The following is an 817,782-nucleotide window of genomic DNA, read 5'->3' on the forward strand; positions in this document are numbered from 1 at the left end:
AATGGTCATTTCCTGCTTTAGGTGCTGAAGTATGGATCCTCACACATAAATGCAGTTATGAAAACAACTTTGAAGTATGTTTTTATGCTGTTTAAGTGGCTTTTGTCCCTAATGTTGCATCTACCTGCTATAAATATGTGGCTAAAATTCCATGAGCACTATGGCCACATTTTACCAGTGGCATTGTCTTTGGAGATGCAAGGTGAACCGTATCAAGGAGATCCTTTGAGTCAGAATTACCCTGACCAGTTTCACTGCATGATCCTGTAAACTCTTGTACCAGCTCAAATGGGAGAGTGACATTGAGAGGAGCAGGAAAATGTGAAACTGCCACAGAGAAAGACCTCCATATGACTTACATTCAAGAGACTAACAATTGATTTGTGCTGCTTGACAAACCTGGGGAGACTTGGTAGTGGCACCTAAATTAGGCATGCACAGCAGGTGATCTTAGCAAGCCCTGTGCACTGTGAGGGGTGAGATGCATCGACCGAGCCCTCCCAGCAACACAATCTCAGCATGAGCCACCTCCTCAATGTGAACTGGAAAAGAGCCTCGTGGGGTACCAGGTATACTGTCTGCAGCATTTCATATTAGAAGTACTAAAGTAAATAGGAAGACAAAGTTTCTCCCTGCCTGAAACGCAAATATTTCCCCCCAAAATTTGTTCATGTATCACCATGAAGAGAAAATGAAAACTTAATCAATATTTTGATGAGATTTTCAAGAACAAAGTCTGGATTTTTATAGAGTCACTAGCTTTTTAGTATAATATGGTTAGAAAAAAAATATTTTAATTCCTATTATAATTAGTTATGACTCAGAGCACATAGAAAAGCACATAATTTTCTAAAAAAATGAATGCTTACACAATTATTTCAGAGAAGAACTGAACATAAAGGAAAATAAATACAGATAACTTTAACTACATATTTTAATTCATTATCCTGAGAAGATGATCTGGAAATAATAAAGTTAATCTGAAATCTTCAATAGGTTAATCTAAACCCTGTTATAATCTGAATATTATTATATATATTATTATAAAGAATATTATTTTAGAATATAAATATACAGGTACAGAGGAGTAAGGAAGCTATAAGCATATCTATCTATAGAAGAGAGAAATAAAAAGATAACCTTTTACATAGCTGTAATTATGCATCATATTTTATTAGTCATGAAAGGAACAATGATATTTGCTTCCCAAGGAAACAGGTGCTTCTTTTTCACCAGGCACACACAGGAAAAGTTGTCACCTTGAAATGTTTATTTAAAGTGCTAGGACATTAGTTATGAGAATAAGTGATCCAGTCAGTACCTTTACCCCAGAAAATACAAGAACATTTAACAACACAAGTACATCTACAGAAAATGGAAATGGAAAGCCAAGAATTATATAATAATTTAGTTTGGAAAAGAACCTTAAGATCCTCAAGTCCAGCCCAGCACTGCCAAGTCTGCCGCTAAACCATGTCACTAAGTGTCACATCTCCATGTCTTTTAAATGTCTCTAGGGATAGTGATTCTGCCACCTCACTGGGCAGTCCATTCCAATGTGTAACAACTCTTTCTATGCAGAAATTAGTCTTGATATACAATCTAAATCTTTATTGGCACAGCTTGAGGCTCTGTCCTCTCATTCTGTCACTGGTTGCCTGGGAGAAGAGACCAATCCCCACCATTGTACAACCTCTTCTCAGGTATTTGTGTTGTGTTTGTGTCTCCTCTGAGCCTCCTGTCCTCTAGGTCAAACAATCCCAGCTCCCTCAGACACTCCAGACTTATCACCAGTTGCTTGCACTTCTCTGGACACACTTTGCCACCTCAATCTTTCTAGATTGACCTCGGGCTTCCTGAAAAAACCAGTAACAGAAAATGATTGAGCACAGTACCCAAGAGGGCAGCAGGCTTCCCTAACAAATGGGTGTGTGCCTCCTATAGGGCCACCCTTGATTTCAGGGTAGAACAGGAATATCCTTATTTTGCCAAATTAAAAATATTATGGATTTTTGAAATATTGTGGTTTTTTGAATTATTCCTTTCTTGGAATTCCATTGTGAGTAACCAGACTATCCTCTAAGAAATTATTCCTTACAAAGCTCTCTTATTTTATGGTCTCTATTAAAAAAAAAAAAAAAAAAAAAAAAAGTACCAAGGCCGGGTACTTTCAGCAAAATAAAGCCGAAATCTTATTTACCAAATGTTCTAGGAAATATGAAGAAGATTTAGACTGTTAAAAATACCTCAATATAAACAAATGAAAGGAAACAGAGGAAAGAAGACCTACATGTCATTTTTGAGGTAATCTAAAGAGCTCAGAGGCAGCCTGTGCAGCCTGTGCAACCTCATGTTGGAAAACCTTCTGCATTCCCAGGCAATTGACCCAGACTGACTCACATACATACTGTGTGCAGTCCATCATTTTATGTGGATACAGGTGGTATTATAGTCCATTATCACAATCTCCACTTTAACCTTTTTTTTTTTCGTGTTCTTCATCTTGGCTTTTCTAAAACATTCTTCATGTTTCTATTTAGTGCTTTTCCTCTGTCCATTGCTTTAGCATAGCACAGCAACACTGGGGATTTTTTTCTACCCCTGACTTCCAAATGTGGAGCTATACAACATTCTGTAGGTTTCCACAGTTTCATGCAATGGTACCTCCCTTGCAAGGTGACCTTGGGACAGATTGTCAAAGAGCCTTGCTTCTCTTCTCCTTGCTCTGACCAGTTTTAATAATTATATAATAGTTCTTTAAGAAAGTAGAATATTTCTTCATAGCATGGTAGATTTAATGAAAAAATCCTGATGTAACCTGGCAGACATGAGTCTGAGCAATGATGTGGAGTGTGTAGTGATGCCTGGAGATAGATGGAACAGGAGGGTGAATGAGGTCTCATGGCAGAGTAGTGAAAGAGAAATTTCCAGACCTGCTACTATTATTCATATCGCTACTAGGTTGTGCATATGTGTCTGGAAAAGAGAAACCAAATTTTCCACTCCAAAAGGAATGTTAGAAATTATTCTGCATGGGTACAGTGTTGAAGATAATAAGAATAGGCCAAGAAAACCAAAGGAAAGGAGTATTACAGACTAGCAATTCACATAGACCCGAGGAGGTCTTAGGACCAATTACTATCAGCATTTGAAAATGAAGGATGTGTTTCCTAGATTCTATAGAACAAACTACTATTCCTGGACTATCTGTCTTTGTAAGATCTTGAACAACACACAGAAGTTAGGAATGGAAACAAATTCAGTATATAAATAAAATTCTGGGTAATGGATGATTGTGGATTTTTTCCTGCATTTCTGTGTCACCTTTTCAAAGTTTTATTCTATTTTCATTAAAGTGACTGATACTGGCCATTGTTCAAAAAAAGTTGCCAAACTGAATTGATTACTAGTGTGAGGTGACATTACAAAGAAAAGAATTAATTCACATTTTCTTTCCCTGATTTACCAATGTCATAATTTCAAGTAAAGAAGACAAGTGAATTTGAAAGATTGATTTACAAAATCTGCAATGGAAAACTGAGGTCAAGCAAAATGTACACACTGGCACACATGTCTAATAATGATGTTTATCTGGGCATGGAATTGTTAGAGGAATGTTCACTTGCTTTTCTGACTTTAAGATCTGTTTACGTATTTGTTATACTGTATGTTATACTGTGTGTGTTAATGACTAGCATATACATTTGGGAATAAAATAACTTATGTATATTTTTTTAATATGAGTCTCATATAAGAGTAACATATTTTGTCTAGAAATAATTCTAGTTACTGCCTGAATACCTACAATACTCTACAGGTTTGTTTTTTTGGGTTATTTTCCTCTTATAAAATACGCTACAGGAGAAATAACTATAAAATATTCTTAAATTCTTCCTGGTTGAAAGAAACAGGAATTAAACATGGCAGAACAATCAAATTTTATAACAGTAAATATAAAACATAATGTATCATTAGTGCTGTGGGACAATTTTGCTTGTCTTATTTTCTGAAACACAAGAACTTGGGGTGGAATTGTTGTGATTCTTGTTTGCATTCATGTGTCATGACTCCAACCAGGTTTCTGAACTACCAACAATATTGATGAAGGTTTGGTGTATGATTCGTGGGCCCACTTGTGAATGTCTAGATCTGTCTGAGTCGAGGATGTCCCACTTAGCTGCCAGCTGCCACTTCCCATGGCTTCCATTTAAAGAAGACTCTGGAACATCCCACGAGTTCTGCATCATGTATGTCAGTCCCCTGAGGAAGTCTTAGCCACTCCAAAAAATCCTAGATGGCACCAACCTTTTTTTTTTTTTTTTTTTTTTTTTTCAGGCAACTTGAGTTACTTTTTTGGGTGTCTGTCTTTATATAAGCTGAAAAAGGAGTTGGGCATCACTGACTGTGTTGAGAAAGAGCTGTGGCCACTTGCCCAGAGAAAGACCTGAGGCCATTCAGAACAGCAGTGGGCACCAGGTGGGGTTTTTCTGAGCACCACAACTGGCACATGTTGTTATTTTAGTAATAGAATCCAATGACTACAGTTACTGTCTAAAGAGAACACATGTAAATATCTATATATTGACATACATGTTAAGATACCTTAATCCAACACTGAATCTTATAAACTTGCTGGATAAAATGCAGCTATCATATAGGCATTTATTATCTTACATATAGGCTTTTCTGAACTACAAAATTAATTTTGAATTCAGAGGCACCCTGACAGATTGAAGAATTGGCTTGATAGGAATCTCAGAAAGTTTAAGGGAAATGCCAAATCTTCCTTCTGGGGAGGAATAATCCCATACACCTGTAGAGGTTGGTGCCTGCTGGGTGAAAAGTATCTTTACAGAGAATGAGCTTGTGGTCCTAATGGACACCAAGGTGAAGAAGAGCCCATACTGTGCCCTCACAGCAAAGATAACCAACTACTGGGCTGAATCTGGAAAAATATCAGCAGGCCAAGGAAGGTGATCCTTCCCCTCTGTTCTCCACTAGTGAGATACATCCAAGTGTTATATTGAGGTCTGGGCTCTCAAAGACAGTGCCAAGAGAGACATGGACATGGTGAATGGATTCCTGCAAAGAGCCATGAAGATTTTTAAGGTATGGGAACAAATCTTATGCAAGGAGTGGCTGAGACAGCTGGGTCTGTTTGGCCTGGAGAAGATGCAGAGCAGGATCTTTTGAAACTGTATAAATACCTGATGAAGGGAGCAAAGAAGGTGGAGCCAAACTCTTGCCCATGGTGCCATGACAGGACTCAGTGGGCACAATGGGCAAGAGGCACAAACCAAAATGCAATAGCTAAAACACAGCTGCTAGGAGTGTTGAAGCAGTAGAACATTTCACCCAGGGAGTCAGTAAAGTCTCCCTCCTTGGAGACATTCCAATGTCAACTGAACTTGGTCTTAGGAAGCTTGCAGTGAGTCTGCTATGAGAACAGGATTGCCCCAGATGGTCTCCAGAGACCATTTCAAACTTGGCGATACTTTCTTTTTTACAAATTGCTTTTAAGAGAAAGATTATCATAGACAACTTATTTTCAACATATAATATTAAATAAAGAAAACAGGACTTTTTATGACTATACATGTGTTAAAAAACCACAACCCCAAAACACAGGTAAAATATTACACAAAACTCTTTGTTAATATTCAGGGCTAAGACCACTGGCTGATCTTATACAGGTTACCATAAATATTGCTATATTCACCAGATCCCTTATTCCATACTTGTAAGTGGGGGATGAATAGATGACAATGAGATACATATATCAAGCCAGAAATAAGCAGTTACCAAAGACTGAGAAACAGCATTACCAAACTAATCAGCATAAATGTCATATAATCAGGCATTGCTGTACATCCTGCTCCAGTTGTGTCTAAAGTGCTGCCATCGTTGGTTTGATGGATTTGCTTTACGTCACTGAGGTTCGTCTTGTCTGGCATCCCTGCTGAGACAAATAAGAAAATACAGTATGATGCATGCCTTGTCACTACTGGCAACATATTAAAGCTAGAAAAAATTTAAATATCCTCAGCACACAGACTGTCACAGTTTGGTTTCTAATTCTCATGTTACTGCCAAATTCAAATGCTTTATAATTGCATCTAGAAATATGCACTCTACTATATGGCTTTTCATCGTTGAAAGCACTTCTGAGGTCTGCCAGCTCTGAACAAAGTTGTTCTTTTAGAAATATATCTCAACAAACACTTGCAGGCTGAACTGAACAGTTTTGCAAGTCCCAGTAGGACCTAAAAATCCACTGCTCACATCTTTCTTGGATTTGAAGAAGTAAGGAAATAATTTAATGGGAAAGTTCTTGTGTCTGAGTCCCACTATTATACAAAATAATGTATAACTCATGGAAGGTATGCAGAAAAATATAGTTATTGCTATATAGAACCTCAATTTTGGCACAATTTAAACAGATTTTACAACATTGTAAGGAAAAATTCTAAAGCTAATTTTAAACAGGAACCCTTTTATTGAGTTCCCAGCTGAATATTTGTGCTTTATTTATTTATTTATTTTTACTAGGGCAGATATTTCTCCACCTCACAAGCGTACTCATATGGAGCAAGGATGTAATCACCCATTGTATTTCCTCTGCCTGGTTAAACATCGGAAACAGAAGGTCTTGAAGACACACTGAAATTTGGTAGGATTGTCAGCTGCTGGGATCTCCTATGCATGTTTGTAGACTGTCTTATCCCATATAATAACTTGTGGCATGCCACTATCAATCAAAATTAACAAGTCTAAATTCAGTGTTATTACACACAACAAATATTGACATTGTAATTACAACGAGACTGAAAAAAGCTTCATATAAAGCAAAGTCAATATTTATGTAATTAGGTCAATACATATATAATTCAGAAGGTAAACTACTGCTGGAACAGCAGCTTTAGAAAGAAGCTCAGATCTACTGAGCTGGTATATTGATTTTACAGTCTGAGTTTCTGCAACAGTATTCATTGTTTAGGTGCTTCTTTCTGTATCATAAGAAAGATGACTAAACTAGTGAATCTTTTTTTTTTTATTATTCAAAGTGACTATAACAAAGTATAAATATTTTAGTCATGGTGTTATCTTCTTTGTTAAGCTGGTTTAACAGAAGCTGCAGAGGACAGTCATTCTTAAAAGAGCAATTTTTTTGGTGCTTGCATTAAAAGTACTCTTTTCTCTAAAAGCAGCTTGAAAGCTGCTTTTTGTGGACTTCTTCTCATGTACTCAAATATCCTTCCTGCACCCTTGAAAAAAAGCCAGCTGAAGTCAAACATGCTGTCTGAAAAAACCTGTTGGATGCTTTATGAGTAAAACCTGCTAGAATAAATTAATCTTCTTTGCTGCCGTACAATGTACCCTGGTATTTTAAAAGGATTTATCAATCCCATTCTCTTGCCTGGAATTTGTGAAAATTAGCTGTATGAGTATAATTCCAATGGACATACAAGAAGGAAGAGTGACACAACAGATGTTTAGAATGAGGGAATAAAAGTTTTCTTCATCATGTACTTTCAGTAATCTGTGTAGAAAAATGCCAGTCAACCAATGCTTCAATGAAAATATTTTGAATGGATCATCAAGGTATATCAAGTATTTGTAGTCTTGAGGGGGTTTTTTAAGGAAGATTTTTAAATAGAGCAAAAGCAAAATAAAATTGGTTTTGTAATTTCTCCAAAGTTTTAGTAAGGTCTTCTCACATTTAAAAAGACTAATTTCAGTAAACTGTGAAAAATTCAACTCTCACCTACAAAACAATGCAGTTCATCAAGTGCTATAGGTATAAAAATGTAGATTTTTCCAGTGTATTTACAGATATATTAAGATTTGGCCTTATGCAGAACATAAAAGCTAATTAATATAAAAATGAAAAATATTCTTAGATCTTGAGGGTGAAGAAATAACCAGCTTCCACTGGATATGTTTTGATTTTGAAGACAATGTGACTAGATAGTAATCAATGACTGGACGGTCAGGTGCAATTTCTAGTGAAAATTTAATTCACAGTATTATCGAAGATAGAGATTTCCTTTGATGAGATTTTTTTCTTTTCAGCCTCAAATGAAAACTGCAGACTTTGGAAGTTCCCATGAAAGCAGTGGTATAAAAAAAAAGAATGTTCAAACCTACTTATATATTTTCCTTTGATCAATCAAAATGCTATAAATCATTATGTATAATCTTTGATCTTAAATGAATACACTGTTGGAATTATAGTGTAATCATACAGCAAAACTCTCACCTATTCAGTCCCATAAATTGATGCCACACTTTGACTTTATTGAAATAAAAAGTCCAAAAATATATGTAGATATCATCTGGTGAAAAAAAAATCTGTAAAAATAAAAACACTCTTTACAAATAGCCTATTTGCACATAACTATGCTATGTTGCTGGGGTTTTTAAGGTAGCCTTAATAAGTATAACTATAGATTTAATTTCTGCACCTAGGCTGTCCTTTTTATTTAAAATAGTAGGTTGTATTGTCCATTATGAATCAGGATTTAAACATAGATACCACCTTTCATATATCATAATCCATAAGAGAAGTGATCCTTTCCTGTAAATGAATTTAACTTTCATAGTTCACAGCATACTTGCAATGAGACATACCCAATCATTTTTAGCAGAACAGACCAGAAATAAAGCAACCTTGTTTGGTTTTAGTCTCCTCACATGTCTGAAGCTGGAATTATGTCACAGAATAGTTATTCAAGTTTTCCATGTATTTCAAATTATCTCTGATAAATGTCTAGTTTAGTAGCAAAATCATACTAGAACTAATATTTTGGCTGGGAAAATGGTAAAATTCAAAAGTCTCATCTGAGATTCGGATGGATTTTTTCTTATGAAATTTGTATTTTCAGCAGAGCAGAAGATAAATAGCTTGGGAATTAAAATCCAAATACCGTGTTTGCATAAATCTACATAAAGCAAAGCTGACAAGTATCACAGACGTGTCTCCAGCATCAGCTCTGAAACTGTGTAAATAGCTGCAATTTAAAGCATTGTCCTGCTCTGGTTTAGCAAAAAGTAATCAGCAAAAGAATTCCTGCAAACATTATGATTAATATTACAGCATCTCATTATAGTCTAACAGCTGTAGAGTATATCTAAATCTTTTTAACATGTTCTAACTATATTTAAACATGTGAGAGGTAATGGTACTGGCAGCTTTGGGAGCTGACCTGTTATGCTCTCCAGAGTACCTACAGCAACATTCACTTTCCTACCAATATTCAGCCAGAACCTTTAGCCTTGATTTGAAAAGTCAGTTCTATAATCATGGGAGGTTTTCATCTGACACAGAATTTTTCTACTGAGGTCGTCAAAATACTGCAAAAATGGGCTATGACATTAGAGCAGTAGATGCTTGCCTAACACAGCCCATGCTGGGGCTTTAGGAATTTTAAAGGTTTTTTTATAGAACATCCTCTGACAATGTTCTACTTTGAAACCAAACCAGAAAATGTTCATGTGAGAGCAACCTAACCTCAACTGCATTATCTTCTGTCTGCTGAGCAACATAGAACTAACACAGGTTTTCAAGGAAAACTGAAGGTGCCAAATGAGCTTCTGTCAACATCACCTTGGACACAAACCCAGGCAAGATTTAGACAAGAGGGAGAACTGGATTTCTCTTTCTCCAACATGTTATGATGTTCTGGAAGATTCAAAATACAGCCTTTATGGAATAAGATTTTCCTATGAGCCTCAAATATGAAGAAATTTTTTTTTTCAAAGGATAGGATAGTGTTTTAGATGGGGAAAAAATTTTGAGTATTTCTTCTAAAAGACTGCACTATGAAGTTATAGGCAAAATTCTTCTTAGAAGAAAAATAACTATTTAAATAGTATCAATAGAATTTTCAGGATTTTTTAAAGCGCAAACTGTGGAGTAAAACTGATAAGTAGATGAAGTTTTGTTAGTAAATTTATGAGAAGGATCACAAAGTATTAATTTATTGTTATTTAAAAGAAGAAGAAAGAAAAAGAATGTGAAAAAACAGTATTTGCTTTGCATTACCTTGTATTTTTATTCCATAAATTAAAATGCCATGTTAGTTTCCAAAATGTTTTATTTGATTGGCCAATATTTTGCCATCTGGAATTTTTAAAGCTTCTAATGGGTGTCTCCTCCTTTTATCGCATTGGAGTTTTTTCACCAGGTTTTTATTTCTAGCTACCCAATGTCATGAACATGTTTCATAACATAGCCATGCTTTGCTGGCTATTTATTTAGAAGATCATAGAGCTGTGCTTAAATACCTCAGAAATACTTCAGTTTACAGATAGTGGTTCCTATGAAAACTTCCATATGCTACTTTAAAAAATATTTATATATATTCTTCTACAGAAAAGTAGCTATATGAAAGAAAAAAAACTGAGTGTTAGTCAGGTCATTCTCCAGCTAGTGAATTTAAGCCATTACTTTTAAATATGGCACAAAACAGTTATGAGTGTTCAGTGCTTAGAAAAAGAAGTAGTAACAATGGACTCCTCTATTATTATTCAAAGACTCTTCCATGTGAAGTTCATGTGTTGGTGGCCTCAAAGTCTTAATGAGGGGAGGAAAAGATGTGTGAAAACTCTCTCATAAACAGTACCTGGAAAAGGACTAATTTCTGGAGACTGCTTTCATGTTTTTATGACTGATTCCATACTTGGAAACCCTAGGGGATGTCCCTAAAAGGAAAACATATGCTATATGCCCATTTTATAATATACATAGAGTAGTGTGAGTATTCACCCTCTTCAGGAAATACTTTTTTATGATTTAATGCAAATTCCTCCCTTTCAGTTACACGGTTTAGGCGAAATGGAAATGAGCAGTACCACTGGAATTGATGACAGCAGAGATTCCTCCAACCTGAACAATTCTGTGATTCTATAAGTGTTAAATATTTCACAATTCGGCACTAGTTACGAACAAACAATCAAAAAACCCACTGGATTTCACTGACACGTAGTACAGACGGAACAAACCTACATTGTTTTGCCATTATTTGACTACACAGTGAGAAATATGTGAGATATTTCTGCTGAGAACAGTCAGGAATATACCTAGTGAGAAATGTATCTTTCCTTTATTTTGTATAGTTTTAATTTAATGAAGAAGAAATCAGCAGCTGACCCACAAAGGCTAAAGAAATGTCACAATTTCCATGCATTTTTCCAATGATATTTTGGGGATTTCTAGATTTTAAAATTAAATAAAAATAAATTACGTAGCATTACACATGTGTTTGCAACATATGAGTTATAAATCAGGTTATTCAGGTGAATTTCTTAATACTTCAAGCTTGTCTTTCAGTGAAGTTCCATTTCCTACCAGACTCGTGACAAAAAAATGAGGATTCAACTTTATTAATTTAGAACAAATGAGCCTTTTTCATTATGCAACCTACAGTTACATGAACATACACATAAGTGTAGCCCTATCAATGCCCCATCAATGATAACAATGAATTACACAGAAAACAGCCTTCGCTGATAATGAAATTGCATGATGCAAGAGGGTGTTTATTCCTATCAAGTTGTGTCTTTCTGTTAGGTCTAAAGTCTTAATTTGGGTGCTGTCTCACTGTGTCAAAGGTTGAAACCAAAATTAATAGATTTTAACAAAACAGGAATGGTGAAATTGATTATCTCCATAAAGTAGAGTGAATGTTTCTCATAAAGTCTTCTACAGCCCCTTTACCTTATGCAAAAAGGAACCAAACAAAAAAAAAAATGCAACAAAAAAATTAATTGAAAGACAACCCAACAAGCCAAAAATGTTTTATCAGTTGTATGAGATCACTTTTAAATGCGAAGGCTAGAGTCCTTAAAATACATCCATTAAAAACAATTCAGTACACTTTTTTAGAATCACACATAAGTTCATACTTTGGCAGAGGAAAAGTTCATCTGTTTGCTGTATTGTTTACACAATTCAGTTTGTATCAGAAATGTTAAGCAAGTGTGAGCACCACCCCGAATGCAGCATTAAATGGCATTATGTTGGTGCTGAAGTGAAGAGCTTAAGAAGATAATATGAGATGGTACCTAAGGGGCAAATAATTCCACTTAGTTTTTGGTATCTGTAGAGCCTGCATTTACACCTTGGGTTCATTTGGTTAAACATAGCAGCCTACAGGCATCCTAGGTGTAGGGAAGAGAAGTATCACATTTGGCATGCAGCTGCTTGTCCAAAAGCAGCCTGACTCTTACAAAAACCATTTAAGGATGTCTTGGACACCTTAGAGCATCTCCAGTGACTTTTGAGCCTTCTGTTTAGACAACTGAATCAAAGTTAGTTACAGCAGTTTGCATTACAATGAATGCAGAGAAATAAGAAAATGTTAAAGAAGGAGATGTAATACTCAGATGTAGATATTTGGTCTGAATTTGAACAGACAAACTCTACACTTAGTTACATAACAGGTTCAACACTGAATGACCTGTGTTTGCCAATATATCCCTTACCATCATTCTTTATATCCTTGATGGAAAACTAAATCTAAATGTTGAATCATGTAGCTGTGGCAAATGGATTACATTTTAGAAATTCTAGGTAGGAAAATAAGTATTAAATAATAATAAAAAAGTGAAATATTAATCAATTGTTTTTTCATCTGTAGTAGTATATTTTCACTTTTATACCTGAACCCTTGCCTTTAATAAATTCTGATTTCGGTATTTGGTGTTGAAGGGCAGGATTGAGGGCTGCATACTGCCATGAAAATAGTCAATATCTGATGTGTGTAAACATTTATGAGAAGCCAGTACTTCATGAAAGTGTTTCCTGCTAAAGTACAGAGCAAGTCATTGCAGCTACATTTACATAGTTAAATATGTGTCTCAGAAGGAGATCCTTCAGGCAAAGGGCTTATGCCTGCTGTGCTCAGGGACAGCAATCCCTAGAAGAAACTGCTAAACAAACCTCCTCTGCATGGTATAATGCCTTGCATGTCTTTTAAGCCACACACAGTGTTCTCCCAGGCTCAGAGATCCAGTTATCATTTTGTCTCTCTTGTTTTTAGTTCAAAGTGTCCCAAATAAATATGAGGGCTGTGCTGCAACCCACCAGGTGGTGTTTCCATAACATAAAACTGAAGGAACACATTGCAAGCTCTGGGATATGATACCCAGGCAAGGGAAAGGGTTTGAAAATAAAAAGCCTGCTGTTGAGGGACTCTGCAGGGCAGAGAAACCCAGGCATTCAGCCGTCTGGTTTGTGTTGCCTTTTGGAAGCAGTCCTTGGAATGAATTATCCACAGAACTTTGAGTTTATTTTGGAGTGACCGAGATCCTGTTCCTTAATGCTCAGCCATGGAGTGAGCAAACATCCATAAGATATGGGTAAGAAGAGCTGAAACCAGGAGACAACTCACAAGCTAAGTTACATGACAACATACACATAGCCAGTGAAATCGCTTAAATTTGGAGTGTTGCTTACTATCATAGGAAGGCTCTATAATGTGATATAAAACCTAGCAGCAAATTCTCAATGTCTTCATAAGTCTCATCTTTGCAATTGGCCAGTCGTCTCTTTCAGTGAAATGCAGTCATTGAGTTTTCATTCCTGCTCCTAAGTAGCCCATGCAACCTGTTTCAGATCCCAAGGAGAACTCTGAGTACCAAAAAGCTGAACCTGAGCTGTATGCCACAAGGTGATGTGGAACAGAGATCATGCTCACTTAGAAGCCAAGCCAACTGCATAAATACAGGAGAAATTTTCTGTAATATGTAATAGGCACTTATTTGGAGGAAACAATTTGATCTAATTTGATATTCTTTTTTTTTTTTTTTTTAATTTTGTATATCCTAATAACTATTGTAATAACACACAAACCAACACAAATAGCAATTTTAACTGTACAGGGAATACCAAGATGCAAGTGATCTCACATGCAAACAAAGGTATAGTATTACTGTTATTGTTAGAAACCAATTAAGAAACCTGTCTAATGGTATTAGCTAAGAAAATTCTGCATGGTTATATATATTAGGAAATGAATACAACATATCATGTTTAACTGTGCATATTTTATGAAATCTGTATGCACAAGAAACAGAGTGTAACCAATGATCTTACCATAAGTCTGGCAAGTCATTTTAAGTAAAAGAGTAAAAGAGCAGCAGACATTAAGTCTCTAGTCCAGTATTTGAAAGTTTTCTTTCAAAGTTGACAGTGGCATTTGTTTCACATTATACATTAATGAACTCAGTATTTCCATTGAGAAAACAAAGCTTTTATGAGTTAATGTAACACAAACAAATGGTGTCACAAACCAAAACTTTTCAATTTGCTTCACATTCTTAAGAATCAGAAAGTGATAACATCATATGTTGAAACAGCTAATAAGTATTTTTTAAGTTGTAGGTCAATTTTAGCATAAATAACATATTTGCTAAAACTATTTTGCTAAAATAGCAAGTCTTAGGTGTCCAAAACCTTGGGTTTATCTTCCATGCAAAGACCAAAAATAACAATGTCTGAAGTAGAGAGAACCACAGCAACCTTCATTAGATCTATTCCTATTGTCTTCTTGGGCCATAGTTTCTAAATCCATGTTCATTATAAGACATATTCATTATAACTTCAAGGCTCTGGGGTGCTGGAATCAGCACTGTCAGTAATGCCTGTTTTAAATGAAGAAATCCATCTTTTCAATCCTTTTCACTATTGAAGGAGTTTTCACCTTTATCATTAACCTATGCAAAGGCTTTGTAATCAATACAAAATTAAAATAAGCTTAAAGTCCTATAAATCAGTCTGTGTAAAAGTAAGCAAATTCTTCATTCTCTGAATTTTCATCTGATGAGTACTAGTTTCCTTCCTATGAGTCAGATGTCCAAATGTCCTATATAAATTATTATCTTTTGAAACAGTTTACCCATTACTCTTTTATATTATTTTTTTTTTATTTTGCTGTAGGAGATTTATAATCAACAATTCTGGTGTATATGACACTGCTATATGGAAGAATAGAAGAAAGAAATTAATTTGAATTGAAACTCCTGAAATTAATGTGTGAACTTGGCTTGAGAAAGAATGTTACCAGCTAGGGTCATTAAAAACTGCAATGTTTTTCTATTTTTTTTATTCATTCAGATTCCCCTGATTTATAGCCCAATTCCACTGTAGCAGTTCATTATTCTACTGTTTGTCTTGTTGCTGTTTCTAAAATGAAAGTAGAAAAAAATAATTATTTTCTGGAAAATAAAACTGAACTATAACGATTTCCATTGTCAAGATGTTCAAGTAACTTGGTAGTTTCTTTTGGGTCAGTCTACCTAGAATTCTAGTCATTCCAGTCATTCCACTCTCTGTTAAAAGAAACATAGTCTGTAGATCAACTTAATCCCCAAAATACTGATACATTAAGTAGTTCTTAAGTTTTCCTGAAAAGCAACTTTAATGACATATTTCTACAATTAGAATTATTTAAGGGAAAACTTTTTAGAGTAATTTCCTTATCAGTGCTACAGATGGGAGATATTAAATTCAGCAGTTGCCATGCAGGGGTACATTTAAAACCCCCCTTGTGAACTGTTCCCAAAGGTGGGTGATCTGATCTGTGATTTTTCGTGATGAGTTGGCTTTACTGCATCTTGAGCTCACTTTTAGAACCACCCCACGGTGGGATCTAGCATGTGTTGGGAAGGAGAAAAAGAATGTGCTGTTACAATGTGGAAAAGAACTTAAGCTGTCAGCTAATCATAACATTGTAATGCACCCAGAAACAGACTAAGAAAATGTAAAATCTGCTGTTGATATCTGACTCAATCCCACATCAAAGACTGCATTACTGACTAAAAAAGGAGGTGTGGAACAGTAAAGAGAGTAGATGTCCTTGTCTCCTCTCCTTCACTGTAAACAAAAGCACAGCTTGTCTCCTTATAAATAAAAATGCAAGACAGAGATTCTCTTCAGTTGCTGCTTTCTCTTCCTCTCTAGGTTTGCTTTTGGTTCCACAAGTTTTAACTCAGCTACTATGTTGAAAATATATCAAAAGCATAGAATTGAAATTTTCCAACATCTTAGAAATGCATTTTCTAATCAGTTTATGAAGTTTAAAAAACCACAGTTTTTCACAGAAATTTTTCTTCTCTGATTTTCATTTCTGAGACAGTTCTTTCTGTCAGAGCATTTCAAATTCTTTCAGGCAAGATGAGTATCTGTGATAAATTCTGTGGTGCTTACTGATGAATATTGAGCTGCATCCCTCAGTGTGTTTAGTGTTATGAAATGCCATAGGAAGTTTTGTCTCTCAGTGCATTCCACAAGTACAAGACATTTGATCTGAAGTCACTACATATAAATAGTTAAGTATCAAAATATGTCTTCTTTCAGTTCAGAGATAACCACTGAGGGATTCAAAGAACCAACCTGATATCTGCAGCAGTTTAACCTCTCCCTAGGAAAGCCAGCCTTGCAGAATTCATATAAATATGTATGTTTCACACAAATATACAGCTCCAATTCAGCAACACATGAATAGTTCTGTTTCTGTTTTGCTCCCAAGCATCCATCCCTGAACAGAAAATAACTGCTGATCACCCTGTGCTCCCACAGCCTGGCAAGTCTGACCCTTGAATGACTTGATTGACTGTGGTTGACTGACTGGACAAAAGTAGTTACCAAGAAAAGCAAGATATCAGTCTCTGGGCTAACAGCAATGCAAGTAATGTAATAACATGTCTAAACATAACATGTCAGAAACAGGAAAAGAAATATTGAGGGAAAAAAATATTTATTTGTTTCCCATATTGATAGTATGTACATTTGAGGAGCCAAAATAAAAAGAAAATCTATATGACTTCAAGATTTTCTTCTTAAAAGTAAGTTGTGCCTGATCCTTTCTTCTAACTGAATGCTTATCTAGGTTGCCTCACCTAATTAACCTAAATATAAACAAAGAAACAGAACTGCCATATCTGGTTAATTTGATAATATTTTGTAATATTATAATATTATAAATAATAGCAAATATTATAATATTTAAATATATATTATATAAATATTTAAAATATTTATAATATTTGATATATTTTCAAAACAGGATTTCAGTCACAACACAGCTCTTCAAAGAGAACAGGAACACGAATGAGAAACAGCTGAACTTTCACAGTTTAAGTTTTTAGCCTGAAGATATTGATCCAAGAGAGAAAGAATTGAGTAAATAATGGATGAGGGCTGAAAAGAGAAGAGAAGAGAGAAAGGTGACCTCTCTTTAAAGGAATTCTGTGCGGACTGTAAGTTAAAAACGCTATAAGTTTGCACTTAAGTTGAGCTGTGCCATTGTCAGGAAAAAGATATGTCAAAGTGCAAAAATGCTTTTTCCATGCATGGGCAAGTCATGGGAACTGAGGGGATACATCAACACACCAAGACTACTCCTCCAACACTCTCTTGTTTCCTGTGAAGCAGCAGCATGCAGCAAAAGATGGGGAGATGATAACAGTGACATTGGCAGACAACATATTCACCATTTTCTTATTTTAGATGAAGAAAAGGAAGATTGGATTCAGATCCCACAGACAGTGCAGCAGAGATTTGCCAGAAGCCTCCACCCAAATGTATGCCAGATTACCTGAGAACAATAATTGACATCCCAGAGTTTGTAACACAGAGGGTTTTTTAACTTGATGTGCCTACCTTAGCAGAAGTGTCATTTCTTTGGAATTAGTAGGGAGGGGAATCATTCCAATGGAGTAAAGCCTGGATATGAGGCAGTTTAAAGCACAATAGCTCTTTGTGCCCTGAAACTGCTTTTGTTTTTAAATAGTCTTCTTCCAGAAAAATGGCAACTGAATAATGAGATGATTGCTTTACAGATCACTACAGGTTTGCTTCTTAGTCTGATACCAAGGACTTGTGATTTCAAGGAGAGGTTAAAGGCTATGGCATACGTTTGGATGATCATTCAAAAAGGAGAAAGCAAAACCTGGTTCAAATTATACCTATTTCTAGCAGTACAGGCAGTTCTGAAATAAGGTATCATCTCGGACTAATTGAATCTTTCTCTGTTAAGGGCCTCCAAATGGCAGCTCTGAAGAAAATTAGCATATTTGTAAGGTGAAGAATTGGAGTGCCTGGCTCCTAAAGCAAAAAAATATAAGCTCAGTCTACAGTGGAAAAAGCCTGCATCTTCAAAAAGTGAATTAATTACCTAAAGCTTCTCTTACACACTCAAGTGTTAAAATAATTCCTTGCTTCTCTAAAGCACTCAATTTTGGGAAATAAGGTTTAGCCAAGTTTGGTGGTTTTTGGTTTTGTTTGGTTTGTTTTTTTTTTTACCAATTATATATTTATATTTAAAAAACTTTTGGCAAATTTGGCCTCAACTTAAGTTACAATGACGATGGAAACATTAAGGAAAGCAGGCTACTGAGCTACTATCATCAACATCTACAATCAGTGCAAGAAGACCGAGACTTACACAAACTAGATATTTGGCATAAAAAGATAGAAATAATTACATGACTAAAGTGGCAGAATTGGAACAGAATGGATTAATTCATTCAAAAGCTAATGTAAGTTAAATAACAAAGGAAATTCTCCAGAAACAGTTCTGCAGAATAAGCTGATGAGTTAAACTGCTGAAAATGCCGAGTGTTGGTTTTTAATAAGTCAATAAAACTGGAAGTCTGGGAATATCATGTAAGCTTAAGTGGTAATCACGACATCTCTTCCCTTGTGGTGTGCCCTCTTCCTAAGTGCCCCCTCCTTTTCCTTCAGTCTGATGGATGAGTTATATCATGTCATGCTTCTCCTCCCCACAGGAGGAGTTCCAGGACATGTTCAGCACACTCCAGTCATGCTCCAGCCGTTTCCACAGTCAGCAGGGAATTAAGGAGCAGCAGAGACTCTCAATGTTTGTAGCAGGGAGAAAAGTATCAAATTGCAACACCTTTCCAGACATCAGATCTAGATGGTGTCTCCTCACTTTGCCAAGAAAGATATTAATAAAAAGCTCTGATTTTGGGAGCAGAGCTACAGAAAGGTAGAAGTTGGGTTTAAATCTTCCAGGGTTTACTGCTCTGTTTACTTGGGCATCGAGGGTGACACATGATGATGCCTGTGGGGCTTTGGCACCTGAGAAAGTCCTGGGTTAGTGACTGATCCAGTTTCGGAGCACTGCTCAATTATAGCAAGGCAAATTGAGGTATTGAATCAGGCTGAGGTCCATCCAGGAATACCAACAGGAGCAAGAGCAGGAAATTGAGCCAGAAACAGGACCAGAGTAGAAGTTTTCTTCCACATTGGTCTGGGCCATTCAGGGGACAGGACTAGAAATGACTGTGTCTGCAGGATAGCTCAGGGAAGGTAGAGGTGCACAAAACAGAGCTGCCATGGGGCTCTCAGGCCCCATGAAGAACGTGTGGGTGGGGACCACAGGTGAGGCCAGTCAGGACCACCAAGGCTTGGAATAGGGAACATGGTTAAATCTAAGTAGCAGCTGTCTGAAATTAGTTCTTAATTTGTGTGATTTCCTCAGCACCCTCATCTTCCAAGGCCTACCCTGAAATCTCATCCACTTTCCAGAGGATTGCCTGATGCTGCAAAAGGTTCTTGTTGCACTTGATCCAATCATCCCTTGCTGTAGTCTTTACATTCCTCAAGCTTCCCTTTAAACTACTCCGTCTAGATCTGACTTGTAGTATGACATATCTTTAATTGGGATTAAAGACAGATTAATGTGTTGTAATCTTGCTTGATTATGCCCAGTCTTTTCCATGGGAACCTGTTCCTTAGTTTGAACCTTAAATTTCAAATTTAAAAAATAGAGGATTGAGATAAGACTATGCAGGCCTCTACAGGTAATGTTTTACCACGCTAGTCTCAAACATAAAGTTGTTGCAAACAAAATAAAACAAAAAATCCCAAATTTAAAAAAAAACATAGTCACAAATTACATCCCTGTTACAACTTTTGGTTGGCGGAAAAAAATCTTAGCAATATTATTATATTTTAAAAAATCAGGTACTAAATAACTTTTAAAAGAGTTTTCCTGGGAAAAAAACCTGTCTGAAACATTAACTATTTTAAACAAATTGTGTAAGTTTTGCACATTCTCAGGAATGTTTTGTGCTTTTCATGACACATTAAGTTTTATAAATTTCATAATAATGTAGTCAGTTTTCCAGAGCAAAAAAAGAGGGGAGGCATTCATAATGAGTGAAAATATCAAATGGTGTACATAGTGTGAGAAAAATTGCTAGATGCTACTGAAAACAGAGAGACATCTTGCTGTTTAAACCCTTTATTGTCACAGTGATCAACTTGCCAGATGCAAACTATTTTTAGTGGCTTTCTGTGCATATGGAATGTGGAAGCACAAATAAAGGAGATTTTTTCTGCACAGGTGGTCTGATTTATAAATAGACATGTGAATAACTAATATATTTGATACCATGTATCAGTAAAAATACAAAGGAAGTATGATTAGGCATTATTAGAAACTTGTAATTTTAAGGACTGATTTAATTCTAAATGTATAAATGCCCATTATTTTACTTCTATATTTAGTGATTGTAACCTTGGTATTCCTTTAAAATCCATCAGTAAAAGAGATTTTTTTAATTTAATCGGGCACATAGAAACTCCAAGTATAAAGTATTATAGATGCATTCCATTTTGACAGTTATTTAAAACTGCATTTTGTTTTGCAGTTATACTGCACCACCCAAAATAGCATGTTAGAGACAATGAGTCAGTCTAACTCAAATTATTGTCTGACATGAAAAGGAGTTGTAAATCAGAAAATGGAGGCACACAAACATAAATAATTATACATTCCCCAGAATATTTTCAGATGACACATTAGGGCTGTGCACGGATATCTTGATATACTAAAATTCAATGGCCTGCCCAATGCACAAAATCAGACTAAATTATCAAAATGGAATCCTTTTAGCTGTAGACTTAATAAGCTACGTGCAGATTGAAATCCTCTTGAACTGGAATTAATACTTATTAGCCAGACTTCCACATTATCTCTTCAACTGAAAACTCCCTAATTGCAGGGAATCACATATAAATGCTCACAAACAGGATAGCCTGAACTGGTGAACTTTACTTGACCAGACTCATAAAGGTAATTTTTAATTCTTGGATTATTTTGAAATATTTTTATTTTTTAAAACTGAAAGTAATGCCAACATTTTCATTATGTATTTTTACCATACATTTATTACATTTATACATTTTGCCTTATTTTGCTGAGCTTTTATAATTTGCAAGTGACAATCATCTTTCAAAGATATCACAAGAGACTCATCAAAAGAGACTGTTTTGTGTCAAAAGGAGCATTTTTACATCAAAATGAGTTCATAACTTCTAGAGAGATAAATTCCTGAAAATAGCTGAATGCTGACAGGCGTTTACCTGAAGTACTACACTCAGCACTGTCCAAGTGCCCAAGTACCACCTAGGCACTAGAAATTCTGTACTTTGTCTCTTCCCCATGCTTTGTATTCAGATTACATTTTTCAAAGTGTTCCTCTGTGCAAATACTTTCCCTGGAAAAATATGGTACATCTGGGAGTGCAGGTAATTTTTGCAGCTCTTTATTGATGATAAGAACCAGAGAAACAGATGATTAAATATGAGAAACCTTCCTTCATTACTATTGTGTCACTATTCTACACCTTTCTGTCTATTATTAAAGGAGTATCTTGAAATAGTTCATGGTTGAAATGTTCAATAACAGTATTAAAATTACAGCTAGACTGCACTCAGCAGTTTTGTCCTCTGGAGTGATTATAAAGGAAGAAAACACAGCTACCCAAGTATGCATCTCCTAAACCACATTTTCAGCTTGTATAACAGAAGGTATGTAATTCATTATTACTTTTTAAGTATCTTTTCCAGTATAGTGTGGTCCCAGTGTAACCATGATTTATAACCTGTCCCAGGTTTTCTGAAAAATTTGGCTTCAATCAAAATACAACTAGAGGTGATCATTTGGCTTAAGAAGACTCTTTATGCTAATATGTAATTAGTTATTTTAGAATTCCCAGACACATTTCAAAGCAGAAAGAAACAACCACCTTCTTTATCAAAAAAAAAAAAAAAGGCTATAAAATCAAGGTTAATATTAATATTAAAGATGTTATATGTTGAGAAGGTACAGGGTTAGCATGATAACCATTTGCTCATGTTCACATTAATTGGTTTAATTATAGCTACCCCCTACAACACTCTCCCCACAGATAAGCAGTACAGCTATTTAGGAGCATACTGCCCAAACATGTTTGCATGAGAATCAGGAGACTGAAAACCCCAAAATCCTAGCCCAGTGTCTCCTCTGCATCCACAGAAAGACAAGGAAAGCAAAGCATGTGTCCCTAAGTCTGCTGTGAGATGGATTATATCCAGTTTTGAGTCTACCTGTGAAGGCAAGACTGGATTTACAAGATCAATGATATACTGGCTATGTCCAAACATTAAAAACAAAAATACTGACATTTTAGCAAAGCTTGCTAAGTGAAACAGAAAACTTGTTTTTTCAAGAAAAAAAAAAATCTCTATTGAATTTATTTTGCAGTTCCTTGCCAAATTTATTCCTTTTTTGCACAACAATGACTAGCTGATGTACAAGAATTATTAACAGGTGGCATTTGTTTATTTACTTATTTAGAGACTGAGTGTTTGCATTTAGTTTCATATTGAAATCTAAACAAGAGAATTTCTGGATTATATTATTTCAGTTAAATGTAAAGAAAAGCAGAAAAGTTACTTTAAGAAAGCTTTTGTTTATATGCATCATTTATGTAATTATTTATGAATGGACAATATTGAAAAAAACAAAAAGTGTATTTAAAAGAACCATTTCCCTGAATATCTTCTGCTCTTGAATTATTTCCAGTGTCAGTAGAAAGCTGGTTTCTTTCCAAGACCAGAATTCTTTCGTGAACTTTTAACAACTGAAAAGTGTAGTAAAAATTTTATGTTTGTAATGTTCAGAATCCACTTAATTATTCAGAGAACAATTGTTTCAAAAATGTTTAGATTTTATCAAGCCTGCACTAATAATATCTAGCTCGAGACAGTACTTTGTCTATCTCGTACTAATGCTATCCAAACCACTAAAGCATCCCAAAGGGAGAAGAACTGGAAGAATTCAAAACTGTCATGAAGCAATTATTGCTGGGCAGACTGCTTCATATCCATGTGTTCAGCACATCTATTTCAATTTGTTTCTGGCAAGAAGGAATTTAAAATTAAGGATTCACACAGAGGAAGAAACAGAAAAAATATTCAATGATTTTAAAGTAGGTAATAAACCAATTTATCCAAAGTACAACTACAGATGCTTTCAACTGAATGTAATTATGTTAGAGCATCTGGAAGAAAATTCTCAGGGCAAGAGGGATTTCTAATATTTAATACAGGTAATTGTGCAAATTTATGTATAACTTGCCTTCTGGGAGTACACATGTACATTAGACAAATTATATACCTGTCTGAAAAATTAATATATTTAGGTAAAGCTTTTTTCCATTTGTTTCAATTCTGAATGAAAGTGGATAGAAACACCACTTTAACTAGAATACAAATGTCATAGTTTTTCATCTTAAAAAGTGCTACATTTTTGTTTGGTTTAAGGTTGGGATTTTGGCTGGTTGGTTGGTTGGTTGCTTTGTTTGTGGGGGTTTTCTTATTAATTTGTTTATTTTTGAGGAAGACAGCCTTTCAAACACTTGCAGATGAGAACTGATAAGGTGCCTGTGAGCTTGCTGTCCAGCTGTTCTGTACAGATGCAGCCAGAGGAGGCTGCTGGGGGCTGGCTACCCAGTCAGAGCACAAATAGCCCCAGCAGAGCCTCCTGAGTGGGACAGGCTTATAATGGGGACAGGAGTCCATCCACACTGCAAAATAAGGGGAGACAGATGAACAATCAAAAGGTTCAGAGCTTCAGATCTTCAAAATGATCCCAAACAATGGGTTAAATTTTGCCTGAGCATTGAAAGCACCTTTGCAGTCAGTAATGAAGGTAGTCTGAGTTGCCTTGTAACCTTGACTACAGGCACTATTTTCTAAGCAATTGCTGAATAAAATCCAGGCATTGCAAACTGAGGTGGACAAATTTCCAAAAGAAGTATCTGTAAAAGAGCAAAAATAATAAATTGAAGCTTTTTAGCTGGAAGATATGTTCATCTACAAAAAAGCACAGCATTATGTGCATAATTTATATCCTCCAAGGTCCAAAGATCTCTCACATGACACATGTAATTCCTGCATTTCCAGCACACCCAACCCAGTATTCTTGAATATATCAGAAGAGTTTGGTACAGGCTAACTATATTTTAAGTACTGTTCAAACAATTTATCAATACTTATCTCCAAATTCCACTGCCCAGTAATATTTCTGATTACTGATGGTTTGGCTGGTTGTTCCAAAATCCAGAAGAGAAAACAACTTCTTGAAGCACTTATTCTCAGTGCATGAGGTTTTTTATTGTCTCTCAGACTTATTGAGACACTAGTGAAAGATTATGATGGCCAGACAATGTAATAGGAAGAAATGAAGTGTCAGCATATGCAGAAGTAAAGCAAAGTACCTTTGAAGGTAAGGAAATCCTCATTGAGTAAACACATCCTTGTGAGCATATCTAGGGCTAAATAAAGTGAAATAATAGCTCAGAAAAAGGGAAATGATTGATAAGTGGAGCAGGTTTGAGTCAAAAATAGTTTAGATTAATAGAATCTTCAGAAATTATTTTAAGCTTTTGCAATGAGGGTGGCTGTTCTCACAGCTGAAGAGGCTAAAGGAAAGACTATACTGTTCTGTCAGACCTCTCCAGAAACAGGAGCTTTCAGCTCTCAAAATTCCTGAACAAAGATAGTAGACTTAGTACTTGTAAGCAATCCTCTTGGTGATTCATCTATTTGAACCTTTTCATGTTCACATTGAACATGCTTTACATTTATACATCCACTCCAGCTCTACTGTCTTCCTGCAGTTAATTGCTAGGTTTTTTTCTAGATTTTTTGCTAGGATTTTTTTTCTTTTTTTTTTTTTTTTTTTTTTTCCTGGTACTTGTGCTTGTTCACTCACTCTCTGCCATATCATGAGTGAGTATTGATATTTCATAAGCTGTACCTTAATTTTTCCAGGCAGCCTGTTGCAGTTAGAAAGATGGTGATGGAGTTGATGGGACATGGATTCTGAATGGAGCTCAGATGGAATCAAACAGATTATGGAGTTCCATATAACTTGTGCTTTTGCTATAGAGGCATTGATGCATAGACCAGCAAGCTACAGTGAGAGGCCTTTCTCGTAGTACTGTAGAAAAGTCTTGGCATGTAGAATGACACTTAGTGGGAGAAACTAGGGTAAAGGATGAATTCTCTTAGGGAATAAACAGGTTTCCAAGGCCTTTCTGATATTCTCAAGTACATCTCAAGTGTGGAACCACTTGTCTGGCAGAATATCAAAAGCATTCATCTCCTGAATGTAGACACAAATGTGATTCAGTTGCCTACATACATTTAGTAAGGACTGTTCCAGGCACTGCCAGGATCCTGCTTAGCTACTTACTGTGAGTTGAGAAGAACAGTGACTTTATGAGATCTGTGTTGCACCTATCAGCCTCCTTGTACCTATCTTGGATACTCTTTTATACCTTGGAAGATGTTATGTACCTACCAGTACAAATGTAGAAGAATCCCACTGTGGCTGTCTTCCACTCTGGTGTCAATCAAAATTGGTTTGGGTTGTCATCTTGACACTGCATAGTCCATCTCTGCTCACCAATATTTAGAGGTGCCATAGATATTCCTGTCCTTCGGCATGATCCGTTTATAACTAGGCTCACTCTTTGTCTGTGGACAAATCCATTTCTTTGAATGACAACTTGAAATTGAAACAAAGCAGTGTCTCATCCAGATGAATATCCAGATAAACATTTATCAGAAGCAAAATGTTTCTAAATTTCTTCCAAGTCTATCAGATCCAGTATCTGTCAGGGAGAATGTGCAGTTCTGGTGATTGTCTGACGGCTGCTGTACTTGGCTTTCATAAATGGGATTATAATTGATGTTGATGATGCATTTGAAAAGTCATGGAAGAAAATAATATGCTGCTTGTCTGAAAGTGCCAAAGTGGGTTCCTATTTTTCTTCATTTTTTGGATTGTTTCATAATTTGAAGATATTCACTTGCATTCATATGGAAGTGTGTACAAGAAGACTGAGTATCTAATGTTTCATACATAACAAACCCATTCTCTTTCATATCTTTTTAGCTCATATTTTTCTCATTCTGGGATTGCAATGTATGCATATAATTTTTCATGTCTATAGTATATGATCGGTTCTATAAATCACACATTACACAGTTACAGTTATTCACTGATACTGCTTAGAAACTCGTGTTTTGTTGCCACTTCCTAAGTGGAGTGTGATTACAATAGAATGAAAAATGAGATTATGATGTACATATGTTACTGACATCTGGATTTTATCCCAATATAATTACCTGTTAAGTAATTTTTTTCTAGAAAGCTATATTGTGTCCAGTTAGCACAGAAGTACATGAAGACATGATTTTAGGCACAATAATCAGGGACTGGTCATTCCATCTGTAACTGAAATTAATCCTTTCCAAACAGTCTGGAAAAGAAAGAGATATTTGAAAGAGGTCCTCCCATTTTTAGTGTTAATAAAAATAAACTGATACTTAACAAAATTGGCACTGACTATTTCTACCAGAAAAAATTCCAAGAACTGTTAAGACATGCATCTTGGTCATAATGACCTTCAATCAAAGTGACTTTCAGTTGTAGAGAACTGGATAGTGGATGCTAGTGCATGCTCTACAATTCCTACTGCACATTAATGCTACATTCATCTCCTTCTGCAGGTTGTACCTTTCAGAACATAAAAAGAACATTTCTTTTGCAGGGCTTTTCAATCTCCTTGTTTCATGAGAACGTGTCTAGTTTTAAACCATCCTATTTCATGAAAGTTCAGAACATATGTTGTAATGACAAGACTTTGCTCTTTAATCTACACTTCATTACACATTCTTTGATAGTTTTATTATTCTTTTGAATTTTATACCTGCACAAGAAACATCTGTTTCTTCTTTTGGTTGTTTTTTTTTTTTTAGGTACATTGTGATACATCTATTACAGTAACTGATTTACTTCCTGCTTTCTTGCTCTATACTGCATGTAAAAATATTGTGTGCATCGAGAACAGTGGCTAGTAGGACTATTAGGAGCAAAGTGAGCATCTTGTTTAATTTCTGCTCCAATTGCTTTTGTGTACAGGTCAAACCTGTGTTTATTGTATTTTCCTCAATATTTCCTGTAAATTTAATCTCTGCAGGGGGTGAAATTTATTTCATTTTCCACTTCCTTGCACACTATTTTACTAGAGTCATGCTGATTTTAAGTGTATGTGACATTTCAAGTTCAGCGGAATGCCTTTACTGAGATACCAAAATTCACATATTTATTAAAACTGAGTAAAAATTTCTTTGTTGAATAGTTATCAAATAAGACTGTGTATCCTGAATAATTCCAGAATGGAAATGCATATCTTGAAAGGAGCTTAATATTTTCTTCCATCAGATATTCACTGGTCTTGGTAATGTCTTCTGTAATTAAGGCTTTCTGGAGTCATCCTTAATGGTGACAAGATTCATTCTTGACAGAATTGGGTTATTTGTACTCAAAAATCCCTGAGTATTTACTGTAGAATGAAGTCAAATTAAACTATTTGTTTGTAAATATTCAGACAAATTTATTCAAATATGTGTGAAAGAGACACCAATAAAGATATACATTGGTTCTCAAATATTTGCACCTTTTTCATTTATGTCTCCTCTTGTGGGATCATTAGTCAAGTTTGGTTATGAAAGATTTCACTAGCTAAAGAAATGGACATTTAGTGACTTGCAATGATGCTTTTTTCATTTTTCCACTGCAAATCTGTAACTGTGTTCAGTCACATAGTTTTGAGTACATTTATGTAGTAGAAAAGTAATTTTCTTCATTAATATTTCTGAAGAAAGCACTTCTTCACTTCTTCTTGTTATGACTAAAATCCTCCTGCATCATTACAGTCAGGTAACTCACCTTGCTTCCTATTTAACATCGACACAAGTTCAAAACTTTCCTCTCTACTTTTTCTCAAAACTGCTATTCTTAGAGCACTATCAAAGAAAATAAGGCTTGCCCTTCCTGTGTGACAGTGTGGCATCAGATAGACTAAATTTGTGACAGTAACAAAATCTGGTTCAAATGCAGTGGAAACTAATATCTTGTTGAGAAGGGAATTCACTGGCTGAAATTGCTTATACCAAGACTATGAGACTAGGGAAGGGGAAGGAGGAGCTTAAAGCACAAAGAAAATACATGGAGGACTGGAAATTTTGTCTAGAAAAGGGCATTCAGTTCAAAAGAAGGAAGTGAGAAGGGGATGGTGGGACTGGCAGGAAAATCAGATTTGTGAATGAAGAAAGTAGCTGAATAAACAATGATAGAGTGGAATCTGATTAAAAAGAGTAGATCAGCTGGTGGGGCAAACTGGCATTGACATGAAGCCACAAAGGAAGAGGTGAAAGAATGGGAGCAAGATGGAAACTGTAAGAGCAGTACTTTAAAAAAGAGTTAATTTTTGAAACTCAGAAAACAATTGCAAAGAGAGATCAAGCAAAATCAGTTACCATTTAAAGAAATAAGTACAAAAACCAACAATAGGAAGGAGACTCATATTTTGGAACTGGACACACGGTGGAATTGTATAACAGCTGCTTTAGAGAGTTTGTTTACTTAATTCTCATTTTAGCTGTTGAAACAGCAGAGTTTTTACAGACCCACTTCTAGACCCACTTCAAGATTCATTGATAGTCCCTGTATGAAAAATGAGGGGAAATGAAAAATGAGGAGAAAAAGCAACAGGATTCCTTTTTGTCCTGGAGTGCTTTCTTCAACTTATTTCTAAGACAAAAACAAACCAAACAAACCCAAACAAAACAACAAAAAACAAAAGAGTGAGTGAGTGAGAGAGTGTTTGAGGCTACTGAAAGGAAAAGATTTTAAATTCTGAATTGTCAGAATGGTATTTGACCAATGGTCTCTCCAAACCCATTTCCAGTCACAAACTATAAGGTACTATGAAGCAAAGACATGTAAGCAAATAGTCCTTTGGGGTCTGGACACCCTGTCTTAGAGGGAAAGAAGGATTAAATTTTCCTGTCCAGTTGGCTTTAGTACTATTTAAGAGTCCTGCACATTTAGTTTATGGATACAGACAAATCCTTATTATATAACCTAAGAGATTTATAAAGTTCAAATTTACATGCTGCTCTTTTTCTCTCTGCACAAATTCAGTTAAAGTTGTTCATTGCAAGGATAATCAATATTACCAATCCGAAATAAGTAATCACCTGTAGATACAACTTGCCACAAAGGTGCTTCTAGAGTTTTCACTGCAAATAAATACTTCAAGTTTATTTTTAATAATGAAACATGCTCAAAAATTAAGGAAAACTGTATTTACATTAGTACTGATCTGACTAGTTTGTCAGATATGCATGCCAAGTTTGAAGAATTTGCAATTTGGAAGTCCCTTTATAGCACTAAGAATAAATCTCCTCCTCTGTTTTGTGCCTTTTGTAACAGTTCCTTATGCACCATTGCAAGGTGACAATTAATGACACCGATCTGCCTGAAAAAAATGCACCCAGTTTGAGTGCTTGTAGTAGTGACAGAAAGCATGGATAGGACACTGTCTGCCAACAGCAGAAATTGGACAAGAGCCTTTTTCTAAACTCAGTGAGGTGGAATAATTGCTCATTGCTATCCAACTGAGTCTGTTACTTTAGGAGAAAAGAAATCTAAGAATAGGTTTATAAAATAGGCAGTAACTCTCCCCTACAGACACAACAGATTTAAGGGAACTAAATGTATTTAAAAATCTGGCTAAACACTCAAGATGGACAAAAAGGTAAGTAGGGCAGTCTCTACAACCAGAATATTCTTCTATTAAAAAAAAAAAAATCCATCCCAGATTTATATACATTTTTTCTTTACTGTTTTATGAAAAAAATATAAAGGTTTTGGAGCCAAGGCCAATTGTATGAGCCAAGGGCTGAACCCTGCCCCTGAGTCACAACAACCCAATGCAATGCTACAGGTTTGGGCAGAGTGGCTGGGAAGCAGCACAGCAGAAAATGACCAGGGGGTGTTTGTTGATAACCACTGAACACGGCCAGTGTGTGCCCAGGTGGCCAAAAAGGACAGTGGCATCCTGGCCTGTATGAGAAATAGAGTGGCCAGCAGGAGCAGGGCAGTGATTCTTCCTCTGTACTCAGCCTTGCTGAGACCACACCTCAAGTCCTGTGTCCAGTTATGGATCCCTCACTTCAAGAAGGACATTGAGGTGCCGGAGTGTGTCCAGAGAAGAGCAACAGAACTGGTGAAAGGTCTGGAGGGTAAGGCCTATAACAAGCACCTAAGTGAGTTGGGGTTGCATGATGTGAAGAAAAGAAGTCTTAGAGGAGATTGTATCACTCTCTACAACTTCCAGAAAAGAGGTGGTAGCCAGGCAGGGGTCGTCCACTTCTCCCAACTCATGACAGAACAAGGAGACGTGAATCTTAAACTGGGTCAGGGGAGGTTCACTTGAGCATCAGAAAGGAATTTCTTCAGAAAAAGGGATGTTAAGCATTGGAACCAACTGCCCAGAGTGGGGTGGATTCACCATCTCTGGAGCTGTCCAGGAAACAATTAGCCATGGCATTTAGTGCTGTGGTGTCATCGACAAGATGATGATAAGGCAAAGGTTGGATTTGATAATCTCAGAGGTCTTTTCCGAGCTAAATAATTCTGTGATTACCTAAAAGGAAACTGTAGTGTGGTGGAGGTCAGTCTCCCCTTCTAGGTTATAAGTACTATGACAAGAGAAAATAGCTTCCAGTTGCACCAGGTGGTTGAGATTGGATACTAGAAAAAATTTCTTCACATAAAGGATTGCCAAGCATTGGAGCAGGTTGCCCAGGGAAGTGGTTGAATCACCATCACTGGGGATATTTAATGGACATGAAGATGTGTTGCCATGAGACATGGTTTAGTGATGGACTTGGCAGTGCTGGGTTAACTTAATAGTCTTTTCCAACTTAAATAATTCTATGATTCTTTGTTCTTTGATTCTATGCTTTTTGTTGTTGTTTTTCCACAAAAATAAAGCAATGCCATAAATTCCTTAACAAATATAAATAGGTAGATTATTTGAAAAGAGGTAAAGCCAAGTTCAATTATCTGCCCTAAATACAACAGAGATTTGATTATCATCCATCAGCCTCTATACATCCCTAATCTGCTCCAGTTTTGTTCCAATTTCTGTTTTTCTTCTAAACCATTATGAAAAATCCAGTAATACAATTTCTATTATATCTTCACAATAGCATTTACCATGGAAAATATCTTTATTACAACCAAGACAACGTGGCAAATCTTAAACCATTCTTTTCAGAAAGTAATAGGGATGATAAACTTGGATTTCCCAAAAAAAAGATCAGAGGTATCACACTTCCATAAATAAATCACCCAGTTTGTGGTATTGACTACAGCTTGAGGAATGCTTAATTTATTAAGTAAAATTAAAAAAGAAAAAATTTATTATATATTTCAGAAAATTAAATAACACTATTCATGCCCATTTTAATTGGTTTATGGGTTTTACATTGCTCTTCAAAAGTAGTGGTATGAAACCTGCCTTAACATAGGAAGAAGTAAGTTCTCAAAAGTGGCCCATCATTTCCCCTGTCTCACTGAGTGATACTTTTCCAGAAAGAGAGGTAATAATTTTTAATCCTCCTAACTGGTCACGTGTTGACCACTGTCCTCTAAATAAGTCATAGGATGAAATATCAGCACATTTAAAAGGAACTAGATTATGCTTTAATTTCCTTAGGAACACAGTGGTTAAACAGTCAACATGAACTATTCTACTGCATCTAAACCTCACAGAGCAACAGATTCCTAAGGCCACAACATCCTAAAATTCATAAAGAAATTACAGGGACTAGTTCTCATAGTCTTGCTATTTCTAAACAGACTCAAAATCTTAAAAAAAACCCCAGTAAAAATGGTTAAAATTTTAAACAAAGCAAATATTAAATCTAAGTAATGGAATAAAAAACATTTTAACACAGAGATTTAAAACAAAAAAAACAACAAAATAAAACTACAAGCTACAGAGCAGCAGTAGATAGATGCGATGATATTCCCAAAACTAGACCCTCAACACAAAATTGAGAAAGAGGAAAACATCTTTCATTATCAGCCACCAAGATGAGTTACTCAATACAGTATTCTTTTCCATGGCTTTAGAAAGTTGGAATCATACTTTGTCACATCTCAAATGCTACAAGAAACAAAAAAAGACAAAGATTATCCTAGATCAAAAATTGGAAAGAAATAATGGTGCACAAATTTTCTTTTTCCATACTACAGTCCAACTTCATGGACAGTAATAATAAGTATTCAAAAATTTACTGTGATTTGATGTATTACTCTCAATAATATAACTTCATCTCCTGTGAGAATTAAAAGTACACAGAACTTTCATGAAAGGAAACATGCCCTAATAATGAAGGTTTCCCCAGGTTTGTGAGTTTTCTACTAGTTATTGTCTTAACATTCAGAAGATGAAATAAAAGGCTATAGGAGAAATAGGAGACTGGAAGAATTCCTAGTTTAATCTTTTTACATATATTGTGGTTAAATACTTACTTGATGTACTGGAAAAGTACATTATTTTTTAAATCAAGCTTTTATATTCTGAAAGTCTAAAATACTTCTCAATCTGCCAGAGTCATATCCTTGAATGGAGGAACCTCTATTACTTATCAAATATTTCAAGCTGTTGCTGCCAACTTTCCCTGCTCATTTACTGAGGGCACTCTTCAAAAGCAGGTCTAACCACAATTCTGTGTCATTGAGGAGAAAAACATTCAAAATGAAACTGAAAAGGGGTTTTATGTTTTTTTATATTTTGCAGCTGCACATAGTTTCTACGATTTATTGGGTTTTTTAATCTTGTCTTAGACATAATAAAATTACATTTATTCACAATTTTACTAATCCAGAAGATTCAGATTTGCATGTGGAAATTTAAAACAAAATATTTCCAATTAATCCCATAATTCCAATCCAAATTAATCAAAATAATTCAAATGTAGTTAAACTGAACTACATTTTTTCAGATGAATTTATGTGAAAGAAAAGTGTTTATATTGATTTCAATGTACAACAAGCAGAATATTATTAGAATATCAGCACTGGTCAAGAGAATATCTCATTTTCTGAAATGTTTCAGTTCAAAAGGCCAAGCAAGATCCATCTCTAAGGCTGTCTGCCTCTTCATAGGAAAGAGTACTTCTTGTGAAGAGCCCTTTGCATTCTCCAGGGTTTTATGCAGCAGAGGAAGGTAAATGGAAAAAATAGACAGATTCAATAAAAATAATCCTCTTTGTCTCTCTTGCCAATGAGATTTTTTTGTACCTACCCAGCTACTTACCTGTTGGAACCCTAGAACTTTCTATGCTGTCAGAAAGAAGCTCCCAGAAGAACACTGGTTTTGACCTGAGACTTTGGAGAAGGCTTCCAAAACTGAATGATAGAACTAGAATCACTGGTGTGCAGTTTGAATAGGAGTGTGTAATGTCACATGGTGAAGGATTTGGAATTTGGGGTTTTAGAATATAGTAATAGGTATGGGACAAGACAGAGGTTTTAGGGCAGAGGTTTTCTTTCTTCTTCACCTTCTTCTTCCTGGATCTAGGTGGTACTTTTTAATTGGATAGAAAATGCCACACTGTGGGTCATGGGTGTTTGGTCATTGGGACAAAAGTAAAAATAATGTAGGTGTTAGTTTTTAATTGGACAATTAAGCCTTAAAAGACCTTGTAATGAGTGAGATACATTGCCATTTCACCATTTTTAGCTTGTTAGCTAGAAGTGCTGTAGCACTCACTGTAACAGAGATAAGAACTAATAAATATCTGAGTCCGAACACAAAATTCCGTCTCTCATGCATTCAATCCTGACTCTGGCAGAAGAGAAAAAGAAGATAAAAAGTAATACTTATCTATAAGTACATAAATATGTATGTATATATGTACAGGTCTGCATGTATATAGAGCTATGTACAAGTATCTATCTATAATGTACATTAATACATATTTATATACATAAATATTTACTCTTCATATTTCATTAATTCTTTTCTTTCTTTAGGTAACCCAAAGTTATGCAATTTCATAAGGTGTTTTTAATTTGAAAAATATTTTATTATTTTAACGCTTTTTTGTTTGTTTGTTTGTTTGTTTGTTTTGCTTTTAATCTATGTACAAGAACATGAATGAAATGTTTCTGTGCTTATTGCACCTTTTCAAATATTTAGAAAATATTTCCTCTGACAGCCAAGATGGAAAACCACATCCTGGGTTGCATGAAACACAGAATGACAAGATGGTCAAAAAAAGTGACCATCTCTCTGTATTCAGTATTCATGTGGCCTTACCTGCACGGCCCCACCATTAAAAAGAATATGAAGATCCTTGAAAGTGGCCAGAGGAACTAAAAAAAACTGGTGAAAGATCTGGAAAGAATGTCCTGTGAAGAGTAGCTGAGAAGTTTGGGCTTGTCCAGTTTGGACAGAAGAAGGTTGATTGACTTCATTGCTCCCTACAGGTTCCTGAGGAGTGGAAGTGGAGAGAGAAGTGCTGATGATCCATGTAGGTCCCTTCCAACTCAAATGGTCCATTCTAAAAATATGTTTTTGAGTTTGAGGTATAGGCATCCAAATGACATCATGAACTCTTACTAAATATGTACAAAACTTGGCAGGAGTGATTTTCTGAATTTTAAGCTCTCTTTCTCCTCTTCATACCAGGTTTCATGGCTTTAAAGTTCAAATTTTGCTTTGAGTTTTCTTACTACCTGAAAACAAATCTTCATAGCATGATAAAGGCTTTGTTTGTATTTATTTCACTAAGTTTTGCTCTCTAGATTTTTTTCCTAGTAAAATAAATCTCTTGTTTTCAAGATATATGCTTCTTTATGAGTCAGAGTAAAATGTTTTGCTTAGTCTGATTTTCCACAAAAGATGCAAGGTTTCCAAAATTTTTGTTTAACCTATGCCCATTTTTTTAGTCAAAACTCAATTTTAATTGATTTTCAGTCTAATTTAAAATGTGTTTCTATCTTGAACACTTGTGAATGTAATGAAGTTTTTATTGAGAAAAAATACAAAACCAGAACAGAATAGGACAAAGAAAACATGTTGGTGGAGAAGACTAGCAATTTGGGCATCATTTCAGAAAAGCACTTAAATGTGTGTTTAAAAGGAAAGTAGCTTCATTTGAGACAGACAGTAGACAGCGCATGAGACAATGCAGAAGACTGTCTCAAAAAGTAAAAGATCCCAAGACAGTTGGAATTTGGCAAGACAAGAAAGCCTCAAAAATCAAACAGTGGGAAATAACCAAGACTAAGTAAGCAGAGTGTTTGGACAACTAACTTACATGGGAAGTTGTAACTGAACTTGCAAGAAGTGCTTCAAAGTTTATTTTAAAAATTGTGTCTGGGATGTGCTTGGGTACTGGGTTATCCTTGTGTAGCCCTAATAGCTAGAGAGATCACTAGACAAAAAAGCAATCTACAAAATTATTATCTATTGAATAGAAAGCAAAAGTTCAAACTTCCTGCTGAAAAAAGAGGTTTTAGGTGCAAAACGTAGTAAGAAGAAACAGAAACGAAAGCAAAACCTAGCAAAAAAAACAAAACAGCAATAAAAATGAAATATATCATCTCACACAAAACACACATGCCATGGGATGCTGTGGACTTGATGAATTACTTAAATTCAAAAAGCAGCCGAGTAAAACTACTGTGGGAAAGTCCAGCTGGAACAATTTTTAAAAAGCCTCAACTTAGTTGCTTTAACTTTGAAATTTAGTGTTGTTTCAGACACCCTAGAAATTTTCAGGTGGATGTGAAACCTGAAAGACATCTTTCCTTTTTTTTTTGGCTGGAACTGGTGAGATAAACTTGAGTACTTCAAGTGACACCAGACACTCATGCTTATGCATTGGATGTTTACTTCAACATGAACTGAATCTCTCTTGAGGTTCTATTGACTGTCTGGACTAGACAGTTCATTAACTATATTTCAGTGCATTACCTACAATTAAAGCTTAGACATGTAGCTCACAGCTAGGCAGTTGCATGAAGACATCCAAATGAAAGTGTATTAATGTTTTGATAACTACCAAAAGCAATTACTTCTGAATCAAGAAAGCACTGAGTTGCAGACTGACAAGAACAGGGAAAATATTCCAGGAAATGATCAATGATTATTTTAGTCTTGTTGTTTTTGTAAATCCTTTTCTTTAAGCAGCTGCTATTAGTCAGTGGAGACAGATGATAAGTAAAGTAGATGAGGGACCCCAAACTGTCTCTGTATAGCAATGCAGACATCCTTGTGTTGTTCTCTGGGAAAGCAGTGTGTTTTGTACTGTTAGGAGTTAAGGCCAAGTCAGCATAGCCAGAAGAAAAACAACAAAAAAAACCAAAAAAGGATTCTCAAGAAAACCAGTGAAATCCAGGTGTGATCAGGAGAGAAAAATGGTTTTTAATGTCTGATGTATGAAACAAACTTTTCCTTCTGAAAGGACAGGAAGTTTGTTAAAATAAAGATCTTGCTTCAGGTAGTGCATTGAATTGTGTGATCTACTTTCTATGAAGGCACTAACATATGCCAAATATCAAGATACTGCTTAGTCTAAATATCTGAAACAGATTATTTTCCCCATTCTGCATCATCAGTTACCTCTATACTGAAAACTTTTGTGTCTTTATCTCACCTCCCTTTCCTGATCTAGTAATCTTCCTTGCTCTCCCACACTCTTTACATGATCTCCTCCCCTGTTTGTAGCAACAATTCACACCGACCAAAAACACAGGTCTGATCACTGGCATACAGCTGTCTGTCCCCAGTAATGGTCAGCACACTCCACAGTATGATTTCAATCCACATTTCCAGACAGAAGCTAGGAATATGACAATTTGTTTTATTTGAATAAGGCAATACAATACAGGCTGTTCACAACACGAAGGATTATTAACACCTTTTCATTCTCGGAGTGAAAAGGAGGAGGAGTTTGCTCATTTGACTTTACAATTCATTGATATTTACCTTCTAATCAGACCTGTCGAGTTTAATTTACTAATACGGATGTAACTGAGCAGGGTTTTTGTTGTTTTGTTTTTGTTTATTTTTCCCCAGAAATTGTTTAAACCACTCCTCAAACAAAGCTCCAAGCCACCTGGATACTGGAACATTATCAATTTTTACATTTTTCTCTCTTAACTTTGTGCTTTCCTTGTGTTTATTTTCACAATTATATCTTAACTACCATCTGTGTCTGACCCTACCATGAGCTTCACATGGTTAGTGCTCATATAAAACCTCACCATGGTTCCTGTGAAGCAGGTAGTTAGGCATTGATCCTAAAGATTCTGTTACTGTAATCCTCTCCCTGTACAAATGTAACCAGATTTTAGGAACAGCTGCATCACAGTGGAGTACAAAGACGAAATATTTCCTGTAAATAACATATGGATTCTCAGAAAAGTATGCACCAAGAAAAATTATAGCTTAATCTGCAGAAGTATAAAAACACCAAAACCTTTAGGGAAGCAACATATTTTTATTCTTCTCTTATAAATTTTCTAATTCACTGATGTCCACTGGAATGGAGATGAAATAAATTAATGCAGTTATGTATTACAATGCCAAAATTTACACTGAGTTCTATGCAGCAATATTTATGTTACAGCTATAAATCTGATAATTAATCTGTTAAATATATTGCCATTGCCTGTGAATGCTTACATTTTTGAAATCACCATTGGCATATTTGATAGTAGCAAGGAAACCTTTATATCTCCAATAAGATTTAAAATGCACATAATGAGTTAAAGTCTTAAAAATCTGACGTAAGGGAAATATTTTCTGAACTTGCTACTAATGACACTCATTTAAGTCACAAGTTCTTCTCTCAAGAAACATTAATTTGTGACTGTGAGTTATAAGACAACTGTATTTAAATCCACACTAAGGAACCTATTGTGTGTTCAATTTATTTGTTAACTAATTTTCTTTCAAAAGTTCTCAACAACATGCAATGGTTTCTATGGCTTTCTGTACCCTAAAGCAGAAACATTAATAGAATCAATCCTTATTTTCTCTGCTTTTGCCAATAGTTGTTTAAACTGCACTCAGTTTTTAGTTCAGCAAGGTCTACAAGTCCATGTAAAGTAAAAATTGAAATCAGACAAAACTGAAATTCTGAGAAAGTTTCAGTGAATTGCAAGTTGAATTTCATTTACAGTACTGGAACAATTATTTTCCATGAGAAATTACATGGTTGGATTCATGAAGCACACTTTTAGATCCACAGGGAACATGTGTCACTTTAACAGAATAAAAAATTTTCAGTATTTCTTTGTGAAAGTCATATTATGGAAAAGTAGATTTTGAAAAAAGTGTAGAAAAATAACTAAATGGTATTTCCTCTAGACAACATCAAGTCCCAAATAAAATAACAGGAATTTTTAATTTAAAGAACATCGATCTGAATATTTGCTTATATAATTGGCATAGGCAGTACACAATCTTTTTCTACTTGCAAAGTCAACAGATGAACCAGACCTAAAGTGAGCTGGAGATTAATTTCAAAGAAAATACAAAGCTGTAATTTATGACAAGGAATTAGCAGAGTATATGATGTTCGTTTTTTTAACTGCAAAATATAAATAGGCAAAATATAGAAAGTTACAGATGAAATTATATTAATTAATCTGCCATATATTTGTTTACGTAGAGATCTGTGAATCTGTGAATGGAGATCATAGAATCTAAGACCAAAGGCTTTGGAAATTAAAGTAATCAGTGAAAACTGCTGGTATGTATGCATATGCCAAATTTACAGAGTGTGATAAACCTATTGTTCTTTGTTGTGTCACAGAAATATTTAAATATTATAAATATCCTCAATTTTAAAATTGATTTTTTTAAAGGAGGATAGACCTTGTTTTGAATATACTGCAAATGATTTTTCTATATTCTGTACCGTTGTCCTATTCAGTACGTGAAATTAGGACATTTTAGAAACAATATCAGTCGGAACCTTCAAACAGAAGTGTCTAGAAATATATGGACACAACAGATAAAATATTTAGAACACATTAAAATTTAATTCCCCTCTGAAAGTTGCAGGAAATTACTACACCTAAAAAAAATTACCCATAAAAAACATTGTGTAATTATCATCTCAGATGCATAGAGGGGACTTCTCTAATATTTCCATATACATATCAATACTACCTGCAGAATGCACAGAGATACGGACATGGCAGTAGAAGGAATTATGGGCTGTACTGTTTGCTTCTGAGCAAACTGGTTTTGAGAGGACATTTATAATTACTTAAACTTTGTCTCCCATATGAGTAAAAAGAAAGACCTGGCTGCCAAAGGGTTTTTGCCTCCTTTTCCTTTTTTGTTAATGATCAATTGTTTCCGGAACACAGTTTTATTCCACGTCACTGTTGGACAATTTACCATGGTGTTAAGCTAAAGACCTTCCTTCTGGCCAAAGAGTAACTATTCAACACACCTATTTTTTGTCAAAAGAGGTAAAAATACACAAATATTTACTTCAGTGCATTATATTTATATTTATAGTAAAGCAGCTTGGTAGATGTGAGATATGAAGATGTGAAGATATGTCCATAAAATTAAGTAAAAGGACTAGTCCCTGAATATTCATGCTATTTAATTTCTAACATGGTTTCTATGAATGGTTTTGGTCTTTGCCATCTGTTACTGTTCTACATGATGCCTGGACATACCTCCAGTGATAACTTATTGCAGGAATATCTCCCATAAATTTGGGCACAGTCACCAACTCTTTTGGGTGTAAGAGGATTTAACTGTGTGGATGTGAGACAAGCTGTACTGGTGATTTTGTGTTGATCTTAGTTTGTTCCAATCTTTGCACCACAAAAAAAAGAACAGCTAAATCTAAAATATCTCTTGAATATATTTACATGATCTACTAGGTCTGGCTGAGATAAAGGTGACTTGGATTCATGACCAAAACAGTGTTGATCACACCCAGTGTTTTAGATATTGGTGATCAGTGACTAGATGGGTTGATGTTTCTCTATTTCTCACTCTGTCCCCAACAGTGGGCTGGCAGTGGGCAAGAGGTTGTTAAGGGACACAGCTGCTCAGCTGCCCCCAACTGACCAAAGGGATATCCCACACAATGGGGTTCTGTGTTCACCAGTAAAACTCAATGGGTGTTGGGCAGGGAATGTTTCTGAAGTAGCTGTTGCTCATGAGACAAAATAGATACTGGTCTGCTGGTGGGAGGTGGTGACTGATTGCCCTTGCATAACTTGCTGTTTTTTGAGGTCCCCCCAACTCCCCCATTCATCCCTTATTAAAATCACAAGTCATTCTCAGTTTTACCCTACTGACTCTTTATCCCACTGCAAGGTGAATGAGTGAGCAATTGGGTGAGGGTTTCAGCTTACAGCCAAGGTCAACTCATAAAAACTGGTTTTCAAACCCTGCAGTGATAGAGTTGTACAACCTCACTAGAAATCTAGACTAGGGCTGTCTTTATAGAGTTTTAGGTTTTTCCTGATGTTTAATTTAATTCTTCCTTCTGCACCTTAAAGCCCATCAATTCTTGCCCTCATCCACAGTGAGTATAAATTATTATTACCTGTTGTAAAGATTTCTTGAAGAAAAATCTGGAGGTTGTTATGACTGGAAATATGTGCTTGACAAAGAACAAAAAAGCACATCACAGAGTTGTAAGAGTGGCCTGTATTGATAACAGATGTCTCATCAGTGAAGAGCCTACATACAAGCTCCAGGAGGATGCCAACAAGGTTACAGCATATCATATGTATCAGTCCTTTGCTTTTTACCCCGTCAGAAAAACTTGGTGTACCAATAAAGAGAAAATACACAATGGCCAGCAAAGTGGCCTAAGAATTAGAGAAACTGAGTTAAGCAAGTTTCTGGCAAAAATGACCATCCACCTGTTTACTCCTACAGTGCATGAAAGATCTGTCAAAAAATTGGTTTGCTGACACCAAACAGAGAAAAACAAAGACAGAACAAGGACTTGTTCCCTGTTGTCTTCTGCACAAAAGTGCAAAAGTGGTCCTGAACAGACCACTTAGAGAATGACAGCATGTTGAATGACTGAAATTTATGAAAGTAAAAGTGTGAAATTGGGGGGGGGGGGGGGGGGAGGTCAGGTGCGGTGGAGGTAGTTAGGGCAATGAGAGTCACCCTAATCTTCTAGAAGGCTTTTGAATTTGATTGCACTAATTTTATTACAATTAGTCTGTGAGCTACCATAACCCATTGGGAAGTCTGTTATTACAGCAATTTCCAGGCTTTCCTTCTCTGACCCTGGAACCTAAACATTTAAATTTTTGCCTCAGTTCCAGTTTTCTAGAGCTTGTTGGTTCCCAGTATTCCCAAGCCCATCTGGCTCATGTCCATTCCTAAAATTGCACCTCCTTGGGTTTCGAATAGTGAAAATCCAGGTCAATAAAAAATACCTGAATGACTGGGCTAATAGGTCATACCTTACCTGGAGGCTGGTAAGGCAGAGACTCTGAGCAGAAGATTCAACTACAGCTTCCTTCCAATTGGAATTATTCTCTTTCTTTGGATCACTGCTCAAAGTAAATAATTGGAAGCGAAATAAAGAAAGTGAAAGCTATTTTTTAAAAAATTGTGAATCTTTGTAGATTGTATGTCCCAACAGGGAAGCTATTTCTTCATGATACTGCAATAAATATTAACAAATGCTCATTTTGTAGTCTATAATAACCTTTAGGTAATTTTCTGCAACACAAGTTATTTCCTGGTTTGCATTTGTATCTCAGGATTTCCCTTCCACTATACAATCCTTTCCTTCTACTGACTTATATTTTACTTAAGCACATTGGTAAAAGAGATAAATTGGGATTTTTTTTTTTTTTAATTATCTTCCAAAGTAGTTACACACCTAGAGCTTCATATCACCTGATAATTTAATAAATATGTTTTCTTTCCCACTCATGGGTGAAAAATATTGCAGAGCCTTGGACAGACTTTTGTGATACTACAACATTTTCTCACTCTGACAAGGAGTTACAGTTAGTTCTTTCCTAAAATAATTTTCCACTAATTTATTGTCTATATTGCAGTTGTTTAATCTGGACAGTATTTCCATTCTTTGTCTATAAGACTATTATGTGCTAACTTCCAAAATCCTTCTAAACCAATGAGTACAATACCACCACTCTCCCTCTATCCAAAAGATGCATTAAAATGTAGTAGATGTTTAACTGGAGAGCTCCATTTTCTGTCATATCTATACTGTTACCAGTTACAGAGTGGTAGAATTCAGTATTTCTGAAAATTCATGCTTTCTTGAGGTATTTAATTGAATCCTAAATTTCACTATTATTAGCTATGACAGAGATTATTAGAAATTACTGCCTCTTTGAATAAAAACAATTTAGCAATACAGACTGCTGACACCACTTTAATTCACTTTAACTGTCTGAAATTCTACAAAGGCAAATGCAGGGTCATACAACTGATGAGCTGTGCTTTACTTAGAAGTGAAAAATTTTTGGTGTGCAGGGTGCTGAGACTAAAAATGACCAATAATTTCTACTGACACTATGTTGATATCAGCACACAGGTATAAACTCCACTTATAATAGGGACATACTAAGAAAAGTAAAAATGAAGAAGACAGACTTCCCATAAAATCATTTAACTGTAGAATCTTTGAATAAAGTCTGAAACAACTTCCTTCTATTACAGTAAATTCTGAATTATTTTCTTATAGAGGGCAATGTCATGTTTTGTCAGTGGTGAGGCCCAGGTGTCATTGTCCCCAGATACATTAATGTTTCTGAAGATTCAAAGATTTCATATGTCATAGCACTCAATATCCATTAGCTGCAATGGACAGCTTGTTAGTACTCAGAAGCAGCTGGAAGGAGGAGGACAGTGCTTCAGGCTTTTGCTTAACTATTTTTCCAGCACTGGGAGTAGTGACAGAGGAATAGGAGCTGCTTTGGATTAATTTTCCTTAAAAAAAAGCCAAAAAAGTATAATCTTTAAGGAGCACACAAAAGATGCTGTAAAGTTAGGTGGTGACTCTGAGCAGGGCCACAGGTAGTGAGTAAAACCATATCATTACTATTGCAGCTATGCTTCAGAGAGACTGCTGGGGCTTTTTTTCCCCTGCTCAAATTTTGGCAGAGGAAAGGAACAAGAGAGCTATTTGCTGTTGGATTAAAAAAAAGGCACAGAAGAACAGAGCCTGATTAGTGCCTAGTGATTGATTCCCTTCATTCCCTGGCCTTTTCCATATCTCTTTGATAGAGATGGAAGGACATCTGAATGTAGCCTGGCACTACACTCCCAGCTGCAGATGCTACAATGAGCTGACCTTCAGCAGCATCACTTTCCCATACCTCCAACTCTGCTCAAGTCACCTGCATCTTACCAGAGCTGTCCTACCCTATTCTGACAGAGATTTAAATACTGCACAGACAGGGAAAGGATATTGGCAGGTGAGGTTAAACTCCTTACTTACCTGACTAAGTATATCCAAATGAGAATTTCATGCTTTCAAAAAGCATTTTCTGAGGAAAAGTGCCACCACAAAACAGGATGAAAATGTTACTGTTTGCAACTGATGATAACCTATCTTATCTGGTAACACAGGATTTCCCACACTTTTAATGGAGGCTGGGCTTGCCTCTGCAGTAATGAAAAATGTGGCAAGCTGCACACTAAATATAAGCAACATGTTAGAAAAATATTGAGAGCTATGGTGGTAAAAATACCAAAATGGATGGCTTATTTTATGACACTGCTAAAAAAAAAAACATGTGAGGAGACCAGTTTAATTTTCATTCTTGTTTTCAATCTGTTTCTATTTAAGAGTTGGCAAGCACAGAAATACAGTTGTTTTTTTGGTTAAAAAACTGAAACCCTTCTCTGTTTGTTTCCTCATAAGTAAAACTGATCCCACAAGAAAGGAAAAAATGCTCCATTTGCTTAATTTTAAATGAATGCTTCCTGATGCTTTGCAAGGATTAGGTCAATACCTGCCCCAGGAAGCCCAGTCTCACAGTGCAAGAAACATGAATCTGAACAAGGTAAGTAACAGGGGCAAAGGTACCTGATAGACCGTATTTTTCTGCTGCTCATGGGATGCATTCTGCAGCTCAGCATTCACATATCATAGGGTGCTGACTCCTGTAGGAATTCAGTTAATGATGTGAGGGGTTTTTTTTATCTTCTCACTGGTAGAGACAGATACATACTCAATTAAAACATGAAGAATTGCTATAAAAAACTGTTCTTAATTCAAAATTTTAAAAAATGAAGAAAATAAAAATGACCCATAGATCTGCTTTGTACTGTTCAGTTTCCCTGTTAACAAGAAAATGGAGAATGCTCTCATTTCATCCTTGTTAGGACTTCACTGATCAGCTGCAACAGCTGTAAGCATTTGATAGTGTAACTTGGAAATAATCATTCAGAACCACTTACATTTTTCCTGAAAACCTTTTTGAGAAGGTAAGGAGTTTTCCCTCGTGGTTTCTTCTCCCATCGCAGTCCTTGCTCTATTTCTGACACTTAAGAAACTGGAAAATCTCTGAAATTTGTGTAAAGATCTGAAACCAGATCCATCCACTCAGTGGTCAGGTACTCCTGGCATTCCTTACACAGAAGCCTTATTCACCTCTACAGATCATAGGCAAGATGCAGTTCTGTGAGCTGCCTATTGTCTTCCTGCTCTATTGTTCAGGGAAAACAAGTTCCAGAGAAGCAAAAAAAAAAATGAACCTGTGGCACTATATAGCACCACACAGTGGTTTTGGCAGCAGTTTTTAAAAGTAGACTTGAATTTTCAAAGTCAGGTGGTGCAGTACAGTTGAGTCTGGATCATATTTCAAGACAGAGCATTAAACAGTCCACCTCATATACCATATTAGCTCTACCAAAATAGCTAATTGAGTCACATAAGACAAAGGCAGTGAAACTGAACCAAAAGTAATGTGTTTTGTTTTGGTTTGGTTTTTTTACTTAAATAAATACTTCATCTAATCATGGGTTCCTCAGTAGAAGAAAGCCATGAAGCCATTTGAATTATTTCAGGGAAGGGCCCCATGAAGGAATCAGAGAACTGAAATACATCTTCTGTGCAGACTGGCTGAGAAAGTTGGGATTGTTCAGCCTCAGGGAGAGAAACCTCCACAAAGACCTTCGAGCAGCTTTCCAATAGCTAAAAGGGCTTACAAGAAAGATGGAAAGGGAGTTTTTGTAAGGGTGTGTAGGGGTAGAACAAGAAGATATGGTTTTATGCTGAAAGAAGGTGTATTTAAATTGTGCATAAGGATATTTTAGGATGAAGATAGTAAAAAGCTGCAATAGGTTGCCCAGAGAAGTTGTGAGTGCTCCATCACTGGAAGCAACGAAGGATGAGTGTTTGAGCAGCTTTATCTACTGAAAGATGCCCCTCTCTCTGTCAAGGAAGGATTGGATTAGGTGACCTTTAAACATTTCTTTCAATTTGAACTACTTGATTCTATGATTCTGTAAATGTGATGCTGTAGACATGCTCCAAGAATGCAGTATATGCAATCCAGAACCTCCCAGTCTTTGAAGCTGTACTATTTTCACTCACATAATTTTAAGCTTGCAGGAAATAAACTGTTTTGAAACAACATCTGATAAGGAAGAAGAATGAAGTGGAGAGTTTGCAGATGATAGCCAATGGGGAAAGACTGAAAAAGTCTTATCGATGTTATAATTGAACTTGTTTGCTTTCTCTGTATACCTCAACAATAAAGAATGCTACTTAGCCAAGTAAACTTAAATTGCAGGGACACCAATTTATTGGCAATGAAATGTCTTGATATCCAGATAGCTTAATGCCATGGTAAAGCTTCCTCACTGAAGAAAAGGTGGAAATAAATGAACAATGGATATGGTGTTCCATTTAAAAAGCAGATTCATCTCCTTGTAGGCAGATGGGGCAGAAAGATGCCAGAGGATTGTTTCAAGTGTTGCCAGAAGTGTGGATGCTGCACAATTGAGGTCTGACTCCTGCTCCAAATTACACAGAAAAATTTCTCCAGAACTGTTCACAGCTGCTGTTAGCTGAATTTAGCTGAATCAGGCTTAATTTTTTGCAACTTGATCTATCATTATTGTATTGCAAGTTCTCCTACTCTAGTAGAATTTTGAGCTTTTTTTTTTTACATGTCTCAAAATCACAAAACAATTTTGAGATAACAGAGAACTCTGCAGGTTAGCACTGTCTAAGGAATTATTACTTCCTCCCATAAAATAAGGAATAAAACCTTAAAAAAGATAGATTTTAGACTGACTTCTAAGAGAAAGTGTCTGCTCTTTTGAAATTATTTATAATTTATCTATTGATTAATTAATTGGATTTATGTCCCAGGATATCCCTTCCTCACCAGGAGAACCTTTCAAAGAACTATTTTGTCAGATTGTATAAAATTATTGATTTGATCTAGGCTCATTAATGTAGATATTATAAAAGTGAGACCACAGATATATTTAGGAAGCTGTGACTTTCCTTCAGAGATGTAGTATTTTTGCACCAGAAAATTGTTCACAGTGTGATGAGCTTTTCCTGAAGCTTCCAGGGAAGACTTCTTACATACCTTAAAATAACAAATGAACTTCTGGAAAACTTGTTACTTTGTATTTATAATTTAACAGTCAAATGGCATCTGAAACACCTGAGAAAGGGCTTTAACCTGTCTAGCCAATAAATTATAGATGTTTTGTTCAATCAAGATGAACTATCTTTCATCCTTTACTCTTGTGTCTAGTCTGATGAAAAACTGTTTGTTTAACTAAACCTTGAAGTGACTCAACATTCAGACCAATTTCAATTTTAAAGTCAGTAAAAAGCTTTTTTCAGCACCACAAGAAAAAAACCTGAGTTTTGCTTTCCTCAACATAAAGGCCAAATAAGCTTTTTTTAGCTCTTCTTGGCAACAGAGTACAGCTCTGTGGCAGCAGACCAGGTGTGGAGTTTAAGGGAGTGGCCAGTGGCGAAGGGTGGCTGAGAGGAATCACACAAATTTTGAGAAGTGTTTGGCCAGGCTGGGAAGCTGCTGTGAAGAGTAAGGATGTTCATGGCAGGGAAAGTAAGCACTGAGTCTCTGAGGACACCAAGCCTCCCCTGGGACCTCTGTCCCTAGCCCAGGGGCTACCAGGGGCTCAGTCTTGATCTTATTCTTGAGGGTCCAAGACACCCATGAAGAGCCTTGTGTACTGCCCTTGGAAGCAGCAGCAGCACAAGTAAAGATCCATGCCAGTGGGACACACAGAACAGTACTAAAACATCTGATTTCTGAAGCTTCCAGCAAAAGTGAAAAAAGAATCTCACTTGGGTGCAAGATTCCTGCTACTGGCAGTGCATATATCAGTACATATATCTTGGATTCAGCTAAACAAATATAACCAGCAGAAAAACAACACTTCCAAAAGATTATTGTTTCTTATGTTCATATTTGAAATAGAGGTTGGCAAAGAGTGGACTCAGAACTTAAAAAGGAAAAAATTAACAGGTTAATGGTAATTCGTGTATTTGATGGTAGAGCACTTTTATGTATTCTACTTATTTTCCTGAGGATAATTCTCTAAAGGCAGAAGATTTAGACCAATGTTCCATATAAAGACTGTTTTCTTCATCAGTCTTCTGCTGGGAGTAAAGGTGTGAGAGTGTAGGCAATGAAGGGAGGGGGAAAATATTGCCTGCTTTAATGCAAACAGCCAAATTTCTGAAAGCACAAAAAACAAATAGCAATCCAATCAATACTAGGAAAATGAACCACGAAATCATGCCCAAAGTCAACAGAGGGATTTAACTCTTCACAATCTCAAGGTGAATTGACTCAGAGTATCCTTAATTACATATTGTACCCTGGAGCTGTTAATTCAAAACAAACATATAATATTGAAGTAGGTATGTTATATTGCAAGTAATGCTTTTTGACTAATTGATTTACACAATGTAGTATTCAAATTGTTTTGATAAAAGCAAGATTTCTATAAATATATCACTCATGTAGGAATATGAATCCTACATGAAAGATTCATTAATTTTCCTACATAAGGAAGATAATTTCTTTGGTGTGGGACCTGAAGAGTTGTCCTTGCTATTATCTTTCCTGACCACTGAGGACAGGGCTGAAAGGCTAGAGCAGGCAATCCCTTGCCAGTCACTGCTGGCACCTCCTCTGAAGGTTCCCTACACTTTCTTCCTGACTGAAGTCATGAAGGAGATCTTTGTGTTTCTGTATTGCTTCTGGTCTTCTCTCAATGTGGACTGTGTGTCCTCTCCAAATTTGTAGCTTCTGCTCACTTTGTAATTAAGTGAAATAAACATGCTAAAGATTTCCTTGGATGCTCAGCTACATTCTGGAGCATTATGATCTTCACTTTTCTTTCTCATTTTTTAACATCAATTCCACAATTTGAATACTTGCTCTGGCACTGCAGTTCTCACTGGATAAAATCACTCTTGTGATGCTTTCATCTTACTCCCCTGGCCTCTGCCTTACTCTCAAGCATTGCCAAAACCTTGTATGACTGCATGGACTGAACTGCTTCCCCATCTGCTTTTGAGATTCCCCAAAGTGATGTGCAAGTGTTCTATACATGTCATGCTCTCAGTTATCTCAAAACACACTACCAGTTCCATGTACTTGACTGCTTTGATCTGATTCATTTCACCTATTTGTGGCACATAAATAAATCCCTAAGACAGCAATGTAGTCACCCATGGCTACATTTATAGTTAATGGGAAGTAGCAAAGACCTCAACAGTGCAAATTAGGATGTCATAAGAGAGGCTTTTAGGCAACAGTGCCTTTTCTTTCTTCAGTCTCTATCTAAGAACCTAATTTGACTACAATTCTAAGTGAAATCCCTGTAGTGCAGTGGTGTGAATGGACTAGTTGCTGCTTGATTTGGATTTTCTTCTGATTTGTCTTGAGGACAGACCTTTATGTCCCCAGACCAAAAGTATATATTCATGAGAGATGACCATGTCTATTTGGTTGTTAGGAGTGCACTTTCCACATGTCATCATATTACTTATTCCTACTTGTATTACTATTAGAGCTTTGTCTTTGTCTTATGATTAAAAATTAAAAAAAAAAAACAAACGTATAAAATAATGGGATTTTTATATTGCTATGAAATGAGTAAAAACACAAAAGCATATAGCATGGATTTATGTTTTATTTTTGTACCACAAATGTCTTTTAACAGAAGCTGATTCAACCTAAACTATAACACTTTCAGGTACATTAATGTCAGACATTAAACTCACCATAGTTTATACACTATTATCTGGGAGAATTTACCTGAACATATATTTCCTGAAGCAATCTCACCACATTGCAATATTCTGACCATTCATTCAGATGTATCGGAAATATACTTAATAATGCACAATGCCATTGTTTTTCAAAATTACAAGGCTGGACAAATGGAAAAGGAAAATGAGCTTCCTGGTTCATATGCACAGGAAGATTTATTCTATATAATCTACAGAAACCAAGGAATAAATGCATCTGTGTGCACACAGGGATATTGTTTGGTTAATTTCCTTTTTTTCAATTCCATTTATGAATTTATATTTTATTTCACTGAAAGCAGGATAACTACCCCAAAATGCCAGGCTAAATGCAGAGTGCTGTCTGACATCTGCTTTGTTTCATTGTCTGACTGACAGTGAATGCTGGAGCCCATCTTCTCCTATCCAAAGCATTGGCTTGTATTCAGGAAGCATTTGAGTCATCTTAGGCCACTAGACTTGGGAAAGTACCTCTTCTTTTCTAAATAGATAGGTTTGGCATTTTACAAGCAGCCTAGAAATATCTTCTTAGTCAAGAATATTTGTCAATGGTAAGTTCAAATCTCAAGCCAGAATGTCATTAATGCTGTTCAGTGAGAGTGGCAGAGGCTCACAAAGAAATGAGCAGTTCAGCAAAATAAGCAGATCACTAGAAATATTCAACACATAACAGATGAAGCCCAAATGAAAGCATTTTCAATGGTCTGGTAACTCATTTTACTTCCACTGAAATTGTTTGTTTCTTGGTACCCCGCAAATGAGATTCCAAAAAAGCAGAGAACACTCCCAGGATAATTAGTAATCAACATCACAAAGCTTTTTAGAGAATGTATTAAATAAGTACTTGTGATCTTTTTGCCAATCTATTAATTCTCCAATTAAAAAAATAAAAAAGGAAAAAGATAAAAAAGAAAGGGTGATGCCTCATTAGAGTTTAAAAGAAGCAGAGAAAAAAAGATTTGCAAAACAAACAAATAAACAAAAAGCACCTTGCCTTGAAAATCAAAGACAAAACATTAAAGTACTTTTGTAAAATAACATTAATGTTCATGAAATATGTTTAAAATGGAAATTGCTTTGGGAAGTTCGGAAATTTCAAGTAGTGCTGAATGCCATACAGAAGACACAAAGCATAACATGGTTAAAAAAGACTAAATTAGTTAAATGCAGAATTAAAGTGAGCACAGTAGAAAAAGAGTGTGGGGAAAAAAAATAACTAAAAAATGTCCAGAAAAAAATATATACTTGATAATTACAAATCTTCTTCTAATTTCAACATTTAGTTGCCAGACCCTTTGACCTTTCCCAAAAAAAACCCCAAAAAACCACACCACACCAAAAGAAGCATTTAAATCTCATATTACTCATATTTAACTTGCGTAATAGAGAGATCATCTTTGCATGTCCAGGTTCACTAGGATTCAGTGGCATGACTAAACCCCACTGACTGAGGGTAGCTTCTATCTCAGATACTTTTCCTCAAGGAAAAGCATAATAACAGATATTCCCCCTACAGCCTTTCTTGCATTTATGTTTATATCATGACATTTTAAACACTACTATGGGGAAATATCATTCTTCCAAGGAAGCTATTAAGATCCTCCATGCTATATGCTATTTAGCCAGCAGGAAGGAACAACACAGGCATAATTTCTCCAACTGAACATTGTTTTTAGCACTTGAGGCCAAAGGGTGTCTTAGGCTCCCCCAGGAATACCTGCCCTACCAGTCTCCAGCTGGCTGGGTCAGCTCTATGGTGGAATTTTGGCCCATGAGACTGGATATCCCTCAGGAATGACTTAAAGGAGGGCAAGCTCAAGCTTCCTGCTCCTGACAGCAGCTTGGGTGCAGCTGCCTGATAAAAGCTTTATGGGGTGTGATGCACCCCTGCACTAAGATATGATCTAGGTGTCATCCAGACGAGGACAAAGCAAGGATGAGTCTAGCCAGCACCATGGCTGGATGAGGAGCCTCCAAGTTTCCATCACAATAAGAATCACTGTGCTTCTCACCAGGAAATTCACGCTGAATTGGCACATGCTGTTTTTGGAATAACAATCTCTCTCATGCGTACAGTGCACAGTGCACTGTGAGGCAAATTTCTGAATGCATTTGTAGATGAATACACTGTGCCACCTGGAGTTTTAATAAACCAAATTATTTTCTCTCCATCTCATATAACTTTATTTATGAATAAAATATTCAGAATGTGAGCAAGAGTGTACTTCCATGAATCAGGAATTAATGAATAGATTTGTAACCGCTCTGAGAAAGGCTCATTGGCTCATGGCAAATAGCTACCAACTGTAATTTATCAGAATATTCTGGATTCTGGAAAAAGGAGGGAAAAAAAGAGATAGAGATAGGGACAAGTGCACTATACAAGTGTGTCTTTCAGAATATTTTTGAATGCAAATACTGTGGATAAGACTCACGAGAACTACCACTGCAGAGAAATCCATAACAATTGTCATTTGAGGATTTTTCACTCCTTCTCCTCCCTCTCACTTGTGCCTGCCTTAATGGCTATTCTGGCTGTTGCACAGCTTTATTGCATCTTCAGAATTCCATCTGGCTCAAGTATATTTAAATAGTTATGTCCAAGACTGAGGTATTTCTCTGTTGCTCCTGATGCAATTGCAATTTGCAATTGCAAAAATTTAGAGAATACTTACTCCTCTTTCTCTGACTTTTTATCTGGAGAAACCACTAACACCAGAAGAATTCTGGAAAGTGTGTCTGTAGTTTTTTATTTTATATAGAAAGAGCAAAAGTCTACAGTTACAGTTAAAGTACTTGTACTTTAACAGCAGAGAATGTAGCAAGTACAAAAAGGTGAGAACATAAATCACATTCCTTTCCTTATAACAAACAGGATATGTCTGTTTTTGTCACCTGGAGAAAGATTCCTGCTTTAGCAATATGAACAGCTCTTGAAAGAGATAAAGGCTTTTCAAGATAAGAGATTTTCCACCTGAAACTGGGAGAAATTCCTCTATTCAGAAAACAATACAGCTTTCAGCTTTGCCTATCTAGTAAACAAAGAAAAAAAAAAGAAAGAAAAAAGGCACTACACAACTTCTGAGGATCTACAAGCATGAGGCAATATATTCTTGCCAATATTATGAGAACAAAAAGAAAAAACTCAGTTGGACTGTCAGTCTACATATTCTAATTTTTTTTTCTCCTTGTGAAAGCCAAATTACTACTAGTCTCAGTCGATTCAGAAGAAAATTTAAAAACTTCCACTAGATTAATTTTAATTTTTTCCTACTAGAATAGTAGGTTAATTTGCTTGAAATTTTACTTACACACACAAGTACCTTGAAGAAGGAAAAAATACCCACTGAATTGCTGTGCATGTAAAAGAGTTTTCAACACAATCCCCTGCTTCCAATATGACCCAGTACTAAAAGAGATCTGTTAGCCAGATATGTAGGTTGCCAGACAGTGTTTACTGACATGAATATACTGTACCCACTATCCAAAGTCTGCTTTTGGTTTTTATTTCTATTCAATGCTGTGTTAGTCCTTGGCCATAGGTCTGACTTATTTTTTTGATCTGTGGTTCTGAAATAATTGGTGGAGCAAGGCAAAACTACTGCATGGGGTAAGTGTTTATGTCCTGTGCCAAGTACAGAAGCCTGGAATTTGGGATCTGAGCACGATTTTCTCCTTTCAAGGCAACCACAGTCTGCTTTCCTAACAGAATTCCTTGCAAGAATGTCTAAATAGATATCTGAGTAAAGTTTTCAAAAGAAGTAATTTTCAGTAAATGTGAATTTTTATGGATTTTTTAAAAAAATTTTCTTTCATTTGAATTGCAGCTTAAATGATGATCATTAAAAGAAGAGTAGGCTGCAAGCAAGAAGAGTTAGACATAGGCCAAGAGAAATAACCCATGGCTCCTACTGCTGCCTTGGTAGATGATAATCTGAGAAATGCAAAAAGAACAATTACTTCCGGTGTTAAAAATTACCAAAGTGTACCTGGAAGCTTTGAAAGGATGTGAAACATCACAGGTCAGCAAAAGATGTTTATGGATTCAAGATCACTCCATTGAAAAATGAAGGAGAGGTGCTGCTTTATTACCAGCTATATGGAAGACTTGGTCTCTGATCATATTTTGGACAAATGCTCAATAGTGTTACATTGCAGAGAAACTCAGGCTTACACAAATCTCAAAGAAAAAGTAACATCTATAGGATATTAAAAGAATCCAGTAAGTAGCAAGGATGCCAAGCTGTCCTTCACAGGACACACACATCTGAAGCAAATCCTGAGGCAGCTAGCACATATTGCTGCAGTCCAAAAAAGGATGAACAAAAAGCTAAGGAAATCTGAAAAAAAGTACCAGTCCTGAAATTTTCATCCCTCCAATAGGGTGCCTGGCAGCTTGAAGTGGCTTAGAAATGAGTGTACAAGTAGTCCTGAATCAAAAAGCCTGTAGTCTTAGCAATTATTTCAGCAATCTCCTGCACATGCAGGGGACATTTTCATCAACTGTGGTGTTCATGCTCTGGGCTCATCCCTTGTAGGCACTGCATCATAAGGCAGACTGAGCAAAAGTCCTTGGAAAACACCAAGATGAAGCCACTGCTGAGGTCCTGTGAGTTGATCCAGTTCTGGGACTGAAGAGCTGCAGCCTGAGGGACAGAGGCCAAGGAAGTCAGCAGTGGTGGCAAACACACTGTGTGTGCTGTTTTGCTTTCACAGCCTTAAACTGCTAACTCTGCAGAACAAGCAGAACTCTGACAACAAATTACAATGATTTTCCACCTTTGATATGTGGCAGGAAATCCAGCAAAGCACCTACAAAGCAAGAGTTCAGGGCTGTTCAAATGATTGGGACCAAATGCCACAAGAGATGAGGGATGATGGATGTGTATAGGATTGGGCTTCCCTAAAAACTTGCTGAGGATGAATCTCGTTGGATTTAAGAGAAGACAGCTGCATTCCAGGTGGAAGACAGGCTGTTGCTGATAGGTAGCTGTGAGTGAAGTGTTTGGGCATCTGCAAAGATGACATGCACATGTGTTTGTTTCATTTGTCTTAGAATTTGAGGAATAAGGGAGACCACATTGTGCCTACTTCGAGTATCTTCCAGTGGTCCAGAGCACACTGCATTTTGGAACCCCACAGTCTGGGCTCCATCCTCTTTTGGGTTCTTTACATTTCATTCTTTACACCCTTTACTCCACTTACTCAGCAGGTGGATCCTGCTGAGCCACCCAGAGCCAGTGAGAAGTGAGGGCTCTCAGTTGTGCTCGCCTGGGACCACACCTGCCGCTCAATGCTGCTGTCTCTGCTGAGATATGGCCCCTCAGTTAGGCTTGGTGAATTTCTGCTGATATTTTCTAACACTACTCTGCAAAATAGTTTCTGTTTTTTCAAGAAAATGTGTGCAATTTTTAAATCTCCACTTGCAGACAAAAATAGGTGGAGCAATCAATTTAATGGTTAGACATCATGGGTGGAAAACCACTTTTCATCGCTGTTGTGCAAACTTCTATTTCCTCCTGCTGCAAAGCAGCAATAATAATTTTTTCATGCAAAGGGCTTAAATTAAATTAACTTTTTCAACTGAAAAGAAAGTATTGTTTTTATCAAGTACATTTAGCAGAAAATAATGGTTTTAACAAGAAAGACCATGGGTTTTTTTATATTTTAAATGCCATTTATTACCTATAGACTTTAGTGGTTTAAAAAAAATCAGAAATGCTATTTAAGTTTTCCTCACCTCCTGCTATTCACTTCATGTTTTTTTCTCTGGTGTAAGACTGACAAACCATTAAGCAATCAGTAAAAGGGCTTGTTTTCAATTTAGAGCTAACAACAAGTTCATGGATGTGAAAATATGGGAAATCTCGCCCATATTTTATTAAATAACATGTTAATATGTCTTCCTCAGGGATTCTCACAGTGTGAAAATACACAAATTCCATTACTTATTAAAGCACAAAGGGAATTTGATGTACACTGATAAAAAAATAAAGCCTTTCAGAAAATAACAGGCAACTCACTGGGGCATCACTGACCTATTCCTTTCTCACTTATTAAATGAATCTGAGCACCGTTTCGGGGTTGCATTGATCGCGTTTCCAGAGTGACAGGTGACCTCCAAATCAGTTCACAGACCAGTGTCTCCTAGTGAATCACAGAACTGCTTGTCAGTGGTGCCCTCAGAATTGAAAGAGACCTTGATGGACAAGACCTTCAACTGGCAGTGTAGAGCATGCAGATTTCCCCGATTAGACTGGTCTTTTTTTGTTGGCTTTTTGTTGTTGCTGCTGCTTGGGTGTATTTAATGAGCTTTTATTGATTGCGTGTTTAGCACTACCGTGTCAAAGAATGTGTGCAAGACCAGAGTTAAGAAGTTGTATTCACCAGCTTTGTAATGCAAAGGTTTTACTGCAACTTTATAAAAATAATGATGTTTTTAGTTATAAATCTATGCCCTAGTAAAAACACTAAATGTACAAGCGTGACTCTTATTTTTGGTTTGATAAACATTACGTGAAATTTCTGTAAGCTAAGCAGGCTGTTCTACTAAAATATAATGAGTATTTGCTACTTATGACACAACTCAGTGGGAGTAGTTTTACAGGCATCAGTATATTTGTAGTACCTCAAAATTTGCTGCAGTTTTTTAGTGTTAGAAAGGTGAAAACAAATGATGATCTATAATTTATTTAATATCTACATTGTTGTTACATATGCATGTATGTCTTATATTAAATGAAGCAACTGTGTAAAAGATGTGCTGTCTTTAGAAAAGGTGGGTGTAATATGTATTTTCTCAGAGCCTGATTTTGCTCTTGCAGTGTCCATTGTCTACATAATACTTCATTATAATGTGTTATTCAGAAAAATGATACCCGGATCACAATTGTAACAAGTGTTTATTAAATATGAGTGAAGAAAGAATAAAAAATCAAATTATGTATAATCATTCCTTCCTTCCTGACTTCCTCTGCAAAGAAGTTTTGATTTTCCTTTTAGGGAAGAGGGAATGTTATAAATTTGTAATTGAATCTAGGGTCTACCACATTAGCAATTCCTCCAGCTCACCAAGATGATAATTTCCTAAAGTTCTTTCATTAAAAGCATTTACCTCAAAAGTATTTTCAATTTCCTCTCCAATTTTTTCCTCTTTGAATTAGATTACCTTCCTCTATGTTTCACCCTAAAAAATGCTAATTAAAATGGTCTTGGACCAAAAGCAGTCTACTCTGTGAGGTCATAGCATATCACTTTCTGTCTTGACAATTTTAATGTAGTAATAATTCTCCATCTGATTTTGCCTAATGTTACTTGCGCATACCTGTTTTTTCACATTGTAGATAAATTTGAACCCTTTCAATACCTTTTCCCCCCATTTTAAAGTTCAGCTCTCATGATTTCTGAGTGAAATGATTCACACTATTTGACATGAATCCCATTTATCCTTTCCCAAATCTCATATTTTTAAAAGTTTAAGTGAAGCCATAGATGTCATATATTAACTCCCACAAGCGAAGGATTCAATCCCAAATCTCTAAAGGTGACATTAAGGGTATCATATTCTGCCCAAGCATAGTGCAGGCTGATTTCAGACACTTCTGTCTCAGTTGGGATGGACACAAGCCTCTCTCTCTGCAATTTGAGCTGAAGAATCACGGCCCAGCTCAGAAGTCATAGTTGTATTTATTCTGCCCCTGAGACAATGCTTCTTGCCTCTCAGTAAAGAATATACACTCTGTTACTGTCAGTATGTGTGGAGCATGAGCCATACCCAGCTGAAGTTCAACCAACTTGGAAAAATTTACTTTGCTCCCCAAATAAATTCAGAGGTGCAGGATGCAATTCAGACTACTTATTTTTTTAAACATCATCATTAAAAATCAGTTGTTAGAAGTATCCCTAAGCCAACTGGCTCAGCTGAGTGCTCTAGTCACGGAAAATTGTGTTTTGCTCCACATTCTGCCAGCTCAGGAGAATTTGTATTCGTGGTCACTGAGAATGCATTAGACTGCTTGTGCAGAGCCCAAAGGCTTGCCTTTTCTTATTCCACACAGGCATCATTTCAGTATGGGAGGGGTGGGCAGCCATAAGTAAGGAACCTGATTCTGTCATCTGATGATTTAGACATGTTATTTACAGGAGGACAGTACCAGGTCCTGGCCTTTGTGCCAGGGACTTTTGTGCATTTTCCTTCACCATTAGCACGTAAAAGATATTTTGAACAAGAATGGGAAACATGGCATTCCTTTTTCATATTCTGCTAGTAAATGCAATCATTTCTGGGTGATCTGAATAAATTATTTTTTTTAAGTGAGAGAAAATCACGAGAGTGTCAGAAAACATATGTTACTGTAAAGCCAATGTTTCAATACTGCAGTATTATTCACAATACATTGTTGTATCATTAGCAATCTGTAAAAGTCTTGCTAATCTCATAATGAATGCCTAAAAACAGATTTTGGAAATTAGAGTGGCTCTGAAATCCAAATTGCTCACAAACTCAGCAATATTAAAACAGAAAGTACAATAAATAAGGCATCTCAAAATCCTTCAAGCAGTACTCACAGTGTTGGAAAATAATTCTGTGTCATCAGAGTGCCAAAATGCTGGCCCAGCAAAAGTCATCTGACAAAGATTTTAATAGCCTGTGTTTTTTCCAAATCTTTCTAGTAATGAGAAATTGATGCTTCAGAATTCTAAGGAAAGAGAATCCATTAATTTTCTGGTTTCTTTCTATTATTTTCAGGGCATTGAATAGTTGGAAAATTAACTGAGAAATTAACTGGGAAATTAACTGGGAAAATAGGTTTCAATTAAAAGAAAAAAGAGAAAAACAACCAGCTTTCCATTGACTGTGTTTATTTTCACAATCTTTCCATACACAGTTGTTGAATTTGTTTTTACATTCTTTTCTTGAGCAAAAAGCTTAATGCAAGTTCTTGGCAGTGGTTGAGAAATTTATGCTATGTTCTTTTCCATTCTAAGGTAATGACCAAAGAGTAAAGGTACTTAATTTTTACATAAAAAAGGAAAATCACAATGGAATTTTGTAAGAAAATTAATTTTAATGGCTACTTTATCTCTTATTACAAGTTATTCCCACACCATTTTGACACCTCTGTATGATATTATGCACCTTGGAGTTTCGACTGTTTGGGGGGAGGGGTTGTGGTTTAAATTAAATCCATGCAGCTATTCTCATGAGTGCAAAGTGTTAATCAAAGCTGCTGTTTCTAGTGACATAATGACTTCATTCTAACTAATATTTGCAAGTGAAGGGATGCTTGCCATTGAAATGGTAAAATGCTCAGTAAAAGTACATACTCAGGAAAGTTTCTATCAAAGTACAGATGCTATACAAACATATCTTAGATATATTTAGGGGATCACAATGAAACTAGAAGAGTCAAAGAGATTTCTTAGTTGCTTTTGTTGTGTGCCCGTGAAGAAAATTTTAAAGGGCTTACTGGCCAGGAGTGTTATAAATAAAGCAGGGCTTGGGGCAAAAGGCAATCCACAGCAAGGATGGGTTTTCTGGTAGCCTACTGTGGCTTCACAAGCTGACAGGACAAAAAGAGTGAATAATCTAAGGTGAAGATAATAACTACTCACCTTTTAATTTTAGAAGGCAACCTATTTAAATATCCCTTCCCTCAGGCTACAGGACAGTATCTATGGAAAAACAATGCAAAACTAAGGAGGCTGATTCAAAATTTGTAGCTTCTGAGGTAGCATGCATCTACTCTTCATATTATAAATTACAGCATTGTTGTACATGGTAGGGTTTTCCCTCTGATTATAGTCCTCATATTTACTAATCTGAAGCACACTTGTAATTAAAATGTATTTCATAAATAAATCAGGCAATTTCCCACAACAAAACCTTTGGGATGAAATCCTATCCCTATATATCTAACAGTAAAATCTCCATTAATCATAAAACACGTAGTATTTTACCCTTTACCATTCAAAACACTCATGTTATGAAAGCATAATGAGAAGCAGGTTTACTAGTGCTATTAGCAATAGAAGACTCTAACAGAGTTTTATGCTAATACCAAGCTTTGTGCTGGCTTCACTCCTGAGGTTCCCTCCCATTTCAGTTAACTAAATTAGTCTAACTGTAATAATATAACATATTCTAATTGGGATGGTGGAAAATGAAGCATGCTTCTGTTATTTCAGGGATCCAAGTGCCTTTGAATTATTCTATAAATACAGTGGGTGCATTATTTAAATGGAATCTGATTGGATGGAATGATGCACTAAGCCTTAGCCACTTTCTGTCTTCAAAGTTTTGAGCTGACACTAAGTGAGTACAATAGGCATGCTCATAAATTTGTATTAAGTTGAGGAACAGCTTTTCTGCCAAGGACCAGGAAGGAAAATTGTCATGGTAGTGTGAGCTTAAGGGTCAAAAATGGAGGGTCTGAAAAAGAATATGAAGTTGACTGTAGAAGAGGAAAGAAAAAAATCCAGACAAGACAGATTTCTAAATAGAAATCTAGATAGACTAAAAAAATGAGTGAAAAAAATAAGTGTGAGAGTACTTTCAGCAGACAGGAGAAAAAAAATACTGTTAAGGTTTTCAATATTCTTGTTCATAACACATCTGAGCATTCCCTGCTAACATATCTGAGTGCTTTAACTTCAATTCCCTCATTTTTTTTACACTTCCAGCTAATAATGTGTGTTTGTTTACTTTGCTTATTTTCATTTGGCACACCAAATATTATGAGTTTCATCAGGAAAATCTTCCATCACAGTTTTATTGCAACTTCATATTGACAACCTCAAACATTCAAAAATAGAGAATGTGGCACAAAAATTATAACATTTTCTTTAAATAGTCAAGAATTGACATAAATAGATGTGAGGTCTCTGTATAGGCTGCCATCTCATTTCTGAGTTGTTAAATTACACTTTATCATCAAGCAGTGTATTTGAAAAAAAAAAAAAAGATTCTTAGACTACTATGTCAGCAACTGTGGTTTGATCAAATTATTAAATTTTATTCACACATTAAAATTGTGAGTGTCAATAATATAGATTACTGAAGGAATTATCTTTGCTCCTAGGTACTTCTTTAAGATATTGAAGATTTTTAAAGATCAAGAAAATATAAAGACTTCAGCTAACAGTAGGACAATAATATTTGAAAGAATGAAATTCAACATGTACTGCTAAAAGCATCTTGAAGTTACTGTGCACTTATAAATAATTACATTCAGGTTATTACTGAATATTATATACTGAGATTAATTATTCTAGAATGAAATGCTACAATAATATCTATTATATTGCACTTTCAAACTACATCTTTTAGAACACAAAAGAATTGGAACAAGCTGTGCTAAGTGATTGAATGATTTCCCCAATGTCCCAGTGTGTTTTCTTTACAGCTGGGCATTGCAATGATCAAAGGTTTTATTTTACATTTTTTTTCCCTCTTGTAAGAAAGCACTACAAATATTCAACATTAAAAGAAGATCAGAAGGCATCCTGCAGTCCAGGTTATAAAATTTCTTCACCCATTTACATTTTATAGAGTTCAATAAAACTGGTTACCAGTTGTAAAATGTAAGTCCTGAATCCTCTTGTGATAGAAACTGCAGTTATGCAATGCATAACATTGATCCATATTAAGCATCTGTCTATCTATTCACTTATTTGCTTGTTTAAATAGCCATACACATGGATTCAGGCAACTAGTTATGTAGCCCATGCTAGTTAAAAAGTACTTAATGGAAATCTATCTGGAATCTGAGAGTGGTGCATGATGCAGCAACCTGGCAGAATTCTGAAGCCCATGAAAAACATTCACCAGACACTGGTTTCCTGAGTGCAGCTGAAATTTTTGAGTGTGTTCTGTAAATCCGTAAGGGGCTGGCATTTGCCATTTCACAGCTTTCTCCCTTCTGCTGGTGAAAGTGCCACAGACAGATTAAACAATGACAGGCAAGCTTGTTTATACTTGCTAGAAAAGCATGTTCTGTAAAAAGGACTGGTTCATTTGGCATGTTTCTTAGCACATTTTTTTTCCAATCAAAACCAAAAATATATAAATTTCAGTGACTGTGCAAGCAACTGAATTTGGAGATTTCTGCTTATGAATGAAACACAAATACCAATTATAAACAATGCTCAAATTATTGGAAGAAAGACCAACAAAGGAAGGATTCTCACTTCTCTTTTGACCCATTCTTCTCTTTTATGATTTCCTCCTTTGGTTGAATGTACCAAATGTTTCTGGTAGTACTGTAGCAGCACAGCTTGAACTTTATAAGAGTCCTTAAAGTCTTTTGAATTTAAATATTTAGTTTTATAATTTTTACATAACTTCTTATATGTTTTACTTTATATTTAATATGGGATGATAAGCATATCTCTAATTCTGAAAAATATCACATTTATTCACCCACAGTAAAGCTTTCATTTTGATAATAAATGCACTGTAACATTCCTCTATAATATACTTCTATTTTTAGCCATTCTTTGAAGTACTATATGGTTATTCAATTTAGCAACACAGAAGGCAAGTACTGTAAACACCATTTATGAAAAATAAAAATAATTCATGGAGTTTCTAATCCAAGAAAGCAAGCTATGAGTGACCAAATGGAACTGCAGACTAAGACTTATCTACCATAGGTCAAGTTGTGTTAAAGATTTATTGTAAAAAAAAAAAAAAAAATTAAAAAAAAAAAAAAAGAAATATTAGTTACTGGTCTCCTCAAACAATCTTCCTGCCAGGAAATTTGTCTGGGGAAGCTGAACACTTTCCCAGTTAAGCTATATGGGCACAATTCCTATCTTTTGAAATAAATCATCTATAGTAGTGTCTTTGCAGAAAAAAATCTTTACCATGATTAAAATGTAATTACTCACTGGGAACTTGTTGCATAATTCAGTATCTGTCTCTATAATGGGAACAAACTGTATGGCTTGAGCATGCTTTTAGATGCAGATTGAGCTCTTTTCTATCTCCAAGATGAAAAGAAGCCTTGGACTTCTCCGATAGCTGCATTTGATTTTAGAATGAAAGAAGACAGACAAATTGGGAAAGTAAAATTTCAAGATCAAAGCTCCATCACAGACTCTTTTACAAGACTGAGAAACAGAATACAATGGTTAGGGTGCTTTTATTCAAAGGTGTATCAAAAGTGGATGCTTGATTTTAGAAACAGTTTTTCTTTATTCTTGGACTAGCACAGAGTGGATGCAACCTAGAAGTCAGAAAAACTAGATTAGAGGAGAAAAATGGCTGTGTTCAGGAAAACCTTTAGCTTGCCCATTCCTGAGGTCACTGAAGTAAACTTCAAAGGAATGTATTCATATCCCTTATACATTAATATATTACTCTTGCCTTTGTAATTTGTCTGCCAAGGATTATAAAAGAAGCAAACCCAAGCAGAGCTCAAAGTAATTCCGTTAAAAAATAAAAATAAAAAAATCCAAAACCTTAACATTTTATTAGGCTTAGTCTCAGTCTAACATTTTTATTTTCTATTCCAAGGCTTTAGAAAAGTAATAAAAAAGTAAAGGGGAAAGGTAAGGGATTTCCAATAACCGTTTTTCATTTAGTTATTCCATGCCATGATTAAATCAGTGTTTAGATCACCTTAACCACTCACTTTTCCTGCTACTATTTCCTTGTTAGGTAGTTCCAGTGAACTTTTGTTCATATAAAAATTAAATTGAGAAATAAAATTTCAGATAAAGAAATAATCAAGATCCTCAGCATATACACACTGTATAAGTATGAAGATCACAGTCTCCTGGACAGAGTACCCTTGTAAAATTCCCAGCTTCTCAGAAATAGTCTTAGACCACTAACCTATAGTCTAAACCCCATAACTTTGTGTCTACAAAGAAGTTGTTGTCACTTTGGCTTCATGCACTATCAGTCAGAATGGGCTCTCACAAAGTAACTCACCAGGTGCAGTGTCTCTCCCAGAGCTCTGGGAGTTCCTGACTACACAACTCACCTCCATCATATTTCAGCATTCTGAGAAAGCAAAGATACCTGAGAGAATTGGGAGTGTTTACTGTTGCTGATTCATTTGGTGACAGGACATGCCATAAATCGTGAAGCAGGTGGTGTTTCCTACAGGCTGATGATTTGATGCCCAGGTATGTTGTATTGTCTTAGTCCAGATGGCAGAACACATATATCTGAGAGCAGGACATAGCCTGCTAGGCTTCTAGTAACTGGATATAATGCATTCTTATGACTGCTGATGGCCCTCAGAGAGCAATCCAGCAGCCCTCCCAACATAATTAATCATGGCCATGAGGCGCCTGGCTGTAGCTGCAAGAACATCCAAGTATTTTCTGCACATGTCACACCTGCCCTTTTTGCGTTCAGTATCAGCTGCTTGACTTCTTAATTTGGGAGCTGATAACTGGTTAGGACTGGATTATTTTAACAGTGAGGGATTTATTTGTGAAAAAACAGAGTATCTGTGGTCTTTGAGGGATACTCACACTGGAATCCACAGTATTTCACAATACAAATTATATTATTTGTTACATAGATCCAAAGTCCAATGGTGCTGTCTGTGCTGCCATGGTGTGTGTGTTCATGTTTCTGAATATACATTTATGCAGGTACAAAGGTTCTTTAAGATGAAGAATATATACAGCATTTAATGCCTTCTAAAAAAAAAAAAAACCTATTAAAATTTCAATTTCTAAAGGAAAGCCACTGAGAGTGTGAAATAGACCTGGAAGCAAGCAAGCAGGGAAATCAGTTCTCTTTACCTCCTTGATCATAGATGGGGACATTTAGCAACAGAATATATAGCCTCAGCACAGGAAACATGATTCAAGCAAGCCAGAGGGAAAGGAAAATTGAGAAATGTGGAACCATAGTGATAGGTGTCTTCCCAGAGGATTTATTTTTTCTGCTACATGTTTTCAAGGCAATTGATGGCTGGTTGTTCAGGCCACCTACTGTCAATTTTTTACAGTTGTGAAAAGACATTCTGATGTAATTATTCTGTGACTTTCCAAATGTCATTGTTGTAAAGGTAGTGCTGGGGATAGGAGAGGTACAGAGAAAATATTATAGTTAATTTTTGGCTTAATAAAATGAACTATTTACTCAGTGAACTAGAATGTGTTTTGCACAATGTAGTGTGTAGTAAACAGTATAAGGAATCAGAAGTGGGTTTTTTCCCCTGAAACAAATCTTTCATTACTTTTTGACTAAATCTCAGTTTGAAGTGTACTGTTTACCCAAGCATCTCCTCTTTTCTGAGTTTTACTTCTTTCCATGTAACAATAACGATTTGAATCACAGCTGCTTCACTGGAAAAACATCCTCCATTTCAATGCAAAGGAGTAAATCTGTTTAAGAAAGCCTCAGTGTTAGATTAAACTAATCCATTTAACTTTGCACAAAAATGGACTGGAAATTAACATGATCAGTTATGGCATCTCAGCTGCAAGGCTGGCAACAAGCAGCTGTGAAGGATAATTTCACAAACAATTTCATCCAGAAGTGTAAGAGCATTTCTATTTGTGCCCTGACAAATTGAGAAGTCCTGTGAGCTCTTAGTGCATGGGCTAGTTATAGGGAATATGAGTTTGTTTGTGTCTGCTTATAATTAACAGGAAAATCACCACAGACATGTTGTGGAAGTGGATTGCACCTTGCAAATGACTGGGGATATTTGAAAACTTAAGAGCTTCTGTGCTAAACTGCACCTCGACTCAAATAAAAAAAGTTAAGAAAGAGGAGTGTAAGTGGCAAAAAAAAAGATTTTTTTCTTTTTTGTAAAAAATCCAGAAGCACTGTCAACAAAGCAAAAACTGTTAGCATAAGTAGTGATAGTCTTAAGTAAGAAAAGCAAAACTCAGCAAGTGATTTTCTATCAGCTGTGGAAATCACCATTTGACTGTTGTTTGCCAACCTTGTGGTAAAATGAAGACCTAAAAAGGCATGTCTCAGTTATCGTGGGATAATTGATGTCTAACCACAAATGTCTGATGCTTTGAGATGCCTTAAGATATCATCACTGTCTTTTCAGCTGCTCCTTTCAAAGGGTGCAGAATTCCCTTGACTCGTGTAATTTTTGTCAGCCTTGTGTAGATATCTTAGAAACGCTGCAACATCTCAAGTGGTGTGTGATATACCCATTTAGGCAAATGAATTTAGGCATCTGAACAGAATTTCATTCTCTGAAAGGGAATACTGGAATGAAACTAGGAGGGAGAAATGCAAAGCAAAGACATCTGGACTTTTCATTCAAGTAAGGATTTCACTTTGGTAAATATTTTATTGAGTGACAACTCAACCCACACTAAAATTACTTGAAACAGATTTGTATTGCCTTTCCTGTGGAAACAGTTCAGGATTCCATAGTCTATTATTATGAGCAAATACTGCAAAACATGAAACACAAAAATGAATTTCCAGCTGTGTGACAAAACACTTCAGCTTATTTTTTGCTTAATACATGCACAGAACAAGAGTTTCTAAAAGCTTTGTATATGCAGTTTCAAACAAATGCTAAAAAATTAAAGTTCAGAACAAATAGAAGGTCTGACATGATAACAGATAAAAGAAAAAGCAGTGAGTGACATGTGCATGATCTCCTTTTAACAGGCTACAATGTTTATCTTAAGTGATAATTCTACTTTTAACATAAAAACGTAGAACTTACTAAGGGGGTGACTAAAAGTTATGTTAGAATCAGAAAAAAAAATATTTAGTTGGAAATGCAAGTAATCATATAGCCAAACTTCTCCCCACATCCTATGCTCAGGTATCTTTGAGTCATTTTCCTGGGAGACTTGCCTAATGATGGAGGCTATACAACCTTCCCAGCCACCTATTCCAGTGTTCTTACAATTCAAAGATGTGTTTAATTGTTTTCCCAAAAATAAATTCTTTTCTGCATTATTTGCTATTTATATGGAAACAGAGTATTCCATCTCTCTTAGCTTGTTCCCTCCTCAATGAGATAATGGATTTTTCCCAGTACTGTGATGTTTATAAAGCAAATATGACTTTATCAAGCACAGGTTTCCATTCATTTTGGAGGGAAGTACACTGATTCTGTCTACTCAAATGCAGTCTTCTCTTCACTGTAAACATTTAACACATCCCATCACTTCAGGTTATGAGTACAAGTACAGAGAAATTAGTAGTAAGTCATATTCTCTTAGATGAATGCCTAACAACACCTATCAAAGGTGTTCAGGAATTATTTTGTCAGTAAGCAAATCACAGCTTCAAACAATCTTCCTCAATTTAGTACTTGTTCTAGTGGATTTCTACCTTAAATGACCTCTACCTTACTTCAAATTTGATGAGAAAATTTCAAAAGAAATACTTTTACTTAGAGGACAGCTGCATTATTTTAGAAAATATTAGTCTTGAAACTCTATGATTTAACACATATATTTAAACCAGTTTGAGACATTGGCTTGAAGCCTTAGGTGCCACATAATTATCAACTACTGCTGTCCAACATTTTACCTTGAGAACTGAAAGTTCAGATATATTGAAATGTTGCTGTAGCAGGAGGACACTGCATAGACAAAACAGCATTGTCCCAGAATATAAGGTATTACAAAAATCACAATGAAAATATGTTTGAAAAGAGATAAATCAACAAAGTTTTGCAGAAGGAGGTCTTGCTTAAAAATATCATAGAAACAAATATTAGCACAACACGTTTTAAATTTCAGGGTGTCTTGGAAAGAATAATAAAAACCCAAACAAAACAAAACAGAAAACCAAACAAAACAGAAAACCTCTAATTATAACAGTCCCATCAGATAAAATAATTTTGAAAAAAACCTATAAAATAAGCAGTTTTTTCCCTATAGAAGGCACTCAAATAAGATCCCTCTTTCTCCTAATATGTGTTGATCAGCATACTCATTAATTACCTGAAAGATAAAGTAAGTAGTGATAATAAAGTTTGCTGATAATTTTAAATTATTCAGGATTATAAAAGTAAAAAAGAAAAAAAAATACTGTAAAGATGTGCAGAAAGGTGTCAAAATATTGACATATGTAATAAAGTGGCAAATGAAATACAGTGTTGATTAGTGCAAATTAGTACACCTGGGAAAACAAACCAAACTATATACAATCACTGATTCTAACCAGCTACTGCCACAGAGGGTTGGTAGCTATGATTCACTAAAGATGGTTATATAAACATTTTGATTACATACTAATTGCTTTAAAAAAAGGAAATTTTAAGAACTATTGGACAATAACCACAAAACCAGATTAAATCACCCTTATAAAATAATGTCTTGAATCTTGAATATATGGACTTCTCATTCCTCCTTGTGAAAAGAGTACAGTAGAACTTGTAGAGATTTTATTGAAGCTTTTTATACAATGATTTCTGTGCAAAAAGAAAAATAAATTAAAAATACTAGAACTCATTGAAAGAGGGAACTGGAGAATACTGTGAAATGAAATCACCTATATGAGAAATTAAATTAGAAGTCCTTATTCAGCAGAGAAAGTGGGATCAACACGAGTTTTGACATGACAGTGGACTTTTAAAAATATATATATACACCTAATTAAACCATTGCACCCATCATTACCAAGAGGATGTTAAGTAATTATTAAACTCATGAAAGAAAAGCACATTATCCACTATGAAATATTAAGAAACAACATTGGCCATCAAATATTATTAATGGCTTGCTTCAGATTATCAAAAGTGCAGACTGTTTCATGCAGGCAAGCATCACTGTACATTCTGGTCCTCCACAGCTGGCTAAACTTTGCATAGGGGACCCTTTCAAGAGATAGTTACTGGAGTAGATGGGCAAGGTTATGAACTGAGTGGTACTCCTGTATAAACTCTTGTATTCTCATATATGCATTCAGAAAATAATTCAGTGATGGCCATGATAGGATTGTACCAAAGTTACATATACCAGAAAATTCTTTATTTGAGGGAGAAGTTTCAGGTGAGGGAAATGATGTTGGTGATAGAGACCACTTTTGGTACATCTGTTCTGTCCCAGCTCTGGGCAGATCCAGCTCCCTGGAAGGCCTGAGAGGAGTGAAAGGCAGCTCTGTTCAGTGTCAATCTCAGCCTCACTGTTTTTTGCTTTTCCTTACTTGATCATCATCCCTTTTTCATTTTAGGGCACAATGGATTTTAAGCTGCCCTCACATCCCAGTACCCAGGTCTGAAAGCATGTCTAGCACATCTGAGGCCAGCTGCAGAGCATTAGGACATCCTCCAACATCCATGGCAGGCTGAGACTCGGAGTGCTGTGAGTGCACAGCTCACACTGCTGGCCACATGAAAATGGAGCAGAGCCCTCAATAAAAGGCTTTACTAGCCCTTTTTATGAACACAAACTCCCCCCAAAACCTAGTGCTTTGGCTGCAAAATGTTCTCCTTTTCAGAAAGATACCAGACTGCATGTTAGAGATTGGATGAAATGACCTCTATCTCTTTGGTGGGTGGCAGGGTTTGCAGAAAGCAGACAATTAGAGCCTCCTCCCTGGAAGCCTCCCAAATTATAGCAGCAATGACTTTGTAGCAAACACAACAGAAAGCAGACGGCAAACATAGAGAGAAGTTTCTTGTATTTTCAGTGTTGATTATTTTGACAAAAAAAAACGCTGTTTTTTTTTTCAGAAAGAATGAGCCCTCTCACATTATTAACCAGTAGGTGGCACATACACAAGCACTGCAGTCTAGGAGTGGGGAGACAAATGTCATCTTTCTTACTTTGTAAGAGCAACTGATGGATCTTCCTTTATGCCTGAATTTAAACTGGAAAAATACCTTAATTCAAAATTGCTTTCACTGTACTTATTACAGGCAAAAACCAGAACAGGAAGCTTTACTTTTGCTTCTGCTTTAAATCTACCAATTAATTCCTCTATTTCACTGACACAATTTTGTTATGTTTATTATACAAACACTGTTTTACTTCAATATTAATGATGTTCCATTTCCCTACTTTTCCATTTTAGGATTTTTTTCTACATATGTTTGATTGTATAAATAAATACACGGGATATATAAAATTAAACATACGCAAATGAAACTCCAGATAATGAATCCATGCTTGTATTTTATAAATGTTCTGTTTTGGAATACATCTTCAACAGAGCTTCAGTAAAGAGTTGGCCTTGTATTGGATGAACTGAATTCAGAGACTAAATTCTATTACTTGTCTATTTCACAGACAAAAATTCCTAGGAAAGTACCAAAAAAATTCCCCCTTTTTTGGTAGAAACAACTTACAAAGTATTCCTCTTTGGGACAAACAGTTCCTTAAGGACAGTATCATCTAAACTTACAATAATTTTGCACTGGGTCTTAGTGCAACAGTTTCATGTGACATTTCAATTTGGACCAATCTGTTTATAGTCTTTCTGGGGAAAGTACAGAAAGACACCATGAAGTTGGAGTATAATATCAAGCTGCTGCTCTGTGAGCCAGTTCTCATTGAAATTGAGGCTATGCATGCAATGTTCTCATTGACATGGTAGTGGGCTGGTGTAGTGCCCAGGTAATATTGGGTTCAGTGTGTATTTACCAGGGTGCAGCAAAAGCTGGTACAGCCAGCACACATGTAAGGTGTTTGCTGCTAAGTCTACCTGGTAACACTGAGCCTAACAAATTCAATCAGGTCTGTGTTAGCTCAGCTGCTCTTGCACTGCCCTCTGCTATATAGTGCAAGCATGGATGGTGGTTTTTTCCCAATAAGCTAGAACTACTTGTTTTTAAAATGAAAGGTAACAGACTTTCACATTCTTGGGGTTTTGCACCATCTTGCATTTATGCTTATGTTCCAACTTTATGTCCTATCATAAAATCTGTTTGTGTTATGAATATCTTTTACACACCAATTTTTTTTTCTACATCATCGATGATGCTTCTCTAATAGGAAAAGGTTTATTTTTTTAAGCTCTTTTAAATGTAACAATATGAAACTGGTTCAGATTTTCTATGCCTAATATACTCTTAGTTCAGCTATGCATGCAATATTCTGTAATTGAATCTCCTGTACTGATAGGGCACTAGCAAACCACAAACACTTTGTAAAACATAAGACAAGAATAATATGTCAAACAAATTGCACAGAGAAATGTTGTTATCATGTGAAAAAAAAGAGGACTCAAATATTAAGAAGAAAATCAATACAACTTCAACACCAAAAGCCAATTATTTGAAGAAGGTGCTATTTTATGTAGTTAATCCTTTATCTCTACTCTTCTATGGTGTTTCAACAGCTTGGGCAATTTTTACACATTCATGACAAAAACAATCCCAGGAAGGAGCTTATATTCCTATTTTTTTGCCTTGTATTTCACAAGTACTGTCACTCAGAACATTATCATATGCAAAACCTCTTCTAGGGATAGCAGATCTATGTCCAAATATAAAGAGCCTGATATTAGCTATCTCCTTAGTTCTTGAGGTTGTATAATCATGATCATCTCACTTTTCCTTACGATAAATACTTAACTTGAATGCTACACAAAGTTTCTTACATCAGAAGTATGTTTTAATGGAAATTGTTTTCATGGTTGTTTTCAAGTTTGTGAGAACCTAATCCATTGTTATTGTATACTATACTGTCAGGTTAACAGTTCCTGCCTGTTCCCTTTGTTGTCTATTTAGATTTTCAGTTTGCCATTAGCCATTAGAAACTAAAGCTACTGCTTTTTAATTTAATTTCAATACAAGCCTCTGTGCTCATACAGTCTTGGAAGCCTTTGTCTCAAGAGAAATTTTACAGCTGAATTATTTGCAAAGCTCTCATTTATTTCTGATGAAGTAGCATGGTAAATGCATAACAAAACTTGGGATGACTGAAAGGAAAAGGATAATCTTGTCACACTGATAATTTAAATTAACAAAATGAAAACTCCTAGTCCATGAACTACTGTTGCCCCAAAAGGGCAAGATATTTCAGTTATTTGGAAGCCCCTGAATAATCAGATAATTAGTAATTCAAATCTAGAAAAAAGAAAAAGTATAGCACACTCTTCATGTACATTCTCCATCAAAAAGGCACTAAAATTCAGACAATGAGCTTGCTGGTTTTTAACATTATTTTGAATCAAATATGGAGTAGGCAGTTGCATCTATGACTTGTCAAATTCCCTAGAGAAGCTTTTCAAAATTTTTGTGAAAAAAAAGCCATCCTTTTTTCTCAGAATAATGATAGCTGGAAAGTAGAATTTTTAGAAAACAATGCTTCATAAGAAAGGCAGATTTCTTGAGCAAGATGTAAATCTATACAGCTGTTCCCTCTTTAAACACTTGGCAGCATGCAGTGGTGCTCTATATTTGACCAATAAAAGCAGTAGAGTGTGAATAAAAACAACAATAAACTTTGTAGCCAATCCTTTCTCAAAATGGACTGTAGCTACTTTTGAAGCACAACTAGTGAATTCCATATTCTCATCTTCTTTGGTATTTTCAATGCTATTGATTTACAGGGAACATTAATTTCTTGAGAAAAACTCTCTGTGACTATCTTACTCTAGGTGACAGTGAACTATTAAAATGTTCTTATCAGAGTTTTATGGGGAATAGCACTGAAGGTTAACTTAATGTAATGCTCTGATAAGTCCTGAAATTTGGCTTGTCTTTCAACCAAGAATTAAGTAAGCTGGCATTAAAAAACAGGATTTAAACAGATCTATGCCCAAGTCTGATTCATCACTGACCTTACATATAAATGAACAGCAGAGGGTGAGTAAAGAGTATATACTGCACTCTGCTTGCTTGGGCAGAAAATATTTCAAATGGCAGTGTCTTAGTTGAAGGGGTTATTGCTTATTTGCTGAAAGGAAAGAACATTCTACAAAAGGAGGTAAAAGGAAAAGGCAACTGGCTCATGATGCAATATTTTCCTTCAACCCACGGGAGAGATGCAAAAGGGTGTCAGCCTTCCCAGTGCACAAGGCATTCCAGCAGAGATTATGGCACACAGACCTGGAAGGACCTAGGATTATAAACTGTATTTCTTCAATCACAGTGAGATGGCTGACTGTTTTATGTCCAATAAACTGACACAATTCCCTGCCTTTATTTCCCAATGTGATAAAAGGTTTTTCATAATGCACCACATGAAGTTAGTGCAGTCTCTACCACTGTGTTCTGTATTTTGCATCCTGGAATTGAGTCTGGCAAATGGAAGCAAAGCAAACAACCAAACAAAACCTCTTTTTATCTTCCACTCTTCTTCCTTTAATAGGACATAAATGCCACCTTTTATTCATGCAAAACAAAACAACACTGTCACTAAAAGATGCTGTCTTAAAGATGCTGTCGTAAAGTTCTTGGTGTTTTGAGCTGAGCAAAAGGACAATTAAACCAAATAAAGTAGTAAAAGAAACCATGGGGAAATTTAACATGAAAGTAAAAGGCGATTCAGAATCCTGAATATCAGATTTGTAATGTAGTTCTCTCTCTCTCAGGGGAATAAAGTTTGTTATATAAAAAAAAATCACAATTTCTGAAGTTCCTCTCTGTAAAGATACATTAATTGCAATTGTCTTACTCAGTACAGAAATATTTTGAGGCTATAAGAAGTCTGTAAAGCTGTGTTTAGCTTTGACAGCATAATTTCAGTTATCATCTATTAACAGATTCGAAAATAGTCAATGAAAATTTATTATTGATTCCATGATCAGTGCAACCTTCTCTAAATAAAATTCATAACTTCAGCAAATATGATCCTTGTTTAAAATGCCTACATGAATCTGTTCTCAGGCCTGCCAGGTATTGCACTTGTTATGAAGAATAAAATAGCAACATACAGTGGTCTTGTTGAAATAACCTGTGGATGTGATAATGGAAATATACAAGTGAGATGAAGCTGCAGATAGAGTTACAGTAAATCAATGAAGCTTTAAAAACTAAAGAAAAACATCTAGATTTGCAATATGTGGCTCAAGTAGAAACTACTTAGTGGCAGATTATAGAGCAAAGCTCTAAGTTCATAGAGATAAATGAGCAAATGGAGGTACTGTACTAACAATACAGATTTGATTACTTTTCCTAACCACAGATGCCTTGAGCTGTTTGGGCCACCCTGGGCAATACTCCTAGACCCTGGTTTGTAACTCCAGAATGACACAGGCACCCCTGTATCCTGTCTGCCATCCCTGTGTGGTGTCCAGGATGCCTTAAGTTATGTCAAATAGCTCCAGATTCCTCTGTGGGGTCAATTGACACCTTCATTGTTCAGAGTATATTTTAACACGTGAAATTTTTCAGTTTGTATTTCTTAGACTTTATATGACACCACACTTGAATTTATTGCTTCTTGACTAGTTCTACATTCTTTACCCCACCCCCTCTTCCTTCTGACTGGTACTACACTAAGGATTGAATAATCAAGGAACAGAAACTTGAAAATAAAGCAAAACACTCAACAAAAAGTATTAATTAGATATGTCAGACCAAAGTTCATGTAGTGTGTTGCATGAACAAAAGTTCATTATCATTTATCTGATAATGGTTTATAGATGATGTATAGGAAAAAAAATTTAAAGTGTGATAGTTTTTTTCAGGCTATTTCCCCAGCTTTAAACAATCTGCACTGCAGGGACTCCCTGAAACATAAGTGATCTCTTTGCGTTGATTCATTTGTCTTCCACAGCTATCAGAGGTCAACCAATAATTTATTCCAAGTGAATGACTTGATTGTTTGCAAGGAGTTTATTAAAAAGAAAGTAAAAGTTGCTGTTATGGTTGAGAATTAAGTAATTGGGCAATGCATGTGATTTACCTGTTTCTGGATAGCTCCTTTAAGGAAAAAGAAATAGATTTTCCTGTTTCTGATCATAATGAGCTTATATTATGTGAATTTGAATGTGTAATTTCAAATTTCAAGATGCAATGGTAGCAAAATTTGCTTTATGTTGGTTTCACAATCAAAAGCAGGATGAGTTGTGTTTTATCAAAAGGAACACCAATGTCAGCAAGAAGAATGACAATATTTGTTGAAGAGAAAAAGCTTCAAAAACTAATTTGAAGGTGTTATACAATGTAGTTGAAAGACAGATTTTTAGTGAGACGTCTTTTTTTCATTCTGTCAGTAAAACGTTGCCTGTTTGTTAAGGAAAGATATGACAAAAGAGGATGTAAATCCAGGACCAGTTCGGCCCCACAGAATGCATCAATATATTGAAGCTCATGTGGAGTGATAATATGTGATAAACTCTTTGTTTCACATATAATCTACAGAATCATCTAGCAAAATCACAACTTTTTTTTTTTTTTTTATTCATATATTATGGGGTTGACTAATTCCACACATTTTTTAGATTGAGAATCTTAAATCCTTAAGACCACATATTATAAAAAGTTCATGACTTCCATGTAAATCAGGGAAAAAAATTGTTAGTTCATTTTAGTTGAATCCCGTTGTTCATGCATAAAATCTCACTTTTCCATTTCTTTCCCCAAGGAAAAGCTTAATGTGTAGCTTTTAAAATCCAGCTTCCTCACTGTCATTAAAGCTGAAAGGAAGAATAAGAGGAAGAAAGTACACTGTGCTTTTCCATAATCATGAACCAGCGTATTGCTTCTTCCATATGGCTTACAGCCCTGCCTCAGGAACATACACATTGGATTGACCTCTGGATGACCTAAGATTAAACTGTTACAGGAAAAAACAATAAGCAACAAGGGGCAGCTTAAAGCTAAGAATGCTCTAGGCAGGGAGATAGAGAGCCTGGTTGCAGAAGCAGTGGAAATAAGCTGGTTGAAAAAACCTTCCATGGAGCAAACTGATGGCACCTTTCCCTCCCCTTGCAGCCAGCCACATAAACTTCCCATCACTCCTGAGGACGCTGTGCTTGTAAGCAAATGAGCTCTTGAAATGTTTCAGGCTTTTCACTGACAGAAATATCTTAGAATATTTATCCAGAGAATATGCACTCTGTTTAAAATGCTCTCCTGGAAAACAGCACAAAACCATCATGGGGTTTGCTCCAGACCTTGCTAGCTTGCTTCCACTGATGAGTAAGAAGACAGGACAAGTCCTTGAAAGGCTCACCAGAGAACAATGATTACATTTCAGAACCTCTGTGCTTGAAATATATGTCACAGAAAGAAAATGAGAATGTTTTTACTGTTGGATTTTAGTTTATAAAAATTTGTGTTCCAGCATGTTTTGGAGAACTCAGAGTGTCTAGATGCCCCTTACAATTATATTTTATATTTTAAAACAAGGCTATGCTTGTGGTCTGGGTTTTTATTTTTCCTTTAAACATTTGTTTTTTTCAATGTCTGAATTATTTTTTTACTTATCTTTTTATTTTGAATACTTTCACCCTTTATTCTCCTCCTAGATTTCTACTCTCCTTTTTCTTCTCTTTATCTTCTCTTTCTTTTCTTTTTGATGCTCAAAAGGAACATGAAGCAAAGCTCATAAAGAAAAATGGAAAAGAAATTATCTGGTTAAAAAAAAAAAAAAAAAGCTTTTTTATTTTTTTATTTTAATTTTTTTTAAATTTTTTTTTGTAATTTTTATTCCTGGATTAAGTGCACCTAACTTTTGTAGCAAGCTATAGTCATTGTTTCATTTGTTTTCTATCTCTCATGGTGTGGAGTTTTTGCTGTGCTAGAATGTCTTTGGAAATAGATAAAGTTCTTAAACTTCTATCTTTCAAAAACCTGAAAGTATACAAGGATAATCTGAATTTATGACCACTGAATTAAATATTATCCTGTAGACTGTAGTAGTTCAGGATCATCTTCCCCTTCTGTCACAGGAACAACAATCTCAGGGAGAGGGGACAGAGAGAAAGGGAAAAGTTGAGCCAACACTTTCTGTCTGAAATAGAGTGGATGTTGAATCGGTAAATAAAATGCTGGCACCATGGAAAAGAATGGCAGAACTCGATCTGATTTCAGCACAGTGGAATTTTACCACCACTTTAATGAGACAAGTAAAGGGAACTACATGAAATGCATCTTTTTTATTCTTAACAAATGCAGGCTTCAGACTCAGTTTTACACATCAATGTTTAACCTATCCTTGTTTTATTGTCTTAGAACATATTTCACTGATGGCAGTAGTGAAAAGGAGCCTAAAATATTGTGTGGAGCATAAAATATGATAGAAAAGTATGAACTGAATTTGAAAAAAACCCGATTTTTTAAAACAAAGTTCTATTCCCACCTTTTTTTTCCTTGTATCTCTGATCATAACAAACTCTGTTTATTTTGTAACGGCTTCCTAAGTGGCAGTAAATAGGCATGAATACTCTCCCATGCCACTTGATTCCCATATTACAGCAGCAAAGGGATGCTACCAATTCGCACAATATATTTTTCCTTTATTCATTTCTTTTGACAAACTTGCAGAGTGTTGTCAGCCTTCACACTATTGCACTAAATTTAATAGCTAATGTTTTACATACATAGCCACCTCTTGAAAATAATGATTATGTAAATAATTTCAGATTTTAAAAACATGTCTAGTGTCTAATCTTTACAGCTCTGAAGACCTAAGTAGGACTCACCTTCCAAGGCAGCATTAGAGCCTTTTGCTAGCTTTTAAATATCATGATTTTTAGACATTTGCGACCAGGAATTACAAACCTTTGGGTAGCCTTCCCCTATATCATAAGTCTTCCCCTGTTTCAGTCAGACTCTGACTTAATTCTTCATTCCTGTATGTCTTTTTTTTCTCTGCTTATTCATTCTTTTTTTTGTTCTCCCTAGACCATTTTCCTTTAGTAACATTTCAAAAAAGTTGACGAGGTGCCAGTATCTACTTCCACAGAGTTAGTCATCTTACATTCATACTGATGTTAGTAAGATATGTATCATGTCACAAGAGATGACTATTTGGAGAAAATGGAAATCTCCAAACTCTGTCTCTCTCTATCTTATCAGCATATTTGTACTCCAGCTTCACTGCTCAAAGGAGGCATTTTTTTCTAATTTTCAGGATGTCTTATACTTCAAATGTGATTAGAGCTGCTCAAACCAATAAGCTAATAAGCTGTTTTCTGTTCTTTTAAATTAATGATCACAGACTTTATTCCCCATAGAAATACACTTAAAATGTACATAGCAAATTCAGATTAATAGGTAAGTCTGTAAAATTTAGAGTTTGAAAAAAATATAATGTCATCTAAAAATTTTTTTAAATCTGCTATACTCTATTTTCAGTTGTATGAGTTGTATAAATCAACAAAAATAAAAAGCCAATTCGCTAGGAGGGAATTTGCAATACACAGTATTACACCAGAATCATCTTACTGTAGATTTTATTGGCAATAAAAAGAGAATAAAACTCTATAAAAAGGAAAATGTGTTAAAAAAATAAAACCTTATGGGGTTTTTTTTGTTTGCTATCTTATGCAGTAGCATAAGAATTTTCATTTCTAGACAACTAGAATGAGTAAAGAAAAATTCATTTTCTTGTGGGTCAACACTTTTTTGTCATTATGTTGTCTGTTGGTTTTATATAATATCTACAAGCCATTTTACTAGGTGGAATATCTAGACTATTATGGAGAAAGGGCTTCTGTTTTGTGAAATAGTATACTTAAGCAAACAAAGGAGCAATCTCTCATTCCTATTTTAAGTATATACATACATACATATATACACACACACACAAATATATATATATGTATGCACAGAAATGTGCATAAACACAGATGCTCCTTTTTTCAATGGCATTTCAAGGCATTGTTCTGGGAAGATTGTTTTCTTTACCCTTGACTTGTGTTAAATATTCCACTCAGGTTATGGAAGATGGTTGTCTGATTGCTTGCCCTATTTTTCTTTGCCAGAACAGATAGACTATGCTTATCTATTAAAAGCACTCCGGAGCTACATTAAGCTTGGATACCTGTGGAGCTTGTCAGCACAGGTTCTCACACAGGTCACTGGTTGCTGGGGCAGCCTCAAGAACAGAATAACAAGCACTATTTGATATGGGAAACACACATCTGTGTCTTTTTCTTATCAGCATACTGATGAGAAATCCTTTGGATAATGAAATAGAAAAGCTCTCTAGGTAATTTTGGTGCTTTTTTTTTTTTTTTTTTTTCACTTTTCCAACTCTTGTTGTCTCTGCTGCAACCTATTTTTATTCTTGAATCACAGAAAGATTTAACACCTTTGTAGTGGTTGGGATACTTATGCATCACTTCCAGTTCTTGGACAGAAGTCATAGTTGAGAAAAGAGCTCACAAACACAGATAAGTAATTGACCACCTGAAAAAACAGGACTGGAAATAAGATCCATCAGAGATGATTTGGCATAAAATTATATTATGACTATGATTTTAGGGACTGTATTCAGTTATGCAGGCATAGGATTCCACCAGCTTGGGATATCTGAGGAAGCTGTTTATATATCGGTCTTGGAGAAATCTACTAAATATCTACTAAGTCCTGAGTTGGGAGCCATAGGAGACCTGCAGTTTTCTAGAGACTGAGACTAGGTGGGACAGCTCTCAACACATAAAAATGCACAAGACACTTAAAACAATATACATAATGTATAATATACCCTTATATAAAATAACTTGCACTCCATTAAGTTTTCCTTTTTCTTATTGCATTGCTAATTAATTTCTTAACCCTGGGCTCAACACGGGTGCCCACATAGAGGTGATGTTTAAAGGTGTGATTCACAGCAATAGTGTGCTCAGCTTTAGATGATCCTCTCATAGGTAGGTTCTCATACAGATCCTGTGTCACAGCTGGTAAACCTGTCTCACCTTCCCTGGAGCACCTCAGATTTTACCAGGTACTTATGTATGGACAGCTGCTTCAAATCTCGGTGTACTCCTGTCTGTAAATTGTCCATAGAGAAAACACACATTATGAAGATACCAGTAATATTTATTTTAATATTGCACAATTACTCTCCACTATTCTGAATGATTCTTGCATAATAATAGGTGTCAGGTACTGCACTCAATTTCCATGATTCTGGAACTTTCAGATTCTTTTTTAACTGAGTGCTTTTATTTTTGTACCAAAAAATTTACCAGAACAGCCAAAACTGCTTCATGTAAAGACCAGTGTACATGATGTTTCTATTTTCAGGATATATGAAATGCCATAATATTTTTGTTTCATATTTGCCTGCTATTTTGAACCCTCAACCTTTTAAAGCAAAAAAATAGCTATAAATTCACCCATTAATGTATTTTCTGGCACTTTCCTTTTAGCATAGAACTCTTACTTCCACACTGTTCGTTTCAGAGTGTACCAGAATTTACTGTAGATAAACATTTATCTGTATAGCTATAAACCATAGCAGATGTGCTATCAGTTTATGCTGCATTACCCTGCTCTTACACAATTGCCTAGAACAGATTCAGTAACTTGTCAGAATACATCATGCAATGCCTGGTTATCATCTGAATGACATTCCTTCATTTTATGTGTCTGTTTGATTCATTAAAAAATCTTAAGGAAGCATTTCACAAACTAGAATTCTGTTAAGCAGACAATGAAAAAAAAATATAAGCAAGTGAAATTTCACGATCATAATTTTGTATTACTTCATTTTTTATTATTTCATTATTTTTTAAATTTCATTTTAAAGAACTATTCAATTTGACTCTTTTCCTCTCCCCCTTGCCAACTGAGCTCCACTGAAGCTCTAGCACTAGACCTAAATTTTGAATATAAATGTGTATAGACATATAGATACATAGTATAGATGTGGCTGTAATACATCTTTTTTGGAATTAAATAATGTACATCTTCTTTTAGACACTAAATTCGAGATAGACATGGTTTGACCACAGATCCATCTTCAGTCAAGACTCCTCAGTAAGGTCTGCCTGTGAGATAAATAGGTGACTGAGATCACCTAGCCTTCAGACTGCTGTTTGCAAGATGCACCTGTGCTTAGGAATCTGCATAGATTCTGTCTGTCCCACTAAATAGGAAAGGGGGCAGATGTGAGTTCTTAAGCTTGGAGTCAAATGCAAAAGGCTTGACACATCTATTCTACTATCTTCTACCTAAACTACTTAGACCTACTATCTTCTAAACCAGATTTTTCCCCCTGAGATCTAAGTCAGAGTGGTCTAAAGTAAATATAGAGGAAGCTATCAGTCAAGCAGCAAGTTCAATCAAGCATCCAATCCTCAATTTCACTCCCTGGGTCTCTTTTACCTAGTAGCATAACTGAATTCATCCATGAGGAAGCAGGCGGTACCATAGATTTATGTCAATGCTGTAAGTGAAAAAAAAAAAAAAAAAAAAAAAAATATCTTTACGAATATCTACCTCCCCTATTCAGGAATAGATGACTTCTGAGCTTTTTGTGGAAGTGATGACTTAGGGAACCTCTTGGTTTTTTTCATAGTCTTAACTTGTGTTAAGGTATTATTTTAAATTTCAGGTTCTCAAGAGTGTTTCACTATTTTGTATTAAGCAAATATCGTGTGCTGGACATGCAAAGGAAGAACACCATCACTAATATTTACAATCAACATTTTAATAAGCTAATTTAGAGTTAACAGATAGCTAGTAACCAGTAGGGAAAAAGCACCAGAGCAAAGTAATGTGTAGAATGATACAGAGAGAATACAAGTGTTAGTGGGACAGTTTCTCCTGGACTAAAGATTCTTGCTGTATTTCACAAAGTTGTTGCTGTATCCTACTTCTCTACAGTTCTTCCTCCTAGATGGCACTCAGAAGCCACCTGGAGCTTAGTCACTTTCTAAACAGTATGTAAGGCAGCTTCTGTGGAACAGTGTTTACGGTGGTGAATTAAGGACATCTGATATACACTAATACTATATATCAACTAATATAAGTTTTAAAAAACATAAAAATATACTCAAGAAAGCAAGTTTCATAATCTTAGTTTGGATAGCAAACTTCAAATTTCAGGTCATCGGGTCACCATAAGCTTCATCAAGTAATGGGATTTTAACATTCTATTTTTTACACAGTAATTGGATTTTGCCAACTGTCTCTGGCTGTGTCTTTTTCTTTTGTGCTGTGGTTGTTTATTTAACTTTTTCTTCCATGCCCACACCTAAATGGTCAGTCCAGAAAGTAAGATCTGTGAAACCCAAGTTGATTTTAATAGGCAAAGGGGCTTCTGAAGTGAGTGGTATGAAATGTGCAAACTTACAGAATTAGTCACATGATAATAAGGTTTTATCCAAATAGCACCTTCATTAATTGACATCAAACATTAAACTCTGCAGAAATACAGCTACTGCAAGAATGTACAGATATAAAAATCATCAGCTCAGTATACCATTCTCCCCCAACATATGCACCTTCAGCCGAGGCAAAATCTTACCAAACCAGGGCAGTAGGAACAAATGCTCTAGGAATATCCCCAGAAGCAAGAGGTTAGTCTGCTATTGGGCATATGGCAAGCAGGCTCTGCATCTTAACTGAAAACACAATTAAATAAATTGTTTGGATACTGTAGAGACATACATTAAGAGATTTCTAACATTATTTTTGTGAGCCGTAATCCTATGTAAGTGGATTTGATCTGAAATGTTATGGAAATACATAACAAAGTTAATATCTTTAGTAATTTGTTTTTTCTCCTGAAGTATGTATTCTTGATTCTTTGGGACCTGTATTTTATAGAGGTCAGGTCAGTTTCTGGTATTCTGTTACCAGAAGAATGTTCACCTTCTATGATACTATTCAGAAGTGCTTAACACTCACCCAGAACAGTGTTCACATTGAATCGGAGGTGATGAATAATTCATAGAATCTGATTTAACATTTTTTCCTTGACATTAGATGATAATTTAGCATAGGGTGCAATTAATGATTTCTAATAGGTTGACATTCAAGGTTGTGCTTGGTAACACCTAGAAAATGTACAAAAAACATGCTTTCACAATTAATTTAACACAGTAGCTACTCTTTGTCACTCTTACGACATACAAAATTGTACTGCATGTGTTTATAGCCTCCCCAGATATTTAGAATGCACTCACTAATGCTAGCATGGAAATATAAGATGAAAGATTACTTAATATCCCATCATCAGGTTTTGACAACCTTGGCATTTCCACATTGGCCTTGGGAAGACTTCCAGACCTGTAATTCACTTTATGTCTATGTACAACGCCTTTTCCTTTTTGCATAATGATTTTAGATACTATGTCATACACAACCTAAAACCAATATCCAAGACTCAGGTGAGGAGATCTATTTTGAAATACTAATAGTAATGCTATTAAAGACGATTGATCTTTGCCACTGTTTAAAAATGTGTCAAGATTTTAATCCTATTTTCTAGATTCTGCCATAGATTTTATGCTCAACTTTGGGAAAGCAGCTTGAGGTCAATCTTTCCATATTGAATCTGTAGGCATGTGCCTATTGTGTTTATTTCTCTTTAGTAAAATGTTTATAATTCCTTGTACCCCAGAAGGCAAGAGACCTTAGATGTTTAACATTTGTTGTCATCAATTGCATTGGGGAATCAATAAATATGATGGCTTGTGATGATACCTCTTCTTTCTGGGAAGCAGAAAAGTCTGTAGCAGGGACAAAACCTGATGCAAGTTTGTATAACCTGCTCTGAGATTCCATTTCATCTGCAGGTTGGTTGTCCCTGCTGCAAGGACACACTGAGTGCATGTCCATGAGCTGCTTGGGTGGTAACTCCTTCAGATGGCACAGTGTTTTTATGATGTAAATATACATTAACCAGGCTGTGTTGCCACTTTTCAAATATGAAAAAAATATGAAAAAACACTTTTTTTCTTTTTGTTGTTGCTTTGGTTTGGTTTTTGGTTTTTTGTTGTCGTTGTTGAGGGGTGTTTCTTGTTTTGTTTTGTTTTTATTTTGGTTTTTTTGTTTTATTTTGGTTTTGTTTTGGGTTTTGCTTTTGTGTTTGTTTTTGGTTTTTTTTTCCAGAATACTTAGAACAGACTTTGCAGTAGATACTTGGAAAAAACAGATTAAAGGTCTTGCAGAATAGTTATCGTCAGCAAGTTCCGACAACCTTGAGATGCAATGACAGCTTTACTCCCACAGTTTCAAACCCATTGCAGTTATCTGATTTTCATGCTGTTACTAATGACTCCCACTGGCAGAGCTAAGAATTGTGCCCTAAAAGACACTTCATTATCATTCTCTAAAGCTTTCTGCTATGGGAGTTGGCAGTGGACAATAAATTTGAAGAACAATACCTGTTGTGATGCATAGGTCAGACAACCATATTGGTTTGGGGAGTGTCACTGATGCTCATTTTTTCTTTCTGAAGAGTTATTTATCTTCTAGGAGGCAATAAGTTTCTGAGCTAGAATCAACCCATTAGTGACTGTCATGAAAATGCTGCTGAGCTAGCACTCGGGTTAGGTTGGATAAGTTTTTGTTTTACAAAATACAATGAATGAAATGTACTTTGATGATTTAGAGCTGGAACTGCTTTGGAGGTTTCCAAAATAATTTCTTTGTAAGTTGAGGTACACTGTTATAAACTATGGAATCCCAGAATTTATTTTGTGACAAGTCTTTATTCTCTCAAGCAAAACAGTGAAATACCACACTTCTTACTTCTCTGGTTGGGCTAATTAGAATAAAATAATTTATATTGGAATGTATTCTAAGAAGACAACAGCTTATAAATATTGTTGCAGTTTAGAAAATAAATGCAATTATGTTATCTTGGGAATCATAACTTCTAGCACCAAGCTTGATATAGAGCCAGTTTCATTCAACACTTTCTTATCCGAAGAAAAAATAAACATAAATGCTGATATAGGAAGAGGTTAGATTAGGTTTTACATTATTCATTAATGTTTTATTTTCTTCATTTTGAGAAAGACTTTATCCTACCTTACTGTTTAGAATAAGGATATATTTAAAATGTTGCACAAATATTTATTTTTTTTTAAATCGAACCAACACAAGGCTGGGAGGTAAACAGCAAAATTAACCTTGAAAGATGCATTTTTTGACATGGTTTTGCATAGAAGATGCTATTAATATCCTAACATAGGAGAAAGATACTTTTTGTGCTAAAACCTTTGTTTTGAGAAACCTTGTCTGGTTAGGCCTAAGAGAGACAGTTTCAGTGCTCAAAGTACTCATCTCCTAAATTTCCTATATTTATAAACATCACTACATACCTAATTTATTAATTTATAATTTTTTAGCATTCTCTCTCTTTTAACATTAGAGACACAGGCATTTTGAGCGATTTAGAACTTATTTAGATTATTTCTCTCTATTGGGTGCAGAATTAAATGTTATTACATCAAGTGAAAAGCTTAGTGCTGTAGGTTCTGCTTGCATACACTTTGCAGCTACACTAATACACAGAGAACAACTTGTGTTGCATCTTTAGGTTGTTGCAGCTACAAAGAAAGACAATTTGGATGATCCAGGAGACTGGATGTCTGGATGAGAACTAAAATAATTTAGTTTATATAGTCTAACAAAAATCCCCATGACTATATTTGCTGTCTATAGATGATTTGGAATTCAAAAGAAGCAAAAACTTCAGAGAAGACTTACTTTAGCTGAGGAACAAAAGGAAAACCAGACTTGCATAAGATATATTCTAAGTGGAAATCAGAAAAAAGTTTTTAATGAGTGGAGTACTGTGATTGTGTTATAACTTTCCAGTAAACCTTCTATTATCTTTCAGATGAGAAATACAGGCAGATATTCCTGTAACTGTGTTTGAAGCTCATATGCATTACTGTGGCAGAGTTTCAGTACTATTTGCCCTATAATCCAAAAATCTAAAACTTTGTGTTATGCTGGGTATTAAAAAAAACTAATAAATTTTTTTCCACTGGCAAATTGATTTGTGATTAAAAATGCAGTCATTAGGCAATATAACTGTACTTTTATCAGCTGCAGTTTATATTATTTGTATGGTATATAATAATTAGTTTTAAAATTATAACATTAAAATGTACTTTAAATATAGAATATATACCTTTTTTTAAATGTTAGAAAACATATTTTCTGGATTCTTTTGAGAGCATATACACATATGTAAGTATGCAGACATAGAGATATATAAGCTTATCTTTTAGAGTCCTTCCACCTTCCTGATTTTACTTTCCATAATTTTAGATCTCTAGCTCAAGAAAAATTATCATAGTTTCTTTCCTTGCTGTACCTCTTTTATGCTGCATAAGCTAAACCAGAACCACTGGGAAAAAAACAAAAGGAAACTGATTGTTGGAGCACAGAAGATACTTAAGAAGGAAGACCCAGCTTAACTTGCAAGGAATTTTGAAGAAATTCTATATTTTTTTTCTTTTTTGAATCCATGACAGTTTGTTTAAAATGTAGATAACAAGCTAAAATTAAGGCATAAAATGAACTCTGACAAAAAGCAAAAGAAATAACTAAAATATTTACCAGCCAAAATAGCTAAAGTTCTGAGATCTCTCTAATATTATGTATTTCCAATGACTGGCTAGAACTTCAGTCAGATTTATAAACTTCAGTTTTGGCCCTGCTCAACTTTATTCTCATTTAACTGTTGAGGAGCTACAGTGACAAAATCTTCTAAGTGCAGTGTAGAAATTACTTGGGGTGAATTAATATTAATAAATCTGACCAGAGTTTTTGTTGGGATTCATTATGTTAAGTCACATCAAGTGAAACTAAGTTAACTTGCACAAGGGGAGAACGAAGACAGCTGCTCCTTGTTTAAATTACTCACAAAGGATATAGTCATGCCCCTCCTCAACTGCAGGTAAGTAACTGAGTCAGAGATAAACTTTTAAATTAGTGAGGTTTTGATCTCATCATCCTCATTTACTTTAATAGGACTTGGACTGTCAACCCAATGGACACTGCAAGCAGTGGTAAGAGATGGGATGCTGAGAATTTCTCCTTTGTAACCTGCCTGCTTCCTGTATTTCAGCTGAAAGTTAAACAGCTAAAATAGCCCAGTGGGTATCATGGAGAGTATTTCACATGCTGGTGAGCTTCACATTCTCCAGAGCCTAATGGAAGGTGTAAGAGAGGTGAAAATGTATTATAGATAAGGAAGTCTGATCAAAATAGAAGCTATGGGTTCATTTTTGTGAGGCATTCTCTGTGTCTACTGCAGAGAATATTTTGAGTTATTCTATACATTTAAAGTTACAAAACGCTTTTTACTGCTTTTTTTTTTTTTTTTTCATTCAGCAGAGGTCTCAAATTATGCTCTGTGCACCCATACAGGAGACTATTCTTGATGTCCTGGCAACTTCCCAGTATAGCTGGGGGAAAAAAAAAAAAAAAAAAAAAAAAAAAAAAAAAAAAAAAAAAAAAAAAAAGATGTAGGCACAAATACAGCAAGACTTCTTGAAGGCATGTCTCTTAACAATATAGATTGACAGTGAGAATGGCAAATGACTGAAAAGAATTCCCCAGTCAATTATAAGTCTTTCTAAGCAACCTGCTCTATCTGAATGCAGCTTGTGAATGAAGTCTGCCTAAAATTAATTCTGATGTAGCAACAGGAGAAGTGAATTGTAGAAATCTAAGGCTTTGCTCTAAGGAGAATGTGTCACCCTCCCATGATATTTAAACTAAATATAGAGGCTGTCACTTTAAATGTCTCAGTTGATCTCAACTACTGATATAAAGCAAAGAAGACAGAGCAGGACTTTGAAATACTTAGGAGTCAAAAGGTAAAAGGTTTTATGGACAAAATTCTGTACCTTGAACTGTACTTAGAAAAAAAATCAGAAAACAGAAAATGTTATCTGACTGGTGCAATAGTTCTTTGCACATAATACACTGCCAGCAGCAGAGCATGCATATTCTTTCATAGATACACTTTCTGAGTGGTTTTCAGATGCAGATTTCACTTCAGGTGTATACATCTGTAAGTGACTGGTGACTCTGGCAGCATTTGTAAATAAAAAACTCCCACACATATTTGCATCTAGAACAAAAGCATTCTGATAGAAGGTGATTCAAAGATTGGAGGTACTTCAAGTCATAAGGCAAACTGGGAATAATTATTCTTTCATATTTTCTTGCAATTAGATATATGAGTTCTCTTTGTTTCTAGGACAAGACCAAGGTATTTTTATTACATCTATATAAATCTCATGTCTGTTTCATTTGTATTACTGCAGACATGTTATCATGTTGTAATAAGGGACCAGATGCATGAAAACCTGATGTCCAAATATTTAGATAACAGAGTATTCATTCACCCCTCTAAAAATCCATGATAAATGTCACACATAAAAACTAAAATATTTTAAATCCCATGGAACTATTTACTTAGAAATCAAGCAAAGAGAAGATAAATATATAACTTGTTCTTCAGAATCTTTTACATCCTAAATATCATTATAACTTACTGCTGATTACCTGTAGAAATTTCTTTTTATTTTAGTATTTTAAATATCGACTTTACCTCTTAGTGTATATCCATCTGTTACAATTTTTTTCTGCAGAAACATTTTGACAAAATGTTTAAATCTTAGAAAAAAAACCCTAAATAAAACTAGCTCTAGTTTTGGAGCTCAAATGCTGGTATCAACTTGTGCATTAGAAAGAAGAATCTTAGAGTTTCTGAATATTCTTCAAGTGCTTACCTTAAAAATCAAACCTTTTCCTCTAGAATTCCTTGGCATGCCAAATAGTGCTTATTTTTCCATATATTGCATCCTTCAATAGTATGTACTTACAAAATCTGCTTATGAGTGAACATCCTAATTTTTCAGATGAGAAACTTAAAGCACAGAAAAAACTTTCAAGTTTCCCATTTCACTGGTAGAAAAAGTAAAATATAAATTCTCCCATATATCTTAAATTCTGTCATCTTAGCCCAAATAAAAACCTTTTTTTTCTCCTTTGCAAGTGCCTTGGTGAGTAATAAATGATAACCAAAATGAATTAGCAGATTTTTTCAAACTTCAGTAAACTGAAAAAGTACAAAAGAAATTCATGCGTAAGAATGGTTTTAAATTTTCTTTAAATTTCCTGATCTCTTAATGAGTGAGTCCAGGTTGTAGATTATCTCTGCTCATTTTACTTAGGTGAATAGAGGTCAGTGCAATGTTTCTTTCCTCCAAAAAATAATGTTGTCTCCATAGAGTAATTCATGTTAATTCATGGTCATGTGGCCTTTCAATCCATTAATTAAATTAATGAGACTTCACTCCTTTCACCCATGCACCCTTAATTAAAACACCTGAGGATGAGAAACACAAAAAAGTAACATATGGCATTATCAGTGTTGTGCCCAAGAGAACTACTTAATAACATCTCAAGATAATTTATTGTTAATAAAACCTAGTCAACTCTCTCAAAATGCATATGATAATGTGGAAAATCAGTGAATATTCTGGCTTACAGAATCTATTCGCTTTTCTCTGCATCAGTCTTGATGACTAATGCTTCATACTTCCAGTGGCAGCAAGGTGGAATATTCAACTGCAAATCTGAATTTGATTGCATCAGAACATATTTGATGAAAAGTTGTAACTGCTCTTCTGCTGATGAGTTTTTGGGTAGCTAAAACTCTGTATCAGAGGAGTTTAGTATGTTGTCTTGACAGACCTGCCTGAAGTCTACTGAGCAAAATATTTACTCAGCATATGATTTACTTTTTTACTGGATCATTTTCTGAGGCTGTTGATGGAGCCCAGATGAAACACTCAATCTTAGAGACCAAAGCAAAGAGGTAAAATTAAAGCATAGACACTTTTCATTGCCATGCAAACAAATAAGCAAGTGACTGTATCTGGAATAAAACAAATGGTGCTTGGAGATTCAAATAAAGTGAAATTATTCACTTCTAAGTTAATGGCTTAATACATAGAATTTTTGTAGTCTTAAGAGAAATTAATTAGGGTCCTCCTCAAGCTCTACTTTCTAGTATGCATGTCACCATCCCAAATAACTCCTGCTAGGATTCCACCAGGCAACTGGCATTGAACTCCTGCCTGAGGTATCCTTCAAGGTGCCTTGAGCACAGCAGCAGGGAAAAGCCAGAAAAGAAGCAGTCCTGAACTACTCAGATAACCAGACAAAAAGATGAGATAGAAATGGCAAGTCTTTGCTTACAAACATCTAAATTATCTGAGTTTGCCAGTGGTTCCCTGCATGCAACTGCAACCAAAGAAATATTCAAATTTTATTCACAAGAAAAACTCTTAATTCTTGTCATCTCAAAGATGTATAATAGAGTTATAAGTCCTTCCTTTCAAGGACAGCACAATCAATCATTTCTCAGCTGCCCTCATTCACACAGAATCATCTGACTCCCTCTTGGTAGGAGTTCCCAGGTTTCCCCTTTAGGAACTAAATTAATGCTCTGCAGATGGATTTTAGTGGCTGAATTCCAAGCTCTTTGTGTTCATTGGCAATCCATTTTATCAGTATATATCCAGAATAACTTAATTCAACTCCATGACTAGTTTTCACAGAACGCTTTAAATGCTCAATGCTGTATTACATTTCTACTAAGAAAAAATGGGTGCAAGGCTGTTCACATAATATAAATATGTTAATGCACAGGACTGGGAAAATATTTCATTTAAACAAATCTCTAAATGAAAGCAAATAAGAACAGTTATAATAATTAATAATCAATGCAATGGTCTTTGCAGTGTAGGATTTTTGAAAGGTTTTTTCCACAGTATTTTATTTAAAAAAATGTCTTTATTAATAATATAGAAAATACAGTTAATGATAGCTTTCGAACTTAATTATTCTTCATTATTTCAATTCTTCCACCAATTTTCTAGTGTTGGGAAATATCTAAATCTTGCTTACTAGTTTTCATATTTTCTAACAATAAAAGTTAACAAAAATGCTGAAAAGCATGGCTGTTTTTTCACAATTGTGGGATTTTTCTCTACATCATGTTTACACTTGCTTTTTAAAGTTTAATGTATCCTGAATGATGAGTCTTCTTAAAGACAATATGTGTCAGTAATTAATAATAGGTGTTTTAATAAAACTAAACCATAATTAAATTCATTAGATTATTCCAACATGATCTTCCTCCTTCCCAACACTTTGTTTATCATTCTGGCCTTTGACAAGCCACCCAGAGCCTGGCTTTTTTACTATTTTAGTTCTCTGAAATAACCACAACTAAGGACAAAAGGTGTCAGAGACTGCAAAGCAGGGTCAGAAATGCAAGAACAAGTACAGGAAAGAAGAAGCAATTGTAGGCACACCACTTTAAATCATCTTAAACTTTTCTAGAACTGCATTTTCAGTTGTTACAAATAACTTATTATATGTATTTTATGTATTTTATATGCATTTTTAATTGGCATCTGGAGAAGCTAGACACAGAAAGCCATTTTATTTCACTCTCTCTTTCTTTCTTTCTTTCTTTCTTTCTTTCTTTCTTTCTTTCTTTCTTTCTTTCTTTCTTTCTTTCTTTCTTTCTTTCTTTCTTTCTTTCTTTCTTTCTTTCTTTCTTTCTTTCTTTCTTTCTTTCTTTCTTTCTTTCTTTCTTTCTCTTTCTTTCCTTCTTTCTTTCTTTCTTTCGTTCGTTCTTTCTTTTTTTCTTTCTTTCATTTTATTTTATGACTTCTTCTGCATTCATTTCTTTCAAATCCTTAACCAAGTCATGGTTGTTCTTGAAATTCCATTTTGCTTTTTTCCGGCAATCATTGCTTCCATTAGAAATATTCACAACTAGGGAATTTCCTCCACAGAAACTTACTAACACAAATCCAACTCCTGGCTAATTTTCACAACATTCAAAACAGGCCTCCTCATCTCTCGTGTGTTTATGGTGAATTCTTTGAAAAATATTAAGAAAGCAAAAGGGAGAATGAGAAGTTTAATTGAATTTGGTCTCCACTACTTTGGATTCAAAAAGAGTCATATTATACATATATTACTCCTAATATTTTATCAGATCACTTTTCTAAAAAAGGATTTTAGTTAATACACTTACAACATTTTAACACACTTTTTTTTTTTTTTTTTTTTTTTTTTAATCACCCTTATTCAAACATCTCTTCTGGAAAAATATTTATTACTTAGAGCAAAACAAAATTAGTGAGAGCCCACAGTCAAAAGTTTGGTGACACCATCTGCTTTGGAGACCTAGGACAGTCATTTTTGGAAAGAACTCCTGCTGCACTGCGAAAACCCAGAATAATCTTTCTGACAAATACACAAGGTTCATGCTATGCAACATACAGGTAAGACAGCAGCCATTTCCAGCACACCTTTGAGCAAATCAATTGGACAGTACCAGATTTGCCTCCTGCTTTACCCTGGAAGCAAGCCAGGCTCCTGCTACTGAGCCACCTCCCTTTCATCTCTCATAAAACATATCCACACACGGAGCCAGCAGCTCTCTGTCACCTCAGCTTCCAATACAGCAGAATTTATTTGCCAAATAAATTGGAAGATTCTACCCAAATTCTGTTATCTTGAAACTCTGTCTTGACTCATTTGACTAGAGATAAGGTTAGTTTCATGCAGCATGCACGGGGGGAAAAAAGTCGGAGAAAGATTTTAATGTTTCACAGGCAAAGAAACAAAATACAGGGAGCCATAAGGAAAATAAAGACTAGGGTTATAAACACCAAAGTGTTCCCTTTTCTAGTGGTAGCAATCTGAGCTATGAGTTGTCTATATGACAAATAAGAAAAAGCACTTCAAACCAGTTTTCAGCATCTGCTTCAATGCAGCCAATTGCTCTCCACAATACCTGTGTTTCAACTGGCCTGACTAGTCCAGGTCACTAGAGACAGGTCTCTAAGATGCTTTATCAGGTATTAAAGAGGCATTATCAATGTGTCCAGCAGGATTAGAAATTAAGAATAGGTATGTTTATAGAAGATCTACAAGTGGCAAAACCTGTACTCCAGATGTTTCTTCTCTTAAGCAGATTCAAGCACCCTTCTCTTTGGTATGATGAAGATTAAAATGAGATTATTTTTAAGCCTTTCACTTCAGCTGAAAGACTGTACAAGAATAAACACTATATGCACAAATCCAGGCATATAATGAATAAGTGCAGACTTGTGTCTACATCCCAGTTGAAAGAAAAATCTGTTTTTTGTTCTATGTTTCACAAGCTCAATTTGTTAAAGAATAATAAATGCATAAACAATATTTGCAGCACAGAACAGCATGTAAAGAATAAAAAATATATTGTAAAGACAGATCAAAAGTTTGATGATGTCAATAAATCCCTTTTCCACTGTTTCCTGAGATTTTGAGCAAGACACCACAAAAGGATTTATATTTAATTATTTTTTTAATCTCAGATGTTCCAAGTATTAATTTCAAAATAAACTGCTGCATAGATAGATAAATTGACAATTTTGGTGTTTAAATATATAAAGATAGAATTTTATGTCCTTTTTCCTTGTGCTGGTCTTAAATTGAGCCATTTATATAGTTGTTAATCTATCTTTTATAAGGAAGTCTTTGGTTTTTAGACAATTCAGATGTTAATTTTTAATTTAAAAGGTAATTATGATATTATGAATCCCTGATGCATTATCTTCCCTCACCTGAAGATCATAAAAAGGGGACAGTGGGGGACTGCAGAACTTAATTTTTTTAATTAAAAACTTAGCAGGTCACCTTCCAATAGATTTACCTATGCAAAGGGATTTATATATATTCAGTAATGATATAAAAGTATGGATAGCAATTAACAATTGTCCTATGGGATACTGTCATATGCACCCTTCTTTTCCCATCTGCATAAAGACAAGTGTTTCCTATCAGATGCCAAAGACCCTAAGAACAATGGCCAATAGGAAAAATCAGTTTTTAAGACATGCACAGCTTCATGCAGGATTGATTCCCAAATGTGATGAATAGTCCGAAGTTTCCAATTATAATTGTCATCATACAAAGAAAGCAAAGATGTAAATACTTTTATTTCTCCTCTACATGTGGGCAAAAGCCAGAACTGCTGGTAACCCCCTGAAAATTCAGCCCTGGAACATTCTCATCCAGAGATTTGATTAGAAGGAGAGAACTGATAAAAACTGTATCTGACCAAGCTAGCTGAGGATAAGTGATTCAGCAAATGAAGATGCTCAAAACCCAAAATTATTTTTTTTTCTTAAAATAGAGATGGGTAACTGTAAAGTATTAAATGTGATGTCTAGCATAGAGCATGAGAATCCCCTATCTTGTTAGGACAGTTGGCCATCTTTCAAAATTATTGCTAGGGGAGGCATAATTTTCCTCAGAACAAGGCAGAATAAAATTCCACTTCTATTATATATTTAGCTTTTTTGAAGCAGTTCTTTAATTTGCCCTTTTTAAGCATTTTGCATAATATGTCAGAAAGGAAGAGACAAGCAGGACTTTTTGAACAATGCTTGTTTCAAAAAACATAAATGAAGGTATCCAGTAAAGCAGTGCTCTTAGGCTGAGAATTAGTCTGACCTTTACAAAAATTGCTATGGCCAAGCCTTCATTCTTGTAATTACAGAACCAGTCGAAGAATTAGCCCTTATGACAAAAGTCATAATTCCTTTAATCACTGGTCTTCAAAATCAAGTGTTCTTTAGAATTAAGAAGGAAAAAAAAATATTGAAATACAGATTTATTATTAAAATGCTAAGGAACTCAAAGTGGAGACAATCACAGGTAATTAAAGTGATTTTGCAATATTATTTACCTTAATTCCTAGTTTTAGGAGTTGCATTCATTATGAATTTAGGAATATTTAAATACTTGATTTGAATGATATCCATAACAATATGTTTGATGTGTTGGTTGACTCAGTAGCTTTCTTTGAAGTGCCTTACACATGTGACTACCTTCTCTGAGTTTTTTGGGGTTTTTTCCTCTTTTCACTAAAGCCAGGATACTTTTATTCAGAAAGGCACCTGAAGTAATTCTGAACAGTAAATAGTTGTACAGGGAGTTAATAAAGAACTGCAAAGTGCAGCACAGATATAATAAAAGATTATATCACAATAGATAAAAGGTACAGTGGTGTATTTCTCACAGGGATTTTGTAAAGGACTTGAGTTCAATTAAGGCGTTAGGTACTTTAATCCTCATTTTCTATTTGCTATAAATAAATCAGAATCAAATTTATCAAGTCAACTGATGAATAGCATTCACTGTTTTACACTACATTAACCCCCAAAGTTTTTCAGGGTAGACATGATTCACCTCAATAAGTCATTCCCAGATGACCATTCCTAAGAGCTTCACAGCATCATAAAAAAGCATCCATGTTTGCACTTGGAATATTCTCTGATTATTCCAATACACAGAGAATAAAGGACCCTTTCTTTGTTCCATATTTCCTTTTTTAAAATTGAATCTTTTCTACTTTAACTACAAAGGGGTTTTTATTCATATCAGATTCACCCTCATTACTTCCAGTACTTAGCTAAGAGAATGATGTTTGGGGTCTAAAGTTGTCTTAGAGAGGTACCAACCTCTAGAATGTCACTTTGAGTGTCCTCTTGCATTTTCCTGTATAGATGCAGACATGGTAATGTCAGTGTCTAGTACGTAAAATAAAGTGAAAAAGAGTTCTGGGCTCCACAGCACAAGAGAGACATGGAGTTCCTGGAACAGGTCCAGCAGAGGACTAATAAATTAGTCAAGGGTCTGGAGAATGTCTCATACAAGGAAAGGCTGAGGGAGCTGGGCCTGTTTAGCCTCACAATGAGGCTGCTCACAGAAGTCCTTTCGCTAAATATCAAAAGTGTGGGTGTGAAGAGGATGGAGCCAGGCCCTCCTAGGTGGTCCCAAGAAATAAGACAAGAGGCAACAGGCAGAATCTGATGCACAGGAAGTTCCACTTGAACATAAGAAAGAACTTCTTTACTGTGTGAGTAACTGCACTTTAACGACTGTCCAGAGAGGCTGTGGAGTCTCCGTCAGTGGAGTTATTCAAGTGCTGTTTGGATGCAATCCCGTGCCATGTGCTCTAGGATGACTCTGATTGAGCAGGAAGGTTGGACTGTTTGATCCAATGTGGTCACTTCCAACCTGACCCATTCTGTCTTCCCAGATTTCCTTGGTTCTTTGAGTTCCTGTGACAATGCATACACATGCAACTTTTTTTTCTTCGCATGCAAATTTGCTTTGACTTTTCAAATGGACTTGCACCCCCTCCCCCAGCCCATTATGACTTGAAGCAGTGGAATCCACAAGTTTCCATTGCTCACAACCATGCTACTGTGAGGGAAAAGCAGGCAAGTTGGCTTAACCCTTCCTTTAAGACCAGTGAGACAAACTTCTCCAGGACTACAGAACATCACTGACCTGGTCTGAGCAGTAGCTGCAGCTTTGATCAGTGGCCAAGTGTTTAAATGTTTTGAATAACAGACTGCCGAGCATATGCAACAGTGCAATGCATCCAGAACACGTAAAGCATACTGTATGTGTTCTGACCATCTGTGCAGCTCACAGGCAGTTGCTCAAGTGAATCCCAATGTGTCAGGCTAACTGTGTGTGCCTCGTACATAACACACTCCCAGGTTTCCTGAAAGCAGCACTCAGAAAACAGAAATGCATGTCATAGAACACCCGTGTCACAATCCCCTTGCCTCAGTTAGATTGCTGCTTACCAGTTATTGTTTTGCCACCATGAGAAGGGGCAAACACCAAAGAATGCCATATGACCCAAAATGTACCTTCTGTGTAATACATATGTCTATCCACTTTGGGGTTTTTTACTTCTCCTAAGTTAAATAGTAAAAAAGACTTAAATATTTTCTCCCCCAGAATCCTTTGTATCTTTCTAAAACTTTTTATAGGTTCTTTCTGAAACCTCACACTCCAAAGAGCTGCAGGAAGGTGAATTGTCATGGAATGAGATCCTGTTTTTCAGAACAGGCTGCTGTCTTGTTCTCAGCAGAGTCATTTGACTGCAGACTCTGACTACTGGGGCAATACTTTTGGTGGTGCAGTTGTGAAAAGCCTGAGAATAAAAAGACAATACATCACTAATGTATCTAGAGGGTTGTGTTAGTTTCTGGATCGATTCAGAATGAAGCCTTTGGGTGTGGTTGGAGTTGATTTATGTAACAATTCCTCTTCTCCCCTCAGAGAGGTTCCCAGCTAGACACATCCAGAGCAGGGCTGTAAATGTAGTGCATACATGTGGCTACCACAAGGCATGGAAGAGACAGGTAAATATTCCCTTGAGACGAAGATGTGGGTACCCACTGCAGGCACTGGTAAGATGTTGGAAGCACATATTCAACTGAAACAAGCTGATTTACTGAGAAATACCTTAAAACAAGCCCTTTAAAATAGTATGGCATAATGAAAGAAAACTTATTTCTCACATCACAACTCTTCCATCCTCTGTGGCTGAAATATTTTTTTTTCAGCTATGAGCTTTGCTGGTCAGCATAATTTTATAAAATAAGAAGGTTTTACCCACAAATACTGTGTAAGAAACATAGTTTGCAAAATAAAATTACTCTAAAATTCCATTTTTTGCTGCTTGCTTACCAGAACCTTACTGCCTTCAAGTTGCTTGTGGTTCTAACCTTAGAGCATTGGTTCCAGTATTGCAGAAATGGAAGTCATGTGTGGGACTCATATGTCCATGCCATTCACTTATTTCTATTTTTAAAAAGAAAAAGGAAAAAGGAGACTACCTACCTGTGCCTTTAGGTTTTTGGTACTGCTCTTCATTGTCCACAATTCCTCAGAAATACAATCATGAAACCACATAATAGCCCTAGTTCTGAAGAGACCTTGGAAAACCATCTGGTCTAACTTTCCATGGAAAAGGGGGTTTAGCTGGAATTATGTAGCATTGTCTCTAGTCATATATTGAATATCCCCAGGGATAAGGACTTCACCACATCCCTAGGGAAGTTGTTCCAGTGATAGATTGTTGCCAGTGTAAAAAATTTCCATATTATATCAAGATTAAACCTCTCTTAATGCAACTTGTACCCATGCTCCTTGTCTACTCCCCATGGCTTCTATTGAAGACAGAGCCTCTGTCATCTTTGTAGCTGCCCTTTAAGTACTTGCAACTGTGATAAGACCTTCCTGGATCTCTTCCTCTCTAGGTTGAAAAGACAGCTGGTGCTGCATTTAGTGACCATAGCAAAACATGCAGGCACGAGGCTCTTGACTGTCACTGACTTGCAGAGAGTAGGACACCATTTGTCCTTCACAGCTTTGAAAATGTCTTCCACCTTTTAAACAGAAATATTAACATCTTGGGCAGCACAGCATCCCAGATGACTAATTTGCACATGTTCAGCCTTACTTTTGCAGGCAATTTCTCCTTGCTAATTACTCATATTACTTCTTTTATGAAGAAAATTTTTGAATAAAAATAACATGGCAACAATTTTTACCATTTATTTAATTGCCTACACTACTTTATTCTTTTAATATATCTATTTTCTCCTCAGTAATCTTCACCACTGATGTATTTGCACAAGACTGTCTCTTTCCCATTGACCTTTATGGTTAGCCTCCACATACTCTGATTTTTTGCTGCCTTTATCTTATCCTCAATACCAATAATATGCACATTATTACCCGTACATCTAGATAGCATTATTACCATTACAAGTCAATGAATGCTTTCACCTTAGATAATAGTTTTTGCTGGGGAGTAAATTCAAAGTTAAGTGTGTTAAGAATGCATAAATTATTTTGCTTGAAGCCTCAGCAGGTACTGAGTCACAACCCATTAATCTTTTCATATACTTCTCAGCACGAACAATTACTATCCCAATATAATGAGTATATAAAATAAGACTACTGATGTGAAATATTAAAATTTAAAACAAGCAGATAATCAGAATTTTAAAGAGTACTCAGAGACTGTTAAGTATTGTTAGATAAAACTAAAATCAGTTCAATACTTATATGCAGAATCTCATCATTAATAGGAGAGAATGCATTTTCACTTGGTGGTGATAAACTAGATTTATACGATACAACTTCATTTACAGCACCAAGGATAGGCCTGCATAAACCTAGAATAATGCATTATTTTGTTATTCCTTTAACTAGCAATGGATGTGGATATGTATAAAGCCACTGGTTCACTTGTAGAATACAGAACAATGGAAAAATCATGTCCAGGAAGATGATTTGAAGTTACAAAGCATAATGACTGCCTTGTAAAATCTCATGATAGCCATTGCTCCATTTTTCATAAAATCAAAGTCCGGTGTGTGTCAACAGACCCTGTTCTATAAAATATTGCTGGATATTTTGGGTTAGCTACTGTTGACAAAATAAATTTATATACTGTGAAGTGTCTATGAATTTACAAACCTTAGTGAACACTTTATTTAATTACGTCTATAAAAAATCAACCTCTGTCACTATATCAAATTGGAACATAAATCTGTCTACGGTTGGTGTGCAGCAGCAAAACCATTGGAAAACTTGATCTGGAATTATAGATTGCCAGTTACCCTTATGGTGTTGAAATATATTAAACTTTTGAAAAACAGGAAATTGGATGGAGTCTTCTCTAATTTTGTCTCTTAATTGAACTCACAGTAACTAGATATTGTATCCACATGAGCAAGGAGTTCAAATTGCTTGGAGGCTGATTTGTAACAATTCAAAGATCAGGGTTATTTCAATAACTATAAGAAGCTCAGTAGTTACCGCACTCAGTTTTCAAAGACAGAGATCCTTAAAGAAAAGTTCCATCCCTTTTTCATGAGAAAATGGGTCAATCACTTAAATTTATTTCTTAATGTTCATTAGTTTTTCAATTTAGTAGAAAAGACTATAACAAATAAAATGAGGACTAAACACTAATAAGGGAAAACAATGCTTTTAGTTAAGATAAATTTCTACTTGAGGTCTTTCATCTTCTTTGTAAGCTCTTGCTGTGCAGGAAAATAGAAGCTGAGTTCCAGTTCAATGAGTTTTCTTCAATTATGTCTGGATTGTCATTAAACTCATATTAAAAGACTCAATATAGCATCATAAGGCTTTAGATCAAGCCTGCATTAAGGAATGAAAGACTGCTTTATTCTCTCACATAATTTGCTGAAGTTCTCTCTCTCCTATGATTTAGGGATGAATATATGTAGCCTTTGGAATATACATTTGTCCTCCCACATGGCACTCCTGAATGACCCAGCTTCTCTATAAGCTTTATGAAAGCCATACTAGAGGAGCTTTATTTATTAGAGCAGTATGAAAACTGAGCTTACATTTGAATATAGATGAACTCCCCTAGAAGAGTGTGCAAGGAAAATAAGTTTATCTTATCTATTGTGGGTTTAGGAACAGAGAATCAGAGTCAAACATACCATGGATATTACTTATCCTGCTCTTGCAGCTTCAAACAACTGAGACTGCATTAGGCTTTTCTGCAGAACGGGGGAAAAGTCTTTCATTAATTTCACAGAAATGCACTTAAACTGCATCAAAAATCAAATTTAACTGAGGTGTAGAGAAAAGCACAAGGCAATCCAGGTCATCTTGAGAAGTATCCATAAGATAGGTTAAATAATTTGGCTGCTTTGGAATTGCCCTTTCTGTTAGCTGTAGAAGCTTAGGCAATCTAGACATCTAAAGTTAGATGAAATGAATCATATAAAAATCAACAGTCTCAAAAAAATTGTAAAATTTGGTTCTTCAAAGCAAAATTACATATAGGAAAAAAATAGCAAGACATTGTATTAATAATGACTGTCTTGTTGAGTTTCTTTTTCCTAACACTAGAATTCTTGTTTTAACAGTCTGTGAACATACAACTTTAATCAAATGGCATAAGTTAGCACAGATGAGTAACACAAAACATACTCAACAAGTGTCACCATTCCACAATATGTATAATTTGTAACTTTTTAAAGATGTAAATTATCACAAATCATTACACACAAAGAAAAAATAGAATATGATTCTTTCTATCATTTGTGGGAGTTTCAGCAAGTTTCTAAACTTCTGAACAACCTATTTTGTATAGGTTAGCTATGTCTCATGGAATATTTCTCTGACGAGATGAATCATGATGAAGTCTGATGAGTTAAGATATCTGAATTTGAATTGGAAATTAAATTCTTGCTTGATTTATATGAAAGTGGTGATTGACAGAAACATGTCTGAAAGCATTTGTTAAACTAGACATAAAAATCAAAGTACTCCTGCTTTTGAATTTGCTTTAATGAGCTGTGCTCATGGTATTTTTCCTTACATACTTACAAAAAAGTAGCAAAAATAGAAATATGCTCTGGTCCAGAATATATATATAGTATCATAGGAAGACACACAGCTTGGCCTGTAAGTGCTGCAGAGTAAATACTGTCTGACCACTGCTCCTATTGTCCCTTTTTGCCTCCATACCTTTTAAATACTTTACTGTTCACAGCTAGCTGCTGACCAGCTAGTGGTTGCAGCATCCCTCTGGAAACTCTAGCATCCAGCTTCCTCTTCCCAAATCAATGCTGTCACCACATCAGTTTGGCATTAGGAGAGGTTTGTGACTTCTGTCTCCAGAGAAGCTGAAGCCCTGTCACCACCTCCTTAGATGGGTGGCTGCAGTGGTGAAGAGCCTGGGTCAGATGTGCTCCTGTTCTTACTCTGCTGTTGGTAGACTTGCGGTGACCATACACAAGTTAATCACTTTTTGGAGGTGCCTGTTTCTGTGTGTTAATCATTTGACAAGAGCAGCTTTACATCATTGCACTCTGCTAGATCCTTCTATTTATGGAGATTATGGTTCTGAACAAGTCACTCCAGCAATCTGACTAAATAATCATAATTACAGACTGTGATTGTGTTGACAGCTTCAGTGTTTAATTTTTTATTTCAGTTATACAATGGAATACCTTCCTGAGAAGTCACATTGCATGAATCTTCAATTTAAAAAAAAAAGTAAAAAAGATGAGAGATAGTCATAAGCCAGCAAGACACAGAGGTACAGTACCAAGAATTTGGATGCTCCTCAAACCTCTGTCTGCCTGGCATTATCTTTCCCTCACTTACCAAAAGCAAGAAAGCCAAACATCCTTATCTGTGGCAGTCACTCAAAATTAAATTCAATGGAATATTTTGTGTGCATTGGAGGTGAAACTATGAGTCATTTTCTTATAGGTTTTTCTTTGGCCAAAAAAAAACCAAACTTAATTCATTTTGAAGTGGAATTTAATTTTGAGATTGAAAAGCCCAAAGATTTTATGTTAATGCAAAATGAAGTTAAGTAGGACTCTAATTAATTAATTCCATATACCACATGGTTAAATTTTATAAGTTTATTAAGCACATAAACTGACTGAAAACAGTTAATTTATTTTAAGTTAATTTATTTTTATTTTAGCTTGTGCCTATTCATCTATGTTTTAGCTATACTTTCAACATTTTTCCAAGATTTCTTTCATCTTCAGGCAAAAATAAAATCAATATTAAGAGTTAATTAATGACTGTATATATAGCATAAGGCTCATTAAATAATATAAGGAGTGAATGTAAAAATAATTTAACATGTATAAACAAAAACCATTCTGTAATAAATAATTCATTTCAGAAATATTTAATTTGAAAATTGAATAGACAGCTGCTTTTAAATATCTACCAACAAAAATACCTTTATTGTTATGTCATTTTAAATTCTCTTATGAGTAGTTACTCACAACAAGGGTACACAAATAAAGATCATGATATCCCACTATGCACTTGGTTGAGTTTGAATTGACCTTTGAAAAAAACTAAAATAAAACTTACAGTTTTCAAACATGCTTGTTTCAACATTTCTATATTTTTACCTGTCTTTCAACTGGTAGTTGAGATGAAATAATCTGATTTTCTAAGTGAGCCTCCCTTTTAAGTAAATGAGCATCAAGATGGGAAAGTTAAGCTTTGCATTATACATAGAGACTTCTGTCAAGAGAGAACATATTACACTTCAGTTTATGCTATCCAGGAAAGCCCTTTGCCCAGCAAAAAGGTGGGGTTTTTTGTGATTTTTGAGATTTTTCTAGTTCTTTCTGTAAGTCACTTCACACTGTTTTCTCATGCAAAATATATAGATGATATTCATAGGCAGGAAGCTTTGTGCAAATGCTGAAAGGGCACAGCTGTTACAGATGTTACAGTTCTCAGCAACACTCTGTTCATGCATGTTGACAAAGCTATATGGAGCAGAGATCACTACTGAACTTCTAGAAAGCAGGCAGAGGAACAAGCAGGAAGAAAATCAGCAGGCCTGTCTGCTGCTGTCCAAAACATTTGTGATAGCAGCAGAGAAACCTGCCTCCATGCTCAGGCCACGTGCCTGAACAAGAGAAGGAGAAAGTGTGATGCTCCACCAGAATCGGGCAGTCCTGGGGAAAGAAAGCAAAAAATACATGCAGGAAGCCCAGCCACCTCAGTGAGCACCCTGTGCAAAATGCAAAATTAGTTGAGGTCATGAGGAGAGGTTGGAAAATGGTTAAGAAACTAAGGATTACAAGCTGTCCTCCCAAATGCTTTGCTTTCTGAGGTACTGACATAGCATTCCTAGAAATGAATCAATGCTTCCCAACCTCGTCAAGGCCAGGATCAAGTCACAGGTTCTCTTCTTTTCCTGTGTTGGTTTGCCTTTTAGTCTATTCACTTAGATCTTCATCCAATTCTGAGTGGCATTAAAAAATTAGTATTTTTTCCTCAACTGGGTCTCCATGGGAGTAATATAACAGGCTTTTTAATCTGCTGCTGCAGCTCTGAATGCTGCTGGCCCTCATCTAAAACATGTAAATAAATTAATCCTGAGCAGGAAACCCACAGAAAGGGTCACACAGAGGTGGGGCATTAAAGAAACAAGCAAGAACAAGGGTTGTGGGCAAAATGTTCAACTGGAAATATTTCATGCTAACTTCAAAATGAGGATTCACAGCTCATATGGACATTTTTAATTTTTTTTTTTTCTTTTTAAAATAAAAGCTCAATTCACTTTGCCAAAAAGGAGAGGAAATGCAAAGAGTTTAATTACTGTCTCCCAGCACAATAGGTAGAAAGGTTGGGCCAATGTTTAGGTTTTCTGAATTGCTGTTCACTGGTCACAGTGGATTGCACTAGCAATGGCAAAGAAAATACTAATTGGTGCTTTAAAGGAATTTATCCCCAGGAGCTAATTCACTGCCTTTAAACTAAGGGTAACAATAACTGCTGCTCAGTTTTGACATATGTAACAGCATTACACTTAAGAGAGATTCATTTGGCAGGTATTATCATGTTAAATGATGTGTGGTCATTGGTAAACAGATGTAAAATTTCCAGGCTTTTGGTTGTAAAATGAAAATGGGGAAATAAAGATGAAGTTAAGTGAACAGGGTATATTAACTTCTGTGCCCTTATTTCTGAAATGATGTAAATGCAAGATATATTTAAACTTTTCAAATCAGGACAATCCATTAACTGGAAAAAACACTGGCTGTGAGGAATCCATTATATAGTGATATAAAAGTTAGTACCAGACAGCACTTACAGCACCAAAAAAAGTAAAAAAAAAACACTTAACATATGTTTTCAATGTAAGCTGTGTGACTAAAGGGAAAAAAATGGGGGCATATGTTAACTACCTTTCAAATAGAGTAAAAGTAATCTGAAGTAACTCAGGACTGAGATGGTGACAAGTCCCATGAGAAGACAGGAGTTTTAATTACTTATTTTACCCATTTTCTCTTGCCACTACTTACAGCTCAAATGCACCATATATGTTAATTCTATGAGAGTTTCTTTACTGAAGGTATAATTTAGTATAATGACTCTAAAAGATGTTTTATAGTGTCAAAATAAGTCCAAAAGAGGGAAAAGCTGAAAACCTGAGGCTCCCATTGGAAGGAGGCTGTAATTTGTAAATATCTTCATTGAAAGAAGTATCATGTTAATTCAATAAACAGATTGCTCCAGAAATATTCTTTGTGGCATCCTTTTTCCTCCATCACTAATATCCTCAGTGAAGAAGAAACAACTACATTCAGCATGTGAACTTCAGATGCTGGATTTATGTATAGACAATATCAACTTGTTTTTATGACAGAAAATGAAAGCAGAACAAGACATTGCATGTGGTACTGTGAGAACAATTGAATGCAAGTGGCAGTGGGAGGCCCCTTTGAGGGCTTAGTAGGGTTTCACCAGCTGTACCTGCATTCTAGTTTAGCAGGAAACGTATGTGAGTATGTTTCAGCATATGCAGAGGCATCCAAAGCATACTGTCTTACATATGGACCAACACACTAGGAAGAACAAATAGCCTTTGCCCTGTAAGGAACTTTTATCCTCTCTTCTTTACTCATTGGATGAATAGACATGTTTTTAGATCATAATGCCAACTGCTTCCATTGAGGAAAGAAAATGATTAAATGGAAAACCAGACAGCCTATCCATACTTAGTATTTTTTTCTGTTAAGAAAAATAGAAGCACTCTACCTTGTCAAGCAGAAGCAGTGAAGGCAATATGGAAATAATGTATTCTTCGTTATTCCCTTAAAAGGGTTTTGCGAGCAAAGTGAAAATAAGCTGTAAGAAAATGAGTCCAGGTTTGTCGAAAGAAATTGCATGAGAACACTGATGTCTTCATCTTCTGATGTTAGAAAAGTGTTGTACTTTTCTAACAGCTCTTATCAGTAACAACCCTACCCTTCCTACTAATTTGCTAATTATATGATAGCAGAAAAAAAGGTCTAAGGCACTTGAAGAAACCATGTCCCAAAGACCTTCCAAATCAAAATAACTTGTGACCTCATTGTCACGATCCGCTCAACCTGAGCGGGAGTCGTGATGATTCGTTCAACCCCAGGGTGCAGAAGACAAAAGGGCAAGAGACTCAGGTTTGTTTAGCAGAAAGCAGTAATGCAGTTTATTGCGTGCTAACAATTGAGTTTTGCTATAGAAATAGAGAGAGAGAGGGTGAGAGAGATAAAAGGAGAGAGAGACAGAAGGATGGGATATAGCTACCAACAGATGGGACGCATCCTCGTGGCCGTCCGATGAGACTAGATGCATCTTCATTCCGTTGGGGAGAAAGAGATCTCAAAGTCTTTTTAGGAAAGTCACTTTTTTATAGTTCTTTTCCAAATCGAGTGGCTTCTGGCCAAAAGGTGGGGAGATTTATGGACTATTGTGTGTGGAGATCGTAGCCCCATGACGCAGGTGCAAGGACAGGGTCGATAACCAGCACCCTGCAGTGTCCCATGACAAGCACCAGGCACAGCTACAAACAGCCCTTGGCCCACAAGCATCCACCTCGGCCAGGCTGAGCTCCAGATCAGGGCAAGTGGTGCAATCTCAGGGCCCAGTCTTTGATGATGGTGGTGAGGCAGATCAGAGAAAACTTCAGACCGACTCTTACACTCATGAAAAAAAACACTAGAATAAATGTGTTCTGTGTTGTTGGCTTTACACTTTAGGCAGCTGCTCTTGAGTCAGTGGACTGCACAGACAGCAATAAAGATATGACATACATAGCTTATCCACCCAAGACCAAAAGCTTTTTACTAGTCTCCATAAATGCAATATAAATAGAATCTGTAGTGAAAGAGTCAAGTGCTCAGCCCCACATTTAAAAAACACAGCGTATTAGTGAAGCTACTAAATATCTTTTTTGTCAGTGTTTATGTTGATATTTTTAGAATACAAGATTGACTGTATAGTTTGGTGCAAAATTTCTTTATAACCAGATGCTCTTTTGAGACCAGAGTCCTGCTGACTGGCACAAGAAGCATCTGGCCAGCTGTCAGGATTGATTTGGCTCAGTAGAAACTGGCAGCAATAACAGAATGGAGGAAGGCAGCAATTACACTAGACAGTAAACTCTCCAATTCTAGTAGTTGGGAGCACAACCAAACACCCTTGACATCTGATGAAAAAAAAAATAGCTGATATAATATTTGGTTCCTGCATTACTGAAAAAAGATTTAATATAGTTGCACCAGCACTGCCTTGTCAGCATCCTAAAAAAAATCCTGCATGAGTTAAAAGTAGAAACCTGAGAAGAAGGATATTAAGAGAGAAAGAAAAACAACCTGTGCTTCCTCTGTAATCCTTTTCACTAGCTCCTTCATGCATAAGCCTCTACATTTTTTATTCTGTGAGTATTAATGGCTCAGATTTGCAGTTCCTTTGTAAAACATTCTTTTGAAACTTTTTGGACTTTGCTTAAAGTACTTGAATCCTCACAGGACAGAAACCCCATACTTCAAGGAGAAATAGGCTGGAAGGATTCTTCCTTCTGCCTTCAGTGAGAGCTGGCACCAGCTGCAGTCAGCTGGCACATGGTGACTGCGTGGCACCAGGTACGTGTCACTTGTTTGTTATCAGCTCACACTGACAGTAACCAGAATGCAAGGTGAGAAGATACAAGAGGTGAGGGGAAAGAAGAATATATCCACAAAATCTTCACCTGCCATCTTATTCAGCTTCTTCTGTTCGTACTTGAAGGACATTCTATTCTCTGGTATTGAGAACACTTGTATAAATATATGGTTATTTCATCTGTAAAACTGCAAAATGTTGAGAGGATTTCAAATAGCAGAGCTCCTGGAGACAGCATGAATGTAAAATACCACTATATTATCTTTCAGAAATCTAGGTCCACCACACAAGCTAAAGGGAACTATTTCATACTTAACCAGGCTTCAGTCTGCTGCAGAGCCAATAGCAGCATAATACCCTCATTGAGAGCACGTACTAAAGTGCAAGAGACTGCAAACTTCCTCTTCTTACAGGAAGGGAATACTACTCTTTCAGTGGAAATAGTCTTTTTTGTTTTTTCTGAGTAATGCAATCTGGAGGTTGTCAAATTCCTTATAGAACAAGTAAAATTTTAGAACTCACAGAAAACTTAGATAAATATGAAACTTGGGTAAAGAACAAGATTTTCTCATCTAAAGAGCAAATTTACATATTAAAAAACATAGATAGCTTTCAAACTACAGATATTTTACGGTAGAATTATTTCCCTACTGCCAAGTATGTGAACTGTTTTACTTTAATAGATGTATTTCTGTTATGCAAACAAGCACACATCCCATACATCTCCACTGAATGTGTAAGTAGCACACCAGGATTTTTCTTGGCTGCTAATTGAATATCGCTTTTCATTGGAATAGCCTGAACTGTTCTAAACACTCTTTCTTTACACATATAGACGCCTCATTCTTTGACACTCATGCTGGAACAACTGCTTAAAAAGTCATCAAGAAAGGCAGTGAACCAGTCTGCATCCCTAAGGTCTTGTTAATGGAGACAGTGCGCTTTTCCAGTTCTAGTGCCATTGTCATAAAGACTTGGTGTTTTCCATGGCTAAGCATGAAAGGGATTAGCTACTCCTCAAAACCTCATTACTGTTATTTATTGGTACTAAAAAGTGAAAGAAAAATTACACCTGTCTTGTTTAATGTCATCTCTTACTATGCTTGTTTACTTTAGCTGCTAAAATGCTCATAGCAGGAAGCTATCAGTGCATCTTTTCCAGGGCAGAGCACACTAAAAGTCTGGATTGAGTCTGCTTTGATATGTGGAAACCACAAAGGTTTCTCCAGACTGATAAAAATTAAAATTATCTTGAATGAATGGCATCTCTGACCATTCTCAAAAAAAAAAAAAAAAAAAAAAAAAAAATTACACGCCGACATTACAAAATACTCAATTTTCATTAACTCTTCCAGAGAATTAAAAAAGGGTTAAGGTTGTAGGTGACCTCTGCAAGTCATCTGCATCAATCCTTTTCTCAAGCTGGGCCACTAAGTGTTGGTTACCCCAGGACCATGCCCAGGACACTTTTGAAGATCTCTAAGAATGGAGAATGCCCAGCCTATGTAGGCAAGCCCTGCAAGTGATCCATCAACCACCCTCATGACCAGAATTGTTTCCTGATGTTGAGAGAATCTCTTTTGTTTCTGCTTCTTCTCATTGGCTCTGGTTCTGTTACTAGGTACCACTGAAGAAAGCCTGTCTTTGTTTTTTTCACACCCTCCCTTCAGGTTTTTGTACACATTGATGACATTTTCCCTAAGCCATCTCTTCTCCAGGGCGAGCAGTCTAGATGTCTCCAACTTTTTTTCACAAATGAGATGCTCCTGACCTTTAATCACCTTTGTAGCTCTTCACTGCAGTCTCTCCAGTATGTCCATGTCTTGTGTAACATACCCTGTTCATGAAAAGTTCAGCAGGTTTTCAGTACATAGTGATATTTAGAATATTAATATTATTACAAAAATGTTATGTACGAATTTTTAAAATCTGAATAAATTACTTGGAGATTAACAGACAGGAAAAAAATGTCAACGACATTCATAGCAGCTAGATTTTCTGTAATCTGCTTTTGGTCTCAGGTTTTACAGAAAAAAAATCAGTGTAGAAGAGGACAGAATGCTATGTCCTATTTTTTCTAGAATGGATTCTATTAAGCAAAGAATAAAAGTGTCTGTTCGCACCCTCTTAATGGATTTAAACCATTGGATCAATAGTAAGGGATAAACTAAACCACTTAAGAAGGTATTGCATTAATAAAATCCTTTGCAACTGTCTCTGTAAAAGAGGATAAACAGAGCAGAGTTTCAGGGGGTGATTAAGAGAGCATCAGGTTGCAGTGAAAGGCTTAAAGGGGACAAATTAGCCTTTGCTGTACATGGAGATAAGGCACAGGACTGCAAGACTGAGCTACACATTACAAGCTTTTACAGGGCAGATTAAAAGGTTTTGGGTTTTTTAAAGATGCCAGGGGGATATCACATGACAAAATATCTTGAGGCTGTTTATATAACTAATAAAAAAGATGGTAAACTACTGTGCTGGAGCTACCCTTAGGGCTGCTTGTTGATCTTATTTATTGTAGCCAGAATTACACTTGATTCATAGCTGTTCTTGTATTTATTCTGTAGAAAGCCTTCTGGGACATGTGGGGAAAATGTGAAAATTCAGTATGACTTTATTGCATTTTAATATTAAAATATAGTACTTACAATACTTTTATGAGCTTGTTAGTTTATAAATACAGACTGGCCACAGTCACAGAATCCCCTATGTTCATGCTCTTCACATTCTCATTCATTCTCTGTGAAACTCTGAAGACAGCTGTCATCTGAGTTATGGGCCAAGGAAGATATTTTATCACCTAGTCTCACTTCTTAGATCTGTATATCCACAGAGTTTTACCCCTGTGTTGTCACAACTAACTTTCTGGGGTTATAACAAGCAAGTGCTCAAGGAGATCTGACCCACTGTGTATATCATAAAAATTTATTAGGTAAACTACAGACTAACAGGTCTTGGTAAATATTTAAAGTTGGATTGGAGAACGTTAGTGATATTCCAAAAGACTTTGTGTTGGGTCCTATATCATTCAAGATATGCATAAATCATCTAAAAAGAGCTGAAAAGTGAAGAAAATTTTGCTGATATTACTAGGCCTTTTGAGATAGCGAACACCAGGGATATGAAGGATCCAACAAAGCATTTTAGGGGATTAGGGAAGAAAATAGCTAGCAAAATGCAGCCAATGTAGGTAAATATAAAATAATGTTAATTGCAAAGAATCATTTTCCCTTTTGAATTTTAAGTCAATTTGTAACACTCAAAGAAATTATTTTGAAGTTAAAACAGAGAAAATCATTATGATATTAGGTGAATTTCAGTAACAATAACTTCTGAGTTTTTAGAATTGAAATAGAATAAAATGAACAATGTTTTTATAAAGCTGTATAAAGCATTTTGCTTACTGTCTGTACTCTAAGTACTAGAAAACAAAATGATAGAAAGGAACTGGATAAGGTTAAAAGAAGGACAACAAAGAATATGAGATGTATGAAACAGTGTCTTTACAAGGAATAAATAAGTAGTCTAGGACTCTTCTGCTTGAAGAAGAAATGATTGAGGGGAAATGATAGAGCATGTAGAGAACTATCTATTGTTCTCTGCCCCTTGACAGCAAAGGCACTAGTAGGCATCAGATGAAGCTGTCAGCTGTCAGGTTCAAAACATGGTTACAGATAGAGTGTGTATCACCTTGACATAGAGTATTGTGGATGATAAAAATGTAAATGGCCTTGTAGAAAGACTAGAACAAATTCATGTCAGAAAAATCCATACAAACCTTTTCTGCCTCAGGAAATCTTGTAGGCTTGAAATATTACCATATGCTGTTGGGTTTTTTATCTGGGCATTTACTTTTAGTACATTTCAGAAAAAAACCCATGCCAACTTAATCTTTGGTTAATCTTTTTTGATGCTCTAGTATCAATTGCCACTGTAATGCTAAAATCTACAAAACCTAACAAGACAGCTACAAACAAAGAATGAAGACAATGGAGGCATTTATTAAAACAAAATAATAAAACTAATTTTCCTCTCCCCTTTGAACTGTCTTGAGTGAACTGTTTCACCTTGAGTTATCTTCAAATCTCTTTATACCTATAAGATTGCTTTGGGCATAAAATTTTGTTGTATAATATAGGTAATCACTGTCTATTTCAGTCAGATACATTGTATTGTAGGCATGAGAAATTAATGATAACCTCACATTCATGGGACAAAGAAATCAAACTTCTTCTGACTCCAACTCTAGGTGACATGAGAGTGCAATCATAGGAAAACGACTCAGTGGCAAGCACAGGGCATGAGGTTCAACCTGCCCTCTAACTGAGAGTGCAGATGTTTACATGTGAGCTGTATGTGTCTAAATTGCCACCACATTCAACAGAGACTCAGGAAATAACTCCACAAAGAGTAAGGGAATGATTCAGTGAGTGAGATATTCAGATACATAGGCCAAAGAATATCATGCTGTTTTAAGTATCCAGATGCATTTTCTCAGATATGACAGATATTATGATAGACCTACAACAGAACTCTGTTCTTCTGGACTCACAGCTGGAGGCTTGGCAGCATATGTGAAAGCATCTCAAATGTTTAAGTAACTTAATCACATCCTGTGTGTTTCCCTGATGATGACGTGATCAGTCTCTACACTTCATCAGCAGTATCAACTATATTTTCATTCATTTAGAATAGCATAGCATGCAATAGAACAAATTGAATAGTTCCAATTTGAAAGGGAGCTACAACAACCTTTTAGTTGAACTACCTGGCCATTTCAAGGCTAAGTTAAAGAATGTTATTAAGGGCATTTGCCAAATGTCTCTTAAACACTGGGGCATTGCCCAGCTGTCTAGGATGCCTGTTCCAGAGGATGTCTGTTTCAGGGTTTTGACATTCTGACACATCCTATCATCACATGCCAGGGAGGAGAGTTCCTCTTTCTCCACTGCACCTCCCCAAGACAGAGCAAACAGATGCCCCACACCCTCCTTTCCTCCAAACTAGACAAGCCCAAACTCCTCAGCCACCCCTCACAGGACATGGGTTCCAGTCCTTTCAGCAGAACTGTTGCCCTCCTCTTGATGCACTGAAGGACTTGAACACCTTTCTAAAGATGTGGGTGAGGTCACACCAGTGCTGAATATAGAGGCACAATCCCCTCTCTTGACAGGCTGGTGATTCTGTTTGATGCACCTCAGGATAGTATTTGCCCTCCTGGCTGCCAGGACACACAGCTGATTCACACTGATCCTGCTACTGACCAGCACCCCCAAATCCCTTTCTACAAGGCTGCTCTCAAGCCTCTATTCTCCCAATTTTCACTTGTGCCTGGCTTTACTCTGTCCTAGGTACAGAATGCAGCATATGGACTTGTTAAATTTCATCCCAATGCTCCAATGTATGCAGATCACTCTTCAAAACCTTTTGTCCCTCAAACTATTAAATATGAAACTTAGAACACATATTTTACTTATTTGTAACAAGGAAGATAGTGTAATTGTACTTTGAACACAAGTAATTTTTGTCATAGTTTTCATGGTATGAGTCCAATTTTCCATTTCTGAAGGATACATATCATGTTGTTAAATTTTGAGATTCCGATGTCAAGATGCTCTGGCATACTTCCTTCTGATTTTTTATAAAATCACATAATGTTTGCAAATGTTCTTTATTTGAGCGTACAGTCTTCACCTTCCCAAAGTAATAAAACGACAACATTTATAAAGCTGCCTTGAGAACCTTGGAAAATTATATAGAAATCTAGAATACGTCACTTTTTATTAGGTGACTTTGCTGAATATACCTGCAAATTCATGTCTCTTTTTATGGCACATTATAATTCATGGCTTTTACACTTTGCTATAGATATTGTGTATTAGTAGGACTGGAAAAGTCTGTTTTTGATTAAGGTGGATGCAGAATTTCAGGAACTGGATGCTGTGAAAATGCTACAGGACTATTTCTGTAATAGGATTGCCTGTCATGGTAGATAGATCTTTGTTCTGCCCAAGCCCTTGAAGTGTTGAGATGCTGTTTGTGAGTCTCCGCTTACAAGGCTCTGCAGAGACACTAGTCTGACAGGGTAGCTTTTGCCACTGCTTGACAAGAGCATGTCTGAATTAAGAGCGAGGAACTTGCAGGAGTACAGAGAGGGGCAAATGCTATTCTATAATTCTATATGCTACTATGTTGTGATGCAAGACATAACATTACTGAGTGAGTGGGTTTTCGTGTTATTTTCCATCATCTACTTCCTGTCTGCATGTCTCTGGTACTGAAGGATAAAAGGCACAACAAGGCAAAGAAGAAAAGGAAGGCTTCATTGCTTTACATACAATTTGAGAAAGGTGTTGCTGTTTTATAGAATAAAAATCACAGATTTATTTATAAAAAAAAGAGGTATTGCAAAAATGTAATATGCATTCTTTTTCCATAGTATTGATATTTTCAGCCCTATTACTTGTTAAACTATCCTAGACCTGACATATTACTGGTTTTATATATTTAAGTAATTTTTAATATCAGGAATTGCTTATAGAAAGAGAACCCTTTGTGTTCTCCATCTCTGTTTTTTCTCGTCATATAGTAAGTCAAAATTATGTCTTCCTGATTTCATTCTTCCTGCCTCAAAGGCCAGGAGGAAAATGCAAGGATTTCATAGCTTTACTGTTGCTGGAAAGTGCATAGGGACTGACATTAGTATTTATCTTCTGTAATATATTGAATAATCAGAGAAGTAACTTTCCTCTCAGCCTTGCCTCAGTGGAAGACTTAAAATTAAATGACAGCAAAGGGATACCCGAAGAATTTTGTTACAAGTTTCACCAGTACAATATTTGCATAAGGACTTAGAATTTATTTTCACTATGACAGCAATTTGAGAGAATAATTCCAAAATTTTTTATCTCTTTAGACAGCTTGGACTGGCTATGTATCGCTAAGTTATGGATAATGGGGTTTTTACCTACATTGCTCTTTCCAACAGAAAGATACAATAAATGCCAAAAATGCACATTTGTCTTATCTAGGTCTGTAGTTACTTGAATCTTAAAGAAGGAAGGGAATTAGTGTTATTTTGTGTGCTCTTTATTATGGAATAATTTCATGCTGAACTGCCATAACATCAGCACCACTGTGACATTACAGTTCTTTAATGGTATCTGTGTGGTGAAATGTGGTAAAAAAGATCAGATACTTCTTTTATTTAAAGTGATTCTTTTTTAGGAGTGGAAGAATTTGAGAAGTACAGATGAACTCAACTGCTCTATAATGCAGATGATCAAGAATTTTTTCGAAGGATGTAAAGAGTGTTCATCTGTAACAACTGTATATTTCATAATGAGACTAAAATGTAAAAGAAGAAGATGAGAACACAGGAAAGGGTGAGATTAATCTTGTACACCCTTAAAATACATATTAAATGTCAATGAGATCTACATAGGAATTAATTGTTCTGATTATATCTATATTATTTGAAAAATAGACTCCTGGTTACAGTTCAGTTATGCTAAGACGATAAAGTCACTTGACATCTCAGGCTGGATAATGTGAGTCCAATCCAATCAGTCTCATTAAAAATTTTAGTGGTCAGTGCATCTAGTTTAAGAGAAACAGAAATGAATATGGATAAGAAGTACTGTAAATAAAAATATAATCTAAATTACTCTAAGGAGCATTCTCTACATGTTTTGTCTCAGTATGTGTTGAAGTGTGCAAACCTGAGCCAAACCTGATGAGGAGCAGGTAAATAATTAAGCTGTATGAACAATCAGTGTTTGAGCCTGTTCACAGGCCCTGATTTGTATACAGTATAGACGTGTCTAAAGATCTTTCCAGATTAGAGTTAGGCTCCAGAGTGTGTCCAAAGACATTGAAAAAAAAAGACATTTCAAAGTTAGGACACTGAGAAGATCTGTAACAAACTGCACCTAATGTTGATGTGGAGTAACCTATGTCCTATTTTCAGGTAATGAATGGTTCCCTTAAGAACATACAACAATTCTTTCACAACATTCCATTGCCTGAGTTTTTTTATGAAGGATGAGAATTTAACAGATTTCTATACATTTCCGTTACAGATTAATTCTTCTTGATAATCTGAGGTACAGAGCAGTGTCATCATAAAGCAACATAGGGGAAAAACACAACTGCAACATATGGATAGGTTCAGTTAGATCCTGTCTGCCATGTCCCAAAGGGACTTACAAGGCATACCAACCTGGGGAAATGCTACCTTTTTTCTTAACTCAGCAAAGCATGCTGAATGGCTCTGCAAACCTTGGCTAATATGTGCTAGAGAGAAAAAAACAAAGGGTTTAATATCATGATGCATATATATGTCAATCACTGCTTTTTGTCAGTTAGGTCTCTCAGTGAAGAGGACTTGCCTTTTAGAAATGTCTCAGGCTAAATCTAACTATTTGAACAACAAGGTCTTGACTCATTTTTTTGGATACCTCTGATACTAAGATACTCCATTCTATTTCATTGACCTTATTTTGAAATTAGCTTTCTTTACATATGCACTCTCATTAAAAAGCAACCAGATATGTATTTGGAAAATGTTAATACCTAAATGATATTTCTATTTGCTCAATTCTGAAAAGTAGATAAAGAAGAAATAGAGCTAGAGATAATTACCCAATTTCAATATTTATAGAAACCAGGCACTTGTGTAGATAATAAGACAATTCTCAATGTGTTTTGATGATGAAGAAGTGCCAGTTTTCTGTAAATATTGAAATAAGGTAATTATCACTTGAACTATTCATTATTTATCTGGTTTCAAATCACAATGAATACAGTCAAATTGCCATTTTTTCATAGGAATATGAAGCTAAAAGTAAGTATTCTGTTAACCTTTTGCATAGTTTGTTTTTGAAAGTAGTTTAAAAAGTGTTTTACAAGATGCAATGAGAGAGAACATCTAAATACATAAGGAAGGAGACATTTTTAAATTTAGTTTTTAAGTTAAGACAGTAGGCTTCCTAAAAATTAACTATCCAACAAGTATTAAATCTCTGATCGCAAAAACACTGACAAACAAAGATAAATCTATTTACCATATATATATGTACAAGTGTAGTAAATAGGAGCAAAGGACACGTCCTGAGTGGTTGAGTTTCGTGCTTTATATGCTGGCAATTACATTAGTCAATCTGAAAAGCATTTAGACTCATTTTAAACCAACTGCCTTTGTTGTTTCTACTAATTTTATGAGAAGGCTGTTTCAAAACCCACTTTTTTCAGAAAGACAAATTTTAATTTATTCTTAAATATAATCCAGAGTACTTAATATATATATTTATTCTCATACAAGTATTACTAAACATGTATCTAGACATCTGAAAGAATAAATCTTGGCTTGTACTGTACCAAGACTGTATATTAGCTTTATTCTTTATACAGCTTTAATTACAAAAAAAGATAAATAATGTGTAGGTTTTATAGATAACAACACATTATAGCACTGTCTAAATGTATTTATTTTCAGGATTTCTTACAATGCATTGAGTGATAAACAGAACCACATGCAGATAATAATTTGGAAACATAGTAACAAGAGAAGTATTGAAATGCAAATTAGCACACCAAACAAAAATTTCACTAATGATGAAATTATGCCAACAAAATATTAACCTTTGTCTTATTTTAATGTCTGAGCATACTGCACTCAGAATTATATTCTGTTAAGACCATACAGAGTACATTTATTTAGGTCCAGATCCAAAAATGTATTTTGCTCAAAGATTGGAGGAAAGTATCACCCCCTGTCTTCAAGAAGAGCAGGAGGACTCAAGGAACTCTAACAGGTAAGCCTCACCTTGTTCCCAAGGAAGATGATGGAGTAGCTAATTCTAGAAACAATCTACAGGCACATTAACAAAAGGAAAATCATCAGACAGTATGGATTCACCAAGTTGAAGTCATGCTTGACCAACTTAATAAACTTATATAATGAAGTGATTGGCCTGGTAGATGAGGGGGGAGTGGTGGATGCTATTTGGACTTCAGTTAGATCCTTGACATTGTCTACCATGAGATGTGCATGAAGAGGCTGCTCATGTACTGGACAAGCAGACTGTGAGATGGACTGAAAAATAGCCTCATGCCTGGGGCTAAGCAGTGGTGATTGGCACTACAAAGTTGAGTTGGACACCAGTTATAGTGGTGTTCACCAGGGGACAACACTGGGTACAGTCCTGTTTGACATCCTTAGTGATCCAGAACATGTGTGAGAGTGTATGCTCAGCAAGTTTGCTAATGACATCAGACTGGGAGAAGGGGCTAATTTGTCAGAGGCATGCTGCCAGCCAGAGGGACTTTGACAGGACAGAGAAATGGGCCAACAGGAACCTCATAGAGCTCAGCAAAGGGAAGAACAAAGTGGTGCACCTGGGGAGGAACAGCTCCAAGCACTGGTACATGCTGCAACAGCCAGAAAGCAGCTTGGAGTAAAGGACCTAGGTGTCCTTCTGCCCCTTAGGCTAAACATGGAATGTGTCCTTGTGACAAAGAAGGCCAGTGGTATCCTGGGCTGCCTTAGGATGAGTGATGCCAGCAGGTTAAGGAAGGTGATCCTGCCCTTATACTCAGCACTGTGTAGCCACATCTGAAGCCCTGTTTTCAGTTCTGGGGTTCCCAGTACAAGAGAGACATGGACAAAACAAAGGCAGTCCAGCAAAAGGCCATGAGATGATGACAAAGAGGCTGGAGTATTTCTCTATGCATAAAGAGATGAGACTATATAGAAGGCCTGTGGGTGGATCTGGTTACTGTTTTCAGTGGTGCCAGTGACAACACCAGAGGCAATGGACCCAAATGGAAAGACAGAAGGTTCCCTCTAAACATGAGAAAACTCTTTTGGGTTGTGGGGGTGTCTGAGAACCAGCATAGACTTTCCAGAGGGGTTGTGGAGATATTTAGAATCTGTCTGTACAGGGTCCTGGGCAAGCATCTCTAAAAGACCCTGCTTGAGCAGGAGGGTTGTCTCCACAGATCCATTCCAACCTCAACCATTCTGTGATTCTGTTTCTGTGATTTTTAGGTAAGTGGACTGGTCCTCTGTCATACCAGATGAAATGGCAAGATGTTTCCTACCACTGAAAATCAAATATGTTTTTGTTTAAAAACATATGATCATGGTCTCTTAAGATATGGTTGTTCGAACTTAAATTTTCAGCAAAAGGAAGGAGTGGCTGAAGGCTGAATGTCCAGGAGTGCTCTCTCAGGAAGTCATTTAGCTGTCAAAGGGCTTGGAATCCTCAGAGTGCTGCCTCTGCAGGGGTTGTGCATCGGCAGACTTTGTGAACTCTTCTGCCCTCAACAATATTTCTTTTTTCTCAACAATATGCCATCTCTCCTCAGCTTCTGAAGAACATCAGTATGGAATTCTCATCTTAATATCAGTGGTCCCTTGAAAGCAGAGTCAGATGAGATTTGGCTACATGAAGGTTGGACATCAAACAGCCTTGAGCTAGCGAAGGTGCATTTAAAGCAAAGGTGTCAGTCTAATATGCATAAAGAAGACTTGAAATACTTTTCCTCTTTGCTGTCCATGAAAGCCAAAAAACTTTATAAGAGAATATTTCAGAAATAGAGGATGGCTAATTTACCAGACAAAATCTTTCAAGTCAATAAGATATTTCACTGAAGACCACTTAAAAGTAAATAAAATATACCTACAAGCTCAGGGTCATGAGATCAATTCCTTTTGAATAAAAACTGCTTTTGTTCAAATTAGCAAATTGTTAGACTCTATAGGTGACTCCTATGAGATTCTTTGAATGCAGGCTTTTTTAGTTTCTGGCTCAACAGGGCAAGAGTTTTGATGACACAGGTGGGATTCAGGAATCCATACATAGGTAGGCAAACCCATAGTACTCAAAATATCTGCCCAAGGCTTGTTTTATGACAGGGACACATCCTACTCACTCTAAAAAAAAAAAAAAAGAATGAGTTTAAACAGTATACAGGAGACAGAAATAAAATTCTATGGTTATTACATGCAAGTGCTGGCAGCTTTCTTGAGAAAAAAACAAAAACAAAACAAGAATCAGAATACAAGAATCATGTTATCGCATCTTCAGTACTTAAAAAACTGAGAGCTTCTAACTATCCTAAGCATTACAATAATATTTTAACAATAACTATGAGATTTTTTTATATTTACTGAAAAGTAAAAATTATAAGTTAAGCAATCTCTGGTATGATGTGAAAAATTGCATCTACAAAAAAGCTTTTTTAATCTCCGGTTCTTACACAACAATTTTTCTAAGGCTGTGTGGATTCTTAAGAGCTTTTCCATTTCTGCCTTGTAAATACATGTGCCATGGCTCATAGACACATGCTAGTGTGCATGATATTATGTACAGCTATTTAAATTTTCAAGGGGGAAAGTATAAATATATATATATGTTCAGGTGGGGGTAGCATAACAATGCTGCAAGGATTTGCACTTCTATTCCAGAACAAAACACAGAAAGGGAATGACTCAATACTGATGAAGATGTGAGCATACTTGTATAACAGATAATTATATACTATTAGCATTAGCTCTGCAATGTTGCCAATAGGATGCAATTCTTACTCCTGTTCAAATGATTAAAAAATGATAAAATTCTACATGGGCCACCTACAGCTGGTATTTGTGTCAGGCCTTGCTAACTTCAGACAGGGATCATAACTGTTCACAGCATGTTTATAGCACCATAGCTTACTAGAGAATGTACATTAATAAAGCACGTGTAGAGCATACCATACATCAACCAGAATCAGAATCATTATTTTTACATCATGTTGCTTTTAAGTACAGTAAGACAAGCAGGATAGGTATGAATAGTGATATTAAAGTAGATAGGTAGCATTTTTTTTTTTCTTACATATACTTGATTGCAAAGAAATTTTGATTTAATACATCTGCAATTATTACAAGCCTTACAGGTATCTATCTTCTAACATAAAAAATGGAAAACTTAGGAGTCCATAGAATAGTACCACCCTGTGACTTGGGAGTTTCATAATGAGGAGAAAGGATTTTTTTAATCAAGTATCCCCAAGTTACATATTATTTAGATGGATCCAAGCTTCTAAATTTACATTACTTCCATTTGCCAGATGTATACTTGACCTTTTGTGTTTATTCATGTACATATGTTATATCCAAAAAATATTAATTTTTCTAAGCATGCACATGAGGCAAGAGTAATTGGCAATATTTCTCTGGGTTCACTCACAGGCACCAGAGAAACTTTCTGTCTCAGTTCTCTCCTTTCTACATTAGCAAATCTAGACACCACCATGCATATTTGCCTAAGAATTGCAAGGGCCCCTCTCCTTCCCTGTTTGCAGGTGAGGAAACAAGCAGGATAAGGCAGATTCAATGTGCACCATCTGATGGAGCTGACTGAGTATGCAGTCTTTCTACAGAGACCTCAGAAGAGATATGCATATGATCTGCAAATTAAATTGTTTTAAAAGAGTGGTTGTATCTCTATAGCAACATCAGTCTCTGAAAATTAAAGCAGAAATGGCTATTGATAAGCAAATCTTACATCAAATTTTCTGCATCTAATTTATTGCAACAGAAATGTTGTAGGTATTATGCACTATAATTTTAATATTAAATAAATTATACGTATTGATTTTTCAAGGTTAAGTTGTAATTGGATGTGTTTGGGGTTTTTTTTAAGAATAAGTGTATGGTCAGGAATCAGAAATTTTCTCATTGCTTTCTTCACTGAAGTCAAATGAAGTTGAATTACTTGTGCCTAGGCTTTGTTGTTTTGGTTTTTTTTCTGCATAATAATTCAGTGAATCAACAGACCTATATATTTCTACTGAGAATTAAAAATGCAGTCCCACTTAATCAGGTGATCTATTCCCTGCAAGCTTCTCTTTAGCCTATGCACACTGAGACAGTTCATTCTGGAGCTCATCACCAAGCTTGTAGAAGAAAAGAAGGTCATCAGGAGTAACCAGCATGGATTCATCCAGGGGAAATCACACTGACCAATCTTCCAGCCCTTTATGGGGACATGGTAGGATGAGTTGATGAGGACAAAGCAGTGGATGTTGTCTGCCTTGATTTCAGCAAGGCTTTTGGCACTGTCTCCCATAACATTCTCATAGGTAAGCTCAGGAACTGTGGGTTAGATGGATGCACAGTGAGGGAGACTGAGAACTGGCTAAATGGCAGAGCTCAGAGGGTTGTGATCAGTGGAGTAGGATGCAGTTGAAGTCTTCTAGTCATTTGCATTCCCCAGGGATAAATACTGGGCAAGGACCTGGACCTGGGGAAGAATAACTCCAAGTGCCAGTAGAGGTTGGGGGCTGACCTCCTAGAGAGAAGCTCTGCTGAGAAGGACCTGGGAGTCATGGTGGAGGACAAATTGGCAATCCATTGGCAGTGTGGTCTTCTGGCCAGGAAGGCCAGTAGTATCCTGGGGTACATTGGGAATAATGTGGCCAGCAAGTTCAGGGAGAAGATCCTGTCCCTCTACTGAGCCCAGTGAGGCCACATCTGCAGTGCTGTGTCCAGTTCTCAAGACAGACAAGAAGGTTCTGGAGAGGGTCCATTGAAGGCCACAAAGGTGATGGGGGATCCATCAGAGCATCTTTCTTATGAGGAGACTGGGGGAGCTGGGCCTGTTTAGTCTGGAGAAGAGAAAACTGAGAGTGCATCTCATCAATGCACATAAATATCTCAAAGGTGTGTGCCGAGAGGATGGTGCCAGACTCTTTTCAGTAGTGCCCAGCAACAGGATGAGGAGCAATGGCCATGAACTAAAACACAAGAAATCTCACCTCAAATGAGGAAAAATTTATTTAGATTGGGGGTGGAAGAGCACTGGAACAGGCTGCCAAGCCTCTGTGGGTCACTGAGTCTACCTCTATGGAGATATTCAAAACCCACCTGGATGCATTGCTGTGTCTCCTGCTCTAGGTGACCCTGCCTTGGCAGAGGTTTTAGGCTGGGTGATATCCAGAGGTCCCTTCCAATCCAAACAATAGTGTGATTCTGTGTTAATATATTAAAATTAAAAACAATAGAGTTCTGTGTGAATCGACAGCTTTAATTTTATTAAAAGGCAAAGGCAGCCAAAATCTCATTTGAAAATTTACATATATGGCCAGGAGGTTGTAACCAAAGCATTTCACTTGGATAACTCATGTATGTGGAGAAAGATCAATGGAGATTTTCTGAGGTGGTGCTTACTGTGGTCTGTTAGGCATCTCCTATAAAATTCTAATTATAAATCAAATTAATCCAACAGTGAGTTCAGTTGCCTAATAGGTTTTAAGTGCAATTTTAAAGATTCTAGGGTGTCCACATGGCTTGTGTCTCTGTGTCTCTGTAGGAATATAAAAAATGTTCATAGTCACCACTGGGGAAAACTAAAATGGAAACTGGCTATTTTCAAGCCTATTTAGCCCTATTTAATGTTTATTAAAAATAAACCAAACACCAGGAGTTTCCTAGATACACATAGACATCTCTCATCTTATATTGTGTGGAGCATATTCTCTTTCTACATGCCTTACTTTGAGTTACATAAATTTCTGGAATTATGCCCAAACTCAAGACCATGTGTAGTAACTTGGGCATCTCCTAGTCAGAATTGTCCTAGGCATCATAGCTATATTGACAATACAGATAATAGGTATGAAACAGGGTATAAAAATAAACAGCTTCCTTGAAATTTAGCCTGCTAGTTGCAACAGTTGAATTAGCCAAAAATGTAAATATGGTCCTGCTTCCCTTGAGGTAAAATAGGGTATATTATAAGATCTACTTATTCCCATCTGATTTTTATGAACAATTAAATTGTTTGTCAATACCATAATGTTTTTCCATTTATAAATTACATACATCTTGAGGACATTCCAGAGAGGTGTAAAAATATATGCAAATACTATTCCTTACAGTCAGTGAAGAAGGACAATTCTAGAGACCCAGAATACAATACTGTTTTAAAAGTTATTAACACTTTCTTCATTAATCAAAAGGGGAGCCTGAAAGACTAGGTCCTTGAGATTAGCCCTAGCCCCTTTAGTCATGTTCATATTTATATATACTCATATATAAAAGAGGAAAGAGGAGCATCAAGCCAAAGTTCCTGGCTTTGTCCTGGTCCTTCTGACCACACCTATTTGGCAGAAATTACCATCTATGGGCAGTTTTGGTCAAAACTGGTATCCTGCCACAACTGCCAGTCTTCCAGCACTATTATAGCAGTCTTTGCAACTTCGGCTGTTCCAATGTCTCATGCTATGCCCAGAACGTCCTTCACATGCCTACTCTGCCCTCAGTTTCATGTTGTGAAAAACCTTATTGTAGTATTTATACCAAAGGTATAAATACCAAGAGGGTATTTATACCAAGATGGTATTTATACCAAGACGGTATTTATATTACCTTATTTAAAACAGTACACACAAAAGATTATTATTTTTGGACTCAGAGGCAGTCCAGGGCTAGGTGCTATGAATGGAGAATGCAACAAATACATTTTTTCTCCATCTTCAAGGCCAGAAAAAAAGCTGTGCTTTATCTATCAGCAGTATGCTCAAATGCTGTTAGTCCTCTCCTTTAGCTTCCAGGCTACTCTATTATTGATAAAGCAGACCATTTATATCACACTTGTTCTCCTTGTTTATAATGCAAATTAAAACACTTGTGCTGCACTGATTTCAGACCTTGTGAAGGTGTTTGTAGGTCCATGTCAAAAAATACTGCTATAAATTCTTCCCAAAAAGTTCATTTGAAGTTACCTTCTCCAGAAGGTTTGATTTGGTCCCTGAAGTATTTCCCTGAAGAACATGTATATTCATAATATCTCAGGCTTTTCTATTTGGAGAATAAATGTATACAGGTATCTATTAAAAATAAGTAACAGAAATACTATATCTTATCATCAAAACAATTTTTAAAATATGAACAGACATGCAGTTTTGCCTTCAAAATATCTCTTTTCCTATTAGCATATTTATTTTTATAAAACACACAACCTTTTTTGAAGTTTCATACATTTACTGCCAAAATATATCTTTGAGGCGAAAACATTGTCAATCTTCCATATTGGATTTTTATGTAAGAATAAACATGCTTCATTGAAAGAGGCAAGACATACATTGTGCCCTGAAATTCTTCCAACACCAACTTTATTCCCTTAGTTTCCTCTGAAATCTGCTCTTCAGAACATGAGCATATCAATATCAGTAGTCCTGTTAAACTGAGTATGGTTCATGCATGAAAATCTCTTCATTGTCTCACTTCTATTTGAGATTTCTTAATCTGGATTAATCTGAAAATTCATTTCAGTTCATAATTTAAAAGATAATACACTTCTAATATCAAACACTACTTTTGTCTTTGTTATGTTTTTCAAAAAAAACTTTGAATAAACAAAAAATAAGGGTTTGTTTTGTTTTGTTTTGTTTTTATATTTTGTTTTTAATTTTTAAGTGAAATGGATAGTGTTTGCTAAATTTTCAGGACAGAATTTTAAGTGCTTTATGCATACACAGTCAGGTTTGACTGGCAAAATATTATTTGAAACAAAGTCCTTATCCAATGAAATTATTGCTGTTGAAAATACACGTGAAGACAGGATGAAGAAGTATGTCAATCACTTTTATTTTTGTTGATCAAAAATCAGATAAATACATACTACTTCTTGGGAATTTTTGCGCACTTTGAAGTGCTGGGGTTGCTACTATGTTCTTTTATTGTCACACTCTTGCAGTTTTACAAAAGTTTACCAGAGATCTAACTGCTCATTTGTTTTGTAAGACTTTCTGATAAGAGAATGATTTTGCAGGGTAAGTAACAGCAGGACTGTATTTTTACTATTTGTGAAGTACCACTTCCTTGCCAGAACAGATTGAACTTCAAAGCCTGACTAAAAACACCATACACAGTTTATTTGTTTGGAAGATATAAAAAATAAAAGCCAGAGCTAGGGTTGCTGTAGTGGTATTTCAAATAAATGATAGTGACAGCCAAGTATTTGTCAAAGGCTGAATACGCTTTTTATCAACCAAACAATTTCTCTGTTCCTGAAGTTAGTAATTGATCGCTAACTTAACTGCTTTATTGATGCTCAAACTGTCACATTGTATCCAGAGCTCAAAAAAAATCATATTTATGGATATATTCCATCTTTTAATTTTTTTAATGCTCAATGTTTTTAATGGTTGTCTAATCATATATTCTAGTCACACTGTTTTATTTGGTTTTTGACCTACATTCTATTATGGGTCTGATTAACAATTCCCTGATCAAAGTTGCAAAACATTCTTCTTTGTGTTCAATAATTTAGATATCCACATGGGAGTTCTATTGTTGCTCTTAGTCTCACTGTGAATTTAGTTCATTCTGTGCATGTAGTCTTGAGATTCACTTGAGCAAAAATAATTTCAAACACAAAAACCCTTAATACATCTAAGAATTCAATGAGTCTCTAAACTGTACTTTTTCATTGTTAAAGACATCTACAAATTTAACCACAGTGTATTTTGCTAATTAGCAAAATGGCATATTTGTTCTACCAGAAACTCCCAGGACCAAGTCCTAGGATGATTACTTTTTATAATGTGGCCAGAGTGCTTTTGGAGCTATGTTATGGAGAATGTTAACAAGCAGGTTTAGGAAGGTTGTTTCCCTTGGTGAACAAGGCAGAGAAGATGACATATAATGCCTCCCTTTAGCACCCTCCTTCTCTAGTACCAGGAAAACAGGAGCTAGATGTGGAAATATTTCCTGGCCACAAAATACTGCAGCATTGTGATTAAAGGTTTTTAAGGCCAAAGGTCTGCCCAAAACCCATTGGCCTGTAAATTACATCATTCCTGCAGCCTCCAGAAAACAAGAGAGTGATGTGGACATTTTCAAGACCAAATGGTCTTTTCCCAGAGGAGCAAATGCCCCTTCAGAGAGGTATAGCTCAAAGTACAGGTGAGGACAAAGGAGGAAGTTTGGAAAGCAGCTCATTGATCTTAACAGTCCTCAGTGACTTCTGCTCTATTGTGTACTTCTTGGTCATCCTAGTCTTCCTATATCAGGGACCCCACCACAGCCAGATCTCTCTAGTTACCCTCCAGCCTTTGTCCTCTATCCACACAGAAAATTGCTGGCTGGCTTCAGAAGTGTTTTATATTTAGAGAACTATTACAAAACACATCTCAGTTGAGTTGCAGCTTATTCCCTGTTCAAATTAAACACAGACAAGAATTATATATCTGATCACCATTCTCTTGGTGATTCATTCAAACAGCTGGATGAAGACTTTCCGAACTTAATGGGAAAAAAAAGAAAACCAAAACCCATTGTGGTAGCCTAGACTGTCCCTGAGTATACTAAAAAATAGATTTTGACCAAACTTTTTCTCAAAAGATGCACAAGGCTAAATCCAATGTTTTTCAACTAATTTGCTGATGACCTTAGTTAGCCAACTGGGGAATTAAAGTAATTCTGAAACCTTAGTATTGCCTACTGAGTAAGACTAAAGATGAGGGAACAAGTTCCCTTGTTTGTAAACCTGTGACATATTCTTCATAGACAGGGAATTTTATGCATCAGAGTAGACTTTTGTAGGAATACAGAAGCTACCTTACATGCATATTTAGTCTGATGCATGATGCCAGGCAGTTTTTCCTCAGGGAACTGTGTTGAAATCTATTATAAATATTCAGCATCTGACATGTCTGCAGATAAATTAATACAATCCAGTAGGTAATACCTTTTTACAAGAATCCGAATAAACTGTTTTCATCACCAAGAAGACACAGAAGTGTTTTTAAAATATATGCCTCCTGAATGGTGCGTGAGCAGCAGCACAATGGGATTGCATTTCCTTCAAACAGATCCTAGGAAAACACATGAAAGTTGAAGAGATTTTGTGTTTTTAATTGCTGTTCAGTCTTAATTTTCTGCAAAGTTTTAAAGTGTATTGAGTTTTTTTCTCACTGTTTACTTTTGTACACAAACATACCCATCTACTATTATGAAAATACATTTTGTCCTTAATCTTATTTCTCTGCACTATGAGAGAAGTAAAATTTATCATATTTTTAACAAAACTAAAACACATCTTGCATGGCTGCAGGGGTTCTAATGATATTTATGGAATCAACAGGGATATAAAATAAATACAGTTGACACAAATAGTGTCAATCTTAAACTCAGCAGAAGGATTACACTAATTTAGACCCAATCAGGTAGGCATTATTAATACAAAGTTTATCAGGAAGTTGTTTGAATGTTTATACTAAAATCCCCAAATTGCATGCAAATGATAGAAACTGTTAGAGAAGACAAGTGAAAAACCTAGCATGACACATACTTGCATTTCAAGGTTATAAAATCTACATTTATGCACCAAAATCAATGTGTCCACAATAAATTAGATGCCATACATTTTAAAATAAAACCTGCATTCTGAAGCTAATGAAGGATCTGGAGAAGAAACTTCAGAGACCACACACAAAAATTGCCAAGAAATCACCAGGGGTCTTAAACTACAGAAAGAAGTGAACTATAATTGCTTAAAATCTTTAAATGTTTAGCTAAGATAAATGATAAAGACTACATGCTCAAAGGACATTCCTGCCTGTTGGGTTTAAAGGGAGTTTTAGATGCCAACAGAGCAGGGCATGATTACTTTGGAATAGCAACAGTAATGATACATTCTATGAAATTACATACTGAGAAAACACTTATTCCAATTTTATTTGTCACATTCCAGTTTTGCATATGAATGCTATTGAACTCTTCACAGTACAACATTTCATGAATGAAAGTTTCAAAATTTTCAGACTCTAATAATATAAAAAAGGAACAAAAAAGAACAAGAAAGATGAACATCTGGATTACACTATGGAATGTGTAATATGAATGAATACAGAGAATATATATCCTCATCTATATTACAATATATTTTTTATTCTTCTTGAGTATTGGTAAATATTGCAACAAAGTGATGCTAAATTTGTACAGATGCAAAGAATTTTCATCTATTTCTGATTCTGTTTTGAAAGTGTATTACTGTTTTTACAGATGGAGAGATGACAGAAGAAAAAAAATATGAGGTAAGTATAATATAGCAGAGATCATCCTATCTTGAGGCATGATTGCCACTTGCAGCATTACTTTTGCAAGGACAGATGGTATCAGTATTGATCAATGTTGAAATTATAGAGATATTTCACTGGGTTCTCCAAGAGCTCAATATCTAATATTATTCTTCTGTTTTACCTGAAAAATGATGGACCTGTGGGTAATGGCATCCTTGATAGTATTTATGTCAGAAATGATTCAAACTCATTTAAAGTTCAGTCATGCTTCCAAACCTGGTCAGTTAGAGTCATCAGCCCCAGAGCTTCTGGAAAATGACAGCTGAGAATTCACCTCCTGTAACTTATCCAGTGCTGCCTGATATCCCTGTTTGAGACTGTAAGAGAGAACCCAAGCTACAAGCTACATCTGCTTCCAGGGTGTGGGCCATTGTACAATGGAAGTATGTCTAGATCACAAAACCATGGAATGATTTGGGCTGGAAGGGACCTTAATGACCATCTGGTTTCAACCGTCCTGTCACAGGTAGTGAAATCTTCCACTAGTTCGGGTTAATGAAGTGCAACCTGATTCTGAACACTTCCAGTGACAGGGCATTCACCTGTTTCAGGGTCCCACCATCCTTATAATAAAATAATGTCTGCCTTTTGCAATTCTAAACATGCCCTCATTCATGTTAAAATCACTGCCCTTTCTCCTATCACTATGCTCCATGACACAGAGTCCTTCCCTCTCTGACCCATGGGACTCCTTAATGTACTGGGAGGTTGTGGCCTGGTCTCCTCAGAACTCTCTTCTCTAGGCTGAATACACTAAAATCCCTCAGTCATCCTACATAGGAACATATGTTCCAATCCCTGATAACCATTTTTACCCTACCCTAGACCCAGTGGAGCAGGTCCTTGTCATTCTTATCCTGAGGTCCCTAGATCTGGATGCAGTATTGAGGTGAATCATCACAAGAAGGAGAGAATCCCCTTCCTTGACCTGATGGTCTATTTTCTTTTGATGCAGCCCAGGATATGATTTGCCTTTTGGGCTGTGAGCACACATTTCTGGCTCATACTCAGTTTTTAATGCCCAGTTAATACTCTGTTTTTAATTAACACCCGCAAGCCCTTCTCTTCAGGGTTGCTGTCAATTCCAGCATCACTCAGCCTTTATTCATGTTTGTGAATCTCTAAGCCAGGAGCAGGACTTGCACTTGGCCTTACTGAACCCCATGAGGTTTAAACAAGCCCACCTCTCAAGTCTGTCCAGGTCCTCCTCGATGGCATTTATTTTATGTATGATGTCTAAAAAAAAAAAAAAAAAGCCTTTATTGTTTTTTAAATTTTATTTTAGAGAGAGAGAACATTCTTGACTTTTCCTTTCTGCACCTATTCAGGCATTCAAAACCTGTTTGTTAGATTCACTCTTTAAAAAAGTAATGTTGAAGTCTATTCTAAATGAGAGAAATCGAGATTTATGCATTCAGGAAAGAAAAGTTCATTTAATATTTATATTAAAGCTTAGGTGGCTGGAAATCAGTGTGTGAATAGAAATGACATGGAAATGCATTAGAACTAACACCTGGGGAAGTAAAAATGCTTTGTTGTTTGTTTTTTTTTTAGAATCAATAATGGGACTTTCATAAAAATTGAGGCAACAAAATATTTACTGCTCAGTCCAGCTTTTTCACTTTTGCCCTAGTACTGCAATTCCCATTGATTTAGCAAGAAAAGCTGTCAAATTTCATATATGTATAGAAATGAAGGACAAAAATCTTCTAGCTTTCAGGAAGATTAAATCATAACTCTGCTTGGACTGGTTTTTAGTTCTACCTATTTCATGCTAACAGCTATGATTTCTGAACTCCCAATAGTCCAGATGGGATACCCATACCACAGGGATGAAATCAAACATTAAGTCTATTTGCAGCATTTTTTCTGCTTGGAATTGGTAGGCACTATATTTTTCACAAATCACACACAGACCATACTGACTTTTTTCTCCCCAAATGCCTTTCCATAAAATTTCCATCTCCTGAACTCTAAAAAGAAAACAGCATTATGTGTTTAAGTGAGATTTAAAAAAAAAAAGAGAGATTCCATCAAAATTCTGAACTAACTTTCCAAAGGTTTGTTTACAGTTTGATGAAAATGATTTTGGGTTTATTATAATGACACAATGAGAACATTTCCCATCAAAGGGCCACAGTTTATATCATAAAGTTGTATCAGAGAGTGTAAAAAAAGGTTTTGGGAACCCTAACTAACTAAATTCAATTTCTTGTGATTAAAAGGAAGTGTATTAGATAACTATTGTTCAAAATTAGCAAATTACCAACACTGGCTCTGTGAGAAATTTCATATTTCATATCTAATATGTATGAGTTTATATAAGCAAGCTCTTCTTAATTTTGACAATTATTTAAGTCACTGAGAAAGATGCATTTCTTTTACCATTTCATAAAATGTTGTCTTTTTTTAATGTTAATGTATACCAGCCTTTTGACACTAAGGTATGAGTCCTCCATGCTAGATGTGCTATAAAGGTAGGTGGAAAAATGTCCAAAGCAATGTCTTGCCTAACTAAAGTTTCTGGTAAGAGGTACATTTCAAGCGTTGTGGAACTAGTGAAGAAGTATGGGCTATAAAACTTATTTTTTTAAATATTAAAATAAAAGCTGTTTAATTTCAAATTTTACTGACATTTGATCATAAAGTACATTAATAGCTGTACTGCTATATAACTGAGAACATGTCTCACTGCAATATGCAGTGGTATCTTCAGTAATATATTCCAAAATAGAAAGACTTCTGAATGTCAGAAAACTTCACATCCAGTGACTTTTTAATGGACAGATATATTTTACAGCAAATCTTTCCATTTATTGAGAGAACTGTCTATGCATCAGGGTTAGAAGACAGAGTGGGAACATAACTCATATTTTCTTCAGGAAAAAAAAAGTCTTCAAAATTTTTCATATGGAAACAATATCTCATCTCCTCTTTCACCAAGGTAGGTTTCATGACAAGCCTAACAAATAGCATAAAGCTGTGTACCAACTCTTCTTTGTAGTAGAAGTAAGCAGAATATAACAATTCATCTGTTATATCTGTTATAAAAATCCAACAGCAGAATATTTGTTTTGTCAGTTCAATTAGAACTATCAATTGGATAGATAACCAAAATATAAAAGTAACCTGTTGATTGTCATGCACACACAGGTCCTGGAATGTGCAGAACAAGTAGACAGCAGTGACAGCAAACTAAGAAAAGAATGCAATCTGATCAGACTAATCATCAGTGAGATATTTTCTACCTAACCCCACAAATGAGGACACTCAAGAATACTCAGAGAAGCCAGAGGAAGAGATTCCAGCTGGAACACAGAAAAAGGAGATGCTGTGAAGTGAGAAAATTGGATAAGAGCTTTAATAAGTGATGGTTGGCGATTTCCTGCTACATTATGAAATATATACTTTAAGTTCTGGAGAGCTGCTGCTCTTAAGACTTTCTTCAGAAGTTGAAGAAGCAAGACTGAGCAGGATCACAGTATTCAGAGCCACTCACTAGAGCACTCTGAATGGTTACAGCTCCTGCACCTCTTCTATGCTACAAGTAGTAAACATTACAAAATTCTAACCTTGCAGAAAGTATCCTAATATCCTGCTCAGGACTGGGTACTTCTCTATCACCCAGCACTTCTACTGGGTCTCTTGCAGCCCTCAGATATGATAATATTTCTGTGTACTCCAAGTGTTGTGTTGCTTTGGGAGCAGTGTGATGAAGCTTGCCAAGCTGTGTTTTGCTGTGTGAAACAGAGGACAGGAAGGAAACACTGGAGATATGGCATGAGGACATACCATGTTTTGCAGGCCTAGAGGTATTTTTTGAAAGCCAGAGGACATTGGTCAGTGCTAACTCTATCCTTCTTACAGGAACAAAATATCCTCAATCTGTTTTGGTGCTTTGAATCAGTGAGAAAATTAGCAGTTCTACACTAAAGATTCTTCTAGGGACCTAGTCATGCAACACATCAAATTTTGCCAGAACAGTCTAGAATTGAACAGTCATAATGGCAGTTTATGCTAATCATAAATCCTAGAGATTGTGTCTCTGCAGGCATAGCACATAATTTCACTCTGCTAAAAAGCATGGCCAATCTCATTCCCACAGAACCATATCCTAAACACATCTAATACTATTAAAATCTGGTATGCCTAGTGTGCTCAGATTTATCTTACAGCAGTCCTGCATGACTACAAGGTTATCATGTTAAATAATTCTCTTTCAATTTGAGAGCAGTCTTGGGCATTCAGGGCCACAAGTAAACTGTCACTATCTACACTGTTTTGTAGTGTATAGATTATAACTCCCTTCTTCAGATTAAGGAGATAAATCATATCCTACCTCATTGACAAATCCTTGTTTCCTTTACAGCAGACCAACGTTTTTTAAAGAGGGCCTCTAAAAGTAGAGACAAATATATCCATATTAAAAAAAAAAAAAGCCAAACAAAATAATAACCACCCCCCTCCCCCCATATTTTGCATTAACAGTTTGGTTATATTGAAAAAAAAAAAAAAAAAATAAAAGCAATTCAGTGAATTGAGGGGTCATAAATACCCAAGTACATTGGAAATGAAAATGTAAAGGTAACAACCATTTCTCCAACAAATGTGATATTTAAAAGTATTATTTAAATTATATAAATATCCACAGGAAAGTAATTTGAATATGCCAGAATTATCCCCACTGCATTTAGCAGTTCACTGAAAGAGTCAAACTTATTAGAACTAGCTATAATCAGATCTCTAGAGGAAACTTTTATTAAATAGATTGTAAAATAAAGGAAGTGATAAGTTTGTAATTATATTCCATTGATCACTATTTTATATCTACTCATGACCACATAATTGTTAAGTAGAAAATAAAACACTGCTAAGTTATGTTAGCTGTAATTTCACTGATGCACATAGCATTTTTTAAGGAATTTTGGTTGATAGCTACAAAATACCAAGGCTGGAACACAATTATTTGGGATGTTGTACGTTTTTTCTACTTAACTATCAAACAAGACAAAAAAATAAATTACCTTTATGTAAATATATCAGACACAGAAGGCTTCTATTCCATCGTCTGATCTGCACTTAATTGCTAAATTATCCTAAACCAAAAGTCTCAATTTTTTGAAAGCTGAAAATGGAAACTGTATGTATTTTTGAAACACTAGCTTCTCTTTCTTAATTTCTTAAACAAGGTACAAAACTCACAAAATATAGAAAACTTCAGCCTGAAGAAGCTGTCTTCTCTGAGAACAGAGCTTCAGATCTTTTAAGCACATTTTGACCTGTTTAAACAGGTTGAAAAGCCATTAAATTTTATATATTTAAATTTGCAAGGGATGGATGCACTCACTAGCAGTGAAGGTGACTTGATTTCTTATTTTTCTATTTCCCTCACACTTCTTACCATCTACATACCCAAAAAAAAGAAGAAATTCTAGTTTACAGAACAGGGACACAACACAATGGCCCAATAAAAATGCAAACTAAAGCTTATGCCAACTGTGCAAAGACAGTGTCCTGACCTTTGAAGCATGTTACCAACTTGTTATGAGAAGTGTCTGTGTGAATTTCAGCTTGGTACCAGGTGTCTCTTGCTATGATGTCAAATTTAAGCATGGGATAATAGCAAGTACCTTGAAAATGTATTGGAAAACAAAGGACCTAGACCTGCAAACAATCCCCAGATGGTCAATTAATTACTGGTCACTGAAGAGGTACAGCACTGACGATGGGGAAAAGACTCCTTTCAGCATATTAAAGAAAAGAAGCAGGTAAGCAAAAATAAAAAAAAATAGCTGAGCAACAGGATACGGCACCTGCCTGTGAGAGTAATACCCTCAGTGCAGTCTTGTCAGCAGAGGCCAAAGGCTGAAACTGCCAAGAAGCACAAACATTGTGTGAAATGACAGGATTTGGAATGGGGGTTTGGAGGAAGAAGTATTTATGACAGGAATTGTTTCAGCAGAATTGGTGAGATGAGGAGTACTGAGGGAGCTGCATTCTTTAGCTGCCTGCTCTGAGAGCAGCAACTCTCACTCTCTCTGCCTGTTGCAAAGCCCTTCATTCTTCTGACCTGCAGTTGGTGGATTGTGTGTGGGAGGGTGTGCATGTGCATTCATGTGTGTGTGTCTGTCTTTCCTGGCAATTTCTATGTATTTTTCCCCCATAACACTGACTTGCTAGTTAAGCCTTATTACACATAAACAGCTCTATTGTTTCCTCAGCTGCCCTTTATCTTACTCTGTTCTCTTCATGTAGAACCATAAAATATTGTTTGACAGTGCCTAGACTATTTTACAACCCAGAATATATGTTTTCATGAATCCAAGCACTTGTCAAAATATTCTGCATGCTATTCCAGGAACATGTTAGGAATGGATGAGTCTATGCATATTGGTATACATATCAATCTATGCTATGTACACCAATACACAGTGGCATTTTCCAGCCAGTGGCCTAGTAATGTGTGTAACTACTATCTTCGTCCATTAATTTGAAAAATAACAACTTGTTCCCTTGGTTATGGAAGTTTTCCCGTCCTTGGGGGATAGGAAGATAGTGCCTCATAAAGGTAATACACTTAATACACTTATTTATCTTAAATCCATTTTCACTCTTTTAAGTAAATCTGACTTAAAGAAATTTTGTGATTATGTGGCTACTTCAGCACTTCATTTTGAAGGGCAAGACAATCTTGCAACTACAAATAAGAAATGCAAAATGAAAGCTAACTGATACAGCCAAAAGGAACATGTAGGATTTGCCTTTACCATAGGAAAATGTGATTAAAAATTCAACAGCAGGTTTCATATCACAGGAAATCAGAATAATATCATAGAAGTAATGAGATCTTAAGAGATGTAACATCCCTGGTTTATAGAGAGCCCTACTGCTAGCTTCTAGCCAATAAATATTTTTGCTTCTGTTATGTTTTTCCTCTCTCCCATTTCAGAGAAGGTGAAATATTTTACTGCGATTGAATAGGGTAAAGAATCCCAATAGTGAAATCTATTACATGGTGACACAGTCTCCAAAGGAAAGTAGTAGAAGCTTTATTGCTTAGTACACTTAAGTCTAGATGAGACAAAGCACTAGAAAATATTCTTCAGGGAGCAATCTGGTGACTACATGAAGTAGAAAACCAAATAGCTGTTTTCAGCTCTAATTTCTACCATTAACATCCATGTTATATTACGAATTGAAGGTTATTCAAAGATTAATGTGCTACAGAGATGCTAGATGAGATTAATAACGTAAAAAATCTGCATTTCACAACATTTTGCTCATTATTGTAGATTCCAGGGATAGTAATTTTACCACATTTAAAAGAAAGCATGCAATAACAAGGACTGAGCTGTAGCCAAAAATAGCCATCTGATTTTAAGTGGCTGCTTTTCACACAGAAACTAGTAAATCTCACCTTTGATGTGGCTTTTCTTATTTCATATTAGATGCTGCCTCGGAATAACAATTCAAATAACATGTCAACGAATACACCTACTAGTGTCCAATATGGAATATGTCCAATATGGAATGGACAACCAAGACACATATAAAATGCTTTGAATAAAACATGCTGATCTATCGAGATAATCTTTTACTGGTGTAACTGTAATGCCAATCTGTATTAACTGTATTAAATGGAAATGTGTGGGAGAACAAAGCATTGGAAATTTGCTAGCTGTAATACCCTGATACATAGAAACATGTCAGAGACTACCCCAGATGCTCTCTCACTCCCATTCCTCAATGGGACATGGGGAGAAAATATTATGTAAAATAAACAAATGAATATCACTTACCAATGATCAAAATAAACTTCACTAAAGGAAGAGTTCATGAAAATTATCAGAAGGCTGGAACCCTTCTGCTTTGAAGGAAGACTGAGAAAGCTGGAGTTGTTTTGGCTGGAGAAGAAAAGGCTTTATGGTGACCTTATAGCAACTTTCCATCACTTAAAATAGGGTTTATGAGAAAGAGATTTTACACCAGGGCCTGTATTGACAGGACAAGGCTCAGTGACTTTAAATTGGAAGTGAGTAAACTTAGACTGGACACAAGGAAGACATTTTCTGCAATTAGAGTGGCAGACCATTGGAACAGATGGGGGTCCTATCAACAGATGTGTTCACAATCAGGTTGGATGAGGATTTGACTAACCTGAACTAGTAGAAATTATCCCTGCCCATGGCAGACAGGTCAGACTACATGCTCTTTAAAGGTCTTTTCCAACCCAAACCATTCTGTGATTTATGATCTAGGCACACCTGCCTTGTGCTAATCTGGAAAAAGATGGAGCACAGCAATTCAAGATGTCATATTACAGTCTCTAAAAGGCCTGTTGAGTGGGACTGGTATATTACTGAAGGTGAATTTTCAGCTTATTTTTGCAATTAATGGAATTTATTAGCAATTAAAATAGATTTAGATAGTGAAAAGTAAAGGCAAATTTTAAAATACTTTCCCCCCACCTCTCTGCCCATCCGTCTTCCTCACACCTTTCCCCACTTATAAGGGGTATTTCCAGGGGCTGCAGGAAATGTCCATGTGTTCTGCCATAGGGTTATCAAGTAGTCACATTGTGGATATCTGCCCAAGCACAGCTCTCCATTGGTTGAAGTAGGACAACCTTCTTCATTGTGTTCTCCCACACTGTCTGCAGGGGAATCTCTTCTCTGGTGCCTGGAACACTCCTTACTCAGCTCCTTCTCTGACGTTGACATTTTCCATTGCTGTTTCTCCCTTTTTTATCCCCATCACACTCTTCTTTGTCTGGAATTTTTTTCCCATTCTTAAATGTGTTTCCAGAGGCACCACACACTTGGCTGATGGGCTCGGCTGTGTCCAGCAGTGGGTGTTTTGTGGAGCCAGCTGGAAACAACTGTGTCTGGCAAGGGGTAGCCCCTGGTCTCCCAGAGATTACTCCATAGCCCACCTGCTGCTAAGACCTTGCCACCCACACTCAATAGAAAGCTGTACAACATAGGGTAACCCGTCCAAACTTCTGTTTTAAAGCTCTCTTCAAACCAGTTTTATTGTCTTTAACATTACCCTCTACAGGTCGAAGAAGTCACCTTGCAAAGCCCATTGCTTTAAAAGGATACCAGAGTGTTCCAAGGTCTATTGACTTCTCAGAGCTCTGTTCATCAGAACACACATTCCTGATCCTGCCTTACATATGGACAGAGTTGCAAAGAAGGCAAACACTGACATTTGTGGTATTGCCAACACTATTTGTTTAAGGACTGGAAATGTATCTCTATGTGCTTTTTCCTGAAAAATAAGGACTGGAATACTGAAAGACTCCTACAGACAGAACTTTACCCCATATTTCTCAATGGTATAATGCTCCAGGACCTAAAAACATTCCTGAACTCTTCATACTCAAGTCCTGAACCTGATATAACAGAGAGTCTCTCTATTCAATACTCTTATTAGGGATTTTGTATCCTATTGGTTATCGTTATGAAGGAAAAGGAATATGAATATAATTCAGCCAGAAGCTTGTAGTATTCCTCATCATGTGTTTGTTACAAGAAAGTTAGTGCAAATTTTACGTCTCTTCCCTGCCTGAATACTTTTTTCTCTGTTCTTATATCTAAAGCTCTTTTAAATTCAGAAAATGATTTGAAATATGTTATCTCCCAAGACATTTACAAACATGACATCAAAAAACACACAAAAAAAAAAATAAAAAAAAATAAAACCTGCCTTTTAGCTCTCAAGGACAATGTAGGAAAAGAAGTAAAATCCATCATATAAAAAATTTGTAAGTTTATATCTGCATACATTACAATATCAGTCCAAATCACATCTGTTATCATTTTCCTTCACCTTTCATAGAATGAGATTGTATATTTGTCTTGGTGCTTGAAATATTATTAAAATAACCATTCATCTTTTTTGGTATAATGAAAGATGAATGTTTAATGTAAAAAGTTAGGGAAATAGATGTTTCTTGGGTACATCTAGTTCTTATATAGTAATTTGAACATGTACAGTCAAGTTCCTTATCTATCTGTTAAAATTTATGCTGAAATTGATCTTTCTATGAGATAATGAAACAATGAGCTAAACCAATGAAGTATTATTTTAGAAAGAAAATATTCTCTCTCTGTACCACTTTAGCAATACAATTATTAAATGAAATGCTCAGTTAGACAGCTTTTTCACTCTGTTCACTTCAGCCTAGCATGACCACGAGGTTTTTGTGAGAAACTTTGCAGAGCCTGATATAATTTTAATTTACTTTTTGGGCTATAGAGTACAGGAACCTATACATAAAGGAAAGCCAAACCCAGAAAATATGGGTGTGGCTTTGTTTTGTTGTTGATGCTGTTATTTTAAGAAAGCCATTAATCTAAATTTATGCAAGTAATCTGGATAAAAACTCATTGTAACCCTTAACATTATTCCCTCATAAACACTTTTTTATAAATTTATATTACTACATGGTAGCTCATAGGACAGGAATCATATCTGTTGTCTGTTTTGTTGCTAAGTATTTCACAGTCCGTGGAATATTTGCAAATATGCATTTAATCTTTCTAGGAATGATAGAATGAATCTGTGCTACAAATTCCTCTAAAAATAGAACTATAAATATTACCTAATGAAACATGCTTCTGCCTGTGTTTTATAGTTTGACCTGATTTAGCTCTTCTATTAGAGAGTTCAGATATTACTAGTGAAAAACATTACTAGTGAAATACATGACTCCCTAAAGTCATGTATTCAGAGACATTCCAGACAAACAAACAAAGCTATTAATAAAAAGCATTTAAACATGAGATCAGTCACTGTTAAAACAGAGTTCATTTAAAAAAAAATAAAGAACAGAATAAAATCAGAAATTAATGAGAAAAACTTCCTATAGTAGGAAAAACAAAACCAAAAAGAGTTGCACCAGAAAAACATTATGTGGAAATCACAGATTGGTTATTTCCAAATTAAATTATTTCTCAGATTCTGAGCTACCTAAATTTACCAAGTGAAATCTATATACCATCATACATATATTACCATAAGTGCAGGAAGAGCACAGTACAGAACCACTGATTGCTGGCCCTAACTTGTGTGTATGGAAGAGCAAGCAAGACAGGATGTGCACAGGGCTTGCCTTCTTCTTCTTCCAGAAATCTACAGCATGTGTCTTTTACAGCTGGAACACCTACTTGAAATGTGATATTTGATGGCCATAGACAAAGCATTTCTTCATGAACTGGTTGGAACCATTTTAAGACTTTTTAGAAAGTCTTGTGCTGAGTGGAAAAACTCTTACTGTTGTTTATTTTAAACCTGTTAACTGAGAATTTTTTTAGATCATACTGTATGGCATAATCTTTATTCACGTCCATGATTTATAACACCCTTAAACACCACCCAGCATCATGCAATGGTTTCAAAAAGATATGTAGAAGAAAAATAGAGTATAATAGTTGCAAAAGGGAGGTTTAAACTCAGTCAAATGAAGAAATCTTTTTTAAGACTCCCTATTTAAAGAAAAAGTTGCAGCAAGCAATTCCTTGCCATCATTCATTAATATTTTGTAATTTTCTAACTGCACAAATGTCCCTTTAAGAAACCCAACCAACCAAACAACCAACCAACAAACTAACAAACCCGACCAAACCAAAATCAAACCGTTGTTTGGCATGCAATCTGTACAAGTACTTTTAGATTCTTACTCTTTATACTTGGTATGGCTATGTGAATTTTCACCTTCTGAGTCCATTTGCCACCTCCTACTCTCTTCAGCAATAGGTAATACACTTTGTGCATAGAAATCACTCTGTATTTTTCTGATTTATTTGTTCTAGAATCTTTCCCTCATCCTCCAATATTTTCTCTTCCATCTGTTTTATCAGCTTGATAAGGGTATATTGCTATTCACTGCAGTCACTCTCAAATTTTCATCATTATTGCCATGCATCTCAGATACATTCAGACATCTGTGACTTTTCTCTTGGAATCTTTTCTTGATTTCCCATCAATTTCTTAATTTCCAGTTCCTGGAATTTCCATGTCTTCTGACTTCATAATTTTGCATGATACCATCTCTCCTTTGTCAAGTACTTTTTTATTTTCTTTAAGCAGAGAGAAATAATACACTCAAATGTTTTGAAAACATAATTCCTACTTCATTCACAAACTTCACTTTGAGAGGGTGTAACTATATTCTGCAGTTCATTCTTTTAAAAGGCATGTTAAGCGTCTTAACAAAAGAATGAACAAAATTATCTTATGTTTTAGGGCAGGTTTCAGAGTCACCCTTCAATTTCTAATACTGAGTCAATTTTATATATTCAATTTCTCAGCAGTTTATGTTGTGAAATGGAATCAATGTAAAAGAGCAACACGTTATTATTCCCTTGTTACAAAAGTTAATTTAAAGAACTGAAGGAAAGCATACAGTTGAAAAATCTAATAATAAGTACTAAAATAGAAACTTAGGTTCAGTGGTGTGCCATACTTTGGGTCTTGCTTTGGAAGGAGATAATAGTACAACAGCCACAAAAAGCTTCTTAAAGCAATTTTTCTTTTAAAGCACGTCTCAATTCTTTGAGCATATTGCAAAGGCACTTTTTCTCTTCTTTACAGCTCTGCACAGAGTGACAGTATTTTGCATGATTGGTTTGAATTTGTTTCTTATCCCTAAAGAAAACTAGAATTAAGAGTTCTTGTTTTGCATATTAATAGCTCCTCTCAATACCTGTATAACACACAATAACAGTGCAAAAGTATTCCTTCCCCATCTCTCCCCCTTTTTAGCTATCTACTCAGACTCAGGTCACCATTTTATAAACAAGAGTTGAATTATTTCAAGTTTAATTCTGTCTTGATTGTTTGGTTTTTTTTCTAGACTGACAGTAAACTTCTGTCCTGCTTGAGAAGAGCATGGAGTTCATTATCATTTAACTCAACAATGTGAAAACAAAAATACATTTCCTCTGTTTTGCATTTAAGCATGGCAAAAGAAATAGTCACTTGTACCATTTACTGAATAAAAGAGCACTGGCATTTTCACTGAAAGGTCCCTTATGTTACAGCAAGCCCTAGTAGTGCTGTTTACACACCTCAAGGGCACTGAGCTACATTCTCCTTCTCTAACTCAGCCATGAAGGCCACCTTATTGTCACCACAGGTAAGGAACATGATGCCTACTCCTAAGAACTGAGAATCTGAAATAGAACACAGAAAGCAGCAAGGCTTACTCTGCACTAACTTCTTTATTTCCTTTTCCACAGTTATTTTTCTGAACAGTAAGACATTTGTTCACTCTGATGAGGGCATCAAAGTTTTCTGATATACTGAAATACTCAGTGTATCAGGGGATTCTCAGCAACATGGATCCACTTAATTAGTGTTGGAATTAATACTGAATTACTCTGGAAATCTTACCAAAACATTTAAAACAATTGGAGCAATGGGAAATGAACTCATCATGAGTAAAGTTATCACAAGACCCACTAAATTAATTAACGAGTGGTTGGACACAGTTCTACAGATGTTGAACTCACTATAGGATATTTCAGAATATCAGAATCAGAAAATGGAATTTCTGGAATGTTCATTTAACTTATGGGGAGACCAACCCTCTTCTTCAGTTATCACCTATGGAGAAGCATATAAATTAAAACTTATGACACCTGTGTGGCAAACTGCATCCATGTTTCTCAGTGAAGAAAATAATGAAAGAATAGAGTGCTTTTTGAGATATTGTAAATGGCAGAAAGATAAATGAGTTAGAAACATCACCTTGGATTTTTTCTTAAATGAGGAGTGATTGAGAAACTAGGAATTTCTGAGTGTGGTCACAAGAATAATAGCTGAAGCCTTGTGGGTAAAGAATGCCATGCTTTTCAGCTATGCTTTGAAGTTGGAGATATTTAACCTACTTTTGGCTAGTCAAAAAAAAAAAAAAAAATTGTGTTGTTCAATTGCCTTTCCCTGTTTTTAAGGCAAAACGCAGCAGAAAGACATTGCTAATTACATACTCCAGAATAAAATTTCATTCATGCAGCACCACAGAAAGGAAGGAAAAATAATAAGTCATCTTAGAACACATTTTTAGTACTTCACAAACAGGCACAAGTATTTTTGACAATTCAGATCTTATCTACAATTGTCCATACATAAAATTCATCAATTCCTGAAAGCAGGCATGCTATCCTATATCAACTTTCTATAGGGAATTTTTGCCAGACATTTGCTCTCTACCTCCACTTCAGTATTAATAAGACAGTATCTAGCAGAGAAGTTGCCTACGGTGGAAGAGAATAATTTTTCAAAAGATTGTAGGCAGAAACAAGATCTTTGGAGCTTTCCATCAGCCAGGGACCAAATTACAATCAAGCAGTGTATTTTAATGTGCATGTTGTACAACATTTATGGCAGGGATAGAAAAGAATGTGTGGGTGTTTAACATGTCTCCCTTAAAAAGATTGGTGTGAACAAGGACTAAGAAGTATTTCATATAGCCTCAAAAACAAACAAAAAACTCATTAGATGCCTCAGAGGAACTGAGGAACTAACACTGTTTAATGTAGAGATTGTATATTTTTTTATTGATCTGTAAAGTACAGAATGTAAAAATAAGCTTAAAGACTGGAAATTAGAACCCCTCCCCTGTAGCTAATTTTAGGGTTGGGTGTTTTCCAACCCCAGGGTCTGCAGCCCTGAGTTCAGGTACTTCTGAACCCCAGATGCAGAGCCCTCAGCTACTCACTAGCGAAGAACAAAGGCTTGAGACTGCTCAGCAAAGAGGATGACTTTATTGTCCTCGAAGGGAGATCCTAACAACGGTCTAATTATATCAAATAACAAAACACTTTATATAGGTTTCCAAAGGATTGAATTTCTAATCAATAAAAACTACAACTTACAAACCAACCAATTATCTTCAAACTCTAAGTGAGAAAAGAACCAATTAACTTGTGACTTTAATAGCCAATAGAAATCCTAAGAGATAACGGGGTTTTCGGTAAGTGGGGGGGGGGGTTCATTTGAAGGAATTTCTTTGTTTCATGGGATGGCATCCCAGGGGTCTGGTTTAGGGAGTGTAACATCTTCTACACTCCCCAAAAAATTAAAATCAGAAGCCAGATAAAAAAAGCCTGTTATGAAAGTTTAGACAAATTGTCCTTAGCATTCCCCAGTTGAAGCCCACTGCAGCATGGTATGCTAAGTATATAATAAACTTATGTTGCATTAAAATATATTTTTCTTAGGTACCTAGATGCAAATTAGTTACCTAAACACAAATTATTCATTAGAATATTTTTATAAAATTTATACATTTATTTTTAAAAATATATACTGTAAGGTCTTACTTCATTAATATCGTCAAGAATGCTGCATTCAATGTATAAGTGAAAAGATTTCACCATTTAAATGAAAAAGACCTTTCAAGTAAATTTACATTTTCGTATTTATTTTTCACTACTACAATTAACAGTAAAACATGAGTCAGATAAGAGGGATTAGGCATATAAAGGAACCTCTCTTTGGATAAGACTATTACAAAAAGTATTACAAAAGCATTACAAAAAGTTCAAACCTATGTCTTTGCTGAATTGATTAAACATCCACTACACAGTATCAATTTACCAAGGTGTTTCAATGGCAAATAATTCCAAATTTACTATAACACTTTTTTCATGGGACCTGCTCCTTATGTTTCAGTTTATCTTTCAGACATAATTTAATAAAATGATATTTTCTTCTAAATTGTCTGAAACAGATAACTTACTGCAAATAAGCCGCTGCCAATTAAATAGGTAATGCTAGACCAAAACACCAGATATTTCTTGATAATGAGGACACTGAAGAATTCTCCAGGTCATTTGTGACATAAAGTAATTTTCTTATTGAACAAGCAGGGAATCTGTTTCACTCAAATTGATTGACACTGGTCAAAGGGAAGATATTGACTTTTATTAGCCTCTTTTTAGCTTATTCTTTCACTCTCAAAGTCTTCAAATAAATTGTTTCAATTGACACACACACAAAGAAATAAAACTCCTCTGCCTTGTGACAGAGTCTGGGCTACAAAGAGCAACATTCATTGCAGTCTTAGTGCAAAAACTCCAACAGAGGAATAATTCACACTGAATTATTCTTTTTAAAGTGCCCTGAAAATTAAAAAGTACAAATGACAAATATAGGAAGAAACTGAGAGAAAAGATGCAGTGGCCAAATGGAGTCCCTACTGGACATCTACAGATTTTTCAATACTATTTCCACTTTCTTCCTAACACAAAAACAAAACAAAACAACTACTTTTTCTTTTCTCCCCTAAAGCATACAGTTTAGTAAAAGTGTGTATAAAGGCTAAAGAAGTAAAGAAGTGACTTTCAAGTAGCTGCCTTTCTTAATGTGCAGCTGGCTCATGTTTCTGTCATTTTTATGGTGCAGTGTGCATGTGATTGCAATGAGAGCCTGCTTTCTGACCATTTAGAATTACCTCCTTAAAAATGAAAAGTCTACAAAACAAGGTTAAATTTTTTTTATACTAATTAAGGATACCAAATAATTTAGGACCAAATGTGTAAGGACCATATTGTTATACTTACTGATAATGAATTTATTTCAGTGACACCATTTACCAAGGGCAATGTTACTCAGTATGGAAAAGTGTTAAAAGCTGCTCAAATGAGACTGTAGATGTGACCAAATACTTTTTTTTTTCCAAAAATATACGCAATTCTGAAGGATATTTGAAAAAACACTTTTTCTTGGTTTGTTGCAAGTACATCCTTTTTCTTGCTATGTATACTAAACCCTACACCCTATAGTTTAATACCAATGAAACTAAAATCAGGTCTGGTTATCTTTTGTTAATTAAAGCAAGCCAAAAAAGATCAGACTGTGACAGGATGATACCTTGGGTAGATATGTAAGAGGAACAGTATACTAATGTATTTCTTCCTGGCTTTTTTTTTTTATCAGTTTGAATGTTTTCCCTGTTGCTGTAAGAACTTCTGATAAAATTCTGAAAATATGAATGTAGGCAGAAAAGGCCCAGTGCAGTGAAGAGTCCTGGTTAGAGAGCTTACATTCATGTCTAGGTAACTTGTTTCCTAGCATCTCCTGCAATAAAAAGATCTCAAATGAAATCTGAAAAAATGCATCTCAAAACACAGTAGCTTTTTAGTCTAAAACTTGGATAAAATTCCTTTTTTCTTCTCTCTTTTATCTTGACTGAAGTAATGGAAGACATAACACTGGATATATAAGTGTTCTATGACACAAGAAATAATATCTGCTGATATTCCTATGCTGTCATTTCAAACACCTCTTTTTGAAGAAGAATAATTTCTTTCCCATAGTAGTGATTACCTTGTAATATTTAAATGAAAGTCAATTCCCCATACATGAATCTTATATAAAATAATTGATATTATATGTAACATTCCACAGAAATCCTGTCTGAATTCTGCTGTACTAGACTATGGAATATATAGTTCCATAGTCTAACAAGAGACTGAGGTAAGTATTATAAGAACTCAAGAAATGAAACATTTTTGATGAAAGGGTTCTTCTTTCTATCAAAATATTTCATGAAGTTGTCTCAATGTAAAAATGTCATGTGCTGCCTTCTTTCCTTTTCTGTATTTTTGTACTGAAATATCTCCCTTAAACATTTCTGAAGATAGTAGCTTCAGTTTTTCATGCTAACTTATGTATAGAATTTAAAGATATACACCAGGGTTTTAAATGTTTGCCAGATGCTGTCATGAATGATAAATTACCATTAGTCCAACTTTCTAAATGTTTATTTCAGCATTGGGAAGAGCTGGTTAGTTTTTGGGTTTTTTCATTAGATGTTAGAGTCTCCTTCTGGATAAATTCAGCCTGTCATTATCAGAGTAACATAAGGCTCCAAAAATATTATTGTATAATTTCTTTTGTAACATAATAAATACTGTAAAAAGAGTATCTTGGAACTGTAAAAGAGATAGAAGTGTTTATATCCGAGTAAGTGACCAATATCACTCAGAGTGATTATAGGAACCAGCAAAATGGCAGCAAAGGAAACTGTTCAGGCAGCACTTTGCAATTTCAGTTAAGAACATATGTATAGATAGGTTAGGATTTCTCTAAAACAAATAAAACAGTTCCCACTAAAACTTAGTTTTACTATGTATTTTTGTAAACCCTAGCCTTATTTCTTCTTTTCTTAGGTTACAGCTGCCCTAGCCTCATCTTTTGTCTTTCATGCAACTCCTACTCTGAAATGTTGAAGGTCAGGGTAGAGTTCACCTATTGTACTTGTGTAATTTTTCCTTTGTCCTGACTCTTCCCATGATCTAATCCAAGATAAAACTCAGTTTCACCAATAATTTACCCCAGTTTGATCATCATAAAGAGATGAATATTTTAAAAATGAGTTAACAGACCAAGTCTAACTACAAAAAAGAGGAGATAAAAGCAATGAAATGCAAATATTTTGTGTTCTTTTACTGCAAAGACAAGATTTGAATCAGGTTCTAGCCTATGAAATATCTTATTCAACATATTGTTTGTTTCTTTCTTGTTTGGGTTTTTTTTCAGTTAAGATTCTCTGGCCTTATCAATCCCATAATTAGAAAAATTGATATTACAATTACAAAAAGGAAGTCACAGCTATAATTTTAAAACCACAACTATAATTTTAAAGCTAACACTGTTCCTTGGTGACAGCCAAAAAGCTACAACAGAAGAAAGATTTTTTTTTCATTCAAACTTTTCTTCTTTTGCAGTATTAATTTAAGACCATTATAATTTAAAACTTTAAAACTAAACCCCCAAACTATGAATTTCAAACTAAGAAGGTAATGTTATCAGAAAAATATGCTTAGTTTTACACATTGTAAAGCTGTGTCTGTTCAAGAGATAATAGAGTTTCTTGTGGATGTATAGAGCAGTTGACACAACTGACCTCTTCCAGAGCTGTCACAGCTTGCAATGTAAATATGCATGAGATTCACATTTTTAAGCTGATAAAAGGCAAATTCAACATATTTGAAAAGTAAGGCTCAAAGGTAAGTGCTGAATCAATGAAAAGGCAAAGATCATCACAAAGCACAATGAGAACAGAAGAGGCCTAGAATTCAAGGACAAACTTTTAGGTAAAATGAAGGACATAGTGGCTGTGGCTAATTATCAAAAGGCATAAAGAGCACATGTTGCCTTCTAATTTTATATATTCACAAAATATTCTTTCAGTTGCTTAAAGTCATATCAGCAGACAGTCTGAAAACATGAAGTTATCCCAACACTGACAGCCTGACAAGAAAAGTACTGTAATCAGAGGAATAAACAATATTAACCTAATTATTTATGGTTCCTTCAGAATTTTATGCACTGTGACATTGCTTTTTCTAAGTGCCATCTGAGTAGAACCTCAGTGGCATGCAGATGAAAGGAACAGTACAAATGTGGGATTTTTATTAGTGTGTTTTTTTCTAATACAGGAACTGCAATAAGGGAAGTAAAACTTCGGGAGTTTTGCTATAAACATTAGCAGCATTGGCAAAGAAAGAACAGTCACAATCCTAAAAACACATGAGAAAGATAGACAGAAGAAGAATAAGGACAGCAACATAAAGATAAAAGCCCAAGCAAAAATTTGAAACACTTTTCTGTGTCTTTGTCTTTATTTTCTTTTATCAGTGAAACAAAACAGAGAAGAGGTAATGGAAGAAAGGGAAACTTCAAAATATCATCAGTTGATAGAGAAAAGACAAAAAATAACAAAGAATGAGGAAAGGGATTTAGTGACAGAAGGAAAATCATTAAGATGTTAAGAAACGCTATAGCAATAGATTCTGACTTTTGCTATGGAAAAATCAATGGTACAGAATTAATCACCATTAAATATATATAAAATAACAGTAGAGAAGCATAATAGTGGATCAGAACAAAAAAAATCATTCTTTGGTCAGTTGCAGATATGTAGACTAAAAAATATATGGCAAAGGTCAAGTGCAAATTGAACTGTCCCTACTTGAAGAAGAAATATTCAGAAATATTCAGAAGAAATATAGGAGTTTAATGCAACAAACTACATGCCTGATATCTTTGTGCAAGGTGTTGCTGCTTTTGTGATCCCAAACAACAGGGAGAAATTGAGCAGGAAGTGGGGTCAATGAAAATCTTTTTCTCTAGCTTTCCTTCCTTTTAGATTTCAGTTCTAAATCACGAAGCACAACCAGAAACTGGCTGTGGGAGAATGATCAGAAGTGATGTGCAAGTTTTACACTGACAAGGGTGGCCAAGATATGAAAAGAAAACAGTGAGCATGGTGTATTGTCCCCAGGAGCCCTTGACCTACTTTTTAATGAACCTTAGTTCTTCAGTCCACTCACTTAATGAAACAGAAACTTTCCCATATTACTTTTTATGTATATGATTACGTAATTTTGCTCAATCTGTGACTACAGCATGATTTTCCTTGAATTTCTGCCATAATGAATAAAAATCAAAGCTGGATTTGGCAGAACCCACAAAATTAAAACTATTTCTCTCCATATGTTTTATGATGATTTCCCATGTGAAAATCCATAAATTTTTTTCACTCAATTTTCATTTAGCAATTTAACCTTTTAGAAATCTGCTTTCTATTCTCAAAATACATATCCACTATTGTAAAGATAAAATGGTCATGATATTTGCAGAACCAAAAGATATGGTACATTTTGATAAAATCCAGGAAAAAGACCCATAACAGTGACAGAACTCTAACTCCTATGGGTAGTAATAGTGTTTTCATAAGAAGAGTTGCTGTAGCCTGAAGAGAAAATGGAAGACATGATAACAACCTCAATGTCCATAGAAGAAAAGTCAGAAAGTATCAGACTTAAAATAAAGCAGGAAAAATTTCAGCAAGACTTTGAGAAAGATTTTCTATCAGAAGGACTTCTAAGAACTAAACAGAACTAAATTGTAGAGACTCAAGATTGGCAGCCCTTAAGAACAGATCTGACAAAATCTTTCAGGAGTGACCTTCCTGGAGTTGATAAAGATTAACTCAATAAAGCGGAAGGATAACTCCAGTTGTAGTTCATTATTGCACCTGGGAGAAGATTTCACATGCCTATTAAGAAACAGGGAAAAACAATGTTAAGAAAGGCTTGAAAGACATTAATGCTTAAATACTTTAATTCAATTTTCACAAAAGAGAATGAATCTATTTACATCAGGATAAGCTTTTTATCTTGTGTGCATTAAAAAAAAAAAAAAAAAGTCTCTTTGAAAAGAAACTATTTGTGAACAGACTGACCCTCTAGCAAAACTTTATGGAATGAAAGCAATAATTACTGTATAACAAGAAAATTCAGTTACACTTGTGGACTCCCAGTGTGTCAGGGCTGTGCCTATGCACATAACCACTACTTTCAGTCATCTACTCCTGGAGTGGCCCAGAATGGCACATCTATTGTGAGCACAGATGAGACAAGGAACTGATGTGAGACAAGGAACTGATGTAAGACAAGGTGACTGACTGAGCTGCTATCGGGTTTCAAAGAATACATTCAACAAATTATCACAAAACCTCTTCAGGTGGGAATTTCAGGCAGTCCTACCATTATATCCTTACTCTAGGAAGTCTTTCTGAGCCTAGATCAATTGATAGGCACAGTTTGTATGGATAGATGCATTGATAAACACCCTGGGGACACTGCTGGCAATCACAGAAATTCTCACAGACAGGTCCTTCTGCTTGTGCCTAAGACATTTCTAAAGACATTTCTGGCAGATATGGAATTGTTAATTTCACAGAATCACAGAATGGTACAACTGGAAGGGACCACAGTAGAGTAATTTGGTCCAACATCTGTGCTCAAGCAGGGTCACCCTAGAGCACTGATCTGCATCCATGTGGGTCTTTGAATATCTCTGGTGAGGGACCCTCCACAGCCTCTCTGCACAGACTGCTCCAGGGCCTCACTACCCTTGCAGTAAAGAATTTATTACTGATATTTAACCTGCCCTCTTTTGAGCTTTCCCAATTAAACTGTCTTTATCTCAATCCATGAGTCCCCTCACTTTTATCCTCCTGATTCTCTCCTGTATCTCATGCATCCCACTGTGCTCACAGTGCGTGAGTACCTGTGCAGGGCTTAGCTGACTATGGGGCTTAACCCACAATAAATCTAATAATAAAAAACAAGAAATAAAAGTAAAAAAAATGTTCGCTTTTATGACAGGCATATGTATGGGTGCATTTCCATATATATAACAACAAACCCTATTTTGACCAAAAGAATGCTGGAGAAATTTTTGAGTTCCTAGAGAGTCCCATTTCTTTGCATGCATTGCCTTAGCATATTTATACCTACATTTAAGTTTTTTATTTGATATTTGATTTCTTAAATAGTGAAAATATGGCTTTTGCACTTCTAAAAATATAATATTATTTTAAAGTATTTCAAATATTGCAGTAACATATTTTACTGGGGCCTTTGTAATATACCTCTTGCAACTGTTCTATTTTAAACTTCTTTTTTTCTTTTTTTTTTATTTAACCCTATTAGGCTGTAGCAAGTCATAGCTTTGTTTTTTACATAAAATATTCACATGCTTAACTTTGAGCACAAGTAACCTCATAAAAACCAATGACCTAAGCAGATGTTTAAAATTAATCATGACAATAAATCTTTGGAGAATAGAGGCCTTTAACTTATATGAACCAAAAGTAGAACAGTAACTTTCAAAGAATGACAAGAATTTTCATACCAAAAAAAATATCATTAGCATCAAATTACAACTTATATATATATATATTACCAAGTAATAACTTTGGACATTACCATTTTCCTTAAAAATTGAAATCCTAGGCCAAACCAAATTGAGTTTGTAATTTCTAGAAAGGGGAGCTCTAATTAAGAAGCATATGGGTGCAGGGAGGAAAACAAAAGGGAATAGTACTCAGAAGTCATAAATAACTTTAAAAAAATTTCTGAGCCCAATATTATTCAGAAGAATTTTAGGGCTATATTCAATACTGTGTTATGATCATGAAGTGCAACTTATGCAAAATTTAACACTAAAAATGTGATCCAGATGTCTTCAACTACATAATGTTTGAGTTTTGCAGGTGCCTCAATTCCTACAGTGTCAAATTACTTACACTGTTTGCATACCAATGTCACAAGATAAAATTCATAAATGGATTAAAAGAAAGAGTCACAAAACTGGAACTTTTCTTGTTCTTAGTATGCCCACGAGGCCTGTCTCCAGTGAAATATTTACACTTTGTTTTTCTTTTTCCCCTTGCTGGTCCAGACTTTTGTGTCCTTATTGGTTGTGCAATATAGTCCAGCTTCCACCTGAAGTGGACATGCATTCCAGTCTGTATTCTGGGTGGAGAGGTAGGATTTGCAGATTTGGGACAAAGAAGGCACGGGACTTGACCTTTTGATCCTTCCTCTCTGGCCACACAGTGAATGTAGAGAACCATCTGTCAGTATCTAAAAGGATCATCTGAAGCACATCAGTATGAGTCAAGCTGAGTTAACATGACAGCAGCCCAAACTGGTGGAAGACAAGCTATTTTCAGTCTGCAAATGGCTTGCAGCTGTACTCTTGCAGGTGAGAACCACAATAGTGACTTATTAAGGCCAGTGTGATGGATCTATATACAGGCCTAGGCTTGACATAATATGTATATACCTGGTTTTGGACTGGACCTATCTCGTATCCAGTCTCCTCATAGTGTGGGTGGAGACCATGAGTCACACCTGCTTTTCTGTGCCAACATGTCATGATGTGCCCAAGTTACCTATTACAATGAGTCTTCCTGGGCAAGGACTTTGAGAAAAGTATCTGGATCCATGGCTCCCACTCCAGGTTCCTAAATACTATATGTTGGTACAGCATTTTGTTATAAATAAACCCTTGGGCTTCATTTTCTTATTACTTAGTCAAAAGAATTTTCCTGATCAGACATAATTAGGAATTTTTGTTGAGGCCACATGTATGAGATCAAGTTTTCACTTCTCTAATCACTGAAAGTTTTTGTAAATAAACCACACTAGAGACAATAAACCAGAAAATGTGACAGAGAAGTGAATAACTCATGAATTCTTAGTGGACTGCCAGTCCTGGAAAGACTAATTTTGTCCTTTAAACTTGAACCACAAAAACTATTAATGCAATAACTATGGTACCTTTGAGATTATTTTGTTTTGACTTTGAGGGTGGCAAGTCTTTCTTTTACCCTTCCAGCTCCTCCTTTTATGACTAAAGTCATAGTAACATAGGTCTTAATCCCTCAAGTAAATCAACAGGTTAGGCTGTGCTATTAAGTAGTGTGATGCTAATTCCTACAGTCTGGAGATAAACAAGGATGTTTGAAAAGAAACATTAGGAAAGCAATTTCCAATTCATAGATTGTGATTTGTTCTCTTCCTTTGTCAAGGCAATCCTGATAACTTGAAGATGTTTGCTACTGCCCTGCTAATCTGTTTTTAAGAATAGTTGTCCATCCTCTAATCTTTCTCAATTTAGTGAAGGCATTCTGTTTCTTCACTGAAAGAATTGCATTATATATAGAACCTTTAGGTCAAAATAAAGTTCTTGGTAGTTTTCTTCTAACTTTTCAGTGATTTCTGGTCATAATCATACCTACATGGTTATACTCAAGTCTTAACACTGATCGCGACATTAGACATTACTTGACTAATACATTTCCATATAATTCATGACCAGTTTCCTTATTGTATGAATATATATTCTTACAGGGACTATACAATATACCTTCCATAATGTAATGAGAATTTAGAGAAATTTCTTGATGTCCAGGCTCTCTGTGACAGAACCCAGAGCCAAGGTAAAGTTTGTCAAGTACTTCAAGTTCCCATCTCCATGATAAAAAAATATTCAGGTATTTCTGGCTGTATTAGACATATTTACTACTGAAATATAAGCATTTCATCTGGCATACTTATCCAAAATTATTTTTCTAGCTGGTCTGCCTAGATCTGGTAACAGATCCAAAATTTTGGGATTGCACAGACGAGAAACTTGACATCATCCAAGCCTAAAAAAAAAAGATATTGAGTCTCTGATCTGGGACAGCTGGGCAAGAATATAACCAAGAATGACTTCACAGGATTTTTATAAAATCCATGGAACTAAATATGGTAAGAAGATGCAGGAATGAAAATATTTTGCGCTCAGCAAATAGATTTTCTGCTGAAAGCTGTCTCCAGCTGTCTCCAAGAAAATAGCCAGTTAGTTCTGTTTGTTACAGAACTCATCTTGAAGGTCTATGCCTGCTAGTCATGGGATACAAAACAGATAAGTCTATATAAAAGTATGTAATGCATGATATATGCATCAGACACATTTACTCTTTTTATCACAATTTCCTACAGGCTTTAATGTGAGAGAACATGTCCCAGATATGGAACTCCCAGTCAGTAGGGACAAACAAACACACATAAAGGTGAATATAGTTAAGTGATATGTTCAATGAGGAAAAAAAATAACAAATAAATCAGAATTCTGAAACAAATCTTGCATCTCCAAAAAAGGTAATAAAGTTCCAATTGGTAAAAAATATTTAAATGCTTAGCCCTACTTGCTCAGCATTAATCTATTCATCCATGAGTTTAGCCCTGAAACAAGCCCTTATTATATTGTTCATGATTCTGAAAGGGGCTGCTTATTTTTAGTATGAGATTTAAAGGCACAAAACGGACCTCTGAAGTAAGCACATGTTCTAATGAAATACCTTTAGGCATAGAAAATAAACTGAAAATTAATTAAAAAATATTATTTACCTAAAAATCATTCTACTCAAATACCACTCTGGATGATCAGCTGAAAGAAAAATTGGCTGATGTTTCTGACCCATCAGCTAAGTTGACACAAGGTGCACAACAAAACTGGCACAGTGTACAAGCTGCAGCTGGCAGAGAAGAAATTTAGAGCACATTCTGTTTACATTAAAAGTGATGCAAAGCACAAGCACAGTGTTCAAAATCACTCTGCGAAAGGCATAACTGGACCACAGAATTCCTGAGGGATTCTGTAAGGGCAGATCAGGCATGGTTCTTGTCTTTTCTTGTAGGGCAGTATCTTGATCCAAGACCTTAATGACCTTAATCATAGAATGGCTTGTGTTGAAAGGGACCTTAAAGACCATCTAGTTCACAGAATCACAGAGTTAGGCTGGAAATGACCCTTGAGATCATTGAGCCAAACACCACCTTGCCAACTAGATAGACCAGGACACTGAGTGCCACATCCAGTCTTTCCTAAAACACCTCCAAGGATGGTGGTTCCACATCCCCCAGGCAGTCCATTCCAACCCCCTTGTCTCCCCTATCCACTATTCAAGTTTTTTCAAAGACCCATTCAACCCAGTCTTGAACACTCCAAGGTATGGGACAACCACAACCTCTCTGGGCAACCTGTTCCACTACCTCTCCACCCTCACAGTAAAGAATGTCTTCCCAGTAAAGAATTTCTTACAATTATGACGTTGTTTAATTCCTAATTAGTCAGGGCTGCAGTGGAGATGTGTTTCCTGGAGGCCCCTGAACTTGACTTTCTGAGAATGGTGGCAGAAACAAGAACTCTGTAAGAAGCTGAGAAAAAAACAAATGAAAAACATACGTGATTCACTGAATTGAGAAATGCCTTAAAGTTTCCCTGCTGAAAAAAAGGTTAAATGATAGTGAGTACTATAGCTTCAGAGACTAATATTTCTGTCAATTGCTTAAAAATAGCATACAATAAACTGATGCCTACTTAAAAAAAAAAAAAGGACAAAAACCAGACTGTGATTTAAATTAAAGTCTTAAATATTAATATTTGATTTTTATTATATTATTAGCTCTGTCGGAAATACCTGTCACAGACTTCATTAAAGAAAACTAATTCAGTGGCCTCCTTATTCAGCTTTACAAGGGAAGACAAGTCTATTTAATAATGTAATCATTTTTTAAATTACCATCTGCAGTCAGTTATACCAGTTTATTGTTTGTGCATAGAGCTCTTTAGGAAATGTTTCAAGCAGAAACAATTCATTTATATGATTATTATTAGTCTCTTCCTCTGTGCCTCTTTCAGGAAGGAAGTACAGGGAATTTGCTCCCCATCTGTTTAGCAAAATGCAAAATACAGGTGAAATCTGACAGCATTCAAGGGATTTTCGGTTGTTTGGTCCCAAGGATGTAAACTGATGTACAGATCCAGGGTTCAAAGACATTTCTTCTGTCATTTCCTATTTGTACCCTTATACACCTATGAGGGCTAATACAATATTTCTTTAAACCATGATGTCATCAAACTTGAACGACCAGATCTCAACCATCAAATCTCCTGATTAGCCATTTAAAACATGTAATGGTAGGAAGCACAAAGGCATAGATTTCAAAATGAGCACAGGCAACAACAATATTTTAGATTCATAATAACTATGAACTCATAAGTATATGTTATAGACCTTTAATTATATGTACAGAGCAGACAATCTACTCTGACTCAATCTAAGAAAGAAAAGCAGAAAATTCAGCTCAGGTTTCAGATAAAATTTAGACTGATTCCTACTTTGTCCATGTAAGTTCAGCCAAGCATAATAAATCCTTCACAAACTGTAAAAGCATGTATAAACTTACTTTAGTGAGAAGAATATTATTTCTATTTGTCATCATGAGAGAGGAACATCATAGATTTGTTTTCTTCTGGAAGATTTCGTATATGCATTGCAGCCAGACCTCTGGATGCTTAAGGACAGGATGAACCTTTTAGAGTGAGTTACAAAATCTGCAAGGGCTAAAAACTTTTTAAAACAGTAACTATTCTATTAAATAAATATCTCTCATCAACTCAAATTTGTTCCACTTCTGTTAGCTAATTAGTAAATTACTTAAATTAATTATAATGGATAGTTTTCTAGACTCAGAATTAAGCTGCAAGCATTGCTCACAGTCTGAAAAATCTTTTTATTAAATTGTCATTTCCAAGATATTATGCAACCATCAGTAAACTGTTATGTTAAGCCATAATACATAAAGTATCTAAGAAAAAAAAACATTTTTTTTCTTATTATAACTTTCTTTCAACTACAGAAATCACTTTTTCCTTCTAGATCGGTCTCCATGAATGACATTTGAATCTTCACTGTTTGCTTATGTAAAGATAAGTAATAATAGAAAATGTTTTTCTTCATTCAATTCTTATGTAAATTAACTGGGATTTTTATAACTCCTCCATATTGTTATTATGAAGTCCACACTATAATGTTCTAGATGTAGGGCAACTTAAGAACCCTTAATACAATAATTAATGGAGTGTAAGTAGGCAGTACAAATATAATGTTTAAACTGTATATTTCTTCTTCAAAGGGTTATGAGATGACCTGGTTCCACATCATAGCATTAAACTTCCATGTCAGGACATCCAAAGACCAATTTACTCCATCTATGTGCATGTTATTCCAATAAGCAGCTCTCATGTATCTCTAGAAATGGAGGGTTTGAAGCTTGGCTCTCAAACTGGCCAATAACTGTTAATTTAAAACTGTTACCAGGTAGGAATATCGAGTTTACAGCTCTCTCATTTTGATGCTCAGAAGAGAGAAGAGTTTCATAAATTTCCTGTGAATATATATTTGCCCCTTTTACATGCAGGGAAAACTTGATCCAATGAAGAATTCACATTACTTTGGTCATCTGGAAAAATTCACCACTAGAGAAATGGACCACAAATTTCAGGAAACCAGGGAAATAAACTGAACATGTAAGTGCTCTACTCAAATTTTATTAGGTTTATTAGTCAGACTAGTGTTGCATAAAGGTAAAGCCTGATAAAATAAGGGCCTTGTTACCCTTATAAAATCATGGTTCAGGCCTGCTGCTTAGGCAGGGTAGGAGGGAACTACAGGAGAGTGGCTCAGCTGGGATAGGGGTAGAGAGCTGAGAGGGATGTGCTGTGTGACTGCCACGTGTCATGTCATGGTGTGTGGTGGTTGGTTGACTTGGGCTTGCTATGCCTCAAAACAATGTGAACTGATAACCAGCTAACTGCTTTAAAAGGCCTGGGTTTTGCAATAAAACAGCTTTCCTTTGCACTGCCTGGGGACTCTGTCACTGCATCATCTCAGACTAGCCAGGTTGTTTAGGCAAATGTACAGAGATGAGATAGCAGTCTGACCACCCAAAGGGGTGTGCTGGATAGGGATGTATCACACATGATCAAAGTCGTGAGCAGATCTGTTGATTACAAACATCTGTATTTAGACATTTAGATTACAGTGCCTTCTGCTTTCTGTCTTTACTTTTTCTATCAGTTGACACCTGTTTCCAGGTAGTATCTCTTTGCCAGCTGATTTTGCTGCAGCCTAAGAAGTCTTACATTTCTTTTTCCATTAGTTGTAAATAATAGAATATGTAACTGTTGAACCCTGTTTTCCAGAGAAAAACTTCCTGCAATATTTCTGGAGAAAATTCCTGGTCAGGTTAAACACAGCAAAATCTAGATTAATTCAGAGTGGAGAAAGTTGCATCAGCAGTACCTTCCAAATTACATTATTCAAATATGTGCACTCTTAAAGACAACCTACAAAATTGTCTTTAAACCTTTTCCTTGTTGTGTGTTTCAAGAAGACTATGAGATCACAGAGGCTTCAATGTCCCTTAAAAAAATATTTTCTGTTTCTCTTCTTCAGAATATTTCTGAAACTGTCATACACTTCTCCAGATTCTGATGCAGCAACTACTACTGTTATATGCATTTCTATGGAACAGCTGGTCTATACAACTTTTTGCTTCTGTTTTGATATTAGATTACAAGCACATCTGCAAAGCCTGTCTTTAAACATCACAGTGTTAGAACAAAAGAAGATCCAGTCAAAATACATTCGTTCATTTAACTTAATTGTTCCTATCAAAAAGTACCTAAAGTGGTTCATTGAATAAAGAAGGTTTTTGCCTTCATACAACTTCCAAGAGTTTACATGGAGCAAGTTCTCTAATAGCAGCAGACCAGCAGCAGAAATTTAACATGCAGAAACTGTGAAAGCAGACTTTGTCAGGATTTTTATCCACAGATCTCTAATACATTAATGTATAAATTTTCTGCAATTTCTTGGCCCTGTTCTGTCTCCTCTCACTCTTACCAGCAGCCTTCTGACTCTCTCCTTGACTTAAAATTGCACACTGCCCTCTGTGTCTTCCAGTCTATTTACTGACCAACAGTATGTGTTGGCATTTTGCTGCTTTTGAACAGGATTTGTGAAAATATTTGCAAATATTCCTGAACTACTGTCACATAACCAACTGTGTGAACAACTATTTGCACTTACAGGCAGAAAAATAATTTAACTTGTAACCTTTCCAGCTCGCCTGTTATACATACTAATTAACACCATTAATCATTTCTCCCACCTCCCCTTTTTTTTAAAGGTCACAAATTGAAAAAGATCCTTTCTTAAATTTATGTATGTGTGTATATATACATAAATATATATATTTACATATAAATTTTTTTGTCAAAATCTGTAAGTAACATGTTTTATGTCATCAACTTCACTAGTAAAGACCAAGCAGTACTTATTTACCTCTCCTCTGTTACTCAGACCATAAAACCTTTCCAACTAATTTCATAGTCTGTGTGACCTTATGTACAGTTACAGTCAAGAATGACTGGAATATCCAGTAACAAATTTTACAAATCAGATGAAAAATTAAGTACATAGACAGATACCTTTTCAAAAGTTTTGGCAGCCTGAAGGATCTCTAAAACATATGCATCATGCTTGCATTAGGGACATTTTTTTCCCATTAAGGTGAAAAAGAATCCAGCACATGTGAATATTTCTATATACAGCATTATTACCTTCTCTTAGTTGTTATGTTTTATACTTTTTTTCTTTAAATCTCCTCAGTTCAATCTTCTTAACTGAAGTGTCTAATTCACAATCTTAATTACCAAGGTTTTCCTCCCTAGCCAGTCACCCCTCAAGGGAATAATTTAGTAGACCTAAAATCTCTGGAGTGGTTTATCACTTCCAATTAGCTACCAAGGAAGCTGAAAGAAGAAATTTTCCTAAACTGCATGTGCTGTACAAGGAGTAGCACTAGTTCATACCTTCACATTAAAAGGAAAACATGAATCCGTTTGCTCTGCTTGAAAGAGCTTTGTGGTACAATATTCACCTTAAGTTTTTTCTTGCCAGATGGAGGTAGGAAGCTTCCTGTTGTCAATAATCTTTCTTTTTATTCCTACTACACTAACTGCTAAAATATTCCTCAGGAGAGTCAGAACAATTCAGGGCACTTAACCTAAACTTCCAAAACATTTTCTAGTGGTGTTTTTTTCCTTTCCCATTGGCTGGAGCCTACATCTACAATTCTTGTGACAGAGCATGTGCAGAGGCATTCAACTTCTGACACTTAAATTTGAGAGTCACAATTTAGTGACTCAGTACATTCCTTGTCTTAAAAGAACGTCAACTTTACGCTTTGATCTTTGGGAAGAGATCTTCCAGATTTCTAGATGTCAGAGGATGTCTGGTGTCTAGGTTTCCACTGGAAACAAGTCAAGCAGGTTCCAAACAGCCTTTAGTGAAAGGACACAGTGCAGAGATGGGCAAGGAATTTTATGCTGTTCAGAAACACTGACATGTTAACTCACTCCAAATGTGCCAGTCAGTTTTGCTATAAAGGTTTATTGCATTGTCATAGCATTGTGGTGTATCCTGAGCTGGAAGGCAGAAGCAAGAGTCCTCAAAGTCCAACTCCTGCACAGGACAATCCCATAAATCATGCCATTGTGCCTGAAAGCATTGTCCAAATACTTGTGCTCTCTCCGGCTGGTGCTGTGACCACTTTCCTTGGGAGCCAGTTTCAGTGCCCAGCAACCTTCTGGGTGAAGAACCATTTTCTAATATCAAACCCAAACCTCCTCTGACAGGGCTTGAGGCCGTTCTCTCAGTCCTGTCACTGTCACCACAGAGCAGAGATGAGTGCCTGCCCCTCTTCTTCCCCTCATGGGGAAGTTGTGACTGCAATGAGGTCTCCCCTCAGTCTCCAGGCTGAACAGCCCAAGTGATCTCAGCCACTCCTCATGCAGCTTCCCCTCAGGGCCCTTCACCATCTCTGTAACCCTCCTTCAGATGCTCTCTAATATCTTATACTGTGCAGTACACAGTAAAGTACACACAGGACTCTATGTGAGGGCACAGCAGCAAGGAGTAGAGCAGGACAATCATGTCCCTTGACCAGTTTGTGATGCTTTTGCAGACACTGAGTGCCAAAGACACTGCAGATCTGCTGTAGTTCCTCTTCCCAGTGCTGGGATGACACAGGTGAGTGCTGGTTTGCACAACAAGGTGTCCTTGTTCGTCTTAGAGACACATTGCTGATCTGGTTAATCATTAATGTGTTTTAGAAGTTTTCACACCCACCAAGCATTTGACATGTTTTTAAGCCTAGTAGTGTTGTTTCTGAATAGAAAGTTATGATTTCAAAATTATTGTATGCTTGCAAGTTTCTTTTAAATTTTTAAATAGTAAATTACAAATTAGGATCTTATACAGTAAATTATTCTGCGTTCTGTGCTGGGATGAGCAAGATAGATAATGTGACATAAGAACATGTTTTATGGTTCCTGTTTAAAAAAAAAAAAGAGCACTTGATATTTTTCAAAGTACTAGAACCCTTTCTGCCATTTTTTTTCAGTTTTGCATTAATGCTTTTCTCAATGCTAAGTAGAACTAGAAGCAAAAAATCACACTAGAAATTTTAGAAGAATAAAGGTACCATGAAGGTTTAAGATCAACTGTAAAATTAAAAAAAAATGTTTTTTCAAATGTGCTTAGCACTATCAATGATACAAAATCTCCAGTGTCCCCCACCCCATCATTTGCTTTGGGTATGATGTGCATGGAAGCCCAAGGAAAACCTTCCCATTCCAATTCAGGAAAAAGAAGAAAGCTTCTATCTTTGAAAACACATAAAAAGAAGCTTAAAAAATTGCTACTCTGTTTAAAGTCTGATGTACAGGGGCTTTTGCAATTTTACATTGCACATGATAAAGACAGAAGTTAGTTCTTTATATTGCTGGTAAGGGAAAATATTAAAAATTAAGCCAGTGCAAAGAGCATGGTTTGTAATTACAAAGTTGGCCATTATCACTTTTTTATCCTTGAGAAATGGCTCATAGATTGTGCTAACCAGAGTCAATTGCTACCCAATATCTTGTGCTGACAGATAGCCATTCCACTCTGGAGGGCACTTGCAGAGAGCAGAATTATTTTTAGTTGTAGATACTTGGGAGCTTCAAGTCATTTACTATGAATCATGTGACATTAAACACCTGTGGCAAGCTGCCACCTCTGACAAACTCTTTACTGTGACCCCTGAGTATATGCACAATTAATATCAGACTGTACATCATTAAATTTTACTGTCTGACTGAATTCTGCCCTACAGGCACAGAAAGAAGAAACAACAGTGATCCTGCTTACCTGCCAGGAACAGCTAACTTAAGAAGACTAACAGCCTTCCCCCATGACTCATAAAAAGACTGCTAATTACATTGGTGCTATATCATTATACTTTTTTTTCCTAATAGGGGTTTCAGTAAAAAATTACAGCTATTTATATCAAATATTACTTCTTCCATCACTGACTTAAATTTATGTAATTTAATTAACTCATGCCTCAGTGATATTTTGAAAATGAAAGCTCTGAAGTAGCCATTGAATGGGACTTAATTGATATTCTATCAGAGTATACTGCACCAAAAACCTCATTCTCTGAATAAAATGACACTCTCAATACAAAAATGGAGGAAAATTGAACCTTTCTACTTAGTATGAAAAAGGCCATGCAGACTCTAGCAGAGTAACTGTGCTGAGGAGGAAAAACTGATGGAAAACTAAAGTTTACTTAAGGGTAGGTGTCTTCCAGAGAGGGAGCTCTCACTGACAGTGGAAATGTTGCATATTTTGCATATTCAGTCTCTCTCAGAATTGATGGGTGCTACAATTAATTGTCATTATTTTTGGCTCATATTCAACACAGCTGGTTTCCTTCTCATACATCATCAGGCAGCAGCCAAAATAATATTTTCAGTTTTCATATTTCTATAAAACTTGCTCTTTTATTTATCTAAACGTAGACCTGGCTGTCTAGGATCATCTACACTCTTTCAGCTAGCTGGTGATCTAAACTTCCTTTACATTCACCTAGTTGTACAGAACTTTTCTCTGAATTTAAAACTGTATGAGTCTAGATAATGACCACATGATCAAACTTTATGAAAATTAATGAACTAAAAGTTAATTTTTAGAGTTTTGTTAGATAAATAAACTTATTTACATGAAAATACTTTCTGTAATTTTAAACTTTTTTAAATTTAGATTTAAATTAATTTTATTTAATTTAATTTTAAATTTTTCAGAGAGCCTTTCCAAAAAAATAATGGGAGAAAAAAACTGCATAATCTTTTGCACAGGCAAGTAAATATTTCCCACATTAAAACAATTTTTAATACTTTCAGAACAAAATATGAGATCTTATATAGGCAGACATATATAAGCAAAGTATTTTTTTTTTCTATTTTTTTTTTGTCCAGTGAAGACAAATACTTCACGAAAGGAAAAATATTAGTATCACTATAGTGAAAATTTGTGAGTTGGATAGAGTGTGTAGTCTTTTCACTTAAAAAAAAAAAAAAAAAAAAAGCTCTTAGTGAATACAGATTTCTGTATTAATAATAGTATTCAATATAACTTTACAAATTCATGGAGAAATGGAAACATGTACACTACATGCAAATTAATGCTCCCTTCTCTAGTGTCTTACCTTTAATCATCTGTGGAGTCCCAAAGTGATGCAAATTCCACTTAATTTTAATTTCTATGATTTTAAATTATTATTTTATTGTTTGTATGAAAACAATACATATCCATGCAGAATCAGCCATTCTGGATGTTCCTAAGGTATATCAATTCTACTTGACCAACATCAATATGAGACATAAAACAGACAATTAATTTGCTTACTGACAGCATGCAATGCAGACTATGCAGCCAAAGCCTTCTGCTGCCATGATTCAGTCAGGCTATTGCTCGTTCTCTTCACCATTAAGAGTAAGATATTGCATGGTTAAAAGAAAACAATTGCTCTCTGATTTTTCAAAATCATGGGTTTGTCTTAGGCACTTTCTTGAAGCAGGTCTCACAGTTTGTGACAGAAGCAGTGGTAAAAATGCTAGTTATGATTACTATAACAACTGCAAGTACTGCTGTTTGAACCTCCACTGAGAATTTTTCTGTGGCCTTTTCCATCTTAAGTCTATGTAGAAAAAATTAATACAAGCAGAATCTGTTTTGTCCCTGCCACTCCATGGAGAGAAAACAAAGCTTTGTCACAGGAATTTAATGTATTTTTTAAAACAGTAATATTAGTTTATATGGACTACAAATGTCTGAATTTTCAGAACGTGCAGAATACAGCATATAAGGGTTTCTTAAAACCAGGCCTGGAGTGGAGGTAATCTTTGTGTGGGCCAAGTATGGGCCATATGCACCAAATAGAATATCACCTGGTGTGAACAGGCCTTGATGTTACTCAGCTTTTTGGCACCAGTTTTATTCCCTGTTGAGGTTATTTCACTCCATTTGATAAGCAGGAAAGGACAGCTTCCCTTTAGATCAGGAAAGCAGAGTTAACAAAGTCTGTTGCAAAGGTATCGGAGCCAGCTTGGCCATGGAAGGAAATAAAACATTAAGTCATTTCTGATATGACTGAGTTTATGGATAATTGGTAGTTACCCTCTAAACTACCTGGCACTCAAAAGATAACATATTCTAAATTTCTGGCAGCCATTAGAATGCTAATGTTTAAGGTTGGCATAAATTAGACTTACCTCAGCCAATCTATTACACACTACTCTTACATACTTCAGCTGAATTGCTCATGTTTTTGTTACTGTGGATTGCCTCTTTTTCCTTTATTGCTGTGCTCAGATACAGATGCATTCTGTTTTAATTAAGTCATTACTGCTATCTTGCAGATCTGCTTAGCACTTTCAATGTTCAGCTGTTATCTACATCTGTAATCCTCATCTCCATAATTAATGTTATTTTTATGATATTTTAATGTGAAATCACTTTGAGAGAGACAGCCTTTAGCTGGTAATATAAGCTTTAAAGAGATAAAGCTCCAAAGGCTGGAAATGGCTGTGATCTTCAAGGCTTATTAATGACAGCAACACACAGCTATGCTTACATATTCAAATATTTTCAGACATTTCAAATTGAATATTAGTGTTTTACAAATTTGCCCAAGTGACGCAAATTTTCAAAAGCTCTCAAAAAACAGATAAGCTTTTGGAATATCACAGACTTAGAGTAGCACATGAGGGACAACTGAAGAGTAAATAATTTCAAATGACCCTTGTTTCCTTGGGTTTTTTAACCAAAAAATGAATGAAACAAAGGTCAAGCTTAGATTTTGAGACAGAAGAAAACAGAGGAGGGAGATAAATAGCTGACATAGGATCTGGAAAAAAAAAATAAATTTTTGAAAAATAACTTTTGCCTCCATGACCAAAACTATCCTTCTTTGCCTAACTATCAAATATATTCAGTTATTTCTGATTCACGCTTACTTTCCCACTATGCAGCTGAAATCCACTGAAAGAGAAAGTCTGTATGGAATGGCAAGAAATGGGATGCAAACAGTGCATGTGTTCACTGTCACAACTATAAATGATGCAAAAACACGCTTACTTTCTATAGGTAGTACTTTTTACTCCTTTATGTTTCTTCACAAAAGTAGTTTTCACTTTCATTTACTTAGCCCCATATGCCTGAGGATCTTTTCCACTCCCTCTGAGCTGCTGAAATTTTTTTTCTTAAAATATTCCCTGGCTCACATACGTTTTGATTCTATTAGCTATAAACCAGATTGAGCATTAAAACTGGTATATAACATCTGAATTCATTATGTATGTTATGTGGAAATGTAATTTCAACTGATTTTATACTGTAGCTGCCCTAGAAACTTTAATCAGATTTCCTCTTTCCATTTCTAATATAAAACTGTCCATTAATAAATAAAAGAAGACAAAAATACAGCAACTTAAGATCACACAGAGAAACTCTTTGCAAGCAGCCTATTGTTTTTCAAACAATAGAAAAGTATCTCATATTACACAAGACTGCTTTTTCTTTCCTGCTGGCAACTGTTTCAGTTTACACTAAATTGCTTCTCCTTGTGAGAAAAAGCCCTTGAAGAGAGAAAAGTAGAATTTGTTCTTTTGAGATTAAAGGAGGCATTTTCTAGGCCACTGCACAACTGATATTAATACACATTTATTTTAAAACTTTATATTTCTGTACACTTTTGCCTTCATTCTTTATATGTAAATTTCACTTGGAATCTAAGCATTATGAATAAATAGCTAACAGGTTATTACTATATCAGTGAAAGTGAAACTGTTTCAAGCTAAAATGGAAAAGAAAGCTTTGAAAAAATATGACTCATCTTACAAAAAATATTAATTGATAGTATTTACAATTTATTTCAAAACTAAATATGTAAGATTAAAACTGCAAAATTACAATAATTTACTGAACTGCAAGCACAGAAAGCATTATGAGTTGTATCTCAATAAATGCTTTCAACTGCTTATCTAAATGGTATTTTTTGACTTTTTTTTAATGACTACAAAAGGAAGGAAAACTGTCTCCTCAATGGAACACCTTTGCACCATTTAATTTCTCTATTAAGCTTTCAAAGGAACAGCTAAGTAATGCAACAGCCTTTGCAATTGTTCTCTGTGCAATAATGAAGACATATTGTTATTTGTTATTGAAAGAGGTTGCAAAGAAAAATATTCCTTCAGTGAACAAAGAAACTCAAATAACTGGCACTCCTTCCTAAGAAATCAAACCGGAATTTAAATTTTACTGAAATGCAGTATTGAAAGGAACTATTTTTACTACCACAAAAGCAATTTCCCAGCATGAGTGTACTTCATTGTATTAATCAGTAATAACCATGTAACTACTTTGTACTATCACTTAATGGTTTTCATTCTGAGTATTTATAGCAAAAAGTAGTAGGTGTTTTGAAAGTTAGGTGTCTCAGTGTGCCTGACAAACATTCAGATGGATAGACCTATTTTAGTCTATCTGAACAGGAAGCCAGGTCACTCAGTAAAGAATGGTCAATAAAAATGGTGAAATAGGTTTTCTCCCAAGGACTGATAGCTGGATAATTTGAGAAAACAATGGAGAAGGATCATGAAATACCTCTGGATCGATGGCTATTAATTTAAGAGCAGCACATTTCCTGGAATGAAACAGTTGATGTTGTTGTGTGGAACAATTACCATTTTCAATTAACTGACATTTCACATAGCTTTGAGACTAGAGGAAGGCAATAACCCTCAGCACCTAATCTCAGCTCAGCTGTTAGGTGAGCCTTTTGTCAATAGTTCTGTGCTTTTATTTCAAAGGCAAACCCAATACACTGTAAGAAGTTACTTTCTTTGTCCTCAAACACTAAGAACTGCAGACACAGTTCAGGTGCAATGAGTATTGAGACAACAACTGTTCACTGTATTAATATATATATCTTTATGTGTATATAGCTATTTATATATAAAAACAAATGTGTATGGGTGTGCTTGTGTGTATGGTTTTAAATAACTGTATATATGCACTCCTTTTGCCATTTCAATAACATCAACAGCTCAGTGAGCTTTTATAGTGATTATGGTGTATCACAAAAGAAATGGTAAAATAAGTATCAGTGATACAGCAAGCTATCTCCTCTGAATGAAATGAACGAGTCTGCTCATCAACACTACATTTGATATCCTGCTATATAAGTCACATTTAATTTCCTAGGCTAAATTCTTACCACAATTTGGGACATTTAGATAAGTCTCTGTAATGGCAGAGTCCTTTTAAACTGACTTTAGATCCCCACAGAGTCAAAAATTTAAGAGAAAAGAGCAAACAGGAAGGGCCAGATGCAGACTATGAGTCTATAGCTGCAGCTGTTGTAATTTCACACCAACCAAAATCTCAAGTATGAGTCGATACATCTTTTCTGGCATTCAATTCAGTTATCACTGTTTCCTTCTGAGACCCAAATTGTGGTTTTCTGTGTCACTGAACACAAGATACGTAAATGAAGAGCCCAGCAAACCCCAAAGCCCAGTCAAGAAGGGAGGTGGAACACATCAATGAGAGATAAAGCTGAGAATGGAACTGCAGCAGCCAGTGCTCACATCAGTTTAGGCTGCTGTGGAAACACAGGAGTACCAGCATTTAAGTAATACATCTGAAAAAAGCCACAGTATTGTGCTAAATTCTTTGTGCTTTCAGTTATTTCTGCTTTCTATCAACAGACTGTTTAGAATGAAAAGGATAAACAGTCCAAAGATCAAGCTGAGAACACAGAGTAGTTCTTTTTAATTTCAGCCCTTTGAGAAGCACTATACACTTTCACACTTTTAGACACTAAAAAAGTTAAAATACATCAGAAATTTATTTGGAGTCACAATATGGGGGAAGGAGGAGACAACAAACCCATAATCAAACGATCATGTTAAAAAATTATAAAAATAATTAGCTGATTTGAAATATAATTAACTGGATTGTGAAACTACAAAAGTGTATAGTCCTTTTAGCTTTAGAATGGAGTAATCCATTGATACACGATTTAACAACCAAGTGATAAACAATTAGTTCTATAATACAACAAAACAACTTATATGCCCTATTAATAAATTGGGCTGACTTATTACTTGTAAAAACATTGGCCCTTGGCACAGTATAGAAACTGCAATTGGTGAAAAATTACATCAGTAAATGAACAAAATAAAAGTATTAAAGAATAAATAGGAATATAAATAAACATCTTCCCTAACAGATGGAAATGTTTCCAGTATTGATCTTCTTAATTGAGTAAAATTAAGTAATCCCAATCATGGATGTTAGTTTCTCCTATAAAAGACAAAAACCTTTAGAGCATTTGAATTTCTTTCTATATGTAAAATTAATTTTAGATACAGAATTGCGAGAAAATATTGCAAGTATTTAGACTGTGTATAGTACTTGAAATAAATTTTCTGAATATTAAACTAATTTTCATCTAAGTCCATTAAACAGCATTACCCAAATCTTTAAACATGTAGCCATTGATTTGAAGAAATATTTATTGAGCAGTAATAATAAAACCTCTTCTTTCTACATTAAAAAAAAATATCTGTACATATTCCTATCTAATAATTATTTTTCTTTGCATCAGTGTGTCCAATAGTATTCTAAGTGATGTTACTAACCCCTGTCATAAATGCATTGTTCACAGGTGTGTTCTCTCATCCTGTCTTTAAGGAAAGCACACATGCTGCTTTGTTTTTGTTTCCACTTTCATTTCTCTTCCAAATCAGCAAGACAAATATACTTTTATATTGGAGAAGTTATGCTGAGCTGCAGTTGACTTCCATTTACAGGAAGGACTACAGAATTTGTGATGATGTGCAGCTCCACCAGGATTTAATACCAGAATGCCTGGAAGTTTTATACCCAGAACAAATTATTTTCTTTTCTGAAAGGTTTCTGAGTGTCAGAATTGTGTAAACGTCAGCCCTGATTTTCAGCCTGGAATTCTTAGATATCATTGGCTTGGTCCATTGAAGAAATCTTGAATATCATTCAATATTTGCAACAGATAATTGTTTCAATAAGTAAAAATGTGTTAGATGGTCTGAAAACCATACAAGACACACAAATCTTTGTAACAAAGTCCTTGGCAGATATTTCTTGCTGCAGGTAATGAAAAGGAATAATGATCTTAAGTTTATTGGCTTCCCTCACAATGGGTGTAAGTGCTGTTCCTGGGAATTTGGTACAATTCATAGGCTTTCATAGCAAAATCAAGATGCTAGTTGCCTGAGAATCAGAAGACTTCTCTTCAAAGACAGCATCTACACTGAGGTTTAATAAATATTAACCACTAAGCTGAATGACAATTTGTTCCCACTTGTTCATCTTCATCCCAGTATTTCCAAATCCTATGTTCCATTTCTTCTCTGAATTTGAGAAAGAAAAATAAAGTCTGAAGCAAAATACTAGAGGACCCTTTGCTTTCAAATGATAAGCCCAACATCCCCTTGATGCTACTCTGTTTTCTTAGTTATTGCTGATTTTCTGACCCTCCAGGTATGTTATCCAGCCAATGCAAGAGAAACAGGAGAATTCTCTTAAAAAATGCTTTGAGTTCTGTGGAAACTTCATTAGATAAAGTTACTTGAAAGCCATTTGCTTAAATAACCTTCACTGCAATTACTTGGTAAAATGTCAAAGAAGTATCGATACATTTTTCAGAGTCTTGTTTTAGAAACGCTATTATGAAATGACAGTAAAATTATTCCTAATTAAAACAAAATTAATATCACAAGTAAATAAAGATAATATCCGCAACATTTAAAACATATCCAAATGTTACAAACATATATAAAAGGTACTCTGTTTTACCTTTACCCATCTGACTTTCCACCAGTATTAATGGCTTCAAGGCATTCCCACTTTCTGTACTAACACTTTTTGGATTAACTATAGATTAGATTTTCTTGCTGAATTGTGGTAACCAATCTTACTTTCTAAATCCTCCAAGGGTCCAGACAAATTTAATCTTTCTACCTTAAACTTTTATTTCCTCTGTATTCAAGAGAGAGTTTGCTTATTCTTCTTAATTAAAGTAAACATTATTTTACTAATTTAGGGATATCTCTTCATCAGATTAGATAACATCTCCTGTAATTTAGTGACTAATTGTTGCAGCAGACCTCTCATTAGCAGTAGAGGTGAGCCAAGACATAGATTCTCATTTAACAACGTGAAAAGGGTCCCAATATATTCTCCTTTACAGCTTTGCCATTCTGACTGACTACAGCAAGCTCCCACTGTAGGGTCTCACTGCAGACTCTGACTGTGGCTATTTCCTGTGACTGTGACTGCAATTGTTGGTTTGCAGGCTCTGAACACAGCTTTCAACCAGCTCAGCTGTGACTGCAGGCTCCAACAGCAGCTCTGACTCCATCAGACCCAGACTGACCCACTGCAGATATTTAACTGCAGCAACTCTCTCCCTTGTTTCATTCTCCTCTGGCTCAGTTCTTCTTCCTCATAGCTCCTCCACCTCTTTCAGATCCTCTTCCTCCAATACTTACCTTTTTTTTTTATTTTTTACCCAATTTATCCCTTTTATCACACTCATCTTTATTAGTCCCAGCTGTGATCCATTAAGGGCAAGGCTGTTCCTTTTCTTTAGCAGTTAGTACAACTGCGACTTATCAGGGGCAAGGTCATCTGTAATCTGTTCTTCTACACCTACAACTAATTAATGTTTCCTCAATGAGTTGTAAAAAAAAAATCTCATTTCTCCTTCTACTTTGACAATGAATACTAAGTTTCACAAAATAGATTGAAAAAAGGAGCTGATTTTATATGCAGAAGATCTAGGTACATGAGTTATTGTCAACAAAATAGGAAGTACTCTTCCTGCTTCCTGAACCCAGTTTCTTCCTTTTTTCTAGACTTTGTCCTTCTCTCTTCCATCCTGCTCCCTTCTTTTTTCCCTTTTCCTTTTCCTTTGTCCACTTTAGCCACAGTATCTCACCAGTTTTGCACTTCTCTGTTCATTTTCTTACCCCTCTAAACCAATTGAAAATTAAAGTAGAAAATCAAAACTGGATTCTTTTTCTTAACTGAATCAGAAATTTTGAGCAAACCCTGGCAGTGGCTGCACATACTTGGAGTGCAGGAAAAGCTGCAAAAAGCAAAAGAGAAAATGGAAGGGCACAGGTGCAATAAAATAGAGAGGAGGAACAAGAGTCTTGGCTGCAGATTGACCCATGGAAGCACAGCTTTATTTTGCCTATTTCAGGACTGACTCTTGCACTGAAAACTATTTTCTGTATCATCTGGACATTAATATATATACATCATATAAACATCTAAGTAGGATAAGCATATGCAACACAGATGGCTCTTGCTTGAGATCACCCACAACCAATTTGAGGTGCTTGTTCCTCATCATCTGTCTCCTAAGTTTTCTACATCTCTGGATCTGTCTTGCTTTAATTGACATAATCATAGGTATCTAGCAGTTTGAAGTGATGTATTTTGTCTGAGATATTCACAGGCATTACAAAAGTTGTAAGACCTACAGAAGTCATGCCCATACACCAAGTCAGTAAAAGTGGTACTAGTGACCTATGTTCAGATAGCTAAATCTCATCTCCTACCCCATGATTTGAACACTTTCTTGAAGAGCATAAATCCAACCTTCATTTTAGAAATTTCAACTTTTTAGGCCCATCTAAGTCTTCTATTCCTTATAAACAGGCCAGAATTAAATAGCTAAGATGGGAAAGAGATTCTCAATAGCTGTGATCCTATAATATGCTTATTTTTCAACTAGCTGGGAAAGACTTTAGCTCAGGACGTGTATTTTGGAACGTAAATATACCTACAATATATATTATATGCAAACATATTGTGCCAAATGTTAACTAAGAACTTGTCCCACTGTACTCATTCAGGTTTTTATCTGACATACAGGCATTGGTGTGTTTATACACAGCATGAGTGGTTTCTATGCTTGAAGTTAATTATGTGTGTCATATGTTGCAAAACTGAAATTGCAGTAAGCACTTCTCTTTAGAATCTGTTTTGTCAAAGTCTAAATTAGGATAAGGAATCTAATAGATAGAACTATAGCTATAAAAAGCAACATTTTATACAAATTTCATGTTCAGTGACAGGGTCAGAGTTCTTCACAATACACTAAAATTTATCTCCTCTTACCATTGAATGCAAGTGCAAATTCCATGAGACAAAAATGGTCACCTATTCCATTACTTGATACAAATTTCAATTTCATAGGTGCTTTAATTATATTACGTAAGCTTAGAAGCAAAAGTATTTTCCAAATTTTACACATTTTTAAAAGGCATGAATCAGTTCCTCAGCAAGTCAAACACCCATTTCTAAGGTCATTTGTCAGGAGGATCGGATGCTTTTTGTAAATCATCATTTCTGTGAAGATGAATAATCTTTCTTCCTGCTATGATATTTCAATTCTTCCTTGTTTCTCTAATTAAAATTATAATTGTTTGAATGAATGTTACTTTGAAATGTTCTTTACTGAGAGTCATACTCTAAGTCTTTATGAAATTCCGGGTTAAAGACTGTATATATCATGATAATTTTATGTCACAGAGGGTCTGATCCTATCAGGAATTCCTCATGGAGTTAACATAGTCACAAATATTCTGTTATTTAATTGCCATTTCTCAAATTTATTTTTACGGGAACAGATGTTATTTTTTTTCAAGTATACACTTAGGGCTAAATCTTCCTTTGGGCCAAATCAACAAAAAGGTTATTACACAGTGTGAAAGGAAACATTTCCAAGGCACTAAATAACAGTATAGCTAATCTCAACATCAACAGAATGAATGTTGTATACACAAATGGTTCCAATAAAAACATGGATACATTTTTATTATCAGAAGCAGTTACATTAGCTGCATGGACTTCTCTAAGATGATGTATTTGTACTGTTGGAACAGAGCCATATCTAATGTTACAAATGCACTCCAGGTGTTAGAAGTAAAATTCTGCTCAGGAATTTACCCAGAACTACTAGAAACAAGAGGAGATGGATAATTTCCTGTATTACTTGGACAGATGTTTAGGTCTAGCTGCTCTGGAAGCGTGTGATTTTCATTTGTGTCACCACAAAGGCTATAACCTCAAGGGTGCACAATGAATTGCCAGTCAAGATCCAGAAAAAATTAATTTATCAGGTCAGAGCTCCATACTGAGAATTAAGAGAAAAATGGGTGAATCTAATATCTAGGCACCTTCATAGAAGAGATCATCTATTACAAAGAGTCTCCTAACTGCAGAATTATTTGGAGAAAAAATTTGCACACATGAAACAAAAAACAAAGGGAGCTCAATCTATCATTCTATTACACTTGTGAGTTGGGGAAATGGACTATTTCTTCACTTTTGTAAGACAGTGTTGGATATTTTGGAAAACAAAATGCACTTTTTCCAGAATACAATTGTGTAAGTCAAGACTGGTTTTAGTATTCTTCAAGGAGGTTGGAGGTAGCAAAATACACAACCAAGTAAATATTAATTGATCATCAGTTGCTCATATTGTCTTACAGAAATAGCCAACCTGTGGCAACAAACAGCCTCAAACCTACACTGAAGCTCCAGCTTATAAGAGTTATTAAAATACAATAGGCAGAGAAAATTTGTATGGTTCAGCTCATTGTGCAAGTGTACACATAGAAGGCACCCATCACAGAAACAGACTGGCATGGAAACTGTAATTTATCACAAATCTTGGTACACTGACAAGCAAATGACTCCTTGAAGAAACCATCCAAAAGGACCTTATATACAAAAAGTCAGTGTTCTATCATCAAACTCTCAAATAACTGCCAGAGGAAGAAGCTCATACCTTTATTCATATTTTCAGGGGACAAAACACTTTACTTGATATGATAATAAAATTTATAGTTAAAGCTGTGCTTTATGCGAGCCTCCTGTTTTCACTTGTATGTAATAGTCTCATATTTTTTTCCTCCGTGACTGGACTTTTCATATCACTTTCCTTATACTGGAAATACAGCCAGTCAAGGACATCAATACCTAAAATAAAGATCTCATATTTTAGGCAGTCAGTCATCTAGAATCCTGCAGTAGTCAGTAAGCTCCTGCTGTGGTGTATTGAAAGATTAAGGCACAGCTAATAAAAGCCTAAGTAAGAATTGAGTCCAAAACTGTACCCAAAACAATTCTCACAAGCAAAACCCTCTATTTACTATTTCACTGAATTTCCTAAGAAACAAAACTATGCCTATGAACATGCCTGGAGCTGTCCCAATTTAAAAATCTCACTATTTGTTTCCCATCTAAATGGATTCCATTAAGAAGTGGGAATGGGGAGAAGAATATTTCTTAACTTGTGCCTTGATCTTAGGGGCCTAACACTGTTGAAGACAATAATTCATTCATTGGAAACTCAGTCTCATGTCTTGTCTTTTATGCTTCCAGAGGGAGGATTTATTCCCTGACTTAGATTTCTAATGTTAGATGGACTGGGTTTTATTTTGGGAACGACTTGCCTATCACCATCTTTTTATACATAAATATTTTATTAGGTGATAAACTATGCCTTAGACCAATATATTTCTTCCTAATGACAGCAAAGACAACTTCAGGTAACCGACTTTGATGCACATACCTGCTCTATAAATTTGGTCAATGAATATCATCTTAGATGTTATTCTTCCTCTGTCTCTTCAGAGTGCCTAATATACATCAACAACAGTTTCCTGTAGCTGTGGACATTTTCTTTCAAAGGGAAAGGTAGAAAGTGTGTTTTACTCTGTCATAATTAGCAGTATAAATTATCATACCTGGAATAAGGGCCAGATGAGCTCCTAATAGCAATACTGAATCTCTCTGGCTACCATAATGTTTCATTATGTATTATATCCTAAAGTGGATGGATGGGGAGTACACCATGATCTGTTGGAGGTCAGGGCATAGTGGTAGGAATCAGGAGACCCAACTAACCATATACTGAAGACCATGCTGAAGCAGAGAGCTTTCCTTTTCTCTGTCCACCTTTATGAAAAAAGAAAAGCAGTGTCTTGGTGCCTCCGAGAGAACCAGACTTTTTACCACCTTCATGCCCTCTCTGGGGAGGTCTCAAGCCTGAAGAGACCCTCAGAGACGGGACAGAACTGCAACATTTTCTGGAACCTGATCCTGTCAATCTGCATTAGGCATCCTCAGCACAAGAAAAGTGTAAGACATTTGAGCAGAAAACCTGATGATTCAGACCCTAAACTTATTTCTTTACATGTTCCTGCTCAATGTGAAAGGCTGATGTTTAAATATAGCAATATCTGAGATATTTGTGAGTTTTCAAAATATCCACTTAATGCTGCTAGGTTTTGCTGAGGATGTATGGACCATTCTTTACTTTCTTGAGGTGAAGACTGCAGGTTACTTAAGGTCACCCTAAGATCTAATAGGCTACCTCAGAATATCTCAGATGTAATAAGATACTAAAGCTGAGGATGCTTCATTAAATTGTAGACTTCAATTGATTTTGACACCTGTTTTGCAAGTATGCAGCTAAATCTGGACATCTTAATCTGACATTCAGAAGCATAGAAAAGAGTGGTGTTATTTTCAAATTTAGATAACATCTATACAAGCTTGCACTGAGCCCAATCCTAGATTCTTGTATCTTAAAGTTTGATGTGTAATACTAATTCTGTATTGAGTTACATGTTGTGGTCTTTCTATTTAACTGGTCTTAGTACCACACATGATGTGTGAATTCATTAGGGAAACAATGCAAAAGAAGATGGACAGCCAGATTGTAATTCTAGGTGGAGAACTTCCCTTAAAAATATATGGCCTCAGCACATTCTTCTTAAACTTGGCAACAAACTGTGTCATCATAGGGGCTATCTATCAAATCAGTTAGGTTTCAATTTATCATACTTTCCCTAACTCAGCTTTTTCACTGACCTTTGAGAGAAGTTAATCCATCATGACCTATGCAAACACACTCCCTATCTTTACCTCAGGGACTAACCTCACTAAAATCTGGTTAGAACAGGGCTGTGACAATATATTGCCCACTCCTTAATTTCATGGGAATTGACAATTTTTCATTTTCACTTTCTTCTTTTATGGGGGAAGGGTCTTAAATGTTTTCTGAGCAGAAAGAAAATAGCTTTCCTGCTTTAGACTTTAATTCTTCTTCCTTTAGTAGAAAGAAAAACGTTAAAAGGGAAAATAGCATTAAACCACTTTAGCATAATGTTTACTAAAATTGTTTAGAATTTGCAATGTACGTTAGATTAGGAGAATAAAGAATACTTTTCACATCACACTTACAAACTCTTCTGTTGTTTCTCCACTTTATATTCTGCTTTAGATTATGTGGACCAAATCCTGGTCGTAGACTCAAGTACTTCCTCAGAACCTTCCTTTGACAGTAATAAAACCTAACTGCATTTACCAGAGAGGATTTAAATATCAGGACTAGAGCCAAACCAGCAGAATTCTTATTTGTTATTCCAGATGTGCAGTTTCTCAGAGAGCTTACTCTTTATCTCCTTTTGTCTACAAGCATTCACAAGTTTTTTACCTGCAATAAATTCTAGAGTTAAAATACAATGGGAAGGAAGGCTTATAGACTGTTAGATATAATTTCATTTGTCTATCTTCTTGAGAATTCTTGATAAATAAATAAATACATAAATACATAAATAAATAAATGTCATAACACAAGGAATACTCCTTCCAGGAAATGATGAACCAGCAGGAAATTCTTGTCCCATTGGTAGATCTCTATGACAAACATATGAAACTTCTATAGTTTCAACAATATTAATAAGTGCTTGCAAATACTCTATCCATCTTTCATGGAATTTCATTAATTTAGCACTTGTTTTTCCCAAAAGTGTTAACTACTATTTAACTGAGTATTTGATTTAGAAATCATAGCATTTCTTGTAAATAGACAAATCTGCATCTAAGTAAGAAATGGTGAAATTGAGTAAATATCTGCAATATACACTCCACCACTCCAATCAATATCATAAGCATCTCTAATTTAAACATAATCAAGTGTTTCTTTTGTTGTCTTTGTGATACAAATCAATTTTATCCATCAATGGGACAATGAAGAATTTCATTTGAGCAATTTCACAGTAGATGATTTTTTGAATTTTTTTTTTTTTTAAATAAGTGTAAGTAAAATCTGTCTCTAGACTCAATACTTCCTGCAGGGACTTTCTCTGACACACATATAACTGCATACCCATACCTTTCTCAATCAGTAAGATATCAGAATTTGCATGATCCATTCTACTCCATTTATTTGTATTGCTCAGTTGTATGACCAGTTTTCCAGGTGGACCAACATGGAAGGTATTTTTGGTTAAACTTATATGTGAAGTTTTTGACCCCAAAAAATTCAGGAATAGTAGAAAAAGGAAGGCAAGTATTTGATTACAAAACATTCTGGTTTTGAAGACTGGTGTTATACAGAAGCTGGGTACATGCAGTTATGTTGTGTGTGTATATGTGTGTGTGTGTAAAACTTTTGTGCTGTCTCCAGTAAATTTTTAGTCCCAATCCTAGCGTCAACAAAAAATGTTGAAATGGTTGTTAAAAAGGTATTGTTTCTGGGCTTTGTAAATGTAGGAAATGGAGGAAGGAGGAAGAGGCTCTCGGATAGAAAAGCTGAGGCAAGCACAAATACCTTCTTCGTGAAGGTTCATACTTTAAATACATGTCAGCTGATCTCTGATGCACACTGGCACATAACCCTGGAGTTTTGATTCCAGGTCATGAGAGTTCTTTGGGATAAATAAGCAGATTTCATCTGTGTGGATGGCAGAGTGAAGAAAGCACATAGCCCTGACAGAGGCTAAGGATGAACCCCTGCCTGCAATTCTTGAGGCCCTTTTGGCTGCTGGGTTAGATGTCACCTAGACACAACCAGAGACACATTATGAATACTTCAGCCAACAATGGAAGTCAATCAATCACAAGATGCAGAATTGCAGGAAATAGGCTTCATCATTTCTGATGCTCATGGACAAGAAAATTGCCTGTATTTATTTGTGAGAAGTTTGGTATTTTTGTCTTTTACAGAAACATGGGGTAATTTTTCTCTATGTCGTTCTGGCCTTTGTCATGTGAAAGGGATAACTTTACTTGAAATACATAGCAAACCTTACTTGAAATATGCTATGCATCATTTTGTTAGCAGTATATCTTTGCTAAATCATGGCTCAGTTATACAGTTTTTGCATAAAATATTTTCCCTGTCTTAAATGTTCAGTCCTTTCCCTCTATTCAAATATTTTATGGCAACAGGATTAAACAAGGATCCCCTGCAGTTTTATGTATAAAATATGCATAATGTGAAGAAACATTTTAATTCTCTCAAGTATCTTTTGCTTTCAGCTCTTTAAAGTGAACCAAGTTTCTATTTCTTTGCTAAAATAGTTAGGTCACTTAAATAACTTGATTATTATCATCACTGTTATACAAAACAAAGGCATCTCTTTTTTCTGTATTAGATAGAACAAAGGATTATAATAACTATATAATCTGTGATAGCAATATAAAACCAAATTAAGTCAATCTATGCTGTCTATGTTTTTTTAGACCACACACAAAACATTTTGAATTTTTTGCTTCCTGGTTTTCATGTAGATATTTATTTTCTCACAAACTGACATTCTATTTATCACTTTCATGACCACCATCAATGCATTATTTCCATGCTTTCCAAACATTAGTCCATTTATTGTTACAAAATCCAATGGTGACAGAAAAGTATCATCTCCATTTCTACAGCTGAGGCCAAAGACCACACAGTTAAGGATACATCAGACCCTGGAACTGAACCAAAAACTCAAAGTCCCAGGCCAGCACCTTCCTGGTAAGACTAACCTTAAACATTTCCTTGCAGACTCCCTTTATGGTTGTCATTTCAAGCAACACTCTGCAACATGAAGTGATAATTATGTAACCATATTTTCAGCCCATCAAGAGTGACCACAACTTGAAACAGGGAGCAATATTTTGTTTGATGTAAAAGAAACCCACATCAGATGTTTTAATCTTCCTTAAAAGTTAAGCAAAAATACTTTCAGCATTGATGTGTGATATTAATCTAATATAGCTGATTATCTGGAGTGTGTGTATCATGATAAGACTTCTAATACAAAGAGCAGAGGGCATTTTATTAGATGGGCCATTTGACATAGTTACTTCTCAAAGCCTTTTATACCTATCCTCTTGTGATTGCATTTGATCCAAAGATCTATGTTGTGAAAGTATTAATACAAGTCTTAAGGAAAAGATCTTAAGAAAGCACATCTTCCATAGAACCTTTTGTTATTTTCATGCCTATTTAAACTTTATATGATTTTTACTGAAAGAATTTGATTTTTATCTATTAGAAATTTCCAATAAATTATATGTTAGTAATATATCTACTCATAAAAATATACTCTTGTATATAATTATAGATCAATAATTATGTATTATTATATATCTAGTAATAAGATGTTTAAGTCTGAATAAATTTATAATGTCCAATTCTACAGTCAATGGAGAAGACTCTTCAGTCAATTATTCATTGTATCTCCCTTGGTATGAAATTTACTGCTGAAATGACTGTCTTTCTGTTGAGAAAATAAAAACACTTTTGAAGACTAGAGTTTTGATACATTAGGAGGCCTTAATTGTAACAATAGATATGCCTGATCTGAAAGAAATATCCTCCCGTTTTTCCACTTCATTGCTATTTTGCAGGATAATATGTACCTCGGTACTGAATAGAAATATCTTTTTTTTAACTGTACTGCTTGGTTGCAGAAAAGCACTTATTTTAAAGAAAAAGCAAAGGTACATTTTAGCTTCTTCAAGATTTTTGTACAGTGTCTACAATGCTTTAGTTAATTCTTTTGTTTATAAGTCAAGAACATACTTTTCATTTTGTCCAAAAGATTATAGTGCATCACAAGTTAGCTTTAAGAAAGATTGTTCTCCAAACTGCATGTATCATATAAAGTAGATAATTTTATAGTTACCTGTTTCAACAAAACTAAAAAATAGAAACCCTTTAAAGAATGTTCTTTTCCTTTGAGAGAAACACCAGTTTTAAATTTCATTATCTTTCTGTGACAATAAGAAATATTTTGTAATGCATTGCTTGGGTCCATCTGTCAAGCAATAGTGAAAAGCAGCTGATTGTGGGGACACTTCAGTGCATTAAGATGCAAGTCATCCAAGGACATATGAGTTATACCTCAAATTTGGACTGGAACCCCCTACCCCAGCTTGTCAGTAACTCGGGAGAGAAAATTATTTTTAGAATATTATCAACAGGACTGGAGTTGTATTGGTAGTTTAGACAATACATCTAAAATTATCAGGCATTACTACCAAGATAATTTAAAGAAATGCCTTTTATTTGAAAAGCAATAGACCAGCAAGAAACCCACAGCTGGCAACTCTGCTTTCAGGAACATAAGCGATCAGGATATGAAATTAAATTGTTTAAATAAAACCACAGTAACCTGCCCACAGCCTAAGGTAGGAAAGCATGTGTGCTAAAATGCAAACTGGAAATTCAGTCCTGCCTGGCATTTTTGGGGTATTGCCATAGGAATAATCAAATCTCTATGACAATTCCTTCAGCAGTTTATTTTCAGTGGTGTAGAGCACTCATCACACTGGACTCCAAAACTGAAAAACATAAACAGATATTATCCATCAGTAGTCAGTATCACCTTTTTCACTTTATTCTGGGCCTTTGCAGATATCAAAGTACTCCAGTAGGAGAAACAAGAGGTAAGAATATAAAGAGGATATTTTTCTCTCTTGAAGGCAAATCTGAGCATAATTGTGACCATGAAAAACATGTCCAGTGTTCACAGGTATTATAAGAAGCTGTGACATGTATTTCACCTTGACACTTGATACTGTAAAAGTGATTTGTTTTTAGTCTACTCCATGTGGCTACAGTGCTGTCTTTCAACCAATAAAAGAAAAATACTTATTTAGGGGAAAAAGCTTGACCAAAATGTTGAATGGTAAGCCAAGTGTTTGATATTTCCTTTACTAAGGTATTGTTGATGTACACATGCTATAAGTAATACATCTAGTGTTATGTTATATTAGATTTTAAATATTCTTAATTTGCTTTTTGATCAACTTTCAATATGTTGTTTTATAGAAAATTTGTGTTGTATTTTTAGGGTCTCTGCATATTTAACAAATTGATGTATGATTTAAACAATTGATGTCTGAGTTAATTACTATAATTAACTATATATACAACTATAAAATATAATTAGCACTGTTTATCACTTTGACTTTTTTCCTTTGACTCACCAGAACTTAGAAACCAGTAAATAAACTAACTACTTCTCAAATACACTTAATAATAATATGGTATCTGATAAAAGCCAGCTGTTTCCAGCTATCTCTGCATATACTCTATGTGCCATGAATGCATATCTCTAAACTGATTTTACAGATTATATTTGTACTTGTGTTATGCTTTCTGAATTATTGACAAGTAAAATATGAAATGAGTTGATTAAGTTGTGATTAACAGAGTCCTAGAGTCTTGGATAAAGATTTACGAGTAAGTTTACCAAACCTTGTATTTTTTAAAAAATTATAATAATGTTGAGTACAAAAGAAACCCTGAACTAAAACCAACTGAACAAAATATACCCAACTTAATCTACTTAAAATATTTTAAAATCTATGCTTCCATCTCTAAAGTTTGCATCTTCTAAGGCTTATTTTTCAGCTATCTAAATACTATCAAGCAATGCACAGCATCTGCCTTGGTGTACTTACAGCCTTAATTTTTTATGTAGAAGGTGTTCATTTACCAGCTCTCTTAAGCCATTTATGCTAAGGAGCTTTATAGATCTGTTACATTTGGGAGCCACATAACTCTAAGGCAATTCAGCCTTATGCTAAAGTATTTTATCTCTTGCACTATCTGTCATAAGGTAGAACTCCATAAAGGAAGGTGACTCTGCAATTCCCAGGGATTTCAAGGGCACTTAGGGTTCTAAATAACTTAAGGGACTTGTGAGTTACTTGGTAAAGCATTTTGGGATATACTTTAGCACTTTGCTGAATCAACACCTAACATCTGACTTTTCCCCAATTCATTTTTTTGCCACTTAATTGTCAAAAGAAAGAAGGAGTGAGGTAATTCCAACTTTACGCAAGCCTTTTGTCAAAAAAAAAAAAAAAAAAAAAAAAAAATAAGGACAGCACAGAAGGAGACTGGCTCCTGTAACTTAAGTGTCAAAATTTAGGTAGGATGAAGCTTCATGAATGTCAGGAAGTAGGGATGTGCTGAGTTTGTATCTTTATGTAACCCCTTCATCAATAGAAAAAGGGAATTTTTGTTTGAAAAATGCAAGCAAATTTTTTTTGCATGAAACTAAGCTATCATTTAAAGTAAAGAAGTAAGGAAGCAGCAAAAAACACTTAAAATGTTGAGTTCCATAAAGAAAATTTTGAGTTGGCTAGTTAGTTAGTTAGTTCTTTCTTTCTAGTTATTTCTTTCCAGAATAATTTGTGTTCAAGAAAGTTAATATTAGTAGAGATTTGCTTTGAATATTTTTCTGCTATGTGATATTTTATTCAACACATTAATTTATCCTCCCCAATTTCATCAGCCTACAGAGTAATAAATACCAGATTATTTTCCTCTGTGCTACACGTGCTACACATATTTTTCAGTCATCGTTTACTAACAATAAAGGTTTATAATGTAGTCTCCAAATAACAACTTTGGCAGTTTATCTAGGAAAATCAGTATACATAGCTCATGACAGTAATGTCAGTTATTTTAAAATTTGCCCTTCATTATAAAGCCTAGTTCCTGTAAACAGCATATATTAAGAGTATTTTACAATAATCTATGCTAATTTAAATGGTGGCAAGGCAAGGACTGCAGACATACTGGAATGCTATAAAAATAAATATTAAGGTTTACTGTCTTCTGAGAATAAAAAATCAAAGAAGGTTTTATAAAAAATTTAAATGGTCATTATTTGGTTCAAAACTTAACATTACACTCAGCAAAATTTTGTCTTCCAGTATCTAAACTGTGATGAAGTCATTGTGGTACTCTGAAAATCAATATTTATTCAGCACCAGATCTAACGAAATATATAATATTTAATTAAAAGTGGTAATTTTTCTATATGTTTATCATGATCATAGGCTTTTAAATCATCCCACTGATTGCTGAATACAGTTCCTTTGAACTACAGGTACATGCATCGAAAAATCTGTCAGGAATTATATGGAAATTAATTAAATTTTCAGTTGGTTCTGCTTCTACTGCAAGGATATACTGGAATTTTTCTTGCTGAAAAGCCATCTCCTAAAATTCCAGAATAAATTTATTCTTGATCAGGAAAAAATGCTTGTTCTCATTCAACACCACCCTTTAGCTTAACATCTTCCTCTCTCCCCAGTGCTTATTTCCCTGATGTCTTTGTATTCTGACTGTATTTTTTCTCCTATCCTTAAATTTGGTAGGATTGGTAAATTAAATTAATTTACTCTCCCCTCATAAAATAGAATTTTCTTCATTCTCCTGATTTTGTTAAAAGCCGTTTCTGCATCTTTTACTTTTAATTTTTTTTTTTTTTTTTTTTTTTTTTTTTAATAAGAATGAGCAGGACTACACACAGGACTCTAGATGATATCTTATGAGCACAATGCCTCGTATTAGTACTTAATAGACATACAAGATTTTAATAAAATTCTTTCTTGTAATAACTTTCAGATTGCACTTTGGTACTCATCAGATTAATCTTCATACCAAATCTTTTTCCAATTTTTTTATTTCTAGCAGAAAAAGTCTCAGTTTATAGCAAAGCATGTTCCTTGTAGATATGTCTCAGTCTTTTGTTCAACATCATTAATTTTCATGACATTGTCACTGCTCCAGTCCTCAAGGAAAGTAATATTCCTATTGTCTTATATATAAATGGTGCTTCCAACTTAGGCAGAAATTTTCTCCGAGTTTCCCTCTATATTATACTTAAATTCTTAGCTGAAAAAATTGTGTAAGCTTAGTCTCAATGGTAATCTTAAGAAACTCCACTGTTAACACCACTGTTAACATTTCACTCTGTATTTCTCCCAATGGACCAGGTGCTATCACTAGTATTTTCAGATCTTTACCCATTTCATAATATTTTAATTAATCCCTATTTTTCCACCTTGAGACATGAACTCTCATGTGCCACCAATATATCATATTGCTGAAGTTCAGATGATAAGGTTTGCTGCATTTTCTTGTTTTAGAGGCTCAGTTGACATAGATACAGATATAAATATATTATCAATATATATGAGATACATAATGGTATATATATATGTATATATAAAATTAGATTATTCTGGCATTATTTATATTTGTAAATCAATGCAGTATTCTACTCTTTTCTTCCTAATGTAATCTAAATTTTATGGAGGATAGCCTATTGAGATTGCCTGGATTACTTTTCCTGACTTTTCAAGCATTTTATATTCTTCAGACATATAATAATAATCCAGATTTTAAAACTATTCTATTCAAACTTCTTTTGATTTCAAATACAATTTGTGTCAGAATAGTCAGTAAGATACAATTCACTTTTCTGGAGAAAACTGAATTTAGTGCATTGCACTTCTTCAGTTTTATTTCTATGTTAGCACTGGCAATTTTCATTTCTATACATTTATTCCTCTTAACTTTATTGCCTTTGTTTCAATACCTAACATCTAATACCTAATTCTTTGATGGGGAACTGAGACACATTTCAGGTAGCAATACATGGGCACTGCTTTCCAGATTGCCCAGCATATATCAGATGCAAGCCAAGTCATAAGAAAAAGGAAATTGCATAAATGAGAAGTGGAGAATCCTGAAGAACATAGGGTGCTGACCAAAAGATGACCATGACAGAAAGAAGAAAGGACCAGGAAAGAATGAATGAAAAAATACACATTTAGGAAATATGAAAATTGGCTTATATGCAGACCAACAGAGACATTTGGCTAGCACGGGAAGAGATTTTCAGACATTAAGAATAATCTTGCAAAGATCTATTTCTAGATTTAACCTTGGGTATAGCAAATAGCCTTATAGTACTGAGTATTCACTTTAGATAAGACATTTTAAAAGCAAGGAGCTGAAACAGCATCAAACAAATTAGTCCGAAAGAGAAGACAATGTCCCTGTCATTAGCATCTATCAAAAAAAACACATGTAAATTACTTTCAGATTTTACTTTCTTTAATTGAGAACAATATTTGACATAATACATCCCCTGAACAAAAGCTTGAGAAATTATTTGTGTTTTAAATATTTACCCTAAGGTGTTTTTATTTCAGAAATTGAATGGTTATCATAGAGTGCAGGTGTTTTGTTTGCTTGCTTGTTTTTTCTTTGCCTGGTAATAATATTGTGCTTCAAGCATTAGCAAGGATATTTTGTACAGTATGTGCTTCTTTATAGTTTACCAGTTATATTTCTTTTGGTCCAATTATCAAATAACAGCCATTCAGCTTTTTGCAGATTTTCAGAGAGGATGTTTGTACCTGGGCTTGTTCCCTACAGAGAATGCAAATTGCATTCCTGAGCTGCATTTTTCTGACACATAGCAGGTACTTTGTTCAGGATAAAGCAGTTTGTTTTTTCTTAAATATACCTTACTATTGCCTATACAGCCAACAGAAGTAATTTGGTCCCATATTTTCACCTCCCATGTTTAAGTATATATATGCAAGGTTTTCATGTGAACTAGCTGTCTAATCTTTTTTTAGGGTAATTGGGTATTTTTTTCAAGAATACAGCCTCAATGGTGTTGAGATGAGAAAAAATCTAGGTGCTGTCTTTAGAATAAACCAAATAACTTCTACTTTTGCTCATGCTTTAGATTATATTGCATAGGTATTTATAATCTGGAGAAGAAACTAGCCCTAAATGACTGTTGGTCATGTATATATATTCAGTGTCTTCATGAAAAATTGCATCATTTTTTGTATGGTGTAACAACACTGTTTAGTCGTTTCCATGTCAACTTGTTGCAGAAAGAAGAGGGAAGAAAAAAATGAAACATTATCAGCAGGTTAAAGTGTGTGGACTGCCCACAACAAACCCTTAGTGTCAGTGTCAAGCCTGAATTACAAGGTTTGGTTTTTACTTTTATGTCCTGAATAAACAAATATGAATGATATAACTGCTTTGAAATAACGAAAGTCTACAGAATCATGGAATCACAGAATGGTTGATGCTGGAAGGGGCCTCTGGAGGTCATCTGGTCCAGCTGCACTTCATGAACAAATAATGGAAAAGGAAGAAGTCTTATTAAGTTAAACTTTTTTTAAGACATGAAAAATGGGACATCCTACTCGAAGAATTATCTCTTGCCTAACTTCTCCCTCAGCACCAAAGCAGGACACTATTTTAACAAGAGCTAAAAACCAACAGGTAATTTTTGTGGCAATAGGAAAATGTACTCTGGCAGAAGAAACCTGGGAGGGTGGTGGGATTCTGGGTTTCAGAGCTGATCTCCAACTGCTCAGACATTTAGAGCAGGCAATCTTTATTTTAGTACTTTTCCTTCTACATTGCTATTGCCAGGCTCTGGGCACTGAGAGCAAAAATCCCACATGAAAATCCAGGCTCAGATTCTGAAATTGCTTTCTATTTTTTTAGGTTTCTTCATTTAAAACAAATATGTTAAGTTCTTTCAATATCATTTTTAGAGCATAATCTCCTCATGCATTTTTCTCCCATGTTATCAGTAACAAAAATTAGTTCAACAGCAGTTGAATTTTGTGTCTGATTGCCAGATGGATTTACTCATTTGAGATTTATTAATTTGAAATTATTTATTCAAGCACTCTCTTGCCACCTAGTATTCTTACTTCTACTCTCCTCACCATGGATAGCCCATCTAAATCCCTATTTTTGTACATTTTAGCGTGATGTAATGGATTAGTTTTAAATCTTTGATTTTGTCTGGCTCCAGAAAAAGATACTTTCAAGGACTAGGTGCTTGGACATGGATCAGACTATCACAGCATAAAGTTATATGCATGCTTTTTAAAGAAAATATAAGGTTAAGATCCACAGTACAAGTAAATAATACTGAAATCTTGCATAAATAACAGTCAAAGCAACATAAGAAGAGCATAACTGAAGACCCCTGACTCGAAGATATTTTGGAGTGTGAGATGTGGGGATGGTGGTTGCTTTGTTTTGTTTTCCAGAACAGGAAGAATTCCACTAGGACAAAGTCACACATTGCCTTCAAAAGCCATGAAATTGTAACCTATATAGGGATTAAACAACGATTGCCTCTGTCCCTGTCTGGATCATAAATCTTGAGTTGTAAATTAATATGAAAATAGATAGATGTCACACTATATGATGCATGAGAGAAACTGAGGGTCTTGGAAGACAGGATTGATGTAATATATATTTAAGATGTTAAGTATATTGTCCATTTTAAGAAAGTATTTATTTTCTATTCTTTGGATCTAAGTATATTAATTATTACAAGATGAGAGTATTTTTGAAATAATAATGGAACACAGCATGTTTGCACTGAAAATAGTTCCACTGTTATAGAAAAATAAAATAACTACAAAGTTTCTAGGATGGTGACATAACGCTTTATCAGTTCCTTGTGAATTAAGAAAAAAGGAGAAAACAATTAAATGCTTTCTGGTATCAGAAGAGATATTCCAAAATAGAAGTGAAGTACATTTTGGGTAAGTCTGAGGACTTCAAACAAAAATGACCCAGCTATGTCCCTAGCATGAAAACAACTCCTGAATGTTCCTGTTTGGTGATCTTTTAGACTGCAGCATATTTCCAGAATATACACATTGGGGTTTTTCCAGAAGCAGTAAGTTGTCAAAATAACATGTATGAAGAACAGCTGAGTGTACACAGTACCTGAATGACAGGAGGACAACTCCAAAGCCTTTCAGACATTTGCAGAAGATTTTATTTGGAAAAACAATAACACTTTAGCAGCCTGTATAAAAATGTAAATAATATACATATGAGGAAGCTTATAACAGCTAAAGTTCTGCAAGTCTCACATGGGCTATCAGGATATTTTCCTATCAAGGAAAGCTATTGCTCCCCTCGGCTTTGCGTTTGGCTAATAGAAATTTTTCCCTGATAGGAAAAGAAAATTGTCTTCAATTTATTTTAGTAAATACAATTCCCTTGACCTCTAGTGTTTCAGGAGGGAGCACTTGTATCGATTTCAGAAACTGAATTAATGACAACAATTTATATGCATAACTATCCTTTAGTGCATTTCAGCACAACATTGCCATTTTTGTTCAATGTGTTTGCAGTGTCCCCTGTCCTTTGTGTTAAGCTTCAGCACAGAACATATGCAGCAAGAAATTGGCTGAAAAAATATTTCACTTTGCTAGGATAATGCTTGCTGTTAAGTAGTTGGTTTATTTGGGAGCTCATTCTCAGGATGTTGATTAGAAAATGTAAACATGCATTGCTTCATCTAGAAATATGTACCAAGTATATATATTAATATACAGATATATATATATATTCTGTAGATATATATTCCTCACATATTTTAAATATATATAAAATATCTCTATATGTCTTTATGTAAACCAAATACAGATATATATATATATATATATATGTATGTATGTATGTATATATAAAGTTTATATATATACACACAGCAATATGTATCAAGGTAACATCTTTCTGCATTGTCAAGCCTGTTTCTATAATAAAAGATAGTCAGATGGTAGGGATTGACAATATGTGTTCCTTTTCCAGAGTAGAATGTATCTATATATTTATATGACTAAAAGAATATGAAGAAAATATTGACATAGCCCAAGGGTATTATGGAGAAAAATACAAGCTTGCACATTCTTTAGGTCATCCCATGTTTAAAGCTGAATAAAAAACTATTTCATTTTAGCTGACACAAACAGTTGCTTTAATATGCAAATAATTGAGATTTTGTATTCCTTCTCTTTCATGTTTTTCTCAGACTGCGACAATTATAGGCATTTTCTGTAATGAACAGTTAGAAGTCAATATAAATTACAATATATGGTAATGTAAATGGTCATGTATTTTGTGAATGACACAAGATCCTCCTCAGAATTTCAGTCTTTTGCATTCTCTCCTTTTGCTGGTTTGCATTAGAACATTCAAGTTCACCTGGTTTTATCATCTCATATGTTTGTAAGCCTATGCCCATCAAAATCCAATCTGTATTCCTACTCTTTCCAAAACCTAAGGCCTTCTTATCAGCGCTTGTCTATTTTCCAAAAGGTTTGCAATAAAATAGAGGAGGTTTTTCTTTCCACACAGATTCCTAGCATCCTTTCTGTGCCTGTTGACTTAGAAGTGTTTCTCAGGTGTTAAAATCCCTGTAGAAGAGGTTATTTGCACCACTGATTATTTTTCAAAAGAGATTCAATATCAGTTCCTAAAATCACATTGCAACTTAGACCTTCTTGGAGGGAAAGAAGTCAAAAAATCTCACAGCATTTGGCCACTGCCCAGAGAAAAATCATTAAAAATTCAGAGTTAAGCTAAGATCAAACTTTATACAATGATTATGAATAGATATCCTTTCATACAACAGGCAGCTTTGGAAAAAGCATGAGTACTTTGAAATGCTGTCAAAACATTTACATATTTTAGCCTGGCACTGAATTCCACAGAATAAGGATTATATTTTGTAAGGTATCATATCCAGATTAATTCTTCCTATTTCTAGATTTATTACTAAATTGACTGTTTGAGGAGATAAGTTACCTGAACAATGGCTTCTGAGAGATAGGCACTCTTTATTAAAATAAACACCTTCCCAAAGGATTCTGAAGTACAAGGAATGTACAGATATGCTTAGATTGTTTCCAGATAGTGCCTGAAGACAAAATGAGTCAGTACTCTAGGGATCATCATGCACAAACACTTTGGGTTTAAAATACAGATTAATTTTTAACACAGCCTCCAAAAATTACTTTTTTGCTAAAGACAGTCAATTTAAAATAATGTGCAAATGCCAGCTGCAATACTGTGAAGAAACCAAGTGAAACAGGAATTAGAATGGTGTATAAAAATACAAGATATTCTGGCTCTAAAATGAAGTATTTAAATAGATATTTAATCAGGGCAGTTAACCAGTAATGACACCAATTAATCAAGAAGTGGAAGCACATTCACCTTGCAACCCCTCCCCCACACCAAACCCATCACATTTTGAAAGAGATTGATTGTGTTTATTAAAAAAGTCAACAGTGTAATTAAATTATTATAAGACAATGTCAAACAGCTTGTGAATTCTGTGAGCACAAGAACTATGGCCCTTTCTCAGACAAAAGTCTTGTACAGTTTGTAGACATTTTACTCTATAAGAAGTATAGGAGTGGGCACTACATGAAAAGTAGGAGTTACATGTTAGGGTAGAAAGCGAGAGAAGAAAAAACAATTTCTTCCCCCAAAGGAATAGAAAATTTCTTGTCTTTTTCAAGTATTCTAAAAAACATGCCACACAAAACTTAAACTTCTTTACTTGTACAGACAGCTCTCATCTTGAGATTCATTTTTATACAGATAATCAAAAGAGGTTTTACAACAAGGCAAGAACAGCTTTTCTGAGACAAATATGTTTTGAGATGGAGAAAGCTAGAATTAAAAATAAAAAAATAAAAAAATTTTGCTAATGAATTAGTTAAGGAAATAGACATACCTATAACAAAAACCACTAGCACCAAGTACCTCTGACAGAAAACACAAAGCTGTGTTTGTGGTAAGCATAATTTTTAAATTCCAGTTTACCACTCCAGTTGGATGACATTTAATAACCCTATTTCTCCTCTGTACAAGTTAATTAAATCAGGATTGCGTATTTATTTTCTCATATCTTTTTTTTTGTCACAAAAACACTGTGATTACTGCTTGGCTCCTTCTGTGGTGTTTAAATTTTTTTTACAGTCACTTATAATCACAGCGTATTCCTGTACCACCAGAAAGAATAAGCAGCACAAAGACTCATACAGGATTCTGATAGGCAGAAGCACTCAGGAGCAGACAAGAAAGAGAAAATGCAGTCAGATAATATGAGCTTGGCATACTGGTACGAGCAAAAGAAAATCTGAGTTCAAAACTAGGACTGAATCATCATCTTCTCTCTTTAGAAACTTTCTGTAATGTTTTATAGGTTATAGCATTATAGTCGCAGAGACACCTGGTTAGCAATGCTTTTAGAAAGAGGAAACAGGTAAGCAATCAATATTTACAGCAGAAGTGAAGATCTGAATGCTTTGTGAGAGGATCCTCAGCTTGAATCTAAACGGTACTTAGCACCTCAAAAAATCCCAGTATTTTCCTAATAATGTCTAAGCAATTAATGAGGAAGAAAGCCAAAGGGCTAGCTGTGTCCTGGGATGCATCACACATGGCATTGCCAGCCAGCCGAGGGAGGCAATTCCCACTCTGCCCTGTACTGCTGTGGCTTCACCTCAAGTTCTGTGGGCAGTTCTGTGTGACATGTAAGACGGACAGCAAAATGTGGCCAGAGGAGGGCAAACAAAATGTGGAAGGTCTCTATGGAAAAAAAGTATGAGGATCAGCTGGTTTGTTCATCTTGGAGAAGAAAAGGCTGAAGGATGGATTTATCACAGCCTATCACTTGCTGTTAGGAGGGCAGCAGAGCAGGAGGTGCTGAACTCCTCTCTGGTGATCAGGAGTAGGACACAGGGAAAGTGAATGAAGCTACATCAGTGAAAGTTCAAACTGGACACTGGGAAAAGGCTTTCCATTGAGAGGGTGATTGGTCTCTTGAACAGGCTTCTCAGGGAAGTGGTCATGGTGCCAAATCTGACAGAGTTCAAGGAATACCTGGATGATGCTCTTAGTCATATGACTTAATTTTAGATAGTTCTGCCAGAAAAAGGCAACTGGACACAATGATCCTTGTGGGTCCTTTCCACCTTGAGATGTTCTATCATTCTATGGCTTGACTTTGAACAATTTTGGACTCTAATTTTCCTGGGGAACATAAGTAATTTCCTATTCCACCTAGATGAATACGTGCTATTGCACACCACAAGAAAAATGGATAATATGTTTTGATAATAACTGATAATAACTTTTTAATTGATAATTAAGGATTAAGAAGGAGCCCTTTGAATACAGTCTGACATAGAGGAAGCTTTAAAAACTGCCTCAGAAAAAAGTTTAGGAGAGACTGAGCAGGCTGAATGGCTCTTTCAATCCTTTAAACCACTGGACTGCAGCTAACTTTAAGATAATTTGAAGTCTAATAGCTCTTGGCAAGAAGTTTGACATATTCTTCAGCAATTACAGTAATTTAATTGTAGTTATCTTATAGAATGAAAATGTACTAGGCAGTTTCCTGTAATAAGCTTGATTAAGATACCTCTCATACATCTACCATCAATTTTAAGTCTGCTTTAGAAGGTGAATCATGCCCCATAGGACCTTTTCATTGCCTGTTAAGGGTGTCCAGATGCTCAACTCAGAGGTAAAAGACTACTTTGTACAGAGATGCAGTTGAAGATTATTCATCGTGTCTGAAACGCTTGTTTGTACAAGAATAAATCTCAGACTTTGAACTAATACTTTGCCTTTTTCTAGGAAAAAATCAGTAATACACTCTTAATATGATTTTCTTAAGTAAGAATTTCTCTATTTACAAATACATCACTTTAAGTCCCAGACAAAGTAAAAAGTAGTTTTAAGCCACAAAGAAAGTTGGAGCGTGAGTCACACTTCAAGGGATGGTGATTACACCACTTTTCTGGCATGTGTGTTCCTATGGTTTAGAACACTTTTTGTAAAGAAATTTTTCTAATATCTTATCTAAACTCCCTGGTGAGCCTGATGCCATTTTTTCTGATCCTTTCCCTTGTTACTTTGGAAAAGAGATTGATACCCATCTCATTACAAACTCTTTTCAGGAGATCTATGAATTCTCTCCTTGGCTTCTTTCCTCTAAGCTAAAAATTACCAGCTCCATCATTGCTCTTCACAAGACTGGTGCTGTAGCCCTTTCACCAGATTTGTTTCCCTTCTCTGGATTCCCTCCAGCATCCCAATGTCTTTTTTAGAGTGAGGGGTGCAAAACTGAACACAGTACTTGAGATGTAGAAAGTCAGTTTCTAATTGCTTTAATTATCAGATGAACTACAGCAAAGTGCCCATCTTGACAATACCAAGGATAATATTTCTCTTTACAAAAGCATCTATGCAGAAATAAATAAATACAGGTTTCTATGTTCTTACAAATCCCTTTCTCTGCTATCAAACACAGTTATCAGCTAGAGTCTCTATAGTAAGCAAAATTTCCTTGTTGAGATCATCCTTGAATTTTTTTGTTGATCTGAGTTGCAAATCATTAGACAATCTTATTTATGTCCAGGTTCTTTGTTGTTAAGGTCCTATGATCTTAAGGTACTCTTTTTTCACTGATTTAGACTGAATGAAAAAGATGTATATTGAACTCCTGAAAACCATTTCCTATACTAAACCATCTGTGAATACAGGATGCAGATTTTTGTTAAGATTCTCTCAGGTTTTAATATCCTTGATATTAAAACTTGACCTTATCAAGGTCAGTTTCCTGCCCATTAACTTATGAAGTTACATGGATATTTCTGAAATTCTATTTCTTGTGTTTGTCACATTGTAGTCCATTTTAACAGTTTTCTAACTGTTGTGGTTTTGTTTCACATTTTCTTTCCGGAGCATAGTCCTTTTACAAAAGTGTTGATATCCTTAACACATGGAATGAGGATAAAGGAGTGAGGCAAAAGCTGGGTCTGGTCACTTTGCCATTTGTACTTTACATTCATGGTGACGAAGGCTGAAAAGCTATAAACACAAACTTTTGCTATTAGAGATATGTAGCATATTAGGAAAAGTGACAGAAAATAATTGATAGGCAGTTATAAGCAGCAATTCAAGAATTGATATGGCTCGTAAGTACCCATGACAAATGGCATTGATCTAGTTAGTAATGCTAGCTGCTTTCTTTGAATGGTTAACAAATATGGCACTATCTCTGATAATGTTTCAGTCTTCTCTGGAAATAAAATTATGAACTGTTATAGCCCTGAAATCCTTGTGGCTCATCTGCTTCAGGATTCTTCTATTCTAGAATGAAAGTGATGGAGAATAATGAAACAAACAAACAAACAAACAATCAAAACATTTCAGCAAAATAAACAAATCCTTTTGTTCTTTCAGCTATTAAAGGTGGCCCATCAGCTTTTCTGGTATTGGTGAAAATTTGGTCTACCAAGGCTTTGACAGCCTAAGACTGACTATGTGTTATTTGTGCAGTAAGAGCTACACTGAGACCTCTTCAGAGTTTGCTGCAAAATTAAGGAAAATGATCATTTAAAAAATAAACTACTTTATTATCTAAAATTAGTTTACTTCTTGCATAGCTATATTAGCAAGATTTTTATCTATTACTTGAGTTTTTGAACTGATTGTTTACAGTATGTTTGCATCATGGATAAAAGCCTGGATTCCAAAAGAGCTGTGACAAGATACTTGAGAAAGAGGCACAAAGAAATTAACTTTAAGGGAAGTAAGACGTTTTTCTTCTGAGAAATGCTTTGTTTTACTAAAGATCAGCCACACATTTCATTGCAATTTATTTGCTGATTGCATGCAAAGAAGACACACCATAACTTTGATTGTCTAGTAGACTTTATAAATCTTAGACATTTGCAAAGGGAATATGGGGAGAAGTTCCCTAACTACATTCATCCAGTGGGTTTACAAAAGATCCTTAAGGACATTTTCTGCTTTTCACTCTGTTCACTTCATAATTATTGTCAGTATTTTATTTTCTTCCATGTTCATTCCTACTGAGTACTGCTCGTTTCAAAAGGCTGCCTATAAAAATCTTAAGACCTAATTCCTGAGTAAAATCATCATTCATTGAGTACTGTGTGGTCATCTTGCATATGTCAACCATCAGCATAATTTTTGTTATTAATAAATGTGTTCAATACTCGTGCTTTTCTTGAAACCTTTTATTAATATGATGAACAGCGTGGGATATCTACATCAAGATCCATAACAACTTCCTCATCTAGGCAAACTAATAGTTTGTTCCCTAGGGTTTTTTGTTGTCTTCAAAACTTCTTTCCTAAATTTTTACAAGTCTTCAGTAGGGACTTATCAGCTTTTGTTTTTTAAATCCAAGAGCACTCAAGTGGATACTGTGAATCATTCATGTAGTTCATTTTACAAAAGGCATTTCAGCTCTTTCTCAAGGTATTACATAAGGCTCTCTGCTAGTTAACCCACTCTTCTAAACAGTCTTTACATCTTTCATAACAAACTCATCCAGATTTTTTTTTTCCTCAGAATTTCTTTTGAAGTTCCCTTTAAAAATTGGCATTTGCCACTTTTGTGGCAGTACCTTGGTAACTTCCAGGATCATTTCATGCAATAGTGTCCATTATCTATTTTTTCAACTAAATTAAAATCTTAGGTGATTAGCATGTGGTCCTGGTAATTTGCTGCAGTTCATTTGTCAGTCTGTTGTGCAGTGTCTTCCAGTGACATTTACCAATTTGAAACAAAATCTCTGCTGTTTTTCACATCTAATTTGGAACCCCCTACAAGCTTCTCTGTGTGGATCAAGGAATAAAAGCACCAATATTTCTTTTATGCTGAAAGAAATGACCATGGATTGTTTGAGTGCTCCCTCATAGTTGTATATTGATCTTAAAAAAAAACCAACAAAACCAACAACAACAACAAAAAAAAAGACATATTTCTAATGGCTAGATGTTATTTGCAAGCGAATTTTGTAATCCTTTGATTTAGAAAAAATAAACATATGTAGGATATTGGCATACTGTGATAACATAATTATTTCTACAAGGCATGTTCTGGTTTCACCATGAAGGTTAAAAATGGGACATTTTCTGTTAACTGTATCTGATTTCCCACATTGGCAGTTAACATTGCAGTGCAATACATACAAAGTAGCATTTTGTGATTCAACCGTTTTTGTGCAGAAGAAGAAAATGTGTATCTCTACATCTTAAATCCATCCCTAAAGAACCTACCAACAAGAAATAGTTTCTCAAAAATGCATTAAAAGCACATTCCAGGGGATGAAAATTCAGCAGAATATGCAAAGAAATCACCAGAGCAAGCCCTCTGGCTTTTTGACCCACCTTTCAGTCCCATCTCATGTAAACAAAACTTGGTGTAGGCCAAAACATTGAAAATCCCATTCTGAGTAAGCTTCACTTGGGTAAACAAAACGCTTGCCTTGAATAGTTGCTATTTTCCCCTTATGTAGTATAGTCTCTCAACACATAAATATACATGCTTATTTTTTTTATAAAAGTGATATGGATGTATTTAGTTCAGCTAAAAATATTCTGGTGTTATTTGAATACTCAAGCTCTTCAAGGTAGTAGAAATATGAACTGTCTCTCTTACCCTTATTATTGTAAAAATGGCTTTTCTAGTCATTCTTGCCCTTCCACAATGTGAGCAAGCTGAGACTAGATTCCAAAAACAGATGTTTCAGCTCCTTTATAGTGCCAGGTAACACAGAAATCTCTGTGCAGAAATATGTCAAACATTGCTATTTTCAATAATATAATGGGAAAAAAGGAACAAAGAGTCTCCAGTGAACTTGTGTATGCATAAGTCAATTTTCAGAAGTGCTAGACCTAAGAATTGCAGATTGACAGACCTACTTATCTGAAAGAAGTAAATATTTATTTATCAAAGATAAATTGTGAATGTATGATTCCTGACAAAGGATGTGCTACAGTTCAAAAACAATTTCCCACAGGATCTTTTTCACTGAATTCAGACTAATAAGCTTCTTCACAGAAATGCTTCTTTCTACTTGTGGCAGCAGAAAAGATGATAAAAATAGAGCTTGCACTGTATTTGGAAAGTTCTATTTGGGACTACATTACAAGACCATCTTTAGTTCACATATCTATGACACAGATACAGGAGCTTTGAAAGATATTACTGAAGTCAATTAATTTAAAACAATTTTAATTAAAATTTGATTGGTTATGGTAGGCAAGTGGAAAGTCAGTTTTTCATCTCCATGACTTTTCCTCAGACACTACAGCAATTCTACTATATATCATTATAACTCAGAACACCACTGCTCTTTAATGAGATCAAACAAAATGATACTGAACAAAACAGAAACCTTGTGCATTCCTCTGAATACCAAGGAGAAAGACCTGACCATCCTTGTATGACATCAGGGTTGGCACTGCTTTGAGCACATTGGACTGGAGAGCTCCTGATGTTCTTCTAAACTGAACAATTTCCATGATTGTGATTAAAGAATGATAGTCCAAAACACATTATGTGAGGCTCCTTTTTACATATTGACATTTATCCTGCTTCTGTTTATATTTTTCACCCTGAAGATGGTCCTGTTGCACCACAGCCACATGAACACCAGTATGAAAGGTAGGTCCTTTAAAACTGGTGTTATTACAGCAACACACCAATGCATGTATTAGAAACACTGAAAGTGGAATGGGAGGGGTTTGAGGTGAAACAGCTTTTCAGCATTCACATACTGGGACCATACTGAAAATTATTATAAGCAGAGGCTTTGAGTGCTTTTTTTCTCATCTACATATTGCACTGTTGTAATTGCCCTTAATTTGGGAAAGTTTTGTTCCTTGGATTCTGAAAAAAGGTAAATATCCTAGAGATTGTTTATGAAGTAATCAGAAACACCTTAAAATATGCAGTTCAATACTTAGTGATATGATAATCTGGTTTTAAAAAATGTGCAGCTATTTTGATGCTACCTACAAAGATGCATCAGTCTGGTTCTCAGAAGACACATTAAAATCTTATAATGTCTGTTTAAATGAATGCCTGTGTACAAAACAGTGTGGTGCACCATATGACAAATTTTTTCCCTGCTAGGCAATAATTCATTGTGTCTATTTGTTTTAAACAACCACCTCTGAAGGAAATGAGTGATAAACAATTTATGTGAAAGGGACCTGATAGCTATTATGGTCCTCTGGAAAATATGCTTTAATCACAGGTTTGTTTAACAGTTGCAGTTTATAAGTTCATAAAATGAAAGCAAAGTATTCTAAAACAAAATAAAACATTGTTATACAAACCCATTATTCTTAAATTCTTTCACTGCGATTTTTATCACATTCATATTCACATTTAGTTAACTTTCAAATATTACAATATGATACCAAATTTTAACTGGTTTAGACCCACAATTTTTTTTTTCTTTTTCAAAAGGCTTTTAGCATGGAAAATAACATCATTTTAGATATATGTTCTGTTTTCAGCATAATAGTCTTTATTTGTAATAATTCAGCCATTGTGTTAGTTTCCAGCTACAGAGTCTGTTTATGTCAGCAACTTACATCATGCACCTTACTAAATTACTAAAAATTAAGAAGTTACTATATTAGGCATTAAATTTAAAGTGTGTTTTTCCTGACTATGGCCTCCTTTCTGCTTTAGCAAAACAGAAACACTGAAAGAAAGATGCACTGTATCGTAGGAACTCTAAAGAGTTTTGAAGCACAGATGAGGACCTTGCAGAAAGCTGCATGAAGCAATATGGACTGGAGGTTCACTATAGGTAATAATAAAGGAATATGCAGAAAACTCCAAAATTTATATTTATTGGCATCTGAAATTTCTCCAACTTTATTCCAAAAATTGCACCATAATTTAAGGAGAAAAAGCTTTCTTTCTCCATCAATGCAGAGAACAACACATTCAAACTGTGCTGAAGAGAAACATAACAAATATCTGTGTTTTTCCATTTTCCCCAAAACCTATCTCACACACAGCTGCTTTCCCAATTGTCACAGTGAGACTCTCAGATTGCTTCTCACTCAATCCTTTCTTGACAGAGCAGACATCTAAAATCTGTCTTCTTGCCATAAGACTGAGAAGAAAAAACCCACATTCTTCCTTTCAACGGATGATGGAGAGAAATTAATGAATTAAAACATCTCAAAAATAAAGAAAATTAAAATAATAGCTTACGTTTAACCACTTCAATATAAGCTGTGTCAGAATCCACTAATGCCATCAGTGCATAATTCATTAAGACACACTTATCTGTACTTGATTTTTATAGCTGAATGCACTGATAATAGTTTTTCTGGTTAGTTGGAATACTGTATGCTGGAGAAAGAACTGTTCACTAGAAAACTGTCAGTCCATTGAGAAGATTGTGGTTACTACTTCTAAATAACTTGTTTTCTAAAACTCCTGTTCTTCCCCTCCTCCAGATTCTTAAACAAATAAACAAATAAATCCTGCCTCTGAATTTTATACTGTCACACACAGGACTATCAAGAGGATGAGACAGAACAGGGGATGACTATAGTGAAAATTTTACAGGTGTTACAGAAATGAGAGTCTATCATGCCAGTTCATTTAAGCTCCATTTATGCTCAAAGTACTTACCAAGAAACTAAAAGGGAACAAGCCCTGCAGGGCCTATTCAAAAGCATTAGCAATAAACCAGCCCCCACTGTGTCACTTAAAAGTTACAAGTTCTAATTTCATGTGGGAGTTATCTGGAAAGTTTGTCTCTACGATGATTATATCGGCCTGATTTTATTCCCCTTGTCATACAAAGTCTCAATTTTTTTTCATGCATAATTGGCACACATCGTGGGTCTGTCTCTAATCTGCACAATTATCTACCTACACCGATTTTCAATTAAAGGATCACAGTGCACATGGTGATAGCATTTTCTTGAAAGGCCACAGTCTCTATATGCAAGCAAGAGTTTTGCTATCAGAAAAAGGGTATGCACTGGTTTTTACCTGACATTTTGCCTTTGGTGTAGCTCAGCATGTACAAGAAATATGAAAAGCAATCCTCAGTCTCTTTCCCTGACAAATATTTAACAGAACATAAGGGGCTGAAAATGTTGGTGGCCTTGGATCTGAATTGAAATGTCAGCAGTAGCACTATAATGCAGTGTCTATCTGTTCACACACTTCAGAGAATGAAATTTCAGTGCTATCCTTATAGCAAGACACTTTAACATTTACCAGTGCACACATGGACACAGCAAAGAAACAAATGGCACAAAAATGTCTGAATTATTGCAAGAGGTTTTGTCATATATTATGAGCTACATTTTCAAAGGTCAAAAAGCTCTGAATACTGAACATGGAATTACAGACCATACAAGTTAGCCAATTAAAGTGTTTTTAATAATACACATTTTGTCCTTCCACAGATGAAGTCTATATTCTAGAAAGTCAGTGATTATATTTTGGAGGAAAAAGACAATGAATGCTGCTTAATTTTTCCTCAGGAAAAAATGTTGCTAAAGTTTTGGCAGTCTAGCAAAAAGAAGGCATTCTGAACAAGCAGCCATTGGTCTAGTGCCACCTTGCTTTAGGCTTGTGTCTTCACCTTGAAGACAAATCACATTTCTCTCTGTGATATCCTGCTAAAGAGTTAATTCCTTTTGATATAAGTTGACTAAAAAGACCAAAGCAACAGTGTCTTACCTGCAATCAAGCACATCAAAGTTCAGTCCATGATCAGACTCTGTATGAATCCTCAGGGAAGATTGTCTGGAATCCCATCTATTTAGTCATTTGGTAATAAAAGAGACATAAGCACTGTCTTCTGTGCTCTTTGTTGTAACAAGTCATCTACATTGTAATTTGTTTGCCTCGTCCACTCTTGTGTGCATGCAATTATTAACTTCCTAGGTTTTGATTTTCACTAAAGAAAACCTTTCTGTAATTTCAGTTTCCCTGTATTTTCTCCTCAAAGTCATGTGCTTTGCAGCTTACTTCTGTTTCTGTTGTCCAACATATCATACTTTTTCACCTTTCATCTGAGTTTTAATGTTTTATTTGCTTCACATCCCACATAAAAACATTTTCTGGGTACTCTGAGTAAAAAATTACATGCCTTTTAAGAAAATATTAATAGAATTTTATCTTCCCTGGTATATTATTTAATGAATTACATACTCATATCTTAATTAGGTCTGGATACTTTTAGACCTCACAAATTAAAGGGACTCTGGGTTATAAATATCATACTACTCAAATACAGATTAGACTACCGTGTGAATGAAAATTCTAGGTTCCTACTGCCTCATCTCTATTTAGTTTATTTGTTATGAAGATATGAATTAATTCTGCCATGACCACTCTTGTATACACTTCTTTATTCAGCTGTGTTGTTGTGATCCTTTAATAAGTTAGCTTATTTCCTCTGCCTACTGCCTCACATTCTCTAATAAAATTTCCTGCTTTCATATTTGCCTACCTATACATTTAGCATGGATTTTCTCTAGGAAAAAGAAAAGCAGTCCAGCAAATTTTACTTTCCCTTTATATCCCCTTCACCTGTTACCAATGTCAATGCTTCTAGAGAAGGAGAGGTTTTATTCTGTTCATCTGAATTAAAGTAAAAGATTTCAATGCACTGTGAAACAAAGGGCAGATGCTTTGAATAGTCCTCTGTTGTGAATCCTAGTAGTAAATTCTAATGTATTAATTTAATATCACTCTGTGTCCCAGAGAAAAGACATAGATTACGTAGATAAAATATGCATAGTTATCATATCATCCTCTGCAGGGTTTTTTCTTCAATTTATTATGCTATATATATTGTCATATATCAGCACACAATGAAAAAGGAGTGCTATGAATTTCTCCTCATAGAGGCCTTAGCAAAGTAGTTTTTAAACCTCATAGTTAATTCTAGCTGTTCTCCCCTTAAAACTAGTATCAAACAATGAAAAGCAATCCAAAGTCAGTTCTTCATCCTAGATAAATGGTGAGTATGTACAAGGTTAGATTCAGTTCTGTGCATTCAATATCTGCGTGCCTGGAGGTTGACTATACAATAATTATCTGTGCATCTATCACAGTCAAAGGGCATCTGGGGATCTATTCCATTTCTTTAATAGGGGCACACTGTGTAATTTGCCATGCTTGACTGTCATTCCTGAGTTCTGGCACTATACCACAGTATCCAGGCTCATTAGCTCAAAGATTCCAAAGACTCCATGCTCAGGTGACCTACTTCAGGGATGAAGGAGCAGATCTCCAAACTGTGCTGTGCACAACTGTTAATATTTTCTTAGGTTCCCCAGAAAACAAAAAAAAAAAAAAAAAAAAAAAAGAAAGAAAAAAGCCCCAGCATCATAGAAATAGGGAAATTGGGTAAGGAAAGCAGGATGTGACAGCAGATGTATGGCATATTCCTCTAGAGAAGGAGCAGGGTCCAGGTAAGATAATTTAGGGCATCTCAAGTGACATATTCAGGTAACTAAATCCCACCTTACATTGTTGATCTTCATTGACTATAGCATGGTAGGGTGGGTTGACCCTGGCCAGCAGCTTGCTCAGTCCTCTTGTGGAAGGAAGGAAGGAAGGAAGGAAGGAAGGAAGGAAGGAAGGAAGGAAGGAAGGAAGGAAGGAAGGAAGGAAGGAAGGAAGGAAGGAAGGAAGGAAGGAAGGAAGGAAGGAAGGAAGGAAGGAAGGAAGGAAGGAAGGAAGGAAGGAAGGAAGGACGGAAGGAAGGAAGGAAGGAAGGAAGGAAGGAAGGAAGGAAGGAAGGAAGGAAGGAAGGAAGGAAGGAAGGAAGGAAGGAAGGAAGGAAGGAAGGAAGGAAGGAAGGAAGGAAGGAAGGAAGGAAGGAAGGAAGGAAGGAAGGAAGGAAGGAAGGAAGGAAGGAAGGAAGGAAGGAAGGAAGGAAGGAGGAAGGAAGGAAGGAAGGAAGGAAGGAAGGAAGGAAGGAAGGAAGGAAGGAAGGAAGGAAGGAAGGAAGGAAGGAAGGAAGGAAGGAAGGAAGGAAGGAAGGAAGGAAGGAAGGAAGGAAGGAAGGAAGGAAGGAAGGAAGGAAGGAAGGAAGGAAGGAAGGAAGGAAGGAAGGAAGGAAGGAAGGAAGGAAGGAAGGAAGGAAGGAAGGAAGGAAGGAAGGAAGGAAGGAAGGAAGGAAGGAAGGAAGGAAGGAAGGAAGGAAGGAAGGAAGGAAGGAAGGAAGGAAGGAAGGAAGGAAGGAAGGAAGGAAGGAAGGAAGGAAGGAAGGAAGGAAGGAAGGAAGGAAGGAAGGAAAAATTATGGCTAGACTGACAAATGGTACCCAAGTATTCTGTCTGCTGGGAAAAAAAAAAAAAAAAAAAAAAAAACAAAAAAAAACAAAAACAAACAAAACTACAATCATTTTTTTATTCCTTTTGTCTCTAATACCGTGAGTATTATATTCGAAAAGGAGCACTGTTAAAAAAACTGTTGTAACAAAACATAATGAGAATGAAAAATGTTAAGGACACAACCAATTTATCTAGCAACATCTATAACCTTGTCTCATGGTATTTTTTTTTTTTACCCTGGACATGGGATTTTCCTGACACTACTCCAAGTTATCTTGCTTTTTTTTTTTTTTTTTTTTGTCTGGTTAAAGATGAATGACAAGAACTTTCTGGGCAAATCTATTCTGCTCCTTGTTAAAGAGGGATGAGAGCAAAAAGATCAACACAGACTTTGCAGAGTTATGTTAGATATTAGAAAAAGATTCTTCACCCAGACAGTGGTTGGATATTGGAACAGGATTAACAGGGCGGTGGTCGCAACATCAACCTGACAGAATTCAAGAAGTGTTTGGGCAATGTTTTGGACACATGGTGTGAATCTTGGGGATGTTCTATGCAGGGCTGAGTTGGACTCAATGGTCCTTGTAGGTCCCTTCTATGATTCGAAATACCAACAGTAAAATGCTCTTGGCACAGATTGGTTTTCTTTATGCCAGATCAGTAACTATCCATGTTTTTCTCCTTTTTTTTGAGGAAAAGTAAGCAGCATGAATGGTGCAGCACTCCAACAAACTTCAGCAATTTGGAGTGATGCTACCTTTCAGTTACTTAATGAACATTAAATTTATTATAATAATTTTAAATAGAACTGTGAAAAATAAATCAGTAATATTATCTTCTAGAGTAAAATAGGTCTAGGTCTAGGTGCAGGTGTAGGCAGAGATGTAGGCTGTAAGGCTTTTCATTGTATAACTCATATTTAAGTACTTACACACACACACACACAGACACAGACACGCACGCATTCACTCACTGTCAAGCCCCAGTTTAACAGTATTGTGAACTGTGACATGAACATTAAGAGGTGCTCCATGTGAATACCCTGTGTACTAGATAATTTATGACAATTATTGTCATTAAAGCACCTTCCATCACCACTCAGGCTCTAAGAAAATTTAACTAATTTTCTTCTGATTCATCAGAGCACAGCTTAGAAAAACAAAACAAAACAAACCCCAAAATGAAGAATGTCCAGTAAGTTAACATAACCAAGACTAATTCCTTATTTAAAGCACATTAGCTAAAATAATTTCATCAAATAGCCAGCTGAGTGTAATGCAAAAAGAAATTCCAAAATTGCATACTTTTATATAAAGTGAGTTTTTATTAATGAAAAACAATTCTAGTTAATGAAAGATTTATTAATTCTTTATAATTCCAGTCAGTGGAACAAAACATTAAGAGAAAACAATGCAGCAAATAAATATTAGTCTACTTATGGCTTATTTATGAAAAACGTTGTTAAAAGAAAATTTGAGATCTAAGAGAAAGAAATAGCTACAATGAGTATGTGCAGCACTTGAGCAGTTACAACATTAATTGTTTATAACTAAAGCAGCCATGTTGTGTCAATAACAAATGAAACAACAACAGAACTTCTAAGGAAATGCCTGTAAATGAGGGTTTGTGGATTAATGTGAACCCATGGTGCTTCACTGTCAGGGAAATTCCCAGCTTATCATACAGCAGATCCACCAGAGAAACAACAGAGAAAAAGACTCCCATTAGAAAACAGAAGAAAAAAAAAGCAGCAAAAACAAAACCTTTTCCAATTTAGTTTGAGAAGGTATGTCTTAGGCAAATCTCACAGCAGCAGTAAAACAGAAAGTGCTCATTTTCCTACAACTGCTTAATGTGATCTTTTGAACTGCATCACCAATTATCAGTTTTATCAGTTTCCTATCCCCTATGGCTCCTGGATGAAGAGGCAGACACACTGATCAAAATGTTACTAAAGCATCAATTGGCAAGAGTTGTCTGGATGCTACTTCAACGCTTTACCCTTTTCGTCAGATTCAGGGGGAGGTGGAAAAAGAAAGGAACTTTCTACCAGATCATAATTTTTTCTGAAATAAATAAATGTATTCTTATTCAATCCTTCCTATATAAGCAAAAAAAAAAAAAAAAAAAAAAAAAAAAAAAAAAAAAAAAAAAAAAGTAGATTTTGCAAAAATAAAACCTATTAATTACTTGTAATGTAAAATCTTACATGAGTTATACAAGAAATAAAAAAATTTAAACAGTGTTTTGTACTATTTGTAATTCAAACATTAAGAACTGTAAGGTCGTTTTAAAGACATGAATTACAGGTGATTAAAAAGTGGAAAAAATGCAATGTGACTTTTTCCATCTCTGTGACTTCAGTGTTAGAAGCCAAGTAGAAAACATGACACAGCCTTCTGATAATGTCAGAATCTGCAGCCTTATAGAGTCCAAATGGAGTCTTCTCATTTCTAGCAGCCTTCAAGACAATTAGAGCTGGCTACTGCCCCAGTTGTTTTAGCTTTAGCTTAGATTTGTACATACATGTGGTACAATGTTCTTTGTTAGAATAATTTTGGTATATTTCTATAACAAGCAAATTGTTCAAAAAATAGTATTTATTCTTTGTAGCTGTAGCACCATGAACTGCTAGAGTAATATGTCAACAACCCCATTACAGCTGGGCATATCTGACTTATGGGATCATGCCTCTCATGACACTTTTTCATTTGCACTGCATCTTTTTGTTGGAGGACAGAAAATAAGGCAAATTTCCTGTCCTGTTTCGATAGGGAACTTCCAGATATATTGGAGGGACTTTCAGTATCCACTGGGAACAAAGCAGTAACTACTCCCAGTCGTTTGTTAATACAATACAAATGCAACAACCACTGTATTGGAAAAAAAAAAAAAAAAAAAAAAAAAAAAAAAAGAGGTCTAAAAATACAGGCATCAGAGAATTCATTCCCTGGTTTAAAAACACAGCTCTTAACAGCAGTAAGTTCCCACAAGTATATAACTTTCATGTAATAAAGCACATCTTCAGTATGCATTTTCTCCTTTACCAATATATATTTTAAAAACTCTGTAGATCGCAGATTACCAAAGGACAAAATTTTGAAGCTGTTTCTCTTTTTGCAAATGTATATGTAAAATATACATGGAATCAAAATGCAGTTGTTATAAAATAATAGTGCTATTCTTTGGGGTTCCAGTGCTTTCCCAAGTGATAAGGAAATAATTTTGTGTGCCTTGATTTTATTATCTTACCTGCTTCTTCTTAATTTCATTCTATTTCTTTTCTTTTTTATTATGTATTAGAAAAAAAAGTAATTCCCTTTGTATTATGTGCCCAGAACATTAACAGATGCATTCAGAACTCTTTTTACAGCACCTTAAGGATTAGAGAGGGTTTTATTCCTGTTTTAAAAACAATTTTATCAATATCTGGCAGATATTCTGCTGATCAGATTCTAACAAGACGAATAAAAATATTCCCTCTGTTGCAATGACTTACAAGTTTTACCTCCTAACTCAATAAACTCAAAATATATCCTGTATGTTACAGGAACATCAGTGAGCTGTATGCTATGAAATGTTTTCTCCCAGCTAGTTTTATATCATCCAGTTTAGAGACACAAAATGTTGGATTTTACCAAACTGTTGATTTTTACTTTTTATTTATTTATTTATTTATTTTATTTTAAACAATGTACTTGGGAAATATAATGTTGGACAATTTGGAGACCTACTTTTAAAGACTAACAGTAACCTAGAAGAGCTATAAGTAAAATAGGAAAGAGGGCTGTTTATATCACAAAATGCATGCATAAGTCTTCCTCTCATTCAGGTAGGTATGCCCATTTTTACAATTAGATTTTGTCAGAAACTGGAGTTTTTCTTAACCCTCCCAGTTAAGGGTTAAAAGAAGAGTTCTGACATGCAGCATATCTGACTATCTTTTCCTTTTCACTCTTTCACTGTAAGATGAAGGGGGAGATGATATTCCAAATACCTGAGAGATAGATTGCTATTAGCTTTGGGGTTTTTTCAAAGCCCTTTTACTTGACTTCAAATCATGATGGAACTGAACTTGAAGAGGCATTCCAGGCACCTAGTGCACTCCAACAGCTAATCACATACTACTAATAGTACTACTAGTAGTAGTAGTAGTAGTAATAGTCATAGTAGTAATAATAATAATAATAATAATAAAAATCTAGAATGAGCTAGACTTCCTTAAAAATCCTGATATATTTGTAATTATGGTTCTGGAAAAACAGTGGTTTTCTCTACAAATCTCACCAAGCCACACTACTTGCTCCTATACAAAGTAGTACTTCAAAAGGATCAAAGAGTGGTTGCTGTCAGGTGCAGAAGAAAGGTTAGATGGCTCATGACTCTCCATCATCTGTGAATAAAAGGGCAGACTATTCACTCATTTTGTAAGAGCTCCTAAAGAAACATTTTTTATACTACAGTTCTAGAAATGAAGTTTAAATACATTTTCCTTTTATATAAATTTACATACTTAACCACTGCTGACCTGGACTGGATTTCATAAAGAGCCCTACAGATAGTGGCAGCATGTTCTCCCATTACTGGCCTCTTGGATCACCCAAGGAGCCAATTTCTCCTAAACCACAGTAGTCCAAAAGATGTCCTAATCCAATTTTAGACATTCTGTAAATAAATAATATTTTTTCTACTGGAAACAGATGAGCAGATTATCATGCATCTGCTTGTTTTCATATGTGAAATTCTTAACTGTTCCTACTACTTGACTGCACACTTGAATTCATCTGTGAAAATATAGTGATGCTATTTACCCAAGAGAACCATTTATTCCACTCTTCTTAAAATAAACATTACAGGAAGATCCCTGGTGTTTTCTCACTGAGAAACTTACCTCATTTATAACATATGTGGTTTCCATATGATAAGGTACTGTATGCAAGATGGATCAAAATTGAAATAATAATGAATTATTTTACACCTGATGGTTCAATGACTGCTCAAATGCAGAAAAATAACTCCATGATTCATAGATAAACTGTTTACTTTTATGTTTTATCTAGGTGTGTTCTAGTTTATTATTTGACATTAATGCCATTTCTCAATCTATTGTCATCTGACAATCAATGTAGAAATACACTGCAAATTTTCTGGTTTGTTCTAGAAAGATGAGTTTCCTTTGAACTTGCTGTCTGGTGTTACTACTAATTCTACTTTACTATTTCCATTTAGAACTAGAAATACATTAAACATTTTTTAAGCATTTTGTCTCCTCCTGTTTTATCCCTTTGATTCTGCACCTGGAATAGGACAACCTTGATTGTATGTATAGACCAGGGGATGGAGGCTGGAAAGCAATGCTGTGGAAATGGACATGGAGGTCCTTGTTGATGGCAAGCTGAACATGATACAGCAGTGCCCTGGCAGCCAGAAGGACCAACCTTGTCCTGGGGGGCATCAGGCACAGCATCACAGCCAGGTAAGGGAGGGATTGTCCTGCTCTGCTTTGAGCTGGGGCAGCCTCACCTCGAGTGCTGGGGGTAATTTTGGGCACCATGATATTAAAAAATATATTAAGCTATAGATAGTGTCCAAAGGAGGGAAATGAGGATGGTGAAGGCTCTGGATGGGAAGCTGTATGAGGAGTGGCTGAGGTCACTTGGTCTGTTCAGCCTGGAGAAGAGGAGACTGAGAAAGGATCTGATTGTGGTCTTGAAACTCTTCAGAAGGGGAAATGGAGGAGCAGGTACTGATCTATTCACTCTCATGACCAATGAACTCCAAGAAATGGCCTAAAGCTGTGTCAGGGGAAGTTTAGGTTGGATACCAAGAAATGGTTTTCATCCAGAGAGTGTTTGGGCACTGGAATGGTGAAGACATCAAAGCAAGAGCCTGTTCCAGTTCGAGAAGCATGTGGATAACACTCTCAGGCACATGGTGTGATTCCTGGAGTTTCTTGCACAGGACCAGGACTCAATGATCCAGACTGGTCTCCCTTCCAACTCAGCATATTCTATGATTCTATGATTGTATGATTGAAGTATTATTTCAGAGTGAACTCAATAAATAAATAAATAAATAAATGATCACTCTGAAGTTATTGTACCAAAATAGTGCCCCATTCAGAAATTAGATTTATGAATTTCAAGATGCAGACTACATATATAGTCCTTTTACTATCTCCTCCCCTCATCCCCACCCCTATTGTTCGTTCTAGTGGATAACTAAATTGTACATAATATACTTTTCACTTGAATGTAGATGCCTGTCTAGAACAGGTAACTTTAATGAATACTTGATATATATTCAGCCTCCTAGACATTGCTGTTGTTATCTCATTCCTATTTTCCTTTAGAGTCATAACAAACAGAAGAGCAATGAATCCTAATTTTTGGTAAAAGAAGCATGATCTCAGCACTCTCTTAAATCCTCTTCATTGTAACAAGCTTGCTCATTCCACTGAAAGACAATGCATAACTTGGCAGTTTTTCCTTTGTGTGCAATAAGGGGAATGTGGCACACAGCAAAAGCTTTTGCTAAGTCTCAGCAGAAGCTCTCAGAACTAGCTGTAACAAATTTGTTAAAAAATACTACATAAAAATCACTCTGAATCCACTTTTCTTGTAGTTGTACTTCCTTGAACAAAGACTATTGGCAAAGACAAATACTAAGTTTAATGTTTATATGAAACTAGAAGGAAAGGCCCAGCCATATCTAGCTGTGCACCTCAGTGGTCCTTTTCCCAGTCCTTTGAGTAGCCCTGCATACTTGAGATAAATGCCATTTTTCACGTAGCTGAATAGTGCAGGTTATAAAATGTATTTATTCTCCTTCCGCAGGCACTGAAAAGTAATCTATGTATGTCAATATTTTATATTACATCAAAGAGTGCCCAAAATGTCTGACTACAGAGAATAGTATGGTTTGAACAATTCCTGTTACCAAAACATTTCCCAAACCCACCCCCCAGGAACCCTGAAAAAAGGCTTTGGACTGGATTTTGCAGTGGCTGTATACTTCATGTGATAGGAAGGAAGGAAGCCCAGTTGGGAAGGATTCATCAGAGGCTGACAGAAATCCTGTTTCCAGCTCCAGAAAGAGGTTAAAGGGAGCAACGAGCTGCACTCCTCTAAAGACTGAGTTGTACTTAGTCTCATGATTAGTCTTAAGAATGCAGGAATTTCAGTGGTTGAACTGGATTATCTTGGAGGTCTTTTACACCCTTGACCATGCTGTGGTTGCATGACCTGTGAGAACTTAGCAGGACACTCAGGAGCAGAGGGCATTAAGTACTGTCAGCCAATGAGATGGGTGTTATTAGTGGACAAATGCAATGTGCATGAGGACTGCCTGGACTTGAGCAGAGTTTTCAGTGTTGCTTCTACGGGTGGTGCCTGTAACAGGGACACTAAAGAACCATGAGGTCTGCTACAGACCAAAGATGAAAGAGATAAATAGACCTGAGGACTCCTACTCTTCCTTATCATGTTTAGGATTATTATCAGGAGATTCCTGCAAAGCTTTCCATCATCTTTGTGGCTACATCCAGCCAATGATGCTCATCAGGTACTTCCACAATAAAAGAAGACAAATTATTTTTCTCCCTCACAGTTTCACAATCTCAAAATAACTATTTTCAATTCAATTCAAAATCACCATTTTAAAAACCAAAATATTCAGCTGATGTGTTCTTATTAACCCAAAAGATTTTAAAATTGAATTATTAATTGAAGCATAAGTCAAAAGACCCTGAGGTTGCCACAGTGAAAAAGAATGAGAAAGCTAAGAGAATTCTTCAGAGCTATACTTTCTTCATGCTTGCATGTTTCCCTAGGCATTTTATTTTGATTGTTAGGATAAGCTGTAGAAATAAAGTAATAAGTGTAACTCTGCAAGATATCTCTAATTGTAAAGCTTAGAAAATTACTTATTGCATGTCTCTTTGCACTGTTTCTAACTTGTTAACTTTTCCTTGCTGTTTTTGATAATATATCACACGTATTTATCCCTTCTGGAGCTCATCTTAAGACTGTACTGCATTCATTAGCCTAGTATTATGCTGAAGTGTACTGGATATTAATGAGTTATCATCATTCATTCAGACAGAGCTGATATTATTGCAACATCTGAACTGTTCTATCTTGGCACAAAGCTCTTTTTTTTTTTTTTTTTTTTTTTCCCATTACAATTCTTTGAGTTTATGATCATCCAAAAATTTTAAACTGGGATCATGGTCCTAAATTAACGACTGAATGATTTTAGAGGTTTAGACACTAATCTCTTCTTTAACATACAAATTAGATAAAATGTACAAAGGAATAGTGGTGAAAACATTAGGTCTTGGAGGGCACAGCTAGAAGTCCTAATTCCCAGCTGAAGAAATGTGTTGCCCCCTGTATGCAAAGAAGTTTGGCATCAAAAGGAAACAAAGAAGCAACTCCCATCCAACTAAATCAGTTCCAACTGATTTAGGCTCCTGAAAAAAGGTCGTATCCACAGTTACTACATAACATTTTGGCAATGTAAGGACCAAAAGGCTGCCTTTTCAATGAGAAGGAGTCAGGGAACATAGCTATCTGAATATAGGAGTGAGTTTCAGAGACTTGCAATTGCAAATTCAGAGCATCAATCCAAGTGAGGCTCCTTTTCAACAAAACTCCTCTCTGCTGTCCCTTGTGCAGCAATCTCTGTACCATGAGGGCTGTGATGACACTCCTTGGAATTCCATTTTCCCAGTTACATGCAATATGTTGAATATAACATTGAAATTTCATTTAGAGTTTTTCACAACCAGCATCTTACATGGACTTTGGTATTATAAAAGGAAGGGAATCAGAATGAGCAGAAAAGGAACTGATGTTCTTGTGAAACAATTCTAGACATGTGAATTCTGATTCTCTTTCAGATATTGAAACTGGGTAAATGGGATTTCAGTGAAGTTTTGGTTGACCCCTTCTAAGGCATATCAGTCAGCAATCTGAGAGCTTTGGACTTTTCCAGTCTCTGTTATTTCCTGGTACTTAGTTTGTGTATCTGGCAGCTTAATATATTACTCCATACGGTTGTTTATACTGAGCAACCCTTTCACACAAAGAAGGTGTCCTTACATTGCCCTTACATACCCTCACATTCTGAGCATGCAGATCTCTCTGTCCAGCTGCAGACTCAATTGTAACTCACATCAGTTAACATGGGACAGTGTTCAAAGAGAATTCCAATTTAAATAAAACAGACCTAAGACAGTTAGCGAAATAAGCAACTCTTTTCACAGGCCCAAGACCCATACAACATGAGAAGCCAACCACAGAAGGGTTCTCAGGAGTACCAATTAATTTATTATTATATGAAAGACTTACACTTTTGGAAAGAAAAGCATTGACTGTTTTGTCAATGACCATTTGGCCAGCAAACGTATGTAACATGTCACCATTAAACTTTTCCATTTCATCAATAAAGAAAATTATTATTTTATTTATGTATCCTTTTTATTGCACATTTATTTTTAGTACATTTCATTTTTGTGTAGAACTATAACAGCAGTGGAAAAAATACTATTTTTCCATTTAGAAAAAGTAAAAAAGAAAATGCCTTTTAAAGGAACACTTTTCATTAAATGTACCCCTTCCATGAGAGTTTGAAATTTAAATAGCTGTTTTAAAATGAAAGATAAATAACAATAAAGGCACTGCAAAAGACAAAAATAGAATATTACAGCCTCCAGACAAAGGTTTATATAATATGTGTCAAACTTTCAAAACATAATCTGTCTCTAAAGATGCTGACCTTGTGGAATGTGCTGTTTAGTTTTAGCAGCAGGGCTCAGGATTTTTCACTAAAGTTATAAATGCAGAAGCATGCTCCTCCTCAATGAGAATTATGAATTTAAACTGTTTTTCCTTTATTAGAACATATAATAGGTTAGAATTGTATAATCATAGAACCATAGAATTCCATTTGGGTTGGAAGGGACCTTAAAGATCATCTAGTTCCAGCCCCCTGCCATGGGCAGGGACAACTTTTGCTAAACCAGGTTACTCAATGCCCTGTCCAGCCTGGCCTTGAACATTTCCAGGGATGGGGGAGATGAGGAGTCCACAACTTGTTGTGAGAACCTGTTCCAGTGCCTCACCACCCTTAAAGAATTTCTTCCTAATATCTAATCTAAATGTACACTCTTTCCGTTTAAAGCTATTGTTGATTTCAAACAATCTATGTGTTTATTCATGCTCCAGCAACTCAAGACTTGGACTCTTCTCATGATGTCTCTGCTGCAATTACTGCAGCAGATATTTTGGTGAAACACTGGACACCCTCACCTATTCTGGACTGAAAATGTTCAGGTTACATCTATGCTCCCTGGTAGTGATTGAAAGTTGGTTATCAGGACACTTCTGGGGCAGAGAGGTAGATGCCTTCTGGTGGGTACTTAAAGGGTTGTTTGCTGCTAGAAAATAGAATGAAATGGTGGCTGGGACCCAAATGCAAATTTAGTTATCCAGTGTGCAGGTCATGCAGGACTTAAGAGAACCAGGTTTAGTCCTTCCCTCCTGTATTAACAAGTAGAAAAAGCATCCCACAACTTCAATTTTTCACTTTAGCTTCAACACTTGAAATGAGTTTTGGCTGGTTTGGGGCTTGGGGTTTGTGTGTGTGCATGTGTGAGTGGCAGCCTCTAAAGAAACTAGAGAACTGGCTTCAGGCTAATCTGGCTGCTGATCACATACCATTATTTGGTGAATGACTGGATGAGGAGGCTTCTCCTCTGATTAAAGAGGGATTCAAGACAATCTGGTTTCATGTGTATCAAGGGTCAACATGTAAAAAAAAGCTTCTTACAGCACTCCAGCTGTTACTTATTACAGCCCTAACAAAATGCTTACAAGAGGCAAAAATGTGTTCAAGTAAAGAGTACGTTTCCACATTCTTTTCAATAAGCAAGCCAACACATGCAACACACTTAGTGGCAATGTGGAGGAAAGTCTATAGGAGGAAAATTAGCCAGTGCCATAATACAGACAAAATATTTAGTAAATGCTCATATTTAAGTATTTGAATGCTCAATTTATGTAATTGGGGTTTTTCATCTTTGATATCACTTCTTCCATACAAAAAATGAACCTGCTAAATTCTTGACAATATTAGAAGGTCTTCAAAGCTCTGTTCCTGATAGCAGTTTGGAGAGGGAAAATAATACCATGAGATATAAGCCTTCCCTCATACCTGGAAGGAATTGCTTTGACTCTCAGCAAGAAAAAGTCTAAATTATTCTGTCTCTAATCCAGGTGTAATCAAGCTCATTTACTCTATGAAGCCTTGCCTTGGAGGAATACTTTTCAGATGAAGAGTACAGCTAATTACATTGGAATTAAAGCTTAATATTTCCACCTACTAAAGAACTGTAAGTCAAATTGAATTGAGGAAAAATTGGCAGATTAAGTAAAATAAACCTGTGGTGGTTTATGAATTGGTGTGGTTCTCTGGGCTGGGCAGCAGAATGCTGTTGGGCAGATAGGATCCCTTTTTATACACAGTAATTCATTGTAGAAAGGGTAATCTCTAACACCTCATTTTTTAACTAGATACATTCTGAACATATAAAAGTCATTATTTTAAGGCCAAACAGGCACTATAGATATATATATGCTTCTGAGATTTCAAAAACATGGAAAACAAAGAGAACATTTAATAGCTGTATTCAGGACACTGATAATTGCTGTGACATAATAAAGATATCAAGAGAATGGTACAGGAGAAGAGAAACTCATTTGTTTGCAATGACAATTCTGGAGCACCATTAATGGTTATATTGCAGTTTCATCTGAGGAAATGAGGTCTTTGATTTATTTAGTATGTATCTGGTCTTAGCTCACACGGGAATTGCATCTCGTTCAAAGGAAATTGCAGTGTAAGAAGTTTGGACATTCTTTTCCCTGCATTTAATGTGCTATTTCATTATTTGGAGCATAAAATAAAAGTCAATTACACACTAAAAAATAAGGAAGGATTTTGAGAAGAAACATTTATCAGCCATTTAGATGGCAAGCTGAAAATACTAAGAGTTCAGACTGAATAGGAATTTATGTTCAAAAATGTTTTAACGTCTTATATTCAGTACTTCAACTTCTATATGTTTCCTTTTTAGGAACTTTTATAAAAAAGAAAATAAAACTGTTTATAAATGTATTACCACTCCAGATTTTGTTTTAACATTTTACTTTAGATTTCCTTTAAACTGGTTTATTTGTTCAGACATTATTTAGCTCAGTATGCTCTGTTTCTCTCACATAAATACACTTTTTTTTTCTTTGTGTTTGATATTTTCTGTCTTTAAGCTAACAAATGAAGCATGTTTTTCTTTGTTGTTCTTCCATAACATGTATGAATCTTCTTAATATGAATCTTGTATTTCACCAATGTCCAAAATCTAAGGATTTTTGATTAATTTCTGGGCCATCATTTCAAACTTATTTTTAGTCTTTCTGGCAAGGTAAAGTTCTCTGCAAGAAGCAAACAGGTTATGAACGTCATATTAAGGGTTCTGATGAGGAAAGAAAACTACAATAAGGTTTAACAGGTTAAAGTAATGGTAAAAAATACTGTCTGAATATAAGAAGAGAATGAAGACAGTAAAGCTCTTACACTTTTAGAAGTTAGAACAAGTATTGCAGAAAAACCCCATAAACTGCAGTAAGGCCATATATAAGAAGACACAATATATAGGAATGAAAAAAAATACATCAATTTGCAATGTGGTATCACAGCAATTGGTTATATTGTGTGAAGTATTAAAACCTAGATAGATGGAATTGTTCGATCCAGGGGAAATTGAACCACTACCAAATTTGCTCTGCTAAATGAAATATTGCCATGTGTCTTCCCTCTCTTGCTTTTGCAGTCTAAACGCACATAGAGGGAGTCAGAAACTAGGTTTAAACCAGTCAAAATAAAACATCACAACCAAATGTTTTTCATTATCTTTTTCATGAGCTGAAAAACTATGAAGTTTGGTGAGCAATGCTTACAGGAAAAAGTCTGCCTAAGTAAATTGCTGTAAACCATTTATATTACTGCAGTAACTAAGAAAAAGTAACACCAAAGGTAAAAGTATTAAGAAGTTATTAAATCATGTCCCTTCCAACTTAACAAGCTCTAAGTATGACATGAAAATCGAGGTTTTATGAAACATTTGCAACTTCAACTCTTGGTAGTAGTGCACTGCTAATTCTTACAGAAAACCAGAGAGTGGTTGGTGTAAGAAGCACTGCAATAATGAGCTGGCTGGGAATACCTGAGAAACTTATAGTTGGAAACCACTAAGTTTCTTAGTCGTGGGAGCAAAGTCTAGTCAAAATTACTGTAGACAGAACACAAAGGGCAAAAAAACCTGAGACTAGCACACTCTCCTGAGTGTTGGAAGAGACAGCTTTTGGATTTTTGTTATCACATCTCCAGCACCTTCAGAGCATACAAGAGAGTTTCCAGAACCTTTTGTCTCACCTACTCTTTTGAGGCAGTTTTAAAATAAAATATTACCCCCCTTCTCTAAAAAGGCTCAAATGCATACACTCAGGCAAGGAATAAGTGTTTTACATTATCTGCTGAATCAGGTCCCTGGGGAGATGCTGCAAACACTCCTGTCACTGTCCTCACAATTTCTAATAAACTCATTTCTGCAGCTCACTGCTCTGTGTTGGATATCGATAATATTATTCTAACAACTTCCAAAGGCACAGGCAACTCTGCAGCTGCTGCACCCTCCTAGTTTGCATGTGGGAGTGAAAACACTCTTATACTGTTTGACCTTGGTGCAGAGTAGCATATACCATTGAAAAACAGAGATGTGAGGCCCAGGTATAGTGAATGATTCTTTTTAAGGCAATTGCTGGTGGCTATTCCCCTGAAGTTCCTGTGGTGGTGCCAATGCATCTCTAAACTGTGGGAAGGTCCTGCTTGGTTAAAATACAGGTATTTAAAACTACTTACTAAAGAAAATTCTTAAAGACAAACTACTCCATAGCAGAATAATTTAAAGTCTTAACAGTCTTAAACCAAGGTATTCTAAAATGTTGTGGAAGTTATGATAAAAAAAAAAAAAAGGTTTTATCTTTCAGAATTCTATAGCAAGAGAAGAAGTTTTATTAGAAAACTTTGTTTTCTCCTGCGACACACCTTTCAATAATCTTCTAATCCATAGGACACTATCAGCTGCCCATTAACAAGCATTTTATGATAAACAGTTGCACTTGAAAACTGAGCTATATTTGAAATCAGAGAGGTGGGATTACTGCATTCAGTCTGCAGAAAATAGAAAGGAATATTGACATATTTTCTGTGGAAAGTTGCTAAGACAATTTATAATCTTTTGCCTAAACCCAATAAATGAATAAAGATAGCTCAGTTCATCTAAGAAAGAACAAATCAGACTTTTAACCCTTTTCAAACCAGTTTACATGTGGTTTTGCCTTTGTCCTGGAACACTGATTATGATGAATTATGTATAATTCAAAACAAAAAATTTAAACAATAATGGCCATTTTTTAATAGAAGCTTGCAGGAAATTTTATTTCAGGGCTGCCAGCCAAAGGCAACATTGCTATTATATTCCAACTTAAAGTTTGTTTCTACCTTTCTGGATTAATTTAATTTGGGTTAATTATGATATGGATTAATGAAGGTACTTGAAAAATTAAATTACTAAAGATATCACAAAAACCTCCTGTCATAGTCCTTTTTCTTCTTCTATCACTTAGATTCTATCAGGAGAATGCAAACTGTGATGAACCTTACCTTTTGGAACCTGGAATGCCTTTGAATTGCAATCAGTTTGCTTCTGAGGTTTTGCTTCTGAAACTGTTCCAAAATGTTGAGAACTTGTAATTGCATCTGTCTGGAAGTATTATATTGCCAACTGAATAATGTTGATCTGTTAGATTTCAGATCCCTTTTACTTTGGGAAAATCTTGAGGTACTAAATATAATTGTTAAAGAATATAATTAAATAAGCACATCATTAAAGGCCTCCATAGACTCATTTCATTGAATTGAAAAATTCCATACTGAAAATTGTGCAAAAATATCAGTCATCACAGAAAATTTTTAAAAATTGTCTCACTACATTGCTGAAATCTTTATGAATTTCACCACTTTAAACTTCTAAGCAGAGAACACACAAAATTTTGTTATGAATTCACAAATGTGCTCAACATTTACATAATGATTCCTCTTCAAAGATGAAAGAATGAATGGAGAATAAATAAATTGTGACCTTCCTGCAAAACAACTTTACCTTTAAAGATGAATCATGTAGGGTGATGCTTCACTGCATCCAATACATTAATAGTTATTAAGCTGACAGAAAGTCAATTTCACCATAACTTGTTCTGTACCAGAAAGCAACAGTAAAACAAGGAAAAAAAATAAAAGGAGGACATTCAATCCATGCTTCCTGCAAATGTCATTGTACATTTTAATAGAAAAAAAGTCTTCATAGACATTAATAAATAAGCTGTACATAAAATTTTAAAAACACAACCCTATATATATTCTTATCATGTACTGATTTAGGCATTCACTGATTTTGAAGTGCAATGATCCTTTGAAGTCAAGCAGGACAAGTATGTTCAACAGCCTACAGAGACTGATAGCAGTATGATTTCTGACACTCCTAAAGCAGTACTGGGATAACATGAAATCATATAGTCATCACTACTATACAGGTATTTAGAAATAAATTCTTATAAAAGGCAGCTAATGTCATTTGCCATGCCAGTAAGTTATTGCACACTAATAAGGGTGTATGAAATAAATAACGATTGACACAAAAGCTTACGTCTTAAAGACAGCAAAAAAAATTGCAAATTAATATGCTAAAATGATACCCCAGAAGTGTAGAAAACAAGACATTTTTGATTCTGGAAATGAAAAACACCAGATAGATTTACACAAGAATTGCTTTATATATTTTTACTGTACTGAAATTAATGTGAACTTATACTGAATATATTTTCAGCAGCTCAGTTATTTTAACTGATTGAACATATGCAGTGCAAAAAAGAAACTCTTACCTGACATGGTTATTTAGTGTATTATATTAAGCTATGGTTGCCTATTAAGAAGGCATTACAATTAAACAAGTAAGTGACAGCATGAATCAAGTACCAAAATTCTGATCCCACTTTAACTCTGTCTAAAATGATAATCTGAAACTAATCCTCTGTGCCTGACAGTGAAATACCAGTGTTTTCACAACTCGGCCATCTGAGTTGTTTGCTTCTAATGGGATGAGTAGCACAAGCTGCTCATAGAGATCACGAGAGCTGAGCTTTTCCATAGGAAACTTTAATGTGCAATCTAAATGCACCTTGGTGAACATTGGTCTTGCAGGGGGTCCAGAAATGCCTTACAGAGAAGGGATAGAGAACTACTTCCCAATTCAGCATGATTAAATACTCCATAAATCTTTTTTTTTTTTTTGTTCACAGAGCAAAGGCATTTATAGAGTACAAGCTAAAACGATAAACACCATCCTAAACATTATTTCATAAGTGTTACTTAAACTTTACGCTTCTGAAACTGTTTATTTTTAGGTTTTTTTTGTGCAGACTTTAAACCATATATGTATTAGAGACATATCCTTATTTGGCAACTTACATTAAACAGATACATAAATTTCTTTTAGTCAAAAAATGCAGTGCAATGGAGTGACTTGCAAACAAAATAATACAGGATATAATAAAGAAGACAAATAACAGGAAGTTCACTGAGAAAAATGGCACTTAAAATCCTTCAAAGACTGTAAAATGAAAAATCATCTGATCTTTATGTGAAAAAAGGGCCAAACAATTATTTTAAACAATCAAACAGCTTGTTTTCTGTCAAATATTATTTATTTCATACACCTTTGTAAATATGCAGTAAATTACTATAGAGGACCACACTTCAGCATTATTTCTGTAAAACATTCTGAGTATTGCTACAGGAGAGGTGATAGAAAGTGAGGGTCCCATGGAGGTCTGAGCCAGCTCTGTTTTGAGACTGGTGCTCTGTCCCACCCTCCCAACTCATTTCCTGGAGAAGGGCTGGCTGTGCACGATACAGATAACATTCAAAAAGTCTAATTTACATAAGAGGCGTGCACCAGGTTAACTATAAAAATATGCAGATTAGAAAGATGCTTCCTTGCTGTTTTTTATCTCTGGCATCTCTTTGTTGTCTATTCTCCTCTCTTTCACTTTCTTCATCTCATTGTTTGCCTCATCTCTGGATCATGCTCATAGCAGCACCAATGCAGGATCTAAGGATATTCTTTGTTTTTTCCCTTGCTTTGCTTGAGCAAAGCACAGCTATCATACTCGATTCCTGCATATTAAACTCTGCTTTTGGAGTGGGGAGTGCACTGCTTGTGCAATGGTTTGTTTTGGCTTCCGAGCCACTGTGAGGAGCTTCTGGTGGGAGTTAAGAACTTTTTGAAGTGTACTGGACAAAATAAAGGGCTTGCTATCTGTCACTTGTGGAAGTCTACTGTATTACAGGCTTGCTAGCCAACACCTTTTCAGTCTAAATAATGGTTGCCAAAGCTTTGGTGATTGCAAAATAAAACAAGATTTCCCTCCCTCATGATCCGCTATCTTTGTTCAGCCTCATGATAATTTACAAGGAACACACAGCCTCTACCAGTGGGTAGTGACACTTACTGATATGACAAATGATATTAGCTGCTTTTTATAACAGATTAATTGTTGATACAATTTTACAGTGTTTTAGGTATGAGATTTGCTAGAAGGTGAAAGCCTGTAAAGGGACTAAAAAAACACCTAATAGAGCTTTCAGGAAAATGCCACAAAAGTGAGATTAATCTAGGAATTCCACAGTAATAGGTGCAGTCATCTTGCTAAAGGAAACACCTTGGTATGGGGTCTAATATGAATCAAAAAGTTTATAAAGCATCGCTAATGTGTAGATTTGAATACAAACTTATTCAATGGGAACCCTGAAAAAAGACAATTATTTTCACATTGAAAAGAGTATAGCTAATATTTTCCCCTTTAAAATTTAGCAAAAACACAACATATTTGTGATAGCAATGAAGTACTGTATTAATCTGTTCTCCATTACACTTGAACAACACAAGTAGAAATGTGTACAGTACATAGAGCCTCCAGGATTTCTGTTTTCACCTACTCTCTGCAACACCATGAATTTATGACGCTGAAAATTATTCTTTAAAGGTTAATTTAACTACAGCCTCAAATTTTCATTCTATAGTAAGAGTTAATTAAAATATATTATTGCTGATTTATTGGAAATATGAGTACTACCAGTATTCTCCATGTCATTTTATCTGCCCAAAACAGGTATATTACACATCAAGAGAACAACTAGGTGCTATACATATGCAAACCTTTGCCTGCAGGGAATTGTTTGGTTAAGTTTCCCAGCAATCATTCTCATGATTGCAGACATTTAACATTTTTGATTAAATGACCTTGGCACAAAGACCAGGACTACATTCATGAGGTCTATGATGACATTTTCATCACTATGGAGAAGGACTGTAATTTCTCACAGGAATAACTGGATCTTTCAGATGTATGAATAACAGTAATTAGATGAAAATTACCAATGGTATAGACTGAAATACTTAGGGACTGAAGAGAAACAAAAAATAAATATTTCTTGGTTTGGTTAACTGCAAAATGACTAAAAACCATCAACATAAAACAATGGTGGAGAACAGTATTATGCTGGCTGCATCACATAAAGTATTTATAGCATAGTTCTACAGGGCTTCTGTAAAACAACATTTTAAAACATATAAACTATTACCTCAGATTGGACTTCATGCAAAGAAAAAAGAAAAATAAATCTGGTACTACCAGTCTACCAGTAGACATGGTGGATAAATTTGCACTACAAAACCAATGCATTGTGAATGGAATAGAAGACAGCCTTTGACTGCCTCCAGTGTCCCCAGCTGATTCCCCACTTGTGAGGAAGCTTGGTTTCCTCAACATTTTAAGAAGGTTGGGAAAAATGTGTGTTTATATACATGGTTTATATACATTTAAGATAGAAAATCTAGGCTTTTAAAAACAGAGATAAATTAAATAAAATATATATGCTGTTCTGTACAATAAAAGTATTTTCTTTATTTTTGCTCATGGAATAAAACATTATTACCAAGAAGAATATTACCTGTGGCGGGGAAAGTAATATTATTAAGCTGACTTTTATGAAAGTGAATGCTAATTATAGCTGCTAATCCAATGAGACACATTTCAGAGGTGTGCATAATCACTACAAATTTCACCTTTCTGTGAATATATAATGAAGCATCAGAGATTTAGTTCTAAGCATATCAACTTCTGTCAAGAGATTTTCCTTACATCAAACATTGATTAAGCTAAACTTAGGTCTACCATGCTTTGAAGTGCTGGTAGGCATCATTTAAAATGTATCTTTGCAGAGACCTCTATTACAGTGTGTGAAAAGGAAAGAAGGGAATATTGTCAACTTGCATAATGTACTTGAGAAGTAAAAAATATAAAGATTATGTGATTTTTGTTAATTTAAATCTGGAGACTGTGGAGAAGCAAAGGATAAGCAATAGAGGTAATTATAATTAATGACTTTGGTGCTTGTTGTTCTTACTCATAAAAAGCTTCTGTCAACAAACTGGGATAAACTTGTCATGCTCTTAGGATCTATGTGGAATCTTGTGTGTGGAAACAAGAGATGATACATGTACATACACTGTATTTACGGAAGAACATATACACACTCTACATATACATGCTCGGATACAGGGGAATTCTTCCCTGTAAAGAGAAAATCTTTGGTAGTTTATGCAAGTTTTATATTACACACATAGACAAATGCTATCCTAGAAATCTGGTCTCATTTAATCCTTGTGCCATAGTCTGTACATTTCTGACACAGCAATTTTTGCTTATTCATTCGGTTTATAAAACACATTAATACACATATTTCCACACACTGCACTGTACCTTTATCTGGTTCTGCCAAAATGAATGGTAGCACTTTCTCTGTTATCCTTTTGTTTTACACAGAAGGTTTTGGGTGGGACAGAGCTAATTTTCTTCATACTAAGAGGGCTGCTTCAGATTTGTGCTGCAGAGAGTGCTGATAACTCAGGGATGCTTTAGCTGCTGCACAGAGCAGTGCTTGCATAGAGTCAGGGCCTTTTCTGCTCCTCACCCCAGTCCCAGCAGTGAGCAGTCTCTGGGTGTGTGGGGACACTGGGGGGACACAGCTGGGGCAGCTGGCCCCAGCTGATGAAAGGAGTATCTAACACCATGAAGTGTCATGCTTATCATATGAAGATGGGGTAAAAAGAAAAAAATGGGAATGTTTTGAGTGATAGTGTTTGTCTTTCTAAGTCACCATGATGCAGGATGAAGCTGGGCTTTCCTGGAGATGGCTGAACACCTGCCTGCCTATGGTGAATAGAGAATGAATTATTCAGTTTACAGTAGATTTTACTGTTGTAGCCAGTATAAGTACCCAAAGAATACAAAAATGGTGCTCAATATTTCATTAATGCCCAGAGAGCCTCCTGTCTTCAAATGCAATAAATCTTTTGAAAGAAAACAGAATAATTCTTCAGTTTGTGCAAGGATCCTCTGGTAAGTTAAGCTCATTTCTCACAGCACCAAGACACCATCTTCTTTCACTATTTCTAATAGCAGTTAAGAACTCTATAGCTTCCAGAAGCCATTGCTCCAAATTTTATTAAAAGCCTTTTTAACACAGTACTGTGCTCTGAGGACTCTTACAGTTCTCAGTACAGTCAAGGGAAAACCCAGGTGCTCAAAATAAAGTCTTTAAAGCAGTTATTATCAGGGTGTGTCCTCATGTCTTATTTTTCACCTTGAAAAAGATTACAGTTTTCTAGCTCCTTACTGTCATTATCCTGTTGAATCATCACAGTACCACTTTATAAAACTCCATACAGAAGTTTTCAAGTACTTGGTCCTGTTCAGGTTCCTGATGTAGTCCAGCCCCTGGTGCTCTTATAGTCCTGATCAGCTGTCAGGGAGAAATGCAAAGGCAACTCTGAATAATACAAGGACTGCAACTGAGGAGTTGCATGCTCCAGGTTAACTCTAAGTCCAGTAGTGTTGAGGAGGGTCATTTTGCAGCTTCCAAGGAGGATTCATGGGACGTGGGATGAAATCTACATCCAAGCTCACTCCAATGCTCCTTTCATAGACAATGCAGAGAAGTGTGCTCAACCAGGAAATTCTTTACCTCAGTTCCAGCAACTCAGTTAAATTGCCTGAACAATTCTACTGAAATCTGGACTGGGAAATTCCCACTAGGAAATTCGAGTGATGTGCCATAAGGGAAAAATTCTGTTGCAGAACCGATAATATTTGAGGTTGGGGTTTTTTTGGAAGAGTCAGGAGAGAAATTTCAAACATATGCCAAACCCTAAGTTTTGGAAGCCTTAACGCATCTCAGATACCTTTAAAGACCTCATATTAGCCCTAGATGCCTAGATGAGAATAAGTTGTGCCCTAGCAATGCTTATTAATTTCTTTAGCAAAGATATTCAAGGGTAATTATATCAGATACAGATGACTGGAGTCAAGTGAGATGAATACCACTCACAGTGGTAATTAGATACTGCTTTGAAAAACATCAACTACAAAATGTATAGGAGTGCTTCTATCACCCCTCTTCCTACCCTGCCTGCAGGTATTCTGTAGCAACTGAAACTTCCAGAACTTCCAAGTCTTTATACTGGGGAAATCACGGGGTGTCTGAATACTCTGGCTTGGGGGCAATCTGCCTCTGATATGGGGTATTTCACAACAGTCATACTGCAAGTGGCACAAATGCTACCTATTGTTCTTTCTTAGGGAAAGGTTCTGTTAGGCAAGCTATATTTGCAAGAATGATGTAGAAATTTACTAGCAATAACAAGCTATAAAAAATTCAGTCAAAAAATTCCTTTTTCACCTTATCCTTACCTTTTTAAATTTAACTGTAAATCAGCAGTAAATACAATGCTCTTCACTGCTGCTTTGAATTAGTATTATAGTTTATTGCAATTCCATTGATCTTACAAGATTGTCTGGCCAGCTCTCAACAAACAGCATAGACAGGAGAAAGAAAGGAAGAAAACTGAAATTAAGTCAAACAGAAACAGTCTAAAAGAGCTAATTAGGATGTTTATAGATAATTCTGTAATTTTTTGTTTTCTACTATTTTTAAGATCATATTAAAACATGTAAAGGGCCTTTGGTGTCTAGGGACACATTAGAGGGTGACCTGGAGTGGTACATTTGTCAGGTCTGTTTGTGCAACTCTTCTCAAACAGGAAACCCTTCAGAAACTGAAGTGTGCCAACTTGAGCACTGTAATGGAGTTCCACAACCTGTATTATGGTTTTGGGATGTAATTTCAGTTTATGAAAACTGAATGGAACACCAGATTACTGGGGCAGGTCATGTCTGCTCCATGAAGTGTTGCCAGAGCTGAAAGAGGGTTGTTCAAAGCAGCTTGAAATAAGAAAGGCTGCTGTTTGGCAGGACAGTTTTCAGCACTGCAGAACTGCTGCACATGATCTGCAACAGCAAAATCAAGAGAATTTCAAAAGAAATTTCCAAAGAATCTTTATTTTCTTGGGTTTTTGGGACTGGCGTATCTATATATAAAATACTGTATCTCTAATTTCATTTCTAAATTATGTTCCTAATGTGGGGAGATGGCAATTGTATCCTTACATGCTAATATTTGCTCTGGAAGTTTTGCTGATGAATTGCTTGTTTATTTCTGTCTTCATTCCTGCCAATCACAATCTGGAATAAGCATGTACATATATTTTATTGAAATCTAAAAACATAGTGTAAAATGAAAACTAATCACACAATTTCCTTCAAGCTATCAATTATACACTATCTTACTAGGATTCAAAGTACAATTAAATTGCTGAAGTCTTCTAAACAATAAAACACATTTTTTTCTTTAACTGAGAGCCAATACCTTAGAGGATAATATACATCCCTGTTAACCAAAAAAAAAAAAAAAAAAAAAGGGGGAGATAATTAAAACCTTTATAAAGCATCTGTCATCCAGCTATACTCATTAGGGATTGTAAAAACCACGCAGATTATAAAACATGAAAAAAAAAATAAAGTAAATCCAAAGTTTCCCCAAAAATAAAACAGAAATATTAGAGAAAAAATATATAATGTTCTAACCATTGCATAAAAACACAGATATATTAAACCAAAAAACCCCAAACCCCAAGCCCATAAATTTGATTACAGGTCTGATGTGTAAACAAAACAATCACCTAGTAACATTTGCTGAGAAAAAGCCAGAATGATGAGATACAGTGTGGATCACAGATTATTGCACTTTAATTTCTAAATGAGTTTAGACATCTGTGAAATTAAAACCCCGGGGCGGACAATTTATGTGACACTATGTTGAGAGAGGAACAAAGCTTTGAGATGCAAATTCCAGCCCTCCATTGCGTCAGACCAGGCAACCTTGCAAACAACCTTCACACAGGCCAGTCTTCTCCACTCTGACTGATGCCTCCCATATGTACCTGTTTGTCCTCTCCCTTTTTCCAATCAAGTTGACAGCAATTCCCAGTTCATTTTCTAAAGAGACTGATAAAAGCCAGGCTGGACCTGTACCTGTTATTAACCTCTCTTGTACCATTATTACTTATTTTTCTCCTTTGAGATAAGCGGTTACATTGCACTTGCTGATCTTTGCATGTGATGTGTTATTGCATAAAAACGGTGCTGCAAATGTCAGCCTGTTACTGGGTCATTAAAGTCAGGTCATGATATTTGAAAATTTAATGTTCTTAACCTTTTCAGGAATTAACCAACATATATTACGGGATTATTTATCTTTGTTTGTTGTTTTTGACATGGTTGTTGTTGCTTACATCAATTATTCATGAACACAGGGGCATATATTATGCTATAAAAAGCCATGAAGTCTAATTGATTTATTCATATAATTGAAACTATAATTTAATCATTAATAGTATTTACATAATTATTTTCACTGGCCAGTTTGAGTCTCGTCCATCATTGTGATGAAAAAAATTTGAGCTCTGAACATGCACAAACACTTAAATGTCTTCTGTACATATACAAAATAGCATGAGAAAATGGCCTCAAGCTGAAACAGTTTAGTTGATATGAGGAAAAATTTCTTCAGCAAAATGTTGCAAGGCTGCCCAGGGAAGTGCTGGAGTCACCTTCCCTCGAGGTATTTAAAAATGGGTACATATGGCACCTTGTAGAAATGGTTTGGTGGTGGACTTGGCTGTGTTAATGGTTTAATTAAGATCTTAAAGATTATTTCCAGCTTAAATGATTCTATAAATGTATTATTCAGTGATATCTTATTTTTTCTACATTAAAATAAGGCTTTTTGGCTTATCATTAGCATTCCTGAATCTTCTTCAGTTATGTACGCCTCCATGTTTCTTTGAAAACAAGGCTAAATGATGGATATTTCTAATTTTCAATTGCAAACTAAAATATTTGATAAAATATGGATTTGAAAATGAGACATCCTCATATTTTGCAGAAACGAATGAACTGCAGATCTCGTGATATACATGTGAAATACATCACAGGATAGCCATTCTAAAATGCCAGAAATTGACACCCTCTTATACAACTGCAGCCTCCAAAGATAAAAATCTCTGAAGTCCATTAGTTTTTCCAGGCCCAGCATAATTTTGTGCCAACTAAGGAAAAAAAAAAACCAAAAAAGATGGTGTTCAAATACTTGCCATGTTTGCTTTGAATTGGAACCAAAATTCTTTTGAGAAGCCTTTCAGAGCAGAGTGTATGAATCCAGACTTCATCTTCTACTCACATAGTTTAATTCTCTAAATAAATCAACTCAAGATTTGTTTTCCTTGACTTCTCTCCATACCACACAGTTTCTGCAGACAACATATTAGCTTCTTTTGGGTATGATATTAAAATTATTCTTACATAAACAACATACAAATAATATTTTTGCTAACTGTATACCTAAAAGTTTACTATACATAAATATATTATAATTCATTTAGTCAATACAGTTGATAAAAAGATGCCATGTATAAAGTCTTCTATGAGAACCTTCTTTGGTTGCTAATACTATATTTTGCAGAAAGTTACTAAACAGCTCTCTGTAGGTATCATTTGCTAGATTTTTGCACATGCATTTATAGAGCAATAATGCCAATGGTATGCTGGCCGTCTGATGGCCAGCTTTAAGAAGTGAATTGTCATTCTTCAACACCAAAAAAATAACTCTTTTGTTTTCCTGATACTTCCTTCATGGATAAATACTGAAAATTTAAGACAACTCCCAAAGGAACAAATCAGTTTCTACAGTGACAATATTAAAATTCATTTAAAGCATGCAATTTACAACACCATACCAGAGAAGACATCTGTATGTCTTTTCCACACTCCTGAGATCCACTACTGAAACAGGGCCATTTTATAAAACATGGTTGAAACAATCAGCTGTTTTTGAATTCAAAATATGAACTATAAGAATGTGTCCTCTTGTTAGAGCAATCCCTCTTGTTTAGGAGAAAAATGGCACAAAGCTGTCATAACTTGTAAGCATAATAAGCCATTAAAAACTAGTAAAACATCGCAGAGTTATGATGCCACCAGTGATGAAGATGTAAGCTCCAGAAGTGATTGATTACCTTTCTGGTGAGGTGAATGGGCAAATTGTGATAAGCTAATGGCAAGTATTATTATTATTATAGAATGCTTTTGCTTCATCTTAGCTCAATAAGCTGTAACAAAACCAACCAGGAACAGTGAGAGATGCATCAAAAGGCCATTCACAGAGGGAAATATGTTATTCTTCCTGGTAGTCCTGTGGTGGAAAAGCTGACTCCAAAATGCTAGCAGTATGGCTCTTCAGAGAAAGCAGAATAGGCCTTTATTTTTTTATTTTTTTTTTTTTTTTAGAAATCCTCATTCTGATATGTTTTTCTTAGACCTAGGGACCAAGGCTATGTAGTTCACAGGTGGCTTGATCTTATCTATCTACAAAAACTTTTAAACCTTTGGATTTCTTTTTAAGACAGTGTGTATCTTCACCATTATTAGGACAGGGTTGCATAATTTACCTTTACTTTTGAAATAGACATTTCTCCAAAGTTTTGACCCTTTCATCAGGGAAATATTCCCCAGACACACTTGAGAGATAAATGGTCTAAATGAACTTTTTAATAACTTTTTAAACAGTATCTAATTGTGGACTAGCCTAGCAGGCAGCCTCAGCAGGTGCATTTCTATCAAAATAATTTCACTGCATTTTCTATATAATTGAATCGACTAAGTTCTGCTGCATCATGATGTTTTCTCTCATTATAATGACAGCTGTGATACATTACAAGTTAGTTCTTGAGGAGAAGAAAAAAGTGACAAGAAAAAATATACATTTCAACCATAATTCTACAAACCAAGAATCTAAAGGAGAGAAAAAAAATCAAGCAACAAATCATTACTGCCAAGATAGGCAGCAAATAATATGAATGGCAAATATTTTTGTTCCAGAAGTACCTAGACTGTTTATGGAACATTCCCCGTACTAGGAGTAACAAAAATTCTTTTAACATTAGTATGTGCCCTCAAAATATTATTCCTTGTGGTAGAATGAAAAAAACCAAACCTTAGAGAAACTCATGGTATTCTTCAGTTTCTTAGCAGTGAAACTAGCTCTGAAGTTCTTCCTGGTGGTGTAAATAAGGCTTTCATTTTTCTCACCAGGAACACATATTCCAAAACATTCAATAAATATAAGCAGAAAATATATTAATCATCTGAGTGTCATACTGTAACTGCAACTTGCAGCCATTCGAAAGTGCCCTAAGGATAACTTACTCTTTAAAAGAGAGAGCTTATTCACTTAAAGAAAAAAAAAAAACAAACAAAAAAAAAAGAAAAAAAAAATCTGTTTCCAAAAACTTACAAGGAGTAATTTGCTGTCATTGAGAAGAGTGACCACAGAACTAAAAGTAACTTTTATACTCCACTGCACTGAAGATTTGTGTTCAATTTTCTAATAATCAGAAATAAGACTCCTCAAATAGGATTTATTTTACTATCATCATTTTGACTTCTTAGTCTCAATATTACTTTCTCTTTCCACTTGTAAGCATATGTGGCACAACACATAAAGAATTAATAAAATTATTGGGCTATTAACTAATTACTTTCTTATTACTAGTTCTCAAAGATTTCACCTATTTCATCTGAAGTGAGAAATTGCTATTGTTCCAAACAGCTTTTTAATGTTTATTGGAAGAAGCATTTATCACCTTATATTTATTACCCTATACCCCCTCAAAACATGTTGCCTCTGTCAAAATCATTTAGATACATTGACCTACTTTTTTTCATTCAGTGCAGTACTTTTGAGAAACAACGATGGAATGAGATGCTTAAGGGAAAAAATCAGTTGTGGCAGAAAGGTAGATCCAAGGAAGAAAAATGTAAATTAGTTGTGTTCATCTTAGGTAATGCCTTTCACTCCACATGACAGAGTGTGTAGTGCATGTGCTTTTTTTATAGTCTTTCATCTGAATGACATGTAGATCATATGTACTTTTCAGTGGTCAACAGCCTGAAGTGCCTCCCTTTTCCTCTAGTGTCTGCCAAGGGTTCAGGCATGAGATGGCAGAATGCAAGAGAAAGCTCTCAAGAAATAGGAAATGCATACTTGAAGGGAGATTGCTGCCCCAAGTGTAATTCTTCAGATTTACTTCTTGTTCACTGCACAGACTGAATTTTTTTAGGAAAGATGACAGCAGGAATGGGCTTCAACATTTAGCCTGTATTACTGCCTTTAGTGGCAAAGCCCATTCCAGGCTGGAGAGTGGACTAAGCCCTTGATCTCCAGTGACTCAGATAAATGTTTATAAACCTACCATATATCTAGACAAAAACACCTTTGGAGAAGTCAGGAGTATCCAAAAGCTCTGCAGGGGTTGGCATATGTTGCAGAAGTCTTGTGAGAGGCCCATGTACTTCTGGACCAGCAGAAGGAGAAGAAAATTGCATCTCAGAATGTATTAAACACCACAGTTACAACAACTGGACCATGACATAAATGTCTGTAGGTGAGGTAGGTCAGGGGATCCTCAGAACCCAGTTCAGCTGCCCACATGCAGACATTACATGTGGGCACTACCTGATTAGCTTGGGACAAATTAATAAAAGCCCTGCATTTGGTTACTTCATTGTAAATGTCTACAGTCTGGAGCTTCACTTGGAGCTTTACTGGAACTCCATCAACCATTTCACCAGGCACTGATAGCTCTCTCATAAAACATGAATTCTGCTAATCTCTCTTGGAATTTGTTGAAAAGAAAATTGGAATAATATAGAAAAGAGGAAGGGAGGCACAATAAAGGAAACTTATCAAGAACAGCATTTTCAAAGACTTCAGGAAATTATTTCTTCAAGAAAGTATCAATTTATTTCAAACCATTTATGAAATGTTTTCACAGATTTGTAGGAGGACATTATATAGGGAGTAGGGAAAATTTTACAGTCATCATTGTTCATCTTTTACAGACATAAATAACTTATAAAAGTTGCCTATCAGTGCTTTTTCTCTAGAAGAACTTTAAAGCACTCATGAAGCAGAAAAATACATTTAAGTGATAACACAAAGTTGATTAATAAAGTTATGGCACAAACCTCAATATGATACCTAAAAATTTACTAAAATCACATAAAATATAGTCTAATTAAAAATCTCTATAATTTACTGTTGGACAGGTTATTAATACAGCAGCTAATTAGCTATGCGAATCTGAAGTTTTTCTGATATGCTCTAGTATTGCTGAATTTGAAAGAAAGGGAACTATCGTTCTTTCATTTTTTCCTTGTCAATACACTCCTGCTTCTATAATTCTAGCTATTGCCACAAGGGAATTTTTATAATCTCAGTCAATGATCAGAAAAAAATCTGTGTTAATTCATATCAATTTCTTAGCACTTCATGTTGAAAAGAAATATTTATTTAAAGGTAGTTTTTTTATTTCTAGTATCTGAGCATCTAATTTTGACTCTTACATAATAAAGACATTGTTTGAAATTTATCTGCTTGTATTCAATAATCTTGGAGGATATTATCTCAAAGGCTGCTTTATCATTTATCACTTTCCCCCAAAAGTATTTACATAGTAGCACTACTGTTCCAGATAGTATTTTACCTATGTTTCATTTTCCAGTTTCACATATTATGAGGACTTCCAGAGTTGAAAAGTCACTGTAAAATAGCAATTCCATTTTACCTGAAAATTTGATTTCACATAAAAATTTCACCTATCCTGAAAAAAACTCCAGATCTAAGTGAAAGTATTAAAGGAATTGATATGCTTCTAGGGGACCTATTATCATGACCTTAAATTGGAAAGGGGTTTATGTAAAATTAAATGGACTAGGGTCAGAGAGGGCACCTCTCAGATAAGAAGTACGTGGTTCATCTGATCTACAGCTAAGGTGTCTAACACGTGCTTTTATGCACTGCATTCAGAAGCTTTTGGATGAACAACATTGTATTGGGTTGGCATGGCCAAGCTTTGGCAGCAGAGGGGATACAGGCGTGGTTTCTGTGAGAAGCTGCCAGAAACTTCCCCATGTCCAGCAGAGCAAATCCTTGGAAGCTCCAAAGAGGGATGTGATGCTGGCCTCTATGTAATGCCTCTGTGATAACACAGTTTAGAAGAAGGAAGAAAAAGTCTTTTTCTGCCACTGGGAAAGGACGTAGAGCTTTTAACAGAAAGGCATCGTGCCTGTGTACTCTTTACTTAAGAACTGTCAGACCCTCATGAGGATACAAAAGCCCCTGAGGACAGCAATGAAAAGCTCCAGATAACCCAGTCCTGAAGTTCTGCTTTACCATTCAAATAACAACTTTTTGTCAAGAAAATTTTAGTATGTCAGCATACACTGTAGTGCCTCCTAAATGCAAATTATGTGATAAAAAGAGAGATGCTGATGAAACTCCCTGAGTGGAGATAGGAACAAGCTGATCTGTGTGACCCTATCAATGTATCTTAAAAGCTGATGTGCCATTTCTTTTCACATTTTGCCACAGACCAGATGTGCTTTGATATGCAACATGTTTGAACAGCTAATTAATATTTAAAAGTGTCATTCTGGCATAATCTGTATAAATATACATTTGGAATTCACAACATTCTGTCAAATACAATTTTTAAAAAATCATATTCAATAAAATGGTTATGAATGCTTATATGGGTTGCATATTTCCGTCTCTGTTGAAGAAAACACAGAGCATTTTCCCATAATTTTTGCTATTTTTTCCTTCAGAAAATGACATTCTCTTTCAAATATTTAAACACAGGAAAAACATATTTCCAATTAACAGCCTTTTCAAAAATATCCATTGCATCTATTTTCTTAAAAGTAGTAGGTTTCTTCTTTGCAGTCAGAAGCCATTAACTAAAACTTTCACAAAATAGTTTCAATTTTTAAATTTAAATACAAATTTTAAGACTAAACCATCTCTCATTGAAGAAAAGGAATGCAGTAATTATATAGTTTTGTGGAAAAGAAAAACAAAATTATATTTTCACTTCCAAAAGAGTATCTAGTTTTAATATGTGTTTAATACTTATATAATTAGAGTAATAGCTAAATAAAGAATTTATACATTTTAAAATCCTAGTGGAACTCTTTTTTTAGGAAGTTTTTGTCATAAGTGTTCTATCTACCATAGTGCTCAGTGGTTGGTTGCCTTTTCAGCTTTACCAGTTCTTCGATTATTTTGAGTTTTAACATTTCTCTGAGTGAAGAATGTGAATAGTCAATAACTTCTTAAGTTTTATAGCCAACATCTTCAGGAGCTTTTCTGCAACATTGGGTGGGGTATAGCTAAAATCAAAGAACAATCACAACATTTCCTTTCTTGCCAAATAGCGGACATTGAATATAAGCCACTTATGGCTTTGTAACTTTTCTCAGACAGACATTTCAGGAAACATAATAAATGCATTTCTAAGTATAAGTGTAATTACAAATAGCTTTTTAAAATCTAAATGTACCAAAAAGTAATAACAGTAAACTTAAAAATTAGTAAGATAAGGCACCTTATAACTTTTCATTAAATCAGGACAATTTGTGGAGTTTAATAACTTAATTACAAAATCATTCTTTGTTAAAGAATTTATTTCAACAGTGATATGTTCCAAAAACACTAAACAGCAAGCAGTGGTGCTTTGCATGATAACAATTAAGGCTACAAGTAATATGCCCCACATCATACATGTAGGAATTTTAGATCTTTGCTCCCAAGAATTGGTTTAAATCTTTGTCTTTCTCATTAGATGTTAAATATGTCAGATGAATAACTATCTAAAGTAATCATTTATGCCTATAGTTTGCAAAAGAATATAGTTTATTTAAAATATAAATGTTCTATATTGCAAACAATAGGATAGTTTAAAAATTATAATCAATTTTCTCAGGTAGTGAGTCTTATATAGTCAAAGCTTTCCATTTCATTTCAGTTGGAGTCAGCTTTGCAGTCAGATATTGCTTAAGATCTTGAAATCAAACATGTCCCCTCCTCAGCATAACTTCAAACTTTCCAAAGCTCTACTTTAAGTAGGTCTGCTGGTTTATAGCTTTGTGAAGCCACTGAAAACTATGCTGTTGTGCCCTTTTCCAAGTATATTTTAAAATCAATTTTTCCTAAACAAAATGTAATGCATCTAATAATCAAGTTTGGGTGACTTTTATATTTAATAAAAACGTAATATGTATGACAAACGGTTAACAGCCACATATTGATTCATTAGGAGTCAAATTATATTATCTATATGATATAATATCAACCACAGATACTTAATTATTAATACAGCCACAGTTGAAAATAATATTTTAGGATGCAGTAATTACTACATGCCAGTATTTTTTTTAATAATGGGGTTTTTTCGGGTTTTTTTTCTTTTAAAACTCACAAATTACTTTTGTAAAAAGCTTCACATCCGAGATCATCAAGGGCTTGTTCATATGAGCATTATGTTCTACAATTTGTATATTTCTTGTGTTTTTCAATGAAAAGGAAAGGAAGGGGAGAAATAGCTGACAAAGCTCAGTCTATGGTTTTGTGGCTTTTTTTATACAGTACATAAGTTGGAAAACTTCCAGCAAAAAAAATGAGGACATGTATCTCCACGCAGAGTGAAAAAAATAACTATATTTTTGGTATAAACATGAATGGACACATCCAGCCTGAACGATAAATATATAGTTTTAGAGATATGAGTGAAGCAAACAGTATCAGTAAAAAAATTCTTTTAAATGGCACAACTCTATTTTCTTACTGGCTTTAGGTGCTCCAAGTATGAATTTACTCTAAACTATAAATAAATAAATAAAGTGGAATCATGTCTTTTGAAGGAAAAAAAAAAAAAAAAAGATAAAGGAAAAGATGTTGACATTCAGCAGGTTCTTTTCTCTCTGAATCTGCTGTTACAGTGATGTAAATTATAGCATTAGCTCACAAAGTGTTTCAAGAGCAGACTTTCAAAGATGATCACTTGAGTTTATTAAGGACATTTCCACTGTTCTCAAAATATGTCATTGAAAAAACTTTGTGTTTTCTGTAGAAAACAGTTATGTATTGCTGGATTGCTACGTTTAAAAGTTTAAACCTTTCATCTTTGATGCACTTGCATTTCAGAGAAACACGAATTCTATTTATTGTATGAAGTTTCTAAAGCCTTTCCCTGCAGAAGACAAACTGTACATAAACATAAGATGCTTCATCACAAAAGAGGAGAAATCTTCCTTTATTCATATCCTGTTTATATTTCTGTTCATCTTGACTACTAATGAAGTAAATGGGAATGTTGCCACTGACTTTGTTAGATCTGGGATTTGACTCCCCAAATTTGTTTCTTCTTACCTTCAAGAATCCCAAAGCATTCTTCTCCCTTTTTGTCAGGCTCCTTCTTTGCTTATAGATCCTTCCCTCGCAAATTGCCCCTCAGGCAGAAGGAAGACATTGTATCTACAAACTCATTTTATGTTTCCATTAAGGTCTAGAGCACAAAGCACTTGGCAAGTCGCTGCTTGTCTGAATCACATATAACTCTCAGGTTCCTTCCCTCAGTTACTTATAGCCCTCAGCTAGCATTTCAGTTAAAACATTTTTTTTTCCTTGATTTTATGTCTAGATTGCTCCTTTTGCTCTCTCAATTCTGATTAAAATCTTCCTTAAGTGGAAGAGTGTTTTAATTTTTTTATGTCATTGCTCTGAAAATGATTAATCTGAGCAATTGTGGCCATATTACATTATCTGTGACATATTGCACATCTCTGTGATAGTTCTCTGTACAGCCCATGGACAGAAAGAGAGACTGCTGGAGTCCAGTGTACTCTTCAATAGATGTCTGAACTGGGTTGCATGAGTTGAGGAGTCTGTAGCAGACTAGGTAAGGTAAAGGTGAGGAATTGTAATATACACCAAAGAGAAGATCAGGGTTGTGGTTTGCTCACTCTGTTACTTTAGAGCTCCTGTAACAGTTACTGCAGGTCTGTAGCTTATTCTGAAGCAAAGTCTTAACCATGGCTGTGTAAGTACAGAGAGGATTCTCAAAATACCTGGAGTGTGTCTCATGTAGTAACATGGCAGCAACACTTACCACTTTACCAAGAGATGTGCAGTAGGTAGGCACAGAGCAAAGCCCCATTCTCTCTTGCATCCTCACTTATCCAAAGTCACTGCAGCTACATGTATTATGAAGTCACGATTCATATTAAATTTGAGTTGAGTTGTTGGCCTCTAAGTTCATTCATAAAAAGAAGATTAAGATCTGGTAACTTAGAAAAGCCTGTGAGTGATAGGGGCTACAGTGAAAAGGAAACCATTTGTGTTCTGCCATTGGACTCAAGCTGAATGCCTGGCTTTGGTAGGTGAATAATGTGAAGCTGAACTGACAATGAATTCAATGAACTTTCAACTCTGAAGAACACAAACCACTTCAGCTTCTTCCTGTATAAAAGAGATTACTTCTGTTGTAAAGCAAAGAACAAATCTCTTTTTTATTACTTGCAGTCCATGAATTCTAATTCACTGCATTATAATCTTTGCCTTTTGATTTTAGAGCAAATACTCCCAACAAACTCCCACTGAAGCTGCTAAAACAAAATCCCTGTTTAAAAAAGTAATAGACATACTGACTTAGATAAAATAAATATGTAGGGAAGATGCTGGATAAAATATATGCTTGATATTCTTCCTTCCATTATGCCCTTTACTACATTTTACAATATCAATAACCTCATAAGAGTAAATCCCTCTCTTCAGTGTACTATTCAACTATAAAAATAAAAAAAACCCTAGAATTTGTTTTCAAAATACTGTAAATCAGACCTGTTATAATGAAATTAATTAGAATAATCTTTATAATAGATGTGCATTTAAAACAAAGCAAATTTTTGGAGGAAAAATTGTTTTTAAGTTCTACATATTGCACATTTATTTTCATCCCCTTTTTCACTGCCACTTATTCCTTCTAATAATTCTGTATTTTTCCATATTTTATCCTAAACAAGTAAACCTTTAAATACAGATTGTAATCCTAAAACTGAACTAGCCTTCAACTGGCCTGCTCCTATGGGCCTAAATATATACTGGCATCTGATTACAAGTCAGCCTGCAGGACTGGAATAAAAAATGTTATAAAATTGTAGTGAAGATATCATTTAATGATGGCCATATGCACAATCCACTATGCAAGTTTGCCTGTTCTTTAAACAAAATAATCACCATGACAGAGGGTGGATGGAAATATGCACCAAGAGTTTTGAAGCATTTAGTCTCAGCAGCCTCTTCTTTTCTGGCTTTTGCTTATTTAGGTTCTATTTTCCAGTGTTGAAGTCCTAATATATCTCACTAATTTAACTGTAATGTGCAGAAAGACTTTTTTGCCATAGAAAAGAAATTCTTATTTCAACTTACATATCATATCTGCTTTATTAATAGGTGAGTGGTTATTAGAAGATATATACTGATCCTTTATTCAGGAACACATAGATGTATATGAATCATGAAGAGAGGAAGGGAAATTGTTCCCATTTCCACATTTTCAATATAAATAATATTTTATCAGACTTTATAAATCTAAGCTGCTCCATGTTTTATTTCTCAACTGTTCATATTTTCCTTGAATTAAGTTTTTATTTATATATTAACCTCAGAGCAAGTTTTGTTATCATCCAAAAATAAGGGTTGCCATATGCTTTCATAAACAGAACTTTTATTTGCTTTTATTAGCTTGCTGCATCAACAGAGAGCAGATTGTTTTTGAAAGATGCAGCTTCATACTGCCAAAAAAGCTCCAGAAAAGAATGTGTTATTTCATAACTAAAGTCCATTTCATGAGGAGCTATACTTTGAATAAAGTTTGATTATATAGGGCCAACTGCAATGTCAAAACTACCATCTAGAAAATTCTGGGGCTCCATCCTACCTTTTAAAATGTTTTTTTAAACAGCAGTATAACTGGAAAAACACAAAATCATAACAGTAATAAGTAAATTGGAAATTATAGTAACAAGCATATTGAATGACCTTCTCTTTACCTGTTTCCTTTTCTGTAGCTCTACACTTTTGTTTGCAGTGTTTAAAATAGTAATTTCAAGTTCTTTATATCCTGGAAGCTACAGAAAGTTGCTCAATACAGCATTGAAATAGATACAAGGATATACATTTGAAATGGGTATTTCCAACAACAAGATTAGATTTTCAATGATCTGGCTGATATTTATCTGTTCAGAATGCAACAATTCATAAAACAAAACACAGCTTCAATTCTGTCTGGATTCATAAATATTCTAATCTCATTCTCACAGGTAAATAGTGATAAACTGTTAATGTCATTTAGCTTTCTGAACTGATAATTTCAATTTATTTCCCAGTGTATAGGGCAATATTTTTTTCATTATTTTTGTTTCTTTGTACAGTGTCATTTTAGTTAATAACAGCAAGGTAGTTCAAACTTGCATGAGGAAGGTAAGATACACCTTATTGTCATTCTTCATAATACCTTATTCTTGACATAAATTTCTATGTTGCTTAAAATCATTGAAATGCTATTCTTTTTTAATTTCTTTAAATTAATCATAAAATTAGAGTACAGAAATTAGAATCCTGAAAGCTCAGGGGTAATTATATTTGTTATGCTGGCTGCATTGATATAGAAGTACCATGAAAAATCACAAGTAATAAGTTTTAAGGATTCTCAATGCATATGAATTATTAAATTGAAGTGAGACAATTTACCAGACTATTCAGTAAAACATCCTCACAGAAAAGGAATATTCACATCATACCATTATCATGGTGAATAAACTATACACCAGACACTGAAAATTTTAGTGTTGCCATTTAATGAAAAGATATGAATTAGTGTACCAAATCTTCTTTAATTAAGATGAATTAATTTAAAAATCAATAATGATAAATAATGTAATAAACATGAAATGTAGTGGAAAACAGCTTCTTCTAATCAGAGTTTATATAAATTAGGATTTTCTAAACATTTAATAGAAGACGGTTTAGGGAGTTTAAAATGCAAATATAACACTAAAGAAAATGCTGATCTCAGTTTAAGAAGACAAAACACTATTTTTTAACTACTGAAATTAAGTATTAGGCATTACACCATGGTCACAGTAAGTGAATAATTTAAAATTTCTGTGTGGAAAAATATCTGTTTTTACTGAGCATCTAGAAGTAACATCAAGATCAAATAGGTATATAATAAATTAGTGCTAATAACAAGCACTTAGCACATTATTGGCACATTTTGACTTTACAATGCTAGGAAATCTGAATATTCTAGATATATACCAGGCCCCAAAAGCACAGGTTTAAATTCAGTGGTAATTTGAATAGCTGCCCCTTATTCTTTTCTGCTTAGCTGGGTGAAGCACTCTGTGTTCACCTGAAAAAGCTGTGTGGCTGCATAGAACAAAGAATTATGTGAATGTTTTACTTGAATGGTTGCAATTTCAGACAAATCAGTTTCCCATTCTTGAATTCTGCACAGCTTCACAAGTGCCCATGTCAGAAGAGAACTGATGCAGGGGCAGGAAGAGGCAGCTGGGGTGGAACAGGTTGAAAGAGACACCAAAAAAAGTTAATGATTAATTACATCTGAAATCTCATGAAAGCCTCATTAACATTGCAATAAATTAGGGTTGTTAATTTAGATACCTCAGTGAAATACATACAGACATGTAGTGACAGCATTCTTGCCCTTTCCTTCCCAAAGCATATATTTAATGCAAGTAAATAAGGTGAAACCAAAAAAACAATCTAAAATTCTCACTGTGCAGACTAAGAATTCTACTTTTAAGAAGCACTCCAGAGAAATTAAAGGAATGCTGTCAGGTATATCTACCAGCAGGATTTAAAACAAAAAATGTTTCTTTTCTTTTTTAATACCATTTATAGAAATGATGTCTTTTTTTTCTCTTCAGCCTAATGATGAAGCACATTTCCCCATTCTTTCTAGAAAGCAGCAAATAAGAATGCAGTAACATTTTTCTCAATTTACTGCAATGTATCTTGGGACACTAACCACAAACCTTGCACTTAGACCTTCACAGTTCTAGTATGAAAGTCTTCTGTGTTTTGTATGGAGATTCTCTATAACAGACATGACATTTTATCCATGATATTTTGAGCTTCTTCTAAGATGCAAACAGTTAAATTGCCATCTTTTTTCCCCTAGTTCCTGTACTAATACAAAAAGGTACCTGTACGCCAAGCACTGCCAAACACATCATTTAAGGATTCAATTTGTATTTCCAATAAAACAATAGTAACTATGCCTAATAAACTAGAAACTCAAGGGGAGAGTAGCAAGGCATAAAAGGAACAATGTGGTCTTTCCAAATGCCACAGGTCAAAGTCAGTTCATATCCAGATTTTGGGAAGCTGGAGATCATTTAAATCTCAGGTCACAGAAAAAGAAACTCAGGACAAACTGAAATTTTCTTCTGAGCATCTTTCTTTGGCTTCTAGGATAGTCCTTTGGTCCAGATACTTATAGGGCAGATGCAATATTGCTGTTATATATGTGAAAGCAATGTGGTCTGTAGGGCAAGAAGACTCTCCAATTACATATAGGAAAAGTTTACTATTTTCCTGAAGGAGTGAGTGTTACTAAGTTGCCCTGAAATCCAACATTATAAAAACTTGTGGCACAGGGTAGCAAGTTCCTGCCTTTTCAGCATTTCCACAGGATCCTAGTACATTCAAACTCATTCAAGCACATAGGACAAAAATTAACGTTCACCTCTATTATTCCCCTAACTTCTGGGTGCTTGACTTTGAAAATCTCAATTAAATTATTTTAATTTGTTTCTAAATACAATACAATATAAAGGAAGTAACTGAATCAGGAAGAAGCTAATAACTACATTGAAACTTGTTTGCTTCTGGGCACTGTTTGCATGTAAAAATGGAAATAGTTTAATTTAATTTTCATTACAGCATGAGGGACAGCTCACTCTATTACTGAATGAATCCCACAATTAATGAACAATTTAATTAAGTAATCATGCAAACATTATTATTTTTACTTATTTTCTATTTTAAATATACAAATAATTATTATTTCTTCATCTTACTTAGCTCCTCCCAATAAAACTTAGCTTTATTCATCACCAAACAAAACAAATCTTTAGCTTGTGTTAAGATGGACTCCATTTTACCAAGGATATATGAAGAAGGAAACTTTCTGTGCTCACCAAACCAGAGAGTACCAATGTCTGGCTACATATTGGCTTCTACAAATCTGAAACTGCTACACTGGGAACATAGTAGGTCAGAAGTCAGTAGGTTTTATATCAGCTACATGTAAAGTAATTAATAATTTACAAAACAGATCTAATTAAAGACTTTCCATCTACCTACCAATCTGTCTTTCTTACACCTTTAGATCATTCCTTATTGCTTGTGACAAAACTACACTCCAGAGCAAAGTTTTGATTGAACTAAATCTGGATGACAGCAGTCAAGCAGATTATTTTCTGGGCCCAAGATAGGTAATTCAAAAAACACTTTTTTTTCCTTTTTATTTAATCCAGTTTTATCAACAAACAAGTGGGTTCATTGTCTGTCTCCCTGGCTTTGGGGGGAGGCTGCAAGATCCACCTGAATTCTGGATTTCCTGGGAGAAAAAGTAGGAATATGTAATAACCAATCTATGGCCAATGCCAGTTACTCCTTCAAAATATGGGCTATGTGTAATTTATATTTTAAAATCATTTATAATTAAATAAATTTCCTCAAAAGAACACACATTATCTAATTTAAATTGATTAAATTTAATGAGAAAAGCTATTTTGAAGGTCCTTTGGTTGGAAAATGATGAAATGGAAATACACAGTTCATAGCAAGGAAAAAGACAAGTAAAGCCAGCATTTCTGTGCTTTAGCACTCTTTTGAAATAAAAGCACAGGAGCACCTTTAACTTATTTTTTTCCAGTTCTGCAGCTAAAAATTCTTGCCAAGCTCTCTTAATTTTGTGGAATGAGAAGGCTAAATTCCAAGCTCCACTCTAGTAATTTGTCACAGGTAGCTATGCTGTTTTCCATGGTTATTTTTAACCTTCTATCTTACTGCCTTTCCAATCTTTCTCTTCATGCTGCTGCTTTCTCTTACACTGATGACTTTAGATATTTGTGTGAGGAAATAATGTTGTATTTGATTCATGGCTGTTAAAGCTTTGACAACAAAGCCTCTGAAATGAGAGATAATGTTATGATGGACTAGATATTCAAATAAAATCAAAATTAAATAGCCATTGAAAATGCAAATATCTATTCTTTCCAAGCAAGTTTTCTATTTAAGAAAACTCAAAATCTCTGCTCAGTGTTTAAGATGGACAGAGATATTTAATTCTATGGGGACATCTGGGAAAATAGCTTATATTGGAGTAATGCAGAACAGGAACGCATATGTAGGTAAAGTGTAATTCTGCCGACATGTCCCCTACAGGGGAATATCTCATATTTATTCATCCCTACAGGAACAGAAAATTGTGAGGCATCATCCACCAGGAGTCCTTGAAGGAAATCACTGTAGTAATTTAAAAGTAATTACACACTGTATTCAGGAAAACTAGGAGCAAGGACTCAAGCCTGAAAGAAACAGATTGTCTGCATTTTGGAACCAAAATGTCAGCAGAATTAAACGAGCATTTAACACATTTGTTTCCTCCAGAAAGGCCCCTGGTGAAATAGGGCCATGACTTGAGGATATCTTCTGTGTATATTATAGGTAAATATACTGATGTTCCTAAACTAAAAACTTTGCTAGACAGGAGAATTTTGTCAATAAGGTTTATTTGGCTTTGAAAAGGAATATAATCAACAGATCCTCTAAAGTATTCTGAATGAGTATCTTCACATCAGAAGTAGTGTGGATAAAAAAAGAGAAATGCCTCTGCAACATTTATAAAATGGGAGACTGTATCTTGCCTATCTTGTCAAATGAAATAAGATGAGCATTTAATATATAGTAAAAGTGAGAAATGCAAGTATAATTATCTTATCTTGTCTCCTGTTCTGGTCTCCTGCTTCAAATCCAAAAATTATTCCCCTAGAAAAAAATTGTAAGCATTTCTACTCAAGTTGCACCATACTCTGTGAGGAGAGTAAGCTTTGCACTTACATATATATTAACAGTACACCGCCAGGAAAACTGTCACTGTGTTGAAATTTACCACTTAGGGACTCAATAGGTTTTAAGGGCTTTGTGTTTCACATAGGTCAGGTCTGGACAGGTAGACACACACAGAATTTGCTGATAACCAACACATGAACTGCTTCAAATTGTGGAAATTCTTCACAGACATTTTTTAAGGAACAATATGCGGGAAAAAAATTATTTTTTCATTGTTTATGAAATGACTGAGATAATTCTTTTTCCTTCAGATTTCCACACATAGAAAAATAAACCTTAATCAGAGAAGTAAAAAGTTTGGCCAATCAATAAGCAGGGAAGAGCAGTGATTTATAAGAGAAATTACTACATCACCTCGATTACCTATGAATTGCAAAAGTGAAAGCCCTGGCGATTTGTAAATAACCAGAATTAATAAACTGCCTTCCTCCTCTTCCCACCACACATTCTGAATTACGAGTACACTCATTAGAAGTAAAATTATTTTAGAAAGTTAAAAATAGCAACCATAACTTGTTTATATGGGACAGGTCTTTCATTTTGGCTAGCACCTTCCTCTACAAATCCCTAAAATTATTTCCATGGGATTATGGTGGATTAAATGACTGTTCAGGGTAAAACTGGCAGAATTAGGTCCCAGGAGATTTCCTGTGCTATGATCCCTCAGGAGAAGGAGTGGGAATTACACTACTAAAATTGTTAAAGCCAAATGGGATTTATCATTTAATATACCCTTTAAGAAACATTACTACATTAACATGAGGAGAGATAGGATGTCATGGAACTACGTATTTTACTTGTGTCAAATTTCTCACTTTCAACTTGGTCTTTGGCAAAGGTATTGCTGTTTAACTTAATTTTTAAATCTGAGAATATTCCTATTACTTGAATATATTAAAATTATCAGCTCATAAAATAAACCCATTTACAGAAGGTTTGGGGTTTTTTCATTCCTTGTTTTCATTGGGGTTTTTTTTTGTTTGTTTGTTTCGTTTTGGGGATGGAGAGAGAGACTGGTGGATATAAAACTATGGCCTATGGGATAGGAAAAAGTAAAAACTTAGAAATTATATTGTGGTTTATTTCATGAAAAGAAAATATAACTCTTCATTATACACTGAAAATGAGACATTTCAGACACTAAACAAAGTGAATTTGCCTAATACAATGCAACTGAGAAATAACTAATGCAATACTTGATATCCCATAAAGTAAATATTATTCTTTTATCTTATCTGCTTCTGCTGTATATTGTCTTACAAAAATGTTGCAGTATTCAAAAACTATTCAAAATGTTTTCTGTAAGACTTTTTTAGGAGAACCAATGAAATACAGTAATTGTGCATCAAAAGCGCTCAGGATTTTATTTAAAAATAAGCTACCACAGACCTGTGCCTGCTGCAGGATGTCCTATCAATTCCAAGATGTTTTTCCACAGCTATAGTCCCATATTCTGTAAGGAGGACACTGATTTCTATTGGGATGTCATATTACAACAGGGATTGTATCCTCAACAAGATTTACACTGTCCCTGAAGACTTATGGGGCTTCACAACTATAAAGTGGCTCCTTTCAGTTTATTTATTCATTGTGTAAGCTAAGACTGTTGCAAGCACCTCACAAATATTAAAGAGGGGGCATTGCTTTTTCTTTTCAGGCTATTTTATAAGTTTGTATTTTAATTACTTCATTAAACTCACTGTAAAATAAAAAATCACCCAAAAAAGAAGTCACAAGACTTACTTTCTGCTATGAATACAGACCAAAAAACATATGCAAAATACAAAGTTAAAAGGACACTAGCAGGATAAAAGTCATATTTTTGTAGTGGACGTAATTTCCTTAGCTACTAATATCATTAGATTTATAACACTGAGAAAGGAAAAGGTAATTTAATTTTCACCATTTGTGTTGTATATTGGCAAAGGTCAGTCTCTTCACAGCACAATATCTACCTGCATCTGATAGTATGCAAATCAATTCACAAACAATTCCAGAAAAAGAAAAATAGCTTTAAAAACTAATCTAATGACACAAATTATAAGGGATAGGAGAGATGCAGCTCTGTAAAGCATTAAGCCTGAGAGTGATTCAAAGCAACCATACTGAGTACAGGGCACATCTCCATAAGGAACCAGCAGGGCTATGTGCTTAGTATTAACTAAATAAGGGAAATTGCTAACTTTTTCATCTCAGCAGAGCTTCTGCAGCAAAAGAACTACTCCAGCAAAAGAACTCTTCCATTTTCTTACAGCAGCTGGAGGTCTTCAGACCATTTAGAAATCCTAGATTAATGATCACTATTTCACCCTGAATTATCTTCTCTGATTACAACAAATGCATTTGGGACTGAAAAAAATCTTATTGCTGTCTGACTACTTACCATTATTAGCGTTACAGTATGTAGATGATAGAAACCAAATGCAAAGCAAATAGCTCACTTTGTTGTTCAGTGCTTAAATAGTAACCCTGAAAAGAGCAAACAAAATCTATTACAGCAACCCTCTGATCTGTGCTATGCCTCAGATCATTGTTCACAAGTGTCAGGGTACTCCAACATTAAATATTCCCTTCTCTACTGAAGAGTTACAGCAGTCAATGCAAGTAGTAGGAAAGATGATAGTGCAACAAGACAGTTATGAGAGCTCTTGGCAGCTGGTGCACTTGGCTACAAAATGAAAAGGGTGAACACAGGGAGACCAGTGCTGCTGGAGAGCAGCTGGAGTACAGAAGAAAGGCACAAGCACTTTAAAGTGGTTCACAGCATCATTGCAAAGCATAGCTGGATCAAGCCAGAATGAGAGGCACCAGAACAGAACTAATTCTAAGAGAGGAATAGAGAAGATAATGCACTGCACTAAAGAGACAACAAGTTAAAAGTATGGTGCTCTGTATTGTTTCTTCACTTTTCTACAGAACACTAGTGCTTCTAGGAATAATTATATCTTCTATGGACTGCTACTGGAAAGAATGGGCACTTCAATCCACTTGAACAGACACACATATTAGAATCATAGAATATCTTGAGTTGGAAGTGTCTCAAAAGGGTCATTGAAGTCCAGCTCCTGGCCCAGAACCAAAGAGCCCTAAGAATCACACCATGTGCCTGAGAGCATTGCTCAAATTCCTCTCGAACTCTGCCAGGCTGATGCTGTGACCACTGCCCTGGGGAGCCTGTTCCAGTGCCCAACCACCCTCTAAGTGAAAAACCCTTTTCCAATATCCAACCTAAACCTCTCCTGACAGCTTCAGGCCATTCCCATGGGTCACCAGAGAGGACAGAAGTGCCTATGTCAGCACCTCACTTTAAAACTGAATACTTGAGCAAAGTGCCAAGACTTAGAAAAATACTTGGGTTATGAAAGAGTGAGTAGTGCCCATCCAGAAATGTAGCAAACCTCTACAAATGCAATAAAAATAAAGCTTCTGTCCAAAAGACCCATTCTGATTCTAAACAAAGAGTCCGATTGCTGGTTACAGAGCAAAGGCTAAAGAAATCTGACTAAGATTTAATTGATACTTAGGAATGTTCTTAGTCTCCTCATCTCATAGCATTGTCTGATATTTTAATTTTAAATAGATATTTTAATAGGAAATCTATTTTAAAAAATGAAAAATTACATATTGCTGCTTTGCAAAACTTAATGCAAACATTTTTGAGAGACTGTAAGTTCCTGTCTATGTAAGTATAGAGAAAAGATTTCATGAGAGGCTAAGGTTTATATTCAACAAAAACTTGGTAAAAAATGAAGGACAGTAAATAAATACTGTGGAAAAATAAACACATTTTAAGAGTTTATTTCTTTTGTAGTTCAATTAATTCATGTTATTCATAGAAGGCATGTTTCTTTCCACAGCCTCTATTGGGCATCACCATTCCTAAGATGAGACAGATGTTTTCTTTTCTTAGACAGTTAAAAGTCTGCAAATAATTGACTGGTCAAATCTGTAGGAGTCCCTCAGAGGTTGTAAAACATTCTTCTTCTTTTGTAATATTAATACCTAGTTTATCCTTGCAAAGCAGCAAAGACTGTTTCCTGCTTAAGTTAAAAAATCTCTTTTGTAATCAGTTATATGTGTACTTTGAATTCTGAGCAGGGACTGGCATTGTCCAGGATAAAAAATGGAACACAGTGGATTTATTAGGTTCTGTTAATAGTTGTTCTTACTGGAACAGACAGAAAACATGCATGTTTATACTGGAAGACTAGAAATGAAAAATTATACCAAAAAGTATGAAGAAAATTACATGGAGCCCATTATTATCCTACATTAAACAGTCTAGAGATATTAATAATTTTCCATCTGTTTAGTTGCTTTTTTCAATTTTTCCTCATGAATGTTCTCGAGATTCAGCTCTCTAGTGTTGCTAAGAAAATTTACATAAACACTGAGTTCCTTGAAGGACTTCTCAGTTCTTAGCAATGAAAACTTGGCCAGCATCCCAACTCTCCAAGTTTGATAAAGTAAACACAAACATAGTTATATTTTTAAAAAGGAAGACTGAAATATTTTATGCATAGTTATGTAATGCACTGCATAAAAGTTATTAGAGCAATTCTTTTTTACATATTTCCTTTGATGGAAAAGCACAGGTTATTATTAGCTGTCATTACTCAACCAGTCGACAGTGCTTTGCAAGTAGGTAGTTTTCACCAACATCAACTTCTTTGAAAGAAAAAAGTGCCAAACCAACCAAAAACAATAAAAAAGTAGTCATATGGATTGTTACACTATGCTAGCTTCATCACATACTTGGAAGTTCAAATCTCCCAATTATTTTCTATATTACATATCTATAATTTGTTTATCAGTTGAACTCAGCCCTTTTGCAGGTTAAGGTTTTCTTCATGCCTTTGGTCCACCAGAAATTAAAATATATTATTTCCAGTGTTTTCTCTTATTTTAATATGCTGTACTTAATAATTCACATAAAAGTTTTCAGAAAGAAATTTGATTCCTTTCTTGAAAAGTAAATCATACATAGGCACATAATTATCTCTGAGGATGTAGACTATAAGAATCCTAGTTTCCATGAAGAAAACCAAAAACTTGGGCATTTAGAAAACAAGACATGTTTGTCTAAAATGCCAAAGATATTTTTTGAAAAACAGGTTTATGGAAGAAGCTGGATTTTAATGGGAATATACTTAAACATCCTTCCATTTTCTGCATGATCTAGAATCTCTCTCTTGCCATCATTGAAAAGCAGCTACATATGGAGAAAAATTCATCCAGGTTTTATTAATTCCATAGTTTTTTTATCAAGATAACTTCATTTGGAATTATTCAATTTTCTTGATAGAATATAAAGTGAATCTAGAGTATTCTAAATTTAGGAATAACCTTTAAATTAAGACAAATCCCACTTTACATCACTTGTATTCATTGCTTAAACAAGAAAAAAAAAATCTTTTTTTAAAATCTGTATATTTCTTCTACTTTTATACTTAAACTGGAAGTCAATTGTATATAATCTGTCTAATAATGAAATTTGGACTCTGCATTTCACATATATTTGAGAAAAGGTTTAATAAAAATGCTTGTGAGTAGAAAAAAATCTACTTTCTTTGAGCATAAAAACTTAGGGACCTTTATAGTATAATGCATTGCAACTTTGGACATTATTTTTACAACACAAGGAAAATATCTTTCTCTATATTTTAGGCATTTGTGAGGGCATAATAACTCATAGTGGCTACAGAGAGTAAAATTCTAAAGTGATATAACACATGGCTTATTTATTTAGTATGCCAAAAAAAGCTGCAAGAAAATTATCGTTTCCCTGTAGCCAAAGATATAGAAGAACACCAGGTAGGATCTTAAGTCACTCTTTAAGAAGTGTGAAGAACTAAAAGTAAAAGAACGTAGGGTTAATTATAAAAAAAAAAAAAAAAAAAAAAAAAAAAAAAAAAAAAAAGTCAAGCAATAATGTGTTGTGATCATTCAAAAGTCAGAATTTTTCTTGTGGGACAAATGACACACAAGCTACATAGAAGAATAAAAAAACATTAGTGGAAATGCCCTTGGAGTGGGTTTTAGATCTTCTCTTGCATGTATAACTGGTGTGTACAGGTGTAATTATCTGACAATGTATATGTGCTGGGCTGACCTCAGCAACAGCCAAGACTCTCAGTCACTCTTCCACAGGACACAGAGGAAACAGAAAAAGGCAAGAAGGTTCAGGGCTCAAGGCAATCACAATATATGAAACTGGTTTCTTTAAACATGTCTATACAAGTCTACATGACTATCCAGACAAAAAACCTGACTTTTTCTTATTTCAGCTTCTAGGCAACCCACTCATTATAAGCAGAAATGATAGCAACTAAAAACTGGAAAAAACATCACTGAGACTATTGTAATACAGTGACAAATCCTGAACTACTCAAGAGCCAGAAAACTGTTCTAGGAAGGATTTATTTTTATTTAATTCAGAAATATTTCTTTTGCATGAAAAGTAGATTTTCAAATATATTTACATTATTTTGGTTTCTTTGCAAGTTAATGGTGCTTAAAGGCTTGTGTAAATATAATAAAAAAATGTAACCAGTTTGTTCAAAGACAAGGGTTTAGAAAAGAATCCTGACAAAGATTAAGCAGCAAATAGAAAATCCTCTGTAATAGAATCTGAGACAATTATAGCACCAGTGATTGAATAACTCATTCATTTACCCTTTTAAAGAATGGAAAGAAAGAAAGATAAGAATTTTACAAGCTGAAAATTTTTAGATATTAAATTGAGCATATTAAATTAAGATCTTCCCTTTCAGCCTGCAAAATGCTTTATAGCAAATGCTCCATTTCATTCATATTTAAATTATATTAGTTCATAGCAACCTTAGAAAAAGTCAGAATTAATTCAGTTTTTTTTAATGTTTGCAAAAAGCAGATTTTGCCAAGGCCCTTAAGTCTACTAAATCTGCAGATGAGCATGATTCTAAGTGACATAATATCTATCTATAGCAAACACAAAGAAAACCTAAACATAAAATTTTAAACTTAAATTAATTTACAAAATTTTTATCTTAATCTGTGTCAGTAAATTTAAAATAAATCATTGAGTTATAAACTCTTGAATAAAAAGAAGAGTATTGTTTACCACATGGAATTTCTATAATATAAGCCCCAGCACCTTAAAACAGAAGAAAAAAACCTACAAATTAAAAGATAAACACTTCCCCATTTATGGGTTTTTGTTTCTGATAGACAAACACAAAATATACCTAAATTTATATATATTAATTTTTAAATTTTAATACATTTGCTTATTTGTTTATATTTGTTTATATTTGTTTATATGTTTTAATACATTTAATACATTTAATACATTTAATACATTTATATGTCTTATATAACAAGATTATTTAATGATTATTTGATTTTTAGTTTTATTCTGATCCAGTTCAACTAAGAATGGAAAGAAAAGGAAATAAAGATTGAATATATAATGCTCTTTAAGTTATAATGTATAATAGGACTATTATGTTTGATTACAGTTTTGAAAATTAAGGATGTTTCTTTTCAAACAGTATCTTTCATATCCATATAAATATAAACATGTCCTTTCAGATTTTCCACATTCATGTAATTGTTTCATTCAAAAAATAAGTTTTTATACTTCCTGTTAAGATTGCTTCCATATGTGTTTTTTCTCTCTGGAATTTGATACTTTAGAAAAAAGCATGCTAGTAGCACTCTGTATACTGAGATTTAATTCAGGACTTCAATAACTTCACTTATTTGAAGACCTTTCTCTGGGATATGGATAGGTTTAAAAAGGGATAAGGCCATGTTGGAATACACAAAAATAAGAGAAACTCAGTTACTTACATTTTGGAGATTTCTCTTGCCCTCAAACTCATTTATCTAATACTCTTTAGGTTTGGTGATGGACAACATGATTTTTCCATCACAACTATATGTATTCAATCACACAAATTTTAAATATTCAAGGTATTAATCCTAAATTCTGGTATAGGAAAAAAGGTTTATTTACACTCACTTAATATTTATTACCAAATAGATTTTGTAGAGGGTCTTCCTATATTTTAGTTATGCAGCATATAGGTGGGTACAACAATGCTCTATACTAACTTTTCAGAAATTCCAGAAGCAAAATGCTGTTACTGAAATTCACCATATGTGCCTTTAAGAATGATAAAAATATATAAAATTTAATTTATCTAATCACATAAATGTGAAGACAAGGTGTTTTTATCAGTGATTCTATTCTTTTAGATGTTAGTTCTGATTAATTAGTAAAGGCTCACTTCCTTCATATGATTCTCTAAATCGACATGCTTTAATGAAATAAAATGTCAGAATGGGGAAAGCACAACAATCACCAAGATAAAACATATAGGAACAGATTCAGGAGAAGTCTTTCAATGGATTTAAGAATAAGGGCAATTTTTCCAAGAGTAATCTGGAATACAGAAAAGGATGCTACAGAAAAGGAAGATATAGGAATAAAAGCCTGGAAAACAGACAGCTATTTATTAAGGATAAGGCAGAGTAAGATAAGTGATGCAAGACTTTGAAGCATTAGGTGATTTACAGAATTTTAAAGTAGGAAATGTGATTTAATACCATGGGAGTACAAGCTTGGCACTGTTTTACTGTACTTGAAATAAAACAAAGAAGTAACAGAGAAGGAAGTACATTATTTAATTTCTAGTTTGAATGTATTCATGTGTTAATGCACGATAGTCTCTGAAGAACCAACATTGATACTGGAATTACAGGTGAGATGGTGAGATCCATAAAGTGATTTACTAGCAGAAAAAGCCTGTCTTCTGACTAGGATGCTTTTCACAACATTGAAGCACTTGAATGAGTGAGTTGTTGCACATTCTGTGTTACATAAATGGACAGAAAAAGCCCAAACGAATAAAACAATAAATAAAACAGGAAAGGCTTAGAGACCAGATAATGAAAAGTTATTGCATTCTCTAGAAAAAGCAAAGATTCCTCCTAAAAAGCCAGAAGTTCTCTTCTTTGGACCCATTCCTTATTGGTAGCAGGTCCACCTGGAAGATTTCTTTTTAACTTATAAAAGATGATGTGCCAGAGGAAGGATGTTTCTGATATTAGTCTAAGTTCAACACAAGTTAGACTGTCTTGTATCTGGAAAGGGCTCACAGCCTACTCTAAAAAACACCTGCTAAGACTCAAATGTGAAGCGATAATATGTCAAGCTCCTAAAACCCAATTATGGCTTATAAAAGTCACTAAAAAAAAAAAAAATATGTATGCTGATTTGGTTAAAAAAATCCACCACTTACTAATTTAAAATCTTATGTTTCTGCATTTTCCTTTGTAGACATTTTATTTCAATTATTCACCAAGGAAAGATAAGCTCTTAATTTTGTAGGCAATGTGTGTTAACACTTTGGAAGGGAAAATTTGAAAATCTCTACAGATCTTATCAGAAAATACATCTAAAATCTATTATTCAAGACTGTGTTAATTTAATTATGTACGTTAGACAATGGCATAGTACACTGCATTTGAGGGATTTGGTTGAATTTGGTTTTGAATAGGAAATTCACCAGCAGGAACAGTCATTTCTCTGAAATAGCTTAGTGTGTCCACTTCCTCTTTTCCATTTTTCCCATTCTCATTTCTAATTATCTGATCTGAATGTAGATTTTTTTCGGATCACTTTTCTGCTATGCAGGAGTTTAAAAGTATATAGGTATCTTCTCTTTTGATATCAAACTGTACCCTGAGCTTTACAGAGCAATGTGAAGAGATGATGGATAGCAGGCTTAGTATTCCTCAAACTTTATTTTTTTTTAAGTACTGCAGATATATACATTGTGGACAGGCATAATTTTATTTTCAACTGAGAAAACTGCACTGAGCACAATCCTTTTGAAACATTCTCTTTAATGACAACACAGAAAAAAGCTACAAACCATGCATTCATTCCTATCAGTCTTTGAGCTTTCAAATTAACTATACATATAGATATATATAAATAGACAAAACTTTTTACGAGTGTGTGGTCTAATTCTGGCCAGCAGATGCAGCCCCCACACAGATCCTAGCTCACCCCTACCCAGTGGGACAATGGAGGGAATCAGAAGGGTAATAGTGAGAAAACTCGTGGATTGAGATAAAGACAATTCAATAGAAAGAGTGAACACTGTGCACACATGCAAAGCAAACCAAGGAACTCACTCACCACTTCCCAAGGGCAGGCAGGTGTTCAGCCATCTCCAGGAAAGGACTTGATTCTTGATAGCTAATACATTGCTGTATTATTAATATAGTTTTGGTCACAAATCCAAACCAGAGCACCTTATAAAGTACCATGAAGAAAATTGATTCTATCCCCAGCCTAAAATAGCACAACAGATGACTTGTTTAATTCCCTGCAGGGGAGAGCTGTTAGAAGAAAATATGCAGCTCTAGTCTGGACCCTCTGTAGCATCAGTCTTACTGATATCCTTGGCCAAGCTGGATAAAGGGCATCAGAAGCACAATTGCAGAGAATTAAAAATTCCAGTGTACACACATTGTTCATCCATGAGGAGAGAAGGGAAAAGCAACATAATGTGACAGACTATGCCATGTTCCTTAAGGTTATTGTTGACCCTGTGAGGATAACTATGATACAGAAACCTTAGTAGAACCTAAAAGCATAAGCTCTCCTTTCAATAACAAGCTAGCAAAACAAAATAATCTTTTATCTATTTTTTCATAATTTTTCTCTTATATAGTTTCATCAGACAGCATATGGCCTTAGAGAATTCACATATTTTTAAAGTACAGAAAAGGCCACTTTTGTTTTTCACTCTTTGACTGCCTTCTCTTTAAAAATACATTCCTGTTGAGTATGGATCTAGCTCATGTTAAAAAGGCATTGTCTTACTTTTATTATAAGGCACCATGCTGGGTGTTTAACTAATCTGTATAAAACAAAAAGGATGCATGTTGTTGGCCAATGTATGCTACTGCATATATGCATAAAACCCCTATTATACATAGGTTATTAATTTCAATATAAAGAACAAAATGATTCCAATACAGTTGATTCAATTAAATCTTTAGTAGTTCATTGATTTATATTTTTACTGGGCCTCATAATTAAAGAATAAGAGCCTGGTAGTTTAAATTAATTTAGTAGAGGAATCAATATTTGATATTGAATATGCTAAAAAACCCCAAACTTAATTGCTTTTTGCAAAGGAAAGGGCACTCAGAGCAGACAAGACAACAATTTTCCTTCTACATACTGTATTGTTCAGCTAAATACTCTTCATATAAAAGAAAAATACAAGATCTCATCATTCTTACAAAACCAGTCTCCAGCCTCTCCAGTACTATTTCATTCCTCATTGTCTCAGAAATGTTTGAAAAAGGGAGCATGAATCCATTAGCTGTTTCTTCAGTTCCTAAACTTCTTAGCAGAAAACTGTTTTTTTGTTTATACAGGTTAAAAGGAAGAGAACAGATATCTGTGTCTATATTCATTGAATTCAACAATATGATCAATACAGCAACTTTTAAATCAATATTTACTGAAGATGGATATCGTGTCTTTGGCTTAGGAATGGGGTTTCTTGCCCACATATGAATGCATGGTAATTCCACAATATGCAATATAGTCTTCCTCCTTTCTTGTCATTACTCTCACTGATTTTAAAGACAAGCTTGAGACTAGGCATAGATAAAGTAAGGGTTATGACCAGGGCTGTATTTCTCTCTGCTCCCAAAGTCTGTTGAAAGGATTAAATAGCTAAAGTTGTGTCAGCTGTCTCAAATGATCAGTTTCTGGATATTTCCTGACCTTGTAAAAGGCAGAGCTTCATGAGTCATGGGGTTACAGGAAGATGGCCTTTAATATATTTTTAGCATTGTTTATTGTTGTGGAGGAAATTTGAAAATATTAAATGATTATAACCATAAAAGTGGAATAAAAGGAAACAAAATGCATTAAAATACCCAGGAGGAAATTCAAACCTATTCAAAATCCAATTTTTGAGCTGTTAATTTTTGCAATGTGCATTCAATGAAATCTTGTTAAAGCAGCATGAGGGATTCCTTGTGCATAACATGACAGCACTGAGATTATGACCAGACCAAAGGAGAGCTAATAGTTAGATTCAGATAGATGGGTGAAGCTGAAATTTTCTGTGCCAGGAACAGTCAGAGAAGATAATAGGAAAGCAAAGGATATGGTGAGGAAAAAGACTGCTAATATGCCTCAGAAAAAAGAAGCAAGGGACAGACCTTCAAGACAGATGTTCTGAATTACGGGAAAACAAACAAATCTGCTATTTGCTTCTTACTGTACTCAGGAAAATAATGAGATATGTACTTTCATTAATTAAAAAAAAAAAAAAAAAGTTATTTCAGTGTCAGTTTCTATTCCTTGTGAAAGTGTACACAAACCTGAAGAAACACTCACTAAATATTTAGATCACAGTGAAAAAGAATCATAGGTAATATAAGGAATATGAACATGCTAATGATTGCAAGTTTTCTGTGGTAAGAAAAAAAAGATTCATATGGCAATGCAAGAAGAGATAATTTTCTTTAATCTTTTAATATGAGAATGGCCATTCTCAAGACTGAGGATTACATAACCTATTAATTGGCCAATGTTCTAGTAAGCTAAATATACTATTCATTCAAATAATTGATATTTACAGTTTTAAATATTGACTTAATTACTGGATTTAAAAAAACTGTGTACAATCTATGAATTCATTTACAAGATATTTTTAAATGCAAAGAAAAATTCAAAGGAAAAAGGCATTCTTGGTAAATATTGAACTTTTAAAAACAAACAGCCAAAAAAAGGAGAAAGATCAGAGTCTGAAAATGCAGCATGCTTCCACACGATGCTGTGATATACTGCCTCACACAATCTTAACAAAATATGGTATATGCCCATACTTCAGACCTGAAAGTAAACTACTGATTTAGCTGATTATCAAAATCAGGTCCCAAACACACTACAAAATTTAATTAAAAGTACATTAATGTTGTCTTGCATTCTGCTTTGTATTTCTGTTATATTTTAATAAAATGCTAGTATATGTTGAATTTGCATCACCAGGGTTTGGTAGCAGGGGACTACAGGGGTGGTTACTGTAAGGAGCTGCCAAAAGCTTCCCCCACTGTCTGACAGAACAATGTGAGCTGGTTCCAAGGCAGCCAAAGCAGAGCCCATCAGCGACAGGGCTAGCATCTCTGGCATAATGTTACTTAAAAATGGTGAAAAAAAACACACTACAACAGCAGCCAGAGAGAAGAGGGAGAACATGTGGGAGAAACAGCCCTGCAGACATCAAGGTCAGTGCAGAAGGATGGGCAGGAGGTGCTGTGTGTGCTGACCCTGATATTCCCCTGCTGCACCCCATGTGCTGACCCTGTGAGCCAGGCTGTGGAATTCCACAGTGGAACAGCAGATAGCCACTGGCTGCACGTGGAAGACCCAGTGCTGGAACAGATGGATACCTAAAGGAGGTGATGGTCCTGGCAGGACCTGTGGCCCCATGGAGAAAGGAGACCTTGTTGGAGAAGGTTTACTGGCAGGACTTGGGATCCCAAGGGAGATCCATGCTGGAGCAGTCTGTTCCTGAAGGAATATGCCCCATGGAAGAGACCTACACATCGAAGGGAGCAGGGGACATCTGTGAGGAGTGGCAGAGACACGTGATGAATTGATCACAAGCCCCATTCCTGCTTCTCCTGCATTGCTGGTGATAGGAGAGGTAGGGAAAATAAGGAATGAAATTGAACCTGGGAAGAAGGGGGGAGTGGGAGGATGGAGTTTTAAAGGTTGAGCTCATTTCTTATTACACTATTCTGATTTCATTGGTATTAAACTTTAATAGTATCTCCAAGTCAAGTCCATTTTGCCCCTGATGGTAATCAATGAGTGACTTATCCCTGTCCTTATCTCAACCTACAAGAGTTTCCTTTTATATTTTCTATCCTGTCCTGATGAGGAGAGGAATAACAGAGTGACTTTGGCAAGCACATGGCATCCAGGCACAGTCAACTCACTACTTAATGAAATTTAGATTATTTCATAAAAAGGAATATTCAGAAGTGGTCCATCAAAGTCTTCAATTTTGATTACTTTCAACATTTTATCACAATATTTATCAGTGATGTTTTTCAAAAAGAGATGTGGGCACAGCTGTGACTAAATGCTTCATCACAAAGGATTTTGGATCCACCTTTTTTATAAAGATTCGATGCAGGAATAAACAGTTTGTTGCTGCAACACTAATGTGCACAGTGACATAACACTCACTGCCTATATTACTGGCCCTACCTATGAGTCATCAAAAAATTCTCTGTTGCATACTAAATGCCTCAGCCACACTGTGCTTTGTCTCTCACCCAATATTTGGTGCTCCTGAATAATGCATGTGAACATCAGTAAACACAAAACCCAGGGACTATGGTAGAAATTGAGTTAGTTTTTTGCTAAAATTAGGTTTTATGTGGGTTCTATTTAATTCCAAATATATCTTTATTCACAGTTATTTTTAGCTATATTTAGGGTAGAATAAATCCTATTTTCCAGATAAAATTGTTGCAATTACTGGTAAAAAAAAGACCCTACTTTTGTAACAGATGGGATACACATTTTATATACCTTACATTCTTTGCCAAAAACGCACTCTGCTGATGCATTTAACATGCACTTTCACCTTTTAATTATACAATTATAAGTTAAAAATATAAGTGCTCAACTTTAGGGTGTATTTTAGTACTCAGAAAACAAAAAGATGCAAAAATGAGTTGCTATGGAGAAGTAATGAAGAAAGTGTTACAATGTTTTGTGAAGTTTTACTAAGCAAAACAAAAAGTTTCAAAGTGTAATTATTACATAAAACTTTATTGGTAGGTCCAGTAAGTCCAATAATGTTCAGTACACAGGACTGACCATTTGCAATTATCAGACCAATTTCATAGGTCATTTGACCATTTCAAGTCATTTGATTGCTTCAGCAAAAACTTCTGATGTTTAATCAAAAATAACAATAGGCAGGTATGCGAGTTGCTGTTTTGCCTCATAGTAATCAGCTCTTCAATAATCTGCACTTAACTAAACATCCTTTCTAGTTCCTCCCCACATACTATAAGAAATGTGAAAGAAAGGACAGAATGATCAGCTAGTGTTACATGAAGACAAGAAGAAGGCATAAATTTCAGTGTAAAAGACTGAAAAAGACCCAATTTCCCCACCACCTGGTGGAACTCAATGTGCCTTTCAAGCCACAGCACACAGACCAGGCTTTTAGTCTGTATGGTAACACGAATTCTGACACAAATTCTGTTGTTTCACTAAAGAGATAATTAGTAACAGAAAAAGGGAAGGCAAAAGTGGGTGTTCGGGATTTTCGAAAAGCTTTTGATACTATTCTCTCACAGCATTTTTGTGAATAAAATGTCCAGCATACAGCTAGACGTGCACACAATATAATGGGTGAATAACTTGCTGAAGCATCAGGCTGAATCACTTATAGCAAATGAGGCTAGCACCTCTCTGGTGGCCAGTCACTAGCACTCAAAAATTCTAAATTGTAGCTGATAAGCCTGCTTGATCTCACTTAATTAAAATTACATATTAAATGAAAAAAGAGAATATTGATAATAGATGGCATAGGATTTGCATAGTGCAGTGCTTGTAATTTTTCTGCCTTTTTGTGGCAGAAGAACCTGCACAACTTAAATTCCTCAACAGCATTTTTATTGTCCAATTGATGACACTCACATTTGACAGTGGATTGCAGTGTCCCACTGGAAAATTGAAGTGCACACTTTGCTTGCTTTCTTATTTAGGCACCCTGAGGACAAACAATTAATTAGTAGAGAGCTTGTTCAAAGGAAGTGCTTTAAAAGTGCTTCTTCCTATTGTAATTCTTCATAGATTATCAATTTGAACCTTTTTTAACCATCATAGTGTTGCACAGTAACCTTCCTTCCTCTTCCTCTTCAACAAGTAGCAGAGCTTTCAATAAGTAAAATGTCCAAATTGCTCCTAAAATAAAATAAATCGAAATAAAATAAAGCATCCTTTTAAGCAGAACTTTTGGGAAATATTTTCTGGTTGCCCTGTTTCTTGATCACCTGGGGGAAAACCTAGGTTCTAAAGCTAGTGATGAACTGCTCACTATAAGAATTTTTAAAGTATTAAAAAAAAAAAAAAGAAAAAAAAGAACCATGACACTGAAGTAGACAGATGATCTCAAACTTCTCTGCGATTAACTGGATACAGGAGAAAATGAAATAGCAACCTGAAGAACACTATTTTTTCAAAGTGATTTATATGGTATATTAAACAGCAAGAAAATCCTTTCTAGAAAAATCCATTGGAGAAAGAACATGTACTCATATTAGTGGTTGGTACACTACTGCAGCACATAAATATCCAAGGCAGCAAATGCAGAACTAGGATTGTAGTTTATTAAATTATGCCATAAAATAACTATTTCCTTTAATTCCCAACATGTAGTTGTTTGTTTGGGGTTTTTTTTAATTTTTTAATAAACAAATGTTGTAGAATCTCATTCTCAAACCAGATTAAGACCCTGTACTTTGAGGATACTCAGAAGTAATATCTTTTCAAGTACAATCAATCAGATGCTGTATCTGATAATATTCATGTCCTTCTCCCCTGTCATCAGTCTTTACTGTTTGTGAGTGCTAACAGTGGCATCTTCTGGCATACAGAAGAATTAATTGTCTTCTTGCTGTGAAAGAACACTGCTGTTTAAAAAGGTAAGTCAAGAAACGAGACTAAAGAACTGAAATAAAGAGCACCTGCTGTTCTTCAATTATTCTGCTTAGAGCAATTGAAATAGGAATGAATGGTGAGAAATTAAAACCCACTTCTTTGCTAAGTGGCCATTTGGACACAAGTTTACGTGTGAGGCAACTGCTTCTAAGCTGTTAGTATCCTCCATAATGACTTATAATTATGTCAGTTGACATAAAATGACAAATGGTAGTTAATTAGAAAAAGGAAGGAGCAATAAAAAATGAGGGAAAAAGGGAATAGATAGCATTAACTAGCAGAGAAATAAAATCTGATTGTTCCCTTTTTGAATCCATATCTAAACACTGTTACATTTTATGACTTACATTTCTTAGAAATTGCTACACAGTAAAATAAATTAATGTTTATGGATTTGAGGATGATGAGAATTGTTAATGAACTGAATATTACATTTGAAATTTTACTAGGAAACTACTTCATAACTTCATAAAAATGTTACTGAGCTCACAGCTTTTAGTCACACTCTCTTTAATTATATATTATATTTTCCTTTTCTGTGATATATTCTACGTTATTATGCATCACGTCTTGAGCAGAGCATTCAACTATAAAGTCAATCTTGGGAAGCAGAAGCAGCAACTTCTTAGTCTACTTGTGCAAGCTTGAAAGGGCTAAACACAGGTTGTGAGAAGTTACATTTTTTTCTACTATCTATTGAATTTTTCCTTTTTTTTCTTTTTTTTTTTTTTTTTGTGGAAGTTGTTAACTTTCCCAGTATCAATCGCAGGGCCATTTTTCACAATGTGAAGCTGCTGGGATTTTGGTAGTTAGTGACTTTCTCAAAGGACCTAACCCTTAATCTATCAAAATACTTGGTACAGGAACAGGAGCAGCTGAGATCCTGAGTGCACATGGGCAGATCTACAAGCAAACACTTGGCAACTTACTGCAGAGAGTTGTAGAAAAACCAACAGGTTTTGCCCTCACCAGGCCAAAGCACTGTGTGTGTGCAGCAGCAGACTGAGCTGAGCCCACAGGGCTGGCCAGAGAGCTGTCTCATGACTAATGAAGCTCAGCCTGCCCTTGGTCCCACTTCCAGAAGCGATTCCCTCTTGGCAGAGACAGGACTGGCCTGTGTTACCTGACACAGTGTGCAGTGGCACTGGGTCTATGTCCCCAGTGCTGGCAGTGGGGGCTGTCAGCCTCTCCTCTGTGAGGAGAATGGGATGCCTCCTGAGGCATTCCAGCAGGATCCAGTGGATCCATCACAGAGCATGGCTTAGCTCCACCAGTCAGGACAGTGGTACCTCAGGGAAAATGAATTTTTAAAAGGGCAGAATTCTGCTTATCACTGAGGAGGTGAGGGTGGTGGAAGTGAGAGAAACTGAGAGATACTGAGAGAAACAACCTCCTGAACACCAAGGTGAGAGAAGGAGAGGGAAGAAGTGCTCCAGGCACCACAGCAGAGACTCCCTGCAGCACCTAGAGAGGAGCACTGACCACCCCACTGCAACCTGAGGACTTCCTTTTGGAGCAGGTGGATGTGCCCTGAAGGAAACTGCAGCTTTTGGAGAGGACCCACAGGGCTCTTCCCTGTTCTGGCACAGGGAAGAAAATGTGAGGAGAAAAGGCAGCAGAAAAAACTGTTATGAACTGGCTGCAATCAATCCCCTCTCCTTGTCACCCTGCAACACTCAGTGTCAGAAGGAGGCAAAGGAGCTGGGAATGAAGCAGCAGCGTAGATTGAAAGAAAGTGGGTGATGGGGGTGAAACTGTTTGGTTTTTACCATCTGACTTTATTTTAACTGGCAAGCAATTAACTTTCTTCAAGTTGAGTATTTTCATTTTTGTGATGTTAATTGGTAAGCAATCTTTCTGATGTTATCTTGACACAAGAAAGCTCTTGTCTCTTGGAAATGATAGTTTTTACTTTTAATTTGCCTGTATTCGAGGTGTGTCTAGGTATCTTATGTGTCTACGTCTTGGAACTACCAGAGATAGGCAAATTGTAACCTGAAAACAAACCTATTCAAGTCCCTTATTATCTTAATTTAAATATATGAATAGGCATTTTCAGTTATTGGAAACAAAATCCCTGATGTGCCCTTTTAATTAGCAAACACTTAACAAACAATAAATATTTTCATAAATCTCAAGGTCTTCTGCAAGTCACAATACATGATCAATATTTTTGTCTAAAAATAGCTTTTGCTGAACAATTTTATTAGAAAATAAGTGATAGTTATTTTTTTTCTAATGACTGTGTTTATATTCGTAAGGCAACAACACAGTATGTCATCAACTATTATTTTGCAGTATTTAGCTCATATGTAGCTTCTTCCCTTTAGAACAACTCCACATTCTGGTTTTGCTCCCTGACATTTCAGAAGTAGTTTTTTTTAACAGCTAGCTGTCTCCACTCTAGCAACTGACATATTTTCCAAATGTCAGTTACAATCCATAAGATTCTCTTAAGAATATTGTACTTTCTACATCACTATCAGCTGTGCAAGTGCCATTAGCTGTTTCTCACATCCCAAAGCTGGTCACAAGATCCATTGATCCAGCATCCATGAGAATTTCTATTTAAGACTGAAGATTGGGGGAAAAAAGTGAAAAAGAGTGGGAGAGGCATGGCAAAGGTAGTGTACAAGCACATTTCTGCATTTCTCTCTCACATCCTTCTCTCTTCAGACTTGTTCTCATTCGGACATCTCAATCGAACATTTTCCACAAAAAAAATCCACTCTTTGGTAGTTTCTGACTCTTAGACATTTTATTTCCTTCTATCCCTCTTCTCAAGGCCACCTTTTTGCTTCTCGAGGCCAGATCTGTCATTTTGGCCCTGAATTAAAATGACATTGATTGACTTACGTCCACAGTCCTTAGGGCATTAATGATAATAAAATCAGAACAAGGGTTTCATGTCATTTCTAGAGGTCTGACCTATCTTTCCATATGGCCTCTCCCTGTTTATAACAAGCCCAAATCATATGCCTTTATGAGAAATGTAGCAGCTACACAAGAGACTCTAAATTCAGCTTGTACTTTACCTGGGGATGACTGCAGGCAGCATAAACTTGAGAAAGGAATTCAAATGGCAGGAAAGATCCATGTTTCAGAGATGTAATGGGCTTAATATAAAAAATGCTAGTGACTACACGGTTCCACAAAGGATGCTTTGATGAAGTCTGTGTCTCTTGATCTGTGGAGTAACCCTCTCTTTCTGCAACTGGTATATCACAATGAAGGAGTTTTTCTCCTTCCTTAAGCACATCTACTGGACTTGGGAAATGTCTGCTTAATGGGGCTCTAAGTAAGGAAAATAACTCACATTAAGCATGTCTAACCTCACTGCTACTGGCCAATACCTGGGAAAGTTGCTCTAGTTAGCTAACCTTTGAAAACCCAACAAATGGAATTTATGTCCAGTTTAATTTATCTAGCCATAAGCATCTAGAGTATAAGGTTTAATTAATCTGAGATAGCTCCTGCTATAGATACTGGAAAAAAAGTTCATATAATCAAGATAAAACAGTGACGACCTACAGAAACAAACTTCTGAAATTATCTGCTAAAATGACAGTGAGTCTAAGCAACAGAGTCCCACCCTTCCAATAAGGTTTCTGCTCTAGGTTTTGCCTTGCAAAACACTTTTCAACACAGCCTTGCAAAAACCTTTTCCATGCATTTTATCCCAGCAGCTTACAATCAGTACTAGTGCCTATTATTGGACTAATTGTAGAAACAAGACATCACAATCCTAAACCAGATTAGAATTCTTTACTTTTTTTCCACTTCTCTTTAAAAAAAAAAAAACAAAAACTTGCTGCTTTTCAAATGCATTATTTTACAGAACACAGGTCATGACGAGCTATTTTGAATAGTTTCACTCTTTTTTAAGGAATTTCTGATGATTTATATAAGTGTATACATACACACACACACACACATATCCAAGTTTTGCAGATTTTAAGATCTAGACCTTTCTTAGGCTTGTATCTTCCTAACATATTGTTTAATGGGAAAAAAGACAGTGCTAAGTTTCTGTAGCAAACAAAAATTAATTGGATCTCCTTTATTTAAAAGTTAGCAAATGCTTTGAGCATGAATTACTGAGAAGCAGATTAGTCAAGGCATTGGAGTTATAATCATTAATAGTGGAAGACGCAAATATGAAACTAATCTAATTTTAGTCTCTGCACAGGTTGCAAAGGGAACTCTCAGGAGATCACACACTTTGCTTTTCTGAAAGAATATAATAAAGGCTGGAGATGCATGACAGGCTGAAGAGCTACCTTTGACAATAAATCACCTTTGAGGAAACCAAAGTGTGACATTTATCATGGTTACAGTCTCTTTAAGAAATAGAAAGATAACAGTCTGATATGATTCTCAACATTGAAAAAGGACAGATTATTTCCTAAGTAGATTTTAAAAGTATTTTACCATTCTTTTTTGATCCAGTTAAATAATTCCTTATTCATATGGTGGATATGAAAATTCTGGGTTGCTGTGGCTTTATATTTATTTTTGTGTTCAAAATCTAAAAGGAGAAACAGGTCTAAAAGGTATCAAGACAGTTTGATAACGAAGCACACCGTGGGGTTTACAGACACTCCCATCTTTTTTTTCACCAGTAGCCATTTTCTCCATCATAGATGATGGAAAATAAGAACGACCAAGTTTTTCAGCTCATGAAGAATAATCCTGTCACTGTGTCAATTGTTATTAAAGTAGGATTGCATTCTAGGGGAAAAAAACAAATACACAGCCATCTAATATTCATTTTTAGATTTTGGATGGCAACAGGTAGCATTTTTACTGTAAACTTGAAGTAGCTAATCTGGTCATTTAAAGGAATTGTTACTAGAATAATCTAAAGCGAATAATAAAAGCTATCACAGTCAGTATGGAAACTGGAACATCAAGAGTGAGATGCTGCACCTCCCCTCCTTGCTGCTCCTACCGCCAAAAAAAGAAATTAAAACATGAACAGACTTAAAAATAAAACTTCAAAATTATGAAGAATTTCTTACAGAAATATCTTCTAGGTAGAATCAAATCAGTCATAAGGGTAACTGGAGATTAAAGTGACTATTCAGAAAGTCTGTTTTTTAAAGATACATTGACTTTTGAGGGCTTATTTGACGTAAAAACTCTCAGGTCTTTGAGGATTAGACATCACTACTAGAGAAAGGGACTGATTTAAAAAAAAAAAAATTCAGGAAAACACTGGCTTATTTTTGTAAAAGAAAACAATATAAATTCTCATCCGTTACTAGAAATATTTGACAAAACAAATGGTTTGAATACAGTGATCAAGAGTTTATAAAATAATTTATTCTTCATATCCATAATAAATTAGAAAACACATTTCAAAGAACACATTAACAAATAATGAATATTTATTTATATTTTAAATTATAATAAATTAATAATCAGAAATTATTAAAATATAATAGTGACATTGGTTCAGTGAAATAAGACATGCATTAAAAGGCTCTACATTTCTGGTAATTTCAGTAGTGGTATTATTATAAGGTAATGTCTTTAAAACTACAAATAGAACTTTGTAACTCCAACTAACTAATTATGTAGTCTCTCTGGAAAATACAAAGTCATATGACGTCAGTGAAATGATGCCTACTCAGAAAGAAGTCAATCAGAACTAAAATCAAATCTAACATATTAGCCTTATAATTTTCCAATTAACCATACTTTGCATAAACTAGCAGTGTACTTTGACTTGATTTTGCATATATCAGATGCACACGCAAAAAATAAATAGTACATAACCTAATATAGAATAGATAAGGAATTTTAATGTCTTGTATGAGAAAAGAAAGAAAAAGAAAAACAATTAAAAAAAAGATGGTATACTTATGTTTTTAAGAGTTGTTCCCTTGAAATTTTCAAAGTTCTTCTCTATTAATTGGATGAATCATAAAACTTTAAAAGTTCTTTTAGAGAAAAAAACCCCTAAGTTCATGTCAGACATTAGTGGAGTGGTTATTCTGGTTTTAGTTTATATGCCAGCTGAAAGACTTTGACCATAGCTGTAGAAACTTATCCTGATTATTATCTCCTACTGTATCCAAATACCTACACACCAGAGAGACACTTGCACCGTAAAGAGGCACTTACAATAGGTAAAGGTAGGAAACAATGTCCTTGGGATAATATGCTGCTTTTTGAAGGATTAGCCTTAACTGGTTTCCTACTGGCTCATTTGAAGGGACTGATAAGTAAATAACACAACTCCTATGGCATCACATAAAACATTTGCATTTATACTCACATTTTATTCTCTGTTTGTGGAATGGATATGGTTTAGCTAGAAAAACTGGCATTTGGTGATTGTTCTAGATACATTTTAAAGAATTGAGTGTTGGCTTTTTACAATCTTATGAATCTATCAAGAAAAGGTCTGTTTGTATTCCCCATCTCAAAATTCTGTTTATACCTGGTGGTTTTTCTTTGAGATATGTCTGAAAGATGCTTGTAGATGAGGAAGAAGAAATGAGGGAACTCACAAAACAATCCACTCCATTTTGAAACAGGGAATATAGTCTTGCCTTATATAGGGCAAAAACTTCCACACAGAAGGTATTTTTACTCTCCACTTTTCTTAAGAGTACCATTCAAAATTAAATCTTATAGTCCACAGTAGGAAACTTGACATTCACTGTCAGGTCAATTTGAGCAAGGGCTGTATCTGTACTTGGCTTTCTGTACCTCTGTAATTGCTTCTTTGCTTTCTGGCATAGGATTTGGGTGAAATAAGGAAATGGTGCATTAGTTCTTCATTCAGTATGCAACTTGTTGATTGAAAGTTTTAAGATGTTTATTATCTGAAAGATTAATCACACGAATTTGCGGGTTTTTTTCCCTCTCTCTATCCAAGGAAATAGCCTGAAGGGCTGATGTAAAGTCAGAAGGGAATGCATAAATCCATGGAGAGGAGTTAATTGGAGCCTTAATGTTCTCCAGGCTGATAAATTACTCTTATTAATTCATTACCATACAGTGTCTATCTTCACCAAGATACCAACTTTATTCTGATGTATAGCATAGCAGTGCTGATGATACAAAACCTGTGTGACACCTTGACCACACAACACCGTATTCTGTATTTTTCTGATTATTCCAAGAAGGAGCTCTTGAAGAGCTATAGTGTTCACAGGAGAATCCAGATCAGAGAAGCACATACTGGAGTATATCCTCTGTGCTCAAGTTTGGGAGGCATAAAGTGGTAGGCAGGAAGGGGTTTTTGGAAGTTTTTAAAAACTAGGAAGTAATAAACCAGAATTTGTTTTACAGTTAGGTGCTGCACTTTTGTTAAGAGTGGCACTGGCTACTTTTCATTCCACTGCTGTGGAAATAAAAAAGCATTTAGGAAATTCTTTATCCTGATAAGTAGCTATGACACCTATTATCTTATAATTTTCATCAGGAAATATAAAAGAATGGATGAGACAGTAATAAATATTAGTACCTTGCCAGAAGTTTGTTTCTTTACTGGTAACAGTGAGTGCAAAAATTTACACATTCATTCAATGAAATAATGCATGTAGTAAAAGGCTCCAGATTTCTGGTAACTTCAGAATTAGTGGTATTATAATAAGGTAATTCCTGGCAAAAATATAACCCCACGTTACTAATGCAGGTAGTTTGTGATAATGGCATGGCTCTGATGTGCTGTTTTAGACCAATGAGTGTGCTCTGTATGATAACTTAAAACCTCTGAAGAGCAATTGTGCTTCTGTTTGTGTTTGATAGTTGCTGTGATAAAGATCTTCATGTGGATGCAAAATGTTAATGCAAGGCAAAAAATACACCATTGCAAAATATGAAATTTTGTATCATCTGACTTTATTTCTGTCTCTGTGCAAATTCTCTCAGCAAATTTTACATAACCCTTCCCCTTATTTGTTTCTGAATTAACAATCCAACCTGACTGTACGGTTTCAATCCATTACTCAGGTTAAATTCATCACTCAAGAAGTACAAATATTGACTCATGAGAAAATGTGTTGAGAGAGATGATGCTCTTTAAATAGAAAACAACCAAAAATTGAAATATCAACTTTAATGCTTTTCCAACGCATAATATCATTATGCAGGTTACATCCCTTCGCAAAATATTGCATAAGAAAGTGGTATTGTAACTTTTCTCAGTTTTTACAAGGTATTTTAAATTGAATCCTTTTGGTTTTTCTTTCACTGCTTGTATTGGTTCAGGCTGAGCTGGAGTTCATTTTCCCATATCAGCCCTCACAGTGCTGAGCAGTCTGGTGGCACCTGGTACCTGCCAACCCACCACAGTGCTTCATGTTGTTACACATCTGGCAAATCCAAAAGTGGTTTGGGACTTTTTTTTTTGTTCTTGTTTGGTTGATTTTGGGGGATTTTGGTTTTTGTTGTTGCTATTTGTTTTTTGTTTTGGTTTGGCTTGGGTTTTTTTTTTTTTTTTTGTGGAAATCTTTGAAACTTGTTCATCCTTCTGCTTTGTTTATGCTTCAATAATTTATATCATCACGTATTTTTGTGCCAACACCTGATCATGCACACAGAAAAATCTTTGAACTTCATATGTGTTGACAATATGTATCTTCTTCCTTAAAGTAAATACTAATTCTGGAAATGCTAATTTTTCATTGGAGTGTGCTAATTTCAAGAAATCTTTCTCTTCAGAAGATTTTCAGTTCCACAAAAGCCAAGGACATGAGAGAAAAGAGCTGAGATTCTGCAGTCTTTATGTGAATGGTGAGATCCCCTAGCCTCTCAATTAACAGTAGCCTATGACAATGTTATTGCTAAAAATTAGTGCAATATTTAGACCAAGGGTGGCATTCGCAGCAAGAACTTTTATTTTTCTTATTCATTTTTAATAACATTGAGATGTTCTGAACTGAGTGAACTATGAACAGTGAAGTCATGTAACCCATCCAAAGACACCTGAATAACACCTCACATTAACATTCAGGAATTAAGAAGAATACTCTTGTGTGTAAATAAAACCTGAAATCCTACTCAGACATAAGGGATGTCTTACTTTACTGAGGTAACAGAACGTAGATGAGAGTTTAAAAGAATTTAACAGATGGCAGACATCATAATGGAGATTTTATTGCCAGCTTTAAGCAGTTTTGGTCCCAGAATATGCCACCAAAATCAGATTTAACAATGACAAAAGCAGCTATACTGAAGTGGGTGAAAGAGCAGAAATAGAAGAAAGGATGTATGAGATTTTAGAATGTAGTATAATGTCAGGCAAGAGATGTAGACTGGTTTATTTATATAGAGATCACAACATAAAGCCTTTTCCAAGGTATTTTACCCCCACAGCATAACTTGAAAAAGAAAATAATAATCTACAGATTAAGAAGCCTGAGAAATTAAACATTTTGGAGATTACTTTCTTCAAAGAGGATAAATATAAGGTGAGATTTGAAATAAAAAAAAAAAAAGTGGGATACAAGCTTGGCCCATATATATATCTTAAGCACAAAGATATCCTAGATATTTCTGCATACTGGAGCCCTGAAACAGGAGATCTCTGGCTGCATAAAAGAAATGTGTATGCTGCATGTTAAAATGAGCAAAGAAAGACAAACTAGTGGTAGAACACTCTTCAGAGAATCGGTGGTCTTGCTAGAAGTATGATGAGAATTTTGCTGAGTGGTATTGAGAAAACTCAGTGGAGTGATATTTGGATTAGCCCTTCCACACAGAGCTATTTGAAAACAGATTCAAATCAATATGTAGGTGATAAGTATTTGTTGTTATTACTGCTGCATTCTGCAGGGGTTTTCGAAGAGGTAATTCATTGTGACGCATGAAATAGTCCCGTGGGAGCTCCCGGGTTAGAGGAGAATAAAACTAGCAAATGAAGTGTCAAGACTTTATACTACTGTTTATTTTATACATTTAAAGTACACATTCCTTTCTAGCACCATTTCTTCAAATAACTGCACTGATTTACCATATTTTAAAAGCACTTATGAAGGAGCAAACCAGTCAGCACAATTGTAGCACTTTGAAACACTGACTATATTGTAATGATTGACTAATAGGAAAACTAGATTTTTATATAAATTTTAAATATTTTTGTAATGCAAGGCTATTACTTCTGTGTTGCAAATACCAGATCTCTTTTCTAAAGCCTAAAGGCTGTCACCACACATTTGTCAATCTTCAGCACCAAATGAAATAAATTCTTACATCTCTAGCACTGAGTGTGGAAACAAGTAATATTTCACTTCACAAGCTATGTGTATTGGTTGTACAAGTTTGTTTTGGCAGAAGTATATCCCCTCCTTCCTCTCGGTTCTTTCTGGGTCTGAGTATCAGACATATGCCCAAAAGGCAATGACATGGTATCAAAAGAAAAAAAAAGGTGGATATGTCTTTATATTTTATTTTTATACATAGCAATGCAATAAAATGGGCTGGTTCTGTAACATACTTTAATTGCTTATTAAGATTGTTGCATACAGGATTATCTCCATGGTGAAAATGTTTGCAGAAGTTACCAAAAAGAGAGCCTGGGCTATGGCAAGGACCTCTAATCTCAACTATGGAAAAAATTTATAGCAATCCCCCTTTTTTTTCCTGTCTGGTTATGAGAGAAAGCAAAGTTGTCCAGAAGTAAAAGAATACAGAAAGTTTCTTGATAATGAAAAATAACTCTAACTGTATGACTCCATAGAGAAGATAATGTTGAGGAACAAACACATTGTGGTCGACTTCTGGGCTTACCTGAAATTCAGGCATGCTTTCCAAGGAGCTGTAAGCAATATCATCATAGTGAATCAAGTTTTTTCAGTTTAAAACAAGGAGTTTAAAATCTTTCTTAGGTTTTAATTGATACCAGTCGCCCAAAGCGAAGAAAATAACACAAAATTATATATGTTGCACAATTATATGTAAAAAATAGAAATTAAAAATACAAGCCTAAATTCTTATTATGTTTATTTTTTTTTCAACTCTAGTTCCTCATATAAAGTCTTAAATATTGAGAAAATAATTTTGTTTTCTTACTAAGGTATATTGTTTTTCACTTTAAACTTGACTTTAAACTCTCAAAGTCCTACTCATATATCACAGAGATGAGACTGAAGAATTTTTCAAACACCTGTTTCATTTATCTTAAACATACACTTTAAAACATACTTAAGGACACAAGTGATTTCTGAAAAAGAACCAGAAACATTTTCTTGAACTATATTGTAACAAAATTCTACAAAATTGAGTGTTTTAACTGTTCTGGTGGACAGTCCATATCTGATGCCCCAGAATAAAATCTCTTTCTGGTGCACATTAAAGACAACTTTTAAGTTGAATTCCAAAAAGGAAATGCACGCCAGCATAAATCCATGAAATCACATCAGCTCATGGAAGGTACTGGTAGCTCAAGATTTATGAACAAGTCAAAATATCAAACAGCATAGATTCATATTTTTGTTCTATGATATCTTAGAAAAAGTTCAAATGAAACAGAATTACATGCAAATTTCACTATGCCTAACATAGCTTATAGTTCTAGCAATTCAGAAGATGTAGTATAAAGAGAATATGAAGGCTAATTATAATTTTGACATTTTGAAAAGATTGCATTAAATATATCAATTTGAAGAAAATTCTAATGCAGTAAAAGAGAGTGAAATAAAATATACTGTTCTTGAAATTCTCTAGTCATTTAATACATTCTTAATAGCTCTAGTCACATTCTAAGACTATTTTATAGTTCTTCAATACCACAATGTGTCATTATCAAATAGATATAAGATATATACTGTATTACAAAGAACATCTGGTTTTAAATATTTGAACTCCTAACTTCTTTCTCCAAAGTTAAAACTCCAAGGGCACTCTAAAGAAGTAAGTGCCTAAACTTTTTTGGATATTGCTCAAAATCCCATCTAGACTTCTAGTAGAACTTGAAAATGTATAGACTAAGTGTCAGTGCAAGATTAGAACTCCAAACTGACTTGTTAAGGCATGGCCCAGAATGTTCTGTCACATTTTTCCAGCAGTTCAAAAAGAAATTTTTTAATTGCCTCTTTAATGTCAAGTCAAAAAGAACCTGGGGTTCACATCTAAGCCTGAAAACAGGCAGCGCCCTTAAATTCAGTGAATGCAGATAATGCAAAATGCAGGAAAAAATGCAAAATGTAAAAATGAAGTTTAGATTTAAAAATTAATCTATTGCCACCATCTCTGTCTATATTTCTACACTCAGGAGATAAATAACACATGCTGAAAAATTTCATGATTCAGAGAAGTTGCAACTTACTTTGCTTATGGTTGGAGTTCTATGCCATTCAATTGCATAACCATAAGATTTTAAATAAAAATTATTACAAATGTGTTTCAGAGAATAAACAAAATGAACTGCAACCAAACAAACCTTCAAACTATATACAAACAAAACTGTATGAAAAGTGGAAAGATGCGTAAGAAACAGCAGTGGCATTATTGCTGAGTGATACAGTACATTGGTTCCAATAGCTCCCCATGAAATGCAGCTACACGCACTAAACCTCATAGTCTGCCACAGTTCTATCAAAAAATAGTACAGTTTCTCTTTGTAACTGCCAAATCTCTCATATTACATGTTAATGTAATAACTCAGAGGGATATGTCACTGTACACCTATTATTTGACTAAAACACTGTGTTGAGTCTGTGTTATGCCAAGTATATTTTAACATGTGTCATGATGAAGCTGATGCTCATATTGATACCGTGCTCACAGAAATCCTGTTATTGCAGGCCTATTCCTGTAAATCTTGGAAACACTACACAGACAACTTTTCACATCTTTTTCCACTTATTAGTGGAAAATATGCCAATTCACTGCTTAAATGCATGAAGGAAACAGAATCATGGACTTACAGTCTGTCGTTTTCAGGACTCTTCTGAATTCTCCACTTCCAGACTCTCCACAACCATCTTCATCATCACAATCACCACTGATTTGTTCATCTACGCCTCCACCACTGCCTGTTTGTTGGACATCCCAGTTGTCATGTTTTGGAAATGATTTGCCCTGCAACAGCTGAAGACAAGATAAAGTATGCAAGTTAGCAGTACATATGGAGAGCTTCAGTGGGTACCCAAAATTATATATATGTCCCTAGTAATTACCTGATTTGAAAAGGAAACTTCAGGATTCACAGAATAACAATTCTGATTTTTGATTTTTTTTAACCCTGACTTATAGACAGATTTAAAAGAGTGATATTTGGAGATGTATATTTTAGTTTTAATTAACCCACAAAATGTCTTTATCACTATAAAAGAAAATCAGGTTCCAATTTCTGGCCCAGAGGCCAAATGGAATGGATAAGTTCATAGAATAATATAAAAGTTTGGGTTGGAAGGAATCTTTGAAGGCCATCTAGGCCAAATTCTCCTACAAGCAGGGACATCTCCAAATAGATCAGGCTGCTCAGAGCCCCACTCAACCTGATTTTGAATATTTCCAGGGCTGGGTCATCTACCACATTTCTGGGAAATCTGTTCCAGCATCTCTTCACTCTCATTACAAAAAACTTCTTCCTTATAGGTGGTCTAAATCTAACCTCCTCTAGTTTAAAATTGTAGCCCTTATTTCTACCACAACAGACCCCACTAAAATGTTTGTTGTCCCTTTTGTATAGGTTCACTTAGATCACACACAGCATCTGTGCAACTTAACAGCTGGACCTGGATCTTTTAAAGATCTATATAGTGTCTACAGAGACTTAAGATTCATTTATTATTTAATGTGAATTTTTCACATTTGAAATATCTTAAACAGTATGAGAGCTATGTCACAGCTCTATATTGCTGAATCCAAAACAATACTTCTCTGCTCTGGGTGTGTCATATGGAAACCTGGTAGAAGCTGAAGAAAACAAAATAGGGTTGGAATGATATCAAATGCTTGACCAAGGAACAGCAGAACAAACTGGTACAGTTGGAGGCAGGGCTAGCATGGAGAGAACTATTTCAAAAGGACATCCAGGCATTACTTTGGTAGAACTAATAAAAGCAAGATAAAATAAAACAAAGGGATAGCTGATACTGGCCTAAGCAGTGTAAATTATTTGATTCCAGTAAATAAGATTGTTCTCTGGATCCTTTTCATTTCTCTCTATAGAGATGGCCAATCTACATGGTTTGTAAGAAAACAGTAGAGATTTGTTTAAAACATTTCTCCACTCTGTTGAGCAGTGCTGAGCAATCACCTGAATAATGTTAATCTCTCTCACTTATCAAATGTACAAGTGCTGTCATACAGTTTTTAAATACTTGGTGGTACAACTGTCATATATACACAAACAATTTACCCTCTTCCCCAGTCAGATTCAGTTCACTTTATCTGTCAAATAAATATAAACATCATAACCTATAAAAACCCAGGTTCTTACAAACATTATTAATTCTTATGATCTCATCTCATCCAAAATACTAGTTTGTACAGGTTTGTGCCTTACTCATGCTTCAATCTAGGAGGACTTCTTTACACTGGCCAAAATCTCACTGTCACAGATTCTTTAATTTAATAATCAGATAGCACTTTCTCCTTAAAGAAGATTAATTAATTAGTTAGAAACAGAGTCAGTTGTTTTATACCTTCAAAAACGTGTTTGCTTTGTTGTTTAACAAGATACTGGGTTAATATATTCAACCTATATACTGAGTTTATTTCAGATTATGGAGTCACTTCCCAGACAACTTGATCTGTTAAGTGCTCTACAGTGCCCAACAAAAAATATTTTAATCACTACTATTAGTCATTCAGATAAACCTCAATGCTTCTATAAAATCTACTTGCTCCTCTGTGCAAGAACAGGAGAATGCCACTCACCACTGAATTAGCAGAACCAATTTATGCAGCACTTTTAATTCAAAAGTTTTATTAGGCATTTATATGCTACCTGAAAGACAAACTACCTAGCTAAGAGGAAAAAAAGCTTCTTGGTACTACTGCTCTGCTGCCTATTCATTGTGTAGTCCATGCCATACTTATACAAAATAGTATTTATTGAAATAAAACACAGACTGCTTAATGAACTGCACTCAGTCAAAGACTACACTTATTTTTCTCCCCAGTTCATATTGTGACACATTCCTAGGGCCAATTGTATGATAAGGTACTCTTTATCCCTGAGATCTGTGGCAAAAATGTGGGCAAGAACTTCCAGCAAGACAGTTTTTCAAACAAAAAGTGTCGCCAAATTTCCTACAGTATACCGTATACATATAAAACTATATGTATCATACACATCTGGTGTACATATATATATATATATATATATGCTTGTACCTATGTGTGTTTATATATATATACACACATTTTTTCAGCCTGAGAATATGCATCCTCCTCTATGTCTTTCTTAGAAATATATTGACTAAATAAGGTTCTATATTTTGTTGCTTCTTTAAATTTCAGTGCAACTTACTTGGTTTTGTTTCCTCTCTTTTTCTTCCTTTTTTATTATTATGCACTGTTGATTTATGACTAGAAACCTAAAAATATGGATGATCCCACTTAAACACTTTAAAGGTAAGTTCAGTATTGAAAAAAAGTGCTCTTTAACTTTTTCCAAACTTTTCACTGTACTTGAGAAAGTAGAGATTAAATAATGAGTAAGTTCATTTGTTATTTGGACTTTGTTATTCTTTTTGGTTTCCTTAATTGTACAGGAAGAAATACTGTCTCCATATAAGTTCACAAGTCTCAGTGCTGGCTCTCTACTAAGCAAGCCTTGGATCTAGTATAAATTCTTCATTAAACAGAAATCCATATAGTTCTTCATTAAACAGAAATTCACACTATAAATAAAGATAAATTTGTTTAAAAGAATTGTTCTGCTGCACTTTTTACAAAGCTATTCTTTATGAAGAAAATAAATACATGTTATAACTAGAAACTTTTGTTATATATACTTATTGAGTCTTTCAGCTGAATGAGGAGTGAGAGTTACTGGCTGTATAATATCTGATCCTCAAAAAAGTACAATGTTTTCCTGCTGTGTCATAGTGTAAAATAACCTTTTCTCTTTTAATTTTGCCTAAAATATTTTCCATTCTTTCAAATTTTTGTCTCAAAACCCCCAAAACCCCAAACTCCATTAGTTTAATCACACATTATTGTCTTTCAATTTCAATGAAGGAGGCAGAAAATATTATTGTTAACCATGTTAATTTGAATGAGTCATGCCAAGGGTTAGTTCACCACTGTTCTGAGACTGCAACAGATACACCAATATTCCAGATTTGCTTTTTCTTGATGATGATGGAGGTTTATTGAACTGAGAATTTGGCATCAAAAGCATGTCCTCTGCTGGTGGCATTTTATTTTCCCAGAAAATGTGTGCACCACTACTGTGGTACATGTGCATGGGAGAATGATTTGGGTGTAAATGAACTGAAAGGTCTTGGGAGTCTTCAGCTTCACAGCTTTCCTACATAGCTTTGGCAAGTTTGGCCTCCCTCTTAGATGTTTTAGTGCTCAGTTGACAAAATTCCACTCAGGACTTTCACTGATGGCTTGGTGAAATGCTTTCTTCAACCCAAAAGCAATTCTGGAAAAGATTATAATACCAAAAAGTGCCATTAATAAATTTTGTGTTATTTCACCTTTTAGAATGAAAATATTTGCATTACAGAAGTTACACTGCTGTATTAAAGTACTTCCAGGGTTCTGTAAATATATGACTCACTGCTCTGTAACATTTTGGTAAGAAAATGAACTGCTTACAGCAGCTACAGAGGCACCTTATGAGAGTACTTGCAGCTTCCCAACAAGTCTCAGAGACTGAGCATAATTAGGAAAATTATCACTGAGGACATATGATTATTGTACAGTTCTATAGGGCCTTGTAATCTTTCAAGATTATTTAAGACTCTTACCGATGATCTGGAAAGTAAAATGAAAAACAAAGTGGCAATGATAAATCTTTTACTGCCACAAGAACTGGAGAACTACTAAATAACAAAAAGAACTGACAAAATAAGAGAATCTTATCTGGCAAGTGAGGCAATTACATGAATTTTAAAACACATACAGTAATAAAATGCAGACAAAAGTAAATTTGCAAGTCTAAATATTGTATTACATGCATATTAAAAGACAAAATATTCTGTTTCGTAAATTAATTGTGGGTGTCCTGGGTAGCCAGCAGAATATGAATTACCCAGAGCAGTGTTCTAGCCAAAGATTTTAATAGGATATCTTGGGGGACAGAAATAGGAATACTAAATCAGATTAGGGGTGTTATATTACTCCTAAATCCCATTCTCATTGTCTTTTTTCAGAAAAGATGGCCCAGAAGTGAATTCCATTACAGTTATTAAATTGGAAGCAAAGATCCTTTTGGTTTAACCATGGAGCTCATCCTTTAGTACACTCAAAAAACCCCTTGATCTCAAGAATTTATTTAACCAGCCTTATAAGCATTCGGCAGGTCAAAGCATATGAAAATAGAATTTTTTTTTTTTTAATTTTATTTAAACATTCAAAGTGAGTAAAAAAATCTATGCTACCAGAATCAAACATTTTTTAAAAAGCCAGGTTGGTCTATGTAAAAATAATTTTTCAATAACAACCAATAATTATCACCAGTTGTGGCAAGGGCCTTTTATTTGTTTGATTTAGTTTGATTTGATTTGGTTTGGTTTGGTTTGGGTTTCTTATTTTTCTTTTTGTTTTGTTCTGTTTTGTTTTATCTGTTTCAAATAGGTTTTGATCTTAAAGCATGAATTAATTCAGAGTTTCAAGGACATGGCAAGTATGAGGTTAAAGTAAAAAACTAAAATGGTCCCTTCTGCCTCTCAAAAATGTATTGATTCATGTAAGCAAATTTGAAATGGCAAAAGTGTACTCTATTTTGTATTTTTCTTCTTTCAGGAAGTTACAAGTGATTTAATCTCTGTTATTGTTTAACTCAGCAGGAACACTCGACATTCACTCACTCCCCCTCAGTGAGATGAGGGAGAGAATCAGAAAAATGGCAAAAACTCATGGGCTGGGATAAAAGCAGTGTAGCAGGACATAAAAGGAATGGCAAATAATAACAGTAATGATGATGAAAAATGCACAAAGCAAGCGATGCACAATGCAATTTCTCAGCACCCACTGACTGATGACCTGAACAGTGGGCCACCAGCCCCTGGCCAGCTCTCCCCAGTTATACACTGAGTGTGATTTTGTATGGTTTGGGAGAGCTCTTGGGCCACTTGGGGTCAGCTGTTACACCTCTGTGCCATCCCATCTTCTTGCCTGCCCGCTGCCAGGGCAGTAAGAGAAGTCCTTGACGAGTAAGCACTGCTCAACAACAATTATAAATATTACTAACATGTTATTAACGTTACTCTTGTCCTAAATCCAAAACACAGCATAATACCAGCTGCTAGGAAGAAAATTAACTCTACCCCTGCTGAAACAAGGACAATGTCTAATGAATTATGAAAGGCAATAAAATTTATGTGTATACAATTGAAACTGATGTGACACAAAAATCTACTAACCTATTCACTTATTCTACATCATAAACCTTCACGGGAAATATAGATTTTCTACAAATTTTATTGTATTGTATTTCAATGAAAATATATTGCTGCTCCATTGCAGTTTAGTATGAACTAAGCTCACTCATAGTATTTTCTAAATTTCATTTATGTGCACATCATAAGTACTTCTGGAGGAAATCTTAAAGGAGCCTAGTAGTGAATTCAATTTAGGTAATCAAGTCAAATCCAGAAGGATTATTTCTAGAAGCAATGCTACCTTGAACTCTTTCAAAGGAGAGGAATAAACTGCTCATTTTTTACCTCTGCTTAGCATTACATACGCAAATACTTAGAAATAAGCATTTCCTTGGGTGATCTCTAATAGAAACTATTCACACAGAGTCTTCTGCAGGGTTTCATTTCCTTAACAAAACTGTGCATTCCAAATTCCAAATATAAGTCCAGTTTATATTGGAGACAGGTAATTAGACCACTAGTATGGTAATTCATAGTCCCCTTATGATAGTGCCCTGTGGGGATTGTTTTGAATAAAAAGCTGCAGCTTTGTGTGAAGTAAATCAGCTCCTTTGTTTTGTTTTGTTTTATTGGGTTTTTTGAAAATATTTTCAAAATGAGAATGAGATTTCTAATCAGCTATAGCCTTTATATCCCTAAGATGATACACAAAGTATAAGCTATACTTACAGTGCTATGTCAAACCCACTGTTTTCTGCCTAGATCCAGGGCTACAGCTCAAGTAGTCATAGTTTCCAAGTCTGAAAACTCATTCTTCTCCATAGAACCACCAGCAGCCTAAAATTCTGATAGAAATAACACAATACTTCTCTCAAGCCTAAGCTAACTCAGTTAAACAAAGAAAGAAATAGACATTCATTCTGCTTACTGAACTGCAAAAATTAGAAAGGTGGCTGAGGGCCAGCACTGCACAACACAGCTTTAACCTATCCTTTGTGCTTTCTGGATATACCTTTATTACCTTAGGATCAAATCAGTTGCTGCCTGAATAGTGGAAATAACAATCACCCCAGCTTATTATTACACAACTACTTCAAAACCCAGACATCTCTTCTCAGTAGTTATTTATGTAGCATTCAAAACCACTTGATAGGAGAACAAAATTTTCAAAGAAAGCTAATTGCTAAATTAGGTAGCAATGACCAGCAATTTTCATTGAAGGTACAATTCCTCACAGTAAGATTATGGGTTCAAGCACAAGCACACACTGTACATTTTGTTCCATCCTTAGCATGCTTCCTAACCATCACAAAGTTGAATTGACCTGACTAGCCCTCTCCACAAAAATGCTTGACCCCAATTTGAGCCTTAGCATAGTCTACAGACTGTTCTGAGTAGGCAGCCTGGATATGGTTACCCTGCTCTAGGAAGTAGGACACTTGCAGTCCCTGAACACTTTCATTTAATACAACAGTTGCATTTTTTGGGGTGATATCTACAGTGACAAATAAAAGAGAACTGGGCAATAAGGTAAAGTGATAGATAGTGAATTTCACAGACTTTGTAACTTACATCTGCTCACCAACCAGCTCACCCTAAGGTAAATCACTTATTAAGAGGCTGTTTGTAAGCATTAGGGATGAGGAGAACTGTCTTCTCACCCTTTATCCTCTTTTTACTTAGCAAGATAGATGCAGCTCCTAAATGGAATTGTCTGTTCATTAATACCCTTTTCCTAATTTGTTACATATAGAAATCTTGCTTTATATCTGGGAGTGCATTTTACAGCTGCAACCAACCAACTCAGGCTCTCACTGGACTTCTGTCATGAGCAATTAATTTTCTTTCCAGTTGTTACTGGTTCAGAGTGAATACAGGAGCAAAAAATTGGCTTTTATCCCTTGGTGCAATCTCTGCCACCACAGTTATGCACATTATCAACTTGATTCGTTTAAAAAATATTTAGGTATTTCCACCTGTAAAAATGAGTGTCTCACTAACATTTCACTGCAGGTTTAAATTATCCTCAGAAGATTAAGTAAATTAGTTAGACATTTCTAAGATAAAAAATGAGAGCAAAATTAAACCCAGAACAATAGCATGTATTCTTATTTCTGTCTAGTAGTTGAAATAACAGAACAAAGTCACATTTTATATTATTAATGTTTAGAGACTAATATTCTTTGCCTGTTTCACCCACCCATGTATATGCTTGTATTTTTTCTGCAATTGTTCTTTTCTGTTCATCTGTTTCTTTTTTTTTTATGTGTTATAACCCCCTCCACTAGATATTACAAATATTTCTTCAGATAATTTGAAAATAATTTTATCCTTTACCTTATCATTATCTGAATTTTTGGACCTTTCTTCCTTGGCAAGGGTTGATATAGATAGACATATACCACGTATATTAGACAGTTTTCTTTGGTCCTAATAGTAGGCTGAAGTTCTGTCTTTCCAGAACAGAATATGTGAATCACTAGACAGTTTAATATCGATTGCTTTAATGAATGATTAATGAGGTCTAACCAAAAGTAAGAAAAAGGATTGATTTAAATAACAAGGCATAGTGTGATCAGATATAACACATTTGAACAAACAGAGCCAGGATTTTGCGTGGGATTGGACTCAGAATCATACACCTCAGTGTAAATGCCAAAAAATTTACATGTTTTTCTGTAAGTGAAGTGTCTAAGGTCCTCAGTAGCAATTTGCATGTTAGAAGCTTGATTCAGTTTTGTGGACATGGTTGTCTAGTGCTTTTTTATATGACCTAGAGTATCTGGGGCATTATGCAGTGAGAGGGGATTGACAGAGAATTTGCAGGAGACCTTCTCGAGCAACGGCTGGAGACCAAGGAACACCGAGCAGCTGGAATGGTTCCAGGCAAATGAACCATAATCCTAGTAAAAGCTGGGAGTTATTCAGCTAAGCAAAGGCTGGAGTACAAACAGATTTATAGAAAAGAAATAACAAAAAAAAAAAAAAAAAAATAAAAAAAAAAGAGGATTCGAAATTCTTTTAGTCAGGCAGCACAATTTTTGTTTGGTAAAAATACAGCTTGTAGCACAACAAGACCAACTGGAGAAATGCACGGCAGGATCCCAACATTTTATCTAGATGCCATAAATACAAAATTCACTGTTTCTCTGTATGCTCCCTCTCTATATAAATAACAAGACAAAGATCAAATTATTTGTGAGCAAAAATGTTCATTATGACTTAAGAATTACATTTTCTCAAAGAAAATTTCAAACCAAATATTTTCAGTATTAACAACTAGAATTTGGATAATCATATGGAGAATTAATCAGAATTATAGCCAGTTTCAATAATCTCATTGCTATCATTACACAGGACAGTTTTTCAAATAAAATAAGAAACCAATGCATATCAATGAAGCTGTGGAATGGAAGAGAATTCACCAACCTGCAAGATTCATATATATGGACATGAGTACACAATCATTAACTCATTATCGTGCACTGATTTCTACTCATAGTAATATCAATCTGGTATTAGTCTGGCTGTTACCTAGAAATAAAAATCATGACACTAGCAAAATGTAAATGTCTGATTTTATTTTTTTTAAGAGTGAAGTTTATTCCATGCTTCAACATGTTTATATGAAATTGCTACTGAAAAATAAGCCAGAAACGGGTTCTACAGCAAATTATCTATGATATGTCAGTTGTCCACTTGTGTATTTCCTGTCTGTGGTGATTTGGAGCTTATGTCTACAGAAGTAGAACTTAATTTTTCTTCTTTGACACACTTTTTTTACTGAAGAATTAATAATATGTAAACCCCAGTTTCTTCTCATTATCAGTGGAAACAGAAATCTAATACTACAACTGAAGTAAATTAAACATAATGATAGATAATGAAAATCGCAGACAAGCTATTTCAGGTTTTGATTTCTTCTTATACTTCACAGATCTGCAAGTGAAAGGGCATAATATTAAGCCATTTATAAGAAGGACCTTCTGGAACACTTTTCACTTTATAGGAATATGCTACTTGACATTTCTTCTGGAGGGCCATTCAGAAGACACTATAGAAAAACCTGCATTGAAATAATTTGTGATGCCATCATGAGCAAAATTGTGACTATACTGTTAGAGGTACATTTCCAATGGTACCCTATTGTGAGTGAATAAATTGGTGATTTATCCAGAGAACTGATTTCAGAGAATGGAATTCAGCAGACAGTCAGTGGAGGTGACCCACCAGCAGTGCTGACTGACACACTGCTTTCCCTTATCCACCAGCAGCATGATAAAGCTACTTTCGGCTTTTACTTGGTGACATTTCTAACCCTCACATCAGTGGACTCAAGTGAGTGAGGAAAAGCAACAGCTGCTGTGTAAAATTCATGAAGACTAAGCTGACAGCAAGGCCAATATTGTGTAACTTCATAAAACTAGTATGCTCCTAGCACCATTTGAAAGCTAGTTACATACAAAAATAAAATAGCAGGAAGCCTTTTCTTTTACAGAAAAGATAATGCAAATGAAAAATGGGCCCATATACTCAAAAAATTGAAACATTAAAAATACATTTTCCTCTTCAGCAGCTGCATATGTGCTTTGTCCTTAAATCAGGGTATTCTAAATTGATCTACAATATGATATGACAGTAGATACCTATAAAATTGAATGCAGAACTCAGTATGAAACAAATCCTTCAGTATTCATTTATGTCATAATGGACCACAATATTGTCTATAGAGTATTTTTTGTGGGGACGGATTCTCTGGGCAAAAATATTGCCATGTCCCATCTCCCCTCCCCTGTTCCCCCACAATACAAACAATAACATGTAGAACCTTAATATAATTGATATAACTAATACTCAGGAATCTCCTTACATTAATGAGACCAAGTATCAATCACAAAAGCAAATCTCCAGTCCTTGCCTATGACTTTGTTTGGCCCCATCCTATAATAAGAAATTGCTACAAAACATACCACAGTAAAAACACAGAATTTTCTGCCTTATTTACTGAGGATTTTTTAAGGTCCAACTCTTTTCATTTTCAGAATATATCCTTCAGACAGAATGCCAGTATAAACTCTAGTACATCATTTATGCCACACTTAATTCCTCCACTGAAAGTTTTCCAGTTGCTGAGATTGTGTGCCAGCACTCTCCAGAAGGCAAGTGAATTCTTAATGAAGTTAAAAAGCAAGGTCTTCCTGCAACATAATTTGCCCCTTGTCCCCACTCTTGAGTTCTCATTTATTTTCATGATTTCTGTGTAATTATACTTCTCTGATTATATTCATGTAGTAAGGCTGCTTTGCATAAATTGAGACTTATCATATATGAAGGACTGTGCTTTTAAATCCTCTTTTCCTCCAAACTATTCTTAAAATAGTTCCCATTGCCTAGTCTTGTCAAAATGCATCATGCCTGTTTTTAAAAATCTTCAAAAGAATTAAGGCATCCTTGAAATATGAAAGTGGTGGAGGAGCAGACATGTACATTACTTGAGAACAGGTTTCTTGGTGCATAAAGAAGTGAACCATTTACAATCAGAGTCTTCTCAGAAAGATCTGGTAGAACAATTCTTTGGATCCCATTGGGTCTTTGTATGTGTGATAAGATTACAGCTTTTCTCAGAAAAGATAGCTTCAAGTAGCTGCCTATGCTATTTCTCTGCAGCATTACATATTCAGATGCAATCAAATACCATGGAGAATATTATAAAATAGAAGAAATCTTTTTTGAAATTCCTGAGAAAGCCTGGCTCATGCATTTTGCAGCTGTAATATGTGCGCAATAGTCTAATTATAGTAATCCTAATCTATGCAGACTATGTTATTAAATGTGACATATATTTTAATTGTTGACAGATGGCTTTGAACCATGTATAAATATTTATAAAGTCACACGTATTCCTATAGCTAGCTCACACAAAAGTTCCAGGTATATTAGTCTGTCTTTTCTGAATCCTTTTATATGAACATGCAAACTCGGGATTTCCATTTTAATAACTATTTTATTGTTTAGGTTATCTGGAGACATAAAAGGACCATTTTCCTTTTAAAGTGAAATGAATATTGTGTAGATTACAGACAGTTTTGGTTACTGTGGAAATCATAGTACTTTTTCATCAGTACATTGTATTGTGTTAGCACATGTGCTCACAGTTATTAAATATTGTCATTGTGCTGCTTATTCATAATCACCCATCTTCTCTCATCACTACAGGGAAGATATCAATAGAAAGCTTAAAATCTCCACAAACAGTGCATAAAAACAGACTCAATCCGGCAATACTATTCATTAACACACAAATCTAATGCATGTTCCTCTTATTTAGAACTCAGAAATCCTTGTTTAAATCACATAGGAAAAGTTGGTTATTAACAAAACACTCAAAACAAGTAGAAAATAGACAACATATGTGAGATCTTCAGATATGTCCAAGGGTAGGCTTAAACTAATGAATAAGGTGAAGCCTGAGGATCTCACAAGTCAAAAGTCAGATTCTTCGCTGATATGTGGTTTTGCAAAATATCCCAACCCACCAACCAACCAACATACCAAACAACCACACCCAAACCAGCAACCAACCAACAATCACAAAAAAAATTGTGCAGATTTACTTCCCACCCTTGTAGGATATTTCTATTTAACTTAGACACTTCCAGGCTATTTTTAGAGTCATTAGAGTCAATGGAAAGAAAGAAGTACCTTCAAAATCCTGACCTCACCCTGAAATAAATCATACAAGGATGCATGGACACATGCATTACTGATTTTGGAAGAGCATTATTGGCGCTACACATTCCTAAGAAGGGTAAATATTTTTCCACCTGGATTCTTGCACTAAAAGGTCATTCTGGCACAAAATACTCTCCAGCAGAAAATGGAGGGGAGAGGCAGCCATTTAAAACAACAAAGTGAAAATTAGAAACTTTAGCATTTAACTTTAAAAACTGTAGCCATGAAGTGATAGGATACTAAGTCCTTTCAAGAGGGTGTGATAATATATCCCTTGAAAGTCTAGTGAAGGGATAAATCAGCAAGGAAGGAAAGAAAATAAACATCAGCTATTTGATGTCAGTCTTCCTACTCAGAAGTAGAGAAAAAAAAAATTTAAAAATTTTGAGAGTAAATTATAAAGCTATTTGTTAAATTCATTTTCCTTACACTTAATACAAATTTTTATGGAAAGGTTTATGCATTTTTTAGCACAGTGACAGTAAGCTTTCAATTCCTTTCCTTTTATCAAAAATATTTCACAAAAGTATGCCAACAACCAAACATCAGAAATAGATGAGTCAGCACTCTATGGCTTTTATGAAATATTAAAAAAAATCATTAATTCCTTTGAGAAGAGCCATATTTGTTGTATTTTATTTTCTCTCATATTGAGCATTTAACTGGGGAAATACTGCAAGCTCCTAGTCAATACAGTTATATATTTTTCATTTTATAAGAAGCATGAATTTCTACCATTAAAACCTTCATACAAAATTAAAAAAAAAGAAAATCATTGTTAAAGCCAAGCATAAATGTCATATACTCTCTGTAAGGCACTTTGGGTGTTTTCAAATTTCTCATAATCCAATTACATATCTGCATGTCCTAACTTCTCTGGAGATAATATATGACAGATGAGTCTGAATTTTGTTTCAAATGCTAGTAAAATTTATATATTGTATTTAACCTGACACAGATTTCCTTATTTCGATGTGTTCACTTCTGCATGGTTTTGTAATGTAAATTTATGTAGAAAGGGGTATCACTAAAAGATCAAGCATTTATGCCAAAAAATATAGAATGCCTTTGATAAAATATGAGACACAACAAATAAAACTTTTAAGTCTGAGGTTTATTTTCTAGAGTTCAGTGTTTCCATTTCTCTTTATATCTTTCAAAAATTGAATGTAATAAGATACAATCCTAGAAGTTGTTCAAGTCAAAGCTTTTATATACAATCAACTGGATATGCACAGTATAAATGTTAGTAAAATACACTTGTGTTTATAATAACAGAGCCTCAATCCATCATATATAATAAAATTTGATTTTTTTTTGTTTTACTGTAGTGTTCTTTTGCAGGCAGGGCTTGACTATACTGTTCTGTAAGATGCAAAGAAAGCAAAGCAGTTCTAATGGTACACAACAGCTGGTACACAACAGTGCAATACTGGGGGCTGCCAGCTCTTGTGCTGCAGCCTGGGAGAAAAATTATCCCCCTAATCATGGAGTCACAGAATGGTTTGGGCTAGGAGGGACTTTACAGATCAATTAGTTCCAATCCTCCTGCTATGGGCAGTGACACCTTCCACCATAGCAAGTTGCTGTGTCAGCAGAGGAATAGATATTACTTATTTTCTTTCCTATAATAACTTCTTTATTAAGATTTTCATGCAAAAAATGAGACACTCAGGCTGAAACTCACACCTTGTTCACAGTGAATCATCCATATTTTCCCCTATTACCCTAACTTTTATACTATAGTCTAGTTTCATTAAGAAATACATATTCTCAAGATATTCTTGCAAAAAACGTATCGGTGAAGAATGAATTCTTAATATTTTATGGACCAAAAGTGCTAAAGAGAAATCAGAGATTTGTAACCTCTCAGCTAAAGACCTGAAAGTTATATTAACTGAAGAGTAAAGTTCTTCCTCCTCAAAGATCCTCTAGTTTTGATGTAGAGGCACTCTCCCTCTGGAATAAGCTGAACTAGGATTTCTCAACTTGTACTTCAATCATCGAACTATTATTTGGGGGGAAAGAAGGAAAAAAGCAGAAGCTTCCTCTCTTGGATTGTTGTTTAAAGACTGTACTGTTTAGAATAAGTGATTAAATTATCATATCTGTTAATATTAAGGAGCACAACAGACAAAATGGCTGGAGGGGAACTAAAATAAGTCAGATAGAGATGAGCTCCTGTCCCAGCCATCCCAAAAAAGCCTCAACTGATGGGCAGGGGTTTATCTGTCTTCAGACTCTATGGAGAAGGATCTCCATGGATCACTTCTTATAGTGAAGGAGTTATTTTCTAGGGAATGTGAGATATTTCTAGGATGCAGGGGAAGAGCATTTTGATATTGTACAAAGCTTAATATGAGATGCCTAGAGGCAGAACCAAAGATGGAGAAAGGTAGAGATCAAGGGGTTCTGAGGAGGAAAAAGCATAGCAAAATAAAGGGGTAAAGAGGTTATAAGGGCCAGTCAATTTTAAACAGTCTCATCTGTACACTTCACTGGCTATGCTTTAGATATAACCTGCACAGCCTGCCATATACCCTATTGTCTCCATCTCTAAGTGTTATTTGGGGTGAGATATTGGACAGGTCAGAGGGTCAATGAGTTGGCCAGTGGAAAGGCCAGGAGGCCATTTGCACACTCATGTCAGTGTGTGACCACCAGAGACCAGAAGAGCCAAGACTGATGGGTATATGATGAGTGCCTAGGGGTAGTTTCCAAAAGGATCTCTAGCCTGTGTCTCAGCAGATATGGATGGACTCCTGTCCCAGGAGTCAGGCTCTAAGTCTGGAGGTGGGATAGCATGCTTCAGTGCCTGCAACTGGGACATCAAATATATACACACAGTACATAGATATATATCTGCATTTTCCACTACCAGGTTTTTATCCTGACCTGTCAGACAAGTGAAGAGAATGAGGCAGTTGGTGCATCTGGTGTCTCCACGAGCATTGTGTTTTCCATCTGTGTTGATATGCTGCATATAGCCCTGTTGTGTGTTTATACACATTTGCTTATTAGGAATATGTGCTCAGCCTTGCTTCTGACTGAACCTGGGGACACAACGTCACAGCAGATTTGACAAACATCAGGCATTTGGATTAATGACTTTTTTAGGACACTTCACTCTCAGTCCATGTCTGTTCAGCAATTTTTGAGAATGGTTGCTAAAATGGGGTTTCCAGGACTGCTGCACAGAGATGTCTTATTACTGTGTCTGCAAGAGCAAAACTTTGTGGTTCCTTCTGGAAAACTTTGAAGTTCTTCTGGATAAGATAACTTCACACATGCAGAAAGCTTCCTTTTGGAAACTTTAATTTAGATTCTCACCTTCTGGGTTTTGGATGTTTAGGATTTTCAGGCTTTGTTCCTGTTTGGATTTTTTGGGGGGGGGGGGGGGGAGGGGGGTTCACTGTTTGTTTTTTTTTTTTTTGGTGCTTGTTTGTTGGATTTGTTTGGGGTTTTTTGTGTTTTTTTTTTTTTGTTGTTTTTGTTTTTTGTTTTTTTTCTAAAGAGGGGTTCTATCTACCCTTTAAGGAAGATGAATCCTGAAGAATGGCAGTGATAACAGCAGATACCCCTATCTGGTCAGTAGGCTGTGCAAGTGCCACATTCTGTTAGAGCCCTGTGTATATTGGTGAATAAAAGATGGCAGTAAAAAGTCAACATAATTTAAAAATTATTATTCCCTGTGAGCCACATGACCTTCTTCCTGGCTCGACCTTCAAACCACAGAGCAATTATTTTCAAGGATAGATGCTGAAATCCAATTTCAGACTTTTTTTTTCTTTTTTTTTTTCCCTTCCACAAAAAAAGCAAAGGTTCCAGGCCAGAACCCCAAGGAAACATGCATATACAAAACAGTGCTATGAAAAGTTCATGCAAACTGTTAACAATTCCATCATCATATATCACAGGCTGTAGGCTGGCTAGCCTCTGATATTCTTCAGTATACTTCTATTGTTTTAAATTGGTTTTGATACAAACCATCACAGCTGCTCTACTATAGCATAAATGAATGCTAAAGTTCTAACTGCTTCTTTTTTATTCCTTTCGAACACACTCTCACAGTTGTCTTCCTACTTCACAAGTCAAATCTAGACTATTGGTATTTGGTATACATCACTAAATCAACATAACTAAGGGTCACTATATGGCCAAATAAGGTATATAATTAATAATTTATGTGATGTATTATTTTGAGAAGACCCACTCCCTACCTAATTAAAATGTAAATGTTATCAGAGTAGATTACATATACTGTCCAGGTCCCAGAGTGTGTTCCTTCCTACATTTCAGCCCTACTTATCTGAAATTAACCTTTTCATAGTTCTTTTTAACCTGAGAAGTCATACACTGAATGGTTTGTTAATGCAAATGTCCTGATTTTCTTCCCTTGACTTGCAAAAACAGGCTCAGTTTGAAAGAAAGTAATATTTGTTTTGCCATATTTTACTGCATTTGAACAAAAAGCCTTTGCTCTCCAATTTATACTCAAAGAATACTGTGAGGATATACAGTAAAAATGCACAAATAAAACTCATTCAAATACTCAGCTCCAAGAGGATAATCAGAAATGTGGCAAAAAATGCAGTTTGCAGTAGCTCACCATATTTTGAGATAAAGTGCATTCTCAGTAATAAAACCCATCTGCTTTCACTCTGTTGCTACTTCTATTATTTCATTGAGTCACTGTCTCTTTTACTAGATCACTTTTCTCTGATTCACAGCTTGCAAGCAAGATTAAGTCAGAACTGAAATGAGGGCCAGTTATTACAGCAGATATATTTTCTATCAAGAGAATTCAGAGTAATATATGATCCAAGAGAACATAATTTCACCTATATAGTTTGGATGCTGAGGCCTAATTTTCAATTATTCAATTATTCTGTTTAGTTATTACAGTTTTAAGTGTTTTGTGATAATCAGCAGAAACTAATTACACATAAAACTATAAGACATTCATTTTCAAACACTTAATTACATTGTAAATGCTGATATTAGCAGTTACACAGCATTTTGTTGGGTTGCTTCATTAAATGATTGCTAGAGAATGCTCTAAAAGCAGTAACATTTGCCCACCAATACCTTCAGAGTCTGTAGCAGATGCAGACTATGGAAGAAAAAACACAAATTATGCACATTTACTGTCAAACACACTAGAGAGATAAACAACCACTACTTACACTCACAAACTTGCAGAAGGATGTCAGAACTACTTTTTGTCAGTAGGAACTACAAAATATTCCTGAATGAATTAATAGAAATGGGTCTCACATATTGGACCCATTGTAAACCATCATCAACAAAAAAAAAAAAAAAAAAAAAATCAATCTGAAGAGAACACTAAGCTAGCCAAAAAATGAAAATAATATCATCCTAATAGCAGCCAAATACATTGGTGGAATAATTCTTTCAATAGAGACAGTACTTCTTCAAGGCCAAATGCTCCAATATCTGGAAGACTATACATTTTAATTCTATTCTGTTATTTCTATTCAGTTATCTAGCTTTAAAGTGCCACCAATTTCTATTGGTTATATCTCTGTGGCAAATTACTACCCTGCTATTCTGATTTTTCTTCCTGTAACATGAAGATTATAAAAATTAAGACAAACATATTAGTATGACATTCTACTGAAACAAAACAGCTTAGTTGCATGGCTTAACCCTTGAAAACACTCCTTTGAGATACTGTGTTTATTCCAGGAGTCTGATTTAATAGCAGAAAAAGCTCTTGAGAAGCAAAACAGAATAAAAAACAGCTGCCTGCATTCCTGCCAAGCACTTTCACAGTTCATAAACCTCCAAAACACAAATGAAATACATTAACATCAAGCAATTCTTAGATTTCAGTGAAAATCTTTAACTTCACAGCTGAAAAATATAACATAATCTCATTTTTCCTGAAGCTGACTCACGCTCTATTGAAAGTCTTTCTGCAAAACAATCAGCATGCTGAAAGATTCAACAACAACAAAAAAGAAAGTAGAGGTCTAATTTGCTTCTTCCAGGAAATCATGGGAAAATATTAAAGCCTGCAGATTAATTCAGAGCAACTGTATTTTCTCTGCCTTGAAGGCAGGCCATGTAAATGTATTATTACATTTTTATATGACACAAAAAGAGAAAGTATAGACAATGGCAATATGTATAAAATGCTATGAAAAGTTAGTATCAACAGTGATACTAAGCACTTGTATTATTTCCCTAAATTTAAAAGAAAACTTACCACATTGACAAAGCTGAGTTTTATCTGTACCAATGTAGTCTACACATGGAGGACTCATTTTAATGCTGGCACAGATAATGAGCAGAACACTTTGAAAGACAGCCATGGAAACTACAAAATGCATTTTGCTAAAACAAATAAAACCTGAAAATTTGTATGGCCTAGCAAAAAATGCCTGGAGAACTGGGAATAGGTGTTGTCTTGATGCCTAATTCCCTTTTGAGTATAAGAATTTTCTCTGAAGTCAGGGTCTTGCACAGTTTTACTTGTGCCATTTACTTGTGTTCTGAAGACCACACAAAGGTGTCCATATCATTTAATAAACGAGTAGTAGTCATTGCTCAGTTCTCAACCATAATCATTCCTAGTTTCCCCAGAATTCTGCAGAATATCCTCTAGCCTATATCAGCTGGCAAGGGCCATGACTTCCGAAGAAGATAAAACTATTTAAATTGGAGTTGGTCTAAAGTGAGCACTTCAGTTGTCTCCATGCAATTACCTAGTGTGAATACAGCCATCCAATCTAGCAGGTTGAATACTTGGTGTATAAACATGAATCCATTATTAGAAAAACAATATTGACAAATTGAGATGTTCAGTAGTTATCACACAGCTGTTGAAACCCAGAATTAGCCAGGCTTCCAACCTCAAATTCATACAAAAACAGGTATGTTAAATTTGAATAGCAACTCTACTATAAGTGTTGATACTCTTATTGCAATAATTAACCTCACTGAGATTCTATTCCTTAAAAATTAAAAGCAAAGAGCTTAGTACAAAACTTTTTTAAATCAATCAGAAGACTTTATCTGGTTACTGAAGGTTGTGAATCAAACTCCAAAAGCGTGAAATAGGTGTAGTGCAACAAAGTGAAAGTTTTAAGTGAAAGAGCATAATTGTTTTAAATCTATCCTCTGTAAAAGCACATAAGCGATTTCCTATTCAGAACTCAGACTAGAAGTAATTGTCAGAAATAAAAATCAGTAAGAGAAGAATCACAGAGAGACATACATTACATTAAAAACCTGTAGCAATCTCCTCAGACAAAATTTGAAAATTGTGTTATGTGAAACTTAAGGAAATACCAGAGAGTTCACTTTCAAATAAACTCTTTCTCTTTTGAAATCATTGTTTGCCTCCAGGTAAGCCACACCACAACTCAACTTGGAACTCATGATTCATATCATTCTCAGTGAAAAACTTCTCAATCATCCGTTACTGCCTACAGGCATGCAGAATAAGAAACCAGCAGAGTAGAATGCATTTTTTTATTATTTTTTATCAGTAACCTTTAAACATCTGCTATGTTTAAGGAAAAAGTATGGACAACTGGTGATTTTGCTACTGAAAAAATTATTTAGAGGAGAAACATATGTTCCAATGGCAATTTCTCCCCTGAGTGCAGAGGGAAAAAGGCAAACAACATGTAAAGCTCCATAGTTACTGTTCCAGAGTTCTGCATATTCTGAATTGCATTCCAAGACAGTAAGGGTTTTTCTTCTACATCTGCTGGTGCTCAAGGGAGCACAGGGGACAGGGTAAGCAACCAAATTGTCTTATGATGCATGCACAGTTCAAAGTGAACACACAAGGATTCATACGCTGATGACTGAACCAACTATTCAATCACTCAGACACATTCTGGATAAACACCCTGGACACTAATCTGAATTAAAAAAAAAAAAAACAAACTTGGTTTAGTGCAGATATAAATTTTAAACTTAACCTTCATCTCTGCTACTTTTACTATTTCCTGATTCATCTGCACTTTAGGAATATCCAGTTAGAAGAATTGTATAAGGCCCAAGGCATTAGAAGAGGGCACGGGGTGCTTGTCAAGGCTGACAGAATTGTTTTCTTGCCCCATTTGGAACTGATCCATTCTGAAGCACTGCAGTATCATAGGGGCAACTGGGACAGCTTGCCTTGCCAGCATCTCAGCTGTAATTATTTCCCTTCCTCTTCTACATTACTGTGACTAAAAAGAAAGACCACTTCACCTGAGCTTGTGCTGAAGCCTGTCTTTTCACAGGGCACATGAGAAAGCAAAAAGAAAAACATTTCCCAACTGATTAAAAAATTATCTGACATAATAAGGTCTATGACCTTGGGAATGCTTATTGGCTGAGGACAAAGAACCAAATCTGTCTGTGAGCTTCGTATTGCTTTAAGCAACTTCTGACTCTAAGGCATAACACTTCTTTCATGGGAGTTTGTAAACTTCTGTGTCCAGAGTAGCATGAGGAAGTGGTGCCAGCCCATCAGATATGTGGGGTTTATGCACTAAAAAGCAAATACATGAGACAACTTTTCTGCAACATGTGACTGTGGTGGTCCCTGGTAGTGTAAAGCCTGTCTGAGGTGCTACTCAAGAGACCTAAGGAGCCAAATGTAGCTGAATCACAGAATAACCTGAACAAAGCTCTCCCTAGAGTGAAGCAATCTTGGATGATGTACTGAAGAAAGATTGGGTTTTACATATGTAAAAAATACATTAATGAATGTAGCATTTACACATGTATTTGATGTGTTTTACAGTCCTCACAGAAAGCATTGATTATAAATCAGGACAATGCAGTACACAACTGAATACAAGTCATTTAGAGGCCATCCATATGAAAGGAAGACATCATGAATAGCTTGTGTACAGAACACAGCTGTTACTTCCTATTTGGCAAAACTGACCTGAGATGACTGCACACGCTGTTAGGTTTACATATGACATCAGAATTCCCCTACAGTTTCTTGCACTCAGCAGGCATCATATGCAATGCCTAAGGAAAACATTCTTTAGAAAGGATTTCTGAAAGAAAATGTCATCAGAATTCTAGCTGCAAAACTTCTTGTGAAAACTCCTAAGGAACATGGTACTTTCAAAATTAAATCTCTCAGTACAATGAAAATTAATTGGGATTATACACTCTTGCATAAAATACAAAGCTAGAAACACATATCTGTAGAGGTGACAGGTGGGAGGTTTTAATGGGCAACATGACCACATCAAAAGGGAGAGACAGGAATCCTCCAAGAATTTTAACACAGCTATTGTGAATGCAGGCAGAGTACAACAGAAACATAGAAGTGATTATTGCTAGGATCACATTCTCCTAAATGGTATCTTCCTAGTGCTACTGTAAGGGCAAGAGTACTGAACTCAATGGACCACAAATCTAAATGGAAAGGACTTTTCTGATGTTCTTAATCATTTGATACTGAAAGAGTAGCCATTTGGGAGGAGTCAACATAACAATACCCTTTACACAAGATAAATTAATATTGTATTCGTTTGTGGTGAAGGGGGAAAAAATAAAAAGAACTTTAAAAGAAACTTTAAATTGGGGTTAGAATAAGTATGATGCTATATTTTAATATACTTTTATAATTTGCATTTGTCAGTAAAGACAGCTTATTTCTGACTAACATCACATTCTTGTTTTCAGCCTGGGGATACAAACAGACTTACTACACTGTGTTTTTTCAAACATATACAGCATCTGAAGACGTGGATATCATTGAGTATAAGCACCTTACTGAGCTTCAGGCATATGAATTATAAGCTCATGGGGACAAAAATACAAGGCAAACATTTGCACAGAAGTGGCTCAGTAGGAACATTTGTATTTGAAATAGCTTTTGAGCATTTGGATTAAGAATCAAAGCTGAGTGGGAGGGATGAAGACAGATTAGACCAGACACAGATGTCTTTCAGTAATATGCCTTGAGATGAATAACCACAACATTTGTGAATTTACACTGGAGACTTTACCTGAGAAAACTGAAAGAAAATACTAGGTCTTGGGAATTACTTAATTTGAATACTTCACAATTGTCTTCATATTAATTTGTCCACCTTCAGGTTTTAAACTGAAGCTTTATAAAAACAATATCTTATTATACAACTGCACTAATTAGGAGAAATGTTTCCAAGAAAACATTATTCATTTATCTCTTCAGACACATTACATAAAAAGGCTGAATTAAATACCAGAAGAAACTGGCTAAGGGTTAAGTTGCTTACAATTTTTAAGCAGTTAGATCCACTGGTGTTATTCTAACAAATTTCTGATTAGTCATACTAAAAATAGTCATATTTTATTTTCCATATGCATGTCATTATTCAACATAATGCAAAAATGAAGAAAAAAAGGATTCCTGCATTCCCTTGGATTGGGAGGTTCATGACAGTTCATGCACTCCTTTCTGCAAACAATTTCTTCTGAATGATTCAGCTAATTGGCTGCATCACCAAGTGCACTACAGATGATTCAAAAGTATATATCCTCAGATTTATTATTCCTGAGTATGATGAAGAGCTTCAACCAGACTACAATCCAGCAAATGGGTCAAAATATCAAAATCCTGATTTTTGGCATTCTTTGTTTTGCTGTTGGTCACTGTCTTGACATACATACATTAAATACAGTAACTAACTGTTGTAAACCAATACCAGAGGTATAAGGAATGTCTTACCTGTCCCTCCTGTCCCTATCCTATTGGCAGACGGCCAGAAATCTCCTCCCTGACCCTTTCCTAGAAAAAGCTAAGAGCTGAGATGCTCTCTTTTTTGCCCTGCTACCACCATGCAATAAAGAAAGGAAGGAGCCACTCTTGAACTTCGCGCTTGTCTCAATGCTAGACCTAGCCCTTTCTTATGAATACATAGGAAGAAGTTACAGTTTGTAGCAGCTAACAAAACAAACTCCCATTTGGGTATAAAAGGAAAACTTTTGCAGCTGTACATCAACTGTGGTAGTACCTGTAAGGGATGAAAAAAAAAATCTGTATAGGATAACCTCTGATATTGGGTGTAATATTAAAAATGCAGACAGAACATGCTGCTAGAATTTAGGCTGAAATACTGTTTTAAGTTCAAGTAGACCTTCCAAACAGGTCTACTGCTGGGTGGTGGTGCCTGACATGCAAGACAGGAAGTATAGTTATGCTTTTGTTAAAATATGTCTGGCATTTATAAATGAAAATATTTTCATTAACAAACCTTTTGTCAGTAATGTTAGAGTAATAGATGTCAGAAGGACTAGAAATGTGACTAATAGAAAGAAAGACAGAAAAAAAGAGTGAAAGAATGAAAGAAGGAATAAAGGAAAGAAGTAAAAAAAAAAGAGAAAAAATGAAGGAAAGAAAGAAGAAAGAGAAAAAAGGAAGGAAAGAAAAGAGAGAGTTAAAAATCCCCACCCAACTTTTACCAAACCAACATGAATGTTAATCCAGATTCCACAATCAAGCTTGCATTGCCTTTAATGACACATAATGGGGTCCTCAGTCACAAAAAGACAGCCACATTTCTGTGTAGCACCAAAAACCCATTTACACTGAGGAAAGAAATAGCCACCTAAAACTAAAAGTTTTTTGTGCATAATAGCTTTTTATGAAAAAGACATATGACCCAATTTCATTTTGACAGAAACCATGCAGTGAAATGGCCATCTGAGGTAAAATGCTCCCATTAAAATTCATTTGTACTGTAATCTTTAATTCTTAATAGAACTTGGGCCATCCAGAATTTAGGTACAAATGCAGTTATTAACTCATGCAGAACTTAGCACAAAAGTTCTACTTACAGCTTGAGTCCTTAACTTAAAGGAAGAAATTGCCTAATGTGACATTTACTGTAGTTACAACATGACTGAAAGGCAAAATCCTTCCAAGCAGGAAAGGGAACAAGTCTGGAAGAAAACAGTACCTCAGTAGGGTTTTTCAAAAGTTTTGATTTTAAGCAGGCTGACTACATGCCCTACTATAGCAAAACACTTTTCTATATGCTTAGCTTCTTGAATATTTCCATCAAAGTCAATGAGATAATTCAAGTACTTGCAGGAAGAAATAAGCATTTGAACCCTTTATATCACTGCACAATCAGCTTGAGCAAAGAGCAGCCTAAACATTGTGAACTTTATTCATGGTAAGCACAAATTTCTATTATCTACTGAGTTTACCTCCACAGACTTACATCCATTGATGATGAAAGGGCATATTCTTGCAAATGCAACTTCTTGAAAAAAGGTGCAACCATTTAATCATTATTTTATCTCTAACAAACTGGAAGAAAATTTAGGCAGTTATAAATAAGGCCTTGTTTACAAAGTTATTTGTAACAATATTCCATTCATTTATAGCATATAAGGTAATTAACCTATTAAAAGTGAGCTAATAGATTCTGTACATTTTATAATATAGTAAGATCAAGAAAAACAGTTAAGCTATTCACAAATGGCCATCTTGCAGCTTTTGTCAAAGACCAAAAACAGTAAAGATATGAAAGATGCTAAAATACAAAAATCAAATAAAAGGGGTTTTAAAATTGCATTATTTAAGCATTGAAATAAATTGTGTGCAATACCACCCTAGAGAATAAAATCTATTCTGAATTTCTTTCTTTCTTATTTTGTGATTAAATATACAAACTGGCCTCTGCTGACATTTTAAAATGCTACTTCTAGAGTCATGTCATGCTTTAAATAATTTCAGTTTGAAATAATTGATTCATGAGCATTTTATCTGATTTACTTCCCTACCAGATGGCACGGAAATGTTCTGTGTCATGAGCTGTGCTACTGGATCTGGCTAAAAGACTAGATCACTTTATGCATTGCACCTGTAGTGACTTTTAGTAAGGGGAACCCTGCAAATTAGCTCAATACATGATTTTGACATTTATCTTTCAATAATCACTGATTTTTAGACTACAGGAAAAGAAAAATGTTTCTGGATTTGTGTTAGCAGCTATGGTATAACAAGTTCCCTCCTAGGTATCACAACCATACACCTTGAATAGTCTCATTCCGTGTGATCAAATACAGAAATGCAAGCAAAACCTCAATAATGGTTTGCCCTATGGGATATGGAAACTCTGAAAAGTGAAAATTATTATGGCATAGTAAAAAAAGTATGTCTCAAATTCTGTATTTCAATAAAGGAACAGAAAATTATTCTGGCATCAGTTTTTGGACCATCACAAAGTACCAAGTAAAATTTTATCAAAATCAACTTCCATCGAACAAAATAATGCTTCAAAACATTAACTATACCCAAAACTGTGAACATTTAAACTTCATATGTTTAAGCATAGAATTAAATCCTTTCTCTTTCATTGCATAATATTACATAACAATTTAAGAGATAAATACAGGAAACACAGAATCAGGAACTGTAACTTAGAGAAAAAACACCACTTTATCCATTGAAAACAATAAAGAACCACACATGACTGAGCATCTTGCTGGCATCAAGATAATCATATTAGAAATTTGCCACCAGCCACCAAAGCAGGAAAAGGACACTGCAGCCACAGAAGTCCCCTCCTGGAAAGTTGAAGACTAAACTCATTTGTAAAGTTGATTCATTAAAAACTCCTGCTGGCATCTGCCAAAACAGAATGGCAGCAGCTTTTAAATGCAAACTGTCTCACACAGATAGTGAAAGAAAAAAACCTGACAAAGTGTTTATGCCCAGAGCTGCCTCAACATTTAGGAGGGTATTTTGTCCTTCAGAAATATAACACCATATGTGAAATGAGCTGATAGAAGGTATGCAAAAAAATTTTGGATGTGGAATGGATAGATCCATTAATGTGAAAATTGAGTTCTGTGATCACAACAAATATTATCTAATTCAGCTGTGGTTTGCATTCTGAGCCAATTGTTATGGATTTGGGTTTGTGATTTTTTTTTTTTTTTTTTTTTTTTTTTTAATTGGAAGAAAAAGGAGCAACTGCAAAGAAAAATATTTTTGTTGGACCCTCACCTACAAGCTGAGAGCAGTATATTAAGTAAAAAGCTGAGACCAGGGATGAACATAAAAAATGCAAATACAACAACACATCACCTGATGCTTCCCAAAAGGGGAACCAAGTAGCAAACAGAAGCTAGAGGCGAAGAAAGCAACAGATAGAAGTTATTCAGAGAGGAATTACCTTGTGAAAACCATATCAGGCATGAAGAATTGATACTTCACCTTTAAGGTTTGGAAATACCAGTGACTCTGTCTCAAATTGAGCAGGTGAATTTCCACTAAAGGATCTACCCAGTGGTGGAGCAGCTAGAGGGCAATGTAGGGAACAGAGAGACATAGACACCACCTGGTAATACTGGTGACCAGAAAATGAAATGATACATGGGAAGCAGGGCCTGAGCCCTCTTGTCAGATTCCCTGCTTGGCCATTTGCTGAGGAGGAGCCCTGGCTGGCTGCAGGGACCAGGGCACCCGGTAGTACCATTTTGGACAGACTGCTGAGGAGCTTCTCAGGGGGATGGAGGAAAGCTGAAGGACTGTCACTCATCCCTTCACTACTGATGAGGATGCACACACTTCTGACATTAAAGAACAGAGAAGTAAACTCCATGAAAGGGAAGTGTTAAGAATTGGAGAATGCTCTGAGGCATGTCCTCTTCCTGAAACTGCTGGAGCAACAAGAATAAGCAGTGATAGAAAGCAATGACAAAGTTAGGATTATTGAATGACAGCTAGATGAAGACATTCCAACTAGATGTTTCAGATACTTATTTATATGCAAAGAGGGTAGGCTTTCTCCATGTTACATATATATATATATATATATATATATATATATATATGCTTGTCTTTAAGAAATGGCAGGATGCACTCTCTCGGCATTTGAACATTGTAGATATTTATTTTTTAATCACTTAGAGAATTTTGACCTATACTTTATCAGATAAAGCTGAAGAGAATAAAACTGTTTTATTGATGCTATCTTATCTCCTCAACACAGTCTGCAGACTTTTAGGGTATATTAAGACTACTATGTAATGTGGGAATACTTCTGATTTCCTGAACTCAAGCGTTTAAAGCCATCCATACTGTCTCTATCCTTGGGGATGAAAAGGGACGATATGCAATGTTGACATCATGCTGCAGACGAAGGAAAACCTTTTTACAGCATATAAACACAGTCATTCTCTTAATTTTATCCTGCTTTTAAACATAGGATTCTGAATCAATTCAGGTGATGTTTGTACACAGTAACAATATACTCAGACTTGGTTTCAGTAGAGCACACTTGTGCCTCTGAACATGTATGTACTTTAACAACATACATACTTTTTCCAGATATCCTGCTTCCAACTGCATGTAAAAGTCAATTTCAGTAGAGAATAGTGTCCATATTTCATTGGCAGATTCCAAATTTCATCTTCCTGATATGTGAATTTAGTTCAGAGATCTGCCAAGCAGCCATAATCAGGATTTTATTTCCATATATTACATCTTATTTTAAGCTTCAAATAATCCCTATGATTAAAAAGCTGAACTCTGACAATATGTCTCTAATTCTACTTGCTCCTTGGGGTTCTTCAAAGCTGTGAAGTATAGGTTAATAGAAAAATTCATATAACCATCCTGGTCTCCATTTTGAAGATCACTAAGCCTAATTCTTAAGAAATCTAAAATGATCCATTATCCAGTTGTATAACTTTTCCTGTATCAAACAAAGTAGCTTTTTCTTTCTAAATTATTATTTTACTACCAGTACCTTCAAAGACATGGATTAGCAGATCTGGTCTGTGAAATCACTTTAAGTAAAAAACTACCTTATGCAACAGATAGCACTCCTGTGAATTTTAATTGATTTAGTCTGCTGTACTACCAGAAGCCTAACACCATTATACAGATACTTTGAGCAATCAATCAGCAAGTGCTCCAAGGGAGCAGAAGCTGAGCTTTGGAACCTTTCCCCAGCAGCATCAAAGCTTCTGAGCTTCTGAATGAAAAAAGATTTCTTACTGCTCCCCTTGAACAAAACTTAAAAATAAAAATAAAATATAGAATACAAAATGAAAATCAAACTCCATTCCAGCTGGAAGAAAGGGAGGAGAAAAGGGCAGCAGATAATTCAGTGAGGTTCTCTCACCTATTTTTGATCTGAACAATGTAATCAATCTCTGCATTACCATATTCACTTTACATTTTCTCATTTTACTGATTTTCAGATGGAATGACTGTCACATAAGAGCACTAGACAATTACTGTGTCTTTTCTTCTAGCTACTGCATTACATTTGTAGTTCAATATCTGGTGTTCATTTTCATTTTTCTTTTTACATCCTTATTTTACCTTGTCTCTGACCAGTGTCATCCCTATTCCTAATTACACTGAAAACTTTGCACATACTTGAGGATGGATTTTCATTAGTTATCAGTAGTTTATCTCCTAAGTGCTCATAATGTACAAGGTAGCTTTACAGTACAGTGTATATGGGAATATGCATTTAGGAGTAATAACACTCTTTGAAGTGTCTTCTTCATATTGTGTTCCAAGTCTAACTCCCTATGACATGTTTGCTGCATTAGTCTGGATTCAGGACATGAAATAGATAGGGTTATTATTACCACAGTTTTTGAGAGATTTTTCTTATTTCATGAATAACAGTTGAAACAGTTGGGCTAAGAGTGGCATTTATAAAGTAACCAGCAGTTTTTACAATCATTTGGCTTATTCTGCTTTGTTAGCAAAACTGAAAACAGCAAGGATTAAATATCAGCATGTCAAAACTCTCAGATGCCAAACCATGAAGCAGTCAGAAAAGCTATAAAAACAAGGCTTGATAGCTTAAATAATTCTAATGCATGCTTCCACGTTTTTCTGTACTTTATGAGCCTACAGTAATGACTACAGACTTCCTATGTAGCACTGGGGCTCACAGTGAACTTTTACTGGGAAATTCAGAGCATATGGGTCCCAGATCAGTTCCTTTTCCCACACATAAGGAAACCATACCCTTGATGTCCTGCACTCTCTAACTGCCCTATGATCCCAAAAAAGCACAATTTTACAGTCCCTAATTAGGAGTATAACATCATGTCCCCACCTTTTCCCACCACTCCTTCAAGCTGATACTCTATCCAACCATTTAACTTCCTGCCACATCCTTGTTACTGATAGCTGTAATCATGTCTGGGAAGCTATGTAATCCCACAGCCAGCAGTCAGCACCTCCAGACAGTCAGTTATTACTCTGAGATTGCTAAGGGTCAGAGATTTAGGTGTAAGAACTCCACAGAGGCAACTGCTAATCACTGATATCTCTATTATCTAAGGGATATAGCCTGCAACTAAGGTGAGCTTCTCCACACAGGCAGTGGAATCATATGGATCTGTTTCTCACAATAACAAGTCAAGGTTTACATGCACTAGGAAGTTTGTAGGGTGGCCGAAGCATTAGCTTTTATAAAAGATTTATAAATCAATAGTGCCATATGTTTTTGTCATTTCCTGGAATTTCGTAATCTACTCAGGATATTATTCCTGAGAATCAGGACCTGTCCATTCTAGAATAATGAAACTAATAGTTTGCAAGTGTTTTTTCAGGGAAATATATTTGCATATGTCATTTTTTTTCCAAGGACTGGAGAGCTTGAATTTTTTTGTCCACGAAGAAAAACATGAGACTGTGTTGTTTCATTGCCTGCCAGAAAATCCCTACGATTTTTTTAAATCATTAGTGAATTCCAGACAAATTTAATAGGGGAGCTGGCATCTACCATTTCCATACATATCTTTGTGAATCAATGACTAACAGACATTTCAAAAAAGAAGGGAAATCTTAGCTGTATTTGATTAACTGATCAGCTGTAGAATCAGCAATCCAACATCACAGATGTTAGGGGAAGGAAGTGAAGGAAGTGGAAGTGTCCAGAGAACATGTGTGCACTATACATTAGTGCCTATGATGGTAGTGGGTTACAACTGTGACTATATTATTGCTAAAAGTTCATTTGGACCAAATAAGAAATAATCCAAATCTCTAGGGAATCCAATGAACTAGTATAATTTATTCCTTCCAAATCTCTAATTTTGAATTTGAAATTACAAATGTTTAGCTCAATTGTTTGCTTTAATTTTGCCATTAAATTTAGTGTTTAATAAACGTGAAACTTTTAGAAATGGTGAAGTGAAAGCAAGACTATTGGAGAACAGGCAGATCTGGTCTTAAAAATCCAGATGGATTACAAGGCTTTCTCAAAGAATGTTGTTATTCAAAAAACTGCTGGATCTAGCAGGAAGAGAAATAAAAATTATGTTGAGAAGCCACAATTCCAGTAAAATGTTTTAATTTTTAAAATCAGTAATAGGGGTTGGAACTGAAATAACATTTTCTATTGAATTAAATACAAAACCACTCCGACTAGAAAAGGTTCACAGAGCTTTATTAGGCATTGATGCCACCTACTGGAAACCAATAAAGTCAGAAACTCCAACTCTGAGCAGTGCTCAAATACCCAAAGGAAAATTAGTGAATTGCTGTCACATATAATCACTAAACACATAATCCTGGTGTCAAACATGTGGACAATCTCACTGAAAAAATTAAAATCATGATATTGTGTTGGTGGGTAACTGAAGAGAGTGCATGCAATTGTGTATACCAAAACAAAGAAACCTCTCCATTCTGAACTTTGAACTCTAAGCTAAAACCCAGAAGTGCTTACAGAATTCTGATGTTTTGAGAGGGTTTTTTTTGTACAAGGGACAGTCATACAAAATATGCGACCATATGAGGTATTTTCTTATAGCCTTAAGGCAAAGAAAATTTCTTTGTTGAGTGTTGAAATAGACCTTCCAATGAAATTTGAATACATAACAATATCTTTCTGTTATAATTTGAAAATTCATGGATCTTCCAATTGAAAAATGAAGTCAACATACAACATCACAATCACAATAAGGAGGGTCCTTAGCCTATCCCTAAACAGAAATTAGATCAAAATAAAAATTACCTTGAATATTACTTATTGATTTTGAATGGGAGCTAGTATAGCCTCCTAATACAGCTTCTAAGGTAGAAAGTTTAACATTCCCACTCTGTTATTTTTCTTCTCACACACAGAGCATTCTCAGTAAATATATTTTGTGTCAGTTCAAAGTTTCTGAGACATCAACGCATTCCAGGCATACTCCCACTATATGTTACATTATGATCCTAATATTATAGCCCAGAAATTAGTGCCATTCACAACCCACCTACAAGCACGACAACAATTTTTAATAACAAAGAAAAGTGTAAAAGTAAAAACTATAATGGAAAATAAAAGGATCATAGAGTCACAGAGTCATAGAATCATGGAATATGCTGATTTGGAAGGGACCCATTGGAATCATCAAGGCAAATCCTGGCACTGCACAGAACCCTAACAGTCACACTGTGTGCCTGAGAGCATTGTCCAAGAACTTCTTGAACTCAGATGGGCTGGTGCTGTGACCATTTCCTAGGGGAGCCTGTTCCAGGCACAAAATACCTTCTGGGTGAAGAACCCTTTTCCTGACATCCTAAACCTCCTCTGACTCAGATTGATGCCATTTCCTTGAATCCTTTCACTGGTCATGAGAGTGAAGAAGTTGGTACCTGTGCCTCCTCTTCTCTCATGAGGAAGTTGTGACTGCAGTGGGGTCTCCCTTCAGTCTCCTTCAGGCTGAACAGACCAAATGACCTCAGTCACTCCTCACAGGGCTTCACCTCAATGCCCTCACCATCCTTGTGACACTTGTGACACTTTCTAGCAGATTATTGTCATTTTTATATTCTGGCACCCAAAACTGCCCCCAGTATTCAAGGTGAGGCTGCTCCAGCTCAGAGCAGAGCAGGACAATCCCCTCCCTTGTCCAGCTGGCAGTTCTGTGCCTGATGTCCCCCAGGATATGTTTGTCCCTCCTGGATGCCAGGGCACTGCTGACTCATATTTGTCATTCCATGAGCCAGGACCCCCAGGTCCCTTTTCACTGTGCTGCTCTGCAGTCTCTGGTTCCCTGGTCTGTACACAAACCTGGGCTGCCCATCCCAGGTGCAGAATCCAGCACTTGCCTTTGTTAAACTTGATGAGGTTGGTGATTGCTCACTCTTATTTGTTGAGGTCTGTCTGCCCTTGAGGCAGTCAACAGCTCCTCCCAGTTCAGTGTTATCAGTAAACTTACTAGCATCTCTTCAAATCCCACATCCAAGTCATTCATTAAGACATTGAAGAGAACCAGGATGAGGATGGACCCCTGTGGAACCCCACCAGCCTGCCAGCCTGATGTTACTCCATTCCCTATGACCCTTTGTGCCCAACCTGTGAGCCAGTTGCTCACCCATTGTGTAACACCCTTATTCAGCTGAGTGCTGGATATTTTGTCCATAAGGATACTGTAAGAGACAGTATCAAAATCTTTCCTGGAGTTCAAATTTATTAGATCTACTGTCTTCCCTAGATCATGTACATGGGTTACCCTGATGCAGCAGGAAATCAGGTCAACAAGCAGGACTCTTCCCTTGTGAAGCCATATGGAACTTGGATATTCTTAGAAGAAATAAATTTGAAATCTTTCCTGTTTCTAAAATAATGGTTTCTGGTTTTGTGTATTGCACTGTTTCCAAGAAAAATAAAACTTAAACAGTGGTGTTGGCTCTTGTGTCTCAACTGCTCTGTTAGAGATAAACAAATGCAGCACCCTAGACAGAAATAGAGATGGAAGAAACAAGGAAGGGCTTAGATATTGTAAACTTGTTATAATAACTCAACAGAAATATAAAATTATAAAGACAAAATGTAGTAAAACATGACAAGAAGAAATCCGGCATCAGATGCAAAGTCAATTAAGAGTTAAATTTGTTTTAATATTGCTCAAGAACTCAAAATTAAATAAAAGAGTACATTCACTGTATGCCAATTCTTTACCAACCTCATACAGAGAATTCCTGTCAGATAAGACTTTGTTAATTTGATACATTACACATTTCAAGAAATAAAAACTTATCCAAAAGAGAACTCTTGTTCCCTTAGTCTCATATAATTTCAGCATTTTTTGCAGTGCCATTGGCAAAGGCAGCAGTAAAATGCAGGGAAAGATTTTAAAATTTATATTATCCTGCTAAGCTAGAAGCACATTTAGTGGTTTTAGCACAGGAAAAAAGCCTTATGAAAGGCTGCACAAGACAGATATATGCTGAACTCAAAGTGTAAAAATGAGTAAATCTGGTCCTAAAAGTATGCAGGATATACTCTACAGTTACTAACTGATCTGATATGCAGTGACAGTGCATTCTTTTCAGTGTAAGAGATCATGTATCCAATTTCCATAATCTCAGCCTAGTATTGGCAACTTTGAAAGGGCTTTAAAGCAAGTGCAGAGCTAAAGTCCTTTTCTCTCCAGTGCTGCTTATTCCACATCAGTTCTTACCAATCTCAGAAAGAATTTTAGAAATGAGTAGAGGAAAAGTTCAGCCCCATTCTCCTGATACTATTTTTTCAAGTAATACAGACAAATAGAATAGGTTTGACAAAGTGCAGGTGTAACTGAATGTAGAGGATTTTGATGAAGTAAGATCCCTGGATTTAGGAAATCCAAGCGGGCAAATAGATCTATAAAAGGAAAAGGGACAGGAACATTTAAACAAATAAAAATATGTAACTTTTGAAGAGGAAGAACAGTTGACCTTTCATTGCCCTCAAGCAGCAGACACTATACTCAAACTTAGAGCTCGCCCCCTCAAGCACTTTCATATCCTTGAATTTTATAAACCATATGTAAGACTTAATGCCAAACTCATAAAAAAACTCAGCTGCTGGGACAAAATTACTACTGAAATAATTAAAACAATTAAGTTATTCAGATTTCACTGTGGAACTTAAAAATTAGATCCTGTGGTAGTTAATGAGCTGGTAATTACAGTGTTTAGGTAGAATGTGGACTGAGATTGCAGACTGCTCTGAGATGAGCAGAGCACAAACAGAAAGGTGAACAGGGGAATCCCATGAAAGGATTTGTTTTTATTGCAATACAAAATGAGAAATTTTGATGTTTTAAATTAACTTTGGTTATTTTTAACTGAAGTGTAGATTACTGATAACAACTTTCATCTTGGACATTTCATTATTAAATAATATAAGCTATTATATTATTAAATAATAATCTCCAGTAGGTCAATATTTGCCATAGGACCACAGTATTTTGACTGACTTCAGTCCCCAAAAACATCCACAGAGGCTTTTGTGACACACTCTGCTTTGGTGTTACTTGTATATTGTTTTCATTGAGCTATGCTGTTCTGACAGCATGCAATTTCTAAGTCTAGCCTGCTGTCACTCTTTAATGCTCCTGCTCCAAGAAGTAGACATATGTTCAGTTATATTTAGAGCATAATTCAACAAAATATTTAAGTGTATGTATTTAAATCTATTGCTATGAGTTATGTACTTAGATAACTTAGAAGATATGGAGTTTAAAGCATTTCTCAGGTTTTATACAGACAGTATTCTTCACCTTGTATGTGAAATTCATTTTTTTAAATATGTATTTATCAGATCTTCTCCTTTCAGTTAGTACTGTTGAAAAGAAAGTGTGAAGAGGAAATATTAAGTGACATACTGTCAAATCGCAGCCAAAGCCTGGATTTTTTAATCTCTAAGAAGTGAACACACAAACAGTGAATCACAATTACCCATAAAAATAAGGGATATATTAATTAATTAGGTTAAATCTTGATAACTATTATTTCTTTTTTTACTCACATCTATAGACATCATGATCCATCTTTCATTTTGGTACATATAACAAGGAAGGAAAGAAGTTGTGTCTGGTCTCATAATCTTAACAGTTTAAACAGTTTCCTATAAAAAATAATTGGCATTTGTGAATTTATAAAAAACAAAATTCTTCTCAGTGGGTTCATCTGATTTTAATAGGAATGGAGCTCTAGAAAAGACATTCAGAGCAAAATTCAGCAAAGGTGTCTATTCCTCCAGCAGAATCAATCCCAGCTTGGGTAACAGTGCTCTCTATACTGCTCACCATAATGATGAACTGTCTTTGATACTAAACATGGAGATATCCCTTGGCAGAAGGTTCAGCTCATAGAGAAAATGTGCAGAGAAAAACAGTAGTGTGCAATACCATTTTTTTTCCAGAGTTTAAGGATGCCATCACCAGGAATCAGAACCATTCTTTTGCATAAGTAACCAAAGAGCACATCCACTCTTAGACTGTGACTGTGATACCACATCCTATGTGTATGGAGCTCCTCAGTCTCCTGTTGGAACTGCTTTTACTGCTCAGCAAAGAATTTAATGAACAAGGTGAGTAAACACATGAAAAGGTCACTTTGCTAGCCTAGTAATGATGGCTGAGAAGATACTTGGCACGTGCACTTGCTATGGGTACCTGCTACAATGGCTGTGTTTTTATGCAGTGATTTTTAAAAAGAGGATGAATCATTCCTGAAATAAAATGCCAAGTTGAGTTTATGTTATGGTCCTAATGAAATACCTGTGTGTTAGATCTGATACCTATAATTACAGCCCAATTCATGAATGTAGAAGATAAATTCACCTTTATTTTGTTTACTGCTTTCAATATTGAGCAACCAGGTCTAGTGGAAGGTGTCCCTGCCCTTGGCAGTGGCATTGAACTAGGTGATCTTTAATGTCCCTTCCAACTCAAGTCACTCTGTGACTCCACAACATCACCACTGTTGTTATTGTAGCTCTCTTATGAATTAAAGATTAGTGAGTTGCCCCACTACTCATAAAATGATGGGTAACCCTGGTTTGTCATAGACATACATCCACCTTCTTGTGTGCTTCCTCTACCTATTTTCATTGAAATAAAACAAGATCTCACCTCCATCCTACCTTAAAACAACCCTACTTCAATTCTTCACTTCTCCTCCAGCAGTTCCCAATTCATCAGTAATGACAGATTCTCCCAATATCCCTATCATTTGCTTGTCATAATTTAGCAGATTTTCACCACAAAATCCTCCTAAAATCCTCACAGTTTCCCCTAGCAGCACATTCCCCTAGTAGCACTAGCTCCCTTTCTCCCTTTTTGGTACATGGATAAATTAACTCAAAATCACTATGTCCCACTGCCGAGTGACATCTTCTCCTTTGTTAAATATGGATGAAGAAGGGTAAAAGGCACAGGAGCATTGGTAAACATGCCACCACTACACAGGCTTTAGTTTCTTAGGAGGCTGAAAAGATGTTCACATCTGGTTAGCAAATCCATCTTGCTGGAGATAACAAACCTATTTTGTGCCACAAAGGTAACTGGAATTATTGTACAAATTGATTTATTCAAAATATTTTGCTGCAGTACTGATGGGAAGGTGTTTATCATGTTACATTAGGTCAGTGATGGGTAAATATCTGTAGTAAGAAATAACTTCTTATTTTTTTTAAATTTCAACAACAATCTATTGTATGGAACAATATTTATGTATCTTACATACACAATGCATGTTGGTAATGCATACTCAGTTCCCATACTGTAGGGATGCACACTATGGGCAAATCAGTTTTAAAAGCAAAAAAAATTAACAGATTGGCTCCCTCTTGAATCCAAAGTGGTACTCAGACATGTAAGTCAAGTTAGTAACGATGCCTGCTGTTCAAGTTCCTCTTGCAATGTGGTTTTGTGGAATTTTAAACCACATCTTTCTCTCATTTGAATAGCTAGTTTCTTTATCTGGAAATAAATTACTTTTGGAGGTATTTTAGTGAGAGAAAAAAAGTTTCCAAGCATTTCTCATACATAAAATATATCAAGTCCATGTGAAATGCCTCAAACAGAACACTCAGCTTGTAGCAGAGGCTTTCAATTTTACCTTTTATTCTCTGTAATAGTTACAAGCCATTTCCCCCTTCTCTTCAGTATTTGAATGGCATATTTCATTTCACACATCCATTGCTTTCTGCCCAGCACTGTAATTCAGCTAAAGGAAAAACCTTAGTATTTGAAAATGTCAGCTGCCCAAAAGGTATTTAGAAGTCTGTGAATGTTAACCTTTCTAACATTTGCTTAAAGCCATCTGAAATTAATTTTCCTCTCTGCCTTCCCATATCTGAATAAGGAGAAAGAACTACTCTAAGATGCCTATCTAAGCAGAAACTGATACAAGGTGTATGATCTCTGGGGAAAACAGGCCTCCTAATATATGTAAATAACTCCCATTCACATTACCATAACTGCAGAGAAACAGATTTTCTCCCAAGATTTTTATTCCCTAAATTAAATTCATGTTCCACTCTCTCAGTTCCTCTTACTTATTCTCATAAAAAATGTTTTTTTCTGATGATCTGTGCACACCTTTCTCATCAGTTCACTGTACATAAAATTAAATGAATAGAGATATAGGAGTACCTTTAAATAATCTTAGTGCTCAGGATATTTGTTTTAACCATTGATTATCAATTCATCAAGTCAAGATCACTGGCAAACACATAAATCTTGAAGAAAGCTTTGAAATTATTATCAATTCAAATAAGACTTCACTGCTTAACCACAAAACACAGCAGAACTGCAGAGCAAAGTGCCTCAATTTACTGGATCATCATTAATGTGAATGTGACACTGTATATTACGTTTGATTGCATCCTCTCAACACAAAGTGAAATGAAACTGCAGATATGATTAAAAATAACACACCATGTAATCATTTCAAAGCAACACAACAGACCTAAAATTGTTTGCTAAGAAAAAACAATGGTCTTAAAATGATTTATTCTTGAAGCAAGTAACTTTTTGCTATTGATACAGTTTGTTCTCTATATCACAAAAAGGTTTTTAAAACTATATTCCCAAAAATAAATAGTATATATTTGACATTAATAGGTCCCATTTGGATAAAACAATATAAGTTTACAGAGGCAAATCTGAATTATTCCTTTTTTTTTTTCTTCCCTCTGTGCTCTTAAGAAAAGTTCCACTCTTTCCTGCTGATGTGTAATCAGAGTCTCCTGCAGAAAAACTACTTGGGTCACATAAATGGGAAGTGACCATGGCAACCAGAACAAATATTAGACAATGTGAGCCCACAACCAAGACTTATATAAAGCCCTACTTTTTACTTTTGAAATACTTAGCTTTTCCTGTTTTGTTTTTTTTGGTTTTTTTTTTTTTACTTTACATCTGAGCTCCATCTAGAATCCACATCATTCATTATTAATCCACAGTATTACTTCCCAAAACATGCTAGAGGTTGATTTCTAGCATCCCACATGCCGTGTCCTACCACAGATCCATCTTCTTAACCCATGACAGATGTATCCCAACCCTACCCAAAAGACAGAGAAGCTAGCTTCCCTTCTGCGCAGCAGAGCAGTCAGGAATTCCTGTCAAGAATTCCCTCTATTCTTGAGAGGAAGTTTGCACAAGAGACATCTGTACCTACATGTAGGATCTTATCTTGCACTACTATTCTGGGAAGAACGTCAATTTCAAGGTTTTAAATTAGGAACAGCAGCATTGAAGGTCCTTCCCTGGGAGTCAATACATATTCTTCAGCATTCCAAGAACTCCTGACTAGAGAGAAAACGCTCCCTGTTGTTGCAAACTGTCAAATGTAAGTTCCTAATTCAGTATGAACCTGGTGGTAATCAAAGTCTAAAAAAATTGTTCTTCATTACTCCAGACTTTTGGGGTTTGCATGGACCACTTCCACAGCATCAGACAACTTTGTCCAACCTGAACTCTCCAACTCTCATTAGGGTCCAAGCTGAAGTCCCCAGCTCTCTTTAGGGTACTTATACACACCATCTACAACCAGATTCCAGATATCTGCTTTCCTTCAACATTTAGGTCTTTCAACAGAGATTTGTGTGCTTCCATCTCCCTCAAAAACCATCAATCTCTGTGTTACCAGACTGCCAGTGTGCAATGTGGATATTACCCTCCTACTGTTTTGAGCCATATATCCTTGTCTGGATACTTGCAATTTTCAGCCACTACTGAACCCTGTGATGCTGAAGATGGATACACATACCTTCAGGCAAATGACTCGATGCTGAAGGACCTCTCAGGACAGTTTAGAAACCTTCATCCGTGAAACCATGAGGGTTATCATGGTTTATTTCTCCCTACTTTATTTCTGAGAGGAATCTTGAGAACCACATCAAGTACACAAGTTCAAAATACCTAGTTCAACCTTACAAAGACTAGGGCAACTCCTGCCATCTATCTCCTCAGCACTCAGGAAGAGAAATAAATTAATGTCCCATGAAATATATGAATGTTGAGCCCTAAGGGCTCACACCCTCCCAGAAGACTGCACATCCATGCAGAGAAGTATAACTGTAGGGAGAGAAAGAGATGAGCCACACTCTTTTTCAGAGAAGAAAAGGCAGCACAGCATGTAGTATCCAAATGCAAACTTATTCACAATAAAACATTCTAAAAGGATAGTGTATCCTAAAATGAAGGCACTATTTAATCTTGACTTGCAGGATAAGGAAGTCTGACTGGGAAAAAAATTAAGGGAAGGGAAGGGGAAAGAAGGCCCAGTCTTCCTACCTGCTGCAGACATGATACATCAGTCTGACTCCCAGAATGAGGAGACAGCACCTGTCTGTCTGTCTTGCCTCTGGATATCCTGTGAAGCTTCATTTATATCCAGCTGTTTACAGGCTTTGGTAGGGCTTTGGCAATGCTTTTACATTCAAAGGTCTGAAAAAAGTTGATACAGCATATCTACTTAGCTATACCAGACAGCAATTTTCAGAGGGATTTTTTTCCCTGCACCCCTATATTTCTATGGATTTGAATTGGAATACATTGTCCTTTGGACAGTAGCCACCAGGGCTGAGATTTCCAGATGCCAGGAAATAGTCATGAAGCCTGGGGAAGCATTAGAACTCACCCTATAGAAACCAGTGCCTTGGTCCTCCCTGGACCTCAGTTATTGCTCCCTGCCAAGGCACTGTTGAGTAAAATTCTCTTTTGTGATCACAATGTAGAAATTAAAGAACTAGTCCTGACTGAAGTAAGGGAAGAAAATTAATTTTAGGGTGAATTAATTGAGCCCCATGTCAAAAATTATAGCAGAAAATGATCCAACTTAGGCAATTATCCTCAAAACTTTGGCCATTTAACCTGAAAATCTACAGAAAAGGTTGGTGGATAAGCTTCAACTTCAGATAAGTCTGATCTCACAAAGTCCCTGAGAAGCAGGATTCATCAGGAAAAAAAAAAAAAACAAAAAACCAACCCAAAAACATCATCTTATGCACCTTTCCCTTTACTTCTCTGACACATTTTTTATTCTCTCCCAATAGAGCTAGCTCTTCTGAATACATTGCTAGCTTTTTTTTAAGTGGAGTTTCAAATGATGCTGTCTAGGATAAATATTGTAATTCTGTTTCTGGTTATTTGTGAGGCAAATGGTGTTTAATCATTCCCAGAGATGACTTGACATGACATTTTCAAAACTGAATTATTGTATTTTTTACACTAAAACCTGACCAGTTTTAATCTCAAATATGCAAAAGCCCATGATTGGGATGGTGATTATGATCACAGAGCCTACATATTACAGTCTACTCTGCTTTAGGTAATTAGAATTTATCACCCATTTCTCAGAGAAATTACATTCTCAAAGAAGAAGTTTCTCTTCACCAATATCCTCTATACAACCTGTATATGAATTCAGAAAAAGTCTTAAACAGACACGGTATGTAAAAATTCATCATGTCAAAATCACTGAAGCTGTATGTAGATAGCAAGGAACTGAGAAATCACTTATTTTATTCTTTACAAAGTTGACAAAACACTGGAACTTAAATACCATTAAGAGATGTATTTTTTGCTTATTTGCCTCTAGTATAGTCAAAACTCACATAGAAAGACAATATTTTAATATTATACTTACAGGTCCAAAATCATCAGTCATCTTTGCTTGAAATAAAGACATTGGCCTTTCTGTGAAATAAAAGCACTGGAGTTTTAAGATACCTCTTAAAGACATTGCTATCTGCTCTTTATAGATAGTTGTACTAATTATATCTGTTATGATTACTGAATTTTTAAAACTTTGTTTAGATGGGACAGTTTTATTCTCTATTGAGTGACCTCAAGATTCATGGCTGTTTTTATATAGCACTGGATGAAGTCTTCAGATTGAATTGTATATTTGACACCGAGTTAATTTTTCATTTTATAACTAGTATCAGTTTTTCTCTTTCCTCCAAGTCTCAAAGTAAGAAATGTGCAAGACACATCTGAGCTCCTGGCTTGCTCCAATGAAAGAAGGAATATCTAAAAAGCTGTGGTCTCACACTGACCCTTTCCTCTCTGCTTTCAGCTGTGCATTCTACTTTTTGTTGATTTTGCAGCTCACTGCGTCCCAACACAGATTGATTTAATAGCCTATTCAGTAAAATGTAAGAGGAAAGAAACTGATAAGAATACAGACCCTGAAAATCTTTGTGCTGATACCAGCACCACAAGCACTTCAATCATCATCATCTTGCACTGCTAATAAAAATTCCCATCTTGCCTCTGACATGTCTGTGACTTCCCCGAATTTTTTTCGCTCACAGAGCTTGTGCAGTCAGGCAGTGAACTGAATCTGAAAACTAACTACTGCTAAAAGAAATCCTCCAAATATGATTGTTTTGACTTGTGTTAGTTGCCTGATCCTGTTCACCACGTGGTCATGTTAACATGTCTGCAGGTGAAAAGCATCCAGCTGTGCAGGACAGGGAAGAGGAAGAACTGTCTCTTTCAGAAGCCATTTCAGTTGATAATAAATTAAAATGTGACAGCCCAATGAAAGCTGGGATAAGAGGTGTACTAGTCATAAATTTTTAAATAGTAATTAGTTAGGCTACATATCCAAGAGGTGTAGGAAAATGTGGTTAGGCATCAGCACCTCACTGCAAGCCTAAGGAAGAGCTAAATATAAGTTTCAAGTGTGAAAATCTGTTCAGTTCACTGAAAATTACCCAGTATTTAATCATTCTGAAATCACCATGATACCAATAAGTTCAAATGCAATGCTTACTTAATGACTATGTAACAGAGACTGTTATGGGCATTGGAAAACTTCTAAGGTCTACCAACAAGATATCTGAAAGGAGGATGGAAGCCAAACAAACTTTTACCAGTTGACTGCCTTTGCTTTGAACATTGGACTGATAACAGCATCATCAAGATGTTTAGCTGTTCCTGCATTTTAATGATAAAAATAGATAACTTCAGGAAATTTTTTGTTGCAAAATGTAACTCAAAAGTTCTGAAATCCCTCACTAAAATGATTTGTTCTGGAAATTATCTCAAAGATTTTTTCATCCAAGATGCCAACAAAAAATATGATTTTGCATCGTTTGAGTATACCTATTTTATGGTGAATTGTCTATCATCCAGTATTGCTTTCAAACATTTGACATTCAGCTCCCATCTCAATTCAGTGCATTTTCTGCTGGACAGACCAGTCCAATGAGACAAGTCTTTAGTTAGAAACTTCTTTGAGTAAGAACTGTAAACTTGTGAAACAAATTTTAAATATAAATATGATAACTGAATAACAGTTTTAATCTGATGGGATGTGTGTGATTTGAAGATAAAGTCAGTTTACAGTGAAAATGCTTTAAAAACTGCCGCATAAAAGAACATGGAAGAGTGTGCAAACCTCTTTGAAATCTATTTGAGTGGACAACCTGAAATGGTCCACACAATTTTATTAAAATTGCTAAAATTTACGAGATTCTGTTAAAATTAATAAAAGTAACTAGGAAAAGTTTTCACCAGAACTTCCAGTACAATATAAAGCTGTATGATTTCTATTATTTAGTTACCAAAAAGGAAGACAAGCATCAGAATACATAACAATCATGTTTCCTAATTTAACAGAGACCATCAATCAATTACAAGAAGCCCAGTCCATTTTCAGAGGTTAGGGACTATGTTTCCTTTTTGTTTTAATGATTTAATAGTGTTACTCTCATCAGAGTTTTATGAGAAGAAAACATTTATTTCTAATCTGGTATTGTGGTCCCATGTAGAGTGGAATGAATGGTCTGTGAGATCTCCTAACTCAGACATCTGTTGCACGGCTGTGGACTGAGGGCATCAGAACTCTCTGATCCACATGACACCTTTGTAGTCTATATTTTCATGCAGAAATAATGATCACAGTTGTATAGCCAAAGACTGAGCAAATATCATGCAGGTAATAGGACTGAAGTTTCTTTTCATGCCAAAAAGATTCAATTTTTGTAATTTTAGCTATCAACAGGGAATGGGATGAAGTTCACATATGAAAGACCTGTAATGCTTTAAATGAGTACATACAGAAGAGATTTACTTGCAAATCATCATGGTTTAGGAATGATTCTCCACAATTCAGTACCCCCACTGAGACTTCAAAACCACAGGATGGTTTCTCTCCCTCACCTGTTTTACCCTCCCCCTTCCCACTGCAGTGTGGAGTTGAGAATTGGAGAATTGGAGGCACAAAAGGCAAAGATTACTGGCTGAGAAAAGATCAATTTACTGGAAACCACAGTGAGAGAAAGCAAGTAGTAGCAGGAAAAATACTAATGACAGAAGGTAAAAAAAAAACCCCAAAAAATAAATCAAACCAAACAAAAAAACCCCCAAAAAAACCAAACAAAAAAAAAAACAAAACAAAAACAAAACAAAACAAAACAAAAAAAACCAAAAAAACTCAACCAACCAACCAGACAAAAAAAAAAAAAAAAGAACAACAAAACAAAAACCAAACAAACAAAAACAAAAAAAAAACCCTATTCACATGGAAAAACCTCCTGGTAATAGACAGTACTAGACAGCTTCCTGGACCATGCTTTCTTGGGCTGGGAGGAACTACTCCTCCATGGAAGAGAGTTCCTTTTCCTTGCCTCTGTCAATGATGTAGACAGTATAGAATAACCTTTGTGTCCCAACCATGCTCCCTCAGGATACTGAAAAAATTGATCCTACTCTGGCCAGAACCAGGACAAAATATCTGTTCTGACTTTCATTTTTTGTAAAATATAATTGGGACACAGAAATTTGTCAAAAGAAATTAAGCCAAAATTCTCAGAAGAGATTACTTCCTTCCACTTCTCACTTTTTAATTCACGTTTTACCACCAAAACTTCTTAGAGTAAAAGTTTATGAAAACATCGAGCCACATATTTTGCATTATCACCTCTGGAACAGTGAAAATGAGATTATAAAAGAGTGATGTTGAATTATTTAAGTTGTAACCCAGTTTCAATCTATGTTAGTATGCAAAAATTATTTTTACCACAGACTTTTTCATAATGAAAAAAAAATACTGCACATATTTCAGTGTGAATAGGCACAGCAATTAAAATATTATAACAATCATTGGGGAATCACAGTCTTTCTATTGAAGTAATTGTAGGTATTCATATCAGCTAAGCTTTATTTGGAAAACACTTTAATTTGATTATGATAACTGAAAGTGTATTACAGAAGGTAACTGACACATTTACTTATAATTAAGGTTTTTAGTTAAACATAGTAATTTAATAGGCAGATTCTCTTGTCTTCATTGAGTCCGCACTAAAGGATACAAAGGGATATAATTGGCATTTATTTATTTATGATTGCACACCTACATTTAACAATAGGAAAATTAAGTTAAATTGCTAAATAGTATATAGCATTTATTTGATTAGTAACAATTTTTTTTATTATTATTGTATTAGATAAATTCAATTTTTTGTCATGCCAAACTTCAGAACAATATTACAACTTTCTTTTCAACAAGCAGGAACAAAAAAGAAAACCTAGAGATGTACCCAGCAATTAAGGATGGGACTGTTCAGGATGAAACCAGTTACTTATAGCATAATTTGAACTGACCTTCTACAACCCACACCCTTCAAATCTGTTCTACAATATCAGCCTATAAATATGAAAAATGTAAAATTCCTTAATCACAAAGAAGCTAAATGCAGGATGACATTATAGAGCAGCAATTGGTGTGCTGGGGGCCAGAGAGAAATGTCACAGCTAAGCTTCTGAATTCTTACTCGTCTCCTCACTATTTTGTAACTTCACTACAGTTATGTGCTTTATACTTGCAGACTTCTTAGTGGTTTAAAGTTCAGTTTAGATTACCACATGCTGGTACTTGTAATTGCCACAGGCTTCACATCTGTTTTAAGAGGGAAAATAGTCAGAGATCATTATGTAGAAGGCACTGGAAGTAAAAGCCAGACTCTAGGATATTTCATAGGCTAAGAAAGCCTCATATTCCAGGTGTAAGTTGGAAGAAAACTTTCAGTTATTTCTACTGTAGAATTCTCCTGCCTGGTGTCTTGATTAAATTCTCTGTTTGGAAAATCAAAGCAACAAAAAAAGCAGCCACGAAAAAATCTCAGTTCGCTTGTTAGGTTATGAAACATTTTTTTTCTCTCTTTAAATGACAGCTAACAACAAATAAATCCTAACAAAGCATTTCCTTTAAAAACAATTTGTGCAGTGAAGCAGCCATCTACAACAACCCCTTAGCTAAAGACAGCTGGGACCCAGTCTCAGCAGTTTTAATTAATCAATTAGCAAATATTGAATGAAATATATTAAAGAGATATCTCAAAATTAAAAGTAAAGCAATAAAAAGTAATAAATTGCATTTATGTGGAGGCAAAAGCTTCATATCTATCCTTAGCTGTTAGATTTTTCCAAGTTAGTACATTAAAGAGACTATCAAAATCTTACAGTGTTAAAAAATGCAGAAAATATTGTGTCTCATTCACTTGCAGGAGCTTTTTTCACAAATTAAGTCTGCTTATAAGGAAGAAATAAACATAGGATATGGGAGATTTCAAAATGAGTACAAGAAGAGATTGCCAAGCATCCCTGGCAAATTTGCAAATGCAGAGGTCTCTCCAGAACAAACAGCCCTTCAAGATATTTAATTCTGTGAACACTGAAATCACCTGAAATGAAATTGAGACAGAGAAATACACAGTCTTAATAAAAACAAAATAAATATTTTCAGGATTTGAGCTCAGTATTTTCTGCAGATGAACTAAGGCCTGTTGCTGTGAACAGACCTGAAATCACCACTATCAATTCCTAAAGGTAAACAAATCTGGGAAAGGAAGTTCTCATTCCTACACCTCTCCAAGACTGGAGAGAACAAAGAATTGGATTTTTATTTCTTTTTTCTTTTTTAATAACATTTATGAAATGTGCAAGGTCCCTTTTCTGCTCTCAAAATTGGCAACTTTATACCTTTTGGCGTAGATTTCTTTTATGAGTTGTTGTAGTCTCTGTAAACTCAAAGATAGAATGATAGCTCTACATATCTATCTCATTGAAATGTCAGTGAATCATACCAAATCTTCTAACAATGATAGCTTTGACCTCAGGCTATCCCAGTTTTCTGCAGAGACCTCTTCTACACAGCATGTTTCTTCTAGAGGCCTTGACATACTAGTAGAATTTATAGCAGAAGCCTTTTTTTTTTCTCTTAAACACTTTTTCTTAAAAGACAAAAATGTAGTAAGTAAAAAGACACACTGAAGACTTGTGCATAACTGAATGCTCTGCTTCTAGTAAAAATAAAACCCTAGACAAATGATAATTTTAAAAGTTATCAAAACAAACAAATGAGCAAACAGCCCACACACATGCACAGTCATAATTACATCTGTGCCCCATACAATCAGTGGCATTAAAAAGGCTTATTCTACAAAATCACACAGTGTGTAATAACTATATTTAACAATTATAACTTACAGTCTGCGTGGCAAGTTTGATGATATTTTCAGGTTCCTTTAATAACAAACAACTACAAGTATAATGCAGAAACTTCAAGCTACCACTTAGCACTCAGTCACTGCAATAAATACCAAAGGTACAATGAGATGAAACAATTCCAGTCACATTTTAAATTCAAATGTTTTTTCAAAGATAGACTTTACATATCAGAACTGAAACTCGTTTATGTTACCGACATAAAAATGAAATCCATACTCTGCAGAAGTCCTGCCTCAAAGAGCATAAAATATGTGCAAGGAAAATAAATAGGAAAAAAAAAAAACCCTCTACTGTTCACATTTCAGAAATCTTGAATTTAGACCTAATGAGATTCTGTACCCAGCCAAATACTTACAATAGGATGTGGTGGAGTACTCCTATCAGTGAGTACATGTGAAAGATCAATCATCCTCGCCTAAAGGACTGATCCATAAAGTGCCTTAAGCACTCGAGTACTGATTTCCATGACTTCTTCCTCATAAGGCATTAGACTCTCAGGATACTATAGAGGCTGGAAATCACCAAAAATTTTCTGTGCCATAGAAATCAGCCACAAAGAAATGTTGCAGAAAGATCTATGTAAAGTGATACCTTTTTTGTCACACCTATGGGGTCTAGCTTCTTAAGACATGCCTGTTGCAAGGACTCCTATCAGAATAGCCTGGATTTATGTGTTTATACTGGTCTAAGTTACAGTTAAGGTTTTCAGGCCTTTGTCAATGTGAATTTCAACATTGATAATTCATGTTTCCTGAATTCCAAATAAATAATTCAACCATTAAACCTTTACTCTTTAGTATAAAGCCTTAGCTCTGCAGATAACAGATGTGCTGATATTGAGTCTTTGATGCTCATGATTCATTAAAAGTTGGATAATTTTGTTCTCTATGTATACAGGCATATATTATCAAGCAATTACCTCCCAAGAAAACAAGTATTAGTTTAGGTTTTTCTAGCTAAATCCATCATGGAAAGTTTTAAGGAAAAAAGGCTACCCTTGTATCTTGCTGAGACATCTCATCAGTTCATTATTTTAATTGAGTGAGGGAAGGCAGAGAACAAAAGGTTCACCATGAATGGCTACACTGGTATTTTTAGTATAGCCATTAACAGTTCTTTTATAAGGATGTTTTCCTTCCCCTCAGATGTATTCAAAATGAACCAGTCAGAACCAAGCCACAGGTCTGTAGGATCACTAAGTGAATTCAGTATGATAAATAAGCTAACTATGGAAAAATTGCAGTAGACCACAGAGCAGGCACAAAAACCCACAACATCTTAAAACCAAACACAAAATGGAGGTGGCAATATGAGATGATGACTTGTATATTGCAAAAAATTACCATAAAATTATAGTTTTAACAACTGATTTGGGCTAAGCATGTCTTCATTAGCAACCTTTCCCTAGTGGCTGCATACTTTCTTGCGGTACAGGGAAAAATGAAAGAATTTTATTAATTTGCTTAAAAATACTAGTTCATAAAATAAAGCAATGTTTAGGGATTACCCAAATTACTCTGTGTGCTGTTTACCTCATTAGTTTATCTCTTCCTCTCATAATATGCCCAAATAATAACAATATCTGAATAAACAAACATCCCTTCCCCAATTTATTATTCCATAGAATTTCTCTTCAATGCAATTGCTGGGAATAAATTTCCCGTGCACTTGGAAAAGAAATCAAAATCAGTATGAAGAAATTATTTAACTGTGTTGCTTTTAATTAGATAGTGCAGATCTCATTAGCAATTTTGAACTATTATTCAATTATGAAAAAGGAAAAAAAGCAACAACAAACAAACAGAAAACCAGCAGTGATTAATTCTTAATATTCAAAGGTAGAGTAAGTGTGTATTGACAAGACATCCAGAATTCAGCTGATTCTCTCTTTTTACCTGGAAGATAAACTGAATTTTCCTTTCTTCAGGTACAAGGGTGTGTGAACTTTTTAAAATTCAATTTCTATTTTTAAAGAAAAAAAATAATCTTTCTTCAAGATTTTTTTAAAAATTATGGTTAAATAAGACAAAACCACTCTAGATTGCAATCAATATTTCAAATATAAATCATAATAAAAATACCCAATATCAATTTCAGATTATCACAATAAGTCTTACAAATCATCAGGTATTTTAAAATTTAAGTAATGAATACTTAGCTGCCTACTAATTTTCAATTTTTCTGCCAAATAATTTTGTAAGTTTTTCACTGACAAAGAAAATGCTGCACTTTGTACAACACCACAACTTTTCCTGGCCTTTCATTAGGCTTATTCTCTTTCCACAGCTGGGGATGTTCTCATTTCCCACTGTATGAATGAAAGCTTGGTGTGTAAGGACAGAGGAAAGGAAGCTGGCAATGAAAGAACACCATGTGTCTAGATCATTTTTCATAAGATGGAAAAATGGAAAATGAAAAGAACCATACTGCTCCATTTCAGCATTTTTACCTTATATTTTTTTGGTCAAAAAACGGCATGGTTCTTAAAAGATGAGTGTCACTCCATAGGTTCTCTGCTTTTTTATATGAAGTGAGGTTAAGAAAAAAAAACACGTTCAAAGAGTATTTACCTCTTGGCAGTTCTTGTTCAGATTTCTAAGATCTGCTGTGATTTGATGCTTAAAGTCATTTGAGGCCCTGGTAACTTCCAGGTACAGACTGCCCTAAATGAAAAGGGAGTGAGAGCATCAGTGGCCTTTGTTTCACCTGATACCACACATTTTTTCTCAGTCCTGCAATGTGCTTACAGCCACTCAGCTGCACATTTTCCTCACTACTGTTCCAGAGACCTGCCTCCCCTCCATAAATCTCAACTCAAACCAGGATTCCTCTCTGTAACTACTCCTCTCTATAACTATTCCCCTGTTTCACAGCTCCCTCATTAATTTTGAAATTATTTAGCAAAACTTAAGTTTTATAAGCATGTGGAGAGAGTCTACCATCTACTTCTGTCACAGATGTAGCTCACTGCGTGAGAGAGGCTGAAGGCAGACACAGAGAATCCAACATTGTTAATCTGAGGTGGTTTCAAGGAAATGACAAATGGAGCTGATTTTGCTTTCTTTTCAAAAATAACTATAGTGCAAAGAAACTTTGTCAGGGACTGAAAAGGCAGGATAATTCAGGTTTGACATCTTCATTGAGAACAGCAGCCTGCCAAAGTGCCATAAAGACAAGTGGTGTCTACAAATATGGGATTTTGTGCCAACTGGTTTGGATGGAGATTTGTCAAGATTAGAGGTAAAAGTTACACATAATTTCTCCTTGGAAACATGTAGGAGGCAACCTAGTTGAAACGATGTCTTCATATCTCCCCTGCTATCAGTGAGTTGTGCACATTCCTGGTAACACCTCACGATGATGATTCTGTGACTATGTAGCTCTCCATGTCCATTCTAGATGTGTGTTTCCCTACTTTCCAACACATTTCTAGCATATATTACATGGCAAGGATGTCATTTTTTACAATAACTTCTTCCCTGTTAGCATTTCAAAATGTCCACAGTAGCATTCAAAACTGATTATTTGTTGCTCGTGTGGTTTGGATTTTTTTGTTTTTAAAGAAGTAAGATATACAAGCAGGTGAATTTGTGCCACTTCCTTATATATTCATTGAAGACATATATAATTTGTCTGAAAGTCTTATTCCATTCCTTAAAATGCTATGTGTGAAAGTGCTTTGGCAATGTATCAAATGCTGATCGCTACCATCTACTTCATTCATCAAGGATTATAACGTGCAAAATCCAGGAAGTTGTCACAGATATTGTTAATGAGGAAAGAACACAATACTGAAAAGTGCTCACATCGAGGACAGAGGTAATTTTTTATCCAAATCTGAAGATTATGATATTAAAAAAAAAAACAATTGTGTCTAAGGAAGGTTTGGGGACAGTAAGACTCCACACTGTAAAGTATCCATTGAACAATGTGCAGTGATCAATCAGCAGAACAAAAATTTCCTTCTAGCCTTTGTTTCCTCTTATTTTGCCTCAACATACTTCAGATACTATGTGATCTCTGAGAATCTGGGACACAGGCATTGTTCAAGCCATATCTCTGACTACCTTTTTCAAAAGAAAACGTCACCACTGTGCTTTAGCACCTAAGTCCAGGATTGGGCACTCTCCAGTAGGGAGACTAGTCCCCTAAAACATGCCAAGATCCTTTTGAAGACCTTTTTTTAAGTCAAGCTCAACTAACTTTTAAAAAACTTAAAATTGTATTGTAAAAAAAAAATATTTTTTTTTCCATTTTCTACATCTGATTTCAGTAGTTGAAGTCCTTGTCAAGTCTCAGTATCTGGACAGTCCCCTATGGCACTTAATTTATGATTTTGAAAAGTATTGGTGCAATGTTATAAATTTACCCTCTTCTTCCAATACAAAAATGTGCTTATAATATAATTCTCTTTTTCCCACTCACAGCATGTATTCCCATCCCTATCATATTCACTACATTTCTGAAGGCTATATTTAAACTCACTAACATTTTATGACCCATGATTTACATTAATTTCTTCTTTTTATATACTTATACACACAATGCTGCACTGGTACACACATACATAGCATTTGAACTCAAACTTCAAAATGTATAGAATAATCATGCCACCAGAAGACAAAACAAAATAATAAACAATTGTCTATCCCATTGTGGCTCAGGTGATTGCCAGAGATGCACAGCAACCACACATGTTCATATAGTTCATATAGACATAATTTTGATCATGCTAAAAGTTTTTATTTCTTATTGGCTAAATCAGATTATTTTTCTAGGTGAATAAGCTTCCTTACTGGAAAAAAAAAAAAAAATCTCGTAACATAATACAGTTTTCTTACATTAAAACAAATATATCTTTTCTTGATTAATTTTCATTTCACAACTTTGACTTGTGTTTCAGCATCTGAAGATATAAGAGGCTAATCTGTGAAAGTGCTGTACTGCCATTCTGAAAATTCATTTCATGTTTTTTCTGTTGATTAAAAAAGCATATGACAAATACAAAAGAAAAAGAAATGTCCACAACCTTCCAACACTCAAAGAAGATGTGACTGTTTTAATCAACAGAAAAAAATGCTTTTCTGGATGATTCAATGAGTGAAATAAACAGGAGATTTAGGGTGAGGAATGACACCTTGGCTACACATTTGCATATATATCCACCTAACCAACATGCAACCATTTCAGATGCTTATTGCCTTCCTTTGGTATATTTGCTTTGTTTTTGCAGGTGAAGGAAACCACAGGGGAGATGTTTAATTGAACTCTGGTGAGGAGAACAGACACAGAGAAAGCAGAATGACTCCAGCTTTCACTTAGAAATTACACAGAATCCTCAGGGATCTTTAACTGGTAGACATTTGGAGGAAATTAAATGCTAATGCAAGCAGTTGTACTTTTTACACGCACAGACGTCAAGTGTATAAAGACATTAACTTCTCTTCTGCTGCAGCAAATTTGTAATAAATGCACAAGGTATAAGGTTAAATCTTATGAAGTAAGGTAAGAATTCAGCACTAAATTGTGCACTTGCAATATAACATAAGCTAGATGTTTTCAACCTTAAACTGTTTAAATAAATGATAAACTCCTTTTTTTCCTTTTTTTTCCTTTTTTTTTTTTTTTTTATGTGCAAAAATATGGCTCCACTTTAGAATTAGAGAAGGTCCTTGTTGAATAGTACAATGTGAATTATGCCCAGAAGAATACAGTAAGTTATATTCTGGGGTGTCATTAAAGCTCTTAAAGCTCTATTCAGACTCTTCTTTTTCTAGATTATGACAAATGTGTGCACGTGTATAAATGACAAATTAGGATATTATTATGTTGGCTTTGTTACTGCCCTAAACTGTCAGAAAGCTGGTGTCATTAGGAGAAAGCAGTGTGTCATCAACTTAAGAAGTAATTATTTGGAAAAAAGGTCTGAGCAAATATTGGATGATTGCATAAATGGACTTTTAGAATCAGTGAGTAGCTAATATATAAAGACTTGATGAATTATACAAAATGCATGCTTTAAAAATACAAGGGTAAACAATGGAATTTAAAAGGGAAAGATTGATTTTATGGGTTTGGATGACGCCAAAGAACAAAAAAACCAGCTGTTTCCTTAGAAACCTAAATTTTGGTTCACCTTGCTGAGTTGTTAATATTAATGGGTACCTAAAAACGGGATTTGTGAGACTTAAATGTTATCTATATCTGGAAAAGGCTCACTTTGTAGTCAGGGAAGAGAAACAGCTATTGTAAAGACAACTTGGATTATTAGTGTTTAAGTTTCTAATACTAACTGGGATGACTTGTGTCTCAAGTTCTTACCAACAACAACCATGGGCATTGCTGTATTGCTTGTCACAGTTAATATAAGTCAGACCTAATTGAAAGTGTTTGTGGATGACCTCTAATTGATGCTATAGGATATGTAAGATATGACAGCAACACAGAATACAGAGGCTGTGTTTGAGCCTAGTAGAAAAGATGGACAGAGATGGGATTTGTTTGGATCTGCAAATGTATGTGCCACACAAAATGTATTACAATTTAAACCAGCTAGTCTTTAAAAGCTTCTCATACAGCTAGCTCTAAGTCATTATTCACAGATTTCACCTACAGAGCTAATTCAACAGCTCCCATCCAAGGTGCATCTTTCCTACTTGCATTTCTCACCTACACATCCTGCACTTTGTAGACCTGCCATCACAAACCTGAAATTTCCAGAAGCAATATGGATAAAGGTTAAGTGTTTTGAAGTTGAAGTTCTTTTTGAATAAAATATTTTGTAAGTATAAAAAAATTAAAATAGAAACTTATAGCAGCAGCCTTGTCAGAATATTGAAACAGTCTGATAAAGCAGTACTTGGGGGAAAAAAGTTCCAATAAATGGAACTGTAAAAGAGCATTGTCTGAAAAAAAAAAAACCAAAACCAACTCTAACCAAAAAAAACCCACAAAAAACCCCAAAGAACCCACCACAATTATAATAAAGAATATAAATCTCCTGCACTTGCAATGCATTTCCATACTGATGCACAAAAACCCAAATTTTGGTAAACTTTTTCTTTTTCTTTTGATTTACAGCAATGTGAAGATCACAGTATATTTTTCTGTAATAAAGCAAAAAGGGATTCAGATTCTAATACTTTATGTATATTTTGTCTGTAATGGAGTAGAGAGAATGTAGTAACTGAATCTTTCTATGTTCAGAATTCTTAAAACTGTAATGAAGAGGAACAATTCATTTCAGGGGAAAAAAATCTTTTTTAAAATAAAGTTTTTTGCTTAAAAAATTTAATGTGTTTAATATTGAAAATATTATAAAAACTTTAGTTTTAATTAATATTATCTGTATTTCCTAAATTATTTTTTTCATGAGATTTTGATAAAGTTATCAAATATGTTTCCCAGATGAGCTTATAAAATTGTTTTTACCTCAGCAATCCCAATGGCCTAGAAAACATAGAAAAATTCTTACTGTGTTTAAAGCATATTTTTCTCAGCCTCAACAGCAAAATATCAAAGTAAGCAAATGCCTAATGGGAATGAGTAAAAAAGATGTTGTCAGACATTTCTTGGTAGCCCCTAATGCCAGATGAGGGGCAATAAGCACAAAGTGAAATTCAGTAACTTGCATCTAAGTATAAGAAAAAAACCCATTTAATAGTGACAGTGAACAAAGGCTGGAGGAGGTTGCCTAGAAAGGTTTGGCATTCCCATTCTTGCAGGTATTTTAAATCGAACTGAAAAGGTTCTGGGCAACCTGTTCTAGTTGGCTCTGCTTTGAGCAGGCATGACAGCTTAAATGATTCCAGTGACTCCTTCCAAACTCAACTACTTGTCATTCTTTGAATAAAAAGGCAATGAAGCTGTTAAAGTGTTAATCCAGATATTTATATGAAATAAACCAAACCACAAAGAAAAAAATTACAATCAAAACATGTTCTACTGCTGAAAAGAGTTCCCTAACACAGATGATCAGATTAAACACTGTTTCACTGGAGCACTTTTCATTGAATCAGAGCACAAACAAGTACAGTCCAAATTTTTCATTTCTATGTCTATGACTTGGAAGAATGAAGACTGTACTGACTGTGGTACAAAGAGAGAGAATTGCAACACTTTTGGCTGGCCAAAAATTGTCTTTGCGTTAGTGATGGCATCTTTTATTCCAGCCTCCCACTCCTGCTGCTGGCAGGCTCAATTTCTGGCAGTGCCTAGAAACAGAACCCTCAGGGTATTCATTGCTCTTTTTGGTCTTGTTTACTAATAAAACATTCAATTTCTGGAAGTGTCTTTTTCTTTATTTACATTTAAGATAAGTTCAAAATTTAGTATTAAAATGCACTAGAAAAGCATTTCTTAGTGCTAGTACTAGATACACTAGTAAAAACAAAGGGGTTTTTTTGTTTTTGTTTTTTTACATAGATGACATGGAAAAAGATATGCAAAAATCAAAGCACACCAATTGTGAAAGCAAATTCCAAAGCACACCTTTTTCTTTACCTTATATTAACATAAAGGACCATTTTCCTTAGCAACTGCAATACTGAGGGGCAATGCTCCTTCTCTGTATTTCATGTCAGTAATTTTGATAATCGTTTCAACAAACCAAGTTAGTAGCAAGAATGAATGCATCTTAATAATTTCTAAGAATATTCTCGATACTGTCGGCAATTTAGATCTCCCACTGCATTAGGCTAAGCTCCAACCCCCTTCCATCAGGTAGTTTTAAAATTAAAAACAACTTTAATAAAATTAGAAGACTCACATTACTTTAATATTAAACCTTAGTACATATTGAGAATAATGCAGACCATCTTTAATGCTCTTTATGTAATTAGTAATTCCATAATTATGAACTTGGAAGAAAGTATCCACTTAAAGAATATCAGTGGGATTCCAAAAATCCAAAGGAAAACAGAAAGGCTTGGTAAGTTTCTTTGATACCAAAGTGGTTTTTTGTTCACAGAAGTTTATTTGGCTTCTTAAAAGTTCCCAAACATCCCTCCCTGTACAATATACAAAATATTTAATACTTTAATTACTTTAATTCTTGAGTAGTTTTTCTCACACAATCATGCTGAATTGTGCCTTCATGGGAGCTGAGATGCCAGCCAGATGGCTGTAAATTATCCAATGGCCACTTAGCAGAACAGAGACAAGATTTATGAAAAACTACTGCTTAGAGTACAATGTTCATTTTTGTGAAATGTCAGTGAGTTAACTGGTTTATATGAGAAAAGTTAAACTCATATTGCCAGTCATAGCATATATTCATTTATAGCTACAGCCATGCACTGACATCCACCATCATTCACTTTTTGGTCAGGCATATATGCATTTACTTTTGTTTAGGGACCTTACTTCCCACACTGTTTGTCAGTTACTGAAGAAAAGTCTAAAAAAAAAAAATTACTGAGGCATCATGAATTTTTTGATAGTTCAGATACAGTCTAATTACTTTTCAGGAACTTATGATACCAACTTGCTGCAAACATAGCTATACAGGGTACAAAGAATATTCTCAAGATCCTCCAATTTCAGGATTTTCTCTTTCATGAAGTACTCAAAAAAAATCTAGGACTCAAGACATAGAGCAGCTTTGTGAATTATTTTTTAACTGGTAGCTCTGATAAGAATTCACATTTCTCTGGACAAAAGAATTAATATTTATGACTGTAGAAGCATAGTCACTTTCTTGAGTTTGCATGCCAGAGTATGCAAAGATGAGTAATTCTATTGAAATGCATATGATTAAAATGCAGATAGGCTAAATGTACCTTTTCAGCTTTGCAGGTTGCAATGTGTTTTGTAAACCAGATGATTAAATAATAACTTTGCCTACATCTCCCCACAGAAGACCTCCACACAGGCTGAATTGTCTTTTAGAAGAAAGAAAGGATCACTCCACTTTCTTGACTTGAAAGACAGGATAAGCATTACCTCCAGGGCAGACTTAAAGCCCATAAATATGGTCCCCTAGGCTGTGAGAAAGACTAGACTGAAACTACAGTACTGCCAGTGTACATACTCTGCTCTAGGTAGTTTGAGGCACTTTAGTCTCTGTGCTGCATATAATACATCTTACTCTGAGGCACCTAAGTATTCACAGGATATATATTTTGCTTAAGGTACAATGACATAAAATTTAGGAGTTGCAGCATCAGCTCAGAATTCCCCTTCCAAACCACAAGGAAATGAATCTTTGCTTTCAAAGTCCTTGGTTTGATATGGCCTGTTTCATTTGAATCAAACTCAGCATTTTCTACCTTCGGGAAAATATCCCAGTCACAAAGTTATTGAGCTCTCTCTCTCTTTTCTGTTTGGTGTTCCCTTCCTCATCTGAAAGGGAGATGTGTATTTTCATGTTGGCTAGGTAAATGATTAAACTTCTGGGTGGCACAACTTTCTCTACCTTTGTGATCCAATGCATGTGTTTGGAATAGATACACATATATTAATTGACATAATTTCTCATCATTCCTTGCTCCCAAAATTCCTATTGGAAGCTCCTCCAAAAATAAATCCAAATAAATTTATAGACAAAAGAAATTTACATATCTAAATAAATTTATAGCCTAAAAATGTAACCCTGGATCTATAAGTGACTTTTTTTTTTTATTTATGTTTTGCTGACTGGTGCTACTTTGCATGTTATCAGCTGTCAGTATTAGGAAGAAAGTCATTACCAGCTCTGATCTGGGGACCTAGACTACTCCTTCTTACAGGACTTTGCACAATGCTTTGCTAACAGTTTTATTATCTAACTCAGAGACCCTGGAAAAAAACTGCAGAGATTTTGCTGTTCACTTCAGGAAAAAAAAGATGCTCCTCTCAGTCTTTAGAAGTGCAAGCAGAACTGGCCCTGACAAAAGCAGATGAACTACAGCTGAGGAAGGGATTAGGGGAAACAGAGTGAGCAGATTCTACTTGTGGAACTGACTGAGCAGAGGTATTGCAGAGAGGCTTTATGCACAGAGTGGTGCTGCACAGTAGCTGTGCTGTTATGACTGGAGCTAACAGTTGGAATTTATGGATACAGTTGAAGTAACTTGTGGATTCAGCAAAATATACTGAAGTGGGAAAAAAATCCTAAAAAATGCTAGTTTGTTCTCTCTGTGTGTGTATATATGTGTGTCTGTATATATACATATATAACACCTTAATTGCTTTAAATTAAAATATTATTTTACAGTTATCTAAACCACACTGAAAAGACTGTAAAGAATAAAATGCATACTTCAAGGAAATAGTATTTTTTTAATGAGCCTTCATTTTATTATGCATATTATAAATGCACATGTCTCTTGTACTGGGGAGCCCAGAACTGGACACAGGACTTCAGGGGACTCCCACTTCTGTGTAGAGGGAAAGAATCACATTCCTCGACCTGCTGGTAACATTCATCCTAATAGGGGCCAGGATAGCACTGGAAACCAGGATACCATCTTTGCAACAAGGCTACATTGCTGGCTTACATACAGTTTGGTGCCCACCAGGACCAGCAGGTCCTTTTCTATCAGACTTTTTATATTCTTTCTATATAATATTCTGGTCCATGTTATTGATGACTTTCCTCTTGGTGTTGTTAAAATAAATTATTTTATAAAATATACCTAAAAAGGCATAAAACAGTAGTGTTGTTGAGTCCAGTGGTTTGGGCTCCACTATCTAAATTAAGTGTCCCATACTATTTAAGAAGTCCCCAGGTACTCAAGACACACAAATTGAGATGAAAGTTAAGACACAGGAAGAAAATGAAACTTGCAACCTATTGTAAGATTGATGTGGAAGTCAGCAGAAAATCTCAGCTGAACATGTTTTATGCTAAGTTAACCAGATCAATCCCAATGAAAGACATCACTGTGCAGAACCTAAGACTTACTTTGCAAGTAAATACATTAAAAGCTATTTTCTCTCTGTTTTTCTCTCCCCCCCGCCCCCCTTGCTAATGTGCTTCACATTGTCTAAAATTCAGCTGGTAATATTAAAAAATAATATTTAAAGTTCCTTACTTGTTCTGTCCATTTCCCATTTTGGTTGTTAATCTGCTTCAAACTGCTTTGTTCTCCACCATTTATGGCACAAATATGATTACAACCAGAAACAACAATAACAACCTAATTCCTGCACAATATAATGATCTGTATTTATTGTACTAATAATATAAAAAATGCTCCTGGTATATTACTTGTTGAAAATAATACAGCTAACCAAATTGCAGGAATACATTGCTAATCAATGGGATAAAGACTCAAATATAGCAGTAATAACTGTCTGCTTTTCTTAACTTCTAGAACAACTGCTGATTTCTCAAACCCTCATGCTAGACTTCCCTGTATTTGACATTATGCATAAAGGGTTAACATGACTAGACCCCAATTTTCTTTTTTTCTTTTTCCTAATCAGAAATATCAAACAATTAATTACATTAAATTAAATAATAACTTTAATATCTATGATTCATATCTACTTACCACACAGACTTCAATTTTTCTTATGTATAAAAATATGTACTCATATTTGTATACATAATGACTTAATTGTATTTTAACATGACAGCTAAACCCAAAAAAATTCTTTCAGTATTTTCAGGAGTTTCACCTAAGAGATTTTTAACAGTAATTTTCAGCAAAATGAATTAATCTAAAACAGATAGCAAGACTATGATATGTGTTATCACAACTGAGTAGAAACCCTCTGTGTACATTTGTCCTTCTTTTTCAAATAGAGTCAAGTTCTATCTGGAATAAGTAATTTTATCAACTCTCATTAAAACTGTGTGCAGACTGTTACTTGGGAATATACACATTTTTCTAAATCAGAAATACAATCTATCATTGGTTATGAGATCATGATTAATTTTTATTTATAGTTTACTGTTGATTGCCTACACTTTCCCCAGCCACAGCAATTGAAAATTTAATAAATAATGGTAACAATGTCTGATTTTATCTTACCTGTTTCTAAAAAGTTATCAGGGCATTATAACTGAAAAGTACAACAACGTGGAACAGCAAAAGACTGGGGAAGATGAATTGCTACTGTGCTCTTCAAACACATACTTTTAACACTGATCCTAAATCCAGCTATTCTGCAGGCTCCTTTGGCGCATCAGTTACCCATGCATTCCAATACTCTGCCTTTGAGGAGGTCTGGTAAGAGATTTCAAACTATCAATAGAAATGAATATTTGTTCTCCAGGATTTCTTGTGGGAAAACATGACCAGAGAAATGTGCAATGAACACTTTTACAGAGGCTGCATTCAATTTAGTCTTAATGACTAGGAACCACCACCAACATATATCACCAATGGAAAAATGAAACAGCTGACAGCCATGTGCATATATTGTCAATTGGGAAATATAAGAAAATGCTAAAGAAAGCTAAACATATTCATGAAAGTTCTAAGGCCAATATTAAAGCTAATAAGTAGTACATGACACTGGAAAAAATATTCTAACACATATATGTGACTTGAATTTGACACAGATGGCCAATTCATTAATCACTCATAATACAGCATGTCAAAACAGTATAAGAATATGTCTGTATTTGGAGCAAAGCCAGGTGAAATATCTCACTGTAAGTGAAAAGAAAACAGTTTCTATCACATCAGTAAACAAAATTATTCCAAATTACATCTGATTAATATTTTAAATGCAGTTTAGATTCTATTTTAAAAATATAATAAAACTTGGAGTTTGAATTTCACTATGTTGCAAAGTGAAAGCTTGCAGTAGACAAATCAGAATATATGTGCACCTAATCCAAATAATTTGCAGGGAGGAACATTGAAATTATAAATCAAGGAACAGTCTGGATGACTGATACTTCAAAAAATAGCAGACTACAGTGTAAGGCCTGGAGAATTTGGACCAGCTAATGTTCTCCCCAACATTTTTGAAATTAGAACTGGTGGACCAAGGGAAGTATATGTCTGTTAGTTCCACATCAATTTCATTAAGAGAAAAAAAACAAAATTAAAAACAATGCACATCCCATCAAAAAACCCGAAGTAAAACCAAACAAACCCCAGAAAAATGTGCATAAGATATGATCTACAAATACTTCACAGATAGCAGTGAAATAATTGTAAATTTAGCACAGCTTATATATATATCTATATATGTATCTTCCCAGACAAAACATATATTCTAATATCCACTCATGTTTATGTGTGCATGTATGATCATTTATAAGGGTGTATATATTCATATGCATAATTATCACTCAATGCAAAGAAAATTACTCAGAAAATTAAGTTTCCCTGTAATAAAGCACTCCAGTTTTAGAGGTATTTATTAACCAACCTACATTTCATTTCAGCCTTGCATAGCATAATATTAAAAAGTTTACATTAAATCATTCTTTTGTCATCTTAAAATATCTGAATCATCTTTTCAAACTAAACAATAAGATATTAAAATTTCTTATGCTGATATCTCAGTGAGGAAACTGGTTTAGCTGTCTATTGAGAGTCAGGAAAAAATCCCTATATGATAATAATATGGAGCTTTTTTCTTTCTTAGGGGAGAAAGGTGTCTTGGGCTTCTGCTTCCTTCTTTTTCCTATTTTCTTTCATAAAAAAAAAATAAAGTGCAAACATAAAAAATCTATATTTTCAACATTTGCTGCTAGAAAAACAAAACTTTAAGAGCTTTGTAGATGCCAGACATTATTTACTTGCTAGAGAGTTAATACTGCAGTGGTTTTGGGAATTCCTTGCTCAGGACTAAGTGAAGTAGGAACAGGCAATAAAGGCTGTGCATTCAAGTGAAAACCTCCTTTATTATAACAAAGCACCTAGAACCTAGAATTTTGGCTAGAACTACAGGGAATGCAGACAAAAAAGTGTGCAGAAATCATCACAAAATAAGGAGAAAGAGTATCAACTCCAGAGAAATAAATATATGCTGACTACCCAGCAGTGGTTCTCTGCAGCAAAGACTGTGCAGGAGGAAGGTTCTAATTTCCATCTCCTTGGGATTCCTCTAAATCCTAAATTAGACCTATATCCTCATTTAGACAAATGTTGAGCTTGTTTGCTTCTCACCCTCACTGTATGCCTTCCTGCAGTTCCATTCAAGTACATACCAAATTTCTCTTTCATTTAGAACAAGTTTGACCAAAAAAGCTTTGAGGCAAAAAGTGCTGTCTTACTTAGACATCAACTAAGTAATCTTTACCATTATATACTTTCTTTCAGAGAAAGTTTTGGGTTCAGCTCATTTTTTAAAGTGAATATGTAGAAATCATAAAGCATTGTTTCATATCTAGAATCTGTGAATTACATGAGGACAAACATACTAATATGACAGAAACCTGCAGAAACCTGCTATCATATACACTGCAAAAGGTTCTTTTTATTCCTGAAGATCTCATGTAGAATACTGTAATTTGTTTCACAATGAACAAACAGTGAAGCATATTGCATAATGGATCAGTTTGCCTCAAAAGGAAATTGAAACTTTTTTTTAATAAAATTGAGAAACTGATCTGTGAAGGTCCTTTATGAGAATATACTTACTCATAACAGCAGGACAGATAATCTTTTTTATTTTCCCTTTACCACCAACAGCTATTGATAAAAGCAGAAAGGCTTGTTAATACTGTGTACATGATGTTGATTTTCATTTTTTCCCTATTTTTAGATAAAATGTAGATACAACTTTTATAATATTTCATAAAATAATTGGCAAAACAAGTCTACTGAACACTGTATAAAGCTGTAGCGTGGTGTAACTGCCCCCAGCCCCTAAAGCCACACCTCAATATTCTGACCAAGATGTTTGTGGGGAAAAAAAGGAAGGCATCATGGAGTGACAGAGTTCCAAGTATGTTCTCAGTCTAACACATTGAACATTAATCTCACATGGGACATCTTTCAAAACTTCATATTACTCTTAAATAGAAAACAAGTCCAGTTCTTCAACTCATTGAACACTGAAGAACCCACTTAAATAAATACTCATTTTCATTTTGGTTTGCACAGATTTTTAGCTTCTTTGGCTTTATCTGTATTTTCCCTAGAACCTCTATAGACACATCTCTTTTTTGGTAGCTTTGTAAACTCCTTTATGACTGCAGCTCTCCAGGAGCAGGAATTATCCTTGGCTTCATACCTTACCTACCATACAGACCTACTTATCTGCAAGCTATTCAATGCCTTCCACATGTCCTGCACAGTGCTTTTCTATTCCATAAATGGAAAAAAAATATGCACCTATTAGATTCTCAGTTTTTCTTTCCATGATCATAGTTTAGGGCTATCTTCAAGGTATAGAGTTGAACTGTCAGCTTAGCACCACCATAATAACCCCTAACCATATCCCCAAGTGCCACACCCAGATGCCTCTTGAGCATTTCCAGACTTCACCACATACCTGGGTAACTTATTCCAACGCCCAAGACTCTCACAGTGAGAAAAAAAAATTCGAATATCAAATTAGAACTTTCCCTGATGAATCTGCAGGTCATTTGCACTCGTCCTTTCATCTGGGATGGGGCAGAAGAGAGCAGCCCCCACCTGACTAAAACCTCCTGACAGGAAATTGCAGAGAACAATGAGGGGCTCTGGACTTCCTTTCCTCCAGGATAAGCAGCCCCAGCTCCCTCTACCACTCCTCACAGGACATTTTCTGACACTCCACCAGCTCTGTAGCCCTTCTTTGGACATGCTGCAGAACCTCAGTGCTCATTTTGGAAAGGAATGGTCCAAAACTGAACACAAACCTCGAGGTTCAGCCTCACATAGTTGGAGATTTTTCTCTGTACTCACCTCCTTCCTACCTCTCTGCTATGCTTGTACTTCTTCAGCATGAAGTCAGACTAAGGAAAATAGAGTTCTTTCCATATCATGCACTAGCTTAAAATCAATTGCAATTGCCTCTAGGGCAACAGAGATGCATATTAAACATAGCCCACTCTATGTCTCTTAGTTTTCCATTTGGATTTTTTGAGAACCTGTTAATTTCTTCTCTTACCCAAGTTTCCAATGGTTTTTTTGTTTTTTTGTTTTTTTTTTTTTTGTTTCCCTTTCATTTTCTCCCCTATCTTTCTCCCTTTTTACTCCAAACCTTTATGAGAGATAAAGAAATCCCTGCTTTTGCCAGACAGGATCTAGATTCCATCAACTCAAAGCCTGCCCACCATTCAGCAACAGTCAGAAGCTCCTTCTAAGACAACTTGCTTTTACTCACCAAGCAGGAAGCTTCAGAAAAACCTCAAAAAATACTCCAACAGACTTGACACAAGATTTAAGTAAAAGATTTTCTCATGGTAACAAATCATTTTAATCCTAATCAGGTGATGACTCTGATGTTTCATGTCTATGTTGTCTTATTTGCTTTTGTAGTTACCAAACTCAGCCAAAAAACAAACAAAACCCCCCAAACACTACAAGTGATTAACCATATTGTCATTCCTGCTAATATAACTCTTCCAACTTGCATCCCCAGTGCCTGTATACAATGGAAAGAAATATGAGTCTGCAGGTGGTAATTAATATCTTTAAGACATATGTTCTATCATTTTCAAAAAAGTTTCCCATTTCTTCCATTTGTTATAGAAGAAATTGAGAGGTGCTGCTCCACAATTTAATTTTTGGACATTTAAATTTATGGGTTTAAAAATAAAGTATATGTTTCATTAGTTTGTATTCTGTTCAATTAATAATATATTCTGTGGGTAAGGGCATTTAATTATATAGTTAATTTTGGGAATTAATATGTATTACAGAATTATTTTAGAGTTCAAGTATTTTGTTCATACTTGTAATTTAAAGCAGCATCCCCAGCACTACCCGACAGATATTTGTTTTACAAATTAAAAAAAACAAAACAAAAATATTTATTGTAACAGCAAAAAAGGAGACAATTCCTGTGAGAAATCTATACTTCTGGTTGTCATTTTTATATGGTGTCATTGACAGTATGGAGTTTTTATTAATTAGCATTATTATAAAAGTGAAGTTTGAAATAACATTTGTAGGACTGATCTGTTTGGTATAGTGTTAATCTAATTCAGGGCATGGTAGAGACCCAAAGTCTGTTCTTAAGAATATCACATTTTGAAAAAACAGACAAGTGTTCTTTTATATCAGATTTATAGAGGATAATTAAACTACTAGTGACTGTATCAGTGTATTCTAATTTTTCTCCACATAATCTTATATGCAGAGCTATTTCAGAGATTTTATTTATAGACGTTATTGTAAAAAGGTGATTTACAGCCAGTTTTGGCAAAGTCAGTTCAGCTTTTGTATATTGTGAATGCTACCAAAAACAAAATAAAATTGTACAGTTTGATGCAGATTTCCATATCAAAGATATTTTAATTATATAAAATCCACATAGAAGTTTCTCAAAAACTATATCAATTTTTAAAAGGCAGTGAAAATTATACATTCAGAAGTCATATTACATATTACAATATTACACTATTGCCTATGTACAAAAAACAGAATGAAAGCCATTAAAAATGAATGTACAATATTTTATTCTTCACACATAAAAAAGCCAAAAAAAAATTTTCTTCCCCCTTTTTGTTTTTGTTTGTTTGATGCTTTGTTTGCTTGTTTGTATTTTTATTTAGTTTTGTTTTGTTCTTTTGCAGAGGTGTGGGGAGAAGGTTGGTAGAACAATGATGGGGAGAAAAAATATCACAGATACATAAAAAATGAGAAATTTAGTAAATGATCCACACTTGGGGACAATTTCTTTATTGTATTGGGTGTGAACAAAAGACTAAAAGGTGGTCATGCAATAACAATTATAAATTGTCAAAGGAAGTCTCATTACCTTTAAGTAAATAGTCAAGATCTACAAGGACATACAAATCTTCATTGGCAGCTTAGGAACATTTTCCAGTACTGTTTACTAGAAAAGGGAATATGCACTTTTAATAGAGAGAATGTGAAAGAATTAATAAAACCTCTATACTTTGTCAAGGCAGTTTTTAACTTTTTAAAAAAATAATATAAATAAATGCTCAAAAAATTAATAGTGGTATTGTAGACTATTAATTTGTCAGTTTGTTTATTGTTTAAAGTGAAAAATCAGCCCAATTAAGCACTGCAATATTTATGTTAAGTAATGTAATATTTTACTCACTGCAGATTGTGCTTAACACCTCTACCCACTAATTATCCTCTTTTTACTTTTCAGTAAGTATAGTATTTTTTAATAATGCAAACTTAACCTCGATTGTTTCTCTGTAAGGCAAACAGTTATACCTTTCAACTAGACAATCATCTCATTGATTTTAGGCACACCTGATTGAGAACTCTTAGATACTCTGGGGCTTGCAGTGAGTGTTAACCTGGGACTGTCTCAATTTAGGGAAATCAAGATTGATATTTTAAAAGTACCACCCTCTTCATATAGCTTTTCTGGTTTTCAGAAGATTCTTAATAGCCTCCAGAAAGTCCACAAATCTGATGGATCTGAAACCATTCAAGTGCACAGGAAAAACTTAATTATCATTGAGCTCAAACCATTCTCTGGATAAGAACAGGAAGATCTTTTCACCAAGTGTTGCTTCTAAATTCAGTAACATGAAAAAAAATTGTATTAATTAAAACCATTGTACAAGCATATAACTATGACAGTAAAATTATTTTTCTTTAAAAAATCTTACAGAGAAATAAAGGTTTTTTGATAGTGTCTCTAACCAGTGCTTTCACATCACTGAGTGTCAATATGCTACACTTTGCTAACAGGCATCCAGGTCTTTGCCCTGTTATAGCAAATCAATAGAAAATGTATCATCGATTTCAGGTAGGAGTGAGAAATAGCAGGGAGTCAAGTCATACAAGGGCAAAAAAGAGATTTAAACACATTTGTTTTATTGATTACTTTTGCCTATATCTTCAAACCCATAAACAACTTGATTATAAAAGAAGAGGCCTTCATTTTCTCCTTGTGTTGGACAGAAAAACAAAGAAGGTGTGAAAAAAACTGCATGAAGCAGTTACAGAAAGGAAAGTGAGGTGAAATGTGGACAGAACTCTCAGGTACAGTTGAGAAATGACTATCAGTAATTTAGTGAAACAACCCATGAGAAGATATATTTTCTTTATCAGCCCTGCCTAACAAACATCTCTTCTGCACGATGAATTACTGATAATATAGTATTTCAGTGGTTTAAGTAATCTAAACACTAAGCAACACAACCAACTTCTTTACATACTAGGATCAGTAGAAAGAAATGGTTGAGTGACACATTTTTCCAGAGTAGAGTAAGTGTGTACACCTAATTTCAAGGCTTTGCCATAAAAGATAGGATTCTGTGCCACAAAATGAGCTGCTAAACCTAGTGGACAAGAATCTTGCTCTGGTTTTGCTTTAGAAAGGCAGGAGAAGGCACCAAATATACCCTTAATGGCCAAAGTTGGGGTTGAGAGCCCTACAGTTCCTAAGCTGTTGAGGTGCTAAATCACCTGTTTTAAGCACAGCCACAGTTGTACAGCTGTGTCTGCTCATATCTGAGCTGAGTCTGTCTGAACAAATGACACTAGAACGTGTGAGAATGCAGGAGAGATTTTAAACCCACAAAGTTACAAAGGGGTATCTAGTCTTTCCCTGTGCTCCACAAATGACACATAGCAAAACCTTAAGCCCAGAACTTACAAAATACATGCACAGGAAGACACTCTGAGTAATTCCCCCTCTGGACTGTTCTCCTCAACAACTGGGACAACAGCCAGCATTACTTCACTTGTTTGCTACATTCTCAACTGCTGCACCCCACATAACCTTGCCTGCATTGTGCCATGATATGGAGAATGACAGGGCAGGGACCAGAAAACCTGAAGTGACTTATTCCACTTGGCATGGCTGAGGGAATAAATAGGTATAAGGGAGGTTTATGTTGCCATAGATTCTGAGGCTACCTGAAGGCAGCTCACTCCAGCACTAACCTGAGCAGTGACAAGTCTTCAGATTTACAGCACCCAATGATAATTCTCCACACACTGTTGTAGCTGCTAAAAATTCCCAAAGCACAGCCAGACATTGCCTATATACCTTCCTTTCTTGAGAAAATCAGAGGGACAGCTGACACAAAACAGCATCACAAAATCACTAACCTGGCCCTAAGCCCAAACACACCTAATTGCCATTTTGGCAGTGCTTCCAGTCATTGTGTTCTTGTGTTATTTCACATGACTTCTGCATAAAAGAAAAGTTTCATCAGTCTGCCTTTATGCAATAGATTGCTAGTCCCCTATCTGAGCAGCTCTGAGTGCCAGCACAGAAATATCCTCAATGTCACATGTCAAAGAAAAGAATGAATCCCTGTGTTGTGCACACAGGATATGCACAGAGGCACCTATGGAGCATGATGAGCATAATTTTGTGACATAGCTGAACAATGAGGCAATTACAGCAGCCATCCTGCATTTCACAATCACCACTTCAGAAAACATTTTGTATACACAGTCATGCTGTTTGGGAAAGAACTTATTCTCAGAAGAGATAAGAGCTGATTGATTGAATTCTCCACTGAGAGTATTTTAACCAAGCATGCTTTATTACAGCTTACTGCACTTTAGTTCGTGTTTATGAACATGCAATGCTGAACACGCCTTGATAGACAATGATGATGTCTCTGCCTGACATGACTGTTATGATACTGTGACTTTATTAGCACATAAATATTATTCCATTAAATTTTTTGGATCATATTCAATTCTGAAGCAACTCAAATGGTTCCACTAAGCAAAGAGACAAAATAGAGAGTTTTGAAGTCTAGTGTGATGTTAGTACAAAATTAAGAAATCTTGAAAATGGGTTGTTTCCTAGTGCTGAAATCAATCTACTTGTAAAATGTAACTTCAATTTAAACTTATCTTAATTATCAAATTCACTTACACTTAATTATATTTAAATCCACTTAATATTCTGTAATAAATGTTATACTTGTAATGGATAGGCTCAGGACATTAAAACAATAATTTTTTTTTATTAGTGAGATGAGGCCAATTTAAAAGAAAATTAATCTGTGGATGGAATAAGAATTGAATTTCAATAGTCTGATATCCCAGACACAATACACTCCTACCAAGGGCACCTCCATCAGTATGCAGCATATTACTATGGTCCTCAAACACTTTTTTTGGCTTCCTATAGAAGAATAACTGTCTACATTAATTGATATTTAAACATTAAAAAAAAAAAGAAGACAAACCTTCAATCCCAAATTTGAACATTTTGGAAGCAATGGATATTAATTTCATAAAGTTCCACTAGAAAATGACAGCCAGCTCTGGGCCTCCACATAATTTATGTCCACACTTTCAAGTCAAGCTTGTGTTTGCTATTATATTTCCAGCACAATGGACCTGAAGTTATATTTTTGTAAGCAAAGACATTTTTAGGCTATTTTTTATGCAGGAACTAATACCTCCTTTTTTTTTTTTTTTTTTTTTTTTTTTTTCCCTGTCAAATTTCTAGATTATCTAGAAAAATGCTAAAATAATTCAACTCATCATTCTTGCTAATTCATGAATTCTCTCAGTAAAGAGAGATTGCAAAGTTAAATAAATATTCCACATAAAGGAATCTGCAGTTTTACTACCTAGCTCTTCTCTGGAGCTAGCATTCAGGTATTCCACCTTTCTTAGAGTTAGTACTGTATATAAAATTATACATTATAAACATTACTTAAATGTTACAGCTGCATAATCAAACAGAATCAATGCTACCATACTTATATAATTCAGTTTCTTACAGCTATTATAATCATCTATTAAAAACTAAAATGAGACTCCATAAAATGGCCAAGTAGACATCTCCTTAATACAAGATTTCTTTTCTATACTTTCAGCACCACCTTTCCTCTCCTGAAACCCCCTGTCTCACTCTTGTGGCCTCTTGCTCATCTTCAGCCCTGTCTTTGAACTAAGTCATATTCACCAAGTCTTCCAGAAGACACTGTTTTCCTACTGAGGAATTCTAACCCAAAGCCCTTAGCTGGATTTTAGCTGGTTAAGCATTTTATTTTCAAATGAAAATATTACTTTCATTCAGAGCAAATTGGAAGCACAGTATGACTGCTTGTATGAAAAAGACTATATGGCCCATTTTTATCTTAAATCCACAATTTAATGAACTCCTCCAAAACATTGGAAAATGTTGAGACATATTTTTTCATATTATGCCTTTAAATGCACATTTCTTCTAAGAAGCTTAAGTCAGGTTTAAGTTTTTGGGGTGGAAGGGAAGGTATCTATATACTTTACATGTAAAACTCATCCTCCACAAAATATTAACTTAGAACAAGCATGATTCTTGTTTCTTAGTGATTAACACAATCAAGGGAGGAGTTGTACAGCAGTCATTTCTGAGCCTGTCATTTAAATTAGTTAAAAATAACCATGATTTTCTTGTTTCAAATGCTAATTTATTTAATGGTAAAGATTACATTATTGCTTGTTATATGCATATAAAATACTAACTAATTCCATCCTAATAATTCTCTTTTCCATTACTTTTCTCTTTCAATCTTACTCATAGGTAAAGCTACCACGTAGCTCACATAATTCAATTTATCTACTCACCATAAATATTAATTTTATATATTGCATCTTAATTCTCATACAAATACAAAGGAGAGGAAATTAGGACTCATTTCGAATTCTCTCCTCTTATATATATAGACAGCAAGAGAGCTTAGTTAATAAAACATTACTACTATTAGGGCACTGGACAACTACAAATTATCCCAAACTGATTTAATTCAAGCTCCATAGAATCACATAATCACAGTTCTCCAAGTAACATCCAAATACTGTTTTGATGTGCTTCTTCAGCAGTATGTACTTGGTCATTTAAAATGGGGTTGCTATAAATGTTTCCATTACAGCCAATACATGAGTATTAGGAAGATAATCAAATTACAGAGAACAATGTCCTACATGTTCATCACTGGGGTTTCTGCCACTTTTCTGACTTTGTTTTTCCTTTGTTCTTACAAGAGACACATTTCTGTCTATGCCAGAACAACTGCACTATATTAGAGAGAATAAATTACTTGAATAGCAGATACAGAGCTAGAATATGTTTCTCCAGAATTCACTTTAAACCAGATCTCTTATAGTAGGCTATCACCAGTTATTTTCCTTGTTTGATGTGTTTATGCTATGTTTAATTAGCAACTGTGTTACAATTTGTTAATGCTGATGTATTATGGATCACTTTTATTATTGAAGAACATTCCTGAAAAAAATCAATTAAAAAATAATCACAAGCTTTAGTTACATGTCAAACACCTCCTTATAAGAGACAGAGTCCTCTTATTTTCACCACTTTTACTCACAATTCATGTGGGTATTTTGAGGTCTCTTTCTGAACTGTGGTATTTTTTTGCTATAGGAAAAGGCAGAGGGATTTCTGCTAAGTCACAGATCATGTCTGCACGAAAAAGTGAGAGTAGTTACTGTGGCTCCCTCCTGCAGAGGTGAGAGAGGCACCAGTATTCTAACCCGATCCCATGAGTTGGGAGATTTTTTGGTTTAGGGCCATGATTAGTGAAGCTCCTTAAGCGCCTCTGCAAGGCTTCTCAGCCGATGAGTTACCTCTCCCTTACCACGGGCACCAATCATACTGCCAACAGTAACCAGGAGCATATTGTGTTGTTGGATTTTGCTGGAAATCATGGAAAAATCATCCTTGAAGCCTTGGGTTTCTCAGCCTGCTCAAGGACAAGAAATTATAACAATGACTGAGCATCTGCTGGGTGCGTGAGAGATGTGATGTTTTGCAGAAAGCATGTTTTCAAAGAGGGGTTGCCTTCTCGGACTAATGAGTCTTTTCTGTTTTGCATGTACTACCCTATATATAGAGTGGTGTTTCTTTAAATAAAGCTGTCTTTTGCTTCTCCATTACACGAAGAACTGTGTTGCATTGTCCTTTTTGACTCTCTCCTATAGCCTCAAATGCAACAATATCGAGAGCATCTGCAGAGCCCTGGAGTAGAAAGATGTGAGCCTAGGTGTTGCTGTTCTCCTTAAACTTCTCACTAAGGCAGGAAAGGCTTAAACAGAGATGGACTAAGCCCCAGCTTAGTCAGCTTGGTCAGCACCCAACTATGCAGTCACGTTGCAAGCAGAGCTCTGGCTTTTGTGACTGTGGGACCATCTTTGAAGAAGAAGTGCAACTGAGCAGGCTGGACCTAAAGGAATGAAACAGTCAAAAAGGGTGTTTTAACCTTATCCCAGGGTACATCAAACACAGCTCAATCAGACAGTCAGAAGAGGTGGTTATGGCTCTCTATTCAACTATGGTGCAGCCTTATCTGGAGTACCGTGCATAGTTCTGGGCCCCACAATTTAAGAAGGACACTCAGGTCCTTGGATGTGTCCAGAGTAGAACAGCAAAGCTGCTGAAAGGGCTGAAGACCTGTCTCATGAAGGGCAGCTCCAGGCTTGCCTAGCTGGGGGAGAAAGAAGCTTCTTCAGGAGAGAAAGTGGAGAGGGAGATACTCATCCCGGGATCCAGTGATAGTGATAGGCAACAACAGGATGTGCAGGAATGGTCAAAGTTGCCAGTTCAGATAGCTGGAGAAAGCCTCACAGTCACAGTCTTTGATACTCATGGATGGCTTTTAACAACCATAATATCTGCTGGAAGGACAATATGACTGGGTGGAAGCAATTCAGGAAGCTTTAGGAATGTACATAAGACAAATTATTGATGCAGGAAACCAATGAACTGAAGGAGGGCAATGTTTTGCTGGGCCTGTTAACCACAAACAAGGAAAACTTGATTCAAGTGATCAAGCTAAAAGGGCAACCCTAGCTATGACAAGCACGAGACCATGGAATTTAGGTTCCTGAGAAGAATGAACAAGACAAAAAAAGCAGAATTACAAACTTGAACACCAAAAGAGAAGCTTGTAGCCCCTTCAGGGGGCCTGTTTGCTAGAATCTTTGGAGAAACAGCCCCAGAAAGCAAAAGGTCCAGAAGGGCTTGCTAATCTTCAAAGACAACCTTATCTGAATACAAATCCCATTAATTATAATGTGTAGAGTAGTAAAATAATAGGTCATGTTTATTTGACATTTGTAAGACTTCACCTAGACTGCTGCATCCAGTTTTCTACTCCCCAGAACTGGAAGGACAGGGGTGTACTGGCTCAGCAGCCAAGTGTCCCTGGCCACCAGCATGGACAGAGAATTGGATTACATGACACTCCAGGAGAGACTTCAGTGCAGGGAAAGGAAGGCCCAGGAAGACCTTATGTTTGCAGCTATCTGATCAGAGGATTCAGAGGCGATGCAACCCAGCTTGTCTTCAAGGTGCATGGAGACAGCTCAAGAGGCTATGGACAGAAGTTGAAACACACCAAGTTTTTATTAGATCCGAAGTATTTAAATTGTTGTGAGGACATCTAAAGGCTGGCTCAGATTGCATGAAGAGCTGGCAGTATCTCTTGTCCTTGTAATTAGCCAAGACTCTAATAGTTGTTACTCTGAGCCATCAGATCTAATGAAAACCGCTGTGAGAAGGTAAATGAATGGACTGACCTCTGGAGAAGCCTGCCAACCCAACTTCTGGTTGTATTTTTCAATGTCTTTACGAATACATGCCTTGAAAAGAGCATGGGAGTGAAAGATGAAGGATTGTTTATAACTCATGGAATTTAATACAAACAAAAATAAATTGTTTCATATTGTGGAAGAAAAAGAATACTAACAATATTTAGGACAAAAGGGTTGGTATGATCATTACCAGCTAAGGACACTGGGCTTATAACAGCTATTTTCACCAAAATACCAAGCCAATAAATAGAATACCTCAGAAATACATACCAAAGGGTAGAAATTATTAAGAATCTATGAAAAAGAAAAACCACAAAATTCTCAGAGAACATTGTTCACCACATTAAAATTCACAAGTCACACTCACATTTAGACCTGTGCACAGTTTAGCTCATTCTTACCTGAAAAAAACCCGAAAACCACCAAAATGACTAAAGATATTTAATGAGAAATAAGCAAAGAATTTTGTACTATGAGTAATTAAGAAGGCATTTTCAATAAAGAAAATGTATAATGTCTGGGAAGATGATACTATAGAGGTTCAAAAAATAACTGGCTTTGATATGGTGAACTGAAATAGACTTCATCTTTGCAAAATGAAGAAACAAGAACATCAAATAAGGTCAACTGAAGCCAGTTTCATAAAAAGCAAAGGAGGTACAGTGAAATGAGGCACAGAACTGTAAAACTAATTGATATATAGTGCTGTGAATGCTACATGGGCTTAGCAGGAAAACATGTCCAGTTAACAACATCTAATAGTTACTGAATATGTAAAAATGACCCTGCCACTGAATGTATTAAGGAAATGCTCTTCTTTGGGCATTTGGTTTAGGTTATATTGGAGATGGGGACATGATACTTCACAGATCTAGATTGATCTGGAATACCCATATTGAGTTTTGTGGTACAGTTTATCTGCATGTCATAATCATAGAACCATAGAATGCTTTGGGTTGGAAAGAACCTCAAAGATCACTTAATTCCAACTCCTCTGCCATGGAACATCTTAGACCAGGTTGCTCAGGGCCTCATTCAGCTTGGCCTTGAAAACCTCCAGAGATGGGGCATCCACAGGTTCTCTGAGAAACCTGTTCCAGTGCCTCACCACCCATACAGTAAAGACTTCCTTCCTAATATCCAACATAAACCTACCCTGTTTCAGTTTAAGTCAATCCCAGTTTGCTCTTGCAAAAGGTCCATCTCCAGATTTTGTGTAGGTCCCCTTTAGGTACTGGAAAGCTTAAATCTCTTCTAAGGTATGCTTGACCCATATGCCACCAGTGAGCCTATCAAATAATATGTATGAAATGAAAGCACATCAGTCAAAAGCAATTACTGTGTTTACTTTTCTTTTTATATTGCAACATAGAGAATAAGAAGGGAAAATTTCAGATATGTATTTTGTGCTGGATCACCAAGGGATGTTTACAAGATCACTGTAATTTAAAATAAAGCACTGTGGTACTCTGGTTTGATTTACTGCAAAAATCCTACTTATTTTACAACTAAAAATTCCCCATGCTTTTAACATGGAAAGGAATAATTTCCCTGTAATATATGCAAGGATAAATAAGAGCTGACAGATGGTATAATATACAATAAAAGTTCCTATTAGGTCCATAATACATATTACACAAACACAGTCCTTATGCTCATATATTCCCAATGGCCTTGGTCTGGGTCCTAGTGAAATCAACAAGACTATTTCCATTAAATTTGCTGTATAGCATAAGAAATTTAACTGTTTTCCAGTAGTTTCATATTTTTAATAAAAAAAGAACAAAAATTTATTGCTTGTATAGACTACTGAGATGCATTGATTTTAATAATTTATGATCCCTGTGTGTTTATGTACTGCAGCCTGAAACCACACGATTAAGCTAACTATATACATAGTTAAGACAGCAAGAATATATAAAAGAAATGTAGTAGTATCAAAAGAAAATGGTGTTTTCCTTTTAGTTTGACTCTTTGGGCATGCATTCACTCCATGATGCCCAGAGGAAACTCAAAGCCGTGGATCAATAAAAGAACAAAGAAATTAGGTAAAGTCAACCATGACAAAAATAATAAAGAAGACTGAAAAAGGTATAGTTTTAGTTTTTGATAAATGTTCTAGCTCTAAGAAAATCAATTGCCAAGAGAATTTAACCTAGCAGTACCACACATTCTATTGTTTTGGGGTTCTGTTGTAGTTAGTTAACTATAAACTAAATTCGATTAAGCAATAAAAACTTGGAAGGTTTTATGCATGACAAAAAGAGACATGAATGAAACTGTCCTTTCTCTTTCTATGTCAAAAGTAACCCTAGGCCCACTAGGACTTATTCTGGCTATAGCCCTAAAAGATAATAAAAAATATTTTTATGAATACATTAGCAACAAAGGGAGGGCTAAGGATAATCCCCAGCCTTTGTTGAACATAGGGGGAAACAGTGACAAAGAGGAAAAGTCTGTGGTACTTAATGCCCTTTTGCCTCAGTCTTTAATACTAAAACCAGCTGCTCTCTGGATACCCAGCCCTTTGACCGGAAGACAAGGATGAGAGCAGAATGAAGACTCCATAATCCAAGATAAAATTATCAGAGACTTGCTGCACCATTTAGGCACACACAGTTCTAAGGGTCTGAATGGGATTATAGAAAAATAGAATCTTTGTGGTTTTAAGAGATTAAGCCCAACCATGGAACCTTTCATGAACTCAGACAGTGTGGGGTTAGGAAAGGCAGGTCTTACTTGAATAATTTAGTCCATTCTATGACAAGATGATGCACTTGGTAGATGAGGAAAAGGCTGTGGATATTGTCTTTTTGGACTTTGGTAAAACATGTGACACCATTTCCCACAGAATTATCCTGAAGAAACTGGAGTGATGGTGAATAGAGTTACAACCAGTTGGCAAACAGTCATAAGCGGTGTTCCCCAGGGCTCAGCACTGTTAATGAGCTTTACCAATGATCTGGAAAAAGGGGATTGAAAGCACCTTCAGTCAGTTTGCAGCCACCAAGTTGATCTGATAGAGGGCAGGAAGGCTCTGTAGAAGGTTCTGGACAAGCTGGATCTATGGGCCGAGGGCAATGGTATGAAGTTCAACAAGGTGAAGTGCTGGGTCACAACAACCCCATGCAGTGTTACAGGCTGGTGGAAGAGTGACTGAAAAGCTGCCCTGCCTGGGGGTGCTGGTCAAGAGACAATGAGCAAGAAACAGCATGTGCCCAGGTAGCCAAGAAGGCCAATGGCATCCTGGCCTGTATCAGCAACAGTGTGGCCAGCAGGAGCTGGTCAGTAAATATCCCTCTGTACTCAGCACTGGTGATGCTGTAGCTGAGGGAACTGGAGTTGGTCAGCCTGGAGAAACTGAGATCAATGTGGGATCTCATCACCTTCTACAACTGCCTGTCAGGACGTTGTACTGAGGTGGGAGTCAGTCCCTTCAATCAGGTAACAAGCAATAGAACAAGACGAAATCACCTCAGGATGGGTTAGAGGAGGCTTAGATTTGATATTAAAAATAATTTCTTCATGGAAAAGGAGGTGAAGCACTGGAACAGCCTGCTCAGGGAAGTGTTTGAGTTACTGTCTCTGAATGTAAATATGTAGATGTGGCACTTAGGGACATGGTTTGGTGGTGGACTCGGTAGTGCAGGTTAACAGTTGGATTCGGTGACCTTAAAGATCTTTTCCAACCTAAACAAATCTATGATTCTATAACTGACAGCTGTGACAGAAAAAGAAAGATTTCGTTAGTTTTTTTTTTTTTCTTTTATTTTTCCCCCAAGAAAATTGTTTCCTTTTGAAAATGAACACAGAAATAAAGAAAGTACCATATCCCAGGGAAAAAAAATATTTTTGCAAATAACTTTACAGTTTGGTTATATTATAATCATTCAGCTGATATGCTGAATAAATGAGGAATTACAATGAGTTGTCTTCACAAAAAATCTTTGAATAGGTGACAGGCACCATAAATAGAGATTTCCTCTTTTATTTACCTCTTTCCTTAGTTTTTTGGGTTTTTTTCCAAAAAGTAGGGGAAACATGAGGAAAATGAAATGGTTTGATCTGAGAAGTTTAACAGCATAAAACTTCTAACTCTGTCTCAGAACACAGCTACTGTTTTTGTTGTAGTGTGCAGTTAGCTGTGGATATGAAAAACTTTAATGAAAAAATGTTCCCTTGTAGTCAAACAAAATGAACTCCCAAGGGCATCCCTTATGTGTCATCCACATTGTGCTTTTTGATCTGATCAAATTGAATCTTTCATGCTCGCTGAATACACAGGTGGTGTCTTATAAATTTGTCTGCTCCTTGGATTTTCCATAGCCATTTCTAAAATTTATGTTTTCATGTTTTCAGTGCCCCCTGGAACAAGCACAGCTACACCTACTTTAAATTATTTTTGAAACTTAAAGTATTTTTATCAGTATCTAACTCTTTTTATGTGTTGTAAACTTTTTTTTTTTCACACATTTTTCAAACCATCATTTTTGTGCATCTCATAAAGTAACAATGAGAACTTGGGAGGCCAGTAGTTTTGCATGACACTCAATTCTAGCCCACTTCTCTGACCATTAAGTGCAAGCTGAGGTAGTACATAGAAGAGAAACTGAGTGGATGACAAAACCGTGATGCCAGAGAGAAGGGAATGTCTGAAAGGTGGGATTTGTCAAAAGTGGTGGTTGAGAGTACCTTTTCCTTTTTTTTAACTTCTAAACAAAATAGGTGAGTGATACAAATACAACATCTATGAAGTAAGGGAGGGAGGAATACTTGTTAGTTTTACAAATAGTACTTTAAAGTACAGAAGGTAAAACAGGAAAAGGAAAAGTTTACATATTATGATAACTATAGACAAAGGAATACCGGACTTTGAAATTGCCAGAAAGAGAATTGTTAAAAATTTTTCAGAGGTCCTGCCAATGTTTTGGAAAGTGGTGTGATAGTCTTTCAGAGGGTGGAGAGTGAGGGGGCATAGGGAAGAGTGGTTTACATTTTACATTAAGCTTGAGAAATAATTCTAAAAATACTTTGGGAAGAAAATAACACCAAATAAATTCAGACAGCTCTCTTTCTGATTCCCATTGCTTAGGCTTTTAGATTAAACTTTCAGGAGACTCTGCCTGTTTAGTTACTGCACTTCATTTAGAAAGCCCCAACTCAAGAACCACAGACCAAAATACCTCTTAAAAATTGAGGAATTTAAAGGATTTGGCAATAGGATAATGACGGTTCTTTGATAATGAGCCAACATTGCTGAGAGAACTGAAATGCAAAGAAAGAAAATTCCAGTAAAATGAAGATGGAGTATATATCTTTGGATGAGTTACTTCACAATGCATTTCTACAGTTTTAACAACCAATAGTTACAGCATCCAAATGCACAGCTTTGCAGTTAAAAAAATTATTTAACCAGGCTTTTAAGAATCATCCACTTGAGCTTGGAATAAAACCTCCATGGTGTAACAAGAGCATACAATGCAAAAAGTCATTTAGTCATGGTTTCCTGACCTCACAGTACGAAGGGTAATCTTCATATTATTGCACTGGTCAGCCACCTTTACTAGTAAAAATTATTTTCTCCTCAAACATATCTAACTGCTCTCTCATCATAATTTTCATAAATTTCAGATTAAAGCTGAATTTTCAGATTTTCCTTCTGAAAATTATTATAAACCAGGAAAATAATTCCCATTCTCCATATTTCTTTGTTTTAAATAGCAGGCTAAATATGCTTAAATAGCAGGTTCTGACTGAGAGTTATCTTTCCTAAACACAATAGCTTTCTCTGTATTTTCTGTATGTTTCCACACTCCTTTAAAATATTCACTTCAGCTCTGCCTTGTAGTCTCGGTCTCCTCAAGGACACATTTAAATGAAAAATAGTGTTTCCTGTCTTTACTGTACACACTTTTTTTAAACCTTTCAAGGATGGCAATAAACGTGCCTGCACTTATTGTAATCTCAGACTGCTAAATATATTCCAGTAGTGCTTGCAAAGGCATGGCCACAGTTTCTGTGGGCATGGCCTACCCACAAAACATAATTATGTTCATGTCTAGTTTTGGGGTTTTTTGCAACATTCAGGAGAGACACTGACCTGAATTTTTAGTTTCTTTAATAATACTGAAACCAACTCATGTCAGTGCATGGTTTAGGAGTTTTCTACTACTAGAAATTAATAAAACAGCCTTAGCTAGTGAAAACACTGCAATTCATTTTCATTCACAGATTATTTGTAGCAGTAGTAAATAAGGACATAGGTTTTAAGGCTAATGGCCTAATAACTCACCTTTTTGCAGCTTCTTAAGATTAATTTAACTCAGTTCTCTTTGGGAGTGGTGCTTGGATATATTATTGCTTAGGCCACTACATCATTTTAAAAACAAACAAACAAAAAATCAAAGGAAAAAAAAACTTAATGTAAGTTAATGCACAACAAATTTTTTTTGTGCTTCCTAGGAAAAGTAAAAGGAATAGAAGCAAATATTTAACTAACATCTTCCAGCTTCTTACCACAGAACCATTCACATTCCCAGATCACAAATAAGATTTTTTTCAAGATGTTTAATTAAAACAAAAAGATTTTGTATGCCAGAAGCCCTGCCTGTGCTACAACATGGAGCAAAAGATGAAAACTGACATGAAAAACCAATGTTTTCCATGGCTAAAGCAATATTTTCTCACTCCATTTTCACATGAGAAAACTCACTTATGCAAGGATTCTGATGTAGCTAAAAACGCACATGCCGCAGGCATGTATTTATCTCTAAGATAGCAATCTAAGCTATCACCACAGTCAGAGAAGATGCACTAGAGAGAGTCAATAGAGTCTACAGAGCTATTTGTGTCACTCTAAAACCAGACCCTGCCATTTGATCTGCAGGTTCTCTAGACACCATTGTGGGCTGACAGGAGGCTCAATTCACTTGACCGCAGGTATTGATTTAGTGTCGTCTGACACAGCACAGTCTATCCTGCAGGGCCTCCAGCTGTTGCTCCTATGACACCTGTGGGTCCCATGCTACATTTTCCAGCCACGTGCAGGTGCCCAAGACAGGCTAAGACGTTTCAGAGAATTGTGTCTTTGAGCAATTAACTGAGCTTCACCATCTCGATGCTTGAATTGCAAAGGAGGTGAATTCCACAGTTCTCACAACTTAAAAGAATGCAGTTAAAATGTCTCAGCTCACTGACAAAGAGGAAATTTCTGCAAGATAAACCACCACAACAGGCAAAAAAAGGATGTAAAAGAGGAAGGCATTAATTTCAGGCCTACACAAAGGTGAAAGGTTTGGAATGAACACACCACTAAATACCACTGTGCAGACTGTGAGAAAAGCACCGACAGCAACAAAAGGAAGATGCCAGGCCTGATGAAGCAGATCTTATCCAAATAAAAATTCCAGCCATGGCAAACTGTGAGAAAAGGAAGCAACTGCTTACATGCCTGCCATCCCAAATTATGGGAACAGCACATACCTCTCATGGATACCTGTGACATGGACTGCATAAGAGCACTGCCTCCAGAAGAACAATGGGCACCCTCACCACTGAGCAGACCAGGGAAAAGATGGGCCAGCAGGAAGATGCAGAAACCCATGTGGCGATGATATTTTCTATTTAAGATCTCTCTCATACTCATCCTCTTTCTCTTCTTCCCCGCTCTCTTCCTATTTCTGTCTCAAACTCATATTTATTTTTAAATAAAATCCATACTAATGGCCTCATTTGCACCTTAATTTGAGCAAAGGCATCTTTTAATAGTTGGACCCTAACATTATTTCAGTGTACAACATTATTTTGATGCTAAAAGTGGGATCAGAACAATGGTATATCCAGACCCCCTCTCACACTTCTCCCCATCATCTAGAGCAAAAGAACTGGGGACACAATGAAGCTCTTTCATTACCAAGTACCATAATCAAATCAGGGTTGGGAGACAAGGAAAAAACATTTTTTTCAGATTACAGTCACAAACAATAGTCTATAGAATAAACTGTTTAACTAACATTATTTGATACAGCCTCAGCTATCAAGATCAGTGGTACTATTCACATTATTCACACTTAGTCTGAGCATTCTTTTACCACATTAATATTGTAATTGTGATGCAGAAATATCAAATACAGGTGCTTAAGTAGTCACAGCAACAAACAAGATTAACATAAAGTCAATGCAAAAATTACACATTTTTATTACATCAAGTAAATTAGTTATTTCTACTATTTTTACATTAAATATTTACAGTGTGATTTGAAACAGACAGAAGTGGGATTTTAGCTATTTATAGTTGGGGAATTATATTGTACACACTTCATGAGGCAGCCATTAATCTTTTACAGCTGGGAAGCTTCAGTAAGTTAAGAACCATGTGATGGATATAAATTAATATGATAGCAAATTTATTTAGAGGATTTCAAAAAGGCAATTTTCAATTGTAAATTTTATAACTTTGAATGTCTAAGCTTTAGGCTTACTTTAAGTATTGATTTAAAAACAGAAAAATGGAATTCAATTTGTCTGCTTTCCCAGATACCCATTAAAACCTCCTCATTATTAGATTTAACAGTATCTAATATTTTAAAAATGATAGTAAGCACTTAGATTATTAGAACTTAATTTCAGAAGCCTTATCAATTTTTTAAGTATTAATGCATTTTGTCTTTCACTTATTTATGACAATGAAACTAAATTAAGTAGCCAATTTATTTTTTTGTATATTTGAGTCTTTTAATTGCTAGCTTTTTGTCTCACTTTAGGCTGCAAAATTGAATTAGAATGAATAATAAAAGTATTGGGACTTGTGGGTCCAAAATTATACTTTTTTACACAAAGGCTATATTTATCAATCATTTTCTTAAAATAGAGCATTATATGGGTTTGGGTTTTTTTCATTATTTTCTATTTTGATTATACAAAAGCAGGAGCAGATTTTACAAATGATTCGGAACTTTTTAAAATTATTTTAAAATCTTAAATAGATGTCTTTCTACTCATACTATGAAAGTTGCCTCATACTGTAGTATTAATTCTAAAATAGTTGCTGGGTGTTTATTCAGGCAAGATTGTGGTGCTGAGCATAACTAAGATAAAAGAATTCTAAGTATGTTAAGGATGTGCTGGGGAAAAAGTTTAGCATAAACACCCTATTAACAGGGTATACAGACACATAAATGAATAATCACATATTTAATTTTATTTATGTCGATATTTATTTATATACTGTTAATTTGTGCACTGTGTACTGTTACAGTGGAATTCACTGGAAAAGCATCCAAGGTTTTTAGACACTTTAGGGTATGTGCAAAACTTCATCAATCATTCTTTATGCTGACTAAAATGGATGGTACAGTTTGTGATGCCTTAATCGCTTCTTTCTGCAGTACACATATTTGAACCAGTGTCAGCAACATTTTACATCTGCAAAAAAACCCTGCTTCTTAGCCTTTATGAACAAAGGAGGAGTTATTCTGTAAGCTCTAAAGTTGCCCCTTTTGCTTCCCTTCTCCACTTTTTTTGGGGGGGTGGAGAGGTTGGCTGTTTAGGAGAGTTACAGTGTGAAACTGTCAGTAAGCTCTGCTGAGCAGAACTTGTCCTTGCAATGATCCTGTCTCTTGTGAAATTCTCTTTAAAATATCAGCCAAATGAATTTTCAGTTCAGTGAACTGCTTATCTTAGCATTTGGACTAATGTCTATTTCCTCTACTCTACAAATTAAATGCATTACTTTCCCTTATCACAATATAAGTGGCTTCTGAATCCCCCTCTTGCATATTGACATCAGATCTGTATCTGTAACATTCTCAGGCATTACTTTCCATCTTCTTCACTCATCACTGCATTCCTTGCTGGTCCATTTTGCAGCAAAATTGTTTATCTTAAGATGTACATCCATTCTGAGTTAGTTGTCTGCAGTAAATTCCCATTCGTACCAGGTTACATGAGAGACTAAGATCTTCCAGCTCAGGATTTTTTTTCCCTAATGGGCATCATTTGGCTAGGCAACATAAAACTCATGGTTAGATCCAGGTCATATATCGTGAACATGCATATGGACAAGATATCTTGGTCTGTTTTCTCAGGGTAAACTCCAACACTAAAAACTTACTTTATGGAATACAAAATTTTCATTTCATCAGTTTATATTTTTATCAGTATACTAACTTCATACATTTTATGTTCTCCTTCTCCAAAGTCGTGGGATTTGGCCAAGTCTTTCTGTTTGTGACTATGAAGATCACAAATTGCTTTAAACAGCAAATCTTACCTATGTATTTGGTCTGACTCAATTTTTCTTCCTAAAATGAACTTCCTTATTGACCTTCACCTCTAGGATTAGTTCTCCCAGTGTTTCTCAGTTCTGTAAGTCCCTGACACAGAGTATATCCACGAGGAAATACCCTGGTTTCCTGGCTGACATTGTTGAAGCAATGAGCGTCCTGAAGTGACTAGAATTTTATAACTGATACTTCAATGAAGATTTCATCTCTGACTGTAAGTTACCTACTACAAAGCTTCCAGCCAGGTTTTGATTGGACTGATTGGAATAATTTCTCCCCCAGGCTTCATCTATTCTTTTGTAACAAATTACCATTCCTAAATTACTGGCAATTAAAACTGAGCTGGTTGCTTAGGCATTCAAATTCACAGCCTGGCACATTCATTTCTTATGCCATTGGTTTTACTTTAAATAAAAATAGCAATCCACCAGCTGGGAGAAACTGGGATGTACTTGTTTCTAACAACCTTGGTTTAATTTGGAGAGTTTACATGTTTGGAGTATTTACACAAGCATGCAGTGACAGGACGAGGGGAAATGGTTTTAAACTAAAAGACAGTAGATTTAGATTAGATATTAGAAAGAAATTCTCTACTGTGAGAGGGGTTGAGGCACAGTAATTGGTTGCCCAGAAACTTGTAGGTGCCCCATCCCTGGAAGTGTTTAAGGCCAGGTTGGATGGACTCAAGCAACCTAGCAAAGTGGAAGGTGTCCCTGGCCTCAGCAGGGCAGCTGGAGATAGATGATCTTTAAGCTCCAAACAAAATCATTCTAGGACTCTATGATTTGGAAGACTTCTGAAGAAAGACACAGTCGAAGAGATGGAGGAAATTTTTCTTTTTTTAATTGAATGAAGAATTAGTTTGTCTGGAGTTATTGGACCTTCTAGAAAAATATATAGACCTTACTTTAATTCCTTTTGTGAGGTTTTCAGCCAAAGTTAAGTCTTATTTTAAATTTTCTGGGACATATTTGAATTTTTCACCCTTCATTTTCTGCTTCGTTTTTGTTTAGCAAGGTACAATCATCTGCATTGTCTCCATGGAAACTGAATCTTATGGTTGTCATCACTACTGTCTTTTTTGGCTACTTGGTTACCCAAATATTAGGGCTGTGTGGGGTCAAAATCCCTACACAAACTAGTTCATTAACAAAAAAAAAAAAAAAAAAAAAAAAAAATCTCTTTCAGGCCACACTTAGTTCAAAATTTTTCTTCTCTAGCTTTCTCTACATATTGCAGTCTTGTTGGCTTTTCTCCTCTTTTCCACTGTCCTTCCTCCCTTTTATTTTTTTTCCCCCTGGAAATAAATGCTTGAAGACAACTTTCTTCCTTAAGTGTCTGCCTATGTGTTTATTCTGGGAAGTGACACCAACCTGGGGCTGAGGGCAAGGCTCTATTGTTTCAGTTAACTAGATCTATAGAAGGTTTTACAGCTTCTATCAAATCAGGAAAGGTTCATATCCAGCCTCAATGAGAATGAATCTGACCCATAATAGTTTCGGTAGTCATGGAATCATACTGATTTCTAAGTCAGTGTGCATGATGACATTGCAAATGTTAAACAAAGTAAGTTTTCTTTGATATGCCATAAAATGTATATCTTTTTTCTGACATACCTACTATAAGAAAAGCTCCTGAGTTTACATGAGAGTAATAAAATCTTCAGTGAATGGAAACTTCAAAATAATCTTGCTCCAGTATAGAGCTAAGCAACTTACTTGCTTTGCAATTATGTACTTAAAATAGGGGACAAGAAAAATTGTGAGAAATCTCCACAGGTTTTCTCTAGACACAGCTAGATCATCACTCTGACAGATTTCATTCTTTTGGTGCTTGGTTTTCTGTTACCAAAGTTTGTAATATCTTATTAAAATTCTCTTAGAGTGTAGAGATATTTCAAGGAGCTTATTTCTTTCCACTAATGTCTAGCTGCCTGATTATCAGTTCATTTATGCTTTCCAAGGAATAATTTATTTTTTTGAGACAGTGTAATTTTTGTGCAAGCCTGACTGTTATCTCATTTGCTTGCAAAGTGACAATTAATTCCTGATATATAGCCTCCAGTGTACAGCCCTTGTCAGCTGCACAATGAAATACTCAGTCACTGATCTTGAAATCTGTAGGAAAGCATACTGAAACTTGTACAAGGTTTAGGGGAGGATTGTTTGGTTTAAGTTTTATCTATAGAAATGAAATTAATGTTGACACACATGAACACATATTATCTGCTCCAAGGCAGTTTTTATAAATTGCATTTAAAACTATAGTATTCTGCATCTGATTCTCTTGTTATTTCATTTTCTTTTGAAATTTTCCAAAAGACTAATATTTTAGACAGAAAGTCCCTCCGTGAACTTCCTTTAGATGCTTGATATAAAAAACTAGCTAGTGTCTACTGAGACCATTTGTTGGAGTTAGAAAATTGCTTTAAAGAAAAGAATTAGACTTAAGAATCTTTAAAAACTCATAGCAAACTTTCCACAACCACTTAATCACCGATTAACAAAAGTATTTAGAATGGGCATTACTGTGAGGGGTTAACAGGACTTTTGCCTTGATATCGGTGAAAACCTTGTTCAGAGAAATCTGGGATCTAAGAGAAAATCAGCTAACATATCAAATGGATTTAAATGGATGGTGTGACTGATAAACTTTTATGGACTGGAGTGATGTGAAGGGTAGAAAATATTTTTTAACTGAGAATAGCAGATGAAGACAGCTTGAAGAAACTTTTGTATAGTACGTAGGGCAAAAAGTATATGAAGAGAAGTGGAACATAGGTTTCAATTAAATTTGCACATTTGGATCAGTTCAAATCACTCCAGATTTGAAAAGACAAAGAAAAGGACGTAACACAACTCTGCAAGCCTGAACAGAACTTCAGTCCCATCCTCACACCTGCCTTAGCTTTTCTTCTAATGTCTACACATGATTTAATTTCTTTTGCCTTTAAGTTAGAACAAAGCAACCTGCTAAGCATATATCTCTTTAAAAATATTTTTCCATTTAGATAAATAAAGTCTTCACAGCACTAGTATAAGGGGTCCCTTTCCATTCCCGCTGAAGTAGCAGTAAATTTCAAAGTGTTTTTAATTAATGCTGTCTACATTAATGAATGTTTAACCAATGTAATACATCTATCTCCTTATCTGCAAAAATGGACTCCAGTAGCAAAAAGACATGGAAGAAAAATACACAGTGTTAAAAGATAAGACAAGAATAAGTCCAGAGCTAACATATATTATTTACCAGTCACAGCCTACAATCCAAAGCTTAGAGGAAGAAAGAGAAAATTTTGATTTGGTATTGCTGAGCTTAGCATGGCTACCATAATATCCTCACTAAATTACAACTGCAAAGATTCACTTTGTCCAGGATTTTTTTCCTTTAAATCTCCTAACCAGTTCCATTTTTTACAAAGTTACACTCTTATGGAAACCACTTGGAAAACTATTCTTGAAGTTCACAAATATAAAATGTCAGGACATGAAAACACCCTGATCTGTCAAAACATTGGGCAGAATAAGTTTATCTATAAGCTCGATCAGGCAATTGCATGAGGACATTGTATGAGGACAGTTTTCAAAAAGGGCAAGAAGAAGGACCCAGCTAACTACATGCCAGTCAGCCTCCTCTCTATCCAGATGGATGAAAGGACAACAGGAAGAGTCAGCATGGATTTACCACAAGTAAATCGAGATTGACCAACTTAATTGCCCTCTATGATGAGAAAACTACCTGGATGGATGTGGGAAGAGCAGTGGGTATTGTCTATCTTGACTTTAGCAAGGCTTTCAACACTGTCTCTCTCAATATCTTCATTAAACTGAAGAGTGTGGACGGAATGGGCAGTGGACAGGAAGGTGGAGTGAGGTGGGATGGCTGAATGGCAGATCCCAGAGGGTTGTAATCAGTGGCAAAGGGTCTAGTTGGAGGCCTGTCAAAAAATGGTGTCCCTCAAGGTTCCATACTGGGTCCAGTATTGTTTACCTTATTGATCAATCACTTGCATGAAGGGACAGAAGCCTCTTCCGCAGTTCTCTGACAACAAAGCTGGGAGGAGAGGCCAATACCCCAGAGGGCTGTGCAGCCCTTCACAAGGACCCAACAAACAGCAGAGATGGGCAGAGAAGAACCACCTGAAATTCAAAAAAGGCAAATGCAGAGTCCATTCTGGGGAAGAATAATCCCCTGCACCAGCACAGGCTGGGGCTGACCTGCTGGAAAAGAGCTCTGCAGAGAAGGACCTGGTGGACAAGCAGCTGTCCATGAGCCAGCAGTGTGTCCTTATGGCCAAGAAGCACAATAATGTCCTGAGGTGCATTAGGAAAAGCTTTGCCAGTAGATGAAGGCACTGCTCAGCCATAGTGAGGCCACATACGAAGTACTGTGTCCAGGTCTGGGTTCCTCAGTACAAGAGAAACATGGAATCCTGGAAGAGGCCCAGTGGATGGCATTGGAGATGGCTGCAATGGGCAGTGGACTGGAGCATCTCTTTTACAAGGAAAGGCTAAGGGAGCTGGGCCTGTTTAGCCTTGAGAAGAGATGTCTGAGAAGGGACCTCATCAATATCTGTAAGTATCTGAAGGGAGGGAGTCAAGATGACATTTTCAGGCTCTGCTTGGTGGTGCTGAGCAATACAAGAGACTGAGTAGAAACTGCTGCACAGGAAGTTCCACCTGAACATGAGAAAGAACTTCTTTACTGTTTGGGTGACCTGCACTGGAACAAATTGTCTAGAGTGACTGTGGAGTCTCCCTCACTGGAGACACTCAAGAACAGCCTGGACACAATGTTGTGCCATCCTCTAGGATGACCCCGATGGAGTAGGAAGGTTGGACCACCACTGTGGTGCCTTCCAACCTTAGCCAATCTGTGATTCTGTGACATTAAAACTTTAACTATATGCAGTCATAGTAGATACCATGAAATGATATGCAATATATATATATATATATGTACACACACACACACACACACAGAGTCTGCATGTAACTAGGAAATTTCTTATCTCTAGATACATGCATACAGGGTAACATTATTCCTTTCTTGCTTTCCTTGGCTCTCTTTTCAGCCAAATTCCCTCCTTTGTTTGTTTCTTTTTTTCATTTCCTTTTTTTTTTTTTTTTTTTTTTTTTTTTATTTCTGGGGAATATATTGTCTTCTGTTTTTTCCAATGTTCTTTCTTCTTGCTTTTCTTTCTCCATTAAATATTAACTAGCATATATCTCATATTTCCTTTTTTCCCTCCTAGACATACTGTTGCATTTTGCTACACTTTTTATCAGCCTTTGAGTGAATATTTTCCACTTCTACTCATCTTTATTGCTTTTCCAGTTTCTTTGATTTTTTTGTTGTTTGTTATGTTTTTTGTTTTTTTGGTTATTTCATTGGGTTTTTGTTTGTTTGTTTGTTTGTTTTTTGGTTTGGTTTGGTTTTTTTTGTTTCTCCTCCATCTAGCTATTTAGTTATTGCTACTCAGCTTTCCAGTTGTAATATTTATCTTTAAGTCACACTCTACCTGTGTAGTTGTAAACTGCATGCAGCACACACACATAAGCATCACATTATAGTTTTAGGATGTATTTCTATGCAAAGCTTAAGTTACATTTTAATTCTTTTAAATATGACAGCAATAGATGTGAGTAGGCACAAAAAAGTCTGCTTCAGCATATTTGGGAGATGTAGTGAGGGGATCAATTACTTAGTAAATGATGGATTTCATTCAGTTCCAAACTTGTTTTGAAACAGGCCCCATTGTCATTCTGTTCGTTCTCTGCCCAATGTAGCACTTCTTGTTGATCTTAAAGACAGTCAATAAGAACTACTGCAGCATTACACAGACCTTCTCTGTCTTTTGTTTTTTTCATAGATATCAATTTGTTAAACAATCTGAATCTTTGATGACTTACAAAACAGTTCAGCTAATGGTCCATGCTTTAATGCATCTTATCAGCAGCAAACATCTGCTAAAAATGGCTATGCTTTCATGACTGTCAGGCTCTAGGGGAAAGTGAAGATAGATGTCATTTTGCTGATCAGGTTAAAACAAGGACTGAAAGATAAAAGATTCTTGGTTCTAAGCAGCAACTCCATGTAAATAATTTATAGTCCAAAAATAATATGCTATTCAACACTGAGAGGAAGGAATCTTCTTGCTGTGTTTTTTATAATCATTCCTTTAGAATTCTCCCAATTAATATTCAAAGATTACCAAGTTTCTATCTATAAATGAGTTGCTCATTAATAATACATAAGCTGTTCTCCTTTCTTCTGATGAGGCAGAGCACAACATGCTGCAAAGAGCATTGACAGGAAAATACATGGTTTGGAACTGTAGTGAAGCCATTTACCATTAATGAAGTAACTTACTAATAATAGTTGCCTGCTTATGCAAACTCAAATGTCAAGATTTTAAGACCAAAAGGACTAGTTATAAATGACCTAGAACTGTATTTTTTTATATATATCTAGCTGCACAGAAATATTCAATTTGATTTGCACATGCATGTGCAATGCATGCAAGACTTTTAGTTTGCTGGAAAATTCAGTAAATAAATATGGCAAGCAAAAAACCCTGGTTGTAAATACCTTATTTACTGGCCATAGATATCAATAAATAAAAACAGAAAGAAAAGGATCTTTACATTAGCATTCCTTTGAGGAAACAGGGGAACTATTCATAAAATCAAAGGAGATAAGGGATCCATGAGGATCATTAAATCCAACTCCTGGCCCTGCACAGGATACCCCAAGAGTCACACCATGTGCCTGAGAATGTTGTCCAAACAATGCCTTAGCTCATTGGACAAAGCTAAGTAAAGGTTGCCTTCCGCACCCAACATCATTTTATCTAAAGCATGTACAAATCAAACACAAGAACAGTAACTGCAGAGCAGTGATCTACTGAATGAAACTTCATAACTACATGGCGATCATTTTGACAGGTTCAGCTGTTTAATATCATGCCTGACTGCTCCTTTATGGCTGATGATTTTCTTTTGTTAAATAAGACAAGTCTAAATACATTTGAACCCAAGTGAATTAAAACACTGATTTATTTATTTGGCTAAAATCCCATATATACAAACTGAATTCATGGTTTTGCTGTTATTAATTCAACGGTAGAAACTTAGGACTATCTCAGAATTCATCTAATTGTTGAATATTCCATAATTCTACTGCACAAGCACGTGTATAGGTCCTGTAAGATCCAAGAAGTTCAGTCACTATTCCTCACAAGAGAGACCAAAGCCACTATATCTCCAAGATTATTTTTTTAAATAAACAGAGAAGCTAAGACTTTACTAGCTCCTAAAATAAATTTGAAACTGGTTTATATATAGTAATTGTGGCATCATATTGATCAAAGAAACTAGTATATTATTAACATTAGAATATGGTTCCTAAAGGACAAAAAACCAATTGAACACAAATGAGCAGTCTGCTCAGGCAACATCACTAAGCCACACCAAGATGTAGTTAGTATTGTAAAAATTAAATTTAATCAGCACAGCATTGGGATGGGAAGGAATACATACATGACAGCATTTTGTCTAATTAGTAAAATAAACCTCAGTAATTAGTTTATTTTTCTTAGGAGAATCTCTGCTGTGGCCCTGTCTTTAAAAAGAACTAGAGTTGAAATAAATTTAATACAGTCCATCTCTATTTTTCCTTGGATTAAAAGTTTTCTACAGCAATAGGCAGGCACAAAAATAGGAAAAAAACCCAACATTATTCTCAAATGCAGTCCTGATTTTGCACACTTTTTCTTACATATGTGACATACATGATTATCTCTTTATAATTTCATCACATTACTTTCCATATTTCCTCTACATGTTGGAAAATGCTGACTGAAAAAAATCTAGCAGTCGAAATAAACAAGAAACTGTGAAAGACAAAAGAACTAGAGGTACAAGAAATTTAGTAGGTGAAAATTGTGTGGATAAAAAAAAGTAAAAGCATTATTTCTTGAGAGGGATTTATTACTAAGTTTTCAAACCTACATCACTCTTTGTGCCAAGACAGTACCCTATACAAAAGAAACAAAAAAACCCCACCACCCTCCCCCCAAAAAAAGAACAGATGCAAAAAAGAAAAAAATGCATAAATTATTCATGTTTCAATTAACCAAAAAAGCACTAAGTTGCAATTTATATGTAGAATCAGCTTCTTGATTTTTTCTCAGAATTTGTCATGGAAAAAAAAAAGGATAGAGTAATTTTACTGAAGTCTCTATTTCCTGTTAATTTGTGCCTCTTAGAATTCACAAGGCCAACTGGAGTCTGATAAGACTAAACTGCAATAAAATTGAATATCTGATAGGAAGTCTTCTAGGAAGATCAGAAGAATCTTATTGTTTGGGTTTAAAAGGTAGTTTTCCAAAATAAGCATGACTAACTGCACGAAATTCTATGCTTTCTATTTAAAAATAGAAATTAAAGTATCTTCAAAATGTGAGTCAAGTGCTGCTTGAGTTTCTGCTGCCTTGAATATGAATTTGAATGTGAACATAGGAACATTCAGTTTCCTTTCAGTGGAATAAATTTCAGTAAAACAGCTTCTAGATAGGGAAGAAAAGCTGCCATTCTTACTGAAGTAAACTAATAGGGACATACAGTTGCACATCTAGAAGTTTAATTTCTAAGCACCAGAAGCAACAGCCATGACCAAGTTCTGTGTAGCAGAAGATCATGTTGATGTGTGCTAAGGAGGAAGCAGAGGCTGACAACATTAACAAATCTATTCATGAAGAGCTCAAATTCAGTTTCTGCAAGAGTTTGCTCCTTTGGTTCCAAGAATTTACCTCACTTGCCCTGCAAGTCATTCAATCAGAATCTTGCAATAAAAGCAGATAGTAATGATTTTCTTTAAATTAAATATAATCCTATTATGTTAGTATTTGATATCTATAATAAAATCCAATATAATAGAATTATACTGAATATATTATAGGCAAGGATATTATTTTGCTTATTTGAAAACAAAAAACTTGGGTTTAGCATGCCAGAGAAACTTCACTGTCTAAGATCTCAGCTTGTTTGTTAGTTGAAAAGTGTTAGCTGTTTCATAGGATGGCTCACATAAGACTCTGTATATAAGAATAAGAAGCCTCAAAGTCATTACAACTGCACAAAGTGATTTCTGAAGTTTTGGTAAGGTCATTTGGGTAAGGTCATGCAATCACAACAGTAGGGTGGTTCACACATGATTTACTTCTGGAAGGACAACTCCAAGATTTTCCCAGGGAATAAAGTAAAAATAAGCCTGTAGTTCCTTGGGTTGATCTTCAGGCTTTTATTTCTTTCCAGTCACCATGTACCTGCCCAGATTTCCATGATGTCCAGAGATGACAGAGAGCAGCCTTGCAAGGACATCAGCCAACTTACTTAGTTCTCTTGGCTGCTGCCCCAAAGTTTGCATGCTGCTACTGTCCCTCCTTACTTCATTCAGGATACTGAATTCCATGGTTTTATGGTGATTGCAGCCAAAGCTACTGCCCACTGACACATCCCTAGGAAGTTCCTGTTACTGAACAGCAGCTCTGTCTGAGAGCCTTCATGTACAGAAGCAATAAAAATACTTTCACAAAATTGAGAGCAATCCAGCTATTAAAGTAAATGAGGACTGGAAAATGTAGACAAAGTTGAAAATTAAAAAACATCAGAAAATATACAGGGTCAAACTCTAAGATTTTACCAACTGCAACAGTTTTTGATAAATCTTCAGCTTAAGTAAATGGAAACTTTTATTTTGGTAATACACTGCATCTTAAAAATAAATTCAGTTTTCATTGATTTTGAAAGTAACACTTGCAAGTATGAAGGTAATAGGTTTTTGATTGATTCAGTCAGAATGAGTTAGGCTTTGTGAATAAAAGGGAAATTAATCAGTAAGGGTTGATTTAGGGCCTCTTTCATAATATGGATTTTCATTTTTGTGTGTCATTGTTCTGTTGTTAAAAACCTGATGGACTGTTTGCACTGAGGTGAATGATTAAATGTCTGTAACTACGAGTGACTGAAAAGTGAGGCCATCTTTAAAGAATTAAAGCCTTCCTGAAATTAAATGCTACAAGGAAACCTAATGGAAGAAAGTCTGCAGGAATCTATAAAGTCAACAAGCAGAAATGAAAACGTTTTCCATTTCAGACAGAACAGCTCAGAAAATAAAACTATTGCAGAAATTAACTTTCAGCAAGTGAAAATAATTGTTTAGGGGGCAATAAAGAAATTAACTGAGGTATTTGTGACAAGCATTCAGCAAGTGAAACACTTCCACTGTACACAGGACTAGTTTGACAAGAATCACCACATAAAGTTGTTCCCTACTGGACTAAGAATTTCTTTTTTTTTCCCCTTATGTAGATAAATACTATCTCAGCAAGGGCCAAAACATTATTAGACTTGTTAAGTAAAGCTGTGATTGAAATGAAGGTTATTGGATAGTGAGTTGAAAAAGAAGTTCTTCATCTTTTTCTCTTATTAAAAATAATTATTCAGGAAATGAACTACAAGAGTAGAGACCAATTTTGTACCAAAATTTCTGTAAACTAATTTACTTCCATGCCATTAGACTAGAATTATTACAGGACAGAACAAAAAATAAAATTCCAAACAATGCTCATTTCTTCTCCCTTATAGACAAGACACAAGAGGACTCTGTTTTCTGCTTTCAAGCAGAGGACAATTCCACCATAGGTACTTTTCTCTAGCCACAAAACCAGGCAGATGATACAGGATATTTCAGTCATTATGCATAAAGATGCTTTCTGTATGCATGTGTGTAAGTGTATGCACTTACATAACTTGCTAAAAGGAAGAAAGAAATTGATAAGAAAACCTATACAGAAACAGACATCAACTAGATGTTTTTAATGCCTGTATATATTATCATGTGTTTTCCCCCATAATTATCTATGAGACAACTAGTTTAAATGGAAGAGAACATAATAATCATGGAATAGGTTTGTATCATAAGACCTCATTAATAATAGCACATATTGTAATGACTCATGAGCTTACAAAATGATATTTCATCTATTTCCTGGAACTGACTTAACTGATGATAGTCAGCTAGGCCATTTTAGAAATTATTCTTTTTTAAAGACAACATGGTTTAAAAAACTTAATAAAATATTACTTCAAAATCTTGAGCAGCAATACTGTGATATTAGAGCACCTGAACAGAAAACTTGATCCTGGCAAACAGCCTACACCACATTCAGAAAACAACCAATGTATGCATACTTTGATAAGTTCAGAAACAGAGCAAATTAAGAATTATTAATGAATATAATTATTCAGTTGTTTGTGATGAGTGCAACACACATGCTCTTTGCTTTTCCAGATTGCTTTATGGTTGCTACAAGTTTTCTCTACTACGTTCTGTTATCAGGTCATGACTAGGCATGGGAGGAAGCCAGTTGTTTATGCTGATTGCTGTGCTCCAGGTCAGCCAGGTATACAGGTAATAGTACAGTCTAGTAAAACAAGATCAATATGCCATCAGATTCATAAGCAAGAACAAAAAATGGCATGAGATTTTTCAAGACAACCCTTCCCTGCTTCCTGTGTTTCAAAGAAGGGAAAGTCATAAACACCAAGCACCTCACTGTATTACTGTAAGAAAACTACAGAAAAAGGGAAAGAGAGCCCTGTGTAGTTCTTCACACCCTGGAAGTAAATATCCCTGCAGGCAATCACACATGCAAAAATGAAAATGGTTCCTTTTTCCCTTGAACATGGCAGATAAATGCCAAATTTGCCATCATTTGTATTTGGCACCACAGATGGCCTGTTTAGAGCAGCTTTGGGCTAAAACAGGAGAATCATTTCCAGATGCTTATAAAAGAAAGAGATATTTAAAGAGTTTACTCTTAAAAAGCTTCACTATATCTGAGTTTTACAAGGCAGCACTAAAGAAACTACTGTAACAAAACACTATGACAAATGTTAGAACATTCTTTTTTTCCTAAATGCACTGGAATACAAAGGTATCGCCAACAATAAAATTATTGCAACTTCTTTCCCAAAAATCCCCAAGAACTCTATGAAGAGCATAGTTTACTTTATTCTATACTGCCAGTGTATTTTATACACTGACTTGTTGCAGCCAGCTAAACTTGTTCAAAAAAACTAGGTATAGACTGCACTTTGGATGGAAATATAAAAGTTATAGAGTGCAGGTAGGTAAGTCAGAGGAATCAATTAAGGGTCTAACAAAGCTCTTGTAGAGAGCAGATCTCTGCTATTCTGGCAAACTATTAGGAGGCATCAGCTGAGGAAAAAGTCATTCAAAGTCTAAGGGAGCTTCCAAACTTTAAATCAAAGAGTATGGCTGGCAAGCTGGTAAATGCTGTTTGGACAGGAATTCCATTTCCCACCTCTCAATATTCTCTCACCTCTGTTTCCCATGGCTTCATGATGTATAGTAATCCACAGAAAGTAGGTTTTTATTGGGAACATCATGGTCTTATCCTTACAAACTACTCTGCAAGCTGCTACTGATGCTGATAGCTTGGGTAATTTGGATACCTCCTCAGTATTCACCACTGCTTGGTTTCCCATTAACAACTTATGTAAAATGAGTCATACATTTTGAGTGCTTTCAGAAATGTTATCAAAAAAACACAAAAAAAACATCAAAAAAACAGTGCTAAAAATAATAGAAAAATGGCATGACAGGAATCAAATTCTCTTCTTTTGCTGAAATATATATATATTTTATGAAAAGTTAGGAGCATGAAGTATTGAATTAATGATTTTTCAGATGGAATATTTCCAAAGGTCTTTTGATAATAGCTTCACTTTCTTACTTTTTTTCTTCTGTTAATTTTACTCTATTTTTTTCTTGCTAATACAGCAACAGACAGCTCTCTGTGGTCACTGTAATAAAGGATTTTTTTAAGACAGCAATTTAATTTCATTTGGATATTTCTAGGCAAGAACTGTGCTATATACACTTACTGATGCATTTTTTTGCCTCTTCACATCAGATAGCAGACTGCAGAGACAACTGTTATACTAAACACTTCTAGTGGACACTTCTCAGTATTTTCTATTTACTAATGCACTGGAAATTTGATATTTTTGTTTTCTTTTAATTGGGAGAGACTGGAGAGTTTGAATTGCAATTTTTACGAACAGTTTTGGAGTTTAAAGTTTGAAGATTGATCTAAATTTTTCTTTGAAGGCACAGTATCTGTATTCACTATTTCCAAGTGTTCTTATATACATTTTAAATGAGTTACATTTTGTGTTCAAGTACATGTTTTCTATTGTCCAAGTGCACAGATTTATTTCCAATAATACAGTGCAATTTAACATGTTGCTGAGACATGCTTGTATGAACTCATGAATTCACAGCAATGCACTGCTCCAAAGTATGCACACAGTATGTGCATGGCAGCCCATGGCACACTCTGAAGCACATGGGGCTCCCTCTCAACACCAACAAGCACTCTGTTCCTGTGAGGGTGACCACACACTGGCACAGGTTTCCTGAAGTGGAGTCTCCATCTCGGAGGTAGTAGTTGTTTTCCAGATTTTAATACCATCCATATTGAAATCCCCAACATAAATTCAAACTGTGGAAAGACAGAATTCACAATGCAAGGAGATTTGATATTCTGAAGAGTATCTCAGAACAACAAACAAACAAACCAAGGGAAGGAGAAAGATGTGTTACTGTAAAGCATTTTGCAGTAAATACCATATACATTTAAGCTAATTTATGGTACTTAAAGAACCAAGCTTACATTAAAATTTGCGGCAGAAGAAAGCAAAACTTGACAGACAGACACTAAACAAATTTCACAAACAATTAGGAACAATTCCCATCTTCCAAAGCTTGTTAAGAAAACGGTCCTTTATTATTTCCTCCTAACACATACACTATGTTGTCTTACTGAACAAACTTTAAATCAATCTCCCTTTAAAATCAGAAATTAAAGAGAAACATTGAATTTGTTCTTATCAGTATAGACAATTAATTGTGTTAACAGGAAATATAGTGCCTTTTCACAAATAATATATTCATCGTCAAAATTTCAAAGATAAAAACAATAATTATATTAATTTTATATTCTAATATAGGTTTGTATTTAAGTAAAATAATAATATTAGTTCTTAAAAAAATAGGATAAAGGAGGTGTGATTATACAGATTCATCTCAGTAATTCTTATTCCAACAGAGGCAACAATATGTGCAAGCTAATCACCATTTAGCAAAAAGAAAAAATTAAAGAAGAGAAAGGTTTTAATTTCTCTGTTTTTATTTTATATTCAGAGGTCTTCTTGAGAATAGTCTGCAAAACCAGCCATTTTATGTTAATGCTATGCTAACTTTCCAAACCACTCTCTTAGTAACTGTCAGTGGCAAAGGTTTTTCTGAATGAAGTTTCAGCATTTTTTAAACAAAAATTTAATCATCAGTTTGAAAAAAAAAACCATAAAACTGCAAACATTTTTGGCAAGAATAATTAATATTTATAAATGCAGATGCTTGTGTAAATCTGTGGCTAAGGAAAAAATTACACTAAACCAAGTTTTCTTTTCATTATAGTATTCATAATAATAACTGAATTAATTTCCAAAAGTTGAGTAACTCATAATTCAAAACTGTTCTTTCAGAATTGTCATTTAAATATTTTTCTCTGAAAGTAATTTTGTTAGTAGCTTTATACAAGCTTTTTCTTTAAAAAAAGAATCCAGATTTACATAATCATAATACATAGAAAAATAAAACAATACCTGAATCTCATATGTCATATGCCAGCAATAGAAGTAGATACTGTCAACCCATATATATAGATATAGTCAACCCATTTCATTATTATTAAACTTTCTAAAATAGGGGAGAGAAAGACCTTTGATCAAGTCTGATATGAATAAAAAAGACATAAGTGATAAATACTTAAACATCTTTTCAGAGCTCGTTTCTATTTTTTCTTATTGCAAAACTGATTAACCAAACAATTAAGTGTTGGAGAGTATCTTAAGACTTCAAGAGTTTGGGGTTTTTTTCCTAAGAGAGTAACTTTATTTCTACAATTTAAAAAAATACATATTTTTGGTTTTCAAAGATTCATGTCCCTTTAAGAGTTTTACAAAACGCATGGGTCAAATTTCACCACTTCTATAGATTAAAATGTTCATGTCCATCAGGATAGCAAAAGCAAGGAAATGTTCTCAAAACACTTCCATGAAATATTTTTTGATTGCAATTATTTCCTATGGAAAGTTCAATGTAGAGAGAAGTTCCTGATGTTTCACTTCTACCTTTTTAAATTATGTAATTGTGAAATCAGATGTAAAAATATCAATAGAGCAGAAAATAGTTAAAATGAATCTACAGCTATTAAAAAGTCAGCAGATATTCAATGTTAATAAAAATTTTAATATATTTTACTGAAGTGTGTGGAGTTTGGGAATACTCAGAGCCTTTTAGTTCTGCTGAGCTTACTAATAGTAGGATTATTGATCCTGTCAAGGCAGTAAACTCTGAAATAAAATCACTTCATCAACTGCTGCACTGATGATTAGTGCATCTCAGAGGCATTCAGTAGAAAGTGGAAGACACTACTACAGTAATTTTTAAAGTAGTGTTGCTTTTTCCCTAAGTCCCAGCCATTATCTACTTGGTTTCATTAAAAGCTTATCAGAACAACACAATCCTCATTTTCTAAAAAATACCCAACATTTTTTTTACACTGCTAACACTGAAAAAGCAGGTAAGATGTTTTTAATCTCTTATGTTCAAGAATCAGGCGATCATATTCAACTTTAGAACAAAACAGTTCAATATTTATAGATGGCTTGGAAATATTTAGGTAATCAAGTGAAGCAGAAAGAACTGAAAATATAAATTCTAACTATTATCTTTTCCATGTCATAATATGAACCATTAAAATTACAGTCTCAAAAGAAATTCTGAAATATTGAATATAATACTATAGTGCAAACAGATTAATGAAATGAACAGTTTATTTATTTATCCAAAGGTTCACCAATCACACTGAAATATACTGCTGTATTAATACTATTATTCAAGCTTTTATGGAATAAGGTTTCAGAATAAAAATCTACACAACTAGCATATAGAATTTGCAGAAAAAAAATGGCAGATTTCATTTTTATTTAGTTTGTAACCCAAGAAGAATATATAAACTTGAAATAGGTTTTAAATAACAAAACAATAAAACCCGGGTACATTCCACCCTTCCCTGAATGCATATGTCACCATTTTTAAATACTATATATAAAATATTTGGGAGGAAGATTAATCTGTGATAAGAATCTGTTTCTGGACCCAGAGCTGTGAAAAAAATAAAAAGCCTTCTATGACTCCAAATTAAGGGAAATGTAGGTGGCTCAAATTCATCTTTTGATCAGTTACCAGACTTGGGTATCCTCACTTGCTTCCAGCTGATGTGTTTCAACCTCACAAAATTTCTTGATTGTGACAGGAAGCCTGTCCAGCAAAAGCATTAATTTCACATTTTTGTATTTCATTCTATTTCTGTTGTTGCGGCCCTCATCATTTTTATATTATCTGATTTTTCTTCAGATTGCCAAATCTTGTCATTTCCAAATTTGTAAAACACCACTTTTTAAAGTCAAGATAATTTAGTACTGGCTGCAATGCCAACCTCTGAGGAACTATTCTAGTAATCTTTCTGCAGTCTTATAACTGCTTTTTAAACATAGATGGTGACATTTTGCTCTTCCTGTTTTTTTTTTTAACTTAATTTCTTATGTACAAACTCTATAATCCTTATTCTTCCAACTAGGTCAAACTTAATTAATATAATATGTTAGCAACCATCTTACTGAAACACAGAAACTTTTCTATGATACTCCTTCAAGCAAAGATTCTACAACATGATATTTGAATGGTATATTGACAGATATTATACTGCTGACAAGATATTCTATTGCTCTGACACAGGGTCTCTGTAAACACACATCTCTTAGTGCATTGTCTGCTTTCTCCTTCCCTCCTCATTTTCTCCTGAATTGATTCATGGTTGTGTGGTCCATCTTTTGGTATAAAGAAGCATGAACCAAGACTTAAATTTTTTTTACTTGAACTAGATTGTCTACATTTCCAAAACCTCATTCCCATCCACCACCCTTTAGATTCCATAGTAATTATGCAATCTTTGTTAGTTAAATAGATGAACGGAAGCTCAGCTCTCTCAAAGAGACTTTTTACTTTGCTTGTCGCTATTTATTTTGTTACTGTTTATTTTACTCTTGCCCATGAGTTTAAATCAGCATGGCTTCTGGAAATTCAATGTAATCCCTGCACTTTCTAACACCTTTCCATGGAGTTTCTTATTTTCACTAGCACTTTATATTTTTGCTTATCAATTTTGATGTGGATCCTCACTTTGTTATATTATTTTTCCTGGGGTTTTTTTGATACTACACTTGAGTTTCTAAAATTCAGATACATCTTGTACTCAAAATCATTAACTTAGCAGAGTTGTTCACATATCCCTAATTTTATACTGCAAACAGATCAGAGATAGGTAAAAGCAATCCTCTAAATCACCCCAAACCAGATATAGAAAACTGAAAAAAAGAATAAGGCAAAGAGCACTGAGATGTTTGTCAGACAAGCATCCTGAAGATTGGCATTTCTGCTAAAATTTTGTGTCATGAAAATATATCCTGACTTAATTGTGGTCATTAAAATTACTCCCAAGAAATTAGCTTATCAGGGGGTTTTAATGAAGTTTACATGTCTGGGGAGTTTCTAATAACTTTTAGAAACATACAGATTTTTTGTAGTGCAGAAAAACAGTCAATCTGTTCTTGAAAGTCAGCTGCTTTAGGTCCACGTGAAAAAATGCAAACAGAATTCAGCATTGCCCAAAATGAAGCCAATTCTGTATCCTTGGCCAAAATACATCTAACAAAGGTACCTCAATTTGGACTGTAGTTATTCTAGAATGCCAAAATAGAAAAAAATGAGACATCCCTGAGTATGATTCACACCATCTCAAGCCTGAAGTGTCTCTAGAGGTGTCTTTTTCCCTGTCCTGCAGAGAAAGCAATCAATTTAGAGGATTTAAGGTTTAAATTACTCAAAGTTTGAGCCCAAGCTACAACAATACCAAAGCAGTGGGAGATATTCATGTTACTCTGTATTTTTCTCAAAAATGCAAACAATGCCAATATACTGTCTTCCTATCCTGAACAAACTTGTGTATTTCACTGCCTGAATAATGAAACTGCCATATAACTCAGAAAGCAATAAAGGCAAGACTCAAAAATAATCATTGCAGTGCTTGAAACTTGTTACTATTTTAAATGTATTGGCAAACAAAAGAGAGAGAGTGAGAAGAAGGGGAAGAAAGAAAGAAGTCGAGCAGCATCAAAAATAAAAGAATTTTATAAAATTAAGTCTTCATCTGAGCCACCCATTCCTGTAAAATATAGATGTATATAGAGGAAAAGAGCACAATCTCAGGGTGCACAGATGAAATTCCTCGTTGATCTATAATACAAAAATGTCTTTAGCAAAATTGCCTTGAAATAATCAAATTAAAGTATAGTTCTCCATATTATGCAATTTTTAAAAATTAAATATTTTCAATTAAGTCTTTTAAAACTGAATATGGAATAAAAAAACCAAAAGAATCTCTGAGAGGAAGATTTTTTTAATAGAAACTATTACATAAATATAAAATAAAGAAATAGAATTTAAATATCCATAGTTTCTTATTTGTTCCTGTATTTTAATTAGTAACATTTTCTCCTATTTTTTTTTTCTGTTAAATCATTTTTTAGAGGTTTTTCTCCTTCACATTGTAAAACAGTTTTAGGAAAAATTAGAAATTGAATTAAACAGGAAACAGGAGGATGAAAAGTATAGGACATTAAAACAACTTTTTCAGTTAGAAGTTTCATTTAAAACCAACTCTTTTTTATCTTAGAACTTCTAAATAAATGCTTCCTCAAAATTCCCCAAACTGTCTATTTTATTACTTGTTATGTTTTCATTATCTCGATAAAACTTCTGTCATGCAAAAGTTTCTAACTGAAGAGATTTCCTCCTAGATAGGATGATACACATCTTTTTACTGATGTGCATGAAAACAATTTTCTTAAAACTGATGTTTCATGAGTTGACCTCTTCACATATAAGCCCCCAAGATGTATCAAGTTGACTATTTTATGAGTTTTTTTACCAAAAATGCAAGTGTCTGTTTGCAAAACTTTCAGAATTTAACTATCGTTATCCAGCAGAAAAATACACTTAAATTTGACCAACCCAGTGGTCTGGGATTGCAAAAGGAGGCAAGTCTGTCCCTTGATAATAATGGCATGTCCTGCAAAGTATCTAAATGGATATATCTACACTTCACCAGCTAAATCCTAACTTTACACACTGATCTTAGCACATTCCTCACACAAAACTTCCTTAAAAGGACTGAAGGAAAAATCAAAAAAGTGGTTTCTTGAAGGGTCTGCACAGAATGCCAGCATTCTGTAACAAATGCACTCTTATTACATGAAGTAACTAAAGAAGTCACAGTACCTTCCCTGGCTATGGCAAACCCTGTGAGTTGTGTAGATATGATATGTGAAGATTTTTTGCTAAGAAGTATTAAGTGTACATGTAGATTTATACAAAACCAATCAAAAAAGCTCTGGAGACATTTAAGCTGCTAGGAAGAAAATTGAAGACCAAGCCTTCCCCACAGCAGCATTTACATAACATGCTTTCAGAATCACACATGGCTCCACAAACAGTAGTAGAGGAACAATATTAATCTAAAACTGAAGAAAAAGGGCAAGGAAAAAAAAAAGTCTGAATAATTATGAACAGTAGACACTAGAAATTAAGAGAGCTGTTACAGGAGGAACTAATTACAGCTGAACTGTAAAGGAACCAGATGGCTGACACTTCAAACAAGGCTTCAAATAGGTTGCAAAAGAGTTCTTAAACAGAAGAATGGGGGAAAACTGACAGCTCTGATAAAATATGTACTACGTACATAATGTAGCATGGAGGTACAGAGGTTTAGAGGAGGACTTCTAATGAATTAAATGATAGAGCAGAACAAAAGTCAAACAGAAAGTGGAAAAAAACAGTTTAAATTATTCAAATTATTACAATAAATAAAACCACTTCCCAAAGTGTTTCCATGTAACTATTGAATGCCATGCTCTATGGCTATGATACTACCTGATTGTGCAAAATCTGCATGCGACTTACTTGGAAAGCAGATTGCTGCATTTCTGTATATGACAAGGGTGTTAAAGCAGGGGATGAAGAAATAAAAAAAATAATGATGGATAGTTTTATTAACAGTAGCCTTACTGTGGTACAGTTCTACTTGAGAAGTTTGCATATTCACACTAAAAAGTAATGTTGTTGAATTTATTGACATATTATGTTGCATTTTTTTGTTTGCCCAGATCTATGTGCTTCGATAAATTTAGCATAGACTCAAGTAAACAGTTCTGTTGCAAGGCAGAGTAAGGGCAAGGCAGCTGCATTAAGAAGGAAATTACAGTTTGAGGTAACAGAATTGGAATTTTGCAGCCACTTTCGATCTCATCACTGTGTTTTTATCATAGTCATTCATTATTTGGACTTTAAAACCTCTCTATTTTTTCATCACAATCAAGACAGAAGTTTTCACAGAGGCTAAAATATACTTGTCTTTGACTTTGCTGCATGACTAGTTAGTAGCTAGCAGCAAGACTTCAACTCAGATATCTAAAACTAAGTTTTTCTGTTATAATTCTAACTGACTGGGAAACAACATCCTTGCTGTTGAGCTGGGTTGCCATTGTCCCAGACCTGCACACCAATGGAAACACAGAAGGTCAGATACCTGTTAAAAGAAATGCTGAATATGACAGGGAAACATTTTACAGGATGAGATTAAAATCATATGATTACCTGAAAGAGGAAGAGGAAATGGGGAGGGTCGGGAAGCAGAAATAAGAAGCTGACAAGGGGAAACTGGACCTAGTAAGACAGTACTTAAAGAATTATAGAAGGACAGGGCAGTTCTGTATTCACTGCAAATATATATCCCATTAACAGACATGAAATAAAGGAAAACACTTTTATCTAAAATTAGTTCACAGTACTTCTATCAGCAAAAGCCTTTAGTCCTCACAAAATTTCTTTTCATCATTTGCACAGCCTGGACTATGTGCCAGTGTACCTATGAGAAGACTTACCCAGTAATCACATGTCAAGTAAACTAGATGAGAATAGTGATTACTTTTAATGATTCTGCTCAATTTGAAGTGATAAGGAAGTTGCAAGAAGAGAAGTTTCTAATCAAAACATTATCATATATGAAAAATTGGACTCTTTATACTTTGTTTAGGAATTTACAGATACAGCATTGGTTTAGGGTTCTGAGATCCGAGTAATTGTTCATTGCTTGGGGATTTTTTTATCCTACAGTTGATTACATCAATGCAGTGAGGCCATCCATAGATCAAGATGAATGACTCACAGAGAAAAGTGAAGGGAAAAGAGGGAGCAGAGATGTCCCACCAATGTCCCACTGCCAGAACAGCACATGCTACAATTATCACCAGTTCCAGAGCAGGAATGAGAAAGAGGTGTCTCCATTTTCTCTACAAAGTATGACCTACTTGCTAACAAGCTAGGGCAGGTATTTGGCAGCAAAATGTTTAGATCTTCTTCAAAGCTTTCTTCTGCCTGCTCTTAAGATGAGGCTCATCAGGCACAGGAAAGTGTTAAACAAGGCCAAAACACAGCATTAACAAGCTAGTAAGTATGCTGGTTTTAAGCCAACAAATAAAATAGTATTACTTTTAAGATGTAAGATTTTGAAAAGTCATTCAAAGAACACATTAAAGAATTTAGACTGCATAATCTGTTTAATAAAGTATATTAAGACTGGTTTGCTTTTTAAAGACAAAATTTGAAAAATATTTTTTCCAAAGTAATAGCTAACCTGTCTTGTAAAAATGTCTACATGTTAAGTCTTATTATGTCTATAAATAGATAAATGTCTATTCAATCAAGTTACTATCAAAGTTATTATTTTTTCTATCTTCTGAAGTTTTCTTCTGTGAACATATTTTTTATTATACCCTTGTTTTAGAAGGAATTTATCTTTCTTCCTTTGTTTTTTGTTTTTTAAATGCATCAGTCAGCTAAATACAGAGCAATATAATATTTCTGTACTGGAGAGAAGCTAAGAAACCCACCCACAAACCTAGCACATAACCATATTCTGCCAGGATATACTTGTATTTTTCTGTATTCTCTCTTGAAACAAAAACTGCTTTAAAAAATCCACAGCAGAACTTGTTTCTGACACTTTCTTTTAATCCATAGTCGTGAACAGCTTTGCTGAGACTTCATGCAAATTAAATAATTCACCTTTGGTACTGATTCTTCACCTGCTTGCTGACTGACTTTCTCAAGACAAAACCAGGGTTGTGCTGAGCAAAATTTGTGATCTTAAACTATGTGGCAAGTGTCAAATACGATTTGTGTTATCCATAAGGATTTCAGACCCAAAGGGTTCAAAAGTAGTTGAATGCTCCATACTGTGCTGCTGCTTTCCATATTTTCTAAAACTTCCAGAGAGCAGATGAGTTCTTCAGGCAACACACAGCCCTCATACATAATATGAGATTTCTGTTTATAAGATTTCAGAGCAACAGATTGCTTTCCAGACTGACTCTTCTTGTGCCTACAGAACACATTGCTTATTTTACAAACTGGCAAGGAGAACAAATTATGATGATGCTTCCAGCAAATGACTTGCTCTGTATTGCTCTCCACAGGTCACTGCCTCTGAGGATTTCTCAGGACTGAGACCAAAAGGAAATAGCCTGCCTCAAATAGGAAACATTCAACATGCTCAAAAAGGATGCATTACTTTTCAGGCCAGAAAGTCTGTGACCAGCAACTTTTTCCCTTAACAGTTAACCACTGAAATGCTTTTCTGCATTTTTTTTTTCAGTTGTTATGTGTTGTTGTGGCACCTGTTTTGTTTCAGCTGTCACAGTTTTGCACATATTCTAAGAAATGCTCTTATGATTGCTGATGATAAAGAAGTTTGTTTCCTTAGTCTTTTATAACTGTCGACAACATCTTTTCATGTCCACAGTATTTATGACAGCTCTTCCCATGGTATTATCTGGTGTTAACAGCATAAGAGTACACACAATAGTCATAGAGTCAATAGATTCATAGAATATTTCAGCTTGGGAGGGACCTTTGCAAGTCTTCTAGCCCAACTCTCAATGCCCCAGTAGAATTCTCCCCAGCTGTGACACTCAGACTGACAAAAGGCAAGATTCCCATCAACATTTTCGGATCTGCTGCTATATTTGAACACTCCCTGCTCCTGTACACAATCCACAGACAGCAAACCAAGGTGGGACACAGGGCTCAGCCAGCACCAATGCACAAATGGACACAGCACAGCCATCCTGCTTATTCCCTTGATATATCAGCCACAGGAATTTCTATGGTACTGAGGAGACCACTACAAGACCATGTAAATGACACATCTTAATGGTACCTACTGTTAACTCCAGTACTGTCTCACTCTTCTTTTTCCTCTTTCATGTATTTGCTTGAATACAAAGTATTTTCTTAATGTAACTGAGATGCTGACATCTGTCATTAATTAGTACTAACAGGTATAGTAAGTGGCTTCTCAAATTTTTGTTTATACTTTCCATCCCAATGTGATATTATTCTATCTAGTTGCTGAGCCTCTGCTCTTAAGGAAACTATGGGAAGGCTTTGTGATTTGTGTCAGATTTCATAATTTAGAGCTACTATTTGATTTCACTTCTGAAAAGAGAGTTGATATCCTGCTTAACTTAAATCATTTAAAGCCCTATTTGATACCATTCTACATTTCTCTTCCCTTTTTACCAAACATGCTGTTCCAAGCATGTCAGCTTGAGAATATTCCTCTATTATTAATGAAATAAGAATATTGATTTCATTTTCATCCATTTTATAATAGTGTACGGGGTGTGGTGGTCTCTATGAGAAGCAGGGGGAGCTACCCCAGGCTCTTTCAAAATCTCAAAATTCCCCTTAATACTGTACTTAAAAATGAGAAGGTAGAACAATGGTCCTGTTTTGCTAAAAAACCTAACACAAGCAATTTTTACCAGCTATATCAAGAAACACTTTAGGTGCAAAATAGACTTTTGTAGATAGGATCTGCACCATAATGTTAGTGTCACTATCCACCTAAGTAGCTAGAAAAGGCTGTTTTACTTTCTCTGCCACTGTTCTCTTCACAAAATGGATAAGAATTGACAATATCTTCCTGCTGCATCCACAAAAATGTTTCCTCACTGTGCACTGTACAAGGCTTTATAAGAAATGCAAGGAAAAAAACCCCAAAAAATCAAGGATTTTCTTTTTTTAAAATTAGCCCATTATTAAAAGTTTTATACAAATTTGAACAATAAACAGTTTCAGAAAGCTCTTTGCAATGCATACCCTTTTTATTTCAGCATAAATCCTATTTTAAAAAGATACTTCACAAAAATGGTCATTTGTTCTAAATGAATGGGACTTTGATTAGCCCTTAATAACTCTGGTAATCTAGTTAGCAAAAAAACAAAGTAAGCTAGGGAAACTATTACCAGTGTTTTGATTAAATTACTGATCAGAAGGACTACGTGGCTGGTGACTGTTTTTCTCAATTTTCCTCCTAAGCATCCCAGCAGTGGAAGATGCATCAGATAAACTCCATATCCTCCAAATCACTTTTTTTCTGCCTGCCTTCTACCTGTAAACCATATGTAGGTTTGAGTTTACACATATTTTTCCAAGACATATAGTTATCTCAGATCGTTAACTTTTAGTGTTTGACTTACAAATGCAGAAAGACCACCTTTGTGAGCAGCAAAGAGGGTTTATACCTTCATTATCATCACAGAACTGTGAAGAAAATCTTTCCACTCTGAAGACTTACAAAATCATCAGCAATCCTGCATTCTTTCATGTATTTTTGAGGCTAAAAATTGAATTCTATTTTAAAGGAAGGAGTATGAAACTCAGAAAATCATGTCTTACCTAATTTTTAACTGCTTAATATTTTTACAGGATGTCTGCCAATACTTTACACACAGTGGTAATAATCAAGTACTTAACATATTGTTGGCATCAGCCAGCAGTCAGAGGCAGCTCTCCACAGAGGGGATAAAAGACTGGAACACCTCACACAACAAATATGAAATAGACTTCTCTGTCAAGTAGGAATATCCCAATATCCCTACATCACTAGTACTCTACTATGATGCTTTGCCAAAACCAGAATTTGTCCAAGAGTTTCTTTAAAAAAGACAATATTGTATTACTTCCAGAAATAAATTTTTAAAAAAAGAAGCAGTGTCAACAAATCACTGGGAAAAAAAAATCAACACAATCAACATAACGAGCTATTCTTTATCTGCAGGCTTGTTCTAACTTTGGATAAAACAAAAAAATGTAAAAAAACGAGTAACAAAAAAAAATCTAAGGCAAAATTAAAATTTAGATATGCATTAGTAATATGAAATTCAAAACAAATTCATGAGGAAGTCTTTCCTACTGGACAAAAAATAAATCAGCCATTTAGGAGCAAACACAGTTGAAAGCAAGTCTAATACCAGTGAATGTTCAATGCTGCAAAAAGTGCACTGAAATTTTGCTTGCCACTTACCCCTTATTGAAAGGTACAAACTGCAGGTTACACTGTATCAACAGAAGGCATTTAAGAAGAGAAAGGGCAAGAAAAGTTTAGGAAGTGAATCTCTAAGAGCATGTTACCAAAGAGTGTGTCAAACCATGCATCTGTCTAATGTGGTACTCGAGAATTCCCTCATTCCACGAGAAAGAATTGCATTTCAGTCATTTAAAAAGTCATCACAATGTCTAATTTGTGATGTTTATACAGCTGTTGGCACTAGTTTAAGTGGCAGAGGAGTTTTAACTATTAGGTGGATATCATAACACTGCAGTAAGTAGACACAACTGCAAGTGCCACACCCTGTGCATAAATAATTTCAAAACACGGTTCTTTGTATGAGCAGGTGAGGTTTCAGGTAAAATATTCCACTCCCATTTCCAATCCATATTTGAACAGCTCTTAAAAAACACATATTAACTTGGCTGTGCTGTGGAACATTGATAAAAGCTTCAAAAAATGCAGATGGAAAATTTAGTTGCCAAATCAGAGTCAAAACAAAGTCTAAGCTCAGGTAAATGGGCAAATGGCAGCATGGTGAAACAGAGTGCTCACCATGCAATAGTAATGACAAGTAGTAAAGGAAAAATTAGACTGTCACCAGCATTTAATGTCATATGAAGTACTGGCATAAACTCCTTTAAGGAATGTAAGCATCAATTCCACTAGAGACAGTTTGCAGCCCTTTGTGGAGAAGGTAAATATTATTTTATGCACATCAGCTAGCACTCTAGTGGTATAGCAGTGCAAGATGGGATCTTCTCCAAATAAGTTCAGACATATCTTTTACTGCACCTTAAAATTAGAAATAACTTATCCTGATAGATACATTTAAATTTCCAGTATAGTCACTAATGGTAGGTGCCTCTGGAGATCTCCAGAGGGAGATTTGGTCTGCTTAATTTAAACAGTCAGACATAGGAGTATCTTCTACTATGGCAAGAGTTCCTAAAATGAGGAAGACTTTATTTAGCCTGTAAATACAAGCTCCAAGTAATGTCTATTACTTTCAAAAGCAATATCTTTTCAAGATTGTCTTCTGAAATAAAAAACACATTGAAAAGACCAAGATTGTGCCTATAAACACAGTTTCAAAATATCCCACTTACTTCATAACCTCAGTATTTGTACTTGCAAGAATGAGCAATTAATCATGGTTTTTAATACCCATTACTACTTATGCCATATGACACTGACTTTTCCTATCTTGATTACCTATTAGAGTGATAGTTGCAGATTGCAGTATGTAAAATGATAAGCACTGAACCTGTAATTTGCCTGCCGTGAAGATAAATTAATAGAGTCCATAATTTACAACTCTCCAAAATACCAGCCTGTACAACTTAGGAGTTTTGCAGCAGAGGGTGACTTTTTCAAGCCATATTCAGCACTGACTGGTTCAGCAGAGTTCATATCAGTTCCTCTAATTGCACTTTGCTGTTGTGAATATGAACCTGTGGAGTCCAGGGCACAGATTACAGCTGTTGGGGTCCAACACAATCAAAAAGTTATATTGATTTTTTGGTGAATCCACTATTTACAGAAAAAGGAGGATTACTGTGAGCCACTCACAAAACGGAACTGTGCAGAAACCACAGCCTGTGAAAAGAGATACTGTCACTTATGCAACCAGGGATTGATTTCAGGGGTTTAAAGTTTTTAACAGGAGAGAACCTGGAAAACAGAGATTAAGCATTGTATATTGACATATTTTAAAGCTAATTCTTTGCTTGGGATTTTTATGCCTTTTTATATCCATCAGGAAAAAACAGAGGAGATGCTTAGAAATCTGTCCTTTTCTGTATGCACAGCAGAATGGTCTTGATATGTTTTCCTAAGTTAACATTAGATATGAGCAGAAAGGGATCTCAAAAATATCTGTCCTTTTGCTATTTTCACCATAATGATGAATTAAAGTATACAGTTTGTTAAATTTCAGGAATTATTAGTTTTGAAAAATTTGACCAATATGTATTGGTTGTACTACTTAAATTTATAATTTAAAATTTAAATTTTAAATAGCTATTTAGAATTTTAAGTTCAGTGATACAGCTTGTATAGTATGTTAGGCTTAAGTATGATACTTTCTCTCAATCCATTAAGCTCCCCTTATTTTCTTCCTATTGTAAGCTTAATATGGGATTCATCTTTTTTCATATCACATAGGATAAAAAGGTGATCTTTCATATTTGAATCTCTACACTCATCTTCCTTTCCCAAGCAGTAAATTGTGAAGAAGAAAGCTTTTTTGCAGCTTCTTCAGCCCCCCCACCTTATTTTTTTTTGCAAGGGGAAAAGCAGTTATATGTCAGGTCTCTAAGGATTTTGATGCTCTCTTTATCCCTTGACCCTATTTTCATACTCAGAGTTACAAGGAAAGAAACTATCCCACAGAAAGAAAATATACTTGGAGGTTAGTAAGCATTTCAGTATCTAAATTACATGTCCTTTTCCCCAAGATCCACTGAAGTCTTTAGGGACAAGGGCAAGTAAGCTCTCAAAATGAAATACTTTATAATGGAAATATTCTATTCCACTCTTTTAGGTACTCGCTCAAGGAGAAAACAACACAACTTCAAGTCTCTAGAGGAAACCAACACAATAAACTATATAGAGCAGTTTTAATATAAAAGGAGGAAAACATTCCTGATAGATGAAAGACCTTGGAACTTACCAAGTAATATTTGCAAAGTTTATCTTTGTATAGTATTTTGTAGTTATTAATTAAATCATGGCATCTCTTGTAGGGAAAATTGCATTGATTTTCTCACCGTTGTAGATGCCATTTTAATAAAGAAGAGAGACAAAAGCATGATACTGAAGCTGGAGAGATAAAAAAGATATTTCTTTTAAGAAGGAAAGAATAATGATTGCCTTTGAACTTCAAAACTAATGCCACTTCCCCCAGAAAACAGCACTACTGATAGAAAATAAATTTTTCTGTTTTTTTTTTCTTTTTTCTATTTCATCACTCTGTTTTGTTGTCAGAGAAGACTTATTGCTCACAATTACAGATATAAGAACCAAGAGGTTTTACTGTGAAGCTATCAGTAATACTTCAACTCCAGAAACCATATGGGAAACTGTATTTAAAAGCTGTCAAGAAGATGTAAAAACAGAATTAAAGCAAGTCCTTAGGTGGATCGAAATGCACTAGGCAAGGAGAAGACATTTAATATCTCTAATTCTCTTGTTTGGGGAATGGGTAACAGAAGAGAACTGTAGGCAATAAAAGTGAGAAGCTTCATGGTCTCCCTAAGTGGCATCTAGTGCAGAGGACAGGATACTGGGTTAAATGGGTCACTGACAAGAAATGCCTTTAGAACCTTTCTGGTCTGAGCCTTCAAATCAGCAAAATAACTGTTGCCTTCAACAGAATTGGTTTTGTCCTTTGGTTCTGGCTATCTGTGTATATAAATGTGGCATGTAACTAGAGATACCTGAAATCCTGTAAACTTATTACAATATTATGATTATACAGTCACATATTGGAATTTACTTCCATGTAAGCCTTGAATTTAGTAACTCACAGTATGGGCATCAGGTAATGAACACTAATTTGTTTAGCAGTGATTTTCATTCAAACTTTCTCGGTTTTTCTATCTGGCATCTAAACAAAAAAACCTCACAGAAATGTAAGTTAAGAAAGAATCTAGATTAGTAAAGAGGGAAGAGGAAAATTATATTTTATTGTTATGTAAACATATGCACCCACTTAATATCCCTAAATCATACAGTTTGTGCTTCTGCATGCTTACTGCAGTGCTGAGCTGTGGTACTTGCAGGTACAGATGGCCCAGCTGCCAGAGCCTCACTTCCTACACTTATCTACCATATGCAAGCCTTTTAACTAAATCATTTTTAATAACTGAAGTGAGAAAGAGAGCAACTAGTGTTTTGCTGTGGATGTGCACCTAGCAGAAACTTGAATTAACCTTTATGGTGCAGTAAATTAATACTTTCATTATTAAAGTGGCAGTTAGAACTAGACTGTATCCATACGAAAAAGTGTCTTACCTGAATAATATGTTTCAGCTTGTCAATAATTTGACTTATTACAGGATCTGTTCCCTTCACTTTTACTTCTGGATTTTCAGACTGAGCTTTGATTCCACTGCCAACCACACGGTGCGTATAGCTAGTTTAATACAGAAACACATATAAAAATGGTTTAGTAACTTACTCTAAGAGAGTCATCTTCTAGTTTGTATTATCTCTTGTGGCACCAGCATACCTCTTTAATGAGATGCATTAATTTTGCGCACGTATTGTTTCACAAAAAAGAAATGCAACAAAGGATAATTACCTTCTACGAAGTTCTGTTATTTATTAGCACTGTAAGTTTACTGCAAACTTTAATAAGAAAAGTTACCCACATTTTGTAGCATGAAACATTCAGCCCTGTGCATATCTTTTTGTGTGTGTGCAAAAAGACTGTGCTCCATTTTGATTTTGCTAAATACAACATGATTATTGCCTAAATGTGAGACAGGTTTTCAGGTTTTTAAAACAAACTCCAGATTCCATACATGCTGTATGTTCAGAAATAAACCTGAAGTTTTCCAGTGTTTTTGTGAGTACACATGCAGACAGAATATTTATTGAAATATAACAGCCAAATTGTGCATAATTATTTATCATTACATAAGTTACATAAGTAAGAGTAGGTCAAAATGTACTTGATATATAAAAAAAGAAGTAAAGAACAGATATAAGCTGATTCAAAAAAAGAACTGCTTGAGTAAGTAGAACATTGTTTATAATACATCAAAATTCAAAAGACAGTAAATAAACTGACCACCAAGCAGGATTCTGTAGCTTATTGTGAAATAATTCTTCATTCAACTTGCAATATTATATGTAATACTCAAGTTATGCAAGAAAAACTGAGTATCTACCTTCTCATCACAGATACTGTACATTATGCAAATACTCTCTATATGCTATATTTTTTCAGTGTACTCTATAAGAAGATAGCTCTATATGTCTCTGTCTCAAAAGTATTTTACCAGCTGTTATGCTGTAAGAAAAAGAGAGGAAATAACTTTATCAAAGTAAAGGAATGTCTAATTCCTGCATGTTAAATCCACATATAAGCACAGACAACACAGCATATTCAAATTTTGCAGAATTCATTTTATGAAAAAAGATGCAGACCCACTTAACTCTGCAGAGAAGCTTGAAAGTAAGCTAAACAATGAATGCAGTTTAGTAAAACAAGGTTGCCACATAACAACATAACCACAATATTTTGTCCTTGATCTTTACTTAAATATCACCCTAAATGAGATTTAGGATGTTCCTGAGGAAGCATACACACTGAATAAATGAGTGGCTCATATTCTTGAAAAGGTTTTATTTTGATTTACAGCAGACAGCTTTCTGTGCTGTTTTGGAGCAATGGAGCTGTTTGCCAGCTTGAAGTGCTGGGGAAAAACTTTGCATAGGGGTATGTATAAAATCTGCATTCTGCCTGCTAGTCTTGGGCCATTGTTTAATGCAGCAATTTAGGCTGGGTCAACAAATCTTCTGGTAATTCTAAGTGTGAAAAATTAAAATTAAACACAAAAACCTTCAAAAAAATTTTTTGCAGTCATTTGCATAAAACAAAATACAGAAAAAAATAAGGAATTAATTCCAGCTGAACAGTACTGCAGTGACCAGAAAAACAACTGGTTTAACTCGACATACTAACTTAATAGAACACCAAAATTTCTCTTCTCACCATAAAACCATAAAAAAACTTGAAGGTTATGTCTAGCCCTTCTATGCAGTGGTCTTGTTCCATTTCACAGCATGCAAAATCTGTGTTCTCACTTTCTGTCACTCAGAATTCTTCAATTAACACCTTTTTTTCAAACGCTCCAAATCCAACTATTGCACATTTGCCTATGAACTGTGTAACTGTGCAAAAGAATACCCTTTCTCTTTTTTTTTTTTTTTTTTTTTTTTTTTTAATTCAATGATATTCATTTCTCTAACTGTGCAGGAAGAAATAAATAGTGCAGACGCCAGAACTTCCCTAGACTACAATTTTATTAGTTTAACTCACCTGGGAATTCTTTGGCTATGACTCATTCAAGACTATCATTTTTTTTCCAGCTATTTCTATGATGAAATCAGAAGTCTTGCACAGCTGGTATTTGCTGTAGGACTGACTCTCTCCTTTCACATGAGAGATAGTAGCTGGAAAGTAATGCTGTCTTGTAAGAAGACCTGATACTAGGAGTTTCAAACATGCTCTCCAACCTCCTCAGAGCCAACGTTCTCCTCTTCACCTTTTTTCAATTGAGAGTGGTGAAGGGTAAGAAGCTGAAGCAGAGGTGATGTGCATTGAGACAGTGACAAGTAGCACACAAGTGCTTGATAACACTATATCTTTAAGCCTATTTGCATTGAACAAATATTTGGGTCAATAGGTACTGGTATTAACAACCTTGGTATTAATCAAATTTACTAGATATTTACCACGTTCCCACCCTGACTCTTAAAGGAGTTGATATTTCTCTCAAAAAATCCTTATACTTTTGAAGTGATGTGTTCTAATTCAAGATTTGTAAAGTTTTTACTCATTTGAGAGTTTTTAATTTGCATTCCAAGAGTTTGGTCTTGAAATTGATCTTCCAGGTTCTGAGTGTGAGTTCTCTCACAGGAACATACAGGAACCACCACATATGGGAAATGAAGAGCTGAATCAAAAAACTTAATTCATTTAAATGCAATTCAATTTGGAAGAATGTTTTGCCCAAAATGTATTTGGCTTGCTTGGCAAAAGCAAAGCCCAGGGGAGGCTGCAGGAGTGGCCTCTGGGACAAGATGCCAGAAGCTTTCCCTATGTCTGGCAGAGCCAATGCCAGCCAGCTCCAAGACAGACCCTCTCCTGGCCAAGCCCAAGCCCATCAGTGATGGTGGTAGTGCTCCTGTGACAACAAATTTAAAATGGAGAAACAACTTCTGAGCAACAGGAGGAGGTGGACGAGAGAATTGAGAATATGAGAGGAACAGCCCTGCAGACCCATGGAGAGAGCAGACTGTGCTGGAGCAGGTTTGCTGGCAGGTGAGCCTTGGAAGGACCCACACTGGAGCAGCCTGCTCCTGACGTACTCCACCCTGTGGAAAAGACCCATGCTGGAGCAGTTTGTGAAGAACTACAGCCTGTAAGGACCCACGTTAGAGCAGTTCATGAACAATTGCCTCCCATGGGATGGACTCCATGCTGGAGCAGGGAAGAGTGTGAGGAGGAAGGAGTGGCAGAGACAGCATATAATGAATGCCCAAATCTGAGTACACTCAATGTATTGAAGTAAATCAATACATATATGTTTGCATTTTTCTAGTTATTGGAAATCCTAACCCGTATTAAATTTGATTTCACTGCAAGGTGATCCAGCTTTGACCAACTGACATTAAATACTCCCATTTAACTTTGACTCTGCTGTAATTATATGCTCTGACAAGTCATAAGGTAGATTGAACACTTTTTTCTTTCTTCAGGTGTATTATAAGGCATTGATAACACCTTATGAAGCATTACTTCATTGATTCTTACCATAAAAGTAAGATTATGAAAGTCAACATATTTTTGTTTAATCTACTCTTTGTCTATTTGAAATGGTATCTCTTGCCTACAAAAATTATAAATTACTTATAAGTTGTTGTTTCATACTCCCACATAATTTTATTTAATTAGCAAATGTCTATAAATCTAACATCTTCAAATACTCTAATGTAAATGAAATGATGTGTCAAGCTAAACAGGCTATTGGGAATCTGAGCATGGTACACAAAACTTCATCCCTGTAGACTCATACTTACATGCAAAATTTGTTTCCCTTTATTTGGGGGTGGGGGGAATATATGTCTCAGACTCCTGGTTTCATAGACTTCATTCATTTTAAAGTTTTAATATGGCATTAATCACTTTCTGTTTCTCTAACTCCTAATGAACAAGTAATGGGAAAAATATTTTAAGGATCCCCACCGAGGTAGTCTGACTTAGGCAAGTGTTGCTCAGATTTGAATCCTGGGGAAAAAAATGACGAATTTTTTGCTGGAGAAATAATAGACCCGCCATCTGTGCTCATTTCTGTACAAGCATGGTAATGTATCACATCTCTTTAATAGGCACACTTGGTCCCCAAGTACTATTAATTTTCATCAACATTAGGAAAAAACCTCAAAAACCAATATATTTGTATTCTATAAACATGTTTTAAAGTGATGAATAACAAGGTGCCCATTTTCTGAGCTCAGTATATGAATATTCATATAAATTACCTATTACTCTCTATTGTATTTATGAATACTATTGGTAGGGTTTACTTCTGATTCTCTCAAGATCTCTGATGAAAGAAAAAATCATGTTTTATTTGCTATCACCAATTTCTTGGTACATGCAGTTGGAAAAGCTATTAGAAGTAATAAATACATCAATTCTTTTATGATTCAGCCATTTTGGATGTGGTGCTTCAGGAAGACCTGTACATGTATATCCCTTCAGCACAAAATAATCTGTATTATTTTGTGATGACAATTAATACATCATATTTATGTCAAAAACTGATTATGATTTTACTTATTGAGATTTTAGGCGCTTTGACCATGTTTCAAGTGTGAAATTAAAGTAATGCAGAAAATTAAAGTAATGACAGAAAAGCTATTGTCCAGAACATCCCTAACTGCAGTGGAAGTCAAGCCTCTCCCAAGAGACCTGGTGATATTCTCCTTTTCAGCAAGTCTGCCATCCTGATGTATCTCTCTCATCTGCTACCATCACCACCTGTCACTGCCTTCTTCTGGTCACCACTGGTGTTCCCCAGCAATCAGTGCTGGGGTTCATCCTGTGTTGATGGTTTGGAGAAGCAGCTCAAATAGAGCCTCAGTCAGCTCACAGATTACACCAAATCAGGTGGGAGTGTTGATCTGCTGGAGGGTAGGAGAGATCTGGAAAGATTCAAACAGTGGGCTGGGGACAATGGCATGAGGTTCAGCCAGGCCAAATGCTGAGTCCTGCACTTGCTTCACAGCACCCTCAAGCAGCACCGTGGGCTCAAGGAAAAGTGGCTGGAGAGCTGCTCAGCAAAAGGAATTTGGGGGTGCTGGCTGATGCACAGCTGAATGTGAGCCAGCATGTGGCCAGGTAGCCAAGCACTGATTGTCCATCTGTGCTCTGCATTGCTGAGGCCCCACCTCAAATCCTATACTCAGTTTTGGGCAGTCACATCAAAAAGGACATTGAGGTGCTGAAACATGTCCTGAAAGGGGAAACAAGGCTTATGAAGGGTCTTTAAGGAGCTGCTGAGAAAATTAGGCTTGTTCAGTCTGGAGCAGACTTGGAGGGAACTTCATTGCTCTCTACAACTACCTGAAAGAGTTTCTTCTACCATGTCTCAAGTGAAAGAGCAAGAAGAAATGGCCTAAAGATGTGCCAAGAGGGGTTCAGATTATATATTAAAAATAAAATAAAATCACTGAAAGAGTGGTCAGGCATTAGCATAAGTTGCCCAGGGAAATGGTTGAGTCATCACCTCTGAAGTCTTTGAGAGGAGTCTGGATGTGTCACTGGTTTATGGTAATGGGATTAGATGATCTTAAAGGTGTCTTTCAACCTTGATTATGATTCAGTGTGATTCCTGTGCTTTTCAGTGCTTGGGTCAATTGCCACTATCAAGAGCTATTTAGGAAACACTGAATAAGTGGCAAGTTACCTGGTCCTGAAACTGAGACAACTGTTCTGGTTGTGAAAGGCTTACACTGGGGTACATTGCCTTACCCCTGAAATGCTGGTGTGCCTCAGGTAGCCACACAGCTGTAGGATGTTCAGTGGGGCCATAGCTGCTGCAGCTGTACAGAGACACTGCCTGACAAAGCTTGTTTTGTTAATCATTCTGTGGCACTAGGATCCTCATCTTCATTTGTGATATTTCATCTCAAATGAGATCTTACTGCATTCCAGTAATCTCCATGACAGTAAACAGAAAACAATCATAAACTCCTTATCTGGCAATAATGGAGAAGTCTCTCTCCATCCACCTAATTTTCTGCATTTTAAACCAATTTGATGTAAATGATGCAATGCTGGTTTTCACCTGACTGCTTGAAGTAAGCAGTAAAATGCTAGGAAACTTGTTTTAAAGTAAGTGTTTGCTTCCACTGGGTTCTTTAGGAAGATCCAGACGATGAGAATATAATGCTAAAGAGACCAAACAACTTCCAAAATAGTATATTTATTTACGGTATTTACCTTCCCTGTTTTCATCTCCTTTAAATGCCATTGATACAGTAACCAAGCTGCATCTTCTGCAGAATGTTCTCTTTTTCATGGAACGGATTTTCTTTTTTGTATCCTCCAGTTTTTAAAAGTAAGCCTTCATGTACTGGCCTTGTTAAGGGATTTGTTTTGTTCAGCTTCTCATGTTAATTGAATTTGAAATGACTTCAGAACTTAGGTTGTTGGCACTTAAAAGTTTCAAGCAAGCACCTGTATTTATATAGTCTCACTATGTTTAAGAACGGTAAAATAGCACAGTGTGCCCACTGCATTTTGTTTTATTTATGACGTGGGATATGATTTTTAATAACTCCTTCTCAGCTTGCTTGTTTTATGATTGCTGATAATTACTAGTTTTACACCTACTATTGCTAGCATCTTCATCTGGACATTTCAAAATTCTGGGTAATGTTAATTGAGAAATTAACAATTACCTCAATACTAGTAAAAAATAAACATATGCAGCAACAAATGAGTAAGAGTGTTCAGTGGTGTAAATTTTAATTAGCAAAGATGAACAAATCAAAGACACTGCAATATTAAAAACAACTTGGAACTAAGGCAGATGTGCTGTCTACTTTTTAGTCCTACATTATTTTTAAGAGCAGATTTTGCAAAATTAGCTTCAGAAAGTTTGTAAAAAATATCTTACACCTTGCGATCAGAGACAGTACTTGTAATAATTCTAGGTCAGATCCCATTTGCCCTAGACATTTTCAGTACATTTTAATTGATAAAAATGTCAATAAAATAAAATAAAATGTATTTGAATTTTTCAATGAGAATATATTTTTAGACCTACAATTGAGTATATGTTAAAAAAAAAAAAACAAATTGAATATACACTTGTTAAACATGAAGAAGGGGGAAAAAACCTGAGTAGAAGATGCATTATTTCTACTTCAGAGGAAAAAAAAAGTTTCTATAGTCATTCAGGCTAAAACATGTCATTAAAAAGATGTATATTTAATTTTTTTATCATTGACAAGACCTGCCTTGTTAAAGGAAAACAAAAAATAGCAGATCAGCCTTAAGACTTTACTACATTCGAAGACTTTTTTTAATAGTCTTTTTAAAACCCATATTTCATTTTAACATAGCTATTTGAAACTAGGTTCACATGAATAAAACAAGTAACACTGAAGTATATAATAAAGACTTATAGAATCTCTCAGAGTATTTCCTTCAATGAATTGCCAAGTGTGACCCAGTCTTGTTTCTTATTTTGTACAGTACAAAATCTTTTCTTAGAAATAATTTCCATTCTGTTTTAATCCTACAAAACATTTTTGAACTCTTCTAAAGCTCATAAACCCCAACAGTTCATCATGACCTTTATTTGAACACTACAATTTTTGGGAGGATTCTGTATGTGGTTGGAAGCCAGTTGGTCATAGTTTTTGTGTTGGCTGTGTCTTCTAAAAATAAGCTCTTAATAAGCCATAAGAAGTGCTAATGATGTCCCAGAGGCTGCCTTAGGCAGACAGGTCTCCCTCTAGAGACTTTCTAAAGCATCAATTTGTCTCCATTGCTTTGCATGGAACATGCATTTAGAAGGATGCATCTGAAATCTTCCACAGGATGTGTGTCTGTTAAGTCAGACTATCCTTTTTGCAAATAATGTAGCTTCTATTAAAAGCTAAATTTTCCTCAGAAGAAAAAATGTTGTAACCTGCATATTGAAAATTCATTTTTTAAAGCTTTCCTCTAGCACAGCAAATTTTATTTCTTTGAAAAATTACTGAACTTTTGAAGAATTCTCACTTGAAAGATGCCATGGAAATTAGTCTTCTTATCAATTAAGGTAATCACTGTAATAGCTATTTATCTGTATACTTATCCCTGCAGTATGTTGCTATTTTCTGGACAGAGATAGTATTCTCATATGTGTGTTGCAAAATAAATGCCCCAAAAACCGTCACAAAACATGTCTGTAATGCATCTTAACAAATAAATGTGCTCTAGTAATTGCAAGGTCTGTCAAAGAGAAAAGAAGAGCTTTGAGACAGATATTTCATTTAAACTAGGTGCCTTGGGTAAGTTACATGCTTAAAATTGAGAAAATAAATTCTTATTACATTAGAAAATAACTAAACAGCAGACATATGCAAGTGCACTAAATCTAGATAAATGAGGACAACAACATCTCCTTCTTGTAGTATTCTGGAAATCTTCTAACAACCGTAATAATTCTACTGTACCTTCATTTAATGGAGGAAGGAAATGAGAGATATTAATTACCATAAACAAGCACATAAATGTTTATAGCAAATAGCTGGCAAAACAAAAGAAAATACCTCGGAAAAACAATTCAAGCAAATTGGAAATACAAAGCTGTCAAGCCTAATTAGTGTAAAATTGAGAAGCCTGCTTCCCCTATAGGATACTAAAGTGTTTCTGCTTGGAAATGACAAAAGGGTCATACAACTGTGGCATTATGTAGGACACCAAACCTTGAAGGCAGAAGTATGACATGCCATATTTTGTCCAACATAATGCTTCAGTGCAGAGACCAAAGTGTCCTCTACAGGCCTGGAATGCACCTGGTAATTTTGGAACTGATACCTGACACAGTCAATATTTGTCTCAAAGCCCCATAAGAAGTATACCACTACAAATTATGTCAAAAGTGCACTTTCATAATCTGTTCTTTGTTATTGAATGGTTTGGGGTTTTTTCGAAGGTAATTTATGGAAAACTAGCACAAAATGAAACTAAAGTTCTGGTGAAGGACTATCAAGCAGATAATTAACTTGAATATGATTATTGATAAAAAGGTCATTCAGCAAATAAAAGTCATATGAAGGAAACAACCTAAGTCATTGTGCAATACTAAGAGTGAAGTGCCATTTCAGTAAATTCACTGACATGAACAACTTGACAGATTTTTTCTTGCTTATTCTAAAGAATTAAATCCCATGTGGTAAAAAAGCTGCTTTATACTGTCCATATCTGTTGTTTGAGTACACCCAGAGTTAGAAAAATATTGGTGAATTATTAATAAATCAGTGTAAGTTGTCAATCCATCTCAGTGGCTATGGACTCATTTTGTCTTCTTAATTTATCTAAACATGATGAATTATGTTGATGATGCAAACTAGGACTTGACACGTATGCAACAGATGATGCTTTTATTTTAAATGTTTTTTGAAACCTATGTGCTTAATAGTAATTGGGAAGGGAGACAGGGGGACGGGAGGGGGCTCCTTTTCTGGTGTTTGCGGGTTTGATTTTGTTGGTTTGGGCTTTTTTTCTCTCAGATAAAACACTTCAGTGTAATCAACTCCCACTGTCAATACTACCAAGTCTTGGAGAATGTAACATCTTCCTGAGGAGATACTGGATGCAATTCCCTCTTCATTCAAACCAGTTTTACACTTACTCAAGCATACTTATACCATACAGATCTGTGTGGAAGGAAAATTGTCCTCTGGGTTACTTCACAGTTTGAATTGGAGAATATTTTTCCCAGCAACTAGAAGTTTGTTCAGCAGTTAACCCATAACTTGTTTTCATTTCACAGCTTTATTATTCACAGCACCTTTGCTGGAAGTATTTGCACTCCTTGATTTGCAAACTACTCACATATCCTGTTCACAGAGCTCCATGAACAGCTCATATGAAGAACAAATACAGAGTTATGTATCAGAAGTCCTCCAGCATTATGTATTTTATTAAATAACAGAAACAAGCATTGCACTATAATGCCAGTTATGTGCTAGTGACACTTACTCTTCATGGGAAATTAAGCATTTTTTACAATGCTATATTTTAGCAATTACGCTGAAGTAACTTTTCATTTTGCACTGGTGCTTAATTAACCTTATACCAAAGACAAGTACAGTTGCCTTAACCTTTGATGCTTTTCACCCTCCATGAAAGCCATGATAGATATTTTTTTAAGTATTTCAGGAAAAGACACAAAGAATGTGGACTTTAAATAAAGTTGTACTCAGGGATAGTGGCATATGCATGAAGAGCAGAGTAGTAGCAGAGTAATGAACTGAATTTCTGTTCCAAGTAACAAACTTCTGGAGAAGGCTGGAGAACATTCTGGGAAGTCACTATGCAGTTATAGGGACTGGTCTATTAAGACTTGTGTCCTTCATTTTCAATTCTGTTAGACAAAATTATACAAGTACCACAAAAGCATGTTTTAGATGCACATTTTTAATATCTAACAGCGTAGTGTTTCAGGTAAACACTACATACAAAGGATATCATGGCACAGGGGATGTAAGCAGGGATAAAAACATGTTCAAGGATGTCAGAATTGTCCACAACATTTCACATGGCTCTTGCATTCATGTGTGGTATGGAGCATCTTTTAATATTTCTTCAAAAAGACAAACTCTTTATTCTTCGTGGGTACAATCAATAAATATATGAGCTGAGAAAGCTGACATAGCACATGCTTAAGTGTTTAAAGACAGGGATTGTAGTGGAGGTTTGAGAGTTTTAATAAACTTTTGGGTTCCCCTTTCTTCCCAACCACCCTTCCCTGTGTCTTTTTATAAATTTTACTTACCACATTCAGTTATTGCTTCCTTTTAGATATGAGTGGATGTAAACACATTTATTTTCTCTTCAGTGTGAAAAGGTTCATAGGACCATAGTAGTAAAAATATTTAACTAAATTTTACAAAGATCATATTGCCAGGTCCTTGGTTCACTTTTGTTATCATATCAATCACATTTATCATTCTTTGTTTGGCCCCATTGAGATAAAATTACAATAAAAATATGGCAGTAACCCCCATTCAATCAAATCTTAACAAAATACAACCTTTAGACAGATAGCACACATTTTTACCCTGAGAATGCCCCTCTCCATAAGAAGAAATATTGCAAAACCATTAGCAACTGTACTCCACTTACTTATTTTTATCTATTTAAAAATTAGCCAGCTACTGCCTAAGCATCTACTGCCTAAAGAGTATGGAAAAAAAAAGAAAAAAGAAAGCCCTCCTGTGGGAAATAAAGCAATAGTGTAGGATGAAATGATGACTAGTTCTCTTCTTTGGACATGCCTCCTAGACAACCAGTCTAGACACAATAGTGAACTTTGAAATAACTAAACTCAAATGAGATTGCATTACCCTTGGGGTACTCCTTGCTGAAGGGGTAAGCTTCCTGAAGCAAGTCTATTATTCTGGTTTTTTCAGTTTTCCATTTTAAAATCATCAGAATTCTTACTTACTAGTAAGTCATGGAAGACTCCATGAAAAGACAAGAGCTAAATATTATTATATATCCAGCTATTTCAGTAATGGGAACTGTATACCTAAGCACCAATAAAATGTCAAAGAATTTGGCATTTTTTTCTGAAACACACAGTTTAGTGCATTCTACAAAATAGGACAGATAATGACAAGATTTATCCCCCCTTTTGTTTCTGAAGAGGCCCAAAGTATTTCATGTACTGAAATATTCAGCAGAACCAGAAAAATTGAAGGACAAAACTTTTAAGAAATTTATACAGATTGTAATGAAATGCTGGAAGCAAGAAAACAAAAGAGTTTCACTTTCTTCCTTTAGGATCAAAAGGAGAAGAATTCTATCATCTATTAGAAGCTCTGTGTGGCTGCTTAGTATGCAGTCTGAAGAGAGAATCAATCTAGATAAGGCTATTCTCAGAGATTTGATTTTTAACTTCACTTGTGATATTGCCTTGGTTACAGAAATTAATGTCAAGTAGGCAACAAGGGGTTCAAGGATAATGTAAGTCAAGCTGGCTATCTTCTGTATGAGAAATGCTGTCAAAGGAAGACAAGAAAGGACAGCCAAAGTGTTGCCAAAGAACATTTTTCAGGAAAGCTGTACCCTACAGCAAATATTATGTGTCTGAAAACACTAAATGAACCTCGTGTTCCAAAAATATATAAAATTTCTCTGTTTAGTTATGTATTTGTATGCATGCATATGTACGTTTCTGCTATGACCTACATACAAAACCAAACTCGAGGATCCCTCCTCTGTACCATGAAATGGTCAGAATGTTTATGAAAAAATGGCTGGATTTTTAAAGCATTGTAACAGAGAGGAATTTCACTGAGAGATAAAAACATGCTTCAGTGTCATGAGACTTGTGTCTCTATGTATTCCTGATTGATCAGTGAACAGGAAACTGGAAAATAGGTCTTCCACACCACAAGATTGTTACAATGACACTTAGGTCACTGTAAGTTTTAGGTCATTGGCTGATGTCTGGAAAACCACAGACTGATTTCTTATGCAAAATCTCTGGAGAGAGGGAAAGCAGCTTTTAAAGAAGATCCACAATAACCTTCACAGTCACAGAAATTAATACATTTCTTGAGGTAAACATAATTTTGTGTTTATCAATACATACAAATTTCAAGTCACCTTAAAAATATTTGTCTACAGTGGGCTGTTTTTTATTAATGCTAACTTAATTGTCAACTGATAGGATTAAACATAATGATTCAAGTGATTGATGTGCCTCAGATTTATTTCATGCTGTAACAGGAGAAAGAGTCGGTAACAGGAAATTCCCCTCTCTGCTGACAGTGTTAGTCACATCAGTAGGCCATTCACCTATAGACTATTCTGATCAGAGAGAAAAGAGACTATGGTTTGTTGTAAATAGTTGGAGAGAAAATGAAGGAAGATAAAAGTTCTCATATCTCTACATAAAAGTACACGATCTTTCTTTTACAGTTCCTGGATAAAATGATCAAGTATGCATGACAGCAGGAAATAAGATATCTAATTCCTGGCAAGCCATCCTAATCACTAGGATAGAGGCCCATGGTCATTCCTGAAACATTTTTTTTTCAACTCATTAATCTAAAATGATATATATAATCTAAAATTATTCTATATAACAGACTAAGAGCTGTGTTTGTGATGCCTGCAATGGTCTGTATTCCCGTGGATTTTGAGATGAGCAGCAGCCCTGAACTCTCAGTCATTAGTACTGGTTCTACTCCCTACCCTGGCAGAATGTTTCTAAATGCTGAATTAAAGGAAGCAGAGAAGTTTCTCAGGGTTTGGTTTGGTTTGGTTTGGGGCTTGGTTTATTTTTTTAATGCATCCTAATCCATTACACATGCTCTGATAACATTTACCATATTGCTTATTGCATATAAACCAGCCAAATCCTTCAAACTGTGAAGCCCAATGAGGTTGGTGCTTGAGGTGGAATTCAGCTGTTCCATACTCTTATCCCTGCAATAGGCTTTTAATAGCCAAGGATGAAACAAAACTTGGCAAGCAGTTTAAAGAGGAAGTGCCATATACAGTCAAGCAATAAATAGATGGAACAGGATGAATACCCATGCAAACTTCTGATTTACAGAGGGTTGTAAGGGTTTTTTTTTGTTTTTTGTTTTTTGGGGGTTTTGGGGGGGGATTTTTTTGTGGGTTTTTTGGGTTTGTTTTTTTTTTGTTTGTTTGTTTGTTTTTTTGGGTTTTTTTGGTTTTTTATCTTTTTAATCAGTGCTACTGACAATTATCTCCCCCTCTCTGGGAGCTAGAACTACTGTGTAAGTGGTCCTTAGTATCAACATCCTAAGGCTATTCTTCAGACTGTGGTGTTTCCACCCCCGATTTTATATTTTCCTTAGGAGATTACAGTCTGTCAGTAAAATAACTATTGAAACAACAGTACTCTGACCATTAAAAATATTCATTTACAAATGAAAATATGCTTCTTTTTTCTTTCTCCTTAAGCATCCTTCCTAAAGAATAAGGCCTGATTTGACTAAAGGTACAAAAGATGCTTCACTATGAAGGAGCTGAAAACCTAAAATATGAGTTATTAGGGAAATTTATCACAAGTCCTGTGAAGCACTGGAATAGGTTTGGAAAAAGATGTGGACTTCCCATTTGGGATTTGATGCTGGCAATCCCATACTGCCATGTCTGCTGTAAACTCTAAAACAGCTTGGAAACAGCAACTTCACCTGAACTGCTGAGCTCTACACACAATAATGCCAAATTCTAACATGCCAGATATTGTGAATACTGTATCACTAGTTCAACTATTTTGACATCTTGCTACTTAATTTTGAGTGAGCATTAGGATGTACTATACATTAGGATACATCTTTTCAATGAATGTAGGAGGAACAAAGTGAAAGTCAAGTTAAAAAAACCACCTTGGGTCAAAGTATTCAGGACACATCCCAGAATACTCATTAAACAGGTCATCGATCTTACTCCTTTGTTTTCAGAATAGAACTGAGTCACCAAATAACTGCATTTTTTTTTTTCAGCTGGCAGCATTCACAGAGAGCAGTATTAATGCAATCTATGTTCTCTGACTTAATCAAGACACAATCTTATGCTCTTCATTCAAAGGAATTTTCAATTTAAGGTCCTGAACTTCCAGTGAATATATTCAAAGAGGTCTGTGTCCAGGCAGACAGTGAAAATGTAGACCTCAACTGAAAATAAAATTATTTTTGTAGTATCACTGTTTTGGACACCTTAGAAAAATATTGAAATAAAAAGGTGCCATGTTTCGTTTTTTTATTTATTTCTTGGAGTGCTTTTAAAATACGGTGGCAATATTGTAAGCCAAAAGACATAACAAGAACTTCCGAAACAGCCTCCAATATTATCAAATGAGTGTGTTGCTCACTAGAACAGGCAGGTGCATATATTGCCCTGGCACCCCAACCTTCTTTTGCTTTAGATATATTTTGGCAAGTCTTATTCAAGTATATGAATTCAATTGTACAGAGTAAGAAGCAGTTTCAGAATCCTTTAGACATTCTGCTATAGATCTGCCAGCTCAACAGCTCAACCCTGTTTCCAAAAGCTTTACCAGCCCTTAACAGAGGCATGTAGGGTGGTTGTTATCAGTGACTTTGAACACTCTTTGGCAAAGTTTGAAAACCAAACATAGCTTTAAAAAGATATTATTTTGAAGAAAGAAATAGAAAAGAAGTCAGAATAAAGCACAGAAGGGGACTCAGACTTCTCAGTTCTCAAGCTATGACACTTATTCCACTACTTACCTGGAATTTCACTAGTTTATTTAAAATTTTAAAAAAAGAAAATAAATAGAGCTCAATGGGAATGAAGTTTTGTTTTTTTTTTCCTCTGGAGGAATGCAGTAGTGTAATTTTCAAACTCATATGAGATGGCAGAAATTTAAATATTAACAGAAGCTTCTTCATTCCTAGAGAAAATGATATATTAATTACATCAATTATTTACCAAATATTCAGGTAAAGATTGGCTCTTCAATAAAATTTAGATTTATGGCCAAGATTTTCTTCTCATATGCTAAATTTGTTTTTCCCCTTGGTTTTTACTTTAATTTTGTAAATATAAACAAAATCTATTGTCAAGAAAGGGAGGTGTCTTATCTTTCTTTATTTTATCTTCTTTGAGGAACTGTATATTTTCTCTTATTTTTTTGCAAATGTATGTAATATGCTCAAACCCTGAGACAATTTCGAAAAATATATTTTTGAGATTTAAAAAATGTTTCTCGGTAATATTTAATATTAATAACATTTAATATTAATATTTTATCAATTTTCTAAATATGTTTGAAGTAAATTAAGTACTATACTGAATTTCAGAAATAGATTATATTTTTATAATATATAACACTTGATCTAATAATATATAATATAATTTATATATATAATTAACTGTAGATTAGGAGGGGGTTACCAGTTTGCTCCTAAGGATAACATCAGCTTAATGAATTTAACTTTTTCTTTCTTTCTGGTTTGTGCCTCATTCTGATTAACTATTAATCACAACAGTGATCAATAAATAGTACCAGGAGACATATTTCACTACATCATCAAAATCACTTAACTCAGGAGCCTTTCATTACATTTTCTCTCCCCTGTCCACCTGAGGAAGAGTGATAGAGAAGCTTTAGTGGGCATCTGGAGAACAGCCAGGAACAGCTCACCACATATCTGTGCAAAATAAAATCAAGAAGGCATAGCAGCGTTTTGAGATGTTCTCAATTCTCAGTTACACTAACAGATTTATCTTGCAAACAGCATGGACCATAAACTTGGCTGCACACTGGGCTAGGGGTTGATTCTCTAAACAGCTGAACTCTTTCTGAAAAGCTTTTAGTTAATTTTACTTAAGTATTTCCTTTTTCTTTCATTAGGAAATTGACAGTGTCCAGAAGGACTCTTTCTCTCCCTCAGCTATGTATGTGCTGTTTGAGATGCTGTCAGGTACCACAGCTGGCCAACATCTGCTGCTTCAGACCTGTGCAAACCCCCCACAGTGTGTGTACCTGCTCCAAACAAGTCATTGTAGTTACTCTGGGTACTGCAAAAAAGCACATTACAAGCATTGTACCTTATTAAACAAAAGTCAGTATTATAAATCCCTGAACTGCATTAGGAAAACCTAACATGCTTAGCCATAGTTGTAAACTAACACTAGTATTATTGTATGCAGTGGTTTCTAATATCTATATTGAATTAGACAAGGGTTTTTTTTACTTATTGTTTAAATCATGACTGCACTGAAATAACAATTGGACATAAATCAGATATAAACTTAGCCCTTGGATACCTTGCTTTGTTTTTGTTGGGGTTTGAGTTTTTTTTGTTTTGTTTCTATGTATTTGTATAACCTTCATATGAAAACTTCTCCAATTTTCAGAATTTTTCTCAAAACCTCTGGGTTTTGAGAGATTCTTTTACCCAAGCTCCAGGTTGGTCAAATGCCAGCCAATTCTGATCTGAGGGCTGTGAGCTCAAGCAGCTTTGGTAATCCTAATGAGAGTGCAGCACTGCTCTAACAAAGATGCACAGCTTTCAGACTGAAGCTGGCTGGCCTTTAGCCAGCTCCGAGCACACGTCAAGTGAGAGTAGGTTTGTCTGCAAAAGGCCAGGAAGATTTGCTGTGACTTGCACTAAGGCAGAGTCCCAGAACTTTGTGAAATGATCCCACTTTGCACAGCCAGGTGTTTGAATGGCAAAATCTCTGAAAGCATCTGTGGCTAATGTTTGAATAAATCTGTTGTATATCGAGAGACCTATGCTGGCATAATAAGACTGACAACTACACAGGAATGCAAGAAGGAAAAGCTAAGTCCCAGTGAGATCTAGGGAACTAGAAAATGTCTACTTGATATCAGGATTATACATGCAGGGGGTTTATACCTAGAGAGACAATGTTAACTGAGGATGAGGTACAAAGATAAAAATGGTTATCCATTAGAAGTGTGAACCTGATATCTGGACTATTTCACATATGGGCACTCTGGCAACCATTTATGTTAAAATAATCATGTATTTGTACTAGACAACATTTCAAATAAATTTGAAAAGCTATCTGTGTAACGAATGTGAATGTAATTCCATAATTTCATACTCACATGATATAAAAATATTTGGAAAATGAAAATTTTGCAGGAGATAGGATACAGGTGGTTGTGAGAAACCGCATTTGTACCATCATGACAACCCATTTTGTCAAGCCACATCACTTGAGAAAACAAGATTTTATACTTAAGCATAAATAAGAGAACTTGAGAAGATTTTGCAATAATTTCAGTGATTGATAAAAAAGATGCATGAAGCAAAAGTTTATAGTTGTATTTAACATAATCAAAATCAGTTAAGAGCTTCATCATTATTAATTCTAATAATACTGCCACTTCCAATACATACAAAAAGGTAGTTTTCCTGTTGTTATGATATTATATACATTTGGTTGGAGAGAATAAACGGAGCAAAAATTTTTGTCCTTATATAAGAAGGAATTAAAAATTTCTAAATGCTTATTTTGCACCTACCACATTTTGAAATGTGGTATGAAAAAACAGAATAAAAAATCAAGAGTATTTTTCTGGTTATTATAACACTTGTGGATTTTATATTAACCACAACCAGTTGACTAGAGCCCCTTATGTTTGGAGCAAAATTTGAGTTCACACCAATCAGCTTCCTCATATTTAGTAGGCAAGCAAAGTGTACCAGAAGATTTTGACTATTGTCTAATAATCCAGGAAAAGTACCAAATAAAATATGCAAGTATTTCAATGCAGAGAGACATGAAAATTCTCTATGCTGCTCCCACACTTCTTACAGTGTAGTGCAATGTGTGATGCATCTTGTGATGTAATTCTATGATATTTTCATCATCTAGCATCCACACAAATTGTTCAGCACCCACACATACAGTAAACATGTCTATACCTGGGGAATGCAGATGTATACATTCATGAACAGACATGTATGTCTAACAAACTAAAAATAGAGCAATCAATCAAATCCACAAAGTGGGATTTTACACACAATTTCTTGGGAGAGCCTGCTGTATTGTACTGTTAGCAGAACAAAGTGTGTAATAAAGCAGTCAGAGTGACTGTAATGTAAAGGAAAAAAAAAAACAAAAACCAACAAACTTTTGATATGCTTTAAAAAAATGGCTTTAGCAGCTATTAGACACTCTAGTGGGAGGACATTATCTGGGGGTACATAGATTGGCCTGTGTTAATTCTGCCTAATTGTCTAAAAGTGCCAATGCTGTTTGCTCAGTTGCTGAGTCCCTCTGTAATCAGAGCAGAGACAGGGGCATCTTGGAAGGGAAAATTCTCCTGTATAAGTCTGATTCATCTTTCTAAGAGCCACTTGAGACAACTAACACACCACCACAATGGAAGACTCAGAAGAGGAAGGCAAGAAAGATGACCTCAGGGCAGGAGGTAAGATCATCAGTCACTGCAGTGAAAACTACACTGATTTCAACATGGCAGGGACAGGAGGGTGACCTTTGTGGCAGATATCCATTGTACCAGTGCATCTGCAGGCTGTAAATAGTCCCCCATGACAATTAGGAGACAGCAATGCTTCTTGAGCTAGCCAGACAATCATACACCATCTACACCATCATACACCATCAACTCAACAAAAACTGTAACAGCTGCACAGTTAATGAGATGAACTTTAAACAGAGAAATGGGCTTGAGGTGGCTTTCACCCACATGCTCCTTCACAGCAGCTGGGGACACCAGGTGCTATGACATGTTGGTGAGGATACAGGTATCAGCAATGGGAATCTTGCTTGTGCTGTGATTCAGATGTGTATTTCAATTCCCTGTTACGCTGTGATGTGATTTCAGAATATTTCAGTATTACTTTCTTATGTCAAAGTCACATGTAATGCCAACTATCTTCACATAAGTAAATGTGATGTTGAACATCATATTGTGTAAAATATCTCAAAAAACCCAGTCAGACATTACTGGACTCTGACACTACTGAGCATAGGAGGCAGTAGGACTCAGACTCCTTGTTTAGGAGGCAGGCAATTCTTTAAATTAAGATGCAATGAATAAGCAACAAATGAGATGTTCAGAATTCAGGTCACTGGATTTCAAGTAGCAGGATGCCTAATAGGATTTCAGGAACTACACATGGATGGGTTTAATCAGTCTCTTAGGAAAGAATGCAGCGTAATTCCATTTTTTTGCAGAATTTTTCCAAATGGGTGTCTCCATATATACTGAGTACCCAGGCATTGTTGTGGAGCTTAGGATGTTCTGTGGGTGATTATCTGTCAGTGAGCAGAAAAAAAAAAAAAAAAAGTAAAGAAAAAAGTCTGATTCACATCAGGGCCTTATCGTTTACCAAGTAATAGACTTTTTCCAGGTAGTTCTGTAAGTGATGGACAATGCACACCCTTTAGAATATATAACTATATTAATCACATTAAAAAAAATGCAAGTGTTATGTATGTTATGATAAAAAGGAGAAACAGTACTATCAGTACAGGAGTTGCACTCAGCAATCACTTCTGGCTGTCAAAATAACTGATTCTAATAGGAAGATTCAATGGAGAAGAGAAAGTGCAACCATATATTATGCAGGGAAAAAATTCATCACAGTATCGTGTAATTTACAGACCAGTGAATTGATTGGCCCAGGTTCCTGAATTTTTAATTTTATCTGCTGTCAGTACAATCACTGTAGTTCATGCCAACACCATATGTTACCTCACATAAATGCCACTCCACTTCTGGGTGCTTTCAGATAATGAAGATCTAGGAGAACTCTGCTCACTTGGCTGAGTCACTTGTAAGGTTTAAAGAAACTTGGCTTTGTGTATCCGTGTTTCTAAAGACACTTGGTCCACCAACAGGTGTGAGTATTTGGTAGGAAGACAGAAATATAAACAAAACACTCTTGCTTAAATAAACCTTTGGGAAAAAATGGTTCAAAGAGTGAGAAGTACATATAATAACTTTTCCAGGTAGATTTGTGCTTCAATTTAAAATATTCATAAAAGTAATTTGAAAGGAGAATCATACAAGTAAAATACTAATAAGAGTAGAGAACAGAAGGTAATTTTATATCTTAAATTTTAATTTTAGAACAAAATCTAAAATATAAACTTCAGGAGCAATGGAAGCAAAGCTGATATGTATAAGAGCTCAAAAGCCAAAGAGAGACACAAAAATGAGAACAGTTACTATTTGAACTGGAAAATGGTAGTAAAGAACTTCAAAAACTGCATAATTGAGGAAAAGTTTAAATATCTATTATCCAAAGAGTACAGAAAAGCATCTGTAACTGTGGCATTACTTCAAGTCTGCAGGTATAGACAATTGAAAAACTTATGTATATGTGATGCCTTACACATCTTATAGCAAGTAATTTTCAGACTTAAAATCACTGTCACAATTTGTCTCAGGTGATCACTTAAAGCATCTTAAATAATTCAATGCAAATTGAGTTTTTGTTCTCCTATATACAACATAAAACAAAAATAAAGCAAGACCAAACTTTGCTTAAAGAAATTATACAGAACTATAGCAGTAAATGGGCATAGCACTGTTTTATTCCCAAACTAGAAGTAGGATTTTTTGCAGTGCTGAACAATTACTTAAGAGAATTAATTAACAGAGTAAGTGGAGTTACCACTTTTCTTAAAAATAAAATTGGCTATCATTATAATGTTAGGTGTGGATCTCATCCAGAAAGTGTTTGATAGGTGTGTTGAGAACATGCCTTCAGATCAGGCCTGTAGGAGATTTAGTGAGAAGAAAACCTAATTTAATAATCAGTGTTTGGATTTGACATGAGATAATCACGTAACTGCTCAGCTTGAAATTGCCTAAGATAATTCTGCCTATACACAGAAGCAGAACTTATAGTTCCCTGTTAAATTTTTTGATGACTGTTGGTGTTGAGTTAGGTATTTTGATGATCACAGCTTCTTATATGTGCACATAAATTCTGTGGACCAGTGCCAAATTTATTAAACAACTTGTGATGCAGAAAATCTCTGGCAGAGCCAGGGAATGACTTGATTCCTGGAAGCAAAGGCAGTTCATGATTACAGACCTGATCTGGAATTAAGGGAAATGGCTAGTTTAATTCCCTGCTCTGTCACAAACTTTCTGTGACCTTCACCAAATCCTATTGGATACATATATTTATATGTGTAGCTATCTCCAGATTTTTTCTAAATGAAGCAATGTGAGTCTCTGAAGCAGTACAGTTGCATACACACAGATCTGTGAAGCATGGCACTCTGGAAGCTAATTCACTGAATTTTTCTTCCAGTAATTCCTTATCAGCCAGATTTCAGGACTGAAAATACCTAAAATAATTAAGTTTCAGCAGCTACGAGATCTTTCTCAATAAAAAAAAAAAAAAAAAAAAAAAAAGCCATTTCATTACCTTCTTTTCTACTTTTCCTGCTCAGCATGAACCAAATATTTATTTAAAGACACTGCCATTGCTCTGATACAGACACAATCCAGATGGCACTTCTGGTTATATTTTACTCCTTATAGAGCTGTTACTTCAATATTGTATGTTTAGCAAATGGAGAAGGAAGTTTCACTGAATCATGCCTACAGAACATTAAGTTACTCATTCCACAGAGCCACTGTTCCCTTTGGCATTATTGATGAGATCTGAGCCATGAAGTTGAAATTTGCTATTCAAACATCTTTAATAAAAAACAAAATACGATGACTAGAATTTTGTTTTGTCACTTCTTCGGTTCAAAGTGATGAAAACATTATAATAAATTCCAGAGAGTGAAAAATTAAATATTTCAAAAAGGATTGAAGAGGTTGAATGCGATGTTACATATTTCCAGAAGTCAGAAACTACAGTGTAAGTGTCCTAACCAAAGCTTTCAAAATCAAAAGTATGGTTACTGTTTGATTTCTATTGCTATTGCAGCATTGCTTTTGTTTCAGGCTCTGCAAGAGTTGGGTGACAAAGAAACTGCATAAATAGACCTGTCATTCTTTTCAGCTGTGTTTTCAGAAAAAAAAAAATCTTGATAGTGAAATTGGAAGACTTAAAGAAGGCCATTCATGTTACCCAGGAGAATACAAATCAATAAAGTTCATGGCTCAGAGGTTCTCATTGATTGGAACATACTGGTAGCACAGTAATTTCAAAAACCAATGCAGGGTTTGCCAACCACACCACATTTTGTGATTGTAGACAATAAAACTCTATGACCTAGGAACAGCTTTCTACGGTACTGCCTCTGAATGACTTAATGTGCTTGAGTCCAGCATGGATCAGCTAAATATTGACCACTTGAAATGATTATAATGCTCATATAAAATAAAATGTTTAATATAAAGAAATCCATAAAGTACTGTCGGCTGAAGAGTGCAGACGTTTTAAAGCATAAAAGAAAACTAATATTTAAAGGAAAAATCTGTCTTATAAAAACATGTTTAAATGGCGTGTAATCCCCTTTAAAAATGTACCAAACTAAACTCTTCTATTAATTCATTAGATATTGAAGTCATTATTGGCTGTCACAGTCAATTCGTGCATGCTTCTATGCCAGTAATTAACTTCAAGTCAGCAAGGGAAAAATAAATCCACTTCTCTTACTCAGAGACATATCTCACTTAAATTCTTAAGCAAAAATAGCCTTCTCTATCAGTTGTTGCTGTGAAAAAAAATGCAGATTATGTCTGAGCTGCACAGTAGCTTATTCTGACTCATGGGACACACTGTGAATGCCATGTTCACAGCTCCAAACCATGGAAACTAACATGAAAACTTCTACATAGTGCATTAACTCCTGCAGAGCCAAGAAGCTATACTTGAATATTTAATTGAAGTATAAACACATAATACAGAATATATAATTATAATAATATAAAAATATCCAGTTAGGGTTGCTTGATAAAGAAACAATCATAGATTTAAGGCATGTTGTTTGTTTGATAAAGTCTATATGGTGCTCAAGCAATCATGCCTCAATGCCTGAGTCAGAAAAAGGAGAACAACAAGAAGAGCTAAATTTTTTTTTTCTTTTATATGTGTTTTAGTCTAAAAAAAAAAAAAAAAAAAAAAACGAAACAAAACCAAAAAAGGGTTTTGCATGGATGGAATGCTTCCCTGAACCATAACGAGCTATTATTCAGTTTGTCCTTAATAATTTCTGATTTACACAGTAAAATCTGCATATTTCTTCCCATTTCTCCATCACTTGTGCCATGCCTACAGTCTGTATCCACAGGAACTGCTCTGTCTAGAAAGAAAACTTTATAAGAACCTTCTTCAGTGTCTGGGAACAGACTTGTCAGGGGCTGTTTCTTGTCTCTTCTTTTAAGTACATCTTTTAGACTGCTCCAGTTAGTTCATGCTCCACCTGTGTCTCTAAAGTCATATATCAGGTGACAGAAATTGCTAGTGTCCAAGTATGGATCCACTGCTGAGTGAATCTGGTTCATTTCTCACCTGCTGCCTCTGCATTCCTTGTTAGAAGCACTGGCTGCCAAGAAATGCAGATACTCCAATGCCTTTCTATCTTAATTTGATTATTTTTTTCTTTATTACTTTCGGATAAATACTTCAGGATAGGAAAACTCACATTTTTTGTGTTTGTGTATTTATGCTTTCCAGTCTCTTTTTTTTTTAAATTTATGATGTTTGTAATAAATAAATTACATTTGCATGTTATCTAAAGGACCATTAAATCCTATCCTAAGTGGTGTGCCAGAAAATCATTTGGCATCAAGCCATGTGAACAAATATTCTTCCAGCCTTTTCCAGTTACCTGAGCTGATTGCTTGCTATAGAATTTTTCTTTCAAATACCTGATATGCTTTCTCCAGCATATGTGGGGACCTATTCTTTTTTCCCTACAGAGCCCAAACAGTCTTCCTATCTTTCTTCTCATCTTTTTTCTCCTCCTCCTCCTCCTCCTCCTCCTAGCAGTCTCCCCCTTAGCACCTTACACACTCCAAAGTGGAAGGCTGTATGACACAACCTAATCTGTAAGCATTACTGAATTCTTTTTAGGAGCACTCAAGGACCAGCAGAGTTTGAGAATCTCATACATCTTGATTGTTCTGGAGTGCCCCTGAGGCTGGCCTGAGTGGTGTGGTTTTGGGTAGACATCTTGGTGGAATTTAAATTGGGTAAAATTAGTACAGAATGGACAATGTCTTTCACAAAGAAATAAAGGCAAAAGCAAGAGGAATGATAGCCTATACAATACCAATTACCTATTATCTATGATTATCATCATAAAAGGTGTTAAAATGCCCAAGTAGGAACAGATTTTTGGCACTACAGTTTTTGCAGTATCCTGGACACTGCAGATATGCTGAGTGCATGGTCTGAGTAGTAAAATTCTGACATCAGCTCCAGACCCAAAATCCTTACAGGTTACACCAATGCTGAGACCAAGCTCATATAAAGCCTGAATGACCTTGATGCTAAGCCAGTTCTTTTTAAAGCAGGTTCTTCTGTGAGGATGACAAACCAAAGCAGAACTCAATTCTACTACTCTGCAGATCACTTATTTTTGGCTATTATTCTGGCTATTAAGCCAGAAGAACAGCATATCCTACAAGGAAGTAAAACTCATTTTCCAGACTTAATGTGCCAAAAAAGTAAATAGAGATTCCTCATGTCCCAAAATTAACCATGAGTTGTTGAGATTTCTTTGCCCCAGCTAATTATAACTTTTAATTACAGTAAGGTTTTATTTGCATATATCCCAACCGTACCAAGATAAGAACAGTTCCGTATGTTGCAAAAAGTTATGGCTAAGAACAGGCACCCAAGAGGACCATTACAAAAATATGGTTTTGTATCACCTGTCAGTTCAAAACATTTCTACATAGGGTCATGGTTTAATGCTTCCCACTGCTCTTCTCATGCTCTTCTCCTTTCAAGTTCTCTCTGCAACTAGTAGTATGTTGGAGCCAGTGAGCAGGGTGTAAATCACCCCCAAACTGGTGTTTTTATGATCCCTCCTGCTGTTGCTCCTCCTCTTCCAGCTGCTTTGCCTTCTGCTATTTTGCCACTTTACAGAATAAGGGCAATAATCTGAATTTTGCAGACTCATCAGTTGACAAACATTTTTGAAAAAGAGTGCCAGCCTTTAAGAATTCTAGTTTCCATAATGCCTGTTTGGCAATTTCCATAATAATTTCCAATCTGGTAGCCAGTTTAGTACTGAACACTCTATGGAGGCTAATTTGGCATTGGTTTTTGCCACTCTACAGTCATACAAGTTGCCAATGAGATTGTGGCAACATTATCTGTAGTTAAACTTCCAACAGGAAACATGGCAGAAAGAATTTTAGAAATGGTATAGAAATTCAAAAGACTTTATTTTAAAATCTTCACCTTTTTTTGTCCAATTACCATTGTGCCATCCAGTATAATCCAAAAAGCCTGTGTTACCCTCCTCACTATGTAGAAGCCACAGCTATTGAACAATCCTCTAGACACGAATTCAAGTTTAGAAATCTCATTTGGGAAAGAAAAGTTGTTCCAGTGTGCCATCTTTTCCTCATAAAGAAGCAGCTTCAACAGAACAGACATCAAGTATTCCTGGCTATTATTTCAACTAATAGAGCTATTTAAGGAGTAGATAATTGGGCACATCATGGATTCATCTGCTTTTCATTTCCCGTGCTTGGAAGATTAACAAAATTAATCCAACTGGCAATAAAATTTTTAAGAACTGAAAAAAACTATTTGGAATATTGCCAAAACTAAAGGCAGTATCTATACCTAGAAATATCTTATTTTCAAATCAACTCTGCAGCATTTATTTACCCTAATAACATTTACTACATGATTTCCCTTTAGATACTCAAAAGAAATCACATGTTCTCTATTGCCTATGCAGGCATTTGACTTTTGTTTCATCTTTTATTCTGCATTTAGTGATACAGGTCAATAATGCAATTTTGAAAAAAGAATTTTTCTGGATTTATTTACATTGAAATAAATTATCTTGAAATTAATTATTTTAAATGACAAAACACAAAATTGTGTTTAAATGGAAAAACAACAAAAGAAAAAGGAACAGAACAGGCCTATCATAAAATTTTGTGTATTTTCCTAAGATAAAAGAGCTTAAGAACACTTTTTAAAATAGCTTTTTTTTCCTACTATTTTGACTAGTTAACAGTACCTTACTTAATGAAATCCCTTAATTTTAAAATAAATTATAACAGGATATCTCTCTCAATGGGAATATATTCATTTCTTACTTTCATTGACTTTACATTCCTTTCAACACATTGAAGAGAATCTTTTTTATCTTTCAACACAAAAGTTTGTTATCATATCCGATTAGTCAAAACTTAATTGAATTCTCTGTAAACTGGGCATATCTTTTTGATATCTGGGTATTGAAAAAAAGGAACACAATATCATTAGATTATATAAAGAAGGAGACAGACTCCTAGCTTCACATGCATATTCTTTTCACATGCATTTTTGAAAATCACAATAGATTTTTGCTTCTACCATGTCAAATTGCAAGGTGATACATAATTAGCCAGGTAGGAAAAGAAACAGAAAAGAGAATATTTATATCCTGCAGGGTCAAACTGTAGTTTGAACTGTTCCTTAGCAAGGATTTGGAGTTTGCTATCTTCTCTTTAGCAGACTTATGGTTTCCCCCAGTTCTATTCATTTTAATGCCTGCACAGACCTTTTTCGGTCTCTACAGAACAATTGAAACTTTCCGTCATTCATCAGAAGCCTTTGAAGGTGCAGTGACTACAATGAGGTGCAGAATTGAAAAGGCTTCTTCTGTCCTTTGACCTACTCATTACATGAGATCTCACAAGCAGCCTTTGGAACTCCTTCTGAATTTCTGCCTACCTGGGAAAGAACTATAGTCATAGAGCACAACAGTTGCTTCCTGCCAATTTTAACCCACTCCCTCAGGTTTTCTTTACATTCCTATTGTTGTTGCATGATCTCCTGAACTCGCTTTTTATTTTATTATATTCTTAAGCCCACATTCTGCTACTGACCTTTGCTTTGCAAACCCTTTGCATTTCCCTACTTATAAAAAAAATACACTCTTTTTCTCAAGAATTTTAAGTCATAGTTGTTTCATCATAATTTTATGTGGATGGATATATTTTCTGTCTAAAATATCATCCTTATTGTCCTCGCAAAGAACAGTTAAAACTGAGTAAACGTGTATATAAGTATGCAAATCACATGTCATATCAAATAGAATCCCACTCACAAGGTTCCTTATTTAGGGCTATCTGGAAGATAATAAGCATACTACTGTGTACTAAAAAATGAAGAAGAGATGACAGGAAATCTCAAACCAAGTAATCTAACAAATATCTATCTATCTATATATATATATAGTTAATCAGTTCAACAAAGGATGTTATATTATGGTCATATCAAATCTCTCATTTTCCAATTGATTAATTAAATTGCCTGCAAGTATAAATATTTCACAGCCTTGAGTGATAACACCTTGTACATAGCTCATGCTGTTTACCTGGATATGCCACAGTTATCATCTCCCATTTCTCCATAAAGTACCATAGGTATCTGGTGGCCACTTCTGTAAAATTTTTTGATGATATATAAGTATCCTGTTCATTAGTTCAGGGCCAAATGCTAAAGCTGTCTTAAGCTCAGCATTAATAATATTCCATAGGTCTAGTGATGCTTGGCTCCTCACTAAGAGAAAGAAACCTGGCAGTGTCCTGCAGGTTCCACCAGGCTCTGTCACACACAATCAGGAGAAGAAAACTCTCTGGATTACTTTTTGAAGGCTGTCAGTGGCACTTCACTTTCTGGGAAAATAATAATGGTGAGCACAGGCTTCTAATTTAGGCAGCATTAAACACACTGCTTAAGGATCACACCTGCGTTTCGGATGCAGAATTCAAAAGCATTTGGGAAACATTAATGAATCAAATTCCATGACAAATAAAGTAAACTATAATGTATACACTGAATTTAGTACTTTAATTCCAAAGTCCACTCTGCTCAATAGAGCACATTTCCCTTTGGTTAGTATTAATTACTGTTGCAGAACCCCATCTTCACTTCTCCTGTTGCACAGAATATTTATATGTGGTTAGGACATAGAACTAGAATTTAGGACAAGATTCATTGAATTCTACATCCTAACCTGTGATTTTTTTAAAAAACCCACCTGCACTAAGAATCCATTTTTATTATCAGAAGTGTAGAAACAATCCTGTCAGAGATTATCTTAATTCATCTGTTTTTTTGGTGAAGCTCCATCCATATTTTGCTTCAGACCACCTTAATGGATAATTTTATATGCATAACTACATTCCTTAAACATTGCATTTTTACTACACTGAGAAACTGAAACATTTTTCAGTCCTTTTGCTGGTAGATGAGCTCCTTGTTGCTCATTTCTTTTTCTTTGTAAAGCAGCCAGGGTACAAATAAAGTGTGTGCATTCTACTTAAAAGAAGCTTGATGTCTGCACCTGCTTTAAATGCCTACAGTTATTTAACTCACAGTTGCTGTTGCCCTTGCCTTCAAATATTTGAAAATATTCCCACAAGACCAAAAACTGCAATAAAAAAGTGCTCATCAAAATTGACAGAAGAAAGGCTTTAATCTGAGAGCCAGCATGAAGACAAAATATAGAATGAACTTTTAATTAAAATAATAAAATTATATTTTTGGAATCTGACAGGAAGTATTTGTGGAATGAATCTTCAGCTTTTGTTTTAGACGCACAGACAGATTGATAAATTGATAGGCATTTATCTAGTAAAGACTCAAAATATCCTTAATTTTATTGGCACTTTGGAGAAAAATGTTGGTACTCCTGAGTATTTCTAACTACTTCACTAGACAGGCAATTCTTTAAAACAACAGCCTATTAAAATATGTGTCTTAAATAATGGGAGATCACTGGATATTTAACACTGAGTGCTTTATTTTCTCTCTGTGAGAAGAATTTGGATATTTTTACCATTTGGCCAGTGAACACACTTGAAATAAATTACTATTTCCCATATTATGGTGATAGTGCAGTGAAGACCAAGAAAACCAAGTGGGTATCAACCATGGTTTTTCTCTGAAGGAGAAAAATGTCTACTTGATTAACTCTTTCAGATCTGCAGCCTCAAAAAATGCCTATTTTTTCAACTGTGTAATTTGGTTTAACAGAACATACAGTTTTTTTTCCACAAACACAAATTTTGAATGATGTTTTTACTTGCTCATCTGAGAAACTAATGATTTGTAAAATGTGGTACACAGCACATTGAATATCCAATTTTAAATCTTCTGAGTCACATAAAATGGAGGAGTTGACAAAACTACAGTCTCCTAGGAAAGCCATTTAAAATTATTATCAGTGGAGCATATTCTCATTTATTTAAAACTCCAATAAGAATTTTGAGGAACATTTCAGTCTGTTCTAAATTAACATATTTATTCCATTATGATATGTGGACTGTAACTATTAACATGAATTCTGTGACTCAAGAGACACACTCCTCTTCAACTGGTGTAACAAATAAGTGCACATTTTAGCAAACTTTGTCCTACACTAAAAGGCCTCACAATGTAGTCTTTCTTTCAACAATCTATAAAATCTTACCATTGAAAAAAAGAAAAAAAAAGTGACGTCTAGGATGCAAACTTGGGAAAATCCATGCTTCAAATTACTTCAATCTTTGCAAGAACAAAAAGATGCCTTCTCTCACATTAAAAAATGAAACAAAAAAAAAATCAAACGGACAAAAAATAAAAATAACTTCTGAAAGATTTCAATGAACCACTTGATAGGCTACAAATTAAGTTCTAACTCCAGCATTGCACATTAAAATGCAGCACTGTACTACTCAATTTGGCCTTTTTGATTCCTAAATAATGCTTGTAGAGTGCTGTATAGTATATAGGGAGGTTCCCAAAAGAGATTAAAAGACTCCTTCCGAAACAACATTAAAAATACCCATTCTGCAATAATATTAAAAATCATAAATTAAGAGGGAAATGGAAAATGAAGAGTTATCAGTGCAAGACAGTATTTAAAGGTTATATTTCAAATATCTTAAGTATGTGAAAGTAGAACAGCCACTGAACAATTAACAGGTTTAGTACATTTAGTTACTTGTGTAAAAATTGAACAAAAAAAAGGTAAGACTTTTAATTTCTTTATGACATGACTCCATATGAGCCTTTTTCTCTTTTATACTGAAGGCCATTTACATGTTACTGGCAGGGTTAAGGGGACTTTAAATGAGTGTTAATGTAATTTACATTCAACCAAAATTGAAGAGTTGGTCTCTCTCTGTTCTGCAGTTCCATTCTAATGCATAATTTACATATAACTGAATCATTAATGTCAGCTAAAATAATTAATTTTCTAAATCCTATATAAACTTAGTACCAAGCTTCATTTTTAAAGATGTTGCTAGGTGGCCTTTAATTTATATGATGTACAGTAACCTTTTCCACTGGTAAATGTGCAGTTTGATCTGCCAATTAAATCAAAAAGCTGTTCATGCCAGGGAAGATGTTCAAAGGATAAGCGTATTTCTGACAGGAATACCACAAAGCTGCTTTTCTATTCAAAATATAACAAGATAACTTTTCATCAGTACCTAGCATTAACACAGATTTTATTACACTTGATGCTGTCCTTCAGCAAATATCACACAAGGAAAAAAAAAACCCAACAGCTTGGTAATAGATCATAGCAACCACATCTAATCCTCTCCACTGTGCCTGAGAAACTTTTTTTGATTATTGCAACCTCATTCTGTTTTATTAAATCAATTGAGCTCTATATCTGAAAACTGAGAGAAAAATTTAATTTCTTTTTTGAGGATGCTGCTTAGTGTTAAGAATGACCACATGAACTACAGAAGTTAAATGAAAAAAACACAAACATAAATAAATAAACAAACGCAAATTGTGAAGTCAGTTTTGGCTGTTGATAGGCTGAAGTTTGTTCTCCTTTCTAATCACAGAACCCATCCATGTATTTGTGGATATCCCTCATTCCCTAGAGAACTGATCATTGAATGAAGACAGCAAAAGAACATAAAGCTTTGTAAAAAGAAAGTTAGAAGATATGCAAAACCGGGACTGCAATATAACCCTAACTTTTAGTTTGGAAATTACCAGGAATGACTAAAAGCAGCTACTTGAAGACCTTTGAAAATTTACACAGTAGTAGACTCAGTAGCTTCTCAATAGAAAATTTGCTAATTTAATCGACTTAGATACTTGCATGTTTCACTGCAGCTTTCCATTGGCTCTATTTTTAAAACTGTGGAAAAGCATGAAAGAGATGAAATGTGTGCCATGACATTGATCCAGATCTTTTTTGTCACTTCTGTCCCAAATCTTTTTTTTTAATGGCAACTCGAAGCAGAGGGGAAATCCATTATATAGTACAGATATTGCTGGGCAAATATAAACATGCAAAATTTTTCTTTTTTACTAAATCATTGTGACACCATCTGCTCAGCATTATTTTCATACTGCTTGACCTATTTCCATATATCAAAGCAAAACCAGTCAGAAAACAGAAAAAAATATCACTTGATAGTAACAGTTGAAAAAATAGGATTTGTCCTGCTGTTGCTATGATAAAACTCTAACCCATCCCAAAACCTTATTGAAACAACTGCTTAAACACAAAATCTATTTTCTGTATTCCAAGATAGTCTATTCACTGCTAATGACAAAGACTCAAATAGCTACACTATTCACTTTTCAGATAGACTCCTAGTTTTTAGGAGCCATACATACTCACATCAGCAATACAGCAAAATGCTGGAGACAGAGCTAAAGAAAACAGCTAAAATACACTGAGGGCAACATGAATATAGATTTTCAAGCATGAGCAATAAAGACACCAACATTTAATATAATTTCCCCTTGACTTCCTCAAACCAGGAAGAGAGTGGACAGCAGCAGGACTGCTGCAGCTCTAAACAGAGACCAAGATGCATGTGCCCTAAATCCTATTTCAAATACTCTTTTCACTCTGAGACTTTATCTCAATCTAACAGACAAGCTTTCTTAGAACCCTACAGCTATTACAGGAGGATGTGCCCACATTACAGTGCAGCCAAGGCCCTGGCTACTCAGATCACTCAAGCAATTGACTGCAGTGTTGTGCTTACCTGGGTAATATCCCCAGGTTTCCTTTTTGATGGAGTTGGTGCATTGGTTTCTCTCACAGGATTTAATCTGGATGCAGCAGAGATGTTTCCAGCAGTAAGGTATAGGTATGGTCACAGAAAACAACTAATCATAGACATATTTATAGACCTTATATTTTTTTTTCTAAGCAACTTGCCAATTATGCTTTATTTAAGTATTTTGGTATTCTGCTGTAATCAGCATACCCAGTTTTGCAATAAAATTTAACATCAGCACTAATGAATACAAGTATCATTTGAGTTGTGATGGAGTTAGTGGACCTGACATAAAGGTGGAAGACTGATAAAGAGTGACCCAGCCAAAGGATGGTCTAAGAAAATGAACTTTGCAGGATGAGTCACTGGGGTAAAATTAGACAAGCCAGCTAAGTGACTCCAATTAGTGTAGCTATGTTAATAATCTTATTGTGCCACTAGCAATCTGGAAGTACATTTAAGAGAAGGTGACAGTACTTGGGGCATTTTCTGTGATGCTGTAAAGCCACACTATCAGTTCACACCAAATGGGAACCAAGTCCAGTTACAGCAAATTCTCATTACTTGGCTGTCCAAATTCTTTCTGCTTGGCTGTGCTGGTGTGGGTTGAGGTAGTTTTCTTCACCATGGTTGTGTTTTGCACAGGGCTGTGTTTTGGATTTGTGCTGAACACAGAACTGTAGCACTGTTTCCATTATTGCTGAGCAGTGCTTACACAGAGACAACATCTTTTTGTACTGCCATTGCTGGCAAGGAAGTTGGGGGTCCATGAGAATTTGGGAGGAGACACAGCCAGGACAGGTGACACAAACTGAGCAGAGGAACATTCCAGACCATGTGATGTCACAGTCAGTATATAAAGCAGGGCAAAAGAGAAGGAAGCAGGGGACATTTGAGGTGATGGGGTTTGTCTTCCCAAGTCACCATTAAGTAGGCTCTGCCCTCCTGGAAAGGATGAATATCCCCCTAGCCCACGGGAAGTAGCAAATTGATTCTTTGTTTTTGCTTTGCTTGTGTGCATGACTTTTGCTTTCCCTATGAAACTGTCTTTACCTCAACCATGAGTTCTCCAGCTTTTACTCTCCCTATCTTCTCCTTGATCCTGCTGGTGAGGGAATGAGCAAGGGGCTGCATGGGGCATGGAGGCTGGCTGGCGTTAAAACAAGGCATTAATTAACCCAGCTTGTTGTCTTGAGTGCATTCCATACTCTTTATTAGAAAGGAAAATAAAGTCTATGACCCTGGCTACTTTCCTGTAAAAGCAGCCCTTTATCTGAGGATACAGAGATGAAGGATGTGATTTGAATAAAGCTATGAAAGAGAAAGCTGAAAAAGTGCTCCATGGAAAATGTGTATGTACTGATAAATCCGCTATGAGCTTTGCAGGCTGGCAAGTATGACTGAAGGCCCCCTTTCTCTGGAATGGTGACATTCTTAAAATTCTGAGTGTATTGAAAAGATCAGGCTCTTGGACAACAGCATTTGGTGGCACAAACAGGTTAAGACTGTGACAAAATGTAAAAGCAGAATGGAAAATAAATAGACTTATATTTAGCAATCTTTTTCTTCTATATTCTGAAACTTGTGACTGGAATACTCTGATGGTTTCCATTGTGCTAGAGTGTACACAGACATCATATGGGGATTTTTTTCTTTAAGATTGCAGCAATCTCAGTCCTGAAATTGCTTATTATAAATTTATATAACACAGCTGGTGTTCTGTAGAAGCCACTGGGCATTTGTTGGCACTACATTGAGCAGGTGTATTTACAGTACTCAAGAGAAAGTGGTATAGTATTTTTTTTTTAATTCTAAAGCATCTGCACGGTAAAATGGAAAAAAACCCAACCAAACAAAAATAAACTCTTCACTGCCTCAACTCATTGAGTAAATGCTAACTATTTAGAATTAATTTACCTTCTACTGTAAAATTATAGTCATTTATGTTAACTGCCAAGTGAGGGAAAGGGAAGGGCAGAATAAAATTGCCCTGGCTATTCAGACATTTCAGAGTGGTAAAAACTATATGAAACTATAAACAGGAAAATCTGGCACTAAAAAATTTTGTTCAGTTCTGTATAGCAAAAGATATGGACACAACCTAGGTCACTTAGAACAGGTAAACCTAGGAAAGATTATGGCTTTACTACTTCAGGGAAATATTTTAAAAAACACCACCTGAAATCAAAAATGTCACCTTAACCTACTAAGAATGACTGAAGCCACAGAAACTAATGTTTAGAAATAAGTAATGCTACAACGCTCAGTATTTATATTGAAAAGTGATAATGAAGTCCATGTCTGCAAAGGAAATTTATTAAAAAATAAAAAAAAAGCAGCTGAGGGAAAGAAAAGCTAAAGGCACAGGAGACAGCAAAACCCAAAACTATCAGCATTTCTTATCACTGAAATGTGCATCACTAGCACTGTATTTTTGTATACTTTGATATGCCAAGACATATTCCTAGAAATAATCTGAATGAGGAAAAACAAAACAAAACAAAAATTCAAGAGACTGAAGAGATTACATAGCTAAACTACTTGCAGCACAAAGCTTACTAAACATGCAGGAGCGATTGTGTGATTTTGCTTTTGATAGCAGAGCACAGCTGAGGTTCAGCAGACCTCTTCTAGGCCAATGTAATTAAATCTAAATTAAATATTAAATTAATAGTTGGGGTTTGTTTAGACTGCCTAAACATAAGAGTTTAGCACAATATAGATATCTAGTCTTAGAATTCATCCTAAGTATGGCAATAGATTTACAGGATTGCTTAAGACTCTCAAAAAAATCTAATTAATATAAAAAGACTGATTATTTACTCCAGCATTTTGCAGTTTCTGGCCTCTGCTTAAGAAAAACCAGTCTGTCCATCTCACAGTTTCCATGCAGACAGATTTATTTAAGATAAGCTGCACATTTGTGTATACTTTTTAAAGTCACAATTTTATAGGTCCTGTGCTCAATGCCCCTAACAGGTTAAGTGTCATGTTTCAGCCTAGTATAAAGCTTGAAAATCTTTCCTTTTGTTGCACTGCAGGTCAAAAGTGCACATCCTGACAGGTCACTAGTTCCCATTTGATGGTAAAATACACTCTGTGCTGCAGAAGAGATTTCTCAGCTGCTGTTGAAAAAGATTGATGCCTGGAACCTGCTTTGGGGCAGGCAATATAGCCTCTACCTCAGCATAAAATCTACTGTTAAAAGCTTCATTTAAAAATCTTCTTCACTAATACTTTACTTGTTGCAAAAAATATTTACTTTTCAGAGAGTAGAAAGAGCACAGTTTTTCCTCTCTCCTTAGATTCTATAAACATATTTACACATATCCTAGTTTATAACAAGTCCCCCTTCTGCTTTTGTAAACAGAGTCCAGAAAGAATTTTCCATTATAACCCAACAGGAGAAAAATCAATAAATGTTGAACTTGAATGTGTCTATGAGTTCCTGCTAGACAATAATAATGAAAAATGCTGACTCCAACAATATGGAGGGAGTCCATGCTTATCTGTAACAAAAGAAAGAAGGCATTGTTTTTCCTGTTACCTTGTATTCTATTTCAGAAGCTTGCTATCCTAGATGTTAGAGCACTTGCTCAACTGTCCAGGTTGATTATTTGGTAACAGAAGACAGGAAAGAAAGATTTATCGTCATAATTAATTATTTTTGCCTTGCATACAGTACACTGATGCCATCTACAGACAAATATAAAAGCATTCCTAAATGCATCCAGTTCAATCCATGAAGGTTATCTCCTGGATATTAATTAATATGTTTATTTCACTGACTAAGAATGGAATACCAAGAGTTTAACCACTGGAGATCAGTTCCTCCATGACTGAGATCAAATAAAAGGCTCTCACCAGTTTGGCAGAAACTGAATCAGGCCCTGAAACAGTTTTTCTTTTTCTTATAATACCACTATGACACCACACACATACACACCCTGTCCACACACACCACCCTTTCCTCTGCAAACCAAATTATTTCCTCAAATTCTGCTGCACAAGACAAACTGCTCCCTTGTGCCCAGATGATATACTTTGTTTGATTTGGACAGACTGACCAAAGTCTTATAAAAGGCAAACTGTTCTGCTACAGTTTTTCCTGAGAAATTCCAGGAAAACACTAGAGGTGTAATTCATATATTCAGGCACAGCCCTGCATTGCTTTTACATTCACAGATCATCCAAAGGAGGTTTGTCTTCTATTCACTTTTCTTCATTTGGCATTAAACAAGTGCAGTCCAATCTGATTTGGATTTTTGTTCATGGCCTTTTTTCCCTCCCTTTCTCTTAGCTTTCATTACATCCCTTAGGGAATTCCACTAACTCAGCTGTCACTAAAATTTTGTTCAAGATATCTTTTGTACTAGAAAATCTGCAACTTTCTATTTCTGAAAATATCATCCTGAATCCAGGCATAGTCACTAGTTCATTTCCAACAGCTATGATTCATTTGCATTACTAGTGGAATTGGCATTGAAAACATACTGCCTCCTGTCCAAGGTCTGGTGAGAAAAGGAGATTCTAGCTGAGATTATCAGAAACCTGAGAGTATGAATGTAACTGAGGTGCTCTCCCTGAGATTGTACACTCTTAAATTCATGTAAATAAACTTAACAGTATTTATCCTGCATCACAATATATAAGATTTTGAAGTTCATTGTGCTCACAGGCTTTTGTTTTGTTTTGTTTTGTTTTTTTCTGAATGGGTAGGAACAGGAGAAAGGAAAGCAGCCCTGAGAACAGGCAGCACAGGCACAGGGAAGGCAAAGTGCCTGACCCTCCTGGGGTCATCACCTGTCCTGGTGTCTCTGCAGGTGAGAGGAGAACAAATTGTGCTGTACAACTTGCTTCAGCAAAGACTCTGAAATGGCCTGGCATAATATTATTATAGCCAAGCTATGAGGTATAGTTTGGGTAAATGGACTGTAAACTAGTTGTAAAATTGGCTGGATCACTAATTTTAGTGAGTTGAGATCAGTAGAACAGTGTTTAATTGAAAAGCACTTCAATGGAGTCAGGGTCGGGGCTGATACTGTTTAATGCCTTTATTAATGACCTTAATAAATGAAGGAAACACACTTTCATCAAGTTGGTGGGTGATGTCAAATTGTGGAAGAACAATCAATAGGCTGCATTCAGAGGCATCCCAGACTAGGAGAAAAGGGACAGTAGGAATCCCCTGAAGTTCAAAGAAGGCAAAGTCCTGCTCCTACACTTCCAGCTGGGCAACTCTTCAGGACATTTGCTTTCTTGGCACATACCATGAGCAGACAGGCATTACCATGAGAACCTGTAGTACGAAAGCACACATTAGGCAGGACTCCTGATTTCTACATCAATGCTAACACCAGGAGGTTAAAAATTAGAAGAATTCTAAATTTAAAATCCTGATCACCTGTACTACCCTAATTTCATAAAATACTTTGTCCCATTCTGGGTTGGGTTTAATAGTAAAGGATACAAAGTATCCTTCTAAAAGTAGAAATCCACATATAACTACTTGGACAAAATGTCAGCTTTGTAGCTTACAAAGAAAGGAATATTTTGCATAAAGACTATTTTTAGACATTTTGTATTGCAGACCTATGAAAACATTAAAACAAATCCCTGTTTACTTAAATTTTTCTTTTAAATGAAAAGAATAGTAATAACAGTCAAGAACTGAGACAACACTTTTGAATAGAAGATTTCTACTGAAATTTTAGGAACATCTATAGCCTGGATGAACTTTCCATAATGTCAGACAGGTAAGAGTGAGATTCTGTGTTTCAATCATTATTTGGTGCAACACTGGTAAGCATAAAAGCTCAGTAATTGTTTGCCAAGATGAAGAAACTATGTGTTCAAACACATGTATGTGTGCTATGCTAGAAATAAAAATTAAAATTTAAAAAAGGAGAGGGGATGCTAAAAGAATAAAGGAGAGAAAGAAGTAAACAGGAATAGAAAATATTGAAATTGAAAATTGTGGATTTAAGATGTATGAAGCTGAGAATTCATCTGAAAATAAAAGAAAAACCTGAATATATTAGTTGAGGACAAAACAATTAGACAATGGGATCACAAAGAAAGAGGGGAAAAAATGATTAGAAAGGAAGAAAATAAAATATCATTATGAAAAGTCTGTCTGTCAGAAAAAATGTGTACAAGACCAAAGTCTAGAAAGATGAATTCCAATAATCAGAATGCTGGAGTATAACTGGAGGATGATGAACTGAGGATTAACACCTCCAGATAGAAATACACACCAAAAAAGATTTCATTTCTTAAATCTCAGCCATCTAAGATGAAAGGAGTAAACATACTTCTATAAACTATAACAGAATATTACAGTTCTCTCTTTAGAAAAAGATAATTACTGAAATAGAAGGAAAAGAAACTGGAAAATGAAAAAAATAATTGAATGCAAATGAAGGTGCTATTAACCATTAGTAAATCACAAACATGAGAAACAGGAATAAGGACTAATCAACTTTAAATAGAACTTACTCAAGTTATGAAAGGAGTAATATAGCACAGTTGCTGCTGATAAAAAAGGTACATGATCAAAATCACCTGCTCCAACCTAACCCTTATGCTGGCTTCCCAAAGTGGCTTCAAAGCCAAAGCCTTTCTGTACATCATTTCTCCAAAAAGGCACAAGAACTACCTTGACCTGGTAGAGGAGTTAGGATCTCACTCACAGCAAGAAAAGACCAAAATGGTGACACCATGATGCTGAGCCTGTCTAGGGTATTCACCTGCTAGCCAGGGAAATCACTTTGTGTCATCTTGGAGATCTTGAAGAGCTAAAATTCAAACATAAATTTCACTTTGAACCTCTGTTTAAGTTCCATGGCAATAAAAACGCAAAAGTGTATTTTCCTGGAGTCATTTAGATGATACATCTCAATGGCACCAAGAAAATTCTTACCACCTCGGTGTTATGGACAGGTAATTGCAAAGCAAATATTCCACTGTAATTGTTATCACAACAAAAGTCACCCAAAGATTTAACAATTGAAAAACTGAAGTAAAATATGAGCAGCCTATGTCTTTGGATTGGAAGCAGGAGACTGGAAGCAGGTTAGCAGTAATTTAAGGTATTTTGGTGTGTATATTTTGGCTGTTTCAGACTTGTTAACACCTGGGTTTCTTCTATGCTGAAGATCACAACCTAGATATGGAAATAATCACTAAATAGCCAGAGGAAGGGCTAAATGACAGATAAGGAGAATTGGTCATCTAGAAGGTGACCAATTTTTGTTATATTTATAACATTGTAATATTGTTTGGAGGAATAGGAATTTGTAATAGGAAGCTATTACAAATGCAGATGCAGCAAAAGAAGGAAAAGTCTACCTGGCTATTACTAAACTGAAACCATCTTAGCAGGATATAGAAGATTCTGCAGCATAGAGTTTACGGGAAGTTGCAAATAATCTGTCTATTCTATCAAATATGGCGAAGAAAGATTTAGGGGGTAAAAAAACCCCCAGGAAACTGAAGCTGAAACTCAGTATCTGATTAATTAATAGAACAAGAAATTTAAGGGTCAGCTGTGTACGTCTATTGCACAGTTTGCATTGAGCACCCATGTGTGAGCAACTGAAATGTTAAAGGTTAATGACTCAAACAATCAGCTGCTTGCAACACTAGCAGGTGCTTTGCTGAGGCCAGGTTTGCACCTCTCAGCCAAAGTGGAGGAGAAGAATTTCCAGGTTTGTGTTAGCAAAACCTCTGATGTGCTCAAGAACTACCCAGGTGCAGAGGGGCTGCCCTCCTCCCACCACAGGATGATCACAGCAAACCAACCTTCACTTTGCAACAACCTGGGTTTTTAGCCAGGTAAGGGAAAAGGATGGTAAGAAGGCCCTTTGGAGCTGGAACAGTGCTATATATATATATATATATATATATATATATATATATGTACTGCCATCATTCAGGGTCATTTCACCCTAATCCACCCCAAGGGATCTATCAACAGGAACCTCAGTTACCCTCACCTTTGTGGGTAGGTCGTAACACCATGGCACACTGTATCCAGTAAAGCTGCATTTCAAGGGTCAAACAAAGGCACAGTCAAGGCTCAAGCATGAAAACTAGACTGGAACTTCCTATTTGGATGGAGGGTGGAGGATTTTGTAATTGGAGAACTGATACGTCAGACACACATACACACCGTGTACATTCCTTTAAACTCTTGTTTAAATTCCAGAAATATGTTGGCAGGTATAGCATAGCTCAATAGTTTTGAAAAAACTTTTTCATTTCTTAGTGGTTTTATTTTCCATTTGTTGTGGGCACTAATATTGTATTTGTCTCATTGAAACTCTGGGAAGCAGATCAGTTAATGGATAAATGACCACCCAACAATACTTGAGTAACCACACAAGGCACAAATATTTTTAAGTTCTCAACTGCAGTTTGGTATTTGTCCGAATTGCAAATGTTTATAAGGCAAGATGAAAGGCACATTTTCCATCCTCTTGCTCCCTTGCCTGATCATTCAAAAAAAACCATTCAGGAATATGCCATAGGGTAGCAATCACGGATGGCATTTTCCAGCAAAGAGCAGGTGTGGACAGCTACTTTGCTTCAGAAGCTGAAGAGATGGGTTCAAAACTTCAAAAATAAAAAAGAGCTCACTATGTTGAACATAAAACATCGGTTTGTTATCATACAATTGCATTCCCTGTATCACTCATAAAAAGAAAAAAAAAAATATTTCAAGTTTTCCAATACTGTCACCACAGATGCTGTTACCACACAGTGTTGCCACATCTCAATTTAGAACCTAATTCAGAATGCATCTGTTTAGGTGTATTCAATTTAGGATACACTGTAATCATTTGCTTTAATGAAAAAATAAGCAAACCAAACCCTAAACTCTGCAGCAAAGACAGTGTGAGTTCGGGAGATGGAAACTTGAAGGAAAGATAATTACTTTGAAATGGTGAGTGTCCAACACACAGAGAGCCTGAGCATTTCAACTCATTCCCTGCTATATGTGATCCATCTGTATTATATTAAAGTGACATTTATGTGCTGTGAACATTTCCTGACAACAAGATAAACAGGTGTGATGCAGCCCTTGCCTATGCTAGTGAGATCTCCCAGCCTTCAAACCAGGGTGATTGCAGCATATTGCTTATTGGGAACAGTGCCTAGATCCTTCAAACTCCCAAATTATGCCTGGGAATTGCTTGGGGAAGTGCCAGCTGATACAAATCAAAACTCTTCCAGGGACTGTTCTAATAACCTAACAGGACAGATGATACTTCTCCAATGCCCTGATACATTCCTGAGAATTAGTTATGTTATACACATACATAAAAAATAAATATGTACATATACACATATAAAAATATATTAAAATGACTGCTTATGTGACCAGAAGTTCTGCTTGGCCAGGCACTCCTTATTTCACAGAAACCCTAGTGAAAAACTTTGAAATATTATTTTGCTTAACCCACCTTCTCCTGTCAGACCCCATTGGAAACTGTCAACAGGAAAGTAGGACTTTTGGGAATGGGTGCCACTTCAGCCCATTCTAATGGGGAACTTCTACTTACAGAAATGTAGTTTCTGGATGGGGAACTGGCTGGTATAGCACATAACAATAATTTAAACTTATTTGTTTCTGAGTTTCAAATACCAAATGAGCAATCATCACTAATAAATAAAAGAGAAAATTATCAGCAGTAGAAGGACACATTGGCTTCTATAAGAGCATTTAGACATAAATTATCCAGACTCTAATCAAAGCATGCAATTTATTTTAGATCTATAAATTCACTAATGTCTTGTAACTCACTGTGCAGACTGTTCTTCTCAATTTAAACAGCACTGCTACAATGAGAAATGGGTGTAAAAGAATTCCTGTGTATGTAAAAGAAATGGCTGCCAAGGCAGCTTCACACATGTGAACTCCTTGCCATTTAAATGATCCCTTTGTTTCTGGATCTAACACACTTCATAATATTTCATAAAAGCTGCACAGTCCATCAAGTCTACACTGGATGTAATTTCTATGGAGAAAAATAGAGATCCAGTGGGAAATTTTTTAAGTCAGTACACTGCTAATGACTACCATCTGGCTGGAAGGGAAGAAAAAAGCTGCTGGCTTGATCAAGTTTGGTTTGTACCTGTTTTTTCTTGTGTTTTGAAAAGGGAGATACACAAACTCTGGACTGGCAATTTTTGGGAGAAGACTTATAAAATAAAAAGATAACAAGCTCTAAAAAATACAGAAAAATAGAAGTGAAACTTACTAGTAGTATCCTTAGTAAGAGTCATTTCCCTGAGTCATGTTTAATAGCAGTATGTGGGGGGTAACCTCCACATGATGCTTTTTAGCAAATAGCCATCTAATATAATTTTACCACTTAGTGTAACCATGGACATGTCTACAGTTCATCTTGCAGCCAGACGCCTGACTATTCACCCAGGTTCCTGTCAGTCCAGTGTGGCCTGGTCTCCACACCACCTAGTTTTAAATCAGTTTAATATGTATGCAAACATATAAACTGGACAGTGAGTTGCAATCATGTCACAGAATCATAGAAAGATTGGATTTAAAAGAGAAGTCTGGAGACCATCTAGTTCAATCCCCCTGCTAGAGTAGGGTCACATAAAGCTGGTTGCACAGCATAACATCCTGGTAGATTTTTATTATCTCCAAGGAAGGGAACTCCAGAACCTCAATGAGCAGCTGGTTCCAGTGTTCTGCCACCCTCAAACTAAACAAATTTTGTGTTATGTTGAGATGAAACTTTCTGTGTTTCAGTTTATGCCCACTGCCCCTTGTCCTGTTGCTGGGCACCACTGAAAAGAGTCTGTCCCCAAACTCTTGCCCAGCCTTGAGATATTTAAGATTGACAAGATTCCCTCTCAGTGGTCTCTTCTCCAGGCGAAACAGTTCTTGTATGCAATACAGGTATAGATGTCTATAAAATACTGGTGTCTCTCATTAATCCACTACATGAAGGCATTAAATATGTATCTGATTCACTGCTACATACACCACCATCACCATTATTAGGGATCACTCCTTCCCTTTTCTCCATCCTTTCACCTTGAGTTTCAATCTGCTGAAGAAGACTGCTAAATCCAGAGGGCTTTGGCATGGGTTTTTTCTTGGCTAACTCCATGTCAGCAGTAGGCTGAGTCCCTGCACTACCAGAAGCCCCTGCAACCAATCAGAGTGTGAAAATACATTTAAGAAAAAAGGATGCTGATACCTTTACTCCATTTTGCAGTTTCATTCCCCATAATCTGAAGTCTCTGGGCTGGCAGTACAAGGTACTGCTATTGCATCATGAGACTACAGTGGCAGAAATCTTGGCAGCCAGACAAAAGGTAATGACAATTTGAAAGGTACAAGGCTCTTCTTGGAGCTGCAGGAAGTGACAGAGCTGTCAGTGGAATCATAACAGAAGCACCTAAGTAAAAAGACCACCAATAACAGCAACAAAAAAGAAGGCCTTTTCACCTTCACCTAAAGTGAGGGTTAAAAATACTATACATGTAATTTAAGAAGAAAAAGTCTTTCCCAATACTCAGGGGGTTGTTTCTATTAAAGGAACTAGCAGAAGAGGGAAAGTGATTTTTTTTTCTTAGGACAGAAGAAATATCTCTAACATTAAACATTTAATAACCTGTCAGAACCAAAGAGTAAATATACAAACATGGATGGTATTCTGTGTTCTTGCAGTGTAAATGCCTCTTGAACTGCAAATATTTAGCTGTTCCATAATCTGGTCTTTAAAAGAGAGCTGTATTTTCAGCCTGCAGACTCAAAGGGAATTAGATACCCTACTTGGGTATGCAGTGTGTTGTACATTTAAAATTCCCTTGCTCAGAAAAAAACTTACTAAAATGATATGAATATCCATGTATCTGCGGACTGTTTTGCCATGGCCATTTTTAAATTATTGAGAGTTTAAAATTTTTAGTATATTAACCTAACAATCAAGACAAATATGCTTAAGAAGCAGAAGCTGTATTTTATATGCTGTTTTGTACAGAAAAAGCTGTATTCAAACATGAGTCAAGCTTTCTGATACTAATATTGTGCATCAAAAAGAAAATTACAAATGATTATCAAATCCAATGCTTTAAGTTCTACATATGTATGTACACTTTATACAATATTTACAAAGTTGCAGACAGAGGAAGGAATCCAAGAGAGGAAAAATTCATTCCTGCATGGCATGCTTCGATTTGCTCTAAAACGTTGCTTCAAGCATGAATCTTTTAGTAACTTCACCTCTAGTGGCAAGGGCAAGGCAAGGGTTAGAGACGGTGTGGCCAGAGGATCACTTCAAAGCCCTTTAGGAAATCTGCCCCTCTGATATGTGGCTTAAACAAGAAGCAGAAAAAATTCCTGTAGCAGTCTCTGCGGCACGTTCAAGTGCAGCAAGAGCTCCCCCTTTAGTTTTCACAAATTTTAACCGCTTTGCTCACTTCCAATACTTCAAAAAGAAGACAAGGTAAAAAAAAAAAAAAAAAAAAAAGAAAAAAAAAAAAAAAAAAAAAAAAAGAAAAAAAAAAAAAGAAAAAAGTAGCTACTAGGCCCTAAGAAACAGGAAAAAACAAGAAAAAAAAAGGCAAAAAAAAAAAAAAAACCACTCCAAAAAACAAACTTAAACTCCATGTTCTTTATTTCAACAGAAAACATGTAACCAGAGTACTCTGGAATCTTTACAATATCATCCACTTCAAGCCAAACCGGACTTGCCTAGAAAACAGGCTATTGAGAAGCAGTCAGCAGGGAGAAATTACTTTTTAAGGCAAATACTTCAGAAAGCCTGTTTGGTAAGTCAGAATCCTTTATTCATCCCTAGATCAAACCCCAGGATCTATGAAAACAAACACCTGACATTTCTTTAAAGGCAGGGATTTCTCCAAGCTTTTACCACTTCAGCCGATAATCTGGACTGAGCTGGGGCCTCTCAGGTTGACTGTCTTTTTTATTGAAAATTTACTGGAGTTGATTATTTCATTGAAAGTTTACTGAAAGTTGTTTGAAGATCTGAAGTATACCCTACGAAAATCAGTAATGCACATACACTGAACTGAAAAGCAGTAAAGAAAACAAGGAAGTGCAAACAAATCTGGAAGACAAGTTAAAACAGTACTTACAAAGATTAACTAAAACCTCTTTAAAATGGCCAAATTTGAGTAAGAACTGCAACAGCCATTTCAGTAACTACAGAAATTAAGGCAGAGACTGTTAATTCTCTTTCTCTGGACAGAGACTGATGGCAACAAGGAAGATTTTTTATGGTGCTCCATTGCTGCTTGCTTATGGTAACATGCCTTAAACTACATCTGCATGAATCAGGAGAAAAGTTGAAATGTATCTTATTTTCCAGAGAATGTTTTATGCCAGTCTTGGAAAAAAGTAGAAGGCTGTCCTATTAGCATAGTTTTTTTAAGGAGAAAAAAAAAAATCAAATACAATTTAAATGCACTTGCACACACTGCAGATTAACTAATGCTTTGTCTCAATTATATGTTTGCTGTTTCAGTGGACCTGGTAGGGTGCTTCAAGGTTTCTGACTCATTTAGCTGTAGCTCCACGGTGTGGCCAATGTGAGAATATATCGAAGGAGAGAGAACTATCCAGCAGTTTTCCAGCTGGTATGTGCCTTCATTCTCAGTTAGGCATCAACAGTTTGGTCCATAGCCTTCTCTCCCAGCAAAAAAGATTACAGGCTTATTCAATCTACTAATGGGCTAGATTTCATTTTTTTCCCCAGTATTAATTTCAGGAAGCTTAATACCTTTGTTATATCCTGTAAAATGATAGCTCCGTGCAAAACATCGTAGTGAAAAAAAAGTAAATACAATTTATATAGTATTGACAAAGACAAAAGATACATCTGCCTAGTAGAACACTTTTCATTTTTTAAGCAAATTCATGTTCTGATAAGACAGGAACACTTTATATCTGAAACACTGTAGACATCATTTCTTATTCTGCTGGAACAATCTACTAAGTGAGATAAATACATTACTTTGAATTACATGTCATTGATCATTAAATTCACTTAGAAACAATTATTTTCTTATTCTGAGTTATTTCTTTGAGATTCCTAAAGGTAAAACCATTCAGGTTATTTGCTGCAGTACCTATGTGTGTGCACAAGCTTGTTTAATTTAGAGCTGGACCACAGATCTAGATTTCACATTCCCTGAGGGTGACTGGAGACAATACAGATCTATTGTTCATTCAGTACAAGTACTTATTGAAATTAACTATTAGAATAAACACATTAAAAGTTCATTCAGTGGAAAAAGTGATGACTATTCTGAGGGTTTAAGAATACGATAAATTCTGTGCTACCACTGCCAAACTGATTCATTCTAACAAGAAAGATTATAAACTGGGAAATTACAATACAGTTAAGGTTGCCAGTTTGCATTATTTTATTCCTAGCTAAACCTTTCAGGAATTCATAAATTGACCATAAAGATTTGCTCTGCCCTGGGGCTACTGTGATACATATATTAGGCTGACAATCTGTTCCTTATTCAGCTTGCTATGTCTAGATAAGAAATATCACACATTATCCTGAGTCTGCTTGCAAAGTCTGACAAGGGTGTATGAAGTTAAGAATCCAATGACAAAATTTTATCCTGTCTTTTCTCATATCAATTGACAATGCTCTGTATAATTTTGCTCACCCTGTATTGATTATCCTCATGATAACTAACACAGCAATGATAATTTATCAGAATACTTTAGAAGCATGATTTAATTTATATTCATTATACCCCCATAAGGCAGCTATGTAAGTGATGTTATTCTTATGTGGGCAATCAGAGAAGGACAAACTGACTTGCAAAAGGCTGTACAATGATTTAGTGCATACTCATAAGACCAAGACTTTTCCAACCATATATCCTCTTTTCTAGATTCTAGCTCGGGCCACAATTATTGTTCAGACTGGTCTAGTGGGAGGTGTCCCTGACCATGGCAGTCAGGGTTGGACCTAGATTATCTTTAATCTCCCTTCTCATCTACACAATTCTATGATTTTGTGATTTTATGGTAAAAGTCTTTGATACTAAGGATTTAAATATTTTTACAACATATAAATATAAGTGCACTGATGTTGTGAAGATACCTTTTTATTCACATTAAATTCTATGATTAAAATTAAAGACTGGTCCTGTCTTAAGAGTCCCTTTTAAAATCATGCTGGCAACATCAAATATATGCTCCTTACAGTCATCAAGCATCTGTAGTAATTGTATATGAGAGAGACAGTGAGAAATAACTTTGCTTTTTTAAGTGAGTCTGATAGTTCTGGGAAAGCTTTGAGTATTTTGTGTTCAGCTGTTATTACCAAACCTAAAAGCTGTTAGCAGGAGCATTGTAACCAATTGTCATCTTCTGCTTTTTCTATGATTACACTGCATGGAATACCCTGAAAAACAACCAAGGTCTTAAAAATATTAACTCATTATATGTGTTCAAACTTTTTATTTTCATTTTAAAAAATAACTGAGAAAATTACAGTCTTCACCAGTATGTGCAATAGACATTTCACTTCACTTTATAAGGTGCCACAAAGACTTCCTTGGATTTAAGCCTTCTTAAGAAGTGTTTATCCTCTGCACTGCAGCATGATCCTTGCTATCTGCAGTCTGACTCCATCACCATGCTGATTTAAAGGGTGTACTGGTCTCTCACACCTGCCTCACTTCAAAGAATTTGCTTGAACACTTTAGTTTTAGAAAGATTTTTAAGAAATCTAGTACTGTAAAAAGAAAGAATTAACAATTTTTTTTGAAGGAGAAGAGTGTGAGAAAAGGAAATAGTTTTAAAAAGAGATGTATTGGACATTTATTTAGAAGAAAAAAGTCCTGAAAATTATACACTAGTTTGTGTTTGAATTTTTTTTTGCTGCAATGCTTGCCAATATGATATGCAGCCAAGGGAACACATAACTTTGCTGAGTTTCAAATTATTATTATCTGTGTATCTGGGGATTTATTTATCTATGATCAGCTGCTGAAGTAATTGAAAAGTGTGTCTTAAGTTCCACTGATAATTGCAGCCATATCCTTCTTAATATGCTCTTTGCTTGCATATTTTAGAGAGCATCTTTTAGTGGCAAAGAAGATATAATTTCCTTTCATCTTCCATTGCCACTTCTTGCCTTCAAAGGCTGTGAATATACCCAGTATTATAGTCTGAATATGAAACATTTGTTTTTGTCTGAAAGCATAAAATAGTATCAGTTCAGGCATTGTATCTATGTTTTAAAGACCAAAAAAAAAAATCCAAGCAACTTTACCTGTATTATAATACCATATAGTACAGCATGCAAATATATTATTGTAGGATAAAAACAGCTTCAGAGCAAAAAATCACCTTTAAAGCATTTACAAACTGGCCAAGAATCATACCAATTAAAATAGAGAAAAGAAGTGAAAAAATAAATCCACATGGCTGAGTATTCTCATTAAACTCAAAGTCTGTCAATGAATATTTATCTTTATTCTTCTGCCTGGAAGGAAGGCTGAAGAAAGACTGAGCAAAAACACTTATTTCTGTCAATGAGGCTTAGTAATCAACTCCATGACCAGAAGTCCTCTAACTGCCAGCTGTCATTCAGATGACAGGTTATTTCAATATATCAGCAGAGGGCCAGCTGGCAGGGGGATAGAAATGACAGCCTTGCTTGAGTAGTGAAAAATATTTTCAGCAGAATTAGCAAGGCTAAGATGCCTGTATATGCCTGAGGATACAACTAAGGCCAGAGGAGAGATGCATTTGAGCAAATAGGCAGATATATTCTCTGCCTTCTAGTGAATGTAGAGAAGCATTTTTTTCCCAAATAGCATAAAGGATGTCACTCAGAGGTAAATTAATGTTTGATCTGTTTGACAGGTTACCTTTTCTCTTTTATGTTTATTTCCTGGTGTTATTCTCCTGTCTCATACATTTTACTCTTAGGAGTTTCAGCTCAACTTTCTTTTACTGCATAAGATACATTTATAAGATTCTTTGGCCTTCCATCCTCTTTGTGATCTTCCTTTCCCCTCCCTTTTAAAAACACTTTTAGGGCCTTATTTTCTTTGTTACTTCAGATTCTTCTCACTCTCTGTAATGTGTTCCCTGCTGTGCATTGACTTACAACCCTCTCAGAGTTTTAACTGTAGTTAACTTTAAAATTCTCTGCTTAGGGATAAAACTTGAATTTCCAGAACTCCACCAGCAGAATTGGAAAGTCCTATTTGTAGTGCTGCAGTCCAATTATAAGAAACTTGCACTGACTTTACTGGGAGCTGAAGATGTTAGAAGTTGTTGAAATTCAATCTCTGGTTGTGAGTACAGGCTAATGAAAACTTGGCTTTTTTCTGCTACTCATTTACTGCATTTCTTTTATTTATCTTCAGGTTTTCAAAGTCTGTTTTCAGCATTTCTTTTCAATCCTGGCTTTTTTATCCATCAAATTATTCAAAAACTACTGAATTCTCGATTTTCATAGGCAAAATGTGGATTTAAAGTGATGGAATGGAAATTAATTTGACTTGGAATTAGCTGATATTCTATATCCTACTTTCTGTTTTCAATTGCAATATATAAAATAACTACTTCCACATTTTAAAATAATTTTGTAGACTTCAAAATGAAGGGCAAATGATACACATAGCTTCTATTTCCCCCAGTTCCCTCAAAGCAAAAATTTAATCAACTCTAAAATAAAACTTGTATTTTCTACACCTTAAGTCACCTGAGCTATTTTATATATTACAGTAAGTACATAAAACTTATGCAAATTGGACAAAGGAGGGACCTTATATAAGAGCAAATAATACAGTTATTTCTAATGCTGAGAATTACATTATCTACAGAAGAAAGCATGCCTAAATTAATGTTTCTTATCACATAAATGCATTATTCCATCTGCTTCCTATGAAGTAGAAATCATCCTATCAGCAGTGATCAAGGCAGACTGGACCATGAAGAAATAACATGAATTTTTGAGCAACATCTTGTTTGAGTAGCAATAACCATTTTGGCCCCCCAACAAGATTTTAATATGCCATTTATAAATGTTTAGGCTGCCCTAAGGCACATTTTGCTAGTCTATTTATCTGTGCCCTGTGTGGGTACAGGAAGTACCAGAACAGCAGCCCTCAACATTCCAAAGCAGTTTAACATTTTACTAAAAATACCATGAAGTGTTCTAATAGTATGTCCTAATCTATGCCTAATGGAATCTGCTAATCTATTTTAGCATAGATTTTTATCTTTAAGATGAGATTTCAATAACAAGAGGACATTTAAAACACAGCACCACCTTTCCATTTTGAGGCTGTTTAACAGACATGGGGTTTATATGTACTTTTTTCTTTTTGCAGTTTGTTTTCCTTGCTAATAAGATAGTGAAATCACTGCAAGAAAACAGAAAGTTGCTCCATTTTCAGGCATTCCTATAATGAAATTTCCACAAATCTCACTGATGATAACTACTTTCCTTTACTGCAATGCTGACACTGAACACTCACTGAAGAGATTTACTTACCATACATGTAATGCCATGCTGGCAGATTTTAGAGGACAACATAGCAAAATGCAACTTTTCTAGGGAAACTAGTGAGCTCCTTTCCTGGGTAAAGGGAGGGCCTAGAAATCCCAGTGGTCACTGAAAGGCCAGCTGTGTCACATCTTTATCCACAAAATATTCTTTGAGAGTGGCCTGACTCTACATTCTTTAACAACCCCAAGCCAGCTTGCACCCCTAGGAGCAATGCTGCTATTTTAAAAAGTGCAACTAAGCAAACTGGAGACACAACACTTCTCTGTTTCTCATGACAGAAGAAGAGATGAAAGTGCTACTTATGCTGTAGACTAGCAGCACATTCAATATTGTTTAGTATTTGGGTATCAGAGTGACAGGTGCCATATCAATATACAGAATTGCTTGAAAACATATAAAAAAAGAACAACTGATCAATGGTAAATCAGTCTTTAAAATGCATGGCTGCACTATGTTACTAATAAAGGCGCCTTGGAGGTAATGGTAGTGAAAGCACAGATGGGTTCTGAGTACCCTCTCCTAATTCTCTTGTGAATTTAGTGCATTATAAGCAGAAAGGAAAAAGGCAGATTTTTCTGAGATTGCACACTGGAGAGTTCCATAGTGTAGCTTACAGCACACTCATTAGCATGCTCTTTCAGACACAAAAGAAAGAGGATTAGAGGATACTGTAGGAAAATGATCATAAATGAGCCACAAATCATTAAATTAATTTTTTAACTTCTGGAATGCATCAATCCCTTTTCCCTCCTTTCATACTTTCCCTGACATAATCAAAGACTGCTTCAAATCGGAACAAATCCAGATAAGATGTAATGTATTATTCAGGGCTGGAGTCAGACCCAGTTTCACTGGGACAGTTGCACTTCATGTGTTCAGCATCCCCAATTCCCACATCTCACACACCTGTAGTATCTTACAAAAATTAATACTCCCATGGTGGTGCCCTTAAGGTTACAAGTAAAAAAAATAATACAAGGAAAAAACCAAACCAAGCAAAAATTATGACTCTTATAATAAAACTCAAGAATTTATGCTTAGGAAAAGACTTCCAGAAAAGACAGACATACAAAAATTGAATATGCTGTGGAAAGATTTAGGCATTCTACCCCTTTTGGAAAAAACACATCTCTGAAAATCCACAGAACAATTACATTAACTTAAGATATCTTAAATTACTGTATGGAATGTGGTTTTACTATATTTTGGTAAAATAGTCAGAATCACTAACAATGTTCTTATAATCTTCTGACAATACGTATTTTTAAAAGTTGATTGCATGGTCATTTTCAATGATTCATCAAAGTCTAGGGCAAAAGTTGATGCTACCAAACAGAGCAGATAGGCACTTTAAATGCTGAGATGACTGTCAAAGGCTACTTCTAAAAGATGCAAACTGGTAACGAAATTAACAGCACTTAAGTCAGTAAGGAAAGAAACTCCCTCATTTTTAAAGGTAATGCACAATTCGGCATTCACTGACGTGGCTAATAAAAAATAGTTCATGTATCAAATGAGTGCTTAAATATATATACCAGGCCATTTCTTCCTAATTTTTAGGAATCTTTGAACAGGAAAAAAGAGAACAGACATTATGAAATACTATCTCATACAAATATTTAAGAAACAGGGTAAATATTTGGTTGGCTGCATATTGTAGTTATCACTGACTGTTTAGTTATGAGAATTGCTCAACAGCCTCTGCATTTCCTCCATTTCTTTTTTTCTCTGATACTCCCTGGGAAGCAGGGAGTATGTATGTTTAACTCCATGAGATGTTGACAAGTTTAATTAATTACTCAGAGTTTACTGCAGTTTTAAAAATATGGATGTGACCCCTTGTTTCAGACGCAGCAGGCTAGTTACAACCATGAAAGGACGCCACACTTAAGACAACTAAACTGGTTTAAAAAAATGTTGCCATTATGCAATGGTCTCCATCACAGATGCTGACTTTCTCAGCTTTATTCAAATAAATTTCCTTTCCTTATCTTCCCCCATTAGTTAGTCAATTTGTGCTTTTAATAATTTGTCTTACAGTACCTTTCATCTTTTGTCCCCGTAAGTTAGCAGTAGAGAAAAATCATACGTATAATTTTTCCTGCTTGCTACACCATGTCTCCAGTTCTGTTTTTTCTCTAAATCCCACTCTGTAATTTTGCCATACAACCTGTGCTCTGCTCAAATTCAAACAGTGCCTTTTCCTCAGCACACTTCCATCCAATGACTGGCACTAAGCTTGATCACAGCTGAATCACCAACCAGATCATCAGACACTGGGTGGCTTTAACTGGCTTAGCCTTTAATCAGGGTGTGGTGAACACATCACCCTACTTGGGTTTTGGGAGCCAATCTGTGGTGCTGGACTATACACACACACACACACACATATATATATATATATCACCATTCTGATTCAGCTTGGTCCATCTCATTTGTATTTCAGTTTTTTTTTTCTAAACAAAAAAGTCTGGTAAGTTATTCATCACAGTTATGCAGAGTCAATTAAAGGTTCCTCATGTGAATATCATTTAGATAAATTTCAGTGATGCCATTTCCAGCTGTACTCCAAAAACTTCAGTGAGGTGAGCCTGAATTATTGTAGGATGATATAAAGATAGCTCTTGTGACTGCTGCACAACATCAGTAGGTGCACTGGGGTTTTATGACATTGCCAGGGAGGAAGAAAACAGCTGATATGGGAATTTGGGAGGCATTTTTATTAACCTTTCTGCTGAATTGATGGGTTTAAACCACAGTTCATGTAAAAATTTATGGAACCTAGTATAGGTCCCCACTCTGCATGTTCCACAGTTACAAACTTAATAATAAATAATATGTAAATAATTTACATACAGATATAAATATATAAGTAGCTATTTTTATGCAAAAATAATTACATGTATACCCTTTGCTATTTCAGCTCTACATAGGCAACTGTTCCACAATGTTTTATAGACATTCCCAATATTAATATATACTTGAATAAAAGAACATTGTAGAAGTTGATAATCTGCAGGTATTTGATTTTATTTTTTCTTTTCTGCATTTTATTATTTGATATTATAATTAATATTTTGGGGAAATATTAGTATGTATTGAAATTTATTTTCATCTAGGTAAGGGAATACATTCAATTGGCAAGATGAAGGGGAGGAAGATAAGGAAAATTCGTTTAAGAGCTGAATCTTATCACGCAATATTTGCTTGTCTGGCTTTTGTAGTTAGTGATTGATAATACCTTCTAGAATGAAGAAAAACCTACAGCTTAAAATTTTAATATTAATAGCAAAATACAAAGAGTAATGTACTACACTATATCCCAAAAAGATCTTCAATTAATAAAAAATATGTATTAAACAAAGGAGTACAAAAATTTTAAAACCTGAAGATTTCAGACAAATAAACGTTTCAATAGGAATATTTGAAGAACATTTTAATATCTCAAACAGATTTTTTTTGTGTAAAAGCTTTTGCCCACAGTTTGACAAATCACCAACTCCAATATTAATATTCTCAAATATGTTATTTGGGATTAATTTTCCATTGCTAGCAATTTTTCAGGTAATACTTTACTACTCTGTAAACGTCACACCCTGCAACTACATGGAAAATACTTAGAACCACATCTAAAATTTAATTGAATCTTTGCAGGAGTTACTGCACTTAATATTTCTTTCCCAAGAACACTGACATTTAAATTCCATAATTTTTGTGTTTATTTTATCTGCCTTCAAAGATCCTTCATCTTTTAATCTTTTTACCAACAGTAATTCGAAAACTCACATTAATCATATGTCACCTACTTACCAGTAAAGATGCTGAGAAAAACTCATGTTGTTTTCTGTGACAGCAAGAGCAAAAAGGACAAGATTTTAACAGAAAGAGGCCTTGATTTCTCTGAATTCTAACTTGTAGAATTATCACTTTAATCACTTCCAAGTCTCCTTCACAGCTTACAAAATATGGATGTTATGCTTTAAAAAAAAATGAATCTTGATTTTAATTAGGACAAGTTTATCAATACAATAAAAATGGAATCATTCCTCTTGTGAACCAAATGCACATTGTAACTAAACAGCTTGTGATAATTTAATGGTATTGGAGTCCTGAAATGGATATTTAATCTAAACCAAAAAGAAGAATCTTTAAAGTGCAGTAAAACTGCTTTGACAGATAGCCAAATAGGTATATTTTAGATAAACTCAACTAGCTTATGCCACATAAATATGATTTGATAATGGAACTGCAAACATTACTTTATTGTATCCAGTTTGCCTTCATCACGTGTCTGATATTTGTACCAGAGATTGAGATGGGTGTTAATACAAGTACAGTAGAAGGAGTCAGAAATTAAGTGACAGAGCTGTGTATCATTCCACTTCATGGTATTTGCATTTTTCCCAAGATTAGGCTTATGTACTTAACAGAAATTCTTTCCCCTATCAAGGGCACTTGATCGCATAATCACAGTGAGCTACCAAATGTTGCAGCCATGAAAACACGATCTTCAAATGCAACAGCAGAACAAACTTTGGTAGGTGTGACTTAATATTTAGCTCTGCTGCTGCCAGGGAATGGCACCTCCACAGAGTGCAGGGTGGACAAGCCAGCTCAAATAGGAACCTTCTGCAATGCACTCCTTTAAGCAAGCAATGTCCTGGAAGAGTTTCTCTAGTTTAGCAGAACCACACACAGGCTAAGGGAAGATGGTTGCTTCCATACGGACACACTGCTCAAAACCAGGAAGGGACATGAGGTACATAACTGCAGTTTAAAAGTCAGGTAGATGGTGGCACAAGAACAGGACATAGACTCAACATTCTGGAAGCTGTGTAGCGATGTCTGAAACTCAACTCCCAGGTATGACACCTAAAAGATTTCAAAGTAGCTTTAAAAATATTTTCTATTATTCTCAAGAATCCAAGTGGGGCGGTGGAAAGAAGAGAGAGTAGATTGTGCCTAGTTCACAGATCTGCTTGGACAATTGACATGGGAGATGGTTCTGGGGAAAAACAGGTCCAAAAAAGATGGTTCATCTTATCCAAGCTCAAGAACAGTCTACTTTCTCGTGCAGGAAATGAGACAAAGGGGACAGGAGGCCTACATGGATGAACAAGGAGCGTCTGACTACCCTCCAACACGAAAGAAAGCCTGGAGGAGGTGGAAGTAGGGTCAAGGCGCCAAGGACAAATACAGAGATAGGGTACAAGGATGGAGACAAGTCAAAACCCACCTGGAGTGAAACCAGGATAAGAAGGGAAGTTTCTACAGGAGCATCATAAGCAAAAGAAAGCCTAAGGAAAATATGGGACAGAATAGAGCCCTGAGAATCCAGCCCTAGGTGACCCCGTTCTGAGCAAAGAGCTAGACTGAATGCTCTCCAGAGGCCCCTGCTACCATCCTATGACCCTGTGACACCCCCAGCATACTCATCTGCTATACAGCTGTAAAACCCCTCAGCCATGGCTGACTTCAAAGGATTTTGTGTCCTGTTCATCAGGAATCACTAACAGTGGAGGATTCCTGCTTGTTTTTTCTTTTCAAAAGGAAATGTGAAGACGTAACTACAATTTTTATCCTGAATCAGGTTAAGACTTTTCTGTCCTGTGGAAATGCCTATGTAACAATAACTGATTAACAAAATATAGCAATTTGCACTTTTATTGTGGTGCACATCAGAGAACTTAGAGAAGACCACTGCCTTTGCAGTGAGAGAATGCCCTTACCTATTAATGCCATTATGGAGACAATTTAATGGGGAGTAAGTGGAGTGTTGCCAGAATAAATTAGATGAACCTCAGATATGTGGCACCTCCACAAATCACCAATTATTTTCCCAAACATAACAATCATGATTTATCTCTGACCGGTGTTACTTCCTTCTGTGTCTTTCCCATGGTAATCCTGCTCTATTTTCTGTTTTTATAGCAACACTGGTCAGTACGCTGGTGCCAATATCATAACAAAATGTCACAAAAGAACTAACAACTAAACAGATCTCAAACTCTGAGTGTGCCACAGCCCAACACTGCTTTATGAAGCCTGTTCCACTCAGTTATCAGCAGGAACTTGCTCTTTCCATGCCCTGCCTACCCCAGCTGACCATGTTATTCTGGCTGGCCTTTTCTGGTTCTGATAGAGCAGCAAATATGCAACATTAGGTATCCTGTGAGACATGCTCTCCTCCTTCCCAACAGCAGAGCTCTCTTGGAATACATTCTGATTGTGATGCAATATAGTTCTTCACCTTTCCTTGGAGAGCTGCTACCTAATCAGTTCACCCAGTAAGCACAGGACATTTATTTCTGTCTACCTACAATTGCCAATTGCAGTTTTCCCCATTAAATTTCCTTTTTTTTTTTTTTCAGATATTTTCTATGCGACGTCAAGGTTATTTAAAAATTTTAGTGTTATTCTCCACTCCATGAGCCATTAGGGATCCTACACAAATACCCAAAACCCAGAAGCCACCAGCATTGCATCTTGCACTCTATTTCAGGGTGCCATTGGTCTTCCACAGCTTAACCTTCTCTTTCTGTCAGCAGGTTAATAGTTGAATTGCAGATTCAAATAAGAAAAAAACATTTTAAAAAACCTATGCTAATTTTATTTTAATAATAGAAAAAGCTATTACAGAAAAAGTTATTATTTTATAGAAAAGATTTTCCATTTTGACAATAATCCCAGCTTGTACAGTCTGATTGAGTGCCTGACCTTCTTTCTTTTCTTTGAATAGCCTTTTTATAGCTTGTTTCTAGATAGCTACAATGAAGAAGGGGAGCAAAACCTGCAGTCAATCACCTTCTCTTCTAGAGATCAGAAATGGGTCAAGTGTAACTGCCCAGTATCTGAACAAGTAGTGTTAAATAAAAAGAATTATTGTCTTTATGTTTCTGCATGTTGATGTGAAAAAAAAAATTGAAAATTCTTTTAAAAATCAGTCATATCTATGAAATACAGTAAAATAATTCTTTCTGTTTATCATAAGACCATTTATTAAAAAAAACCCAAAAACAAAAACCCTTGTCATCCCTTGGTGAAAAGCACATGTGAAATATTTGAGTGATTATGCCACTTCTAAAGTCTCAGTCATTATTTGCAACAGCTTCAGCATAAATACATTTTTATCTAAACTTGTAAACTTAAAGAAATACTAAGGTTATTGATTACAAAAGCATGGTTACTATTTATTTAACAAATAATTCTGCCAAACAGAAAGAATATTCCTCAAAAACTTCATTATCTAACACCCCAGCTTTGCAAGTACTTTGTGTGTGTGTGTGTGGCTACACACATAAGTAATTCCTCTGATTTCAGCAATACTTCTCTGACTGCATTTACCTTCCAAAATGCCTTTTTCTTGTCTGAGTTAAGCAGATGACAAAGTCAAGGGAAAGGAAGCCTGTAAGAAAGATGAATCAGAGGAATTTGGACAAGACTTCCTACATTATCCTGGGAGAAAGGTGGCTGCTTCTCCAGAAGAGCTGCTTAGAGAGGAAGATTAAGCCAAGGCTTCCCAATCACTTTCTTGCAGTCTGTCCAGCTCTGGCTGCTGTTTAGGAGATTAGCCTATGAAAAAGCCCAAACTCAGATGCCTAAAGCCCAGGTTAAAACCATGCTCCATTATTCCCAATGTTTGAAGACCAGGAACTAAAGCACATAATCCACCATGTTGTGGCAGCATTAAAATGTATTTTTTCAGTCTCTAAATCCACTTCCCTGACTAGACTAGAAAGAAATGTAAAGTAGCAAATCTGAAAGCTTCATCCCCAAGATATTTTAGACAGAAAAAGGTTCAGCTTTCTTTTTCTCCCTAGGCCAGGCATGCAGAGACTCCAATTTCAGAAACATTTCCCTTCAGCTAGAAAAATATTTCATAATCGGTATTTGTGGTGATAGTGGTAGTGTTGCAGCCGAGTCCTCAAAACACTTACTGCAGCAAAGAAGCAGTGAAAATCAAACTGCTATGATAAAAAAAGTTACAATATTAGGCAATTTTAATTATTAGATGTTGTAGATCTGACAAATTTGCTACTTGGTTTTTGATACACTAAGCTGGCACACATACACATATATGAGATTCAAATACCTATCTAATTAAGTTTTTGTTGGTAAGTATAATTTAGATGTTAGATATAAGTTAGATTTCATCTACATACTATGTCACATACTGGTGATATAATCTTTTTAGTCTGCTTGGAGAATACATGAATGCTTTCAGTTTACAGAATTTTCCTTTTTCCTATCCCACATGTGTCAGCACACACACACAAAGACTATTGGTGCATAAATCAGGGTCATTATATTTCTAAAAGAATCTATACTTGTGATTATGCAAAAAATAAAGTCTCGGTAATTGCCAATTTCATAATTATTTCTCATGGCTTAAACAACTGCTGTAAACAATTATGCATTTACAATTTTTAACCATTGTGTAATTTTAGCCAATTGCTCATTTGTTTTGCTGAGGAAAATGGTGCAAGATAAAAATTTCCCTAACATACAAAACATGTTTGCCTTCAAAATTTCAAAATTTCCAAGAGAATTAAAAAAGCCTTTTAGAAAACTGTTCATGTCTTTGAAGACTGACAAAGACTTTGAAGAGTTTTCTCCTATTTTCAAAATATTTTCAAATAATGAAATCTCCCCTTATAAGCATACACAGGCTTTAGAATCTTCAAAATTTATATTTATTTTACCAGGATGCTTGCACTGCACAGGTAAAGATATTAAAGAGAAGCTATTGCATCTGGATTAATTTAATTTAAAATGTTACCTTATAAATAATGGGCTTCAGTAATCATTTTTCATTCCAAAGAAACAAACAATAATGATTAGTTATATTTTAAATTCCTTCACTAAGCGGCATATATACTTCAAATCTGAATGTATCTGTCACATTACCTAGTCATCCATCACTTGGTGATGAAACTGAAGTGTCCCTGACTGTGTACAATTTATTCAGTATTTCAGGCAACAGGATAAAACCATCCTGCAGTGTGAGGCTTTTCCAGCTCTGAAGTAAACACTGGGGAGTTTAATCCACTGTCAGAGACATTTGCCCTTTCAAAAAGCAGTGCAATCTCTAACACTGCAGAAACGCAAAGCAGCTGTTTCAAAACAAGATGAAGTATGTTAGTTCACTGAATGACTGCTGCACTCAGTAGTTTTCAGTAGTGGAAGAAAATCAAATCTAAGCTGCCAAGAGCATTTGGCCACCCCTCTGTGAATCCTCTGCGTTTCTTCCTTTTCTCTGTCTATCACAGAGCACAGTATCACACTGTTCATTTGATTTGTCTCCTTTGGTTGATTTATTACCATTGAACCAGATAACCTTTTGATATTGTTTAAAGGAATGAGGTGACTAGCAAATACACTGTCCTCACACCTCCCCTCTCAAGTTCATGTTTTCTCCGAGAGCCACAAATTTCTGCTGAGATTATCCTTTTGTTCTAGAAAATGACATTGGCAGGATTTTGAAATACATCTGCTCTTTAAGTATAACAGAAAAATAATGTCGAAACCTTATAAACTAGTAAGCACCTAGAATATCTTGAAAAATATATTATTGCATGCCAATAACAACTTTGGTTGTGAAAACTGTATTTTTTAAACCAGTATAGCTATACAAATTGCTGTTATAGCTCCAGCTATTTCAGAAAAAATGCCTAATACACAAAAGGTTCTCCCTTTATGTTTAAAGGATCCATTCTGCTGCAGGCATCTTTACACCCATAATACTGAATCCCCACTGAGTGAATAACTGTACCCAGGGAGCAGAACAAGGAAACCTTAATAACAGGCTCAGCAAGAGATCTCAGTCATTCTGGTATCCTTTTGTGCAAGACAGGCTGAGAATGCATAAGGAGCAAAAGCCACAAGTAATTTGTAGCATTTCACAGTTACATTAACACCTCTAATTGTAACTGACAGGGCAATTAAGGCTGAAAAACATCCCTATACACTGCTTTGTACATGATGATTTTCCCACTGAAACAACAGAGCATGTACTCTGTTTGGAAGGAAAGTGTTTTACTTTATTTTCCTCCATTGAAGTAGATGTCCCAGTTCATCATGCCTCATTAGAGGTTTGTGTTGCTATAAATATAATTATTTCAAACAATCACAAGCCTTTATATCAAGCACATAATTTAACAATTCCCTTTTCAATACAAGTGTCAACAAGGTTCTTAAAAAAAAATGTTAATTGCTATATAATCCATTAAAATAATGAGTCTTAGAATAATGAACAGGCAGTACAGGCCAAACACAAATATATCACACATTGACTCTCTTTTTTTTTTTTTTTTTTTTTTTTTAATTAAATCCAGGCTGTTCACCTCATGAGCCCAGATTTACCAGGTTTTATACACTGATTTTCCTACAAGTCTCCCTTTCTCCCACACACATGCTCCCTGTGGTGAGCCATAACAAGCTGTGACCAATATTAGCAAGTAGCTAAATTAGGTAACCACAAATTTACAGATTTTTTTTTTTTTTAGTCTGTCAGAACTTGATGCTTAGGGCCCAATATCTACACTACAGATATCTGTGGGGGAGAGAATGGTTGGTTAGATTTATTTTAATCCCAAGAGACTGAATGCCCACTAGCAGTCAGGATGTGTTACAGGTGATGCTCAGGAACACCTTACTTCAGTTTCTAAAAGGAATCCTGTTTATTTGGCTGTTCCACAGCATGAACTGAGGTAACTCGAGATGCCTGAGACATTTATGTCAAAAGCACACTTCTGATCCAAATTAAAATGCTACTGTAGGTGCCTCTGTATCTGATTCTCTAAGCAGAAAGACAGTAAAAAGTCCATAATTTAGGAGGAATTAATCCCTCTCCAGCTTCTGCACATATACTCAGGATTTAAAATGGGTGGGATTTCTTTTCTAGTCTAAGAAATCTCCCAAATCTTACCTGGTGACTGTTTATTTTTCTATTAAGCATTTGTTAAATACATCTGTATATCAAACAATAATAATATCTGGCCACAATTTGCACACCTTTGATTATAGGATACAATCTTACAGAATATGTAAGAGTAAAAATAGTCTGAAAGCTGAGTAATGACACAACTAGTTCCAGAAATTAAATAAAATAGAATAATAAAATGATTGATCTTAGAAAATTCTCAGATCTATATCCAAAGTGTGACAGAGGTAATTTTAAAGGTGAGCAGTGGATTTCAGAGTTGGCTTATTACCTCACCCAACCTACACTCAAGACAGAGCATTGAAGCTAAAAAAAAGGACATAATACAAACCAAAACCATAATTGCAAATGTCATGGCAACACAGGAGCCTTTATCGGCCCAAAAAGAAAAGTGAATCCATTAGGATGACACTAAGATATTAAGAGAGCTGGAGAACTTGACATACAAAGAAAGGATAAATGAATTGTGTTTGTCCAATCTGGGAAAGATTGACCAGGCTGAGAGGGAATCTCCCCACACCATTTATAAAAATACCTAAATTATAGATACAAAGAAGAAGGGTATAATCTTTTCAAAAGGATGCACAGGGGCAGAACAAGAGCTAACATGCACAAGCTGCTCATGGGAAATGCTGTCTAGATATATGAAAAAGCACCTGAACATCAGAATAGACTGCTATAAAAATTAGTGAAATATCTGCCATTGAAAATGCTACTTAGCTTGACAGTATCCTGAATATTCTAATCTATGGCCTTGACTTGTCACAAAACTTGTACCAGCAATCCCAGAGGTCCCTTCCTAATGCAAGCTTTTCTGTGTTTCTGAGACCTGAGTAACAACAGAAATTCTATACACAAGGTTAAAATATTATCTTTCTTTTTCCCATTGGAATCCTGAACTACAGCAGCTCATGCACATTTTTACCTTGAAAATTATAAATAATAGAATCTTTATTGTGTTTTTTTTATTCACACTGCAGACAATGAAAAAAATACAGAGACACAGGTTTTATATCCTCCCAAGTTTCTGTCTTATCTGCTACAACCGGGTTTCATCAGTAAAAGACTGATAAAAAGAGAATGCTAATTTTAAGAGGGCGTTAAAGAAGCAGAATATCTCACAAGAAGTTTTAACATCCTCCATGAGCATCTGTGGGTAAAATCAGCTCTGCCCTCCTCTCCTTCCCACTCTTGATAAAGTCTATGGGGGAAGAAACTGAAAAAGTGAGATACCAGGTAGTAGAATAGTTAAGGAGGCTTCTTTTCAGCTGAAAATATGAGGGACAATTGAAGACATTGAATTTCTGCTGCTTTTAGTCTTTCTAAAGGAAGCATTCTTTGAGATTGTTTGCTTGGTAACTTGGCTTTTGTCACAGCAATGGCCTACTACAGACTTCCAAAGACAAATGATTTACCAGATATCTTCCTCCATTTGTAACTGGTCTCCTCTGGACACTGCTGGGGTTGTGGACCAGGGCACAGTGATGGCTATTCAGGGATTGCTTCAGATTTGGAAGCTACTGGTCACTGACTTCCATCCATATCTCTATTCCTCAGAGTCATCAGTGACCTTCCTTTTTTTTTTATTGCACTCCAATTCAACCTTCTCTTCTGTCCTCCTTTTGCTAAATACTCATAGTATTTCCTTATGATAGCCTGCTTAAATACCAGCAGCTGCCAAAACTTGCCTATATTAGCTTTGTACAGCAAATGCAAACATTTGGATGAAATAAGTACAGAATGAGTCAGAAAAATCAGTAATACAAAGTGAAAAACAGGGTTGGAGTTTGGGTGGTTTATTTTTCTTTCCTCAAAGTTGTGAGCTGCTTGTTCAAACACAGTTAAGGCCAAAAGATGTTTGTGTTAGAAGAGATTTTAACAGCCCATGGCGTAACTTGAAGTCAAAAATATGATAATTTTTTTTTCCTAAAATATAAGGCACTGTTGCAAATCACAGCTCTGCTCCACTGCCATATTGATCAGCTTTTACATTCATGGAACTGCATTGTTGTGCCATGTTATATGGCATTAGTACACTGGTCAAACTCAGCAAACATAGAGAGAAGGGGCAAACACCAGAGCAAGTGAAAACAGCAAAAGGAATCAGTGATTCCCCAAAAAGACCACCCCCAAGTATTTGCTTGCAGAATAAAAGGCAGGGGGTAAGAAGTGGTCACAGCACCAGCCTGTCAGCATTCAAGAAGTGTCTGGACAACACTGGCACAGGGTGGATTCCTGGAGTGTCCTGCACAGCACCAGGAGCTGGACTCGATGATCCTTGTGGGTCCCTGCCAGCTCAGGACAATCTATGATTCTATCACAAGGCTTCTCACTTTTTTGGGATTGTGACCAGGCGAAGTTACAATCTTCTCCACTGGGTGGCAACGTAGGATACAGCAACAGACACAACTGCTCTCTCCACAGGACCACCAAAACAAGGGACTTTTCTCCTTCTGCTGTTTCATTTTGCAATGTGCTGAACACGCAGGGAAAAAAACAAAAAAAGGAAGCTTCGATCACAGGTAATTGATCATGGGCTAATCAGACTTAGTGCAGTTCAACAAGTAATAATATATCCCTCCTCAATTTTTTTCTTTTTGATCACAGTAATGTAATGAAACATAAACTAAAGTTGCCATTAGATGTGCTGGAAACGAACACTGATTTCTCGTAAGTGGTTTTGTACATGCTACAGTTCTGCAATTTTTTTATAACAAATTATTTTTAAAGTTATTTGGACTAGTAGCAAGAAAATGTAAGACACAAGGTTAAAAAATCCCACAAAGACTATGTCTCTGATTTCTTTAAAATACAGAATGTATTTTCTCTGACAGAATTCCCTAGAACATAATTACAGTATGTATCTGTACCTCTTAATTGCCAGCAGACGGGTGAAGGTGATGGAGCATTACTACCACATCCACACAAGTTTAAATGCATAAACTCAGATATATTTCAAACACACATAAAAATGAGAAAAATCAACTTAATACACTGCCTATTTATCAGGAGATGTTTTTCTAAAACATGAGTTGTTCTGTACTTAGAGAAAAATTTTGTTCTCTTTCTATAAAATTATAATCTATTTCATTCAAGGTCTATTTAATACTTATGGAAAAAGGGGGGGGGGGGAAGGTAGTGTAAATCCCAAATAGTTGAAACATTTTGAGGATTGATGCAGTTATTAAACTGCTCATCTGAACAACTGCAGGATCTTCTTACATATGGCTTCTCTTCATGTATTCCAGTACAATTTGTGTGCACAGCTGAGACAAGAGCTTTTCTTGTCGTGAGCATCTGCTCGACTCATCGTGTGTGCTGCATCTACCACTGAGAACTGTTCCAATGGCACTGCTGAAGCATCTGCCACACAGGCACTCTCTACAGAGGAATTCAGAGCCTAGAGGAATCTCAAAGGAAGCAGGGAACAGCAAATCAATGAGCTCTAGCTGGAGTCCAGAAAACTTGGGGTTTTTTTACCTTCTGATAACATCTAAGGGTAGTGCACAGTGGTGCACTTGTACCTACAGTTCCCTGAGGCACAGGGTACAAGTGACCCATTTCTGTCCTTTCCTTCTGGTGAAACACATTCTGGATTGTCTCTGTATGTCTGTGGTGATTTTAACTGGGGTAGAGCTGGTTTTCTTCACAGTGTTTAGTATGGGGCTGTGTTTTGGATTTGTGTTACACAGGGTTGATAATACAGAGATGTGTTTGTTATTGCTGAGCAGGGCTCACACAGAATCCAGGCCTTTTCTGCTTTTTGTACTGTCATGATGGCAAGGAAGTTGGTGGTAAATGGGAAGATGGGAAGAGACCCAGCCAAGACAGAGGAACCAAACTAACCAAACAGGTATTTCTGACCATAGGACAGTATACTCAGTATATGGAGTGGGGGGGAAGAAGGAGGAAGAGGAGTGTTTGGAGTGATTAAGTTTTGTTTTCTCAAGTCATTGTTACATGTGATGGGGACCTGCTCTCCTGGAGACGGCTGAACACATCTGCCCATGGAAAGCAGTAAATTAATTCCTAGTTTTGCTTTGCTTGTGTGTGTGACTTTTGTTTTCTATACTAAACTGTCTTTACCCCTGAGTTTTCTAGCTTTTACCCTTCTGATTCTCTCCCCAAGCCCACTACTGGGGTGATGAGCAAGCAGCTGCATGGAACTAGGCTGCTAGCTGGGGTTAAAACATGACAATCTTCCCTCAGGGTGAAATGTTTTACCATCAGCTTTCATGTTCTTGAGGACGAGATTCAGATGATCTAAGCTGTGCAAGCACTCTGTGCTGCACACACCCAAGTGATTACAGTGGTTAGAAACAGCCAGTCCACTAGCACCATGTAGGATGTGTCTCTCTCCATTGACTGCACAGGCTCAAAATGCCCAAAGCAGATGCCTATGTTTGCATAGCCATAGATGTCAGTTGAATCTCACCCCAAAAAAATGAAGTTGTACACTCAAGTTGTTGTACACTTCCTTGTGCATTCAAATTGTCAACATATGAATACAAGAGAATTAACTATATTGACTGAAACATGAGCTAAATTAATTTTCATTTTAAATTCTTCACAGCTGTCATGCAAATAACTTCTGGCTGTTTGATTCAACTCTTTTTTCACTGTAAATACATTCCTTTACCAAGCAATTAAAATCACAGAGACAGAGCAGAGCCTAGCTATCAGCTCTTGAACTGACTGGTAAAAAATTCTCATTTGAAAAACTAATTCTCTCTACATTAAAAGATTTATTTGAAATTGAATGATTACTGTGAATCTCTGTGAATATAGTCTGTGCTGTCAAAAGGCTGATGGGCAGTCTTCCAGAACGAACTTTTGTTGGGTTAAAAACTTTTGTTGGGTAAAAACTTTCCTGTATTAGAAATGTATGTCGTCCAGGGCCAGTAATACTTATCTAGATATTATTGTTCAAAAATCCCCTATAAAGGTTTATGCCACCTCTCTCCATTAGCTGCTGTCTAGCACCCCTGCACCATTCAGTGTTGGTATTCTACCATTCAGAAATCACAATGTGTTAACTGAAAATGTTTAATTCTTTCCATTGCAAAATTAAATATCCTTATATTAAAAAAAAAAAAAAAAAAAAAAAAAGTTAGGTTTTTTAAACGAGTTTTTATTTATTTTAAGCATCTTCTGTTCAAGGATTTCAGGAGGCACTGCTTATATACTTTTCTTCCTTAAGCAGAATAGAGCAAGCTGCTTTTATGTTTGCACTTTATAGTATTAGCTGTCTGCCATGCTACCTTTGTAGATTCCAAAAATACTTAACTAAACAATGAAAAAATGCATTTTTATTAGATGTAACACAGGTCAGGCTTGTTACTTCATCTATAACTGTTGTACTAATGTGTGATTAAGATGTTTTAAAGACAACAGGTTATGAGAGTGATACATATTGAAATAAGCATTACTGGGAACCTATTTTATACAGGAACATAAGCATCTCTCAAATATTGTCATTGTCATATTTGCAAAAAGGACACAAATATACTGGTTTTCATAGCACTTATAAGAATTGTTTTAAGAACTGTTAATAATAGTTTATAGTAGTTTAAAATAACTGAACCTTGCCCAGAGAGACTGTGGAGCCTCCCTCACTGGAGATATTCAAGAACTGTCTGGATGCACTCCTGTGTCATGTGCTCTGGGGGGACCCTACTGGACCCTACTGGGAGGTTGGACCAGATGTACTCCTGCTGTCCCATCCAGCCTGACCCATTCTGTGATTCTGTGGCTGAAGACTTAAAACCTGGAGTTCTAGATAGCATCACATCACCCACAGTGAAAACAGGCTAAGGAAACAGGGAAGAGTAAAGGAAAAGTTAACTTTATTTTCATAAACACTCGAATTCTCTCTAAATCTGTTCCCAGAATTACCTTTACATTTAAATGAATTACATTTAAAATGAAACTTTGAGGAACTAGACAAAGCACAAGATTTGGTGCCTTAGTCAAGAATATGTTCCATCTTTGACCTATAGTACTGAGAAAGAATTAAACTGATGCTTTGTCTTGTGTAATTATTTTATGCAGCTTAGCTCAGTGAGCTTAACACAACATTTTGACCAAGAGATCAGTACTAGCAAAAATAGATCAACAGTGTTGTATGATGTTACATGCAGTATATGGATTAATATGGGTACCTAGTTTTCAAGTGAAATATCTCTGGCACTTAGACAGAGCTACTCTGGATCAGCCTACCACCTGTAATATTTATTCTTTAAGTTATTTTGATTTTGTCTCAGCATAGGTACTTTGCATCAGTTTGAGTTACTAGATATTTTAAACTTTGATAGCATAAATTCTTTTAGATTGATGCCCTTTACAGATAAAGGGGAGAAACAAGGTCTTCTAGGAAGTTCTATCCAACTATTGGAACACTAAACTAATTGCATTCATGTCTTCACTGAAAAAGAGACCATGCAGACATGCACTTCTTCACACAAATACCTGGAGTATATTAGATCCAGAATAATACAAGTTTCAACAAGGCAAGCTGTCATTAACATAAGACATAAATGTGTTTAACATGACATAGATTCACTCCTCAGACTTAGAAGAAGAAGCTGCATCTTATTACACAGCAGTACACTAGAATGCAATCCTTCCATCCAAAGAGATTTTTTCAACTTTGCATAAAGATTCCCATAGTTTGAAGGAAGATCTTGCTGGTAGCAGAGATATCATATATTCTGAAAAAAAGACAACTCATTGTGAGATTGGACTGGCTTTTAGGCTTATTTCATTTCTCTGTCTCATAGGTATAAAGCAGGTTTTTAAGAAGAATCTTCACAGTCTCCTGTTGCATGAATGTTACAATTTAGTTCAGCTGCTTGGATCTGTTCTTCATAATAACTTCGGATCTCTTAGGTGCTACCTGAACCTGAAAACCCTTCAAATTTGGATGTGACTATTCACATTAGTGCTTGACTGGATCATTTACTAAGGTTGCAGCATGGCAAACATGTATGTACCTACATCCTTTTCATTGGGTTTTGCTTCAGTCTTCTTTCAGAAAGAGCTGTCACAAAAGCACTCATTGCACATAGGCCTCATTCAATTTCTGTGTGGGACACTGCACTTTAAAAATTAAAATTTCTTCTGAATTAAAGTAGCTTTGGTTTGGGTTATTCAATTAACTGAGAAAAAAATGAGCTAACATCACTGATTTCTAAATTCACAGTCTTCATTAATGCAGCTTAATTTTCCTGAGAGCTCACGTATGGACTAGTGCTAAAAAACTTTTACCCTAGAAATGCAGTGTTACAATGGAAACAGAATAAAATAGTAATTTAATGAATTTAAGCCATTTTTTGCTTCCAGTCATGTAATTCTAAAGGAATACAAGTAGAAGCTGAGCTGCTAAAGATAAGAAGCCATAACTTTTATTAAGAAGAACAAAATAATACTTTGAAGTACATGCCCATAGACTCACAGTTCTAAGTGGAAGATTAGTTTTATTTCATTAGAGAGGATCTAATGATTCTTTTGACTACAAAAGCAGCAAGAAAAATGAAAATAATAATATTTATTTCTAGAAAAAATAATTAACTAATTTTTGAATGCATTAATAAAACCATATGAATACTGATTTTGTATCATCCATATTATATAAATGACAGTAAAAAATTATTCTGTATACATAAAAATCCACAGAATATTCATCAAAATAGGACTACATTAAGCAAATTTTTCCTATATAAAGAAAAACTTTCTGCAAACTTTCACAGTTAGACTCATAGGAAAAAATTAGTGGTTTTCACATAAGACTCCCAACCAATTTCCAGACCTTTAAAGGCACCCTGCTTGAATATCTACAAAATCTGTAAAAATGTAAAAAGCAAAACCCTCAGCACAATCTAAGTTTCAAGAGCACATTTTCACAGTCAGTGCAGGAAAATCTGACCTATGGCTGTCATGAGAAAAAGTCTTCATCAGATATTACATAATAATATGAATGTTGAAAGGAACATCTGTAAATGCTGCAGTGATGAACACATTAAACTGAAGTTTCCTCTCTGGACTGGTAAAGTTGCAGAGTTTATAGAAAACTGCTGTGGGCATTACAGTGAAAGAAGACCTCATAGACAATATTTCACAACCCAAAATATTGTTTAAAGAATTCATTGAGAACTGCTGTATCAAATTGCCATGGCTAGAGGTGATAAATAACTTGGGTTTAGAAATATAAAACGCTCAGAGCATCAGTGTGTGAAAGAAGTCTCATTGTAAAATATCACTAAACTTACTATTTGAAAGAGAACCTGTGTATCTAAGTTGAATTCAGAAAGAGCATATTTCTTTTGTAACAACTTTAACAGGGCACAATGTTCTGTCTAGTGTAATCTACTACGATTCACAGTTATTTATTCTATGCAAAGTTCATTTTTTAATTATGCATCAAAATCTCCTGCATGAGTTCTCCTTGGTTTTAATACGAACCTTTATAAGGAGACAATATGATTTTTATTCTTATTGCTTCCATTATTTCATGTTATAAAGTGTAGTACAGTAGTCCTAAATTCACTTAGAAAACCTTTAAGAGTCATCAGATAGCTAATCATAAATTGTACTATTTTTCTTTAAACGTGTAAAGTGAAAGAATAAAACCTTCCAAAACAAAGGTATAATAATACAATAATTCAAAGTTGGAATATTGTCTGTTACTGTTCTTTCTCATGCCTACCTTTGAACAGCCTTCTGTGACTTTATAAATGCTACAGTTTATTCAAGATGGTGCTAATCATGTTTTTAATTTCAAAAGTCAATACAATTTGCAAATTATTATTAACCTAATAAAAATTAACTCACCCACTGTTAGAACACTTCTATTAGAGCCTTTGCTGTGCACAACAAACAAGTGCAATGATTCTAGGGCAAACACTACAGAAAATGATATATTTGCTCAAGCAAACAAAAGGAAAATAGAACATTTATTTTGAGGTTATCAAATGCAATACATATTTTGCTGATTTTATGTAATTGAACCCATTCCATCCTGAAGCGACATGAGATTAATCTAAGCATATACTGAGAACAGATATTAAATATCTGTTAATTAAATATTAGAGCAGGAATGACTTTTATTGCTATAATTCATGGCAAAATCGGGAACAAACCCCACAAGTATTATGAAAGAAGGGAGGGATCTTATGCCAGTTCATGTCTTTTCCATGTTGACACGGAAATATGTATTGTAAGCCCCTCTTAAATTGACTCAGTGCTTTGGAATCTGAAAACTTCTGGTTCTCTTGTGGAAAGCCAGTGGTGTGAAGATTTTTGAGTCCATGAGAAGACTGAATGTTCACAGTTCTGGGTAAGGCATTTGCACATTTGCATATTTTGAGAAAGTACAAGCTTACAGGTGTTTTTTCTCTATGATCAATCAATGGTCCTTGTTGGCAGCAGCCAATTAGGCAAAGCAGTAAGAGCCATAGTGGGAAGTTCCTACATTTTAAGTTGCTCAGGCACATGTTTTGCATAGGTGTCAAGTGGTGCCTCTGACAGCAGTTTACATTCTTCTGTGTTTTAGAAAGTGATTAGTTCAAGTAGAAGGAAACTGAAATCAATTTATTGACTTCCCTTATATCATATCACCATTTATCTTCTTTTGTTGGGCAAAAACAGGAACGGGTTTGTAGTAGTTTCAGAATATTTAAGAATCAAAATAGCCTAAGAGCTGTGCTAAAGCTGTGCATTTATTTGATGAGAGATGCTTATTATAATCACTTTTTAACAATTTGCTCAGCAATTAAAATCAATCACGCTGTTTAATTTCTCTTAATTTGGATACTTCAGATACGCACTTTATATGAAATTCTTCCTTCAAAACTTGATAAGCTGTTTTAATAATCTCCATTACTCCTGTATCCTTCAACACACAAAATATGAATTGTTTTTTTTTTCACTTGCATCTATTTTTATTTCAGTTAAATCACTGGACTCAAGATGTACAGTACATATTATGCTCTCCTCTGTGTATTTTTAATTTATCTCTCTTCACTTTCTAGCTAGGCTCTCTGGACAACCAAAGCTGTACAAATGTCAGTTAAATCTCTTTATGTTTGTGAAGTGGAACAATCTCAGTCTATTTGCATAGCTGCCATAATTTTAGCTTTAATGATTAGATGCCACTGAAATTCCACACTCATAGAGCATAACTTCTTAATTTCAGTTCCTCTTTTTCACTGAATCTAATAAATCCTGTAACACTAAATTCCAGGTACTTCATCACAACAGTCAGCTGTGGCTTTGAAAGTGAAGTTTGCATTTTAAGGTCATGCTACAACCACTGCAGTCACACAGTTGGGTAAGGCTGGAGGGGCTGAAGACTGCTCTGAGATGTCTTTTCCCTTATGCTGCAGTGACACACACCTCATGCCTCATGAGAAGGGTCTTGCTGCCTCATGTCCTGGCCACTACTGATTCTGTCAGGCATGAATGCAGGAATGTGGGAATTATGGTCTGAGGCTCTAATGAAAGCATGAGCCTGTACTGTGGGAAACGCTAGATCCAGAAAACTTCATAGAATTCAAGAACCAAGGGACATATGAAAAAAAAAAAAAAAAAAAAAAAAAAAAAAAAGAAGAAGAACATTTGAAAAAAAAAAAGGCTTAAACCAAAAATGGAACAGCTGAAGCATATGAAATGTAAGCTGTTAAGTAACCTTTCATTTCAATAATACCCTTTTTCATTTTCTGACCTTTTCCCATCCAGGCTTGATAATCTCTTGGATAGCATTAGAGAAGGCAAAGGTTATCAGATTTAACTGATATCCAATATTGTAAGTGTTAAAACCCTTGAAATGCTTCCTTTGGAAAGATGCACAAAAAAGGAAAATTAAGAACTGCAAAGATATTTTTTCCCCATTTGTCTTCTGTCTCCAGGGCTTTTTCCTACTTGCAGCTTGAAGCACAGATATAGCAAGTGGTTTAAGCAATCTCCTCAGGTCCTGATACACTACCAATACATAGCTCTTTCTATTGTTTTCTCATGTCAAGCCAAATTTTCAGTCATCAGCAGCTAGCTATGACACATGTTTTTAAAACAGAAGGCAAAAACAGATGGAAAGAGTGAAGACTCTCAAAACAGATAAAATCTATTTGTCCTTAACTAATTTGAACAATGTAGACTTTTCCACATCAGTGCCAGAAACACTGGTGAGATGAACTGATGAGTTCATCAATATTGTTATTTATTATTATACTAGTAGGAAGGCAGGATGAGGGGAGGAAAAAAAACAGTAAAGAGAGTACAGGTGTTTCAGTATTTAGAGAGAAAAGCAATGATGCCTGCTCAGTCATTATTGCTTCTAAAATGTCACAGTATCCTGGAATCATGACAAAAGAAGTTGAGCAACACAGGATTTAGATAATCCCAGATTCAGAATCATAGGGTTAGAGGAGATTTTAAGAAGTTATTCAATTTATCTCCATATTGCTAAGAAAAATCAGCTTTTGCTACATCATTTCTCAGTGCCTGCCTTGCCTGTTCTTAAAGTCCATCTTTATGCAGATGCTGGATAACAAAACTATTTAATTTTGTCCTCATCACACTAGAAAACTCTTGCTTATGTTTAAGCAGAATATATTTAAAATGCTTGCTATGCTATGCTACCCCAGCCATTATAAAAGTAGATAATAGATTCTTCTCCCTAGGTCATCACTTCTGTAATAATAATACTAACAGTAAAAAAATCCTTATCTTGGTCAAAGGGCAGGACAGCTTTCCCCCTTCAGTTACAAAACAACAAATATAAACAAATAAAATTGAACAAAGGGCACTTTGACTGAATAAAAAGGCAAAATGAAAGGGTGGAGAGGACAGATCTGAGTGCCTTCATAAAGATACTGAAATAGGAGATTATTAGTATATCACCATGATGTATTTAGTGCATCATTCAGAGGTCTTGAGATGCAGGAACTAATCTGCAGGTCTCAGCTCCATTTGATAATCTAGTGCAATTCAGAGTTTCCTGCCCTTCTGGTTTTAACAATCATTCTGTATTTCTACTATCTACATCTCAGCTCTTTCAGAAAGCTGACACTGACACTTCCTGACAAAAATAATACATATACATTAATATATATACAAAGACAAAACATTTTAGTTAAGGAAATTTTTAAGTAAAACTAACACCAAAGTGTTATTCCTTACTTTTAAGATACAGTGCTTTTGTCACCCCTTATATCTTTGGGTAGATCCAATAATAAATATATTGTATGCACATATATATGCACATATATATATAATATATATATATATATTTATATAAGCACACATAAAAACATATATAAAAACATACATAAAAACACATATAAAAACATATATATAGCCTATATATATGTGTGTGTGTGTGTGTGTGTATTGGTGTGTTTATTAGCATATATATTAAATTACTTTTAAAAACACTATCAAGTTAGAAAATTTAGAGGATGTTTGATTTCTTTATCAGGACCTTAGTGTCTCATCAATCAAAATCAAAGAGCACAGTGTAACAATATAAACAAAGTAATAGCATAATCATATAGCAAAATAATAGATACAGTATAATAATACCATATAATATAATACTAAAGCTTTAAAAATATCTAATATATTAACAATAAGTATATAAGCAGCCTTAGGAAATCTGTAATTACAAGACCCTTACTTTATATTGTTAGTGAAGTATTTGATAGGAATACCTTAAGTGAACTAATGAATGGTCGGTAAAACAAAATCAAAGAAGTGCAGTTGAGATTAAATCTCAAAAGCTGTTAGCTGAAGAAGAAACACAGCATCTTCATAAAATTTTTTAAATCCTTGGACAAAGGCTGCCAGTGAGACTGTCAAGGGAGTCAAACACTCACTGGACCTTGGTGCTGCCAAAGCAGGGGATGGCCCAAGAGGTTAATGAAAAGTGGCTTGTAGCTGTTTGCTAAAAGGATGTTCATTAAATTTCCTTAGCTATCAATCAATAAACTAACTTTTTAGAGATACTTAAAGGTGCATATTGTCCACTACTTTGTCTATTTGCTATCTCACATTGCTAACTCTCCTCACAGCCTTATTTGATACGACCTTTGATACTACCTACTAATACACACCACATTAACATCAGGATTTTTATTACAAGTAACTGCAATGAACTTTTCAACATCTTGGTCTCTGTCACCAGGAAGGGAAGGATTTCCTGCTCAGGGAAATACTTGTTTTGGTGATCAAAGCAATAAAGCAAAACAACAGAGATCAGCTCTCTGAAAATCTTTCTGCCATCCAAAAATACTAGTGTTTTATAAGCTGTGTAATGTATTGATTCCAGAGACACACATCTAGACTGCTTCAGCTTATTATATCTTCTTTGTTACTGCTGCTGAATGATGTCTCCCAAGCTGCTGAATATATAAAAAAAATACGCTTCACTTTTAAGATGTTTTATCTTCCCGTTTAACTTTTAGTTGTCTCATGGGAAACCATACATATTAAGAGATTACTTCATACTTCACAGCCACTGAAGGTTTTAAACTTGAGTCTGTTACCACACACTGCATTAAAAGGAGGATTTTATAAAAAACAAGCTCAAACAAAAATCCATATTCTTTTTGTCCAACTGTATTTCGTAAATGCCAATCCAGCTTCTTTTCCAGTGTAGTTTAGGTGCAGCAAATTTGAAGGAAAAATGTCTGAAGAACATTGGAATTCTTTTTTTCCTTTTTCTTAAACAGAGATGCAGGGAGATTTTATTTACTCCATAGAGGTGAAGCCTGAGAGAAGGCAACCCACGTTCATTTATTTTTCAAACTAATCTTGACGCAGACACAGTGAAACACCACACCTGACTCGAAGAGAAGCTGTTTTAGCGAAACATGACTTGCAACAGCAAAAAGACAAAGGTGAGCCAGAAAAGCTACCTCCTTACGAGCTGCTCTCCACTCCAGCAGGGAAGCCCGTGGGCTGCTGCCAGGTGGCTCCCGCACAGCCGATCCGGCAGGGCGCCGAAGAAGGCTCGGAACGGACGGAGGCGGCCGATGAACGCCCTGCGCGGGACACGGCACACGGTCAGTGACAAACAACCGCTCAGACACCCCTGCTCTGCACTCCAAAACATGAGCCATGCCTTTGTGACATTGCTCTCCACTGGGCACAGCGACATTTTAAACTCATCTGTCCATAGGTGAGTTTGATTCTTTTATACACTCTTCATTATTTAAAAATTGGTATTCACACTGGTCAAATTATAAAAACCCAAAAACCTTACTTTAAATATGCTTTGGAACAGGAATTATTTTCTTTCAACCTGAAATTTTCTTGCATTGTAGTGGTACAGTTCACAATGCTCACTGGACAAACAGACAAAAAAATGCTCAAAAAAAAAGCATAGCAAATACAAAAATAGGTGCATATGTGTGTCTGTTTTTCAAAAGTACTGGCAAGAAGTCCCCTACATATCTTTAAAAATACTACAAAAAGTATTTTAAAAAGTTATCTAGCAACTCAAGATTTAGGTAAAATGAGTTTAAGATGTAGATCATAAGTATTTAGTAAAGATTTAAATACCCGTCTGAAGGATTGTGTCAGTCCTACCATGTTCTGTGCTGGAAGGTTATAAATTATGTATTGTTATTTCAAATAATTTTCAAGATACCCAGAGGTAACAGTAAAGTTTTGTACTTAACTCATAACAAATTAATTACTTTTTAATTGGTATGTTCTTAACAGAATTGTTGTATTTAATATCAATTGTTTGTTTCTGCATTGAAAATCTCTTCCTCAGGGACCATTCCTACTGGGAAAAATTAAAATACTTTTTCATTGTGGAATGGAACATGTGGAACATGACACATTACTGAGTTATCTATGACCGGCAGGCACACAGAAAAAACCCACCAAAAGCTGTGAAAAAATGCCAGAAATAGTACATATATTTCCCTATATTTATTCACCATAGGACCAAAATACTATAGGGAATTTAATTGCTCAGTATTGTTTACTTCAAATTAAAACAGATAAAACATCAGTGATTTATATAGTCCATCATTTAAAAAGCCATACATTCTTCATATAATTGGGCAAATATTTTGCACAAATGACAGTGGTTCTGATTTATATGTCTATTAAATGTGATGTGAGTGCCCTACTAATTCTAAAACTGCAGATCTGAAAAATTCCATGTAGGGTCAATTCTGACTATGCATCATATAATTGCCTATGTGCATTAGGTTTTAAATATGATTCATCCACACTCTCCTAGCCATGAATAGTCATATCTTTTATTTCTCCACACCCAAAATTGAATCCAGTGTGCACAGCGGGTTTGCAATTTCCTTCCAAATGCCATTGAGTGGATTGATTTTGATTCTGTCTATGCTTTATGTTTACATTCTGGGTGAAAAATAATGCTTAGAGTCCTCTCGAAGTGAACAGTTGGAATTTCTTCCGAAGAAGAAATAAAAATAAATATATAAATATAGCTGTCATAATATCTTGTCACAAACTGCATTCTAACAGAAAGGTCATTCAGTTTATTAGCAAATACATCCTGAGGCAAAGCTAAATTTAATAGAGAAGTAATAACTGATTTCAGTCCCTGTTGATGTCTGACCAAAGTAGTTAGAAGGGCAAATGGTCTGAATGTCAATTTTCACATGATCATCCTCTAGACTAGATAGCATGTAATTATAGGCAGCTGAGCACAAATGTGCAAGTACAGTCCATGGAAGCTGAAGATGCTTTTTATCTGCTTATGCTAAAATTTCATTTTATTTCATTCATTCATTTATTTATTTATTTGTTTTATAATTTCATCCTCTATACTAGAAGCTGTCTGCAGTATGAATTTCTGGAGAAAAAATGCATTTAATACATTAAAGTTTGTATGTTGCTCAAAGGGTTTGCTTAGTTTTTTTAAAATTCAACTTATAATTTTTTGGCATCAAAAGAATGGAGCAATTTCTTCTTCTTCTTCTTCTTGTACCAAATGGTATCAGAAAATATCAGCTTCTGTCCAATGGTAAAAATAATTCAAGAGAAGTTCAGGTAGCAGCAGCCCAACAGGTAGCAGCAGCCCAACATGTACCTTAAAATGTAAACTTTCATCTGGACACGCATTTAGAAAACAAAAGTACCACAGGAAGTAAAAAAAGGTGGAGTTAGAGAAGAGCATTTCCTTAAGAGCAGGCTGCAAGCACTTGCTGAAGTCACAGTTCCACATGAGGTTCTTGCAGTTGCTATGGGAATATAAAATGAAATGTAAAGTGATTGTGACTAATAAGGAAAAGAGGTGATCCAGGAGGTAGCAACTGCAGACGGTATCAGATAGGAAACTGTTAAACTGAAATCTGCATCAGTGAATTTCAAACTTTCTTTCTCTTCCCCTCTGTGGTGCAGAGTTTGCATGCGATCAAGTGGCTCCAGAATCTCAGGCAAGTGAGAGGGAAGGGAAGGGAAGGGAAGGGAAGGGAAGGGAAGGGAAGGGAAGGAGGAAGGGAAGGGAAGGGAAGGGAAGGGAAGGGAAGGGAAGGGAAGGGAAGGGAAGGGAAGGGAAGGGAAGGGAAGGGAAGGAAGGGAAGGGAAGGGAAGGGAAGGGAAGGGAAGGGAAGGGAAGGGAAGGGAAGGGAAGGGAAGGGAAGGGAAGGGAAGGGAAGGGAAGGGAAGGGAAGGGAAGGGAAGGGAAGGGAAGGGAAGGGAAGGAAGGGAAGGGAAGGGAAGGGAAGGGAAGGGAAGGGAAGGGAAGGGAAGGGAAGGGAAGGGAAGGGAAGGGAAGACAATGGTTTTTTGTGTTGCTCACAGCCTCTCATGCCCCTCAAGGTCTCTGAGGCAATCTCCGTGAAGTCAATCCACTGTTCTGTGCCTTGAAACATGGAATGGTGCTGGGAGAGGAGGTGAGATTTTTGAATACTGTATTGTGGTTGCTGAGTATTAACAATCAGAAAACATCAATAACTTGTTTAGCGACATGTAACTGAGAAACAAGCACCCATGTAATGGTCTTCCCTAAAAACTTTTGTGCTGGTTAAAGCAAACTTCTATTTTGCATATCTTTCTGTTACCACAATGTTTCCAAAACCCTGTATTTATATTTTGGATTGGTTTATTTTCTCCACTATTTAGTAACTGAAGGTCCTTACACTGAGAAGAATGGTTTGCCTTTGAAGCTCAGAGGCACTTTTTCTTCTCTAGACATCAGAAGTGAGCAATTATGGCCTGCAATTCTCTCATATTTGTTTTCTTCTGCACTACGAAGTGAAATTAGAGGAAAAAGAGGACAAAGAAAACTTCTTTGATTCTAAGAAATGCTATGACAGAAATAAAATTTCTGATTTTAGCTCCGTACTTTATTTGCATAATGGAGTCTTTAAACTTAACTGCAACACTCAATGCCTTACAGTGCTATTACTACTTACGGTCATTAAAAATCTGATTAACTTGTCCAAATATAGACTGACCTTTGAGATTCCTTCAGCTACCTAAGATATCTGCAGAAAGCTGAAAGCCGTCACAGAATCACAGAATCTGCTGATTTGGAAGGGACTCATAAGGAACTTTGAGTTCAACTCTTGCACAGGACCATCCTTAAGAGTCTCTCCATATGCCTAAGGGTATGGTCCACACACTTCTCCAACTCTATCAGGCTTGAACTCTTTGATACAACTTACAGTTTCACCTACATCCTTCTCAGCAGAAGAAGATCAGTTGGAATACCCCAGGGCATCTTTGAGTGGCACTGGATGTTTGCAGATATGTGGGCAGTTAAAATACTTGTCCTTTCCACAGACTGTAATGGCAGCTCAAACACCTAACTTACAGAGTCACACAAAGTTCACCCTGCAATGCTGAACCAGGTTTAAACAAAATCTCCAAGCCTCTGCAGTCACTTCAATTCACTGTATACCAGCAAAAGAGCAGGAGGAAAAAAATCAGCAGGTCTTGTTTGAACAAGGCTTTCTAAATTCAGTCCCAAATGCTAAGTCATCTCTTTTTTTTACAGCAGAAAGCTATGTAAGAAAAGTAATTCATTTTTTATGCCTTATCAGCTTGTACAAACAGTTTTCTGTAAAAAGCTAGTCACTTTTTGTCAGATTTAGTAATGCCTGTTGATATGTAAAGTTAAATGTAATTTTAAAAATTACACATAGAGCTAACACTCATATTCTATCAATCTTAGATACCCTCCAAAATACTATAAAGCACACCAAATGACTGTGGTCATATATCCATTACTTCTGAAAACAAATCTAGTAATGAAATTACCCTTTCCAAAATGTAACAGACTGTGTTGCTCAAATGTTTCACTCTTTGGAGACTTTATTCTCTAGTAGAGCATGCCACTGCATTGAGCATAATGTACTCTATTGTAAAATAATGGCTTACTTTATTCATTCTTTCTGGCTGTAAAACTAATGCCTTACTTTCTTCTGCTGGCAAGTGTTTCCTCACTGTCTCTGGAGAGCATCTTCAGCCCTTGATTATCTTTGTTCTGATCAAGGGAGCAAGCAGGAGATTGCTTAGGCTTTCTTACAGGAGGACCACAAATCTTATTCACCTAAAAGGAAAAAGCCACAAGAAGAAGAAAAGAGCACATGTAAGCAACAATTATTACCTATCCCTCAATTCAGTTTCACTACAAGACTAAGCTACGAAAAGCTTAATTACAATACTGTGTAACACTGTATCCATAATGAATGAAGCAAACAAATAATTAATCATTTTGTAGCAGAAAAAAATATTAAAAGCATTCCTTTTTGAGGGACACCAAGTGCACAGGAAAGTCACCACGTATTTTATTGATTATGGTGGTTTTTTCTCCCCATAAGTAAGTGTATTTTTATGTAGACAGCATCAGTAACCTCAGAGAATATGATGTGTTTTGAACAGCAGCATATTTCCATTTTTTCTGTTATATATCCCAACCACATTTTTGATATACACTAACTTTGTCACCTTCTTTCAGGGTTGATCAATTATTATGGCATGTTCAGCCCAGTTACACAAAAAAATAGTGAACAGCATGGTGGAAATTTGCATTACAACACTGAAAGATGTTAAGGTAATGACCCAAGATGTAAGTTTAATGATACTGGACCACCAATGTTGAAAATATCAAGGAATTTTATGTTTGGCTTTCTGATCTAGGCATCAATAGATAAAAATTCACATGAAGTCTCATTTTCTTCTTTGTAAAATGTGATACTGAGCATTTTGTATGACATAGGACATCAATTCACATTCATAGCTCATTACTCTTCTAGTCATTAAATAAAAATCATTAGGAATATATATATATATAAATTTATTAAATAAGAGGTAGTTATGCTTATAATCACATCTGACAAGAGATATTAAGCAGACTGAACAGCATGCATTTGTGTAAGCTAGCTCTGGTGAAAAAGAAACACTATGTGATTTATGAAAACCTGGTAGTCAACTTTTAGAGAGAAAAAGGGAGAGAGGAGATCAATGTAACCTCTAAGGCAGGCATCTAATTTTGAAGCAGAAACATATTTAAAATGCTGCTAGGTGAAGGAAGGAGTATGTATGCTACAGAAAAAATTACTATTGCATTTTATATCCCCACACATAAGAACACAGACAGCAAATAAATCTCACTTTCAAGTTATCATCATGCATTAACGAGAGAAGTGCAAGTCTAATGGACCATCTTTCAACTGAGAATTCCTGTAGAGTTAGTTAAGAAATACATTCAAAATTTAAAATGGAATAAAAATCAAATTTTAAAGATGTTGTCATGCGTGTTGTGTGTTATGATAATGAAAGACTCACTGAACACAGCAAAAAGAAGAAAGAATCAGCATTATTACTACACAAGAACTAGTGTTACCTTATGATTTGAAATTGAACGTAAAGTTTAGAGAGAGTGGTCATTTTAGGCTGTGGTTCACACATCACAACTCAGGCAGCTGAGTTATAGTTCAGTCCCCCTTCAAATGACATGCATGAATTTACCTGCAAGATAACAACCTGCAAGACAAGTATCTCTGGACATATGACTAATGTCCTTTAAGGGGTTACACTTCGAACATCACTTGAGGCATTCATTTCACTGTTTCTTCTTAGAGGCAGTGTCTCTTTGGGCAGCATCTTACTACATTCCTTCTTGTCCTCAAATTCAGTTTCAAACCTCCCTCACACTATTTCCCCTCATTATTTCTTCTTCAGCATACATTAAAGCATATTCCACCAGCTTAACTGGATTCCCTATTTCCCTCCCTTGTAAGTCTCTACACTTTTTCATTGCTTCATGCATCCTTAAGCAAGTTTGCTTCTTCAGTGCCAGTCTCTGCAGCAGCTTATCCCATCACCTGCTCTATGCCAATATAAAGGAGAAATACCAGAGAACAAAACGTTTCCATCATTTTACTTGTCTCACTTTACCATATTCTTCTATGTTCAGCTTCCCATACAGTCTTCAGCTACTCTTTGTCTTACCAAAAATAAGAATAAGGGTTTAACAGAGAGTGAGAGTTAGATCCAGATGTTTGGGAAGGAGGCTCAGTCTCAGGACAGGCCTGGGTCAGGTGTGTAGGGTCCTGTAGGACCCAGGTGCCCTGCACATCTGAACAAGGCACTTTTGCTGTCCAGGCACTCGCAGAGCCTGACTGCAGGGTGAGCCTGTGGGGAGAGGAGAAGCAGGGTAGAGAAGACTTGCTGCCTAATGCAGCCCCTGAGCAGATGAGTACCAGTCCTTTGGGTCAAAGGGAAAAAAACAGAAAGGCAGAAATAAATAAATTGGATCCACCTATAGTAAAGAGAAAAAAATTCATGTACATTCATTCATCTTCACCAGGAAAACAAGAGAATCCACAGCTATCCATGTTTCTCGAATTTACAATAAAGTCTCATTATATTTTGCAATGACTAAAATGAACAAAAAAAAAAAAGAAAATCGGTATTTTTTACAGTCCTAATGCCTTGGAATATGGATGATGATTGTTTTATATGTGCTTTACATAAACAGTTTTTTCAAAATACTGTCTTACAGCCTTTATCTTTGAGTCAATGTCTCAAATTCATTTGCAATGGTAGGAAATTTGCATTCACTGATACATGTAAATACAAACCTTAGTTTCCAAAACAATATCTTAAAAATTATTCTTGAGTAAACTTTATATATCAAAATAGCACTAAAACCAGTAATTATCTGAAATGTCTATTTAACAACTGATTTTTTCCCCAGTGCTGGAAAATTATGAAAATTCTAATAAAAAGCACTTGTACAGCACCACTGCCATTCTCACAAAGATATGCATGACAGTAATCAAAACTGAGAACTCAGTTCTGTTAATGAGAGCAGCAGCACAAAATTTGGTCTTTAGCAGTCACTTACTTATACAGACACAGTTTCTGATGAGCTACTTCAGCATTCACAATGGTGATGTCAGCATCTCTGTTACCTTTCTCATATCTACCTTATCTAAACCTCTGGGAACACTGGCTTTGCATGGTGTTGGTTCTTTTTCTGTGTTTGGCACACCATATTGTTCACCACATCATATTGCTCACCTAGCTGAATCCAGCCTGGGGTTTTCTAACTGTTCAGTAGTGCCTGTCACTTTTATGTCATTAACTTTATGTGCATAACAAATTTTTTTTTTGCCTCCCTCACTAGCCCAGTCTTCATTATCACCTGATTTTTGCAGTAAACTCAAGCATATGAAAATATCATGCACTCTTGTCTCGCCTTCAGGTGCCTGTTCTGTCTCTAAGCCAAATAATTTATAACTCAAATATGTCAGTATTTGATTTCCCAGTATAGGGCTAATGACAGTCTAAAAAACAGATAAATACAGTTTTCATAATAATGTCTGCCTTATTTTTTTTTTTTTTTTTCACATTCTTCATATATACAGAAACAAGTACACACGGTAAGCGTAACACCACCTAGTTGTATTTCTTGTGTTCTCTGAAGTACTGAAACCATATCCATTAGCTACACTGTTTCTTAATTTTTAGTCTCTGGACTGCAAAATTAGCCTTCCAGTTGAGAAATCATTCAGTGCTACTATTATTGCCAGTCTTGAGAGACTGGAATCATAACTTTGAAAGAAGAGCAATCCTCTCACTACCCTACTCAACTAAGAAATTACCCTTTTGCAGGAATACCTGATCAGAATGTATTCTTACTATCTTGTAGTTTCACTGGAATGGGATTTCCTCTGAACGTTTCCACAAACTGAGCATTTTTCCTGGCTTCAAAAACAAAAGAGTGCGTAAAATGATCCTCAAAGAGGATGAAAAATAGAAGAGTGTAACTAAGAAACTGTAAGAAAAATAATGCAGTGAAATACCTCCCACTGAATTTCTGGAAGAATTAGACTTCCATGAAATTTTAAAACAGGCAAGTCTCAGCAACTTGCTAGAATTTTTTCTTTCTTTTTTTCCCCCCTTTTTTGAAATGTTCTTAAATATCACACAATATTTAAGGGCATAAAAAGAAGCCTCAGAAAATTATAAAAATTCTGATTTTCACAGTTCAGACAAATCTATTGTCAGTATAGTCAGCATGCTGCTATTACGCACAATTTGCATGCCACAGTATGATGACTGAGTTAATTAAAAGCTCTTGTAATAACCACGCAGTTAAATTGCAATTAGTGCCACACGTGAACTTTATGGCAGCTTGATTTTGCTTGGTGCGATTCCTTAGAACATCTACTTATGATTACTCACAGTTTGAAAAACTGGAGCAATACAAACCTTTGTATTTAAACAGGACTGCACAATGATGGGAGCATCACATCAATAATGGTTGGACACTGTCCTCTAAGTTCAGACACTCAGTATGAGAAATGTGTCACACTCTTTGTTTCTGTTTTGGTTTGAGCTTTTTGCTCTTTTTTCTCACTATACAAGTGGCTCTTTCTGACCTCAGCATTTCTACTGAAATTATTTTACACCAAATGACTGAATAAAAAAATTGCACAGTCCTGCGATGCACTTCAAGCTATATTTACCAAGTCTCAGTAGACTCAAGTTTTAAATGCCTGCATGGACTATGGCCACAATAATGCCTTGCAGGTCTGTGAGACTGGTTCAATCTAATTAACACCTGACATATACTCCATTTACAAGAAATTCTAGAGATAAATACATGTATGTATCAAGAACTTCTAGTGCTTGCTAAACTTACCAAAAAAACCCATGGAAGGGTTAAAGCAACTCTTTAAATAAAGGAAGTTTTCAGACTCCTGATTCTGATACCCAGCCAGATTCGAGTAGAAGACAAGAGGTTTTGTACCCAGAGAGGTGTCTTTTCCCCTGTTCCTAATCTAAGTGACTAGCTATGCCATAATCTGATTTTATTTAATGAATGTTTCAGTTAGTGACTAGTCTGGTAACTTTCAGTTCTAGCTGTCAGATCACAAACTTGCCACATTCCTTACAATTAAAACCCCTCAAACACTTGTGAGCAAAAAGACAACTGAAATCGAATAACCCTAAAACAAAGCTAGAATGAAAAATCAGGCTGGTTGGAAATACATTTTCTACAAATAAACTGTGGTTAATTTTATTTTTCTTTCCAGAAATACACAAAGAATACTTTCTTCAAGAAAAAGAATAAAGATTATTGACGAGTTGCCAGCATTTCCAACACCAAATTACTGATCAAAAATACAAAATATTTTGATCAAGGAAAACGATGCTCGAAACTGTCATAGCTTCCTTGGTTTATTTCAGCTAAACCACAAGAGGGAGCATCAGTATTTCAGTATTCCCAACCACTTCAGCAGCCTTCTATTAGTTTTGGGGATTTTGGGTTTGGTTTTTGGGATTTTTTGTGGCTTTTTGTGGCTTTTTGTTTTGTTTTGGGGTTGGTTTTTTTTGTTTGTTTTTTTTGTTTGTTTGTTTTGTTTTGTTTGGGTTTCTTTTGTTTGTTTGCTTCTTTGTTTGTTTGGAACACTTGCTCATTTAATCTCTTACTTCTGTTTCAAAGAAAATTGCATTTTGATATATGAGAGGGTGCACATGGCATGGCAGATTAAAGTATTCCCTATCGAGACAAAATCCAAGGTTTTGAAAACAAGGAGAGCAAGCATGAGGTATAAACTTCTGTTTTTCCTTCAGAACAGAAAAATGTTACTATGCAATTGCTAATGTGAGGAGAGACTGGTGGAGTACCACCAGGAGAGCAACCCAGGAAAACCATGAAGAAATTCTGTATTACTTTATTTGCTTTCTTTCCAAATTTTATCTTCTTTACCTGTGACTACTTGACTCTAACAGTATGTCTCAGAGAAATAAGCAAGTTCTGGAGTTACAGTGGCAAATTACAAGATTCATACCTACGCCTAAGCATTTTACAGAATTTGCAGAAGTCCATGACAAGTGAAGAGGAAAACATTGTGAACAAAAGCCTAGAGAATCAGAGAGCAAAGATGACACTTAGAATAATGTCTGCTTAAATTACTAAACAACTTAGAATCCCCTGCAAGACAAATCTTAAGTAGACTTGCCAGCTAATGATATTTTCCAAGAATTTTTTTTCAAAATTGACATTGAAATTTCAAGTGATACACAAAAATGTACTTTGTGTACAGCTGTAATTTTTCAAGAGAGAGAGCTGGAAGTGATTTCAAGCTCAAAAGAATAAATCCAATTCAAAGAAAAGTTGTGAAATATAAGAGTTTGTCTCACACCCAACCAGGTGGTATTGTGGAAAAATAAATGCAAACTGCAGATGTACAGAATGCACACCCACCAGCAAGGCAGTAGTAGCCTCCTCAGGAAAGAAAAAAAAGAGAAATTATTACATTTTGGAAATAAAAAGAAAGCAGTTTTCTGTGATACATAAATTGAAGTACAACTTTGAGATACTGAGCTAATAATTCCACCTGGTTTGGCACTATGCAGCACCACTGCCATGGAGAAATGCCTCACTCCTGGAAGTATTCAGGGCCAGGCTGGATGGGACCTTGAACATCTGGTCTGGTGGAAAGAGTCCCTGTCCATGGCAGGGGGTTGGAACTAGATGATCTTTAAAGTCCCTTGCAATGAAAACCATTCTGTGAGTTTACAAAATCTTCAGTCAAGACCAAGGAAAGAGACGAAAATGCAAAGAGTTTGCAAGCCAGCTTTTTATATCAGAATTTTTTCATATGGTTTTGTAAAAGACTGCTGTTCAAGCTGCTGGATTCTAGGAGTCACAGTCTCCAGCTTTCACATGACTTGACTGAGACTCATACCCTCCTTCTCCTACTACATCTATTAAAATCAGTAATACTGTCCAAGTTCTTAAGACTGTCCTCATATCTTATCAGTATTTCATTATCTCTGCTTTCCTTAGTAATTTTGCATGTTGGGGATTGCAAAATGAAATCTAAGAGCCCATTATATATGAGCTACTTAATATACTTTTAATTTGTGTCTTCTGGTCTTTAATTACCAAAATTGTAAATGGTTTTAATTCTGCTGCTCCATTCATGAGGGACTAACACTCAGCAAGTCTGGCAGTAAAAGTAGTTTCTCCTCCTGAATGGAGCTGGGAGAGAAGGAAATATTTTTTTTTTTTTCACTTTAAATGACTTAATGTCAGGGGAAATCCGAATGTTCTCAGCCAAGTTACCCTGTCTGTAGCCAGAACACAGCACTGCCAGTTCAAACTCTTCAAAGGCAGTTCAACAAAAACTGCTTCTTATGAGAGGCTGCCAGCTCTCCTGATCCAAGTCTGCTTCAGTGGATGCCAAGGTGTTTCATTTATGTTCAGTGAAAACACTCTGCAGCTCTCCTCCAAAATTATATAAAACTGGTAGTAGCCCTTTCCAAAGATCAGTTGCTTGTGTGTAGTTTGACTGATTTATTTATGATTTCTTGTGGTTTAAATATAATTTATTACTCCTTATTTCTGTGTGCCAAGCAAATACAGCTCGGATGCAGTGGGCTAACATTGAGCTGTCATGTAGGACACAGAATTGTTCTTTAAATCTAGGTCTAAGATTATCCAAGATAACCTGTGTAAACCAGAAGAAATTCAGTAGATGTGTGATTGTTTGTGTGAATGAAAGCAGAATTTGGGCTCTATAACCTTTATCAGGCACATAACTCAAGTAAAACAAAAAACATATTTCAATTTACAATATATAAAGAATTACTGAAAGCAAACCAAGCTGGCTGCATCAGCATATCTGAACAATGTGTTTACACTTTATTGCAGGCTGAAATATATGTTTCGAAATTGTGAAGAGTAGATCTTAGCAATTTTGTTAGCAAAATTCTGTAACAGAAGTATGTAAATTAATAAAATCATGTCCACTTAATTTACTGACCATAATGCATTATTTCATTTAGCAACAAATACTGTCAATAACTCTTTCTACAACTGGAGGGTCACTTTTCTATAATAAGAATCAAAAAATGTCAGGAAAAGAGGAGGGGAAAATCCTCTATCTAGTGAGTATTTCAGAGAACCTATGTGTTTCTTCCCCATTCCAAACTGCAGCTTACAAGATCAATGTTTCTGCCTCCTGTATCTGTATATTAAGTGTCGCAGTGCCTCCTCACTCTCTTCTTTGAACCTGGGCAAACCAGTTTATTTTGAAGATCTTTTGCAATGTATAAGATATATACATGCTCATGTCATTTCAAGGACCAAAACAGTCCAAAAAGCTCATTTGCTTCAAAATCTCTATATCTGCCCTTAAAGAAGGTATTCATTACAAAGGGCTGGTAGTGATTTAAAGGGCAACCAAGATACCAGAAGTTTGCTCAGCTCAGTATTTCTTTGTGAAGTAATTGTTTCACAATGAAAAACAAAGAGCAGAGAAAAGACAGCTTACAGAAAGGATTGTTAGTGTTCTTCTTTACAATTGTTCATGCCTTCTACCCAGTTTTGGGGAAGGAGTGAAAAGTCTCCTTCCTTCTATTTTTGCAAATGTGAAGAATCACATTGCGGTATTTTCTGTCTCTTAGAGAATGTTCCTCACCTTAGTCCAAGTGGCCAGTAGGCACATTGAGACACACTTGCCATTGTGCCAAAGCAGAGTTAGATATCTCTCATATCACCTGAACCCAGACCATGATGGCAGCCCAGACTGCTTCCTCCACATTTTTCAGGCCTCTGAGTCCCCCCGCAGTCAATGGAAAGAGAAAAGCCATTTCAGATCTTTGCATTTTGCCCAAATTTTGCCTAATTCTCTGTTTTTGAAAAAAGATATAAAAGGGAAGATTATATTACAAATCCTTCGCTTTCCTGACATAACAAATCCCAATATTAAAAAGGAAATGCAGCAGAATTGAACCATTTAACATAAGTTTCAAGTAATTTCAAATTGTGAAGCAGGTTCATCCAAAACACATTAAATACAAATGCATAATGCATGCCATGATATATTCCTACATGATTCACTTGGCAGTCTAGATTGAACAGATCTCATGCAAACCTGCCCTACTCAGCACTGCTTGCCAAAGCCATGCATGTGCATTGATAACTGAGGTGGGCAGAGCTTGGCTTAGAGCCAAAGGCCCACCCAGTTGCTCTTTCAATCCTTCTCCTCTGTACAGAATAAGGAGAGAGAAAGAAGAAGAAAAAGCTTGTGAATCAAGATTAAGACAAGGAGATCACTCACCAATTGATGTCATGGCCAAAACAGCCTCAGTTTGGGAAAGACTAATTAATACACTACAAATTAAAAACAGATTATGATGGTGGGAAACAAAGCTCAGACTAGAAACACTTTCTTCCTATCTCCTCCCTCCTTCATCTCATTCCTCCATTTCCAGCTCTCCTGTTGCCCCTCAGGCCCCCAGGTACTGCAGGGAGTTTGGGGACTGGGGATTGCTGTCAGTCCATAACATTTGCCAGTGCAACTGGGCCCATACATGTAACTCCACTGTGGGAGACTCAGGGGAGCAATTTGGGCAATTCAGCACATGAATTTTAAAAAAGCACTTCTCAGAAAAGTGTGAGACTTGAACTTGACATTGGATTTGAAAGTCTTCCCACCAAAGGTGAGAAATATGTTCTCTGTCATCTCCATAAATAAAAGGAAAATCAGAAAAAAAGAACAGGAATAGAAAACTATGTACCTTGAAAATGGTACCAAAAGCTGATATATCATATATTTAAATTCTGAGAAGCTGAAGAACATAGCAACTCATTCTGTTTCATGGTTTCGTGTTCTGCTACTATGTTTGAAAAGTTCTTGATGGAAACAAGTGCTTCCAGTGTTTGCCACACATCTCCCAGTGTATCATAAACCTCAAAATAAAAGACAAACAGAATATTATCAAGTGTATGTCCAGCAGTGTGTACATATTTTGTCATTCATAACCCTAACACCCATTTTTCCATAATCTGCACATAACTGTTCATGCATTATTGCCTTTGCCAGTATTCTGTGCGTGATTTCAAGCCCTGCTTCTAACACATTAGGAAAAAGTGGAACAATTGCACTGTAAAAGGACACCAATTTTGACAATAATTCAGCAACATTAGGCATACAACAGCCATTCCAACTGCCAAAATACTCTGAGATGTGATTACCACAATTTCTATCTTAAATGTTGTAGCAGGTATCGTCTTGTTATTGGATAAACACTGATTTCAGTCACAAAAAAACCCAAAAAAAAACAAAAAAAAAAACCAGCATAGGTACTTGTAGTAATATATAGTGAGTGGTATAAATGCCAGAAATAAGGGTAATATTTCAGACCTCAGTAAATGCACGCTACTGAAATATATAGAAAGGATGGATCAAACAAAAAAAAATGGGAAGAGGCCAATTGCTAAGTATGTTAAGGTAGGAATAAAGCCTACTATTTAATGAAGACAACTTTTCATTAGTTAGAAACAAACCATAAACACTTTATTTGGTGATTTCCACTCTGTGTTCAAAATTCTCCATTCTCTTTTCTGATGAACAAAACTCAGCTTAACTTCAGAAGAAAACTTTTTGATAGAGGCAAGAAGCTTTTCTATGATGAAACAATGGGGAAGTGAAACACAACATTAGAAGAATCTGAATTTGATGGAGGTCATGACTGCAATAGACTTACTCATTTACATTTAAAAAATGACATATAAAAAATATGCCATACTGTATCATACAAGCAGTTCAGTTTTTCACAGCTATAGCATATCTGAACAGAGAGAAAGGTGATGATCTTCAACTCTGTTAGTTGTAATAGGAATCTTCTTTTCAAACACAATTGTATTAGACTTTAAATCTAATTACTATTCAGCAGTTTTCACAAATCAGTTTTTATCGATCTTGTGAAGTAATTTAAATTCATCAATGTATCAAGTAATTTAAATTCTGCAAAGTTATGATGCCACGATCATATGCCAGAAGCATCAGGCAGAATTCCACAATTTTATTCCAAAATCTACTTTGCTGAAAATCATAGGGGCTTGGGGGTTTTTTTGTCTTTTTTTAAAGTATGAAAGAATTTAATAGCAAGTGGCTCATTTGTGGGTTGTCTTTTACAAATTGGTAATGGGAACACACACTTGCTGAAAGTTAAAGGAGCATAAGGGTGAGTCCAGATAGATAGTTTGGTGACAGGAACACTATAATTAATTTTCCCACGATGTCAAATTTAAGTAGCATCTGTGCAATCTCTAAACCAAAGCTCATTTTCCCTCCACAGTTTATCACCAATGCCTCCACTTCTCTTGAGAACAAAAGTACTACTGTTGACATACTTGGCTTCCACTTCTTCTGAGAACCGCCAGGCTATTACTCCATTAGTCTCAAACTTTATCATCCTGTTGTGGGGAATTTTATCCATATTTAGAGACTAAGGAGCAATTAATTCTTTTGCTCTGACCAAAGATCTGTGAAACAAATAGAAAGTGCATACAGACTTTAGCAACATGATTGCATGGTAATGTTCACCAACCATGAGATGAAGCCAGTGCTCACGTTCTGCACTAGAAGAACACCATGAAAATAGGTTATGTTCCTGTCTTGTTCATTTTAGTTGTATGCAGGTCTTATCCTACGATAGCTATTGAGTAAAAGATGGTTGATTCTTCAGTAAGAATATTCCCCTGATGCACCCACCTTCTAAACCATTTCACAGAATCAGATTTATTTAGGAGGGATTTTCTGAGGTCATATAATCCAACATCCCTATTCAATTAGGGTCAGATACAGGTTTGGTTTCCAACACTTCCAAAGATGGAAACTCCAAAACACCTCTGGACAACTCATTCCATGCAATTTCATGGGTTTTGATTTCTGTCCATTGCCTCTTGTCCAGCAAATGAGCAAGGCTGACAAGAGCTTGGCTTTTTCTTTTTCAGTAGCTCATACCATGTATCTATACACTTTGATAAGATTTCCCCTGAGCCTCTTCTCCAGGCTCAGCAGACCCATCTCTCTCAGCCTCTCCATACATGGAAGATGCTCCAGTCTCTATTCACCTTTGTGGCTGGACTCACTTCAGTCACTCCATAACTTTCTCATACTGGGCAGCCCAGAACTGGACAAAGCACCTCAGATGTGGTCTCAGCAGTGCTGAGAATGGATGGATCATCTCCCTCAAACTGCTGGCAGCACTCTTCCTAATGAAACCCAAGAGGCTGTTGGCCTTCTTTACTGTGCCCGTGCATTTCTCATGTTCAACTTGGTGTCCTGTAGGAGCCTCACACCTGCTCTTCCAAAGCTGCTTCCAGGTCAATCAGCCTCCAGCAGCTGGTGATGCATGCAGTTATTCCTCCCCAGGTACAAGACTTTTCATTTCCTTTTGTGGAACTTAATCAAATTCCCCTCAGGTAAATTCTTTAGCCTGACAAGGTTTCTGTGAATGGCACAAGCATGTGGTGCATCAGCTGCTCCTCTCAGTCTTGTAAACTTGCTGAGGGTAAACTGTTCATCACCCCATCCATTAATGAAGACATTAAAGAGTATCTGCTCCAGTATCAACCCCTGGGGGTCAGTGCACTAATGACTTGCCTCCAGCTGTACCTTGTGCTACTGGTGACAATCTTTTGGGACTAGCCACCCATCAAGTTTTCAGTCTTCCTCACTGTGCATTTTGACAGTTTTTATTTAAGGATGTTGTAGGAAACAGTCTCAAAGACTTTGGTGAAGTTGAGGTATATCATCCATTGCTCTACCCATATCCTATCAATCTGGCTCTCCTATTAAGTAGGCTAACCATTACTCCCAATCAACATTTCTCCATTTGTTTGGAATATAGTTTCCAGGACTACCTACTCCATCACTTTTCCAGGGATGGAAGTAAGGCTGACTGACTTGGACTTTCCTGCATCATCCTTCTTATGCCATTTGAAGACATTACTTTATTAACACAGCAATTCTGGCTGTTTATAGCTAGTCAATTCCAGCAAAAATAACCAGGAAAAAAAAATAAACCTCTAAATAAAGTTTATTAATTACTTCTTTCTGCCAGCATTGTATGCCAAAAGAAATATCTTACTTTCATTCCAGTATTAGACAGCTGAATAAAATAAAACAAAACAAAACATACCAAAACAAAACAAAACCAAAAAAAAAAAACCAAAAAAACCAAAAAAACACCAAAACCCAAAAAAAAAAAAAAAGAACAAGACAAAAGTCTCTCTTAATAGAGTATATAATTCTGCCTATTTTTAAGAAGAGACACAACTTAGATACTCTTTCAGGATTAGACTGAGATGGAAGGACTTGAAAGCTTCCACAATTTTGATATTTTTGTTGTCTCCAACTGTTTGGAAATCTCTAAAAACATAGTGAAAACACAGTGCTTTTGAAAATCCCATTCTGAATTTTTGTAGGCTTATATTACATATAAAAGTACATACCAGAATTTTACCAAACCTGTAGCACAGATTCATCACTTTCAAAATAAGGAAATGTCAGAATCTTTTTATTTTTTTTTAATATTGTGTTTCTGATTCCCAGATTTTTATATGCATATGTATTTTTCAGTATCATGGTCACATACTCCATTTTCCTTCAGATTCCAAAATCATCACTGCTCAGAATAGACAATGAACAACTAATCAATATTCTTTTTCATCTCTTTTATTCAATATTTAACTCAGACACCATTAATCTTTTGGGAATCAAGAACAAAACTTGTATGCAATGTTTGTGAGGAAGATTTAACTATAAAGCTATAGTTTTTTTATCTTCTTTTTCTCTTCTACTAGAGGCAGGATTGAATGCATGAGAGATGAAATTTTGTGTTCAGACTCAGCTATTTATTACTTCTTAACTCTGTTACAGTGAGTGCTACAGCACTTCTAGCTAACAAGCTAAAAATGGTGAAATGGCAATGTATCTCACTCATTACAATGTCTTTTAAGGCTAAACAGTTCAATTAAAAAGTAACTAAATTATTTTTACTTTTGACCCAATGACCAAACACCCATGACCCGCGGTGCAGTATTTTTTCTCCAATCACAAAAGTAGCACTTATACCCATAAAGAAGAAGGTGAAGAAGAAAGAAAACCTCCGCCCTAAAACTTTCATCTAGCTTTATACTATATATACTTATACTATTACTATATTGTAAAACCCCAAATTCCAAATCCCTCACCATGTGACATTACACACTTCTATTCAAACTGCACACCAGTGATTCTAGTTCTATCATTCAATATTGGAAGCCTTCTCCAAAGTCTCAGGTCAAAACCAGTGTTCTTCTGGGAGTCAGAAAGTTCAAAACTCCCAGTTTCCACGGTTCCAACATAACGTCTTGTGAATTTTAGCTTTCTCTTTTCTCCTTTCCCTTTCTCCTTCTCCTTCATCTTTTGTCTGACCTCAGAGCCATTTCCCCTCCTCTGTTTGTCCCTCTCCAGTGAATCTCTCATTTGCAGGTTACCCAATGCGTGGCAGCACAAGTCTTCAAAGAACAAAACACTCTGGCTAAGAGCACAGACACTGCCTCAGCAAACTTAACTTTCTGCTGCCAGGGCAGCATGCATGGCAGTAAAGGGGTGGGAACAGAAAACTGCAAACAGTGCTGGAGCAGGACTTGGGCAAGCCAGGGTGAGACTGAGTTAATCTGCTATGGAATCACACTGTAAGTGACCTAGGAAGCTGGATCACTCTTCCACAGTCTGGGGCTGTGACATTATTCCATACATAAAGGGAGTGGAAAAATGCTCTTATGCTGGGGCAGTAGGCTCCACCCACACCAAAACTCTGTAAATTTTGCTAAAATCTCTCTTTGTCCTTCTGTATTAACATTGATACTGGTTTTGATAACAGAATGGGAGGTGATGTGAAACAATCTATTATAACTAGCAAAAAAATTCCATGGGCTTTTTTCCTTGGTTTTTGGTTTATTGTGGTGTTTCAATTTGATTTGGGTTTTTTTTTATGTAAGGCTTAAATGTGTTGTAAAGTTCTTGTGCATTCATCAGGCTGTACAGTGCCCTCCACAGGGATTCCCTTGGCTATACACAAGCTCAGAGACCAGCATGTGGCAACTTAGGCAGAGCACAAAAGAAGTACAGGATGAGTCAGCAAGGTGCTCTCTAACAATGGGCACTATTAGCTGTTATCCAGTGTGTAAAAACTACATACCATCTTGTCCAGATTATCCTAATAATGCACACTGTTCTTGTTTTGTATGGTGCAGCTCTCTTAAACCTCTATTACACTGTATCTGCATGAGAACTCACACAGATGTTTGCTAAAATATTTCTGTTCCAGCTAAAAAGCATAGGGTACACTATGCACTGAGCAATATATGGACATATATAGACTTCAAGAAACAGAAGTGGCATTAAATATATGACAGTAAGTAGGTGTGGAAATACATAAATCCGTGAATAGTTGCATAACCCACACATCTCCACTAGATTCTGCAGAACAGCATCAAATATTGCACAGGTGTTGAGATGATGAACAGGTGCTGCATTTATTTGTCAGTCAGCAGAGCTGTGGGAAGCAGGAATTAAAGGTGATTTTGAAACAGTAAGAAGAAAGGGAAAGACAAATTCCAGATGGACACTCAGAGTGGCTCTGCTCTGCTGACCCAAGCAGGAAAGGGAACAAACTGCAAATTACTAGAAAAAAACAGTTTTGTAAAAGGAAGCCATGCTATATAGGCATTAGTGTCCTTTCCACACCACACAGAGCTTAAAGCATGAATATATATCAGATTTAAGTACTCCTGCAAAACATTAGAAAAAATCCTTTACATATGGTTATTTACACAAACATAGCCATGAATGAGCAAAAAGACTGCACAACATCTATCATTAAGGATACTCTAGATTCTCACATTAACTCTTGCATAATTATGTATGATACCTCCAAACATTGGATTTCTTTTTCTCTGTTCACTTCTTTAAAACTCACAAAATGTGATGAAATTCCTTTAAAACTGCAGAGACTGCTGTGTGAGTAAACAAACCATTATTTGCTTGCTCATAATCATCTTTTCTCTGTCTGTTAGAATCACTGATGCATTAATTGCTTATCAAAACCTGAAACAGTTCATGAGTCACTCTGAAGCTAAAATAAATATTAATGAGCCAATTTCAATGAAATTCCTGTCCTCTGCCTCTTAAAGCTGAAAGAATGTATTTATTACATGTCAGAATTAAGTCTTGATACCTAATAAATTGGAAAATAAGAGATATACTGACTAGATCACCATGTTTCAAGGGATCATTGCATTATAGTCTTATTTGACCAAATAAGTGATCAAAGAGAAAAAGGACTGGTCAATTATAACAGAGAAATTAGGTGAAAGAGATATCTAGGTCTGGTGCAGTTGGAGTCAAAAATTAAGTATGTGGGTTTTAAAGAGGGGTAATGCTTCTATATCAGATAATTTTAACATAATCTTAGTAAGCACATGATCTTCAAACAAACATATTGGCCACTAATATCATTACACAAGAAATTTTAATATTCCTTACACTGAATGAAGGATGGGGAGAAGGAAGGCGTGGTGTTTTCAGGAATATCAAAATAAAGTACTTTATTTCAGATCAATATGGAATTTTCATTAAGCAAAAACACTAAGTGGAGGGCTCTTCACCCGTTTAATTTTTTACTAAAATTCAGTGGAATATACTACTATTATGGACTGTAAAAACTTTCATTTTAAAAACACTAGTGTGCTGAGAGATTTTTAAGTCTGGGTCAATGGTAATTCACTGTTGAAAATCCAAGTGTAAAACTTTTCAAATTAAATGACCCAGGATGAAGTAGGAAACACAAGTCCTTGCCTTGAACCTTTACTTGCTTGTTCTAGTTTGAAAATGGTAGGCAAAGAAGATCCTACAGAAATCAAAGGAGCAACAGGGTATTTCCCTAAGAGGCAACTGTAGATCTGAAATAACCTGGGAATTAGAGAGACATCAGTGAGCCACCTTTGAGTCAAACTATTTGTGAAAACCCCTTTCCCCAAAGAAAAAAAAGAAAAAAAAGCTTTTCTCAAGGAAATTGAGCATCAGGATATTATGGCTCATGAAGCTGGCAGGTATAAAGCAGATAAAGTAGGAAATTTGAAGAAATGAACCCTGTTATCCACTGATTACAGTAGGGTGAAGAACCCATTTTATCAGACTCTGGGCCTTAGTAAAAATGAAAAAACCTCTATTTATTATATTAGGCTGAGTTGTTTATTGTCAGAGGTCATGTCAGCTGCTTAGCAGAAGACACTGCTTTAAGTTCAGCTAATCATGTATTGAGGCTGTCCTAAAAATGCTCCTGCACCTCAGCTGATGCCACAGATGTCACTTTAGTTTTACAGTACACCTCTTTAGGGTGTACGATAAAACTAAAGGCATTTCCCTAAACCAAGCTATCCAATCCAACACTTAATACAAAATATGCTACTGTCAGTGAAGTCTGCATGTAAGAATACAGATAAAAATTGTGGATAAAGTATTATACAGGAAAAATTCAGATTTTTACCCTCATAAATTAGCATATATACTAGCTTTTTTTTCCCTAAAGTGTAGTTAATTAATGTCCACTTTCCATAGTAGTATCCTAAAATTCTTCACACATTCACAGATACAGAGCTTTCACACAACATTTTTTTTTTCTCTGAAGTGTAAGGAAGGACTTATTTCATGCTACAAATGAACTGTGCTTCTTCCTCTGAAACAAACAAAATTAGGGAAATAATATATGCAAAGTTATAGGTTCTTTAAGGCAGGCCACTGGCATCTACAATAAGGATTGCTTACATTTATCACAATGTGCACAGAACAACCGAATAATTTTCTTACATCCATGAAAAGTATTTTTTGTGCTCCCAGAAATTGGTTAGTCAACTAAAGCTGAACTCAGAAACAAATGCATTCCTCCCTACAAAAATGGACAAACAAATAACAGCTATCAGTGACACTTTTCCTGCTCCATGTTTGCCCAAGTGTGGATAAAACCAGCCTCTTACCTGCTCAGATAATCGTGGCCCGTTGACCCGAGCCTGCACCAGAGCATCACGAACAAGGGAATGGAAACTCAGCAGCCCGTGCTCGATGCCGTGTGCTCCGCTCAGGGCTCCGGAGAGCTGCTCCAGGGACTGGATGTAGCCCTGCCAGTGGAGATCAACTTCTGCGAGCCCAGCCAGGCAGCCTCGCAGGGTGCTGAGGCAGTAGCCCATGCAGGGCTTGCTCAGCGTCAGCCCCTGGCAGTGTGGGCAGTACTGCATCCGCACCAAAGCTCTGCTGCAGTCCTTGGAGAAGTGCAGGTGATCTGTTGTATTGATCACCTCAATCCCCAAATTCAGAGCCTGCAAGAAAGTCCGGCTGGGTAAGAGGGATCTTCCCATTTGTTCTATGGCCTTTTTGGGAATGTTGCCAAAGGGCCTGATGTCTCTTCTCGCCACTCGGAGGCACTCAGCGTATTCCAGCGAAATGTCAGTCGGACCAGGGTTAATCACATGGTTGTAGACTACTGGAAACAGGGTGTCAAAAAATCTGTTCACAAATTCCTCTGTGCTGGTGTCTGTGCCAAATAAGAAGAGTCCAACATCTGTGAAAAACTCCTGCACATGCACAGTAGCCTCGGCAGCCATGGTCCTATACGCATTGCAGAAAAGGGTGCTTGTGTAATTCTCAGCCACTCTGATAAGCATTTCAAAGGTTTCTGCAATAAATCAATCAATCAATCAATCAATCAATCAATCAATCAATCAACCAAGCATTATTTTTAAGGTTTAAAAAAATAAGAAATTAGATTAAGAACATAAAGAGTTACATAAGGACAAAATGAATTTTGCATTTGAATTTTTGAGGAGACAAACTACGACAATTGTCTTTTCTATACAAGGAAGCACCTTACAAGGAATATTACAACAGTTAATAATCCATGTTTTCTTTGCAGATTACATTAAACACAGCCTAAAAAACTATAGCAGGAAATAAGTGTAAGCTGAGTTATTAAACTACAAAATACAGCAAAGTCCTGTTGTATCTGTCTGTATGTATATAAACACATTAGCTCTCCCATCTCACGACTCATTCTGCAAGTTGCAATGAACAGCTGAATGCTCTCCATAACTTCAAGTCATTCCTCTTACCATCCTAAATGGATGGGCAAAAATAACATTAAAACAATACAAACAACCTTTCAATTCGATTAAAACTTAATTCTGAAAGATCAGGTTTTATATTGTGTCTTCTAGAGGAAGCAGATGTTTCAAACACACATGAGAACACGATTTTAAACAGTGCTGTTTGGTCTAGCAGTTGGTATGGTCAAGAACTGCCTTCCTCAAGAACCAGTTGATAATCCCTTGATAAGCTTCAAGAACTGCATAATGAATAAAATCTGAATGAACAAACTTGCATTTCATGTTTTAGGTAGCAATCCTTAAATACACTGAGTAGTGTTTAATAAAGCAGTTTAAGTATACTGGAAAAATATCGTCTCCTAACTTAATCTAGAATCTGCAAGTAAGAAAAAAATGTCAGTTTTCAAAACAGAAAAAGAGTGTTTATTTACACTTTCAAGTTTTACAAGTTTTCATGTATTTTTTTTTCACATTTAAGTAAGACTGTAAAATAAAAAGTAAGGAAAAGTAGCCTTAATACTGTCTAAACAGTGATGTTAAATACAGGCAGAATCAAATAGTGCCAAACTATGTTTAGCATATTTTTAAAGCAATCTGAAGTCTGCTGGTCAGTCATTAAAATGTATAGTTTAAAAACCAGAATAAATGCAAAAAAGGCAAGACTCACTAAGACAAATTTAATAAATACCTATGCACAAGTGCCTTATATTATGATTAAAAGTTTGTTCAGGTCAGTAAAAGGATTCTTGCTGACTGCACAGAGTCTGAAATTGTATGCTCTGTGAAAAGATCACATATACTTTGCATTCAGTTTCTCTTTTCTCGAATAAAAATGAGATACATGCTTCTAAATCACAATCATTCCTCTGCAATCTGTAAGTCTTAGTTTCGTGTTTCACACCACTCTTAAATTGAATTTTCTGTTCTCTTTTCTACTCTTGCAGCATTCACACAAGCAGGAAAAAAGTGTTGACAGCTCATAGCAGAGGGTCAGAAAGTCCATCCCACTTGCGGTTTTTTGGGTTTTTTATTGCTATGTCCCATAGCTTTGTGAACCTCTCCTTAAGTGAATTTCAGTGTAATCATTCATAGATGTCAAACATCATAGTGATTCAGTAAAGGGATTAATTTGTTTCAAAAGTCATACTCCTAAAGTCAGTACCCTTCATGAAGCTATGTTCCCACCAATGGTGACCTATTCAGCACAGAAAACCTCTTGGGTTTATCCCATGAGTTAACAAGCAGAAATGCCAGCTGAGTACCTGTGCAGCTCCCAACACCTCCACCAGCCCCTCACACCTCATACCTGAGCTATGGGAGCAGCAAATGAGGCACAACAAATCAGACAGGGTAGATTAAATTGATTGAGATGCCCACTTTAAGGCACCTGAACCAAGGATGAGCTCTCCATCAGCTGAACAGGCAGTTTGGACACTCAGCTCCCATGGAGGCACAGGTACATGGGAAACTAAATTACAGCCTTAAATTATTAAATACCTAACTATAATACATCTCATTTTTATTGGGGGAAATAAGGAATAAAGGCTTAAAGTGCAAAGTGCACTCTTTGCCCATGTGCAAAGAACATGCAGTCCTAATATACAAACTTTAGTTGCCTAAGAGTGTTTGATAACATTTTTAATGGTAGATGCCATTTTTTATTTGTCTGTCAAAAAGGGCACGTGTGTTCTTCAGGTCCTGTGTCACATCTGTAGGCGCTTTATAAATGTTTTGCATTGAAAACAGTACTAGATGGCTGTGCTGAGACCACCGAACTAAATTCCAGATATCTAGTTATCACAGACTTCACAACTCTTCATATAAAATCCTGGAGCAGTCCAAAGGAGCAAAGACAAAAAAAAAAAACGTAAAATTGATTCTTGGTTTAGATGGCTTAGAATAATAAAATGTGAAGAATATTAAGGCTTTTTTCAAGATAGAAACCATAAAGTCTGTGATCTAAAATGTCTGTTACAATCCACGGCTGCAGTATCCTATTACCAAGTGCACAAATATTAGTTGAAAGAATGAATCATGCTGCACATGGACAACCAAGAGGTTTTACAATGTGGTCTAAAGAATAACAAATCTTTGATACTGAACTACAGTGCTAGTGCCTCAGCAATCCCCAGATGAATGAGTACAATAATCAACTACATAATTTACTGATTACTTCTGCCTTTCTAAATAGGATGTGATGATACTGGCCACTTGTTTTTACAATTCTGCATCATGTTGCTTAATTGTCATTTTGTCATTTCTTACAGAATTTGTTAATCAGTTGTTGTTTTGTTTCCTACTGGCACATTTTCTACTTTATTACCATGGCTATTTCAGAGATTTGTTTTGCTGTCAGCAAATTTGATGACGGATAGCAAATCAGACCTATATTTACTTTCAATATTGAATAGCTCCTGTGAATGCCTTACGATGGCATTTACAACAACACATTCTGATACTTCAGTGACAAATCAAGCTATACTGGTTCAATACTGCAATGTGTTTATCTTTCAAATCTATGGGCTGAGACTAACATAATCAGCATTAATTATTCAGCAACATAAAAGAAGTGATGAGCTTTCAATCAGTATAAATCTAATATATATAAAATACATTTAAAGTATAACTAAGATGAGTAGACAAGTTATTTTTATTGTTATAAAATTACTTTTTAATCTTCAGTGTCCCTTATCTACATAATTTATGAGATCTTCATATTAACTGCTATAGAATATCCTATAGATTCTTCATGCAACACTATTATTAATAATGACTAGTGCTTACCACAGAACATGGCAATTTTCTTTGATGACAATTAAAACTATTGTTTGTACACTCTTAAATCAAATTTCAGGGTTGTCAATACTTTAACCAATTAATTTTTTGTAAGACAGTAATACTTTTCTTTCTGATTTTACTGAGGACAAAACACAAGGATAGGAAGTCTGCAGCTGAGAACTCGCTTTATGTATAGAATTTTTTTAGCTGATACTTCATACCAGTACATATATACATTATTACTTTATAAGTGTGTTTAACAAAGCAATGACAAAGTGATGAAAAAGTAACTTTAGGTCACTGCTGTAAAAGACTTGCACTCTTCCCGTCCTTTAATCTTTCAGTTCCTGAGAGCCATGGGTAGTTCTAAATTATAAAGAAGTTCCAAGGTATCAATTAGTCCAGTAAATAAATGGGTTTAAAATAAAAATCAGAAGTCTACACATGTCTTGTTTACTAGAACAAAGAGAAGAAAAAATAATTTATTTATTTTTTTATTCTGGACATCAATCAGATTTAATGAAAATATTGCACAGAATAAAAGAGAATTTGGATGAGATTTTAAACCAGCCCTGCGATTCTCATCCTTACTAGTTTTTTCTAATTTCTTTATACTATAGGTATCTTAGAAAATTAATTTGAAATACATTTCTATGGAATCACACTGTTGTAAAACAACTGTATTTTCTTAAGTTTACCCTTTCTTTACACAGATGTTCTGTAAATCTGTTAAATGAGAAAAGGCATGATTCTAAATGCTGAGCACTACCTTTTGAAACACATATGGTACTTAATGAAGAGATAGTCTAATAAAATAAAAATCTATTCTTAGTAGTGGCCCAACAAGTTGTGAAGTCTTATAATTTGGCAATAATTCACCAGTCTAAATTACGTATTATAAATTAATTCACACTTAGGGTAACACATAGAACTCAATAAATTATAACCAGACAGGTTAAAATTCATCTTAGCAAGACTGCCTTTCACAGTTCAGAAGAGATCTTAAGGATCATAAGCATCTTAAGGATCAGCCCATAATATACAGGAAACAATATCTAAATCCAAGCTAACCTGGAAAATCAAGCAATGTTAAGCATTTACTATGATTGGAAAAACCCAATGGGAAAGCATTGCCAGCTGCCATTGATGTTTGGTGAGCTTGTAAGTTTTCCTTCTGTTTATGGGTAGCACAAATAAACCAGAAGCATCATACTACCTCTTCCAAAGATTTATAGTACAATCAAATGTACCTTGCATACATTGTCCTGACATAACAAATATGTCAGGATCAAGTTACAGCCAGGTAAGCAAAAAGCATTCAAAAGTTATGAAAAAAAAAATAGTGGAGAAGAAATTAATCCATTACGTTAAATTAAGCATTACGTTAATAATATCTTTGTTTAAAATACATCACAGAGAGAAACATGTATAGATGGGAAATTCAGTGTAGGTATTCCTAATTACAAAGTGACAGATATAATGCAAAAATCCCTGAAGCATTTACCATACCAGAAAAATGAACGGGAAGAATCATGTCTTAAAGACATACAAATTAATTATAAAGAATTAACTCATTAGGGCATTACCTGTGAAGGTTATATGGCAGAAAGATCAAAAGGGTAAGTGCCAGTTGAATAGATTTGAGACTCACTGAAACTTCTCCTCATTAAGACATATTTGAAATTAATCCATTTCATAGATTGTAGACTCACCAACGAAGTCAGTACATAAAGCAGGTAAAACAGATTAATCCTGCAGCATAACCAACTTTGTGCTGCCAAAGGACAGCAGTTAACCTCAGGGTTTTATAGCTTAAAGCACTCATAACAGACTTTAGAGCTTGTCAGGTCTTGTTTGGTCCAGAATTTATTTTATCTGTCTTTGAAAAAAATACAGACATTCCAGAAACTTGAATTAGAATGGGTTGACTACTGCCAAAATTTTTCTGTGTACAGTGGCATATTATTGATATACTTAAGCAGTTTCCTACATATCCTGTGATTTTGAGTTTGGATTAGTCATACTGGGTTTTTTTTTCAGTTAGGGCTTGTGTTGGGGCTTTTTGTTATCTTTTCAGCATCAGGCCACAAGGAAGTTGGGACAGAACAGCTTTAGTTGGAATATTAATAGGAATTAGCAGTCATACATAATCATACATAATTCAGACTATTAGCATTATTAACAGTAAAAAGAACTGTTGCACTCTGAAATGAAAAAGCAAGTTGTCTCAAATCCATGTGTAAGGTTGTGGGAGAATGGGTTGTAAGAGAACAGAGATAGTGCTGCAGGCAATCTCACCCCAGTGAGTTGTAGCTGTAAGGTGTAAAACAGGTGAACAGCACTGAAGAAGTGAGGAATGCTGATGCGTACTGATCAATCACAAAAGAGTCAAAGGGCATGCAAGTGTTATGTATGTGGGAAACAGGATATAAAAGGTTTTACTGGGGAATAATAAAGTGCTGATGCTTGACACAGTTCTTGGTGTCAGTTGTGTGTCCTCACTCATAATGTGTGTTCTTTTTTCCACCAAATGAAATTGTGAGGACTCATAAGAAACTCATTCCCAAGTTAACTAATACATAAAATATAGAAAATACGTCCCAAAGCCAAGTGAGATGAATTTCACTCACTTTCATGATACATCTTCTCAACTAGTCTGAATTGGTAATCGTACTTCTCATTCCAGTTTTATAATTTACTTAATATAATCACAAAGTGTTAATTTTTGCTTACTAATTCTGACACAAGCTATTTTGCTATGTGGAATTTGCTTTCTAAATCAACAAATTTAGGTATGTTTTTCTTTCCCTCTCCATCTTCTCAGCTATGCATTTGAGAAATGGCCCTACACTGCAAGAAGTCTCAAGTTCAGGTGATTTGACAAAGTGATCCAAATCCTGGAATTTGCTTGGGGGATTTTTGTGGGTTTTTTTGTTTCTGATTTTTTTTTTTTTTTTTTTTTTTGGTTTTGGGTTTGGTTTTTTGGGGGGGATTTTGATTTTTTTTTTTTGTTTTTTTGTTTTGGTTTTTGTTGTTTTGTTTTTTAAAGAAATGGGAAATAATTTATTTTTTACTCAGTTCTTTGGAGTTACATTAATTTTTATGACTTAATGGAAATCATCACAATTGATTCAGAAGATTATTTTTTAACTTTTCAGTGAAATGTACTGATGTTGATTTTAAAATATCTAGCCTTTGGATTTGCTATTTAACATACTCCTAGGTTGCAACTGGAATGTAAAGTATTCAATCTAACACTGGCAGATCGTATTTTAATATTGAATGTCTCTCATATGAAAGAATGAATGAATAATGCAAGGTTATAATTTTATCTAGTTATAAGCAGTGATTCCACTTTTCTCTCAAAACTTCTTCCCTTTTCAGTCTGGTGTTATCCTTTTAACAGTGATGCCTATGGAACCATTCATCTTTTCAATTCAGAAGCAACGTGAGCAGATTGTTTTCCATGGTGCCAGGAGAAGAAATAACTAGCAATTAGCAGAGCTCGACCAAGCTTTTTTTTTTTCCCTCTCAAATTCTGCTTTTGTTCTCTCTGAGTTTGCATTGCTCTCCAGGCAGTATTTTCCCAGAGGAAAATATTTCTAAATTCTGAATATATTGCTTACTACTGTGGAACAAAATATGCTCAGAGTTGCAAGCAGAGCACTCCAGGGAATCAGAGCTTTAAAACTGGTATCTTATAATAAAATTGTTTGAAAATATTTTGATGCAAAGTTCTGTGCATGGTTCGCAAAAGGACATTAAATTGATACTGATTTGAGATAACTTGCTGTCCTTATTTATTATGGCAAATGTGTAAAAATGGTTCTCTCAGATGTATGAAAAGGGTATAATTCAGAATTTATAGCAGGGAGGGCCCGAAAATTACATTATTAGAAGGATAAATTAATTTCACATAATTTCAAACTATATATATATATATATATGAGTTAAGAAGCACTTCTAAGGCATGATTCATTTCTCTGACTTTAGATGACTACTTCAGGTTGAGATGAAGTGCTCACTGGAAGTGCTTGCTCCTCTCCCTTTTATTATAAAGCGATGTGACAATGAAGCCCTAAGATTTTTGTAGGAACTGGTATTAAGAGAAGTGTCCTTAAACATAATTCAATACTTCAATTTATACAAATAAAGAGCTGAGATGATCATGCTTCTATAAAGTGGTCTTAGTTGTAGATAAATTACAAACTTCTTACACATTTATGCAAATGTTTTCTCCCTCTTCACACTTGCAATCTGCTTTTCCTAGAATTAAATATATGGTTGGTTCCAAGGAGCTGCCAGAGCATTATGTCTATATATGCTAACTTTATAGGAATTAATTATTAGGGAATCACAGAGCAATTACACTTGAAAAGAAAGAACAACCTTAGGGAGATTTCCATAAAGCTATGATGATGACTGACATCAGATGAAGCTTTTGACTTTCTATTTAAAAGTTTAAAATCTGACTTTCAATTTTTTTCCAATTATCCCAGTTTTATGGTGACAGTTCTCACTCATCTTCAGTAAGCTGGAGTTTTTTAATACAAATTAAAGTGAAATGTTAATCAGGTTGCAGATGCAACACTACAGATCAACATTTCTTGCACATCAGACAAGTAAATACATTCATTTTATATCACTGAATGTTTAATCTCAGTTTTTTTCTAAGTGTTGATTGAGGTTTGGTGAATTCCTTCATCTGATAATCTGAGAAATTCCATACTAAAAATTATCAATCCAGTCCATCAAAGGAATTTAAGGAGATTGTTTACTTGACATATGACTACATGCAATGGGTTTCAAAAATCCTCTGGAGAGCTTGGTAAAGGATTTGATGCATTTATTATCTTCCAATTCATTTTGCTTAACTTCATATTTACTGAGGAGGAAAAAAAAAAAAAAAAAAAAGAGAATTTTAAAAAGCCCTTAAGTCTGCCTTTCTTAAACATCCATGTTTTTCATGGAAGATTCAGGAACAATAAATTTTGACTGCATTTACTGTACTGAAGTTAGTTCCATGTTCCTCTGTAAATACTGGCTATTGAGAAGAAAAACCTGCATATCCCTCTGTATAGCTCTGGTATATTAGTGATTAGTGACCTTTCCACTGATAGTGACGAGTGATATGAGCAAAATTCTGCTTAACACAGGTGATACAAAAAGCATTTTGGTCTATGCCATGTATTTCAGTACTTGTTTTGGCACATGCTATAAAAAGGAATGAATTTGCACTTCCAAGTTTCAGACAGGTTAAGTAAATGTAGCATTTCTCACCAGACAAGATAGAAACTCAATGGAAGTGGATAACCAGGCAGCCAAATGTTCTCTTTCACAATTGCAAGCAGAAAATAGCACCTGTTAAAAATATAAAACTCCAGTTCTCTAAACTGATTAGGAAAGGATATACAGTTTCAGTATATAAACTTATCTAAGTGAAATTCAGAAGGTATTTGTACTCTAGGGAAAACCCAGCAAAGAGTAATTGCTTCTAAAATGACAAATGTACAGAATATTCTGTGTAACTGCTTTTGATGATAACATCTTAAAATCAAATACTCATAGGGATTGGAACAGTTCACTCTACTTTGATTCATCCTTCCTTAATCCAGTATGAATCCTGATGTTAATGAAATTGATTTCCATACCAACTTATGACACATTACTTAGAAAACAAGGAATAAATAATACATGTTAAATGATCCATCGTTGCTAGTAGCTTTGGTGAGGTAAACAGGTTCAGCAGCCATAAAGTAAGGGTTACAAATAGTTTTAAAAGTTGTCCCCTCTGTTAAAATGTTAAGCAACTTACTGTTCTTGATATGCATGTTCTGTATCCCCAAGTTGGCCATCTGTTTGTATTTTCCCAAACAATCCCAGTTCTAGTCCAATCACTTCCTACTTCTGCCCTGTCCCTCACTTCGCTTCCGGCCGCCTGCTGCTGCTCCCTGTCAATCAAAAGACACTGCCCCATATGCAAAGCTTCCAGAGTTCCCAAGAAACACCTCTTCAGTGGAAGTCCTAACTACCCATGAACTAAGGAACTGTTGAGAAGAGTGACACCCCTGGACCAACGAGCCCAAATAGAGTTCTGGACGTGCCTGTGAGGTTGGAACTCCCTTTCCTGCCCTTGGACAGGACTGCACGGGAACCTCCTTCCAGCGTCACCTAGGCAAGCAGCAGCAGGTGTCGGCCCCTGGCAACCCCCCCCAATTCTTCACTAAAAGAGCTGCTATTTAATAAAGGCTTTGGCCCTGCTCCGTTTATTACATTTGGCACTCAGAATGAAAGAATAAAATAATTGTTTAGGTCCCACTGAGACCACTTCTCCTCTCCTGCAGGCCATGGATCTCCATGCCCTCCCTCTGCTGAGGCAACAGAACAAAGGATCTCCCATTTAATTTTTGAGCCCAGCTCTCTGACCTCATGGCAGCAGGGAAGAAGTCAAACCCTGGATTTCTTTATTTAGTCTAGATTTCTTTCTATAATCTACATGTTTCCAAGAAGCAGACTACTCTAAAATTTTTTTACATCCTCTTTGTAAATACTAATGCATTTATACATTTTTAGTGAGATTATCTCGTCTATTATTTTCTAGGTTTGTTTTGCATTATGCATATTTATGACTATTAATGATTAGTCAGAGCTTGTTCAATGGACCAGAGAACAACTGATGTTAGATTTAAATGGCTATAATTTTTTGCTGTATAATTACATAAATATGGGTTGAGTATGGGCTGAATATCATTAAATTATTCTCTCCAAATTTATATATTAATACTCTTTAGACTTCACCAATTTTTTCAAATACACAAAAGATAATTTGCCTTTTTAAATGCTGCAACTTTTTTTTTTGTTTCAGAAAGATTGAGTATAATCAGTACATTATCTACTTTTACAGTACAGCTCTACTTGCTTTCACCCTGCCACTGTTTGCAGATGCTCTGCTAAGCCCTGTTCAGCAAGTGCTGCTGAGCACTGCTGACTCACACATTCCCAAGGCATTAATGCTTTCCAGGAAAGGAGCTGGCAATACTAGCTGATGGAAATATGTGTCTCTTCCAAACTACAAGCCGACAGTAATTTCTACCCCAATGTAATTGGTCCCATCATGCAATGTGACAAGGGTTATTCATTTCTGGCATCACTCAAACCAGGATGATTACCTTCCCATTCCCTTTACAGTTATGTACCCTAGATTACACAGGACTGGAAGATCTATTGCTAAAGAATTAAAACATCTAGAAACACAGGGGTAGAAGGCACTTGAGATGTGTTCTAATCCATCTGTTAAACCCCAGGCAAGTTTAAGATTTATGACCTCATATTTTAACATCTTCTAAGCTATCCTTAAAATATGCACATTAACAGAGAAGCCACAACCTTCAAAAAATCATTCCAGTACTTCACCATACTCTCATTTGCTTTTACCTATGGGAACAAATTATTTTCTTCTTCCTCCTCTTAGTTATTTCAGATTACATCCTCTGCAAATGACAGCAGACATCTCTAAAGACCAAATGCATCTCCAAAGCAGATTTGTCTGCATCTCAGCTACCAGTAGAGAGGATCATAGTGTGATTCATCTGACCTAGTTTAGATGTCCACATGGAAATACGATGAATCACACTGCTTTTCTCCTCTATTTATCCAGAGAAAGAGGGCTATTAGTTCAGAGAAACTGGGAGATTAATCTTACTCCTGCAAACTCTTAAAAATCTTTTCATTAAAATGAACAATCTTCTTTCAGTCATATGGGGGACACATTCTGCCCCTATGTAGCTGAACTTAATTCTAAATACTGACAAAAGGAAGCCTAAATTGCCCAAAGTATCTGCTTAAGTGGACAATCTGGATGTTTAGGAGTTCCAAATTCAGCTTTATCTGACTATCTGCTTCAAAAATGTTTTGCTAAACTATTTCAGAATTGCATGGCTTCTCTAAATCATGTTTACTGTGGGAAACACTAAGCTTTATACATCATTTCAAAAGAACTACTAAGCCAGTCCTCCTTCAGTCTTCAACTCAATCTTATTCCTGCCTCAGTGCAGAATCCACATTATGTCCCCATTTTGAATTCTAGCTCTATTTTCCTGCCTATGAAAGAGCCCTTGCTGCCTTCTCTTGCTGAGAGCATGCTGAATATTTCACTATTCAACACAGTGGTGAAAATGGTGTCTGTACCTGCCCAAGGGCCACATCTGCAGTGCCCTTTTCTATTCTGAATGTGAACACTTGTTAACCAATTAAATTAACATTTAAAAAAACTTTACTATCTGTTTACTAGCAATTTAATCAAGATCATTTCAAACTTACTTATGTGAATGCCACACTGAAGATCAAAAAGAGACCTAGGAATGCTTCTCACATACCCACATTTTGGATCCATGCCCCTACAGGGAAATTACATTAGGTTAACCCAACTTGTTACCAGTAAATACAGTTTCATTGTTATTGTTTGGTACGTTCTTGTTTTTGGCTTCTAAATAATTAAGCTTTTTATTCCAATAAAAAGTCTAAAATTCTCTAGTTTCCTCCTTTTCTGTTCAACAAAAAAATAAAACATTCACCCTTTTCAGCCTTTTGCTATCACTAGAAATCCAAAGACAAGTACCAGGGCACTTCAGAATGTGTGTATTGCCAAAAGAAACCAATCAATGGAAACCATGTAGGAAACAATTCTGATGTAAGCATGCTTACACCTCACAAATGCTGCTTCATAGCTGCACACAGAGGTCCTTTACCTGATAACACACTGATCAACATTGGTGACAGATGGGCTTCAACAAAACTAACTGTTTCTAGGGGATCTCCATAGGACGTGGGAAAATTTTTAATGGTTCTGCGTGAGAATCTGATTTATGTCTCTGGAGTATCATATATTGTGATGCCATCTATTAAAAGACATTTTATCTCTGTAATACAAAGTAAAAGGTTCATTACAGAGCTTTCAATTTTATATTGTCCAGTTCATATATATCTTTGAATGCAGCTGATATTCACTAAATAATGACAATTATTTAAGACAGCAGATAAAGATCACATCTGCTTATCACACCTGTCACATAAGTATACAGGGTAGCAATTCATCTCAGCTACCACCTCAGCTAAATAACTTATTGTATTTTTCTCAACAAAATGTTTGAGGTATGATTCATCTGAAACATTTTAGTTGCTTATGGGAAAATGAATCATGCAAAAATATTTATGTGAGCATGAATCATGTCAAAAAAGTGCCTCTCTCAATTTTTTTATTGAGGGAGCTGATGGTAAGAAGCTCATCAATCCACTCCATTATACCAATCACCATTAGTTTTGCTATTTCACATGTATATCAGTTACAGATTTACTTATAACTTCCATATTGTTGTCTTGGAAGAGCTGTATCTGAATTCTTGCTGTAGAAAATTAGATCAAACTCTGTTTGCTCCAGAGGTTTATTTTTCTAGAGATAATTTTCTTGCAAGTAGATAAAATACATTAAATTATGTATTCATCTAACTTCCACTGCATGAATGGAATCTATATCATGGACTAAATTTCTGGTAAAAGTAATGAACTCTTAAAATATGCAACCTGTACAGATAATGAACAGCATCTACAAGCTGAACATAATGTTCCATTTCTTTTTGATGTCACTTACTTTAATGTTGACCTAATAGTCACAAGAAATAAATGTGTGTGCATCTTATTTTATTTATGCACATTTACCACTGGAAATATAATTAATAGTTTACTCCCAAATTTGTTTCAGATCACTCCTACTAGCTCTTTCAAGAATGTCTCTGTGGTTCAGGCTTACTACAGGGACCACTCTGAAAAAACAGTATAGCTGAAACTGTGTAAGCTTCAGCACTCTCCACACTGAGCATTACCTATGTGAAGCTGAGTATCAGAACATCCTTTAAACTACTATTTCTTAGATTCTCTGACTTATTCCTGTCATGAGGAGTTTTCAATTTTTTTTTCACCCAAAATTTTGATGCATGGTTTAGTTCCATGTGCATAAATTAACTGGCTTTCTGTACAGTGTGAGCCACAATTATGGGTCTTTTAGGAAGCGTGAAAAAAAGAAGCAGCATTTTAAGAGTCACTGTGGATCAACTAAAAATATGGGGCTTAGGAAACTTTCATCTACATGGAAAAGATTACATACATACATATTTTTTGTGGAAAAATGCAGCATACCATAAACTATTCCACTGAGCAGACACAGGTCTGTGAGCACTAATATTACAGTCATATGTCTTTATAGATGGCACATACAAAAAAAGGACTCAGAGAAGTAATGAAAAAAGAGAAAAAAAATCTATATAATTTTTTTTTCTATTACAAGTAAACGCTCCTTGCTTCTTGAGCTTTACTGGTTTTAGTTTTTGTAAACCCACAATAAATAATAACAACTCTAAAATTGCAAAGTTCTGGCTTTATTCTGTCTTTTATCTGTTGATGCAGCTTATGCATCATTTATGATTTGCTGCTACAACCTCACCAAATCAATAGTTTTCAATAATAAATAAGTAAACAAATAAGTACTACTGCATGGCTTACTTTATATTCTATTCTTCCTTAACAGTGTTCTTCTGGGATGGGGGAAAAATAAAACAAATAATACTTTCTATATGAATAATAGTATTTTAATTTGTAGTATAAAAATAATGACATAATTACTGCCAAATCCTAATTTCTTCAAAGTTTAAAGCAGGATTAATTTCACCTTACTTTAGTAAAACAGAAGTCAAAGACTTCACCTACCCCATCTATTTGGATAATCAGTGGATAATCAGATAGGGACCTCCTCATATTTTATCCCCAAGGCAAATCTAAGGTTACTGATTAATTAAAAAGATGTTTTAACTGTGCAAGCCATAGTTCCTACTCACACAATCCTGATTATGGCAATCATTCACCTTAGGATGGGATAAGTTGAACTCTGGAATTTCTTTTCCTTCTTCATTAACTAGGCTGAGCCTAAATGAGGCAATTGAATAGACACTCTTTTAGCTACTTTATAGGTTACTAAAATCGGAGAAGATTAATCCCACTGTTAAGAGTCTGCACAAAGACTCAATTCAGGTTTAATTCTAGGTGAATTTAGTACTAAGTTTACCTAGCTCATGGGTCTTTAATTGCCACAAAGACAATTTTCATTAATTAATACACTTGGGGGGAGGGGGGGAGGGAGGGGGGAAGAGGAAATAAAAAAGGGAACAATATTTTACTACAGGATTTTTTCCTGTTTGGGAATCTTTAGATGTAAAATATTTTTATACCTATCAGTTATATATTTATTTTTAATGTCAATAAATGTGTGTGTTGCTTGATACACAGGTCAGTTACCATCCATTTAGTAATACCCATTTTCCATTCCTACAGTAACGATGACGCACATAGCTATTTCAATGCATTTTTTCCTAAAGATTACCATATTGAAATCATTTTTTTTATTGATCCCATAGAAATAGATACACTCCCACAGAATAGTTCCTATAGAAAGGCAATACTGCAGTGAAAAGCCAGTACTGTGCTAACTTTAAAGAACTTTTTCTAGCAAACTACTATTTCCACTTCAGTCCCACTTGAAACAACTTTCTGAACTAAATCTTTATTTCCAAAAATCCACCAAAAATAAAATATTATAAATACCTGGATATTTATACATATTAAGTTTCCAATTTTTTTTTCTGGGTCTGGCTGCAAGATCAGCTAATTTCCTGAATTTAGAAAAAAATCCATGTATACAGCAATTCCCTGTTCCAGAAAATCAAATCAATATTCCTAAGAAGGTCTATTATCTAAGCATCTAGAAAAGCAAGAAAAGTAGGACCCCAGTGATTATTAAACAATAACACTTCAATTTTTTAAGATGCTTGTATATGAAGCCTATGATACTGTTAATGCGTAAGTGTAGCCAGGGTCGTGGCATCCATCTGTGTCCAAAAGTGCCTTCCAGTACAGCATGGGACAGAATAAATAGCCTAGTTCCACTAATGCTTCACAGATAATACTTTTCAGACCAGAAAAGAAATTACCTAGTAACAGTTTCTAAGTTCCTCTGAGAAGAAAAAAAAAAAAAAAAAAAAAAAAAAAAAAAAAAAAAAAAAAAAAAAAAAAAAAAAAAAAAAAAAAAAAAAAAAAAAAAAAGCTGTGTGGGATCACCTATTTCTGTTGTATCACACAATCATTTGTTGATGTTTGATCTCAAAGGACAAAATGGAGACTGAGCTTAGAATCTCATACTGGTCATAGTGATAAGAAGTCATTGTTTATTGATGTTACTGGCCCTTGATCTTTTGTGTTGTGCTGCACTACGTCTGATCCTTGAATGTGAAATACACAGGAAATTCATTCATGTTGTGCATTTATGGAACTCAGTGATTACTTCTTCCCAGGAAGGAAAAACCTGAGCTAGCCAGAGAGATCCTGGATCAAATGATGACAAAAAAAGTACTGCATTTTCAAATAATGTGTTAAGTATGCTTATCTAAAGGAAATAAATTATTTGGCTTAATAGTGAGAACAGTTTTGTTCTATTATTCAGAAAGCTGGAAAGAAATCTAATTTGGAGAAGAGTGTGAAAAGTTTTCAAAGATGCATGAGTTTCAGCTTACATTTTCATGCTGAACACATTAAAAATTATGAAACAAACGTATCTAATTCCTTCAGATAGAAAGCAAGTGCAGCCAGATTTTTATACTCTGTTCAGTGTTATGGATTAGCACACAAAATAAGACTATCAGTTCCTCGGAAGCCTACAAGAAAAGCCAGGGCTGTTACAGTATTTCATGCTGAGATCAATCTAGCACAGTCTGTGAGAACCAGGATCCATGAGATTTTGGCATAGAAACCTCTAATTTTTGTATGCCAAAACTGAAACATTAGAAATTGAAGTGTTCCTACATATTTATGGAAGTACACTTTTTGAGCACCTTTTATAATTTAGAAACTGCAGCACCTGTAGAGTTAGGTACCAGCTAAATGGCATGTTTTCAGATTACAGTTCTGAAGGTAGACAAAGAAGTTTTTTTCCAGCTTCTGCTATTGCTATCAAAGATAAGTCAGTGAATGAGTCATCTAAGAATATTACTGTGCAATAGAATTTAACTTCTTCCTGGCATCACATGAAAGACAGTTATGAGCTGGTCACACTTGACACTCACCTATCAAGAATGTCTGCCAGTTTACAGGTTGATATAGAATATTATGCTTCATCAGTCCATCATACATCACACTGCAATTTGTGTGTCAGATCTTAATGTGGGAGACTATCAGGGTTGGTGCTTAATACCGTGTTCGGTGTTTAATTGCTTCTTTAGACTTAGTTTCTTGATCTAATGTTTTAAAGATGATTTGCAGACTTAGAAGCTTTGCTTTCACTGAATGTCAAGTGCTAAAATATGAACAATAACTCTAGTTTTCTTACTGTGTGATAATAAATAATACAGTGTATAAATCACCTGTCAGTTGCAGCAATAGTGAGCAATTAAATAGCACTTTGAAATAGTGTATTTAATTGAGTGTGCAGGTTAGACTGCTTATGCTATTAAAAGCTATCCAATATCTACCAGAGCTATCCAGATCTACCAGATCCTTGCCTACGTGCTAACAGCACAGTATTTTGTAAAAAAGGCTTACCAACTTCTACATCATGCAAAATGGCTCCACTTTCAAGTAAAGGTCTACTTCTGAGCTGTGTGTGTTTCAGTAACAAAAATACTAGCAGACTTCATACAAACTTAATGGGTACTATTATCATACATGCTCATATGATAGTACAGAATCTGTTTCATAGTACTGCAACATAGTTTAGCTATAGTGGGGAGCTGTCTTCTGAGATGATAGATTGAAATGTATGTTATGTTATTTAGGACTGAGAAATGAAGATATGGAAATAGAAGTAAAATAGTCAGCACTTCCCACAATAATGCAGGGCAGTTTGGATGACTGAATAGTACTGAGAATTGTGAAGACTCAGATTCCAGGATCCCCAGAATTGCATGATGCTGACTATCTGTGAAGATTTGGGGATGTCCTGTAATTCCCTCAGTTAGAACACACCTCTTAGATCAGCAAGTACAAGCATCAACCCAGAACTGCAGTGCCCACCACTAAACCATGTCTCCAAGTGCCACATCTATGTGTCTTTTAAAAACCGCCAGGGATGGCAACATACCACTTCCCTAGGCAGCCTGTTCCAGTGCTGGACAACCTTTTCAGTGAATGATTTTTTCATAATACCAAACCCATACTTCTTCTGGCACAACGTGAATCCACTTCCTCTCATCGCATTCTATTATTTTGCAATGTTAGGAAAATATACTTAGTTGTATAGAAGGAGGCTATGAGGATTGTTTATTATTTGATCAGCATGTTTTATACATCAAGAGACATAAATATTTTATCTACACTTATGACTAAATGAAGACAGGAAATTTGTCTGAAATATCATTAATATTACATCTTTGTTTACAAATTCAAAAAATTATATGACTTTTCTTATGTGACTATCATGTTTTCTATTACTGATTGCTTGCTCTATTATCTTCTATAACAATGAAGAAAGAAAGGTGGGGGCTATTGCACTACTGACAAACCAGAAAGACTGAACAGATAAAGATAATTCTTACACACATCTAAGAAACACTGCCTGAAAAATAAAATCAGAAAGAATTCCAATTTCTAACAAACCAAGTATCTTTCAGGAAAGCAATATAGCAAAATGCAGACTATTCATCAATCTCTCTGGATGGACTGATAATAATTTGTTACATGAAACAGAAAGCAAGAAGATACAAACCTTACAAAAGAAGACAGTTGGAAGCACACACTGAGAAAAGTGAAGGCACAAAAAGTGAAACAACTAGCAAGAAACATGCAAGGTAAACAAAGAAAAAGATCAATAAGAACAGTAACTGCGAGGGGAAGATAAAGGAAAGCTGTCCACTATTCAACAGGGGAAAAAGCTATTATGGCACTAAGAACACTTGCAGGTTTAGGGCATTTGCTGCTTCAATCTTCACTAACAGAGTTAGGGGTAATCAGGCAGATAATGTAAATAACACAAACAACAATGCATTTAAGATAGAAGCAAGGAAACAGATTAAAGAATACACCCTGTAATTAGCTGGCTTTAAATCATTCAGAAATTATGAAATTCAGGGAGTACAAAGAATTTGCTGAAGCAATTTCAGAGGCACTTTAAAACCTCATGGATGATGAATGGGATTCTGGAAGACAGTCAAAAAACCAAAAAAGTAACCTATCTATCCTTGAAAAAGAGAAAGTAGAAAAAGCTGGAAAAATACATGTATCAGTCAGACTACTCCTCATTTCTAGAAAAACACTGGACTATATCAGAAAACAAAACACTGCAAGCATCAGCAGAAGGGATGATGAGTAAAATAAACAATTTTTAAAGCCGATTTCTATGGGGAGCAAAGGGGAATAAAACAAGATTTTACTTTTTTAATAGGAAAAAGCAAGATTTAGTGCAGCTTGTGATACTTAATGTTCTGTAAGGTCTCATAAACTGACTCAAAATGGTCTAAATGAAGTTACTCTTAATTAGCAAAACCAGCTGGACAGCTATATACAGAGAGATGAAAATGGTTCACTGTTAAACAACATACTGAGAGCAATGAAAATGGTTCCTTGATAAACAAGAATATATTGATTTGTGATTCCTGGGAATCTACTGTTGGCCTAATCAGTATTTTCCTCAATAAGCAATATTGGCATCGTTTCAATAAATGTGAAGTTATGAATTACAAAGGTATAGCCAAGCTGAAGCTAACAGTAAGCATTTTTGCTGACAGAACTAAAATTCAAAATGACCAGAACATATTGGATACATGTTTGCAAAAACAGAATTAATTTCCCCAAAGAGAAGTGAAAAACACTTCACTTGGGCAGAAGTAGTCAATGGCACAAATCCAGACTCTAGAATAGCTGTCTGCAAGGAATAAAACAACTGGGGGCTTTTGTGCATAGGAAGTTGAACAGGGGAGTCTTCTACACCATGTAGGAAAAAACTGGACAATTAAAAAAAAGAAAAAAAAAAAAAAAGAGAGAATATACCCAGTAAAATATGTAAATAATCTTTCTGCTATAACTGGCTTTAAGATACATTTCTCTGCAACACTAAATTTTATTTTGGAACTAGAATCCCCAAAGTATCAGATTGTGTAGAAGAACTATAGCGCACAATAACAAAAAAAAAATCTGAGATGATGATTTAAATATGACTTGTAATGAAACATACAAGTAATAAAAGTTAAATACAGCCTAAAACAGGAAAGGCATGATAGAAGGTAACTGCAGAGAGGAACGGAAAAAATATTCTTCATGTCTATTGTGGGTAGTGCAAGAAGTAACAAGCTTTAACCTTGGAAAGGGAGATTAATTTAGGCATAAAGAAGGTTACTAGAAGTGATAGGTATGGTCTGGAACTGATTGCTTTGAGTGAAGAGTAAACATCAGTGAGATTTTAAAACACAAGTCAGACAAAAGCTGTTTAGTTTTGTCCTTTGATGTTTCCAACCTAAAACATTTTGAGAGATTCTGTCTTGTCATTTCCCAGACCTTGCAGTTTTATCAATTCCTGAGCTGGTTATGATACTTGGTACCATCATGACAAATCTGAAGAGAAGTCTGGGATTTGAGGATATCATGTTAAGACAGGAAAGGAGATGCTATGAGGAAATGCTGACTGTTGGTCACAATGGCAAGAGATGAGATGTTGAGGTCGACAGGTGACCTCAGAAATAGCCCAGCAAAAAAGGAATCAAGAGTCTACCTGGGCTCAGCTGCCTGATAGTCAGGATGCCTGATAAATGAACATTTCAGCATGGATCATCACAGGGCAGGGAGGAGCTTGGAAGACACATCAATACTAAAGGGGAAAAAAAAAAGCCACATGATCCAAATGTCAAAGACCAAGAGAATGTGGTAGGCCTGTAGAAAATGAGGTTAACTCAAAAAGGATAGTTACTGACTTCTATGATGAAAGGTTTTTTTCAATCAGTATATGCCAGTGGAATGTGTAAACTGCCACTGGATCAGAATTTTCCAGTGAAACTGCACCACCTACCAAAATACTGAAAAGCATACAAGATCTCACCAAGTCACATGGGACTGTGCTAAAATTTTAAAGAAAAAAATAGGATTACATACTTGTTCAGATGACAATTAAGTAATTAATATTTTAAATACAAGAGTATCAGTTAAGCGAGTAAAGTAACATTTGAGTATAGAGATGAGAAAGATCTTTTGACAATTAATGTTTGATTCTCTTTCTTACTCCTGCCATTTTCATGTGAAAATAATTATGGAGTGATGTTTTTTGCTTCCTCTCCTTAGTGGTTCTGTATTGCTTACCTGCCCCAGAATTTCAGCTGGAAAACTAAATCTGGAGATGATTTTTGCCAATGGTTGCACCAATGGGGGAGTACAGCAGCTGTGAGCAACACAACGGGATGCAGACATGGACACTGGCAGCACAAGGGTCAGGAGGAGCTGAGCAGCCCTGCTGAGGGTCCTGGGGTGAGCAATCAGCACAGGCAGGGCATGCATTTGGAGACATGGGGAGGCCTTGTGATGTGCTAAGCTCACAAGAAATAAGGTCTCAGGACAGAACATGCTGTAGGACTCGGGGTAGATAAGGTTTGGGAGACTGTAGGTAGAGTTGGAATCTCAGATAAGATGGAATTTGGGGTGGTCTGACAGAGAATTATAGAGCTGTGGGGCTTTGACTTACAGAAACCTAAGTTTTAGAGAGGGAGACTTAATGAACCTCTGCACTGAGAAATCTTCAAGGTTCCAGTGCAGCTGTGGAAAACAATTTTGGGTAGAAGAATTATGATTTAGCATGTGAAAGGCTTTGAGTCAGGACAATAATGAGTTTTAAAAACTTCTTCGTCCCTCTAAACATCTATAATCTGATCTTGAGTGATCATACACACAGCTCATCCTTAAGTTGGGATAGAACTGCTGTGCATGCTTTTACCTCTTTTCCACATTTGTCCTTTTTTTTTTTTTTTTTACTTTTTTATGTTTCTTAATATGGAACATGATAGCTTTACCTCACACAGAATTCTGGACGTCACTCCCAGAATGATGTCTCAATTTCAAAAGCTTAATAAATGAATCCCTGCAAGACCCTAGGAGTACAGCACAACTTCTACATATCACCCAGAGAAGCCAAGGATGGTAAATACATTGTGCATCAGAAGCTGCTCTGTTTTGCATTCCACCAGCAGCAGCCAGTGGAATGCTCCATCATGCATTTGCTACTACAGAACTGGACTGAAATTCCCCCCATTAACTAATAACATAATGCTGTTTGTTGTATCACTGTCATTTAGAAGGACTGCTCTGCTGTGCTTTGTGGAATCATCTGTATATGCAAACAGTTAAGGGTGGCAACTCCTTTGTGAGGTTGAGAGTTCAACACCTGTCCCTCACTCATCAGAAAACACAAAAGCAATTATAAGCATTGTTTGTGAAAGCCTGCTGCAATATTTAGTTAAATCACTTTACAGACATTCAATTTATTACTGACAGTGTATTAAAAAAAAACTCCCACAAGACAATATAATCTCTTATCTGCAATTATTGTTCTATGCCAGCCATTTTAAAAGAAACATCTTGAATTCACAAAATTGCATTTCTAGAACTTCTCTGCAACAGGAAAGTCATTGATATTTTCAAACAGAATTTTCAGTATAATACTGGGGGGGTTGTTTCATAATGAAAGATCCTCTAAAAATATTTTCTCCTTTCCTCATTTCTCTGTCTCATGCAGTCATGTTCCTGATGTCAAGTCATAACAAGTATACTAACAATAAATATAACCCAATAAATTATTAAGAACATCACTACCTTACTTTTTAAATGCCTCAAATACCTTGATTTGCTTCCAAAGTCACACTCAAAGTATGACAAAATCTGCTCTAAAACAAGCCAACTGGAAAAAAAGAATATGTATTCACCTCAAACTATTTCATATTAATGTAATTTGATTACCAGACAAAACATGCTTGAACTTAAAGCCATATGCTGCTAGAAGCATTTACTGTTACCAAAGATGCCCACAACAAAGTATTCACACTACTTCAGTGACTTCAAAGTGCCCCTTAGGTTTTCTAAGATGGGGAGTGGGAAGATGACTGGGATGAATACTTAGGGACATGGTTTAGTGACAGACCTGACAATGTTACATTAATGGTTGCACTAGATGATTCTAGAGGTCTCCTCCAGCAATAACTATTCCAAGATCAAATTATCATGAACTGGGAAGAAAGAAAAAAACCAAAACCAAAAACAAAACAAAAAATGAAATTACTCATGTTCCTAGGAAGAATTATTTGACTAACATTTGTATACACCAGATACTCAGATCCAAAATAAAGGCAAAGAGGGCTCTGGAGACATACAAATTGCTGCAATTCTGCTGACTAAATAGACTTTGGACTAGACAATAAAACTGTTTTTATGTTCTATATCTATCTGTATACACTGAATATGCAGCATGCACACATCACACAGACGAATACTGTCAGAAGACCAAATTTGCTGTCAGAAGACCAAATTTGCTTCCAGGAATATATTTCCAGATATTTTTTAAAGTGCAAAGAGCACAAAATTGTATGCATTAAACTAATTTTTATAGTCATCAAAAGAAAAAGAGACATTATATATATGTACATATGTATGCATATATACACATAACAGGATTTAATCCATTGGCATATCCTTGAGCAACTTATTACTGTATAACTGGACATATGGCTCTTTTACTTTTAAATTCTTGTATCACAGAATGCTTTATCAATGTCATGCTTACTAATTTTCTTGCATGGCTGGGTGCAGAACTCAGAGCAGTCTGATAGAGAACAACTGTGAGAAAATGCACATTCACTTCCTCCTTTGCTGCCCAGAGCAAATGAAAGGAACTTAGAGGATGAAAAGTAATTTAGAATCTAGGCATATATGATTATTTTGAAGAAATATTTTACTATATGGACCTTCTGAATGATGAGAAACTTATGTGGTTCTTGAGTTTGTTAGTAAGAAGGAATTTTTTTAACATACTTGGAAAGAAAACAGATGACTAATTTAATAGAAAACGAAAACATAACTGATGAAAATTTCTATTTCATTTAATGTAATATTGATATTTTACTGCCTTTCATTGCTCTCAAAAAAAAACAGCTTTTAAGTAGAATTTTTACATCTAAACATAGTGCGCACACACAGTCAAAGCAGAGCTTGTAACACACACTGAACTAATATGCCACCACTATGATGGGCATATGAAGTCTTATGATGTATTTATATACATGCTGGTTATGTCAAGTTTTTCATTTATGTGTTATAAATACTGTCCTTGTGTGAAATTTGTAATGTAGTTTTCTTAATGATACAACATAAAAGCTTGCAGTTCTTTTCCTCAGAATAACTCCACATTATCTCCAGTTAACGGATGGGTCTAACATTCTTGGGCATTAAGAGGGCAGGTGGGTCTAGAAAGCATTGATTTGTTTGGCTTTATAGATAATTTTGGGTTTAAATCTTTCTGTATTTCTCTCTTCTGTCTCAATCCATCATTCCCCCTTTTAAATAAATTTGTTTTGTTTTGTTTTACTTCTTCTCTTTGTACTTAGAATCATGAACCAGTGCTTAACTCATAAAAACATTGCTTCATACAACAGAGATGGATAAGCAACATGTGTCCTACTGCCATGCTTCTGAAAAGGGCAGCCTGATGAATCCAGGCTCAGATGCTGCAAAGATCAGGTATAAAATTCAGTTGGTTAATTAGGCATCTCTATTATTCTACATTATTTAGATTCCATATTGTTACTGTGTATAAACACTTTGGATATCTATTCAGCATATGTTCTGGTATCTTTACCAGATCTGTATGAACTAAATGATCTGCATTAACCAAATATTTTTACGTGTCCAGCAGCTACAGGCACATGAAAAAAAAATGTACAACCACTCTGAGCAGATTTCACAAGAATGTAAAAAAACAGAGTCACTTGTTTATCTCATATTTCCATCAAAGCTTACCAGTCATGTTACAGTTCATCTAAGGAAAGACATACATTTTCAGTGTAGGTGTGTATTTCAGACACAAATTCTAGATTTTGGTTTTACAGAGGCATCCAATACAGTTCCAGTGGAGTAAATCTGGACTATGGCTCATTTTTTCCACTGATTGTAGAAGGAGTAGGAACTATTTATACAATAAATATAAAAGATACAATGAAGAAGCTGTAGATTAAGTTCCTGGACATGATTTTTTCTATTGCCTAATATAAGGCAAATTTTCTTGTCAACACTGGGACACCTGCACTTTAGTGCCTCCAGATGTTGGAAGCCTTGTAAAATACTTAGTGATGAAATGTGCTACTGTACACAAAGTCTAAAACATTGCCTGAAGTTTCTTTAACCACAACATATCCTATTTTCCAGGGGTTGTTATGTGCAGAATAAAACTATTTTAGAAGAATTACAAGTTGAATTTAATAATATAACCAATACACTGGTACATTTAAATCTGGATAAAATAGGTAGAAGTCTAAAAAGTGGTTTATGACAGTAAAATAAATTAATTCATTCCAAATGTTACACTACAGTAGGTTATATGTTTCTGCCAGATGTTTCTCTTTACACAAACTTTATTATGCCGCAAAGGGCAATTTGTTTTAATGAGAATATTTTTTGAGGATAATATTTATTCTGGAAAGCAGTACTTCTCTAGCTCCACATTCTAATGAGAACAATTTCCTTTGATTCAATGGTGTTACCATTCATATGTTGACTCAGTCAAAACACCAATTAGCTGCACACATGCTGCAGGAGTGAGAAAGCAAGAAAATGCTGATTAGAGTCCCAATCCTGAAAACTCTTGATTAATACCATTAGCTTAGTGGAGTTCATTGCATGAACTGTTTGCATGATTAGGAGCTTTAAAGAGGTAAAATTACTAAATAATTTGGAATAAATTACAAGTATGGGATCAGTTTCTTTGCTTCTGCATGTGAATGTACTTTTCTAGTCCACTGGGTAGCTATTTTTGGTAGAAAAAAATTAAGTACCTCCATTGTTTAGGCTGTGTCATCATTAGCTGTTTGTCTTTTCAGGCTATACTATTGTTTCAGCCTTTTTTCTTCAACATGTATTCAATATGTTTTTGTTTCTTACATCTGTTCCGTATTATTTAGATAGTGTTCAGATTTAGACTCTGAATTCTGGTATTGAGAAAATTCAAATACACATATACAAATGCTCTCATATTTTCACCAGCATCTCACTCTTTCAAGCTGCTACCAAAATACAACCTAAATTATGTGCTGAAAAGTTGAAATCTAAAAAAATTATTTTGTTAAAGAAAATGAAATAGTTTAAAGTCGCTTTAGCTTGACAGGGTTTTTACATCTTCTAGCTACTTTGGCCAACACAGATCTTCTCATGAAAAAATTAAGTCAGTGTTAGATCTAGAAGGACTCAGATGTTTAAGCAAGTAAAAGGAAGCCTAGTTTATCTTTCAGTGAACAAATGGGTCCCCTGAATTTCCATATATTTTATGAAGTGTCTGTATGAAACTGGATCACAGCAAATTTATACAGCACATGTATCATGCATAAACTCCGAATTGTTCATTTCTTGAATTAGCAAGGCAAATAATTTTTATCCCTGCAGAGCAACCTCTACAGGTAAAGTTCAGTTATAAAATTACATATTGAAAATACATTACTTTTCAGTGAATATTATAACTCATCATGTCAATTTTAACAACTTGATTTCTAAAGATATGCCTTCTGATGTTGATTGCAAAATTACACCATCCTTTGGCCCCACATCTGAATCATAAAATAATCTGGTAGAAAACAGATTTTAGCAGACTGCATATAAGCAGGAATTGAAGTGATACAGAATAGGTTCTTCAATTTTTCATTTTAAATTACAATAACAAGCAACAAATAAAACAAATCTGCTGACTTAATGATGGGTTTTGTACACAGTAGCTCTGAGTAATACGTAGTAAGTAAGCTGTAATAATTTTATGAAGTTTAATAGTTTTATAGTAAACTCAATAACATAATTATAAATGAGATTTTTGGTTTCACAGAAATTGAGGACAGCCATTAATCTGAAACTTTTATTAGTTTCTCTGAGTTATTCTAGAAAAAAAGCATCATATATGTAGCTTTGAAACCATCAGCTTACTACATTAAAATAGGAGATCTATTTTGCATAAATGGCATTTTTTAATTTGTTAACAAGTATATTATTAAGTTCATTTTAAAAATCCTTGTTTTCAGGGACCACTGGGGTTTATGTATTTTTTATTTAGAAGGAAAAATAAAATCATAGAATCAAAATTTCCGTTGGAAAGGGGCCTTAAGATCTTTGAGTCCAACCATACACCTTGCACATCCTTGAGTGCTGCTTCTACATGTTTTCTAATATCTACAGGGATGGTGACTCCACTTCTTCCCTGGACAGTCTGTTCCACAGTTTAACAACCCTTTCTATGCAGAAAATTTTCCTGATACCAAATTTAAACCTCTCCTTGTGCAATTCAAGGCTCTTTTCTCTCTATCATTTCTTATTTGGAAGAAGCCAGCCCCCACCAGGCAGCAGCCTCCTTTCAGGTTGTTGCAGAGAGTGATAAGGTCCTCCAGCTGTCTCCTTTTTTTCAGGCTGAACAGCTCAACCTCCTTCAGCTGTTCCTCACAGGACCTGTGCTCCACCTTCACTACATCCACAGTTTTTCTCTGGACACGCTCCGACACCTCAGCGTCTTTCCTGCAGTGAGGGGCCGGAACGGGACACAGGATCCGAGGTGTGTCCTCAGCAGCGCTGAGTGCAGAGGGACAATCCCTGCCCTGCTCCTGCTGGCCACACCACTGCTGATCCAGGCCAGGATGCCATTGACCCTCTTGGCCACCTGGGCACACTGACTCATGTTCAGACACTGTGAAATGGCACCTGCAGGTGCTTTCCTGCGGGGCAGCTTTTCAGGCACTCTGCCCCCAGCCCGTGGTGCTGCCTGGGCTGTGAGCAATGTGCAGGATCCAGGACCTCACACTGCTGCACCCCAAGCCCACCTCAGCCCACTGATCCAGCCTATCCCCATCCCTTTGCAGAGCCTTCCTACCCCCAGCAGATCAACACTCCTGTCAATCCTGGTGTCATCTACCAACTGACTGAGGGTGCACTCGGTCCCCTCATCCACAGAGCTGACAGAGATACAAAATGGGGTCGGCCTGTCCCTGGGGAATCCCACTGACAACTTCCATCAGCTGTGCCTCACTCCACTCACCAATGCTCTCCAGGCCCAACCACCCACAACAACTTTTATTCAGTGAAAACTGCACTCATCCAAACCAAGAGCAGTCACGGTGAAAAGCAGAATGGACATCAGTTGATATATTCCTTCTCAAGTTACTCCTCTGCGCATTTTTAATAACTATCTCATTGCAGAAGTTAAAAATATATATTTTAAATACATTAAACACATTTGCTATTTATTTTAAATTCTGATGCCTTATGTCTGATTTTTAAAATACTGTGAACACAAATTGCTTAAGATAATGACCCTAAGCCCACAAATAAAATTCAGAAGGAACTATACATGCAGCCAACTGATAGTAATCAAGAAAGGTAATAAGACCCAAGTGCCAGAAGGGCTTTCAGTCATTTAATACATATGTATAACACTGTACCTAGCAAATACATCATGTTGTACTTTGAAGTGAGGTCAAGCTGGTAATATTGATGGCTTTATCAACAAGTGTACTGCTGTTGGTTTTCAAGAGCACTTCCCACAGAATGGAAAGAAGAGAATACCCAGAATACATTAAAGATGAAACAACTACAGACTTGGCAATAGGTATGATTTCTACTTTTGCCTTTGCAATTCAGAGATGAAACAGAAGGAAAATCCTTGTAGGACTGACCCATAGTGACAGCATCTACTGATTTCCCCACTGTGTCATATACTTGGCTGCCTTAACGAGAAAACTAGCAGTTTATTCTTGTAAAACTTAGCACTGTAAGCATTTCTGGTAAATTCAGAAATATACTTGAATTTCCTGGATATTCATCATTCCTAAAAATACTCATTATTCATTTCTTTAATTAGCAAGGCAAATAAATATTGGTGAAACTGGTTTCAATATTGGTGAAATCTGAAAGAGGTGTCCTTCTAGCATTATTTGCTAGAAAACTGGTGTCCATTTCAATAAATATTTTTCAATATTAATGAAAATATTATAGAAGTAAAGTAGAATCAAGCTTTTTAAAGCACTAAACCATCTGATATAACTGTACAGATGTTAATGTCAAAAAAAGAGGCACAATTTCATTAAATATACTCTCACTTTGTCAGTTAAATTTTTTTTGTAAAGATCTTTAACATTTTTCTTTCTCCTTTTCCTTCCAAATTAACCTCTCCCAGACTCACCGAATTGTTGATAACCTAAATATTACTAAATATGCAAATTAAATACTATTAAATATGAAAAATAGAAATTGATTAAAAAGAAACCCATTTGTCTTACCCTGCGCTTTTCCTCAGTAGATGAATAGGGTATTTATTACTTATTATTATTTTCATTATCATTATTATCATTATTAACATTCTGTCCCATTCCAACTGTGTAGCCTACAAAATAACTGAAGAAAAAAACCCCACAAATACATGTATTTACACGTGCAGAAAAAGACAAATACTCCAAATATACACTGCTAATCTACAGTATATATACATATATGTATATATGAGTAGATATAAGTATATATACATATATGCAGATATAAGTGTATATATACATATATGGATGTAAAACTAGCTTGTATCAAGAAATTGCATCCCAAATTGCATCCAAAAGGAATAAGGACATCTACACATAGCAGATCTATTCCCCTATTCTTTCTTTTTTAATCACTAACACTAATAACATTCTGGTAATCTGATTAAATAATAAAATATCATTTTACTTAATGCACAGGGTGTTTGTTTGTTTGTTTGTTTTGCTAAACTAACTTCTCCTACACTTTATTATTTGTTTCTACGGGTATTCATCTCATCATTAAAGATTTAATTTCTGATCGAATCCATAATGATCATTTCCCTCCTGTCCCCTTCAGTTCCACCTTAGTTTTCTCTCTTAATCATCCAGTGCCTATGCACTTTTTCTTAGTTTTCTTTTGTTTTAGAATAAATTACAGTTGTAACAAACTGTGTCTAAACTCACTGGGTCTATTCATGTTTCTACAGTTTGCATATTTCTGTCTAACTTGATTTAAGTCCAACTGCAATTTACTAAGGGCCAGGCCATAATGCAGGCTGTGGGAGAGAAAAGCAGTGTGAGGAGTTTGCCTCATCAATCACAGCCAGGCATGGAGCAGCCAGCCCTGCAGAGGCAGCAGTGCCTCAGCTGAAGTAGTGTGCATTGGCAGATAAACATAAACATGAGCATGATTTGAGAAGAAAAAGCAAGCCATGGTCAGATGTAGATCTCAGCCTCCTGATTTGTTTTTCACCCAGATTGCATAGCTGTGTCTCTCCTGAGACTTGGAATAGATCCTGATGTGCCAACCTGATAGTGTTTGCTCATGACCTTCCCTTTTCTTTTTTTAATTTTTCCCCAAGATTGATTTTGGTTTTTTAAATCACTTAAGCACTTGGCTACTTAAGAGTCATTAATCATTAATTTAATCTACCTTATTTATTTATAAGCTTACTTTCTCTCTAGTTCTCCATTTTCTCTTGATATTCTTGTAAAAATTTTATTGACTGTAACTGCTCCAGGTGCTACTAATCTGTTCTTATGTTTTGCTATCCGTACCTTTTCCCTGAATTATAAATGACCTTAAGTCCATTCAAATACACCCCAAGAAATTACTTGTAAGTAAGCAAACACCACTTGATTTCTTTCTTGCACAGTCATGTTTACATGTTAAATAAAAAGGTGGAAGATTACACATGCAGTAATTGCTTTATTGCTTGTTATCTACTTGATGCTCACTCAGAAAGATGAAATAGCTGCAGAAATAGCTGCAGCCTGAATGGCTGAGAGCAGCAAATACAGATGGTTGAAAAGGCCTGTGAGAAGAGACTGTGGAACTATGAAAACAATAAGGGGCTGAAATCTTTCACTGAAACACAAGAGTTTTGTTCACTGATCAACTTTCAGTTAAGGCAGTTTCTTTTTTGATCCAATTATGGATCCATTCTTCAAGCAAGCTGTAAATAAATACAGCTGTAAATAAAGCTGTAAATACATCATCTAACAAAATAAAAATCACAGAATTGCAGTGATTTTTAAAAACCTACCAGTACAATAACATATGTAAGTGATGAAAGCCAACATGAAATTAAAGCAGATTTCAAACCTGCAAATTTAAATGTATGCTGATTACAGGAATTAAAATGTAGTTTACACAATAGTTCTTTGAAGCATATTCTTTCATCTGGAAAACTTTGGGCACCGCACACACCTCTTCATATGAGACACGAAAACTTTTTTCTTCCATTTTTAAGAGATACTCGCAGCAGCTTGGAAGACACTAAAATCATTGTTTTCTCTTTGAAAAAAAACTGTAACACTGAACTGGAAGGGCAGTAAGGAGAAGTTGGCTCTCACTGATAAATGCACACCTAATGCAAAAGATTTTTGCATACTTTCATGTAAACCTCGAACAGAATGGCAAAAAATTTAAGAGAGATTTCACAGGCAGAAAAAGGCATATAAATGTTCCACATACAGCTGCAGAAATAACAGCTCTACCAAAACATAATCCCACCAGAAATACCAATTCTATTTCCTATGAACATGACATCATAACATCACTGTAGAAAATACAATTGATTGTTTTTGCCACCTTCTAATGGATAGATAAAGTCCAACTGATTTAAAAACTTAGGGAATTGACACTGGTGTGGCATGAAATCTTGGCCTTAAATTTGGACTTGAAAGTTGACTTCAGAGAATCCAGAATTTCAAAGTTAACCCCTTCTAAGTAGTGAAACTTAACAAAAAAGATAGCCAAGTAACATCTGCTCTAAATCCATATTAATATGTCAGAATCAGAAAGTTATTACAAAGTCTCAGTGATCTCACACTATCCACAACTGTACTACAAGACAGGGTTTTTTCAATTTTATTTTTTTCAGTATTTTCATCCACATAAAGTTACAATTATAAAATTAATAATGAAAAAAGGCAAGTTTTATCTTTGTTCACAGAGCTTATGTATCAGGTAAAAAAATTTAGATGATTGCTGGCACCAGTGATAACTCTAGTCTGTGCTTTAAGGCAAGTAGGAATACTTCCCACTGAGACTGACTACCTTCACCAATGTAATAATAATCTTTAAAAGGAAAAAATAGTTTCAATAAAAATAAATGGTTGACTGATTTGGGATTTTTTTTTTTATGCTGCACTTAGCTAATATGCTTACCTCTAAGGCTGATTTCATTTATCATGACAACAAAATATTAATTGAAACCAGTTGAGGGATTTGATACTGTCTGATTCATACAAGAATTAACTGTAAATTTTTTTGGTGTTCTAGTATACAGACCTTTTGTTCTTTTAAAAATTTGCTTTGTGCTGCATTGAATAATCTTACCATCACTCTTATACAGATTATTTCACACGTTGATCATCATTCTTACACAGATTTTGGAATGTTAATATACTTCATTTCTGCTGGGAATTTAACCTGTAAGAGGTGAGAATTACCTAAATATATACCATTATTTATGGATACTTCTTGGTGTGCTAAGTCTGTTCTACTGGGACAGATTAGCCTCAAAGCCAGTACTGCCCTGGAGCTGCAGTGCCTTTGTAAAAGCATGTGAAGATGTGAGGACTCACTGCATCCTGCATCCTCCTGCTAGGACTTCAAACCCATATTTTATCTTCTACAGTGCAAGATCAAGGACATCTCTTTGATTATCATTTCTGATATCAAATGTATCTTTCATTTCATGTGATTTGTTTAAAATTTTCTTCAAAGCCATGAGATAATTTTAGTGGTAAGATACAACTTAATGTACTGCATAATAGAAAGAACACCAAAGTAACATTTCTAATCAATAAACAGGCTGCTGCCTAAGGAACTTTAAAACCAGTGCAACGCAGCTGTGGGCAGCAATATAGAATTGACACTGAAAGGATGCATTAAGGATGACAATTAGACAGGATTCAAACAGGTGTGAAGATGATACAAACCAGGTAAAACAGACACAGAAATAACAGCACAAGGGTTGAGAAATTTTCTGTAGGTGTATGAAAGCAAAGACAGAATTAAGAATGTAAACAAGAGATGAGAATATGTAGTAATCATACATTACTATTACATATGTAGAGAAAATTAGCCATACTCTTACATTTTTCCTTCATGAAACACAAGTACAGAGCATCATTCTTTCTAGAAAAGTCCAATAAAATTGCCTCAAAATAGAGTGTTTTTCATGGTCTGAATCAAAGTTTGACTCCTGCAGATTTATTCCCATAAACACCCAAGCTAATGCTCTTTCCAGACACATTAAAGCAAAGGGTCCGCCCATACTGCAGTGTGTGCAAGGAATTCATAAATGCATGTAGCTGCAGCCACTGCAGACTGGTCCATGACATAGTACAGGTCTCTGGACATCACACAATAAACCAAAACTATGACTGATAAATGGATGCTGACAAGTTAACACCACAAGAAGGATATTTTGTCACACAAGCACCCAAAATGGTACCAGTAACTGAAAACTGCTTCTAGTCCTTCATATTCCTATAATAAAAACCCTGCTAAGTTTTGTCTTCAGCAATTCACTTATGTATTAAAACTAAGTCTCTGAGAAAGAGCTAACAGCCAACAGCTTTCATGGTTACAGTACACTCCTCATTTGTCAAAGGCAAACAGCCTACAACAGTCTAAATCTGTCAGTTACCTTACAATCTAGCTATTCATACTTGGTTTAAGAATGTTTTGTTATATATAGTTTTGCATTAACTATAAATATTCTGAATTTCTACAGCTTTGCAGTTTCAGAAGGTGAGCATCTGTTGTCTTGCAAGTGACAGGACTGGGCACCCATACAGATTCCCCTGCAGTGAAACATTGCTGCATTAGGATGTAAAGGAACAACTTGATAATAAACTACCTCTTTACAAGTTACTATTATCAACATTTTCAAAGTAAGACTTTTTCCTAAAAGACATAGTCACAAATCGTTACTGGAAATTCTCACGGTTAACCACAATGATGTGAATTTTACTAATACCCCTGGGTATTAGACAAAAATCTTTGCTTACTCAAGGAATTCCATGCTCAATAGAAAATCTGAAGAACAAAAGAACTAAAAAAACCAATCCAATGCAGTTCAAAAGGTGCAAAGAAATGCTTAGGGATTCTACAATATTACAAGAATGTCTTTGCTGATCTACATGAAGCATGACAGGTATAATCCAAGCTGCGACAGGAAAGATTAGTAAAAATCCTACCACAAAGGCATGCAAAACACCAAACTATGCTGCTATTAAAACATCATTTTTTGATACATATGCAACAAAATTTCAAAATAAGTAAACGACTCAATATTGCTGGGGGGAACTTCTACTGCATTTCATATTACATTGCATCATCCTTTAAGAATATGAGGAGTGGAATACAATAATAGCCTATATAATGAAATATAACTAATGGACTCTAGATTGAAATTCAGCAAAAGCCTGTCTTTGTTCTTTCATCTGCCACTGACCACCTGAGAGACTTAAAGGAAGTAAATTTACTGCTTGCTATTTGCTTCTCTTTCTCATTTACTTACACTGTGAACTTATGATTGAAACTTTAATTGTTATGTCTCTGCATAGCACCAATAGCATGGGAGGCTTGGAGAAGTATGTACTTCAGTGTGATCCAGTAGCAATTTTAGTCATAATGACCTCTTACATTATTTCCCATCACTGCTTATTCTTACAGTTTTAGACATTCTTTCACATACTTTGCTTGTTCTGACAGTTTTCTGGATAGCCATACTTAGCCATGCTTAGCCATACAGGTGAGAAGTGTCCTGAGACAAAAACACAATCAGCTGTTTCCCTCCTACGCTCATAAATATCCTAAGGTCAAATTAAATTACATCTTCCTCCTGCCTAAAGGTCTAAGAGAACCCTCCTTATTGAATCTTCACTGCTGCTACCTCCTGCTGTTATTGCTATCTCCTGCAAAGTGACGCTAATTAGACATCCTTTTGCTTTAATGTCAATATTTAACACCATTTTCCTAGCAAGTAAGACAATTCTAGTCTAGATGTTCAACTTTATAGTTGGAACACAGATGCTCCATCTTGGGTGCATGTTTTTTTCAGGGTACATGCAACAACTGCCTGGCCCTTTTGAGAGTTTTTGGCCAAAGAAGCCATCAAGACATAGTAAGGGCAGTCATGTTAAGAAGAAAGTGTGTCAGTGGCATAACTAATAAAGATATGAGGAGTGTGAGAATGTATTTCCATTTGGGAGGATAAAAGAAAGGAAGGGAGACAAAATACAGAGAGACATAAATCCAGGCCAATTAGCGTTTGCAAACAATAACCAGAAACAAACCTGGTCAGTCACACTAATTGACAGGCTATGAAAGAACTGTACTTTTCAAGAGATGAGGATGCAAAACTGGGGGGTCCTGCATTTTGGAAGGACTGTGTCAAATGGTGGGCAATGAGCAGGGAAAGGGGGAGCAGGAAGAAACAGATAGAAGGGTAGGCAGAAAGGGGTATAAACAAGACAATTGCATTGCTAATCAGTGTTGGACAGAGGCAGTGGGGGGTTTTATCCTACAGCCACTGTGAATGGTGTACATTCAAAAACAACCCTGAGGTTCTGGGGTGAGTGAGGGGCTCAGAGCTGGTGGCTGGAGTGGGACATGGGTCACAGGCCATGTGCTGATAGAGTCTTGGCTGATGGGGTAGTGTCAGTGTTTGTGAAGGGGCCTCAGGTGCTTAATAGCCCTGACACACATCACACTGCTCCAGACAATCCATCAACAGTCCTTCTGTCATGGGAAACAACAGCAGAAATGCAGCAATCCTTGTTCCAACAGGGAGCAAGAAAAAGGAAACCTGTCTTTTAATTTGTTGCAAGGGACAATAAGCTGAAAGGGAGAAAACTAAAACTCTCATTTACTTTCTAGCCACAGATTCATGCAAAATGCCCAAGCACTCAACAGGTAGAAACTGATCTCTGCCTCTGGCCTCATGATTTCTTTTCTGAATGCTTGACAAAAAAGCATTTTTCATGTTATCAATACAGTATTTTTTTCCACTCAGACTGGAATGAAATCTAGCTACCAGCAAGCCATACTTAGAATATTCTTGCTCTTTTTTTTGGCAATAGTTCTTATTTTGAATTTTGCAATTCTCATTTGCAGTTTATGTTTATTGCATATGAAATACTTCTCATAAAAATTATAAAAATAATTTAGTAAACAAAATCAATTTTAAAATAAAGGTTACAACATAACAAAATGGGTTTTTACCTGCTTATAATTTGCTGGGAGAGGAAGGGAAGATAGACATTTATCTTTTAGCATAAATTAAATAAATCAAATCATATATATATGCAAAATAAGTTTTATAATTCAGGTAAATATGTATGATGCTCAGCATCTGAACTTCCACATATTTCAAAAATGTCAAGAGAAAAAAACATGTAAAATAGTGTCTAACAATATATTTTTAGAATATCACCATCTGTTTCACCTTGTGTAAGGGATGTGAAAGTACATATTATGTACTGTATATTGCCATAAGCCAATTAAGGCAGGTAAACTCATTTTAAGCTTAAACACTCAAATATAAAAATGTATAAGAAATGTTTTTCTTCACAATCTTTAACAATGGTTTTTTTTTTCAATTCCCTCAAAGAGACAATGCTTTAGAAAAGAAAAATGGGGGTTTCTTCATTTCAGCCTCAGGAAAGAAATCACTGAAGTTGTACCATTTATCATCCTGGAAGGTACTATATGTATTTCAGATAACTGCACAAATACCATGTTTTGTTCAATAATGCAGTAACTTTTAATTTGATTCACTCTGCTTAAGATGGTGACTTGGATAAGGTCAAATAAAAGAACAGAGGAAAAAAATAATTGAATGAGACATACCATCCTAGAAAAGTCCAGGTTGGAAGGTATCTTGAAAGACCAAGTGGTTCAGCCTTTTGGGGGAAAGGGAGCCTTGATCAGGTTATCAAGCAACTGTCCAATTGAATTGTGAAAGCCTCCAATGATGAGTACTCATCTGCAGAAAGTGGATCTACTCACCATAAAAACTTTATTTCTTCTACTGACAAGAAAGTATTCTAAATGCCACTTGGAGCTATTTCCTCATGTCACCTCCATGTGGCTTTTTGTGGAGACCCTCTGTCCTCTCTGTAGCTGCCCTTTTAAGTACTGCTAATGCTGGGCTTCAGCTAGTGCTAAAAGGCAACTATTTGATTGACAATAGAAAAAAAAATCAGTCCTCTTACTTTGTCATGAACAATTTCACTCAAAAATAATTGAGAGATGCCAGATGAAGGGACTCCAACCATCCTTACAGTCCTTATGGAGAGCAGAACACTGCCAACACAATGAGCTACACCTGGAAACCTCCAGTAACTCTGTCCAGGTACATTAGCTTTATGCAACCTTCCATCATCTCTTATATGAGCCTGCTAAGTTCACTGACTTTGCAGAATTAAAATTTCAACACAACTGAGCATTTAAATACAGCTTTGTGTATATTGCCACCTTGGAATGGATTTAAGGAGTCAGTTATGCTTGGTATGCCATGCCATAATCTCTGCAAATCCCAAGCAGTATGTCTCTTCTGTACTACCACCTCTTCTAAACACTTCCAAAGTCATGTAAGATAACAAATACTCCCTCATTATCTCTAGTTGTTTCATTGTAACTGATACATAATAAGAATTACATATGGTTATATAATCCTTTGAAGGGTTTTAACACAGCATGAGACTGCAGAGCCCTAAAAGAGGAAATACTCCCAATTTCCAGCTTTCAACTCATACTGCTCTCCCTTCACAATTTAGACATCCATATGATTGAATCTAAAGACATCCCAATATATAGTCATAAACCCACAGTATAATTGTTGATCTCTCTCAAGTTTGGTCACTTGATTCATTTTTTTTACTATTACATAACACAAAAAAATGCCTTAAAAAGTCACACAAATGCTCCCAAACTAGCAACAAATGTAACCTCAGTAAATTTACCTCAATAAATCAGAAATTACATCTATTATTTCACCTCTTGCCAAAATTACTGCTGTCTCATTAAATAGAAATCTTCATGAAAAACATAATCCAGATGTTTCAGGATGGAATTGGGTTTGCATCTTTGCTCTTTGAATGCCTGTACTCTGAAAATAATACCATTCCTAGGAACAGAACCTTACACCTCTGTTTCCAAATGAAATAATGCATTCAGACTGAAAACAACTTTTTACTTACCGATACTAGACTAGGTCCAATGTAAAACAGTCAGATGGAAACAAAAAGAAAAACATATAAAAGTACTTATCTGCAGTATAATCCAGATCAGAGATGAGACCTCTTCTAGGATGTTAAGAAAATAAATTGAAACAGCTTATAGTCTTGACCACAATTAACTTCTGTTTCTCCAGATGGATTTGAAATAATTCTTATGTTCTTATGCCTCTGCCTTAAGCTGGAGAAACAGGTGGTAATGGTGGGACATTTAGTTAAAAATTGTCTCATACCACAGAATCACAGAATGGTTGAGGCTGGAAGAGACCTCCTGAGTTCGTTAGGCTTGATTCCCCTGCTCAGACAGGGCCACCCAGTCCAAGATCATGCCCAGATGACTTTCATATCCTCCAAGGATGGACACTCCAGAGCCTCTCTGGGCACCCTTTGTCAATGTTTAGCAACCCAAGACAACGAAGTGTTTCCTGATTTTCAGACAGAATCTTCTGTGTTCCAGTATGTGCCCGTTGCCTCTTTTCCTGCCACTGGACACCACTGGAAAGAGCCTAACCCCTCCTCTTTGCACCCTCCCTTTGGGTATTTACAGACATTGGAAAGACCCTCCTGAGCCTTCCATTTCCAGGCTGGATGGTCTCAGCTCTCTCAGCCTTTCCTCATATGAACAATGCTCCAGTCTCTTAACTGTCCTTGTGGCATTCTGCTGCAGTCTTTCCAATACATCCATGTCTCTCTTGTACTAAAGAGCTCCTACTGGACAGAGTACTCCAGATTTGGCCTCATCTATGCTGAGAGGAGCAGCCAAAACAGGATACTGGTCTTTTTAGTAAAGAATGAGGAGAAGGAATTTAATACCTCAGCATATTCCATGTCCTTTGTCATCATGACTAATGCTCATTCAGCAGCAGGTGCAGGTTTTCCCTAGGTAGCATTTGGTTGTTTATACATTCATAATCTCCTTTATTGTTGCCTTTGACATTCTTCCATAGTTTCAATTTAAAGTGGGTTTTGGCTTTGCTAACTTCATCCCTGTAAGACTGGACAGCAATTCTGTGCTCCTCATAGGTGTCCATATGTGTCCATGATTTCACACTCTGGATACTTCCTTAATCTTCTTAAATCTGACTTTTGCCTGCAACTACCCTTAGCCTCTTTTTCCAATTTTCCTGACCAGTGGGATAGACACCTCTCAAACCTGAACCCTGAGTATCAATTAGCTTTCTTGGCCCCTCTGCCCTCAGGGACATCATCCCACAGGACTCTTTCAAGAAGATCCCCAAAGAGGTCAAAGTCTCCTTTCCTGAAGTCCAAACTTGTGATGGTGACTTTTGCCCTGCTCTCTTCTCTTGGGATCCTGAATTCCACTATAACATGGTCACTGCAGCAAAGGTTGCCTTGTCATCCCACCTCCAATGAGCCCTTCTTTGTTCCTGAATAACAGGTCTAGTTACACACTTCTCTATCATTTCTGACAGGAATTGTTCATCAGTCCTTTTGAAGAACCTTCTAGATTTCCTATGTCCTGCTGCATTATCCCTCCAGCAGATAATGGGATAGATGAAATTCCCCATGAGGAGTAGGGCCTGCATGTGAGAGGCTGGTTCAGGCTGTCTGAAAAAAATCCTCATCTGTGGAGTAGGGCAGGTGCTTTCCTTTCCCTAGAACAGGCACTTCATCAGTTACAGACTAAATTTGTGCTAATAAGCAATTACCAGCCAAAATCCGAAAGCGCCTAATGAATCTATCAAGACACAATGTTGGAAGGAGACAGACTGAACTGTTGACTAGGATTTTGGTGCCCAAGGCCCAAATAAACAATGTTCAGGTGGCCTGGAATTATTGTGAATCTTGAGGAATGTTGTATTTTAGACTTCTACTAGTAAATGTTATTAGAATAAAAAATAAAATCTGGTATTGCAGAACTTTCCATACTGTAGAAGACTAATGTGTGTGTTTAAGGCAACTTCAAGCATTTGTACCAATGCAATCTCTTTTTGTCTCACATTGTATTTTAAAGTCACTATTCTATTACATTTTTATCGTAATCAGGGTTTTTTCAGTTTTTAAAACAAATGGCAAGACTAATTTTCTGTAAAACGTAAATAATTATGTACTTTCCATTTGCTGAATAATAGGAGAAATTAAAATGAGAAAGTATTCCTTACTGTGAAATTAATGATCATGAAAAAACTATAGAAGGGGCATCAGTAAAACCATTATTCTGTAACAACTGAGAAATTTTATTTTGTTCTTCTGCCATTAAGTTAGCAGGAAAGAGAATAAAATAAGGTATAATATTTTCCTTTTAAAGAACAGTCAATGTAAGAGATATATGAATGTAGTGGAAAAGTGCTTGACTTCTTTAACTTTTGACTTTTTTTCTTATTAAACCAATTATTCCTGCACCATCTAAATCCTTCTGAAATAATTTCCCACTGGCTGAAGCAAAAGCCACTGCAGGGAGCAAAACCAGCCAATTTTTTAAAAGTTGCCTTCATTGAAAACCTACACAACATGCTACAGAATTCAAGCAGATGTTTTCAGGTTCTAAGACTAAGGAAACTTTCTATTAATGTCTTCCAGCAGCCTTATTCACAAAACCTGATGCCCTTTAGCCTCACTGGAGACTGAGGTCAGCAAGACTGTGATATAAAAATACTGTGGTTATTAATCACCAACAAGTTAATCTATGATCTTGTAGCAAACTCTGAGAATAGAATTTGTACTGCAGTCTAATCTACTATTTTTTACAATGCAACAAATTGAAAGGCTTTTGTCTTCAGGGACATTTGAAGTGTACTTTCTGTAAGATAAAAAAATAAATACTGCGTAATCACATGCTGCATACTGAAAAATAGTGAGTAGTGTCACTGAACAATATATGGATCTGATTGAATATAACAAAAATTATCATCAAAATCTTTTAGAAGTATACATGTGAAATTCTGCAAGGAACTGAAATCCTTTACAGACATCCTCAGAATATAAGCATGACTTTTCAGTGTTACACTTTTCTTTAGGCAAGAAGCTGCAGATTGGTCTAAGTAACAAAAAAGGAAAATTGCAGTTTATTCTCATTATAAGACATTTTTGCATCAGTTTGCTTTGTAATAAAATTTGTTTCTAAATGCATTTTCAATATTTAGAAAAATAAAGGAAATGCAAAGGAAAAGAAAAGGAAAGGCAGGAAAAAGAGTGTGAGGGATGTTGTTTTCTATGGTACAGTTGTCTGTGGAAACTAAAAAGTTGTTACTTACTAAAAGGATGGCCATGAATACTAACTATCGCTCACAGTAGCCAAGTGGCTAGTCCTGAAAAGGATCACTTACTTTTTCAAATGAATTTAGTTATTTGACTTGATAATAGAGAATAAATATAGGAACTAGTTTATGTATATCTCCTTTATGTTTTTACAGTTACCAAAACTAATTCAGAACATAATACATCCCCCTACTTTTTGAGTGCCTATTCATGCAGCATCCTCCTTGCTCCTGGAAGCTCTTTTGACATTTAATTACAATCCACTGCATTTGCTTATTTCTGAGAGTTCTACACTTTTCTCTTTCCTAGAATGGCATTTCAATACATCTTGAGGTAAATGGGCATCCAAATCCCACCTAAGACCCCTAGAGAAGCCCCAGAAACTTGCATCATCTACAGCAGGTATCTGCAGAGTAACAGGCATTACCTAAATTTTCTAGAATAATTTTGCTACCAGAAATAGGTGTCAACTCCTAGGCAAACCAAAGGAAAATTAATCTTTCTGGAACTGGAACAGACAGACTGTGTTTTTTTTCCAATTGAAGGAATAATCTAATGTACACAGAGTTAACTGTTTCTTAAAAAGCAAACAGAATACCTTCCATGAATCTGAATCAACTCCTATTCACTCATAAAAATCTCAAAAAAATCAGGGAAAAATCTTAGAATTTTTTTTTTTTTTCTAAATGCTTAGCAAAACAGCATGCTCATAATGAAGTCTAAAAACTCCATGACAAACTAATGCTATCCCAAGGTAATCACTTACACTAATAAAAAAAATCACTATATAAACAAACTACTGTTTTAAACTAAGCAAAATTTAAATTCATGCTTGCAATTATCATATTCATAAATAATTTCTCCAAAGCCAAGTAAGACATCAAAATCCAAACAAAATTTGTGTTATCTTGAGCATCAAGGAAATTCTGAAGATACAGCTTAATTTAAAATTACAGATAAAGGCTTTGCAACTCAACTGAAGATTAAGTATTTGTACAGCCACAGAAAGTTTTGAGCAGCAAAATAATGAAGCACATTTAAACTAAGTTCAACTGTATGTTTCCACCAAATGAGCATTACATCTCCATCGTTCAAATCTGTAAAATGTTGCTACTTTGAGCTAAAGCCTTTCTTGTTTTTTTTCAGTAATCACAATGTATAAAGCAATGAAAAATAAAAAAAAAAAAGATTCCTAGGGTTTTTTTCCTTCATTTTAGTCACCTGCTATATGCAGAGCTTTTGTTTTATTTGAATTTCCTAAAACTCCCCTCTCGAAAATTAGAAACTGTCTGGAACAAAGAAGAAAAAGCTCAGGGGAAGGAAATGAGAGCACCAATATTTGTGTGACATGCAGTGCTCCTAACTCTCTTTGGATTTTTTTTTTGAAAGTGGATCAAAGACCTTCCCAGATACTTTGTACAATAAATTCTTCTAACATCAAAGTATTATAAGATGTCACTATTTTCCTCTAGCTTTCCTCTAGATGAAAAATCTCATTGGTTTTAAAGTTTGTTTTTGCTGCTCACGAATGAATTGTAGTCAGGTAAGTGTGACATGAAACAGCACAAATTCCTTCAATTACTTGATTTTTAATTCATCTGACAACTTTTCTCTTCTACAGGCTAAATCCTTATATTTGTTTTCTTTCATACTGCAGTAAAAAACCTTTATGACACAAATAAGACCTGAAAAAAATAAAACATGAACTAAAAAATAACTTTTTTTAATAATTCTTGCCAAATGAGAAGCAGTCTCTGTTATATCATCCACATATGTACACTTCTTAATGCAAGTGGCTTTTCTAGAGAACTTTTACTGCCATTACTGCTTTTAAAGAGCTGCCAGGTGGAGACAAATCCTTAATGTTTCTTAAGATAATGAGCATGAAGCAGAGGTCTCATTAACACCAAGTACAAGAGCAGGTACATACAGCAAATCTTTCCCTGGGCTTATCGTTTAGAGCACTTACCTTGGTCAGTAACTGACAGCAATTGATTTATGCCTAAGGGAGTCACTGTTTCAATAAATTACTATTTACCTTCTCATGTGGAGCCTAAATAACATGACCACAGTTTTCTGAATAGCATTGACTTTTCATAACAATGTCATGCATCTGCTTGGAAGTATAAAGATAAGACCACTTACTTAAGTGTCCTTATCTACTTCTTTATTTGAAGACCTGCTAATGATGGACTTTGAAAAACATGAACAGAAAAGCCACACAGTGACATGAGAAGTGATTTTTCATTCTTCAAGCTATCTGCTGAAAAGTTAACCATGTGCTATTGCTACACAGTCTCTATTAAGATGATAAAATGAGGGTGCAGCTGCCTGAACTGTGAATTTTGGATTGCTTTAAAGATTTCTAAAACTTTCAACTCTAATCTTAATTGACTACAAAGAGTAAGATTTAAATTCTGGGAGAGCAAAACTGCTTGAGGGATGATGCTCAAGAGCAAGCAAACTAAGCTACACTGTAACTGACGTTTCAACAATTTACAGTAAGATGACAGCTCCAAAATGCTAGTCTTTATCTAAAAACCAGAGCATGAACAATTGAAAATCGTGGATTCTTTGACCTCCTATCATGAAAATCTAGAAATTACAAATAGCCTCAATAAGATGTAAATATCAGTGCTAGTTAGCGTACACTCAACTTTTTTTTTGTTTTGTTTTGTTTTGTTTTGTTGGGGGTTTTTTTGTTGGTTTTTTTTTTTTTTTTTTGGTAATCTAGATATAGAATTACAGATCACTGAAAGGTTACGCAACTTCTCTGGGCAATCTGATCCAGTGCTGCATCATCCTCTGAGTAAAGATTTTTTTCCTAAATCTAATTTAAAAGTGCCCTCTTGAAATTTAAAACCATTGCCCCTTGTCCTGTCCATTGCATTCAACATATCTCAAGTCTGAATTAAGAAAGAAAATGAGCTGAATAACACTTAAGCACATAATGGTCAAATTTCACAGCTGCTGCATACTCCTATTGTGATGGTCATATTTTCCCTCTTCACACCATAATATAGAATCTTTCCAAAGTCCTTGAAAGAGGTGATAAATAACATCCTATATAGTAACAGATTTTGAACATGCCAATCTCTGCCTTTATTTTATTTCAGTTGGATTTGATTCTGTCTAGATCTCTAATAAAGCAGCCCAAGAGGTTATGTTTAGTTCCCTAAAGCACTGAGTGACAACAGAAGCTGTTTTAGGAGTGAATTCCATGTGAGACTGACATGAGCCTGTAAGGCCCTTGCTGAAGGCACAGCTAATGGTCAGACAGGGTACTGCAGAGGCCTCTAAAACAGCACTTTCTGCATTTTGCTAGCAAAACTTATGTAATATCTGCCAAATCTTCTGACTCTTGAGTGTCTTTTCACATATTGCTGGATGTGTAAAACTGTGGTTCTCCTCTCCGTGGCAAACCTGTAATTATCTTTCAACCTCAGCAGATCAAAGTTACTTATACAGCTACTTGCAATGATGTTCTGACAGCTTCTGCCCTCTCTGATGACTTTGCTTTTGAGTATTTAAAAGCGAGAGGAGTGTAAGAAGATGTATTTGATTACAGGAAAAAGGCAGTCTTCTATCTCAGCCATTAACAAGGAGAACAATACTCCTTGCAGCTCCATAAAATGAATTATGGTAGCAATGTGCTGTTAACTTATTTCTCTTCATTCTGATAGCTCTGGACCATGATATTTTAGTGTTGTGTGCCACATTTTAGCACAATTTTAACTGAACAGTCGGAGGTTTTCATCCAAGAACCACCTTCACAGCAGGTATTTGAATTAGCTCTCTTTAGCAAAAAATACACAAACTGTGTCCATCCTTGATGGAAATTAGCTGCACACTATGAGTTTTTCATCTCACTGAATTTAAGACAGCTATTTTAAATAAAATTGTTTTAATTGAAATAGATTCTACACATTCACTTTATAAGAAATAGAGAGATAAATCCAGAAGACAATTCATTCCATTCTTTAACAGGTTAAGTGGATTGACCACTGCAAAGTTCTGATGGCTCTGTAGGTCAAAGAAGAGCCTTTCATACATATATATACATGAAAACTATGAGAAACATTAAAATTCATCTGTCCTGATTTAAAATATTTGCACGTGAACTAATCCTACTAGTCTATACTTGTAGAATCGATATGGAGAACTTGGCTGTCTAAAGAACCACTCATCTGCTCCTAAAGTATGAACATGTTTCTCTGTCTCTTTCTTTCCACTGACTTTATATGTTACCTGGGCAGCTAGCTCAGATGCAGACCTCCAAAGCTTTGATACCTAAATTTTGACCAAGTTCCAACTCCCCACAAAATGCAGAATAACCCAGACCCATTGTGAGAGGTCAACCTCCCTGTGAGAGCAATGCCAAATGGGTTTACAAGCACAAGTTAAGGAAGAGTATTGGCAGCCTTTGACAAAACTGATAGGAAAAGGAAAATTCTGTTAGAAAAATAGTAACTGAGAAAGACAATTTGTTCTTCATGATAACTGTAATGACAAGAAAATATTCAATTTTATTAAATTAACAAAACAACACAGTGTTCATCCAAAGCTACTACAAATTATCTCTGGAACAAATAATTTGGATCTTCCAAAAATACTTGATTCTGCTGAATTTCTGAAAGATTCAAAAACATATATATTGCACTAATAATTATTAAAAAAAAAAAAAGATAAAGAGCTCACAAATACTATGTATGCTAACTGGATATTGTTTCACTAATCTGATATTGATTACAGACAAAATAATGCTTTCCTGGGAAAACAAAGTATTCTTAAGTAAGAGTAAAATCACAATTAGTTCCAAGAAGATAGCTTTTCTTGGCAAGATTGGTACTTTATAATGAGATCACAAGATCTTCCAGTTCACACAAGTAAATGAGATGAGAACTTAAAACCTTTGAATTAATAATTAAGACAAGAACAAGCACTTGAAGTAAAAATGAAGCAAATACTCCTCTTGGATCACTAAAATTACTTAAATTCTCTAAGAGCCTCTGCTGTGACTAACTGAATAAAAGATAAAATCTTTGCTGATACAACTTGCAGATGAGATAAAATTGGTGAGAATACACATAATGGTAGGGTGAGGCCAATCATACAGCTAAATCTGGATCTTTCAGTAATACGCAGACCTTTGCACAGAGATTAAATATAGCTGCCAAATGCAGAGTTCAAAGGAATATAAGACAGGTAATGCAATATCTTTAAGTAATCTGATACTGAGGGACCTAGAAATACTGGCATACAGAGAGCTGAGTTCAAATTGCTTTTACAACAGTGCATTTATAAAGAATGAGTCCTTGGGACCATATCATGATGCATCCATACATAAACCTAGTGAAACCAGTATTAAAATCTTGTGCCATCTTTTTGAGAAGAATGCAGGTAAGTTAGAAACATTCAGAAAACATCAAATCGATTCTATAATCCACACTTTAGTGCAAGAGATTTAAGAAGTTCAGCCCAATTTAAGAAGTCAAGTCAATAAATGGCATGACAACGAGTAATACATTTCCATAGGGTTTTCCACATTTTTACAGCTGTAGCTGCACATGAATAGTGTCTGCTCTGCCTCCTGAAATCCTCAGACACAAAGGTCAAGGATGCTTGCACTAAGTTGTCACGGTAACTCATTACAGACCAAGAACATTCATTACTAGTGCAGTAACAACAGTTTATTTCTTCATGTACATACATGTGCAATGAACGCCAAACCCCTGAAAATTGTGCTAAAATTACAGAATCTTCAAAAGGGCCTAAAAAATTTTTCCAGGCAAAAGCATGCCTAGGAAATATCTTACCCTGACCTGCATGGGTAAGAGATGTCTGACAGTAAGTGACTGCAGACAAGACTGAGTGAATGAAAGCTCACACTAGGCTACGTAGTAAGAGAAACTTTTTCCAGAACTCAGGACACTAATTACTGATGTAATGTACCTAAAAAATACCAGAAATCCTTTATAATTTTGAACACTTTCATTCAAGAATGGAAATCTCTTTATAAGATATGGCAATTACTAAAACACCCTTATCAAAACAAAAATAGGTGAAATTTGATGCCAAGTATATTGAAGTTATTAACATTAGATTACCACTGGCTTTTAAAAGTTCCCTGTGTATAGTGTTTAGATTAATAGATCCTTAGTAATATCAAATTGTTTCCAAAATATATACAGATATGTAAATGTAATGCTTATGCACTGTTCAAAGGAATTGCACCTCAATGCTCTCAGAAACACACGTGTCTATCTGTATTTCATATTTTTTTATGCTTCTTGCTTTCTGTCATAATTTGGCATAAGATTGTAATAAAAACTAAAAATTTCCTAAAAATTACAGGAATGATGCCGTAACGTGAACTGAAACTATGTTTCTTCTAGGTCAGGACTCTGTGGTGGTTAACCCAAAATGTTACCGACTCCAGCCAGTCCCTGGGGCCGGTCACCCTGCTCTGGCGCCATTTTCCCCAAACCCAGCTGCCCGTGGTGGCGGCGCCATCTTGGAAAGGGCATTTCCGCCATTTCAGGAGTCTCGGGCACACCGGGAGATTCAGGAATTGTGTATCTAGTAGTGGTTTCACTTGCTAGCAAATTGTTATTTGTTTGCTTATATCTACTTGTATTTTGTTTCTCTTTATTGGTGGAAAGGGATCGGTTAAAACAACGAGCAAGAACTCATTTTTGAGCATTCCTCTTTAAATTGCTTTCAACAAAGATGGAGAGAAATGATTCTTTGCAAGAAGACCATAGGACAGGGGGGAAAAAAAAACCCCCACCAAAACAAACAGAAAAAACCCCTAAACAAACAAACAAAAAACCAAAGCATGACCAAATAACTTCAGAAGAAATCTCTTAGAAGCTGCACTGAAAATCGGTAGCCTATGAGAGATTTTATGTGCATATACAAGAATAAACATGTTTTGATGAAATATATACAAGTACATAACCTCAAACATCAATTCCAGAAATTTAACTGGCAATAAAAGGGATCACGTGTATCTTATATTGGCTGTATCCAAATTTTGATACTAATCACAAAGCTGACAAATAAATTGGGGGTTCAAGGCTAAGAAGTGAAACATGTAATTCAGATACCTGATAGTCTCTCCTGACAAGCTCCATGCTTTCTCTGCAGTGTTCAACTGTGACAGAAATCTCTGCTTCAACCGTTGTTAAAAAATATAGAAATAAGACAACAGATCAATTGGGTAGAGATTACTCTGCAGAGATGACAGTAATACATCATTTCAGTATCTCAAGTACAAAGTAAACAAGCAAGAAATTTTAAACCATCACTCTTTCTGCCCGTAGTATTGGCAGGCATTTAAGGACTAGGTCACAGTACTCAATTAAACTGATTTTATTCATACCTTTTTCCTTCAAATCTCCCTTTAAGTTAAGAAAAGCTATTTTCTTTTTTTTTTATCATTGGCAAAATTTTATCTGCTTTATCAGCAGAGCTGGGGTTTTGTGACAGTGTTAACAGATCTCATTAAAGTAATATTTATGAAAACCTCCTTGTCACTTTTTTTAACTGAGATAACCAAGATCAATTTATGAGTATAAATATAGCTTTTTGAACTTCATCCTATTTGGTTACCTTTATTCTAGTTGGCTAGATTTTATTTGCTGAATATTATGCTTCAATACTAATTGTGAATTATACTGAAATATTAAAACAAGTGGGTCCTGATAAAGTATTGGGATTCTACAATTATGCAATATTTATAAATCCACATCTATGATACAAAGAAGCTAATAAACAGAAAAGCCACATAATTGAAACCTTACAGGCTAAAAAAGTACCTAATTATTTTTCAGAAAACCTAAAGTATATGTTCTTGCTATTATGTACTTGCTATTAATATTCCCTTATGCAAGTGCAAATACCTTTAGTTCCATTCTTTATTCTCATTCAGAGATCACATTCTTTAACTATAAATAAAATGTGTAACTTCATCCTACTCAAGTAATGTCCAGCGCTTCAGCTAATTCAATGGAGAACATGCACAAAAGAAAACAATACAGATCCTATACAAGCTAAAGTTTAGAAGACTCACAGCTGCTACTTGCTTTCTTTTTATACACACTGTAAAGAAGACAGAAAACCAAAGGACTTCTCACAATTCTTTTTCCTCACTCTCAGTGTGATGAAAGTTTTAAAATCTTCCAGCTCTTTGGCACAATCTGCAGGGTAAATTTACCATTACATAAATCTTATCCTCTTAAGAGCCTCAAGAATCACCTAAGTTATCATTCCATACAGACAAATAATTAGATCATTATAAATAATTTAATATTTAAATATATGTTACCTGAATAAATAGAATATACCAGGCTTCCAAAAACTTACCACAAAAAAAAAAGCCGATTGTTCCCCTACTTTTCTTCTCAGCCACAACTGGTTCTTCACTTCTGAAGCAGATATAAAGTAGTGCCATTGCTAACGAACCACTTTTTCATTAGGATTAAACTTAAGACTTAATCACTTTTATGGTAGGATTCCACAAATACTGAAATTACTGAAACTCTGAGCTATGGTTTATCACATGATATTTCCCTAATCTTTTCGGAACAATGTCAGGCTCACCTTTGGATTGAGGATTGTTTTAAAAGCCTTTATGAAATACAAAGCTTATGCCTCCTATACTTCAGCAGTGATTCCTTCAAACAATAATGAACTGCTCTGTGAGCAGTTTGCTATTAAATGGCTTTGTGAAACCTTCACATTTGCTCAGCACATTCCTTTACAAAGTCTAGGAGACTTATTCAATTGACCAACATGTTGCTTGGTAGCAGTTTGATCATTTGATTCTTACCGGGAAGATTAAAACTAGAGCATTTCATCATTGTACTCAATTTCTACCACAGCAAGTCAAGAGAGCAAAGGGGAAAAAAAGAAAAGACCTAATCTTAAATTCACATTAACACAATTCCTAATCAGAGGCAGCTTCTGATAAAACTCCCACATAAAAACCTCTTTGCTTTAGGTATCCCAGGCAAAAAGAAAGCTCACTTCACCACAATATTAAAACACAGCTTCAAACCTTTTGTGGTTAAAAAAAATAAAAGAAACCAACAATCCCCAAATGCCTATACCAGTAGCTAAACTTTCCAAGAATTTTAATTATTATGTGTGTATATTAGCGTTTTATTAAAAGCAGAATATGAACAGACTGATCGCAGAAAAATGCAATGTTGAGAACTTCAAGACAACAGCTATCTTTGACACAAGTTTCATCTCTGCTAATGAGTTAAACATGGCTGTGTACTTTCTCAAGGAAGACAGTTATATGGAATGACCTGCATCCACTCTGAACCAGCATGCTGGCTTCCAGGAGTAAGTGTTCTTGAGCCATAATAGCTGCAAAACTATACACAGGAAGGTTCTGATACTGTGCTGGATGACTAACAATTATGTTCTGACACAGCTGTCAATCATAGGAATGGTCAATTCCTGAACACAGGGATTTGCCTGGATACTCTGTTACCAGTTATTTAGTAAAATCACAGCTTGTATTTTCATAGACTTAAAGTTCTTAGCTGGAGGTTGACCCTTCCACAGGTCAATATAGACAAGTGGAAAGCCATTAATAAACATACAGTGCTGATGAATGCGAAGAAAATGCTTTAGCATCTTTAACTTAGACCAGAAAATATTCAAAAGTTAGGTCCCTGACTTTGGAAAGGTGATTCACAGGCAGTAAGTAACTTAAGACCCCACACAAATAGGGCTAGGTGCAAACCTCTGAGCTGTAAAATGATTTATTAAGTACTGATTTAATCTTTTAGTAAAGCTGGCTAGATAAACTCTGCTGCTGTTCAACCTGCAATTTATCTTCAGTAAATGCTGGAAAATTCTGAACACAAAATTATTTTGGAGTTCCAATCTTCTATGGAGTTTCTGTGCCTTAGACAGAATTCTCTATTAAAGCATGCCTACTTTCCACAACTATTTGCCACTTAACTCTCCATAACCAAAAATCAGATTCTGAAATTCAGAATAAAACTGCTTAAGTCCTAAAACGTCACTTAGTGTGGCTGCAGCAGTGTACAAAGCCTCCATCTCCTTCAGGGAAGAAGCAGTGTAGCATTAACTCCCTGTGCTCTAGAACGTAAAACATCGATATTCAAACTCTTAGATTTAATTTTCAAGGAAAATCATAGTTTTTAATGTATAAAGACAAAAAATTGTCATCTGTGGCGACTCATAATTTTTTATTTTGGAGATAGTGCATTGTACCTTCTGATTCTCATATCACATAAATACACATATTAAAACATAGGGCTAATCTTAAATAAAATAACAAAAAATATACCAAATGGAATGAGGTAATTATTGACCACTCAGAGAAAAAAATACATGTGTACTCTTACCCAAGAAAATTATTCATAGGACATACACATGATATAGTCAGTAGGATGAAATATAATTCCTTTTGTAAATAATACATAAAGAAAGTAAGGACAAATATATCAAAACATGATTAGCAATCTAAATGCATTCTAATGTGCCATCTTAGCTTTTTTTTCCATTAATAAGCATTTACTGACCTGGGACATAATAAAAAGAAGTCATGCTTTGACAGATTTTTTTTACCAGACAGAATTTTGTTTAGTTCACAATAATATCTGGCTTAACAGTTATTGTGCAGCTACAACACTGCAAACCAGCATATAAATGTAAGAGAATAAACCATTCACTCCAACAATCATTCAAAGTTTTTTAACATGTAGGATGTTCTCTGTAAACAGACCATACAATGCTTGCAAATCAAAAAAATATTTTTAATATGATCTATTACACACATGTTCTTGTTTTAAAATCTTTAGCGAAACATATGAAATGCAAATTTTGCTAGGTGTACACAGGATTGACCTCCATGTAAATTCATGAAATGATTCCTTAGTGAATGCAGCAACTTTGAAGAAGAGAAATTTAATTCTAAATTTCTAAAATGTAGCCTTCAAAAACTATGTAAATTTTAAAATAATTTACTTTATCACCTCCTGTTTTGAAAATAGTTTAATCTTAAGTTATACTGAACTTTCCCAATTAGCATATAGCAAACACAATCACACTTGAACAGAAAGAAAATTAAATTTGCTTTTCAGCATAGCTCTCACAAGTGTGAAACTTACAGGAAAGATATTAATACTTCATCACAGAGAAACGTAAATGGCAACTTGATTTCATTTAATTTTGTAATAGAATGGCTGGCTCCCTTCTTTTTCTAACATAACTGAAAGGACCTGTGGACAACTACTGTACTATAAAGAGGAAACACTTCTGTCCTTCTTTCCCTTTTTGCACATTATGCTCTGGAAAGTGTCTTTTTTACAGAGGAGGGAAACAACCCCAAACCTGTGTTTTAATGCTCCCGTCTCTGATGCTGTAGAGGTTGAATAGAATAATCAGACTCTGTTGCTTTGCCAAGGGAAGAATTTTATGAGCTTTAAAGGATATTGCTCAGATCACCAAGATGCACAAGGTCAATATCTGCTATGTGATCCTTTCCATATAGCTCTGCTGACAAAACTGAGCTGTCACCTTAGAATAAATAAGCCTTTCCAAGTAACAAACTAATGGGGTTATTATGTTTTGTTTTGCAATAAAAATATATAATAGAAGTGCAGGCATGTTCTTAAATGAACCCTTCCTGTAATTATATAAAATTTTACAACGATTCAAGAACCTAAATTCTTCTTCTATTTATTTGTAAAAACCCACAACTAAAAAAAAAACTTAAAACCAACAAAAACAAATCAAATCCAAGTATCTAGGGAAGCAGTAACATCAAAATGTAGAAGCATGGTGCTATATGCTACTCACTACAGTTTCACAGCATTAAGCATTTCTAAGAAAATATCCAGGATTCTTTACACTTTGATGTGAAGTGTTTGTTTCTTGGAAGTGTTCTGCATTGCACTGATAACTCTCTAAACTGTTTGATGCAAGGCTGGTTTCATGAGCTGTCCTTAATGAATTCCCTCAGGGCATCTATACCCTATGGTCCCCATATTAAAAGAACAGATTAACTTCTTCTCAAAGCAGAAAGTTGAAATCTCAAATCAATCTATAAATAAAATGGTATTTTACACTCAGAAACCTAAGACATTTGAAATTTTAATGTTTTCCCCACCTTTTATATTAACAGACTTTCAGTTGCAGATTTCTCAGAAAAATCACAGTACTTGAGTTAGTATAAAGGTATGGAAAACTGTTTGTCACATATTATTTTTGCTGTTCTAGAATACATATTAGTACTTGATCACACTTTCATTGACTGGTAATAGCAGCCAGCTTTATGGAACAGGATTCAGTGATTTCCTGTAAATCACTGAAAGCTATTGGATGGATTTCCAACAGAAGACAAGTGTGAACAGAGAAATCAACAACAGTCTGCAGTTCTGGATTTATTTCCTTGTAGCTCTTCAAACTCTTCTTGGTTAAAAGAAAAAGTTCTCTTTATTCTGATTCAACATCTGAAAATCCTCCTATTTTTTATAAAATTTCATATTATTTACAGCTACAATCTGCCATCTTCATACCATCCTCATTTCTCTGCAACGTTTTCTGGATAGCTACACTACTTCTCTCTCATCTTGGTCACACTACCATGAGTTTCATAAATTTTCTCAATCTAGATTTATTCTCACAGCAACTGGAAAATACTGCAATAAATGCAACTTGCCACACCTCATTGAGCACATTTTTATTAACATGCAGCACCAGTTCTATCTTCTATTACACATAGGAACACACACAGTATGTTTTCTAATGCCTATTAACCTATTAAAAGATAGGAAAAACTTTGAAGGATTTTGAAGTAACAAGTCCCAGTTTCCACTCTTCTGTCAGTTCAAGTACTGCTTTCTTTGACTATGTAAACTGGACTATCATCTCAAGAAAAAACGCTTTAAAAAAGAGAATTAATTTGAAAATGGTTTATTAGTCCTCTGTGAAAACAAATGACATACCCCCAAGCAATAAAATTTTGAGCTAACACGTGCTTGGTTTAATCATTATGGGCTACACAGAACCAAAAACAGAAATCTGCTGAAAAACTGACGAGTCTATCTTAAAGGGAAGATCTAAGGTAAAGAGCTGGGATTTGTGTGTATGATAGTAAGAAAACTTTATCAACTGCCAACACTGTGCAGTCAAAGTCAACAAAACACATACACTGAGGTTGTGTACCCCACTCTAAGTAAGACTTTCTTGCACATACATCCTATACATATATATCCTTTTGATACAACATTTGATTATTCATCCCTCCTGAATGGCTTTAATAATTATTAGTTATTCCCTGAAATTTCTGTTAACTGAGAAATTAACTGAATCTCCATGGACAGCCAAACTATAGTCACTTTTAACATGTGCAGTATTTCAGAAGAAAGAAAAATAAACTGAATTCCAGGGAAACATTTTATTTTAGTTGTTAAGTAGGTTCATTAACCTTTGTAAAGATAAATAGTCTATGCTTATGAATACTTCAAGAATTCTCTTCAGGCAAGCAAAGGAAAACTTATATATACACAGTTTAAGCGAGTTTAAAAACTCATTTTGTGTGTGTGTGTGTTAACAGGACTCCTGGGGTACAAACATTTAGATTACTATAAATAATCTAAAAATTTATAAGAAATTTTAAAAGTCCCAAACAATTGTGTTACCAGAGATACAAATTAGCTTCCAAATTGTTTCTAGATCATCTTGCATATGACAAACAAATACAGAATATCAAAAACTCCAGAAGGAAATGACCATGAGAATGTTTAAAAGGCAAATACAACTCTGTTTATATAACATTCTTCTTAGAGATTTAAACTGTCAGAAGATAAAGGGATGTAGCAATACTGTAATGAAAATAAAAGATCGCATATTCCCAAAGGAATTAGAATAGCTTTGTAAATTAATAAATAGAAGATATTAAAATGCCCCTCCAAAAGAAAGTCTTCTTAATTTACTATGATGTATGAATAAGTGCCTTTTATTCACACTGTTAAAAGAAAGATGAGCAATAGTTAAGGGCAAAGGCTACACTTTCAGTAAAACAAAGTGCAAGTGAATGGGAATTAGATTAATATATCAGCTGCAAATAGAATACATTCTTTGGAGAAAAACTTGTAATAGGGATCTAAAAAGGAGTGCTTTTGGCATTACTGTGCAAGACCAATAGATGCATAGTTGTTCACAGAGGCAGACATCTTTCAGTCATTGAATACATCAGAATTCAGTGCACTAAATTTGCAGAAGTAAATTATCTATAAATAGACTACAAACATGAAGAAAGATCTTGAGAAATATGATTGAACACATGAAGCATCCTGATCCAATCCTTTGTGACATAAAAGTTTGACTTACAGGATGGTCAGGACCAGGGGCTTAGTCTACTGTCCTGCCCTGTCTGCTGTGACCTGACAGGTGCTCCTGGCCACCATCCATCACACAGCTTAAACAACATCTTATCCCTTCTACCATTCCTGTGCTCTCTTTTTCACCACTCTTGGGTTTCCTTGTCTCCACCCAATCTCCTCTCACACAACCCAGCTTTTCCCCTTCGGTGCCTGTTTTGCCACATTCATACTCAAATTCGGAACATGTGATGCCATTACCAAGCACTTGCAACTAGATTGTACTGCCAGCCTGGCAAGACTGCTCCTCTAATGATCTTCAATATTCCCCTACTACTTCCTGTGGCATTCAGCCATTTCTCCCATAACTCCTGCTTACCTACCTACCTAAGAAATCCAGTCATTTCCTATCTGCAATTCCTGTCACACACTCATTCATCACAAACATCTATTTCTCATGCCATTCTCATGTTAGAGAACGTCTCTAACGTCCTGCTTGATTTTTCCAACTCAGAACAGGGAATAGTCATTCCCATATCCCTAAGGGCCCATTCCACTTCTCTCCCTGACTGAACAAGGCCACTGTGTTTAACCCCATAAGTTACGTGACTAGAACTGGAATGAATGAATTTGAGTGAAAGGAGATAACAACACAGAACTCTAAGCAATCTAAGCCTGCTTTAAGTGACCTAAGCTTGCTTTGCCTACAGACTTGAGCCCACATACATGCCACATGACCAGGTATCTATCTAAAAGTTGTTCAACTGCCTGTGTAGCCTCTCAGTAGGGCAGCCTTTCCTTGCACTCCATATTTGTCCATATTTTGAAATTCTTGGCTTCCAGCTTGATTCCTCCCTCATCTATATACTCCTCACAAGAAAAGTAAAAAGTCAACAGTGTTTCTTTACCTCTCAACTAACACCTTTGCTTCAATATGGACACCAAAATTTTTTTATACACCAGAGGTGCCAGAATTTTTGATATATATTTTCAGCCTGAGGAGTCTTGAAGATTCTCTGTGCTCTTCACCTGATCTGAGACATGGAGGTCCTCCTCTTTCTAAACATACAGTAAGAAAAAAGATAATATGGGGCCCATTTCTGTGCTAATTCTTTCTCCAAGATATTGGAAATGCTGGGAAAAATCCCAGGAAATTCTCCTCATTCTTTTGGCACTGGAAGAAGATGGCTTGATTGCAAGAGCACTTTATTTCTCGTGTCAGGCAGGCACAATGGGAAATACGGCCCTGATTAGCAGTGAAAGGATTATCATCCTGTCATTCCATCTTGCATTCATCCTGAATAATCCTGTAAGCACAAGGCTTACAACCAAGTCTTTCCTAAACCCCCAGATTCTCTGTGTTTTCAGGGGGCTTAATGCTTCTTGGCTATAGATTTTTTAAAAAGCAGTTTTTTGCACTTATGATGATTTTATTTGCATGTAACTTAGCTGGGTTGAGTTTTCAACATTTCATCTTTAACATTTTATTAGTATCAGCAATACTTTGTATTTCTCAGTATGAGAGTAGAGTATCATTATCTGCACACCACAGGTACTGCTCCTCACAAGTTCTCCAAAAGCTCCAATGAGGAGCAGGTGAAAGCTTTAAGACTTTAGGACAGTAACACCTCATTACACTTAGCTAATCATGGAAGGAAAAGCTGCAGTGTAAGATATGGTAACACATATCATGGGCAGGTTCAGAAAAAAATCCCAATACAGGTACATATTATTAAGAATGCAGAAGAAGAATAGAGAAAATTTAACCTCTGCATGCAGTGCTATGGCGATTTGTATGTATAACTGATAAATAATTCCCTTTAGTAAAATTATTTCACAATTAGGTAAAATATTTTATAGTAAAGTATTAAGTGATTAGTTTAGTGAAACTAAATTATTGAGAATGATATAATTGCATTCATATGGAGAAAATGCTGGACATTAAAGGTCTCTAACAAAAAACACATTCACTTGCAGTGTGACTACCTACTGAATCAGATTATCAAAGAAAACAATGGCTCCATATCTTCCTCTTCACAGCTTCAAAATAAAATTAGATACTCTCTGGAAAATAGTTTTAGCTAAATTTTACTTATTAAACTCAATATAAATGTAAAAACATATTTTAGATGATCTACTGATACATACTAGGGAGATATTTTGTCACAATATGGACAGGGCTTCAAACGTCAAAAAATACAAGTAAGGAATTATATGAACAGATTTGTGGAAGAATAATATACTTTTTTCACATGTAGCTGGTGAAAGTGATGGTGATTCTCCTGAACTTACCCCTGGTAATCAGAAAATACAAACCAGTCACACATCATAGAGTTATGCATTAATACTACAGTGGAGCAAGACACCCAAGCTGACACAGGAAATAGTGTCATGTGCCTTAAAACATCTGGATTTCTGTAGAAACAGTAGTGGGCACAAGAGGAATACCTCAGTCTTGCAAGCTTGTCCTCATTTAGCACATCTGTCCTTTCCAATTCACAGTCCAGAACCTGTACATTAAAACTACAACTGAATTAACAGCTGCTGGTGTTACAATAGAAAACAGAAATTTGCTTCCTTAAGCTTATTACATTTAATCCATCACATAATAATTTTAATGCTGCTTTATTCTTATATTCATTCATTTGCCAGATATGTATTTTAATGCACAAAGTTTTAAAAGAAGAGATTCTGTGTATTTTAACTGTTATAGAAATAATTTGCGATTTGAAGAACAGCTCTAAAATCAATTTCTGCAGTGTGAATTTGCACACTGCACAGACAAAAAGGTTAGTATTCTGGATTCCACATTTATAATGTGCACTACTAAAAGTCAGCTAACTAGCTAGCAAAAAAAAACACTAACAGATATAAACAAGAGAATGCATCTGTTAGGTGTGATGGTGAGTAAGTAGAAAAGTAAAGCAAGAGCAAAAGTAAATGCAAGAGACCAGACAGTTCTGATCTAACAAAAAAAATATTTAAAGCAATACTTTAAAATATGTCAGCCAGAAACTGCAGTAAGAAAATATAAATGTGTCATACACTTTATCTATCTTACTCATTGCCACAGTGTATAAGCAATTCTAAGAAAATTATATTCATAGCAAGATGCTTTTTCCTCTTCAGCTGATACCTAAAGTACAGACCTCTACAGAGAACCAGAAAGCTCTTACACATGATAGACATGAAAAATGTACTAGTATCACTCAATCTTCCACTTCTTATACACTCTGGAAGCTCTTCATAAAGCTCAGCACGCTCAGATATAAAAAATTCAGAGATGAACTCATATGATATCGGGGTTGAGTGCCTATATGAAAACCAAAGCCACAGACTGCACCAATAAGGAGAGACACCCCGGAGATCAGGTCAGCTTTGAGTGGTCTCCACTACCTTTGAAGCACAGGTTTGTCCCAGCAAGTAGCTGGTGAACCTTATGCCATCAGCATCTAATCTTCATTTCCTTTTTCATATCAGCTCAGAAGTATCTGAAGGTGTGTCACAAAGTTGCAGCACCTTTCCATAGCATAAAACAGAACACAAGGTGTAGTGACAACGTCTGAGGTCCAATCAGGATAAACACAGCCAAAAGTATGGAATTTAGGGATTTGTCTCTGTGATTAACATTTTAGCAAGCACAACATGGCACAAGTCAAACATTATCTGAGAAAACATTAATGCTGGGGTAACATGAATAAATGGTAGTTTCAATCTTCCTCCCAGGCATTGTGCTATTTACCAGTACAGATACAGTTTAAATTAAAGCTAGGAAATATGAATATGAGCCTAAGATCTTAGTAGTATCACTCTGAGTGAGAGTAATTAGTTGCTGAAGGCATGGCTGCGGTGTGATGTCCCATGTCTGTGACCATATGTGAGTGAGTGTGGGTTCCACCTCTCCCTCATCAGTCTGCCCCTATGCTTGCTAGATGAATTAGGCTTCCTTTTGTTCAAGAGCTTGCTAATTTCCCATTTTATGCCTTTGCTACACTTTACAAATTGCTAAGAGCTGGTGCATGTGCAAGCAGCAGAGTCTTGGTTAGGACAAGACTTCCAGAAGGACCTGCCACATCTCGATCAAAAAGAATGCTTATGACCCCAGTTAATACAAACTTTTGCCTCTTTTTTCCTTCACTTCTAAAATCTCTACACGACATTTTTGTAAGACTTGCTAACAAGAAAAAAAACAAAAAAACAAAAAAACAAAGACATTTTTCACACTCCTCATTGATAAGAAACACAATCTTTCGAAAACAATGACACTAAAACCTAGCAGAGTCAGAGTGCCACATGATAAAGGAATATTAGAAATCTGCTGAGAGGTAGCCCCACTTGACTAAGAACAACATATTTATGCTTACCTAATGATAAAATGGAAATATGATAACTCTTTCAGAGCATAATGCAAAAAATGAATATACTTAATAATCAGTTTATTTTGTCCAAAATCCCCAGAAAATGTCTGGAATATATATGAAGCAAGAGTTGGATAGGAAAGACTTGGGGAAAAAAATGTAAAAAAAAGAGAAAGAATTTATGGCATTTGAGCTAATTTCTAAATAAATATTATTTATAGATTAATTACCACTTTTGAAATTTTGCTGGTCAGATACAAGAGTAAGGAAATATATTCCTTCTTTTAATTCATAACTTCCTTCTGAATTATTAATTATCACCTTAAATATGAATATTTTGGATAAACCCCATCTCTATTTTAAGCTGAGACAGATATTAAACTTCAAAACTGTATTTTCTTCAGATGGATGATGCATCTTCTTCAGTACAGAACTTGTGCAAAAGATTTACCCAAAAATCTGTATGAAGTAGAAGACAGTTCTGAGTCATTTACTTGATTATAATCAGCAGGAATTATACTATACTACAGACAAATTATGGCAACCTTTTAATTTAAAAACCCATTTTAGCATTAGTTATACAAAGCACTGGAAGTTACAAGACTGCCCTACTGCCTCCCTTCCCTGAACTTAAAGTAGTCTGATTTACAGATGGGGTTAATAACTATATTGGGATGAATATGAATACCTACTCTAAGAAGAAAGACTACAAAAACAGAAGTTACAGCAGACATCATCATAGTTGCCTTTTAATTATAAACACTGGAGGTTGCTCAAAAACAGCATGACTTAGGCTATGGTTTCACAAGTCTCTGGCTGCAGTACCAGACAGACACACAACTGTTTGTGCAGCTGCTCCATGAAGCAGATCAGGGAAAGTATCCAACTTAAACATAATACAGCAGGAAAAATTATCCAGTGCTAGTTTCCCACTGTACTTTCCTAAGCAGCCACAGAAGTTGGTCGGGTGATTACAAAGAGAAGAGGACAGCACATACTGTCAAAAAGTCAGCAAGGAAGGAACACGAATAACTTAAATTTCAAATTAAAAATAAAGAGAAAGATAAGAAAGAGCTTTAGAAATACCCATGATGAAAACTGGCAGTTAACTGATAAATTTCCAGAAAAGGGTATCCTGTTCTGTTTGAAAAGAATACTATTCTTTGGTATAAATGTTTCTGATACAAATCAATTAAAATGAAGTGATCTTCAATACACAGCTGGTTCATGAGCCTTGGAATACATGTTATCCTTCCAGTACCACAGATACTTAAAAGGTAATGAAGTATGCAAGCATGGAACATGAAAATATAAGTCATGCTTTAAAAACTCACATTGACTTTAATTCAGGAACCTATGTTAAATAAGGAAATCAGGATTACAGAGAATCCCACAAATCCAACAGAGAGAAGTAGATTCTTAAATGAAATCTGCTGAAGCTCTATTTGCACAAAGAGTTTGAACACAGACGTTAGAAAACAAAATGCTCAAAGAAAATGAATACTTTTTAATACTCAAGATTTGTAATGGCAACGCAATTCCTACTGAAATCAATGTGATTTGATACCTCAATTGACATTGTCTAACCTCAAGGAGCAACTGAGGCACTGAGGTGGGAGATGAAGAAGAAGACTAATTTTACTCTGCAGGTACCTTGCTCTCACTGCTGACTACAGAAGAACTCAGGAAAACTAGGCTCCTAACTTAGCTGTCCAAATTACATGGAAGGAAGATGAGTTTTGGAACCTTTGTGAATTTAATCAAACTGCTCAAATGCAGTCCACTTAAGTACAGACAGCAAGGTGTCTCATGACTCTAGGCTTTTTCTCTTGTTAATAGAGAAAGATACCTCCAGGAGCCATGACTGGTGCACCTCACCATCCTTTCTCTCCACAGTCTACACTGAGGGCTAAACTGCCTAATTTAGGACAGAACTTTCAGAAAAATTTCTAAAACTTATAACCACTAAGTATAAGTGAACAGCACTAAGAAATATGTACCTTTCAATGGCAAATTCACATGCCGTGTCTTGGCAAAGTCTTTCAGCAGATACTCAAGAGATGAATGAATTATCTCTGCCACTCAACTGTCTTGAGTAATGCCAAATCACCATGCTATGAAACTAATCTCAATGAGTTATAATTTTCACTTGCCACCTTTCAGATGAAAAATATAAATCCTGGACTTCAAGGTCTTCATATATTCAATGTATGAACAGAAGGGTGGGAAAAACACCTATTCTTTAAGAGTCTGTAAAAAAAAGAAAAAAATTGATATAACCTGAAAACATTAGCATATGTTTCAAAACTTCCTGCTTTTACTGTACTAGAAAAGACAAAATAAATAAATCGAAAATTGATTAATTACTGCACTTGTAAGTTCTGAGTTACAGTACAGAAAACTCCATAGCTGCAATTTTTTTTAAACTACTTTCCTTCAGACTGGTACTGCAGACACTAAACACAAAGAATTTTAACTTTTGAAGCAAATGTAACCACAATGGTTTTCTTTATTCTTCTTGAAAGAAAAGTATTAGTGTAACTATATTTATAAACCATTACAAGCAATCCTTCACGGTTATTCTTAAGAAAGCTTTAAGTGAGAAATTTATAAAGAACAGAGAACACTGGTTTTCACTTTTATGTATTTAAAAGTGTGAAGGAAAGGGTCAAAGGCAGGAGTAGAATTTCTCACAATACTTTCCTTGTGAATAACAGCTGAGAAGTCTGGAAAGCAAGTAATTGCTTAACTTTCACATTATCAACAAAGCTGTCTTTTGACAGTGCAGTTAAAATCTCCATCATCTGTTATGTTTGATCAAGTTAGTTTTGACTGGAGTACTCACACTGTCTAAAAAGAGAGAGCTCTTTACTTTTTTGAAGAGTTTCTGAGACACCTAAGAAAATGCTGCTTCTTTTGAATTCTAAGCCTTTTTGGGAAAGGCTGCAGTAACCATAAGTACTGCCATCAGAAGAATCTAAATGAAGAAAGAAATTGTGTCTAGTTAGGAAAAAAAGTACAACAAAACAAATGAATGTCATCAGGTTATTTTGAGTTTCTGCTACCTTAAATCTAAACGCTGAAAGAATCACAGAATCCATTAGGTTGGAGAAGACCTCTGAAATCAAGTCCAACTTCTGACTGAACACAACCCTGTTAACTAGACCATACCTCCAGTCATTTCTTGAACACTTCCAGGTATGGTGACTCCACTGTGTCCCTGGGCAGTTCCATTCCAACATTTAACAACCCATTCATTTAAGAAATTCCTCCTAATGAATTCCTCTTGATGTCCAACTTGAATCTCCTCAGGTCCACCTTGAGGCCATTTCCTCTTGTCCAGTTGCTGGTTGCCTGGGAGAAAGACTGACCCCCACCTTGATACAACCTCCTCCCAAGTGGCTGTAGAGAGAAGTAAGATCATTCCCAAACCTGAGTGACCTTATAAACATCCCCAGCTCCCTCAGCAAAAAGAGAGAATATGTGATTCTATCTCTACATATGGCATATCAAACAGAATCAATGTTTCAAATCTTGATGCACATCAAAGTATCGTCCAAATTTCTGTAACAGGGTTTGAATCTGGCTCCTAAATATTTTAATGAACAGCAATACCTGAAACAGAAAAGGGAAAATTAAAAAAAAATATATATATATATTATTAGATAGTAGCCTATCTGTGTAATTCTACCGTTGACATCAATTATCTCTTTGGAGGAAACAAGGTATTTTCTAGTCATCATGGAGCTACTGAAAGCTTTACATGGCAAAACAACTGTATAACATCGGTGAAGATCCTAAGAGGATGCAACTGTACCATGAACCTTGTTCCTCCTTGGAAAGCCAGATTTCAGCACACATCCCAGTAAATTATAGATATATACTAAACTTTTCATGCTTTATGAGTAAAAAATAGCTTATTTTCCCAAACTCATTGCATTCAGCTAATTTCTAAACAGCAGCGTCAAAAATGCTACTGTCCAACTGTTCAACTGCTGTCAATGCTAATACCAATAAAATCTCTTAAAAGCAACTTGAATAACCATAAATATACAGCACAGCAGAAGGAGCCCCAGAGTATCTGTGATAGGAAAATGTGGCTCAGGATTCACAGGAGATCTGTGCTTCTCCTGAGAACTCCTGAGGCCAAGTAAGAGGTTTCAGGTCACTGAATACAGTACTAATGTTTGTGCTTAGGAAACCAAATTTTTAAAAAGGCTTAATTTGTGTAATACACAGGAATAGAACAGCTTTATTTTTTTTAGTATTACTGATTTTAATCTCAAATGAAAGTGCTAACTAAAAATAACCAAACTAAAAAATAGATAAAGAAAGTCAAATTATGAGTGTAAGCAGGAACATTAGATAAATCAGACAGGAAATGTACATGGATGAGCAACAGAATGATGCATGTATGTTAAAATTTGATATAAAGAAGAAAAAGTACATTAAAAAAGAACCAAGACCCTTCCTACTCTATGTGCTAGCTATGAATTGTTGCCTGTGTCTGAATATGTTTTTGTTTCCACACATTTATTCAGCTGAGGAACTTGGTCTATCTAAAAAGCATTATCAGGGATTCTAACATAGAGTGACTTCCACCTGTGTTTCCTTGGCAAAATAACGGGGGGTTTTTTTGCAATAGATTAATTTTGTGAAATGGGTCTAAAGATCATACAGACTCTTTTAAAGAAAAATAAAGAAAAAAATACAAAACACACACAAAACCCAAACCAACAACGAAACAAAACATACACATAGACACAAAGGTAGATTACTAAAATGAAAGGTCTGTCATACTGCAGCATTCTCCCAAAGTTAGATATGTTAGTTTCCTAGCACCCTATTTGGGAATAAAGTTTAAAACTCATCCCTGAAGAACACATTTCTCCCACCAGCTTCATGACAAGACCTTCAATCACTTTTTAGCTCATTGTTCAATCTCCTCTGTATTTTAGGCCCTGGCTTTGTCCTTAGCCAAGCCAGTTGTCTGTGGTCTCCTGAGGCAAGGAAAAGAAGAATATGATATCTGTGCTGTACATAGACAGAAAAAAAAAGCAGCAACAGATCTGGATGAGAATTTTCTTAAAATATCTTACACATAAAGTGTTGACAGTTTTCTTTAAGATGTATTTATAACCCAACAAAAGAGTAGATTATATCTTTCTACACATCACTCAGAGGAAAAGCAACTTGATTATTAAAGTGTACATACATAAATATTGATCTAAAACACCAAACGACAACCCAAACATTTTTCCAGATCTCAAATTATTTTCTTTAAAACTGGAAAGAGACAGAAGGGGTCTCTCCTTGGGATCAACAAACTGTGTGGAAGCACTTCAATAGTCCTGTGAAAGGCCAACCAGCCACTCTCTGCCCTGGGATGTAAAATTCTCAGGGTGGGAAGGAGAGCAGGTAGAAATCTATCTCTAGCATCAAAAATTCAGAGATAAAGGCAAAAAGAACTAGGGGTTTAGGGCCTGCTATGGAGACACAGAACAAGGATGTCTTGTCTGTGTTTGGAAGCATTCTATGTTTTGAATCAACCAGATGTTTAAAATAAAATACATAAATATAAAAGAGAACAGAGTCCAAGTCCCCCTACTGTCCATTTCTAGGCAGACACCTTTTCCCTCTCTGAATAGAAAGAGAGGGAAACAAACACAAAGTTTTATAGAAAAAGTAGCATAATTAAAGCTTTAGGAAAGATTCTGGCTATTGTGCACTCACAAAGTAAATACTTGGAAGCAATTGGTACATTTTTGAAAACTCACCAAAATGACAAGAGAAAAAAAACAAGTAAAAATGCTTTCACTTAATGCATTTCTCAGAGGTCCTCTGAAGCATAATTTAACTAGTATAGTAACAAATAGATTAGCACAGGCCTTGATGTTCAAAGAGCAACTAGATACTGGCACTGGAATAAATCTGGGAGCAGACAACAGAAAAGATTCTTGCAAGGAAAAATTCCTGAAGTAGAACTTATTTGAGACAGTGGAATACGACAATTTTCTCTTCAGATTAATTTTCTTACATCTATAGTAGGCTATGTACTACTATACTGTTCTTATAACTCTGGTGGCCTCACTACACAGATAAGACTAGGATTTGTAGATATGGATAATAACTTTTTATGAGTTAAAAACCACAGCTCAAAATTTATCCACTCCATACAGATCATAAAAGAAATTATCTCTAAAACCTTCTGCTTATTTTACATAACAGAATCCAGTAAAAAGTAGAATTATAATGATGATTTATACAAGCCTTATTTTTATTCCTACCATTTATTTACTTCCTTCAGCTAGGAATGTTCTCAATCCTATATACTTACTATAGCAACAGAGTCATTAATATAAAAAGATACTTGAAAGCAAATCCAAACAACAGTTCAAAATAATATTCCGTAGAGAATCACAGTAAAAATAACCTGTTTTCACTTAATAAGGCATGTTAAATAATTTTTAGCCTGCTAAAGAATGGAGGCAATATATTGCTTACGTAAGGTAAAGACTCATTTAGCAATTCATAAATAATGGGAGCTTGATTCCCATGTCATTCTTTCCCTTCATAGTGCTACAGATTTCATTTCATAAAGGGAAGATGACTCGGGGCCGAACAGGCAGAAATTGCTTCTTCATGGTAAAACAGTAGTGTTATAAGATTTCAAGATGCTCAAAGTATCTCAGCTTTGTAAAAAATAAAGCAGTTGTCATGCACAACCTTTCTCCATCTGTGATCAAGTAATAAAAGCCTTGACAAAATCTTTGAAGTCCTGTTTTGTTGTAAAACTTCATAGTTTGAAGTCCCAGCAATGAATCTCAGGTTTTATTACTTTCTTAAAATCCTGAGACAAATTCAGTTAAACAGTATGAATCATGGAGTGTGAAATAGAAGTAAGAAATTTTGGCCATTATCTGTTTTTTTAAAAAGCCTTAACGAATAACTATACCAAAACTGACACAGCAATAATGTCAGTGGTATACAAGTCTGTGATGTTGAAACAAGTAAGTGACTTCATACTCCTAACCCAAACCATCCAGAAAGTATTCACTTAGGATACAAAAATGCATAGATCCTAGGTCCTTAAAAATTTATAAAGCAGGCAAAGAGTACCCAAACCAATCATAAACACTTGATGTGGTATTTAGACTTTTGTCTAAATAAGAAAATAAGAATTTTGTGATATTCATATAATTGCAAAGCCCCTTGGAGAGACTAACATAGTGGTCTTCCCTTAAAATTCTGTATGAGGAAGAAACATGGGGAGAAGCGTGTGGAGTAGACTGCATTGACATTTCTGATTAAATTGACACTATACACCTTTCAAAGCATCATTGCAGTGCCAGTCTGTACTATGATCAATGCTTTCCTACATTCACACGCACCATTTTCAAGACTGGAACAGGATTGTAGATCTGACTGTTGTAACACACCTTAGGCTTGAAAAATAATTCTTTACAAAACAGGGCAGTGGCTGGCATTTGATTGCAGTTCATCTTCAAAAGCTGATGAATGCTAAATCTGAATTGAAGAACCTGAGGTGGGGTCTTACTGCCTCACAGTAAGGACTAAGTGCAGTGTTTGGAGGAAGAGCTGTCTTTAAATCCTAAATTATAATAAGTACTCAAAAAGCATTGTCTTTAAAAGAAAACAGCAGGTTTATGATACCCAGGTATAAAAGAATGGAAAAAAAACCAGCTTAATAAACCCTTAAATATAAAATGGAAATATTAAATGAAGAACTAAATCTTTCCCATGGGAGTAATCACTACAAAATTTTCTTAAATATTAGCTTCTCTCTAATGACACAATAAAGAAAAAGACCTTCCATAAAACAAATTGCAGATTTTAATCCTCTAATCTGAAGGAAAACCTTAAATTAGATGGCTACTTCAATTCATTTTCAAAACAACAAGAGTAAGTAATGAAGAATCAAGTCTCTCATGGGACTGTTCAAAATTGAATTTGCAGTTTCCTGTACTATGCTGACAATCATTTACAATAAAATTGGAATGAGAAAGGGAAATTGTCTGTAGGACCACTGAGCCAGGTAATAACTTCAGTATAACATGGTCACACAGCCGAAATCAAATTAAAATGTGCACAGAATTTTAATATGGATGAACTAGGCCTTACTTCGCTTATAGGATTCTGGCTTACAACTTTTAAGTAACAAATCCAGAATAAAAAAGATACTCATTGGTGATCATCAGGCATTTTACAGCAACTTGTTTAAAGTAACATGACATCAAAATTGTGGTAGGCAAAACAAAGACAATTAGCTTGCAAACTGTTTCAGTTTGAAACTGTTATGACATAATAGAAACACAAAGGAAAGCCATTTTATAAATTTAAATTTGTAGTCCTTCCCTGTACATCTACAAACCTTGTAAATTATAACTATATTATCCCATCTTACAAAACTCAAAAGGCCTCATAGGCACAACATAAAGAACAAGGAATACTTCAAATATTTAATTATTTTCAGATGCCTAACAATAAATAAATATATTTACATAGCCATAATGTGTTTTACACAAGTAGAGAACAAAGATTGGTATACCTCAATTCAAAGATTACACATTAACTTGATTTGAAAGAAATCTCAGCCATATAGCAAGCCTGGCCCTGCAGAACATCTTTGCTATACTTTGCACAAACTTATTTCCATAAGCAGCCAGGCCATGGCTATTATAGTGGTAGCAGTGGATGGAAATATCCACTGGAATTTAGATACATATCTCTTCATTCTTAAGACAAGTTAGTTAATTGTCTCCCAATCAGCAAATAATTCCTTTTTTTTAAAGTCTGGTAACCTTAGAAGATTCACTGAAAAGGGCAATAAAATAGATGAGATCTGGACACTGGAAGTATATCCAGCCCAGAGCTACTACACATCTTGCAAAACACTTTTTCTAAAGTGATCCAGGCCTGCAAGTGCAGACTATATTGATAAATTATAAAAATAATTAAAAATTCTCACTGAAACAGTACCCTTGCTTTGTAGTACATGAGCACCCTAACCATCAAACTACAGGGCTAATTTTTCATTTTGCTTCTATCACAGTGGATATTAAGTAGGTATACAGATGAAGACAGCTGGAACAGGAAAGAATTACACACTGCAAAATAAATAACCCAGAAAACCAACTCTCCTCAGTAAATTCTGCTGTATTTTATGAAACTATCAAAAACCCCTACATAAATGGTTACTGTACAAATACTGAATGGCTATGCAGCTGATCTATAGCAGAACTGTAGCATGCTGTATTGTGACTTACAATGCATATGCATTTCAAATGCACTGAAATAGTGAATACAAAATGTTCTCTTCCAGAACATGAGAATCAGCAGACCTCTATCACGACACTCCTGTAACCTGCACAGACTTAAGTTCAAGCCTTTAATGAAGGTGAAATTTGTAGCTTTATTAAAAATGGGTATTACTTGTATCAATAGCTCTTTTAAGAATCAAGGTACACCTCCTTGTCCATGATGTGCTTTATATAAGGTTGTTTCATTACCACTGTTAAAATCACTGTCACCTACTTCATTACCTGACATACATACCTTTCTGCTTAATTCAAGAACAGAAAGAAAAGTAGAAACTCACTTCTTATTTTACATGCAAGCAAATTGCCACATGATAAGCAAAAGTTTGAGCAATAGATTTAACAGTTTGTTTACAGAACCTTCTTGCACATTTTTACCTCCTCAGCAGGAGGGAAGCTCCAAGCAGTAAGCCATCTTTCATTTACATCAGCATAAAAGCAATCACCTCCAAGCAGCTGACAGGCTGGAAACTCAAGTGTGAGCTTACTGCTCAACAGCCTGGTTTTGTTCCCAAACTTTACTCACACCCTTGCACTGTCAGACAGAGTGGCTGTAAGGTTTCAGAGAGTAGGGAACTTCTGAGGATCTTACTTCAGTGTGTAGAACAGACTCACTGCGGCAGAGCTTCAGACATACCTCACGTGTGTGGAATTTAGCTGAGAGTCCAAGCTGTCATTGCAGTCAGTGGTGACACTGGGCTCAGCTCACTTGTCTAGCCCTAGGTTTTCAGTGACATTTCAAAAGCCCTGAGGTCTTAAGCAATAACCTTGGGTTCTTGTCTCCACAAGAGCAAAATTCTCGTCCCAGGTTTATGTGTACAGTACAGTCTTTTTTTTCCATATTACCCAGCTTTATTCTCTCTATACTGTATTTCATCTACTTTAAATATGGGTATAATTTTTTACATTAAAAGTTAGTGCTTACTTTTCTAAATTTTGCAAATTTTTTCATAAATGCTTGATTAATTAAAATTTGATGCAATTCTACCCTCCCTCACTTTTCCTTTTTGCTGTTTTGACACAATGGTTTTCTAATTTACAAAATCACTTAAAATACCATCAGATTTATCCACTCTAGATATAACCAGACCTATCTTAAAAAAATTCTATGTAAGACTAGATAATGCTAGGTTTACTTCTGTTGGGAAAGCAAACTGCTTTTACCTCACACAAAGTCTTTGAAATGCAGCACATGATTCTACTTCTAAGCAGTATGTCAGGTTCACTGAGATGCAATTTAAAAAAAACCAACCAAACAAACAAAAAACAGTTAAAAGTAAGACTGTGTGTACTGCAAAAACTGCAAAATTCATTGGATTTCTCATGTACACTATGTAGTTCATAATAGCATAAGTATATGTTGAAGTGACAGTGTACAGATCTATTTTTCCATACACAATAGTTCCACTGTAGGACTACTAATGAAAAAAGACATGTACCAAGTTATGAACAAATTAATGTTCTTTTACTATTGATTTATAATATTTGAAATTTAAACCCATTCTGCAAGAGTCTTTACGACTGAAGCAATACATCCCATTATGTTATAATAAAAAACTGTGTAATCTTCTTGGAGAGAGATTAATGAACACCCTCTTCTTGCTAGAGCATAACACTCACAGATTAATTCTAAAACTAGTTAAAACATTCAAATCACTTAGCTTTTCTTTGTAAATCACATTTCAAACCTGTCCTAAGGTCAATTCTGCTGAGCAATCCCTGGCCTGCAAGCAGAATTAATGCTATTTACAACGTAATTTTTGGCAGCTGTTTACTTGTCCAGCTCATTTCTAAGACATAGAATCCCCAAAATCCTTAACCAAAAGCATTTTAATTGGTCATTGGAAAATATTTGCTAATATTGAGCCTGTATTTTCTTCGTTGCAGTACAACACCACTGGGGCTTCATCTACTGTAACAGAGTACAGATAAGCACTTTCTTATGTGTAGCTTTTTCTATGTAGATTTCAGAGCATATTTTTTCTCTCTTCTTTCCAATTGATCGGTGTCTTTCAAGTACACTACCCAAATCTGAGCAATATTCTCCAGTTTACCAATGCAAAACAGAAGTTTCAATTCACAGATCTCTGCTTTCTGTTTAAGAATCTTAAAATAGTTGCCTGCCTGACAACAGCATGAAACTGCTGACTTTTGCCATCTTTTTATCATTATTCACAGACCTTCTCCCACAGAAAAAATCCATTACAAGATATCCCCCATACTACTATGTCTTCCACTGTTCCTCCCCAGCTAAATGGAGCACTTCCCATTTGTTCCTATTGAACAATTTTTTCACACTTTGTCTCCATCATATCAAGACTATTTTGAGTTCTGTCTTTCAACAAGACTTGACTTGCTAATTTTTTGCATTTTTTCTTTTTTTTAACACAATAAAAATATTAAGTGAAAACTACTATGCGTATTTGAAAATCTTGGAAATCTAAAAGGCTGCAGGCAATTCTACCTTTAAAATAATACTAAACATTCATTCTAAACTATCAACTTTATACTACCTTCTCTGCTGGAGTTCAGTCTTTCAAACTCCTGCATTTTGTCAGCTATTAGCTTCCCAAAGTTCTCAGAATAAGCAGGAAACAGGCATCCATGAAAATGCAAATATTCTATGGCCACTGCTCCCAAGAGAATGATGCTTTAAATTTGTACTTCACTTCTTTTTTCAAATGCCTAAGAACTACATAAAGCATAAAAAAATCTAAATTAGCATATGTCTGTACTGATCACTGTGTTACAGAAACATAAACCAAAATAGTAGGTAACTTGGTACTAACAAAAATATGAAAAAAAATCTTAGTACTCACCGAGTATGAGACTAAATAGTGCACCTACATCAGCTTAATTGTAACTCAGACATTATTAACTAGGATAAATAACTGATGGTAAATGAACAGGCTGAGACTGGAATCCAGAAGCACAAGCGCACACTTGAACAATTTAAGAAAAGACTGATGTGGTGAAAACTGCTACAGAAGCCCATTAAATCCCAGAGTAGATAGATAGACAAACAGACAGACAGACAGACATATCCCAGGAGTCTCTACAAGCATAGCACACATATAGGCAAATAAGTATCTAAAGATAAGAAAGAGACAGACTAGAACCAAATCCTTTTAGAATGATAAAAGACTTACTTTCAATACAGAAATAAAACTCAGGATTAATACAATTAATACAATTAATACAATTTTAGGTACTAATCTAAATCACCAGATTTCTGCACTTACAGCAGTCCCTTAATGCTGTATTAAATGTACATACAAACATACTGGGTCCAAATCTTAGTTATATTATCATGCTGTTTATCATGCTGTTTTATTATAAAGGACTCAAAATACCATATGGATAGATGATTTCTGAAGTTAGTGAAGTCTGTATAACAGTTTGTTCCTTAGACCAATCAGTGTGTATAATGATTTTCTGTGTTATTAAAATTCCCTATTTCCTTAGTCCAGAGAGGACATAAATATGGGGAAGGACTGCAGAGCAACCAAGAAAGAAGAATGTAACTCTGTTGAACTACAGATATTTTGGAGATTCTCATCCCTCAATATAACCTAGAGATAAATGGAGTCTCTCAACCTGTCCAAATTTTTATCTTTTAATAGAATTCTTAAGTTTCATTTAATTAAATGAAGTTGGGATTTGCCAGTATTTAGATTTAGGCTTATTTCTATCACACTTATAATAGAAAGGATTATGGAGATGAGAAAGAAGAAAATGTTGGAACATCAAAGCAGCTCATAGTGCAAATGATCTGAAGGGCAATATATCATTTGAAACCATGAGAGACACAGCAGCTGTAGCTGGAAGTTTTCTGATCTCCAAATCATTCTTCAGAAAACTTCACAAATGGAAAGCAATTGAATCAGTGCCAGAGCACATTTAGTTTCACAAAGATGAACAGAAATTCCATGATTTCTTATGGCTTACCAGAGAAGGCAGCTCAGAAGATTTCAGCATATTTTCTAGTTCACACAACTTACTTTAGCTACTGACTAATACTTTATCTTATTTAAATGTAATAATTGTATGGTGATCTCAAACAATATGATGCAACAATTTGACTTCATTTAATTCTGCTCTGGATAAAGTAGAGACCGATCTGTGTAGCAGTAATTTCACAGAAAAACATGAAACTGCATCAAGCAAGCCTGATTCAATACACTTCAGAACTTATATGGCAAAGGCATTACATTTTTCCTACACAGTAGGAAGTGGCAGGTAATGCTCTATTGAAGAGTGAAGTTTATTAACTATTGCATACAGACACACACTTGCCAAGTTCATTGTTTCAGTGACAGGCAGTCCCATTCAGAAATGATTGATGCTTCCATATTTACAAAAACTGTGTAACAATACTAGAGTTGTCAAATATAGTAGCATAAAGAAATGTCCATTTGCTTTGGACTCCACAACTAAATTCTCATCTCTAAATTTCTCTTTCAAAAAGTCAAGCTATTATCTTGTTCTATGTCACACATGGCCACTTTTTAAAGGGTTATGAGCTCTCTTGTGGAAAAACAGTGAAGTGACACAAAATCTGCTATTCTGCTGCACAGCTCTCCAGCCTACTGCAGATCACGAGATTCTTAGAAGCCTATTCAATTCCTCTCCTAATTTTAGAAATTGTAGGGATTTCTTTTTTTTCTCTACACAAAAACCAGCACTACCATGTGACTACACTGTAACCCTGGTGACACTTGCTAAACTTTTGATTACAGGTGTAGACAACGATCAGTGTGAACTTCGAGTAACATCTCTAAGAACTATACAAAATGAGTGTGTACACATTGAGAGACATCTATGGCATGTAAATGTAAGGTATAAAAAGTATTTGGGTTTATGATTACTAGAACGGAGATGTTATAGCAATCCCTGTAAAGCAGAAAAATATTTCTTCCTCAAATATTAAGAAATACTAAAAATCTGAAATGTGCAAGACTTGGCAAAATTACTGTCTTGAAACAAAATTATCATACAGCTTCAGTTCTCTAATCACCTTTCCCAAGGGAAAAATTATTTATTGCTCTCTGCAATGCATCTCCCACTTACCAGATTAACATCTTATTTAACTTCATTGTCACCCATTCTTCTGTTCCCTTATCATTCCTCAAAGCTATTAAAAAGAAACAGATTCACAATGAAAAAGAAAATGTACGTTCTGAAACACCCTGAACCATAAGGAAAAAACTGTAACAGTACTCAGTAAGACCCATACACAAGTGGAGCAATTTGCACCACACAGCTTGAAATTTGCCAATAGTTACTGTCAGGAGGCAGGATTCACCACAATACAGAATCATGGCGTTTTCAGAAACCTTAGAAGGTGACAAAGGTATGTCAATATATATAGATCAATTTACTCTCATATAAAGACACATGCACACACATAACAAGTTCATAGACAGATGGGCAGACAGCTGCTCATTTCACCAACAGGGTCACTGTAAAGTCCCTGGTAGTGAGACACCCTGAAGACTCAGGATCTCTAGACTGTATTTAATGCTGAATGAAAACACACTCTGAAGACCTCCAGAGTCAGATACAGATCACTTATTTTAACTGCCTACTTCTCTCTCTACTGAATATGTAAGAAATTGAGACAAAACATTAGCAATTTGTTCTTCTAGGATCTAGTCCACCTCTTTAAGGTCAATCTCAATATACTTCGAGAAAAGGCAGGTAACAACAATGACAAAACCCATGACATCTGCTCCCTTCCCTACACACCCCAACAATCCCCTTCATGCTTTCTGCATGACTCCTGAGATGCCTGTCCAGTTTTCAAAGCAGCAGAAGAAATAACCACACTCCTCGATTCCCAGCCCAGCCTGATCTAAACACAAAAGGAATGCCTAAACATTTGGTGGTGAGACAGGCATCCTATCACACTATAATTCAGGTTGTGAAGAACTTTATGGGGGTGTCCAGCTCAAAGTCCTGTTCAAAGCAGGGTCAAAACTGAATTCAGATCAGATATAATGTCTTACTATGTTCCTAGAATTCCAAGCTGGAAAAACATCAGCAGCATCTTATTTTTTCTGAATCTGAAATCATTTAGCTTTAATTTAAGTTTGCAGTGATTGCAATTCTTCAAAAATCAGTGGTATGTTCAACAGTATGTTTTTCCACAAATAATTACTTCAAGGTTAAACAAGGTTTTAAAACTAAATAGTACCAGAATCCATGCAACATTCTCTCTGTTATACTTCTTTACATAAAAGGAAAATAAAGACAAAGCTACTAAAGACTAAAGAATGTACTTCGAAAATATACTGAGTGTATAAAGTATATAAAAAAGATTTAGCTTTTAAGTATATGCCTAGAAAGTTTTTGTTTAAATGTAAATGAGGGACCAAAGACAAAGATAATACATAGAAGCTGAAAGGAAGAACAAAGGCAGAAGAGAGATGGAAAGATTTCTTCTTACATTTTATCAATCATCCCATGACTGCAACACCCTCTGGCATCTGTGTTTGGCTAAATGGCAAAACTCAAATAAGGTGGAGAACAACTTGTAACTCCAGCTCGTTTTCAGCATTAGACAGCCCAAATTAAAAAAAAAAAAAAAAAAAAAAAAAAAAAAAAAAAAAAAAAAAGAGGAGGCCTTAGGACTCCACAGTGAACTTGAATTTTAGGACCCCATTCTGCTAATTATTTCAGCACCACAGGTTAAAAACAAGAGAGTTGCCAGAAGGACAACCTTCCAAGCCTGCATGAAGTTATCATATTATCCTTTCCAATCAAGTGGTCACAAAGGTTAATAAGTACATATTAAATGCTAAATATTAAAATGTGAATGTACATATTAAAGTACAAATGACAAGACTTTAGGGCTTTGTCCTCAACACATGTGAACTCTGATTTCCTTCTATAATGTACAACGTCACACCTCTATTATTTTCACATCTTCTCAGCTCCTTAACCAATTTCTGCATTAACTTATGTCTATAACTAAATAAAAAAGAAATTAATAGTATATGAAGAGTAATCACAGAAAGGAAACCCTACCACCAGACCAAACAACTACTATTTATCAGACAACCTCCTGTTGTTTATTAAAACAACTATCATGCAACCTGAAATTTTTTTCAATTATATTTAGAAACTCAAAAGTCTTCAAAACTAGATCTTAAAAAGGAATCTCAAAATCTCAAAAACAAACTACACACAAATGCCTACCAGGAAAAGACAAAATAATACAGTAGGTGGAAAGAGTGGTGTAACAAAAACCACTTTTGTAGCACTCCAGGCAGCAATTTTGCATTTTAGTTCAAGAAGAGGAATATTAAGTTAGGTTTACAATTAAAATCAAAGCTTTTTACTAGAATTATGTCTTACTTTTCCTCAAATATAATTTTTCTAAAACCACAAATTCCAAAATAATACCGTTTCTAATCACCTGCATGATTTAATACTCCATATTTGAAAGCATAAAAGCATACGGACAAGCTAAAAATTAATAGATAACTTTTATGACATCATAAATAATCAAAGATGAAAATCAAGAAAAGTATGAACAAGTCTGGAAACAAAAAGCAGAAATCTTTACCTTGAAAAGCAGCTGCATTATGAGATATTAAAAATTTTAATGTAGCACTTGATGTTTGAAGCACTTGCTGTATATCTTGTTTTGCTGCAATCTGATACCTTTCTTCCATCTTTTTGGTACAGCATGTTGGATTTTTAGAAGTACAAACCTGGAGATCATCACCTAAGGAAAAGGCAGTTACACTGATTAATATAAAACAGAAGTATACAAAACAAAAACCCCTAGAAAACAGCTACCTTTTTTTTTTTTTCTTTTTTACATGGGTGTTGACACAGAGAAGAAATACCCAATGCTTTAAAACATTTGGTCTTGCTCAACAGAAGGGGATAGTAATTAAAATTCTGTGGGAAGAGTAGGCTTAGTACAGTTAATTAAAGTCACATAATATAATTTCCCTGACATTGTAATCTTGTTCCAGCTGTGAATATTGTTAACTAATGTTGATAAAATAGAGTGAATATGAATTGTATATCACGATACAGGTGGTAGATGTCCCAGTCCTGGAAACACTCAAGATCTGGTTAGATTGGCCTCTGGGCAACCTGATCTAGTTGAAGATGTCCCTGCTTATTGCAGGCTAAATGACCTTTAGAGGTCCCGTCCAACACAAACTATTCGGTGATTCTGTGATCCTCTACAATACTGGAACGCTGAAGCAGCTCATGGCTGGCACTCCTGTGCTTCTGTAAATCTTGGACTAGAAAAAGCTAACTACTTCCAAATATTATAAACACACCAGTGGAAAGCCCATTCTTGGCAGGTTCATAATAAATATGCTTATATTAACTTCTACATGGAGCAGCCCTAACCTCCAGTTTAATATCCCTAATTGTGTCTTTCTCTAATGCCAAACATTCCCATCAATCCATGACACCAACTTCCTACTTCCCCAATAGGTTGGAGGACATTTCTACAAAGGAGTACTTTTTTTTAATTTTGGGCAATGAAATCCCAGAGAGAAAATTCAGTACTTTTATAACTTTACAACTGGAGCATAATCAAGCATAAAAAACATTATTCAACTTACTTCCTTGTTATCATGTGGTATTCAAAATATTTTTATTTTTAATACTGTATCTAAACTATGTTTTCTAATATAAAAACAAACATATCATGAAAGAATACGAGAATCTAAATTACATTAATACAAAATTTAACAGTCCAATCCAAATTTTGTTCTCAAATACGTTACTTCACTGAGAGATAGGACAAGATTTTGCGGAAACATAATGAGAAACTTATTTTCATCCACAAGACTTTTCAACTTCTACATTTTAGTTATCAACAAATAATATACAGGATAACTGCTCACATGCAGTTCCCTGTGTACATAGGCACAGTCACAAATCACACTTGTGTAATATTAAAATTATATAACCTAAAAATTAGCTCTATTATCCAAACTCTTCTTAGTATTTTAAACAATTGTTAGGCACTGCTTAGCTTTCAAAACTTTGCCTCTTGTAACTTGATCTAGGCTTTATGGACTCGAGTATAGCTTCAAGAAGACACTATCAGCAAAACCCTAAAATAATAATGAATATTTGTATATGGCTTCAGATGACTCTTCAGTATTATTTTATTCCCTTGATTTTATGAAAAATATTTTTAGCAGCATCTTTTGAACATGGATCTCATTCCCAACCCTAAGTAAATTTTGCTTTTTAGTTTTAAGACTGGTAATCACATACATATAAAGTACATTTTATTGACCTACTTTTGTTCCAGCTCATTAAACACAGCTGCTTTCATTGGTCAGGAAAAAGTAACCAACTAGAACATTCAAAGAACCCAACTGACTTAAAACTGAATTGTTGCTCAAACCTCAGAGTGGCTTTCTAATTGTTTTTTTAGAGATCTACAGAACAAGGGACAGCTTACAGATAATGTTTCAGAAGACACATAAATCAGACAGTGAAACAGGTCCTTCCATTTCAATACAAGCAATATTAAAAAATTCACACAATTACTTTCTGAGTTTTCACATCTAAAAAACTTTCCATCTTCCACAAGAATTGTTTTATCAATAACCAATTTTGAAATAGAGGAAGAAAACACCTTTTACTCCAAAAAGGCATATTGGTTCTTTTCACTACCAAATTCTGATGGCTCTACACTGAGGTCACTTTGAGATAAGATCACAAAGCATCTAGAAGTGAAATACCTTAGCCTGTAATAAAAATACATTGAAGGAAACAGTTACAAGTATAGGAAAGGTTTCAGAACTGAAAATAATCTAGATGAGTATAGGAAAGACAGCTTGGGAAGAAAAACATAACTGTACTGAGGTGCAAGTTTACCTATCTGGAACTGATTTCAAACTTTTAGTCATGGCTTGGTTGTACAAATCTGTATTTTCAGTACCTTGAGATAAACAATGCTGACAGGATGAGGACATTAAGGGCCAGAAAGAGAAGATGCCAGATCTGTGGTAAATTTCTTCTTGTCTATTTATATTTCCAAGAGATCAAATCCAGGTCTGAAAAATTCGAAAACAGACTTAGGATTGTCATGACAGTCTTTCAAAAGCCAGCACTGAAATGCCATATGGCTTGGAAGCAATTGTCAAATCAGTGTTTTATTTCAAAATGGATTTGGAACCTGTATAAGTCCTTGTCATGCTTATCCTTTAATACTTATTAACTTATTTTTGTTACAAGCACCACTCCAGATTCAGCATTACCTGCTACTGCTGTGATTGTTGTAAAGTAATTCAGCTTTTCTCAGTAAAAGAGATGGGGATCAGCTCAAGCACCTGGCCCTGACTGTCGATGCTGTTGAACTATCACCTCACTTCAGGGGCTCTATTCTGCAGGCACCAGTATTTCTCTCACCTGCACTTCTAGAGATGGTGCATTCTATAAACTGCTTTCAAAGGACACTCCAGACAACACTGTAATGCAGGTTTGGCTCCTTCCTGATACACTCCAAGCTCATCTTCCTGCCTACTAAGAAGCACTCCAGCAAGGTGAAGCCATCCCTCCATACACTCACAGTACAGCACATGGAACAAAACATGTCATCATCCTGCCCAAGAGGAAATCCCAGAAAACCCCAAGAGAAAATAGAGTGAGGACAGTTCATTCCTTCTACAGGACGAGTCAGGACCAGGACCTTCTACCAGCCTTAAGCAACACATGACCCTGTTCCACTTGGCATGAGAGTCAGGAGACAGTCCTCTGTCTTCTGTTGAGCTGCACCACCTTTCAGGACAACCCAGACAGATCAAATCCCAAGACTACTTGGGCACTGATGACTTTCCTAGAGAAGCTGAAAGAATGGAGATTGAAATAGGGGAACTGCTATATAGCTGAGCCCATTGTGTTGTTGATTTTAATCTCAAAAGACTGTCATTTTTTTTTTTTCACAGCGGTAATTTTGTGGATTCAGAGGTGAAATGTTCACATACACAAAATTATGTTGTTGGCAACAGTCCTTACAAAACCAGATGTGATACAATGAACATCAGTAACTGATTTGACAGAGCAATTCACTTTCTGTCATTGAATAAATCATTTTCAAGAGCTCTGAATGCCTGTTAAACAAATAGAGTAATTAGAAGTGTCCCTGCCTCCTACAACAAACAGAAAAAAAAATTAATTTGTCTTGAGGCAGAACCAAAATCCACATTACCTGAATGCAAATTATACTAGAAACCCAAATTAAAAATCAGATGTGATCTTAGAACTGCATTAAAGCAACATGCTGGATTTTTGGACTGACTTCTTTTATTACTTTAAGGGGAATTAGTAAGAATATTTTAACTTGAATTAACAATAGTACCACATTCTAACACTATCTCATCCTTCCAGCATGGTTCTTCAAATTTATTCAATTTCATATTCATAATGGTTCTTTACCAAAAAGCCTATGCAATAAAATTTATATTAATCAGTCTTCACTTTCTTTTATGCTTCTTGTTCTCATAATTGCACATATGATCTCCCAACATTTGCTGAAAAGAAGCTCAGACTGAATCCTGAAAAAAACCAAAAAAACCCAAAAAACCCAACCCAAAACCAAAAAAGCAAACAAACAGAAACCAATGAAAAAACAAACTGCTGAGAAAAAATATCACCAGTACTCTTTCCCCCCACTTCACTGGAATTGTTTGATTCTACATTGACAGCAAATGCAACATTTTTCAAGAAGTCAAAGAATTCCGCTTTTTGGTGCAAAGAGAAGCCTGAAAATTTGTTTACTGATATACGTACCAGAGGCTCTCTGTTAAGAAGGCAAGAGTGAATGGTTTACCAGCCATCCTTCTCTGCTGTTGCTAAAATCATGTCATAGAATGGTTTAGGTTGAAAGGACCTTATATTTCAACCCTCTGACACAGGCAGGGACACCTTTAATTAAATCAGGTTGTTCAAAGCCCCATCAAGCCTGGCCTTGAATACTTCCAGGGATTGGGAACAACTACTCTGTTCTATGTATTCTGAGAGAAAGAAACCAGAAAATAAATACTATTTGCAACCAAGATAACAGGAAGAGCTAAGAGTTCCCATTTAATCTGTCTGAAAAAAAATGAGCTGCTGAAATTAGTTAAAAGCTCTAGATTTACTAACATCTAGGGTAAAAGTTTTCAAGAAGATTGCTTAGGTTACAATATTAGAAAGGATATACAACACCTTGAACATAAGAAACAAATATACGTAAAAATGTATTTTGCAGACAATTTCTTTTTTTTTCCAAATAATGGATTTCATATTGATCCACAAAAAGAAAACAAAAAAATTCCAAACCTAACCTTTGAGTACTTTTTATATTTATTTAATTCTTCATACAGCAAAAAAGTGTCATTTAGGATTTTTAATTACTGAGGTTATTCAGTACAGTCCCACCAAAAATGTACTTGTAGGACAGAATCAGAGAGGGAGAAAAAAGTATTTTTTGCAATTAACATCTAAAATCAGCATGAATGCAATAAATGCTCCAATACATCATGTGATGGTGCTGAGCATAAACCTGTACTATAGTTACCAAATCACAATTACAAAAGACCAAGAACAGTTAGTCAAGTATCTTGATTGCTAGGGGTAGCAATAAGTACCTTGGGATTGGTAAATATATTATTTACCTTGATTATTAGTTGCCATTTTCAACAGTATTATATCCTGTCGTATGTGGATGACAACACAAACACAGGTTTGTAGTTTCCATATCCTTTGAGATCACCCTCATGCATATCTATGTATGTCATTTTTGCATAGGATGACAGAGGTATTTTTTTTCTCCATTAAAGACACACAATCTTTATACAATAGCTGCACATCTAATTTGTAATTACATATATTAATACATATTATGTAAATAAATTACATAAAATAATGCATAATTTTTTGAGCTAACATATATTCAAAATACAGACACATGACAATCTCCAGAACCAGAATTTGCCTGATTTACTGATATAAGGCTGCTGGTTTTATCCTATTAAGAAGAGGAAAAATGTGAATGGTACAGCCTTTTTTTTTAAATATGCAATGGAAACAAGGCAAATATTAGGCCTATAATTTTATTGACTTCCACTGTATACAAAACCATACATCAACCAGCATTCCTGCTGTTCTTCAGCAGGTGATCCTACTCCGACCCAAAGATTCAGCTTAAGACATTTAAAGGAAAGTGTTCTTACACAAGTTATGTCTAAAGTACCACTAAAATAAAGACAATAGAGGCAATGCAGTAGAGGCACTTATGCAGCTTATTCTGTAGACACCAGCAATATTTGATAATGGAGTAGCTCCAAGATGCCACAAGCTGCACTGGCTGTCCACTGGGGTTGCCCACAAGGAGCACCTGAGATGCCAAAGGTATCCCACCTAGAGCACTCTGCACTACCAGAAAGATCTAAGTTTCCCAGAGTAATTGCATCTGTCAGCCCCATTAGGATCGTTATGGAAATGCTAAGAAAATAAAATTAAAAAGTGGATACTTACAAAAAATGTGTGTGTTGTATTGGGTGCATGTGAGTATCTTAGACACAAATACATTTCTTAGTGCCATCGGAAAAGGATTTAAAATATTTTTACATCTTGCCTCGAAAGAAGCCTTAATACAGAAGATCAGTGGCAAAAACTGACATTTCACATTATGATTTGAGCCTACGAAGACTTTTCATCACACCTAAACCCTCTAAAATACTCCCTTCATCCCTGTTTTCTTGTCATTGCCAGTTCTGGATAGATTTTTGTAACCATTTGTTTCATGATATCTGAGATCAATGCTATTCAGAACAAGAACTCTGCCCACAGCAATGTAATTCCCTCAAAGAGTGAAAGGCTGCTGACCATGCAGCTGTACCACACCTCCTGCTGCCCACCGTTTGCAAGGGCAGCAGCAGAGAAAGAAATTCTTTTATGATCTTACAATTCAAACCTGGCTTTTCCTTTGAACAGGAAATACAGGAAAGTCAAAACTAAAAGAAGAAAGTGAGTGGTGGTATAAAAAAAATTGTAAGGGAAAGAAAGTAATCGGAGGAGCAGAGCAGAAGAAACATATATAAGGTACTATAGTTCTTGAGTCAACATACTTCCTCCTTGTCACTAGCACACAAGTGAATGGTAGAGTAACCAAAATAAATGACAGTAACAGAAAAAGCATAAAAATTCACAGTAAGCTACGGAATGAGAAGAACATAGATAAAGTGATACCGTATCATTCATAGTGAAGTTAATCACACAAATAATCAGCACAAAAAAACCTGAATCGCTGACAGGGCTGTAACTCAGATTTCACTTTCCAGACACCTTCACTTGCACAGTACCCGTTTCATCAGGCTTTCCAAATGAAGTGTTTATTTTCTTTTTACCAAAGACATTCATAAAATCTTTAGGTTATGACAATGCAATAAGACAACAATGCATGCTGATAAATGTAGCAATAAATATAGTACTCTAATTTGTAAACTACACACTTCAATATTGACTGTGTTAAGCATCATCTCACATTTAAAGCTAGAGAGTCACTAAAAGCTGTATTTTGAAGGAATTCCTTTAAAACAAACGTAGCATGCCTTATTTCAACTTGCTGAGTTAATAAAAACCAAACTAATTGTCTTTAAAAAGAGAATTAAGCTAGCTACTGATATTTTAAAGTGAGGACATTAATGCAATTTTTGTCGCATTTTCTGTCAAAAAAGCAGTGACTCACATTTATTAGTTAACTTGTCATTGAAACACGAACACTTTACAGATGCTTAAAAAATTGTCTTCCCATCCTATATCGCTGAATCACTAAAGTATCACTAAAGTACTTGTATTTTAATTCTCTGAGTCCAGCTGAGGTTCTCACAAACCTAGAAACAAAACCTCAAACCTCAAAACGTACACCTTACTGTATACGTGCTTTGCAACGTCATTCACTATCTACTTTAAAAAAAAAAAATAAAAATCCATTGTCGATACAAATGCTAGATGCACTCAATGAAGCCTCTATTTCCGCGGGAATTTTATTCCCTTACATTCCAGGGCCAGGCAGTGGCGAAGAGGCGCAGCCCGCCGCTGGCGGTGTGATCGCTCGTTTCTCAGCGGTCAGCCCAGCAGCCCAGGCGCAGCTCGCTGCTGTCCCGGCCTCCGGGGACCCGCGCCTGCCCACGGCCGGCTGCGAGCGGGACCACCCCGGCTGAAGCCGGCTCGCGGTGCTCTGCCCGTACGGAGGCAGCTGTCGGGGTGCTCCAAGCATGACAAGCGCGTTTTCTCTCTTGGGAAAGGGGCCAGCCCCGATGTCGCTGCGGAGGAGTGAAGGATCCGACGTGCCAGCCCCACCAGCAGCATCACCCACCACCGCCGCCGGCGGCACCAAACTCACACCCGCCGCTCCCGGCGCCTCCTGCTCCGCCGGCTCTGCCTTACCTGCCCGCGGGGACTCCGGGACGCCGCCGAGCGGCCCGAGCCGCCGCAGCTGGAAAACTTTCCGCACCGCCTCGCAGCTCGGCGGCGGCTCCGCAGCCTCCGAGGCGGCGGCCAGGAGCAGGGCGAGGGTCGGGACGGCGAGGAGGAAGCCCAGCCCCCCCATGCCCGCGCCCGCCGCAGCCGCCGCACGGAGCGCGGCCGAGGCGCCCCGAGCCGCCGCCGCGGGGGAGGCACCGCCCGCCGGGACCCTCCCCCGGCCCGGCCCGGCCCCGCCCGAGGAGGGGCCCCCACGCCGGGGGGCAGCGGGAGGCTCTGCCGGGCGGGATGGAGCCAGCCCCCCGCCGCCACCGCGTACACCCGGGCTGCGGGGAGAAACCCACAGGCAAAGGAAGCGATGCCAGGGTAGGGGAGCAATTCCCAGCTGGAAACAGGGGGGAAAAATAAAATTGTAGCGCTTTGGGGAACTGCTAGCAACAGGCTTAACTCTTGTCAACAAGGTACGCCATTCAGTTTAGCTTGAAATGCCAAACTTGTTTTTCTGACAAGTTTCCAAGAATTCGGCAGTCTTCAAGGCATCTTCAAAAGTTTCCGTTTTCTGAAGCAAACGTGACACGCGATCAATTTACAAACCCCTGTGCCGTCTACAAGCTGAAGTGCGATAGGAACAGCAGCCAGGGAAGCAGGTGGGAGGCATCAGGTTATCTCTAGAACAGCTTTCTTGATGCCAAAATCAAGAATCTTCTCCATGCATAAATTTTAAATCTCACACCTTACCCTTTATAGCAAGAAATTTTTCTTAGTGTGCCTCCAAGCTGCAAGTGGTCATTCAGCACTGTAAAATATAAGGCTTTCCATTTAAAATAAATCTTTAATCTGTGTTAGCAATTTCAACACAAGACTGCAAAACCAGTTCTAAGAGTGGATTATTGCATACATTCATTTGAATACAGTTAACAAACCAAAACATAAGTTATTAAAATTTGCACTAGAGATCAGCCACTACTGAGCAAAGCAATAAAGCAATGTAGTTATCCAGCCCACTGAGTGCCAGTTCATGAGAAGGGGAGAGGACTGGTATTTGATTCATCCATACTCCTGGACTTGGCAACTTCCTTCTGTGAGCAAGCTCCAATGTCAATTTCATGAGAAGTCCTTTAACAGAATTTGTTCTACTGTTCTTACACATTGATGTTTAAAGAGTGAACACAGATGACGGGTTACAATCTTCTTGATAAAGCACACTACATCAAAAGACATTTTAGACCCCCCCATGAAGAAAAGGGGGGGCAGGGGAACAAAACAGTGAGTCACTGCAAATAACCTTGAAGATGGTAGCAAAAATTCTGGAAATGATGAAATGTCAGCCTCAACACCTAATAAAAGATGTGCAATAAACTTAAGAATAAAGTATTAGTATTCAGAGGAAAAAAAAATCTTTCACATTAAGAAAAACGTACAATTATTCCTACTTACAGATTTCTCCTTTACCCCACAACCACATGGAAGTTTGCCTGCAGCAAGAGATGATGTTGGGAAATTTCTAGAACCTCTTTGCTTCAAACACAACTAGGACTTTCTCATGCTCTCCACTAACGGCAATTCAGAAAAACCTCTATCCTCCAACTCTGCAGTTTAAGGGAAAAGGGAGGTTTCTGGTAAGAAATTGAATGTACAGGTTTTAAGTAGATCAGAAAGATTCTATTTAGTCCAAAAGGTGAAGTGGGTTTTTGTTTGTTGGGGGATTTGGAGAGTTGGTTTTTCGATTTTTATTTTCTGTTAATAACTTCAGCAGAGGAAGTGCAAAGGAAATAATTATTTTTGGCCTCATTAGGAGATTTAATTCAATTTCAGGTTTTATGCTTCAAAGCTTCCCTGATTTTAGTTTTAAAATGTGTATTTTAGCTAACAAGTTTCATAAATTAATTATTCCGGCATATACTAGACTGAATTTATGTTTGCTAGTGCTGTTCAGCTAGTAATGAGTAAGCTCCTGTCTCTTGCAATGATGCTCACTTCCATGACTGTATTTTGAATTTTTAGTATTTAATATTTAGTGCTTTTAGTGGGCACATTTTCCTATTGTTGCTAGCTGTAGTGCTAGCTTATCACCTTACTGTATTGTGCCTGGGAATGCTTTGACAATAGCCATGCAGATGTAACTCCATGGGATGGCAGGTGGCCAGAGGGTAGCTGCTGTTCCTGTCCTGATGTACTGGGCAGGCAGGAACTTCAATCTGAGGTTTAGTTGGAAGGTCTGTGACCTGTGAATAAGTCCATGATGGAGAACCCCATGGTAGAGCAGGTGGATGCCTGAAGGAGGGTGTGACCCTGTGATGGAACAGGTTTGCAGAAGAAAGGAACTCCTCTCATTTTAACAGGAGAATGTATATACATATATATAAAGTTTATGAGAGAACATTAGATTTGGATATACTTATATCTTCTTGGCTATAGCCTTAACATACACACCTGATAGCTCCTCATGGATATGCACCTGTTAGCACAAGATGACTTAAGAATAACACTTCTACAAATTCTTCCTTTTTCCTTAATCACAAACAATACCACTCCATTACCTGAAACACTGGTGCAATGCCAGAGGAGGATCTTCACTTGATCCCTCTAAATCACAGAAAGCTGAAATGAAGCTTTCTATTGTTTTTGGCACACAGCAAAGTTTTCCTCCTCATCTACACAAATCACATTCTCCTTTGGACTGTCATCTTGTAATGACTGAGAACACTTTATATGGCTGTGCCACCTTTCCTGTTTTCATCCCTTCAGATGCAAAAATATGCAAAAATAACCCTTTCCAACCTGTTGCTTTGACCATGTACATTATTTCTTATTGTGTCAAACACAAGTTGTTTTGGCTTTGATTGTATATTCTTCCAAGTAGTCCCATCTCAGGATGCAAAAGGGAGTTTGTACTTCCAAAGGACTGCAGCACCTGTCTCCGTCTTCAAGTTCTGAAATGATCATATACATGAGACAAAATAGCATGAAAGTATCTGAAAGTAGTTCAAACATCTATTAAGCTGCATCATAGTAAAAAAAAAAAAAAATGAAGACTGATTTAAAAGAATAAGCATTTTGACTCTTATTTTTATACATACCACAGTAAAGCAAGTTCTTCATTAAGAAGACAGACTTATGTCTGTGTTGACTGTTATGTTCACATCATCTCCCAGAGTAAAATTCTATTTCTCATCTAATGTATCCTCTAAGTTCTTAGTTTTGATAGCATCCCTTTGATTTTTATATAGCTTTGAACAGAATAGGGATCCTATCACTGAAACAGAACTACTTGAAGTTACAGCAACAGCATGGGGAAGAACAACAACAAAACAAAAACCACACAACCAATCACCAACTTTTTCTTCAGTCACACAAAACTATTATAATGGTTCTATAGCCAGTAAAAGACAAAACAAAAAAAACCCACCACAGAAAAAAAAACCACAAACAGTTCTCTTACTTTGGGATAATAAAGATAGTAAAGCAAGACTAAAAGCTACACAGCATTCATTTGTATTCATAACAATGCCACACGTACCCATGATACTGTAAACTCAGTGAGGCCTGTAAAACTTTGCACACATCTCCTAAGTTTAACTCATTTAATGGTTCATTAAAAGTAGAGCTGAAAGTTGATACTAGTCTCACAAAAGCTTTACCTGATTTTGAGATAAATTCTCAAAAATTTTGCTTGAGGTTTTTTTTTTTTTTTTTTTTTTTTTTTAATAAGGAAAAAAAAACTAAAAATCTTTCTGAACTCTTAAAGGAGAAAACTATATTATTGTTTCATGCTTGCAATGACAAAGAGTTGTTAGCCGAGAACTCAGGTTGGGACAGCTGAGAGAGAACACTGGGGAAGCAGACACAGACCACAGAAGAGTACATTACAATCATAGTAAAGTTTGGAAGGGACCCTGGTGATCAGCAGGGACGTCTTCAGCAATCTCAGACCATCAGCATTGCTGCTCCGGTCTCCGAGCACGCAGCAAACGCTGTTCTTCCATTAAGTCCAGCTGAGGCTCCCCCACGCGTTATGGTCCCAGCTCCAGCCTCTCCTAACTGCCCTCGCGGTGCAATCCGCCGCCACCGGGAAGAGCCGCAGGCAGGCAGAGCCGAGGCAGTGCTGTGCCTGCCCCGCTCCCGGGGAGCATCCTCGGCTTGGGCGCATGGGGACAGGTCCTCCCCCTCATACACCATCACAGCCCCGCGCCCACCTCTGCAGAGCTGGCTCACCCCTTGAAGGGAAAGGGAAAAGGATGCACAAGTGCAGACCTGGGATCCTGCCTGCGCAGGCACAGCTTCCGTTCTTCACAGTAATTCCAAATTCCAGTACTCACTTCAGAGTACTGTATCCAGAAGGTAATTGCACATCTATTTTCATAAAGGTTTTATTCATGCAATAATTTATACTTCAAACACAGCTCAGCAGTCAGCCATTTACTTTCAAAAGTACTTCTCCTTACTGCTAGGTACAGTGTTTCCATGGAGACTTCGTTAGATATTCTGGGGTGAACACTCTTAAATCTCTTTTCTTTTCATTTTAAAAATCAGGACAGAATCAGGCACTCCTGAAAGTCAGAAAATGTTTAAGTTTTCATTAATAAAAACTCCCAGGCATCTATTTTTAGATTACTAGGGGCTACAGGTTGCCAGTTTTGAATGGGTGACCTACCTCACCCTTAAGTCCCCCCTGAATTGACATTAAGGTAAAAAATTCATATGAGGTCTCCAATTCAGACCAAAACACAGTAACTGTTACATTTGATGTAACAATGTATCAAAGAAAATTAATGCAGTCACCTTCATTTTCTTTAATACCATTCACACATTTAAGATCCAAGAGACTGGCTGCCAAGTGACTAGCTGTCTCTGTCTGCTTGACACAGATCCAAACTTTCCCACCTCTCCCAAATGAACATGCGAGATATTAACATATTGAAGTGGCAAGGCTATGCAATGAATCTCTGATATTATCTTAACATGCACTGTAGTAGTTTTAGCAGCTGGTCTGGGGAAAACTAGAACACCAGTCTACCAAGTGGGATTCCCTTTCTACATGACCAAGAATTTAATCTAAAAATGCTAGCACTGATCTTTCCCTGCATTATAAATAGACAAAAATACAGCCACAGCTTTCTATTCAAAGGCTGTTGAACCTCCTGCCAAACCACATCATGTGCTTTTCTTATTGATCGGTTTACATTTATCAGGACACGACTTCCATCAGCACACAAAAACTTTATTAACTTGATAATGAAATTCACAATGCAAAGTAAATTTCCAATCTTATATTTTTTAAAAAAATAAATATCACTGTGTAATTATGTTAATGGCTATATGCCTAATGCCTGCAGTTAATAGGTATTTCTCTGCTGTTATAGGTAAGAGATATGCAAAATGCCTCAGTTACAGGAAAAATCTTCAAGTGGAAATAATGTGAATACCAAAGTCATGCACCACACAAGGTTTCATGAATACAGCTATCCCTGAACTACTTGTGAAGCATACCTCAAGTTATTTCTTATTTTGTATTAAATAGCAAAATGAAACCAGTATCTAGAAAAGTAAGGCCAAGGTCCTCATTAAAGAAAGAAAAACAGCATGCTTAAAGAGATACATAGATACCAAAAATTTTCCTACTACATCTTACTGCCATATAAAAGACATATTTTTTTTTCTTAAAGACACAAAATCTTTCACAAACTGAAACCAAACGGATCCCCCATCAATGAATTGACTAGTCCTGGATGAGGGTCTCAGATTGGTGTGTTTTTCCCCATCTTCTCAATAACATTAATATATATTTCATGGAAGTTATATATTTATTATATGTGAGCAACTTCAGAGTCCACTGTAGAAACAAGAATTAGTCAGTGCAGCATATAAATACTTCAAGATGTTAGTCTGCTGTTGTCCACTGGCTGTTCAAGAGTAATGTGTAGATAATACAAGCATGTAAGTTCAATCTTAGCACTACCTGGTATCAAAAAATTATCAATTTACAATTTATTAATTGATTAATATTGCTAAGATAGTATAATGCTATACAGCTATCAAAATGGACATAGAAATTCTGATCAGCAGGGCTATTTTTATCATCTTCTCCAGAAACAGAAGGAAATAAAAATGAAGAGTTTTAGTAAGCTTGCACATTATAAAGACTCCTCAAATCCTTCATCCCCTTTTTCACAGCCCCAAACAGAACTTCTTTTGCACATAATATTCAACCGTACAGAAAGAAAATGGTACACTCAGACTGCACTTGCATGTAACTTTGGGTCACCACATTATTTCATTCACTGTGTCTTAAACTGCTCTTTACCTCACTCTGATTTGGAGAGCCATACTGTACCTGCAAGGCTGCATGCCCTGTGACTGTCCTGCAGTGCTGTTTCTACCATAAACTACAGAAGTTTCAAGAACAAAGCATGGTAATAACAATCCAGATGAAAAACAAGGCAGAAAGGAAAACAGTAACAGAGTACCTATACTAGTTCAGGATGGCATAATACAAATGTTTCATCAAAAATAGACAAATAGTAGCTTTCCAACACTGGTGAACAAAAATTAATTCTACATTTTCCTTTTCTCTAGAACATGGAAAACCTGTGTACTAATGTTCCACCTCTCCAGTCATACTTTTGGGGCTCAAAAATCTGGAAAAAGTAATCATCAGAAGTTTCTAGTCTCATGGCTACACATTTATCTAAGACTTTCTCCAGACTTCTAGGACTAACATTTTTCCACAAACTTTTTCATCCTCCTCAAGTTCTATGTTTATGAAATGTTCCTACAATGACTGAAAAAACAGCTAAAAGGACCTGCTCTTCCACTTCAACAACAAGAACTTGTCATTTTGCTTTATCAAGCACCAGTGCTCACTAAATCCTTTATTTCCACACCCAAAAGTACTTTCCCTTTTAGGTACATAAGCACTTAAGCAAGTCTCAGTTTAAAGACTGTCTACATGCTCATCTCTGCCTCTTTTCCAGAAATTGATTAGTCCCTCACTCATTTTTCTTGGTCAGGATAGCTGTCATCTATCCTACCTGTATTATCCTGCAATATGGAGCAGGGATGCTGCCAGCTATGCTGTTTTTAATAATATTACTACTGATTATGAACTGGCACTTTGTAAAGGAACTCCTTTATAATTTATCTTAGGCTAGACAGCAGTGGTGGAGTTTATGCTTATCTAAGAACTAAAAAGGGGGTATTTACCTAGTGGTTTAAAATCCAAGTTACAAGTGTTTAGCTACTTAGGAAGTTCCAGTATTCCTTTTACACTTCTAACTAGTTTGGTACAGCTAGAATTGAACTAACTTGTTTCAGCAGTATGTGTTGTGATAGCTGCAAAGCGTTGGAGCCACCAACTGTTCAAACATGGCAACAGCTACCTAACTTCTATTTCAGAATAATAAATACAAAGCACATCATGCAAAGTTTTGGGACTACTGAGTTTCCTTCATTACTTGAGACATAAAATCATATTTATCCCAATAAAATTATGAAACCTTTGATTTCATAAAAAAGAAACCCATCTCAAATTATTGTATTACCATCTCCAAAGGTATGACATTTATCTAAGACCCTAGAAGCTCTTCCAGTTCTCCTTTCAATTAGACACTCAAATGAAGGAGTATTACATTAACTATGCAGCAGATGCATTTCCTCTCACACTAGGTCTTAAGAAGTTCACACAAGCCTTTCATAATGGATTTTATACATTTGTTACTGTAACAACTATATCCAGAATTTTAAAACACTTCAGATAATTATTACATTAATGGCCAAAATTAACAGTTACCTCAGAGCACACTCTTAAAACACCTATGTGTTCTGCTAAAAGACAACCTTGATGTTTTCGAAGTTTGTCTTTAACTTTTGCTTTCTTAATTCCCTCTACTTCATTTCCTTACAGTGCCTACTTTAACCATAACTTTCTGTCACTGAGCTCTACCAATTCACTTAAGGCAGCCAAACATCTCAGTTGTCCCAAGCCCTGACATTCCGTAGTTAAAGACACTTTTTGCAAGTTTGCTGATGACACTAAACTGGGAGGTGCTGTTGACTCTCTAGAAAAATGAGACCTTGCAGGAGGATTTAGATACATTGGAGCATTGGATAATCATGAACAAGGTGAAATTTAACAAGTCCAAATAACAAATTCTGCATCCAGGACAAACTGTGAGAGAAGTGGCTGGAAAGCAGCTCTGCAAGAAGCGGTCTGGTGTTGCTGGTTGGCAGCAGGATCAATGTGACTCAGTTCTGTTCCTGGCATGTAAGAGGTGAAACCACACCCTGGGGTCCATCAAAAGCAGCATCACCAGCCTGTAAAGAGAGGAGATTATGCCTCTGTACTCAGCACTGGTGTGGCCTCACCTTGAATATGCTGAGTCCACAGTTTAAGAAGGATATCTTTATCCACAGGAGAGCAACCAAACTGGTGGAAGGGCTGGAAGGGATGTTCTGTGAGGAGTGACTGAGGATTTTGATGTTGTCTAGTTTGGAAACAAGGAGACTGAGGAACAACCACATTGTTCTCTACAGCTTCCTGAGGAGAAGTGTAGAAAAGAGATCAGTCATAGAACATGTGAGAACAGTTCAGAGCTGTACCAGAGAAGGTTCAGACATCAGGAAGCATTTCTTTACTGAGAAGGTGAAACTCTGAAACAGGCTTCTTAAGAGGTGGTCAATGCTTTGACAATGCTCTGACAACGTTTAGGAGGCACAGGGACAATGTCCTGAGGATTATGCTTAAATTCTTTGAAGTGGCCAAGGCAGCTGGATTAAATGATTGTGGTAGGTCCCTTCCAATTGAACTATTCTATTTTTACCTGAATTCAATCAGCATAAGAGAAGGAAGACCTGAAAAATGAGTACAATGAAGTTTGATAATTTTAGCCAGTAGGCAACAGTATATAGTGCCAATTTCAGTTTGCAAGGCGTCTTGGAACAAGATGAGTTTATATTACAGCACTGCAGTCTCCAGATAGAAGACAAAGTTACAAGGTAAGTCAACTGTACAGTTCAACTATGAGAAACCCAAAACTTAGCTCAGTTTTACTTTAATACAGTGTTGCACGCATTACTATAAAATAATAGCGCAAGCATCTAAGAAAATACATATACTGAGTCAGACTCCACAGCAAGAACTATCTTACTAAATCAACTACAAAAAGTTTCATGACACGACTTTCTGTAGATATTTAAGCCATCCTAGCTCTGTTAATATTGCATAACCACCCAATTCCTTGCTGGAGTCTCCTGCACAAGCATGTAGGAAGAAGGGCTGTGGCAAGGTTTAACTGTTCATTTAATATCCCAGCTATAATAGCAGATCCCTAGGAAAAAAATATGTGCTTTCCCTTCATGTGTTTCCAGCCATCTGTGATTTCAGAACTACATGAAGAACTGCTCACACTTTCATCATCCATTAAGGGATTCCATCCATGTCCTCCTCCCATTTTGTCCAATTGCACCCTGCACCATTCCCAAACTATTCTGGCATCTTCTCAAGTTTGCAGTTTAGCTAAGGCAGAAAAGCTCACCCTGCCAGTATTTCAAGATTTAAAAAAAAAAAAAAAAAGCAGGAAAACCAAACCAACCCCACCAAACTGTCTTCCTCTTCCAAACAAGTTTTCCTGGGAGAACTTAGTTTCACAGACATCATCAGTGAGAATCAGGAAATACACATTGGCAATGCCAATGTTGTGCCAAAGTAATGATTCCTTCTCCATTTCCCAATATTTAGTAGACAGTAGGCAGCAAATGATTTTACTTGTTCTTTGCCTTACATTTTGTGGATGTAAATATGTACTAGCTTTCATTTATTAGTAGCATTTCCCCAAACACATGTTTATATACACAATAGATATATGCACCTATACAGAAACAGAGATAGATATATTGCAAAAGAGAAGTAGTATAGACTAGGGAAACAAGAAGCAGCTGTGAAGAAAGAACAATTCCTGAAGTTTTAAGAAAGTTTAAAAAAAGCTCCTGCTTTGTCTATAACCCATTTCTTAGGCCCCTCAAGGACAAAGAGGAAACGTCATTTGGGAGCATAGTTACTTTTTTTGACCTTGTATGCTTAGGGAAAGACTAGCTCTAAAAGCAAGAGGAAATCAGAGAAACTGCAAATATCTGTAAAAGCTTTTCCAAAATGTTCCCTAAAATCCACAGTACTTATTAAAATTCTGACTAAAATACAACAAGTTTAAACATTTGTAGTATTTCTAAACAATGCTATAAAAAGTTAATTATCTATATACAAAGAATGAACTAGAAAGCTTTTAAACAAAGTTTAGGAAGACTGATAAAAATGCTGCACTTCAGACTTGCTGGCAGATCTTAAAAAAGGACCCTGAGAACTCTTAGCAAAAGACAAACATAACCCTGATACTAGAACAGACCAATCAGATGAATCAAGATAAATGCCTATCCTTACCATGTATGTGCAAATTCCCACCTATCAATCAGGAGCACAACAGAGACCCAGACACCAGGGAAGTTTGATTTTGTTGGGGCCATAAAAAGCCAATAGATGAGGATGTTCCCACTGAGTATAATAGAGATAAATCTCTACCTAGTGAAAAGACTAGTGGAGCAGAGAGCTGCAGCTCTGACAGGGTGTACAAATCATACAGGAGATTCAATTACTGATTAATGCACCAGTTGCACAAGTTACAGCTACCACATGAAAGAACACCACTTGCCCTACCTTTCCAGTCAAACACTGGTGGTATTGCTGCCCTATGGAAGCGGCACTGGTTTCTGGAGCAAACTGCACATCAGCTAAAGTTGTGCCATTATGTATTTATCAAGTGCCAGTAAGAAAAACTTCCCTCTCTGGCCATTCACAGGCTCCCCACCAGTCACCCTCCCCAAGGGCAGGCTGCCACTGCTGGGACCGAAGCCCCTTCCCAGCAGGCGGCTGCAGTGACCTGATGGGAGCCCTGCTGGGCCCCCACTCACACAGTCACACAGCACACCAGGCTCCCCACAGCAGAGTCTCAGATGCCCCGTTCCAGACAGACATTTATTCCCAGAGCAGTACCACAGACACAGCCCAAGCTGGTGCCTCCAAGGAGTAACCCCCAGTCCTCCCATGCTCCTGCCCCTCTCCGTGTCCATCCACCTCTCGCTGGTTCACCCGGTCTTCATCTTTGTTATCCAAACAGTCGGCAATTGTCAGCTCCCGCTTTCTCTCTGTGTCCATTTACCTGGCTGGCACCATCCATCTTTGTCCCCTTTATTATCCCAAAGGCAAATAGCTCCCAGCTTCTTGTCTTGGGCTCCCACTTGGAGCTCAACTCGAATCTCAATGTGCAGTTTTCGAGCCCAGCTACCTGCAACAGCTGCATTCCTCAGCAGTGCTGCCATCACATCAAAACCAGACATCCATAAATAATATATTCAAAGCAACTTGGGGGTGCAGGAGACTTGAAAAGATCTCGCGTTCATGCAAGGGGCCCATTTCACCACACTACCAAGGACCATTTAATCCCAGAATGCTTCTGAGCAGCTGCAGATTGACAGGACATATACCTGAATAATTTTATAAAAATCTTGATCTAGTTTTTGTTTCACTGAGCTTTATTAAAATTCCCCAGACGATAATTAGTAACTAATTTTACCCATTTGTTGTTTAGATTCTTTGACCAAGGCTCTCTAGGCTACAGGGGATCAGTTTATCAGTAGTGGAACTCTGAAATATACAGTTTGTGTTTTATGAATATAGCACATCCCTTACTTTTTTCTTGAATTTTAGTTCTTTTGCTTCTGCTACATCTGCAAAAACATGCTTACATTCCTGTTGGTTCCCCACACTTCTTATAAGGTAGAAAGTAAATTCATTTAAATGTCCTAGAAGTTGGCAGATTTCTAGTAGGTGATCCCTAACATCCTATAGCTTTCCTATCCTTGAAGGGGAACAAAGCATTTTCAAGCTTAACTCCACATGGTTGCAGATCCCCGAATGTGGCTCCCAGCTGTCAATACTGAACACCTCAGTATGTACAATGCTGTTGGCAGCTCCCACAAACTACTTTCCCAGGTAACCACTCATATGTCAGAGGATGAATTGTATCTGTCAAGCTCAATGATGCTGCTTAAGTTTGCATGGGAATTTTCTCATTAGATTAAGGATAGAGCGCAAATTCCAGATTGTGTTCAGACATTTGCACAACTGCTACATCAAAGTAACCCAGAGAAACATCCAACCAGTGCAAGAAGACTTACTTTTTGATATACCAGGGTATGGTGCCAGGAAACAACTTCATGATTTGGGGAGGAAGAGAAAGTATCGTCAATACAAGAGAACTGTCATCTTCAGATGAAATCTAGGAGAGTCTCTGAATACTCCATCACAAAATACTGCAGAAAAGATTCTCCAAAACTCTGATTCCTTTTTAACCACTCGTCATTCTCACAGTGAAAATTTATTAAAAGTTTTTGATTTTTACAAAAGAAGAAAAAAATTATTTGAAAACCACCAATTTGAAATAGCAATCTATAAAGATTCTATTTTCTGTAATCAAGAAACTCATTTTACAATGAACTCCTCACTTGCTAAAATTTTGAACTATTCCATTAATAGGGTATTCTCACATTTTCTCTCATAAATGTAAAAAAAAAAAAAAAAACAAAAACCCTTCCCCCTAAAACTACTAAGCCTCCCTATGTAAAATATATTCCCAGAGCAGAATGGACTACCTCAGAAAAATCAAAATACTCTTGGGCACTCAAGAGCTGTGTTAGAGTTAAGACAAGAATTGAGACTAGTCTACTAGTCCAGCAAAGTTCTGAGGGCTTTTAACTTCTCCAGAAAAAAAACCAGCCCTCCACCCCTCCATAAAAAAACCCCCAAAACATCAAATCAAATCCACCAGACAAAAAGCATGACAATTTATTTCACTCTTAGAACGAAACTTAGTTTGCAATAAATATAACTATTGCAGTATGATGAACCCAAAAATGGCCAAACACTATCTGTCACTCCAAGCTCAGCTTACCTAGACCTTCTAGGCTTTCTTGGAGAGATCACAGTTCTAGTCTCCCCAACAGACAAGGCTCTTTTCCAGGAATTGTTTTTTTCCCCTTTCCTCCCCTACTCTACACTTATGTTTTAACCTCCATCTACCTGAACCTCCCATTTATAAACACGTTAGTCACATGAAAACACATTATGTGTTTTTCTTTCTGAATTTCAAGTGCAGTACATCTCTCAATTCATGTGCAACTGCATCTTTCTACTGTGTGTTTAATTACTGGCCAAATTTAACAAACAAACCTTCAAAAGGGACAAAAATAACTTTGAATAGTAGATACCAGCAAGTGCACATCTGTTGTCAAAGCAATCCATACAATCCTTGGACGCGAGTTGCTAGGAAATAAAGGTAAAAAGAATCATCCTCATTCAGAATACAGCTTCAAACAGGAGCTGACTCAGACCTGGCCAGACAAAGAACATGCTCACTTTTGTTTGCACTGATCTCCGTGGATAACCCATATTACAGACTGCTCATGCAATCTCCCTGAGCAAAACCTTTCACTATGCTGCTGGAGCAGTCTCTCAAATGCTGCCTGCCAGGATCTATTCATAACCCAAGCATTTGGATTTCACCTGGGATCAGTGAGTTTCTGCAAATTAAGACACATGAACAGGGACAACTGGAAAGGACTACTTCCCTAAATATTTCCCCAGGTACCGAATAATTAAAGGACAGACTTTTTTTTTAGCATCTCTAGTTCCATTTTCCCCCTAAGACTGAGGTATTCCAAGATTCTTGTCTGATCACTGAAAATACTCCAAGAACCTCTGGTAGGATTGTTAATCAAGCAACCACAAAATACTCTACATTCAATCTCATAATTATGGAAGCAAGCATTTGGGCTTTCCAACACCTAATCAGTTCTTACAGAATACTCACCTGCACACAAATCCAGTCCAATACTTTCAGAAGCACTATCCGTTAATGCAAGATCAGAACTACAGCTCTACCGGAGCTGTAGAAAGAGCATCATTTGGTGACATACAGAACGTTTTAAACCAGCTGTAAGACCTTCAGACTTGAACTAAATTATGAACTAAGCAGTTAGGAGGGCACAACTTGCTTATGGAAATTAACCACCCTGAGCATTATTGTACTGCAAAATTTCCCTGTGATGGTTGAAAGGGAGTAATTCTTAAGACAAAATCCTCCACAAGCCTTGAGAGCATAACATAATGTCATTTCAAACAACTTCGTGACTTGCAGTGCAGCATGTATTTTGATAGATACAGATATATAGTAATGATTTGCTTTCATGCTTCATCTGGTAATGCTGATACACAAAACTACATCCGAAAACCGTAGTATCTCGTTAAATTGTGTTCTATCAAAAACTATTTACTAACACAGGCCTTGTCTGTGCACAATCACACACCTTCAGCCCATATAGAGTAACTCCAACCATAAAATCTAGGTATCAATTACTGTTCAATCACGCTGTTTTTCAAAACCTTTTGCTAGCTAAGAACTAAGGAGTTTTTGCCTGAATTAAAACTGTATTGGCAGAGCTTACCACACACTGACACTCTTCTCTGCAGGTAAGAAAGTTGTCCCCAAGATGTTGTTTCATTATGAAATCTTTTATGTCAATGTTTTATCAAATTAGGAAAAAAAAACCATCAGCCACCAAGTAGAGCCAAGTTCTCAAGTTTGTCTGTGGAAACTGAGATACCTAAAAGATGCTCTTCAAGACAATTTTTGGTCTTAGGAAAACTACTAGGAAAGCTAAAAAAAAAAAAAACCAAAAAAATCCCCAAAAAAACAAAAAACCACCTTGAGCTCACAATTTTACAAATACCTTTTATTTCAAACTATTACAATAATATTCAGGAACTACAGTGTTATTTTCCAGATATAACATTAGCCTTTGCTAGAGTAGTGTGAAGTGAAAAAATAAAATGATGCACACACATCAAAACAATGAACTAGTGACTCAGTACTTCCTAAGTGCTTGTATTTTTACATCTCTGCACAAAGGACATTTAAGGAATTACAGAATTAACTAGAAAAATGGCAGTCCTCTGCAACAGTAAAGCAGCTTTCTCTGCCTCAAGTACAATAAACAAGAACTAGTTAAATTTATTCTGCAGCAGGAAAAAGGGCTGCCATAAATGCACTTAAAAGATGTGGGTATCTGGAATCTTTTAAAGATTCTATAACATGTCACCCAAGAGATTTCTTATTGTTGTACATCTTATCCATTGTTAAATTCCTGATCATTTCTGTCCCAACTGCGGACATGCCCCACAGCAGGAGAGTTGCTCTAACATTCTTGTCAGTCACAGCAGCATGCAAAGCATACAAAACAGAGATTAAGTAACCCAAGTTATGCTAGTCTTTTGCCTTAACTGAGCTTTCTACTTCAACCAACCATAGTTTTTTTATCTTCTCTAGCTTCTCACATCCTTCATCACCTTCCACCTCCCAGGGAGTACCACACTATTTCCAAGAGGAAATAATGCTACGTTTTCCTACTAAAAGTGAGCTATGACCAGCTACCACTTACCTGTAGGTCAGATTCTCCTAAACATACATCTTAATCAACCAAAATAACTTACAGATGTATTTTGCACTGACTACAATACAGATTATTTGTATAGCACTTAAGCATTCATCAGTTTATTTTTTCCTTTCCAAACTTTGCCCCATTAATTCAAGCTATATATTGATAGCTAGCATTAGTTACCTGGGTGAGCCAACAGTAACCAAAACCAGTCTGAATCCCAGATACTACCAAAACACCAATCATCCAAGTAAGATTTCTTCAATTCAAAGTCTCAGCTTGCTGTTTACAAAACTTATGTAAAAATTGTTCCATGCAAACCACATCAGCCACACATAAAAGCCTTTTCTTCTTCTTTAATTGAGTGGGGAGATTGCTTTCCTCATCCAAAGCAGATGTCTGAACCTGGTAGAAATTCATAATGCTCAAAGGAATCAGTCCTTCAAGTGCTAATCTCCTTGAGTCATAAAATGCCACTGAAGGCTACCTAAATCACAACTACTTGTATTTACAGCTTTGCCTGTAGGTTGTTGCAATGTGAAGAACCTGACTCACTCTCAGAACTTGAAATACATTTTTTAGTATTAAAATTTATTTATCATGTGTTCTATGTTTACACACTTAAGACTAGAATTGCCTAGTGACTAGACCTGTCATGTCATCCTAGCAAGCTAAGTGTAATAAAAAATCTCCAACATCTCACACCATCCCAGTAACATCCAAAACCCCAATGTTTGGGGCCAAAACTCACAAATTGTTCACCCACTTAAAAGAACTAGGCAAAATCTTTAACAGCAAAAATGAAATGCTATAATGGCTTTGGTAGTTTTGTCCTTCTTACAGCAGTGAAAAATCCAGAACAGAAGTTCCATTTCATAACTCAGTCTCTACCTACTAGTCAGTTCTCCTCCTACCAAGAACCCAACTGGCTGTAGTATTAAGTCTTGCATTAACTCTGTTGGAATGAACATTTGCAATATTTTTGATTTGTCCAGCTCCAAACTGCAATGAGTTTCAGAACCTGTAGCATGCAACAATGGTACACTTGGTATGCATGCATAATCTCAGATTCTAGACAATTCCCATGCACCACACTACCAGGTACCTGCTTCAATGCTTCTCTTGCTACATCACTGAAGACTGATGCTACAAATACATGAGACAAGCACAGCAGATACCCATCAGAACAGATGTAGCAAATGGAAAATTCTAACAGCACGATCTTTTCCTTTAGACATCACCTAAAAATAGAAACAGGAAAGGAAATTACCAGAAATTGACTCTTCAAAAACTGTAGATTTCATAGCAAGGCTTCTATGCAGAGTCACATGATGCAGTCACTCCTTTCTGTTCTGAATCCATGACACTTCTGTGTTTCATATACTGAATGCTATTAGCTTATTCATATGAAGCTACCAGAAAAGGCTTCAGGGAATGAATTGCATGATTGAAGAATGATAGGGAAAAACATGGAAACAAATTTCAATAATCCTACGTTTAAAGAAAGTTTAGACTTTACCAAGATTTTGTACATAAGACCTATTAACTACACAAGTAAGTCATGTACTGCAGAGCATAGAGAGCACTGCATTGATTTTCTATGGTAGGAAAAAAGCTATACCAGAGAAATCCAACTCTGTGCCACCACAGCAGGGGAGACTTCCCTTCTAGTCCTGGTTAACTTAATGTCTATGAACAAGCTCAAAATGTCTGTGCCTGACAGTCATCTCACTAGTCAATTTTTATATTCAAATGTCAGCATTAAGACAGTCAACTCTGAAGAACTGACCTGTTTTTTCTTTTCAGTATCACCCAGTGACAAATTAGTGAAAACATGTTTCACTCCCCATCACGCTTTCAGATGCTGAGTACACAGAATTTTCTATGATTAACAGACATGGTTTCCTCTTATAAAACCAAGCATGCTATACTAGGACTGCAGGAAATGTTTAATACTGCTTGGGAATTTCTACTTTTTGCTATGCTCTTCCTGCATAATACACATAAAAAGTAACTTTATTTTAGACAATTCCTTAAGAAACCATGCAGGCCTGATCTTCATTAGACCAATCTCCTGGAAGTTGATATGGCTCTGATAATTCACAGTTCACTGTAAAAATGAATACCTGTATCAAAGCCAGTAGAAATACACTTCCCATACATGTGACATGTTTAAAAGAGAAGCTGAACACCACTGCAGGAAATGCCTCATGCTATTTCTGCAGGATTTTAAAACTGGCACTTTTTTCAGCCATCTAACCTCTCCTCTCTAGTCATATCTTCCACATGAACATCAGAAACAAGGATCAATAAAGTCAGTAAAATCAGCTTAATTTAGCAGCATTACTTCCCCCTATAGTCTTCTGTGAACTATTTCAGTGTCTAAACTACATATCTAGTATTTCCCAAAAAGAGCATATGGCTAACTACAACCTATAAGCCAATGCAGCACTGAAAGCATGCAAATAAGATTAGTATTAAAAAGGCAGGGCCATGCTTCTTGACTAAAGCAGAGCTTACTACACCTTGGAGATGCTGCATTAAGTTACAAATTCATTTCTCATACCTGTACCACATACAAGTATCTCTTTGGAATCCAGGCATTAAAAGAATTTATGATGGAAATACAAAAATGTCAGCTTTTATTTTCATATAAAGGTATTAGAACTATGTACACTGCAACATACTTTATGGACAAGGCTCCACTGGTGCAAAACCTGCTTGTGCAAACATTTGATTTTTAAAAGGCTTCACTGTCCAACTAACATACATCTTCAGGCATTTCAAAACTTGATACTTACATGGTGGTATAAATATGATCATATAATAAAGCATTATCTGCATTTTAACTTGAGACTACTGCTTTTACACTTTTAAGAGCTAAACCTGCCATCACCAGCAGATTACTGCAGAAACTGAGAACCCAGAAATCAGGACAAGACACACCTCATCTGCTGACTCCACAGACACAAGATTCCTCTTATCAGCAAGAAAGAAAATTTTAAGCTTGGGAAATGAGTATTTGGGGCAAGAAACCCATCTGAGCAATACTTCCTGAACAGATAAGACAGAGAAAGTAGTAGAAACTCAGCAGCATGGTCAAGTCCAACACTGTTTGGAAAATTCAGAAAAGTTCAAGGATGCTGAAGTCCCCTGTGCATTTTTCAACTTCTTGTTAGAAGACAGAATAATATGGCAAGACAGCATGCAATACCGAGTGTGCAACACTCCTCAGGAATGACCCATTTAGCTTCATATTCCATTTGAAGAGCAAGGGCAGCACTGACCTGTAATTCCCACCACAACAGGAACTCCATTCTACTTTAAAATACTATATAGGGTCCAGCAGCTCAAAGCAGCAAAGTGAGTAATTTGAATTTATAGCATTAGTCCTCTGGAAGATTATTTTAGAACTAAACCCATTAATGTTTGAGCTATGAGTGTAGTTTTCTACTATGTAGCTCATGCAACAGCAAGTGTGCTGAATGCTCCACTTCCAGATTTTAGATACTCTTCCTTATCAGAGGCAGTTACCTCACCTTTCCCAAACAACCAATTTCAGGTTCTTTGAAGCTGTTATTTGGATGAGTTTTCCTTCAGGTAAGTTCTTCAGGAAGCTCAAGAGATGTTTAATTTCACTGCTATGGAGTCCCCCATGCCAAGCAATTCACTAAAAAGTTCACAAGCTGACCACTGAACACTCATCGATACAGGTACTCCACAGTAAGTTGAAACATACTAAAGATTCCATAGGTAATGAATGATTAAGGCTCTGCCCATAACCTCATTTGTTACTTTTTACTTTGACAAACACTGGATGGAAGAACTAAGGCTAAAAAAAGGGGCCCATTGCCACTTAGAAAATGAATACAGTTAAGGAGCATTACAAAAGGAAGCTGCTGAATTCTTCAAGTAATTTGCGAAGCAAGCTTTTAGTGAACAAATTTGAACTTTCATCCAGATTTTTTGATACCCAAGATCCATTTTTTCCCAACAAATTAATGAAGAAACGGTAATCAAGCATCCACTTCCATTTAATGCAAAAAAAAAAAAACCAAAAAGGCAAAAAGAAAGCTGTAAGAAAAAAAATCCACAGTCAAGAATTTCAATGAATACATACTGTCAGCAACAAATGCAATACATACAAACAAGAAGCCATATACAAAAAAATCCAAGTCTAGTTACACAGAGACTTATGTGACATTTAAAAAAAAAAAAAAAAAAACTTGGAAAATTTAAGTTTCATGGATCAACGAAGGAGAAATTCTTTAAAGCTACAAGGGTGTTTCAGCCTCTATCCCCACCAACCTCAACAGGCCGGGACAAGTGCAATACCACAGACACACACAGCATTGCAACTGATCCCAACCTGTGTAGAAAGGGGTATAATTTTTCCACACTCACTGACTGACTTGTCACTGCCACAGTCAGTTTTGCATGGATTTGCACAGCAGAGTATCATACAGCTGGATGCAAACCTGCAAAACTAACCAGAGAACAGTGTTCAATAAACAACAAATAAATTATAAGACATACTGAATATGTAGTTCTACAGCTAGCAGTACTTTAAGTGCTTATAATGCAGTAGATTAGTGAACACTACCTGCACTATAAGCACTTTAGTGCTACAAGAGCTGTCATTCACTAGACTGCTGTTAAAATAAGAAAGGCCACAAAATATCCCATAACAAGCAGAAAGCATTCAAAGTCCTTGATGTAGATTGTAACAGGCCACCATCAGCTTTGCATAGATTTGCACAACCACTCTCTTCTTGTAGTGCAACTATGCAAAACTAACAGAAGACTGCAAAGCAGAAAACTACTGGAACATCTACAGTCTTAACCTGAGTGACTGGATGAAGACATAACTTCTTATGCCAGAAGGAGCACTTAGGGCAGTAGATGCTAATCTACTTCACTATCTGCACTAGATGCACCTTAGTACAAAAAGCACTTGACACCACCACACTGTACCTTTCCATTCTCTGAAGTCCTGCAAGATCTCCTGAGGCAGTTGTCAACATAATGCTACAAGTGCCTTCACTGCAGTAGGTTCTATATATCACTACCTGCACTGTAAGCACTTTGACATTACTCTGACGCAAACAACATTTTTTAGTAATTCAAGATATGTTGTCTACCTTGTACCTGCTGAAAAAAAAAAAAGAACAAAGTGAGTATTTGATAAAGTCTCAAATTACAAGCTTTGAAACAAATATTCACCTTTCTGGGCTAAAGACCACCTTCAGAGTAAAATGAATGAGCCAATCAGCCCCATCCAGGACACTCATACACAACACTAAGGAGTATCAAAATCAATGCTGGTTCACAGTAGAAGACCTAAATATGAAAATTAAATAAATACTTCTCCCATACTATTTTCAGAATGCCACAACTCCAAGAGTTAAAAATAACTGACTTTTCAAAGAAAAACCTGAATTTAATGAAGAGCTAACACCAAATTGTTTTAATTAAAAGTTTACACCCTATCCCAGAACACCAGGGATTTTAAAATTAGATTGAACATATCCTACCATCATCTTTCTGAAGTCCAGAAACAACTTTATGACATGGCAAAACTTTTTAAGTTTTCCAATTACTCGCTTTGCTGTCAAGTTAGAATATTTGCTGCAGATACACCAATCTGAATACTATGGTAAGAATTGTAATTTGGCAGGGTATCTAGCAAGAAAAAGCAGATTCTAATGATAGCTGTAAAATATGCTACTACAATTAAATTACACCTTATTATAGATGAGAGGTTTAGTAATGTAGGATAACACTATATTCAAAATGTGAAAACATATTTCACTCTTTCTATAACAGAAATAAAAACTTCAAAAAACATGTAAATATAATGTCACCCCTACCTAATACTTGGTCAATTAATGCAATACTTTAAAATTACAATAAAACTAGCTTCTGTTAGATTGACTAAAAAAAAAAATTACAAAACTATTTCTTAAAAGAAAAAAACAAACAAAAAAACCCCAAAACAAACCAAGATATCAAACCTACAGATTTTTAAAAGTCCCTCACTGTCCAACTGCTTTAGTCAAACAAATGCTGGCTTAGGAAAGGTGCATTATTCTCCTCTAAGTGAGTGAAATTATGGACTGCTACACACACATCCAATTCCAAGAAAATATTTGGAATTTAGTGGTCCTGACTGAAGTCTAAGCCTGAGCCTTAAGAAAACTGTTTCAGCCCCTATACTTACAAAAAAAAAAAAATCAAAAATAAAAACTTACCATCATCCCTTGAAACTAACTTCCTCTGCAAACACACTGCTGCAACATCCACTGAAAGCGTCATTACTTCCATCTACACGTCTGGACACTGCGAAAAAAACACCGATTTACTCACTTTTTGTTGCGAAGGAGTGAACAAAGTCACCGAGATACTTCCCAAACCCAGCGCGCCCCATCCCCACTCCACCCGTCCGGGGAGGGCGCGAAACGCTCCGTGCCCCCTCGGGCGGCCATGAACCGCTCCGTGCGACACCCCGCAGGCGGGCTCACACTTTTTCCCGGTAAGAGGGTCCCCCCTCGCCGGGGCAGGATCCCTCCCAGGCGGCCGGGGGCGCGCCAAGGGCCCGAGCCGGGCCGGGCCCGCTCCCCGCACCGCGCAGCACGTGCTCGCCGAGAACACAGAGCCGGCCGCCAGGGGGCGCCGCCGCCGGCAGCGCGGAGGTCACAGCCCGGCTACGGCGTGACGCCCCCCCCGCGCGCCCGCCCGGGCCCGCCGAGCCCCCGGCCCGGGCGGACGCGAAAGGGTCGCGCCCGCCCGAGCCCGGGAAACGCCCGGGCCGCGAAGAGACCGCGGCGGAGAGAGGGGAAGCGGCTCCCCGGGCCGCCGCTGCCCACACGCGGCTCCGGGCCTAACAGGGAACAATCGGCCTCAGCACGCAGCCGCCGCCATGTCCCCCGCCTCCTCCCCCTTCCCAGCAACATGGCGCCGCCGAGGGCCCGCAGCTGCCGCCGCCGCGCCGATTTCGTAATGAAGCTCGCGGCTCCCGAGCGGCGGCGCGGGGCGCGCCCGCCGTCCCCCGTCCGCTTGCCCGGGAGAAGCGGGAGGTCCCGCACCTCGGCGGAAAACTGTGTGGGGGGGGGGAGGGAGAAGAGACGGGCCCGCCGCCCCCGCCCCTCCTGCGAACAAAAGCCCATGCGGAGGGGCCCGGGACGCGCTCGGAGCTCGCGGCGCTGCCCCCTCCCCGGGGCCCCGCGCCCCCTCCCCCGGGGGGCGACGGAGCACAAAGCGCCTCCGCCGGGAGCTCCCCGAGAGCCCCCCCCGACCCACGCCCTCCCCCCCGTCCCTCCCCGCCCGCCGCCTCTTTTACCGCCGCTGCCGTTCCCGAGCTGGGCGTGGGCGGCGAGCGGAGCCCCCGCGCCGCCGCCGCGGCCTCTGCCCCACGTGCGGCTTTGTTCTGGCGCCGCCAGCTCCCCCCCGCAGCCGCGCCGGGCACGGCGCAAACTTTCCCGGACGGGCCTTCCCCCCGCGGGCCGCGGGGGCAGAACCCCCGCCCGCGCCCACCCCCGGCCGCCGCTGCCATTGTGCCGCGCACGCCGCCCTGCCCTGCCCGTCCCGGGGGCTCGGCCGCTCCCCGCGCCACCCTGGCCCGGCGAGGCGCCCCGGGCCCGGAGCGCGGCGGGAGGAGGGGGGGGCGGGAAGGGGGCGGCGGGACTCACTGCAGCGGCGAGCGGCGCGCACGCTTTTTCAAATCTCCCTCATTCCAGCCCCTCCCGCCCCGTGTGCGAGCTCGGGAGGCGCCGCGCCATGCGCCCTTCTCCCGGCTCCCCCCGCCGCCCACCCACACCCCCTCCTACCGCCCCGGCCACTCGCAGCGGCCCCACCAGCTACCGTCGCCGCCGCCTCCGAGCCGCCCGCCCGCCCCCCGCCGCCGCCGCGCTGCCTCCCCGGGCTCGCCCCCCGCGCCGGGCGGCCGCCGCCGCCTCACAACAGGTTTCCTGTCAGCGACACGCGCGCGGCAGCGACACTCACCAGCCAGCGGCCGCCGCCACCATCTTCCCTCCTCCTCCTTCTCTCGCGGCCCCGGCGCGGCGTGGCCGGCCCGGTCGTGGGGAGCTGCTCCGCGCCGCTCCCCGGCGGGGCGGATGGGGGGGAGGGAGAGGCGGGGGGGGGGGGGGAGGGAAGTGGCGCGAAGGCAGGTCCCGGCGGCAGCAGCGGCCGGGCTCGGGGACCATGTGGGTGAATGAAGGGCGGCGGCTCCCGCCTCAACGTAAATATCCACAAGCCCCGCTCCGCCCTCATTAGAATAGAAAACAAAGTGCTTCCGAGCGCCGCGCCGCCCAATCGCCGGCCGCGGCCCCCGCCCCCGCCCGCCGCCGCCTGCTGCGATTCATCCACGCACCAGGCATGCACCGAGCCCGCCGCCCGCCCGGCCTGCCCCGCGCTGCTCGGGCACCGCCGCCGCCGCTGCAAACTTTGTCTCTGCGGTTCCGCTGGGGCCGGGCCGCGGCGGGGGAGCGAGGTGCCCGCCCCGCCGCACCGCGCCGCGCAGGGCTCCCGCCGGGGGATGGCGGTGCCGCGCGCATCCTGCCTGCGCAGGCGGTGGGGAAGGGGAGGGAAGGAGGGAGGGAGGAAGGCGCGGGGTGGGAGATGCACATGGTGGCCCCGCGGTCACGGGAGGGCCGGGGGAGGCCCGGCCGTGGGGGGCGGGCAGGGCAGGGGCTGGGCCCGCCCGCCGCCGCCGCCCCGCGAAGTTGCGCGCGATTGGGAAAGCGGGAGCGCCGCGCCCGTCCCGCCCCAGCCGCGTCCCCGGCCCCACGCGGAGCTCTGCGATGGAGGGGGTGGTGCCGCATGTGGCTGCACTTGTTCGGGGGAAACTCCTGCGCTTGCATCTGTCGGAAAGGCAGGATAGGGAGCCCGAGTCGGGAGGGTGGCGCTGGGAGAGGTGTGGGAAGGCGAGCAGCATCGGCAGCATCCCGGGCCGGCGGTGTCGGATGGGGCTCCCACCCGCGGCAGACCGACCCCAGGTGCGAATCCCGGCGGCTGCGCCGGGCTCTGGCTCTGGCTCTGGTGTCACCCGCCCGGTTGGGCAGGCTCTGCGGGCGAGCCCCGGGAGCCGAGTCCCGCTCGGAGCCGCCATCCGCTGCGCTGCCCCGGGGCCGCAGCGACCCACGGCCGGGGCCGGCAGAAAGTGCCAGGACCTGTGGGACGGATGGGTGTCCATTGTCACAAAACTGCGTAGAGGAGGGGGCAAAGTGCTGCAGTGAAGCGTGTGACTAGATTTTCCTGTGACCCTGTTTAATCCTTGTCTTCGCCTCACTTTTCTGGACTGTGACAGAAAATGAGAGTTAGAGATCAACATACGATTCCATGACATAGATGCTTATTTTACAGACTAGAACCAATCCTGTATTTTAAAAGGTGAAGATGCCTTTAGTTATTGATATTATATTACTTTGTTTAGCACAAACAGTGGTATTTTGTAGATCAGCATTTACAGATACACAGTTCTTTCCGCCATTAAAAAGAGAAAAATCACTTTGCCATCTGAATAAAACACCAGAAAAACTGTAGCCTGAACTTGCAGTTTCTGACGCACTTCGAGGGTTTGCTGTCGTACTATGTTGTTGTCCAGTGATTTCTGGACAGTAGCATATTTGTTTTTATAAATTGCTCTAGTAACTTTCAGCACATAGCAGAAAAACTTTGTCTGTTCTCATTTGCCTTGTTTCGTAGTTTTTCAGAATAGGACACCAGTTCCTATGTTCATGAATACATTTCAATAAAGCTACAACACTATCTTTTAGATGGCTTTGCTGTGTTTGAGCCTTTGGAATGTAATAAACCAGAGTTGTGTTTGCAGGATTTTTTAGTATTCATATGTGATGTCAAATGTCACAGAAATAGATAGTAAGTTTTTTTTTTTTTTTCTCATTTACATCTTGTAGTTTGGGTTTGGTTTTTTTCTTTTAAATATATATTTATTGATGTACGCAAAAAATATTTTACAATTCTGTGATTGATAAATGACCTTTTCAGAACCATAGCTGTTTTTTAAAACCACAGTAATGGAAAATGAAATTGGTTTTACATTTTATTCTAATAATACTGAAGTTGTTCTTCCTCCTGTCCAAGGTTTTTTTCTTGCGCCTTTAGTCCTGTTTACCTCCTCACAACCCCAAAACCATTTCTATAATTTCAAATTCTTTCTTCTTTTTTTTTTTTAATTTCTCTCTGTAATCCTCTAACTTTTGGCAAAAAGGCCAACAAAAGATAGTGAGATTCAAATAGAAGGATATTTTTGTTCTTGCTGCTTTGGATGAACTCCATTCTTTGCCAAAGTTAGTGGCAATAGTCCCACTGATTGAACAGGTACAGTTTCAGCCCATGTCTTATATCCACAGATTCCAAGTGGCTTCTGCAAAGCTGGGCAGGTATTCTCCTCAGAATCTAGAGTAAATGAAGTGATAGGGAAAGTAACGTCACAGCATCCCAAACTTTCCACTGGCTGAAAAGAGCCAACAAAAGCGTAAGTGAGGAAGAAGACTACACTGATTTTCTTTTTTAGTGACTTTATTCATTTGCAGTTTTTTCTGTGACTTTATTCAGAGAGGATACTGCATTCAGGACCTAAGTGTCTTGTGTTCTCCTCACACCTAGAAGAAACAGGCTATTGATGAAGAAAAATTTCACTGATTGAAATGGTTAGACTCATAGAATCCAATCTGTCTCCTACTGAAACCAGTGGAATGGTCTTCATAAAACCATTGTGTGCGCTGGTCATCCACGAGCACCATGTCACTGTTTCGTGTTTTATGTTTCACAGCTCTAGTGGTCTCTCCTACAGATATCTTCACTTAAATGTAATTTTGGAGTAGAATTCACTAAATTGAGGACATCTTTCCTAAAGAGAAAAAGTGACACAACTCTAAATTCCCTTGAAGGGAAAATTCTTAGAACAGTAAATACTATTCTGTATCTTGAAAGAAACACTCAAATTAAGGCCCTAAGGACATAGTCCTTTGACATGTATGAACTTACCTGTTTGTCCTTTATAAAGCACTGCCCATTTTATTTTTCTTTGCTGTAGTAGATGAGAACATCACATCATAATATTTACCTTCACAATAGTGTGACGTGGCCATTACTATTCCTATGTAACAAATTAAGAATCTGATGTAATAAGGTACAGAAATTAGCATGTTCAAAGCCAAGATTGGCACCTTAACAAAGGGCAGTTCTGTTTAAATTTCTAAAAGGAATATGTAATGAATCAGTATCCTTTATACATCACTCAAGATCACAACTAATGTGTATGTTATACAGTACATGCTACTAAGAAATCTTAGGAATTAGCTACTTTATCAAGCTACTTCTAACAAGAAAAATTACCTGAAGGAAAAATAAAACATCTAAGTCAAACAAACAGCATTATCTAGTGAGATGTACAGTAGTGATGTCAGCTCCTTGTTTTTATACTCCTTACTAGACTGAGATTTATTACAAAGAATTTGTAACTTTGGTTTTGGTACTTTTAGGATCTTTTATTTCTAAAAAAAATAAACAAATAATGACCAACAGAAGGTGTTCTAGTTTGGTATTTTATTTCCTTTTAAAATCTCCCTTTAAAAAAAGTATGTGCTATTATTTTAAAGTATTACAAATGGTTTATCTGTAACTGAAGTGACAGTCAGAAAGGAGAAAACAAGCAATTCCCCAATATGTTTTTGTATTTAGTTAGCACTGCTAGTGCATGAACCAGTTAAAAAAATAACTCGTCTAAAGTAAAACATTTTGGAATTACTGATTTTTCAGAGATAATTCTTGCTATTTAAAAGCAGTTTCAAAAACACTATGTAAAAGTGCCCGAACAGCAAACATAATGGTGCAAAGAGGCTTCTTTGTTTTTATCATTAGATTATCCTTTTCAGTCATAAAAAAAAAAACTAAACCTTTAAAATTCCTGCTCATGTTACCATACTCAGATACACATGAATCATAATTTCAAATATTTATATTTAGAAAGAGGCATGTACTCTGTAGGGAGGTGAGTTATAACAAGATACAGGAGTCCTCAGTTACAGACAGTTAAACATCTATATCTGATTATTATTCTTGGGAGCATAGTACTGCTGTCATTCAACCATTAATTTTAGTTCCCAGTGTTTATGATGTTATCCTATCTGTAGATCAGTGTTTGCACTGAGTCTAGCTATTCATTTCACTTGTAAGAATGTTCTACTATATGTTAGTTTCATTTGAGGTATGGAAGTCTCTAATTTGTGGGTGTTTTTCAGCATCTGCAGAGAGATGAAAATTTAACAGCTGAAGCAGCATGAAAAGAAGGAATGTTTATAACTGGAGAGTGTTGTGTTTGCAGCAGTTTCCCTTACCTCTGTCCTCTGAAGCTCAAGTTTTGTGCATTCTGAGGCTGGAGTGGCTGGGTGCAGGCAGGAGGACCCTTACATCTCTCACTCTCTCTCTCTCTCTCTCTCAAGCTGGCTAAAAGTCTCTGATGCTGTGGTTTTTTACACAGACAAGTTTTGCTGCAAGGTTTGCCTTAGCCTTCTTGAGAATGCTAATAAGAAACTGGAAATATTCCCCAATAGGGCTACTATGGGCTCCTATGAAATAGTTACAAGAGATGTTTTCAGCTATAGGAAGCTGGAGAGAAAAAGACTGAAGATAAACTGCTTCAACTATTCTGTCCTGTCTCACAATCTTACTTTCTTGGCTGTTGAAACTCTCTCTCTTGTTTACTGTTTCAACCTGTTCATTGCCTTTCCTTTTCTGAATTCCTAAGAGAAAAGTATCTTACCTGTGTTTTACACAGTCTAGAGGGAGGTAGTGTGAAAAACACTGAATAGCTGGAAAATAGGAGAAGCAACAGGAGTTGCTTCAGACTAAACTAGATCTAAAAATATTGTGGGGAGAGTGGGAGGGGAAAAGCACAGGTGTGTGTGGTAAGAAGGGGATTTGGAAAATAAGGAAAAGATGCTTAAGAATACTCTAAAAAGAGGGGAGACTGGGACAGGAACTCTCCAGGATGAAGTTGTGCTCTAACATGGTTTTTAGAAAGAAAATAGTCAATACTTCAGTCTTTCTAGGTACTGATAGCTGTAATTCTTGTCTTCTGTTCCCTTGGCATCCATGCAAAAAGCAGATACTTCTTGTTTTGCTTCACAAACACTGAGAATTACTAAGAGCGTAGTTTCAAGTCTTGCAGTGCTTTACTGAGGCTAAATAAATGAACATGCCAGGAGAGATAAATCAAGGTGGCTGTTGTACTCTATTCCAAAATCACCTCTCCACACCTGATGGGGGAGTTTTTCAACTGTTGTGTAGGAATGAATCCTGGCACATTAATGCAAATAATTATGTGATATACCTTCACAGGTGTGTAAGAGCAGTTAGTGAAATGCATGTAGTTTTAGAGACATGGCTATCTTCTAGGGATTTCTGTACCTGGGCTAGCTAACCCAAATGCTTAATACAGCCACCTGTCTCCTAGATTAATTAGAGAATGAAGATTAACAATGAAGGAGTGGAAACGGATGACTGGTAGATAGAAGGACTGGGGCAACATATGAACTGCAGGGATTTGGGAATATGGCTCTTAACAGACTAAGGGAGAGAGAGAATTAGCATGGAAGAGGGAATTATGTAATGAAGAGAAAATTATCAGTGGTGAAAAAACTTGGAATTTGAGAGATTTTGTATGTTCATATGAGAGTGTGAGCTAAATACCAAGGCACAGTGGGACCTTTTGAATGTTAGACTAACATCTGTAGATATTATTATAGATGTTCTTCAGAATAATGTCTGTAAACTCTTGATACTTGTACTTAAGAAGTTTATACCTCTGGCTGTCCCCAGAATATGAAGTACTGATGATAAATTGTACTTTAGGTCTTCTGCTCCATTAGTGGCCTTTGACTCTGAAATAAGTCAGTGTGTAAAGGACCACCCCAGCACCAGGACCAAAGTAATACCTCAGAGGAGCTGATGTTAGTGTTTTTTGAAGCATTTGGCAGCTTTTTTGACCAAACATAACTCTGCTGTCCAGTCAGAGTCCTGAATATTTGGGATGCATTGGACTGAGATGCCTGAGAAATACGTGTTTATGGACAATGTATAGTAATAAGCATTATACTTCCATTTACTGTCAGCATCTCTATTGACAATGAGTGCTACACATCAAAGACATTCTTTGAGAACCCATCATTGGGAGTGTATCTGGATCTGGTACACCCAGCATGTCCTCATCCCAAGGGAGAATGAAGCTCTCTAGCTCTGTGAGCTGCCTGCTCCCCATCATAAAGCCCCCCGCCTTTATTTAGTGCTTCTGCAAACATTCAGTCCTTCTTTTCCTCTCCAGCGCCATCCTCAGCTCTTACAAAGCTCTGTGGAGCAGCCATCCCTTCTTCTGAGGCGAGGAACTATGAAAAAAAATATAGATTAAAAGGATATACATAGTCTTCTCATTTTAAATAAAGACATTAGTAAAGGTATGAACAAACTTCAGGTATTTATTTTCTCTTTTAATGTAGCTTTAGCTCAAGCCACTTACTTTATCACAGGAAAATATAGTAGCTTCATTTTTTCCCATCATTATCTGGGCAGGTAGGCTAGATGTGTGCAGACTTTTGAAAAACGTTCTTTCTTATTAGTGGGAAAAGTCACTGAATTCAAGTATATGGCTGTTCATATGTATATTGTGAAGAGCACAGTGACTCTGCCCTTCATTGTGAGCCTGTGCTGAAAATACTATACAAAAATAAACATATGTTGATTCATGTACATGATGTCATAAGTATTCAACCTGCCCTAGTCTACTGTAGAATATTTGGCCAAGATTTTATCTTTCTTAGTAGCTTTGTGTCAGTGAGACTATGGTTCTTGGTGACATCAGTGTGCATATTGATTAAAATCCTTTTGTCAGGTCAGCAACCTGTGAGTATTTTCAACAGTTACAAGCTGGCTTGAATACACTGGTTCCAGAAAAAATGATAGGACATTCTTTAAGAGGAATTTCAAAATTGCTTACTTCCCATTTTAGATGTCTTCAAGCAATGAACAAAAAAATATTTCCGTTATTCTAATGGTGATTTTCACTAGATGTTACTAGCAAGATGATGTCTGTATCAGTTGTTCACCTGGCTGATGGAGAACTGATGCTCTGTTGCTTGTAAGATATTTCTGACTAGCCCATAGTGCACAGTAAGTATAGAGCAGACAACATTTAGCTGAATTTTGTGATTATTCATTGTATTTTTTTCTCACAGTGGTAGGGAGGCTACTGAGAGGTTTAGAAGTGAGATAATAGAATAGATGCTGTCACTGCACTGACAGCAAAACCCACCATTTCCCATGTCTCCTATTCTACAATTCATATTGCATCAGTAGGAAAGAAAATTCAATTTCTTGGACAAGAGTGATGTGGTCAGTAGCAGAGTAGTAACAGAGAGGGGAAAAAAGCAAAACATGATTCTGTGTCGGCACCTTTGATTAATTAGTTTGACCACCATGTGTGACATACACTTTACACATGCAGTCTGTTTGTGCAGATAGGTACATACATATCAGATGCAAATAAAGATGTGTTTTCAAGTACATGTAGACAAATTCCATGACTTTTTTGTCAGCTTCTTAAATCTTTTCCAGTTGTGTATCTCAGCTATGTTTTTGCAGTACTGTCTGCAAGTACTTTGAAACTAATCTAGATTCTTTCATGAACAGAGATTTATCTTGACTGAATGTAGTGTGTTCAAGAGCTGGGCTAAATTGTAGCATGGAACTTAAAATATTGAACTACAGCAAAACAAATGCTACATTTGGTGAGCTTTCCTATACTACAAGTCACTTTCATGCCTTGACATACACTGTTCATTAGTGGAGTAAATTTGAAAATAAATTAATACTGTTTTTTCAAAACAAAATAAATCCACACTTTTAAAAATCTAATATATTTACCTGAAGATAGCAAAATATAGAAACAATTATAAATATAAATGTAATGAGTGAATGAAAATACAGATATAAAATGTCATGAAAAAATGTTGTTCTGGAGAATCTGATAAATACTATTTGAAAACAAAAAATATTGGAATAATGACTTTCATATTCAGAGGACATAACTTTTTATTAAGTTACAGTAGGAATTAATTTTAAAATTATTTATTCAAATGTACTAATAGTTTTGCATTAGGACAATCCTTCAAATTCTCTGGGAAGTAATATCTTCTAAATATAAATTTAACTTTTGCTTTTAAATGTTATGCATATTTGTAAAGACAGTGAGAGACCCCCTAGTTTTTTCTAATGAAATAAATTCAGTTAAGGGGTTCTTCGTGTTACAAAGGGATTGAAGTTTATCAAGTGTTTTTACAGTGTGAAGTATGCTGTAAGTGTTGTAGTAGTATTGAAGTATTGTAGAAATAGACTCCACTTATTCAGTGGATCTGCTCCTTGCATTTAATCCATGTCATATCTAGTCAACTGATTAAAACAATCTGTTAGATTACTCCTTATTCATTAATCCTAAGGGGGAAAAATAGAGTGTCCGTGAAAGATGGTGTTATGCTTTTCTCAGCTTAATTTCCATCATCAATAGAGTTGTTAAATTAATTTCATTTGTAAAAACTCCTTATTCCTTCAGGGACATAAACAAATAGCATAGTTTCATACTATTTCAACTTGCAGAAGCTGCTACATTTTTTAGGATTAAAAAAAAAAAAGCAGAGCAAATCAATTTGGGTTAGCATTTGCTATCTTCTCCTTTTTATTCTTTTTATTTAGGATAAATTAACTATATATAATTTAAGTGATAGATTTCCTTAAATGAAATAGTTACATTGTGCACAAATTCAAAATTTTAGTTTGCTTATGCTACACAAGAGTTTGAGTGTGAAATTTGAAGAATTTGAGTGTGACACTTGCACAACAACATGTTACAACTCTTAATCTTACCTGACAAGTTAGAAATTGAAGCCAGTAGTGTTGAATTGTCAGTGTTGTAAAGGTGTGTGTGTAAAACTAAAGATCTAATAGTTTTGAAAATAAACAACCTGTTGCAGGTTCAGTTAGTCGATTGGTCATTGTTGCAATGAAAAAAACCTGGCAGTAATGTTAAGTTCAATCAATGGAATATGGCCTCAGATTTATTAAAATGAAAAAAAAAAATAGACATTAAACAGTGAAAAAGTCTTTTTTCTTTTTCTTTTTCTTTTTTTTTTTTTTTTTTTTTTTTTTTTTTTTTTTTTTTTTTTTTTCCACGGAATAATACACCAAAAGTTAAAAATATGCTAAATAATTTGGTTGATATGCCAAATAATTTGTAATACTTTGACCTAACATTGTGATTGGAATAGGACAAATACAAAACAAATAAAAAGGTAAAAAAGAAATTTTATTAAGAGAAAAAAAGAAAAATATCCCATTCTTCTCTAAGAATTTAATGTAATCTTTAAGAGACATACCAGTTACAACTATCATATGTTTAAAAATGTTTTGTAGAATTACACATTAATTAAGCTTAGTCATGTTCCTTTTGGAGCAATTGTAAAGCTATTTTTGACCTCAGCTGCACCATTTCCCTACATGAGCAAACAATATTATAATCTCTATTTTTAGCTCTGATGAAATGCTGATTGTCCAAAAAATATCTTAGCCTACTTTTTTTTTCCTTAAAAAAATAATCAAAACAAGCAAATCTTGTTCCACCTTTGTAAGATAAAAAAGTGTTTTAATGCAAACATTTTTAAGAAAAGCCTCAAATGTATATTTTCTCTACTTATCTTCAAAATATTTTCTCATTTGTTTTATTCCATCATCTCTTTTTCTGTCTGCATCACTCTCTAGGTTCTTCGCTCGAGAACACTTCTCAGGCTATAATTAGCCCGAGCATAATGAACAGTTTCTGGTACACAAACGAAGCTACTTTAAGTATCACAGTGTAGTACCTTGTGGATGCACTTGCAAAGCGCTTTTTTTGTTTCCCCTAAAACTGCTGAGCACCAGTGAGTTGCAAGATGCTAAATGCCCTGATTGCTCCTGCTGGGTTTTTAGTACACTCATTGCCTCCCTATGTGCTCAGATAAGAACGAATCAGAAATATGAGTGCAACATTTTGACTATGGCATTTTACTTTGTTATTAGGAATTTCAGAAATATACTTAAAATATTTATTGTATAGCTGTATTTGCAAACTAATATTAGCAGCATGCTTTATTGTGTCTTTTAGTCTCTAAGACTCAAAATTATGTTTTGCTGTAATGTCAAAACAAAAAAATACAAATTTATTTTCATAACGCATATATGCATATGTTATTGGTTAACTGATATTTGTGACAAAAAAAAATTAGCAGTGATACTTGTGTTAGACAGATTAATATTTCCTTAGATATTGTATCATTTTTCTCTGATGAATGCAGCACAGGAAATTACCCATACTTTTTTTTTTTTTTTAGCAAAACAATTTCAGGTTTGGTCAGTTACACCAGTCAACTTCCTTTCAATAAACTTACCTGGTCAGTAGACTAGCAATATTAATAGCTTAAAAGTAATCTGAATTTAAAGTCTTGCATTTTATATTGTATGAATTGGATATTTTAGGGGTTGCATTGTATCTATGCCATTGTGGCACCTACAAAGACATTTACTTTTTATGACACTTGGGAAGAAGTTTTCTAGAACCTCTAAAATGAGAATATCAGGCTCAAACTCCTGTGAATAAGAAGCACAAGCAATATAAAATAATGAGATGCTACAATAAGTACAAACTATTAATTTTTAAAAATTTGTAATTTAAACCATTTTAAGACAGTGCTTTACCAAAAGGGGGGGAAAAAGAAGTTGCACTACTCTGCTGTACTCTGTCTTTTTCTGCAGCCCAGTATCTAAGCAAAATATTTAACATAACATTGACTCTTCTCAATAGCTTTTTCTGGCCAGTAAACATGAGACAGATTTATCAGTAACATAATTTTAGTAGACTTTGACACCTTATGGTAGCTAGCAACTTGATCCAACAAATGCAAGACTGAAGATAAAAACAAATTTCTTGCAGAATAGAAGAGGGTGTAGTCAAATTGATACTGACAATATAAAGTGAATTACAGCTCAAGACCTTATGCTATCTCAAAATGAGGAATCAACTTTCATAGACAACAGAAGAGAGTAAGAATGTTGTAGATGCAATCATAATAATAACGAAAAATAGAAGAATGGGAGAAATGTCACAATATTTAATCATACATTAAAAATATAAAGGTGTTCAGTTATTTCATCTTTAATATCTTTGTCTTTATTCTGATTTTGAGGATTATGGATAATGTAAGATGTGAATTCCCCTGTTTCTTTCCATATGTTCCTACAGCAAAAATAGTTTTCCCTCTTCATATGGATTTCTCCAAATAAGGAATGAAGAAGCTGTAAATTAACTCCTCATTACTACAGTACAAATGCATACTTCCAATATGCTGATTTGAGGGGAGAGATGAGGAGACAGCTCTTTGGAAAACACTGTTGAAATCTGTCTTCCAGAAATTTCCCACTTAATTACAGAGTTTTTAAAACACCATTTAATTATTTGTGTTTATACAAGAAAGCAACAAAGAAATCAACAACAAACACCCCCAAACACCAAAAACACAGATCAAAACTTAATTAACTGCACTTTGCAGTGAGTTTAATTACATTTTTAAGTCCTTGATTCTGGTAAGAAGGGAGTACAACGAGACAGGATGATCCACTAGAGGACAACATGATTTAAACAGAAGAGGTGACCAGATAGGAAATCAAGAATAGAATGTCAGGCCAGAACTGAGCAACGGAGCTATAAAGACATCTACAACAGAGAGCTAAATGTCCTTATTGCTGTTGTTCAGACCTGTCGATCTCAAGAAGTTATCTTTGGGAAAGGTGGATTCCACTCTTTCTGTTTTCATGATTTCTTCAGTACCACTTGTACTTTACAGTAAACACAACATCTGTTACAAGATGTAATAACATCTGTTGTCAAGTAACAGGCAAATGGACTGAGCTGTATGCTTCAAATGATCCAGAACGACAGCATTTATTGGTCTCTAACACAAATAGATATAATAAAAATTAACAACAAACATAGACTTTTGCATCCACTAGGACACTGATTTCTACTGCTCTTCTGTGAAAACCACCCCCCGCCCCCGGAAAAAAACAAACAACATACTCTATTTTTTTTCAAATTGCCATGCTGTAACTATATGGAAAACAAATCCCAAAGTACAATACATTTGGGAAATTATGTGTCAGTATGCACATATATGCTTAGATTTGAAGATGTCAGGCATCATATTATTATAGTGTTCTATTTAATATCATTATAGTCTAGAAAGTGCTAATTTATTTTTTTCTTTTCACATATATAAATTTTTGTAATGAAGTTAATATTCAAATAGTTAAATGTATTTTTGTCTTGTTAATTCAAATGTTTTGACTTGTAAACACAGACCTTTTTTCACATTCTGGCTTGATACTCTGCTGGCAGAGTTCAAAGCCAGCATCTGTTTCCCCATTGTTTTACAAGAAGTCTTCTGCAGAACTAATAAGAGATACAATTAATTTCAAGCATGGAGGTTAAAAACAAGTTCCTGACCTTAAAAGTCAATAAACAGAATTATCTACTATAGTTCTTTGACTGTTGTCATCTTTCATTACATAAACAAAATTTATCTATTATCTCCATTATTTAGCCCTTCTTGTTGATGCCACTACTTTTCCTGATATCTTGATCTTGTTTATTGAAATTCTTCAATATTTTATTGTAAACAAATCTGTAGTTCCCAAGGTTTTCAATGCTAAATTTTCAAATATATCTATTTTAATTTCCCACATGTAAGATTTGCTTGTTCCTACATCTTCTTTCACACAATAATCTCTAATTTACTTCCTTGAAATGTATGAAAGTTGCTGTATGATCTTACTTCGGGCTTTTCTCCAAATTTCCTGTATTTTCAGTTCATAATTTTGAAAATTAACTGTTCACCAGCTATGAATTGTTGCTAAGTAGTACACATGTATAGCATGCTCTCTCATTACATGATTCCATGTCTTACCAAATACAGACAATTTCTGTGGGATTTTTTTTAGGTGCCTCTTCAATTACATGATAGTTCAACTTTCTTTTAAAAAAGGTTTTCATCTTCCTGGATGCAGAGTAAAACTTGAAGCCCTGGATGCTGTAAAAGTGAATGTAAATAAGAAAATTACATTATTTCATATTACTTTGAATCACTGTTTTGGTTTATTTCAGTGGGGCTGTATTTGATTCTATGTTTTGATTTTATTTTTTTTAAAGTAATGTGGGTCTTCAGTACAATTTTGGGTTTTGACTGATGTTTCATCTTTTTAAATTTTTATGTTTTATTTGCTATTGATATTTCTTATAAATGATTATTTAACAGATAGGTATGCATATCCAATTTGGTAATAGTTCAAAACTTTTAAATCCAGAAGGAGAAGGCTGCTGCTTATGATAAGGCAAACTGCCAATAAGGACCAAGTTTCCCAGACATAACCGGACACCCTGCTTGAATACTCTGCCTTTTTACATACATAACTAGCTGGAAATGGATAGAGAATAAATAAATATCTTAAGTATTGTATACCATTAGATACTGGGTACTACATATAAATCCTTGCGGTGCTAATCTTTGCCACAAAATTAATTCTAGCAATGTAAGTATCCTGACTGGCACCCAGACACTCTGTGCGAAGATAGCCAGTGAAAATCAAAGGCTTACAGCAAGATTCACATATTCAGTTATGAAAAGCTGAGAAACTGAAGGTATAACTTGGATACCTAAACACTGATATGATATGAAAATGTGTGCAGTTCTCTAAGTTGCTGTTGGATGACTCCAGGAATGTTTAGAAATTGTTGCAGTTGTGTATGGATGAAATAGAACACACAGGTTATGCATCAATATCAACAACACCTGAGCATCAGCAAACACAAATAGGAAGAATCACTTTTATGTTATGTTTGTAAATGCTTCTATTTCTTTATTTACGGAGGGGCGTGTGCTATTAACTGACTTTAATCAGAAAACAATACTACCATTGCAAAGATGATCTAGCAAATGCTTTGCTATACCCTGAGAATATGGAGTGTATTTACTCATAGCTATAAATACAGAATGTAAAGGCCACATAAAAGTGAAATGAAGTGAAAGAATCTACATAGATGACAGGGGGAAAATGCTCACAAAGCATATGAGTTTCTCTGTTCCTTACAATAGAAATCTGACTATTTTGTTTATTGTAGACTTTCTCATTTTCAAACAGTCGCTCAACTAGAAACTAAATAGGTGATTGAGTGGTTTGTTTTTATAGTTGCTTGGCACTTCAAAGTACTTAGTAAAAAATGATGGCAAACCAAGTTCTAGTCCATATTTAACATTCATTTTGTTGAATACCTCTTAGAAAGCATATTTTGTCTTGTCTTGATATTTGTTCAACAGAAACTGATAGGAAAAGTACAGGAGTCATCTCTACCTGTGGATGAGTAAGTGGAAGAATGAAATAAATTAGGCCTAAAAACTTCAGAGCATGTGAGACTGCACAGCCTCAGAACACCAGGCTTTAGCCTTTCCAGGTTGTGGCAAATCTCAGTAATGACCACTTTCCTGCAGTGCATGGTTAGTGTCCAGTTGGTTTTAAGTATGTGTATCATGTACTATGTTATTGTTAGCTTTTGGCATGTTACGTTTTAGTTTGGTACAAAAGACAATGTGGGGCCTCTTAGGGCCAAGCTTCACAGAAAGGATATCCTGTCTTTATCAGCTTGGAACAAGACATAATAAAATAGAGTTGTTGCAAGCACCATCAGAGATAAAGGTGAAATGCAAAAATGCATCTTCATTTTTTGCTGCCAGATGTACTCTTGTTTCTGAAGTTCTGAAACCTGAAAAGTCTAAAATATTCAGTCACCCATCTTGTCTACAGCCATGTGAGATTCCAAGTGTCTCCACAGTTACATGACAGAAGAAAACATGCATGGATAAGTGACATTACAATTAATAGCACTAATTACAAGCATGAATTCTATTATTCTGTGTGGGTGCTGGGTCCTGCCTTTTGCTAGTGCTAAGTTACTACATCACTGGTCAGTGGGGAGAGACTAAACACAGTGAGAGACTTGTGTTCTCAAGTTTAATAAGAATGTAATTCTCAGCTTTCTGGAGAGGGAAAAAAAAAAAAAAAAAAAAGGAAGGAAGGAAGGAAAAGGAAAAGAACTATTACATAAGTGAATGTTGCTAGTATGACACACCTCCACTTCTGTTGTCAAAATATCCCCTCACTGAAGAAGATAGTTTAACTCATTCATAAGACTCTAGGTCAAACTGATCAGCATCAAAGGAGCCTGGCTTAGTATATACAAAATTGTTTCAGATGTTTGATAGTTAGACAGGAAGACATTAGGTTTTGCCCCATAAAGCTACTTTTTGGATGTGGATCTTGAATACTCAATGACTTCTATTTTGCCTATTGTTTTATGCTACTGCACAAATTGGGAAGCAGTGTAGTCTGTGTTATTACAGAATGATTATTTTGGTTGTTTCTTTTATTGTAAATTTCAGTATTTTTGTCCTGATATTTTTCTACCCTATGTAGAAATTATCTTAAGATTTCTCTAAATTTTGTTGGGTTTATATCTACTCTCTAATATTCTTATGAGTTTAATTTATGTAAACATGCTGAATATGTTGTCTTTTTAATATGGACTCTCTACCCATGTTCATACAACAAACTTGATTTAAAAAAAAAAAACAAACAAAAATGCTAAAGCAAAACAAAAACTCTATTACATGTTTCCTGAACCAAAAAATATACTAAGAGTTAATGTGAATTCCAAGTGATTTCCTTATCAGTCACTAGCTGAGAAATAATTTCAGTGTTTAGTTATTGAGGGGTGGTCAGCCAATATAAGTCTAGTAAATACAAATAGTTGCTTAGTAAATACACATATATAAACTGTAGGACTCCACACTTGATGTAGTCATCTGGCCTTCCTTTTTTACACTGTGGAAAACATTTTCTTCTAGAATGGACTTCTTATATACTACAGTCCATAATAAATTCCTAAAAGTGCCTTTTCATCTCCTCTACATATAAATGAAGTCTACCTTCACTAGATCAATTTTAGGAAGTGCAGATACTTAAAACTACCTGAGTTGTATTTACTATGTACTAGAAAATGTTTCATTTTGTTTTCCACTCAAAATAGCATGCCTTCATATATCTGCAGATCAGCCATCAAGATCTAATTTAAAAAAAGTAGCTTTCAGCCTTGCAACTCACAAATATCTTTGATCACCCTTTGTTCCCCCAAAGGTAAATATTGCATGTGGCATTCACAATAACTGATGGATCATCAAACACCTGTTGAACAGCAGTCTTCTATGCTTTTGAATATACACACTATTCTTGATCTAAACTCTGTATAAACATGATCCAAGTTCCTTAGTGTCTACATTCCCATCTTCCTCAATCCTTCTTCAGGTTTTATGTCTCTAGAGTTTGAAACAACAGGTTTATTAGTTTGAAACAAAAGGGTTATTACTGCTATGTTGGTGTATTTATTGTCTGCAAATAGAAGAATTTTGAAGAGATTCAAACTGAAGTGAGAAAATGGTATAACTTTAAAAGTTCAAAGAAGAATATTGAATTATGCCAAAGTATACCTGCACAATTTCAGTCTGGAACTACTCAGAAAGGATGTTTCTCTAGAAAGAAGACAAAAAATGCTTCAAGGTACTTTTCTAGAAATGAAGCAGAGGCAGAAATAATGACCTTCTGGTGCCTTACCACTGTTCATTTTATGATCAGATATGGAGAACCTTGATGTGATCAAAGAAGTCCACTTAAAGCAAGGAAATATTTAGCTTTGTAACTTGAATGATGGTGAAGATGTGATTAGACATAACTTGATAATAATTGCTCTGAAAAAAATGACAGTGGTTTGGAACCTGACTTTCATAAAAAGGAAGATATTTTCTCCATAAATATCATGGGCTGTATTATGAAATATTTCACTTGTTACCTACCTGCAATCTTAGTATCAGATGAGGGTAACTGTGGTACCAACAAGTTTGTCCTTTCACTCACAGTTCTACTTCCTTTCAATACTTGCTTTCAGCTATGCTCTTGTGGTTAGGGGAAGCAAATTGTATTTTAAGATTATTTTGAAACTGAAGAGAACAGCAGTACCTTAATGGAGAGAACAGCAGTTTTTATATGGAGCAACAGTATTGATGTCAATATTTATGAGTATACATCTATGTCTTTAGCAAATAAAAAATATGCAATTAAACACACTTAGTATTATCTTAAACTCCTCAAATAATGAAACAGCCTCTTGTTAGCACGGCAGTTGTTCTATCATTGCTCCCACTTAAGCCAGTTTCTGGAACTGACGAAATATGCTTTCCTAACTCAGTAAGAGATACATGAGTTCTGAAATTATTTGATAAAACAAGCTTCCTTTGTATCCTCAGTGTTAACTTGAAATCCCTTCCCATTACTTTTTTTCCTTAGGTTTGTAGAATTTGTCTTGAATAGTTAGCCTTTTCTCCACTGGATCTTGAAGCAGAACATCCTTTTAAAATTGCAGATGCATTAGAATTATAAGCCAGTTCCCTTAATGGGTAATGATGCATGGTCTTTCAAAAGAATGACTCCTGTCTGCTAAGGAAAACCAGCATGCATCATCATTACATTTCTGTTTTTCTACAGTAAGAAGCCTAGATGAAAAGTATAGACCAGCTATGATTTAGACAACTACAATCAGATCTTTTAATCTGATCCTCCTGTTGGTTATCCTTCCCAACCCCCTTTCTGTATAGAAATATTTTGATTAGATGGACAGCAAACCAAATTTCACATCTTTGTATTGTAGTTTTGGAGAAAGACAACAAACATTTTTTTGTTCCCAGGTTTCTACCATTGGTATAACTGTGCCACTGGGGATTAGTTTGACCTTGTGAAGAACATCCAGTCAAGGTTTGGCCAGTGGATAATCACTCCACGGATTGTTTAACGAATCTGAAGCACAACAACAGAAGTGGATGGAGGTCTTGACAATGTTGCCAGAAGTCAGGTATGCCAATGAGATAGGAGACATGCAGGAAAGAATTGAAGAATGGAAGGCAAAGAGATTGAGGAGAATCACAAAAAGACCCGTAAAATGCTGCTTCTAGAAGATCTCTAACGTGATTATGAAATGAACGGGCAAGACATAGATTTTTCACGGGATGTGCTTATGAGAGAATGCAGTTAGAAGAGGGAAACCTCAGTAAAACAAACATCTGTGGTTTTGTTTCTGCATAATCATGGAATACAAAATATGCAAGCAATATTTTGGAAAGGAAGAACTAGCAAATGAGCCACAAACCAACAAATCATTAGCAACACAGACTTCATTCTGTCTTTAATCAAGGCTCTGAAACAAGAGCAGATGCAATACAATAATGCTTATAAGAGTCCCTAGTTATTATATAGGATAAAACCCCGAGGTTTTACCCTATATTGAATGCTTGCACATAATTGACTAGTCTAGTGCAACTGTATATCCACTTTTCTGGATGAGTTGAGTTTAAACAGAAGTGAAGAGAAAGGAGATTTTATTTTTTCAGTAAGTAGAAAATATTAGAGTTGAATACAAAGACAGTGGATTCAATGTACCATATGACAGGCCAAATTTGCCATGCCACCTGATTAGTCAACCTGATTATAGTCGCCAGGCAGCTTACACATGTGACTTAAAATAGCATCTCTAATGTCTTTGTAGTAACAGACCATGTCAGGAAGAAATTCAGTTGGTTGTTTGTATGCAAACGACAGTTTTGTAGCCCATAATTCATAACATCCTAAATTTAGGGAGGTGATCCACCTTCCCTAAAGATCACAGGCATCATCATGTACTCACCAGGACACAATCAAATGAAAGCCAGCAATAATGTTACAGTTCAGATGAGTCAATTAGAAATGCCATCTTGCTAGAGGGCACCTTTCACTACAATCTGCATTGCTCAGAAAGCAGTTCAATTAGACAGATAATGCAGTCCAAACAGAAAATTTCCCAGCTGTCCAGTTAAAAAACAAGTTTAAAATTGGTGTGCATCTTATTTTAAATTTGATTATAACATGGATTTCTGCCAAAAGTAATAAAAGGGTGTTTTACAGAAATATTTTAGTGATGTACATTATTTTCTTCAAGACTTAAAGGACAGCATAGAAGAAACCATGAAATTGAAGGTAAGAGAATTTAAAATGAATCGGTTTAGACAGAAGTTTTATGGGAAGGAGTGGAAACAAAAAAAAATTATTTTCCTTTCTGTTTATGTTAGGGTATTGCTGAATTCCAGTTGGTTACAACATTTTTGGCCTTTGGTCTTATGAAATGGTATAAATGACATTAGCTGAAGCTGAAAGGTCTCAAAGAGTGTCAGTAACCTCACAGCATGATAAGCTAGGAGAAAAGCACATTTCAGAGCTTCTGCATGCTTTTTCATACATGAAAAAACTATAGTTATGAAGCTTTCATTTTGCTGCAACTCTTGGGAAAAATATACTGCTATTTGAGTCTATTATCACCCTGTCGGGCTCTCATTTGTATTACTTTGCAAACAGTCAGCCTAAGAGAATATACGTAGAAAACCTTCAGAATGACCAGTCCTGTGACTCTAAGGATAGAGGTGGATGGTGATAATTTTTGGAAAATTTTATTACATTATGTCTGATGCCTTTCTGTATGCTTAACATGCTTTTTATTATTCCAATCTATTTTCTTATTAAATTATTTCCTAATTAACCTGGTTTATAAAAACATTGGTATAAGTAAGCTAGCATGATATGCCATGATAAATTATTATCAGGCCAACTGTGCATGCATTCTCATAAAAGCTGAAGGCATACAGAAAGACCACTTATTTTTAAACAAATATCTCAAATTCTTCTCCCAAAACCAGAGACAAGACACTACATCATTTTTGCCTTTATTGATCATTAGTAAAACATCTTCAGATGATCTCCTAAGGAAACAAGACTCTTGTAGCAACACTGGCTGTGTGGGTATGGTATGTGGATGCTACTAACTTAAATTCAGTCACTTTCTGCTTGATCAGTTACTTCTGACAGAGAGCTGGGAGTACCAAAGATATGTAAGCTCTTGAAGTTTTCATAAAAATTGGTACTTGGGAAGAGAAGACCCTATTAGTATACATAAAAGAACATCTTCAACATGAATTTAACCCATCATCAAAGGCCCGGGACTGCAGGGGGGAAGGAGCTGTAAAAAATCAAACCAAATAAGCAGCTTTGGTAGGGCTAGCAATTGATTCACTGCCTGCTACGAACTTGTCAGTACAAGAATTCAATTTACCTAACTTGGATATTTTGTTCCCACCTACAGCTTAGGTAAGAGTTACCTCACCAACACTGGCCACCTGAGAGTTATTTACCCAGGCTATTCACATTGGCTATGTCTGTAGTGCTGAGTCAAATATGGCCAAGGACTAGCCCTGACTAATAGCACTGTTCACTCTCCAGGAAACTTAGGTACTTTTTTTGAGGTCTGCTTCTACAAACACACAAATATATGAAACTAGATGTAAGGTATCTGATAAAGATGGACAGAGTTCAGCTTCAGATTTTCATTGATTCTGGTGCTCACTTAACAATTTTAATGTCTATAGTTGCATCCACATCTTATATGGTGGCTGTGGCTAGGAGAAAATAAGTTGAATATCTGAGGCACTTCCAGACGGCAAAGAATTAAGTATTTTAAGTATTTACCCAGTGTTTGAACTCATTCCTTGATGATTTTTTATTTCACAGTAGGGTATCCATGGTCAGTGGAGCTAACAAACATCTCCAGAGGATGAGATGAATTGTGCTAGAAAAGACCTTTGCTGTTGATGGCAGCTGAAATGTTTGCAAAAGGTTAGACTAGACAATCTGATTTCCAACAGTTTAAATCATGTATGATTAATCCCATCCCATCCTGATTAATCCCATCCCTACTGAACTGTTTTCACAATACCTAAATTCTTTATCCAGTCAATGATGAAGACTAGCTTTTCTTGAAGGTACCGTAAGGAGATTCAATTAGCTTAACTTTGCTTGTTAAACTGAATGAGGCAAAATCACCTGCTTGAGAAACAAAGTCTCACTATTGAATATCCAGGAAACTTAACCACTTGCTTTAGAAAGATAGCTTCAACAAATTCAAGGCATTTAGGCATCTAAAAAAATGTGAAGATTTATTTTTTTTCAGATTCCATTAGTTCCTGTGCTTGTTGAAGAACATTAGAGTTAGCATTAGAGTTGTTAAATTTTAGAATTCAGTATTAAAATTAATGTTTATACTCTCTGTTACAACAATAGCAGATTAAATAAAAATTACACAAGATGTGCAGAAGGCAAAACACATCTGATTCTAACATGTCCAATCTTTCACCTACACTATTAATATAATTTGTATTATTAAGAACTTGCCTAAATTGAGGAACCTAGGAACATTTTCCAGCTAGTGGATCCAGGTGTATGATCCAGCTGCTTTCTAGTTGGATGACAGCAGTGATAGCTCTTCGGATGAGCAGAGAAGAAACTGTGGTGTATTCAGGAAGACCACTTGCTTGGCACACCATTGTCATAGTTTATTCTGTGAAGATTTAAACAGAAGTTTAGGAATGGCAGTTTGGGGGTGTGGGGGGGGAGGGGGGGGAAGTGTATATGCACATACATATAGGCATACATATATTAAAATATTTCTTTAAGAATATCCATAAAACATTATAAGAGTTTTGCAGTTTGTTAACTAGAAGATCATTTAAGGTAGAAGAAACATGCAAATAAATAAAACACTAGGAATCAAAGAAGCTATCTGAAAGAAAAATGAGGTCTACTTGATGGATTTGCTCTGAAGAGCAGATACATCAGACTGAGAATAACAGCAGAAGACAAAGAAGAAAAAAAAAGTAGGAAAAAAAAAAGGAAAAGAGAGGATGCATTTGTATCAGACAGAAATAAAATTGCTCAAGGCTGCAGCACTGTGGAGGCTTGGGTGAAACGGTAGTGTTTTCCTTTCTCTGGGAAAGCTTGGAACTGATTCCAAAAGGCAGTACTCAGGGATGGGCTGTAGCTGAATTGTCTCCTCAGTCTCTATGGCTAACCCTATACACTTGGAAATCCTTATGATCAACCACGAGCAGACGTTAAGGAGTTATTTAAAGGCATATTCTAAATTCCCCTCTGACTTTTTATGCCTTTTTAAATTTAATTTTTTTCCAATTATTTCACTGAGCAGTTTATCCTACTTTGCTAGGACAACCTTGATTCCTCCTTTAGGTTTTTCTGCAAACTCTCAGAATAACAGACAGGTCCATTAAACCAATGGCTCTCCCATTAAAACAATAATCTTTTATTTAGTTATCATCTGGCTGCCAATCATCTAAGGCAAACCCTAGGCTGCAGTTATATGAATAAATGAAAGGGATAAGGGCTGATCTACTGTCCAGCAAACACACCCACAAAAATAAAATAATTTCTCATTCTCACACAAGATGGCCTCCTGCTTACTGCTCAGAAGAGAGAAGTCTCTGTCCAGTGGTATTTCCTAGACAGCATCCAAACATTGTCAGACAGAGCCTCTTGAAGGACCAAAAGCAGAGAAGCTTGTGTGCTAGCAAATCAGATTGTAAAGGAGACCCTTTTCTGGTGGTGCTTGAGTGTACATGCCCTGATCCTGTTTATTAATTTTACAGACATATAACAGCAGGGTCCAGGCATGACTGAGGGGATACCATTTTTAAAAACTCTGTTTCCTCAATTATCTTAGGTTATTAAAGATCTTGTATCTATCATATAATAGAAGTTTTCCATACTAGCTGTTGGGAAGTAGAGCTAATAAGAAAGAAAAATATCAATACTGTTCACTTCCCTCCTGTATATTTTCGGCTTCCTTCCAGGCCTGTTTTTTTCTCCATCTCCTTCCTCCAAAGGATTGCTAGAAGAAAATAGAGGGAAACAGCAACCTTTAATATAGAGTCACTATTTCCAATATGAAACCAAAACCAACCTCCAAAAAAAGAACAGAAAGACCTCTTCTGTTAAGTAGTAGTATTAAGGAAAAAACCCTACATAATAAATACATTGCATTATAGAAAGCAATGTTCTTAACATATTCAGAATAATTAATCACTGTGGTTAATGGCATACAATATAACACTAGTCTTAGCTATTGTATGTCACAGAATACCTAGAATATTTCTAAGTATTCACAAGTGGCTGCATTCATCAATTTCTGTACTTTAGGAAAAAAGTAATGTAACACACAGAAGAACAGACATGCTGGAAAGTGGATCTATGTTTTAACACAGTTTTTTTCAGTAGTTCAGTTTTCCAGTTTTGTCTGGAAACCAAGAATCAAGAGGTTTAGCTCATCATGGATTTCTAAAGAATCTGGTTCAGAGGAGCTGCAACTGTCAGTGCTGTTTGAAGGCTGAGATTTTGAGATTCTAACTCACAAAACATGATTTTATCTTTCTCAATGTTTATATAAGAATTCAATAAATTTTTTCAATCTATAGTATCTGGTATCATTCTTTTACTCATTGGAAAGGAATAGTTAACAAATAATTCAACCAAAATTCAGTTTTAGTTGGCAAAGCTTTGTCTGTAATGTACTACACACAATATTTTCTCTAATGAGTTCAAGCATCCTTCACAGATAAATATAATATTAGGCTGTCAATTCCTCAGCCAAAACTATTTACTAGTGCCACTGTGCAAATTTCAGGGAGTCTGAAGTGGTGTAAAACGAAGCCATGTAGTTTTTTTGGTTTCTGGAGAACCATTTGTTTAAGGCAGTCAGAAATTTTAGGGTAAGTGAAGTCAGTGGGTGCAAAGTCAGCCAAAATGAAATGACTTTTCCAAACAGACATAGCAACAGTTACTGCACATACTTTGTCAGTTCTATAATTTTGCTTTCTAAAAATAGGAAAGCTAGTAAGTTAAATAATAGTTTTTTGAAAGTTTCTCTTAGCAATATTTTGATAAAGGTGTCACTTGAAGATGACAGTGCTATGAAAATTTTAGAGCTGCAATAGTAGGAAATTAAAGATTCAGCCTGGAGAAAAGACATATATCTAGGAAAATATTAATTATGTAATAATAATTGTTTCAAATTGACATCTGATGCATCACTCCACATCTGCTATCATAAGCTCTGTAATTGATTCCAGTCTACAATCACCCAATATTGCAGGATCTTCCACCAGGGAAAATATTACCAGATTGAATGTATTGTAAAACAAAGACTGAAACAGCTTCTCATTCTGATCAGGAGGCAGCTAAACATGATTAATAAGTCTCCTAAAAATCTGAGACCAGAGAAAATCCTTCAAAAAATGAAGACTTATCTGTGCCTGGAAGCCTGGGTTTGAGATTTTGTTGAAATAATTCTGATATAAAATTGATAAAACAAGAGCAGACCAAAACAATGAATTTAGAACCTCAGATACGGAAATAGTTGTGAGGAGACAGTAGAAAGGGGAATAATGTGAGAATAGAATAGAGAATAATCCAGTTGGAAGAGACTATAATGATCATTTAGTCCAATTCCCCCTGTGAGTTTCCCTCATCCATCAGGGATAAACATTTAATTTGTAAAGTTTGATTTATTTTGTTGAAGATTTCTCTCTTCTCTCCATACTGCTGTAAAAACATGGAAGTAGGTCTAAACAATCTGTTTAAAATTAGTTGCATTAGAAAGATTACATGAACCACTGCTTGTCTCTGTTATTAAGGCAATGAGTGCTTTACTAGGGATTTTGAGGTTTTTAAGTTCTGGTGACGTAGGTGCCATAATACAACCTCATATTTACACAAAATGAAATCTTCTTTTATATTTTAAATTTTCAGTCTTCTTTTCTTTTTCTTTTTATTTTTTCAGGCTTCTACAAGGAATTGTATTTACCTGATATGTACAAGTTGATGCTGGCTGTTCACATCAGCTCTATAAAGATATATAACTCATTTTCACTTTATGAGATAGTTTTGCTCATATATTTTAACTTTGCCAACAAGGTAAAGTTATGAGGCAAAATTCTTTAAACTGATATATCTGTCAGTCGTACAGATGAGATAGATCTTAAAATTACAGCCTCTGAGTGCTGTACTGAGTTTTTATATATGTTTTTGAGGTAGTTATGACATTTTCCATGCAGAAGAGTCCCAGGTAAATGTAGCTTTGGAATATGCTCTTGTTACACTATGTCCTTCCCAAACCCAGTATTTAGTACAACACACTCCCAAATGCTCGTTCATATAGCACAGTTCCAGCTAGATACATGGATCTTCCTGTTCAGCAATTTTTCTATAAATTTGGGGTTTTATTTATATATTTATTCTATTTGAGACACCCATAGAAACAACTTTATGGAATGTGTGAATATTTCAAAACAACTACTGAAAAATCAGGAAATGAAAAACCTGAACAAGCCAAGTAGAAAAAGAAAGGCTAATCAGTAATCCAAGGTACTGTAGATAAAACTGTTTCTGGTGTATTTTCGTGGTTATTCAGGCTCAGAGAAATCAAATTATGTTGATACAGTTACGTATCAAAATATATAATCCAATAAACCTAGTATTTTAGGAATGCAGGCAGAAACTACTCTGCTGATTATATTTAAATACAAGGCAAAGCCCTAAAGGACGGCTGGGTAGCAAAGGGCAGGATGTGTCCCAGTCCTTCCTTTCACAGTTGGTGGAAAGAACCAGGTGATTCTTTGATGTAATTTAGCACAAATTACTAAAGAAACCTTAACCTGGTCAGATGAATTGTATCCCAAAAGTTCTCTCCAAGGAGAGCCTATGATAACTGGTTCAGGTGCAATTGTTTATATGATTGATGTCTATAATCTGCTGAGAGGAATTTTACCCTAAAAATCATTACAGAATGAAGATTTCGCTTTTGTATACCTGAAAGTTTTAAGTGTAAAAAACCTGACACCATTAGGAAGGTTTCAAATGAAACATGGATTTGTTAATGTAGATATTAATCTCACATGTAATGTAACCTACATTAATAGAAAACTATTCATAGAAAGAATGGTTTGTCTTCCAGTTTTAATTTTAAAGAGCAATGTGAGCTGCTACTATTTCCAGCTGTTTTCAAAGTAAAGCATTAGAATATATGGAGTATAATCATGTTCTCTATGCAGCTGGGATAAAGTGGGAGTATTAATTCAATTTTATTTATACAGTTAACAATGCAAATTTAAATTAAGCTGAAATAATTTGTCCAAGTATATTTTTTTCTAAAATTCCTTTCTTAATTACCATCTTATCCACATAATGAATAAGGACTGTTTGGTTAATTTTCCTAAACACCATTTTCATACCTTAAAAATCAGTATAGCCTTTAAAATTATTTGTACCATTCAAAAATTACTTTTATTATTTTTTTATTCTGAAGAGATCTAACATTATCTTTGTATTAAAGCTAGTATCTTCCATTTTTATATGTGTATAGTTTACATATTATTATTTATATTGTTTACTAAGGTATTTGTTTAACTAATTTCTTAAGCTTTAAACATAACGCCTTTGGCACATTCTAAAATATGAATAATAACCCTTTGATTATCATGAAGCTTTTTAAAGTTTAATGTATTACTGGATGCTGAAATTATTAAGTAACCACTGAAGCACTGCTAAAATAAAACCCCTCTGTTTATGACTTTTCCTCAAAAACACACCCTCATAGAAAAAAAATGTAGAATCCAACATTATTAATAGCAGTAATTGCCATTATTGTGTAACTGGGAAAGTGGTCTCTGTCCACATGTCATTAAAGCACCAGTCTAAGACTAATTCCAGAAGTGCTCAACTCCATTATAATACCATTATAAAAATGATGTGTAGACATTATCGTTCATGTTTCCCTACCATTTTGGAAACCTGAAAAAACCCCTCAATCCATATAAACCATTAAATATTATTTAAATTTTGTTTTGGATGATGGTGTAAATCTCAAATTAAATTAGATTTCAAAAGATACATCTGTTTCTGATGAAATGGCATACCTCCCCAGTTTATTTCTGAGCCCTCATCTCCTTATGATTTCATACTATATAAGCATTGACTCATTTTTGGATTTTTTTTTTCTGGACAAAAACCCCCCAAACAAACAAGCCCAGTTTCTTTTGCAACAAAGCCAACAGCTTTGGGGCAGTTCACTCTACTTACAGTTCTCATATTTTTTTAGGTGTAACACTATATAACTCTTAGAAGAAATCTTTGTAGTCTACTTGTGCATGCATGCAAATGCATATCCACACCAGAGGTTTGAGAAAACAAATCTGTACAACACAGAAACAGTTCTAGTAACTCTATCTATTATCACTATTTATTATCCCAACACTAAAAAAAAACTGAGAACATGCATCTTTTTTTAATGTTGGAAAAGATAAAACCTGGCCTTTGTCTTGTGAAATATTTGATAACATTTTCCTACACTCCCTTTTTCATGTTTAGCTTGGTGGTGCCAAACAATAGGAGAAGCAGAGACTGACGCACTGAAGTTCCACCTGAAAATGTGGAAGAATTTCCTTACTGTACAGTAGACTGAGCGCTAGAACAGGCTGCTCAGAGATTTTGTGGTCCCCTTCCCCAGAGACACTCAAAAGATGTCTGAATGCAATCCTCAGTAAAATTCTCTAGGGCACTCTGCTTTGAGCAGGGAGGTTGAGCTTGATGCCCTCCAGTGGTCCCTTCCAACCTCAACGATTCTGTGAGCACGTGAAGACCTTCATGCATTTTTTGTGATTCAGTACAGGAAGTAGAACGATATTAAGGTCATAAGGGGGAAGAAAAATATCATTCAGACATACTTCTTTTTTTCAATTACCTCTTTGCCTTTAGAGATAATTGAGAATGTCCATGGGAAAGGAATTCTCTGAGGACATTCTTCCCCTCTTAGAAGGGTGTTAGTATTTGTTTCTTGCTTAGTTATCTTACATTTTGAAAAATAGGCTTGTGCAAATAGCATCTATTTCCTCAGGAAAACTTGACCTTCACAGTTTTCTATGGATGAAGTTAACCACCAGAGCCACAGCAGTCCTGAGAGAAGCCAGCTGAGGGCTCAGAGCACAGACATGATGTAGAATGCAATGGTAAATATTATTTAGTATTAAATCCTGTGTAAGATGAGTTCATTTGTTAATTCCAGTCATCCCAACTTACACAGAGAATTAACCCTGCAAAAAATTTCAGGAGGTATTTTGTTGAAGAAACAAATATTGTGAAGTGTTAGATCACTTATGTAAATAGATGTCTGAAGAATGAGAAAAAAGATATAGAGTTGAAGATTGTAATATTATTTTATTAATACATTGAAGTGTGTGTTTAGTCCATGACTCCTGAACCATAAAGAGATAACTTTTCACATCAAATCTCATACTTCTGGATCCTACAAAACAGCATCTTTTTTCTTGGCTAAAAAGCAGGAAACCTGGGATGTACTTTTAATTTACTGAAATGTACTGATTACTTATAAATCAGTAAAATTATAAAACCTCCCTAGTTTCTTAGTTAGCACTGTTAAACACTGTTTGCAAAAAAAAAAAAAAAAAAAAAAAAAAAAAAAAGGAGATTTCAGCTGCTTAATCTTTCCATCCTTGTTAAATATTGCAGTTAGGTATTTCTCATTATAGGTGCCAACAGTAATGCCTCAGATTTCTACTTTTGGCTAAAGTTGCAGTTTCTGAGGAAAATAAAAGTCAATTTTGTTTAAAAAAAAAAAAAAAGAAAAGCATGAAAAGCCACATATGTTGGGACTACATTGGAATTTGCTAGATTAAATTTCTGTTGTTTAAGACTCACGTCTGCTTTGTGTGGAGGCCATTTGAATATAGTCAAGTGTATTATCACAAATTAAATTAATTCTGTTTATATGGTATCTTGATAAATTAGACTGTAGTCAGGAGTTAATAGATACAGTTCTCATTGGTAATGGTGCTCTTTTGAGGCACTGAGGAAAAAAAAAAATCACTGTTGTTTAGATTCAGATTTATCATCTAATTTCTCCTAGTATCTACCTAAAGACCTACATGCAATGAGGAGGCATAACACAAACCTGTTTCACAGAATTATTATATTCTAACAGCAGCACCTGATGTCTGAGGCAAAGTTTTTGTCTGTTTAAGACATAAAGTGCTTTCAAACTTCCCACACCTAGTGAGCCAAGAGATTCAAAATGGGTCAATTAATTTAATTCACAAGTAGTTGCAAGACAAGGGTGTCTATAAGCTGAAAATGCCTGTATTAAGGAAACATAATTTCACCAAGTGGTTTAAACCAGGACGTAAACTTTGTCCCAAAGGAATTTTATTCCATCATAGAAATACATGAATTCTCAATCTCATCCACCTAACTATAAAGGCTGGGTAACTATATAGATGCTGGGATATACGGAAATAAGCTCACTCGGCTTCCCCCGGCTGCCACTTGCCGAGGAACGGGAGCCGGGAATCGCCGCCCGCACTCCCCCCGGCCCGCCCGCTGCCGGGGCGCCCCCGCCCCGAGCGAGCCCGCGCCGCTGCCGCCGCCGAGCGCCCGGCTGCCCCCCAGCGGCCGCGGGACGGACAGCGCCGGGACTGCCGGGCGGCTCCGCCCCGGGCCCTGAGGGGCGCCCGGCGGGACGGGACCGGGCCGGACCGGGCCAGACCTGCCCTGCCCTGCCCTGCCCTGCCCTGCCCTGCCCTGCCCTGCCAGGGTGCGGAGAGGAGCCGCTCCCGGTCCCGCTGAGGGACACGCTGCCAGGGCTTTCCACTGGAGAACGGGCTCCAGGGAAATCGGGGGAATCAGATGAAATAAAAGGAACCAAGCCGGGAGGGAATTTATCTGCCAATTGTGAGTGTCAGTAATGGCAGGCTCACACTGCTGACGGCGAAGCGGGTTATATCTGTGTTGGTTGGCACTCCCCATAGCCCCAGCTCTGCTCGTTCTGTTTGTTTCAGGAAAAGGGTTCCCCGTTACTTAAGGAAGGGAGTGATCCATTGTGTGCTACCTCTTTAAGATGCTATATGTAAAGTTTGGTTGCTAGGACCTTTTTTTTTAATGGATACCAGATGTCGGGAGAAAAACGCAGTTTATGTTCCAACAAGCCTACAGAGTGGATGTACATTTCTAGCTGTTAGCAAAACACTTGCTAATTACAATGCTTCCTTCTCTTTAAAGCACGGATAACTTGCACAGGGTCTTTTTTTGCTAAACCATGACTGAACGTTGTGCTATTTTTTTCTTTTCTTTTTCTTTTTTCCAAAGAAACCATGCAGTAAATGTTGAAAATTCAACTAAGTTTACTAATTACCTTAACTGAGAATGTGAAGAGGTAGTTTTGCTTTTTGTTTTCCCTATTTGAAAGCTAGAGAAAGTAACATCCGAGTCGTGAACAGATGGCATCAATCAGTCAGCACAAATCCTGCCTAGCGTCGGTGTTACAGTATAGTACTCTACTCAAATGAACATTAATTTTGGAAACCAAAATTCTTTTTAAGGAAGTGTTTTGGAGTAATTTTGTCCTTGTGGTATATTGCTTCAGTTATTACAATTTCTTTTGGGGGGGGGGGGTGCAGCTGGATAAACAAGTAAATTTTTAACTAATTTATAATTCTTAGATAAACTGAAGGTTTTAAAATTTTATTTAAGAAATTCACGTTTTAAGTAAAGCTTGTAATAACTGTCTGCTAAGAAATATCCAATGGACCACTTCTATTCTTGCTCTTATTCACTAGGAAGACTGGTCTGTCTTTACCTCTGGGCTAATAGTGTTTTTTTCAGTTCTGTTTAGTATATTTTGCCTTTTGAGTAGTGTATCAATCAGTCTTTCTCCTATTTTTTCCCCTTGCCAGCCCACCCTCTGCCCACATGCATGGGAAAGGGGAAAATTGCCTCACGTATTCTTCTTCTTCCAGCCGGCGAGTAGGAGGTGTTTTATGATATCTTATTCCTCTGTAATAGGGAAGTCACAGATTTGCCCTACTACATACAGTTATTTAAATCTCTTTTTAATCCAGAAATCTATGTATGCAATTTAGGGGAAAAGGTAAGAAAGTAAACAAGCTTTATAACTTTGGTTGGATTTAATTTGTGTGTACTTACTGATTAGGGTTATGGTTCCCCCTTTTTCTGATAAACCCTAGAGAACAACTGGAGTAAGGCTCTTCATGATTTGTTTAATTCCTATGCGAGCTGCTGATGTGGTGTGAAAGGGCTTATAGATCTTTCTCAAGGTTCAGGATGGGGAAGGAAAAGCTTTCACTGTTTGTGGGGGCACAGCTTCTTTTATCACGCTTTTGCTGTGGGAAGTGATACTCCATCATCACCTGGGAACTCAGGGAAGCCAAAACTCACCCTCTCACTCAAACCCCTGGAGCTGTGTGATAACCACCACAATCTGCTCTATGCTCCCTGATCCCTTTGGCTCACATCTCTCATGCCACCTACCACTGCTGCCACTTATCCTGTTTTTCTTACCAGTCACAACCTACTTGCTCCTTACAGTTATAGTGAGTAGACCCCAGGGCTTTTGCTTTTCCACAGAAACAGGAGTGCAAAGCTGCCTCTTCTCTGGCTTTCTCTTTTGAGTTCATAGTACTGTTTCTTGTGGGGTGACCCAGCAGCCTTGCTCTTAAGGCACCTTTCAGGAAAACAAAGATACTGCTTGAAATCCCCTCTGAAGGGTACTGGCCAGCATCTCAGGCCCCTTGTTTCCCAGGTCAGTCCTCTAACCATGAGCATATTCTCCACCAGTCCTTCTGGTTTTCCCACACTATACCCTGGGAAGAGAATTTTGCTTCCTGAACAATGAGAGGTGCTGTGAAGCCTGGGGGACAGGACCTGTCTTGGTCACACTTCTCTCCCAACATTATCTGCTAACCTTCTTTGGGAAGCTCACTGTGTGGTGATTCCATCCTTCTGCAGACACAGTGAGGCTTGCAGTAAGCAGAGAGAATGAAGATACTGAATTACTCTTTGTACCATCACAGAGGTGCCTTAGGAGGAAGCTAATAGAAACACTAGTAAAGAGTGAGGATTAATGTTTTTAACTCTGATGAGTGTTTCATGTAACAGCAGGCAGAAGAAAAACATTTAGGAAAAATGGCTTGTGAGGAAAGGAGAAAGATGTTCTCAGTCATCCCAGCTTCTGATGTTAGCAAACCACACGTATTTTGTTATTGTGGGTGATAAATTTCAACCAAAGCCTCCTCAAGAACCAGTTGTGTTAGTTTTTTACTACCAGTTATATTCAGAATACAGGCTTCTAATTCATGTGCTAAGAGTCAGGTTGCTAGGTTTAGCTGACTACCCTTCTTATCCTGCAAAAGTGAAAAATCAGAGCCTAGTCTGGACAGTTTGAACATGACCCAGAAGCAGCTGCCTGCCAGAGAACAACCTATTCAACTCCTCTCATGGCTCAATATTCTTAACTCAGCTTCTCCCATATCAGCTATGGGAACCAACTTTTAGGCACCTAACAAAATATCAGCTGCACAGGTAGTATGCAGAACAGCCTCATCTCATGAACTGCACTCGAGGTTCACATTCCTGGAATATGAATTTCAGAATATAATATCTTACAGCAAAAATTATTCCTTCTCACACTGTGCTTATTAATGTAAAATATAAATGTAATCTAAAATGAAAAGAGGGATTGTGATTGCAATGGGTTTGTCTGCTTCAGAGGAAGATAGCATTTGAAGTAGGAGACTTGGTTTACAAAGGATTGGGTTGTATTTTTCCCCTTAGATGAATAATCTGTAAAGGAAGCAAAATCATAGCTGTTGAAGGAATGATAAAAAAATGATTTTGAGTTCTCAGCTGTAACCAAACAGGAGGTGGTGTGTTTTTTACTTTAGACTCCAAATGTTACTGCATTTCTAAATCCCATATTCGTGATCACTAAGGAAATACATAGTAATGCTTTTTCCCTGAAAAGTACTACTCATCTCCTTTTGAAATTATTTTCAATCAGTCATGAAGTTTGAGTATTTTATTCTACAGATTCCACAGCAAATTACTTCTACTTAATTTAAGATTAGTAGAAAGCTGTATGTATGATGATATTCAAAGAAGGTATTAAAGAAAAAAAAAAAAACAAACCAGAAAAAAACTAATCAAGACCAAACCCTAGGAAGTGAACCAAACCAAAACAACCAACTAACATTCCTCTTCTCCTCCCCTAAAAAAGCAAGAAAAAATATAACACAGAAATATTTTCCTACAGTGATTAAAATTTAAATGTTAAATATGTTCTCATTTGTATAATATATGTGTGTATTTGTGCATGGGTGTGTCCTTGGAGATGGATGTTTAGCAGTGAAAAGTCAGATATGTATTTCCAATTATGCTGGGAAAAAAAAATACTGATTTTTCAGTTGTTGACCGTTTTAGACATCTGTACTATAAACTGAAGAATGTGGAATTATCAAGATTATGTTGGAACAGAACAGTCGAGAAGGAAATGTAACCATCTTGCTTGAAAAACTATGTAGCAAGTAAAAGATTACAAATGCATGTTTTGTTTGCTTTAAAACTAACATTTTTTATCTTCCAGAAAAATTGTCGGTAAATACAGTGGAAATGAGAGCAATCTCCTATGGATATTAGCAACCTTTCCACATTTCTATGGTTCTACAGTAAGGTGAAAAAAAAAACAATCCCCAGGAGAAAGAAGCTCTAACCTGTTGTGGTTAAAAACTTTGAGAAAATATGTTTTAAATACTTTAAATACTTTGAGAATGATCAAATATTTTATCATCACCTTATTTTTTCATCAGTCATTCCAAATTTAATTTGTCAAACCCAAGAGAGATGCCTTGAACTTCAAGAATCTGAACATGATGTAGGTAGAATAGATATATTCTTACCTCCTTTCCTAAGAAGAAACAGTCACTTTGACAACAGTCTTCAGGTGGCAAAGTAATTCAAAACCAACATTCACAATTTTGACACAATTTTAAGGCAAGAGTCACAGCTTAGCTATTTATTGAAGGCACAAGTGAAATGGAAGAAGAAATATACAGCTGCAGCAACAATAACAGGAAACCAGAAGAAAAAAGGGGGTGGGTTCTGCCTCTTGATGTGAACATGCTCAAGATAAAAGTGTTAATGCATTGGTAGGTTGTTTCATAATGGGTGTCCTGCCATTTGGTACATCCTACACACACATAGACACACACAGCAGGTATACAACAGGGAGAATCTAGTGTCTTTATCTCTTTGGTAATTTTGGAAGTAGATTCTTAATTTTTCAGGCAGACCTGGAGTGATTTGAGAGCCTGAGTACAAAGACTTTTAAGTTTGACTCAGGAAGGAAGAATGCCCAGTAACCATGCACAGTAGTGTTTTGCTTTGGAAACAGCTCCCCTTCTGCTTCTTCTCTCCTAAAAAAGTTTGTGTCACTGATCTTAGGAAACTGTTACAAATTAATAATTTCTCTGAACCTTTCTAATTCTATATGGAAGTGTAAGTGTTGCCACAGCAGTCTTACCAGGAGGGCAGCTAACTCCAAAGTGTAGCACTTTGTAAATTTAAAAATTGACTTTTGTTTTGCTCCCTTCTTTTAAAAAAACAAAATTAAAAAAAAGAAAAAAAAAGTGATTTTTTGTTAATATGTAGGTATGTAGAAAATGTATCAAACAAGAAAGATCTATATCCTACCCTCTATTATGGGTATGTGCCAAGTTCTTTAGATTGCATGTTCTTTAAGCTGCATGCTATGCAGTATGTACAAATGTAACATTTTAATACTCTTAAAACTCCTGAATTTTGACAATCTGGAATCTACCTGGAAAAAAACTAAACCCCAGATACCAGAGCACTTCTTTATTTCCTCCCATAAATTTGTATAAATTAGACAGACACACAGAACCACAATAATGAAGGAGTGTGTCTCTCTGCACCTGCAGCATGCAAACAAGGAGCTCATTCTGGCATGTCCTGGCTTCAGCCTTGACCAAAAAGGAGAAAGGACAGAAGCTACTGAAATGTACTCACCAACACTTGCCCAGCAAAGGGAATTTGGGCACTGGATAACAAGCTGTGATGGCTTTTATTTCTATAAAATTTGCAGGATGGTATTTTTCTGCCGTCTTGGCTATCTTAACACTAAAAGAAATATTATTTAATTTACTGCACTATTTACTGATTTTTCCTTGGAAATGTGACCAGATACTCAGATACTCTAGCAGTGGCTAAAGAAGACATGATTAGATTTAACTGTTAAAACTGTAAATTTAAATTTTCTCTAAGGAGTAAAGATCTTCCATGAAGTGTTCAAACTTAATTGAAAATGTTTGCTGATATTTCTGATATGGTCTCCTTTAATCAGATATTTTTTATATGTGACAATTAAAGCAAGATAATTTAGTCCTATGTTTTCTTTCACTGAGGATGATCTCAGTCATGTGCAGTTCTCATGGTGCACAGAAATGCTAATTAACTTTGATGTAACAAGGATGAGCTCAATTCTAGTTAATTTAAGTACTGCAATTAAAATAATATAGCATTAAATAATTTTTTTTAAAAAGCCATTTTTAATAATTTGTCTATCTAGAAGACACTGCTCTTTTACTCTTCCATGTTGAATATAAAATTCAGAGGATTTTTTCCTGAAGAGATCCATACTCATGCTTATAGCGACAACAGGTGGCAAAATACTAAAATGGGCTTCAGTGTCACCTCTAGTGAGTAACATGGCTTTGGGGTCTGGGTATGTTTTAAAAATGACTGTAGTATCAGAAGAAGTGGCAGGATCTCTCCTGTGTGCCTTTACTGAACCAGATACTTCTGCAGTGTCTTCAATTGAACTAAAACAAGCTTTCAGGTTAAACTGATGGTTTTTTTGTTTTTTTTCCCCAAATTCAATGGAGAAGGAAATTGGTTTTCTACTAGGAAAAATGACTACTATGGTCAATTGATTTCAGTAAGTTTGAAGCAGACAGTCCCTAATTGCTGATGCGTGGTGAAGGCAGCAGTGCAGGTAGAATTTTACAGCAAATATACTACCTGAGGAAGAGTGCCAGGGTAAGGGGAAGGTAGCACAAGCAGTATGAATATGAAAAGAAGCCAAGGAACTAAATAAAGGTTTCTATGAAGCACTTAAGGGAAGATTGTGCAGGGAAAGCTGCAAGGGGAAAATTGTTTGTAGTGAAATATATGAGGGAATAACAAATCATGACTTATTTGAGACTCTTGGAAAAAAAGTTTTTAGAAAAAAATATTTTATGTTCTGTCATATCTTTTACTGGCACCCTCTGTTATAGTTAGTTGTTCATTATCAAATGGCTAATTACTGTAATAGTTGGCATTAAATTAAAAACAAAATGGATTGTCTCTATCCTAGTCTAGATTTGGTGGGTCAAAAGAAGAAATATATGGAATATAATGAGTTTCCTTTTTTAAAATACATATAAAACATGCTAGATCTCTTATTTTTTCTCAATTCCTGAAATAACAGATGAAGAAGGAAGAAGTGCCTCTGGAGACTCTATAAAGTGATGCAGGTTGAGAGATGAAGTTTGACCTTGCACTTACTCTCAGTGTGCTTCTGTCACAGGCTATGTACACCTGTACACATCTTTGCTTTCAGGAATGTACATGTTGTCTACATACTAGTTTTTCAAACCTTGTGCTTATTCTCATCTTTTCCATATATGTGATTGCTTGCCTGCAGACAGGACCCTGATTTTCAGAATTCATTCTTTATCTGTTTTAGTTAGATCTTGTTACAGCATCTCAGTTTCAGAGATGAAGGGCCACATCACTACAGCCAAAAGTAACTTCTGAAAGCCTTGGGTTTGACTGTCAGAATATGCTTTGTAAGCAATGTTTATTTAAACTTGGCAAAGTGATGCTTTTAATGGCTGTGGTTTGTTTTTTTCTAAAAAAACAGTAGTATTAAAGTAATGGATATTACTAAGACTAGCCTATCTTTGATATTAGATTCACTCACTATTGGAGTGTAAACCAGTTATTTTTTCATGTTTCTCAAGTGTACCAATTACAGCAATCAAAACAAATTCTATGTTGTTTTTAACAAACCTCAGTGGTGGTAGGTGCAGTAGAAACTGACTGTACATCACCCTAATTTCTAAACAGGGTGGCAAAATTCTAGAAAAAAAAAATAATCTAATGATTCCAGTATTTTCAAATCTCCTCTCAGGGCATGTTTAAGCTGGCTCCTAGTAATGCCACAGCATATTAGGCAAGATAACAAACTATTGTCAAGCATTTATGGAAGTTCACTTTCTTGTCTTCTAGTTTAGGTACATGCTGTGGTCATTCATGTCCAAAGAATTGTAACAGAAGCTATATCTATATATCTAAATATATACAAAATTTGATAATTAGAAGAATTTATTTCAGATAAATTGTTCCTTTTGTTGGTCTCATAGACTGCTGGCTTGTATTAAAATACATTTTAATCAGCAGCCCGTAAGTCTCTGCATTTTGTCTAAAAAAATAGTTTTCCAGTTTCATTTGTCATTTCTTTATGACATTTTCTTGCAGTATATTATTTACTAGCTATACTATTAGCTTCAAATTTTTTTCAGTGAAACTCCCACTAAGTGTCATGTTTGATACATTTTTGGATAACTAAACATGAGATTTGATTTATCCAACTCTCAATTAAAAGTGAAAACAGAATAAAGTTAGAGTATTAATATAATTTTTCTATTTATTTTAATAACATTATTTTTGTTAACATTTTTGTATTATTTTTGTATAATACAAACAGACACTGACAGACTTAATTAAATCTCTGTTGCAGCTACTATTGTCATATTATTACCTAAGTCGCTACTTATTATCTTACAAAAATAACAGCTTTAAGAAAAGCAAACAAAACACAACTGGAGTAATTTGATTTCCAGAGGCCATCCAAATTCCAAATGCATCACTCATGACAACAAAGGCAAGCTTTTCTTTTCCTTTATTTTGAGACTGTCTGAATATATTAACTAAAAATTTATTAATTTAGTCTCCTACTGAAATCACCAGACCCACACATCTTTGTGGCCTGGTTTTTCATTTTCAAGTCAGTTTCAAATGCAAGGAAGCAGTCTGTAGGAAGACATCAGTTCTGTTTTTCAGGAGAAAAATGACATCCAATGAAGCTCCTTGCTGTGATCACATGATTTCCTTTATTTCCTGACAAAATATAAAGTTATATACGTGTATTGCTTTGCTTCAGTGACAAAAGAATTTAGTAAATATAGAGTATATGAGTATGTCTCAGAAAGAAACCAGAAGTGAAAATTAATGAATTCTGCAACTTCCACCTCCTCTGAGGGACATACAAAGAAAATAATGAAATAGGAGTGGAGGATGGAATTCTTCTCACTATCTGCACTGGTTGTAAATATATGTATTTTTTTCCATCTTGAAGTGTCTGAATGCCAGCAATATGTATTCATGTCTCAGAATCACAGAATGGCTAAGGTTGGACAGAACCTCTGGATGTCAGCTGGTCCAACCTGTTTGTTCAAACAGTGCCACCTAAGGCAGGCTTATCAGGCCTGTGTTCAGATGCACTTCAAAAAATATCTCTAAGGATGGAGACTCCAAAGCCTCTCTGGGCAATCTGTGCCAGTCCTTGGTCATCCTCACAGTGAAAAAGTGTTTCCTGGTCTTCTGAGGGAAGCTCCTATGTTTCAGTTTGTGCATGCTGCCTCTGGCCCTGTCACTGGGAATGACTGAAAAGAGTGTGGCTCTGTTTTCTTTGTACCCTTCCTTCAGGTATTTGTACACACTGATGAGTTATCCCCTGACACCTCTCCATATCAATCAGTCCCAGCTCTTTCAGCCTTCCCTAATAGGAAAGATTCTCCAATCCATCATCATCTTTGTGGCTGTTTTCTGGACTCACTCCAGCACATCCATGTCTCTTGTGGTGAGGAGCCCAGAACTGGATGTGGTACTCCAGGTGTGTCCTCACCAGCGCTGAGTGGAGGGGCAGAACCACCTCCCTGGACCTGCTGGTAACACTACCCTTCATGCATCCCTGCACACTGATAACCCTTTTTGCTGCAGTGACACATCTCTGCCTCATGTTCAATTTGCTGTCCAGCAGGACACTCGGGTCTTTTCCATCTAGGTGGCCCCCAGCCTGTCCTTGGTGCCTAGGGTTCTTCCCCTTGTGGAAGCATCTCATTTGAGTGTTCCCCTCAAATGCCAGTGCCTGCCTTTTTCTTTTAAAGCAGGAATTCACATTCTTGCTTCTTTGAGGTAGTTAATATTCATCTTTTTGGCCACATTTTGGAAAAACTAAGGTCACTGCTTTGCATGTACAGATAAGTCTGTATTTAACTGCACTTGGGGAGTCTGAGATAAGGAGTACCTGCCATGGAGTTTGCTATATGTGAGTTTTGTTGCACTAATTTACCTCATACTAGGTTAGAGGGTTTTAAACTCCATTTTCTATTTCTCTCACTTGTTTATTTGAGTGTATTTCTTTTTAACTATTTTAATATTTGACAACTAGCTAGAAACCTTTCGTATAAAGGAATTCTAAATGTAACAAAATAGTTTTTATCATTAGTTCATATTTATTATATCTGTAGACATATTTAAGAATGACAGTTGAAAATAGATGTCTTGATTCAGCAAAGTATTTAGTGCCTAATTTGGTTTTGAGACCTTGACAGTCCAAATGACAATTTGGACAGTCCAATTGACAGTCCAAATGTGAGACCTTGACAGTGTCCAAACTGCTTCAGTAACATATACAGTACAGTTTTATTATATATTACATGACAGAAGTCAGACCTAATACCTTCAGTTATTTGTATTACACTCATATATCCCATTTATTTCTAGGTACAATCAACTAGCTACAGAGCTACCCCACAGAGCATCTCAATTATTTCTATTCATCTAATCAGTAATTTTTATATTTTTGGTACCACTATCTGAAAAGAGTGCTACTTAGCCTTAATTAGAAATTCACTTACAGGTTTGGGATGCACAAAGTGAATTATTTAGAAACTGGTTTTTTTTTTTGTTGTTGTGACAGACTGAAATTTCTGATAATATTTGTTTGGTTTAGATACATACACACACATGTATATATACATATATATGTATATACATATACATATATGTGTGATTGGACCACATACAGTGTTCAACAACTGTATACTTATGTCTTATTGCATGTTATGTATTTATATCCAGCTGATTTTGTGAGTATGACACATCAGTTTGCCTAGAAAACACAGTGTATCTTTTTCATGCTATAATGTTGGAATTACAAAGAACACCTAAACCCTCATATTTCTTTTGCAGCAACATGCATTTTTTCCTCTAGATGGCAATATATTGCAAGAAATATTGTTAATCTGTTTGCAGTACTTTTAAACATTGACTTTGGCAGTCTCCAGAAGGTATTTAAAGTAAAATTACTCACTCTTTTCACTTGAATTTTTTTGAGAGTTGTTAAGTGTAACATAATATATAATTAAGAAATTCCTATAAAATTGGAAGAAGTAAATGAGTTAAACAAAAAATAGTCAGTTATACTAGATTCAGTGGGTAAATACTTGTCTATAACCAATGGTCATGTGGGCTTTTACATCAAGATAACATGTAAAAGGATTCCCCAAATATATTAGTATTTTTCACATTAATTACTAAAGGAAATGTGACTTTTACTTTTTTATATAAAGACTTTGAAATTCCATATTGACTCATTACATTTTCTGATTTGATCACAAACTAAAATATGGTATAGCAAAAATAATTTTCCAAAACAATGACTAATACTAATATGGAAAATTATGAATAATATAATATGTATAATATATTAGAGGTAGAGATACTGTTGTAAAAGTCCTTATAGGAAGAACTTATCAGTCAGGATAGGTAGTATCTTTCATACATTAGCTAATATAAGCAGAGTGTTAAAATAAACATTTTTCCAGGCATCTCAGTCAAAAACTTGTATTTTCCCCTGTTCATACATTTTAAACCTGGCTTAATCTTTTTCTGTTCTAGTATACCATAATAAAAAGTTCTATGTTTTCTTGAAAACATTAAATAGAAACTCAGGGGTTTCATGCACATCTGGAGCTCATATATTTTTATATACCCTTTTAGAAAATACTGTGTGCACCTACTGAAAAATATATGAATTGAGACACTATTTCAACCATATAACACACTTGAGATATCCTTGTTTCTGTGCATGAGTTTGACTTTTTTTCTCTATAAAAATAAATACTGATATTTAATTGGAAGATTTTAACCTTCTATTGTTTCAGCAGAATCTGGTAGATCAGTAAATCAGCCCTGAAGGTTTATTCATAGTATCTTCTGAAACTTCCAATGTGGATTCCTGAGGAATTACTCAAAAGAGATATTTTCCCCCTAACTTTAGTTAAATGAAATTAAATAATCTGGTGATATGATCCTGAATATGGTGAGGATAAATTCTGCAACTGGGGAGCTCAACCAGCTGTGAAGTGTGGCCATAAAAAAAGAAAAGGGAGGGGGCAGTGAAAGGGGGCAGAAATGTCAGTTTTATGGCAACACGTCTGCAAGTGTTTGTAAGTTAGTCATACAGTTCGCCTCAGGATAAATCTGTGGGTTTAGGGATAGATTTCTTGTCACTGTATATTTACCCTCTTAAAAAGGAAGTGTTGAACTGGTATTTTTGGCCTCCTGGATCTGATTAAGAGAAATACAGAGGTGCCTGATGCTAATAAATACAGAAAGGGAAAGTATAGAGCAAGACATCTGGGCTGTGGTGAACACTGATAGTGGAAAAGCTGTGGGCATTTCCTTTGGCAAGAGGATGAAGATGAGCTCACTGTCGACTACAGATTATAAGATGACTCAAGCAAGGAAGACAGTAGAAAAAGTGCTACCTGATTTCACTGTACCAAACAGATAAAAGCTGCAGATATATGAGAGTTAAGAATGCAGTAGAGGAGCTTGCTAGCTGGTTTCTTTGAGATAAAAACCTGAAGGCTGAAAGGCTAGTGGAGGGGCTGAGCTGTAAAGCATAAATAGCCTAGGGATGTCTGTAGATCTTTCTGTGGACAAAATACTTATGAAGCAAAGAAATCAGCACAGAAAGAATGGAAAAAGACAAAACTTCAGGATGCCTCTTAACTACTTGGAATGCAAAATTCCCAGTTTGAACAGTGGCAATTTTAGAAATTTCCACAGTGCTAGTTTTAGAAATTGCCACCAAAATATTCAGAATATCACACCACTGTGGTGCAGTCTGCTTGTGGTGTCCAGCCACAATGTACTTCAAATGCAGGCAACACTGGAGCTGAGCTGTGTGGTGAAATCCTGAATGTGTTATGGAAAGAGACAGTGTGATGTTGTTGCAGTGCTGCATCTTCTACAGAAGGTATTGTTTGGTCAGCAGTCTGAATATGCTTCATGCAATACTTCTTTATTAAAGGCCTTAAATGTTAACTGTGATGCATTATGAATACCATATTTGCCTTTAGGGGTCAGTCATCCAACTTCTGTTCTGTTGGTAAGAAGTAAACATACAAGGGCTGTACTCTTGCCCTTGGCACTGAGAAAAGGATGAACTTTTCAGGTAGAGCACCCTGGTGATCTCAGGTGCTAGGTGAGCCCTGTAGGATAACTTACTAGTTTTGGTCTTCTATCAGTATTGAGACCTTGTTGCCTTTGTCTCTGGAATTAGTGATGTGTCACGAAAGCATCAGTGTCTTCACCACCAATATCTTTGTCATTTATATTGCTTAGATCAGGGAGTTATGCCAATAACTGTTAATTTGGAAGTATAAAAATATACATTATTTAAAAAGTAGCTATAGTTCAGAGGTGGCTGCATAGCAGTAATGGTTAAAATTCAACTGATTAAACTAGATTTCCAAGAAGTAGTCATCCATTGTTGAAACTGTCATCACAGACTTTTTCAATTCTTTGCTGTGAAAAAACAGGCAGATCCAAAAAGTAATTAACTTCATGCTAAATTATTAAGCATTAAGGTTTGGCCAGAAAGCATCCCTTTCTCTTGATTGACTAGTTTTAGACACAAAATTTAAATAAAGTGAATCTCATTCAATATCTGCCCTAAAAAGCCCTGGATTGACTGGTATGTGATCTAAAAAAAAAAAAAAAAGCTCGAAGATCTCTATGTGTGAGAATGTGGGGGTTTTTTCGTGGTTTTTTTTTTTTTTTGTTTATTTTATTGTTTGCTGGTTTGTTTTAATTGCTGTAATGAAGCTGCGACAGAGTTACAGCATTTTCAGCTGAGAAAGATCTGGCCTGCAATGTTGTTGAAATGTGTCTACCACATTGAATGGGGTCACCTTATTTTACTTAGAATGGTTACTGGTACATGATGTATGTTTGCCAATGTATTATAAACTGAGGTTTGCACTAAGACAACTAAATTTGTGAGATGCTTCCACATACAAATTTCTGTAATGTGAAAATAATACTGTACTGTATTGAATCATTTAAACTTATTTCCACCTATGCTAACTTTAAACATAAAATGCTATAAAACAGTAATATCTGCTCACTTATTACTTGCTTTAAAGAGGGATAGTAGACAAGATAAAGGGCAAGGAAAATAACAGTGATATTATTTTGCTACAGGGCATCAGAAAAACTGAATTGATTAATATAGAATTGATTTTTTACTCCATATTCAGAGGAGAAATTACTTCCATAAATTATTCATTAAGAAATCTGGTTGTTTATGTTAGTGCTATAGTTATAATATAGTTATAATTAGTTATAATAGTTATTATATATATATATATATATATGTATAGTTCTAATTAGTTATAATATAGTTATACACTGAGAAACATCTTTTTTCCTCTTGAAAAAATCCTTTGTGATAATTTCATCCTGTACATTCCCTTTGAAGAACTGGTTCTCCTTGTGTCACCTCTGACATAACAGGAAATGTATCATTCTTGAAATACACATTTCCTTATATGTATTTTAAAGATCTCATGTAGTAACTATATTTATTTAGAGATATTTTTTCATTTTATAGAAAGTATGGAACATTTTTAATTCATTTAAGAATAATGTAGGATGGGTGCTGAAGCATTATGCACAATACCAGAATATGGATAAAATCATAGGAATTAGCAAAATTCCACATTACTTTTGAGGAGCAGATGCTTTGAAAGGTGGCTGCTGTTAAGATTGTGACCTATGCTGTGGATTTAATCCATGGATTCATTCTAATCCCAAAAATCCTAGACAGCTTTCTGCAAAACCAGCTCGGAAAGGGTCCTTTCTTCTACGCTTCCCATACAGGTTCACTTGACCCAGTCACTGAGCCAGCAAGGAACCTGGCTTGCCTTTGGCTTCTGCCAGAACCTTTATGAACAAGGGCAACAATGGTCACAGATGAATCAGAGGTTTGCATAGAGTTATCCCTACCCACAAAAATAGGATGGCCCAAATCATTTATGTGTACCTCAGATGCTTTAATCAAAGTTTGCTGTGTGCGAGTATTAAACTGAATTTTAAATGTTTTCCTCTAACATATTTCATGAGACAATGATGCCTTGCTTCTCTAGAAGTGGTGTTTGCCCTCCCCACTCTGCACCACAATTTCCACTACTTTGCTGTCAGTGGTGTGAGTGTTTGCACGACCATTGCCAAATCAGGGAGCTTGCAGAGACCTTGCACTGCATGAAATGAGCTTATGCTGGCCCCAGAGCTGTCACAGTGACTGAATCCTTGTGTACTCACAAGGAAGATGGTTGGAATAAAGGAAGAATGACCTTCTCAACAGCAAAGTAATTTTAGTTTAGATTCACCTGTATCCTTAGTCTGGACTACCATAGTTCAAAGTTTCACACAGCCAGTGTGTTTGTCTCATCATATTACTAAAACTCCCTGTGGGCAAAAAAAAAAGAAAAAAAGAAATAAAAAAAAGAAAAAAAAAAAAAAAGAAAATAAAGGAAAAAAACCCCAAAACTTTCAGAATAATGTCATTTTGCACATTTAAAACGAAGGTAAATCAATTTTCTGATGATGTATTTCCATTTTAAAGAAGACAACCCAAACCCATTGGGTCAGACAGCAACCTCTTCCTCTGTTTTGCTATTTGGGCTTCTGTCTACTGATGTTGATTAATAATCAACTCTTACTTTTCTACGGTAATTATATATGACAGATCATTAGGATTGCCTAGAAGGATTGATGGAAAATGTTGTAAATTCTGATATTTTTAAGACTGATTTTGCCAAGGGATTGTTTCCAGTAGTAAAAGCCAGATAATAACTTACAAATTATTCTGACAAACGACAGAGACAGTAAATAAAATGAATCAGAAGTTCGGTTTCTTTTCATTGATTTGCTATCGGTTGCTGCTTTTTTGCTTGCTGGAGGGAAGAAAAGTCTGATGACTCTAAATCCCTATTTTAATAGCCAGAATACTTGAACATGTTTCTGAAAGTTTTTTGTAATGACCTGGGCCTGAGACTCTTCAGCTGTAAATCAGGATTAATTTTTAACAGAGGTTTAAAAAGACACAGTTAACTAATATTCAGGAAATACTTTGAAATCCACAGATGGAACTTTAAAAAAGTTAGTTTTACATGAAGTGTGTTGCAGAGATCTGTGTATGTTACTTGGATAATATTCTGCCAAAATATTCTGCCAAATATGTAAGTATCAATCTGTAAGAGTGAAAACAAATTTGGAATTGCTAAAACTCAGTACATCTTTGAAACTAATTAAATTAACATAAAATTGAATGTTTTGCTCCTGGTGTGGAACAGAAACTACCTGATGTAATTATTTTGAAGCAAACTTCATCTTCCATATGTCAAGAATGAGTTTTTCTTTACAGGCAGACCATAATGGAAAAAGATCTGGACACATACTTGTAAAAAAAGGATTTTTAAATTTGATTAACAAAGGGACAGGCAAAGACACATTTTGTCTCAAACAGTGGTAAAAACAGACTGACACAGCTAACTCTGAGAAAAGTGCCCAGTTAAGAGTGCAGTTGTTCAAATCTACTTGAATATCCATTTAAGAGAAGTATAAATCTTTCTGAAAAGGAGTCATTATAACTTACAGCCTGTTTTACTCTGTGAATAGGGATCTTACATTCCTGCTGTATTTGTCTGTAGTCCTAACATGGTGCCTCTGTTGCTAAATTTATGTAATGAAAGATATTACCTATTAAAAGAGAAGTGAGCAGTGCTAGGACAAGTCCAGCTATTCTTTCTCCTTTAAATAAGTACAAAAGAAGGAATACAAATTACAGAATGCTAAACAACGGCAACAAAACCCCAAGAAAAATACTGTCTTTCTGGTTATTGAGATCTACTTTATTTTAATAGTGTCACCCTGTTCATGACAAGGTAAATCAGTAAAAACACTAAAAGAACCAGACACAACATAAGCAATGGATTAATGTGCCAAAATTCTATTTGTGTCTTATACATAATGGCATAACAGCAGATAGCTCAAAAACATGCAGATGAACCCTCATTTTGTTAGAAGTTCAGAGAACAAAAAAGCAGCCTGCAGCTACCTTTCTCCACCTATGCCTGGCACAAATACAGTAACTAAATGCTGTATTTTATTGCTAAATAGAAAGAAACAAACAGTGAAATTTTAACATCAAGCGAGAGCTAAAGCTGGCAGAAGAAGGAAAACTATAGTACTCAAAGAAAATAACAACAGCAAGGAGGTAGTAAAATGGTCCAAAAATGAATAAACGACAAGAGACCACATCCAAACCCAGAATAGGTTGTAAAACATGGTCAGAGATAAAATATTCCCAGTGGAAGTAAGTGGGAGAGGCACTATATCTCATATTGTGGTCAAATAGAGAATTCTGCAAACCCTCCTTTATGCTGCCACCAAATAGCATTTTATGTCTGTGCTATTATCAAATTTTGGCATTGCATATTTCTTTCTGTGCTTTTTAGGGTTACTATTTTAATTATTTTAATCTCTTTTATTGGTGGTGTGCTGTTTTTAACAAAAATCTGTAGCATATGCCTACTATTGGCCTCATCAATCAGAACACAGCTTATTTTGGATATGTTAACATGCACTGAATGAGGCATGTGAGTGAAGCCTTTACTCTTCATTTAAAAGGCTAATTTTAATTTTAAGGGCCTTTTAGAATCCCTTAATAAAACAAAAAGGGTCCACAGCTCAAACATACCTGCATGGCAGTACTGCAAATGGACACAAGCATAAGGTTATCTGACAGAAATGTAAATAAAGTAGGTGTAGAGACTGTGAATCTTGTTCTAGTGAAATGCTGCAAGTGTAGATGCAATCAACAACATGGCTGATGCAATATCTGACTGCCACCTAAGTGCTGAGATGGTTCTGCTGCTCCTATGCCCATCCCCGTGGTCCCCCTCTGTATCCACACTAGCACTTTACAGACATTCTGAACAAATTGATAAATTCACAGAAAATTAACATAATAAAGGAAAGCTTAGTTTTCAGGTCTTTCAGAGGCTGAAATCAATCATAAGGGCATTTCCAGGAAGAGCCAGTGTCATAGTAGAAGAGCAATTTGACCTTCATAGCTGGGTATGCAGGCAGAAAATGAGAAAGAGAGCTTAGTGTCCACTGCCACCTTCTGTAGCAACAGCTGGCTCATATCTATCACTGAAGTACACCTTCAGGAAGAGAAAATCCCTAAGTGCATAAAGAAGAGAGTAAAAAAGCATGACATAACCTTGGTGATAATATATCTGTCATTGAGCAAAGCTGAAGAAAGTGAGCATTTATGTGAAATACTAATAGTTTCAACTTTGCAACTCTGGTATTACTGTGCACACCCCTTAAAAGAAAAAAATAAAATTACACCAAATGAGTGACTTACCAGTTTCTTTTCAGAACAGTTTATGTTTTGTGATTATATTTATTTAGCTCACAGAAGAGATAGCAAAATTTTCACTGATGGGAGTATGGTTTTAACAGAATGGAAACAAATGCTGCTGAACCAAAGTGAAATGTGTTTCAGGGAAATGCCTGGGAAAATATAAAATGAAATATATATATATATATACATTAAAAATCCAGAATCAGGATATGTGTTTTGTGCTGTGTCCAAGATAAAGGGGGGGTCCAGAAAAGCCAGTGTGCCAGTGTGCTTGTTTGCCTTGTCCAGGTGGAGCAGGTTGTGCCAGGGTAAATTCAAGGTGGTGTGCCAGTGAGCACCATCCATCCCAAAATGCCACTAAGCAGCTCAGGGTAGGCTTGGGTGGAAACTTTTACTGTATAGTCTTATGGCAGAGAGGAGTGAAAGAAACTGCATAGGGGTGATCCCTAAGGCAGGAACAGATGAATTGCCAGGAATTGCCAGACTCAAGACCAACACATTTTCCTAGAGATGAAGACCTCTAATGAAGTATGTTTTTGCAACTAAAAAAACCCACTGAAATTTGCTAGACAGAGAAAGACTGGAAAGATGTTATAAGCAAAACTATTTTCTACATGTATCTAATCTGTCCTATTGGATGGATTCTGCATTTTCAAGAAGTATCTTGTTCTACTTGGTTTTACAGTAAGATCAGAGATTTTCTTTAAGAATTAATTCCTTGAAAATTCTGATCCTTTGTAATGATTTTTTCTAGTTGTCTAGGGAAGTATAACTGAAAAGATTCCAGAATAAAACAGGCAGATGAAATAGGTGGCTAGCTACCTAACTATCATTTGAAAATGGTGTCCTCCAAAGAAAACTGGTCAAATTGCTGGCAAAGAGGAATTGTAAGAAAGCCTAAGAAAGCCTGATAGACTTGAAAAATCACAGTCATCGATCTCCAGGAAAAAAGATCTTGCTTTTTGTTTGGACCACACAAAGAATTTGTATAGGATTTGGGTATTTTTGCAGCTTTTATCTACTTTTTGTAAACTGAGACCTTGCTGGAACAGGTTCAATTTGCAGTGAATCAAATGTATTTATTTAGGTAGAATTGTAATTGCATTTGAAATTGCTTTTAAATAGGATTAGATCCCTCTGAGTTCTGAAAATTGTGAAGCTAAAACCTTAGAAGTGCAGCACCATGACAGAAAATTGTTTTGGTTTTTGAGTGAATAAAAAGAGAAATCATCTTAAAACAAATTTGTGGAACAAGGGAATATAGCAGAAATGGTAAAATAATACTTGCGAGTTGATAAGTGATGATATCATAATTTTAAAAATGAAGACAAGTTGGTTTGTAAGAGATACAATGTGGATGTTGCTGTGACTAAAATATTAAGAGCATGTGTCTATGTTTTGGGCTCCAGTCCCCTAGTAGTTATACTTGCACACTCCTTTTGTGATGCAACAAAACAAACTAGAGTGTATGTGTTGTCTTTGGTGAGTATATGAAATATATTCTTTTTCTAAATATCTTGTTTGGTCACAATATTTCTTGGTTGCCTACAGAAGGAGCTTTTCATGTTTCAGCTTGTAAAATGTCACCATGATATTTATCTGTGTGTATTTTTCAATCACATAATCTTATTACTTTCCTAGATCTAGATTTTTCTTCCTCATATAAAAACTGCCTTCTTTTTGTGGGAAATCCCTTTGACTATAGTGGAGCCAATTATGGTCAGCATTATTATTCGGAATGATTAATGGTGTTGCAATCTTCTCCTTAATATGTATCTTTTCCACAATTTATTTATTAAATTATCTTTCTGATTTTTTCTCTCTACCATGGGAAGAATGATCAGAAGAACAATTTTTCAATGGTTTATGATAAATTCTTTATGATATAGCTAAGCAGAGGGGAAATTTTCTAATATAATTGGTTCTTTATCGGTAGAGTACACACAGAATTTCGTAGTGCATTTTGAGTTTTTTTAAAGCAGTTCCTTATTGTAACATATTTGATGGTTGATACAGTAGTTATTAAAACCCCAAATTAGTGAAAATGTTAATGTTTTCTAAGCAGCTACCCAGGGAAAATGCAATATCCATTACTGTTAAAGCTTCTGCACTGGCATAAAGGATGGCAGATAAACTGGAATGTGTCAGTTCTTTAATTCAATTACATTGAAATGTAAAGACTCCAAAAGAATCTTTGTTAGGTTTTCAAATGCTAGCACTTGGATGCCTACCCAGCTGCAATGGCACAGTGCTGTACTGTCTGTTACTGGTGCCAGTTTCAAGCCACTGCGCTAAAACGTTACTGAATATCCTAACATCGTTTGGGCTGCAAAATTAACTCCTCACTCAAATGTCTTCTCTTCTTGCTATGGAGACAGTACACTGAGAGCATTTGCTAATTCATCCTCATTCTGTTGTGTTTAATTATAACTTTCATCCCTTTTTCTCTTGTGCTTGTCTTTTTTATTTTCCATCCATTTTTAACCTGAAATACAGTAATGTTCAGTGAGATAAAATTAATATTTATGGATGTTATCTTTCAATTACACACTCCACACACCAAATTTTAACTTGATAGATTTCTGCTTTGGACATTGAAAAGAGGGATAATCTGTATATTATAAAACAAGTCTCTTGGCTCTATGCAAGAGAATCAGACTGAGAGAGATTAAATTTGAGTTCTAAGAAGTTAGTTATAACAGTTAGGAGAGTAGCTGAAATATGTGCATGGATTTATCTGAGTTGGGTCTAACCCAAATTTTTCTTCACCAAAACCTGCCTTCTGTGCTTATCGGAATTGCACTTGTACCTGAGCAGGTGCAGTTTACAGTCAAGTGTGTAAAACATAACACACCACATTTTCAGTTCAAATTCTGAATTACATGTGCTGGGGATACTCAATTCACCCATATTGCTTCCCCTCAGAGGTCAGTGTAGCTGAAACAGGTCATTTACTGTCTATACCTCCCTGTTCCAAATGGCACTGTGCCAGCAAAGAGTAACTTTGAGCTGCAATTGCATCTCATTGATTTCAGTGAAACCTCATCTGTTATAAAATTGGGAAATTCACTTGGAAATCAAACTCCATATATTCTGTCACTGTAAAATTCAAAGACTAGTCTTGCTGTACAAAGTAGTGAAAGGTGTGGAAAAGCAAAAGCTACTGTTCATAGGGTGGTGTAACAAAGTTCTTCAGACACTTAAAGAACAATTGCATAACTTTTAATGTAAAACAGTCTCAGTATTTGAGTCTACTTCAGATAGAAGAAAAATACATCTCTGCAGCAGGATTTTAAAGTTAAATCAGGTGCAGTGTAACCTGGAATATGAACAAAAGAGTGGTTGCCAAGAATTAATGAATGATCTGCATCTGCCTGTGGATGACTGACAATAATGATAAGGTATTCAGCTATTTGGTACCTTGTTTCAATATTGCCATTCTAAATTGGAGTGTGTTAATGATTTAAAAAACAAAACCAAACCAACTGTTGCTGAAAAAATGTAGACTCTTTGAAAGGTAAATCTTAATCACGTTCTCTGCAGCATTTTTATGGGAAGCCTGGGGGGATGCATAACCTACCGTGTGGACTAGTTTTAGATTGTAAGTGTCTTGGTTATAAAAACAAAACAAAGCAAAACAAAACAAAACAAAACAAAAAGCCAACAGTGTGGTTGATAAAACTCTAAATACTCAAAATTGCAAAATTATGAGGCGTGCTCTTATTTAGGCTTCTGGGGAAGAGCGCTATGCCATGTATTTTCTCTTGCATTTATTGCACACTGGGAACACTGGGATCCTGATCTTCTGTTGCTACTCACCTTGGCAATTGCATTTATTTAAATAAGAAAAATAAATATTTATTACTGTTGTATTTTGGGTTTCATGATACAATTTCCCAGTTCATATTTCCATTCACACCCTTAACATAAGAACACTGAAAGTCATTGAGTTTTGTACTTTTCCATATATTAATTTATACACCTAGAATAAAATGTGAGTTTTTATTTTGAACACATTTCTCTCTGAACTATGTAATTTTAGTTGTTAATTTTGCTTATGGATGATCTGCTAAGAGTTTAAGTGGAACAGTTGCTCATTAGCGTGTGACAAGGGTGAACAGGTTGATTGAAAAAAGTAATCAAAGAAGGCAAGTAAATCAATGTTTTCAATGCTTGTCTGTAGTTTGGAAAAATTGCTATCTAAAAAAGGCATAAATTAAGTTGGATTAAATTCTGATTTCTTCAGAAAGGTTGCCACTATCTCAAAAATCACTGATTAAATATGTTGAAACAAAAATCTTGTCAGTTTCAGTGTTCTTTAGGGGAGTTCCTATAGTAAGTATGTAAAAATGGTATGATTTATTTTTTTTCATAACACCAGCTCTATCCCCAAAGTGACACAAGTGGGAAATCCCATCTGTGTATATCATCTGCTGCATGTTAAATTACTTTATTCAAATTGGTTTTGGTTATATCAATCATCCTCAAGCTTAATGCAATTCCTGAGGAGGTGGTTAACCTTAATATCAGTTACTGGCAAGAGTTTAAATTACTATTTTTAACAGAGAACTGGGACATCCTATTTTATAGGAACATATTAGGTTTCCTCTAGTTAAACTAAATACTGAAATATAGGTTCAAACCCACAGATCTGTGAAGAAACAAGTTCAGTTCAGGCACAGTAGTGTGATAAGACAATATTATCGGCATTTGGAAAAAGACAGAAAAACTTGAAAGTATTAATGTAATAATAGTAGTATTTTGAGCATTAAAAATGTATTTTATAATGTTAATTTACTGAATTAAAATATGAGAACAGATATCTCACTACCCACAGAAGGAATATAATTGCTTTTAACCAAGGAGCAGTTTAATGGTGAACCTTTCAAGATTTGAACCAACTATTACCAGAGGCAGCTGCTAATCCATTGATAGAACTTCCTTGTATCCTCTGAAGTTGAATCAGCTCCTTCTGGATAACCCAAAGCTGGACTTCATGACAGACCCTAATTTCTAAAATTGGATCAAGCTGACCAGCAGAAATGTATTAATTTATTAGCTAGTATCAAATCAGAAATTTGAACCTTCTCATACCACTGAGGCTCCAAAGAGCTGGGAGTGACACAGCACTGTGTCTGTACTGTTTCAGGTAGCCTTCTATTTTTATTATTTTTTTCTGATTGTAATCTGATTAAAGCCATTGAGGCAAAAGAGAAATTAGCATAAATCAATCCTTTTACTTCCCAATGATCTTTTTCTGACTTGTTGGATCATATGACACATAATTTGTTTCCTTTTCCAACATGTGTAATAAAAAAAGAAGCCATTCAACCAGTGAAGTCTGAAGTCATAATGCCAGATTATGAGTAGCCAGCAATGGTGCCAAATAATAAAAGGCAAAGCAGTCAAGCACAAAGTGAATGACTAAAGTTATTTAAAATCCAGCAAACACAAAAAAGAATTGTTCTGAGTATTGTTCTGACTAAAGGATGACTGGAAGATTTACAGAAGATCATATTCAATATATGTATAATTTTTTGGCTATTATTTTCAGATTGAGAGAAATACAATATTAAATTACAATTCATTCCAGTTGACTAGACTTCATTTCCGAAGCACTTTCAACATATATAAAATATAATACACTAGAAAAAACAATGTAGTGAAATTTATGAAAAGAAACCACGTACAATTTGATTAAAAAAAAAAAAAGAAAAAAACATAAACATTTACATCAAGCTACATACTGTTCTGGAAGGAAGTTACACAGTGTTGAGGCTCACCCAGAGGGATGTCAGAGATGTAATCTGACACATGCTAAGAGGGCTCTCTCTGCAGAGGCCTTTGAAAGAAAATGTGTTTCCTCTCATTCTCTCAAGATTATACAATATTTAGAAGCAGTCAGTAGTTCCAACTTTAGTACTTCCAGTTGGTCCCTGATGTAGGTTAGTCATGTATAATTTAAAACTTGCAATGCTAGAATAGCAAAAGTCTGAAGCAAATTTTCAGGATAAAAAAATAGCTAATTTAGGCTTGAGAATGAATGTAGGCAGAACTGTATATAAGAAAGTGAAAATACTCAGAGTTAGTCTTTGACATCTTGACAGCTAAATTTATTAGGCTGTGGAATGGTCTCTCTGGGAAAGCAGTGAAAATTCAAATATTTGGTATTTTTAAAATAGGTTTGGCAAATGCGTAGTAGATGTACAAGAGCAAACAGAAAAACTTTGGCAAACAGAAATCTGTCACCCAAACTATCTCATAATCTTGATGGGTTCAGTTTCTGTTTAACACTGGCCCAGCATGTATCTTTTGCTCAACTAAGCAATTGCTCAGTGATGCAATTTTTGAGACCATACCAATGAATTTTGCAGCTTTAAAATAGCATGGATAAAATGGACCAAATCAAATGGAGTGGCGCTTTTTGCACATGTGATAAAAAGGATGCAGAATCTGAAAACTCAGTTTTTTTCACTCTCTCTGGGTCATAGAAAAGTTTTTGTTTGTTGTCCTACATCAACAGATTTCCTTCTCGTCTGAGTTTGTGATATGGGAAATAATTTATAAAATACATAAATGATTTCTAGAGGTCCCTTCCAGCCCTAACAATTCAGTGATTCTCAAACATGCTTTTCTGGAAAATGACTTTTGGTATCCCCATAGTCAGGACCTAGGAACTGTTTTGGCCTTATGACATAGTGGGAAAGCAGTGGGATTCATCACAGGCACAGTCTTTCCTAGACTATATGTCAAACGAATTTGGCAATAGAGGTAAGTGGAATAGTTGGTTAAAATAGTTCATTTTAGGGGTGATTGAGACTGCAACTATTTCTCTTCAGTGAGGCTTTCTGACAGAGAGATCATAACCATCAGTTTCTTTTGCCTGACACCTAGTCCCAGTTTTCATTACACACTACCATAGAAAAATATTAACAGTTTCCCTGTAAGGAGCTGAATTTTCAGGTCTTGTCAGCCTAGACTTCTGCAATTGTTTGATGCACTCATTTTAATTGTAGATACCCAGCTAACTCCTCATTTACAAAGTACCCCATACCTCAGTTGCATCTTCAACCATTTTACACCTGTTTTTCCTTAACCATCTCTGGATCTCCTCTCTTACTCTTCACATAGGATTGAAGCTTCCTTACAGAAGCTTTAGCAACTGGCAATCAGCATGGAGTTTTCTAACACACTGGTGACACAAGATGCAACTTTTCATGGAAGATCTAAGCAGTACTGGTTAGCCTCTGCAAAATGCCACAGTTCCTAATCCTGTGACAGAGGATCTGTCTTTGACAGAGGCTTTGTCTGCTAAAGAGAACATAGCTGCTACTGTCTTACTGCCTTCAACTGAAACTGACACCACCAACAAAAATTAAAAATCCTAATGTACTATCTGTACATTGGCATATTACAGGCAGCCTTAGGAGTCATAATTGGCAAATCAAACAATCACTTGTACTGAGAAAAGATGTGACGTGTATGTACAGGCAATATCTTGGAATAGCCTGTATAGTTGGAAAGAGAAAATACAATCCCTTCTTAAGTCTGTTGTAGAAGCAACAGACTTCAAAGTTAAATATGAGTTGACAATGCCTGCTCAGTGTAATTTGTTTTGATTTGTCTTTACATTTATGCCAAATTACTGGATAACACTAACAGAAAAAGAAAAAAGAAATGAAAATACCACCTTTTTATAAGCTAATTTGAGTCACCTTTTCTCTGCTTTCTTTCTGTACTTGTTCCTGCTATCAGCTGAAATATTTAAAGCCTGGTACTGGCTTTAACATTCTGTATCTTTAACCTGGCTAAGCCCTCCCTGCAGCCCTTGTTGGGTTTTGGTTGCTTTCTAAAATATTTTTTAAAATTATTTTCTGAAAAATTAGGGTGGTCTTTTGCCATTTTAATGAGGTGAATCAGTTTATCTCGGGATCAGATTATCACCAGCACTTGTTTTAAGTAAGTTGTAGGAGTGTGGGCTAGTGCAGATGGAAATGAAAAGCAGAAGTTTCTTCTTTGAGAAAGAAAAGCTTTCAATCCCTGCTGTACTTCAGAAGCCTACCCTAAAACCCTATGGGCAACTTGATGTTTGCTCTCAGAGATAATGGAAATGTTTCTGAAGCTTATGGACATAAATTTTGCCATACCTGGGATAGATGTGAGAGGTGGATGCATTGGTTCATGGAATAGATAACTGAAAAATAAGAGTCAGCATTCAAAACATGGAGCAGCTTCCAAAGATGAAAGTAAATTTTGTTTTTAGGTGGAGTTTCCTCAAGACAGAAATTCAGATGGAGCACTGTACCAATATTTGCTGGAGCTAAATGCATGATAATCTAAGAAAATTACCTACCTATGGAAGGCATTGAGAAAGACCCACAGACAGAATAGAGCATGGTACTAATAACATCAAGGTTGTGGGTTCAATCCCCATACACATTTACTGAAAAGTTGAACGTAATGATCCTTGTGGTTCAGTCCAACTCAGAATATTCTGTGATTCTGTGAATATAAGCCCTTATCTTGCAACACACTGCTTTAGCCACAAGAGACTAGAGTGCTAGCAAAAATGAGATTTGGGATTCTAAGCAATGGTGGTTGTTTTCATTTGTTAACATTTAGAGGAAAGAAAGTCACAAAAGTATTTTCTTTGCCTAATAGAAAAAAGACCCTCATAAAACTTTAGATTCAGCTGATTGCTTGGAATAATAAAGGGTGAATTTTCTTTATGGATAAAATGATAGACAAAAATATTGACAACACATGCTTGTCTACCTTAACAATATTTCAGAATTTGTTTATTTGCTCCTTCTCTTCATATGATTAGGACATTTCATGAGGAGAAAAACACATTAAGGGACATATAAATCTGGGTTTTTTTGGCATTGCTGTTTTTTTTTTTCTTCTAACTCTTCTAACTGATAGGTGGTAAAGCAGATCTGTGTGTTCCTTCAGGTACATATCTCCTGATCAGCTGCAAAGATAAATGGTATTGGAGAAGTGTAGCTGTATAAACTTAGTGAGAAAGCTAAATCCCACTAAAATATTCTAGTCAACACTTTGACCTTCAATCCATTTTTGTTTTAAGTGGTAAAAGAAAAAAAATATTTTTGAAACAGAGATATGTACTTTTTCCAAAATCTTAATTTCTTTTTAGGATTTAGGGCTTGTCTTTCTACTGATTCCTGTTTCTCATGCATGGTTGTTTATCTTAGAGAAGAAGATATATTTGTGGAAAAAAAGCAACCAGAGTCAAACTGAAGATTTTAAATGTTCTTCCCATGCCTTTATTTTTTCCTGGAAAATTCCTTTTAAAAATTCCTTTTGAATCCCACTTTTACCTTCCACTTCTGATTTTTGTCCTGTCTTTCTCTTTGAGCATTTAACTTTTCCTTTTAATTTTCAGTGAGGAAAAAGGAAGAGGTAAATAAGGGTTTTGATTCTGTTCTCCAATTATTTTTTTCAAGTGGAAAGGAACATGCAAGGTAAAAAATCCCATTTGAAGCATTATTGTTTCTAAATTATAAAAATTCAAAATAATTACAAATCATAACCTTTCTCAAATTCATATTTTAATAAGCATTTAGCCACTTTATTTTTAAATCTAAAAATAATAAATTGTCATTCTCCTCTTAGCTTTTTTCATGTTTAGGGGAAGTCTGGTAGTTCAGAATGTCTTATTATTGCATACACCCAGCAGCCAGCAAAGTGGAATCTGAATGATATTCAAACCTTTGAAATGCCAGAAGCAAATCTTAAGTGAAGTGACAGTAGGAAATAATGTCTTTAATTATTTTACAGTGGATAAAGTTGGTAGAAATTAAAATATGGAATTACCTTTTGAAAAAGTATGTAGTTGTCTATGCAAAAAATTCTTTAAAAATTGAAAAAAATTATAGCTAGAGAATTATCTGGTTTTACTTAAATTCTGAGAAATTAGTATGTCAAGCCACAAGATATTAGTACCAGAATGTATGCCATTAATTTGGATTTATTATATTAAATAAAGTGAACTAAAGAATCACATGAAACTGATTATTTTTAAAATAAAATGAGCATTCGCAAAATATTAATATATTATTACATATAATGGGAAATGCACAAACTGAATTTCCTGTTCGACAAAATACCATGGGAGGTGGGAAAATGTTCTAAATGCAGTAAAAGACTCAGAAATATTTGCCTCCATTTTTGTTGCATTATTATTGTAATTTAGGCTTAGTCAAAGACTGTGCTTTAAGTGCTTTAGGGGGATACTCAGACTCTGGTGTGCTCTGTTGCCACTCAGACCCGTGCTGCTCTGCCCCCTGCCCCGTCCTGTTCCGTCAACAGCGAGCTTGTTTTTTCTTCACAAAGCTGCTTCCTGCTTTTCATGAAAGCACTTCTTTCAGCTACCACCTTAATATTCCTTTTTCTGAAATTTGTATAGAGTGTGGAGTTCCTTTGAACAGCAGAGAGAAGACATACAGAGAGCAGGACTGGGAGAAGAACAGAGATAGCTGCCATCTGCCACTTTAGCTAAACTGAAGCAAATTGAAAAGGCTCTTCAGCACAAGATCTTCTTTCTATTTATTTGTTTAATCCCATCTCGTGAACTAGGGAACAAAACTCCTTCGGTTAAAAATGCACTCTTTTTCTGACATTGTATCTTTCTTTAACTGATTGAACAGGGATATTTCAGAAAATCAGGGTACTGTGTATGACACCAAATTTAGTTGGAATGGGGAGAAAAAGATGCAGTCCAAAGCCCTTTGACAGAATTTAGAGTTTTAGAGTGTATGCAAACAAACTCAAACACTCAATATTTTCAAACTAAATGCTACAATAATGAAGAGGAAAAAAGTAGTCCTGTAAAAGAAGGGAATATGCTGTTAGGGTTAATGCAATAAGAGAGAGAGCTAAGAAACTGCAAATTCTAACATTAACCTACATAAACAGTCCCTATTGTCCTTGTTATCCTTAGAGCAAGTAGGAACACAGAACATATTTGTGTCTGTTGGAGAACACAATGTGTTTGGGACTTCAGTCAGTCACTAGCTGTAGTCATTGTGTGGCTCTTCAGTCTCTGTGAGTCACAAAAGACTGGAATCACTGAAGGCAACGCTCAGCCTTATTCCATACAGTTCTGGAAGATTTTTAGTTTTTCTGCTATTATCCTTTTCAAATCTATACTTCAGATCTGAAGAAAATTAAACTAAGAGCAAATTTTGACCAAATTTATAGGTTCAGCATAATAAAGATGCAAAGAAGTAATAATGATTTCCAGGAAAATGCCCAAGTAGCATGCTGTTTATGCTGTATGCAGAATCAATTTAGACTCAATTTAAGCATCTGGATAAACTTGTGCATGCAACAAATAATTAGCAGTAGCTGTGACAGTTATGAAGATGAATGGGAAAGTTTTAAAATTGGAAGTCCATTACTCAGCTTGTGGAATTTACCTATTTAGATGATAAACTGTTTGTTTAATGGAATTTAGAATTTTTTAGGTAGAACTTAAACATATTTCCTTTCTGAACCATTCTCTCATTTTGTGATATAATTTGCAATGATATTTACAGTGATATCTATAAAAATGTAACAAGTCTTAAAACTGTATTTTCAACCTGAAGAACAAGCATTAAATAGAAGATGAAATGAAGAAACATAATAAGAAACTGGACCATATAAACTCTGCAGTTATATGTTGTAGTGTGACATTAGAACTACAGTTGCCTCTAGAAATCCCAGGAGTGATATGACAATTTTAATCTGGAAAAACATAATTTAACTCATTATATATTGATTACAAGATGTTCCAGATGATAAGTCTCTAGGTGTCTTGAGAAAGCTGAGAAAAGGCAAATTGTAAATATCAGAGGGTTAGTGGTTGACAGAATACTTCTTAATCTGTCAACTTTTTTTTTGTTATATGTGGTTTTAATATTTTTGAGACAGTCACCAAGAAGAAATGCAATATATGCTGTATCTTCAATGTTCTGAAATTAGTAAAGGTTTTTTTCCATATATTTTGTTTTGTTTGAGTTTTTTTCCCATTCTTTTTCCTAGTGTAATTACTTCATTATGGAGCCAAGATTAGTTTCTCTTAGGAATATTAACTTTGCTTCAATTTAAATATATGTATCATGACAGAGCAATAAATGAAATTGATATTTTGAATACCCTACAATTTAAACAAAGAAGAATCCTAGAAATTTAGATAAGTTTATTTAGCATGAAAATATGTATTGATTAGGCAGGGAAAAGCAGATTTGTGTTTGTTAAGAGATGTTATAATTATGGAGAGATGCTACAACAATAATGGAGACAGAGGGAAAGGGAAAAAATAAAACCAAACATCTAGTAGCCAACATTTACATTAGATTATACTTTTGCAAAATGTGAATTAGTACAATGCACACAATCAAATAGTTATCTTTCATTCTATATCAGTACTTGTGATAAGTTCCTTTGATGAATTGTGTCACAGATCTTATCAGGACAACCTATGCAGATAAAGTGTTTGTATTTGATTGGTGCCATGTTCACCAAAAGAGAATTCCAGCTGACTCTACAGACCATTGAAGTCAAGCTGTTTAACACCAGTTGTGGAAAAACTTTGTGGTACCCTGAAATTATGAGTCTGACAGATTTTTTTAGTAAAATGTATCAGTAATCTGAGAGGGGAGAAGTCTGAAAAGCTAGTCATTGTGGGCTCTATATGACTTGAAAGTGAAGCACATGCAGAAACCCTAGTCTCAGCACACAGGCATTGGCAAAGAGCAGGGATATGAGATTTTTTCCCTTTTGCACTGAAGTGAAAATTAGTTGAAAATTTTCAACAAAAATTGTAAGTGTCATTTCTGTGAAGTAATTGCTATCTATTTTACTCAAGTGGAAGAAGAGACTTTCATGCGCTGAGCTGAATTTGAGAAGGAATCCTAGTTCTGATCCAACTTGTTTTCTCATTGTCAATGTAAATCAATGTGATTTTGAAAACAATTTTTGGAAACAACACATATAAGTTATGGCTTAAGACTTAAAAAATGTATGTGTATGTATATGTATATGTATATGTATATGTATATGTATATGTATATGTATATGTATATGTATATGTATATGTATATGTATACGTATACGTATACGTATACGTATACGTATATGTATATGTATATGTATATGTATATGTATATGTATATGTATATGTATATGTATATAGACTCAGCCATTTTGATGTGCTCATTAGAGTTTTCAAGGTACTCTGTGATACACGAGCTCCAGAAGGAAGTGATGGGTGATAGAGATCAGAGATTCCCTCCTGTAGGATCTGGAGGCACTCATCTGCCAGCCTGACAGAATTTCATGGGAGTTTTGTTGGTCTGCAATATGTGGGATATTTTATATTCATTTATATTTGAGTAATGATAATTGGAAGGTTGTGGAGATTGGGAATATTGTCCAATGAAGGGAGAAGGTAACTATCTTCTAAAAGAGGAAACAGGGCAATATCTGACAAGCTAGAAGGTGTTCCTGTGACAAAAGGACTTTCCTTGGTTTGGTCTCTGGAAAAACCAGAGAAGTCTGGCATTGATAGATGTCTAAACAGACGTGAGCAGAGTGACTGAAGTGGCTGTAGCCAGGACACTGAATATCCCTCTTAGTCTTCCATTTTTCAGGCCACCTACAGACTACTGCATACAGTTCCTCACCCAAAGCAAGAAAAACTTAATCAGGCTGGGGCAAACCCAAAGAATGGTCACCAGGCTGATTGCAGGTGGATTACTTGCTCTGTGAGCAAGAGAGACTGTATCTCAGAATATAACTGAAGTACCAATGTCTGTAATAATGAGCAACCATTCAACTAGTACAACAGAAGGATTTTAGCTAATCCAAACTGATGAAACTCCTCTAAATATTAAGATACATTAAGATAAGGTTACAAAATATATTTAATCAATATTTAGCTGGTGATAAATTCTATTGAAGATGTTACAAGGCTGTTGTTCCCTTGAGTCAATCAGATTCAGGATGTCTCTCACATCAAAGGTAATCCACTCAGCCTGAATTACAATACACACATGGGATCATACAGACCAAATGCTGTACAGACTGCACAAGCATGTGTATCTGGAAAGCCCTTTCTTTTAGGGGAACAGCAGCTGTTTTGCATTGCATTAATGGTAAAATTGAGCTGTTTAGAGTCTAGGAACCTACTGAGTGTCTGCTATTGCTTAAAGAAAGCAATTATTTTATAATAACAACACGTCTTACAATAAAGACCTAGGAATGTCTTTTCCTGGTACTAAAAAACCATTTTGATTCTAAAAGAAATGGAATGGCAGCCTTGTAAGAACTCATACACAATTTTTTTTATTAATTACCAGAATTGTTCTTATCAATTTACATTGAATTAATTTTCATGCAGAAATTAAGAGATAGGTTGTATATTTCACACATAGGTCAAGAATCCATTTTAGCAGTTAAAATGAATTACCCAAGTCAAGCACTTCAGCCTAAAAGGTTAAAGTGGCAAAAAACCAGAAAGGCTTTTCTTTTCTGTTCCTTCAATAATTTCTAGTTAAATCCTGAACGGTTATAGATTATTGCACGATTGTGTCACTTTGTATGTAATTAAGAAGATATTTATGAATTGTGATAAAAACATTCCATGTAGGCCTAACACACATCCTGAACGTGTCATAGGTAGTTCCTCTTAATAATTTATTATGGCTACTAACAGTGCAGCACATTGACCTGTGGTTTGCATTGAACACCAACTGCCATCTGCACTGATGTATTATCTGCCAACAGCATTGCCTCCAGATACCAAAACACTTTTAGCAGAGAGTGGCAAGGCATTTCCTGTTTGTGATATTCCAGGTTAAGGAAACTTGTGAAATGATTAGAAGAAATAGCAGGCAGTTAGTGGAACTGAATTCTTTCATGGTTGTGAATTTCAATGAGAATAAAGAAAGCAGAAATGCTGAAAAATACTCTCATTTCTCTTTCACAAATTTCACAGATTTCTTGGTCTAGGAAAACTAATTGTCACAGTAAAATGGGAATTTCACAGTTATGGTATTTCAGATTTAACAGAAAAAACAAGCCTTTTCTTACCAGTGTAATAAGATTTCAAGGAGGCTTTTAGATTTTATTTCATTATTTTATTTAGGCACTCTCTAATGATTTTAGATTTACTTTTTCTTCATTAATTAACAATTAGTTAACATGGAAGCAATGAAACAAGTGCACTGTGAAGCAAAAGATACCACTGACCAAGCCAAATAAAGAGATTTGGTGGAGACACCAAATAAATATTTGTTTATCCTATGGCCAAAACCAGAAGTTCTAGGAATATGGACCAGAGACAACTGGTTTTATTTCCTTATTTTTTCCATGAATGACATGATACATATAGCAATTTATGTGGTTAAGTTTTACCATCTTAAATTATGCTCAGACTTTAGCAGGCATAAGGGATGTGTCCTAATTAATGAAATAGGTGTCAGGAATTGGTGCTGAGGTTTGAACCTGCATTGACATGATTTGATAGATTTTGATTTGCATGTGTACGACAGTCCTTGGCATAGGCTAAGCTAGAATGTGTCCTGTGAGATGTCCTCCCAGATGGAAATAATGTTGAATGCTTTATAAAATCATGTCAAAGAAACCTTGATGTTACAGATGGCATTCATTTGATGTATAGTATAGTGTATGCAGTACACAGAAGCTTCTCTTCCTGACTGGTAAATCCATATTGGAAAAGCTGAACTTCCAGTGCATGGCAAGGCAACCTGTGCACTGCACACAACAACAACAACAACAACAGCAACAACAACAACAACAAATTCCTGGGAGCATCAGGGTCTAACTCTGCAACCTACTCACAGTGGAAGCATGTATCTAGTTTGAACAGTTGGGTTTGCCATGTATTGGTGTAACTACTGCATATTATCTGTAATTTATCAGAATTTTTATTCTAAATATTTTTGGTTTTAAGTGGGAGAAATATATGCATTTTAAGAGGCAGACTTGAAGTAATAAAGAAGAAAAATCCAAATATTTTTTGAGATGACACCAAAGAAAAGCACTTGAGTATTTTCCTGTGGTAAACCACCTTTAAGTACAGTTTTTGTTTTCCTTTTAAGTTAAATGGGGGGTAGTGGAGAGAAAATGCAATAGAAAATTATATTGTAGGCTATTTGCATTGTAAACCTAAAATAAAAATAAACGGAGAATACAAATTAAGGTTTCCATAGAAATAGTAGTTTGCTACTATTATGTATCTGAAACATTTGCAACTGTTGACTGGACTACTGTGTGCTTTGCTGAATGGTTTGTGCATTTATGAGTTAATGATGCTATGGAAACCTTTAGCTGTTAATGTTTATGGACTACAATGGAATAAATAAGCTCATTTCCAATTTGGTACTGTTTGTCATCAGTTTTCAATAGCTGAAAAGTTCCTATTCATTACAGAATTAGAGATTCAGTTTTTTTTACTATAGTTGATTCTTAGTTTCTGACATGTTTACTTGTCATAAGATCTGGGTGTACTCCCCTTCCTGTCCTTGGAGACCTTTATCTCTTTCCTCCCTGCCTCCCTGCCTAATTGTTGCAACTAGAACTAGTTGAAAAAAACAATATTTGGTTCTCTATTGTCCTTAATAAATTAAAGCTAAGTACACTTAATTGATCTTGTGCAGCATATTCTCTCCATTGGCACCACAATGATAATTTAATTGCTTTTGAACTATATATACTTATATGTTTATATATTTAGGTATGTTTACATATTCATAAGCCTTTTGTCCCTTTTAATCTTGAATATGTTAACAAGTCTCAGCCTTAGTAAGCTGTGTATCTAACTAGCTTAGCTAGCCCCCCCAACTAAACCAAGTAAACACAAAGGACGACTCTTGCTTTGATTTCATAACTGAACCCTCAAAAGCCAATAATTTTATAACCTGGAAGCATTAAAGGATGTGGTGAGAGGCATGTCAATCACAGCCAGAAGATCTCTGTTACCACCGGATCTGATGACTGCTGGCCGTTGTCTCCAGGAGAACAGGGGGTTTCAGTTCAACTACATTACAGACAAATAACATCTCATTGAATCAGAAGCAAAACTCTTACTAACTCTGAACAGATATTTAGGTATTAAATAAAAATTTAATACAGTAGTTGAAATGCAAATGAGAATCCGGGCTTTTTAACTTGCTGCTGAGCATAGCATGGCAGCAACTATTGTTTGATTTTTAATGCTGAAGGAACTGAGGCATGGACAATTACCTGGACTCACAGAAGAGACTTTCCAGAAACATCCTAAAAGAAGCTGCATGGGTATTAAAGAATCGTGATTCTCTTTTCCTGTTTTATGAAGATTTTAGTTTCCTACTCTAATGCTACAAACCACTGCTGGTGTATATATATATGCACACCATTAATTACTCTGGAGTGAAGGAATACAATATAGCTACAGGCTAGTCATCTACATATATATGTCCTATAGACAAACAAAAGTAAATTATATTTCAAAGTCTTGAAAAGTGGGAGAATATAATAAATTTAATTTTTTTTTATGTGGTAAAAGGAGTTTAAGAGAGGTGTTTGGTTTTTTGATTGTTTTTCATAAATAAGCTAGTTAATAACAATGATATGGACTGTGGGTGGTATCCAATACTGCATTCCTGTTGCATCCCACGTTGTATGTTCAGAATTAGACAATGGTGAATAAATAAGAATTTTCTACAGATATATTAAACAAAAAGAAATCATGACTTCCTCCTATTAAAGGAAGCAAAAATGTAATGTATATAAATTCTTTGAACAAGCGTTTTTATTTTTTGTTCAGTTGAAATGTTTTTCTGTAAATCTCAGAATTTAAAAAAAATCCATTTCAAAATATCTTAAAAAATGAAGGTTTTAGTTTTGCAAAAGAAAAAAACCCAAAACTAACACGTAAAATTTAGAAATTATTTTAATTTTTTTCCATCTGTTGACAAGTCCTCAATGAGACATAGAACAATGCATTCACAACAGATGAAGAGAACAGTTTCTTGTACTAGTCTCAAGAGTGGACTTAGCACAATTAACTAGCTAGCAACTTTTAAGAACCGTGTGGTTTATTAAATGTTCATAAAATGAAGCAAGTCTGCACAAACTTGTCCTGCACTGCTCATTTCATTAAATAGTCAGTAACTCATACATCCTGTATATTTAGATAATAGGAAAAGAAGAAACAGCATCTTTAGTTTAGTTTATCTATATAAAATTAACTAATAGAGCTTGGAGAGTGGGCATTGTAAAAGAATATAGCATCCAACAGTTACAGTAACTAAATTGTTTTCCAACAGCACATGAAAATAATATAAATCACGGGTTTCAGGTCATGAAAAGTAGCTGAATTTATTAAAAACAGGCTCAATGAGTACATTGTAAAAACACTGAGAAAACAGTATATTATGCTGGATTCTTTTGACTACTTCATGTAATCTGTGCACATCCTCTTATTTATAGAGAGACACATTATAAATACATACATATACATACATATATATATATATACATACATATATATATATAAAAACCTACACGTCATCAGTAGCAGCCTGATTACAGCAACTTAAAGACCTCATTTACACAGCATGCTTTTGCTGTATGTAAAAGTGTAAAAGTTATTTCCCTTGCTTTACTAGAATCCATGATTTTCAAGTTAAAGTGGAGAAGAAGCCCTAATTCCCCGTATCATATGGGATTAGAAGGTATTCATTCTCTTATTTTATGGAATGAAAAAGGAATCTTTCTTTGTCTATCCATATAATGGTGTATGCAAGGATAGAGGAAATAATTGACATGGCAAGAGACATATGGGGATAGTCTTAATCACATTTTTATCCATAGTGCAATTCCAGTTCCCAGATAAGGAAAGGATTTAATTTTTCATCATTGACAGTTGGATTAAATGATGGTATGTTTATATCCCAAAATTTTCTGTACTGATGCAACAATCTTTAGTGACTTGGATTGTATGCTTATTATAGATTCAGTATTGACTGCTAGACATTCTGCTAAATAACTATTTATATCTTTTAATCTGACTGGCTTTGTCCCATTTTCTGTGAACTTGCTTGTCCTCAAACAGCAGTTTCAGGCCATAAAAGAGAGAAAAAATATATTTTAAGTAATAATATTGATTTTTTAAAAGTTAAAAATAAAATTAAATGAGAACTTTCAGGTCAGAACAGTCAAAAAGGTGTGAATTTCAGAGGAGCTCCATCAGGAAAATGGTATTTGAAAAATAGGGTGATACCTTAATGTGAAAGGTGTCCTTGTCCTCGTAGTAATCTATTAGCTATTTTAAATTGTCAGAATTTAATGACAAAGCTTTGAAGGATAAAAGTTGTACTCATCTTCTGTCAGATTTTGCTCAAAGAGTAGTGTGAGAGATAATATACAAGCATCAGCTGTGGTCATAGAACTAAATGTGTTTATTGCTATGAATTTGTCTTCCAGGAAAGAAATACTCTTGTCATTTGATATAGCAAAGGCATTTTAGGTGGTTCCATCACTTACAGGATTCCTTTACAACACTTCTGAAGGCAGGGGTGTCCCCAATATTACCTGTAGGCAGATTATGAAAATGAGAATGGAAAATCAATAAAACATCACATGTGAGATACATGCATCACAGCAAAACTCAAGGGTTTAAAAACTTCCTGATTACCATCTCTTTCTTCATTGCTTGCTAATTATCTGCTTCTTTTTCATTTCACTGCCAAACTGCTGCTTTTAAACACAAATTTTCATCCATGTCTTCTAATCCATTTTCCACTGTTCTCAGCTGTACAGCAATAGAACAAGAGGAACTAAAGTCTGAAACAAGGTCATGAAGGTGGCTTTCATGGACATGCCAAAGATGAGATCTGAACATGTGGAGGTGAATATTAAAAAAAAAAAAAAAAAATAAAAAATATATATATATATAACTCATTCTTAACTTAGGTATTCTTAACAGAGTTTTTCAGACTAATTTTTATATTCATTTTTAAATACCGATTTCTAAATAATTATTTGTTGTAAATATTTTTCTGATCATCTCCCCTACCCCCCCCCCCCCCACCACCACTATAGGAGTTTTAGTATTTAGAAGGGAATTTTTTTTCTGGTGGATAGTTTATATTTGAGTTAAAAGACCTACAAGATTGCCTGAAGACTCAAGTATTTTCAGATCCTTTGATGTTGAATCAAAATCAATATCAAAATAGAGGGCTAGGCCTAGAATATTGGCAAGGAAATAGTAACCAGGACTGAGCATTGCTAAAACAATAGAAAATATAATAGGCCGTGAAAAGGAAATTACTGTATGCTATAGCCAGCTATGCAAGTAATAATAACTTTAATGCTCTAGTTACTATTATTATTATTGTTATTATTGTTTTATGTGTTTCAATTCTGATAGCAGTAATTTACCTTTTCCCTCTTGATGATCTATGTCTCAGTCTACTCCAATCTATAGCTCAGGAGAGAATTCCATGGAGAATCATCCTTCCTCAGAAAGCATAAACTTTTATGCCTATGTTTTAAGAGAAACATCCTGAAGTCAGCTCATGTGCCCAGAGTAAAAGGCCAGTGACTGCCGTGCCAGTATATGGACTTGAGAGTAGGATGGAGCCAAAACCATCACAGCAGCATATGAAAAACATCTGAGGAAAACAAGAACAGAATAAGTGAGGTCCAGATAGTCCCCCAGATAATGTCCAGTTTGGGCAACAAACACATCACCTTAGAAAGTGACTTCTGCATAAATGATGAAGACAAGAAGGGAGAGCTAAATAATATAACAAACTCCTTTTGACCTGAAATCATGATGTTAAATGATGTTGTTTCCAGGCTCATGCAGGAATATCTTTTTAATTTCTGCCTTATTCAAGCTGTTTGAAGGTGCAGGTAAGTGCCTGTTTTAAATTCTTGCCTGAGGTGTTAGGACACTTGTGCCAGTCATAGGTCAGCATTGAACATTAGCTGGCCCAAGTAACTGAAGATACTTTTCTGCATAGATGGAGATGACCATTGCTGTATTTGAATTAAAATGAACAAAGCAATGCATGTGCTCACAAATCCATAGCCATGAGTAATAAAATATATTTACACAGGTTTGAAAGCAACTCTGCAGTGAGGGAAGCAGTGGGAGCATTGCTTCAGGAGGAAGCCAAGTGAGAGATAAGGAGAGCTCCTTCCAGGCTCAGAGCTAACCAAAAACCAGACCTGGATTTATGAATAAAGAGGTAGCTTCCTCTTGTTTATTCTCTTTGAAGAAAGGAGAATTTTAAATCTTCCTTTAAAAATAAGCAGAGTTATATTAAAGAGATACCCGAAATAAGTTTCTTTGGTTTGGTTTGATTTGGTTTGGTTTGGTTTGGTTTGGTTTGGTTTGGTGTTGCTGTTTATGGGAACAGCCTGACACGGTTTCATTCCCAGCAGCAGTAACAGCTCATCTGGGAAGTTATCTTTGTAAATAGCTTTGCATATATTGACATTGCCTACTTACATTTGGGGTAATACGCTTTTCAAGAATATCACTTGAAAATAGTTTATACTAAGCAATACAGAATTATTGCACTTTGAACCAAAGCATGTTTCTTGCATGTTATGGAAAAGTGTCCAGTTCCACTGGAAATACAATCTTTTCTCTTAGTAAGTAAAAGATCTGGTAAGAACTTGTTGTCTTGAAGGCATAGCTACTTGTAAGTGATGCACTAGTTTGTCTCCTCTACTTGTATGTCTAGAGGCACACAGGCATGCAAAACTGTTCTCCCTGGGATAAAATAAAAAGATCAAGTAAAACCTGTCAGATTGTTACCAACAATGTTTGTCATGCAGTTTAGCTGAAGAAAATATAGCAGAGGGTGTACCAAAATTTTAGGTAATGCCCTGCATAGCTAAGGGGAGATTCCCCATGTGAGTAGAGCTTCTTGGCTGAGGCTGGTAGGACAAGGCTTTTCTGCTAAAACAAACAGGGTCAGGCTCTTCTTTTACTGATAATGCTAAAAATTTCTGCTGTCAGTGGAGTTTAACAACTTTAAAATAGGTAGCAGGAAACATCCATGGCCATAAATCTTAGCACTTCTCCAAGCTGAAAAATAAGCTATTTCTTGTGGCAATTTTGCTTTTATGCAGCATTTATACATTCAGTGTAAATTAAAATGTTTAACATCAGAGAAAAAAATTGAGGAAAGATGGTGGAATCACAGAATTATGTCAAACAGACAAACTGAGATCTGCTTTTCACATCTCTACTGCTTATCTGTTTAAATTGTGCTTGCCATTAGTTTCCACAGTGCTAAGTGCTTTAGATAATGTACTTTTCAAGGAAATTTAAAGCAACATCAAAAAATATCCAGAGAGTGTGTAGGTAGCTTCCATTAGCAGTAATGGGAGTTTGGGCACTGTCACAACTTACAAAATCCTCAGTTTAAAACCTATTTATCAGGTGCTTGTTGCAGGCTGGGAGTGGGAGCACGGGAGGACTGAATTAACACAACACCTTTCCAGATGCACAGTCTTTGCAAGAAGCAAATTTATTAATTTTTTTTTTTTTTTAAGTTCATAGTGTGTTTTCTTTTCAAGAATTTTATCCCAAATTAGTTGATATAGAAATTTTAAAATTCCTGTATCAATGAAATTTTAAGAATTTATGTAAGAATAGGCAAAAAAAAAAAAAAAAAAAAAAGTTTTGCTATTTGTTTTTCTCAAGCTAAGAGAGTAGCCACAGTTTTTTATTCTTTCAGTGTCATTTAAGGCCAATCTGTCTACGCATGAGATTGAAAGCACTTAATGAGGTGCTGAAAGTACATTTAGTTATTTAAGGGTAAGACTGACTATGTTCTGTGAGATATAGTACAGACTGTGTCTTTAGCACAGGATCTGTGAAGTGGACACATGCCAGAAATCCACCAGATGTAATAAATTGTCTTGGGAAGTTACTCTGCTAAATAATTGACAGTAACCTTGAGGCTGAGTATTCATGAATTTATTCAGTTTAAGTGGATGACTTAAAAAATCGTTTACATTTGGGTATTTGAACAATATTTTATGTAACAGTGAAACTGCCTCCTGAGCCTGGAAGGACGATAATAACAAACCAGAGCCTCTTGAGGCTGCCATCTGCTGGGACCCAGGGAAAGCACAGCGAGTCCAGCAGGGCAATCCAGTGCATCAGGGTGCAGCTTCAGGATTTATGCCATTTCGAGAAAGTTTAGATGGATTCCCCTCCCCACCCTCCCACCTTTTAATTTAGGAAAATAGTCAGGATAAGCAGTGGTGAAAAATCTATTTTTCAGACCAAAACTCTAAGTTATTTGAGAAGTATTTGCAAATACAATTTGTATTTGTGCAAGATCACATTTTCTAGAATTGTTGAATTGTGTGTGCACGAAGGCACATGTACTCAGCACATCCAAAATCATCCTTGGCAGCTCTGCAAATACAATTCAGGCACTACCTGCACAGAGCCTCAGCAGTGGGATCTCAGGGTTAAGTTGAGATAGTATTAGAGAAATCAGTTTTGATACATAACTGAGCAGTACTCACAACTAAGTGGCTTAGAGAGATCCTAACTTTCCATTTATTATGTGGAAAATAATTATTACTAAAGCTTCTGGATAGATTTGATTGCATGTGATTAAAAAAACAATCCAAGAATTGGAGCAGAGAAAGCATCAAAAATTTGGTTAAAGAAAAAACATGAGATAAAGTGATTCCAAAATTCAGTTTAAATAGAACCGGGGAAAAAAGTTTAAGTTAAACCCTTTTAGCAATTAAGAAGCCCCTAATTATCAGAATAAGTGAAAATAATTTCTTGGGTACATGTCGAAAGAGTTGATTGGAATTTGCATCACTTCCATACAGTTTTTTATGTTCTTGACTTTTCAGAATTTTTCTAATTCACAATTTTTAACCAAGCATAATTTGCACATTTTAAAAATAAATATTATGCCCTTAATATTTATTTAGAGTACAACTAAAATAAACTGAGAGATGTGATTTTGGTGTGTAGAGATTTTTCACTGTAAGAATTTTCATGAAAACATCATTTTCATAATGCATCACACAGAAGATAATGGACCAAATTGTTACCTTAAAGTCAGAGCTGACGCTGGCAGTGTGACACAAAGTCTTTATTATCTTGCAGGTATGTATACTGTGAGTTTCTCCTGAAACTCAACATCACAGTGATAGAATTTGGTCTACATTCTTATTATCTCTGCATCAGGACTTTCAGAGATCAAAAGGGATACACAGTTTGACTTCTGACACTTTGCTTCCACTGGATTTCTTAATTGCAGTAGCTGTTACTTGTCTCCACTGTTGTGAAGGTCATAGAACAATTTCCATGATATCCTGGTGTTCTCACAACTTTCTGACAATCTCCCTTTGGAGCTGGAAGTGTTCTGTGCTTGGTCTCTGTACCAAGAGCAAAGTCCCTGTGGTTGGTTTAAAGTCCTGACAGAATTAAAAGAAACACACGTTCATTTTAAGTTGTCCTTTTTAAACTGCAGACCAGGGAAGTTACACTATTAAGAGCTGCTGAAACAATGCTCCAGGCTTCTTTGAAGTAAATGACATGAGACAAACTGTGAAGATTTTATGAATTTGGCCATGTCTGCTCTAAGCTGGCACTTTGTGTTAACAGTGCTAGGATAACTGAATTGTATTTTGTTCCTAAGTCTTCACTTCATAAAATGCCTAGTAAAAATAAAAAAATATATTTTTGCAGTGGGGCCTAAAATATTAATTGATTAATTTTCATGTTTTATCTCAGAGGACCTTAAAATCACATTTTTACATCTGGAAGGGTGTTATAATAATTTAATTGTTAAATTGGAGAGTTGTAGTTGATTGTGTTAAACATACTTTCCAGCTGGTCAAAGTTGTAAATAACTGAAAAAAAGCTGAGAAAAGCAAGTGCTTACTCTTTTCCTAACCAAGTGCCAAATAAGTCCACCCAAATTGCTTCTGATCATGTGAACTCATGGCCCATATTTTTTGATCAGCCATAACTTGTATTTATTCCTAGCTATGAAATTTTTAGGCAGGATAATATGGACAAGAGAAGAGATCAAAGAGGAATTTTCTTAGAGTTTAGCTCAATCTCCTATGAAATAGGACTGTAACTGACTGGCTTGATCCAGAGTTTGTTTTGTTTTCCCCTTTCCCTTTCCTTTTCCCTTTCCCTTTCCCTTTCCCTTTCCCTTTCCCTTTCCCTTTCCCTTTCCCTTTCCCTTTCCCTTTCCCTTTCCCTTTCCCTTTCCCTTTCCCTTTCCCTTTCCCTTTCCCTTTCCCTTTCCCTTTCCCTTTCCCTTTCCCTTTCCCTTTCCCTTCCATTTGGGACAATCATGCAAAACCAACAGAATAATGATGGAAGTTAGATAAGATGTATTTTACAAGAAATACAATTTTTTTAATTAACATAACACCCAAATGTAAAGTAGATGTGGGAAAATTTCCAGGATCCAAGATATTATCAATAGCTTTAGTAGTAATTTCAGAACACTGAAATGTAAGTTCCGAGGTTTGGGGTTTTTTTAACATTTACAAAATCTAAATAATTTATTCTTTAATAATTTAATTTCAAGATAAAAGCTGAGGGTTTTTCCCTAAGTTTCTTCAGATTAATCAATAATACTTTATGGTGAAGAAAATGTTCATACTCAGAATTTTTCTAAGTTATTTTTCTTAAAAATCTTAAAAAACCTATCAGTCTCATAAATCAACAGAAAATCTGGAGAAATTTCATGTAAATACACTTAGGTTGGTATCAGAAGCACAGTTGGTCTTTGGATTCTAAGGAGCTGCTGATTTTAGGAAATCTAAAAAGAGTGGAGTCCTGTATGATGCATTCTGCTCTACCACAAGCGTTCTTTTTAAAAAAACCCAAATCATTCATCTCATGAAATGCAAGAAATAAAATTGATGGGTTTTTAAAACAAATTATACGAGGCTATTATTAACTAGACAACTTAGGAGAAGATAATGAAATATTTTAATTTATGATTTTCATATATTAGATTAACTCCTCAACTGACATAAACAAGGACTTTGTTACTGATCTCAGAGGAATTAAATGCCTGGATCACTTTTCTTATGGAGTTATAGTGTTCTACAACAGTACTACAGTATCTCACAAAAACATGGCTTTTTGTGATGACTGAGCTCTTGGGTTTATTGTCACTGTGTCAGAAAATTGTGTTTCCAAAAATAACAAAAAAAGGTAATTTTTTTTTTTCAGATGGCATATTCTACTCAGATGTGTGTCAGATTTTGTGTCTATGTAAAGCATTATATCTTGATCCAGTTAATTTAATAAAAGGCAATAAGATTTTAGAAATTCAAGGAGTATCATTTTAAGGATATCAGCCTTATTTATTAGGTTGTGGAATTTTATTCAATTAAATGTACCACAGGTGACTTGGGTAGTCACTGTGCTCACAAACCCATGACTTTTCTTTCTGAGCTTTATTGGACATTAGAAGAAATTAACTTACAAAAATAAATTGCCCAAAGCAAATTCAAAAATAAAAAAAATATGATGCCAGAAAATCTGGCTTTGCTGGCCCAACAGATAATGTAGATATATGCACTTAATCTCTTTTACCTGCAATAGTATGTAGTTGATTATCATGATTTCACAGTGATAACTGTGATTTTTTTTTTTTTGTATTGAATTCTGAAAAAGAAACCAATAAAAAACTAGAGTTCCATGACCTACATACTGTGCTATGAAAAGGGACAATTGTTAGTTATACATAATTCTTAGAATATTAAATTACTATATAATCCAGTGTCATTTTATTATTCATTTTAGAATCAATTAAACAACTGTTATTAGCAGAGGAAAGTTGTCACTTATATGCTTATATGTCTGTCACCCCACAGACTTTAGCATTGTTGCTTACATTCAATTAACGAAAGGAAATTAAAATAATTTGTAATCACAGCTACAAACCCTGAAAAATGTTCATCGCTTTGCAATCTGTGTGCACAAACAAGGAAAATATCAACCCCTACTCTGCAGGTAATGGACTTTCAAGGACAGAATGTTTCTATAAATGAAGTTAATTGGGCAGTATTCAGCCTTGCTCATCATAGTGTTTAGCAGCATCTCAGAGCCCTACACGGGGAATGGTGAAAGCCACTGATTTTTTATGATACTTCAGGATGCCAAGTGGTAAACAAAAATTATAGAAGGCATAACACAAAAAAAAGTCCATGCAGAGCTGCATTCATTGCTTTAGATTTGCTGACTCACAGAAGCAGATTCCAGTTGTATTCTCATGATGATAGCTTATGATAATAAAAGGACTCCCTAAATAATTTCAGTCCTTGCATTCATTCTGTAGCTATATTTTTTTTAGTTCTGTGAGAATTGCTTCTAGCATGAGCAGCTTTTACTAAAATATATTTTAAATAAATGGCTCAGACCACAGCTGTTCTGAATTCTGTCTTTATCTCAATCACAGACAGTGGCTTTCATTTTATCCTGAGTCCATGGTATCTGGGGAGTGTGGATACCACGTACAGCCAGTGTTTTAATATGTGTATTTTAGGAAGTTAGAGTGAGATTCATCTTTCTTGCTGCGTTTTATAACTCCATTTCTCAGCTAATCATTCAGTATGAGCTTCCGGGATGCTGTTTAACTGATGTTGCAGCACAAATTTGTGATAAGGCAGATAAAATGTGCCTGTAAGTCCTCTTTTTTCCTGTTGACTCTGAAGGGAGTCTTAGGTGACTAGTGAGAGATCTGCAGTCTGAATGTGTGACATTAGTTGATATAATTAGACATTTACACTGTGATTCAACTCAGCATAGCTGAAGAGTGAAACCCCCAAGATCCTAGTAGTGTAGTGTAAAAATAGCTTTATAGAAAACAGCAAGTAGTTTTGAAGTCATGCTGGGTGGAATGATTGCTTGGGGATCATTCCATTGCACCAAAACCGTGTGCCTTTTGCTTCCTCTTTTCCCCTTGAATTCTCTGCTCACTGGAAGGTAGCAAAGCAGAATAGACAGAATATATCTGGTTTTAATCACAAGAAATGACACTAGTTTAATTCTCACTTAGAAAAAGTCCTTCATTTTTTTCCCAGTGGGAGAAGAAAGGGACCATTAATCATATCCTTTTCTTGTTTCACTAAACTATGCAAGCCTGATCTTTGGGGCTTCTTTCTTTTTCCTCTTAAGCCCACATGATCTTCTTTATGTCTATTTGAAATTTTGTTTTATGAACAACCCCTTTCTTCAACAGGCCCATCAGAATTAGGCACACTTCCTCAAATTCTCAGCAAGACAACAGAACTAAGAGTTTGTTAACTGAAAAGGATTATATTTGCTTTGGCTGTACTAAGGTGGCAACTCATAGGATGGGTGAAACAAAATTATTTTTTGTCTTCTTTCATTTTTAGGCTGTGAAATTTTCAGTTCAGAGTATCAGTTTTGTTGTATGGGTCATGCAATCTACATTTTTTTACTTCTATACATCCCATTTCACTAATCCAGCCTTTAGTACTGGTTCCAGTATTGAACATTCCCATTACACCATGTTCAAAGTCCATCTACAGCTCCCAGCTTTTAGTATGATGCTCCTACAACCAACATTTTATATAAAACCAGTTTCAGGAATGATCTGGAATAGTGTATTTTTCCCCTGTTTTCAATCTGGATGGTGAAAACTTCCCTTTCTGCATAACTTGTTGCCCTCTTCACATTTAGGAAGTAATTTACTAAGCTCAACTAATTTACTAATTCATCTACTAATTTCAGTGTCCTTGATAAATGACAAGCTTCTCAATATGGCACAGCATCAAACGTTTTACTAGATTTTATAGAGTTATTTTTTCACCACTTTCATCCAGTCCTCTGTTTGAGCCTGCAACAATTTTCTCATTTGGCAGCTGACTCTCATCACTGTGAGCAAAATGGTAGAGTGCAGCACAGATACAGCCATTTCATGATCCCCTTTTCTGTGAACTGCTCCTAATGCTAGTTTCATTTTGATAAAGAAGGAAGGAATAATACATCATTTCTGAATGAAAGCTTAGTTATTAAATGCACTGAACTATTTTTGTAGGAGCTGCTTAGCAAACTGATAATGATTCACAGTATTGTGACTAGATATAAAAATATCTACAATAGTTAGGCTTATAGCTAAGTTAAAACATTGCATAATTCTATAGACCAAGTCCATTTATTTTACAGAAATATGGCTTTTAGAAAACAGATCCCCTTTCCATTCCAGGGTTATGAATTAGGGAAGATGACTTAATGATAAGTATATGCACTGGAAATATCTATTTTGTTTACTAATATTGCTGTTGGAGCAAAGATTGAATTTCTAGGGAATTCGTCACAGAAATATTGGAGGAAGACCAATAATATTCTTAGTGATGGGAAGGTTCTGGAATAAACAATGGAATTATAACCTCTTAAGAATGATAATGAATAGATTCTCTTTAGCCTTTCACAGTCATTTAGAGTTGTAATATTTTTATTATATTTCAGCCAGTTTGTGCCCAAGAAGTTTAGCACTTCCATCCTTCTTCAGTTCCCTAAACTATCCTGCTATTCCATGTACTGACACAGAACACTTGCAGGCAGTGCAGGACTGGTTGGTAGGACATACGCTCTTAATCTGCGCCACAGTGTCTCACTGACAGAAAAAAATCTAGCAAGGATTCTGTTGGAGAAAGGCATTTCAAGTTTTAGAATCCAGTCCTCTTAAAGCTGACATTTAACTACCTGTAAAATCAATGGAGAAAAGCAGATGCCATTGAAAGACTCCTGAGAGAGATTTGTTCAGTATTCTAACTTTGAGTGTAGACACAAATGAAGTGATCCTGTGAGAAAAGGAATATGATTAATGAATTGTTAAGACAGATTTCTTACCCTGAAAATGCTGGAGAAGTCATGCTTTAGATTTATTCTGAAATAAAACTATACCCTTGTAAGCATTTTATAGATTTTGAGATAGGTCTGGTTTCATCCCCTAAAGTCAATGGCACTTCTCTATAATTTTATTTTTCTTTCAGAGTATAAGAAAAAAAAAAATCCTTTGTCATATAAACTAATGCTGGGAAAGATATTTGAGAAAATGAAATATCTACAAAACATTTGAATAAACATTCTTATTCTTGTTAAATAGCAAATTGTCGAGTTTTTTTTTTTTGCGCCGTTGGCTGGGCGCGCTCTGCGGGATCGAGCGCAGCGGCTCCGCAGGGCCGGGGCTGCAGTTCCGGCGGCGGGCGCTGGGTGGCAGCATTGACCAAGGCACGGCTCCGCTCCCAGGGCGAGACCCCCCTGCCAAAAACGCTTCCTCTTATTTTCCCGTTTTCTACAAGAATCCACATTAAATATTCATCGCAAAAAGTATCCAAGTTCCAGGGGTTATAGCTTCGTAAAATCTATTTGTGCGAGCGGTACAGGAAAGGGCAAACAGTGCTTTCAAAACGGAGATTCATTATAAGCCCGTGAGAATAAAGAGAGGGAAGAGGAAAAAGTCTTGATATAGAACTGGTGCAGGTGGAAGGGATAAAGGATGCACACGTTTCAAAATGAGGAGTAAAGGTTTAAGAGGTCACAGGGAACGCCAGAAAAAGCAGTAGGGATTAGTGGAAAAGCAAGGGGCATCATAAGATTTTGAGTAAAGCATCTGGGCATCAAACCAACATTTCGCTTCTTACATATCAGAATTACTGGTCATTTAACTAACTCACCTTCAGTGACCTACTACCATTTAAAAAGAAATTTTGAATTCAAGCTTTGTATTTTCTCTATAATTGACAAGGATGAAATCATGAGCTATTCAGTCGTTGCCCAGTGCCTGGGTTTTCAAAATGAGTCATTACAGTTTATTTGCTTGACTCATGAGATGGTGATGGCAAAACGACTCACCCACCTGAGTCACTCCCAAATTTTAGCAACACTTGCTTCAGGACAGCTTTTTACCTTGAAATCCATCTGCCTGCATACCTGTCACAGAACTGCTGGTCAGAATAATTCCCAACAGGATGCTAAAGCTGCCTGCCAAACCATTACCTCTGTGCAGCTGGTGCTTGATAAACTGGTCAAATCCTGTGAACTCCTGCCTGCAAACTAGGGTGACCTCTGTCTTTGTGACCATAACCCCCTTGTTCAGTGGAAAGCAAAGAAGAAATGCCCTATGCAACCTAACAAGTCTCTTTAGCTTGTCTTTTCTGCTCAGCAGAAAAAGCAAATGGTGGTGATGAATCAAAATTTTATTACAGTGATGAAATCACTGAAGTTTGTGCATGACATGATCACAAAGCCATAGACAAAAAAGATATTTCGGTTACTTCTAGTCAAATTGGGAGTTAGTTTTAGGTGGATTTAGTGTGTTGTCCCTGGCTGGATGCCAGGCACCCACCAACGCTGCTCTTTCACTCCCCTCTGCAGCTGGATAGGGGAAAGAAAATATAATGACAGGCTCATGAGTTAAGGACAGAGAGGCTGGACTCACTGATTACTGTCATGGACAAAAAAGGCTAGAATTAGAGACGTGAATTGAATTTCTTATTAACAAAATCAGAACAGGATAATGAGAAGTTAAATGCTACCTTAAAAACACACCCCCCTCATGCCTCCCTCCTTCCCAGCCCTATCTCCCAGCAGTGCAGAGAGATGGGGGTGATGGTCAGTTCATCAGACATTGTTTTCCCTTTTGCTCAGGGAGAAGAGCTCTTCCCCTACTCCAGTGTGGGGTCTCTCCCACAGGGAGGAACTTCTCCAGTGTAAGTCCAGCTCATGAGCAACAGCTCTCTGTGAACTGCTGCAATGTGGGTCACTCTTCCACGGGGTGCAGCCCTTCAAGGACAGGCTGCTCCAAGCATGGATCCCCTGTGTGTTCACAAGTCCTACCAGGAATCCTGCTCCAGCGTGGGCTCCCCTCTGTGTGGGTCTGCAGGTCCCTGCCAGGACCCTGCTCCAGCACAGGTTTCTCATGGGGTCACAGCCTCCTCTCTGACCCTCACCTGCCCCAGAGTGGGCTCCTCCAGGGGCTGCAGGGGGATCTCTGCATCCCTGTGATCCTCCATGGGCTGCAGGGCACAGCCGCCTCCCCATGGGCTGCACCAGGGCTGCAGGGAATCTCAGCTCTGGCACCTGGAGCACCTCCTGCCCCTCCTTCTGACCTTGGTGTCTGCAGTGTCTGAGTTGTTCCTCTTGCATATTCTCACTCCATTCCTCTTTGGCCACAATTACATCTGCACAGTAACTTTTTTCTCTTCTTAACTATGTTATCACGGAGGTGTTACGACAATCTCTGATTGTCTCAGCCTTGGCCAGCACCATGTCCATCTTTGGAGCTGTCAGGCATTGGCTCTGCTGGGCATGGAGGAAGCTTCTGGCAGCTTCTCACAGATGCCACTCCAGTGGCCCCCTCCACTATCAAAGCTTGGTCATACAAACCTCATACAGTGGGACTGGAAGTGACGTGGTCCTGAGCTGTGCTGCTCTTCTCATTCCCCAGCAGCTGTGCTGGCAGCCTGCACTGGCCAGCTCTGATACTCCTTGGGTTTGTGGCCTTGAACCCAGCTGCTGAGGAAGTGTGGGAGCAGAAATAGCTGGGAGAAATTAGGGAGAAGTAGGGATGCTCCTGTTTCCCACGCTTAGGAACTGAGCTATCATGTCTCTGACTGGACTCATTCCTGCTGATCCTGACCCTGTCTTGCTGAGCTGATGTCCTGGCTTGGCCTCAGCCTGTCTCCATCCCCATTCTGCCCCCATCCCCAGGTGCTGTGCCTTCTCCAGAGCCCTAACTTGTCCTGCTCTTGGCAGGAGGCTGTAATGATCCTTGGCTGGCCAGCCCCCATCCCTCTGCCTGGTGGGGAGCCCTCAGCCTGAGGAAAATCTGGATATGCAACAGTACTGAGGAAAGCAATTTTGAAATCATGCTTGAACACAAACCTGAGTTGTCCATGCTGTGTGCCACTAAACACTCAATTCCCACTCAGAAGTACATTAGCAGCAACACTGCACATGAACTGTGGGGAGGAATTCATTGTCACTCTCTGACCAGAGCAGGAGAGGCCTCACACAGAGTACTCGTTCCACTTTCAGCACCAGGTGTTAAAGAAGACATAAATGGTTTAGACAGAATTCACAGGACAAAAAAAATTACACTAAAAGGTTTGGAAAGCACGAAGCAGGCAGGGGGAAAGCCTGCTCTACACTGGTTGATCTTGAAGATAGTTCAGATGGAATTTTTAGGAAATGATCATTGTACAGAGGAAAAGTGTATGTCACCAGTTTAATTGGAAGGAAAAAAAAAAAAGCTTTATTTTTAGTATGAGAAATGCTATTCTAAGTTGGAGAATGGTGTAACACGGCGAGACTGTGGTATGTGCTTCACATATAATTTTTTCCCAGTAAGTATAGAGAATGATTTGCTTCCATCATTTCTAGTCTCTGAAATACCTTCTGCTCCCTAATTTCTGTGGCATGGCAGATATGAAACACTTTTATTTTTTAAAATTTTGTATTAATATTTATTCATTTTTTTTTCTTATTTCTCTAATGCTAGTGGCAGTTCTCCATTGTAAGGAGAGCAGAGTACTTGAGGTCCTTTAGTGGAAATGCTATGATGGAATTTTTCACTAGAGTGCATGTACAGCTTAAGCCCTCAAGAGCAAGGTTATCTTTAATGACACTTCATTAACTGCTGTTAAAGTTCCTTGAAATATGGCAACACAGGTATCAGTAGCATCAAGTACACATCATTACGAGATATTTTCTGCATTACCTGAACTGCACTCCAAGGTTATGGCTTGGAATTTTAATAATTAGAAGCTCAGTGATACCTTACAGTGTCTGGAAATGTATCTGTTTGGTAAATAGGCTAAAGACAGCTAGCCTGTTGTGTGGCTGAAGGTTATGTTTATGGCTTAATAAAACATGGCCTGTAGCTTTATTATAACAATCATCCTTGTGGGTTTTTTGGTTTTGTTTTTTTTGGTGTTTTTTGTGACTACAGTTGGTTTTTTTCTTTTCTCCTGCAGAATAAAAAGATTGTATGGTTTAAGAGTATGTTGTCATCCCTATAGATTTTTACTGTGACAGGAATACTGGATTCTGTAAGATGGTTTAAAGCTCCATAGGAAGCTTCTTGTTCTAGTTATTCTAAGCCATCTTAGTGCAAGAGAGGGACTATTTTGTTCTTGTCAAATTCTTGGTGTATATAAGGGTTATTTTTCAACATTAAATTCCATGATGATCATTACACTGAAAATATTGCTGCGTAGCCAAAATCAACTTGAAGTAAAATCATGAAGTAAAAATACCCCAATATGTATTTTATTATTTAAAAAAAGCTAGAATAAGAAGCCAGAGAACAAAAGGACTAGAGAAATAAGAGCTCTTCAGTTTTTGTGGTTCAGCTTTTACATTTAGCTCAGAATGGCATAAAACACTAATTCAGAGGTTTCTCCCTGTTTTTCTGCTTTGTCAGTCACCTTTATTTTCCATTCTGACCTTTTATTTCTTGATTTCTAGACTAAAAATGTTTTAATATATAGTATCAATAAATATTTTTATTTTTGTGATTTCAATACTGAATTAGTTGCAGTTTGCTTTCAAAACAAATATCTGTGTGATTGTTACATGTTGCAATCAACTCTAAATGTTATGCATTAAAATAAGAAGTGTCAAACCCAATAAAAATAACATAAAAGTGTAATTTCTCTAAATTATGACAATACAGAAATCTACCAATAAAAATTTTGTTAGTGCTCCTAATACTGCTTAGATATTTGCTCTGCCACAGCATGGGAATGCTGCAAAGTTGTTCTAGCTACTAATCTCAAATAAACCATTAGATGGCAATGTTCACATGGCAGTACCTTTGCAGCACTGCTGGAAACCTTAAGGCATTGTGTATTTCTATACATTCATTTATTTCTTATTCTCAGCATTAGTGTTTTATGACTTTTCCACTTTTTTTTTTTCCTTCCCTTCTTTTTTTTTCCTTTTAATACAAGTCTAAAAGAAACTAGACATGAATAAAACCCCTAAGGTTCTCTTCCTGTAATGTCATGCACTGCAGAACTGCTTCAGAGCTGCAGCTTATTCTTTATTATTATAGCTTCCCCAATAAAACTTAATTTAAGTAATCAGGGCAAGGGCAGGCAGAGCATCAAGTAGTGCAGATTTATGCACACCTTAGCTGTGTAATGAGGCATGAAGCAAAAGACCATCACTACCTCGTCTGCTTTTTTTATAATGCAAACAAAATAGCCACTTAAAAAAATTAAAAGTTGTAATTTTAATGTTTAGATCTCAATGTGATTGAGCTTTAATATCTTTAGATTTTAAAAATATTTTGAAAATATAATAATAAATTGCTGGCAAACTAATTCCTGTATATCTCTGAAGTTCTTTGATTGCAATTAATTTTCTTCTAGTATGTTAATATTATTATTAAATTATTAAGTCTTTATTTTAAATTTTAACTCAAAAATATTCTGTGTTAGATTTGTATGTTTCTTCTTTCTGCCTTATACAGGCTGAAAAGTCCGAAGATATTATAACACTGAAATCAGGATTCACACTCCCTTCTCTACCAGCTTATTACAGTGGAACTTCTGGAGAGGTTGAGTGGTCATATTCAGCTACTTGGCTGTGTTTTGTCTAAGGCTCAGCCTGTGATCTTCAAATAAGGGACCACATCATCCACTCATGCAGAACAAACTAGTATTTTGGCAGAAAGTGTTTGAGTATTCTTTGTGGTGATCAGAAGGGAATTGTATGAAAAGATCACATTTTGGAAACATTCAGAAAGCAAATCCCCCAGAGCCAGGAAAAGGTGGTACATTTCAACACATAAACTGTCCATTTTTCAAAACAAGCTGTCCATTATGTACACCAAAGATTTCAGTAAAGTTTTCTCTGTTAAATATGTTAATAGGTCTGAAGAATAAAGCAGAAATGAATACTTGCAGAATTTAATGAAGTCAATGCTGTTTTTAGAAGGATGGTCACTTCAGCATGTGTGTCTGAGAGTGGTGTCTCAATTGTTCATGTCTGTGCTAATAAACTTAGAATTCTTAAGGAATAAGTAGAGAGCAAATAGACTGTGATGAAGGGGCTGGAGCACCTTATAAATGAAGAAAGGCAGAGAGAGTTGGGGTTGTTTACCCTGGAGAAGAGAAAGCACAGGGGGATCTCTTCAAAGGCTGTATAAAGACCTTTAGAGTGGGTGTGTAGAAAACAGAGCCAGGCTCTGCTCCGTTTAGTTTTTTTTTTTTTTTTTTTCTTTTTCTTTCTGCTTTGAGAGTTACTGAGCAATGACACAGGTTGCACAGGCAACAGTCTCTGTCCTTGGAGATATGAAAAAATTATCTGGACATGGTCCTGGACAGCAGATTCTATGTGGCTCTGCTTGAGCAGGGTGTTTGATCCTTCCAACCTCATTCTGTGACTCTGAAAGTTTCTAACTTCTGTTTAAGTGACCCATTTTAAATGGCTAATTTAGAATCAGTCAAATGTACAGAATAGTTTTACTTTTAAAAATCATCCCTTTTATGTCTATATTCTAAAATTTAAAATTCAATACTAACATTTTATTTCAATTTGATTATTCTAGGAAAAGAAAGACTGTCTTCTTCATTGTTTGCATCATATGCCTCTATTTAACCTCTGACTAAGAAAAAGGCAGAATAATGCATGATGAAAGGAAGAAGTAAGGTACTTTCTTTCTGTTACAGACTCCCCTATTTTATTGTTTAAAATTCTTCCTTTCTTTTAGGGAGCCTAAAGGTTCTCCTGCATATGTTATTTGTCTAAATTCTATTAAAAAGTCCCTGCTCTTTGGACTTCGCTTTTTTCCTATATTTTCCTTTTAGAAAAGCAGTATCTCAGTTAGGGGAACGCCATAGGCATTTTATTAGTGAAAATGAAGCTCTTCACATTTTTTTCCCCTCAGGATATTTCACTTGTCAGAATAGAAATATTATTCTGCACTAAATACAGTAAAATGAAATGAATCTTCTAAATCAAGAAATAAAAAAGAAAGTAGCTGCACCTTTCGATTTTCTAAATTAACTAAATAATTCAATCAGAAAAAAATATTTAGTAATTAAAGACTAAAAAATGGTTCTGGAAACACACCCCATGGGCTTGAGTCTGGGTAGGATCCTTAAGGCACCCTCCCTTAAAGACTATTTACATTGTTCATTGAGAGAGGAAAACCTATCTGTTCAGAAATTTAAGGAAATACAGGGCTCATATATGCTATCAAGCCATTTAAAAAAAAAGACAACTTAGTTTTTTAAAGCAAGTCTTCAGCTGTTATGAATATATATATATATATATATATATTTTTTACCTTATAGCTTTGTAGCTGTGATTGCATCGAAGGACTCTTTGCACCATCAATTTCAAATACTGTCTATAAAGATTTCCCATTGTCATCACTAGCCCTTTGGCATGGAGACATCAAATGTGGACAGAAATGATCACCACATAGGAAATAGCTAAAGTCTGGTGGTCTGCCTTAGGTGTGAAACATTCAGGTTTTCCAGAAAATTAATGCCACAAAATGGCTTTTTATTTTGGCTTGTTTGTTGGTTGGGTTTTTGTTGCTTGTTTTGTTATATTATACCTCTGTCTTAAGTATAAAGCTATGTCAGAAAAAGTCTTTGTGATCCCCTTTGTGTATGTTTATACTGTGTTTTCCAACAGCAGCTTTTTTGTTCATCTGAATTTGAAGTGCCTGTGAGACTGTCACTAGAAAGAATTGAAAAAGATAGGCTATAAGTCCTCTAGATTCTTAACAGATGCATTCCCGTGCTGTACTTGCACTAGCACTGGTCCTAAGATTTCAAAAGAAAGTCTCAGGCTGGAAGTAAGATGGATGTGGACTGTGCTCTGAACCTTGTTTTCACTTCACCCTGGTATGGAACAAGGTAGTGGAATCAAGAGGGGCTAAAACTAAAACCTGGTCAAAATCTCTGCTTCCCACAAAGAGCCACAACCTCATGCTGTGGTTTAACCTCAGCTGGCAACTAAACATGCACCTCTTTGGTGATTTCCCTGGCCCAATGGATGGAGGGGAGAGCAGAAAGAGTGAAAATGAGAAAACTTGTGTGCTGAATTAAAGACAGTTTAATAGGTAAAGCAGAAGGTGTGTGCACAGGCAAAGCAAAGCTCATTCCCCCCAGTTCATACACTGAGCCAAGTGCTCTCCCTTTGCCCAGCTGTGGTCAGCTGTCCCAGCTGTGTCCCCTCACAAATCCTCGTGCCCTCCAGCCTGGTTGAGTGGGCTGAGGGGCAGAAAAGGCCAGGAAACTCTGCAAGCATTGCTTAGAAATAGCGAAAACCTCCTTGAGTTATGAACACTGTTCAGCATGAAGCCAAAACATGGCCCCACACCAGCTACTGTGAAAAAAATTAACTCTATCCCAGCCAAACACAACACTTTTTCTTTATGCTAACAAGGAAAACTCACCTGAGGTTATTAACTTAGTTACCACAGCTGCTTTTTCAGGAAATGATGGAAAAAAACCCCAAACCCTTGGCTCTCTTTCACCATCATTTCAGCAACTATATTAAGAGAAAAAAAAATATATATAACACATATTTTTTACATTTCCTTGTTTAGTAAAACATACTTTTATTTAGAAATTGATTTAGTGAGTCCCTGATAGCTATAAAGGATTGACCTATTCAATATGACTTTCAATTTTTATATAGTTTTTTTCTTTATGAAGGCACAGCATCACAATAAGTAATCTTTATGTTTTCTCAAATGAATGAGGGAAGATGATACAATATCTTAGGACTGTCACAGATAGTCTTTCAAAGCTGTTAATACGCTCATGGCAAAAAAGACAGGGAGAGACTTTTTAAAACTGCTGAGAAAATTTTTTTTGGGTGAAATCTGTTACTCTATTTTCAATTATTTTTGAGAATTTAAATTATTTTTGAATTTTTTTTTTCAATTTATGCAATTTGATTTCCAAAGAGCAAATGGACATTTAAAAATATTTCCAGGAAATGGAAATATTAGTCTCGAAGAAAAAAATATTTCTCATAACTCCTCTGTGATTGGAGAGACCGGAACATTTTATTTCAGAAGGAAAGGGCAAAATCCTAACTCAAGAAACTTTTTTTTTCTCAACTTATCTGAAAAGCAGACATCAAAACCTGATCTAGTTCATGCTAGGTCACCATGGTGATCAATGAAGAGAAGAATGTCACCTCTAAAAGGCAGTACATCTCTCTCACACGTCTGTCTTAAAATCACACGTACCACCTCCTGAAAATGATTACTTCTGTCATTTGGTCAAAGAGGCACATGTGATGAACAGACACATAGAAGTTTTACTTTCAAGTTTTCATGTAAGAACAGGTTACTTATAGTTTGCTAATTGGATTTTTCTGTACTATTCTAAGAGCAAGTTCTGTTTAAAGATGCCTTTACTTCAGGTCAGAAGCAATACCTATTTTTAAGGGTTTGACAGCTGAAAAAAAAAGTAGCAAAGGTATCTTTTGGATGCAATTATTAATTTCTCTCTATATTGCTATTGGCTCATTTATGACTCAGATTAAAGCTTCTCAGTCTTGGGGTTCCTACAGTGTGAACCTCTCAAATTGATTTGGAAACAGGATTTGCAATGGTGGCTGCCTTTGAAAATTTTCCATTTGGCGGAGCAAGGACAAAAAGGCTGGGACATTGCTGACCTCTTGGGTGTCCCATCCCCTGTTTATTCCTGCATGCTAGTGATATTCCAGGGTCAAAAGAGTCCCCAAATATGCTATTTATCCTCTGGCACTCCCTCCACACATGAGCTATACATTTCCATTTGTATTTCTGCCTTGTTTTCCATATAGAGTCCTGGCCAGTAAGAGATGTGAATTATTCTCTTAATATTTTCTAAGGGAGAATTCTAAAAGAAAAACATATTATTAATGAGTTTAGATGGAATATATTTCCATATTTTAATTCTTATTTTTATTAATGCTGCCTCTTCTGAATTATATTAATGTTAGTATCAATCTCTCTGCTTTACATTTATGAATACAAAAACTACCATACTGGTGCTTAATTTCAAGGCACAAAGCAAACCCTTTTTTTTTTTTTTTTTTTTTTTTTAAGATGAAACAGCTTCAAATCTACTTTAAGATAGCCTCTCATTCCCTCTGTACATTTTTTCCCCAGTGAGAAATATAGACTTTTTTGGAAACTCACTGTAGGTAGTAAAACTCTTCAAGTTTTGAGCAAATCAACAGTAAATAAGTAATCATAAGTAAATAACTGTCATTTAATAATCCACGCTGGTAGGGTTTACCATTTTTCACTTTGTTAGTTTGCTGTAGGGCTACCCTTTCCAAAATGCAGGGTTAAAGGTAGTGTAGGGCTTGTCACATCACCAGTGTTAATTGTGGGGTGTTACAAAGGTGCCAGAAAACTCCAGTTAATGGAAATTAATTCAAATTAAAAAATTGAAATTAGTTCAAATACCATCACACAGATATATTCACGGGTCATTAAGGTAAATAAAGAGCTTTCTTAACACTTCAGTGTGTGTATTCTATTTTATAAAATATATACAGTGTGTGTATTCTATTTTATAAAATATATACATGCTCTGAAAGTAATGAACTTACACTTTCATTATTAAATTTATCATTATCTAAACAATTTTGATTAACTTTTCATAATTCTGCCTCAATTCCTTAAGTACTGCCAAGGAAAATAAAATGACACTACATTTTGATACAGAAAACAGATCAAGATCCCTTTTTTCACTCCACTAAGAAAACGTATGCCCAAGCATGTTGGTCCTGAAAAGCAAAGAATTCTTGGGACCCAGGCTAGTTTTTCTGGGAGGGTGGGCAGGACCAGGCCCACGAAGAGGAGAACAAAAGCCACAATAATCAAAGGACAGCAGGAACAGAGCAGAGGCCGCTTTGCCGCCCGCGCCGCAGGACAGGCTTGGCTCCCTGCGGCTTCCTTTGCACTTTCCAGTTTCAAAGGCTGACCCTGCAGCAGGGTGTTTGACCTCTCCAGAGCTGCTCTGATCACAAGGCACCCCCAATGTAGCCTTGTGCTCAGTGAAATAGCCCAAGTGAGGATGCTCAGCGCCAGGAAATGAGCACACCCACGATTTTATTGAGCTAAATTAGGTTCCTCCCGCTCCAGTTAACCCTCGGAGAGACTGTAGAGCTCATGCTGGACGTAGCCCACACACTCAGGCACAGCTTTACATTTTATTACTGGTAAAAGTAGAGTTGCAGCAGAGCTGACCATGGATACTGTGCTTGCCACTCTTCACTCAGGAAGGAAGATTGCCCATGGCAGAAAGAAATACTGTGTTGTAGGTGACTGGGAAAATCCAAAGGAAATGATGAGCAGATTTTCCTAGCAAAAGTAGATGAATATTAGAATGAACCTCCAAGGAGGTGCTATAATGGAGATTATTAAGACTGGAAGTAAGTAGATGAAAATTAGTGATCTACAGTTAAGGAAAGATCAAAGCTGTGTCCAGTCATTACTTGTGGACCGAAAATCCATGGAACACATGAAACCTATTTCTGGTTATTCAAAATGTTTAAAATCCATTGAAATATTGAGATAAATGGAATTAAGGGCAAGCTATCACAAGAATAATGAACAAGCTAAAGCATGCTGCAAGGAGTTACCCTAGATTCAAATAACTGGCCATGTATGAACAGTCTTTGCCACTGCTTTTCTCTGGAAATACAAATGCATTTGCAGACTATATACACTCTACTTTTGAAGGATTTCTCACAAATAATGCTATTCTATGTGTGTTGGAAGTGTATGGCCCATCTTGCAAATCTGCATAATCTGCTTTGTAGATTCTGTTTCACATTAAGGTCAATGGAAAAACTCCTGTCAATCTAAATGAAATTGGCACATAACTTATAATCTTATTAAAAATCATAAATCTATCTATTCCTGTGAATCTGAGAGGTTTACAGATTATCTAAGCAAAATCCTAAAGTTAAGTAAAAAATCCAGGGAAGTAAAATGTTGTTATCATGTTTTATTACCATGTTCTATCTACTGTCGTAATTATGCACAGAAAATTCAGAGAAATAATTAATATCAAGTAATCTGAGATGCATACTGGTATGTCCTGAGAAAAAGGATGTGTTATTTAGTGGCTATTTTCTTGTACTATTCTCTATGAGGGAAGATATCAAGTAATCTGGAAAAGATCTTATAAAGAAGTAACTCATATTATTATCAATTTTTTTGATGAATTTTAAAGTACTTAATGTGAAAATGTGTCCTACTGAAATCGTCTGTGAAAACAAAGTTTTCAGCTGCCTTAAACCTATTCTGCTTTAGGACTTCTAAGTAACCCAAGAATTCAAATTTGTTCTTTTAAAATCAGCTGGATCTCTTTTAAGTCCAGTGGGAAATATAAAAAGCTATGGAAGGCTAAAATTGGTTAAAGAGGAAAGTTCAGCAGGACAGGTGGAGGTGATGATCTCTGGTGACATTCATCTGTGTTTCCTCAGGTATCCTTCCCTGGATGTTTTCTTCTATCCTCTGCGATGTATTATATCCCATGCCTCATTTTTTTGACAGCAGTTTCCTGGATCACAGGTGACATTTCAGCAGTGGGTTATTTCTTTGTTGGGAGAAAATGATTGGCATGCCACAGGATAATTTAGCTCAGCTGGTGTAATTCTGCTAAGTGCATAGCTCCTCTTACTAGGGTTTCAACAGAACTATGAAGGTGAGACAAGTGGTTAAAGATTATTGATTCAATCTCTTTGTAGTGGAAAGTTCTCTGAACTGGTGATTGTATTTTGTTTTAAATTTGACTGTTCCTGGCACAGCTGACTTGTTCTTTCATAACTCCATAGAGAGATTTTAGGCAGTACAGCATTACAAATTATTATGTACTCAGAAGCGTAAATATTAGAAAATTCGTAAGGTTATAAAAATGTTGATTTTGCTTCATTTCCTTGTTTTGTTTGGTTTGTTTTTTTCTTGACGGTTTAACTGATACTCTACAAGTTCTTATTAATGTGTGAGCATCCTTGGACACTTGAGAGCTGCAAATTCCTAGTATAAAATAGGCCAACATTTACCTTGCTAGCCAGGATAAAAGCAATTTTTTTTTTTCTCTCCAAAAATATTGAAAATCATTCTTCATATGAAAAGTTTATGTCATTCAGCTGGTGCTTCTGCACATCAAAAAGTCTTAATATCAAGCCCTAAACCTTCTGTGCTAATGACTGCTTATCTGAATTACTCTTCCTTTGGCAACAGACTAGTCAAACTTGGCTCAATACTGGACTGGTGGGGTTACATATCTGTAACTCTTTAGATTTCCATGTCTAACCATTAGGAAATAATTGACCAGTTTTTCCTTTGAAGTTGTGAAAGCCAGTAGGAGGTGTAGTGATGATTACCTAAACAGAGATACTTCTGAGCTCTGCATTGTTAGCTTCCTGTGTGTGGGGGTCTCTACAGCATCAAGGAAAAACATATTGCAGTATTTTCAAAAATGTGTTGTCTCTGATATTGAAGCATATCAGTAGAATATAATCAAAAAAATGCAATTATTATTCTGTAGAAAACCCTGCCTGAAAGCCTCACAGCTATAATTTTCTGTCCAGATTAAGAATGAATGTATTTCCTTTTAATGTTTGCACATATGTGTAAATAAGCCAAAATTAAAAATTGAGAGGTATCTCAGAATGAATAAATAATAAAGAATTTCACATTTAACTCTCAAATAGACATTTAAAATGTCAGGTTTTTTTCAACTTCTGGAAATAAATAAGAAACATTTTTTTTAGAGTACTAATCTCTTAAACAAAATAGTATCTGTAGTTAAAGATATGTTCAAGAAACCAAAGAAATGGTCACTAAAAGAAGCCAGAATTAATCTTGCAAGAAATTTTACCCAGACAAATCCCAGAATTTACTTCTAGAAGGCTTGCTGCTGAATCAGTGCTTTGTTGAATGCAGAAGCTAATAACAATGAGATACCTGAAAAGAGCTGCATAGGAAGCTTTTCTGTACATGAGAGACTTTTTTCTTCAAGCATACTAAAGAATAAATTCTTTGAATTCTAACACTTTTTAGAAATAGAGACAAATAAGACATTTTTTCAGCTCATGCAATGATCTACAGGAAAGCTTAAGGTATTAACACTCCCTAGTGCCCCTGAACCAGACCTCTAAGTTTCAAATCTTCTCCTGTACATTTTGTAAATGATTTCAGTCTGGAGCATATCTCTGCAAACCAAATAAGTTTGCTCTTCTGGCAGGGTTAAATAGAAAGAATGTCAGATATCATTGCCCTCCTCCATCTTCTCACATAATGCCATATCTGCCTACTGATGATAATTATCATATTTAAGATACCTCTTTCCTGAATCCTGTGAGCTGATTAAAAGTGAATCAGATTAGTTAATTCTAAATGGATGCACCATTTATTCTCCCAAATAAATATATCCACTGAGATGGGGCTATACTCACATTGTACACATCTCAGAGATGTTTGCCCTAGTACCAAAACACAAATAAGGTATTTTCACCCTTTTCATCTCTTAAGGTTTCTTGGGCCTCTGGGTCTTTCTGTCTGATATGATTTATTTCTGGATTGCTTCTTTTTGTACAACTCCTTTCAGTCAAGTCACATTTTTTCAAATAGATAAACGGAGTCAGTTTTCAAGTAACAGAGATCATTCATTTTCTGTGATGTTGTCAAATACATAAAAGTGATCAAAGAGATAGACTTTGGCATCTTGTTACTTTTAATGTTATATTTATAAAAATATTTTAAGATACCATGGATTTTGGAAGAGTATCTTGATAATGTTTGAAATATACAGTGATACACTGAAAACATAGAGATTGGGCACTCTATGTAGAAAGAACAGAAAAATTCTAAATCACAGAATATCACAGAGAAATTATGAGTGCCTGTGTGGAGGCAAAAGGACCCATGGATCCTTGCAGCATTATGGAACTGTCTGTGAGTTGATTTTGGGTTTTCTTGGTGTGGTTTTTTTTATTTTCCATAGAAGACGTACATCATCTCTTCTACAACATGATCCTGGAGGATTCCTGCAAGAAAATCTTGCCCTGACATTTTTTTTTTTCTGTTTTAGGTTATAAAGGGACTACTCAATTGTATCTCATGACATAAAGAATTTACCCTCTCCTGCATTTCCTGATTTTATATGTATGGGAGAAACAGTAAATCTTAACTATCAAACTATTGTCTTCAAGGGTGCATCTCAGCAAATAAATTCTTTGTCCTTTGACCAGATCTTCCTATGTGTTCATGCTGGCAAATATGATGCTTGAGTCCATCTTCTAACTTTTTGCTAGAGTTTGATTTTTTCCATAAGGGCTCCTCTGTAACTAAGGAGGATTTAGTCATTACTGAAGGAGAGTAGATATCACACTTTCTCTTTTGCTTTGAGCATCTTTTAGGGCCATGTTTGGTGATAAGCTTATTGAATGAGTGGTGTAGATAGGGAGAAAATCAATAAGAAGTTTACAGTCCAAAGGAAAAAAATACAACAAAGGACTGAAAATAGAGGAAAATAAAAATTATATTTTTTTCCTTTATTAGTTCATGGAGCAGATTCTGATTTACAACAGCTGAGCTCAAAATCTTTTCCATTTAAAATGGGACTTGCACCTTTGTCACTAACATTAGAATATCTGCCACCTTCATTTTACTGGTGCTTTATTTCTTAATGCAATGTTTGGTATTCTTAATCTTTCTTGTGAAGGGGAAAGGATAGTGGATGAGTGAATGGATCTTTTACATGGAATTAGTTGTGCAGCTGGTGATGGTCATTGTAAAGGTGAGGGATTTCTCTGTCCTTATCTGACCCCAGGAGATTTAAAATATTATTTCCTCTCCATCCTGCTGTGCAGGAGTGAGAGGGACTTAGTCAGAACATGGGAGACAATGTTGGTTAACTCACCACATGGAGCATTAGTGAAATTCATCACACTCCATTTAAGTATAAGAAAAGTTTTTCACTGTGAGTGGCATGAAGCCCTGGAGCAGATTGTTCATAGAGTCTGTGGAGCCTCCATCCTTTGAGAAATTAAAAACTCAACTGGACATAGTCCTGGGCAACCTGCTCTAGCTGCCCTGCTTTGAGCAGGAGAATTAAATTGGATGACCTCCAGAGGTCCTGTTCAACCTCAACCATAGAGTAATTCTGAGGTAGAAGTTAAGATCAGTCTTTACTCACGTGAACCCTAGGAAATCTGAATCATATATGTTGACAAGCATGAGGAATAGAATAACGACTTCACAGAAACTGGACAGTTTTAAATTAAAAAAAAAATACCCTTTCTTCTCTGAAGTGCTAAGAATTAAATAAATGAATTATTTTGAGCTTACCTGAATAACCATATTTAAAAGCTTTTGACATTTATAAATTTTATTCTATTTTGTACTAGTCACAGTTTAATAAATCAAAAAGACAGATGAAATGAGAAAATAAAAAATCAACAGATTAATTACTGAAGCCAGTCATAATTCTGGCAAAATATGGAATGCATTTTTTCATCTTAAATTTAATTCAAACTTGACAATAAAAAATGAGAAAAGCTTGGTTTGAAATTGTAGAAGGTGTGAATAAAATTGTTTGTACCTCTTCTGGGAAAAGTCTCTGGGGAAAACCCTGATTATCTCTGCTTTCAAAGTGAATGTTCACACTGCAATAATAATTCAGGAACGGCTGATCTGCTGTTTCCCCTCAGCCAGGCACATAAAAATAGGTCTTCCAAAAACCCAACCCATTACTGAATGCCTCTAGAGCTGTAAGCAGCCATTCACAAGTCGAACAGGCTCAAAAGCCTTTCTGAATTATACTGGGAACTGCAATAATTCTCATTTGCTTGGACAAATACGCCTTTTGTTTTGTGCCTTCCCTTTTCATAATGACCAATCCTTCAAGGTCTGAAGCATTACTCACAACATAACTGTGTATAGCTTGAGCTGGCAGTTTATACATTTTCATCAATGATTGTCAGCCTAAAATCAAATGAAAAAACAAACTCTAAATAGTTCAAATGTTAGCAAAAGCTAACAGTAAGAGCAGACACTTTCCATCTTAATGACTGACATAACTTCAACATGGTAATATAATCTTTGGACTGGTGCCAGGATTTTACATCAAGTTTTAGTGATTTGAGGATACATAGCTTTTTTCTTTCCAGAAAAGTATTATACAATGACTGTAGATACAAGATATAATCAAAAAGTTTTCTTTACTCTTGAGATCTTCATATTAAGTTGAACCAGTTAAATTAAAGCCTGAAAATATCAAGATCAAAATCACAGGCTTGAATACTTAGTTGCTCACTACATTCTTGTGGAGAGCTAGGGTAATGCAGGAAGGAATTTTCCCAAACAACTTGTAGCTGTACTGATTACCAAAGAAGAAACATCTGTGCCTGGCCAATCAGTCTGCAGGATATAAAGGAGTAGACCAGCTTCTTAGCAGTTGGAGATGCAGAGAGTGTTAAAGTCTGTTGGGTGTGCTGTGAAGAGCCAAGGGACAGATAAGGTAAGAATATGTTGTGTGAGGGGCAGTCTGGGGTCAGGAGGCTGGAAAAGGGACAGCTTGGAGTCTGCTAGTCATTCAGATTGAAAAAGGGAACCAAGGCTGTGTGAAACTGCTCATAGGTGAAGGAATTAGTGCAAGCTGCTAATAAGAGAGTGGAGTCAGAACCAACAAGGAGGCCAGTAAGATAAGGAGACAAAATTGTCCGGAATTAGCAGAGAGGTTTATGAGAGAGTCAGTGTTATATAAGGAAGAGATCTAGAGAAGTAAATGAGTTGAGCTCAGAGTTATGAGAATAAAGACAGAAGATGAAATTGTGCAGAGTTAAGACTGGTAAGAAATGGAAGTGAGAGGGCTGATGGTGTTGCCAGCCCTGTATGTCTTGCCTTAGCTGTGACACATTCTGATGGTTTTCTCTGGGACACTTTTACATTTGGCCTTAGAAAAGCCATTCTGCCTCCATGTCTTGTATGTGTCTCAGCACTGTTTCCATGAGATTCTACCCTATGATCTTCCCAGGGAGAGGTGGGATGCTAACCATTTGGTAATTGCTTGTACCTTCCTTTCTCTCCTTTTTTAAGAATAGGGGTGATGCTTCACTTGTTGGACCCCTACCTGGTCTTCAATCTTTTCTAATAACAATCATTATTCAAATCATCTTTAAAAAAACCCAAATCAATGAAAATGTGGGGGAAATGCTTACAGAACTCAGTTAGTATTGATATTTTTTCTTTTAGTAAAAAACATAGAGGAGGCACAAAAGCACTAATACTTTTTTGAGAAATATTTTTTTTTTTGCTTCATCTTTAAAATTATATTCCTCTCTGAAATTTTAAGGTGAAGTATTTTTTTTTTTAAGAACACCAGTTTTTATAAGACATTGCTTAACTTTATGGTACACAAAATTATTGATTCTGCTTTAATAAATATTACCAGTTGAGTTGAAATCTTTATGCAAGTGACTTGAATGAAGTGCAGTTCTATACAGAGCTCTAGATACCTCACCTAGCTGATGACCATCTAAATTTATTATCTGTATTGAGTGCTCCCATGCAACTTTCTTTATTCTATTTTTTTCCCTGTGCATCTGTTAAGATGAAAAGCTCCAAGGCTACAGCTAAACACCATATACAAAAAATCCACTTCTGTACAGTTGTTAACAACTTATGTAGATAATCAAATGGTGAAGTACAACACTGGTAAACAAAATGTAGAAAAAACTTGTCAGCTTAATTCTAGCTCTGTTATAATTTTTAACTTTGTGGAGTAACCATGTGCAACAGAAACAGTAATGAACTTTTCTCCCTTCAGAATGCAGCACTAGTCTCTTACTGGATCTGGAGAGTTCCTTTTAAATAATAAGCAATTTCTTGATGTAAATCAAGATGTGACCTTTTATTTATTTGACAGATGAGCTTATAAATGCAATTTAGTTTGGGGTGATGTGACATTGACAAGCTCACCAGAATATGAATTGGACAAAGTGTAATTAGGTGGAATATTTTTTTATCTACAAAAAAGTCCTAGAAAGGTTGAACTTTGCAACCACCCAAACCACCTAAATATTTTTCTTTAAATTACTAACTGTTTTTCTTATACGTATATAAGCCCTCTAATTACAGACTTTGGGATCATATTGAGCTTTTATTTCCTCCTTCCATTTTACACTCTTGTTTGAAATGAGTACAAGTTTTGTTCAGATAGCAATACAATAAAGCATAATCTGTTAAATTAAAAGCTTTTTAAAAACTGCAGAGGAAAATTTCTTTTAACTTAATTTCCCTGTTCAGAAAGGAAATATCTTTGAAATAAATGAACTAACAGGGAGCTAATTCTACTGGTGTTGGTTGCCTTTTAGTTAATTCCATAGTGTGAAGTTTCCCATTTGGAGATCCTGCTGTCTTGTACCAATATAAATGAATAATTATAAAAGATACAATTAAAAATAAGACATAGAAAGGTCTTGGAGTACCAAAGAAAGGTCTTGCCATATCAGTTGATTGCCATGCAACTCTTCAGCTGAGAAATCTTTTCTTACTGTGAAGAAGAAAAAAGAGAATTTTCTATAAATAAACAAAATGAATATGCATATCTTAGTGTGTATATATATTCATTTGAAATGACAGTATGTCAGAGCTTAGTTACAGGTCCCTAACACAGGTTCAAGGTTGTCTTTAAGCTCTCCTTCAAAGATACAGCATGCATTTTTTCATTTGTTCTTAACTGTGATTTTATTACCCATGTAATGTTTTTGGAGGAGCATTTTTCTAGTAATACTGGCCAAGAGAGTGGCATGAAATATTTATTTATGCTAGATGTGGAACTGATGTAGTGATTTACTTCCATTTCTGTAAGAGCCTGGTAATTTCAGTTTATAGGTCAGTGGAATAAATACTGCAGGTTAAAACTGCTATATTCAAAATTTTCTGATGTTAACAAAAACCTTAGTAAATATCTATTTTTTTTATATTCCTTTAGTTAAAGATGTTATATAGGTATGCAAAATAACAAAAAACCCCATGCTTTCTTCAGAGATCACTCTTCACTATAATCCTTTTCATATTTAAAAAACCCTAGAAGTCTGTGACCTCTTGTCATGTTTCCTGAAGAAAGTATGTTACATATAACAAAGACTAAGTTTTATGATAGGTACAGATAAAATAAGATCTATTTTGTGGTCCTAGACAAGATTTAAAACCTTAGATGTTGTGGTGGGTTGACCCTGGCTGGATGCCAGGTGCCCAAGCTGCTCTATCATTCCCCTTCCCGCCTGGACCAGGGAGAGAAAATAAAGTGGAAAATGGCTTGTAGGTTGAGAAGGCAGTTTATAAAAGCAAATGTGAAAATTTGCACCCTCACAAGCAGAGGAAAAAAAAAAGCTTATTCTGTCTATCCTATCAGCAAGTGATGTTCAGCCACTTCCCAGTAAGCAGGGCTTCACAGTTTCTGTGGAAGGCAAACATAGCAAATAATGAATTTAGAGCTTTTCACCTCTAATGGTTTCCTATCACACAGCAAGATCCATCAGTAGATAGAGCATGGCTTTTTTTTTTCATTTTCTGATAACTCGTTATTAGGTGGGGCTTCTTGGGCATGAGTCACCTTCTCATGCAGTACTCTAAAACTTTTTCGTTTTGGCTAGCCCATAATCTCTTCCTGGGGAATTGGGCTTTCCCATTTGTGCATCTGAGATGACTTGAATCTTCTCATGGAATGCTAGTATCTTTTTCAGTTGGAGTGTAGAGGGTTTCTGATCCTCAATAACCCTGGCTACAAAACCCTAATGGCCAACCTCAGGTTTCTTCTGATATCTTTTGTCAGAGGTTAAAAATAAACTACAAATTTCTGGCCTTACTTACTTTGAGTTCTGCACTGTCACTGTTCTTGACCATGACTGAATTCCTTTATAGATCTTTACATTGTCTCTGAAGGTACAACCATGTTGTTTTGCTGCCTTACATTTCAACTCTATTGGCTCCTAACCTTTCCTGAGCACTTAATTCCTCATGTGGTAGGAAACAATCACACTGTAGAAGCCTGTGGACCTTGAAGGGTAATTGGATGAGATCTTTTGAAAGATTTACAAGTCTGCCAAGGATTGTGCCAGCTTAAAACTGTTTGATTCAGTGTAAAAAGATCTGAACAATTCTGACCTAAAAGTTTAAAGAGAGACCTTTTCTGTGAGAGTGTAACTTAGAGCCTGTAATAAAAACGTATTGAAAAACACCAGAAGGAAGAAAACAGCCATAAATTTTAGAGCTTAATATTACATTACAGGACACTTTTCAGTGACATATCCTCTTGTCTTGCAACAAACTTCCTTTGCCTCAAACTGTTTTAATTGTTCCTTCTAAGGGTTGCAATGGTAGCTCATCCATTAAAGGATAATAAGAAGTAAGATGTTTAATACATCTGAGTGAAATTGCTTCCTCTCTCTGTGTAGGGAAACATACATGAAGTAAGACCAGGTCTTTAAACAGTATCACAAGCAAGAAATAAGAAGACTCATGAAGAAAATTAGGCAATTTATGTGCAAAAGGTAGGTTCTCAAACATCTTATCTAATATCTAGACTCTCTTGAATACTCAGCCGTATTGAATATGCACCAAACAGTAAAATTTTCCCTGCTTAATCATTTAGATTCCTGTGTAGCTCACTATGGGCCACTGCAATTCCCAAAACACTGTAGAATACAGAAAGAGGAAGATTTCTCCACTAGTCTCACATGCAAGGTCCACCTGAGTCAGCCCATGGCTCAAATGAATGTGAAGTAAGACAACTTCTGGTCCAGAGCACAAGTCCTATGAGGAGCAGCTGAGGTTGCTCAGCCTGTAGAAAAGGAGGCTCAGAAGAAATCTTGTGTCTCTCTACAACTACCTGTTGAGGTGGGGGTCAGTCTCTTCTGCCAGGTAACAAGTGACAGGATGTGGAAATAGCCTCAAGCTGTGACAGGGGAGGTTTTTATTGGATGTTGGGAAAAATTTCTTTGCTGAAAGGGTTGTTGAGCATTTAAACAGGCTGCCTAGGGATGTAGTAGTCACAATCATTGGAGACATCTAAAAGATATGTAGATGTGGCACGTAGGCAAGTGGTTTAGTGGTGGACTTAACTGATCAATTAATGTTTGGACTCAATGATCTTGGAGGCTTTTTCTGACCTCAGGGGTTCTACTTGGACTCAAGGCTTCCCAGTGGTAGAGCAGTAACAAATCATGCAAAAATTTCACTCAAAATTCTTAGGTGGGACATAAGCATGAAACTCTGCAAAAAGGCTTTTTACTTATCTTTGATTACAAAAACTGTATGCAGAAAATAACTTCAAAATCTTTACAACTGAGATGTTTTGAACACATTGAGCAACAAAATATAAATTGTCTCTGGAAGTTCTTGAAAATATGCTTGTGAAAACTGTTACAAGCATATGTCTGTATAGTGAAGATCTGTTTTTCCACCGGTTCTTAATATACAATTTGAATAGTTTTAAAAGCAAATCACACAGAACTGTCATTGGTTTTAATGAAGGGGACTAATTCTCTATTTCCTTCAAGTTAGGTGATTAAGTCAGTCCTGGACTCAAAGTGTATGTACAGGGCCAGTGTCTCCCCTGAGAGCCACTGCTTTGCATTGCCCAAACACACAGTACCATTGCTTTCAATGAAGTTCTGCAACTTTTCTTCCACAGTTTTTATTGACCTTCAGATACAATTTCCTCTCTTCCCCCATACTTTCTGCTTGCAGGCCTATCAGTTTTGTTATTCATGTGTTCCAACTTTATGGTGTGTGCCCATGAGCAGAGATTTTTGGAGGCATGTGACATGAATATAGAAACAAGTAATAACTTCATTCAGACTCACAATTACTGAATTTTAAACTAAGGTTTGCCCTTAGGCTCCTGTTTGAATTGCAGTGGTGTGTCTAACATGCCTCTAGGACAGCCAAGAACAACCTCTATGTGGATACCAGAGGGGAGTGTGTGCAGACATAATCACAGCACGGACCTGCAGCATGAGCTGAGGAGGTATTCTTGGGAGATAAAGATCAAAGGGCAGCTATGAGATAAAGGGAAAATCTCTGGGGCACTTCCAAATCATAAAAAAAGCATCAGAGACTCCACCACAAACACCAGGTAGATAAGCACAGGGAGACAGCCAGTGAATCTGCCTGAAGAGGATAGACTGAAATAATGTATTTGCAAAATTAGAATTTGTGATAATTTCGTAGGGTTCCTAATTTCCTGTTGGCTGAGGGATTTGGGGTTTTTTTGCTTGGTTAGATGGTTTTTTGAAGGTGTGTGTTTGATTTTTGTTTTCCCTGATGAAACTGAGAAATATAGCTTTCACTCTGGTCAAATATATGCTTGTGTATACTTCAATCCCATTAAAAGTACTACAGTGCCAAAATACAGGAAAGCAGGTTGGAATCTGACCATAGGGCTAAAAATTAGTTATTTTTTTCCCCGAAATACATATAGCATCTATGTATCTACCTACAAATTCCTAGGCATAATATTCTAAACCAGCTCTAGTTTGGCAAGTATGAAAGAAATTAGAATTAGCTCCATAACAGTTGAGGTCATCTCCCTGTTTTTACATTGTGACAAAATGGCACATGGTAAAGATGACAACTGAGTATATTTTTTGGTATTTCATTTTCTGAGGATAAGCCTTCAGAGTGAAAGATTACCACAGACAAATTAGAGAAACACTGTCTTGGAAATAAATTAGAGTTTGGCATTTTGCAGGTACTCTGTGACATGATGATTGCTGATTTAGGAATATTTCAAAGAGCAATTAAATTGCATCCCTTACTGACAGACTATAAATCATTATTCTGTAGTTCAGTGGGATATCTTCAGACCATACATTTTAGAGGATTTATTGTAGTTTATCATATTGTGTACCTTTAGGGAGTCTTAATCTTTAAATAATTGCAGTAATAGTTGGTGGGAGACTTGCATTAGATGTGCTCAATAAATCAGGTTATTGGCACTCTAAATCAAAGGGATTACCTTGTACTGTTTTCACAATATTTAGGTATATTTGTGGTGACAGAAATAGTCTATACAATATTATGCAAGATGGTATTTATTTATCATCTTTGTTTTCTTAATCACTTTTTATCACCTTTGCTTTCTTAGACATGTCTCTGTGGTTAAGTAAACTATGTATTAGAATATCAAAGCTAAACATGTTATGCTCCATGAATCACAAGAATAAATTAATGCCATGCAGGCTCTTCCAAATGGAAGATTTCCTCAATGAACATTATTTACCCTTATGCTCCCTTTGCACTCTTGTGCTCTGCTCTATCCCATTTTAAACAATATAGAGAAAAATCTATCTTTGAATGCAAACCTCATCTAATTGTTGTCTTTTCAAAATTATGCTGGGTGTTACCACTTGACTCAATTATCTTTGGAGAACTGTAGAAATGGGATTTCTCCCCATTGAGAATACAATGAGGAGAAGTGCTAAGGCTGCTCTAATAACAAACATGGCAGATGGAAAAATGGAGAAGACAGTGGAGTGACTGGCTGATAACCAATCTTGCTGCAGCCTCACTGCTATCCATAACAGAGACCTGGGGTAGGAAGGCCTGAGTTGTGCCTACCACATTGAATAACTGTGGTGGCTGACCTTGGCTAGGGGCTACACTCCCACCCAGACATTCCCTTACTCTCTTCTGTGGGGCAGTGAAAGAAAATAGGACAAAAAAGCTCATGGGTCAAGCTAAAGATAGGGAGAACTAGTATTGTGGGCAAAAAATTATTTACTGTTAATTAGAATATGTTAAGGGAGTGAGAAACAAGGACAAACTTTGAACCAAAAATTTTCCTTTACCCTGCCTTCCCAAGCTCAACTTCATCTCGGACTTCTCCATCTCTTCCAGAGAAGATCGGGGAGGGGGTTGGCAAAGGGGGGTTGGGGTTCTCCTCCTCCCTCATGGTACTTTCCCTCTGTTCCTCTATGGGCTCTCCTCACAGTTTACAGCTTCCTTCAGAGACACCCATCCACTAGCTCCAGAATGAGATCCTCAGTTGCCTACGGAGAAATACCCACTCCAGCGAGGATCCTTCATGGGCTGCAGGGGAGTTTCTGCCCCAGTGCCTGCTGCACCTCCTTCTTTGGTGTTTTTGCCCTTTCCTAAAAATGTCATCACAAAGGCACCACAGGCTTGGCTGATGAGCTCAACAGGGCTGTGTGGTGGGTCCAATTTGCAGCCAGCTGTTCTGGCATTGGTCAATCCCTGCTCTCATCTCACAGAGGCCAACCCTGCAGCTCCCCACCACCAAAACCTTAACATCTATACATAAAATAACTACATATGCACTCTGTTCCCTTTGCTTGGATAAAAACCAGGCAAATACCTCAAAGTTGTGCAGAAGAGGTAAAGAAATCAGATGATTCTGGTTATAATATTTGAAAATAAAAATACTTCTGGGTTTTTTTATAGGGGTGATGTGGGATTTTTATTAGATTTTCTTATCTTCTATATGTTGAATTGAAGTGTGCCTCTACAATCAACTATGATCCCCTGTTAAGCAGAAAATAACTGAAGGAGCACAGAAAAGGCAGGAAGCACTGAAAGATTCAGAGGATTAATTTAGGATCAGTGTGGCTAGAGCAGTTTAAGGAAAAAACAAAGAAATTAACATTTTACTTATTTTCAGAATTATTTTAATAGGCAAGAAACTTATGCATGGATAAATATAACAAGTCAAGTGAAGTTTTCATGCCATGCCCTTGGAAACCAGTCTGCTTGCATGTGTCGCAGAGGTACCACACCTCATGGATGCAGGATACATGGCCTGGCCCTTAACTATTTTTCTGTTCTTCCATACTTCCAGCAAACTGATCTAATTTCTCAGCTTCCCTCTGAGGCAACATCTGAGCAAACAGGCATTTGACACAGGATAATTTTAACAGTGTAGGAATCTACACATTGGGATGGGGGAATGAGTCATTGCCCGGGATCACCAGGAATATGTTTGTGATTTGGGGAAAAAAGAGCAAAGACATTTAAAACTTGATTGTTTAGTGTTTCTGGGGAGTCAGTTCTTTGGTTCAGATGTCATCAATTGCCCAAGAAGACCAGATGCTGATATATATAGATGAACTATTGATCTCAAAGTTCTCTAAAGAGAGTTGGGGAAAAATCAGGAAATTCTGCCAGATAAAATGCTGTATTGTTCAGATGATGCTGAAGGAAGCACCTGAGGACATTATAAAAATAAAAGGATTTCAATTCTTTGCTATTACTCTAATCATCCTTCCAAGACTTTTTAGGACTCCCACACTGATACTTAAAATTTTAGCCTTGTTGTCGCTAACCTTTTTTCTCCTTTTTTTATTATTTTATTTTAACATCACAACATCAGGACAATTGTTATTGAGTTCTCTAGTTCTGTCAGAGAAAATAGTATATGCACACAGACTGACTACTTTTAAATAAACACAGGAAGCCTTTATTTTGCCATTTCCCAAAGACTGTTCTTGTTAATTTCCAGCAGACTCTACCAACTGAAAAATGTGCTTATTATTAAATAATTTCTCTTGGGTTTTGACTTTTTAAGTAATTATTAATACTACACCAAAGCACAGAAGGCAAATTATAGTCATGACTGGGGAGTGGTTTTAAAATGTCCATCTATCTTCCTGTATATTTCAAAATGTGGAGATTGCCTTATAGTCTTTCTTTGGCACTGTTCCTAACTATAGCACATTTAAGTAGAAGTGTTTTTTCTAATGTTCCTACTTTCAACTGTTATTCAACTAATGAGTTTCAGACACTTCTAGATATTTGCATCTATTTTTTTCATGTATTTATCCCCTTATATTCCTTATGACCTGCAGAACTCTTACTTTAAGAAGAAAGTCTGCAGCTGTGAGGTTGTATTACCCCTGCAGAAGTATGGATTATTCCCAATACCAGTGTTTTGCCTCACTCATTTTTTTCAGTTATGGGAGATTTGCATCTAGGAATTCTGTATACTCAGCTAGACTTTTATTTCTGTCTTACATGTGGCTCCTGGTCATATGCTCTCCTTCTAGTAAAATCATTGTAACTTCCTGTAGTTACTGATTTAATTCAGCAGGTTTCTAATAATTTTCTTACATTTGCATTTGATGAGCATTATAGTTATTCTCTCTATTAGCTAGTGTTCACTAATATATTCTTTAGGTAGAAAAAAAAACTATCTAAAAGTAGATGATGATATGGCTTTTTAGGACATCCTTGTTGTTCTGCAGCCTGAAGTGTGACACAGTGTAAGGTGTAAGGCAGAGTTGAGTTCAGTGACAGTACAGGCTATTCTGAAATGATTATTAAACCCTGGTATCAATGAGGCTGGTGTCATACCCAAAGAGGATGTTATAAAGTTATAGCTAATACAGATGTCAGGACTGGAGCTGACCCACCACTTCTCTGAAAAATCAGAAGAATAACTGCAGATCTGCTCAAAGCTCAGGCAGCACTGCCTCAGCAAAGGGTTGTGTGTGAATAAGTTATCTCCTGCCACAGTGGATGTATCTGTGGATGTGCTCATGACATTGTGAAGTGACTGTTCCCTGGCCCTCTGCTCCCTAGGGTCTGTAAAGCAAAACCTCTTTAAGATACACTAAGGACTCTTTCCTGTTTTGGACTTTTGGTGAACGTGTCTGGAAATATCTTGTGCTTGTACAGGATTTGACTCATGACATCTGAGAGTATTCTTACCCAAGTAAAGAAAAGCTGTGATCAAAACAATTCTGACCTCTGCACCATACATGATATCTCAAATATATCCTGATAAGAAGAATCCTAGAAATAATAAATTCCATGGCCAGCTAGCCTGACCTCTTGCACAGAGCAGGTCATAAGATTTTATTCTGTAACTCTTTCAAAAGCCATGAAATTACATTGGTGCTGAACTCTTATGTGAAAGTTTAAATCTTTTGAAGTCACTGTCACAATTATGCATTTTCCAGTTGAAGTTAACGCTACTGAGACAGGGAAGGAGAGGATGTGAACTCAGACCATTGGATGTGATAGGGCTGAGGTTGGAGAGGGGGCAAACTTCACTGTAGCACAACATGAAGAGTAGCAAAGCAAAAGACTGTATATAACAACTGGCATCTGATCTTGCTTTTTTTTTTCCTTCCTAGCACTCGTATGTAATTTAAAAAAAAATTCTTGCTGACCAGGTCAGTTGCTTTGATGGAACTACCATTCTCCAATGCATTAGTTTATAAAATTGAAGGCTTACACTTTCTTACTCTTTCTTTTTTAGCATATAAATCCTGTTTCCTCATCCTGTACTAAATACATATAAATAGATTCTGAACCTGTATTAAAAACATGAATACAGAGAGTGCTTGCTTTTCTTGAATAGGAAAAAAGTCCAGATTTATTTAATGGGCAGCTCATTTTTCAGCACAGGCCAAAATCAAGCAGAAGTAAAATATGAATATGTTAAACCATGTAGGAGAAAGGCATGTAAGTAAACTAAATTGAAGGTAAAGAAACTTTGAATCTTCTATGGATTCCCCTATCCATTTTTCAAGACCTTAAAATTAAAACTGTAGAAAATATCAATCAAGTTTTGAACTACTTTTCTCAACACAAGTTCTCCTTCATTGAAGACATTTGGTAAATTCTTTTTTCATTGGTGGAACACAGAGGCATTCACGAGCTGTTTTTAAACTGAGTCTGTTTAATTATGATTTTAATCTGAATGTTATATAATAATAATACAGGTCATTTATCAGCTACTATTGCAAACTTGATTATGTTCTTAACTCTTTCAATCAACATAATTTCTGGAAATTGGAAAGGAGTCATAAGGCAATTTAAAAATGCATATTGTTCTTATTATACTGCTGAACGAAAAAATCTGCTGGCCTGAAGGTCAAATTTTTCCCCATGACCATTTCCCTTAGAATTTTTCATTTCTTACTTCTTCACTTTGGTTATCTCCAAATCTAAGAGGTTTTGTATTGTAGTTACATTTCCACAACTGTAAATAAACACCCAGTGCTACTGAAGTACAAAATTAATAGGAAACTGAATGTTTTATGGCTTTGTTACTGATGACAATTTGTAAGTATTTCAGATCTGCCTCAGTTTTATTGTGAACTTCTGCCCTATTAACATAACTAAGTAGGTCATGGTGCCTGTATGTGCAGATCCATACATGTCCTTTTAAATCTCCCTTCACAATCTTTTAACTTTTTAACATGAAAATGAAGGCTATAATCAGAACTTTTTTTATATGTCCTGTGAGGAAAAAAAACAGTGCAAAACTGATACAATTGACATGCATCTCCTAATATAAAAGAAAAAAAGCATCAATCAGGATGAATAAGCAAAACTACATTTGCAGTTACACTGCTATAAAATTAGTCTAATTCTGTGCCTTTGAGAGAACACAGCTTCTTCATATTTCTTTGAAATCACTAAAGAATACTTTAAAGAAAAAATATTTTTTCCTTATAGTTTCCTTACTGGAGACATTTACTACTCATATATTATCTTGCATAATAGGATTATTAGTTGCAGCTTCTGTTTTCAGAGTTTGACATCATAAAGAATAACTAGATGGAGCAGAAAGTCTAAACCTCTTCAATAGAAAAAGTCAGCTTTAATACCCAGTTCTCTCTCTGATGCAATTCATTATGCAAGTCACGACTACAAGTTCTTCACACAAGGAAAAAAAATATGAGTATTCTCATATCTCCTCTCCTGGATTCTATGAGTAAGTTCTCTTCCTATCCTACTGTTGCTGTACCTTGTTTTTACTTCTAGTTCTCCGATATATGTTTGTCCTCAGAACACATAAAATCTGCAGTTAGATGTAAAGGTTTTTTCCTTACCATATTTCTCCTTGCCATCTCTTTGAATATTTGACTCTCTAGCTATGCATAGGCATCTACATCTTTTAGTAAATCTAAATATATGCTCTTCTGAAAACTGAAGCTAGAAGCCTGAATTTGATGAAGACACAGATGCTTTATTTTTAGAAATTTCTGCCTACCTTATAACAGCACTATGGAAAGCTATAAAGGAGCTCAGATCAAGAAGCAGTATAGTGACATTGCTGCAACAGTTTGTACAGGGTAACCAACACTGTAAAGTGTCTATTGTAAATCCAAATGGGGAAAAACATACCCACAGTATTTCCTGTACTTGTAGTTAGGCATGGAAATGGGTTGGAGTGCTGCAAGAAGGTTGTCTGCCTCTGGAAGGATCAGAGATGCACAGGTCTGTAAGCATGCATGGGGAGAATCAGATTCTGAGGATGATTTTAGCAGTGGTCATTATATTGAGAAGCAGGATGTATCAGTTAATGAACAGAAAATATTAAGGAGGAGAACAATTTCCTCAGGCTTTTCCACAGTGAAGCAGCACAATGGGATTTAAGATGTCCATGTTTGAAGTTCAGAAAATTGCTTTTCAGTCTTTATTTTGACTGATTTGGAGTAGGTTCTTTAATTCCAACTCCAGCTTTCTAAAACTGCTCTCTATTTGATGGGCTATGGGGGGTTTTGAGGGAGTATATTCCTCATGTAACTTCTTGGATGAATTTATTCCACTTCACACAAAATATGTGGTATCTGGGGAATGTGATTTAAATTCTTCTGCTGATCTTTGTCCACTCAAGGCCAGACTGCATGATCTCAAAATCAGTTTTTTGTTCCCTTTTTAATTTTCTTGCTGTATGAATTTCCCCCTACTACTTTCAGAAAGGAGTTTCTGCCTTAAAATGTGCTGTATTTGTAGGCTGAGGGGGTTGTACATCTCCTTGGGTCCAGCTGAGAATTAAACCTCTGCATGCTGTCATAGACCCAGTTGCCTTCCCTGCCTGCATTTTGGAGGGAGCTCAGTGCAATGGAAAGGGTCTCACTGTCTGTGGACAGTCATTATTGAGTTAAAAATTGACCCCTGGCCTTACAAGCTGTGTAAGGCTGATTGCCACCAGGGCAGTAAGGGCTAGCCCTCAATGTTGCAGATTGACCCCTAAGGGGGTGAATTGGGATGGTACAAAACACATCCAGGCAATAAATGCAGGAGCAGTTTCTGTGCTGAGGGGCTCAGCGCTGACCTGGCTCCCTGGTCCCTGTGTGCCAAGCAGCACAGATGTCCCTGCAGTGCCTCTCTTTGTGCCTCCCAGCTGCTTGAGGCAGAGCAGGTAGGATGGTGTGTGTTTGTGGCTCCCTGCAGGACACAGCTGTGAAATACTCTTGATGGCCTGAACAGGATGCTGCCTGGGGATTTGTGGGCATGCCTGGAAGCAGAGGCTCAGCTGCCAGCCTACCTGCTTTGCAGAGGCTGTTTACATAAGTAATGCAGGAGCCCTGAGGATGCCTGGCAGCTGAGGCAGGCTCCTGAGGACCTACTTTTCAGACCTAGGCAACTACTGACACATAAATGGCACTTAGGTGGTTTTATGTGCCCCAGAAAACATATCAAGATATTGAGGTATGAGGGTAGTACGGTTTTCAAAGAATCTTAAATGGGATTTAAGCCAATACTAAGAAATCCCAAAGGCTGCCAAAATATTTTGAATGTAAGCTACCTTGGATTCTTTTTAAAATGTCACTTTAGTGTGAATTGCTATTAGCAATGAAGAAATAATTTCATGACCATATTGTAAATCACATGTATTTGTTGGTTCTCTGCAAGAGCAAAAACTGAGGGAAAAAGCTTTTCTGCTTCACACACAACTCTAAGGCTGAAGTGGGTGCAAGGTATCCATTTGAGTCTAATTACCCAACTAGGTTGAGCACAGCCAGTCCAACAAAAATCCAGCTGTAGTTTTTAATTGCCTTAAATGAGCTCCTAAATAACTATGTGGAGTTAAACCACAGCACAGAGAACACAATATGAGTGCATAGAAACTCTGAACACCCAGGGCTCTGGAGTGCTCAATTAAACTTTCCTTGATTATTCAATACAACAGAAGCGTGCAAATTAAAGGCTTTCATGCTACAGCAGGCTACGACCTCATTCTCAAGTTTCAATATTGCAATGTAACTTAATTAAAATATTCCCCATACAAAGCATAACCCTAGAGGTAACTTTTGTTATAAAATACCTCATATAGGTATCTCTCCTGCTGTTAAGTGAATGGCTCCTGGTGAAGCAAAATAAATATTATTCTGGCATAGGCTCACTTTTTTTGTATACAGTGAGAACAGTGACAGGAACGGTATGAAATCATTAAAACATTTAAATCACCATGCTGAAATACAGTTGATAAAAGGCCTCATTCTCATTGCATTCAGATTGTAGTGCCTTAAAATAGTTTGTGAAGAACACACACTAATTCCTGATTATATGATACTCAGTTTGAATAGGCACAAATTGTGTGGGAACTCAAGTGTAAAATTTTTGCCCCGTTTAGGTCAGTGGTACAAAACCAGTGAAATCAATATGCAGTAGAAAGAACATCTCAGGATGTTTGTTGGTTCATATGGTGTCATGAAGTGTTGGGGATTTTAATAACTGAAGTACACAGTAGTCACTGCACGAAAGGCCTTTTAAATTCAATGAGGCATTAGTTGTATGGACAGAATGCCAAACACATGGGGAATGGTCATGTAAATATGCTGGTTTTGTCCTTTATGCTTAGTTCAAAACCACTAAAATGTATTAATCACTCTTTTAAAATTGCACTATTAAAATGGAAATCTTAGGCAACAGATTCATCTCAGGACCAAGTTATACTTCACACCAAATTTTTTTTAATACAATTGGAACAATTTGTGCCCTTCTAAATCTTTAAATTAAGAGCCAAATTACATTGCTAATAATGATGTGAACAGTATACTGTTGCTTTGCTTTGAAAAGCTTTTTTCTCCAAATAATTGTTAGTAAATTCAATTACTGAAAGCAAAAATACATCTTAATTTTATTATGCAGTTTGTTTGGCTACATTCATGTAAGCAGACTGAGAAAGCTATGTTACTTTAAAGTTTTTGCACAGTTATTAGACAAATATATCTGTTGCTTTATATTATTCTCACCTTTCTTTGACATTGCACTGTCTCCTATTATCTTATCATTGTCTTTTATCTTCCATTCAAAAGGCAACGTTAGAAGCTGATTAGAAACTGTTTTGATACAATTTTTTGACATCAGTTCTAGGTGTTTTTCAGAATGAAGCTTTCAATCCCATTTCAGGAAATTAAAAAACAAGAGCTCAGCATTGACACAAAGAATAATTTCCTTTGTCACAATATTTTCTATGTAGCATATAAGCCTAAATCACCCCTGAGATATCTAAAAACTCTGCTTTGTAATCTCTGAATTTTAGGTACATAAGAACTGTATTAGATCTTAGTAACAACACTGAAGATAGAAATCTCATTTCAGCAGGCTAAGACTCAATGTGGATATTTTACTTCTGAACATGTATGCTTAGTGCATTTTCTCCTCAAATTAATTCATCTACAATAAATTCCAATTGCATATAAATAAATAACAAATTAATATCCAGTTTTCTGATAATTCTATTAAATTTGTGAACAGTGTGAAAATTATATACTTTTGGCCAGCTCATAGCAAACTCAATAAATGGTTGTTGTGGTCCCACCTGCAGCACTTAAGGGGAGCAACACAAGAGCTGATGTCTGTACTTTCTCACTTGGGTGTTAGGTCGTGTTATCACAGAACAGCACAGGCCTGTTCTCAGTCTATGCAATCCTGCCAGCCAGTTCACATGCTTTTTAAAAACTGACTGGGCAGCAACACTGAAAGCAGGGGAGAATTAGTTTAGGAAAGTGGGGAAATAAAAAGATCATTTTTCATCAGGTAGAGATAAGCTTGAGGTAAATATTTTGTTTCATGTGTATTTTTCATCGTAATATTTCACATTTTTGAAAGTGGGTTTTGACATATCTCTGTGATCTATAATACATTATCTACAGTATAACTTCTGGACATAGACATAAATCTACAGAAGTGGGCAATCTTTCTCTTCAGCTTGCTGTCAGAATCTTTGGTGGTAGGGTATTCAATCAAGAATATAAAAAATGCCTCTTTACACAAGCTGTGTGTGAAATGCCTTTTGCAAAAATAAAAAGCTAAATCTAAAAAAATGTAACCTTATGCCTGTCATATGTTTGTATGTATATGTCATCATTGGTCATTAGAAAATCACTCTAAAATTACAGTGATATAAATGTGAATCATTATGACCTTAGTGTTATGAAATGCCAGAGTGCAAATGTAATTTTTCTAAATATTTCCCCAATTGGAAGATAAATAATTTAAAAAACCTGGTAATTAAAATGTCTTTTGGAAAGTGAGACTAATATTAAGTGCGATATTTTATCATTAGGACTTGCTAGGATCAGAAAGAAAGAGAGGAAAACACATTCATTAAGTTAACAGATGATTATTCAGAAGAATTTTTTGCTTCTATCTTCCACTGCATGATGGTTTTTCTAGAAAATGTAGTTGAGGAGCATTATTTAATGTTCAGTATGTCTAGCAAATAACTATGCAATAGCAACCTAAATGATGTTTAAAATCAGTGCACAATTATTTTTATTGTGCAATTTTATAGTATTATGGAACTGCTAATGAAAGTATAACTAGCTTTCAATTTTTTAATGAGTTAGCAGTAGTGTAGTATTTTCAGGGAAGCAAATGAAAATCAAGCATTCTTTGTTAAAATAGAACTAATATGGAAGTACTATTAAGGAACATCTGTTCTTTTACCATTTTCAGCTGCCACAGTTACAATGATCATCCTTTTAAATTGCTAAACACCTGTCTTTTATTAGATTTGATAGCAGTTCTAAATTTCATTTAATTTCCAGTCTCTTATTTGATTTTGAAAATGTTTTACTTCTATAATGCCCATTTGCATGGTTTATTACCTTAATTCTTCTATTTAATCTTGAGAACCCTAAAAATGATTGAGATTAATTGTGCAGGGAGGTAATACTCCTCTCTTTTAGTACAAACCAGATACCTGCTCTCCAGTCTCTGGGAAAAGGAAAGGAAAGTAAAAGAAAGGGTGTCCTGAGAATTAATATTTTCTGGTGCCAAACATAGCTTAGGAAGAAGATATAGTCCTACTTTTGGAGGTCCTGCTTCTGACTACTTACTGTCATTGTTGAACTCATTAAATTCCTGAGTATAAATACAAACAAGAAATAAAATTAAGCTAAAGTACTCTTTTCTCTCAATAAAGAGCAACTGGGAAATCATATATATGACACCTTGCTCTCACTTGCTCTGGGCATTTTCTTCCCCCTTTCTGTCATGTACTAACCCATGAAGTAATTTTTGGCATCTGTATCAAAACTCGTGACACAGGACACAAATTTGGTATTTTGAATGAGGTTATTTGACAAGACTGCTTCTCTACTGTAAATAATTGCTCTTTGGTATGTGTGAAAAAAAAAAAAAAAGCCAATAAGTTACTTTCTGGAAACAATGAATATTTAGATCTTCCTGACTCATACATGGGGTCAGGATCATAGGAAATGTCATACTGAGTGGCATAGTCATTATTAGAATCATAGAATTGTTTGAGTTGGAAGAGTATGTATTAAATGCCATCTAGTCCACCCCCTCTTGCACTTGAGGAAGCCATGCTGCCTGTCTAGAATCCCCTCTGTTCTCCATCTGCCTTAGCACAGCTTCTGGGAGGATCTACTCCATGATCTTCCCAAACACAGAGGTGAGGCTGGCAAGTCAGTAGCTCTCAAAGAGCTCCTTTTTAGGGATGGGTCTGGCCCATCCCAGATACAGGAAATCTTTCAGCCAGCAAGTACAGTGTGTCTAGGGGAAAAAGTTTTTCTTCCAATCTCAAGCAAGATTGTCTTTATGGGGTGTGTGTACATCCGCATATTTATGCATGGAGAATTCTACAGAAACAGAAGTAGCAGGGCTTTTTTATTGTGTATCAATGGCCATGCAATTATTAAATGTGAAGATTCACACATCAAAACTTCTCAAACTCAAAAAGGTTAAATATTAATATGTCTATTCGGGTGAAAGATTGTTGGCTGTCCCCTTATCATTTTATGACTGTTGAAGTTTAAGGCTTTCAGTGAGAGAGGTTCATAGGCTACAATTGCAAACATGCTGCTTTTATTGCTGTGTGCCTTCTATGTTCTTATTGATACCTCTGACATTCATGCACATACATAACCTGCATAACATGATTATGCATTTCTATAGTTGTTTGCGTTTTTAGAGCTCCAGATGTTTTATTAAAGGATGGCAGAATTTCATACTATGCATGCTAAAGGTAAGCTAAAGGAATGTCACCATTTTTGTTCTCTCAGATAAGACAACTGGAAGAACTTGAAAAAGACTTGCCTCTCAAAGCTGAATCATTTGCAGTTCTCATTGCACTTATGAGTCTTCCAGTGTCAGTTCTAGGCATAAACATAGAAAATGCTGGCCGAGAGCAGTAAATTTTGGGAATGGCCTGGGCAAGCCTAAGTCAAGAGCCCACCTGCTTGAGTTCAATATCGTGACTGAAATTATTGATAATCTACTTCCCTAAATCTTCAAATGAATACAGAGTATCATGCCTTTTCTGCTACTGACAATCTGTTTTTGAGCTCTATATTTTCTTCATTGCTACTGTTATTTTTGTTCAGTTACAGAATTAATTAATCAAAATCAAAATCCAAAAGCTGAGCTTCATTAATTGAAAGTTCAGTCTCTATGTTTCCAATAAAAAGCTTGACATCAACTCTAATGATCTTCAGAAGTGTTTAATTCCTTCCAGAGGTACATCTTTCCTTTTTTCTTGTCTTTCTTTCTCAGATGTTAAAAGCAATTTCATTATTAATAATAAGGAAATAGGAAGTCTTTAATGTGATGATTATGGAAGGCAGTTTGAGATTTTATCAGAGCTAACATTGGCAAATCTTAGCTCTAATAGGCAGTGCCTCTGAAAATGCTTTGATTTGTTTGTTTCTCTCTCTTTTTGTGGCTTGTACTGTGATCTGCCAGTGGTCTGAATGAGAATTCTTCACAGATAAGTATTGCTAGAGCCAGATGACTTATCTTTATTACTCTATTTCTCTAAAACAGAGTAACAAATTCAGATGTTCAGATGCTTTCACTTTTTTTAGATATTGCAAGGTGATTACTATGTGGTTCAACACTTTAGTTTGCCAAGTGCTTACTCATTTGAACATACTAATGAACTTGTACTGAATACTAAATTGGTCTGTTTTGATGAACAAAGTGCTGAATAAGCCTCCAACACATTGAGTACTATGTCAGTCATCTTACCTTGTGGGACGTGGGGTTTTGTTTTCCAAAAATATTTGCCCATCTTTAAATATATAAGCAGATATATTTAGTTATCTTAAAATTGTAAATAATATTAGATTTTTTGATAATTTCTATAAACCTAGTTCCATTTAATTAATAGCTTGTGTAATTTTATATGTGATTCTTTCCAGGAAGAAGAGGAGGGGAAGGGTGGGATGGGGAATTAGGAGAAGAGATGAGTAGGAGGTGGGAAATGGAATAACAAAAAAATTCCTCTTTATACATTTTCTCACTCCTACTTCTGACTAATAGAGTTTGGCTTTGAAAAAGTATACTTTGGAAAAGCTCACAATGTTAACTGTGATTAATGCTCACCAGTAGGTCTAGCTAACTTTTTTGGGACTGAAAAAATGAAGAAATCTAGTGAAAAACTGATGCTGTTGATAAGTGTGCCTCTGACTCAGAAGTGTTATAACAGGTTGACTTCAGATAATTGAGAAATTAATTTTACCCTCTGCTGTGTTCTAAGTAAAATGGCTTCCAAAAGCTTGCTACCTGCTGTCTTATAATATGGTAATTATGTCTGGGCAGTTTTTTCTACTGTTAATCTGTGCCTTGAAAAGCCTGATGCCAGTATGTAAATATTAAATTTTCAAACTGGGAATCTGCTAATTTAACCATTTCATCTGGGGAAAGGCTGTGAAAGGTAGTACTTATTTCGGCAGATAAGAATATTGTGTATGTTTTTACATAATCAGGTAGCAGCTAACAAGAGGCAACTTCTTCCCAATCTTAGATTTGATCCTGCATATCTCCAGGTTGCATATGATTTCCAATTCCTAAAGTTTTTCCTAATGGCACAAATGTTTTGGGAAGGAACTGAGGAGGATGAATGTTGGTGGCAATAAACTGTCTTTCTTATGTTATGAAGAAATGATATAATTTTTTTCTATGAAATATTTAAATATATATTGGTGTAGGGTCTTTAGTTTAGCTTGATGGCACAAGACTGTGACCAACTCACTGCTAACTTTTCACTGATAGGAAAGCTCCAGGCATGCAGAACATAGCACGGGAGCTTCCCACTGCATAGATCTCTAGCCATCAGATTAATAGAGACAACTACTGTGAATATTTTTTCTTTGTTTTCCAGCCAAACCCTATAAGTTGTTGTGGGCAATGAAAACAGTGGTGTGTATTGTATTTTCAGAGTTTTAGGCACCCTTGGACTGAAAACATCCTTTTATGTACATTCTAACATGCTGCCTAAAATCATTATCATGATTTTGATTTAATCAAAAGGTATTGGGTCTGCATGGCCATGGTTCTGATAGTGGGAGGGATACAGGGGTGGCTTCCAGAAGCTTCCTCAGTGTCCAGCAGAGATAGCTGTTGGTGTCTCCAAAGATGGACATACCTCTGGCCAAGGCTGGGCCCATTAGAAATGGTGGTAATGCCTCTGTGATATCAAAACAGCGAGGTGACAGCTCTAATTGCAAATAGAGGAGAGTGGAGTGAGAACATGTGAGAGGAACAGCTCTGCAGACACCAAGGTCAGTGCAGAAGGAGGGTCAGGAGGTGCTGGGGGCACCAGAGCTGAGATTCCCCTGCAGTCTGTAGTGCAGCTCATGGGGAGGCAGCTGTGCCCTGCAGCCCTGTGAGGTCCACAGGGATGCAGAGATCCCCCCTGCAGCCTGTGGAGGAGCTGGGGGATGCCTGGAAAAGGCTGTGATCCCATGGGAAACCTGTGGAGAGAGGGGCCCTGCTCCCACACTGCTGCAGCCTGTCCTTGTGAACCACACTGCAGAGATTTTGGGAGTACTGCTGCCCATGGGATGGACCCATATTCTGCAGGTTGCCTGGAGCTGCTGTTAGTGAGGTGGAGCCACGTCAGAGGAGTTAATGGAGAGCTGTCTCCTGTGGGAGAGACCTCATGGTGCAGCAGGGGAACCACTCCTCTCTGAGCAGTGTGATGAACTGACCATAAACCCCACTCCCTGTCTCCCTGTGCCTCTGGGGAAGGAGGTGAAGCTGGGAAGGAGGGAGGGTTAGAGGTAAGGTGGTTTTTTAACTTTGCTTCTCTTTATTCTGCTCTGATTTTTAAAGTAAGAAATGTCATTAATATCTCTAAGCTGAAGCTGCTTTGCTTGTGATGGTATTTGATGAGCCATCTCTCTCTGTCCTTATCTCAACCCATGAACCCTTTGTTAAATTTTCTCCCCTCTGTTGGCTGCAGAGGGGAGTCAGTGGGTGGCTTTTGTGGGTACCTGCTATCTGGCCAGCATCAACCCCCGACACAAATTTATATTGTTTAAAACAGCAAGAAAAGGATGCCTTAAGGTCAGTAAAAAATGGAATTTGGAATCCATTGCAACTGTTCTCCTTATCCAAAAGGTGTGTACCTATCCATGTCATATACCAAACCATAAGACAGCTTCTGATCCAGAAATGCAAGTGGAGATCCTGCAGTTCTGCATGTGTAGCCTGTCTGGGAGCCTCCCAGTCTCTGCTCTACTGGCAGGACTGTGAATGGTGTCCTCAGGTATGCAGTGACTTCTCTTCAGCAAGGACAAACACTGGGTTTTTCCTCAGGTTGTAAACTAAAATAAAAAATTAGCTTTTACTGGACACATCAGGGCTGACCTCAGTGCCTGCATTTCAGTATTCTTTGATCCCTTTTTTCAACATTCTTTTAAATGTTAAGAAATATACAGTGAGACTATGAATTGCATTGCAAGAGCAAGTGGTGGTCCCAGTTGCCAAAAACTCATTTGTATATTACAAGAGAGTAGGGAAAGACTGAACTAAACCCCACTCTTTTTTTGCCTAGATCCTTTATATCTTGAGATCCAAAGAAGTCACCTAGAAAATCCTAAGAAAGCTGTTTCTCTGTTTTTAAAAAAAATCTTATTCAGTACTTACCTACATTTGAGAAGGAATTACTAGTCCTGTTTACACAAGGATATTGTGCTGAAACAAATATATGAAAAGATGTGGGTTGTGTTTCATTTAAATGCCACCAACATTTTCTTAAAGCTCCAAACAGTCTTTCTTCTCATCTTTAGAATGCCTTATAAAGTGTATAACTAACTTCAGAAGTTTAAAATTGAATTGCCCTGTGGGGATAATGATAACTTTCAAATCTCAGAGTGGCCCTCTCCAAAAATCAGCTCTTTACTATTATTGTGCCATTTTTATTTTATTGTGCCAGCTCCTTTCTGACTTATTCTTTGGAGGCTCTGTAAAATAGTTATATTAGAAATTAATAAAATCAAACTCTAGAAACACAGTGCCAAAGCCCTGAAAGCACTTGAATAATATGAAAAAATGAGTTATTAAGTAAAGATAGAGTAAGGAGAGTTATTGCTTGATGGAGTGTAACTCAATAGAAGAGAAATAAAGTTATATTAAATTATGATTTACAAAAAGTTTCCATTTATTTTTGCATCTGAGCTATAGTTTCAGAGTAAGAAATTATAGATAAGGAAAAGACTTAATGAATAATTAAACATAATATGAATTTATTTTGAATAAAAGTTGGATGATCTCTCTCTTCAGTTGTTTTAAATACATGTTATATTACTGTTTTCTGTCAGGAATGCACTGTATAGGTCCACAAAGACTTCTTTGATCCTCTATTTGGGAAATGGTTGCCACATGGAATTTTTGTTATTTCTTTGCTGTTGAAGTAGTATTTTTGCAGAAATGTTTACTTTAAGAAATTCAAGTAGTAGCCAGGGGAGGCTGATTGCATGACAGAAAGTTCCTTCTTTGCTCTTACCTGTTTAAGATTAAAATCTTTGCTTCACACAATCCCCTTAAATATTTATATATTTATTTTTATATATTGCTGTCTTTTCTGTGTAGAAGTAAATTATGTGGGGAAAATCTTGTCTTGTGCAGCCTCAGGGGGCATTAAACTAGACTGAGTTGAAAAGAGTGCTCCATTGTAGTCTTGTTGCTTATGAAGTCATTTGCATGAGTGCAAAGGAAGCAGAAAATGCTCTTGTTTTGTTATGAGTAATACAGAGAAATAAAGAGGTGCAGCTGCAGCTGTGTTATTAATGGTAGGGAATTGTGCTTCTCCATAACCACTATTATATTGTGTAATTAGAAGCTTGTATATTGAGTTGATCAGTCATGTTATCTGAGTCATTCTGTTCTGGATTTATAGTTTGCAAGTAGTGCAGAATCAGCCTTAAAGCATCCGGATGATAAATTTGAAAGAGTTAGAAGTTTAATTAATGAACACAAGCTTATGATTCATTCTTGTAGATAAGTATAACTTGTTCAATAAAGTTAACAATAAAGGTAACAAGAAGAAAATCAATATTTTTTGGATATGTGTATAAATTCTTGTACCTTAATATTTTTTTAAAATGAATGATTAATTTCTTTACAGGTTATTAAAAATGGACAGAAAAAAAATAGATGATGGTCTGTTGATATGACTTCTTTATATTCATAATTGAGATGTAATTTATGCATGACTCCCTAGTAGAAGTCCTGGAGACCTTTTTGTAGTTCTGAAACATCAACTCAATGCTCAATAGGTCAAAATGAGGTGTAATGTTAGGAAATGTTAGACCTGTTAGGAAAGAAAATTATCTTGTTGTGGTGCATCCACTACAAATAATATGCATATGTTGTTTTATATATAAATATTTGAAACAACATATAATCACCTGCATCTTGATGAATGTATGCAGTAAAGTCCACAGGATTTAAGTAGGACAGGAAAGGCCCACAGTATAATTAGGGGAGATGAGAAACATGAGACAGTATGGGCTAAGATTTGGAGGAGTTTCATAGAGAAGGAGCTTTGTAGATAATTTATTTTTGATGAAAAGAAATTCAAGGTGTAGCTCAGTGAAAAAATTGCATAATAGATTTTAAAATGGCAGAAAGTTTAGGGTGTGGTTTTATTTATTTATTTATTTATTTTTTTTTCTCTCCACAGAGACAAAACATTAAATTGTAGGGCTTATCTGTGACAACGTATTCTGGAAATCCGAAGTGTGTGAGTCCATATAATGGTACTGAGCAAAATCATCTATCAAGCACAGTATTCTGTAGTCACCATCTGAACCTGGAAATCCTAAACCAGAGGATTTCTACAATTTGGAAAGCTGTACCTGTGGAACCTTTTTTTACACATTTCCTCTTAACATCTGCTGCTGGGTAATGAATGTTGTGAAGATGACGGGGTAGGAGGATGCAATGACTGCTTCACTACTGCTAAATAAAACATGGTAAGAGACCTTCCTCTGGTCTTAAGGCCAAATATTACATCTTGGCTGAAACAAAACTTCCCTTGGCTCTGGATCTCTTCTGGGCTTCATGCCATGAGGAGTTTTGTTGTTTAGATTTTTTTTTTCTTTTTGTGTTTTGGTTTGAAGTGTCTGAAACAACATGAGGGAAGTTCACTGGGTTGGTAAATTCATACAAGTCTAAGAATACATTTTACAAGGTCTGGGATGTGTCACAAGGGCCAGCAGGGACACTTCAGGCTCTGCAAGCCCTGTTGAGATACAGTGTGTGAAGGGAGCCAAGGCTGATGCAGTCTAATCCAGACCACACATTAGGAATGGCAGACTGCATGTGGTGTCTCCTGAACTTTGCCTGGGCACTGCCTCAGGGGATGCTACTTGGCACAGTTTAAACCTGACCTCTGTGTCTAAGAGTTAAGCAGTTCAGGTGATGGAAGTATAACTGCTCAAGCTTCTTGCCTTGAGTGTTTTTATTTAGCAGTTTCACATGCACAGACTGATGCCTTTCTTTCCCAGTGAGGTTATAACACAGCTTCTATTTGAGTTTCTGGGAAAGGTAACTTGAAAATGTGTTTATTTTTTATCCGAAGGGAAATCCTGGCATAAGTTATGGTGGGGTCAAACATAGTTGAATATTATATTATTCATAAAGACATGCTTATTCTTTGAAGCTGTTTCAAGTTAGGGTAAGCTAACCACAAGGTTCCTTATCCCTAGATTTTTTAATCCCTCAGTGAAATTCCTCTTATCACCTTCTTTGTTTCTTCTGTAGAATATATTGCTTTTATTAGTGTGCTGTCCCAGAAAAAATCCTTGAAAATAATTTAATATTCCCTCTCCATTTTTTGTCTTAGATGTGTCATGTACAGTCTGGACCACATTATAGTTTGCTTAAGATATCATATGAAAAGAGAAATTGTGTGTAACTTGTCAGTGACTTTCACTGTGGTCTGTATTTGTGTTCCAGTACGTTTTTAGCAGTTATTTTATTTGTTGGAAGACAGATTTCAGTCAACAGATGCATTTAAGTTTTATGTAGAACAATGATTTTGCGATGGATGATGAACTGAGAAGTTTGGCAGAGCATGTAAGTGCACTTGTGACAAAATGAATTGTTTATCTGATCTAGCAGAAAAAAATACCTGTGCTGGAATATGGTTGAGGAAGTTAAAAACAGGGAACAGTAAAGTAGGATTTTGGAGGTTTCCCTAAAATTAGTTGGAAAATAATTATTTTTATTTGATTGAGAGTCCTAAAATACATTCTGGATGCTGAATGCAACTGCAGGGACACCAGAGATGGCAGTGACTACATGAAAAAAGCAGTGCTCTCCTCTCTAAAGCCAGCTGAAGCTCCTTGGCTCATGAAGAGTACTGCCCTTCTCAAGCCAGATGTGTTGCTTGTGGTAGTAGCAAGTCTTGTGCCTTGGATGTCTTAAGAGTCAAAAGTTGCCCAGGAGCCAGAGGCTTTCCACCCTTGCATTACAGGAAAGGTGGTGGACTACAAAAGAAGCAGAAGTTTCAGGCAGCAGAAACAACTCTAGAGGATAAACCAGAATTCTGACCCCAATTTTCACTTGTGCCAAGCAGCAAAAGTCAACACACAAAAGATGAAGAAAACATTGGATTAGAAAGAAAGAAGAAAAACTGGAGATGTATTTACAAGGTAGAAATATGATGGATATATACATTGGAAAAAAACCCTAACCCAGCAGCTGAAAAACAAATATATAACCTCCTGATGTTAAATTTTAATCCAGGAGACTCCATATTTCGTTTCATTTTGAAAGCTTAGCTGCCAGTGCAAGTGTTAGAGAGAAGAGCAGTACACAAAACAGTATCTCTGGCTTCTCAACAATGTGTAGTCTCTGTGGCAGATCCTTTGAAATCCCTCAATTCTCCCCATGAAACGACTACTGCATTGTTCTTGGGGCACATTGGCTGTCTGCAGGCTCCATCTCAGCTGTTCTTTGAATTCAGCAAGGCACTGAAGTTCTACTCCAGGCCTTTGCCTGGTGGTTCAGGACTACAGCAGGTGTAATTAAGCTCAGGCATGCTGTTAGGAAACCCAGGATGCTCTTACAGCATGTGTGCACTATAAATGAAGCTCCTGTTGTTATAAAAGACTCTGTTTTCAGTATCCTGCCATTCCTATTGCAGCACAGGACTGTTCTGCAGCAGGGAATCGTTTAAGGTAACAGCAATGAGGACTGACTATGATGGGTCATTTCATATGTGTCTGCAGGACCTGGGTAAGGGGTTCAAAGAGGAGGATTACAGGACTTTGAAGTCATGAATACCTAACTTAACTCTTTGATGCTTACAGTGGGGGTTTTCTGATACTTAAACAGCACCAAAATAATTCATGTTAACAGTGGGATTGTTATTATTAAAAAAAATTTACAGAGATTATATAGGAACTCCTTGGCTATATGAGTGTGCTATGTCAGTGTGTGTGGTGCATCATCTGAGGAACTTGCTCAGTACTGAGCTTTTGTCTGAAGAAAACCCTGGTGGCATTTGTCTGTAGATGTGTTTAAATTGCAACTGCCCTAATTTAAATGTTTAATAAAACTGTTCCTGGTAAAGTTAAATCTGTCTGATATGCATGCAGATATGACTGTGCACATTAGAACTAAAATATCCTTACATGCCTCTTTAGGAACATAGGCTGTTGCAAATTTAATTTTCCTCATGAAAAGTCAATGGATGGATTTTTCTATCCTTAGAGCAAAACTCCAATTCCAGATTTTTTAGAAGAGCTATAAAATTCCACTTATACTGTGAATGCAACACCCACTAAACTGATCTAGGGAGAGCAGAATATTTGCCTTCTTTAAAATCAGTTCTATAAGAACATATAATAACCTTGATATATTCAGTTGCCTAATATCCTTTTAGGTCCAGTTCACCAGGGTACTGAAGGAAGAATTGTTTTAAATGCTCAAGCAGCCCCATGAAATTAAAGAAAATGTGCTTGAAGTTATCTACCTGTTAAAATTCCCTAATGAGTAGAATCTTAGAATATGAATTGCTTCTGAAGAGATTTTATATATAATTAACCTCTTTTATGCCACTGTGCAGCTTTAGAGTGCTGTTGAAATGCAGCATCAGAATAATGAAGCCTGAGGAAATAATTTATTGCCTTATGGGTGTGCCTGTATCAGCAAGAACTCTGAAAGATCTCTTTTCTCAGAAGTAGACCAAAACTCCTCTACCTTCTGCATACTCAAAGCCATGAACATAGGAGCATTAAAAATGAAATATTGAATGAAGAGACCTATTTTCTATGTAGTTAAAAATACTGTGAATGACCTTACAGCTAGAGATTATGTAGAATGTAACAGTGTTAGGGTTTGCTCTTAGATGAGTGTTGTTTTCATTGGTATTATCATAAAAAAAAGTCCTACAGCAATAGGCCACTGCTATTGGAACAGTTTATTAGACAGGAATAAACTGTTCAAAATAAAATAAGCTTCTAAATCCAATAGGGAAAAAAACCAAAAAGGTCAGCAAATGACTCAAGATGCTGTTTGCACTTCTATTCCCTTCAGAGTATCTGAAGGGAAAATGGGAATACCTGGATGTCTCGGGTAATTTTAAACAGCAAACCAATGAAACTATTACCTCAACATTAACAACAGATATAGTTTCTCATCCTTAATAAATCCCTTAAAAACAGAATACAACTCTTATGTTTTGCAATCACAGGAACAGATACCATTCTTTCACTCACTCTAATATTGCTGTGATTTGGTTTGAACTCAAAATGACCATTAGAATCCCCAGATCCCAAACTTTGTTTGCTATCACTCCATCACTTTTGTTATTAAGGTAGTTTGCTAAAATCGTGGCTGAGTTGTTCTGAGTCTCACAATAGCAGGTAGATTGCAACTTTATTGTGCTGGTTGCAGAGGGGTAATGGCAGCACAAATTGTGACCAGTTTAGTAATCTTTCTGTACAGCTGTATCAGGAAGTGAGCCAGTTTGGAGCAAAATTCTAGTCAGAGGCTCTTTGAAGCATGAAGACAGATTTAGAGTGTGTTTTGAAGATCATACTGGTTTAGTAGATTGTTTTGTTTCTTTGCTTTTAGCTTTGTGATGAATTTGTTCATTGAATTTATAATATTTTAATTAAAGGTAAGACAGGCACTATGGGCAAAAAATCTCCTCAAAGCTGGCTTTTCCAGTGAGTAGAGCAGTCAGCCATAAAAGCATTGTGATGGTTTGCCAGTGCTTCAGCTTCTGCTCCTTGCCATCCCAGGTTAGGTGAGACAATCCCCATCCTTTGTGTTGGTACAGCAGAGCACAATGTGCTCAATGGACAGTTCTCAGTGCAGGGGGAGGCTGCACTGTTGAAATGCTGTATAATAGATATTTCTTCCTTTCAGATAGCTAGACATTGCTGTAGGCTGCATGTGTTCTACCCCCTTGCTGATTTGCTCTGTGTTTAAGCATTTGCCCAGTAAAATAAAATGAAACAAAACAATAATAAAAATACCTTTTTTTTTTTATTGCATTTTGCACCTTTGCTCAGAGGTCACAATCCTTGTGAGTGTTGCATTATTATCAGTAATGACAATTTTTACGCTTTCAGAAATACTCATTCTGAGGCAGAAGGGTTTGCACAGTATTATATGTCAAGGGACATCATCTTTCTGCTTATTTTTTGTATTACTCGTTACATTTCATTGCCTTACCTTTAGAGCAGAAACACCTAGGTTTTAATACATGCAAGGGACTGTGCAGGACTAGCTATCTCTTTTTAATACACCATTACAAAGTGGGCTCATTTATGTGGCAGATTTATGGATCTACTGTGGAATCCATCACCTCTACTCTACATTTTCATTGAAAGAAGCTGGAGCAGAACTCCTGACATGAAGTTGTTCACTTATCAGAAGCATGCACAGAGAAGACAAGACTATTTGAAGGAATTAATTACTTTTCAAAGCCGATTTTAATAACTTTTTCAGTGCTGTGCCTAAAAAACCAAAAATGCAGATTTCCTGTTGTGTTTGACTGTCCCTCATGCATCCTTCCCCCTCTGCTGGCTGATACTTGCAGGATCACTTTTCACACGGGCTTGGTTCCCAGTAGGTGGGACCCAAAGACCGTATTTTATGGATGAGAGCACTACGAAATACACAGGAGTTCAGGAGCACCTGTCCTACACTATTTAAAATGCATTTTTTTTCCCCATGCTGTGACATTTCTAGGTCATTTTCTCAGTTACAAGCCAGGCAGATCTTTTGTAAGTGTTTGAAGTATTCCTTCCTCCTTGAGAGTCTTCATGTTCTAAAATACAGGTGTATCATCAGCTAGGTACTTCACCATAGAGGAAGTAGAAGAAAATGGGGTGCTTTTGCAATCTAGGAAAAATTGCTGTAGGTGTGTGCCATCCATGCAGTCCCTGGGGAAGAGGGGCTCCCAAAGGAGACAGATTCATTGACTTGTTAAATATTTCTCTCCACAGGAGTGACACAAAGCAACTTTAGTTAGTTAGTTTTCAGTAGGAAATCATGATTCATATTTGTATTTTGTTTGGGATAATCAACTTAATCTGAAATCTGGTAAAATACTCATGGGGATTCTAGAAAATCCTGAGAAAGTAGCTATGTAGCTTAAGAATAGATGCTGAAAAGAAATTGAAGAATCCAGCTTTTGACCGCCTTTTTTTTTTTTTCTTTTTTTTTTCCTTCTTGTTCTAGCCTCATAGTGCAACATAAAGTGAATGATTCTGCTATACTGCCCTTGAAACTAGAAGCAATAAGTTTCACTGACCAGGGATTAGAGAAAAGAAGTGAAGGGAATTAGTCCATTCTTTGTGATTGTAACAATGGACATTTTTATTTTCAAAGGATCTCTGGCTTTGCTGCTTTCTCCAGTGGTAACCCTGAGACCTGATAATTTGTTAGCAAAGACTCCTTTTATAACATAGTCCTTCCTGTCTTTCTGACACCATGACACTCAGCAGGCTGTTCCTTTTCTCATGATTTCCTCAGCTGTAGGTTAATTTAAGTGACATATTTAAACCACAAACCAGTCTGAGACTGAGTCTTCAGAAATATATACATGTTTTAATATAATTTATTTATAGCATATTTTTGTCTTGAACTACCAGTTTGTTTTATGTTCAATTTTGAAGAAAGGCTCTGAAGACACAGGTGTCTAGAAAGGTCACCAGCTATCCAAAAAGTAATCTACTATAATGTGCAGCAAATTACTGGGCCAAATTTAGCTGCTTTTTGAACAAAAATAGGTCTCTATGGCAAAACTAGTATACATGTACACAGCATACAAATTTTGAGTTCTGTGTCAGAAATAGATGTGTCAAGCCTTGGATGAATATTTGGAAGATGTGAAACAGAAGCAAGTTTCCTCTCTACCACACTGCTGTTCATGGGGAATAATCCACTTGTTCCTGCTTTTTGTGCTTAACTTCAATTATTAAAAAAACTTAGTAATGGGCTGTGCAAGGTACTGCAATCTACCTTATTTGCCTGAGGTGCATACTGTAACTGTATAAGAGAAAGGGTGTATGTGTGCTCACTGTGTGGATTGAAGAAGTAAAATAAATGGTAGGTGGTATCCAGACCAAGACGTGCTATAAGAGTCCTTCATAGTGCTATATGAAAAAGCAGTCATTTCATCTATTTATCTACCTTATCTATTCTTGCAAATTTTAACTAATTTTTTTGGGGAAAATTATTGTTTGAGGAAGCAAAAAAATGCACAGTGTTCTGTTACTTAAAGTAAGAGAAACTTACTTTAACTTGACAAATGTCTTTTCAGTTTCTTTGTGTATGGAGAGATAAAAAAGTTTGGACATATGTAGTTTCTCCTATCTGCATGCTTCACTTGAAACATGAACAGAGCAAGGCACTCCTCTGCCACGTCCCTGGGCATTTTGACTGCATTCAGCTGTGATTATCAGAGCAATCCTCTCCACAAGTACTGAAGTTCCAAGGCCACTTGGTGCTGCACAGATTTAAGGATGGGTTCTTCTAAAATGGAAAGAGTAGACAGAAATTAAATCCTAATAAGGAAAACCTAATAAGGAAAAATAAGAAAAAGAAAGATTATTTCTTAGGTGATTCATCTTCTCGTGCAGTAGTGTCCTATTGAAATTAGTGTCTAGTACCTGAAACACACAGCTGGTTAACAATGTGGCATTAAGATGACTGATGCTATCTGCAATTCAAATCCCTTTCTGCAGAGGGAGTGGGATAGGGTGAGAGAAATTCCTCTTAATGCAAAGCTTGGATAGCAGCATTATATGCAGTTATACAGGTCACTGCCTTCTGCATTTTTATAGTAACCAATCTCTATAAAACATGCTGTATTTGCTCTGCTATTTAGAAATATACAGTAAATTCCCTAGAGACCATACTGAATTTCTAGGACAGGTATGTCTATTGCAAAATGAGGTTGGATTTTGAATATTCTCAAAATCTTCTAATGTGCTTTTATTAACACTGGGTCTTCTTGAATTTGTCTGTGTATCATAGATGTTAAATGAGGCATTGTATTTGCATAAACTATTCCATGCATTTCCCCTACTTACCTCAGCTGGAATCCTCATTATTCAGATAATGTAGCTTCCTGTCATGTTTGGGAGGGATTCTTGTCAAACAGAATTAATTCTGACATTTTGTTCATATTTGGTCTTTCAGCAAAAGATCGGCCTTTTTCCATTAGAAGGCTCTCTCTTTTTTTTTTTTTTTTTTTTTTTTTTTTTTTTTTTTTTTTTTTTTTTTTTTTTTTTCCAGCAGAACTGATTACAGTGGTACACAAGAAGGCTTGAATTTTGCAGCAAGTACCCAAGAGGAAGCAGCACGTGGGACAGAAATGAGGTGCCTGACCTGAGGACTACACTGTGAGCCCAGGTGATGTATGATGTATATCATCCTCTACTCACCTATTCCCCAGTCTCCAGGAAAGAGAAGATGTCTATCTGGGCCAGGAATTAACGTCAGCATCTCCCTGATCTGAGTGGAAAACAACTACGTTGGAGGATGAAATGCCCATCTGAAAACAGTCTTGTTGCCAACTGTGTCAACAAAACCAAAATCCCTACTGTCTTTTTCCTTCCCAGGAAAACATAAGTAAATATGAGAGTAATTTTGCCCATTCTAGGATTTTAGTGAAAGAGACCAGTGAGATGGCTAGACTTGCAGGGTGAGAACTGAAGCCAAGAACAGACTAAATTTTGTTTGATGTAATCCTCCCAAGTGGGTCATTGTATTTTCAGAGTTTCAAAGCACTTCTGAGAAATATTTAAAAAAATTAAATAAATGAGAAAGGAAAATGAACTTAAATGTTTATATAAAAATACATTTATTTTTTGTACATTCCTAAAGTGGTTGACATGCTTCAAATGAAACATATTCTTTAAAAGTTCCATTTTCTCAATAGCATTGTCTTTTTGAAGGAAGAAGTCTCATTCATAAGACATCCTTGTACAGAAAGAATTATATAAAAGCTGTATGTATTGTGGGCAGAGGAAATGTTGCATAAATGTGGGTGGATGCCTTGAAAATTAAAAAATATTATCTTCCCAGGTAGAAATAGATTAGAAGCTATTTTGTGATTAAAACAAAAGAATTCTGACATCTGTAGTGTGGCTTAAGGTTTATTCAGCTAGCAGATGGTTTTCTTCAGGCACAGTCTGGTAAAGGGTATTTCTGTTGAGAGGTAAGATGAAGATGTCTGCTTTTGAGTGAAGTAATGCCTCTGTGGCTTGTGAGTCTTATTCCAAGTTTACTTGATTTTGTTTTAATTCTCTTCTTCATATGGGATTCTAAAAATGGTCTTTGAAGCCTAAGGAAGCCATCTTGGTTTCCCCAAATCTGATGGCAAGTAGTCACAAGGAGCTGACTAAAGTGTTGGATTTGATGGCCCTTGTGGGTCCTTTCCACTCAGAACATCTTGTGAATCTGTGAACAACTGAAGAAGCTTCTTTGCTGTTCAGGATCTGGTTCTGTTGATGGGGATGCAATACGGAATGTGTCCAAATCTGGCAAGGTAAACACTAAATGTTGTCTGTGCTTGCTCTAAAAAAGTTCTACTAATGTAGCTCTATGAGTAATATCTCTTTGACACCATCTCTTTTCCCAGGTGATGTTATTACTGGCCTGATTAGGTAAAAGAAGCTGATGACTGTGCACCACTGCAGTCAGTTCATGCAAATTTGGTCTCTGCTGCTAAATAGGGCAGTCAGAAAAAGATCCATGGCCTCTAAGCCTATAGACATGCATATACACAGTTGGATTAATTCAACACGGGTCTATGGAGAGTTAAAAAGGGTATAGATGATAAGGAAATCAGTGCTGGAATGTGGACGTATCTATAGTGATTGCCCAATAACAAAATCACACTACAACTTGGAGTTACTTTTTTTTCACTATTTCTGCATATATTAATTTTAAAGCTGGAATTATATTTATATATTAAGAAAAGTCTGCAAGCGCTGAAGAAAGTCCAAGTCATACCTTCACTATGATGCTTAAATTTTTCCTAATATACAGTCTCCCACTGCTGACAAATACTCAAATTATTGGCTAATTTTCTTCATGCTCTTTGAATCTCCATTTTTAAAATTACAGCAAATAAAAAATACATTTTCTGACTTAGGTATTCTATAAAATATATAAATCTATATGATTTCATCACTTTTTATTAATACTTCATTAATTTTTTTTAATCTTTGGTCCTAATTTTAAAATTTATTTTATTTTTTTGCCAATTTTTTTTAAATTGTAAGGCAAGCTAATCTTTCTATTTTGGTTCAGGTAGGAGACCTGCAGTATATTATTCTTACAGTAGGTGGCAGATGTAGACTGCATATTTCTTTGTGATTTTGTAAATATCTAAACCAGAGGATTATTCTATTTTCTAAAAATCCGTATTGATGTTTATGAGCACCTGCATGTTAAAAATGTTATTAATTCCTAATAAATTTTGTTTTAAGTACAAATAAGCTTTCACAATGCCTTAAATATTAATAATAATAATTAAATCAGAGGTTAGAAAGAGAATGGATTGGAATGAAATTATTTCTGCTGCATTAACCTTGAAGTCAAACTTGTTCATTTCTCATGTTTTCATTTTCCTAGAGTTAAGAGTGAGCAAAAATGTTTCTGCAAAAGAACAGTTGTTTTCATCTATATAACAGGCACTATGCTGGATGTCATAAGCAATACATTGTCTGGAGCTGTTTCAATTTCTTCTAGCGGTTTTATGCAACAATAGATATACAATACAACAGTATACAACAATACAGAGCTCTTTTGATTAGAATAGATTTGCAGTTGTAGAATTTTAAAGACCAAATTAAAGTAATGCACAGGTATTTTTATTGGCAGCTATTGAAGGCATGGCAGACACTGTTTGTTTCTTGTTGAGCCACGGATAACCTCAGAGAGGCACATAACACTTAAATACTCTGAAAGACCAAGGGAAAGTCAATCAGTCTGAAAAGCAATATGGGTTAGTGCTAATATGAATGATAGAAAAGAAGCATGGACATCCTTTTTCAAAATCTGTTAAGGAGCATTTTTCTAGTGGAATTATTAATGTTTGCTTGCTGCTCCAGCTTTTAATTTATTCCATCTTTGTCAGACTCTTGCAGTGTGGGTTGTTCTGTTATTTTTTATATGTGGTCTTACACAGTGCTTATCGTCATACTACCTCAGTGTCTTATGGTAAGTGCATTGAATAATTAACATCCACTGCATATTTGTGCTGTCAGCTTCTCCCAAGGAGGCTAGTGTGTGTGAGAGAAGGGTTTTTTTCAGGCAATTAAAGCAATGCACAGGCTTACAGTGATGTGTGTTAGAGAGGGCACACTGAGAAATATGGCTTGTAATTAGTGTGATCTGATGATTCTTTAGTTCCTGTGGTAAGGCTTTTAGTTTTTTGTTAGCAATATTTTCTGTATCTTTGAGTGTCTTGAAAAAGGGTGAAGCACCATTGTCTCATGAGAGCATATTTATAGAAATTTTAACTCGTATGTGTGAATGTAGAAATGGTGGATGCTTATTTCATAGATTTGCAATTAAATCAGTAGAATTACAATAGGAATTGGAAGGAACTCCTATACTATTCTCTGTACAATTTATAATACTAATTGCTGCAGTCTTACTGTGCCAGTACTCCTCAAAGAATTATTTAAAGTTCTTCTGTAGGAAGCAAGTACATTATCTCAATATGCATCTCATTTTTTCTCTCCCTTATTTTTTTTTCTTTCATTGTTCGCTCTGGGCTTACTAATCAGATGGTTATATTGACAGATTAGCCAAGGGTGATACATGTTTTCATGATTGCTGTTTCTGGGAATCGAGCTATTTACTGGAACCTGTGTGCATGATAAATTCTTCTACAGGTAACCGCCTGACCAATTTATATAACAACTGCCAGTGTGAATGGATGAGATGAGAACCTTTGCCATCAAGAACAAAATCTATTTAAGTAGTGATGTCAGCTCCTATCCAAACCTGTTCTAGATTTTACCTACATTATAAATAAAGAGCAGATTATCTCTCCCTTGACAGATTCCACTCTTCACCATGCCTTCTTCTGACTGACATTACAGATGACTCCATTTGATCTGATGCTTGATCATAGTTAATATTAATTGAATGTACTTGTATCCAGTCATCAATGTTTTGCAGTACCAAATAGAGAAGAATAGCAATTCTGTGATTATTTGTTTGCCTTATTCACATTAGACTGCCATTCAGAGTTTGGAATCTCAGTCTAATTTTGTTTCTTTAGCTGATGAACAAAGACACAAAACTCTTGTTCACCCCTCATAAGAAAAAATGGAACTGCTAAATCAGATTTTTTTTGTCTTCTGTTTTTCTTACAGATAGTTGTTTGTATTATCATAGAAATCACAACCCCAGTACTTCCACTATGTACAATACTGTAAAAACAAAAAAATTCTCAGAGCCTACCTTAGTATCTACAATAAGGCACAAGAAGTGGGCTTGTATTAAGAAAAGTAAGAGTTCCCTTTTGAATTAGGCAATCCTGGCTTTTTATTAATCCACAAAATGGAAAAAACAGCAGCAAGCCACCAAAAAACACACAGTGAAAAAGATGCTTACAATAATGCTAAACCTTCCTGAGACACTTTGGCTGAGGTGTTGTCTCTTACCTCTGTTTATTGATGGCTTTGCTGACTATTTACTGCTTGTTGGGGTCTTCACAGGGTAAATATTGTCATGAACAATAATGAAGTAGCTGGTTCCTTTCTTATGAACCATAAATCAGCCTTAAGAAGAAATTAAAATAATGAATAGTAATTGTTGTCTAGTTTTCCATCTCAGCATAATTTATGAGATTTGTAGGAAACTGACCTTAGATTTGTCATAAGAAAGGGTAGAAGCAACACCTTATATCCTTTTGAATTATGAGTTCTATCTTTCATTAAAAACTCAAACATAATCTAGTTTTTATTAAGCTAACAGAATGTAGTCCTCAGCCATTAGTAATTTGCAGTAATGATGAATCAAAGTATGGGCCAGAACTGTAATGACATTTAAAAAACTGTCTGGTGATTTTGGTTGCTTCACAGATGTAAAATTTCTGACAGTCAACCAAATAAAATACAAATGCATTAATCTTTTCTCCAAAGAGAAAGAATTTGATCTAGTCCTTGCACTGTATAATTTTTTATTTAAACACATATTAATATTCTCATGCTTTATTCAAATTGTGAGCCTTTATTCAGAACTGCATTCTGCTTTTTTGCTTTGAATTGCTGTGCAATAGTTGCTCTTTTTCTTTTTTTTAAAATTTATCTGACTCCATTTGTGCACTATGTTTAACAGTGTCTTAATTTGTATTGATATCTTAAATTGTTACTGTCTGGATTAACTTGAGATGGTGAAAATAAATTGGAATTATACAATTTATTTCAAATTAAACACTGATTCCTGTAGATCTAATCCATCTGTTTTGATGCCTTGATTAGCAGAGTCAGGCTAATTAAATTCTGCTCACTGTATTTAAATTCTTGAATGTGTTTTGTTCATGGTCATCCTTCAAGCAAGAAGATAATTACCTAGTGAATCTGAAAACATCCTGAGCTATTATTCTGAATTTGGTCTTGGAAAGGGCTTCAGATGTTTACACAGGTTTTTGGTTTTGTTTTGCTTTGTTTTGGGGGTTTATTTTGTAAGACATTATGCACTGCTATTCTGCTAGGTAGAACAGCACACTGAGTGGATGGCTACTGAGTATAGTCAATTCAGCAGACTGTGTTTGTGTTTAAATTGCAGCAAGAAATGATCCTTGATTTACATTTAAGGGCAAGGTTAGCCCAAATTGCTCAACTCCTTGCTTTCTCTGCAGCTCACAGTGGACTGTCAGTTTGCTCTTATATGTGTAAATGTGAAATTAATTCAATAGTAGACATAACCTAAAAGGCACAATCCAGGGCCTCACCTCAAGCCTGAATGATCTTATTGCTTGTGCATTTGTAGAAAGGCACATTACTTTTTAAAATCATAACAAAAACCAAAATATGCTCATCCAGTTGTTTAAAACAATGAAAGACAGTTATACTAAGAAAAATGAAAAATTAAGTTTGGCTTTTTAGGTAACTTTCCAATACTATGGGAATAATTTGGAAAAAGCTGATGTCAGAGATCAGACAGCTACAGAAGCTGAACTGGATAGCACCACAGACCTTTGGCCCTGGTACAGTGAAAGCCATGGGAGAGAGAAACTCAAGGCAAGAACAAAAGTGGAGACATCATGTCTGGTCACTCTGACCCTCTGACACTGACTGCTCTGATTCAACAAGGACTTTGCTGGTGGAAGAGATAACAGAAGACATTACTAGTGTAGGAATAATCATCAGAAGATTGTGTATTTAAGAAGACCGGGACAAAGGAGTCAGAATAGAAAATTTTGTATGAATGCAGTGACCTATAAATAAAGGTAAACTGTGTAATAAACCAGCTTTGCTTTGCTGGCATAAGCAAAGTCTGTGTCTGTCAATCCTCCCAGTAAGGATAGAACAGGGAAGAGTTTCAGAATTGCCAAAAGAAAGTTGCTGTTCAGAAAATTGAGTAGTGGATGCAGAGACTGGTTGGCTTCTCATATTTTTCAGACTGTCATAGAAAATGTAAGGTACAGTAAAGATGAGATAGGGATATTTTTTTTCCTGTCCAGATGGAAGCTGCTCCAGTGACAAATAAAATGTGGGTAGTGAATCACTGAGAGGGAATGCTAGAAAGGCTGTGGTCTTAGTTTTGGACCTTCCTTCTGGCAAAGATAAGGCAAAGCACCAGCCCTGGTATAGCTCTGGGATCATTCCATATATTTTGAGTTAAAGCATTAGTGGTGGGCAAGAAAACAGGAATGCAAAATCTGGGCTAGAAAGAGGCTATGTTTCATTTGTCACCAGTTGCTGTTGACTGGCCTGTCTTTCTGATTTTTTTCCCTGTCTTCAAAAACCAGGTCTTGATTATCAAAATCACACTTAAGATTCACAAATGATTTAGGGATTATGATTAAAAAACCTTTTGGATTTGTCTGTATATTAATTTTTAATTCTAAATACCCATTTATTTAAAACTAGGCATACTGAAGCTTTAGTTCAATAAACTGTGTTTACCAAAAGCCAAATTTGATCTACCTAAATAAGAGAAATAATAACTATAATAATAAGAAATACATGAGAAAAGTCAGAGAATGGAAAGAAAGGGAAGCTAATTTTTTTGAATCCTCCTCTTAGCTGATGCGCTGACACCAAACATATCATCACTAGCATAGAATCATAGTATCATGAACTAGTTTGGGTTTGAAGGGACCTTAAAGATCCCTTATTTCTAAACACCCTGCTGTGGGCAGGGACACGTTCCACTAGACCAGGTTGCCAGAGCTCCATTCAACCTGGCTCTAAACCCTTTCAGGGCTGGAACACTCACAACTTGTCAGAAGCACCACTCTCTGTAGAAACTGAAAGTCTTTCTGGGCTTTTGGCAGATTTATAAAGCTAGAATTTCCATATAATTATTCTAAATTATTTGCTTTATTCAAGAGAGAAGGAACACTTAAGTGAAATTCCAGTATAGGAGAGAAGCTGCCTCTGCTTGCTTTTGGCCCAAGATTAATTTGGTTGTAAAACACAAGTCAGAAAAGATACATGTAGATCCCTGTATTCTTCAGTTTGGATTTCTGTAATGGTGTTTATAAGTCTTTAGGTGACAGCTTATTTCCCAAAGTTGCCATGTAAATTATGATATTAGTGTTAAGGAGATCCTTAAACTCTTGATATGTAATTTCAAGCAACTGTTGAAGACTTTAGTGCACACAAATCTTCTTAGGCATCAAGTCCAAGTCCTTAAAGTTTAAAAGGAGTTTTATTTTAGGTTTCAGCAAAAATGTTTATAGAGCTTCTGTAAGAGTGGCCTCAAGAGACACCATTTTGCTTAGTATTACAATTAGTTGCTATTAATATTACTATTATTAGTTATAACTATCCTTGTTAGAATTATAATCATAAATTATAAGAAAATTTTGTGAATTATAAGAATGTTTTGTAATATTATACTGAATTATTACATGTACAGAGATCCCACTGGCATCAATTATTTGCTGTTATTATTGCTATCAATGGTTATGATCAATGATATGTTGAAAAATATTTCAAGAACATTTGGAGTCCCCAGCTGAGCTCACAGCCTCATTTTGCCAGGCTTTACAAAAACACACAGCAACAGATTATGCCTCTCAGTATAAACAGATGTAAAACATAAGAAGCTGTTGGTGTGATTTGATAAGGAGAGGAATACTTTTAGGTAGTACAAGATTAATTCTTATTTTAGTTGACTAACGCCATGATTTCAAAAATGCAAATCACTCTGGCTTTAGTAGAGCTTTAGTTCTGTCTTTTTGGTGTTGTTCCAGAATATAGAGGATAATTGTTAATGTGCTTTCTAATTTACTCACTTTAAAATACATTAATGCAGTAATTTGACTTTAGTTTGACTTGCTATAAAAATCCATTGGGACAATATCTGACAGTTTTCAGCAGTTAAACCATTAATCAGATGATAGAAAAAACCCCAAGAATATTCTCAAAAAATTCCCACCTTGAGAAGTTTTTATCAAATACTCAGGTGACACTATATGAATTCACCGGAACTGAGTGAGCCTGTGGAAGATCTAACTCAGTGTGGTTATTTGGCAAATTTGGTGACTTTTGATGGACCTTTTGTGTTCCCAAAGAACATGGAAAAATTGGTTTAATCTCAAATACCAGTATCTTTGCAGTTACATATTCAGAAGTACAGTATGAAACAGTAGTAACTTAGGATTTTAGGTAAAAGTCTAATGAAATGCCTAATGAAAGAAAGACCCCTCATCACAGACAGATCATAGATGATAAGTTGTCTTTATGACTCCTCATAATATAAGACAGGGAATGAAACCACATTCTGCAAACATAAATCAGGAAGTATTTACTTTCTCAGTTCCCTAGAAAGCCCTCTCAGAAGGTTTTAAAAAAATTCAAGTTGGATCTGTTTATTTACTTCTTTTGCAATGTCTGTCTCAGTTTTTTTCCCTTTTCATTCTGCCATGCCCCTGATAACAAAGTTGCAGGTTTTAGTGATAATTTTTATATCCGGTTAGAAATAATCTATTATTCTCGAGATTGATTTAAATTTTTCTGGACTCTAGTGAAATGTTGATTGCTTTAATTTCACTTCCTTATTCAGCATGGTCTGGAAAAGTTGCAGGTTGAGAGACACCTCATCTTTCAGAAGCAAAATGCTGCTGTCTGTATTGGGTGGGTAAGAGTTGTACAGTGGCCTCCTGCAGGATACGCGTCTCAGCTCAACACTGAAAATGTTTCATTTGCATAGTAATTCACCATATTGATTGCAATGGAAAGGACTACAGATAATAAATGTGATAAAAGTCTATGCTGCTCAAATGAGAACTTGTTTTTAGCCTGCGTGAGGGCTCAGTTGGAGCTTCTGTGATAGGGCTAGTCTCTGAAAATGTTTGTCTCATAAGCATTTTTAGAAAATCTGCATGAAGTGATATAGAAAACCAAACGAAGTGACAGCTTTATGCTCATGACAGTGAGACAGCACTGTAATTTGAAAATGCTTCCAATAAAATAGGAGTGAATGTACTTTCCTTGATCTGACATCTTCAAAACACCTTCTGGCTACTGTTCTTTACAGATATGCTGTGGCATGCCACATGCATTTTTGGCATGCATTGCAGTAGCAACAATTTTACATTTCCTGCAGGTTTTCAGCATTCAGGTAGGTATAATGGCTTTCCCTATTCCTTGCTGTCTTTTATTATCTTATCTGGCAGTTGAAAAGGACATCTGGTGTCTGCACATATAGAAGGCTTCAAATCTCAGATTCACATAAGAAATCTTGAAGAATATTGGACAAAATGTTGCTGGTTTTTTTTAATAGATGATAACCCTTGTCTCTAAGATTGCTAACAACTGGAAACTTAAGTGTTCGTATTGTAACAATTCATAGGGACAATTAAACACACAGACAACTGGGTTTGGCTTGCTCTGTCCTCTGCTAAACATCTGAAAGTCAGATGCTGAAATATGATCTAGTCAGCCTAGACTCCCTTGTCAGCCAAATAAGAAAGGTGACTTCTTATGCACCTCCTAAGGTTGATTGATTCCTAAGGAGTGTTTAAGATAGGTCTTGAATTGTCTAGGAGTGTGCATTTCTCCAAGTAAAGGAGCCTCTGGCTTCAGATGTGAATGCAAATTTTTCAAGTCTGAAGTTAATTATCCTTAAACCTGTCCTTGAGTGCTTCAAGATTTTGATACCTGAAGACAATAGAATCTTCAGATGGTACAAGGGATCATGTGAGCAGTCCTTGTCCAAATTATGTTAAATACAGTACAGTTTAAACAACTGATGAAGATGATTTTATGCTGTTTTTTTATCTAGTGGGGATGTCAAAAAAATATTTCATGGTAGGTGTGTGTGTGCCTGTGCATCCCTACATACAACACACTTGATATTTAAGAAAAGAGTATTATACAAAACAAGAACAATATAAACTGCTCTTAGTCATCGTAACAGTATTAGCTCAAGGAAGATATTTAAAGGTTCTCTGTTGAAACACCCCAAAATTACCCTGATCAAGGTTAAAGGGCATTGCTACTTTCTTTTTCCTCCTTTTCTTTCTCAGCCTGTGCTGCCACAGGCCAGTTTCTGTGAACTGTGGCCACTTGACAGCACTGAGTTCTACAGCACAGGTGCATGGAAATACAGGGACTCAGCAGTGCTGTAACTGAACTCATTTTTTTTAGCACTAAACATCTGTCTTTTAATTTCATAATGCAAGGGAGGGTCGAAGCAAACAGTCACAGAATAAAGTCTCACAATTCACCTCATGCATGAAATCACAGGAGAAAAGGGGTTGCAGGACCAACCAGCTCCCTGATTTCATGCTCAGCCCATGTCAGAGCACATCCCCCTCTGTGGATTTGGGGTAGCCAGGGGAATGCCATCTGTGGTCTGTGCTCTCTGTGCCACCGTGCACATCCTCTTGTGGTGTGTCACAGTGCTGGCATTGGTGCTAGCATGTGCCATCTGCCCTTAGCCCCAAAGGAAAATGAAACTGAGCAAACTTTTACAGGGGACTTGCAGCATTTAATGGGGATGGATCCCATTACACCCAAGGCAAGAGATACAGCTGAGATAAAAACCCTTTGGCTGACAGCAGCTTCTTTGAGCACTGCACCTGGTGCCAACAGATTGATTTGAGCACAGCTTTATCCTGGACAAATCTGTGGAAGATGCATTAGCTGCAAAAAGAGGTAAACAGATTTGCAAGCTTAAAGGGTCAGGGGAAGCACAGGTCACTTAGCTGGAATGTGAAGGAACTGATCTAAGGCCAGTTCTTGAGAGAGTGGTAGAATTCACTGTAGATTAGACGATGATAAAATTAACAGGAATGTGAGTAGAGAAGAACTCTGAATTCAGAAATCAAAACTGGGTTTTCAAAATTTCAGCCCAGTGTCTGAACCATCAGACTTACTGTTCCTTTCCAACTAAACATCTGAAGCACAGTTTATTTATACCTTTGTAAAAAGTTGGTCATTTTTCCACACTTTTCCACTATAAAGAAGCTGAGAACACAATTGGTATTTCATGCTTATTTTCTCAAGATATTTTATCCTCAAATATATGGCTTGTAAGTTAGATATTAAATAACATAGGATCAAAATACTCAGTGCTTGTTCTGCATCAGGGGAGAATGTTATACTGACATAAAAAGTAAAGTTTATTTTTATACATCTGTCTATCTTACTGTTCTGCTTATGACACAGACTGTAGAAATGGAAATAACACCAAGTCTAATGTTCAAAACCCAAACTAAAGAAAAGGCAATTTTTTTTTTTTTTTTAATCCAGATCTAATAGACTCCAAAGGGATATGACAGGTTTGTGGGTTTTTAAACTGTTTTGTAGGTTTCTCATTTTTTTCCCTCTAGTTTGGGTTTTAGAAACTCTGAGCTAAGGGCATATGAAAATCTTTGGTTCTGTTTATATGTTTCTTCTTAAATCACTGTAAAAACCCTTGGCTTTTGGTGTCACAATAATAAATAAATTAATTATGGATAGCTATAAAGTGAGTGCTATTACAACTGTTTAGAATATGATAAAGATATTTTTTCACCTTTTCAATCAGAAATTATAGCATGTATTATAGCTTCAATAGCAAATGAGTATATTTAATGTTGAGCTTCCTTGAGATTACTGCAGTGTTATCTTTTTTGACATTAAGTACAATTTTAGTTCAAAAATAGTTTCCTTCAGAAATAATATGTTAGTATTTGTGTTACAATTAACATGTTAAAATGAAGGGCATTTAGATTTTTCATCAGTAAATGAAAATACTGCAAAATTCATATTAATATTAGTCTTAGAACCTTATATATTTAAAATATTCTGTAACATAATTATATATAGGAAATTCGGTTTTAATATGTCAGATAGTTTTATCATCTTACAGGCAGCCCTCCAAAGTTAATAATGTCAGGAAATATGAAGTGTTTTTGACTATAAGATTAGACATTTTATTTGGAAAAGGGATTTAATTTTCATTTCAAAAGTAGATTTCATGCCCCATGAAATTTAAATGGTGACATTTAGAAAAAGTTCACTTTATTATAATGTAGTGAAAAATTATAATGTACATGCCTCTTGCTCAATCCATCAAGACTACTTCTGGAAAGACCAGGAATCTTTTTGCAGGTAAAAAAAAAAAAAGTGAAATTCACTGAATAGTCAGTTTCACCAATTGTTCATTCTCAGGAAACATTTGGCTGGCAGAATTATTTACTTCCTTAATTGCATTCACTGGAGTTTGAAAACAAAACTTCAAAATATATTCAAAACTTTCCTTTTTATTTAATGACACTTCTTTTCTGAAAAGGTTTAACTTCTACAGAGAAATTCCAAGAATACCTGACCAATTAAACAGAGAATGGTGGTAACTCTTTATTAGACTTGACTAAGCAATGCTGTGATCCCACATCACATTTTCAAGAAGTAGGAGTTGTCTTATGCAAGAAAGATCTGTACATATGCTTCTTCTTAAGAAAGTTAATGGAGAAGAGTCACTTACCTTTGAAAATATGCAAGTGAAGCTTTCTAGGGCAGTGCTCAGAATATCTATAGGCATGTCTTGATGTTTATCATTTTAGAAGAGAGAGAGGTGAGTATTAAAAGGAGAGAAGCAAAAGTAAATGTTTAAGTGCACTTCCATAGGCCATCTCTGCATATTTAGGGGTGAAGAGCTGCCCCCAATAAAATTATGGCCAGTCCTCTGTGGAGACAGAGACCAGCAGAGACAAGATGCGGGAAATCAGCTCAATGGACGTGCTGATATTGCCTGGGGTAGAGTAAATTTCATTCACAGTAACTACTATGGAGTTATCTTTTGGATTTGTGCTGAAAACAGTGTTGATAACACAGGGATGTTTTTGTTACCATTGAGCAGTGCCAAGGCCTTTTCCCTTTCTCTTACATCCCACCAAGGAGTTGGTGAGGACACAGCTGGGACATGTAACTGCATGTGACCAAAGGGATCACCCAAACTTTATGGCATTATGTTCAGCATATAAAGCCTGGGGAAGAAGGAAGGAGGAGACATTAAGAGTGATGGCATTTGTCTTCTCAAGATAACTGTCCCACATGATGGAGCCCAGCCCTCCTGGAGATGGCTGAACACCTGCCTGCTGGGGGAAATGGTGAATGAATTTCCTGTTGCTTGCATGCATGAGTTTTGCTTTCCCTATTAAACTGTCTTTATCTCCAGTTATGAGCTTTTTTTCCTTTTGCTTTTCTGATTCTCTCCCCAGTCCTGTTGGTGGGGTTGTGAGCAAGTGGCTCTGTGGTGCTTAGTTGCCAACTGGAGTTAAACCACAACAGCAGGCTATCTTCAAGTACCATTGATAAAAAAAGATTTGTTGTAAGGAGGAAACAGGCTAATTTACTGCCTTTCAAGTGCCCTGGCTGTTCTTCAAAAAGAGGTGGGTAGTAAAAAGCAGCCATCCTTTACATTTCCCAGTTGCCCTGTTAACAATACATTTTTGTTAAGCATGTAGTAGCAATGCAGCTGTGACCTGTGATTCATTAGTTTTGTAGTTGGATAGATATATATGAATCCTACTGCTTCAGTTAGTATCAGCCAGAAACTGACCATTAATTTCATCAATCAACAACTGAGCCTCATGGACTGGTTACAATTAGTGTTAACTAAATGGTGTATAACAGCATGTATAAGCCCTGGCAGATGTTGTGATTCTCACTGGGCTTTGCCTTTTTTTAGAGAAACTGCTTATGCCTCAAAGAACTTTTTGATATAAATGAGGGAAAAAAAATGAAAAAAATAGATGAAAGAATAGATACTTCATATTAAAGCAAAAGTTCAAAACCCAGATCCAGTAAGAAACATATTCAGCTGCACATTCCCAAACCTTTGGTAGAAGTGTTATAAAAAGAGATTTCTACAGAGTCATAGAATGGCCTGGATTGGAAGGAACCTTTAAAACCATCTAATTCCAGCTTCCCTGCCATGGGCAGGGAGACCTTCCTCCAGATTAGGTTAATCAGATTTCCATCCAACATTGCCTTGAACACTCCCAAGAATGGAGCATATACAGCTTCTCTTCCAGAGCCTCACAGTAAGGAATTTCTTCCTAATAGTCAATAAAAATCTAGATGAGAGAATAAAATGTGACAATAAGGAAAAAGTTGTGAGTTCACTGAATAAAATAGAGAAGCAGGAATGTAGTGAATGATCTGGGTGTAGAAACTGCAGATCAAATGGGGGAATTTGCTATGTTGGCTTCTCTGGCTAGTTTAAGAAGAAGTTTTATCATTATTTAAGAATTTACAATTGATTTATTCTTGGTAAGCCATCCATAATTTTAAGAGAATCAGTTAAATAGAACATAGTTACTTAGCAAGTTTCCAAAGAAGGAAGGGATGTCCTGACAACATTGTGCAGTTTTCCTCAGTTTGTGAAGACAGTTGTTTCATCAAGTGTAAGAAATAGTTCTGAAAGTATCATCTTTCTATAATATTTATGAAATTATTATATTAGGGGTCTGAAAAATGGATAAAATTTACAGGCATAAAACTTTATCCAAGGAATTAGATAATATAAAATTAAAGTGACTTTTAATTCCTAAATACAGAGAAGAAAAAAAGTTGCCAGTCTAATGTATGAAGTAGCAGGTGGGTTGGAAGACTTTACTGGTAGGTGCAAGTCCTGTCTATGCATTGATTGCCTGTTTTACCTCAGGTGTCAATTTTTAATGACAAAAATTTTGCATACAATTAAACAAGGTTGCTGAAGAAGAATGCAATCTTACACACTTGTCTGGACACAAGTTGTAGCTGATAAGCCACAGATTGGTTAAGATGTTCAGTAATCTAGTGTGCTTAAGAAGTTTTATTAAGAATAATCCTGACAGTATTGATTAATTGATGACAAGATAAGATTTAGAAGTACTAAAACTTTGCCAACCTCTTCAGTTTATTTAAAAGGAAGTCTAGCTTCCTATCGTCTGGATTTAATTTTCTTACACTGTATCATCCTGAAGTTACAGAATAAATGTTTTGAGAGGATCTATTTCTTTGTATATGAAATGCCATAAATATATTACATGGCATAGTGGCCACTACAGGAATTACCCTGCATTTTTGATTTCCACATCTCAGTCAAACCAGAGCAGCAGAGTGGTCTGCATTGGCTCTGGGAACTGAGTCAAGGTGATGAACACCTTTTATTTTGTGTAAAGCACCTTTTCTTTTGCATACTTCTGTTGTCAATATTGTTGCTCTGTGCATTATTACGTTGCATTTCAGTAAATGGTTATTTCAAATCATAATCTCTGCCTCTGTCCCTCTCCCATCAGAGAGGGTGGGGGGGGGGGCAGGGAATGGCTTGATTGAAGTTTAATTCCTAGCTGGTGTTAAAGCACTCCAATACTTTATATATATATAACACTTTATATATGGAGGCAAAGAGATTAAATATCTCCCCATTAGTGTGATTAATGATACCTTATTTGTCTCTTTAAGCATTTGTTATTTACTTGTTCCTGAAAAATGCATTTTGTTTCTGTTAAGAATCAGCATTTTAGTTGTCCATTGTTTCCATGGTATGATCTAAAATTTTAGCAGATTTTTCTATCATCCTTTAAACTTCTCCCTATATCACAGATACAGATATCCCACAGATACTCTCTCAACTGAGTTTTCTGTTCAAGAAAGCTGTTTTGAAGCCAAAAAAATGTTATTTTTCTTAGCAATACATGCTTTCCCTCTCATTTTATGATGTTTTAACTCTTGATAGAAAACAATCACTGTTCTTATCACTTTGGGAAATGAATTCTTTTTAAGCACAGATTAATACAACATTGATAAAAGCCATTCTTGTGTATATATATCTGTAGTGAGCAAAAGTAATTTTGTTCCTCTAGACTTTTTAAAGCTGCAGCATTATTGGCTGTCTAAGTCTTATTGATTTTCCTCATGCAAGGATATGGAGCTTTTTGTAAGTAATGAAATGCTAGGGTCCAGTGTGGTGCATCTTTCATTAAATCTGCAGTGATGAAATCTGTTTAATAATGTGTATGACATTGTTTCCCCTCCCCCAGCTTTCATTTGGGATGGAGATGTAATTGAATTTCTTTTCTTTCATATTTTATATGGACAGGAAGTAAAATCCATGATATTTTTAAGACATTGTGAAATTCAACTGTCTTATCAAGTTAGAATCTTGCTTTTATATTTATGTATATTTTTCATGAGGACATATAAAAGAGATCAGAAAAGTACCTGTTCAAACATTGGATTAGTAACCAGAACTAAATAAAGAGTAGAGCAAAATGAGAAGGAAAGTATTTGTCAAAAAAAAAAGCCCAGACTCAGTCCTTAATACCAAAAATACATCATCTTATGGATACTTTTATAGAAAAGAATAATCTATCTGAAGATGGGATGATTACTGTAAACAAAATTGAAGCTTTGCTTACAATGAAATGAATAAATGTGGCTAAAGATTCAGTTATATCTCATGAAAAAGAAATCTCTAAGTTTTTATTATTTTAAAAACAGATGATAATTCTTTATTTTTGGTTATTGAGCGCTTGGAATATAAACAGTATTACGTTAAAATGTTCAAGTTGAATTTACAAAGCAAGATTCTAAGTCATGGTCAATGCTTTAGAATATTAAACATGTGATACAGAGAACTGGAACTGAAAATAATGGAGGCAATTGTCCTTTGCACTGCATAAAGAAATATGTATTATCTCAGAGAAAATGAACTTGAATTATAGCTATGCCAATGATATTGATAAATTACAGATAAAACTTAAAAATTTAAAAAGCCTTTTGTCCATGAATAAATAAATGCATAAACAAAGCTATCTCTTAAAATATTAATCAGGTCAATTTATTAAGCCTGACACTGTCTTTGCAGTGTAGCACACTATTTTTTCAGATCAGGATGCTATGCTTAAAGATTACTTTAGTGCTGTCCAGTGTTAGAACTTTTGTGTCCATTCTAAAATCCAGATAAAGCTCATAAAAGGAAACCACTTTCTTTCCTTCTAGTAGATAGAAAGAGTTTTATATTTTAGCTACACATTAACACTTGAATTTTTCAAAGCCACTAATTCTATACTATAACGTGACTTACTACCCAGTTCTGATGGGTGCATTGTACAGATCCAGTTCTTCAGCTTCCTCTAGTTTAAATAAACTTATTGTTTCAGTATCTTCAAATATAAATCCTCTGGTCTCCTCTTCTGCTAGTTTAAAATTCATTGATATGATATAGATCTGAAAATAATGGACTTGTAAACTGTTGTAAATTGAAATTAAGGAAAAGCACTGGGTTTATTCTAAGGAAAAACAGCTGTTGTGGAACTACGAATTCAAGAGGAGAGAACAGCACTGTGATACAGTACAGCTGAACCATTAAAGAAGTTGTTTACAAGTGTCCCTCAGTTACATGAAATGTAAGGCAATTAATTTGTCCTCAACAGAGTATGTATGTGTTACTAGACAAAGAATGGCCAGGGACTGGAGCTGTGGCTGCCTTCACTGCTTAAATGCCAGCTCACTCTGCATTTTGGCTGGGCTGGCTCTGAAATAACACTTGCCTACAGGGGTCTAAATCTAAGCAATATGGCTACAAATCAGATGATGCCACTTTGCTTGTGATCATCCCTTGCTATTTTACTACTGTGGATAGCTAGTAAGTCCTCACAGGCATGAAATGCCCCTTATAAATCTGATGATGCTGGAGACATTTCCAGTTGAAAGCTTGTATGACTTTCTTTCTCAGCATTGATAGGATGATAAAAGACAGACCAGTATGCATTAGTAAGTGGAGAACATTAGCATGGACATACCCAAGCCTGTATTTCTCAAATGGTGTAGGGTGTATGGGAAGAGGGTAAGTAGTCAGTCACCCTCCCACTTCCTTATTTTACATCCTTGAGACCTGAGATCAAATTAATCAGGAAATTAATGTAATCTAGGGAGAAATAGTCTGCATCTGCTCTAAGATATCATGTCCCTCTTACCCATAAAATGGCAATTATTTTTTTTTAAGGGAACTCCTAGAAATGCAATTCATCTGAAGGTAGGACCATGCATTTTTTATGTCTCTATAGATTATAATCTTGTTTTATATCTTTGCAATAGTTATCATACAATCGGCACAGATGTTTGTTCAAAAATTAGTCTAAATACTTTGAAATATTTAATAATTCAGAAGTCTTCTCTGTAACTTTATGGTGGTGGTACATAATAGTTCTGATTAAGGTCTAGAGTAATTTCAACTGTTCAGAATTTTGCCACCACTAGACTAGGCCAACCTCACATATTTTTTCCTATACAGGCTTTTCTTTTAACCACCTGAGCAGTTATTATAACAGCTTGAGTTCTTATATTACCCTCCCTGTTCCTCACTGTTACTTTGCCTTTTCAGTAAGCTCTCTTCAGAGATAAATACAAATATGAATAGTGCTTACAATTCAGTCTCTTCTAAAAAACCATTTCATTAATTTCTCTGTATTTGTATCTACTCATGACATTTATGTACTCTGCTATTGTTCACTCTTCTCTTGTTTGCTTTATTACTCCTCTGATGTGCAGTTTTGGAGATTTCTTCTATCTCATGTGATGGAAGGCAAAGAAGGAAAACCAATCTATCTCTATGTATAGCTGAAAAAGCATCATTAAAATGGTCTTAAAAAAAAAAATCATAATTCTATTTTTTAACCTGAACCAATTTTAGTGGAATCAAAAGGAAAATATCCATTACTAAAGCACTTAAAGTTCTTCAGCTTTTATTGCTTTTTTTTTTACAGACATTGTAGAAATGACACAGAAATTATCATCATTTACACATTTCTTTGGCTATGTGTTGTTAACAATGAGTTTAAATTATTTCTAATTTCCAGTTTAGATAAAATTTTATTGGAAAGATAGGAGAGCAACCAACTGGAGGAACAACCTCTCCTATAAATGCTTTAAGAAAGCCACACTAACCTTATTATGTTAATTACAGTTTTGAACTTGTCCTTTTACACACTAGCATTAGTTTAAATGTCTTTTGCTGCAGTTTTCTTAGAATGTACCACAGCTGAACAACACTTTTTGGAAGCTTTCTGAGACATCTCAGTGGTATTGACTGGACTGGATGGACAAGAGTTCAAATTCCCATAAAGATTAAAAGGAGATTTTGGAAGAATACAGTCACTTTAAGAAAGCTTTCCAATACAGAAGCCACTTGTAATAGGCAGTTTGTGTGCTCACTCAAAAGCTAAAACTTGTCTCACCAGCTATTTGAGAGGAAGCCAGGTTACACTCCATCTCTACTTGAGAAATTTATTCTGAAATAATGTTGTTTTTGAAGCCTAGACCTCAGTTTCTTGTCATCCAGCTTCATCTAGAGCATTGTTTTTCACTGATTTTTCTTTTCTTTAACATGATTTTCTTTCTTTTTAATATAGTCAAGCCAAATAAACCCATAGTCAAAAGCCATGTTTATCACAGAATCCAGAAGAGTTGAAGCTGGAATGGACCTCAGGAATTAATTTCGTTCAACACTCCTGCTCAAGCAGGACCACCCATGCATGAAGTTGGATTTTAACTTTTCGATGAAATGTGTGGAAATAAGGAACATGGATGGACCTGAGTCAGATATATGTCAAATCACTGCCTTCCAGATCCTGAATTTAGCTCTCTATATTGTGCTTCACTACATTGAATTTAAGTGTCTTTTGGATCAGGAAAGGAATTCTCCTAAATCTAAACGTTGGAGATCAATGGAGCAAAGCAATGGCAGGTTGGGACCAGCAAGAAACAACAAAAGCATAGTCCTAGATAAAGGGAAAAATTTTCAGACTCTTCTAACTAATAGCAGTTTTGAAATTCACAAGTTCACTGCTTTTTTTGGCGGGGGGAGGAGTTTATTTTTGCAGTGTTTTGCAGTTCTGTCAATAGATAGGAAAGATGGACAGAAGAAATGGGACCCAATCTGGATTCAACATCTTCATGAGTAGTCTAGGATGGTGAAGAATGAAGAATGTGAAGTGTTGGGATGTTTAGAAGGAGAGTTTGTATAGCTTCTGGGAGAAAAACACAGCTCATATCAGCACTTATTAGATGAAAGTGACTTTTTGACTTTTGGGACACCTTATACACTTCAAAGCACTTAGCTATTGGTAAGGATAATAGGAGTGCTGGGAAGTGTAATGTTTCATCTTCTTTGAGGCAGAAAAAGCAGAAAAGTTGGAAGGCCAAATAGAATTATAAGATCTTGAAGTTTGGAGAAAACCTCCAGGATCATCACGTCAAAGCTTTGCTCACACACCCCCATATCAAATAAACCATAGCACTAAATACCAGTCATTTGCTGGAAATTTTCTGGGGATGGTGGCTTCACTGACTCCCTGGCCAGGCTGTTCGATGCCTAACCACACTTTCAGTGAAAAACCTCAACCTGCTCTGATACAGCTTGAGGCTATTTCCACTTGTGTCCTGTCATTTGTTGCTTGGGAAAAGAGGTCGACTCCTACCTTGCTACACCCTCTATTCAAGTAGTTGTAGAGAGTGATAGTTTCCCCACACCTGCCTTTTCTCCAGGCAAAACAGCACCACATGCCTGGCTGCTCCTCATATGCCTTTCTCTCCAGACCCTAAAACTGCTTGTTCCAAAATGATAAAAGTCTGATTTAATACAAGTGATCTCAAGCAATAGAACAGATGACCTGCTTATGCAGTACCAGTTGCTCTCCTTTTCTATTCCTCTGGTTAAACTGAGCAATTCCTTTCCTTTGGAAAAGCAGCTTGACTGATTGTAATTAATTGTTGCTGTAAGCCAGTGCTTTAAATGTCACTAGTAGTTATGCCTAATGAAGTAAGTGAAAATGAAAATGAAATGGATAGTTCCTTGTCAGAGGAGGAAAAAAATAAAAAGAACATCCAGTCTAGAGGAACTGTACATAAATATATATAAAAGAAAATAACTGTTATAACTTATTAGAGAGCATAAGAGAAATGTTAAGACTAAATTAAAAGAAGTATGTTTTGCCCAGTTAAATAGGAAGCTGTCCTAGTTAATAGGGCCAAACTATATTGTAATATGTGCTACACCCTTATGTAAAAAAAAAAACAAAAAAATTGAGATAAAGCAGATATGTTAGAGGAAGACATTCTAAGAAGTATAAGACAAGTAATTAATAATGAGAAATCTTCTGGGAATGCTAAATGAAAAGGAAAAAAATGCTGCATACTACTTTGAGCTAGGCTGCTGCACAGACCTAATTTTTCAAATTTCAAGGACAGTTACTGCTAAGGAAAGCATTTTGTGATAAAGACCTGATTAGTGATAAAGAATGCTTTTAGTATCCCCAGAAACTCTACATTAAGATTTAAAATACCAAGATTAACTTGTAAGGGGGTAAAAAGCTAGTAATGATACTGGGCCACAACAGATCTCCTACATTCCAAAATACCTAACAGGACAACTAAAATCAAAGGTGCTTTCTACTACAGTTGTCAGCTTAGCATGTCATGAATCCATGTATGTTAGAACTGTATTGGAAGAGCTTAGTTTGAATTTGTTGTGCCAGTCCTAAACAGCTTTGGAAACTCAGGTATTTTCAAATATTGCAGATTAGAGCTTGAAAAAAAGCACATAATTCAGTTCTGTTTATTTGGTTTGTAGTGGAGGGGACATCCATGTAATCCCCACAGTTACTCTAAATCCAGATGAAACTTAACATCACCCTGAAAAACTTTTGCACCTTTTGTTTCTCTGCTGCAAGGATTTCTATGGCTAAATTTACCACAACTATAGACGGTAGGATTGAGTCTGTGATCCAGACCAAACTTATCATACACAGAGCGTACAAAAAAGAGTGCAAGATTGAGGGTACATCAAGAGAGGGAAGGGAAAGGACTGTCTTAGATCTGTAGGATAGGACTTGTTATGGAAGCACCTGTGGGCTGACAAACTGTGAGAGAAGGCCAGCACACTGATGCTGCCAGTGGCTGCCTCTATGTGTCCAGTCTGTCCTTCTGCCTATGTCTGATGAATAGTAGTGAGTCTCAGGATAAGCTTGAAAACTTTACTAGATCAGTAAGAATTGCATTTGCCTTGGCATAAGAAGTCTATTTTCCTTCCTAGTTGAAATAGGACAGCTCTTATTAATTTTTTTTTTGTGATTTCAGCTAAACCATGGCTGACTATATCAGTGTTAAGAAAAAATAAAACATGATCAAAAAGAAAGAACAATCTCAAAAAAAGATATGTCCAAGGGGTAGCCTTCTGCACCAGCCTATGATTGTTTTGGCTACTGAATTCTTAGTGTCATCACTGGTAGAGTTTTGGCTGTGCCAAAGTGCTCACTCGAATTTTGTCTGAACGGAAAATGATGAGAGAAGATGCCAAGAAACACTCCCAAAAGGCATTATGGACAGCACTGCTCCATATTTGGGTCTCTCTGCTCTGTTTAATTCCCCAGCACTATCCCAGCAGACTTTGAATCCTCAAACTCCCCCATACATTTTTTATGAGACACTGCAGATCTTCAGTGTATGTGTCATGTATTCTCAGAGTCAGCTGTAAAGTTTTCTTCAGAGATTTTGAACTGATAAAAAGAGATAAAAATAGCACCCAGGTCTCCTTGCCAGAAACAGACTACATAAGGCCTGAAAAGGATTTGTAGCCAAGTGCTACACTGTGAGGAGGTGGCTCTGCCGTGTCACTTTGCTCGGGGACAGAGAATGGATCTTTCTACAGCTTCATTTACTAATATCCATGTGCCAATGTCTGCTGGTCTGCTGGGAACCTAAAAGAACACTTGTTGTGTGACAGCTACAGCTCTCTGAAACAGAAAAAAATTCAGCAAGATCTCAGTTCTTGCTGCAAAACAGAGGCATCTTTTGTTGTCCCTTTTCTGATTCTCCTTTCTGGCACCTGTAAGATGTCACTGCAGTTTTAGGCATCGTGAAGAGTAATATTTGCTGCCAAGCATCTTAACTTCCTTTCTGATATAATTTAATATAAAACATAAATAATTATGTTTTTGTTTTAAATACATTTATCTTAAACTGTAACAGAGCTGGTGTGCATTCTGAAACATCCAATGAACTCCTCACAGAGGGCTCCATCTTTTCTGGAGCTTCTAGGGTCTCTCTTGCCACTCTCCTACCTTTTTAGCAAGAAGGACTTTCTGAATTCTCCATTCCTAAACGCTTCACAGACTCCATCAACAAGTTTGGGAGAAGGGGGCAGAAATCTATGTCAGCCTCCCACACAGGTGCATCTCCCACACTCTCAGTTAAAGGAGCAGTCTTGTACTTCATTACAGTTACCTTTAGCATAATAAATAATCACTTCTACACAAAAAAAAAAAAAGTCCTGGTTTAATGCCAGCTGGCAGCTAAGCCTGACACAGACACTCCCTCACTGCCTGTGGTGGAATGGGGAAGAGAGAGGAGTAAAAGAGAAAAAGCATGATTTGAGATATAGACAATTTAATATGTAAAGGAAAGCCATACACATAAGCAAAGGAAAATAAGGAATTAATTCACTATTTCCTACAGGTAGTCAGGTGTTTAGGCAGCCCCAGGAAAGCAGGGATCCATCACACATAATGGATGCTTTGGAAGCACTCTCTTCCTTCTTCACCTGCTTTTATATGCTGAACATGATGTCATGGGATATCCCTTGGATCAGCTGGTGTCAGGTGTCCCATCTGTGCAGTGCTGTCCATCAGCTATCTCACTAAGCTGGAATGCCTGATAGCTATGGCAAACTCCTAGGTAATGAGAGACTAAAACAACAGTCCTTTGAAGTGGCAAAGCATTTTAAACACTGTTTACAGCAGGATGGATTCAGCAGAATCCAAACTGAGCTTCTCAGGGAAATGTAGAAGTGCACTCAATTTGTGGTGGACAACAACTATCACAAAAGAGATATATATGAATACTGTGGGTTTTCAGAGGAAAAAAGACTTGATGGGTTAGGGCAGCTTTTAGTACAGAATTTGAGACCTGAAGCTTTAGCTAGGGGTTTGAGGATTTAAATTACACAATGATTACATTGTAACTTTCTTTTTGAATTCTAGTTAAGGGTCTAAACCTAACTAAACATTTAAGTTCCAAAATTAATTTATAAGCATTAACATAATATGACAGGCTAAATACATATTCAAAGATGAAGACAGAGGCAGCCTCTATTGTTCTTTCACACTGAAAAAATAAAAGAATATTAAAATTATGTAGATAATATTTGTGAAGCATTTGGCTTAGGCCAAAATTCAGTAATGCATGTCAAACTCCCAGGACTGACGTCTTATTTATGGGTTAAGAAGAATGACCTAGACTAACAATGCATTTTCATGGAAAAATCAGGAGCTATTCAGGAGAGAGCAGGGAGTTTAAATCTGTGTATACAGCTAGAAGTAAGTTATGGAGCCATCACTATGAAATAAGCATTTACCAGTAGCAAAGTTGTTCAGGACAATTAGTCAACATGGAAATAAATGTGCATACAATGAAGAAATGCTGGCCTAGATTTTCTGAGCCAACTATCAAATAACACTGGGAAATTTAAATGCCAAAGTGTTTTCTGTCTTTATTTTATGCTCTTGCTCATGTCTATTTGTGCTCCACTCTTAACTATAATTTTGTTTCTTTGGTAGAAGTAGTGCTGGTTGGAGACATTAAACAAATGCTAGAAAGTTAATACCCATAAAAGGACTATATAATTTTCTTTTGAGAGTCCATTGTTTGAGTATCTCAAATCTTGAACAGTAAATAGCATGTCTAGCAGAATGATATTTCTGCAGTGTAATAGGAAATGCACCAGAAGACAAAAAGTTAATTGAATTAAATATTGTTTAAGATAGTTTGCTCATGTCAAGCTCACATTGGTTGTAGGTAATAACTAGTTTAGAAAGATCATAATTTTATACTTCATTTTCATGTTCCTAGATTTTGAATAGTATATTTATCTTGTCTGTCTAATTATAAGACCATCACATTTTATTTACAGAATAATAATAGGACACAAACCCACTACCACCAATGCACACTACATAGTACTTTTAACTTGTAAAATACCAAGACTTTGATATCCTTATAAGGAAGAACATCCAATTTTGTGGGTACTTCCCCTGGTTTAAAAATTAAGGAGGGAAAATAGATTCAATGCATTTATGAAAATTTGAGTCTTGGGTACCAGCATGCTATGAATATTATAAATACCAAAGGCATAATGAATTTTCTTCCAAAATTTCAGAATATTATGGAAAAATTGCCACAGCTTCCAGAGACACCTGGATTATATCCCAAAATAAGGCAGAATTGTGCATATACAATTTTTTTCCATATGTCTTGCATTAATGTGGAATCCATTGTACTTACAGTGATTTCCATTTACTACAGCTTCTTTGCTTGGAGATCTATTTGGCTGAGGTTTGCAAAGTGTAAGTTTGTGTGCAAACTCATGACAAAAATTGAAAAAAAACTGCATAATGCTGGATTTTCCTGAGATAATTTCTGCAGTACTTTAATATAGAGCTCCGAAGTTTTGATTATTATATGGTATTTCATTATTAGATGGTATTTGTAAAATTAGTAAAAAAAAATGTAAAAAAGCTGAAAAGTTAAATGCTATTGCAAATCTTCACACAGTTCCTTAGGATCAACTCAATTTGGAAAAAATGCTAGTAAACAGAATTTTTGGTCCAATGCTACAAGGCAGAAAAAATGCCCTTTTATGATATTTTAAAGTTACCAAGGCTGGGGTGGGGGGAAGGGGAACCCTTTAGAAAATTTTGAATGCAGTCAACCGGGTTTTGAATTCTCTGAAAAGTTTCTGTCTAGATTTTCTGTGCAGGTTTTCTGTTGATTTAAAAGTATATGCTGGGAACAGAAACTATTAAACAGATTTTGTCTTTATTATGGGGCATTTACAACTCCTCTGGGCACCTGTTCCAGGGCCTCATCACCTTCAAAGTAAACATTTTTTTTTTTCCTAATATCTAACTTAAATCTAACCACTCTCAGTTTAAAGACATTCCCTCTTGTCCTATTACATGCCATTGTAAGGAATCACACTCCATCTTTTTTGTAGTGTCCCTTCAGGACCTGAAGATCTTTAGGTCTCGTTCTGATTGCCAATAAATAAAACTGTTTTTCTCCCTAATGAATGTGTGGATATAGTTTTAGAATTGTATTGTGAATGTTCTCATAGCAATAGCCTCTAGAAACTGTATCCATAATCTGTGTAAGACACAGTTTGTCAGTGCACACTGTAGGCAGAGCTGCTGGGGATGTGTAGGATGACAGTGCAGGTTCTGGGCATTCCCTTACCAGAACATGTCACTAGGAGTGAGTTACAGGCTCCCATACTCCTCACTGATTAATCTGCAGTTTGTATATTCCACTTTTCTGTGTAATCTTTTAGGTAGCTAGAAGACTGATGTTCCTTGAATTTGATGAATACATAAACAGCAATACTGCAACTGCTATTGTACCATGTATGTGTTTTTTCCCATATATTCTATACAGAGAAACAGAATATGTTTCTTAATCCATGCTCTACCGTTTTTTTTTTTTTTTTTTAACTTAAAGAATCAATTTATGGCTGATAAGGAATGCAAAAATAAAATTCTAACTGCACTGCAAGTCAAAACTTAAAGACTTGAGATGTAGTAACTGCTCTCAGTCATTGGCAGATCACCATAAGCAATCAGCTGGCTTGTTCAGGGTGAGTATGCTCCAGTCTTATAGAGATGGATCTGCTGGCAGGCACTTTTAATAATGTTTTAGGAAGGTGAGAGGACATATTAAGATGTAATATGGTAAAGCTGGATGAAATCTTATTTTTCAGTAGTGTATAGAAGTTGTAGGTATTCATGGGTAGCAAGTCTTCTTGTTCAGTCTCAGTGCTAAATCCTCAAATTATTTTTTAAAAACATGCTGTAGTTGTAGAAAATTTTGTATTTTATTGAAAAACCTTTGGAACATTTTTTCTAGATGATGTAGGAAGCAGACTCACCTTTAACTTCACTGAGAGAATAGATTTACAAAAATTTACATAAATTTGCAAAACCAGGGCATATGTGTAAGCTTCTATATGTACTCATTGCACTATTTCACCTGTATTGACCTTTATTTTAGTATATTTTGAATTTGAGCTGGTGACTTCTGCAGTCAGTGGTATTGGTTTCTGTAATACAAAATACACCATATTTCTGAGCTCAGATCTGTAGCCATACCTTATGAAAAGATATGCAGATAGGAAAAAAAATTCTATACCTACAATCTAAAAAGAAAAACAAAACCTACCTAAAAATGGGCTTGAGTGAAAACTCCAAGTGTGGGATTCAGCTACAACATTTAAATACCTGTCTGTGTCTGTCTCAGACTGGAGCTGAAATGCATCCCAAACTAGACTTTCTGACCAAGAATTTAAAAAAGTAAAATTTGCACCTACATTTGTGTTCCTATTCTGACACTGATATCTGTGATACGACTTTTTTTTGTAGATTTTACCACTTATCAGTGTTATAGCTGTTTGTAACCGTATTTTTAATTTTTTTTTTTTTCATTTAAAAAGCACCCACTAATCATTGGCTTTAAGTAAAATAAAAAAAAATCAATACATTTTCTTTTTTTTTTCCCAATATTTTTCTGATTGTTATGGAACATGTGTGAGGATTTTTTAAAGCTTTATACTTTTTCTGTCCTGTAGACACATAATTTATTTAATCTATTCTATATGAGTATTTTGCAAATCATATGCCTTACAAGAAGTTGGAACTTGTCATGAAGAGCATTCTTCAGATTTCACAGAAGAGAAATTCAAAGATTAGTATCTGAAAAATCATAAAGGCTTGTTTTTAAAACTATTGTGAAGCTAACATCACTGTAATCTAGACATTAGAAATTGCTTACTTAGTACAAGTACTATATCTGTCTTGAAATCTTAATTTCTTTTTCTTCAAACCTTTTAGAAATGTCCCAGTTGATTGGATGATTTTCATCAGTGAAAAAAAATTACCTAACACAGAGAACTTTAATGTGGTTTTGCTGTCACTAAAGGCTCTGCAAGTCACAGTATTTGAAAAAGGTTTACTTTAACATGGAGCAGTATTCTAAGATTACCTCCCACAGAGAGCTGAATAACCCATTTTACTGTGCATGATGATTTATCAGCATCTCTTTAGTCAATTGGTAAAGTTTTGCTGCATTTGCAGGGAGAGCATTTCATACTTAAAATGTATAGAGTCATAAGTCGTTGTCTATCTTTTCCAGTATGAACACCAAAATGATTTAATTAAATAAAGAACCTGTGGAATTTTATGAATGCACGTATATGGGCGATAGCACATTAAGTAATGATAATGCAAAAGAAATAAGATCACGTAACTTCTAACATCTTTTAGTAAAATTTTTGTTTTTCTTTGAACCTGGGCTTTTTCATGTTCATGTTGTGGCATATCTATACATAAATGTTCCTACAGGGGATTTCAAAGCTATGCCTATAACTAAGCTGAAAACTTACAGCCACAGTTCTTTCAATGGCATAAATTCAGTGTCAGGGGGAGCATTTCCAGTTCTAGTTACTTGAGATATTCAAGAGGTTTTTCCTACAAGACTACACAAAACCTAATGAATATTGCAGGATGTAATGTAAACGGATAGGAAAATTATTTATATGGATGCAGACAAATGACAGAGCACCACATACATGACTGCAGTGGTGATATTTCTGAAAGCACTGAAACCTAGTGGAGGCAGGTCATGAAGAAGCATCAAAGAGAATGTGCTGAATCTGAAAATACTGTCAGCTATCTTTATTGTGATGCATAGGAAGGAACCTGTTAGCATGATTTAATTCACAACCAGACTAAGCAATTTGGTGTTAAGCCAGGTGTTGGCTGTTTGCTGCTGACTAGGAAATGTCATTCTGAATAAAAAAAACCCCCAAATTTAAGGGAAATATTTAGGGTGTTGGCAGAATTCAAAAGATTTATTATGCTGTGTTTTTTTTTTTTAGCACTGTCCACTCATATTTCTGTGGTGGTAAAACCAGCATATTTATGTTAAAATACAGTTTGGTAAAAGGGTTTATTGCTACAAGAGAAAAAAAAAAATCTGTAAAAAATGTATCAGGCAACTAGTCCACTTTAATCTAATACACTATTTTAAATTGCCCAAACTGACAGTTTAAAAGTAAAGAAAGACATTCCCACAAGTATTGTTTTTCTTTACGGAAACATTAAAAAAGCTGGTTGATTTTCACTTGGTTTACAAGCTCATGATGTTTGATATTCTTCAGTGTCCTGAAATGCATTTAAAACCTGTGTTTAAGATCAGGCAAACATCTGCTTGAGAGGATTGTGCTACATTACCTCTGCACAAAGTGGTCCGTGGTGATTAAGAGAAGAAAACAGAGTGACATTCAATGACTGCTGGGTCACTGTGCCCTGAAAAGATGGTTTGAAACCTGTTTTCTAAGATTTTTATTTTCTACATTAAGGAATGCAAGGTTTTTTTGGGGTTTTTTTCCTTTTTTTTTTTTTTTTATTTTTTTTTTTTTTTCTGTTTTAGTCTGAAGTTACTCTTTGAATCAGATAAACTTGAGTAGAAATTAAGCAATATTTTGTTCTACACTTGATGCACCAAGTGTTTAGAATTAAGTTCAGGGCTACCTGGATCTTATCAGGTCCTTAAAACTGCTGCTTCACCTTTATTATAAAAGAGAAAAAAATGTTTGTCTTATGTCCAGTTTTGCTGAATATGGTCTGGATTTGAAAATTCATGTAGTATGGTATACATGGATTAAAAATTCCTTTCTACAGCTAAGTCTGAATATAAGCTCTGGCAGCTTTCTTGAAAGATTATTCACTGCCACTTCTTATCTTTCAGAAGTGACATTATCACTCCACTGTAAATGTCACTTAGCCTTTAGCAAGTAGGTCTAGCTCCCAATCTGATCACAGACAAAAAATTTTATTAATAGTCCTGGTAATTGACTGGACTACACCAAATTTCTAATATAAATGAGAACTGGGTATTATCAAGGTGTGGAAGAGAAGACTGCTTATCATATTTGCATACTTTGTATACTTAAATCTATAAATGGATAGTATTTAACAGTTACAAGACATAAAATATATTTGTTTAAACGTCTTCTTAGATATTGGTCAAGACCAGAGACAGTTGCCAAACTATATTTGTGACAGTGAGTTTCAGATCTACAACTCCAGCCTGCCTTTTGAGACTCTCATATCTCTGAAATGTCATCACTGAAAAAAATATCATCTGGAAATACATAAATGTGCTGAAAGAAGTATATTTTAAATCCTGTAAAAGCTGGGCAAATAACTAATGTATTGATTTCTCTCTCTATTACCTTATGAAAGAGAAGCCAGGTCAGAGCAAGATCTCTGTAAAGTCCACTCAGATTTCAAGAATCAATTCCAGAGGTAAGATTCAAGATATCACTGTAAAATTTATCCACACTTTTATGGGAAAAGAAAATAAAAAAAAAAGTTTAGCTGTGTTTAGATCTGGAAAATTTTGAATTTCTTTGTGTCTGTGCTAGTATCTTGTATCTATGCCACACCATACTCCACCCATCCCTCTCACAGTTAATCTGTGCTGACTAAAAATGCTACTAAAAATGACACACTACACTGTCCAGATAAATGATTTCTAGGTAAGGTTTCACTCATCACATAGTTGGGGTTCAAGCTGATGAGTAATCTCATATGAGTAGATATGAAAAAATCCCATTCTGTTCTGTAATGTCTTTTCTTATACCATTATTAGCAACTACAGTGCAAACGACAGTTAGGAAAAATATTTATTGACATGCTGATCAATGCTAGTGCCATAATAGGATTTACAGGAAGGCAGAAGTGAGAGTTAAATAATTTAAGTGAAATGGTTTTTTTCAGTTGCAAGCCTTAACCTCAGGACAGAGACTTAGAGGAGTGAGTTTAAGCAGGTCAAGGAAAGCTTTGTCAAAAGCGTAATAGACTCTGAGCTTCTCCTCTCAGCTAAACTTCATTCTGGTTCTGGGAAGAGTTCTCCTGAGATATAAAAATCAACCCGATAAAGCACCTGATAAAGGCAACCTGATGAAGTCACGATATTAAGTTTATGTCACCATATTATTTATTAAGTCACTATATTTAAGTTTATGAAAGACAGAGGAGGAAAGTAAGGAAAAATACTGACAGTATGACATCTCCATAGTGCACTCAAGGTCTGGAAGATTAGGTTGCTGCTTTATTTATTTTTCCTTTCTGAAAAAGATGAGATTTAATAATTTAACATTAATTTTAGGAAAAAAATAAAGATTATTTTTGATGATTTCTCTGAAACTTAGAGTTAATTTAGGAAAGGACAGATTCTGTTTGAGTCTAATAACCACATATTAAGACCCCTCACCTGGACCTCACCTGGACAAAAACTGGAGCTCAGATAGAAGAATTCTTTGAAATAATTTCTAACACATTGAATAAGTCCTAAAGAGAGCATTAGCTGCATTTTTAAAGGTTCATTCCTGCAAATACATACAATCTTACATATTTATGAACTTGTGTTTTTTTAGCAGATCAACAGAAGAGAAAGCTCTAAGGCAAAATGCAGTTCCTTTCCCCTGCTATCCCTGAGAAGAGACTGTTCTCTTGCTGTGACACAATAACAGAAATACACAGTGCTTCTGCCAAAATGACATGTTCCTTTTTTTTCCTCAAATAGACATTACTTATAATAAGTTCTTCAAGTTCTGCTTTCTGAGTCTTTGAGAGGTCAGAAGGACTTCAAATAACATAAAGGAGCAATAGTGAATAAAATGAAAAAAAAATATTACATATACAGTCTTATATGCATTTAAGGTGTACCAGAAGCAGTAGAAAAAATACACTACAAATTAATAGACACTGTATGAACCCAACCAGAATAAGGGACAGAAAATGTTCAATTTTAAAATTTACACTAGTATTTTACAAAAGAAAAGTTACAGTGCTGTAGCTAGAAATAAGCTACAATAATGACAGCTTCTATAATAGTTCATATTGAAGTCAATAATTTAAAGTTCGAATTTATAAAGTTAGGTTTCTCAGTTTTCTTTTGCCTAGCTAGCAACTAACTCACTACTGCCATGATAAGGCTGAGTGTGAAAAGGGTTATAATTTTTAATGGTACCTTTTCTTTAGGCTGTGGCAAACACTTCTCCCTGCACACACTGAAAGGTAAAAGGAAGATTAAGCTGCAACTCAAAGAATTATAAAATATACTGAATTAGAAGGGAAATGCAAGGACCATCATTGGCCCTGCACAGCACCAAGAGTCACAGCATGTGTCTGAGAGCATTGACCAAACACTTCTTGAACTATGCCAGGCTGGTGCTGTGACCTCTCCCTGGGAAGCCTGTTCCAGTGCCCAACCAGCCCTGGGTGAAGAACCATTTTCTAACACACAAATTAAACTTCCCCTGATACAACTTCAGGCTACTCTCTTGGACCCTGTCTGGTCACTGCAGAGAAGAGACCAGTGTCTGTCCCTCCTTTTCTGATCATGAAGAAGTTGTAACTGCAGTGAGGCCTCCTGTCAGTCGCCTCCAGGCTGAACAGACCAAGTGACCTCAGCCACTCATCTTGCAACTTTCCCTCGGGGCTCTTCACTATTTTTTTGGCCACCCTAGTTAAGAGCAGAGTGGGACAATCCTCTCCCTTGCCTGTCTGGTGATGCTGTGCCTGATGCCCCTGAGGACAGGGCTGGCTGTCAGAGCACTGCTGCCCGGGCACTGCTCACTCACATTTAACTTGTCAGCGCTCGGGAGCCCCAGGTTGCTGTTTGTGGCACTGCTCTCCAGAGCCCAGTTAACCAGCCTGTGCAAACATCCAATGGTGCTCAGGCAGTGCTGTGTCCCAGGTGCAGCACATGGAAATTTCCTTCCTTAAACTTCATATGGTTCATGATTGCCCAATAATATAATTTGTCTTGATCTCTCTGCAAGGCTTTTTTGCCTTCAAGCCAGCTCAAAACTCTTCAGATTTTACTGTCATCAATAATATCAGTGTTTGTCCAAGTCCTGCATGTAAGTAATTTATCAAGATGTTGACATGATGCCCCATTAGTGACAGGTCACGAGTCTGATGTTACCCCATTCACTGTGACCCCTTCAGTCCAACTTGTGAGTCAGTTTTTCACCCAGCACATGATGTGTTTATGCAGCTGGACATTTTGCCCAGAAGGATACTGTGAGAGCAACAAAAGCTTAACTGACATCCAAAAAGATTGCACCAAATGTTTTGTCTTGATCATCTAGGTGGGTTACTTTGTTTTGACAGGAAATTAAGCTGAACAAGCAGAATTTTCCCATCCTGAGGATGCTCTGATCACTGTGTTGTTCTTCCAGTGTTTTTCAATAACTCTCAGAATAATCATCTCCATAATTTTACCAGCCAGTGAAGAGAGACTGACAGGCCTGTAGTTTCCAGTATCATCCTTCTTCCTGTTCTTGAAAACTGGTACAACATTAGCCAGCTTCCAGTCAACTGGAACCCCTTCAGATTCCCAACACTTTTCAGACATCATAGAGATGCTTCAAAATGACATCAGCCAGCTCTTTGGGTATATTCTTGCATGAATCCTATCAGGACCCTTAACTTACAGGAATTCAGCTTGAGGAGCAGGTCCTGCACAACTTCAGGGTGCACTGGAAGTTTATCATTCTAGTCCTCCAGCTCAGGGCACTGAGACCCCTTTAGTCCTTCATAAGTGTTGAAGAACAAAATGAAGAAGGCATTACACTTCTCTGCCCTGTCTTGTTTGTGAGGTGGCCATCATAATCAAGTGAGACACCAATATTATTTCTGGACTGCCTTTTGCCAATGACACATGTAAAAAAATCTATTTTTATTGTCTCCCTTCTGCTGAAGAACTCAAGATGTTTGAAATTAATGAATGAAGAATAAAAAATTACTTTATCTCAGACAGTCAGCACTTGTATATGTCACACAAATTGTTAAGCCATATGCTGGCACTTAAGTGTTGAATCTAGAAATTAAGTGAATCCCTTCATATGTGTTTCAGAAATTGCTTCTCAACCTTTTCAAATTAATTTGATATATTCACGAAACCATTATTATCTTTAGATCTGCAAAATGAGTATTCAGTAATATTTGCAATTCTATGCTTCTTGGTTAACTCTGCACTGCCTATGGCTATCTGAACAAAAATTAGTTTTGGGCTGTAACAAAATAACTTATTCAGCACCTCAAGGGTGTGTTAAGAATTTGGATAATGTTTTAATACAAAACTACTAATGCTGTGGGTCTGTCATTGAATAAGATACTGATTAATATAACAGAGCTTCCTGGTAGATTTTTCTGGAATATACTTTTTGGTGTCTCTGAATGTTTTTAGAGATTTTTAATGCTTTTGAAAAATAAGTGTGTAGGAAGTCATGTCTACATGCATCTTAAAATCTTATCATCTGAGTCTAGGCATGTCTAAATTTATTTCAGCAAATCTCTTTGACTTCTCATTGATCAGTAGATACAGGAATCTCTTATGCTGATACCAGGATCATGTAACTGTTTTCCAGATGTTTTTCCATGTCACTCCCTCCTGGGGCCATCAGCCCATGCCCCAGTGATGCTGGAGCAGGGCTGGCCTCCAGTTCAGCCCTGCCCTCCCTGGCTCTGGGTATCTGAGCTGTGCCCACCTGCAGGCATTGGTTTCCTACAGGTCCCATCTTATGTCAGTTGCCATCAGGCAGTTATTTGAAAACCTTCAAGTATTTTGTACTTTTTATTTTTTATCATATTTTATTTGTCAGAAGAAACAGACCCTGGATTACCCAAAACTGAAGTTATCAGCCTAAACTGTTTAAATCTAAGAAGAATGTGGGAAAGAGCAGTAAAATAGCATTTTTTCATTCAGTCACCAAGAAAATTTACACACCTGAAGAACTTCTTCAAAACTGCACTGTGCAGCCTACAGGACTTATTAAGAGAGTTAATTAAACTGACACATGACTCATTCCTCCCAAATACATATTTAGCTTTAAAAAGTACATCAAGTCAACAGGATTCTTTGCTATGCACATGTCTAAATCTCTGATTTGCTTTCATTTTTAAATAGAGAGGACAGCCTGGAATCTGAACACACAAACAAGCCTCTCAACCTGCCTCTCTGGAGGCACTAGTACCAGCAAAATTTGAAAGGAAAGCTTACAGCATGGCCACGTACTTTAGCAAATTTCAGGCCAGTATTATCTGATTCCAAAGCTACTAAGTTCCCATAGGTTTTAAAATTAACACAAATTATTTTCTAGATAGCAGAGTAACAAAAAAAGACAACTCCTGCGAGCATACAAGTGCTATTTTTAATAAAGGTGTTGCACCACATTTTGTAGATGATTTTACACACTTTTACATACAATTCATAATAATTCATTGCTTTTAAGAAAAGTTGTAGGATAATGAAGGGAATATCTAAGTTAAAGAATAATATCTAACTTAGCTGCAAGAACTAATCCTCATAAGAATTAAAAAAGTTATGCTGAAAACTTAGAAGGGTATGTTGTTTAACAATATCATATTAAATGACCATTTGGCTTTTAAAAATTTTTATTATTTATGTGCAAAGTCCATGGGGTACACAGTGCAGGCAATTTACTCTGACAAGTAAAACCCCCAAGTGTTTGAATATGATAAGAAATTTCCTGTAATAGAGCCCTTCTGCAAAATGTTTCACTTGCTGTTTTGAAACCATGGGAATGGCTATTACTGCATTATCCATCCAGCAGCTACTATAGCTTATGGCAGAAACCATTCAGCTTAAATGAGTTAGTTTTAATTTTTCCACATTGAAAATATTTAAATTAAACAAAGTATTTGTTAAAAGACCTCACAGCTCTTATACGATTCATATAACCTGAAGCACATCATATTCTTGAAATGCTATTTTAGTATTGGAAAATGAAACTTACATTACTGTGTTATAAGTAACCTGAATTCTCTCAACATCTGGTTCAGGCGCAGGGAAGACTGAGGCTGGGAACCATAATAATGACACAATACTGCTGATAAAGGAATAGTAAAAGGAAAACCAGCTTTTGCAGGAAAAACACTTAAAATATTATGATCTGTCTTCAAGAATTTACTCTTTCAGAGTGTCCTTCCCATACAATATTCCTCTAGTATGTCCTAGCTTTCTGGCACCTTATGTCAAATCATGTAATCAATGTTAGAGAGAAAGAGAACAATGTGATTTCCCTTTGAAATGGAATAACAGTTTGTAAAGAAGAAAGATCTTACAAAGAGTTCTTACAAGAATTTAATTCTAAAATATGAAATCTTCATATTCCCTGCACTTTCTAAAATCTCTGATCTGGATTCCACAGGCTCCTATAAAGAGATCAGACTTTCAGAGGTATTTGAATGAACACAAGAAGTAATTTCCACATATGAAAAATTTCCTTATTTATTAAGCCAGTGACACTATTGTGAAATTTACTTCTGATTAGAGTATAAAAGTTATAAACTAAGACCACTTTCCTTGGAGTTTTCTTTTTCTTCCTTATGTTCTGTGTGATGCAATGATGTAAACAAGCCAGATGAAATGTACCTCTAGTTTTTGAGAAGTGAAGACAATGAACAATCACTATTCATCTTCTATGTAATGTTCCTGTCTTCATATACTTCAACATCATCCCTCTGTCTCTCTCTCTTTCTCCCTCTTTCATGCTCTGCTTTTTGCTTTTCCAGTCTCTAGATTCTTAGCTACAAGTTCCTTCAGATCCTTGTTGATAAGCCTTTTTTCCCTTTTCTCCTCTCTGAAAATTTATTTAATTATATCCATTTTGAAACAGTGGACAAGAGCTGTATAAAGCTTTATAGATCCACATGCAATATTAATTTGCCTTAGCATTTTTTCCTTTGCTATCTGTAATTTTTAAAATTCAGCTGAATTTTTTGTTACTACTGAACACTAGACATCTTTTAGAAAATCAAACATACTTTTAGGATCTTCTCCCTCAGTAGCCTAATCAGCTCAGACACCATCACTGTGTAAGGATTTTATTTTACTCTTTTTTTGTATAGCTATAATTACAAGAAAATTATCTGCCCTGAACTTCAGAGATAATGGTTGAATTTAATGAGTCAGTTACATTAAACCAAAAATTCAAATGTTTTGAACTGGGATAATGTTCTTAGTGTCATCTTTTTTCCACATGGGCGTGAAGGGGAACTAGTCACTTATTTCTATAGATACTGTGTAATGTAGTACCTAAATCTGTACTACTGTGTAGTACCTAAATCATAAAACAAAAAACAAAACCAAAAAAAACCAAAAAAAAACCCCCAAAAACCCCACACCCCCCTGAAAAAAGACCCCCAAAACCAAAAAACCAAACCAAACCAAAAAAAAAAAAAAAAAAAAAAAAAGGAAAAAAAAGGAAAGGAAGAAATCATATCATATACTGCAAAACAAAAAGAGCTTAAGAGAGTTGCAGAAGCATTTTTCATTCTGGAAGTGATTAATTTATTTTTCATTATTCCATTAATCACATTGAAAAATAAAATACTTTCTTAAATTGATTTATAATCAAGTATAAGATGAATTCCTATATTATCAGTACCAAGTCACAGGGAATTCTATCTTTAGAAATGCATTAATGGCAATCAATGTCAGCTAAGCTTTTTTTTCCCCCCCATCTTTGCCTAATTAAATCCGGGTGACACGACAAAGAAATTTCCCCAAGGTCTGTCTGATGTCATTTTTCTATCAGCAGAATTTCATTGTACTGTGCAGCTCATCTTTGGAAAGCAAATAAGGCAGAGGTAGGTAGTGACCTCAAATCTATCCAAACCAACAACTTGTACCAGTGAAGGCAGAAGGAAATTAAAAATCTTAGCTGGTATAAATCTGGAGTACTGACAATAATGTACCACAGTGATTGACCTACTGTTGAGGAATGCACCTGGTGCAGGTATTTGGGCTTGCAAGATGCAGATTGAGATGCACATTGAAGTGTGTCTTGAGCTCTCACCAGCGAGGTGGATGGACACGGAGAGGGGGCAGGAGCATGGGAGGACTGGGGGTTACTCCTTGGAGGCACCAGCCTGGGCTGTGTCTGTGGTACTGCTCTGGGAATAAATGTCTGTCTGGAACGGGGCATCTGAGACTCTGCTGTGGGGAGCCTGGTGTGCTGTGTGACTGTGTGAGTGGGGGCCCAGCAGGGCTCCCATCAGGTCACTGCAGCCGCCTGCTGGGAAGGGGCTTCGGTCCCAGCAGTGGCAGCCTGCCCTTGGGGAGGGTGACTGGTGGGGAGCCTGTGAATGGCCAGAGAGGGAAGTTTTCTTAACAACAGTTGAAAAGCTGAGTTTCTTTTCCATAATTCTTCTTGGCTTGTACAGCAGATAGTTAGTATGAAGTGTTATTTTAAATCCTAGTATTTATACAATCAGATGTTCTATGCACTTGCTCAGGTAATTTGGAAGAACTGGGCAACGATAGGCTTTTGTCCTCCTGGTCTTTACAATTCTTGGTATCCTAGGCTGACTTTATTTGCCATTTTAATGTAAATAATGAATAATTTTATCGAGTCACTGGAGCTCCAGGACCTCTATAGGATCCCAATTAATAAATAATGGTATATCTGGAATCATCACTTTGGCTTAAGGATGACATCGAATATGCATTAATGAATTGATTAACCAAAAGTAGTAGCAAGAAGTATTTGAATGTGTACATATTTTTCAGTGACATATGTTTAAATCCTGTGATTTCTAGAAAGTAATGCCCTGTCTGAGAGAGGGGAGGCCCTCAATAATGTCTTTTTGCTGAACCAGAAACTGGACCAGTTTCTTTAAGTGCTTTATTTGGAAGCTGTAATTCCCAATCAGTTTTTCTGTGCTAACAGGACTTCATAATCATGCTAGTAATTTCCAGGGTGTCTAAGTGGAGGCTTAAGTTGTTTTAAATGTGGTAGGTTTTTTAAGTTTTGTTTGTTTGTTTGTTTTTAAGAAAGACTTCTCAGAAACTGATCCTGCGATACAATATCTGGCAAAAAGGTTATTGTTCTTGTCTTCAAAAGGAATTGGACCTTCTAAGGTGTATTTTAGATGAAAATGGATAAACTGCTAGTCAATGCAGACTAAAGCACATTGCCTCTGTGTTAAATATTAAAAAATATCTGTGGTCTGGTTTCATATGAGGACTTGCATGAAATTTATCTGACTATCTCTACATATTTTCCCAATCCAGAATTGCTAATGCCTTAATTCTAAGCCAGTTAGCTGCTGACTGACCATGTAAACATTTATTGGTGCAAAACAGAGATTTTTAATATGAGAATCTTAGTGTGCCAAAAACATTTTACATCTAGTGCAGCATAATAGGTCTGTTTCTACTGTAATATCTACAGCCTGTTCCTTTGCATACTTTGTCTGCCAACTCAGATCTGTCCTGTGTTCTCAGATGCTAATAAAACAGGCTTTTGATGAGACAGGGAAAAGAGCCAATTGGAGACTCAAGCAATAGGAATGACTACAAAAGCATCCAACACAGTCTTTTTCACATTCAAATTTCTCCTCTGTTCTGGTCTAGTGCTCTAAAAATGGTGCCAGAGCTAAAGTGTGGACTAGTGGTGGAAAAAAAATGTGCCACAGTTAAAGAAATACTCAGACTGTATTTGTTCTAGAAAAAAAAATGTAGAAAACAATATAATTTTGGAGTACTGTGTATTTTTTTCTGAAGCAGACATACTTTAGCACCTTGATAGGACTGTAAGAGAAAGTACATGCGCAAAAAAATTAATCTACAGTCATCTGGTATGTCTTCCTTTAATTTCTAATATTTCTAACTAAATTATAAAACTGTACCTAGTTTATAGCTCTGTTTTTATTGAAAACATGCTCAGTTAAAAAGAAGTCTATGATTGCTTATATTTGAAGTGATAAAGTCTTGCTTGACTTTCAGTATGACAATTGGCTGGTTATTTCTGCCTTATGTTTATTGGAAAGAAGAAGAGCTAAGGAAAATGAGGTACTCTCTTTAAAACCAGTTTTTTACTACAAGGGGGAAGTGCACAAGCAAAGATGATCTGTAAGAGAACATACAACATGAAATAGGTAAGACAAAAGTTCATTTCTTTCTTCCCAGATGCAGAATTTCAGGTCATAGGGCAACATTTCCCTCCATTCTTTACATTCCGACTATTGTGACTAGAGATAAAAGCTAGGAGTTTTTTTTTATTTTTGTAGTTTTGTTTTGTTTTGTTTTGTTTTATTTTGGGGGTTTTTTTGAGCAGTCAATGTGGTGCTCTGTTTTGGATTTCTGACTAAAAGTGTTGTAACACATAGGTTCTGACTATTGTAGAACTCTTCTCCCATTCCACTGGATTTATGGGGAGAACACAGTGAACAGCTGTGTGGGTGCTTTGCAGCTGGCAGTGGTCAGTCTATCACACAATGGAGACATTTCTAGCAGATAAACACTACTGTGGAAGTAGCCAAAGCAGATTCTTTCAAGTAATTCAGGTTAAGTATTTTTCCTTTGTATTGAATGGGAGAAATAGAAAATGAGTCATTTAACCTATTCCAAGTTTCCAACATGAGATAGACCACCCTCTCAAAATGTATTTCTTACTATTTAGTCAGTTGAATTCCATGCTTTATGTCAGTAGTTGATGTCTCATCTCAAGTTTTCTTAATGAAAGTTCAGTTGAGCAAGAAGCTGTAATATAAGCAATTTATCATGGCAAGAAGAATAAAATAACTAACTGAGGGATGACTTGGGGAGCTTAAAGGCCAGCAACATAATTGCACAACAGAAGAAAGTTCAATTTTGGGAATATATATCTAGGAATTATCAGGAAAACCATGCATTTCTTTCTTTCCTGCTATATGACAGCCAGACCAATGTTTGAAAGGGTTATAGTATCCACCTGTGGATGCAATAGAGATTTATATTTTAAGAAGTTGAGAAGGGATTAATGGACTCATTCAAATCAGATATTGCATTCACAAGGATAGAATGGGAGAAAACCATGTGCATAGAAACAAATTATTCTGGTGGGAAGAAGCTGTGAATCACAGATGAGGTGATATAAAATGAAATAAAATTTGAGCTAAAGACTTCTCTAATAGGCAAGAACTGTTATCTAATGCAGCAGAACAGAATTTTCAGCAGATGAATATGCTGGACTGTTATGGTAGAGTTTTAATAACAGATGTACAAAGAGTTCTGTGGAAAAGGTAAGTGTCAAGAAGGCTATAAGTGAAAAATAAAGAACATCATGAAATTACAAGGCATTTGACAAAAGCCAAACAATTTAACAGATTTTAACAATCAGAATCAATTGAATTGCATAACAGTATGTAGGATATAATTAAAATAGTATTGCATATAATTCCTTAAGTATTTGAGGTTTCCTGGTGAACCATAGCACCTGTAGTATATTAGTGACAAGGTCTAATATTAAAATTAAAGTTAACTGAAGTTCATTAAGATTGTACCTTTTAAAAGATGTCTATTATTATTTTAATAAGATGATATGGAGGAAAATCTATTTCAGAACCTTGCCTATACTCAAATTAAAGTCAACAGCTGTAGGCTTAGCATGAAATATTATACAGTTCAGCATGCTAATTTAATTTTAATAGCTATTGCTAAACAAAAGGTTAATTATAGAGCAGGAGAATAATGTTGTGGAAAAGGACACCAAAGCTCTGTAAACAGATCCATGTTTAAATATTTCAAACAGGTAGATGAAATGTCATAGTTGTACAGAAATCAAGGCATATCTTAAAGTCTTGTTATTTGTGTTTTGTCTGGGAGTAATAAAAATCCATGCCATAGCAGAATTCATCTATTGCCATCAGAAGTAATACATAGCAGACAACTTTTTCATCTGAACCATTCTGGCCAGCTTCATGGGCAATGTTCTATTCTTTTTGCCTTCTAAATGCAATTGAATGGTCCTTTCTTTCCTCTGAATTCCCTCATCAATCCTGTGTAATAACATCTGCCAATGCACTCTTCCATTTCAGCCATTCTCATATGGAGTCAGTGACACAATAAACAGACTTCACTTCTTGACTTCTGAGTACTTGTCCATATGAATAATAGAATTACTTCAGTGTTTCACACAAACTGCTTAGGTTCTTTAGATATCTAGCACAGAGAAGCAACAGATGCTTAGGAAATTTTTAGAGGTATTTACTGGGAAATGCTAATTTCATCACAGTTCTGCACTGTAATTTAGAATATCACTTTAATGAGTGGAATATGGAAAAGGAGTGAGCTACTACTGCTTCTTTTTCATTGTCCCTGAAAATTCATAATGTTGGGTTTTTTTATATCCAGTGAGCCAAAATCTGCTCTCAAATATGTATGTATTCATGACTTTTTTTTGCAGCAATAGAAAGTGTTCATCTTTATATTCAAGTTGATTTTGTCACATTGATTTTTCTTGACATTTCATGTAAGCCTACGGAGAAGAAAGCAATAAATATAAACTTAAATGTGAGAAAACTTGTGGATTTACTGACAGTATGAAGTTTAGAACTACTCAAAGTAATTTTCCATGTTAGCAATTACTTTTGCAAGAGAGTGGTCTTTGAATGCTATTTGACTTGCTGCTTTCATTTTTGGGAAAATGGAAGCCATGGAAACCTGTTTTAAGATGACTGTGAAAGAAGTTGTCTGAGAGCAAGCTGCAACATTCTATCAATAACTTTGTCAGATGGTTATGGAAAAGTAAATTTCCTTTTCAAATACCTCCATGGTAGGGCATGTTTTCTTCTATATTGATTAAGTTACTTGTAAATACGTACACTTAAAATGTAATGCATAATACCTGTGAATTTTTAAATGAAAAGTTAAGTAATCGAATATTGATTGTGCTTAATTTTGATTTTCTTTCAGAGATTTTATGGCAATGAGATGTTTTCTTCTTTCCATAAAGATTGAACACACAGAAAGAAGGACTAGATTAAGTTATATGAGACAGTTCCATTTCTTCAGTGAGATTTCCCGTTTTCTTTTTCTATAACTTTCACTTAGAATCATGGAATCAAGATGGGAAGATACCTTTAAGATCATGTCCACATGTCAACCCCCAGCTACCTAAATGATATTATCCAGTGCCAGGTCCTGACAACTTTTGTACTCCTCCAGGGATAATGACTCCACCAGCTCCCTGGGCAACCTTTTAAATGCCTGGCCACCACAATAGTAAAAATACTTTTTCTAATATCAAATCTGATTATCTCCTGTCTCAGTTTAAGGCCATTTCCTGCAGTCCTCTCACTGCAGGCATGGTAGAAGTGACCAGCCTCCAGCTGGCTATAACCTCCTGTCAGGTAGATGTAGAAAGCAATGGGATCTACCCTGATTACAAGAAACAGTATTTCTTTCTGTAATTTGAATAGTCAGGGAAGAATTAAATTTTTCACAGCAATGTTATCTCACTTCACCCTTGTTCTTACAGGATTACATATTCTGAAGCCTCACAAGGAGTTGAGGCTTTCTAGTTATACACTTAAATCCTTCACCGTTCATTATTTTGTGTTGATTTTGACAATCTTATTTAGCCTTGTAATGTTATCACCACTCCACTATTTGTATTAAATACTGCTGAAGTCTAAATTTTCGAAATTAAATTTTAATTTTAAAAATAATTAGTTGCTAGTATTGAAAAGTTATGCTATTTGATAGTATTGTAAGTTATAGAAGCACCTGGGATAGAGCATAACACTGTTACTCAGAAGTGGTATACCATGGGGCTTTGTTGCAAATGAAATTTACACTAGTTTCTTAAAACCAGTCTGCTTAATCTGACAGAAATCATGCTATGGACACCCTCTATTTTATCTGAGAATATTTTTTCTGCATTTAATTCTAATGAAATGATTGTTTTTTATTTCACAACTGTCTGCTAGGACAGTTGTTATAAATATTTAGGGTAAGACTATTTATCTAGAATAGGACCTATTGGCTCTACTGTATTTATGTTAGTCTTTTGCCTGATCACAGAATCATCAAGATTGGAAGAGACCTTCAAGGTCCTGTAGTGCAACAGTGAACCCAGCAACACCATAGTCATCCCTAAGCTGTACTCCAAGTGTCTCATCCAGACACTTCTTGAATGTTTTTGGAGTTGGTGACTCCATCACTGCCCTGGGCAACTTATTCTGATACCTAACCACACTTTCAGTGATTTTTTTTTTTACCAGTATCTAACCTGAACCTCCCCTGATGCACCTTAACACCATTTCCTCTGATGTCAGTTTGTTCTTGAACAAGAGCTTACAGTTCACAGCTTCCTCATGAGGAAGAGTGGAGGGACAGGCACTGATCTCTTCTCTGTCATGGCCAATGGCAGGACTTGAGGGAATGGCCTGAAATTGTGTCAGGGGAAATTTATGTTGGATATTAAAAAAAAAAAAAGATCTTCACTTAGAGGGTGGTTGGGACTGGAACAGGCTCCCCAGGGCAGTGGCCACAGCACCACCCTGTCTGAGTTCAAGAATCATTGGGACAATGCTCTCAGGCAGGTGTTACTCTTAGGGTGTCCTTTGCAGGGCCAGAAGCTGGACTAGGCGATACTTGTGGGTCCCTTCCAACTCAGGATACTCTATGATTCAATGATTTTTCTCAATTGTGTCTTTAATTTTTCTAGTTTTTTTCCACTGGTTTCAATTTACAATTTTCCGAATAATTCAAACATATTAATTATGTTCTACAGCATCCCTCTGAGGTACATAAAGATCACATAGAAGAAATGTAGTGCATTACTGAAATTCAACCTACAGTAATGTGATACCTGCAGCTGAGTAAATAAGTTATGCAAAATAATTTTTTAACAGTTCCAGGAAGGAAATGAAAAACTGCTGTATTGAATAGAAGACCCAGAGGGATTTTAGGCATATAGTTTACAATTTGGTGAGTTAGCACAATATCATTGCAATAAAAGAAAGTTACAGATCTATGACAGTCACCTAGTATTATATTCATTGACTGAACTTAACTGCCCAAAACTTAGGAGAATCCTGCCAGGTGTTATTAATAGAGTTCCTATGGCACTTTTTTTTTTGGTAAGATCTTTTTCTGCTAATGGGTGCAATAATGTTTGTGATGCTATTTTGCTAATCTTTGTTTATCTACATCCCAAAAAGGCTTTGTATTGCCTTAGCTCAGGCACTCTATTTGCCAGTGTTGTGTGGTCTACCTCATACACCTTATATCCTGTCTGGATACCTTAGATGTCTGAAATCAGTCTGGGCACCTATGTTCATGCAAACGGAACAAGCACGAAGGATTTCAAAGCAACTGCAGGGTGGAGATGCCCAGAGTGGGATTCGACTCCAAATTAAGATTATACACAAGCATTTATATTTCAATTATATGTCTAAGGTTTTATAGTCATTAGAAGTCAATGACTTCATTAATTTGCCCAAACATAGTCTGTGATGGGCCCCAGGTGATCCTCCTGCCATTTATCTTACCTTTTATTCAAAACAGCCATCTTCTTTTGGTGCTATTTTGCATCTGCCATATCTCTGCATCTTTTGTTCCTCAGATTGATTTAACAAGCACTAAATGCCCACCTTAATGGAAGTAAATAAAGTCCCTAATCAACATAGGAAATTAAATCTGATGCATTTAGCTGACTATATAAGATGTTTATAATGTCTATAATCTGAAGTTTAAGTGGATTTACAAAGTCTAAAGGAATTAAATTTGCTAATATCAAGAATTTTGCTATTGCATCTTACCTGGAAGAGTGTGTATCCTCCCTGCTGCTCATTAGTCATGGCAAGTACTTTTTGACTTTTGTGGAAGTCAGTGGTTCTTGATTCAATGTAGTAATAACAGAAGGCAATACTTGGCTTCCTTGCCATTTATTGTTTATATAACTGGATTTCCTAAGGGAAGAAGGAACTTGGATATGACTTGAGGCAATTCTGATTCCACTGCCAGGAAGTGACTGGTTTGGTGTTACCCACCCTGCAGGGCTAACAGAGTCTAGCAGAGATTTGTCATATCTGTGTACACAGTGTTCTGTCATGGGGCTTCTTTTAACCCTTCTGGCCTTAGGTTACAATTCTTAATGTGTTGATCTGCTTTTCATCTGTTTAAAGTGTGTGAAAGAATATGAGACTATCTTTTGGCTTATCAGAATTAAGTTGATATAATATTAAACTGAAGGCATGCAATGATTTTTCAAAAGTGTGGCACAAGGGATACATGCAGACCTTTCAGTCTACAACATTCTATAGATTGCTGGGAGGTAAAAGGATACAGATGCTGTAGTTTTGTTCCACATTCATTCCTCTTCTTGAGAGTCAACTCTGGAGTATATTGTCCTTGTTTTGCTTTGCTTTCACCCTAGAAAGAACTATTTACTTCACTTAGGAAGGGAGGTTGGTGATGAGTTAATCCTCAGCAGGGAAAATTGAGGCAGGAGAATGCAAGAAATATAAATTTTAAATTTCCCAGAAGGATTTAAAAAGTTTTTATGACAAGTTTAATGATTGTTAAGTTTATTTCAGTTTATAAGAATCATTATTCTAATAATGTATTTTTATAAAAGTGATTGGAAAGTGAATTTCTATTCAAGGGCAATGTATTTTTTTCCTTAATGCAATTTAGAAGTAAATATCAATATTATTTGGTTTTGCCATCATCAATTCTATTATCAGTACAATTTTCATGTAAAAATTATTGCGTTCACCAAATTTTAGCCAATCCAAATTCATGCATTTAAATGATGGACCTAAGTTAACATTCTAGTTAAGCTGTTTATTTTTCCTACATATTTTATTGGATTTTGATGGTAAGATTTTGGTAAAAGGGTGGCTTCTGTGAGAAGATGCCAGAAATTTCTCTTGTGTCTGACAGTAGTGTTCATACAAAACAAAAGGCCAACAAAAGGTTGGAAAGCTTACTGATGACAGTAAAAGACTTTAAAATCAGAAAGGACAGTGAGAACATAGAGATGCCAAAGAACAAAATTATGTCCTGATTAACACAGATTATGACATAGAGATTCATCAATTTTAATGCAATTCAGCAAAAATACATTGGTGTATCAGGGGAAAAATTCATATTTGATACATGTAAAGGCTAGATTATTTTTTTTCCTTTGCATTTGCTAATCACTTCCAGTCAGGGAATTACAATTTAAAAAAAAAAAAAAAAATTGGTTGGCGGTTTTTGTGTTTTGTTTTTGGTTACCCTCTTGCTCCAAAAAAATACTCAATCTGTAGCTCCAAAGGAATGAAAAAGAGAAAGAAAAAAATAATATTTAGGGTCTTGAAACATGTTTCTGGGAAATTAAAAAAAAATCAACAAGAAAAGTGATATAACGTGTAACAAATATACATAAATATATAAAAAATGTATAGGCCTATATTCATTTGAAGATGAGAGAGATCATGTATGGAACAGAGTACAACTCAGAATGACTTAGGAAAACACGTGGAAAAAGAAGAATTAAATCAGCTGTCCCAAGTTAAAATAAGGCAAGAGGTAGCATTAAAATCAGCTGTAAGTACGGTCTGATTATGACAGTAGAAAAGATGCCTTGGCAATAATATCCTATAATCAACCTGGAAAGCAGGAGGTAAGAACTAATACTTATGTTCACTAAGCTTTTATATTGATTTCAGACTTGAAGAAAATCTAAGGCCACAATGGTTTTGGGAGGATGATAACATCAGAATCAATCAAAAAGTGAGTCTTAGATTTTTTGCTGAAGATTGTGGCTGATTTGATTGTTGCTTCTCTCATAATTCTGTATAGGAGAACAAAGAATAGGAAACTATCAAACTCCTCTGAAATGTTAAGGACATAGGGTGTAGCCCAACAGCCTCTTTACCAAAGTGATATTTGGAGCATTATTTATTTTATATAATATTAGAACTATTTAATACAGCAAAAAATGTACTATTTCTTGCTATATGCTTAGAAGAATACTTGTGCTTCCACTGTAGGATATCTTAGTTCCCTGTGACTGCTCTAGTGGCTTCATTCAGAGGTTCAGAGGGAAGCTGGAAGCATTATGTTTACTTAATTCAATCTTCTAAAGAGGAGGTTAAATGTTGAATGTTGCCTACAATTTCTAAGATTCAGTCTAAGAATGGTGATCACATTTAAAAAACAGAAAGATATTTCATGGGTTGTGAACATTTTCAATAAGTCCTTCTAAAAGATGTGTCGTTCAGGTGCTCTAAACAACATAAATGTGCAAATAGATAATGAGAAAAAGTTTTAAGAAGGTGTCATAAGCACTGCCTCTACTCTTGGTGAATGTATCCTGGCTGCACATGTGAAGATGTTTGAAAATACATGTAGATTGTGAGAAGAAGTATAAGTAGTTCTAGACACTAGGCAGACTGCAAAACAGTCTGCTCAACTTATCCAAATGAGTATAGAAAAGTAATTTTATGGCAAATGCTTGTGAAGTAGCTGAAGCCAATGAGCGAATCTAATGGTGTTACATACTTGTTTTAATCAGCAAGTTTAATATATATTTATTAACTGGCTGAAGAAAGTACTCTAACTAAAATGATCATAACTTTCTTCATTGACCGACCTGAGGAGTCAGCACCAGAGTGTTTGATTCATTAATGGCTGATAAAATAGTACAATAACTTTCAGAAAATATCTTATTTCAAACTGGTAAAGGAAGATCTCAGTCTAGTTTTTTATGAGTGCATTTTATTCCTTTTTCTTGTATATCTGTATCCAAGCTCCTAAGTTGGTGATCTGAATTTCATAGTAGTGCAACATAATTAGAATCTCTAGTGGCTTTGAAAAGTGGTCCGTTTACTTAGAGGCCTTAAATAACTTTTAAAAAGTTTAAATGTACACATTCAATTTGGAGTTATGGTCAGAAATTATGATGAATATTGTGCATTATATTCTTTCAACCTACTGAACCTCTTGGAATTGAATAGAAATCTAGTAACTTCTTTGTTTATTGAGCTGCTGCTTCACAGAAGCTAAACATGCACCCAGTGAGTATTAATTAAACCACAGCACTTCTAGTAATGCACAGGAAGATGAGGAATTGTGACTGTGCATATCTGAAGAGTAAGTTTAGGTGTGCATTAACTTTCTGTTGGTCTGAGGAAACAGGTGAGTCACTCACATGGATGGATCTGGGATTTGGTTTAGTGTGAGTGATTAGGGATATAGATGAATAGTATACATTTAGCATGCAGTAGATAAGGAAAGGATATTTAGCCATGTTTTGTTGTTAATGTGAAAATACTATTATTTTATCCATGTTTTTCACTCCTGAACCCAAACAAAATTTGACAGTTATTGTCAGTGTTCGTGCAACTTTGCTACAATAATATATTTATGTTAGCAAAAAGCATATTTTGGAGAAGTTTTGATATGATGACCTTCCAGGAAATTATCTCTTTATAAATACAAATAAAGACTCTGCACTTACTGAATTCTGGTTTGCAGGTTTATGAATCCAGTAAATTCTGTAATCTAAAATACAGATTGCCTCCTGTCAAAGTAATTGTTAGTCTATTGGGTACCTTGTATGCTGGTTTCTCCCTGGGATGTTGGGAACAGTGGGGTGTCTCTATGGGGTGTCAGGGAAGGAACCAGGACCTGTCCCACTCCCCAGTGGGGAGCAAAGCAGCCAGGGCACACTGGGGCAGTCGTAGCCTTGAGTTTAGGTCACCTCCTTGGGGACACGATCAATTTAAGGCTGGGCTGGGTCTTGGGCTGTGGGTGCCCAAGCAGAGCAGGACTTTGGGGAGTTGGAAGCTGGCCCTGCTGTAGTGCCACTGGGATGGGGGCCTCCACATGAAAAGCAAAGTGTAAGAGTCCCAATGTTTCCACCTGTTTGCTAGCCTGTGAGGAGGACTCTTGTAAAAGGAGATCCTTGATGCCTGTTATCATTTCCATAGATTCATCAGAATGTCTTAATGCAATGAACTAGTCAATAAATATATGAGGGTTTAATACTTTTAAATTGTTCTTTAAACACCATAGGGCCAAGATTCCAAAGAATGCTAAATATATGCATTGTGCAGTGAAGCATATGCATAAGTTCAGTAATGACTGCTCATAGTACACTCCCTTGTTGCTGGTTCCAAATGATGACCTATAACCTTGCTCATGTCCAAACATTCATTATTTCAGAAAAGGCATCTTTTTTCCTCCTGTTCAGTTTTTCCTGCTGGGTTTAAGAAAGTCTGTCATCTTAAAAGGGTTTTTAGAGACTGCTTTTTTATTCCTTAAAATATGTTTAAAATTTTCCTAAGAGATCAGAGAGGGTGATGGAGATTTAATTCTTAAAGACAACAGGAAAATATATTTTAAATATGGAAATCCTCATGTTTTTGTAATGAATGCCAATATGCATTCTAAATATCACTCTGCTTTTGAGAAAATCTCTCAGTTTCTTAGAGGGACAAAGAAAATCTTCATTAAACATATTCATCAGTACTTTGCAACAATAAGTTAAATAAATTCTTTTGGAAATATTAGTTGAGTTGCTGAGAACACAGTCAAGATACCGAGGATGCAGTTTCTGTGTTTATTGACAAATTTGGGAATGGTAGTAAGGAGATGAAATGCTTATTAGAGGCAACTAAGTAAAAGTAATGTAAAGATTTAATATTTTCTGAATGTGATCTCCAGTATTAATAAAATAGAGAAATAAAATTTAGTTGAAAGTATACACACCAAAATTATGAAATAATATATAAAAACCCACAGGAGAAACAAAAAGGAAAATAAAACTTTGATTTAGATCATAGGTTAATGCCATTGGCAGAGCTTTGTTTGGACCAGTTCTCCCCTCCCATCACCATAATCTTAATGTTTCTAATAATATCCAACTAAGGCCTGAAGTTATTGTAGGTATTGAATAATTTCGTTTAATATTATACTTGGACTAGAAAAAAGAAGTGTATGAGCAGCACCACACTCATATCTACTTAAATTCCTAAAACAACTAACAAATTCATTCTGTACAAGAGATCTGTGGATCGAATATGTAATTAGTTCAGTTTTCTTAGAAAGAAGGGGTAGAAGTGTTGCTCTAACAAGGACACCTGTCAACTACTTGTGGAATCCACAAATGGATGAATATTGGATTTTTTGATACTCTGCTAAATTCAGTGCAGCTGTCAACAGCCTTGTGAGTTGCTGTGCAACTTGTGAGCACAGGTGAGGATCTGTGAATATTTTTATAAATGTTTGAGTAAGTCTTGCCTTGGGGGCTTGTCTCATAGGTACAAGGGATCTGCCTCATACTGAGCCATTGATGCAGTGTCAGGCGTTCATGTGTGAAGCCAATTCCTCCCTGTATTTTCTGCGTGTTTTTTATTTTATTTTATTTTTTTTTTTAATAAATGAGATTTTTAGCTTAAGCCACCAAAGGCAGTTTAAGCCACCATTTCCAGGTCAAGTTCTTGGGCTTTCTCCATGTGTAAAACCAACCAGCAGTTGACACCCTTCTTCCCACCACCTCCTTGGTCTTCTAGCTCAAATGTGTTACATTAACTGTGAAATTGATGATGGCTTTAAGCCATCTATCACTGTTTCATTTATGAATGATTTGAATGAGTTAACCCAGACAACTAAACACAATAATAAATTTTAGAGTAAGATAATAAAAAAGAGATCTATAATAGTAAAATCAGTAGGTTTTTAGAAAGCCTTTCAAACACAGTGCTGGAAGGGCAAATGTTGGGAAAGTTAGCAGCTTTAAAAATTAAGTAGGTTATGCTATGGAATTAGCCATATGGCATCCTGCCTGCACGAAAATAGCAGAGTTGGAAATTCTCTGAATTCCTTTTGATTCTACACTCCGTTGTTTGAAGTAGTTTTATAAAGACTTGTCAAGGCTTCATGTTTTTATAGAAATTCTCATGTCCTGCTCATGCAGACTCATGCACAAATATTCTGGATCCATGAGGTTTTTTTTTCCCCCTAATATATAACTTATTAACATTTGTGCAATCTCTGTGGTAGTGCCTGTTTCCCAGATTGCCTATCCTGGAGAGAAATATGTAGGTTTTATGCTTCACACTTTATTCAACCCTGCCACTTCCTTGGATCTCTGTGGTTTTTCCTTGAGCAGAGTTATATTTTCTCTAATTCATAGTTTAGTGTAAAATATAATAGATCTCAAAACTGTTGCTACTCTTGTTTTCTGTGGAAGATGAACCTTCTTCACTACATTCTGTCCCACCATCTCTTTTTTGAAGAGTCCTCATTTTATTTGCTGCCTCACTTTTATTGTGTAACATGAACTTCAAAATTTTTTCTTTATTGGCAAAAAACTCTCACAACTAATGAAAAGATGTGCATTTTTATATTCAAGAAAAAATGTGTTTCCCTTTACTGTACTTTCTTACATATGAAGAAAATGCTATGTAGGAAAATAAAAGGAAGACTGCTTTGAAAATAGTATATATAAAGAAGATAAAAATTCTTCCTGGATACACATAATATAATAGCTCATAGTTTGGAAAGACTTGCAAAATTAATATTTATTTTTACCTTTTCCAGCAAAAATCTCCAACCCTTCTCAAATTTGTTGAAATCTTATTAAAAATACCTTAATTTATAAATCTCATCAAACTAGGAAATAGCCAGAACAATTAGAAACCAGGAAAACTGATTAAAGTTATGAAACATTTAACTTCCTTAGTATGGACTCAAGTTTTTCAGCAATTTTCCCTACAGTGTAGAAGAGGAGCAACATATTTCTATCCATGAGGGGTGCCAGTGGCACCAATTATTATGTTCATATTTGTCTTTTCCCTGTCAAGGATTGTCAAAAGTAGATGCTGAAGGATTAGTACAGACTCAGGCTTCTTAGGAAACCTTGTAGAAAAGTAAACAAAAAGTTAAGCAAGAAGATGCCAGAAGATTACCAGTCATAGTTAATCCCCTCGGTCCTAAATCCCTGCTGAACTTGCTCATCAGCTTAAATGCAAATGAGTTGGGGAAATACAGGCTCTGGAAACAGTGATTCTCTTCCTATGTATACTGACTGGAGATACTACTTGCTGTAACATTCCTAAAACAATCCTAAAAAACTATTGGAAATATTGAGAAAGTAATACGGGTGCAATTTTATTTGCTAGGAAAGCAATGGTTTGTGAAACAACATTCTGTGTTGAGCAGGAATAAGTACTACTATATTAGTAATAGGCATTTTGCTTTTACTCTGCTTTCTAAATGTATCCATAAAATTTGTGGGAAATATAGTCTTGGTATCAAATAATGTAGAATTTGATGCTAAATAACCCAAAATATATTAGGTTTTATCCCATTTTTGCAATGTTTTCATTATGAGGAAATACAACATACATAGATTTACTAAGAATGTTCTTTGGCTAAACTGTGCTGTGAAAAAGCCCATATCTTTTTATTAAATCATCCCAATTACTGGATTGAAATTAGGAAAGCTGACTCAGAAAATATTTTTTAAATGGTCAGCAATATTTTAACTGAAGATGTACAAGCTTAGCTCCTTAGAGAATGAGGCATCAAATATCACTTCTGTGAAGTAAAAATGAGAAACTGTTATCCTTTAATGTTCAATTCCCTTTTTTGAGTTCAACTCAGCTCTTTTAAACTTCAAGTTTAATGACAATTAGAGCATAAAGAGATTATCACAAAAGGATATATTCAGAAAGTTTCTTTAAATTTATTTCTTCAGCAATAAAATTTTAAATCCCACCCATAGATTCTGAAAGTGGTGATACCTCCAATTCATCATTCTAAACTGGAAACAGGATCACAGGTTTAACTGGAGGGCAGAAGGACATGGCTTTCATAGAACATCCCATAACACACATCAGTGCATTTGCATTTGTATCAGCATTTTGTTAAACTAGGAAGGCATTAAACCATTGCTACAAAGACATTCATTTGTAATTCAGATATTATTTTTTCCTTGTAGTGTATACCTGACTATTTTTAACACAAATCAACAGTCATATGTGCTAATATATGCCATGTTAATCATGTCATAAATTGTACTTTGTTTCACCTGCTCAGTAAATATATTGTGTGCATTAAGTGTGTTGTGCATTTCAGCTCTTCAGTAAATGTGTTGTGAATACATTCATAGAAATCAACATCTGTTTGCAAACAAACTCCTAGGAGAACAAAGAGACAAAATTATTTAATAGCTTATTTTCAGGAGTCATAACACTGGTGCAGTTTAGATTTTTCTGCTTACTGTCTTTCATTATAACTGATTTTGAATAGAAATTTACCATAGATTATTCCACAACTCTCTTTGCTTTTAAGATGCATACAAATGATATTTTATAATGTATAATGTGGTACTCAAAATTAAAATTTATTCTAGTTAAATGATCTAGGAAATGGTCTTTGATTATGGGGCCAAATGGCATGGTAAGCCCATATTCATTAAACTCACATACGTGCATCATGCACATATCTTCTTTCCCTCCCGAATTAAGGGAGGAAATTCTATGGTTTATTAGGATTAGCTCCAACAGATAACCCCAAACCTGACCCTTTCTTAATCTAGAATATGCTAGTCTGCATGGACTAAAAATATGACATGGCCTGAGCTAATAATAAAGAGTGTGGACAATTATGTGCCACTGATAAGGTCAATGAGTGTGTCCTTTTTGTTTTACAGGTGTACACTCAGCCTTCCTAGAAAACTTTAAAAAATGTGAAAAAATAATCCCTTCTCCCAGAAGAGGGAGGAAAAAAACCCAAACTAATCCTAAATAAAAATGATTAGCACACCACAGTAAGCAAGGAACAAATACTGCAGTCTAATCAATTTATAGGGTAATAGAAAGCCATGTGAATCAATTCATGGAGAATTTTAGTTATAGACTTTCCACAAAAAGTGTCACTATGGGGTCTTTCTAGGACTGCACAAGTTATCATCAGCACATATCCTGTTAATGTCACATAACAGAGTGTAACAGCATTGGAGGCAGCAGATTTCTAAAACACTGCCTTCTATTTGAGAAAACAATACAGGGGTTAAGTAGCATTCCCATCATTTTGATCATATTAAAGGTTTGAAATATTTCCTTGTAAATGGAAAAAACCTGTGTTTGAAATATGACATTGGGAGTGTTTTTCTTCTCTGACAGGTGTAAATCCTAGGGCATAAGTCCTTGCTGCCAAGTGGTGTCAAGGTGTGCTCCCTAAAGCTCTCATCCCACTGTCATAATGCTTCAGTTTGTAGGAAATGATCTGAAAAACTCTTCTGACTATTTCTAGACATCTAAGTAAGCATCCTGATACTCAGATGTAATGATATCTCTACCTACCAAACTTATGCAGGAACTGAACATTTTAACCTTTTTATAATTTCTAAATGCAGTAGTTTCAGTACTCCTGTTAAGTAAATAAAAAGTAAATTATTATGGAACAGAAAACATTGAGAGGCAATGAAGTTTAATATTGCTTTCGATAGGGGTTCAAAACTGCATTGACTTCAATGAGAATTTTACAAAGAAAGTTATTATAGATTTGGATCTCCAAGAATTCTGCACAGAGAGAAGTTATTACATTCTTCCTGGGTTCTTCAAAGTTCCTAAAAATTGGAATCACAGAATGTAGATATTTTTCTCAGAAGGCCTTGTAACACTCCTGCTGTATTTTTCCAACCATATTAACTCATGTACTTTTTGTAATAATGCTACAAAAGCCAAAATACTTTATATTCAATAGTGTAATAGTCTTTACTGTAGCATAACTGAGAAAATAATTTAAAGTAAATAGGACATGGACAATATAGCTTCTGATATCTGACTTTCATTTAGATTCATAGAAGCATGAAAAAAATATCTGCCCATGCATCATGAAAAAAATAGTAACACCCCCTCAGCCCCCAGCTCCTGTTAGATAGGTAATGAATGATATCTAGATGACTTTGTGTCTGTCAAACACAACTACTAAGGTCAGAAATTGGCAAGAACACAAGCCAAATGCATGTGCTCTCAGGCTATCTTGTGCTATCCAGTTACTGAATTGTTCTATCCTGCACTTCAACAACTGAAAATTACTTCCTTTTAATGATGCTGAAATAGCACTTGTCACCCTGATGTGTCTCTCACTGTATACTAGGTTTTCAATCCTTTCTTTGGTGACAACTGGAGTGGCAACATTCACCATTTCATATCAAGAGACTCTAAGGTGGAGAAGAGAGAAAATAGGCACTAATTCACTGCAGAAAAGCTAGTCTCAGTAGCTGAGTGATAAAGTGTTTTGACAGAATAATTCAGAAGTCATTTTGCAATAATTTTTCATTGCATGTTTTATGCTCTGTAGCCTATCAAGAAAAATATACAAATCTTTAATCCTATGTAAGATAAACTGCCTTCATAATGCATACTTCATCACTGAAAGAAAATATAGTTTGAACTGTTAATACATTTTTAGATTAAGTAATAAAAGCTTTCAGGTGTTGTGTGGACCAATTAAAAACTAAGTGTAAAAAAACCGTAAAGACAAGGATTCTTGCAGGAATTCTGATAATATAATATAATATAATATAATACCAGGGCAGTATCCATATCTTCTTATCCAGACACCTTCAAGAGCTTTTTGTTTTGTGTTTGGGAACAAAACCATGTTAAACTCCACAGCAGAAAGCCTCATTTTATCATAAAAGCAGAGGCATAAGAGGAGAAAGCACCAAATAAAAAACACTTTTTCAAAATCTTCAAATGAAAATGAGGAGTCAGACAAGATGAGAGGGTATCTACTTAAAAATTACTATTTTGAATGATATTTTAAATATATAATCTATCCAAGCAATCCACATGCAGCTGACAGATATGGCACAGAGCTATAGAAGGCTTCAGACTCTTCCAGAGAAGCAGGGTTGCTAAGCAGCCAAATGTGTGGAAAAGATCTTTAGACAATGACATTAAAATACCCCTCTGACTGGTGACACTCCAGTAGCAGGGTCCAGCGTCGTGTGGAAGCTGCAAACCACCTGCCAGAGGAGCAGCCTCTTGAAACAGCCTGTTCAAGTGCCAGCCAGGGATGGAGCAGCTGCACTGCTCCTGATGACATAACTGCCACTGAAGGAGGGCCCTGGGTTAGGTGTTTGGAACAGCTGGTGTCCCAAGAAATAATGCTAAAATAATTCTAGTAACAAAAACATAGAAGCATGCTGTGTGGCATCCTATGTTGCCTCTCAGTTCCTTGCATAAACATTTTGATTAGGGCCTATCTGATAATTCATATCAGATATATAATAATTAGAAAGCTTTTTCAGTGCTTTTGTAGGTTATCAAGTTGGCAACATTTGGTAGTATCCATGTATATTCCAGTATACTACAGTATATCCATGTAGTGCTTCATGTATTTACAGAGCAACACAAAGAGGAAATAATATTGCAAGGTGCTTGACAGAAAGATATCTCAGTGTTAACACTGTCTCTAAGGGTTTATGTAATCCTTCTGATAAAACTGATGACAGCTACACTTTTTGTGAAGCAATTGTGCTGTAGGAATTGAATTTCAGCCACTGGTTAGTTTCACACAGATCACTGAACAGCAGAAGGCCATTTGAAAACAAATGATTCTATATTCCAGGTCCAGCTCCATGAGATAACTGAACTCTTGTGCTAGAATGAAGAGAAAAACACTAAGGAGTGGAAAAAATGTTTGAAAGGAAATTAATGTAGCTTGGACACCCAGTAATATTGGACAATGGTATTCCTGGTGTGGCTGTAAAACTTACTACTGTGCTGGAGAAGTGATGAGTGACCACTTCCAACTAGCTGTGAATCTATGTGTGCAAATGGAACATAATGTCTTAATCTTTGGACTAAACTACTTGCAAGAAATATGTTCAAAGTGCTAGAGCAATAACTAGGGCAGAATTTAATCCAAAACCAAACATACAAGCAAATAAACAAAGCCCCCATCCCCTCCATTTAAATATGCATTTAAAATTATTTATATTCTTTTGAGGAGTCAGTTAAGGATCATTTTATATCCCGCTCCTGTAGAACAACTGGAGTCAATTGCATCCAGCTCCTGGTTCTGACTCTGTCACTGTTCCTTATGTCATAGTTTTTGGGACCTGTATAAGAGCAATTACATAAACTGGTAATTCACAGTCACATGGATTTCTCTTATGCTTATTTTGTGACTGTTACAAATGAAATGATAAAGTCAAAGATTTGTCCTACAGCCTCTCCTTTGGGGTTACCCATTTTGAGAAACATTTCATAAATGAGTTTTCTTCCCTGATCCCTTCTAATGCCATTATTAGATCACAGCTTTGTCCTTGCAGAACTGATGTGCTCATATCCAGAAGACTTGATAGCTATGCCATCCTTTTAAGGAAATCTATTCTCATCCTGCTCCCATGCAACACTTGCAAGTGCTAAGTCTGTGGAGGGCCTCTGTGTCAGTGATTAAGGGCATGAGCCATTATGGGTCTAGCACTGAGGAAGATTAATTTCAGAAGTGAAAACAGTAGCTGTCTTTTATTCTGCAGAGGGCATTTTAGTTGTGTCGATTCTGATTATCAATTCCCAATAGAATATAATTATGTTGATATTCTGTCCAAAAAAGAGTGCTTAAAAGCACTGTGATGGTGCATCTCCATCTCCCCCAACACAGACTGTTCTATAGTGTCAGAAATTCTTGTCAGCCTTGGCCTTGATAAATGACACCCAGGTGATGGTCTTCTCCTTGAGATTATCAGAAACATTGTTTGTACCAGGAACTTCTGTTGCTTAACCAAGGAAGTGGATGAGAGAGAATCAGTCATCCCCTGATAGCCTTGGAACTCTGCATTAGTGAGCCATAGAGTGGAAGAGTATTATCATTACTAGACTTTTGAAAAATCCCAGCAATTACCATCTTGGATTACAGCTAGAATGGAAATTGACAGATGACTAAAACCAATTGTCTTGTGACCCTGTAAGAAATGGTCCTAAGTGAAGGCCTTTGAGCTCTCCTGGATTGCAGCTGGCCGTACAGCATCTCCTCTACATGGAATATCTTTCAGAGCTCACCTTTAAGAGATAGGTAAAACAACACACCCTACACAAAGGAAAACAGAAAGTAACTGATGAAAAATTCACTGTAACAATAGCTAGACATTTTTGAAAATAACAATAATAATTTAAAAAAATAACTCTGACATTACATATTTCAAAAGTAACATCAGTAACAAATTAGCTGTATTAAGACCTGAAAGACTGCTTCTGTTCTGTGTCACAACACCTTTTCCAGCTGGTGACTTGAAATGTAGTTTTAGGTGTAGAATCAAAATCTGTTCTAATATTAAGTCACAACTCCTTAATTTCTTAGAAGATTTATCCAGTTTGATTGCTAAATATGAAATTGTTGAGTTGCTAACATCTAAATAAACCGCCTTGGCTTCCTTTGAAATTCTTTTATGGAATTTTTAGTTGGAGTAATTTCACACTTTTTAAGATGGATACTTTTTTTTTTTTTTTTTTTAACTGACATTTCTCTAAAGACAGTAGAACAGAAAAGAACAAAAATGAAAGAGAAAGATGTTAAGCAGACTTTTTAATGTAACTCTCAAGTTTGAAAAGGACAGCAACTATTTCTGAGCATGTTGTCACCTGGCATCTAAAATTCATGACAATATCAACCACACAAAACAGATATGCAGATAGAAATACAGGCTATTGACATTTAGATTATTTTCGCATAGGAGTTTTCCACCAAGAATTTTCAGTGTTGCAATTAATAGCTAAAACAGTAGACAGAAGCATAGAGGAACAGGCAAAATTAAATACTAGAAAAAATAGCTCTAAAATGACACAATTTTAAACATAAATTAATTAGGCAACCCTTTGAAGTTTGACATTTAATAATGTAAAAACTAAAGGTTTAAAAAAACTACTCCAATAGTTCTGATTCTCTTCTGTCTGTATATAGATCTCCCAATTACTCTTTAGTTGCTTAAATACAGCAGAACTTAAGCACATATTGCAGCATAATTTTAATTTTTCCTGCTGTAATTACTGAGAGATTCTATTTAAAATCTAGTTTGAGTTAAACCTCTATATCTTCTGGTGTAAACACAGAATAAGATTTATATTACTGTAACTTGAAGCCATCTTGGAATCCAATTTTACATGACTAGTGTAAGTAATCATTGGTCTTGATTACTAATTAAAGTTCAGCATCTAACTAAAATGTTAGATGTGTTCCCAAACGTGATTTGATCTACATTAAAAAAATCCCACCTAAATTCCCTGTAAAGCCCACGGAAGGAAGAAGGTACATCTAAAAGCAGAAGATAATTGTTCCTTAGCCATCCAATCTGCATTGACTGCTGGTCATAATGGTCATGTTGGCATTCAGGGAATGAGTTCTGTTCTGCAGAGGGACACCAAAGAGAGCAACGTAATAAACAGCATAAAGACAGGACTGCCCACCTTCCACATAATGACCTAGTTCTTTGAAACTTTCTTCCTGAAAACTTAAAAATTCCATTCTGGGCTGGTTTTTTATCTGACACTGAATCAAAGCCTTGCTGTAACCAAGTATAATAGAGTGGAGTGAAAAAAAAAAAAAAAAAAGGAAAAAAAAAAAAGACAGAACTAGTACACAGATAAATCATTGCTCCTGAAAAGGTTTTTCTTTAATTCAGTGTTCATCTAATGTAAATTGCATTCAGGGGACTGCTGTTGGCACTTCCAGGTCACCATTCTGCTGTGTCTTCACTCTCAAACTTAGGGGCAAAACTTAGGTTTTTCCCACATTGCAGACTTTTACCATGAGAGTATTTTTCCAAAACAAAATCCACAAAATAGGTGCCTGCCCTGAGTTTCAGTGCTTTTCTCTTCAAGTGGCAGGGGTCGATCTACTCAGAACAAGTAGATCTGATCATACCTGGATGACATAATTAATTTTTAGTTAAAATGGGGGAATTACCAGGGTCAGCTAAGCTGGAAAAGCAGGCAGACTGAATAGCTGTTTGGCACTCTTTAGCTTTAGGAGGACATGCCTGACTGAACTTTCCCTTATCTATACCGAATCAAATTTATACATCTGGGAACAGGAGAGTTTGTAGAAATGGGAGGATTTGAGGACTGGAACATGGTGAGATAGGAGAAAAGCTGTTTTATCTGCCACTTCCCTGCTCCATAATAGCTGAATAATTCTTATCAGTCTTCACTAATATTAGTAATGGAGATATAAAGGCTTTGGAAGACTTCTTCCATTTGCTTTGAAAGTGGAAACAAAATTTCACCAGAATTTCATCCTGTCTTCTAATTCTGCCTTCATTAATTATATGATCTAGTATTACTTATCATGGTGAATTTCTTTGATTTAAGGCAGATATATAGAACAGACACCTCATTTCAGTTTCTAATTAAATGAAATTAATTAAATATTAATTAACATTTCACTATAATATAGCTACTTTCTGAGAATATTTTATTAAAAGCAACACAGAAGTAATTTGCAGCACCCAGAAGACTGGGGTGCTGGAACTTTGGCTTTGTTTATAAAAGATTTACATATGCTGAGCTTTATTCCTTGTGAGTTGCTCCATCGACTTCTCTGCAGTACTTCATGCTGTGTAAAACCTTGTTAAAATCTTTGCAGGATTAAGACCTTCCCCATTACAGACAGGAAGGAAGTTTAAAGAAAAATATACAAAGTATTTATGTTTATTTCTGGAACAGATTCAAATATGTAAAGTGCAGCCTTGTCTGCATATATCAGAGGGAAATTCTCCTGTTTTAGCCAAGCATTTGTATGACCTAACAATTAAAGAACTTGGGCATTTCATTGCCAGTTCTGCCACTAGTTACCCTTAAAGCATCAAAAAAATTTGTTAACCTCTCTGAGTATCTTTTCTGGTTTTTGAAAAAAGGAATATAACCAGAAGTTATACTTAATATTTATCAACTGAATTCAGATTTTTTAAAAATAAGTGGCAAAATAAATAGGAAGACTTACTGTTGCCTAATCTGTCCTTTATTGCAATAAGCTTACAGAAGATTACATTTGTTAACTTTTCATTTTGAATTGTATGTATTGCATCATTGACATATAATCTATCATCATTTAAAATTCTTGAAATGCAACTCAAACATTCTGAAGGCCTGAAAAAAATTAAATCCTAAATATTTGATTTGAAAAGTCAAAATAATTGGAAACGTTAGAAACTCTTGAATCACACACTAGAAACAAGTGTGCATCAGAAAATATAGTACAGAAAAGCATGAAGGAACATAGTATAAATTTAATATGATTACAGATTGCAATTCAATGGGGAAATCAATGTAGCCTAATTTGCATTTTGAAATGAAAATTAACTTTTTGGATTTTTTCTCCTATTAGTTGTGAGAGAAGAAAAGTGCTCACATCTGTACCACATTTGTAAACGCTTAAATCAGCTAACAAGAAACATTGTTGTACCAAGTAAAGCAATCTGTTAATTTGTGACATAATTAAATATTCATTTCTGTAAAAGCTCAAAACTGCAAGCAAATTTAATGAAATTTAAATCACATTTATTTTGCATATCCAGATATGTTATTAATAAACTCAGTAATTTACACCTAATTTACATAGTAAGTGAATATAATTAAAATCAAACCTTCATTAAAGAATCACAGGAAATCTTTAATTTCTAATGCATTTTAAGGATAGAACCAAGATTAATTAGACAGTAATGTCAACAATGGCCAGTGATACATATGAATCAGATGAAATTTATACTGCACACACCAAACTATGCTTAAACAAAAGAAATAATTAAAGAATATTCTGATAACTCATGATCTTAATTTTTGCTTTTTGGAAATATTTTAATTTTGTCATTGAAATACATTATATAAAAATATTGAAAATATCAAATAGTAAGAATATAAGAAGTGCTCAATTTCTGGTATTTCAATTTTTTCTTTTAATTGTTGGCATTAGGAAGCATGAGAGTTCTTTTTCTTCCCAGGATTTCTTTTGCACCTATTACATTACAAATAAATTAATATAGTATATTCTAACTTGTCCTTAAATTTCAGAGGTTTGGAATCTAAACACTCACTAATTTTAAGATCAATAATGGTAAGGGTATGTATGTTTACATGAAAGGTATAAGCTGTAATTCAGCTCCCATGTGTGTAAAATTATAATCCTGTTGTCATTCTCATGCAGGAAGAAAAACTGAGTTGGTAAATACATTGTTTTTTCAAAGCATTCGTCAGATGAATGAGATGATGGTCCCTCAGATCAGTGAAATTCTATTGACTCAATAAAAAAATAATTAAAATCTCTTTTCCAGGGATGATGCCTTCCAATTGCTCACTAGCATGGTTTTTGAGGTTTCCTTTAATACATGCAGTAGAATTTAATAAATTCTTAGTAGAATGCTTACATCTTCTTCCTACTACTTAAATATTTTTTGTTTTGTCTTGTGGTCTCCTGATATTTCCATACAGCTACACAGGAAGAGTTTGTGCTTTGTGCATTTAGCATGCACACAGTCAGGAACTCCAGCTGGAAATATCAGTTCTGGAAATAATATCTGGAAATAATAATCATATCTGGAAATAATTGTAATGAATAGGAAAAGACAATGCAGACCTGGAGTGGGGATGGACTATTGGGCTGGCAGACAGCAAGTGTAACCATAGCACAAAGTAAGGCAAATCAAAGCTTTGTGAACCAGTGTTCAAAATTATAGTCAAAAATTATCAACAAAGGGATAGTCAAATAGACTGTGACCAGTAAGGAAGAATAAAATTGTCCAGACCTTTCTGACTTCTAATCATTCTCTTCTAGCATTAGATCTTTACTGTCTCTTCATGATTCAATGAAGGTTGGATAATAAATTTCTGCCTCCAAATGTATTTCAGATTTCAATAAGTGTAATGAAAGTAGAAAGAACAGACAACCCATTGCCATTATGTGATTTTATCTTTTGGCTTAATTTGTTTCCTTTGCAGTCTTGATATCAAATTCTCTATTGAAATCAAAATGAATACATTTCATATTTATTTCCTGTTGTAAAAGTCCTTGTCAAAGGACAAATTATTACTGAGAAAGTCTAAAAGAAAAAGAGACATTCCCAACATCATCTTTGTATTCAACAGTATGTCACCAATTCTATTATAGATGGTTTTTTTAGTCTATTGGCTTTCTACAAGAAACTGAGGATATAAGCTTAGATGTAGTTTAATTAAACAGAACAGAAAGCATGACAATCTCTAAAATTATTCTGAAAATAAAGCATGAGAGATAAAATAATAACATTTCAATTATTAAATATTTACTAAGCAAAAAATATTATTAAGTTTTCTCACAAGGAACATTGCCACCGGAGAAAATATATACACTTGTTCTAATTTCACACTTACTTGTTAGGGATTTAGAGAAAGCCCAGTAATTTGTACTGGTTTTTATTTAATGTATATTAAAATAGGTATGGCGGGCCTCATCATGTGGCCAGTTTAATATAATTTCACTACATAAATTAGGTACTTGAATAAAAGTTTGCAGGACAGAGAATTCAGTGATGACTACATTAAAAACTATTACTTGTCCAAGCAATGTATGAGTGTAATGGTGAACCCTGTCACCATTAATGAAAACCAACACTGCTATTTAGCTGGCAAAAGCATACTTATTATGTCCCAAGGTATGACTTATATATAGCATTTATGCGTGGAAAATGTATAATATCATATAAAACTATTATTATGACAAATAATTATTTCCACAAAATTTCAAAGATTATTGTTTTTATTTCCATTGTTTGTAGATACCACAGAAGAAGGAACTGAAGATCCTTCCTTCCTCAGGCTTTCCCCCTCATATCTATTACCAGAACTATAAAGAGAAGATTTTATTTTCTTTATTTCAATGTCAATGCTTCTTGCTTTGGCTTTATATGCACATTACCTTTATACTAAATAAGCAGGCTATGAAAAAAGCAGCCTCAAATTACCATAAAGCTGTGAAATAACAATCTAAAAACGAATGCAAACATTGTGATTGTATCCCTACTCATACACAAATGGAGCAGCAGGTATTTCTCTGTGAGGCTCCTGTGGAGTAGGTGTGCCTCTGCAACCCACAGAGAGGAGCCCAGTGCAGCAGATATTTGACCCCAGACTGGAGCAGGGCAATACATTCTGAAAAAACAGTGGCTTGTGGAGAGCCCACACTGGAGCAAGGAAAAAGCAGGCCGAGGAAGAAAGGTAGATAAAAACTGTAAAAATGACCACAAGTCCCCCATTCCCCAGCCCCTTTTTTCTTTTCAGGTTACTCAGTATGAATCCATAAAATATCTACTTTTGTTCTAATGCTATAGACTGTCTCATGCAATATTTTCTAATTTTTCTGGTGTTTTGACTATGATTTGGCTACTATGACACCAATATTAAATAATTCTTTCAAGAAATTGTAATTTGCTCTATTTGTGAATAAATTCAACCCCACATTTTCTTCAAAACATTGTAATGTATGAGACTATGTAACTAAGAAAAGATTGATGTTATCTAACTTATGTATTTAGAGTGAGCTCTAAATGATGTTTTTTCTAGATATTTGTTTTCAATTATCCAAATATGGATAATGATAAGGATTTTTGAGGTCACTAATGGTTTTAGTGTCTAAATCAATTGAAACCAGGGAAATTCTTGTCAACTACTGTGTAAGAATATTGGTAGTTATTGTTGTTTTTGTGAAAACATCATTCATGTTGCTGTAAACATTGACAAGTAAAACCTACACACCAGATTTTAATATTTCCTTCTCTATGAGAACATAGATTGTAACACATATAAATTTTTCACCATGCAGAAAAAGCTGTTAGCAGTGCAAAACCATTTATTTTCTATGACATCTTTTACATTTCTAATGTAAATCTTTTTTCCCTGCTTGAAACTGCACTCTGTAATATTTATTTTAAGCTATTTCTATGTGATGTTACAATTTTTTCATCTCTATTGTATCTATCTTTATAATGTGTTAATTTTTATTTTCCTATGAGTGGGGGTAATACTGTATAGGTTATACTTACAAGCACATTCTCTTTTGAAATTTAAGTGTTATATTTAATAATATATTAATATATTAACAATATATTAATAATATATTAATATAATGCATTAATTTTATTAATATATTAATATATTAATAATATATAATCTCCTTATCAGTAAGAAGAACTGATTTTTCTTCCTGCAGAAGTGCTCAAAGAAAAAAAATCACAACACAGAAATTCACTTCTGTACCTACTATCTCCTGGCAATTGTGCTAAAGTGAAATGGGAATGCTCTGTCAACATTGCCCTTGAAAACATTTGTAATGTTCTTCATCTTCAGGCTGTTAACAATGTCCTTTCATGCCTCATTTTACTCAATTTAACATCTTCTCCAGATACCATTGACCCTGACATTATTTTACATCATCTTAAGCACCATGTAAGTCTCACTGGCACTGTTTTAGACTGCCTGATAACTTTATCTAACTTGACCATAACAGTGTAAATTAATTACTATAGGTACTCTGAACTTATTTTCAGTTGATTCAGGTATCTAGACTATGCACTATAATTTTTGTTGCTCATATATTCCTATTTTCTTATATTTTTGTTATGGTTAATAAAATGCTAAACATTGCTTGTTATCTGGACTTACTTGTGACTCTTTTTAAGAATCTAAACTTTTTAAGTTTAGTTGCAGACAGTTACTGCACTGTCTTTGAAAATGGAAAATTATATAAAAACTCATTTCAATCAAATATTTATACATAACAAGGAATTTCTGTTTAGCAATTTTAAGTTAGGCTTGCTTCTTTGTTTGATATCAGCAATCAGAAACTTGCAATTGCCTAAAGGCAGCCAACATATCCTTCTTGAGATGCATTATTTGATGCTATCTGCAAGTTATTTCCCAAAAAAAGCATCTTCCTGGAATATAATGCTTCTCCTGCAGTGCACTGAGTTCTTGATCCGTGTGTGTTCCCATCTAATGATATTTTCTGTCATGGTGGAAGTCAGATCTCATGCTGTGCCTTCTCATGTTCTCAGTCTCCCTGTTGCATTAGTTGCTCCTATCCTTTCTCAGTAAATGGTTCTATGGATGCACTGTCTACCAATGACTTCCACCCTGCTGGTGGAACCAACTCCAAAGTTTAAGATAGAAGCGACTCCTGTCAAAGACAAGCAAGTTCATTATTGATATATGGCCACATGATTTTTCCCTGCTTTTGTCTTCTAGGTCAAATAATTTTCAAATATCAGATTTCTTTTTCATACAAACCCATATGTAAAGAATAAATACTTTCCTTGTAGGCTTTTTCTTTATATTTAATAGACTGACACATGTGGTCTGACTTAAAAACTCATAGAGAGCAGTGGGAATATTTTTGACACGGCCACTCGCTCCTCAAAAATGTCTCAGAGATGTTTGAATGCAAAGGTTACACCCATTTGCCTTCACTTGTATGCTTGATTCATTTTCCAGCTGAAATTTGAGTTATGTGTGCTTAGCTCAAGTCACAGCTGCTTGAATTACACTCTTGTAATGTAGAAAACTGTTTTACTTACCTTGGCTGCGTGCACATTGGCTGGCTTATGTGGTGACAAATCATGCAGAAGAGAATTAAATGCATCTTCAGATACAATATTTACATACTGTAAGGAGTCTGGATGTCCCTCTGTCTCAGGAGCAGTGGAAAAAAAAATCCAGTGATACTTTTACTCTCCTACTGGCTAGTTTAGCTGGATTGCTGCTCTCAGCTCTTAAGGATCTACACATAAATAGGAACATTGCTTTTTTTAAATTTTTTTTTAATGCAGCACACTGAATGCTAACCTATACTTTGTCTCCTGCTCTTAGGGGAACTGTTGAACTTTAGAGGTCTCTGTCAGTTTTCACACCTTATTCTTTCGTCTGTGCTGCTAAATCCTTCTCTCTAGCCATTCTAGTTCACTCCTGAATCTTTTAGAAAATGAAAAGGAGTAGGAAAAAATAGGTTCTAAGCTATAGATTGAAGAAAGGCTAGGACAAAAGATATGACAGAAAAGTGACTGAAGAGAAAGAATAGAAAAAAATAAATAATGATAGGAAAGAAGAATAAAAAATTAAAAAAGAAAAAATAGAAATAGCCACAGCTGAATATTTTTAAAATAAAACCAAGGACAGTTATAAAGTAATTAGAAAGATTAGGGGAAAACAAAATGAAAAAACTTCAAGCCTCTGAGAACCAAGAAAAGAGGATTATGAACAGTAAGTAAGTAACTTCTAATAAAAAGTATTTAGACAAAATAAAAATAAGGCATGAAATTAATAATGCTGTTAATTACATTATCACCTTATCAGGACTTTTTGCATTAGTGGAAATATTGGAATTATATGGGATTAGCTTCTCTCAGATTCATCCACTAAGGTCTTTTTAGCATATTCGTGCTTGTGTCAGATGCCAGTTTCAGGGTTTCTCACTCTGCATACAATTATTTGGCTGCTCAAGTTCTTCTTTTGTTACATTTTTTTTCCTTACTCCTTTTGAAACTTCTTCCTTCTTTTGACTGTGGCTCTATCTGCCTGTTTTTCTTGCTCTGGGAGCAAATGAATGGTAATGTGGGAAACATGGAAAGAAAAACTCTGGAGCAGGCATGGAAAAGGCCTATTTCATAAAGGAGTGGGTGGAGTGGGAGCTTTGGACAAAATTTAACAATAAACAGCCACTGAGTCAGGAGAGTCTAAAACTCTTCTCAGAGGGAGAATTCTAGGGGAGATTGGATCTTAGCCTCAGACTATCAATGGTTTTTTAAGTTTTGTGACTTTGTCCTATAGGTTTTAATGATGGCAAATTATATATATTTATAAAAGGTAATATATTTATTAAGACAAATGAACAAACAAAAGATAATGGATGGAAGATCTGGATCATAATTGCTTACTACACAGTATAAGATAAATAGAATTACTATCACATTACAATATTACATAAAACAGTGCACTATACCAAGATACCTATATTAAAGCTAGCAAAATAAACTGTATTGATAAGGAATCAAATGTAACTTACCACTGAAATGACAAAAATGTTCACAGATTTCTTCACTTAATCCCTTGGGAAGTAGGCATTTCTACTCATGGGAGAAAAATCCACATATTTACAGGAAAATATATAGAAGCCTTCTGATTTCTGGAAGTTTGGTGTGACTTTTGCAGTTGTAAAGTGAATGGCTGTCTGTCAGAAATTCATCTTACCTGGTCAAATCTCAATCAAGAGTAAGATGTTTATTGGAAGTTGGGAGATGCCAGATGAGTGTTAACTCCTGGTACCAAAAAAACTCACTGGGAGACAGCTTGTTTTGGTTGAGTTATCTGGCCATTTAACAAACAATAGGTAAGTTCTTAGGGGAGTTAGATCCCACTCCACTGTGCTCCTGCAATAAGCATGGAGGAGGATGGCAGAAGCAGATCCAAATGCACTGGCAGTTTCAAAGTTGCACACCTTATTAGGTCTGGTTCAATGTCAGCTGCTCTTGGCCTAGGTCTCCAGAGCACCAAGTCTTGATCAGGTTTATTAGGGCAGTCACAGCAAGAGCTGTCTCTGTGTATTTTTCCAGTGTCCCAGGTAATGAGCCCTTCTGACTCTGGAGCTTAGGAGAAACAGTTGAGTTGCTCTGAAAGAAGCTGTCTGAGCCTTGCAAAGCTGGGACTGAGGCAGAACTAATAACCCTTGCTAAAGTAAAACTGACTGTACGTATTGGGATGTCTGTACATCTGACTCTACAGTACCTTTGGGTCTGGGAATGTAATAAAAGTGTCTTTCATATGGTTATGGATGGTTTTATTCTCTGCTCCTGGCTTATTACATGCTCTTTGTACAGCATACTTAAAACAGGAGTAGCTGGGTGGTAAAGGATGGGGCTGCCTGTTCAGTCCCACTGTGGCTACAACAAAACTAGCTGTGTTGCCTCACAGCTTCTTACCACCATATAGCTAAGTGGTCCTTTCCTCTTCTCCTTTAGCCCCATGTCTCTTTCTCTGGGCACCATATTTCTATCTCTGCAAAACAGCTGAATTAGATGTAGAAGAAGATAAATTCCCTTTTTTAGTTGTGGGTTGTTTTTTCTTTTTTTATTTGTTTGTTTGGTTTGTTGGTTTTGACTTTGGTTTTTTGTAGGTATTTCTATTTTCATTTTTATTTTTATTTTAAGGGATAGTGGGGGTGTTTGGTGGGCTGTGTTTTGGTTGGGTAAGTTCCTGGATTGTATAACTGTCTAAATGGTAGTGGTGGTATAAGAGAGATAAATACCAATGTACAGAAGCACACACTTAGAGCTGATTGCCCAGGACCATATTCAGACAGCTTTTGTTATCTGGAGATGCAGCTATGGAGACAGAGACTTCAGAACCTCTCTGGACCATCTGCTCCACTGCTTGGTCACTCTCTCAGTGAAAATGTGTTATCTGATGCTCATATGGAAACTCTTGGTTTTGAGTTTGTGCCCATTGCCTCCAGTCCTGTTACTGAGCACCACTACAAAGAGCCTGCCTCTATCCTCAGGTACTTGTGCACATCAATGACATTCCTCCTGATCCTTCTCTATGCTGAAGCATCCCAACACACTTATCCTTTGCTCATTGAGGAGGTGTTTTCAGTCCCTTAGTAAGCTTTGTGGCTTTTCAATGGACTATCTCTGGTAGTTTCATACCTTTCTTATACTGGGGAGCCCAAAATAGGACAATGTGCTTCATGTTTGGCCTCACCGGTGCAAAGTCAAGACAGGGCTGGTATCTATTTTATTTTTTGTGTCTCCAACACAACATGTAGTATACACTAAACAAGAAATTTTCCATTGGTTCAGTATCAGCTGGTATTAGTATCATCCCTTTCCATAAACTTCCTTTCTAAATGATCTTCCATATGTAAGTAATTTGGGTGCAGAATACCCAAATTACAAACTTACATTTTTCTCCGAGGAATTTCTTTAATGGTAAAAGTGTAAACTGGGTTACAGCAAACTGCTCCTAGTCTACTCAAAAAGGAATGTTTTCCCTTTTTTTACAGATCAGTTTTCAAAGTCAGCTATGATCAGAGAACATATATTAACAAGAAAGGCCAGAGGAAAACATTTTAAAAAGAGAGAGAAAAAGGTTTCTCCCTCAAGGATCAACTGTAAATGTGAAGATTTTTGACAGTTCCAGGACAATATTTTTGCCTTCTCTTTGATAGGCAATGTCTCTGGTCAATCTGAGATCCAGCTGGATAGAAATCTATCTCAGTGGGTGATTAAAGTTCTCTTTTTTCCCTAGTGGCATTAAACAATGCAGAAAAGAACTGTCAAAGAATCAAACAATCACAGCTTTATACCAAGACGGTATAACTTACATTGTTAAACTTGAAAAATAGCTTTGGCTATTCTCCTAGCAGACCCAGCAAATGGGGAAGAAAATATTTTCTTTTCTTTTGAAAAGGTGACATATGGGGAAAACACAATAAAGTCAACTACAGACAAAAGGAACAGAATTTCCCAGAATTACTCTATGAAAATAGCCCAACAGAAAGGTTTTTTTGTTTTGTTTGCTTTATTTTATTTTTGACTCTTTGCACTTTTTGTCCCTCAAGAACTAGATCAATTTACTGTTACAGAATAACTACATGAGACTCACAAACATAAATAATTCTGGCTTTGCTTACTTAACTGCTAGAAACTAGAAATGTTCAAAAGAAAAAGAAAAATGCTGAAACACTGCTGTGGGGTTTTTCCCTAACATATTTCATTCCAAATAAGAAAAAGAAACCACAGGATTTTGAATAATCAAAACCTATTTAATTTTATGCCATTTAAATTGAAAACCTGTATGTCTGTTTCAGGGGAAATTATTTGCATAATTTACTGCACTAAGTGATTATACAGCTGGAAGTGAAAATTCTTAACTTAAAATGTAATTTTGTTTTCTTTTTTTTCCCACACACAATTTCATTCACTGATTTGATAAAAATGCTAACTGCATCTGTAGACTTGGTTTTCTTTAATGTATTCAAATAAATCTGGGTAAAAAAATATAACCAACTATCCGTAACAGAAAGGTTGATGACACCAAGACAAATTAATTGATGCTTCATTTTCTAAACTTGGAAGCCAAAATCCAAAATCTAAATGCTGCTGCCTATGTAACTTATTCAGTGTATAAGGAGAATTTCTTGTCCAAATTACTTACTAGGTATTTGATGAAGCAGAGATAGCCAAGAAGAAATGCTAAGTACGCAGGTTTCCTTGAAATCTTACCTCTCCTGAAAGTTTAAATTATTTGGGACAATTTACCTTGAATCTTTTTATGGTCATGGGCATTTAATAACCACTCTTTCAGAGAAAGGAACCATTTGCTCTCCACTTTGAAAAAAAGCAGTGCATATATCAATTCCTTTCATTCCCCAGTATCAATGTGAGCATGAAGTGTAAGGTCTGGTTAAATTGCTCCTTCCTCCTGAGTATGGGAGAAAAGGAGGATTCAAGGTTGTGCTTGCACACATCTTGTTCAGGCTGAAAAGATCATCAAGACTGAGGACTACCTATACTTCTTCTGCAGATGAACAATCAAAATTGAAGGTACCATGAAGTGAGAACAAAACAAAATCTGTTCCTAACTTAGATGAAGAATTCACATAAGAAACAAGTGTGTTCTTATATTTGCTTCATTGAGGGTTCTTTCTCAAATATTTTTTTTAAATTTAGTATCTGTATAATAAGAAAAGCAGTTTGTGTCTGTCATTGAGATCAAACCAAAAATCCTTAAAATGCAAATCCCTAGTAATGTTCCATTTAGTGATACCTTTCGACTTCTTTGTCATATTTTGACTCTTATAGGAAAATATAGGCGACCTACTAGGCCAAGAAAAACTAAAGTTGCCATTGAAGAGTAGTAAATAGCATCCTAGAATGCAATAAAAAAGCTAAATCTAGGAGACAGGAGCCCAAATATGTTCACTTGCAATCAAAAACTTACTTTACATCTGGAAATGCTAAAGAGAATTAAAGAATGATAAACAGTGTAAGTTCAAGTAAGTGGACTGTGTACCAGCATTTACTCTACTACAATTTGATTTACACCCCCCTATCAGAACAAAGAGCAACTATAGTGAACATCTGATCTCAGGAGTAAAATGGACTAGTATGGCCCAGACACTATCCTTGATCAGTTAAGTTACATTTACAAGATAAGTCTAGTTTATGTCATGCTTATTCATATGTAAATTTAGATGTTGAGGTCCTCATATTGAGTTAGAAAGCTCAACTATTACTGGAGTATTTGTAAGAATTACTTTATTAACCTTAGTCATGAAGCATAAGCTTCTGATGCCACTGATTGGCAGAAAACATACTCCTTAAGCTTTGCTTATCATAAATGCTGAGCTAAATTTTTTGTTGAAACTGACCATTAGAAAGAACACTGAATTACATATAAATATAAATCTGTTTTGTTTTACAAAAATGCTCCTGCAGTTAGTTATTTTCTGAACAAAATAAAAAAAAAAAATAGAAGGATAGCACTACAAATGCTACTTTAGTTTTGATATTTTGTATAGAAAAATCTATCATGAAGTTTGAATTCTCCAAGAATGATTTATTCTTGGATTGGTAACTAAAGTGAAGAGTTTTGCCTTGGTGGTGTAATGAAGCCTTCTTATTATTTAATAGTTTATGAATAATGAATGTTTGCAATGATATTAATGACAATGAAAGTAACTGTGACACCAAAGTATAAAGAATTCATTGAGACAAAAAAGGCATAACCTGCCTAATTATTTCCCACTAATGATTCTGTGACTCCAAGTTTGAATAGACTACCATGATTCCTTCTGCACAAGTAATATCAGCAGTAAGGAATATGAAAAACATTGCCATTTTAACAAGTTGAAATGACTTAAGTAGGCTTAACTGCAAATAAATTGCATATTCATTACCTTTACTAATACTTTCATTGGTAAACTAGGAAAGAATATAGGGTTTTTCCCCCTGTCTTTTCACACACAAGTCTTATCTTTCATTGATTTGTTTATATTATAAGCAACCTTTCATTGCTTGCAGATTAATGATTTATCTTCTTTTATCAATCCATATAGATATGTGCTGATTTCAGGTATCAATTAATGTCTAACATAAGACATTGACCATTCTTACTTTTCTCTTTAAATAGCAGAATATATGATATATAGAATATATATAGATCTATAGATATATGGATATATAGACATATAGATATACACAATATATAATTAGCATATAATTTTGCATTTCACAGTAACTAAATGGAGGCTTTTTTTTCAAAAGAGACTGCTATATTGGAATATTATGTGGACATGAATTGGAAAATGAAATCAAATCACCTCTTGACAACCAAAGTCTTTATTTTGAAGGCAGTGTAAAATGTTGTCACAGAATTGTAACAAGAAATAATGATTGTTTTCAAAATTCCTACAACACAGCAGTACAAACCACTCAGAGTTCAGCCATCTGTGGAACTAGCCCTTGGAAAATCTTTTTGATTTCAACAGAGGTGATATAATCAACTTCTGATTTGAGCTGCTGTTACAACCATATTCAATTAAAGTCAAATTAAATATTTTCCTGCTAAATAAATAAGAAGGAAGTACCATCTATATGTGATGTAGAATTTTGATGTTATAAAACTTTTTACTTATATTAGCTTTTGAAAAAATAAATACTTGTGCTTTAAGCATGAGAAAGGCTCATATCCCATTCATTATTTCTGAACATTTTTAACTTGTAGTATTTGCGTAGTCCTGCTGAATTCAACAATTCAAGCTCACTTATTGCTTTTTGTTTCTTCTTTTTTTTCTTTTCTTCTATTAAAAACAACAACAATAAAACATGATGCTGGTAAGATTAAAATATGAAGTATTAATGATATTACTGGAGATGGCAGTAGATTTTTAAGGTAATATTGTAATCGACAGATGATGTACAGACTGACCCTGCACATTGTACAGCTTTTCAGAGGTTTCTTGTTTTCCTGAGCAAGCCCTTCCATTTTGCCCACTGTCTTTTTCTACTTGCCCTTTTCTTACATTAATTTGTCTACTTGTCCTTTAACTCAAACATACTTCACAACTGTGAATTCTACATTAATTACACACTGCTTAATGTGTACAGCATCTGTAGGAACCAGTGTTGGCTCCTTCTGTCAACACAGGAATCTCATCCCATGTATATTCCTAAACTGGAGAGGATTTGGTGGTAATTGCTGAAATTTAGTGAGCTGGACCTTTGGAAAGGTATCTATATCTGGATAAACAGGAAAAGCAAGAAGTGAATTTGTATTCTTTTTTAATATAAATGGGATTGTAAACACCCTGAATTGTTGATAAATTCACATATATAAATGGCAACAATGGTCTATTTTTTCTTAAGATGTGGTGCATATACTTTTTCATTGTAATACCAATATTCAAATTCTGAAATCTTTTGCACGTAAAATAATATCTTGTTCAAAATTTTTTCAATTACCTATTGATGGAAGTGCCTTGACTTTTGTTTGAGAAACTTAAGGCAATAAAAGAACCAAACTTCTAAAGAGTACTGAACATGTGTCTTCTGGAAAGAACAAAGGCCATTTGAAATAGATGAAATTCAGCTTTGGATGAAGTTTATTTTGACTAGAAAAGCATTTGTCATTGTTTCCTACAACATCCTCAAATATAACCAGACAAATTGAATTGCATAAGTACACAGTGAGGTGCATTGAAAACTGAGTGAATAACCAGATCCACTTAGTTTTGATCAGAATTATAAAGTCCAGCCAGAGGCAAGTAACTAGTTATATAGCCTAGGCATTGATACCAAGCACGATAATTCAATACCTTAATTAAAGATCAGGATACTGGGACAGAGCAAAACCACAGCAAGTTCTCACAGATAATAGAAAACTATGAGGAATAGCTGATGGATGGTTGTGCTGTCATCCAGAGGGGCTTAGACAGGCTGGAGAAATGGGCTGAAAAGAGTCTTGTGAAGTTCAGCAAAGGGAAAAACAAAGTTTTCTTCCTGAGTTGAATAACTCCAGACACCAGGATTCTCAGAGTTCCAAGTGTCTGGAAAGAACTTCTCAGCCCTACAGAGAACTTAAGGGTTCTGGTGGACAGCAGAAATCCTTTCTCATAGCAAAGAAGGCCAAAAGTGTCTTGGGCTGCATTAAGGAGAGTGCTACCATCACTTCAGGAGAGACAATCCTTTTCTACTAAGCACTGGTGAGACTGCATCTGGAGAACCATGTTGTCTGACAAAGACTCACTGAAGTTAGTCCAGCACAAAGTCTTTGTGGTAAGGAGCTGGAACATCATTCTTGAACCTCATGACGTTTCTGTTGATCTAGTCCTCTGCTTTCTGAGGTCACTAAGAATTGACACTTTGTCATGTATTTTGTCAGCCACTCCACCCAGTTTAGTGCCCTTAAAAGCTTTTCTGCTGTTGCACTGCTGTCATTGTTCAGCTCACTGATAAAGATGTTGAAAAAACAGGCCTCACTATTGACCCCTGAATACTCTGCTTGTCAGTGGCTGTCATCTGGACATTGCATTATTGCTAATATTCTTTGCACACAGGAATCCAACATGTTTTCTGCACGCCTAAATATCCATCAATTCATTCAGCCATTGCAGATGTCTTCAGCTTCTGTTTTAGTTTCTGTTATTTCTGCTATTTAGGACAGAACATAGTGTATAAAGGTCAAATTCCTTGGCCAATAAGCACTGCTTTCCTTATTGAGAAAAGGAAAGAAGGGAGTGAAAATGTTATCACTGCTTGTTTAGTGACTTCTTGGAAAAAAAAAACCCTTTCAATTTACTTTCTGATAGAAGAAAAATATAATAGGATTTTTTTTTGTATTTACTTTGTTATAAACATTCTTAATGACTGACATTTTATCAGCTTGTATATATTCCTTTTTATTCAAAATGTAGTGCAATTAAGATTGTAAAACTAATTAAGGAAAAGAAAAAGTGGTATTGTCTATGTGATGTTTTTCTGAAAGAGATTTAAAAAAATTGGTTTAGCTACATGTGTGATACAGAGAATAATGGGGTTTAGATGGACTACCAGAGTGCATAATTATTTAAGTAATGTGTAATTCTGTGACAATTACTAAAGTCTGTTACTGGGAATTATATTAGTATTTCGTCATGGTATTAAAGGCTTAAAAGTGAAGAAGGAAAAAAAATCCCAGTAAGAAAGTTTAATGAGACTTACACAGGTAATGTGCATGGAATTTAAAATGTAGTATTTGAGACATTATACTTCTTTGTGGAAACAAGGAATGGTCATATGAGATCATTCTTAATTTAGAGTCATAAAAAGGGCATACAAAGTACTGTACAACTACAAAATACAGATTTTAGATTTCTGATGCCTCAGGGAGAGTTACATGCTGGCTACAGAACCATTCAAACTCTGGAAAATAAAGTTTTATTAGATTTTATGTCTTGGCTCCACATTGGTAATGTGTAGATCTAAATATCTGCCCAGGCTAAATTTTTTAAAAAAGGAAACTATATTTAATCTCCAAAACAGCACTACCAGTTATGTTTTGTAATGGCATCACAGTCATCAGAATTCCTAGGTAACTTATAGTTGGAAGGATAGGGGATGAGGGCCAAGGCATGGTATAACCTAGTGGTCATGATTCTATTTCAGTTTTAAATCAATGTAATTTATAAATTATATGGAGAGACAACATGCTCCACAGTGAAAGGAAGCACAGAAATATTATCGGTCAATATTCTCTTTGAGAAGAACTGTTTTTCGTATCCTAGTAACCATGCAGTCACATTGTAAATACAGTCAGCCTGATGCAAGCCCTTTCCATTTTAATAGCTTAAAGTAAGATGTACTGCTAATAGAAATGAAGTACATTTGTGCTTTTCATTGTTTTCCACATTTTGGGCAATAGGTGTTTAATATAGCAAATCATCTAGTGGGATTTCTGTGACATGACTTACATGCACAATAGTTTCTAAATACCTAGAAAGTTTTTAGCTACTTAAGTATTTTAAAGTTTGTCCCAGTTTGGAAGCATAAGACAAAGAACAGAAAAATGAGCATGGTGAAGAGGGTGGGTAAAAGATAATTTGTCTTTTCTAGACAAGGACTAGAAAAGCATTGAAGGATAGTGCCTGTCCATAGCCTGTGGAACACTGCCAAGGAATTGCAGATTCAAACTTTCAAGGTTCAAGAAGTTTGGACAAGTATTCAAGGGTTGATCAAATGTTGGTTGCTATAAAGATTTGACTGGTCTAAGCCAATGCTCAATCCATGGATGGTGTTTGGGAGCTGAAAACAATCTTAGACTCCAGAGCAGTGGGAACTGCATTATGTATTTATTTAGATATTGCTCTTCATAGGAGTCCTTGAGGGACCACTTATGGAGAAAGTTTATTGGGCTGATCCGGTATGGACATGCAGGTACAAATGCAATTGTAGTCCTGAGGATATGAACTACAGGAATAAAAGCAAGGTGTGACTCTTTGGAACAAAGGTATTAATATAATGTGTAAAAAAGTCTGAAGTTTTAGGAGGACAAACTAATTATCTCTTACCAGCAAACAGGGAGAAAATCTGCCCATTGTGTCACTGGGTGAAATGGCACTTTGTGCACTCTCTCAAGGGCTTTCCAGAAGGATGTGGCAGAGAGGGAAATGTGCCTTCAGAGACCCAAATATGGGGCCATATGCTCTGTGTTTGCCCCACTCATTGCAGGGGACCCTGGCCTTCCTGAGGAAAGCTGAAATGGTCAGCATAAAGTGTCCCCAAGAAGTACTGGACTGGGAAGCTCAATACTAGGGGAAAAAATAGCAGAATCTAAGGATTTTCTCTTTAAAAGATGTAAGAAGATGACTAATGAGCCTTTCTGTAATAATTAGATGATGTGGACTCTTAGGGTGTTAGAATATTAATTGGACTAGTGATAAGTTCCTGACTCACAGGAGAGGTGTTTTGCTGATGCCCTAATGAGGTTCTGAGAGCTGCAAGAGCAAAGTATTAACCATAGGGCTGGTGTCACCAAGTCCATGGCTGGGCACAGCCAGGGAGCTTACAGGGACTGCAACCTCACCCTGGCATAGCTCCTAGCATTAATAATGAGAGGCAATCTTGAAGAAAGTCTCCCATTCTCACAGTGTAATAACTTCAGTTTATGTCTTAATCCAGAGGCAGTCTTTCTGTTCTCATCTAGCCTTACACTTCCAAACCTTTGCAACTGAGTTATAAGATGTTTATAGGTGAAATTTGGGTACATTGGTGATAACATGATACAACAGGTGATCTGCCTGTTTGAAATTAGTGTTTTTTGCAGGTCTGTGTGGTTACAGCAGCCAAGCTTCTCATCAGAATGTTTTTATAATATGAAAAATGAGTCAAAATATTTGCATGATTGCCTTAGGAACCGAGTATTGGGTGTTTGCTTGTTTCTTTTACTAATATCCCCTGAATTAATACAGTGTTTTAATTTTGAAAATATCCCAAAATTTTCAAATTGTGTGGAGGGGATAATTAATGCTGCAGGTGAAACCTTGTTGAGATCTGTGCTTTACAAAAGGCATCTATCACCTGTGGCTTACTGTAGCTGTGTCTGCATAGAATTAATTTTAACGAAAGCATAGAGAAAAGATTAGTGGAGATACAGATTTTTCCTAAGAGCAGAGTGGCTGATTCTTCTTGTGCTCCAATTCCCTCATGAGAAAATCACATTGCTGAAGAATCTAGAGCATCTGTATCTTTAACTAGCACTAAGTCATTGATCTCTCACTGCCACTAGGATTTTATAATTTTTTTCTTAATTGAGAGAAGATGATAGTTGCTCCTTTATGTATAATTGCAAAGTCATTAATTCCCTTTCCTTGTTGCTTATGAATTGTCTTGAGGGCCTGACAGTCTTTTTTTAATCTTTCTCCTCTCTTTTTCCCTTCATTCTCTTCCAGAGATCTTGCTTTCTCTCTGAGGCTGTCTGAGTGCTTATGGATTATCTGCTTCTCTACAGCAAACTCTCTTCAGTTACATTAAAAAAAACAACAAAAAAAAAATCCCCCTCAAAACAACCCAAACCCCCAAAAATGCAGCAGTTCTATTAGATAGTCTGCTTTACCATAGTGGTTGTCAGATAATTTATATATATATATATATTTTTTCAGCTAATTATTATTTTGTGAAGAGACATTTAGTCAGTGATCATGTTTATTATATAAGAAAAATTTCATGCACAATTTATCCACAAAAGTCAGAAATTTATATTTGGAAATTTTTAACAAGAAATGTTTTAGTTTACAGACTCAAGAACTCAAGAATCCATCTAGAAATTACTATGTTTGTCATCAAAATATTCTGAAAGAGGAATTATAGGTCTAATTTTCAGTTACAAAAATCAATAAGACTTTTTAGACCATGAATTATCTGAGAGGTACTCTCAATTTTAGAGACTGAAGAGAACTATATATTTCTATTGAATCCACGAGTAAAACCAAGATATGCTAACTTATGCCAAAAATCTATATATTGATTTTATGAGCATTTAGGGTTGTTTACTATCTGTCATACTTGCTTATAGAAAATGTAATTATTTCTATGGTATTTTATTAGAACCTCTGAATGGCAGTTTTATTAGATGAAAATCAGGACACAAGGGGGCTCACTTGCTCCACTTTTCTGGATTTTCTTGTAATACTGATATCATACAAAACATGGTTTTCCTTGGAATTAATTATCCAGGACACTTTTTATAAACCTATAAATGTGATTGAAAGGTAGGTTATTCTACTTTGAGAAAGAGAAATGTAAGCGTATAATTTTTTTATTTTGTTCAAAATATATAATTTTTCCTTAATTCAGCTTCCCACAAAACAATTACAAAAATGAAACTCGAATCACTAATGCATAATAACTTTAAAATTTATGAAGACATTAATTTCAAATTCTTTTTTTTAACTAGGTGGATTAGATTAGTTCAATCTTTGCAAATATGTTTTGCAAAATACACATGGACTTTCTCTGATCTATGATGAAGCATTCCACTTTTGGAAAATGTTAATTGCTTTTGCCAAAGTAAATAGAGTGAATTAAAAAAAAGCATTTCATTATTACCTGAGCAAGACTGACTCCTCTTTTCCTTTAAATGAATAAAACCATTACTCTTGTATGACTGAGTTGCTTTGCCAGAGAAAAAGCAGCTTTCCACTTCCTGAATTACATCTGATTGCCTGTATATACACTGGAGGTGATGGCTTCCCCACAAAGGAACGGATGAAGGGTTTTCTTGCATGGATCTGTTAAAGCATGCAGTACCTTTGTCTCTTTGACCTCCTGTGCAGAAAAGAATTGTTCTTCAATGCCTTCTTGTAGTTCAGATTATCCTGTGCTTGCATTTCAGGCAGAATATATCTCTTATTTTCAGTAATATTACTTTGTATCCTTATATCACCATGAAAAAGAACAAATTTCCTCCCTAAATATTTCAACTTACTCAACTTACTTTCTCAGGAGGAAAAAAACTCATGAACAAAAAATAACTGTTGTTCTCTTTTATGCTCTTGAAGCATTGACTAATATTATCCCAAATAAATTCTGACATTTTCAATGATGATGAGAAAACTCACAATAATAGTGAAGTGATTCTGAAACTCATGCAATGAAAACAATTGTATGCATTCTACGTGTATTAGGCAAGCAGGAAAAAAATTATATTTCTGCAAAATGAAAAAAGGTGAAACAAATGTCAAGGAAAATATTTGAAAGTCTCTCAGATCAGAAACAAGAGTTAATTTGTTCAGGTTTTACAGAGGTGTTAGAGAATTTATTAATTTGAATTTGACAATGGATATATAAGATATTTCTGAAATGTTGGCTCACCTTAAGAGCTGAAATTTTCTTTGACAGAAACCAATTTCAAATAACTTACCTATTGAGGTGCTGTTTGGTTTGAGGCATTTATTTTTGCAAAAGCTCTTAGAAGTTTAACTCCCTCTAGGGTCTTAAAGCTTGTGCTGAGCTGGATAAAATATTTGAAAGCAAGGAAAGAAACACAGTCTAGTAACAGTAGTTACTAGGCAAAGCTGTGCTTCAGCCAAGGAAAACAAGCTCTGGACAGATTGTGGCTTGTTCACAGAAATGGAGGTAGGCCATTGCTTTGCCCCTTTCCAGCCCCACCCTTCTGCCCAAATAGGATAAGTTCTATCAACAGAAAGTCGACATGCTGTGAATAGTAGCTTTGTGATTTATATTTATAAATCCATAATATTCTAGCTAAAATGTCCATCACTTCATTTTTCCCTCAGATATTTTCACTAGGTTCATAAGACCTTTTGCCAGAAGAAGGAATTACACAGTATTTTCTCTTTTCCTGCATCACATGAATTTTGACAAATCCGTTAGCAAAAATTTACAGTTTGAAATATAATTTGGGATTGAGGACTAAATGCTGAAACTCTTACTTATGTCAGTTACCTCAGTATGGGCATTGAGAACTTTCTCTTTAAAGGTTCCAGATTATAGAGAAACAATTGGTCTACACTAAAATGGTGCAGCTGAAACCACACTACCCTGTACTTAAAGCACAGTCTATGGCTTCTAACTGTAGATCCTTTGGTTCATATCCTGTCAAAAATTAAGCAGCACTTAGCTGATTGCATTCATACACTTGAGCATGTCAAATGCCTGGTGATAAAAAAGCCAACAGCATAACAGATTCAGTCCAAGTACCTGGAAGAGTTAAAGTAGGTAATTTTACAAGTTTTAACTGAGTCCATCTGATCTCCCCATCACATGGGGAAATAGGTTGTTAGATTATTAAATGATACATAAAAATACCTGAAGCTTTCTGTAGACAACCAGAAAATATTTCTATAGATTGTTTAGCAGAAATAAGATATGCATTCTGGCAGAAAAGGGATAAAATTGAAGTATTCCTGCTTTCACTTTTCCTGACTGCTCACTTATCACATAATTTTGCACAGAAATGTTAATGTAGGTTATTGTCCTGATAATTCAAGAATTCCAGTAAGGATTTATTTTGTATATTCAGTTGCACTGCTCTTGCCCCCACAATGTTAGGCTCCAGTAAAATACACTGATTGGATTAATCCATCTGCCAGTTGAAGAAGTTGACAAGGTTAGAGGTGGCAATAAGAACCTGTCACGTTTGCTTGCTTTCAGAACCATTTGTATACAGTGTATGGATTTGGTGAGCCGAAGGAGTCCTTACACTGCAGCCAGGCAGCCAAGCATATCAGTGTTCAGATTTCCTTCCCAGACAGCCAACTCACAGTTCAAATGACTTGGCTTCCCCCGTGCACAGCCAGTCATGAGCTGTTCAAGCACCAATGGCTCATCAGAACACCAGGTTCCTGGAACAAAAGCAACTGTCCACTCAAGCCTTTTTGCCTAAAGTTTACCTTCCTTCCCCCATTATAGTCCTTTTTTATTGTTTGGCTTCAGCCTCCTCTCTGGCTACTCAGAGTTAGAAGTCATTGCTGCAAAGCTAGTGAGAGAAGAACTGCCAGTCTGGCAGTGTCATACCAGTTTATTTTAAATCACTAAAATCCCATGAAAAAACATTTCCAGCAATTTATCATATTCCACTTTTTGCAGTCTGTAATTCCCCAAATTGTACTGTAGTAAAGCATGTAATGCTAATGAAAAACACTGACAACCTGTTTCTAGTTTTGGACTTCTAAGCAAAACCTTGTTTATGGTAATGCAAATTAAAATAAACTTATAAATAGATATACTACTTCAGTAAGTGAATGACAGAATTGATACAGCTCTGTTTAAATTCAAGGAGTTACTTTATTCATGTGACCCAAGAACCTTACCTCAACAAAAATTTTAAACAATATCATCTTTTGAATTCCTCTTGCCAACTAAGAATGATATCAGAAGACAAGTAAAAAGAGTGAAGTCCAATAGAAAAAATTCTGAGTTAGTGAAGAGCTGGTATGTATTAAAGACATTGTACAAGAAAATCTGGATCACCTCCTACCTGTAGTCTACATATTAATCACCATTATGAATATGAAATTGTGCTGCACCCTTGTAAGCTTTCCCTGTAAACTGAACTTACAGATTTCAGCATGCTGTTATTTAAATGTAGGTACAATATTTACAGGACTAAGTTGCCACAAAGATTAAGTATTTTGGAGTCATCACTAAATGTCTTTATGTAGATGTGCCTAAAGCATGTATGGCTTGAACTTTAGTGTTATTTGTACACACTTCCATATAATGAAGAGTGTCATGGCTGTATAAACAACTATCTAATGAAATATTCTTGGTTGAAAAATAATTTTAGAGCATCTAAAAAACCATCATGCTGCTATGCCAGATGGTGAAATATATGTCATATAATTCTCTATTTAACTGTGTGTTATTTTGCAGCTTTGAACAACCTGGCATGCAGGAGGCTGGTTGAAGCCCATCATCCATAAATACAAAACCAGTTATTTTGGAGAAGTGTTATGGGAAAAACTATTGAATGTTTCTCAAAACATAAAGGTTAAAACTGTCAGTTATATGCAACAAGTTGACAGTGTCATTAGAATTCTATAGTGATGTTTCAGAGATATTTTGGCAGTATATCAAAGAGTGAAGAAATACTGATTGAATATGCAGATTTTTAGAAACTGTCTACAGCCTAAACTGCTGTACTAAAAACAAACGTCCATGTGCCTGCCAGGATTTAAAAAAGAAATACTGTGAAGAACCATTCTGCAGTCATTGATGAAACAGTCTGAAGTAATTACAAGGTATTGTAGCATTACAGAGCAAACTTGTTGAGTTTATGGATTTCACTCTGTTGTTGCAGTGGGTGTCAAATAGAGCACTAAAGCAAAGTACAGTTTATAGATGTTGGATTATATGAACTTCAAGATGGTGCAGACGTATCATCTGATATTAAGGATTCCATACACTGAAGTGGCTTACCTACCCTATATAGTATTATATTCTCTCATTTTGGGAGTAAAGACTTCAATATAGGAAGGCAGCCTCAGACAGAAACAGAACCTTTGTCACATCCTTCACAGTATTAAAAAAGAGTCATAGTAAAGGCTTATTTTTGATTTGAAATAGTATGTATTGTCAAACTACTACAGAAATAACTGAAGAAATTCAGTAAAGTCAATGTTATATTAAATGATATTAACACCACCTGTAATAAAATTTATAAATTAACTTAATTTTCTTCTGTTTTCTTCAACCAAAATATTAAAACTTTCATTTTTCATGGAATTTAAAAATAATATTTGTCAAGAAAAAAATTATCTTAATTCTTTTAATTCCCTTATTATTTCTCTTTCCTTTGTAAATTGTCTGGACACTAGAGTCAAAATGTATATTAAGGAACTTTGCTGATGATATTAAATTATGAGGAGCTATGTATTCCCTCAAGGGTAAAGAGGCCTTACAGAGAGATCTGGGTAAACTAGGGCATTTAACAATGATTTAATCTAGTGGGTGGCATCCCCACCCATAGCAAGGTGGTTGGAATTAGATGACTTTTAAGTTCCCTTCCAAACCATTCTATGATTCCTTGATTCTATGATCCTGTAATTCTATGACCATCTGAAATACAACAAGAGAAAATGTCAGATTCTGCATCTTGGGCAGGGTAATTCTGGTTGTACATATAAATTGGGAGATGACAGGCTGGAGAGCAGCCCCACTGCAACAAGCAGGTCCCTTTCAACCTGTGATAATCCTTGATTCATACTAAGTCCAGTTTGCTTTTCTTGTTAAAAAATGTATATTTATTTGGAGAAATTCTATCTTGTGTTGAGCAGGAAAGGTGACTACATTAAGCTTAGCAATAGCATTTTAACTTCTGGCTGCTTCTCCCTCTCTCCTTCCTCTCCCTGCTGTTTCATTTCTGATAATGGCTTTAGAATGTAGCTAGATGTAGGTAAATAACTGTACCATTGAGGCAAAGAATTCAGTGTTTGAGCTAGAAAATTCAGCTTGTTTCTGCATCCTGCTCAGTGATGTATAATCTAATACTTTCTCATTACGACAGATACAGATAGGTGAAAATGATTTGAGTCCCATGAAAAATTTTGGCCAATGATTTTAGCTTAGTCATCTCATACCAGGAGTTTTACCCCATAAAATTGACATTATTCAGTGAGTTATCGTCATTGTTTTGTTACTTAAACTTTTAATTATTTGATTAGATATGAAGAATTGGTCTTTCCAGAAGTGGTAAACAACATGTTGTTTACATGTGCAGTGATTCAACAGTAGTCAGCAACCGATGATTCATGACCATTTGCTACAATTTTCACAATTGCTGGCAATTATTAGTCAAGAATTTTGATCCAATCTTAAAAGATGACTTTTGAGTTTGTGAATATTCTAAAGGTGAAGACCCCAGCAGGATTCATCTTAATTGTCTTTAAATATCTACAGCTGAGGTGTCTGCCCTTAGCTCCATTTCTGCTCATCTGAGAGAAACATATTTATGTGCATCTGTTGCATAGTTCATCTGATCAAATTTAGCTGATGCCCCTAAAATGACATGAGTTGAGATGAAGAAGTTGTAATTGCTTCTCTTGTACTATAAAGGGAAATTTAGACAGATGATCTGAGATAACTGTCTGCACTAAAATGCAAATAGAAACCCTCCTACCCCTCCCATTATGAAGCTGACCAGTTTGCTCTTTCAGTTCACAAACACAGAGAGTCTCTCCACCAACTCAGGCTCTCCTTGTCCTCCATTCCTTCATTACCTTTCCTTGGATGGTTCAATGCCACAACTTGCAAACTGCCTCATCCATGGAGAAGCTAACATTTCAACGGTGAACACACCTTCTTGATCAGTTTTAACTCTTTGGCCTGTGTCTGATGGAGACATCTCTGCACTTGTTGGTGCCAAAGTTCTGCTAGAGAAGAATAAATATTTTTGAAGATATTTCTAGGTTGTGAGGATGGAGTGTGGTTGATTCAACAGTATGTGAAGTAGTAGCATTTTAGTACACAGTCCTCTGTCCCTTTTTATTCATGTGCTGATATGGCAGAAGTCACTAGCATGCAACCTTTTACTTCTCTTACCAGGAAACTGTGTTGAGTCTGTCTGGGAAGGAGTTAACTTCCCTCATAGCAGCACTGACTCTGCTGTGCGTTGTGTTAACTAGAAGAATGCTGGTAACACTCCAGTGTTTTGGCGAGGGCTGAGCAGTGTTGTGCATAACAGCATCACTGCTGCCTCTCCTAACTTGCCCTCCTATGGCCTGGAGCTGAGAGTGAGCAAGGCTGAGAGGGAACACAGCTGACCCAAGCTGACCAGAGAGGTTCTGCTTACCAGACGACATCGTGCCCAGCATGAAACATTATGACAAAGAAGGAGTGGAGTGGGCATTTTGCAGTAAGGTATTTGTCATTAAGGTATTTGTCTTCTGGAGCAACGAGGCCCCACTTCCTAGAAAGTGACTGGGGAAGTAGAAAATCAGACTCTTTCTCCTTTGCTTCTCAGCGTTGCTTTTCCTTTTCTTTGTTAAGCTGCCTTTGTCTCAAATATTTTTTTGTCCTTTGTCCTGCTGAGGAGGGGGAGTGATAGAGTAGCTTGGAGGACACCTGGAATCCCACCAAGATCAAACCACTGCTGGACCCAAAAACTGTCCTCAATTTTCAAAGAGAAGAAGGGGATGATTTTGCTAGGAAAAAGTATTAGCTGCAAGTTGTTTATTCAGCTTTAATTTCCAGATGAAACAGGAATGAATCATTTAGGCTCTCACAAATTTTAAGCAGTCTTGAAACTGTGGACACTTAAAAATTTTTAAATGTGTATGTTTAATTAATAACCATCTCTTCTCTATATAAATCATAAACAGCTGTCTCCTTCTTCTTCTTCTTCTTTATTTTTTTTTGACTATGCCCAAAGTTTATTACTTTCTAGTGAAAAAGTGAAAGATTATCTTTCATATGTTAAAATAAACTGAAATTGATGACCCTGAGACATATAAATGGAAGCAGAACAGAAAACCTAGTTCTGAAAGTTGCTTCATAAATAATTCATTACTTTTCTAGAAATAGTCCATGAGCTTTTTATGACATTTTGTAAGCCCTAAAGTTTTTATTATCATGAGTTCTATGCTGCTGCAGTTGTAAGCTACTTTTGCAAATATATAAAGCATACAGTTGGAAGGACAGTAAAACCAGGCATCTTTGCCCGACAGTGCACATTTTATTATTTTAGATTGTATTATCAGGCATTTCTAATTAGCTGAAATACTCAACATAATACCTGACATATTTTTAACTAACTAACTAGGAAAAAAAATCAAACCAAACGAAAAAAATACCAAAAAACTAACCAAAACCCAGGAAAAAAAATATGTAGCCTGCATCTGGAGAAAGGTTTAGAGCTGATGGATTTGCAATAAGAATTCCTAAGAAGTAATAAATTCAATTATTTTTCAGGGTCTTTCTCCTTATGTAACATATCTGATGTCACAGCGTAACTTTGGGGAATTATTGACCACTTTGTGTGTTTCCTCTTTTCAATTCATTGTGATGATTCAAAACTTTTTGTTTCATAGTTATGACTGAGAAGATAAATAGTTTCTGACATATGACACAGTGCTCCTATTAATTTAAAATGGAATTCTTGCAAAAATTTTCCCACAAGAATTTATTGTCTCTCAGTAATTCTACTAGAAAATTTTTGTCAGAGTATTGTCAGAAATCAAACCTACAGGAGGGGAAAATTCACGACATTGAGGGATTTATTTTTTATATTTTTGCTTGTAGTTGTTTTTCTTGTTTTTAAAGAAAGCTTTTCTTTCCCCTTTATTTCCCTGTTCTGGTTTACAGCAGGAAAGTTTGAAAAATCTAACAGAATTATTTGTGCTTTTTGGAAGCAGTAATAATAATATGAAACATCATATTAACTTGATATATGTAAAACTGGGTATTACACTTAATCAGGGTCTCAGATTTCAACTCAGCAATACTGGGGCACATGTGCAAGTCACATGAGGATTCAGGAACAATACTTCAATTTATTTTCAAATTTAACTTGGAAAGCCAGTTTTTGCATGTTGCTCAAACTCAGAGAAGATTCCCATATTTTCAGATGGAAAGTTATATAATATTTTGTTTTCATAGTTCTGTCAGAGAGTAAGCCAAAATTCCCACTCTAAGAGAGTAATATGAAATTGCGTAGTCAATAAACAAGGGGAAAAAAGGGAAAACTAGGAAGGAAAACATAGTTCTGTGACAAAATATATTTTTATTCTGTTTTTTCCTTATATATAGTTGTGTCCTAGGTCTCAAAGTCAGCCTCCACTGATTTATGAAGTGGCAGCCTTGTTTTTGCAGTTTCCTTTTACAGTATTCCTATTTCAGTAACATTTTTTCATCTTCCCTTTGCTCAATCTCTTCTACTTGGATAATTTTTCACTTTAGAACATTCAGGTTTTTTTAATTTTGACTTATACATAGAGACAATTGAGATATAAACACAGTCTACCACTATAAGAGTAATGTCTACCATTTTTAATAGTGAAACGCTTCAAACACTAAAAGAATTTCTAAATCAATCTTGGACCTCAGTTCATTCATTAAGCATATCTTTTAAGCATATTCTTAAATTCATCTTTATTGAGCAAAACACAATAACCGTATCTAAGGTGCTGCTGGTTTCACAAGGGATTGAAAACAAAAGGTAAAACTAATGCTTAAGCTTCTGAGTTAAGGTATTAACAGAATCACACCAGCACAGAATCACACCAGCACAGAATCACACCAGCACAGAACTGTCAGGGTTGGAAGATACTTCTGGAGCTCACCCACTCAAACCTCTCTGCCAAGGCAGGGTCTCCTAGAGCAGGGGACATAAGAATGTGTTCGAGTGGGTTTTGAATGTCCAGAGAGGGGGAGTCTATTACCTCCCTGGGCAGCCCGTTCCAATGCTTTGCCATCCTCAATGTGAAGAAGTTCTTCCTAGTGTTCAGGTGAAATTTCCTCTCTTTTAGTTCATAGCCATTGCTTCTCATCCTGCCCCTGGGCACAACTGAAAAGAGTCTGGCATTATATTCTTAGCACACACCTTTGAGATATTCATGTACATTGCTGAGATCCTCTCTCAGTTTTCTCTTTTTTAGAATAAAATAAGCCCAGTTCCCTCAGTCTCTCCTCATAAGTGATGCTCCAGACCTCTCATCATCTTTGTGGCTGCCAATGGACCCTCTCCAGTATCGCCTTGTCTCTCTTGCACTGAGGAACCCAGGACAGGACACAGCACTCCAGATGTGGCCTCACTAGGGCTGAGCAGAGCTAGGGGCAAGATTATCTCCCTTGACTTGCTGGTTACAGTCTTCCCAATTCACCCTCCTGGCCACAAGGCCATATTGCTGGCTAGTTGCCAGCTTGTCATTCACCAGGACTCCCAGGATTATCTCTGTAGAGCAGTTGTCTAGAAGGTCAGTTCCTTCAGCACCCATGGGTGCATCCCACCAGGACCTATGGATTCATGGATGTTTAGTCTGCCCCGTAACCCAACCCTCTGTTGGTGAAAGCAAGAGAAACAGAAGGTGACAAGAATGGGAACCAGTATGTAAGCCATTCAGGCTAATAGATAGACTAGATAAAAAAAAAATAAGGTAAATAAAGAGTAAAAAATGCAGTGAAATCTGTAAATTAGAAAGAAACACAAAGATCAAATTAATATTAAAGCAATATGAGCCTTCAAGTATAGAAATATGTAGAGCATATTGTGAAGTGGATATAGAGAAATGATGGAAAATTTGTTTTAGAATGAGTAGAATAAAGCAGATTGAAACACTGTATTTTTAACTCACTCCACCCTACAGTCCAAGCTCAGCATAGGCAAAATATGATCAAATCCTCAATCTCAGCAAGTATCTACACCATCCTGCAGAGAGACCTTGGCAAATTAGAGGAGAGGGCAATCACAAACCATATGATGTTCAACAAGGGAAAATGCCAGATTCTGCACCGGGGATGGAGCAACTCTGGATGTACAGACTACTGAATGACATGCTGGAAAGAACTGCTGCTATAAGGGACCTGGGAGTCCTGGTCAGTGGAAAGTTGAACATGATCCAGCAGTGCCCTGGCAGCCAGGAGGGCCAGCCCTGTCCTGGGGGGCATCAGGCACAGCATCACAGCCAGGCAAGGGAGGGATTGTCCTGCTCTGCTCTGAGCTGGAGCAGCCTCACCTCGAGTGCTGGGGCAGTTTTGGGTGTCACAACATAAGAAAGACACTAAACTATTGGACAGCATTCAAAGGAGGGCAGCAAACATGGTGAAGGGCCTTCAGGAAAAGTTGTATGACAAGATGCTGAGGTCACTTCAGGCTGGAGAAGTCTGAGGGGTGACCTCATGGCAGTCACAACTTCCTCATGAGAAGAAGAGGAAGGGCAGGCTCTGATTTCTTTGTGGTGACAAGGACAGGGCTTGAGGGAATGGCCTGAAGCTGTGTCAGGGGAGGTTTAGATTAGATAATGGAAGAAATTTCTTTACCCAGAGGGTGGTTGAACACTGGAACAGGCTTCCCAGGGAAGCAGTCACAGCACAGCCTGAGCACAGAGCTCAGGAAGAGTTTGGGCAATGCTCCCATGCACATGGTACAACTCTTGGGGATGTTGCTGTGCAGGAGTGGAACCTCGATAAATCTTGAGGGTCCCTTCCAAAGAAGTTTATTCTGTGATTCTGTGATTCTGTGACTCAGAACTAAGTGGTCTAACTTCATACTCTTCGATGTGAAGAACTGTCAGAAGATTACTTTGTAGGCTTCTGCCTTTGTCCTTTTGATAATTCCTCAGGCTAAACTTCTATGCTTTCTCATAATATTCAATATCAGAGCAGCTGACTCAGAACATCTATAGAGACATCTCACTGCTCTTTCAAAAGAAGCATGGAACCATTAAACTCTTCTTTACCATGTATATACATAAAAATGATGATGCATTTGCAGATACAAAAAAAATCCAGCGCTTCTCCTGTTCACTATTATAATCAAACTGATTGCTTGGGCTTCCTGTTTATACTCACTATTACCTTTTCCACTTCTGAGCAAAAACTTTAGTATTGGTTTTCTGGTCCTAGATGCATTGAAACAATACAAAGAAATTTCTCATCAATTCCCAGTTACTGAGCTAGAGAGAATGACTGATATTTATCCACAAACGGCAACTCCAGAAGACTTTTTCTGTGCTGTCTCATCAGTGATACATATAATGATAAAATCAAATTAAAATTCAAGTTCATTTAGTCTGACTTTTCTACTCTTTTGCTCTTTACCTTTCTTATCAGTCTTTTGCCATCAGTAAGTTTATTGTTACTGTGCTTTCTTCCTTGACAACAGTGAAAATTCATTTACAACTCTGGAAAGCAGGGAAACAACACATTGATAAAGATTTCACATGAGTGGCTGTTGTGGAGATAGCAGTCAGTCCTCAAAACTTTTTTAAATAATAAATACTGCATTTTTACTTTAAAAGAGTACTTTAAAAAAGTAAAATATCCTCTACTAAATTTTATCAATGCCTTAAAAGATCTTACTTTATCTTTGTTTATATTATATACTACAAGGCTTCTGAAAAAGACAGTATTATGGGACACCCTCCAAAAATAAAATTATTAGAGGTGAGGCAGAAGGGAAGAGTAAGAATAACAGGTAGCAGTAAAAATAGGCTGGATCTTAAAAATAAATAAATAAATAAATAAATAAATAAATAAATAAATATATTCTAGAAAGTAAAACTGATATATTTTACAGTCAACTAGGCAGGAAAGGGTAAAATAATGTCCAGGAAGAATAAAGGACATAGCGTCAATATATCATGGTATATTTCAGGCAACATAAAGAGTAGCATGAAAAAACAAAATGAAGAGTCTTTTTTAACATATGGTGGTTATCCTCTGTAAAATTTGTTCAAATTTTCTTCTACAGAAACTAAGGTGCAGAAAGAGTCTGCAAGGACCTATGTCTTTCCCTGTTGTGGAGCCAGTATATCTATGGACAAATACTGAAGAACTAAAAAGCAACACTAATTCTGTTGGTACAATTATTATTTCTACAAGCTAAAGAAAAAGCAGACAAGTGCATATGGGAAAGTAAGAACAGGTGAAAGAAAAGAAGGCAAAGAAATCATGCTTATAAAAATGCTTTTAACAGAGCAGGAGTCTCCAAACACTAATATTTTAATTGTCACTGATTTTTGATAGAATGCATTGCAACATTTTCCAGGAGACCAGCGTTGATTATAGAAAAAGCTGAAATGTAATCCAGAGAACTCTGAAGAGAGATATAAAGACAACAGAGGCCAATTTAGATTGGAACATAAAAAGTAATATCAAGCTGCAGGCTCTTAAAAATTTAAACAATATACTAGTGGGGAAGATAAGTACAGAAATAGAAATTAAAAATAAAAAAAGATAGTTCCAAATCACAAAGAATAATGAATGCATCATTGCAAGACGTATGCCAGGTAATTATGGGTTTTTCAAAAGCACAGTAAACTGCATGTGTGATAGCTTCCCTATTTTAAATGTCAAGAAAATGGATAGACAAACAAAACACGAAGAACTGACAAATTTGTCAACTAAATATATATATTTTACAGAGTAAGGAAGTAGCAAATCTCTCTACTAAGAAGCATGCTCCTCTCTCATGCTATGGGTCTCCAATTAGGATGACATTTCTTGAACTTGCCAAAGAAAATATTTGATGATTGCTTTGTGTGCATACTGGCATTCAGGTCCTGGGACAACCAAAGATCAGGAGTATGCAGAAGATGACATGGTATTGTTTCCTCCCATTTCTCTAGTCTCAGCTGGTAGCTCTTGGAGAAACATTTTAAGATTGGCCTGGTTCTCTGCTGAGAAATGCAGCTCAGTTTTCACATGCGAAATAGAACACGGTCATACAAGTTTGTGAATGATAAGTAAAAAAACATTAAAAATGTCAATGAAACAGAAATACAATTAAAGAAATGTGAAAGATCAGAAATTAAAGCAACATAATATTTTTTTCGGAATAGAAGACACTCGGATGTAATTATAAATTATGGGGCACAATTAGTTCTAAATATTCAGTACAAAAATAGGAATGAAAAATCTGGAATGAAGAAACATGAAAAAAATCTTCAAGGCCTGTACAAGATTTGTAAAAGAAAAAGGACATAATGCTTTATCATCTTCTATAAAGGTATAGAAACACAGAATCACAAAATGACTGAGGCTGGGAGGAATCTCTGGAGGTTGACTCCTTTCTCAAGCAAATGCAGGTCTCTCAGCCTTTCTTCATACAGGAGATGTTCTGGCCCCTCAGTGATCTGATGGCTGTTCTAACATAGAACTGAAATTATTTCCTCCAGCTGAATTCTTCTATTTGCCACCTCATTCCAGAATGACACTGACAATTTAGACAGAGTTCAGAGTACAAGAAAATAATCATTATCAGTGAAGTAGAAACAATGACTTCTGAGGAGTTAAATGTGAAGAAAGAGTAAGACGTAGCATCTACAAATATTCAGAAGACAACATTCAAGGAAGAAAGTGGAATGATGTAGGGTGATAAATGAAGGTCAATATGGAATAACAGAGTGAAACAAAGGGCAGAAAAAATAGAATGAAGAGTACAAAATTTCCTGATAAAGAAAAATCAATCTTTGGGCTAACTTTTTGTGGCAGTCACAGAAACTGATTTGTTCAGGACTATTAATATTGCTCTGAACAAAAAGTTCAGAGCCTTTCAGGCACCAGTGGTACAACAGCAGTGCAATGCATTGGGTGATTTAGTGAGTCTTTTATCTTTTTCTCTAATTGTTGCTTTATTACCTCACTTTCTGTTTACAGTAATGTTTCCCAAAATAAAATACTCTTCGGTATTACATATGATTCATCATGGATAAAGACAGAAAAGAATGATACAAATAATAATCCAGATCTATGCATTCTGTTGTATTTTAAACATAAAGTTGCCTTGTAAAAGCTAGTAGTTACTACTAGTTACCAGAAATGGCCAATGCATTGTCATGAAATGATATGGGGAATTTGCTGTAAGGAAGTATAGTATTAAAAAACCACACAGAATTATTTCATCTTCAATAAAATACACTGTATCTAGTTTCCTACAAATTCCTGTTATTTGTTTTCTAGAAACATACTAATATCTTTAAGCTTCTCCATTTGCAATAGTCCATAGTCAATGCCCATAATT

At 35.7% G+C, this 817,782-nt stretch overlaps 2 protein-coding genes and 1 long non-coding RNA gene across 5 annotated transcripts; 1 reads left to right on the plus strand and 2 right to left on the minus strand.

Annotated features, from left to right (window-relative positions):
- Positions 1-1,153: 1,153 nt before the first annotated feature.
- On the minus strand, positions 1,154-570,627 carry GPC5 (glypican 5). The gene is made up of 8 exons (XM_079303054.1): positions 570,399-570,627; positions 562,543-562,704; positions 485,215-485,909; positions 467,291-467,424; positions 462,794-462,919; positions 386,743-386,863; positions 273,098-273,260; positions 1,154-5,956 (listed from the first exon to the last, which is right to left on the minus strand). The coding sequence occupies exons 1-8, from the start codon at positions 570,559-570,561 to the stop codon at positions 5,799-5,801; spliced, it is 1,722 nt and encodes a 573-aa protein (XP_079159180.1). The 5' UTR covers positions 570,562-570,627; the 3' UTR covers positions 1,154-5,798.
- LOC306800765 lies at positions 491,601-492,848 on the plus strand. The gene is made up of 3 exons (XR_013773913.1): positions 491,601-491,778; positions 491,939-491,986; positions 492,521-492,848. It is a non-coding gene; the product is annotated as an uncharacterized lncRNA (long non-coding RNA).
- A 20,006-nt stretch (positions 570,628-590,633) lies between the features above and the next one.
- Positions 590,634-594,916, minus strand: LOC306800744 (uncharacterized protein). Of its 3 annotated transcripts, none has more exons than XM_079303069.1 (3): positions 594,346-594,916; positions 592,226-592,313; positions 590,634-591,122 (listed from the first exon to the last, which is right to left on the minus strand). In XM_079303069.1, exons 1-2 carry the CDS (start codon positions 594,907-594,909, stop codon positions 592,299-592,301), a joined length of 579 nt encoding a protein of 192 aa, XP_079159195.1. In that variant the 5' UTR covers positions 594,910-594,916; the 3' UTR covers positions 590,634-591,122; positions 592,226-592,298. The 3 variants fall into 3 exon arrangements, with proteins under 3 accessions (XP_079159195.1, XP_079159194.1, XP_079159196.1); XM_079303068.1 differs by having other exon boundaries at positions 590,634-591,125; XM_079303070.1 differs by having other exon boundaries at positions 590,634-591,125; positions 593,976-594,916.
- Between the last annotated feature and the right edge of the window lie 222,866 nt (positions 594,917-817,782).

Source organism: Erithacus rubecula, assembly GCF_903797595.1.
Source record: "Erithacus rubecula genome assembly, chromosome: 1".
Lineage (NCBI taxonomy): Eukaryota > Metazoa > Chordata > Aves > Passeriformes > Muscicapidae > Erithacus > Erithacus rubecula.

Coding starts and splice junctions, on each gene's coding strand:
- GPC5 (XM_079303054.1), bottom strand. CDS start 570,561: ATGGGGGGGCTGGGCTTCCTCCTCGCCGTCCCGACCCTCGCCCTGCTC. Junction 562,705..570,398: donor CCCGGAGTCCCCGCGGGCAG/GTAAGGCAGAGC, acceptor CCTTTTCCTTAG/GTGATGATCTCCAGGTTTGT. Junction 467,425..485,214: donor GGCCACGATTATCTGAGCAG/GTAAGAGGCTGG, acceptor TTTTCCTTTTAG/GTGAATAAGATTTGTGGTCC.
- LOC306800744 (XM_079303069.1), bottom strand. CDS start 594,909: ATGCTGCTCGCCTTCCCACACCTCTCCCAGCGCCACCCTCCCGACTCG.